This window comes from Dermochelys coriacea, chromosome 1 (assembly GCF_009764565.3).
Source record: "Dermochelys coriacea isolate rDerCor1 chromosome 1, rDerCor1.pri.v4, whole genome shotgun sequence".
NCBI classification, from domain to species: Eukaryota; Metazoa; Chordata; order Testudines; family Dermochelyidae; genus Dermochelys; species Dermochelys coriacea.
The window spans coordinates 248,295,782-249,449,214 of NC_050068.2; the positions used below are offsets into that span (position 1 = coordinate 248,295,782).

The 1,153,433-nt window shown below is 43.7% G+C and overlaps 16 protein-coding genes and 6 long non-coding RNA genes across 52 annotated transcripts; 11 read left to right on the top strand and 11 right to left on the bottom strand.

Annotated features, from left to right (window-relative positions):
- Positions 1 to 2,286: 2,286 nt before the first annotated feature.
- CREB3L2 (cAMP responsive element binding protein 3 like 2) lies at positions 2,287 to 110,757 on the bottom strand. Its single transcript, XM_038373188.2, has 12 exons — positions 110,120 to 110,757; positions 46,537 to 46,753; positions 25,548 to 25,714; positions 23,738 to 23,825; positions 22,423 to 22,604; positions 21,779 to 21,925; positions 20,709 to 20,767; positions 18,324 to 18,392; positions 9,474 to 9,573; positions 7,890 to 8,016; positions 6,593 to 6,827; positions 2,287 to 4,253 (listed from the first exon to the last, which is right to left on the bottom strand). The coding sequence occupies exons 1-12, from the start codon at positions 110,219 to 110,221 to the stop codon at positions 4,178 to 4,180; spliced, it is 1,569 nt and encodes a 522-aa protein (XP_038229116.1). The 5' UTR covers positions 110,222 to 110,757; the 3' UTR covers positions 2,287 to 4,177.
- A 15,690-nt stretch (positions 110,758 to 126,447) lies between these two features.
- SSBP1 (single stranded DNA binding protein 1) lies at positions 126,448 to 135,086 on the bottom strand. 2 transcript variants are annotated; one of them, XM_038386970.2, is made up of 7 exons: positions 134,662 to 135,086; positions 133,513 to 133,565; positions 131,166 to 131,226; positions 129,305 to 129,445; positions 128,514 to 128,601; positions 128,184 to 128,272; positions 126,448 to 126,747 (listed from the first exon to the last, which is right to left on the bottom strand). In XM_038386970.2, exons 2-7 carry the CDS (start codon positions 133,534 to 133,536, stop codon positions 126,704 to 126,706), a joined length of 447 nt encoding a protein of 148 aa, XP_038242898.1. In that variant the 5' UTR covers positions 133,537 to 133,565; positions 134,662 to 135,086; the 3' UTR covers positions 126,448 to 126,703. The 2 variants fall into 2 exon arrangements, with proteins under 2 accessions (XP_038242898.1, XP_043374574.1); XM_043518639.1 differs by having other exon boundaries at positions 134,977 to 135,048.
- An 8,441-nt stretch (positions 135,087 to 143,527) lies between these two features.
- WEE2 (WEE2 oocyte meiosis inhibiting kinase) lies at positions 143,528 to 168,467 on the bottom strand. Of its 5 annotated transcripts, none has more exons than XM_043518643.1 (12): positions 168,332 to 168,467; positions 164,574 to 164,935; positions 159,790 to 159,989; positions 158,801 to 158,852; positions 155,373 to 155,545; positions 152,334 to 152,455; positions 150,919 to 151,065; positions 148,568 to 148,672; positions 148,118 to 148,203; positions 146,903 to 147,073; positions 146,658 to 146,800; positions 143,528 to 144,685 (listed from the first exon to the last, which is right to left on the bottom strand). In XM_043518643.1, the coding sequence occupies exons 1-12, from the start codon at positions 168,345 to 168,347 to the stop codon at positions 144,526 to 144,528; spliced, it is 1,737 nt and encodes a 578-aa protein (XP_043374578.1). In that variant the 5' UTR covers positions 168,348 to 168,467; the 3' UTR covers positions 143,528 to 144,525. The 5 variants fall into 5 exon arrangements, with proteins under 5 accessions (XP_043374578.1, XP_043374586.1, XP_038244008.1 ...); XM_043518651.1 differs by having other exon boundaries at positions 164,742 to 164,935; positions 168,332 to 168,462; XM_038388080.2 differs by lacking the exon at positions 168,332 to 168,467 and adding an exon at positions 165,484 to 165,622.
- LOC122460998 lies at positions 144,668 to 159,931 on the top strand. Its single transcript, XR_006282681.1, has 3 exons — positions 144,668 to 144,800; positions 150,812 to 151,881; positions 159,821 to 159,931. It is a non-coding gene; the product is annotated as an uncharacterized LOC122460998 (long non-coding RNA).
- Positions 168,468 to 170,920: 2,453 nt separating the features above from the next.
- DENND11 (DENN domain containing 11) lies at positions 170,921 to 197,785 on the top strand. The gene is made up of 9 exons (XM_038389010.2): positions 170,921 to 171,181; positions 185,917 to 186,016; positions 187,201 to 187,359; positions 188,364 to 188,517; positions 188,888 to 189,026; positions 189,544 to 189,675; positions 189,967 to 190,117; positions 190,658 to 190,726; positions 191,892 to 197,785. Exons 1-9 carry the CDS (start codon positions 170,965 to 170,967, stop codon positions 192,085 to 192,087), a joined length of 1,317 nt encoding a protein of 438 aa, XP_038244938.1. The 5' UTR covers positions 170,921 to 170,964; the 3' UTR covers positions 192,088 to 197,785.
- Positions 197,786 to 199,426: 1,641 nt separating this feature from the next.
- On the bottom strand, positions 199,427 to 260,234 carry AGK (acylglycerol kinase). Of its 4 annotated transcripts, none has more exons than XM_043518669.1 (16): positions 260,130 to 260,234; positions 257,421 to 257,598; positions 233,364 to 233,403; positions 224,898 to 224,977; positions 223,520 to 223,595; positions 222,062 to 222,154; positions 221,125 to 221,157; positions 218,742 to 218,836; positions 216,174 to 216,243; positions 215,243 to 215,322; positions 213,197 to 213,254; positions 209,773 to 209,920; positions 208,433 to 208,530; positions 206,032 to 206,102; positions 201,407 to 201,491; positions 199,427 to 199,877 (listed from the first exon to the last, which is right to left on the bottom strand). In XM_043518669.1, exons 2-16 carry the CDS (start codon positions 257,528 to 257,530, stop codon positions 199,740 to 199,742), a joined length of 1,275 nt encoding a protein of 424 aa, XP_043374604.1. In that variant the 5' UTR covers positions 257,531 to 257,598; positions 260,130 to 260,234; the 3' UTR covers positions 199,427 to 199,739. The 4 variants fall into 4 exon arrangements, with proteins under 4 accessions (XP_043374604.1, XP_038244982.1, XP_043374602.1 ...); XM_038389054.2 differs by lacking the exon at positions 260,130 to 260,234 and adding an exon at positions 259,727 to 260,063; XM_043518667.1 differs by lacking the exon at positions 260,130 to 260,234 and adding an exon at positions 259,727 to 259,947 and having other exon boundaries at positions 221,119 to 221,157.
- A 44,973-nt stretch (positions 260,235 to 305,207) lies between these two features.
- On the bottom strand, positions 305,208 to 652,378 carry TMEM178B (transmembrane protein 178B). The gene is made up of 4 exons (XM_038382440.2): positions 650,217 to 652,378; positions 548,573 to 548,686; positions 332,630 to 332,767; positions 305,208 to 306,291 (listed from the first exon to the last, which is right to left on the bottom strand). The coding sequence occupies exons 1-4, from the start codon at positions 650,596 to 650,598 to the stop codon at positions 306,041 to 306,043; spliced, it is 885 nt and encodes a 294-aa protein (XP_038238368.1). The 5' UTR covers positions 650,599 to 652,378; the 3' UTR covers positions 305,208 to 306,040.
- LOC122461010 lies at positions 604,426 to 627,865 on the top strand. The gene is made up of 4 exons (XR_006282689.1): positions 604,426 to 604,483; positions 623,873 to 623,957; positions 625,146 to 625,311; positions 626,359 to 627,865. It is a non-coding gene; the product is annotated as an uncharacterized LOC122461010 (long non-coding RNA).
- A 19,138-nt stretch (positions 652,379 to 671,516) lies between the features above and the next one.
- LOC119850011 lies at positions 671,517 to 674,305 on the bottom strand. Its single transcript, XR_005290667.2, has 3 exons — positions 673,884 to 674,305; positions 672,299 to 672,456; positions 671,517 to 671,705 (listed from the first exon to the last, which is right to left on the bottom strand). It is a non-coding gene; the product is annotated as an uncharacterized LOC119850011 (long non-coding RNA).
- A 162-nt stretch (positions 674,306 to 674,467) lies between these two features.
- Positions 674,468 to 681,284, top strand: MRPS33 (mitochondrial ribosomal protein S33). Of its 3 annotated transcripts, none has more exons than XM_038387768.2 (3): positions 674,468 to 674,628; positions 678,050 to 678,304; positions 680,833 to 681,284. In XM_038387768.2, the coding sequence occupies exons 2-3, from the start codon at positions 678,090 to 678,092 to the stop codon at positions 680,936 to 680,938; spliced, it is 321 nt and encodes a 106-aa protein (XP_038243696.1). In that variant the 5' UTR covers positions 674,468 to 674,628; positions 678,050 to 678,089; the 3' UTR covers positions 680,939 to 681,284. The 3 variants fall into 3 exon arrangements, with proteins under 3 accessions (XP_038243696.1, XP_043374627.1, XP_043374622.1); XM_043518692.1 differs by lacking the exon at positions 674,468 to 674,628 and adding an exon at positions 676,342 to 676,474; XM_043518687.1 differs by lacking the exon at positions 674,468 to 674,628 and adding an exon at positions 677,407 to 677,654.
- Positions 681,285 to 683,466: 2,182 nt separating this feature from the next.
- Positions 683,467 to 824,258, top strand: BRAF (B-Raf proto-oncogene, serine/threonine kinase). Of its 6 annotated transcripts, none has more exons than XM_043518744.1 (20): positions 683,467 to 683,635; positions 688,782 to 688,829; positions 719,026 to 719,127; positions 737,536 to 737,799; positions 765,796 to 765,899; positions 768,072 to 768,174; positions 771,959 to 772,107; positions 773,302 to 773,421; positions 787,189 to 787,348; positions 790,524 to 790,560; positions 794,935 to 795,071; positions 795,819 to 795,936; positions 796,282 to 796,366; positions 796,777 to 796,953; positions 798,735 to 798,781; positions 799,717 to 799,835; positions 801,274 to 801,405; positions 804,431 to 804,565; positions 808,418 to 808,571; positions 816,467 to 824,258. In XM_043518744.1, the coding sequence occupies exons 3-20, from the start codon at positions 719,044 to 719,046 to the stop codon at positions 816,487 to 816,489; spliced, it is 2,148 nt and encodes a 715-aa protein (XP_043374679.1). In that variant the 5' UTR covers positions 683,467 to 683,635; positions 688,782 to 688,829; positions 719,026 to 719,043; the 3' UTR covers positions 816,490 to 824,258. The 6 variants fall into 6 exon arrangements, 5 of the variants coding, with proteins under 5 accessions (XP_043374679.1, XP_038243335.1, XP_038243358.1 ...); XM_038387407.2 differs by lacking the exons at positions 683,467 to 683,635; positions 688,782 to 688,829 and adding exons at positions 701,902 to 702,212; positions 791,983 to 792,102; XM_043518739.1 differs by lacking the exons at positions 683,467 to 683,635; positions 688,782 to 688,829 and adding exons at positions 702,074 to 702,212; positions 703,583 to 703,646.
- LOC122461029 lies at positions 773,429 to 776,581 on the top strand. Its single transcript, XR_006282711.1, has 2 exons — positions 773,429 to 774,599; positions 775,899 to 776,581. It is a non-coding gene; the product is annotated as an uncharacterized LOC122461029 (long non-coding RNA).
- NDUFB2 (NADH:ubiquinone oxidoreductase subunit B2) lies at positions 823,636 to 830,505 on the bottom strand. Of its 3 annotated transcripts, none has more exons than XM_038387456.2 (4): positions 830,338 to 830,475; positions 830,112 to 830,256; positions 826,776 to 826,874; positions 823,636 to 825,472 (listed from the first exon to the last, which is right to left on the bottom strand). In XM_038387456.2, exons 1-3 carry the CDS (start codon positions 830,421 to 830,423, stop codon positions 826,800 to 826,802), a joined length of 306 nt encoding a protein of 101 aa, XP_038243384.1. In that variant the 5' UTR covers positions 830,424 to 830,475; the 3' UTR covers positions 823,636 to 825,472; positions 826,776 to 826,799. The 3 variants fall into 3 exon arrangements, with proteins under 3 accessions (XP_038243384.1, XP_043374698.1, XP_043374692.1); XM_043518757.1 differs by having other exon boundaries at positions 825,380 to 826,035; positions 830,338 to 830,505; XM_043518763.1 differs by lacking the exon at positions 826,776 to 826,874 and having other exon boundaries at positions 830,338 to 830,502.
- Positions 830,506 to 830,553: 48 nt separating this feature from the next.
- Positions 830,554 to 852,139, top strand: LOC119856439. Of its 4 annotated transcripts, none has more exons than XM_043518713.1 (12): positions 830,554 to 830,648; positions 834,798 to 835,024; positions 836,839 to 837,204; positions 838,339 to 838,430; positions 838,639 to 838,813; positions 841,758 to 841,986; positions 842,608 to 843,176; positions 844,924 to 845,089; positions 846,150 to 846,343; positions 848,746 to 848,909; positions 850,246 to 850,495; positions 850,847 to 852,139. In XM_043518713.1, the coding sequence occupies exons 2-12, from the start codon at positions 834,821 to 834,823 to the stop codon at positions 851,066 to 851,068; spliced, it is 2,631 nt and encodes an 876-aa protein (XP_043374648.1). In that variant the 5' UTR covers positions 830,554 to 830,648; positions 834,798 to 834,820; the 3' UTR covers positions 851,069 to 852,139. The 4 variants fall into 4 exon arrangements, with proteins under 4 accessions (XP_043374648.1, XP_043374656.1, XP_043374651.1 ...); XM_043518716.1 differs by lacking the exon at positions 830,554 to 830,648 and adding an exon at positions 830,709 to 830,980 and having other exon boundaries at positions 850,246 to 850,491; positions 850,847 to 850,989; XM_038404360.2 differs by lacking the exon at positions 830,554 to 830,648 and adding an exon at positions 830,710 to 830,980.
- Positions 852,140 to 857,184: 5,045 nt separating this feature from the next.
- On the bottom strand, positions 857,185 to 867,689 carry ADCK2 (aarF domain containing kinase 2). Of its 2 annotated transcripts, none has more exons than XM_038393773.2 (8): positions 866,017 to 867,689; positions 865,078 to 865,224; positions 863,932 to 864,060; positions 863,052 to 863,147; positions 861,857 to 862,108; positions 860,938 to 861,066; positions 860,218 to 860,271; positions 857,185 to 859,252 (listed from the first exon to the last, which is right to left on the bottom strand). In XM_038393773.2, the coding sequence occupies exons 1-8, from the start codon at positions 866,986 to 866,988 to the stop codon at positions 859,109 to 859,111; spliced, it is 1,923 nt and encodes a 640-aa protein (XP_038249701.1). In that variant the 5' UTR covers positions 866,989 to 867,689; the 3' UTR covers positions 857,185 to 859,108. The 2 variants fall into 2 exon arrangements, with proteins under 2 accessions (XP_038249701.1, XP_043374716.1); XM_043518781.1 differs by having other exon boundaries at positions 857,185 to 859,997; positions 866,017 to 867,467.
- A 13,478-nt stretch (positions 867,690 to 881,167) lies between these two features.
- Positions 881,168 to 958,530, top strand: DENND2A (DENN domain containing 2A). 4 transcript variants are annotated; one of them, XM_038393805.2, is made up of 20 exons: positions 881,168 to 881,700; positions 913,476 to 913,574; positions 915,538 to 916,758; positions 918,243 to 918,370; positions 920,162 to 920,283; positions 924,949 to 925,146; positions 928,773 to 928,866; positions 930,732 to 930,782; positions 935,175 to 935,362; positions 936,199 to 936,308; positions 936,591 to 936,660; positions 937,046 to 937,123; positions 937,625 to 937,765; positions 943,323 to 943,471; positions 951,330 to 951,507; positions 952,978 to 953,019; positions 954,550 to 954,667; positions 955,423 to 955,662; positions 956,832 to 956,918; positions 957,779 to 958,530. In XM_038393805.2, the coding sequence occupies exons 2-20, from the start codon at positions 913,489 to 913,491 to the stop codon at positions 957,808 to 957,810; spliced, it is 3,333 nt and encodes a 1,110-aa protein (XP_038249733.1). In that variant the 5' UTR covers positions 881,168 to 881,700; positions 913,476 to 913,488; the 3' UTR covers positions 957,811 to 958,530. The 4 variants fall into 4 exon arrangements, with proteins under 4 accessions (XP_038249733.1, XP_038249741.1, XP_043374739.1 ...); XM_038393813.2 differs by having other exon boundaries at positions 881,262 to 881,662; XM_043518804.1 differs by lacking the exon at positions 881,168 to 881,700 and adding an exon at positions 882,966 to 882,984.
- Positions 958,531 to 976,628: 18,098 nt separating this feature from the next.
- LOC119843500 (pseudouridine-metabolizing bifunctional protein C1861.05-like) lies at positions 976,629 to 1,020,299 on the bottom strand. Its single transcript, XM_038372845.2, has 19 exons — positions 1,020,169 to 1,020,299; positions 1,018,487 to 1,018,590; positions 1,017,072 to 1,017,186; positions 1,015,015 to 1,015,189; positions 1,013,144 to 1,013,255; positions 1,012,001 to 1,012,107; positions 1,011,555 to 1,011,681; positions 1,006,827 to 1,006,947; positions 1,005,773 to 1,005,858; positions 1,004,741 to 1,004,865; positions 1,003,712 to 1,003,771; positions 992,854 to 992,920; positions 990,647 to 990,741; positions 989,827 to 989,955; positions 986,848 to 986,962; positions 985,866 to 986,003; positions 984,543 to 984,709; positions 982,135 to 982,223; positions 976,629 to 978,183 (listed from the first exon to the last, which is right to left on the bottom strand). The coding sequence occupies exons 1-19, from the start codon at positions 1,020,297 to 1,020,299 to the stop codon at positions 977,988 to 977,990; spliced, it is 2,259 nt and encodes a 752-aa protein (XP_038228773.2). The 3' UTR covers positions 976,629 to 977,987.
- A 9,990-nt stretch (positions 1,020,300 to 1,030,289) lies between these two features.
- MKRN1 (makorin ring finger protein 1) lies at positions 1,030,290 to 1,064,318 on the top strand. 2 transcript variants are annotated; one of them, XM_038386594.2, is made up of 8 exons: positions 1,030,290 to 1,030,633; positions 1,045,357 to 1,045,485; positions 1,051,437 to 1,051,663; positions 1,060,667 to 1,060,893; positions 1,061,409 to 1,061,623; positions 1,062,352 to 1,062,462; positions 1,062,929 to 1,063,067; positions 1,063,431 to 1,064,318. In XM_038386594.2, exons 1-8 carry the CDS (start codon positions 1,030,488 to 1,030,490, stop codon positions 1,063,641 to 1,063,643), a joined length of 1,407 nt encoding a protein of 468 aa, XP_038242522.1. In that variant the 5' UTR covers positions 1,030,290 to 1,030,487; the 3' UTR covers positions 1,063,644 to 1,064,318. The 2 variants fall into 2 exon arrangements, with proteins under 2 accessions (XP_038242522.1, XP_038242523.1); XM_038386595.2 differs by having other exon boundaries at positions 1,030,346 to 1,030,633; positions 1,062,352 to 1,062,395.
- An 8,656-nt stretch (positions 1,064,319 to 1,072,974) lies between these two features.
- RAB19 (RAB19, member RAS oncogene family) lies at positions 1,072,975 to 1,079,426 on the bottom strand. 3 transcript variants are annotated; one of them, XM_038386597.2, is made up of 4 exons: positions 1,079,189 to 1,079,426; positions 1,078,283 to 1,078,518; positions 1,076,645 to 1,076,828; positions 1,072,975 to 1,073,654 (listed from the first exon to the last, which is right to left on the bottom strand). In XM_038386597.2, the coding sequence occupies exons 2-4, from the start codon at positions 1,078,475 to 1,078,477 to the stop codon at positions 1,073,389 to 1,073,391; spliced, it is 645 nt and encodes a 214-aa protein (XP_038242525.1). In that variant the 5' UTR covers positions 1,078,478 to 1,078,518; positions 1,079,189 to 1,079,426; the 3' UTR covers positions 1,072,975 to 1,073,388. The 3 variants fall into 3 exon arrangements, with proteins under 3 accessions (XP_038242525.1, XP_038242524.1, XP_043374788.1); XM_038386596.2 differs by having other exon boundaries at positions 1,078,283 to 1,078,509; positions 1,079,165 to 1,079,426; XM_043518853.1 differs by lacking the exon at positions 1,079,189 to 1,079,426 and adding an exon at positions 1,078,935 to 1,079,155.
- A 930-nt stretch (positions 1,079,427 to 1,080,356) lies between these two features.
- SLC37A3 (solute carrier family 37 member 3) lies at positions 1,080,357 to 1,129,749 on the top strand. 4 transcript variants are annotated; one of them, XR_006282726.1, is made up of 16 exons: positions 1,080,398 to 1,080,513; positions 1,091,684 to 1,091,857; positions 1,093,203 to 1,093,317; positions 1,098,299 to 1,098,391; positions 1,099,564 to 1,099,647; positions 1,101,997 to 1,102,142; positions 1,103,127 to 1,103,223; positions 1,109,133 to 1,109,217; positions 1,110,335 to 1,110,516; positions 1,116,806 to 1,116,947; positions 1,118,168 to 1,118,269; positions 1,119,081 to 1,119,128; positions 1,119,806 to 1,119,957; positions 1,121,794 to 1,121,859; positions 1,122,837 to 1,123,337; positions 1,129,578 to 1,129,749. XR_006282726.1 is itself a non-coding variant. In XM_038386590.2 (16 exons), exons 3-16 carry the CDS (start codon positions 1,091,757 to 1,091,759, stop codon positions 1,122,927 to 1,122,929), a joined length of 1,506 nt encoding a protein of 501 aa, XP_038242518.1. In that variant the 5' UTR covers positions 1,080,437 to 1,080,513; positions 1,086,543 to 1,086,607; positions 1,091,684 to 1,091,756; the 3' UTR covers positions 1,122,930 to 1,125,350. The 4 variants fall into 4 exon arrangements, 3 of the variants coding, with proteins under 3 accessions (XP_038242521.1, XP_038242517.1, XP_038242518.1); XM_038386590.2 differs by lacking the exon at positions 1,129,578 to 1,129,749 and adding an exon at positions 1,086,543 to 1,086,607 and having other exon boundaries at positions 1,080,437 to 1,080,513; positions 1,122,837 to 1,125,350; XM_038386593.2 differs by lacking the exon at positions 1,129,578 to 1,129,749 and having other exon boundaries at positions 1,080,357 to 1,080,454; positions 1,122,837 to 1,125,350.
- LOC122461042 lies at positions 1,094,611 to 1,095,253 on the bottom strand. Its single transcript, XR_006282734.1, has 2 exons — positions 1,095,109 to 1,095,253; positions 1,094,611 to 1,094,970 (listed from the first exon to the last, which is right to left on the bottom strand). It is a non-coding gene; the product is annotated as an uncharacterized LOC122461042 (long non-coding RNA).
- A 6,966-nt stretch (positions 1,129,750 to 1,136,715) lies between the features above and the next one.
- LOC119849684 lies at positions 1,136,716 to 1,144,650 on the top strand. Its single transcript, XR_005290531.2, has 3 exons — positions 1,136,716 to 1,138,041; positions 1,140,628 to 1,140,717; positions 1,144,154 to 1,144,650. It is a non-coding gene; the product is annotated as an uncharacterized LOC119849684 (long non-coding RNA).
- Positions 1,144,651 to 1,153,433: the final 8,783 nt, after the last annotated feature.

Below are 1,153,433 nucleotides of genomic sequence, written 5' to 3' on the forward strand. Positions count from 1 at the left end.
CCTTTTTCTGTTTGTTTACCTGGGTTTATTAAAAAAAAATAAACCTCCTTGAAAGAGACTGGGCATGACAGCACATACTTTGGAGCTGGGGAGAAGCCCAGCCCAGTGACAGGAGCCAGCTCCTCAGATGGTATAAATCAGAGCTACTTGCGTAAATGGAACCTCTGCCAGCTGAGATCTGGCCTATGAACCTTGGTGTATGAAAATATTAGTCTGCACAGTACAAATAGTAAACACACATGAAACTAACATAGAACTATAAATAGCATACCAACCTCTCTCCCCCTCCTCCCCCCTCACCCCCCCCTATACTAACATGATTAGAACAGTCATATGGCCTGGGCCTGATTTCCATAAATATATATTTATATTAAAAAATAATGCCCTACTTTCCTTCATAGCTTAACTTCCTAGACTCAAAGACTGACAGCTCGGGGAACGTCTGAAGGTAATAGGGGACAAGCAAGGTTTTACTGGTGTGCTAAGCCATTGGTTAGGCAATGGAGTTCCACGTCGGCAGTTTTCAGGGTGGAGTTCATGCCTGTGCAGAGGACCAGCACAAAGGCTATATACTGCGTAAACCCCTAGGCCCAGGACCGCTAAAGTGGGACTTCAGTAGTTTCTTGGGACTTAAGTGGGGCATGACTTGTGCTGACTCTGTGTCCAGGAGTGTATTTCACCCCAGAGTGAACAAGTGACTGATTGCTAGAAAAAGGACTTGCAGAAGAAACCCATTTCATTAGCATTAGATGGACACTGTCAGGTTCAATAGAAATAGTTGATTTTAAAGGAATAATATTCCCCAGCAGTGACTTCAACCCAAACATTGTGCTAGTTTAGGAGATCCCCAAAAAACAGCTAAAATTCATTTTAAGCATCAAACATATTGGGGCTACAGAGAGAGGCTATTTTTATGGTCGTAGGAACACAGGAATTGCAGTACTCCATATTATCCATACATAGATCAGACCATCTAGTCCAGTAGCCTGACACAGACAGCAGCCCTTCTCAATGAAGATGTAAAACCCCCATAATGGTGTGGTGTATCCAAGCTGAGTGAATTGCAAAAAGCAAACTGCTTTAATGGTGATTAGCAATGGTTTAGGGAAATTCTCCATTTTAATAGTGTAAATTATGATAAAGAACACAGGGACAGAATTCAAATTTAAAAAAAAAATAGTACCATTAATAGCGTCTCTTTACTGGGAGAGAATGCACTCGTGCATTAAGTAGGGTAATGGGCACAAGAGAGATTAGACAGATCAGCCTCCACCTGTTCCACATTCACATTCCATACACAGCTATATAAATAATCCCCAAGATACACAGAATTTTGAGCCTGTTTTGCAGGAACAGAGCCCCCACAGTTTCCCTCAAAGTCAAGGGGACCTAGGGATGCTCTGTAAACCAGGTCCTTTGTGAATTTGCTCATCCCTGACTCATGCCTACCTGGTTGTATTTGGATGCCCTGCGATAGCCAATATAGTAAATCTATCAGGTCATACATTTTCCCCTTCCCTTTGCTGACCTCAGGTGGTTAAAATAATGCAGACACCACTTGTGTCTCAGTACAAACACTCCCCAGCACACACCCACCTTTTCCTTCCTCTTTCCATCGTGCAGTTATAATGTGGGCTCCCATAGAGAGAGCCGTGTGACGGTTGTCTGTGTGCACTAGCGCAATCCAGAGAGCCTGAGAGAATTATCATGGCTGTTGGGGCTGACCCTTAATAAGAGGGTATTTGCCTTAGGGGTGGTACTGACCCACACTGACAAAGGATCAACTGTGACTATGCTCACAATGGCATTTCTCTCTCATTGCCACCAATTAAATTTTTTTAAAAGGCACCTGGACAGACAAATGGGGTTTGACCTAGAAAGTGATATACACAAGAGGTATACACACCAAATTCTATTATTTGCTAGTGGAACTGGGGCACATGTCCCACTCTTGCCAATTTGAATGTTGTTTCTGATCATGGTACAGTGGGGACTGATCCGAAGCCTACTCAAGCCAAATGGATTCTTTCCATTAACTTCACTGGGTTTTGGATCAGGCCCATAGTGAACAGATGGGATAGTGAACAAAGGAAGGAAGACTAAAAAAGGAAAAATTCGAACAAGGAAGGATGAAGCATTGCAGAGGCTATACTAAAATACAAAAACAAATACAATTTTTCTTTAAAAATATTTTACAAAATAGAATACCTGGAGGAAAGAGTTACTGTACATGGTATAAAACACAAGGCTACACTAGTCTCCTTATTTATGTGAAAAAGGAGAGGGTTGGTTTTTAAGTTTTAATATTTTTGTAATTGAATTTTCCTGGTAAATTGCAGAAATAGCCATACTATTCTGTCCTATTTAGGTTTTTAGGCTAAAGCCATCACTGGGAACTCTGAGCACTCCTTTGTAATAACCAAATAAAATCCGGAAGCAATCACTGGTGAGTTGGCTGGATCATGGAAAGGACAGTTGTGAGTAGAAAGGGCAGCCCTGCCATTGGCACAATCTGGGTATTGAAAGAGGAAGAATCACCGCACTAGAGGCAGTGTGCATTAGATGCATCAGCATAGTGCTTTAGAAGTACTATGGTCTAGTGGATAGGGTACTGCACTAAGAGGTGGGAGACTTGGATTCTATTCCTGGCTCTACCAATGACCAGCTGTGTGACCTTGGGCAAAGCATTTCCCCTCTCCATGTATCTATTCCCCCTCCCATCCTTTTTCCTGTCTTGTTTATCTAGGATAGGGGCTTCAGGACAGGGACAGTCTCTCACCATGTGCATGTACAGTGCCTCGCACAATGGGGACCTGACCTTGGTTTGGTCTTCTAGGTAGTTTTGTAATAATAACTAATAACTAGAGAGGGAGACCATCAGCACTGACCTGAACTGTGTCTAATAGGAAAAAATTTGTTGTGTATTCCCAAAGTGGTTGCTTTAATTCCATGTACTTTTAGTAAAAGGGAAGAGGAAGGGGAGCCTGATTACATTCTAAAAATCATTGTAGGGAACTAAGTTTTATTTTAAAAAATGAATATTTTTTCCATTTTGATTTCAAAGTTCACCAAGAACAGCTGCATGGTCTTGGGAGCTTGGCTCTCTAGTCTGGCTGCCAGAGGGAAATTTTGGAAAGCTAATAAATACTATTTACAACAGTAACAGGAGGCTGGGGGGGAAGAACAACCCCTAGAGCAATCTGAGGTCTTGTCTACCTCAGAAAACTGCACTGATGTATCTAAATGGATTTAGAAACTAATTTAATTAAATCCATGCAATCCCCTAATGTGGACGCTCTTATTTTGGTTTAAGAGAGCCTAGTATTGATTTAGTTTATGCCAGTAAAGAATCAACTTAAGATAAATGGATACAATATACTAGTCATAATCTTATTTAAAAATTTCCACACAAGGGAGTCACACAGATTAAACTCAATCAGTTTCTAAACCCATTTAGTTAAATTGGTGCAATTGTAGACAAGGCCTGAGAAGACACAGGGGCTGACTGAACTTTGTCTTGATCCTTCATAAGGATAGCAACGGTAGGGAAACTTCACCCACCATGTGATAAAGGGGCAGGAAAGAGAGAGGGGGAGAGAGAGAGAGCAGGAAGAAGAAAAAAAAATACATCAGTACTGCCATTGAACAAACTCTCCTGTCTGTGCCGTTGGCTCAATAGGACTACTGTCTGTTCTCTGCCCTCAGTGGGCGGGATGGGAACCGTGAACCCATTTCTCCCCCCATAAAGCTCCAGTGTGCCAGAGTGATAGGCATGGAGCTGTGGCCAAATCCTGAGCAGTGTCATACTGTATCTTTTAGTTTCCTTCTCCCACATGACTTACCACAAATGTTCCCCCGTGAGTTACATTTGATTAGGGTACACACACAAACCAACCAGCTGTACACTGCTAGCACCAGCTGCCTTTAGGTTTCAAACCCTCCTTTGTACTACCAGTCAGGGACAGCAGTAAAAGCAGAAGCAGGTTTGTGCGCCTGGAGGAAGGGACAGCATGAGGACAACTGCTGCTGACTAAAGTCACAGCCTCTTCAGCCAAATCAGAAGTTGGCAGACTCTCTTTTGCCCTTTAGTTCCCTGATGGTGATGAGTTTGGGGGTAGGGGTGGGCCTTGGGTTGGAAAGAAGGCAGGATAATGAGGGGGGAGGAAAGGCCTCTTTTTTAAGAGGTGGCATTGACTCGTCTATCAATTTCAATTATTTTCAGTGTTTCATTCACTTCCAGCTCTGAGCTGACCCTGTGAGGAGAAAAACAAAAAGGAACGTTATACCTGAATGCAATCATGCAAAAAGCACACACTCCACTGAAACTGGCTACTGCTATTACAGTGCCTGTTATTTATCAGGAGCTCACTGGTTGGAACTTGGTAACACATCAAATTAGTCACCTCTTCACCCCGAGATAGATATGCTGGAGTAGGGATGGGGCAGGGACGGGGCAACGTGTCTCATCCTAGTGCTTTAAGAGAGACATATCCAAATAAAAACCCATTTGGCAGAACAGAAAGGGTTTGTTGAAGAGTTCCAGGTAGGGTGATGGTAGGGCATGCAGAAGTACAGCGACAGAAAAGACATCACACATCAGTTCTTCAAACCAGAGAGAGTCTCATTTTCCAGGAGCACCAAATCTGACATTATTTTAAAGGAAAGAATTTAACAAGGAATTCCATGCAACTTTCTCAAGGTGACCCTTCTAGCAATACATGCTCCATCTTCCCAGCTCTGCCCTGCAGCAAACTAACAGGGCCCAGGGTACAAAGCAATCTTGAGTGCAAAAGGCACCCAGTTCCTCATAACCCACCTGGTTAGACATCTTAGCAATCCACAAGCTCATGTTGTCATTCAAATGGCAATGCCCCATGGCCTGCATATTTTTAGATTGTTTGATGATTGTATTTCCCCTTAGCTTTCAGCACTTAGGCAATGCAGCTCCCTCTGGATGATATTTTACTGGTATATTCCCTCCCAAGAAATTATTTGTATAACGCTATACATGCACATCAGACACAAACATGGATGTCTGACGGATGACAGTTTCCCCACAAAATCTTTCTGAATTAAGTTAAACCTTACTGAATTAAGTTTCAGTGTCTTAGGAGATCACTGTACCGAAAATACAAAGGTTTGTGTGTTATTGTGGGATAGTGTGCAAGCTCTCTAGGAGATAAGACTAATATATATGCTTAGAAGTATTATGAGCTTCCAAGAACTCTCTTAAACAGGCTAAGACAAGAATGAACTGTTAGTTGAGTAGGGTTCCTAGGACATACTTGGTTGAGGATGGTGGGCAAAATGCATATGCCAACCTCCAGACCTATTCTTTAGAAGCTTCACCCTCGGGAAGGGACTTTTGTCTAAAAATGACCTATTCCCGGGATCAAAATGCCCAAATGGCATAAATGAGTAACTCTCAGATTCATGAGAGTTCTTGTTCTGAGCAAAAGGAATTATGAACTTGCTAGCCACAGGAAAAACCTCTGAGTGGGGTTTGAAGGACTGTTCACTCACTCTTCTTGGAGTTGGGATGACCTCTGGTAAGCTTATTAGCATGAAAATAGGTTCTTTTATTGTTTAATATGTTTTCTCTGCCATGCTTGTACCTTAAGAATAAATGTGCTTGCTTAGAAAGAACTGTGTGGTAACTTAACTGTGGTCATTACACTGTTCACCATCTGAGGAGAAAAGTAAAGCAGGCCTCCTTAGGCAGTCTGACTTTGCCAGGGAATTCACAGAGTACGCACAGAACTGTGTGGCCTGGAAATACACTGGTCAGGAGGGAGAGACACACAGGTCTCCACCCAAGAGAGGGGAGCCAGAAGCCTATGCATGGATGCCCTTGGTGAACCAGCGAGGGGGGAATACAGGTGCAGATGCCCTGAACCATGACAGGATGGATTATATAAAGTCTTGAGGCTGTAGTCCGTGTCATCACTAAACAATCCTCTAGGGAGCTCTTATTAATACAGGCAGAGTAAGTCTTAAATGACATCTATACTACTATTGTTTGAGAAGACTACCATCCTCTAGCTATTTCAGAGTAGCAGCCGTGTTAGTCTGTATTCGCAAAAAAGAACAGGAGGACTTGTGGCACCTTAGAGGCTAACAAATTTATTTGAGCATAAGCTTTTGTGAGCTACAGCTCACTTCATGAGATGCATCCTCTAGCTAGTATAAGTCAAAGGAACCCACACCAGGCTCAGCAAGAACCCCATAACTATCTGCTTCCCAAGCACATGGTCTTGCATAGGAAACATAGTCCAGTGGATAGGACATAGGATTGGGAGTCAGGAGACCAAGGTTCTAATTTTGGTTCTGCTACTGACTTGCTGTGTGATTTGGGGCAAGTCACTTTACCTCTTCTTGCCTCAGTTTCCCTTCCCCACTCTTAGTCTGGTCTATCTAGGCTGTAAGCACTTCAGGGCAGGGACTGTCTCTCACTATGTGTTCGTACAGTGCCTAGCACAATGATCTTGACTGCGGGCCTCTGTGCACAACAGTAATACAAATAACTGTCCAGGAAACATGCAACCAGGAATTTCATGCAACTCATGCTTAGGCCTGCTTCCTCTGCACTCACCTGTGCGGCTGCAGCCCCAGCAACACAGATTTCTCTAGCCTTGTCTCGTTGGCTATTGTGAAGTGTGACACTTTGTCCTGCTGCACCCCCGGCACAGATTCCAGAGGTAGTGCCGTGTGTTTGGAGGCATCCATGCGCCTATCCCAGACATCACCGCGATCTGCAAAGGAGATTGAAGTGTACTGCTCCTCCAGTGGGCGAGGCTCTTCGTAAATTAGCAGGCTTCTTGACCGTACTGTGTACAAATAGGGGAGGCAGAAACTAAATGAGAAACACAGTGAGCCCAGATATATGGGCACTGGACATGTCAGGAATTCAAAGTGGACAAATATAAACACAGTAAATCTAGCTGCACAGGATTTTGCTACTCATGGAGATTAACTACTAATTTTGGAGCTAGGGAAAGATGCTGCACTGACAGCCCTCCACGTATGCCCTCAGCAAGTGCAATATGAGCACTGGTCATTCAAGGGCCCTTCCCCACTAGTCCAGCCACTGTGCCTGAACTGGAGGGATGACTTCTGGGGTGAACACTCAGATAAAATGGAACCTGTCGCCATGGTAACACAATAGTTATCGGACACAGCTAGCATCTACTTCCAGCCCGGTGCCCCACTCAATCCTGGGCCTCTGACATGGCCAACAGAAAGGCAATTGATATCAGCTATGTTGGAGGGTTTTTGGCAACGTGAATACTTGGCCACTTGGAGGAGAACCAAGGCCATGCTCACTTGGAATCTTTTGGGAGTTACAAGTCTGATGCTTGCGGCTGACACACAGAAGCCGAACTGGAACTATCAAGTAGGCTGGGGAGCAACAGACTCCCCCATCCCTTCATGGTACGTTTCACCAATAGCATGGGTAACCCAGCCATTGAACTTTTTCAACCCACACAATACACTGGCATTTCTATAATGCAAAAACACCAACACCTCAAAACCACTAGAGATCAGGCTTTATTACAGTTTTGGATGTGGTCCTGGAGCAAGACAAGAGGCTGGTGCGTGGGAGCCCGCAGTTCTCATCCTCAAAAGAGGCGGGGGAGAAAGGAACATTTCTTGATGGTCAGCAGTGCCCTTTTCCAGGTTGTGCAAGAAGATATGTTGAGAGGCTCCAAAGGAGACTTCCCATCCAGCCCTCAGCCAGAAAAATGACAACCACAATGTAGGGGTGGCACTAGAACACAGCTACTGGGAAGGGAAGAGTAGGCAGCACGCACTGCACTCCCACCAAAATGCAAAGGGGATCTTGCAGGGGAGTGAGTCATCAAGCAAATGGCAGCAATGAGTTAGCTTACCGATGGAGGCCGTGTATGACTCTGGTGTGGAATGCTGGCTGGGCAGCACCATCTTTGTGGCAGAAGGATAGGGCCCATAACTCTGAGAGAAACTGCCAAAAATGCCTGCGAAGCACAGCACCACCACCTGGACAAGGAAGAAAGCAAAAAATCAGAGCGATCTCACTCTTCGAACACAATGGCAAGTCACACAACTGCTGTAATTTTTTTGTTTTTAAATATTGATTCCAGGCTATTTTTTTGGTCAATATATATGATGCCTCTGATCAAAGGTGCATGGACAATAACAATTCAATATTTAAAAGGACAGATTTCAATGCAAGAGTCTATTTTAAAGACCTGCAGCCATTTTATTCTATTGAACTTCTTTATTTGGAAGTTGGAAAGGCTAGAAGCACAACTTAACTGGACTAAACTCAGACATGCATTTAAAGATTCATGTTACTTAACTTGTATCAGGCATTTCTAAACCTGCTTTTGGATACAATCTTACTTAAAAGTGACAAATGAAGAAGCTATACCAGCCTGAAGGCTCAATGTCGGACTAGAGACCAGTTTCCATCCAGCTATAGCACCAACATAAAAGGAATTTGGTTGCTAAATTTAAAAGTAAAGCCTTTCTAACAGGTTTTTACCCTGAGCATTAAACAAGTAGATTTACAGCCTCTGGGTTATTTTTATTTTAATGAATTAATGTATTATTTCAATCTCGATAAAAGAACCAAACACCTAAAGGGCTCCCATTTCATAGCTCTGGGTGCTCTTTGACATACACTTAAATATACAAGATTAGAGGAGGTAACAAAAAAACAATCAACGGGGCAGCACTTCTTCCCTCACCCCTGGACACTTCATCTAATCATCAGGAAACACGCTGAGATAGTTTACTTTCCCCAAACCACACACTGACAGCAGACAGTAATCCCATCCTCACACCCCTTGCCAAGGCCTGCTCAAACAGATGGACTTTGTAGCGGGCCTTGAAATCAACAGTCCTGTGCTCTTGCAGCTCCAGTTCTGACATGAGTAATTCCAAAGGAAAGGGCCCCCTTGCCCCAGAGAGCACTCCACCCGCCCAGCCCCCTCCCCACCCCACTTTTATACCAAGTGGGAATGCCCCCAAGGATCGTGACTGTGGCAGTATGTCTGGGGGAAAGAGGTGGTCTCTTAGATGGGAAGATCCCATATTATGATGGCCACAAATTATGCTTCTTTTCAGCAAGGTGGTATCTATCAGCAAAAGGTTCAGAAATCCCAAAAGTGATTCAGAACTTTAGGATACATTTCATCGTTAATTCTTGACGAGAGATGCTTCCCACCCTGTGGGCTTTCAGACTGATGGGCTGAACAGAATGGGTAGAGTAACCTTCAGCAACAAAAATCCACACATATCCCAGGCTGCCTCAGTATTCATGACTTCCCAAACCTTCCAGCTGCTTGCAAGAAACTGACTGCTGCTCCCTCTTCTTTTTCCAACCCTGCAGTGCCATTATCCAAGGGAGTTGGGAGACAGACATGAGCTGAGCCAGGGAACAGTGGTTTTAGCAACCGCTGCCTGGGGTCCCCAACTTCTGAGTCACTCACCATGAGACAAGTCCCTGTCTGCGTGCTGGCTGCTTTACAGGAACGGGACACTTTGCCAGCAACCATGGCTTGAAGTCTCTGTAACTGCTGCAGAAGAGTTCTGGAATGTCAAGAGTAACACAGCCATCAGTATTAACCAGAAGATTTACATACCTCAGACCATATGATCATACAGCTTTTCACCTTGATCTCTGTGCCTTACTAACAGTAAACATTTACTAGCAGGTGCATCGAGTTAAAATCCTTGCCTTAAAAGTTAGAGGCAAGGAATGGCTGCACTAATTTTCCAAAATATAGTGCACAATCACATTAGACTTTGTTTTTCCACAACTGATGTCAGTTTCATTCTTCCCCAAACATTCCCACCAACTATTTTACTTCCTTCCTGGATGAACAAGTAGGAGCCTCAAAAGTAGCATCAGCTTTTCAGAAGAATGGGAGCAGGATTACCATGTATATACATGCAGTCGAAACTGTTACATTCACAGATGACCAGCTGCATATCTGATCTGATCTTGTGCCATGATTGCAACAGGAATTTTGCCATTGACTAACGGGTACAGGATCAGGTCCACAATTATCCTAATCAATTGTGTAGCTGTGCGCACACATTTCTGAAAATCTGGTCCTTAAGGTAAACTGGAAAGCTTTTTGTAAATAAAATGCCTTTAGATCTCAAAATCTATAATATGTTCAGACTTCTCTTCTCATACATTTGTTTTAAATAAAATATTTAATGTTACTTCCTCCTAAGGTTACCTATTAAGTCTTCCATCCTCCAAGAGCTGATGAAATCACAGACCCCTATGCTGCTATTATTACAATCATTCTCAGAGGTCCCAACCACAATGGAGGCTCTATTGTGCTGGACAAACGTAAGAATCCCAACCAAGAACAGCACGTTCTACCCTCCTGGCTCTCTGCTTAGTGTAAAAGGTAAGATCAACTGCTGTAGGAACAACAGTCCATGAATCTGATTACTAGCCGTTTACAAGTGAAGTAGGAACTGATCTCAAACTATACTTTAGTGTCTATTTTTAAGCCTGCTCAATCACATTCCATTACTGATTTGGGTCTCTCCAAACTATTCCCATTTTGTTCTGACTAATCCAACTCTTTTGAAAAGTATTTAACCAAATGCCCTACTTCAAACACATGCAAAAACCCCTGGGGAAGTTTGTACCTGGATCCTATCTTTGCAGCTCAATCCCATTTCTACGTTTCATTTCACCTATAAGAGAACTTGAGGCCTCGTGACTAATACACATGGCAACCCACAACAGCTTTAAAGGCTGTGATGTCAAAAATGCTGGAGCAAGAGATGGAAAAGCATTATTTTAAAACCAAGTTATTAAAAGCCAATTGTAGGACAGACCCAGAGGTGCCTTTACAGCTCAATATACACTCACCTGCCTATTATAGACTTTTTTTAATCAATGATCATTGTTAATTAAGGTAGAATGATTTCAAGGACTTCAGAAGTGGAGTCTGAAATTAGTACAAGGAATACTCCCAGCACAGATTTATCTGGGCCAGCAGATCCTTCCCAACTTTCACAAGGGTGTCTAATATGCAGTTGGACATATGGTTTGTTACACTTCTGGGTATAAAATAAAAATTTGTTATCCTCCTTCTGGTTCCTTATGTACAGTAGGAGCAATGCGGGCAGTTATGTGGGAGAGCCATGTCAATTCAGATGAAAGAGGCCACACCAACTACTCAATAATATTGTTACACAGCATGTGTGCGTGTCACACAAGCAGCTTTCCTTAAAAGGTAAATACATACTGTGCATGGCTATTCCCATCTTCTGAACCAGTGTACACATTTCATGGGAAGGTTTTTTGAACCTTGGCATGTATAATCACTGTAGTGACAGGAGACCAAATCCTCCCCATGTACTAAGACAGAATAGCTCAGCTTGGTGCACCAGGATTCCAGAGGAGTTTCGGAAATAAATTTTCCTTCCAGCTCTGGGCCTGCTACTGCAGTTTTGAGATAGCAACAGAAGCCTTGAGATAGCAACAGCTCTTGCTGCTCTGGGGGATTTGAGGGAGGAGCTGGAGATGGGTGTTGTGATGGAAATGGCAGGTGGATCTGCCTAGTGGCACATCCACTAAAATTTCTCCTCTCTGCCCTCCCTGTCCATCCCAAGCCTTGCTGTACAGAGAGCCCCCAAAGACCTGGATTCCAAGATGCTATGCTCCTCAAATCTGTATTTTCTCCCTCCCTCCCACCAGCAGTGTAACTATACCGGTTCCACTATAACTTGGGCCCTTCATGACCAAGAAAGTGGGGAGTAAGATTTGCTCCAAGGTATTTACTAACTACACAAGGTGTGGGTACTTTGTACTGAAAGTAAACAAGTTCCACCACATAACACACATCTTCAAACATCTCTAAACTGGGCCTCATTTACACTGATGAAAACAGGAGTAGCCTTTTTGAAGTCAATGAAGTGACTCCCTATTTACTATGGCATGAGTAGAGAATCAAGGCCACTGTCTCTTTCACCACAGTAAAGGATTCAATGTTGGGAGTTAAAATACTCATGTTGCATTTTCAAGCTAAGAACGAGGAACTGAGGCAAGAGAAGGCTGGAAGTTCATTTGTTTGGAGACAACATGGCTATCCCTCTTGCCCCCAAATAGAACACTCTTCCGTACTTCTTTTCTATAGTTCGGTCCAAAAAACTGGAAGAGTTAGTTGAAGGTCAAAATGCCTCCTCTCCCACAGAAAAATTGCCTTCAGTATTACTACTGTTGGGGTGAGATTTGCCAACGAAAACTGGAGAAAGGGAGAAAGAGCAACTTTAAGAACAAGGGCATTTTATACCAAGAGGCCTCTGCTGAACATCTGAAGGAAGATCAAGAATGCTTTTAGTGAAACATATTGCCTATGGCTGAATTTTAACAGGAGAAAATGAAATCTTGAGGCAGTGTAGATAAGGGGGTTGCACCCTGGGATTAATCTCACTGTCTGACACATTTCCTGATGATATTCAATTAGAGGGTCACCTCCTGGTAGGAGGTGTGAATGTGCTTTCACGCTTTCCCTGCCAATGGAAGTGCCTCACAAGAAAGCTGTAAAGTAATTAAGGGATTCCCTCTCCCTTCTAGTCTTGCTGGAAAATCCACTCCAGCCTGTGATGTCTAATTTTATATAGATAAGTTACTTTCCAAAGGGTTCTTTTAACAGAGGATGGGTGCAATCCAAGCCTTCACCACCAACCTCGCCTGAACAAGACTTGCTGTTGGGCATGAGCATGAAATCTGGGTCACTGCAAGATCTTCCTGCCTGGCAGGCTTTTGGAATCCGTCCTTTACATTTAAAAGCTAGCACTGCTCACAGCGCGCTATATACTTTCAGCAAAACAAAACCTATTTGCAAGTTTTTCATAGAATTTCTCCTTTTTTTGACGAAACGAAAACCGTTCCCTGTTTTCATTTTTTGGAAAAACTTGTGATCCTCCACTATTCTCCATTTCCACACACACCCTTTCTCCTGTCGGAAGGGGCAAAAGCCAAAAGTGACTCTCTGCAGTTTTTCATCAATAACCAGAAAGTTTCAACCAAAAGGAAAAGGAAAATATGTCTGTGGAAAATTTAGGTCAAGAAGCCATTTTTTCGCAGCATCACCCTACCAAAAAAAAAAAAGTTTCAGTGCAAAAACATTGACCTGCTCTGTTAAAAACAATTCCAAGGTTTTCAAGCGGTGTCAGTTTTAGAGAGAGAGATTTCAAGGAAGAAAGATTTTTAAAAAAAGTGTCCCATTGAAAAACAAAGCCAAGTCCTCCGTCACCCACAGGACACACTGTAAAATAAAAAGAAAAGGAGTACTTGTGGCACCCTAGAGACTAACAAATTTATTTGAGCATAAGCTTTCGTGAGCTACAGCTCACTTCATCGGATGCATTTGGTAGAAAATACAGTGGGGAGATTCACACACACACACACACACACACACACAGAACATGAAACAATGGGTTTTATCATCATTCTCCTTACAGTGTGTATGATAAAACCCATTGTTTCATGTTCTCTGTGTGTGTATATAAATCTCCCCACTGTATTTTCCACCAAATGCATCTGATGAAGTGAGCTGTAGCTCACGAAAGCTTATGCTCCAATAAATTTGTTAGTCTCTAAGGTGCCACAAGTACTCCTTTTCTTTTTGCGAATACTGACTAACACGGCTGCTACTCTGAAAACTGTAAAATAAGTTTACTAATCCCAGTTGAAGGAATTACCATGCAGATCAATGAGACTTGGCAACCCTATTGCTGTTTCAGCTCTTGCAATGCCCCTGATCTCATACACCCACCTGACACTGCACCTTGGAAGTCAATGGAAGTTTTACCACTGACCTCAGTGGGAGCAGAAGCAGGGCCTCAATGGACTATTCTTAGCATCCAATAAAGAGCAACCAGATTTTATTTTATAAAACCACTACCTTCCGCAGTGATCTCAGGTTGGAAAGCAGCACAGCTTGCTTTCTGTTGTTGTTTCTCCTGGCAATCCCATCATTCCTGATCCATATATAAGCCAAAGAGGTTGTGATAATCAGTTTGTGTACAGTTTCCTTGTTCGGTTTGCACACACAGCACAAAAGTAATCCATACAACTGGTGAGGCGCATTTTAAATAGGATCCAATTTCTATTACTTCTCTGGGAAAATAATCAGTAATAAATATCCTATTTCTTCTCTCATCTAATACAGGTACTATTTTTTCCAATACTCTTTAACCCCAGATATCCGTGTCCTCCAGTCTGACAGCATGCCAGTGTAGGGGAGGCATCATAGTCTATGTGATTCTATTCCCAGCTCAGTTACTGGCCTCCTTTGTGACTTTAAGCCAGTCACTTCTCCCACACCATCCTTTTGCCAGTTTCCTCTCCCATCCTTTTGCCAGCTTCCTCTCCCATCCTTTGACTTGTCTATTGAAGCTCTTTGGCACTAGGACCGTCTCTTACTTTGTACCGTGCCTAACACAATGGAATCCCGCTCTCCCTTGACTTCCATAACTCTGTGCTGTCTTTGTTCTCCTCCTACCTGTCCAAATCTGTTGAAGGAGGAACTTTCGCAGAATCCTTCATCAGCTTTCTGAGGGGGCTCCATAAGGCTCTGTCCTTCGTCCCCTTCTCTTCTCCCTTTGTATCCTCATCCGTAAACACAAATTAGACTACCATGTCTATGCTGACCACTCACAGATCTACCTCTCTTCCACAGATTATGGATGTAAATACCATTTAAACTATTAAAAATTATATCATTTAACTGGTTAACCGACTAAAGGGAGAGGGCCCCCAGGTACCTAGTTGGTCCCAATGCGGCTTCCACAAACACTCCATGCCACCCCAGCAGCAGTTTCCCTTCCCTGTGCACCATGCACTTCCACAGCCAAACCCCTTCTAGTGGCACAGAGGGAGGCCAGGAACTACTTTACCCCTCCAATGGGGCCCGCAGACCCTGCCCACCCACCCTGGCTTAAATGTGCTCCCCCTGCCTGGCTGGCCATCCCCTGCGAAGCCACTGGGGCCAGGGTCAGCAGGGCCCAGGGTCGCTCAGCAGGAGAATTGGTTTGAGACCCACGCACAGGAGGTTAACAGGTAGGGTGGTTTAACGGTAAGACTAATACTTAGCAGTTAACCGTTTAATATTTTACATTCCTACCACCGACCTGCTTCCTTCTGTCCAAATTAAAATCTTAGCTTGTGTCTCAGATATCTCCTTGGGGATGTCTAACTGCCAGTTTAAGCTAAGCATGGTTAAAACAGAGCTCCTAATCTTCCCCCACAACCTCCTTTTTCAATCATCGTGGACACCATCACTTTCCTGCCTGTCGCTCAGGCCCATAACCTGGGTGTCATCTTTGATCCTGACCTCTCTCTAGGCCTTCACATCCAGGTTGTGTCTAAATCTTGCCTATTCTTTCTCTAATATACATCCTTTCCTATTCATCCACATAGCTAAAAGTCTTGTCCAAGCTCTCATCATCTCGTGTCTCAATTCCTGCAACATCTTTCTCTCTAGCCTTGACAAACACAGTCTTTCCTTGCTCAGATCTATTCACAATGCTGCTGCAAAGATGGTTTCCCTAGCCCATCGCTTTGACCATTACCACTCCTGCCTTTGAATTCCTCCACTGGCTCCTGCTTTTCTATTACATCAAACATAAGCTACTGGTCTTCACTCTCAGCTTTCTGATGCTCTTAATTCCTTCTTAAACCTTCCTGGCCTATCCCCACCCTACCTATCAGCTCTACATTGCTACTGAACTGGCAATGCCAGCTTCCATCACCCACTTGTTACATTTTCAAACAAGTATTTTTCTCCTGTGCTGCCCCATGCACTTGAGCGTTTCTTCCTGTGAACATCTGCAAAGCTGCCTCATTATCCACCTTCAAATCCCTCCTCAAAACTCACCTCCACCAGGAGGCCTATAAAAAAACCCAAACAGGTAGGCTGCTGACATACTTAGATCACTGCCTATCACGTAGATCACTACTGTCTTACTTGTACTTCCCCATCCGTCTATATCCACCCGTTGTCTCTGATCTTCTACTTAGATTGTAAACTCTTTGGGGCTGTGACCATCATTTTGTTCCATGTCTGCACACCTAGCCCCAGGAGGTCCTGGCCCATGACAAACTTCTAGATGCTACAGTAATACAGATAAATCTCTATGCCTCAGTTTCCTGAAATAATATTACCATCTCCCCGCAGAGATGAGGTATAATTAATGTTGTGGACTCTGATACTACATTGAGGGCACCATAGAAACACCCATGAGGAAATTATTAGTCCAGGGTTTACACAATGTGCATTAAATAAAGACCGGGAGGCCACACATTGAATGAGGAAGATAAAGAAATATTGAATAACTACTCATTCATTGAATGAGGCAGAGGTCCTGTGACTACATAGGCAATATGATCATCTAATTAAAGAGACTGTACCATGATGAACATGCTCCAGGGGCAGAATGAAGGTTGCATGGGGCACAGGCAAAGGCTCCCTTAGTGTGGAAAAGGCTCTGGCAGGGGAGGCAGCAAAGAAAGGCTCTGACAGCTTTCTCCGCTGCCAGAGCCTTTCACTGACATGCATCACTACAAGCCGCAGCATAGACCCACCCTGCTTTTCACACCTACCCTACATGCGGTCACCAGTGATGTGCAGTGTAGACCTAGCCAAACACCGCCATGACTGATAAAGGGAAACTATGCAACTAATTCTGCATATCTGGGATGTAAAGGATTTGGGGATAACATCACCTAAATAAACATGCTGTTTCAGGGTTTAGTATCAGAATTAAGAGCATCTGAAACTTGGGAAAACGTTAAGAGTTTTATTAAAAATAGAGCTTCTTTTCATTATTGCACAAGGCAACCTTGGGTGTGAGGGACAGATTCATGAGCAAGACTTTTGGAAAGCCTGCTGTGTCTAACATTGGGGAAGGCTGTGCTTACATGTAAAACTATCTTCCCTGGGGACAAGGGCTACTCGGTGAGAATCTTTTCAGTGGGTTGTTAAGGGGAGCAGAGTCTGTAACTGCCTACTTCCTGGTTCTTGCACCTTCCTCTGAAACAGCTAGTATCAGCCCTCATCAGAAACAGATTCTGGATTAGATGGACCTGATCTGATCTTATACAGCAATGCCAACATTCTCATGTGTGAGGCAGAGTGGGGAGATGAGCAAAGGAGGTGGGAGAAATGGCTTAGCTCTCTCCAAACAAGCAGCAGATGTCTTTATGCATGAGCAGTGTGTGGGAGACATTCTCCAGCAAATTACAGTGATACGGGGTCTGTCTCCGTGAAATTAGAGATTGGATCCGAAGATTAGAAACACTACTAATTAGAAACATGCCACTCAATGAGCAATACATTGGTTGCCAGACAAATTCTAGGTCCATTTCTAGGTCCTAGGCTTGATCTTTAAAGCTCAGCTATTTCAGTGACCACCTCCCTCCACACTTCAGTGCCACAGCTATGTCTCTGTGTAGGTATATATACACATGCGCCACACTCATCTGGATATAGTCAAATGGGACAGAATATTCTCAGTGGAATCTGCCAGCACCAGAGATCAGGTTGAGCTCAAGTTTATAACCTTTAAATCACGATAAACACAGGGCTGAATCTTTTAAATAAATATCAGTCTCCCTTTTATCTGACATTCCCTTAAGAGCTAATCAGTGGAATGGTCTCAGCTATTGGTCTTTTGAGTAAACCACTTGGATTCACCTACAACTGTTTCTAAATGAGCAGAGAAGGGTGAGAAATTCGTTCTCTCTCAAAAGAAATGGCATTGCTACATTGATATAAATGCTACTGTGAGAGGTGCCTTAGAAAGATCTATGGTAGTTAGAATGGTAAGTAGCAGTCCCAGAAGAACTGACTGCTAATGGCCTCTAGATCTAGGTTTCAGGACTCCACTGCAGCCTTACACTCCAGGTTAGGGCCTCTCCTCTCCAAGGTCTCTCATCAGACCAGTCTTCCACTTGTCGAAGGGGGCTTGATGAGACTTCTTTTCTAGCCCGTCCATATCACTCAGAGATCAGTCCAGAAGCTTGCTGAAGAGTGACATGAAGAACTCGCAACTCTTACCAGCCTAGGGAGAGCACCCATACCTAAGCATCAAACCCAAGCTCTCTCATATTATATTGAGCACTGAGCCACTGTGCCAAGTCTTTTTACATATTATACCTCTCCCATCTGTGTCATTAACCAGGTCAGATGGATCCATTTCTGAAGGATCATTGTCCACTGCTCTGGCATTTGATCCCTTCTTTTCCAGATTTCCCACTTTTCATTTTGGAAGCATGTTCCAGTTGTCCTTTCAGATCCTACCTGTTTGTGTTCTCCAGGACTTCCACCTTCTTGCGCAGCTCACTATTTTCATTTGAACAGGACTCAACCCTGAGGAAGGCACAAAGAGAGAAAGGCAAATTTAAAACCAGGCATCCATTATACTTCAACAAAGGGGGTAAAATCCGAGTTCTAAGGTCCTGTCTACACTAGGTGGAAAAGCATTGCTGCAAACCTTTGCAAATCTTGACGTATTTGACCTCACATAAACCTGAAAAAGCCCCTGCAACTGCTACACCAGGCATTTTACAAGTATTGGAGAGATCTGCTAGTTGTAATGTTTGGGAGGCGTTCTTAGCTTAGGTCCAGCTCATTCAGTACTGGCTACAGTTATTTCTTCCTGGCATAGACAGGATGTCCTGATGAGCCTCTTAGTTCTATCCCACCATGCAGGGCTCCATGTTTGAAAATTACCCAGAAGACTTTCTTTCCAGGAACAGTGATGTAGAACAGGTGCCAATAAATATCGGTGTTCTAAGGCATGTAGTTTATGGACCTGCCACAACAGCTCTGACAAACATTGCTGCTACATGCATACATTTCTGTGGCTGAGGCAGCCACAGCTCAATGCGGGGCAGGCAATTCGGTGGCACAAGGGCCAGGAAGTGACAGAGAGGGGCCCTGTCTGCAAGCATGGCAAGAGCCAACAGATCAGAGCAGGGCCTGCCCCGTGGGATTGGAGCCGCTGTGCAGTGAGCTCAGGACAGGCTCTCTCTGCAACCGCCCCCACAAGGCCTACCATTACCCAGAGGCAAAACTGACAATCCTGACTCTGTTTCGAGGGCTTCCTACGCCCCAGTGGCAGGACCCAAGACCCCCGCATTTCACCCCCAGGAGCAGGACTTGAAGTCTTGTCCCCCACCTGCTCCCTATTCATTTTAAATGGTGTGCCGCAGCTCTGATTGCAAGGATGAGACAGACATCAGTTTCATGCAAACCATATCTCTGACACGGTGTCCCTGATAGCATAGACATCCCTGAAAGTTCACAGAGCCCATGTCTCTCACCTTCACAATGTGAATAAACCATGAAATTTATGTCCAAAGAACATTGGTCCTTTCCAAGCTGCCATTAGAGATCACCAAAGAGACCACATTGCATCATATTTTGTAGTGCGAATAAGGTGACCAGACTCTCAAAAAAACAAACCAGACTCCTATCTCAGTCTCTTAGTGGAGGGGGAAGGTGCACATAGAAGAACTTTGCCATGTGTTTGGGCATGGGATGGGGGTGGATGGGAAAGAGGCTTTCAGGGGTTTGCCCTGGGAGTGCAAGGCTTTCAGCAGGAGACAGAAAGAGCAGGGGAAAATTGAGGTGGGGGCTTCCCTAAAGCAGGTGCAAGGAGTATAGCAGATTTGGGTCAGGCCCATCTGGCCAAGGGCATAAGGAGAGATGAGGAAAGATTCAGGATACTTGGGAGAGGGACTAATTTGGGGTACAATTCTTGCTAAAGCATACTGCCTGCTAATGTGCTCCTTCTTCACCACCTATCTATTCCTGCCTCTTTCCCCACCTTCTTAAGAAAAGGAATTTATTCATTCAGAGCCCAACTTGGCCTCGACACCGCCTGCCAAACGAACCATGAAAATCATGCTATGTAGCCACGTCACATACCAACTACTGAAACACAGCCATGGACATATATTAATTTGTCTTGGCTTATTTAAAATCCAACTCACTAGATCTGTTAGCATGGTACTGGGATTTGGCAAGGGCCCTTTTTGCGTTCGCTCATTCACAAATAGTTGGAGGAAGGTGTAAAAAGAAGGTTCCTCACAAAAGTAGCGAGGCAGCTGTACAACAGGAAGGGGAGCACAGCAGGCTGCTGGTTGGGGTAGGGAGGGAGGGGGGTGGAAATAGTGGATCATATTGAAACTAGGCCAAAATCCTGGGTTCAAGATACTCATTTGAGGCACAAGGATATCCTCAGCAAAAGCAGAAAACTTTTCAGGTAAGGCTGAACAGCTGATCAGTTGGGGATTGGTCCTGAGCAGGGGGTTGGACTCGACCTCCTGAGGTCCCTTCCAACCCTGATAGTCTCTGATTCTATGATCGCTCTAGGTTTGTGAGAGACAAACCAACCTCAGAAAGTAGGAACCAGTTTCCTCAATGCTATGTTAACATCAGAAGACCTACTACAAAGTACCAAGTGTTGACACAGTAATATTTGCCAAACATTAACCATATATCCACTTTATCTGTAGGACCCAAAAAAAACCTGGCCTCTTTCCTGGATATAAATTCTGCCTTTAGTCACCACTAGGTGGCAACTGAAACACATTATGCAGGAAACACTCACAGTATCAACCCTCCCATCTCAGCAACTGTGTCATTGGTTCATTTGAAAGGGGAGGAAGGCTGGCTTACTTTTTTTCCAGGCTGTCCATGTATTCTTTCTTCTTTCTCCTACTTTCCTGGGCAGAGATCTAAGAGGGACGGGAAATCACCACACAAAACATCTTTATAGCAAAAGGAAGCCACAAGTAAATCAATAAACTGATTTAAAACATTGGCATTATTAAATTCAAGCCTGTTTGCCGCTCTTCTTTATTTTTTCCCCCTTGGCAATCAGCTCTAGAAGTTCCTTGCCAATTCCCTATCCTAGTGCAAATACAGTCTAAACAAAAGCAGTAAAGTTGCTCCCCTAATTCTGTAATTCTAATTAATAACTCTAATTCTCTTTACCTTCTATACTACATCACCACTCAGACTTCTCTTAGAGAAGAAATTCAGCGGCAGGTATGGGACAGGGGTTTACAAACACATCAGGCTCCATTTTTAACGCTGGAAAACTAATACAAGCCCTTGTGCACCCGCACCTGCAAAATACCTGAGGGTGTGCAAGATCTGTACAAGGACAATTTAGGTGGTCAGGTTAGAAAACTTGCCCCTCTAGCCAGCCATTTCCCTTGCTACAGGAAAAGCAAGGCACTTAGAATATTTCAGAGAGTCCTGGCATAAAATAGCTAATTTAAGGCCCTGGAATTATACTGCACGTAGAGTATGGCACAATGGTGCACAGAGGATTTAGAAGCATGAAAATGGTGGATAGAAGTCTCCTTCACCAGGTAGAGGAGACAGAGAGGCTTTGTCTAGAAAAGGGAAAAAAGGAGTGGCTTTCTTTAAATGGAATTAGCTGACATGATTTTATACACCACTAGCACCTAGTATAGGCAAAATATTTTTACAATCGTGTTAGCTTTAATCGCTACTCAGATGCTATGGTGATGAGCAAAATAAAGTACCTGGACAGACAGATAGGTACTGACTAGATGGGTAATTTAAGTGGTAAGTAGCAGGGGATAGAAGGAAGAGTATCTTTATTAAAAATACAGCAGTATCCTACAGCATTATGGACCGTTTTTGTAGAACTGATGTAGCCTTATTGTATGAGACATGGGAGGGGACCATTCAGCAAAGCTGCATCTTAAAATTACCTTGTTCTTTATTTTCCTGCGGATTTTCTTCAGTGCTTTTTCCTCTGCCTTTGTCAGGGGCAGTTTTGTAGGAATAGGGTACCCCTCAGCTATCAACGTCCTCTTCTCTTCCTCCGTCAAGATCAGTGGACCAGTCCCCTGCAGCTTCTGCATGTACCAAAGAAAATAGGAAATTCACCCGGATTAGTGGATCCTAGCACAGTTGTGCGGTAAGGCATCAGTCTCAGCAAGTTTAACACCAGCACTGGTGACCCCATTAAAATGGGGTTGTGACCCACTCTGGGGTCCTGACCAATGATGAGTATTTATGAAAATCCCACCCTAGAGTTGATCACCTACTGCCTAAAGGCAAAGTGACAAGACATCTACTGTGATGCAGGTGGTCACATGGGTCATTAATCTTCAGAACAGAGTAGTAGCTGCAAGAAGGTATAAAGGAAAAGCTTGTTACATAAGACATATCTTTTCACTGCAGACTCCAGCTCCAGACAATCAGTGGGAAAGCCAAAGCCCAACTACTTGATTCGGAGTTTCAGCCAGAGTCTGGGAGGCTCCCCAAAAGGAACAACTACAAACCAGAAGTACAGAAAAAGTAAAACATCAGGTAACAAAAAAAATTGGAAAAAAATGTCACCACAACTTACATGTGGTGCTGTCAGGAGAGGTGAATTGGAGAGTGCTGAAGCCATGCGTGATGTCACTTTAGCTGTGGCTTGCAGTTGGACAGGGCTTGAAGGCGGGAGGGACCTGGTTGGGCTTTGCCCTCCCTCAGAGTCACTGCCATGGCTGCTGGGAGGGGTTGGAGGCAGGTGCAGGGGATCCATTGCTAATGGGATGGGAGAAACAAAAACAGGAAGTGTTTATCCTAATGAGAGAGCAATTGGAAGCTCCAGGAGAACCAACAAATCAAAGCGGTTTTAAAACTAGAGGCAAGTTAGCACTGAGAACAACTTGTTCTGAAGGCCCTGGAGTGAGAAAGATTCTCAAGGGGAGACTTGTCAATGTACAGCACTTAATTAAGGGTTTGAAACGTATGAAGTGACCTTTCCCAATGGCTCACACCTCTTAAGGAGCAGGGTTAAAAGAGTACCAGGTCTGGGGATTTCTACTTCCTCCCCAAATGCTCTGTCGTACAAAGTACACTCCTCCAGTATGTAATATCCCTTTCACTCATGAAGCACTATTAATGGAGACAGCGTCCAGCCAGTGTTTAAATCAGCAAAATACCATCTGTTTTTCTTACTAATTCAATTCTAACTTCACTGTGTATTAACAACTATTTGTTCTTTGTTTTCAGTGGCATCCACAACAGGCACTGTATGAACTGGGAGGAAAGAGCCAGTCCCTGTCCTGAAGAGTTGACAGTTTAACAGCAGATTGTTTGGAGGGTTTAGTAGTCTAGTGCTACTGGAAGGCACAAACAGATAACCCTCATCACTGAAATTTTTTGTTCATCCAGAGTAGTACAGCACAGGTAACAGCAATATAAACTTGTCCCACACAGTGCCAGCCACACTGTCAGAAGACAGGACACTGGGCTAGATGGCCCATTGGCCTGACCCAATATGGCTATTCTTTAGTTCTTAAGATACAAAGTAGGAAGAGTCAGTTTCTGCTATGCTCTTCATAATTCCAAACACCTCAATCAAGTCCCCTCAAGTTTGCCTCTTTTCCAGGCTAAGTAATCCTAGGTCTCAAGGATTCTAGTTCTATGCAGTAATTGTGCAATCAGTAATATGTTATAGATGGAAGGGATCATTTTCTTTATGAAAAACAAAAATTTATAAGTGGGTCAAAGGCTGGTTTCTTTAGCAGCCTGAATCAAATCCCTAGGAGACAGCAGCCATTGTCTGGAGATTAGCAAAGGCGGCTAGAAAGCCAAATAGTTCAACAGAGCACATTATGATCATTCTGTAGTCTGGCTATCAGTCCAGCATCTTGGGTTGGTAATTAACAAACCTTCCTTAGAAGACAGGTTCAGGAACTGATCTACTTCATGTGGCTCCAATTTAATCTCTGGAAGAACCTTCTGGCCCAATGGTTTCATCTAAAGAAGGAATTAAAAAAATAAAGTTTGACTATAAAGAAACAAGGGAAGCTTCTCTGTAAGTGACCAGACCTCTTTCCCCCCTCCTACTTCAAGATGATTTTTTTTTACTGCTTCTCTGTAACTTATTAACTCAGGTCAATGAGACCATTACCCTGAAAAACAGTTGCTGGAGCTTCTCTTACTGATATAATTAGTTAAATAAGAGATTATGACTCAGAACAACATTTCAGACCGACAGGTAATGTGCATTGCACTCAAATTACTTCTCTTGGAAACAGAGCTGGCACTAGCATTTGCTGGACCAACGTGCAAAGGCTTTGAGCAGGGTTTCTGCAAAAAAAAGTAGTATTCTTTTTGGTGGGAGGAGGGTTTGGCACTATTGAGAGGATGTCAGAGTTACCATCCGGAAGGGGCATCACGGTTCTTGTCCGGATGAGCTGGGATATTGGGCCTAAATTCATTTTACAAAGTGGAGAAGGAACAAGCAAAGAAAGTTATGGACCAGAATTGGAAGGGGATACCGAGAGAGATGGAGCCCCAACAGCTAAGCATAGGGCTAGAGTGAGACCTGCTTTGTGATCCTGTAATTCCTGACCTGAGTCAGTCAGTCATGCTCATTGGAGTAGCCAATACAGCCAGAATCTTACTGTGTAACTTTCTGGCCCAAAAGCAAAAAGTAAAAAATCAGGACCCAGTGAGTTTTTAGAGTAATGTGGTCCTGGTGTTGCTTGTGATATTGTGGCATCCCAACTATAGTAGTGGCAATGCTGGAGACTATGAATTCACACAAACTACAAGATGGTTATGAGAGTCTTAAATCTTTCAGCTTCCTGTAAAGTGAATTAATTTGCACATGAGCACTTCTGATATGCCACCAAGCAATGAAAGCCTGGTTGTGAACATGGCCTGCCCACACTACAGCTGAAATGACATAATCCTGATGGATTGGACACCCTCCACCACCACAGGGGCGAGAAGGGAGGAGCTGAAAGAATAGGCCTTTAAAGCAGAGTTCTGTCTGATCAATAATTCTTGTAACTTATTTTCATTGACTGAAGCATATTCAAACTAAGCCCTGGTGAACATTTGTTGCCTGTTGAACCTGTGGTCACAAATGTATCAGGAGTGCTCCTTACTAGGCCTTCTGGGCTGGAGACAGCAGCAGCCCAAAGTGTTGTAAAAGCTGAATACATTGAAAACCTAGGTAAGCGGCACAGCTAACCTTACAGTGGTATGGAAGTTCTCATTACAAGCGCTGGCCACCTCACTCACATAGGTGTTCTCCTTTGGGTTAGGGCGAGTAAACAGCCTTGAGGCAAAATCATTGTGGATAACGGATGATGTGCATCTTGCCACAGATTCCATGGGGTTAACTGGTTAGCAATTCTAAATGGGACTGATTCATCAGAGACTAAGTGTTCTAGAGATGCGTGAACCCCAGGTTTTGACCCTGTCCAGAAGAGGCTGTAAGTATAGAAAAGCAAATGGTGCAGCCAATAGCTAATCGTACCAGAGGCTGAGTTATATAGAGACATCATTTGAAAAATGGGCACTTCATTATTGTTGGAGACTGGCAAACAAGAGACGACACCAACCCATAATGCATTGCATGTTTGGAACTCTCAGACCTTCACACCAGAAAGACTACACTGCAGTGCAAAGCTTTATGGGAACCTGCATCTATCTGGACAGGCAAGAGAATAGAAAATATGCAAGTACCATGGCATCAGATTGCAGCTGGGGTTCTTCGCTTTCCAGGGGTACAGGTGTGATGGTGAGACTGACAGAGGGGGTAAGGCCTGGCACCTCACACAGCACGGGTTCAGTTTTTATTGTTGCTGAAGTCAATTCCGCACCCAGACACCATTCCTCATTTTCCAGGTCAGCTGGCAGGGAAAGAAAGTGACCACCACACATTTAGACCAGAGATAGAACATAAAAACAAATCAAAAAACAAACCAGCTCCACCTGTCCCTGACAAAAAAAAAAAAAAAAAAAAAAAAACCAGGAAAGGAGGCATTTAGCTCATTGTTATTAACAGAACCCTGTACCTATTTTCAGCTTATTGTTCCATGCAGACAACTGAGCCATTTCATAACTGTAACCTAACCTTAGCCTTGGGATATGGGGATAAGTGGTGAGATGAGAGAGCGGGTAATCACCACCATATATTGCTGAAGGCTGCTAACACATGGTGGAACAAGACTAAACAAGCCATCAGATAAAGCAGCCCTGGAGTAGCGTTCTACACAGGCTAATGTCAGTTTTGTTCCTTCTCACAGTGTCTGCGTCTGGGCAGGCTTTTGCTCACCCTGGTGCTTGCAGTCATTACACAACTGCAGAGACTGAATGACACTTTTGGGAACCAAGAAGCTTTTGCTCTTCCAAAATGAAATTTCTCTTCTCACTGTTTTATTTAATTAGCATAAAAGGGGATAATTGCTTTAATGATTTCATAGGAGTATTGGTGACATCATGATTATTTCAGCTTCCTCCCTAGAGCAGCTGGGAGTCACAGCATAAGATGTACACTTTGACTGGCAGCAATTAAATTTAATTGGCAGAGCTATAATAAGGCCCAGTTTATTGAAAGTTTGTAATGGATTGATTTATAGCTAGGGCCCTACCAAATTCGTGGCTATGGAAAACATGTCATGGACCGTGAAATCTGGTCTTGTGTGTGCTTTTACCTTCTACAGATTTTATTGGGGTGTCCAGCATTTCTCAAATTGGGGGTCCTGGCCAAAAAGGAGTTACAAGGGTGTTGCAAGATCACTTTAGGGGCGGGTTGCGGCATTGCCATCCTTAATTCTGTGTGGCCTTCAGAGCTGGGTGGCTGGAGAGTAGCGGCTGTTGGCCAAGCACCCAGCTCTGAGGGCAGCACCCTGCCAGCAGCAGTACAGAAGTAAGGATGACAATATCATACCATGCCACCCTTACCTCTGCACTGCTGCCTTCAGAGCTGGGTGGCTGGAGAGTGGCGGCTGCTGACTGAGAGGCCCAGCTCTGCAGGCAACAACATGGAAGTAACGGTGGCAATACCACACCATGTCATCCTTATTTCTGCGCTGCTGCTGGCGGCAGCTCTGCCTTGCCTTCAGAGCTGGGCCCCCAGCCAGCAGCCACCACTCTAGCTGCCCAGCTCTGAAGGCAGCACCACTGCCCGCAGCAGCGCAGGATTAAGTGTAGCAGTACTGCAACCCCTGCTACAATAACCTTGTGACCCCCCCCCCCCCCCCCCACACACACACACACACACACACACACTCCTTTTTGGGTCAGGACCCCTACAATTACAACACTGAAATTTCAGATTTAAATAGCTGAAATCATGACATTTTTGATTTTTAAAATCCTATGACCATGAAATTGACTAAAATGGACTGTGAATTTGGTAGGGCTCTATTTATAGCATGCCACTCACAAGTACTGTGAAGGCAGTATCACTTCACCAGGGACTGAAACACAGCCTTTCTGAGCTAGAATCATGCAATACAACAGTGACAAACAGCTTATACATCTGAACTGGGGGTGGGAGGGAGAGGAATATATTTAGGCAGAACAAAGTTACTGGAGTTCAGCTGCAAATGTGCAGCCTCCATCTTCATTTTGCCCGCTGGTATCAAGACTGCACACAATGTTGCTGGCAATTGAGTAACTGGAAGGAGGGAGACAACATACAGTTTTGATACTAGTCATTACTTTGTGGTATAACCTAACTTACACTGCTGGAAAGCAGAGATGTAATTTGAATAGAAACACCAAGGGGGTTAAAAATGAAAACATATATCCTGTAATCAGAAACTTCAAACAAACAGCGACCCCAGCTCTGCCAGGAAGAATAACTATAGTGAGAGTGAAGACTTTTTTTTTTTTTTTTATGTCTATGCCTGAAGTCTTCTGGGCAGCTTAAAATATAAACAAAACAAACATTTAGAGACAAAGGCAATACTGCTGAAATTTCAACTGAGGATAAAGGACACTGTGCTCTCTTAGCCCTTCCCCTAACACCTCCTCCCCTCCCCCCTTCCCACAGCCTTCCCCATCACAATGAAAATTTCTATTGTACTGAAATAGAGTTCCCTTCAGTTTACTGTATGTGGATGATTCAGATTTTTAAAACAATATTCTCTGCTTTGTCTGGACATTTAATATTATGACAGGGTCGGGCCAGATGGATACAGGAGAATGATCCTATTGGGATCCCACTGCTAAAGGATCCCCCCCCAGCCTAAGAGGGGGATCCACAGGACCTGGACACCAAATAAATACAGGGGACAATTAATGAAACAACAACAGGGACAGGAGTGTGGTCAAAGGGTCAAACGAAGGGAACTGGATGGGGACACCGAGCAGAGAACCCCGGAGAGTACCCACTGCTCCTCAAAGGCATCAAGAAAGTCAGTGGATGCCGCCCAGAGGAACTCTGCCCGGATACATGAACGGATGGAGGATCGGAAATAGGCCCCACAGTCACAGGAGACACCATCGGCAAACCTCCTCACTCTGGTGAATGATAGAAGGCAGATACATTAGCCCCAGGTTAAGTAGGTCCCTTTTCCCTGGGTAAGTTAACAGGAAAGGTTCCAGAACAATCAAGAACTTTCTGGAAACAATTAAGGCAGACAGGCTGATTAGAACACCTGCAGCCAATCAAGAAGCTGCTAGAATCAATTAAGGCAGGCTAATCAGGGCACCTGGGTTTAAAAAGCAGCTCACTTCAATTTGTGGTGCACATATGAGGAGCTCGGAGCAAGAGGCACTAGGAGCTGAGAGAGAGAACATGTACTGTTGGAGAACTGAGGAGTACGAGCATCATCAGACATCAGGAGGAAGGTCCTATGGTGAGGATAAAGAAGGTGTTAGGAGGCAGCCATGGGGAAATAGCCCAGAGAGTTGTAGGTGTCACACAGCTGTTCCAGGAGGCACTCTAGACAGCTGCATTCCACAGGGCCCTGGGCTGGAACCTGGAGTAGAGGGCGGGCCCGGGTTCCCCCCAACCTCCCAACTCCTGATCAGACACAGGAGGAGTTGACCTGAACTGTGGGTTCATGAAAAACGGCCAAACTGAGGGCTGCCATGAATCTCTGAGGAGAGCAAATCCGCCCAAAAGCACAAGACCCATCAAGGTGGAGGAGGAACTTTGTCACAATATCCTGTGGCACTTTAAGTGAATCTTTTCTTATGAACTCTGCCAGAATGTTCCCTCCCCTCAGCTGTTGCGGCCACATTTTAGTGGTGCTGTAGTTTGTAAGCCACTTCATGATCCTTTGGGAGGAAAAGCACTCTGTTAATTTACATTCATAATGAACTGAAGAAGCAGCCTTGAGTGTTCTCCTGAGACATAGCACATCATATAACCAGGAGGCCCTGCCCCCTAAGCTGTACTTGGTGATTATTAACAATTCTAAATCACTGATTTCACAAGGGCTTGGCTGCCATGACAGAAAGACATCTATCATTCTTAAAAATCATCATTTTGTTGCACTGGAATCTCCAGAGGCCTCAGTAACAACCCCTTAGCTCTGCAGAAGTTATTTGGAATTATTCTAGACCTGAAAAGCCAGTTTAAACAATCAAATACTCATCAGGGCATGGATAGTTTAGCATTGACGTACTATATTTAACCAGGAAATTATTATAAGGAACTTTATCTGGCTCGTTTCTTGACAATCATCTCATATATACACATAGGGAACTCTTTGAAAAAGTGTGGAACTGAGAAATGTATCCACCTGACCTCCCCTCTATTTCATCATATCCCAGAAAGCTACAGGTATTCTCCTCCCGTCCCCCACCACTCCAGAGCAGAGTGCATCAGTGGATCTTAAAACCAGAGGTGAAAGTAAGCTGGTACGCCCCAATACGGTGTACCGGTAAGAGCCTGTGTGCCGTACCGGGACTGGCTTTCCCAGAGGGCAATTTAAAGCCCTGGGGTAGCAGTGGCGGGGCTGCGGTGGGGATTTAAAGGGCCCCGGAGCTCCAGCCGCTGCTACCCCCCTGGGGCCCTTTAAATCCCCACCTGAGCCCTGCTGCCCAAGCCCTGGGGTAGCAGCGGCGGGGCTCTGGTGGGGATTTAAAGGGCCCCGGAGCTCCAGCTGCCGCTATCGTCCCAGGCCTTTAAATCCCTGCTGCCGAAGCCCTGGGGTAGCAGCGGCTGGGCTCCGGAGTGGATTTAAAGGGCTGGGGCGGTAGCAGCGGCTGGAGCCCCGGGGCCCTTTAAATCCCCGATGGAGCCCAGCTGCCGCTACCCCAGGGCTCGGGCAGCAGGGCTCAGTGGGGATTTAAAAGGGCTCAGGGCCCCAGCAGCTGCTACCAGAGCGAAGCACCAGGTCCTTCAAAGCTCTGCCTGAGCCCCGGGGTAGCGGTGGCAGGTGGGAGCCCCAAGGCTCCTCGGTGGTTTAAAGGGCCCGGGGCTCTGCTGTGGTAGCAGCAGCTGGAGCCCTAGGCCCTTTAAATTGTCCCGGGGTTCCCAGCCGCCCCTGCAGCTGGTAGCTCGAGGGTGATTTAAAGCGCCCAGGGCTCCCAGCTGCCACTACTGCAGGTGCAGCCCTGGCCCTTTAAATCAAGATTTAAAGGGCCTGAGGATTTAAGTCCCCACCTCTTCCGGTTAAGGCCACGCCTCCTGCTCAGGACTCCAGCATACCAGTAAGTCCTCTAATTTACTTTCACCCCCGCTTAAAACATTTCATTCTCATCTTTGCTACAAAATCTCTTCCTAAGGCTTCCAAACCCTGGCTCCAGAGGACCACGTTATACTGAGAGTACTGCTGCTAGCCCCTTCTCTGTTGGCTGCTAGAACTCTCGCGAGCTAGCAGTGTTCATCAACACACCAGTGATCCATTATGTCTCAGCTGCACCAAGGATTCCAACAACGGGCCCTCATTGGATCCTTCCAGCCCACCATGGATTGATATTGAGCAGTAATGAACCTAAGTGCACATTATGCCTCCTAGCCTAACTTTTTTCTTCTGGAGACTTGATTTTACACATGGACTTAAAGTCATTAGTAAAGCCATGTAATTTTTAACCTAGCCTCTGGTGGACATTTGTCCATTTCTTAAAACCACCACCCACTGTGTCTCAATAGGTAGTTTGAAGCAATGCTGTTAAGACTTTAGGTGCACTGGCAGAGGTAGGTGGGGGCCCTACCCACTGGAACAACAAGATGGCACTAAAAGGCTGGACCGATATGTTTGCAGAGCTGTACGCTGCTTGGTACTTGCCTGAATACTACAATCCTCCACATTCAAATGCATCATCACTTAAAAAATAATAATAATGAAGGCTGAGGACATCTGACAAGTGATGTTGAAGCCTGAGTGCCAGCTAATAGCAGGAGGTGAATATCATATTGTAGCAGACTCAAAGCTTTATAGGAAAAACACCTATCCCCATCTCCACTGAAAGAAAATGAGAACCCACTCTGCTGTGAACCAAGTAGTGCCCTTTACTCTGTAAAGAGCTTATGCCTGTTTAAAAGCCCTCACATGCTGCTGAAGGCAGCACTCATAGCAGAGTACAATATTCTAAACTCAGTGGTCTGATTTACTCTCTTTTCCCGCCTCTGAAAGGTAGCTGGCCCCCGTCTGTATGAATAACTGTTTCCTTGTGCTCCCTGTCCCTCCCCCACCACACAAGCCCTGGTTGCTCAGCATTACTCCTGCCACCCCCACTCAGCACACCGAGAGGCAGACACAAGCCCCGTTTATTAAGTCTGTAATGTTAGATGCCAACCTCATCACCCTCTACCCCACCCCCATCAGGTGAGAGGCTGCATTCATCTACAAATAGTTTCTTTTACAGACTTGCAGATGGTTTTCCCACCCACCTCCCACTGCTTATCCCAAAGATAATGAAACCAAAGCCACTGAAGCAGTCCTGACAAAGGAGGCACTGTTTGGTAATCGAACCTGGGGTACTTTTCAGACTGGCAAAATTTAATAGAGGGTGAGGGAGTGACAAAAGTACAGTGATCACACTACAGCTGGGGAAGTCAATAGGCAGACTGCAAGCCAAACCTGGACTGCCAGATGCTTCTGAATGGAGCCCAAAATGTTTTTATTTACTTATTTTCTTTGGAGTCTTGACCTTGACTATACCTTGACCAAGAAATTTGGACCTTGTCAAAAAATAATTGATTATCCCTGCACTACAGAATTAAGGTTGCCAGCGGTCTAATCACACAAACCCAAACACGCTTGCCTTGCCCCTACCCCACCCCAAACCCCCGCCCTGAATCCCCTCCCACATCTTGAACCCCCTTCTGCACTCCAAGCCCCAGCCCTGACCCCCCTCCCAGAGTCCACACCCCATACCTGACCTGCCCTCCCAACCCCCTGCCCCAGCCTGACCCCCTCCCAGAGCCCGCACCCCAACACTCTGCCCCAGCCCAGAGCCCCCTCCGACACCCAAACTCCCTCCCAGAGCTTGCACCCCCACCCTCTGCCCCAGGCTCAGCCCAGAGCCCCCTCCCACACTGTTAACCACTCGTCCCCAGCCCAGAGTCCACATCCCATCCCGAACCCCTACCCGAGCCCAGTGAGAATGAGTGAGGGTGAGGGAGAGTGAGCAACCGAGAGAGGAGGGCATGGAGTGAGAGGGGCAGGGCTTTGGGGAAGGGGCAGGGCCTCAGGAAAGGGGTGGGGTAGATCCTGGGTTGCCCTTAAATTCAAAAAGGGATCTTGGGCATAAAAAGGTTGGAGACCACTGATCTGAGACCATTAAAGCACTGCACCACTGCGACAGAGTTCCCTCTCAATCTCTGAGAAGTGAGCAGTGAAGCACTTATTTTGGAGGGTTGAAGTGGGAAAGGACTTCTTTTCACAAACATTTTGCTCTGAATTAAATAGGAATGGACCAGGTGTATGTCAGTGCAGAATTTGCCCCATTTTATGCAGCCTTCATTTCATTAATTCAGTATTTAACGAAAACAGCTGACAACATATGTGACAGGGCCCTGTTTGTATTAGACATATGGAGATTAACTTGGGCTTTGATTTTACAGGTGTCTCCGCATTGTTTTGTTCGTTTTTTGGTTTGTTTTTAAAAAGAGCCCATTAGAGAATAACTCTGCCTTGGCAAAAACAGGATAGGTATTATTTTGGGGCAACCCAACTTCAGCCTCTCTAACTATAAAATTGCAAGATGGTTTTTGCCAAATGCCAAGTCTCACTTTTAGTCAAGGCAAGTTGCTTCAAGTCCAGGAGCAACCACAAAGCAATCTTGGGTACAGGGAAGAAGGCAGGTGTGCACCAAGGATAATCTCAGATGCACGGCCGTTCAGGGATTAGGGGAAAGAATGTACAGTCACCTGGCCACAGTTTATCAAATGAACAACTAGTTAGCTGATCCCAGTGCTGCCTACACTTCTCCCTTCACGCACCCCCAGGAGGCTCCCAAGGTGGAATCTGCCAGCAAAGTATTTCATTTTCCTCAGGGGTCATAAAACTCCAGCAAGGACATAAAAGCCTCAGCCTCCAGGTTCCTGCCATACACTGCTCTCTTTTAGTGTGGCTATTTGTATTACATTAGCATCCACAGGCCCCAGTTAAGATCAGGGCCCCACTGTACTAAGTGCTGAATGTAGATAACATGGTAAGAGACAGTATCTTCCCCGAAGGGGTTCACAATCGAAGCAAACAAGATAGAAAAAGGGCAGGAGGGGAAGGAGATGGAGAGATTTGCCCCACTGCAGGTCAGTGATAGAGCCAGGAATAGAACCCAGGTCTTTCCCATCTCCTAGTCTGCTGCACTATTCACTGGTCCATGGTGCCTCTCAATCTTGTGTTTCTATCTCCTACTACTTTTTGGGAAGGGATGGGAGGAAATATTTCCCCCTCAACTAGCTGTAGTAGCAAATAAGGCCTTTTCTTGATGCTTAAAACTCTTAAAGGGGACTTAGCTCTCCAGAAGATGATGCGATAAGCCGCCAATGTGATATGGCTGTGAAATAAGTTAATGCGGTCTTGGGATGCATCAGGCGAGGTATTTCCAGTAGAGATAAGGAGGTGTTAGTACCGTTAGTTCTGGTGAGACCTCATCTGGAATATTGTGTGCAGTTCTGGTCTCCTGTGTTTAAGAAGGATGAATTCAAACTGGAACTGATACAGAGAAGGGCTACTAGAATGATCCGAGGAATGGAAAACTTGTCTTATGAAAGGAGACTCAAAGAGCTTGGCTTGTTTAGCCTAACCAAAAGAAGGCTGAGGGGAGATATGATTATCCTTCTCATATTTATAGAGAGCAAATACAGGGAGGGAGAGGAATTATTTAAGCTCAGTACCAATGTGGACACAAGAACAAATGGATATAAACTGGCCATTGGGAAATTTAGACTTGAAATTAGATAAAGGTTTCTAACCATCAGAGGAGTAAAGTTCTGGAACAGCCTTCCAAGGGGAGCAGTGGGGGCAAAAGACATATCTGGCTTCAAGACTAAGCTAGATAAGTTTATGGAGGTTTATGGATGGTATGATAGGATAGCCTAATTTTGGCAATTAATTGATCTTTGACTATTAGCTGTAAATATGACCAATGGCCTGTGATGGGATATTAGAGGGGGTGGGATCTGAGTTACTACAGAGAATTCTTTCCTGGTTGCTCACTGGTGAGTCTTGCCCACATGCTCAGGGTTTAGCCGATTCCTTCCTGACCCCAAATATAGCAATTTTCCTCCAGGGCAGATTGACAGAGGCCATGGGGGGTTTTCGCTTTCCTCTGCAGTGTGGGGCATGGGTCACTTGCTGGAGGATTCTCTGCACCTTGAAGTCTTTAAACCATGATTTGAGGACTTCAATAGCTCAGACATTGGTTAGAGGTTTATTACAGGAGTGGGCGAGTGAGATTCTGTGGCCTACATTGTGTAGGAGGTCAGACTAGACTATCATAATGGTCCCTTCTGACCTTAAAGTCTATTACTAAGATTTTAATATGCTACGAGAGCCTTTATCCACATGCCCCACACAGGAACGTCTCCTGCTTAGAAATTCTTCAGAATCCTACCTTCATGGGAAGCCTCTGCAACAGTTCCCCAAACCCAGGGCTCATGGTTAAGGTTGAAATAAACTGCAATGCAGGAAGCCAACACTTTGGCATAAGCTCATCAACTCCTGGAGCATAGCTGCTATTTTCATGCTATTGTCTACATATCTCCCCAGGCATGTGTGCTCTGTCTAGGTGGAATAAAGCAGGTTCTTGTGCTTTACTCCTTATTCACCAACTTAGAAAAGCACCAGAATATAGTCAGCAAAGATTAAGTAAATGATTCACAGATCTATACATAAAAATTTTTTACAGATTTGCCCTGAAGTTGCTCAGCGTAGTTTACAACTTTTATGCAGAATTTAATTCCATCACAGATTCTGAAAATTCCAACAGACACCAGGCATCCCTTGCACAGATGCTGCAAAATAGCTATGCTATGTGTTGCACTCATTACTAAAAAAGAAAAGGAGTACTTGTGGAACCTTAGAAACTAAAATTTGAGCATAAGCTCTCTCTAAGGTGCCACAAGTACTCCTTTTCTTTTTTGCGAATACAGACTAACACGGCTGCTACTCTGAAACTCATATTACTAGACCTTTTTTGGAATGAAGCTTTCAAAGAACATGCAGTTTTGTAGATAACCTACAAATATACAGAAAAGGATCTGGAAAGAAATTATTATATTTTGCATACAGTCAACTTTTAAAGAATTAAGAAAGAGGAAAATGCAGTGTTAAATAAGGCCCTGATCCTGCAAACAGCTAAACCTATGATTAACTTTACTCATGTGAAGTCAATAGGACTACTCACATAAGTGAAGTTAAGTATGTCCTTAAGTGCTTGCTCAGTGGGGTCTAAATTTGGAGGTTATTTAAAAACTTAGAACTTCTTGAAGATCTACCCATATAAAATTATAGTTGTAGGTTTCAATTTTTTAAGTCATGGAAATATTTTTAAATACTCCTAATAGTGGGCCACATTCATCCCTGGCGTGTGCTACTTTGTTGGACTCGTATCAGAAATGAATTGGCCCCATGTAATAAATATTATTGCACATATAATAAATAATAAATAAAATAATAATAATAATAATTATCATTCAACTACTATAATTTAAGACAAAAATTAAAAGACATGTTTGATGTGAATGTTGTGGACCAGGAATACCTTTGGAGCCTTGGTTTCAGCTAAAAGCAGGAGTAGATTCCTCAATATCTTCTAAATGTAAATTGTGAAAACCTTTCACAAAACACCAAATGCGTTACTTTTCTTTAACTTCACCTCATCTTGAATGTGTCCCAGTGGTTAGAGCGCTGATTAGGACTCAGGGTCCTATTCCTGGGGGTCTGTCACTGGACTGCTAAATGACCTTAGGCAAGTCACTTCATTGCTCAGTTTCCACATCTGTAAAATGAGGATAATGATACTGACCTCCTTTGTAAAACCCTTAGAGCTCTGGATGAAACCCATTATATCATCACTACTCCCTATGAGAAACATTTCTGATATATCTGCGTAATCTGTTCACAGAACAAGAACTTTTGGATTTATACCTTAGGCTCTAAAGCAGCAGGTTTGAGCTCAGTTTGGTTCATAGAGGTAAACCTAGTGCTCCTGACCTGATACACAGAGTGAAGCAGAAACCACTGCACACAAGTCCCTCCCTGTGTACTACACTTATCAGGGACCCTGCCTCAAATTGGAGAGGCCAATCACCAAAGGCTCTTTGATAGCCTGATGGCAGGATTCCCTCCAGCAGAAATTCAATATGAACTCTACCACCCTCTCCCCACGTGGGTGGGCAGAGGGAGTTTCCTCCTCTTCACTCCATCTCTATTCAGAGTTTGTCACTTGCTGCTAGAACGGCAACACGATTTCCAGTGAAATTAAATTAGGATCTCTGTTACTAGGGCAACAAGCTTCAGTTCCCAAGGATATTTAAAAAAGGCAACTTTATCCTTTAGGAAATTGGATGTGGGGAAAGAAAAAAAAACCCTCTACATCGCGGCTTAACCTCTCTAACTCCACCACACCCACCATGCCTTTTATGCAGGTGTCCTCCCATGGAGCAGCTACATTATATTTAATGATTCACCAGAGCTATGATTCACCATAAGGCCGGGGGCCTTCAGCGAGGGATTTAACAGTCACCTGCCCACTCCCAATTCAAGTAAAAATAATAACTAAGTGGTAACGGAATGCTAAGTAGCAGATCCACTAGAATTAGATAATTAAAATACATTAAGTTAAAAACAACTAAATAAAAAGAAGCTCAGGAAGTTAGTTTGCAGCCAAATATATATCAGAACATTTACCATATATACTCGTTCGTAAACAATTTTTTTTAGTAAAAAAGGGAAGCACCAGAGAAGAGGGTCAGCTTATGAATGGGTACAGAGAGGGGGAGGTGGGACACTGGCCCCCCCCAACAGAGGGGGCAAGGAGAGGCAGCACAGCCAACAAAGCCAGAAAGGAAGAGGTGGGGCCAGAGTCTCTCTGCTTCTGGCTATGCTGCTCTCCCCCCAGCCTCCGAAGCAGCTGCAGCTCCGGGGCTGTGGCTGTGCCACGCAGCCCCACCCGCCAGAGCAGGTTGCGGCCGCGCCACGCAGCCTGCCAGAACAGCTCCAACCAGGCCAGAGACATCCTCCCCTGGCCCACCCAGGTAAGGTGGGAAGGGGAGAGTGTGGGGGTCCCAGGCTAGAGCAGTGAGGGGTCACACAGGGAAGGGTCATGTGCGGCGGTCCTGGGGTTAGGAGTGGGGTCATGTGGGGGGTGGTCACAGGGGTTACTCCCCTGACCCCCAACTTTTCCCCCCAAAAAAGTTTCCCCACCACTTGCTGTCCCAGCCCATCAGGGTAAGTCACTGGCAGGCCGGGACATTTTGTTTACTTCGGTTTACCTCCGTGCCTGCGGATTCTCAAGGTAAACCAACCATCCTGGCCTGCCATTGGCTTATCCTGATGGGCTGTGAGCCGAAGTTTGCCGATCCCTGAATTATAGGGTCGTCTTATGAATGGGTCATAAAAATTTGACATTTTTACTTATCTATCGGGGCGGGGGGTCGGCTTATAAATGAACCGGCTTATGATCGAGTATATATGGTAATTTAATAAGGAGCCTTTGTAAAGTAACACTTGGCAAGGCATGAGCTATATGTAAGGGGAATGTTGCCCCCTTGCTAACATTCAGTGGGGGTGTTTTAGTTGCTAGCTCCCAGTACTAAAAAGGGGGAAGGGTCGATGGGGGAATCAGGACCCTGAGACTGACAGCCCCCAGGAACAATGAGGAGAGGCCAATGCTCCAGGTCAGCCTGAATGACTGGGCGGGCAGGCTAATCAGGGAGTCAGGAGGCCAGGGAGGTCCTGTCCTCCATGTGAGCTGGAATTGCCTGGGTCAGACAGAGCGGGGCCGAGCTAAGGAGAAAGCAGGGGCCTGAGCTGAGCTAGGGAGCAAGCTGGGCCGGATCCAGAGAGAGCAGCCCCTGTCCTGGGAGGAGAGTTGCAGCCCCAAAGCCAGGGGCACAGCCCAGAGAGAGCAGACTTGCCCTGGGAGGAGAGCTGCAGCTACCAGAGCGGCCAGAAAAGCAGCCCACGAAGCCGATCAGTGCTGGGAGCAGAGTCACAGAAGCAGCCTGCAGAGGAGACCTGTCTTGGGAGCAGAGCTGCAGCAACCAGAGCCAGAGGGGCCAAAGAAGCAGCCCAGGGAGCTGGAGGCAGAGCAACAGCAGTGCAGAGACAGAGTGGTGCAGCTGGGGCTGAAGCAGTCTGGAGCTGGGTGCGGTGAGCAGCTGGGGAGTCTGAGGGGACCCTGGCCAGCAGGCCCAGCACAGAGAGATGCCTCAGCCAAGAGACTGCAGGCCAGGCTTGGATCATAACCCTGACAGGGCAGGGGCGACACTGGGAAGAAGGGTCCTACACTTAGAGCCTGAGAGCGTGTGGCCACCACCAGAGCAAGTGTCCAACCCACAGCATCCCTGCAGCACAGCCAGGGCCTGAGAAGGTGGCCTGGGACTTACAAGGAGCAGACTGAACTGCACTGACATCCCAGAGACACTGTTTGTGATGTTTCCTGCCATAGAGCGGGGTGATGTGTTTCCTTTAACCTTTCCCATTTTTCCTTATTCTTTTTAAAATTAATTGTTGATTAAATAATTTGCATTTGCTTTAACTTGTATGTAATAGTCAGTGGGTCAGAGAAGTGCCCAGTGCAGAGAGTACACCCTAGCCCCCGTCCTAGGTGACCACAGCAGGGTTGGAGGTTGAGCCCCCTAGGAATCCTGGGCCCAGCCTTGTTGGGGTTACGAGGACTCTGTCAGACAGGAGATTGGAAGGGGAGTCCTCAAGGGCAGGGAGGCCACTGGGTAAAGGAAGTGGGAACGAGGACTCAGATCCTTTTGCTAGCCCACTTCACTGGGGTAGTGCAGAAGCCAGGAGAGTTCCCCACAATAGCGGGACTATACCCCTGCTTACATTTCGAATGGTTACTTGTGTTGCAATGACTTTAGCTGGTAGTTACCACTTCCCTTTGAAAGTACATATGATACTTTCCCTTAGGCTACATCGACACTGCACACCACTGGCAGCAGTGTGCAGGGTATATGCAGCTATGCCCCCCAGTGAAAAGCAGGTGCATCTTGGTTGTAGTGTGTAGCTACACACAGCAGTGGGGAAAAGGTTCCATTTGGCAGGGAGGCAGCGGGGAAAAGCTCCAGCAGAAGGGCGGTGCTGGTGACTTTTCCCCACTGTTTCCCTCGTCAGAACCTTCCCCTGAGGAATCATAGAATATCAGGGTTGGAAGAGACCTCAGGAGGTCATCTAGTCCAATCCCCTGCTCAAAGCAGGAACACCACCAACTAAATCATCCCAGCCAGGGCTTTGTCAAGCCAGGCCTTAAAAACCTAAGGAAGGAGATTCCACCACCTCCCTAGGTAACCCATTCCATGAGGGGAACTGCTCTGGCAGCAGGACACTACATAGCAAAAATAGCAACATAGAGGGGAGAGGCACTACTTGGGTATGTAGAGAGCTGTGTTGGGTACGTACCTTAAGGGTTCGGGCATGTCTTTTTTCACCTAAGCTGTGCCTCACCATCTACACCGCTATCTATACCTGTGCTAGGGAGCATGCAGCATATGTACCCCACACATTGCCATAAAGGTTGTGCAGCATAGATGTACCCTTAGTGTTACAGGCTAAAGGTCTCATCCAACAATGTTCCTACTCCTCTCCCCACAGTCAGCACACACTGACTTCAGCAGGAGTAGAAGGCACTCAGCACCTTGCAGGTTGAGCAGTAAATGCTTATTGCTAGGACAGTGTATTAAAGGGTTTTGGGGGGGTTTCCCCCCCCCTTTTTTTTTTAAAAAAAAGCATGCTAAGTTATTGTCTTCACCCACAAAACAGAAAAGCATCTGTGAAAGACATCATGGTCCAGACACCCCAGGGGGGAAAGAAGGTCTGAATTCCAAAGAATAAGCAATTGAATCAACTGATTGTATACAATATTATTGTACTGTAAAAGTGTATTGAGTAAGATATCACATAAGAACTGGTGACACTCTGGCCATGAAAATCATTGTGTGATGCATGGATGGATGGTGGGTGTGTAAAGAGTTATGTGTGCTAGAAATATGTTCCAAAAATATGTTTTGGAGGCAGACTTGATAAACAAGCCTGTTATAGACAAAGGAATATGTATTTACCTGTCTGGATCAATCTTTGTAAGCCATAGACAATGAATGTATATTTACATATAAAGGTAAATAAAGCAATCAAGCTACCAAGCAGCTGAGGAAACAGCTTAGTAAGCACATCAGCGGATAATCTGCACCCCCAGGAAGTCTTCCTGGCTCGAGGCCAAGACAATGGACTTTGGGAAACATAAGGCGGGCACAAACAGTCTAGTGAGCCATCACTAGATGGATCATATAAGCAGAAATTAATAAGACTGGAACATTTCAGGTTGGAAAAGAGACAACTAAAGGGGGATATGATAGGTATGGGAATGGTGTCCCTAGTCTCTGTTTGCCAGATGCTGGGAATGGACGACGGGATGGACCACTGGATGATTATCTGTTCTGTTCATTCCCTCTGAAGCACCTGGCATTGGCCGTTGTCGGAAGACGGGATACTGGGCTAGGTGGGCCTTTGGTCTGACCCAGTATGGCTATACCTATGTTCATCACTTAGGGGATATTGAGAACAGCACTCTCTGAGCTTGTGAATAGTAGATCCTCTTGGCCTGAAAGGCAGGAGCTGCTGAAAATTTGCTGTGAGAAACTGTTTTAGGCAAAGCGATAGCTTGCTCAAATTAAGTTTTAGGCACTAGAAAGCATGTTTTTGTTTTCTTTGTAACCCTTTTCTATCTTTTATTCTTGCCTGTTATTATTTAAATCTGTGTTCTGTATTAATAAATGTATTCTTGTTTGATTACAAAACCATCTCGGAGCTGTTATACTAAGGTAAAGTGGGAGTCCTCAGCTACACTAACAGGTTGGTGTGTGCTCTGTCTCTTTGGAGGCAGCCACACGCGTAACTTCTGTGAGCGTCCCAGTGAGGGGGACCGGACACTGCAGGGGGACATCTCTGGGGAAACTCTGGAACTGGGGTTCATTGATTGTTACCTGCAAGGCAAGGTTTTGCCTGGCAGAGACTGGAGGAGTTTGCTGGCAAGCTGACAAGCTGGAGCATCAGGAAGCTGACACAGTTTATCAGCAGCAAAGCTCTCACTTGCAGAGACACACGGGCTACACGGTAGCTTACAGTTCTGGGTTCCCTGAGGGAAGTGTCACGCTGCCCCACATGAAGTCTTGCAAAATAAGGGCCCCGTTCTACAGGGCTGGATCCTTAAATTGCATCAAAATCTGATCCGATTGGCCTGTACTACTTTTTTCTGAGCTCTCTTTTCCTTATCATTATGGATTCCCTCTGCATGTATATGCAGAAGCCTTTTATCTAGCCTGCTGCTGCTCCCCTCCTGCAGAATTTTCTGCCATGTTAGTAAGACCACAACTCAACTCCCTGGAGTGAATGCAAATATACAGCAGTAGGAGTCAAACCATCTGCTCAGTGGGCTAATATTTTAGAGAATAAACACGGCTGCTACTCTGAAACCTGTCATTTTAGAGAATGTGATTCTTTTACATATTCTTTACACTCAGCCTCTTATCTGGCCTCATCTCTTGATACCCCCCCCCCCCACACACACACACCAAGTATCTAGGGCCTCTTCTGGAAAATGCAAGATTGTTTCATAACTCCTATTCTGGAAATTGACTAATCTAGTCAGAGGTGAAAGTAAGCCGGTACGGTGTACTGGTAAGAAAGCGACTGCCGGTACACAGCCGACCGTACCGGCAGGGCTGCTGATGGGTGGGAGGGGGAAAAAGGGCAAAAGGGGCAGCTACCTCAGGACCTGGTGATTTAAAAGGGACCAGGGCTCCCGCAGCGATTTAAAGGGCCCAGGACTCCCGGCCGTGGCTGCTGCTACCACACCAGTGGCTGGAGCCCCCAGCCCTTTAAATCACCACCGGAGTCCCGGATGTCGCGGTCCAAGCAGCACTGAAGGGTTGGCTGGGGGATTCTGGCCCTTCTGCCTGAGGCCCCTCCCCTTCCGGGGGCCCAGAGCCAACCCCCACCCCACTTTGCCCAGGACCCCGGCTGCCCTGCGTACAGGTAAGTCGGTTAAGTTACTTTCACCCCTAATCCTAGTCCTGTTATCTGTTAGTCGTATGCAGATGCGCTGTTAGTATTTGTCCCATTATTCCCCCAAGGACTGAAGTTAAAATTGGACAGGAATTATCACCGCTTGTGCTCCACCCCCACCTCACTTCATTGAAGATAGATACATTCAGTTCTTAACCCCATATCCTCCAGTACTTCCACAGTTCTCTGGATTTTTTTCCCCCTCCAAAAGTCATCAGGACAATTAGTTCAACACTTAGTCAATGTATTTAACACCCCCGAGTGTTACATCTTGCAGCCATAAACACAAGAAGTTTTCCTCCAAGTATTCTCCAATCTGTTTTTGTTTTAACAGCTACTATGGAGCCATGCTAGTGACTCCACTCCAGAGTTATGATCTTAACAGCTCTTATGGGAATGTTTTATATAATTTAACAGATGAAAAGCTTTCTAATTTTCTATTTTTAAACCCATCTATTGAATTACATAGAAAGAATGTCTATTAAATTCTACAGATTTTTAACAAACATTTTGAACCCTATTTAACTTCTGGTGTTTCCCCCCATTGAATTTCATTGGACTTGTCCATAAAGGTAGCTAACAAAGCCCAGACCTCTTCCTTCATCACAACTTCTTCAAAAAAACACTTTCTATCTGAATTTTCTTGCGCATGTTCTCTGGCCATAAGAGAAGTTTTCCCACATAAAGAAAGCGTGAAGATGATCAGACAAGGCAGCCTGGAAACAGGAATGAAATTGGAGCTTTGTTACGTAACATTTCTGGATTATTTCACAAAACTGTTTCACCTACTCTTTCATTGGTTTCATTCAGTTGTCCTCAATGACAGCCAGTGCCTTTGAGTGATGTTTAGGAAGTGTGGGTGGGTTATTTTAGAGTTAAGTACCACAAACCTAGAATCTTTGGAAACTCAGGTTTTTGGCGATCGTTATAAACAACTTAGACTGCTAATGCTATAGACCTAAGCACTAGTCTCTCCCCTTTAAAAAAAAAACGCAGCTTATGATTATACTGCTTTTCATTGCAAAAATAGCCCTGAAATGTAAACCAGTTATTATGAGTGAAAGTCTGTTAAAGCTTTTATTCTCAATAGTCACCAGTTAGTCACAGTCCTATCGTATCTCCTTCCCAGCCACTGGCTGTCAGAGCTCTATCTTACCTGCTGGCATCTTTACATATATATGCTTTCCCCCGCCAGAAAAAGCAGGCTAGGGCTGAATCTCCTCCCTCCCGTCCTTCCCTCATATCCCTGCTCTGCAAGTCAGTGCCTGTGCCAGCAACTCTGCTATGAAAATCTGCCAATGCTCACCATTCCTTGATCCATAGCCCTCCCCCTATGCCCAAGCACCCCATAAGAGTTGTACCTATTTACAACCATCTTATCTTCACAAGGTCTCTATTACTGCTTCAGTTGTCCACAACTCTTCCCCTCCCCCCCCAAGCCCAATTTCTAAAAGTAATTCAGTATCTCAACTGTTTTAGAATCATTGGGCCAGATCCTCAGCTGTCAGAGCTATGCCTGTGTCCACCCGCTGAGAATCTGGTCCGTTGATTACATCTTCTTCCTTGTTTATTAGTGAGTCTACTTCCTCTCTAGTGTTCCTTTCCCCCCCCCCCCTCGATATATTTATAGAAGCCCTTCTTACATCAACCTCATTCCAGCATTAACCCATTCTGCTTTTTTGCTACCTCATCTTTTTCCTGAAGTCCTGAGCTAACTAACATTTTGGTTTATTTTCCTTCCCCTCGCCTTCATTTCCCAGAGAGGTTCTTTTCTATTCTTACATCTACAAGTACCCCATAGAGAAATGACACTGGACACTTCTTGTCTCACTTCCCCACCCCCACTCCATTTCCCAGCAAATGGCAGCAGTATGTTGAACTTTAACTTCAGATGCCCAATCTGAAAATCTGGGTCACTGCAATTAAATTCCTAAATACATACATTATAGGGCTGTTGATTAATCACACTTAACTCATGCAATTAACGAAAAAAATTAATTGCACTGTTAATAGAATACCGATTGAAATTTATTAAACATTTTTGGATGTTTTCTGCATTTTCAAATATATTGATTTCTAGTACAACACAGAATACAAAGCGTACACTGCTCACTTATTTTTATTGCAAATATTTTCACTGTAAAGACGATAAACAAAAGAAATAGTATTTCAGTTCACCTCATACAAGTACCATAGTGCAATCTCTATCTTGAAAGTGCAACTTACAAAAGTAGATTTTGTTACGTAACTTCATTCAAAAACAAAACAAAAAGTAAAACATTAGAGCCTACAAGTCCACTCAGTCCTACATCTTTTTCAGCCAATGGCCAATACAAAAAAGTTTGTTTACATTTACGGGAGATAATGCTGCCTGCTTCTTATTTACGTCACCTGAAAGTGAGAACAGGTGTTCACATGGCACTTTTGTAGCCGGCATTGCAAGGTATGTATGTGCCAGATATGCTAAACATTCTTATGTCCCTTCATGCTTCGGTCACCATTCCAGAGGACATGCTTTCATGCTGATGATGCCCATTAAAAAAAATAATGTATTAATTAAATTTGTGACTTGGGGGAGAATTGTATGTCTCTTGTTCGGTTTTACCCACATTTCATGTTATAGTCTCAGAAAATGGCCCAGCACATGTTCATTTTAAGAACACTTTCACAGCAGATTTGACAAAACACAAAGAAGGTACCAATGTAAGATTTCTAAAAATAGCTACAGCACTTGACTCAAAGTTTAAAAATCTGAAATGCCATCCAAAATCTGAGAGGGACTAGGTGTGGAACAAGAGAAACACTCCGATGTGGAAATTACAGAACCCGAACCATCAAAAAAGAAAAATCAATCTTCTGCTGGTGGCATCTGACAACGAACATGCGTCGGTTGGCTCTGCTTTGGATCGTCATTGAGCAGATCCCGTCATCAGCATGGACACACAACCTCAGGAATGCTGGTTGAAGCATGAAGGGACATATGAACTTTAGTGCATCTGGCACGTAAATATCTTGTGATGCCGGCTACAACAATGCCGTGTAAATGCCTGTTCTCACTTTCAGGTGACATTATAAACAAGAAGCTGGCAGCAAATTGTAACCAAACTTGTTCAGGCTATCGCTCAGACAAACAAGAAATAGGACTGAGTGGACTTAAGCTCTAAAGTTTTAAATTTTTTTATTTTTGAATGCAGTTATTTTTTGTACATAATTCTACATTTGTAAGTTCAGCTTTCAAGATAAAGAATCTGCACTACTGTACTTGTATTCAGTGAATTGAAAAATACTGTTTTTGCTTTTTATTGTGCAATTTGTAAACAAAATTAAATATAAAGTGAGCACTGTACACTTTTATTCTGTGTTGTAATTGAAATAAATATTTGAAAATATAGAAAGCATCCAAAAATATTTAAATAAATGGTATTCTATTATTAACAGCACAATTGCAGGATTAATCATAATTAATTTTTTAATCGCTTGACAGCCCTAATAAATTAGGCACCAAAATAGGTGGCTATTTCTTCAATGCTGCTGAGGATTGAATAGCTCCAGGTGTTCAGCACTGGATTTAAAAGTCTTGCGTTAAACAGCTTAATTTGAAGGTTTTTGGATGGGGTGGTTTATGATTCCCTAACTCTCTTCTATAACTTTCTCATAAGGAAGAGCTCACCTGGTAGCCTACTTTCCTCAAATTTCATTCTCTTTTGATAAGCCTATGTTTTAATATGTTGAATTCCAGGAGCTCATGATCAGTAGTTTCAAGTGAGTGGAATTTCTCCGGCTGGAGACAATCTTAGTTTATGTGGTCTGCAGATATATAACCAAATTAAAAACCATACGCTTCTTCCGATTAATTTTTAGTCATTGTAATTCACTCTCGTGCATGTTCACATTTTACTTTACTAAAAGTATTACCATCCTAGACTTGTACAGCTAGGATATTGCGCCATTCATAAGTAATGCACACAACAGTGATTTTTTCACAAAGGTCAGCATCAATTCATCCACATCACCATTACCTTCATTGAAGTTGTCATCAGTCGAAACGTGGGTCAGTGGAGACTGGGGGCGAGAGTCGCCACACAGGGAGTAGCTGTGTTCTGCCTGGATGAGGGGAGCTGGGGATACTGGGGACAGCTCCACTTCCATCATCTCATTTTTCTCAGACATGAAGGGGTCATTCAAGAGCTGGCCCAGGACATCCTGTGAAAACTCATCCAGGAGCTCCGTGAAGTGCTGGGAAGACAGAGGGTGAAGAACTCTTATCTAATGGGTGTCTCTGGCCAACAACAGAGATGAACTGACCACAATAATTGCAGTATCTGCACCATGTGTCTGTGCCAGTTAGGAACAGAACCCAGCAGTCCTGCCTCCCAATCACTACTCCATGCTGAAGATAGAACAAAAAGGTTCTCATGTATGTATGTATGTTAATTTAGCTATGCTGTCTCATCAGAAGCAAACTGTTAAAGACTATAATTATCTGTACTTATGGATTGCTAATGAAGTGAGCAGACCATACACATGGAACCAGATTTAGTCAGTGGACGATGGCAGAGATCTGTTCTGATATGTACCAGTGAAGGAGCAGGCCCTTTAAAATGCCTAGTTGCTGTGGTGATTGGCTCCCTATAAATGTCTAAGACAAATGGAAAAAAGCCCATGGTGCTGAAAGCAGAAAATAAGATCAGTTGCCATATTCTGAAGCTAACCCCTTTGTTCCCAGGATGCAATTTGGAGTGTATTGCATTAATGAAAATGCATATTTCATCCAGTCATGCAGGGAAACATCCTGAAGTATTTATATTCAAAAAAACACATCCTTTGTATGTATACATAACCTGTTCCATTGGGTTTACATGCTCATTGAGCCACAGAGAAAGGATGGAGGGGGAAAAAAACAGGTGATCAGATCCACAGTATTTAGTGAACCAATCAATCTTTTAAGCCCAAGTGTGCCTATTCCAGTGGTGTGGAACATTCCCTTCATCTTACCCTAGTGTAGAGAAAGGATCAAAACCCTGAACTATGTTTGTTCTGGTACAAATCACTAGTACATTTGGTTTAAAGAATTACATTCAGGCTGAATAGCTGCATGTTGATTATTTTTGACATGAGGCTAATGTTAAAGTTCAGGTTCTCAACTCTGCAGTAATAAGGGTTCGAACTACCAACATTAATAAGACATTCCCTGGTGCACAGCAAGGGTTACATTAAAGGTGCATGAGACTGTCTATTTTTAGAGTTGGGCCTGGACCAAACCTCCCGATCTGATTAATATCCAAACTCTAGGGTACTTTCAGTCAAGATGCAAACTCTGCAGCTATTATATTTCCTTCGAAGGGCAGGAGGCTTAGTGTGTGTGTGTGTTGATATTTAGTAATTGCATTTCAGGAAACAATTCCAGACAGCAGCCTGGCATATACAGACAGAGCATGACACAGTTTCCATTAGTCACACATACCCAGGGGATTCTCTTTTCATACTTCAAAAAGTAAGCAGAACAAAAAGATGGAAATGTAACTTCTTCCAAGCAATCAGGCATCCTGCATTAACAACTAATGTATACAGGAATCTTATTAATTAAGCTATAATATCTTGAAAGGGGAAATTAAGTCCCTGGTTTATTTGCTCTGTTTTTGTAGGCAGTGCTGACTTTGGCTTTTATTCTCTCACCTGCACAAGGAAACACAGATTCAAGATTTGGCTCCCTTGAGCATAAATTAAGAGTTTAACTAGTCAGCGATGTGTAGTCAAGTAATGGAAATGGTGCAGCTACACTCACATATGCCCTCATTTTATAGCTCCAGGACAGCTTGCAATCTAAAAGCCTTGTACTGTGAAGTGCTGACTGGTCTTGAATCCCATTAAACTCACTGAAAAAATATGGAGTGCACAGAACCTTCTGGGGGAGGCTCAGCAACTTGCAGGACTGGGCCTTATGTCAGCATTAACAGACTCCTGTCTACTCTACTGGCCACTGGGGACAAGAAAAGGTTTTTATTAGACTAAAGCAGTGTTTCTCAAACTATTCTACTGGTGACCCCTTTCACATAGCAAGCCTCTGACTGCGACCCCCCCTTATAAATTAAACACACTTGTTTATATATTTAATACCATTATAAATGCTGGAGCCAAAGCGAGGTTTGGGGTGGAGGCTGACATCTCGCGACCCCCCATGCAATAACCTCAACCCCCTGAGGGATCCCAACCCCGAGTCTGAGAACCCCTGGACTAAATGGTAGTGAAAAAAGGAGGAATTAGGTCACTGACTATGCTAGTCATGAAGCTGACTAGTGACAAGGCTGTTAAAAAGGGACAAATACATGCATATGCTTATCTTTAAGTACCCCGAATGATAATGCTACTAACTCCAGGGCTAGTACTGGCTGACCCAAAAAGAGAGTGTCATGACCACTTCAAACCATTGTTCACATGAATTTATAGAGCCAAGGACTCACTAGTGCATCACTTCCCACGCTGCCTCTAAATATTTGCTATAGTAGGTATGCACCATAATTCTTCACTATTGGACATGCAGGCTAGAAAAATAGGCCTTTATTTGCCTATCTCCATTAAAATCAAAATGTTGTTATTGACAAGACAAGGTATTCAACTATTGTCAAACTGTAAACAAGGACAGAAAGTGCTGTTCGAACATGTGATAAGCAGTACTGTTCTTAAAGATTAATTTTCCACAGTGCATATTGCTCCCTTTCTTCCATGCCCATGGAGCTCATCAGTCATATTTGTTTTCAGTTTCATAGGGCAGGCTCGGAACATTTTTCTCTAAAATACTTGTGTGCGCTTATTCTGATTTTTTAGTCATGAGGATACAAAACAAGCATCCCAATCACCATCTCCCATTTCTGACCCCATATCATCTATTCCATTATTATTTTAAAAAAAATTACTAACACTTTCCATCCCAAAGGATCCTAAAATGTGATTTGCTACCTTAAACAAATATGCCAGGGATCATTTAATCCAGAGGTTCTCAACCATTTTTCCTTCTGAGCCCCCCCACCAACATGCTATAAAAATTCCCCAGCCCACATGTGCCACAACTGTTTTTCAGTAGATTAAAAGCCAGGGAGCAGAACAGTTACACAGGGCTCCCCTGTGGCTGTGGGCAAGGGGACTGTTGGCCCCTTACTAAAACGCAGTGAGTGGGTTTTTGGTTTTGTTTTTGTTTTTTTTTTGGTTTGGCTTGCTCCCTATACCAAAAAGAAAGGAAGAGGAAGGGTCGATGGGAAGTCAGGACCCTGAGACTTACAGTCCCCAGGACAGGGGTTCTCAAAAACAAATTTTTTGGTGGCCTTGAAGTGCGGCCACCAACTCTTGCTGGTGGCCGTGCTGACAATTTTTCCTAAAATATTTACTTAACTTTAGGAAAAAAATATATATATACACACACGTCCAAATCATTGTAATTTATTGAATCTTTTTGCAGACTCTATAATAAAAGTCATATACAGTTGTGTGTCTTCTTTACAGGACCCTAGACAGAATAGAAACACAGATACGGTGCTCTGCAGGTTATCATCTTTTTTGTTGTTTCTTCTTTTTCCTTTTCTTGGTTGCTTTAAAAAAAAAAAAACTTGCTACCTAGTAACTCTGCTGCTGTGAAAATTGATATTAACAAAACATACAAATATCACTTTTCACAGCAGCAGAGTTACTCAGTCCTGGCAAGCCAGGGGACAAATTAAGTCTTGGATGGGGAAGTCAGGAAGTGGGGGACAGGAGGAAATGCATGATAGGCCAGTGGAGGCAGCGGGGGTCGGAGTAATGGGGGGGGGGTGAGCCCCACAGCCGGCAGTTGGAGCCCCATGCCCAGAGCCTACTGCCCGCCCCCGGGCTAGAGCCCAACTCTACATCCCCAGGAAGGTGGGGAAACTCACTAGCTGCCGCCTCCTCTTCCAGCATGCGTCTCCAGAAGAGGGCAAGTTCCAACCCCTGCTGGTGGCTTTCGGGGAGGGACCACTACTTGCCACCGCCCCCACCACAATCACTGCCCAGAAGGCTGTGGCCACAAGAAAAGCCCTTGGTGGTCGCATTTGAGAAACGCTGCATCAGGGCCAATGGGGAGAGGCCAATGCTCCAGGTCAGCCTGATTGACAGGGCAGGCAGGCTAATGAGGGAGGCAGGAGGCCAGAGGGGTCCCATCCACTGTGTGAGTTGGAGCTGCCAGAGAGAGAGAGGGGCTGACTCATGATACCAAACCCGTGGAAAATAAGTAGAAGTTAGGCTTGTTGTAGGCTTAGTTGACTTGTGTGTTGGCTAGTACAGTATTTGGACTTGTTAGGGCTTTTAAAGTAGATTGTGGCTTGTAGCTTTTTTTTGTTGTTGATTGGCTAATCAGAAAGCTTGAATGACTACTGGCATTTGCCTCCAGCTGCTGCGTCACCTGCAGGCAGGGCACCAGGGGTAGCTGGGCCGGTAATAGAGTGGAGGGAGCCGAGCTCAGTGGGGTAGAGCCAGGCATGGAACTTCAGGGCGTGGCAGAGAAACTGGGCTGGGGAGAAGCAGAGCTGGGCGGTGGCAGAGCCAGGCACAAGACCACTGGGGAGCAGAGCTGGGCTGATGGGGGAGGACTGGACCCTGGCTGGTAGGTCAACCGAGATGGGCAGGAACAGTGGGAAATTGGTAGAGGGATAGGGATTAGCTAGAACACAATGAATTTGGCTCAGAGATTAAATGACTTGCCTAAGGAAACCAAATGAAATCAGTGGCACAGACAGAGAGATAGAGCAGCACAGTGGGGTCTAACCTCTAGGCAACATTATATTAAGTGTTCCCTAAATTTAGGCATAAAGGGCCATATTTTTAAGTTTGGCCTCCTTACCAGCCTTATCAGGAGGCCTCAGTTTGGCCTCCTTATCAGTTTGTTTCATATACAAATGATTGTGTGCGCAGAATTGTGTGCCACAGATGTAGAGTGTGACATTTTATACCTTGGGGGAGCATCCTGAAACTCTCATATTCCTCATTTTTATAGAATAGTGATCTTACCTATAAAGCGTGCCTTGTGAGGTATCCGGGGAAAGGTTATGATCTACTGGAAGTCATTTCTCTATCCATATGTATTTCATTAATGCATATGAAGTTATGAGAATTGTGTCCAGATATTAGCTCCCCAGACACAACAGCAAGGAAAGTAACCAACACCCAGGCAGGGTGTCAAACAAGTTAACAACCCATCAACCACCATTGTTCAGCAAGGGAGCTACATTCACTAGCAACTAGCAAGGCATTTGAGAGAAAGCCCAGACTGGAGAGAGTTCAGGGGGCCACAGCGGTCCCACAGTCTGAGACTGCACCCCAGAGATCCCATCACATAGTGTTGGGGTTCTTTTAGGGATTCTTTTGAAATGGGATTAGTTTGTGTTTTTGGCTTATTGTGAAAGCGGGTTGCTTTATTTACAGCATGAAAAGCTGGCAATGAAGCGAGAGCTATGCCAGACAGAGAACCTGAGAAGCAGTCCAGATAGAGTCACAGCAACAAGAGCCAGAGAAGCAGCCCACGAAGCAGGTCAGTGCTGGGAGCAGAGTCACAGAAGCAGCCTGCAGAGCAGACCTGTCCTGGGAGCAGAGCTGCAGCAACCAGAGCCAGAGGGGCCAGAGAAGCAGCCCAGGGAGCTGGAGGCAGAAGCAGGGGCTGGAGCAGTCCGTAGCCGGGTGCGGTGAGCAGCTGGGGAGAGCAAGGGGGACCCTGGGCAGCAGACCCAGTCCAGGGAGATGCCTCAGCCAAGACACTTTGCAGGCCAGACTGGGAGGGTAATAATCCTGACAGGGTTGAGAACCGCCGATTTAATCCTCCTCTGAAATGAAGCCACCATGCATGTAACAGTCCAAGGTAACACTTTAGGACAGAAGACAGAAAAAGGATATTGCATCCAACTGTACGGTAACTCCTCACTAAAGTTGTCCCAGTTAACACTGTTTTGTTGCTGATCAATTAGGGAACATGCTCATTTACAGGAGCACAATGCTCCCTTATAATGTCGTTTGGCTGCCGCCTGCTTTGTCCATTGCTTGCAGGAAGAGCAGCCCTTGCAGCTAGCTGGTGGGGGCTTGGAACCAGGGTGGACCGGCAGCCCCTCTATCAGCGCCCTGTTCCCTTAAGTCCCCTGTGCAGCAGCCACCCAGCAGGCTATCAATTGCCAGCAATTCAGCTGTCCCTCCCCCCATTGCCCTGTGCTACTCCTACCCTCTGCCTTGGAACTGCTCCTCAAGCCTCCTGCTTGCTGTACAGTGGGGGCACGACTAATATCAGGATGTCCCCCTCCCCGCTGCTTACCCCATCTTCCATAGAGTAGGGTGGGGGGGAACACGACAGGGCTCAGGACGGAGGGAGCTTCCTGGTAGCAGCTGCAGTCTCAGCTTGCTGATCTACTTAACAAGGCAATGTACTTGAGTGGGGGTCAGCATACTTAAAGGGGCAATACACCTCTCTCTCTCTCACACACAGTCTCCCCTCCCTTCATTTGTGCTGCCTTGTAGAGTGTGAGGCTACATTAACAATGAGTTAACCCTTGAGGGCTCAGCCAATTGCTAGTTCATCATTTAGCAGTAAGGCATTCCCTGGGAAGTAATCCCACCCTCTGGACTTCACCATCCCAACCAAGCTTCACAATAATCATCGCTGTGTACCAGTATTAAATTTTGTGCGCGCACACACACACACAGTCATTCTTTTGTCTGGTAAAAGAAATTTCTCTGGAACCTAACCCCCGCCCAACTTACATTAATTCTTATGGGGAAAGTGGATTTGCTCAACATAATTTTGCTTAAAGTCACATTTTTCAGGAACATAACTACAACATTAAGTGAGGACTTACTGTACAAAGTAGAATTTAGGGAGGCAGAACGTAATTAGCTGGATTGGAATTTAGCCAAAAGAACCAAGGTTAAGTGTTCTACGCTTGCAGTCAAAGATCCCACTTAGCTCTTTGCAACCATCTAGGTCTTTGGGTTCCACATCTCATCCATGAGACTGCTTCCTCCAGCCGTACGGTGCCCTTTGCACCCTGACTTCTATTCATACAACCCTGGGAAGAGAAGCATCTATTGAATCACCATCTCATCACAGCAACTATAGAAAGACATGCTTGAAGGTATCCCTTCCAAGTACATGACATCCAGATAAGGTGAGACCAAGTCAAAATTACCAGAATGAAAACCCAATACAATATGGCTGCAGACCAGTTGGCCACTTGAAGTATTAAAGCAACCCCAATGCTAGCCCCATCTCAGGAGTCTGAGCAAGTCTATTAATGACCCACCAGTGGACCAATTCAGCAATGAATCCGGGTCATGTGCCATCTGAAGCACATTGCGCATATGCCAAGAAGAAGAATGTTCTTTGGCATGGTGGTTGTTAAGAACAGGTTAGACAAACACCTGTCAGGGATGGTCTAGATCAGGGGTGGCCAACCTGTGACTTGGAGCCACATGCGGCTCTTCATAAGTTAATAGGCAGCTCCTTGCTTAGGCACAGACTCCAGGGCTGGAGCTATAGATGCCAACTTTCCAATGTGCTGGGGGGTGCTCACTGCTCAACCCCCTACTCTGCCCCAGGTCCTGCCCCCACTCCACCCCTTCCCCTGAGCCTGCTGTGCCCTCACTCCCCCCGCCCCAGCAGAGCCTCCTATTCACCGCATAATAGCTGATCACAGTGGGCAAGAGGCATGGAGGCATTGATTGATGGGGCTGCCAGGCAGGAGGTGCTGTAAGTTGGAGTGGGGGGCTGCTGACATATTAGTGTGGCTCTTTGACAGGGCCAGCTCTACTGTTTTTGCTGCCCCAAGCAGTGGGGGGAGGGGCGGGGGAAAGGTAAGAAATCCCGTCGCCGCAGAATCGCCACTGCGGACAGCAGAAGAGAAGCTGCTGCCGAATTGCCACTGCTGCAGAAACACTGCTGCCCCTTTCTGACTGCCGCTCCAAGCACCTGCTTGGAACACTGATGCTTGGAGCCGGCCCTGCTCTTTGGCAACGTGCATTGGTAAATTCTGGCTCCTTCCCAGGCTCAGGTTGGCTGCCCCTGGTCTAGATTTATTGGGTTCTGCCTCAGGTCCTGGGGATGACCTCCTGAGGTTCTAGGATATTGTGGTATCACAGCAGCTTTGTAGATGCTATTTCTCTTCGTTTGCTTCAAATCTGACACTTTCTTCCTCCAGTTTTCTTAGAGGGGAATTTCCCTGGACCACTTGAAGAAAGAAAAAGAAGGAACAGCATTTCACTTCACAAAACCTGAGAGAGAACACACACACACACACCCCTTGCAGTGGAGAGGGGAAATTTAATGTTCTCTTAATTTAGGCTTTTCACTTTCACTGATAGCTGGAGTGCAAGCAATCAGCAGGATCTTGGGAAACGAGGCATTAGTACCAAAAGCAGGAATATTGCATACACAATATATGGCATTTAGGTTAAAAAAATAGTTCTGTAACTTTGTTCCAATTGTATTAATCTTGTTCTATATGGTTTTGTGATATAATCCAGAATGCTGGTCACCTATGAATCCTCAGTCACCAACCTGCCAAGGTTTAGATCACATAATTCAGAATCCAAAAAGACAGACAATTGGAGAGAACTGGGTCTCTCCTCATTCAGTCTGAACCAGCACAAAAGCATTTACACTCAAACTACTGATACTTTTGGTCCAGTTTAAATCACTGCCACATGGAACACTTGTTAAAGAGCAACGTGAATTCTTTTTAAAGGAAACTAAAGTCCTCACTCAACACTTGCATTTCTACAGAATCAAAAAACAAAGGCATTTCAGCAACAATTATGGGGGAGACTTTCAAAAGGCACAAAGGGTGATTAGGCGACCAACTTCCATGGACTTCCACTTAACTGCACTTTGGGCTTCTGAAAGCCTCCCCCTTATAATGCTTGTATGAAATGAATTCATGGAGTCCATCTAGTTTAGGGTGACCAGATGTCCCAGTTTTATAGGGTCAGTCCAAATATTCAGGGACTTTTCTTATATAGGTGCTTATTACTTCCTCACTCCCATCATGATTTTTCACACTTGCTATCTGGTTACCCTAGTCAAGTTCCAAGTGGAAAGTGCATCAGAAAAAAAAAAAACCAACCACCACTACTGGTACCCTAGTAATAGTGTCAATAGAGAGGCCAAGGACAGAATAAGTATAGAAACTCTCACCCCTGAATTGAAGCCCAATGAGGGGGCATGGAGAATCTTACATTGCCAAAGCCATAGATATACCCGAGTATGATAAAGAGCGAGCTTCTGTATTTAGGACTTTCAGTCTGGCATCTCTCACCAGTACAGACAGAGTTCTTTTAAAAAAAAAATTGTACCAAAAATTCTTTTGTAGGTCTGCAAATTAGCTCTCTTGTGATTGCCAACTTCCTTCTACACTCACACAGCAGTATAAACTGCAACAGAAGTGCCAGCATCTTCTACAGATAAGTGTCGGAACAATGAGTCAGCTTGTAGGATTAAAAACAAACAGGAGTACTTGTGGTGCCTTAGAGACCAACAAATTTATTACAGCATAAGCTTTCGTGATGAAGTGGGCTGTAGCCCACGAAAGCTTATGCTCTAATAAATTTGTTGGTCTCTAAGGTGCCACAAGTACACCTGTTCTTTTTGCGAATACAGGCTAACATGGCTGCAATTCTGAAACTTGTAAGATTAAACTGTCTTCTCTGCATATTAAAAAGGATCTCCTTTTATATTTCTCTCTTGTGGATTTTTGTTTTCTTTTCACCTTGATAAAAGTCACTGAATGAGAACAAGTTTAACTTTATTTGATTTTTCTTTATTTAAACAAATGAAGTAAAGGATGCTTACAATTTTCAAATTTATGAAAAGGGAGAATTACAACCCCACTGCTGCTGTTCTAAAACTGTTCAGGACATTTGCTTTGATCTGTTCTTGCCTATGTCCCCAGTGGTTACTGGGAGCACAGAACTCCTAAAGACATCACCTGTGGTAAGCAAACAGATCCAGGAATGCATGGAACTTTAGATAGACCTTTGTCATGGAGTCACGGGATCTGGTCTATGCCCCAGCCTATAACCAAGCTCTTGGGAGTAACATCTTAGTGTGCTGGGCCCCCAAGAACCCACACAATTCTGCAGGGGCAAGCCTGTGGCCTCCACAATTCCCAAACTGGACTGTCAGCACCAGAAATTCCTGTCTCTCAGGCTCCCTGAAGAGAATCCAGCCAAGCTAGACTCCTGCCAGAGGCTCGTACTGTGTCCCTTCAGGGTGCAATGTTCTCATTGAGCATTTATGACGACACAGGCAGCCTTTTCAGAACAAGGCAACAATTTATTAGTCACCTGGCCTACAGAATCTGAAAGTCCTTAGTTGGCAGAGAGAGGCAGAAGTTAAACCAGTGCACCAATGAGCCAGCCAAGCTGTGATGGACTCCCTCTCTTGCCCCTTTGTCCACCCAGGTGAGAGCTCTCAAGTCCCTCCCAAGGGCAGCCTAGTGCTATTTCCCCTTTGTTCTCCAGCTCAGTGTACATATCCTGCCTTTTTTTTGGGGGGGGGGGGCAAGAGGGGGCTGAGCCAGGACATCCAGAAGAAGCATTATTCAGCATAAAGAAAAGGAGTACTTGTGGCACCTTAGAGACTAACAAATTTATTAGAGCATAAGCTTTCGTGAGCTACAGCTCACTTCATCGGATGCATTCGATGAAGTGAGCTGTAGCTCACGAAAGCTTATGCTCTAATAAATTTGTTAGTCTCTAAGGTGCCACAAGTACTCCTTTTCTTTATGCTGAATACAGACTAACACGGCTGCTACTCTGAAACCTGTCATTATTCAGCATATATCCTAGATGGAGTTCAATTGCTTCCCTGAGGGACGATGGTAGTGGGACCACTGCCTACCCTCCTCAGGAGTAAATCTGCCACACAATCAACTGCTCACGTGAGTGCTGGGAGACACATTATATACACCCTGCACTTGTAAGTAAAGCCCATCTTAATTCTAGAAACAGCATGATTCTGGTCTGTTATACAGGGGTGCAATGGCAGGAACCATATCCCCTTCTAAAATGGTCAGAAGTTGGCCCCTAAATTACATAGTTTTATTTTCTTAAGATATGATTTTAAACAACTACTTCTTGCCCTCCAATGGACATTCTGGGACCTATGTAAACTGAGACTCTGTGTTACTAGCAGACAGTTGCACTCATCACAAAAGCTGCCACCACCTCTAATGTGAGCAGCCGTGCCAAGGAGCCAGCAGGCATGGAGACTCAACTATCTTCTCACCTTTAGCTGAAACAAAGCTCACATTGGCACTGGAGCTGCATTAGGTGCAGAAGCTTTTTAAAACAGCGTGGAAGATTTGTTTCCTAATACAGTTGAGACACAGGTCCTTGGACGATGTCCTTCCAGGTCAGGTTTGAAGGATATTGGTCGGACACCATAAGGAGGCTTCCACTGCCATGGCTCACAAATCCACTCTGAGGATGAAGAGGATATCAATTTTCCGGCCTCTCAGTCTGGCACCTTCTACCAGTGCTAAATTCAAACTAAAACCAATGAACAACAAGATAATCACCTGCCATTACATTTTACTCTATTATGAAATTTGTTATCAGGCAGTCGGCTGACTTGAAATGTCCTTCTTTGCAGGGGTGTATAAAGCACAGTATGGAGTTGGCACTTGAACCTATATGAAGGAATGCATTAGAACAATCTGGATTCTTAACCAGGCCTATTAATGCAGACTTCACACCAGTACTTACTAATTCTAACATTTAATAATAAAATTGGATGCAACAAGAAAAATCCAACAAACAAGTAACATTTTGGTTGTGTCAGCAGCTGGCAAACAAATGCCAGGAAAGTCAGAGCTGATGGATTCACATGATAGCTCAGTGTTCACATCTTCCCAACTCACTCTGTTTATACAGCCAGAAATGTTGAAGTCCATGCTGGGTAAATCTCACAATGCAGCTTTATACTGCACACACCCATACACATACTTCCATGGCAAACACTAAAATACAGCTATTGACCAGATATATGGGTCTAGTTTCCAACTCATCTCTGATGAAGTAATACAGGGATTCTTAAATTAGCATATTGGTTCATTGCCTTCTCCCCCTCCAGAAAGTGAGGGCTCTGATTACATGCTTTTACCAGCTCTAAGAAAACATTTTTAGGGGCCATTTTTCCCCCAAAAAACCATAATCATTCAGGGTTTAGAGAGGGTGCAGTGAAGAGGCATGCTGCTTCAGTGAGAGCGCTCTCAGGCCCAGAGTCTAACTCTGGCACAAAGTCTCCTGGAGCTCTGACCTGGGAACAACTTTGTGGGCTGCTGTGGAGGGACAGGTTGGGTCATAGTCCTGCCCCACCCACTTTGGGGAAGCTAAATGTTGCTGTCTGCACTAGGCTTGAATCCTTGCATCAGGAGAATACATGAACCAGATTGTGCCCTCTCCCTACCCTATTGTGCAGAGACATCCCTCTATATGGGATCATCTTCCCATGCAGGAAAATGGGTGGCTCTGCTGGTTCCCAGCCACCTAGAATCATAAATCAAAGAACCCCACAACCAGTGCAGGACTCGAGTCTAATCTCGCTTTAAACGGGTTGTGCATATATTCTGTTACCTCCCGCCTCTTCCTATAAAATCAGGGATTGTGAACAAATGAGTCACCCAGGCCTGAGCTCCACAGCCATGAGTCAGTTGGCTGGAAGCCCTCCAGGAAGAACCACATCAGGGTCCTACACAGATCTCAATTTGGTTTTAGCTCTGCTAGGTTAGAACTCAGTGACTGGATTACACCACTGGGCAGACAACATTTTTTCTCTTGTCCCAGCTACTATTGTTTGCCCCCTATCCCTGTACACCAGGCTAACTGGAATACACCTCGTTCTTTTCACAAGGCTGCTTTTATGCTGTCAGGCTGAGAAACCAGATTAATATTGCCTGCACCCTTCTCCAGCATGCCACCCCCATCTCTAGTTACACTGTCATAACTAAGTGATTTTACTGCTTGCGAAGTGTGCTGGATTGACAGCTCTGGAGACTGAGCCTTTATTAGCCTCAGAATAGGCAACAGCCATGCAAACTTCCCAACACTATCTCCCGCCAACATGATTCATGCCAGACAGAAAGCAGTTCAGCCTCCATTCCACTCGGTTAGTGGTCTCTCTACTGATAGAAGGCAGCCAGGCAAGCATTGCTCACTTATACCAGTTTAAAAAAAAAAAGTGACCTACAATAAGGAAGGGATAGAAGCAGCTATTCTCTTCCCAGCCATACTACACGAGCATGAAGCCAGCAAGAAATATTTATTCTGGGATGAGAATTTGTTGGATGAAATCTGTAAATTGTTACATCTGCAGGGAAGGAACTTGCATTTAAAAAAAAAAACCATGAGGATCCTCTAGCTGCACTTTCAGATAACAGCTTTTAGCTAACCCCTGGATAAACAATGAGTTTTTAAAAAGTTAAACTCTCACCCACAGCTTTGTAGTACTTGTGGCACCTTGGAGACTAAAATTTATTAGAGCATAAGCTTTCGTGAGCTACAGCTCACTTCATCGGATGCATTTGTGGCTCACTAGTCTGCTTTTAAGGGTTTGTTGCCCTAGGCAGGAAGAACAAAATGTTTTGTAGCTGCATAATTGGCATCAGTTATTGCCACTCAATTACTCTAATATTCTCTTGTATATATGTGGATTTTAATACTACAGTAATGGTTGACAAGAGATGTATTCAGTACTTAATTTGATGATGGCTAGAACTGGCACTGTTAACTTTTTCGGGTTGTAGTTTTGTGGGGATGAGGAAAAAGAAATTTCAGCCCTTGCATGTAGTACAGCATAGCGCTAGATGAAAGGCCCAGAGAAGTGCTTTGCAAATGGTGAGTGAGCCTCACACCATTCCTTTGCAGAAGGTACTAGGAGTATTATGGACAGATCCTCAGATAAAAGATGTTGAACAGAGAGGTAGGAAGCACTGTTTGATATTTGCTCCAGCTGTAGAACTTCTGTGCTGTTGCGATGACTGATAGGACATTTAAAAAGTCTTTTTTTTTTTTTTTTTTTTTAAAGAGTGCTTATTTATTTCCATATTTGAGAATGAAATCTCTTCATTGTTGTTTCAATATTGAAATAGCAAATCTGATTTATGGGTGCTATTGTTCATCTTGAGATTTCTGGTGGCTTTAACTTTACTCCCTTCATTAATAACTAAACTTCCTCCATGGAACTGTAGAGTCCTATAATTCAGTTGCCCAGGTATTCTAAAATAGTTAAGATTTTGTTTTTAGATCCAAATGGTTAAAGGAGAGGTTTTGCATTTTTTTTTATTTCACTAGGACTTACTAGCCTTTGCTTTGCAATTATATTTTCTGTAGTCATTTAAAAGTAAATATACCAAGGTTAAGACTTTCAAAAATGGGCACATAAAATTAGGCTCCTAAATCCTTAAGTGCTCTGTGCTTTTCAAAAGTAAGGCCACTTATCCAAGTACCTTGAGCCAGATGTCTGAAATGTTGCCCGAGTATCATAATGACGCACAACGATCAAAACAGTTGGTGTATAAAATAAAAATCCATACACCCCCACCCTCACCCTCCAAATAAATTAACAGTCACTTCATTGGGTAGCAGGCGGGGAGGGTGTTGAGAGAAGAGGCAAGAAAGGAGTAGTCTAAGGCTATGGCTACACTACAGAGCTTGCAGCAGCACTGCTGTAGCGCTGGTACTGCCGATGCTCTAAGACAACGGGGGAGAGCTCTGTCAACTTAATTATTCCAGCCCCCGCAAGCGACGGGAGCTGTCAGTGGGAGAAACTCACCAACACAGCACTGTCCACACTGGCACTTAGGTCAGTAGAACTTGCATCACTTGGAGGGTGGCTTATTTGCACCCCTGAGTGAGGTAAGTGCTAGTGTGTCCATAGCCTAAGCTGGGGTGGGGGGGGGAGGGGAAGAAGAGGGAAGGTGAAACAATCCACAGGCATGACACCTCATGTTGGACATTAGCCCACAGCCTTCATCAGAGCTCAAGGATCAAATGGCCTAGGGATGATGATCTCATCAGCCATGGGCTTTATGACCTGCCCCGTGTAAACTGCTGCCCTCCCTATCAGGGAGATATCCATTATCTAGGTGCAGGGAGAAAGAACATTGACAGGACTTTGTGTTCAAATGCTGAGATGGGCATTACAACTTCAATATCATTCACTAAGGAGTGTGGCTGGTTTTTGGATCACCTATGTGTCATCTAACTAGGTAGATGGAACCCGCCCCCCCCCAAAAAAAACAATCAAGAACCCTTTCAATTTCTCAGTAAATAAAAGTACCTTATGGTTTACCTTGCTCGCAACACAAAGGTTCACATTGCTTGTGGTCCAAGACAGATGCCCCATCCTCCCAGCCAGCACTAACACTGACATCTGTCATCTTCACACGGAGCCCATTGTTTTGATGAATAGCAACATGGGGCAGCTGGTGACCCAGCCATTGTGGGAGGCTAGTCCCCAGCCCCTCCTCTTGTGCCCAAGGCCCTGCTTCTCCCCCCTTCCCCTGAAGGAGCCGAGAGAACTCCCACCACACAGACCCCAGCCCCGGTGCGCGAGGCAGCCAGGGAGCATCCCTAGCCCTGGTGCACCAGGCAGGCAGCATGGCCCGAGCATCAGGTGCCCCAAGTCCCTGCAGTAGGCTGGCCAGCCCCAGCCAGCCTGGGCCAGGGCACCGTGAACTGCAGGAAGTGGTCTGGGGGTGGAGCGTGGATGAGGCCACACCAGGCCATTTGGGGAGAGAGAGGCTCCCACAGCCTATGATACTGCCAGCCATGGATACCGGTCCCTCCCTACCAACCACCCACCATCACCAACCCCAAACCATTGGATAAGTGTTCTGAGCTTGCAACTTTGTTTAGCATTCTGTTCAAACTACAGCTGTTCCAAGAATCTTAGGAATAGTGGAGTGGTTGTACTAGTCTATTTCAATACCTGGAACAATGCCTTTAACTCAGGACTGAGTATATAAAAACTCCCCCTCCATTTGGGCAGGAATTCATAAGCACTGCAAACTTTATCAATTCAGCTGGTCCTCCTAATTCTATCCCACCATGAAGTGCTCTGTGTTTGGAAATGACCCAAAAGCCTTTGGCTCCCAGAAACAGTGCTGAGCACTATGGGATAGGTACTTTAAGAATCCCAGAATGCACTGGTACAGCCAAAGCTGTACAGCATGTTGTACGAAAGTGCATGAAAGAGGTTATCTCCTAAAAGATGTGATAGACAAACAATGCGACAACAATTTTATGAAATAAACCTCCGTACAATGCTGTCTCCCTTAGAATAGGCACACTGTCTTAATCCACCAGGGGAAGAAACCATTAATTGAAATAGGTGTTTTTGTCTAGGTCAAGTACTTTAAGTTTTGTAAATTGGTAAAAGTTCACAAAGGAAACATCCTTATGGTCAGAGGCCCAAAAGAGGGAAGAGAGAATAAGTCCAGGCAAACAAATGTCCAATGAAAAGCAAGGTGGGTGAGGTAATCCCTTTTCACTTTTACAAGTAATTTGTGTTGGTGAGAGAAGCTTTCGAGCCACACAGAGCTCTTCTTCAGGTCTGGAAAAAGATACTCCTGCGCATCACAACTAAATGCAAGATGGAACAGATTGTTTACCTTAAATGGTCCTTTAGAATGTGTGATAACTACTTATGCTACAGTGGCCCACTAACACCTCTGCAGTCATAGGACAAAAGGAGAATTCGTGGATTACAGATTGTTCTAATAAACCAGTGTCTGTTCAATCCACAGTTTTCTATTATCTAGCAGATTCATAAATTCAATGCTCTTTTGAAATCATTGTTCAGGTTTCATTTGAGGATAAGGACAGAAGTCAGTGATCACTTTTTTCCCCACAAAGCGTTCACTCACAGATGATAGGTTGTTGGCCTCTTATTTTCCTATTTGTGTTCGAGTGTAGTGATTATGTGGGGGAAACCAGATAGTTGTTACTGGGGCATTTAGTGCACTGGACGAAGTATATACCACATGTGATAGGCATGTGTAGGATCCAAGGATCTTGACATGTGTGGTGTATGGATCATTGTAGCAGCGGAGATGGATGCAAAACCTTTGGACCTGTTCTGGGAGGATCTGGTGCCGCTTTGAGTTGGTGTGTCTTGGTCTGAGTGTAGTTTGCTTCTAGTGTTGAGCTTTGAGAAATCGAGGCAGTTATTTGAAGGCCAGAAGTGGGGGTTCAGGAAAGCTCTCTCTCATGATGGGGTCCCCATTGAATATGGGTTGTAGTAGTGGGATGACACCCTGTATTGGGCTCCAATGTGGGGAGGTAGGTGACAACTAGGGGTGTGTGGTTGGAGGGAGTTTTATTTCTGTATTTAATCATGTTCTCAAGGTAACCAGGTAGCCTATTCCATGATGCGATCTGCTTCTCCGGTAGATCTGTTTGGTGAAGGCACTTAAATGTGTTAAGGGGTATATCCTAGACTTTCTCCTCAGAGCATATTCTATGGTATTTGAGTGCCTGGCTGTAGAGAACAGATTTCTTGGTGTGTTTGGGGTGGTTACTGGATCTATGAAGGTAGGTGTGGTGATCAGTCAGTTTCTTATACATGGTTGTCTGAAGGGTTCTGGGTTGAAGCTGATTGCTGTGTCTAGGAAGTTGATGTAAGTGTGGAAGTGAGTGTTCCAGAGAGAGTTTAATGGATGTGTGGTAGTTGAAGTTGCGGTGGAAATCTATAGGGAAGTTTAAGCCATCTGGCAAGAGGATGAAAATATCATCCATGTTTATCAGTGGTTTTATGGTGCATTTGTTCAGAAATTCAAGGTGACTCATGAAGCAGCTGGCACATTGGGGAACCATCCCAGTAGCCCTGGCTGTTCCCATGGTTTGGGCAAGTGTTTATTGTTGAATGTAAAATTGTTATGGGGGAGGAAGAAATGGAGGAGTTTGGTGTAGACATCCAAGGCTTGTCCATTGTCTTGTAAATATTTGAGGCAGGCAGCTATGCCATTATTGTAAGGGATGTTGATGTATAGGGAAGGGACATCCATGGCAGTGAGGATGGTGTTCTGAGGGAGCTTGTCAATAAAAGATATCACCTCACCCATTTTGTCTCTCTAATATCCTGGGATCGATGGCCTCTTCCCACCCAGTTCCACCCCCTCCCCAGAGCACGCCCCATTCCCGCTCCTCCCCTCCCCCCAGCGCCTCCTGCATGCCATGAAACAGCTGATCCATGGGGGGTGGGAGGCGCTGGGAGGGAGGGGAAGGAACTAGCTGCCAGTGGGTGCTAAGCACCCACTAATTTTTGTCCCCATGGGTGCTCCAGTCCTGGAGCACCCACAGAGTCAGCACCTATGGCTACAACTATACTGCATACAAGGAAAAGCATGTATACTGTTTACCTAAGTTTTGCTGTAAGGGTTTATCCCCCCCCCCCATTTTTAGAGTCTGCATTCCAGTTTCCTGGGACTAACAGTTACAATCTCAGGAAATATTACTACTTGTTTAGTCAACTTTACAGAGCAAAAAGGTTAACAAGTGAAGGCTCAGGCCCCAGAAGAACAGCCATTCATTTCCAGAGAGCAACAGGGCAGGTGGGAACCTTTCCATCACAGGACAGGGCAACCACAGGGGAGAGACACTTCTGACCACAAAGCTGTAAGTTAGATCTTCCCTATGAAGCTTAGTGTTCCACTAGCACATCTCCTTAGATAATTTAGTGAGTGATATGACCATTTGCTCTTTTTCTGCGTTTCCCCTGCTGTTTATCCTTGCACATCACTGTAACAATTATGAGGGGAAATTCACCCCTGCACTTGGCACTTTATACCACTGGTGCCTTGAGGAAAAACGTGTGGGAGCAGAGTTGGCACCATGAGAGAAGAGACTAGAAGGCAAAGCCGTGAAAGTAAGAGCAATGGAGAAAAACACCATGGGGGGGGAGGAAGGAGGAGGGAGAAGAGATGAACGGCATGCAAAGATTATGAAAGCATCTTTCTTTCCCAAATAGGTTTTTGCCAAATGTCAGTGCATTATATCTTGTAATTAATACCACTTATTATGGAGTCAATCTGTAGCAAATGCATGATTAAAGCTGCAAGAACTTTTCATTCTAGCCCATCTAACTTAAATCACACTCCTCTTTTTCTAGCCACAACGTGGAGCGGGGGAAAAGAAAAAGAAAAAAAAAAAAGACAGAGGCCAAGGGATTTAGATTCCCTGCTTCCCTAAACCAATGGAAGTCAACACGTGTCACAGTGAAGGGTCACATGGAAGATTCTGAAGAGCATATTCTAATTTGCCCTATTATGACCTCCCAAAAATAAGCACACTCCTACACATGCAGCTAGAGTTTCCTTTGGAAGTGCAGGAAATGGGACTGGGGAGAGAAAAGGAAAAAAGCTACCCCCCTATCACCATCCCCCTCTTAAGTCATAGCTTCCCCTCCTCCATACCTCACAATTGCAATATCACACATGCTGGAACGAAGCATACATGGAGGACTACTCCCATGTGTTCGACATTTTTTTAAATATTAAAAACAGCTGGTTTTAAACTCAGTCAGGCTTTGACCAAGGAAGAATTTTGGGAGGGAGGTGTTGAAACAATAGCAGAATCCCATAATGGTATTTGATATTAGAGGAAGATAAGGAGGAATATGAAGAGTGACAGTTGATAAGAACAAAAACCTGATGCCCCCTCCACCTCCCAACTTCCTTCTGCAACAAATATACATTAAGTATATTCATTTCCTCCAGCTCACTGTAGCCCAGTCCCTCCTATTAGTCAGGCCCCGCAGCCAGCCCCACAGAAAACTGGGTCAAGATTGCCTCTAAGTAACAAGCAGAGGCTGCCCATGTGACCAGCAGTGTGTTGTGGAGACTGCTATACACCTCAGAGCTGGGAAACTAGCTGATTCTGCTTCTCATTCCAATTTACCAGCTTTTTTGATGTCCTTATCAGAAATCACATGCAGGGAGCACAGTTCAAGAATCAAGGTTTGCGGCCAAAGGTTGCTCATGTGTACACATAGCAACCCATACACTTCCCATAAGGCTCTGAATGGAGTAACTGGCAAATAAACCTGACAGTTGAAGTCAACAGCATGAGCAGGCAAATCCTCCAGGAATAATCCATTAGGAAAGGTCTGCCCTTTTTGTTTTATTTTATTTATTTATTTTTAAGGACCAGGCTATGCGCCTGTTTGTTGGGGCTCTGTGTTATCATAGAGGCCACGTGGGTTTCATTTCAAGTCTCACTGCCCAGCCTGGCATTAAGGGCTGAAAATGCTGGGGAGTGCTCTTAGCGCCCTGGGGAAGGCAAAAGCTTAGGTATGTTACTAAGGAGTGTTCCTGATCAGCTGCTGAAAGATCAGTGCTCTACAAGAACTCCTCTGTCATATTCTGTTTGACTGATGGCTCTGACTCAATAAATAGCCCAAAGGGATCCAGAGAGGAGATATTATGGTGAGAGATCCCAAAGTCTATTTTTGAGGTTCAGAGGGTACCAAGCAAGGGATCAAAAAAGCCATAAACACAAGCTACTCCCTATCCCATATTTGATATTCTTAATTTCCTTATGAGGAATAGAGGAGAAATTGCAGCTAGGCAGAAGCCCAAATACACACACATACCAAGACCCCACCAGGGGGCCATTGTGTATTCAGTTTCTAAATTAGAAGAAAAAAATTCATCTGTGGAGCACAGATTTTGGCAGTAATGGGAGATTCCCTGCAAGGCCAAGAGAAATCATGAGACACTTTCATACCAAGGAACAACTTTCAAATAAAGAACCCATTTATCAGTCACGTATTTCATAGTTTCTCTTACCAAGCTTGCTAATCACCAAAACAGCATTTGTCATGGTTTCCCTCCCCACAGCACATCAAACCCCTAAAAGTGAAGTCATGATGTTGAGTTTGCAGAATCAGAAAGATTTCCATGACAGAGATCATAATAAAAGATTTATTTAATACACCTTTGAAGTAACAAGCAAGAGAACTCTTACTAAACCACACACACAAGATTAGCTACAGAATTTAAAAAATAAACCATATTTTGCTTTAGTGTGAAAAGCTCCTTATTTTTATAAATTAGGGTGGAATTGTCAAAACAAGCCACGTTATGCAATAGGAATGAGGGGAGGCATAGAGCACAGGTAAGGGAGTTTCAGCCCCCAGAAGGCAGAGTAGGTCTACAGTGCTGAGAAAGCACAATTTTCCCAGCTGACACATACACCAAAGTTACACACACCCCTCTTATTTCCCTGGCACTTAGTAGTGATAACAGAGAAGGGGAGGGAAGAAGTTGCAGACACTGCATAAGCACATGCACATATAAACCACCCACATTACCCATAGCAATGAAAATCCAGACTCAGGAAGCCCCAGTTAAAGGCTGCTTGTGCTCTGAGTGCCTTGGGAGGCAGCAGGAAGAAGAAAAAAAAAAAAAAAAAAGATATGAGGTGGGGGAGGAGATAATTATGTCATTGTGAAACATGACAACAGCAGTTGTATTTTTAAGAGATCTTGCAATGCATACAAATTCTATTTTCTCCTCATTCTCTGCATTAGGATCTCTACTTCCACGAATGCTGAGCACCCACAGATCTGATTAAATTATGGGTGCTGAGCCTCTCTGAAAAATCTAGCCCTAGTTCTAACAGGCTTCCTCCTCTCTATTCAGATCCTTTGTCACTGAAACCATCATGTCTGCTTCTGTCCATACTGTGATGCCATAACAGACATGTCTTCATCAGAAGCCAGCCACTAGCTAGGACTTGTACTATCACCCTGCCAGACTTTAAAAAAAAAAAAAAAAAGAAAGCCATTGTTTCCATTAGCTCAGTGGAATAACTGTAAGAAGTAATATGGTCTAGTGGTTATGGTCCTAGCCTGGAGAGCTGGGTACAAGTCTATGCTCCACCATAGACTTCCTGTGTGACCTTGGGCAAGCATTGAGTCTTTGTGCCTCAGTTCCCCATCTGTAACATAGGGATGATAATATTTCCCGATCTCACAGGGGTGTTTCAAGGAAAAATACATTGAAGATTGTGAGGTGCTCAGAGACTACAGTAACAGGAGTTACATGACCACTCAAGATGGCAACTAGAGTTAGATTCTTCATCTTGGCCTCTTGTTCCCTAGCACCAGGGCTGGGAGTTCTGTGAAAGCAGAGTACTTAGGCATCAAGGTGGAGAAAGGGACTGAATAGGAACATCAAACTCTAGGAAATTAAGGGACAACATGGACTAGCTCTAATAAATCCCAGATAATTTCCCACAAAGTCTTTCCTGACTGAAGGAACGGTGACTGAAACAGAGACATTAAATAAAAAAAAAAAAAGAATGATTTCCACCACCACTTTGGTTACCAAATTCACATTGCAAACCAGCGACAATAAATAAATGTACAAATCCCTGATGGATCATCAAACTGGTGTAGCACCCAGCATCATTATCTTCCACAATCATTTCCCCAGGAGATCAGAGTCACATCTGATGGAGGAGACACAACAAATCTGTCGGGACAGGTGGAAGAGTGCCTGCTGGGGTGGCAGAAGGGAGTTTTCGGAACTGAAAGATTCAGGGTTGAACAAGACTGGAGCAATTAGTTAGCACTGATGTAATCCTGTTTCAAACAAGACAATATTAAAGCACACTAGGTACCTTTTAATTCGCAGCAGCAGAGTCTACACGAGCAGTTAGAGCTCTCCGCAATTTACATCCCTATAAGTCAGTATGCAACAAGCCTTGTGTGTTTGGCTCTAGGTAAAGGCTAAAGCATGTTGCCAGGATAGTACAGGGGAAAGTTGCAGTGCCACTGTGCATGCTGTGTCTCTCTCCAAACACTTTATAATTACTACAGATCGATCTATCTATCTATCTATCTATCTATCTATCTATCTATCTATCTATCTATCTATCTATCTATCTATCTATCTATCTATCTATCTATCTATCTATCTATCTATCTATCTATCTATCTATCTATCTATCTATCTATCTATCTATCTATCTATCTATCTATCTATCTATCTATCTATCTATCTATCTATCTATCTATCTATCTATCTATCTATCTATCTATCTATCTATCTATCTATCTATCTATCTATCTATCTATCTATCTATCTATCTATCTATCTATCTATCTATCTATCTATCTATCTATCTATCTATCTATCTATCTATCTATCTATCTATCTATCTATCTATCTATCTATCTATCTATCTATCTATCTATCTATCTATCTATCTATCTATCTATCTATCTATCTATCTATCTATCTATCTATCTATATCTATCTATCTATCTATCTATCTATCTATCTATCTATCTATCTATCTATCTATCTATCTATCTATCTATCTATCTATCTATCTATCTATCTATCTATCTATCTATCTATCTATCTATCTATCTATCTATCTATCTATCTATCTATCTATCTATCTATCTATCTATCTAATCTATCTATCTATCTATCTATCTATCTATCTATCTATCTATCTATCTATCTATCTATCTATCTATCTATCTATCTATCTATCTATCATCTATCTATCTATCTATCTATCTATCTATCTATCTATCTATCTATCTATCTATCTATCTATCTATCTATCTATCTATCTATCTATCTATCTATCTACTATCTATCTATCTATCTATCTATCTATCTATCTATCTATCTATCTATCTATCTATCTATCTATCTATCTATCTATCTATCTATCTATCTATCTATCTATCTATCTATCTATATCTATCTATCTATCTATCTATCTATCTATCTCTCCCCATACACTCCTATCTATCTATCTATCTATCTATCTATCTATCTATCTATCTATCTATCTATCTATCTATCTATCTATCTATCTATCTATCTATCTATCTATCTATGTGCGCGCACGCGTACACACACACACACACACACACACACACACACACACAATCACTGTAACTGTTCTGCAGCCATCTGCTACAGACCATCTGGACTGGAAAAGAAACGAAACATTACAGGACTCCTGAGATATTTGAAATTCACCAGGGACTTTACCCAGAAAACTGTTATGTAAGGTATACAGGCAAATGTATCAAGAAGGTTCTTTCATTTACAAGAGAAAAACTAAACATCCAGAAACCAAAGAATCCAAGCAGAGAAGTGATCCTGAAACTGCTACTTACTGACAGGAACGGAACTGCCTGAAAATAGAGAAGATTGGTAGCAGTGACCACAAACCACTGAAATTCAGAACAGTAAGAAATATGTTCACAGAATCCAGCAATATAGAATATTAGAAAATTATAGCTTTCGTTTGGGATTTTTCAAAGGAGCTGAAGGGAGGGAGGTGCCCAACTCCCATTGAATTTCAACAGCAGTTGGTCAGCTTTGAAAATTCCACCATCACACTGCTTTTTCCATCAAATCAGTTAACAAAAACTGAAAGCAATGCCTGCAAGTGATTCCTGTGTTTAGTTTGTAAAGCACTTCAGGATCCTTCTGGCTGAAAGGACTCCTGCATACCTGAGCATTATCATTACTTTGGTCATTTCATAGGTAGCCTTTAAAACATAATGTGGATTTTGTAAACCAAAGATCAAATTGACTTTTCCTTCTCTGTATATTGTGGATTCAGGATATTCCGACTCCTAAGGTTGGATTTTCACAGATGCTGAGCACCCACAACTCCCATTGATTTATACTGACATTAGAAGTGGCTCAGCATCCCTAGAGGGGGAAAGGAAAAAAAAAAAAAAAAAAAAACAGCACACACCACTAGGCCTTCAGTAAGAGTAGGGTGACTGGACTTAGTCTGGATCAGTCTCATAAAAATGGCCATTCTGGGTCAGAACAATGGTCCATCTAGCCCAGTATCCTGGCTTCTAACAGTGGATGGTGCCAAATGCTTAAGAGGAAATGAACAGAACAGGGCAACTATTGATTGATCCATTCCCTGTGGTCCAGTCCCCACTTCTGGTAATCTGAGATTTAGGGACATCCAGAGCATGGGGTTCCTTCCCTTACCATCTTGGCTAACAGCCATTGACAGAATTGCCCTCCATGAACTTATCTAGAACTCCTTTGAGCCCATTCGCTCGTTTGGCCTTCACAACATCCCTTGGCAACTAGTTCCACAGGCTGACTGTGCTTTGTGTGAAGATGCATTTCCCTTATGCAGAATGTCTTGGATTTCCATGATCTGTGCTGCCTGCTCACTGGTATGCCTAGATCTGAAATGCCAGTGCCTGAGATCCAAGGAAAGGAGTGGAGAGAGTGAGGAAGAACAGTATTTCCTCTTATGGAAACATTAGCAGAGTGTTATTCTACACCAACCACCACATTTAAGTGTCCCAGTTTGCATGGCAAAAATCTATCTAGTTCCACTAGGTAAGCTCAATAGATGTTACATAAAAAAAAGTGACCAATTTTATGGAGGGATCCCAAACAAGAATAATATACAAAAAAAATCTTGTTACACAAGCCTCCCCCAATCTAAGCTTACAGGGACATGCAATGTGGCTTTGAAATGTCTACTAACAGATGGAGAGAATAGGAGTTAAAACAGCCCATCTAACTACTCAACATAACCACCCTCTACAGCATTTTACTAGCTGCAAGAGTGGGAGTAGAGGAGAGGTGGGAGATATTACTGGTGACCCCTTCCTAAAAACTGTTCCAATATCTGTTTCATGATGTGGTAGCTAAAGTTATGTCTGTATCTCATTGTTTACTCCCCTTGGAAGGGGTATGTAAGCCAATCAGAAAAGGTCAGAATGGAACTTGGAATATTAGTTCAAACGGGACGTCCTTTCCCTATAAACTGCAATTCAAATTAGAGTCCCTTTAAAAAGAAAAATAATAAATAATAATAATGGTAGCCTTGTATGGTTTTAAAAATGTAGTGCTCCAGACTTGATCGTTTTTAAAGCAGGTCTGCAAATAAACACTTCTGAAAAAAAATCAAGGAAGAGAGATGAGTATTAGAAAGATGGCACTTATGCATGGGCAGGATCCTACATTTGATCCTAATCAAAAGCACTTACTGGGGACGGTGCATGGAACTGTAGCTGTGGGAAGAGAGCCCAAAGAGATTTTTCATACTGTCCCCTCAATGGCATTATTGTAGACAAAGTGTCCTATTATTAGTTAGCACTGACATCATACACCATAATGGCTACAATGGAAGGAATAAATAAGCAAATGAACTACACACCATAGGCATTTCATACCTGTCTGTCTGTCCCATGAGGAATACTACTTTGAAATAAATCTCAATGCAGATCCAAAGGGTCTGTTTATGCACTTTGAAGTTTGTTTTTATTTAGCAAAGTAATTAACTGTTAAAAGGAAATGCATAGAGGCTCCCAGGCAGCACTCAGGACAGCTATAGCACTGAAGGTGGTGGCAGAGAATGACCTGCTAAGAACTCTGTGGCAGAGACCCACCCCAAAATGAGGGATACACCAAAAACGAGTAAGGGGGACATGTCTGTCCATTCTCCCTTCCCTCAATCTTTAGTGCTCATGAAAGTAGCTGGATTCCCATCCCTGGAAACTGAAACTATCCATGTGATCAAAGAGCAGAGCCAGAAACAAGGCAAGCTTCCTCTACGGATATATCCAAATTCACCTTGTAGGGATAAATCGGTAGGAGCAGAAAGGTACTTCAGGGTCCTTGTCCAGTCACTCTCTGCTGAGAATGCCCAAAGTGGTGCCATTTCCGATGGTGGTCTTAGTCATATGGATGCATATTCACTGAGAGCAGGGCAGACCTACCCAAGCTCATTGTTCACAGGTTACCAACCAACCACCAGATAACAGAGTAAGCAAACATCCACTTTAAATCATGGCTAACTCGTGGCCACTTAGCATGGGGCACAGGTCACTTACAGGTTTAAAACCAGTGTAAATGCTGGAGACACTGTAACTTGAAGTCTTTGAATCATGATTTGAGGACTTCAGTAACTCAGCCAGAGGTTAGGGGTCTATTACAGGAGTGGGTAGGTGAGGTTCTGTGGCCTGCAATGTGCAGGAAGTCAGATTACAGGATCATGATGATTCCTTCTGACTTTAAGGTCTTTGAGTCTCTGCTTCTTCCAGTTATGGTCCCTACTGGATTCCATGGAGGGATTTATGCATGGGCATCATGTGTCGGGAGCTGGAGAATTTAAAAGTTGTAGCCTCCCTTGGTCTGCGCACGTGCCCTGAACTCTCCTCATGGTTTTGTGTGAGGTGATAAAAGAGGCAGGGCGGACTGACCATGTCTCAATTCCTTCTCACTGCCACATGGTCTGCATCAGAATGCTTGGCGTGTATTTGCTTGTGACACTTTTTCTAACAACCTTGTTTATAGTTTATACATATTTTTACCGCTTTTAGATAATTTCCAGTAGTTTAAGAGTAGAAGAGTTAGTTTGGGGGGCTGTTTTTGTCTCCAGTGCTGTTCCCTACTCTTCCCGTTAGTACCTGTGCGCAGATACTGAACTATGCCAAAGACCCCCGGCTTTAAAATCTGTGCCTCCTGCCCACCTTCCATCTCAGTCAGTGGTGAACACCATTGCTGTCTCGTCTGCTTGGGGGAGGGCTAAGTCACATCCAGGTGCAGCATCTGCCAGTCCTTCCCCAGAGAAGGTCAGGCTCTTGACCTCAAGAGACATCTCATGAAAGTTGCATGAGGCCTCATTCGGATCCAGGCAGGGGACCTCCCATGCATTGGCCTGAAACAGCCAAGAGTGCCCCTCAGGCTACAGAGTCCGAATCCACCACTGATGGTGCCACCACTATGGACACCACACCAGGGCCTAGTCGGGAGGCCAGGAAGCATGACTAAGACTCCTTCCACTACCTCCAGTCACGGTGAGAGAGCTTGTGCCAAGCCTCATAAGCATGAGAAGAGTCCCCACAAGAAGATGGATCTACCAGTACCAGGGATAGAACTGACACCCCATGAGAGAAGCAACCTTTTCACTATGGGGAAGTCCACCACTCTGGTGCTGGTACCAAGTATGGAGAGGGTGCCCTTAATTTCTTAGAGACTGGGGAGGGTGCCAGAACCCCAGGATGTGTTTGCTCTGGGAGACCTAACCTCTCCATACCTGTCCAGACCCTTCATTTCTAGGAAGATTGTACCTCCCCCTATAGATATGCCCCACTTAGCTCATCATTCACCTCCTGCTCAGGTGCCCCACACACTTCCACCAGTTCGGACGATACTGCCTATGGAACCCTTCTCCGAGTTCTCTTCTTCAGATGAGTCAGATGAAGGGCAGGGTCTGTCCATCACATGCCGCCACTAGGACTACTACAGGAAGCCCCCTACACTGTGGCACTATCCTCAGTTGCAGCTGCCACAAAGCCATTGGTTTCCTACATCCTGGGGTCCTCCACAATACCCTCTGGATCCATCATGATGGCCATATTAGGGTGCTTGGCCAAGTTACCCACCGACAGAATCTACACATTCAGCAAGGGAGACTTCTCCCATCTCACTGTCCCGCGCGCCTTCCAGCAGATGCTCAGAAGCAGCAATAGAGAAAGAACTGCTCAGCCCAATTCTGATGGCACTGACTGAGCCGGAGAGGTTTCTATCTTTTTCTCCAGATGGGACACTTGGTTTGGCATTCCCTTCACTCCCTGATGGCATCGCATCCCACTAGGAGGAGGTACAAGATACCCAAACACCAGGTCCCGGACATTCTGCATTCATTGGCACCAGGTAGAGTAACACTACCCATCAACAATGTTGTACTCTAGCTGTCCAGGAGAGTTTGGCACATGCTCCCAAGGAGTCTGAAAGACCATATTATGTGCCTGCTAAGGGGTCTACATTTCTGTTCTCACACTCTCCTCCCATCTCTCCTGTCATCCAAGCAGTGTCAGTGTTCCAGACAGCATCATCCACGCTCTACTCCATCAGATAAGAAGGAATAGTGGAATACAGAGAGACCACATCTCAAAGAGCCTCCAAATAACCTCCTGAATCTAACAATATCCATGTTTACCACAGCCAAAGCATGCATCAAGAATGGTGTCTTATGGCTGTTGAATGTTATATATATATAGCTAAGCAAATACAGTTTCTTATCCCAATGACACCACTAGAAGGAGCTGTTTTCTGTAGGTAAGGAGCCTGAAGAAAACCACGTCAGATATGCACACAGGCTAGCTTTAAAGTAACTACATCTGCAACATGTTTTCTCTGCAGTTATTCCAAGACCTTGGGGTGGGGGGGAGGGGGGAGAAGAGGGAGTGTCTATGGTATTTCCCACAATTCATTGCAATACAGCTACAGCCTTAACCCAGTACTGTACCAGCCCCATTCATACCACTGTCACCATTTAAGATTCACCCTGTGATGATATGTGCATTAACCATGCCTAGATTTATAACAGCCCTTTGGCAGGATTAAACCAAAATCCATTTCTCTGGCAGTTTTAATTTAACATTATTCTCTCACATTTTATTTTAATAGGGTCTCAAGAGTTGGGCTGCTGGCTTCAACTCAGCTCTTCTCCTCTCTCCCCCATCCCAAAGGAAATACTGAAGAATTTATTTTAAAAACATCCCTCCCACACAAACAAAGAATAGACTGTGCACACACAGTATACGGCAAGAGAGAGCTAGGTCAAGTTTGGGGCCCAAAAAGCTCCCATTTAAGGTGTGGTTAATTTTCTTTTCATGAACAATTTCTGAAACTCTTCATTAATTCAGCTTTTCCAAGGTAGACAAGCTAGGTGACAAAAAGTGAGACATTTCTATATGCTGTTAAAAAAACCGAACCAACCAAAAAAAAAAGTTTACTTACACCAGGTTTGTATGAGATAAAAAGAAGAATTTGGGTCAGTAACAAGATACAGTGGAGACTAAAGACTAGGAATCTGGAAAGTAACTGCTCTTCCTCGTGGTGAAAGAAAGGCAATGCAAAGCATTGGACCCAAAGCCCTGGAATGCCTGCCTGCCTCCACCTTCCCCTCCCTGGTTCCCTGACTGCCGAGACGCCCAGACAGAATGCATTCCATGGGGTGGGAGAGCTGGCAGAGTTCCACGCGGTGTTCAAACCACCACTCTGTATTCTCCAGCAAAAAAGGAACGTCTGGGACTGAGTGCACACATCTCCCTAGGAGTGCACACTTTTGCTTCCACGGTCTCAGCCAGTCTCTATTTTTTAAACTGTAAGGTACGTGCTAGGGGTGGGGGACAGCTATGAAAGCAGGCTATTATAATGAAGCACTCCCAGACTCGTGTCCAAGTCCAGCTTGGAGATCGTGGGCTGTGAAGGGACACCTTCAAGAGGAGGGGACCCCAAAAAATCTTAGTCATCTTACCATCTGCTTTATATAAACACATTTTGGAAAAAAGTCTATGCAACTCTTAGAGAATCTTCTTTTTAAAATATATTAGAAGTTTCAACACTATTTTTTGCAACTAGGAACTTAGTGCTCACAAGTAACTCAATAAATCAATGAGAGCAAGACTGAAGGAACAACAAATGGAGGAAAGAAAACAGCTTTCAATTTTAAAGTTCCAAGAGGTTATAACAAATAATGAGAGAGTCTGCCAAGTTATGAAAAATACTTCGGCAATGTCTCTTAGAGCTCAAGAAGCCAAAAACTGCCTGACTGCAATGGGTGAGAGTATGGCTTACCTCACCCAGGGTAAGGTTGCATGTGGAATTCAATTGAATTGGTTTGAGTTTCATAATAAAAATACCAAAAGACAACATACAGACAAGACTTCAGCTCTCAAGTCAGGGTTATAAACGTAGTTTCTCACCCTAAAACTAATCCTCTAGTCATACCATTAGCCAGCCCTTAATTGTTTCAAGAGAGAGTCTAGTCACTGGGCTTGCACAGCCCTGCAGACAACACCCAGCAATCTTTGGTCTTTGGTCTTCCCCGGCAATTTTGCCAACAAAATACTCTATGGTGCTATAATTAGCACAGCTAGTGCACTGATAGGAACTTTGGGGTAAAATTCCCTAGTATAGATATAGCCTTTGTTATAGTTCTTGCTTGCTTGCTTGCTTTTCCCCTTAGGGATAGAGATGCAGTGCAAAGGCTGGCCTTTATAGTCAATCAGGACATATTCTGTTTAAGGAACCAAAGCGATGTATCCTATGTGGTTCCATCACTTCCTTCCAGCTGTTCTGCAGCCTTGCGGGGGGGAAGGTGTTAAAGTGGTTTAAAAACCAAATTCCAACTTTGCAGGAGAAATTGAATACCCCTCTCTAGATCTTCTCTTTTAAATAAAAAAAAGAAAAAACTGGATTGTTTCCAAACAGTCTCTTCCCCAGAGACTGGCTCTTGCACTACAATTGCATCTGAAGTTTCCACTTCAGCTGCAATGCCCCTCCAGACTTCAGCACCTACAAATTTCCTGATAAATATAGAGGGAAAGCCTCCAGATCCCTGCATATTGCAACCACAAAAGTGTGGCACTTCCACAGACAGTGCTGCAAACACAAGCGCACACTGAGATGGGTAAAACATGTTCAAGTGTTGGATGGGAAGCATGGAAAACTGAAGCTTGATTCACAAAAACTAAATATAGCACAGACTGGCAGTGTGAGCTTCCTTTCTGCACCCAGCTTTCTGCTTTCTAACCTGAAGAGGCTTTCTTCATCTAGGAAGTGGCAGGTCAATCCATTCAATCTTTGCCGTCCGCCAACTCGGGGATCCACTCATTACAGCATTATTTGCTAGGTGAACATTTAAGTTACAGAATAGGTGCCATAAAATTAGCAGCGGGGGAGGAATCTCATAGCAGCTGCCCATCCAGTAGCAATTACTTTAGTTCTGTATCTACAGCAGCAACTAGAGTTATAACAAACAGTGTGCATAATCCTTTTCCCTTTGTTTGTTCTATAAACGGTGCCGAACTTCCAATTACAGCAATACTTAATTTATCCTGGCCATGCACAGTTCTATGGGCCTCTATTAAATTTTGTGTGTGTTGGTTTTTCCACAGCCAATAAAAACAAAAGCTATAAGACACATACTGTAGCAGAAACTCCATTGTAACAATACTAGGACCTGTGTGTCTTCAATAATTAATCCACACAAACATACCCATGAGGCATGTAAGTATTATCCCTATTTTCCAGAGGGGGAAAATGAGTCAGAGGTTGACTTACTCAAGCCTTTTAACAAAGAGAAAGAAACGCGGACTTGATCACAGTCTAAGTACAAGGGGAAAAGAAATTTGATAATAGAGGTCTCTTTAGTGTAGCAAAGAAGGTATAGCAAGAACCAATAGTTGAAGTTAGACAAAATTCAGACTAGAAATAAAGGGGATAAATTTTGAACATGAGAGTAATTAACTCATTGGAACTTATCAAGAGTTGGTGTAGTCTCCATCACTGGAAATTTCAGTCAAAGATTAGATGTTTTTCTAAAAATTATGCTCTAATTGACAAGCAAATGGTATGCCCAAATGAGTCTCTCGACCTCTTAATTAGTTCTGCTTCTACGTTATCCACTCCAGAGACTAACTTTTCAGAATCTGTTTTGCATCCTCAACTTCGTCGACTATATGTGGTGGTTCACCAGGAAATGTTGAGCTTCTAGACCTCCTCTGCCTCCTTCAGGTCCAGCTAAGAATTCATTTCTCTCATATTATACAGTTCTCAGCAATACTTACCCAAAAAGTGTTGGGTGGAATGGTATTTTTCCTGCCAGAGAAACCTTTTGAAAGTCTTGATGGTTTGGTAGGCCTTATAGTGAAATTTGCTGCAAAAGAGTTCTGTGTATTGATGCACTCTTGTTCAAGCCAATCTTCTTTCCCCACTTTAATCAGGGCTTCTATTTCTTGTGTCACACAGGAATATTGCTCTCTTGGGGTTTCATCCATCTTCTTTTGTGCTCTCAGCTTCCTTCATGGATCACATAACTCGATAATCTTTATGATCCAAGGTTTCTTCTTTAGGAAACATTTGCCCGGGAGTTCATCCATGGTCTCTCTAATAATGCCAGAGATTTTGTACTCTATTTGATCTATGCTCCCCATGGAGAGGTCAGCAGCTTGCAACTTTTGTTCAATCATCTTCTTGAATTTCATTTGTGTTTCACAGATTTTCAGTTGACTTTGTAACAGATTCTAAAGTTATTTGCTGGTCATTTCTTGTTTCACAGTTTGGCCTTTATGTTGGCTATTTCTAAGTTCTGATTGGCTACTATGTCAGCCTTCTTGAAGGATCAACTCACCATCATATCAGAACACCATCTCTTTGAGATCATGAAGAAGTCAGACTGCTTGTGAGTCTGCAAATCTGGAAAGTACAAATCAATTGCCTTGACAATTAGCGCTTGAACAAGGTACTGTTTAATATTAAAGTCATTTCAAATCACAAACTGCATGAGTCTGTCCTCTACTGTTTGTCTTGTCATGACTAATTTGGAAGTGACTGCTTGAGTCTACAGCATACCTGGATATCAAAACAATCAGATGAAGAAAACTTGAGTTTGCTGGATATGTGGTTCTCCTAGGGGAATTCTACACCACTGAGCAAAGCAGAATTTTGCATAAATTAATGTTGTGCATGCAGAATTTCCATCCTCCTCCCCCAAAAATGGACTGCAGAAACCTTAGCAGCCACCACTAGGAGCCGCAGGACCCAGCAGAGCCCAACTCACGAACAGAAGACACTGCCAGAGGGAAGGGGAAGGAGCTGGAGCATTTCTGGCAGCTGCAGTTCCCAGCACACCCTGAAGGAGAGAGGTGGTGGCGTGCAGGAAACTGCAAGCCTGGGACGCAGCGTTAGGCTGTTTCTCCCTCTAGATCCCTGAGGGGTAGAGGATGCAAGTGTCTGGGCTAGCGGGGGCCACGGCTGGGCTCTGAGGGGAGAGAGTTTGAGTGTCTGGCCCCCCAGCTTGGCTCTGATGGGGAAAGGGCAGAGAAGTAGGAACCAGACTGACATAGGGGTTTCTTTAACTCCCTACTCCTAGGGGGATTTTTGTTTGTGTCTGTAGTATTACAGACATACTTGCTGGCAGGTATTTTGAAGTAAATTACCAAAATAATAATTGAAATTGGTATGATTATATAGTGTTATTTTGAAAAATAAAAGTTTGCAGAATTTTGAATTAATTTTTTGGTGCAGAATTCCCCTAGGAGTGATGTGGGAGGATGAATGGAGGGAGATTGCGGAAGCAAGTTTTGCAGGTATGGGTGCCAGCTGTTATGGATAGGAAACGCTCATGGCAAATGTGTTTTGACAAGGTAACTGATGGGGCAGGATGACACACGAAGTGCTTCTCAAAGCTGTGAGAAGACCTCAAATGGGGAGGAAGATTGCTGGCCAATGACTCGTGTGTTGTGTTTACTAGTCATTGTGATGTGAATCTATAGTACAGTGCTTTGCACAATGAGAGAAAGAATGTATATATGGATGGATGCTCTAATTCACACAAGTTAATTCAGGGATGTTCCATAGTCTGTGTTATGCATTAGGTCAGACGAGATGATCACAATGGCCTCTTGTGACCTTATAATCTAGGAATCAAAGCTACAGTGGGAGTTGGTATCAGAAGCAAAACTAGAATTAAAGAATTCCTGGCTCCCAGGATCAATGGTGCCAGAAAAAAGGGGGGTGGGGACGGTGCGCAAGGGGACCATGGCCCTCACCACAGGCCCCTCTCCTCTCCCCCCCCAAGGCCCCACCTTTCCCCTCTGCCCTGGGCCAGGCTGGCGGCTGGAGCCCAGTCAGGGAGCCCAGGCAGTGGGGGGCGCTGCGCCACAAACCCCACACCTGCCTGGGATGGTGGGAGACTTGAGGGCAGCCCCACGCCCATTTCCCCACCCCTGGGTCCCTCAACCAGGACAGGTGGAGGATCCACGGCTCCTCACAGCTGCCTGGCCGCATGGCTCTTACCATAGCCAGGCTGCGGCTCCAAGGCCCCATCCCCATGCTGGAGCGAGGTCGGGGTAAGAGCTGCACAGGCTGCTGCGGGGAGCCACAAATCCTCCACCTACCCTGGGCAGGGTCCCAAGGGTTGGGGAAATGGGCTGGGGCTGCTCTTGGGCCCCCACCCCACCCCAGGCATGTCGTGGGTCCATGACTCCCAGCCCGCTCCGGCTTCCAGCTTGGCTGGGTGCAGGGTTTTGGGCAGAAGGGACAGTGGCCCCTGCCCTGCCCCACACACTTTTGGGAAGGCTTTGCCGGGGCTGGTTCATATCACCAAACTAGCCTCCCCTATCCCTTAGCCTGAGAAGAAATAGCAAAATTGGCACTGCAAGAATAGAAATGTGAAGGTCCCCACTATGGAAGAATTCCTTCTACATTCCAAGGGAAAACTGGCTTGAGCTTTGCCATTTGGGTTCAGTGCTCCATACTGGAGGTGGACATTGTACATGTTTAAGACTCTCTCTGCTCTAGAAAAGTCCTAGGGCTGACCAGAAGAGAGTATTGCAGGTCAGAATTAAGAAACCTTGTCTGAGCTGAGTGAAGATATTTGTACAGCCCCGGCTACATTCTGCTTTGTTCTAGACTGTCTCACCTTTCATGAGTGTAATGCTGTTGCCTATCCTCTCTAAGGCTCAGGGGTGGTGGCTTAAGAAAGGGGGCACTTGAGTGTCCTCCTTTTGGAAGGAGAACCCATAAGTCCTCCTGCTGTGGGGACCATATACTTTTAGTCCATGCTCCTAGTGTCTTGCATAATGACAGGTTTCAGAGTAGCAGCCAAGTTAGTCTGTATTCGCAAAAAGAAGAGTACTTGTGGCACCTTGGAGACTAACAAATTTAGTTTGCTTTTCTTTTTGCTCCTAGTGTGTACACCAGCAGACACTTAAAAAAACACCACACAGACATCTCTGAAGGGGAAGGGTTAGTGGCCTACTAGTCTCCAGTTTGCCATATGCCATCCAGATAGCAGGAAATGTGCCAGGTGCTACAGAAGTGACGCATCACAGTGCTTCCAGACATCCTGAGAGGGTTGAAAAGAAGGGCAGGAGTTCTCTTGCCAAGTAGCCTGACTAGTCCAGTTTTTTCTTAATCTCCCATAAGTCACAGTTCTGATAACATACAATACTCTAGGAGCCTCTCTGTGCACAGCAATCATGTCTGCAACAGCCCCAACTGCAAGTACTTCCAAAATTCAGAAATCATTTCTCATTATTTGCACAGCAAGCGCTGTCACTCTGGTGCACAGCATGCCCACAGCATGGAACTTCACAGCCACACAGCATACACTTAGAACTCAGGCCCTCCTGCTCCAAAACCGAGATCTCTTCCTCTTGAGCTAAAAAGAAAGCATCTGCTAGCAAAAGAGAGCTTGGAAAGCCCAGATGAGCAGTGTAGATTCCAGCTAACATAGGACAGCAGTGCTCTTACACATTAGCTCATTCATTCTAACATTAATGCTGGTTTGTGACTTCTGTTAACCAAGACTGGGGAATGTAAGTCTTAGAAAAGGAAAAGAGCTTTTTCACCTTGTATTAAGTATTTTACACGAGTATATATGGAGAAATCCCAGACCATTAAACATTTCCACATCTTTCTCTTCTTATTCATAAGTTCCATTTAGTGGGACCCCACAATGTGCTAATTTATGTCCCTTTAGTAAGGCTGCCTATCTTCACTCATTCTTATGCACAAGTCCCCCAAGGGGAAGGCAATGCATAAACACCAAATCTGCCCACTCATCTGGCATCAAATGACGCTAAAATTGAAAACAAGTTAGACATATCAGACAACTGTATTATACCAAACAAGCCAAAGGCGACATGGGCAACAGAAAAGATTCACTTGAAAACCTTAGTAGGCATTTTGTTAGGGGAACAAAAAAGCTCTGATGTCAATCTCAAAATTCAGTTTGTGCCGTTGTGTCCTTCGTGTGCTACACCACCACCCGAAGATGCATCTTCTTTGCTACTCTTGCTGTTTCCTAAAGCAATGTAAAATACCATTTTAAACAGTTCTTCATTATCCATTTTTTTTAATTCAACAGTAAAACACACTCAAATGATGGTTTTGCCTTGGGCTGCCTCCCTGATCTTGTTCCACAAATGAACTTTAGCTTTTTTTTTTATTATTAAACATACCAGTTTTTCCCCCCCCCATGGTTCCAAAAACTGACAGAGCAAGATTTCTAGTGATTGATGGGTGTGTTCAGTTCCTGAACCCTCTGAGAATATACCAAATAGTCTCTGCATGTCTGCTCTGCTGTTCACATCACTTTAGGCCAGGATGGCAAGGCATTCCTATCTTCCCTTATATGTCCTAATCCTTTTCATCCCCCACTACACAGCTTCTTAACCAGAATAACTGGCTGAGCCAGTTTGGGTTAAAAACTTTTTCAGCTAATCATTGACCAAACAAGGCAAGCATATTGCTCAGGCTGCCTCCCCCAGTATTACAGGTAGGTCACACTTTCCAAAATGGCACCTATATGTACAACTGCATGAAGTTTGCAAAAGGAGAGAGAAAAGGGGAAATGCAATTTACAAATAGAGCTCAGTGTGAAAAGCCCAGTACAACTTTTACTACGACGTCACAGTTGTTACTTCATAATACTTACCCCTCGACACAGGAGTCTGGCCTCGCTCGCTGGTTCTGGCACCCCATGCTACAAGATTCCAGTCATCCACTCTGCGTCCTCTCACTCCTCCTGAACGGCCCAATTAATCGTACTTGAATTTTTATTTATAACTATTCATACAGGCTAATTTTTCCTTCCTTCAAATAAAATTTTAACTGCTCTCCTCCCCCCAGTTTTGTCCCATCTATAAAGCTCTCCCAGGTCAGCGTGTGCAGATGGAGGGTGTTGCACTATTTAAACATTTCAGATGGTAGCAGGTATATACTTTGCAATATGGACGGATCAGATTATACATAAATTTTAATGAACTAGAGCAAATGTAATAAGCATATAAAGGCCATACTGGGTCAGACCGAAGGCCTATCTAGCCTAGCATCCCGTCTTCTGACAGTGGCCAATGCCAGGTGTCCCAGAGGGAATGAACAGAATAGGTAATCAAGTGATTCATTCCGTTGCCCAATCCCAGCTTCTGGCAAAGAGAGGTTAGGGCACCATCCCTGTCCATCCTGGCTAATAACCATTGATGGACCTATCCACATGAACTTATCGAATTCTTTTTTGAACCGTTATAGTCTTGGCCTGGTCAGTTTTTTCTAATGGAAGATGCTATTAGAATTTCCAGCTAATCGGGATCCTCCAGCATTTTGAGATCTGTAATGCAACAGGCTTATTGAAAGCAAAGTGCCTCAGAAGGCCAGGGACCCTGGATGAGGTGCACTGATGCTACAAGACACTGAACACAAAAAGCGTAGGCCATTAATGATCAGAAACCGAAACCTGGGGAGAAATTAGAGAGAGACTTTTCAAAGCCTGTGGGGAAAGTCAAGCCTGGATTTTCTAGGCCCTCTTATTTTCTCTCTTTAATGCATTTATTACCCTGGTTAATTAACACAGGTGCAGACTTTCCAATATGCTGGGGGATGCTTGACCCCCAGCTCTGCCCCAGGCCCTGCCCGCACTCCAACCCTTCCCCCAAGAGCAGGGCCTCTGGCAAACAGAGGCTAGAGACACCATCCCTGTCCAGCTTGGTTAATAGCTATTGATGAACCTATCCTCTGAATTTATCTAGTTCTTTTTTGAACCCGGTCATACTCTTAGCCTTCACAACATCCTTTGGCAAAGAGTTCCACAGGTTGACTGTGCGTTGTGCATCTTACTCACACTATCTGAAGTTCCCTTGGTTTTGCTGGGACTGCTCACATAAGTAAGGCAAGCTGGATTCACCACCAAATTGTGAGATACCATTACTATGCTCCAACACAACCACTGCACAGGGGGCCTGCTGGTAAGGAGTCTTATCAGAGCCTCCTCACTGCCAATTTATGTAATAAAATCTCTGGAGCTCTTACACTTAGCCATTTCTGAACAAGCCTGATCACAGCTTTCAGAGGCTGTACTTTAAAAGCAGTGAGGAAAGAAGAGGAGGAAATAGAAAAGGCCCCCCAGCTGCATCTCACATAGTGCGGTAGAGCTCTACATTTTGTCCCTGCTTTCCATTATCGGCACAGATACATGGAAAAGTTCACTTTTTAAATGAACACCACACCCACCAAAAGAGCAATACTGCTTGTTTTTAAAAGTAAATTAAAGTTTCTGAAAATATCAAATGTATATGCCTATATTGCTTTCAAGATCACTGTCCAGGGACTCCCTTCATCCACCACAAAGCAAGAAAACACTTCTGTTTGGCTTGGCCAGTCTCCCCAAAGAAATGCATCACTAACTGGAAACAGGGTTTTACAGGCAGTTTCCAAGAAAATACTTGGATGAGTGATGCAATCACATGCCCTGCACCCAAAAAAAAAATGGAATGATTCTAAGTTACAGTATCCTCGATTGACCTAACCAGCAATGTGTTCCGGCCAAGGTGAAATCATTTGTCCTCAAAGCTGGGGCCTGGATGTTTCTTTGGATCACAGCAGCGATCGTTTGGGTCTATGATTAGAGGGTTAGCAGCTTCTTTTTTAAAAAACGTAAGACAACCAGTGATGATATCACCAACTAGTTCAAGTTCTAGCTTTATTTTATTGATCCGAGTCAATATACCTAACTTTATCTGAACCCAAGTCCTATCATTTCCCCAAGCCAATGAGCCCCAACAGGGAGAAATATGTCCAGAGGTGTATACCTGACCCAAATAAACCCTGCTCCAGTTTGAGAGCTGCTACTTGCAACAGTGCCAGACAGGAATTTTGAAGCAATTTGATTTTGGTCCGCTTGAATTAATATTAATACCCCAAAAGCTCTTCCAGGGCTCACAAGAGGGGCCTGGTCTACACTGCGGGGGAGAAATCGCAACTTCTATGAATGTGGGTATGCGAATAACATAGCTGAAGTCAACGTACTTAGATCAACTTACCATGGTCAGTTGACTGCTGCTGCTCCCCCTTCGACTCTGTCTGCGCCTCTCGCAAAGCTGGTGTACGGAAGTCGACAGGAGAGCGCTCGGAGGTCGATCACGTCTAGTCTAGACGCGATAGTTGACCTCCGCTGCATTGATCGCTGCCCGCCGATCTGGCAGGTAGCGTAGACATACCCAGAGACATGGTGGGTGAGGTAATCTCTTTAATTGCATCAACTTCTGTTGGTGACAGAAACAGGCTTTTGGAGGTACACAGAGCTCTTCTTCAGGTTTGGGAAAGGTAATCCACTAGGGTTAGCGAGGTATAGTTGATTAAGCCCTCCCCACCATTTTTTTGGTCCTAGGACCTCAGAAGTGTTAACAGGCCACTCTACCTTGAATGATCCCTTAGAACATGTGCTAACTATTTATGCTAAACAATCTGTTCCACCTTGAATTTAGCTGTGACACTGGGAGTATCTTTCCCAGACCTTAAGAGCAGCTCCGTGTGTGGGTAAAAAGCTTGGCTCTCTCACCAGCAGAAGTTGGCCCAATGAAAGATATTACCTCACCCACCTTGTCTCTCCAATATCCTGGGACCGACAGAGCTACAACTACATTGCGTACTTCCCGCTCAGTCATTTCAGAGTCTACTGGTGTCTGAACTCTGGGAACAGCTTCGAGTTTTGAGCATCATTGTGCAGAGAAAGTTATTTTCTGTATTTTTGCAAATCAGAAGCATGGAAGCCTTTTCTCAGGTAGGCATCCAGACGACTTCTCTGCCCCATTTCTATTTGGGATTCTTCACATCGTGTTTGTCTCATCTTCTCTGACATCTGTTTCCTTACCTCTGCATGGGCTTTGACACACATTCTGCTACCACCACTAGACTAAACAAGGCAGTTTAGTCTATGTGGCTAAGACACAAGACTGCTTGTCAAAAGTTCAGCTTTTAAGTCCTTATTTAGGCTTCTACATCTGGCTTGACTTCTTAAAATAACTAGTGATTTTGGAGGGCCTTAATTTTGGATGTCCAGCTTGAAACACCTTAAAGGGGCCTGATTTTCTGAAACCTGACTCACCTTCTGAAAACAGGGCCCCTTTAAGGTGTTTCAAGTCAGATATCTGAAATGACTATCTACTTTTGAAAATCTTAGTATGTGTCTTTTTCCTTCTACTTTTATACCAGATTCCCCAATCCTGTAGTTTCCATTGCTACTGTAGGGGTATCAGTTCCCTTATGAGAAGGATGGTCTGGAGACTAGGGCACAAATCTAGGACAAAGGAAACCTGAATCCAAGCCCCTGCTCCACCACAAACTTCCTATGAGACCTTGGGCAAGTCACTTTCCCTCTCTGTGCCTCAGTTCCTCAGCGGCACATTGGGAATAATGCTACTTAGTTTGTCAGGGTAAGTACGCTGAAGATTGTGAGATGCTCAGCTACCCAGATATGATAGACAGAAATGAGGTTAAGGATGAGGAAGCGTTCCAGGAATGTGTGCCTACTCCATGTCAATCACAACTCAGCTACAGGGAGCAGCAACTTAAACAGCTTGAATCCCAACCAACTCACTAAGGCCTGTCTCAATTACTTCTACAGTATGCAGTATGTATGCAGCTTTGAGGGTGTTGAGTGGCCGGGGGGGGGGGGGGGGGAAGAATAATGAGACACGTTCCTGAATGTAGATCTCCCACACATCAGCATGGTGCACATACCCCAAGCACTCGACAATGAAGGTCTCAAACAGCACAAAGGAGGAGCTTTGCTTTAGAGCAGCTGAATACACTTTTTGGAACTGCTGCTTTCAAAAGAGCTGTCAGAGCATCTTTCAAGTAACATGTCTCGTGTTCTACCCTGCATTAGGCACATCACGTAAAAGGAAGCCATCTTTCTGCCCACAACAAACTTCCAGGGATAAAAACAATTGAGAAAAATTTAAAATGCACACACTGCAAAGAAAACTTCCTCTTTGTACAGCTGGTGGAAGCATGTTGACCCTCAAACAGACAAGGCCAAGTCCTCTCTTTTCTAAGACTCACATATTCAGCATATGTCCTAAGTGGGCACTCATGCTTATTTGTTAAAGTTGCTAAGAAGTGGGGGACCCCAGACAATAGAAGGTGTATTTAGATTTTCAGAAAGCCTTTGACAAGTTTCCTCAAAGACTCTTAAGCAAAGTAAGCTGTCATGGGATAAAATGGAAGGTCCTCTCATGGATTAAGAGATAGTCGTCTCTATTCCTGCCTTTTGTTTCTTAAGGAGGGACATGATAGAGGTCTATAAAATCATGACTGGTGTGCAGAAAGTGTTATTTACTACTAACACAAGAACTAGGGGTCACCAAATGAAAATAGGCAGCAGGTTTAAAAAAAACAAAAAAGGAAATATTTCTTCACACAATGCAGTCAACCTGTGGAACTCCTTGCCAGGATACATTGTGAAGGCCAAGACTATAACAGAGTTCAAAAAAGAACTAGGTAAGTTCATGGAGGATAGGTCCATCAATAGCTATTAGCCAGAATGGACAGGAATGGTGTCCCTAGCCTCTGTTTGCCAGAAGCTGGGGATGGGCGACAGGAGATGGATCACTTGATTACCTGTTCTGTTCATTCCCTCTGGGGCACCTGGCACTGGCCACTGTTGGAAGGCAGGATACTGGGCTAGATGGATCTTTGGTCTGACCCAGTATGGCTGTTCTTATGTGGGGTGACTGTTGGTGGGAGGGCAGGGGGGAAAGATTTAGGGAAAAAAAGTCTCAAAAGACAGTTTCTTCAGGACAGACACCGAGTAGATGGCAGAATTACTCTGTATCTACCATAAACCCCCAAAAATTAGGATACCTACAGCAGAACATGGAATGGTATTAACCACCTGTGAACTCATTTGATGCAGCAGGTAATCTCAAATCACCCCCTCTCCACATGAAATATAAAATGGTATAAAACAGATTATACAGCTCAGAAGTGCTCATACAGATCAACATCCATCCCTTCGGCTATGCTGTCCAAGGAAACAAACTTCAAAGTATTCTTCCTTCAGAGACTGAGTTGGGGGGGGGGGGGGGGGAGCAGAAGAGGAGAGAGAGAATGAGAATGTCACTTATCTGACCAGCTCTTGAATATGAAGCAGGTCAAGAAAAGAAAGGACCCATCCCTCCTGAATGTCACTCTCTCTAACCCCAGTCATGCTTTGCCATAGAGGTTGTCCCCCATATGGACTACACAGTGGCTGAATCTAGGTTACCAAAAAAGGCACCAATGCAGCTGCACTGCTGCAGCACTGCTAGTGCAGACAGACACTATAGCAGCAGGAGAGGACTTAATTACTCCAGCCCACATGAGAGGAGGTAGCTATGTCAGCAGGAGAAGCTCTCCTGCCAACATAGCACCGTGTGCACCAGTGCTTAGGTCAGTATAACTTGCATCACTAAGGGGGTGGTTTATTCACACTTATCAGTGATATAACTTATACCGACTTAAGCTGTAGTGTGTACATAACCAGAGAGAGAGAGAGAGAGAGAGAGAGAGAATGAAAATGAGAACGAACAGCAAGTGCAGTGGCCTATGACAAGCAGTGGAGTGCTGAGCAGTGTGCCGTAGGTGTTCAAGGTGCAAGGCACCGTCTCAGAGTTTAATGTCATTTGAGGGCGAGGAAGGAAGAGGAGAATCTCATATTGTTGTAAAATTCTGAGTGAGTTGACTAGACTGGTAACAAAAGGAGTAAAACAAAAACAATCTCCCTTACCCTGAAGTTAGAGCAGGCCACTTCTCCCACATTACACACACACACACACACACACACACACACCACCTGTCACTTTTTGCCTCTCTCATCCCTCATTTTAAAGTTTTATCTGCATTCTTTTCTTCCTCCTCCTCTAGCACATGTTGCAGCAAATGTTCCTCTAGCTGAGGATATCTAGTGGTTGCTCTCTCTAGGGACTGTTGATGCTACTCTAATCAGTTGCTGGAGATCAATGCAGTACTTGTCACCTGGAGGCAGAGCATGCGTGGCATTTCTCCCAGACATCAATATACAGTGCAGGACGTACCAAACCCTGGCTCTGAACTCAGTTATGCTGTCTTTATATTGCAGGGCTAGTCCCCTAATGCTTCTAGTCTTACCCTCTCCATTTCCTCTTCTCTTTGTTTCTGCTTCCCCACTTATTGCCACATAACAGCATTGTGCATGTGCTTAGAGGTAGCAGCAGGAGCAACAGCAGATTGAAACAACTTGAATATGCCACAAGAATATCCTCTATCACTTTAAGCACTGGAGAGGGGGGTACTGAGATTCCTGGTCCTGCTTGCAGCAGGGAGTTGGTAGCAAAGTATGTGATCTGACTCAGTCTGGAAAGAGCCAGTTTAAAATAAACTAGGGAGCATTGTTCCTTGCTCCCTTAGGGAGCAGCCTTCTTTCTTTTTCTCTGTTTTGGAGTTTATGTGTGTGTTAAGGTTCTGAATTTTAAGAAATAATGTAGTTACACTGCAACCTTCTAGTGAGTGTGTGTGCGCGGGTGCACGCACCCACCATGAACATAATCCCAGACTCCAGTTCATCAAAGAACTTAAGCACCTGATTACACATTGATTCAATGTGTCTTAAGTACTTGTTTAATTGCTTTTGTGAACAGGTGTGGAGCTAAGGAGTTGCTTAAATCCCTAGTTAGTTTCACTCCATTGTCCTAGCAGGCCTATTAAGGAACCACCAGGTGCAGGAGCAAATTCAGAAAGTTTAAGGCCAGAAGGGACCATTAGATCCACTGTATGACACATTCAAACAAAATATTTTAATAAAACTGAACGGGCCCAGATTACCAAACAATCCAGCCTGCTCTGTATGACTTCTCTAACCTCATTGGTAATTACCAATCTGCCAATCTTTGTGCAATTTGCAAGTTTTATCAGCAGTGATTTTACATTTACTTCCAAATCATTGATAAAAATGTTGAATAGCAGCAGACTCAGTACCAATCCCTGCGAAAGCTCAATAGAAACATCCCCATTCATTGATTCCCCATTGACTATTACTGTGAGATGTCATTTAGGTAATTCTCAATCCATTTAATATGTTTTATTGGTATTGTATAGTACTCATTTTATCACAATGTCATGTGCTACTAAATCAAATGCCTTACCTAAGCCTAAATGTATTACATCTATTCTGTTATCTTTATTAACCAAATCTGCAGTCTCAAAGAATGAGAGCAGGTTTCTTCAAAAAGAGCTATTTTCATAAAACCACATTGACTGACATTAATTGTATTTCTATCTTTAATTCTTTATTAAGTGACTCTTGTATTTTTCAATTTTATCCTGGATTGAGGTCAAACCAAACTGTCCTATATAGTTACCTGGGTCATCCTGTATGCCCTTTTTAAATACTGGCACAACATTTTCACTTTTCCAATCTCTTGGAATTTCCCCAATATTCTGAGATTTATTAAAAATCTAACATTAGCAAGTGAGATTCTCCTCAGCTAACTCAATAGGACTCTTGGGTGCAAGTTACCAGGTGCTGCTGATTTAGAAATTTTTAATCCCTAGAAGGTGTGTGACATCCTCATTGGTTACTAGTGGACAGAAAAGTACTTGTTTGTGTTAACTATGATACAAGTGCATCATCCTGCTTCTTTCCAAATACAGAACAAAAATATTTATTGAACACTTCTGCCTTTTGTGCATCATTACAAATTTTATCATCTCCATCCAGTAATGGGCCTATACCATTGCTAGGATTTCTTTTGTTCCTAATGCACTTAAACTCCGGATTGTCCTTAGCCCTGGATTTTCCCCCGAGGTCTTTAGCTTCCCTTGTTTTTCCTGCACCTTATAACTTCTAATTTATATTGACTGCTATCCATTTCCCCTTTTTTCTCCCACAAGTGCTATTCTCTACTTGGAAAAAGAAAAGGAGTACTTGTGGCACCTTAGAGACTAACAAATTTATTAGAGCATAAGCTTTCGTGAGCTACAGCTCACTTCATCGGATGCATTCTCTACTTGGGTTAGGGCTATCAGAACAGAGAACTTATTTTTCTGAAGACAGTCAAAAATTGGCCCTCTGGATTCAAAAGTCTCTTCATGAGCAGTGACAATATTTTCTGTATGAGGGATGGTGCTGGTATGCAAGATTCATTAGAGATTAAAATGGCAATTGTTAAAAGACTAATACAAAGATTTGTTTTATTGTAAATATGAATATTTGTTCTCTTTGCAATATTATAAAGACTGCAGAAGAAACCAGTTTCAGCAAAGCCTCAGACTGTCTATTCTTGTATCAATACTGAAAAAAATTATAATTAACATGAAACTGAGAAAAAGCCTTCCAGCTTATCCCCATAGCGTTTAAGAAAAAACGCACAAGCAGTTATGATCATGTCATCTCCACACCCCTTCAAAATACCTGCCAAAGCAATGCATGTTGAATGCTTTAAGCTTTCCTCATAAACCAGTCCTTCCAGCCACTTCATTTTTGTTGCTCCTCTTTGTATTGCCTCAAGTTAGTCTCACAGGTGATCAGGTGCCAAAAATTAACACACATACTTGAAACGCAGTCACAGCAGCACCAAGTGGGATTAGCAAGACCCCAAGCACATGACTTTTGGGTATGCTTCCCCAAAACTGTACTTTTTGCCATTGCAATTGCATGTTTAATTTGCCATCCACAATCACCTCTGGCTTTTCTTTTAACACTACTGCTTTCCAAGTCTCTCTCACAGACTAACTATTTCAATTATTTTTCATTCTGTTGTTTTAAGCACTGCAAGTTTTCCACAATTAATCTTATTATTTCTTGCCTTATTCTGAACTTTTTTGCCCTCAGAATATCTGTAAATGTAATTAGCGTGCTTATTTCTTTCCCCCATACCTGTCTTCTAGATCTTTAAACAAAGAGTTAGAGGGACACTATTGATTCTAAATCTAATTAATTTCTATAAAGGAGTTAAAAACCAAACAAACAGTTTAAGTACTATATTGGCCCTGGCACTTTCAGGTTGCATAGTCACATTTTCTTATTTAAAAAAAAAAAAAAATAGTCTAATGTTTCTCTCTCCCCTGGGACTGTGTGAAAGATCCATACAAACAGGGGAAACTGACTAGCAGATGCCCTAAGAGCTCTTTCAGCTGGAAGAGATATTCAGTTGAAGGAATATGTACAAGTCATACAGCATTAGGGTGAAGGTGAATTTACTTTGTTTCTTTTCCTAGTTCTGGGTGCACACATCATCCTATCTGCTTCAGCATTAAGCTTCCACTGAAGGAAGCAAGGAACAATAGGATGGAATATGAACAAAATTCCAAAGCAGCAAGACAAACTCCTCATTCATTTTTTAACAAAATGCCAAAGTTACTTTCTGCAGTGGTTTTTCCTTTAGGGAGTTATGAAGGAACAAAGCTTGCCAGCTATCAGCAAAGTGAGCTGGCTGGGCATCCCAGGGGCAGGGTTAACACATAATGAAATCTCACATCTGCAGGCCTTCTGCAGGCTCCAGCTCACTCCCTCTCTTGCTCAACTAAAGTGTCTTTGTCATTTGTTAACTGTGCTCATGAACCCTTCGAATCTGTTTCTGGTGTTCTTCTCCCTTAAGGGATAGACAGCAGCTGGAATGAGAAGGGCCAGAGGAAATGCAAGCTTTGTTCTCATGAGTTTGAGAGAAGAGTTTGTTTCCATGAGTCATGTTGGGGGGGGAGGGAGGGTAAATTAAATACAGCCACTAAAACATACATCCTTAACACAATTCTTCCTACCCACTTAGATCTTTCACACAGAAAAGAGGAGAGATTAGGCACCAGCCATACATTTTACTTTTTATATAGAAGTCTTTCTACGGTCTGAAAAAACTCACACACACACCAAAAATGTAAGAACCAGAATCACTCAACACAGCTGTGTGAGAGGATTGCAAGGAGGAAGGGGGCAGGGACAGAGGAAGGAAACTCTAGCTGTAAGAAACTGAAAGAGAGATATACAATCAAAATACTTGGGACTAGCCTAGCCAGCCAGAATTACCAAGATGAGGAACATATATTCTGCAGGAAGCCAGCAACTGTCTCCTTTAGAGTAACTAACTTCTCACTGAAAAATGTACAATACAGAAGTCAATTTCCCCTGCCTTCATTCTGTATTAGTAAGAACATCTGCATGAAAGCCAGGTACTTTAAAAGTATCTCCTTCCTAATGCCAGTTCCTCACATGAAGTCATAATCCTGCCTGTAATGTATGTCACTATCCTCTCCAGACTAATTTTCATACATCACATGCAGTGATTACTTCTGTTCTCAAGTAGGAGTAGAGCAACTCCTAATCAGACATTGTTTTCTTGAACTTGCTTAGTTTTAGTTCTGTGTGTGGACAAAATATATTGAAATTTAAATCAATTTTTCACTGGGCACTGAAAACTCCTGAGATGAAAATGTCTATAGAGAAAGCGTTTTCCACACCCACATCTGTCCAAATGAGGCCAAAATAGACAAGATCCGCTGAATCCTGTACTACTGTTCTCCTTTTTGCTCTCTCCTCTCCTACAAGGCCTTCCATTGCAGCTTCCAAACACCCCCAAGGAGGAAGAGTAACCAGGATTCTATTTGGATTTCATCATCAGTCCTACCAAGGTCAGCAAGAGTTACAACCAATGTGAGACTCAAGGAATTTAGTGCCTGATCATGTGGCTTCTATAAAGAATAAGAGACCACCGCTAGGGAATCTCAAAAGGCTACCAAATTAAAATGAAAATGGTCATGAAGTGCATTAGCTAACATCTGCCAAACTTCTAGCATTCTGCATTATTGGCTAGTTCAAAAGCAGTGCCTGTGGTTTAGAATGGGTATCCAAGGATCTTGGAAGAGGAAAATGTCCAGGATGTATACCTGAACTAGGAATGCCGACTTTCAAGTTCCAGAAAACTGAACACCCTTGTCCTGCCCACTGCCCCACCCCTTCCCGAGCCCCCGGCCCCGCTCACTCCATCCTTCCTCCCTCCCTCTGTCGCTTGCTCTCCCCCACCCTTGCTCTCATGCTCATTTTCACTGCAAGGCCCAAACAGGCATATTTATTGTTTTGACAGATGTATTATGCCAATTTCAGGTTTTATTTGTTACAGGACACTAGAGCTGGCAACAAAATAGTCCAAAAGGGTAATTAAAAAAATTTCACAAAGATTTTCATGATTCTTTCCCTCCCCTCTTCCCATTTTTCATAACCAGCTCCATGTTTTTTGTTCACTAAAATTATTGTAATTTTGTGGGGGGAATTAGGACCATATGTTATCACAGCTGCCACTGGGTCTGTTAAAGGCCCACTCCTGAAGCCCAAATACAAATCCATAGAGCACAACCACAGAAATGCACACCTGTCCATATACCTATATAAATAAATCTATAGAAACAGACTCCCACACCTACATGCAGATACACACATATCCATGTGTGCACATCTAGCATGCACAAACACATACTTCCACATTATTTATTCTTACAATTGTTTACTGCCTAGAGACCCCAACTAAGATCAGGGCTCCAAGGTGGCAGGTGCTGGACAGATACATAAAGAGAGCCTGCAACAAAGAGTTGCTAACGTAGCTACAGAAAGGTGGGGAGAAATGTATGATACATTGGCTCTTCTTCAATTACTAGTCAACAATATTCACTTTTTAAGAAATACATTCTTTTAGAGTTCTTCTCTTTTAAAAAACTTATGATATGAACACACATTTTAGGTCATCAATTTTTGTGTGCGCAAGACAGAAAAAGGAATAAAAATCAGAGTTAGACTCCAAGTTTTATTCACACAGGTATACACACACCTCCCTACTCAAAGATACGGAGTCTCTTACAATGCCTGCACATACTTGCCTACCAAGGCACACCCAGCCAAGAAGGGAGGAGGGTGGAGGAAAGAGGCCAATGATGAGAGCAGGGTGGGGGTGAGAGGGGGCAGTGAAGGAGAAAGGAGGGGGTGGGGTGGTATGTAGGGTGGATGGGGATGCAGGGAGAAGCAGGAGGCTACAGGTGCATGAGGATGTAGGAAGCACAGGGGTATATAGGGACATAATGGAAGTACAGCAGTGTATGAGGTGAATGAGGTGCAGGGAGTGAATGACATGAGGGTGGCAGCTCTGGGAGGTGGAGAGGATGGGTGGGAGAGCGCTGTAAGGGGTACAAGGCTGGGATGGGTAGGTGTGGGGGTGGGATGGGGATGCAGGAGGTTGGGATACGAGCATTCCCAGCACTCAGAGATGGGGATACACAAACCTCCAACTCCTGGGTGCCGGCAATGGGGCGACAGACAGACTGTGGTTCGCCACAGGGCATGTGCTGCAGCTTGAGCCCAGCCACAGGAAGAGCGTGAGGAGGAGAAGGAGGAGGAAGAAGAAGAGGGCCAGCAGCACAGTCACATGCCACGACCCCTCAACAGCCATCTGCTAGGCATGCTAGTTTGCCCCTGCCCTGCCCAATGGGAGCTGCGCCTGCAGGCAGGGCAGCATGTGGACCCTCCAGCCGCCCCTAAGCCTAGGAGTCTCACATGTCAGCTGCTTCCTGGGAGCCACACGACACAGAGGCTAGCAGAGAGCCTGCCAATCCCTCTGCACAGCGCTGCCAATAGGCCAGTCAACGGCTTGGTCAGGGGTGCTGACCAGAGTTGCCAGGATCCCTTTTCAACTGGATGTTCTAGTCCAAAACCGGACACCTGGTCACCCTAACCTTAACATACTTAAAACCTCCTTCACCAAACAAGGACACTCCCCCCACAGAAATAGATTACAACATGGAAGAGGCCATCCAAACACCCCAAGAGAACCTGTTTTAACATGGAAAATAAAACCCCTATTGACTGCACACAGCTAATTGTCCCATATCACCTCACCCTAGAACCAAGACAGGGTATCATTAAATAGTTGCAACCCACACTTGATGGGGATCACTCCCTCAAAGAAATCTTTTCTGAACCCCTTCTTCTGACCTTCAAAAAACAAGCCCCCTACCCCCAGCCTCTCCAAGATTAGAAGAAGCAAGCGCCACACATGCCAGGACACCTCAACTCAAAGCAGCATCAGACCCAGTAAGAACAGATACAAAACCTGTAGACATTTCCACTGATAATCAACACATCTTTCAAGATCCATGTTTCCTGTATATGCCTATCACAATATATTATGTACCTCATCCAGTACACTAAATGCCCCAACAACTATGTGGGTGAAACCAGACAATTACTATGCTCTCAAATGAACTCACACAGAAAAATGATTAAAAAAGATATAGACACCATATCACTTTTCACAGAACAATCACTCTGGATCTGACCTCTCCGTCCTCATTCTTAAAGGAAACCTGCACAACACTTTCAAAAGACAAGCTTGGGAGCATAAATTCATAAATTTGCTAGATGCTAAAAAACAATGGATTGAACTGACATGCTGGATTTATGGCATACTACAACTACCTTCCCCACCATGTCTGGAGGGGTGTTACCAGGCCACTTCACCTTGATAGTCCCTTGAAATGTTTTAACTTCTTATGCTTTACAAAAAAAAAAAAAAAAAAAAAAAAAAAAATCTATTCCACCTTGTGTTTAGCTGCGACACTGGGGGCATGTCTACACCACAAAATTTAGTCGACTTGAGTTACATTGCCATACAGCCACTGCAGTAATTAAATCAGTTTTGTATGTCCATGCTAACTCCTTCCGTCGGCAGTGTGCTTCCTCACCAGGAGGGCTTGTACCAGCTGTCAGCTACCTGGGTCTGACAGCCAGAACAGTGAATGCAGTGTCTACACTGACACTGCATTGACCTAACTACACCAACCTAAGCAGTACGCCTCTCACGGAGGTGGAGCTAATAAGTCGGTATAGTGGGAGACTTACATCAGCAGGAGCCACACTGTAGCATAGACGCTCACATACAGCGGCTTACGTTGACCTAACTATATACGGTAGACCAGGCCTAAGTATGTTTCTCAGACCTGAAGACTAGCTCTGTGTAAGATAGAAAGCTTGTCTCTCTCACCCACAGAAGCTGGTCCAATAAAAGATACTCACCCACCTCATCTCTAAATACTTAGTCAGCCATGCCTTTGATACCTCTTGGCTGTTGATGCTTTTGAAGTTGGCTAAACAATTAAAAGCATCCTTACATGCAGCATCAGTTAAATAAGTTTGAAGCATCTTGTGAAGGTCCTGCTCCTGCTCTCAAGTCAGTGGCAACACTCACACCATCTTTTATGCAAGTGAGAGAGCTGGGTCTTCCCATCGGTCATGGACACTTTGCCATCTGAGGTAAGACATGCTGGTATGATGTGGGCAATCTCTGCCCAAGCAAGAGCCAGGAGTAAAGTATTTTGGGGGTGTTGCAGAACAGAACTGAGTCAAGCTAGCAAAGCTGAGGGACAGCAGTTTCCCCAGCACCTGCAGCCTCAAACCATACAAGACAAACGCATGTAGGTGCATTTCTCTTTAACCCTTTCCATGGTGAGGAAAAGATCTCACTAGCACAAACTGGCTTCATTTCTCTGATTTTGGACAAATCTAGTACAGTAGGTAGAAGAGACCAGCCTGATGCTTCACTGCCATGGACAGCATGAAGTCAGAAAAGAAATTACCAAAAGAACACATTTGGACTCCATTTTCTTACCACAGAACTAGGGTTGCCAACTTTCTATTTGCAGAAAACCCAACACCCTTGCCCTGCCCCTTTTCAGAAGCCATGCCCCCTGCTCACTCCATCCCCCTCCCTCAGTCACCGGGCTGGGGCAGGGGGTTTGGGTGTGTGTTTGGGGCGGGAGAGGGCTCCAGCTGCGGGTATGGGCTCTGAGGTGCGGCCGGAAATGAGGGGTGTGTCATGCAGGAAAGGGATCCAGGCTGGGGCAGGGGTATAAGGGGATTGGGGTGCAGACTCTGGGTGGTGCTTACCTCAGACAGCTCCCGGGAAGCTGCTGGCATCTCCCTCCAGTTCCTAAGCAGAAGCACAACCACATGGCTCTCTGTACTGCCTGCGCCTGCAGGCACCGCCCCCTCAGCTCCCATTGGCCACAGTTCCTGACCAATGGGAGCATCTGAGCTGGCGCTGGGGCAGCACGCAGAGTCCATGGCCATCCCTCTGCATAGGAGCTAGAAAGAGATGCCGGCAGCTTCCCGGGAGTTGTGCGGAGCCAGGTAGGGAGCCTGCCTGCACTGCCAACTAGACTTTTAACAGCCCAGTCAGCAGTGCTGACCAGAGCCACCAGGAATGCTTTTTGACCAGGCATTCCAGTCAAAAACCGGACACCTGACAACCCTATATAGAACTCCAGCAGTTTGTGCTAAATGATGAAGCATCTCTCAGTACAACTGCATGGGAAAATCTTTTCTGCTTTTCACTAGTACCAACCACAGAAGAGTAAGATCACATGCAGAAGATTTAAAGCTAGCAAATGGCAAACAAGTAGACTTCCAAGGTGCAGAACAGGCACTAAATCAGGGGTGGCCAACCTGTGGCTCCAGAGCCGCATGCAGCTCTTCAGAAGTTAATATACAGCTCCTTGCATGGGTGCTAACTCCAGCGCTGAAGCTACAGGTGCCAACTTTCCACTGCTCCACCCCACTGCTCCCACTCCACCCCTTACCCCAAGGCCCCTGCCTCTTGCTGCTCCCTCCCCTGAGCCTGCTGCATCCTTGTGCCTCCCCCCTCTATCCCAGAGCCTCCCGTACACTGTGAAACAGCTGATTGCAGTGGGCAGGAGGCACGGGGAGGGAGAGGCTAATAGGCAGGGCTGCCGGTGGGCAGGAGGTGCTGGGGCAAAGCTGATAGGGGCTCCTGATGTATTACTGTGGCTCTTTGGCAATGTACATTGGTAAATTCTGGCTCCTTCTCAGGCTCAGGTTGGTCACTGGCATCTTCACAGTAACTCACTTGGATCAAAAGCAGCTGCAGAAATTGCTCTATTCATGCAAGTCCATCCTATCTAGCTAAAAGAAAAAGGAGGACTTGTGGCACCTTAGAGACTAACAAATTTGAGCATAAACTTTCGTGAGCTACAGCGCACTTCATCGGATATCCCATCCTTTATTTATGCCGTTTCTTTCCTCAGTACCTTTCCAACCTCTCAACTTAGCCTCCTGATGAACAGTGTCCCTCATTCTAAGAGGGACGTTAACCTCCATTCCCCTCATGTTTAATGTTTGTATTTAGCATAACCCAGAGGCTCCTGGTTGAATCAGGGCTTCATGCTGTTAGTCACTGTACAGACACAGAAGCAAATATAGCCTCTAGCCTAAAGGATGTAGGGTTTAAGACAAGCAACATACAAAAGCTGGGGGAAGGGAAGAGAACAAAAATATATTTTACATCAATTTGCTATATTTTATGTATTTACCATCTGATCTTTTTCCTCCAGCCTTCATTTCTGACCTAAGTAATGCACAATAACGTTGACTCAACTGAAAAAAAGGTACTGTTTGCTGCCAAAAAAAGGCTTCACAAGACTAAAACTATTATTATGCATCCCTTATATTTGCCTCAGTCCCTCATCTGCAGCTTAAACAGAACATGCCTAGCCCCAATAGTATTTAATAATTTGCTCCCTAACCAACTGGATTTTTCTTATTGCCTATTCCACATGCCCAAGGAGGAATGCTGTGTTTACGCTTCCACTATGCTCAAATAAATGCGTTAGTCTAAGGCGCCACAAGTACTCCTGTTCTTTTTGCGGATACAGACCAACACGGCTGCTACTCTGAAGCCTACTCTTCCACTATTTCCCCCCCCCCTCTCCCTGCAATTTCAATACAGCAGCATTTACTTTAGAGCAATTACAAGGGACAACCAGTAGGTCACCTGGACACTCTCCACCACCTGCCTCCCACAAAGTAGTGAGGTGCTATGGAGGAAGCCTTTCCCGATAAAGAACTAGAGCCATAGTACAGGACCCAAGTTCCCTATATATAAATTTATTTTATATTTGGAAGACTAAGGCAGCTCTAAATGAGATCCGAGACTGCAAGAGACAATCAAAAGCCCCTATCACTGAAAGACTTAAGCTGATTTTCTCAGTCTCTGCTACTCAGTGTCATGGTTACCTCTGCCAGTAAAGGGTTCTCTGTCTAGAGAGACAGACTTCTGCTTCACTTTTCTACATGGTATTGAATGAGAGAGAGGACCCAGAGGGAAGGCAAAGATGGGGCTTTCTCCCCTGAATTGAGAAAGCTTGTCCAGAGCTATGTTGTGACAGGACCCCTGGGGGGACCAGTTCATTATTCGCATTTCTTGGCAAAGGACTAATTGTTTATGGGATTTTAACACTGGGCCTGACGAACTAGATAATAGCAGCCAAGGAGTTGATATTGGAGCTAGGTTAAGCCTTTGAAAGGTGGCTATTAATCAGTAAAGGGCCTTTTGCCCTCCTAGGGAAAGCAGCAAATCCATATCCTAGTGTGTTCAGGTAACAGGAGAAGTCAGATTTGAAAAGTGGAGATTATGGCCTTGGATCCAGGGCAGGAAGCAGGCCCCAATAAGAGATCTCTGGAAGCACAAGCGGAATTGGTATCTGACATGTGATGCTAACAGGCTGACTAAGGTCGTCAGAGAGGACGACTTCCTTCATGGCATGCAAGCTCTTCGCTTTCCTTTCTGTTGCTTAAATTAAACTGAGAATGCCTCATCTAGTTTAGTTCATGAGAAGTGTAAGCACTTATCTACACAGGGAAGTTTCCCCAATATAGCTATGGCAGAATATTCTATTAGCTATGCTGGTGTAACACCCGTGTGGATATACTATTCTGGAATAAAAAAGTGATTCTATTCCAGAATAAGTTACTTCACTTCCAAAGTCTTGGTCAATGGGCTTGGGCACAGGAGTCCTATCCCAGTGAGTTGTGCTGCCATCAGGTTGCAGCAGGCAAACAAGACAAGGAGGCAGCAAGAGTTTGGGGGTGAGAGGGGTTTGGTCACAGGCCCTATTTTAATACTTTGAGAACAACGGTGAACTTTTTTGCTTGTCTGGAGGCAAAGAAACCCTAGACTAGATAATTCAGAGCTTGGAGGCTCTATTTGGAGAGGAAGAGGAGACACAGAATATAACTGCTACAAGAATATTATATCCATGAGGAAGTGGCAGCCAGAAAACAGCAGAACCAAGTTAAACTATCCCAAATGTGGGTTGAGGGCGGTCATCTGCCTGGTAGCCTATCGTTACTACTACGGAAGATATTGATGCTCATAAAAAGATTGAAAAGAACCCAGTTTTATTCCAAGTCTATTTGAAAAGGATAGTACAAGGCTTGAACAGTTGCCACTCCTAGCAAAGTGTCTCTTTAAAGTATGGTACAGAGATCTCGGAGGAATTCTAAGGCTGTACTCTCTTCCCACAGCTTAGCCAAATGAAAAGCTCTCTGTTCCCAGATGTAGGACAACCCAGTTCGAGTAACGTGAATGATGCATTCATTTGTCCAGACTATCACACACTACCCACTTCCTTGATTAGCAATATACCTTTACATATCTTCAACAGGATCCTTCCAAGTCTTGAAAAACATTTAGCTGGAATATTGTTGACTACAGGCTTCCACAAAGGTACCAAAAATTGTGTTTTCTGTGCTACGTGGGCACACTTGCTATCACCCATGCCCCAATGTCATTCCCAGAACAGATCGCTCTTCTTCTCTACCACAATCATCACAGATTCAGCACCTTAAATGTATAGTTACACGTCAGTCAAAAGCAGCCCAGCTGGAGAAAATCCAATACCCTTATTTTTCTAAATTTAACTGGCAGGAAATATGATAAGGGTAAAGTTTCAAAGCATGTGCTTCTCTCAGCCAGCTTTTATATCAGAGATAATTCAAGTATTCAGCAAATCTCATCAATAACTTTGTTCCTCTTTTTTTTTTTAAATGCTTTAAATGGAAAGTGTAGAGCATAAGTAGTTTGTTTCAAAAGTTATTCAGCTCCTTCATAATTTATAAAGACCGTCTCCAAGTTGTTTATTTAACTTATCTGCCTTTTTAATACATGTATATCTTCTCTTTACTGGGGAGCACTGGCCAATTCGTTAGATGACCTGATTAGTGATGTCACATTAGGCTACAAAGCTGCAGAATTGCCTTCCATGCCCAGTTACAGATGAGTCTTTAGTCAACTCCTTAAGCAGGCAGAGTTAAAACTAAATGTGCAATATGATGAATTGCACTTTTAAATAAATGTACCAGCATTCTCAAAAATCAAAAGAAAATTAACTAAAAAGTTACATTAACCCAGGATTTTACAGGCATTTAAGACAGTTATGTTTTTAACAGAAGCTATTACTTGGCTACCCTGCCAAAAAATTAAATATATTAAAATCAACAAAACGCACTCCAAGCTCAATGGTACACATGCTGTGGAAACACTGAATTTTGCAGTGTGTATGTAAAATTAAGCATCATATCAGATATATTTAACAAATGAAATATAGCCCCAAGTGCCACACATTGAAAAATACAGGCAATCCAAGAAAGTCCATTCAGATGTACTCTTTCTGCAGAAGTCAACAGAATACTAAGCAGATGACAGTGATCAGAGTGTTTGTGAGACAGAGAAAATGAGTCACTGCAAATTCCTGGTGAGATTCATTAGCCTGTAACGGACAAATTTATCTGAAGAGATAAGAACAGCTCAAAGTTTCCCCAACTCTTCTTAGGGGACAATTCTGAACTCTGACATCATTGAACTTTAAGTTTGGTTTTATTTTTGTTCAGGTGCATCAAAGAAGGAAAGCATGATCAGCCTGTTGAGACTCCAGAGCGGACAATACAATCCTTTGCACATGCAAACTGACTGCATACATCCTACAGGCCCACATTCTGCAGGTGTTCAGAAGTTGAAGCATCCATGGCATCAACTGTAGTGTCCTCATGGATTTACATAGCTCACGCAAATGGTATACTGAAGCTTACATTCAGGCCTAAGTTTTCAGAAATGGCTAGATATTTGGACCATTTCAATTTTTAGATGCCTAACTTGCAGCCCTTTCAAAGCCTCCATTTTCAGAGGGCAAATACTCAGCACTTTCAGAAATCGGGCCCCTCTGAAGTGTCTCAAGTTAAGTACTCAAGAATTCAGATACCCAAATTCACTGGTCACTTCTGAAAATTTAGGCCTAAAATATTTAAGTAAACTATGTCCAACATACCTTCTCCAAATGGCCAAACACCTCCAATTCTGCTCCCCATGCATCACCTTTAGAACACTGATGTTCTAGTTCAATACTGATATTAAATCCAGCTGCATTCTGCTGCTATATAGAAGCAGAATCAAGCGATAAATAGGTAAAAACAACAAAATGGGAACGAGATTGCCTCATCGGAATTGGATACACTTTTGACATTTAAAAGTTCTTTACGAGAACCATTTGCCTTTTGACTGCCTTCTAGAAATGGAACAGGTAGTTGGCATTTTACAGAGTGTTTTGTCAACAGATTTATCCATTTCTATCAGGACCTGGTATTTGTCACTGAGGCACGCAGCCCTGCTGTGGTGGCATCAACTGCAAGTCAGCTTATGCAGTCTTGAATTCTAATGTGTTACTGTCTTTTGAACAGTTACCTAAAGGCCTGCTGCCCGCCAAGACCTGCATGCAGCTCCTCAGGGCTCTGTTTCAGAGGATGTCATCAACAGATACAGTGGAGCAGGGAGCAGCATTCCTTATGGTGTTTTAGGCACTGCTGAGATCACCAGTTATGACAACAAAAACAAAAAACTACAGAAGCCCCAAGGGGTTGAATCTGGCCATGGGCAATTTAACTACAGTAGAACCTTGAATTTTAAATAGTCATTTGTTTAAATGTATGTCTACACAGCTCTAATCAATAATTTGAATCTTGAACTGCTTTGGGGGTGTATGGTTAGAGCATTTTTAACTATATAAAGGCAGCTGTCTCTCAGGCAATGTTTCAGTGACAGAAATTTTATCCTTTATATATGCATATACCACATGTTTGACTGCAGAAGGAAAGTAGATCCTTCCTCCTGCCCATAAGTTTTCCTATCACTTTTTTATTTTATCTATCACACATTAATAGAAGGTTGAAAGAGGTCTTGAATAGGCACAAAGGCTGTTCACATCTTTCCTAAATGCATACACATGTCTTTCTGCTTAAAGGTGGGATGCCAGTTTCACTAGCAGAGAGGTGTCTGCTGAAGATTGGGATTTATAAGCAGCGTTTATAACAGTGCATGTTCATCTTCTGAGATGGCACTAATGGGACTGTATTACCAGCTTTTTTACATTTAAATCACAGCTATGTGCCCAGACAAGAATAGGCAAAGACCAGAGGAAGACTCAATCTGCCTGCCATTGGCTGCCAGTAAGATAGTGACATGGCACTGGCACTTCACTAGGGAACATGGGAGGGTCAGCATATCATTTGAGAGAGAAGTGATCAAGCAAATACATCTGTGGTGTTCATCCCACTAAGCAAACAAACAGCTGAAGGCACATAAATCTGACAGCCGCAGGTCTACAGGGGCACTACAGACTCCTCACTGTGCACTCCCATTGCTATTTACGGACACACCAAGCAAGAAACTTGCAGAACAGCTAAGCTAATGAATCCTACAGAATCTGAAGTCTGAACCAGGAAAATGCTAAATTTTTACTCAGTTGAGATGCTCTATGAAAGGTAGTTGGGGAGTCTGTACTTCATTACAGCAGGCACAACATTCCTCCACAGAAACTGTACTTTGCAAATAGTGCGGTCAACTGTAGGAAAAGATGTTTTCTTTCCCTGGGAGGGATTACTATGCAAAACAAATAGTCAAAATAATCATACCATCCTCTCTTTTTGAAATAAACCCACTTCATCATTCATACTATTGGTTGCTTTTGTTTCTCCTTCTATTGGTGGCTTCACTCAGAATTCTTCCAAACATTTCTTGCCTCTGTTTGGGTCCCTTCAGAGGCCTCTTCCTACATGCTCCTAAGAGTCAATGCCCAAGTAGGATTAGTTGCCACACAACAAGCAGAGCACTCTCCATTTAAACACAGCAGAGGCAGGAGCACTGTTTCTGACCACTGGGCCTCCAGAATGCCATTTATTTTGCAAGCTATACACATTTCAAGTAGTCAGTAACTGGATTCAGAAACAGGGTGACCAGATAGCAAGTGTGAAAAATCAGGACAGTGGATACGGGTGGGGAGAAATAGACACCTATATAAGAAAAAGCCCCAAATATCATCAAGACTGTCCCTATAAAATTGGGACATCTGATCACCCTATTGGGAAAACACATGTATGTTGGGTGAGAAATTGTGGCCACCCAAGCTCTGAACTTTAAATTAGGGAAATATTTCTGGCTGACAGTATGAATTAGAATGGCAATTCAATCTTTGTCACGGACAAAGTTCTAAACAGTAACTAGAAGTAACATCCCAAACACAGCTATAAAATCCAACAGAATATTCTCAGAGGGGTCCCTTGTTTCATTCAGAACATATTTAAAAAAACCACACAGAGAGAGAGGGCGAGAGAGAGAGCGCACGCACACATGCGCGTGCCCTTCAACAGAACAGTGCAGCGCTTCCTGTCACTAAAGCTTCTACCAGCTCATTAAAGAAATCTAACATAGGATTGCTTTCCCCCCAGAGCTATCCGAAGATATAAATTGTGCAAGGCATAAGAAATTTCAATGACAAAGCAGTTAAACAAGATAGTTAAAGAAAGACAGTTACAGTATGTAACTGACAGCCTGCCTTCTAGCTGCATTAAACTTCAGAACTTGCAACAGGCATGCTTCCTAGGACCCTAAGACCACACTGCCCAGCACACAGCAAGTTAGGCCTTATATGGTTATTCATGTTTCTGCACATAGACTAACACAAGATCTTTGCTGTGATGCAGAATTATGACACTGCACAGTGGCACTATGGTATGTCACAGTTCACAGATGACAACCTTTTATTCCTTTATTTACCTGGGTATATTAGTACTCACAAAAGTGAGTCACAGATAGGACTGCCTAAACTGAGCCAGGCATAGCACAGGTAAATGCTGAGCAAGCTTCCTCATACAGCTCTGCCAGCACACCTCAGCCCTCACCTATAGTAGTCCCTGGAATTACAATCTTGGGCTTCTCCTGAGCAGAGATTCACCAGTTGTCAACTTTTATTACTTTATGCTGTGCACACACATTGGACTTGAATGCACCCTCTCCATCCACACACTTAAGAAAATGTTACTCATTTTCACCTGAGATCAGAGACTAAGGTCTGCAGACCTGAAAGGCCAGCACATGCCTACAAAACTCCTCCTGCGTTAGAGACAAGTAACAGCTGGAGGCCTAACAGGTTTGGTTGAGGCTGTTTTCCCCCCCCTTCTTGTTTTGCTTTTTGTTGTTTTTAAGATAGGTTGTAGAAAGAGAGAGAGGTTGGCAAATAGAGTTAAATTTCAGATATTTGTTGGCCCTTTATAACTATTCCCCCAAGGACTTTGCATCTTTGTTTTTTAAAGGCATAAAATAGCATTTGTGCTGCAACAGTAATTTCCCACCATAGAAAGATGGTTAATATTGGAAACCAGCATGGTAACCTAATGATAGGACTCTGTATTTCCATGGAAGAGAAGAGAAAAGAGTTCAGTTAATGATCTTCATCTCTGCTTGCCAGGACTGATAGGAAGTGATAAAACATTCTGCCTTTGCAGGACAAGATCAGAGTTGGAGGGAAGACAGACAAGAGATCCTTGTGACACAACAGCAGCCCCTTTGATATGTTAAGCCCCACTGATGGCCTCCAAAGGGAAAGGGAGCCCCAGCCAAAAATAAAGTTGCCATAACTGTTATGGTAGGCAGTGGTGAAGAGTGGGGCTCATGAGTTCAGTCCAGAGATTATACAAGTATACTTCCAGGGAAGAACCGAGACAAACATGCCTACAGCTTCACCAACAGCTGCTACCAAAAGCAACTAAACTGGAATCTGAGGATTCAAATGCAATTTTAAAACTAAAGCCATGTCCACACCAGGGAAAAAAGGTGGGTTAACTATCACATTAGTACTACCACTATCTTTGTCTAAATTAGGATTTTAATACACTAAAATCCCTATGTAAACAAGGTAATTGTAGTTTTAATATGCCAATTATCACACCTTTCCCCCCCCCCCCCCAAGACAGACAGCCTATAAGGAAGAACTTACCAGAGGGATTGCTTAGCCATGCCATAGGAAAGCATTTCACATGCCAGGGTTAGACGCATGATTAGAGTGAGGGTTTCTGTAGCCAATGTAACCTATGTCCAAATAAACTTTTTTGTAGTGGTCCAATAAAATAAATTACTTCACCCACCTTGTCTCTCAAATATCCTAGGACCAACACAGCCTCAACTCTGCATCCCAATAAAACTAAAAGCCTACTAAACAGAGAGTCAATTCCAAATTCCTCAGCTTTACAGTAACTAGTAAAATCAAGTAATCTGCACCATGTTAGAATTCAATCACTTGGTACACTAAACACACAAACCAATTTTTCTTCAATATTTTGTAGAATTCAGTCAAAGCTTGGCCCATTTCCACCCAACAAGAGTTTGTCAGCCACTATAAAAAGTTAAGATCTTCAGTAGAATATATTTTTTCTCTCTGACCTGGCTGTGGGAGATTGCATAGTATTCTGCATTGTTTGCCTGGAGGAACTACATTTCCCCCCTTTCCCGTGATGCCCTAGGAAAACCCACTTTTGGCCTTATTTTGGGTGAAGTGGCTTTTTTTGCACACTGCAGTAAATCATACATCTGGCTGCAGCTGTGCCTTTGATAACAATTAGTGCATTTTTCAGAGGAGGATGAAGTGTTTTCTCTCCTTATACCCCCAATCCACCACAAAAATCTTCTAGGAGGTAGGGCTCCAACTCCCTTTCAAGCATAACCTCTAATGATGGTGGTGGGCTGCAAAAACACAGGAACCAGTTCCTCAGAATTTCAAAGTCTTGGATTTCATCCAATTGCAGAATAAACCCACTATGGTAAAGTCCTGAAGTCTGTTATTTTCTTACTGATGCTTTAAGTTAAACCTTTACAAACCTCTTAAATTTACACAGAGGGGGAAAGGAGGAATCCAAACTACAAAATCACACACCCATGGCTGCTGCTACAGTTTAAATAAAATATGAAATTTCAGTCATTTTTAAAACGGCTTAGGATCCAACAGCACCTTAATGCACTCTAAGGGTTCTCCCTATATGCTCACAGTCACTCTCATTTGGAAGGATGTGAAGAAATGAAAATGCATTTCAGTAATGTCCTAGTTGCATCTGTTTTTCTAGTTACCACCCCAATTAAAATTCCAAATGCCAGACTCCCTCCCCAGTCATTATTAACTGTAAAACCATTTTAGGGCTTCCCCCAAATACATAACCCAAATGGGGCCCAGCTCTACCCTGGGTTTCTTCAGCCACCCAGCTGGAATGACAAAGAAAAGCTAGACTTAAAGGGAAGGAAAAGGGATGACTCACACTTTTCAGGCGCATTCATAATTTCACAAGGAAGACTTCTGAACACCTCCTACACTGAGTATTCACAAGAATTCCTGATAACAGGGCAGCTTAACTCTAGGCAGATGGGTGCTAGCCCAACTCCTGCTCCTCCTCCACCCCCAAAGAGAGAAGCTAACCCCCCCCCCATTAGAATTACTGCACACCCTCCCGCTTTGACAAGACGAACACACATTAGTGTCCGTACAGAAGACGGACAAACAGCCCAGCACTGCTGTTTCTCACCGTATTGTTTAGCAGGGAATCGGAGTCCACCAGTTCTGACAGCTCACTCAGCTTTCGATCCCAGTGCAACAGGTTCTGCTCCCCATTTTCCAATACTTCCATGATCAGTTAGAACCACAATAAAAGCCAAGGGAGATAGGATAGGTGTATTTGGGCACACTTCACTATTGACACTCTGCTCACACACAGCAGCCTTATTCCATATGACCAAAGCTCTCCTTCTCCTCACTCTCTTTGTACTTAATACTCCCTCAAACTCTATAGCTATATCAATTTAAGTTGAGACAACTTTCCAGAACAAGCCCTACTCTCCTTTCTCCAGTGCTCAGAGCTACAATCCCCGTATTGTTTGCACACGGCTGATCTGCATTAGAATGAACGCGTGTGTGTGTTTGAGTTTAATAGGGAGTGAGTTTCCTCTATCAGCTGGAGACCCTCCCCACAGCTGCTCACAATCGAGACTCAGACTGACACCAGCAGCCTTCCTTCCCCACCCCCTTCAGATGCTGGCTCCCCCTCCATGAAAACTGCCAATCACTGAAGGGAAGCTGGCTGGTTTCAGAGACTCTGCCCAATCAGAATTAAGGAACTAGCCTCCGGACTGCACTATTTCCACACCTCTCCAGCGGTGGAATGTGGGCGGGGGTTCCCTGGCCTGCTTCCCCCCGTGGGGAGGCCCCTCCCAGGCCCCACCGTAGCCGATGGGTTTGCTTTCCTTTGGCCAATAGAACCTGCCCCCACCCTCCCAGCTGCGCCGCTGGGCCGGCAAAACGGTGGGACTGACAGTTGCTTTAGCCAATGCAATAGCGACAAGAATACAGCCTGGGGAAAGCCCCGCCCGCGCTAGAGAAGCAAAAATGCAAACAGCGAGTGCCGTGAGAATGCGCGCAGCTGGGGAAGCAGGCAGGCTGGGGGCCTTCCCCAGACCCGGCAGTTCTGTGTCTCGTTCCCCAGTTAGCCTAAAGCCATCTTACAACACACAAGCTTTCGCTGTGCGCTTCCATGAGGCACTTGCCATCTCCTTCCAGTTCTCACAACTATATTGCTCTGAAAGTCTGGCTTGAAACTAAAAGGAGGACTCGTGGCACCTTAGAGACTACCCCATTTATTAGAGCATAAGCTTTCCTGAGCTACAGCTCACTTCATGGGATGCAAATGCCACGCACTTGCAAAGGCATCCGATGAAGTGAGCTGTAGCTCACGAAAGCTTATGCTCTAATAAATGGGGTAGTCTCTAAGGTGCCACGAGTCCTCCTTTTCTTTTTGCGAATACAGACCAACACGGCTGCTACTCTGAAACCTGCCTTGAAACTGTTTATGTAGTCCCAGCCCCTTGCTCTGATTGCAAAAAGAAAAGGAGGACTTGTGGCACCTTAGAGACTAACAAATTTATTAGAGCATAAGCTTTCGTGAGCTACAGCTCACTTTACTCCTTTTCTTTTTGCAAATACAGACTAACACGGCTGCTACTCTGAAAGTTGCTCTGATTGGTTGCCCTGTCTCCTATTCTGCCAGGTACTGGCACAGGTCACACTGGGATTACTCAGGTGCTTAAAACTAAGCACATGCTTTAGTGCTGTGGTAGGTCAGGGCCAGCAGGGTGCTCTGCCCTTTGTAGGATAGAACCTTAAGTCCCAGATTTGCTACAAGTTTTTAATCATTCAAATGATGTGAAATTACATTTCACAGGGTGACTGGCCCCTTTAAGAGGACATGGGCCAGCCCCACCTGTGTCTGATCAGCTGTGTCCCAGTTGAGGCTATGGGGCTAGATGTCAAGTGATAGGCTGAAGAGCACTTGGCCCTTATAAAGGCCAGCAAGTGCCCAGGTGGGCTGGAGAATATTAGGAGGGTTTGTAGTAGAAGCTGGACTAGTGGAAAGAACTTGTCTATTTAGAGACTCTTAAGCAAACATGCTGGAGAGTGAGCACTGCAGGGACTAGGTAGACTCTTGCAGTTGGGTCAAGGACCCAGAAGGGCTGAGAAAGGTGAGGGCAAAGCCTTTGGGGAATTGTGGCTCCATTCTAGGCAGAGGAGCTACTTTACTTTGTTTATGTTTTCTGTTTAACCAATAAATGGTGCTTTGAGATAATAGCCTAAAACAGACTCTAGCGTGTGGCATTGATTGCTCCTGGGCCAGTGAGTCGGTCCACCAGTGTACAACTGGAGCTGGTCAAAAAGTTTCTGATTAAACCGTCTCCCAGTGGAAAAATGCGGAGTTGGCTAAATTAGATTTTTCTGTGGAAATGTATTGATTTCATAACATTTAAGGGGAAGTTATTGGAACATTGTTTCAACTTTGTTATAATATAATTTATAAAGTAATGTAAAAGTCAAAACACTTCAAAAAGATAGTTTCAAGATTTCTAAAATAAAATATTTCAAACATTTCATTTTGTGGGAAATCTAGACTTTTCATTCAGCTGTGGAATGACAAGTTTTTGAAATGCCAAAGTTTGCTGCAGAGCAGAGATGCCGTTTCTAACCAGCTCTACAGGCAAAATAGTTCATAGTATTTGCCATTGCCTACAGGGCCCTTTGTCACTGTGCCTGTTCTACTCCTGGGGGAATTATGCACCGGTGCAGCATTCATATCCCCCTGCAGATTTTTTTTTCTCTCCAAAATAATACATTCCATGGGAGAGGTGTTGCAATTATACTTTTTGCCCAGCAGGGGCTGCTGTGGTGCCAAAAGAGAAGGAGGCCTGCCACAGAGAGGGAGAGACCATAGGCTGCTTTTTCTCACAGCATCCTGCTTGTCGGGCCAGGTGAGGGGGGGGAATGGTGTATATATGGGGGATGGACAGAGTAAGGCATATTGGGCTGCTGAGGGGAGTCATGTAGACTGGGGTTCAGAAAGGCTATTGAGGGGGATAGACTGGGATGGTGGCACAAGAACTAATGGGGCACCAGCACTGAGCCAGGAGCTGAATGGGAGGGGGTGCAGGGACACATGAGGACAGGAGGAGGGGACGCAGGGAAAGAAAGGGACTGGACAGATATTCCTGACTGAATGGGAAAGGCTCGGGGTCAGCCAGGGTCTGCATGGAGGAGACTCCCCAACTCCCTAACAATTCCCCCCCAAAAACCTGTTCCATACTTCTCCCCTCCACCCCTAACCACCCTCCAAGTTCACTTCCACCAATTACTTCCCTCTCTCTCAGCTCCTCCATTACCTCTGACTCCCCCAAACCTTTGCCCTGTTTCTGAGGGCTGTGGGAAATAAGTTTCTGTATTGTAGTTTAAATGAATTATTACTCAAAGTTCTGTATTAATATGTCTAGTAAGGAATCTGTCAAAAACATTTCCGGAACATTTTTTGTTGTCCGCATTGTTACAGGTATTACTTGCTGACAGGTATTTTGAAATAAATTACCAACATAATTAAAACTGGCATGATTATAGTGTTGTTTTGGCAAATAAAATATGCAGAATTTTAAAATATTGTGTGCAGAATTCTCTCTCCCCCCCCCCCCCCGAGTACTTCTCCTACTTAACCCCAGCCATGAGAGATGCCAATCTCATCTGTCAGCTTCTCATACACGTGGTCTGAGGCTTTCTTCCACACAAAACATCCTCTCTGCGCTGATCCATAAGCCCCCCGCCTGCCACTTTCCCTCCTCCACAGCCCACCCTCTGCCATGAAGTCTATAAGAAATTAGATAATTAATGTTTGCTAGGTTGAGGGCATGAAGCACTTTGATTTTTTTTAAAATCATAAATGTGTGTATATATAACCTGCTTACATTTTATTGTATCCCTCCCCTGACACCTTTCATGTGTCACTCATCTTCAGTTGCAAACTGGTCAGGTCAGTGATTGTCTTTGCATTTGCAAATGCGAAATGGCTTAAGGCATGAACTGAAGACTGTTTGCAGTAACAAACTAATAAATTCCTTTTCTTCCTGTCAGAGATCCTTATGGGCAATTATGCCCCAGGATCTCCCACATTCATACTCCACCCAGCAAATAGCACTGGGAGGGGAAGAAGGAAAACAAATAAATTAAGTTTAAGAATGAGAGCAAACTTTACATTAACGGATGACTGTTTATTTAGGCATACTGTCTTGGCTGTTAGCTTAGTGATTTACCTCAGAACGCAGCTGACGCTTTCTGCATTTAATAGCAAAAGCAAATACTGTTGCATGAAAGAAAAGGAGAGTACTGGTGGGTGAATTATAAATCCCTGGAATATAAAACATAGGTCCTGTACATCAGGAGGGAGTTCTGTGACATAAGCAGCTACACAGAGCACTGACAAGTTAAACTGTTTCAGAGGGAAGGAAGTGAGCTGTAGCTCACGAAAGCTTATGCTCAAATACATTTGTTAGTATCGAAAGTGCCACAAGTACTCCTTTTCTTTTTGCGAATACAGACTAACACGGCTGCTACTCTGAAACCTGTTTCAGAGGGGTAGCCATGTTAGTCTGTATCAGCAAAAACAATGAGGAGTCCTTGTGGCACCTTAGAGACCAACAAATTTATTTGAGCATAAGCTCTTGTGGGCTAAAACCCACTTCCTCAGATGCATGGAGTGGAAAATACAGTAGGGAGGTATCAATACAGTTAAACTATGAAGTTTTGGTGATAGCGTATGAAAAACAAAAGGGATCTGAAGAAGAGGTCAAAGTGGAGGCAGTTTGTTTTACAGCACTGGTAATAATAGGAAATAGTCTTCCTCTAGGGCAAAGGTGGTAGAGACTGAGTCATTGGCATCTGACAATTGTTCTGTGGCCTGCATGAAGTTCACTGATTATTTCAATCCTATTTATTGATCCTAGTTGGTAGTTGGAGAAAGGCCAAGAACCGAATGAGCCTAGCAGTTGAATTAACTCCCCAGAACAAAGCTGAAGCACAGTAAGAGGGGACATATGGGTGAATTTGCACTGCCACTGCTTGTACCATACCTGTCCTACAGGCAGAACATCAGAGAACTATGTTCTATAGCAGGGGTCGGCAACCTGTCAGAAGTGGTGTGCCAAGTCTTCATTTATTCACTCTAATTTAAGGTTTCGTGCGCCAGTAATACATTTTAACGTTTTTAGATAATCTCTTTCTATAAGTCTATAGTATATAACTAAACTATTGTTGTATGTAAAGTAAATAAGGTTTTTAAAAATGTTTAAGAAGCTTCATTTAAAATTAAATTAAAATGCAGAGCCCCCCAGACCAGTGGCCAGGACCCGGACAGTGTGAGTGCCACTGAAAATCATCTCGTGTGCCATAGGTGCCCATCCCTGTTCTACAGGGAATATTTCTGCACTGGCCTAGAGATTGAGTCATAGAATTTAGAGATGGATTTGATTATCCAATCTGTCATTTTTCACCAAAATTATTTCACTTTTTAAAAAGTGAAAGTAGGACACTATAAAATGAGTAACTTTTCAATTGCCCATTATCAACAGATTACACAGCAAGTGAAGCCTAGAACAAAAATGGCTATTGTGTCAGATGTTGATACCAAATGTTTCTAATTAAATGATATCTACTATTTAACAGCAACTAGGCATGCAATTAGTTGCTCATTAGTGTACACTTAGCCCAGTGATTTTCAACCTGAGGGTCCACAGATTGTCTAAGGGGTCCACACAAGGTTGTCATTACCACCGAACAGTGTCTTTCAAGCTGGGTGTCTGCAGACTAAGATTTCCAAAGGGGTCCGCACCTCCATTTGAAATATTTTAGGGGACTGCAAATGAAAAAAGATTGAAAACCACTGCCTTAGCCTATCAATGTATAGAAATTAAGAATTTTCTGACAGAAGTAGAGAAAAACATCTGACTCAGTATTTAGTCTAAATCATATTTCTGTATCCATCTGTCTCATTTTATACTTAGAGTATAAACCCAATGGGGCAAGGACTGTCTTTCTGTTGTATTTGTACAGCACCTAGCACAATGGGATCCCTGGGTGGTGTCCTAGGCATGATGATAATACAAAAATAATAAAGCACATTTCAGTTATGTAAAGGTTAAGTTGAATTAGCTGCACACAAACTGAAATGCTAGGTGGAGCAGTGGATTAATTATTCACTAGCCTTTTATTTCTGTAGGTTCAGGTGTAAGTTTTCCTTAGATCTCATGAACATTATTTTGGGCTCATCCTAGTTTGCACTTGTGCACCTCATGAACAAAAGAGAAATCACTGCCTAATCTGGACTCTTCACTTGAGAAAATAAGGTGTGGAATAACAAGGCTTGTTACACTTCAAAACTGAAATATAAAGTGTTCAGAAATTAGGGTTATGTGGGCAATCCGAGTATCTAGATATTTGTTTACATATAGTCATGTCAAGGTCCAAAAATAGAATGGGGTACACAGTAGGAACAGAACTGAGGCAAACTGACAAATCAGCGTAAGGGAAGCTTACAGTGAGTCCTTATGCTATACCTAAATTTGCAAATGACACCACTGTCTTACTTTCAAAGGTCGTAAATTCAATCACACAAAAATGTAAAAAGAAACAGGAAGGAAAACATCCAATTGTTCTGAGTGCTTAGACTAATCAAAGGCTTCCTGGCACCTGATGCAAACAAGTAGCGTTTCCCATACAGTGCACACAAGGTCATTTCTTCAAACACAGAGGAGTATTTAAAAAAAAAAATTGTGAAGCTTTATGAGATTCCTAGCATCTAGTTATAATCACATGTTAACACCTCTGGTAGCTGAACTTAAAGAAAACCTTGGAAGTTTCTGTTTTCGTATTCATTAGGCATTATTGTCTTTGGATTTAATTAAAAACTGAACATTGTAATCTTACGAACTGTCTGGTTCTAATCTGTTTCATATTACTGAGTACAAAAGATTTTAGAGGAAAAGGTCTGAGATATTAGAATGTGAATTGTAAAAATGCAGAAAAACTGGATGTCTTAGCAATACAACACTACTTTAATACTCAATCCAAACATTATGTACAGAAATTGCAGAAGATAGCCTTCTTCATATTCTTCCCTCTGAACAATACAGCAATACAAATGATTAGAGGTGGTAGAAAATTGGAATTTCCATCCATTGTGAAATTCTGATATTCTGAAATTTGTTTTCATCCTCAGCTGGGACAAAGAGCTGAAATATCAAGAGAGAGTTTTCAAGGCAAACTAAAAAAAAAAAAAAATCCTGAATCAAAATGCTTCATTTCAGTTTGTTGAAACATTCTGGGTCAGTTCAACATTAATCTGCATCTTGATGAGTTGCCCCAATGCATCACCAAAGTTGTAATTTGCGTTCCTCATGCCCCCATTCTACTCTGAGACTACATCTCCCATGCTGCATCACCACTTTGATTCAACCTGAAGGGAGACAGTGGTGCATCATGGGAGACATCATTCAGCCATATAGCTCAGCCCATAGAGAATGGTGACAAATCTGAGGAACTGTCCCAGATTTAGGTGTTATTAGAGGAGCTTTTGGAACAAATCGATAAACTAAACAGTAATAAGTCACCAGGACTGGATGGTATTCACCCAAAAGTTCTGAAGGAACTCAAATGTGAAATGGCAGAACTACTAACTGTAGTCTGTAACCTATCATTTAAATCGGCTTCTGTACCAAATGACCAGAGGATAGCTAATGTAATGCCAATTTTTAAAAAGGGCTCCAGAGGTGATCCTGGCAATTACAGTCCAGTAAGCCTGACTTCAGTACCGGGCAAACTGGTTGAAACCAAAATAAAGAACAAAATTGTCAGACACATAGATGAACATAATTTGTTGGGGGGAAGAGCCAACGTGGTTTTTGTAAAGGGAAATCATGCCTCAACAATGTACTACGATTCTTTGAGGGGCTCAACAAGCATGTGGACCAGGGAGATCCAGTCGATACAGTGTACTTAAATTTTCAGAAAGCCTTTGACAAGGTCCCTCACCAAAGGCTCTTAAGCAAAGCTAGCTATCATGGGGTAAGAGGGAAGATCCTCTCATGGATTGGTAACTGGTTAAAAGATAGGAAGCAAAGGGTAGGAATAAATTATCAGTTTTCAGAATGGAGAGAGGTAAATAGTGGTGTTCCACAGGGGTCTGTACTGGGACCAGTCCTATTCAACATATTCATAAATGATCTGGAAAAAGGGGTAAACAGTGAGGTGGCAAAATTTGCAGATGATACAAAACTATTCAAGATACTGCAAAGAGCTTCAAAAGGATCCCTCAAAACTGGGTGACTGGGCAACAAAATGGCAGATGAAATTCAATGTTGATAAATGCAAAGTAATGCACATTGGAAAACATAATCCCAACTATACATATAAAAGGATGGGAACTAAATTAGCTGTTACCACTCAAGAAAGAGAACCTGAAATCATTGTGGACAGTTCTCTGAAAATGTCAACTCAATGTGCAGCAGCAGTCAAAAAAGCGAACAGAATGTTGTAAGAAAGAGATAGATAATAAGACATAAAATATCATATTGCCTCTATATAAATCCCTGGTATGCCCACATCTTGAATACTGGGTGCAGATGTGGTCGCCTCATCTCAAAAAAGATATATTTGAATTGAAAAAGGTTCAGAAAAGGGCAACAAAAATGATTAGGGGTATGGAATGGCTTCCATATGAGGAGAGATTAATAAGACAGGGACTTTTCAACTTGGAAAAGAGGCGACAAAGGGAGGATATGATAGAGGTCTATAAAATCATGGCTGGTGTGGAGAAAGTAAATAAGGAAGTGTTATTTACTCCTTCTCATAACACAAGAACTAGGGGTTACCAAATGAAATTAATAGGCAGCAGGTTTAAAACAAATAAAAGGAAGCATTTCTTCACACAATACACAGTCAACCTGTGGAACTCTTTGCCAGAGGCTGTTGTGAAGGCCAAGGCTATAACAGGGTTCAAAAAAGAACTAGATAAGTTGATGGAGGATAGGTCCATCAATGGCTATTAGCCAGGATGGGCAGGGATGGTGTCCCTAGCCTCTGTTTGCCAGAAGCTGGGGATGGGAGATGGGATGGATCATTTGATGATTACCTGTTCTGTTCATTCCCTCTGGAGCACCTGGCATGGGCCACTGTTGGAAGACAGGATACTGAGCTAGATGGATCTTTGGTCTGACCCAGTATGGCTGTTTTCATGTTCTTATATAAATTGGGCATGAGGAACTTCAATCAGGCACCACAGCAGCTCAAAGAAGATACATATTAAATGTCAAACAGAGGCTGAATGTTTGTTTGGTTCAGCAAACTAAATTGTCCAGCTTGGGTCAACCTAAAAACAAGGTATTTAGTTTTTATTTTCCCTTGTGGAAAATTGAAAAATTTCAGCAAAGGCCCATGGAAAATTTCAGTTTTGCGGAAATTGCATTTTCCTCTGAAGAACATTGATGAAAAATTCCAAGCCATTTTTACAAATGATCTTGTTAAGATAAGTGCTTTTAAAATGTTATAGATCATGCACCTCAGTACAGTACAAGCATCTGATGGTATGGAAGACATCTGAAGCCATATTATTAGCACCAAAGGAGTGCAAATTCACTGTGTCCCAGCCTTGTAAACAATGTTGCCAAATAAGTGACAGTGGGCCAGCCCTGAAAGATGTAGGTCTTGAAATTTGAAAGTGAAAGTCCTCTTCCAGAAATGTCTATTCTTTTATTAGAAGGTATCTTGTTTTAAATGCCTTTGTGGCTACTCTTTGGATGAAAAACCCTTTTCTAACGAAAGGGACTCGTACCACTTTGCTGGCTGAAATTAAATCCCTCTAAAATTACTTGCTGAGAGACAAATTCTTTGGACTAGCAAAAAGAAAAGGAGGACTTGTGGCACCTTAGAGACTAACAAATTTATTTGAGCATAAGCTTTCGTGAGCTACAAACAAATGTGTTAGTCTCTAAGTCCTCCTTTTCTTTTTGCGGATACAGACTAACACGGCTGCTACTCTGAAATCTTTGGACTAGGACATTAAATATTTTGCCTGAGTGAGAAAGGTAAAGGACAATCAGGGCCGTCCCTAGCCATTTGAGGGCTGTGTGGAGCCCCAGGCCTTCCCCCCCCCCAGGGTCTGGGAGGCAGGAGCTGTGGGGGCACTTTTGGGGGGCCCCACAGGCCCAGAGTGGCCCGGGGGATTAGTGGGGGGCTGGGAGGAGCCCGCTCCACTTCCCTTGCCCCAACCCCAGCCATGTTGCTCAGGGGAAGGGGCTTGGGGGAAAGGACCCCCCACATACACTCACCGGCGCGCAGCGGAGCAGCCCGCTCCACTCCACCAGCTCCCAGCCGCGGCGCTCCGCTTCCCGCCGCCGGTGAGTGCGGGGTCACTGGGGGAAGAGGCAGAATGGGGGCAGGCCGGGGGTGGGGCAGGGGGGCAGGGTAAGAGGCAGGGCGGAGGGAGTTGTCCGGGGCCCCACACCCCACTGGCGACGGCCCTTCACCCTTGCAGTTGGCGCAGCCCACAGCTGGATAGGGCTAGTGCCGTCACCTGTGCAGCACGCGGCTGCCTAGGGCACCATGAAATTTGCACCGCCCCAAATTTCATGGTGCCCTCCACAGCTGCGTATGCCTAAGGGCGGCCCTGAGGACAGTAGTATTTGCCCTGTAAGTCACAGAAGTTGAAAAAAAAAAACCCACATTAAAACGAGAAAGCGGATGCTCTATTGTGACTTTGACTATTTGTTTAGTGAATGTGCTGCGGATCCAGGGTTAGACAAGGTGGTGTTTGATCAGGGGCAGAGGACTGAACTTTCCCCTCTTAATGCTTCTTTTGGGGAGGAAGCTTTAATTGATGAACAAATTGCACAATCCGCCTATTTCCCCTCCGTTAAAGCACTGTCTGGAAAGTGGATACTTTGGGTAAACAAGTGTGTTCCCTTTCCCATCCTAGCCATTCTTTTCATCGCAAGCACAATTATGTCTCTCTACCCAAATCTTGCTTCCTTCACCAAATTAGACCAGTCTCTTTGTCAATTACTGCTCTCTTATAATTGAATCTTTAACTTTCAGTTAGGATGGGGAGGGCAGGTCACAAATGCAGGAGTATTCAAAAGGGAACCAATATAAAAAAGAGAGGGAGGACAATTCATAGTAAAAACCAATGGCAAAATGAGAGAGTGAGTGTGAGTGGCTCAGGGGTTTGGCCATTGGCTTTGGTGCCTTTCATCTCCCCTGTTACCATCAGATGCCTGTTTATCAGCCTATAAGAACTGAGTTAAGTGATCAAAATCCAGTAGTCAGGTGGCCTATGGCCACATAAAACCCACGCCCCCCAACTAGCAATCTCAGCAGAAAGGCCACTGACCAAATGGGTGTGGAGACTGAACTCTCCTCTTACCTGGGGTGGCCCAACCTGGTTGGAGCTGAAGCAAACTGGTGGTATGGGGAAGCATCCATTGTCACTGTCTGAGTTATACCACTGCTGTTAATAAACAGAGTATAATCTTCACAGTTGTCCATCTAGCATTGATACAGGAGCAGTGAATCTCTCATCTATCCAACTCACATTGTGCCTGCTATTTTATTAAAATGAATGTTAAGTCTCTGCTATTTTGATCTATACTGCTTGTAAAGGGCCTCTATTTGGTAGTGAGAAATACAACTGTTGTGTATGCAATACAAGGTGCTGTGAAGCTTCCGAGGGGTAGCCATGTTAGTCTGGATCTGTAAAAGCGGCAAAGAGTCCTATAGCACCTTATAGACTAACAGACATATTGGAGCATGAGCTTTCATGGGTGAATACCCACTTCGTTGGATGCAACTTTAGTGTAAAGTCATTAACACTATATGGGGGCAGCCACATACATGTGCAAGACTCAAGTTTTGGGCTGTAGAACAACAATTCTTGAGGAAGAAACTGAATTAAGAAGGGGTTGCTAGAAAGTGGCAATGCGTACCAAGTGCCAGAAAGGAGGAAAGAGAGAGCAGGCAAAGAATCCTTCCAGAGAATATAAATTACCTAGTATCCAGGTACATGGAACAGCAACCAATACCCACAACTGAATAGACTGTGTGTCATTGTTCATGAGCAGACATGCTGCTAAGGAAACAGACAAGACAAATATCTCTTCCTACAAGAGAAAAAATGCTATAACATAGGTAAGGATCATACACAGACATGCTTATCCCTACTCTCCCCTGAATCTTCCCCCTCATGTTTGTTTCCTCTGTCCTGGGTCAGAGACTAGGCTAGTTTCTACCATGCTGTAAATCCAGGTTATTTTTCAATATTTCATACTTTTCATGTTGGGGGCCAATCTAACAATGCTTTCCATCCTATACATCCAGGTACACGTATGTTTATCTTTAGTTTATGATTCTCTCTTTGTGTAAAATTGTTTCCTCTTCCTCATCTTCTAGAATCTTATTTGGTCTGGTTTTCTAACATATGAGAGTGTTACTGATTGGTATACTTTGCAACCACTGATCTCTGATGTATAGGGAGATAGAAAAAAAAGGAGGTTGTTCTGTGTATAGGCCAGGTCATAGGGAGGGGGAAAGCTTCAGTTTTTCTTTGAAGCAGAATAGCTGATGGAAGGCATTGGAGACATGGAAGGCCAAACAAGCTAAGGGTAAAAGATACAAGGCCACTACACGAGGGCTGAAAATAGATATACTCACACTGGACATTAGGAAAAAACTCATGGGATGTATAGTGTTGTCTTACCTATTGGGAAAATGGAAAACAGCAACATACTGGGCAAATTCTATTTTATTTTACACCCATGTAACCCCACTCCTTTAGCATCATTGCAGAGGTGTAAATCAGAGCAGATTTTTTTCTCAGTGTGTTCAGAGATGAAGTAAAAGAATACATATTAGATGGGTGGGATCTGAGTTACCCAGGAAAGAATTTTCTGTAGTATCTGGCTGGTGAATCTTGCCCATATGCTCAGGGTTTAGCTGATCACCATATTTGGGGTAGGGAAGGAATTTTCCTCCAGGGCAGATTGGAAGAGGCCCTGGAGGTTTTTCGCCTTCCTCTGTAGCATGGGGCACAGGTCACTTCCTGGAGGATTCTCTGCTCCTTGAAGTCTTTAAACCACAATTTGAGGACTTCAATAGCTCAGACATAGGTGAGGTTTTTCGCAGGAGTGGGTGGGTGAGATTCTGTGGCCTGCATTGTGCAGGTCAAACTAGATGATCATAATGGTCCCTTCTGATCTTAGAATCTATGAGAGAAATAAAAAAATGTAAGATTGACAGTACTGAAGAATGTCTTCTATTAAACCACATCAGTGCGCAGACAGCAACATAAGCTTGCTTTAGCTAATGTGTCTCACCTTTTACCTGCAGAGACTTCTCTAAGGGCTAGTACAGTTTTCCTGCCTATGCAATTCATGATCTCTCTGCTGAAACGTATACCACAAATGGATGTTTGGCTTCAAGATGGCTAGAAGGAACGGGACTGAAACACCAATTAATTTCACATAAGGCACTAGGGAACCATCACAAGGCAGCACTAACCTGGGTTAGATTCAACCAGAGACCAAGTGGTAAAAGACTCCAATATCCATTTACCAGTCCCAAGCCATCCAGTCATTCTCTATTCAGTTTGCTACACTAATTGTCATCAGAAGTGATGAATTATGAAACAGAAGCGAGAGAAGACATCTGCCAAAGAAATCAGACCCACTTCATTACCAGCTATTTTTTATGCACCCCTCATGTTATCCCATATGTGAAGTTGGACAAGTTAGAGCTATGCTCTCAAATATAAGTCATGTTTGTAAAGGTTAAAAGCGTTCTTTGCCATGTGAACGTTCAAAATGCTATATTAGGCACCATGTATATGCACTGATTTCATGCATTGTCCCCCTCTCTTTTAACTCATCAAAAAATCTCCCATTATAGATTACCTTTGTTTGCCCAGTGTCTGCAAGTTTGAGAGGGTGGGGGGGATGCACAATTTTGCTGAAAATTTTTTGTTGTGGATGTGCACCATTGCTACTACAATATCCTGATTCACATGTCCCAGTCCATGGTACTGTAAATCTTACACATCTATTCAGCTATTAGTACATCAGACATCACCTTTAAAGGTTGATTAGTAACAAACTTTAAAACAGTGTAACAAAAACCAAAAACCTAGGAAAAGTGAAAATCGTTTGTAGCATGAACAAATCTGTTAAATTTTGATAAATAATCCTACTATTTGTACTAGTTCAGTCTCTCTCCTGATCCAGAGTTGTAGGTAGAAGTCAGTGTGTGGGCCATTGTCAGTGACCGGTTTCAGAGTAGCAGCTGTGTTAGTCTGTATTCGCAAAAAAGAAAAGGGGTACTTGTGGCACCTTAGCGACTAACAAATTTATTTGAGCATAAGCTTTCGTGAGCCACAGCTCACTTCATCGGATGCATTCGGTGGAAAAAACAGAGGGGAGATTTCTCCCCACTGTATTTTCCACCGAATGCATCTGATGAAGTGAGCTGTAGCTCACGAAAGCTTATGCTCAAATAAATTTGTTAGTCGCTAAGATGCCACAAGTACTCTTTTTTTTTTTTTTTTTTGGTCAGTGACCATTACTGAAGGACAGTCTTCCCCAAGAGACGAGTCTTACATTTTTCCTGAAGTAGACAAGCTCAGGCTTATCTCCTGTAGGAGTTCAACAGCTAAGGGCCTTCTACTGAGAAGCCTCCATTCTCACGTCTCATGTTTTACAGTAGGCTCCATCATTTGCATCATCCCAGTTGATCTCAACTGTCATGGTGGGTTGTGGAGAGACAGGCAGTGACTAAAATATAGAGCCTACCACATTCAGGGCTTTAAAGATAAACAGGGAAACACCTTAAAGCAAATCTGGAACTGGATCAGAAATCAGTAAAAATTATATATAACTGACACAATGTGCCATCTTTGGACTACTCTGCTTTAGAATACACGGCCACATGATCAGCCAAACACAGCTTTCACACTCCTCTTGCCTTCAATCCCAAATAAAGGGATATGCAATATTGACCTTTTCCATTTTAACGAAAGAAGCCAAACTGTGGGATTAACCAAAAGGTCATTGTAATCAGGTTTTTATGACAAGCATATTTCATCTTAAAGTCTAAAGGGATTCTGCTTATATCTGGTATTCCTTCTAGACACCAAGAGCCTGGTATAGAAGATTGTCATCTGATATTAGTGCTGATGCTTTACAAAAGCTGGAGAGTTTAGTTCCAACCAGAGATCAGAAGCTGAGCTAGCACGTGTGTGTGTCATTCAGTTGGCAAGATCTACCTCCCCACACCCACCTCACCCCACCCACTTGCTTTTCTGAAGTTTATCAGATGAACATGAAGTCGGTGTCACCTGTCAGTGTGACTTTGCTTCTAGTGGCATGATCTGGAGGCAGGAGAGCAGCACAGGACCATGCAGAAATAATGCAGCATTTCGCATTTACACGAACACTGGATAAAAATCCAATAGCCAGGAAAATCAGGAACCTGAGGTGACACACAGTGTTACTACTACTGAGAGAACAGCCTTGGTACTGCTGTGGTTCACAGTCTCAGTCTATATACGACCACAAAATATTTGTTCTCTTCTCAGCCTCAGGAAAAAACCCAACATATTTAGTTCTGGATGTAGACAACTATGGAAAGGGCAGGAACTATGGTCTGTAAGGAACTGGTCTAGAAGATAGCACATTTAAACTTTTATTCTCCATTTCATTTTAATGTTAAAAGATGCCATGACCCCCATGTAGACACCAACCCATGTAACTAGCTAAAAATTTCCAATGTACCCATCATTGCAGTAATCCAGAGGCCAAATACAACAATGTAAGTAGTAGCTTTTCTATAGAGGAATGGACAATTTCCTCCAAATTGATCACATTGCTAGGATCATTCTGGAGAAACATAAGGAAAGGGAATAATCTCACTAGCCATTTTGTAGGGGAAGTCTGCAAAAAGTGTTTTCCATTGTGCCCAGAGAGATGAAACACGAGTTCTCCTTCCACTACAGAGGTAAGGATTTCCACCATCCAGGGTCTCCCCCTCTTCACCCCTCTCCCGCCCATTGGGATCATACGCAGGAATTTGAGTCTCTATAGCTACAGTGTTTTAATAAAACTAGCATCCTTTTTATATGGATTACTTTTATCAGATATGACAATAATGAAACTCATGGCTGCTCTGACAGCTCATCCAAGATTACAACATAAGAGAACACCTTATCCCATCCCAGCGGGAACTGAGACTATCCTTCCAATGACTGGAAGAGTCTACAGTGCACCCATGTTACTCTCTAAATGGAGAATCAGTGAAAAAAAAGTCACCCGGTGGTGCACTTACAGCTCCTCCTGGTGGGTGAAAATAGGTAAGGCACAGATTTAAGTAAATCTTCCAGGGATTGGAATTAAAATTATAACCAGGGGTTATGGGAGTTTGTGATAAATAGAGGCTGAAAATACCAAAGAAACTCAGAAATGCGATGTCTAATAATAAATTTATTGATTCAGACTGATATAGCCCCAAGGGCTGCCCCTTAGGATAGAACAGAGAAGTAGTAAAAGAAACATATTCAGAGGCCAAAGCTGGATGAAGACCAAAAAACATAGTTCTTCCTTCATCCATATAAAAGGGTGTTTTAATGTTTTACAGAAAATACAGCAATATGCATGATTTCAGAATTAGGAAATACTATAAAATGAAAGGAATAGCATGGGTCCAAGCACTAAACATCTCACACCTTCTCTTTGACATGGTCACTCAGAAAAATAATGTTATCTGAAAGGAAATACAACAGAGTAGTTAATTTTCAGGATCAGATAGTATTTTGTCTTGCTACGCATATGTATCTGCGCACACACACACACATGCTACTTTGTAGGGAAGTTAAAAATAAAATGCAGGGGCTTGTACTCTTTCAGTATCCAGAACAAATATCCCACGAAAAATAACATTGATGGATAAAGATGTTTCTATATTTTTCCCCAGGTCAAGAGACCCTTTCAAGGTGAATTTAAGTATTTTCAAGCATGTGCCCACAAGCGTCTAACAGGGTTAATGGCCAAATATATCATGAGATGCAGTTTTCAAAAAAGATCTGAATTTGTCCCTCTTAGAAATCTATTATTACTGATAATTTCTTGCTTATGCTGGACATCCCAAAATGTAATAAGCTGATGCTATCATCCCCCCCCATAATCGGCATGGAGCAGGACTAAGGGAAGTCCACATTTAACTTCCAGTGGTCTCTTAAATTCTCAATAACCCTACTTTAAAGAGTTATTAAAAAGAACCACTGAAAGAAGAGACTTTCCAAATACCTACAGGCAGGCTCTCTGAAAGTGTGCCAATAACAAGGGTCAATATCACCCGTGTAGTACGTGCTGGGCCATCTGAACAAGTGGGCTTATGACTGCAAGAACATTGCACTTTGGGAACAACCAAAAGTAAAAATCAAAAGTGCATGTTTTGTTCACTTCTATATACAGTTTTGAAACAAGAATGTTTCCTTTATAACTCAGCTTTTTTGGGCCCATTCCTAAAAACAAACTCCCTAAAGTTTCAGGATACTGATCTCTCCAATAAGACACAGAACTAAAAACAAAAAATCATTGCCATTTACAGAAGCAAAGAGGACGAGTCTCTGAACTTTCCATCTTTCTTCATGATTGTTCCTAGCCCAAAGAACCAGTCTGCTCCCTCCCTCTTCCGCTATTCTTGGCCACCTCACTCCTACTTTCCAAATTCCCCATCTAGCTATATCCACATGACACTCCTTTCACAGGGAGAAGACATTAACGTTTAGTGGAAATCAAAGGCTTAGACAGAAAAATGTTCCCTGCTGAAGTTGAGACTGAACTTTTCCACAAGGCCCATCTTGTACAGCAGTGTTCAAGTCCAATTTTCTTTCCAAAGTGCAGCACAGAGAAAATGCACAAACACCTACTTGATACAATTTACTGCTGTGTGTCAGCAACTTTTCAGCAATCCACAAATGTTTGCTACCTCTTTCCTGCCTAATTCTTTTCATAATTCTTTTCAGATGACACCTACTGGCACAGAGTAGGAACTAAAAATACAACCATAGATACATTCTCTCAAAATTCCAAATTATTATGTTTGGGAAGGAGGATAAACCACACACTTAATTTCTCTGTTCCCCTTCACTTCTGGAAATGGCAAAACAAGATGGTTTGACTTATAAAGTTCGTTACCTGCTATGATTGTTGTGGCCTGCCGCCTCACATTGTTTTTATCTGTATATTCACCGTAGTCTATCTTCCCTTCCACATAGATTCGAGCACTAACATGAACATAAGAATTCAGTTCACAGGCAAGAGGATTACATCATTATTTTTATTCTATAAATGTCTGTTCAGAGATCTTGCCTCATTTGTCTGTCGTATTTGAGCACTAAATGCTTTAAGCACGACATGCTTCTATTTTAACATCTACACTGAACCACCCCCACCGTGCCCGATTTACATTGAATTAACTAATTGTTAAGGCATTCAATCCTCAAGCATTCTTTTTACCCCACTTACCCCTTCTTCACATACTGATATGCCACATCTCTCAGGCCTGGCCTAAACACTGAGATCCTGTGCCATGTTGTCTTTTGGGTAATATCACCTATGTTACACGAAAGGAAGAACAATGAATTAAAAATCTGCAGAAGTATGCCATGTCCTCTCTTTAACACAACAAACTGTGGAGGGCTTGTTTCAACACTTAAGTGCTCCTCAGGTAAGATGTCAAGTGATTGATCTGAAAAATGGAAATTTACTGTTATTGAAACTTCCACTCTTCTTTTCAGGGCCAGAAACACTGCAACATGATACAAGTGTAATGAGAGAGCATATACTGTGTACCTTTGCTTAGAAACCACGGCTCACATTACACGCAATTATTTCTCCCTGCAGCCTGCACATTGTAAACAGGCTAGGAAAAAAGTATGCAGTTACAAATTGAAAGTGGCATCTAAACAAAAATGTAGTCATTATTTCATCTCCAGTGGGAGGTAATGGGAGAATGAAATGTACTCCACCCCTACAAAGTCTATGTGAAATGATGAACAAGCAATAGCTGGAGGCTTCCTCTGTCCTTCTTAGAAAAGTCTGCCACAAATCACGATTCAACAGATGCCTTTGAGAAATACTAAAGTGCTTCCTGGATATACATGATGAGCAAGCTCCTCAGCTAGTATAAACTGGCATAAATGGAGCTACATGGATTTACATCAGCAAAGGAGCTGGACTGGTATTATTTAATGTTAAAACAGCATTACAACAGGGGAAAAACACATTATTCCACTCCAGTAACTACACAGACTCACCTGCCTGGAACACCTCACTTTCCCCTGATCGCCACATCTCATTGGTTGCAAGAGAAAAAATTGTAACAGGATTTTTCCCCTCCACTTGCCTCATAACAGGGTCCTGTCCTACTCGACCGAGTAACTGGATACGATTCAGGGCTGAAATGTGTGGGACAGAAAATATCAGACTGAGGTGCACCAGGAGAAAAAGGACATATCTTTGAAAGAGTTAAAGTTCAGGATGACTGCTTGGACTGGTCCCAAGAACTTTTGCATGGATCAATTTCAGCTTTTCTAACCTCGATAAGTTACAAGTCAGGATAGTAGTTTATCACAAAACCCAAGGAATCCAGATTCTCTGACTTCTAATGATGCCTATACTAATGCTGACCAACATCACTGAGGATCCCCCATTACAGGGGTGAAGGATCTGCTCACACTGTTCATTTTCTTTTATTCCTTGTCCTAATACTTTTACAAAATTATATTGTGTATATATACACACATATATACACACACACAAAAGTCAAGATTTTGTTTTTAAAAATTTTATATATAAATTTTTAAAAAAAATCTTGACTTGTAATTTTTATAATTTCTGTAAAGTTAAATTTTGTAACTTTTTTGACTTTTTTGCAGTCAAAAAAAAAAGTCTGCTATGATTGTTGTGGCCTGCAAACGTCTTTTTTTGCAAAGCTGCAATAATTCTCCCCCCCATCATTACAAACCTTAGTCAAATCTAAAATACCTTAAAGTTATGTTTTGATGATTACCACCTTTTTTTTTTGCACTTTAATTCCAATAGGTTTTTAAACAGCCAATGTCTCACTGACTCCTAGCATTAGTAACAAATGCTTTATATCATTTGAAAAGGATTTCAAGGTTTCAGATGGTATGATGGTTTCTAGTTCTGTCAATTTATCACTACTAAAATTATGTCTCAATCAAAAGGGAGGGCGTAATACAAGATAGTAATCAGAATGGCATAGTAATAAGAATGATAAGTTTTATGTCCAATATTTCATGGCCTGCCATGGCTATAAATTAGTACTTAGAATTCCAGCTTTCTAGTGTTAGAAAGCATTTGCTTCTACCGTTAGTGGTCTGGTACACCTTTTGTACCTCCAAGATATGCATGTATCTAAAATCGCACAGCTACTCAATTTATCACTGTAACCTTGGTCCTTCTTTGGCCCATTCCCTTTACTGTTTTGTTATTCCCACTCAATTCATATATATATATAAAAAAATTAGAATGTAAGTTTTAAGGGGCATTAATAGTTGTGCCATGAAGTGCCTAGCATACTTTTGGGCACTATAAAATAATAAATTATTATTTAATAGCAACTGCCTGCCCTCTATTTTCACTGGTTGGATCACATAAGGAGAAACATTTCTGAAGACATCACTGCAGAAATACGATCAGATAAAGATTAGACAAGATAAAACATTGTTTTCCTTAAGAGGTCAACTGCAGCATGACTAAAAAGTCAGAATGAAATCAAATATTACACAAGTAAAATGTAAAAGCTGATAGTTCTTGAAGAAAAAGGAATATTTTCTTGTTCTTCCTCAACAGTAATAGAAACATAACATTTATTAAAGACACCACATGTTTGACTGTTAGTAGTCTTAGCAGAGAGGAAGAGGACTGAATGAGCCTGGAGACTGAATTTACTCTCACTCTTTGCTGAGGAGCATTTGCTAGTCACTTTGGGAAGAAAATATCTAACCAGGCTTTTATAACGTGCTCATCACCATTGTTTCTGAGTGCTTATATTTGTACAGGAGACTCTTGCAAGCAGAGGACATAATACATCTCTGGGCAGACCCATCAGGCACATTTCAGTAGTACTAAGATTGTCAAACAAATACTTACATCTTTCAAGTATCAAGGAAGTGGCTGACTCAGACTCGTGTCTTATAAACTGACGAAGCACCTAGAAGGACAGACAGACGTTTAAGGTTCCAGGCCAGTCAATCCTGAACACCAGGACTCTGATAATTTGAAGAAATTTAGTTAACAAAGAATAATAGTTGAGTTTCAGGGTATTTTCTGAATTAGGGTCCAGTTCAGCAAAATTAAGCTAACAGGATTACGTGGGCACTTAAAAGTCAAGCATGTGTTTAGTGCACTGCTGAATGGGAAAAGCTAATGTCCTGAAGCCATGCCTTCAGCTAGTAGCCCTTGGGAAATTTCCTGCCCAACTATCACTGTTTCTATATGATGTGTAGTAGAAAATATATTTATAGACACTCGGTATTGATATTTTTTTTTTGTTATTTTTCTGCTTAACTTTGGGTACAGACAAGACGTGCATATCAGCAGCTCTACATATGATTTTATTGACATAAGTGGTGCAGTGACCCCGATTCACCCTTCAAAAGCTAAAAACAATCAAGTGTCACAAAAATTTGAGACTCGCTGTAGGTAAACATAAGGGGAGAAAAGGGAAGGAAAGACTCAATGCTTGCAAGTGCCATGTCAGAGGAGGAAGAAAGCGGCAATAGCTGCAGAAAGCCAAGGAGCATATCTGTACAAGATCCATAAACCAAGGATTGCAGATATGGTAAATTTCCTACAAGAGGAGAGGGGGGTGGCAGAAGGAGCAAAGAGGACCAGCTGACAATCCTTCTAGTGACAAAGATTAAAATAGAGGATAATGCAATAGAAAAATGCTTTGGCATATTGATTTCGCCGCCGCCTGAGGCAATTTGCTTTTTACATTTAAGATATCTAGAATTAATGCCCTGTGTATGCCAGTCAGATTTATAGCATCATTTTTCATTTGCCTTAAAATGACTGTTAAATTAAGGCCAGAAAACAAAATCTTGGAATTCCCCAAAGCTATGGGTTCTGCAGTGTTTATGAACGAAGCGAGGCACAGTATACCTGATGGGTAGAAGAAACAACATGAGACACAAAGGGAAACTTTTATTTTTATTTTTCCTAATAATGGATTCAACTTTGCAGTATGTACGGTTGCATGGCATGGGGGTAGTTTATGTAGGAAGAGCTTTTCCTATATATTACAATGGAATTTAATATGATGTTGTAAGTATTCCATACTGTACTGTAATGATCCCCTGTGATTTTTCTACCCACACAGGGAGAGTTGTACAAGTTCTTTATCACAGAGTATGGTTTGATGAATATGAATTATTCATTTAAATTGGAAATATGACAACTTAAAGTTAAGGATGGTGGTGAAAAGAATGAGAACTATGGAGTCAAAATTAATATCTATGACAGATACATTTTTGCAAATATTTTGGTGGAGAGCCTTGCTACTTTCTGGATTCAACCAACTAGTGGGGCTGAAACAGAAAGAAGGTTACTAACTCTCTTGGCACTTCCAGTCCTGGGATGAGAGAAAGTTTTTGGAGCAACTATGATACAATACTTTCCGTATTAAAGCATTAAATAGATCACACTGCATAAGTTTGCAACAGTGGATGTAATGGGATCAAGTACCACCTCAGGTCATACCTCTGTGAAGAAGAGCCTTTAGTCGTGGAAAATCTTGCTAAGGGAGAACAGTAAGAACCAGCTGTCAGTTACTGAGGAATCCTAAGGAACCCTGATGAATGTTTTGATTTGATGGGTCTACAGAGAGTGTTCAATTAGCCAATTTTTGATTATTGCAGCAAGGAAAACAGTCTCACTCATTCAACAGTGGTGACAGGAACTACTTTCTTTTTGAGCCCCCTTCAGGGAAACGTGCACTTGTAAACAATACAATGCATCACTACATTAAATAATGTGTGACAGGCACTCAGAGCAAGATTCAGCTAGCCTAGGGTGGGAAGAGTGGTTAAAACCTTGATTACTTTGATACAGAAAGAAAAGAAACACTGCTTACTATATATTATACACATACATACATACATACACACACACACACACACACACACACTTTTCCTTAGAGCCTTAAAGAAAAAAAAAATAGTTAGGATGCCTGGTTAAAGTGCTTCAAGTTCAAAAATGGAAGGACATAGCACTCACAAGCAGAGAACTAGGCACACATTTACAACTTTGCAGGACTGAGTATTTAACAGTGTATTAAGATGAAGGATTTTGCATGCAATTATTTGTAATGGTAACGTAAGAATACTGCACATAGTTAATTATGTTACTATCTAAATTGTTCATGCACTAGACTGTACATCATTAGACTGTGCATGATACAAAATTTTTAAACAAAACAAAACCAGTAACTTGTTACCTGTATTATTGGCCTGCGCAACATTTTGGCTGTTTTCTTTTTCTGTGATTAGACTGTGAATTTAAGAACATGGGAGGGTGGAAAAAAAACAACAGAAGATGAGCATTCAAGTTCCCCTACCAGTTAGGTCATGTCCATACATATGATGCTGCAGCGGCACAGCTGCACCGTTGCAGCGCATCTGGTGGTGATGCTTTATGCTTCAATAAAATGCTGACACAATCCTGTCCACACCAGCACATATGTTGGTGTAACTTATGTAGCTCAGGGGGATGGTTTATTCACACCCTTGAGTGACATACTTATGCCAACGTAAGCAGCAGTGTAGACAATGCTTCATATCTATTTAAATCCTTAGTTGATTCTGCCACTTAACATTCCCTCCCCCCACCATACACGTCAAATCATAAGAACGGCCCTACTAGGTCAGACCGAAGGTCCATCTAGCCCAGTATCCTGTCTTCCAACAGTGGCCAACTAAGTCGAACTAAACATTTACTTTTTAATAGTCTCATTCAAAACACAGGGCAGGTCTATACAGACTACAGTGCCACAGCTGCACCGGTGCAACTGCAGCGCTTGAGTGCGGACACTACAATACCTCAGTGAGAGTCGATAGCTATGGAGACAGGAGAAGCCCTCCCGTTGACACAGCGCTGCCTACGCCGGAGGTTAGGTCAGTACCAACTGCATCGCTCAGGGGTGTGAATTTTCCCCAGCCCTGAACAACACAGTCATCATGCCTATGTCATTTTGCAACCCTAGACCTGACCACACTACAAAACCTCGGCATTCAGGCAAGGCAAACAAGCTCAAAAGCCTAAGGGCTCCACAGCTACAGCGCAACCCTGCCCCTGGCTCCCGTGCAGCCAGATACGCTGCATGCAGCCAGAGTGAGCTCCCAGGGCACTGCCGGGACGAGAGACCTTCCTGGGCGGCTCCCACCCCCAGCACAGAAACCCCGGCCAGACCCCAAACAGGCACCTCACCCCCCTCCCGGATTGTGCTGGCAAACTGGACCGGGAGGGGAGCAGCTAGGACGGGCCCTAGCGGAGACGGGGGGCAGCTGGGGGGGGGGGAAGGGATCAGAGGTGCCCGAAGGGATCTAAGAGGGGCGGGGGCGCTGGGCTCGGGCCGTCACGCGCTCACCCCGCGCCGGGTCAGGGCTCTCTCCCCGCGGTGTCCGGCTCTGGCCGCGCGGCGGGGCTGAGACTGGCGCCGGCCTCGGCACCGGAAACACGCGCCCAGCAGCCCCGCCCCTTCCCTCCGTCTGCGAGCGGGTAACGGCGGAAAGGCTCCGGCCGGAAACTCGACCCCGCCTGCGCAGGTCCGGCGGCGACTGGGCCCGAGCCCAGGCCCAGGGGAAGGCGGTTCCCGACCCGCGCCGGGGCTCCGTCCGGCTCCTCCCTGCTCCCCTAGGGAGGGGGCCGGGTGCTCGGCGCTGCGCTGCCGCCCAGGCGTTACCGCGGTGTCCGCGCCTGGGCCGAGGCCTCAGCCGCCGCCGCTGCTGGCCCCTCCCACCCCGCCCGCGTGCAGCGGAGCGGCGCCCTGGCCGGGGGCGGGGCTTGTCCTTAAGTTTCTATGTGCGGAAAATCGAAACCCCCGCCCCGCCCCTTCCCCGAGGCCCCGCCCCCCGCTCACTCCACTACCCCCCCTCCCCCCCCGCTCGCGGTCCTCGGGCCAGGGCCGGGGCGCGGGCTCTGGGCAGCGCTTAACCTCTGGCGGCCTCGGAAGCGGCTGGTGCGTCTCTCTGGCGGCGCGGGGCTAAATTGTTCATGCACGAGCCTGTACAGCATTAGACTGTGCATGATACAAAATTTTTAACAAAACCAAACCCGTAACTTGTTACCTGTATTAGTGGCCTGCGCAACAGTTCGGTACCCTGTCTTCCAACAGCGGCCAACTAAGTCGGACTTCACTTCATTGGCCGCTTCTCTGGAAGTTACCCGAAGGGGGAATGTTCTCCACGGTTGATCTGAATAGTGTGGGGGTGTCTCAAATCACTTGAGCGATTATCACAGAGTCGAATTCACTAGTAGTTCTCATGGATTCTTACGGGAGATGAGGCCTAAACGTTAGTTGCCAAGCTACAGACTGTCACCTGTCGTCTGGGCCCTGACAGTCTGTAGCTGCAAGGTGTTAGTCTCTAAGGTGCCCCACATCCTCCTGTTCTTTTTGCATATAGGGTAAACTGAGACACCCACCCACCCTCAATGCCCCTGGGGGCCTCTGCAATGATCACTCACCCTTGTCTCATCACTTAGATACCCAGGGGCAGGTGTAACTGCAGTCTAGGTGCCTGGGCCCAGACTATAGGTGACAGTCTGTCGCTTGGCAACTAATGTTTAGGCCTCATCTCCTGTAAGAATCAATCAGAACTACTAGAGACCGACTCTGTGATAATAGCTCAAGTGATTTGAGACACCCACACACTATTCAGATCAACCGTGGAGAACATTCCCACTTAGGGTAAATTTCAGCGTAGCAGCCAATGAAGTGAGCGGCCCGGAGCCACTAGGGTCCCTTTTCGACAGGGTGTTTTGGTGAAAAACAAACCGATGCCTGGCAACCCTGGGCAGATGGGCTTGTGACCAAGGACGATCACTGCCCCTGCCCACCCCCCCGGGGACCAGGTTTCAGGAGAGTTGGAAGGGACACGCAAAGCCGCAAATTTGCTGCTCGAGCACTTAGGGGCAGTTGCTTTAAGCTGCTTTGGGGTGTCAGTTGTGACCTCGGAGGGTGGCGGGGTATAAGTGTTATAAAGATAAAACTTTTTGAATCTCTTCATCTCGTTAAATTAGCTTCTCCCATCTCCTCCACCCCTCATTGCCAGATGACCCCCCCTCCCACCTGTGACAATGTAAAGTGGTGACAATTTAAAATAGTCATAGCTGCTAAGTGGGAATGTTCTCCACAGTTGATCTGAACAGTGTGGGGGTAGGTGGGTGTGTGTCTCAGTTTACCGTATATGCAAAAAGAACAGGAGGATGTGGGGCACCTTAGAGACTAACACATTTATCTGAGGATAAGCTTTCGTGAGCTACAGCTCACTTCATTGACTGCTACTCCGAAATTTAGCCTATCTGTTACTTGAGTATCTAAAAAGAAAAGAGTACTTGGGGCACCTTAGAGATTAACAAATTTATTAGAGCATAAGCTTTCGTGAGTTACAGCTCACTTCATCGGATGAAGTGAGCTGTAACTCACGAAAGCTTATGCTCTAATAAATTTGTTAGTCTCTAAGGTGCCACAAGTACTCGTTTCTTTTTGCGAATACAGACTAACACGGCTGCTACTCTGAAACTTGAGTATCTAAGTGATGAGACAAGGGTGAGTGATCATTGCCGAGGCCCCCAGGGGCAGGTGTAACTGCAGTCTAGGTGCCTGGGCCTAGACTACAGGTGACAGTCTGTAGCTTGGCAACTAATGTTTACGCCTCATCTCCTGTAAGAATCAATCAGAACTACTAGAGAACAAAGTGAGAGGTGCAGGGCTGTGACATGTTTGCCCAGAAAAGAGACGAAGGAGACAGGACAGGAGGTCTTAACTGACATTGGCTGCTGGAAGCTGGTGAATCTTCTGGTTTAGGACTCCAAGGGAGAGCTCAGGGCTCTGAATAATCCCACCATGGACTGTGTTGAATGTTCCTGATTTCTGTGCTAACAGGAGCGGTTCTACACTATATCTTCATTGACTATTAAACCCTCCCATTTTACAATGCTGGCAGAGTCATTGTTGACTGATGTTGGTGCATTGCCTTTTGGGGGCGTATAAGGCTTCCCCAGCTGTCCCAGCCAGGCGGACTCACTGGAGGAAGCTCTCAGTATGAACAGGGGTGCTGAATGCTCCAAAGCCAGTCTGAGGAAGCATTGAAGCCGAGGAGGCTTCTTGGCCTGGTGAGAGAGTGCCCTTAGGGGAGACATATTACTTGAGAATCCTGCCTAACTTCATTCAGAGGCTAGAGCCATTCAGAGCACTGAGACCGACTCTGTGATAATAGCTCAAGTGATTATTCATCATCAACTTACTACAAGGTATTTGAAAAGCCTTTTCAGTCACTTGTAATAGTCTCAAAAACACACCTGATTCAGAAAGTTGAGGAAATGAGAGGGTCATCGATTTAGGATCCGTTTTGGCCAACAGGAACGAATTCGTTGCACACGGGAAGGTGGTCATGGACTTGGGAGAATCAATCATGAGCAGAGAAACATTCAAGATCCTATGGAAAGGAGGACATAAGAATAACAAAACAAGGACACTAGATGTGAGAGGCAGATTTCAACCAACTGAGAATAGAAGGAGGAAAAGGAGTTGAAGGGGGCTGGCCATTCCTAAAAGATCTAATACTAGAGACTCAACATCAACCTATTCCACAAAGATAAGAGCCGCATGAGACCAATGGTATGTATATCAATCTCCCCTCTGTTTTTTTCCACCGAACGCATCTGATGAAGTGAGCTGTAGCTCACGAAAGCTTATGCTCCAATAGATTTGTTAGTCTCTAAGGTGCCACAAGTACTCCTTTTCTTTTTGCGAATACAGACCAACACGGCTGCTACTCTGAAACCTGAAATGAGACCAATGCTATTTGAAAACCAAATAAGCTACATACAGGAAATGGAAGGGCACATCATCAAGGAATTATACATGGGAGTAGCACAAGCATGTAGGGACCCCAAACAAACAAACAAAAACCAAAACAAAACAAAACACCCACACAACACACGGGGAAAGCCCAGGCAAAGAATGAGTTACAGCTGGCAAGGAGTTAGAGGGGACAAGAATGGGTTCTTCAAATATGTCAGGAAAATAAAAAAATGTCAAAGAGGGTGTGGATCTCCCACCCACTGCAGAAGATGAGCTGGTAATGGAAGATGATAGGAAGCCAGAGCTGCTCAATGCTTACTTTGCTTTATCCTTCACACAAAAAAAAAAACAAAAAACAAAAAACAAAAAACAAAAACACATTTGTTCAGATAACTAGCAAAGTTACCATAGACAATAAGGGGGAAGGGGTGCAGGTTGGGATAAGTAAACACCACATCAGATCTTCTAACCAATTTGAATTAATTCACATTACTGGAGCCTGATGCTGTTTACCTGAGGGTATTGAATTAGCTGAAGAAATCTGAGTCACTGGCAGTATTTGCAAACTCATGGATCACAAGAGTGGTCCCGCAGGACTGGAGAAGAGTTAGCGTAGCGCCCATCTTGAAAAAAGGATGAGCCAGGGAACTATAGACCAGTCAGCCTGACAGATACCTGGGAAGCTTCAATGTATAAAACATTCATTTTGCGAATACCTGGAGGATGAAGAGGTAATTGCTAACAGCCAGCATGGATTTACCAAGAACAAATCATGCTAAACCAGCTTGATTTCCTTCTTTGGCAGAGTAACTGGTTTGGTGGATAAGGGGAATGCGGTGGACCTAATATACCTGGACTTCAAGGTTTTTGACACAGTCCCTGTCCCATATGACATTCTGGTAAGTAAACTGGAGAAGGGCTTGGCAGAACTACCATTAAGTGGATACATAATTGGTTAAACAACAAGTAATTATTCATGGAATGTCATCAGATTGGAGGGAGGCCCCAAGTGGGGTTCCACAGCGATCTGTTCTGGATCCAGTGTTGTTTAACATCTTTATTAATGACCTAGATGTGGGAATAGGGAGCATACTGATCAAATTTTCAGATGACAAAGCAGGGTGGGGGAGGGGGGGATTGCCAATACTTTGGAGACTAGAGCTAAAATTCTAAAGGGATTTGGATAAATTGGAGAACTGTGTCACAGACAAAATGAAATTCAACAAAGAGAAATGTAATGTTACACTTGAGGGAAATAAAATCAAATGCACGAATACAGAATGGGGGATAACCAGCTTGGCAGCAGCAGCAGCACTGCTGAGAAGCATCTGGGAGTTTTAGTGGATCACAAACTCAGCATGAGTCAGCAATGTGATGCTATTGCAAAAATAAGCAAATGCAATTTGAAGTTGCATTAACAGACATAGTTTGCAAGTCACAGGAGGGGACAGTACCATTTGACTTTGCACTGGTTAGGCCTCAGATGGAGTAGTGTGTAGTTTTTTGATCACCACTGTAGAGAAAGAAGGAAGGTAGAGAAACTGGAAAGGATCCAGAGATGAACAAAAATTATTAAAAAGGGATGGAATGCAAGCCACATGAGCAAAGGCTGAAGGAACTGTATGTTTAGTTTGGGGGGGGGGAGAAAGGAGATTAAGGGGAGACCTGAGTCTTGAAATACTTGAAAGGCTCCCATTTTAAAAAAAAATTAAGACAGTTCTCTTTTGCCACAGAGGGAAGGACAAGAGTCAATGGGTTCAAACTACAGCATAGCAGATTTAGATTAAATCTCAGGAAAAACTTCCTAACTGCAAGAAGAGTAGGACAATCGAACAGATGCCTAGGGAGCTTGTGGAAGCTCCTTCACTGGAGGCTTTCAAGAGAAGGCTGGTTAGTCATCTGTCTTGAATGGTTTAGCCACAACAAATCTGCATCCAGGCAGGGGTTTAGACTAGATGACTCTTGCAGTCCCTTCTAACCCTATGGTTCTACATGAGGGTGGGCAAACTTTGTGGCCCGAGGCTCACATCTGGGTATAGAAGTTGTATGGTGGGAAATGAATGCTCATGAAATTGGGGTGTGGCTCTGGCTGGAGGAGTGGGCTCTGGGTGCAGGAGGATGCTCCAGGCTGGAACTGAAGGGTTTTGAGGGCAGGAGGGGGATCAGGGCTAGGGCAAGGGTGCAGTGGGGGTTGAGGGCTCCAGCTGGGGGTGCAGATTCTGGTGTGGGGCTGAAGGGTTTGGGGGTGGAGAAGATCAGGGCTGGGATAGGGAGTTGGGGTGTGGGTGTGGGCTCAGAGATGCAGGCTCCAGGCAGTGCTAACTGCTGCCTCTGGGAGCTGTTTGAGGTATGGCCCCGCTCTGACTGCTACATGGAGGTGCAGCCAGACAGCTCTGTGCACTGCCCTGTCTGTGGGTGCCACCCCCGCAGCTCCCAGCCAATGGGAGCTGTGGGGGGTGGTGCTAGGGGTGGGGACAGTGTGCAGAGCCCCCTGGCTGCCCCTACACAGGAGCTGGAGGCAGGACATGCCACTGCTTCCAGGAGCCATATGGAAAGCCCCTGACCCTGCTCCCCAGCGGCAGCTCAAGGGCCAGATTAAAAGTTCTGACGGGCTGAACATGGCCTGCAGGCTGTAGTTTGCCCACACCTGTTCTATATCATTTTAGATGAAGTTTCTTCTGTTTGGATTTAGCAGAGAGTGCAAGTATTTGTCAAGTTTAACTTTTTAATTTAAGTTGTGCAACTACAATTGCTATTCCCCCCCCCCCATAATAAAATCAGATTTTAGCTTACAGTAGCAATGATTGAAATAAATAGTTTTGCCAGCTGATTTTCTAGGTGTTATTGCATTTTAGCCAAAGCAGCTTACTGCCAAGTTATGCTGTAGTGAAATCATATTTTGGGGCATAAACAGAAAGTGTAAGGATGCACTTCTAGGCTACATTGTTTCCTGTCATTGGTTATTGATTCTCCAACACAACAGCTGAAAGTTAAGTTTCTCACATGGAATAGTACCAGACACTGCTGATCATTTCTATTTCAAGTACAAAATTGGCTTTCCCACAGAACTGCCCACTCCCTTGACAAGCTTATTAGTCACTGAGAACATGCTAAGGTTAAGCTTCTTAAGATATCAAAGCAGCTAGACTCCTTTCCTAACCTACAACCACCATTTTAGGGTTGTTGTTTTTTTTAAATAATCTTTCTTCCATCAGCACACAAGTTGAGAGGCAACATTTGTCATGTTTTAGTCTCAGCAAGTCATACCTTGATTTTTTTATGGGGAGACTTCAAAAAGGCTGGTAGTGTTGCCATTATAGTATCTTTTAATCAGGTAAACCCATCACCTCAAAGTCTTAGTTCTAATCTCAGAAAACCCACTGCATTAAATGCTGGGCAATTTCCTGGTATTTCTAGATTTCATTACTAGGGAGAAATCAGCAGATTCAGCAAGTTTGAAAAGTGGTTTAAGTAGTATAAGGGCCCTACCATCAAACTTTAACCCTGCCTCTTGACCCCTTAACCCCCCCCCCATATCTGTCACTGGAAGTCCTGCCCCTGGGAGTATTACTTCCAGGGTTAAGCTGGACACGTGACCAGAAGCAAGGAGTCATGTGCCCCCTCAAAGAGCTCTTCTCACTGCCCTCTACCAGTCAAGAGGTTTCAGCTGCTCAGGACCACCTCCAGAGGAGATTTGACCCATCAGGGAAATTTCCAGGGCAGGGTGACCCCTCTAAGAACTCCTCCCATCTCCCTCTACCACCCTGATGCTAAACATTTCAGAGAGCAATCAGCAGATTTTTTTATCATGTAAAGTTTCCATTACAGTTTCAAAAGTTAAGTATTTTTATTGGAAAATTACATTTTGGGAAGAGCCAAGTTCACAAATTCAGGCAACTCTACTCACTACAAGAAACACAGGAGTATTCCATCAAGTTCTGTGACCCTAACACTAGTTTTCTGATAGTTTCTACCCTTTGCATGGTTCACTAGCCAATAACTGCATGGTTGTTGTAATATCAAATCTATCAAGTACTTGGCAGTTCCTTCATTTACACAATACCATGTTGCTCCTCTTCCAAAAAAAAAAAAAAAAAAAAAAAAGCAGAAACGTGACAAGTTGTTCATTTAGAGGAATATTGTACTCAAGAATCTCCTGCCCAGGAATGTATTTTGCTACAGGTTAAAAGGTGCAGTTTGCTTGGAAGCAGGAAAGAACTTAAGTTCAGTCTCTGTCCTGAATCTCTACATTCTTCCTCACCTGAGCTGATCTACATTTAACAGATAACAGGTGCTTTGAGCCTGGGACCATAGGCATCAACTCTGTGGGTGCTCCAGTGCTGGAGCACCCACAGAAAAAAAATTAGTGGGTGCTTAGAATCCACTGGCAGCTAGCTCCCCTCTTTCCCCCAGTCTGCCAGCTGCCCCACTGATCAACTCCTCCTGCTCCCTTCCAGGCCCTCTTGCTCACTGCGATCAGCTGTTCTGCAGCATGCAGGAGGTGCTGTGGGGGAGGAGTGGGGACAGGGCAGAACTGGGTGGGAAGTGGTGAGGCAGGGGTGGAGCAAGGACAGGAAGAGGCAGAGCAGAGGGGTGAGCACCCTGGAACCCAGAGGAAGCCAGCACCTGTGCCCAGGACTGTGTTAGCGTGAATCAGTTTGTAAAGTTAGGAATCAATATACTCAGTTTCAAAACTATTAATAAGTGCTTTGTCAAAGGAAAGACTGATGTTTGAACAGACCAGATTTGGGGGGCCAGTTCATAAAAAGCTTTCCTGGCTACTGTCCTCAGCTCCAACTCCAAGGTGGTCTTGGGCTGGAGGTAGTTCAGCATTTTCACGTCCATTCAGATCTTTGCTCCCCTCTTGAGACTACTGGCAGGGATGCCAGTTCTAGCCATATCACAAAAGCCACCTGTCCACTAGCACATGGAAACAAATGAACCTTTTCCTCCTCTTCCTCCCCTGCTCCCTGTACATACAGTCTAATGACTGGGCAGTAGCCAACTCATTGGGCAGAGAGTTGAGCTGAGTGCTTAGAGCTAAAAGATCCCATCATCCAGTGCCTTACATGCACATTTGGGCGTGATAAGTACTTTGCACATGTCTAGTATTTAAGACCCACTTTTGAACACCTTCCCCATCCTAAAAAAAGTCCCACACATTGTTGTCTTGGATAAAAGAATGGTAAAATCTTTATTTGCATGTTCCACTTTAAAAAATAAAGGGGAAGGACTCAACAGCTTAAAGTCTGATGCTGTCCAGCAGCTGGAAGTGAAGTTAAATAAATTAAATAAAATACAAACAAACGCCAAGTAATCAAAATAGTCGAGGACTTAGAATCTTTTTCTAGAAATACTGCCCCAGGCATATCTGTAACTCCCAGGGATTTGGGCTAGAAGATAGTGAATAAGAAACAATGTCACAAAGTTAAATATGACAGGGGAATAAGATTTATTTTGAGTTTTAGTTTTAACACTTTATATATGCAATCCCCAAACTGAAGGATTCTAAAAAAAAGTCACTTCTACCATCCCTCCACTTTGCTGAAAGACAAATCCTGCAACTTTTCCATCTGTAACTCTGCAGAAGGGAAGGAGGCTATACAGACCCACCCACCACCACGTTAGAGAGGTTGTATCCTACAGGCCAGCTGTTCCACTGGGCAAAAAGCCCTCACAAATCCAAAGATCAGGCTTCAGGAGCTAGCCTGCAGAAGCCCAGCCACATAATGGTTATGGATGTTTCTAGAAAGGAAAAAACGTTCCTTCGGATTTTGCAGGAACGTCATTAGAAAGTAAAGACATTGAGTTACCTTGTGCTTTCTTCCCACAATGCAATGCCACTTAGTTCATTTCACATTGATCCGAAGTATCTCAGGACTGCTGTCTTAACGAGCTTGTCCCAGAGCTCAAATCCTAACTTGATTGGGTGGCATCATGCTTAACTCCCTTTGCCCCACCAGGAGCTAAGTGGTAGCGTCCTGACTTATGGATGGACTTATCTCCTCTTTGCACTTAACAATGCCCCTTTTCACTGTACCTGCACAGCCAGAATGTCAAGGCCACACAAAGGTCTCAGGGGGTGGGGTGGGGGGAGCCTCTAGTTTAGCTGCATGAGAGAAGTAGAAGGGAATCAACCTATTCCTAGCCTAGGATACAACCAAAACCGACAGGTCAGCCAGCCCATTGCATCAGAAGTAACTGGTTTAAGAGCTACAAGACTGAAGCATTGTAGTTTATATTGGGTGGAGAAGGTCTCAGACATTTGTACACTAGTCACTTCCAGTCATGACAGCATGAAGCTGTATGAGTGATGGAGTAGGCAAGAACTACTCCAAGGAGTTTTAGCATGGCACTTGAGTCTGTATGGGTCTTCTGCTTCCACAGGGATGCTTGTCAGCCTGAACAGTTTAGGTGATAGGATTTTCAGTAACCCCCCCACGTAAAGCTGAATGATCGAGAATTCTTCCCTCCTACCAGGCGCTTGTTGCAGTTCTGTTTGGAAGAGGTTTCAGACTCTAGTCTGGCACATCCCAAGGACTGGTCCTTCCTGAAGGTCTGAGCAAGACGGGCTGCTCTCAGTTCCCTGAGAAAAAGGGAAGGAAGAGAAGTCAGAACTTGCCATACTCAATCCTCACCAGCTGCAGAGAAGTCAGTGTTTTTCAAAGCTAGCACCAAGCACCATCCCCCAGTTTACCCAGGTAAGTTAACAAACCTAGATGGTAACATCATTGCAGTACAGTTGCAGGATTGGGAGAATTCATAGCGCTCCCAGCAATATGCTCAGTCCACTAGGACTCACAGTAGCTCCAGCTAAAGCTTCTGCTCCACAACGGGTTAGGTTTTCTGGCAGTTGACCTGATGTCTAGGGTAACTTGTGACAAACTTGCTTCCCAGTCTGTCACCAATATCAAGTGTCCCCAATTTATTTTTTCCTTCAAAGATTAAAGGTAGGTGGATATTAGTAGATCGCAAGCAGTCCTGTAACACAAGTCTGTTTATTCCTCCCTGCTGCCCTGAATCCAGTCAGTCAAAAGCAATGCTAGTCTCCATTTGCTGTAATGCTCTCATCTGTAGGAGATTCCCTTTTCTGATTCTGCCTTGCTTTTCCAGAGTCTGCATGCTCTCTTGCCCATGGGAGGAAGAGTTTACCTCTTATCTTTCCCCTCCCTAGCTGGTGGTGGGAGAGCCAACACATCATAACCTCAGCCACAGCCCTATCCCCTTAAGGCCACTAGCAGCAGGAGTTGGAGGGGGGGAATAGGGAGAAGTCTGATCTGCATTGGTTCAGCATTGCCACTTCCTTCTAGGCAGGGCAGACAGTTTAGTATTTATTCCCCTACCCTACACACTGATTTGATGTTGTAGCTCAGTGTTTCTCAGTGAGCTGTCAGCTGATCAGTGCCTGTCCCCAAGGTCTCCCTAACAGTTTAGGAAGGCAGCAGGCTGGCTCCTGGTATCAAAAAAGTTTGATAACACTGTTTTTAGTTGACCACCTTCTCCCCTAGTGACCAGGGATTATTGGTTAGTCAGATGATCTAGCCAGCATAGCACTTAACCTGGAGGTGAACTGCTGCTTTCCTAGAGCTACATACAGATGAATTGTGGCAGAGCCCTAGAATCATAGGTGTAGTTTGACAGATATTGGGGTACTGGGGGGAAGGGCAAAGCACATGCATGTGACACACATGTATGCTGAAGCCAGGTACCTTGGCTCACTGGCTGTCTCCCCCTGCCTGGAGTAGTACCTGGACTGCTGGGGGTGGGGTTTGGGGAGATTGTCTGGCTTAATGGGGAGCCCCAGCTGCTGCTGGCAGCCATTCCAGCACTGACTGCTGCTCTGGGCAGCCATGGGGATGCCACATGCTGGACTCCTGCTTCCCCCTCCCCCCCCCCTTCTCTTCCCCCTGCCCCATCCCATCCCCTTCTCTTCTCCCTGCCCTTCCCTGCAAAGGAGAGGGCACTCACTGTTGAGCAGGAAGGTGGTGAGCACTAGGATCCAGGAGGCAGCATCCAGCTGCTGAGGCAGCAACCCAGAGCCCTTACAACAGTTGCTCCCTCCAGCAGCCTCCTCTGCTCCCTGCCAGCAGAAACTGCCAAGAAAGGGGATGCAACCTGGGAAGGATGGACGGCCCCCATTTCCTTCCCCCAGTAGGGGGAGCAGAGCAGGGCAGCTCTGTGCTTGCAGAAGTCTGGTGTGGGAAATGGTGCATGACTGCCCGTTCCAACACCTTGCCTCTGTTTGGGGGTAATGCCCCCACATGCTCCCCAAACTATACCCATGCCCTTTAGGGAACTTGGTTCCCAGGTGTGTAGCTAGAGACCCACTATTCCAAACTCCAATACGTCTACCACCAGAGCCCTGCGCAGATACAAAAATATGTATCTGCATCTGAGCTGTGATCTGAAAAAGTGCTCTGCACATGTGGATATCTGCAGGGCTCTGCTAACCACTTCAAGCCAAAGGCTGATGAGCAATTGCCATGCCATTAAAGCAATCAACTCAATGCACCACTGTCTGGCAGGGCCCCTCCTCTTTATGCCCCAATAGACCCTACCTTTCCAGCATGGCGGTCTTAAATTTCTCCACATTTAGCTGCTTCTGGAGCTGTGCAGCTTTTCCAAGAGAGGGTCGAAGAATTGGGTGTTTAGTAAGAGCCGTGGCGGATGGTCTTGCAACTGGGTCAGGGTGAACCATGAGCTAGAGGAAGTGGGGAAGGAGTGGAGGTTTACAGTTTCTTATAAATAAAATGCTAATCGGAGACATCCGTCCCCCTCTGGATTGCACTCTGAAGAGCCTCACCTCAAGGAGTCCATGAAAGCCATGTGTGAGCTGCTGAGGGATTGGTGGAAGGTTGCCCCTGCGGATGTGGTGCCACATGGCATCATTGCGAGGCAGTGGTCCTGACCCTGCGGCTAGAGCCATTGTTAACGCAAGGGCAAAGATATCTGCCTTTGGCAGATAGCAGTATTGCTGTGGAGAAAAGAACCAGTTACATGCACAGTCACCGCAGTATTTGGTGTGGTAAGATGGTCCTTCATCAAGATAAGAGTACAGGCCCAGGGAAGTACATCTAGAAAGAACGTTTGCTTAGCGCTACTGCCACAATGCCACTCATTACTCTTTGCTGCTTTGATTCTGAAGAGAAAACTATGGTCCATTTCCACAGTTCCAAAAATACTGTTTAGTTTTAAACAGGTTGTACACAGCTGCAAGTATCCTCCAAATCCTGAGGAACTCTTATCCCACATCTGGGAAGGCAACAGCAAGATGGCAGGACTCCTCCTTAAACTAGCTAATCTATGCCTCTGACATTTACAACATGGTAACAAGTTGGGCTACTGCTAGATTACCTTACCTGTCCATCTATTTGATACGAGGGTGGAAAGTAATGGATTGGATTTGGACACTGAATACATTTTACCACAAAAGGAGATTTCAATTTGGGAAGTCTCTGGGCCACATCCTCTAGTCTGTGGCCACTAATGTTTTGCTTTTGACAGGGTGGTGGCCTTTATTTTGATTTATGCCAGAGTGGCAAAGCTAAGGCTAGTCTAATACAGGGGATTTAGATAGGAGACCCCCATGTAAGGAAGGAAGGGAAATCATACCTATTATACAAATATTTGTCCAAGTGTTAATGACCCTAGCATATAAAGGTGTTTTAGATGTAATTATAGCTCCAATTCAGTAGTCAGGTTTCTACCCATCAGGACCATCTGCATTTGAGATGATCTTTTCCTTCCCATCCCATAAACTGAGAGGTAGTGTGGTTACAGAGATGATCAGAGACCCAATTGGGGAGTATATTTAAATATTTACACATCACCATACAATTGTGCTTTACAGAAACAGAGGGGTTCCTCCCTCCGAGTTCAACCAAGTTGAGCTCAGGAGAGGACCAGGAAGGAAATATACAAGCCAGGGTAATAAAGAAAAATCTAATATTCTACTGCCAACTCTCGAGTTTCACACATATATGCCCCATCCTCCCCCAAATGAAAGGGGCAACTGTACCTCTTGCAGAATCTCATTGGCCAGAAAACGACTGTCTCCCTCCTCCACTTGGGGATTAGTTATCGATGTCACATGGCCCAGGTCACCTAACAGAAAAATAAACCAACTAGAAATCCAACAGACAGCCCACAGATCTGCTTTCCTGGGGGAAATCATACTATGTGTGCATCTTAAAGGAGCTCTGAGAGGCCAAAAGAACAGATTGGGATTAGAGATCTAGTGAGCCAGCTCCTCCCTCAATCCCAAATCCAAAGGAAAATAGGGCCGTGGTGAATCCAGCCAAGTTAAGATCTATGAAGACTGACATTTCACCAAGTGTGTCTCTGCCTCCAGGTTTGAGTTTTGCAGGTCATGACTGAGGGACATTCCTATAGCCATAGGGATACCGTGTATTTAAGAGCAGCTTTAGAAATAAATCGCTAGACAGTCCATGAGTCAGATTAAACCCACCAATTTTATATGCCACGTTAGAAGAGAACCCATCATCTTCACAGTCGCTCTCTTCCTGAGCAGCGGAGCCATCAGTCACCAGCTTGTGACAGATGAAGATGTTACCTACAAGACAGAGGCTTGTGTAGTTGAACATTGGCTATTCATAATTACATGCTCTTGAAGGTATCCTAATGGTAAGCAGATCTGGAGTTTCTTGAAGTAGACAAGTTCCCCTCCCATATAGGGTAGTACAAGTGGCTGCTGCTACTCACCTGATTACTGCTCCAAGTACAAACAAACGAACTCCATACACCCCAGTCTCTTAATCTTTCCCTTTACCATGAAATATCCCAATATAATAAATGTATCTGGATCTTCAAGGTAGACAAAGGAAGTGGACATTGTTTTCTACAACCTCACTGCCACCACCATGGTGCAGGACACTTGAGCTGGAGTACTATATTGAGCAAGAAGGGAATAGCCTGATAAGGAACAAGGAAGTTCACACACACTTTGAGCTGATCTGCTTGGTCACCAATCTGAAACCGAACACTTCTATGTGGGCCCGGGTTATAAAGAGGGAAGAAGAATGCAAGAAAAACCCTGGATCATGATTTCCAACCGTAAAAGGAGAAGAAGGTTTCACAAATACATTTTTCAGTACAATAGCAAAATTTGAGACAGACAAGAGATGTTTGCTTAACTAGAGAGATTTGCTTCTTCTAGTTAAGGTACTGAACGTTACTGCAGTGAGGAATATCAAGGGCCTGAATTTAGTATTTCTGATTGCCTGCAATTCTTAGTAGTCAATGAAAGCTGTAGGAGCTCAGCAAGAGACAAGCCCCAAGCTACTAATTTCACTTCTTTGGAGTTTAAAAGTTCTCATTTGGTCTTGATTTTCCCTCCCTCTGTCCAGTTGTGGGTTTGTTTTAATCTGGAAAAAAACAGTCAATTTGAGTTGCATATGGCAAGACTGTTTTCCCCAGTAATAATCACTAGGCTTACTGGGTTAGGGAGGATAACCTCACACCCCTGATTTTTGAGAGACTTTGTTTAGAGACTAAATCCCTGGCCAATCTAACCCTATAGTCCTTATTAAAAGGAAATTCCGACAGGCCAAACTCCTGTTAGAATTTTTGCCCAAGTAAAAACTGCAGGATCATGTTAACCCACAATTTTTCCAGCCCTCTTGCAGACTTTGAGCATTTGTAACTTGCTTGCATGTAGGACACAGGCCTGTAGACCGTTGCCATCTCAGAGTTTACACCGTTCACACACATTTCAGAAACAAAATCAGTTCAATGTATGCAAACAGCACCAGTCAGCTTTTGCTGGCTGAATTAAAATTAGCTCTCACTTTGAGTAGCATGTTTTTCCCCTGTTACCTCCCTGCCCATTTATGAATAGTATGTTAAAATCATCATTTCTTTGACAGCCAACTGTACAACTTTAAATACAGAGTTGTGAAACTCCGCTTCTATACCATTTTAATATTGGTTCAGTTTTGAGTTGTATACACTAGATTAGAATATAACAGAGTTAGTGGATCCTACTTAGGTAGTTAGCACATGGAAGAGCCCTGGAGCACATCTCTAACGTGTCCCTTTCATGCTTTTGAGTTTCCACTAACATCTAACTGTGCTCAGGAGTTCCTCCTCTATGAGAGGTTTCAGAGTAGCAGCCATGTTAGTCTGTATCCGCAAAAAGAAAAAAGGAGTACTTGTGGCACCTTAGAGACTAACAAATTTGAGCATAAGCTTTTGTGAGCTACAGCGCATCTGATGAAGTGAACTGTAGCTCACGAAAGCTTATGCTCAAATAAATGTGTTAGTCTAAGGTGCCACAAGTCCTCCTTTCCTCTATGAGAGTTACTACAAGTATGTGGCTCTGCAGTCTGCAAGGAAAAGTATAAACAACATTCTTTTACTTTACTATAGGCACACATTTGTTGCTTGAAAAAGCAGGGTGTTTGCATGGAATCCAGTCATCTTACAGTACATTCTGAATATTGCCACTAAAAAGCCCCTTCCCATAGTGGAGCTCTTTAGAGCAACTGCTGTACTATAGCATTTCTTGTTTCCATACCGCCCACAAGAAACAGGAAGAGGGAGTGTTATAACTGTACCTGAATGCTCTTTTAAACAGTTACATGGAGAATTGCAGTGTTCCATGTCCAGATCCAGAACGATCAGTAGAAATTTTGGGGGGCAGTGGGAGATGGACTACTACAACAACAACTTTTCCTTTCAACTGCAGATCTAGACTCCAGGAGTAGGAGGAAGAAGGATACCTGCCAACCTACCACCGCACAGATTACTGACAGGCAGCATGAGGGGAGAGGGACCAGCCAAGGAAAGAGCTGTACTTACTTGGTTTGATGTCCATGTGTGCCAGGCCAGAGCTGTGTATGTACTTTAGCCCCATGGAGACTTGCAGCAGGATCTCCTTTAACTCTGCTTCTTGGAAATAGCACCCAGTCTTAGCATTTTCCAACAGCGCATCCTGAAGGCTCCCACCTAAGTGAAATATTCAAGTTTTGATGCAGGTATTTTTCCCAGTGAGGTGAGATGCTTGAACTCATTTTCAGCTGGACTCTGGATACCCATTAACGCCAAGTACTAAAGAACTACACAAGGGGTGGCAAACCTTGGTCAGAATAGCCATACAAAAAGTTTAGGAAAGAGACTTGTGCACTGTACCACCCATCTGGCATTACACTTGCCATTGCCTAGGTGGTGGACATGGTGGTTTCTGCAGCTCTTTAGACCTACTTTCTATTTGCCAGAAAGGAACCTAAGGCTATTAAGAGTGGCAGGTCAGAGAGCAAGCAAGTCTAAGATACAGAAATCAGTGATTTAAAGAAACGTAGGTGGCAAGACTCTCATAACAGTTGTATTATTGCTCTTCATTTAGATACACTCAATGCATCAGGTATTGCACAAAATGTTATCTTATGCCTAATCTTTAACCCTATGCGTGCTGTACCACGACTCTAGTCATGGGTGTCTTTGTAAATGGTGAAAGTTGTGCTGAGTTACAGTGGTGACTATCAAGAGTCATTTGTTATTAATTTTAAACTCGGGACTCCAAAGCAAAAAACAAAAGCACTGCACCACTGTAATCCCAGCCCTCATGAGCTATTCAACTCAAGCAGATGTTTGCAATAGTGCTCCCAGGTGTCCAGATATGGACTTGCTGATCACCCACTAACTCCTGCCAACTGGAATGGGGTCAAGAGCAAGCTGTTTGGGAGTTCCCCTCACTGTGGTTCTGCCTCTGTGGCACTTAACTGTGTGAATAGTGCAGTCAGAGGAAAAGAATTTGCTTTCCAGGTATATTCCACACATGTACCAGATTGGCTCTTTTTAAAGAGCTGTTACTCCGGTACTTGAGGCTTGATGGTGTACAGTTCTGTGGCGGACTCCCAACAGCAATGGGATCAGGACTGCATTCCCCAGATCAGCTGTACCACAGCAATGAGGGGAAACCTTAAAAATGCCCAACGATGAGTGCATACATGAGTGAGCTATGGGTCCTCCACCCTGCATTGAAAGTTTATTTAAAATGGCCCCTGTACCCATTGTCATTGCAGGCTTCCCCCATCACATAGACTAGCTGTGACTTTCCTGGCTCAAGGCAAAGCATTAAATGGTCTAGTTTAGAAACTGACCTTAAGACCAACTAAAGTTTCTCCTTTGTAAGATGGAGCTCCACAGGTTTAAGCACCACAAGGAACCAGATGTCACCCTGACATTTATGCTCTTAACAAGGCTGAGGTTCTTACCGTTGCAGTGTTCATTTTGAATGATCATGTGATCATCCTCTGCCCAAGCAGAGTAGTAGCGCACAACATGGGGATGGTGTCCCAGCACTGCATGGGCATAGACTTCCCGCAATGCCATTTGCCTAGAGATGGAAACAAAAAAAAAAAAAAAAAAACCAAAGACAAACAATGGTGATCCTCTAGAAATGGGGCTTCAGCGCCCTGCAAGAAACCCTAATTCAGAACTGGAACTCACCTCCCCAGGTCAGGCCAGGATTGAGAGCCATGAGCACCTCAGATGGAGGAAGGGAAAGATGTGCATTTAGTCTGAACAGCAATTTTTAGAAATTGAAGGGCATTACTCAGCTCTGAAGCCAGTCCCATCCTGTCCTTAGGAAGGGGCATTTTCAGAAGCTTATGGAGAGGAGCATCTTGAGACCAATAAGCGCAACAGTCAAGATCAGATTGAAGTAATCCCTACTGACACAAAGCCACGGCAGCCACTCATGGAGTATTGTCAGGGGCATGTCAGAGCTAAAGCAAGGTTGGCAGTGAGGGAACCGAAAAGCTTAGCAGTGACATCAGAGCTCTGCTTGTGGAGCCTCAGCACAGCAGGGCAATGGCCAATGGATGAAGCACTTGATATTTGTCACCTTAGTTGTCTAGTCCACCATGGAGTGATAGAAGGGCACTCCTCCACCTGCCAGCACCCAAAGCTGTAAGAACGGGTGCATTCTTGTGAAATTACTCCCTCTTATGCCAGGAGCAAAGACATGGACTTTGGTTCAACAACCCCCAATAACTGAGGAAGAGCGGCATTGCCAGAACTACACAGGAATCTCCTTTTAGCCAAGGAAGTATAACATGAGCAAAGAGACCCAAATCTTCTCTGAGTATCCATTTCGCATGCCCTCTAGGTTTCACAAAGTAGTATTAGTAACAGATACAACTATCTGGCAAACCCCAGTGTATGGGATTGGAGATTATCCACCAGTCAGTAAAGTGGTGGACAGCTAATATAATGCCAATTTGTAAAAAAAGTTCCGGAGGCAATCCTGGCAATTACAGGCCAGTGAGCCTGACTTTAGTACCAAGCAAATTGGTTTAAACTATAGTGAAAAATAGAATTATGAGACACGTAGATGAACACAAGATGTTGGGGGAAAGAGTCAACATAATTTTTGTTAATAGAAATCATGCCTCAATTTATTAGATTGGGGGAGGGGTCAAACATGTGGACAAGGGTGATTGCTTAAAAGCCTTTGGTGAGGGACCTTATCAAAGGCTTTCTGAAAGTCCAGGTACACTATAGCAACTCAAAGTAGGCAGTCATGGGATAAGAGGGAAGATCTTCTCAATCAGTAATGGGTAAAAGATAGGAATAAATGGTCAGTTTTCACAGTGGATTGAGGTAAATAGTGGGGTCCCCCCCAAGAATCTGTATTGGAATTAGTGCTGGTCAACATTCATAAATATTCTGGAAAAGGAGGATGAACAGTGAGGTGGCAAAGTTTGCAGACAATATAAAACTACTCAAGATGGTTAAGTCCAAGCTAATTGTGAAAAGTTAAAAGGGATCTCACAAAACTGGGTGATTGGGCAACAAAGTGATAAACAGAACAGTAGTACTTGTGTCACCTTAAAGACTAAACACATTTATTTGAGCATGAGCTTTCGTGGGCTACAGCTCACTTCATCAGATGCATAGAATGGAACATATAATAAGATTAATATACATACACAGATCACACACACAAAAAGGTGGAGTAAGACGCTAATTAATTAAGATGAGCTATTATCAGCAGGAGGAAAAAAAACTTGTAGTGATAATCAAATGGCCCAGGGGCAAAGGAAATTCAGTCTTGATAAATGTGAAGTAATGTACCTAGGAAGACATTCAAATACACATACAAAATGGGGGTTAAATTTGCTGTTACCACTGGGGGGGGGGGGGAAAGATATTTGAACCATTGTGGATAGTTCTCTGAAAACATCTGTTTAATGTGCAGCAGCTGTCAAAAAAAGCTAACAGAATATATTAGGAACCACTAGGAAAGTGATAGATAAAACAGAAAATATCATAATGCCACTATATAAAATCCAAGATATGCCCACACCTTGAGTACTGCAAGCAGTTCTGGTGGCCCTCATCTCACAGAAGTACATTAGAATTGGAAAAATTACAGAGAAGGGCAACAAAAGTTATTAGGAGTATGGAACAGTTTCCATATGGAGAGATTAATAAGGCTGGAACTGTTCATCTTAGAAAAGACAAGACTGAGGAGGAATATGGTGGAGATGTATAAAAATCGTGAATAGTGCAGATGTGTGCAGGGGTAAACACTTCCTTATTCACTAACAAGAACCAGGGATCACCCAATGAAATTAATAGGTTTCAGGTTTAAAACTAACATGAGGAATTACTTCATACCTTACACAATCAACCTGTGGAACTCATTGCCAGCAGATACTGTGAAGGCCAAAAGTATAACTGGATTCAAAAAAGAATTGGGAAAGTTCATGGAGAATAAGTCATTCAATGGTTATTAGCCAAGATGGTCAGAGACAAAACCTCATGTTCACGATGTCCCTAACTGCAGACTACCAGAAGCTGGGACTGCATGACAGGGGATGGATCACTTGATCAATTGCCCTGTTCTGTTCATTCCCTTTTAAGCCTTTGCCACCAGGCACTGTTGCAAGACAGGGTATGGGGCTGGATGGACCATTGGTCTGAACCAGTATTGCCATTATGTTCTCATGAAATCCAGGGTGCAAATTGAGGTGGCAAGTCTGTCCATATGGCCTCTCCTTACATTTCTATGAGCTATGAATATGAACACCCCACTGTTTTAGTCTACTCCTCCTTCCAAGGTTTATCTTGGAGACTGATGTTAGTTACAAGTTTCTAACTTTTGAGATCCTTAGATATGCATTTCTACACTACTCCCTCCTCCTCCATCCCTCTGAAAGATATGCCTAGCAGTCCATTAAAACAAAATACCCCAGCTGACACAGAGCAGCGTTTTTACCACTGTAGTTTCCAGATCATACACTCACTCATCTGAGGATCCTGCCAGAGGCCTCTTCGAGCGCTTGATAGCATACACACATCCATCTAGGCGTTTGATGCACTTGTAGACAGAGCCAAATTCCCCTACCCCAATTTTTTCTAGCTCCAGGAATTCCTTCTTGTAGCGGGAAACCATGTTGCTCTCTCTCAAGAGAAATCTCTAGGGGATTAAACAAAGCAAAGCAAGAAAAAGAAAAATTAAGGACTCATCATGTACCAAGGGTGGTCCTCTAAGGCAGGCCCTATAGAACTAACATGTAGAGTCTCCATTCAGCTCCCTCTGTGTACTCTCAACCATTCAGACACAGAGCTCCTGCCTGCTTCTCTGTAATGGCCTCCTTCCATCACCTGTTTGAGGTTCCAATGCCATTGATGACCAGACATAGACCAAGCAGAAAGTAGCTAAGAATTCCTTCTCCCCATGACTCACTAGCACTGCAATTAGTTAATGCAGATCCGGAATTGGGGATGGGGTTCAGCTAACTGTGCATAAATGGTCCCATGGCATAGACCTCAAAGCTACTTCAGCTATGCACCTTTAGGCAGTTGTGACCTACAGCCAAGATAGCCATCCTAGATGGGGAGCAGCAGAAGAGGGTAATATTAGACTCCAATCATTAACTACAAACACAGTCACATGGGAATCAGTTATGGATATTTGAGTGGAAGGAGACCTGTACCACTGAACCATTAGTTCTTGTCCTCCAGAGAAGGAATTGCCAGATGAAAGACCACTGGAGGGCCAGTCAGAACAGATCAGTTATTGGGAGAAGGCAAATTCAGAAGCATAGGGTTAGGTGGGCAGGGTCTATCAGTCTGCAGTGTTTTAAAAGTTTAGACAGGAGCTCCACATGTCCAGCTGTGGTTTAAGTAAGAGAACTAATGCATGTTTTGAATTTAGAGGATAGTTTGGTATCATGGCTAGCATGCCACCCAAGCTATGCACAAGTTATTCCATCATGGTGGTTCTATATTTGCATATAGAAAGTGCAATACTGCAGCAGTTCAGACTGTTCTACAAGCTTTCAATATTCTTCAGAGTATTTACTGAAGGTCTAGGACAAGTGAGGCAGTCACAATGCTGCCTGTCCAAGTTTCCAGCTACTACACCTGCCAAGGCCATTCTTCACACAATTAAGAGCCCAGGAAAGCAGCTGGAAAATAGTCAACTTTTGTGTATCAGTAGCTACTAATATAGGCACACGAGGAAGGGAGGAACCAGGAGTTCTGTCACCATCACTAGAGGAATGTCCAAGGGAGAAGGGAAAAGATACAAGACAGCTGGGACAATATAGCTAAGGGAGCAGAGAAGTGGGATATGAAATGAAGAGCAAGAGTTGTCCATGAATTTTTTTCTCCCTCCAAAATAAGACTCACGTTGCACATTTTCTTTCCACATATGCAATGTCTGTGGTTACCTCAGATGTTTGTGATCATCACTAGAAGAGGTGCTGCACAGGACAGTTAAGATTGGCCCCCACATACTATTAAGCATAAAAAGCAGTACAGGTACCCAACTCATTACAAACTTTTAAAAAAAAGTGGTCTGCAAAGACTTTAAAAAAAAGTCTTGAAGATACACCAATCTAGGCACCAAGCTAACATGCTCACACTTAACAGTAGGCTCTTCACATAGAGTTTTACCCACCCTAGACAAGTGGTTTTGTCTGATTGGTGTCAAACAAAATCTATTGCTAAGTGGTAAGTTAATCAGAGGCTTCCTTTTAATAAGCATGGTAGCCCATAGTAATCCTTGATATCTCCACTGTTTGCCATAGTCATACATGTTGTTATAGTGCTCTATTTGTTCTGCTTTGCAAGAGAAATTCCAAGACCCAAGTCAAAGTTAAGCTGCATCACTGGCTTTCACAGGCAGGGAGCACCACCTCTCCATTCCTTAGCACAACCCAAGCAATGCTAGACTGCTTTCACTGTGAATAGACTTGTAGCTTCATTGATTCACTTAACTGTGGAGTAGGGAGAGACTAAGGTAAAGGAATTGAGATTTTTACCCCCATTTGAATGGAGATACTGAGTTTTTCCTTTAGCGATTCTGACTTAAGCAGCTCAATTGTTTGGGTAGCTGTCACATAGGGAAAAACTAAAGTCTGTTGTAATAATAAAAGCAAAAATATTGAATAAATCCAAGACTAGTTCAGATGAAGTGATGAGCTTTAGAATAGGGGTCAGATTCTCAGCTGGTGGAAACCAGTTCAGCTCCAGTGAAGTCAGAGGCACTCAGCAGGTGTAGTTTGGCATCTGATGTGATCCTCTATGGCTAGGTCTTCACTACAGACTTCTGCCAGCACAGCTATGCCAGAGGGGCCACCCCAACCAACATCACTGTGCTAGCAGAAGACCCTAGCATGCTGCACTTATGCCAGTAAAATGTGTTTGTTTTGCTCGTGGGGGATGGTTTTACTATATGGTACAGAACATAGTTTCGCCGTTATAACTCTAGGAGCTTTGCCATGTTTCGCTGGTTTCCTATACGAGTAAAGCACTTCTAGTGTAGGCACAGACTCCGTGTATACTTCATGGTAAATAAAATGAAAGCATTTAGCAGTGAGTGGGATCCTGACTCTTCTCAGCTCTGCCACAGACTTGATACTACTTAGCCACTCTGTAGCACACCTTCCTGATTGGTAATACAGTTATGTCATCTTCATTCTTGTGAAGAGACTTCAGGCTTAATCGTCAGTGAAGTGCTGTGAGCTGCCCATAATGTGCAATACAAGTACTATTCAAAACGTTTTGAGAAGAGGAGCATCTCTTTCACTTGCCATGACCAAATACAAGATTCTCTTTCCTGCTGAAGGTGGTGACCAAGAATAAACCACCTAAGCAGCATTTAGGAATGTACTACCCTATTTCAAGGGTTTGTTATGTCAGCTGTTGCAATAGAACCACCAGAGCTGTAACACCTTTCACTGTAAAGTTACAATAAATATTTTCTTAAGTCTACAAACTAATAATTTGGAAACTTGAGGTTACTAGTTTACTGAATATGGGTAGCAAAAGGATTACTCTTTCCAGCCCTGTTGAGATTGCAAGAACTTGTCCATATTTACAGTAGTCATTACTTTCCCCATGAAGGAACACGAGTCCTGGCCATCACATGATCATTTCTAGAATGGCATGTTGCCCAGGACCAGTGAGAATTCTAGGACTAGTTGCAAGTTTCAGATCTGGCCAAATGCAAGTTTGTCAAATCAAGTAAATTACTTTCAGCCTAATGATGTCAACTAATGTACTGTACCATATTTGGTTCTTCCTGGATTCTCCGCTATTCAAACTTGGGTATATAATCTCCTCATAGCATCTAGTTACACAATAGCATACATTATTAGTAGTAGTACTAATAATGTAAAGGGGCAATTTTTTCTGTACTAGGCAACTATGCAGAGACACTCACCTTGGCTGGCAGCCCCTGCTCCACCTTGCCCCCGCTTAGAGTGGGATCTCCCCTACAATGAGAGTTAGCCACAAGTGAGCCTGGACACACACTATCCTATTGCAGCAGTCATAAGAATTAGGTTTCACATGTTTACATTTTTAAAGAGCAGCTTCAAAACTACTCAAATCTGGTAAAATATTTATAAGACACTTCCAGAGGATTGGTACACAGTGAATTTCTTTGTATTAGGCCAAAGAAGGCTGAGGTCCTGAGCTGGGAAATTGCCGTATGGAAGTTGGAATGTGTAGGCTTTCTAAACTGGAACGGGATTCACACTAGCTAATTTGATAGAGATGCACAGAGTGCAATGGTGGCAAACTAACAGAGGTGAAAGTTGCGGGAGCACTAGGGAAGAACAGCCACCAGGGGTTTTGCCACTATGTTTATAGAACACCTTGCTCAGAGCATGTCTAAATGCAGTTTGGAACCTTCGGAAGTGAGCAGAACTTCGCTATAATAAGGTTTCACCATGTACTATAGATTAGGCCACAACCTGATCTGAACCTGACTTTTTGAAGGGGTCAAGGATGTGCAATGTTTTCTGAATGTACACCAATCTTCCTAGCACATATGGGGAGCTATGCTAGACCCACCCTTCATGACTTGGGAAAGAGGAAGGTGTGGGCCCACTCCCACCACAGTTTGAATTCTGTTCTCATCTGTTGGTTATAGTACTAGATACAAATATTGTAAGCATGGGCTATATTACATTCATAGTTCCGATAAAAGGAAACCAGGATGGTTCTTTATTCCACATTTCTGGTTTACCAGCCCCACCTCCCCATAGTGTTTGCTCTGCATGCCTTATTCCATTCCACTGAGTTTAGTGGTTTCATCCTGGGAGAGCAAGGAGGAAGATGTACCAAATTCTTCCATCATTGCTCAAGTTTCTTTTAAAAATCCACCCCCCTTCCTCCCCCTTCTCTGTTTAGCAGCAGTACACTTACAGCTCTCCTCTGGCTTTCCTCTTGCCATTAGGAGGGAAGAGCATCTGTCGATAGGACTCTGGTGTAAATGGGTTAATGTTGACCAGTGAAGCCTGGGCAGAATCATCTGGATCAGCACCAGGAGTAAATCTCAAGTGCCGGGGACCTTTGGAGGGGAATTTTCCCATGGTCGAAGGAAAAGCAGTCTTTGTTAAGAGACTCTGGATTTAAAAATAAAAACAAAGTGAGTTACGAGTGTCCTCTAGTTACTGTTTTGACCGCAGCTCTGTTTTGTTCTGGGCAGACAGCAATACTTTGCCAGTTTGTTTTCAGTGTCTGATCCACCAAAAGGTGGTTTTGCTGGCCACTAACCGCTCTAACCCACTCTGAAGAGGCTTGGCCTTTCTGCAATTCTTCCCTGCTTTCATGTGAGGGGACTGCAGAGCTATTTATGCAGCTGATTTGTCCAAGAAGCTGATCCTCTTCCCCACTGCAGAAGTCATGGACACAGGATTGTCAATGTCTATCTGAGGCTTGATAGAACTAGGTCTTCCAGATTGATGAATGATCACAGCTTGGTCAGAACAAGTTAGTCAGGGAGATCAACTAACTAAAAAAAGACATGGCTAAGTTGCCTTTGGCATTTTTGCAAGAAGCAGTGCTCAGCGGAAAAGTTAGTTCAAACAGCTTTTCTATACTGCTATTAGCATTTATATTTTGACAGTAACTAGAATACAAAGCAATGGCTATTGATTCCTCGGACATCCAACTTGAATTAATGAGAACTGGGGAATTTCAAGTTTAAGGCCAGAAGTGACCATTAGATCATTTAGTCGGAGCTCCTGTATAATCAGATTTTACAGTTACCCTCTATGAGCCCAATATGGTTTGGCTAACATGCCTCTTCCAGAAAGACATCCCCACTCTTGATTTGATGGCATAGGGAGACTCCACCACTTACCAGTGAGGGTGTTCAACCACTGGGAAGAGTTTGTGCCTTATTTCTAATTTGAAAAGGTCAGGTTTATGCAGGGATGAAAGTAAGTCATCCGACTTACCGGTACGCTGGGGCCAGCTCTGGCCCCTGGAAGGGGCGGGGCTGAGGGGGTCAGAGCCCACCGCAGCCCACCCTATAAGGTAAGTGCCACACCTTCTCCTCCTCCCCCACTGGGGTAGCAGCAGCAGCAGCTGTCTACCTGCTTCTACTGTCCCAGTCCTTTCATTAGCTGCCAGAGCCCTGGGGAAGCAGCAGGGCTCCAGCGGCTATTTAAAGGATTGGGGCCACAGAGGCAGCTGGAGCCCTGGCCCTTAAATAGCTCCTGGAGCCCCCGCTACCCCAGGGCTATGGGGGCTATTTAAAGGGCCTGTGGCTCCCCTGCTTCTACTGCGCCGGTGCTTTAAATAGCCCCCGGAGCAGCGGCAGCAGCTATTTTAAGGGCTGGGACAGTAGAAGCAGGGGAGCCCCAGGTCCTTTAAATAGCCCCCAGAGACCCGCAGCTGCTACCCCAGGGCTCCAGCAGCAGGGTTCTGGAGGCAATTTAAAGGGAGGCCCTTTAAATTGCCCCCTGGGGAAGCTGGGCTGCCCCACCGGCTCTTGCCCGTATGCCATACCAGGGCATACCAGCTTACTTTCACCTCTGGGTTTATGCCTCTTTTCTAAATTAAAGGGCCCTTTAGTATCTGTATTTTCTCTCCATGAAGATTCATTCTAGTCAAGTCACTTTTCAATCTTCTCTTGGCTAAACTAAACAGATTGAGATCTTTAAGTTTAGCTCATGAGATTTTACAAGGCAAAATGCAATAAGACAGTCACTCAAGACTGAGTCTTTGTAGCTTGATGCTCCTTTAGACAAGACCCTGATTACTAGAAGGTGACAGGGTTTATTTGTTTTTAGTAAGGTTTTACTGACAGTGCACTGAATCACCTGTTTGATGACTCATTAATTGTCATTGGACAAGTTTCTAGCCTCACACTGGAGATTCATCCCTACCTTTTTTGGCTAGCTAAGGTGCATATACACTGCGGCTGAGAGGTGTAGTTCCCAGCCTGGGTACACATACATGCACCAGCTCTGCTCAAGACAACTTCTTGAAATGGTAGCATGGCCTCTGTAGTACCAGCAGCAGCTCAGATACATGCCTAGGATCTCAGGTTGTACCCTGGCCACTAGCCTGAGCGGACACCTGTGCCTCCATGGCCAGGTGGCCGCACTGCTATTTTTAGGCACTCTGCTGGAGCAAAGCTAGTACAGCTATGTCTACCTGGGCTGGGAACTATACCTCCCAGCAGCACTCCTAGTAGCATGCTGAGATGGCACAAGAACAAACTATCCCAGTGCATAGAAAAGATAGGAAGTATGGTTAAGAGACCATCCTGCCTTAAGAGATCTTTGGTGACCTGAAATGCAAAAAGTCATACAAAAGGCAGAAACTAGCTCACATTATGAAGGATAAATATAAAAACCCAACAGCATCTAGGGACAAAGTTAGAAAGGCCAATGCACAACACACAGTTAAACTATCTAAGGACAAAGGGTAACAAGTACATATTTTACAGATACATTTGAAGCAAGAGGAAGACCAGTGACAGAGCAGGCCCATTGCTCAATGAGGAGAGGAAGTCAACAACAAAACACAGCGATAGCCCCGTGTTAAATGTCTTTTGTTTCAGTTTTCACCAAAAAGGCTAGCCGTGATCAGACGAATAACTTAGTGAACATCAGTGTAAATGGAGTAAGATTTGAGGCTAAAATAGGGAAAGAGCTAGGTAAGAATTACTTAGACAAATTAGAGGTCTTCAAGTCAGCAGGGCCTGACAAAATGTATCCTAGAATACTAAGGAACTGGCTTTTACTTATTTATATGATATGTAGAGAAAGAAAAGTCTCAACATTTCAGCATTTATTACATTAAAATCAGGTCTTGCTTCCCCTATTTTAGGCTAAAGGACTTCTTGGAGAACTAGCAGGAGGTCATCAAAAGACAAAAAATAAACTTGTGCAATTGAGGAAAGATTTCAGTCAGACTAAGATTCTGTGGTTTGCTAACATCTAACACTTGAGAGACAAAGTGTTGCCAAGCTCTCAAGTTAAGCCTAAGGAAGCGCCTACTCCAGTGCTCTAATGCTCCAAGGGGTAGAGTGTCCCCAAATTGTAGTAAGGGAACGTTGCAAGTCAGAAGTGGGACACCAGAACATCATCCTAGATAGCAGTTTAGTTTGCCCATCCACTATCTGCACTATTAGTCGTACGACATCTGTTCTTCGCCAGACAGCCATAATCCATGAGAGAGATACAAGGAGATCCAAAAAACGAAAGCAAAAGCCCTTTGATGTCCATTAGTTCCTGGATCTACTAGCCCGGAAGAAATCCAAACCCTATTCCAAAAAAAAAAAAAAACTGTATCAAGAAGCATGAAAGGAATTCAGTCTGCTGTCTCCATTCAGCCAAAGGAGCAACCTAGTTGCCAGTCAATTGAGAAAGAAATACTGGGTATGATGGCGTGTGACCCTAGCCAGTCTTTGTGAGTCGTAGCATGCAAAGGGACATCGGTGCCGTTACAACAATGCAGAGAAGGCCTCTGAGGACACTGTGAGTTCCAGGTCTCCGCCAGTACAGGAGGGAAGCACTGTGTTTTATTGAGACATCATCCTATAGGGGAACCCATTCAGGAACTTCTATGGGAAGAGAAGAAAAGGAGGACTTGTGGCACCTTAGAGACTAACAAATTTATTTGAGCATAAGCTTTCGTGAGCTACAGCTCACTCATCTGATGAAGTGAGCTGTAGCTCACGAAAGCTTATGCTCAAATAAATTTGTTAGTCTAAGGTGCCACAAGTCCTCCTTTTCTTTTTTGCAAATACAGACTAACACAGCTGCAACTCTGAAACCTGTTATTATGGAAAGAGAAGAAAAAAAAAATCACTGACCTTCTCCAAGAAATGTACTTGTGTGCAATAGATACAAAAAGTCATCTTTCATCAGTAAGCCAGAGGAAGGTGATTAGTGCTTCCACCACATTCCTCTAACTCCACCCCCTAAGGACTCATACAAAGCTAGTTTGCCATAAGAATGATTCCTACCCAATCCCAGCTTTGATGAACAGTTCAGTTTTGTGCACAGAAGTATCTATCAGTGTAGCTGGACAGCAGAAACTGGTTAGAGGTGTTCAAATTTGACAATGAATGGAAAATACTGTTACATTTCATGAAAGTTTCCCTTTTTCTAGACAGCTCTTGCTAACAGCAAGTTCCATTTAATGATCTAAAGAACAATCTGGGAACTAGGAATAAGTACTATGCATGTCCAAATAATTGTCAGTTTTGTCCTTGAAGCCTATTAAGGAGAATTCCTCTACTTCAGTGGTAGAGCATTCTAAATACTGACTACTATGAAGAGCATTTCTTTGTACTGAGCTTAAGCTTTGTTTTAATTGGGAACTGCCTGGACACCAAGAATGCCTAAGGGGCTCTCAACACTAAGGATAAGGGATTGCCAGTTAACTCAAGGTAGTTAAGCATGTTTGTTAATGCTGGACTAGACACTCCCCAAATGTTTGTTCCACGGAAGAGACATTTGTGGCTCACAAACAGAACTAACCCCTGCCTTCCAGTGCTCATAGTCTAAGTTTATGATAAGAAAGTGGGTAAACATACAAACTGGGAGTGAGTAAGATGGGAGAACCAATAAGGTGGCAGTCAAACAAGCCCATTCCACACAGTAGGCCCTGCTTATCACCTGTCTAATGTAATTCTTGCAATATATTTAATACAACATTGTCAAATGGGCATAGAGACACTTCCTTGCCTTGGGAGTGTGCGGGGTGTCACACAGCTGCAGTTTTCTCCAGGTGAGGTAATGCAGTGGAGTCCCAGGATATTCCCAGGCAGGACCAGCATTCTTTCTCAAGGATGAAGCAGAGTCCACAGTGGGACTCACCCATGCTTTAGTCCGACTCAGAGACATGTCACCTACTTTTCTTTTGGGGGTTACTGCAAGAGGACTGTTAACTCTCCAACTCTGAAAATCCCAGCTCTTCTGGGGGCTTGAACTTTGGGGAGCCTCTTCTTGTATACTACTGTCCTCTTCCATCTCATTCTCTTCAGCGCAGCTGGAAAAATCCAGTTTCTGGATAAGTTCATCACTCTTGTCCCAGTCATCCATTGTAGCTAGAAAGACACAGAATGAATACCAGCCTATTTTATCAGTAAGAGGGGATACAGAGTATTATTTACCAGATTGATAGTAAGTAATCATCCTATTTCCTCCACAGGAGATTCATTATTTCAGATATCAGATTTGTAGCCTTAACCCCACATATACAGGAGTTTAGATTGATCATAGCAGTCATTTGACTATACCAAGAAAGGGAAAATATCTTGGAATTACCCCTTGCCCCAAAAGATCCATTCGGAGCTTAGTTCAACCTTTGTAAAATAAATCCTGGTCCTACTCACCACTGTAAATCAGGAATAGCTAAAATGAAGTGTTATTGAGCTTACATAAATAAGATCAGGATGAGACATAGAGAGTATCCCCCTCCACCAAAAACAGTTAATAAATATTCCATCCATTTCCCACAACAGATACACAAATCACATTATACTACTTGATAAGCTAGATATAGTGACTCCCACTAGCTCCTTTGCACTACATCTCTAAGAGAAAGTACTATGTTACATACAGCTGTAAAAGCAGAAGGCCCTCAGACAGTTACCAAATATTTTCTAGCAAAGCCCATCCTTAGTGAGAAACTACCAACTACTACTGCTCCCACAGCATTTATAACCACCAGCCTGCAGCTGTACCATTGTTAACAGTTGACAATTAGAATTCAGCATCACCTGTTTACAATTGCTGGGGCCTATCCTTGCTCCTATTGAAGACAAAGGCAATTCTATTTTGTCACAGTCTTAGCTGGTAGTGTGGCAGAGCCCCCTGTTTGCAAACAGCCTGGTGGGACAGCTACACTTTCCTACACACCTTCTCCTTACTTCCTAATTCTTGTCCCTCCCTCAGTTTCCCAGAGCCTAATGAAGAGGTTGTATTTCCTGAAAGCTTGTCTATTTTATTTTGCATTAGTCTGACAAGATAGGTAGCCCTTATCTTTGTCAATTATTAGTCCTTTGGCTATAGGACTAATATCTGAGTCCCACTTCTATGGTCTCCATTTAGACTCACTGACTGGGTAGTACATTGTTTTGGACAAATGCTTTAACCCATTTGGAGATATTCAATAACCTTATTTAGAATGTGTTAGACCTCATTCTAAATGAGGGGAGGGAGAACAAGACTGTATACAGGCCTCTACAAGGTCAAGGAAAAGATTCACAACTCCAGCTTCCTAGTGCTTGAGCAGATTAAAGAACCTTGTCAAGCCTGTGAATGTATTTGTGAGATTGCCCACCGAGGGGAGGAGTTGTTCATCTCTCACACACCCAGGAGCGGGACAGTGGCCCTTCTCTTTGTGGCTGACCTTAGAAACCAAGGATTTTGTGTGCCATTGTGAAGTGCATGTTTTTGAAGAGGAATATAGAATTTTAATGAACTGGGAACTAGACTATAGTAGCCTTTTTTTCTTAGTGGCGGGGAAAGCTGCCAGAATGCAAACATGAAAAAGAGGAATCCTCTAGCCACAGAACAGGTACAGCTTTGGCATAAGCAGTGCATATGTTCCCTATCTCCCCTCCCTCCCCACACACATACACACCAAGGGGGCCTGGAGGGCCCCCGGTAGGAGTGAGAGGGGAGGTCAGTGGAGGGCCATGGAGTCCTAGCAATGTGAGCTGACTACTAATAAAAGGGGTAGCAACTTAGGTTTTTGTACCAGTGATTAACTCATTTTATATGGGCTACTAAAGAGCTATCAAAGGATAACAGAGCAGTGACCAAGTCAGCTTTTTACCATCTGCAGCTGGCTAGAAGACTGTGAACTTTCCTCTTGGTTGTGGACCTTGCCCCAGTTATCCACGCTTTTGTTATCTCAAGATTAGACTATTGCAATGAACTCTACATGGAGCTACTCCTTAAACCATTCAGAGACTGAGGCTGCTGTAGAACACAGGGGCTCATTTGTTGAATGAGGCATTTTGCTGGCAACACATGACACCAGTGCTCCGGGATGGGTACTGGCTGCCTATTGGTCTCTGGGAAGACTTTAAGGTGTTGGTTATGACCAAAGAAGCCATAAATGGCCTGCAACTGGCTTACTTGAGGGATCATCTCTCTCCTAGGCCATACTATCACAACTGTAGTCAACTGGGGTGCTGGAGCTGGACCCCGACCCCCCAGAGACCAGGCAGCTAGCAGGGTCTTCCTTGTAATGGCTCTCAAACCTGCATAGTCTGAAATAACCCAGATTCACTGACCTTTTGGGCACACTGTCAAAGACACCTGTTTGGGAAGGGTTTTGGAGAGGTCTGAGGGTGTGCTTCCGACCATGGTGAAAGGCTGGAATATAGGTATCTGGCTAGCTGAGTTCTTGTGAAATGACTACTTTAATGCTGTGGGGGAGGGAAGGTTTAAATGTGTTCTTAATGATGTGCTAGGGTGACTAGAACTTGGGTAGGAATCTTTTATTTTAAATCTAAGAAAATAAATAAATATTTCCCAGCCACTATTAACTAGCTTTGAACTAGTGACCTAGAGATGAAAAACCTCATCCCCCCAATTGTCAGTCCTGTCTCCCAAACTGTCCCACCCTTATATCATAAAGGGCTTTACTAAAGAGAACCAGACATGTGACTGGAAAAAGGAGGAGGAGGGGAAGGCTTGTGACTACTTTTTGTTTCTTTTTACCATATAAAGGAGGCATAAAAGGATGTTTACCCTTGCTTGTTGTGGTATATTAGAAATAACAAGTCTTGACTTCCTGTGTTGCTAGACAACTCTTTGGAGGACTGTAGAACTGGTTAAGAGACTTATCAGCCCTCAGTTAGATGTACGGGCATATTTGAATCTGTTTCAAAAAACACTTTTTGCCCAATTGTTTTTCAATTATTTCAATTAAATATGTATTAACAGAAACAAATAGCACAGAAGCCAAATTCTCTCCTGGCATAATTCCCTTTGTTTCAATGAAGTTACTCAAGCAGAGAATTTGGCCTTGAGTTTTAAACTGTATGTATGTCTAAAAATTACTTCAGCTCTTAATGTACTCAGGTTTTTGTTTCCTAAGAAGTTATAATTGCTTTAGTCCTGGGAGGAATTTTTCCAACAAAAAACAACTCAATATTTGGTATTTGTAATATGAAAAATTAAATAATTGTTCAGACTTTTCCCTGGTCCTGCAAACACTTCAGCATGTGCTTAACTTTAAATATTTAAGTAGTCCTGTTGCAGTCAATGGGACTACTTGGAGCGTAAAGCTAAGTATGTGTGTAAATATATGCAGGATTGGCTTTTCTTTATGCCTCATTCAACAGCAAACCAGGCCACGTTTTTTCCCCTTTACAAGTCACCTTCCACAGAAAATGCCACAGGCTAAATACCACATGCTGCTGCTAAGTAAACCTGTGTACAGGTTTTGTGAAACAAACAGTGCACCTTCTCAATATTGAATCTACCTGATCTGAAGTTCATAGCAGCTGGTCAATTTGTTGATCAATTTGAAACACCAAAGCCACTTTTGACATCTTTGGATCACAGCCTTTTGAATGGTGGACTGCATATCCAGATCAGCTCCATAGGAAAAAAGTTAGATCATTAAGAATTTTATGACAATACCTTCCTTTTAATTTGGGCTGCTTAACTGGGTAATCCAATTAATCAGAAAGTCTCGAAGGGAACTGATTTAAGCCTTATGATATTTAATGACAATGATGGCTGCTTAATGAGGATGGCAATTACACTCAACTTGGTTGCTTTTGGAGTGCCTAGGTAGTTCTTAGATTTTTGTGTTTCAATCCTATCCTGATTGTGTGCTACTCTGAAAACAGCTTTCAGTCCCTCTGTAGCTGTACTACATCTCAGTCATCATCACTGCCTCCCCCAGAAGTGAGCTTGCAACTTCCGAGCCAACTATTCCTGATGACAGGTTTCAGTGGGGTAGCCGTATTAATTTCTAAGGTGCCACAAGGGCTCCTCATTGTTTTTGCTGATACAGACTAACAAATTTTGTTAGTCTCTAAGGTGCCACAGGGACTCCTCATTGTTATTCCTGATGAGCATCTCTTAGCTATTGAGGGCACTGATATGGAGCAGGCAATAGGTTCTGTTTCTACCCTTGTGCAGATATTGGCTCTGCTCAATTCCATGGGCTGATTTAGTATGACATGCTCAGTAGAGCTCTACAGCGACTCAGACAGTAGCATTTCTTCTGAAAAGAGGTCTACTGTTAGTTAGGAATTCTGCCTAATTGGGATGAAAGAGCATCCACCAGGGCCTCTAGATTCTTCTCTGCTAGGATTATAAAGATGGGTCTAATAATGCACAGAAAGATTAAGTGATTTTTCTAAGAGAAACAGACTTTTCCAAGTTCCCCAAAAGTATCAGCAGTAGAGCCAGAAATTTAGGAGTCTGGGATCTCTGTTCTTTGCTCTAGCCAGATTACACTTCATTAGCTAGGTCTATTTTGGTTACCTTTGTATTAATTGTTATTAATATATATGGTGTGTTAACATTGCTCAGTGTTATGCATAACATAGTGGAAGTCACAAGGCACAGGAAACTACATCCTTAAGCACTAATTCTGCAAAGAGATCTGTGCAGGAGTCCATATTGACTTCAATCGGGCTCTGTGTTGGTATAATGAGGTGCCTACACGCATCCACTTTCAGGATCAGGGCCTAAATTAGCACAGACAATATAGTTCAGAAATATTGCAGCAAATGGCATTCTAATGTTTGGATCCGTGGCACAATTATCTGTGTTTTTTTTTTAAAAAATAATGGTATCAAAATAATTTTATAATCTAATCTATCTATACGATCTACAGTGCATGCCACTGAAAAGTTAACATCTCCTGGTACAGTATAAATAACCCATATTTATAATGATCTGATTGCACATCCCACTATGCCAGTTGCATTTAACAGGGATGATGGAACTGACAGTTTAGGTTCCAGTTTGTGAGGATACTAATCTCAGTAGAGAAACTGACTTGCACAAACTCCAAGTTACTTGAGATCCAGCAGTTTCTCCACTCTTGGGGCATGAAACTCATCTCTGAGTTGTGGCCCCAGCTGCATGCTCTAGGAAACAAACAATGTAGATTTAATTCCTTTTAAGAAAATGACTTTAAATCTGTGAGGGAAGAAGATGAGAATTTAGTTTTTCTTTCCTGAGGGAACTGATGTACTCCTACATTTAAGTAATGGCACCTAATACAAGGGGGATGGGTAGAAATAGCCTAAAACAAAGAGCAATAAAAATACTACTATAATAAAAATATTCTAGGCCATAGCACAGTATCATCATACCACAATACAGCATTTAATTTTTAATAGCACTCAGTATATCTAATCGATCCAGGGCAGTGGTTTTCAACTTTTTTTCATTTGCAGACTCCTACAAAATTTCAAATGGAAGTACAGACCCCCTTGGAAATCTTACGACACAGTCGGCAGACCCCCAGGGGTTGACAGATCACAGGGTGAAAGCCACTGATTTAAGGCCCCAGTCCTGTACATTGCACTGCACCGATGGACCCCTCCGCTTCAGTCCATTTATGCAAAGCAGTTTGCAGGGTCAGGACCTAGGTGTGTTTTCATCTCTGTCCTGTCAGACCCGTGGTGCGGAAGGGCCGAGGAGGCGATGTAACGGCTTGTACTTGTGGCTAATGTCACTGGCTCCCCTTGTTAAACTTTGGAGCGCTCACCGGCACCCGCAATCAAGTGCCCCCGGCCAGTGCCGCACAAAGAGCCAGGGCAAAGAGGAGCGCCAGCCCCGCCACAGCGCCCCGGGGACCCCCGGGGGACCAGCTCTGCGGCTCCGACGCGCTCTCCGCAGGCCCCCGCGCTGAGCGCGTGCCCGGCGCCCCGGGGACAGGGGCCTCGGCGCGCGCGCGCCACTTGCCCCGCGGCGCCTCCAAACAGCGGCGCCCCCCTGCCCGGGCCCGGGCGCGCGCGGTCACGTGACGGGGCGGCGGCCGGCCCGCAAGCGGGCGGCGGGACCGCGCGTTGTCACAGCCCGGAAGCCCCGCGCGCGCGCGCGCGCCCGCCCGGCCGGCTCTCCGCGGCGCAGTCGGCGGGCCGAGGCCATGGTAGAGGCGGCAGACGAGGCGCCGCTGCTCTTCTGGGCCGAGGGCCCCGCGGTCTCCCTGCCGCAGCCCGAGCCGGAGCGGGGCGGCTGGAGCCTGGCCCCGGGGGGCGGCGCGGCGTGGGGCGGCCCCGGGGAGCTGCCGCGGGGGCCGGAGGCGGAGGCGGAGGCGGACCAGATCGTGGCGGTGTTCGTGGTCACCTTCGATCCCCGCTCCGGTAAGGGCGCCCCCGCCATGCGCTGCCGGGGAGCCGCGGGAGCCCCCCCACCGCCACCGCATCCATCCCCCGGGCTCAGCGGCCGGGCTCGGCAGGTTCCCAGGGAAACGCTGCTGCCCCCCTGTCGCCTCCTTCCTGACCCCCACCCCGGCGATGTGCCTGCTGCGGATCTCGCTTCTCCCCTCACGCTCCCAGGCGGAGCAGCTTGGTCACCGCTGATATGAGTTGGGGAGGCCTCTGCAGGTCCCCAGGGAAACGCTGCCTCCCCTTGCTTCCACTTTCCCTTCTCCTTCCTATCCCCCAGCCCCGTGGTGTGTCCGCAGGGAATGAGAGACACCTTGGGAATCCTGCTCCCCTTCCTGCCCTGCCACCACTCTCAGGTTGAGCCGCCTGGTCATTGCTGTTATGAGCGGGGAAGGTCTCAACAGGTCCCTTCTCAAGGGAAATACTGCACACCTCACACATCTAGTGCTCAGGCCCACAGGGGGATGAGAGAGAAACCGTGCGGAAATCTTTCTCTCCTACTCTCTCCCTTCCCTACTCCCTGGCTCAGCAGCCTGATCATCACTGTGATGAGTTGAGGGGGCAGCAGGTTCCCAGAAAACACTGCTATATTCCCCCTCTTTCAGAAAAGATTGCTACATTCCTCCTCTTTAAATCCTCCCCATCACCCACTGATCTTCATGGGGTGATGGAAAAGCCATGGGAATCTCTCCCCACTTCAGTACCCTGTATTCTGGTGATGAGCTGAGGTGGGTCTCTGCAGCTTTCGCTCAAACGAGAATATTGTACTGCGTGTCCCTGTTTTCCCCATAGTTATTTACTGATAGTGAGGTGAGGCAAGCCATGGAAGCCTCACCCACCAAACAGTGTCTACAAACAGTCATTCGCTGTACATACAGTGTGTTAGATGAGCATCCGATGAAGTGAGCTGTAGCTCACAAAAGCTTATGCTCTAATAAATTTGTAAGTCTCTAAGGTGCCACAAGTACTCCTTTTCTTTTTGCGAATACAGACTAACACGGCTGCTACTCTGAAGTGTGTTAGATGGTGATTAACATAGCCACCATCACTACAGTATCTGATCACTTCCCCAGTGTGCATGTTGTTTTCCTGTGACTTGCATTATATTTGCCAAGTATAATGCAACAAAATGCTAGTTACTTCCGTTCATGCAACTTTGAGATCTTGGTGTTGTTTTCCCTTCCTTATCATGGGACCTGTGCAATAACACTCTGTTTACCTATAGCACCTTTCTTCTAGGAATCTCAAGTGTTTTACATACGCTAAGGAATTAAGCCTCTCAGAATTCCAGTGAAATAGGTAGAAGAGTAGTACCGATGAGGAAACAAGCACAGAGAAAAAAGAACAGGAGTACCTGTGGTACCTTAGAGACTAACAAATTTATTTGAGCATAAGCTTTCGTGAGCTACAACTCACTTCATCGGATGCGTGCCATGGAAAATATAGTGGGGAGATTTTATATATACAGAGAACATGAAACAATGGGTGTTACCATACACACTGTAACAAGAGTGATCAGATAAGATGAGCTATTACCAGCAGGAGAGCGGGAAAGGGGAACCTTTTGTAGTGATAATTGAGGTGGGCCATTTCCAGCAGTTGACAAGAACATCTGAGGAACAGTGGGCGGGGGAGAGGAAGGGGAATAAACATGGGGAAATGGCATCCGATGAAGTGAGCTGTAGCCCACGAAAGCTTATGCTCTAATAAATTTGTTAGTCTCTAAGGTGCCACAAGTACTCCTTTTCTTCATGGGGAAATAGTTTTACTTTGTGTAATGACCCATCCACTCCCAGTCTTTATTCAAGCCTAAGTTAATTGTATCCAGTTTGCAAATTAATTCCAATTCAGCAGTCTCTCGTTGGAGTCTGTTTTTGAAGCTTTTTTGTTGAAGAATTGCAACTTTGAGGTCTGTAATCAAGTGACCAAAGAGATTGAAGTGTTCTCCGACTGGTTTTTGAATGTTATAATTCTTGATTTCTGATTTGTGTCCATTTATTCTTTTACGTAGAGACTGTCCAGTTTGGCCAATGTACATGGCAGAGGGGCATTGCTGGCACATGATGGCATATATCACATTGGTAGATGCGCAGGTGAATGAGCCCCTGATATTGTGGTTGATGTGATTAGGCCCTATGATGATGTTCCCTGAATAGATATGTGGACACAGTTGGCAATGGGCTTTGTTGTAAGAATAGGTTCCTGGGTTAGTGTTTTTGTTGTGTGGTGTGTAGTTGCTGGTGAGTATTTGCTTCAGGTTGGGAGGCTGTGTGTAAGCAAGGACTGACCTGTCTCCCAAGATCTGTGAGAGTGATGGGTCGTCCTTCAGGATAGGTTGTAGATCTTTGATGATGCATTGAGAGGTTTTAGTTGGGGGCTGAAGGTGATGGCTAGTGGCGTTCTGTTATTTTCTTTGTCGGGCCTGTCCTGTAGTAGGTAACTTCTGGGTACTCTTCTGGCTCTGTCAGTCTGTTTCTTCACTTCAGCAGGTGGGTACTGTAGTTGTAAGAATGCTTGATAGAGATCTTGTAGGTGTTTGTCTGAGGGGTTGGAGCAAATGCGGTTGTGTCGTAGAGCTTGGCTGTAGACAATGGATCGTGTGGTGTGGTTTGGATGAAAGCTGGAGGCATGTAGGTAGGCATATTGGTCAGTAGGTTTCCGGTATCGGGTCGTGTTTACGTGACCATCGCTTATTAGGACCGTAGTGTCCAGGAAGTGGATCTCTTGCGGGTACCCATAGCAGTGCCGCTGATTTGAAGGGCTACATTGTCCCCAAATGTGAAATAGTTATGGGTGAGGACAGTTTGCTGTGATATTATCGGGGATACTGTTCCTGACGGCTTGTAGTCCATCTTTGTGTGGAATGTTGGTGTAGAGGGCTTCTACATCCATAGTGGCTAGGATGGTGTTTTCAGGAAGATCACCAATGGATTGTAGTTTCCTCAGGAAGTCAGTGGTGTCTCAAAGATAGCTGGGAGTGCTGGTAGCATAGGGCCTGAGGAGGGAGTCTACATAGCCAGACAATCCTGCTGTCAGGGTGCCAATGCCTGAGATGATGGGGCGTCCAGGATTTCCAGGTTTATGGATCTTGGGTAGCAGATAGAATACCCCTGGTCGGGGTTCCAGGGGTGTGTCTGTGCGGATTTGTTCTTGTGCTTTTTCAGGAAGTTTCTTGAGCAAATGGTGTAGTTTCTTTTGGTAACCCTCAGTGGGATCAGAGGGTAATGGCTTGGAGAAAGTGGTGTTGGAGAGCTGCCTAGCAGCCTCTTGTTCATATTCCGACCTATTCATGATGACGACAGCACCTCCTTCGTCACTTTTTGATTATGATGTCAGGGTTGTTTCTGAGGCTGTGGATGGCATTGTGTTCTGCACGGCTGAGGTTGGGGGCAAGGGATGCTGCTTTTTCACAATTTCAGCCTGTGCACGTCGGTGGAAGCACTCTATGTAGAAGTCCAATCTGTTGTTTCGACCTTCAGGAGGAGTCCACCCAGAATCCTTCTTTTTGTAGTGTTGGTAGGAAGGTCTCTGTGGGTTAGTATGTTGTTCAGAGGTGTGTTGGAAATATTCCTTGAGTCGGAGATGTCGAAAATAGGATTCTAGGTCACCACAGAACTGTATAATGTTCATGGGGGTGGAGGGGCAGAAGGACAGGCCCCGGGATGGGACAGATTCTTCTGCTGAGCTAAGAGTATAGTTGGATAGATTAACCATATTGCTGGGTGGGTTAAGGGAACCACTGTTGTGGCCCTTTGTGGCATGTAGTAGTTTAGATAGTTTAGTGTCCTTTTGTAGAGAAGCAAAGCATGTGTTGTAAATGGCTTGTCTAGTTTTTGTAAAGTCTAGCCACGAGGAAGTTTGTGTGGAAGGTTGTTTTTTTATGAGAGTATCCAGTTTCGAGAGCTCATTCTTAATCTTTCCCTGGTTGCTGTAGAGGATGTTGGTCAGGTGGTTCCACAGTTTCTTTGAGAGTGTGTGGCACAAGCTGTCAGCATAGTCTGTGTGGTATGTAGATTGTAATGGATTTTTTACCTTCAGTCCTTTTGGTATGATGTCCATCTGTTTGCATTTGGAAAGGAAGATGATGTCTGTCTGTATCTGTACGAGTTTTTTCATGAAGTTGATAGATTTCCACTCCATACGGCTAAATTCAGTGCCTTGCATAATGACAGGTTTCAGAGTAGCAGCCGTGTTAGTCTGTATCCACAAAAACAAAAGGAGTACTTGTGGCACCTTAGAGACTAACAAATTTATTTGAGCATAAGCTTTTTGTGAGTTACAGCTCACTTCATTGGATGCATGCAGTGGAAAATACAGTGGGGAGATTTTATAGAGGCTCTCTTGGTGACTGCAGGAAATCAGTGGCAAAGCTGGGATAAGAATTCAAGATTTTTTACTTCCATTCTCACTAGTTTCACTGCCTTTTTACTGATTCTGCACATCCGGCATGGGGGGAGGCGGGGCGGAGAATGTATGTAGATAGGTGTGTTGCCAGATCAGAATAAGTAACTGGGAGAAGAGGCCATATGGGAAATAGGGGTTAGCACTAGGATTTAATTTTCTGTTAGTGCAGGAGTGGCTTTCTTTAAGATGCAGCCAAAATAGGGGATCTCAGTGGTGTTTCGTCAGCGTAGTGGACTCCACAGTATAATAATCAAGGGGGTGGGGTTTAATGCTCCAAATAAGTGTGATGTTAAATATGATTAGAGTCTCCGTAGGCAAACCTCAGTTTTTCTTAAAACTCCTTTGTCATTTTGTGAGTAGGCAGTTGGACACAGAGTGAAAAGTGGTTCTGCAGAAGCTGGACTACTTTCCAGCTGTACTTTTAAGTACTAGGTAATGGCGAGTAACATACAGTACATCTTGTTTTTGGTGCTGGTTTTATCTGCTGTGGAGGGTTGTACTTAAGTGCTTCCACTTATAAAATATAATTCACAGGGAAACAGTGAAAATGGGATGTAAGGAGATGGTCAAATTTGACCTCTGTTGTCCACATGCAACTTTTCAAAGGGGGAAAACAATCACTCTTCATACTTCTCTACAACAAATAACTTTAGAAAACTAGGTCTAGTAGCAATAGTTAAGGCTACGATTATGTCACGGAATCTGTGACTTCCAGAGACCTCCGTGACCTTTTCCGCATCAGCCCTGGGGCAGTGGGGCTGGAGCTGGCAGCCCCTCTACAGCACCCAAGCAGCAGGGGGCCCTGGAGCTGCCAGCTGCTGTGAGGGGTAGGGGTCCCCTGGAGTTCCCAGCTGCTGTGCAGTGGGGGGGATCCTGGAGCCCCAGCAGCTGTGGGTGCTGGACCCTCCTCCCTCCCCATTTTGTCAGGGATATTTTTAGTAAAGTCAGGGACAGGTCACAGGCTTCCATGAATTTTTGTTTATTGTCCATGACTTTTACTAAATATATCCATGACAAAATCTTAGCCTTACCAATAGTGTCTGTATGGAAGAGGTAAATTACGTCCCTTGATGGGCATGTAGAGCATTGACTTGTGCCGCTTCTTCTTAGCGTATGCGTAATGTGCCTCAGATGGCACATGACCAGGATTCATCACCGAATTTGGTCCACTTGTTGGATTATTAGCTTCCCCGGCTTGGGTTGGGTATGGACGGGGAGTGCGACATGAACGCTGATCTATGCCTCCTGACTTGTGCTGACTGTACCCAACAAATCACAGCTCTGCTACATATTTATTGGTGTCATACCTGTCTTGAGTTCTGTCTGCATAGGCGACTCAGATTCTTTTGTTTGATGCTTAAGCTCACCACTCCTTGGGAAAAGAACATTAATCTCTTATCTCTCAACTGTCTTTCATCACGCACTTGCGATCTTGCTCAGTCCTACACAAACTTGGTGTTAATTCTCTTCTGTTATTGACCTAAGTAACCAATGCTGAATCATGACACTGAGATTACAGAAAATGCTAACCCCTTCATTGATAGCCCGCCACTGCATCTGCTGTTGTCCATTATTAACTTCCTGTTGGTAGGTTAGAGCCTACCTGCCATATACATTCACACATGCTGTGCTGCTGTTCTGTCTGCCTTGATCTAGAGTCTTATATAGCATCCATCATTTATGTATATATTTGTACATACACTTCAGATAGTGATCTCTTTCCTTCAGTCAGCTGGCTTCTTGTGGCTTTGTGTTAGAGGGCCAGGGTGGCTATGGAGAAGGGCTGGGTCAAAGAAGTAAGTTTTGCTTTTTGTTCTGAATATGCTGAAGTTTCTGTGTATCCTGACCTCTTCTGTGAGTAAGTTATGGGCAGTAGCCAAGAAAGTTTGGTCTCCTGCGTGCACAAGCATTGCTCTTGACGTTGACAGTTCCATAATGCCACAGGAACCTGGCTCTCACAGGAGGACATGACCACGCAGGGTGTGATGGTCCCTTGGGTAATTTCTGCCAAGCCCAGGGAGGACTCTGAAGGTGAAGATTTCTTCTTTCGTATGGCTTGGGGAGGTAACAACAATTATAAACTTGTATCTAGATATGATAGTAGGGACTTTGCAACAGCAGTGAGCTGGTGCATATCCTTCAGGCCCCTGGTGAAAGAGCAAAGGGGACACTCAGAAATGATGTGCTCAATCATTTGTGCCTGTTGACCACAGTCTCATACAGGTGTTTGCCTCATTTTCCATTTAAAGAGGGTTTGTCCACATCTCCCAAGAGATGTCCTGATTTGATTCAATCTGCACCAGTCTTCCCAACATAAATCAAAACCCGGTGGTTCCTTGACAGGGTCAGCAACGAGCTGTTTGTTTTGCGTGGTTGAAACACTCCCTGTGGTTCTCCATTTAGCCTCAGCATCAAAGTTAAGTGCAAGAGTCTTGATGCGGATCCACAGAAGGTTGCAGGATTTTAATTTTGTCTTTGGAGGGTTCTGCAGGTCATCATGCAGCAGGATCTTCGTGTTTGCATTGACATGGTTGAGAAAGTGAGATGTCTGGGCAGCTCTTCTGATCTGTGGAGGCTGGATATGCAATAGGACTGGGAGCCAGTCGACCAGTGTCAGGAATGCTCTAATTGACTCTTTGCGCATGGCATTATTGAGTTGAGTATCAAGGCGTTTAGTGTGACTACTGTGAAACCACCCTGGCGCACAGTATTCAGCTGCAGAATGTACCAAGGCAGTTGTGGTTTGTAAGGTCCACGGACTGGAGCCCCATGATGTCTGGCCAATTTTCTGATAAGCACGACATGAGACCCGACCTTATAGTGGGTGTTCTCGAGGTGTTGTCGAAAGGTTAAACTCTGGTCCAGTGTAACACCGAGATACTTTGAGTTAGCCTCATGGCTGACGCTCTCACTGCAGAACTGCACCACGAGTTTGGTATTAGCCATTTTATTGTTCAGATGGAAAATGGTCACCATGGTTTTTTTTCAGGTTAGGCCTAAATTTCCAGCATTGGAAATAATCACCCATTGTGGTAAGATCTCGGGTTAGGGTGCAGCTGATGGTATGGAGGCTTGTGTGCTGAATAGCTAGGGCAATGTCATCTGCATGAATTAATTTCTTCAACTCCATTGCTGGTATATCCATCGTGTAAAGATGAAAAAGTATCAGGGCCAGGACAGAGCCCTGACGGATGCCGGAGTGAAGAGTTCTTGGTCTACTGATCTGCCATTAAGGTGTACCTTAAACCAGTGGTCCCCGGTCATCGCTGCCAATGAATCGCTGTGAATGACGTGGGAGACCTTGAGGAGGAAAGCTCTATCTCCAGCTGGTGTCATATGCTGAGCACAGATCAACAAGAGTGATTCCTGTCTTCAACTTCTGTTGGAATCCTGTCTCAGTGTGGCCGGTGAGTGAAGCTACTTGGTCACAGCAGTTCCTCCTCTGGTGAAATCCTGCCTGCTTCTCGGGGAGGATGTCTTTGATAATGTCAAACAGATGGTAGAGCAGCCCCTCATTCCATGAGTTTTTATGTCTGGCAACTTCGTTGTAGTCTTTTGAGTGTGTTTCTTGGAGGGCCATGATGCCAATGTGATGGTCTTTGAGGGTCCTAGAGAGGTAATCCGCTTTTTCCATGGACATCCCTTCTACAGTAAGTTGGTATATTTGGAGGACTGGCCCAACTGTTCTTTTCTGGTCCTTGAAAGGGGGGTTTGGGGAAATATAATCATTGCTACTTTCACTGGGAGGTTGGAAAAATGACGTCCCGTGGCCAGTCGACGACATTGGTATGTTCGTGAATTTGCACAAAACAGGAAAAACACCAGCACTTAACAGGAGCATCACATGAAGGTTGTTGTCTTGCTCCAAAGGCGAAGACTGAAATATAGAATTTGACCTGGAATTCCATGAGCTAGTGAAGAGTAGAGCACTGGGGGTGATGTGCTGTCAGAGGCTTGCTTTGCTGAACAGATGGATTGCTATGTCCTGCGCCACCAGGAACTGTTCTAAGATCAGCTGTTTCATACCTAGGTAGAGAGAATTATGGTAATTGAGCCTGGAGGTTGTGAATGCTTGGATCACCAAAATCCAAACCCAAATGGAGAAGCCACAGTTGGTCATCCTGCCAGCTGGAGAGGGGAAAAGCTGTTTTTTGTGTGGCTTTATTGGGTATCCAGAAACAGCAAGGAGTCCAGATAGGACTCACCTGTAGGATAGACACAGGAGGGACAAGATAGAGAAAAGGAGTACTTGCGGCACCTTAGAGACTAACAAATTTATTAGAGCATAAGCTTTCGTGAGCTACAGCTCACTTCATCGGATGCATCCGATAAAGTGAGCTGTAGCTCACGAAAGCTTATGCTCTAATAAATTTGTTAGTCTCTAAGGTGCCACAAGTACTCCTTTTCTTTTTGCGAATACAGACTAACACGGCTGCTACTCTGAAACCTGTCAAGATAAAGAGAAGCGCTGCTGTGGGATCTTCAGGCTAAAGAGATACAGTCTCGCATTTTTTGAGAGGCACTTGTATCAAACTTGTCAATGTTTGGCATCTTGGAATGTTTCACACAGTGCTGGTTGCCCCATTCCTGTTTCCAGATGCCACTCTCTAAAAGAAATAGGAGCAGGTAAAATTATGTCTCTTGCTACTTATGTGATCGTGGTGGGCAGCTAACTATCTTGGTAGTAAGTTCAATATGTAGGGGAAGCCTACACTTAAAATGCTGCATCGGTGCAGCTGCACCATTGTATTGCTTTAATAAAGACGCTCTAAGGGCACGTCTACACTACAGAATTAAGTCAACCTAAGTTATGTTAATGTATGCCATCGCAGTAATTAAATCACTTTCGCACGTCCAATGCACTTGGAGAATTGTGAGATAGTTTCTAAAAGGCAGTAACAGTCAATGTGAGCAACACAATGTCTGCACTGACACTGCATCAACCTAACTACATCGACTTAAGCACTATGTCTCTCATGGAGGTGGAGTTATTATGTCAGTGTAATGGGCGAGTTACATCAGTGGGAGCTACATTTTAGTGTAGACGTTTACCGAGTTAGGTCGACGTAATTAACTCTCGTATACAGCAGGCCTAAGCGATGGGAGAGAGCTCTCCTGTCGGTGAAGTTGATCCACTAGCCTGAGATCCAGTAGCTCTTCTGCTGACAGAACTGTTTACGTGGGGGGTTAAGTCGATATAACTATGTCACTCTGGGATGTGGATTTCTCTCATCCCTGAGCAATGTAATTATTATACCAATATAAGTCTGTAGTGTTCCTAATAATACTGTAGCTTGTGAAGGCCCCAGTCTTTCAGCTGGCTTTGAGTGGCCAGACTACTGGTCCTGCAACTGCAGGATCAGGCCTACAAGTGAACCAGTAACTTCTTTAAAAAAGTCCAATTCACCATTATTAAGCTGTTTGTTTCTCTTTTGTATTTCTTTCATTCTCCAAATATAGCTAAACCATGTTCAGTTTCACTTTCTGGTTCTCAGGCACTAGCACAGCGTTGCAGTGTTGTGTTGCAGAAACTGCTTGGGAGTATATAGATCTAAAAGTGTGTTCACTAACACACAGATCTTCATGTCAGTGTGTGATGCCTCCCAGCTGCCCCCATCCCCATGAACAGATGGTTACTTTATTAAAAAGGCTAAATGCTGGTGTCACAGTAGCTTCTGGGAGCATCCAAAAATAGGAGGGGTAGTGCAGAAAGTTACAAGGGAAACTTTTTTTGGCTCCATTCCTTCCAGAAGCTGCTGATGCTGTTTCTGACTTATCCTGGTGCTGTCGAATGGCTTACAAAAGTTCTTCAAGACACCTGCGAGCTTCTCTCTTTAAAGTCTCACATTGTGCTCTAAAGTTCAAGTTGTTTGGATGACGCTTGGGAAGTCCTTCCTCACCAGCCTGGGAGCTGCTTTGTGCATGTCCAGGGAGCAGGATAGGTTTCCTGCTCTCACAGAGGCTTCTCCCTTCCCCCTCCCTGCTGTCTATCGGCAGCTAAGCTTGTGCCTGCGGGAAAAGTCGCTCCTTTGTTTGCTCTAGCATCTCGCCTGACTGATTTTTATCTCTTTGCTTGCTCCAGACTGCCACGTCGCACAGGGCAAGGTGGTGAGAGTGACTGCCCAGGAGTACAGGTGTTGGTGGCTAATCTTCTTTTTAATGGAAGATCCTAGAAAACAGTGCAACTGAATGAGTTTATTCAGGTGTGAGCATGGTGATCTCCTGTGGTTTAAAGCTCAAGACAGGGTTCTAGTTCCACTTGCTCTGCCACTGACCTCCTTTGTGGAACTGGGTGTATTACTTAACCTCTGTCTGTTCACACATCTGTGAAATGGGAATAATACTTGCCAACCCCCACAGCAATATTTGAGGCTTAACTAATTGAAGGTACTTCAGCTGAAAGGTGCTGTGGAACGATAACGTATTACTATTTACTCTGTAGCTGAAGATCAGGAGTTGATTCATTCTGAGCATTAGACTTTCAATTGTGTTTGAAAGAGGAACCTGCGGGAGAACTTGGGAACTTGGCGCTAACCACAACTTGTGGTTGAGGGAGCTCTGATCTACTTCCTTAAACTCTTCAGGGAAGGATCATCTCGTGTCTTTTTAAAAACAGTTATACGTTTTAAAAAGTGGCTACATATAACTCTAAACACAAACCACAGGCATTATCATAGTGGCTTCCTCTGCCAGCCTAGTAAGCTGCTGAAAAGGCACATGTACATCAATAAAGATTCTGTCTTCATATGTATTTGTACAGCACCTAGGGTGACCAAATGTCCTGATTTTATAGGGACAGTCCCGATTTTTGGGTCTTTTTCTTATATAGGCACCTATTACCCCCCACCCCCGTCCTGATTTTTCACACTTGCTGTCTGGTCACCCTAACAGTGCCTTGCTCAGTAGAGCTCTGATTGGGGAACCTGGGCGCTACCATCATAAAATGAGAAATCCCCTTTGTACTCAAGTCAGCCAGATTCTGCCAGAGAGTCCTTTGTAATGGAAAAGCTCTCCCTTATCCCCACTTCCTTGCTTGGTTGTAGCGACTTTACTTTAGCTGTGTATGACATTGCTGACAAGACAGCCTAGGACTGGCCTCCCCATCTGTGAACAGAATGGATGCACATGAAATCTCTGTCATTAACTTGCTGTATTTATTTCTCTCACCAGGCCCCAAAACCTGTTGGAAACACTATCTACTTGAGCAGAAAAATAGGCTACTAAATTCCAGTAGCTAAATAGAATATGTGCTCCCTCCTTTGTGCAATATGTAAAATACAAAGAAGGGCCAGGATTTTTAGCAATAGTCACCTAAAGTTAGGCACTTACTTAAATGTGGAGCGACCCACATGAATGCTGCTGAGCGCTCAGCTAGTTTTGAAAATCAGCTACTTATATAGGTGTCAAATTTTAGGCTCTTGTTTCTCAAAGTCATGGCCAAGTCTAAGGCCTTGTCTAAACACACAAGTTGTACTGTTTTTAACTACACTGCTATAAAGGGATGTATTCCCACACACATTCCCAGTGTGGATGTTATTAAATACGTATAGTGTTTGGGAAGGGGAATAAACTATACTGATACCAGGTGCTTTCATACTGGTATAACTGTGTCCACGCTAGGCCTTGTAGTAGTATAACTTTTAGTGGGAAAAAATCTCATCCCTGAATATTTGTATTGATCCAAAATCTGTGTGTAGCCCACAAATCTGTTTTTAAAGTGTTTAGGATTAGATTGATTTGTAATATTTTTTGTCTTTTTATATGGATCATCTTTCATCTCAAAAAATATTCTCTCTTATCTCCACCCCACGATCAGACTTCTTAGTTATTCTTTTCTATTTCAGGCATTAAACTTTTTCTTGTTGAGATAGTTGCCAATTTATTCAGTCTTAATCTTTTCTATATCTGTGCACGTTTGAATTTGCTGGAATAATTATTGTGTTGTAGAGTTAGGAGTTTGGGAAATCCGTGAAACATTTCAGTCAGCTCTTAAAATATTAATTAATTTGAGAGTGTTCCATGGAAGCCGTATTAAGGTGTTGGCTTTAAGATTCCTGTTTGACCAGTCTTACAAGGAAGATAATGGGCTTCCAGAGAAATGATCCATTGCCCAAGCAGAGCCACCAAGAAGGATAGGTGTGGTCATGGAGTCTCCACACCCATGCTTTGGGTGTGAGGTGGAATACCAGCTGTCCTGTGGTTTGTAGACCTGATGGTTTGTGGGCTATCAAACCATTAAAATATCACAGGTCTAGGACTGAGGATTGCACGTACTGGGCCTTGGACTAGTGAAAAGGAGGAAATCCTTCTTGTAACAACGTTTTATGTACTAAAAAATACAGCCAGCTGATTTGCTCAGAGGCTTCGAATGTTAGAAGCTTTGACAAAGATGGATTTGTTGGCAGAGTGCCAGTGAAGCAGTCAAAGGTACACAACAAACTTGTTAACCCAGTACTTAAGTTTTTCACATGAATATCATGGCCACATGTGGTGTGTGTGTGTGTGTGTGTGTGTATATATAATATATATATATATATATATTTTAAGCAGTAAGGTTCCACTGACATGAGCATGGCTGGTGCTACAGTTTACCCTGTGGTATGTGTACACTCCTCCCTACCAGTAGTGATCAGAACACTTTCACTTTTAGCCATAAATCTACATACAGAGTTCTGGCCTGGGCTTTTTAATACCCCTTCATGATCCTGGCAGAAAGGGGAGGGAGTCCAGTTTCCATTCTTCTTGGAGATTTGACTTCTAAATGATTTAGATAGTGGCACACAGAATAGACCTATAGTTTGTGGACGATGCCAAGCTGGGAGGGATTGCCAGTGCTTTGGAGGATAGAATTAAAATTCAAAAACAAACTAGAGAAATGGTCTGAAGTAAACAGGATGAAATTCAATACAGACAAATGCAGAGTACTCCACTTAGGAAGGAATAATGGATTACACACATACAAAATGGGAAATAACTGCCTACGAAGGAGTACTGCAGAAAGGGATCTGGGGTCCTAGTGGATCACAGGCTAAATATGAGTGGAGAATAATGTAACACTGTTACAAAATATAAAATAAAATAAAATAAGCAGACCTCATTCTGGGATGTGTTAGCAGGAGTGTTGTAAACAAGACACGAGAAGTAATTCTTCTGCTCTACTCCACACTGATAAGGCCTCCTCTGGAGTATTGTGTCCAGTTCTGGGCACCACATTTCAGGAAGAATGTGGACATATTGGAGAGAGTCCAGAGAAGAGCAACAAAAATAATTAAGGTGTAGAAAACATGACCCGTGAGGAAAGATTGAACAAATTGGGTTTGTTTAGTCTGGAGAAGAGAAGACTGAGAGGGGACATAACAGTTTTCAAGTATATAAAAGGTTGTTACAAGGAGGAGTGTGAAAAATTGTTCTCTTTAACCTCTGAGGATAGGACAAGAAGCAATGGGCTTAAATTACAGCAAGAGAGGTTTAAACTGGGCATTAGAAAAACCTTCCTAACTGTCAGGGTTGTTACACACTGGAACAAATTGTCTAGGAAGGTTGTGAACTCCCCGTCATTGGAGATTTTTAAGAGCAGGTTAGACAAACACCTGTCAGGGATTGTCTAGTTATTGCGTAGCCTGCAGGGGACTGGACCAAATGACCTCTTGAGGTCCCTTCCAGTCCTATGATTCTATGCTTCTTGCCTTTCTTGAACAGGATTTCTAAAATCCTTTCTGAATCCAAGACTTTATCATGGCAACATGATGCACTTACCAAATGCCTGGCAATTTAACATTACATCCTTCCCTTTGCTCTGCTTTTGCACTACAGTGCTGAGGAGAGGGATCAGATTCTCAGCTTTGGAGACTGAAGTCTTCTGTCCACAGAACTCATGCAGCACAAACATCACTAGAGTTAGCCCCTCTTTCACTGCCCTGCCCCAATACCTGGCTGCTGCTTGGCAAGGCTTGGAGGGGCAAGTCTGCAAGACATTAAATAGGTTCCGAAATAACTGTTGAGGCCCATGCGATGTGCTGGTGTTCAATGCAGCATGTCTGTCTCATGGGCAGTACATGGAGTGTGGTAAGGTTGCATTTGTGCTCTGTCTCAGGTACTGGAGAGACCCATCTCACTGTAATGCCATGTAATCACCGCCCTGTGTTGTTCCAAAAACTTGCCTTTTAAAACAGTGTTACCAGTGCACCACTCCTTGGTACCCAAGTGGTTGAAACCTGACTGCTGTTGATTTGTTGCTGCTTTATCTTTAGTAGAGGGTGGGACCCTTTTCCATGCCAATGAAAAGTTATTGCTCTTTTGCCCCACAGGTAACATGGTGGAATGGTGTTTGCCCCAAGACATTGACTTAGAGGGTGTTGAGTTCAAATCCATGGCAAGTGGGTCACACAAAGTCCAGTCGGATTTCATGTGAGTGTATTTGTGCTGCGCTGCTCCTTCCCATCCTCCTCAGCCACACGTGCCCTCCTCCCTTATTCCAAAGCAGTAAAAATGAGCACTGCCCATCAACTAAGGCCTCCCAAATTGACTTGTCACAAAACTAGCTGCTTTGGAGTGAATTCTCCAGATATTTAGCATCGGCTGCATCAAATATCTGCTATTTATGTAGATCCTAACGTATAATGACTTCTGCTGTGGTGGCCAGCCTGCCAACAAGAGCAGACCTGGTTCCCAGAGGTAAACTGACACTAACGCATGGGGCAGGAACAAACGAGGAAGCAAACAGAATTGCTAATTTCAGGCTCCGTTGGAGCCATGTGGTGGGGATGGAGTAAATTCTTTTCCAGATGGAAAAGAGAAAAACTGGGGGGAAGGGGAGGTTTTTTGTTTGTGGTTTTAAAAGAGAACGCAAAAGAAAACATGTTTAAAAAAACTTGGATGTCTCCTTTAGATGTTGAGTAGTGATCATGTCCTGTCCCCATTTCACTTACTCTTCCCTCCCTCCTCCTAATGGGAATTCTGGTTCACGCCCTTTCCATTCTATTCCTCCCCTCTCTGCTCTCAAGGGCCCTGAGTTGTGGTGCCTCCCTTTGGCCAAGGAGGACCGACAGCTGCTCCCTGTAGAGCTTGTAGATTCCACTCTGCTTGGCCAGAGGAGGTGTTTCATCTGCAGTGTTTCAATTCTCTGCAAGCCTGGGAGATGGCTTGGGGGCCAAACAGGCCATCGTTATTACAGCTAGTGTGACTTACTTTATAAAGTGTGGTGTGTTATCCTCACTGTTCTTTGGAAACATGACATTATGCTCCCTGGGCCTGGCTTTCTAACCGAGCCCTTCTCCTGAAAATTTCCCCATCATTGCTAACACAGGTTCCACTGCACCAGTAGTAGCAAAGTTCGGGCCTTTAGTAGCAGGAGAGGCACTGGAGGCTGCCAGCTTTCTGAATGCTGTGTAATGTAGACCATGCTCTCAATAGATTTAGAAGACTTGGTTAAAATGGCAGAGGCCTGTGTGCACAGGAGGAGATGAAGGGGGTGGAGAATTGATATTTTTGATGGCCCTTCCTAGGATCTGCTGCTTATACCTTGCCATGTATGTCCTTCTCTTCCCACCCTCCCCCCTTCTAGTTATTTTTTGTTGCACATTTGTCCCCAGTTATTTCCGGAAAGGGCTCTGCTTCGGCCTGGCCTGCTTTGAAAACATGCCAGTGGAGAGCGAATTAGAGCGTGGCGCCCGCATGAAGTCTGTGGGGATTCTCTCCCCTTCGTACACCCTGCTCTATAGATACATGCACTTCCTGGAGAACCAGGTCCGGTAAGTTGTCAGTGTGATACAGGATTGGCTGCCTGTGCACCTGTACTGAAAGGTCTGAATGTTTGTGTGGATGATTGGATGTGAAGGTTTCTCAGGCTACACTGAACATCAGGTTGGATGTCATTTGAAAGGTAACTTTCCCTGGATGTGCAATAACATTTTGGCTTTGAGCTAAGACTTTGAAATATTGCCACATTAAGACCTTTTTCCAAGAAAGAGTATTCTCTGTGTGTGTATTATAGGAAATGAAGATAATGATGGAGGGAAGAAATTAAACTTGAGTTAGTAATACAGGACCACTTCAGTGTGTAATTTTTTTTTAATCTGCTGGAGAATTGCTTGTTTTGAACAGGTATTAGAACAAAGTAATTGTTGATTTCCCTCCTGTTCCTTAAAACATCAATTTGCTAAAGGTTTCTTGAAATATTTTTAGAGCCAATGGTGAGATTTTGTTCTTGGCTACATACATGCTTCTGCTGTCTACACAGCGCTGTCCAGTGGGACTGCAGGATCAGAGCTTGCTAAGGGAATTAAGAAAAGGAGTACTTGTGGCACCTTAGAGACTAACAAATTTAGTCCGATAAAGTGAGCTGTAGCTCACGAAAGCTTATGCTCAAATAAATTTGTTAGTCTCTAAGGTGCCACAAGTACTCCTGTTCTTTTTGCGAATATAGACTAACACGGCTGCTACTCTGAAACCTGTCATTAAGGGAATTAAGTAAGGATAAAAGAGGACTTGCAGGAAAACACCATCTTGTTTGAACTTGTTCTAAATGTTAAAAACCTGGATCCATTCTACCATGCATGGAGTATGACCATATCAGCCCTGCCCAGGTTCCTTGGATGCACTGAAAGATACAGATGCTCATGATGCTGGTGCCACAGCCTGTGAAATCTGAGGCGTCCCAAGGCTGAATCACGGACTAGGAGACAAATGTGGCTGGGGTCATGGGCCCTGGGGTCTGTGGACTCCATAAATCTTTGCTACTTTTTGTCTTTTCCAGACACCAGCTAGAGATGCCAGGGCATTACTCCCACCTGGAGGCGTTTTATGATGACAAGAAGGGGCTTCTCCCTGCTGGCAAGGGTACTTCCAGCTCTCAGCCACCTGTCCACTGGCTGCCCTCCATCCACAGATACATGTATCCAGAGATGAAGGTGAGGCAGGCGCTGTCCGGCTTGTATGAACATGCAGTGCACTGATGCTCCCGATGGGTGTAGGACTTGCTAATTTGTGTATAGCAAGCCTCTCTGCTGGCCAAGCTAGTGGAGTTTTCTCCATGCATTTCAGCATTCATGGGCTGAGCCCTAAGCTGCATAGGGTAGATACCTGTTATTTAGGCTGTGTATCTCAGGCAGCAACTATCCACTGTTGCAATGTGCTGCTCTTGCTCCCACACATCTAGTGTTACAAGCGCTGGGCTGTGTGTATCTACCACTTGCTCCCATATTCTGCTTCTGTATTTAGCATCTCTGTGTGTGTTCCTGTAGCATCTCTCACAAGCCATTCTCTTCCCCGAACCCTCAGATCACACACCCCGCAGGCTGTATGTCTCAGTTCATTAAGTTCTTTGGAGAGCAGATCCTCATCCTCTGGAAGTTCGCTCTGCTACGCAAGCGCATTTTGATATTTTCACCACCGCCAGTAGGAGTTGTCTGCTATAGAGGTACGGAGTCAAGGTCAAAACCCTCAAACCTCTGCCTTCCCACACCTGAAGGACAGTGACTTTTACACATGTGCACACCCCCCTCCTCACTGATACGGAAGGATGCAGTGCCATTCTCCCAAGCCCACTGCTAGAGAAGGGTTGGGCAGGGTTTTGCAAAGCAACCCTGAGACTTCCCTCCCCCACTTCTTGCAAGCATGCTTTGTTGGTCCAAAGAGCTATGAACCTGAACTCGTCTCTGTGTGGCAGCACCAGATGCTGTTGCCTGACTTTCATTCCACCAAGCAGCTGGGTGCAGGGGGAGATAATGTCTAAACATTCTGCAGGAACTTCAGTAAGAATTTAAATAATGTGTTACCCAATGGGAGAGTCAGATGCCACTATGCTGTGCTATAAACACTGTGTGTTTAGGAGCACTTGGGGCAAATGGGGACATGAGAAACAAGGAGGGGGCACTGTGGACCCTACTCAGAGGGAATATTGTGGGCATCATATTATCCCTTTCTCTCACCTGCAGTGTATTGCTGTTGCTGCCTAGCCAATGTCTCACTGCCTGGCATTGGGGGGACCGTTCCAGAGTCTAAGCCTTTTTTCTATGTGAATGTGGCAGACATAGAAATGCTGGAGACTGAAGTGTCTTATGTGGCCTGTAAGTATAACAGCTTCTTTCCTTCCCTACTGCTTCACCCCAAGCTGCAATCTCTGATGGATCAGGAGGTACCTTTTAGAATTTAAGCTGAAAAAAAATCTCCTGATGGTGAGAGATACTGTGAAATAAGAGAGGAGAGATCTTAACCTGCGTGGGTATGGCCAGGTCCTGTTCTCACCCAACACAGACTGGATTGTAACATGCCTAGGTGTGGCTGTGTCTTGTTCTCATCGAACAGCAACCGTGCAAGGGGAGTGTCTGAAAATCTTCCTCTCCCTCTGGTCCTGGCAGGCACGACAGAAAAAATCTTTGAGGAGAAGCGAGATCTCTATGATGTCTATGTGGATAACCAGAATGTGAAGACGCACCATGAGCATCTGCAGCCGCTCCTGAAGATTAACAGTGCTGACAAGGAAAAATACCGGCGGCTCAATGACCAGAGGTAGTGGAGGGGACCTGAGTGGTGGAGCGATGGGACCAGTATCTTGATCTCTTCACTTTCTCTGAATTGTCTTGTTTTCATTTTCCTGATTCCTTGCTGCTTTGGTTCATTCTTTTGACCCTCTCATTCAACATCTTTATGGTGGTTGTTTGTATTATAGCAGGGCCTAGAGACTCCAGCTGAGATCAGGGCACCTTTGTGCTGGGCACTGTGCAAACACATAGTATTAATCTGTCCCTGTCATTCTTAAATAGACTAGGTAGATAAAGGGTGTGAAGGGAAACAGGCACAGAGATGAAGTGACTTGCCCAGGGTCATGCAATGGGTTTAGGGGCAGAGCTGGGAGTAGAATCTAGATTTCCCAACTCCCAACCAAGTGCCCTGTCCATGGGACTCTTCTGCCACCTATAGATTAAAGATGAAGGTTTTGATACCTTTATTTCCAATAAATGGTGATGTCTTCAGTCAGAATACTGTTTGGTGCCATTGCTCTGGGGTTCGTTGCTTGTACATGTGTTTGATTTGCTTCCCTTCTCCCAGGCAGATGTTGATGTACTCTCAGGAGGTGGAGGAGGACTGCAGCTGCTGTGAAGAGGACCTCTTTATCTTGTGAGTTGCTCCCTGCACCACTGAATAACAAGCAGGCTGTGGGGAGTCTTTAAAGTGTGGTTTTGCACTGAGAGCCTGTGCACCAATGGCAGCCTGGGGTCCAGTCGTCATCTCACTGGTTTCATATCACACTAGCTTAGCTTGCAAATAGAGATGTTTGGGGGGCTGGAAGTGTTTGGAGGGGATATGGAGACCCATAAAGCATGGGTTGGAAATGGAAGAGATTTCTAGAACACCAGCATCTTCTGACCCTCTTCAGAATTCCTGGCTATGCTGGGGGAGGCCAGACAGCTTGTTGAGATGCAGATGGTGCTCTGGCTGTGGGGAGCAAACTGCCTCTGCTTGTCGGCTGGGCGGTTACATGTGTGGCAGTTTCAGAGGAGGCTGGGGTGAAGGGTTGGGTAATGCTTGAGTGGTTCCTGAAGTCTGTGAGGAAATACATGGCAGCCGAAGTACTAAGGAGACGCTGGCCCCTCCTATGGAGCCCTTCACCACGCACTATTATTGCTCATGCCTGTGGTGGGAAAGGGATGAGAGTAATGCGATGAAATTGTCTAAAGGAAAATTCAGGGTGAATATTAGGGAGGGCTTGCCAAGACTGAGGTGCTTTGGACTATGAACAGCCTGCTACAGTGCACAGGGGAAGCCTCATTACTCGAGTAATTTAAAACTAGACTGTGGTTGGAGAGGATATGGGACCAGGAACAGTGCTGTACCTGAAAGGGGATGCAGGTGGTGGCCAATTGAGCTTTCATCTCCAAGTTCTGTTCTTTGTTTGGTGTGGAAGATTAGTCATAGCTAGAATCTGGTGGCTCAAGAACAGGTAATGGAGAAATCATTTGGGTCAGCGTAGTGGTTTGGTGCTTTTGTCCACTCAGTTCCCCCACTGTATTAGGGGAAGACGTATGTTGGATTTTTACACTTGGTCTTTTACTCCCCACATAAATGTGTTAGTTGAGTCAGCGCCTAGCTTAAATAAGCCAGCCTGAAGCCTGTTGAGTAAAAGTTGTTACTGACCTCCACAAAGGTCAGGACTGTGCAATACCATGGTGCAAGGAAGGTAGGAATGTTTAAAGTGGGACTCTGGGGACAGTGTAGAAAATCTGTCTTCCATTTTTCTTTTCATTCCCGTCTCCTCTTCCCTGTTGGCTGTGTCCTCCTGCAGGTTTTTCATGGAGCAGAACAATCGGATATTTCAGACACTGATGGAGGTGTCAGCCAGCCAGGACAAGACCTTGACAGCTGACCATGCCCGGGGCATGGGCCTGGACCCACAAGGTGACCGAAGCTTCCTAATGGACCTGCTGGAAGTGTATGGCATTGATGTCATGCTAGTCATTGATAACCCCTGCTGCACTTAAACTGAGGACAAAAGAGACCGGGAGCAGCGATGGCTTTTTAAAGACTATGGAACATTGCTTAGGAGCGTCACTGGAACTCACCACACCGTCACTGGAAGGATCTCATTTATTTAATAACTTTATACAGAAAAGTATTTATAATTTTAAACAAAATGTGATTTTATTTTCCTTTCTTCAGGATTGACTGCTCGAGGTTTGGTTTGTTTTTTTCCTGATAGCCATAGGAGCAACGGCACCTTTTCACCAACCCTCACAGTTGACATTGGCAACTGTTTTTGGCCTAGTCTGGATTTGTGAGGCGCTGGAGATTTCAGGGAAAGCACCTTCTCTTATGGGGACCAATGTGAAATCATGCGTATTTGAGCCTTTAGGAGTTGACCGTGGAGAACGTCCCCTCCAACTGGATATCGTACAGTGCTCCCCAATCTTTTCAACATCCTCCACCCTATTGTGTCTCTCACTGGGGACAGTTAATTATGCAAATTAGACTCTGTACACCCGACTTGCCCACCTTTTCAGCAGTTGAGTTGGAGTCCAACCACCATCCCCATCTATGGCAGAAGTAAACTGTTAAGACTAGGTTCGCTACAGGATCATGTGATCACTTTAAATTATGGGATGGTAGAAGGTGTTACATTCTCACTTCCAGCATTTGAAAAGAGGAGTTATCTAGAGCCTACCCTCCCCATTTCATGCCAGGAGTGCAGGAGAACAGAGAAGCTCTTCACCTCCTGGTGTCTCTTAACTCCGCCTTTATTTATTAGTTGCATGGATCCTGCTTTGATTAAAGATTTTAAAACAGCAGGATAGTGTCCAGGTAGCCCCTACTGAGCAGCGACCAATATCACAATGGCACCCTACAGTTGCTGTCCTTTGCAGTCTCTTCTCAGGGCAGGCTTGAGCATCGTTGATAGAGCTGTGTGGGAAATGCTTGGCTCTAACTCGACATCAGCCCTTCCTTCATTGCTAACTTCAGCAACAGAATGGGCAGAATCTTTCTGCAGGGTCTGCTACTTACTCCGGCTTCTGTTCTGCCTGAGCATTCAGTTAAGTGGATCATTTTTTCTCAGGAAGCTGTCAATGGGACAGTCCATTTATTTTTCAGTCAGAGATATAAGAGGTTGTAGCCCTGGTGCCTGGCTGGCCTTACTATTTGCAATGAGTTCCCTTGTGGCTTGGAGTTCTCTTCTGACTCAGCTGCCAGAGGAGGAAATGAGGGTGTGTGTGTATTGGTGAGGGGGTCAAAGTACCAGATTTTTCTTCCTATCCATTAGCTCTGCTTCTCCTCAGCATAAGGATTTCTCACTCCTCAGCAATGGATATGGGCCAGTGACCACTGGCTGGACCATAGGGCCCCTTGCTTGTTCCTGTGAAAGGTTGGCTGTGTTCAGCATGCCTTCCTCCCCTTGCAACACTTGAATGTATGATGCTAAGTCCTAGGAGTAACTAGCTGCCTTGCAGCACCTGATGTTCTTACTGGCCCTCATTCAGCATGGCAGTACCACTGACTACCCTGTCCTGGTGACTTCAGTAGGTTTACTCACATGTTTGAAGTTAGGTATATGCTTAAGTACCTTGTTTGAATTGGGACCATAATGATCTAGCTGCCCTTTCCCCTACACTTATTTCAGCATCATAGCTCTCTTGTAAACCATAATCCAGCATTTCATCTTCTAGCCCTGTAGCTACTATGGAAGTGTTTCTTGCCATCAGCAGAGTGGACACTCCAGTCCTTCTTTCTTCTGGATTTTGCTGCTGGATAGGGTTCAGCCTGACCACCCTACATTTCCCCAGTTCCTTGTTTTTAATCTGTATATTTATTTACACATACCTCCCCCTCAATGAATGTCCTGCACTGCATCTCTAATTTAGCATCTGTGCCTTTTGAGGTGCTTAGAGGCAGGTACAGTTTATCTCCAGCAGACATCTCAGCTGTTTGCTTGAGATTCAGGGTCTTTCCTAACTCAAGGGAGCAGAGAGCTTGATGTTGAGGGAAGGGAAAGAATGTGGCACAGGCAAATCAAGGCCCTCCTAGTGCTATTTTAACTAGTATAATACATAGCACTTCACAGCCTCCAAGTGCTGCGTGAGCAAAGTGGACTCTCTTTTCTCTCTGCTTCTCCTGGGCTCTGACTACTTTTCTACAGGAGAAAAACATGCTGCTACTTTTGTTGTGTATCCTCTGCAATTGTATTGCATTCATTCTCCCAAAAAGGCTAGGGTGTGACCGATAGAAGCAGTTGAACAGAGCTGGTTGCAATTAAAATGTCACTTTTGAGGAAGGCTTTTTCTTGATTTTTGTTTTGTTTTTGTTCTGACCTCTTTTTCAAGCAGAATCGCCCAATACAATCGACATTTGACTCTGCCTTCCCACCTCATTTCTGTTGGGTTCTCTCTCTAGCCATCCCCACCCAAAGTAGATTCTCTCTGCAAGGAGGGCGGTATGGCAGACTTGCGTTACTAGGGCTTGAGTAAGCTATTAGGAATAAACAAAGGCATTGAAACGTGAATCACCTAGCTCCTTTTTGCTACTACTTGACTAGGAATTTTGCTCCGATCAGCTTTTGGGGGCCCTCTCCTGCTCCCACTGAAGTCAGTAGTTGTATCCTCAGGAAGTTACAGCCCTCTACAACCCGAGTCTTTCGAACATGTTTCTGAGCTGTAGCAGGGCTGTGTGTGTTCATGTGCTGTCGGAAAACTAGCTCCACCAGATGGCATTGCCAGAAGAGGATAAAGGAGAAGCAGCAAAGCGATGGCCTAGCTAGGGTAAAAGAATCAGCTGTCTTGCATCCCAGTTCGATAGCTATAGTCTGTCTGCTCTCCTGTGTAATCCGGTTTCCATAAGTCTCTCTCGAAAGGCAGATGCTGCAGGAGATGAGAACTATCCAAACAAGAAGGGCCTCCTTGTTAGCCGATTGGAGGGAATTTGCTGCCTAAATATGAGGCAGTGCTGTGAGTCACCTGCTTTGGCTCTCTGAAGTAATTCCTCTTCATGCCTGGCTTCTTGGTAGTGAAAGCAATGGTAGTTCTGCAGCCTTAGGGTAGATGTGTGCAACACAACAGTGTGGTAAGGGATTGGTTAAGAATTGCTAAGGAAGCAGTTACTGGTTTCTTCCTTTGAAGATAAAGCACTATTGCATATATTTCCTCCTAGCATAACAGGCAACATGAATCTGAATTCTTCCCCTCTTCCTTCAAAAGTCAACACTTGAGAATTACTGCAACCCTGGGTAGTGCTTTGCTGTTCTGGGTTTTTTTTTTAAAACACACCGCAGCTAGAACATCTTGGTTAAGGAGTGTATTTTGGGGGTGGGGGCAGAGGAGGAGAACGTGTTTAACAGTAAAGCTTGTTTGTTTGTTTTTGATTAAAAGGAGGGCAAGACGTGACTGTCTTTTTGTTATTGGGAACTCGTAGAAAATCCTCTTCTGTGGAAATTTTGAAAGTACTTTGCCTTTAAAGTGGTGCCTTCAGATTTTTTTAAGGTGACTATGGCTGTTAGCATTTGTAGTTGCATGCCCTCTGATCCCCTCATAACGGCCCTCCATACAGTTTCGGAACCCCGATTTGGCCCTCAGGCCAAAAAGTTTGCCCACTCTTGGTGTAATCCATTGTTCCTTCTTAAGTGGAGTACTTTGTATTTGTCCTTTTTGAATTTCATCCTATTTACTTCAGACCATTTCTCCAGATCATTCTGAATTTGAATCCTATTCACCAAAGCACCCACAACCCCTCCCAGCTTGGGATAGTTCGCGAACTTTATAAGTATACTCTAGCTAAATCATTTGATGAAGATATTGAACAGAACCAGACCCAGAACTAATCCCTGTGAGACCTGACTTGATATACCCTTCAATCTTGATTGTGAACCACTGATAACGTGAGCTGTAGCTCACGAAAGCTTATGCTCTAATAAATTTGTTAGTCTCTAAGGTGCCACAAGTACTCCTTTTCTTTTCTGGGAATGGTTTTCCAATTAGTTATGCACTTACCTTATAGTGGCTCCATCTAGGTTATATTTCCCTAATTTGTTTATGACACGGTCATGCGAGACAGTATCAAAAGCTGCACTAAAGACAAGATGTACCACATCTACCACTTCACCCCCCATTCACAAGGCTTGTTACCCAGTCAAAGAAAGTATTACATTGCTTTGACATGATTTGTTCTTGACAATAAGGTGAAAAGTAACAGCATGGGTTTATCTTCTTAGTGTTTGCAAACTGATTGCTCCATTATCTTTCCGGGTACTGAAGTTAAGCTGACTGATCTGTAATTTGCTTGGTTGTTATTTCCTTTTTTATAAATGGGCATTATATTTGCCCTTTTCCAGTCCTCTAGAATCTCTCCCTTCTTCTTCCATGATTTTTCAAAGATAATTGTTAATGGCTCTCATCTCCTTAGTCCGCTCCTTGAGTATTCTAGGATGGATTTCATCAGGCCCTGGTGACTTGAAGACATCTAACTTGTTCTTTCCCTATTTTAGCCTCTGATTCTACCTCATTTTCACTGGCATTCACTCTGTTAGATGACCAATTGCTACTAATCTTTTTGGTGAAAACTGAAAAGTCATTTAAGACTTCTGCCATTTGCACATTTTCTGTTCCTGTTTTTCCCCCCTCATTGAGTAATGGACCTACCCTGTCCTTGGCCTTCCTCTTGCTTCTAATGTATTTTTCTTGTTACCCTTTGTCTGTAGCTAGTTTAATCTTTTGTGCCTTAGCCTGTTTAATTTTATCCCTACATACTTGTTTGTTTATATTCATTCTTCATAATTTGACCTAGTTTCCATTTTTTGTAGGACTCTTATTTTGAGTTTCAAATCAATGACAATCTCCTGGTTAAGCCAGGGTGTCCTGTTGCCATGCTTCCAATCATTCCTATGCAGTGGAATATTGTGCCCCTTGAACTGTTTTTCCCCTTAGACTTGCTTCCCATGGGAATCTTACCTACCAACTCCATGAATTTGCTAAAGTCTGTCTTCTTGAAATCCATTATCTTTATTGTGCTGTTTTCCTTCCTACCATTTCATGATCGCTTTCACCTGTTGCCTTCCACTTGTCAACCAGATTTGTCAATCAAATCTAGAACAGCCTCTCCCCTCGTAGTCTGTGTGTCTAACCCACAGTGCCTACAGTCTGAAAGGGATACATTTATTTCTGTCCCAGAGAAATAAATGCATTACCATAGTATGATCAGCTCCCATTCTTTAGCGTGTGCTCACAACAGCCCTGTGAAGAAGGGAAATGCTATTACCCTGTTTTACAGCTAGGAAGTCTGTACTGGACCGGGAATTGAGTGCAGCTCTCCCAAGTCCCAGGCTTGTACCCTAACCACTAGGCCACTATTTCTCTGTTCTGTCTTAATAAAAAAGGAGGCCCCAGATTTAGTAAAATTCTGCAGGGGGTTTTCAGCCAGTTTCCTTATTTACCAAATGGATGGTTAGAGCAACTTCGTTTGGTAAACTGGTGAGTGCTGCTTGAGCAAGGCTGGAGTTATTTCCTCAACTGTTACTGGCTTCCAGAGCAGCCACTAAGCTGCAAAGGAGCAGCTTACATGGGTACAGTGACACTTGTATTTCTCAGTGAGAAAAAGCACGGGCTTTTAAAGGCTGAATTGTTTCCACAGAGGGGCCAAGAGGAACTTGCACCCCAAAACAGCATTTGTTTTTAAACTATTAAAGCTCACATTTTAACATGACTTCTTTCTTGTTTTTCTGTTCTGGGACTGTAATTATGTCTTACTGGTTCATGATGAAAGCAGGACTCAGAGCATGAGGAAGCCTTGATAATTCACTGAATGCTGTAACCCAACTACTCCTGTTTGTATAACATGGGGGGGTGGGGGTGATAGTGATAAGTAGCCATGCTTAAAAAAAATCCACACCCTCACTTTCCATAGCACCTTCAGGTTAGTTAGGCATAGCAATTTATACAACAGAGAGAAGGAAAGTGATAGCACAACACTAGCACAAAATACCACTCAGCTTGTGGTGTAGCTCTTTCAGGTAGGGTGGTCTCAAATGGGCAATGTTCAATTTGGCATCAACCTGAGCGAAAAGTCTTATTTCCTTAGCCTTACATCCACCCTTTTTTAGCTAGGCCCCTTACACTGAAAAACATGTTGCTGCAGTAATGTTTGGAAAGAGAAGGCAGCAGCAGAAGTGTCATTCAGACACGGATGGATTTCCTACCAAGGTCCTGTAACTTGATAGTACAAAGACAAAGTAATGAGTATTAGCAGGGACAACTTAACCTTCATATTACACACTGCTGGACACTGCAGGAGTAACCACCAAAACAAAGGACTGATTTTCTCAATTTGCAGGGCCAGGCCCCCCAGAATACATTAACTGTTAGGAATATTCAGAGGGTTAAGGGATAGAAAAAGAACATCAATCAGTGCAACGACTTAATTTCAGTCACTGTAAAGAGAGAAACAAAAATAATTAGGTGGCAGCTTCTAAGAAAGGACAGTGACGCTTTAAGTTTGAAAAGGAGAGGAATAAGGAAGGGGATAAAAGGGCCAGTTAAATGCTCCATTTTATGTGCTATGCTGCTGCAAGAACGAAAAGGAGAAACTTATTAGAAAGCAATGCACCTAAACAGAATCAAAGGGCTAATTTTATAGAGTGTCATTAACTAGTAGAAGTTGGTGGTGCTGAATATTTTTTGAAGATCCAAAAAAATAAATATTCAAAATGTAAAGCCAACCGCTCAAGGAACCCCCAAAGGGTTTGTTTTGCAGAGATGGTCTTCAAATATGAATGGAGCAGGATGCTCTCTAGGCAGGAGGTTTCCTTATGGAAGGTCTTCAGTATCTGAAGTTACATTAGTTACTATTAACAATTTCAGGTCTCACACTTAAAGGATATAAGCTGGAGGTCACAGAAGTATTTCCAGCCTTCCAATACAGTAAGACATCATAGAATCATATAGAATATTAGGGTTGGAAGGGACCGCAGGAGATCATCTAGTCCAACCCCCTGCTCAAAGCAGGTCCAATCCCCAATTTTTGCCCCAGGCCCCTAAATGGCCCCCAGAGGGATTGAACTCACAACCCTAGGTTTAGCAGGCCAATGCTCAAACCACTGAGCTATCCCTCTCCCATTATGTAAGTGCATTGTGGCCTTCCTCCAAAGCATCCATCACTGACAAAAGGAGATGGGAGACTGGACTAGCTAACCCACGTATCTGTTCTTGTGTGGCAATTCCTGAATTTTATGAACTCCCCTCCCATTAACCCCAGCAGCATCTTGTTCATAGTTTTCCATAACTCCCAGAATTCGCAGCTCTAAACACAGGTAAGAAAGGTGGCTCTAAACTCTCAAACCCACAGAAGTGTGTTTTCATTTCACTTTAATAAACACTTGCAGTAGAACGGTAGCATATATTACAGCACTACGTGGAACAGTGAGGGCTTCTTTAAAAAAACAAAAACAAAACAACACACCACTAACTTGATCTGTTTCTCAGAGTCAAATTTACACTTTTTACCTCTTCGGTACTTGCCAAGTCAGCAGTTCCCACCAAGGTGCCAATACCTTATGTGTTTACTGGCCAAGTAACTAATGACTCTATGGGGTTAATCAGCTTAGTGCTCTCCTGAGTGACCCCAAAGATCCTGATGAGACTGGTCCCTCTGAGGTGACTTCTCACTGCACTGCAGGCTGGAGCATCTGTTCTCTCCTTCTCGGGTCACAGAAGAATTCGAGCTTCCGGGGTAACAGCTTCACTTCAACAGGCATGGCCTCATACTCCTCGCTATCTATGCCAAAGGAGCCCTTGGTGCCCTGTGTAGAATCAAGTGTAGGTCAGACATAATAGTGAATCAATTGTTACAGTGATGCTGTAACAGTGGTTCCTGGACACACTTATGTCTCCACTTCAGAGTGCTGCTGAGTTCTTTACTGCGTCTTGACCCCCTCTGCCTTTCAGCCTGTTTAGCCACACCAATACATAGAGAGCTGTTACTGGCTGCACATTCTGTATTAACCAACTGTCATGTAAAATATTACCTCGCTTAGTAACTAATTGGCAATTTGGCAGGAATTAAAAGCTAGATCCCTTTAATGATCTGCATTGTTTAGATTTAAGGATTCTTTGCCCTTGGAATTACTATTTACAGCTGGGCTGAGTTTTTCTTTGAGATTGAAAAAAAATTAAACAGTGATTATTTTGGTTCAAAACAATCCCGCTCAGACCTCTATTTTACATTGACACATACACAAAATCAGCAGTGATTAATGCCAGTCCATCAACATGGTAATGGGTTTACTTTTGTACATAAATCATGTGCTTGCCTTCTATTATTAAAGACCTCATCAGCAGTTAGGGAGTAAACAGAGTCTGTCTTGACTGTATCCAGCCCTGAGCCCGACAGTTTTTGCAGGTATTTTCAAAGCCACAGATTGTGATGATGTTGAAGTCATGTGTGAACGAGGATGCTGGCTAATGAAAACATTCATTATTCAGTCCAGTTGCCTGGGTGAGGACTTTACCAGAAGAGCAGAGTGCCAAAGATTCTGTCAACTCCTGGGAAGGGCCACTCTGCCAGGGTATGGACCTCATTTCTCCACAAGGCACATCAGGTCTCTAAAGAGGATTATAATAGCTAAAGATGTGGACATAACCTAGTAGGTTGACTCTATACCCTTGCAAATGCAGGGCTTAGTCTTATTAAGATGATGTACTGGGGTGTTAAACCCAAACTAACATCTACCCTGCTGCCTTATTTTTAGGAGGCAACTAAAAATTAATCTGCTCAAACATTTCCTCAGTGTAAGGGCTGCCCACTTATCTAAGGTCTTGGGATTCATATCCGTAACGCCTTTTTCCCTCCTGGCCTCAGCTCAGTTAGTATGGGTCTGCATAATCCCACACCTCTGCTCTCCATCTTTTCACCTCTAGACTGGCAATCTAAAGAAAGATTTAAGTACTCTGAGACTAGCCAAGAGAGGGGATGTGCACACACTAAGACATGAACTTTAGCAAGAGGCTATTTTCCTATTCTGCTCACACTGCAAGCATGTTGACACTTTTAGCTGGCTGGATGGACAGGAACGAACTGCTTCTGGAGCTGGGCCACACAGTTCCTACACTAGCCACAGACATGTACAGTAGTGATGCCTGACTCAGGATTACATCTTGGGTCTCCTGGTTTGGGAACCCATTTGTCTTTCTGACGGGCTGCACTGGAGGTGGCTTGCCTTATTGACAGTGAGGACAGCATGACCACCTGTCAATGCTGGGTGTTGGGGTTTCTTAGCATGTCGCATTAAGAAAAAAGTGACCCAGCTTTCCACAATTTCTGGCTTCTCACCTCTGGAAGCTGCAAGATACATCTGCTGGCTTGGATACACTGACTTCCTTCAGGGCACAACTGGGGGTCACACATCTTTTGACTTCTGTTCAAATCAAATGAGGAAAAAGAAATATTAGTTTCCAACAGAAGCAACCATGCTTACAGGCACAAGACATATAGGAGGGTCACCAAGTGCTTGTTAATTTAATGTCTTCCTTTCAAAAGGAAGTATGAGAGCCTTTGTGGCTGCAAGCATGAGGGACAGTTAGTGCTTCCTGGAGGTAGACGTTGCTTCTCTGCCAGACAACTATTAATGCACCTCAATACTGACCTTTAGCACCCCACGCTTAGTGATGCTCTGAGTTTGTCCTGAGCAGCATCTGCCCACTGTGTCAACTCATAGGGTGGGTTTGTGATGTCCACTTACACGCAGAGCGGTATCATTCCTGTCTTTCTCATTTAGCACCAAACTCTCAAAAATTACTGATGGCCTCAAAAAATGTTCAGTAAATAGTTACGTGATTGAATACAGAAGCTAGAATCAGATGTACTGGTATTTTTAAGCTAGTGTTTGACAAAAGCTCTTACAGTTTCATCACCAGCACAAGGTAAAGCAAAAGTTGCTTTATTAGTTTCACTCCTGTTTGGCGGTACAAACCCCATTCATTTTACCTATTCTAAATAAAATGTTCACTTTTGTAAACTTCATCAGCCTGTCTCTCAGGTACTTACATGACCTCCATTGCCTTAGTATATGAGCACCTCAATCTTTAACATGTTTATGTGGCTACAGTGCATTTAGGGAAGTACTATCATCTGCACTGTTCAGATGGGGAATGGAGGCACAGAGCAGCTAAACGACTTGCCCAGGAAGTTTGTGGCAGAGCAGGGACACGAATGCAGGTCTCCCATGTCCCAGGCCATCATGCTACCCTCTGGTTCATCCTTCCTCTTCAACTGGTAAAAATAATACTCTCTATATTCAGATCCTTTTGTTTTGTTAATTTATCAAGGGTTAAATTCACCTCAATGCACAGAGGCAGCACAAGGTCTATGCATTCCTAAGTCCCATTAACATATGCTTCATTTAGAGGGCTTCAGTGGCACACAGACCTTTTGCTGACCCTCTGTACAAGAGAGAATTCCCCCACGCCCCAAAAGAACTGATCGCTGTATGTCTCTTCCTGTTCCCACATGCCAGAGACAGGCAGGTAAACAGAATAATTCAGTCCCAACCTTCGTGTATTGTGGGTCTCAAGAAATAAGCCAGAAAAATCATGGCTATTTCCACACGAGAGTTACAGATCTCCAAAACAGAAGGAGTTGCTGCAGTATTATTTGTCCAGGGTTGTTCAGTTAGGGCTTGTCTACACTTACCGGGGCATTGACGCACGGTGATGAATACATCAGCGGTCAATTTAGCGGATCTAGTGAAGACCCACTAAATCAAACGCAGATCACTCTCCCGTTGACTCCTGTACTCCACCAATGGAGAAGCGTAGTGGGAGTTGACGGGAGAGCATCGCCCGTCAACATTGCGTAGCGTGGACCCCGTGGTAAGTAGATCTAAGCTACATTGACTTGAGTTATGCTAGTCACGTAACTCAAATTGTGCAGCTTAGATCAACTTTTTCCTGCGGTGTAGTCAAGGCTTAAGGCACAGAAGGCTGTAACAGGCTGAAAAGAAAGGAAGGGGGGTTCAAACATCACTCAGTAATGGATGTCCTATGAATATATAATCAGGAAAGTCCCCTCAAAAGAGTTAGGTGACTTTAGAAATGCAAACACTCTTAGAATTCATGCTGTGAAGTTGTGGGGGACAGGGGATGAGGGAAGAGGACCACAAATAGGGGAGGAGGACAAAACCACAGAAAGGAAAGCTGAGATACTACAGGAAAGGGACAGGAGACAAGCAATGTAGACATTGGGAAGTTTGTTTTTAAACCATCTATATTAAAAGATTAATCAGTGAATTCAAGGGAGTTAACTTTTTCATAGCAGTATATATTTATAAATCACTGACAGCATGCAATGCTCTTGATTTATACAGTGCTTTATAAACAAACAGACACCTTCCCTATTTCGGAAGGGTTCATGTGTTTTAATCCTGCAAACATCTGTGCAGGCTGACCCCGCTGTCTGCACAGGGCACCACTAAAGGCAATGGGCCTCCACATGGGTGCATAGAAGAATCAGCAACAAAAATATGTAACAATAAAGTTTTCATAGGCAACGATATCCCACTATATACTCTAACCTACACACACACAGAGGCAAAAAGCTACTCCCTGCATCACATCGCCAACTGGCAATACATGCTGTCGCTGGGACATACCCCAAAAGGATAATTATCCCCCTAGTCTGTTACCTAGTCTCCAGCAGTGGCCAATGCTAAACGGTTATGAGGAACCCCAATCCCATCATAACGCACAACAGTGTACAATGGAGAAATGCCTGACCTACTCCATCTGGTAACCAAACTCATGCCCTTAGGTGATGTCCCTTATAATTTTATACAGAGCTCAAGCTGGGGAGCGGGAAAGAAAATTAGTAATGGTACATGGGGTGTCTCCTCTTTTTCCCCCACAGAGCAGCAGTTTGAAGTGGGGCTATGATGTAATCACCTCAACTTAAATATTGACTTCATCCTAGCTGCTTGTTGTTATCCACATCTGAGATCTACAGTCCTGGGGCCATAAAAAGTACATGGTATGACCTAAATCTCACTTTGCAATCCAATGACATTCAGCCTCCAGCACTCCTTTCAGGTTCCAAAGCGTCCACTACGTTCAATCTCAAGCCATCTTCTGATTTCCCACACAGATTGTAGAGAGGGAGGCACTATCAGTCCTGACAGATTCACCTCAATGCATTTCCACAAACTTCTCCACCCCCTGGCTAGGTAAAAAGGGACAAGACTCCTCTACACAAATGATTCCTCAAATGCTTCCAAAGACAAGCTCCTCTGCTCTGGTGGCTGGCAGCAGGGACTCTGTGATGAGGTGGCCATGATGGTGGTGTCCTTTGAGAGCTTTTCTTTCAGGTGGCATTTTCTATTGGTGTCCCTCCCAGTCTTCTCTTTTGAGGGCTGAGCAGACCCTCTCCCTCTGTTCTCTCTTTCTTGATTTATCTATAGAATTCTGTGACTAGATTAAGAAGAGGTGTTGGGTGCATGCAGCCAGCTGCATGAGTTTACATTCTTCCGCGGCTTTCTGCACGAATGTGTAACCAGTCACAGAATGTGACATACTGCTGGGAACCATGTATCCAGTCCAGCTGGGAAACAATCTGTGTTTGGTGTGTTTGTGACTGACTGGGAATGGAAGATACTTTTCTCTCTGAATTCCCACTAATTCGCTGGTACCTTCCTCGTGGTGAGATGTCCCAGGCAAGATCACGAGCTCCTTTCCCCCCACCCCGGTAAGGGAGATTCCTTTTGCGGCTGATGGTAACAGTATCGTAAACATTTCCTTCTATAAAGTCTTTACAGCACAGATTCAAATGGCAGGCAACCTACAATCAACATGGCTGATTCAATTTACACCCAATGCCACCTAATCAGTTATGTATTCATAGTTCTGAAGATACTGTTCCCACTGAAGTAATGTGGAGTGCTCAAATAAGTTGCCTACTACTGCAATTAATATTGTAAACAAGGTACAGATGTGCAGTAGCCATGCGGCACCTAAAAGCTGCTTATGACATTTCCACACCTTTCCATGTGGTTTCACTAGAGGGGGCCCTAGGACTGGAAATCAGCAACTGCAACCAAAAGACCAGCCTGCTGGAATAAGCAGAATCTGATATTGCAGGAGACTCCTTGTGACTCTTCTCTACAAGTCTCACACTCCACTTCAATAAGGAGTAATAATGTGATAAATTTGGTATTGAGGGTGCTTAGAGGAGGTAGGAAAGAAGCTCAGATTAGCACCTAATGCCTCCTTTACAGAGTAGGAGAAATGAGCATCTCACAGGAAAGCATTGCAAGCAGAGGGGAGGTGGTGAATAAGGAGGTCAGAAGACTCCAGACCTCCTTCCATGTACCAGGCCCCCATGCCTGGAACCCCTGGTCTGCCCATGCTGTCACTCTATTTGTTTAAGTCCCTCCTTAAAATGCACTTCTTCCAAAGGGGCCTTTCCAGCTGAGACCTTACTTCAGAGGTGTATTAGTGAGCTGAGGGACTGAAGATCTTTATCCCTTCCCTTAAAAACTGAATCCCGGCACTAACAAAGGCATGTGCCAAACATCACCAGTGCCATCACATTGATTCTGCTGTATCCCAGCCCCTCCATCGTTCATCTAAACTGCAAGATTTCTGGGGCGGGGTTATGTTGTCTTCCTACCTTTCTTTAAAGCATCTGGCCTCTTGATGGTGTTATACCAATAATAATGTCAGTCAGCACTGGAGGGGAGGAAAAGGGGAGGGTGCAGAAATCGTGGAAGGTAGGGAGAGGCGTTCTAGCCACATAACATTGGCTCTTGCTTTCAAAACAAGAAAATTAAAGTAAACCTGGATTTGAATGAACAAACCCCACAATCCCCAAAAGGCATTCCCCACTTTTGTCCTTGCCATACAAAAACCAAGAAAATACAATCAGTTTTGTGACTCATCTAGAAAATCTGACATCCTCCCCGTACTCACCCCCTATTTATGAAGTCTCCCTTGCTGACTGTATCTGATTCAATGCAAATATTCATGGAGTCTTCCGTGCGCTATGGAAGAGATTTAAAAACACAGACAGTTAGTGTTTCTGCAGCATCACACCCTCCATACTCTCTTTAAGGAGACAGCCCATTTCCACATCCTGAACTGTCCCAGGAAAAGAGGGTTAGGTTGGTTTGTATTTTGTAAGGGATGAAAGGAAAAATAATTTATTTTTTCCTGACTTAAATGGTCAGCATCAGGTTTCAAATGATACCTAATGATTTCCTACCAACCACTATTCTGTACTAAACACCACATTACATATTCAACAAAAATATTAAACCAATTTTTATCATTTTACCGTTTATGGCATTGATTTCTTTTTGCATTCCATGCAACTAGAAGGACAATGAAAGTAGACTATTCAGTCTGACTTCTGTTCACAATAGATCCTACCTAGTTAACGCCTCTTTCAGGTTCTTATGTAGCACAATGCTACAACATTTGGTCAGCAAGTGCTGTAAGAGGAAATGTTTTTTTCGTTTTGTTTTTTTTTAAAACGAATAAACAACCTCTGCCCATTGGAGTTAAAAAATATGAAGGATGGAAACATTTCTTTTGGTCCTTGATTTTGTAAAAGCTGTAGAAAATGTAGATTTGGGGTCAAAATATATCTGACATTGTCCCTTTAAATTCCTGGCTCAGTTGACCCGTTGTCTTGATTTCTCACTTGCTACATGCACTTACATCAGGCCTATACTATGAACATTTGCCCTTACAGTAATGTTGGTTAGGGGTGTGATTTTTTTAACAACATTTCTATTATGGCAAAAGCCCTAGTGTAAATTCAGCTAGACTGGCAAAGAAGTTCTTTTGCCAGTATAGCTTATTCCATCTGTGGAACTGGTGTAAGCTACATTGGAAAAAGCACTCTTTTGCTAGTACAAGCTGAATCTAAACTAGGAGGACTGGCTGATATAGCTATACCTGTACAGCTATACCAGTCAACTCTATCTAGTGTAGATTAGACCTCAACCTGGGATGGGAGGGAGGAAGGAATGACTCATGTTACTCAACTGAGATGCTGATGGCTGATTAATGAGCTATGTGATAGATTCCAAAGAGTCTCTATCCAGTCCCTTTAGGCTGGGGGGACAATTACCATTATATGTGGTCTCAGGGATGAGTGTAAAAGCATGGAGGACCTGAGGGGATCCAAATGGGTGAGGATAAGACATGATACGAAGATGCTTTTTTAATGGGGGTGAAACTGCACTAATATAAACTGTTTTGCTCCTCCAGCCACTCACCCGAAAGTTCATGGGGCTGCACTGGTGACCACGGCAGTGAGCACATGCCCCTCCCCATTGACTAGTAAAGTGCCACTAGCGCTGCTGCTGCAGCACAGAAAGGCAAAGTGAATGAAAATGAAGAAGTGGCCATAGGGACCGGATTATGGTCATGGAACACTGAGTTCTTCACTTTAGATCACAGGTTCAAATCCAGTCCAGCTCAGCAGTGACCAAAGCTGTTACCATTCAAGGACCGTTGATGCTTTCAGTCCAGTTCCTGTTGGTAGCCTGCGCAGGGAGGCCAAAGGCTGCATGGAAATTAAACTATCCCCACACCTCCGTATTGTGGCATGTTGTGGCAGGGCAGCATGGGGAAGCTTACACTATGTTGCCCGTTTTTTACCTGGTCCTATAAAGAAGGGGCTGTGATCACTGAGAATGTCAGTCCAGCACTTTCCATCAGAACTAAAGACTTAAATCAACCCAGAAATCTTTGCTGTGATTTCATTGCTATGAAACATGGACTCCAGCCAGAGATGGTGTTAGGGGCGCTTGAAATAAACAGCAGCATACTGCGCCACGGAGGCTCTCACAGGGACAGCTTTACGTATCTCTCCCCCGCCCCTCACAAAAACAAACAAATAAAAATTTCCAACTCCTATCCTCTAATTTAAAATGGCCACTGTCCTTGTTTTAGTGCCAGCATTTCTGAGTCCTTCGCTCTGCAGTTGGCAGAGGGACAGGGTCAACATTCCTGGCACACATCCAGGCTTACTGTTTCACTTCAGCATCAGTAAATAATATCTCCACTTTCCCATGGGGCAAGGAGAGAAGGTGCCTAGCCCCTGCCATGAAAGCATTAGGATTTCATTTGGTTACTGAAATCTTCCTGTTACACACACTCTGCCCTCTCTGCCCCAGTCTGGCTTCTGCAATCCAGTCTTGCAGGATCTTTATAATGACCCTTAAAACCGGCGCTCTCTCGGATTCTCCTGAAGTCCCATACTCACAAAGACAGAGTTTACTCTGTGTAGTCAGGAAGATGGAAGTTCAGCAAGGAAGGAGTGCTCTGCACAGAAAGGGATTTATTTAGACTGTGCTCTTACTGTCAGGTCAAGCTGCCTGTTCTGAGTCGTGATGAAGAGTTCAATGGTGGACAGCTGCATTTCTTCCCAGGCCTCCAGGGTTGCCTCCTGGGGGATTTCTGAGAATCCAGAAGGGAAGAGACCATTAGCCAGAAAGTAAATTACACAGACCAAAGTTCCACTGCTGTGAAATATGAAAGACCAGTGCCAGCTAAAGCAGCTCTGTCCCATTATTTCCACAGGCTTTGTTTCCTTCAAATTTAAAAAGCGACAAATAAAGAAGGGAAGCTGTGAGGGCCGAGGCTGGAAAGTTAAGCTGACAAACAGCAAATTGCACAAACGCTTTAAAAGCAGTCCCTAGTAACCCCAGACTGACAGGTCTCTTGGGCTCACAGAACAGGAGCACTTACCAATCTATTAAAGGGATGTAGCCCTCATTCCAACAAAATCCAAAAGCTGTGACATTTAGGATGCTGTGCTAATATTTATTTCCCATAGACAACCTCTCCTCATCCCTGCCACAGCCTATGCTCACCACTTAGTCCTGCTTTTAGCTCATCGCTACATTTGTAGGGCTTCTGGCCCGGAAGAACTGGATGGGAGTTGGAAGCCCATCAATACCAGTGGAGCATGTGAGGCACTCCCCTGAGGGGCTGAATGTGCTGCCCATGTGACATTCCCACCCCCTGCTGGGCCAGGGACTAAGTGGAAAGAACTTCTACGGGGCAAGGTAATGGGCCAAATCTAGGCCATCAAGACGACCCAAGACTCACTATTTCAGTGAATGTTTCTCACTCCTGTCGATACTCACTCTCCATCCAGTAAACAAGAACACGCTGCCTCTGAGGCCACCAGAAGGAGGGATTCAGGGACTACTAGAAAGTGGCATGGTTGGCCCCCTACCGCCAGAAGTGCCTGCACTGTGCCTCTACAAAGTGCTTGACTTTCTGTCTACTTGGGCATTTGTACCATGCGCATGGCCACTGTGTCTGAGTACTTGCTGGCCCAGCTAACAGCTCAAGTTCTTGTTGTATGTATGGTTTGCTGGGAGAGGGCCAGAGCATACAAAGTACTTCTCTGTCCTTTTTTTGAACACCATTACTTCCAAGCTAGCAATAAACATGATGGCTGCATCCCCGCAACCAGCCTGACAGGGCTTTTGGGTCTGCAAACATAGTGAAAAAGGATGGAAACCAGAAATAAAACCTGGACAACGTTTATACACTGCAGTGGAGTCTAAGGATAAAAGCACATGCAGACAGGATCTGCTCCAGTGGTCTCTCCATGAAACAGCCTTATTGGATGGTGCATTGTTGGATAAAGCCCATCTCTGACTCCATGTCCACACACATGCTGCTTACCCTTTTGGGGAGATGCCCAGTACAGTGAAAGCCTTCTGTAAATCCTCACATACAAAGAGGGTCTGGACGGCTTCTCTTTCGGCTCCTCAGGGGGTCTCTTGGTTGGGCCCAAATATGTAAGGGATGCTTGATGTTTCTGAGGCCATTCCTTGGATTTACCCAAAAAGGAGGAAGAAAAATGGCCTTCTGGTGAGCAAGCATCTGCTTATTCTGTGTGAGAGAGTGGGAGGTGACAGCTACGTTCCCTTCACAGCCTGAGGATCCCACTTTAAGATTCTCCATCCTTCAGATTCCCATGTGGGAGCTGACATTCTCCCAGCTGGGAAGGATTACACAAGACTCCAGAGCCTTTTCAGCTAGTCCTCCCTAGCAGAGCAATGAGGTGTATTTACTCCCTGGCAGAGGGCTGAGTGTGTGTTGCCTCTGCTGCAAAAAGATGAGAGAGAGAGAGAGAAATCTGTACTAGAAATCAAGTTCTCCTGCACGGCAACAGACAGAACTAACCATAGGGCCACAAAGGCAGCTCCAGTAACGTTATAAAGAATTTGAGAGGCAAAACACTATCATATTGCACACTGTTACTAGAGCCCTGCAAATCTGCAGATATCTGCAGATCATGTTTGCAGATCGCGGGTGGATGAGGATCCAAATATTATATCTAGAGCCCTGCAAATCTGCAGATCTATGCAGACCACGTTTGCGGATCGGAGGCTGTCCTAAATATAAAGGGAAGGGTAAACACCTTTAAAATCCCTCCTGGCCAGAGGAAAAACCCTTTCACCTGTAAAGGGTTAAGAAGCTAGGATAACCTCGCTGGCACCTGACCACAATGACCAATGAGGAGACAAGATACTTTCAAAGCTGGAGGGGGGGAGAAACAAGGGGTCTGGATCTGTCTGTGTGATGCTTTTGCCGGGGACAGAACAGGAATGGAGTCTTAGAACTTAGTAAGTAATCTAGCTAGATATGCGTTAGATTCTGTTTAAATGGCTGAGAAAATAAGCTGTGCGGATATTCCTGTCTTTGTATCTTTTTGTAACTTAAGGTTTTGCCTAGAGGGATTCTCTATGTTTTGAATCCAATTACCCTGTAAGGTATTTACCATCCTGATTTTACAGAGGTGATTCTTTTTACTTTTTCTTCTATTAAAATTATTCTTTTAAGAAACTAAATGCTTTTTCATTGTTCTTAAGATCCAAGGGTTTGGGTCTGTGGTCACCTATACAAATTGGTGAGGATTTTTATCAAACCTTCCCCAGGAAGGGGGGTGCAAGGTTTTGCTGAGGATTTTGGGGGAAAAGACATTTCCAAACAGGTTCTTTCCTAATAAAAAAAATAAAATAAGAGTTAGACATTTGGTGGTGGCAGCGAAAGTCCAAGGGCAAAAGGTAAAATAGTTTGTACCTTGGGGAAGTTTTAACCTAAGCTGGTAAAAGTAAACTTAGGAGGTTTTCATGCAGGTTCCCACATATGTACCCTAGAGTTCAGAGTGGGGAAGGAACCTTGACAGAGGCGGATACAAATTTTGTATCCATGAAGGGCTCTAACTGTTATCCACTGATATTTCTGATTCTAATGCCATAACTTTAGAGGCTAAAATAAAACATTAGCTACTCAACTAGTGCCTGTGGCTAAAACTGGGGACACCATTTACTTCCTTTTTAACTAACTTTTAAAAGACTAAATACATAGCCAGAGGGAATAAATGTTGCCAACTGCTGGTTTGGTATTGAAATTAACACACTACAGAAATTCAGCTGATAGCCCATGTGCACAAGGTACATATATTCTTCTTTGCACAGGACAATGGCGAGAACAGTAACCCAAAAAGTTACAAGCTTGTTTTGGATCACAGTGTAGAGCCCCTCCCATGCACACCTCTGAGCATGGTGAAAAATTGCATCATAGCTCATGGTCACATTAATAGGACTGATCGAATTGTTCAGAAAGAGCAGTACAAGCATAAGAATATTAATGATCCTGGGGAAAAAGCAGGGCCTGAACTTAGTATTTCTTCCAAATTACTGCTATGGCTCAAAACACTGTAAAAGCTGCAATGTTTTGGACCATCATTTTAAAATAAAAGGAGAATAGTCACTGTAATGACATTATATACAATCATGGTAAGTCCTTCACCCTGACTATTGTGATCAATTATGGTCACCCCATTTCAAAAGGAGTACAGCAGAAATTGGAAAGGTGCAGAGTAGGGAAGTGAACATGATTAGTGGCATACCAAGTCTTTACAAAAAGAAGAGATTAAAATAGTGGGACTATTTAGTTTAGAGAAGAGGTGAAAAAGGTAACATGATAGAGTAATGAATGACACTGAAAAAGTCGATAAAGCTCTTCTGTCTACAAGATGGCTCTTGAGGAAATTTAAAGGCAAGAGATTTAAAAATGAGAAAAATATTTTTTAAAACACAATACATAAACAACCTGTGGAACTCACTGCCACTAGATATCACTGAAGCAAATATCAGAATGCTCTTTAAGTCAGACGTTTATGTGAACAATAGGAATATACCCAGTAATGCTAGCTAGGATATAAATGTATACTATTATCAACTCTCCTGCTTCAGGATCTAAAGACAACCCCTAGCTGCTTGGGGTTAGGGAGAAACTTCTCTCATGGGCAGCTACTGCATAACTATCAATTAAGGAGACATATGAAGCATTCTGTGCTGACCACTATCACAGTCAGGATGTGGGCTACATGGATCTAATCTGCTGTGGCAATTCCTGTGTAATATCATAGCATTTTTATGAAGGTTTGTATGTTTTACACGTTAAGGGGATCAGGAGGACAATGTGAGTAGAAGTGCATCACCTTTAACACAGGTCAGATGTTAAGCTTCACCCTGTCCCTTAAAGCATCTGAAAACTTTAAACTGAGATGTAAGCAATTAACCTTTTTGTTCAATTTATCCCACCTGGGAACCTCTGTCTGATTATCAACACTCATATGCAGTCTAATTAGAGGCATTTTTTACATCAGATGAATTAATCAGGGTGAAATGTTACCATAAGGAAGCCTGAAGATAGACTGAATTGGAGAAAGATGGCTGAGCTCCCTCTACTGGTAATCAGCTGCACTACCCTCTCTCTAGCTTCAAAAGTGGTTATTAGCTCCCTCTAGTGACTTTGACTATGGTTCTAGCAGTTCCTCAGACCAGGAATTTTACAATGTATTGTAAGAAACAACATACCCCACTCAGAGCTTCACAATTAAGGCGGAATGTGTTTCTAGGTATATAAATGAGCTGAACTTCCCTCTTAGTTTATGCTGTCACTGGAACTCCTCAATCGAATTATAATGCATGGAATATTGCTCCACATACAATGCACACACACTGCCTCTCTTCCCCCCTCGCTAGGTATACTTTGCTTTATTTTGTTATTTAGTAATGTAATAATACTTTACCTTCAGTGTACTGAAAAAATGAGCTGCTTTGGTTTTCAGAGGCCCGAGATACCAGTATCTGAAAAGAACCAAGGCAAAATTCATGAGAAAACTCAAGAGGGCATTGGGTAAAGTAAAATCTTCCTTGATGCAACACATGCCAATGTATATACACTTGCTTTCCATTGAAGTTTATTCTTGTGCACTTGAACTACAAGATGCAACAAAAATGACTTATACAAGACTTATACATTACAAAATGTGTCGTCCCCACAACATAATAGCAGCAATATGTAATCATTAGCACTTTTAATCCTTTGATCTCAAAGTGCTTGGTGAAAGAGAGTATCACTATCCTCATATTACAGAAGGAGAAACTGCCGCACAGGGAACTTGCCCAAGGTTACACACCAAGTCAGTGGCAGAACCAGGAATAGACACTTGTCTCAAGTCCCATGTGCCATTGCTGGGTTGCACAGATCAGGGAAATGCAAAACCTGCACTACAAAACCTGCACTACAGGTGGCCCGACCCTCAGCAGCAGAGTGCCACCTAGTTATCTGACACAATCCAAAATGACTCAGGTTCCCATGGTCAACAGCTGGTCGGATGCATCTCAGCAGGCTGCGGAAGGGATGGGATGGAGGATGTGAAATCAATGACTTCAGAATTAAAGGAATGGATGCTCCTAATGTTTACTTGCCTAAAAGTGCTCTCAGACCAAATAAGTATTTAAATAATAAAAGTACAGTTACCATAAAGTACTGGATGACATTCAATGACACACGCAGAACGTAGACACAGCACATGAACTTCAGCAGCTCTGGAAAGTAGGAGACCCAAACTATATAGGCTTCCATAAACCTCAACCAGGATCCTGCCACACATTACATGGTCACCACTAAGCCACTGACTCATCTACTAACTGCATCCCATCCCCAGCATGACCTCGGCCACACAAGACTACAGACAACATCATGGCAGTCCCACTGGATAGCGTCTAGACTAGAATGGAGGGATAACCATCAGGCAGCCCACAGGGGTCCCTAGAGCCAGTTACTACTCTTACAGTCCCTTCCCTGCTGAAGTTGTCGCTCAACTCCATCTTTGTCACACCTTAGCTGGTGCCTTCTCTTTTACCTACCCATTATGCCACTGGCGCAATATGGAGTCTGAAGCAGACCAAGTCCTGCAGAAGGACATCACTGCACGGGAAAGATTGGGGGGTGGCAGTGAGTCAGAATGAGTGAAGACGTGGGAGTCTAGCCACTGGCAGGAAGGCTAGTGGGTGTTTAGGGGAGAAGAGAATGCATCCCATTAGCTACTGCCCATGGGAAACTTAGGGCTACATCTAAGAGGCACTCCTGTCACACAGTGGCAAGCACCTTAGCGCCCTCACCAACCACTGAATCCCCCTAGTGACAAACACTCTGATCCAAGCCGGGCCTTGTCACCCCATTCTGCTAACTCCCGACCCCTCATCTGCTGACTGAGGTAGTTCATTTACGAACCACCACATCCCTTTGCTTCCCAGGCACCCAACAGCTGCAGTATAGCTCAATGCTATTCATTTGGAGCAAACCCAGCATTTATTACTTTAGTGATCAGAAAACAATCATCAGACAATACATTCCATGCCACTCCTGGCAGGAACTGAAGGACATTTCTATTGCATCTAATGTTCTTTGCTGAGTTGAATTTCATTAAGAGTGAGTGTGTTGTGTCTTTTCCTTGGTGACTGATGAAACACAACATACCTCAGACAGCACTCAGGAAAAAGCTTTCCCATTGGATTTGTCTGTGAAAGAACTTCCAGAATTGGATATCACAGGGCAAGTGTGAGGTTAACTTTTGCAAAATCAGGTCAGCAGAAAGTAAAATGCTAAATGCATATGAATGGGAACACTGAAATGCCTTACAATTTATCATTATAAAATGCTATGGAATGGGCCTATGTTTGTCCTCTTCTAAAGCTCATAAGGACCTCACTGCAAGATTTGGGATAGGAAATACCAAGGGGTATTAAAAAAAGGCACAGCTACAAAAAAACACATTGTATTTCTTTACTTGCTAACTTTAACTCCTGCATCTCTGTAGGATCCCCATCTTAATCCAGTCACTGCAAACACTGGCTGCTCCTTCTCTCCCTGTAAAAATAAAAAAGCAATCAGTGCACATTTACATTCTTTTTTGCAACCATGAAACAGTCATTCAGCTAATCTATGACCAATCTCAGAAGTGAAATTTTATAGCAAGGGTGTCCTATAATAACCAAAAGCAATAAGGGCTGGACAAAACTCAAGTGGTACATTCTGTCTACTCCAGCAGAGAGAAGATCATAGCTAAAGGTTTCCAAGGTGCCAGCAGTTCACTTTGACTGCACACCCAGCAAGGATTATTTCAGTTTGTGGATACCAGGAGCCCAAAGAAAGGTGTGCTGCACAGCACCACTAAACACCGGCTGGAAAGACAGCTGTTAGCTCACAGAACAGATACACCAGAAAAAGGAGGTACACAGAATCGTGACAGACATGGTCAAAGTTTTCCAGTCTCAGATTTTCCAGGATGGCAGGTTCTTAATCCCAATATCTCCACAAGATGTATTTTAAATCAATTATGAGAGCTATTATTATCTCATTCCTCTGGAAATGCCAGCATTTGCAAGTTATGCATTCATCAAGCACTTTCAGCCTCAAAACAACATTTTTAAATACTCAAATATTCCCTTTAGCTCAGAACATCCCACTTTATCGTATGCAACCTATTAGGAGGGCAAATGAAAGGATTTCCACTATAATAACTAATGTCATAAGCACAAAGTGATGACATCACTGACTGGAGGGGGAGTATTCTTGTGCAAACATTATCTAACAGGATTCCCCAATATTGTGGCGAATGGAATGGCCAGAGTGCATGAGAAAAACAGAAAAGCCTTAAGAATACAGTTTTCACCTAAAAGTGTGACTGGAAGGTGCCATTTAAAAGAGATTTTTTTTACCTTGATCTGCAGTACATCAAGTGAAACAGTATCTCCCTTCAGAATGGCCAATGTAGCATCAGCAATGCGTCTGAAAAAAAGCCAGAAGGCCACAAAAAAGAAGTGTGGGCTTTTAAATCATTATTTATTTATATTACAGTAGCACTCAGAGACTGAGCAAGATCAGTGCCCCACTATGCTAGGCACTATACAAATACATAGTAAGAGACAGTCACAGCCCCAAAGATCTTACACTCTAAATAGTGTGTCATTTTCTTACAGGATGGGAAGCAAAAGGAGTCAGCAGTAATGAATGACAGAAGCCAGCGTAACTTTTTCAGAGAGGTTCATCATCCAATTACTTTTGAGGAGCATGCACCTACTATATTCCCTACCTCCTTAAGGATTTGAATTGCAAATTTCTTTTACTATTGGCAAGCAGAGAATGTGCTGGGGTCTGTGCATAGGACTGGACTCAGTCAAAATACAAGTACATATTACTGCTGTTTTTGCTGCGTATCAGTGCACTTATCTGGACAAGGAAGCACGATACCTGTTTCATGCACAAGACAAGATTCATTCCTCATTGTCTTAGATTTTGTGGGCATTGAAGGTAAGACAGTGACTTTTGATAAAATATGGGAGAGATTTAAAAATATCATTGCTCTTAGATGGTGTAATTTTTATAAATGATTCAGTGATTTAAATGTACATTATTATACTAAATTAATCTGTTCTGCGCTCCTTTAGCCTTATATTGTGCTCATCATTATTGCCAATCTTAACCCAGCCTTCATGCTGCTGCTGCTGGTTGCTGTTCATCCCCTAGGGTTACTATTAAACACATGGCCTCAAAGCTTTTCTCAACAAACTATTTAAGATTCTGTACTACAGATCCTGTTAAACATGTTTAAGGTACATTTTCTCCTTCAGTCACCGAATAAGACCCGAGTTCAAGGCTGTGCATATTTGCATATATAAAACACTTTAGGTCAATCCAACGTCTACTGAAGTCAATAGGAGTTTTTCCATTGGCTTCAATGGGCCTTGGATCAGTCCCTTAAAGAAGGAAAAGAAACCTTTTTGTCCATTCCTTGGCTCTTTATGGCTTTTGAACTCAGAATTTAAGTCCAATAAGCAAAGGAGGAACCAATGTCCAAATATCTAAAGTGTTACTATTTATCATTCTTATGTCTGCACTCAGGTTCTGTTACCAACATGGGCTGTTAAGCATCTTACTGACAAATTCTTTTCAACTCCACCAATATAGTGTGGTCCCCATCTATGCAATTTATCAACGGACAATAAGATCTCTCAATTCAAATGGCTTCTTCAAAGCCCAAACATCAATTATTTTTATCCTACTGTTGATTAGAGCGGTGGTTTTCAAAGCTGGTCTGCCGCTTGTTCAGGGAAAGCCCCTGGTGGGCTGGACCGGTTTGTTTACCTGTCGCATCCACAGGTTCGGCGGTTCGCCCTCCAGGCCATTGGGGGCTGCGGGAAGCGGCGCGGGCCAAGGGACATGCTGGCCGTCCTTCCCGCAGCCCTCATTGTCCTGGAACGGCGAACCGCAGCCAGTGGGAGCCGCAATTGGCCGAACCTGCGGACGCGACAGTAAACAAACCGGTCCAGCCCGCCAGGGGCTTTCCCTGAACAAGTGGTGGACCGGCTTTGAGAACCAATGGATTAGAGCATTGTCTATCTTGTTGAGTTGCAAAGCACTCAGAATTTTAACGAAGGATCAGATGTTATGCCAATTTGGCTTGCAGGCACTGTGTATACCAGCAACACTTCCACAGAGCGGAATGCTAATGAGTTACTGTGACAAGTGTGAACAGAGCTTACAGTGAAGGGAATAAATCCATTAGTATGGGAGAAATTGGAAGGTAGAAAAATGTGGGGAGAGGAAGAAAAGTTGGTTAATTAAATTTTTTTTAAAAATAAACAGAAAAATAAGCTTATGTTTAACATAGCAAAATGCAGAAATATGGTCACTGCCTGACTGGATCAGACCCATGGTCTGTTTTGTCCACTATCCTATCTCCTGGTGACCTGGAGAATCCTAAATAGATGCTTCAGAGGAAAGCACAAGAAGCCCTGCAGTGGGCATATACGGTATATATTGTCCTATATACTGGGGAAGTTTCTTCCTAGCACCTATTAGGCAAATATTGGCTTATACACTGAAGTGGGAGAACTTGTATTCTTTCCAAAACCATTGGGTTGTTTTGTCTGTTGTATCTCTGGCTAGTCTCATTATCCATATAAATGCCCAATCCTGGTTTGAATCCTGCCAGGCTCTTGGCTTCAAGGGTATCTTGGGGTTGGGAGTTCCACAGGATAAACTGTGCATCCTACGAAAAAATATTTCCTTCTGTGAGTTTTAAATTTGCTTTTAAATTTCATTGACTCACATGCCCATCCAATTTCCCAATAAACTGTCAGGCCCTTCAGACTACCAATTACTGTGTAACCCAGAGGGGAAGGGAGGAGAGATAGTAGAAGAAAGATCTTAAAAAACAAACAAAAACTACCAAGCAGCACTTCCCCCTCAAAAATAAAACCAAATCTCCCCTCCCTCTCACTTACTGGACTTGGTTTAAGCTTCCAAGGTAGAGAGTTTGGCTCAGAGTACAGGTCTTTCCAAGGGGAATGAATCCAATAGGAATCTTACTGAAGGTAGCCTGGAAACATGAGGGAAGTAAATTCACATTTGCATCAGCTGAATTAAGCTTCCTGTGTGGACTATTGCCCCCTTGGCATTAAGCAGTTGGGCACTTCCCGAAACGAGGCAGTAAACACATAATGTCTCAGAACATGGCACTGGAATCTCTGAACCCACCAGTGCCAACTGACTACAAAGGAGCTTTCTGTAATATTAGGAGCATCATTACACACAGGTTGGCATATACACTACCTAATGTATGGATTCGGTCAGCAATCTGCCATCTCTCTGCAACTCAAAGTGGCATCTGAAGCCCTGCTGCACTGAATCTCATTTATCTTTGCAGACGCCCTCTTGATAGAGAAACCTTGCATGACAAAAGAGATTTCCTCAAAAAAAAGTGTGAACTGATACAACAGAGGCTTTGATTGTGGAAGTCATTGCCTGTGTTGGTTTCTGGCCCATGGTGCAGTAAAGGCTTTGTTGCTGGAGCAAGCTAGTGTACCACCATCACAATAAACTGTGTTCCTGAAGTGTGTAAGCAAAACAATGTACTCTCTTGCTCTCTGCTGGGTACTGCGGCTTGTAGTACTGCGACACTTCAAATCCACATCAGCTAAACTGTATCCCTTTGCCATCACTTTTACCTGTTATCCCCTCACTTGTAAGCCCTTGCATCTCCTAGCACCCTCTTCTCACTCTACATAAAAAGAAAAGGAGTACTTGTGGCACCTTAGAGACTAACAAATTTATTAGAGCATAAGCTTTCGTGAGCTACAGCTCACTTCATCGGATGCATTTGGTGGAAAAAACAGAGGAGAGATTTATATACACACACACTCTCACAGAGTGTGTGTGTATATAAATCTCTCCTCTGTTTTTTCCACCAAATGCATCCGATGAAGTGAGCTGTAGCTCACGAAAGCTTATGCTCTAATAAATTTGTTAGTCTCTAAGGTGCCACAAGTACTCCTTTTCTTTTTGCGAATACAAACTAACACGGCTGTCACTCTACATAGTGTCATTTTATAGCTTGTAAGAGATTGGTTCTTCGTAGGCCTACTTGCTCCTACTTTGCCTTCCCACTTTACTACAGAGGGCATCTCTTTAGGGCCTTTAATGGGCTCTTGCTATAATCAGAAGTGTTGTTAAGACACAATCCATAAAGGGAAGACAGAGCACAAACAGGTGGGCAAACCTGCAAGAAACCATTACCTCTACCATGTGGACTGACAGTAGAGACAAACTTCTGTGGGGTAGGAGAATTCTGTGGCCCAAGAAATGCAGAATCAGAAGCTCTGACTATGCTACAATGAACTCCCTCACCCTGCAGAATAATGTAGCATACAAAATATTCCGGGATATTGTAAATTAGCATAAACTGCATTGCAATGCACTGTCTTTCAGAATACTATCAAGTGCTCAAAGTAAACAAATGGAGAAAACAGAACAGTCTTTTTTCTCCACTCTCTTTCAATGATAGGGAACTTATGGGTCAATTGCAACAATAAGAAGTACAAAAAACTGCAGAGAAAAATGTTTTGTTGTCGTTGTTTGTTTTTTAAGTTCACAGAGTCCCTTTAAAAATTACCGGCTTATTTGCAAAGTTTAAATATAAAATGCTTGTCCTGTCACATTCAGACAAAGTAATGTATAAGCAGCCACAATTCCAATTGCCAAGAGGATCATCAGATCCTTGTCTGGATCATTTCATTGCCTTTTTGCCAGAGTTCTGCCAACAGGTTTTGGGAGCACTGCTCCCCTGCTTTGTTAATAAGCAGTGTCCCATCCCTGGTAAAACATATCATCGCTTCCAGTGCGAATATTCTAGCATGAGCTTAAAATTAACTTTCTGCAACCATTTATGTAAGTAGAAATTCACGGCTTGAATACGGACGTTAAGTGAGCATAAAAGGAGTAGGAGCACAGCCACATTGATTTCAGTTATAGGTTGCAAATACAGAAAATCACTTGTAGTTTTTTCTACAGTTCTATTGCCAAACAAAAAACTAGACACAATTGGGCCACAAGCCTTTGAAAATTTTGTGTCTGGCTTCTGCACATTCCTTGCTCTGTAACTGGAAGCTCCCCAACAGTTTGGGCAGGGAGCCATTCCACCCATTGAAAAAGGGAGAGAGAGAAAGGAAGTGCGCAAAACTGCAGGACACTAGCACGGCTGACTCATTAAACAGCAAGCTGGCCTTGGATTATCTGCAGGAGTCCGCCTGGACCAAGAGGCTCAACTGGATGCTTGGGAGTCCCCCTCAGATATAAATTAAAATAAATAAAAAACAAACACCCCCTCACCTCATCTGCTCTGCGGAGGAGTCCGGTTATGACCTGAAAGATAGTGGAAATACTTGGCTTTTGGATTCTTTTGCGCAGTTTACAGTAGAAACCTATGAAATGCACACATTTGCTGTTCAGAATAGATGCACTTTTTTGAGGTTTCCAATGTTTTATGGAAGGAGCTGTAGTTTCTTACACAGAAAGGGGTACATTTTCTGTACCCACCATAGAGAATGGCATGGGTTTGAATGTACAATCACTGATTAAATGCATATGCTGACTTCAAAGATGTAACAGAACCAGATGCTTGTGCACGTGTTATGATGGCACTCAGTGTGCTCTTAACACATGAGGAAATATTTAAAAAAAAAATCCATTTTAAGGCCAGAAGGGACTTTAATCTAAAACGTATCTTCCAGAAAGGCATGGAGAATCCACTACTTCCCTTGGTAATTTGTTTCAATGGTTAATCACCCATATAATATGAAATTACTACACAAAAACACCACTCTATTTTGAATCCTTCGTAATTGTTTAAACATCTTTTGTCTACATCCTTTCACCCTGGACAAAGCATGTATCCCTCACACAGGGCTATGAACCCCAGTTTTCAGTCATTATAACTTTCTGGTTTGTGTGTGGAATATTTTCAGACTACTTTTAACCCCAAAGTGATGGGATGCGTGTGCATAGGTGGGTGTGTTCTTTCACAGAGTTTGAGTTATGCTACTACCAATATCAGTTGCTTGGGAAAGCATTTTCTGATTTCTTTATTGCCCAGTAACTCTCAAGTGGTTTCATTGTCAAAACTAATCCACAGCATGTTTTGGAATGAACACGTCTCAAATGAGAACAATAGCATTCTGCAACTATGTTACACAACCCTCCATCTTTCTATCCCCAATATGGTATTGTGACTTTTTATATACAAGCCAGGAGAAAGCTCCTGCGGTACCTCCTGTACAGTTCCATCCCCTCCTGCAATAATGATCAGGTCCGTATTTTCCATCAATTCCAGCAGCTTTTTTGCTTGTCCTTCGTAATCTGTCTGAGATACCAACAGAGACCAATGGTCAGAAACTCAGCTTACCATGCCTACGGCTGCATGTCCACAGAGAAGTCTTGGATACATACGATTTGCTCTGTTATTGGTCTCATCAAAACACGATACACTTACTACATTACATGCACAGAAATCACTTCACTGAAGAGTGAAACAAGTCCCCTGTTTAATAGCACTACTTGTTGAAGCAGCTCACATGCCACAGTGAACCCAAGACAGATGTATTTGGAATACAACTGTATTCCACTGAAACTGCATGGAGAATTAAGATTGATTGCATGTAGTCTGAAAAGAACTTAACACAAACACCTGGATTTTCACACTTGTTCTTGCAAAAGAAAATATCACAGGATCTTTTAATGGTCATAAGTGGTAAGGATGTAGTTCTGTTACTTCCAAAAAAGGCAGCACATCCAGAAGAATAATACCTCTAAACATGCTGGGGAGTGGTTCAGTGTTGAAGGTACAATGCCCCCTACTAAACCACAAGAGGGTACAATGCCATCTTCTGAACCACAAACTTTTCTTCCTGCAGCACCTAGGTATTTTGCAGTGGTCTCTCATCTAAGTACTGGCGCAGTCACATTCTGCTTAACTTGTGAAATCTAAAGCAGCACAGTTGCAGTTTGACAAGAGACTTATAAAATAAATAAAATAAATAGAGTTTCCTCTTGGTCTGACACTATTTTTTTTAGTAAAATAAGCACCAATAAAAATAGGGGGTTTATCATGGAAATAACACAACGTCATCAATAAGGCTACAAAACAGAAAGATATATACATAAGAGTACACATATCTTCCAAAAAGCAGTTTTTATTGCCAGTGTGTAATGCATACTAAACAGCAAACATATCAGTCTCAAGGATTTTTCAGAAACAGCAGGAACCCTTCACGTTTGTTTTTCTTTTTCTTCCCAGTGAAGGGTCTTTGCAAATTCACACCCCTTTGTAGTTCAGCATCCCCTTGGGAGAGCAGAGCATTTCATTTGGGGGGAGCTATTAAGGTATGCAAGATTATTTTTAATTAATCTGCAGCTCTCAACTGGATCGCAAAACTTTCTCATGTCAATTTTACATGTTGAGGCAGAACTGGTAACTCCAAGGACCGCGTAGACTGTGTGGCTGTATTACCATCTGACACTCAAATATTTGGGATAGTCTCCTCTCAAGTATCAGTTATAGAAGGGTTGCCACTCACACCCACACACATGTACACTTACCCTCAATCAACCCTACTGAAAATTAAAAAGCATTCAAACAGTCTTTAAATTAATTGGGAAGTTTAAAAACTCAGCATCAGTCCAAGGTCTCAGCATAACACACAGGTTAATGTAACAGATCAGGTCTTACCTTAACTATGGTTATATCCAAGCCAGATAAATGTAAAATTGGGGCAGCATTCTTTTCAAAAAGGTTTCTTGCTTTTCTGGAGAAAGTAAGGGGGAAATTATTTAATCATTGAGGAGGAGGAGGAGGAGGTGAAAATTCAAAGCAAAGAAAATCCAACAAAAAAAGAGTACATGTTCTGTGGAACAAGTCTTTCAGCCTGTCTGTCAAAAGTCAGTCACAAGAGGTGGGTTTTGTTTTGGTCGAAATGTATGAATTTTCTAGACTGATTCTTAAGTATGTCAGTTTTTTTATGCAGTCTTTATAAATGCAAAGGAGTCGTTTTAAACATGTTCCAAAAATAATTAGTAATAATCAAAACAAGAGTTTGAAAGAGTAATTTATTATTTATTACACAATTAATGTGTTATGGAGCACCATGCTTTAAAGTCATGAAGGAAGCAAATTCTAGTTTTAAAGGGGAAATATTTTTAAAGTTACTTGTTCTATATATTATTTAGTAAGTTGAAAACAAAAACTTTACCTGACCTTATTTTGGTAAAGCTCACATGCATTTTATGCCTGGAATTGCATAATAAAATAACCATGCCATTAATTATACATTACTTGCAAGGAGCAGAGCCCAGGGAATAGAAAACGGAGGCTTTAAATTACGGACACTGTTCATTTTTCAAAGATGAGTGGTTTGTCACAATTCCACCCCATTGCCATAGAACAAAACATGCAAGACAAAGTACTTCCAGGACAGGTAACTCAATTGTCCTTTATTATTATTCACTGAACCCCTCCCGAGATGAGACGGGGAGTAAAGCCAATCAGTAGAGATATACACATGCATCGCCGCAAGCAGACCATTTTTACCAATAGAATTTTCAAGACAACCGTTGGCATCCTCTAGAAACCCAGCTCGGTGTCTTATTTAAGCATGTATACCCATGCTCAGCCCCATGGTATTGGACAGGACCCCTTCCCCAATGGCTGGCTTCCATGCAACAGGATCATTGGTTACCTCTGACCATCACAAATGTGGAAGAAACGATTACTGGTTACTATTGTTGCTGGGGAGGAAATCAAGGTCACTTGCAGGAAGGGAATACTGATGGCCCAAAAGCAGGAAACAAGAAAACCAACAACGGAGGAAGCTTAAAATGATTTGGGATTCATTCTTTTAACATAAACAACATTTTCTTTAACTTCTATATCTTGATCCAACACTTTTGGTGCAACTAACCTAAGTAAGAGTTAGATAATACCAGGTTTGAGTGGAGTGGAGGCACACTTAAGCCCAACAGGATGGCTGACCTTCACAATGAAGGACAGTTTAGAAGTATAAAGAAGGGGTGCGTGGGATTTGGGGAATAGAGTATAAGGGGAACTTTACCCTTTGCAAGCTGCTGGGTTGAGGAAAACTGTTGCTTTCTTCACCTGCATGTTGGAAGGAATCAGCTGGTTGCCAAACACCTAAATAAGAAGAAAAAAAAAAAGGAGGAAACAGGGAGTTTCTCTTCCAAGTCACCTGTCACTACAGTTTTAAATAATGTATAACAAACATCATCATCCCCCCCTCACCCTACACTGCATACAAAGTCTTCCCTATCAGGCGTATCACATAGCTTCTCATATTAGCAGAGCCTACTATTCTTCTTCTTCGTGATTCCGCGTTCCAGTGACACAGGGAATTTCAAAGGCTGAAGTCCTCCTGAGCAAAAAAAAAAAAAATCCTTTGTCTCTCAAGTCTCTGACTCCCATTACCATTCTTCTTTATTTCAGACCTAAATTTTTCTGCCACAGACAGAAATCTTGGGAGTTATTCTTGATCCTAAACTTCTTTTCCCTCCTACATATTCCTTGAGTGTCTACCTACCACCACTTCCACAGCATGGCCAGAATTTGCCCTTGCTTTGACCCCCCATTTCTGCTGAAAACCTTACTAAGGATGTAATCACTTACGAGGCTATTGGTACTCCATCTTGTACATTCTCCTTAAATTCATATTTTCTAAGCTTTCATTTAAAGGGGGAAGGAACACTGCAACCAGACTATTTGCTCTCACAGAGAGCCCCACCTTCCCAGGCCTGTGTTTTCAGATTCCATCAGTGGATTCCTATCCCACCTCTGTCCCCAATTCTAAATATCCCCCTTGATTCTCAAGAGCTCTTTATGGACTTACTTCACTCAGCCTCTCATACCATCTGCTCACTCCATTCCTGACCACCTTTCTGTCCCCCTCCCACAATTCTTCATTGTGGAGATGGGCAAGGGAAGATTGTGCTTTCACTTGTGCTGTTGCACCTCTGTAAAACTCCCTCCTAGCTCACTGGAAGGCATCATCACTCCCATACCAAACCCTTACAGCCTTTATTATTATTACTTATTATTTGTATTGAAGTAGCATCTAGAAGCCCCAGTCATGGACCAGGGCCCCATTGTGCTAGGTACTGTACAAAGAACAAGAAAATGGTCCTTGACTTCTTTTACATGGGAACCTCTTCAAAGCATTTTGTGATGCTGAACAAGGTGGCCACTATATATATATAAAAATCTCATATTTTAGTGATTAGCTGTTCAAAATAGTAATTAACTCCAATCATTATCTTTACTACGGGAACCCGAGCTAAGAAACAAATTATACAATTAAAAAACCCACTGAGGGATAGCTCAGTGGTTTGAGCATTAGCCTGCTAAACCCAGGGTTGTGAGCTCAATCCTTGAGGGGGCCATTTAGAGGTCTGGGGCAAAAATAAGGGACAGTACTTGGTCCTGCTGTGAAGGCAGGGGACTGGACTCGACCTTTCAAGGTCCCTTCCAGTTCTGTGAGATAATAATAATCAGGAGATATACCTATTATAATAAAGCAATTGGAAAAACACGGAAAGGAAAAGGGTGTATGAAAGTGGTTGTTGGGGGAGAAGGAAAGGGGGGGGAAAAATCAAACCATCAGTTCTTAAGTTTTATTGAAAAACATCTGGGAAAAGCCACTGATTAAATTTTATCACAATTATTTAAGGAAAATCAGGGCCCTCATCAATAATCCCCTGGCATGTTACAGCTGTTAAAAACAATTAATTATTCACTCTGGGGGAAATGTGATATATTTACTTGTTCTACACAAACAACCTGTCACTCGTATGATTTATGACTAATGACAATCATTTCTTTATGTGATATATTTGGGGATATTTCTGTAGCAAATGCCTGTTTTAAAGAGGGGAAATTAAAAATAATAAACAGAAGAGTTTTAAAAAAGGTTTAAGAGTCCAGCATCATGAAAACAACACAGGAGCATATTTTAAAATAATGTAATAAAATATTATAATAATAATACAACAATTAATATAATAGTAATAATAATAATAATAATAATAATACTACAACATTTGAGAAGGTCAGTTTCTCTTTCATGTTACCTACCAATAGCAGAACTCTTTTATTCTTCACCTATATAGCACCTTTTATACAAATACACTTCATAAATATTACTACACCACTTTAAGGTGTATTATAATCCCTATTTCACAGAGGGAGCAGCTGAAGAGCAATGTGACAAAACAGAAAGTTCCTTAACGTCCTCAGAGGTCCAACAAGAGTAAGATTCAGAACAATGTCAACCAATCAGATCACATTTGCAAACGAGCATAAATATGCAGGTCAATGACAGCTAACTTCTTCACAAGAAGGAGTTGTAAAAAGTTTTAAATGCTGTGGTGGGTCCTGTGAAGTAGAATTTTAGATGGTCATATGACATCACAAGGTGATGAATGTTCAAATCACCATACTCTAATGGAGTCTTTACTTGAAATGTAGATGTACTGGTCACTTTAGCACACAGCTTGCTCCGTCCTGAAATCTGTATGCACAGGACTTGCAATATGCTTAATTCAATGAAGAATTGATATTTTAAAAATTAGCATCTCTTGTATTATTCTTTCATCGGAATGGGTCTTTTAGTTTGTCTTCCTTGCATTTTTATTATTTAAATGGCACCAGAAGCCTGCATGGCATTTTGCAAACAATTAAACATTACTCTTGCCCTGAGGATCTTACAGTCTATAGATCTGATCCTATCAGCTCTTGCTGCTGCTTCAATATATGTTTTTATGTCACACTCAGCATCACCATTTTGTTAGAAACACATTTATGGAAATTAGAGATTGAAAAGAACTACTCATCCACCTATCTATCACCCTTCCAATGCAGGACAGTTCCCTGCAGGATAGTCTCCTGCGCTTTATCCACTACAGTTTTCAAGTGTCTCAAGAGACGGTGTTTCAACCCTTTCATTTATGAGACTAATCCATAATCTAACATATCCCATCTTTATGACTTTCCCAATACACAGGAAAATTTAGGTTTCAGAGTAGCAGCCGTGTTAGTCTGTATTCGCAAAAAGAAAAGGAGTACTTGTGGCACCTTAGAGACTAACAAATTTATTAGAGCATAAGCTTTCGTGAGCTACAGCTCACTTCATCGGATGCATTTGGTGGAAAAAACAGAGGAGAGATTTATATACACACACACAGAGAACATGAAACAATGGGTTTATCATACACACTGTAAGGAGAGTGATCACTTAAGATAAGCCATCACCCACAGCAGGGGGGGGAAAGGAGGAAAACCTTCCATGGTGACAAGCAGGTAGGCTAATTCCAGCAGTTAACAAGAATATCAGAGGAACAGTGGGGGGTGGGGTGGGGGGGAGAAATACCATGGGGAAATAGTTTTACTTTGTGTAATGACTCATCCATTCCCAGTCTCTATTCAAGCCTAAGTTAATTGTATCCAGTTTGCAAATTAATTCCAATTCAGCAGTCTCTCGTTGGAGTCTGTTTTTGAAGCTTTTTTGTTGAAGTATAGCCACTCTTAGGTCTGTGATCGAGTGACCAGAGAGATTGAAGTGTTCTCCAACTGGTTTTTGAATGTTATAATTCTTGACGTCTGATTTGTGTCCATTCATTCTTTTACGTAGAGACTGTCCAGTTTGGCCAATGTACATGGCAGAGGGGCATTGCTGGCACATGATGGCATATATCACATTGGTAGATGCGCAGGTGAACGAGCCTCTGATAGTGTGGCTGATGTGATTAGGCCCTATGATGGTATCCCCTGAATAGATATGTGGACAGAGTTGGCAACGGGCTTTGTTGCAAGGATAGGTTCCTGGGTTAGTGGTTCTGTTGTATCCCACTGAGAGTTACCAAAAGAAACTACAGCATTTGCTCAAGAAACTCCCTGAAAAAGCACAAGAACAAATCCGCACAGACACACCCCTGGAGCCCCGACCTGGGGTATTCTATCTGCTACCCAAGATCCATAAACCTGGAAATCCTGGACGCCCCATCATCTCAGGCATTGGCACCCTGACAGCAGGATTGTCTGGCTATGTAGACTCCCTCCTCAGGCCCTTCGTTACCAGCACTCCCAGCTATCTTCGAGACACCACCGATTTCCTGAGGAAACTACAGTCCATTGGTGATCTTCCTAAAAACACCATCCTAGCCACTATGGATGTAGAAGCCGTCTACACCAACATTCCACACAAAGATGGACTACAAGCCGTCAGGAACAGTATCCCCGATACTGTCACGGCTAACCTGGTGGCAGAACTTTGTGACTTTGTCCTGACCCATAACTATTTCACATTTGGTGACAATGTATACCTTCAAATCAGCGGCACTGCGATGGGTACCTGCATGGCCCCACAGTATGCCAACATTTTTATGGCTGACTTAGAACAACACTTCCTCAGCTCTCGTCCCCTAATGCCCCTACTCTACTTGCGCTACATTGATGACATCTTCATCATCTGGACCCATGGAAAAGAAGCTCTTGAGGAATTCCACCATGATTTCAACAATTTCCATCCCACCATCAACCTCAGCCTGGACCAGTCCACACAAGAGATCCACTTCCTGGACACTACGGTGCTAATAAGCGATGGTCACATAAACACCACCCTATATCGGAAACCTACTGACCGCTATTCCTACCTACATGCCTCTAGCTTTCATCCAGATCATACCACTCGATCCATTGTCTACAGCCAAGCGCTACGATATAACCGCATTTGCTCCAACCCCTCAGACAGAGACAAACACCTACAAGATCTCTATCATGCATTCCTACAAACTACAATACCCACCTGCTGAAGTGAAGAAACAGATTGACAGAGCCAGGAGAGTACCCAGAAGTCACCTACTACAGGACAGGCCCAACAAAGAAAACAACAGAACGCCACTAGCCATCACCTTCAGCCCCCAACTAAAACCTCTCCAACGCATCATCAAGGATCTACAACCTATCCTGAAGGACGAGCCATCGCTCTCTCAGATCTTGGGAGACAGACCAGTCCTTGCTTACAGACAGCCCCCCAATCTGAAGCAAATACTCACCAGCAACCACACACCACACAACAGAACCACTAACCCAGGAACCTATCCTTGCAACAAAGCCCGTTGCCAACTCTGTCCACATATCTATTCAGGGGATACCATCATAGGGCCTAATCACATCAGCCACACTATCAGAGGCTCGTTCACCTGCGCATCTACCAATGTGATATATGCCATCATGTGCCAGCAATGCCCCTCTGCCATGTACATTGGCCAAACTGGACAGTCTCTACGTAAAAGAATGAATGGACACAAATCAGACGTCAAGAATTATAACATTCAAAAACCAGTTGGAGAACACTTCAATCTCTCTGGTCACTCGATCACAGACCTAAGAGTGGCTATACTTCAACAAAAAAGCTTCAAAAACAGACTCCAACGAGAGACTGCTGAATTGGAATTAATTTGCAAACTGGATACAATTAACTTAGGCTTGAATAGAGACTGGGAATGGATGAGTCATTACACAAAGTAAAACTATTTCCCCATGGTATTTCTCCCCCCCACCCCACCCCCCACTGTTCCTCTGATATTCTTGTTAACTGCTGGAATTAGCCTACCTGCTTGTCACCATGGAAGGTTTTCCTCCTTTCCCCCCCTGCTGTGGGTGATGGCTTATCTTAAGTGATCATTCTCCTTACAGTGTGTATGATAAACCCATTGTTTCATGTTCTCTGTGTGTGTGTATATAAATCTCTCCTCTGTTTTTTCCACCAAATGCATCCGATGAAGTGAGCTGTAGCTCACGAAAGCTTATGCTCTAATAAATTTGTTAGTCTCTAAGGTGCCACAAGTACTCCTTTTCTTTTTAGGAAAATTTAGCTTTCCTTAATTTCAAATCCATTACTTCTAGGGTAGTTCTATCGCAGTGGTTCTCAAACTTTTGTACTGGTGACCCCTTTCACATAGCAAGCCTCTGAGTGCGACCCCCCCCCCGCAAATTTAAAACACTTTTTTATATATTTAACACCATTATAAATGCTGGAGGCAAAGCGGGGTTTGGGTGGCAGCTGACAACTTGTGACCCCCCCATGTAATAACCTCACAACCCCGAGAGGTCCCGACCCCCAGTTTGAGACCCCCTGTTCTAGCTCCTTGTTCCACCCAAAGCAACTCTCCCTTTTTGCAATTACATCCTTCTGACACTATGCACATTTGTCTTTTAAGCTTTCTGTTGGAATTATCAATAATATTTGAAATTATAAATATTAATATGGGAAACCACCAAACACTAATTTAAACCATACATTCTTTTATTAAACCCAAAGGCCAAATATTATACAATTGCTCTAAACATGCCTAAAAAGCCTAAATAATAGACAATTTATTACACCCAAACAGTAACAAAACATTTATAAGCATTTGATCAAGACACTTACAAATGGGCTTAACCCAGGGGTGCCGAGACTCATATTGGTCAGTTCCAAAGTGATCAGGTAGTTATTAGCAATGAACCCTTTAAGAGTTTACTTTTTATATCCTTTAATAAACAAGTGACGTCATTGCCAAGTACCGACTTCAGCAAAAAACCAAACTGAAACAGTTTCACCCTTCTTTCCAGTCTTAATCCAGATAAGATTTACAACCTCCTTTCTTCCCAAGGCTTTTCCTCTCCTTCTTGCGGCCCAACTGTTTTCCCATTGCACCTGGATTCAGATAGGCTTTAACCCTGGTGTGTGGGGTGAGAAGAGCCACTTTGTTTCTCATTTGTTTTATTTAAAACCATCTTTAGTCACTCCTACTGGACAGAGGCCTTCTTTTTAGACACTTCCCCTTGTCTCATTAGTTATTCTTTGAGCCAGACATCCTCCCTATTTTACTCCTTCTCACCTTATAACACACTGTTTTCAAGGCATTCCTTCTACTTGCTAGTCAGGCCCTTTCTTTACAATGCCCGCACACTTCCCTAACCACACTTAAATTAACTCCAATTCTTTAATTTCATATTTAGCCAACACTTTCCTTATAAATCAAATCAATCCCTCAAACCTCTTATTCGTCTTTACTCTTCCTTGAACTCCCTCCAATCTAGCAGCGTCTTTCAGGTAGCGAGGTATTAACAGCTATTTATTGGAGGTACATATAAGGCTCTTATCACTTTGTTATCCAAACTGAACAAGACCAGAGAAAGCATAAGAGTTTAGAGCAACTGATGTTTTCTATCAGAATTAGTGGATAAATGTGGGGAAATACATTGATTTATTGTGAGTAGAGTTCATGGGGAAAGGTTGGATATTGAAAAGGTTCTCTTATACTTTGATCACGCTTGGGGTCCACAGACTCTCTTCCAGCGAGAAGCTGCACAGCCTGGGTCATGCTGCTGAGAACATTCTTCCTTGCAATACTTAGTCTAAATTGGGATTTCTCTATGAGCCTCACTATTGAGCAGTTAGCTTGGGTGAAGGTGTTTGAGGAGAAAAATAATTTACACCCACACCTCTTGGCAGGCCAATACTACAGTGATGGGTGATGGTTCAGAGCCCTACAAGGGCCCTTGTCAAGGTTCTGGCACGGGGAGCGTGATCAGGACAAGTTTTGGCTGGCACGGGCAAGGAGGCAGTAAGCCTCTTAAAATATCTACTGTGTCAACAGTGGAATGAGAATGGAGTGTGCAGTGGCCCAGTCCCTGGTAAACAGCACCCACGCCAATGAAAGAATATTTGGTAAGAGCAGGCTTCCGTTGCAGGAACACTACAGTAAGAAGTCTGCCCTTAGTAGTTGGCCTTACAGACCCTAGATGGCAGAAGTAGATGTGTAAAGAGAAAGCCGTGAGACCAATGCTCCCAAAGTACAACCACGCAGACTTTCACTAGAAGCTAATATTCTCCTCGGTGACCTATGTGAAATAAGTTGATGGTCTCAGTTCACTTCCTCGTGGACAAGTAGGAATATTACAAAATCAGCCACCACAACTGATACCCTCATTAGAAAACTTGACAGACACACACAGGATTGAATGGGTAAGTATTCTGGACTACCCCATCAGCCCCATAGATAATCTCTCCTGGTCAAGATTAGCATAAAGCAGCTTCCATGGCTTCTGCCATACTTGTTCTAGGGTATATATAAAATTTCAGTCTCCAGTCCTGTCGATCCATTTCCTCTTCACCATCACTTTGCAGACAGATGGAATAATTAAATCTCCATAACTGAAGGACTTTGCAAACTGAATAGTGCCAAGAACTACCTTAATAATGCAACCACATTGTTTATTATGGCACTGAATTACAGGTACAATTAGGTACACCAGCCCGTTGAAAGAAGGGGGCCTCATTTAGGCTATGGCTTTGTAGCAAAAAAAAAACAAAACAAAACAAAACAAAACAAAAAAAACTACAGCCAGCATCTCTGTTAGGTTTGTCACGAAGAGGAGACCTGCTGGGAGAATCTCAGGAGTCCTGCACAAGTGAGATAAGATGGGGATTTTAACCTAATTGTATCACATTAAATGGTATTACCTGGGCTTCCTGGCATGCAGCTCTCCTTAGCAGGTTATCACTATCAGAAAAAAGAAAGGAGAAAATGGACGTTACATAATATAAGTTTAAGGAGCTAAGGCAGAGATGGTTAGTTTTTTCAAAACATATGCATCTGCCCTCTTTCTACTGCTCCGACACTCAGTAAAATATCAGGCTGAGACCTTTAAAAGATCTACTTAACACCATATGGAAAACATTCTGCATAAGAATAATTTTGCTTTTATATATACACATATATAGCATGAACATTATATATTTATTTCATTACTAAAGACCAGGGCTCCAGGTATAGTAATTTACAAGGCCCTAAATCTCTAGCTATTATAGTTGTGAATAAAACCTTCAGATTGTGAACTGAAGTTAAACTAATGCAGCAACTGATATCTGCCTGAGTCAGCAGACAGCCTGAAACAATAACTCAGAGAGACGTTAAGTTACCCCATACACTTTAGTGTATGTAACAATACACATACACAATACATATACACAGAGGTGTAACAATGAAGTCTTCTAGTGTATCAGTACTATTTCACTACTGATCATTTCAGCAGAAATTCTAGACTAAATGTACTTATTTGCCACAGTGAATGTGGTAGATAATGGGCTAGGGTGTAGTGGGTCAATTAGCTAATAATAAAATTTGCTTGGCTGGGGAAGAGAAGGTTACTCATCTTGTGCAGTAACTGAGGTTCTTAAAGATGGTTGTCCTTGTGGATGCTCCACTTTAGGTGTCTTGGCACCCTGCACTTCTAGTTGGAGACTTGTGGTAGCAGTGCCCTGGTTGGTCACTCCAAGTGGCTACCCTATGAGCACAGACAACTGCCACCCAGTTCCTTCTCTACCCCAGAGGATTGAGACGGAACTCTGAAGCAGAGGGGAGGAAGGTGGGTAGTGGAGCACCCACAGAGACAATCATCTCGAAGAACCTCAGTTACTGCACAAGGTGAGTAACCTTCTTTTCTTCTTTGATAAGTGTCCCTGTGGGTGCTCCACTTTAGGTGACTGAAGAGCAGTACCCCTCAGTGGAGAGGAGGGGCTTCAGAGTTGATATATGTACGGTGGAGAGCACCGATAGACTGAAGTGAGCATCTGCAGCCGACTGCTGTTCCAGGGCATAATGTTTGGTGAAAGTATGGGGACAATGCCCAAATATCCGTGATGGGTACATGTTTGAGAAAGGCTATGGATGTGGACATAGCTCTAGTGGAGTGTGTGCAAAGTCCAGAAGGAGCTTGCAAATTGTAATTTTGGTAACATAGTTGGATACAAATAGAGATCCATTTAGAAAGTCTCTGCTTGGAAATGATTTGGACTTTAGATCGTTCTGTTGTGGATATCAATAGCCAGGACGATTTTCTGAATGTTTTTGTTCTCGCTATCATAGAATCATAGAATATCAGGGTTGGAAGGGACCCCAGAAGGTCATCTAGTCCAAACCCCCTGCTCAAAGCAGGACCAAGTCCCAGTTAAATCATCCTAGCCAGGGCTTTGTCAAGCCTGACCTTAAAAACCTCTAAGGAAGGAGATTCTACCACCTCCCTAGGTAACGCATTCCAGTGTTTCACCACCCTCTTAGTGAAAAAGTTTTTCCTAATATCCAATCTAAACCTCCCCCATTGCAACTTGAGACCATTACTCCTCGTTCTGTCATCTGCTACCATTGAGAACAGTCTAGAGCCATCCTCTTTGAAACCCCCTTTCAGGTAGTTGAAAGCAGCTATCAAATCTCCCCTCATTCTTCTCTTCTGCAGACTAAACAATCCCAGCTCCCTCAGCCTCTCCTCATAAGTCATGTGCTCTAGACCCCTAATCATTTTTGTTGCCCTTCGCTGTACTCTTTCCAATTTATCCACATCCTTCTTGTAGTGTGGGGCCCAAAACTGGACACAGTACTCCAGATGAGGCCTCACCAGTGTCGAATAGAGGGGAACGATCACGTCCCTTGATCTGCTCGCTATGCCCCTACTTATACATCCCAAAATGCCATTGGCCTTCTTGGCAACAAGGGCACACTGCTGACTCATATCCAGTTTCTCGTCCACTGTCACCCCTAGGTCCTTTTCCGCAGAACTGCTGCCGAGCCATTCGGTCCCTAGTCTGTAGCGGTGCATTGGATTCTTCCATCCTAAGTGCAGGACCCTGCACTTATCCTTATTGAACCTCATTAGATTTCTTTTGGCCCAATCTTCCAATTTGTCTAGGTCCTTCTGTATCCTATCCCTCCCCTCCAGCGTATCTACCACTCCTCCCAGTTTAGTATCATCCGCAAATTTGCTGAGAGTGCAATCCACACCATCCTCCAGATCATTTATGAAGATATTGAACAAAACGGGCCCCAGGACCGACCCCTGGGGCACTCCACTTGACACCGGCTGCCAACTAGACATGGAGCCATTGATCACTACCCGTTGAGCCCGACAATCTAGCCAGCTTTCTACCCACCTTATAGTGCATTCATCCAGCCCATACTTCCTTAACTTGCTGACAAGAATGCTGTGGGAGACCGTGTCAAAAGCTTTGCTAAAGTCAAGAAACAATACATCCACTGCTTTCCCTTCATCCACAGAACCAGTAATCTCATCATAAAAGGCGATTAGATTAGTCAGGCAAGACCTTCCCTTGGTGAATCCATGCTGACTGTTCCTGATCACTTTCCTCTCCTCTAAGTGCTTCAGGATTGATTCTTTGAGGACCTGCTCCATGATTTTTCCAGGGACTGAGGTGAGGCTGACCGGCCTGTAGTTCCCAGGATCCTCCTTCTTCCCTTTTTTAAAGATGGGCACTACATTAGCCTTTTTCCAGTCATCCGGGACTTCCCCCGTTCGCCACGAGTTTTCAAAGATAATGGCCAAGGGCTCTGCAATCACAGCTATATAGAATGCCAGCGCTCTGTGGACGTCTAGTGTGTGAAGGGACTCCTCCCTGTTGTTGGCATGTGGCTTGGGGAAGAATACAGGTAAGTAAATGGGTTTGTTGAGATGGAAGAGGGAGGTGACCTTGGGTATGGATTTGGGGTGTGGGCGTAGGACAACTTTGTCCTTGAGGAATGTGGTATAAGGTGGGTGTGCCATTAGGGCACCCAATTCTCCCATCCTTCATACTCATATGATAGCTACTAAAAAGGCAACCTTCATGGATAAGCGTAGGAACAAGCAGGTCACTAGCAGTTCAAAGGGTTTGCCCATGTGGGCACGGAGAACAAGGTTGAGGTCGCACATAGGGGTCAGGTCCCTTAAAGTGTTCTCTATACCCTTGAGAAAGCGCTTAGTCAGTGGATGGTTGAAGACCGTGAGTCCATCCACCCTGTCGTGAAAGGTGGTGATGGCTGATAAGTTCACTCTGAGGGAGCTAGTCGAAAGGCCCGATTTTTTGAGCGTCAATATGTAATCAAGGATAGTGGGTAACAGGGCTGATTGTGGAATGATGTGCTTGTCTCGGCACCAGATGGAGAATCTTTTCCATTTGTGTGCATATGTTTTTCGTGTGGAGAGACGTTGGCCATTAAGCAGAATGTCTTGGACCTCCTTGGAGCAGCATGTTTCAAATTCTGTCATCCTTGGATTAGCCATGCCTTGAGACAAAGCATTGGAATGTTGGGGTGATGGAAGTGTCCTGTATCCTGTGTAGTAGATGAGGCAAGAGGGGAAGGGTTCGTGATCTGACAGCCATCTGGGCCAGGTATGGGAACCATGTCTGTCTGGGCCACGTTAGTGCAATCAAAATGACTCTGAATTTCTATTGTCTGATCTTGTGTAGGACACAACTCAACATGGGGATCGGGGCGGGGGGGTGAGAGGAGGGAGAGAAAGCATACAGGAGCGGGGCCTCTCATTTGTTAAGGAAGGTGTCGCTGAGGGACTTGTGTCCCAGTCCCACTTGGGAGCAGTATTGTGGGCATTTGGCATTGTGGGTTGTGCCAAAAAGGTCAATAGTTTGCAGAATTTGTGAGTCTAGTTCCCACTCATGCATCCATGAGAAGTTCCTGCTGAGGTTGTCTGCTGTGACTTTCTGGTTTCGAGGTAGGTAGGATGCCGTGATGTGTATGTTGTTGCAGATGCCAGAGGCAGACTACATCTGTGCAGAGCAGGTAAAATCAGGCCCCTCCTTGGTGATTTATATAAAACATAGTCGCCAAATTGTCCATGAGAATCTGCACAGTTGTGTTACGGATCAGGGGGAGAAAGCAATGGCAGGTGTTTCAAACTGCTCAGAGCTCCAGTAGATTTATGTGGAGATTTGACTCCTCTGGGGACCATCAACCCTGGATGTTGTTGGCCAAGTGTGCCCCCCCATCCTACCAGAGAGGCATCTATGGCGATAGTAACTGATGGCGTTTCCCTTTGGAAGGGAACATCTGAGCAGATATTTGTTTGTTTTGTCCACCATGCGAGCGAGTCTTTCACTCTGCTGGGAATTGTATGCCATCTGTTGATCAAGTGTCTGAGGAATGTACACAGTGTGTAGCCAGGTTTGTAGACATCTTATATATAGCCTGGCATGTTTAATGACAAACGGAGTAGCCGACGTATCGAGAAGTTGTAGGTATGTTCTGGCGGACATTTGTGGGCTATGTTTTACCATTGTGATTAGTTTTTTTAAGGCAAGAAACCGTTGTTGGGGTAGCCGTGCTGATGCTGTGACACAGTCAAGGTGTAACCCTATAAAGTCCAGTTGTTGAATTGAGGTCAAGGTGGATTTCTCTAGGGTGGTTTGTAACCCTACGTTTGTAAATAGGGTTAGAGTGGTGTGAACTGCCTTGTCGTATGTCGATGCTTTTAGTAGGCAGTTGTCTAGATAGGGGAATATGGTCACACTCTGCTTGCAAAGATGTGCTGCTGCAATGGCCAGTACTTTGGAAAAAACCCTTGGAGCCGCAGAGAGGCCCCAGGGAAGTACCTTGTATTGGTAGTGTTGGCTGCCCAGAGTGAATTGTAGGAATCTCCTGGGCGCTGAGTGGATAGTGACATCTTGTAGGTCGAGGGCCGAGAGCCAATCTCCTTTCTCCAATGTCGGAATTATGGTTGCTAGGGTTACCATCTTGAAGCACTGTGTTCTTACAAACTTGTTCAGTTTGCATAAGATCAGAATGGGCCTCCATCCATCTGTTTTCTTTGGAGTGAGAAAGTAATGCGAGTAGAACACCCAACCCCTGTGCTGAACCAGTACTGGTTCCACAGCATGTAATTGCAGGAGATGGTGTATTTCCTGCTGTAACAGGTACTCATGAGCTGGGTCCCTGAAGAGGGGCGGGGAAGGGAGGTGAGTAGGTGGAATGGAAAGAAAGGGATGGAACAGCCCTTCTGTATAATTTCCAGAACCCACTTGTCAGTGGTGATGGTTCTCCAGACTGGGTAAAAGGGTGTAAGGTAGTCCTCAAATGGGCTGGAAATTAGAGGTGACTGGAATTGGAGAATGTTGGGCTCTCGTGTCCTTGAACAACACTTCAAAATGATTGCCTAGAAGTGGATGGCTGAGACACTAACGACTGCTCCTGCGTCTGACGGCGCTGATCATACTGTCGTTGAGGCTGAGTGTATGGGGCAGGAATCACTGGACGTAGAATCTGCCCTGTTTATTTTTGTTTGCAGGGATATAGATTCCAAATGTCTTTAGCAGGGATTCTCAAACTTGGGGTCGTGAGGTTATTCTGTGGGGGATCAGGAGCTGTCAGCCTCCACCCCAAACCCCGCTTTGCCACCAGCATTTATAATAGTGTTAAATATATTAAAAAGTGTTTTTAATTTATAAGGGCGGGGGGGGGGTCGCACTCAGAGGCTTGCTATGTGAAAGGGGTCACCAGTACAAACGTTTGAGAATCACTGATCTTTGCAAAAAGAAAAGGAGTACGCTCACGAAAGCTTATGCTCAAATAAATTTGTTAGTCTCTAAGGTGCCACAAGTACTCCTTTTCTTTTTGCGAATACAGACTAACACGGCTGCTCCTCTGAAAACTGATCTTTGGTGGCACACAGGAGTCCTTCACGGTGTGTAAGGAGACGTCTGTGCTCTCTGCAAACAATTTTTGCCCCTCAAAATGTAAGTCCTCTACTGTCACCTGAACTTCCCTGGGGAAGCCGGAGAGATGGAGCCATGAAGCCCTCCGCATTATAACGGATGTGGCAATGGAGCAGGCTGCCGGGTCAGCAGAATCCAGAGAAGCCTGCAGGGCAGTTCTGGTGATGAGGAAACCTTCTGCTATATCAGCTTTATATTGCTCCTTTTTTGTCAGCTGGGATGTGCTCAATAAAAGATGACATCTGAGAAACAATGTTATTTGGGTACTTAGCCATTAACACACTAGTTTGCTATGTAAAACTGGAGGGTCTCCAATGAATAGGCTTTCCTGCCAAAGAGGACTAGGCATTTCCAATCTTTATCATAGGGTGTGGCTTGGGTTTGATGTTTCTTCTCCTTTTGATTAACTGCCTCTACCACCAATGAGTTTGGAGTAGGGTGGGTAAACAAAAGCTCAGCTCTTTTAGCCAACACATAGTACTTCTTGTCAGATCACTCACAAGAAGGGGGGCTATGGCTGGAGTCTGCCATATGGCTTTTGCTGGGTCCAGGATGGCAGCATTAATGGGTAGTGCTATCTTGTCTGATGGAGCAGCTTGCAATATATCTGTCAGCTTATGTTGAGTCTCCGGTAACTCAGCCAGTGAGATGTCTAATGAATCAGCTACTCTTTTAAACAAATCCTGAAAGGATTTGAAGTCATCTTTCAATGTGGCGGGAGGCAACATTATTATTTCGTCCAGAGACAAAGTCAGGATGTGGGTAGGTGGGAGGGTGTCACCTTTCAGCCTGCCACAATTTCTTCAGCTTCCTCTTCCAGCAGTTCTGGGGAAGCTAGAGCAGATGGCGGAAAGATCCGTGTGTCCTGGACCTAGGTGGATTGAATGGCTGGGTGTTTTGGGCTCTGTATAATGCCCATGGGTCCCGGTATGCCCACTGCGGTAGGAAGGCCATGGAAGGGGGCACCCACGGTGGGGGTTGCCAACCCACACCCTGTGGCCAAGTGGGCTCAGGTTTAGGAATGGGGTGGTGAGATGTGCCCACTCCTGTCTCCAGTTCCTCCTCTTCATCACTGGAGAGAGGAGGGGCCAAGCCAGAGATGCGGTGATAAAGCTTGGCCCTGACGTGGCCGGGGTGCCATCGGTGTGAAAGAGCGGCGATCCCGAGGTGAAAGCAATGAGTACGTCCACATGGCTGACAAATTGTTGCGGGACTGGGAGACTCAGGGCCAAGTGCAGGCAAGCTCAGGCTGGGAACCAGAAGGAGCACTGTCAGTGCTGCAGACTTGTCATATTTTATTGTTGTAGCATGTGGCGCCATAGCGCAGCTCTGTGCCTGAGATTTCTGTTCCCTTGGTGCCGATCTAAGAGGCTTAGTTTTGCTGCTATGAGAGTGAGACTGCACAGGGTCTTTCGCTCCTCAGGACGTCTCGGTACCGGATGGTCCCGGTGCCTCATGGTCCGGCACTCTGGGTGTCGTCGGTGTCCTGGACTCGGGGTCGGAGGGATCTCTCAATCATTAAAAGTTTCAATTGGCGGTCCCTGACCTTTCTTGTCCATGCTGTGAGTTTCTGGCAGTGGAGACACTTTTGGGTAATGTGTGTCTCCCCCAGGCAACAGACTCACTGCAAGTGGCCATCTGTCACTGGTATTGAGAGTCTGCAGGTCAGACAGTTCTTGAAACCTGGGAGAGCCAGGAATGTCTGAGAGGCTAGCTGAATGAAGAATGGTAATAGTCCCAGTCTAATGCCTCTTCAGCGACTGCCCGCCTGAGGCGGGAAGAAAACTGGGATTTTTTTTTCTTTTTAAATATGAAAACTAAAAGAAAAATGAACAGAGAGATAAACAATGAGGAAAATTAACAGACATGAGAAAAGGGCAGAGATTAAAGAAATATGAGAGCAGATAAGGGCGCTGCTGTCATTCCAACCAAAATCAAGGGCGGTAGAGAAGGAACTGGGTGGCGGTTGGCTGCGCTCATGGGATAACCGCTTGGAGCAGCGAGAGATGGCTGCCACGCATGCGCAGCCAGCCGGGACACTACTACCACAAGTCTCTGACTAGAAGCGCATGGCGCTGAGACACCTAAATTGGAGCACCACAGGGACACTCCTCAAAGAAAAAAAAAGTATTCAAACCCCTGTCTCCTGAAGTAGTCACTTCTGCCCTTACCCAAAAGAAGGGGAGATGATGTATTGCCTTCCACAGTACCAAAAGCCCCAACTGCCTCCTAGATACCAAAACCACCTCCCATGCCTTTCTTCTGAGCACCAAAAGCATCCCCAGCATTCCCTTGAAAATTTTTGAAGCATAAGTCATTGTCAACACAAAAAAATCTCTAGCACAGTGAAAATTTAAAATCTGTAGTGAGTGTATCATAAATTGAAAATAATATCAAAACAAATACTGATTGGACGGGACTGGGGGCAGCGAGGGAAAAAGCAACTGGAGAACAGGGCAGCCCATTTCTGGAATCCCTGAACTGTGTCAGCAACTCTTGTCAGACCTGACATACTTACTATACATATCACATTGTTGTCATGATATATACCCAAAAAGGTGGCATGTAACATATTGTGGGACAGCTAACAACTTACTGATCATTAATATTCTTGTGTCATATATGTACAGGTGTGTACAAAGAGTTATGGATATGCTAGAATTATGTTCTTTAAATGTGTTTGGCAAGACAAAGGGCTCTATTTGCTGGTCATCAGGCAGAGACAATGAAAGCACATTTACTTAAAAGCTAAGCAAAGACATCAACCTAGGAAGCTGGGGAGATAACATCTTGGGGGAGTCTAAACCTGCAGTGATAAGTAACTGAATCAACTGATGGAATACAATATTACTGTATTATAAAAGTGTGTCAAGTAAGATCTTTTATGAAAGTTCATGACATACTGGTGATTAATATCATTGTGAAATGTACGTATGAACACCATATGAAGAAATAAGGATAAAGCATAATATCATTAAGTAACATCTGTGACCAAACATAGGGTGAAACAGGTTCTCTCACAGACAGGAGAAAGGGCAGCCATTTACCTGTCTCCAATGAAATTAAGCAGTGTGACCAAAAACAACAGAAGCCCCATTTACATATGAATCAGCAGGGGGATGGGATGTCCGGAGGCAGGGAAGAATATAATGAATTGATCATGAACCTGGGGACAAACCAGTGAGTTTGGGAAGACACAAGGAGAGAGAAGACACCATCTAGGCATTTCATCAATGGACAGACAAAGGGACGAGAGTTCTTGTAAGTTAAGAAATATGGGTCCTTCAACAAGAAGTCTCTGGAAACCGAACATAGGTGAGAAACTTGCTTAGGCAAAGATCTTTCACCTACAAGAGAAAATAGCCGCTTTTCACTTTTGAGGAAGGTCCTGACTGAAAGTCAGCCATGGCTGGGAAGAAAAATACTAGTAAGAAATCTAACTTGAACCAAGGCTGTAGCTCCTTGAGTCAAGGCTTTGGAGCAGAGCCCAGAGCTGGAGCGTGGAGCAGTGGAGCTGCAGGTTTTTGCCTGGAGCTGGAGCGGAGCCAGAGCACAGCTCCAAAACCCTGCGTTGAGTTAAGTCTTGGCCACTGGAAAGTGTATTTTACTTTTATTTTCTTGTAACCATTTTGTGTCTTTATCCCTTGAACTTGAATTCACTTAGAACCACTCTCTTCTTCTTAATAAACTTGTTTAATTTTTAATCCTAACTTTTAATCCTAACCCAGTGCTGTGTTTGAACCAAAGCAATTGTTAACTCCAGCTAAAGCAACAAACTGTTGCGCATTTGTCTCTTTGAAGGAGCAATGGACCTTATCACTCCTCTGAATGCTCCAGGAGAGTGCTGAACATTCAGAGTAGACAGTTCTGGGAAAATTCAGGACTGGGGGTGTGCTGGGGTCACTCAGCAAGTCATAACTGAGGCTGCTGGAAGCCAGGCTGGGGCTGTTGTGTTGTAGGCAGGCTGCTGGTATCAGAGGGCTGAACCAGGCCTACACACCATGGAGACACTCAGACAGCAGCATGCTTGTCTGCTGGTTGGAAGCGTCCAGACAGGGAGCTGTAACAGCACAGCATTTTAAGGCACCCAGGGCTACAGGACAGATGGTGACAGTGACACAACCTACTACTGGTTCTGGAGTGCAACCTAGACATGACACCCTGTTAAAGAAATTTGGATTAAAACAGGATCATTGATTCATATAATTTCACAATCTTAGGCTGTTTCTCTCACTCGGAATCAGTCAGTCTGCTCTTTGTTACATCACCACTGGTTACTGTAGTAGACAATCGTGATGCCACAAAAGCAAAAGGAATGGTGATTTCAGGTGAGGAATAAATTAGAGGAACAAAAATTGACTTAGCAACACAAAAGCCATGGAAATACCCTTAGTAATAACAAAAAGACAAAAGGAAGACTAAAAGAAGAGAGAAAGCATATAATATATTCTCCAAATAGTGCCTAATTGGAATATTAATCAAAGTTTTTCTCAGAGGCAGCAGCATTTCTTTAACCTAATGTTTACTCTTTAAAACTAAAGAAATAAATCATTTGTATTAAAAAACAGGAACATTACCTCCAGAAGTGACAGATTTGTGACTAATTGCAGTAATTTTACTACGGAATAATAGTTAAAGCAATTCCAGCTCTGAAATGGATTGCACATCAAATATTTCCCTACATTTGCTATACTGAGTGCCAGGATAACAGAACCCTCATGGCTAATTCCAAATAGCAAACCATGAAGTTATTAATAGAGCCCAGAAAGTCCATACTGTACCACTGATTAGATACTTCAGCCCCATCTTCAACCTTCTGGGCTCAGGTCAGTAAGCAAATTATGATTTGGGATTAGGCTATCCCCAATACCAATTCTCCCCTATGTCCTACAGCAGTTATCAGATGGCATGCTCTTGTTCATACCCAACGCTGACCTCCTAGAGTGAGGCAGCAGTCCGTTATTGGTGGACTCTACTTTAAAATTCACTGTCTCTTGTGATCCACCAAAGCCTGAGTTTGATGGATTTGAGGATATAGAGGAAGATGAATCCATCCAAACCAATTTTCAACTCAGGAGAAGATAGTACCTTATTAACAGATAGGAAGTTTTTTGTCAACAGATGCGTATGGTCTAGTTTTTAAAGCCATATTATTTGGACATTCATGTGTGACAATCAGGGTCCAGACACCCTATGGGGGAAACAGAAGGCCTGAACCTAATAGAATAAGCAATTGAATCAACTGAATATATACAATATTATACTATAAAAGTATATTGAGTAAGGTCTTTTATGAAAGCCAGGGACACACTGGTGATTAATATTATTGTGTGATGCATGTATGGTTAGCATGTAAAGAGTTACATGTGCACGGGAAATATGTTCTTAAAACGTGTTTGGGAGGCAGAGCATAAAACCCAGCCTGCCCTAGACAAAGGAACATATATTTATCTGTCTGACCAGCTTGATTACACGCAGAGGACAATGGAAGTACATTTACATACAAGGTAAGCAAAGCCATCCAGCTAAAGGAGCTGGAGAGAAGACCATTTAGCAATCACATCTGCAGTGCAGAATCTGCACAAAAGGAAGCCTTCATGGCTCTTGAAGCAGAGACAAGAGACTTGTGTAACATAAGGGGGACAAAAACACTTTGGATATCCATCACTGAGGGGACTCAGGGTTCAGTGCCCTCTGAGCCTGTGAAGGTGGGGAGTAATATTTTGTCTCTCTAGACAAAGTTAACAACTTGCTGAAATTGACTTAGTCACTAGAAAGCATGTTTTGTTTTGTATGCAACTATATCTGTTTTTATAGTCTTACCATCACTTAAACTTCTGTTCATTGTTAATAAACTTATTCTTGTTTTATTACAAAACCATCTCTGTGCTCTGTATTATAGCAAAGTGTGAGTCTTCACCTAAACTAACAGGATGGTATGTGTTCTGTCTCTTTGGAGGCAGCAAACTTAATAACTTCTGTGAGTGTCCAGTGAGAAGGACCAGACACTGCAAGGAGAAGTCTCTGGGGAACTCCGGAGTTCACTGATTGTTACCTGCAAGGCAAGATTTGGATTGACAGTGTCCTGAATATAGGGTGACCAGACGTCCCGCTAAAAATCGGGACTGTCCCACTATTTAGTTGTTTGTCCTGCGTCCTGATATTTTACTTTGGTGGCACTCTGGCTTTTTTTTTTTTTTTTTTGCTTGGGGAGGCCCTGGTGAGTGGGTGAGTCTGTGCTGCCCCCCCTCCCCCACATGTCCTGATATTTTGTTCTTGTCATCTGGTCACCCATCTGAATAGTTTGTTGGCAAGGCAGACAAGCTGGTGTATCAGGAAGCTGACACATAACTTAGCAACAGCAAATCTCTCGCTTGCTGAGGCTGAGAGGGGTAACACAGTGATTTACAATTCTGGGAACCTAGGGTGACCAGATAGCAAATGTGAAAAATCGGGACAGGATGTGGGGAGTAATAGGTGCCTATATAAGCAAAAGCACCAAATACTGGGACTGTCCCTATAAAATCTGAACATCTGATCACCCTATGGGAACCCCAAGCAGGACTTCCCATCATGCTCTCTTTAATATTTGTATTCAAGGCCAGATATGGTGAATGTGGGCAAGTAATACAGAAATAATCCCATGGACCAATTTACACAAACTGCAAGTTTAAACCAGGATATTCCATAAAGTCTGTAGTGCTCATACCAACTTCCAGGTGCAGGTTGTCTACAGAAAGCTGTCAAGTCACTGATATGCTAAATAGCCCTATCAGAGCATGCGCATGACACTTCCAAACACAGAAACTGCTGCCACTGGTGGTTTTTCATTCATTTCCTTCTTCGTTAATTTTTAGATTCAGTATATGTTTATTTAAGTCATAGAATATCAGGGCTGGAAGGGACCTCAGGAAGTCATAGAGTCCAACTCCCTGCTCAAAGCAGGACCAATCCCCAATTTTTGCCCCAGATCCCTAAATGGCCCCCTCAGGTATTGAACTCAATCCAGGGTTTAGCAGGCCAGTGTTCAAACCACTGAGCTATCCCCCTCCCTAATTGTTTTCACCGCATGGTTGGTGCTACTCCTTATTTTCTAGGGTCAAAGTGGGCAAAGTTATGAGCCAGTACTTCTTCCAAGGTAGCTGCTATCTTGTGCTCTAGTTTTAATTTCTTTAAAAATTTAGTCTATCCCTATGGATCCTTGGTAAATTGTTCCAACGGTTAATTACCCTCCCTGTTAAAAAAAGACAACAAAAGCTCAAAGAAATACCAGTACTTTTCCTCCATAATTCACCTGCCCTTATTCATTCCATACGGTAGAACCAAAGCTCTGAAAAATAGGTTTTTGAGGGCTTCTACAGATAAAGTTCGTCATAGTTTGAACCATACTGCTCAAAAAACAGCAGATAAACTGGTAACATTTCAGCCTTCTGTCCATAAAACATGATTCAGTCTCTGTGCATACTGGGTTATCAGACCATGGATGTTTGAAATGCAAGCTAGTAAAGAATGATTAGTTAAATATGGGACATTTTGTACTGCTTTCTGTATTTTATTTACCAGCACCAGATAGTAAAGTAATGAAACAGTTAATGTAACACTCTGATAAGGAGAAGAAAGAGGCAGAGAGAAGTTACATATTTACCAGCTGACTGATCTATCATATTGCCTGAAAGAGTGCACAGACACTTCCTATAATTATGGTGATATCCACAGGTAAACCATGAAGCAATTTCTACCTTGGTCTTTCCCTCGAGGCTTACAGACACAGCTTATGCCTTACGGCAAAACAAATTTAAAGTACAGCATCCGCTGGTTTATCCACTGCTGCTTTCCTGACGTCAAAATTAACCATTACATTGCTTACAACTGGCCTAGCTAGGTTACGCTGCGAAAGTGAAGGGAGAAGAAAAAAGGGAAAGGGGTGCCCCATCGACCAACTCCATTGACAGAGCCCAGAGTGAAGCTCTTTGAAGAGTCCTGTCCGATTCTCCAGTAAGAAAGGTCACAGTGGTGCAGAGCCTCAGAAGGGTGGACAGGGCAGGAGGGGATTTTATGTGAAGAACCCACATGGGAAAATACTATTTGTTGCTTCTGGAAATTAGTTTTGGTCTTTTGTTACATAGTGTTGAACATAAAGATAGTGGCCCTGATTCTAGAATCTGCCATCTGGAAACACCCCCAGTGACACAGACCCAGCAGAACAGCTGTATGGCATCCTCCCCTTCCCCCACCCCAGTACAGAGGCATGACACAGGAAGAAAGGACACGTGGCCAGAGTCCATTGCACTCTAGCTATTCTGGGCTGCCATGCCAGACCACTGAGAGCTGTTGCAGCACAGTGTACATTAGAATATCCCTTGGGGCTCCTCTAACTCATACCTCCAGAACCCTGAACATACAGAGGTGCTCTCTACCCCTGGTTTCAGTACTGAGTTTCCTCAGCCAGGACTGAGAATCAAGGACAATATTTTACTCAAAAATCACCCAAGGGGAGTATTACATCTTCCTTTGTCTTTTGTATAGCACCAAGCACAGGTTCAGCACTTAACAACTAAACTAGCATAATAGCAGCTCCTAAAAGATGTTCGTTATATCAAAGAGGCCTTTGGCTTTTCCTGATATAACTGCAGCACCCATGCCACTTATCACGACCAGAATATCAGTGTTTCTATTACAAGCTTGGCCTTGGGAGGATGTGAAAATCAGATGCTTGGTCTGAATCAGCTTCCCCAGACTTTGCATTTATGCTCAATGTTTTTAATGAAGTTAATATCAAAAAAGCTGCAGCAGCTGCTCAGGATGGAACCTTCAAAAAAAGTGACAAACCAAGTTATCATCTGGCAGCGATATAAAGTGCAGCAATCAAATTAATGCTACCAATGACACTTAGCTTACTGGCAATGAGAGCCAAAGCCCTGTGAACCTTGCCAATATTTTCTGTGGTGAAAGTCAACTCCTCGTTTGCCACATATGGAAGGTGAAAATGCATCACTTATTTAAAACAGATATTTATACACAGTGCCCACCACTTTGATACAATAAATATAAAGGCCCACCCTGTCAATTATGATTCAAGAGTCTATCAAAAGGATCACTGTAATAGGCTGGCAGCATTTGCCTGAAACACCCACTTTGTTAAGCAGGTGATAGGAAAGAGTTTAGCAAACTTAATTTGGCAGAACTCACTTAAGCAGGTGACTCATTATGCTACCTGGATATTCGGGAGGTGTGGGGGAGAGGTCCTGGGGTGTAAGCCGAGAAGTATTTTGAGAAGTAGCCAAATCTGGGTAGAAAGTTTGAACTGACTTTTATGTTATAATTGTTGCTTTCTTTGTGAGTGATGGGGCAGAGTTTGGACATCACGTATTGCGTGGAGTATGTCTGTAGAGCAGGTTGAACAAGGCACCCGCTCACATTCAAAGAGATGATTTGTGCACTGTGCCAACAAGGTTGTCTAATTCAGATCCTGTTGCCAGTCTTGGAGAGTTCCAATATCAACTCATTACATCTAACGGCTGAGATAGAATGTAAGAAGAAGCAATCTGTCATCGGGCGGTTCCAAACTTTTAGGATTTTAGAGATCATAACCACTTAGGCCAGCCAAGTCACAGAGTCTCTTTGATCCTCTGAAATGACTCTACTGTAGTTCCAGTCAATTACCATGAAGTGACATAACCAGATGAGGTTATCTATCCTGTCCTCTCCCCATTTCCAAAGATAATTCAACTTTATCACCTTGATTTTGTAACCAAAGTCTCAAGTAAACCTCTATTTGACTTTCAATAAAAGTGTAGTATTGTCACATAGCTGCATGCACACAAAGCTTACATTAAGCTTTCGCCTTGCATCTTGAGCACATCCTTAAATATGATACACCAGACAATATATACAAAGGACAAAAGGAAACCCAAGTGTAAACTTGCATAATTCCAGGGAAGGTCAATGGAAACATACTCACATGCAGCAGAACTGTATTCTACCTTTCCTTTTTCTAGGCTGCTGGAGCAGCCTCTATCCTGAATGCAAGAACTTGGATTTTTTTAAGCATTTGTATTTTATGAGAAATTAGAGTTTTGTAATAATAGCACTAGGGCTATAGTCAGGCACAGCCCAGTCAAGTATGGTACAAATTATCCCACTTCCCGTTCATCTCTCACATCTTTCTTGCATATTTTACTTTTCACCTGCAATACCTCAGCTATTCCAGTTCAGTGCCTCTCTCAAGATGATACCATCCACCACACTAGAATATGGGACCTCCCATGCCAAACTCATTTTCACTTGTGACCTAAATCAATCAGGATGTGAACTAATGTGTCTGAAGGTGAAAGGCTAGTGCAATGACTCACTGTCACTCCCTGGGGCAATTGCTGCATTTAAAAATTGTGTCTGCCACAGCCAGGCTGAGATACCAGCTCTTTGACCTTCAAACTGAGCTACCACAAGCCCCTGACATCTGATTAGCATGGTGGTGAGTTACCATGCTCTACTCTCTCTTTCCAGTTACCAGCAGTAGGACAGAAGGGGCATTTTCTTTGTACCCAAAGGTAGGTTCTGGGGTCCATCCACTATAGGACACTAACCAATTTTCCCACAGGAAAGGGGTGCAACTATGGAGAAATTATGAAGATCAAGTGCAAAATTCTTGCCTTAGATATGCATGTGCAGCTCTCAGTAAAGTCAGTGAGAGCCACATGCGTATCTGAAGGGAGGATTTGGCCAAAAGCAGGTAGTCCAGAGCTCTTCTGTCCCTAAGAGAATCTAGGATGGCTTTGGCTGGTTTGCCATTCATTTGATGGAGAGGTCGTTACTTTAAATAGCTCAAATGAATGCTACAATCACAGCATCTGAACTCAAAAAGGGATGAACTTTGAAATGGCAAAAACTAAATGAGCTTCTTCCTGCAAAGTCTTGAGGAGAGGATGGAAAAGCCAAAGGGAGCAAAAAAACCTTCCTTCAGCTGCACAAATGAACAAGCAAAGCCTCAGACAGCTAATTCCAGGATGTCAGAGGCTAATATGAATTGCTGTCAACTAAAGTAAGCCCTTTCGTCAGACACCCCAGCAGTGCCAGAAACAGAAGTACAAGACTTCACTAAACCTTTAATCTGTTCTAAAAGGATAGATATAAGTCTAGTCAAGTACACCTCAAGCATAGTAATTTAGCCTCAGATGTCGACAATGGCAAACCTCACAGGCAACATAATCTACACTCAGTTTATTAAGCGCTTCAAGTGTTGCCTTGCGCACCAGGTACATAGGGCTAAATGCACCTCTAGTGCTCCCCAGTGTAACCAGTACGTCACCAAGGGAGCATGGGTGCATGAAAAAAATGCTGCCACATTCTGACAGCCCAGACGCTGCAGCACATTCCGTCAGTGGAGGAATAACTATAGACAAGGATCCTGACTGGTCTCTGCTTCCCAGAAGCCACAAGACACATCCTCCTCCCTAGGGAAAGCAGCCCTTAGAGGTTTATGGGGAAATCCTGGAAATTAGACCATTCCCATATGATGTCCATCTGGGAGAGGCTAGCTAGTTTCCTAAGGATTAGCATTCCTTTCTATTGTATTTATACAGCCCTATAGATGGACCTGGAGCTCTCTATTTTTAACAATGTACTTCAAATCAGAACACACTAAAGACAAAACAAGCCAGTTCTAAGCCAGAATGGATTATAACAAGGAAACCACAAACAATGCCTAATAAGTAATAATAATAAAAAAAAATAGACAAGTTTAAGCAAAGGAGTATTTTAAAGGTTACTGTCCCAACAGGCTCAAGATACTCCTAGGAATATCCATCTTTCCTTTCCACAAAAATCTGGCATTCTGACAAGGGATGGGAAAAAATATTAAACTAAATACGCACATAAATAATTCACACCCGTCTTTTGGCTTCTCTGTCTCCTGCCCCAGCAAGAGCGCTCCCCAGAGATCAAGAAAGATCTATATGTCAGGCCTGGTTTTCAAGCACAAGAAATACTGTTTTGAGATAAATAACACTTTACAGTTATGTTTCATCTTTCACCCAAGGAACTCAAAGCACTTTGCAAATGAATTAATCATCTTCACAAAAACTACATCAGGTAGGAAAGTGTTATTTCACTTCCATGCAAAAATATTGTGCCTACTTTTGTTACAAGTAATCCCCAACATTACTGAAACTGAAAGAGATTAGAGGGGTTTTTTAAAACTCCCCTCTATTTTTTCCTGTTTATGTATGTTGTGCTTTTGACGCACTTTGTTTATAGTCAGTTTCACTGTTTCCTTGATGATGCAGGCCCCTTCCCCAGGTCCTGAGGAAGTGTGTTTGCCAGGAAAGGCATGGTGGAGTCAAAATTGACAGTAAACAAGCAGGTGCCCTCACAGAGAGTGGCTCTTTGGCCTGTACAAGAGACCCTTCTACACATAAATAGGGGAGCGGGGGAGGCATGTTTAAAACAGGATTTTTTAAAAACAAATCTCACAACATTCTATTTAAATAGTTCTTTATAGTACAGAGACAGCTCCACCCCCAACCCATGGTGGCAGCAGCTAGGAGGGTCTGTGATAGGAAGGGAGACCAATAAGAAAGGTGGTCTAGGTGAACAGGGTCTAGACAGGATTCTACTAGGACTCCCCACCACTAATGGAAGGACCACTTGGCTTCTCAGCTGGATGTTGCTCCTGGATAACAGCCCATCCCCATTATTTTTCATATCAATTTTTGGCTAGTGGGTTTAGTCCTCTGGCTTTCAGGAATCTAGCAAAATTTTCAAGCATTTTGTAGTTGTGAAGTGATGGTTTAATGTACGTGGGAGTGGCCTGGTGAGAGACCAACAAAGTAAGTTAGAAAAGGGAAGCATGGTAGAGGGAGATTTTAGATTGGAAGAAAGGAGACTGAAAATATGGGGAAGAAGGTAATGAACATAATGTAGGGAAAGAGTTATAAAGGGATTGGAGGAAGAAGAAAGAGAAAAAAAGATGCTGAAAACAACATAAGGAAAGATAAAGCATGATTATAGAAGAGAAAAATGCAGAATTAGTGTTTCTAATTCTCATGATTTTATTGTGAATCTTGTGATATTTGGTGTTCATTATATCTCAGTTCCTGGAGACATGACTATGAGAATCTCAGCTTTCATTTAAAAAAAAAATTAAGCTTCTAGCTCTCATGGTTGTAGCAAAAATGTAAAACGTGAGCCCTAAATGCTGAAAACTCCAAAGGCAACCGAAGAGATTCCAAATTTAGTATTTTTAAAATCTCATGATTTCTAAGAAAAATCTTGTAGTTTTTGAATGCTCTGAAAGCAATACTGTGGATTCGCAAAAAAGAAAAGGAGTACTTGTGACACCTTAGAGATTAACAAATTTATTTGAGCATAAGCTTTCACAAGCTACAACTCAGAATGCATCCGATGAAGTGAGCTGTAGCTCATGAAAGCTTATGCTCAAATAAATTTGTTAGTCTCTAAGGTGCCACAAGTACTCCTTTTCTTTTTTGCGAATACAGACTAACACGGCTGCTACTCTGAATACTGTGGACTGAAGCCCAGAAAGAAATGAAGGCATCTAAGGGGGGGGGGGGGGGAAGGATGGAAGAGATAGCAAGTCAAAATTTTGAAACATGTAGAAAGGTGAATGACAATTTATTGTAATCAAACAGCACACAATAAATAGTGCACAACTGTTTTATTCCTTTTAATTTCAGGAGGGTGGGCCAACATGTATATTTTTCATGTGGGCTAGGATGTGTTGGGATTAGGTACATTTTTCAAGTCCTAACTGTTCTGTCTTTTCCCACCGAAGTATTATATTATATTTATAGGGGAGAGAAAGATTCTGAGATTAAGACACGGAGAATCTCAGATACTTTTCAAAGAGACGTAAATGGAGAAAAGTATATGAAATTCTCAGACCTCCCAACCTTTACAGTGTCTTTTTAAAGTTAAATAGGATTATATAGATTAAAGAACCTATTAAGCATTTTCTAGTCCATTCTCTCCTGCCTGTGTGGCATTGTTCCCCACAGTATATTCTCTTGTGCTTTGTCCAACATAATCACTTCTCTGTAGACATACTACAGAACTTGAAATAATTGCTCAATTAAATTTCATTATTTAGAATGAATTCAAAACAACTGAACTAGTTATTAAGTTACAGGTAATTACATGGGACCATCTGCACAAAAATCCGTTGCAATTTAAAGCATGAAATATACTATATGCAAAATGTTCACATTGTACAGTAAGTAGAAAAGAGTACTCCAGAATACACAATGTGGGCCAAAGGCAATACAGTGATTTTCTTTTTCTGTGCCTCTGTTTCCCCTTACACCATATGTCTGTCTTGTCTGCTTTAGACTGTAAGCTCTTCAGGGCAGGGATGTGTCTTGCTACGCACAGATAACGTGCCTAGCAGAGGGGGGCTATGATCTTGCATGGGCCTTTAGGTGTTACTGTCATACAAATAATAATGGAATACAGCTCACATAAATGGACTGATGTGTCTTGGGGTGGGGAAATCACATGATGAAAAATGGAATTCTTGTGCCAGCTACTCTTATGACAAGACAAGACGAGCAGTACTGAACGTGGCCCATCAATCCTTCTGAAGGCCAGTGGATCATGCAATATGTTGACCCACTGGGCGCATATTCCTGTGCTGTCCACAATCCTCCCTGAATATTGCTGCAGAGGACTGCTCCACTGTGCTGTATGAGGAGGGGCTGTATGAGGAGGGAGTGTGGAGTCACCCTCAAGGGGCTCTCCAAGGCCTGCTCCTCCCCCCCCATGCAGCAGAAAATGCTTGAATATGGTTCTATTTGGGCACCCAGGAGAGTGGGCAAAGCTTTCGCATAGGAACCAAAGGTCAGCTTTTCTGCTGCTTCTGGGGAAAAAAAAGGAGGAATAGCCTCAAAGACTCACTGACATCTCACAGAAAAATTGTGAAAGGCAACCTATTAAGAAGAGACACTTCTACTTATAATTTCGTGTAGTTGACATTTCTCTTTCATTGGTCTTTTGGTTATTGGAGGCATGTACATGAAATCAGAACCTCCTTTCATCTGCTGTCACTGCTTATTCCTCACTTGAAGTCGTCACGCTCCATGGCATCAATCAGTGCCACAGTAACCAATTACACTATCACAAAGAAAAGACTATGGGCCAAATTTTCTGCTGGTGTAACTCCCCTAAAGACAGCTAAGCCCCAAGTGTTAGGCATGAAGAATGCAGCCAAAGCAGACTGACACTTCAAAACAAAGATTCTGATTTAATGCTGATATCCCTAGGAAGAAAAAAAGAACAGGGAACAAGAAATAAGAAAAATATAATACACAATATAAGTAGATTTGTTTTCCACTGAGGCCTTGGCAGCATTTTAACATTAGGGGAAAAAAAACAGTTAAGCCCTTGTCACACTGATTTAAAGACACAGGGAGATGATGGAGCAAATTGCAACCCCCCAAGCAATAGCACTTCAGAATCATTTGGCTATATTTGCATTATAGTGAAATCATGTTAACAGTAATCTTAAAAATTGGGATTGAAATTTAAGTCTGTTTAAAGCTTTTCAGAAACCAGTCCAGGATTTACAGCCTTGTGGGGAACATTTATTCCAAAGATAACAGACACGAGCAACAGAGGATACTATATTATATATGCTGTTGCTCTAGTTGGTGAGGGAGAAGCGGGTGATCTTATTTCAAAAGGCAAACAATATTTTGGCTATGGCAGATGCTGACATGTCTAGAATCCAATCACGGGAACTAGAGTTGTGCTGATGCTGAAATCATGTGTGCGCTTATTGATGGGCACTTAAAAATAGTACATGCAGGTGACGATAACAATTGCACTAGTTGCATATAAAGTCGTTAGAATGACCGTTAGTGCCCTATCCACACTGGTAAGGGAGCTACCAGTAGGGAGGTCAAAAACTGAATGAGTATGAAGCCTGAACTACCAAATCCTTCCTGAAGGTGGCCCATCCAGTTCTTTTGGTAGCACAAGACAAAGCAAGGCAGGGAAGCTTGAATGCTGCTGCTAATGCTGTACCTGTTATGGAACTCAAGTTTCCAAGGCCTGTGAATTTGGCACCTTTCATAAGAACTTCATTAACAACAAAAATAATGGGGAAAACCCTACTTGTGCAATCAGATGCACATGGGCATATCACTGTGTCCATGTGGAGTGCTACTGACATCCACATAGGCACAGGAATCTGTGCTAGAGAAACTATTTGCAGGCGCAGGACCTATATCTTTATTCATTGCTATAATGCTGTTCAAACAACAGCAAATATTTGACCAACTGGATTTTACAACTTAGAGGAGAAAAATCTCTCTCTCCTCCAGCCTAATTCCGAGGAGATCCATGCTACTCCACTAGTCTGTCTCTTTAAGGTACTGTAGGAACTACCTGAAATTTATGACAGAGAAGCCATTGGATGACTGAGTCTGCAAGTCATAGGTTAAGTTCAGGAGTCTTCTTAAGAATGTGGTTTAATGGAAGGGGACCATCAATAACCCCAAAGGGCTTCCTGTGCTTAGAAAATGTATTTTAAAAAACTTAGGTGAGCTTGAAGGAGAGTATCTCCAGCAGGACAAGTGCTTCTCAGAATGTCAGAAGAGAAGGAAGACAAAGAATTAATAATATATATATTTTTTAAAGTGATATGATGCTTTCAAAGAGAACTGAGCCAAGTACATAGAAGGTACCTGTCTTAATAGAAAACAAGCATTGCTACTATGTCAAAATTTAAGAATAATTTTTTTTTTAAGAGCCAGTCATTATAAAAAAAATTTAAAAAGTAATCCCTTTTGACGTATCAGATACTCCTGGGGGAATTCTGCGGCACTGTGGTGCACAGAATTCATGTCCACCACAGATTTCTTTGCTTCCCCACAGAAAAATTACTTCTGAAAGGGAAGCAAAGGGAAGCCGCAAGATCAGTCAGGCACCCATACCCAGCAGTGCAGGCAGATTGGTTCGGGTGCCCAGTAGAGACGTAAATCACCGCCAGGGAGGAGAGTGGGAGCTGGGCAGTCATGTGTGAGAGAGAGACACACTGTTCCTCTCACTTGCTATTGCAGCATGCTCGACGTGGAGGGGCAGGGTTTTGGGGTGTTTCTGAGGAGGTAGGCATGGAGCAGGCACTGTCCCCTCAGGCAGAGCAGAATCTAGCAGCCTGCCTGCTTAGTGAATTGTTCCATTGTCTTTGTGAATTTCCCCAGGAGTATAAAACAGATGTAAAAGTTTTAAAGCTCCATTACATTGCCAGAGTGGTGTAAAGGGCAGTATGACCTTATAAATGCTTATGGTACATTAGTGATTAGAATGGATCTAAAGTTTTGTACTGAAAAAATTTCCTATCAAAATGTGCTCCATGAACTGTTTGTTACTGACCTTTCTGGAGATGGTCAGTAACCAATATAAATTGTGGGTTTGATTCTCCAGCCCTCACTTGCTCTTCAGTTGCCTATGATGTAACACTGAGCATATGGCTGCATATATTTGTTGACTAATAAATATAAGAAATAAAGGGTCAAACGTAGCTACATTACTATTAGGCAAGGGGGTTTGGGGATTTCCTCCAGTGCTTCCCCACTCCCATTCTCCATCCATTGTATTGTAGTTTAAATAAATTATCAAAATAATTAAAACCAGAGTGATTACATTGTGTTATTTTGACAAATAAAATAGGCAGAATTTTAAAATACTGTGTGCAGAATGTTGTTTTTTTTTTTTTTTTTTTTTTTTTTTTTGCAAAATTGCCCGAGGAGTACACTTCCTATAGCTAAACTACTGCAGCTTCCCTCTGGATAACCGTGCCAATGTAAAAACCTCTCAGTTTTGTCATTGCCCTGTAGGCTGTTAACGGTTCCCAAGCAAGCAGCTCTATCTATAACCACCCTTCTCAAGTTTTACAGATGTTTGCCCAATTACACTACTATCCACATGTCACATCAAAAGGTATTAGCAAAAATACAGACAAAGGTTCATTGTTATCGTACTTCTTTAAGGCCAGGTAATAATTACCAGTGTTTTCCATAGAGCCAGTTTCCTCCCCAGGTGAGCAAGCAGACCCCAACTGTGGTTTTCTTCCAGTGAGTCTTGAAGGTTTTAAACATTCTGACCACCCTGGCCATGTCTATCTTCACAAGGCAATGCAGGAAGAGGATGGAAGATGAGAACTTGGAAGTCTCAGTGTGATGAGCTAATAACAAGATTAATTCAATGAGAGCAGAGACAACTGTGATATTATTGCTTCTAAAACCCCTGCTTCCTTTCCCTTAAAGGAAACTAGATACTTCCTCAGCTCTTGTCCCCTTACGCCCCTACTCTACTTGCGCTACATTGATGACATCTTCATCCTCTGGACCGACTGAAAGGAAGCCCTTGAGGAATTCCACCAAGATTTCAACAATTTCCATCCCACCATCAACCTCAGCCTGGAACAGTACACACAAGAGATCCACTTCCTGGACACTACAGTGCTAATAAGGGATGGTCACATAAACACCACCCTATACTGGAAACCTACTGACTGCTATACTTACCTACAGGCCTCCAGCTTTCATCCAGACCACATCACACGATCCATTGTCTACAGCCAAGCTCTAAGATATAACCGCATTTGCTCCGATACCTCAGATAGAGGCAAACACCTACAGGATCTCTATCAAGCGTTCTTAAAACTACAATACCCACCTGCTGAAGTGAAGAAACAGATTGATAGAGCCAAAATAGTACCCAGAAGTCACCTACTACAAAACAGGCCCAACAAAGAAAGTAACAGAACGCCACTAGCTGTCACCTGCAGCCCCCAACTAAAACCTCTCCAACGCAACATCAAGGATCTACAACATTTCCTGAAGGACAATCCCTCACTCTCACACACCTTGGGGGACAGGCCAGTCCTTGCTTACAGACAGCCCTCCAACCTGAAGCAAATACTCACCAGCAACCACACACCACACAACAAAAACACCAACCCAGGAACCAAACCCTGCAACAAACCCCAGTACAAACTCTGTCCACATATCTATTCAAGGGACACCATCATAGGACCTAATCACATCAGCCACACCATCAGGGGCTCATTCACCTGCACATCTACCAATGTGATATATGCCATCATGTGCCAGCAATGCCCCTCTGCCATGTACATTGGCCAAACCGGACAGTCTCTACACAAAAGAATAAATGGACACAAATCTGTCATCACGAATCATAACATTCGAAAATCAGTAGGAGAATACTTCAATCTCCCTGGCCACTCAATAAAAGGTCTAAAAGTGGCAATTCGTCAACCAAAACATTTCAGAAACAGACTCCAACATGAAACTGCAGAACTGGAATTAATTCGCAAACTGGACACCATCAGATTAGGCCTGAATAAAGCCTGGGAGTGGTTGGTCATGATAAAAACTAAACCTAATTTCCCCAATACTAATTTCCCCCTACTGTTACTCACATCTTCTTATCAACTGGCTGAAATGGGCCACTCTCATTACCACTTCAAAAGTTATTTTCCTTTCCTTGGTATCCTGCTGTCAACTGAATTGCTCCTGAGACTAACTTCACACTTGGTAAGGCAATTCACATATTTTCATGTATTTATACCTGCTCCTGTATTTTCCACTCCATGCATCCGATGAAGTGGGTTCTAGCCCAGGAAAGCTTATGCCCAAATAAATTTGTTAGTCTCTAAGGTTTCAGAGGAGCAGCTGTGTTAGTCTGTATTCACAAAAAGAACAGGAGGACTTGTGGCACCTTAGAGACTAACAAATTTATTAGAGCGTAAGCTTTCGTGAGCTACAGCTCACTTCATCGGATGCATCATTGAAATCATGAAATTTACAATTATTTAAATCCTATGGCCGTGAAATTGACCAAAACGAACCATGAATTTGGTAGGGCCCTACATCTACACACTCAATGCCTGTACACCACGCACTGTTTTCACCACCGAGTGCAAAAAAGAACAAAACGAGAGACACTCTCTGCAGTACTACACCTGAGGGCACGCAACTAACTGCACAGCCCAATGCCCTCTGTGCAGCCTGCAAGACCCAACCCTCGCGCCCCGCCCCCCTCTGCGCCCCCTGCTCCCCACCCCCCTCTGCGCCCCTCGCTCCCCTCCGCCTCTGCGCCCCCTGCTCCCCGCCCCCCTCTGCGCCCCTCGCTCCCCTCCGCCTCTGCGCCCCCTGCTCCCCGCGTTCCCCCGCCCCGCCCCGCCCCGCCCCCCTCTGCGCCCCTCGCTCCCCTCCGCCTCTGCGCCCCCCTCTGCGCCCCCTGCTCCCCGCCCCCCTCTGCGCCCCTCGCTCTGCGCCCCCGCTCACTCTGCAGCCTCTGCCGGGCGGGGGCTTCGGATGCGCAGCCGGGCCCTGGTCCCCGCAGCCCCCGCACACGCCTCAGCCTCCTTCCTGCCGCCGCCCGCGCACGGTCCCCGCTGGAAACAGCTCCCGCGGCGCTCGGTTCCGGGGCCGCGGGGCTGGGCTGGGCTGACTGCGGCCCTCGGCCGCCTGGCCTGGTTTAAGGGGCGCCCTTCTGGGGCCCAGCCTCCTGCACCGAGGGGGCGCGTTCGGACGCTGCCGCCAAGCAGGCGTTTGACCAGCTCCAGCGCTTGGGGGGCGGGGGGGGGGGCTCTCTGGGCTGGTCAGTGCCGGGTTTGCCCTTGACTTCAGTGCGGGAAGGGGCAGGGATTTCACCTTTCCTGGTTTCCGAGCTGTGCCTGTGACTTACCACACAACACCTTATGGCGCCAGGTCCCCCAACCATAACCTCTGTCCTCGTTTTTCCATAGGGGTATATCCTGGGTGGCCTTGAAAAGCAGCTGATCCCCTCGCTAATGCCAAGCTCTCAAAAAATCATGAGGCAAGCCCCAACGTACCTCGAGATTGGCTTAAAAATCATGAGATTTTAAAATATAATACAATGGGGGGTTCTTTTTATTTGCCTTCTGGTTTTTGAGCATTTAGGGTTCCTGCTTTCCAGCTTTGCCCCTTTCCCATGAGGGCTAGTAACTTCTTGTTGTTAATGATAGCTGAGATTCTCACATACTCGCAGGCCTCTGTGAGGTGAGGCGCTAAAAAAATCCTAAATGTCGCTAGAGCAGTGCTTAATTTGTAATGAAAGGTGCCAGGGCTCAAACAATTTTTTTTACTTTCATAACTGACGCGGCAACCTCAAAGGTAGCAGGGCTATGAATTGCCAAGCCTTGAGGTGCTGAGGCTCAGCCTTGGCAAACCCTTGCACAAATTAAGCACTGCGATAGACTCATAATAAGATTGTCAGAGTTGGCAACACAGTCCCACTAATTTGACCGGAGCTGGATGAATTGGGCCCATCTGTGAGCTATATGACCCCAATGAAATTAATTGAAATAGAATCACTTTTTTGAGAAATAAAATGAAATAATACTGCAACTATAATGGGGACTAGCCCTCCGCTCCCTTGCTCCCTCCCAGTCTTGCTCCATGACTGACTCATTTAATAATGGGATACTCTTTGGGGACTAATTTTAAGGTAGTGTTTAAAGTCTCTCCTGGATCACTTGGTAAAGTTGGTGCAAGCAAACAATGTGTGTTTTAATATGGCTAGATGTAGGCAAAGAAGGTAGGCCATACTTACAGAATGGGGGACTCTATCCTGGAAAGCAATGACTACGAAAAAGATTTGAGGGCTTTGGTGGATAATCAGCTGATCATGAGCTACAGTGTGCTGTGGCCAAAAGAACTAATGTGATCCTGGGGTGCATAAACACGAATCTTGAGTAGGAGTAGAGAGGTTATTTTACTTCTGTATTTGACACTGGTGCGACTGCTGCTGGAATCCTGTGTCCAGTTCTGGCACCCACAATTCAAGAATGATGTTGATAAATTGAAAAGGGTTCAGAGAAGAGCCATGAAAATGATTAAAAGATTAGAAAACATGTCTTATAGTGATAAACTCAAAGAGTTCAGTCTATTTAGCTTAACAAAGAGAAGGTTAAGGGGTGATTTGATTACAATCTATAAGTATCTACACAGGGAACAAACATTTAACAATGGGCTCTTCAGTATAGCATAGAAAGATGATGTAACATGATCCAAAGGGTGGAAGTTGAAGCAAGACAAATTCAGACTGGAAATAAGGCATACATTTTTAAAAAATGAGAGTAATTAACCATTGGAACAATTTACCAAGGATTGTGGTGAATTCTCCATCATTGACAATTTTTAAATCAGGACTGATTCTAAAAGATATGATCTTGGAATTATTTTGGTGACGTTCTCTGGTCTGCGTTATACAGGAGATCAAACTAGATGATCACAATGGTCCCTCCTGGCCTTGGAATTTATGAATAAAGGGTTTTTTTCAGTGGGTTACTGTGTGAACTGAGCCCTGAACTGGGAATCAGGAAACCTGGGTTCTATACCCAGTTCCACTGCCAACTCACTGTGTGACCCTAGGCAAGTTACTTCACTATTCTGTGCTCACTTAGTTGATATGCATATGTCCTGTTATGCATATGTTCCCCAATATGTACAAATCTCTTCCACTTGCTGAAATCCTCTTCCAGGGCAAAGTATCCCTTACCTGGCTTTCACTCACCCCAGTCCTCTTCATTAACCATCCTCCAACCCACTATTTGACCCTCACTCTCACACACATGACATTCGTGGGCAAGTCATCCTAGGTACCCTCCACACTTGCCCCTGAAAATCAGTCCTCAGTACAAATTGTCTTCTTCTGATAACAGAGACTCCCAGGGCTACAAGGGCCTCTCCCATTCTTTCTCTGCCCTGTCCAGTCATACAGCCCGCATGAACAAACAAATAGCTGGCAGTGTCTCTCATGCATAAGAACATGAACATGATGTCTCTTTAGTCCATCTGCTATCTGACTCCTCCTGTGCTCATAAGATTATCATGTATATCCAGGAACAAATGAGCAAAATGTGATAGGGGTGCAGAGTCTTTAAAGGCACCAGGTGGCACACACTTGCCCCTGCTACAGCAGATGTAACTGCTGCTGGTACAACTTCTGGAAGTAACTGTTTTTCCACAGGCCACATCCTGGGGGCCTTATGCCTCTAGGGAGAAGGGAGTTATTCCCTGCACTGCTTTTCCAGCTCCCAGGTACAATATAACTTTCATTCCTCTTACGTGCTGGGGACAACACACATGATAATACGGTCATAGGTCTTTGGCTATTCAAGAAGCCTGTCATGGAGGTGATGTAGGGGAGAATCCAGGGGGCATTCCGCCCTTAGCATTTTGGTGTACAGAAAATAGACCAAAACCTATGGGTTCTTTCTCCTGCTGTGAAATATCTAATGCTTCATTTTATGCTCTGGAACAAATTGTCTCTGGAATAAAAGGTCTGTTTTGGTTTGCTTAACTGCTGATGAACATTCCAGGTACATCCTGATGCAACAAACATCCTTTGCTGCTAAATATTCCAGCTGTTTCTCTGTACAATGCATCTGTTGTGTTGTTAACTGTTCTAATATGTCCACTCATTCATAGATTCATAAATTCCAAGGCCAGAAGGGACCATTGTGATCATCTAGTCTGACCTCCTGTATAGCACAGGGAATGGAATTTCCCCAAAATAATTCCTAGAGCAGATCTTTTAGAAAAACATCCAAACTTGATTTAAAAATTGTCAGTGATGGAGAATTCACCATGACCCTTGGTAAATTTTTCCAATGGTTAATTACTCTCTCTGTTAAAAAATTATGCCTTATTTACAGTCTGAATTTGTCTAGCTTCAGCTTCTAGCCCTGGGATCATGGTACACCTTTGTCTGCCAGCTAGACTGAAGAGCCTGTTATTAAATATTTATTCCACATGTAGATACTTACAGACTGTAATCAAGTCATCCCATAATCTTCTTTTTGTTAAGCTAAATATATTGAGCTCTTTGAGGCTATCATTATAGGGCATGTTTTCAAATCCTTTTATCATTCTCATGGCTCTTCTCTGAACCCTTTCCAATGTATCAACATCGTTCTTGAATGGTGGGCACCAGAACTGGACACAGTATTCCAGCAGCGGTCACAGCAGTGCCAAATACAGGATAAAATCACCTCTCTACTTCTATTCAAGATTCCAGTTTATGCATCCAAGGATTGCATTAGCCCTTTTGGCCACAGTGTCACACTGCTGGCTCATGTTCAGCTGATTATCCACCAAAACCCCAACATCTTTTTTCAGAGTCACTGCTTACAGAGTCATACTTGGTGTGCTGCTGACTGTTCCAGTTATATCCAGGTAGAATAGGATGACTGAATGTCCTACTTTTTGTAGGATTGTCCTATTTTTTGCCTGTCTTAAGGCAGCGTGGCCAATTGTCCTTTTTTAACACTCCCATTCTCCCTATTTTGTAAAAATATAATATGCAGTTATAACTTTTTAAAATGCAGGGACACTTTATGATGTGTCAGAAATAACTGGCAAATACTTACAATTTTATTTCCTCGGCAAATCTCTTCAAACATGTCAAGTCCCCATGTGCTTATTGAAGACTTCTGCCATATCAAGTGTACACTTTTAAAATAAAGCCATTTTTGAGTATGTAAACACACATCCAAAACAATCTGGAAAATGGTTAATGTCTGAAGCATTTTCTATACTTGGGGATCTCTGAAATGGCCAAATGGAAATATATCGAAGTTCATACACAGGAAAACACCTCTGGGCTGAATGTAAGCTTGAGAAATTTAGCTCAAAGAATAATTGTCTATCATCACCAGTGCTGAGTCCCGTCACCTCTAGGCTTGGCAGTTTGTAGCCCAGCACCTCTGGGATTGCTGCATCAGTTATGAATGTAAAAAATTGCTTGAGCCCTGGTACCTCTTTCTTTACAAGTTAAGCACCAATCAACACCTTAAAATAGGGTTTAGAATAACACTGGGGAAAAGGGTTTAGAATAAAATTACAAAAGGGCCTTTCCATAAGGTTAGTGGGACACTACAATAGCAAAATCGGTCTTTGTATCTACTTAAAGTTAGCTTTCAGTTAGATGCTTTCTGTTTAATGTAATCACATGGGAAGCAAGATCCTCAGATGGTGTAAATCAGTGGATTTCAATGATATTGTGCAGATTTACAGTAGCTGAGAATCCGGCTTAGAAATTCTAGATGACGCTTTCAAGTGAGCTGTAGCGACTAGTAACACTAAAGAAAACAACAGATTTTACGCTTGCCTTATTATCTGGCTTTGCTTATGTACTGATGCAGAGTCCTTGCTGAAATCCCTCCTGGCAAAAATATGTGTCCTATTTTTTGGCTGTGAACATCTGATCACCCTAAAGGTAGATTGCACGTACTGTGCCGCTGAATATACTAAGTACCTTCTTCCAAGTATTCAATTATTTTTCATATAATGTTAAAGGCTATTGGTAGCACAGCAGGTGCAGTAGAAGACAAGGTAAAGGGTCAATCTAAAACAACCTCTGGATTCTATACTGTAGTCATTTTTTTAAATCTAAGCAAAACAGTTCTGCGTTTGCAGACTGAAGGAAGCAGAAATAAATGTTTTCTTCTTGTCTGATTGTTGGGGGGTTTATGTAATTTGGAGGGAGTCAATGTTCAAAAGATTGGCCTAACTGTCAAAATGCTTGTTATGAGAGCTTGAGATGTATCACCTGAAATTAGCCCACAAATTGTTTGCAATTGTAGGGTGATGCCTCATCCCCAGTTACTCTGGTCTGACCCAATTTGAAGGGTAATGTTTTTCTCATCCTACCAGCCTGCCTGCACTACCACTGCCAAGTTTGCCAGCAAAAGAAGACTGAGAAATATGACACTGCCTCTGGGACATCTTTGTTTTTAGCTTACGTAAATTCAGCTGCATGTCAAAAATGTTTGACTAAGAGCTCTAGATCTTAATTCCTCTCTTTAGCCATGCAGAAACTTCAGCAGGAGCACAGGCAATGGAAAGCTTCTCCCCGCTACCTGGCCAATATCCTTCAGTTGCTCACCCATATGGGGCAGAGTAGTTCAGTCTTCATGGCTTTTTACACTGATGCTATGTCTACACTATCGTGGTAAGTCAACCTATGCTACGCAACTCCAGCTACATCAATAACGTAGCTGGAGTCGACGTACTTAGGTTGAGTTACCGCGGGGTCTACACCGTGGGGGGGTCGACAGGAGAAAATCTCCCGATGACTTATCTTACACTTCTCATCAGAGGTAGAGTACGGGGGTTGACTGGAGAACGATCTGCAGTCGATTTGGCGGGTCTTTACTAGACCCGTTAAATCAACCACCGATGGATCGATCTCAGAGCATCCCCCACTGTAGTGTAGACCTGCCTTTAATCTGTCCTAAGACCACCTATTAGGGCAATAATTCAGATGTGGTGGTAGGCTGTGACCTGGACCTGTCTATTGAGAATGGGACTGAAGTTACCTTCTTGTTTCATATAGGCCATTGAATTAATCAGCTGATATGTACTTTTGGGTGGCATTTTCAAAAGCACCATGAGTTATAAACCCAAATTCCACTAAGAGTCACTGTTGAACACTACAGGTTCAAGTTCAGGATCTGAAGGCAACAGACCTGAGCTCGATTCTGGGCTGCAAGTGGAAAGTGAGAATTGCAGCTTCATTGAGTAATTCTAGTGTAGCCAACAAAGTTGCACCATGCTGAATCTCCAGTTGGTTCTTACACCAGAAATACACAGTGCATACAGGAGTGTCTTTAGGTAACTGGAAGAGCCAAGGCTGTGAGCCTCGCACTCACACACCCATCCCTATCTGTTTGTTCTCTTCTTTCATCTTTGCAGCAATGGAAAATGGAGATCTCTGTATCATACTACCAGTTTGCTGGGTAATCCAAACCCTGACCTCTCAAATTTCAGCCAAGGCAAGGGTGTGGTGGTGGTGGGACATTCTAGGGCTACAACCAAGACCTCCTACACCAGTACCAGAGCCCCCTCCAACTCAGTGGTGATTGTACTTCAACAAATTCCCTGCATGATTCTCAGTGGCGGAAATGGAAACAAAGCCACCTGTACTGCCAATAGGCCGAATGCAGCCGTCCGTTGGAGTTGCATGCTCAATAGGCCAGAATACGACTATATTCTTAACCAAACAAAGGCAGCGGAGTGCCTGGTTACTATCTTCCTCTCCCTGCACACTATTAATGTTCAGCTGTTCGGGAAAAGGAAGTGCTTCTTGCTTCTGACACAAAACTCTCAAGCTTTCCTTTTGATGGTGAAGAAACTACAGATTCACACTCTCCCATTATCTCTGACCCAATTAGGGGATTGTAATCAAGTCTCATTCAGGCCACCAGAATCTCTAAAACCAGGCCTGGTTTAGAATATGGTGACCAGTCCCCTTTCATTGAAGCAAAAATTGTTCTCAGGATTGGAAGAGGGCCCACTAGGTGGCTCTCCAGATCAGGCTGTTAGAAGGGAACTCTGGCCTTGTAAGCATACACATTCCTCCAGCTACGATACTCTTTGGTAGGCTGGAGCCTTTCTATCGCTGCTGAGCCACAGAAATAGGCTGGGCTGCAGAAGCCAGCAGTTTTTCCCTACATGAGGTGGGATCCCTCAATAGACTTTGGTGGATTTCCCTCCTCACGTCTTTCAATTTGTGTGTCTATCCTCTTTCTGCAATCTATGCTGCTATCTATGCTGTCTATCCATCTGCTGGGTCTGCTTATTACCCTTTCTTCCCTAGCCTCCACCTTCCAATACAAGTCACAGCCTGGGATGGAGGAGGAGGAAATAGGCAGTTAGTGAAGCCAGGTTGAGAGGTTTTCTGGACTGCGAGAACAGAAAAGGTTCAGGATGGGCTCCCTTGCCCTCATTTATGACGCTGCCTGAGGCTGCTGGTCCCCAGGCTAGTCACATCTGTAGTTAATGCCTGTACCACTGGCTTAGAGTATGATCTAAATTACACTGGCAGAGTTTTGGTTGGGTAACTCAGAGAAAATCTGTTGGGGAATAACATTTCTTCCTTCCCCTCCACGCTCTCCTTTTGCTCTTGTACTAGAAAAACAGGTTCTGGGAAGATTTCTTTACCTTCCCCAAGCCAGAAATTTAGAAGGGATGTTCCTGACACAGCACTGCTGCAAATAACACCACTTGACCCACTGCCACCTCCCTCCCAATACTAGCCCATGGCTCAGGAATATTCCCTGGTTCTCAGATTGTGTTGTTTATTTCCCTAGGGAAAAGTTAATATGGAAATATTCATGGCTTTTGAATTACAGTGGAAAGCCATTAAACAGCTATATTGAATCACCCAAATAGCAATCCTGTAGCAGGTCTATTCCTAAAATGGGGATTCATTTCAGAAGTCTCTGCACTCATATGAGGCATATTTTGGACAGAATGTCACCTAGATATTAGAGCGAACGTCCAGGCCTGCATCCTTAGCTCTGGCACAGCACAACTGAGGTAGGCAGGGAGGCAAAGGTGGATCTAACCCACCTCCTCTGATCCTGGCGAAGGCTCCAGGTCAACTGTCCCCCAGCATAAGTTAGAGCTGCCACAGGGCTGTCCTACTTTACACCAGGTGGAAGAGTCCCTTAGGGAACTCTTCTGACACGTCCAACGTCGATGGAGTGCAATCCCATTCTGGAGTCTCCCGTGTGCAGAGGAATCCCAAGCTATTTTAATAATCATAATACTTAACTCGTCAGAAGACCTCAAAGCACTTTACCAGGGAGGTCAGTGTCATTAACTGATACTGATTCCTACTTTTAGGAATCTCCAGCTGCCCAAGGCGAATGCCACATATCTATTCCTATCTGAATGTATATCATTAACACAGAATGAACTGAGTAGCAAGGACGCCTTCAAAGAAACTAGTTTAACACAGAGACAGCAGATTTCAGAACTGCTGACATGATCATAATGCCTTTTAAAACAAAGTTCATTTGGAAGGGCGATAACTATAGGCCAACTCTGGAAATAGCTAACTTCTCTCGGGCTTAAACAAACAAGCAAATATTTTCACTTCCATACATAGATCTCAGGAGCCTCCAGAGTGGATGATTCAGACTGGATGGAGGAAACCATTGGCTTTTCAAGTCAGATATTTTGCCTCTGCCAGTGACTAATACCTGATGTTTCAGAGAAAAATGCACTTCTCCTTTTCTCCATAATCCATCTGGTTAACTGTGCAACTCGGTACAGGTAAGGGGAAGGGGGAGGGAATTTAAGGTTTTTTTCCTCGTTGCTGATCCCTGTGGCAATCAGCTTACATTCCAAAGCATGAGCTTTGATTATCTGTATCTCAGTCTATATTACTGATAGTTACTATATTAGAAATCCAGACCCAATATTTAACTCATGGCTGCCATTAATGTAGTCATGTCTATACCCTATATCTAGATGATACTGTTTTAATCAGAGTCTTTGGAAACAACTAATATGTCATTAACAATTCGTTCATTTGTATTGAGCCAGTGACCTGTGAATGTATGGGACAACACCTGGAACAATGATAATCAAACAGCAACATCTCATAATCCAAAAGAAAGAGGAAAGATTCACTGATGATTTTCCATTAACCATCTCAATTTTCATTTTGTTTTGACTCAGTCATGTAAATCATAGCCCCACTGGATAAGTCTCTGACAACTTGGACCATGTGTCCTGTGCATTCTTGCATATGCTTGATCTTTCACCTCTTCCAAATTTGGTGCCAATATTCTACAAAGACAAGATTTTTACTTCCCATCCTTAAGCAGAGATGGGGGCAACCTTATTAATCTTAATTCAATGCAAGAGGAGTAAATCCATCACTGTAATAGTCACTCCCACCCTCCGATTTTTTCCCTATAGGCAAAAATCTTTGCAATCAGAAGGGCACGAGAATTAACTTGATTTATATTCTGGAGAATAAGGAACAGCCACCTGGGAAAAGGATCATCCCACTGAGTCACTCAGGTTGGACCAATCCAACCCCTGTTGAAATGCATGTCCTGCACTTAATATCGAGAATGCTCTTTGCTTAGGAAAGCTTACTTGCCACTTCAACAATTTTTATGAGATAGTTTTATTTTATGTCTTTTAAAATAATGTTGATGAATGCAGATCCATTTGGCTTTTCAGTTACAACTACTATGAACCCAGTTTAGATTATTCTGCCTGTTCAATAACTCCCATTTTTTTCATATTATAAACTTTTGTTTGTTTGTTTTTTTAATGTGTGAGAGAAAATGGAAATTTTCTTGGTGGGTGGATTGCTGAAGTTACTGATTTGTCAGTTTTCATGTGATAGTCTACTTCCAGACACCTTGGAAGATACCTAAGAATTCTGCTTTGCCTGTAAGTTCTGTGACATTTACTGAAAATATGTTTGTACCTGTTTTCATGGCCAGTTAGGTTTTGAGTCATTCACTGGTGGTACAGATGAATTTACCTTCTGGAAAGTTATTATATGACACTGTTTTTTAAAACAAGTAGTAAAAGATATTTGACTTTGTATTGGGAATTTATGTCCTCAATATGAAACAATCATTGCTTTAGAATTCTGTGCAGTTTCTTTAGCTACTTAATACATTTTTTCTTTGAAGTAACATTGCATTGTGGTCTGGGATCCAATTTAAAGGATACAACTCTGCCATTAATGTTTAGTCATATTCATGTCACTTAATACATTGCTGGAGGTGCTCAGGCACTATAGTGATGAGGGCAGTATACGAACTTGTACAGAACTGAAGCAGTTTCCACAGTTACCATTTACTGCACCTACAAAGATATCCATCCCACTTTGTTGCTGTTCTCGAAATGGACCCTCTTGGCTGCGACTGTGTGATGTTCTTTGAAAAATGATTTTCTTCCATTGCATTAATTGCCTCTTCACCCAAAAGCCAGGCAAATTCTTGACCTGTTTTATTGTTATTTTGGTTGTCTTCATTTTTTTTTCCTTGTGAAATGGGGGTACGTGGATGAGCTCCTCAGTCTGTAATAGCCTGAATGTGCATATCATTGGCTCTGCAAATGCCTATAGCTTGGGTTAAGCTTAAATCAGCTTCCTGCAGCAATTTGCACCTCCTGTGGCCACTCATACAAGCCTGTCTTTCATTAAAGGATGACATATTTCCCTAAATTAACATGTTTGAAATTCAGGTCAGTCACGAATGTAGCAGAAAGTTCATATTGCCTTATATTATGAATAAAAAAACCTAATTGTTCATCCTAAGTAAATTTTTAGCTACAATTCCAACATCTCTCATATTTATCCATCATCTTTGGCAAATGTTCTTTATCCTCTACCTTCCCACCTTTAAACGTATTGTTATAGGCGACACCAGGACACTGTTACACATATTATTGCACATTCCTTTTCACAGAGCGCACCAGTGTACGGTCTTTGTTGTTTATATTGTTGCAGTACCGGGTTTAATATGTTTAATATGCGCTGGGCCCATTATGGTTGCCAGGTGTCCAGTTTTTGACCAGAAAGTCGGGTCAAAAAGTGGACCTGGCAGTGTCTGGTCAGCACTGCTGACTGGACACAAAAAGTCCAGGAGTAACCGCAATCAGCCTCCATGCCAGGAAGGCAGGAAGAGCAGCAGCTGCTGCCTGGAGGAGCTGCAGCTCAACTGGAGAGAGAGAAAACTGGCTCCCAAGGACCTGGCTCTGACGAAGAGAGTTAGGTACTGGCTCTGCACCGCCCCAGGGGGGATCCTGTCCATACCCCTCACTGCTTTGCTGTGCTTGTCCCTGACCCCTGTCTCTCTCCAGAGACTGACCCTCCCCATCCCACTGTGCTCTTGCCCCGGCCCCTGCCTCGCTCCGGCGTCCAGCCTCCCCACCCTGCTGTGCTCTTGGCCCATGGTGGCCACAGATATGTCTTGCACCAGGCCCACAAAAGGTTAATCTGGTCCTGCACTGTTATTAGCTTTATGATGCGGATCCCTTAAGGGGAGTTGTGACAAACATCAAGATAATTTGCTCTCTAACTTAATCCTCCAACTAGACTCAGTTCTTCAGTGGGTTAGAATTGCTTCCTGGTCATCAGTGCTGAGGTTGAAATATCTGAACAAGGGGTTTGCCTGCATGCTGTTTGTGACACCTTTGTTTCAGGACTGGTGTATATTGTGTAAATAAACAAGTTACACTAAGAAAGTATACAGATTCCATGTCACTGATTTCTCCTTCAATGGGAAATTTTGAGGCCTCTTAATCTGCTACCACTTGGCAGAGGGGCAACAGTACCTGTCACATTGCTGGGGTCACTCCAGGGAAATATAACATTACCTATACTATGGCCCCCATGGCAATGAGAAGGATTTCAAAGTGTGGTGCAGCATTTGCTTTCAAATTGTGTTGCAGAAGCAATTACTCCTTCTATGGTCTGCTATAACTTCTGACATCATGTCATGTTTAGCAAGCACTCAGGAGGCAGACTTGCTAAGGTGTGAAAGGGCTGATGCTGTTATTAACTATAGGAGCACTCAGCTCAGTCTGGCTGCTTAGTTTTCTCAAAACATCATCACTCATACTGGCCCTGTCTAATGGCTTCACAGATGCACTAGCCTGTCACTGCAGTAATTACATCTACATCATTAGTAGAGACACTCCTCATGCTAGTCACATGATACTTAGCCATACAGCAATGCTCTGAACAGGGCTGTCCTGCCACTGTTTGTCAGTGTGCAAGTTGTGTGGGGCTGGGGCCACACCCAGGTGCATCTCTTGTGGGTCCTGGAGCACTGCCAGTACCACTAGACTGAATGGAAATTCCAGCACAAATCTGCCAATTGCTGACTTTTGGTTCTTATTGGTGACTAGATTTTAGAACAAAAGCAATAAATTTACTTGGTCTGCTGGTTCCTGGGCATACAGTTGTTCCAGCGGAAACCAGCTGAGACCATTTGAAGGATTCTAATGAAGTTTACTGGACTAGTCTAATGCACTAGAGCCACTCAGCAGTCTCACTAACTTGCATTTCTCAGTCCTTTACAGCTAGATTCAATTTCTGTGTGCCCTCTCTGCCCCCTAGCATTCCCATGCAAGACAAGACAAATGGGCTGAGGGGTTTGGTATTTCAACATAATACTAATATGAGGGTGTATCCTCTTAACTTGGTAATAACTGCATCCTGGATTAACTACCATTACAATCTTAATCCTCAGAGTTTATTTACTCCAGGACATGACTATTGCTATGAACAGAAAGCACCCTCAAGATGTCATCTAACTAGCTAATCATCTTTTTGAAAAATCTGTTTTCTATTGTCAATACAATTGCAGTACTCATTAAGTGAGCAGAGCACAATAAATATATTATATATATACACAATAATTGCACGCAAATGAAATTCAAAGCTCATCATGAATGATGGATAATTGTGGAGTAGATTGTTCTCCTCAGAGATTTTTATCTGTTATTTTCTGAGAAAAGTTTACATCCTTCAAGGAAATCATATTCCAGTCTCAGGATTCTCTAGTAGGATCTGGCCAGTTTGCACCACTCAGGCAGTGCGAAGTGGCCAGGTTATACCCATAAATGATTGGTAGAGAATACCCCTTGTGAAGGGAAACTCTAAGCTGGTGTAAAACTGGTGGAGGCTCTTCCTGCACTAGGTGCTACCCCCTTTCTTGGTGTAGGGAGCAGGCCAGTGGCAGTTCAGGGATGTGATGGAGCTGAGCACTGCTATAGCGATCCAAAGGTCCTTAGGTACATAGGCTGCTCTAAGTGACACTGGAGCCAGATCTTAATTTAATGCCTAATCCAAAACCCATTGGAGTTGATGGATAGACTCTCACTGACATCAATGGGCCAAATGTTCAGACCGTTTTTGCATGTCTACTTTTGTGCATACAAATGATTGCATGTCTCCAAGTAGGATCACCTATTTTGCACCAGCAAACTGCCAATTGCACATGTAAATTGAGCAGCCAGTTTTACATACAAAAGCGGGCATGCAAAACTGGAAACTTGGTCCAATAAGATTTAATACATAGATCTCCCCTTAATCCATACTGAATATTCTAACATAATATTCTTTCTGTCTCTGGTAAAAGAAATATTGGCAGATAGTTTCCATTTGGAAGAAAAATGATTGTTTGAAAGTACATTGGAGCAGTTTTCTTGAGGTGTCATGTGTGATGTAACATTTATGCTTCTTTATGGGCTTGGTGTATCAAAAATGTGTTCCTCTAACATATCTGTTTTTATCAAGTCGATTTTGTATTGTGTTTTATTTATTTATTTTCTCCTGGAAGTTGTTTCCATTTATCAAAGATTAATTTGTAAACTCTTCACTACAGTTTGGGCCAAAGAAAACTCTTTCTTTATCTAGAGTTTAATAAAATAGGCATGTGTATGTGTGTAAAGCTCTTATTGAGAGAAAGCTAAGGCAGAAAGATGAGTTTTGCATGTAGTTCTGAATGAAGAGAGATTATTCATCACTACTCCTTTCTTTTATCCTGTTCCTGTCTACTTTACATTATCTGAATGAACGACCTTGATTTCTTCAGAGATCTGCATTTATTTTGAATTTTTTGAGGGTGGGATGAGGGGATATATAAACCCAATGCTAACAGAAAGAGTTAAGGGGGTGTTTGGGCTGGAATGGCCCCCATCCCTATGCACCTGGAAATGAAGCTAGGACTGGAGCAGGAGTTAAAAGGGAGGGAACGTCTCTCAGACCAGGACAACGCTGGCAAAAGGAACAGATTACTGAGCCTTTCCAGCCCTGAAGAGAGGACTAAGGGCTTGCAGTGCCCCCTGCCCTTGCAAAGGGGGGTTGCAAGACCGCTGAGCTGAAGGGGAAACAGGACTGATACTTACACTGGAACAAATCCAACTGGACCCTTAAGTGGACAGTGATGCTCCTAGATCCTTCTGACATCAGAGAGCCCCATACCCTGGAGGGAGCTGTTGACAGGTTTTCCTTTTCCTTTCGTTTGTTTAGCCCCATTTACTGCTTGTGGGCTGTTTGGTGGTGTTGCCTGTGTCAAGGTTCCTTCCCCACTCTGAACTCTAGGATACAGATGTGGGGACCTGCATGAAAACCCCCTAAGCTTATTTTTACCAGCTTAGGTTAAAACTTCCCCAAGGTACAAACTATTTTAACTTTTGCCCTCGAACGTTATTGCTGCCACCACCAAGCATCTAACAAATATATAACAGGGAAAGAGCCCACTTGGAAACGTCTTTCCCCCCAAAATCCTCCCCAAACCCTACACCCCCTTTCCTGGGGAAGGCTTGATAAAAATCCTCACTAATTCGCATAGGTGAACACAGACCCAAACCTTGGATCTTAAGAACAATGAAAAAGCATTCAGGTTCTTAAAAGAAGAATTTTAATTGAAGAAAAAGTAAAAGAATCACCTCTGTAAAATCAGGATGGAAAATACCTTACAGGGTAATCAGATTCAAAAACATGGAGAATCCCTCTAGGCAAAACCTTAAGTTACAAAAAGACACAAAAACAGGAATATACATTCCATTCAGCACAACATATTTTATCAGCCATTTAAACAAAACAGAATCTAACGCCTATCTAACTAGATTACTCACTAAGTTCTAAGACTCCATTCCTTTTCTGTTCCTGGCAAAAAAACAACACACAGACAGAGCGAACCTTTGCTTCTGTCCCTCCTCCAGCTTTGAAAGTATCTTGTCTCCTCATTGGTCATTTGGGTCAGGTGCCAGAGAGGTTATCTTAGCTTCTTAACCCTTTACAGGTGAAAGGATTTTTCCTCTGGCCAGGAGGGATTTTAAAGGTGTTTACCCTTCCCTTTATATTTAAGGCATGCCCCCCAAATCACAGATAGGGTGAAATGCTGGCTGTGATTTCTTCCTGGAGTTAATAAGACACATGCACCTTTAAATATACTACCAAAGTATATAAAGACTAACAATATTTTCCACATCTCAAAGACGATTTTAACCAGTTGAGTCTGGGAAACTTTCATGGGAGAGTGCATCAGCCACTTTGTTAGAAGCTCCTGAGATGTGTTAGATGTCAAAATCAAAATCTTGGAGAGCTAAACTCCACGAAATAAGTTTTTTGTTATTTCCCGTGGTGGTATGAAGCCACTGTAGCGCAGCAAGGTCGGTTTGCAGGTGGAAACGCCATCCCCAATATATGGGCATAGCTTTTCCAGAGTGTAGACAATGGCGTAACATTCTTTTTCATTGACTGACCAGTTGCTTTCCCTCTCAGACAGCTTCTTGCTGAGAAACACTACAGGATGGAATTCTTGATCCGGTCCTTCCTGCATTAAAACTGCTCCCACACCATGCTTTGATGCATCTGTGGTTACTAGGAATGGTTTGTCAAAATCTGGGGCCCTTAGCACAGGGTCAGATATGAATGTCGCTTTAAGCTGGTTAAAGGCCTTCTGACACTCTTCTGTCCACGGAACTGCATTTGGCTGTTTCTTTTTGGTTAGGTCTGTCAGTGGGGCGGCGATTTGGCTGTATTGCGGTACAAATCACCTGTAATATCTGGCCAAGCCTAAGAAGGATTGGACTTGTTTCTTTGACTTTGGGACAGGCCACTTTTGAATAGCATCCACTTTGGCCTGTAGGGGGTTGATAGTTCCTTGACCCACCTGGTGTCCAAGGCAAGTCACTCTGTTTAGGCCCATTTGACACTTCTTAGCCTTAACAGTTAGTCCTGCCTCCCTTATGCACTCAAAGACTTTTTGTAGATGTTCCAGGTGTTCTGCCCAGAAATCCGAAAATATGTCCACATCATCAAGGTAGGCGACGGCATATTCTCCTAATCCCGCTAGGAGACCATCTACAAGTCTTTGGAAGGTGGCGGGTGCATTCTGCAGCCCAAAAGGGAGTACATTAAATTCATACAGCCCGACATGTGTGGTGAAGGCTGACTTTTCCTTGGCGGATTCATCTAGCAGTACCTGCCAGTACTCCTTGGTTAAGTCCAAGGTAGAGATGAACTGGGCCCGTCCCAGTTTCTCTAACAGTTCATCTGTGTGTGGCATTGGATAGTTGTCTGGGCGAGTCACAGCATTTAATTTACGGTAGTCCATGCAAAAACATATCTCCCTATCTGGTTTGGGAACTAGAACCACTGGAGATGCTCATGCACTGCCAGAGGGGCGGATTACACCCATCTGTAGCATATCCTGGATCTCCTGTTCTATAGCACTTTTAGCTTGAGGAGACACCCGGCAAGGTTGGACTTTAATTGGGTGAGCATAACCTGTGTCAATGGAGTGGTATGCCCATTCAGTCAGTCCTGGGGTGGCTGAGAACGTCGGCATGTAGCTAGCGCACAGTTCCTTGATCTGCTGTCGCTGCATATGCCCAAGGGTCATGGAGACGTTCACCTCTTCCACGCTACCAGCACTTTTCCCTTCATAGTAGACACCTTCAGGCCCCTCAGCGTCATCTCCTCCCTGGGCTGTAAACTGACAAATCTTTAATTCTCTGGAATAAAAGGACTTTAGAGAATTAATATGGTACACCTTAGGCTTTCGGTTGGAGGTGGAGAATGCTATGAGATAATTAACAGCTCCCAGGCGCTCCTGGACCGTGAATGGCCCTTCCCACGACACTTCCATTTTATGGGCCTGGAACGGCTTTAAGACCATGACCTGGTCCCCTACTTTGAAGGAACGCTCTCTGGCATGTTTATCATACCAGGCTTTTTGCTCTTTTTGAGCATTCTGTAGGTTTTCTTTAGCAAGGGCTAAAGAGGTTTGGAGGGTGTTTTGTAGGTTGGTTATAAAGTCCAGAACGTTAGTTCCTGGAGAAGGTGTAAACCCCTCCCATTGCTGCTTCACCAACTGTAATGGCCCCTTAACCTCGCGGCCATATAGAAGTTCAAATGGTGAAAACCCTAAACTGGGATGTGGTACAGCTCTGTAGACAAAGAGCAACTGCTGCAACACTAGGTCCCAGTCATTGGAGTGCTCATTTACGAATTTACGTATCATGACCCCCAAAGTTTCATTAAACTTCTCCACCGGGCCATTTGTTTGATGGTGGTAAGGAATGGCAACCAAGTGATTTACCCTATGAGCTTCCCAAAGGCTTTCCATAGTTCCTGCCAGGAAATTAGTTCCTGCATGTGTGAAGATGTCGGAGAGCCAACCTACCCTGGAAAAAATGTCTGCTAGTGCCTGGCACACACTTTTAGCCCTGGTGTTGCTTAGAGCTACTGCTTCCGGCCATCGGATGGCAAAATCCATGGAAGTCAGTATGTACTGCTTCCCTCTGGCTGTCTTTTTCGGAAAAGGACCCAGAATATCCACAGCTACTCGCTGAAATGGAACCTCAATGATGGGGAGAGGCTGGAGAGGGGCTTTGACTTGGTCTTGGGGTTTTCCCACTCTTTGGCATACCTCACAAGACTGGACATAGGTAGAAACATCCTTGCCCATTCCCTCCCAGTGGAATGACCTCCCCAACCGGACTTTGGTCCTGTTCACCCCAGCATGGCCACTAGGATGATCGTGGGCTCAGCTCAAGAGCTTGACCTGGTACTTAGTTGGAACTTCCAACTGTCTCTGAGGATGCCTGTCTTCCTGGAGTCCACCAGAGTTTCCGTGTATAAAAGTCCTCTTTCTACAACAAATCTGGATTGACTAGAAGAGCTGAGGGGTGGTGGGTTGCTCCGTGCCGCTGTCCAAGCTCTCTGGAGGCTTTCATCTGCTTCCTGTTCGGTCTGGAACTGTTCCCCTGATGCTGGAGACATCAGTTCCTCATTGGATTGTGGACCTAGGCTTGGTCCCTCTGGAAGTGAGATAGGGGATGGGATTGTTTCCATTGACTGTGAACCGCTTTCCGCTGGTGCACTATGTTGGGGTTCAGGCTCCGGCTGAGCCTCTGGTGTAGGGTTATTGGCTGCTGCCGGTTCAGGTTTGGTGGGGCCCTCTGGAGTTGGGGTTCCAAGTACTGGATTCAGTGCTGGCCTTCACATGCCCCGGCTCGTTACATTTAAAACATCGTCCAGCTGAAGGATCATTGGGGCAAGGTGGGTTGCTAGAGAATGGTGTGGCAGGATGATAAGGTGTCTGGAGTATTCCTTGGTGTGTAGTTGGGGCCTTGGGATGCCCCCGATAGTTGGGTGTGGTCTGAGGGTATCCCTTCTGGTATCCGCTCCAACTGCGACCAGGGTTGTTTCTCTCTCCACCCGTTTTGTTCTGGCTTGCCCCACCTCTCTGGCGGTCTGGGACTGCTCGTATCGATCAGCAGAAGAAGCAAGACTTTCTGCCGAGTCCATTTCCTTATGCCATAAACATTGTTTTATTTCCTCCTTGGACATATTCAGGAATTGCTCCTGAGCTATCAAATCACACATTCGGTTAAAGCTAGTGACACCCCTTCCTTGGACCCATTTATCTAACAGATCCTTCATCTAGTTTAGATAAGCCACATTACTTAGTCCAGGCCCTCTCTTAAGGGTTCGAAATTTTACTCTGTACATTTCAGATGTAATTTGAAATTGCTTTAAAACCAAATCCTTGAACTTATTATAGGCATCTTATTGAATATGTCCAGTGCTCTTCCAGTTAATTTTGCGACGAATGTGGTCATCTTGTGAGCTTCAGGAACGTTATGGAGATTGCATAGTTTCTCAAAGGTGAGAAAATATTCAGCAATATCACTGGATTCATCATACTGTGGATATAGTTGCTCCCATTTGTGGATTGTTGGGGAAGGATTGTTAGGGTTATTCAGTAGATTCCGCTCAGCCCTTACCTTCTCCATCTCCAGTACATGCTTCCTCTCTTTTTCCTTTTCCTCCATTTCTTTTTCCTTTGCCTCCATATCTCTTCTGTGAGCTGCCTCTTGGTTCTTTTCTGCCTCTATAGCTCCCTTGTGGGCAGCGTCTTGGTTCTTTTCTGCCTCTTTCGCTGCCTCCATTTCTTTGTCCTTTGTCTCCATAGCTCTCCTGTGGGCAGCCTCTAGGGCTTTTTCTGCCTCTTTGCTGCCTCCAGTCTGGTTAACTCCAATTTGTGTTGTGCCTTGGTTTCTGTCATGTTTGCCTCTCTGTTTTTAATTAACTTTACACCCAAGAGTTAGAAATAAAAACAAACAAACAAAAAACTTGGCTTGTCAAACAAAATAGGTTGTGCTGTAACCGGATACCTATGTTCTCAGACAGTGGTTGTCAGCCTACAGAAAAATCCTTAAAAAAAACGTAACATCTTTGTCTCCGGGCAAATAGACAGAAAACCCCTCTAGTTGCTCTTAGGTTAAAGAAAACTTCTTCAGGTCTGTGAAGACTTGTGAATTTCCCTGCAGGAGATTAACTACCCTGTCTTTAGGTAGGGAAAACTCCAGCTCACAAAAGACAATTCCCTTTTGTCTCTGCTCTGGCCCCCAAGCAGAGACAAAAAAACAACAACAAAACTATAACTGCTTTCAGCTGAAAACCTGCTTTCCAGCAGCCCAAAGGAAAAAAAAATTCCTTTTTAAAATCTGTGCTTCTTGTTCAAAAAATCTCAAATTGATCTCAAAATGATTTCAAATTAATCCCACCTCTCTGCCACCATGTCAAGGTTCCTTCCCCACTCTGAACTCTAGGGTACAGATGTGGGGACCTGCATGAAAACCCCCTAAGCTTATTTTTACCAGCTTAGATTAAAACTTCCCCAAGGTACAAACTATTTTACCTTTTGCCCTCGGACTTTATTGCTGCCACCACCAAGCATCTAACAAATATATAACAGGGAAAGAGCCCACTTGGAAACGTCTTTCCCCCCAAAATCCTCCCCAAACATACACCCCCTTTCCTGGGGTAGGCTTGATAAAAATCCTCACCAATTTGCATAGGTGAACACAGACCCAAACCTTGGATCTTAAAAACAATGAAAAAGCAATCAGGTTCTTAAAAGAAGAATTTTAATTGAAGAAAAAGTAAAAGAATCACCTCTGTAAAATCAGGATGGTAAATACCTTACAGGGTAATCAGATTCAAAACATGGAGAATCCCTCTAGGCAAAACCTTAAGTTACAAAAAGACACAAAAACAGGAATATACATTCCATTCAGCACAGCTTATTTTATCAGCCATTTAAACAAAACAGAATCTAACCCTATCTAACTAGATTATTTACTAAGTTCTAAGACTCCATTCCTTTTCTGTTCCTGACAAAAAACAACACACAGACAGAGAGAACCTTTGTTTCTCTCCCCCTCCAGCTTTGAAAGTATCTTATCTCCTCATTGGTCATTTTGGTCAGATGCCAGCGAGTTTATCCTAGCTTCTTAACCCTTTACAGGAAAAAGGGTTTTTCCTTTGGCCATAACGGATTTTAAAAGTGTTTACCCTTCCCTTTATATTTATTACAGAGAGCGACTATACCCCCTGTAATGGTAATACCACTTAGCAATTACCTCTCCAAAACATCTTTTTAACATTAAACCAATAAACCCACACAATACCTCTCTGAGGAGCACAATTACTACCATTTTACAGGTAGGTAAACTGAGGCAGACAGGTTGCATGACTTGCCCAAGGCAACCAAGGATGTCAGTGTCACAGCTGGACCTAGAATTTGAGAGGGGATGGCTCCCAGTCCTGTGCCACCTCTCCCTAAAGGGCTCCTGCAAACATCTCAGAGGAAGCTTTCAGTTTACATCGTTAGCTTGTGAGTATTCAAACTATGTACGTAGAAAATGGATTTCAGTTCTGATTGTGAATGTTTCTATGCCTCCCCTGACCTCCTTGCTCCTGAGGAGGTGTCCTGAGACCCAGAACGGAGACCTTAGCAATCACAAAGTCAGCCTATTTGAGAGAGAAAGACAGAGAAGCCACCCTGCAGCTTTAACAAGAAACAGCTGGGATTGGCTAAACCAGTGGTTCTCAACCCATGGCCTATGGGCTGCATGCAGCCCAATTAGCACACAGCTGTGGCCCAGCTGTGTGAGAAAGACTGCCAGGCTGCACGGGGTTTGGGTTCCCGGCTGCCTGGCCGCCCAGTGTTATGGAGTCTGGGCTGTCCAGCCAGGTGTGGCAGGGTCAGGGTCACCGGCTGACCTCGTGTGGCAGGGGTCGGGGGCTGCTGGCCAGCCCCATGGGGTTTGGGGCTGCCTGCTGACCAGTCCCACAGGTCCGGTGGGGTCCGGGGCTGCTGGCAGGCCAGCCCCGCAGCCGCAGAGGGTCTGGGGGCTGCCCCACAGGGTTGGGATCTGGGGTCAGCGTCAGGGCTGCTGGCCAGCCCTGCAGGGTTGTGGTCTGGACTACCCTGCCATCCGGCCCCGCGTGGCTGAGTCCAGGGTTGGTGCTGCCACCCGACCCTACACAGAGGAGTCTGGGGTCTCTGTCACCCAGCCCCCCCCACCCAGGACTCCACTTCTGGCCTCACTTTGTGGAGGGGTCTCTGGGCAGGAGGAGCTGGGCATAGGAGTCAGGGGAGGAGCTCCGGGGGGAGCGCTGTGGTTCTCAACCTGCGGCCCAGGTAACACATTGTGGGCTACATATGCATCCAGCAACAATAAATAGGTTGAGAACCACTGGGCTAAACTGTTGTGAGGACTTGGATCTTGGCCATTACTCCCATTACATGTATTACATACATACACCTATTACATACAGGCCATTACATGCACAGTGATTTCATTTGGCATGCAAGAAGCACCTGTGTCCTCACTGAAGAAGCAGCATTCTGGGCTGATATTTTTTTATTTTCATTCGCTTCCTCCTTCCTTCCCAGCTAGGTAGTAGGATGTCAGTGAGGAAGTAGAACTGTGGCACAAGAAGACTTGCCTTACTCTGAAGAGAGATGTTTTCTTTGGCTTTGCATTAAGCTTGTGTACCTAGGGGCCTATGTGCATGGGAGCTGACATACTCATTCCCGTGTTTGCTTAGTCATCACAAGGGGCTGCAGTGCTCTCTTCTCTTCTGGCCTGGGAGTGTGAGTGTGACTAGGGGAATGGTCCTATTGTGGGGAACTTCCCTGGCTTATAAAGTACCTGGTGGAATTGGCTAGCAAAAGGATCTGAGTCCTCACTCCCACTTTCTTTACCCAGTGGCCTGCCTGACCTCGAGGACTCCCCGTTCCGCTCTCATGTGTGGCAGAGTCCTCGTAACCCCGACAAGGCTGGGTCCGGGATTTCTGAGGGGCTCGACCCCCCATCTTAGGGCAGTGGCTAGGTCATCTTCACTCCAGGGTACTCTCTCCACTCTGGATGGTTCCCTGACCCACTGATCATTACATGTAGTTCAAAGCAAATACACTTTATTAAACAGCAACTAATAAAAAGAATAAGGAAAAAATGGGAAAGGTGAAAGGAAAACATGTAACCCTGCTTTGTGGCACGGGGAACCACAAACAGCCATTGGAGGAATGTAAGGGCAGTTTACAGTCTATTCCTCACATGTCCCAGGCCTCCCACCCAGGCCCTGGCTGTGCTGCAGGGATGCTGTGGTCACACACTTGCTCTGGCAGTAGCCACACGCCTTCAGGCTCTAGGTGGCAGGACCCTTCTTCCCAGCATCATCCCCCAATTGGGGTTACGATCAGTGATGAGCTGCCAAAATCTTAACAACTGGTTCCCTATAAAAAATTCTGGTATAAGGGATGTGCCACAGTATGTATTTTTTGTACCAGTAGGATTACCATACGTCCTACCATTTTTAAAATTTAAAAATTCCTCCCGGACAGCGATTTAAGAACCAAAAAGTATGACATGTCCGGGAAAATACAGATGCGTGTTAACCCTACCTAAAATTCTTTTTTAAAAAGATGGGCCTGAACTAGAAATGAGCTCTGTTTCACATGTGTGGGTCCCTACCAGTCCCTGGGGGTGTGCTAGGGTGACCAGATGTCCCGATTTTATAGGAACAGTCCCGATTTTGGGGTCTTTTTCTTATATAGGCTCCTCTTACCCCCCACCCCGTCCTGATTTTTTATACTTACTGTCTGGTCACCCTAGGGTGTGCACATGTGTGGGTCCCAGCTGCTCCCTGCCCCCCTCATTGACATGTGGCAGGGCTAGCTGGAGGCAGGGGGTACAGGGCTGGCTGCGGCAGGGCAGGGGGTGTGGAGCTGACTGGAGACAGGAGGGTGCGGGGTTTGCCGGAGGCAATGGGGTGTGGGGCTGGCTGGAAGCAGGGCAGGGCAGGGGCTGACTGGAGGTAGAGGCTGGCTGGAGGCAGCGCAGGGCGGTGCGGGCCTGGGTGGAGACAGGGGGTGTGGGGCTGACTGGCTTCGGGCAGGGCTGCAGGGGGTTGCGGCAGGGGTTGGCTGGAGACAGGGTGTGGGGCTGGCTAGCTTCGGGCGGGGGGGTGCGGCAGGGGCTGGCTGTGGGCAGGGCAGGGGGTGTGGCAGGGGCTGGTTGTGGGCAGGGGTTGCTGGAGACAGGGGTGTCTGGAGGCAGGGCAGGGGTGCGGCAGGGGCTGGCTGCAGGCAGGGGATGCGGGGGTGGCTGGAGACGGGCTGGCTGCGGGCAGGGTGGTGGATGCTCACGGGGAGAGCGGCTCAGAGCAGCCCGAGCAGCAGGATGCAGCCCAGGCCCAGCAGAGCAGCCGGGGACCCACCAGGCAGCATCTGGAGCCCTAGGGCCAGGGGAGCAGCAGCAGCAGCAACCGGGCTCGTGCCCAGGGCCAGGCGGCAGCCAACATGGCTCCCGCAGCGCAGCGCCCCCAGCTGCCGGAGGAGGAATTACATCACTTCCCGGCCGGAGTCCATCAAAGCCTCAGCGCCCCCCGCAGGGAAGCGGTTAACAACTGGATCTAAAACTGCTTCAAAATTTAACAACCGGTTCATGTGAACCGGTGCAAACCGGCTCCAGCTCACCACTGGTTACGATCCCCCTCCCAGTCTGGCCTGCAAGGCCTCTTGGCTGAGGGCTTCTCCCTGTGCTGGGCCCTTTGCCCAGGGCCCCCCTTCGCTCTCCCCAGCTGCTCTCCCCACCTGGCTCTGGACTGCTCCAGCCCCAACTCCTGCTTCAGCGCTAGGGTGACCAGGTGTCCAGTTTTCGACCGGAACACCCAGTCGAAAAGGGACACTGGCGGCTCCGATCAGCACCGCCAACCAGACCATTAAATGTCCGGTTGGCGGTGCTGCAGCACTAAGGCAGGCTAGTCCCTACCTGTCCTGGGGCACTGTGCTATGCCTCAGAAGCGGCCAGCAGGTCTAGTTCCTAGGCAGGGGTGCCACGGGGCTCTGTGTGCTGCCCACACCCTGAGCACCGGCTCTGCACTCCCATTGGCCAAGAACTGGCCAAAGGGAGCGGGGGGGTGCCTGCGGGCGAGAGCAGCAGGCATGGCACCTCCTGCCCCCCACCCCCAGCCTACTAGTGCTGGATCTGTTGGCCACTTCCGGCGCGCGCACGACCCGGTGTCAGAAGAGGCAGGCAGCCTGCCTTAGCCCTGCCCGCTGAGCCACTGACGGGGAGCTGCGTGAGATAAGCTCATGCCCCAACCCTGAGCCCCAAACCCCTGTCCCAGCCCTCCCAAACCTGGAGCCCCCTCCTGCACCCCAAAGCCCTCATCCCCAGCCCCACCCCAGAGTCTGAACCCCCAGGCCAGAGCCCTAACCCCCCTTCACCCTAATCCCCTGCCCCAGCCCTGAGCTCCTCCCACACCCCGAACCCCTCATCCCCGGCCCCACCCCAGAGCCAGCAGCCCCACCCCAGAGCCCTCACCCCCCTGCACCCCAACCCCCTGCCCCAGTCCAGAGCCCCCTCCCACACCCTGAACCCCTCAGCCCCAGCCCAGATCCTCTCCCGCACCTGCCCCAGCCCAGTGAAAGTGAGTGAGGGTGGGGGGAGAGCGAGTCACCGAGGGAGGGGTAATGTAGTGAGCGGGGGCAGGGCGGCAGGGAAGGGGTGGGTTGGGGGGGCCTCGGGGAAGGGGACGGGGCTAGGGTGTTCGGTTTTGTGCAATTAGAAAGTTGGCAACCCTACCCAGCGCTGCTGCTGCTCTCTCCTTAGCTGGGCCCTGCTCTGGCCAGGCAACTCCAGCACACACAGAGGACAGGACCCCACGCTCCTGTCTCCCTCATTGGCCTGCCTGCCTTGAGAATCAGGCTGACCTGGACCATTGACCTCTCCCCATTGGCCCTGGGGACTGTCAGTCTCAGGGTCTTGTTTTCTCATTGGCCCTTCCCCTTTCTTTTGGTACTGGGAGAGGCCAAGCAAAGCCCCACTACTAAGTTTCGGTAAGGGGCTAAGGGTCGGCTTACATTAGCAAATGTGTAACTAACAAGACACGTGCCTATCACTGCACTGATTGCTCTCCCTTTATCTGAGTCCTGTGGCTGTCTTTGTCCTTTTGGACAGTACTCCTCTTTGGGGCAGGGACTCTTTGGCTCCTCTGTGTTGACCTGGCGGGATCATTTCAAATGGCAAGATGAGAACAGAGTCTGTAGTTGTTCAATCTGTGAGCTGTTGTCTGAATGAATTTGCAGGCACACAGCCCCGCCAGTAGTGGGCATGCACTGGGACTAGTGACTTGTTTCAGATTAAGAAGTAGCTGTCAGAGGACAGTAGTTGCTATCACCACTAACATGTGCAGGATTGAAACCAGCAACCCACAGATGAAAGGTTCTAGGTACCCATTACCACCAGTAGTCTGAGCCATCCAGTCAGTGGTCCCCCTCCTTCCCCGCCCCCCCCAGTTCAGTGTTAATGTTGAAATCAGAGCCATGTGAAACTTAGTGGGTTTGGTTCCTTGTAAACCTTTCCTTTGGCTTTCATTTATTGGATTTGATTTTCACTTTGAGTTCTGGCTTTGAACAAACCCACAAACTCACTTACAGTCCCAGAGTCTGGAAGAACAGGGAGTGCTGCAAGTCAAAACTGAGGTGCATTAGCAAAGCTGGGAGAGGGGGACTTTGCAGAGCACTTTCCTACACTATACCATCTGTAACTCTAGTCATTTCTGTTAGGCTCCCATTTTCATGAACAGAATTATGCTCTCACTTCTGGGAGAAAACAATGTGTGACAAAGTGGCTGTTCCTTTAGCTCTTGCCTAGGGAAAGGGTTCTAATCCCTGCACAGGCCTTGAATTCAAGTCACTGATTCAGGACTATTAAATGGCACATTTGTGATCACCTCTTGCAGTGCTCTGTGCATACAGATTATCCCCTTCCCCTCCATCACACATATTACATCATGAGTAATAGTGAATGAATGGCATTAAGGGCCGGCTGTGGGGGATGGATGCTTTAAACCCTAGCTCTGAGAAGGTTTTAAAAGTGATCTGAGGATTGGAAGAAACAACCATGAATTAGCAATCAAAGGAACAGAAGCAATCAGTATCACAGAAAAGCTTGGCTCATGCTAGCGGAGATCTGAAGTCAACCTTTGCATACTCATACTGGGATCAGTATAGCAGAGAGCGCGAGAGTGGGATTGCATAGTAGATGTGCACTGGGTGTACAAGGACTGGTATAGCACAGATTAATTTGGCCCAGTATTGTAAACTATACTGTATTCATCAGAGGCTGTGCTGTATGTAGGAAACAGGTCTCATCTCAACAGTCAGGCAGCCATTCTGGAATAGACTGGTCAGGGCCTTGATGCCACTGCAGAAATGAAGCAAGTGCAATGTCCTTAAATGTAGGTGCATGGTGGCAGCTGGTTTCTGCAAATTACCAGCCCCCAGAGATCCAGTCTCTTCTTCATGTGGCTCAGGATCAGGTACTGCCAGGAGAGAGATTGGAAAGGGTACATTAATGGGTGTAGACAGTGAATGCATAGGGTGTATCCAAGATGCACTGAGTACCCAGTTGTTATTCCTTAAGACTTTCCATTTAGTAATAAGCAAATAAGTGCTCTTCAGCCTCTTCAGAACTGCTCTTCAGCTCATCACCTCCTGTGCTAGTCACTTTTCCTCCTGAAAGGAAGATGTAGGATTCAGTCTTGACTAGCCTTAAAAGACACTAGGCCACTCATTTTGCTCTGTTACTCCAGCATAGCTTCACGGGAGCCGGTGGAATTGTTCAGGGTTTACAGAGAGTGGGAGTTAGTCCATCAGCTCTGTTTGGAGTGGGTTATAGGCTGATGATAGCACAATAACACGGTCACACTTATTCAGCTTTCTTTCTGAGCAAATCAAGAAAAGGCTTTTTTCAGGGTGGGGCAGAAAAGAAAATGTTAGCAAAGGTAGCTTTTTAGGTGACTTAGTTTTGGCCTCCATAGGAATAGCTCAACCATGACACTCTCTAGACCGTCCCTGGGGAGGAGCCCAGTAATGCACTGGAATAATGATTGTCTTGCTATGAAAGCATTTCATTATCAGAATTCTCACTCCCTGCAGCCCCAGTCAGTTTCAGTTAACGCGCTTCTGACAAGAAAGGCCACTGTGAGATTATCAGGCCTTTTGAAAGGAAGCAGTTGTATTTCGGCAAGCTAGGAAGACACCAGGGTCCTCCCTTCAGTTTGGGAAGGATGCGTCTGTAAGCATTGCCAGGCAGTTTGGGAGGGGCTGCGTTCCATGTAGCTGTTCAGAGCTCGTGTTAATATGGTTCGGAGGCAGACAAGTAGCTTAGCTGCTTTGAGGAACTCAAGTTTCGGGGTTCTGGAGTCCCCTTTGAAATGTTCAGTTTGAACTGCCACACCACTGACTGCCCCATGCTATCCCACATGAAACTGGGAGGTGGAGTCCTCTCCCCAGAATGTCCCTATTTAGCAACCTCCTTTATGAAAAGATGGCATTTGTATCATCGTTTGATGGCAAGGCTAGTTTTCAAGTAAATTGTAGTGCTAGTTAAAAATGACAGCTTGACAGGCCTAAAGCTTGAAGTCTTGGCCACATCTGCAAAGCTGAAACCGCACAAGCAGTAGCAATGTGGCTTTCCCGCCTAGTGCCCTGCCACCTGTTGAGTAGTTCAGTCTCCATGGTCAGCTCAGCCCTTGCCCTCTCTGCTGAGATAGCTTAATAAGGGTGCCAGTCTAGGATCGGTTCCCTGATCTGCTGCATGCTTCCTGTGCGACCTCTTTGTGTCTCAGTTCCCCAGCTGTAGAACAGGGCTAATAAACCTTCCTTTCTATCACCCTTTGTCTTGTCTATTTAGCAAGCAAGTTCTTTCTGACAGGGACTGCCTCTGACTAGGTGTATGTACAGTATTGTGGTATTTATGTCTGGTGCTGTTGCTCTGTCAGAGAGAAAATAGCCACTCCAAGCTATTAATGTCTTTGAAACCCACATATAAGGATATGGCCTGCCTGCTGTCAACCTGCAGGGGGAAAGGTCTGCTCCATGCTTTCTGACCATTTGCTGCTGGCAAAAACAATTCAGCCAATGCGGCCAAAATTCAGCACAAAGTAGATGACTTTCTCACACCTGGAGGTTTGTCTTGAAGCTTTCCTGAAACCAGAATGTTCCTCTTAAAAGTCTGCAAACACTCACACACACACACACACAACAAAGCATCTCCTGTTCCTCTCCTTTCTTATACTCATCTTTCTCCTTCCTGATATGAACTATCAAAGGCAGCTGAGCCTGCCTTTCCCTTCACCCACACCGAGTGCCTAATTTGTAATGAAAGAGGTGCCGGAGCTCAAACATTTTTTTTACATTCACAACTGATGCAGCAAGCTCAGAGGTGCTGGGGCTATGAACTGCCAAGTAAGACCTGGCACAAATTAAGCACTGCCTACCCCATCACAGGGTTTCTATGCAATCCCTGCAATGAGAAAAAAACACCTGTTAATTCTCTCATTGGGGATCAGGTATTAATTATTTCTCCACCTAACCCTGCACTTTACAGACTTCTTCCACCCTCATTCACCTTGATCTTTTTGCCACCTTCTGACACCCTTGATCACTCCCCCTCCCGCTCCCTCTGTACTCTCTGTTTAGGCCTTTAAAAATGAAAGAAGATGACAGCTGGAACATACCTGCTGTGCTACTGAAAGGAGAGTACAAGAAAAGGAGTACTTATGGCACCTTAGAGACTAACAAATTTATTTGAGCATAAGCTTTTGTGAGCTACAGCTCACTTCATCGGATGCATTCAATGGAAAATACAGTGGGGAGATTTATATACATAGAGAACATGAAACAATGGGTGTTACCATACACACTGTAACCAGAGTGATCACTTAAGGTGAGCTATTACCAGCAGGAGAGTGGGGGGGGGAGGAAGGGGACCTTTTGTAGTGATAATCAAGGTGGGCCATTTCCAGCAGTTGACAACAACATCTGAGGAACGGGGGGAGGAGGGTGTTAAACATGGGGAAATAGTTTTACTTTGTGAAATGACCCATCCACTCCCAGTCTCTATTCAAGCCTAAGTTAATTGTATCCAGTTTGCAAATTAATTCCAATTCAGCAGTCTCTCGTTGGAGTCTGTTTTTGAAGTTTTTTTGTTGAAGTATTGCCACTTTTAGGTCTGTAATCGACTGACCAGAGAGATTGAAGTGTTCTCCGACTGGTTTTTGAATGTTATAATTCTTGACGTCTGATTTGTGTCCATTTATTCTTTTACGTAGAGACTGTCCAGTTTGACCAATGTACATGGCAGAGGGGCATTGCTGGCAAATGATGGCATATATCACATTGGTAGATGTGCAGGTGAATGAGCCTCTGATAATATGGCTGATGTGATTAGGCCCTATGATGGTGTCCCCTGAATAGATATGTGGACACAGTTGGCAACGGGCTTTGTTGCAAGGATAGGTTCCTGGGTTAGTGGTTCTGTTGTGTGGTGTGTGGTTCCTGGTGAGTATTTGCTTCAGGTTGGGGGGGCTGTCTGTAAGCAAGGACTGGCCTGTCTCCCAAGATCTGTGAGAGCGATGGGTCGTCCTTCAGGATAGGTTGTAGATCCTTGATGTTGCGTTGGAGAGGTTTTAGTTGTGGCCTGAAGGTGGACCCATGGAAAAGAAGCCCTTGAGGAATTCCACCATGATTTCAACAATTACCATCCCACCATCAACCTCAGGCTGGACCAGTCCACACAAGAGATCCACTTCCTGGACACTACGGTGCTAATAAGCGATGGTCACATAAACACCACCCTATATCGGAAACCTACTGACCGCTATTCCTACCTACATGCCTCCAGCTTTCATCCAGACCATACCACACGATCCATTGTCTACAGCCAAGCTCTACGATACAACCGCATTTGCTCCAACCCCTCAGACAAAGACAAACACCTACAAGTTCTCTATCAAGGATTCTTACAACTACAATACCCACCTGCTGAAGTGAAGAAACAGATTGACAGAGCCAGAAGAGTACCCAGAAGTCACCTACTACAGGACAGGCCCAACAAAGAAAATAACAGAACGCCACTAGCCATCACCTTCAGCCCCCAACTAAAACCTCTCCAGCGCATCATCAAGGATCTACAACCTATCCTGAAGGATGACCCATCACTCTCACAGATCATGGGAGACAGGCCAGTCCTTGCTTACAGACAGCCCCCCCAACCTGAAGCAAATACTCACCAGCAACCACACACCACACAACAGAACCACTAACCCAGGAACCTATCCTTGCAACAAAGCCCGTTGCCAACTGTGTCCACATATCTATTCAGAGGACACCATCATAGGGCCTAATCACATCAGCCATATTATCAGAGGCTCATTCACCTGCACATCTACCAATGAGATATATGCCATCATGTGCCAACAATGCCCCTCTGCCATGTACATTGGTCAAACTGGACAGTCTCTACGTAAAAGAATAAATGGACACAAATCAGACGTCAAGAATTATAATATTCAAAATACAGTCGGAGAACACTTCAATCTCTCTGGTCACTCGATTACAGACCTGAGGGTGGTTATCCTTCAACAAAAAAATTTCAAAAACAGACTCCAACGAGAGACTGCTGAATTGGAATTAATTTGCAAACTGGATACAATTAACTTAGGCTTGAATAGAGACTGGGAGTGGATGGGTCATTACACAAAGTAAAACTATTTCCTCATGTTTATTCCCCCCGCCACTGTTCCTCAGACGTTCTTGTCAACTGCTGGAAATGGCCCACCTTGATTATCACTACAAAAGGTCCCCCCTCCCCGCTCTCCTGCTGGTAATAGCTCACCTTAAGTGATCACTCTGGTTACAATGTGTATGGTAACACCCATTGTTTCATGTTCTCTATGTATATAAATCTCCCCACTGTATTTTCCACTGAATGCATCCGATGAAGTGAGCTGTAGCTCACGAAAGCTTATGCTCAAATAAATTTGTTAGTCTCTAGTCCACAAGTACTCCTTTTCTTTTTGTGAATACAGACTAACATGGCTGCTACTCTGAAACTTGAAAATGCTAAGTACATCCTCCTATTTCTTTGACTTCTCTTGAATGGATCAACAGCAGAATGTGGCTGAGGACAGAAAGTGAAAGGACTTTTTTGATATTTAAAAGGCCATTCATAAAGATAATTGTATTTTTAAAAACTTCTTATCTATGTGTTCAGTAACAGTTTATAAAAAAAAGATGATAAAAACAGAATGACTTTTAAAATCTTTCAGAGTAGCAGCTGTGTTAGTCTGTATCTGCAAAAAGAAAAGGAGGACTTGTGGCACCTTAGAGACTAACAAATTTATTTGAGCGTAAGCTTTCGTGAGCTACAGCTCACTTCATCCACTGAATGCATCCGATGAAGTGAGCTGTAGCTCACGAAAGCTTATGCTCAAATAAATTTGTTAGTCTCTAAGGTGCCACAAGTCCTCCTTTGCTTTTTAAAATCTTTGTTACTTTTCTTCATTACTTTTTGATTTTCATTCAGTTGAAACTAGTCTGGTCAGTTCACTCTTTGTTTATTGTCACTTTTCTAAGGATAAGTTTTAAGGCTTACATTTGCCAAGGAATCCACTGATTTTTGGGTGCCTGACTTGAGACATCTAAGATCTGTCTCAAACTAGGCACTGATATTAGTGGAAATTTTGGAAATGTAGGCCTAAGTTATTAGTGTTGGAGTAGATGTGCAAAAGAGATGATGGAACAGTAATAAGTAACTACACTAGTGTCTCTGACCATGCATGGTGAGAAGGAGAGGTTTTCAGAAGTCTAAACTGTTTGAGCTGATTGCTTATGTAGATGATTATAAGTGCTCTGAGTTCTCTCCAATCTACCTACCTTCTGAATGTTTCCTAAATGTTACAAATCACACTTCCTGGCTTTCATGCCCTACTACAATATCATAGAGTTTAGGTTCACTATACTGCCATGGAATGTTTAAATTCTACAATGATTCTGAATTCCCCTTACATCTTAAAGAAATCATGAACATATTTGTTTTCATATTGGGATTCATAAACTTTTCATTTGAGGTTTAACTACTTGATAATATCTCTTTAAACTTTAACAGAACCTTGTACAGACTAAATAGCACCAATGGAGGATGCTGTGATTAAAATGGCAGGTTTCAGAGTAGCAGCCGTGTTAGTCTGTATTCGCAAAAAAATTTGTTAGTCTCTAAGGTGCCACAAATACTCCTTTTCTTTTTGTGATTAAAGTGTGTGGGGACGTTCACAGCTCCAAGGGCTCTCCTACCTATGGGGAGCAGAAGAACCTTTCCCTAACTAAGCAGATTCAGAAACTATTCATGTTTGGAAGATTTGAGCAGAATACATCCACACAATTAACACCTATTATTCAAAAATAGCCTACAGCTTCTCTGTTGCTCATTGCCACTAACAACATGCCCTTCAAACCCCACCCCCTTCAGCCTCTCTCCCATTTGTCAGGGGAGGAAGTGAGTGAAGCCCCACCTCCTCCATCCTGACATAAGCAGACACATCCGCTTCAAACACACAACATGATTTTTTTTATTTAATTGTTTAATCAGTTTACATTCCACAATTGACAGTTTACTTATTTAATTTTAATTGTCCATGAACAAGTTGTTTAATTAAGAACCAGACAATATTTTAATTGATGGAAATACAGTATTTTCTGCCAATTGAAAAAAGAAAATTGCAAGATGCAGCTAGTTTTTCAGCAAAGTCCTGCAATGTTCTCTGTGTCCTTTGTCATTCCAAAGTTACAGGAACTTGGCAATTTTCATTTTCATTTCCCCACCCCCAGCCCCACCATTAAAATTAACTCAGGCCCTGATCCTGCAAACACTTATACTCATGCATAAGTGTTTGCAGAATCAGGGCCTTGGAATAGAACAATATATTTTTTTAAAAACTAGCTCTGCTCACTTTTTCTGTAATTATTGACAAGAAGGAACGGACAGTACAATAGATTTGGTAAGATGTAGCATTAATTGTAAAATGAAACAACACATTTATTCACATCATATCAGAACAACCTAACATAATAGTTATTTATTCATTTTATTTTTAGCACCAATGAGCCACAGGACCCACTTTGTCTCTGGCGACAGCACAGAAGTAAGAACCATGCAGGACACGCCATGGGATTTCAATTATGCAAATAAAACCAAACTGTACGGCGACTGGTGGAGTGAATGATTGTATTTGATTCACTAAAAAAAGTCCCACATGGCTGAGTTACTTCATACCAAGTTAACTGCACATATAGTTCAAATGTATTTGACAATGCTTGAAACACAATCAGAGATGAACATATCTTCTCCATATGCAAAATATGCTCTGGTTTAGTGTATTTTAACTTAGATCCTGATCCAGAAAAGGATTTAAGCACATGCATAGTCCCATCAATGGGACTCACATGCTTAAAGTTAGACAGGTGCTGAAGTGCTTTGTTGGATCAGGGCCTTTCAGGATATGCTGGTGATGAGAGGCCAGAACTGGGAGCCAGGAAATCCTGAGCTCTAATCCCAGAGTTCACACCGACTTCCTGTGTAGATCTGGACAAATCCCTTATGATCTGGATTTTCAGAAGTGTTGAGCACATAAAATGCCAACTGCAGTTAATAGGAGTTGTATGGGTGCAGTACCACTGAAAATCAGGTAATTACACTCTCTGCCTCAATTCCCCATCTGTAAACTGTGTATAACAATACTCACCGGCCGCACACAGGTATGGTGTGGATTAATTAATATTTGTAAAGCACTTTGAAGAGGAAAAGTGCTAGATAAAATGCTACATAGCAATACATTTCTTTGATATATTGGAATAATATGCCATTTTAGATCTTTTATGTCCAGCCTTGCAGTGTTTGATTCATAGTGTATAAGTTCATTGTCACCTATATTTTAAATATGTGTGCACTGCATTTATATGAAGCATAATGATGCCTCTTTAAACATTTGGCTGACCCACAGTGTCTACAAGACCAATGTCTTGTACCAGCCTCTTGTATTGTTTTACTTGGGAATGTCATAGGAAAGGTGCTGAAATGTATCAGGTCACAGGCATTTGATTGATTTGTTATGCTAAGCTTCTCAAGCTGATAGTGGCAGTGTTGGGTGAAAGCAATTGGATCCTAACCAGAGCTGGGGGAGGCTATTGGACTTCTTCCTTCCTTCATAGCAAAAGGGTGTTCTCTCCTTACAGCGGAGAGAACGTGAAGAAGCAAGAAAGGGAAGGGAACCTTCTGAATAACTTTTGGTCAATGGTGCAACATAGGACTAGGGCATGTGTTATCTCTGGCAGGAGAATGCCTCCAGAGCAGCTGCAAGTTATGTATTGTGGGTGGATAAGATTAACATTGTGGGCCTCAGTCCCCACAGTACCTTGCACAAAATGCCCCCAGCTCTGAATGGAAGTGTTGTACAACTGTTTTGCACCCTGTGAGAAGGGGAAAATGAATGCACAAGGTATGAAGCAGTGGGAAAATGAATGCACAAGATGTGAAGCAGTGGGCAATCAGGTCCAGGAAAGGCTCAAAGGCTCAGGGGATCTGCGAAGTTGGGCTTTTCACTTCTCAGGGCTACTAGGAGTCTTAGTGATGCTTTAACCTTCACATGGGAGGTGCTTCCCCAAGCCCCTGACTTGCAGCTGGTACCAAAGTGATGTAGTGTTCTCATGGCAGGCTGCCCATACATCCTTGCCACAGGGTCAGAGTAGTGATTATGGCTTCTATTAGGAGAAGGAATTGTCTTATGAAGGGGAAGTGGAAAGGCAACCCAGAATCAAAGCTATCAGATTTGTGGCTTAGTCTGGCTATATCCTGAGGTTACTGCATGGGAGACGAACCCCCTTGGCAAGCCTATAATCTGGCAAAAGTCAGTGCAGTGGTGAAGGGTGCCGCAAATGATCAGATACCTGGGGGCTGCTACTAGAAACAGAAAAAGCAAATAAACTGGGTGAAAGGACCACCCTTCTTTAACTCCCCCACAATATAATGTCACATTCACATTGACTTTACATCCTTTTAAAAATGGGGTTTCCTTTGACAGCAATAGTCTCAAAAACATGCAAACCCTTCATTGAAACCAGAGAGTTCTACAACGAGAAGAACAACCGCAGAGATTTTAATATCCTAGATCTCCATCCCTGATACAAAGGGAGGGAGAGAGAATACTGATGAGATTTCAGGGACGGGCTCAAAAAGTTCCTTAGAAAACTGATGCTGCAACTTTAAATTAAGTTTATGTTCAAATCCCTTCCCCCGCAAGTTCATTTTTTAATCCTTTATTTCTTCTTCTGTTTTTGTTTTTTTTTTTACATTTTTACAGACATCTTAGATAGCAAAACAGTCACACACTTCAGGTGTTGGTATGAAAATGCGACTCATTGGAAAAAAAGCTCTTCTCTCTACATGAAACATTTCCACATGCTCACGCACAGGAAGGAAGAGAGAGAGATCCACACCTGACTCTCAGAAAAGAGTAGGCAGGGCTTAGCAGGAAGATCAGGATGGAAAAGGTGGGATGGGGAACAGGGGAAAGAAAGAATGACATTCAATCTCCTGGAAATCACAGTTTCAGCTACCACTGAATACCACAGTTTCTCCCACAGGAATGCTACAGTATTATTGATGTGCTACAAAATAGGTCACTTCAACCCATCCAAGCTCCTTCTACCTCATCTTAACAGTATCTTCAGCTGCTTTATTGGTGAGGGTGAAGGGGGGAGTAAAAATCACCAAGTGACTGACTGAACTGAGCTGTGCAGATAGCAGTGACCATGCAGTGCCACTTCAGCTAAAGTTAACTTTATCCAGGAGTTTTTGGAACTCGGTTTAATTCTCCCAGCCCCACCCAGTGTGTGGGTCTTATTGAGATAAAACAAAGGTTTTGAAGCATGCGAGAGCACAGGAGTTGTCATACTGGATCAAACTGTTGATTCTTCTTCCCTGTCAATGCCTGATCCCTTTGTTTGATTGACTCTATTGCCATACAGTGTCAGGAAGCAGTTGAGTTGGGGCATAGCCTCAGTCTGGCTGCATCATTGTCCAAGCAGTTGCCTGACTAAATGTTCTCTCATTGATTCATGGGCTTTTTTTTTAATGTGGATAGCTCATCCTGTGCACATCAGTGAGAGAACACATCCCCCTTGCCTTCAACATCTGGCTACCCACAATATCCTATCTCAGCTGTTTGTAATACAATATATTTAGGATTCAAAATAAATATTAAGCCACCAAAAATATGACTTTAAGAGAAAGTTTTAAATGTCTGTTTACTGGCAGATGGAAGTCCTTTTTCTGGTCATTTTGTGGGTGGAGCAAAAGAGGTATTCATGGAGTGGCTTAGTTAATGACAGGCATGTGTTTGTTCATTAGCATAGGTTCAGTGGTGTTCTAGAATTGGGTTGGAGGTGTGGTGCATTATAAGTAAAGATGGGCCTGAACTACAACCCCACATCTTGACACTTCCAAGCTTATAAATCTGGATCCAGATCAGAATTTTGTGAAATGAGCTCATCTCTAATGATAGGTTTGATAATCCACTTCTAGGAGTGGTGGCAAGCCCTCCCTTTAACAATCAGCTTGCTCTTTTTTGTTTGTCTTGAGGGCAGCTGCCACGGAATTTCAACAATACTAAAGGTAGGCCCTGATCCTGTGAGTGGATCCATGTGTGCCACTGACTTCAGTGTGATACCCTGCCCACATACATGCGGTTGCAGGATCAGGGATTCAATGCGAAACACATTTTCTAATTTCTTTTGTTTTAAATCTGAGATATATAAAGATTGCAACATAGAAACAGCCCTGGCCTAAAATTCTGTACATCAATCTAAGGGTATTCCAGACAATCATGAATATATGGACATTGTTCATAATTTTACATATATACATATATGTACATATATACAAGTATATGTGTATTTATCTATGGATCAGATTTACCACTGTGTTACTCCCAGCTATACATCAGCATAACTCCATTGGTTGAAGCTTGAGCCACACAATGATGAACTAATCTCTACTATGGACTAGATCCATAAAGTGGGCCTATATGTAAATATAATCCCCATCTGACACCTACTCTCTCTCTCTCTCACACACACACACACTTTAATAGGGCCCAACCCCGCAGACTCTTCTCAAGCAAGACTCCCATTGATTCCAATCAGTGGAAGTTCTGCCTGCGTAAGGGCTGCAAGTGCAGACCCACTTTGGGTATATCTAACAGCTTTGAATTTTATAACGTATGTCACACTTAGACCTCAAAATGTTTGAAAATAATTTAAGTTGCTGCAGCAAAATCCTTTCAGAAGTCCCCAGATTTGCTGTTTTATACCAGAACAAAGAGAAAAAGTTTGTAGAAGATCAAAGAACAAATACAGGAAGAAAGACATTTAAGTGATGGAAATTGCGGAGTAAAATATTATGAGTTTAAATGAAGTGTCTATGATTGTTGTTGGTGCCCAAGAGCTATAAATAATTCAATACACCCAAACTGAACTGAGTCTACTGCTGCACTTTTTACTTTGTGGTTCTGATGACTTGATCTTTTCCCTTATGATCTACATTGTTGCCCAAAATCCTTGATAAAAATGCAGCCTTATATTGACAGGTAAAACTGACTTTTCAGATAAAAATGTCAAAAGCACTTAAGCAATTTTGGTGCCTAAGGGTCCCATTTCAAAAGGTCATTTAGCCACTTGGGAGTCTTAGTCGCAGTGTGACTCAGGGTGGTGTACATCCCAGCTTGAGGAGACAGACTGGGACTGGCTCAGATCAAGCCAGTGCGCTAAAAACAGAATCTAGCCAGCAGAAGGCGCTAACTGTCCCGTGTACGATCCCACCCAAGATTCCAAGGACCTACTCAGGGTGACTAGCCCCATCTGCTGCTCACGGCACTGTGACTACACTTCTATTTTTAGCACACTAGCTTGATCAGTGCTAGCAGGGTTAGGTATCCTCCAGCTGGAATGTACACCTTCCAGCTCTAGTGCAGACATACCCTCAGTGCCTAAGTGCTTAAATCACTTTTGAAAATATGACAAGCTCCTAATGCACCTAGGTGCCTTTGAAGGCTTTGCCGTTTATCTGTAGACTGTAGAGTTATTATCCCTGGCTGAGAATTCTGACCAGGTGAAAATGTAGCAAAATCATGTTAAAAGAAATAGTTTGTCACCACACTTCTCCATTAAAAGCCTTTTCAATGGCTTGGGAGATCCGCTATCACTTACTGTTGCTGCTCAATTCTCTTGAGGGATATAACTCACCCTGGGCAGAAAGACATCATGAGACCCAGGCCTAATCACCACTGAAATCCAGCTTATGCCCATGTTGAGGACTGAAGTGATGCTCAAGTGGTGCACAGGTGTGGTGTGTACCTCCACACAACAGTGGTTTTTACCTAAAGCGATAATAAACTTTTCAGATAGGACCTGACATGGACAGAATCATTCTTCTGAAGTAAGCAAAGCAAAACTGGCTTTCTGCCTCAGCCTTTAAGCCCTAGGAAACCTCTCGAGTCAGAATCAGCTGGTTGCAAAGAGTTCAGTGAGATTCTGTGAACACCAAGACTATCCTCCTGATGGGCCTTTGACCTTCACATTGGTTCTCCCTACCTGCCCCTCTGAGCAGTTTTCTTCTGTACCATACACAGCATGTATGGCTGTGGCTGGGTTATCAGTGGTGTTCGGGACACTGGAAGACAGTGGGGACTTGTGGGAAAATCAGAACTTTTTGGGTGCATTGTTTATAGCTCAGGACTGATTGGACACAGAGGTGTGATAGGGAGGAGTCCTGTCTCTGAGTCTCAGGGATTAGGTTACAAAGGATCAATTCATCACTGGCAGCTCTTTAGTATCCAAACACTCTACAATGGTGAACTCCCAAATTGTTCCAGTTCCATTTGCAGGCAACTCGAATGTTTCCACTTTGCTTTGCGTGCTTCCTCACTACTCTTCAGCAGGTGGCACTGTACATGATCAGTGCACACATGTGAATGGAGGGGTATAATACAGCAATATAATACAGAGGTGAGATTTGAATTGCTTTGTACCTCCTGATTGAAGTACAAAAGAATAGAAAAAGTATGCTGCCTCCTGCCATGTATTGTCTCTTTACAGCACACACAGACTCCATATTTACAGCATATGGACATACACCTCTTGTATATATAAACTGCACATGGAAACTATTGAAGTTGTTTTCTACCTTTCTGCAGTGGTGTTTTACCAGTTAGAAAAAAGCTCCTGCTCCAGAAAGCAAGGGACTCATAAGACAAGCTAAAGAGATGGCGAGACTGCTGGCAAGCACGGCATACGTTTCCCCATACAACTCTGCCAACACTTATCAATTCTGACCTTCAACAACCCCTGCTATTCTTGTTCTGGGCCCTTCCTGAGCACGTGACCTACAGTTTCCCCAGTTATTTCCATCTTGGGCTTCTCCTGAGCAGGGACGGACAATTGCACTAAATTTGGTGGTGATTTAAGGATGCTTTAATGGAACATAGGATGAGACCAACAAATGCATTTGCCCCTGTGGCTTATTGTGTGGAAGATTTAAACCTATGCAGTCACCTAGCCCCTGTTCTCCAAGTTGATCCGTGTTACCTGCAGGGAATATTGTAATTATTATTATTATACTGTATTGGGCTCCATCCTGTGTCCCAGTGATGTCAATAGGAATTTCGCCATTAATCAGAGGCAGCAGGAGCACACTCCTTGCCTTATAGTGTTGCCAGGAGTGACACCAGAGCTATGGTTAAGAGGGGAATAGCAGTGTGTGTGTGTTTACTGGAGATGGACAGAGTGAATCAGAAAACATAAAAAGGCTTCTGAAAAATTGCCTCTTTCTAGCACCAAACATTTAGTTTTCTGAAACGTGTGGACACGCATTTGAACTTTCAGCTCTGGCCAAAACTATGCTGAAATACTGCAAGAAAAGTTGATTTCATGTGGCACGAGCCAAAGCTCATTGAAGTCAACAGGTTCATTGACTTCAGTGGGCTTTGGATCAGGCCCAAGGTCTGGGACTGGAAGCAGCAGTGCTGGAAATTTTGAGACAAAGGCTGTTCTCATCAGATTTCCAGCTCAGTTTGGCAGAACCAAGAGGCTCAGATTGTTTGGATTTTGCAATCAAACTTCAGGTCCCTTGTTTGAAACTAGACTCCTTACCTTTGGAGATTCACCCAGCACTAGCCTTTACATGTGGTTTGTGCTTCATGGACATTTTCTACTCTCTGTCTTTCAGTGGAGTCTGGCAATCTTCCAAAGCTGTCTTAGGTTTTTCACCTCAAGCCTTCCTGCGCTGCATGGATGAGCATTTTTCTGCATGCAAACAGCATGGGACATGAAAGAATTTTTACTTTGGCTACAAACAGATCAGCGTTGGTCATGTGTGTGTGTTTGTTTCTTTAGTGTCTCGACGCCTGCTGTAAATGCACAGAGAAGAAGAAATGGCTCAAATAATATGTCTTTGTTTAAGCTCTACAGTTGGTAACACATTATTTCCTCTCCATTTCACATGTAGCATTCAAGAATTAAGGAGAGATTACAGTAATTTTCCTCTGAGCTACACTTATTAGTGTAGCCAGGATCAGAGGTGCTGCAAAATGGGGAAGGACAGCCATAAAGAAAGTCTTCCAGGAACACTTGGGTCATACAGGATCTGCCCTGCCCATCAGCCCTCACCCTAACTAAGGGCTCCTATTCTACTGATCACTTGATGTACCAGTGGGATTACAAGTCAAAACCAGAAATGGCTCTAAACTGTTTGCGTGAAGAGTGAATCAGGAGAACATTTGCATTCTTTAATGACTCTCTGCTGGGAGTGTGAAGAACTTCCACTGAGAGGAATTTGGTTTATCTCTTTCAGAGTACTTGGAGTCACTTTTCACCGTCCAAAACTGCTTGTCAAAAACATGAATAGCTCTGTTCACCTGAGGGGCTGTGGGCAACTACTGAGGATCAGGGCATGGAGGACTATGCCTGAAAAATGTTTTTAAAATACTAACTATGATTACTATAAAATACTAACTAGACTACTAAATATGAGGAGGTCAGTTGTGTATATGGGGTTGGGAGGGGAGAAGAGATGGATAATATATACAGCTGGGCTGGTATGAGTCCGGTATTTCAACACTCAACCAGCTTTAGCTTTAAGAGAGTGGCATAAAGTAGATAGGATACAGAGTACATGGAATCCTGTCATGTAGTACAATCACACATACACTGCCCCGGGTATGTATGGACATGAGAACCCTCATTGTATTCATAGAACAACTGCACTACACAGTAATCGGAGATCCACTATAAGTAAAACTGAAGTTTGCATACTGCCGTGCATTGAAACAATTCATTCTACTTCACAATGAGTGGATGTCTGTGTTCACTTAAGCAGGTTCCTCTGTGGATCTCTGGAACATATACGTTTCGTGTCTTAGAAGTCATACATGAAAGGCAATTTGTGAGACAGCTCTGGCAAATATTGGACTCCACAGTTATCAAGCTTCCCGTAAGAGAATCCAAATACCCAACAATATATTAGGCAGGGACAGGAATATCACTTCAGCAATGGGAGCAGATGGGGAAAGAGGAACTGGGGATCAGTCCTGCAAGATACTAAGCACTATGCCCTGATACATCAAAGCACTTGAACACATGCTTAACTTTAAGCATGTGAGGAGTCAGTGGCATTACTTACATGCTTAAAGTTAAGCACATGCTTAAGTGCTTTGCTGAATTAGGCTAGAGTGTTCAGCACATGGCAGGATCAAGTCACAAGTCCTTAAAATTGAGATCACTGTCAACCAATTCAGAACTACCTCTGAAGCCTAGAAACTAGAGATTAGCCTAAATCACATTTGGATGTAGTTTCAGGAACACATTTCAAAGCTTTCCTAAAATTCAGAGTGGGCTCAGAATTGGGGGTTCTGCTCTGGCCCATTATAGAATTAGACAGTAATCACGACATTTGGATCTGGCTTCAGATGTGGATTTTAAAACAACCCTTGACCAAAAATTGGGCATGTGGAGATTCAGAATTCCAGTCTGAGGCAACAAAGAGTGGCAAAGGCTCTGATCCCTGATAATGTATAAATAAGTACTTAGGTGTCTTGCACTCTGTGCCTGGGATTGAGTGCAATTCTGAATACTCCGTAGGGTTCTTGTCCTGATTTTGGGGAAGAGGTTGGGAGAACTGCCCTCTGGACAAATGGCTCCTTCTACAAGCCAGAGTTTGGCACACCCTAAAAATTAAGCAATTAAGGATAAATATTCACCTGTCACTTCAATGGCTGTCCACATAATTTTTTACATAGTGGGTGCCCACTTATATTACCCACCCCTAGGGCAGGTCTTGGAAGGCATAGGCGAGTGAGTAGATAATCAGAGAACTGGGCCAAGTCTCCAGAGTTAACACTTCTCTTCTTTTTTTAAAGCAAAATGAACGTAACCACCATCTCCACCCCCTGCCCCCCCACATATACACAAACTAACATACATTTTGTAAATTGCCAGCTTCAAAGTACATCATCATAAAGGCAGGACTATTTTTATCCCAGGTGCAGGAAGAAAGAAAAGACTGAGGAGCTCACAGAACAGTAGAACTGATTTCTGCCTCTTTAAATTTTGTTGTTATGCCTATTTTGAAAATCCATCAACAAAAGAACCCATGAGCAGTCACTGATCATACCGGCTGTGTGGTGCTTTCCAGGCCACGACAGCTGATAGTGGAGTGGAGCAGATACTCTCTGTGCACTTTGATCCTACCCAAGGCACATCAAACATAAGTACTTGCATATAAGGGTTCTCCTAACATAACCACTATAGAGGCGGAGGAGAGGTTTTGTTCAAAAATTGTTTCAATGAAATGTGGTCTTTTTTTAAAAAATGAATTTTTTCACAAAAATATTGGTTTTCTCAAAAATGCCAATATGTTTCAAACATTTTCTCTAAAAACTTTCCATTTTTTCAGTGATTGTTTTTGTTTTCCATTTATTATTTTTTCTTTCAGTTATTTTTAATTTTCTGTTTTCTTATTTTTCCCCCTTTTACCAATGTTAATTAGTCAGCTTAGTCATATGGTAGGAATTTTGAAAAACAACCAGTTTTATTTAAAAAAACATGATTTTTGAAAGCACTTTAATTTTTAAAAATTGCTAAAAATTAAAAAATAAACCCAAAAAAACAAAAAATTGGTCCATTTAGAAAACAAAACTCTTTTCAATTTTTTTTAATGTTTCAACCAGCTCCATTTGCAAGTGAAATGAACGAAAACTCACCTACAGAAGGTGGCACTTTAGTGTGAACACTCTCATTTGGCAGCTTGGATTTGCTTGATTGTGGAATATGTAAAAGGCAAATCAAGCTAACAAAAAACCAAGCAGCTTAGTGAGAATAAAAGATAAACAAATCAATCCTACTCTGACATGCCCCCAAGAGTCTTCATTTCTTTGGGCCAGATTAATAAAACAAAAACAACAAAAAGACTTATGGGAAGGGAAAGGAAAGAGCGTGCAGGGAACGACTGACAACGTCTCTATAATCGAATTGTATGAGAATGACTATTTTTTTTAAAAAGTAGGCAAAACACTGTGTCCCCCCAGCACTGTAGACTTAGAAGTCAACATGTCCTTTTTTTTTCTGGAGCAAATTCTGTTTCAAAAGAATTGCCTCTTCTGCCAATTGTTTTTGTTTAGATGCCCTGGATATTTGTTATCTATCGACCAACTAGGACATGTGACATGAACGAACTATTCATGTAACAAACAGATGCAAAGATTGGTCTTAAATTAACAACTTTTTTTTCATACCCCTTCTCCCCTCCCTGTGCATTTGTCAGTAGATGCCTCAAGGGAGTGATTCTCTATACTCCTTCACGTGGCTATTCAGTGAGAGCATCCTCTTACTCCACTTTAGTTACTCCCCTGGTGCCTTCTCTCCTGCATTCCTTCCAGCCACACGTTCCACATCAGGAACTACTAGAATTTCAGGTGAAATTTAGCTTCCCTGGATGACTTTTTCCTCCCCAGTTGGGTTTTAGCTGCTAAATTAGCTGTTCTGGGATCTATGAGCTGCACAATGAGAGGAGCAGAGTAGAAAGGGGATGGCAGATAGGGCAGAAGCAGGAAAAAGAGAGAGAGACACACACAAAAAAAGAGAGAGAATTCTAATTGTGGATTCACAAGTATATCATACAGGACTTGAGCTCATGGGGAATGGATTTTCATTCTCTGTATCTGACCCATTCTATTCCATCTGTATAGAGTGTTCTCCCAAATGGAAAGAAGAGATGTCCAGTGAAATGGGGCAGTTTCCAATGACAAGATGTGGGAAGGTCTTATTTGGCATACCTGGACACAACAAGAGGCACCACTTATTTCTCCCTTACGGAAACTTGTTCCCCTTTTCTCCTCTGCAATGACTTTTGCCCAGTAGTCTTTAATTTCCAAAATGGAAAATAAAACAAATCCCACTCAAATAAATATTCAGGAAAATCAACTGCAAGGCTCCCCTGCCTCCCTTTCCCTGGATGGTTCTTTCCTGGTATTCACCATCCTGAATTTTCCATTGTTCCGTTAAAAAAAACAAAACCTCCAGCGAAGGAGACAGGCTGTCTCAGAATTCGTGCCTTCCCTTGCACTTCTGCAGTCTTGATGCCTCTTTCTTGGGCTACAAACACAGCATGGATGGATTACAGACGATCACATTTCAATGTTTTTAAATTTTTCTTTTTTTAAAAAAAGGGAAAATAGAGTTATAAACACATGTATCACAGCATTTTCAAAAGGCCCCCCACTGCGTCTCTGTCAGCAGTTCAGCCTCCGTGTTAAGCCTGGATGTAAGGCAGCTGGAAAATTAAAACGGCATTGTTAGAACATCCACTGAAATGTCCTCATGGTTTTTTTCTTCTTTGTTTGTTTGTTGTTCCAAATTTATTTTATTTGTTTATTTTTTTTTAAGTTTGGCAGGCAAAGAGAAAATGCTTCTCCCCCTTTCCCCCATAGTCTGTCAATTTTGTCCTCTATTTTTAGGCAGGAAGAAAAATAACAATGGGTTTGTTTTTTTTAAAGGTGGTAGGGGGTTGAAAATGGTCTTGAGGAGGTTACATTCTAGAGGTGACTCAAATGGTTGATTTGTTTCTTTGCTTGTTGCTTGTATTCTCCTCTTGCCTTGCAGTTGATAGTTTTTGGTTCCCCATGTCCTGTACAGACTCAGGTTTCATATCCTCCATATAACCTGCTTCCCCACCCACCCCAGGTGGCAGTAGATAGATGCAACAGTATTTTCACTTGACCTTTACATTATGATACTGAAGTTAAGAGTTAGATGGAAGAGCCATGTTACAGAAAAGCTTTCCCATCTCTGTGAGAAAGAACGAAGCAACAGAAAGTCCTCTGGAGATGCAGGTACCATGTTGAACTGAGCTCTACCTTGGCACTGGCATCAGTTTGAGATAAATATAGCTATATGTATGTATGTATGTGTATACATATATATATATACACACACACACACACACACACACACACACATATTTGTTTGTTATTTATTTATTTTAGCACACTGTCCCATTCTCAGGTCTGGATTTGGGGCAGTTGGTCCTGGGGACAGGTTGGACAGAAGGGGCCAGGGTGCAGAAGAAGCCAGAGATAAGAGTGAGGCCCAGGCCTCCCCACGCACAGAACATGGACCAGCCGTAGCCATGACTGATGTCATCAGGAAGTCCATACAGGTAGCGGGGGTAGCGGGAGAGCTCAAAGTTGATTCCAGCCACGCATGTGCACAGTGAAATGATGCAGAAGGTACCTGGAGAAGGACAAGAGGGGGGAAGGAGGGAGGGAAAGAATAAAGAAAGGTTAGAATGATAAAAGCAGCATTCCCCAGCTGTCTAAAAAAGAAGCAGTGTGATCAATAAGGTAATATCTGAAAGGCTGGGGGCCAGAGGAATTGCTACAAAAAGAGGCATGGTCACACTGGATGCCAGGAACTGCTGAGCTGTAGCATTGGCCCTGGCTAGAGCTGATTGGAGAAACTTCCATTGGAATATGCTGTTCCATCAAAATCAAGTTGCTTTGTGAAATCAGGACAATTTCACTGGTATTTTGTTTTGAAAAAAGAAAAGGGGAGGGGAAGTTCTGACCGTGTTAAAACATCCCATTTTTGACCATTTTTCTGACTCAAATGTTTGTTTTAATTTTACGTGACTTTCATTTTTTAAAAATTTTGCAATATATTACATACGTATAACACATCATTGAAAGTTGAAAAATCTCAATGTTCTCAAAACAAAACATTCGAACCATCTAAAATCATCCTGAACCATCTAAAATGACACTTTTCGGGAATTTTTCTTCACAGAGAATTTTAAAATTGTTTGGTTTTCACTCCAATTCTGAACATTTTGAAATCTCCAAATCCTTTGCAAAATGGAACATCCGTCCTCCTTGCTGCTCTAGCCTGGACTTCTACCCTCCCTCTGTAATACAGGGGAAGTCACAGAGCCTGGTCTACACTAAAATGTAGGTCAACTCCCTACATTACTCAGGGGTGTGAAAAATCCACACCCCCAAGTAACGTAGTTAAGCCGACTAAACCCCCAGTGTAGACAGCACTAAGTCGATGGAAGAATTCTTCTGTTGACCTAGTTATTACCTCTATGGGAGTTCCCATCGGCATAGTTAATATCTACACTGAAGTGCTACAGTGGTGCAGCTGCAGTGCTCCAGATATGCTGCTGTAACACTTCAAGTGTAGACAAGCCCTGAAACTTGCTGCCTCAGTTTTCCATCTGCAAAAGAGGAGAAGAGTACTTACTTGCGTCATGAGAAGCTTGTGTGTGTAATTCTGGCAGATAATAAGTGTCATAGAAAGACATGAGTCTCATTTTAGTTGAGGTTTCGTTGAGCTACTCTCCCTTTTTGAGCTTGATTTTCCTCTTCGATCCCACCCCCCAACTTCACCAAATTAAATAAAGACCTCTTCAAATTTCACAGGAGTGAACCATCTGTCTATAGTATGTTCTTATAATGTTCCAGCAAGGCACAAAACGAGATCAAACTAGCTAGAGACATAAAGGGTAACAAAAACATTCTACAAATACATTAGATGCAAGAGGGAAGACCAAGGACAGGGTAGGCCCATTGCTCAATGAGGGGGGAAAAAACAACAATGTGGAAATGGCAGAGGTGCTTAATGACTTCTTGTTCTGGTTTTCAGCAAGAAGGTTGGTAGTAATGGTCTACATAGTGAATGCCAGTAAAATGAGGTAGGATAGAGGCTTAAACTAGGGAAAGAACAAGTTAAAAATTACTTAGACAAGTTAGGTGTCTTCAAGTCACCAAGACCTAATGAAATGCATCCTAGAATACTCAAGGACTTGACTGAGGAGATATCGGAGCTATTAGCGATTATCTTGAAAAGTCATGGAAGATGGGAAAGATTCCAGAAGACCAGAAAGGGCAAATATAGTGCCAAACTATAAAAGGGAAATAAGGACAACCAGGGAATTGCAGACCCAGTCAGCTTAACTCTGTACCCGGAAAGATAATGGAGCAAATAATTAAGCAATCAATTGCAAACATCTAGAAGATAATAAGGTGATAAGTAACAGTCAGCATGAATTGTCAAGAGCAAATCTTGTCAAACCAATCTGATAGCTTTCTTGACCAGGTAACAAGCCTTGTAGATTGGGGGAAGTGGTAGATATGATATATCTTGACTTTAGTGAGGTTTTGATACTGTCTTGTATGACCTTCTCATAAACAAACTATGGAAATGCAACCTAGATGGAGCTACTATAACGTGGCTGCAAAACTGTTTTGAAAACCGTTCCCAGAAAGAATTTATCGGTGGTTCACAGTCATGCTGGAAGGGCATATTAAGTGAGGTCCTGCATGGATCAGTTCTGGGGCCAATTCTGTTCAATATCTTCATCAATGATTTAGATAATGGCATAGAGAGTACACTTACAAAGTTTGTGGACGACACCAAGTGGGAGGGGTTGCAAGTGCTTTGGAAGATAGGATTATAATTCAAAATGATCTGGACAAACTGGAGAAATGGTCTGAAGTAAATAGGATGAAATTCAATAAGGATAAATGCAAAGTATTCCACTTAGGAAGGAACAATCAGTTGCACACATACAAAATTGGAAATGACTGCCTAGAACAAGTACTGTGGAAAGGGATCTGGAAGTCATAGTGCACCACAAGCTAAATATGAGTCAACAGTATAACACTGTTGCAAAAAATGTGAACATAATTCTGGGATGTATTAGCAGGAGTGTTGTAAGCAAGAAACGAGAAGTAATTCTTCCGCTCTACTCTGCACTGATTAGGCCTCAACGGGAGTATTGTGTCTAGTTCTGGGTGCCACATTTCAGGAAAAATGTGGACAAATTGCAGAAAGTCCAGAGAAGAGCAACAAAAATGATTAACGTTCTAGAAAACATGACCTATGAAGGAAGATTGAAAAAACTGGGTTTGTTTAGTCTGGAGAAGAGAAGACTGAGAGAGGACAGGATAACAGTTTTCAAGTACATAAAAGGTTGTTAAAAGGAGGAGGGAGAAAAATTGTTGTACTTAACCTCTGAGGATAGGACAAGAAGAAATGGGCTTACATTGCAGCAAGGGAGATTTAGGTTGGACATTAGAAAAAACTTCCTAACTGTCAGCATGGTTAAGCAGTGGAATAAATTGCCTAGGGAGGTTGTGGAATCTCCATCATTGGAGATTTTTAAGAGCAGGTTGGACAAACACCTGTCAGGGATGGTATAGATAATACTTAGTCCTGCCTTGAGTGCAGGGGCCTGGACTAGATGACCTCTCAAAGCCCTTTCTAGCCTATAATTCTACCACAGAATCTGAGCACCTCTCCCTAGAGATGACAGCCAAAATCACAGTAGAGCCAATGGTCTAATTTTCCTCCTTACTTCCCCCCAACACAGTGAGGGCCATGTTATTATTATAGTTCCTTTTCTCTCTCTCTTTTTCCACATTCTTCTCTTACCACTCCTCTTCCCTCTCCTTCTTGCTTTTGCCTCTTTTTCTTCCTCTTCTTTATCATTGCTAGTTGCAGCTAAGCAGTGAATTGTACACACTCCATTCTGCGGGCATGAGTGGAATTATGCTAGAGTAGAATATTTCCGGAATGGCTGAAGCCAACCAGACAAGGTGTTGGGGAGAACACATACCAAAGGACATCCTTGGCACACAGAGACATGCCAGTATGCCAAAATCCTTTTTAGAGGCTACAGCAAAACAAATCTAGGATCTCCACGTAAATCCCATCTCCGCCACTGACCTCCTGTTTGACCTCTGGCTCACATTTTCTTCATGCAAATGCCTGGGAATGCTAGCCATTAACCCATCCCGTGCTGCACAGCACAGAATGCTCTGGCCAGTGTCATACAAACTAAGTGGAGTGCTGTGACCACAACTCTGAATGTTTTCCTTTGGCATGAAGGTACACACAAAGAGTGATCAAAACTTGTCCCCTACCCCGACGCTCTTTTGGGCCTGATTCTCACTTGCACCGAGGCTACTTTACATCGCTCTGGGAGTGTACCTGCTGCCAGAACCTTACTGTAAGCCGGCATTGGGCTCTTTTGAGCTAAAGGTTTCACAGCCCTCTTGAAAGGAAGAGATGCTCTGAACCTGTCCCTGCTCTGAGGATAAATGAAGACCAACAAACAGAGACCAAGAGCCTCCATATATTTCTGCTGCAGTTGGTTTTATCTCCCTGCCTCCTACATACATGACCCTGGCCCCATGTATTTCCTCTCCCTCTCTCTGACGTATCTGAAACTATATATCAGCATGATACACACTGGGTTGACTTCTCTCTAGACAAACCCAAAAAGCCAGCTGCCAGCAAATGCCTTCAGAACTCTGGCCATTCAGTCTGCACTGCCGCCCATGACAGAAGGACATTCATCCTGCTCTGTGTCCCCTGTAGTGTGGTAAGCCAACCTTGCTGGCAGCCTGTCAGACTCACTCCTCTAATGCCACTGATGGTGTCCTTTGGCCCAGAAAGCTCCTGGCAGAGGCAATAGGACAGAGAATGGGAGAAGTTTGATTTTCACCTCGTGTGAGGAGGAAAATACATGATGTTAGCCCTCATTTTCCCTCTAACAAGGGGCGGTTGAGGGGAACTTGTCTCGCTGGTCAAATTCTATACATGGCGACCAGACATTCCTGAATAATAAACATTTTATGGTCCCAATTAGGATCAGGTCCCCATTGTGCAGGGTGCTGTACAGACATAGATGAAGAGACAGTCCCTGTCCCGGAGGGTAAATACCTAAGAATCATCCCCATTTAAATGCTCCAGATCTTTCCAAATATCTTACAGACACACTCCAGGCTCTGGGGTCATCTTTAGAGAAGTGTCACGCCATCTGAAAATCAACAGCTGTAGATGCAGGCCACTGGAGGGCCTCCTTCCCAGAAGTCAGCAGGTGATCCTCTAGTCTTTATTCTGAAATCAACCCACTTGTTTGATTAGAAATCCCAGTCCCTTCCCCCACATCCTTCCTTGTTAAATGGATTATCCTCCTAACATGAGGCTGTATGGGAGAAGTGCAGTAGTCCCTGTGTGGCAGGCCGTCCTGGCTATTATACTGTGATGGGAGGAAGGTGCATGGCAGAGCTACCGAGCTATAAACTAAGCTCTGTGGCTTGTTTCAAAGGGCTGTGGTTAGAAAATGGCAAAAGAGTCCCTTCTTTGCTAAAAGGAATGTGATAATTTCAGCTCCATTAGAGACATAGGATTGTGAGAGGAGGTATCAGGGAAAATCTGTGTTGCCAGTTTGAAACCATGTGATTGCTAAATACGAAAGGAAGGAAGTACTCCCCTTTCTCCTACACTTAGTCTCATCTAACTCAATGGCAAACTCTTCAGGGCAAGGACTGTATTTGTACAGTGCCCACAACAATGGGGCTCAGATCTTGGTCTAAACACGACCATGTAACAAATATTAGTGAGGAGAAAGTTACAACAATGGAGAGTAAAACCAGCCATGAATGTGAAACTCATTAAAATGCTGTTTCTGTCCCTGGATCAAACTCTGTGTTTTTCCTGAGCTAATAAATAATCAGTAGTATGCACAACAATTTACTGGTGCCTGGCTCCATACCCCTCCACTGTCCTGAGTTACGTAAGATGTCATGTACAATATTTTAAACACCAATTTACCAGTATCCATCAATGATATGCCATTATCTCACTATTTATTGCAACTTACCAAGGCACAAAAAATGCTGAATCATGCTGGCTAGAGAAAATTGTATGTCCAGTGTGTGAATCCCACACGTTGTTCAGATTCAACTGTCAGAGCTAGGATGGCCCCACTTACCGTTAATCAGGCCTCATGATGTAAGAGGTACCAGGGCTACTGATAATAACTGATAATAACTGAATGCTGGTTTGTTCTGGGTTGTTTGGGGACCAGTGCAAAATGAGCTGGGGCCTGCAGTCCAATACCTGGTGAACAGATGCCCATATGACATAAAACCACCCTCCTGATTGGCACCATTGTTGGACTGAATGGGCATGGAGATTGAACTACCCCAAGAAGTGATCTCTCCAAGTCAGGGTTAGACATACTGCTGGGCCGGTGTGAGGGGAAAGTAGACTACTGTTGCCCATGATACTGTACCTATGCTACAGACACAGGACTTCAGAGCCTCCAGGACTGTCACATTTCATGAACAATTCATTGTTACAGTCTCTTCCCTGCAAAAAATTAAATCCTAAAGAATTTCCCTGATAGGTTCTTGCAATCAGTCATGTACTTCCCTTCCATGTTTACTAATGAGTCAGCATCCCAGGACAGCAGTGGCAATATAGAATTTTTATTTGTTTATCAAAAACACTTTCTGCGGCTTTGGGATAATCATCCAATCAGAACTGAATGCAGATGGGTTGAGGTTTAAATCTCCCCTCCATGGAATTGGTGGATAGAATATGAATGATAGGCAGTAATAACAGTCCGCCAGGGATGCGTTGGCAACCAAGTGGGACTGGGGGGAGAAAAACTGACTTCTCCAGCACAGCTGACAGGAGTGGAATAAATTGAATTCTGTTTGATGGGGGCAGAGAAATCCAGGCTGAGATTTGTGAGGGGAGGTGGGATCATCCCAAATGAAACACTAGTGAATGAGATAAAGCCACAACAATATTTCTGATAAAGGAAAAATAACATTTCATCGGGAAATGCTTCTGTCAGGCAAGACAGCAAGTCTCATCTAAGGCTGTATCTACACCACAGAAGTTGCTTTGTTTGACATCCAGTAGCTGCTTCCTTTCAATCTGGTTTTGAAAATGGTTGCCCTGATAATGGGGAGAGGTTTAATGCCTGTTACTACACATTAATTGTGTTTATCTAGCTATTAAATCAATAAAAGGTAATAACAGAAGCTCTATCTTGAAAAAGAGGAGTGTAAGAACTCACCGGTAGTACTTGTGAGGTACCACTGCTCTGTTAATCTTGACGAGGCCGATCTGGGGAATCTATATCCAATTTATTAATTCTGTTTGATATTATGAACCCTCGGTACCTATCTGTATCAAACTACAAACTCCATGATGAATGTAAGACTGGTCTGTGCCTTCTCTGCTGTCTTTTTACCTCCATCTTGGTATGAAATTCCAAAGGGTGGAAACACAGGGCTAACAATGGAGGGTTATTAAACCTCCATGGCCTTCCATTCAAATAGAGACAGGGAGCTATCAGGCACTCAGAAGACCCAGTCTACTCAGGTGGGCTGGTAATCAGGCAGTCGATCACCTGGCCAGGGGGTTAAGGCTGACCTAACAAAGGAATCTGGAAGTCTATAAAAGGACTAGGTCTGCTCAGAGTAGCTGTCTCTCACCAACCAGAACAGGGAAAGAAGCATGTGTTGAAGAAGAGAAGTCCCAGAATCCGGATCAAATCCCAGAGAACACTTGAGTGGTGAGTAAACTGAGGCAGGGAATCACACACAGATGTTTCTTATTTTGCATAGATCTGTATATCTCTTGTGTGTCTAAAGTAAAGAGTGATCACTTTTTAGTAACCCTTTGCAATGTCTGTGTCTATTTGCTTCAAGGATCACATATCCCAGAAGGGGTAAATTATAAACTAGAGAATCCGCACAGTCATTGTTCTGGGAAAGGGTGGGCTTAAGCCACTGCGGTGTCTTGGGGGCGAGGGGCTGGTTCAGAACTGGTTCTGGGGGCCTACAGCAGGGGGGTCATGAGGTCCCATTTCCAGGTACCCAAAAGAGAAACTGCACCCACGAAGTATGTCAGAGAGGCCAGAGCCTCCCCAGACCAAAGGAAGTTTAAAAGCATGCAGGCCCAGGGTGTGGATACAAATACAACAGCCAGCAAGGACAAGTTGACCGGGCTATTACATACATCTCTCATCTTACATGTAGATTCTAGGCTTTTTAGGGCAGGGACGATCCTTTTGTTATACACAATGTGTAGCACAACGGGACCCTTCATCTCAGTTGGAGCCTCTCGGTGGTCAGGCAATACCAGCAATAAATAATAATCGCTATAGTACCTGGGGACCCTGCTTGGATAAGTTTCCATGGAGGCTATTCAGAGCTGCAGAGGAGGAAAACCATGCATGAGTTGCGACTATGGTTCGACAGTCCACTTTTGCCCTCTCCATATTGGAAGCAGCACTGTGGGGAGCTGGTTACAGCCATTTCTCAGCATGATTGTATCAAGCAGGGCTGTACAGATGTTCAGGTAGGGAGGTTTTGTTATCATCTGATTACCAGGCTGGCCAAATTGTGCGTTTGACTAACCCTTCTAGGCGATCTACAGCATGATTGGCTAACATGGCACTCGTACCAAAAAAACCAACCCCCTCTCCTCAGTGGCCAGGGTGGCCATCTACATTGATGGATCAGCGAGCTTAGCAACAAAATTTTTTAGGCCTTGTCTGCACTAGAGAACTGCACCATTTGGAAGTGAACCAGTTGTACTGAATGGTTTAGACACAAACAGCTCAGTTTGCCAGCACTAGCCATGCTGAATCGGTTTAAGGTTTTGCTCCACACCTGCACTTCTGCTTTCTCACATATATTCCTCCATTCTGATTACCAAGTATCTAGTTTTATAGAGTCCCTTGTATTTTCTCTGTGGCCCAGCCATGCGTCAATTCCTTGCCCTCTACACCTGTGTGAAGCCTAAGCTTGAAAGCTAGAGGAACCTCTGTATGCTGCCACTGTGCCAGAACCCTGCTAACGACAACTTTGTTTAAACATGCCTGTGGCTAGTATTTGTGTCTGAGGCTTTAGATAAAGGATGAAAAGCTAAATATTAGTGGAATTCATTCCTTCACCTTAAAGAGATGCCATGGATTTGAAAGCTAGTCAGTTCCTAAAATAGTTACAAGTAGTTTCCAGTACTATGCCTGCACCTGAAACTCCTCAAAAGTTATGTGGCTCTACAATCACATTTTCCTCTTGGTTTTTAAAAAATATCTCTTCTGTGCCTGACCTAAAGACATACACCTCTTCCCCGCGCCTCCCAAAAAAACAACTGCAGAAACTGACTCATGAAGAGACTGTGCTTTCCAATGTGCAAGATAAATAAACTAGGGGTGGACATAGAGATTTTTTTTCCTCGCTGATCTCTTACAGTTATAAGAACCTCAGGTGTTACTTTGCAACTCTAGTAGGTAAGAACAGCCCCACAGAAGTCTGATTTAGAAGATGATAGTGTCCCTTTATTTAACCCTGGCAATTCTCACTGAAATGTGAGTTTCGTTTTTTAAAGTGTTTCTGTAGATCTGTATCTGGATGTTGTTGTTATTGGTTTTTATTTGTGGTTATTAATTTCTTTGGAGAGTGTGCTAGTCTTGTGGTCGTCATCTGATCTTTTATTAAAGAGCTGGATGAAAAAACCCACATCACAACAGAAGCTGCATCATTTTCAGCCTCTCTCTCCCTACAAGTTTTTTTGTTCCAGGTACATGAAACAAATAAATAACAAAATGAGGTCTGATCCTGAGGTAGATGTCCCATTAACTAATTAAATTATATCACAATCCTGAAATTATTAAAGAATAAAACAATACTGTTCCTAGCTCCGTGGTGACAAACTCCGTTGTGAGGGAGCAGCTTTGCAGTAAACTCCTTCTGGGCATGGACTGAATGCCTCAGCGGCACACGGCTCTTAAGAGCACTTTATTGCTCTGTGCACACTTGCACAGAATATAAATTATTGTTTAATTATACACTGTTGCATCATCGTCAGCTAACAGACGGGTTGCAGAATGCAAAGGATTTACTTTAAATTTGCCCTTATAAACAGGCTTGGGCAGAAGGAGATATCTGATTGGCTGACAGGGTTCCCATGCTGTGTCATTATGAGACCATAAACCCACATGGGTTGGAATGTAATACACTTTTTAAAAACTAAGAACCACAATAAACAGCGGGGTGTATAGTAATGCTGTTATCGTGTCATATATCTGCTGGTTGGGTGCTTCTTGCATTTGGCCTTTGGCCTCATGTATCACAGCATACTGGAGGCACGCATAGTAAACCACGGTAACCACGCATCCTGTTGTGTATTATTTCAGCAGCACTGCATGTGTACTGAATTCTAATTACATAAGCTGTAGTGTACACCTGGGAAACGTGTATCCTGTACAATAACTGTACACCCTGCTGAGCCAGATCCTCAGCTTGTGTAAATCAGTGCATTTAATTGAGCTACACCTAATTACACCAGGTAAGGAGCTGGCTCATTGTGTACTACTGTTCCTATGGCACATAGATATGACACAGTAACTCCAAATTGTTGTATATAATGACACCCAAGATTTGAGCACAGCACTCTACAATTGCAGTGCACCATGTTGCATATGATTGCACCAATGGTGCATATACAGTGCACCTTATCAAGTATCTCTGCATCCAAGATATACTCAACACAATAAGTGCACACCTTCCCATGTGTTCTGCACACAAGAAAGGAGTGACACTATCACTGCACATCCTGTCTTGCATTGTTTCTTCAGAAGCTACAATCGCATTATGTCTTGATGAGACGGACTCCAAAAAAATAGAACAGGGGATGCTCAAAGCATAGGAGTGACTCAGTGACTAACATTGAACACTGTGGACAAGGTGATGATCGTGACAATCTCACCTCAAGATAGCCCAGCAGTAATATCATGACTGACTACATCCATGAGGCCAACATGATGCCTTGCAACTCTGCAAGCACATAACCAAAGGCAACAAAAAATGGAGCCAATATTAACATGGCCCTTTAGTGGTGTGGGGGTAATATAGGTAGAGGTAATTCATGTCATAATTAAGTAATTTTTTGTGGAAATAACTCCTTCCATCACTGCAGGTCTGATCTCCCAGACTGTTTATCCTGCTGCAAGTTTGTCCAGTATCTGACTTATGTCTCCCATTCCATCACATCTCAGATCTGCCATATAACCAGACTGCTAGATTGATGCCAAATTGCAGCACTGGCAGAAACCCCATTATGGGCTCTCAATTAATTTGAGCTGACCTTCATTATCACATAGAAGGACTTGACTTGTCACAGTGCTGCATTCACAGCAGTAAGGGTGTTGGACTGAGATTCACTTACTCAGCAGGTGGGTCTAACAAATCTTTAGGAAGGCGAAGCACTCAGTAAGTAGTGATCAATTAGTCACAAATGGGAAGCTCATCAGGATGATCTCATCATGGTTGCCTCCAGCACTGGACAATAAGATTTCAGCTTCCCATTGTTACACAGACTTATTTATAACTTTCTGTTATCTTCTCTTTAAATGTGTTTTAGTCTCTCGTTTCCACGTTAACTCTCTTCCCCTGCCAGTACAGGATTTGTGTTAGTTCAAACCAATTTCTTCTAGCTTTGTGGCTACTTTACCTTTTTTTTCCTCACAAACGTGATTACTCTTCAATTTCTTACACATGCGCAGTTATATTTAAGATGAAAATTAAACGTAATCAGAATAGACTATTAAAATCACAGCAGGCTTCTTATCCAGTTTAAACATGCCTTTACTCCCAATAGAAGAGACTTTCAGCACTCTGGCTAATTTTTCCCTTTTCCAGGATGTGGAGGATAGATCTACTTCTGCTCTGAAAAGCAGATCACTATATGGAAGTCTGACTTTGGCTTTTAAAGTGAATTTAGAGCTGATGAGAATTGTCAGATTCATGGCAGCTGAGGTCCCTTTTTTGTCTATAGAAGCACAGCATAAACAGAGGCCGCGCAAACTTCTCCCACACTACCCTGCCAATGCTTCTAAAATACTCTGCAGGAAACAATTCTAGTGATGAAAGGGTAGTGTTATCAAAACCATCAAAGATGCCATCTGGTGCCAGTTGTGGTGATCGTTGTTGTATGATTTGGATATCTGTCCATTAGCAACTGTACTGAGACTCACCACCTCACTTCACTCAGGCAACCAGACACCTGTCAGGTTATAATAACTTTTTCTTGGTCACTGTCTGACTTGGATTGAATTTGAATGGGTGGGGGGAACCTTGCTGTAGGTGGCTTTGTATCCCACAACCAGTCTCCTGAGCCATTCAGTTAGAACTGGAACCGTTTATATTTGTCCTGAGGGATATAATTGTCCAGAAATCAAACTGAGATTTTCATTGTTGGGTAAATGAAGCCTGCAAGAGACAGGACAAATCCATGAAAATGGTATCACATGAATTGCAGAGTGGGCAGCAGCATGCCTGATCCCTTATTTTCTGCCTTTTAAAGGATTACATGGCATTGAGAAGGGCTAAGATGGATTCTTTTTTCATGTTGCAGGAAGCTAAAACTTTCATCTACCATGAAGCTGTCCAACTCCACACAAGTACCATATGGGTGACTAACTTCTCTATTGCCCCCTAATAGGGCCCTTGAGAATAGACAAGACAGGCCACATTGCAAGGATGCCTGGGAAGGTGGGTCTGAGTCTTGAGTCAATTTCTAAATTCCAAACTGGGCCCTGTTACACATACACAGGCAGTGCCCTTTCTCTCTCCACAGAGAGTTGTTCCTGCCTTGTAAGGTGTGGTGCCAGCCCTACCTCTCCTTCTATTACCCATGCACTGCCTTCCTCTCTGTTTGATACTAGTATGCTAAAGGCATTCGATAAGTAATTGTTTAAAAACCCCAGTAAGCTCAAGTTTTGTTTGACCATCTTCCTATGGTCTTGAAATGCAAATGCCAGCAGCAGATCAAAACCCTGGTGACATTATCAAGGAGCAGAGAATTACAGAACTTTAAAAAAACGTGTAGCTTGTGTTCCATGGCTGTTGCTGGGACAGTCTTTTGTGTTCCTATCAGAGCCTACTCCATACATTTTGTCCAGCTTTCGTTCACCTCTTCACAGCAGAGCTACTATTCTCCCAGAAGGAAGGGGCTACACAGACTCTCCCCAGAGCCAAAGGCCAGATTATTTGCTGGCGAGCAGCACAAGGCCTTACCTGCTTTCTCATCTCCCCAGAGGGCCGAGTGTGCTGCCTCCAAACCTCTACCAGTGCATGCTGGTCTTGGGAGCGAGCAATTAGGGTTCGCTCTAGCTATCTGGCCTACTTTAAAAAGAAACAAAACAAAAGCCGTGAAAAAACGCCTTGTGCTGCAAAATCAGGATGAACTCACTTAGCAGTCTAATGTAGGCCACATTAAGGAAAACGGGCCTATCTCAATCAGAAGTGAAAGACAATGGGTTGTTGTGATGGAGTGGGAATTTTCTGTAAATATTTTGTATAAGTCCTGTGCCTCAGTTCCCCCCATATCCTGCATTGTCAGGGGTAGAAAAGGGCTATTTACTTTTGAGCAGGGGACGAGGCAGGTGTGACCGATGCCTTGCTGTCTTGGGTTTGGGTCCCATGCCATTGGAGAATCCATGTAGACAATGGAAAAGCCAAACACTGGGACATTTGCTACCTAGCAGCTAACGACCAGGGATGGCCCACCCCTCCACAGGAAGCCAGTTGTGTTTGATCAGCTGGACAACAAAGGACTGAGGCAGGGCTGGGTGGGACTGGCCCAAGAACTTCAACAAAGAGGGGACAGAGTGGGAACCAACGGGACACCACTTGGCTGGGGCTCTAAACCAGAACGAACCATGCTGTAACTTTCTTTAATCTATGCTAACCAAGGACTTTCTATACTGTGTTCCAGTTGACTAATAAACCCTCCTGTTTGGACAACGCTGAGTGAATGTCCCTGCAGATGCTGTTGGAGGTGCATTGCTCCCTAAGATAGGACAAGTCTCCTTCAGGCATCTGCCTCAGAGGGGCTTGCTGAATGGAGTGCACAGTGTGAAGCAGGTACTGAAGGACCAGAGGTCCAGCGTAAGGAGGTGGTGAAGCCATGGGGCTTATCCTCAAGGAAGAGTGAGACCCCTAGGGAGTCTGGCTTATTGAAGGAGTCATCCAAGAGGCTGTTCCAAATCTGGGGTCATAGCACTGATCCTGTGGATCGTTGACAGTTGTATACACTCTCTTTTTCTCTCTCTCACACACAGCTACTGTCAGATCTCTGAACCACAAAAAGCCAGAGTTCTTGTGTGATCTGATACAAAGGTGGCATAACTACTTGTGTTGGTCTTTTTTCTCCGCGGTGCGATTGCATGTCTAGGAGCAGCAGAAATGAACCACAAAAAGAAAGCATTTGAAGTTTGCCTTTAAGGTCAGCTGATGTTTCCATGGCAATCAAATGCTACAGAAATGACACTAAATTCTCCAGTTGCAGCTACTGATCCATCCCTTCTGTTAAAAGCATTAAATGAATACCACCTGTGTTACACCTCTGGCGTTGGACTGGAATCCACCACTGCTTCAACCCCTCACCCCCAATTTCCGCATGTAGACATAAACTCTTAGGTTTTCACTTTAAAGTACTGTACCTGTTGGTATCGGCATAAAGATTAGGCTCCATTTCTGATGTTCTGTGCAAATCATTTAGTGAAAACTGTTTCTGCCAGAAGTAGGACACATAGTCCCACAAGTGAACTGATGCTCCAGCAGGTGGTGAGATGTGTGTTGCGAACCCTCCTTGATGAGTATTATTGTAGGAAGTTACAAAAGGGCACTACGATGAAGGATACAGAGTGATTTACAGAAGTGATCATGGTGAAAGCAGTGTTTCACGTTCATTTTTCAAAGTGTCTTCTTTTGAAACTGGGTGATAATATTATTTAAAAAAATGCAAAACCTGTGTGAAACACAACAATAAGGCTGCAGAGTGAAGCACTTGGAAGTCAATAAATGTTAAAACTAATCTGCTACCTTAAATGTGTCCTTTGGACATATGTATTATGATGCTGTCTTGTATCTTCTTGTTGTACAATCAACCTTAACTTTTGCATTTCTAACATTAAAATTCGGGGGAGGGGGATGTGGGGAAGAGGTGGTGTCATAAAAATAAAGGAAAGGGTAATCACCTTTCTGTATACAGTGCAATAAAATGCCTCCTGGTCAAAGGCAAAACCCTTTCACCTGTAAAGGGTTAAGAAGCTAAGATAACCTCGCTGGCACCTGACCAAAATGACCAATGAGGAGACAAGATACTTTCAAACCAGGGGTTGTGGGGAAACAAAGGGTTTGTCTGTCTGGGTGATGCTTTTGCCGGGAACAGATCAGAAATGCAGTCTCAGAACTTCAGTTAGTAAGTAATATAGCTAGAAATGCGCTAGATTTCCTTTTGTTTGATGACTGTAAAATAAGCTGTGCTGAATGGAATGTATATTCCCGTTTTTGTGTCTTTTTGTAACTTAAGGTTTTGCCTAGAGGGATTCTCTATATTTTGAATCTGATTACCCTGTAAGGTATTTACCACCCTAATTTTACAGAGGTGATTCTTTTACCTTTTCTTTAATTAAAATTCTTTTAAGAATCTGATTGCTTTTTCATTGTTCTTAAGATCCAAGGGTTTGGGTCACCTGTACAAATTGGTAAGGATTTTTATCAAGCCTTCTCCAGGAAAGGGGGTGTAGGCCTTGGGGGGTATTTTGGGGGAAGACGTCTCCAACTGGGTTCTTTCCCTGTTGTTTGTTTAACATGCTTGGTGGTGGCAGCATAGGGTTCAAGGAAAGGCAAAGCTTGTACCTTTGGGAAGTTTTTAACCTAAGCGGGTAAGAATTAGCTTAGGGGGTCTTTCGTGCAGGTCCCCACTTCTGTACCCTACAGTTCAGAGTGGGAAAGGAACCTTGACAGGTGGTATAACTATTTAATTTTCTAGATTTTTATTTTCTTGGTGAAAAAAGGAACTAAAGAAAGAAAATGCCCCATTCCATAGCTGACAGGCACCAGTTGGCCAAAGGATGACTAGTGACTGCTAGTCTCTCAGGACAAATATGCATTTCCATACCTGTATATATATATCCCCTATCAGTGCACAGATGTAAAAATGTTTAAGGCAACATAAGAGCCCCGTGCCAACTCACCAGTTCCGTTTTTGTTTGCAGCTTAATGCAATCTATGGCCTTAATCTTAAAGAGCTTAAACCAGTCCAAGACTTCAGATCAATTTAAGCTGCTTATGCCACTTCAAGGCCTTAAATAATTTTAAAATGCAAAAGAAGAGTAAAAAAAAAATCAAAATTAACAGGGCAACAAAAGGGCAGACTCCTTCCTGCCTATTAATCAATTTTGAAAGGCCTGTGTCTAAGCCATGCAAATACAGAGTAGTTCTTTGTCCCCCTCTAGTGTCTAAACCACATATAGGTGTTAATTATGTGACCGCCTCATGGTGGGATTACACATGCGCTTCCAGAGCGGCACATGCATGCACCCAGTTCCCATTTTTAAGTGAGTGTCCCAATGTCATGGACAAATTCAAATGAGCATGCTCAGCATTTGCAAATGCTCCGACTGTTGTCAAACCACAGCTACTATTTGTCAAACCAAGGAAAGGCACTATTCCTCAGTGAAGACTACATTTATGCCCCTCTTCAACGTTTATATTTTAGCCATTGATTATGCAGTTCTCTTTCAAAAGGGATGGCCAGATTTCTTTGTGTGTAAGTGTATATATCTGCCATCACTCACAAATGGATGAAAAGATTTTGTATAAGCTTTCCAAAATTATTCATCTCTTAGAAGAGAACAAGCGTGAGAAATTGGATTCCCAAACGAGAATGTTATGAAAAGTTACAGGCATGTAAAAGAGAATCTCATAATGGAAAGTGTTTTCAGCCTTCACCATAGTAACTGCTTCTGCTGTGACCGCTATAAGAGATGCAACAAAAAGAATAAATGGGGACCACGGCCAATTTGCCACATAAAAAGTTACTAAAAATGAATTCCATTAGCCTCTGCCATTTTCAGCTGAACTCCATGGAGTTCCTGTCAGTTTTTTCCCTTCTTGCCTCCCCTTTGGTAGCTGCTATCAAGATACTTCATATCTGCTTTGGAGAGATCAATCACGGAGCTTTGCCACATGCTTGTTTTACTAAATCCCTACATTTTGTTTGACAAATCAATCAGCAGTAGAATTATTATTTTTGTGAGATAGGCACCCACAGACAAGTGGAATAGAGGCCCTATTTTTCACCTTCATATGCAAGTTTCAACATAGGTTAAATTTGGGATCCAAAGGACTCAACAGCAGGTAACCATTCGTGGCTGCATAGACAGACATTGCAGTTGTCATTTAATTGCAGATATGCACCGCACAGCCATAGGCAGTATAATGCATAACCTTTGACTTCTTGAAGACGAGCCTCTACTTGGTGAGCTAGAGGAAGATATACATGTGCGTTGCAAAGAGACAGACCGATACACATAACAGCTCTGATATATAAACCTACCTAAACTGTCAGCACTTGTCCACTCTCTCTCCCACATACCCAGGAATCAGTTTATCCTGAGATTTCTGTTTGCCATGTGATTTATTCCCCTCAGCGATATCCTACTCATGGAGATCGTGGATAGCATCAGTGATTTTTTTGGAAGCCACTTAGCACTGACACACACTGGCATGCTACACATGGCTGTACTGTATTCCCGCCAGTAGCTTGCAACAGGGGGAAATGCACTACTCAGATGTTGCTTTGGGCACCTGAAGGGTTGTTTCCGCCATCCTCACCCTCTTCCCAGACCAGAATGCAGAAATAGATGCGAGTAGAATCTCATACACTTATACCTTGTTGGGTGTTTTCTTTAACAAACATCCCTGCTTTGCATATCTGGAATAAAACACCAAATTGTGCTGGCAACTTGCATACCGATCCTTGACTTTCTTTTTCGTCACACATCTTCCTTGTCTGCTTATCACTCCCATACCAGCAGCCACAGGGGAGAGTGGGTGTTGATCACTGATGTGAAGAAGGGGTTTGTAAAGTATTTGTAGCCCTGACCCATATCATGTAACTAGGGACAGGCAGCGAGCATGAGTCACTTAGCAGCACTCCTATATGGTGTCAGAAGAAAACTAAATCTGTAGTGAAGATGAAGCCAGTGTAAGCTCCTGAAGCTCTCACACTGGCATATTACTGGGGGAAGGGGTTGAAGCACTTCCTCCTAGAAGCAAGTGCTAATACAGAGAAATTAGACAGGAAGAAATCCACCACACTTGCTACATGGGGCAGGCCAACAAGCACTGGAGACCGATAGTACCTTCCAATGGGAGCCAGAAGTTACTCCAAACTACTAGACAAGGTCATTCAAAAATGTCCTGAAGTCTGTGTTTCACCAGGAATGTCACATGCAAAAGACAAGGAATAGGCTGCCAGGCGAGACCTCTGATCATTTTGTGATAGAACTGCATACTAAAGCTGAATTGTGCGAACATGGACATTTAGAAGATGGAATAATTAGTCTATTTGCTGATGATCGAAGACTGAGTTATTGAAGGTAAAGCTGACATCTGGCTTAAAGCCAAAGCCCTGACGTGACTTTGCAAAGAATAGTGAATATTTGCAAAACAAGTGAAAATTGTGCTTCTCCAATGACAGTGTTAACAAACAGTGAAAAAACAAAAGTGCATCTCTAATTAGAGGAATGCATCCAATGAAGTGAGCTGTAGCTCACGAAAGCTTATGCTCAAATAAATTTGTTAGTCTCTAAGATGCCACAAGTACTCCTTTTCTAATTATAGTGTATATTAAGGCATAAATAGGTAATACAAGGGTAAACAAATGGCAGAGACCAGATTTGTTTGCAATAAAAGTGACTGTAATAACATGATGAAAAAATGGCCATCACAAAGGGTGCTGTGTTATGCAATAAATAGAGCCCTACCAAATTCACAGCCGTGAAAAACACATCATGGACCGTGAAATCTGGTCTCCCAGCGTGAAATCTCGTCTTTTGTGTGCTTTTACCCTATAAAATATAGATTTAATGGGGGAGATCAGCTTTCTCAAATTGGGGGTCCTGACTCAAAAGGGAGTTGCGGGGCGGTCACCAGGTTATTTTAGGGGGGTCGTGGTATTGCCACCCTCACTTCTGTGCAGCCTTCAGAGCTGGGCGGCCAGAGAGCGGCAGCTGTTGGCCAAGCGCCCAGCTCTGAAGGCAGCGACCCGCTAGCAGCAGCACAGAAGTAAGGAGGCCAATACAAACCATGCCACCCTTACTTCTGCACTGCTGCCTTCAGAGCTGGGTGGCTAGAGACTGGCGGCTGCTGACTGAGGGCCCAGCTCTGCAGGCAGCAGCACAGAAGTAAGGGTGGCAATACCATACCAGGCCATCCTTACTTCTGCACTGCTGCTGGTGGCAGCTCTGCCTTCAGAACTGGGCTCCTGGCCAGCAGCTGCCACTCTCCAGCTGCCTTGCTCTGAAGGCAGCATTGCTGCCAGCAGCAGCACAGAAGTCAGGGTAGCAGTGCCACAACCCCCCTACAATAACCTTGCGACCCCCCGCCCCGTAACTCCTTTTTGGGTCAGGACCCCTACAGTTACAACACTGAAATTTCAGATTTAAATAGCTGAAATCATGACATTTTTGATTTTTTAAATCCTATGACTGAAATTGACCAAAATGGACAGTGAATTTGGTAGGGCCTTAGCAATAAAAAACAACTATTTTGCAAAAGTGTGTTGTTCTCAGTACGAATTGCAAAGAAATACAAAAGCAAAATACATTCATGAATGTACAGCTGAAGAACAGAGCTCTGATGAAGATCATGAAGTTGACAATAATAGAGTTCTTTGTTGGGTCTCTTAATACATTTACAAAGGAAAGTTCTGCAACAGATTGTTTTTCACACTGGAAATAAATTAACAAAAAAGTGAATTTCAAAATAGAGCTGAGTGCAATGTAATCAAACTTAGCACGCACACACACAAGAGAGAGCGAGAGAGAGAGCACTGACATTAAAATAAAAAAAAAAGCCTTATTTTATACAGTGGGCACAAATTAACCCATGTGACAAAGCTACATTTGCACATCTGTGTAAGGACTACCACTCAGCAGAGTTTGAAATAGTGAAAGAAGAAACCCCATGTATGCCTGGGGTAGAGAGTGGGCTGCAAATGCAGATGATCAAATGGGTGATTAACTTGTCTCCTGTCCATAGGTTGACCAGATAACAAGTTTGAAAAATTGGAACAGAAGTGGGGGGGAATAGGTGTCTATACAAGACAAACCCCCAAATATCAGGAGTGTACCTATACAATTGGGACATCTGGTCTCCCTAACTGTCCAGAACACAAAATATATTCTTAAATAACTTGATGAAGTGTTGAGGGAAGTGGGATGCATTGACAATGTAAGAGTTCACATTGATAGAGACCTCAGTATGACACCAAACCACATCACACCTCATTAGCACTGAAAGAGAAAATGAAAGCTGAACCTGACCTGATGGTAAAAGTAGATGCTGTTGACTGAACAGACACCAACTAGCTGGTATGATCAGGATGGCTATTATAATAAAGCCAAACAAGTTAAGAATTTGTATGAAGTCAAAAGTTTTGAATTAGGCCACCAAACATGAGTGCTACTCCCTGAGAACTGATAAAGAGTTCATGTCTAGAGGACCCCTAAATATTCAGGTTTTGATGCAAGTCAAGGCAGGGCTGAGTCAATATACAAAGTGTAAAACTCTGCCTCCCATATTTCTTTTGGCAGATATATGTTTAAGCAAATTCCCCTTTGGATTGTCTCAGCACCCTGACGTGTGTGAAGGCATCAGGTGAAATCCTGGCCCCACTGAAGTCCATGGGAATTTTGCTATTAATTTCAGTGGGGACAGGATTTTTCCCATCATGCCCCAGATCTTTGAGGCTCTGTATGGGATGAAAGTAACTGTTGATGATCTGCTGGCTTAGGGTAAGAATGCTCAGTGCCACAACAAGAGATGGCATAATGTTCTGTGGCGTGTCAGAGAAAAGATTCTCAGATTGAACAGCATGAGGTCAGAAATGCTATACATATTCCGTAGTGCCCATCTGGGTATTTAGAAGTGTAAGAAGAGAGGCTAAAAAAAATCCTGTTATGACCAAACAAATGCTGTCATCAAAGATAAGGTATCCAAGTGTGAAATCTGCAATAAATAGACTGCAAAATAACCCCGGAAGCCATCAGAGATTCCTGATCTCTGTTGGCATAGATACATTTGAACTAAACAGGAAAGATGACTTCTTATTAGTGAATTTTTTTAACTTGTTGCAAAACACATGGAATAACAATGTAGTAACACATTGTAAATCACCATTTACTTGTCATGGGATTCCAGATGAGTTAATAACAGATAATAGCCCACAAAGGATCACAAGTGACTCATTTTGGCCATTCTTTTGATTTATTAGATCAAGCACACTACATCAAGTCCTCACTATACAGAGTAACATGGGCTAGCAGAAAAGTCAGTAAAAATAACAGACCTTCATTTAAAAAAAATTAGCCCTGGCAGATTCTAGGTATGCATACTTGGCATCGTTAGAGTACCACAGCCCACCTCATAATGCTTCATGAAAATGACTAGCTTAGAGAATTTTGGGCAGGAGACAAAACCCTTAAACATCTAACAAGCCTCTTGAGCCAAAGACATTTAACTCTGAAGTAGTACAAAGAATGCTCCTAGTTACCCCCACTGCAAGTGGAAGAGGTTAGATTTCAAAACAGACCCTGGCTGCCAACCTGCCAAGGTCTCCTGTCATTTGCACTGATGTCAGATGTCATAACCACCTGAAGATCGCTTCTACAGGAGAAACAAAAAACAGCATCTCAGGGCTGGGCTGTGGCAGCTGATGTGCCCTGGTTAGCTGCTGAGATCAGGAGACAAGTAGCAGGGTCAGGAGCAAGCCAGGTCAGAATGCCAGAAAGTCAGGGTGAGGCACCAAATTGCAGGCAGCAGGCAGATAGCAGGGTCAGAGTCAAGCCAGGTTAGGATACCAGGAAGTCATACTAGGAAGGTCAGGTACTAGGTTACCAACAGCAATTGAATAGTGAAGTCAAGGAAAAACCAGGGTCAGACGTCAGAGTCTCTCATCTGTCACAAGCAAGGCCTGGAGCGGAAGTAGTCAGTCAGTCTGTGTCATTGCTCAGACAGCTCCTCGTGTTGGCTTCCTGGTTTAATTACTGGTATCAGCCAATCAGTGGGCTGTGGTAGTGCCTGCCAAGCCTAGCTTCACAGAGTCCTCTCATGGGAGCGTGACTTAACCCTCCCGTGGTGATGCAGCAGCATCAGTGGCCCAGAGCCCGCCTGGTCCCAGGTTTTAGCCCTGCAGGTTCTTTGAACAGCCAAACAAAACTATGGAGAACACTGACCCTCTGCTCTTTGAGGACAATCACCAGATTACTACTTGACAATGCTCTTGTGCTGACAGAAGTAACATCTGCCCATCAAGTCACTGTCAGTGGAAAAACAGCAAGAGCAATAAACAGGCTCCAAGTTGCAGATCCATCTCAGTGGCTAACCTGACCTCTGCAGTAGGCACTAGTATGAGAACAAGAAGAGACCAAGTGATCAGAAAGCCAGAGGTTCAGAGATGGAGTTACTGACAGATATTGAATATCCTGACTTCCAGCCTAGAAGTCTCTATTTGTCTGTTTTATTAATTGTTTGTTTCAGATTGTGATTGTTATTTTGGAGTGATATTTCATTTGTATTTGACTTTCAAAAAGTCAGGGAGGATGTAACAGTAGCCACTAGAGTCAGTGGCTACTTACCCATGCCACATGACAGGGGGATAACCTTTTGTAACTCTGGCTCATGTCATGTAACTATGACTGACCAGAAAAAAAATTCAGTCTCTTACCAACACATTTATATTACAACCACCTCACTATGTTGATGACAGAATTTGTCAGATTTAATAAAACAGTCAATGCATCTTATTTCAGTTTGAATTTGCCTAGTTTTAATTTCCATCCACTAGATCTTGTTTTTCCTTTGTCTGCCAGGCTAAAGAACCTTCTAGTAGAAGATCTCTTCTCCTTCTGTAGGTAATTCTAGAATCTAGACCACAATCAAGTCACTTCTTAACCTTATGTTCCACAGGCTAAATAGATTGAGTGTAAGTCTTTCATTACAAGGCACATTTTCTAAACCTAAAATCATTCTTGTGGCTCTTCTCTGAACACCCTCCAATCTTTCAAAATCCCTTTAAAAGCATGGACACCAGAACTAGATGCAATATTCCAGCAATGGTCTCTCTAATACTGTGTGTAGAGGTAACACTACCTCCCTACACTGACTTAATATTCCCATTCATACATCAAAGGACTGTGTTAGCCCTTTTAGCCGCAGCATTGCATTGGAAACTCTCATTCAGCTGGTTATCCACTATGATCCCTAAGTGCTTTTCAGAATCATTGCTTTCCAGGTTACAGTCCTCTCTTCTGTAAATATGACCTATATTCTTTATTTCTAGATTATGATGTTTCATTTAGCTGTCTCAAAACACTTGTTGTTTGAATGTCCTAAGTTTACCAAGCTTCAGAGGGGTAGCCGTGTTAGTCTGGATCTGTAAATGCGGCAAAGAGTCCTTTAGCACCTTATAGACTAACAGACGTATTGGAGCATGAGCTTTCGGGGGTGAATACCCACTTCGTCGGATGCATGTAGTGGAAATTTCCAGAGGCAGGTATAAATATGCAAGCAAGAATCAGGCTAGGGATAACGAGGTTAGTTCAATCAGGGAGGATGAGGCCCTCTTCTAGCAGTTGAGGTGTGAATACAAAGGGAGGAGAAACTGCTTTTGTAGTTGGCTAGCCATTCTTTAGCCTGGCAGACAAAGAAAGAACAGGATCTAGTGGATGGAAACTAAAACTAGGCAAATTCAAACTCAAACTGAGCTGATAGTGTCAAATTTGCAAATGAACTGAAGCTCAGCAGTTTCTCTTTGAAGTCTGGTCCTGAAGTTTTTTTGCTGCAGGATGGCTACCTTTAAATCTGCTATTGTGTGTCCAGCGAGATTGAAGTGTTCTCCTACAGGTTTTTGAATATTGCCATTCCTAATATCTGATTTGTGTCCATTTATCCTTTTGTGTAGGGACTGTCCAGTTTGGCCGATGTACATAGCAGAGGGACATTGCTGGCACATGATGGCGTATATTACATAGGTGGACGTGCAGGTGAATGAACCGGTGATGGTGTGGCTGATCTGGTTAGGTCCTGTGATGGTGTCACTGGTGTAGATATGTGGGCAGAGTTGGCACTGAGGTTTGTTGCATGGATTGGTTCCTGAGTTACAGTTACTATGGTGTGGTGTGTAGTTGTTGGTGAGAATATGCTTCAGGTTGGCAGGTTGTCTGTGGGCAAGAACTGGCCTGCCTCCCAAGGCCTGTGAAAGTGAAGGATTGTTGTCCAGGATGGGTTGTAGATCAGTGATGATGTGTTGGAGAGGTTTTAGCTGAGGACTGTGTGTGATGGCCAGTGGAGTTCTGGTGGTTTCTTTCTTGGGCTTGTCTTGCAGCAGGGGGCTTTTGGGTACACGTCTGGCTCTGTTGATCTGTTTCCTTATTTCCTCATGTGGGTATCAGAGTTTTGAGAATGCTTGGTGAAGACCTTGTAGGTGTTGATCTCTGTCTGAGGGGCTGGAGCAAATGTGGTTGTACCTCAGCGCTTGGCTGTAGACAATGGATCATGTGGTGTGTCCGGGGTGGAAGCTGGAGGCATGGAGGTAGGCATAGCAGTCGGTGGGTTTTCGGTATAGGGTGGTGTTAACATGACTGTCACTTATTTGCACCGTGGTGTCTAGGAAGTGGACCTCCCATGTAGATTGGTCCAGGCAGAGGTTGATGGTGGAGTGGAAGCTGTTGAAATTGTGGTGGAATTCTTCCAGGGTTTCCTTTCCATGGGTCCAGATGATGAAGATGTCATCAATGTAACATAGAAGGGGTGTGAGTGAACGAGAGCTGAGGAAGCTTTGTTCCAGGTCAGCCATAAAAATGTTGGCATACTGTGGGGCCATGCGGGTACCCATAGCAGTGCCACTGGTCTGGAGGTATATATTGTCACCAAATTTGAAATAATTGTGTGTGAGGATAAAGTTACAGAGCTCAGCAACCAGTTGTGCTGTGGCATCATCAGGGATACTGTTCCTGACAGCTTGTATTCCATCTGTGTGTGGGATGTTTGTGTAGACAGCCTCTACATCCATGGTGGCTAGGATGGTGTTTTCTGGAAGATCACCAATGCATTGTAGTTTTCTCAGGAAATCAGTGGTGTCACAGAGATAGCTGGGAGTGCTGGTGGCGTAGGGTCTGAGTAGAGAGTCCACATATCCGGACAGTCCTTCAGTGAGAGTACCAATGCCCGAGATGATGGAACGTCCAGGGTTTCTGGGTTTGTGGATCTTGGGTAGTAGATAGAATAACCCAGTCTGGGCTCTAAGGGTATGTTGATTTGTTTCGGTGTTAGTTCCTGCAGCAAAAAAACTTCAGGACCAGACTTCAAAGAGAAACTGCGGAGCTTCAGTTCATTTGCAAATTTGACACTATCAGCTCAGGATTAAACAAAGACTGAATGGCTAGCCAACTACAAAAGCAGTTTCTTTTCCCTTGGTGTTCATACCTCAACTGCTAGAACAGGGCCTCATCCTCCCTGATTGAACTAACCTCGTTATCCCTAGTCTGATTCTTGCTTGCATATTTATACCTGCCTCCGGAAATTTCCACTACATGCATCCGACGAAGTGGGTATTTTCCCCCGAAAGCTCATGCTCCAATACTGTTGTTATAGCTGTTAGTCTATAAGGTGCCACAGGACTCTTTGCTAAGCTTATCAAGAGATTCAGGTTGCTCTGGATAAATGATCTGTCCCCATTGTTACTGATCACTGTACCAAACTTTGTGTCATCTGCAAACTTTATCAGTAATGATCTATTTTCTTTCAGATCACTAATAAAATTATTAAACACGACTGAGCCAAGAAATGATTCTTATGCCACCCACATAGAAACACCCCCAGTCAGTGATAATTCCCCATTAGCAACTCTGTTTTGAAATCTATCAATTAGCCAGTCTTTAACCCATTTAATATTGTGCTACATTGATTTTGTATAGTGTTAATTTTGAATCAGACTATCCCGGGGTACTAAGTCAAACTTCTTATAGATATCTGAGCATGTTACATCAATACAGTTACCTTTATCAACCAAACTCATAATTTCATAAAAAATCATATCCACTTAATTCAACAGACTTATTTTCCATAAAATTGGAAGTACTGAATCCTCACAGTGAACAATTTACAAGCGTCCACAGGCAGAAATGTGTTTGCATAGAACATTTGTTGAATACAAATTTGTGTTGATAGGCACGGAGAGTGTTAATGTTGTTGGTCCCACTATACTCAGAAGGGGAATGATTATTTGTGTCATTTCCAGATTATCATTACTAAAGCACTTACCTCTGCTGACACCAGACATGTCTGTCTGTGCTCCTTACTCCTATCTGCACCACAACATGACAAGTGAGCATCAAGAAGCAAATATGTTGAAATCGTGATCTCATCATCAAAGAATCATGTGCGGAAAAAAGGACTAAATCGATAAACTATTTACTCTGAGTCACTCACCCAGCTCTGCCTGCAGGGCTTGACTCTGATCTCATTTACACAAACACCACTGGCTCCAGTTAAGTCACTCCTGATTTACAGGTGTGGAAGATCAGAATCAAATCAGACACTATGGCATTTAAGACAACCTTGAAACCATATATAAGATGCAGAAAGGCAGAAGACATTTCTTTGCAAAACAACATCCTTACCTCCCATGAGGAAGAGAAGCCCTGCTACATACTGCATAAGGCCTCGATCCCAGCAGCACCCCAGTACCCCGATAATCCATCCAAAGAGGATGATGGCCACAGCCATGCCCATAAAGCCAGCCGTCATCCTACGCAGGTCTGCAAAGTGGAAGAGAGAACAACAGAATGCTTGTGAAATTTGATGTTATTATGATCAGATCTTCATAAGAACTCTAACCCAAACATCTTCCTTCTTTTGCACAGCGTTGTCAGTGGTTGGCACAGGAGGATTTGTGTCATGATGTAGAGGAAGGACAGTCCAGTGGTGAGGGAGCTAGCTTGGGACTTGAGAGACCAGGGTTTCTTTCCCTGCTTTGCTAACGAATTCCTGTGTGACCTTGATCAAATCACTTGAGGTATGTCTACACTGCACACCATTGGCGGCGATGTGTAGGGTATGTATAGCTACGTGCTGCAGTGAAAAGCAGGCTAAATCCACACTGAGGTTTGTAGCTACACACATCAGTGAAATGCTCTGGCAGGGGGAGGGCAGCATGGAAAGGTTCCAGCAGTGGGGAACTTTTCCCCATTGCCTCCTCTCTTCCTGGAGTCTTTCCTTGGCACAGAGAAAAGCTTCAGCAGCAGAGAGCTGCTGGAATGCTGCCTTCCCACTGCCAGAGCCTTTCCCCACTGCCAACTACTTTCCCTGTGATGGGGAAGGGCTCCGGGAGTAGAACACTACGCTGCTAAAAATAGTGTAGATCTGGAAGGCACTGCTCGGGTATGTAGATAACCATGTAGGGTACATATCCACAGGGTTCAGGTGTGTCTTACCTTGCCTAAGCAATGCCTCACCATCTACACTGCTATTTATACCCATGCTAGGGGGCAAGCAGAGTATGTACTCTACACACCGCTGTAAGATGTGTGCAGTGTAGACATACCCATAGTCTTCCCCTGGGCTTCAGTTTCCTATCTGTAAAGTGGGGATAATAGCACTGCCCTATCTCACATGGGTGCTCTGAGGATAAATATATTAAAGACTGTGAGGTGTTCAGCTACCTTGGTGATGAGGGCTATATAAGTACCTGAGATACAAAGGATCGGGCATGGAGCAGACACTTTTCCCCCTCCTTTGGCTTTGGATGGTGAATATTTCAAAATGACTTTTTGGTGGGGAGATGTTTTGGTGCTACAGTCAGGATTGAAGAGCAGTCGCGGAGCTAAGGGAGGGCAGGTGTCTGGGAATAAAGCATCTGGACACACTACAGATTAGGCATGAGGTGCATCAGCACAACTCTGTGTGTTACATGCACGCCTGAATAGAACCTGCCTGCGCTATGGCTTGCTTTAGCAAATGACACAACAGTTATGAGCATTTCATAGGAGCAAAATATAATGGAAGAAAAACATTCAAATTAAAATTTTCCCATGTCCTATAGCAGGATTCATCAAAAAACCAAGGGACAGCTGCACTACCATTTCTTGCCTGCATACAGGAGAAAATCAAACATTTTCACAGCTATTTCCACTGTGAAATGTGGAGCTTAAGAGTCTACATGACTACTGAAACTGCAAGGATTACTAGAGTCAATGAGCTCCTTGACACCCTTAGATCAGATATCCAGAGTGGGGGTACTTTCATTAAAACAAACATTTGACTATTTTCAGCCCTACACACACACACACACACACGGCCATACTCACCACACACAGGAAAAATTCCACCCAAGTCAGCACCACAAACACATTCTCTCCCACTTGAAGCACATTTTACTTGCAGAGAATTTTTCTTCTTCTTCGTCTTTCAAATAACAGAATGCATGTGGGAGGAAGGGATGCAAGAGCAGGATTTGAAAACAATGAATCAGCCACTGAGTCTAGGACAGCTTTTCTCCTCGGTTGGGGCGAGGGAAAAGCTGGCCCAGCAATAGTGGTGACTAACTCCCACAGACCAGCTCCAATTTTCTATTTGTCTTTGCCACAATGGATCACAAGGACAACTAATGCTATGGGCCTAGGCTTCTTGCCCATCCTGGGGTCTGGCCGGACAGTTCAGATTTTCACCTGGCCGCCTGTCCCACAACATTTGTGCAAGTTCATCTTGTAGAACACAAACTCTCCTGTGCATGCAATGATGACATGCATCAATGATGTTGTCACCATCTCATGTCTCCTTGTCACTTTTGTTGTGGCTGTTGTGTAAGTGGGACAGTTTTACAGAGACAGTAACCCTTACTCCTAGGACAGGGGGATTGCTACTGAGCTCAAGATTGCCAGGTTCTCTTACAAAAGACAAGTCTCAGACTCCCATTTTCTGTCTTACTCAGAGAAACTTTTCATGGTTGCCCTGATGACCAATAAGCAAAAGTGAAAAGAGAGTCCAAAGTATTTGAATATATTTAGGTGGTCCCTGGTGCAGAAAAATCAGGTACTTCCTACAAAACCGAAGCTTCTATACTGGTATCTGCTCCTCTGGGTGTTGTCAGAGGGATTGTTTTTTAACTCAAGAATAAACTGAGTAGCCATCTTCAGTGGCAGAGTAGGTTGATACACTGGCTTTTAACCCATGGGTTCAAATCCTAATACAGGTGATATAGGAAAGCGTTTGCTGATCTGTTCCTTGACTTTAATGCCTCAGAACTTGTATCACAAAACCACTGCACAATTGTCTGTGTCTGTTCACAAGAGACCCTTGATTTTAACTCAAGAACAAACCTTTTTTCCTTGTGAAGACAGAGCCTAACACCCCAAGTGTTCAGCCTAAATAGCCTCCGCTGTATTTATTCTGCTCCATGACAGGAATGCCTCCCTAAACTGCCTCTACATTCTAGTTGGGAGTTAACCCTCAAAAACCCAACCCATTGACTGTCTTGACAGAGCCACTTCTCAGAGTATATCTACACATGGGCTTCAGTGTGGGTAATACAAGCCCCGCACAGACACTTGGTATGTACTCAGCTTACTAGCCTACTCTGACCTTTCTCCATTGCTATTGTTACTTGCACCAGCTGGATTCAAGCTAACACGGGTAGCTCGCCCATGCAGATTTTGTTGTGTAGACATCCCCTGAGAAACTCAGAGGGCTGAGGTGTGGCAGGGCAGCAGGATCTCTTTCTCATCTCACCTACCTAACGAAGGGCCTGTTTCTCCCCATTGAAATCAGCAGAAGTTTTGCCACTGACTTACTTAAATGGGAGCAGACACAGGACCTAGACTCCTGGATCCAACTTGTAGGACTGTCTCTAGTGCTGTGGTTCATTTAATCTGACCACCCTACCTGAGAGGTACCAGTACTGGGATTCCTTTTCTCAGCACCAAGGTGCAGTCCATTAGCATCATTACAACCCTTGGCTATGTTCTCTTATGGAAAAGGAGAAGTGGCCCATACTTGATAAGGTTAACTTTTGAAATCCAAGCAGAAAAGTTTTATTTATGTTCTGTTTAAAACACCACCTCCCCTGAATTTTCCCTCAGCTCAGTTAAAAATTCCCACTGCTCCCTTCTCCTAGCAACCCTCCTCCCAGCAAGCCCTTCCACTAGGCTCATCTGGAAGAACTACAAAATAAAGATAAACTTCCTTTTTGTTCAAAACCAGTTCAGTTTCTGTCCCACCAGAACCACCCCAGGGGGCATCATCTGCAAATGTCAATGGTGGGAAAGGGGACTTTTAAGCTGGTTTCATAAACAGCTCTTGTCCGTCTGACAATATCTCCCTGGCACTCCTCACCTAGCAGAGCTCACAGGATGTCAGTGTTAAGAACAAGTCTATTCAAAGTGATTCTTCCATGGGAAAGTACTTAATATATAATGTAGTGCATCACTGAATCAGCACCTTCTGGCTATTTACAAAAGAGGAGGCCAGAGAATGGAAGCCTGTCTCCCTTAGGCACAGGCCTATAGTAGCGGTATTATTACTATTACTGGTTTGTTTAAATGGTACTTGGCAAGGAAGGAAGGGTAGAAAAATCAAGGCTTTGCTTGCATCGTAGAATAGAATCATAGAATATTAGGGTTGGAAGAGACCTCAGGAGGTTATCTAGTCCAACCCCCAGTTCAAAGCAGGACCAACCCCAACTAAATCATCCCAGCCCGGGCTTTTGTCAAGCTAGGCCTTAAAAACCTCTAAGGATAGAGATTCCACCATCTCCCCACGTAACCCATTCCAATGCTTCACCACCCTCCTAGTGAAACAATTTTTCCTAATATCAACCTAGACCTTCCCCACTGCAACTTGAGACCATTGCTCCTTGTTGTCATCTGCCACCACTGAGAACAGCCTAGCTCCATCGTCTTTGGAATCCCCCTTCAGGTAGTTGAAGACTGCTATCAAATCCCCCCTCACTCTTCTCTTCTGCAGCCTAAATAATCCCACTTCCTTCAGCTCTCCTCATTAGTCATGTGCCCCAGGCCCCTAATAATTTTCATTGCCCTCTGCTGGACTCTCTCCAATTTGTCCACATCCTTTCTGTTGTGGAGGGCCCAAACAATACTCCAGATGTGGCCTCACCAGTGCCGAATAGAGGGGAATAATAACTTCCCTTGATCGGCTGGCAATGCTCCTACTAATGCAGCCCAATATGCCGTTAGCCTTCTTGGCAACAAGGGCACACTGTTGACTCATATCCCGCTTCTCGTACACTGTAATCCCCAGGTCCTTTTCTGCAGAACTGCCGCTTAGCCAGTCGGTCCCCAGCCTGTAGCAGTGCATGGGATTCTTCTGTCCTAAGTGCAGGACTCTGCACTTGTCCTTGTTGAACCTCATCAGATTCCTTTTGGCCCAATCTTCCAATTTGTCTAGGTCACTCTGGACCCTATCCCTACCCTCCAGCATATCTACCTCTCCCCCCAGTTTAATGATATCTGCGAACTTGCTGAGGGTGAAATCCATCCCATCATCTAGATCATTAATGAAGATGCTGAACAAAACTAGCCCCAGGATCCTGAAGGCCTCATTAAGCTCTCCTTGCTGTGGGAATGGGAGTGGGAGGGCTCTGATGTCAATAAACAGCAGGGCATAGGAGCAAGGTGATGAATTTTGCCCAAGTTTGGTTAGCTTTGGCAATTTTCTTGTGTAAAGGTATCCTGAAAAAGTAAACAAAATTGTGTTTGTGCCCTATAATGCTTCCTTCTGGCGTTTAAAGACATCCTGAATGTTTCTGATCTTTTATAGGTTTTTTTTGTTTGTGTTTTACACTTTGAAATTCAGGTCTCATCGTACGCTATTTTTTCTTAGAAGACCCTCTGGATGAATGGAGAACAAGCAGGATTGTGATGTCTCGGGAGAGTGAAACCTGATCGACAGAAGGTGCATCTACACTAGAGAAATGCATTGCTGAAACTTGTACCAGTGGGATGAACCCACTGCGGGTTGCAATACTGTACCAATCCCATGCTAGCCAGACTCTTTCAGGTTCACGGCTCCCCTGTGCACATATGGCCATGCCTTGCACTGCATTCCAGGTTGCCATCCTACAGTTCCTGACACTGCAGCAGGTGCATAGATTGTAGCACTCTCATGAATCCACTTTTACAACATAATCAGTGATATGCTATTATATTCTACATTTGATAATATCTAAAACTAATTACATCTTTTAGGAGTGTGGTTATATGTTGTCATAAAACTGGTTATTACTGCATTTATTTGGTAAGTACTATAATATATAATGTTTCAAATTCATCAACTGTTTGGCTGCTAGTCCCAATGGTTTACTAGGGCATGGGCTCTCATCCTGGGGGTCATGACCTCAGGGGATCACAACCACTCTCCCTTTCTTCATGGCTTGATGAGAAGGAAGACTTGACGACGATTTTTCTGTTGTTAATATAGGGCAGGGGTCGGCAACCTTTCAGAAGTGGTGTGCCAAGTCTTCATTTATTCACTCTAATTTAAGGGTTCACATGCCAGTAATACATTTTAACATTTTTAGAAGGTCTTTCTCTATAAGTCTATAATATATAACTAAATTATTGTTGCATGTAAAATAAATAAAGTTTTTAAAATGTTTAAGAAGCTTCATTTAAAATTAAATTAAAATGCAGAGCCACCCAGACCTGTGGCCTGGACCCGGGCAATGTGAGTGCCACTGAAAATCAGCTCGCATGCCGCCTTTGGCACACATGCCATAAGTTGCCTACCTCTGATATAGGGCTATGATATGGAAATGGATGAGAATCATTTTGTTTAATCCAATGATTGTTTCATATTAGTTCTGGCCCTGCGGAGGACCTGTGTATGCACCTCTGGGGACAATGCCTTCACTCTGTAAAGAAATGGCAGAGATTGCTCAGGCCGTTGCTCCATTGTCTCCTGATGAACTGTGGGCTGATTGCCTGAGAATTTTAAATTACAACCTACACCTGCTGGAGGCACTGCTCCAGAAAATCAATGCACGTCTCTTTCCTTTTGTATGCAGCTTCGTAGAAAGCTTCGCTAATGAAGTTTTTTTGTTTCTAAATGCACAAGTGGTTTGTGGTCTCACTGGGGCTTGTTCCCTAGGCTTGTTCCCTTGTGATGTTTCTTGTTATTCTTAAAGTCCCAGCTCCTGAGTCATTTGATTACCATAATGGTTCTGGCCCCAGGGCTGGTCACTGATCAGCTGTTTAGCGGGTAGTGAGAGGCACTTGGGGGGAGCACAGAGGAGGGAGCAGAGGATGGAGGGAGTTTCGGAGGGGGGGCGGAGTGGGGGTGGGAAGAGGCGGAGTAAAGATGGGGCCTTAGGGGAGGGGACAGAGCGGGAGCAGGAAGAGGGCAGAGTGGGGTCAGGAAAGAGGCGGATCAAGGGCAGGGCTGTGAGGGCAGGGCTGCAGGGTGGGAGCACCACCGGGACAAATACAAGTCAGCGCCTGTAACTGGGGGGGTTTCATTGCCTTCGGGGGTGATGAAGCAGAAGACAAAAGGCCACAGTGTCTGATAGTTAAGGACTCGGGGTGGACAGATTTGGGGAGACCTGTGGACTGGAAGAGGTTTTTGGGGCCACTACAGGGAGTAACTAGGTTGGTGATTGCCAAGGTTAGACTGTTGTGTTTGTGGGCTGGCTACTGGTCTTAGAGCACTGAGGCATAGCAGCATAGAACTAAGACACCCAAAGTTGCATGGCAGGAGGTGACAGAACCTTTGCTGGTCTGGGTGATCCCAAAACGTCACACCCATGCACAATGTGCTGGTGTGTATGACAGGCAACAACACCAGCCTCATACTTGGCACAAGGAAGATAGGAAGGGGCTGGGACGGACTTCATGCGTGATGTTGGTGTGGGCTGTGAGCCAGAGCCTCAAAGCTCACCTGTTAATAATGTGCGAGAGGAGGGATGGAACATCTTCAAGTCTCAGGCATGAAGCTGAGATGAAAGGGTTGAAAGCTATCAACCTCATGCACAATGCTGGGAAAACAGATATAAAAAATCTCATGAGACTCCATGAATTCCCTAACAGCACTGCAGGCCTCAGCTGGAGAATATTTACTCTACAGATTTCCTGAGTGTATGAGAGGCAAAGAGAAGCTGATGCAGATTTATTTTCTCCAGGTAGCATGGGTAGAAAACTTCTTGCTGTGAGTTTGCAATGCCCCTCCCTCTGCTTTCACCCAGACATCTGTCCATCTGCGGTTGTTATGCTGCTCTGGTTTGAATGTCAATAATGTGGGGGAAGTTTCACACCCCCAGTAACCACAAACAGGACATGTTTGTGAATCAGTATGTTACTTGAAAAATCAGAGTGCGTTTTGACCACTGATGTTTCATTCTCCTCTTTTGAAATCACAAGTGAAATCACCAGGGTTCAGGTCTTTCTCCCATTGATACGGGTTTGCCTCCCTATCACCACAGGAGTTGAATACCTCACAACCATTAGATTCCCCCCACCCCCCTGCAACAGCTTTGTGAGGAAGGAAAAAATATGAGCTTCATTTTAAAGATGGGAAACTAAGCACAGAGAGATTAAGAGTCTTGCCAAGATCACACAGGAAGTTTGTGGCAGAGCCAGGAAGTGAATCTAGATCACCTGAGTCTCAGGTGAGTGCTTTAATCACAAGAGCATCCTTCTGACTTCAGGATACAAAATTGCACCCAGAGTTTGCTATCAAATCAAAAAGAAGGGTAGAGCTACTGTAAAGAATGTGCCAGGTATTCTGTGCTACAACGGTCTACTCTCTTCCCTCTCCCCACACTCTGGAATAGCCTCTGGGTGCAGGCCCTAGAGGGAGAAGATCCTAAAGGAGATTTCTGTGCACAAGAATGGACTCTCGGTATAACTGCTTCCTTTCTCAAACCTCTCGCCCCGCCCCTGGCTCAAAGACTAATCTGAATCAGATTGCTATGCCCAGGTAGGCCTAGGTGTCTAGGGTTTGTGTTACAAATAAGTAGAAATGGACTGGGACAATGTAAGCCTCCATACTAGGTCATTCTAATCCATGATCCTCCCAGATTGACCGACTTTAAATTTTCCTTAGCTATGTTGGTTTAAGTTTATCCAGAGACATTTGAATCACAGACATCTCACCCTTTCCTTGCTGGGGGTATGTCTATTATACAGTTAAATTAAGCAGATCCCTACACGAGTTCTTCTGTAGATCTAAGTTCTCTCACATGATCCCAGAGCAAGGTTCACTGACTTCAGTGGAGCTACGCTTATTTATATTAGCTGAAGATCTGGCCCATAGTACTCTAAATTACAAATTTCTGCTAGGAGAATCAGCCACAGGAGATAGTCCTTCCCCTTTCCTCCACTCCAGAACACATCACTATCAAGCTAGAAAGCGGAAGATGTGTGAAATAGCAATTTCCACACGGACCTCGGATTTAGCACCATCACCAGCAGAACTCAATCACACTGGGTAAATGAGCACTACTGGAGGTGGTTTTAACTGTGCAATTGTGGCTTGCTCATCTCATAGTTTAAATGTTCTCATAGTTTAAAAGTTTTTTATTCTGTGAACGGCAAGATAATGGAAGAAACGCTTCCAGTCTGCCTGAAACACTGCCAAAATGCATTCACCTAAGAGTTCCTTGTTTGCAGAATTGCTGCTCTTGGAATCTCATTTTGCAATATAAGGGTTCCTATAAAGCAGCAACAACAAGAAAAACCTGTTTTAATATAAATAATAATAGTTTACATTTATACAGAGGACCTTTCACCACAAAGTGATTCACAAACATATATTCAAACCCACTGAAATGCAGTCACTTCTGGAAGGGAGAGGGCAGCCAGGCAGATAACACTGGTGAAATGGGAAATTTTTGCACACATGGATTTAGAGGACCCTTACTTTTACACAAAGTGCTATAGGATCCATAATGGAAATGCACAGAAGACAGCACCACATTTTCTTAAAGTTTCATCTGCAAAACACAAAGGTCTTGTCTAGACTAGAGTTTTGGTCCTGTTGTAACATGTGTTAATTGCAAAACACTTAACACATGTTAACTAACACAGACACATTAGTCGCAAACTTTTGTTCCTGGTTGTGGTTCATGCTAGACAGGCTGAGCTCTGTCAGACATGGTGCAGTTGGGCTTATAATGGAAATTCTGCAAATTTTTAATTTTTGTCATGGGGAATTGTCTGTCTGTCTGCCTAGGTGCTTACCTAGTAACCACCCTGCACCAGAGCATCTGAGCACTCCCACAACCATTCAAAAATAGAAACAACAACAAAAATCTCTCTCCCTCTCTTCTTTTCCATCTTGCAGGAAGAACAGCTTGATTAGTTTATAAGGTTCTTTTGTTTGGGGTTTTATGTGTCTGTATGACTCTGCAAAGATTGTTAGGAAAGAAAAGCAAATCAAAGAGATGAGTTTTGCATTTAGTTCTGAATGTGCTGAGTCCCCGGTCATTATCTCTTGTGCCAATGAGTTCTGTCTTCTGCACTCTTTGTGTAGCTATTGTGTGAGGTCACAGAGGGTGCAATTCTCATGCACCTAAGGCCAACCCCAAGGAAGGATTTGAACTTCAGAACAGAGCCAATGAACTGGACTTTGTGTTCAATGGGGAACTAGTTCAGAAATGGGACCACCACTGGGATCATGTGAGAGAACTTAGATCTACAGAAGAAATCGTGTAGGGATCTGCTTAATTTAACTGTATAATAGACATACCCACCATGTTCATGGTGACCTGTGTTGATAAGCAGCTGCCTTTTCTACAGGCGGAGCTTTTTCAGGTGATGTGACTTCATTCCTAGATATGAGTTGCAATAACCAAGCCTGGATGTCACAAATCACTGTGGCCAGGTCTGCATCTCATAGGATAGGGTTCAGTCTTCTGGATGGTGCAAATATAAGTCCCCATTCTTTTCTCAGCAGGCTATTTGTGTATCCTGTAGCATTGAGGAGTCCAAAGAGACCCAAAGATTGCAGACTGACTACCAGTGGCTCTCAACCTTTCCAGACTACTGTACCCCTTTCAGGAGTCTGATTTGTCTTGTGTACCCCCAAGTTACAACTCACTTAAAAACTACTTGCTTATGAAGTCAGACATAAAAATACAGAAGTGTCACAGCCCACTATTACTGACAAATTGCTTACTTGATCATTTTTACCATATAATAATAAAATAAATAAATTGGAATATAAATATTGTACTTCCATTTCAGTGTACAGTATATAAACAAGTCATTGTATATATGAAATTTTATTTTGTACTGACTTTGTTAGTGCTTTTTATGTACCCTGTTGTAAAACTAGGCAAATATCTAGATGAGTTGATGTACCCCCCGGAAGACCTTTTTATATCCCCAGGTATATGGTATCCCTGGTTGAGAACCACTGAACTAAACTATCTGAAGGCAACTGCCATTACTAGAGGAGGCAAGTTGTTTGAGGTACTTCTCTCTCCCTACCAGAACCACCTCAACCTTGCCTGGGTTCAGCTTTAGCCAGCTGCTCTTCATCTAGGTTCTGATTTTGACTAAGCACAGAGTACTGGGAGATTGCATTGTTTATATCTGATGTAAAGGAGACAGAGAGCTGAATGTCACCAGTGTACTGCTGGCACTTCAGCGTGTGTTTTCTCCCCTGCAATCCCAACAGTTTTGGACAGATGTTGAATAATACGGCATGACTAGGATTGGTATAATTATAGCGATTTTAGCTTCAGGACAAAAACTCCAGATTGCCATGCATTGTCATGACTCCCCAACCCTATGTACTCTCATCACAATGCACCCGGGTTCCTGATTAAAGATTACCTTTGGGATTTGCTAATGTTCTGCAATGTTCTCAAAGGACATGAGATAGATCTGCCAAAAGCAAGGGGCCCCGAGAAATTTGAGATGGCTGGCAGCCTTATCTGTGGCCTGATACAGGTCCCATTGTCACTCTTGCCTTTTGGCCCGTAGTGCAGGGAGTGGTCATGTGGGAAGAGACAAGGGAGACATGGTGGAAATGAAAGAGCCTTTTGACACAATAATAAAAGAAAGAAGGAAAAAAAGACACATGGTTTGTGTATGTGAGAGGAAAAAAAGAAAAGGCAGAAAGTGTCTCATCAGGGACTGAAGAGAAGGATTTGTCTTCAAGAGACTTTCTGATATGGACATTAGAGAGGTCGATGCACAAAGGCTGCATCTGTATAGCTGAAGTTTAAGGAAGATTAGATGCAGCTCTGAACTGATGTACAGAGTTTTACAATTGAAGGCAGAGAGTTTTACAACTATCTGACCTTTGAGGAACCACACCACGAGCTCTGCTCTGTTGGCCAAGGAGGGATGCGTTGCAGCTGGGCAACAGCACTTTAAATTGGACAGAGGGATTGCAATGGGAGGAAGTGGTGCACTCCCTTCTCTGCTCCCACTGTGCTACCTCTGTTCCACAGCATTTTAGCTGGTTGCATGAGAGGCTGGGTGGAAAGCTTGACTTTTTAAATGGAAATTCTTCTGTATTCTCTAATGCTCTGGAAGAAAGCTGGAATAGGCTTGGGGTCTCAGAGCAAAGAACATATTCTTTCTTGTAAAGTGCATATAGCATGGGGGAAAGGTGTGGGATTGGCAGCCCTGAAAATTGAATTCCTCTATCAACCAACCAGGGAAAAACATCAGTGCAGGCTTCACTACACTGCCCTGCCAATGTGCCTCAACCCCGAGATGGAGGGGCCACCTCTTGGAGTGAGGAGTGAGTTCTGTCTCCAGGGCCATTCAGTGCTCAGGCTGTCTACTGAGACAGCCAACAAAGGTGCCAGTTAAGGCCAAATTCTGTGAGGTATTGAGAACTTAATGTGAAGTGCTGAGCTGCCTCCACTTCCACTAAGATGGTGGGAGTTGAGGGTGTTCAAAAGCTCAGGGAGTGTGTGGGGAGGTGTCTAGCACCTCACAGAACCAAGTCCTGTGTGTAATTTTTGAGGTTGGTTTCTGCAATGTGAACACCTATCTTCTAGGAACTCTGCTCCCTAGACTATCAACTCAGGGCACAGGAACCAATAAACAGCCCTGCCAGGAGATGACAGGGCAATTTCCAGTCAGGTATGAACCTGGACTTGAGAAGGAGGAGGATCTTGTGGTTAACGTACTAGATTGGGATTCAGGAGATCTGGGTGCACTTCCTGGCTCTGCCACTGACTTCTTGTGTGATCATGGGTAAGTCACCTGATTTTCAAGAGTGCTGAGCACTCACTGTTCCCAGTGACATCAACTCGAGTTGTGCGCGCTCATCATCTCTGAAAATCAGATCCATCATCTCTCTGCCCCTCAGTTCCCTACCTGTAAGAGGAGAATAATACTTCCCCATCCTATAGGAGGTGAAAATAGATTGCTTGTGATGCATTCAGATAACAATATGACAATGCCATGTAAATAGATTTGAAGAAGTGACCTAGTTGCAATAAAAGCTCTGTATCCCATTACAGTCCCTCATTTTTAATTCAATTCTATAACCCATTGAGAAGAATGTGTAATTTAAAGAATGTGTTCCATTCTGATGAACATATAGTGTTATAGGTTTAAGGCTAGAAAAATCTGCTTCCAATCTCCATGCACATCAGATGAAACGGGAAATTCCGAGACCCCAAAAATGAGAACCAGGTGAGCACTGTGGGGGAAGACATCCTAAAGTTGGGAACAAAACATCCCCCAAACAATTCTATCTAGATTAATCAGAGAAAAAAAATGAGAATTGAGTTATTTTTCCCCAGTTGCTTTGTTCAAACTCATTCAAGACCAAATCCTGAGAAGAAGTCCACGATCAGCCATGCAAGTGAAGAGGGAGAAATGCCCCACAGGGTGAGAGCCTTGTCTCTTCTCCCACTGGTCAACAGAATAGCACATTATCCTTCTTGATGTATCATCATTCAGTCTACAAACGTCTCTCTGTGGAGGGAGCACACTCTGTCCAGGCAGGGCAAGAGACCTCTTATTCTATTCTATTCTGGTTCTTGTATTGCACCAATCGTTGTGGCATCTGAGTGCCTTGTTCGGCAGTGACTCCTCTGGAGCGATGTTGGTGGTCTCCCCCATCTAGGATTCCTTAAATAAGAGGAAAGAAGTGCTACCTAATCATTTTGGTGACTACTATTAAGATGGAATCTTGACTGTTAGAAGTACTTCACTCTCTGAATTCATGGGAGTTGATTAAAATTTAATCTCAGGCTATCACATGTGAAACCTGATTCTATCCGAGCCATGGCCAGCAAAATGTGACAGAGGTTAATAAGGCACTGAGTAAAGAGGAAGAGAAAATGGAAAAGTGCTTAAAGAGCTTTTTCTCTTTCTTCCTCTTTGAGTGAGAGAAAGAAAGAAAAAAGAAAGAAAGGCTCCAACAGATGGAAGAAAGAAGAGCTTTGAGAAGAGGGAGAAAGGAGGGGAAGAAAAGAGAGAAATGAGAAAAGAAAGAAGGGAGTTCATATGAATGATGAGAGGGAGACAAAGAGGAGTAGAGGAATAGGATGGTGTCATAAATATAAAGGGAATGGTAAACACCTTTAAATCCCTCCTGGTCAGAGGAAAAACCTTTTCACCTGTAAAGGGTTAAGAAGCTAAGATAACCTCTCTGGCACCTGACCCAAATGACCAATGAGGAGACAAGATACTTTCAAAGCTGGGGGGGGGGGGGGACGACAAAGGGTCTGTCTGTGTTTGTGATGCTTTTGTCGGGACCAGAGCAGGAATTCAGGTCAGAACTCCTGTAAAGAGTTAGTAAGCAATCTAGTTAGATATGCGTTAGATTGTTTTGTTTAAATGGCTGATAAAATAAGTTGTGCTGAATGGAATGTATATTCCTGTTTTTGTGTCTTTTTGTAACTTAAGGTTTTGCCTAGAGGGATTCTCTATGTTTTGAATCTGATTACCCTGTAAGGTGTTTACCATCCTGATTTTACAGAGGTGATTCTTTTACTTTTTCTTTAATTAAAATTCTTCTTTTAAGAACCTGATTGATTTTTCATTGTTCTTAAGATCCAAGGGTTTGGGTCTGTGTTCACCTATGCAAATTGGTGAGGATTTTTATCAAGCCTTCCCCAGGAAAGGGGGTGTAGGGTTTGGGGGGATATTTTTGGGGGGGAGACGTTTCCAAGTGGGCAAGCTCAATAATGTTTCCCTGTTATTTTTGTTAGACGCTTGGTGGTGGCAGCAATAAGGTCCAGGGACAAAAGGTAAAACAGATTGTACCTTGGGGAAGTTTTAACCTAAGCTGGTAAAAATAAGCTTAGGGGGTTTTTCATGCAGGTCCCCACATCTGTACCCTAGAATTCAGAGTGGGGAAGGAACCTTGACAGGTGGAAGGCAAGGGCCTGATCCCAAGAGGTGCTGAGACCTTTCCATAAAACGCAGATTCACCCTCAGCTCCCACTGAAGATAAATGACATGGGAGGTACTCAGCATCTCCCAAGATTGGGTCCTGGGACAAATGGAAAGGGACAGAGTAGCACCATCTCTGCTGTGCCACTTCATACCATCCCTTTCAGACCAATGGCATTTCCCCCACCTCCTATCAAAATCTTCTTGCTCACTTTAGAAAGAGATTATTCTACAGGTTTTCTTTCTGTGTGTCTCCCCGCCCCAGCGACCGGCGGAATATTATGCAGTGCCAACCCAAGAATAATGCCATCATAAAGCATTCAGAGCAACAGGTTTGATAAATGGCTGGGATGGAAAAGGATGGAGGCAGAAGAATGATATCTCTGCTTTATCAGCAACTCAGGGCTCTTTTAAAACATCCTCATTCCACAGAACCTAGCATTAAATATTTTAATTTAGGATTTTTGAAAAGCATATTTTTATTTAGAAAAAAAGAGACTATTTAATACAAGAGATGTTTGAGGGGGTGGAGTGGGGGGAGAAGAAAGGTGGGGAAGAAGGAGGGAGAAAGTATAGAAATATATTAAATAGAGCGAAAAAGCGCTCTACCTCATGGAGAAATTTTGATTTTGAAGTTTACTCATCTATTAACATTTAAATTGAAAGGCATAGTTTCCAAACTCCATACAGGAAACCAGAAAATTTGCATTTAAATAGATACCAGTTAAAAGGGGGAAAATATATATCAGCACTGAATGATTCTCCATTTTCCTGAAAAGAACTCACCCTATAAATGATTATTATTTTTTTTTCAAAAAAGAGAAACTGGAAGTATATTAAACTCCTACTTGGGATGAAGAGGCGAGGGGTGGATGACTGCTTAATTGCCAGTGACCCAGGTTTTGATCTCTCATGTTCCATGTAAGAGGATTTCAGCTTCTATAGAAGACAGAATGGTCTGGTGGTTTGAGCATGGGACTGGAAGACAAGAGACATGGTCTGTATTCCCCATGTTAGGCCTGATTCTATAACCCTTACTCCCAACAAGTAGCACTTATACTCGCGAACAGTCCCATTGAATTCAATAAGCCTGTTCCCTTTGGGCTGCCGAATCGGACCCTTTGCAAGTTCACGTAGCCACTTTGTGCCTCGGTTTCCTCATCGAAAATGGGGATGATAGTTACCTACTTCTGTAAAGCACTTTCAGCTCCTCTGCTGAGAGGTGTTGTATTAACTGGGAAAGGATCTGGCAATAGACAGAGTCAAGGGGGCTTTGGAAGACCAGGCTGGGTTAGTTCTGAGTCAAGTCATGTGGCCACTAGAGACGGACCTGTGCCACAACACCTGCATTTAGATTCAGATTTCAATCCCCATGAAGTTCAGGTGCAGTAGGCTCTGGGGTTTGGGTGAAGCCCATTATAGAGACAGGAACCTAGTATGTAATTTGGATTTGGTTCAGCATTAAATACTCTGCTGTGGTGACTGGCACCTGAGGAGAGAGACCGAGACCAACTCACCGCACCTGTGGAACTACAAAAACTATTTTGCGGTATATCAGCAAGGGTGAAGGTGAGGAATATTCCCACTGCACACATCCCTTCCCCTTCCCTGTTGCACTTTGACTCCTCCCTGTCAAAAGTGACTGACTGAGTGAACATCAGAGCTCCGGGCCAATTCCTCACCACTGACACACAGCCCCGGGCTCCTACGTCTTAGGTTTCCGACTTGCGTATAGAAAGAAGGGAAAGAGCAGGAAGGAGAAAGGGGAAGTTTCTGCCTCTTGTGAGAAGAGGCGTCTCACCTACTTTCTCTGCGATCTGCCTCAGAATCCCCTTTTGGTTTTTATCCTGAGTGACGAAATTAAATTTCACCTACCGGCACCATTCGAAGAGCAACAAAAGGCCACCTGCGTGTGGTGTTCGCTCTAATTCCACTACACAAAGGGCTTCATCTCCACTAGAGAATCCCTGGGACAATCCAATTATTAGTATTCATTTCCTTTTTTTCTGCCTCATTTTCAAAATCATTCCTACAGAAAAGGGTAGACACGCATTCTATCCCCTAGTAGCGCATTATCAGCAACCCACAGGGCTTTTACTGCCATGTCAGAAAAGGGGTAAGAAGAGACAAGCTAGGACTGGATGCCCCAGGGGACTGGTAATGGACTCTGGTGTCTTTCACCTCTAGGCCACTGGTTTGACTCTAGGGCAGGATGATAGTAACTGGAAGCCATCATGTGAGGGCTGTGCAATGGCTTATGTGAAAAAAGCTATGAGGCCTCCATAAAATTGCTGACAGACAACTGTCCACACCATACTTTGGCAGCCTTCGCAGGGTGGCCTCAGTGAGGAAACTCAACAACCCCTCAAGAAGGTGATGGCTGAAGTGTGATGGTGGTGTGTGTATGGGAACTCATGTTGCTCCTGCCTGTTCTGTGACAAACAGGGCCCTTCAGTTTCCATGGCTGTCAGCTAGACAGTTTACTTTAAAAGAAACAAAAATGTACAAAGCCAAAGGACAAAAACAGGGGTTATGGAAGAGGAAAGATGGTTTTGTGGGTGGGTACTAGCCTGTGGTTTAGAAGATCCAGGTTCAATTGCCTGCTTTCCCACAGACTTCCTGCATGACCTTGAGCAAATCACTCAGTTTCTCTGTGCCTCAGTTTCCATACATAAAATGGGGATAGTTTCTATCTCAGCAGGGTGCTGTGAGAATAAATATATTAAACATTGTGAGGTGCTCAGATACTACTGGAAAAAAGGCCATAGAAATAACTTAGCTAGATATAAAGCTTGTTGTAAACTGCAGCAGGATATTTGGGGGCATTCACTAATTTTCACAGCTGACTTCTGGCATAGTTCTATTCTGTCTAATTAAATCTGCAGCAGCATATACATGAAAATAAATAAGAAGACAGGGAGAGGTCATTGCTATACACAGAGTCCAAACACCTGAAAACTTTGGGGGTGTACAAAATCTGAACCCTGACTGAATTTTGTAACTCTTTATGATGGGCCAAACCAAAACCATGAATTCAACACCTTCAAACTTCAGGGGTGGTGAAAATCTAGATCCTGACCAGGACCTGAATTTTGCAGCTCAAGTCCATTTCTAATTTCTATACACGGATGCCTTGTCTAATTGAAGCATGTGAACTGCAGCTCCTTACTTCTTCTGTATCTGACTTCCCCTGTTCTGTCTCACTAGGAAGAGGCTTTGTATTTCTGGCAGCATCCACTAAGGATTTTTGCTATGCAGATGGTAAAGCCTTTCTGAATTTATAGGTGAGGAGAAAACAATATGCAGTAGGAGAAGCAGGTGTCTGGGAAAGGGATTCCCCTTTGCCCTCCCCTCCCCTTCTCCAAAACCCAATCATTTCCCTGTTAATAAACTCGCTGACTACAGTGTGGCACTACCCTTTCGCAATTGACGCCAGTGACATTTTGACAGTTCTACATATGGGCCTGCCGAAACCAGAAGGAATATAAATTTGCAACATGGTGAAAGCTAGGTCAGGAGCCAAAACAGCTAGAGGGAAGAAGGAGAGAAACAGCCAACCATCCAAACAAAAATACCCTGCACAGATGTTACATTGAGTGAAAATGAAAGGAATACCACTGCTCTCGCAGCTGTATGTGCCCCAGAAAATCCATGCTCAGAAAGTTAGCCTTAGGCTCCTGCCAAGTCCAGCCTAGCCAGAGATGCCCTCCAATGGTCTCTTCTCATAGGGGACTGGCAAATTTAGAGGGTATTCCTTATGGGAAGAAATTAGATAAAATGTTCACAGGGTACCATATTGATGCTGGTTGCCAGCATCTTATGTGACAAGGGAGTTGCTCTTTTAGGGGATTCTGACAGTATTTCAATGTGACCAGCAAAAGGGAAACCATACTTTTATAACACTGTACTAGTCTATAAAAAGAAAAGGAGGACTTGTGGCACCTTAGAGACTAACAAATTTATTTGAGCATAAGCTTTCGTGCGCTACAGCTCACTTCATCGGATGCAATGTAAAGAGCCCATTAGTACCCAGTTTTTTTCCCCATGAAGGTTCTTATGCACTGTAATCAAGTCACCTCAGTCTTCTTCTGATATACTAACCAAATTGAGCTCTTTAAGGACGTGTCTACATGGGGAAGTTACTGGAAATAAGGTAGGGTATGAATTTCCAGTGCAATAGTTACTCTGCACTAGCTCCTTGTGTGGACACACTCATCCTGCACTAAACATTCCTTTTTCCACTTTAGCATGAACCACTTCTAAAGTGGATTAAACTGAACCACAATGGCTATTCTGTGATATTTCCCTGCACCAACAAACTTCAAATCTCTCACTGTGAGGCATTATCTTCAGCCTAGAAATAATTTTTGTAGCTCCTTTCTCCATCCTCTCCAATTTTTCAATATCACTTTGAAAATATGGATGGCAGAACTATACACAGCATTCCAGTACAGGTCTCATCATTGCTGTAAGAAAAGGAGTACTTGTGGCACCTTAGAGACTAACAAATTTATTAGAGCATAAGCTTTCGTGAGCTACAGCTCACTTCATCGGATGCAGCCGATGAAGTGAGCTGTAGCTCACGAAAGCTTATGCTCTAATAAATTTGTTAGTCTCTAAGGTGCCACAAGTACTCCTTTTCTTTTTGCGAATACAGACTAACACGGCTGCTACTCTGAAACCCATCATTGCTGTATGCAGGGATAAAATCACCTCCCTACTTCTACTTCCTCCTCTCTTCTTTATAGATCCATGGATCGCATGAGCCTTTTTTGCCACAGCATTGCACTCGAAGCTCACATTCAGTTGTGTGTGCACTGTGACCACTAAATCCTTTTCAGAGTCACTGCTTTCCAGGACCCCGTCCCCCATTCTGTAGGCAGGGCCTGCATTCCTTGTTCCTAGATGTATAACTTTGCGTGGGGCTGTATTAAAACACATTTTGTTCGAACAGGCCCAGCTTACCGAGCAATCCATTTTTCGTTTCATTTGTACGACTGCCCTGTCCTCATCATTTACCAGGCTGCCAGCCTTTCCATCATCCACCCATAGTCGGAAGGCTAGAGTCAGCAGGCATTGTCACCACTTTGTTGTCCGTGAATTTAGATGACACAGTGGTAAAACACAGGAGCTCCTGTCTTTAGTGCTGCAACCATTGCTATCGCTGGAAAAGCTCATCTGAGGGCTAGTACAACAGTGGGATATCTCCTGAAAAATGATAATCAATTAGCAAATCTTTTTTCAGCAGCTTTGTAACTCCTGTTAACAGGATACGCCAATGAAAGGCCTGCATCTTTACACAGGCTCCTGGAACCTGCCACCCTGTTACAGACTCCTTTAAGTACACCTAAGGGTGCTGCAGGAACTCTTATTGATGAATCAGTAGGTAGCACTCTGCCCTTTTGAGTCAGTGCTGATCCAATGGCCCATTATGGTGTTGTGAGACTTTAAAAGGGTGAAGGTGCTGACTTTTGGATAAGAAATAAAATAGATACTAAAGATCCTATTAAACTTTCTACAAGTTCATAGGAGTGTTAGCACTTTTGTCCTGGTGAAATTCCACTTCAGATAACTTTCTGTTTAACTAAAAAAATCCCCCATTTACCTTCATTTGCACATTGTGTTCTTCACTTTCTGTCCTGAACTCTTGTTTACTGTTGCTGCTGTCTATTATCCACTTCAGAAACTGAAGTTCCTGTGCACAGCCTCTAAAGTTTGTAGAGTATACTGTGATCTTAGGACAAAAGGTGCTATCTAGAAAATCAATACATTACACTCAGCACCTCATCAGTCAATCAATCAATCAGAATTCAGGACTTGCCAGAGTTCTAAAGCATGGAAGAAGTGGCGAAAGAGTAGACAGATATAAATGTTGGTGAACCTGAAAGCAACATTAATTTATGCATGCATGATGTTCATGCCATTTGGTATTTGTGCACAACCCTAGTAAACACCCTGTACAGCACATATACTTCACAATCACACTCAATGATTCTAGAATAACCTACCATGCGGCACGTCCTTTAGTTTTCCTGAGAGGAAAGAAGTTATCCTGGTATTCATGGGGTCAGATTCCTTTCTCATTCACACCAGTGTAAATCTGGAGTGACTCCACTGATATGCTATTTAATGTGTAATTACTCACTACTGTATGGGAATAGCCAGATAGTTCAATGGCCAATAACCACTACATGACAATAATGCGTGATTGATTTTTGTGCCCTGCAACAAAGTGTTAATTAGTTTAACAGTCTGGAGATACAGATACATCTGTGGAGCAAGTCATAGGATCTTACGACAGCAGCACCTAAGGTGGTGGAGGGAAATGGCACACTGGGTGAACTGAGAAGTTACAAAGTTCACCAGATCACATTTCTTCCTTCACTTCCTTCCTTCCTTCAAAGACTTGAGTTCAAGCTTCTGATCCAGATTGTTAGATGAGGCCAGAGTGCAGAGAACAGAAGTTGGGAGTGGTATACAAAGGTAAGATAAAGTTCTCCTTTACATTCTCCTATATCCTACTGTTACTATCTATAGGTCATTCCCCTTACACTGTGTTAGAGCAGCCCCAGGTCTACTCTAACTTGCACCAAACTGCAATGGCCAAAATAAGCTAAAGACCAGGATTGGCATAGCATTTGCGTGTTCTGACCACACCCCCTTTCTTCAGCTATATCTTAGCTCCCTGATTATGAAGGCAGCAGGGAGAGTGAGAAGAATAAGAGCTCCTGCATTGGCTCTACTTCATTGGAAGATCACCCTTACTGTTAGGTGAGCCTCCTTGGGCTGGTTAAACCAGCTTTATGGCCAGACAGTGCAGGCTTTTAGCACAAAATGACCACACTACACCAGAGGCTCTTGCCCTCAGTCTTTCCACAGTGCGACCACAAAAACAGCAGTGCAACACAATGCTTCATTGCAGGCATTTGTGGCATTACCTACTGATCGGTCTGCCTACCCCTGCAGTTCTCTTTGTAGATATTTATACTGCACCCATCCCAGCAGTATCTGAGTGGTAACAGAGTGGTGATGTTTCCCTTTCAGCCATTTATAGGGCTTTGGCAGGTAAGTGAAGGAAGAACTGATTTTCAAATATCTGATTTCTAAAATTACTTATAATTATGTTTTATGTCTACCCAGGAGTTATTCCATTAATATGAGACCCTAAAAATCCTTGTAAGGCTTTTTCTCTTTTTATGAAGCATTTCAATTCAGCTTTATTGGGTGTTTCATTCCTAGCATTTCACTGGGTCCCTCCTGGTCCACCGTACTGACTGAAGCTGTGAAGGATACATTTGGAAGAGGGAGGAGAGAGGAGAAAGAAATGTCCTTTGTGTATTGCTAACACTGGTGCATTTCCTTGCTGCTGTGGTTAGGAGATCCCCAATTCCGTTAACCTGTTTGATCTCACCAGGCAGTAGTGATGACCGTAGGAAATAGCAAGAGGGAATGAAAAGATTGCAGTTGTGCCCATTCCTTCTGCATATCAAACCAATTGCCTCAGTTCTTGTGGAGCAGGAAAGAGGTACTGTAAATGCACAGATGGTAAATGGAGGCAAACATATTTTGATTGGGGAAGAGCTGCTTTCCTCCTGGATGGTGTGTGTGTGATGTGAGAAAAATCTCCAGCATACACACTGTAGTGGGAAAGCAAATATATGCAGGTGCTGGAATTCACTCACCTCTGCTCCACTCTATTAGGATACAGTAATGATTTATCTTCTTGCCTTGCTCGTTAGCAGGGGAGCAGAAGGCAGATGGGCAGTAATATGTCCATTAAAATAGTTTATCTTGCCAAACACTTGGTGATCACAAGAAGGGAGTCACTAGAGCAGAGCCCAGTGGGCTCATTCTCCTTTTTTAACTCATGTCCATCTAGATAGAGAGCAGGCCACACATCTTATATAAGAAAATGTACACAATTGGGACAGGATCTACAACCCTTCCCCTCTGTCTCCTTCCATCTCCCTGCCTTTCTCTCTCTTGCCCCTCCTTCCATTTCTGCATCTTTGTCTCCCGCATATCTAGTCCTCTGCTTTTCTCTTTATCTCTCTTCCATCCTCACCCTCTTTATTATTTCAATCACCCTACCCTTCACTTCTCTATCCTTCTTCCTATACCCTATAATGTTCCTCCCCTTTACCTTCTCTCTCATTCTCTCTTGGTATAGCACATACATATCGACATCTTCCTGGTCACTTGTAAGATCTCATCCCTCTGAGGATTTGTAGTCATATATCAGATCTCATACATGGCCAACAGAAGGAATTAGGGAAGCCTAATGCTACTAATGATCAGACCTTATATTGCTGCTGATGCCATGCAATAACCATACCAATGTTTGTGATCTCAGAGAAGATTAATATTATTTTTAAAACCACATGCTTCCCTCCACCCCACCCTTTTGTGGCATCACTACAGGGATGAGTTAAGGTTATCTGGGAGCCTTAACTGTGCTTGTCTTAATTTAAAACACATGTAGATTTCTTTTAAGTGTAAACTTAACTTTCAATTCCATAATGCTTGGTTCTGGGATAATCAACATCTGGGATAATTACAACATCCCATAAGTTACTGATATATACTCTCAGCTTTCACTCCATCTTAACCTAGGCTTTTTTGTCTGGGAATTTTTTTAGTTTTTTTTTCAAATTATTAAAAATATCACACATGAATACTTACAAGAAACTCAAGGAGAATGCTACCATGTGACATTTCTAATGATCTGGTATGTAATAACAATCTTAAATCATTCTTTTTAATTCTAACTTTTCAGGGCAGATTCAGCAGTACCTGCAAGCAGCAACAAAAAGCAGCCAGAGTGCACCAGCCAGGTAAGCTGGATTTACAGCTGTTTTACATCACTGCAAGGCAGCCAAAGCATACTGGTGAATCTGGTCCTTAAGTTGCAATTGACTTGTGGGTTTAGATGGTTATATTAGCAAGACCAGGGGTGCATGGGGTCAGCCCAGACCCTAAGTTCAAACGTTTTTGTGATTTAAGGGCTGCCTCTCCATCCTGCCTCAGTTCCCCAGCAGTGCCTCAATGCACAGTGAGCCAAGATAGCATTACCCGCTCAAAGAGCACAGATGGCTAGGATCAGTAATTTATCAATGAAAACTCTTGATACATAGTGTCCAGTATCCCTAATGCCACTGAGTCATCGCAACCTGTAGAATTGTTGCATGCAAATTAGCTATAGAGGAAGGATAATAATTGATTGAGTTACTTGTGATGTCACAATGGCACTGCCCAAGAGTTATCTGAGCTGTAGACCCGAGCCTGTCAGAAGCTTATATAACCACAGCAATTAGATACAATGATCATAAATAACTTTCCTTAATTACAACTTAATGTCTTCATATATAGCCTTATGTGCAAGACTTCAATTAATTTAAACTATATGGGAATTTTGAAGCGTCTGTGTTATTCCATTGTTAAGATAATTGAGACATGAAAAGACGGACAGATGCTACATTTCTTGAAGGATCTATTTAAATTAATTTTTAATCAAACTAATTATCAGATTTATTTAGCCTACAGAAAATTAATTCTGTAGTCAAAAAGTAATTGTGGTAAGTTTGGGGATTGATACACAAGAGGGTCATTTTGTGAAGCACTTGTTACTCAGGAGTGGGGTGGCAAGGGGCTGATAGCTCTCTGGAAGAACCTGCCCTTATAGAGTGATTGCCCTTATCCAATTTATCAGAGATAACAGATTGGTGCCATCAGTATTTGCAGTGTGCCCTTGTACTTCACTATATTGAACAGAGGAAATTCCTTGAATACTGAAGATAGTGAGGTTATCTAGCTACAAATACTTACTTAGTTTGTCAAGCAATCGGCGAGTTTTTAAGGCCCCCCCTCTCTACAGCAGTGGTGCCTTTAAAAATGCCTAGAAACTATAAAAATATCCAAAGAATAAATCTGAGACTCTGCAAACCTGTTTGAAACAGTTTATAGAAAATGAATCGGTGCCCGCGTGGTTGATACTTAGACATGTTATCTCTGGAACATAGTCGCCTTTCCGTGGGCAGGCAGCACTATGGAGGCAATTGGCTCAGCTCTTGGTAGTGGGGTAGGAAGGCTCATGTTGCCTTCTAACAATCTCTCTGGCCAGGTCTCAATGTCATTAGCATAGTTCTAAGGACGCTACATCTCCATTTAAAGGGTCTTTGGTGCAGGTTCAAGGGGTAATGGGGAAGTAAAGAGGGGAAAGGTGAAAATGTGGGTGATTCTGAAGAAAGTGCACCGTCTCCAACTCCCCATCCCCATCCCCCCCCCTCAAAACCAAACGCCAAATATTCTCTCTTTAGCACTATGGGAATCAAGCCCCATAACAGATACTCCCTTATATATTTTGTTTCTACAGAGCAGTTCACTCTGCCATGGATAATACAACAGGCTAGCTCAGCGCACCAGGAATATAACCAAATTCCAACCCAAAGCTGGCCTGTGACTGCCCTAGCTGAGCACTGTTAACCCTTTTTTTTTTTTCCTCAACTGCTAGACGTATAGAAGAATATCTGAGGGGTGGTGTAATTACATAGCATAAGGAGGAAAAGAATCTACACTGGATTTCAACACCTATTACCTTTCACTTTGAGCAGAGCTTCCGAAAAACACAGCAAAGTGATTACAGCTACAATTATTACTCCCCTTTTACCACCCATTCCCCTCTACCAAGCACTGGGAAGAAACAGAGCAAATCCCTGTCTTTGCAGTTCCCACTGATTTGTACTGATGTTCAAGTAAACCTATGGGAGTGATACTATTCCCTACTGCTAAGATGGTGGTGAGAGGATAAGCAGCAGCAGGATTGGATGGGGATGGTACTGGAGCAACTGCCTTTCAATGTTTCTGTTTCTCTGGACTTGTCAGGAGCCATGAATCCACAAGCTAGGTAAATCTGGAGGTAAAAAGAGCAGGGACCCAGTTTGAATCAGTTTAGTGATATAAAGCCACATTGTGTTAATTAAGGGAACTGTGATTTGCCAATGAAATCCCAGCAGGGCATCTGCCTGCCTGATCAAAGACTCAGCTTTCTGATGGAATCTTAAGTGCACAAGCCATGAAATTACTTTGCAAAAAGGAAACATGCAGCACAAAGAGCGAGAGGAGAGGGGTGGAGGGAAGGATGGAGAGGGTGTTTTGAAGTGATTCTGTTGAGAGCTTTCATTCTCTTCTGCTGAATAAAATTGCAGTGGGGTAGACCAGAGAGAGAATTCACAGAGGCCAGCCAGTTAGTACAGTCAACATTTGAAGTCACCACCTCACCAAACAGGTACATTTTCTCAAGTTTCTTCTTAAAAAAAAAACCAAACAAACAAAAAAAAACCCAACAACAAAAACTATTAAAGGAAGTGGCAAACAGAGATGTAGGAAATGGTGGTTTCATTTCTCAGTGATTCCATATTTTTTCCAGCCTAATTTTGTTTGGGGTTTGTACCTCCTGATTTTCGTTTTGAATTTGGATATCAAATAAACCTAAAAAATTCAGCTTACTCAAATCAAGTCTTCTGCTTTCTTGGTTGCTTTTTTCTTTCTTTCTTTGTTTTGGGGTGGGGGGGTAGGAGGGGAAGGGAGGAGACATATAAAACAAGTTTCACATTGCTTCAGTGCAAAAGGATCAATCAGCCATTGCTCCAACTGGGTCCAAGTTTGCTCCAAAAGTTAGCAAACCTTTTAGCATAACTAGGATGAGTTTGGAGTTCATAATGAAGCCCCAAAGCAGGGGAGTTCTGTGTGACAGGATACTGAAAGCTCTTTAAATCAAGATACAAACTTGTTAGTGAGGCACATAGAGGTATCTATGAACTTCATTAATCATTGCTTGCACTTCATGAGCATCTCCACAGCACTCATTAAACTTCCAAAGCCTTGTCCCATCATGCAGCAGGCTCAGCATAAACCTGGGATGGATTCTTCAAGGGTAGCCTGAGCTTTGGTTGTTCCAAAGTTCCTGTGAGCAATCTGGTGGGGATCCATTCCAGTTACAAACATTTCACACAAGTCTCCTGTCAAGGAGTAGTATCATCTCTAACAGCTAGTTCAGACTGGTGGGTGTCAGCACCTCCTACTTCCTAAGCACATATTTTCTTTAAAATGATCTCTTTCACTGTGGAATTGAAAACACAACTTAAAGAATATAAGAACTGTGATAGTAGAAAAGGCCAGTGGTTTGTCTCGTTTGGTATCCCTATCGGTGACCTAAGCTGGTTGCTTCTGATGGAGCTGTAACACACCCATATGTACCAATTGTGCACCAACTGTGCAATGCAAGTCCACATTTAAGGTTGGACTAATATAAAACCTCTGTTCAGCAACAGCATGGACCTAATAAATCACAGTCAGATGTACTGACATCATCACTGGGACTGGTGCAAAAACAGGAAATAAACAATCAGAGCCCCGTGAATGTCAAGCTCCATTCAGAATACACAGAGGAAAGCAATACACCTAATGAAAAAAAGGACAAAATCAGTAAGGGAAAACAATTGGTTTTCAAGCATCTCCAATGGTTTGTGGAGCATAAGGCCAAAGGGATTTTGAAAGTCACTGCATGAAATAGAGAACACAGCTCTGGTTCTAGCCCATGGCACAAGGCACTATGTTTAATATGCCACAGTTTGGTAGTTTTATACTAATGTGCACAGACAAAAAAATCTCAATGGCATCAATTTAGTCAGTTTTAAAGCTCCACTGAATGTTTCTTTTTAGGCCATGCAGAAGCTGCAGGGTGAAGGAAATAGCACAAAGTAGGTCACGGAGCCCAAATACTTAACTTTACTTAACCTGATTTCTGCACAGTGGGTACCTCCCTCCATCTCCTCCCTTACCAAGTTCTACTCACCCAGTTTAGCAAAGCATCTGCTGGAAATGCGATAGTCACACATTTTACTCACAGCTCTAGGGTCTAGTAAGGGCTTCTCTAGTTCATAATCAACCTCCTTGGCCCAAATTCTGTCAATTACACAGGTGCAACTCCTGGTGAAGTAGATGGGTTGTCTCCATATAATTCAGAACAGAATTTGGCTCCTTTTTGTAACAGTTTATTTGACGTAGCTTACAGTTCTAATTCTGCCGTCATTCACATAAGTGCAACTCTGCACTTCAGTGAGTTTAGAACTGGGCCCCTGGTTTCTATCTGTTCCCTTTCTCACACATCTCTTCTTACAATATCATCACTACAGCTGATGCAAAGGCCTTCTCCTCTGCAGTTCCTGCTGTCTGCCCCTCTCTATTCAGATCTCAGCTAAAAACATAGCTTTGATCCCTTGCCTCATATCTCTCTCCTTCACTTGCTCCGGGTCTTCAGCGGCACTGAAGGACCCGCCGCCGAAGTGCCACCAAAGACCCGGAGCGAGTGAAGGACCCGCTGCTGAAGTGCCGCCGAAGACCCGGAGCGCTGCTGGATGAGTAAAAATTAACAAGGGATTCTCAGCCAGGGGAGCCTCCCCAGCCAGTAGCTCAGGTGAGCCGGACAGAATTGTCCTGCGGGCCAGATGTGGCCGGAGTTTGCCCACCCCTTAACAACCGGTTCTAAACTGGCTTCAAAATTTAACAACCGGTTCGTGCGAACAGGTGCAAACCAGCTCCAGCTCACCACTGCTGGTGACCCCTCTCACACAGCAAGCCTCTGAATGCAACCCCCCCTTATAAATTTAAAACACTTTTAAATATATTTAACACCATTATAAATGCTGGATGCAAAGCGGTGTCTGAGGTGGGGGCTGACATCTTGCGACCCTCTATGTAATAACCTCGTCACCCCCCTGAGGGGTCCTGACCCCCAGCTTGAGAACCCATGAACTACACCAAATAAAGGTGGAGGTGTTCTCTGGTTGAGAACAAAATAAAAGTGTTTGGGTGAGGGTCTCTGACAGGACAGGGCTCTGGGAAGCAGCCATTTCATACCCACAGCATCTTCAAAACACCTTTCTGATCAATGTCAGAGTGGACTTCTTAGCTCAGAGGCAACTCACAAGCCCTACTTCCTGACTTTGCCCTGGTAGGTTCTATGGTGTGTATAGTTATGAAATTAAAATAATTAAAGTTAACTTAACTTTGGTTAAGAAAATAATATATTTGTTTTAATGGTTTGTGGCTAGTAAGGAAAAGGCCCCAAACAGCAAGTATAAGAAGGCTGTGAGACTAATATATTACTTATTACTTGTAGTGTGGGGAAAATGTATGGTTCCTAAAGTAAACCGATAAAGTGAAAAGCTGCAGTAACAAGACAAAGGAAAACTGCCTTAAAGGAAACAATCCCGAACCTTCCATTGTTCTGCTGGTAAGCAAGGTCGGGACAAGAGATAAGAAAGGAAGGCCATGGAGAAAGGAAAGTAGCAAGAATAAACTGCTTCAAGCTGGGTTTTTGCTAAAGCTAGCTGAAATTAGCTGAAGGGTATAAAGAGAGCCAGGAGTCTGAAGGGTCTATGTCAGACCCAGCCTGAACATGCTGGAGCATGCCAAGCTGAGATGGTTTTCCTAGGTCTGGCCTATTTGTAAATGTATTGATCTCATGCTTATGAATACTTTGTTAGTGTAATGAGTATGGTGACTGCTTATTTTTAGGCTGTTAGGCACGTTTAGAGAAATTGTATAAAATATCATTTGCGCTTTGGGCTTAATAAAAGAATTTATGGTTAAATTAGTGTCTGGTGGTCTCCCATACTAATATTAATAATTCCAACAGCTTGCCTGAAAGGGCCATTTAGAAACATCAAACTTTGCTTTCAACTTCTATAGATTCATATACATTACAGTTAGCCCCACCCTCCTGACCTCTAGGGAGCAGTTTCCCCATTTGGGCAAGAACTCCTACCCTCAGGTCCTCACCTCCATCACCCATGTCACAGCCACCGGTTTCCCAGCCAAGCAGGCCTGGATGGCTGGAGGAATTTTTGTTGAGCAACATTAGGCAATCTTTCCCCGAGAAGCTGAATTTGGCTCTGCTTCTGCAGCATCTCCCACTAGCCTAGGGCATGGGACTGGAAATTGTCTTAAGTTTTCTGGCTTGGGAATGCCTAACGCTAGCTAATAAAGCACTGCGCATGCCAGGATGGTGTAGGTCATTTGGTTACTAAATAAGGCTTTTGATGCTGTCTGCAGCTACATACAGATTTCAGAAACCACTGGCCAGATCCTCAGCTGATATAGATCAACAGGACTCGGTTGTCTTCAGTGGAGCTATAGCAATTCGCAGCAGCAGAGAATTTGGCTCCTGAGACACAGATAGATGTGTATGTGCATGCGGTGACTGCACATGTGTGGATGTAGATATGTTTGTGCAGAGACTGTGGGCAGGGATGTGCCTATGAGGAGGATAGTCTATGCAGTGGGATAAAATGGCAAGTTTTCTTTTTTTTTTTTCTTTCAAAGGATTCCTTTGGGAAGAGATACCCTTTTTTTTTACTTCCCCCCATTTCCCCAACTTCTCTCAGCTTGTGAGCAGCTCCCTCAGACCTTTTCAATGCCCTTCCAAATGCCCATCCAGAGAGATGGGTTCAGGTTAAGGCACTGCACTCCAGAGATCTGAGTTCAATCTTTATGTGACCTCAGACAAAGCACTTAGTCTCTCTGTCCATCAGTTCTCCCTCTGGACAATAGGGCTGATCAAGCCCTCCTACTTCACGGGGATGCGATGAGGATAAATTCATAAATGTTTGTAAGGTGCTCAGATGCTACTGTAATGCCATACAAGTACCTCAATAAAAAAGAGTGAGGTGCAGCCTCCACTGCCTTCTGGGAGCTTAGAGAGAGTGCCGTGGATTTCTCCAAAGAGGGACACTATTAATTCAGACAGCGACCTCTCCCCTGAAAGGAAAGGGGCACCCAAGTAGAGATGACGTCATCCACGGTTGCTCCCAGCCCCCAGAATCTCGCTTTGTGTAGTCCATAGCTGCTTTGCTCACCATAGGCTCCCTCCCTTTTTTTATTTAATGAAAAAAACTAATACACTCGCACAATCTCTCAGAATCAGTGCTCATTGTAGTTAGTCCCCAGTTTTCAAAGGTCATTAATCGCTTTGGGCTTCACCTCCGAGTCATTAAGTATTGATAATAATGGGTTTGCTAGGGCTTATTGCCTAAAGAGCTGCTAATTACAGCCTGAGAACAGCAAGGAGCATGCTGTCTTTCTGCCACAGCCGTCTGTCTATCTGGTTTGCTAGGCATCTGTCCACCTGTCTCCAGGCAATTGTTCCTATTTCTACTTCTTTCTCTCCTCACCCCAACTCCCCCTTTTTCCCCCTCTTTCTCCACCTTTTATTTTTGACTTTCCTGCTGAGTCCTGACATATTTGATCTCTTGTCAACAGGGAACATAGTGTGCCAGCTCCACATTCTGGAACCCGAACATTTTATCACCCCCGGAAGAAGCTTGCAATGTGACAGGTGAAATGTCAGAAACAATTACAGACAAAGTGAGGCTGCAATACCCAAAGGGAAACTATCTGCTCTGCATTCTGTGCTTGGTCTGCCAACCATGCAAAAATCAGTGAAAGCTCAAACGTACAGACTCCCAGACAGACAGACAGACATGCAGACAGACACATAGATGGGGTTCTTCAGAAGCTCATGCAAAGTAACACATTTGGGGCCTCATCTGGATTTCTCCTTACCTAAGACCAGTTTCCGCCATCTGTGTGCACCTAAGACAAATAACCCTCAGTCAGTTCCTCCCTTAATATAACCCACTTCCATTGTTGTGACCATCTGCTCCCTCATCTTTGTGAGTGTCTGTGGGCTCTGATGATCGCTCTGCCTGGACTAGGGAACCAGGCACTGGAACTGAAGCCCAGCTTGCCACTCAGGGAGGGCCGTTGGGAATTCATTCTGCACTGGAGTCTGACAGGAGATGGATGTGGAACTGGGGTTGGCACATTGGCTGGCAGACTGTGGTATGGGGCCCATAGCAGAGCAGTGTTCTGTGTGACTGCACATCACATATGCTCGAAGTCACCCAGGCTCAAAGAGATACAAGCAAAGAAATCCACAAGCATAAAGATGCACACACAGAGGACCTGATTCTCTGCTGCCTCCAGCTTCTGTTGGGTGCAAGAGTAGGGGGTGTCTGTCAGGGAACTGCTAATGACCCCCTAAATCTCTCCCTGCCCCTTGATTCTTGCACAGGTAATAACAGTTTGGGGGCTGCTCTAACTTATGTCAGCTGACTATGGACCCTTAAAGACCATATGCCAGAGCATATGGGGTTGTCAGAACACATTGCTTTCTGGCCACTCCTTCCACCTGCCCCTCTGCACCCAACATGCCCCCTGCACCAGGGGCTGTGTGGGGAGAGACGTGTCAGAGCTGGCTATGCAAGCTATCCACCGGCTGTGAACTGCCCCACACTTAGGGTATTGCTAGCTGGAGACTGAAGGGAGGTTTGCACTCCCTATGCACCAGCGGAGCAATGCAAAGGGCATGGAGCGGAGCCAAGAAGCTGAGCCAGAGACATCTACAAGGAAATCCACATGGACACAGATACCCACATAAAGGGCATCTGTGTCACGCCCAGAAGGTCAGGAAGCACAAGAGGTGTGTGAAAATGGACAAATAAACAAGGAGAAAACTTGACCAAATATTTTCAAACCTCAAAAAGATCTAATTTTAATTCTTTGTGAAGGTTCAGAACAGTGCTTATTTGTATAAACTGGTTGGCTCATCCCTCTCAGTAATCCCTCTGCTTTTCCTTCTATCTCCATCTCCCCCAGGCACTGCTCACAAGCAGCCTGTCACATCTGAGCTTGTCAAACATAAGCTTACCTTTCCCATAATAAGTGCTCTTGCTCAGCAGATTTCCTGCCATTTATAGAAAATGGCTTCCCCCCTCCCCTGTTTTCTCTCTCTTTCTCTTTTCATAAAACCATTCCGGCAAATTATCTTTTTGGTTCCCGCTGAACAGTATAATTCGCCTCCCATGCACTTGTGCCAGATGGCAGAGTGGAGTGACTGTATCTGTACAAGAGAGCACTCCAGCTTTCCACACAAGAGAAACACACTGAAATGAAAGGGAAAACACTTTCAGATGATGTGTTTCCTGACACAAATGGATGAAAAGCCAGGTGGGTTGGAGCCCTGTCTGTTCCCACTTTGTCCTCAGCTCACTATCCCATGTGCTTCAGTACTGCAGGAAACTTGCAAATCTCTCGTGAACTTCTGTATGTGCTACAATAACAGAGATGGGCCCAAACTAAAACCCCAGTGCTGAGTATTCCTAGACTTTGAGGTCATCTGGATTTCACAAATGACCCCATCTTTACAACGGACAGTACCCAAACCTCTGAAGTTTGGAGTGTCAGAAACCCACATCCACATCTGAATTTTGAGGGCTGAGTCTATCAAAGCTGACAAGCATCACTCATCAGGTGTGACACTCAGACATTTGGCAGCTCGGCTGTGTGTGCCTGAATCCCAGCTATAATCTTATGCATTTAGCTGAACTGGGGCAGACAGCAGCAGTTCCTCCTCCAAGATGCTGTGGCGCTGCATGCCAGGTAATTAAGTGGCCTATCTGCAGATGTTCTCTCTGCTTCTGCTAGTTCCAAGGGCACTGGCAGGCCGCCTGCAGCCCCCACAGAGGGGGAGGCAGAACAAAGCAACCAACAGAGCAGCTGTTTTGGACCCAGGGTAGGGGGGAGAATGAGTGACTTTTTCTCACAAATGTCACACAGCTTCACAAAACAGGCCACCTCTGCTCTGTGCAATGGGACAGCACAACGCAGGGGGGTGCTGGGCAGCTCACAGACTTTAGGATGGAGCCAGGAAAGCTTTAACAAATAGAAGCAAAAGTATGGGAGAAGCCTACAAGGGATGGTGGTGGTGCAGGAGCAGGGACAGCTCCAGATGGGAGGTAGAGGAGATGGAAAGAGGGATTCATTGAAGTTCTACAGGAAAGTCAAGTTTGCTTGAGGTTCCAACTCTCTTAACTCCATCTCTCTTTATAAAAACAGCCACGGGCAGGAGGGTAAGAGATTAACCCTAGGGCCCAGGGTCAATATCGTCTCTCGGTAAATCAGGTTCTGATGTCCAAAGGCTGCATGAGAGCTGCTTGCCTGATCAGTTGCTGCAGCACCACGTGACACTAATTCATTGCTTTGGGACACCTGGAGCATGAAAGGTGTTAAATTGTATTCTCATCACAATGTTGCTATTCTTCACTGCTCCAGTTAACAGTTATGGCCTCGGTCATCTCTTCTAGACACGAGTGGTATTTTGGAACAACCATTGCTGATTTGATGCCGGGCCTGCTGTTTGCTGGGACAGGATTTTGGGGGTTTGGGTCAGTGCTGCATGGATGCCCATGCAGCACAGACATCATCAATAAAGCCCATAGTAACACACCTGGCTATTAAGCCTCAGTGCCTGGATTTAAGAAGTTCCAAGTCAGCTTTGATACAACATTGAATATCTGAGACACAGCTTTAAAAAATAAAGTTGTTGGCTGCATATGTTTAAATCTGGCTTTTCCCTGGTGTTATTGAAAGAAATTGCCTGAAAGTCTCATTTGGTTCACAGTGTACTAGAGAGGAGGGTGATGGGGCACTAGGGAAGGGAGCGCAGGGCTCCATTGCCAGATCATCTCAAGGAGAAAACAAGGGAGTTCAGTATGCTTCAAAATCCTAAATGATTCAACCTTTACCAGCAATGAACGCAAAACAAAAAGAGCCTGATGCCATTTTCTCCAGTGACGTGCCACAGCTTATTAGGAAGGGGTTATAAGCTGCTTTCCAGGGTACTTGTCCTGGGAGAGATAAGCTGACTAGTGGGAAATCAATAACTATGAATTTTGATAGCAGTGCCTGCTGAAGTAATTACTTCAAACATCAATAATTCTGCTCACCTGCCTGTGGAGTTTTCAGTCATGCTGAAGGTTAGATTAACGCCACCGTGCTTCTCAGGGGCTTTTGTTTCTTTCTTCTGCCCCTTTCTTTCTACTTTCTTAATTTTTAAAAAATGCTGATGTAACTGAAATGTCACTTTATGTGAGTCTTTCTTTCTCTGTCTCCTCACACGAGTTATCAGCACAAGTTTGCTCTTATCAATGAAATAGTCTCTTCCGTGTACCCAGAAACTGTGGGTGATTCTTGTCGTCACTAATACTAAGTGTTGCACAGTCATGTCATCTTGCTCCCTAAGCGTTTACATGTGTGTTTAATGTTACATATATTTGAAAGACAAGCTCATACCACAAGCCTGGAACCAAATACCTTTGAACTTTGGAGAACTTCACATCAGACTCTGAACATTGTAGCTCTGGCCCATTTCATATATAGATATAAATGTATATCGCTAACTGTGTGTGTGTGTGTGTATAGATATAAGATGTGTGGTTCCACCTGTATTCCACTGTGGGTTACACATGTGCGCCATGCATCCAGAGACGGAGAATTTGAAAGTAGTGTCTGTTGGTCCAGCATGTGCACTGGCTCACCTTGTGCTTCTGACTGAGGGGATGAAGGGTGGGGGGGGACCGATCACCTCTCCAGTTCCTTTCCCACCAGTAATCAGAGAAGATCCACAGCAGAGGGGAAAAAGGGTGGGTAGTGGAATACAGATAGGGACCATGCCTCTCAAAGAACCTCCAGCTACAGGTGAGTAACCTCCTTTTCTTCTTTGAGTGATGGTCCCTATTGTAGTCCACAGTGAGTAATTAACAAGCAGTTCCTAAGTAGGAGGACAGGATGAGGAGGTAGACCAGGGATGGCCAACTTGAGCCTGAGAAGGAGCCAGAATTTACCAATGTACATTGCCAAAGAGCCACAGTAATATGTCAGCAGCCCCTCATCAGCTGTCCCCCCGCCCCCAGTGCCTCCTACCCACCGGTAGCCCTGCTGCTCAGCGCCTCCCCCTCCCTCCCAATCACCTGTTTCGTGGCATGCAGGAAGCTCTTGGGGGGAAGGGGAAGCGAGGGCATGGGAGGCTCAGGGGAGGGGGCGTGAAGGGGTGGAGTGGGGGCAAGGCCTGTGGCAGAGCTAGGGGTTGAGCAGTGAGCATCCCCCAGCACATTGGAAAGTTGGCATATGTAGCTCCAGCCCTGGAGTCGGTGCCTATAGAAGGAGCTGATAAAATATTAATTTCTGAAGAGCCACAGGTTGGCCACCCCTGAGGTAGACAGTAGGGATGAGCAATGGACAGCTGTTCCAAAGGAGGCATCAGCAGAGGTGTCCTGGACTAGGGCATGTGTCTTGTAAAGGTGTGGACAGAGCCCCATGTGAATACTTTACAGCTACCAAGAAGGGACCTGAAGCCATGCCAGAGTCGCTGCTTGTGCTCTTGTGAAATGAGCTCTTCCCCCATGAGAAGGGGGAAGGTTTGAGAGTTGACTGCAGAGTAGAATGCAGACAGAGATCCACTTGGAGATCCTCTGGGTGGAGTGTGCTTGTCCCCTGATTCTTTCTGTTATAGTGACGAATAACCTCAGGGACTTCTCCATTGGTCTTGTTCTGTGCAGATAAAAGGACAAGGCTCACTGGACACTGAGGGCCTGTAGTCTCTGTTCCTCTGAGGAGGCGTGTGGTTTAAGGAAGAAAACAGGCTATTGGATTGATTGGTTCAAAGGAAATTCTGAAAGAAACTTGAGGGTGAATTTGCGGTGTGAACATAAGGAAACCTATTTTTAATGGATCTAAACTCGCAAACTCTTCTGGCTGAGGTGATGGCTACAAGGAATCTGACCTTCATAGAGAGAAGGGATATGGAGCAGGAAGCTAGGGGTTCAAAGGGTGACCTTGTGAGTGCAGAGAAAACAAGGCTCAAGTCCCACTGAGGGGTAGGCTTGTGAATAGATGGGAAGGTTCTGATTAGGCCCTTCTAAAATCTGGTGGTCAGCGGGTGAGCAAAGACCGAGTACTCCTGAGAAGGAGGATGGTACGCACTGATTGCTGCAGGTGGAGTCATAAGGAGCTGATGGATAGGCCTGATGTGTATAGAGAAAGGATTTCATTCAGTCTAAAATGAAAGGGATATCTGTGTTTTCTGGAGAAGCATCCTTTTGATGTGCCCATGAAGAAAAATATTTCCACTTAGCCAGGTAACAGAGTTTAGTGGAATCTTTCCTACTCTTGGAAAATATGTCTTGTACAGCTGCAGTGCATAAGTGTTCTAAGGACCATGCCCATCCAAAAACCAAGCCCTGAGGTGAAATGAATATGAATTTGGATGCTTGCTCTTGCTGATCCCCTGGGTCAGGAGTTTGGAAGCATTGGGAGGATGATCAGTACTTGGGATGACATGCACAGGAGAGTGGGGAACCAAAATTATCTGAGCCAGCAGGGGGTGATCAGGATAACCTGTGCCCTGTGCTGCTGGATTTGGCATAGAACTCATGGCAGGAGTAATAGTGGAGGGAATGCATAGTTCAGTTGATCTAGCCAAGGAAGAGGTGGAGCATAACCTTGGGAATGGCGACCTACAACTCCCATGGAGCAGTATGCGATACATTTTCTGTTCGCTACAGAGGCTGGTTGGGGTTCCCCATAGATCGAAGTGATTGTGCAGCACTGAGTCATGGAATTCCCACTTGTGGTTGACTGCAAAATATCTGCTGAGGGAGTCCATGAGCATTTGTCTTTTTCCGAAAGGTAGGCAACTGATAAGGTGATTTCGGTGCTGACACACCGGTTCCATAAGCTGATCACTTCCACATGCAAGGAGATAGTTATCATTCCTCCCTGCTTGTTGATGTAGAAGGCGGTTGTAACATTGCCCAACAGTATCAGGACATGGTGAATGGAAGAAGAGCCTTGCATGCCTTCCATACTGCTTGTATGCCTTCCATACTGCTTGTAACTCCAGAATACTGATGTGTACCCTGGATTCTCAGGGTGTCCAGGCACCTGGTATTGTGTGGTTTTCCATGTGGGCTCCCCAACCAAAAAGACATGTCTGTGGTTATGGACCTGTCTGTTGAGGAGGGGAATAAGGGGATGCCCACGTATACCTGTCAAGGATTCATCCACCATAGAAACCATCTTGGCAGGGATTGTTACCATGAAGCTCATGGGCTGGTGGTTCAGAGTGTATGCAGACTTGAGCCATGCTTGAGGGCAACAAAGATGGAGTCTTGCAAATGGAGAGATGTGAGTGCAGGAGGCCATATGACCTAGGAGAAATAGACATGTCCTGACTGGTTCTCAAGGGTTGTTTGTGATATGGACTACAATATTGTTCATGGTCTGAAACTTGTCTGTGGGCAAGTATGCTCTGAATCCAAGGTGGCCCCGATGAAGTCCAGAGACTGTGTGGCTGTGAGAACAGATTTTTTTTTTGGTATTTATGATGAGCCTCAGGGAAGAGAGGAGGTGTAGCATCATTAGAGTTGACACATGGGCCTATGGGCATGACTTGGCAACAAGGGGCCAGTCGTCGAGACGGGGAAGACAATGAGACCAAGGCATCTGGTGTGAGCTGCTGCTCCTGCAAACACTTTGGGGAAGACTCTGGGGGCAGTCGCTATGCGGAGAGGGAGTCCTCTGTACTGAAAATGGTCAGAACCCACCACGAATCTTAGGAAGCGTCTGTGAGAGGGATGAATATTGACATGAAAGAGGTGTCCTTCATATTGAGAGCTGTACTCCACATGTCCTTTTCTAGGAATGGTACTTTACAGGCCTGCGTGACCATACAAAACTTGAGTTTGTGAATGAAGTGGTTGAGGTGGTGGAGGTCAAGAATTGGTCTCTATCTGCCCTTCTTTTAGAGTATAAGAAAGTAAATCAAGTAAAAGCTGCTCTCTTGGTATTGAGGAGGGACATCTTCTATCTCCCCTTGGTGTAATATGGAATCCATCTCCTGCTTGAAAATGTTCTCATGAGAGCAGTCCCTAAAGAGGAGAGGGAAAGGGGGTTGTGGAAGAGGTAGAGATACAAACTCGATTGTATAGCCAGAGGAGATGACTTTCAGCACCCACTGGTCTGTTGTTATTTCATGCCAGTGTTGAGAAAGAGTGTTAGACACCTCCAAATGGTGTGTGAAGGTCAGGCAATGTTTGACTTAGTGGCTCGCAGCTCTTGAGATCCCATCAAAAATAGAGCCTCATTGGGGGGTTGAAATTGGGATGCGGAGCCTGTTGCCGAAGATCTAGGAAAGTGGATCCTTTGAACTCTCGGTCTTTCGCATGGCGGTTCACAGGGCTTCTGATGAAAAAATTGTTGAGCCATGGGTTTAGTCTAGATGATTATCAATGGAACTTCCTCTTGGGGGCAGGTGTATACATCCCCAGAGAGCAGCCCTAGAGTCCTTTAAGATATCGAGGGACTCATCCATCTTCTGACAGAATAACCATGATTCATCAAAGGGGAGGTGCTCCACAGTATTCTGGACTTCTGTAGGGAACCCTGATGCATGGATCCATGACTCTCTGTGCATAACAGTGGTGAGAGCCATGGCTCTAGAAGAGGTGTCAGCGGCATTGACTGCGGATTGGAGAGCCATCTGTGCTACTTGTTTGCCTTCATCGACCAATGCCTGGAGACAAGCTCTGTCCTGTTGCAGAACACTATCAGTGAACTCTGCCAACTTGGAATAGTTCAGGAAGTCATACTTGGCCAGCAGTGTCTGATGGGTGGCTATCCTGAACAGGAGGCTAGGTGACGAGATGACCTTTCTCCCCAATAGGTCTAGATGCTTACCCTCTTTGTCTGAAGAGGTAGACTGGGGGTGTTGCTGCCTACACCTTTTGGAAGCTGCTTGGACTATCAAAGAATTGGCAGAGGGGTGATAAAACGAAAACTCAACCCTTGTGACTGGCACATAATAGTGTTTTTCTACTCTCCTGGAGTTGGCACAGGTAGCAGGACTGTGCCAAACAGCCCTTGCTGGCTCCATTATAGCCTCATTAATGGGGAGCACTATTCTGTTGGATCTAGATGGGTGGAAGATGTCCAGGAGTTTGTGCTGGGATTTGTGGACCTCTTCAAGCGGAATCTGAAGTTCACTAGCAACTCTGCGAAGAAGATCCTGGAACTGCCTAACCTCATTGGGGAGGGAGAGATGAGGTTACCGCTTTGTCCAGAGATGAAGATGGCAGTCTTGCTGGTTCCGGCAAAACCACTAGATCCAGTGCATTTTGTTCTTCCTCTTCAGAAAGATCAAAGGGGGATCTGAGTGCCTCCTTTGAGGGGAGGGGAGGAGTGACTCCTCAGCAGACCTGACTAACTCTGCAGGGGAGTACTGGTTCCAGAGCCCCCAATATGACCAGTTAGAAAGGATCAAAAGGGGGATGCAGAGCCCCTCATTGCCTGGGTACCAGTGGCTTTGAGCTAAACACAAAGGTTGGTCCCAAGGTGGTGTAAGTCTTTTGGGCGGTGGTGGATACATAGGGTAAGAAAACGAAGGCTCCTGTGGATCAGAGTTTCCCAATGTGGTAAAAGCTAATTCCTGTTCCAGAGATGGAACCACCGATACTGCTGGAGGGAAGCTGTGTCTTGAGGAAGACACAAGTGATAAACTTCTCTGAGTGGACTTTTTCTCAGGTGGTGTTATGACATCTCTGGAAAGGAACAGACCCGATGGAGGGGATTCCAGATCCGGGAATACAGAGATGTCCTCTGGAGGGACATGGGACCCAGTTCTCCCCGGAGTGAGAGGGGCTGTCTCTGCCTAGACCATCAGAGCCAGAAAGGGGGCCAACAAAGATGGTGCCACGGATAGGAGGTGAATGGTCTTCATTGGTGCTGCAATGTGAGCTTCCTCAAGGCCACACAGGCAGCGTTGGTGGTCGTCACTGGCCGACAAGGATAGCAGGTAGGGACCCAGAGTTTGAAGCCCGGAGTCCTGGGCATATCCAGTACCTGCATGGGGTATGGGTGTGTGTGTGTGTTCACCCAAAGATTAATCTAACACTAAAGCTATAAACTGCACAAAATGCTAAAACTATTTACAAAGTTAAATCTTATCTTAAGGGACAAAGCTGAAGCTATGGACACACAGAGGTTCCGACCCAGACCATGCAGTGGAGAGAAGGAACCGGAGAAGCAGTCAGTCCTCCTTGCCTTTTATCCCCACGGTTGGAGGCACGAGTGAGTGAGCGTGCATGCATGGACCAATGAACACTACTACTTAATTCTCTGGCTCCGGACGGATGGTGCACATGCATTAGCCACAGTGGAAGGCAATAGGGACCATCACTCAAAGAAATACATATGCTTATCAGGTACATGCACAATTCAGAACAAAAACACCACCACCACATTTTATCAAATCTCTAACACAATGTCAACCAAAACCTCCCCAACTCACAAAACTAAGATGCCCCCTTGCTCCCCCTGGTTAAAAGCCAGATTGAATAGGCAGGCATTGCAGTGTGTGTATTTGTGTGTGTGTGCATATACACACAAAGGCAACTGCGAATTAAAGGGGCTACAGTTCCACAGAGAGGTTGAATGCTTTGTCTAGTTACTAAAACCCCATGATGAAATTATAATCCTATTTCCCAAAATGTGTCTATTTTTCATTTCATGTAATGCATGATCAGAATCTTGGACCCACGTTCTTCACAAACACCCATTTCCTCTGTTTTCCTCCTTCCCCAAGCTCCTGGATATTTACTGCTGTCTTCTGCTCATCACCCTCCAGGACTCCTGATGCTTCCTCCTCCCCTTCCTCCATATTTCTTCTGGTCTCCCACTGCTGCTTCCTTCCGCCTCCAAATTCCTCACAGCCCTGGCAGCTCTGCTCTCACTGCTGGAGCAGCAGAACATTTATTACTGTATTATTGTACTTCAGCTCCCAGCTACAGCAAATTCCACCCTGCTGTAACCCATACCTCCCTCTACCATTCGACAGCCTGGGATTCCAACAGACTGGCAAATTTGATAGATTTGTTTATCAGCTCATCAAGACTGATGCAAGTGTGGCTTTATTTGCTGATTGCAATTGAAGGCAGAGGAAGCTATTCCAGGGGGTGTTTTTCTCACATTTTTTTTTACAAGTCCATGGGCGGGGGGTTGCTATGATGTACCACAAACTATTTAAAATTGTTTATATGCAGCCTCGAGTCCACAAACAAAACACCTCAGATCAATGCTAAACATTTGAAGGTTCCCTTTTATGTTAGCTTTAAGGCCAATCTGTATAGAGTTCCTTTGCTTATATTAGTGATTGATTGAATACATGTCAACGCTTTCAACGGAGAAAGCCCTCTGCAGACCCCATTTCAGATCCAAAAAGTATCCTGATGACAATTGCTCAGATAAATCCAAGTAAAGAAAGAATGAAGATGAAAAGCAAGCACCTTCCTGTCTGAAAGACAATTCACACTCTCAGCAAAGGATGATATCCATCACTCCTCTACCACTCAGCAAATCACTGCATCCATGGCTTGCTGAAAGCCAGACAAACAACCTTCCCTGGTAGGGAGCTATGGGTACTCAGTACCTCTGAAAATCAGGCCATTTGTATTTAGGCTTCTTAATCCATATTTAGGTAGGTACCTAGCTACAGGCATTAAGGTTTGAAAATTTTTGAAACTTTAGCTAAATTCTGCTCTCAGTTACATTAATATAGCTTTACTTTAGTCAAGTAACTGAGAGCAGATTTTGGCCCATTTTCTTGATAATGCATAGATCAATATTTGGTGACATGCTGTGAGTCTATTTGGGCTTATTAGCAGGAAAGTGCACTCCGTTGATCTCACACTGTGTTTACCTCGTTTTTATTGAACTTCCTTTTGAGTTAGCTGTTAGGGAAGGGGAGGGGAGCTCTCCAACGAGAGCATGGAGTGAGGAGGAGCTGATGCGTTTAGAACATTTTTATTTAGACCGCAGCAGTTTGTGAGCAAAATAAAAATAAAAAATCCTTCTAATCAAAGCTCTTTGGATAACAGTTTTGAAAGTACCGAAGTGGTTTATGAGCCTACGGGCTTGTCTAAATGGGAGGCTACTGCATGGCAAGTCAGGGTGTGACCTACAGCACACTACACTTAACAAGTAGTAATAGCCAAGCTGCATTTTTAGTGTGCTGGAGCAGCATCCACATGGGATGTTACTGCACAGCAAGCTCATGTGTGGTAAATTCACACCCTGGCTTGCCAATGCAGTAATATCTAGTGTAGACAAACCCTAAATCCTATTGGCTTCCAGAACAGAAAGCAGCTGGGTGTCATCTGGACCACTTTCATCTCCATGAATCTTTTTGTTGAACCTCAAAATGATTTTTTTCCCTGCCTCTGAAATTGCAGGAATATTTCAAGAGTGAAAGGTTGTTAGTTTTGTAAAATTCTGTTTTGGTTTCATAGTAGTAGCAACGTTAATATATTTATTAATGATCAAGAAAAGTAGGTACAAAGTGGGGTAGCAGAATCTGCAGATGACACCATTTATTTAGTTTAGTGGCGTGCAGAAGACGGAAGAATTTCCGATGAATCTGACAAAACTGGGTGCATGGGCACAACAATGGCAAATGAAATTCAATGCTGACAGGGTATTTCAGATGAAGGAATAATTTGAACATTAGAGGGGTCTAAATTTACTGTACCCACTGTGGACAGCTCAAAGTGCAATAACAGCAGTGAAAAGAGCAAACAAAAGGTCAAGGTGTATAAGGAATGGGATGGAGAACAAAACTGAAAATATTATAATGCTATTACAGAAATTGATGATTCTCCCTCACTTGGAATAATGTGTTCAATTCTGCTAATCCTATAATTAAAAGCATCTAGCAGAAGGCAAGAGGGGTCAGATACAAAAATGATGGATGGAAAAAAATTCCATATGAAAAAAGATCGGGACTGTTTAGTTTAGGAAGGAGAAAAATAAGTGGAGACATGATAGCGGTATACAAACCATGGATGGTACAGAGAAGGTAAATCATGTGTTCCTATTTACTCTCTCTCTTTAATTCATCTTGTTCTTTTATAATCACTGAACTGGAAGTTAGTGGTTGCCTAGGGGCCAGTGATCATGACCTGATTACATTCAATATGGGCAAAGAGGACAGTCCCAACCAATAATAGATATACTTGGTGCTTCCCAAAGCTAAGGAAAATTATGAGAAAAACTGAGTGGAAAGAGAAATTTGGACAGAAAAAATGTGAATGAAAATTGGGAATTCTTTAAGAAGAGTTTATTAAATGGCCAAAAAGCCACAATTCCAAAATCAAGAATAACGACAGCTTTGGCTAAAAACCCATCCTGGTTCAGTGGTGAAGTGAAGGTAGCAATTAGAAATAAAAAAGCAATATATAACAAATAGAAGAAAGGGGAAATAAACAGAAATCAATATAAATTAAAAGTTATGAAGTGCAGAAAATTGATAGGGGAAACTAAGGACTGGCAGGGCTAAGGAAAATCAGAAAGGAGTATTTAAATTATATTATGAACAAAAGTAATCCTAGTAATGATATAGGCCAATTACTAGATGGAGATGGTAAAACTGTTAATAATGATGCACAAAATGCACAAGTATTCAATAAATATTTCTGTGCTGTCTTTGAAAAGAACTAGGGTGATGTACTAGTATCATCTGAATATAATAATGAAGTATTTTAAAGTCCATTAGTAATTAAAAGGAGGATGTTATACAACTTCAGCTAGGGATAAACATTTGTAAATCATTAGGCCTAGAAAATCTGCATCCAAGAGACCTATAAGAGTTGGCTGAGGAGTTTGTTGACTCTTTGATATTAATTATTAAAAACTCTTGGAAGTCTAGAGGAGTGCTAATGTTGTCCAATATTCAAAAATGGCAAGTGATATGACCCCCGTAACTATAGGGCAGTTAGTTTGATATCAGTCCTCGGCAAAATTAATGGAAAAGCTGATATAGGATTCAACTGATAAAGAATTAAAGAACAGGAATTTATTTAATGCAAATCAACATTGTTTTATGGAAAATGATCTTGTCTAACAAACTTGATTTTATTCTTTAAGATGAATACAAGTTTGATTGATGCCAGTAACTGTGTAGATATAATATACTTAGGCTTTTGTAAGATATTTGACTTACTACTGCACAGCACTCTGATTTTAAAAAATGAGCACTATACAATATCAATAAAGCACAGGTTAAATGGTTTATAAGGACTGGCTAACTGACTGACAGACTTCAAAGATATTTTTCAATGGGGAATCACCACCAGTGGAATGTTTTTAGAGGGGTTCTATAGGCACTGGTACTAGATCTGATGCTATTCAACATTTTCATCAGTGATCTGGAAGTAAATATAAAATCACTGCTGATAAAATTTGTGAATGAGGCAAAGATTGGCAGAGAGAATAATGAGGAGGACAGGGGAGTTATATAAAGTAATCTGGACCACTTGCTAAGATCAGCCTACTCAAATATAATGCCTTTTAATATAGCCAAATGCAAAGTTATATATCTAGGAACAAGGAACGCAAGCCATACCTACAGAATGGGGGACTAGGTCCTGGAAAGCAGTGATTCTGAAAAGGATTTAGGGGTCTTAGTGGACAAGCAACTGACCATGAGCTCCCAGTGAGATGCTGTGGCAAAAAGGGCTAATGCGATCCTTAGGTGTATAAATAGAGGAGTGGTGAATAGGAGCGGGGAGGTGATTTTACCTTTGTACATAATATTGCTGCAACTGAGATTGGAATATTGCATCCAGTTCTGAGGGGCACATTTAAAAAACATTGTTGATAAATTGGAGGGGATACAAAAAAGAGCCACAGAAATGATTCTAGGGCTAAAGAAACTGATTTACAGTGAGAGACTTGAAGAGCTCAATCTGTTTAGTTTATCAATAAGAAGATTGAGAGGTGCTTGCTTACAGTGTATAAGCACATTCATGGGGAGAAAGAGCTCTTTAATCTAATGGAGAAAGCTGTAACAAAAGCCAATGGTTGGAAGATGAAGTCAAACAATTTTAAATTAGAGATTAGACAATTTTTTAACAGTACAGGTGATTAACCATTGGAAAAAAAAACTGTCTAGGGAAGTAGTGGATTCTCCATCTCTTGATGTCTTTAAATCAACACTGAATGCCTTTCCGGAAGATTTACTTTAGCCACACACGATATTGGACTCAATACAGGAGTAGCTGGGTGACATTTATTGGCCTGTGATATGCAAGTGTTCAGACTAGATTATCTATCAGTCCCTTCTGGCCTTAATTTTCTGTGAATGTACAAAAAGCGACATGCAATGAAATGGAAAGGTAGAAAATTTAAAAATGATAGTAGAAATATTTTTTACACCATCATAAAGTACAATTGGCCAGTGGAACTCATTTCCACCAGATACAATAATTTACTCCTACTTTAAATATCTACTAATAGTCTGTAACTGCATACAGTAAATATATTGTCACCTCAAACACAAGCAAAGCCACAGACATGCAGCTTTACCAAATATAATTCAAGACCTTTAGCCCCAAATGGAGGAACTCAATCATGTGTGCTAAAGGAGAATCTCCATTTGCAAGGCTGAGGAGAGATGTGTGTCTGCTGGCAGTCACTGCAGAGCTAATTTGGGTGACTGGCATTCAGATCTGAGCACCTGGTTAGCCTAGCCTGCTTGTGAGCGGTCACATTGCAAAGCCCTGCTTGAGTGTGTCCACTCAGCTGCATCCACACTTGTGCTCCATTCACCTGTGTGATGTGCTAGAACATCTGGAGTCAGATCCCATGGTTCTTAGTACTGCAGTCAGCTTAGGCTCTCTGTGATTCTTTATTAGTGAATTGTGGGAGAACTTGTTTGTCCGATTGGACACACAGCAGGGATTATTGGAAGGCATTGGAGGACTACCATTATTCGAGGGCATTAGCCAGTATCTTCACTGCAGAATGGGCAGATTACCAGCCCAAGTGAAAACAACACTCGGGCTTTAGCCTACAGCCCCATACAAGCCACCTAATTAAGGTGGAAAGCACCAACACACTCAGGGGAGAAGGTTTTGTATGTGGATGGGAGCCAGGTTAGGAGCAAGATCCAAGAAAGAGCCTGGGTTAATTGTGAAGACTTGCCCAGAGACAGTAAAAGGGTAGAGAAGAATGGCATGGAGTATGTCTAAGAGAAAGCAGGATTATGTCCTGAGAGCATGTGAGAGGCCAGAAGGGATGTGTGCTGGGTTGTTATGAATTGGAGATGAAGGCATGTCAGGATGGAGATTAGGGCAAAGTGAAAGAAAGAAAAAGATGACAGATGAAAGGTGAGGCAGATATGGGGTCAAAAGCAAATGGAATGGGAAGAAATGCCAGGAAAGTTAGGGGAGGAGAAAAGCAGATATGAGAAGGGACGAAATAGTGAAAAGATAAGAAAGGATGAGTGCAGGCTTCCTTCTCCATTCACTTTTACCTCCATCCCCGTTACGCGTCTTTTCTTTCACCCTCTCATCGTTCCCTACTCCCCTCCTTCTCTTCTTTTCTTCCCCGGTCCCTGGCAGATATTTCTCTTCAGAAAGAATGAATCCAGGCACGCCGCTCTGGTACGCAAGCAGGATAATGGAAAAGACCTGTCATCTCCACCTGAGCCTGTGCCTCTGTCAGCTTACGAATCTGTGCCAGGTATGCGACACTAAAGACAGAGCAATTTTATCTTCAAAGAGAGAGCCTCATCCTGACAAACCCAAAATTTGTTTCCACCAAAAGATGTCCCTGAGGGAATAGAATTTAGCAAATCATATGCAATGTAATATTAATTCGTGTGTTATTTCAAGCTGACATGGTGTCTATTAAATGACTGTTTTTTCCCTTAACAGGGTTATTCCACCGAGAAGGAAATTAACTCAACAAGCATTTCTTTTCTCCTGTCCCCTCTCTCTGGTCTGCATTCCCTCTCATCTTCCTCTCCCTTTTAATACTTCTGTCTCCCTTCCTTTTTCCACTCCCACATCTCTGATCTCTGTGTGTTCCTCCTCTGTTTGGTCTCCCTCTTACCTTTCCTCTCTTTCTAACTTTCTCTCTCTTCCGCCTTGGTCTCTTTACCCCTTTCCCGTTACCTTTCCTCTTTCTTTCCCTCCCTCCTTTATAGCTCTCTATCCTTTTCCGCTTCTCCTCCTCAGCATCCTTGCTCATTCTCTCACACCCCATCCCATCTGCTCCTACATTCCCTATCCAGTACAGTACATCAGAACTTCAGTCTCTATTCTGCCAGTGCTATAAATATTAGGACTGTCAATTAATCACAGTTAACTCATGCGATTAATTAAAAAAATTAATCGCAATTAATCACACTGTTCAACAATAGAATACCAATTGAAATTTATTAAATATTTTGGATGTTTTTCTACATTTTCAAATATATTGATTTCTATTACAACACAGAATGCAAAGTGTACAGTGCCCTCTTTATATTATATTTTTGATTACAAATATTTGCACTGTAAAAATGATAAAAGAAATAGTATTTTGCAATTCACCTCATACAAGTACTGTAGTGCAATCTCTTTATCATGAAAGTGTAATTTACAAATGTAGAGTTCTTTTGTTACATAACTGCACTAAAAAAAAAAACAATGTAAAACTTCAGAGCCTACAAGTCCACTCAGTCGTATTTCTTGTTCAACCAATCGCTAAGACAAACAAGTTAGTTTACATTTACGGGAGATACTGCTGCCTGCTTCTTATTTACAATGTTACCTGAAAGTGAGAACAGGCATTCGCATGGCACTTGAGTAGCCAGCATTGCAAGGTATTTACATGCCAGATATGCTAAACAATTGTATGCCCCTTTATGCTTCAGCCACCATTCCAGAGGATATGCTTCCATGTTAATGATGCTTATTAAAAAAGTAATGCGCTAATTTAATTTGTGACTGAACACCTTGGGGGAGAATTGTATGTCTCCTGTTCTCTTTTACCCACATTCTGCCATATATTTCATGTTATAGCAGACTCAGATGATGACCCAGCACATGTTGTTCGTTTTAAGAACACTTTCACAGCAGATTTAACAAATGCAAAGAAGGTACCAATGTGAGATTTCTAAAAATAGCTGCAGCACTTGTCCCAGGTTTAAAAATCTGAAGTGCCTTCCAAAATCTGAGAGGGACGAGGTGTGGAGCATGCTTTCAGAAGTCTTAAAAGAGCAACACTCCGATGCGAAAACTACAGAACCTGAACCACCAAAAAAGAAAATCAACCTTCTGCTGGTGGCATCTGTCTCAGATGATGAAAATGAACATGTGTCGGTCCACACTGCTTTGGATAGTTATTGAGCAGAACCCGTCATCAGCATGGACACGTCCTCTGGAATGGTGGCTGAAGCATGAAGGGACATATGAATCTTTAGTACATCTGGCATATAAATAGCTTGCAATGCCAGCTACAACAGTGCCATGTGAATGCCTGTTCTCACTGTCAGGTGACATTGTGAACAAGAAGTGGGCAGCATTAGCTCCTGCAAATTGTAACCAAACTTGTTTGTCTGAGCGAATGGCTGAAGTACTACTGAGTGGACTTGTACGCTCTAAAGTTTTACATTGTTTTATTTTTGAATGCAGTTTTTTTTGGTACATAATTCTACATTTGAAAGTTCAACTTTCATGATAAAGAGATTGCACTACAGTACTTGTATTAGGTGAATTGAAAAATACTATTTCTTTTGTTTTTTATAGTGCAAATATTTGTAATAAAAAATAAATACAAAGTGAACACTGTATACTTTGTATTCTTTGTTGTAATTGAAACCAATGTATTTGAAAATGTAGAAAACATCCACAAATATTTAAATAAATGGTATTCTGTTGTTGTTTAACGCGATCAATCAAGATTAATTCTGTTAATCGCGCGATTAATCATGATTAATTTTGTTAATTGCTTGACAGCCCTAACATATATTTATATAGATCTCCACAGAGCCATAATGGCCAGACCAGCACTGTTTAGAAATCAGACCAGCTAGCCAAGTGCAGCCACCACCACAGCACATTGTGTGTCCCGTGTGCTGGAGTCACAAAGGGGCTGCAGCAGGGACCAGGATCCAGCTCCACATGGTCCATAAGGGAAAGGCTAGTGCATGAGTTCACAGAGACCCTTATGATTCTCCATGCTTTGAGGTGGACAAGTAAGGAGGAAACACCATGACTGAGAGGGAAGGGAACAGAGATGGGGAAGCTGGGAAAGGGAAGAACATGGAAAAAGTGGATGAGAAGAGAGAAAGACTTTGATTAGCAGTCTGACTGCTCAGCACCTCAGAAAATCAGGCCCCTGGAGTCTCTCCTGAGATAAGAGTTAATCCAAGTGGCTTGTTTTTCATTGCTAATGTTTTGGGCATCTCACTCCCAAAATGCTGACTTCATTAGATTTTATAGCTAATCTTTACAGGGAAAAAATGGAGTGAGGGAAGCAGAGAATTAACACAAACATCTCTCGCAGGAAAGCAGTCAATATCGGAGAATTCTGTTTTAGGCTATTTCCCTCACACCATTCTCCACAGTATAATTTAATCTCCTGACAGCATAAACTGTCAAAATCTGGAAAGGTGCACATGTGTGCACGGACCTGCTAGTGTGTATGTATATTTAGGTGACAGTGATTTAGATTGTCATAAATATAAAGGGAAGGGTAACAATCTTCCTGTATACAGTACTATAAAATCCCTCCTGGCCAGAGGCACAATATCTTTTTACCTGTAAAGGGTTAAGAAGCTCAGGTAACCTGGCTGGCACCTGACCAAAAGGACCAATAAGGGGACAAGATGCTTTCAAATCTGGGGGGGTGGGGAGGCTTTGTCTGTCTGTTCTGTGTGCTTGCCAGAGAGAGATCAAGAAGGCAAGCAATCCAACTCTATTAGAATTAGTAAGTACTAGCAAGGAAATGCATTAGTTTACTTTTGTTTTGGCTTGTGATTTTCTCTATGCTGAGAAGGGGGTGTATTCCTGGTTTTCTTTTTGTAACTTTAAATTTTTTGCCCAGAAGGAAATCCTCTGTGTTTTAAAACTGATTGCCCTGTGAGATTAGCATCCCTTCTAATTTTACAGAGGTGCTTCTTTACCTTTTTTCTTTCTAATAAAGTTCTGTTTCTTTTAAGAGCCTGACTGATTTCTCTATGGTCCTAAGACCCAGGGGTTTGGGTCTGTGATCACTTTGTAACCCATTGGTTAGGATATTATTCTCAATCCTCCCCAAGAAAGGGGGTATAAGGGCTTGAGGGATATTTTGGGGGAATAGGAACTCCATGTGGTTTTTCCCTGATTCTTTGTTAAATCACTTGGTGGTGGCAGCATACCTTCCAAGGGCAAAGAATTTGTTCCTTGGGGAAGTTTTACCCTAAGCTGATAGAAATAAGCTTAGGGCATCCTTCATGCAGGTTCCCCATATCTGTACCCTAGAGTTCAGAGTGGGGAGGGAACCCTGACATAGATCATAGCTGTGTATTCATGTATACAGCAAATTTTCTCCTAAAGAAACTGGGAAGCTCAGTGCTGTTTTCTTTTGGGACCAGTGCTGGCTTCTGCAGCTGGCTTGATTTGGCATCTCCATATAGCTGTAGCATATGAATATAGGCTTTAGATAATCAAACATGAAGCAGAGCTGTGAGAAGTGATGTTAACTCTAGGGATTGGCCTTTTTCAGGTTTATGTGCAGGGCTTCCATAGTGGGCAGGGTACAAGATAACCAAGTGGGAGACAGGGTGAGTAGCAGAAAATGGAGATCTCTTGACCAAATCAAGGAAGAAGGGGCAATTATAAAGCAACAGCAAATGCTACCAGTAGCTCCATGAATAATCAAGGCTGTCTAAATGTAGGGATAAACCCCCAAACCATAGGGAAGGTGGTATTTTATAATCAGGCTCCAGCTATGAGTAGGAGCTACTATATCAGAAGGGTTTTCACCTTGTTTCCAGAAGGGGAATGTCCAAGGGGCAAGGCTTCTGGGAATAATATTAAGTTAAAGATGTTGACCCTGGCTCAGAAACAGCATTTCTGCCAGGGCGGTGTCACTTCAAAGGTTAACTTGTTGTGTCAGGTCATTTGGGTATGCATTGATATTGGGTCTAGCACATCAGGACCTCTTTAGCTGAGCATCCTGCGTAGACACTATCAGAAGATCTCTTCTGGTGAATCCAGAGTGACCAAGACCTCAGTGGATGCCTCTTATCCAGCTCTCCTGATCTGGGGTGTAGGTGCAAAGACAACATCCAGGGTGGGAAGGATAAGACCACATGTGGAGAAAGAAAAGCATCCCAAGAGAGATGAGGTGGGCCATCTCCCACATGTGGAAGCTTGAAGGGAAAAAAGGGGGTCTGCCACAAAGAAAATAATTGAGGTGAGAGTTTTTTAAAACTTCATTCATGTAATAGCACAGTTTTAAAATATCTTGTGGGCCAATTAGTCAATGAACCCTTTGTCCTGGAGTACGGAAATACTTTTTATGGTCTGTGTCCTGTGCATTGGCTTATAGATACCCCTCCCTTTGTACTGTTCCCTGACAAGTGAGAACACCTAGGACTCTTGAACTGACCATCCCTAGATTTTCTTAAATGGGTTTTGGGAGCAAGGCATTCCCACTAGAGGGCCTTCACTATTGGAATTCACTTTTCCTCTTGGTCCTAAGGAAACTGACTTTGTTAGATGTTTACTTTGCCTGTTTCTGAGGTGACTGACTCAGGGGACAGGGTGAGGAGGTTGTTTCCATCTGCTGACACTGGTTGGTGCATGTATTGTTGTGTTATTTCTGCTGATACTATAATTATGCTAAGTGATTGTATATACCATAGGTAAATTTATCACAAAGAAATAATTCCTCTGTAACTTTGTAATTACTTACTAATTATTATCAATAACAGTGTCACGCTTTCATCTTTACCTGCCTTTTAATGCACAATGCAGATTACAGTGGAGCTACTGGAGGATTTAATATAGTAAAAGGAATTAAACAGTAATCTATGGGTACCCATAATTGCTTTGGAGTTGCAAGACATTCTTACCTAAGAAGTTACCATGTAATTCATTAGAGCATGAATGTGATATTTCTTCTCTTTAATTTAGTGTAGTACATTTTTGTACAGGAAATGTTAATTTTTTTGGCTAAGCACAGCTGAGATTGGAATGAAATGCAATGCCTGGAAGATACCTTGAGGGAAGAGGATAAGGGGAGAAGTATAAACATTTGCATTCTCTATTACAACACACATACTTTTTTAGTTGAATTTTTATTCCAAAGGAAATGGTGCATGCCAACAAAATCTGTGACTTCCCTACAAATGCTCCTTCGTGGGAAATTTGGCATTAATCACCAGAGAGAGAGGAGGGGGGAGAAGGGAAGAGAGTTTGTATTGGACCAGCCTGTCGAGTGAGAGCAGCCAAACAGATGCATGCGTCTGAACAATGCACAGCCCTTCATGTCACCCCCATTCACATGGTAAATTCTTCCCTGCTGTGGGTTGTCTGCATCTGAAGAAGAAAGAGGGGTAATGCCTACTATTCTAGTAACCATGGTGACAGCAATTAGGGAGGCCAGCAACTGAAAGCACCTAATTCACCAGCAAAAGCTTCACTGCCTTCATTATCACCATATATCATTCTCTAGCTCAGGGGTTCTCAACCTTTTTCTTTCTGAGGCCCCGTCAACATGCTATAAAACTCCACAGCCCACCTGTGTCACAACTGTTTTTCTGCATATAAAAGCAAAGCTGGCGTTAGGGGGGTAGCAAGCAGGGCAACTGCCCATGGCCCCATACCACAGGCAGCCCCAAGAAGTTAAGTTGTTCTGGTTTGGGCTTTCTCTCCACCACAGTGACAGCCCTGTGCTTCATTCCCGGCTCCAGCTCCAGCTCCAGCTTTCTGTCCTGGGCCCCAGCGAGTCTAACGCCAGCCCTGCTTGGCGAACCCCCCTGAAACCTGCTTGCAGCTCCCCGAGTGGGCTGCGGACCCCTGGTGGAGAGAACCACTGCTCTAGCTAATTCCGGTGGATAGGTCTCGCTTACCTCTGTCATACCAAAGGGTACATTAATTAAATAAATATCAGTGATAATCTGCACTGATCGGCTAATTAAATTACGCCTCCTTCCCAACATTTAAGACAATGTGACTCAATACAGAGGAGCTTGCCAAGTCTCGTCCTCCATTTATTCTAGTCACTCTCCAGTATAAGGGAAACACTGATATATCATTCCAAATTATATGTTTTTTTTATTACCCATGGGGCGTCAGAGAGCATTTCTTAGCCGCAGAGAAGGATTTAAGCAGACACACACTCTCTTTTTCTCTCAGACATTCCACATACACATGTTCTACCACAAATATATGTACTGGAGTGAGTGTTTCACTCTTTCTTGTTCCCTGAATTGGGTTCTCCCCATATTATACCTGGTTATGTTCTTCTTGGAGTAAATGGAAAATGAAGAATGGAAAAGGTTTTTCTTTGAGTAAATAGAAAAAACTGAAGAGCAAAGAACCCAGAAGCTGAAGTGCATTTTTAATCCTCTAGGAAAATGAACAGCTTAAACACATTAGGAATGTGTAGGACAGAGGGAAGGTGAGTGGTGTGAGACAGATGGGAACAAAGCAGGAACAGGATGAAAGAAGATGATGCAAAAGTGGGCAAAACTGGTGGGAATGGAGGAGATACTGAGAGGAATCAGGGAAACAGAGTGACAGTCGGTAGGAAATGTAGGAATGAAGCGCTACCAGCTCAGTTCAAGGAAACAGAGCAGGAGTGGAGGGACCAAGAGAAACATAACAAGAAGAGGCAAGACACAATAGGGGAAAAGAGACATGAAAACAAAGCAGGGATTTCAAGGACACTGGGTGAGACTGCATCCAGAGTCGTATACACAGATCTGGGCACCTTTTCTCAGAAAGATGTCAAATAGGGTGACCAGACAGCAAGTGTGAAAAATCAGGACAGAAGGTAGGGGGTAATAGGGGCCTATATAAGGAAAATAACCAAAAATCAGGACTGTCCCTATAAAAACGGGACATCTTGTCACCCTAATTCAAATTTGGGACCATTCAGAGAAACTCAACAGAAAAGTTAAGTGGTGAATTGGGCTATAACTTGGCTTATTTTACTTACCAGAGAAAATTAAGGAAGCTAAATTTAGTAGGTTGACTAAATGATGACCAAGAAAGGATATTATTAATTATTATGTATTTGTATGTTAAGTGATAGCCCCTGCCATGGACCAAGAACCTCACTGTGCTAGGCTATGTACAGACATAGCATGAAAAGATAGCCCTTGCACATGGTAACCACCTGAAAGTACCAGTAAATGAAGTGTGCAGACACCAGGGAGGGAGAGAATATGCTTAGACTGTCCAATGTGGTGTATACGTTTCTATGCATTTATGCGGTGGAGGCATATCTAGGAATAGTGGGATGAAACTGAGCAAAAGAAAATATAGGCTGATTATCAGGAAAATGATCTAACACTGATGTTGGATAGAACGTGTAATAGCCTCCCAAAGGAACTGCTAGAAGCCCCCTTGCTTTGAATATTTAAACTAGAGTAGAAAAAACCCTGGAACTATAGTGAACAAACCTGCACTATACCACATGTAGGGGATGGTCTTTTCGATCTCTCATTTCTTTGAGTCTATGACTGTACGACACAGGGAAGCAGAGCAGTTGTGGATATTCAGGACAAGTGTAAAACAGATCCAAAGTTGGAAGAACACAAGGCGATGGAACAGAGGTAAGTGGCAGATAGAGCAAAGGGGATATGCGGAAATGGAGCAGGATCAAGTGATACAGACAGACAGACTTATAAATATTTGATTTTTATGTCTAAAGGAAAATTTCTCAAACCTGCTAATAAATTTTTCCAGCCCTGCAACAATCAGGGCCACATACAACTGGACTCAAAATTAGCAAAGATTAAGTGGTGTATACGTTTCTATGCATTTATGCGGTGAGCATAAGGGCACAGACAGCTGCAGTGGCACAGGAGCTAGTAAACAGAGCTGTAAACAGGGGAGTTTGAGTGGGAGTTTGTATTGTGGTGCTGGTTTGGGGTTTGTTTTTGCTGGAGGTGGGGTGGTCTTTTGGTGTGGCTTGTGTTTCCCAGAGTAACAGGATTTAGGTGGGAAGGCTCTGACAGATACGGAGGCAGCAGTGGGAGTGACTCATGTAGTGGAAGACGCAATGAGGATGACTGGATGTGGAAGCTGCGGTTTGTACATGATCCTGGAGGGGGGACCTGGTAAGAGTTTTTTCTGCATGAAATGCCATCTGATAGAGCTGATGGAGGAAAAGATCCGAGGTTTGGAGATGCAGGTGGAAAGTCTGGTTGAGTTTAGGAAGGGGTTTGAGCAGATGATGGAGCAAAGACATGAGGTATCTGAAGGGAAAAGCTCAGACTTACAGATGGAAGCAGGGCTGGGGAATTTTGAGGGGAGACTGGGTGAGGAAAGTGGTCAGCGGAAGCATGTGACTAAAAGAACCAGGCAGAGGAAAAGATGGGCTAGTGAAGGAGAAATAGAGCTCAGGAACAGGTTTGCAGAATTGGAAAATGAAGAAGAGGCTCAGCAGGTAGTCACTGAAGGTGGAAGGGCAAGGAAGAAGAGAAGAGAGACTAGTCCTATAGGAAAAGGGAAAGAGTTAAGGGAGACTACAACAAATATGAGCCCCAGAAGGACACAGGATGGGTTGAAGAGGATTATAAGGGAAAATAGGAATGGAAAGAACTTGCAGCCAGAGGGAACAGGGGAGAGACTGGAGAATAGCACTGTCACCAGGAAAAGGCAGGTCTATGTAATCAGGGACTCTTTATTGAGAAGAATAGACAGGCCTGTAACTAGAACTGATCCAGAGAATAGAAGGGTGTGCTATCTTCCAGGTGCTAAGATACGGGATGTAGACCTGAGGTTGAAAAGGATCCTAAAGGGAGCGGGAAAGAATCCCCTAATTATCCTTCATGTGGGAACAAATGATATGGCTAGATTCTCGCTGGAAAGTATTAAGGGAGACTATGCTAGGCTGGGGAAGACGCTTAAGGAAATCGAGGCTCAGGTGATCTTTAGTGGGATCCTGCCTGTTCCTTGAGAAGGGCAACAAAGGTGTGACAAGATTATAACTGTCAACAGATGGCTTAGGCAGTGGTGCTATAAGGAGGGCTTTGGGATGTATGGCCACTGGGAGGCATTCATGGACAGAGGACAGTTCTCTTGGGATGGACTTCATCTGAGTAGGGAAGGAAATAGACTTCTAGGATGGAGGCTGGCACAACTGATTAAGAGAGCTTTAAACTAGGAATTTGGGGGAGATGGTTGGGAGATGTCCAGGTAATTTCCGTGCCAGATTTTAGCATTGAGAGGGAAGAAGATGAAGTAAGAAAGGATACAGCCGTGGGTAGGAGAATGTATATAAGGAGCAAGGGCAGTGTGGATACCAGTCTAATAGGTTATACTGGCTGTAGAATGACTGTGCCTAATAGGGTACAGAATGTGAGCGAGGCCAAACAGCAAAAATTAAGATGTTTGTACACCAATGCGAGGCGCCTAGGTAACAAAATGGAGGAACTAGAGCTACTGGTGCAGGAAGTGAAACCAGATATTATAGGGATAACAGAAACATGGTGGAATAGTAGTCATGACTGGACTACAGGTATTGAAGGGTACGTGCTGTTTAGGAAAGACCGAAATAAAGGTAAAGGTGGTGAGAGTAGCATTGTATATCAGTGATGAGGTAGAATGTAAAGAAATAAGAAGCGATGCAATGGATAAGACAGAGTCCGTCTGGGCAAAAATTACATTGGGGAAGATAACTAGTAGAGCCTCTCCTACGATAGTGCTTGGGGTGTGCTATAGACCGCCGGGATCTAATTTGGATATGGATAGAGCCCTTTTTAATGTTTGTAATAAAGTAAATACTAATGGAAACTGCATGATCATGGGAGACTTTAACTTCCCAGATATAGACTGGAGGACCAGTGCTAGTAATAATAATAGGGCTCAGATTTTCCTAGATGCGATAGCTGATGGATTCCTTCATCAAGTAGTTGCTGAACCGACTAGAGGGGATGCCATTTTAGATTTGGTTTTGGCGAGTAGTGAGGACCTCATAGAAGAAATGGTTGTAGGGGATAATCTTGGTTCAAGTGATCATGAGCTAATTCAGTTCAAACTGAACGGAAGGATTAACAAAAATAAATCTGCAACTAGAGTTTTTGATTTCAAAAGGGCTGACTTTCAAAAATTAAGGAAATTAGTTAGGGAAGTGGATTGGACTGAAGAATTTATGGATCTAAAGGTAGAGGCGGCCTGGAATTACTTTAAATCAAAGCTGCAGAAGCTATCGGAAGCCTGTATCCCAAGAAAGGGGAAAAAATTCATAGGCAGGAGTTGTAGACCAAGGTGGATGAGCAAGCATCTTAGAAAGGTGATTAAGAAGAAGCAGAAAGCATACAGGGAGTGGAAGATGGGAGGGATCAGCAAGGAAAGCTACCTTATTAAGGTCAGAACATGTAGGGATAAAGTGAGACAGGCTAAAAGTTGAGTAGAGTTGGACCTTGCAAAGGGAATTAAAACCAATAGTAAAAGATAAATAAGAAGAAAACTAAGAAAAAAGAAGTGGGGCTGCTAAACACTGAGGATGGAGTGGAAGTTAAAGATAATCTAGGAATGGCCCAATATCTAAACAAATACTTTGCCTCAGTCTTTAATAAGGCTAAAGAGGATCTTAGGGATAATGGGAGCATGACAAATGAGAATGAGGATATGGAGGTAGGTATTACCATATCCGAGGTAGAAGCGAAACTCAAACAGCTTAATGGGACTAAATCGGGGGGGGGGCCCAGATAATCTTCATCCAAGAATATTAAAGGAATTGGCATCTGGAATTGCAAGCCCATTAGCAAGAATTTTTAATGAATCTGTAAACTCAGGAGTTGTACCGAATGATTGGAGAATTGCTAATATAGTTCCTATTTTTAAGAAAGGGAAAAAAAGTGATCTGGGTAACTACAGGCCAGTTAGTTTGACATCTGTAGTATGCAAGGTCCTGGAAAAATTTTTGAAGGAGAAATTAGTTAAGGACATTGAAGTCAATGGTAAATGGGACAAAATACAACATGGTTTTACAAAAGGTAGATCGTGCCGAACCAACCTGATCTCCTTCTTTGAGAAAGTAACAGATTTTTTAGATAAAGGAAACACAGTGGATCTAATTTACCTAGATTTCAGTAAGGCGTTTGATACTGTGCCACATGGGGAATTATTAGTTAAATTGGAAAAGATGGGGATCAATATGAACATCAAAAGGTGGATAAGGAATTGGTTAAAGGGGAGACTACAACAGGTCCTACTGAAAGGCAAACTGTCAGGCTGGAGGGAGGTTACCAGTGGAGTTCCTTAGGGATCGGTTTTGGGACCAATCTTATTTAATCTTTTTATTACTGACCTTGGTACAAAAAGTGGGAGTGTGCTAATAAAGTTTGCAGATGATACAAAGCTGGGAGGTATTGCCAACTCAGGAAAGGATCGGGATATTATACAGGAGGATCTGGATGACCTTATAAACTGGAGTAATAGTAATAGGATGAAATTTAATAGTGAGAAGTGTAAGGTTATGCATTTAGGGATTAATAACAAGAATTTTAGTTATAAGCTGTGGACGCATCAATTAGAAGTAACAGAAGAGGAGAAGGACCTTGGAGAATTGGTTGATCATAGGATGACTATGAGCTGCCAATGTGATATGGCTGTGAAAAAAGCTAATGCAGTTTTGGGATGCATCAGGAGAGGTATTTCCAGTAGGGATAAGGAGGTTTTAGTACCATTATACAAGGCACTGGTGAGACCTCACCTGGAATACTGTGTGCAGTTCTGACCTCCCATGTTTAAAAAGGATGAATTCAAACTGGAGCAGGTACAGAGAAGGGCTACTAGGATGATCCAAGGAATGGAAAACTTGTCTTATGAAAGGAGACTTAAGGAGCTTGGCTTGTTTAGCCTAACTAAGAGAAGGTTGAGGGGAAATATGATTGCTTTCTATAAATATATCAGAGGGATAAATGCAGGAGAGGGAGAGGAATTATTTAAGCTCAGCACCAATGTGGACCTAAGAACAAATGGGTATAAACTGGCCACCAGGAAGTTTAGACTTGAAATTAGACGAAGGTTTCTAACCATCAGAGGAGTGAAGTTTTGGAATAGCCTTCCAAGGGAAGCAGTGGGGGCAAAAAATTTATCTGGCTTTAAGATTCTACTCGATAAGTTTATGGAGGAGATGGTATGATAGGATAAAGTGATTTTCGTAATTAATTGATCTTTAAATATTCAGGGTAAATAGGCCTAATCCCCTGAGATGGGATATTAGATGGATGGGATCTGAGTTACCCAGGAAAGAATTTTCTGTAGTATCTGGCTGGTGAATCTTGCCCATATGCTCAGGGTTTAGCTGATCGCCATATTTGGGGTCGGGAAGGAATTTTCCTCCAGGGCAGATTGGAAGAGGCCCTAGAGGTTTTTCTCCTTCCTCTGTAGCATGGGGCAAGAGTCACTTGAGGGAGGATTCTCTGCTCCTTGAAGTCTTTAAACCACGATTTGAGGACTTCAATAGCTCAGACATAGGTGAGGTTTTTCGTAGGAGTGGGTGGGTGAGATTCTGTGGCATGTCTTGTGCAGGAGGTCAGACTAGATGATCAGAATGGTCCCTTCTGACCTTAGTATCGATGAATAAATTTTTCCAGCCCTTCAACAATCGGGGCCACATACAACTGGACTCAAAATTAGCAAAGATTAAATGGTGCAATAAATCAGCTGACCTGAATGGTACCCAGAATCCACTAGAGGTGGGTACCAAACTCAAGGTCATGATTTATCTATGAACCTCAGAGACAAAAGAAAGGTTAAGTGCTAAAAGTCTGTCTCAGACAGGTTGAGGTCATGGGTCAGGGGTCCTTCTGACTCGTGCAGAACACTGATGAAGAGGGAAATGGGAATGGGAAGCTTGAGGGTCCCCCTGATACTCTGGCGAAACTCATTGGTGTATCAAAACCTTTTTCTGGCTTTCTAGGCACGTCGCCGCTTAGCATGGACTTGGACTTTGCTTCCGTTGGTGAGATACTAGCCCTTCCTCACCCCACCCCTGAGTCCCCTCTTTCACTCCCCACCAAGTCTTGATTGCGTTAGTTCTATGAATGCACAAAACTCACCTCAGTTCTGACCTCCAGCTCCAATTACACTGCATTCAAGGGCTTTGAAAACTCAGGAAAGGACAATTCGGTTGTTTGTTTTTTAAACAAAACTGTATGAAAGCTGCAAGTTAATAATCCAGTGAGAGGACACCTCATATAGGGCAAGTGCTGCTGTTGCTCTGATCAGCTGGAAGTAGCGAGGGTCTCTTGAGAAGAGCCCTTAGACCTCACTAGTTAAGTCTCTGATTGGCACAGGCTCCCTTCCCCTCTGCCTTACTCACACAGCGTAGGGAATGGTGTTGAGGCCATTAATCAGCATCACGTCCCTGGAGAACACTGTGCACTGGAATGTCACTGATGAGCAGATGGGATTTTTGGAAAGACGTGATCTGGCATGAAAATGAACAGCAGAGGAGAGGGCTAGGCAAGAGGGACATGCCTCAAGATCTGCATTTGAAAGGATGGAGGAAAAGAGATCCTCCTTCTCTCCTCATCTTAGTTGGGTTCTTTACTTTACGTGCAGGTAAGGAATTCCGCTGAGGCTACCTGTCCCAGCAGCTATAACCATTCCCTTTCTCTGAATTCTAAGAGCCTGATCCAAACCCACTGAAATCAACAGTTAAGGCCCTGAATGAAGCAGAAAACATTGGGGAATCCTTCCACCCCAGAGAAATGAGCATTCATACTTAGGAGTGTGGACTCAGACTCCAGTCCTGGGAGTGGAAGAGGTGGTCAGGCACCTGGTTCCACCTGGACAGCTCAGATCCACCACAGTGGCAGTCGGTGAAATGATTAGCAGTACACACATGCAAATAAGACTCGGTTCTTAGATGTCACTGTCCAGTGTGGCAAGTTTTAACCATGTGAATCCCACTGCTGATACTGAGGGTTGGGTAGTTATATTCCAGCCCAGAAAATATACCTCTCTTCATAGAAGGCTCTTAAGATGCCACAATATTGAGGAGCACTATCATTCTTCCAGGTTCAAACGCAGACACACTTGAAATGTTGATGGAGATTGTTTGCTTCAGCTAAGTTTCTTCTTTAAACTCATTCATCCCGTCACAAAGTTATTTAGTTAAAAACATAACGCCAAAATGTGTAGTTAATCTAATGATAAATAAAGCCGTGTGCACACAGCTTAGAATACAAGCACCTGCTCAGAGATCATTAGCGACTGGAGATGGAAACACTTCACTGCCTTGCATTCTCACTTCAGACAAGTTTTTAAAAGTCTGAGGCTATTCATCTGGTGATGCACATGCTACAATAATCCTTTGCATTTCTATAGCTCCTGCTACCCAATGACCTTAAAACACTTTCTGCACATTAACAAATTAATCCTCCTCCCCCGCAGTGTTGCCAACTCTCATGATTTTATCGTGAGTCTCACAATATTTGGAGTTTTTCGTACAGTATGACTACATTACAATTAAAACCCACAGCTGGCCCAGGCCAGCTGATTTAGGCTTGGGCAGGGCTCAAGGTGGGATGGTCCTGGAGCTCGGGCTCCAGCTGAGCCCAAACGTCTACACCACAATTAAACAGCCCCTTATCAGGAGCCCCACAAGGCTGAGACCGTTGACACAGTCCAGCCATGGGTGTCTAATTGCAATGTAGACTTATGATTAAAGCCCCAAGCTCCTGGAGTCATGTGGATATATGAGAATCTCAGCTTTTTGTTGTTGTGGTGTTGTTAAAAGAGAGACCTAATTGCTCAAAAGCCAGAAGGTAAATAAAAAGATCCCCATTTTAAAAAACTGAATGATTTTTAAGCCAATCTCATGATTTTGGGGACCTGACTCATGACTTTTAAGTCATGCCTGGAGTTGGCAATACTGTAACACTTCTTTGAGATGGGTAAGTAGAATTATCCCCGTTTGGTAGATGAGGAAACTAAAGGACAGCACTAAATTCAGCCCTCATGTAAGTTAACTTTGAAGTCAGTGGAATTATTCTTTCTTACAGCAGTGTTGAATTTGGCCAATAAAAATAGTAAGTGACTTGCTCCGGGTCATACAGAGAGCATGTAGCAAAGCCAGCAGTAAAATCCAGCTCTCTTTGTCTCCCAGTTCTGTGCTTTAACCACAAGAAAGACCCTGCTCCCCCCCAGACAAAGAAGACAAAGTCAACCATTTTAACTGCGACCACATGAGAATCTGCATAAGGAAAGATAAATCTAGTATGGAAAACAGAGTTATGGTGGAGTTTCTAATAAAGGATTAGAAACAACAGGGAGCGGTGTGGGGGAAGGAGAGAGATATTTTTCAATCATCTTGACAGAGTCCCTTTGAAATATTAAACATTATTTATATTGTAAGTATTTGGGACAGGTTCCTTGTCCTCAGACTATAAGGTACCTTGCACACTAGCACTACAATAATAAAATAAAATAAAATTAAATTAAAATAGCCAATAACACTTATGCTATCAGTTCAAAGAATAGTAGCAGACAATAACATGAATGCAAGGGTATTGATGGATACCAAGGTGTTAAATGGGGTTTTTCCCCATTAATTTCACATCCTTAAAAGCTCATTATGGATACAGGCCTGGCATAGCTGGGACCCTGAGACCTTTTATTTAGCTTGCAGTATGTGGGAAAGGGTGGAGCCCACACTATGTGGTTTAATGCCCTGTGAACAGGATGATATAAGCAGTTTAGTGTACTAGGAAGGTTGCACAACCTTCCCGAAGAGAGTCTGGCTACAGCTTTTTCATGGGGGCATCTTGAAGTGCACAGGAAGCAGTAATGAGGCGCACCCTCTTGTCCTGCTGTCTGCCACAGGCCAGCTGCCACCTACATGGGACTGGAACCCAGAACTTTTGGAGGAGGCAGGATGGCTGGGTTATGCCTGTTCTGACATAAGAACAGCAAGACTGGTCAGGACAATGGTCCAGCTAGCTCAGTATCCTATCTTCCAACAGTGGTTGGTGCCAAATGCTTCTGAGGGAATGAAGAGAACAGGGCAGTTTATTGAGTAATCCTTTCCCTGTCATCCAGTCCCAGTTTCTAGCAGTCAGAGGTTTAGGGACACCCAGAGCATGGGGTTGTGTCCCTGGACCTATCCTCCACAAGCATATCTAATTCTTTTTTGAACTCAGTTATACTTTTGCTCTTCGCAACATCCCCTGGCAATGAGTTCCACAGGTTGACTGAGAGTTGTGTGAAGAAGTTTGTTTTAAACTTGCTGCCTATTAATTTCTTTGGGTGACCTCTGGTTCATGTGTTATGTGAAGGGATAAATAATACTCCCTTATTCACTGTCTCCATACCATTCATGATTTTATAAACCTCTATCATATCCTCATCTCTTTTCAAAGTTGAACTCTCCCAGTCTTCTTAATTTTTCCTCATATGGAAGGTTTTCCATACTTCAATTATTTTTGTTGCCCTTCTCTGTACTTTTTCCAATTCCAATCTATTTTTTTTGAGATGGGGTAACCAGAATTGCATACAGTATTCAAGGTGTGGGCGTACCATGAATTTATAAAAGGGCATTACAATATTTTCTGTTTTATTATCTATCAATTTCCCAATGGTTCCTAACATTCCATTAGCTTTTTTGAGTGCTGCTGCATATTGAGCAGATGTTTTCAGAAAATTGTCCATGATGATTCCAAGATCTTCTTTCTTGAGTGGTAACAGCTATCATTTTGCATGTATAGTTGGGATATTTTCCAATGTGCATTACTTTGCACTTATCAACATGGAATTGCATCTGCCATTTTGTTGCCCAGTCACTCAGTTTTGTGAGATCTCTTTGTAACTCTTTGCAGTCAACTTTGGACTTAACTATCTTGAGTAATCTTGTATTGTCTGCAAACTTTGCTACCTCACTGTTTACCCCTTTTTTCAGATCATTTATGAATATGTTGAACAGCACTGGTTCCAGTACAGATTCTTGGGGACCCTGCTATGCACCTCTCTCAGCTGTGAACACGGACCATTTATCCCTACCCTTTCTTTCCTACCTTTTAACCAGTTACTGATCCATGAGATGATCTTCCCTCTTACCCCATGACTGCTTACTTTGCTTAAGCACCTTTGGGGATGAACCTTGTCCTCACTTTTGGTGAGGGACCTTGACACTAAATAAATAAACACAGAAACATAAATAAGCTCTCCCTATAGAAGAAAAGGACAGCTCCTTCACAGAACAAGCCCTTGCATGCACTTTAACTTCAACAGCTATCTTTAGGGAGTCAGGGTATTTGAATGGTTTTAAGGTCCATAAAACAGATTATAAACTGTTACACAAGAGTGACACCATATATTGCTGAATGCAATTTTACAGGGGCCTTCAAAATGAAAATAAAATGCTGGGGATCTCTTATGTACCTGCGAAAAGCCAGGAAAGGAGAGATCAATTGTGCAGGGAATTTATAATCCTGGAGAGAAGAGACTGGGAAAAGGAGACAAAGAAAAGAAGAGTTAATAAAAAAAATTAAAGAATTCGGGGTTTATTTTAAAGTATTTGTGGGTCTTCTGGATGCCCTCCTGAAGGAGTATCTGTTAAATACAGGAAAACATCCCTGGCTAATATGTAATCAAGTCAGGAAAATGGAACAGGGATTTAAAAAGCAAAATACTCAGACACAAATTAGTTGCTGGCATTCTTGAGGTTTAATTTTCCTTGGGAAGAGGGTGGGCGAGAAATGCCAAACAAAAATAAAGCAATTTTCCTCTCTCTCATCAGTTAGGCTGAAATGATAAAACTCTCTCTTAGAGCGCAGGGGTCATGAGGGATGAGTGTGAGATGAGCACATAGAGACATGGCCCAAGAGCACATACTGTTTCATTACTGACCAACGTGATTAAAATGACTAAACTCTCTTAGATTTTCCACATTTATAAGAAGGGAATTAAAATTAGCCAGATTGCATCTGAGTTTCTGTCTCTCTTCCATTTCCATTTGTTCCCATGTATTCAGGAAGGTGAGGCAATTAGGAATGTCAGCCTCAATAACCTTCCTCAGCAGCCAGGACCAGACTTGCTGCATATGGGACCCGTCTACCCTCTGGAGCTGCATAGCTTAAAACGGGAATCTTCATCAGTTGTACATAGCTGTTCTACCACAAGGTGAGCTACACTGGAGCCAGCTCTGTGAGGAGAAATCAATAGGAATTGGCCCTGAGCTTTTATATATTTTGTAAAAATCTCTGCATCCACCTCAGCCTTCAGAGTGATCATTACTGCTGCACATGCTGGCCACTCAAAACTACACGGAGTCACTGAAACCAGAATCCAGACCCTTCTGCTCCAAAAAGCACAGGCCCCTTGCCACTGAGCCAAATTAGTTGTAAGCAGTCTGGGGTCTTTGAAACACAGGTAAGCAGTTCTGGTTCTGTCCAATAGATAGTGGTACCCATTGGCATTTCCTTTCAATACGTTACAGAGAGTAAAAAGATAAGACACATCTCCACTACAAGTGGCAGCCTGCAGCAGCAAGTCTGAGATCTGGGTCTATGCCCTACAGCGCTAAAAATAGCTGTGTAGCCATTTGGGCTGGGGCTGGAGCTCTGCCTCTGAAGCTTACCTCTAATGCACCATTCCCACCAAATACAGACAACACTTCTTTTTGAAAGTAAGATGGTTCTTCCTTCCTTCCACAATGGGAACAAAGACCCCTCCTTGCTCTTCTATTTCTCTCTACCACTGTCTCTTTCTTTCTGTGAACCATTCCTTACTGGTTTAAATCCCTTGACTTCAAAAGGGGGGCTGCATCAGGGACGAATTAGTCCTGGGTGTGCTTCTCCCTCTATTTCTCTTGGTGAAACCAGTTCTCCTGCTGTCCATCTATATGTCTCCTACACACACGTTAACAGCAAGACTTTCGAAAGCAACATTTTGCTAAAGTGGCTCAGACTTAAGGAGCTTTCTTCTACCCCAACTGCTCTGTTCCTTCTAAAGTATAGATGCCTTTCAGCATACCATCTTTCTCTAGGTAATTTCACTTTTGGATACTTGAGATCCATAACACAGGGCTAGTCGAGAGACAGCTAAGGATGGGCCATGCTCTGAAAAATTTCAGCAAATGTTTTGTCTGTGTAAAGAGAAATGTGAGAGCCTTTTATCAACACTTCGTTATTTGCAATAGAAAGTACCAGTTATTTAACTATGGGCTCCTGGAGTCCACCATCTCAATCAAGGCAACGCATTTGCCAAGGAGGCACAGGGAAAGCTCAACAATTTAGCCCAGTGCAGTGAGTCAAGATGTTAGGTTGGTCTAATAATCGGTCACTATTTTATGATGTGTTACTACAATATTTTATCCTTTATGTCTTTGTATAGTTATTGTATTTTAGTGCTATAAAGCAAGTGGGCACCTATTTCTAGCTTAATTCCCTTTCTTTAACCCTTACCTCCCACTCCAATATTCCCATCTTCTACTTACAAAGCCAGTGCTAACAACTAACCGTACCCCATTGCTCTCTGTGACACAATAAAAATGTGTCCTTCTGTCATGCATGTCATTTCATCTTTCATCTCGAGTCCTGGATATCACATGGCAGATAAATCGTCCTCTCCCAGGAGCCCACAAGAATATGCCTGGGAAGCTTATTCATTGGATACCTGATTTGTCTCTAATTTTGATGCTGAAGGCAGAGAGAAATGCACTGCAGGAAGGGGCTGATGCTATCTCATTTAAAAGGATATCCATCAGGTGACAGTAATGAGCCTTACTCCCTCAGCAGCAGTGTACAGATGCTGAGAGTCAGAATCCCGCTTTTTACCATATTTCATTTTTGTGTGTGTGTGAATTAATGCTGGTGAAAAGAGTCACACTGACAGCCCTGGAGACAGAAATCCTCTCTCCACAGATTGCAGACAGCATAGATGTTGGCAATACAAGTTTCCTCATATTGCCTTGCCAATATGCCTCAACCCAGAAAGGGAGGGGACCACTTCTAGAGGTCGGAGTTACCATCTCCGGGCTCATTTAGTCCTTGATCTATCCACGGAGACGGCTAAGAAGCAGTGGTATGGGCACATGCCCATTAGGAAATGAGCTGAGATCAACAATCTACGTACACACGTGGCATCACTGAAATGACATCATGTAGCAATGACTTTGGTGACTGTTAAGCTGAGCCTGAATCAAACTAGCAAACCAGACATGAAAGGATTTTTATCCCATTATCAGTCAATCCCTGATTGGAGACACCTAGGGAGTTTTACAATATCTGCACAGCAGACATCTAGTTAAAGGACACATGGGCTCGATACTTAGCTGTGTCCAATCAGGGCTGGATACAGCTGATCTGGGGAACTGTCAAAGAGGTACTCTGTTCCCATCCCTGTCATAGTATACAGCACATCTAGACAGGTTTCAGAGTAGCAGCCGTGTTAGTCTGTATTCGCAAAAAGAAAAGGAGTACTTGTGGCACCTTAGAGATTTCCAAATTTATTTGAGCATAAGCTTTGTTGCATCCGATGAAGTGAGCTGTAGCTCACGAAAGCTTATGCTCAAATAAATCTGTTAGTCTCTAAGGTGCCACAAGTATTCCTTTTCTTTTAGCACATCTAGAGTTGCTCTAAACTATGCTAGCGAGCTGTGGCCTCAAGGAAATAGTACATCAGCCAGGGATCACTGAAGTGCAGTGACATTTCAGCCATGCTCCTTCTTCCTAAATCACATCCCTGATGGGTGGTGCAAGAGGCTGCAAGGAGCCAGCTATACCACCTCGACTCCACCCACATAAGAGAAGACGCCACATGCCTAGTCATACAGGCTTTCTGGACACTTTATGCTACCAGAGTGGTAGAAAGTGGTTGGAGCAAGGCCAAGAATCTGGACCAGTGTTCCTAGAACTATATAGCTGAGTGTTGGACATTCTCAGAGATCTCTGGCGCAGGTGAGAACCTGAATTCTTCTGGTTAGTGCCTGGAGTGCTATCCATTCTTCAGGCACAGTGCACTGAGAGAAGTGGAAGAGGAGCAGAAAGATGAAGGGGCAAATGCTAACTATCATGGGGATGAGGATGCTGATGTTGGTGAAAATAAAGAAAATGGTTCAAGACTGATGAGGAGGGTTACAGTGTATGGAGTAAATTAGGGACCTGAATAAATCACCCTCTTGGATAATTTGTGAGACTGGCAAGAGTACTAGTTCGAAGCATAGGTAGATATGACTCACCTTTTCCATTTGGGACAACTGTTTCTCCCATTTCAAGAGTCACTGCTTCTGCAGTTACTGTCAATACTGCTGCAAAATGAACTATGATGCAGCAGACAAGGATACCTGGTATTCTCCACTTGGGAGGGAGCTGGAAAAGTTAATTTCTTTTGGGTGCTCCCAAACCCTGGCCTCTTTCATTGTAATTCAAAATGGTGTTACGATGTCACTGGGCTAACTAAAACATTATTACTAAAGAAACACCATCTCTGGGAGGGTGGCACAAACTAGCATAATTCATAACAAATAACTGCTTTTAATCTCTGCAGTTTAGGTCTTCAGAGAGGGGACCCTGTCATTGTGAACCTGTTCTCAAAAGTCTCATTGAAGCTGTGTCCTGTTAAAATGAACTAAACACCACAGACCACATTTGTGTCTTCCCTTATATAAAACTAAAAAGCTCCAACATGTTCTGGGTGTTCCATTCATTTAAAATTATGTAGGCTTCCCATCTCCATACATATTTATAATTAATAATCTGGTTAATTACAGCTATGCTGCACTAAAAGCAGACAGCTCCAATCTATCATTAACATGTTGCATTGTTAATATCACCTTTTGCAGAGGTTGTGAATTCCTGCCTTAGGAATGGTACATGTGTGTCCAGAACCTTCTATGTGGTAAGATTGTGAATTCCTCTCCTAACATGGGGTACTGGTCTGAGGGAATTCTACTACACTATACGGCTGGGATACGAGTTCTAATCCCAGGACTAGAGGACTACTGTGTTAATCAGGAGGCACTTAAACATTACTGTGGTGATGATCATTACAGCTGAGGAGTGCTTAGAAATGCATATATCCAGCTTGTATCCTGTCACTGGTGCTACTAGTATAGCAGGCTTATTACTCTATGGGGATGATTCTCCCCTCACTTACACCAATGTAACGCCATTTACTTCAACAGACTAAATCAGAGGAGAATCAGGTCCTCCAAGTGTATGAGTCCCCTTCTCAAATTTGGTTTGGGGATCCTGCTTAACTATAAGAAAGTTACCTGGTCTACCCCCAAAACTTCAGGTCAACCTCTCTATGTTGCTCAGAGGTGTGAAAATTTCATACCCTCGAGAGACGTAGTTAAGTCAACCTAAGCCCCAGTATAGAGAGCGCTGGGTTGACAGAAGAATTCTTCCGTCGACCTAGCTTCCGCCTCCTGGAGAGGTGAATTTACTACAGCAGTGGAGGAGCCTCTCCCATCGCTATTGTAAGTGTCTACATTACAGCACCACACTGGCACAGCTGCAGCTGTGTCACTGTAGTGTTTCTAATGTAGACGTACCCTGTGTTTATATTATGGACTATATCGGCAGAGCTATATGGGCATAGCTGTGCCAGCATAACCCCATTGCGTAGATTCAGTCTACATTGACAAGAAGGGGTTTTTTCATCAGTGTAGGAACCCATCTCCCTGAATCAAATTAGTTATGTTGATGGAAGCATTCTTCTGTCAACACAGCTGCATCTGCACAGGGTACTAGGTTGATAAAGCTAGATCAGTGAGGAGTGTGTGTTTTCACACATCCCTGAGCAACATAGCTATGTTGACTTGACTTTTAAGCATAGACCAAACCTAAAGCTGGTTCTTCTGCACCATAAAGTTCAGGTGGCAGTCCCACCACTTGCACAACTATGGCTATTATTCCTGTCTTCTAAGGGGTGCGTGTGCTGGGCATTCAAAGTCCCTGAATTCTAACTGCAGCACTACTGTTCTAGATGGCCAGTTCTAGCACAGAGTTCTCCAAATGCAAGCTATAGACCAGGTTGGTTTATTGATCACTTGCTGATTGTCTTTGGAGAGTAGGCTGCTCTGCTTTTTGGTTCCAGCTTCTAGTTCCCACTCAAGGCAGCTAAAAATATATTAAATACTTTCCTAATAGCATTTTTCCATAGAAGGCTATTGAGGAAAGTTATGCAATTGTGAATGGAAGGGGAGATGATCTGCAGGATGGTAGATTGGAGGCAGGTGTCACCAAGGCAATCTCGATATTAAAATGCAGTTCATACTATGAAAAAGACTGAGAAACCCTGCAGCACATTACGTAGTGTTGGCCAGTATTATGAATCATGTCTAGTCCAAGAATGTATAGCACTTACTGCTGTAGTACTGGCCAAGGTGGCCAACAGAACATGTATCTTATGGAGACCAGAAGCCACTTGCATTGTAATCTTGGAATGCAGCAAACTGATGTAGTATTGTGCTGAGTTCTCTCCATGCTGCTGCAGTAATAGAACAAAACGGAGAGCCAGATGCAGTGGTAGAATGGGGACAGAAAACTGGCGTAAACAGCCAGCTCGCAATTCCTTTTGTGCCAGTGAATTCCTGGGTGATATAAAGTCAGTTTTGTGCCCCGTATTCCTGCCTCTCCCTCCCACACAATAGATAGGAGGTGGGAGGGAGGTCACTGGAGCATGCTGCTCTTCCATAAATTCTGGCCTAGCACACAACCTTAGGCTATTCTAACTGGCACTGGTTTCTGGTTACCTCCTAGAAGCAGGATACAGGGAGGCAGAAAGCCCCTTATCCCCCCACCATTTGTTTTAAGTATAGCTCAGACACACCAGAGACTCCTGTCTAAGAAATTGCTTGCTAGAGTCTAGGAATGTGTTCCTACCCAGGACCTCAGAACTGCCTTTAACATCCAGAATATGTGGTCAAATTAACAAATACTGACCTGGTATGAAATCAAGAAGTTAGGACATGATGGCTCACAATGAACTGGTTTTATATATAACTCTGACAGGAAGGGCTAGTGAGGGTATTATGCAGGGGTGGGCAAACTACGGCCTGCAAGCCATTTTAAACTGGCCTGCAAGCCGCACCACGTGGCTCGGCCCGCTTGGCGCCTGCAATCCCTGAGCCTTTCCCCACGCTCCATCCCCTGCCCCAGCCCTGATCCCCCTCCTGCTCTCCAAACCCCTTGATCCTAGCCTGAAGCACCCTCCTGCATCTCAAACCTCTCATTCCCAGCCCCAACCCAGAGCCTGCACCCCCTTCCACACCCCAATCCCAATTTTGTGAGCATTCATGGCCCCCCATACAATTTCTATTCCCCAATGTGCCCTCAGGCCAAAAAGTTTGCCCTTCCCTGTTATAATAGGATGTATCTGTGGTATACAGATAGTGAAAAAGTCAACAGAATAGCTAAACATGGGAGAGCATGATATCTAAGGCAAAGTTTATGAAACAATATTGTGAAGTTTTACATCTAGATGTTATATAATAAGGGTTTTCAACTTCCCACTATGAAACCTGTCACTGCTGCCTTGGGAACTCAGTGCTGGGGTGATTTGAGCAGGTTTTTTCCTATGTTCTTTTTTTTGCCTGTGTAGGTCTCTCCAATAGTCTGAAAAAGGACTTTCATTTCTCTTTATTTAAACAATATTATTAATAAAAACTGGAACAACAACAATGCTGATGATTTAGTGAGATCTTTATCTGACAGGAAGGCTGGAGACTGAACGGGAGGGTGGTACAAAAGGAAGCAGAGCAAAGGAGGCTAGGGTACATAGAAACAGAGCAGAAGAAGGTAGCTTACGTGGAACCAGCAGGAGCAGACCACACATCTGGAAATGGAGCTGTTGTGGGCAGGATAAGCGGAAATAGATAGGACATGAGGAACAGGCATAGGCTAGATGAATAGACACAGGTCCTGATTCACCACTAGATTACTCCATTTTTACTCTGGTGTACATTCATTAAAATCAGTAGTTACACCAGCATAAAATTGGAGTAAACTGTAGTAAAACAGGCTGTTTCTTAAGCTTTGATGTTACAGGATAGCTCAGGGGTGGGCAAACTTTTTGGCCCAAGGGCTACATCTGGGTGGGGAAATTGCATGCAGGGCCATGCATGTAGGGCTAAGACAGGGGGTTGGGGTGCAGGAGGGAGTGTGGGGTTTAGGAGGGGGTGTGGTGTGCAGGAAAGGGCTCAGGGCAAGGGGTTGGGGTGCAGGATGCAGGAGGGGGCTCAGGGCAGGGGGTTGGGGGGCCAGAGGGGTTCAGGGTGCAGTAGGACTCAGGGCAGGGGATTGGGGTGCAGAAGGGGTGTGGAGTGTGACAGGGGGTTGGGGTGCAGGGTGCAGGAGGGGTTCAGGCTCTGGACTTCGGCTGGTGCTGCTTACCTTGAGCGTCTCTGGGGTGGCAGTGGTGCGCAGTGGGGCTAAGGCAGGCTCCCTGCCTGCCTGCCCTGGCCCCGCGCCATTCCCAGAAGCGGCCGGCACCACGTCCCTGCAGCCCCTGGTGGGGGGAGACAGAGGGCTCCGTGCATTGCCCTCACCTGCGGGTACCTCCCCCAAAACTTCCATTGGCCGCGGTTCCCTGTTCCCAGCCAATGGGAGCTGCGGGAAGCGGTGCCTGCAGGCGAGGGCAGTGCGCGGAGCCCTCTCCCCCGAGGTCTCAGGGACATGGTGCCGACCGCTTCTAGGAGCAGCACGGGGCCTGGGCAGGCAGGGAGCATGCCTTAGCCCTGCTGCGCCACGAGGCTGGCAGTTCTGCAGACCAGATCCAAAGCCCTGACAGGCCGCACCTAGTCCATGGGCCATAGTTTGCCCACCCCGGTATAGCTGGTGAAGGAAAGTGAGTAGAGACAGCAGGCAAAATTCTGTTTTATTTACACCAATGTAAATCCATACTACCTCCTTTTTAACCACTGAATTTTTAGCAGAAATTTGTCTAGAGAGGGTAAAAAGGCCTTCCATTATTTGGGCAAAATGCATTTCAAACTTGATGGGAAACCCTCCAAACCTGCCATTTTTTCTTTACAATGGAACGATTTTCAGCTCTTTGGGTTGCAGCTCAAAGGTTTTACCACAATTTTTCTAGCATTGAATGAAAAATCACACCTAGAAAATAAATTATTTTGCATGGCATGGTATAATCATTAAACATCAACATGAAGCAATTTTCCATTCAACACAACCTATTTACTTGACAAGTTAAATGTTTCAATACATGTCGAGAAGTACTTTTCTTAAAAGAGAGGCAGATTTAGTGGAGAATTTTCAGCAGCATGTATTTTATGGGAGAGAGATGGTTTTGTGTGCTTAGTTACTGGCCCTGGGGAACCTGAATTCACATCTTAACTGAGTGATATAAGTTTGGGAGTTTCATTCCAGTTTTGGGTGCCACACTTTAAGAAAGATGTGGACAAACTCTAGGAAGTTCAGAGAAGAGCAACCAAAATGATAAAAGGTTTAGAAAATCTGATCTGCAAGGAAAGGCTAAGATAATTGGACATGTTTAATCTTGAGAAAAAAAGACTGAGGGAGGGACCTAACAGTCTTCAAATATATTAAGGGCCATCATAAAGAGGACAGGTATCAATTGTTCTTCATGTTCACTGAAGATAGGACAAGAAGCAATGGGCTTAACTCTGCAGCAATGGAGATTTAGGTTAGATATTAGGAAAATCTTTAAGTTAAAAAGCATAGTAAGGCACAGGAACAGGCTTCCAAGGGAGGTTGCTGAATCCCCGTCACTGAAGGTTTTAAAGAACAGATTAGAAAGACATCTGCCAGGGATGGTCTAGGATTACTTGGTCCTGTCTCAGCGCAAGAGGCTGGACTAGATGACCTCTCAAGGTCTCTTCCAGCCCTACATTTCTATGATTCTAGGCCCTACTGAACATTCACCCACCTCCAAATGCCACATCATACCCTAACATTAACAGCAGACTCTGCTCAAGACCCAGGAGTAGGTTAGCAGATAGATGCCCAGCACTTGATCCCACAAGTTCACTTTGACCGCTCATGTGACACAAAGTGAAATTAAACAACTGGAGATTCGGTCTGGAAACTTCCCCTGTCTAGGAGAATTGTCAGTGACCAGGACGTGAATGGTTGTGCCTAGTAGTTGGTAAATGAATCAGTAGTGTGAAATCAGAGCCCAAGGTCAGAGCCAAAGTCAGAGGCCAGAGCCCAGGGTCACAGCTGGAGTCAAGAGCCAGGAGTTGGAGCCCAGGGTCAGAATTGGAGTCAGAAGCTAGCCGCCAGAGCCAAAGGTCAGAGCTGGAGTCAGAAGTCAGGAACCAGAGCGAAGGTCAGGACCAGGTTACCTAGAGTGAAGCAAGGCAGGAGCAGGGCTGGAACAAGAGTGGAGCAAGACTGGAATAAGGCAGGACCAATGCTGCGAACAAGTAAGTACAGGAGCTGTCACAGCTGTGGGAAAATACTTTGAGCAGACACTGGTCTGCTGCTGCTGCTGGGCTTAAAAGCCAATCTGTTGACTCTTCCAACCAATCAGGCAGCCTACTATAGGCCAGCTGCGCTGGTTAGGTTGCCCACAGACTGGCTCTGCTGCATGTCCTGATTCCTAACAGGAATCTCCATTGGTCTAAAGCTGGTGGAGGCAGAGTGGCCACCTCTTTCATCAACTTTTCTCCCAGTGGACTAAGGATGAGGGAGCTGCAGCTCCCAGTGGCCATAACTCTTCGTTGTATCTGAGCTCAGCTTGGATGTAGTGAAGATTTGGGGTCTGTGGGTTTCAACAAAATGAAAGTATAAATCCAGTCCCGGTATGTCCTGCAAGACCTTGGACAAACAGGAGCATTCCTTTACTAGTCTGTCAGTGCCAGGTCCTAACTACGTCTGGCATTTCGCCCATCTGAATTTGACCTGCTTCTGAAGCTGGAGGAGAGAAACAGAAATGGCACTGTGGGAAGAGGTGAAGGTGGAATTTATCTCTTGGAAAGTAAAAAAAAACCCCCAGCACAGTTGGTTCTTTGCTGTCAAGCTGATCAGCACTGCCAAAGGTATCTGCTCCAGGGATGTTACCCAAGGGGCCATTTATGTCACAGTGACAGAGTGCATGCCATTGACCTCTGTGCTGCTGACAGCTCCCACTGTAAAATGCACCCAGTTCTGCAAGAGAGCCAGAGCAGGGTGGCGGCAGAGCAAAGGGAATCAGCAGTAGAGGTGAAATACAGCAACCAAGGCCAAGAGTGGGGTCCCCACCCAGGGAATCATTAATGAGCCTTCCATTGCCTCTCTCCCCATTTAAAGGGAAGAGCATCAAAAGTTTTTTAAATTTTCACCCAGGAATACCCTTCCTGCTTCAGAGTCCGAAAGTCAAAGATCAAAACAGGCTGAAATGGTGCAAGCTGCCTGCAGAGCAGGAGAACTTCACATGCAAACTGACCTCCAAATGTATGGGTTATTCACAGATTAAGAGAGACAGTGAGCCATTCCAGTACGGCAAAGGCTCTTTCCATTTAGAAGCGGATCAGAAGCCATCACAGGGTAATTTAATAGATCATCAAAAGCCAGCGATTGAATTATCACATCAGTCATCAGTCTCGCTCCTCGGCCATTATTTGTTTCATTACAGATGAAGAAACAGTTATTGAAGGACCTCTACAAAGCTAAGGGAAGACTTTTATTTCAAAGAAGTGGGTGAGCCCAGATGGGGGAATTACAGCCATGATTCACCAAAGAAGAAAACTGTTTATTTCCTCTGAGAGTTTTATTGACTAAGCTAAACTCAAGGGATGGTAGGAGACGGGGGAGAGGGTGCAAGGATTAATTGCTCTTTTGATTTTTACATGGGTGTGAATATTCTCTCTCTCATTAAGAACTGAGCAGCATCTCATGGAAGGCTTCTAAGGAGATTCTATTTAGAGGAAACTCTTCTTCCATGTGAAATATCTCTCCTCCCTTCTATCTCTCCCCATTTTTTATTGCTTAGGTAGATGTGTATGAAAGCAGGGTCTTTACCTTTTAAAAGCACTGCTGCTTATGCCCACATGGGGCCTGGCCCTGTGAGGTGTTGCATGCTCTCAACTGCCATTAAAAGGCACCTCACTCAGAACCCCACAGGAGGGAATCTCAGCACTTTGCAGGATTGGGGCCAGCATGCCCCCCAGCCTCTGTTTTAACACCTCACAGTTGGTTGCTGTGGAGATGACACAGAGGATCGTGAATTCCATGGGGTGGTGAGTAAGATGGATGAATTATGAATTCAGAAAGATAAGTCACGTCTTCCTACAAACATCCCTCATAGTAAGAAATTAAGTAATCGTCTCCTGTGCCCCCAGCCAAAATAGGATATTTAAGCAGAATTGTTTCGACATAGGGTGCCCCATCAAAACTGGGATTTTGCAGTGAGAAGTGGGAAGGGTGGCAACTGAGCATAATCTCAGTTAAGACGGAAGAAGGCTTCCAGAATTCTATTCCTGCTTCTGCCACAAGCTTCCTGTGTGACCCATAACATTTCACCCTGCTGGGCTTCAGTTTCCCCATCTCCAAACTGGGGACAATAGCTCCATCACTGACAGGGCTGTCGAGTGGCTAAACTGACTGATGTTTGTATTATAGGGCGTTGAGATCCTTAGATGAAGAGCTATAGACCAGGGCTGACAGAGCTGAGTGGTGGGTGGGAGAGCAGAATTGGAAAAAGCAGGTGTTTTGCAGGAGTACATTTTGCAGAGTTGGGTGGGTGGGAAGAAATTGCTTAAAGTCTGCCAGATCTGGTCCTGGCTGTATGCAGAAATGCAGCTTCTGGAGGCTGGGAGCCCTGAGTACAAATTCTTTCCTATATGATGTTGCATGTTAATGAAATAATTACTAACCGTGGTATTTGGGACGTGCCGAATCACAACTCGGTGACTCAGTCTCCCCTCAACCTGGTATTAAGCATTAAGAACTAATCAGGGGTAGCTTGCGACAAAAGGGGGAATATACATGGACGGCAGAAGCTTCATGGTTTAGTGCAGGAGTTCTCAAACTGGGGGTCGAGACCCCTCAGCAGGTCGTGAATTTATTTCAAGGAGGCGTTGCAAACTGTCAGCCTCCACCCCAAACCCTGCTTTGCCTCTAGCATTTATAATGGTGTAAAATATATTTAAAAGTGTTTTTAATTTATAAGGGGGGTTGCACTCAGAGGCTTGCTATGTGAAAGGGGTCACCAGCACAAAAGTTTGAGAACCACCGCTTTAGTGCTTTAAGGGGAAACACCCCCCCCCATTTTACAAGAATACTTTCAAATCCAAAACTCTTTGTTTGTTGTTGTTCCAACCCAACTCCTCCTAAGCCTGAGGGCAGGACAAGCATATATATTTTTAAAAAGTGAACCTCAAGAATGTCTGTGAAATAGGTGAAAATCCGAGAGGCTGAGGAAGGAACTGGAAGAAAAACAGGAGGAGGAGGATGGTGATAGAAAGACTCTCAGAATTAGCTCCGAATCCAGAGATTCATTCTGGATGGAAGGGAGATAGGTTCAAAATTCAATTCCCCCTGCCTCCTGCCTTTGGCTGCCTGCCACCCACCCATAAGGGTTGAAAGCAATAGTCCAAATTAAAATTATTACACTTCCTCCCAACCCTTCCGGGGGTTGGGGAGAGAGATTTCATGCCGCAGTCTGGGTTTTTGGGACCAAGTCTGAGACAAAACTCTATATTTTGGTTATAAAGGAGGTGGTACGTGAAGGATGAGGGGAGAACCAGCCATTCTACAGGATAAAGTGTTGCCTTCTTCACCTTTCCTACCAAAGCCATCATACCCCACACATCCCTAGAATAGAGAGAGACAAACAGCAATTGGGGGACAGGGGTGGGAGGGGAAACCCTGGTTTTTTATTCAGAAGTTATCCTCTCCCTCAGTCCTATGGTTTCCATAGCAACAGCAGGCTGTAAGCAGCCTGTCTTTCTTTCTTTCTCCCTCTCTCACTGGCTTGAATATAGACGACTCAACAAAGGGTCAAATACAGCTGCTGATTTCAGGGGAGTCAGTAAACACACATCATCTTCCCTCCCCCGTCCCCGTTTTGTTGGCAGTTTTTTGTTTTAATCCTCTCATGTTTGTTTTTCTCAATCACTGGTATAAAACAAGAGGTTTCATTTTCAGGCATCTATTCGGACCCTTGATCAGCCATATTGTACGTGAATCAGGATGTTTATAACAGAAGCACCATGAAAGTATTAAAATTCCTAGATAACTCAGCTCCAACCTACCTAGCAGTACACAGGTTGCCTATGGTAGAGCTGGCTGAATAGTACAAAAAGGTGTGCAAATAATTTTATAAATAAAAGTGGTGAGCACACCCCAGTGTTATTAATGGGGTCATATTGTTTATTTGTTGTGTTATTTGGATAACTTGCTGGTTGGTATATAAAAATGCTTGCAAATCCCAAAAGTTTCATAAATATCCAAAACCTGGTACCAGAAGTATGTGATTTCCTACTCAGGATTTTCTGGTCTCCTTGTAGCACGGAGGTCACTTACTGAGCATGCCCTCGTAGCCAGAGGTCACTTTGTGGCACCCTGCCTCTGTTTCCCCCTCTTCAGACTCTTACACAGAATCCATCCACTTTTTCCGTGGTCAAAATACCCCTACTTGGGGGTCTCAGTTTATTTACAGAAAATAACACTCAGTCCCAAATTAAAGTCCAACAAACAATTTTTTCTTTTCCTGCTCCCAGGCCTGTTTTTCACTCTTTCCCCTGCTTGCTCAGGGACTTTCCTGCCATAGCAGGCTACTCCCAGCCCTTCCTGGCTGTCATCAGCCCCAGATTCAAAGATTCAGCTAGGAGTGAGCAGGCTCCAGCAATCTCTCCTTGAGCATCCTCGCCATCTTCCTACTGCTCTTTAGGAAACACCTGCTCCCTCTCAGGTGAGGCTCATCCTGTAATCAGGTTGGCTGAGTCCCATGTTCTCCAATCCCTGCAGCAAGCCACCCTCTTACACTCCTGTTTAAAACATTTTGGTCACCCAATCAAGGAACAAAAAACAATACTATGTGACAAACTCAAAATGACTAGTCATTCACATAGTGGACAGCTGCTTTAAGTAAGTGAACAATCCCTGGGCTGAAATTTGTTTGCATAAACTATTCAGCAAGTATTTACAAAACAACAAATACATTAACCATAAACAGGATCACAGGTTTCAGAGTAGCAGCCGTGTTGCATCCGATGAAGTGAGCTGTAGCTCACGAAAGCTTATGCTCTAATAAATTTGTTAGTCTCTAAGGTGCCACAAATACTCCTTTTCTTTTTGCATAAACAGGATGAGTTTGCTAACACAAAAGAGGGCTAAATTCACTGGATTCATTATTTGCAACTAATAATTCTACCAGTTCTATTCTGATTTCTTTAGGTTGATTACAAGTGTCACTGAAAGTTTTAGAAACACAAATATAATTGAAATTGAAAGTTTTCTAATCACATCGTCATGCTGTACGCCTCTGTCCCCACAGAGTTCTCAGTTATGGGAATAGGATTAGCTCCAGATCCAAAACACATCATCCTGCATGGTTCAATGTATAGTGCTATGTGAAATATTTGCTGGGAAAGAGGATAGTTAAAAAGCACTATTTCTTCTCATCTTCTTACAGTTGCTTTCTCTTCTCTTCCTTCTCCCTTTTCCACTTCCTATTTTATAACCCCACCAGCCCACTTGATCTTGGCTAGAGGTTTCTGATGGTCTTGCCAACACCCAACTCCCAGTTTGGAGAAGACTATACATGGGCTTGCCATGGCTGCAGTGCCAAGCAGGACATTTATGTTCGATTCCTCCCCTTCGCTTTTCTCTCTACAGACCAGCAGGAGGTGGTAGTGCTGCATCTAAGGCTTTCCCCTCCCGCAGAGGCAGAGAGCTGTATGTCAATTAACTGTCACTCCTCCAGATGATTAGGAAGCCACACTGGCAGGTTCTGAAGTAAAAACCCATCTCAGGCAAAAGGAGAGTAAAAACTGTGAAACAAGCATTGTTGACACTGTCACCACAAAGGATGCTGCAACACACATTGTTGCCAAGCAATATGATAGCTGATAACATCTTCACTCCTTATTTTGTGTTTGAAAACAGGATATTTAAACAGTTTTTAAAAAGTCTCCCTCCCACAGCCCTACTTGAGCTGTAAGATGCTATGGACTGTCCCCCCTCATGCTATCATTACCTCTGGATTAGAACCTCCCACTTGTTGCTCCAAAGAGCACATTACTCCAAAGCCAAAGATAGGAAAACTGATGAACTACTCAGAAGCACAAATTTGCTCTTTAAAAGACTTAAAGTGCCTTACCCACTCTTGCTCTGCTTCCACTTGTTCCACCCACTCCTGATTTGTTTTCACATGTCAAACCTGTTCCTACTCCATTTCCACAAGTCCCACACATTCTTCCTCAATTTCCACCTGTCCCCCTTGCTTCCAGGTCTCCATTGCCACCTGCCCCACCCACTCCTGCTCTATTTCCACGTGTCTGCCTACTTGTGGTGTGGGGAAAAGCTGGTAGCCTTAACTCTGAGTTAGTGTAGATTCTCCATATTCTGTCTCTGCGCACTGTTTTTACTCTAGGACAGGTTCAAATCACCCCATAAATACTGTCTTGATGACCAGTTTCTCTTCACTGACATGCAAGAGGTTTGATTTTGATTACCAGTCCTAGGCTTTGGCTTCACAGGTCAGCAGCACTGCAAAGACCTCCAAAGGGTTTAAGGTCAGTATATAGAGCCTTCTAGTTGCTAGCACATCACTCCTTTTCTGTACAGCTATCTTTGTGCCTTCTACATAGAGGTAAAGCATTGTATACAGGTACAATTTGACTGATGTCTGTGATACCACTTAACACCCTTTGGAAAAGAGTCTTGTGCCTTTGGTCAGTAATGCTTTCATTCACAGACATCTTTATACTGCAACAAGAAAAGGAGTACTTGTGGCACCTTAGAGACTAACAAATTTATTAGAGCATAAGCTTTCGTGAGCTACAGCTCACTTCATCGGATGCATTTGGTGGAAAAAACAGAGGAGAGATTTATATACACACACAGAGAACATGAAACAATGGGTTTATCATACACACTGTAAGGAGAGTGATCACTTAAGATAAGCCATCACCAGCAGCAGGGGGGGAAAGGAGGAAAACCTTTCATGGTGACAAGCAAGGTAGGCTAATTCCAGCAGTTAACAAGAATATCAGAGGAACAGTGGGGGGTGGGGTGAGGGGAAGAAATACCATGGGGAAATAGTTTTACTTTGTGTAATGACTCATCCATTCCCAGTCTCTATTCAAGCCTAAGTTAATTGTATCCAGTTTGCAAATTAATTCCAATTCAGCAGTCTCTCCACACAACAGAACCACTAACCCAGGAACCTATCCTTGCAACAAAGCCCGTTGCCAACTCTGTCCACATATCTATTCAGGGGACACCATCATAGGGCCTAATCACATCAGCCACACTATCAGAGACTCGTTCACCTGCACATCTACCAATGTGATATATGCCATCATGTGCCAGCAATGCCCCTCTGCCATGTACATTGGCCAAACTGGACAGTCTCTATGTAAAAGAATGAATGGACACAAATCAGACGTCAAGAATTATAACATTCAAAAACCAGTTGGAGAACACTTCAATCTCTCTGGTCACTCGATTACAGACCTAAAAGTGGCTATCCTTCAACAAAAAAACTTCAAAAACAGACTCCAACGAGAGACTGCTGAATTGGAATTAATTTACAAACTGGATACAATTAACTTAGGCTTGAATAGAGACTGGGAATGGATGAGTCATTACACAAAGTAAAACTATTTCCCCATGGTATTTCTCCCCCCCACCCCACCCCCCACTGTTCCTCTGATATTCTTGTTAACTGCTGGAATTAGCCTACCTTGCTTGTCACCATGAAAGGTTTTCCTCCCCCCCCCCCCCCCGCTGCTGGTGATGGCTTATCTTAAGTGATCACTCTCCTTACAGTTTTCAGAGTAGCAGCAGTGTTAGTCTGTATTCGCAAAAAGAAAAGGAGTACTTGTGGCACCTTAGAGACTAACAAATTTATTAGAGCATAAGCTTTCGTGAGCTACAGCTCACCCGATGAAGTGAGCTGTAGCTCACGAAAGCTTATGCTCTAATAAATTTGTTAGTCTCTAAGGTGCCACAAGTACTCCTTTTCTCCTTACAGTGTGTATGATAAACCCATTGTTTCATGTTCTCTGTGTGTGTATATAAATCTCTCCTCTGTTTTTTCCACCAAATGCATCCGATGAAGTGAGCTGTAGCTCACGAAAGCTTATGCTCTAATAAATTTGTTAGTCTCTAAGGTGCCACAAGTACTCCTTTTCTTTTTGCGAATACAGACTAACACGGCTGCTACTCTGAAACCTGTCATTATACTGCAACAGAAATTGTAAGATGTCAGTTCGTCACTTATGAGAGGTGCTTGAGATGACTTGAGAGGGTATATAGAAAGTGAGGGGGGGGAAGGAACACAAACGCACACATTCGCACCCTCACTTTTAAACAGTCACAACAGCACAAACACATTCTGGGTTTTAAATTCCCCTGTTGTCTCAGGGAGAAGTAAACTGGCCAGAAGGAATTTGACTCAGGAGCTGAGTGTAGAATCAGAGCCAAAAATTAATATGGGGTTTTTGTTTTTCTCTTCTGATTTCCAAAGTGGAAAACAAGGTGGGGAGTGAAGAAAGAGGGAGGCTGAAAGGGAACTGGAGTACATAATTGCCTAATTTACAAGATTTTCTCCATTAATTATAATCACTTTTAAATTAAATAAGGTTTAACTGCATCATAACCAAAATCTCTCTCTAGCTTTCTGCATTAGAAAAGCACCTGCAGAGTGCTATGAAATCCCCCTGCAAGGTTAGAGCTCCTGTGATTCATCTCTTATCAATGACCTGGGGCCAAATTCACTGCTGGCCTAAACTAGCGCAAAACAAGTGAAGTCAGCAGGTTAATCTGGCCCTGGGACTTGATCCTCACTAAGTTAGTGAGCTGTAGCTCACGAAAGCTTATGCTCTAATAAATTTGTTAGTCTCTAAGGTGCCACAAGTACTCCTTTTCTTTTCACTAAGTTAGAATATTGTAGAAGGGGGAAAGTAGAAATGCAAATTGAGTCTGGGATTCTGCAACTGTCCCAGCCAGGTAAAAAAACATTAGCTATTTTTACAGCACCCAAGAATGTTCAGCCACTCAGGTTGCTCGACTGATGGAACATTCCAACAACTATTTTTGGAAAAAAATGTTGACTTATCATAGAATCATAGAAGATTAGGGTTGGAAGAGACCTCAGCAGGTCATCTAGTCCAACCCCCTGTTCAAAGCAGGACCAACCCCAGCTAAATCATCCCAGCCAGGGCTTTGTTAAGACAGGCCTTAAAAACCTCTCAGGATGGAGATCCCACCACCTCCCTAAGTAACCCAGTCCAGTGCTTCACCACCCTCCTAGTGAAATAGTGTTTCCTAATATCCAATCTAGACCTCCCACATTGCAACTTGAGATCATTCTCCTTGTTCTGGCATCTGCCACCACTGAGAACAGCCTAGCTCCATCCTCTTTGGAACCCTCCTTCAGGTAGTTGAAAGCTGCTATCAAATCCCTCCTCATCTTCTCTTCTGTAGACTAAATAAGCCCAGTTCCCTAAGCCTCTCCTCATTAGTCATGTGCCCCAGCCCCCTAATCATTTTTATTGCCCTCCGCTGGACTCTCTCCAATTTGTCCACATCCTTTCTGTTGTGGGGGGCCCAAAACTGGATGCAATACTCCAGATGTGGCCTCACCAGTGCCGAATAGAGGGGAATAATCACTTCCCTCAATCTGCTGGCAATGCTCCTACTAATGCAGCCCAATATGCCATTAGTCTTCTTGGCAACAAGGGCACACTGTTGACTCATATCCTGCTTCTCGTCCACTGTAATCCCCAGGTCCTTTTCTATAACTGCTGCTTAGCCAGTTGGTCCCCAACCTGTAGCAGTGCCTGGGATTCTTCCATCCTAAGTGCAGGACTCTGTACTTGTCCTTGTTGAACCTCATCAGATTTCTTTTGGCCCAATCCTCCAATTTGTGTAGGTCACTTTGGACCCTATCCCTACCCTCCATCATATCTACCTTTCCCCCGCATCTTAGTGTCATCTGTGACTTATGTAATAGAATATGTGATAGATCATACCATTGTCATGTATCTGGATGTCGTGTAAATTAAATGCTAAAACTTTATTAGGTCAAAGTGTCATATTATCCTTTAAAATGGTTCAAACATCTTTGTCTATTCCTAAACAGATTTGTGCATGCAAACTTGGAGGTTAAATGTGCAATTAACTCAATCTATTTATATAAGTGATGACATACACAAAATTTGCATGAAGTAGTTTAAAGTCTGGTTTGAATACTTGTTTTGATTTAGGTTATTTTCTAGCCCAAATGGAATCAGATAATACTGGGAAATCTCACAAGAAAGCCTGTCCTCATGAGATTTTTAGCTCAAATTTACAGAAAAAGAAGTTTTGAAAAGGTTTAGATAAGCATCCAAAACTTTTGGGTGCTTCTCTGTCCCAAACCTCTGAATCTTTCTTGGATCAATCATCACTAACTATAAGTCAGTGGAGACAGACCAACTGGGTTTGTGTGCCATCCATGGATGGGGGTATCATGACAGGAAACCTGCCTGCTTTGGCTTCTTTTCAGCTGTGATAACCACATTCGGAACAGATAATCACAGGTTTCAGAGTAGCAGCCGTGTTAGTCTGTATTCGCAAAAAGAAAAGGAGTACTTGTGGCACCTTAGAGACTAACAAATTTATTAGAGCATAAGCTTTCGTGAGCTACAGCTCACTTCATCGGATGCATTTGGTGGAAAAAACTTTTTTCCACCAAATGCATCCGATGAAGTGAGCTGTAGCTCACGAAAGCTTATGCTCTAATAAATTTGTTAGTCTCTAAGGTGCCACAAGTACTCCTTTTCTTGGAACAGATAATGGCTCTCTCCCAGCTGAAGAATAGCAATGGGCACTTTAAATGAAGATCTTTATGGGTAAGATGGTGTTTCATCATTTAGACATGAAATGACCTTACTCTGCAAAATGAAGAACCATCTTTAAATAACAAGTGATGACTGCTTGCAGTGAACATAATGCCATAAACTGAACTATAACAGATCTTTCTTTTTCCTTGGGAAACTATCAGGAAAGTTATTCACTTACTGAATAACAGCTGAAAAGAAAAGGAAAATATACTCACACATCTGTACATCTTGAAGCATAATACATGTATATGTACGACATATGCCTGCAACACACACCAGACACTCAGTCTACACATCATAATCACATATCTCTGAAAATTATAAAGTACATACACACATGCTTCATCTATCTCTGCAACACATAACATATCCACAAATACAGAGCACACTTACACTTCAACATATAGCATGCATACACATGCGCATGTATCTTGGAAACATCTATATCAGTGGTTTTCAAACTTTTGTCATTTGCAGACCCCTAAAATTTTTTAAATAGAGGTGCAAACCCCTTTGAAAATCTAATACATAGTTTGCAGACCCCAGGATGAAAGCCACTGATCTATATGCCTGTATGTAAAATGTAACCACTCATGTCTGAAACATACACCATACATACATGTGTCTGCAATATTCTAAGGTATCTGAATAACACACAGTGTAAAAGATCATATGCCTTCCAGACTTACCTGTATCAACAACCTTACACACGTATGCATAACGTTGCACACACATCTGTAATTCACTATATAATGTTGTGACGCTCTGTACCTTGGGGGAACACCCAGCATCCCTATAATATGATTGTGTGGTATCCAATCCAAAGTTTGTCATGTCGGGTGTCTTTGGAGGGCTCATGATGTACTGAGCATTGTTGTTATAATGATATTATAGTAATTGTTGTTACAGTCATGTTATAGGCTATAATTTCATGTATATAGTTATGAGGCTGAAAATGTGTCTTCATGACTTAAAATAAGCCCAGGCAAAAACTCTAAGAGCAGAGTGACATTTCACACCTCATCAAGGTATGTATGGGATAAACCCAGCCCAGCCTCACAGGAACAAAGGACGCTGGCCTAGGCATCAACAAAAGGATCTTTTGAATTCTCGAGTGAGTCACCCCCCTTCCTTTGGTCAGTTTGGGACTGCAATGAGGTAATGCTCACCTGACTCTGAAGTGGGAGGCGGGGGGGTCAAAGCCAAGAGGGAAGAAAGGACATAAAAAAAGTGAGAGACATTTGCCAGGCTCTTCCTCTCTCTTCCACCTACATCTACAGACACCACACCAAGCGACTGAAGCACTGATCAAAGGGGAGAGCCTGGCTGAAGAGCAACCAGCCAGCCTGTGGTGAGAAGCATCTAAGTTTGTAAGGGCACTGAAAGTGTTAAGATCAGCCTAGAATGTGTTTTGCTTTTATTTCATTTGACCAAATCTGACTTGTTATGCTTTGACTTATAATCACTTAAAATCTATCTTTGTAGTTAATAAATCTGTTTGTTTATTCTACCTGAAACAGCTGATGGGTTTGAAGTGTGTCAGAGACTTCCCTTGGGATAACAAGCCTGGTGCATATCAATTTCTTTGTTAAACTGAGGAACCCATATAAGCTTCCAGCGTCCAGCAGGCATAAATGGACACTACAAGACGGAGGTACCTAGCATTGTGTCTGGGACCAGAGATATTGGCTAATGTCATTCGGTTGCACAATCCAAGGAGCAGCTTACATGCCAGAGGCTGTGTGTGAACAGCCCAGGAATGGGGGTTCTCACAGCAGAGCAGGGTACGGCTGACTCCCAGAGTCAAGGATTGGAGTGATCTAGCAGATCGCCTGTCCAAATAACACCAGAGGGGAATGTCACAAATGTACATACATAACTACGCACATAGTAATCATTACACATCCTTGCCACAGACTGCATAATACCAAATACATGTATGGACATGTACAAAACTCTGCAACCCATTCTATTCACAGATACAACATATATGTCCATTGAAATAACACACACATCATAGCAAAATAGACTCAGGTAACAAAAGAAATTTCAGATGGAAAATCCCTTTCAGGTGATCTAGATGATCTTCTGCCAGTATGGAATTGTTCTTTACAGAATGGTTTCTAGTACTTTGTCCCGTACTGTTTTAAATGACCCAGCTGATGGGCTTATATATATATATATATGTACACGTACACACAGCACACCCACATACAGTGTCTCAGCAACATACAATGTTCATATGCAACCCATGCCCATTTCTGGAGCTACACATATGCATAACATTCTGACATCTGCATGACACAGTGTACACAAGCACATCTGCATCTATTTGTCACATAGTAGCAGTTTTTCCCTAGATAAAGAAGTATTATGAACTTCCCACCCCCAATCTCCCTGTGGAGCCGAAATGTCATCTCTAGCTGCCTGTTTACAGACTCCTTGACAGCACTGGCATTGCCATTGCCATCCATATTATTGACATTCTTCTCCATCCTCCCTTCACGGCCATCCTTGACTGCTCTACCTGGGTAGCCCTGCTAATATCACCATTTACAAGAATAGCTGAGACAGCGGTGCTGACCAAGCGTTTCCACAGCACCCATTATTGATTCAACAGGCATGTGGAAAAACAGGAGAAGCTAAGAATTTTTTCTCTGCATCACATTTACTTGAAAAAGGGTGTGTGTGTGTGTCTGTTTCAGCATTATGGATAGTCCAGAATGCCTTTATAATGAAAAAAAATCAACCCCTCTACCCCAAACTCACACATCATACCCAGACTTACCCTGGATTCCTTCCACCCTCTATCGGCAACTTGGCACTTTGCCATAAATCAATAAGTTCTCTTTAGAGTTTCACCTTCCAAAATGTTTGCTGTACATAATTTAATATAATACTCGCCTGGATAAAGAGCTGACACATTTTAATTACCTGGCTCAAGTGCTCTCCTTCTCCAGGATATACAGTACATACTGCTGGGAATATGGACAATATGCTGGGGATTTTTGTTCCATTGAAAAACGGGGTGCAGGAGCAATTTTATCCATATAAATCCTCATCTGACACTGTTCTTTTCCTGAGGTAAATTTGTGGGTCACCCCAGGAGGAATTGGGGTATGCCTACTCACATAGCGAGACTAGGCTCGGTGTCTGCACTGCAAATTCCTGGGCTAAGAGGTAAGAGAGCTAAGAAGGGAGCCCAAAGTTTCATCAGCTCAGTATATAACTACACTGATTGATCTGGTGGGAGAGTGTTCATCTCAAAGAGATCTTCAGGAGAAAGACACAGACAGAAGATCTCACCGCCACCCACTTCCCTCTTCATTCTGTTCCAGTACCTCTGCTCACGGGGACTTTTAGTCACACCAAGACAATCTCTCAACCAACTCTTCTCATTCCCATTAAGGTTTGGGGTTCAGATACCTTTGACCATGTGTATTCGACACCTGCACTTTTAACTACCCTCCCCCATGCATCTGCACTTTTACCTACCCATCTCTTCACCTGCTTGCCACCATGCACTGCACCAGGTTTTCCAAGGGGAAATGCTTGTGATGTCAATTTACAGCGACTATTAGAGACCATCTGTGCCAAAATGTCACCAAAACTATCTCAGCCTCCCATGGCTCTTTTTACTCCCATTATGTTTTCATTGAATTGATTCCATCATGCAGAGGATTGCTATGAAAGAGAACTGGGTGTGATGTCACCATATAAGACACTTTGTGGTGATGGTATCACACCATGTCCCAGGTGGTTAAATCATGTCAAAACTGGGAGGAATCATCTGATTTTTAAAACTCAAGAAATGGTCAAGAACGGAGAACCTTCTCCTTCAAAACAAGAGATCTGAAATCTTCAGAAGGACTCATTTCCAAGTCTGAAGTCAAAGCCTGTTATACACTATAACCCCCTCAGGTACCACGCAATTTTCCCACATGTAGTAACAGACCTCTCTCAATATACCTCCAGTTCTCAGCCTTTCTTAAGCAGAGGTTGCCAATCACACCAAATTGTTTGCTAGGAGAAAATGTCTCTCATGTAAAAATAACCCTGAACCAAAAACTCTGGATCTGAACAATTCAGTAAGTTTGGAGGAGAATCAGAACCTGCAGCTGAATTTTGTAGCTAACACAATCTCCATAATGGCTGAACCAAAAATACAGATCTGAGCTTCCTTAAACTTTTGAAATCTAAATTTAGATTTCATGGCTCAGGTCCACCTCTGCACATAGGTGTGAAGAGGCACCTGCCCCACACTGGGCTCTAAGGGGTTAATAGAGCCCTAGGGAGGCTGCGCAGGAAGCAGCCACTCAGAAGGGTTGAAGGGAGCAGCCAATCAGGCCCATATAAAAAGGGAGCTGCAGGGCAGATGAGGGCAGTTCTCTGCTGGGAGCCCAGGGATGAAGGACGGTCTCTCTGGAGGGCTGAGATAACTGCCAGTGCCCTAGAGAGAGCAGTGCTGCTAGCAGGGACCAGGGAGCAAGAGACAGCTCCTGGCTGGCTGCTAGGGTTTGCAGGCTGAGGCAAGGGCAAAGAGGATGCTGGGGCCACAAGGAAGTGGCCAGACAATTAGCTGCAGTAGCCACTAAGGGAAGTGACTGAACAGCGGACTGCAGGTTCCCTGGAAAGGGGGAGCACGGTGTGTGGCCCGGCTGGAGGGCTGTGTTGCTGAAGAGGATGCCGCGGTTGTTGGAGAGATGTGGGTCCTAGAGGAGGAGTGATGGCAGCAAGGCACCGCCAGAGGAGGACGCACTGGCAAACTGAGCTAATCCTGAGGACAGCCAGCAGGAGGTGCCACAGTGATGAGCGAACCCTGTTACAGTAGGGTCTAGGATGAGACCAAAAAATTAATTTCACTTGTGACATAAGGCATGATCCAAAGCCCCCTGAAGTCAATGGGAGTTTTTCCATTGACTTCAAAAGCTTTTGGATCATGTCTGAAATCAGGATATGAATCTGATCTGCTGAGATGAAAAGCCAGTGCACTCACCCGTCTGCACCAGGGTATTTCAACTCAAGCCTTTCTAACAGCAGAGAGCTCTGTTCCTCTGTGACATGCTACACAGCAGCCTCCCTCTTTCTCCCACCCCCACTGTCCCCAAGAATAGCTTATCAGAGTCTCCTGCATTGTCTAGCTGGCTGAAAACCAGCTAGCAACTTCTATCTCCATGGCGACTGATTCTTTGTCATCTTTTCCTCAAAGCCGCCTAACTAGACATCCTGTATTTTGCAGCTTTTCTTTAAAATATTTGGAAGGATGGCAGGGGAGGGGAGCCTAAGTAAAGATTAAAAAGTGGTGGTGAATCAGCAATCCACAAATAGCAATAATAAATACATTAATGTAAAATATAATATTTTTAAAATGACATGACTATGGTCTTCCTTTCAGACAAGCAGCTGGTCATTTTGTTGCTTTACCCTTAAATCCAAAAGTGCAATCTGCTTTAACAAAGAATAATTTGGCTTGAAAGTTTCCACCCATTCTCAAGAGCATGAGACAGTCCGGATTTGGATGATCTGCCCCACACCCTGCAAGGCTAGCAGAGGATAGAGAACTGGATTTGGAGAACTGGATAGTTTAACAGAGTGATTTTGTAATCTAGAAACTTTCACCTCTAAATTATCAATTCAGATCTAGGTCAGACTGGCAGTGACCCAAACTTGATAGCATTTGGTGATCTCTGTGAAACGAGTTGGTGATCTCAGGACAGTTCCTAGTGGAACCCAGCGCTAAAGCTACCACAACAGCTGGTGTTATTCAGCAGCTCATAACCAGTCTGGACTGCTCATAACCCGGACTGCTCTAACCAGTCAAACAGCATACAGGTCACACTCAGAGTGTCTGTGTACAGCTGAAGCCTGTCAGAAACACTCCAGTCACACTCTGGCTTCTACCAGCCTTGGTTACTACTTGCACGGTGACTCCAACACACTCCTGGTCCTGAATTTACCCAAAAATGCATGTTCTGCACTGTCCATCCCTCTCCTGGACTGTTCAGATATTAGAGGTCCATTGCCCCTGTAAGGGTCAATATACAACAGTTTGCTCCTTTAATTGGAGTTACCCAAACAGTTCAGTTTAAACACAACATTGGATTAGTTTTGATTAAAGTTTATTTAACTACAAAGAGAGATTTTAAATGAGCACAGGGACAGGGTATTAAAGTCAGAAATGATTACAGGAGAAATAAAGATAAAACGCTTCCTAGTAACTAAAACTTAAACTAGACTTGGTTCAAGGTAAAATCCTCCACATGTTCGCAACAACAAGGCTGACCAAATTCTCAGGTCAGAACCCTGTCTCCTCCGTAAAGTCCAAAGGGGTGAAAAAGAGAGAGAGAGAGAGAGAGAGAGAGAGAGAATGAAGATGTTTTTGTCCGTCAACTTTTATAGCCCAGTCACCCTTTGAAATGCATTTTCCTGAGGGTTACCCCTAGATCAAGTTCTTCCTGCTGTGAGGACAGAGACATGGAATCTCATGGTGAAAGAGGTTCCATGTTGTTGTTTGCTAAAATGCAGATCGATCTGTTCCTGCCCCCCTTCATTGCCAAAGAATGGCCACTGACCCGTGATTGCCAATCAGCTTTGATGACACCTGGTTAGAGGCATCAGCTTGCCCTCTGTCTTTGAGAAATAGGTTTACCGCTCCCTAAATTTGTCTGGAAAACACATCAGTCGTAATTTCAGTTTATGTTCGTAACTTTACATATAATGTTGCTATATACATTTTACTATGATATTATTGACCAGCAAGGATATTCATTTTCAAATGATACCTCACAAGGCATATTTTGTACAAAGATTATTATAATGGTGTATAGGGTGTGAATACAGAGGTGCATTCAGTCACACCTCCAAAATTGGCTTTTATGTCATTATTACGCTAGTAATCTCTGGATTTGATTCACATCTTCTGATGGAAACTTGGGAGGGAAGACCCTGGTGGCACAAAGTAGCAGGGTGCCTACTCCGCCAGAGAACCTGAATTTCACCAAGGCACCCAGGATGTATGCAGGTCCAGCACGTATCCCAGGGAGTCTCCAACAGTGTGACTGCTTTGAGCCCACATTGTACTTAAAAGGTGCTCACCCCCAGCAGAGCGCTACTATGCCCCCTCATGCATAGTTTCTACCAGTGCTGAGTTCAGCAGTGGTGAATTAAGTCAACTGTTTTTGAACATGGCTGCCGGTAACTAGCTTCTGATCCCAATGTAAATAGGGACTGAGGGAAATAGCGCCCTTCCTTGCTTTTTTTTAAAGAGGTGCTGCTATTTGATGGGAAATTTAATAAAATATTCTCCTTGGAAGCAATTTTTGTTTATATGTAGACACATCACATATTGTCTGCGTTTCTCTCTCGCTTGGTTATTATTACTAGGGACATTTGCAGAGAAAGAAGATGTTTGTTTCTGAAAAGTTCATCTTCCCTTGCTGCTCATTCCCCAGTTGAAGTCCCACTCCTCTCCTTGTGACATCATAATCACTTCTACAGCAATTAATTATGTTGTCACAAAGAGAGGATTTATGATTTCAGAAGGGGAATAATCAGCAGGAGCAGATGAACTCTGAAGAAACAACGATTGTGTTTTTCATGGAAATTTCCCCAGCAAGAAATAATGAGAGAAGAGCTATATGGAAAATATAACATACAATATAATCAGATTTACATCTAAATAGAACATTTCTTACAAGGCATTAGCAGATCATTAAAATGTCCATGTCCAAACCCAATTGTCAGGTAAGTTTGCAGCTTTGTGAGCAATTTGAATTAGAGAATCCCAAAGCAAAATTGAATGTTGGGGGCAGGGGGATCCCTCACCCAAAATATAAATGAGATGTTGGTCAGAGACACCAACAGCCAGAAGAACAAAAGGATTACAAAACCCGTTTCATTCGGCAGAGGCAGGAGTTTTGTAGCTGTCTTTGGTACTTACATTAGAAGCAAATCCTTAATTTGAGCTGTATGTAAAATACCCTCACTTGGCCAATGGGCTTCTGAGACGTTTTATGGATTACCCAGACCAGTAAGGGGTTCGGTCACACCTGCCTTGTAACTCTGGGTGCCTTAATGCTATGCTGTATGGCTCAGAGCTCTGACACCAGTAGCCAGCCCACAAGTAAAGAGGTCTCAACGCTGGCTTCTCCCAGCCTCATTACTCCTGGCAGGGTGACCTCAACAACACCTTCCAGTCCAGAGTATCCTCAAATCCATTTCCCCAAGTTCCTAAGTACCAGACACTTGAAATTTTCCCCTCTGGTTTGTCACCTATGAAGGAATGAAACCTGCCCTCAATTATCAGTTCATGCTGGCACACACACTTCCCCTGACAGAGAACTGCTTGGGGTAAAATAAAGAAAAAAGTTACTTAATAGAAAAATTGTTGATTCAAAGATGCAATAGTAAGGGAAAGCAAACGCACACAAGTTACACAGGAAACAACATGAAGATGCAACCTCAGGCTTTACACTTCTACATTAACTAAATTCTCTTTTCTAATGTAAGTTATCTATTGCCTCTGAACAGTTTCCCAGCATGCCCTGTATCCCAGAGGGCATTCAGTGTTTCACAGACAGCACCCAGCTTAAATGCTGGCCGTCAGCTTCTGGATAGCCTTCCCTTCAAACCCCTTCCCTTTTTTTCAGGGACTGCAGCAGTTTTTTCTTTTTCTCTGAATATGGTAATTCATGGTTACACAGGCTATGTACAGCTTATGTATGAATAAGCCACTCTCTAAGTGACATAAATTACACAGACATAAGCTCCGGCGTGGACAGCGCTGTTGGTGGGAAAGCTTCTCCCACTGCCATACCTACAGCTCCTGGCAGGGGCTGGAGTAATTAGGTTGATGGGAAAGCTCTCTCCTGTCGGCCTAGACTGTCTGCACTAGCAACAGTGTGGCTGCACTGCGGTGAGCTCTGTAGTGTAGCCATAGCCATAGAGTGGGGGAAACTCCTTCCTTCCTTAGTTTTCCAAGACTGTTTTCAGTTCCAGTGTCTTTCCATTCACTTGAATGGGCTGCAATGCTCTTGCCCTGGGTTTTACAATGCTAGGTGCTTGGATTAGTTTCATGTAAACATCTAGCCTGGGAGGTGCCCCTCCCTGCCTGATTGCTTCCCCATGCTGCTGTGAAGTGATGCTGTAGTTCAGTGGTTCTCAAATTTTTGGACTGGTGACCCCTTTCACATAGCAAGCTTCTGAGTGCGAGCCCCTTAATAAATATATAAAAAAGTGTTTTTAATTTAACACCATTATAAATATTGAAGGCAAAGCGGGGTTTGGGGTGGAGGCTGACAGCTCGCAACCGCCATGTAATAACCTCGCGACCCCCAGTTTGAGAACCCCTGCTGTAGTTGCACCCTACTTACAATTACAATATTCTATACATATGTACCTGCATACATGCCTACCCATAACCTAGATACATATTTCCTAATGACCATCAAGTCCAGAGCATGACAAGCTTTCAGAAAAGACCTTACTTGACATATATTTATATACAATAGCATTGTGTACAACCATTTCATTCAATTGCTTTTTGTGGTTCAGACCTCCTATTCTCCTCTTGGGGTGTCTGGACCAGGATTGTCATAGCATCATTATCTTTTTGCTCCAGCACCGGCTATTGCAGCACCTCAGGAAGACATTACATCCTGAAATTATGTCATTGCACAAGAAACTCTGGCTTCCTGGAGTTAGTAATGATATTCCCAGAAGTAAAACCTTTTTGGAGGAGCTATATATGGGAATGATATCCAAGACTGCCATAATGGCAAATATCAGCAGGACAGGCAGACATACATAAAGACACCACAATAAAAAAATCATTGGAAGTGCAGCAATTTTAAAATATATAATAAAATCTGCTCCACAGACCATCTAGAGTAGAGAGCCCACTACTTAAATCAGTGGGCTTGTCTACACTTAAAATGCTGTAGCAGCGTAGCTGCATTGCTTCATTGTAGATACTATCTATGCCAATGAGAAGGATTCTCCCATTGGCATAGGTAATCCAACTCCCTGAGAGGCAGTAGCTGGGTCAACAGAAGAATTCTCCCGTTGACCTAGTGCCGTCTACACTGGGGGTTAGGTCAGTATAACTACATCACTCAGGGATGTGGATTTTTCATACTTCTGAGCGACACAATCTAATTTCCTAGTGTAGACCAGGCTGGTATTTAACAGATTCAGGCTTGGTCCACACCTACAACAACCTAGTTACATTGCTCAGGGTTGTGAAAAACTGCACATCCTGTGCAACATAATTAGGTTGGCCTAGCCTCCCACTGAGTAGACACAGCTCAACTGATGGAAGGATTCTTCCACTGACCTTGCTGCGCCTCTCTGAGAGGTGGATTTACTACAGCAATGGAATAACCCCTTCCATTGCTGTAGTACATGTCTACACTACAGCACAACTGCAGTGAGGCTACAGTGCTGTGGCTGTGCTGCTTTAGTGTAGACACAACAATGACAAGAGGGGGTTCTCCCATCACTGTCGGTAATTCACCTCCCTGATAGGCAGTAGTGAGGTCAATGGAAGAATTCTTCTGTCAGCCTAGTGCTGGCTACACCAGCAGGTAGGTCAACACAAGGATGACTCTCGGGGGTGGATTTTTTCACACCAGTGAGAGATTTAGCTATGCCACTGTAAATTTTCAGTGTATAGACCAGCTCTTGTGCAAACCCCATGTGCAAACACTTATTTCTATCTGAGAGTGGCTTATTTCAGTTTAGCTTAAAACTGTTCCCAGTTGACTTAAATGAAAACAAGCCAGTCTCAAACTGAGTGTCCACATATAAGTTTAGACCCCTTTAATTAAAGTGATTTAATTCGCACTTTAGCTTAATCTGGTGCAAACTGCTCATTGTAAACAGGCACTTCATTAAAAGCTATCACAGGTTTCAGAGTAGCAGCCCTGTTAGTCTGTATTCGCAAAAAGAAAAGAAGTACTTGTGGCACCTTAGAGACTAACAAATTTATTAGAGCATAAGCTTTCGTGAGCTACAGCTCACTTCATCGGATGCATTTGGTGGAAAAAACAGAGGAGAGATTTATATACACACACACAGAGAACATGAAACAATGGGTTTATCATACACACTGTAAGGAGAGTGATCACTTAAAATAAGCCATCACCAACAGCAGGGGGGGGAAGGAGGAAAACCTTTCATGGTGACAAGCAGGTAGGCTAATTCCAGCAGTTAACAAGAATATCAGAGGAACAGTGGGGGGTGGGGTGGGAGGGAGAAATACCATGGGGAAATAGTTTTACTTTGTGTAATGACTCATCCATTCCCAGTCTCTATTCAAGCCTAAGTTAATTGTATCCAGTTTGCAAATTAATTCCAATTCAGCAGTCTCTCGTTGGAGTCTGTTTTTGAAGCTTTTTTGTTGAAGTATAGCCACTCTTAGGTCTGTGATCGAGTGACCAGAGAGATTGAAGTGTTCTCCAACTGGTTTTTGAATGTTATAATTCTTGACGTCTGATTTGTGTCCATTCATTCTTTTACGTAGAGACTGTCCAGTTTGGCCAATGTACATGGCAGAGGGGCATTGCTGGCACATGATGGCATATATCACATTGGTAGATGCGCAGGTGAACGAGCCTCTGATAGTGTGGCTGATGTGATTAGGCCCTATGATGGTATCCCCTGAATAGATATGTGGACAGAGTTGGCAACGGGCTTTGTTGCAAGGATAGGTTCCTGGGTTAGTGGTTCTGTTGTGTGGTGTGTGGTTGCTGGTGAGTATTTGCTTCAGATTGGGGGGCTGTCTGTAAGCAAGGACTGGTCTGTCTCCCAAGATCTGAGAGAGCGATGGCTCGTCCTTCAGGATAGGTTGTAGATCCTTGATGCGTTGGAGGGGTTTTAGTTGGGGGCTGAAGGTGATGGCTAGTGGCGTTCTGTTGTTTTCTTTGTTGGGCCTGTCCTGTAGTAGGTGACTTCTGGGTACTCTTCTGGCTCTGTCAATCTGTTTCTTCACTTCAGCAGGTGGGCACTGTAGTTGTAGGAATGCATGATAGAGATCTTGTAGGTGTTTGTCTCTGTCTGAGGGGTTGGAGCAAATGCGGTTATATCGTAGCGCTTGGCTGTAGACAATGGATCGAGTGGTATGATCTGGATGAAAGCTAGCGGCATGTAGGTAGGAATAGCGGTCAGTAGGTTTCCGATATAGGGTGGTGTTTATGTGACCATCGCTTATTAGCACCGTAGTGTCCAGGAAGTGGATCTCTTGTGTGGACTGGTCCAGGCTGAGGTTGATGGTGGGATGGAAATTGTTGAAATCATGGTGGAATTCCTCAAGAGCTTCTTTTCCATGGGTCCAGATGATGAAGATGTCATCAATGTAGCGCAAGTAGAGTAGGGGCATTAGGGAACGAGAGCTGAGGAAGCGTTGTTCTAAGTCAGCCATAAAAATGTTGGCATACTGTGGGGCCATGCGGGTACCCATCGCAGTGCCGCTGATTTGAAGGTATACATTGTCACCAAATGTGAAATAGTTATGGGTCAGGACAAAGTCACAAAGTTCTGCCACCAGGTTAGCCGTGACAGTATCGGGGATACTGTTCCTGACGGCTTGTAGTCCATCTTTGTGTGGAATGTTGGTGTAGAGGGCTTCTACATCCATAGTGGCTAGGATGGTGTTTTTAGGAAGATCACCAATGGACTGTAGTTTCCTCAGGAAATCGGTGGTGTCTCGAAGATAGCTGGGAGTGCTGGTAACGAAGGGCCTGAGGAGGGAGTCTACATAGCCAGACAATCCTGCTGTCAGGGTGCCAATGCCTGAGATGATGGGGCGTCCAGGATTTCCAGGTTTATGGATCTTGGGTAGCAGATAGAATACCCCAGGTCCTGGCTCCAGGGGTGTGTCTGTGCGGATTTGTTCTTGTGCTTTTTCAGGGAGTTTCTTGAGCAAATGCTGTAGTTTCTTTTGGTAACTCTCAGTGGGATCAGAGGGTAATGGCTTGTAGAAAGTGGTGTTGGAGAGCTGCCTAGTAGCCTCTTGTTCATACTCCGACCTATTCATGATGACGACAGCACCTCCTTTGTCAGCCTTTCTGATTATGATGTCAGAGTTGTTTCTGAGGCTGTGGATGGCACTGTGTTCTGCATGGCTGAGGTTATGGGGTAAGCGATGCTGCTTTTCCACAATTTCAGCTCGTGCACGTCGGCGGAAGCAGTCTATGTAGAAATCCAGGCTGCTGTTTCGACCTTCAGGAGGAGTCCACCCAGAATCCTTTATGGGTCAGATCTGCAGGTGTAGATCATGCATGATAGAGATCTTGTAGGTGTTTAAGATCTCTATCATGCATTCCTACAACTACAATACCCACCTGCTGAAGTGAAGAAACAGATTGACAGAGCCAGAAGAGTACCCAGAAGTCACCTACTACAGGACAGGCCCAAGAAAGAAAACAACAGAACGCCACTAGCCATCACCTTCAGCCCCCAACTAAAACCTCTCCAACGCATCATCAAGGATCTACAACCTATCCTGAAGGACGACCCATCACTCTCACAGATCTTGGGAGACAGACCAGTCCTTGCTTACAGACAGCCCCCCAATCTGAAGCAAATACTCACCAGCAACCACACACCACACAACAGAACCACTAACCCAGGAACCTATCCTTGCAACAAAGCCCGTTGCCAACTCTGTCCACATATCTATTCAGGGGATACCATCATAGGGCCTAATCACATCAGCCACACTATCAGAGGCTCGTTCACCTGCGCATCTACCAATGTGATATATGCCATCATGTGCCAGCAATGCCCCTCTGCCATGTACATTGGCCAAACTGGACAGTCTCTACGTAAAAGAATAAATGGACACAAATCAGACGTCAAGAATTATAACATTCAAAAACCAGTTGGAGAACACTTCAATCTCTCTGGTCACTCGATCACAGACCTAAGAGTGGCTATACTTCAACAAAAAAGCTTCAAAAACAGACTCCAACGAGAGACTGCTGAATTGGAATTAATTTGCAAACTGGATACAATTAACTTAGGCTTGAATAGAGACTGGGAATGGATGAGTCATTACACAAAGTAAAACTATTTCCCCATGGTATTTCTCCCTCCCAACCCCCCCCTCCCCCACGGTTCCTCTGATATTCTTGTTAACTGCTGGAATTAGCCTACCTTGCTTGTCACCATGAAAGGTTTTCCTCCTTCCCGCCCCCCCCCCCCCCGCTGCTGGTGATGGCTTATCTTAAGTGATCACTTTCCTTACAGTGTGTATGATAAACCCATTGTTTCATGTTCTCTGTGTGTGTGTGTGTGTATAAATCTCTCCTCTGCTTTTTCCACCAAATGCATCCGATGAAGTGAGCTGTAGCTCACGAAAGCTTATGCTCTAATAAATTTGTTAGTCTCTAAGGTGCCACGGGTACTCCTTTTCTTTTTGCGAATACAGACTAACACGACTGCTACTCTGAAACCTGATTAATACTGGTTCCCTGTCTGGTCATTTCAGACAGCAGGTCACACCATATTTAGGAATTGTTCCACTGGGATGTGAACATCAGCAATGTCCATTTCCACAGCTTCCCCGTGTAATGCACCAGGTATGAACCAAATGGTTTGTGAGGTTCTGGCCTCATCCTCAGTTAATGGCTCCCAGTTAACAGAACCAGCCCAAGGGCAAGGAGATGGGAGAAGGAGTTCATGAATATTTATGAAGCAAAACAAGTGGCAGAGCTAGTCCCTTTTAACAGTCTTCATTATCTCCCTCTCCTTTCTCCTGATGAAGCAATTGTATTAAAAACTAGACATCTTGTTAGTGTTTCTCAGCTGCCACTCACACACAATCAGACTCAAAAACATTATTTATACACGTACATGTCTACAAATGGAAACAGGAAGGAACAGACACACATTTCTTTTTAAATCACTCTGCTGCTCGGGGACAGGACCAGACTGACAGACCTCTTTTGTGCCTAATCCTGCAAGCTGCTGAGCACCCTCAATTCCCATGAGTTGGAGACCCGGGTACTTAGCCTCTCTCAGCACATGTTCAGCAGTGTGCAGAACTGAGTCCTTTATTCACAGAACATGTCTAGCCTGGGCAACAGCAGAGCAAGCTTTCCCCATTCTGCCCCACCAACGGGCCTCGGCCCTGACCAGAGCAGTCTGCCTTTACAGGAGAAGGATTATTTCATTCTCCAACCTCCGTCAGTCCTTAGTTTTTCTGCTGAGGCTGCCAACAAGAGTGGAAATTACTGCTGATTGTGATGTAGAAACCTGCCCTGCTAAGACCTCCAACTTATTTCACATCAACCGATCAGCAGCAGTGAGGCATTAACAAGTTTCAGTCAGGGCTAGTGTTAAGAGCATGACCACATCCATCCAGTTCCCCAAAGAACCAGGCACACTGCAAGAAACAGACCTATGGTGAGATTTTTCATCCCTGCTATGGTTTCTGTATGCTGCTGGTTGAGGGAGAATTCCCTCTGCATCGCATTACCTAGGACAGCCATTGGCATGCTGCGGGCAAGAGGGGATGTGCCAGGAGTAAGAGGGGATAGGTTGACAGTGCCAGGGGGATTCTGGTCAGCACTGCCCCAGCTCTGGACAGGCTGCTGTAATTTAAGGCATTCCCTGGAATGACTTGGAATTTGGAGCTATCCTTGATTTCCTCCTCTGGATTGCATGTGCTGTGTTGCTCATCTGTTGAGACACACAAAGAAATACACATACTCACACTCAGTAATACAAAACCAGCTCCAAGCACATCAGAAGAAACATGCAACTCACTCTCAGGTATGGACAAACTTACAGACAAAGAAACTTACATATATTTCTTACATAACATACACCCTCTTACACGCAACATACGCACAGATTCATTAGAATGTTCATTTGCAACAAAGGCCATATGTTTTGTTGGAGATCGTTACCCCACAAAAACTGATCCAATGACTCAGCTGAAAAGAAATGCAAGTGTAGTCAGCAAGGTTTTTTCCCCAAGGGAGAATGTTCATCACACCTAATTAAAACAACCTAACAGATGCAAAGAAAGAGTCAGAGAAAATTCCCCCAGCTTGAAGTTCAGCCCTATGACCCTGGGAGTGGCATTCCTGTGTTCCCACCAGCATTCTTCCCACTTTGCCATCCAAGCAGTCAATTCATTGCCCGACCTTTGAGCAACTGTGAAAAAGAAAAAGGAAGCTGATCTGAATATAGCCAACCCTGCTTAGGCTGGTATTGAGGTCTGAATCCAGGACCATCAGCACTCCCTAGCACGAACCTCTACCACTTCAGCAAAAGAAATAAATCCATTCACTAGGAGCCATAGCAGACTCTTAAGCCTCTGTGGATGAGCCACGACAGGGGGAGGCAGGACACCCACTGAACAATGGTTTATATACAGTTGGCCACTTGTTCGCAAAGACCAGGAAATCCCCCTGCATTCTTGCCATGATAGTGGCCAGTTGCATCAACATTATCCCATGAGAAAAGGAAAAGGAAAGGAAAGAACAGAAAAGAAAAAAATTCTTGCATCCGGTCCCTTTGGCTGTTTCACTATCTTAGTGCCTCAGGTCTCATTAGCATGGTGAAATTCTAGTGGGAATGGGATCCAGTTCTATAGGCACATTTATATTCATTTCCCCAAAGAGCTCTGTCTAGGATACACAAAAAGTCAGTGATGCAGAAGGTTCGAAGAGGCATCATGTGTCACTGAAAAGTTGCTGACTTTTCCATCGCTTAGCAGCATATAGCACAATGCACATAGGGACAGTCTACCAGCACACCTCTGGAGCCCATGTACACACACAGCAATCACAAACCTCCCTAAAGCACAACACTGCAGACACATTGCTCAGACCAAGGTGGAACATCATATTCGGAAGCTGTAGTCTCCAAAGGCTACCATTAGAACTTGTCAAAAATGGGGAGGTGGGATTATGGAAGATTTTGACCAAAAATAGTTTTCATCAAAATTTTCAGTAAAAAAAATATTTTTCACTGAAAAACTGAAAACCCCGAAACTAAACATTTTTGGTTTTGGCTGAAATGTTTCAATTTTCACTTTAGGCCAAAAAACAAAAATTTTGCAGGAAAGCAGACACCTTCTCCAAAAAAAATTGTTTAGTCAAAAACGTAACTTTCCACAGAAAAAAAGTTTTGACAAATTTTTTCACCAGATCTCACCACAGTTCTATATTACAGATGAGCATGCTTGCCATTTCTTCCATTGTAGGTAAATTAGGAACATTTACCAGCACATTGCCAGTGCTGCTTCTCAAGCAGATCATAGTTTCAGTGTGCCTTATCTACATACCTGATCTATTTGTATCTGTCATTTGTAAATCTTTGAGTCTGTATTCCTCTTGTATTAGTAACCCCTTTCTCCAGACCATCCACCTACTTCTGATCCTCAGGTCTCTTCCTATCTCTCAGTGTGGGAAAAATTCTATAGATTTGCAGCAATGACTAGATAGACTCTGCTATGTTAAGAATAAAGGTAGTTCAGGAAGTCCATCTCATTCCACTCCCTCACTTAAATTAGCATTTGAAGTGCCCCACAACATTACAGGATCATAGATGGTAGAGCCAGAAAAGACCTTCCAGGTCATTTGCTTTGACTCTTGCAGACATTTCCTTAAAACATTCCCTTAGTATCTAATATTTTCGAGGTCTATAATTTGTTTGAAAAGCAATGGGCTTTATTGCCCATCACACTAATTTTACATTCATGTAACTCCAATGACTGCCATGGAGCTACTCTTGATTTACTCTAGTGTAAAGGAGAGGAGAATCAGGCCCATCAAACTTAATGCAATTTTACGATGCACTTTATTAGGTTCTTCTGTCATTGCCTGTAGGAGTTCATTCTACATACAGGAGGTGGAAAAAAACTTTTTGAATATTAAGTCCATTGCCTTTGCAAGGGTAAGATACAATCCTGCAACCAAGATCAGATATTAAACTTGCTTAAGGCAAAGCAAGAGGGGAGAGCACCAAGCTGTGCTACAACAGAGACTAGGGGAGGTTTAGTCTTAACTTGCATATCATTTATACCCCACATTCAGTAATGCATACCTCCAAAAATATACATATCACATGTTAAAGAGTTCTGGAATATTTGCTCATGGCCTAAACTGGAATCCATTCATATTGATTTGTTTTTTACAGTCTAGAAGTGTTTAACATCCAATAAAGGTGAAAGTTCTGAGCTCTCAACCTGGCCAACTAATTCTGATCTGTTCTGAGAGCTGCCTGGCTGCTAGATATAGTGGCTTTTGAAGACTGGTGCAATTGGTGACATTGATCTCTAAACTGCTCAGAACCTTTTCCACTTTTATTAAGAACAAAGTAAACATTTTGTCAAGCAAATTCAAGCGGATGCTTTGTGATTCTTCAGTACACAAAACATATATAAAGTCTCATTTGAGGTTCTGGTGACACAAGTTTGGTTTTGTGGTTAGTAATGTCCCCAGAATTCTTCATTCCCGTCAGGGTTCTCATTATTCAGTAAATTAATGAGGTACTGGTAAGTCATATTTAGTCCAAAAATTAGGTTCTATAATATTTTACAAAACTTTAGACAAACAGAAACATTTCCATGAAGTTATATTTTAATTTAAAAAAACACACAACAATGGAACATTTTAAATCTAAACTAAAAATCTGCTGCAGCGATTGGATCTCTATGTTATATCTAGGGCTTCTGATTTTTGGTTTTAACTGATAAACACCAATTAAAACATCCTGATACATAAACAAAAAAACAAATGGGGAAGAGAGTAATCAGTGTTTATCCAACAAACACTGGAAAAAAACAGAAATGGTTACTTGCATCTAAGGACTTGTTGATACAGAGTAATAATGCTGCCTACAGGGAGGATTTCTACAGCGCATTAATGTGTTGCATGATAATTGGTCCATGTAGATCCTACTGGTGCACACTAAAGGTTCCCGAGTGCGCTTTAACATAGCGCTGTTTGAAACAGTATTACGTTAAAGCACACCAGGGAACATTACAAAGAGATTACTCAGTACAGTATACACAAACAGAAAACCCTGAAAACACGAGTTTTGCACATCTATATAAAACTCCAAAACTGATAAAAACAACTCCCTGTAATTAAATTAACCCAAAAAGCAGAAGCCCAAGTTATTGTGTAAATACCAGAGAGTGAAATTGACTAGAAAACGAATAGTTAGACAAAAATGAAACCAACTAACTATTTGCATTAAGATATCTGAGAAAAATGCACAACAGAGTCAATTAGCAGGAAAAGTGAACTAGATTTTTTAAATATTCATTTTTACTAATCTTAGAATCATATAATCATAGGCCTGGAAAGTGATCTCAAGAAATCATCTAGTTCAGTCCCCTGCTCTCATGACAGGACTAAATATTATCTATCCCTGACAGGTGTTTGTCTAACCTGCTCTTAAAAATGTCCAGTGACAGAGCTTCCACAACCTCCCTAAAATTTGTTCCAGTGCTTAACTACCCTGTCAGTTAGGAAGTTTTTCCTAATGTCCAACCTAAACTGCTCTTGCTGCAATTTAAGTCCATTGCTTCTTGTCCTATCCTCAGAGGTTAAAAAGAACAATTTTTTCCCTCCTCCTTGTAACAACCTTTTATGTACATGAAAACTGTTCTCTCCCCTCTCAGTCTTCTCTTCTCCAGACTAAATAAACCTATTTTTTTTCCAATCTTCCGTCATAGGTCATGTTTTCTAGACCTTCAGTCATTTTTTCTGCTCTTCTCGGGACTTTCTCCAATTAGTCCACATCTTTCCTGAAATATGGTGCCCAGAACTGGATACAATCGTTCAGCTGAGGCCTAATCAGCATGGACTAGAGCAGAAGAACTACTTCTTGTGTCTTGCTTACAACACTCCTGCTAATACATCACAGAATGATGTTTGCTTTTATTTAATTATTTATTTTTGCAACAGTGTTACACTGTTGACTCGTATTTAGTTTGTGATTCTCTGTGACCTCCAGATCCCTTTCTGTAGTACTCCTTCCTATGCAGTCATTTCCCATTTTGTATGTGTGCAACTGATAGTTCCTTCCTAAGTGGAGTACTTTGCATATGTCTTTACTGAATTTCATCCTGTTTACTTCAGACCAATTCTCCAGTTTGTCCATATCATTTTGAATTTGAATCCTATCCTCCAAAGCATCCGCAATCCCTCCCAGCTTGGTACTGTCCACAAACTTTATAGGTGTAGTCTCTATGCCAGTATCTAAATCATTGATGAAGATATTGAACAGAACTGGTCCCAGACTTGATCCCTGCAGGACTCCACTTAATATGCCCTTCTAGCATGACTGCAAACCACTGATATCTTCTCTCTGGGAACAGTTTTCCAACCAGTTATGCACCCACCTTATATTAACTCTATCTAAGTTATATTTTCCTAGTTTGTATATGAGAAGGTCATGTGAGACAGTATCAAAAGCCACACTAAAGTCAAGATATACCACATCTACCGCTTCCCCCATCCATAAGACTTGTTACCCTGTCAAAGAAAACTATGAGGTTGGTTTGACACAATTTGTTCTTGACAAATCCTGCCGACTGTTACACAAGAGATCCACTTCCTGGACACTACGGTGCTAATAAGCGATGGTCACATAAACACCACCCTATATCGGAAACCTACTGACCTCTATTCCTACCTACATGCCTCTTGCTTTCATCCAGATCACACCACACGATCCATTCTCTACAGCCAAGTTCTACGATACAACCGCATTTGCTCCAACCCCTCAGACAGAGACAAATACCTACAAGATCTCTATCACGCATTCTTACAACTACAGTACCCACCTGCTGAAATGAAGAAACAGACTGACAGAGCCAGAAGAATACCCAGAAGTCACCTATTACAGGACAGGCCCAACAAAGAAAATAACAGAACGCCATTAGCCATCACCTTCAGCCCCCAACTAAAACCTCTCCAACGCATCATCAAGGATCTACAACCTATCCTGAAGGACGACCCATCACTCTCACAGATCTTGGGAGACAGACCAATCCTTGCTTACAGACAGCCCCCCAATCTGAAGCAAATACTCACCAGCAACCACACACCACACAACAGAACCACTAACCCAGGAACCTATCCTTGCAACAAAGCCCGTTGCCAACTCTGTCCACATATCTATTCAGGGGACACCATCATAGGGCCTAATCACATCAGCCACACTATCAGAGGCTTGTTCACCTGCGCATCTACCAATGTGATATATGCCATCATGTGCCAGCAATGCCCCTCTGCCATGTACATTGGTCAAACTGGACAGTCTCTACGTAAAAGAATAAATGGACACAAATCAGACGTCAAGAATTATAACATTCAAAAACCAGTCGGAGAACACTTCAATCTCTCCGGTCAGACGATTACAGACCTGAGAGTGGCTATCCTTCAACAAAAAAACTTCAAAAACAGACTCCAACGAGAGACTGCTGAATTGGAATTAATTTGCAAACTGGATACAATTAACTTAGGCTTGAATAGAGACTGGGAGTGGATGAGTCATTACATAAAGTAAAACTATTTCCCCATGTTATTTCTCCCCCCACCCTACCCCCCACTGTTCCTCAGATGTTCTTGTTAACTGCTGGAAATGGCCCACCTTGATTATCACCGCAAAAAGTTTTCCTCCTTCCCCCCCTCCTTCCTGCTGGTAATAGCTCATCTTAAGTGATCACTCTCCTTACAGTGTGTATGATAAAATCCATTGTTTCATATTCTCTGTGTGTGTATATAAATCTCCCCACTGTATTTTCCACCGAATGCATCCGATGAAGTGAGCTGTAGCTCACGAAAGCTTATGCTCAAATAAATTTGTTAGTCTCTAAGGTGCCACAAGTACTCCTTTTCTTTTTTGCAATTATCTTTAGGGGTACTGAAGTTAAGCTGGCTGGTTTGTAATTCCCTGGGTTGTCCTTATTTCCCTTTCTATAGATGGGCAAATATAGTGCCATTTTCCAGTTCTCCGGAATCTCTCCCGTCTTCCATGACTTTTATATGATAATCGCTAATGGCTCAGATAACTCCTCAGTCATCTCCTTGAGTATTCTAGGATGTATTTCATCAGGCCCTAGTCACCTGAAGACATCTAACTTGTCTAAATAATTTTTAACTTGTTCTTTCCCGATTTTAGCCTTTGATCCTAGCTCATTTTCATTGGCATTCACTATGTTAAACATCCAATCACTACTGATCTTTTTGGTGAAAACTGAAACAAAAAGGTCATTTAGTATTTATGCCATTTCCACATTTTATGATATTGTTTTTCCCCCTCATTGAGTAACGGGCTTACCCTGTCTTTGGCCTTCCTCTTGCTTCTAATGTATTTGAGAATGTTTTCTGGTTACCCTTTATGTCTCTAACTAATTTAATCTCAATTTTGTGTCTTGGCTTTTCTAATTTTGTCCCAACATACTTGTGTTATTTTTTTTATATTAATTCTTTGTAATTTGACCTAGTGTCCACTTTTTGTAGGAATCTTTTTGGAGTTTCAGATAATTGAAGCCAGGATGGTCTCTTGCCATACTTCCTTAGGCAGTGGGATAGTTTGCTCTTGTGTACTTAATAATGTCTCTGAAAAACTGCCAAATCTCTTGAACTGTTTTTCCCCTTAAACTTGCTTCCCACAGGATCTTACCTACCAACTCCCTGAGTTTGCTAAAGTCTGCCTTCTTGAAATCCACTACCTTTATTGTGCTGTTTTCCATCCTATCATTGATTAGATTCATGCATTCTACCATTTCATGATCACTTTCACCTTCCACTTTCAAATTATCAGCCATTTCCTCCCTATTTGTCAAAATCAAATCTAGAACAGTTTCTACCCTAGTAGCTTTCTCCATCTTCTGAAATAATAATAATAAAAAAAAGTCTCCAATACATTCCAAGAACACTTGGAAAATCTGTGCCATGCTTTGTTATTTTCCCAACAGATGTCTAGGTAGCTTAAGTCCCCCAGCAAGTCCTGTTCTTTGGATGATTTTGTTAGTTGTTTTAAAAAAGCCTCATCTACCTCTCCTTCCTGGTTAGGTAGTCTATCATGACATTACTTTTTTTCTTTACCCCTTTTATCCTCACCCAGAGACTTTCAACAAGTCTGTCTACTATTTTCACCTTAACCTCAGACCAAATATATATTTTTAATATATAAGACAACACTTCCTCCCTTTTTCCCCCTGCTTGTCCTTCCTGAGCAAGCTGTACCCTTCTATACCTATATTCCAGTCATGCGTATTATTCAACCAAGTCTCTGTGATGCCAACTATGTCACAGATGTGTTCATTAACTAGCATTTCAAGTTCTTCCTGCTTATTCCCCATACTTCTTGCATTAGTATACAGACATCTAAGATACTGATTAATTATTGGTAATATAGATAAGAACTTTTTTTTGTTTTAAACGTAAAAACAAATTCTCTGCTGGCATAACTCTGTGGAAATACACAAGCAGAGAACATGGTACATGATTTTTTCTTGGCTGTGTCCCTTAACTTATCATAGAATATAAGGGTTGGAAGGGATCTCAGGAGGTCATCTAGTCCAACCCCCTGCTCAAAGCAGGACCAATCCCCAAATAAATCATCCCAGCCAGGGCTTTGTCAAGCCTGACCGTAAAAACTTCTAAGGAAGGAGATTCCACCACCTCCCTAGGTAACGCATTCCAGTGTTTCACCACCCTCCTAGTGAAAAAGTTTTTCCTAATATCCAACCTAAACCTCCCCCATTGCAACTTGAGACCATTACTCCTTGTTCTGTCATCTGCTACCACTGAGAACAGTCTAGATCCATCCTCTTTGGAACCCCCTTTCAGGTAGTTGAAAGCAGCTATCAAACCCCCCCTCATTCTTCTCTTCCACAGACTAAACAATCCCAGTTCCCTCAGCCTCTCCTCATAAGTCATGTGTTCCAGTACCCTAATCATTTTTGTTGCTCTCCACTGGACTCTTTCCAATTTTTCCACATCCTTCTTGTAGTGTGTGGCCCAAAACTGTACACAGTACTCCAGATGAGGCCTCACCAATGTCAAATAGAGGGGAATGATCACGTCCTTCGATCTGCTGGCAATGCCTCTACTTATACATCCCAAAATGCCATTGGCCTTCTTGGCAACAAGGGCACACTGTTGACTCATATCCAGCTTCTCGTCCACTGTAACCCCTAGGTCCTTTTCTGCAGAACTGCTACCTAGCCATTCGGTCCCTAGTCTGTAGCGGTGCATGGGATTCTTCCATCCTAAATGCAGGACTCTGCACTTGTCCTCGTTGAACCACATCAGATTTCTTTTGGCCCAATCCTCTAATTTGTCTAGGGCCCAATGTATCCTATCCCTACCCTCCAGCGTATCTACCTCTCCTCCCAGTTTAGTGTCATCTGCAAACTTGCTGAGGGTGCAATCCACACCATCCTCCAGATCATTTATGAAGATATTGAACAAAACCAGGCCCGAGGACCGACCCTTGGGGCACTCCGCTTGATACCGGCTGCCAACTAGACATGGAGCCATTGATCACTACACATTGAGCCCGACAATCTAGCCAACTTTCTATCCACCTTCTAGTCCATTCATCCTGCCCATACTTCTTTAACTTGCTGGCAAGAATATTGTGGGAGACCGTGTCAAAAGCTTTGCTAAAGTCAAGGAACAACATGTCCACTGCTTTCCCCTCATCCACAGAACCAGTTATCTCATCATAGAAAGCAATTAGATTAGTCAGGCATGACTTGCCCTTGGTGAATCCATGCTGACTGTTCCTGATCACTCTCCTCTCCTCTAAGTGCTTCAGAATTGATTCCTTGAGGACCTGCTCCATGATTTTTCCAGGGACTGAGGTGAGGCTGACTGGCCTGTAGTTCCCAGGATCCTCCTTCTTCCCTTTTTTAAAGATGGGCACTACATTAGCCTTTTTCCAGTCGTCCGGGACTTCCCCCGATCGCCATGAGTTTTCAAAGATAATGGCCAATGGCTCTGCAATCACATCCGCCAACTCCTTTAGCACTCTCGGATGCAGCGCATCCAGCACCATGGACTTGTGCTCATCCAGCTTTTCTAAATAGTCCTGAACCACTTCTTTCTCCACAGAGGGCTGGTCACCTCCTCCCCATGCTGTGCTGCCCAGTGCAGTAGTCTGGGAGCTGACCTTGTTCGTGAAGACAGAGGCAAAAAAAGCATTGAGTACATTAGCTTTTTCCACATCCTCTGTCACTAGGTTGCCTCCCTCATTCAGTAAGGGGCCCACACTTTCCTTGACTTTCTTCTTGTTGCTAACATACCTGAAGAAACCCTTCTTGTTACTCTTAAAATCTCTTGCTAGCTGCAACTCCAGGTGTGATTTGGCCTTCCTGATTTCACTCCTGCATGCCTAAGCAATATTTTTATACTCTTCCCTGGTCATTTGTCCAATCTTCCACTTCTTGTAAGTTTCTTTTTTGTGTTTAAGATCATCAAGGATTTCACTGTTAAGCCAAGCTAGTCGCCTGCCATATTTACTATTCTTTCTACACTTCGGGATGGTTTGTCCCTGTAACCTTAATAAGGATTCTTTAAAATACAGCCAGCTCTCCTGGACTCCTTTCCCTCTCATGTTATTCTCCCAAGGGATCCTGCCCATCAGTTCCCTGAGGGAGTCAAAGTCTGCTTTTCTGAAGTTCAGGGTCCGTATTCTGCTGCTCTCCTTTCTTCCCTGTGTCAGGATCCTGAACTCGATCATCTCATGGTCACTGCCTCCCAGGTTCCCATCCACTTTTGCTTCCCCTACTAATTCTTCCCAGTTTGTGAGCAGCAGGTCAAGAAGAGCTCTGCCCCTAGTTGGTTCCTCCAGCACTTGCAACAGGAAATTGTTCCCTACACTTTCCAAAAACTTCCTGGATTGTCTGTGCACCGCTGTATTCCTCTCCCAGCAGATATCAGGGTGATTGAAGTCTCCCATGAGAACCAGGGCCTGCGATCTAGTAACTTCTGTAAGTTGCCGAAAGAAAGCCTCGTCCACCTCATCCCCCTGGTCCGGTGGTCTATAGCAGACTCCCACCACAACATCCCCCTTGTTGCTCACACTTCTAAACTTAATCCAGAGACTCTCAGGTTTTTCTGTAGTTTCATACTTGAGCTCTGAGCAGTCATACTGCTCCCTTACATACAATGCAACTCCCCCACGTTTTCTGCCCTGCCTGTCCTTCCCAAACAGTTTTATCCATCCATGACAGTACTCCAGTCATGTGAGTTATCCCACCAAGTCTCTGTTATTCCAATCACATCATAATTCCTTGATTGTGCCAGGACTGCCAGTTCCCCCTGCTTGTTTCCCAGGCTTCTTGCATTTGTGTATAGGCATTTGAGATAACTCGCTGATCATCCCTTTTTCTCAGTATGAGGCAGGAGCCCTCCCCTCTTGCGCGCTCCTGCTCGTGCTTCCTCCCGGTATCCTACTTCCCCACTTACCTCAGGGCTTTGGTCTCCTTCCCCCGTGAACCTAGTTTAAAGCCCTCCTCACTAAGTTAGCCAGCCTGCTTGCGAAGATGCTCTTTCCTCTCTTCATTAGGTGGAGCCCGTTTCTGCCTAGCACTCCTCCTTCTTGGAACACCATCCCATGGTCAAAGAATCCAAAGCCTTCTCTCTGACACCACCTGTGTAGCCGTTCATTGACTTCCAGGATTCGACAGTCTTTAGCCAGGCCTTTTCCTTCCATGGGGAGGATGGACGAGAAAACCACTTGCACCTCAAACTCCTTTATCCTTCTTCCCAGAGCCACGTAGCCTGCAGTGATCCACTCAAGGTCATTCTTGGCAGTATCATTGGTGCCCACGTGGAGAAGCAGGAAGGGGTAGCGATCCGAGGGCTTGATGAGTCTCGGCAGTCTCTCCATCACATCGTGAATCCTAGCTCCTGGCAAGCAGCAAACTTCTCGGTTTTCCCGGTCAGGGCGGCAGATAGATGACTCAGTCCCCTGAGGAGAGAGTCCCCAACCACCACCATCTGCCTTCTTCTCTTGGGAGCGGTGGTCATGGAATCCCCAACCCTACGACAGTGCATCTCATGCCTTCCAATCGGTGGAGTCTCCTTCTGTTCCCTTCCCTCAGACATATCATCTAGTCTACTCTCCGCATTAGTACCTGCGGAGAGAACATGAAAACGGTTACTTACCTGTATCTGCATTGCTGGTACATGGAGTTCCCTTTTCTTCTTCTGGAGGTCAGATGCTGCCAAACTTCTCTGTGTTTAGAGGAATTCTGCCTACATTTCTTCAGTCCCTAGCCTCTCAGAGTGAACTTGTATGTCCTGACTCCTGCTTTTGACAGGAATTCAATAAGAGAAGCAGGATCTCTTTACCTCCTTCATGGAAGCGGCACAAGTTTGTAGAGATTCTTTTTATTTGAATCTGTAGGTATTAGACTGCATTTTCTGCCATTTATTCATGAATTTTGTTCCTTCCTGTTTTTTTCTTATTGAAAGTCACCTGAAAACCATGGTGATTTGTGTGGATGGAGGGCTGGAAGGAGTATTGGAGTGTTTATTGTAACAGTCAGGGAGCAGCTGTGATGCTTCATTAAATCTTCTATTTTGCAACCTCTTGGTTAGGTAGACTTTTCTATAAGTAAATTCTGGAATTTGGTGGTGTCCAAGAATTTCCAGGGATGGACTGTGGTGGTCATTTCTTCCTGTGTTGCAAGAGGAATAGTTCTTGCTGTTACCCAGAGGAGGATGTGGTCTGACCACACTAAGGGGGTGATTTTTGCAGGAGCCAGTCCAGGATATGGCTGATTGTATGTGTGAATCAAAAAATCAACTGTGAGAAAACCAAGATGGAAAGTTTGTATTTGGAGGTTTTGGACTACTGAATCAACAGCATTACCACTGTGGATGCTGACATTTCCCTTCACCATTTCAGAGCATTTCCACCAGCTCATTTAGGAGGCCTTTGGTTTCTGGCTATAGAGCAGGGTTCTCAACCCACAGCCCGCTGGCTGCTTGCGGCCCAATCAGCACACAGTTGTGGCCCATGTAACATTCTCAGAGCCATTCAGTAGTAGTGTATATATTGTGTAGATGCGGCCCACATAACACATAGAGAGCTGCATATGCAGCCCACAATGGTAAATAGGTTGAGAACCACTGCTATAGAGGCAGCAATATCATGCTCTGAAGAACTTTCCCATTCATAAATCATGTAATAAACCCAGATTGCCACCACTCGGCTCCAGAACCCAGCACTTCTCCTTGCAAGGATTTATAATCTTATTTCATTGGGAGGATCTCCTGAATCTGGGAGCAACAGAAAAGCAGCAATCCTTCCTGGATGCAAAATCAAACAACAAATAGGACCACACTAGTGCACATCTATCTGAAGCTGTTGGGACGGGTAATGAGAGAAGAAAGGCTGATGTGCCAGTATCATGCAGATGACACGCAGCTCCTCATTCCCTTTACATAAAATAAACAGCATCATCCCCCAGCTTTCCAGGCAAGACTGAGATGATGCTTGTAGGAAGATGAAAGCAGTTCAAGAAACTTGCCTTCTCTAAGTTGTTCCCATTATTCAAGGCATCTGCCTTCAGACTGTCAAGATGGTCCACAACCTTGGGATCTGTTTGGAGTTCTCAGGTGCTACTGGTTGCCTAGATAGCCCAGGCAGAAAAAACCCCCACAACACTTCCATCTGTCATTGGCTATAGGATTGCACCCCATCCTATCAGACATAGACCTGGCTATACAGATTCAGGAATTCAAGACCCTCAGATTTGATTATTGAACCTCATCATATCTAGGAATGAAGCCACATATCCTGAAAAAGCTCTACATGGTGCAAAATGCAGCAACCCATCTGCTTATCTACACAGGTCATCATGAACACATCACCCTGTGCAATCTCTGCATTATCTCTTCTTTAAATACAGAGTCCAATTCAATTTTTCTGTCCTGATATTCAAATTCCTTTATGGGATGGGGACTAGATATCGAGGGATCACCTCTCCATCAGTGACTATGACTTCCCATGACAGCTACATTCCACTCAAACAATAAAATGGTTGACCAACAGCAGGACACTCTTGGGAGGAAGAACTTTTACAGACTATGAAACTCACACCTGTAAGAATTAAGCATGACCCCAGGCCTCACCTCATTCAGAACTAAATGCAAAACACATCTGACGTGGCTCTTCTATAAGACATTCACAAACACACACAAATGCCAGCTGCCATACACGAACCCATACCCACACAAACTAATCTAGCTATTTCTTTTACAGTCTGAGGCAGGTGATAGAGAAAAAAAAAGAGATTGTTAATGTTGTTTCTATTTTTAATTACTTGGGAGGGGCTCAGATACTGTGTTGATGGAGGTCCTGTAAGCTACCTACTAGATAGATATGTAACCCACACACCTCCTGGGTATGGTATTCTGTCCCATCTAGAGGCACTGAGACCACTTAGAGAGAGAGATTAATGAGTCTGCTCTACAGCCTTAGCTAAGAGCCATATGGTTTTTAGCTCATGCAGTAGAGGCTCATGCATGAAGCTTCAGAGGCCCCAAGTTCGATCCTGCCCGGGCTCTGTTGGTGTTACAGATAGATAATCATAGAACCCATCTGTCATATCCCTCAAGACAGAAGGAAGACAATCTCAGATATCTTGCCAAACAACACAGATGTATCACTCGTTTCTCCACACTTTATGAATAATGGAGATCACAGTGTTCCTATATCTTTCCGCTTGCCCTCTCTATCTTCTTCATTTCTGGACTATTCTGTTAATATAGGCATGCAGACACACACAAACAATGCTATGGGTTTGGATGAAAACAATAGAAGTTAGGAGGTTCAGAGAGGGACTGTCATCAACTCACTTCTGGCTGTATTTTATTACAGCGCATATGTTATATTGAGGTCCTTAGCTGTGATACCTGTCGAAAGCAATCGGCTAATGTTGAAGTTTCCTCAACTACCCGATTCAACTCTGCTCCTTAGGGATTCTTTATAGCAGTTAGGACAGGGGAAAGCAAAGGAGTCAGTGTTCTCAGGTTCTCTTCTGAGCTTTTCCACGGCCTTGCTGTGACTTTACACAAATCACTCAGTTTCCCCATGCTTCAGTTTTCCCATCTGGAGACCAGATTTATTAATACACAGCTACTCACAGGTTACTAGCTAGCAGTTGTTACATACTCATATCTTATGTACATTGAGCACAGAGTGGGGAGACACAACACACACTGACCAGTGGGTTACATGGGCACATTAGATCACATCCTGCTATGCTCTGTGGCTGCAGAAGGCTCTGCCCCAGTAAAAACAAACATATCTGCTGCAAAAAAAGAGGCAGGATTTGGGGACCTCCATCACACAGAAAAGCTTTGCAGAGGCTCAGGGTGGCACAGTAGACAGAAGGATTTGGGACGGGGCAGGAAAGAGAAGTGAGATTTGGGACAGTGGTACCAACTACATGGGTCTATCATTCATTCTCCCCTGTGGAAAGGAAGAGCACTTGCTGCAAGAGCATTTCCAAGGCTACGTAGCAACTAAAGAGAAACTCTGTTGCTGCAATGCAGCCTCTAGCAGAGAATTCCTTACCCCTAAGATCCCAAATCCTCTGACCATCCACTTGGGTTTTGTGCTGGGATCCACAATTTGGCCCACAGCATTTTGAATGCCCTCTCATGGTAGTATGAATGATAATATCCATTAGAACAAGAATTGCTACTTTGTTTCCATGTGGACCACATATTAACAGTGAGATCCAGGCTCAATCCCCACTGCATTACTTACACCAATGGAAAACTGGAGTAGCACAGTGGTGCTCTCCCACTAGGCAGAGTTAGACTAGCTTATCTTGTTACTTGGTGGATAATGATCAGGAGAGTTTAGTAATTAATGAAGGGAGAGGTAATTGTGAGAGAGGAGCTTTGGTGGGCATAAGTTCCCCACTCCTGCCATGTGGAGGAAAATGTTAGAATTTTTTAATGCATGTTGTTAATTTGAAGAAAGCTGCTCCATTCTAGGGGCAGGATTCTCAATGGGTGTAAATTGATGTAGCTCCATTGACTTCTATCGGTAGAAGCTCGTCACAATGTAAACCTGAGATCCTCACCATTTGTGGTTATTAAAGATCACATAGCACTAGTCACAAAAGGAAGAGTGTTAGCGGCGCCTGAAGTCCAACCTGAGTAAATTACATTCTGCCTACCTAAACCCTTCCCCATGCCTGCCACAGTTTCATCTGGATATGCTAGTCTACACTGCCTGTTCTAAACTGTTGTGTGTTGTTGTAGCATGTTGTTAAACAACTGGTGTGTTTTACCTCAGAGGTGGCTTAATTTCAGTGCTGAGCAGAGTGATACATTTTTTTTCTCTCTCTCTCTCACCCCCCCCCCCACATACAGTCAGTTTGTAAAAAGCTGTGCAATCCAGTTGGCTGAATGGTGCTGTATGACTATCATAAATCATTCCTTATCTAACTTGGCTCTTTTTATAAATAGTACAGCTTGACTTTGTACATCTTAAATGTTTTGGATCACTTCTTTTGTTTGAAAAAAAAACCTCAGTGATAAGGATTTATTCATTTACAGGGAGAGGGAGACAGGTATTAATATCTGTGTGATGATGTTGCTGTTAATGAAAACAGTCCCAACAGGAGATGAATTTTCAGTCTTTTCTATAAAAGGTACCAGCAGCCTTATTCACCAGGTTACCTAGGATGTTGTTTAAAGCTTAACATACACACACACAAAATTTCATGTAAATTAGCCACCTGAGGTTACCAAAGTGGACCCATGATTGAAATGGAAACATATTGACATTGGCATAAAAGAGGCTTATTAACTGCTCCCCTTCTGCCAATTTTATACCAGACCCATCTAGCAGCTGAGCACTTCTTGGGCTGCTGAACATACACAAGCAAATCCTCTCATTCCATTGACTTCAGTGGAATGCCTATATAACACGGCTGCCCAGAATTACACAGGAATGGAAGAAGGAGGGGGAAGCAACTCCAGAGGCAAAGGGATAGAGAGCAGAAAGTACATCTCCCCACTTTCCTATGCAGCAAAGCTCTCATCACGCCTGCAATATTTCTGGAAAATCAGACTTCACTTCATATGTTTTTCTTCCACTGTACAAAGAGCTATTGAAATGTTTTAGTCCAGTGCAGCATGTTTTGGGCTGATAAGAATAACTACGTGCAGAGAATTTAGTCCTTTGTATCACACTGAGGAAAACAGAGAGGGAGTATTTTCACTTAAAGACTTAACCCCAAACAGGATTTGAACTCAAAACCTTTAAAGTTTGAATACAGGCACTTCAGCCAATAAACTACACAGCCTGGGTAAGAGTGAGGGGAATTTGTAGGCATTAAGTGAGAGTCTGTACAGGTTCATAAATGCAATAGAAACATACTGAGAATTTGTTTTTAAGTACTATACTATGCAAGCGGTACCGGGCCTGATCTCCACTGCCTTGCACCTTGTGTGGTCACTTGTACCAGTGCAAGGTGGGCGCAACAAGGGTGCAAAGTACTTTCTGGGTTTGGGTGGTGAATTCTAACATTGCAGCAGTTTATACCCCCATTGCACTTGTTTTGCATGAGTCTAAATGGCTCTAACAAGGTGCAAGGCACGGGAAAATCAGGTCCACAGATTTCCAAGTGTATGTTCTCTAGTATTTTCCAAGATCTTCAGGTTTGCAAATTTCATGAGAATCAGACTTATTTTATTATCTCAGATAAGTCCAAATCAAACCCCCAAACCAAACACCACCAAAAGCTGAGATGTTTGCAATCCAAATCTACATTTTGAAGCCGAACATATCTTTGCAATTTATAAACCTTTTATGATTCTTAATTACTTGTTTTCTCCACAACGTGCAGCAGAAGGAGGGGATCATCTTAACATGTAACCATTCTGTATCCACATCATCACTTCCTATAATGAAAACCTCTATCTATTAATTATACCCATGAAAGTGACATAATAATGGGTGACTCGATAGATCAGGGGAATGGTAATAGGATACAAAGGTCACCAGTATGAATCCAAATCATCTCACTAGTAAATGAAAGCCAAATGAAAGTTGTTACAGACTGACACTATTCAGTAGCCTATAAAAAAAAGCTGGTGGTCTCGCTCTGTTTCACAGTGGACTGATGTCCCCATAGAAAAAAATACTACCAGAATCGACATCACTGTTATCACTCAGGGTATGTCTACACTACGAAATTAAGTTGAATTTATAGAAGTCGGTTTTGTAGAAAGCGTTTTTATACAGTCAATTGTGTATGTCCCCACACAAATGCTCTAAGTGCATGTAGTCGGCAGCCTGTGTCCACACTACCGAGGCAACCTTCGACTTCTGGAGCATTGCACTGTGGGTAGCTATCCCACAGTTCTCGCAGTCTCTGCTGCCCATTTGAATTCTGGGTAGAAATCCCAGTGCCTGATGTGGCTAAAACATTGTTGCGGGTGGTTCTGGGTACATATCGTCAGGCCCCCCTTCCCTCTCTCTTTCTGTGAAAGCAAGGGCAGACAATCGTTTTGCGCTTTTTTCTTGAGTTACCTGTGCAGATGTCATATCACGGCAAGCATGGAGCCCGCTCAGCTAACCATCACTGTATGTCTCCTGGGTGCTGGTAGACACGGTACTGCATTGCTACACAGCAGCACTTTATTGCCTTTTGGCAGCAGACAGTGCAGTATGACTGGTAGCCATCATCGACATAGTCCTGAGTGCTCTTTTAACCTTAACCATCTTTAACCTTGATGAGGTCAGGGGCGCCTGGGCAAACATGGGAGTGACTCAGCCAGGTCATTTCCCATTTAAGTTTCGTCTCATGGCGATTGAGTCCTACCGGCAGTGCACTGTCTTTTAATCAGCAGCTAGCAGAAGACGATGGCCAGTAGTCATACTGCACCGTCTTCTGCCGAGCACCCAGGAGATGACGATGGCTAGCGGTCGTACTGCACAGTCTGCTGCCAGCAAGATGTATAAAGATAGATGAAGTGGCTCAAAACAAGAAATAGACCAGATTTGTTTTGTATCAAAGATCTGCTGATATCAAGGGTAGTGACCCTGGGAAATGTGCAAGTCATAGTGGATGGCTTTGCTACAATGGGATTCCTTAACTGTGGTGGGGCCATAGATGGAACCCATATCCTTATCTCGGCACCAGAGCACCAAGCCGGCAAATACATAAACCGCAAGGGGTACTTTTCAATAGTGCTGCAAGCACTGGTGGATCACAAGGGACGTTTCACCAACATTAACGTGGGATGGCCAGGAAAGATACATGACGCTCACATCTTTAGGAACTCTGGTCTGTTTCAAAAGCTGCAGGAAGGGACTTTCTTCCCAGACCAGAAAATAACTGTTGGGGATGTTGAAATGCCTATGTTATCCTTGGGGACCCAGCCTACCCCTTAATGCCATGGCTCATGAAGCCATACACAGGCAACCTGGACAGTAGTCAGGAGCTGTTCAACTACAGGCTGAGCAAGTGCAGAATGGTGGTAGAATGTGCATTTGGACGTTTAAAAGTGCGCTGGCACAGTTTACTGACTCGGTTAAATCTCAGCGAAAACAATATTCCCACTGTTATTACTGCTTGCTGTGTGTTCCACAATATCTGTGAGAGTAAGGGGGAGACGTTTATGGTGGGGTGGGAGGTTGAGGCAAATCGCCTGGCTGCTGGTTATGCACAGCCAGACACCAGGGCAGTTAGAAGAGCACAGGAGGGCGCGGTGCGCATCAGAGAAGCTTTGAAAACCAGTTTCATGACTGGCCAGGCTATGGTGTGAAAGTTCTGTTTGTTTCTCCTTGATGAAACCCCCCGCCCTTTGGTTCACTCTACTTCCCTATAAGCTAACCACCCTCCCCTCCTCCCTTCGATCACCGCTTGGAGAGGCAATAAAGTCATCGTTGCTTCACATTCATGCATTCTTTATTAATTCATCACACAAATAGGGGGATAACTACCAAGGTAGCCCAGGGGGGTGGTGGAGGAGAGAAGCACCAGGAGGGGTGGTGGAGGAGTGAAGGACAAGACCACACAGCACTTTAAAACTTTAAAACTTATTGAATGCCAGCCTTCTGTTGCTTGGGCAATCCTCTGGGGTGAAGTGGCTGGGTGGCCGGAAGCCCCCCCACCGCGTTCTTGGGCATCTGGGTGAGGAGGCTATGGAACTTGGGGAGGAGGGCGGTTGGTTATACAGGGGCTGTAGCGGCAGTCTGTGCTCCTGCAGCTCAACCATATGATGGAGCATATTAGTTTGATTCCTCCAGCAGCCTCAGCATTGAGTCCTGCCTCCTCTCATCATGCTGCCGCCACCTTTCAGCTTCAGCCCTCTCTTCAGCCCGCCACCTCTCCTCCTGGTCATTTTGTGCTTTCCTGCACTCTGACATTGTCTGCCTCCACCATTCGTCTGTGCTCTGTCAGTATGGGAGGACAGCATGAACTCAGAGAACATTTCATCGCGAGTGCGTTTTTTCACCTTCTAATCTTCACTAGCCTCTGGGAAGGAGAAGATCCTGTGATCCTTGAAACACATGCAGCTGGTGGAGAAAAAAAAGGACAGGGGTATTTAAAAAGACACATTTTATAGAACAATGGGTACACTCTTTCACGGTAAACCTTGCTGTTAACATTACATACATAGCACATGTGCTTTCGTTCCAAGGTTGCATTTTGCCTCCCCCCAGCATGTGGCTAGCACCTCCTCCCTCCCTCCTCCCTGTGGCTAACAGCAAGGAACATTTCTGTTCAGCCACAGGCAAACAGCCCAGCAGGAACTGGCACCTCTGAATGTCCCCTTAAGAAAAGCACCCTATTTCAACCAGGTGGCCATTAATGATATCACTCTCCTGAGGATAACACAGAGAGATAAAGAATGGATGTTGTTTGAACGCCAGCAAACATACACTGCAATGCTTTGTTCTACAATGATTCCCAAGTACGTGCTACTGGCCTGGAGTGGTAAAGTGTCTTACCATGGTGGATGGAATAAGGCTGCCCTCCCCAGAAACCTTTTGCAAAGGCTTTGGGAGTACATCCAGGAGAGCTGCGAATGCCAGGGCAAATTAATCATTAAACATGCTTGCTTTTAAACCATGTATAGTATTTTAAAAGGTACACTCACCAGAGGTCCCTTCTCCGCCTGGCGTGTCCTGGTGAGAAACAGTTCCTGGCTGTCGGGAAAACCGGTTTCTCTGCTTGCTTGCTGTGAGCTATCTACAACCTCATCATCATCATCTTCCTCGTCCCCAAAACCTGCTTCCGTCTTGCTTCCATCTCCATTGAAGGAGTCAAACAACATGGCTGGGGTAGTGGTGGCTGAACCCCCTAAAATGGCATGCAGCTCATTATAGAAGCGGCATGTTTTGGGCTCTGAGCCAGAGTGACTGTTCGCCTCTCTGGTTTTCTGGTAGGCTTGCCTCAGCTCCTTAAGTTTCACGCGGCATTGCTTCGGGTCCCTGTTATGGCCTCTGTCCTTCATGCCCTGGGAGATTTTCACAAATGTTTTGGTATTTTGAAAACTGGAACATAGTTCTGATAGCACGGATTCCTCTCCCCATACAGCGATCAGATCCCATACCTCCCGTTGGGTCCATGCTGGAGCTCTTTTGCGATTCTGGGACTCCATCATGGTCACCTCTGCTGATGAGCTCTGCATGGTCACCTGCACCTTGCCATGCTGGCCAAAAAGAAAATTGAAATTCAAAAGTTCGCGGGCCTTTTCCTGTCTACCTGGCCAGTGCATCTGAGTTGAGAGTACTGTCCAGAGCGGTCACAATGGAGCACTCTGGGATAGCTCATGGAGGCCAATACCGTCTAATTGTGTCCACAGCACCCCAAATTCGACCCAGCAAGGCCAATTTCAGCACTAATCCCCTTGTCGGGGGTGGAGTAAGGAGCTCGATTTTAAGAGCCCTTTAAGTCAAAAAAAAGGGCTTCGTCGTGTGGACGGGTACAGGGTTAAATTGATTTAACACTGCTAAATTCGACCTCAACTCCTAGTGTAGACCAGGGCTCACTAATGAAGCCAAGGACCTAAAATGCTTGGAAGCTAAAGCTTATCCTCTCATCCCAGGTACAGCATGGGCAGCAACAGTCCAAGTTTCAGCACAGCACGGCACGTATGTATCTCCATATGCTCTCACAGATGCAGGTGCTCAATTCTAGGGGAAAGCTCTCTATGTACCAGAGTTCACAGTCAGCAAAGGGAGCAATTTTCAAGGACTTGCATTGAGGGTGATCAGATAGCAAGTGTGAAAAATCAGGACACTGATTTCAGGGGGGAGGTATAGTTGTGTATAGAAGACAAAGCCCCTAATCTCAAGACATCTGGTCACTCTACCTGAAACTCTACAAACGTCTGCCTCCTAATAGGCTATAGAATCATTACACTCCCATTTCTGAGCCCGTTCTAGAGACAATCCTTTTCCCTCTGGCTACAAATTAAAACATCTTTTTCCTTTCTCTCTGTCCCACCTTTCCCTTCCCTTCCCTTCCCCCTTCCAGATTTGAAAATATAGTTGTAATGAAGATGGATGCTCTGGCAACTGCAAACTGAAAATGTTACTGGTTAACAAAAATGCTTGCTAGAAATAGAAATAAGGTTACAAGCAATGTTTCTGCTGCCAAACCCTCTTCTGACTCCTGAAAAAGCACAACAAAGATTAGCTGTTCTAGTAACCTTGCTCTCTAATTGTTTCCCCCCCCCTCACAGCCTGAAGAAGGCCTTAAAGCAAAAACATTACCTCTAATATCATTGACGGTTTTCAGTGTGTGCTCTTTGAGGACCTTTCCCTTTCATAGGATACAAAGGAGTTGATGAATTCTAACCCCTCCTGCAGACAACAGGGATGCATACACATCCAGCTTGTGTTGCTTTGAGCACTCTGGCACCCGCCAGCTACAATTAGACAGGTGCCCTATTAGCTTTGTTCCATCCCCTCATGTTAACTTCTGAGTGTTCAGTCAGGCTGTCCTGAAGAGAAGGACCAGTGCTCAATCCATGAGCTGAAGTATTTCTGTTAATTGTAGAGTGTTAGAGTTTATATACTCTGTGGACCATGCACTAGTGGACAACACAGTCTCACTTGAGCAGGTCTATCCAACCCAGGGCAGTGAGCATATAGGGTGGGATTTTTCAAAAAAGCCTGAGCAGCTTAGAAGTCAAGACCCACTGAAGTCACTAGGAGCCTGATGCAATGAACATTGATGTCAATGAGAGTCTTTCCATTAACTTCAGTGGGCATTGGATTAGAGCCTATTAGAGTTGGATGAACTATCTATAGCAAATATTTTATTTGCTGAATTTTACCCTTTTTTTCCTGTTTGCAGGCAGATTGATTTTTACAAATGTGTTTGTTAATTTAAAATTGATAAATCCTTACTGCAGATTTCAACCTATGCATTGCTTACCATATGTCTTTACTATTTGTTAGTTATTATTACTGTTGTGTGACTTGTCACTTTATTCACATGGTATTGTTTCTGTTCCCTGGATTGGACAAGTGTAACTGTAGTAAAGAAATAGAAGGGTTTTTGGACCAAGTGAATAGGAAAACCAGGAAGTGTGTTACTTCTGTTTCTTCCCAAATTGAAGTATGTTTTGGAAGAAAACAAATTTTGTCTGCAGACTCAAAACTCATTTCCAAGAACAAATGTTTGTGTGTTTGCAACAGAAACAGATATGGTGAACCAAAATTCAGTTTCTGAATTTTACCAAAATATTTGTGAATATTTTCCCCCACTCTTCACCCACTTCTGCACTTTAGCTAGTTAGATTACAATTCTATAAGAAACAATACAATTCCCCAAACACATGAAAAGAAACCAAAACATTTTGAGTACTTGCTTTGAAAGATGTCACAGAAATATATGTTGGTATATTCATAGATACTAAGGTCAGAAGGGACCATTATGATCATCTAGTCTGACCTCCTGCACAACGCAGGAGAATCTCACCCACCCACTCCTGCAAAAAACCTCTCACCTATGTCTGAGCTATTGAAGTCCTCAAATCGTGGTTTAAAGACTTCAAGGAGCAGAGAATCCTCCAGCAAGTGACCCACGCCCCATGCTACAGAGGAAGGTAAAAAACCTCCAGGGCCTCTTCCAATCTGCCCTGGAGGAAAATTCCTTCCCGTCCCCAAATATGGCAATCAGCTAAACCCTGAGCATATGGGCAAGATTCAACAGCCAGATACCCAGAAAATAATTTTCTGTAGTAACTCGGATCCCACCCCATCTAACATCCCATCACAGGCCATTGGGCCTATTTACCATGAATATTTAAAGATCAATTAATTACCAAAATCATGTTATCCCATCATACCATCTCCTCCATAAACTTATTGAGTTTAATCTTAAAGCCAGATAGGTCTTTTGCCCCCACTGCTTCCCTTGGAAGGCTATTTCAAAACTTCACTCCTCTGATGGTTAGAAACCTTCATCTAATTTCAAGCCTAAACTTCCCAATGACCAGTTTGTATCTATTTGTTCTTGTGTCCACATTGGTACTGAGCTTAAATAATTCCTCTCCCTGTTCAGGGGAAGAGCATTTCAAAGTTTCTGGCTGTTATCAGAGGCACCTCCGATTCCTGTCCACTTGAGTTTATAACATATCAGTATGGTGGTCAGATGGACCAACCCTAGAGATCTTAATAGGCATGACAGGACATTGGATAACAGACAGTCCCTTAGCTGTGTCAGTCCATGCAGTGCTCCAGTTTGGGGACAGAATGGCAGACCAGAGACGATAGCTGACAAGAGAAGATCCCCAACAGAAGCACGGCTGATCTGTAAAATACAAATTTGTGATAAATGAAACCAAGCTATCTGTGTTCTCATTCCCAGGAAAGGGAAGGAATATTTGCTTCAGTCCCATTTTCTTATGAGTTGCCATATCTGTATCAGATCTTTTGTTCCTCAAGTTTGAATCCCACTTCTAGCAGAGGCCCATACATGATCCTTCAGAGGAAGGCTAGTAATGTACACCATCAGTTGTGCAATACTGTACGGGATGGACGGGGGAACAGGGAGATTCCTTCCTGACGCCTGCACATGATCAAATTATACACCCTGAAGGAATTTGCCTTGAAATTTTTGAACATGCTCAGGTTTAGTTCCTAAATTGAAAAGAATCTCTTTGGAGGATAAGGATGAACATATAGGCTCTTTACTCCCATTAGCCATGCCAGTCCTCTTTTAGCTTTAATACAGTCATGCACATCATCAGTATATTTTGCTACACTATTTTATCAGAAGCTTTAAATAATAATAGCTCTGCTGACAAAACATGAGCTAACCAGTAAAGCTGAATAACCCATATAGCTGCCACCACCACCCTATCTGCAATTTTGTAGCTATGCTGCTGGATAGTCTCAAACTTCTTTTCAATAGGCTATTAAAAAAACAAAGGCTTTTGCAGAACCCTCCCCACTTCAGTGTTACTACCTGGTGCTATCCAGAATGGCACATATGAGCTGCATTGATTTAACTTGGATTGAGACAAGGCTGCTGGAGAGCCATGAGCAGGAATTAGGAAAGGTGGGTCTACTGCTGGGTCATAGGAAGGGGATGGGTTAGGGAATGAATTTCAAAGTTGAGTAGGGAAAAATTTGAGCTACAACATTCAGCTCCAGATTTCAAACTCTTCCAAATGCATGGGTATTTGGGTCCTAGGGTTTGATTAGACCTATTATAGAGACTGGGACCAGCTGCAAAATTTAGGTGTAGGTCAGATTCCAACCCTCACCCCAAAGTCTCTAATATTTTTCAGCTCTGGGGTTCACAAACTTCTAAAGCTTTACAGGTTCTCCCACCTCCATTAATAACCTACAATGTTAACGACTATTAGTATATGTAATATTAATGTTTACTCTAATATACATTATAAGGAACAGTCCCACTTCAGTACTGCTCTCCCTTTCTTTCAGGTGACTCATGCTATATTTAGTTTTCTGTGCTTTAAAACTGCTGCTGGTTTTAGTATTCCCCCCCCAATCCCGAGTGTTGATATTGTCTACAAATCACACATGACTGAAAGCAAGATTGTGCAATGGGGTGGACAGGACTAGTAGAAGATTCATGGGGCTTACTCAGCTCACTATGATACCTGTCTTGCAGGGAGTGAGAGAGGTAGCGGTATGGCACAGCAGGAGTGCTGGGTTTCTTGAACAATGGCTGCTGAGCACCTCATTATTACACTGTGGATCAGCTCTCTGCACCCCTAATACTCCCATTTCGCGGTGTGTGCATGTATGCAGAAGAAGGGTGGGTGTGCAGGTGCTGTCTTGCCATGCAGATCCTGGTCTGCTTATCATACTATTCCATGGGTGCCTGTACACACAAGGGACATGTGTGTATCCCCCACACTATGAGATTCTGGATAGCACCCCATAGTTTGTGCACTAACTAACCACCCTGGAATGTCAGCAAGAAGCCAATGAGCTCTGAGGATAGGGTTTTATTACATGTCCACTGAAGGGCCAGCAGGGTCAGCTCATAGATTCTATAAGCAAAGACATTCATCTCCATATTTGTGGTGGGTCTCATTTCGACCTTAAAATACTTGCTTTTAGCCCTATTCCTAAAATACATAAGACATTTGCATGTTGTTTGGGAGATGGACTCCTGCTCACCTTGCTCCCAGCTCTACAGATGGGTTCTCAAAACAGCATTTAAGTACCAAAATAACCATTTTAGGCAACCAAGTGCAAACTTAAGCCCTCAGATATGGATCTAAGCACTTAATTTAAGTGCCCACATTGGAAAACTAAGGCCTGTGATGAAAATGCATCAGGACGTGGTGAGGTTGTATAGCTACTTCATGACATAAAGCTACTTCGCTATCATGCCACACAATTTTTTTCCTACCTGAATTAAATGTGGGAATCATTAATGTCCTGCAAAGAGGACTTGCAGAATACAAAACTGACCTTCAAGATCAGGACAACGCCAGGAAATTCAAGATGGCTGTCACTGTTAAATCTTCCCAGACCTTGCCTAAGGAATGAATTTAGGACAATAATACATTTCCATATGGCACAAATGACACTGTTTTTAAATCATGAGGCTGCCAAACAGAACCCCCATTAAGCATTTTTTTTGTTAGTGCGGCTGCCTAGCAGACCCACTGTCACTGCTTGTGCCAAATACCTGAGGTGACTGTGACACTGGGAAATCTAGAGGTGCAAAAGCAGTCACAGGGATCGTTAAGTCATACCAAATGCAATGTTGTATGGGCAAAGAGTAGGGTGACCATATTTCCCTATACTGAATACGGGACACTGGTAAAATTACTCATATTCAAACAAGTTCAATGGCAATCAACCAGAACTATGCAGTGCAAACATTCAAATTAACATCAAGTTGTCTGAGCTCCTGTCAAAAAGAAATACCGCCTGTAGTTGGATTCTTTTTATTTACCTTCTTATCTTTAAGGCTTTCTGGTTCACACAGCGAGAGGTGACACACACTCCCATACACCTCTCTCACAGTGGGGAGTGACTGACCGACCTAACCCTCCCTGTCCAGCGCTCTCCACCCTCCTTGCCCACCTCTCCTGGTACACAGTGCCACATATTCCTGAGGCAACACGTGGGGGGACATGCAAGATCACATGCCCCCCTCCCCAGATTTCTGCCAGAGTTCACACCAGAATGTGGCCGGCAGCAGCCTTTTGGCACTGTGCAGAGGGAAGGGATGGGAGCTGCTTCCAGCCACGGGGGTGGGGCGGGGGGGAGGGAGGGAAGATGACCTGGCCCATATCTTTGCAGAGCTCACCTCTTCCCCCCGCACACTCCCCCCTCCCCCCAACCCTTTCCCTGTGGCTGGAAGCAGCTTGTACCTTCTGCCCACACAGTGAAGAAAGGCAGCTAGTACCTCCAGGCTGCTGCCGGGCACAGCTGGCCTCCGGCTAGAGCATAGGCAGGAAGGGGTTAAGCTTTAAGGATGCTTTGTGCACAAGGGCCCAGGGAACCTGACTGCAGGGGCTTCAGCGAATGGGGCCAGAGAGGTGGCTCAGCAGGGGAGGGTGCACTCCCTAGCAGCAGGGCCCAGGGCAGGGTGTGTGTGAAGAGGGTGCTAAGCTCCTGCCTGGGAGGCTGCTGTAAAGCCTGCAGGTTCAGGGCAGGAACAAGCTGGAAATCACTTCCCCCACCCACCACTCCAGAGCTTAGTTGAGAGGCGGAAAGGCTTCCCCGTGCCAGCGCTGTGTGGGGCTTTGGCACATGCAGGGCTCAGCTCCTCCTGGAGCCTGCCCCAGGCCAGAAGGTCTTGGGCTTTCCTGGGGTGCCGGCCCAGCCAGGGGTAGTGGGGGAAGGAAGGAGCCTGCTGGCCAGGCTGAAGGTGAGCTGAGTGCTCTGACCAGGGGCTGGTTCTCTGCACAGCGCTGGGAGTGGGATGTGTCTCACCAGGGGAGAATGGGTTATGGAGGAGCAGCAGGGTTGGGGGCTTAAGGGGCAAAGCAGGGAGAGGACAGCGAGAGGGGGAGCATGCAGAGAGCCAATGGATGGGCAGCAGAGGCAACATGAAACCAGCCGCCGCCTGGCACCTGCCCGCACTCACCAGCCACCGCAGCTCACAGCACGCACCCAGTGCAGGTGTAGTGGCACAAACAATTCTCCCTGGCAGAATTTCAGGATAGCAAAGGGTAGCAAATTCTACTGGGTAAGCAAAGAAGGCCATCCTTATGTGGCAGTAACTGCTACTGGTGGGAAAATGTGCCAGTTGCAGTTTGTGCCATTACACTGGTTGGAAACGCGATGGGGAGCGGGGGCTGCTGACCAAGAGCCAGGATGCAGCAGGGGCTGCGCTGATGGACCAACAGGAGTAGCAGCCAGCCCCCAGCTGCAGCTTTGCCCCCCCACCAGCCTTGCACACCCACCCCCATTGTCGGCCACTGGACCCCCACAACTCACCACTGGTGGGCGGGCGGGCGGGCTGGCAGCTGGTGAGCAGGGATCCAGCCAGCAGCTGGACCCACAAGTACTGATGGGGGGGCGGGGGAGACAGAAAATACAGGACAATTTGCCTGTTTTTAAGAAGAAGTCAGAACACATGCAGGAGGGCTTAAATACAGGATTGTCCCTTTAAAAATGGGACGTCTGGTCACCCTGGCAAAGAGGAGGATATAGAGAGTAGGAGCTGAGGTAAAGAGGTGCACAAAGGAAGCCATTTGCACCAAACAGTGTTCCTATACCGTACCGGAGGGGACAATGGAACTCTCAGAATCTATCTTCAGAGTGAGATGCATCAAAATTGAACAAGAGCAAAGAGCAGGATTTTGACAGGGAAAGTTAAGTAGCAGTGTGGAGACAGTCTAAAGAAAGCGAGAACCTGTCAACGTCAGGTCAAGAAAGGAAATCTGCAAAGAGACAAACTGTGAAAGAGATGAAAACTGCCATGCCACAGGCTATGTCATCAACGCCTTCTAACACAGCATGGCAGACTGCAGGTGCCCAGCAGTAACAGCACCTAAATCCCTTGGGAGATGGAGCTGTCCCTGCCCAGCTCACTGCCATCCCTGCGTTTGCTGGTGTTAATCACTGGTGTCTTGTTAAGGCCATGCCAGTCAGCCTTCTAACACAGAGCCTGAATTGACATCGGATTCCCTGCCGAGCCCTTGGCCTAGCACTGCCAGTGGGAAGTGAAAACAGTGTGTCACATTTACTGACACAGGGCACAGTTCTTTTTACTGACACTGTCTGGATTTGTTTTTGGTTTATTTCTGTGTGGAATGCAGACAACAGCCCTGGGAGAGGAAGGGATCTGGACTCAGGAAAGCCCCATTGTTCTTACCACAGTGTTTACATTTTCAGATTTATTAAGTATGTTTAAATATTAAATAGTCAATAAATGTCAAATAAAAAGATAAATATTCATTTAAAATGTGAAAAGAAAAATAAAGAGGCTGCAAGACAGCAAAAGCCAGTGAGATATGGTCTCCCTTTGGGGGAAATGCACCAGACCAGATAGCGACAGAACCAATGTCCTGTTCCAGATACACAGTTTCAATTCTCTCAGTGCTTCAGGGTTTATTTATTTTTATTCCAGACGCAGCCCTGCACTTACTTCTAAAATGGAAACAACAATTAAATAATACTAATTAATAATAATAGAATCTTCCATAAACAAAATGTATTTCATTCCATATGGTCCTGGAGAGATTTACAAATAGCCTATAGTCATCCGCTGCCAAAACCATTTCAGAGCAGTTCACAAGGTGGGCAGGGCAGTGCTGAAAATTCCAAGCTATGACTTCCTACTACCAAGCAGGGCAGTGATGTGCTGGCCTGCCTTTGTAGAGTCTGAAGAGAGTCCATGCTAGCTAGCCCGCCAGCCAGCCGACTCTGGAGAGGCTGTGTTTAAGCAAAAAGAAAAGGAGTACTTGTGGCACCTTAAAGACTAACAAATTTATTAGAGCATAAGCTTTCGTGAGCTACAGCTCACTTCATCGGATGCATTTGGTGGAAAAAACAGAGGAGAGATTTATATACACACACACAGAGAACATGAAACAATGGGTTTATCATACACACTGTAAGGAGAGTGATCACTTAAGATAAGCCATCACCAACAGCAGGGGGGGGAAGGAGGAAAACCTTTCATGGTGACAAGCAGGTAGGCTAATTCCAGCAGTTAACAAGAATATCAGAGGAACAGTGGGGGGTGGGGTGGGAGGGAGAAATACCATGGGGAACACACCTCCAACACACCTCTGACCAACATATTAACCCACAGAGACCTTCCTGCCAACACTACAAAAAGAAGGATTCTAGGTGGACTCCTCCTGAAGGTCGAAACAGCAGCCTGGATTTCTACATAGACTGCTTCCGCCGACGTGCACGAGCTGAAATTGTGGAAAAGCAGCATCGCTTACCCCATAACCTCAGCCATGCAGAACACAGTGCCATCCACAGCCTCAGAAACAACTCTGACATCATAATCAAAAAGGCTGACAAAGGAGGTGCTGTCGTCATCATGAATAGGTCAGAGTATGAACAAGAGGCTACTAGGCAGCTCTCCAACACCACTTTCTACAAGCCATTACCCTCTGATCCCACTGAGAGTTACCAAAAGAAACTACAGCATTTGCTCAAGAAACTCCCTGAAAAAGCACAAGAACAAATCCGCACAGACACACCCCTGGAGCCAGGACCTGGGGTATTCTATCTGCTACCCAAGATCCATAAACCTGGAAATCCTGGACGCCCCATCATCTCAGGCATTGGCACCCTGACAGCAGGATTGTCTGGCTATGTAGACTCCCTCCTCAGGCCCTTCGTTACCAGCACTCCCAGCTATCTTCGAGACACCACCGATTTCCTGAGGAAACTACAGTCCATTGGTGATCTTCCTAAAAACACCATCCTAGCCACTATGGATGTAGAAGCCCTCTACACCAACATTCCACACAAAGATGGACTACAAGCCGTCAGGAACAGTATCCCCGATACTGTCACGGCTAACCTGGTGGCAGAACTTTGTGACTTTGTCCTGACCCATAACTATTTCACATTTGGTGACAATGTATACCTTCAAATCAGCGGCACTGCGATGGGTACCCGCATGGCCCCACAGTATGCCAACATTTTTATGGCTGACTTAGAACAACGCTTCCTCAGCTCTCGTTCCCTAATGCCCCTACTCTACTTGCGCTACATTGATGACATCTTCATCATCTGGACCCATGGAAAAGAAGCTCTTGAGGAATTCCACCATGATTTCAACAATTTCCATCCCACCATCAACCTCAGCCTGGACCAGTCCACACAAGAGATCCACTTCCTGGACACTACGGTGCTAATAAGCGATGGTCACATTAACACCACCCTATATCGGAAACCTACTGACCGCTATTCCTACCTACATGCCTCTAGCTTTCATCCAGATCATACCACTCGATCCATTGTCTACAGCCAAGCGCTACGATATAACCGCATTTGCTCCAACCCCTCAGACAGAGACAAACACCTACAAGATCTCTATCATGCATTCCTACAACTACAGTACCCACCTGCTGAAGTGAAGAAACAGATTGACAGAGCCAGAAGAGTACCCAGAAGTCACCTACTACAGGACAGGCCCAAGAAAGAAAACAACAGAACGCCACTAGCCATCACCTTCAGCCCCCAACTAAAACCCCTCCAACGCATCATCAAGGATCTACAACCTATCCTGAAGGACGAGCCATCGCTCTCTCAGATCTTGGGAGACAGACCAGTCCTTGCTTACAGACAGCCCCCCAATCTGAAGCAAATACTCACCAGCAACCACACACCACACAACAGAACCACTAACCCAGGAACCTATCCTTGCAACAAAGCCCGTTGCCAACTCTGTCCACATATCTATTCAGGGGATACCATCATAGGGCCTAATCACATCAGCCACACTATCAAAGGCTCGTTCACCTGCGCATCTACCAATGTGATATATGCCATCATGTGCCAGCAATGCCCCTCTGCCATGTACATTGGCCAAACTGGACAGTCTCTACGTAAAAGAATGAATGGACACAAATCAGACGTCAAGAATTATAACATTCAAAAACCAGTTGGAGAACACTTCAATCTCTCTGGTCACTCGATCACAGACCTAAGAGTGGCTATACTTCAACAAAAAAGCTTCAAAAACAGACTCCAACGAGAGACTGCTGAATTGGAATTAATTTGCAAACTGGATACAATTAACTTAGGCTTGAATAGAGACTGGGAATGGATGAGTCATTACACAAAGTAAAACTATTTCCCCATGGTATTTCTCCCTCCCACCCCACCCCCCACTGTTCCTCTGATATTCTTGTTAACTGCTGGAATTAGCCTACCTGCTTGTCACCATGAAAGGTTTTCCTCCTTCCCCCCCCTGCTGTTGGTGATGGCTTATCTTAAGTGATCACTCTCCTTACAGTGTGTATGATAAACCCATTGTTTCATGTTCTCTGTGTGTGTGTATATAAATCTCTCCTCTGTTTTTTCCACCAAATGCATCCGATGAAGTGAGCTGTAGCTCACGAAAGCTTATGCTCTAATAAATTTGTTAGTCTTTAAGGTGCCACAAGTACTCCTTTTCTTTTTGCGAATACAGACTAACACGGCTGCTACTCTGAAAGCTGTGTTTAAGGTTCACCACCTTGGAATGCATGCAACAAATGCTGGACAGTGTTGAAAATCCCAAGGTCAATCGGGGTATGACAAACTGATAATTTCCTGCAATATCCTGAATGAACTTTACTGAATTACGTTAAACCCTTATTGAATTAATTTTAACGTCTCTGGAGTTCATTGCGTTAAAAATACAGTGCTGCATGTGTTATTGAAGTGAGCTGTAGCTCACGAAAGCTTATGCTCAAATAAATTTGTTAGTCTCTAAGGTGCCACAAGGACTCCTTTTCTTTTTGCGAATACAGACTAACACGGCTGCTTCTCTGAAATGTGTTATTGTGGAATTGTATGTATTTCCATGGGAAGGGTAAATAGGAGAACAGCACTGGCTGATTAGGCAAATTCACTGAGGCTGTAACATCTCCAGGGAAGCTATGACCGTAACAAGTGTGCATGTACTTGTTCAAACTGGATTCTCCAGGGACCTATAGACATAGGAAGGGTTTTGGAATAAATAGCCTGGTTTTAAACTGGCACAGGGCCTTTTACCTGATCCAGCAAGCAGATAGAAAAGGAGTACTTGTGGCACCTTAGAGACTAACAAATTTATTAGAGCATAAGCTTTCGTGAGCTACAGCTCACTTCAGCTGTAGCTCACGAAAGCTTATGCTCTAATAAATTTGTTAGTCTCTAAGGTGCCACAAGTACTCCTTTTCTTTTTGCGAATACAGACTAACACGGCTGCTACTCTGAAGCAAGCAGATAGGATCCTTGGTGCATGGAGGGCCTCGGTCCTTCAGGGAGGGTTGGAAGGTCTGGGCCTACTGAGGTCTCATAAGACAGGGCACTTGTTCTGAGCTGAAGCTGTGATGAACTGATAACTACAAAAAATCTACTTGGGTGGGATACTGAAGGACTGCTCCTGCCAGAATCCATGTTAGGTTGGGATAATGTCTGGTAGGCTTAATAGTGGGCATGTAGGTTCTTTTATTGGTTTACTGTGCTTTCTCTTTAGTGCTTTTTCCCTTAAGACTAAAATAGGCTTGCATAGGAAGAGCTGTGTGGTACTTATAACTGTAGCAATTACACCTGTTAGCGGTCTCTGAAGAGAAAGCAAGCTGGTGCCCTGGGGCAACCTGTCTATGCCGGGAAATACACAGTGATGGCAGGGAACTCGGCAGCCTGCAAATACTCCGGTCAGGAGGGAGAAAGACATGGATCTCCACCCAGAAGAGGCAACACCTGGGGAGCTGGAAACCTGAGGCTTGGGTGCCCTGGCTGCACCACAGAGGGGAATGCAAGTGCAGTTGCCCTGAACTGTGACACAGGGCTGTTCAAAAGGGTTGCTGAGTACAGTGGCTGCCATTTAAAAAAGCAGCATGTACCAACAGGAACCACACAGTAATTTTCAAGATACCACACTCTGCATACTACATCCTATTGACATGCCACCAAAACCAAAGCACTAAGACTTTTTCAGTTACAACCTTGGTACCCTAGTCATACTTGGTATATTTGGCAATAGGTTAAGTATTTCACAATGCATGGGATCCAAAAAGAATCTTAAAAGGGAGATATTTAGAAAACCATGTAACAATGGAGAAAACACCTTATGCTAATACTCATAGGCAGTCTGTCTGCTCAGGCAGCCATCAGTGGTGAGTGTGATGCCACCAGCACAGTGCAAGCTGGGTGGTTCGCTGACTGATGTGAAGAGTCATGACAGGTTTGTACTTCACAAATTGGCTGCAGATGGGGATTTGAGATATATTTTCAATTTCTGAACATACCCCCTTATTCAGTTTACAGCTACATTCAGCACACAATGCGTTTAGGGCCTGATCCAAAGCCCACTGAAGTGAATGGAAAAACTCCCATTCATTTCAAAGGGCTTTGGATTAGGCCCTTGTTCCACAAATCCTTCCAACTTTGATTTCCACAGCTGCCAGGTCTGCATGATGTTACATTGTTATCCAGCATAATGTACGTGTCAGAAATGAACTCAGAGGTTGCTTGCAAAGGAACTTTGTCTTTTAGGTGTTTGTAAGGCATCTTGTCCACACGCGCTTTATAAACCATAAATACATAAGGCTGCTCGATTAGGTTCTCTTAAAATGTGAAGGTCACCTTGAAAGCTGCAGTATAAAGTATTAAACCACTTCATCTCTAGCACCACAGCTCTGCCTGCTGCTGCAGAATAAATAGATCCTCTCAACATGGAAAACACATTTTTAACTATTGCGTAGAGACTCAAATGGCTCTTCTGGAATTACTAGAAACACTCAGCAATGACCAGGATGATCCTGACTAACCATCTCTAGGCGTTGTCCAGATGGATGTTTAAGATCCCATTGCACTTTTTTACTGAGACTCAACAGTAATGCAGGGCAGACAGCATGGTTTAGTGGATATGGTGCTGCGTTGAGTCAGGAGGCCTGGGTTCTAATATTATTAAATATTCTGATTATTTTATTAGCTACCCCTGCTGGGGAAATCATGATACTATGAATAGGTGGCACCAGGATATTCTCTGGCTGGCCTGATGTCAGCCTCCTCTTTGTAAACAAACATGGATTGCCTGCAGCATCTTAATTCTTGTTTATATCTCACAGTGGAGAGGTGGAACTCTAATGCATCAATTTCCTGATCTTTCCACTAAAAGTTGCTATGAAAAAAAAACACAAGTATTTGCCTTTGCTATTTAAATTAGGCTCTTATGCATAAAGTCATTAATGTTGCTCTGTATTTTATGTCACTTTAAATAGCTGAATTCTTGCATGTGGGATAGAAATTTCCTCTTTCTTTAAAAAGCCTGCTGTCCCTGCTGCAGTCCATCCTGGTGTCCATCCTGTCTGAAATTAGTTCTAGCCAGTGCTGACACACTGATCATTTTAATAATTAGTATTCTTAATTATACATTTCTCTGTTTTGAGCTATTCTGCATGTAAAGGGTCTGCCACAGTTTGCATGGTGAGGAAATTCAACTAAGAGTTGTATCAAGTCATTAGCACTACAAAGAATATAGGTGAAAGATTTGGCACAATAGAACAGCAGCACTTTAGAGAGAAATCTGCATCTCAAAAGGTCCCTTCTATTATTGTATAAGTATTACAGTAGCCACTAGGTACCCCAGCAAAGATGGGACACCATTGTACTGGGCATTGTACATACACATAGTAAGAGAGATAGTTCATGCCCTAAAGAGCTTAAAGACTAAATGAACAAGACAGACAAAAGGTGGAAGAAAGGAAGTATTATCATCCCTATGCTTTTTGCAGATGGGGAAATCAGGCCCAGAGAGGTCAAGCTCAAGGTCACGTAACCTGGCTTTGGCACAAATTGAGTCCCTGTCCAATGATTTAACGACATTTCAGTTGGGAATGGGAAACTGTCACTATCTGCCAAATAGCAGAGAGAAGGAATGGGATATTAGCAGACTGGGGGGAGGAGGTGTGGGGTGGGGAGTTAGAATATTTGTACCAGGGAGAAACAAACTACGGTCCTCCCTTTCTTCCTGTTAATGAGAGAACATGACACTGACCAAATACACATCTTGTACAAAGGCAAACATCTCTAGAGAAAAGGGCAAGAACCCTATAATTGAAAGGTGAGGATTACCAGCACACACAATCTTCCTCTCAGAACCCTGTCTCACTGTTCTTTTCTCTGATAGGAGACTTGTTTCTACCATGCAGTAAACCCAAATAATCCTTCAATGTTTGGTAACTGTGAGCAGGTGGATTTCCCACCTTGTTCCAAAACACAGTCCATGCATGGCATTAGGTAAAAACTCTACCTCCCTTCACTGGGATTTGGCTTTATTCACAGAGAAATTAATAACAATATCACATACATTCCAGCTCAAGCCTTCTTCAGCACACTTGTGTGCTCCTTTAGATGTTCCTGGAGGACTGTTCAGCCTAGCTACCCCCGACCTTATACAGCATGGAATTAGCCCCACCTGCTGCAAACAGTGAGTCAGCAAGAATCCACCAGCAGTTTCCAGAAGGGTCCGAACACCTACTAAAGAGAGGTCAACAGAAGAATCCTAACCCCCTCATATAGTAATTGTCTGTTTGGTGCCAGTCCACAGTGTTCATTTAGGCACATGCTGTATGCATTTAACTATCTTTTATTTTACGGTTCTCTCTCTTCTTCTGTCAAATTGCCAGTAAAAACATATTTTGTTTAAATCACTCTAAATGGACTCTGACTTATCTAGGGAAGGTGCTGGTGGCTCACTCCAAGAAATCTAAACTCTGACCTAGGGAAGGCAGAGAAAGGTGAAGCTAACTCGACCGATATTTCAGGTCACTAATGCAGGTTGCAGTCTTCCTCTGGAGCGGTGCCACACTACAGTTAGCAAGGAGCCCTGTGCCTCAGGGACTTACGAGGTACGAAACACTGCTGTAGATTTTTTTTTTTAAAGACTCAAGGCTAGGTTGTCCAAATGGCCAAGTATTAGTGAGTGCTGTCTGGTGACGTCCACATGGGAGATCTAAGTTCAAGCCCCAGATGCTCTCCAACAGCTGAGAATACTACTGCGAATCTCCTGTTTCCCCCCAAACCACCATTACTCTCCTATCTAAGCTCCTTAAACAAAGTCCTGCTCTTCTCACCAAGATTGGTAGCCAAGATGTAAGCCCTGAGTTGTAAAAGAAGGGGAAAGGGAAGATCACCAGGCAGTAGCAAGACTGTTGAGAACCCCATTCTCTTCAAATAGAAAATGCACAATTTAAGAAAGAAAAGAGCTCCATGGAGAGGGTCTTATTGGCAGTTGTCTATTGATTTTGCAATATTTGTAAGATTTATTCCGTTTTATTTTTACCAGGGGAAATTATGCTGTCAGGAGCTATTAACCTGAAACAGGCCCTTATCCCCCTCATTATTACCATCTTCCAGAGCTGGCTACAAAGCCTGTCAGATGATGAAAGGTTCTGCCTTTGCTGTATGCACATAAAGAAAGGATTTACTGCGGAGGCCAGTCAGGGGACAGAACAGATCCAGGAGTGTAATGTGCAGAATGAGAAGCCCATGACATTTCTCCAAAGCCGTGTACTGCATTCTATCTCCCCTTCGCACATTCAATGCCAAGCGTTGGAACACTGAACAGTTTGTGCAGTGACATCACAAAGCATCATCATCATCTCCTTGCAACGTGATCCTGTTGTAATGCAGCAATATAAGGAGCAGGGTTAAGGCTGCATTTGTGATTTTGGAATCCTTAATGCATCCTTAATGTCCCCTTAACATAGGTTATTGCATTTAATTTGTGATGGTGTTTGTTCAAGAAAAAAGGAGACAAATCAAACGAAGAATCTTAAATCTCCAGGGATTTTAAATTCTTCCAGCTCGCAAAAAATTGCAGTACAGTTCGTTAATCTAAAACGGCTTTGCTAAATACTACCAAAATTCTGCCATGCTTGATCAAAATTTCAGTCCACCCACCCTGTTTGAAAAGTATGTCCAAATTAGTAGCACTTCAGGGGAGCTTAAATAGTGTAGTGTGCATTTAACTACAGGACAGAGGCACATTCATGCAGCACATCCTCTCTGGGGTGCTCAGTTAAGAAGCCTACCAAAATTGCTGCTGGACAGGTTCAGTATGTGATTTTTAAAAACTCTTAAATTGGTCAAATGAAAATCACTTTCATAGGAACTAGGCCAATTGCTGCTCCTGAGCGCAGTCTGTTTCCATATTGACCTGCAACTTCCAAATTCCAGCCAATTCAGCACAAGACAGCCTCACTAAATAGGGGTTGTCAAATGCAGAAAGTTATGAAGCCCGGAAGAATTGGAAACAGGATTCATGCCCTGTTAACTCAAGAACTGTGCATATTTCCCTGGGTTAAGGAGGCATTTCGACTGGTAGAGCAGCAGGAGCAAAAGGAGGATACATCTTTACCATGAGTTTCTCAGACCATTTATAAAAGTTGTCCATGCTGGTTTGAAACTATTCTGGGACCTAGCCAGTTGACTGCAGAGCTAAGTTATTCACTCATGCACAGTCCCTAATTTCTAAGGTGTGCACTTAAACTTAGCAAAAACACTCTACTGTGTAAGCTCCGTATGCCATTTTCAAATGCTAATAACTCTGTCAAATCAAATTCAATTTCCTCTGGAAAAAGACCATGCACTGTTCCTCAACGAGGACTATTTCCAATCCAAATTGCAACTTTCAAGCATCAGCCATTTCTACTGAAGGACTGATAAAAATAAAAATTAAAAAAAGGCACAAGAAGTTTTTCTTTCACTCCCATCAAAAACAGCTTGCTCCAACGTCAAAGAAAAGAAAGGGGGAAAAAATCTAACACCCCTCCCACACACACACACACACACACACACACACAAAAATGCATGTTTTGGTGGAGACCCTGCCTGAAAAAATTCAGCCCAAATGGAGAATTCTTCACAAAATTATTCCTGTCTGAAAACAGGGATTTGAAACCAATTAAAAACCTTAAATATAGCAGTCACTGCTGCTCCTGCTAAAATGTTGATTGTTTAAATCTAATTCCTGCCCATTTTCTATTACTTCAAACTCACAACACTTGGAAGTGGGGGAGATCAGAGGGAAGTGTGTGTGCAGACCTCTCAACAGTCCCAGGTTCTGCAAGACTGTGGCGCTTTGACTCCCAAAACCCCTGTCCCAGTTAAAGCAGAGTATTTCCTGCATTGAGGGTCAGCCAGAGGTTTGGCCTGTCCACCCCTCTGTCTCCTTCTACTGAGTGGTAGCCAGGCCAAATCTGAGCGACACTATGTCCCACTTTAAAATTTGGGGAGAAGTGCATGTATGAGAAAGTGAGAGTTTGTGTTAGCCCTGATTCTTATGCTGAGGAGAATGATAAACAGCATGCTGCCTCCTCTTTACAGCTGGTTTCCACAACTGGCATTGCAGGCAACAGCTAGTCTGGATGGTGACCCAGCCAACTCAGCCAGGTCTTCACTACCATCAAAAGACTATGCTGCACATGTGTGGTGGGTATGCATTTGTCACAGCACCACCTGCATTCCCCTGACATTACATATCACTGCACTATGGGGAACATGAAGTAAATATGTAAACTATTCTGTGGATGGGGTTGGTCCTGCCCTCCTCACACTGAATTAAGGTTGCCAAGCCTCCAGGATTGTCCTGGAGTCTCCAGGAATTAAAGGTTAACCTTTAATTAAAGATTATGTCATGTGATGAAACCTCCAGGAATACGTGCAACCAAAATTGGCAACCCTAGACTGAATGTATAGCAGTGCTATAAGTTCCTCCCAGCTTCAGTCAAATCTCAGAGCAGAATCTGTAGTGTGCAGGGGAGAAGGGGGGGGTGGATTAGCAACAAAACTGGAGAAGCAAGACTCTTGCCATCCATCTCAGGCTGTTTGACCTGTAAGCAATATACCCACACGTGCATGGCCAGACTGTGATGACTGGTCCTTGCATGGTTACATGGGGGAGGAGGTGAAGTGTGCAAGGGCCTGTCCCAGTACAGCTCTTCTATTTGGTGGGAAGTGCAGGAGCTGCTCCTTCCACATGCTTCTAGGGTTGCACATTGCCCACCCCTTTGTAATGTAGATGTTGCGGGTACACCCAAAGGATGGTGCTGCCCTGTGCAAACCTATGCATTCTAGGGAGCTCAGAGAGGAATGCTCCCTGAGACACAATCCTTTCCTAATTCCCTCTGTGGCGCTACAGCTCCAGCGGAGGCCTGTGCAATAATAAAGCACAACAACAAAGCCTCAGTATCTCATCAACTCTCGTGAGAAGCTCCATCTTTGTTAACCCTTCTGCATCTGCGGAAAGTTGCTCTGTCTGTTTCAGAGAGAAATATCTGACTTGTGTGACCAGAATGTGGGGCTGCGGGAGGAGGAGGATGGTATGTTGGATATTGCTTCAGATCATAGAAGTGGAGTATGGCCTTTCCAGGATTGTAGGGTAGGTATAGGGTCCAGAGTGACCTAGACAAATTGGAGAATTGGGCCAAAAGAAATCTAATGAGGTTCAACAAGGACAAGTACAGAGTCCTGCACTTAGGAAGGAAGAATTCCAGGCACCGCTACAGGCTGGGGACTGACCGGCTAAGCAGCAGTTCTGCAAAAAAGGACCTGGGGATTACAGTGGATGAGAAGCTGGATTTGTGTCAGCAGTGTGCCCTCGTTGCCAAGAAGGCTAACGGCATATTGGGTTGCATTAGTAGGAGCATTGCCAGCAGATTGTGGATTTGACAGCAGCATTCAACTACCTGAAAGGGGGTTCCAAAGAGGATGGAGCTAGACTGTTCTCAGTGGTGGCAGAGGACAGAACAAGGATCGATGGTCTCAAGTTGCAGTGGGGGAGGTCTAGATTGGATATTAGGAAACACTATTTCACTAGGAGGATGGTGAAGCACTGGGTTACCTAGGGAGGTCCTGAGAGGTTTTTAAGGTCAGGCTTGACAAAGCCCTGGCTGGGATGATTTAGTTGGGGTTGTTCCTGCTTTGAGCAGGGGATTGGACTACATGACCTCCTGAGGTCTCTTCCAACCCTGATATTCTATGATTAGACACCACTGTGTTTAAATACTGTTATGCTGAGAGGAGCTAATGGCTGCCAGTAGGTCTGGGTTTAGATCCAAAGATAATTGTAGAACTCATTAAAGACAAAGGGAGCGCCAAACACTCTGGTTCAGGCTAACAGAAAGAGCAATCAAAGGCCCCTTAGGTAGCAAAAGCAACTGAAAACAATGGTGGGGGACCACCCAAGGTAATATACCTCTGGCTTGCCATATGGTCAACTGTGTGAACTGTTTTCAGAGTAGCAGCCATGTTAATCTGTATCTGCAAAAAGAAAAGGAGTACTTGTGGCACCTTAGAAACTAACAAATTTAGTCTCTAAGGTGTCACAAGTACTTCTTTTCTTTTTGTGTGAACTGAGGGATTCCTGGATGGAAATATGGGGGCTTCAGGCTATGTATACTGGAGATAAAAGGCCATGAAAGGAAGCAGAGGACAGAGCTATGGAGACACAGCATTTATGGCAAAATAAGGGATTTCTGAGTAAGGAAACTGATGCTTTTTTTCCTATTGGGTTCAGGGAAATGGGACTTTATGTACACTTTTGTAAATAAACAAAATTACACCAAGAATGTACCCAACACATTTCATCAATTTCTCATTTCCAACAGGAACAACCCTACAAGGTCCCAAATTTTGGTTTATTGCTTGGGCCAAAGAAGCAACCATACCAAGGTAATACAGATGCTTCAGGAAAACCTGAGATTTAGATATGAGGTTAGATAAAATAGAGAGATGAGATTAGAAAGTTGTATAAATTAGATTATAAAGAAAAGTTAGAGAGACTGGGTAGACTGATTAGATTAGAACAAATAGATTAGCTAGAGAGATTTTAAGAGTAATAGACAGATTATATAGCAAAATTATGGAGATTAGATTGAGAGAGATTAAGGATATGTGGAGAGATTATTGAAAATAGAGAGATCAGATAGAATCACTACTTCATTCAACATGGAAGAGAAGGAGATATATATTTTGGGGTCAACTCTGCCTACACAGTCAGTTCTGTGACATTTTATTCACTTCAATAGGACTAAACATATAAAACACAAGAGAAGAGTTTGCAGGATCTGACAGACCCCCAAAATATCAGGCCAAATCTTGAAGTTCTACTTCTGTAAAATTTCTGTTGACTTCAGTGAGAGTTTTGCCTCAATAGAAACTAAGTGAGGGCTTCAGAACCTGACTGCACTCCCCGCCACTAAATGCTTCATTCAAAACTGAGTGGAACTGTCTTAACAAAACCAAGAAACAAAGCGTTCATGGAGAAATCTACAAGGCACATGAAAAGCACACAGAATTCTTAACTAGCTGAGAAACCCCATTGGCCCTTTCTGTGTACATTCAGATATGAAGAGATCGACAAGCAGACTAAAGACAGCCCAGCTGATTTAGAGTACAAGCATTTAGAGTACACCCATGACAACTTCAGAGCATGTGAAAGAAGATTCTGGCTAATCATGTAATCGCTGATGATTCTGGAGGGGGAAAAAATAATACTAAAATGCCAGTCCCATGTCCCACTGCCTCACACAACAGCTGCACCTAACTCTGGTGCAGGAAGTGACATAGCAGCTTCCTCTATGGCATGGGTCTCTAGGAAGCAAAGGGGACACCTGCTTTCCACTGAATGCATTCGATGAAGTGAGCTGTAGCTCACAAAAGCTTATGCTCAAATAAATTTGTTAGTCTCTAAGGTGCCACAAGTACTCCTTTTCTTTCTTTTCTGTCCTCTGCTCATAGAGCACATATTAAACTCATTCCTTTATTATAATAAGCAGGGCAGCTGTATTTTATCCCCTTGCAGACTTCTTCCTTAAACCATGCTCTGCAGGCTCTGACATGCTTGACATGAATCCTAGGTGCCTTGTGAAGAGGAAAGGTTGAAAGGGAAATGCAGAGGTTCTGAGCTCAGGAACAAATACCTGAGGTCGGAGCTCCTGCTTATGTTTCAATGAGAGTGTGTGGCCTAGAGGATAGACCAGGAGAGGTCACTGTGTAACTATGGGCAAAAAATCCTTGTGTCTCAGTTTCTGCAATTGTAAAATGGGAATAATAAGACCTAAGAGTGGCTATACTTCAACAAAAAAGCTTCAAAAACAGACTCCAACGAGAGACTGCTGAATTGGAATTAATTTGCAAACTGGATACAATTAACTTAGGCTTGAATAGAGACTGGGAATGGATGAGTCATAACACAAAGTAAAACTATTTCCCCATGACAGGTTTCAGAGTAGCAGCCGTGTTAGTCTGTATTCGCAAAAAGAAAAGGAGTACCCGTGGCACCTTAGAGACTAACAAATTTATTAGAGCATAAGCTTTCGTGAGCTACAGCTCACTTCATCGGATGCATTTGGTGGAAAAAACAGAGGAGAGATTTATATACACACACACGCGCACACACACACAGAGAACATGAAACAATGGGTTTATCATACACACTGTAAGGAGAGTGATCACTTAAGATAAGCCATCACCAGCAGCAGGGGGGGGAAAAGGAGGAAAACCTTTCATGGTGACAAGCAAGGTAGGCTAATTCCAGCAGTTAACAAGAATATCAGAGGAACAGTGGGGGGTGGGGTGGGAGGGAGAAATACCATGGGGAAATAGAAAAGGAGTACTTGTGGCACCTTAGAGACTAACAAATTTATTAGAGCATAAGCTTTCGTGCATCCGATGAAGTGAGCTGTAGCTCACGAAAGCTTATGCTCTAATAAATTTGTTAGTCTCTAAGGTGCCACAAGTACTCCTTTTCTTTTTGCGAATACAGACTAACACGGCTGCTACTCTGAAACATGGGGAAATAGTTTTACTTTGTGTAATGACTCATCCATTCCCAGTCTCTATTCAAGCCTAAGTTAATTGTATCCAGTTTGCAAATTAATTCCAATTCAGCAGTCTCTCGTTGGAGTCTGTTTTTGAAGCTTTTTTGTTGAAGTATAGCCACTCTTAGGTCTGTGATCGAGTGACCAGAGAGATTGAAGTGTTCTCCAACTGGTTTTTGAATGTTATAATTCTTGACGTCTGATTTGTGTCCATTCATTCTTTTACGTAGAGACTGTCCAGTTTGGCCAATGTACATGGCAGAGGGGCATTGCTGGCACATGATGGCATATATCACATTGGTAGATGCGCAGGTGAACGAGCCTCTGATAGTGTGGCTGATGTGATTAGGCCCTATGATGGTATCCCCTGAATAGATATGTGGACAGAGTTGGCAACGGGCTTTGTTGCAAGGATAGGTTCCTGGGTTAGTGGTTCTGTTGTGTGGTGTGTGGTTGCTGGTGAGTATTTGCTTCAGATTGGGGGGCTGTCTGTAAGCAAGGACTGGTCTGTCTCCCAAGATCTGTGAGAGTGATGGGTCGTCCTTCAGGATAGGTTGTAGATCCTTGATGATGCATTGGAGAGGTTTTAGTTGGGGGCTGAAGGTGATGGCTAGTGGCGTTCTGTTGTTTTCTTTCTTGGGCCTGTCCTGTAGTAGGTGACTTCTGGGTACTCTTCTGGCTCTGTCAATCTGTTTCTTCACTTCAGCAGGTGGGTATTGTAGTTGTAGGAATGCATGATAGAGATCTTGTAGGTGTTTGTCTCTGTCTGAGGGGTTGGAGCAAATGCGGTTATATCGTAGCGCTTGGCTGTAGACAATGGATCGAGTGGTATGATCTGGATGAAAGCTAGAGGCATGTAGGTAGGAATAGCGGTCAGTAGGTTTCCGATATAGGGTGGTGGTTATGTGACCATCGCTTATTAGCACCGTAGTGTCCAGGAAGTGGATCTCTTGTGTGGACTGGTCCAGGCTGAGGTTGATGGTGGGATGGAAATTGTTGAAATCATGGTGGAATTCCTCAAGAGCTTCTTTTCCATGGGTCCAGATGATGAAGATGTCATCAATGTAGCGCAAGTAGAGTAGGGGCATTAGGGAACGAGAGCTGAGGAAGCGTTGTTCTAAGTCAGCCATAAAAATGTTGGCATACTGTGGGGCCATGCGGGTACCCATCGCAGTGCCGCTGATTTGAAGGTATACATTGTCACCAAATGTGAAATAGTTATGGGTCAGGACAAAGTCACAAAGTTCTGCCACCAGGTTAGCCGTGACAGTATCGGGGATACTGTTCCTGACGGCTTGTAGCCCATCTTTGTGTGGAATGTTGGTGTAGAGGGCTTCTACATCCATAGTGGCTAGGATGGTGTTTTTAGGAAGATCACCAATGGACTGTAGTTTCCTCAGGAAGTCAGTGGTGTCTCGAAGATAGCTGGGAGTGCTGGTAACGAAGGGCCTGAGGAGGGAGTCTACATAGCCAGACAATCCTGCTGTCAGGGTGCCAATGCCTGAGATGATGGGGCGTCCAGGATTTCCAGGTTTATGGATCTTGGGTAGCAGATAGAATACCCCAGGTCGGGGCTCCAGGGTTGTGTCTGTGCGGATTTGTTCTTGTGCTTTTTCAGGGAGTTTCTTGAGCAAATGCTGTAGTTTCTTTTGGTAACTCTCAGTGGGATCAGAGGGTAATGGCTTGTAGAAAGTGGTGTTGGAGAGCTGCCTAGTAGCCTCTTGTTCATACTCCGACCTATTCATGATGACGACAGCACCTCCTTTGTCAGCCTTTTTGATTATGATGTCAGAGTTGTTTCTGAGGCTGTGGATGGCACTGTGTTCTGCATGGCTGAGGTTATGGGGTAAGCGATGCTGCTTTTCCACAATTTCAGCTCGTGCACGTCGGCGGAAGCACTCTATGTAGAAATCCAGGCTGCTGTTTCGACCTTCAGGAGGAGTCCACCCAGAATCCTTCTTTTTGTAGTGTTGGCAGGAAGGTCTCTGTGGGTTAATATGTTGGTCAGAGGTGTGTTGGAAATATTCCTTGAGTCTGAGACGTCGAAAATAGGATTCTAGGTCACCACAGAACTGTATCGTGTTCGTGGGGGTGGAGGGGCAAAAGGAGAGGCCCCGAGATAGGACAGATTCTTCTGCTGGGCTAAGAGTACAGTTGGATAGATTAACAATATTGCTGGGTGGGTTACGGGAACCATTGTTGTGGCCCCTTGTGGCATATAGTAGTTTAGATAGCTTAGTGTCCTTTTTTTCTTTTGTAGAGAAGCAAAGTGTGTTTTGTAAATGGCTTGTCTAGTTTTTGTAAAGTCCAGCCACGAGGAAGTTTGTGTGGAAGGTTGGTTCTTTATGAGAGTATCCAGTTTTGAGAGCTCATTCTTAATCTTTCCCTGTTTGCTGTAGAGGATGTTGATCAGGTGGTTCCGCAGTTTCTTTGAGAGTGTGTGGCACAAGCTGTCAGCATAATCTGTGTGGTATGTAGATTGTAATGGATTTTTTACCTTCAGTCCTTTCGGTATGATGTCCATCTGTTTGCATTTGGAGAGGAAGATGATGTCTGTCTGTATCTGTGCGAGTTTTTTCATGAAGTTGACAGATTTCCACTCTATACGGCTAAATTCAGTGCCTTGTATAATGACATATTTCCCCATGGTATTTCTCCCTCCCACCCCACCCCCCACTGTTCCTCTGATATTCTTGTTAACTGCTGGAATTAGCCTACCTTGCTTGTCACCATGAAAGGTTTTCCTCCTTTCCCCCCCCTGCTGCTGGTGATGGCTTATCTTAAGTGATCACTCTCCTTACAGTGTGTATGATAAACCCATTGTTTCATGTTCTCTGTGTGTGTGTATATAAATCGCTCCTCTGTTTTTTCCACCAAATGCATCCGATGAAGTGAGCTGTAGCTCACGAAAGCTTATGCTCTAATAAATTTGTTAGTCTCTAAGGTGCCCCAAGTACTCCTTTTCTTTTTGGGAATAATAATGTTCACCTACCTCACAGAGGTGTTGTGATGCATATTTAATATTTGAGATCCTGAGATGAAAGTTACTATGTGACTGCAAAATATTATTATCGGTCAAAGTATGTAATATGGGTAACAATTTGAAACACAGAATCCCACATGCTCATGCTCTGTATGCCAGAATCTACAAGGATCCATATTTTATTCCATTGAGATGAGAAGGGAGACTTCCAGTGGGAGCACAGTATGATCAAATGAAATCTCCTCCCCCAACTTCATCATCAGATCAGCCACTAAAATCCGTATTTATTGCATTCACCCTGAAGCAACAACACCACTGCAGCATTAGCTATTATTGTTCCCATATACAAACTGTATTAAACACTATTTACAATATAAGCTGACAAAGAATATCCTTCCCCTACTACCCACCCTTTAATATATATCCACTGTTGTGAGGAAGCCAGGACTTTGGGTACTGGGAGGGGGAATCCTCTCTCAGCAGTGACGGCAGTAGAGTACAGTGTCACACAAAGGCACTGTCTACAGGGTATGCTGGGAGGAAACTCTCAACTGAAAAGGAAAGATAAAAGGCTAAAAGCTGAAGTGTTTGTTCTGTAGAGGACTGTGCTTGAATTTTCTAGGGTACGTTTCTTTTATGCTGTTACTGACTGCCTCTTTCAAATGATGTGAAAAGATGTAATCTTTGTGTTCTTGTGAGAAACGGATTGCTCAAACAGCACTTTTTTTGCTACAAAGTACAATAAAAAATAATAATATTTTGCATTTACATTGCATCTTTCAGTCCAGGATCTCAAAGTGCTTTTCAAATAATGAGAAAGTGTTGTCCCCATTTTATAGATGGGCAATTGAGGCTCACAGAGATTAAATTACTCGTTCAAGGTTACACAGGACCTTGGCAGGCAAGAAACTGAAAACAGATCTCTTGACTCCCAGTACTGTGCATACCATCCTTTCTCCTTACTAACTTTACTCCCAGTCTAGCATTCCCCCCTGAAATGCTTGCACCCAAGCAGCATAAATTCACAAGCTCTTGCACACAGGCCAACCCTGACACATATACACATCTATGCAACTGTGTACACACACACACACACACAAACATGCACACACGTGCACTTCAGTGTATCACACAAGTAGCCATACACCCTCCCTCATAGCCAAGCAACTGCTTAGAGCTGTAAGAGTATGGTCTCCAACTACCCTATAACAAGTGAATTTATGAGGCTGATACAGTGACTGCTTACACTGCTCAGAGGGGCAGGGAAAGTGAGTATCCCAGGCCTCTCCTGGACCAAAGAAAGAAAAGTCCCAGCTGCTTCTAGGACTGAGTGGGGAGCAGGAAAGCAAGCTGAGCCAAAACTCTCAAGCTGCGATACCAGTCACTGACTGCTGGAGGGGAAACTGAGCGAGGGGGCAGGCAGTGCCACTATGGGATATGCATCAGAAGAGGAGGTGAAGGAAGATGCTGCTGCACTCTGTGGTCCTAACAGCTTCTGTGATCATCTGGCAGCCTGTTTTAGCTACTTTTCTTCACTGGGCAAGGGGAACTGTAGGCCAGCCCCTCCCCCATGTGAGAGAGATGGATAGGCAGGGAGAACCGCAGTCAAGGTTAGGATGCAGGGAGGAGCAGCAAGCAGCTGCTTGAACAGAGAAAAGAAAGAGGAGGGTGTGCATCTGAAAGCCTTTCTTTCATTGCCCTTTCTCCCACTCGGCAGGGCGTTGGAGTGGGGAGGGGGCAGAGTGGCCTTTGGGGGTGTGGAAATGAGGGACAAAGGGCTGAGCTGTGCAGGCAGAAAGGGAGCATAATGGGACTGGACAGATGCAGGAGACATTCAAGAGCTGGAGAATGGACAGAATGGGCACTGCCGGATTGGACAGGCATTGACATGAGCAGCTGGAGTGTGAGGGAGTGAACACTGTGGGTGAAGCGAGCATGTCTGGACTGGAGAATGGCAGGAGTGGGCCCGCCCAGGGACTGCTGAGCTAGTGGAGTGGGCATAAAGGTAGAGCAAGGGTATTGGTTTGTTGGCTAAATATAAGAGTAGAAGGACAGAGATGCCAATTTCAATGCATGAAATGGTTACGGGTGGTGGATCTTAGTGATTCAGCAGCCTGCTATAATCTCTAGCTACATAAAGAGTTATGTTTGAACTGTTTAATTTTTTTTTATGTCTGGCTCATTCAGGGGCAGCGTAGAGCTCTTTCTTTAGGAAACAAATCATTCAATAACTTGTTAAAAAGAAAAAATAGTTTTGTTGGGTGCCCTAATTCTAACATGTCGGACCAGGTTCTCAGTTGCCTCACACCTTGTATAGTCATTCGCACTAATGCAAAATGCCACCAGATCAGAACAGTAGCACTTCAGACCCATTCTGTGCTGGTGTAAATGACTAGACCAGGCGCAGGAGAAGAGAGAATCAAGTTCATTGTTCTGAATCATTCCTGCCACCTCCTGCCAACCACTAAGCAACCACTCATTTCTGGCTATATAATAAAACAACCTGGCTAGTGACTTTCCAGACATGCTAGTGACTTTCCAGACATTCTTCCAGTCCTGCACATGCTCTCTCTCACACACTCACAAAACAGCAAAGCACCTGCAAATCTCTGTGCATACAGACATGCCTGTGTTCTCTCTCTCTCTCTCTCTCTCTCTCACACACACACACATACACTCTTTTCATTGCGCTGACAACTTTTACAATTTTTCAAATTGCTTCTGTAAATGTAATTGTTCATCTTCTGTCAAAACACATGGAAATAAGTTTGCTCTTCAGTGGCAGGTTCTTAATGGGAAAGAAGGATTAGCAGCAGCTTTTTGTACAAAGCAGGAGTCCACTTCATCTCAGCCAATGCCATCCAGGGACCTGGGATCTAGACAGCCTCCTGCCCTGAAGCCCATTGATCCAGTTCTAATATCTTAATGAGGAGAGGAGTAAAGGGGGTGTGACGTTCCCCTCTTGTGTTATCTGGATAGGGGATCTGCTAGGTCACTCAAATCCTTGACTCTGGGAGCCAGCCTTACCCTGCTGTGCTGTGAGAACCCCCACTCCTGGGCTGTTCATGCACAGCTTCTGTGCAAGCGAATGACACGAGCCAATATCTCTGGTCCCAGAAGCAGCCCTAGGAACCTCTGTCTTGAAGTGTCCAGTTATGCCCATTGGACACTGCAAGCTTATATAAGTTTGTCAATTTAGTGAATACAGACTAACACGGCTACCCCCTGATACTTGACATCAATTTAACAAAGAAATTGATATGTACCAGACTTGTTCTCCCAAGGAGAGTTTCTGACACACTGCAAACCAAATGCACTGCTTCAGGTAGAATAAACAAACAGATTTATTAACTATAAAGGTAGATTTAAGTGATTATAAATCAAAGCATAACAAGTCAGATTTGGTCAAATGAATTAAAGGCAAAATGCATTCTAGGCTGATCTTAACACTTTCAATGCCCTTACAAACTTAGATGTTTCTCACCACAGGCTGGCTAGTTGCCCTTCAGCTAGGCTCTCCCCTTTGATCAGTGGTTCAGATGCTTGGTGGTGGTGGTGGTGGTGGTGTCTGTAGATGTAGGTGGAAGAGAGAGAGCATGGCAAAATGTCTCTCCCTTTTATCATGTCCTTTGTTTCCTCTTGGCTTTGCCCCCCCCCCCCATCCCCTTTCAGAGAAAGGTGAGCATTACCTCATTGCAATCCCAAACTGCCCAAAGGAAGGGGATGACTCCCTCCAGGGTCTAACAAATTCTTTTGTTGCTGCTTGAGCCAGTGTCCATTGTTCCTGTGAGGCTGGGCTGGGTTTGTCCCATTCAAGCCCTGATGATGTGTGAACTGCCTCCCTCTTCTTGGAGAGTTTTTGCATGGGCTTGCTTTAAGTCATGAGGATACATTTTCAGCCTCATAACTATATACATGAAATTATAACCTACAACCTTAGTATAACATTACTGTAACAATTACTATAACATCACTATAACAATCATGCTCAGTGCATTATGAGCCTTCCAAAGACACCCAACGTGACAAACTTTGCATTGGATACCACACAATCATTTTATAAAGATGAACATGGGGCTGTAGGGTGTTTCCCGGAGGTACACAGGGGTACAGGGTACATCACAGGGGTACAGTCAGAAAATGTATTAAATGAACATCATCATATAGGGTCCTTCACTTGTACAGAGTCTTTTGTCCTTAACTCCTCCACCTCCAGTCTCCTTCCAAGTCAATGTAAGGTTAGGATGTACCTGGCATGTTTGACTGAACAGCAGGTATGTTCTAACAGAGCATAACTGGCTCATCATGAGACTCGGAATTTAAAAATTAGAGATAATTGTCCACATAGCGAAGTGGTGACCTAGCAGAGGAGGAGCACTGCGATGGGGTATACAAATTCCACACTGGGCAACATTGTGTTAATGAGCTATTGTGGACTCAGGCAGCCCCGCCTCACCACACCTTTGACAGATGTCAGATTTAAAGGGAGTAGCCTAAAAGGGGCAGAGCACTACAGTTGGTGGCAGACCAGACCTCCAATCCACAGCTCCTGGAGAAAGGTTGTTTGAAGGCAAGCACTCCGTAGATGACTTTTGCCCAATGGACCCCTTCCATGCAGGAAGAGAGGGCATGTGCTGATTCCCTTGTAATGGTACTATTCTTCCATATTAGCCTGTGAGCCCAACTGGGGCCACAGCCTACCACAAACCCTCTGAAGAAATAGAGCCTTCCCACACCTGTGGAAGGGGCAGACTCTCCAGGGATCAACTAGAGGGTTGAGCCTCTTTCAAGTGGACTGATGTGATGGAATGCCCAGATACCCCAGACCAGAGACTGGGTGAGTGCAAGGCAAGGGACCTGGGGACATCCCCTAGTGACACACAAATGTCCTTTAATGTCTCTGGGATAGACTGAGGAATTACATGTTCAGCAATAAATATAAAATTCAGCTGACCTGGTTTTCTGGTGGTTAGGGGTTTAGTGCTAAAGATTTATCTATCAATTTGTCTGTCTAAGGTGTCTGTAAAGCATTCATCACTGGAGTATCAAAATGCTAAATATAAACTAATACACAGTGGCCTCAGAAAGATACCCCAATGTTTCATATCTTTCCCTTAGCTAGTATCATTATTACTTACATATTACAGTGTCACAAATGTAAAAGTTAAAAACAGTCCCTGGCCCAAAGAGTTTACATTCTAACACCAACAAAAACACAACACTGGGCAATAATTCAGGTGCAAGAGAGGGTTGACAAAACAATGATTATGGCTACTTTGGAGCTAAATGACAGGTCCACTAACTTATAGGAAATAGTAGATTCATAAACCTTTTTACCAGAGAGGGATAATTTCCTTCAGCTCACGGTCTGTGTTTTTGGAGCCATACAACCTGTGATCTAGTCCTGGCTTTGGGTTATTATGGAAAAGTTGGAAGCCTTTCCATAGTTTGAGTTGTAATTAGGGTCCTGCCAGGATTTTACCAGAGTACTGTGTCCCGTTTTGGGTGCCGCATTTTAAGACAACAAACTGGAAAGAGTTGAGAGGAAAGCAACAAAAATAATAAAAGATTTAAAAAACCTGACCTATTAGGAAAGTTAAAAAAACTGGATATATTTAGGTAAGACTATGAAGGTAAGACAAGACATAATCCCCTTAAACTGCAGAAAGGGAGACTTAGGTTAGATATTAGGAAAAACTTTCTAACTATAAAGGTAGTTCAGCTCTGGAATAGGCTTCCAAGGGAGGATGTGGAAGCTCCATAACTGGAAGTTTTTAAGAATAGGTTAGACAAACACCTATCAGGTATGGGCTAGGTTTACTTATGTGACACAGACATGGCCAGGCAAGTATGTTACCTGTGTCCGATAATCTTCTTAATATTTCACCAAAGGGGCTCATGTGTGGTCTCTGCCGAAAGCTAAAAACTAGATGAATGTTGTGGTTATTCTGAGATATTTGTACAGGAAATAGTTGAAGAGATATGTAAAATATTAGGTTGCAAAACTGTTGAAGTGAAACTTGTCACCTCAAGCGAAGTGGGGTTTCAGAGCTAACTCAGTCAACATGGAGACAAATGGACATCTGTGAGCCAGTACTTTGTTTACTGTCCAGTTAGAGACTTGGGCATTCACAGAGACAAACGAACCCCAGGAGAGTTCTCTGAAGAGGGACAAGGGGACCCATGCTGTTGCACATGCCTCTCTGAGAGAGGACGGGGGAGCCAACCACGGCCACTCTAAGTGTGGGGTGGGACCAGGGCAATGGGATAGGGTCATGGGGACCCTGTGTTGCGGTGTGGGGGCCCTGGGTTGCCTTAATCAAGTCCTGCTTAAAACAGCTACTTTTAAAATTCTTTTGCAAAGTTTTTAATGTTTCTTTGTGTTCCTCTCTCAGCCCAGTAAAACCATTATAGCACAACATTTCAAGCATAGTAAACTTTACTGACTACTGCAAAGCAGTCTCCCTGCTGTTTTTTAATCTATGTACAGCTCTTGAATACCACAGTGGTAAGTGCCTTAAAAATGCCAATGGATAGAACTGAGAAATTTTGACACTGGCTAGTGCAACCACAGGCAGTTTTCAAGAGCAGGGACAGTAAAATGTTTAACAAATTGCCATTATTTGAAAATCAAATACGATTCTGCACTACTGAAGCTGATGTAAAAAAGATGCAGAAGATATTCTCTGACAGCCCCTATCATCATTAAAATCTTCCAGTGAACAAAGCAAAGATACCGGGCTAATGGATCATTTGTATACCATGGATTTTCCCTAATAGATTTTTTCCCCCCTAGGACAATTTCAAAGTTACTAGAGAAGTATCAATGTTGGTTTTCAGAAATTATTAGGTTAGGCAGAATGGCTCACGTCTTAAATTTAATAATTGGATGAGCCTTTCCATCCCTTTTTATTTTTTTTAGAAACTATTTTTATTCACCTGAACACAAAAATAGCAATTACATTTTTAAAAAACAAACAAAAAACCCCAAAAAACTTGCAGTCAAGAAACCGTTAATATAGCTAAGTGACAACAATGTGTTGATCTATCACATAAAGCAAGGAAATTAAGTACTCAAGCTGGGGGAAAAAAGTGATGATACTCCCTCACTAACCACGCTCTTCCTTCAGCCAACAAAATGAGACATCACTCACAGATTCTGCAGATGTTCCACATATGATCATGAGTATTCTACTGGTCTCCTCCCTCAGGGGGTTTCAGATACACTCTTAGATAGGACTGGCTTAAGGCATAGGTGCAAAAGGTGTGTGTGTAGAGTCCCTTCTTCCAGACTCGTGATGAAATCAGAATCTCAGTTTTCATTAAAATAAAAAGTGTCTAGACCTCAAGGTTGTAAAGACTCATAGACTTTAAGGTCAGAAGGGACCATCGTGATCATCTAGTCTGACCTCCTACACATTGCCTCACCCACTCCTGAAATAGACTCCTAACCTCTGGCTGAGCTACTGAAGTCCTCAAATCATGGTTTAAAGACTTCCAATTACAGAGAATTCACCATTTATACTAGTTTAAAACCTGCAAGTGACCCATGTACCATGCCTCAGAGGAAGGCAAAAAAAAATAAAATAAAAACCAGTAAAACCAGAGTCTCTGCCAATCTGACCTGGGGGAAAATTCCTTCCCAAACCCAAATACGGCGATCACTTAGACCCTGAGCATATGGGCAAAACCCACCAGGCAGATACCTGGGAGAGAATTCTCTGTAGTAACTCTGTAGACTTCCCATCTAGTGTCCTGTCCATGGCCCTTGAGGATTTTTGCTACTGGCAGTCACCAATGTGCCACATTCCATTGTAGGCAGTCTCATCATACCATCTCCTCCATAAACTTATCAAGCTCAGTCTTGATACCAGTTAGGTTTTTTGCCCCCACTGCTCCCCTTGGAAGGTTGTTCCAGAACTTCACTCCTGTGATGGTTAGAAACCTTTGCCTAATTTCAAGCTTAAACTTCTTGATGGCCAGTGTTCTTGTGTCCACATTGGCGCTTAACTTAAACAACTCCTCTCTCTCCCTGGTATTTATCCCTGTCATGTATTTGTACAGAGCAATCATATCTCCCTTCAGCCATCATCAATTCAAGCCAAGCTCTTTGAGTCTCTTCTCATAACATAGGTTTTCCATTTCTCTGACCATCCTAGCAACCCTTCTCTGCATCTGTTGCAGTTTGATTTCATCTTTCTTAAACATAGGAGACCAGAATTGCACAAAGTAAAGAAAAGCCTACTAGAAATGTGAAGTGAGTATAACCAACATAGTGGTATTTGCCCAGTGGTGCAAGTAAGCCAGTATGGTCAGGTTCGCCATACCATTAGGATATTTATTGCTGGTACACTGGGACAGAAAGACATATTTTCAAGAATGAATTATAGAGCCCTGCACAGATACAAATTTATACCCGCGGATACGGATATCCGCAAATAGAAATTGGTATCAGCTGAACTGCAGGGCTCTCCAGGAACCGCAGTGGCAAATGGAGCAAAACGTGGGGCTGCCACTCCCAGGAGCCAACACCCCGCGCCGGCAGCTCTTCCAGCACAGCTGTACTGCCCACCCCCAGCCCTTCCATGCAGCTGTGTCTCCTGTCTGAGGTCTGTACAGCCCCACCAAAGGACAGGGTTGGGGGCAGTACAACTGTGCCAGGGGAGCTGCTGGCGCGGGGCACTGGCTCCTGGGAGCAGCGGCCCCACAGTCTGCTCCTTTCACCACTATGGTTCCCAGGAGAGCCCTGCAGTTTAGCAGATACCGATTTCTATCTGCTGATATCTGCATCTGCAGGTCTAAATATGTGTCTGCGGAGGTCTCTAGTTACGGAACATTTTTTGTGAGGGAGAGCGGGGTCGGAGAGTTGGTACTGTACTGGTAAGAGTTTAAATCTACTTGTACCACTGTATCTGCCTGAGCCTGCAGGTAGCCTCCAGTAGAGGGAGAGCAGCACCCACTAGAGCCAGGGTGGAAGACATCTGGTCTCATCTCCTCCGCAACAGCAAATTCAACCTTTGCTACTCAAGGATGGAGGACGGGGGAGTCCGTGATGTTCCAATCACCTGTGCTCCTCTCCTTTGGTCTGTTGAAGCCCCAATTTTAAAAAGTGGTGGTACTCTCCCCATCTAACATCCACTCATAGCACCAAAATAAGATGTCACTCACAGAAGATAATGCAGACCTTGCCTGATATGCTTTGATCAGTAGTGGACTAGTTAACAATGTTGAAAATTTAAATTATTGTAATTGGACATGTTAGTTAACATCCCACTGAGATGATCAAAGCAGTGCTCACCTTGAACTCCTCGAAGCAAAGGCATAGCTGTGCACATCACAGGATGGATGGACCAAGGTGGATGGACAGAACACAAACGAAGTTAAATACGAACTTCAAGAAGTATTGAGAATGAAGACCTGCTTTCCCAAGGGTGCCTGTACTACTAGGATGAGAGTGATACGCTGTATGCAAATCACAACAACCCAGACCATTGAGCTCAAGATGCAACAGACAGTTTAAAAAAAAAAAAAAAAGCATCCTGCATGGCTTATAATAGCAATAATGACCTCGGGGTTGGGCATTTCCTAGCAGTTAATGATTGGCTGGGCTAAAGGTCCTTAGCAACTCCTCTAAGCTAGTCATTAACTGCAGGGAAATTCCCTTCCTAGTGGTGGTTAATACTTAGGGGAGAGATTGTGACCATCCAGGGGAGTAAGGGTAAGGGGGTGTAAGGATCCTCTTTATCTTCTTGTGTAGCTCTGTGTGCTACATTCAGACTGGAAATAAGGCATACATTTTGAATGGTGAGAGTGATTAGCCATTGGAACAATTTACCAAGGATTGCGGTGAATTCTCCATCACTGAACATCTTAAAGTCAAGATTGGCTGTTTTTCTAAAAGATCTGCTCTAGGAAATTTTTTGGGGGGAGAGGGTCTCGTGGGGGGAAGAATTCTCTGGCCTGTGCTATACAGAAATTTAGACTACATGACCACAATGGTCCCTTCTGGCCTTGGAATCTATGAGTGATCTTCACTGGCCAATGCTCAGACCTATGGCAACAGGCTGCGACACAGCCACATCCAGACCTTCTTGCCCAGGAGTGGGATCCCCAGAATCTGGGCTGGAAGGTGAGAGAGGAAGAAAATCATAAGGGAACCCTTCCCTCCCCTTCACAAAAGAATAAGAACAATGCAAATCCAATATTATAGCTGAGACACACAGTACATCCAGGTTTCTAGTGGAGGGGTGTGTGTGGAGAATTTCAAGCACTGCATTCTGGACTGGGGAACTGGGCATCCCCCAATCTTCCAGTCAAGATTGCAAAAAATCCTGACCTGACTGCCTGATGCAAAAGACTAAGCATGGAACTTGGAGTCACAAACTCTTGAATTCTAATCCTGCCTCTGCCCCTGATTTGTTGTATGGCCTTAGGCAAATAACCTAATCTGTGTGTGCCTCAGTTTCACCATCTGTAAAATGCAGTTAATCTTCCCTATCTCACAGTAGTGTTGTGAGAATTTTTTAATTAATGTTTGAAAAGTGCTTTGGGAACATAAAGCACTAAGTATTATTACTTCTTTCAAATGGAGCGATGGGCAAAAATTCACACTGCTGGGGAAATTAGGTGTAAAATGGAATCAGGCAAATGGAAGTATCTGGGGTGGTCACCACACGTGTATTTCTGTTTTTCACTCCTTGGAAGGCAGCTTTCTCACTGGTAAAAGCCACCACTCCATTTGGGAAGGCTACGCTGTCTGTTTCCTCCAACACAATTTGCTGCTGAAAGGGTTTTCACACTGTTACAACCTTTCTCCGGTGGAACACGGAAGCCAGCCGGAGTGCGCAAAGACAAAGCATTTGGAAAATCCAGCCAGAATGCTACAGGGGCAACAAAACAAGAGTGATTTTTGTGCTGTGCAAATGCCACACTCCCTGTGTGCTGGCAGCAAATGTCTGGCAAAGCAAAATAACCCGAAACAAACAAACAATCCCCCCACTCCCGCAACCTAGAGTGTTTTGTTCTGCATGTGCACGCAAACTGGGAGGGGTTCCCACTTGCACTTCCCTTTCTTCCAGACACTCAACAGGAGTCTGGGAGGAAGGACCATGGCTTTGGGAGGCTCTTGGCCTGTCTGAAAGGATCAATGGGTCAAGTGCATGCTTTCTGGGGCACTCACCTGATTTCTAGGCAGGTAAAAGAACCTACTCTTTCTCTATTCGGCTCATCTGCCTTTGTGTTTTCTGGGATTGACTTAATGCCTCCTATGGTCTTTAAAGCCCAGCTGCCAAAGAGAATAAGAGAAGCATTTGGGCGGCTCCTGATGGAAAGCAGAATGCAGTTGCTTAAAATCACAAAACAGAAAACAAAAGCACAGGCTAGGGAGACAGGGAACATGGTGACTGTAACAATAAACAGCCTCAGCTAGGCAAAATCCAGTCTGCATACGATAAAGAATTAGCTTATCTCTGGACCACAAAAAGAGCTATGCCAGGGAGCCAAGGGGCTTTAAGCCCTTCCTTCTCTGCCCTTCTTGAAGCAGGAGAGCGGAGGTGGAGAGTGACATCTGTATTTTCCCTTTTGTTGCAGTCCATTCCCCAATGGCATTCCTCCAATGCATGGGTGCTGCAACCTAATCCCGGTTAATTATCTTCCATTGAACATTCTGTCTTATGTCAGCGCTGTTATTCCCAAAGTAGGAAGAAGGAGGGGAAGGGCAGGCAGGAAGAGAAAGCAGCTGCTTGCAAAATGAGCCAGCCTAGGAGTTCCTCCCATTCCTGGCGGCACAGGGCTGACCATCTGGAGAAGGGGAGAGAAGGGAGGGAGAGGAAGGAAAAAAGGAAAAAAGAGAAGGGTGACAGAGAGAAGATAGGTGCGGAAGGACAGAAGTACAATAGGAAGGAAGGGGGAGTGGGTGATGGGGCAAAGGCAGGAAAGGAGAAAGGAAAGAGGAAGAAAGGGGAGAGTAGGGCAGCTGGGTCCCCGATTGAATTGAGGGTGTGGCAATCCAAAAATCAGTTTAAGGGCATTTTCTAACTAATATGCTCACAGAGCTTGCTCAGGGCAGATGAAAGGATCATTTAGAGAGAGGCAGTATGATCTGATTTTCCAAGAATGATCTCAAGGCTGGGAGGAAGGAACTCCTACGTTTTAATCATGGCTAATGACTCACCGTGTGTTCTTGAGCAAGGCATTTAACTTTGGTGCCTCTGTTTCCCCATCTGTGAAATGAGAACAATACTACTAACTGCACAGAGATGTTTATGAGGCCAGACATGATTCATGTTTATAAAGGGCTTCAAGGCCCTTGGCTTTAAAGTTGCTATAGCAACTCAGCCTCAGCCAGTAAAGGAATCAATCCTGACCTGTACTGGACAGCATTAATTCAAATCATGCTGTCAAATAGCCTGGGAACCTCATTCACGAGGGCTGGCCTGTGACAAATGTTAATGCATGGCCCGGCTCACACATAACACTGTGGAAAAGACTCATGGCTGCTCTCAGTTTGACTAGTAGTGCTTCAAAAGAGCAGGAAAGTTCAACAACAGGGGCACATACCCCCTCGTGCCCCACTGGCTTGAGAGCTCTGTCTACTACTATGACAGGCACGGGGGGCCCAGTGCTGCCAAGTGAGAAAACTCAGCATAGGAGCAGCAGCGGGACTGCTAGATATAGCTGCTGCTTCGAGTACTGTTAAGTGAAATCAATGAATACCAGAAGCAGCGAGGAAGCCGAAGAGACAGAAGAGGTTAAGGCCAACTAAAGATGTCAGTCTGAAAGGGGCAGGAAAAGCTGGAATAAATCAAGTCATCTTAAAGGGCCAGCAGCCTAATAGAGGAGAGAAGAACATGCAATGCTCCTTTAAAACACCCTTCCCCCTTTTTGAATTTTCCATGTATACCAGAGGTCCAGACAGTATTGCCTAACTCTTAGTGACCTAGTTGCTCAAGAAATATAGTACCAGAAGAAGGAGGATGGAAGGCAATCCATACATGTGAAAGGTTTCCTCCTCCTCACGCCAACTATCTTAAATGTGGCACCGTAGCCTGGAGTATTCATGTTCCAGCAATCATAAGATGATACTGTTGCCTTTTGATTTCTCCCTCACCTATCTAAACCATGTGGGAAATCAGCAAGGAAACCCCATGAGAAAGCAGTTTTATCACCCAGTTCCAGGGAAACCAAGAGGATGGCTTTTTGCGCACGGCTGAATCAGAAATACTGGGGGATGGGGATGGTACCCATCATCTCCAGTACATTATTACTGAACTGCATCAATTTTGCCTTCAGAAGCCAGAAATACTTTGTTACTGCCTGAAGAAGAGCTAGTACAGTCTAGTGACATCTAGTGGAACTTGTGTATGACTCCTACTAAAGAAAAGCAAAAGAGGAAAAATGACTTGAGGCTAAAGAGATAAACATCAACATGGCAGCTCCAGCATCATCCGGCTGAGAATTAAAAATCTCCTTCCAGTCACTGCTTAGTGTCTTTAAAGTGTTATTTAAAACAGTTTCAAACAATTCTCATGTCATGAGTGGGGCTTTCATATTGTATAAGAAATATAAATACATACATCCCAGATCTAGAACCAAAAGCTGATGGGAGGAGGAATCGGTGACATAGCCAACACACAGACACACACACACAGGTATCAGGGTTCTCCGTATGATCTAGAGATCACATTGTCCAAGTAATGTAAAACAATCCTATACTATCTCCCACATTTTCAAAGCATAATATGTTTTGTTCCAGGAATTCCTCCTTTGGGTCTCTCTTCTTTGTTTTTCATGTTGTGGGAGGAATCCGAGTCCCTGCTCTTGGCCATATGCTCAAGGAATTTAAGAGAATTCCTGTAGCACAGGAGTCATGTCACTGGTGAAGCCAGGGGTAGGACGGAGGGGGGCTATAATGCAGGTCACTGTAGCCATTCTGGTTTCCACTGCAAGCCATAGATAACACCCAAGGGCTGCCATAATTTACAGCAGGCCCCAAGGCTGCCTAGGTTAGGCTGAGGGCTGTTTTAGGCCCCTGCAGCAGCCCACAATCCAGAAGTGCAAAAATTATTTAAATTTTTCTTTGTATCCCCTGCTCTTGAAGGTACAGCAGAGAATCTGACCTATTATTTGTATTAATTATCAGAAATTATGTAGATATAGATAAAAACTGAACAATGAGAACAGGGAGAAAAATATTTCAGATGGTTTCCCTGCAAAAATGAATACATTTCCCAGAAGAACTATAGGCTATCTGAGATGTTTGAGCAGTGCATGGCACAAAAACTCCAGACCAGATCTCCTTGTTACTGACCCAAGAGGTCAGTATTAGGGAGGGAAACCTGTAGTAGTGTCAGACTTAGATAGAGGTATCCTTCTTCCCCACTTCTACCCAGTGATTGATTCAGTTGGAATAAAGAGCACAAGGACCTGAATTGAGTTTCTGTGCCTTCCACGAATAGGCTTTGTGGCTTTTCCCCCTGTGAAGGTTGAAAGCTATGGGCTGGAAAACACCTCAAGTAAATATGTCTTTTCATATTTAATAGGCACAAAGGAAAGTGCCTATTAAACAGAACAGACAAAGCCTCAAGAAAAGGATTTAAATGAATTCATTATCTGTGTCCAACAGAGGCAGGCAAAAGACTGAACTGGATTTCTAATGAACTGGCCAGTGTGTGTGAAAGGCAAGGGTGCTGATTTACTGGGAATAAAAGTAATTATAACCTGTTCTTAAAAGGGCTGTCAAGTATCTTAGACTTAAACTCTTATTTAACTTAAAAAGATTAGTCTTGTGAGGAGTGCCCTATTATTCCTTCTCCCTCACTCTTCTTGATTATGAAGCTCCAGAGAGAGAGAAAGAATGGACAGGTGTGGAAGACTTGTTTTATCTGCATGCATTTGGGATGGTGGTTACATTAGTCATAAGTGGCAGAGCCATGTGCTCTGCAGATCATCCCTAATTCAAACCAATATGACCTTTTGACCACCACGAACCATCATATATGTTCTCTGTGTGCCACATGCGATGCAGAAAAACTATTTTAAAAATGTTTCAAACAGTTTTGTAAACTGTTATTGGGACTGTATTGATCATATCCTTCTGCCTGTAAAGCCAGATGCCTTAGTTATCATGAGCTCAGTTGTACAGGGCTCAGAGGGAACCATTAATACTGAAAAAAATGACCTAAAATAGGACCTATTTCTTATACCAAAAAATATTACAATCTTAGACTCTTATCTCAAGTCCATTTAAGAGCTAGAGGCAAGTGCTGATCCCATTGGGAAGCCAGGGATCTTCTCTTCCCAATGGTATAAAACTCCGGTCTCTAGCCCTGCAGAACCACATACTTAGTTTTATGTCTAGAAAAGCCATTACTGGCTGAGGACTGGACCTTCTCCATCCTGGGCTTTGGACATTGGTAACTTGCGAGGGGAAAATCCCACATTTGCAGAAAAGAGGAAATACTACTCTGGCAGGCTGATGTTTTATATATTTAGTGTCAGCTTATTCAAGATGTACAGGGGTAGATAACATGCATCTGACGAAGTGGGTATTCACCCACGAAAGCTTATTCTCCAATACATCTGTTAGTCTATAAAGTGCCACAGGACTCTCTGCTGTTTTTACAGACCTAGACTAACATGGCTACTCTTCTGATACTTGAGGGGGAGAAATGTTAGACTAAGTCACACAAAAGCAAATTAGTGGGCAGAGGCCAGGTGAAGTACCTGTTAAATGTATTGCATCACTCTGCAGTTTAATATTACCTCTATCAGCAAGCATGCCTTACTTGTTAAAAAACCATCAACCTCGTGTAGAGGGGAAGCGAAGACAACTGTAAATATATGTCTATATCTATAGATATAGATATATTTAAGAAATTAGGAATTGTAGAAAATGAGAAGGGAAGCCAAGAGAGTCAGGAGAAATCTATGGCCAGCAGAGTTAAGGACACTAAGAAGGAGTTTTTTTAAAATATATTAGGAACAAAAAAGAATCCTGACAATGGTATTGGTCCATCACTAGATGGAAACAGTAGAACTATCAATAATAATGCAGAAAAGGAAGAAGTGTTCAATAATTCAGTTTTGTATTTGGGGAAAAAAACAGATGATGTACTCTCACCATATGGTGATAACACTCTTTCCATTCCACTAGTATCTCTGGAGGATGTTAAACAGAAGCCACTATAATCAGACATTTTTAAATCAGCAGTTTCAGATAATTTGCATCCAAGAGTTTTAAAAAAGCTGGCTGAGGAGCTCTCTGGACTGTTAATGTTGATTTTCAATAAGTATTGGAGCATTGGGAAAGTTCCAGAAGACTGGAAGAAAGCTAATGTGCCAATTTTTAAAAGGGTAAATGGGTAGTTATAGGCCTGTTAGTATGACACTGATCCCAGGCAAGATAATGGAGCAGCAGATATGGGACTTGAATAATAAAGAATTAAAGAAGAGTAACGTAACTAATGGAAATCAACATGGGTTTATGGAATACAGACCCTGTCAAACTAATGTGATTGTATACATTTTATGAGATTACAAGTTTGGCTGATAACAGTAATAGTGTTGACGTAATATACTTAGACTTCTGTAAGGCATTTGACTTGGAATTGCATGGCGTGATAAAAAACTAGAATTATGTAAAATTAACAAGGAACACATTAAATGGATTAAAAACTAGCAAACTGATGGGGCTCAAAATGTAACTGTAAATGGGGAATCGTCATTGAGCGGACGTTTCTTCAGTGAGGTCCTGCAGGGATTGATTATTGGCCGTACATTCTTTAACATTATCATCAATAACATGGAAGAAAATATAAAACCATCACAGATAAAGTTTGTAGATGACACAAACACTGGGGGGAGTAGTAAATAACGAAGAGGACAGGTTACTGATTCAGAGCAATCTGGTTCGCTTGGTCAACTGGGCACAAGCAAACAACACATGCTGTTAATATGGCTAAATGTAAATATCTAAGAACTGCCATGCTGGGTCAGACCAAAGGTCCATCCAGCCCATTATCCTGTCCCCAAGAATTGCCTGTGCCAGAGGTTCAGGTGGAGTGTACAGAACAGGGAAGTTAGAGTGAACTACCCCGTCTTTCCCTTCCCCATCCCAAGCTTCCAGCAGTCAGAGCATTAGGGTCACCCCAAGCATAGGGTTGCATCCCTGACCATCTTGGCCAATAGCCATTGATGGATCTATCCTCCATTAACTTATCTAGTTCTTTTTTGAACCCACTTATAGTTTTGGCCTTCACAAAATCCCATGGCAATGAGTTCCACAGGTTAATTGTGCATTGTGTTAAAAACTACTTCCTCTTGTTTGTATTAAACTTGCTGCCTATTAATTTTCTCATGTGACCCATGATTTATCTATTGTAGGAAAGGGTAAATAACACTGATGTATTCACTTATTACACACTATTCATGATTTTATAGACCTCTATCATATACCCCCTCAGTCATCTCTTTTTTAAGATCAACAGCCCTAATATTTTTAGTCTCTCTTCGTATGGTACCTGTTCAATACCCCAATCATCTTTGTTGCCCTTCTCTGAAGCTTTTCCAGTTCCACTATGCCCATTTGGAGATGGGATGACCAAAACCAGATGGTATTCAAGGTGGGCACACCATGGGTTTATATAGTGGCATGATGATATTTTCTGTTTTATTTTTTATCCCTTTTCTAATAGTTCCTAACATTCTGTTAGACTCTTTGACCACTGCTGCGCATTAATCAGAAGTTTTCAGAGTCAATGGTAACTGTAAAATCTCATTTTTGAGTGGTAACAGCTAATTTAGAATCCATCCTTCCATATGTGTAGTTGGGATTATTTTTTCCAATGTGCATTACTTTGCACTTTTCACTGTAGCATTTCATCTGCCATTTTGTTGCTGCCCTGGCACCCAGTTTTGTGAGATCCCTTTGTAACTCTTCACAGTCAGCTTCGGAATTACCTATCCTAAATAATTTTGTATCATCTGCAAACTTTGCCACTTCACTGTTCACTCCTTTTTCCAGATCATTAATGAATATGTTGAACAGCACAGATCTCAGTACAGATTCTTGGAGGATCTGCCGTTTACCTCTTTGCACTGGTGAAAACTGACCATGTATTCCTACCATTTGTCTCCTAACTTTTAATCAGTTACTGATCCATGAGAGGACCTTCCCTCTTACCCCATGACTACTTGGTTTCTTTAAGAGCCTTTGATAAGGGATCTTGTCAAAGGCTTTCTGAAAATCCAAGTACACTATATCAACTGATTCATGCTTATTCACATTCTTGTTGACATCCTCAAAAGAATTCTCATGGACTGGGAGGCATAACTTCCCTTTACAAAAGCCATGTTGGCTCTTCCCCAACAAATCAAGTTTATCTAGGTGTCTGATAATTGTGTTCTTTGCTATAATTTCTACCAGTTTGACCGCTAGTGAAGTTAGGCTCATTCAATTGCCAGAATCACCTTTGGAACCCTTTTAAAAAGTCAACATTACAATTGCTACCTTCCAGTCATCTGATACAAAGGCTTATTTCAGCAATAGATTACATATTACAATTAGTAGTTCTGCAATTTCATATTTGAGTTCCTTCAGAACTCTTGGGTGAACACCATCTTGTCCTGGTGACATTCTTTTTTAATTGATCAGTTTGTTCTAAAACCGCTTCTACTGACACATCAGTATGGGACAGTGCTTCAGATTTGTCACTCAAAAAAGATAGCTCTGATGTGGGTATCTCCCCCACATCCCCTGCAGTGAAGACCAATGCAAAGAATTAATTTAGCTTCTCTGCAATGGCCTTGACTTCCTTGAATGCTCCTTTAATACACTGGTTGTCTAGTGGCCTCATTGCCTGTTTGGCAGGTTTCCTGCTTCTATGTACTTAGAAAAAATTCTTACAGCTAGTTTTTACCAAGTTGCTTCTCAAAGTCTTTATTGGCCTTCCTTATTATACCTTTACACTTAACTTGCCAGAATTTGTGAGCCTTGTTATTATCCAAGCTAGGACTTGACTTCAAAAGGATGCCTTTTTGCCTCTAACGGCCTCCATTATTCAGCTGTTTAGCCACGGTAGCATTCTTTTGCTTCTCACATTTTCTTCTCGGATTTGAGGCATACATTTAGTTTAAGCCTCTATTACAGTGTTTTTAATTAGTCCCCTTGCTGCTTGTAGGCATTTACCTCTTGTGACAGCTCCTTTTAATATCCACCTAACAAGCATGCTCATTCTTGTACTGTTCCCCTTTTTAAAGTTAAATGTTACTGGGGTGAGTTTTTTTTGTTTGTTTGTTTGTTTTTGGAATTATCCCCTGCCCAGAAGGATTTTAAATGTAATTTCATTATGGTCACGATTACCGAGCAGTTCAGCTAGTTACCTCTTGGACCAGATTGTATGCTCCACTTAGGACTAAATCAAGAATAGCCTCTCCTCTTGTGGGTTCCAGGATTAGGTGCTCCAAGAAGCCGTCATTTATGGTGTCTGGAAATTTTATCTTGGCATCATGCCCTGAGTTGACATTTACCTAATCAACATGAGGATAGTTGAAATCACCCATTACTACTGCACATTCTGCATTTTTAGCCTCTCTAACTTCCCTTAGCATTTCACTGTCACTGTCACCATCCTGCTCAGGTGGTTGGTAGTATATTCCTACTGCTATACTCTTTTTATTCAAGCATGGAATTTCTATCTGCAGAGATTCTATGGTATATTTTGTTTCATGTAAGATTTTTACCTTATATGATTCTATGCTTTACCATATAGTGCCACTCCTTCGCCAGCACAACCTATTCTGTCACTCCTTTATATTTTATACCCTGGTATTACATAATCAATTGATTATATCATTTCACCAAGTTTCCATGATGCCTATTATATCAATATCCTCATTTATTGCCAGGCAATGTATTTCGCCCTTCTTAGTATTTAGACTTCTAGCATTTGTATAGAAGTATTTGTACATTTTGTCAATATTCAATTGCTTGCTTTCCATATTTAGATGGGACTCTGTTTCATTTGACTGTTCCTCACTAGCTCCTACCTGTACTTAACCAACTTCTTTTCTATCATCTTTACTGGGATATTGAGCTCCCCCTTTAATAAATTCATCCCAAAGGAACATTTCAGATTGAACCAAGTGCTCCTCTGCACCTGTTGGCTTCACCCCAGAACAAAGAATGTAGGCCATACATACAAGTTGGGGGACTTTATGCTAGTAAGCGGTGCCTCTGAATAAGATTTGGGGGGGTCATGGTGGATAATCAGCTGAACATGAGCCCCAAGTGTGGTGCTGCGGCCAAAAGAGCTAATGCCATCCTGGTTTGCATTAACAGGGGAATCTCGAGTAGGAATATTTTACCTCTGTATTTGGCACTGGTGTAATCACTGCTGGAATATTGTGTCCAATTCTGGTGCCCACAATTCAAGAAGGATGTTGATAAATTGGAGAGGGTTCAGATAAGAGACACAAGAATGATTAAAGGATTCAGAACATACCTTATAGTGATAGACTCAAGGAGTCTCAATCTATTTAGTTTAACAAACAGAAGGTTAAGGGGTGACTTGATTACAATCTATAAGTATGTACATGGGAACAAATATTTACTAATGGGCTCATCGATCTAGCAGAGAAAGTATAACACTATCCAATGACTGGAAGTTGAAGCTAGACACATTCAGACTGGAAATACAGTGTACATTTTAACGGTAAGAGTAACTAACCATTGGAACGATTTAACAAGGGTCATGGTGGATTCTCCACCACTGATTGGATGGTTTTCTAAAAAAATCTGCTCTAGGAATTATTTTGCGGAAGCACTACAGACTGTATTAAACAGGTGGTCAGACCAGTTGATCACAATTGTCCCTTCTGGCTTTGAAATCTATATTGGGGGTGTGTATGTTTAATTCACTATTGTTGCCAAGAAATGATCCAAGAGTAATAGTCTCTACTTATGTAGGACCTGCACTGTGTTACTTTGTGCTGCTTCATAACCAGAAGAGGTAACATCAGTTAATTAAAAGAAAAACCCATTCCCAGAGCTGTGTGAGCATTATCGAACATGCAGGTGCTTAGACAAGGAAGTAAATGGGAAAAAAACAGGTTAATTAAAAATCCATGGGATACATGGAAGTGGGGAAGAGATTCTAAATTATGTTTGTCTAATGGCAAAAGATGAAAATATTAAGGAAAGGGATTTTATTTTCATCCTTTTAAGAGGGTCTCACAAAGAAGAAAAGCATAAAATACCAAAAATTAAAACCAACGGGCTAGAATTTAATCTCAGTTAAGATGGTCATCCAGGGTAACTTCATTAACTTCAGTTAGTTTACTTCACATTTGCAGTAGTAAAGATGCCCCAATACCCCTCTAAATTTAAAAATACCCAGATTTCACCAGCAATCACAAATCCAGTACTCAGATTCTCTCTCTCCAGTAGTACTCTGCTGTCAAGCTCTAGTCAAATTTACATAGTATATTTTAGACTCTTGCAGCCATTGCAGATTATGCTAATGTGGATGAGAATAATTTTGAGGAATAAGACAGAAAACTAACAGTGGAATTAAATGGACTCTCATTTTTGTATTTTTAAAGTCTTCACTGTTTATATCCACCACTGAGACATTGGAAAACAACATTTTGACTCCACTGTTTTTTGCCCTTTACTGTTTGGAAAACACTGAACTTTCTCCCTGCACTTGTGAAGCTATAAAAGCCAATGTGGCCCCATTTTGTTTTCTCCAGTATCCATGCACCAGTGTCTACCACATCTGTCCATCTGTTTCTTGGCCTTTCTAAAGTGCCTGTCATAGTATCTTGGCAGTTCACAGATTACAGAAATCCATTCAGAAGGGACAATCTGTAATTAAGCACTGACTTCTGCCTTAAAACTTACAAATGGGTTTTTCCATTACTTCACATCTTTCGGAGAAGGTTTTGGCAGAGATGAGTCTTGTAGTGTGATATGAAAATAGGAAGGCTTGAATGCTTTCTAGCTTCCCACAGGAGGGTGTTACGGGGCCTTTGCTATTGGGTTTTTCCCCACTGTTGAGGAAACTCTACCTATGGCTCTCCCATGTTCATACCTGGGCTCTGTCAGTTGCACTATGTTGGACAACTGCTGTGGTAAGTCTTGGAAGAAGAGGCAATCTTTGATCTAAGTTGGCCTACCCTTTCAGTGTCAGACATAGGCTACCCATCAGCTATTCCATTAGGCTCTTAAAGTAGTATATGTATTGTAAATCAGTAGTAGAATCTTGAAGTGGATTTAGTTCTGGGAATTGTGGGTTGTTGTTTTTTTGTTGTTGTTAATTACTGCAATACAACCAGCAATAGAAGGACAAGAGAATTAACACTGTTTCTGTACAGGTCCATGTAACAGGGTGGCACTCACTTCTTGCAAGCATCCCCTGGCTGAGCGCATGTGCCTGTATTCTCTTAGTCTGTGGTGACCTCTGTTGGTGGTTTCTCAGGCAGTTTTCAGTAACTCAGTCCTCTGGCTGAGACACACACAGTCTGTATGTGAAACAAACCAGAACCCTTCTGAGGTATACAGCAAACCAGGGGCCTATGCCAGTACCCCTCTGTTGGTATCTCTGTGGCCCTTACCAGGCTCAGTCTTTAAATAGTCCTGGCCCTGATATGGGGTCATACCCACAGGGCTTCCTCCCTGAAGACACTGTCTTCCTGCAGCGCTCCCTGGGCTCATTCCCACAGCCCCTTCTTGGCTAGCCTTTAAATAGTCTCTCGACCCTGGTATAGGGCCATGCCCCCAGGACTTCCTCCCTGTAGACTCGTCACCCTTTCTGTGCCTTTCTGGCCCCAGCTGTTCTTCTATCTTCAGTCCCAGCAGCCAGCCAGGAGCTCCCTCTCACTTCCCCAGACCCTACCAGCAACCGATCTGTCCATGGTCCTGCTGCTCCTTCAGCCAGACAGCCAGGAACATACTCCTCACTCCTCCAACAACTGACTGTCTCTAGCGCTACAGCTACTTTTATATGGCCCTCCTGGGCCCTGATTGGCTGCTTCCTGCAGCCTCTCTCCCACTGGCTGCTTCCCCCACAGCCACTCTAGGCAGCCTGGAGGACTTCTCTACTGCTCTTTTCTGAAACCACCAGCAGGAGGCCTCTGGGCCTAGTCCACCCCATCACAATCCAACAAAAATGGATTTATAAATAATAATAAATAAAAACAATATTATGGAGATGGAATTTTTTAAAATAAAAATAGATATTATGAGCCAAACTGTGCTCTCCAACACATGCCTCCAGTTCTCACTGAAATCCAAGGAAGCAGCATTCATGTAACTGAAGGCAGAGTTTGGCAGTTAGAATTTAGAGGCAGTTCTACATCAGAACATAACTCATTGAACATTGAGCCTAGAACAATTGACATGCCTTCTTAAATATTTTAAAGTAACTATTTAAGTAACCCTAAGATTGGGAAATATTTTAAAGTGATTTAGTATTGGAGAGATATGCCAATTTGATTACCTCTAGCTACAGACCAGTACAACATAGGCAGTGACTCTACACGCTCAACCCACACAACTCTCCAATATGTTGTAAACCTGATGTGGGGGAACCCCTCTAGTTCTGCATCTATGGTACTTATATGGCCCCCACTATCATAGGATCTGAGCACCTCCCAATCTTTAGTGTCTTCATCCTTGCAAGACTGTCAGATCGGGAAGTATCATCATCCCAATTTTATAGATAGAGAATGGAGGAAGTGAGAAACAAAGGGCACGTTTACACTGCAGCTGGAGGTGTATGGCTAAAGGAAGCAACTCTATGCTTCCTCCCATTGCAAATTTCAGTATAGGGGGACACACTGGGGAAATAAGGGTGCATGCTGGGACTGGAAAGGGGAATGGCTGCAGCACTGGAGGATTATACATCCCTGGGGAGTTTACAATAAATTGGAGAAGCTCCCAGGGCTCCTCTCATTTATGCTGGGGTGCAAGTCACCTTTGCCTCCTCCTCATCCTGGGCTGAGCCTTTTATACTGCACCTCTCAGTGTTACTGACTTCACTAGGAGCTGGAGCTGGCCCCTAATCCTGTACTGCATTGTTATCGCAGCAGCAAACACACTGATTGCAGATTGTTGCAATGCCTACAGTGGGGAAGCATACATTACTGCCTACAGAGGATGTTAATGAGCGCAGTGGGGAGATGGATTACAAGGGAGCATGAGAACATAATAAAATTTTGTTTGGAGAAGTCCCTATACCCTCCCCAGGTGTCAGTGTTGAAGGAAGCAGTTCAAAGGCATGCGACCAAGCTCCTAAACCTCAGTCTTACTGTGCAGATATGGAGGACGTGATGTGCAGTGTATAGACCTTTGGGGTTTGTTAGAAGATATGTGTTCTCTCTCAACCATGTAACTACTGCCAGGTGTTTTAGGTATATGTCCAGACAGAATGTACCTGCTATGTTGCCAAACATCCCATGTATGTCCTTTTGGAATAGAACAGCTGTGTGGTTGATCCCAGGAATGACATAACATTAATTTCAATGGAATGTTAACTGAATGATGGCAGCCCAGCTAGGGTAGTGGAGAACCAGAAATAAAGGAGGTAATACTGGTCTCAGGGTACAAGGTGTAGGAGGGGTACCAGAGGGAGAGACATTGAACCAGAACACAGATGCCCTTCTTTAGCACATTCTAATCGGAAGCTAGACTGGGGAGCAGAGCAGGGTCTTCACTGGCTCTCCAACAGGCAAATTCTGAATCATATTCATTACTGAATCAGATAAACAGGAAGAAATAAATTCCTCTCATTTTCTCTCTATTTCTACGTCTTTCACTCCCCCTTCCTTTCTCTCACAATTTGATTCTTCATCCTTCTCCCGCTCCACCATTTTTCACTGCCTTTCTCTGTTTATTTCCAGTTTCTGCCTCCGATACTCTCTGTTTCTCTCTTTTTTCTGTCTTGTTCTTTGTGTCCTCTTTCTCCCTATCTCACTCCTCACAGCTGTAGGCTTCTCCTCTATCCTTTTCTGTCCTTCGCCTCCCTTATCTCTACCCACCCTTCACTGACATAGCGAGACAAGTCTATTCCTTTCTCACCCTTTCTGTGGCTCTGCCAGGAGACAGAGTGTTAAAAATGAAGGATGTAAGTAATTATTTTGAGTGAAACCCTGACAGACTAAATTAAGAGAGCAACCTGGGCTGCTCTTGGCAGGTGTGTCTCATGGGTGGGAGTCTGCTACCCTTGTGCAGTGATATGCTGAGCAACCTTGCCCTAGGGAGATCCTACCACCCTTTCATAATATTTCATGTATTTCTTTAATGCCACAAGAAGTAAACTAATCCATCTCATTAGAAAGCAGGGTCTTTATGGTGTTCCGGAAATTCTCCTTTGAAGCAAAAGGCAAGAATTTTGTTTCTGTTTCATAAGGTTTCTTGCTTTGCATCATTAATAGCACTTGGCACTTCCCAGCTCTTAACTAACTAATCCTTGCAACCCCCCCGCGAGGTAAATAAGTATTATTATCTCAAGTTTAAAGATGAAGAAACTCAGAGAAATTAAATGATTTGGCTAAGGCCACAGAAAGAACTAGGATTAGAACTCAAGGAGTGCTTGGGCTCCCAAGGCCACTAGTCAGTCAGTCTAAGTCTCTCTGTAACAGAGTGGTTTTGCATCATCCAGTTAGCAGGCACTGGAATCCTACAGGGAGCCCTGGTTAATTCTTGATCACTCACTGGGGAAGAGGTAGCTTTTTAAACTCCACCCTGGATATAAGGAAAGTAGGAGCAGCCCTCTGGCAGAAGGAGCTAAATTCTATGACAGATAGATCGTGAGTTAAGAAGCCTAGAAGCAGCCAAATCTTAATTAGAAGAGTCAGATTTGAATTTATGTTGTATTAGCCTGAGTTACTTTGATAATAGAGCCAAATCCAAGGATGAGGGTAAAATTCTGAACTTATGCAAGGTGTGTGTAGCCTTTGTTTGGCACAGTATCGACTCCAGTGTCTTATATTCTCCCATTACAACTTGCTGGAAAGTACTAGAATACTTCAGAGCTGAGGCTCTTTTGAAGTGCAATCAGGAAAGAGACTATGTAAAAATGGGTACCTTCTAACTCAACATAGCATTTATTAGGGCTGGTCAAAATTTTTCAAAATTTTTTTTAAACAGGAAATTGGGTTTTTGACTAAACAAAAATGTATGTGGGAAATGCTGCTTTCCTTGAAGATTTTTAATCAGAAAACCAAAAACTGAATTTTTCAATCATCATCTGAAATATTACAGTTTTCATTCCACAATTATATAGTTTGGGGGGGGTTGTTTTTTAAACGAAAAGTCAAAATCTTCCACTGAAAATGTCAAGGAAAATGTAATTGTTTTCTTTTTTGCCAAAATTTTCCTGGGGGGGGGGCATTTTCTGATTACTTCTGTAATGCATATTTGGAGCATCCATAACTTGTTACATGCATACAGGAAGATACAGACCCAGATTTTTAAAAGCACTTAGGCATGCTGCACTCAGCGTTGCTGGAAAAATCAAGGAACCAGGACCTGGTATCAAATTTTCATGAACAATGGTTCTCTAAAATTGGGATAATACTACTTCCCTACCTGAGAAGGGGCTTGTAAAGATACTATGGTAATGGGTGCCATATAAGTACCAAAGATATACAGAACTAGAGGGGTTTCCCCGCAAATCAAGTTCCAGCACACTGGGGTGTTGTATATGGGGAACTTGTAGAGTTACGGTCTACTATGCTGTACTTGTTCTGTGTCTAAAGATCTTTGATTTGGCATATTTCTCTAACACTAAATCACTTAAAACATTTCCCATAATTTTAATGTCCCAATTTTAAGGTTACTTAAATAGTAATATGTGATCTCAGTCAATGGTGATAACGCACGTTAATGTGGAGCATCACACACAAACATAACCCAAACTGGAAATTCTGAAATCTGGAACAAGACAATTTTCCTCTCCTCATACATTAATTGATAATTGTTTTCTTTTTCTTCTCCTTGTTAGTTTAGTGCTAGTGAAAGTTGGCAGATTTAAAGCCCTGGAGATAGAAGTCTTAATTATCCACAAAATAGGTACAGCATCGTCAGTAGCAGCAAACACTTTCTTTCCCACACACACACCACCCTGTCAATATACCTTACTGAAGGGACCACTTACACAGCCAAGAGAGTACTTTAATCTCCATGTCTATTCAGTACTCTTGGTCTGTCTTCTGTGATTGCCAATAAAGGTATCTGTTTGTGCTATGGACATCTCTCCACTCTGAACTAGATTCACACCAGCAAATTATTTCAGAGGCCATCAAACAGGGCTCAGATTATAAGGGAAATCTGTTACTACTGACCTGATCTCTGCTGGAATTTTGAGGAAACAGGCTCAGTATCCCATTGCCAAACCTGTGAGCTGTCTAGTCTCCTACTCTGCACATTTAATTTCTAACCTGACGGAGATTTATCACTGATTTTTTTCCCTTCTCTATAATGCATGCGTAGGTACAAAAAAAGGTCACAATCCTACTATTCTGATGGACACCTTTAGAGATAAATTGAAGGATTATCAGCAGCCAGTTGACTAGGTCCCCCAGAGTGAATTTTCCAGGTAACATGCATTAGCAAACATCCTCCTGGGAGCTGCACTGGGTGTACGCACAGAATGGGAGGCAGTTAAAGGCCATTTGCTTCTCATGTGACCACTAAACATATCCGGTTCAAAGTAAAGATACCACCCTGCTAAACCTAACACTGCCACTCTCCTCCACTCACTCTTCACTCTCATTTGTAAGGAACTGCTGACATTCAACAACAGTACTTTAGCTTTGGCTGAGAAACCCCAGCAGGAAGTATTAAAGTCACAGTGGGAGGAATCCCAGCTCTCTGCTCAAAACAAAATATCTGCTCTGTAAGGAAAAGGGCACGTCATATAAAAATGAAGAGGAGAGTGACTGCACCATAAGGTGCAGACATTCGCCACCCATGAGTGTTTGGGTCAAGGGGAAAGGTCCCTGCTCTACAGGGCTCATGTTAGAAATACAAAGGGTAATCATTCCCATCCATAAAATACAAACAAATTCCCTGGTGTCTATTAGAGAATCTAATCAGAGTGATCAAGCAAGTGTGCTGGATAAGATCTAGTCAAGTACTGAGCCAGACATGGATACAATCAATTCTGGAGAAGTACTGGATTAACAGGAGGTTTTCTTCCCTGCCCCCCTCCCCAATACTTCTTCAGTACTCCATGGAAGAAGTGCCAGAGTATCTTGTCTTATATCTTGTAAGTGCCAATAGAGATTTTGTTAGATAGCCCTGAATAAGGCAATCCGTGTTCCTACCTAATTGGAGTATTATTTTTTTACAGGACTAAATCAGAATCTGCCCCCCAAAAAAACTTTCAAATAGATTTGAGACCTCCTGACAAATATTGATGTAGGTGATGCCTTCAAATCATGATACCCTTACTCCCACTGAGTAATATCTTACACCACAAGCAATCCCTTCCAAAGCCAACTATTCCACATGATTTAAGAGCCCATATTGATGAACCAAAGGTCTGGCTGTTTCAGCATCTTGCGTGAGAGCACTCATAGGCCAGTCCTGACAACAGCTCCAGTGGTGTATGGATGCCCACCTTTGTATCCATCAGTCCAATCCTCTTCCAAGGGGTTCAAATGCTCAAGGCTTCTGATATACATCTCATTTTCATGAGGCTCACAGGGGAGAACCATCATATAACTATACTTCAGCCTACTTCAATTAACCTCAAACAGCATATTTTTGTGTGCCTCTCCCAAACAGGTTAACAAAGTCCACACACTGTTTAAATCAACAATTAGTTCAGCTCAAGCATTCTTCTCAGGTTTGGCTATTTCTTGGTTCCTACCTCAGGACAGCTCAGCCCACACTCTTCTCTTTACCCCGTACAGCACCTTCCCTTGTATCTGAATATATATCCCCTTATATCTCACTTATACCTTAGTTAGGCAACAGTGTATTGTCTTCATTTAGTTTAGCAAAACCCACTGAACCCTTTCCTAGTGGTATCAGCACCTGCAAACAGAATAGGGTGTGTCAGGCAAACATTGCTGTCTTGTTGCATTCTGATACTCCTGTTTCCTATTAAAAGTGTGTGTGCATGTGCACATGCATGTACGTTTTTAATGATAGTGAAATTGTCTGGCTGAAACTGGAGTCCCTTATTTATTCACATAACAGAGACAGCTATGTGCTGCAACTGTGACCAGGTGGGAGCTTTCCTAATGGCTAGAAAATGACAATCTCTTGACCCAGTCAATTTTTGACATCTCTTCTGAGACTGCCAATTGGTGTTCATTGTGTTGGTGGTTTGTGAAAAGTCGTTAGCTGTCCAATGGAAACAGGCCCAAGATCACCAGTCTTTTTACACACAGGCCACTAAGCAGCATTCTGCTAGCAAATGGTAACTACCTTCAGTCACTACTGACCTGGGCTGAATTCAAGCCAGAAGCCTAGAGAGGCTACAAGCCAGATTCATCTCTGAGCTGGTGTAGTTGCTGGCACAGAGGCAGTTTGCACCTCTTCAGGGGCTGCAAAGCCAGTATGGCCTCCCATATAGACAAATTGTTCCCCTGCTTCAGTGAGCCTTATAGGCTTTTACAGAAGTGCAGGATTGCCAGGGCACAGATCCACCCTAGCCACGCCTCCTCCAGCCCATCTGCACTCTACTGCAAAACACATGGAGCTGTTGCAGAGGTGGTAAAGAGTTGGCTGAATCAGCTCTAAATCTGAGTGCAGGTGTCTCTGAGCCAGGGGTATTTTCCAGGGGGACTTGCATCTGCCCTCTGACCCCTTTGCACCGGTCAAGTTGGTATAAAGGGGTCACAGATCAACAATTATTCAAGCACTATGGGTCTGATTCAGATCTCATTAACTTTACTTGTACAGCAGCGTAACTCCAATGATTCCATGGAGTTAATCCTAGATTACATCAGTGAGAGATCAAGATCAGGCTTGCATGTCATATTACTAATTGCATGAACTATCCAGTCCCCTGGAGTTCCACAGTACTCAAAAGAAACAATGGTAGTCTTGGAAATAGCCTAATAATTTAGCCTTGATTTGCATTTTATCCCACCCATAGATCCGCTGGAAAAGATAATAGGTATTTTTGGCTTGGGACAAGCAATAATGGACTGTGCATGTGTACAGGCAGATATTAGCAATATGAAAAATGCCTCCCAGTCCAAACAAAGCCTACTGGAGAGAGATGCCATCTCATTTTCTTTCACTAGAAGATTCAATACCCACAGAGTTTTTGCTTGTTTCTAAAATAAATTTCTCTTCAGTCTACCACATCAGATATCCCTGCACCCAGGGCTGGCTCTATGTTTTTTGCCGCCCCAAGTTCAGGTGGGGCTGGGGCTCGCAGGCGGCGTTGGAAGCGGAGGGAGTGATGTCACCTTCTCCCAGCGCCTGCAGGGGCTTTACCCCCTCCTTCTCCCAGCCATGCAGAGAAGCCCCGATACAAGGGGTGGCACAAGGCAGCGCAGCAGCCAGTGCTCAGATGAGGCGGTGCAGCCCCGGCTCCCCGGCAGGACTTGCCCTCTCCTCCCCAAGTAGCAGCTGGTCCCTGGCAGCTCAGCATCCCGGGGCTGGGGCTTCCTCTTCCCGCTGTGGCCAGGGGCATGGCGCCCTCGCCCCATCTAAGTGGCGCAGCTCCGAGAGCACAACTGCCCAGGAAAAAAAGGATGGCCAGAATGCCACCCCTGGAAATGGGCCGCCCCAAGCATGAGCTTGCTTTGCTGGTGCCTAGAGCCGGTCCTGCCTACACCAACCAATACCAAAAGGAAAGGAAGCTCCTAGTAATGGAAGAACACTGGTACCACAAGGCTGTGATGAGTAGTGACTAAAGACCAAAACCAATACAATGGTAAGCTCAGAGCTAAACACAGTGCCTTGCTGCACAGAATGACCTTGGTGGGACTCGTGTCCCTCACACTGGTGGAGCTCAAGGGCACCAAGAACATGATATAATTGGGAAGGGAGGTTGCAGCTCCTGTGAATTAATTCATTGAGCTTTGGTTTCCCCCAGTAGGGATTTCACCCTCCCATCTGGATGCAAGATGCTATAGTGGAAGCTGCACTAGGTGTAAGGTATGGGAGAAAAACAGTCTGAATAAGCTGAGATTTTCATGTGGATCTGCCTTCATGTTGGGCTGGCCTGGGAGAACCCATAGTCACATGCTTGTACGATGGGGAAATGAATCTTAATAAAAAAAGATCAAGGTCAAAAGCCACTGAAGAAGGCTTTTGTGGTATAATGAAACATACATGAAAGTGCTCAAAAGTTGCTAGGCAACATTGCCCTGCCCTCAAGATCACTGAGCTGCCAATGAGATTTTGTTCCATCATAATGCTTCTGTCTAGCATTTCACTGGACAAGGAATGACATTGTGAGAACAGAGTTCAGTGAAAACTAATCCGAAATGGTCCCAGCTGCTTCTGAGAACACTTTGGAGCTCCCCTTACTTGTGCAACTGAACAAAGATCTGTGGATGAGACTATAAACTTTCTAATTCATCTCCAGACACTTTTTAACTATGTCTCCAAACACATAGTGTACAAGTAGTCTGAGTGTTTAAACCAAGTCTCCTTAAGAAGCCCCTTATTACAAATTAATCCCTTGAGCACTCCCTGGCCAGGAGCTATTGCTTCTCATTGTTCATGAATTCTTCATTAGTTTTTAATGTAAGAGAAAATTCTGCCTCCTGGCAACAAAGGGTTAACAAAAGCTCCAATAATTAAATTAACAGCAATTAGCTAAGGCGGTCCCCAGTGCAAAGTCTGGTAAATATCAGTTCTACTTCTCCTCCAAGATAATGCGCCAAGAAAACTTCTGAAAGTTCCTTGCAGGACTGCAGCTAACAGTCACAAATGTTACTTACACTGCTCAGTCTCTTGCCTCCCAACCACAGAATGACTATGGTCCCCCATGGCAGACAAGCCTTTATGCACAATGGGCCAAATAGCATCAATGGGAGTTATACCTGCTTCCTCCAGGTCTGAATCTATCTGAATATATAATGGCTAATATAGTGAGTGAATTAGAAAAAGAGATCTAATAAGGTGTTAATGAAAGACCAAAATTAATGTTGGCCCCAGGAAATTAAAAATTGCATACTGTGGCATAAATGGAGTAAGTTGGCCTTTAATAGACCCTTGGCATTTCTCTCCCTTTCATCATATCCCACATGGGAAAAATCACTGTTATGTGCAACCTCTCTGAATGAAAGGTTCAAGTTCTCTATCACCAGGGAAAGTACAAATTGTTCTCCTTACTGGCATGAGATAGCCAGTTAAGGTGGTAGAGATGGGAACTAATTACCATGGAAATTAAATCAGTCACAGAATCCTCTCTCCTTCTCTACCCTTCAGACTAGATAGAATCTGGTTCTCTCAGATTCTTCAGAAAGGAGAAGGGGAGACAGGAAAGCTTTCTTAACAGTTGGGCTCATACCATGAGGCTTTCAAGCCAGGATCCAAATGTAACATTTGTTAAAGCATGATACCTAATGTCACCAAGACATCCTTGTTCTACTCTCAGCAACACTAAGAGTGCTGCATCCTAATCAACAGTACCACAAGCCAAATGCACATGGAATATATGAGCCAGAGGGATGATTCACTGCTGGAGGAACTGGAAGATAAATAGCAGAACTGCTGTCATCCTCCCTCAAAGATTCCCTGTGGGGAGGACAGCTTTAAATACTGACTGAGATCCATAGGAACCCTGCCACTGACAGCTACCTGCAGATGTATTAATTCAGCACATTTATTAGTTAGCTTGGCCCCACTCCTCCCTAGGCTTATTTGTGGCAGCAGCTGGATATAGGGGGTTTCATGTGGCTTATGCCACTATGTCCCCAATCCTGGCAGTGAACATACATGAAAAATAACTTCCCTCTCGTGACATTAATTTATAGAATACAACATATTCTTTGTTTTGCAAGAGAGTATGTATGGTTTTGTCATTGAGAACACGTAAATGTTAAAAATATTTGTTGAGAGCAGCTTTTACAAGCCGAGTTAAGGTTAAAATTTTAAGAGTCAATTTTACAGTATGAAATTTAGAAATTTATGAGAATTAATATTAACACTTAAAGCTAGCTGAAAATTTCCAATTTGTTACAAATCTAACATGCTTTTAAAACAAACTTTAGCTAGGTTATTTTACAGTCTTTTCTGTAAAAAGAGAATGACTTGGTGATATACAGTGTGTAGTAATAACCTCAAAATTCCCTTCCAGTCACAGACATTTGTTAATGTAATCTGCAAATATACAGTTTTTATAAACAGTACCAAAACAAAAGTCCAATCAAATGAGAAACGAATTGCCAATGCACTGGTTTTAATAAGAAATGTACCATTGGCGTAATAAATGATGCTGGTATTCTTCAGATACCAGAATCTAGTGATAACTGTTTTCATTTTACACTGTAATTGATGTACCTAGAGTGAAGTTATTTTTCAATGGCTGCTGTAAATAAAATGTAACTAGATATCTGTATTGTCAAGCTAGTACAAGTATTAAGAAGTCAACTCCAGGGGTAACAACAAATAATTCAGTCATGCAGATATCTGTCCAGTTATTGGATTTTGGGGAAAGTATATGTGTCAAAAGCTATATCTACAGTTAATGTACTTTTATGACTGAGCTTAATGAACTCAGACAAATTTTACAATCCCACAGAATAATTTGCAAGGCACCAAATTCTAAAATGCCCCTTCGGTTTGTCTATCCCTTATCTGAATGTTGTGATGCTACAATACTGAAGCTCTCTGCAACTCCGTCAAATGCTAGCATATATTAAAGTCTGAGTGATGCTATTTTAGAACATTAGGGGCCTGAACATCCCAGGAGATACATGCATGCAGCTCCCAGAAGGCTGGATCCCAAGATCTTGAAATGAAGCTGTGTGTGTATAAAAGTCTGAGAGACAGACAGAGGGAATGGGGAAAGAGAACAAGGAGCTGCTGTGTGCAGATTTTTCAAGCATGTGTTTATAGATAGATAGATAGATAGATAGATAGATAGATAGATAGATATGCAAACACCACCCCACTGCCTCCCCTCCAACAGCCGACTCTTGATTCAATCTGTCTTGGCAGTGTCTGGGAGAGATGCCCCCACAGGGAAAACATCCACAGATGCCTGAGGACTAAGAGTAAAAATCAAAGTCATCATTAGATGTGGTGGTGGAGTCTGCAGGACTGCAGAGGACACGGCTGAGGGGAAGTGGCACGAAGGCTCAGTATGACTGAATTCTTTCAGTACACCCACAACTAATATTTACAGAGAGGACTGTTCTTTCTCCCCCCACCCCCCCACCACTGCCACTTCCAGAGTCTGTTGGGGGGGGTGCTGTATTTTGTAAAGGGTTTTGTTAGTTTGTTAATTGCCAGGGGTTAGATTACTGATCATGGAAATAATGGACTCAGGTTGCACTACAATTGGAAAGTGGGGGCAGTGACTGAGCATGATTTCCTTCTAAACACACAACTCTGCCAATCATCTCAATCCTAATCTGCATCATCCCCCGTTATTCCAGTTCTCTGCCCACATGCACTTCTGAGCCTAAACCTCAATCCTCACCTGAAATATTCCCTGGTGTTTTCATGCTTGGCCTCATAGGAGCTCTGAAAAAAATCAACTGTTATCCTGTTCTTCAGTGTCCTGTGCTATTCCAATCCTGGGATCCCACCCAGCTCAGCAAATGAATCTCGTTAACACCCTCTGCCATTCAAGAATGTGACGAATACCACCACACAGCAACTATCTTTTCACTTGTGATATGATGATAATGCAAATTTAGGACCATATTTTCAAATGCCTAAATTGAGCCTGGAAAATTTGCATGTGCACCCAATGTGCTTGCGAATCCTGAAATTGCTTGCACAGATGAGTCTTTGTACGTATTATCAGTCAGCTCAGTTGCAGGTGTATCCCAAAGTTTCATGTTGCTCACCCTTCGTAAAATCCTTAGACCGGCTTTGCGTCCCCAGGTGTAATCCTGCTGGAGAGAAAGTGATTATGCTTCAGGGGTGGAAGTGAGGAAAGGTCGCAAACACTTCTTCCACAGCCTACCCCAAAAAAGGAAACACCAACTTGGCTTCTTTCAGCTCTTGCTGGAGCAGAGATTGATTTGGCTGCTGCTCACTAAGGCAGCATCTGTGGTGCATATATGTCCTCTCGTAGCTGTGGCAGCCGCTGCAAGGGGAATTCCCCTCCTGGGTCCTTCACTAGGGCCGATAAGAGCATACTGGAAAGCACTGTGTAAACCTCCTCATCCCCTGCCTCGCTGCTCCAGCAGCACATGAGGTGAAGACGGGTGAGGCCATGCTACTGCTGCACTGACTAGAAGGCTACAGCCCGCATCTCTCCTCACTGGTGCCTGTCAGCCCAGCCCTAGTTTGAAGTTTAAAGAGCTGTTACTGGGAGAGAGCCTGGAGACCCCCACCACCACCACCCAGGAGAAACAAGCTTGCCACCTCACTTAAGTCAGGGGAGATTTGCTCCCCTACCTTGCTCTCCACACCAGTTAAGAGAGACCTCCAGCAGTCAGGGAAGACTTTCCAATATCAGCAACCAAAGAGGATGGCCCATCCCTAAATGACTACCCAGCCCACCTTGAGAAGTAACCTGCTCCCGATCCTGCAAACCTCCCCATTGCCAGAGGCCACAGGATGACCCACCTGCCCCCACCTCAGCTGCTGCAAGGACTGGGTGTTTAATAAAGGAGCCAGCTAGAAGAACTTTCACCAGGTGTTGGAGACAGGGAAACATGGTAAGGCTGGGAGAAGGAGGACTGGTGGAAGTTTTGAGGTAGGAAAGGCAGGAAAGAGGAAGTGAAGAAAATGGAAAGAGGAAGTAATTTATCCAGAGAATGTCAAATGTATCGCCAATTTGGCGGAGGGGAGGGGGATTTGAGGGAGTCCCTTTTCAAAATGTCGGCAACACACCCCTGAGGGAGACTCCTGCTGGCCATCTCATTAAAGAAGCTAACTATGGAACAGGACGCGAGAAGGACTTCTTCACTCACCCCTGCCAAAGGTCTCTCCAAAACACGCTACAGTCATATCAGCAGGGCATTGGGGCGCATGGATCAGCATTCACATTACACTCCCTGTCTGTACTCAGCCCAGGCCAGGGAAGCTAATGGTCCAACCAGTGGACCAAATTCGGTGATGAATCTTGGTCACATGCCACCCAAGGCATGTTGCACATATGCTAAAAAGCAGCAGGGCAATTTGCATTGATACTCGTCATGCTGTACCGCCACCTGCTCTGTGCATTAAGGATGGGATTTTCAGAAGTGCCTAAGTGACTCAGGATCATGACTCCCATTAACCTTCAATGGGACTTGGGATCCTTTGAAAATCCCACTCTAAATGAGTTCAGTCTCCAGAGCCATCACTATGCTGGTGCTTTCTGTAAGCATTTATATCTACTAGATGTGGGGAGGAAACTGATTACAAGGAACAAAAATAAAACTTTAGCCAACCAAAAAAATCAGCAATTCAGGTAAATGTGGCAAACAGTCTTTTTCTTAGTCTGCTGGTTTCTATTTTTCTGAAGCCTTCTGGGCCAGTCAAAATGCAAGCCTGCAGCAAACAATCCAGTGAGCAATTGTCACTTAACTGCACTAACATCCATGAGATAGAATGACAGCATTTTCTCTGTGGAATGCAAAGTCCTCTGACAGAGAGAAAAAAAACAACAACTACAGTGAAGCCTCTCCAAGAGATCACGCTCATCAGGCAACTCCTGATTGTAGGAGACAGATTACCTCAAAGTCTCCACACAGACAACACCAAATTCTCATAACCTTACTCACAATATATGCTGAGAAGTGTTGAGCACCCACACTCTGAAAATTAGGCCCCTTTAAGATCTCAATTTCTTGAGACACCCAGATTCACTAATCACGGCTGAAAATTGAATGTTTAATTTAATACAGTTTTATAAAGAAATATTTAAAATTGGCCAAAACCATTCTCCTGATACAACATTCTCTTCTAATGACACTAAAAATCTCAGGATCTCTTAACGTGCTTTTCAGACTGCTGCCTAAAGATCACGTAGGCCATTTTTTTCTAAACAGCCATTCGTTTTGCATGTGCAACTGAGGGTGCAAAATATGACTGGGTTTTAAGGCCCCTTTGAAAATGTAGCCTGAGATATCTGGAATGTGCCCTTTGTTCTTGACACAGAAGTGTCCAAGCACATGGAAAGAGGCCATCCTGCCTTTTCCTACCTGTCAAGACCAAGGAGGTCACCAGAATGTAATAACTTGGAAGAGGACGGAAACCAAGATCAAAATAATGGACAAAGGATTTACAAGGAGCTGGAGACGGGTTACCAACTGGTTTACCTGCCACTAAAAGCCTTCCCTTCTTCAGGACTTGCTTGGGTAAATTATCACTCTGCAAACCAGTGAACAGGGATTAAGTTGCCCAGCTCTCGTTAACATTAATGGCAGATGAATAGCAAAATCTTTGCACGCTATTCTGAAGATAAATCACAGAATCATATCTGTAGGGTGCTCAGCACTCAGAACTCAGTATATTTGCAACGAATGGGACAGCCATTCTTTGCAAGGCCCTTCTTTGAAGCAGCAATGAGAATGAGCTGTGTATTAAGCCTCTCCTTTACCCCACTAGCACTTCCCCAGGCAGATTTGCACTGAAGTGGAAAAGGGGACAAGTAGAGCTATATGAGTCTATCTTGTTGCCATCCCAGTAATATCAGGGGAAAGGGACTGGAGGGGACATGATTTAATTTAATTCATTTATTTTATTGAGGAAGAGAAGAGAAGAAAAAAGAAGACACAAGAATTCTATACATGCGTTACTGGAGCTCAGCTCAGATTTTTAATACAGAATGAAGGCTGAAGCATTTTCATACAGGGATTTGGAAAGCTAAAAATAAATTCTACTTAAAAAAACAAAACAAACTGCCCCTGGAAGAGTCTGTGCTGAATATATTCAGCAGGAAATCTCTAATAGTGTCTTTCGTTTTCTTTCTTTTCTGCCACACTTTCCCCAGCCTACCCCCTGTCGTTTCCCTGGAGTTGAGGGACAACTTAAGTGGTCATTTTTCAACTATCTCAAAGAATCCTTGGCTGAAGAGGGTAGCTAGACTAGTTAAGATTTCACAGGAGGCTGGTTCTGTCAAGTCTAGGCTCGCTACAATTTGCCTCCAAGATGCTGGGATTTTGTCTGATTTGATGGCAATCACAACCTTTCCCCTCACACAGTCTCTATGTAGTATTGCTCCGTGAGCTTTTAGACCCTTTTTTCCCTGCCCCCTTGTTCTTCTACCTCAGAATCTCCAACATACTCTCTCTCTTTGCAGAACTTCTACACAGTAAAAAAAGTATATGAGAGGGTAGCAGGGGTTACTGAAGGATAGGCAAGAAGCTCCAGGGTATACTGAATTATAGTGTATAAATCAGGGATAATCAATAGGCGCATCACAAGCCAAATCCAGACCGGAAGATGCTTTTGAACAGACTGCAAAATCTTTTATTTACTTATTGTTGTCATTATTGTTATTTTTAAATTATTTTTACCCTCTCCTTCTCTCACAATGCAATCTCCAATACATAAATAAAATTAATAATCTCTTAAACAAGAAATGCATCATTCACCATTTTCTAACAAAATAAATGTAAAAATCTGAATATATGAAGGTATATAACTTCTTAAATAAATGTGTATAGATATAGTGCATCCTCCTGGTTAACAAAAAAAAAAAGCACAAAATTTAGTGTAAAGGCTATATTTATTTGCAAGGCAACATGTTTTATGGTTACCAACCAATGAGAATCAACCTTTCTTTAAGAAAATAACTAAAGAGTACAAATACAAAACACAATTAAAAATGGATGATTTATATCAAGGTTTCCTTCTTGCTGATTTAAATCATGATTAAAATTGATCCACCCTTTAACAGAACACACTGCCAGATCACGACGCAATCCGACAACTGGCAATCTCAAAGAAGAGAGACTAGTGAGTAGAGTCAGAAGTGAGATGCATCTCAGGAAGTGCAGGAATAAGTGCAGGCCAGGCTTGAGACTCATTGTGCTATGCAAGCCAGGGATCGCCTGCCACTAGAACAACAGTTTTGTAAGTTGTAATTGAAGTTCACAGGCATAACACAGCTGCTACTCTGAAACCTATAATTGGGAAGCTTGCCCAGTGCCTGCCTGCAGTACGCAGGCAGTGCTAACCAGTTCTCACTTTAATGAGGAAAACATTATTTCTAGGGTTAAGTCATGCGATTAACTCCAAAAAATTAATCGTGATTAAAACAATAAATCGCGGTTAATCGCCGTTTTAATCGCACTGTTCAACAATAGAATACCAATTGAAATTTATTGAATATTTTGGATGTTTTTCTAAATTTTCATATATATTGTATTCTGTGTTGTAACTGAAATCAAAATGTATATTATTTTTGATTATAAATATTTGCACTGTAAAAATGGTAAAAGAAATAGTATTCACCTCATACAAGTACTGTAATGCAATCTTTGTCGAGACAGTACAACTTACAAATGTAGAATTTTTTTTGTTACATAACTACCCTCAAAAACAAAACAATGTAAAACTCCAGAGCCCACAAGTCCACTCAGTCCTACTTTTTGTTCAGCCAATCGCTAAGACAAACAAGGTTGTTTACATTTACAGGAGATAATGCTGCCCACTTCTTATTTACAATGTCACCAGAAAGTGAGAACAGGTATTTGCATGGCACTTTTGTAGTTGGCATTGCAAGGTATTTATGTGCCAGATATGCTAAACATTTGCATGTCCTTTCATGCTTCAGCCACCATTCCAAAGGACATGGTTCCATGCTGATCATGATCATTAAAAAAAAAGTGTTAATTAAATTTGTGATTGAACTCCTTTGGGGGAGAATTGTATGTCCCCTGCTCTGTTTTACCAGCATTCCACCGTATATTTCATGTTATAGCAGTCTTGGATGATGACCCAGCATATGTTGTTCATTTTAAGAACACGTTCACTGCAGATTTGACAAAACACAAAGAAGGTACCAATGTGAAATTTCTAAAGATAGCTACAACACTCAACCCAAGATTTAAGAATCTCAAGTGCCTTCCAAAATCTGACTGGGACAGGGTGTGGAGCATGCTTTCAGAAGTCTTAAAAGAGCAACACCCCAATGCAGAAACTACAGAACCCAAACCACCAAAAAAGAAAGCTGCTTTGGATTGTTATTGAGCAGAATCTGTCATCAGCATGGTCATGTGTCCCCTGGAATGGCAGTTGAAGCATGAAGGAACATATGAATCTTTAGCGCATCTGGCACATAAATGTCTTGTGATGCCGGCTACCACAGTAACATGAGAATGCCTGATTTCACTTTCAGGTGACACTGTAAACAGGAAGCGTGCAGCATTATCTCCTACAAATGTAAACAAACTTCTTTGGCTGCGCGACTGGCTGAACAAGAAGTAGGACTGAGTGGACTTGCAAGTTCTAAAATTCTACATTGTTTTACTTTTGAATGCAGTTTCTTTTGGTACATAATTTTACATTTGTAAGTTAAACTTTCATGATAAAGAGTTGCACTACAGTACTTGTATTAGGTGAATTGAAAAATACTATTTCTTTTGTCTTTTACTGTTCAAATATTTGTAATAAAAAGAAATATAAAGTGAGCACTGTACACTTTGTATTCTGTGTTGTACTTGAAATCAATATATTTGAAAATGTAAAAAATATCCAAAAATCTTTAAATAAATGGCATGCTATTGTTGTTTAACAGCGCAATTAATCGTGCTTAATTTTTTAATCGCTTGATAGCCTTAATTATTTCACTTTTTTTTTTAAATAAAAGGAAAACTCATCTTATTGTGGGAGCCAGTGTTCTGTTTCTGGTGCCCATTCATTCACATCAGAAGCCCACCAGAATGTTCACATCCACTTGTGTCTCCTTTACTTTTATTGATGATGCCATTTTTACAAGCAAAAGAAACAAAACCCCACGTTGAATTTAGAACAACTGAAAATTAGTTTTCATTCCTTTGTAAAACAAAGGAATCTAATGTTAGTTATGATATTTTCTACCAGGAGTATCCCACTTTGGTTAAAAGCTCCTATGTGCCACCTATTATGTTCCTGAGATGCTCTTTTATCTGGCAGCGAATGCAGCCATGAGGGCTATCATTTTCTAGTGCATACGGTATAGTGTGTTTTTTTAGCTCAGTCCTCTGAGTGGTCAGTGATTCCTCCAGTATAGCTGCTTGCTGGCTAATAGTGTTAATATAATATATCACTAATATATACAGTACAGACCCATTTAGGCACAAATCCACTTAACGCGTGGTAGTGCCATGCCTCCCAGTGCTACCTATTTAACACACGAGACTCGTTAACACGCGGTACAGAAACTTGCTATGCAGCATTATGGATTTGCTCACTAACTCACTTACATAAATATTGACAGGAAGTATGGAGCGGAAACGTGTTGTAGGCCTCCTGGTGTTTCCTCTTCCTTTTGATCACCGATATTGGTAAAGATGTATCACACATGTTTAGTCATTGTCATGCTACCAGAAGAGGCGGGTCCTTTAAATCAGGATTTAAAGGGCTCAGGGCTAGGGTAGCAGCAACTTGGAGCCCCGGGCCCTTTAAATTGCCAACAGAGCCCTGGGGGTCCCAGCTGCCACCGCGACCCCCAGGGTTCCAGGAGCAAGGCTCAGGCGGCGATTTAAAGTGCCCAGGTCTCCGGCTGCCACTACCTTCCGGGACCCTTTAAATAACCGCTGGAGCCCTGCCACCACTACCCCAGGACTCTGGCGGCAATTTAAAAGGCCCGGGGCTCCAGCCGCTGCCCTTTAAAAGGCCCTTTAAATTGCCTCCTGGGGAAGCTGGTCCGTACTGGGGCGTACCAGTTTACTTGCACCTCTGGATGAATCATTCCAAGCCAGCAAAGGGTTTATAAGTCGTTTTAAAAGCGTCATGGCATTGCGGAAGTATCGATTTCTGGAGAAAGCCAATCAGCGGATGAATAAGCCGCGAACGCCTTTCCCAATGGAAACACATGGCCCTCTTAACCCACGGTCCGTTAACATGCAGTCATGACGGCTTGACTCCCGACATCCGTGCATAAATGGGTCCGTACTGTAAGTGCACCTTCCTAAGTCCTTCTCGTTATGACCAACACATTGGTACTTGGGGACTATAAGGTGCTGGCTTGTTCCCAGCCCAAAGAAAACCCACTGCTACCCCCAGAAGTTCTTTCTAGGAACAGTTTGATTTACCAGATATAAGCAAAAACAGTTCCTTAGCCTCCCTAGGCTACAGCCGGATTTTCCCTTTTGTCCTTCTCCATCCTTCCTGCTTCAGGGCCTATTGTAGGATTCTTCTGCGCTCTGTTAACCAAGTACTGCCTCCCAGGGCTTTCTCCCTTGAGGCCCTTTTTCCCTAGCAGGTTTTCACTGCCTCCTCTCCCAGCGGACTCTGGCAGCCACTCCCAAGAAACCTCCTGCTGCTCCTGCTCTACACACCAGCTTGTTTCTTCCTTCCCTCCTGAGGAGTTTGGATCCTGCTGACTACACCATTTCAAGGGCACGCCTGTCCCGTAGTGCCCCCTCCCCCCATGGCAGGCCAGCAGGGCTCTGCTGAGGCCACTCAGGGCCCCTTAAAAAGTCCACACAGTCCAGATATTCAAAACATTCCCCATCCGAGGTCGAATTTATCAAATGCTTCCCAGTGTCTTTCAAAAATAGTACTCAAACATACGAAGTGATATAGTTGGGGCTAGTCCTCCTTTGAGGAGGGTGTTGGACTAGATGACCTCCTGAAGTCTCTTCCAACCCATATCTTCTCTGATTCTATGCTTCTATGAAAGTCTTCATCCCACTTTCTGCTGGGCTGGGCCCAGCCCCTCCCTGAGCTCGGTCTTCCCTTCAAAGTTCAAATACTCCTCTGCAGCGGTTCCAAGCTGGGCACAGCCCTTCCTCCCCAAGGATCTGTCTTCCTGCTCTCCCAGCACCTCTCTCCTGGAGCTTAGCCTTCTCCACAGACCCTCCCCACTAATGTCTTCCCCCTACTACCTCAAGGACCTGCAAGAGTCTTCTTACTCCCTGCAGCATCTGTAGGCATCTCCCCAACAACCGGCAGCTGTTTCTCTCTTTATAAGACCCAGGTGGCTTCCTTAAGACCAACTGGGCAGCAGGTAATCAGTCTGGATGCACTGGACCCCACTCCCACTTAAATGTGCCAGTCTCCCTGTGACAGGCACATTCGTTTATATACATAGTTCTCCATCTTCCTTTATTGGTGATAGCAAGCAGCAGAAAATATAGCCGTGTGCTACTTGTATATAAATGGCATAGCCACGCTGCCATGAAATAGTGCATCACAAAGTGCACTAACCCTTATCCCCCATATGACTGATCGCGTGATCTGATGGCATATAAGTGTGCTGGCTTGCATGCCTCCATATAAACCAGTCTACCAAACGTGTGGTGTATTAGTGGACAATTACGACAGCCCTTTGCCCCACTACAGATTAGTGTACCAGATGCTAACCAGGACAAAAACGCATTCCCAACCCATGCCTCCTTACAATTCTGCACCATATGCTGTGGTCTATTAAAACAAGTACACCATATGGTATCGCAATAGATGTGACGGTCCACTAGTAAATAACAAAATAATGAAACTGGGCCTTGATGTATTAGTTTAGCTAAAGGTCAGCATGTTAGATGCATAACTGTGGGCGTGCACACATGCATACCTAGGACGGGTATAAAGTGCAGTGCAACTGGTGAGGCACAGCTTAAGCAAGCAAAGTAAAGACATGCCTGAAGGGTGCAGGTATCTATGCGAGTACATATGCTACATGCTGTGTTCTCGCCCAAGCCACATTTCCCTGTCTACACGGCTTTTTCTTAGCAGTGTCATGTTACCCTGCCCCCGGCTGCTGGAGTGTTTCTCAGGTGCATGAAAAGAGTCCCCCGGGGGTAAGTCTCTAGCAAGGGAGAGGCAGCAGGGAAAGATCTGGGCAGCTCCCCGCTACACAGCCTTTCCTCACCACAGGGAAACACTCCAGCAGTGGGGAGGCACCAGTGAAAGGCTCCGGCAGCTCTCTGGTGCTGGAGCTCTTCCCGACTGCAGTGGGGCAAGGGGGACAAGGCTCTGCTAGAGGGAGGGAGAGAGGAAAGGCTCAGGCCCCGCTGCCTCCCCTCTGCCAGAGCCTTTCACTGAGTGTAGCATGGACACAGCCAGGTTTTTACTGTGGCATGTAGCTACATGTACTCTACATGCTGCCACCAGTGGTGTGCAGTGTAGACACATGTAGCCTAGATGTGCTAGTCAAAAAGAATACTGTGTGTATAGTGCTTCATCCTTGGTCTCACTGAGTTGCCATGAATGGGCTTCCGGCAAGAGTCCTCCAGGATGTTGTGTCCCCCCGCCCCCGCGCCCTGATCTGGGGGCTGTCCACTAGCTACCGGCATCAGATGTACTTTTAATTGCTGTTTTTGTTTTGCCCTCCTGACGAAATGAAGAGATTGATCTCTATCGATCCAGGGAAAGGCTCATTTTGTTTGCTCAACCTTTCCTGTTGCTTATCTGGACTATGCCAAGGGGTTCACACACACACACACACACAGAGGCTGAAAAGTAAATTAAAGAAAAGCAATGTGTGAGTGGTGGCAAATCCAGGCCACTCTAATCTACCCTCAGACTTCAGTACAAAAAGAAAACAATAGAGAAGGTGGCTTCAGGCTGCAGTCTCACTCAGTGGTGGCAAGGATACCAGGGACTGTTTAATAACCTCGTGGTCTATAGTGTCTGCGTCAGGGCACAACTAGCAGAGCAGACAAAATCTTATTACACACAAAAGGGCATCTTGGCATTACATTTTTATTCTACTGAGAAGATTTCCCTGGGATTCTCTATTATCCCGCCTTACTTCTCCCCAACCTATCTATTCAGATACTTTATTAGCACTCATCACCACAGTAACGGAGTATCGACTCTTGAAAACCCCCATTGCCGTTACCCTCACATAACCCAACAGTGCCATGCCAGGCTTCCTCCAGAAGGGATAACTTGATTGCAGCACAAGACACTGCCTCTTCTCTGCACTACCACTGCATCTGTGAATCCCACACTTGCACAGAAGCCCATTTTCACTGTTCGTGTTTGTCAGGATTAGGGACTGAAGGGGCTGTAGAGTAGCAATAGCCCTGTTGTTGCTGGCTGGATCATCAGACAATTGCCCAAGACAGGAGTTATGTCTTTCTCATTTATCAACATCAGAAAACGTGAGGGCTTCCTCTATGCTTTATTCTTAATATACCCCTCCCTCCCTGCCACACTCCCTCTTTCCAATAGGTCAACTTCTGATCTTCTTTCCTCCCACTCTCAGTGACACCGCTGACTTCTTGGAACTATAAATATCATTTCTTCCCATCATCTGGATCCATGGAAAAGAAGCCCTTGAGGAATTCCACCATGATTTCAACAATTTCCATCCCACCATCAACCTCAGCCTAAACCAATCCACACAAGCAGTCCATTTCCTGGACACTACTGTGCTAATAAGCGATGGTCACATAAACACCGGAAACCTACTGACCGCTATACTTACCTACATGCCTCCAGCTTCCATCCAGGATGCACCACACGATTCATTGTCTATAGCCAGGCTCTAAGATACAAACATATTTGCTCCCATCCCTCAGACAGAGACAAACACCTACAAGATCTCTATCAAGCATTCTTAAAACTACAATATCCACCTGCTGAAGTGAAAAAACAGATTGACAGAGCCAGAAGAGTACCCAGAAGTCACCTACTACAGCACAGGCCCAATAAAGAAAATAACAGAACAGAAAATAACAGAAAATAACTAGCTGTCACCTTCAGCCCCCAACTAAAACCTCTCCAGCGCATCATCAAAGATTTACAACCTATCCTGAAAAATGATCCCTCACTCTCACAGATCTTGGGAGACAGACCAGTCCTTGCTTACAGACAGCCCCCCAACCTGAAGCAAATACTCTCCAGCAACCACACACCACACAATAAAAGCTAACCCAGGAACCTATCCTTGCAACAAAGCCCGATGCCAACTCTTCCACATATTTATTCAAGTGACACCATCATAGAACTTAATCACATTAGCCACATCATCGAGGGCTTGTTCACCTGCACATCTAAAAGTGTGATATATGCCATCATGTGCCAGCAATGCCCCTCTGCCATGTACATTGGTCAAACCGGACAGTCTCTACACAAAAGAATAAATGGACACAAATCTGACATCAGGAATCATAACATTCAAAAATCGGTAGGAGAACACTTCAACCTCTCTGGCCACTCAGTAAAAGACTTAAGGGTGGCAATTTTGCAACAGAAAAGCTTCAAAAACAGACTCCAATGAGAAACAGCTGAGCTTGAATTAATATGCAAACTAGATACCATTAACTTGGGTTTGAATAGAGACTGGGAGTGGCTGGGTCATTACACATATTGAATCTACTTCCCCATGTTAAATATCCTCACGCCTTCTTGTCAACTGTCTAAATGGGCCATCTTGATTATCACTACAAAAGTTTTTTTCTCCTGCTAATAATAGCTCATCTTAATTAATTAGCCTCTTACAATTTGTATGGCAACTTCCACCTTCTCTGTGTATATATATATATATCTTCTTACTATATGTTCCATTCTATGCATCTGATGAAGTGGGCTGTTGCCCACGAAAGCTTATGCTCTAATAAATTTGTTAGTTTCTAAGGTGCCACAAGTACTCCTGTTCTTCCCATTGTCTGCTACAGCACTGAGATGGAGCAACTTTGATGCTCTGTAAAGAAGTGGCAGCCAAGAGCTCATCACAAAGCCAATAAACAGATGACAGGGGGTCTTTCTTTTTGCTTGTACCCCTTGCTGATGGAATGTTTGATCTCCCCAAAGCAGTGATAAAAACAAAGATCTGTGCATGAGCCCTCTGACCGCTTCCCCAGTAAAATGGAGAAAACATTCTCGCTGAAGTTCTGTCCTCTCCTTTTGCTCAGGAGGTGCCATCTCATGCAGCTGTCAGAAGGCAAAGGGGAGATCATTAATCACAGAGCCATAGGAATTAGAGGTGAAGAGATGGATTAGCTCATCTAATCCATCTATACGTTGTAAGGACACTTGCACTGCCACTGTCTGTGCTACCTGGTCTGTCAACAAAGAGCTTCAATTAACAGAGTTGTCAATTCAGCCCCTTCCAGTGCCACTTATGCCTCCTAGAAAACTCTGGAAGCATTCTACTGAGAAACAATATCGCTGCCATGTCAAATATATTCTGAATTTCTCATCCCTTGTTCTCTATTATGAAGAGTTTTGGCAAAAAAAGAATTTGTTTCCTAAAAATTCACTAGCTCCCGCTGCTTGAAAATTAATCTACTCCTTCCTGAAATCACAATCCACTGAATGTAACATCATCCTAGAAATTTCCACATCATCAAATTGTAATGTCACAAACAGACAACTAAGGCTTCAGATGAGGAATAAAGAACAGGAGCAGATGAATACTTCAGAAAACAAGATCCTGCAAAAGTGCGTAGTAATAAAGAACAAGGGGTAAAAAATACAGTTAATATGTAGAGCCAGATGCTCAGGTCCAGCCATGCTGTGCTCAGTGGAGGACCTTTCCCCCATCCCCCACTCTAGGACAAGCCAAGGGCCACGTCAGCCCCAGGCATAAGTTAGAACAGTTCTCCATTTGCTGTAACTTAAACTTACTGGTAACATCTTCCTGGGGCTGCACAGAGGCACTCCTGTCATCCCGCCCATTCCATTGTCAGCATGCCTTTGATATTCCCACTATGCTTTTGGGGGGGTGGGCAAACTGGGGCTGCAAAGGCAGTTGAGCTGGCTCTATGCCAGCCTGGAATTCTCCTATGCAAGTTGACTGCTGAGTTGCCCTGTACTATGCCATCCAGGACCAAGAATCTGGACCATATCATTCTGGACATTGTTTCTAATTAATATATATAAAACATATTTTCCATGAGGTGTCAACATCTTTTTCAAGCTTACCTTCAGGTTGGTTAAAATAACTGCTTACAGTCACAGACTACATCCGGAGAAGTAAACTGGTTACTTTTCAGGTCAAACAATAATGCACATTACTTTCAGGTACTTTTCAGTTCAATTATTCTTGCCCTGAGCATAAGTAAAGTTGTCATGGCAATTAATAGGGACACACGCTCAGTGTGTGAGTCACACGTGGCAGAAAAGCCACCTAATATTAATCCACTATCCAATGGAGAAGAGCTCCAAAAATTATTAATAATTTTAGGTACCAATTTGAGATTCCTTACAGGGCCGGTTCTTAAGAAGGTGCTGAGCACCAGCCTTCTTGAGCATCAAAAATCATGAGCCATTTTTTAAAAGCTTGAGTCTTATTTCTAGAAAAAAAAATCACCAGTAATATATGTAATGGATTCTATTCTGTGACCGGTAATCATTCACAGGCCATTGATTGACTTCTTAAAAGTGATCTTTAATAACTCTGTTAACCACAATAGGGTTATATCCTGGTCTTTTTCTGGGATATATGCTATAGCATCTATGACCTTGCCTACACTTGTGGCAGCACATAATGTACGTGTCGGTACACATCGCAGTGAAAAGCTCAGCCTTTCCCAGCTGCCTCCCCATTGCAGGAGCCTTTTCCCACTGCCAGAGCCTTTCACTGCAACAGGGAAAGGCCCCAGCAACGGGGAGGCAGCGGGACACTACACGGTTAAAAACTGCAGTGTAGACTTGGGAGGAACTGCTTGGACATGTACAGAGACATAGAGGGTATATACTCTTGGGTTCAGGCATGTAGGGCACCCTACACTCTGCTTGCCTAGGTAATGTCTCACTTTCTAAACTGCAATTTATACTAGGGCTGTTGATTAGTCGCAATTAACTCAAAAAAGCAATCATAATTTAAAAAATTAATCGCAATTAATCAGTTTTAATTGCATGTTAAATAACAGAATACCAGTTGAAATTTCTTAAATATTTTATATATATTGTATTCTGTGTTGTAATTGAAATCAAAGTGTATATTATTCTTGATTACAAATATTTGCACTGTGAAAGATAAACAAAAGAAATAGTATTTTTCAATTCACCTCATACAAGGTACTGTAGTGCAATCTCTGTGTCACGAAAGTGCAACTTACAAATGTAGACTTTTTTTGTTTCATAACTGTACTCAAAAACAAAACAGTGTAAAACTTCAGAGCCTACAAGTCCACTCAGTCCTACTTCTTGTTCAGCCAATCACTAAGCCAAATAAGTTTGTTTACATTTACAGGAGATACTGCTGCCTGCTTCTTATTTACAATGTCAACAGAAAGTGAGAACAGGCATTTGCATGGCACTTTTGTAGCCAGCATTGCAAGGTATTTACATGCCAGATATGGTAAACATTTGTACGCCCCTTCATGCTTCGGCCACCATTCCAGAAGACATGCTTCCATGCTTATGATGCTCCTTAAAAGAATCATGTGTTAATTAAATTTGTGACTGAACTCCTTGGAGGAGAATTTTATGTCCCCTGCTCTGTTTTATCAGCAAGCTACCATATATTTCATGTTATAGCACTTTCGAATGATGACCCAGTACATGTTGTTCATTTTAAGAACACTTTCACTGCAAATTTGACAAAATGCAGGTACCAATGTGAGATTTCTAAAAATAGCTGCACTACTCGACCCAAGGTTTAAGAATCTGAAGTGCCTTCCAAAATCTGAGAGAGATGAGGTGTGGAACATGCTTTCAGAAATCTTAAAAGAGCAACACTCCAATGAGGAAACTGTAGAACCTGAACCACCAAAAAAGAAAAATCAACCTTCTGCTGGTGGCATCTGACTCAGATGATGAAAATGAACATGTGTCGGTCCACACTGCTTTGGATTGTTATTGAGCGGAACCCTTCATCATCATGGACGTATGTCCGCTGGAATGGTGGTTGAAGGATGAAGGGGCATATGAATCTTTAGCGCATCTGGCATGTAAACATCTTGCAACGCTGGCTATAACAGTGCCATGAAAATGCCTGTTCTCACTTTTAGGTGACATTGTAAACAAGAAGTGGGCAGCATCGTCTCCCACAAATGTAAACAAACTTGTTTGTCTGAGTGATTGGCTGAACAAGAAGTAGGACTGAGTGGACTTGCAGGCTCTAAAGTTTTACATGGTTTTATTTTTTAATGCAGTTATTTCCTGTACATAATTCTACATTTGTAAGTTTAACTTTCATGATAAAGAGATTGCACTACAGTACTTGTATTAGGTGAATTGAAAAATACTATTTCTTTTGTTTTTTTACAGTGCAAATACTTGTAATAAAAAACGAATTTCAAAAGTGAGCACTTCACTTTTTATTGTGTTGTAATTGAAATCAATATATTTGAAAATGTAGAAAACATCCAAAAAGATTTAAATAAATGGTATTTTATTATCGTTTAACAGTGCGATTAATCGCACAATTCATTTTTTTTAATCGCTTGACAGTCCTAATTTATACCCATGTTGACTAGGAGTGCAATGTCTATATGCTACATGCTGCTGTAAGTATAGACCTATCCTATGACACTAAAGAAGCAGAACTGCCTAGTACTTAGAGCACTGGGAGTCAAGAGACCTTAGTTCCTTTCCTGGTTCTCTCACCAAGTTACTGTTTGACTTTTGACAGGTCACTTAACATCTGTGTCTTTGTTTTTCTATCTGTAAAATGGCATAATAATACTTATGCTATATTAATACTTCCTATACCTTATCTATTTAACAAGAGTATTGTATGGAGTAATAATTGTGCATTTTGTGATCCATGGATAGAAGTTTCTCTATGCATAATAATAAATACTGATAATTAATATTATTACTATTAATAAAGGAGTCTTGTACAATTCTGGAATCAGTCCACCTCTTTGGAGTCTAAAAATCAAAATGTCTAAAACCTCAGAAAGTTGATTTATTTTCCTGAAAATTCCATTAGAACCTTCTGGAGCCAGATTCTGATTTCACATTGTATTTATAGCAGACTAACTACTTTGATTTCAGTGGAATTATTCCTGATTTATACTGGTATAAGTGAAAGCAGAATCAGTCTCCTAGTTCCCAGCCTTATTATTTCCAATCCCACACACATACTAGGATCCCTGTGAATGTGGATTCATGTCATTACTGACTCTTCTCATATTGACAAAAAGTGCCCTGCTTTGATGGATGACATCCTTTTTCCATGGCCACATGATTTGACATGAGAGGTATAGGTAAAGTTTGGTTGTGCACAGATGTATGATCACAACATGCAGCAGAATGGACACCAAAGGGAAGATCCTGTTTAGTATGAAAATATGTGTGGTGGGTGGGAGAGTGGTGATATTGAGCTAATACATGAGCCACAGATTTTATCAGATAAATGACAGAGCCAATCAGCCATCTCCTTCTGCTCTCCCATACAATTTTAATATGGCCAGCCATGAGGGAGGAAAAAGGAGACTGGGACCCTACTGAATTATTCACAGCCTTAGCTGTGTATGGCAGAGGAATCTCTCTTATTTGTCAGTAAGCGATCTTCTCCCATTGATTCCACACCCCCCCCCCGGAGTCTCAAGGTGAGAGTTAAGTTTTGAAAAATATCAAAAGATAAACAGAAGCTAAAGGCGAACTGGACAGAGACAGAGGCTGATAGAGACAGAGATGATGGAGATTTATATATATATGCTAAAGAGATCAATCAACTCTAGTGTACATCAATGATGGAACGACTTAAATTAGCTGTCAGAATTGTCATGATACCCAGGCGCACACATGCTCAACTTCCAAGAAGAATAACCTATATCTGAGCTGGCCGGATGAGAGCTGAGTGGCTGAGCCCTGAAGCCCCATAGGAGAGACCTGCAGCTGATTTATGTTCCTACTTTCCAATTCCCAAATCAACAGCGCACTCACCGCTGGAGAGGAGGAACTCAGCTGTGATACACCCAGCCAATTGAGGAGTCATGTGGATGGGCTCTGAAGATAATCCTCTCTCATTTGCCTAAGCCAGAATGATGTTCAACTGTGATTTGAGGCTTGAAGGGTGGGGTCTAGTTAAGTGGTGAAATGATCAGGGCTCCTCAGCAGTGATGAGGAACCCAAAGAAAGAAATTCTGTACCTGCAATGCCTGTTTTCCTTCCCTTCTCTAACACCAACAGACTCCTGTTCTAGTGTTTTCAGCCTTTGTAACTATCAGACTACATTACCATTCCCTAAATTACAACAAATACTTCTCAATATATATTTAAAGGGTGTAAAACACAAGAAGGGAGAGAAACTGTTTTGGGTTAAATGAGGGATATTAACAAAGAGTAATAGCATTAAAGGAAAAGATAGGCTGGATATAAGGAAAGACCTCTGGAAAATCAGGTTTATTAAGGTGGTGAAAAGTCTTTCACTGGAAGCAGTGGAAATGCCATCACTTGGATCATTTAAAAATGAGCTGGACAAAGTATTGGAGTATATTGTGTAGGGAATAATTTACACTGATAGGGGCATGGACTAGATGACCTAATATGATCCTATGTCTTGTCAGATCGTATTTGCCACCAGCAGGATCTTCACTGCATGCCCTATTAATACAAACCCTTTGCCTAAACAGTTTCTCTCAAAAACAAAGTCCAGATGCAACAGCGTGAGCTGTCTTGGGGATACTACCAACAATAGTTTCACGCTGGTTACCAAAACAAATAATATTGGCAAGCTTTACATTAGATGTACAGAAAAGGATTCAGATTCCCAGTTACACTGGTGTTTATATGGAGCAAATCCACTGAGCTCCTCTCTGTCTCATTAGCCGAAATCAGAATCTGACCCAACAGATTCTACAGACCTTATTTCTTCAATTTTAATACGAGTTTTAGGGCTAGTCTACACTAAAAAAGATTTGCCAGGTGTAGCTATGCCAGCAAACTCTCCTAGTACAGCTTATATACCAACAAAACAGGACTTTTGCTGGTATAGTCCCCGAAACAAAACAATCTATACCAGCAAAAGCACTTTTTTACTGGTATGATAGTGTCCATACTAGAATTTTTGCTGGTATAGAAACTGCATAAAAATCATATTCCCAAGTGACATCTTTATACCAGCAAAAGTTTCTAGTGTAGATGTGGCCTAACTTGTTTAAGGACCTGAAAAGGCATCAGATAAATCAAAGCAAGATTTTGAGGAAAACAGACCGTTCATAGGCACAAACATGAAACGACAGCAACACAGTGGAATTTTTACCATATTGGAATTAAACCAATGAAGCACTGATAACATAGCAGTGCTTTGATTGGAAGATATTTAGACAAGTAATTGCACAATGATTACATGCCATTAGAGTGCATTTCTTTATAAAAATTGCTAGTATAAATCTAAACACAACTGTAAGTCTGAACACTCCCTTTCACTGTCCTACAATTGAACATCACTGGAATAAATCTCTTGTGCTGCTAGGGATGAAACCCTTCCTATATCTTTAGCTCCAGTGTTAACCAAAATGGCAGACCACTGGGAATTCAAAACTCAATAAGGAATTTTCTAAGGGAATGCAAAACACAATGGTAAAAAACTGTGAATAAATCCTTGTGGCTCCATGTTGGAACTGCACACATTGGATCTGATTCTCATTTCTACTCAGGCCCCTTTCTATCCTTCTGACATTGTAAAGGGGCCTTAATGTAGGCATAAATTGCATTTTATCTAAGACCTCTTTATTCTGCTAAGTTGGTGTAAAGGTGTGTTAGTATACATGAGAATCAGCTCCAGGCAGTAATTCACAATATCTTTATGTCAAAGCCGCAATTAAAATGGCAACTACTGTCTAGTTACTATCAGGATTTTAAAAACACCTACATGATTCAGCTTCAAGATATTATCAGGTCAAAGTCAGGTTAGTTGATTCCTAGTTTGTAGCCACATCTCTCACACTGAGTAATGTGATGTTTTATTAAGGTTGGTGCATGCCTTTTTCTGAGCAGATCAGAAGAGCCTCACCTGCAAAATATTCTGCTATAAAGTCTGTCTGTATCGAAGCAAGGCAATATTTGTGTCTCATTGGTAAACCGGTGTGCATGTAAGCGCCTTGAAATATTTAACTGGCCAGATGTCATCTCACAAACAGCATGGGGTGTGGCATGAGACTGGTGTATAAATAAACTGGGATATAAATCATTATAAACCAGACATTAAATTGGTATATAAATAAAAAATTATAGAAGTCAGAGATGGAAAAGACCCATCAGATCATCCTGTTTGTATTTTTCAGTGTTCTCATCCTATGAATGCACCGGACATCACTCTTGATTAGCCAAGAGACATACAAGAACGCCCCCCACCCCCAAGAGAGAAAGTGAGAGAGACAGAGAGAGTGCCACATGCATATTAATAAAGCTATATTTTGACTGGCTGCATGATTTGAAATGATTAGTGATGATATGCTTTATCTGTCAACATCTCCACACTGCAATAGGAAAAAGCCTCTAATATTTCCATGCAGAATACCACAGATAAGGTTTGGGGGAGGGGTGGTCACTTTCAGTGCTGCTATAATTCTGAGGATCTCCCTAACTGCCCTAAATCTGTTTTCAAGGATGAGAGTGAAAAGGTGCTTTCTTTCTTCTATGATATGTATGAGAGAAAAAGCCTAGCCAGCCAGGAGGTTCACAGAATCAGAGTATTCACAAATATTACACATAGAACAACTATGTCAAAAAAACATTATTGAGGTTGAAAAGTCAAGCACTCATAGATTCATAGATACTAAGGTCAGAAGGGACCATTCTGATCATCTAGTCTGACCTCCTACACAACACAGGCCACAGAATCTCAGCCACTCACTCCTACGAAAAACCTCACCTATGTCTGAGCTATTGAAGTCCTCAAATCATGGTTTAAAGACTTCAAGGAGCAGAGGATCCTCCCTCAACTGACCCATGCCCCATGCTACAGAGGAAGGCGAAAAACCTCCAGGGCCTCTTCCAATCTGCCCTGGAGGAAAATTCCTTCCCGACACCAAATATGGCGATCAGCTAAACCCTGAGCATATGGGCAAGATTCACCAGCCAGATACTACAGAAAATTCTTTCCTGGGTAACTCAGATCCCACCCATCTAATATACCATCTGAGGGGATTAGGCCTATTTACCCTGAATATTTAAAGATCAATTAATTACCAAAATCACATTATCCCATCATACCATCTCCTCCATAAACTTATCGAGTTTAATCTTAAAGACAGATAGATCTTTTGCCCCCACTGCTTCCCTTTGAAGGCTATTCCAAAACTTCACTCGTCTGATGGTTAGAAATCTTTGTCTAATTTCAAGTCTAAACTTCCAGGTGGCCAGTTTATACCCATTTGTTCTTGTGTCCACATTGGTGCTGAGCTTAAATAATTCCTCTCCCTCTTTGGTATTTATCCCTCTGATATATTTATAGAGAGCAATCATATCTCTCATCAACATTCTTTTAGTTAGGCTAAACAGGCCAAGCTCCTTAAGTCTCCTTTCATAAGACAAGTTTTCCATTCCTCGAATCATCCTAGTAGCCCTTCTCTGTATCTGTTCCAGTTTGAATTCATCCTTTTTAAACATGGGAGGTCAGAACTGCACACAGTATTCCAGGTGAGGTCTCACTAGTGCCTTGTATAACGGAACTAAAACCTCCTTATCCCTACTTGAATACCTCTCCTGATGCATCCCAAAACCGCATTAGCTTTTTTCACAGTCATATCACATTGGCAGCTCATAGTCATCCTATGATCAACCAATACTCCAAGGTCCTTCTCCTCCTCCGTTACTTCTCATTGATGCGTCCTCAGCTTATAACTAAAATTCTTGTTATTAATCCCTAAATGCATAACCTTACACTTCTCCCTATTAAATTTCATCCTATTACTATTACTCCAGTTTACAAGGTCATCCAGATCCTCCTGTATGATATCCCGATCCTTCTCTGAATTGGCAATACCTCCCAGCTTTGTATCATCTGCAAACTTTATTAGCACATTCCCACTTTTTGTGCCGAGGTCAGTAATAAAAAGATTAAATAAGATTGGTCCCAAAACTGATCTCTGAGGAACTCCACTAGTAACCTCCCTCCAGCCTGACAGTTTGCCTTTCAGTAGGACCCGTTGTAGTGTCCCCTTTAACCAATTCCTTATCCATCTTTTGATGTTCATATTGATCCCCATCTTTTCCAATTTAAATAATAATTCCCCATGTGGCACGGTATCAAACGCCTTACTGAAATCTAGGTAAATTAGATCCACTGCGTTTCCTTTGTCTAAAAAATCTGTTACTTTCTCAAAAAAGGAGATCAGGTTGGTTTGGCACGATCTATCTTTTGTAAAACCGTGTTGTATTTTATCCCATTTACTTCAATGTCCTTAACTATTTTCTCCTTCAAAATTTTTTCCAGGATCTTGCACACTACAGATGTCAAACTAACAGGCCTGTAGTTCTCAGATCACTTTTTTTTCCTTTCTTAAAAATAGGAACCATATTAGCAATTCTCCAATCATACGGTACAACTCCTGAGTTAACAGATTCATTAAAAATTCTTGCTAATGGGCTTGCAATTTCAGGTGCCAATTCCTTTAATATTCTTGGATGAAGATTATCTGGGCCCCCCGATTTAGTCCCATTAAGCTGTTTGAGTTTCACTTCTACCTCAGATATGGTAATATCTACCTCCATATCCTCATTCCCATTTGTCATGCTACCATTATCCCTAAGATCCTCTTTAGCCTTATTAAAGACTGAGGCAAAGTATTAGTTTAGATATTGGGCCATGCCAAGATTATCCTTAACCTCCACTCCATTCTCAGTGTTTAGCGGCCCCACTTCTTCTTTCTTAGTTTTTTTCTTATTTATATGGCTATAGAACTTTTTACTATTGGTTTTAATTCCCTTTGCAAGGTCTAACTCTACTCGACTTTTAGCCTGTCTCACTTTATCCCTACATGTTCTGACCTCAATAAGGTAGCTTTCCTTGCTGATCCCTCCCATCTTCCACACTCTGTATGCTTTCTGCTTCTTCTTAATTACCTCTCTAAGATGCTTGCTCATCCAGCTTGGTCTACAACTCCTGCCTATGACTTTTTTCCCCTTTCTTGGGATACAGGCTTCCAATAGCTTCTGCAGCTTTGATTTAAAGTAATCCCAGGCCTCCTCTACCTTTAGATCCATAAATTCTTCAGTCCAATCCACTTCCCTAACTAATTTCCTTAATTTTTGAAAGTCAGCCCTTTTGAAATCAGAAACCCTCGTTGCAGATTTATTTTTGTTAATCCTTCCATTCAGTTTGAACTGAATTAGCTCATGATCACTTGAACCAAGATTATCCCCTACAACAATTTCTTCTATGAGGTCCTCGCTACTCACCAAAATTAAATCTAAAATGGCATCCCCTCTAGTTGGTTCAGCAACTACTTGATGAAGCACTTGTGGCACCTTAGAGACTAACAAATTTATTAGAGCATAAGCTTTCGTACACGACTGCTACTCTGATACTTGATGAAGGAATCCATCAGCTATCCCATCTAGGAAAATCTGAGCCCTATTATTATTACTAGCACTGGTCCTCCAGTCTATATCTGGGAAGTTAAAGTCTCCCATGATCACGCAGTTTCCATTAGTATTTACTTGATTAAAAACATTAAAAAGGGCTCTATCCATATCCAAATTAGATCCCAGTGGTCTATAGCACACCCCAAGCACTATCGTAGGGGAGGCTCTACTAGTTTTCTTCCCCAATGAGTTAGGAAATTCCAGAATTATAGTTGCCCATGCAACCTTAATCCAGCTCCTTTGTATGTATGCTTCATGACACCATCTTTAATTATATGATCACGTACTACTTTTTCTACAGGACCTCTGCCTCATTCAATGCATCACATGGACAGTGCTCACTTAATGAGCAGATATTCAATATTTGGTTTTATCCTAATTGCTCACTGTGTGACTCTGGGCATTATTTATTGCACACTATTCAAACCCTGCTCTGAAGACAGTATTATGGAACTCCAAGACCATCAGAACTCGAAAGACTATGGACACCTGCCAAATGACTGACCTTCTTAGTGGTCTGTCTCATCCTATATTAATAAGCAATATGCATTCAGGAATAACATGTTGTCAGTCAACTGGCATTGACCGGTGCAGTGATGTCATACTTTGGTGTCCATAAATTTGAAGCCAAGTTAGCAATTTTTAAAACAACCCAGATGTTCTTGTGACAGTAGGAAGGAAGGAAGATATGAAGAATGGATAGAGGGCAGGAAGGGGCATGGGAAGGCTAGAGAAAGACAGCAGCAAGGAAAGGAGGATATTGACTGTTTATGTCAGCTACCCATATGCACTGCTTTCCTTAATATTCAGAAAATAAGTAGGGCAAAAATTCTCTACAGTCAGCACTTAACACAGATAAGATAATGAAATATTTACCATATTTATCATAAGGTACAGAATTGATGGAAAACTCTTCAATCTCCAAAGACTTACTACAAAGACAAAAGTTCTTGAGAAACTCATATTTGAAGCCCATTTTGCAGAGGACTGTGCTCTACTTAGTCACAGTGAAAGTGACCTACAACTTATCCTAAATAGATTCTCAGAGGCAACTGAACTGATTGGACTCAGCATCAGGTTGTAAAAAAGTGAAGTCCTCTTCCAACCAGTTCCATCCACCGTTACCATTGAGCCAATCATCATCATTGATGGTACAGAATGGCACCACTTTACATAACCTGGCAATGACATCTCAAGTGATGGTTTGCCAGATCGGGAAATATCCAACAGAATATGAAAGGCAAGACAGGCTTTCAGAAGACTTTGCCATAGGATACACAACCAGCATACCATCGAACAGTCAACAGAACTGATAATATACAATGCAGCACTGACAGCATCCCTTTTATATGGGTGTGAAACATGGACAGTTTACCACAGACACATTAAGCAACTTGAAAAATTTTACCTTCACTGTCTCAGTTCTATTCTGAAAGTCCGCTGGCATGACAAAGTGTTAAAGATTAACATCCTTGAAAAAGCAAAACCAACCAGCATCAAGGCAATGAGCATCAAAGCTCAGCTTAGAGGAACACCTCATATTATCAGAACAGGTAATGATAGACTTCCCCCACAAAAAGTTTTCTGTAGTGAGCTGCACCTCGGAAAACACAAGAGGGGTAGTCAGCAAAAACACTTCAAGGACACCCTTAAACACAATCTGCCCTTATGCAGCATAAATAGTGATATCTTCAAAGATGTAGCCAAGGACAGACCTTAGTTGCTCCCCATTATCAAAAAAGGTTGTTAATACCTTGAGGAAAACAGATGTGAAAAACTGATTGCGGGGGGGAGGCCAAGCCTCATGTCAAGTCTTCAGTGGGAGTCTATATATTCTATATAATGTCTGTTCACAATCTTGCTCCCCACGGATCGAACTATACAGCCCCATGAGAACACATGATGCTTTGACAACATCGTTGGATATAACGGACAGCCACACAAATTTACCCTTGCTTTTACAAATATCAGCTCCGGTCAACCCAAAAGCAGAGTAGTGTTACCTTTACATTGTCAAGCAGTCGACCTGAGTCTCTGTGCCAACCTCGGCATCTTGCTCTGTGGACTGACAGGGCCTGGGATGGATGTAGATGTGTTTAGCTCCTGGGGATTGCGAAGTGAAGCCCCATGTCTTTTCTCTAGGAATACTTGCTAGCTACTGTATCAGTATCACAGATGTGCCCCAACAGGAGATCCATCCAGATCCCTCATGACTTCAATGGGGCTTAAGCAAGTGCTGAAATAATTTGCAGAATCTAAAATGCGGAGAGGAATATCATCATTATTGCCCTCCGCCACCACACAGAGGCAATGTGAAGGTTAGACCAGTGGTTTTTTACCTTTTTTCCATTTGTGGACCCCTAAAAAATTTCAAATGGCGGTGCAGACGCCTTTGGAAATCTTAGGCATAGTGTGTAGAGCCCCTGGGGGCCATGGACAACCTGCTGAAAAACCATTGTTCTAGAGTAACGACAACCTTTCACAGACTCCTTAGACATAGTCTGCTGACCCTCAGGGGTCCACAGACCACAGGCTGAAAACCACTAAGTTATATCATTCATACTTCTAAAGTGTTTCAAGATCCTAGCATGGAAGTTGCTATGTAAATAAAAATATTATCTCCATCTTCCGTTAATTCTTCACTTTCCCCAATGATTGTCCCCCTACCCACCATCACAGTCTTCTGCTTCTGACATCACAATACTTTTTTTTGCAGATGGCTTCCATGATGCCATATTTTATATAAGATTATTATGAGCTCACATTATGAGTTTATGGAGAAGTGGCAGCTATCATTCCAATGAACATACCAAAGCATAATGGTTCATTTGCTCCTGACAGTAGGGTTGGCCACATAAAAGGTGCATGCTCAATGCCAATGTCCTTAGTAATAATGATCATGAACATACAAAGAAACATACAAAGGTGATGACACAGTACCACAATTGTTTCCAAATAAACAGGATATTCTAAACATTTTGGGGGAGGCATCAGCTACTTATTTTTAAGTTGAATCTCTCTAAAGCAATCTGGTGACACAATTTCTATCCAAGTTGCACAGGGAAAGGAAGTCAGTTTCTATAGCAATTATACAGTCACTTTATGACCAGATGGAACACATGCCCCATGTTCCAGAACACAAAACACAGCTGTTCATCCATCACCATTGATGGGAAAGGCCTAGGTGGCAGGGGAAGAAAGGCCTACTGGCAGCAGCAAGGCCTGGAGGAAAACAGACAACACTTTTCCCCCTTTTGGCCAAGTTTATTCCAAAGTATAAATTCAGGCCTGTGATACACAGAAAGGTTGAAATAGAAGTTTTAAAAGTACAGAAATATGTCTAATGTGGAGGACAGTGGACCCCTGTGAAAGAGAAGAACAAAGGTCTTTGGAGAGAGGAAAGCATATTTTCCCTTTTCTGATCTGGGAGGCCTACACATGATACAGTATGAGCTCTGGAGGGGACACATATCAATGTTTAGGATTACAAACAGTATGGGCTTCGCGTAGCATTTGCCTACGGTTCCTGCTATCACTGGGGGGGTTGTTTTGTTTTCATGAAGAAAAAAAAATCTTATTAACCAGGAACATATGGTAGGAATGTGTTTGTTTTTAAGCTTTTTAGATGCAAATACCTTTCTCAGTGGCCTGAGGAGCAGTTCTTCCCTTCCTGCCCTAAGCAATATGATGCAGAAGACTGCCTAAATGCCCCAAGGACTGCAGGCCTGGCTGGGGCTAAGTAACCAGAGAGAGGTACTCTTGGGGTGACAGTGTTCAGAAGGCAGAGTCCTTCTAATGTCTGTATTATTTTGCTTAATGAAATATTTTATAATGATATAGGGTGTACACACACAAAACCAGTGAATAACAATATTTTAAAAGGAAGAAATAAATGAGCGTAGCACATGCAGCCATTTAGATCAAAAGGACTCATCCATAGAAGTGGAGGGCAAAAATAAAATGCCATCATACCAGAGTAGTTTTTTTTAAAAAGGCATTTTCTTACCAAACAAAATTATATCAGGGTACAATACTTCCCCTCCTCTATTCTCCTCCCTTTCCTACATTATTTGGCTCCCTGCCTTCCTTAGAGCAGGTTTGGGATAAAATATAAATGGTTTATGGCTAAAGCACAGGACTTAGGCTCGGAAGGCCTGGATTCTAGTCCTTGTTTTGCCACTGACTTCTTGTATGACTTTAGACAAGTCATTTAACCTCTTTATGGCTCAGTTCCGCAGCTGTAAAATGAGCATGATGATATTCACAGGGGAAGTATGACGTTAAATCATTAATATTCACAAAATACGTTGAGATTCACAGATAGAAGTGTCAAGTGTTGTCATAAATAGTTGTGCTGGCCTCATCCACTATTTTTTGTGGACTTGGATTAGGACACAGAAACATAGGAGCAGCCACACCAGAACAGACTAAGACCAGATTTTCTAAAGGTGTTTAGGTGCTTAAAGATACAGATAGGTGCCTAGTGGGGTTTTAAAAGGGTAGATCAGCAAGCTAGATGCCTAATTCCCACTAAGCATCTATCTGAATCTCTAGGTGCCTAATGATCTTTGAAACTCTGGCCTCAATTGTCCAACTCATTGAATATGCTGCCTTCAGCAGTGGCTGACACCTAAAAGCTGCAAAGGAACAAACCAGATCCTAGGCTCTCTGTTGCTTATCCCATTTCCAAAAACTTTCTGATGACTCATAATGCCATACCAGTCAGCTGGTGCTTGTTTCTGCTCCTGTGAGGTGGAACCAAAGGAATAGCTACTCTCCAGGCCCCTGAGTGCCACAAGAGGTATTTATATGCTGGTCCTCATTCCTCAGCAGCACTAGAGAAGGGCACAGCTGGCACACAAACTGTATACATTGTTTTCCCTAGTGGTTTCACTGGTGTATGGAATGTGGACTTCAAACAACCACAATGTTTCACACACTTTACCGCTGTACACCAGATTTAGGTCTCCAGAAGTTTTCAAGATAGGCAAAATATATAAGGCCAGATCTGCAGCTGCTATAAATTGAGATAGCTCCAGTTACTCACACCAGCCGAGAATCTGTCCTGTAACAGCCAGCCATATGATTATTACTATTATTGAATTTACCAAAAAAGGGTGTGGTTTTAAACCAGTTTAGTTAAACCACTTTGTAGACACTCTTATTTTGGTCAAATCAGGCTTCTTTTGTCTTAAATCTGTTCCCAGTTGACTTAAGTTAAGCTAAACCAAAGTATGCCACTACCAAACATATAGTGAATTTATTATTAAAATAAATAGCACAGGGACTACTGTCCTAACTGGATTATCTATTTTCAGATTTAATTCAATATAAACCTCAAATTTAAAAAAAAATATTAAATGAAGTTGCCAAAGATCTTTAGAATCCAGTGACCCTACTGTAGAATTCCTCTCCACCTTGCTGTGCAGTACACAGGGCCTTAATCACAGCATGACATTTGGTAAATATACTTACAGTACCCCAGCCCTATCACTATGCTTGGATTTTCCAGAGAGACATGTTAAAAGTTGATGGACAAAATGTTCTTTTCCTTCCCTCTTCTCTTCCCCTCCCAGCTAGTACAGATAGACATTTTGTTTAATTGGACTAACATTTATCTCCTGATGGGGGGAGCTGGCAAATCTACAGTCACACTCCCTGCCATTCCTATTTAACAAGAGACTGTTGAGAGGCACTGATTACAGGGAAGTGAAGTTCTATTTCCCTGGCTCTCACTGCCACAGGCAATCAATTTGAAGCAAAGGTTCTATCTTGAAAATCCCAAACAGAATTGAAAAAAAAAATGCTAAAATTAAAAATGAAAAGATTGGCCTCAGTCATTCCTCTGGGTCCAGCCTCTCCCCTGAGTTCTTCTGGTGCATCACTCAAAGCACAGCTATAGGAGTATATGCTTCACTGTGCTGACTGCTGTCACTGGGGTCCTCTTTATCAAATGAATAACCCCTCACCCTCTCCCACCCTTGAAAAGGAATGTGCTGGAGAGTCCATTGTGTCTGTCAGGGTTGAGAAAAATGGGCTACTGAGCACCACTGGGGCCCATTTAACCCTCACTCCACCACTTAACAGTCTGTTATGAGACCAAGGAGAGCTGCTGCAAAGGTAGCAAGAGCAACAGAATTCCTTTCTAACTCCAGCTAAAGCAATCTTTTCCCTATCTGAGGGGGAAGGGAAATCATAGCATAGTGATTCAGAGATGGCAAGGGAGAGCAATGGCTCTGGCTAAGGCACAGAGTGCATTTTGGAGGAAGGTTAGAGCTAGAGTACTGAACTACACCTTTTACCTCTTTTTCTTGTACCTCTATGAAGCCATAGAATGAGGAAAGCACAGGCAGCCATAACCCAGCCTTCTCCCATGCAACTTTGTCACTCTCCCTCAACCCTGACTAGCGAGGACCAGCACTGAATGGGAGAGGGGAGTTCAATCTAGTCACTTCTTGGCTTCTCTGTTTATGCTAATTGTGATGCTGGTTCCAAAGATGTGAAACTGAACTGAGCCTAGCAACTCACTTCCCATGCTTCACTTAATCACTTTTGGTCTCTACTGTCCGGGGCTGCACTGAAGCCATGGAAAGAGAAGCAACGGAAGCTATGGAATGCTTTCTCCGTCCACCACAAAATACAGTCTGGCCTCTGCTGATCGTAGCTACCAAAAACAAACTCAGGACTCCTTGTGTCAGATGTGCACAGCTAGAAGTAAGACTGCTATTACACCTGAAGCACAAGTATATGCTATTTCCTGGATTGATTCGGGGTGGGTTGGGGGAAGCAGATCCATTGGAAAGAAAAAATCCTGAAGAGAGTTAAGATCTTTTTTGCTTTTCAGGGCTTTCCAGTTTCCTATTCTCTTCATCCTTTGCCTCTGAGACAATAATCCTAAATGTGAAAAATGCAAGAGTAGGTGCTTTCCTAGGATGTCCACTGTCAAGTCATTTCTTCATTGCTGAACCATGGATCCCTTTGCTTTCAGGTAATATTTGCCCATGAATATTTATGTATTATTCATGTACATCAGGCAATATAATAATAATTTACCTGAATGTAGTGCTCTTTAGTCATTTACGAACAGTAATTACATAGGAATCACATCAGCCTCCACAAATGTAGACACCTCTGGGGTGGAACTGTTTAACAATGCAAAGCAATACTACACAACCATTGAGGTCAGGGACTGAAGAATACTATAGCCAGTTAAAATTGCAGAGAACATATAGCAAGACAGTTCATAATTAACAAAGTTGAAACTTGGCCAGGACATCAACACTAGATATGGCTATAATCAGGAGCGGTTTTGGTTTAGCAAAACATCATTGTTGGGAGCTTTTATTTTACACAGCTAAAATCTGGGGTGGTTCAGATCTAGGTCCCAATTTATCAGACTCCTCAAAAAGCGTATGAAGGGAGATGGATAAATGACACAAAAGTTTGAGTCCACCACATTAACACCTCATTTCATATAAAAAGGGAGATGGGATCTTTAAGGAGCACAGGTGATCAGGGCCTTGGTTTTATAACTCATCCAGAAAACGGCAACTGCAGCCACACAGGGCTTCTTAGGGCACTGATTCAGAACTGACTATGGGTATGTCTATACTGCATGACTGTAGCTTGTACAGACATACCTGAGCTATCTTTAGTCTAGCAAGCTCAGATATAAGAGCTGTGAAGCCATGGCAGCATGTGCTTCAGTGCGAGCTGTACAGGTCCATCTGGAACCCTGAGTAATTACCCACAGGGATAGCCCACACTAATACAGCTTCACTGTTCCAGTACCTGAGATAGCTAGATTAAAGCTAGCTCAGGAATTTCTACTCAATCTACAGTCACACCCCATGACTGCAGTATAGACATAACCTCAGAGGGAACATTGCCTTTGAATCACCAATCCATTTCCTGCAACACCTTCGTGTTGCTTGGAGGTCTCTCAAAGGCAAGACTCGCCAAGACTTATACTCCTAATATATGAATATGATGTCTATAGATTCCTAGCTTTGGTACAATAGTGGTGTTGGTTGTTTTATGGATTGCTAAGTTCCTATTAACTCATGGCTCATTTCTGTCCTCTTGAAAAATTAACTCATGCTTCCAGGTACAATGGCAAAGGAAACATTAAAAATTGAGTAACAGGCCAAAGGTAAACAAAGTATAAACCCAAATATTGCGACAACCGTAACTCTTCTAATCAAGTAGGTTCTATGCCTATTGCTACCATAGCCTTTTGAGGATATCAGCCAGCAGGTGTAGGAAGGGGAAAAGGAGAGGGGACTCCATCAAACCATCCTCATTCACATGGACATCATCTTTAATGAAGCCCTGCCTCTGTATCTGCTATGGCCTGTCTCTTAGTTTGCCCCACAGCTGGAAGAACCATAACCTGCCCCACAACTGGAGGCTGTAACCTGGATGAAACCAGCCTAGCTGTACAATATATTGTCCACGGGTATGGAGGGGATATGGTAAGAGGGTTTGTGTGAGTAAACTTATTGTATTGCCCTTTTCCTAAGCTAGTGGCCACCTAATGAAGATTCCAGAAGAGGGAACACCCCCTCCAGCCCCAAAAGAATTTGAAAGGAGATTGCAAATGAGAGTTTTTCTGGACACCTCCCTCCTTTAAAACTGAAAGTTGGTCAAAGGTTAAGGTAGCAAGTTACAAACACACCTACCTCCACAAAGTAAATATACCTATGGCATCAGTTCATTGTTAAATACAGTGACCTTCAGACCCTCTAGTGGCTATGCATTAACCCCACATATCCAATACTTTGAAATCTAAAGCCACTGCATAAGACAAATTGATCTATAAACAACACAGATTTATCAAGGGGTGCCTCTCCTTTTCCACCTTTGTTGAGAGGGACACGGATTCATACCTCAATCACATTCAACTATCTACCTTCACTTATCTGATTCATGAAGCATCAAGAAAATCTAGGTCAGAAATATGCACAGATTCACGTGCGCCCACCCACACATACTTTCCCTGTACCTTCCACAGTGAGGAAATAAACAATAGCCTCACCCTGAAAGTGCCTCGGACCAAATTGGATATGTAAATGTGTAAACACTCTGTGTCTAGACTGCCTCTTCAGAGGCTGGAAAATATACTACTAAAGATTCCAGTCAGCTGCTGACACTTTGCATTCTCCCACGGAGCTTAGCACTAGAACAGGAAGGGGGAAGCACTCCAAGGGACCAATATGGCCAGACATGTAAGCAATTACACTTCAGTTGAAAGAAAATACATGTACATCCTCACAATGACCTACTACCCTAAACATTCCTTAGTTAAAGATACATGTTTTTAAAGACAATAATTCCTGCATTAATTTGCGAGATTCCCAGAAGGTGGTGACAGGAGATAGTCACTGCTGCTCAAAATAGAGAAGAATTTCCAAAGTACAACACACTATCCAATATACATATATAACAAGAGGATGCACTCCTGTTGGCATCTTCCCTTTCATGTGAAATCTTAATTCTTCCATTTTGTCAGTGAAAACCCTTTGTCCATCTCGAAGCCCATAAGGGGGAAGAGACTCTATAAGGCCAGCTCTGCTTCTCCAGGCAATTCCAACCCTGTCATGTCTTATTGCTTTAGTCATTGCTACAAGTTGATGGCCAATGGCCACAATTATCACCAGAAGCCGGGATCCTTCCCTGTGCCTTTAAAGAGCAGCATTTCTTTTCCTAGACTCTCAAAGGCAAGCAGTGTCACTGGGCAGTGCCTCCCACCCAAGAGACAGAGTTGGGGGTAGAACCACATATTCCATGACAGAACCTACCAATTTCTGCTATGTGCTAGTACTGAATTCTGCTGGAAGCTGGAAATTTTGCAGCAGCATGAAATGCATGGGAAAAATGCAAATTTAGAAGATTTTATTGAATTAAGAATTACAAAATTGATTATTTTATTCATGTTCATGTTTAATTCAATACTAACCTCTGCATATGAATGTTCCTCCCACCCCCCACATTTAATGCTTTCATGCTAATGCAGAATTTCCAGTCACCCAAGGAAATACACAGAGCTGTGGGTGCTAGCAGCAAATTGGCTTATCTGCCATGACAACTGTCCACGAGTTGTCTTTGATTGGGTTGTCTGCCAAAGCCCCAGTTCACCTTTACTGGTTACTATTGCACTTTATGTGCACATTAGAGGAAAGGAAGAGAAAAGATGAGACACTTACGCAAGGCATGCCACTCATCCTGGCGTATTGTCTTGGTGATGTTGTAGGTGAGGTTCTTGGGAATTGTTGCTGAGGAGTAGTGGTACTTGATGTACGTGCACTGATCAATTGCTCCTGTGACGGACAAAAAGAAAAATAAATAAAATGTTGCTAAACAAGAGCAATGTGTTTATATATGTGGTTTTCTCTGTCTCCTTTCTCTTCCCAGGGGAAAAATCACGTGAGCATTGTTTTTATATATATATATATATATATATATATATATATATATATATATATATAAAAACAATGCTCACGTGATTTTTCCTCTGGGAAGAGAAAGGAGACAGAGAGAACCACACATGACAGATGATAGTGATGCAGCTTAGTGTACCCCGGAAGGTGCTCAGATATCACGGTGATGCATATGGTAGAAGAACCGGAATAGATTCGAACAGAAGCAGAATGCAGTGGCATCCCATGACCAAAAAATTACAAACTTCAAACTTAAACATGAATGGCTGGCATTGTGCCCTATTTATTGTGTAGCTGAGATTTCATCTGCAGTCTATGGAAGGCAGCTGTATGTGATACTACTTTTTTTTTTATTTGATCATGGAGGTACTACATTTTTTTATAGCCATTCCCCTCTACCCACAATAATCCCCACTGCAAGCTTTGGTCTCCTGAGGTCTCCTCCTAATCCAACCTCTCAATGAAGGTAATGCCCATGGAAGCAAAGAGTTTGCTTTAGCCACAGGCTCCGCACAACTGATGCCTTAGCCAATGTTTGCTTCTGATCAGAAACACTTAGTTCAGTGATGCAAGAATAGTTGCAATGCCAGTAGGGTTTCCTACATCCCTTTCCCTGGCAACCCCCACCAACATTTCTTTCATCAGACCATTTTGCTAAGCAATTAGGGTCTGACCAAAAGCCCACTAAAGTCAACTTTTTTTTGACTTCTATGAGCTTTGGATCAGGTCCTTAATAAATAAGTAGGTACTCTCAGTGTCACTGGCCATGCTCATTTCACTACTCGGAGGAGAGACAGACAGACTTTGCTAACTGTTGCCTTTCTGATTGTTACTCAACAGATGATAGAAAAATACATTAAATAAAGCAATAAGCCATACACCAATAAAACAAATGAGAAAATGATGCAACCCCGTACGATGGCCAGGAACGGAACACCCACCATTAATACCAACTTAAATGGCATTAAAACACATGATGCCAAGAGTCCTGTCTTTCAGCTCCAAAGGGTTAAATAGGCTTTCACCATTCACCTCTGGAAAGCTAGGTTTCAAGCTGTCTCAGGTCATAAATGTTACTTGGCATTAACTGAAACAATGAACCATAGATTCAGAGTGTGAATAAAATGTTATGCAACAAAATTATTAGTTACAAACCAGACTGTTAGCATCTTCTGAAGTTAGTGCAGCACAAACATTGGAGGTCCTCACTGTTTGCTTTTCTTAAGTGTTCTTAGCATTCCGTCTTTGAGAGCAATTAGATTCAACAAAGCCAAATATTATAGGGAAAAAAGGCAAAATATTTACATATGTATCCGCCTGCCCTGACAGCGTGATGGGCTTCTGTGCATGCCTGCACCATCTGGGCACCAAATATATGCCCAGAATGAAAGTTTCAAACCAAGAATAGTAGTTAAAAAAAGAAAGCTACCCGCGGAAAGATCGTCTTAAAAAAAAATCTCAGCCTTCCTAGTGATGATTTTAACGTCTTCATGCTAATTTGGAAAAACATTCTACCCGCTTTTGCTCAGCTATGTTCATGGTTCAGAAGTTTTGGCAGAAAGATGGAAATTGCTTATTTGTCTGGAAATAATCTTCATGTTATCTGATACCTATCCAGAGAGAAGACTTGCCTAGAGCAGCAGCAAGGAACACAGATTCACAACTGAAAAAAATATATTAATAAATGGAATACTATGTTTAAAGGAATGCAATCAACACTAATGGGTTGTGCTAACTTCCTGTGGGATCCTGCGCACCCTCCATTCTGGTTGCTGTCATTGAGAGTTAATGGCTCTCAGGACCTTACAGCATCAAACGCTAAGGCAAGAAAGAGACTGAACTCAATTCAGGGCAGCACTTAAGCACGTGCTCACGTCCCATTGACATCCATAAGATTTAAAGCACATGCTTAACTGTTGTCCTGAACAGGAATGCATTCCTCAACAAAGGCCTGAGTTTGCAGCGGTAATTGTTTAACTAAGATATACAGCATTTATGATTAAAAAAATTGGCAATAGTTAGGCAAGTAGAACACCATATCAGTACATTCTTTCTGTGCCAACAGAATTTAAAAGACTACAGAGAATGTAGCTCAGAATATGTCAAAACCACATTTGATTAACTGCCCGACACACCTGAATTATTTCAGACTATACAACACTGACAACTGGTGGAACACACTTCCTGTGGAAAGGGTGTGCAGTTGTGACTGCCTTCTACTGACCATCACTGACAGACAGTTGTTTGCAGTATTGTTGTAGCCATGTTGGTCCCAGGATATTAGAGAGACAAGGTGGGTGAGGCAATATCTTTTATTGGACCAATTTCGGTTGGTGAAAGAGAGAAGCTTTCAAACTACACAGATCTCTTCATCAGGTCTGATAGGGCAGATGAGCTGTAATAAGGTCCACTCAAGACTTCCTGGTCAAATTTACAAAAAGTTTCCTGTAGTCAGAGACAGACTCAAGTCAACATTCTGACCATGCTTGCACAAGTGTAGATCTGAGTAACTTCACTGCAGTCAATGGAACTGCACTGGTGTGAAACTGGTGAGAGGAGAATTCACCCTTAAACATCCAAAAGGGTTTCCTTTGTCCAAGTCTCTAAACACAGTCAACAAAAAGATGACTTTGTGACGCCAGTGCTTAAGTACTTCACAAGAGAGATTGCTCCCTTTACCCCCACAGATGGTCTAGCTCGTAATGCAAACTACCTCCAAGTCCTCTGAGTACACTCATCCTCTAGTGCCGTGGGAGGATGACATGATTCACTACAACTGGGCCCAGAACTACTTCCCTCATGAAAGGCTCCCTGAAAATCCCTGCACTCAGGAGGGCACACAACTGTGACTTTTCTTTTCAGAAGGAAAAGAGACTTAACCCTCTCCTTTCCATCCACTGAGTGAGGTGTCTCCACCCCATCACATTGACGCACAAAGATTTAATATTGCTACAGCTCAGAGAGATTCACATTCAGTTCAAGTGACTGGGCCAGGGCTGGATTTACAGGCAGGCAACTCAGGGACTGCCTGGGGTATCGGGCTTGGGGGGTGCTGGGCCCAGCGTGCTTTTTGTTTTTGTTGTTAGCAACAAAAGGGAAAATAGAGTGTTTGAAGTAACATGTTTCCGATATTCCATATGTGGATTCATTTTTCATTAAGCCTCCTAGAATGCTCTGGATCTTTGTAGAATCTCATGGAACCTTCTAGACTTTCTGAGAACTACATTTTCCTTGAACCTCCTAGAATGCTGTCAGCCATGCCCTTGTAGGTATGTAAGGGGAAGGATGTTGCCAGTCAGTCAGTGAGATATAAGAACAACGTGAAGTGAGAGCCCAGCTGCGATATTATGAATCTTCTTTTCCTGTATAATTGTGAACATGTACTTGTGTTTTAATACTTGAAGGGTTTATATTTAGCAACTAATAAAGGACATATTTAATGAGATGCCAGAGATATCTATTGAATCCTTATCTGCACAACACTATAAAATAAAGTTACTTTTTTTGCTGTGCTTAACACGTTTGATGACTTGATGTTAGTACATTTTAGTTATTCTTAAAACTAAAAAGTTTCTATAAGATTAGAGAAAACTATTTTCATTTGCTTATATATGGCATGAATAACAAATTTGCAGATCCTAGCATGCAAATTTATCATCTTATATGACGGGGATAAATCATGCATGCAAATCGAGCATCAAAGTAGTGAAATGGGCTACAAATGCAATAAAAAAATTAAGTATTCAAAAGTTTAACAAATGGAAAGGGGGCGTCAAATACACTCTTTGCCTGGGATACCATTTGGTCTAGGCCAGCCCTGACTGGGGACAATGTTTGTGGGAAAAAAAACAAACTGAGTACTCTCTTTTTCCAATGACCCTGAAATCTATGCAGCCGAAGTGAACAGTATGGATGGCCACTGTAAAGACAATATGGCTACAGAACTGTTAAACTAGGAGATGTAGCACAACTCATGTTCCCCTTGTGGAAGGGAACTCCCTGCTGACATAAACACAAAGGAGGTGGCTGCTGTGCCAGTTTCCCCCCCACACACACACACAAACACAGACACATGTGCCCCTGCCAAAGGGAGGAACCAGGTAAGGGGTGTGTCAGGGTCCTGAGCAGAACTCAGAGCAGAGCAGCACTCAGCTACACCAATCCTCCACCAGTAGCATAAGTCAGAGCAGCCCACAGGCTGATGCCAGCTCCAAAAGGGTTAAATATGCTTTCACTATTCGCCTCTGAAAAACTAGGTTTCAAGCTGCCTCAAGTCATAAACATTACTCGGCACCAGTTGAAATGATGCACCATGGATTCAGCGTGTGAGTAAAACATTATGCCACCAAATTATTAGTGACAACCCAGACTGCTAGCATCATCCAAAGTTTGTGCAGCACAAACACTGGAGGTCCTCACAGTTTGCTTTTTGTTCTTACTGCTCCACCCCTTGGCTCCCTTCCACTCCCACAAAAGGAGAATTGTTTCAAGGAATCATCATCACACCATGGCATGGCAGGGATACCACCTGGACACCCTGGCTCACCATGCTCTCTTCCATTCTCAAACCACATTCCAATATTGTGGCCTTAGTCCAAGAGCTAGTGAACCTGTGCCCCCACCATGCGACTTGCAGTTTAAGCGTCACACCTGTTGGCAGTGTCAGCAGAGAGACAAAGGATGGACATGGGGAATAAACTGCCCTCTCACCTCATAGAGGTGGTAAAGAACAGCGTTGAGGCACATTAGTCGGGACGCTCACACCGATGTTGTCCATGCTGAACCTATTCTGTGGATAAATAGAGGGTTTCAGTCTCCAGGGCTCTCAGGCTAGTACCTTTCCTTAGCTGATAGTTGGCAGATTGGAGGACTTTGACCTGAGTGGCCAAGCTGACTTTTCCTGAGGTAGTTTCACAGATGTTAAAGCCGGAGGGGATCATTACAATAATCTAGTCTGACTTCCTGTATCACACAGGCCTCAGGTTAGTTGTCTGACAGTTGCATGACTGAAGGTGCTGCTCCAGCAAATGACTTCTCAAGGTAGTCAGGAACATCAAGAAAAACGTCAATTTGCACCCATGGCACTGATGCCACATTGAGCCTAGCTTTGATAGATCGGCGTTAAATCAGTGGGAAAGGGGTTTTTATGGTGACAGTGACTGTCTCCTCCCAGTCCCACTGGAGGACTCCCCTTTGTTCCCCACATTCAGGGCACCACATTGTGAAGACCATCCTTACAAGTTAGAAAGGGGTTTATTTTGGACCTATTAATTGATTTCCTTCGCTAGCCAGAAGGTTCAACGTTAACAACACAGGAACTCCTCACACACACACACACACACACACACACACACCTTCCATGAGCCACCATCCTGGAGAATGAGGGGCCAGGAATCTGACATGGCAGTTGCTGAGAGCTCCATCACTAGGCTTAATTTGTTTTGGATTACATTTGACAGGGACAACCTCAACTTCACAACAGATTTAGCCGAGAGCACTGACCTGACAGAAATTCCACAGAATGTTTCCTTTAGATAGACAAAGACCAATCAGCTGAAAGCATTTGTCACCTCTCAGTGTGTACTTTGATTTCTTGGAAAAATTCAGTTGTAGCCCCATCATTTGTTTATTTGTTCTGTTATGTTTGTTACCATGGACAATGGTACCATGAGCTTTCCCAAGACAACTGAATGCAGCTTTCTCATTCCTGTGTTCTAGATACAGCTGGGTGAACTGTTCATAGCAAACAATTTATTCCAAAAATTTCACCCTTTGCTCTGGCTTTAATTTTTACAACTCTGTTCTTCAAAATTATTAGACAAACATGTTATATTAACAAATTTCAGCGTATGGCTTATGCACCCATGTTCACCACTTAGACTTTGATTCTCTTAGGGAAAATGTGGGAGCAGAGTGTGGGATTTGGAGGAGCTAGCCCAAATCTAGCTAGCAGAACACAGAATGTTTAAACCCTTTCCTTTGCAGGCCATTGGAGTCAGGCTTTGCCTGATAAAGTTAGGCTGTATTATTACTCTAGATTTGGATCACATCACTCAAAATAATTATGTGCAGCCTACATATGTGTGAGGTCTCAAGCACAAAAGTCATGTATATATTAGGGGAAAAGTGTATTGCTAACACTCATTAACATCTTTTAACACATTGGCTCATAAAGGTAAACTGTAGCGGGGAGCCTATGGTTTAACTTGACCAGCGAATATATTAAGACTATTACTTGACACTAGGATTTTAACATGATTGTTAACATGTTAGCTTACGTGTTAAAAACACACCTCTTTTCCTACAGAAGACAAGGCCAAAGGGTGTGACTAGATACTTGTCTGGATTATTTCATTCCCTCTGGAGCAGTTCCAGCTCTGAAGATTGTAGTTACATATTCTTGTCCATCTCTATTCATTGTGATAGCAGCAGCAATCTGGCCTGGGGTTTTGGGAACACAGTCCTTTTCTGTGCATACCTGCTAGGGCTGAAGGTCTAAGCCCATAAATAGTAAGCAAAGGACACAATAGCTTAACTTGCATGTCTGACAATGACTATGCGTTGCATTATTGCATTGCATAAATGACAACCAACGTCCTGATTACCGGCATCCAGACAGACTAGGCTGCATCATGAAACAAACTTTGGGAATTGATTTTTTCTGGCTGGCTCTGGCATACCCCTGAATTGGTGTCCAGGTGGCTTTAGCAGCTCTGTTGGTTGTGGTTTATCCTGGAATGAGTGGACAGCTATGTTGGGATGGCAGCCCCAGTGCTAGCTGCTGCCTGCCTGGGCTGGGCTGGGCGAGGGAGCTAGCTGCTTCCTACCTTCAGTTAGGGGGTGTTGTGGCTGAGCTGGTGGCTGTCAGGGTTCCTTCCCCACTCTGAACTCTAGGGTACAGATGTGGGGACCCGCATGAAAGACCCCCTAAGCTTATTCTTACCAGCTTAGGTTAAAAACTTCCCCAAGGTACAAACTTTGCCTTGTCCTTGAACAGTATGCTGCCACCACCAAGCATTTGAAACAAAGAACAGGGAAAGAGATCACTTGGAGACGTCTTCCCCCAAAATATCTATCCCACACCCCCTTTCCTGGGGAGACTTGAGAATAATATCCTAACCAATTGGTTACAAAATCATCAAAGACCCAAAACCCTGGATCTTGGAACAATGGAAAAATCAGGTTCTTAAAAGAAGGATTTTATTTTAAAAAAAGAAAGGTAAAAGTCGTCCCTGTAAAAATCAGGATGGAAAATACTTTACAGGGTATTCAGATTCAAAACACAGAGGATCCCCCTCTGGGCAAAACCTTAAAATTACAGAAAACAGGAATAAACCTCCCTCTTAACACAGGGGAAATTCACATAAAACAAAAGATAAACTAATCCGCCTTGCCTGGCTTACCTATAATGGTTGCAATATTGGAGACTTGGATTAGGATGGGTTGGAGAAGATGGATTTCTGTCTGGCCTCTCTCAGTCCCAAGAGAGAACAACCATGTAAACAAAGAGCACAAACAAAAGCCTTTCCCCCACCCCAAAGATTTGAAAGTATCTTGTCCCCTTATTGGTCCTTTGGATCAGGTGCCAGCCAGGTTAACTGAGCTTCTTAACCCTTTACAGGTAACAGGATGTTGCCTCTGGCCAGGCGGGATTTTATAGCACTGTATACAAAAAGGTGTTACCCTTCCCTTTATATTTATGACAGTGGCTCTGGCTACTCCTTGCCTCTTGCTCTGTGGCTGGAGGGAGCACTGCCAGCCCCTCCCTAGCCGTGTGTGTGCACGCGCACATTGTCTCCCCTCCCTGCTGCTCACGGGCCCAGTGGCCACGGAAGGAGGTAGAGCACTGTCCAATGCTGCTTTTGCCACAGCTCCAAGTTTATTGTCATGGGTGGGTTATCATGGAAGGAATGGTGATGGGTCATTTAGGGCTCAGTGGAAGACTCTAACCATAAAGATTCAGCCTATAGTGGTGACATCCCAGTGATCTGCCACACACATCTATCCATCCCCTCAGTGGTCAGCCCCTACTATGATGACCCACCACCATGCCATCCATGATAACTTTCTCAAGGTTATTTCCATCTCTACACCTAATGTGACCAAAGTACATAAGTTTGTATCTGTTGATTTCCAGCATCTGGGTCTGCTTCTCACCAATAGTATTTCTACCAGAGGCGTTAATCTTTTTTTCCCCCCTCTAGGGGAGATATGCAAGAGTTTTCACCAGCACCACATTTCAAAAGCTTCCAGTTTCTTCCTGTCAGCAGCTGTAATTTCCCACAATTCACATCCATAAATTGTTATGGAAACAGTTAGGTTATTCACCAGATACACCTTCATACATTTTGAGATGCCATATTTTCCCCCCCACACACTTTCTAAGGGAAGCCATAACTGAGCCATCCCTAGTCTTCTTGTGATTTCCTTGGAAGAGCCTCCTTGATTGGATATATATGATCCCAAATAATTAAATTCATCTACTGCCTCTACAGTTTGTCCATTAATCATAATGTACATTTGCATCCTGTTTTTCTTAGTCCTGTCAATACACATGCATTTTGTTTTCATCACATTCAGGAACTGTCAATAGTCCTCATTAAGCTGTTTTTACAGACTCCAACATTTGTTGCATTGCACTGATGGTTGTAGTAAAGAGCATCATGTCATCAGCATATCTGTGACTGGTTAAGAGGTGTCCACCAATGGAAATCCCAGCTCCTTCCATTTTGTCAAAACCTTCAAACGGCTTTTCTGATAGTAAATTCTGCATTTATGTTAAAGATGCTTGGGACAAAATACACTTCTGTTTCACACCCTGCCCAGTGGAAAACAACACACCGTCTCCTACTGCTGTTCACACTGTGGTCTGCTGTTGTTGGTAAAGACTTCTGACAATTTAAATGAGATGCTTTGGAATCCCTATATCTGCCAGTATCCTCCAAAGATGGTCATGTCAGATGGCAAAATTCTTTTGAGTAGTCAGTGAAACCTATGATCAATGAGATTGTACTCGCTGTATTTTCCAGTGATGTGATGGATATTCACTATTTGGTCAGGGATGCCTCAGCCCTCTCTGAAACCAATTTTGCGGTGGTAGTTCTCTTTCTAACCTTTGTTTCATGAGATCCTTGATTATGTAGCACATAACTTTGCTTGCATGTGATACCAGGGAGATGATATGATAGTTACTGAGCTCTGTTATGCTTCTCTTCTTTGTTAAGGTAAAAAAAAAATCTCTTGTCTAGTCCTCTGGCTAATTTCTAGTCATCCGTACATCATTACAAATTTTCTACATAAGATCAGTACTGCATTTGCCAACCACTTTTAACAATTTTTCAGGCAAGTTATCTACCCCTGGTGCTTTCCCAGGCTTTATTTTCATAATAGCATGCCCTACTTCCCTTTGCAGGATTGATGGCTCTGGCTCCATACTCTCTTTTCTGTCACCCCGTATTATGACTGGGTCTCGTGAGGCATACAGATTGGGACAGTAATCTCACAACCTGCACTTAATATCATCACAGTGATGGTGCCCACTCACCTCTGCCTCCCATCGGTCAGATGCGAGCCTGCACTCTCTCTGCTTATGGTGCCCGCTGTTGGCTGTTGCCCTCATCAAGCAGCTCCTCAGAGACTGCAGCCAAGTCACACACATAAAGGAATCCCTTCTGGGTAAAAGATCCAACAAAGCCTGTCCCTTTGCCCTTGTTACTGTCTTTAGCCCTGTCCCTGGGCTCTGACCTCAGCCTCTTCTGGGCTAGCTTTAAGTTTGTGTCTGCCCTGATATTGAGCAGCATCCCCAGGGCTTCCTCCCTGGAGACTCTTTAAATCCTGCCCTTCACCTAGACCTCTAAAAAAGCCTTATCCCTTTCTTGGAGCTTAGGCCACTCTGCCACTGGGGGGACCAGGGCCCACCCACTACTCTGGGTCCTGACCCGGAGACTCTATAAATAACAGCCACGTGCTGCTTCCTGTAATAGTTGCTGCTGGACCACTTCCCACATAGCGCCTTCTTCTTCACCCTTACCTCAGGGCTGAGGATCTCAACTCCTCTCCTTCCGGTCCCAGCCAGCAACTGATCTGCTCAGGTTCTGCAGCTCCTTTTTAACTAGGCCTGCTGCACTCTTATTGGCTGCTTCCCTGCAGCCTCTCTAAGCGGGCCTAGAGGACCCACATTCAATGCTCCTTTTCTGGGACAGGGAATAGTAGGACTGCAAGACCACAGGCAGGGGGCCTCAAAAGGCCAAGTACATCCCATCACAGTCACCTTCAGAGAAGACTTTGCTGTCATGATCTTTTATGTTTGATCACACGGAGAACCTTTTGGTAAGGAGTCTGACCAATGTGAACATACATTTTGTATTATTACTCTCTTGATCATTCTCAAGTTCCATATGTTTTGCCCTTTATATATTCGGTCATCTCATCTCGTCTGCCTTTAAATCTGTCTGCTCAGTTCCTTATATTCTCTCCTATGTTTATCTACCTCCAAGCCATTCTCTTTCACTCTGTCATTTTTCCTCCCGCTCACCCAGCTTCTCAGTTAACCATGTGCAGTCCGACACAGATGTTGCAGAATGTGCGCTTTAGCGGTTTCAAGCACAATAGTTTTCATTTTATTTCAAAGTTTGTTGGGGGTGTTCTCCTCTTTCACCTGTGCCAACGCCTCAGACCCATTCTGAGCAAAGTTATATAATCTTCATTGAGATTTGGGCCCAACGGCAGTGGAGTTGTTGAATGTCATATCTTTTTTAGTTTTAATTGTATGTTTAAGGCTAATAGCTAGTGGTCTGACCCACAGTCTGCATTCAGGAAAGTCTTCATCCATTGGAAACTTACATTCCAGCATTATATCATTACATAGTCAATTTGGTTCTTTGTCATACGGTCAGGTGACCTCTACGTGAGCTTTAGATTTGGAATGTGCACCATTGTGGAAGGTTAATACAAAAGCATCAGTGGCAGTGAGGTTCCCCACAACGTAGTAAAATCACTAAGGACAGGGTGAAGGTGGTGGAACTTCAGAACATGACATTGCAGCTACAGGCAGTGACAGCAATGAACTGTGGCACAGGCATCCCTCAGCCGCCCTCCATGCAACACCCACGGGCAGGAAGTGAAACCCCCTGAAGGCATCCCTGAACACACCCCGGACTAAGATAATTCATTGACCTCAGACAACAAACCGTGAGTGGGGTGGAGTGGAGGGAGCAAGATGGGCATGTTAAAGAGACATTTGTCCATTGGACTGTCACACTGCAAGGTGGAAAACTGAGGTAAAGGACACTTCCCAAGATACTGTGGGGCAGGTGTTTACTTATTGTTTGCATAATTTTGACTCATTGTTGCAGTGTTTTCCCAAATTAATGCTGCAATCCCTCTCGTCAAAGTTTTCTTTTGTTATACACAGACTCAATGCTTGCAAGTGGGGATGTATTGCCTCTTAGAGGCACCCAGGGATGGTGTTTAGTTTTCCCAGGTTTCTGGGTGGGAGCTTGAGCTAGTTCTGTACTGTAACATTAAGAGAAATCCCTAGATATTAAACCCAGCCTTTGTTGCTACCAGCACTGCCTGGCAGAAGGGTAAATATGTATTAGCTGGAAATTTTTAATAGGAAAAGCAAAAAAGTTTTCTTTGCAGTCAGGAGGGAAAGTTTCCTATTTCCTTTCCTTCTAAGTACGTCTTCCCAATTTGCTTCCAAATAAAGAGCATCTCAGATCCTCTAGATTAGGGCAAATTGTACAGATAGTGGTCAGCTGGGGGAAGGAGACCGGTAGAAACTGATGAGGGGAACTAGCTATAATCCTATAAACATACTGTCAGTCGGAAGCTGAATGTCAAGGGCGAAGAAAGAGATAGAAAAGGTCTAAACAGCTTTTTGTCAATGCTGTGTCCCATGTACTGGGACTGCAAACTGCAGCTCACTGAAACTGTTCAGCTGATGGAAGCATAAATATTCTACCCAGGATAAGAAAAGAAGGCAAGTATGAGACCAAGTTCTGAATTTGCACTGGGAAATGAGCAGCTCACACTTTCTCTCAAGGGACCAAGGGAAAGGGATTTCAAGGAAACTGAAGCCAGGAAGGTGATTATGAAACACTTTCTTATTTCTGCTATTAATAACAATCTCCAGGCCATGGAGCACTGGGGGAGTAGAAAGACATCCATTTGAATTTGTTAATCTCTTTGTCCAGTTATTTACATGGTGAAGAGCGGGAAGGAAGTAGAGACAAAGAGGTTAAAAGGGCTATAAATTATTTATTCCTGCTTGTTTGGATACAGAAATTAAGTGATCAACAGAGTCATGGAGACAGCAATGACCAGTAAAGACTCACTGAAGATCCAGCCTGCCAGCTGGACAAAAGTATGCATGGTAGGGGCTTGTATAGCAGAACAGGGTGAGAGAGGGGCTAAGGTGGGCATGGAGATGTTTGTCCTTGGTTCTCTGGCCTCCAAGTATCAGATGGAAAACTGTGTTCACTGATCTAGGAAGCCAACTCCCTGTATGAGCAGCTCCTCTCCAATCACAGCAATGATTACAGGCCTTGAGCTTTTTTACTGAGTCCTTAATGCACAGGCCTCTCTGCTAATCTCATTGTTTAGTCCTTCCATATTTAAATACACTGGGCCAGATCCTCCTCACACATATGTTGCTTTTATAAACAAGTACTCTTCTGATTTCAATAGAGTTACTCCAGATTCCCATTGGTGTAAGTTCAGACAGAATCAGGCAGATACAGGCCCTGCTTCTAAGAGAATGGCTGGGAATGCTAGACAGCTCTTCAGATGATGTAAATAGGTACAGACCCATTGACATCACTGATTTACACCAGCTCAGGATCTGGCCCATCCCGCTCTCTAGGTCTCCCTGCTGCTGGTTTTTGGCTGCTCCATGCTAGACAGTATGCTTGGCAAATGTTTTTTTCAGTATTTCACCCCAGTGTCTTCACAGCAGAAGCACAACATGACAAAGGGAATAATTCAAGCTCTCTACAGCCCACAGTCCAGAACTACAGTGTGCATTATGTCTCAGCTCATCTCCCAAAAGGTCACACTTACAGACCCAGTCTGATCAAGAGCCCTAGAGCATTCTCCCTTAGAAAGATCACCTTGCTAAAAGAACATGCATGTGGACTGCAGCATGTGTCTAGATAACACTCATCACATTTCCATGCAGAATTTATGTTCTTCACCTGATGTCAGTGAAAGTTATGAGTTTCATATCGGAAGATGTCATGAGCTCAGTAGGTGGCCCCCATGGGTTTTATATGTGAAAATTCAAAGGGATAAAACAAAAGAAAAAAATTAGTGTAGACAAGCATTTAGGCTAAATGCCTTCTCCAGTGCCTTCAAAAGATGGCATGTAGACAAAAAGTTTCTCTCCAGAATGGTTTCTTAACTTACATTTGGGATCACATCGGAGGCAGGTTTTGTTTGGATTAAACAACCCAGGAGTAACAGGACTTTCGTATGAATCTCACATCTTTTTGCTTGTTTTAATAAAAGGGTTTGAAGCTATCACCACAGAAATTCATAGCATCCAGAAGAATGGCATTCCTGTAGAGTAAATGTAAGAGGAAATCTCTGTGCCTTATTTTTTCAGGCTAAGGTCAGAATTCAACCAAGATTGATTTTTTTTCCCACCCACGAGATGAATGTAATATTGGTGAAGCAGGAAAATTCTGATTAATGCAGACTGTTTTGCTCATAAATAGTGCTTTCAACTGATCTCTGCAATGAGTTTGCAACACTCTTTGGAGACAAGATAGACAGTCTTTATGCTGGACTTTCCAAGCCTTTTCACTGTGAAAATCATGGGCTTTTCCCTCTGGGAGAGTTTGACTTGTTTTCTGGGGAGCACGTACTTGGTCTTCTGGATTCCCCAAGACTCAACTCTGCTCTGCCCCCTATGTATTCCAGTTACTTAATGCAAGTGTTGTGGCTGTGCTGCCATTATTGACAGGCATTATCAAGAAATCACTCAGCAAAGGGAAGAATGCTGGCCATCCACTCACATGGAGGTCTCCTACAGTTGTTGTATGTACATAAAGTTTAAAACCAGTGGGCAAGATCATTTCTAAAAATTGAGTAGAGTGGCTGGTAATACACATCTATTGCCCCATGAACTGTGCAAGTTCTGTCTCTGCTTGGATGACACTTTGGATGATACTGCCAGCTAGATACCTCAGAGCTACATTGCCATAAACCCTGGAAAAGCAACTGTTGGTGAACTGAGATCATACATTATAAGAATGCTCCCTCTTCCTTTGTAAAGGGACCCCCTCAAAGATAGGGCAGAAGAATGTTGGTCTCCTATTTGACCATGCTCTTTCCATGCAAGGCCATTTGTTCGATGATTGTTATTTGAGTTACACTGAGTAGCACCCAGCAGTCTGAATCAGAAGCAGGGCCTCAATGTGCGAGGTGTTTTGCAAAACAGACAAAAAGAAGCAGTCCCTTCCTTGAAGTGTTTGCAATCTAAATAGAAACAAGATGCAACAAGGAGCTGTACAAGGATAGGGAAGGCAAGGGGAAGAGGAAGAAGATCATGCAGTTACACTGCGGTATCCTAGGGTGGCTAGTGCACAGTTTGATCATTCTGAAGCATTTGGACTATAAAAAACTCTCCCCAACCACCACTCTCCCTAGCCATCATGGGTGGCTTCTTCCTTGCAGGCACAAGGTTCATCTTGAGGAGGGATTTTAAAGAGGAGAGGTGGTTCCAAAAAAGGTATTTTTCCAGCTGCATAATTTGACCAGGCTGTCTTCCTTTATCCCATGATGAATTTTTGCAACAACATCACATGCCCTTGTGTCCACAAGGCTTAGTTATTGACAGTCTTCCTTAGCTGGCTTTCCAGCAGCACATCTTTGGTGCCTGCAGGTTGTTCCCGCTGCATTCAAACACTTATTTTTATTTAAACATTTTAGGGCTAGATTCTCCAGTGTGCACTGGGCACTTTCCACTGTGTAACAGCACAAAGATCTTAAAATGTAGACAGTTAAAGGAGAATTCCCTTTACGCAGAGGAACAGAAAGCTGGCAAGGGCAAACTTCCACCACCTTCTAATCCCATGAGGGAGGTGGCATGGACAGGAAGGGACACTCCTGATCCTCCACTGGTATAAAATCCATTATGGACGTTATATTCATGGTGGAGGATAGATTAGTCCCCTCGCTGCTCCAATTTCCACCAGGACTGGGCAACCAGGGATAAAGTTGCGGTCCCTAGCTCCTTGAGGCTGCAGCTCTCCACTAGCTCAGCCATAGCAGAGAATCAGAGCATTTACTTTATTTATAGCATATGCATAAATTATGCAAATTTAACATATATCTCAAAATGGATTGGCCAGCAGAAGGCAGCTCCAGTGACATGACTGGATAGCAAAACTGAAAGAAAGCATAGGAAATAACTCAGCATCTGGAGTAACATCAATAGCTGATTTAAAGATGCCAAGAAAGGTACAAATTGTCATAAAAATACATATCACACTAGACTAGACAGAGAACTGGCACATGTATAAATGGACTGAAAGTCTATTATTAAGGGATGAAAACTTTCTCATCCAGTAAGCGCCTACTGAGAGGTTAGAGCAGTCTTGGGAGTGCTCTTTTTACTGTACAATGGTCCCTTGTCTGTGGAACAGACTCATGTCACTTGTGTGAGTAATCTACAGCTTCTCATATCCCATTTCCTGCACTGACAAATCACATCAGAGGGTCGTTGTGTGAAAACCTTCTCCCACTCACTTCACCATAGAACATTTTCTGGCCAGAGCAAGACAGACTGAGCATTTCTGTCGCCTGTCAGGTAAAGTTTGTAATTTAAAAGAGATCCTTAAAGAGTAGCTGTTAGGTTGGTTGAAAGAACCTTATTCACAGCAGCAACAAGTTTTATCCAAGAGGTATGTACCCCAACAGTAAGAACTCCTCCTGCCTCTCCCGCCCTGCACTTAAAGGGATTAGCTGACATTACATTGGTCTTGTTTGTTTCCATAGCCCAAAGTAGTATTGGCCCTGGCTATACTCAAGACCTGCTCCTTGTGCCTTGTCCTGAAAGGAGTCATCCCCCTTCTGGAGATCCAGTCACCACATCTGAGGTCAGCAGGTGAAATTCATAGATTCTAAAGCGAGAACCATTGTGATCATCTAGTTTGACATCCTGCACAACACAAGCCAGAGAACTTCCCAGAAATAATTCCTGTTCAAAGTAGAAGTCAGCAGGTGATTGTGTCTTTGCTGTAGTGGCCCTGAGGATTGACCTCTTCAATTATAACATTTAGTTCTACAAAATGTTTTAATTGCACTATAGTTCGGCACCCAATGCACTTATCAATACAATTAATGTTAGTCCTATTATTACTATAATACCATCTTGCACTTATGGAGCATTTTTCATCTGAAGATTCCAAGGCATTATACAATGGTATGGTATCATTGTCTTGCCTTAGGCTACACACCTAACCAGTGGCAAAATTCAGGCCTCTGACTCCCAGCCCCAGGCTCTAACCAGTAGGAGCACTGCCACCCCTCATCACAATCGGTTGCTTGTTGCCATGCGGACACTAGTCCTTCATTTAAATACCTGCAAAGAGGGGTGAACAAATCTGTTTTTATTTTTCACCCATAAATTCACAATTACAAGTTCAACAACTATCAACATGAGAAGACGATGATCCCTGTTAATTCACAGACCAAGTAAAGGACAGCAGCTCATTATAACATGGATTTCCTATGCTGCCTCAGAAAGTCACAAAAGTCATAGTGGTTGGAAAAAAGATCAAGCAGAGGTTAACTTATATCCCCTATTTTTCTTTCCTCCCATTCTGGTAGTGGCCATGTTTGGCCTCTCAGAGTTTCAGAAAGGGCAGGGTTCCAGCTCGCTGAATGCAGGTTCAGCAGAGGAGACCTAATATGTCTCTAATGGGCCATCAGCATTTCTGATGGTGTGTGTGAAGAGGACACATAAACCTAATGGAATAACCCATTCCTTGAAAAACATCCAAAACACTTAAAAACCCCCACCATCAGCATTACTTCCTGATTCCCTGGGGTTTTGCAATGTAAGTCTTAATGACAACAAAGATCATAGTACAGAAAGCCAGAGAGACAGGTGTTTGTTGATCTTGTCCAGAGACTCCAGCCATCAGAGGAAACATCAGCTGCAGTATTACTAAGAGGCTGATGGGATACAAGTCTAACAAGTCAACTTCACTCAAATCAATTCCAGTTTTTAAACAGTCATGGATGGTTATAAACTGTTCAGGAAGGACAGGCAGGGCAGAAAAGGTGGGGGAGTAGCACTGTATGTAAGGGAGCAGTATGACTGCTCAGAGCTCCGGTACGAAACTGTGGAAAAACCTGAGTGTCTCTGGATTAAGTTTAGAAGTGTGTGCAACAAGAGTGATGTCATGGTGGGAGTCTGCTATAGACCACCGGACCAGGGGGATGAGGTGGATGAGGCTTTCTTCCGGCAACTCACGGAAGCTACTAGATCGCATGCCCTGATTCTCATGGGTGACTTTAATTTTCCTGATATCTGCTGGGAGAGCAATACAGCGGTGCATAGACAATCCAGGAAGTTTTTGGAAAGCGTAGGGGACAATTTCCTGGTGCAAGTGCTAGGGGAGCCAACTAGGGGGAGCGCTTTTCTTGACCTGCTGCTCACAAACCGGGTAGAATTAGTGGGGGAAGCAAAAGTGGATGGGAATCTGGGAGGCAGTGACCATGAGTTGGTTGAGTTCAGGATCCTGACGCAGGGAAGAAAGGTAAGCAGCAGGATACGGACCCTGGACTTCAGGAAAGCAGACTTTGACTCCCTCAGGGAACAGATGGCCAGGATCCCCTGGGGGACTAACATGAAAGGGAAGGGAGTCCAGGAGAGCTGGCTGTATTTCAAGGAATCCCTGTTGAGGTTACAGGGACAAACCATCCCGATGAGTCGAAAGAATAGTAAATATGGCAGGCGACCAGCTTGGCTTAATGGTGAAATCCTAGCGGATCTTAAACATAAAAAAGAAGCTTACAAGAAGTGGAAGCTTGGACATATGACCAGGGAAGAGTATAAAAATATTGCTCGGGCATGTAGGAAAGATATCAGGAGGGCCAAATCGCACCTGGAGCTGCAGCTAGCAAGAGATGTCAAGAGTAACAAGAAGGGTTTCTTCAGGTATGTTGGCAACAAGAAGAAAGCCAAGGAAAGTGTGGGCCCCTTACTGAATGAGGGAGGCAAGCTAGTGACAGAGGATGTGGAAAAAGCTAATGTACTCAATGCTTTTTTTGCCTCTGTTTTCACTAACAAGGTCAGCTCCCAGACTGCTGTGCTGGGCAACACAAAATGGGGAAGAGATGGCCAGCCCTCTGTAGAGATAGAGGTGGTTAGGGACTATTTAGAAAAGCTGGACGTGCACAAGTCCATGGGGCCGGACGAATTGCATCCGAGAGTGCTGAAGGAATTGGCGGCTGTGATTGCAGAGCCCTTGGCCATTATCTTTGAAAACTCGTGGCGAACGGGGGAAGTCCCGGATGACTGGAAAAAGGCTAATGTAGTGCCCATCTTTAAAAAAGGGAAGAAGGAGGATCCTGGGAACTACAGGCCGGTCAGCCTCACCTCAGTCCCTGGAAAAATCATGGAGCAGGTCCTCAAAGAATCAATCCTGAAGCACTTAGAGGAGAGGAAAGTGATCAGGAACAGTCAGCATGGATTCACCAAGGGAAGGTCATGCCTGACTAATCTAATCGCCTTTTATGATGAGATTACTGGTTCTGTGGATGAAGGGAAAGCAGTGGATGTATTGTTTCTTGACTTTAGCAAAGCTTTTGACACGGTCTCCCACAGCATTCTTGTCAGCAAGTTAAGGAAGTATGGGCTGGATGAATGCACTATAAGGTGGGTAGAAAGCTGGCTAGATTGTCGGGCTCAACGGGTAGTGATCAATGGCTCCATGTCTAGTTGGCAGCCGGTGTCAAGTGGAGTGCCCCAGGGGTCGGTCCTGGGGCCCGTTTTGTTCAATATCTTCATAAATGATCTGGAGGATGGTGTGGATTGCACTCTCAGCAAATTTGCGGATGATACTAAACTGGGAGGAGTGGTAGATACGCTGGAGGGGAGGGATAGGATACAGAAGGACCTAGACAAATTGGAGGATTGGGCCAAAAGAAATCTAATGAGGTTCAATAAGGATAAATGCAGGGTCCTGCACTTAGGATGGAAGAATCCAATGCACCGCTACAGACTAGGGACCGAATGGCTCGGCAGCAGTTCTGCGGAAAAGGACCTAGGGGTGACAGTGGACGAGAAGCTGGATATGAGTCAGCAGTGTGCCCTTGTTGCCAAGAAGGCCAATGGCATTTTGGGTTGTATAAGTAGGGGCATAGCGAGCAGATCGAGGGACGTGATCGTTCCCCTCTATTCGACACTGGTGAGGCCTCATCTGGAGTACTGTGTCCAGTTTTGGGCCCCACACTACAGGAAGGATGTGGATAAATTGGAAAGAGTACAACGAAGGGCAACGAAAATGATTAGGGGTCTAGAGCACATGACTTATGAGGAGAGGCTGAGGGAGCTGGGATTGTTTAGTCTGCAGAAGAGAAGAATGAGGGGGGATTTGATAGCTGCTTTCAACTACCTGAAAGGGGGTTTCAAAGAGGATGGCTCTAGACTGTTCTCAATGGTAGCAGATGACAGAACGAGGAGTAATGGTCTCAAGTTGCAATGGGGGAGGTTTAGATTGGATATTAGGAAAAACTTTTTCACTAAGAGGGTGGTGAAACACTGGAATGCGTTACCTAGGGAGGTGGTAGAATCTCCTTCCTTAGAGGTTTTTAAGGTCAGGCTTGACAAAGCCCTAGCTGGGATGATTTAACTGGGACTTGGTCCTGCTTTGAGCAGGGGGTTGGACTAGATGACCTTCTGGGGTCCCTTCCAACCCTGATATTCTATGATTCTATGATTCTATGATTCATTGCAACTAGCCAAACCAAAAGGAGACAATGGACAGTAGATTGTTACAGCAATAGCACAGCTGAGATTCACATTACTACTTTCAGTACAGAGGGTTTCCTCTTTGGAAGGAAAACGAAATAAGATTGGTCTCGTATCTCATCAGAAGTGATAGAAGACTAGAAGACAGGCCCAGTGACTACCCGTTAGTGCTTTGTGATGACATGCAAGAGACCAGGGTTTGATTTTTGTGGTCATCTGCTGGGGCAAGGAGCACTGTAATTGATTTGAACCCCTCTGGCAAATTATGAGTTTCATGGATATGCTAAGAGGAAACTGTTTCCACCCTTGCATGGCTAAAAGGATGTGTGTTGCCATAGCACAGGAAGTAGAGGTGCAGAGGGTGCTGCAGCACCCCCAGGTTTTATGCAGGGCCATCGGCCCCACACCCAGGGCTCCACTCCCCAGCTCAGGTCCCGGCCCCATGCCCCACTTCCCAGCTGCTGGCTCTGCACCCAGAGTCTGGAGCCCGGCCCCCTGGCCCCTGTGCTCAGCCTCCCAGCGCCTCCCACCACCTCCAGCTGTGGCCACAGCCTCAGCCCCCTTCCCCATGTTTGGGTTCCAGAGACACACCTCTTGTCCCAGCCCCAAATCTGGGTGGGAGGGGTGCAGACGGGGTCAAGGGGGCTGACTTTCAGCACCCACCCTACTAAAAGTGTTCCAGCGCCACTCGGTGTTGCAGTGCTAACTCTTGAGGGTGAAGAATGGTGTAAAGGGAGCAAACAACAAAATCAGAAGCATGTTCTTGCCAGCAAGTTAAAGAAGTATGGATTGGATGAATTAACTTGACAAAGCTCTGGCTGGGATGATTTAGTTGGGGATTGGTCCTGCTTTGAGCAGGGGATTGGACTAGATGACCTCCTGAGGTCCCTTCCAACCCTGATATTCTATGATTCTATGACTATAAGTTGGATAGAAAGCTGGCTAGATCATCAGGATCAATGGGTAGCAATCAACAGCTTGATGTCTAATTGGCAGCCGGTATCAAGCGGAGTACCCCAGGGGTCGGTCCTGGGGCCGGTTTTGTTCAACATCTTCATTAATGCTCTGGATGACTGGATGGATTGCACCCTCGCAAGTTTGCAGATGACACTAAACTAGATACGCTGGAGGGTAGGGATAGGGTCCAGAATGACCTAGACAAATTGGAGGATTGGGCCAAAAGAAATCTGACGAGGTTCAACAAGGACAAGTACAGAGTCCTGCACTTAGGACTGAAGAATCCCATGCATTGCTACAGGCTGGGGACCGACTGGCTAAGCAGCAGTTCTGCAGAAAAGGACCTGGGGATTACAGTGGACGAGAAGCTGGATATGAGTCAACAGTGTGCCCTTGTTGCCAAGAAGGCTAACGGCATATTGGGCTGCATTAGTAGGAGCATTGCCAGCAGATCGAGGGAAGTTGTTATTCCCCTCTATTCGGCACTGATGAGGCTATATCTCGAATACTGCTTCCAGTTTTGGGCCCCACACTACAGAAAGGATGTGGACAAATTGGAGAGAGTCCAACGGAGGGCAATGAAAATGATTAGGGGGCTAGGGCACATGACTTATAAGGAGAGGCTGAGGGAACTGGGCTTATTTAGTCTGCAGAAGAGAAGCATGAGGGGGGATTTGATAGTAACCTTCAACTACCTGAAGGGGGGTTCCAAAGAGGATGGAGCTAGGCTGTTCTCAATGGTGGCAGATGACAGACCAAGAAGCAATGGTCTCAAGTTACAGTGGGAGAGGTCTTGGCTGGATATTAGGAGGGTGGTGAAGCACTGGACTGGGTTACCTAGAGAAGTGGTGGAATCTCCATCCTTAGAGGTTTTTAAGGCCCGGCTTGACAAAGCCCTGGCTGGGATGATTTAGTTGGAGTTGGTGCTGCTTTGAGCAGGGGGTTGGAGTAGATGATCTCCTGAGGTCTCTTCCAACCCTAATCTTCTATGATTCTTGCATAGCACTCTGTGTAGTAGAAGGGTGTGAACAAACCAGAAGAAAGCAAAAAGGTGAGGCTCCTATTTCAGGGGCGTATATGTTTACTGATGACATCCTCTTCCTATGGTCTGACTACAGCTCACTGGTTATAAACACAGCTGCTTTCTAAATTCCAGACTTATGGATGATGCATAGTTTTCTTCCTGAAAAATACCCATAGCCAACAGCTATTCGACATTGGTTAAGTGGACCCATGGTTTTGGCAGATTATGTGAAGCTGGGGCTGCCAAAAAGGGAAGAAACTGAATATGCACTAATCTAACTGAATCCCTGTTACAAACAAACCCCGCACTTCCCTGCCAAGCACGTGCACAGAATTTGAGTCTGCAGGTCAGCGCTTTGTAATTTATTGCATTAAAGAAAAGATAGCTCAGCAATACAAAACCCCAAAGGTTTGATGATGATTTTTCAATATCAATGAGTGAACAAGGAGGGCAGAAAGGGAAAATCCCTTGGTACCTAGAAACCAAGGGTTTCCACGGCAGGATTTTCCAGCCTCCAACAAATATCTCCTCTTGAAAAGGACAAAGAAAAGGGCGGGGGGGGGAGAAAAAAGAAAAAAGAGTGCGGAGGGCACTGGGGGACAAATAGGCAGGCATTTATGTCCACAGAGCCCTTTAAAATACTAGCCAGCTGGCTATGGAAGTCAGTGCTAACTAGGTGTATTCAGGCAGAGGACCAAAATAAATATGAAATAAAGAGACAGCCTAACAGCTTTGCATGTGGTTGAGGCTGCAAGGTTTGGGGAAGTTTGTATTATGCCTCTTTCACCAAAGCTTGCTGTATCAAGATGCAGCACCGTATGCTGCTTCAAAACAGAAGGCTGGAGACAGGACTCCTTTGTTGTACACTCAGCCCTGGTATAGGTTTGCTGATTATTAATTATTTGCATTATTGTAGCATCCAGGAGCTCCAGTCATGGACAGGACTCCATTGTGCTTTGTTTAGTGCAAATACAGACCAGAAATACAGTACCTGCCCCAAAGAGTTTACAGTCAGAGTATCTAAGGAAATCTCTCTAGCTCTTTAATCTCTCTCTACTTCCGTTTCCCCATCTATAAAATAGGGATAGTTGTATTTATTTGGGCGGATGCTTTGAAATCTATGGAAGAAAAGAGCTGCACACAACGCTACATATTATTAATAATCAAACTCCACAGAAAAAGATGCCCCATCTCAGCAGCCTCACCATGCTCAACCATATCTGCAATCTCTCACGCACACAAGCTAGGTGTCTCTTGTGGACAAGTTCCGGTTTATTATTGCTGGCATCTATCAGGGGATTATTATCATTCCAACACATGGAAAACACTCTGCAAATGTCTCCAGTCATTTTTATAGTTGGAGAATTAACTTCTCCAAGCCACTCTCCCTCTTCTGCTTTCAGCAGACCACAGCCTTCAGTTCCTGTGGAAAAAAACAGTACGTGATCTGGTAATTAGAGACTGTATTAAAATGCACAGGTGTAAGGGGACCAAATTAAAGTGGTTAATTCTGGCATTTCCTAACTTTTGAGTAACTGACTTTCTAGTCTGAATATTATGAAATCTAGCCTGAAGTTTTGACCTCTTCTTTAGCCCTAATCCTGTGCTGCAAAAAAGTCCTATAAAATCAGTACAGGGGTTTACTGCAAATTAGGCTCCGTCAACACTACAGTGGCACAGCTGCGGTGCTGCACCTACACCACTGTAGCATAGATGCTTCCTGCATCAATGGAAGGGCTTTTTCTGACAATGTAAATAATCCAGCTCTCCGAGAGGTGGTAGCTAGGTCAATGGAAGGATCTTTCCATCAACCTAGGCACGTCTACACCAGAGTTTAGGTTGAGCTAACTATGGTGCTCAGGGCTTGAAATTTTTCACAGCCCTGAGCAACGTAGCTAAATCGACCTACACTTTAGGTGTAGACTGGGCCTTACTCATCACATACCGCAACAGCACAGCATATCAAGCATTTCATACTAGACAGCTCCTAGGCAGGTCACCACGGGTACTCCAAAAGCTAAAATCTCTGTAGATATGCCTTAATGCGTGTGATGCTTAGCATGTTGTCCTCCTGACTGGTACTGTCCACCACAGCAGTGGCGGAATTTAAGTAGTGCTGTACAGTCTTTGCTTTCTGGACCTAAAGGATCCCTGTCTCAACTCTGCAAGGAAAGAGAAGATCACCGTCACAATGGTTGCCCTTCGCAGGAGATATACTGGAAGGAGACAGTGCTAAATTAGTGGCCTGTTTCCTGTCTTTGGCTGGAGGATGCTGCTGCCTGCTACACCATAAGCCTATTGTAGGGAGGGAGGGGGACACTTCTGCTAGAGGACTAGCACTGCCTTGTCAGACAGAAACAGAAGCAGCCAGGGCAGTCCTGAGTGAGGCAAGACATTCCTGGTGGAGAGCTATGCCACGTCTGCCATGTCAGACAGAAAGATCCTGGGAAGGGGAATGGGAATGGGGATTCTTCTGCTGGAGGGCCAGTGCTGTGCCAGCGTGCCCGGTCAAGCATAAGGATCCTGAGAGAGGAAGAGATATGAGCACCTTCCTACCAGAAGCTCTGTGTCCCATCAGGCAGACAAATCCTCCTGTGGCAAGAGTTACGTGATGTGACAAAATGTGGCTCATCATGAAGCCTCTAAAATTACCCTCCCTCACTGCTTATGCCCTCACTTTCTATCCATGAAACACACTCTCTCTGGACCACCAACTACAGTCATAAAACAGACAGTGGATGCAAGTGGATTGCTTGAACTCATGGTGGCAAGGAACCTAACGTCTTTTCCCCACTCCAAATGAAGTAATTTTGCATGGTCCGCACCACTTAGCATGTGCCACTACTGAACAGCTATGAAATAAATTAGGAATAAAAGTCACCGTGTCTGTATAAAACTGTTTAAAAAAAAATCCAGGTTCTGAATAACCATTAAAATTAACTTCCATCCAAGCTCAGCCAGTGCTATTGAACTAATGTTCTTTTCAGAAACCAGAGCGGATTGTTTTATGAGTGAGTGATATGAATCAATATGAACTATTGTGCTGGCTGCTTCAGGTAGAGATCAAAGGGTGCAGAAAAGCAATTGTTTTGGGCTTTTTCCTTTCTTTCCCCTACCTTAATTTTCAGTATACAACTCTTATATTACTAATGGTCTTCTCAGGCAGAACTCTTCCTTTTTCCCCTGACAACCATCAGCCCCTGCCCCCCAAAAGGCAAACACAGCACCCTATGACAAGTAAAGCTCTGAACAAGATAGCTCACAGACTGTAGACGACTATACCGTTACACTAAAAAGCCATCACATAACTAACAAGGGCTAAGTAACGTTCAAAGGAATGGGCGTAGTTTGTCCTGGTTTCTTTCCCTATGGCAATTTGGCAAGAAGTCAAATCTCATTTCAGGGTGGCTGCCTATCTCTTTTTTTCACAGCAGTATGAGCAGTGCTACTGAGTTACGAGTTCCTAATGTCCTTTTCTTTTTTAGCCCCTTTCCTAGCTTAAGTATCAGCTTTTGTGATAGCTGGATATTTAATCTTTCCTTGGTTTAAGAGCTACTCAGAGATTCTGATCCATTCCAGTAAACTGCAGCTGGAGGCAGTGAGTTGGTAGTGACAACAGTGAATGAGCAATGAAGGGAGAAATGACATCATTTTTATATGATTTTTTTTAAACAATATAAAAGAAACTCTTTCTCCCTGTGATTCCTCAGAGTAAGTCACAATGCAAAGCATCTTCCACTGGGGTTTGAAAATACTTAAATAGCTATTCTGATCATAGGCTGGTGTCTTGTTACATAGTTCAGGAACTATTCTGACTTTCATGATTTATGCCCATATATCTATTTTTCTGCATATTTCCCCCTCCCCCCGCCCCCCTTTGTGGATGCCCTGCAGCTTAGGATAGCCACATGGGCTGCATCGGAACACAGGAACCCCAAAATACTCCCAGGAATGGTTTAGGTATACTTAATCCTGCCTCAGTGCAGAGGGATGGACTTGTTGTCTTCTTGAGGTCCCTTCCAGCCCTACGATTCTGTAATATAAGAGTGTGGATAGATTACACTGGGCCTCTCCTTTGTCTTGCACCTTGTGCAGTCATTCACACATGCTGAGGGGGCAAAGGAAGGGTAAAACCAAGTCAGAAAGGCAGTATTTTATACTCACTGTGGACTCACTATGCACTGTAGTAAATGACTGCTCAAGAGGCAGTGCATTGTAGAATCAACTCTTAATCTTTGAGCAGGGCACTCTCTCTCAGGGCTTGTGTATACCAGGCGGATTTTTTTCTTGGTGTAGCAATTGACCAAAATAGATGCACTTTACTGGTTGAAAGCAGGCTTTGAATCAATGTGACTTAGGGCTTGTCTGCATGGCTCTACAATTCAGATTACAGGGGCATGATCTGCAGCATACCCCAAAGTGCTGAACTGCAACTGCCCGGCGGGGACACTGCTGGTGTGAGCTAAAAGGTACCTAGTTTGTGTTAACGTAGTCCTGAGGAGTTCTAGGTTAATTCGAACCAGTTACATTTGAGTTCGTGCTTGCAGCATCCACGCAGGGCAGTTACAGCTCAGCACTTTGGGGCATGCTGCAGTTCACACCCTCATAGCCCACACTACAGTGCCATGTAGCCATAGCTTTCAACTGGATGTGAAGTGGGATAAATCACCCCAGAACAACCTCCACTTTCAGTCAATGTAGTGTGCCTATACTGGGAGGTTGCACTACTGTAGCTATGCTGTGCCAAAAACCCCAGTAAAGCACAGCCCTCCCAACACGTAACCCTGCATTGCTACCTGGGCTGGGTTTGAATTAATGCCTTGTGTCTCTGGATGCAAATGTCAAATATGGAAATATAGGTGCATCTTCTACCACATATAAGAGAAACACAGGCTCATAGAGTTACTGTTGACACAAATGGGAGTTATGCATTTAAAACAATAAGTTGTTAATGCCTAATGTAAATACTTTTCATTTTTTACCACAACCAATAGCTACCCACAGCAGGTACAATGAAACACAACTTTTTACTTTAGATAATGTGTACCATACAAATTCTATCCCAAAATTCTTTGTAGAGGTAAATAATAGCAGATGGCGAAAGGAGTTAAGAGGCACTGGCAAAGGAAAAACATATGTTTTCAGGTGAGCTTTGAAATGAGACAGAAAGTCAATGAGGCAGAGAAGCATAGGCAGGCTGTTTCAGATGGCAAGTGCTGCAGAGGAGAAGACTCTCACACCAACAGTGGCTAGAATGTGGAAGGTGAAGGGTTAGACGGAAGCTCAGGGCTAGCAGAAATAGATCTCAGGAGGAGGAGCAAAAAACATAGTAATACACAGGGGACTGCTTGTGTTTCTTGGAAACACAGGTAAGGGAAGAGGCAAAGAGAAGCTATTCAAGGCTCAAGTCTACTTAAACTCTGTATGCTTTGTTGCTGTGACCCACACTATTGGGAAATTAAACCCAGGCCTCACAACTGATCTTCTAATACAAAGGCGAGGATAATCCATCCTGATTCCACATTTCTCCCTTTTCTCCCTCCCCGTCCCATGAACGTACTGTTTGGGAAGAGCTTCATAGTTGCTTCTGTGCCACTGGAATTGTGCTGTTTCATAATCAGACTACACTAAAGGACTCTAAGTAGTGTTTATTCTTGAAGGGTGGAAAATACTTCTGAATTTATTGTGCCTGGTAATGAATTGTATCTCCTTTCATTCTATTGCGGATATAGAACAGTGATTCCTGTTTAATGTATTTGCATTAAATTTAATTTTTTTAAACAAAATTTGTTTTTCATCATGGTGAAAGCCAGATAAATAAAAGAATACCATAAGAGGGACAGAAGGGACAGAGGCCAAGAATATTTTCCTTACAATAGCTACAATAAATGAATCAAAATGGGAGGGAGGAGAAATATCAGTGAAAACAGAAGATATGCAGGTCAGTTTATTCAGGAACTGAGTTCATTGGTATGGTTATAAAGCACCCAGCAATACTTAATCAATCAGAATGTTTGATTGACTGAACATTACTTGTCCTCTAATAACACTGGAACACTGACAATGACAATAGACTGTTTCACTATAGCAATGGAGAGAGAGGAAACTATTGCATTTTTGTTTTAAAACTCGTGTGTGTTGATCTTCTAGGAACTTTTTTTTTTAAATTAAGATAATGTTCCACTGCGCAGTTCTGCCCTATAGGAATTAGAGAACTCCTGGTTCAGAGTTCAGCTATCATGATAGAATCATTGATACTAGAGATGGAAGAAAAGACCTTGTATTTTTCTAGTGCCAGGGCCAGAAGTATCCATCTTTGTTTCACAGTCCTATTATGCAATGTCTGAAATGGCCACAAGGCAATGTTCTCTAATTCCAGTGACTGAACAGTGGTTTATAAACAAAGGTATAGAGTCTCAGCTGGGCTAAGCTTATGGTCAAATCAGCTGGTGGGGAAGAGAGGAGGGTGGCTCTAAGCCATCTTCCCACAACCCAACCCTTATGCCACCACGGGCCAAAGGCAGTTTAAAAGTTGCTCTAGTATACATCACCTGGAGCAATCCCATAAGGACTCCTCCACCAGCCGAGGATCTGCCACAGGACTGTCTGCTTAAGCCCTGCCCCCAAAATACCTAAGATATGACTGGCATAAGGCCAGCTATACCAGCTGAGGATCTCCTTGCACTAGAGGAATCTTCAGCTGTCTAACTGAGGCTGCTCTAAGTCTCCTTTGCATTGCTGGAATGGTGCAAAGGGGACTTAGGCAATGCAGAGACTCATGAAATGTGACCTCTGGTTAACACAGTCAAGGTCAGCAAGTTCTGCAATAATCTGCTAAATAACTGCTGGTCAGTCAATTTGGAGATGGCTGGGGGAAGCTCAAATCTACACATCCAATTTCTGCTAGATTGCCTATTATATTAGAAGGGGATTCATGTGACTTGATCATTAGACCCAATTGCTCCTCTGTTCCTTTTTTTTTCCTGTCCCCATCTCTCTCACACACACACACCCTTTTTAATATTCCCATTTCTTTACCCACCAGGAACTAGTCCAACATGGCTACAAGCTACCAAGAAAAATTCCATTCCTCATTCAGATCAGGCATGGCGCTGACATCTGCAGAGGAAAGTGAACATAATTTGCAAAGACAGGATGTTTTTATATGGTTCAGGTTATGGACAGCACATCTCTTTGTCAGGTCAGGCATATATTTCCCAGTGTTGCAGTTAAAATATGGAGAGCAACCCATTAATTGCGCTAATGGATATTGTATGTATAATTTCCATGTTATTTTGAAAATGTGCCCAACAGTTAAAGAAATCCATTCCTCTGCTTTCATTGCATACATGTGAGTGGGGGAGGGGAGGGACAGGGGGGTCCTAGGGTGAAAAGTGCTTTTCAGTAACACCACTGTACACTTATTTAATGCCTTTCATTTTAGCATCTCTTAGAATTTTAATTAAGCATAACAAAGTACATCACCGGTAACACATTATAATAAAATGATTTCATTGATAAGTAAACTGAGACAAGATGCTAAGTACTCCCTTCCATTAGGGCAGTTTTATGCCATTCTTCTTGTACAAAGCTGACCTGGGTCAGCCAAGTCTGTGCCAGGAGTACTATACCCTGGTTATAGAGGATACTAGTTTGGCACAAAGTTGCTGTGATATCTCCTATAACACCCCTGTAATCATAGGCAACGCGTGGGGGTGGAGGGCATGCAGGGTCATGTGCCCCTCTCCCTGATTTGCTGCTCAGTAACACTGTTGAAGCCGGCTGCCCTCACACCACCTCCCTCCTTCCCCTCCCCCCGCACTATTGGCAGGCCCAGGTCATCTCTGCCTGTACCTTTGGCCAGTACAGAGATGAGAGGAGGAATGGACGGGCATCCCTACACTCTGGCAATCCCTGACTGACATAACAGCTTTTTGGAAGCACTCGCAGCCAGCCAAGTTAGAGTGGCCTCAAGCCTGCTCCAACTAGCACTGGAGTGGTGAAAAGTGACCACTGCAGCTGGGAAGCACAAAGGTGGCTTAAAGCAATATCTGCACATAGGCATACAAACCTGAGCCACAATCAGGACCAAAAAATCATTATCCAAAGTTTATCCAAGTGAATCATCCAAGGCTCTAGACCTCTGTTCTAAACCACTGTTCAGTCACTGGAATTAGAGGACACTGCCTTGTGGCCATTTCAGACATTGCACTTATAGAACTGTGAAACAAAGCCAAATGCTTCTCTCCACCTGAGTAACTTGCCCAAGATTCTAGTGCAATTTAATGGCAAATCTGGGAACACAATTTAGCAGCTTGGCACCCAATCCCCACTGAATACATATACAGAAAAGCACTTAATGAAAGATTTCATTAAAACTGACCAAAAAAAAAAACACCCAGAAGAGAGACTTAGGGCTGATCTACAGTTTAAAAAGCATTACCAGGGTAACTATGATGGTAAGGAGTGCAAGTTTTGCTGACACAGCCTAGTGTGGACGCAATTATATTGATATAAAGTGCTTTATACCGCTATAGCTTATTTCTGATTTCCGAACTGCAATAAGCAATACCAGTATAAGCATTTTTATATCAGGATAACTGCATCTATGCTAGGGAGGCTTTGCTGCTTTAACTAAGCCATTGTGAATGCTTCCCACTGGGAGGTGAGTTCAGGACCACCACATTTACTAACATGTTAGGCTGGATTTGAACTCTGCATAAAAAGTCAAAGATTCACTCACAAAACCTGCCAACTCCAGTTCTGTTTCTCCTCCCCGCCTCATTTCCTAATGAAGGGCTTATTGCCCTTCCAGAATGATCCATCCTCATGGTGATTTGGAAACTGAAGTGTCAGACAAATGGTTTATGGAGAAAAGCACCTGGAGGGTATTATTGCCTCCAAGGTCGGAAAAAGTCCGATATTGCTATTTACACACACACACAAATTGGAAATGAGGTACACAGTCTCTAATTTAGCTCACCAATTTGACTTAATCTTAGGTCAGTAATCTAGAGTTGAGTGAATAATTCACAACACAATTTATTTGACAAGTTTTGCCTATTTTTTCTGTTCATTAACAGGCTTTAGAGTAGCAGCTTTGTTAGTCTGTATCCGCAAAAAGGAAAGGAGTACTTGTGGCACCTTAGAGACTAACAAACTTATTTGAGCATAAGCTTTCGTGAGCTACAGCTCACTTCATCGGATGCATTCAGTGGAAAATACAGTGGGGAGATTTACATACATAGAAAACATGAAACAATGGGTGTTACCATACACACTGTAACGAGAGTGATCAGGTAAGGTGAGCTATTACCAGCAGGAGAGCGGGGGGGGGGAACCTTTTGTAGTGATAATCAAGGTGGGCCATTTCCAGCAGTTGATAAGAACATTTGAGGAACAGTGCGGGGGAGGGAGGGGAATAAAAATGGGGAAATAGTTTTACTTTGTGTAATGACCCATCCACTCCCAGTCTTTATTCAAGCCTAAGTTAATTGTATCCAGTTTGCACATTAATTCCAATTCAGCAGTCTCTCACTGGAGTCTGTTTCTGAAGGTTTTTTTATTGAAGAATTGTAACTTTTAGGTCTGTAATTGAGTGACCAAAGAGATTGAAGTATTCTCCGAATGTTATAATTCTTGATGTCTGATTTGTGTCCATTTATTCTTTTACGTAGAGACTGTCCAGTTTGACCAATGTATATGGCAGAGGGGCATTACTGGCATATGATGGCATATATCACATTGGTAGATGTGCAGGTGAACGAGCCTCTGATAGCGTGGCTGATGTGATTAGGCCCTATGATGGTGTCCCCTGAATAGATATGTGGACACAGTTGGCAATGGGCTTTGTTGCAAGGATAGGTTCCTGGGTTAGTGGTTCTGTTGTGTGGTTGCTGGTGAGTATTTGCTTCAGGTTGGGGGGCTGTAAGCAAGGACTGGCCTATCTCCCAAGATCTGAGAGAGTGATGAGTCGTCCTTCAGGATAGGTTGTAGATCTTTGATGATGCGTTGGAGAGGTTTTAGTTGGGGGCTGAAGGTGATGGCTAGTGGCATTCTGTTATTGGATGTAGAAGCCCTCTCCACCAATACTCCACACAAAGATGGACTACAAGCCATCAGGAACAGTATCCCTGATAATGTCATGGCTAACCTGGTGGCTGAACTTTGTGACTTTGTCCTTACAAATAACTATTTCACATTTGGGGACAAGGTATACCTTCAAATCAGCAGCACTGCTATGGGTACCCGCATGGCCCCACAGTATGCCAACATTTTTATGGCTGACTTAGAACAACGCTTCCTCAGCTCTTGTCCCCTAATGCCCCTACTCTACTTGCACTACATTGATGACATCTTCATCATTTGGACCCATGGAAAAGAAGCCCTTGAGAATTCCACCATGATTTCAACAATTTCCATCCCACCATCAACCTCAGCCTGGACCAGTCCACACAAGAGATCCACTTCCTGGACACTACGGTGCTAATAAGTGATGGTCACATAAACACCACCCTATACCGGAAACCTACTGACCGCTATGCCTACCTACATGCCTCCAGCTTTCATCCAGACCAGACCACACGATCCATTGTCTACAGCCAAGCTCTTTGATACATTTGCTCCAACCCCTCAGACAGAGACAAACACCTACAAGATCTCTATCAAGCATTCCTACAACTACAATACCCACCTGCTGAAGTGAAGAAACAGATTGACAGAGCCAGAAGAGTACCCAGAAGTCACCTACTACAGGACAGGCCCAACAAAGAAAATAACAGAACACCACTAGCCATCACCTTCAGCCCCCAACTAAAACCTCTCCAACGCATCATCAAAGATCTACAACCTATCCTGAAGGACGACCCATCACTCTCACAGATCTTGAGAGACAGGCCAGTCCTTGCTTACAGACAGCTCCCCAACCTGAAGCAAATACTCACCAGCAACCACACACCAGAACCACTAATCCAAGAACCTATCCTTGCAACAAAGCCCGTTGCCAACTCGGTCCACATATCTATTCGGGGACACCATCATAGGGCCTAATCACATCAGCCACACTATCAGAGGCTCGTTCACCTGCACATCTACCAATGTGATATATGTCATCATGTGCCAACAATGCCCCTCTGCCTTGTACATTGGTCAAACTGGACAGTCTCTACGTAAAAGAATAAATGGAGACAAATCAGATGTCAAGAATTATAACATTCAAAAACCAGTCGGAGAATACTTCAATCTCTTTGACAGGTTTCAGAGTAGCAGCCGTGTTAGTCTGTATTCGCAAAAAGAAAAGGAGTACTAGTGGCAACTTAGAGACAATCTCTTTGGTCACTTAATTACAGACCTAAAGGTTGCAATTCTTCAACAAAATAACTTCAAAAACAGACTCCAATGAGAGACTGCTGAATTGGAATTAATTTGCAAATTGGATACAATTAACTTAGGCTTGAATAAAGACTGAGAGTGGATGGGTCATTACACAAAGTAAAACTATTTCCCCATGTTTATTCCCCTCCCTCCCCCGCACTGTTCCTCAGATATTCTTGTCAACTGCTGGAAATGGCCCACCTTGATTATCACTACAAAAGGTTTTTTCCCCCCCTGCTCTCCTGCTGGTAATAGCTCACCTTACCTGGTCACTCTCGTTACAGTGTGTATGGTAACACCCATTGTTTCATGTTTTCTATGTATATAAATCTCCCCACTGTATTTTCCACTGAATGCATCCGATGAAGTGAGCTGTAGCTCACGAAAGCTTATGCTCAAATAAATTTGTTAGTCTCTAAGGTGCCACAAGTACTACTTTTCTCTCTGCTAACAGACTGCAAAATTCTCAAATTTATTCATTATTCAAAATTATTCATAAACATCTTCAGTGAATAACTCTTGGCTTAGCAAATATCTCAAACTGTAAATGTTGCAACTGAATATACAATTTGCAATTCATGGTGTAACTTATGTAATGAACTTCTGTAACTTATATAACTAACTCATAGTTTAAGTAGCTAACAATCATTTTTAATTATATGTTTGATTGCAATATTTGCAACTGACAGTCTGTTGGCTGGTTATATAAGTCGTCCATCCAGGGTACAGAAACAATGCCATGTGACTCATGTAACCAACACATTGGAAATAGCAAATACCAAATTTTACATTTGAATATATGTGAAATTCACTTTTGTCTAGTATTCAACCATTCCAGTTACAAACTAGCTTTCCGCATGCATCTTGTGCCAGTAATGCTTGAGCTAACATGAAAGGGACATGAACATAATCAAAATAAAGTATTCTTAAATTCAAAAAAAATATTTATAGACTTCTTTTCTATATTCAGTCAACTCTACAGTAATCAGAGAAATTTAAGATGCACACACCTATTAGGCCATCCAGTGCATCTGCCTACCAAGTTATGATTGTCTTCTACAATACAATTTCTAGTAGTTTCTCCAACCAAGTTTCAAGAGGCCCAAGCAACAGGGCTTCCACCTATATTTTGGGAGTCTGTTGTACAACCAGTCAGGAATTCTGCCTGATTTTTTCTCTTTCTTAATTTTGTCCCATTATTCCTACTTTCCCTCCCTGATGTTTACACCCTTCGGAGATTCGCAGACTATTATGTCCTCCCTCTCTATTGCTTCTTTGTGAAAGTATGAGCCAGATTCAGATACCATTATTTATGCCAAGTAGTACCTTTCTTATATATAGTCAATGGGAGAGAACAGATTTCATTGGCACTACTTGGAGAGTAGATATTCAACATCAATACGGGTAGCAAAATCTGGCCCTATATATTTAATTTATGAGGAAAGATTTAAAAAGTTCATCTTCCCCGTGTCCTAATAATTTTTGTTGTTCTTTGATTTTCCAAAGTTGCTCAGTATCTTTCTGATATTGTAATGCCAGAACCGAATGCAATAATCCTGTGCAGTCAGACAATAGATATATCCTATGGCTCCAGGATGTGATGCCTTGGTCTCTTTTAGTGTCCATCATCATCCAAAGTACAGCTTGGCAAAAATTTTCACCTCTACTTCTTTTTTTAAAAAAGACCTTTTTTCAATAGCTAAACTTTTCACAGAAGAAAAGGAGTACTTTTGGCACCTTAGAGATTAACAAATTTATTTGAGCATAAGCTTTTGTGGGCTAATGTAGCTCACGAAAGCTTATGCTCAAATAAATTTGTTAGTCTCTAAGGTGCCACAAGTACTCCTTTTCTTTTTGCGAATACAGACTAACACAGCTGCTACTCTGAAACTTTTCACAGAAGAGTCAACATTATCGACATTTTCAATTTTTTATGTGATTTTTCCATTTTTTATTAAAATCCCACACTTTTAATTAAAAAGCCCACATTTTTCAATTCAGTAACAATTTCAAAAACAATTTCAATTAAAAAAATTCACTTAAAATGTCATGGAAATTCTCACAAAAATAAGAAAATGGGTCTATTTCAAATTATGTCAAACTATTTTTGCTTGATTATCGTCCCCTGTTTCTACCAGCTCAAATTCCTGGGTCTCTTTCTATTCCCAAGGCTTCCCTCTCACCCTCACCCCCATTGACTATATGTTCCTGATTAATTTGCCCTGCATGCGCAATTAGTTGCTTGTATTTTTCCAAGACTCTCATTTTATTATTTTCTCTCTGTGTTTTTAGTCTTTCTAGTTCCCTTTCCCTGTCTTGACCAGTATGTGCAGCTCTTCCTAATTCAGTATCATATCAGTGAAACTCTCCTCTGTGCAGAAGGCCAGCATGAGACCTATGATGCACTTAAGATCCACTCAGGCTCTCCCCCCCCACCCAAATAAGGTCCAAGACAGCGGCTCTCAACCTTTCCTGACTACTATACCCCTTTGAGGAGTCTGATTTGTCTTGTGCACCCCCAAGTTTCATCTCACTTAAAAACTACTTGCTTACAAAAAGTGTCACAGCACACTTACTGAAAAATTGCTTACTTTCTCATTTTTACCATATAATAAAATATATAAATTGGAAAATAGTGTACTTACATTTCTGTGTATAGTATATACAGCAGTATAAACAAGTCATTGTATGAAATTTAATTTGTACTGACTTTGCTAGTGCTTTTTATGTAGCCTGTTGTACAACTAGGCAAATATCTGGATGAGTTAATGTACCCCCAGAAGACTTCTGCGTACCCCCAGCAGCATGCACACCCCTGGTTGAGAACCGCTGATCTAAGAGATGCATAGGCATCATGCTGACCCTGTGTGCCAGAGGAAGTATCATACATTCATGAATTACAGTAACATGCTGTTTATTTCCTCTTCAGCGTACCCTCTGCCAGCAGCCCCTTCTCTTATCCCAAACGGGCTCCAGCTGAGATGCTCCTGCCAGCCACGCAGGAGGGGTGCTCTTTGGGGGCCACATTCCAATACCCTTATTCCACACTGAGTAGCATCTTACTCCACAAGGAATCTTCCTTGACTCCAGCAGGATAGCCAGTGTTGCCAGCTCTTGGGTTTTCATCCCAAGTCTCACAATATTTGTTTTTTTCGTAAAGCCCCAGGTCCTGAGATCTAGTGATTCTGTGAAACTCTTCGCTTTCATTTTCAAAAAGTATGCATCTAGCCTTCATGCTTGGGGAGCAAAGCATGAAAATGTGACTTCAATGTATTCTAAAGGCTCAGAACTGAGAAGAAAAATCATATAAAGCCAGCAGGGTTTTTTTTTTAAATCATGACTTTTGTGGCCTGACTCATGACTTCAACACGCTTGGGGCTGGCCATAATGGATGGCTCAAAGAGTAACATGTTGCTCAGTGTGAACAAGAGAATCATACTGCAGCCCTTAGGCAATTAGGTCCCACATGAGAGTTTTGGCACTGCTGGCACCACTGCAAACATTGCCACACATATAACACACCTCCACACACAGCACAAGGCAGTGGGGAATCAGGCCAGGGGAGTACAGAGATCATCTGGTGCAGAATGTTACACAACAGTATTTATTTTAATTTATAATATAGAGACGCGTCAACTTAATGAAGTGTGTTTATTATAGCTTCACAGTACTAGTTGGTTATGGAGATAGACAACTTGTTGCCTTTGCTATTTGTTACTCTTATGGAAATTGTGTTATTACTACATTGCACTAGAGGCCATCACAAAGTAAGCAAGCCTTTAGAGAGGCTGAGGCTACATCTCCACATCACACCACTGGCAGCAGCAGGTAGTATAGGTGTAACTATCATGCTCCACTGTGAAAAGCCCTCTGCATCCACACTGCAGGGTGTAGAGATGTGTGTCAGATAGGCTTTGGCAGAAGAGAGGCAGTAAGGAAAGGCTTCAGCCTTTCCCTGCTCTGGGGAAGGTCTCCAGCAGCAGGGAGCTAACCAACCTTTCCCTGCTGGGAGAGTCTTTTCCTGCAGAGGGGAAAGGCTCCAGCAGCAGGACACTACACTGCTAAATACTCTGGCAACACCATTGAAGTTAACAGGACTATGGAGATGCTTAAAAAGATAAGCACCTGCATAAATGTTTGCAGGATACAGGCCTAAATAAGAACAAGATGTGAGAAGGGATGAAGAGGGAAGATGCAGATAATAGGAGCACAAGGTTGCATAGACTAGCCAGGCATACAATTTACCAGCTTCAAAGTTTTATTTCCCTCTCTCTGTCCAGACAAGGCTCTGTTTCAGTAGAATACTTGAACACGTGTAACTTTAAGCTCAGGAACACCAGTAGTCCATAAACTAGGCACATGCTTAGGTGCTTTGCTGAATCAGGGCCCATGTGAACAATAGATTTTAATAAATCGTATTTGTTTAATCAGCTTTATCAACTCACAAATACAGACTTGAAGCATGCAGAGTGCATTTGTTGACAGCACACTCACTAGCCGTGTTGGGCTAGAGACCTATTACTAGGCAGTGGTAGCACTCCCAGGCAACACCTTAACGGTGACCTCAGCAGCATTAAAGCAGAATAACTTCCCCAATGTCACAGTGAGATGTGCTGGTCTGTTAATATTAAACACGAGGTCCTGGTTAATGTTTTGTATTAGATGCAAGGTTGATGAAGCTGGGGTATGTATTTTTTTAATCCACTGCCCAAAAGCAAAAGTCAATAAATGACACTAAACTCCATATTCCTGCAATGAAAAATGTGTAAGCTCTCTTTACCCTTGATGACACTAGTGCTTTTGGTTAACTGGTGGAGATGGAAGGGAAAGCCTTATGGAGTGTGTTATCAATAGCAGTGGAGGAATCGGCAGTTAACAAGGAATGCACAAGTCTTAACATCTCATGTCCATGCTTTTAAGGTTCTGGGTGAATAGGATGTGTTACCACTTTTCATGTCGCTAAGTGTAGTTTGTATCCTAGTACAGCAATGCCAGAGGTCCACAAACTGAGGGGGGCACAGCTGAAGCCCAGGTGAGCCCTCATATGAGGCAGGGAGGGAGCAAGTGCCACCCATCACTCCTCCTGGCCCCATGCCCGCCAGGGCCACGCACTTGCCCCCAGCCTTCTTACCTTCTCGACAGCCCCGCCTCCTGGAGCCACATCCCCACTCCTGGCCCCAGCTGGGGTGGGGGGGGGGGGAGACACAGAGGTAAGTGGGGGCATGAGGTAAAAAAGTTGGGGGAGCACAGCCATACTTGCCATCGAATACCCCTACTGGCCAAGCACACCACTACAGGCATACCCTGACAATGGCGCCACACCAGGGTTCTTTCTCTCTCCCACACATGGTTCATCTACACAGGTGGGTCACTCTCAGAGTCTAATCACCTTCCCAGGGTAACAAGAGTCCAAACAAAAGGGTCTTCTACCCTGCTTAGGTTCCTCTTCAGCCTACCCTGGAAGTTCATTGCCAGTCCCTTCTGGGTTAGCTTTAAGTACCTCTGGCTCCAGGATAGAGCTCTGACTCCCAAGCACCTATTCTCAAGTCCTTTTTACATGCTTTCAGCTTCTCTCAGCTACCTTTCAGACTTCCCTACTCAGAGATCCAGTACTAACTTTCAGGCTGCTCCTCTAGAGCCTTCCCAGATCATCTATAGCAGCCCAACTTCTGTCCAAACTGAGTTTTTTCAGTATTTTGATGAAGCCCAGGTGTGTCACACTGTCACCTGACCCCAATTAGTCCAGCCCCCATAGGCTAGGAGGCATAATTATGGCACAGGCAGGGCTTGCCAGCCTCAGGGCTCTTAAAGGGGCAGGCCACCCTGACACAATCAAAAAGAAGAGAAATCTTTAATCTGGCCCATCAGTTGTGAAATTTCACAGGATGAGAAGACTTTTTCCCCTAAGACTAAACTAGGAAATGTATTGGAGAATAGGGTTTTTTTTTTAATTGCATCACCAAGTATGAGCAACTTGCTGGTGGCAGCAGCCACCTCACAGAGAACGTGATGGCATGTTGAGCAGGGGATCTTAACATGAGAATTGATAAACTCATTTGGAGCTCACTCCGATATTAACTGAACAAACATAAGGAGAATGTTAAGTTTCCAGAATGAAAATTTGCTCAAATGCTAATTATTGTGGGTTTCTTCTAATCCCAACCCCAGATGTATAATCCTAGACTAAAGAAGTGGACAAAACCTATTGGATTATCTAATCCCTCTCCCAGCCAGAGCAGGACTACTCCTGACACTATATTTATTAGTACCCAAACCCATCTAATTTTGTACCAACTTATCAATGAGGCATCCACCATTTCCCTAAAACTATTCCACAGGCTGCATCCTTGGAAGGAGCTAAGAACCACAGTTGCCAACTTTCACGTTGTAAATAAGCACCCCGACTTTCACAATAAACCAAAAATCAAGTTAATTCCATTTCAAACAAGGCCAAAACAAGCCAATCCCTAAGAACAATCTATCTGACTAGAACCCCCCACCCAGCATGCAGTCTGGGACTGTGGTGGGCCTGCTGTGCACCCCTGACTCTCTCCGTGCCTTCCCCCTCCACCCTTGTTCCCCCTTGCCAGGAGCCCATCAAAAAAGAGAAGAAGCAACAAGCTATAAGCCAACCAAGCAATAAGCTACAAGCCAAAAACTAGCCAAGAGGCAACTCACAAGCCAATTAAGCCAAAACCAAGCCCAATTTCTGTGTTTTTTTCCATGGGTTTGGCATGGATACTAAGAACAGATGGCAAACGGGAAGGAAACTTTGCTGTCTACTGGCTATTGTGAGCTATTCTCCCAGGCTGGGCATCTGAGAGCTGCTACAGGTTTGTAATGATTACTACAGGGCTGCAGCTACTACCACAAATATTATTGCGAGCACCTGCCACACCCCTAACACACCTTATGTCCACACAAGAGCATCTGCAGTGGTGCATAAGCACTGCTGCTAATATTGCACTTACTCCAAGCAGGCTCACCCCTATTGCATCCTGCCTGTGAATGCTGAAGTGCTAGCATAGACCCCAAGCACTGGCATTTCAGCTGCATTAGTGCAACAGGTCTTCCCAATTCAGTTCTCCCGTACTCCTTCCACCTATTTTGTCAGCTCCCTGATGCTGAGACTAGCCAGGGCATAGAAGCATTGCAGACATACCCCTTCACTTCAGGTGAAGCACCTACAATAGCGGAACCTACATCAGGATTATGCTACCCAGGACTTCCCCTGGGCTGAGGGAATCTCCAGGTAGTCAGTTAAGCTCATTGTCCTGGCATTTGGTCCCCCCTCAAAATTCCTATGAACATTGCACACATGCTGAAAATGTGCTGCAGCAAGATAGTACAAAGGAGCAGTAGCACGGGAGACTCTTGCTCCTACTTTCTAAAATAAATTCCTTTGGGCCAATCCAACTGTAGAGAATACCAGAAGAGCAGAAACTGGGTCCCTGAGCAACCCTTTCCAATTGTCAGTCAATGCTGTACCCAGCCCTAAAGTTACACAACCCTTGAGAAGGAAGCCAGCTGCTGCTGAGAAGATACTTTATGAGAATCGCAGAACCCACCTGCTCTCCCTGATGGGTACTAAAGTGCACAGATGCCTCCCATTATTGCAAATTGGAGCAAAGTGCTGGTTGTGCCTTTTTAACCCTGGCTGGTGGTTTTTGTCCCCATGCTAGTGCAGGTTGGTGAGATGGGGTGAGGGTTGTCTATTGACCTGCTCTGACATAGGGTAAAAAACAAGGCAACTAGCACTGGTTGTAGCTTTTTTTCTTCCCTTCACCTCAGTTGTACTGGGTAACTGTGGTGAGAGAATTTTCCTTTGCTAGGTACTAGCCCCCTAGATTCAAGCAGAGCCAGTTGTGCTTTTGTTCTACTCTCCCAGGAGCTCCCACAGCATGGCAAAGGAGCAACTAGAGCTACTCTTCTCCCTCTCCTGTGAGGCAGCAGGCAGCCAGCAAGAGAGAGAGACAGGCAGAAAGCTCTGGCTCTGAGCAGTGGCTCACATTACAGCAGCTCTGGAGGTGGTGCCCCCTACTGATGGAGTTGATTTGCTTCAGTTTAAAAACCACAGGATGTGGCTCAGGGAGCACATTTTCTATTTATAATCAAATATACATTTGCTTCTTAATAGAGGCCTTTGAGGGCCACAAGTGGCACCTATGCTAGATACTGCTCATATTAACTCAGGATTTGGCCCTTTGACTACAATGTTGAGTTAAATGGGAGAAAAAACCCAACAACAACAACAACCCCAAACAAACAAAAACAAGCCCAATCATATATTTTCTCCAGTGTATTTTCAGTGTTCATTAGTCAGATGCAATTAACATCTAGGGGCCTTATGCTATTTTTTTTCCACACAGTAGTAAGCGTGTATCAAGCAGCTAAAGTAAAATGGGTCATCAGGCAAAGAGTGAGATAAGAGTGTTAAAAAATATAGGAGGTGCAATGAACCAATGTAGCAGGCTTGCTTCTATCTCTCTCTCACTTCTCTTTCCATCAAAAAGCTGCAAGGCAAGTATCCATAAGCGAAGGGGGAAACATTCTGCTCATTGTCCGGGCATTTTGTCCCCCTCAAAATTCCTATGAACGTTGCACACATGCTGAAAATATGCTCCTATGTACGGCTCATGCTAAATATTTTTGGAATATCTTTATCTGCACTAAACCCATTCTGTTCTCATGTTGAACAGCCATCAGTACTGCAGCAGATCAAATAAAGAAAAGCAATTTACAGCCTCTCTGGGGGAGAAAGAAACTAAAATAAAAATGGATAATACCGAAACCCCAGTATTCTTGGCTACGGACACCAGAACTCTTAAGTAAATGGTTGAAGTCATATCTGTCTAGAATTGCAAACACACATAGCACTTCTGCCCTTTGATCAATCAATTATCCCTAAGGGAAGCATAAGAGGGTTTTCCTCTCCCCCGCTCCCCCCCCCCCCAGCCCAGCTCATCCTAGTTTAGTTTAAAGCAGCAGAACAACTGGAAGTAAAAAGGATGGTGGAGAAATGACAAGGCATTATTAATCACATAGAACTTAGTTTTCAAAGGACAAATAGATATATCACAAACTCTTAGAAAAGTGCTATTTTGATAATCTTCTAGTCCCTCTCTCTTCCAGGGCAGGATTCTTCCATACAGTACTTTCTTCTAGAGTTTCATTTTATCTAATCATTAAAGTCTGAAGTGATGTGTCTTTCCAGGGGAGACTGCTCCCCGGCAGCTCAAATCCTTTAGTGGTAAGTGCCAGGCAACAAAACCCAGGATAGGCAGCATGAGGATACTATACATCTCAATGGCAGGAAATTTGTCCTGCTATTCAGGCTAAATTCTCCCTTAATTTTGTCTCATCGCTCATTATACCCCATAAGGGATCATGGGATTAAAACTCAGGGTTATAGAGCCCGGGCCAGCTGCTGTTCCCACATCACCATGGGAGGATCACATAGAACCATATCCAAGGAGCACTGGGTAGATTAGGCGCTGCAGGAAGTACTGCCCAAAGGGACCGGAGGGACAGCACCCAGAGGCCTTCTGATTGGCACATGCTCACTACTCAACTTGCTGGGCCAGTCTCCAGAGTTCTTTAGGCAGCCATGTAGACTTGTGGCTTGCTGTGACTCCAAACTTTTTACTGCTCCCCAGTCTCTGATCCTTGCCTGACTTGCATATAGATTCCAAACTGGTCGGTACCTCTGATCTCTGACTCTGACCCCAGCCTGACTCTGCCTGTTGATCCTGGCTCCAGTGATTACTCTGATTCCTGCTTTCTGACTCCTGCTTTGTGGCTGTTGTTGACTTGTGGATACCACCTGAGCTGAGACCAATAGGCCAGACTGCCTATGCCCTGGTCCCTTACACACCCACCCTGAATCACATTAAATAATTCCTCCCTCTCCCTAAAATTAACACCCTCCAAATATTTGGAGATTGTTAGCACACTGCCATCTTAGTCATCCCTTAGCCAATTTTAGCATTTTGAATCTTTCCTTATAACTCAAACCCTGCAGTCTCCTGATCATTTTTGTTGCTCTTCTTTGAACTTCCTTCAATTTGCCAGTATGTTCCTGGTAATATGGTGCCCAGAGCTGAGTGTGATGTTCCAGGTGTGAATGCAACAGAGCAGTATAGAATCAATCTATTACTATCCTGTTCTGTAACAGTGCAGGGGACTGGACTTGATGACTTCTTGAGGTCCCGTCCAGCCCTACATTTCTATGATGCTTCCGTATATGCAGTTCAAAATTGTATTGGTTTTTTTTGTGTGGATATAATGCTTTACAAACTAATGTCTATTGTGTTATCCACTATCATCCCTAGGTCTCAGCATTACTGTCCTCCAGGTCTCTCCCTCCTTTTGAGTAGTATGTGGGTCTTGGATTATTTTCCCCAGATCTTGCATATTTCTGAGCTGAAAATCTATCTAATTGATACTGAATATATACACAGATGTAGAGGGCCTCAATGACAACAGCATCAGAGTATGCTACACAAATCAGCAGGGGGCCTTTGGCAAATTTCCTGAAGTCTCCACAATGCTTGGATCCTGGAGGAAAAACAATCTAACTGGGCCAAATCCTGACCCCTATTCTGTTTGAGCCCATATGAATCTCCAAGGAACAGCCAGAAGCCACACCCACACAATCCTCAACTGTTCCACAAATGTATAACCTCTTTGTCCCCTGTAAGGTGAAGTTTATGATTTCACTGTCCATGATCAGTGGGATTGCTAGGGAATGACCTGACTGGGAGACAATGCTTCCCCAGCTATGTGGCATAGTGTTGCACTGGGTGACTGACAGATAGGAAGCTCAACCAGGGAGAAACTGAGGAACTAATAATTAGCTAACAGCTGTGAGTGGGGTCCCAAAGAAAGATCTCTCATATCTCATACACCTAATGGGCAACTGGGGGAGGAGAGACCCCAGACCTCTCTAAACTCCCACCCACCAGCCTGCTAAGATTTAGGTTCCCATGCTGAGTTGCTCACTCCCTATCTTTGGGCTCCCCCAGAAGGCTGTTACATGGGAGTTACTATAGTATAACCTCACAACTTCAGTAGTATTTGCTGTTCTTGTCTGAGTAAAAGAGGGGCTGGGAGCTGCACAGAGCTGGGGGGAAGGATAGGGAGCTGCCTTGCATGAGCTCCCCATCCCCTTGTGAGGCTGGGAGCCACTCCACACCCTCACCACACCATCTTGGCCATTTTCAGGATTGGTCAGCTTGGGGCAGAGCTCCCTTCCCAGGATGTGCCCCTCTAGATTTGTGTGCACCCAAGTACGCAGTATTACAAATCTTTGGTGCCTCCCTAAGTCTCAGGGTGCTGAAGAAAAGCAGTTTGAATCCCATGTATCACAGCATGCTAGCTGCAGACCTTGCAGTCAGTCAGTGTATGCAGCTACATGGTACTGGCAGCTTCCCCCGTTCCCTCATAAGTACATACGAACATAAGAACGGCCATACTGGGTCAGACCAAAGGTCCATCCAGCCCAGTACCCTATCTATCGACAGTGGCCAATGCCAGGTGCCCCAGAGGGAGTGAACCTAACAGGTAATGATCAAGTGATCTCTCTCCTGTCATCCATCTCTACCCTCTGACAAACAGAGGCTACAGACACCATTCCTTACCCATCCTGGCTAATAGCCATTAATGGACTTAACCTCCATGAATTTATCCAGTTCTCTTTTAAACCTTGTTATAGTCCTAGCCTTCACAACCTCCTCAGGCAAGGAGTTCCACAGGTTGACTGTGCGCTGAGTGAAGAAGAACTTCCTTTTATTTGTTTTAAACCTGCTGCCCATTAATTTCATTTGGTGGCCCCTAGTTCTTATATTATGGGAACAAGTAAATAACTTTTCCTTATTCACTTTCTCCACACCACGCATGATTTTATTTACCTCTATCATATCCCTCCTTAATCCCCTCTTTTCCAAGCTGAAAAGTCCTAGCCTCTTTAATCTCTCCTCATATGGGACCTGTTCCAAACCCCTAATCATTTTAGTTGCCCTTTTCTAATGCCAGTATATCTTTTTTGAGATGAGGGGACCACATCTGGATGCAGTATTCAAGATGTGGGCGTACCATGGATTTATATAAGGGCAATAAAATATTCTCCATCTTATTCTCTATCCCTTTTTTAATGATTCCTAACATCCCATTTGCTTTTTTGACTGCCACTGCACAGTGCGTGGACGTCTTCAGAGAACTATCCCCGATGACTCCAAGATCTTTCTCCTGATTAGCTGTAGCTAAATTAGCCCCCATCATATTGTATGTAGAGTTGGGGTTATTTTTTCCAATGTGCATTACTTTATATTTATCCACATTAAATTTCATTTGCCATTTTGTTGCCCAATCACTTAGTTTTGTGAGATCTTTTTGAAGTTCTTCACAGTCTGCTTTCATCTTAACTATCTTGAGCAGTTTAGTATCATGTGCAAACTTTGCCACCTCACTGTTTACCCCTTTCTCCAGATCATTTATGAATAAGTTGAATAGGATTGGTCCTAGGACTGACCCTTGGGGAACATCACTAGTTACCCCTCTCCATTCTGAAAATTTACCATTTATTCCTACCCTTTGTTCCCTGTCTTTTAACCAGATCTCAGTCCATGAAAGGATCTTCCCTCTTATCCCATGACAACTTAATTTACGTAAGAGCCTTTGGTGAAGGACCTTGTCAAAGGCTTTCTGGAAATTTAAGTACACTATGTCCACTGGATCCCCCTTGTCCACATGTTTGTTGACCCCCTCAAAGAGCTCTAATAGATTAGTAAGACACAATCTTCCTTTACAGAAACCATGTTGACTTTTGCACAACAATTTATGTTCTCCTGTGTGTCTGACAATTTTATTTTTTACTATTGTTTCAACTAATTTGCCCAGTACTGATGTTAGACTTACTGGTCTGTAATTGCCAGGATCACCTCTAGAGCCCTTCTTAAATATTGGCGTTACATTAGCTATCTTCCAGCCATTGGGTACACTAGCTGATTTAAAGGACAGGTTACAAACCATAGTTAATAGTTCCGCAATTTCACATTTGAGTTCTTTCAGAACTCTTGGGTGAATGCCATCTGGTCCCGGTGACTTGTTACTGTTAAGTTTCTCAATTAATTCCAAAACCTCCTCTAGTGACACTTCAATCTGTAACAATTCCTCAGATTTGTCACTTACAAAAGATGGTTCAGGTTTGGGAATCTCCCTAACATCCCCAGCCGTGAAGATTGAAGCAAAAAATTCATTTAGTTTCTCTGCGATGACTTTATTGTCTTTAAGTGCTCCTTTTGTATCTTGATTGTCCAGGAGCCCCACTGGTGGTTTAGCAGGCTTCCTGCTTCTGATGTACTTAAAAACATTTTGTTATTACATTTTGAGTTTTTGGCTAGCTGTTCTTCTTTAGCTAGCTGTCCTCCTTTGATCTGATCCTTTGCTGCACTGATATGAGCTTGCATATGTGTGCAGCCATCAATGTGACATAAGAAGATCTTTGACTGGCACATCTAAGATCAGGATCCTTGTAAGGTTCACTTTGCTATTCACGCAGGAAGGTAAGAGGTCGGTGCAGAATGGACAGGGGCTGGAGGGTGGATTAAATAACAGGCTAGCTCATGAGGGTGAGGGCAGTACCAGAGAACAGGGTTAGGGAAAAGCACAGAAAAGGAGGGAATGGAGAGGAGTTGTGTCAGGGTTCCTTCCCCACTCTGAACTCTGGGGTACAGATGTGGGGACCCACATGCAAGACCCCCTAAGCTTATTTTTAGCAGCTTAGGTTAAAAACTTTTCCAGGACACTGAAAAAAAAATCAATCAGTTCTTAAAAGAAGAATTTTATTTAAAAAAAAAAAGAAAGAAAGAAAAGGTAAAAATCTCCTCTATAAAATCAGGTTGGAAGATAACTTTACAGGGTAACAAAAGATGCACAAAACACAGAGGAACCCCGTCTAGCCTTAGTTTCAAAGTTACAACAAAACAAGGATAAACCTCCCTTCAGCAAAGGGAAAATTCACAAGTTGCGAAAACAAAGATAAACTAATACGCCTTGCCTGGCTGTACTTACAATTTCTGTAATATGAGAGACTGGTTCAGGATGGTTTGGAGGACATGGATTGATGTCCAGTCCCTCTTAGTCCCAAGAGCGAACCCCAGAAACAAAGAACCCAAAACAAAGCCTCTCCTCCCCCTCCCCCTCCACTGAGATTTGAAAGTATCTTTTGTCCCCATTGGTTCCTTTGGTCAGGTGCCAACCAGGTTATTTGAGCTTCTTAACCCTTTACAGGTAAGGAGGAATTTTAGGCTACCCTTATGGTTATGACACGCCCCACAAATCACAGATGGTGTCAGACAGCCTGTACCACATTGGCTGTGATTTTTTCCTGGAGCTCTAGGAGAAAACAGAGTTAATAAGACACATGCACCTCTAGACATACTACAGATTATATAAAAATTACAAATATGTCCCACATTTCAAGAACGTTTTAACCAGTTGATTCTGGGAAACTTTCACGGGAGAGTGCATCAGCTACTTTGTTAGAAGCTCCTGAAATGTGTTGTATTTCAAAATCAAAATCTTGGAGAGCTAAACTCCACCAAAGAAGTTTTTTGTTATTGTCCTTGATGGTGTGAAGCCACTTCAGCGCAGCATGGTCAGTTTGCAGGTGGAAACGCCATCCCCAAACATATGGGTGTAGCTTTTCCAGCGTGTACACAATGGCATAGCATTCCTTTTCGCTGATTGACCAGTGGCTTTCCCTCTCAGACAGTTTTGTGCTGAGAAACACGACAGGATGGAATTCTTGATCCGGTCCTTCCTGCATTAAAACTGCTCCCACACCACACTCAGACGCATCTGTGGTTACTAGGTAAGGTTTGTCAAAGTCTGGGGTCCTTAGCAGAGGGTCAGACATGAGTGTCGGTTTAAGCTGGTTAAAGGCCTTCTGACACTCTTCAGTCCACTGAACTGCATTTGGCTGCTTCTTTTTGGTTAGGTCTGTCAGTGGGGCGGTGATTTGGCTGTAGTGCGGTACAAATCGCCTGTAATATCCGGCCAAGCCTAAGAAGGATTGGACCTGTTTCTCTGTCTTTGGGACAGGCCACTTTTGGATAGCAGTCACTTTGGCCTGTAGGGGGTTGATAGTTCCTTGACCCACCTGGTGTCCAAGATAAGTCACTCTGTTTAGGCCCATTTGACATTTTTTTTAGCCTTAACAGTTAGTCCTGCCTCCCTTATGTGCTCGAAGCCTTTTTGCAGATACTCCAGGTGTTCTGCCCATGAATCAGAAAAAATGGCCACATCATCAAGGTAGGCAACTGCAGATTCTCCCAGTCCTGCTAGGAGACCATCTACAAGTCTTTGGAAGGTGGTGGGAGCATTTTGCAGCCCGAAAGGGAGCACATTAAATTCATACATCCCTGCATGGGTGATGAAGGCTGACCTTTTCTTGGCGGGTTCATCTAGCGGTACCTGCCAGTACCCCTTGGTTAAGTCCAAGGTAGAGATGAACTGGGCATGTCCCAGTTTCTCCAATAGCTCATCTGTGCGTGGCATTGGATAGTTGTCTGGGTGAGTCACAGCATTTAGCTTACGGTAGTCCACGCAAAAGCGTATTTCCCCATCTGGTTTGGGAACTAGAACCACTGGAGATACCCATGCAGTGCCAGAGGGGCAGATTACACCCATCTGTAGCATATCCTGGATCTCCCATTCTATAGCAGTTTTAGCTTGAGGAGACACCTGGTAAGGTTGGGCTCTAACTGGGTGAGCATTACCTGTGTCAATGGAGTGGTATGCCAGTTCAGTCAGTCCTGGGGTAGCTGAGAACGTCGGCGTGTAGCTAGTGCACAGCTCCTTGATCTGCTGTTGCTGCATACACCCAAGGGTCATGGAGAAGTTCACCTCTTCCATGCCACCATCACTTTTCCCTTCGTAGTAGACACTTTCAGGCCACTCAGCGTCATCTCCTCCCTGGGCTGTAAACTGACAAATCTTTAATTCTCTGGAATAAAAGGGCTTTAGAGAATTAACATGGTACACCTTAGGCTTTTGGTTTGAGGTGGGGGATGCTCTGAGATAGTTAACAGCTCCCAGGCGCTCTTGGACCATGAATGGCCCTTCCCACAATGCTTCCATTTTATGGGCCTGGAGCACATTTAAGACCATGACCTGGCCCCTTACTTTGAAGGACCACTCTCTTGCATGTTTATCATACCAGGCTTTTTGCTCTTTTTGAGCATCTTTTAGGTTTTCTTTAGCAAAGGCTAAGAAGGTTCGGAGGGTGTTTTGTAGGTTAGTTACAAAGTCCAGAATGTTAGTTCCTGGAGAAGGCGTAAACCCCTCCCATTGCTACTTCACCAACTGTAATGGCCCCTTAACCTCGCGGCCATATACAAGTTCAAATGGTGAAAACCCTACACTGGGATGTGGTACAGCTCTGTAGGCAAAGAGCAACTGCTGCAACACGAGGTCCCAATCATTGGGGTGCTCATTTACGAATTTACGTATCATGGCCCCCAAAGTTCCATTAAACTTCTCCACCATGCCATTTGTTTGATGGTGGTAAGGAGTGGCAACCAAGTGATTTACCCCATGAGTTTCCCAAAGGCTTTCCATAGTTCCTGCCAGGAAATTAGTTCCTGCATCTGTGAGGATGTTGGAGGGCCAACCTACCCTGGAAAAAATGTCTGCTAGTGCCTGGCACACACTTTTAGCTCTGGTGTTGCTTAGAGCTACTGCTTCCGGCCAACGGGTGGCAAAATCCATGAAAGTCAGTACGTACTGCTTCCCTCTGGGTGTCTTTTTCGGAAAAGGACCCAGAATATCCACAGCTACTCGCTGAAATGGAACTTCAATGATGGGGAGTGGCTGGAGAGGGGCTTTGACCTGGTCTTGGGGTTTTCCCATCTTTGGTACACCTCACGAGACTAGATATAGGTAGAAACTTCCTTGCCCATTCCCTCCCAGTTGAAGGACTTTCCCAAATGGTCCTTGGTCCTGTTCACCCCAGCATGGCCACTAGGATGATTGTGGGTTAAGCTCAGGAGCTTTATCCGGTACTTAGTTGGAACTACCAACTGTCTCTGAGGATGCCAGTCTTCCTGGTGCCCACCAGAAAGAGTTTCCTTGTATAAAAGTCCTTTTTCTACAACAAACCAGGATCAGTAAGAAGAGCTGAGAGGTGGTGGGTTGTTCCGTGCCGCCGTCCAAACTCCCTGGAGGCTTTCATCTGCTTCCTGCTTGGCCTGGAACTGTTCCCTTGATGCTGGAGTGGAGTTCCTCACTAGATTGTGGACCTGGGCTTGGTCCTTCTGGAAGCGATGCAGGTGATGGGGCTGTTTCTGTTGGCTGTGGACCACTCTCCGCTGGTGCACCATGTTGTATTTCAGACTCCGGCTGCGCCTCTTGCGTTGGTTTAGCTGCTGCTGCCAGTGCAGGCTCAGTGGTGCCCTCTGGTGTTGGTTGCTTCACCAGTTCCGGCTCTGGGACTGGATCCACTACCGCTGTTGCAGTCGTTGGCAGGGAATCCAGTTCCACCACCTCCGTCGGGGTCTCTGGTAACACAGACGGGGCGCTGGTGGAGGGCTAAGGAACAGGGATAGGTGTGGAAGCTTGTTTAGCCTGGCTGCAGGTTACCATTCCCACCCTCTTGGCTAGCTTCACATGGTTGGCCAAGTCTTCCCCCAGCAACATGGGAATGGGATAATCATCATAGACTGCAAAAGTCCACATTCCTGACCACTCCTTGTACTGGACTGGCAACTCAGCTGTAGGTAAATTTAAAGATTTTGACATGAATGGTTGAATCGTCACTTGGGCCTCTGGATTGATGAATTTGGGGTCCACTAAGGATTGGTGGATAGCTGACATCTGTGCTCCATTGTCCCTCCATGCTGTAACCTTCTTCCCACCCACACTCACAGTTTCCCTTCGCTCTGAGGGAACCTGGGAGGCATCTGGGCCTGAGGACCTTTGGTGTGACTCCAGTATAATGAACTGCAGTCCGTTGGGGTTCTTGGGGCAGTTGGCCTTCACATGCCCCAGCTCATTACATTTAAAACATTGCCCAGCTGACTGGTCACTGAGGCGAGGTGGGTTGCTGGAGACAGGTGTGCTGGGACGATAAGGTGTTTGGGGTTTTCCTTGGGATGTAGGTGGGGCCTTGGGCTGCCCCTGGCAATAGGGTGTTGTCTCGGGTTGCCCCTTCTGATATCCGCTCCAACTGCTACTAGTTTTTTTCTTTTCCGCCATCTCCACCCATTTGGTTCCAATCTCCCCTGCCTCGATTACAGTTTTGGGCTTCCCATCTAGGATGTACCTTTCTATGTCCTCAGGAACACCCTCTAAGAACTGCTCCGTTTGCATTAGGAGAGACAGATCTTCCAGAGATTTAACGCTTGCTCCCAATATCCAGGCATCCCAATGTTTTACAGTGTGGTAGGCATGTGGGGAAAATGCCATGTCCGGTTTCCACTTTAGGGCTCTGAACTGCTCGGGTGTTAGCCCCATTCTGATTCTGGCTTTTTTTTTTTTAAAGTAACTGTTCATGTGTTCCTTAGGCATTTCAGCTGCCACCTCTGTTAAGGGTCCATGAGCTGTGGCCTCAGCTCCACAATGTACTGGTCTGTAGAGATGCTGTACCCAAGGCAGGCCCTTTCAAAGTTTTCTAAGAAGGCCTCAGTATCATCGCCTGCCTTGTAGATAGGGAACTTTCTGGGATGGGAAGCGGTACCTGGAGAACATTGCTAGGGTTGTCTGGTATATACAGCTTAGCCCTTTCCATCTCTAAGAGTTTTGTCTCTAACTGCAGTTCATGCTTCCTCTCTCTTTATCCTCCAGTTCATGCTTCCTCTCTCTTTTTTTATCCTCCATAGCTCTCTTGTGGACAGCTTCTTCTGCCTCCACCCTGCGCTTTTCTGCCTCCATCTCCAAGCACTTTAAGGCCATCTGTCTATCTTGTTCTTTTTGTCTCTCTTCAGCTTCGAATCTGGCTGATTCTAATTTCTTTTGGACGTTACTGTTAGTCATCCTAGCCTAACCCAAGAGCTAGAAAGAAAAAGAAAAAAAAAACCCAGCTTGTGAATTCCCTTGCTGCTGTAACTTAACCCCTCTGCCCTGAGGCAGAGAAAAAAATCCAGCTGCTCTCAGCTAAAAAAACCTATTTCCAAGCAGCCAAAAGGGAAAAAAAAATGTCCTTTTAAAATCCTACTATGCTTTTGGTTCAAAATGATCCCACCACGCTGCCACCATGTCAGGGTTCCTTCCCCACTCTGAACTCTGGGGTACAGATGTGGGGACTCACATGCAAGACCCCCTAAACTTATTTTTACCAGCTTAGGTTAAAAACTTTCCCAAGGCACAAATTCCACCTTGTCCTTGAACAATATGCTACCACCACCAAGTGATTTAGACAAAGAATCAGGGAAAGGACCACTTGGAGTTCCTGTTCCCCCAAAATATCCCCCCCAAGCTCTTACACCCCCTTCCTGGAGAGGCTTGAGAATAATATCCTAACCAATTGGTTACAAAATGACACAGACCCAAATCCCTGGATCCTTGGACACTGAAAAAAATATCAATCAGTTCTTAAAAGAAGAATTTTATTAAAAAAAAAAAAGAAAAGGTAAAAATCCCCTCTGTAAAATCAGGTTGGAAGATAACTTTACAGGGTAACAAAAGATGCACAAAACACAGAGGAACCCCCTCTAGCCTTAGTTTCAAAGTTAAAACAAAACAGGGGTAAACCTCCCTCCAGCAAAGGGAAAATTCACAAGTTGCGAAAACAAAGATAAACTAATACGCCTTGCCTGGCTGTACTTACAATTTCTGTAATAATGAGAGACTGGTTCAGGATAGTTTGGAGGACATGGATTGATGTCCAGTCCCTCTTAGTCCCAAGAGTGAACGAACCCAGAAACAAAGAACCCAAAACAAAGCCTCCCCCGCAGATTTGAAAGTATCTTTTGTCCCCATTGGTTCCTTTGGTCATGTGCCAACCAGGTTATTTGAGCTTCTTAACCCCTTACAGATAAGGAGGAATTTTAGGCTACCCTTATGGTTATGACAAGTGGGATCAAAGGGCTGAGAAGAATAGGAGTGAGACCACCAAGAAAGGAATCTCAATCCTGGTCTCTCACTTTGCAGGTAGCAAAGTCTGTGCACTCAGCCCATCAGGACTGAATGTCATATCAGTCACAATCACATTTCCACTGGCTGACCTAGAAGTGGCTTTGCCAGATTCCAAAGGGAGTCCCATTCAGTCCTCCTTGGCTGAGATACTGGGGACTGCAACTTACAGCCTTTGTGGCTGGGATGAATGAACTAAAACAAGGAAAAAGTTGGGGGTTCTTAGAGCTCAGGCACAGATCCACACCCAGAGGGAAACAACTGCATCTTTTTGAGGATAAATGGAGCCACCTTCTGCATTTCAAGCATTATTGATGCAATATCAGGAGAGGAGCCATAGACACAGACCAGTCAGTGGTTCAGTTGATTTTAAAGATAATACCAAGACCCATTGCTGCTGAGGCAAAACCCAAATGCATATCTCTGAAAGTATCCAACAAGGTCTTGTATTTCTCCAAACAGAAACTGAATAGAGCAAAATGCAATGCAGAAATATAATAATACCTTGCTCTAGCTTACATCTATTAAACAGGGTGTGGTCACTGGGAAATGCTGGGAACTCACGTAAGGGGAGCAATGTCTGATCAGACAGTGCTGCCACTTCTCCCCCGATTGCTCAGTGCATTAAGTACAGGAGAATTGGGTTAAAATAATGTTAAAGGTCAGACTCAGCACGCACGAAAAGAGTAGCGAGAGCTCACTGAAAACTGAAACCATGTCCTCGCCTCACCCTGGAGAGATGGAATGTGGCAGCTTGCCGTACAGAATGCCGACGGTTTCTGTCACAAACTGTGTCAGTCTGCAGAACACATACGTTATATACAAATGCACCCTCCGGAGATCTTGGAACAGTGCTCAATGTCAACTGCCATAGCTGAGGCAGTACCAATTCCCAGAAAAGAGAGAGTATCAACTTGGAATGCTGCATGCACCCAAACAGGTTCAGGGAAGTAGAAATTACATCTCCCTGGGGCAGCTCATCCCTCTGCACCTGAGAGGGATTCACCCATATACAGGGCAGAAGGGGTGCCTCAGAGTTTGCTTCAGGGGAGAGAGCAGATTTCCGTTGTGGTCAGAGTTCCCAGGAGATCTGCTGACTGAGGCTGCTAAATCAGCTCATCTCTAAGACAGCATAACCAAGGACCCTTCCCAAGATGGCACCAACTCTATGGCCCGCTGCAGCCCCATCCTCCTCCAAAGGAGGTGTAACTAAAGTTGCCTTCTACTGCTACAAACCTTGCCTGGTGGACTTTCTACTGCTGGGGCACTTCTACCAGGGCTTGTATTGGAGGAAGCCGATGTACAGCCATGAATGAAGCTGGGCTGGAGTTTTCTGGCTCAGAAAAAGTGCAGCTGTGAGACAATGGGTATATAAAAATGGTGCCTTCTTGCTTTATAGATCTGCTCCATGACTGTCTTCAAGCCATTCCATGTTGTTGTCAGATGTTTGGCTGCATGTGTTCCCTCTGTATGCCATCCCAGCTCTGCACAGATAACTGGCACAGCAGACCTTGAGCAAACTGCCCAATGACCTCAAGATCTGTTAAAGTAAGAAGAAGGCACCCAGCCAGGTTTATTTTCAATGATGCATGGTACTAGTATCCTGCAGACTCTACCAGACCACTAATACATGTGTGCCTGTAACAATGGACCAGCTCAGTGACGGATGGGACTTTCTGTTCCTCCCTAGGCTAGACAAAGACATTCCCTTTGAGGCATCATTTTATAACATCAATACAAACAAGTTACGTATTGCCCCTCTGACATGGGTTGTTACCACCCATTACCTTGTACATGTTGGTTTGATCAAAACATCTTTATCCATCACACTATCATCCTGACCTTATCTTTAGGAGGGGTCAGTGTGTTCTTGTTATCTTTGGGGGCAGGGAGGTGTTCTGGAACCATCATCCTGGAATGTGTTTGCATGAGTGTCCTGTGCCTAGCTTTTCTTAGGAATGTGTGTGTTTGTGCAATACCAGCCCTGTTGCCGGGTTCTGTGAGCGCCCAGCCTGTCTCTTGCTAACTTTTGCTTTATATTAGTGAGGCTTGACCACTATTTTAGTTCAGGCCTCAGGCCTAAAACCAGGCCTCTGATGCAAGGGAGTGTATCTCTGGCTCTCTTCCTAATGCACGTCTGCTTGCTTTACAGACATAAGTGAGTTTTAACCAGTTAGCATAGCAGAGCCAATTCAGCAATGGAAGAGTGAGTTGGAATCTTTTTTGCTTCATGTGTGAACTATCCACTTATCAGCTATATTCTATTTGCAGAATCTTTATGATGGGTGATTATGCATGAGCTAGAAAGGACATGGCTTGACTTCCAGATCTCAAGTTGAATTTAAAGGGCTAGCTGGTCAGAAAAATCACCTTGTAAATGAAGTAAATTTGAACTGGAAGCTACTAAAAGAGAATAATTATGGAACTCTCCTCCCCCCCTTTTTTTCTCCAATTCACTGTTCTGACTACAACAGCAATTTAACTTTATTTGAATGAAGATTTTCTCTTTTGAATTTACTTTTGTTTGCATTTTTTTTAAACAGTAGAAAAGAAAAATAAACCTAAAAAAGAAAAGCAAGAATCATAGTCAGCCTGTCTGATGTTTGTTGTGACACAATACACAGCTGTGGAGAATGGAAGCCAAGGGAGCTTATTTATAAGGTTTTCAAGCTTTGATAGAGACCAAAGAGCTTAAACGACCCATTGCTAAAGTCAGGGGAGATTGTAAACTGTGCAAGATGAATAGAAGTGGAGCAAGATATTTACAAGATCTTATAACAGACCTTATAAACTGTGAAAGTTGATTATGTCCAGATCTTAAATTGCTTTTTTCCATTTTTACCCTGTTTTCTTTTTCCTTTAAAAACAATTAAAATGCAAGAACCCCAGAGTTAGTGTAACATGGAGGCTGCAAGATCAGCTTGTCAAAAGTCAGGATGGTCCGAAAATTAAGAATGATCCAATGATATTAACTCAGCCATGTTGTACAGCTGTACTATTTACTATTCCCTTATTAAATGTAAAACCTGATGCGTTACTCAGCTTTACAGTGTGTTACCTCTTGGAACAATACATTATTCGTATTACATAGAATGGAAGGATGATCCTGTGGTGAATGCACTAGAGTGGGACTCAGGATATTTTAGTTAAATTCCCAGATCTTCCACAGATTTTGTCTGTGACCTCAGACTAGCAGACCCAGATACACAGAGGTATTTAGGCTCCAAATCAATGGAAGTTAGGAGCCTAAATATCTTTTAAAAAAAGAAAAGGAGTACTTGTGGTACCTTAGAGACTAACAAATTTATTTGAGCATAAGCTTTCGTGAGCTACAGCTCACTTCATCGGATGCATCCACTACATGCACCCGATGAAGTGAGCTGTAGCTCACGGAAGCTTATGCTCAAATAAATTTGTTAGTCTCTAAGGTGCCACAAGTACTCCTTTTCTTTTTGCGGATACAGACTAACACAGCTGCTACTCTGAAATAAATATCTTTTGTGGATCTGGGATTTAATTTCTCTGTGCCTCAGTTCCCTGTCTCTATAAGGGGATAACAGTACTGCCCTCTCTCCTGCCCTGTGTCTTTTCCAGTTAGATTGCATACCTGGAGGCAGCGACTGTCTCTTAATATGTATATTCACAGTGCCTGGCCCTGATTTGGTTGGGGCCTCTAGGCTCTGCCAGAGCAGTGTAAAGGGATCTTAGCATAAATGGGAATCAGACTCCCTAAGCTTTGAGTGTTTGACTTTTTGCAACCTTTGTGCAATATTAATGCTTTTAAGGGGGGATGCATGATGCTCATAAATGGTCACTTCCTCAGCAGCAAGCCCCCTCTAGGATTCCTCCTGCAGGCTGAAGCTCTTCTATTTTCTTGAATTTCCATTTTGCAAGTGGGAGTGGAGGCTGATTAGCTCCATCAGCCTCTCAGCACACCCCCAGGGCCTCATTCTCCTCTCACTTATACCACCTCATGCCTTTATAATTCCAGTGTGGTCAGTGCAGTGATTTACCTCCGTGTGAGTGAGAGGAGAACCATACCCGCATTATCTGCTGTGACTCCCCTGCTCCTGTCTGTGAGCCTCCCTGCCTCTGGGGACACCTCCCTCCACCCTGCCTTTTAAGCTGGCTGTAGCTGGACATAGCTGTCTCTGGACAACCAGCACTCATACACCACAGTGAGGGCTATCTATCTAGTTAGATCAAACAACAGCCCAGCCCTCCTCTGTTGGGGGATTTTCACACTACTGGGAATGAATGCAGTGCTTTCTGGAGGGCTCCCAATCCTGTGATCATTCCAAATGTGGACATCCAGGGCTCAGCACAGAGTCAATTGTAAGGGGGTTACCAGAGAATAGGGTTTGATCTGTATCCTGTGGTGGATACAACTGCAGCAAATAAGGATGCAGGCAGAGATCCCCACTTGGGATCAGCCTCCAGGAAGATTAGGGTTTTAACCCTGTGAGTGCTGTTTTGCTACAACTGTGAAAAGGGACATTGAAATGGCATACAACTGCCCCAGGGTTAGGGAGCAGACACTGATGGGGAAGGGAATTCTCTTCTGGGTGGACTCCTCCTGAAGGTCGAAACAGCAGCCTGGATTTCTACATAGAGTGCTTCCGCCGATGTGCACGAGCTGAAATTGTGGAAAAGCAGCATCGCTTACCCCATAACCTCAGCCATGCAGAACACAGTGCCATCCACAGCCTCAGAAACAACTCTGACATCATAATCAAAAAGGCTGACAAAGGAGGTGCTGTCGTCGTCATGAATAGGTCGGAGTATGAACAAGAGGCTACTAGGCAGCTCTCCAACACCACTTTCTACAAGCCATTACCCTCTGATCCCACTGAGAGTTACCAAAAGAAACTACAGCATTTGCTCAAGAAACTCCCTGAAAAAGCACAAGAACAAATCCGCACAGAAACACCCCTAGAACCCCGACCTGGGGTATTCTATCTGCTACCCAAGATCCATAAACCTGGAAATCCTGGATGCCCCATCATCTCAGGCATTGGCACCCTGACAGCAGGATTGTCTGGCTATGTAGACTCCCTCCTCAGGCCCTTCATTACCAGCACTCCCAGCTATCTTCGAGACACCACTGACTTCCTGAGGAAACTACAGTCCATTGGTGATCTTCCTAAAAACACCATCCTAGCCACTATGGATGTAGAAGCCCTCTACACCAACATTCCACACAAAGATGGACTAGAAGCCGTCAGGAACAGTATCCCCGATACTGTCACGGCTAACCTGGTGGCTGAACTTTGTGACTTTGTCCTCACCCATAACTATTTCACATTTGGTGACAATGTATACCTTCAAATCAGCGGCACTGCGATGGGTACCCGCATGGCCCCACAGTATGCCAACATTTTTATGGCTGACTTAGAACAACGCTTCCTCAGCTCTCGTCCCCTAATGCCCCTACTCTACTTGCGCTACATTGATGACATCTTCATCATTTGGACCCATGGAAAAGAAGCTCTTGAGGAATTCCACCATGATTTCAACAATTTCCATCCCACCATCAACCTCAGCCTGGACCAGTCCACACAAGAGATCCACTTCCTGGACACTACGGTGCTAATAAGCGATGGTCACATAAACACCACCCTATATCGGAAACCTACTGACCGCTATTCCTACCTACATGCCTCTAGCTTTCATCCAGATCATACCACTCGATCCATTGTCTACAGCCAAGCGCTACGATATAACTGCATTTGCTCCAACCCCTCAGAGACAAACACCTACAAGATCTCTATCATGCATTCCTACAACTACAATACCCACCTGCTGAAGTGAAGAAACAGATTGACAGAGCCAGAAGAGTACCCAGAAGTCACCTACTACAGGACAGGCCCAACAAAGAAAATAACAGAACGCCACTAGCCATCACCTTCAGCCCCCAACTAAAACCTCTCCAATGCATCATCAAGGATCTACAACCTATCCTGAAGGACGACCCATCACTCTCACAGATGTTGGGAGACAGGCCAGTCCTTGCTTACAGACAGCCCCCCAATCTGAAGCAAATACTCACCAGCAACCACACACCACACAACAGAACCACTAATCCAGGAACCTATCCTTGCAACAAAGCCCATTGCCAACTCTGTCCACATATCTATTCAGTGGATACCATCATAGGGCCTAATCACATCAGCCACACTAGCAGAGGCTCGTTCACCTGCGCATCTACCAATGTGATATATGCCATCATGTGCCAGCAATGTCCCTCTGCCATGTACATTGGCCAAACTGGACAGTCTCTACGTAAAAGAATGAATGGACACAAATCAGACGTCAAGAATTATAACATTCAAAAACCAGTTGGAGAACACTTCAATCTCTCTGGTCACTCGATTACAGACCTAAGAGTGACTATCCTTCAACAAAAAAGCTTCAAAAACAGACTCCAACGAGAGACTGCTGAATTGGAATTAATTTGCAAACTGGATACAATTAACTTAGGCTTGAATAGAGACTGGGAATGGATGAGTCATTACACAAAGTAAAACTATTTCCCCATGGTATTTCTCCCTCCCACCCCACCCCCCACTGTTCCTCTGATATTCTTGTTAACTGCTGGAATTAGCCTACCTTGCTTGTCACCATGAAAGGTTTTCCTCCTTCTTTCCCCCCCCCCCCCCCGCTGCTGGTGATGGCTTATCTTAAGTGATCACTCTCCTTACAGTGTGTATGCTAAACCCATTGTTTCATGTTCTCTGTGTGTGTGTATATAAATCTCTCCTCTGTTTTTTCCACCAAATGCATCCGATGAAGTGAGCTGTAGCTCACGAAAGCTTATGCTCTAATAAATTTGTTAGTCTCTAAGGTGCCACAAGTACTCCTTTTCTTTTTGCGAATACAGACTAACACGGCTGCTACTCTGAAACCTATTCTATGACTAGTCCCATAAAGCATCCATTGTCCAACCAATATGCAGTAAGAATGTACCTGCGTGGCTGGCATAGAAAACTAAATATGCCAGCAAAAAAAAGTCTTTCACCTTACCCTTTGTTGTCAGAAATGTGAATTTCTGCTGGACTGCTAGCATATTGGGTGACTATAGGGGGCAATTCCCCCCTTACAGAGGGCCAGCTCAAAGGCCTATGAACCTCTTAGGTCTCAGAATTCTATTTTCAATGCTTGAGTGGTGCGAAGAGGTCAGCACAGAAGTGAATTTCACCCTCGAGGAATGAGTGTCTTTTCTTCTTCCAAGCAGACAGCTAGCAAAAATGGCTACAGTCACTTCAGTTTCTTTTCCACTTTTGCATTGCCTTCATTCGGTTTAATTGTTTTTATGCCTCACTCTCTTCTTCCAAGCTGGGGCTTGAAAATTAAACTACATGCCCTACAATAACAATACTGCATAAAGCTAATAAGCTTTTAAACTGATCATCCATATGAAAGCAGCATTTTTGCTGAATGCTGAAAATGATAAAGGAAGGAATTCAGCACACTGTTGTTTCACATAAAACGCTGGGTTGCAGGATGGTGGGTGGGGATTTCCAGTTGATAATATTATTGCAAAACACAACCTCATTCTCCTCACGGGACAAGTCGAGCCCCTACATTAGTGCTCCAGAGTACACTCAGCTGGGAATGGCACAGGGCCCAATTTTCACTCCTACAGTCCGGGCCTGCTTGCTGGTCCTGAAAATCTGGTCAGAAACAGAGGTGTCGACTTTGTGATTTCCCGGGGGGGGGGGGGGGGGGGGCTGGACCCCTGTTCTGCCCCGGGCCCTGCCCCCACATCCCCCCACTCCCAATCCTGTTCCGCCTCCAATTCTTCTTGCCCCCACTCCTCCTCCTCCCCCCGAGCACCTTCTATACATCACTGAACAGCTGATCGCTGGTGGGCGGGAGGCACTGGGGGATCAGTGGGGCTGCAACTGGGTGCTGAGCACCTACTAGTTTTTTTTTCTATTTTTTTCAGTGCCGGCACCTACGGTCAGAAATGTCACAGTGGGAACTGCTGGAAGCTGAACACTTTTGAAAATCTGTCCCTGATTGGGGGTGCCAAGTCTTTGAAAATCTGACCCTGTGACTATTGTGTGAAGGCTGGAGGCTAGCTAAAGGAGTAAAGGGGGTGTTTTAATTAAAAGAGTGCATTGCTATCTATTTTAATATTACAGTATACCACAGGATGTAATATTCAAGTAGGATTAAATAAAATAACTACAGTATATGATATAGTGTGTTTAAAAAAAATCTGCAAGATGCAAAGGAGCTCAGTGTTGGGTGAAAGTATGGGCTAGGGAGTTTGCCTGGAGTTGAATGCATCCGATGAAGTGAGCTGTAGCTCACGAAAGCTTATGCTCAAATAAATTTGTTAGTGTCTAAGGTGCCACAAGTACTCCTTTTCTTTTTGCGAATACAGACTAACACGGCTGCTACTCTGAAACCTGCCTGGAGTGGGAGGCTATGAGCTCAGCCAGGGGACATAGAAGAGGGCAGCATTTCATGACCTGCAGAAGGAAACAGAGATTTCCACTCCAAATGTGCTGAATAGCCCTTTCTCCAGCTATTCAAGGCACTCTGCATATAATGCATAATTGTCTGATGGAGTTTGGGGAGGGATTGGTTAGGTGTAATGTTGCAATTCAGCATCTAATCCCTGCTGTAACAACATTCTGCTCTTTGTTTACATTGTGCTGTGACATAACTTAATGGGAGATACTGATTTATTTATTCCCATACAGCATGGTAAGAATGAAGGAAGTTCACTATCCCTAACAGGCATGTCTTCTTTCTTCTTGCTCTTCTTCTCTTTCCACATTCTTTATTCAGTCATTCCTTCTCGTTCAGTCTCTCCTTCTCTTCCTTCCTCCCTGTCTAATATTGTTTTAAAAATAATTCTTACTTTTTTTAGATATATATTAAATCTAGCATTCCCACCACCCACTTCCCTGGCTTTCCCCTGTGTTCTGGTGTCTATCCTTCCTTGCTATCTCCCTCTTGTGTTTTCTCACCCTTCCTTTCCCTGCTTCTGTCACCCAGAGAGAACAGAAATGGTATGGGATATCTGACAATGCCGCAGGACAATTCTGACTCACTGAGCCAGACTCTGCTCTTAATTACCCGAGTGTAAATCCAGCCTGACTGCTGAAGTTAATGGAGTTGCTTTGGAGCCACATCAATGTGACGGCAGAATGTGGCCCACTGTTCATAGAGGATCTGGACTTCTGTGCGGCTATGCCACTTGATCAGACCAGCTACGAAAACCATGGTCAGAATCTGGGCTTCTATGATTAACTTATTTATGCTCCCCCATCTTGTTCCCCCCCACCCGCACACACACACACACACTCTCCCCTCTACCATTGGATTCTGACCTACACTCAGGAAAACCAGAAAAACCCTGGGAATGTTGGTGTCAGCCCTTCTTTTTGTTGTAGGGTTAAAGCTGCTTCCTTAATTTTCATACATTCATATTGTATAGATGAATAGCCAAAAGGGACCATCATCTAGGCTGACCGACTGTGTAACTTAAGCCAGAGGACTTCCATGAATTGTTTCCTGTATCAAGTAGAACAGATCTTTTAGAAAAATATCCACTCTTGATTTAAAAATGCCAGTGATGGAAAATCCAGCGCAGCCCTTGATATGTTGATCTTATGGTTATTTCTAGACTGCGGGCTTGTCTACATGGTGGGGCATTGCAGAGGTAAGATTTTCTAAAGTGCACTAACTTGTTGCGCATTAATTGGTCTACATAGACCACGCTGGTGCACACTAAAGTTTCCCGTATGTGCACTAACATAGTACTCTTTCAAACAGCATTATGTTAAAGCACATCAGAAGGGTCAAGATCAGTGGTGGGCAACCCGTGGTCCACGGGCCACAGGCACCCTGTCAGGGTAATCCGCTGGTGGGTCGTGAGACAGTTTGTTTACATTGACCATGTGCAGGCACAGCCGACTGCAGCTCCCAGTGGCTGCAGTTCGCCATTCCCGGCCAATGGCGGGAAGTGGCGCGGGATGCAGGGACATGCTGGCTGCTGCTTCCTACAGCTCCCATTGGCTGGGAACAGCGAACCATGGCCACTGGGAGCTGCGGATGGTCAATGTAAACAAACTGTCTCGCAGCCCGCCAGCTGATTACCTTGACGGGCTGTGTGCGGGCCACAAGTTCGCACCACTGGTCTAGACAGACCAATTAATACATGTTAGTGCACTTTAGAAATCACACCCCCATAGAGCGCATTACCTACTGTAGAGAAGCTGTCAGACTAGAAATAAAGGTGCAACTTTTGAACAGTGAGGGTAATTACCATTGGACCAACACACCAAGAGTTGTGGGGGGATTCTCCATCATTGGCAATTTTAAAATCAATATAATCTCTCTGTTCCAATTCAATATTTCCCATTTATACATACAAGGAATGTATTAGCCTTTGTGGTCACAGTGTTGCACTGGGAGCTCATATTCAGCTGACTATCCACCATGACCTTTTCAGAGTCACTGCTTCCCAGGATAGCATGACACATCCTGTAAATATGGCCTATATTCTTTCTTCGTAGATGTATACATTGACATTTGGCCATAGTAAAATGCATACTGTTTGCTTGCACCAGCTTATCAAGTGATTTAAGGCAGTGGTTCTCAAAGCCGGTCCACCGCTTGTTCAGGGAAAACCCTGGCAGGCCAGGCCAGTTTGTTTACCTGCCGCGTCCACAGGTGCGGCTGATCACAGCTCCCACTGGCCGCGGTTCACCGCTCCAGGCCAATGTGGGCTGCAGAAAGCGGCGCGAGCCGAGGGACGTTCTGGCCGCCCTTCCCGCAGCCCCCATTGGCCTGGAACGGCGAACCGTGGCCAGTGGGAGCCGTGATCGGCGGAACCTGCGCACACAGCAAGTAAACAAACCAGCCCGGTCTGCCAGGAGCTTTCCCTGAACAAGCGGCGGACCAGCTTTGAGAACCACTGATCTAAGGTCACTTAGAATCAGTGACCTATCCTCTTCATTGTTTACCACTCCCCAATCTTTGTGCTATCTGGAAACTTTATTGGTAATGTCTTTGTTTTCTTTCAGGTCACTGAGAAAAAATGCTAAATAGCTCAGGGCCAAGAACTGATTTCTTTGGGACCCCAGTAGAAACACACCTGCTCAATGATGATTCCTCATTTAAAGTTACATTTTGAGACCTATCAGTTAGCCAATTTTTATTCCATTTAATGTCTGCCATGTTAATGGTGTATCGTTTTGATTTCTTAATCAAAATATCATGCAGTACTATGTCAAATACCTTACAGAAATCTAAGTATATTACATCAACACTAACTTTATAAACCAGACTTTTAATCTCATCAAGAAAAGGTATCATATTAGTTTCATAGGATGTATTTTCCAGAACCCCATGTTGATTGGCATTATTTATATTACATTCCTTTAATACTTAGTCAAATACCATATCTACTGTTGCATTATTTTGCCTCGATTGATGTCAAACTGACAGGTGTAAAACTGACCCGAGTCATCCCATTTACCCTTTTTAATTACTGGAACAATGTTAACTTTCTTCCAGTCCTCTGGAACTTCCCCAGTGTTCCAAGACTTATTGAAAATCAACATTAATGGTCTAAGATCTCCATGACCAATTCTTTTAAAACTCTTGGATACAAGTTTTCCAGACCTTCTGATTTAAAAATGTCTCGCTTTAGTAGCTGCTGATTAACACCCTCCTTAATTACTTTTGAAATGGAAAGTATTTCATCATTATATGACATAAATACATCATCTGGCTTTTTCCCCAGTTACAGAACAGAAATATTTGTTGAACACTTCTGCCTTTTTGCGTTATTATTGACAGCTCTACCATTTCCATCTAATAATGGACAAATACCATAGTTAGGATTTAATTTGTTCCTAATATACTTAAGACTCCTTCTCATTGTCTTTAACTCTGCAGCCCGTAGATATCTCTGTGTCCTTTTGTTTTCCTTTTCAATTTTCTATCATGCTTAGCTTCTGATTTATATTAATTACTATCAACTTTCCCCTTCTTTTATTTGTTAGATATGCTTTTAAAAATTATAGTTGCTTTCACTTTTCCTCTAAACCATCTTGATTTTTTTTTAACCAGTGCAGTCTTCTTTCTCAGTTGTGGAATTGTGGCTTGAGCATCGAGTAAAGTGTTTCTTAAATAGTTCCCAATTTTTGTTAAAATTCTCTCAATTGATCTGGCTCATAATTGTTTTCAGCTTTGTGAAATGTTACCTGGGCAGCTCTTCCTTCACATATTTTAGTGATGTACAGTTATCCAAAATAGATAGAAATCAATCTTTATATACTGTATTGATATCAACCAACAAGTAATAGAATGCAGAGAATTAAATTTCATAGACTTAGAATGTGCTATTATTCTGCCATGTTTTGTCATTATCATCATCATGCTACTCTCACCCATAGATGTATAGAATCAGCAAAACATTTTTTAAATTAAATCTCAGATCAGTTACTGCACACAAGTATCTACTTATCAATTCAAATGTAGACTGTGCTATGAGTCTGAAATTAGCTATTTACATTGATGAAGCAGAATGGTTCAAGTCACCCCTAACACAGCAGTGCTCTGCCACCTGTGGGTAAATAAATCCTTTCTGTGCACACAGGTTTAGTCATCAGTGAAAACTGTGGACTCCCTCCCATTCAGGACTGCGCTTCATTCTGCTGGTCTGAGGTCAGGTTCTGCAGGCAGTTGATAAAGCTTCAATTAAGTGTTCCTCTTCCAGGACTTGCTGATTTATATATCTTGCTCCTGTATCAGCCATCTGGCTGAATAAGACCATGTAATAGAAAGGACACCCTTCCCCCATACACACACCCTCCCAAGAGGTCTAACTTTACCTCCAGTCACTACCAAGCAATTTAAAAAAAAAGTGATATTTGATTTTTTAAATTATTATTAAAGTTGTAGAGTGCATATTACAAATGTTAATAACAATGCCCCATTTAGATGGCTAATAATATGTGGCGTATCTTATTCCAGCCAATCTGCATGTGTTTCCATGCATGTGTACACTCAGATACTACCACGATAGCACAGAATCTTAGCGACACGAATATCATTTTATATTTAGCCAGGTCTCAGTAGTGGTACACCCACATATAACTGGTGTGACATGAGTGCAGAATCAGACCACTAAAGAGTTTACAATTGAATGTCTAGACACTAACTACTCATTAACAATGTAACGCTTACTACAGTGAACAATTCTATTATGGAAGCATTAAACTCAGCATTGTTCACAGGATCAGGCTTCAGGTTAAGATAACTTGATTCACAATTATTACAAATACTTTAGGGAAGGGGACAGAGGAGGATGAAGGTAACATCAATAAGACTATGAAGATGATTTAGTTGGTACTCTATGCATCTTGGAAGTTCTGAGCTCTCTGATAGTGAGTGATACTGTCTGTCTAAAGGGAACATGAGAATTTTTAGCTTTCACAGGAGAAGTACGTTTTGTGAAGAGAACTGAAAGAGGGGAAGATGGAGGCATGAGAGACCATTTTAGTTAAGTGACTCAATATTCCCATTTCTAAAGGGTTTATATTACTTGTTGTAAACTGTCAGGTTATTTTATTTTACAAACATGAAATCTCTTTGATTTCATTTTATATTAGTTCTAATAGCCTTGAAAAATTGTGAAAACTTACTAGCCTGGTCACAAAATCTACTCACTTGCCTCTTAGACTATGAGAATAATGAAGAAGAAAAAAAATCACCCCTCGGAAAAAGTACTTATCCCCAACAAAACAGCAAGTAAAATTTGGCAAGACTGTTGTTGAGATGCTTTTATCATATGTATTTTTAATTGTACATGTTGCAGATCACTTGCGTTGTATGTAACTTATTACCTGTAGGCCTACCTCCCCATCTGCCACAGGGCAAATCCTCCCTGGGGGCTCACAGGGTTAGACCTGTGCTGCGAAGACTAATTCAGAAGGCCTTCCTTCATTTTTACTCAGCCCCTCCACAGACAACACATTCTGTGAAATCCTAGTCTCACTGAAAGGGAGGTTTGCCATTCTCTTCAATGGGGCCAGGATTTCATCCATTGACTTCAGCAGAAGTCTTGCCTGATCAGAACTAAATAAAAACTGTGCACAATCTTCAAGATTTTGCCCTGGGATGACTTCAGTGAATATGGCCCTCAGGATGTCCAGCTGCTGCCATCACAGCTTATCAAGGAAATAAACAGTGAGCCTATTTTAAAATGCAAATCATAATGGGGCATAGTTAGGGCCCTACCAAATTCACAGCCATGAAAAACACATCACAGACCTTGAAATCTGGTCTCCCCCCATGAAATCTGGTCTTCTGTGTGCTTTTACCCTATACTATACAGATTTCACGGGGGGAGACCACCATTTCTCAAACTGGGGGTCCTGACTTAAAGGGGATTTACAGGAGGGGTGTCACATGATTATTTTAGGGGGGGGAGTCACAGTATTCCCACTCTTACTTCTGCGCTGCCTTCAGAGCTGGGTGGCCGGAGAGCAGTGGCTGTTGACCAGGTGCTCAGCTCTGAAGGCAGCACCCCTACCAGCAGCACCACAGAAGCAAGGGTGGCAATGCCATACCATGCCATGCTTACTTCTGTGCTGCTGCCTTCAGAGCTAGGCGGCCGGAGAGTGACGGCTGCTGACTAAGGGCCCAGCTCTGCAGGCAGCAGCGCAGAAGTAAGGGTGGCAATATCACACCAGGCTATCCTTACTTCTGCGCTGCTGCTGGCGGCAGCTCTGCCTTCAGAGCTGGGCTCCCAGCCAGCAGCCTCCACTCTCCAGCTGGACAGCTCTGAAGGCAGAGCCAGCGCAGAAGTAAGGGTAGCAGTACTGCAACCCCCCTTGCAATAACCTTGTGACGGTTCTGGAACTGCAGCGCCCCTTTGTGGCAGGGATGGATGGGGTGTCGGGGCCTCGCCACTCTTACGTTCCCACGCCCGTCCTGTAAGGGCGTTCCGATGTGGCCCAGTGGCCGGTTTCCCCATGCTCACCCCTTGGTCGGAGTAGCAGGACCCAACGGCCAGAGTCCATACAACTTGTCCCAAGTATCCAGGCAGCGTGACCCAACAGCCAGAGTCCATACAACTCGCCCCGCTCAGGCAGGGAAGTGTATCCCAATGGTCAGAGGGGTAGGGGGACCTGGGCCCACCCTCTCCACCGGGTCCCGACCCAGGGCTCTCCTATTGGTGGGGTTTCCCCTTGCACTTAGCTTGGCAGGGATCCGTCCGCAACACGCTGAGAATCAGTGCAGCTTTAACGCTGCTTGTCTCTAACGTTCCCCTGGGTCACTTCCTACCCTCAATGTCATCTTCTCCACTCCGGGGAGGGGCGGGGAGAAGGGCCATCTGGTCTGTCCCCTCCTGCCGAGACCTCTGTCTGGGATCCGGGTGCATCCCGGCTTGGCTGGCCCCTCCTCAGGAGCTGGCGGTGTACCTCCTTCTCCTCCAGTGGTCAGCCCACACTGAGCACCTTTGCAGGCTTATACCTATTCTCCAGTTGGAGCATGCCTAGCAGGGCTTCTGGGATGGGACTTCCTCTGCCAGGAAGGAAGGAAGGAAGGGTTAACCCTTGTGGTACCAGTGTGGGGCCACTCTGCCCCATCACACATCCCCCATCTTAAAACTGCAGCTGGGGCCGGTGGTTCCTGGGACTTTTCTTCCCCCTCCCCTTTCCCCGACACGGGAAGAGAAGTCTGCATTCCCATGGGCCTTCCCTGGCCGGTGTGACACATGGAAGGAATAGGGTTGGAGAGACAGATACCATTGCATGATCCGCATATTCGCTTCCTTCATGCTGTTAATCCATCTAAGGGGTGTGTGAACCGTCACCAAGGAGAAGGTGTTCCCTAACAGGTAGTACCTCAGTGCCGCAACTGCCCATTTGACCGCAAGGGCCTCCCGCTCTATGGTGGAATACCAGGTTTCTCAGGGAAACAGCTTACGGCTTAGATACAAGATGGGGTGCTCCTCTTCCCCCTCCTCCTGAGACAACATGGGCTCCCAGCCCTACCTCAGAGGCATTGGTTTGAAGAACAAAGGGCTTTGAGAAGTCGGGCTTTCTCAGTATACGCTCCCGGGTCAACCGTTCATGTACGGCGTCAAAGGCCTCCTCACAGGCTTTCGACCACTGGACCTTCTTCAGCTGGGAGCTTCTTATCAGGTCTGTGAGGGGGGCTGCAAGCATGGCAAAGTTAGGTACAAACCATCAGTAGTATCCAGCCGGCCCTAAAAACTGCTGCACTTGTCTTTTTGTCGTGGGCATGGGGTAGCTTTTCAAGGCCTCTACCTTATCTACCAAAGGGCGGAGTCTCCCCAGCCCACCATAGAGCCTAGGTAGGTCACTTCTCATTGGCCCAAGTGGCATTTGGCCGGGTTTGCGGTGAGATCCGCTTTGCCCAGGGCACGCAGCATGTCCGCGAGGTGCTGGAGATGTTCCTCCCAGCTGGAACTGTAAATGACAATATCGTTGATATATGCCATGGCATATGAACTGTGGGGGCTCAGCACTTGATTCATGAGCCACTGGAAGGTGGCCGCAGCCCCGTGTAACCCAAAAGGCATCATTGTGAATTAGAAGAGGCCGAATGGTGTGGGAAAAGCTGTCTTTTTTCTGGAGGTGGGTGTCAGAGGGATCTGCCAGTATCCCTTGGTCAGGTCTAGGATGGAGATTAATTCTGCCTTGTCCAATTGTTCCAGCAACTCATCCACCCAGGGCATAGGATAGGCATCAAAACAAGAGATTGTGTTTACCCTGCGAAAGTCAATGCAGAACCTGACTGTCCCATCCAGCTTGGGGACTAGTAAGATTGGACTCTGCCATTTGCTTCTTGACTCTTTGACCACTCCTAGGGCCAACATCATCTCAAGCTCCTTTTGCACAGTCTCCCACATCTTCTTGGGGAGCGGGCAGTGGCTCTCCCTCACTTTATGGCTGGGAATGGTGGCGATATGGTGCTAGTCAACCTGGTATTCCCTGGCTGGGTTGACAGGACTGTGGGGAAGTTGGATGCCTGTTCCTGCTGTGGCGGGTCGTACCTGCTCCTGCTGTGGTGGGTTGAGCTCTGGACCTATGGCTGCCGCCCCTGGTTCCGCGGGTTCCCCGGCCAATGGCCCCAATTCGGGTTCTGGCGGGTACAGGGCAATCAGGCCTTTGCGGTCTTTCCAGGCCTTGAGGAGATTCACATGGTAGACCTGCGTCTCCCTCCTTCGTCCTGACAGCCGAATTTTGTAGTCGACAGGCCCTATTCATCTGGTTACCTCGAAGGGGTCTTGCCACTTTGCCAACAGCTTGGATTCCGAGGAAGGTAGCCACAAGAGGACATGGTCTTCCAGCTCAAAAACTTCTCATCTTGGTTCCTTTGTTATACTGAGCCCCCTGATTACGTTGGGCTTTCACCAGATTCTCTCGTGCCCAGGCTCCCAATGTGTGTAGCCGTTTCTGTAGTTGGAGGATATATTGAATGGATCCTCTGACCTGGGTCTCCTGCTTTTCCCATGTTTCTTTCAGGAGATCTAGAATTCCCCAGGGTCTCCTCCTGTAGAGGAGTTCGAAAGAGGAGAACCCTGTGGGCGCCTGTGGTACCTCCCTCACGGCAAAGAGGAGCACAGGGATTAGCTTATCCCAGTGCCGGGGATCGTTGTCCACAAACTTTCTCAGCATGGCTTTCAGAGTGCCATTAAATCTCTCTACCAACCCATCGGTCAGTGGGTGGTAGATGGAGGCCTTCAGTGCATGGATATTCAACAGACGGCATAATTCCGCCATCAATCTAGAGGTCACGTTAGTCCCTTGATCTGTCAGTATCTCCCATGGCAGGCCGACCCAAGCGAAGATCTGTAGGAGCTTGTTGGTGATGATTGGGGCCGTGGTGGACCATAATGGTACTGCCTCTGGGTACCAGGTTGCATAGTCAACCATAACCAGGATGTACTTGTGGCCTGAGCTGCTCTTTTCCAAGGGTCCCACCAAGTCCAGGCCAATCCACTCGAAAGGTATTCCCATAACCGGCATGGGCACAAGGGGGGCTTTCGGTACCCCCTTCGGGCTGGCCTTCTGGCACTCGGGACAAGAGCGCAGTACTCCCGCACCTCCTGATGAATGCCCGGCCAGAAAAACCTCTGGGCCACACATTGTAGCATTTTCTCCCTCCCCAGATGCCCGGTTCAAGGTACGGAGTGAGCCAAGTGGAGCAAGTTCTGCCGGAACCGCCTCGGGACCAACAATTGGTGCAGTTCTTCTTTTGTCTGGGGTTCCTGGACCACCCGATAGAGTAGGTCATTATGGATCTCAAAGCAGGAGCTTGCTACTGGCGTCCAGGTGGGTCTTCCTCCCCCAGGGAACTCGTCACTTGCTCCCAGGCCTGGCTGAAGGTGGTGTCCCCCCTTTGTGCTTCTAGGAAATCAGCATCGATATCCAGAAATCCCTGACTCCCCTCACCCAGTTCTCAGCCAGGGTTTGGCCTCCTTCATCTAGCTTGGGATTCTCTGAGGGCCCCTCCAGGGGGGCATCTGGCATGGCTTGGCCTTGTAACCCCGACCTTTTGGCCAGCTCCCACCTTGGCCATGCCGGTCAGTCACCCCATTCTTTCAGGAGTTCAGTGAAGCCTGGCCAGTCGCAGCTCAGAATCACTGGGTAAGCTAGCTTTGGAGCCACCCCAACCAGGCACCGCCCTCCCTGTTGTGCCGTCTCAAGCTGCACCCAGACGGTGGGATAGGGCTTCACTTCAGGCATATGGGGGCCCCTGCGGGGCCAGTGGGTTCTACCAGCCCTGCCCGGATGACTGACTGGCTACATCCGGAGTCTACCAAGGCCATGATCGGCATCCCATCCACTCTCACTGGTACGAGGATCCTACCTGGTTCCCACCTCCAGGCCCATTGACCGGCGGCTCAAACTTGTCCATAATTATAATCCATGTACGTGCATTCCATCCGGAAATGCCCTGTCTGTCCGCACTCATAACACCACTCCCATTTTCCTTCTTTGGGTGGGCTCTCCTGGGGGATACTCTGTCTTCTCGGTGAGTCGTCTTGGCTCCTCATGGGGTTCACCCTCCCAGGGGACCCCTTGCAGCGCGGGTCGGTGGGGTCCCTGAGGGTTAGGTGTATGAACGGGGGCTCCCTCCCTCCACCTTGTGGGCCTCCCTTCCCAGGGCTGGGTTCCATTTGCCTGGGATCCCCCCTTTCGAGCCAGCCTTCTGCTCTCCCTCCGCGGCCAGGTAATCCTCCATTAGCGAGGTTGCCTCTGCGAGGGTCTTCGGGCAGTGCCACTGCACCCACTCCTTCCCCCCGGTAGGGAGGGTCTGCAGGAACTGCTCCAGAGCCACCGTCTCAGCAACCTCGTCCGGCGTTCTGGCTCAAGCCACCTCCAGCAGAGGTCGCGGATTCGTTGGGCCATGACTCGTGGTCTAGCCCCCGGCACGTATTGTTCTCGGTGGAATCACTGGTGGTAGGTCTCGGGGCTGATGCTGGTCTGGTCTAAGATGGCTGTCTTGACTTTGGAATAGTCCAGCACCTCCTGCGGGTCAAGGTTACGATAAGTGGCCTGTGCGGGGTCCATCATGTAGGGGGCTAGTATAGTGGCCCAATGTGTGTGGAGCCACTAGGCAGCAGTGGCAACCCTCTCAAACGACACGAGAAAGGCCTCGGGGTCATCTCCGGGCCCCATCTTGGTCAAGCGCACCGGTAGCCCTCCGAGCCCTCCTCGGCCCTGCCCCTGGCTGCTCCAGAGGAAGGACTTGGTGCTTGTCCTAACAGCGCGGTCATCTGTTGGAATAATCACTCCTGGCTGGCTGGTTGTTGGCCGGTCAGCTCCCTAATCAGCTGCTGCTGTTGCTCCTGCTGCCGCGCCACACCGCCTGCAGTTGCCATAGGGCTGCTAGTTGTTGAAGCAACTGTGTTTGTTGCTGCTGCTACTGCGCAGCCTGTTGCTGCTGGTTCTCCGGCAGCCACTTCAGTAGCTTTTCTGGTTCCATCTTGAGCGTCTGGGTCCTTACGTCAGGCCCTGATCGCTGCCCACATTCTCCACCAATTTTGATGGGTCCGGCACTACAGCGCCCCTTTGTGGCAGGTGTGGATGGGGTGTCGGGGCCTCGTCACTCTTACATTCCCATGCCCATCCTGTAAGGGCGTTCTGATGTGGCTCAATGGCCGGTTTCCCCATGCTCGCCCTTTGGTCAGGATAGCGGGACCTAATGGTCTGAGTCCATGTGTCGCACCCCCAAGTATCAGGGCAGCGTGGCCCAATGGCCAGAGTCCATATATCTTGCCCCAAGTAGCAGGGCAGTGTGGCCCAATGGCCAGAGTCCATATAACTCACCCCGCTCAAGCGGGGGAAGTGTATCCCAATGGTCAGAGGGGTTGGGGGACCTGGGCCCACCCTCTCCACCTGGTCCCAACCCAGAGCTCTCCTATTGGCAGGGTTTCCCCTCGTGCTTAGCTTGGCGGAGATCCGCCTGCAACACACTGCGCGTCAATGCAGCTTTAACACTGCTTGTCTCTAAAGTTCCCCTGGGTCACTTCCTACCCTCAATGTCATCTTCTCCACTCCAGGGGGGGTGGGGAAAGGTCCTCCGGTCTGTCCCCTCCTGACGAGACCTCCGCCTGGGACTCCGGGTGCGTCCCGGCTTGGCTGGCCCCTGAGATCCGGGAGCGTTGGCTGTCCCTCCTCAGGAGCTGGCAGTGTACCTCCTTCTCTTCCAGTGGTCAGCCCAGACTGAGCATCTTTGCAGGCTTTTATACCTATTCTCCAGTTGGAGCATGCCCAGCAGGGGTTCCAGGGTGGGGCTTCCTCTGCCAGGAAGGAAGGGTTAACCCCTGCGGTACCAGTGCGGGGCCACTCTGTCCCGTTACACCCCCCCACAACTCCTTTTTGGGTCAGGACCCCTACAGTTACAACACTGTGAAATTTCAGATTTAAATAGCTGAAATGACATTTACGGTTTTTTTAATCCTATGACCATGAAATTGACCAAAATGAACCACGAATTTGGTAGGGCCCTAAGCACTGTGTGTGTATTAAAATAACAGAATAGTGGTTCTCAAACTAGGAGCGCTGCTTGTTCAGGGAAAGCCCCTAGCGGGCCAGGCCAGTTTGTTTACCTGCTGCGTCAGAAGGTTCGGACAATCACAGCTCCCACTGGCCACAGTTCGCTGCTCCAGGCCAATGGGGGCTGTGGGAAGGGCGGCCAGCACGTCCTTCTGCCCGTGCCACTTTCTGCAGCCCCCATTGGCCTGGAACGGCGAACCGCGGCCAGTGGGAGCTGCGATCGGCCAAATCTGCGGATGCAGCAGGTAAACAAACCAGCCCAGCCCGCCAGAGACTTTCCCTGAACAAGCAGCGCCCCTAGTTTAAGTACCACTGACATAGAAAATGTGTTTTAGTAATATCAGGGATCTGAGTAAAATCAAAAGAGCCAGGAAACTAAGAGTTAAGAGTAGAAATCCGGGATAAGAGTCCATCCTGAACTTATGCAATGAAGGGCAGAGTATCAGCATGGATTTACTCTGATTTTCGTTGCTTTTCTGGGTTTAAGACTGACCCCCTAATGTTCTTTTAATATGGATTTGCTACAGGCTCACCAACAGAATAACTGACAGGCAGCCATGAATTACAGGGATATAAATAAATCGAAGGATTGAAATGACCGGGGCTGATACGGTAAGTGATTACTTCTCAGCATTGCATTTTAAGAAGTAACCTGATTACTGATTATTTCAGGTAACAAAGGCATTGTGATTACTTTCACTTAATTTTCTTGGCAATCCTATCATTCCCATCTTGCCCAGGAATAATGATGCCATCTATGGTGCTATACCCACTTAGCCCATAGCTTGCACACACAGTGCAAAAGTAATCATGTCTTATAAACAACAATATGTATCCAGTTATTTTTCAGGCAACAAGAACCGGTCAGTTCATGGAACTATAGGGAAGAGATAATGGCTCTGAAAACAGTCTTCTAGTAGGGATGGCTGAGGTATGAAGCCCCAGTGAGACCTCGTGAACTCTCCCCGAGTATCTATACCTCCAAGAGCACTGGAAGTCAAGGTGGACTTTGAAAAGATACCACATGCACTGCTTCCCCCAGGCCAAGCCAGCTCCGCTAACTAGCATTGAGAGTTGGGATAGCCTCGATCCTACCCTCCTCTTGTCCCTTCCTGCCCTCTTTGTGCAGGACAAGTCCACGGCATGCAGTAGTCTGGAGGAGCCCTTGCTCTCCAGACTGAGCACCTGTGCAATGGCTAGTCACAAGGCATGGGAAAGTTTCTTGTGCTCTCTCCCCTATTTCTCCATGCACACGCACAGGGCTAGTTACAAGCTACTAATAGGAGCTTAAGACAAAAAGATGTATTAGGTCATCTAATCCAGTGGTTCTCAACCAGGGTCCTGGGGCCCCCTGGGGTGCCACAAGCAAGTTTCAGGGGGTCCACCAAGCAGGGCCGGCATTAGATTTGCTGGGGCCCAGGGCAGAAAGCCGAAGCCCCTCCGCATGTGGCTGACGCCCAGGGCCCCAAACCCCACCATCCAGGGATGAAGCCAAAGCCTAAGCAACTTAGCTTCTTGGTGCCCCCTGTGTCGTGGGGCCCTGGGCAATTGCCCTCCTTGCTACCCACTAACGTGTGCCCTGGCTTTTATATGCAGAGAAACAGTTGTTGTGGAACAGGTGGGCCATGGAGTTTTTATAGCATGTTGGGGGGCCTCAGAAAGAAAAAGGTTGAAAACCCCTGACTTAACCCATCTCCTGCCAGTGCCAGAATGTTCCCTGCAGTATTTTTCCTAATACTTTGTCCAGTCGCATGTTATATGTCACTCATAGTAGATTTTTTCCAAAAATAACTTTCACAGTCCTGCAGCTGAAGTTATCTCAAACCATAGGACTGGAGTTCAAATGGACTATGATGTTATCAAAAGCCAAGCCGTCATGCTGTTCCTCAACCACCGGTTTTCCTTTCTGTCCTTCACTGAGCTATACAAGCTATGGTGAAAATCCAAAGGAGCCAGTCAATCTCAGGTGGTAAAACAATCTCTCTCTCTCTCTCTCTCTCTCTCTCTCTCTCTCTCTCACACACACACACACACACACACACACACACACACACACACACACACACACCATGCCACATCCTCCTTATCTTACTCAAATGAATAAGTCTCACTGAAGTCAATGGGACTGTTTGGGTAAGTATAGGCAGAGAGATATGGCCAGAAGGATTCAGAGCCTGATCCTCCAAACTGAATGGCAAAACTTCCATTGTAGTCAATGGGACATGATTGGACCCTTAAAAATTAAAGATTTTTACCAGTGAGGAAGGCATAACAATTGGGGAAGTCTTGTTTTGTTGTAAATTATTCTCCATATTATAGTATTCTCCAGGTTCTTCTGTTTTCACTGTGGTCTGAACTACTCTCATCCCCCCCTCAGAGAAATCTTTAGATTATCCAAAAGCTCAATTACCCAAACTTAGTCAATGTCTCCCATGATGTTTGGAATATATAGCTTGTGCCGTATATCGATTTCTCTTCTCCCCCTCCCCCCCGCAAACCTCTTTTCCCATTTCATGTACATACTCTTCCTGGATTTCAGGTGGAGGTATCTCAAGGTCACACCAAGATGCTTCAGTAGAAGCCTGTAGATCAGTTATGAAAAATGCATGCAGTTCACAATATTGTTTGAAAACAACAGACTGGAAATCATTCCTATTGCCTGAAAGTGTTCAGATTTATATGTATGTATGAGCACTTCTAAAATTTCTATTATATTTTAACAGTTCAAACAATGAGAATGAATGAGGCTGTGATCTGTCAAGCAGTCCTTTGTCACTACCAGGGCAGGGCTGTAATCCCTCCATTGTGATTATGCAGGAGAATATTACATTGATCCTGTAAAATATCTCTGATTGGATCAATGTTATTTGCTCTCGCATAGACAAGGTCTTACCAGAGAATGAACATAATTCCACTGATAACACTGTCTTACTGAAATCCCCCAATAAATCCTCAAAGCAGGGCTGTTAGTAATACCTTTATTAGACTAACTAAACAAGATATTTATATGCAGGGCTTTCCTGATCGTTCTGGTTCCTGCTTCAGATCAAGGAAGAAAACTTGCACAGAGGAAGAGATCTGCTGCTCTGAAAGACTTGCCCCCACAGAGGTTCTGTCTGAACACAGTTTACAGGGGAAATCATCCACACAAAATTCACAGGATCAATTAAAGATTTGTCAAGACAAGGTCAATTTATCACACGTGTGATATGGTGACAGTGCTTCTCTGAGTGTTTCCAGCATCCAAATAGACCAAGGGTGTCAAACTCATTCAGAGGAGACAGGTGAATTCTATGTTTCAGTATGGTCTGTGGGCCAGTGTGGGGACTATATGCTTCCCACGATGCATAGCAGAACACCCGTGTCAGTAGGACTTGCAAAGAGATCAAGAGCCGAATATGGCCTTGAGGTAGCAACTGAATTCTTAGTTACTACATCGCTTATTATTTGTTTGGTGCCTTCTTGTCACATTGATATCTCAGGAAATGTGTACTAAGATTTGGACTAGAAAACACAGTGGTGGCATGTTTAAAGGGGCAACTGTGTTGACACAAAATACTCAGGAGAAAATCTGCTCCCCTTTGGGCCTCTACTGTCTCTGTCCCTTGCTTCTCTTCTTTTCCTAATCTCTCTCCTGTTTCTCTTTCTCTTTGTTTTTGTGATTATCTTCTGTTCTTTTTCTCCATTTCTTTTCCTGCAGACATCTCAGTTCCCACCCTAGTGGGCTTCACTGCCATTCTGACCTCCATTTCCTCCACTGAAATAACCAGTGAAAGTGAATGGTCCTGTATGGGCTTTTAAAAAGTTGATGCTCCAATCAGATTAATGGTACTAGCCCCTTTGCATCATTTTTTGTTTCAGGCTGTCTGCACACTGCAGTGGTTACACTTTGTTCACATGTGGAAGGTTTTCTCTACTGACATGGGGGCTAGAAACTTATTGGGAGGGGTTGTTGGCTTGTTTTTTTAATGAAAGCTTAGATTCTGAATATGTCATGTGTGCCCCAAAAATACATCATATGAGTTTACAGGTCATATCTGACACCTGGTTTACAGGTCATATCTGACACCTTTGAAATAGACATCTGTGCACCACATGTGCTTAGAAACTTACATTTCTGAAGAACAGAGCAGGATTTGGCTAAAAGAGGTCTTTTGGGCTTCACTCTTCATACCCTTTTTCCAAATCATATCATCCCAAATTTGGCCCAAATGAAGGCCAGGTTAAGCACAGAGGATATTCCTTCTCTCTCAATTAACTGATGTACAATAGCTATCACAGAGATGGAGCCCTAAGTAAACAGACTAGAACATATAGCTACACATAGCAGTTGATGGAAAGGTCACAAAACAAACATCAGTGATCAAGAATATCAAGCAGACATTTGCTGGAGGATGTGTCTTCCTAGACCCTTTGAAATTGGATTGGCAAACTGTGACAAACACAATTTGGCTCCTATATGTCTCATGTGAAAAACATACCCACATTCCTTACATCTGTGCGCTGAAATGTCAAAAGAGTCACCTCTCGGCATGAAGACCCTCAAAAACAGAAGAAAAGCAATCACCATCAGCCCTTGAGAATGTACATCTTGCTGACTCACCTAATGGGGAAAGCTGTCTGTTTAATCACTATTGAACACCATTGGTGAGAGACCTACTTCTACATTCAATTAATTAAATGTTGCTTCCATGTTCTAGTGCAGATGTCTACCTAGGCAAATCTGTAAGAGATGGAAGAACTATGAGTGGGACTAAGGCCCAGATCCTCAAAGGTATCTGGGCTCCTAACTTCCACTGATTTCAACAGAAGTTAGGAGTCCAAATACCTTTAAGCATTTGGGCCTAAGTTATTGTGGTAACAATTTCCCCCTTAACAATATACCCAGCTCTTGTGCTCTGGATATTTTGGTGACCTTTAGGATGATGGAATCTGAGATCTATGCTATTATGTTTTTATTATTTATAGTAATGTAGTACATGGAGGCCCCAACCAAGATCAAGCCCTAAACACATGGTAAGAGATAGTCCCTGCCCCAAAGGGCTTACAGTGTAAACAGACAGGACAAATGGGAAACTGAAGCAGAGTGGTAAAGTTGTATCATGATCAGTGGAATGGGAGTTAGACGGCCCATGTTTCCTGGAGGGACTGTATTGATAAAACACCAGGGAACGTGGGGAGTCATGGAGGCAACGCCACCACGTGGACAGAGCAGTGCACAAGGGTTTAATAATACTCCTCTTGTTCTATTGAACCTGCCTTCAGCTTCGCTTTTTACAAATTAAACATGGTGGCCGTGCCTGAGCTGTGAGAGCAGCTGTGAGAGCAGCTGTGCAGCAGCTAGAAGCAGCATGAGCCATAGAACTCAGTCTGAAGCCCCTCCAAAGCCTTGGATTCTGCTGATACAAACTTAATCCAGCGATGAACTCAGTGGAAGGAGGAGTTTGAGCTGTACACTAGGGTGACCAGATGTCTCGATTTTATAGGGACAGTCCCCATATTTGGGGCTTTGTCTCAAATAGGCTCCTATTACTCCCCACCCCCTGTCCCGATTTTTCACACTTGCTATCTGATTCCCCCTACTGTACATAGACCTGGCCAGGCAGGAGGACAACAACAGCAGGAAAGTAAAGCTGCTATTTTACCTTTCTGGGGAACAGGGCAGAGAGATCTACAGCACTCTCAAGCTCACCACTGACGCAAGCCTCACAGCAATCCTAGAAGCCCTGGAGACCTATTGCTCCCCAAAGCAGAACGAAACTGTGGGACCACACAGGCTTTTCATGGGAGACCAATCTGAAGGAGGAGACAGACCCCCTGTGTTACTGCCTTAGGCACATTGGCTACCACTTGCAATTTTGGGGACTCAACAGACTCCCTGATTGAGGACAGGATCGTCTGCGTCACTTGGGATCACCACCTGGAGGAAAAAGAACAGGAGGACTTGTGGCACCTTAGAGACTAACATTTATTTGAGCATAAGCTTTCGTGGGAAATGCTTAGACATCGGGTGCACAGCAGATGCTTCAAGAGAAAAGGTGAAAGCCCCAGAAGACCCAACATCCCCAGAAGAACATGCAATGAGACAAAAGCAAGGGAGAGCAGGTGTCCAGGGTACTGTACACGCAGTGAGATGCACTCGGAAAGCATTGCAAGGAATGTGGCAAGCTGAACTACTTTAGCAGTGTGTACAGGAGCAGAGGAAGGTCCCAGAAAGATTCAGTCAGACTTGTACAAGAGGGAAATGGCACACCAGCCAACGGTGATGACATCACAACTCTCTTGTTAAGTCCAAGAGCATGTCGGGTTCAGGCTGCTGGGACAGGAAAGCAACAAGAGACAATACCAACCTCTGTGCATGCAACCAAGTCAATAGGGAAACATCCTGTGTGATTTCAGCTGAATAGCAGGGCCTCCTGTACTGGGATCTCTTTGGGTAAATTGGACTTGAACACAGCCATTACAAAGAGCAGGAACAATCTAACAATGTACCATGAGAGCATAATGCAGCCTTCAGGAAAATGTGACTGCAATGAACTGGGGGTTCTGCCATTCCCACTTCTGAATTTTGAATGATTTTATGAAATTTTATCATGAAATTATTGTGTCCTGGAAAGCCTTTATTATATGTGGATCCCCAACAGGGAGGTGTCATGTCTTTGCCAGGTCAGAGACAATGGGGAGTGACAAGCTTGCGATGATCAACTATTTAGAGTAAAAAGAAAAGGAGTACTTGTGGCACCTTAGAGACTAACAAATTTATTAGAGCATAAGCTTTCGTGAGCTACAGCTCACTTCATCGGATGCATTTGGTGGAAAAAACAGAGGAGAGATTTATATACACACACACAGAGAACATGAAACAACATCTTTGGACAATAGGTTTGTTCTGAGTGAGAGAAGACACTTCCTCCACTTATCTGAAGGAGCGGGGTTTGGGAGTATTGGAAAATTCCCAAAATGAAGAACAAAAGAAGCAGGTGATTCCAGTAAGAGTCTATAAAGGGACTCATATGGGGCAATGAGTGGAGAGAGACATTTTGAGAGACATTTTGCACCCAATTAAGATAAGGGAGGCTTCTGCAAGGTCAGGGCAGGCAAAGGGGTGGAGGACCCTGCCTACCTGCTGGCCAACTGACCGGATGGAACACAAATGATCACCCAAGGGTGATCTAATGACAGATAATTGTGGTTAGGGTGTTCTATTGTTTTGTATGATCTGTACTCTCCTGTGCATGATTAAATATAAAGAGCATAAAACTGTTAGATTGTACAAAGTGTATGTGTACTGATGCTTCACAACTGCTGCATGGCCCTGAGGGAGTTAAACTGGAAACCAGAAGCTTCACACCTGTTTGGTGAAGTTTTAGGAAAGGGGTGTGTTTGAGTACTCGGGAGCCAAAGGGGTCAGTGCTGCACCCAGAGGGGCTAGGTGACTGGACAGTGGGTTCCAAAATTCGGAGGAATATGCCAGATAGAAGGTTTGTGCCCTGAGCATGGGCTTAGGGACCCTGAGATTGGGGAAGTGGCTGGACTCCATTCAGTCTGCAGGAGCTTAAACACCCCTGGGAATCTAAAGCACAGAGTCTTGGAATCCCCTCACAACAATCATAGAAATATAGGGCTGGAAGGGACCTTGACAAGTCATCAAATCCAGCCCCCTGTGCTGAAGCAGGACCAAGTAAACTGAGATCATCCCTCACAGATGTTTGTCCAACCTGTTTTTAAAAACCTCCAATGATGGGGATTCCACAACTTCCCTTGGAAGACTATTCCAGAACTTAACGACCTTTATAGTTAGAAACTTTTCCTAATATGTAACCTAAATCTCCCTTGCTGCAGATTAAGACCATTACTTCTTGTCTTACCTTTGGTGGATAAGGAGAACAACTGATCACTGTCCTCTTTATAACAGCCCTTAACATATTTGAAGACTGTGAGCTGGTTCTCCCTTACTCTTCTTTTCACTAGACAAAACATACCCATTTTTTTAACCTTCCCTCATAGGTCAGGTTTTCTAAACCTTTTATCATTTTTGTTTTTCTCATTGGGAGTCTCTCCAATTTGTCCACCTCTTTCAGAAAGTGTGGCACCCAGAATTGGACACAGTACTGCAGCTGAGGCCTCACAAGTAACAAGCAGAGCAGGACAATTACCTCCTGTGTCTTACATATGACACTCCTGTTAATACACCCCAGAATGATAGTCACCTTTTTGCAACTATATTCAATTTGTGGTCCACTATAATCCCCAGATTCTTTTGAACAGTATTACCATCTAGCCAGTTATTCCTCATTTTGTAGTTATGCATCTGATGTTTCCTTCCTAAGTGTAATATGTTGCACTTATCTTAATTGATTTTCATCTTCTTGAATTCAGACCAATTATCCAATTTATAATGGTCGTTCTGAATTCTAATCCTATCCTCCAAAATGCTTGCAATCCCTCCCATCTTGGTGTCATCTTTCAGTGTTATAAGCATTCTCTCCACTCCATTATCCAAGTCATTAATGAAAATATTGACTAGTACTGGACACAGGACCAACCCATGTGGGACCCCACTACATACTTCCTCCCTCTCAGTATGACAGCGAACCATTGATAACTACTCTGAGGATTGTCTTTTGACAGTTGTGTACCCACTTTATAGTAATTTAATCTAGACTGCATTTCCCTAGTTTTCTTAGGAGACTGTCATATGGGACTGTGTCAAAAGCTTTACTAAAATTAAGATATATCACATCTACTGCTTCCCACATCCACTAGGCCAGTAACCCTGTCAAAGAAGGAAATTAGGTTGGGTTGGCATGATTTGTTCTTTAAAAATCCATGCTGGCTATTCATTATAACCATATTAACTTCTAGGTGTTTACAAACTGATTGTTTAATAATTTGTTCCAGTACCTTTCTAGGTGTTGAAATTATGCTGACTGACCTATGATTCCCTGGGTTCTCTTTGTTCCCCATTTTGAAGATAGGTACTATGTTTGCCTTTCTCTAATCTTCTGGGGCCTCACCCATCCTCTACAAGTTCTCAAAGGTAATTGCTAATGGTTCTGAGATTGCTTCAGCTGGTTCCTTAAGTACCCTAGGATGAATTTCATCAGGCCCTGCTGACGTTAATACATCTAATTTATCTAAATATTCCTTAACCTATTCTTTCCCTATTTTGGCTTATGTTCCTTCCCCCTTGTTCATATGAATTGGACTGAGTATCTGGTCACCATTAAGTTTGTTGATGAAGACTGAAGCAAAATAGGCATTAAAGGCACCTCACGCTTCCTGATGTCATTGGTTATTAACTCTCCTTTCCCACTAAGTAGAGGACCTACAATTTCCTTCATCTTTCTCTTGCTCCTAATGACTTTAAAGAACCTGTTCTTATTGCCTTTTATGTCCCTTGCTAGGTGTAACTCATTTTGTGCCTTAGCCTTTCTTATTTTGTCCTTACATGCTTGTGCTTTTATTTTATATTACTCCTTAGCAATTTGTCTGTTTCCACTTTTTGTAGTATTCCTTTTTAATTGTTCAGGTCATTAGAGCTTTTGATAGCACCATATTGGCCTCTTACTGTTCTTTCCATCTTTCATTCACATATGGATAGTTTGCAGTTGTGCCTTTAATACTGTCTCCTTGAGAAACTGCAGGATCTCCTGAACTCTTTTTCCCTTAGATTTTCTTCCCATGGGGCCTCACCTACAGTTCTCTGAGTATGTTAAACTCTTCATTTTTTAAGTCCATTGTCCTTATTCTGATGCTCTTATTCCTTCCTTTTCTTAGAATCATGAAATCTATCATTTCATGATCATTTTCACCCAAATTTCCTTCCAGCTTCAGATTCTCTACCAATTCTTCCCTGTTGGGCAGAATCAAGTTTAAAATGACTGTCTCCTGGTTACTTCCTCCACTTTCTGGAACAAAAATCTGTCACCAATACATTTTAAGAAATTAATGGAAAATTTGTGTTTTGCCTGGATAGTTAAAGTTCTCCATTACTACCAGGTCCTATGTTTTAGATATTTCTGTTGTTTGTTCTAGAAATGCCTCATCCATCTCTTCTTCCTGATTTGGTGATCTAAAGTAGACCCCTATCCTGACATCACCCTGATTTTTACCCCTTTTATCTTTACCCAGAGACTTTCAACTGGTCTGCTTCACACCCCCTTCTGGACCTCAGAACAAGTATATAATTGAACTCCTCTTCCCTGTTCATCCTGCCTGTCCATCCTGATCTAGCTATACCCCTCTATATGACTATTCCAGTCTTGACATTTTTCCCACCAAGTCTCTCTGGGTGGCGAGGAAAGGGCACTCGCTAGAATCTATCATGATGATCTCATAGTTACTAACCCCCCCAAAAAGAGACAGTACCACCTGAAGTCTGTGGTGGTGGATGGTAAACACCACAGACCTCTCTTCGGGTATACAGCAACACAAGCCACGGATCTGATCAGGGTGCAGCATCAGAATGTTATAGCTGCATTGTATGGACAATGGAGACAATTTTAAAAGCATACAGGGATGTTTTCAAAGGTGATAGGTGCCTCGAAGGAAAGCTGTGACTTAGGTTCCATTGTGGAGTCTACTTTATGTGCTTACTAGGAAGGAAAATTCCAATGTCACTACAAAATCCATTACACAAGGAGCTTGAAAGTCTGCACAGCAGGGGTACCGTAGCACCTGTAGAGGCCAGTATAACCTGGGTACAAAGCATGGTGGTGGTGGTAAAAAAGCCATCATGCAAATTATGCATCTGCATAGACCCAAAGCCACTGAACCAGGCACTGAAAAGATGCCACTCTCCACTCCCACAATTGATGATATGACCTGCCAGAATTTTCCAAAGCCAGAATCTTTACAGTCTGTGATGTGAGGAATGTGTTTGAGCACATAAGCCTGGATAATGAGTCCAGCATGCTGTCAACCTTTGCAACATCATTTGGTTGCTACTGATCACGCTGCATGCCAATGGTCATAAGCCCAGTGCCAGAGATGGTACAGAGAAGGCTCACAGAAATCCTGGAAGGACTGCCTGGGATGAAAATAAGTGCAAATTATAGCCTCATTGTAGGTGAATGGACCAATGATGCACAAGCTGAATGAGACCATGACAGAAAACTACAAGCTTTTCTACTGCATCAGGTGACATATATTGGACATTTGCTCACAGCAAAGGGAATGATAGCAGATCCCAACATGATCAAGGCAGTCAAAGACATGCCAGTTCCAATGGATGTGAAAGGGGTACAGAGCTTCATAGGAATGATAAATCTGTCCAAATTCTGTCCACACCTGGCTGTAGTGGCAGAACTCATATGTCAGCTCACAGGGCTGGATGCTAAGTGAGACCGTCACAACAGCAAGCATTTGACACACTGAAACAAATGATAATGGATGCTCCTGAAGTACTACCAGCCATGAGAACCACTGACACTCCAGCGTGATGCATTGGAAAAAGGATTGGATGCAGCTCTTTGCAAGAGCAGCGGTTCATTTATGCCAACAAAGCCTTGTCAGAGACTGAACAGGGGTATTCGCAAATAGAAAAAGAGCTTCGGGCTGTGGTATCTGGAATGGAGCCATAGGCACCATAGGCCAATGTGTACCCAGAAGAATAAATAAATGGGATCTCGTGTCGGGACTGTTTCAATTACCTTTGAACAATGAATTCTTAAATGGGCCCTGTAAACTGAAGAGGAAATAGTGGCAGGATGGCCACAGAGGCAACCCTAGCCACAAGGGGGCAGTTGGAAAGCAGTAAGTGGCCATTGTGCTACAAGCACTGAGATAACAAGGAGTGACTAGTTACTCCCACAGCGTAGATGTACCTATGGCTGTGAATTTGACAGCTGTTTGCTTTTGCAGAACAGAGGCAATAAGAAACAAAAACAGCTGACAAGAAACAAAGTTCTTCTTAACTAAAAGAGGGAAGGAGAGAAACAGAAAATATGTTCCTGGTTCTAATCCTAAATCCTACATGAATGTGCAGGGGCATAATGCAAAGGAAATACCGCATGCCTCGGATCCATGTAATCTAATCCCTGGAGTGGAGTGGAGTGGAGTGGAGTGGAGTGGAGCGGAGCAGCTAGCTTTGTCTGAAATTCCTTCCCACACACCATGCAGCAGTAGTTAGCATAAGGTTCTACATGTATACCAGGGCTCTGCAACACAGGTTGGGCTGAGGGTTCCTCCCATCGGGTCCAGCCTGCTACAGAGCATTCTCAAGTCAGCAAGGCCCTTATAATTGAATTCAGGCTTTGCTCACTTTTTCAGGAAGATAATTCCTTGCAGTGTTGTAACACTTTTCATCAAAGGATGCTCCAGGTTAATATTTTCAAAAGTGCCCTAGTGACTTAGGACTTGACATCCCATTTTTAAAAGTGACATAGGTACTTGGGGCAAGATTTTCAAAGGTGATGGGATTTTAGTGCACCCAATTTGATAAACAGGCCTGATTTTCAGAAGATGCTGAGAAACCTCCTGAGAATCAGGTCCATTTATGGTGTCTGAAGTTGGCCACTCAGAAACTGAGGCACCTAAAATTAATAGTCACTTCTGAAAACTATGATATTAGGATCCTAAATCCCACTGCTTTAGGAGTTTTTAGGCTCCTAAGTGCTTAAATCACTTTTGAAAATGGATTTTAGTTCCTAAGTCACTTCTGTATTTTTGAAAACATTACCCCAAGCATTTAATTAAGCCACATGATGCCCCATGAAGTAGTAAAGTCATAGGTAAGGATCTCTATACTCAACACTGAAATACAGCCATCTCTGGAGTTGTCAAGGTTCCTTCCCCACTCTGAACTCTAGGGTACAGATGTGGAGACCTGCATGAAAGACCCCCTAAGTTTACTCTTACCAGCTTAGGTTAAAAACTTCCTCAAAGTACAAACTTTGCCTTGTCCTTGAACCCTATGTTGCCACCACCAAGAGTGTTAAACAAAGAACAGGGAAAGAGCCCACTTGGAGACATCTTCCCCCCAAAATATCCCCCCAACCCTACATCCCCTTTCCTGGGGAAGGCTTGATAAAAATCCTCACCAATTTGCATAGGTGAACCAGACCCAAACCCTTGGATCTGAAGAACAATGAAAAATCAATCAGGTTCTTAAAAGAAGAATTTTAATTAAAGAAAAAGTAAAAGAATCACCTCTGTAAAATCAGGATGGTAAATACCTTACAGGGTAATCAGATTCAAAACATAGAGAATCCCTCTAGGCAAAACTTTAAGTTACCAAAAGACACAAAAACAGGAATATACATTCAATTCAGCACAGCTTATTTATCAGCCATTTAAACAAAAGAAAATCTAACACATTTCTAACTAGATTGCTTACTAACTTTTTACAGGAGTTCTGAAGAGCATTCCTGATCTGTTCCCGGCAAAAGCATCACACAGACAGACAGACCCTTTGTCCCCCCCTCCAACTTTGAAAGTATCTTGTATCCTCATTGGTCATTTTGGTCAGGTGCCAGCAAGGTTATCTTAGCTTCTTAACCCTTTACAGGTGAAAGGGTTTTTCCTCTAGCCAGGAGGGATTTTATAGTTCTATATACAGAAAGGTGGTTACCCTTCCCTTTATATTTATGACAGGGGTGAAATGGGATAGCTATTTAACAATCTAATGCAACATTGCATGAGTTGATAAGAAGTGAAGAAGACCATTGTGTCTCATTGAAATGGCAGGGCAAATGTTTTAGGGGATTATAATTAGTTGAGTAGAAATTTGTACACAGGGTTTATATCCCTTCTCTTACAAAAAATGCCATCAGATCCTGCATGACCACAGGTGGCCAAATATTTAGACTTACATTTCATACACTGGATGGCACTTTCAGTAGCACAGTGCCTCTGACCCTATGCAAGGGCAGCGGTTCTGTGCTGCCTCAGGAGGAAAAGTGAATCACCACCACACCTTGCCAAGCACACCGAATGGTGTTCCGCGGAGGTCACCTACATATAAAACTATCCCTTGATAGATTTGTATTTCAAAGTTTGCCATGAGTTGCCTCCTTAAAGCCTAACCACCTTGAGAACCCTTTTAAACAAATGAGTCTTTCTAATGGGATTAGAGTGTCAGATGCACAGAGTGAGACTTACTAAAGTTGTGCATTCTTCACTGTCTCATTACAAGCAAGGAGCATTATTAAATATAACCTATCTCAACTACCGTTCCTTTAACCAACATTACATTTTGGATGCAAAGCCAATGAAGTCAGCTCTTAAGCTGCTTCCTGAGTTTGTCACTGCAAAAAAAAAAAAAGGCATCACAGGTGTGCATGAATTCTCAAATCTTAAAATAGAGAGGAATGACAGTCCAGTGATTAGGGCTAATGTAGAATTTGCGAGATGTAAGATTCAAGTCCCTGCTCTTCTACAACCATCCCACACCTGCAATTTAGCTGAATCATGCAGACTTAGGGCTTGTCTACACTTAAAATGCTACAGCGGCACATCTGTGCCACTGCAGCACTTCAGTGTAGACACTACCTATGCCAATGGGAGAGGTTCTCCCATCGGCATAGTTAATCCACCTCCCCGCAAGGTGGTAGCTAGGTCGACAGAAGAATTCTTCCATTGACCTAGTGCTGACTACATTGGGGGTGGGTCAGTATAGCTACATCTCTACATTTCACACCCCTGAGAGATGTAGCTATACCAATATAAAATGCTAACGTACACCAGGCCTTAGTTTCTCTAGGCTTAGGTTCCCAAACTATAAAATGGGGTAATCCCTACCTCTGCAGGGCGTTGTGAGGATAAATACATTAAACATTGCACAGTGTTCAGATTATGGTAATGAGAGCTATATAAGTACCTAAAATAGACCATTTGGGCTGGATCACCAGCTACCGTGGATCAGTGCGCTCCACTGAAATCAGTGCAGCAACCCTAATTTGCATCAGATGAGAATATGGCCTTTAACTTCTGATTTTCTTTTTTTTTTTTTGTCAGTTTCTGTTACAACTTTTATGTTATTAAACTGACCCGGGGCAGAAAGGGGTGGCATCTCAGATGGGTTTTTATGAAATTTCTTTATTTAAAAAGAAGCCTTCATACATTCAAAAGCATGTATTCATTATTGAAGCAATTGGGTCAACACCATTCATATTTAGGCCGAAGGATTTTGTTCAAATATCTCTGTTTGCATGATAGAACTAGAAGGAGCCATTCTGCTCCATCAAATACTGTCAAACTGTGTAAAGATTTTTTTTTAAAGATATTTAATTAAAGATCCAATAAACTGCAGATCCTCTCGCCGTTAAATGTGGCTGGCTTGCATTTTCACAATGACTAATGATTTTGGGTGCACTGATTTTTGGGTGGTAATTTGAGGCACCTTAAAAGGACCTGATTTCCAGAAGGTTCTCAGGACTTTCTGAAAACCAGGCCCCTTTAAAGCATCACATGTAGGGCACCCAAAAATTGAAACACCCCAAATCACTAGTCACTTTTTGAAAATGTAGGCTGGATTTGTATTTATCTTTAATGTTGTTTGCACAATAGACTTCAGTAATCAATTGGCTGATGGGCCCTAACTTGACACCAGCTACTGTTACCGGATCTGGGAAATCCTCCAGATGCTAATAACTCTGCTCTCTTCATTTTGTCCAACCCAGTGGATGTGGCTGAGTTTCCTTCTCAGTGTATAGTAGTGCGGACACAGAGGTAAAGGAGCTAGCTAAGACCCAGTCTACAGAAGACTGAGGTGATGATGTTGGGAGAAGCAACTGGAGGAGATTGTAAAGATTCTGTCAGCCGCTCTGACCAAATTTGGGTGGCTGCTGATGTGAAACTTGCTATAAGCACCTAGGCCTTTGTAACTTGAAGGCATTACCACAATGCGCTCTACACGTGGGTATACCTTAAATCAATTCAGAGACTGAAGTGGGTACAGAAGACAACATGTAAGGATCCGTGAGTGAGGGCCCCCAGTTTCAGCTGTGGGGCCCTGGGTCTCTGACACACTGTTGTCGCCAGCAGGGGAGACAGACGAAGCAGCATCTCATGAATCCTGGAAGGTCAGGCCGCACAGGAAGTCCTATTAGGGCTCCCAAGGCTTGGGGTCACCTGATTGGCTTGCACCTACTACTTACACCAGGAAGTGACCCAGGTGGGATGTCCAAGCAACTGTGCAGACTCCTTGTTGCTGCCACATCGACTCTGCTCTTTGACTGACTCCTGCAATCCGCATCCAATTCTATTCCTGTTTCCTGCCTTCCTCCTGCCCTCATTCCCAATTCTTTCCCTGCTCCGTTCCTGCCCCTTGCCTCGTCTCTGGTTTCTGCCCCTATGCCTCACTCCTGACTATTGGCTACCAATTCTGGCTGTGATCCTTGGCTTGACTCTTGACTGTGGCTCGGATTCCTGGTTCCTGATGCTGGCTCTTGCTTCTGGCGCTGTTCCTCGCCTCTGAGTGCCACTTCCATGACCACTGGGCATGACCACCACTGCTCCAACCAGTAGATCAGACCCCTCTACAGCCTGGATCCTAACACAGCAGCCCACTTGTTAAGCAATGAGTCTCATCATGAGCTCACAATGGCAGCATTCCAGAATCTGCTCTGGTTGGCTGGCAGTTTCTGGGTGGAGTTTAAGATGTTGGTTCTGGCCTATCAAGTCCTAAGTAGCTCAGAACCAGCCTACCTGAGACACTGTGATCAGCAGAGGCACCTGAGCTAGAGGAGCGTTGGTATACGACAGAAGAAGTTGTTGGTCTGGCCTCTCAACCCCTTAGTCGAAAATAGCCTGAATTTGTTCATCTGTAAGACAAGCTGAAAAGCTCATTTATTATTATCATTATCTTTATTATTCTGATAGCACCTAAAGACTCCAATTGAGGTCAAGACCTGGTTGTACTAGGCACTGTACAAACACATAGTGAGAGACAGTCCCTTACAATCTAAAGGTGAAATTCTGACTGCATTAAAGTCAATGGTAAAACCCCTCTTGACTTCAGTGGGGAGTGTACAGATTTTCATTCCAAATAGACCAGACAGACAACTCTATGCTGATGATCCTTAGCTGCACATTTCCTCACCTTCACATGTTTTCAAACTGTAGCCCTGGTTCAACTCTCTCACTCACCAAAAGGGCCATACCCTTGATTTGGTCTTCACCAAGCATTACTTTCATTATTTTTCTAGTCTCTCCATTTCTCTGTCTAATGATCACCTGGTTCTTCAGCATCACCCAGCACCCCTCGCCCCCATCCCCCCCACTCCCCACACACACACGGTCCCTTGGCCATTCCTTGACTTCTGGACCATCATTGCTGATGATATCTCAGCTGTTCTCAGCCTTCTCCTTCCTACCCTCTCTTTCCTTTCTCCCATGGATATGGTCATTGAGTGTCTGTATGCTTCACTGTCCTCCACCCTTGACTTCTCCCCTCTCTCCTATCGCGAGGTCTGTTCTGCCATCCCCTAGCCCTAGATTACCCCCAGTATCCACTTCCTGTGCTCCTACATGTCCTTGGCAGAAATCCTGTGATAAGGATAACTTCTTCCATTACAAACTCATTCTCTCCTTTTTCAGTTCTTCCATCTTCTTAGCTAACGTCTCCAACTTAATTGAATCCCACACCTGCAATCTTAGTGCCTTTTTGAGACCTTTGACTCTTTCTTCAAATCCTCCTCCCTTGCTGCCTTGACTTCTGTTTCCACACAAGATCCCATGAATTTCTTTCAAGAGAAAATGGACAAAATACAATGTAACCTTCCCCTCCCGTCTGTAGTAAGATGAGGCCCTGAAACATAAACCTTTGGTATCAGAGGCCCGGTATGAGACCTAAGGCCTGAGCTAAAGTAATGGTCAAGACTTTGCTGACATAAAGCAAAGTTAAGCTGCGAGCCAGAGGCAGGCCCTGCTCACAGAAGCTGGCAAGGAAAGGGCTGATGTTACATAAATATATGCTGTTGCACAAACATATCTGAAGTGTATTGGGTACCAGAGCCATATACAAATGGTACAAGAACATTCTTATACCATCCACATAGATAACGAGGATAGGAGCAAAAGGCTAGTATGATGGATAGACTTGTTTTGTTCGAACCAACATGTACAAGGTGAGAGGTGGCACCTTACTGTGTAGAAGGGTGGTGCATTGTTATGTAAAGGGGTTGCACCTCAATACGTCAGGAGTGTTATGTAACTTGTTTGTACCTGTATATAAGAATACATCCCTGGGGCGGTGTCTTTTGTCTGGCCTAGAGGGCAGTGGAAGAGACTGACTGAGCTGAGTACATTGTCAGGGAGCACATAGGGACTAGCAACAAACCATAGGTACATAATCCGAGGAGCTAGAGATTGTGTTTCTCTTCAATAATAAACCTGGCTGATGTGCCTTCGTACCTTACTGGAGTCTGTGGTCATTGGGAGTTCTCTCGGGGTCTGCTGTCCCAGCAATCTGCAGAGCTGGGGCATCACACGCACGCACGCAGCCGCCTGATATCAACATCGAGCAAGAGCAGAGCACTACACCGGTAGTTACTGACAACACTGTATACTCTCCTTTCTCCCCTCCCTCTAGAACTCTCTTCTCCTTCTCAGTCACAGATGCAGAAATTTTTCATTTGCTGTCCTCCTCTCACCCCTCCATTTGCCCCTCTGACTCCATCCTATCTCCCGATCTCCCTTATGCCCACTTTCATTCCCCTACCTTATTCATCTCCTTAACCTCTCACACCCTGTATTCCCCCAATTTTTTTTTAAAAAAGGTCCAAAAAACTGCCACCGTGGCTAAACAGAGTAAAAGAGGAGGTTACAGGCAAAAAATCATCCTATAAAATTTTGAAGTCAGCTACTAATGAGGAAAATAGAAAGGAGCATAAATTCTGGCAAGTCAAGTATAACAGTATTATAATGCAGGCCAAGAAAGAATTCAAAGAGCAACTAACTAAAGACACAAAAACTAACAGCAAACATTTTTTAAGTACATCAGAAGCAGGAAGCCCACCAAACAGTCGGGGGGGCCACTGGGTGATCAAGATGTTAAACAAGCACTCAAGAAATACAGAGCCATTGCAGAAGAGTTAAATGAATTATTTGCATTGGTCTCCATTGAAGAGGATATGGGGGAGATCCCCGTATCTGAGCCATTTTTTTTTGGTGACAGATCTGAGGCACTCTCCCAGATTGAGGTGTCAATACAGGAGGTTTTGGAACAAATTGATAAAATTAAATAATAGTAAGTCACCAGGACCAGATGGTATTCACCCAAGAGTTCTGAAGGAATTCCAATATGAAATTACAGAACTACTAATTATGGCATGTAATTTATTGCTTAAATCAACCTCTGTACCAGATTACTGGGGGACAGCTAACGTAACACTGACTTTTTAAAAAGGCTCCAGATGCTATACTGGCAATTACAAGCCAGTGAAGCTAACTTCAGTACCAGGCACATTGGTTTTAACTATAGTCAAGAACACAATTTATCACACACATAGATAAATATGATATGTTGGGAAAGAGTCAGCACCGCTTCTGTAAAGAGAAATCATACCTAGCCATTCTATTAGAATTCTCTAAGGATATCAACAAGCATGTGGACAAGGGTGATCCAGTTGATATATTGTACGTGGACTTTCAGAAAAACTTTGACAAGGTCCCTCATCAAAACAGACAATATCATAAAATACTGCATGCAGGTCCGGATGCCCCATCTCAAAAAAGATATATTGGAATTGGAAAAGGTACAGAAAAGGGCAACAAAAATGATTAGGAGTATGGAACAGCTTCCATACGAGGAGAGATGAAAAAGACTGGCACTGTTCATCTTAGAAAAGAGATGACTGGGGGGTGGAGGTATAGTAGAAGTCTATAAAATCATGAGTTGTATGGAGAAAGTGAATAGGGAACATATAACACGAGAACCAGAGGTCACTCAATGAAATAAAGGTTTAAAACTAATGAAAGGAAGTACTTCTTTCACATAACGCACAGTCAATCTGTGGAACTCGTTGCCAGGGGATATTGTGAAGGCCAAAAGTATAAATGGGTTAAAAAAAGAATTAGATAAGTTCATGGAGGATAGGTCCATCAATGGAAATTAGTCAAGATGGTCAGGGATGCAACCCCAGGCTTCAGATGTCCCTAAACATCTGACTGCCAGAAGCTAGGATTGGACAACACTTGAAATTTCCCTGATCTATTCATTCCCTCTTAAGCATTTGGCACTGGTCAGTGTCAGAAGACAGGATACTGGATTAAATGGACCATTGGTCTGACCCAGTATGGCTGTTCTTATGTTCTTATATTCTGGTTCTTTGCTCTTCACACAAGCATGCTTTTGTCTTTCCTATCTAAAAAAATCCACCCCTTGACCCCACTTGCCTCTCTAACTAATACTGACCCATTTCCCTTCTCCCTTCTGTCTCTAAACTCATTGAACACACTGTTTACAATTGCTGTCTGGAGTTCCTTGCCTCCAATTCCTCCTAGACTCTCCTTAGTTTGGCTTCTGCCCTTTGCACTCAACTGAACCCACTCTCACCAAAGACTCTGATGACTTCTTCCAAGTCAAAGCCAGATCCACTACTCCATCCTCATCCTCCTTATAACCTGATAACCCACCTTTGAACACCATCAACAGTGCTCTTCTTTTTGAAATCTTATCTTCCCTTGGCTTCCATCTTACCTTCCATGTCCTCTCCTGGTTCTCCTCCTACCTCTCTAATCATTCCTTCAGCCTGTCCTTCAGAAGATCCTCCTCTTCCTTCAACTTTCTATGGAAGTTCCACAGGGCGGGCCTTTGTCCCTTTTTCTTCTCCCTCTACACCTTATCTATAGGCAATCTCACCTGCAAACACAAATTCAGCTACCATCTCTATGCTGATGACTGCAATGGGAATTGTGGTGCTCTAGAGTGAAATTCACTCCCCTGCAGAGACCCAGCACAAGGCCTGGGCATTATTTATGGTGAGGCATTGCTTTGAGTAAAGTTACAGCTGAACCCTGTGGGTATGTACTCTACACGGCTCTCTACATGCCCAAGCAATGCCACCCGTCTACACTGCCACCCGTCTACACTGCGGTTTTTATCATTATAGTGTTCCGCTGTCTCCCCACTGCCAGAGCCTTTCCACGCCACAAGAAGAGGCTCCAGCAGCACAGAAAAGGTCCAGCAGCTCCCTCCTGCTGGAGACTTTCCCCACCACAGGGAAAGACCCCGGCAATGGAAAAAGGCTTTGGCAGAGGAAAGCAGTTGGGAAAGGCTCCAGCAGCTCTCCACTGCTGGAGTCTTTCCCCACTGCCTCACCCTGCCAGAGCCTATCACTGCTGGGTGTTAGCTACAGACCGCAGCATGGACCCAGCCTGCCTTTCAACACAGTGTGTAGTTACACGTACACTGTATGCCTCTGCCAGTGGTGTGCAGTGTAGACGTAGCCTTAAGTAGTACTTAAGCAGTGCATGGGCCTTGTACTGGACATGTGCACAAGGGCAACTTTAACGTTGGAGGAGACTTGAAGGTGATTTCAGTCCTGAAATCAATGGAACTTTTGCCACTGACTTCAACAGGAGCAGGATCAAGCCCTCAGTGAGGGCTTCTTCATAAAGATGGAGTAATTGGAAAATTGTTTTGCTTGTTTTTAAATAAAATATCATTAGATTGCTTGAAATTTATGAAGAATCCTTGAAAAACAAATGTCCTTATTCACCCGGCAAAACACTGATTTAAAAAAAAATAGTCAATTTCAAATAACTGCAGGATACTGCAATTTTTTTAACGGACATAAATCTTTCTACTCCTGTACATACCTGCAGTAGCTGCTCGTCAGACTTTTCCAACTGCCTATAAATAATCCCTAGTGACCGCTAGAATGGTCTTGTTATGCCTTTCTCATTCAGTTGTGCCATGCATCTGACAAATCTAAACACAGAGTACTTTCATCCCAGAATCCTTGCACATTATTTGCTGTAGAGTTAGCCTGCATGGGAATTAGATTTTCTTTTTGTTTCTCTGTTGACATGGGATAAAAATACTCACAATAAAGTGTTTAAAAAATAGGACTTAATATGACTGCTGTGTATCTTTGGGGGAAAAAAATTAAGGTTATTGCCATATTTTTCTATAACTGGATTCCAGTGGCAGCAAGCAGAGACCAAACCAGACAGTTTTAACTGTCAGTCTTCCAAACACATGATGAAAGGTCCTCTGAGTAGTAATTGTCTAAGTGGAATGGTCTCAGGTTATTGTGTAACTTCTTCATATGTGGTATTGTAGCTTTATTATGAAATGATTTAATCTTTTTCCCCCCGTTCTTGTTTCCCTTACTGCTCAATACAGAGGGAGCTTCCAAAGTTGCCATCTGATACAGACTCAAGAGGCTCAGTTTTCCTTTTGGGTTATTATGAGTCAAACACAATAGGATGTAATCTGATTACTGCAAAGGCAGGAAATAAACTCCTCCCTCTCCAAACCACGTACCACACTGAACTGACAGTTCTGTGCATTAAGGGTCTTTGCTTGCTAGTTTGTTTTTTGCTTTCCACTAGAGAATCATTACTGAAGGATGGACCATCGGTCCAAGATGGTATAGTCACTCCTAAGTCTAAAGTGAGTGCAGCAACAGCGCTGTAAAATTCATTCTTCCCGGAAGAAACCTAGATTGTTCAGCTGAATTAAAATGAAGTTAATTTGCTGCTACTTAGACACTGAAAAGGCTTCCAAGATCAATGGTAAAATCCTGGCCCCACTAAAGTCAATGGGAAAGATTACACCCCAAGACAGAACAGAATTGGAGGCCCAAACGCTTATTCCCATAAGTGGGCCTTACTCCCAGGAGTGGTCCTATTTAATCCAATGGGACTATTCATGTGAATAAGGTGACTCATGTGAGGAAAAGTTAGCAAATTGGGTCCCAAGTTTGTATGCTTGAATGCAATACTCTTTTTATTGGCTATATTTTTTGTTGTCTTCATTATTCTTTTTATTTATATAAATAAAGAGTATAAATTAATTGCCCCATTTTGTTGCAGTCGTAAAATGTTCTTATACCTTTGATCTGCCACATTTGTCAGCTCCTTTGTGTGTGGGCTTAATTGTGGAAATATGTTTTAATTCATTGCCCGCTAATCCAATTGTTTTGTTTAGAAATCTTCCAGCTGGATTCTATGGGAAGATATAAAAATAAATGGGAAAAATATAAATATGAGGAGCAGTTTATGTGCATTATTATTTATTACTATGTACTAAAAGAAATCTCAAGTAGCACATTTTCAGTTGCACCAAAGCCACACATAAGATTTTGATATATTTCAAAAAATGAAAAATAATAAAGAAAGAAAAGAATTAGGGAATTGATCTAGAATTCCAGAAATAGGATTGTTTTTAAAGGCACTGATGTCTGAATATTCCAAAGTCTTTCATGGGGCCCAATCATGCATCTGATCTGCACTTACAACTCTCATCAATGTCAATGGTAATTCCACAGCTGGAACACTTGCAGGATATTTTCAAAGATAGTGAGCAGACCATTAATATGGCCCATATCCAGCAGTCCTTTCTTAGGCAACACTACCATTGACAGTAGTGCAAGTTTTGCCTGGGGAAAGATGCAGGACTTGGCCAAAGATAAGTAGATTATTAAGATCTTATCCACCTTTGAAAAGAACTCTTAACAGCATTTATATTTGGCTATGTACAGTACTATATGCAATATTCAGAGCCGAAACCTGCATTGGTTTATACAATTCATAAACAGGCACACTGGCTGAAAATGACATTTGTGCAGAGGGGCAGCACAAGGTTGGTGCACCACTTAAATGCTCCAAATGGTTTTACATGGTGCTGGCCCTCTGCCCAAGGTGGGATTTCACCAGTAGCGCATATGCAGCCCACTTGTGGTATTTGACTACTGCAGGCATGGTAAGGTCATTCAGAATCCTTCATGTTCACATATGGCATGCTGAACCCAGCTCCTACACACTCAGTTTCTACTACAGGAGGAGACTCTGTGATGGGAGCTTAATCATCCAAGGATCATGAATATGTCAGAGTGCCTCATTTTGGACCCAACACTGTTCTCTACACCTGACAGCTGTGGAAAATATGCTTACACCACATTCACAATATTACTATAAAACCTAGAGAAATGCAGAAATATCTGCCCTTAGGACATGGAACTGGGACACTGTTTGGTTGCCCATATAAGGGTGGTCTATACACATATATACTGAATACGTTTTGCAGTGATAGCTGGATGCAAAGATTCTAATAGATTTTTAAAAAATTACTTTATGGTAATGAGTAAAATTCTTTAGTTCTTTGATATTTTTGTATCATATATAGATATCAAATAAAGATAGCTATACTATAGTCCGATGGTTGAGAATTTATTTTTGAGTAAGGTAAAGCTTCACATTGCTAACTTGTTGTAATCTTTACTTTTCTGTGTTTTAATTCTTAAAGTTCTGAGGCAATACAACCCCTATTTTTAAAGATAATGAGCAAGTATTACGCTGCATAATGACTCAGAGTTGTTATATAGATGTAGCCTCAATCAAAATAATCCCCTATTTCACTGTAATATTGACACTTGCCTTAAAAGAACCTCCCTCCTTTTACCTCTCCCTCTTCACCCACACAGAAAAAGCTGAAGGTGTACTGCAAAGCTTTAAAAGATAAAGACAAAATATTGTTTAAGCTCACAAATTGTGCAACAATATACACCAGATTTTCAAACCAAATGGCAAACAATTGCATGCATATAATTGTGCAACCTACTCAAAATGCAAACACAAACCTGATATTTGTGCACAAACCACTGGCCTGACTGGCTCTGGCATAATCATATAGCCAATCTGCAGGCATGCATTGGATACCTGAGTCCATAAATTAGGCACCTGCCTCTGTTTGACTATCTGCCTCAATATGTTTAGGCTAAACTGACAACACATGAAAAATTAAAACTAGATCTTCCAAAAATCAACTCTTTCCGCTAATATTTATCTGCCTGAGTGTATGGTTGTGTGGTCTGCCATCACTAACACCTAAAACAGTGGTCCTTACACTGGTTCAGATGTTAAGTGATTTCAACAGCTCTGTTAGGGGAAACACAGATTACTGAACTCAGGACATAGCAGGCAGGTAAAAGAAGGATTGATTTTCATATATTTTGTTTTAAAATGAAATGCATTTATAATCTTTTAAACTACATTTTCAATAGACTTAGTATTTGTGAAATTTGCTGGAGCATCAGCTCTGGAGACTGAAATTCACTATTTATCCTTATGCCAGGCAGAGCACACACTGTAGTGCAAGCAACCCCTGCACTGCCACACCATTATGTCTCAATCCTGACCTAGAGGGATTAAAGGAATCCTTGGCTTCGCAGCTGTGACTGCCAATCAGGGTTCCAAACGTGATGACAGGTTTTGGATGTGGTCATTTGTCCATTACAAAATGGACTGAAGCCTCCAATCTATTTCACATAAATGACTGAACAGCCACCACATAGTAATGACTTGCTCACTAATAGCCTGGGCTAGATTTGAATTAGCAATCTAGTGGGAAGGGCTCCATATTTCATTACGCATTTGTACTTTGTGTGCCTATGTGGTGTTATTAAGCTTTTGCGGTTCACTTTTAAAATAAACAGAACTAAACTCTATATTCATAAATGTGATTAGCTCCTTCGATTTCTGCATGTAGTATTTGTAAAGGGGAGTAGGACAGGCAAAGAGAATCACAAGAATTCTGGATAGCTAATATATTTAAATATTTTAAATATAAACACAAGTGTTTTTAAAGATTATATAGTTTAAGACACAATCATTTCATTTTGGGGAAAATATACTGATAGGTAATCCTCTGAATTCAGCATAAGGACTATGGAGAGAAAGGATGTTTTGTTGTAGGGAATAGCATGATGGGGGCAGCAAGGATGCCGTAACCCTCACCTGGAACCCTAATCATCTTGCAAAAACATCCATCTTTTTTGAAGGAATGTTTAACTTAGTTGGTGTTTGTACATAGCTGTTTGTGCTGCACTCTGTATCAAAGCAAATTGACCATCATCCTCACCCATTCCTCAGGAAAAATAAAACAAGAACAGCACAGCGATGCTATTAGCAAACGTATATGTCTCCTTCTTGGGAGAAAACTATTCCTCTTCAGACCCTTCTTGATGAATCAGTTTTTGGCACATTGAACATATTCCAAAATCTGGGCTGGAATAAAGCAGCAAGCAGACTGTATTCTCTCTCTTGTTCTCTGGCATTTCCCTTTGTTTATTCCCCTTTTCAATGTTAGAGGAAGCCTGTGTGTTTAAGGCAAATTGTGTAATTGGGAGCTGATGTTGAAATTTGATGTGGCAATCAGGAATAGCGAAATACACACATGTACAGCCTAGGGTAACAAAACAAACAAACAAACTGGGCTGGGCCAGCGGGGTCACATGAAGACTTTTCTAATCTGGGAATTATTAATATGGTTTACTTCTCCAGGCAGGTGCTCAGAGGGCAGCCTTATGAAAACCTTAGATTACCCTCCCTGCAACTATGTCATCATGCTATTCTAGACTCCCTCCCATTCAAGTCTCAGTAATGGAGAACTGGGCACCTTGTACCAAACGGTTAAGCAATGGTTTGTGAGATTACACTCCTCAGAACCTCAAACTCCAGAACCCCCGTTGCAAGGAGGAGTACATGGCTGGGAATGTTTGCTCTCCTGTTTTAGATAGTGGGGCGCTGCCAGCATAGCAGCTGGAACTAGGGGTGCTGCCGCACCCATTGGCTTGAAGCGGTTTCCATTATACACACGGTTTACAGTTTGGTTCAATGGCTCTGGGCCCCCCCTCGAAACAAATTATTGCAGCGCCCCTGCCCAGCTCAGCTCGTTCATTTTGCAAAGCGGCCCCTTACCTTTGGCAATCAGCTCCTCCAGCTCTTGGTCGAAGCCCCGCCTGTGGCATTTCCTCCAGAGCCCCATGTTGGTGGAGTTGTACTGTCTGTTGCACTCATCGGCGGCGCTCATAGCAAAGAGCTGCCTCCTGTTCCTTGCCAAGAGGAGTTTCCCTTCCCAGCGGTCCAACCTAGATCTGCTGGCCCGCAGAGGCAGGTTGTTGTTGGAGTTGTAAATGAAGCCAGGGTCGTTTCTCCTGGTGGTGAAGCTTTTGCACCTCTCTCTGTGCTTCCTGGCGTCCGTTTCATACCAGTGGTCGGAGCAGATCGCCACAGCCAGCATGCCCAGGGCACACAAAGCTAGAGAGAGGCCAGCATAGAGCAGTAACCTTCCCGCAGCCATACCTCAGCTTCACAGCGACACCATGGACATCTTCACAACAGGCAAAGCCCTTCCACGCGAGACCCAGCGGAAGCCTCCAGGAGCAGCCGCTGGGAGTCCCTTGACAGCGCGTCTGTCTTCAATGTCAGCAACTCGGGCGGGTTCACATCCAAGCCGCTGGAGCCTGGAAAAGCTCGGCGAAGTTCTGGCCGGCCCTGGAGGCAATCCGGGCCGCTCACCCGCTTCTCTTATGGCTCCCCTCTTCCAGCGCAGAGCACGCCAAGTGCAGACCGGGCGAGGAAAGCTGAGCCTCCCACTTAAAAACAGAAGAGTGCCTGTACAGAGGTGTGTGGCCCCCGCCGTCTGTGGGTCAGGGCAAGGACTCTTCCCTCGCAGTGTCCTGCTCTAGCCGTAAGATCAGTCCACCAAGCTCCTTCGATCTGGCCAGCTGACGAAGACAAAACGGTCCCTTTAATAGCAGCGTGTGACCTGCAACATCCCAAGAGCACAGGGCAGAAGAGAAAAGTTCACCGGCTGGAAATCTTCGGATGTCAAGCAGCAGCCACAGCTATCCTGGTTGCAAGAATCAATGACTTGGCTTTTCTTTGTCAGTAGCTCGACAGGCGCCTCAGCTGGTTGGCTGGATGTTAGGGTCGAGAAGGGGAGGTGGAGAAGAAATGTGTTGTTTTAATTTCAATCCCTGGTCGGGGAAAGGGGGGGGATCCCTCCACTCCTAATTAGCGATCCACGCTCGCAGGCGTCTTTCCATTAGCAGACTCCATGGAGGTGTGCAGCCAGTGACATCTTTGTTTCAAAACCACCTCCGCCTCTGTCCCAGCCTCGCCATTCACTAGGTTTGTTTTGTTGTCGGTGGTGCTGTCATCAAGGCAACGTAATGGATCCGTTTCTTCCCTTGACTGGCTGAAGCTGGAGAGCAGCGACTCACCCACCGCACCGGGGTTCTGCTCGCTCATCTACAGTAGCGCAGCAGCCCCGCCGGTGCCCGGGACCCAGCGTGAGGCGGCTGGAGGGTGGGGGTTGGAAGAGATGCAGGATTCAGCACCATGGACCGTGCCAGCTTCCTTCAGGCAGCAATGAAATCAGTCCTAGACCCCCAGCCTTTTTTCTCCTCCTGTTGTTGCAAAGCGCCCTTTTTCACCGGGGCTTCAATTCCTTGGGCAAGGTTTTCCTAATACACGGGCACGTTCCCCATCTGCAAAATGCAGGCAGGCAGGGCTACGGCTGATTAAAAGGATGGTAGGGGGAAAACAACCAACCTAAGGGGGTGGGAAGGAAAACAGCCTCTAACAGTTGTCAGCAGCTTTCGATCTGCACCATTTCTCTGACATATGATCTCCACACAGGAGCCAAGATCTCTAGCTCAGCAGCTTCATGCGATTCCTATCCCCAGCATCAGCAGTTAGATATTCAGACATTTTTTCCCTTAAATTTCCATTCCCTTCTTTTCTAACGGGAGTAACTCACCCATCTCGCCGAGATCGGGAGCAACAGAAGGCGAGCTGGAGTCCGCGAGCTTTAGAAATCTCATTTCACCGTTTTCAACCCAAATAAGAGTGAATCCAATCTTCTGTACACCTGGGAATCATTCCTTGTTCAAACACTGAGCCCTGCAGCCTTGGCTAAAGCCTACAGACAGAGAATACAGAGCACTGAGCCAAAAGCCAGTGATGTCACCCATGCAACGTGAGACTCATTTCTTATTTCTCTAGCCTCCTTAAAGATAAACTGCACCACTTCATAGACAGGAAACATCGAAGTCTTGCTCTGTTATGGGGGGAAAAGGTAAAACCTGGATCTACCTGTACCCTGCCGGAGCCTGCTGATTTTAAACCACAAAGCCCTCAAATGGTGCCATCAAAATACACAAGTGTAGCCGTTTCTTACTGAACCAACAAAATCAACCCCCCCGAACATATCCCAGGGCATGAGCTCACCAAAATCCCGGATCCAACACCTGGATTCTACTGACTCCAGATAAATTTTGGCCCCAGTCCCAGTTATAATGTTGAAATGGAATACAAGTACAGTGGTTCCTACTACATCAAGAAATTCTGGACCCTGGCACATCCTGGAGCAAGCACACTGCAAAATCCCAAACCTGGCACATGGATCCAGGGGCGTTGGAACAATTTGTATAGTGGGGGTGCTGAGAGCCATTGAACCAAACTGTAAACCCTCTATATAATGGAAACCACTTTAAATCAGGGGGTGCAGTAGCACCCCCAGTACCCCTGGGTCTAGCACCTATGCATGGATCCATCCAATTTTATGCCCCCCAACAGAAAACAAGAACAGGCACACCTGCCTCAAAAAACCCAGACCATGATGCACCCCAGAGCAGAAGTATTGCAAAATCCTGGATCCAGACCGATCCTTGCAATTTTTGGCCCCAATACCCAAATTGTACAATCAAAAGAGACAGAACGTGCAGCCTTTTCCACTTTACAGGAATAATCGAGATTCTGCTGCATCATGGCCCCACCAGCACTGGAGAACGTAGATCTGGCACCTGGATCCTGCCAATTTTTAACAGCAACCCCTCAAATTCTACTGTCTAAATAGAAAAAGAAATGTAGCAGCTCCTAGTGCACCAAAAAAATTCAGATCCTGTTGCAAAGTGATACAGCCGCATGACAAAAATGTTGATCGAGCATCTGAATCCAGCTCGATTCTACCAAATTTGGCATTAAGCCAAAACAAATTGTACCCGCAAAAGAGACAACACATGTAGCATCTCCTGTTTAACCAGAAAAATCCAGATTCCAGTCCACTGAGACTTTCAAAGCAGCCTAGTGGATTTAGATACACATCTTACATTAATTTATGCTTAAAATTAATAAAATATGTGTTTAAATCATATGCGGTGTTTGGGAAATCACAACGGAAAGATGGTCATCTAAACCTACCTATAATGTGATCATCCACATCTGCTAGATCAGTTCCATTGCCAAATTTCAATATTATGGTATGACTGGTTGTTGGATGGTGTCTAGAAAGATCCCGATGTCAGATTAAGTTTGTTGTGGTTTCAGTGAAACAATACATTGGATAAAGATTTATCAGATGTAGAAATATGGCTCCCTTCACTGTTTATCTAGGTGAAAAATGGGCTAGACCATGTGGGATCCACATCCATATTTGGATTTTTCAGGTGATCGTGTTCCAGGATATATCAAGGTGTAACACTCTGTGCTCTTATGTTCACTCCTTTTACAAGATTATGATAAATTTTGTACAAAGTATGCCATGTGAGGTATCATTTGAAAACTCATAACTGGCTGTCCATTATTGTCCTGGTAAAATATCTATGGCAACATTGTGTGTAAAGTTATAAGGTTCCACTGTATGATATTACTAAAACATGTTCCAAATCTGGGGAGCAGTCACAAACCAGTTCCTCAGAGACAAAAGACTAGCCAATGCCTCAGCCAGGTATCAACAAAATCAAATGGACCATCACCTAGTTAAGTGGCCCTTCTTTGTCAGGAAGTGGATGTGGGCAAAAATCGACATCTTGTCAAAGAAACAGCTGGGGTTCCCGTCTACACAGACTTTGTCTCCTGAATGTCAGATGGAGATGATTCTCAAAGATGAGAAAGAACTATAAGAAGAGAGATGCCCCAAATTACCTTTCCCTTTCTCACTATTCACAGCATTGACAACACTTGAAGAACAACAGAAGCAGCATTGGACTGGGAGAAGGATCCTGACCTAAAGAATTCAGCCAGTAAGATTGCTACGACATGTGGTGAGAGAGGCTTTTTCTTTAAATCTACTTAGCTTGTTAAGTTAGAAATTAGTTGCAATTTAGTTTTATTTTTTTGTAACCAATTCTGACTCTTATGCCTCATTGCTTGTAGTCACTTAACATTTATCTTTCTGTAGATAATAAATTTGTTTTATTGTTTTACCTAAACCATTGTGTTTGGGTTCAAGCATTTGGGAAGCTCCATTTGGGATAACAGGATTTGTGCATATTATTTTCTATTAATAACATGACAGACTTTTTATGAACTTGTATTTTCCAGGAGAGAGCTGGGCAGCACATGACATACATTTCTGGGGGGAAGTCTGGGACTGGGAATTTGCTGGTGTTACTCTGTAGTATAATTCAAGGATGGCTGGCTATAGCAGTCTGTAGGGGCAAGGTTGTGGAAGATTGGCAAGGAGCTAAGTGGCAGACCACTTATGTGACTGAATGTAAGCGGAGGATGCAGGCAGTTCAATGAACTTTGTCTGACAAACCCTGCCAAAATATATCTTTGCATAGTTCAGCATATTTTTTGCCTGTAAACAAGTCAGTTTATATAACAAGCATAAATCATGAATGTAACCAGCTGTTGACCCAATGTAACCTTGAGATAAGCGCAGAGAATATAACAACACAGAGGACTCCCCCACAGCAGAGTCCTGCCTGGTCAGCTGTCCTGAATGGCCAGAGTCCCTGGCAGCCCTCCCCACGCCCTAGGCACTCCCCGTGCACATTGGAGCACAAGTTCTTCCTTCAATAAATCGTAGCTTGCTATTCTCAGGCCTGAGTGTCATCCTTTCTCTGGTATCTCCCCCGGCCTTGCAGGCACACACTCATACAATACAACTGCAAGTAACTTGGGGTGCTGGAGGCTGGCACCCAAATTGGAGAATTGAGGAGACACAGCTGTCCATCAGTTCAGATTGCACCCAGGGTAAAATCACACAGGGATCTGATTTTCATAATGGATGAGGAGCAGCTACACTTTTGGTCTCCACTAAGGGTATGCCTACACTACGAAATTAGGTCGAATTTATAGAAGTCGGTTTTGTAGAAAGCGTTTTTATACAGTCGAGTGCGTGTGTTCCCACACAAATGCTCTAAGTGCATGTAGTCGGCGGACTGTGTCCACAGTACCGAGGCAACCATCAACTTCAGGAGCTTTGCACTGTGGGTAGCTATCCCACAGTTCCCACAGTCTCGACCACCCATTTGAATTCTGGGTAGAAATCCCAGTGCCTGATGGGGCTAAAACATTGACGCGGGTGGTTCTAGGTACATATCGTCAGGCCCCCGTTCCCTCCCTCCCTCCATAAAAGCAAGGGCAGACAATCATTTTGCGCCTTTTTTCTTGAATTACCTGTGCAGACGCCATACCACGGCAAGTATGGAGCCCGCTCAGCTAACCGTCACCGTATGTCTCCTGGGTGCTGGCGGACGTGGTACTGCATTGCTACACAGCAGCAGTTTATTGCCTTTTGGCAGCAGACAGCGCAGTATGACTGGTAGCCGTCATCGACGTAGTCCTGGGTGCTCTTTTAATCGGGCGCCTGGGCAAACATGGGAGTGACTCAGCCAGGTCATTTCCCTTGTTTTGTCTCATGGCGATTGAGTCCTACCGGCAGTGCACTGTCTTTTAATCTGCAGCTAGCAGAAGACGATGGCCAGTAGTCATACTGCACCGTCTTCTGCCAAGCACCCAGGAGGTGATGATGACTAGCGGTCGCACTGCACAGTCTGCTGCCAGCATGATGTATAAAGATAGATGAAGTGGCTCAAAACAAGAAATAGACCAGATTTGTTTTGTATTCATTTTCTCCTCCCTCCCTCTGTGAAATCAACGGCCTGCTAAACCCAGTTTTGAGTTGTATCCTTGAGGTTTTGAGTTCTATCCTTGAGGCGGCCATTCAGTTTCTCGCAAAGCCACCCCCTTTGTTGATTTTAATTCCCTGTAAGCCAACTCTGTAAGCCATGTCGTCAGTCGCCCCTCCCTCTATCAGGGCAACAGCAGATAATCGTTCTGCACCTTTTTTCTGTGCAGACTCCATACCACGGCAAGCATGGAGCCTGCTCAGATCACTTTGGCAATTAGGAGCACATTAAACACCACACGCATTATCCAGCAGTATATGCAGCACCAGAATCTGGCAAAGTGAAACTGGGTGAGTAGGCGACGTCAGCGCGGTGACGAGAGTGATGAGGACATGGACACAGACTTCTCTCAAAGCACGGGCCCAGCCAATGTGGGCATCATGGTGCTAATGGGGCAGGTTCATGCAGTGGAATGATGATTCTGGGCTCGGGAAACAAGCACAGACCGGTGGGACCGCATTGTGTTGCAGGTCTGGGATGATTCCCAGTGGCTGCGAAACTTTCGCATGCATAAGGGCACTTTCATGGAAATTTGTGACTTGCTTTCCCCTGCCCTGAGGCACAAGAATACCAAGATGAGAGCAGCCCTCACAGTTGAGAAGCGAGTGGCAATAGCCCTGTGGAAGCTTGCAACGCCAGACAGCTACCAGTCAGTCGGGAATCAATTTGAAGTGGGCAAATCTACTGTGGGGGCTGCTGTGGTGCAAGTAGCCAATGCAATCAAAGATCTGCTGATATCAAGGGTAGTGACCCTGGGAAATGTGCAGGTAATAGTGGATGGCTTTGCTGCAATGGGATTCCCTAACTGTGGTGGGGCCATAGATGGAACCCATATCTCTATTTTGGCACCGGAGCACCAAGCCAGTGAGTACATAAACCGCAAGGGATACTTTTCAATAGTGCTGCAAGCACTGGTGATCACAAGCAACGTTTCACCAACATCAACGTGGGATGGCCGGGAAAGGTACATGATGCTCGCATCTACAGGAACTCTGGTCTGTTTCAAAAGCTGCAGGAAGGGACTTTCTTCCCAGACCAGAAAATAACATCGTTGGGGATGTTGAAATGTCTATAGTTATCCTTGGGGACCCGGCCTACCCCTTAATGCCATGGCTCATGAAGCCATACATAGGCAGCCAGGAGAGTAGTCAGGAGCTGTTCAACTACAGGCTGAGCAAGTGCAGAATGGTGGTAGAATGTGCATTTGGACGTTTAAAAGCATGCTGGCGCAGTTTACTGACTCGGTTAGACCTCAGCGAAACCAATATTCCCACCGTTATTACTGCTTGCTGTGCGCTCCACAATATATGTGAGAGTAAGGGGGAGACATTTATGGCGGGGTGGGAGGTTGAGGCAAATTGCCTGGCTGCTGGTTACGCACAGCCAGAAACCAGGGCGGTTAGAAGAGCACAGGAGGGTGCAGTGCGCATCAGAGAAGCTTTGAAAACCAGTTTCATGACTGGCCAGGCTACGGTGTGAAAGTTCTGTTTGTTTCTCCTTGATGAAACCCCCCACCCCTTGGTTCACTCTACTTCCCTGTAAGCTAACCACCCTCCCCACCTCCCTTCGATCACCGCTTGCAGAGGCAATAAAGTCATTGTTGCTTCACATTCATGCATTCTTTATTAATTCATCACACAAATAGGGGGATAACTACCAAGGTAGCCCAGGAGGGGTGGTGGAGGAGGGAAGGACAAGGCCACACAGCACTTTAAAAGTTTAAAACTTATTGAATGCCAGCCTTCTGTTACTTGGGCAATCCTCTGGGGTGGAGTGGCCGGGTGGCCGGAGGCCTCCCCAACGTGTTCTTGGGCGTCTAGGTGAGGAGGCCATGGAACTTGGGGAGGAGGATGGTTGGTTACACAGGGGCTGTAGTGGTAGTCTGTGCTCCTGCTGCCTTTCCTGCAGCTCTACCATACGCTGGAGCATATTAGTTTGATCCTCCAGCAGCCTCAGCATTGAATCCTGCCTCCTCTCATCACGCTGCCACCACCTTTCAGCTTCAGCCCTCTCTTCAGCCCGCCACCTCTCCTTCCGGTCATTTTGTTCTTTCTGCACTCTGACATTGTCTGCCTCCATGCATTCGTCTGTGCTCTGTCAGCGTGGGAGGACAGCATGAGTTCAGAAAACATTTCATCGCGAGTGCATTTTTTTCGCCTTCTAATCTTCGCTAGCCTCTGGGAAGGAGAAGATCCTGTGATCCTTGAAACACATGCAGCTGGTGGAGAAAAAAAAGGACAGGGGTATTTGAAAAGACATATTTTATAGAACAATGGGTACACTCTTTCATGGTAAATCTTGCTGTTAAGATTACATACATAGCACATGTGCTTTCGTTACAAGGTCGCATTTTGCCTCCCCCCACCGCATGGCTAACAGAGGGGAACATTCCTGTTCAGCCATAGGCAAACAGCCCAGCAGGAACAGGCACCGCTGAATGTCCCCTTAAGAAAAGCACCCTATTTCAACCAGGTGACCATGAATGATATCACTCTCCTGAGGATAAGACAGAGAGATAAAGAACGAATGTTGTTTGAATGCCAGCAAACATATACTGCAATGCTTTGTTCTACTATGATTCCCGAGTACGTGCTACTGGCCTGGAGTGGTAAAGTGTCTTACCATGGTGGATGGAATAAGGCTGCCTGCCCCAGAAACCTTTTGCAAAGGCTTTGGGAGTATATCCAGGAAAGCCACGAATGCAAGGGCAAATTAATCATTAAACATGCTGGCTTTTAAACCTTTTATAGTATTTTAGAAGGCACACTCACCAGAGGTCCCTTCTCCGCCTGGTGGGTCCGGGAGGCAGCCTTGGGTGGGTTCGGGGGGTATTGGCTCCAGGTCCAGGGTGAGAAACAGTTCCTGGCTGTTGGGAAAACCGGTTTCTCTGCTTGTTTGCTGTCAGCTATCTACAACCTCCTCCTCATCATCTTCCTCATCCCCAAAACCTGCTTCCGTCTTGCTTCCATCTCCATTGAAGGAGTCAAACAATACGGCTGGGGTAGTGGTGGCTGAACCCCCTAAAATGGCATGCAGCTCATCATAGAAGCGGCATGGTTTGGGCTCTGACCAGGAGCGGCCGTTCGCCTCTCTGGTTTTCTGGTAGGCTTTCCTCAGCTCCTTAAGTTTCACGCAGCATTGCTTCGGGTCCCTGTTATGGCCTCTGTCCTTCATGCCCTGGAGATTTTCACAAATGTTTTGGCATTTCAAAAACTGGAACGTAGTTCTGATAGCACGGATTCCTCTCCCCATACAGCAATCAGACCCCGTACCTCCCGTTGGGTCCATGCTGGAGCTCTTTTGCGATTCTGGGACTCCATCATGGTCACCTCTGCTGATGAGCTCTGCATGGTCACCTGCAGCTTGCCATGCTGGCCAAAAAGAAAATTGAAATTCAAAAGTTCGCGGGCCTTTTCCTGTCTACCTGGTCAGTGCATCTGAGTTGAGAGTGCTGTCCAGAGCGGTCACAATGGAGCACTCTGGGATAGCTCCCAGAGGCCAATACCATCTAATTGCGTCCACAGTACCCCAAATTTGACCCAGCAAAACTGATTTCAGCGCTAATCCCCTTGTCGGGGGTGGAGTAAGGAAATCGATTTTAAGAGCCCTTTAAATCGAAAAAAAGCGCTTCATCATGTGGACGGGTGCAGGGTTACATCGATTTAACGCTGCTAAATTTGACCTCAATGCCTAGTGTAGACCAGGGCTTAGGCAGTAGAGTTTAGAGGGTTGTGGCCAAACATTTGCTGGATCATGAATGATTCAGATGTCAGCTATGTCTTTTTAGGTTGTTTTTGCATGGGGATGTGTAAGAACCTGGAATTTGCTGGTCAAAAAAGAGGAGCAACATATGTTGTCTATTTTGATGGAACAATGTGTTGCCATGGGGCCACAAATAATAGGATCCAGCAGGTGCTGGGTGTAAGGCAAGTGTCTTTTACAGTATTATTGAGCAGCGATACATGGGCGTCTGGATTTTTACAGTGCAGTTAGAGCAGCTATACTCCAGCTGCTGTTAGAATTTTGGGGTTTGGGCTAAAACAACCAACCTAGCAGAAGCCAAGTCCTAAATGCATGTTTTATGGTGCTGTTGCACCACTTTGAAACTAGGTGGTATGAAATGTTCACCCCACACAAGGTAGAGCAGATTAAATTAGGTTAGTTAACCTGACCAGCTCCACCTGGGGGAGTCGGGGCTTGACTGAGCTTGGCAGCTCAACTGAGAAGGAACAGGAAATATGGGGCTGCCATAAAGCCAGGAAGTTGGCAGCAGAAAGGGACTGCAGTGAAAGTATCCTGCAGTCTCTTCCTAGAAGGGAGGTGTGTTTGGGGCTATGGAGTTAAGTGGGCTGTCATTGGAGGAAGGAGTTTGAGTTGGTAAGCCTGGAGAGGGGGAGCCAGAAGCTGTAGGAAGGATTCCAGGGAAAGAGCAACAGAGTCCGAGAGCAGATTGCAGTTGCTAGATGTAGGGTCCTTGGAGTAGAAAGTGTGTCTGGGATCCCATACCACCCCCTGGGGAAGTGGCACAGACCAGGCAGTGGAGCAAAAGACTGCCTTGGATAGTCATCCATTGGGACTTTGATATCCTGGAAGGGCGAAACTGTAGTGACCTGGCTGGGGAGCCTAGTCACAAAGGAGTACCTCAAGTCCCAGGGGGACAGGGGGCATGGTGTGAGGAAAGGGGCATTGGAACAGCCAGAAGGCGGTGCCCTAGTGGTGAGTGGACTCTGTGACACAAGGTCTGGATTTTGTGGCGCATTGGGAGCTATTTTTTGCCTATTGAGACTGTGGAATTGGAGGATCAGGGTTAAAAATCCATTGTCCAGTTACTCAATCTCTGGATTTTTTTCCAGTGATATGGAGCCAAGATGCATCAGGGGCCACAAGAATAATCTAAAATAGGAACGTCTATATGTTTTCTATTTAGACATTAGAATTTGAGGCAAGGGGCCAAACTTTGGCAGGGCCCAGCAGGATCCATGTGCCAGACTTTGGTTTTTGTGACTCTCTTGCTCTTGGATGCATCAGGGGCTGGATTTAAAAAAAAAATTGCAGTTGGAGAGGCTAGACCTGTTCTCTATTTTGATCACCTACAATCTGGGGACTTGAGGCCAAAAACTAGCAGGATCCATCTAGATCTGTGTTTCAATTTTTTCCTTTCAAAGGCAAACTGGTGGCACTCTATGTGCAATTTTTTTGCTTGTATTTGTAGCACTGTCAGACAGCTATCTATATCCTCCTTCAAGACACTTTCAATATATAAATGTTCAGAAAAGTGTAGGGTTTCAGATTAACTTCAATTTAACTCTTAGAATTAAAAATTTTTCCCCATAGTCTCAGTCTTCTCAAAAGGGATAGAATACTGCTCAATGCAGACCTTACAAACATTTTCTTTGACTCCTCTCAAGATTATTATCGGCAGCCCCTTCTCAGCAGAAAGAGCTCATTTTTAAATTTTCTCCCTCCCACCTGCCTGCACATGACCAGGAGAAAAACAATCATTGCGGATCCTCTGATCAATGTAAACTGGGAGACCAATCTTAAAGAAGAATAGAAGAGTACATAGACTCCTTTGGATGCTATATACAAATGTTTCTATAAAGATGTAATTTGAAGAAATTATTAAAATGAAAGTTGAGGGATATGTTTGTGTAGATTACAATATCTATGAAAGGTTTCAGAGTAGCAGCCGTGTTAGTCTGTATTCACAAAAAGAAAAGGAGTACTTGTGGCACCTTAGAGACTAACTAATTTATTTGAGCATAAGCTTTCGTGAGCTGATGAAGTGAGCTGTAGCTCACGAAAGCTTAAGCTCAAATAAATTTGTTAGTCTCTAAGGTGCCACAAGTACTCCTTTTCTTTTTGCGAATATCTATGAAAGATAGACAAGATAAGGCACTGGTGCACTAAAAACCATGTCTGAAGGAACAGCCCAAAGATTCCATTCAGAACAAATTCGTTGTGACAAGCTGCCTGTATTACTGGTTAGACCTCACCACAGATGTTATCTTACAGATAATGACAGTCCATTCTCCCTCGCCTTGTAGGACTGTTTCAGTTCTCCTTAGCATCCTTTAGCCACAGCAGCCTAATGCCTTTCAAGAAAACATCAGTTACAAAGAGAGGCCCTACTGAGGGGCATTCAAGCATTTTGGGGTCAGGGTGGGGGAAGGGCAGGGTTGCTTGGAGAATCAATTGCAATTTTCTTTTCTTCATATTTTAAAATCAAAATGACGTCCACCATATTTTTTCCTCATCTTCCTTCTGTCTTTTTTAAGAAAGAGAGTTCAGTGCCATCTAGTGGGGGAGGGGATCAAACAGCTCAATACGTGTTCCTGTTCATACATATCTGTGCTGCTAACTCAATTTATTCAGTGGAGAGAGCTGAGCCTTAGTAGTTCCCTTCTCCCTTTGGCAATTCTTTGTGCTACTAGCCTGGGCAGCATGTATAATAGGCTGCGGAAAGCAGTGCCTCCCCAAACAGCCCTATGTGGCCTAGCCCATGCTCCATCCCGAGGTCCCTCCTGCTGCTAGTTGCTATCTTCCAATACAAATCTTCAATCTGGTAACCAGGACTAGTATACTGCCCAAGAGGTTATGCAATTGCACATTCTGCACTCTACTTTTATGCAAAAGAGTCAGAAGACAAGTAAGCAAGCTGATATCAGGGATTTATTCAAAAAGCAGCTTCCAGAATATGTCATAGGGTCATTACAGATTCAGCCCAATCTCCTACACCTTCTACATCTACAATGATAATTGGTGTTGATAATGATGACCCTGAGGCACTGAAAGATCCTGAAGTGTGTTCTGAATCATCAAAGATTAAATTATGTACAATATAGTTTTAGTGTTGTGTCTTTTTAGTGATCTGTGTGTACGCCATGCGCTGCCCATAGTGATATGTAGTGTTATAAGATAACCTACTGTATAGAAAACTTTACCTGTATATACCTACTTGCTTCAAGAAACCCCAGCCACCCTGCAGTGCAGTAATCCTACTGGATTGTTGAGTACTTGTATACTATTTTATACTTTATTCATTTTATTGTATCCTTATTCTTTGAAAATTGGTATTCCATTGGTAAGTATAACTCTTAGTTAACAAAATTTTTTGACTAACTGGCACCCCACCTCCCTCATCCCCACAACATGCTAGATTACAAAACTTTTACTGTAGATCCAATTTTGCTCTAGTAAACTCATCTAATCCAGATAAATTCTACTAATGGTAAAGAAATTACTCCAGATTTTCACCAATGTAGATGAGCAAAATTTGACTGATGTTCCCAGGCAACAGATATATCATATTATTGCACAAATTAGAAACCTATCTATACTCACACACAGTTTCTCTACATCTGTAGATGTATTACATAAAAAAACCCCTATGTTAAGGGTTGCGAAATTAAACACCCAAATTAGGAAATGCCAGAATTAACACTACCTGTGCTACAGTAATTTACCCCCCATGTGTATGTCTGCACATTATGATAGCTTTTAACTACATGATCACATACAATTTTTTTCTACAGGACTCTTACCTTTTTCAATGAACAGGATAGATGGCACTCACTTAATGAACAGCTATTCACCACTTCTATTTATCCTTATCATTCGTTGTGTGGTCCTATGCATTGTTTAATGCACTGTCAAAAGCCGGCACTGAATACAGAATTATTCATTTCCTCATGGGCTTTTCTGTGGTCCTGTCAGTGTAGTGTCTTAAATTAATTAATGTTTGTAATTGTTACGCTGAGGTGGTACTATCCCCATTTTACACATTGGGAATTGAGACACGGAGATTAAAGCCAAAATTCTCAAGTGCCAACATATTCTGAGCATTAAGTTTGAGAAGCCTAGGGCTACATTTTTCAGAGTACTAGCATTTTATATTATCAGAGCACAGCTTTCATTGACCTCAGTTGCAGTTGTGAGTGCTCAGCACTTCTGCACATCAGACCCCATGTGTATCAAACTGGGTGCCAAGAAAATGAGGAACACACAGAGGCCACATATGAAAATGTTGGTTCATGTGACTTGCCCAGCCTCTCACAGGAACTCTGTGGCAGAGGCAGGGATAGAATCCAGTTCTCCAGGGCAGCATTCAATTGTCTTAACCATGTGACCATCCTTCCTCTTCCTGCAGTTCTCTGCCACGTTCCCTACACACCTTTCAACTTCAGCAACCAATGAATCAGGGTCCTACAGACAACAGCACATATGGTGAGAAGGGATTCCTACTCTTAAAGTTGGGCCTAACACACAGCTATTAAAGCTTGTTAGCAACTCCCACTGAATAATCCATAGCGCATCAATATTTGGTTCATATATCTGGTCTTATATTTCGTCTGCATCTGGTGAAAGGTCATTCTGTACCTCGCCATAGATGAGTGGTTGTTACTGATGGCTACTGTGACACTATTTTTTTTTCCAAAGGGACTCTTGGCCACAGATCATATCAACGATATTTCATGCATTAGTCCACGGAGAAATGGAGCCACAGCCTAAGCTTCACATTTTCTCCTAGGGATGAGCATATCACATCTGCATCATGCCTATGCCAACTCCAAGCTGCCAATTCAATTTACTGCTGCTGTTGGCAACAAAAGAAAGGCAAGGTTTTCTTGTTTGTTTTTAAATGTAATTCACAGAGGATCATGGAAAAAATCACAGGAGGGACTGGAAGAAAAGCCAGTTAACAAAACCAAAAACTAGCACCTGGCCTGAAAAGCATGTTCTCTAAAAAGTTCCTTAATTCTGAAGTAGGACTTAGAAGAGAGGCCTTGATCCTGTAGCCTGATCAATTATTACAATTATAAAATGTATAGAGGTGCAACAGGTACTTGTCTTGAATACCAAGTTCTTTTTCAGGTGGCTACTTAGTTAATTATGAAGATGAAATTGGTGAAGCACACACAGATGTTATGAGCTTTACTTAATACAAATAATTGAAATCATAGGAAAAATCAATATACATAAGTATAAGAATAAGATATACACTAAAGTGGTTTCCTGCATTGTTCATACTTAGTTTTTCACTGTGCATACTTATTTTCCTTTCATCTTTGTTTCTAAGAGTCTCCATAAAGTTGTAAGTGGAGATCACAGGAAGGCACTGGATCAGGCTTCCCCTGGTGCCCCAACAATAGGTTGCATAACTAAATCTTGTATACACCTCTTCTTATTTCATCCATGCATGTCTGGGACCATATATGATAAGGTTTCAGCCCCTGCCCATGTGTGCTATTCCAGCTAACCATAGTTAAACTTCCGACAACTGGCGCAACCCATTTGTGTTAATGTACCAATAGTTTTGATATGTGATTGCAGTTAGCTGCATGGCTACCTTATTGCAAAGGTACCCTAAGGTGCAACCATATGTTCGTTTGTAATTTACCTATTTATCATATAGTGCATTTCTAAACTATCACAAGATACATTTTGCTAACACAGAATACTCATGTTAGCTTATGTCAGTGCCAACTTCTTTTGGACCTCTCTAAGCCCTTAATACTACAAACCTATATCCAACCTTATTTTAAAAACATGTATTTGGATTTTTCTAGTTGTTGCTGCAGCTTCAATAAAATATTATTATTTCTCTATGGATGGTTAGCAAATAGATTATCTTTTACCCCAAACCATATGCCCTCCAAGGTCAGTTTGGGGCCACCAGTCAACAATCCTCATATATCTTTGCTGGCAGTGTAGTCCCAGCTGAGCAGGTTCTTTCAAAAGTGAAAACAATTTCTATAAGAGCAGGTGACATCTAGGATGAAAAACATTCTATTTAGAAACAAGTCTGCTGCTATCTCCTATGCTTCTGTATTTTGCTCATTTTTCTTTATTAATAAAGGTATTTGCATAAAAATGCATTCTTTGGCTCTTCAAAGTTCATCTATTCCAGCAGCTTTTTCCCCCACATGAAGTGTTTGTGATATCACAATTGGTTGCTGTGGAAATCATTAGATCACAAAGAGAGGATTATAAATTTAGGTAGGGAATATGCAGCAAGAAGAGATGAACTCTCACGCGAGGAGACCTAGTTTCTATGCAATTGTCATTGGTTCCTTCTCTTTCTCTCATTCTGTATTATTACTAAGGAAAGAAAATATGTATTTCAACAGAATTGCTACCTAGGATGGCTTTCCAAGTGGTGTCAGCAGCTCTACTTCCTAAACCAAACAACTGAGATCGCAACAGTGGTTAGTTTCTTAGACACCAAAGTTATTTCCCATTGAAAATTGCAATCAGATACATTATAGTTCTAAAGCTGACATGGAAAATGAGGCATTATAATAACCTATAGCAAGACGTCTCTCTTTTAGATTAGCATTTTCCTATGGCACCTTTCAGACTTTTGAAAGGATGGATCATTTGATTGCTCTGTTCTGTTCATTCCCTTTGAAGCATCTGGCACTGGCCACTGTCAGAAGAGAGAATACTGGACTACTGACCCAGTATGGTCATTCTTTTGAGATATCCAAGTGTTCTACAATACGCTAGCTACTCATAGCGCAGTGACTGTGAAAGCAAAATCAGCAGTCACCAAGCACTGTGGGGAAATATCTGTTCTCAGTGTCCAGCCTGGATAACCGGGATGGCTACTGGTGTTTTCTGTGAGACCTGAGGGAGGAGATCTTCCCCCGACTCCCCACACCTCCATGTCTATCTTGGTGCTACTACAGTAGCCTCTGTACCCCTCCATATGTTGGGTCAATGTTGGAGATTCTGTGCAACAACAGATCAATTGTTACTGTGTTACATCCAAACAGTCACAGCATATGGTTGTGTGGAACCCTTACGGAGCTGAGTTCTATAGGGATGTTGGGTGTGTGCATAACCCCTCGCTGCAGTCTCTAAAAATTCTGTTTCCTCCACCCTCAACGGCACTGAACCACTACTGCTTCAGGCAGGACCCTCTTCACCCATGGAGGAAGAAACAGGATTTGGAGCTCCACAACAGTTGACATAGATCTTGGTACTGGGAATCTGTTTTACTGAGAAAACCCCATGTCCTAGTCAATATGCCTTATCCCTGGTTCTCCTTGAAATATTCCAGAGGATCTGCCATAGCAGCTCAAGACAAAGGGAGTTCGGTTTAATATCTGCTCAGCAGCAGCAATCCACATCCCACTCCAAATACCACATTGCCGTGTCAGCACTAAAAATAATGAAGCCAAGCCTCGTGTGGGATTGAGCCCAATGCCTTCTGAGTAAGAGGCAAGATGCTGCCAACAGAGCTATACAGACAGCTTTTATAAGTGTTTAAAGGTTCCAGGAGGGATATTAACTTCTCAGGGGAGTAAATTCTCAGGTAGTCTGTGCTATAAAAAAGAAGAGAAAATTATGTAATACAACAGGGAGAATGGAGAGTTTAATATGTATTTGCAGGTCACCCCTGAGACTGATGATGGCACACTCAAACGAGCTGATGGCACACTCAAACGGGTTTATTTCTCAAACGGGCTAATGAACGCTCTCGGACTTTTTGTTTGAGAAGTGGTTATCTTCCTGAGGATTTTATTACTGGAACACTTTTTTTAAAACAGTTTGTCAAACATAGTTAGACATGGACAGATGTTTTTCTTCATTTTGGAAACCCTTGATAGATATGCTTTCGGATGAACTCTGCAAGGGATGATGGGATAGGATCTGTGAGAGCTTTTATCAGCACAGAGCCAGATGTCTCCATTATGTCTTTTTCCTTTCAGTGGATTCTGTCATTTTAATTTTTCCTTTCTTTTCCATTGCAATATTTTTTCTTGTCAAAATGACAGGCTTTTGTTGCTGCTACTTTTAAAAAGTTTTGTTACATATAATATAAAATGCTGGTAAAGTAACAATAATACTCTACATAGGTAAAAGCTCCTTTCATCTGCATATGTCAAAGCATTTTACAAGCCACAATTATGGCTCACCACTTCTAGCTGACAAGGCCATGTGCAGGTGGAAGCAAGACTTCAGGCTACCGGTTAGAACTGGGTCTGGAAATGAGCCAAGGGTCAGTACCAGAGGGTCAGAAGCCAAATGCCAGAGGCAGGAGGTAAACCAGAGATGTAGGCCAGAGCCAGAGCCAGGGATCAGTTCCTGAGAGACAGAAGCTGTATGCCAGAACTAGATGATCAACCAGAGCCATAAGCCAGAGGCAAAGCTGAAGATCTAAGCCAGAAGTCTGAAGCTGGTGGGGAGCAGGGACTGGAACAAAGGCTGGAACAATGCAGGAGCAGGGACTGGAACAAGGGCAAGAACAGCTGAAGACATGGTACACATTGAGCAGCTGCTGATCTGCTGTGGGGGGCAAGGCAGGCTTATCAGCAGGGCTGCTAAACCAGCATCCAATCAGGGGCTGTGGCCACTCTGTCAGTTCCAAAGCAGTGCAGCTGGGCTCATGGGTTACCTAGAAGCAAAGTTAATCAGGAAGCAGGCCAGAAGCTCCTGGACACCACTCCGTCTGTGAAGTATATTATTATCTCTAGTTTACAGAAGCATAAGTTGTCAAACAGATTAATTCACTTCCCAAAGGTCACATAGGGAGTCAGTAGCAGAGCTAGGAATAGAATTCAACAATCCTAATTCTTCTTCAAGTTCTGGTCCCTATGTGAATTCCACACATGGATACACATACATGCCATGCGCCTGAATCCAGAAGTTTTTCCAAGCAGTGTCCATTGACCCATACATGTGCAGTATCTTCCCTCATGCTCCCAACCAAGGGCATAAGGGGTGGTGAGGGTCTATGCCTCTCCAGTTCCTTCTTACTTCCACATGGCTTGAGTCGCAATCCTGTCCTCCTTCACTCTTGCAATCACTAAAAAAATTACTGTAAATATTTGATGTAAATAGTTGTCTTGTAGTTTAAAAATCTTCAAGACTCTTTGTCGCTATAGCAGAAAGGTCAAGGGGCCCAGCCATATCCTCATAGAGAATTTCTAAATGTGTCTTGGAATGCATATTATAAAACTATCAAATAGCAAAGCTACCCCCTTGTGGCGGTGTTATAGCTCACTCCACGTGAGCACAAGCAGTCTCCACAACATCCTTATCAGACATCCCATTGCAGAACATTTGCAAAGCCACAACATGACAATCTGTTCACACATTTATGGCACACTACACCATGACTCAAGCAGCGGCTGCTGATGCAGCAGTAGGAATGGCTAGATTACAGGCAGCTCTGCTACCAGCTTCCTTGCACCCACCTCCACACACTGATTGCTGCTTGCAAATCACCCACGTGTGATATATACACAGCGACCAGCACTACAAGAGGACAAGGTTACTTACTGTAACTGGAGCGTCTTCGAGATGTGTTGTCCCAATCTGTATTCCACTACCCGCCCTCCTTCCCTTCTGGTTCGGAATCCTATTGCACTGCAATAAGAGGAAGAAACGGAGAGGTGTCGACCTACACCATCCCTTATACCATCGGTCAGCAGCACAAGGGAAGATACTGCGCAAGTGCGGGTCAACGGACGCTGCTTGGAAAAACTTCCAGACTCAGGCACATGGCGTGCATGCATACCCACATGTGGAATAAAGACAGTAACCACACATCTTGAAGAATGTCCAGGAACAATAAGTAACCTCCTCTTCCCAGGCCCTTGATCTAACCACAAGGAAATATTCCCTCTCTTAAATTTTAAATATTCCATCTAATGTTAGCCATACATTAGGACATACATTTGAAGTATGAATCATTCAGTCTACATGACATGCATTTGAAGGACTGGGGATTTTCTGTATCCCCAATTATTTGTCCCCATTCATCCTCATATACCCCATACTGTGTTGATGAACTAATGCATTCAAAATAGACTTAATGCACTTCCCTCATGTAGGGTCAATACCATTTCAAGCATCAGTCAGAGGGAAGCACTAGAGACATAAAGAGTGCTTGCTCTCTTTCCCCAGGAGGTGAGAATGCTGCCTCCACAGCCCCCCTGGCCCCGGAAAGCAATGAGCTTGAGATTCAAACATGCTTTGAAAAAATTATTTAGACTTTTCCTTTAAATTGATGCCAGTCTTGAAATCTCCTACACCACAGCGTTTCTAATGGGGCCAAAGTGGCAGCATTTAATAGCAGCTTCCTTGCAGATTTCCTTCTGAAGCACTGACTTCAGTGAGTTATCTTAAAGCCACAATATGTTGCAAACACCCACCCAAAGACTATTGGTCTAATAAAAGATATTACCTCACCCAAAGACTGACATCCTCCTAGTACAACACATTCTCCATAGTGGGATTTGCATTACTCGTTGTTCTCAAGGCTTAGTGTGAATCACTGGAGAAGACAGCGCAGTTCAAGTTCACAAATTAATCACATTAATCATTAACCACAAAAAAAAATCAGAAATAATGTATTTTTTAAAAAAAGACAGCGCTTGATACTCAATGCAAATTAACACCGTTTACTAAGGAATTCTCTACTTGAGTCAAAATACGTGTTCTAACTTCAATATTTAAAATAGAGCAGTCTAAAAGGTCTAGCAATCTACATGCTATAAGAAAATTGATAGAGTAAGGGATATTTATCCCATCCACAGTGGACTAGAATTTATTACCATGTATTACACATTTCCAAACATAAATAAAAATTAATAATTAAGACTATCTGTGAGTCACAAACTAACTAGTGCACAGATCTATTGTACTTACTGTGGATGTACTACTGCCCTCTAATGGATAGACTGAGACAGGCTCCAGCATGCATATTGTGTCCAGAATCCTACTGTCCAGGCCTCTTTATGTTCAATTTTAAACTAAAATGTACAAAAAATATTAATCAACCAAATAGATGACTTTATATAATTAATGTTATTGCCCCATAATCTACACACAGGGTTTGCCCTGCACTTTTACCATGATGTCTGATTAACCACTCCTTCCTATGTACTACTCTGCCATTGCTTGTCTTGATACTTCCTTCATCTCAAGTTCCCAAGCCAAGAATATCCACCCTGGTTTTGTACCCTATGTAATGCTCCTGCAAACCCCTCTTCAAGACTCGCCTCTTTTGGTCAGCTTTGTACCCTAAACATCATCCTAGACATTGTCCAAGCCAAAATATTACTTTATTAAGAACCAAAAGCCAAGAAAGCTCTAACAAGACATGTTCATAAAACTCAGCTTATCTTTCAATCTTTCTTTGTTGCCACCCTCCAATACCTCCCATTCCCCCTCCCTTTGCTCTTCTTTTCCCTCATTGTTTCAGTCTAATTTAGATTATAAACTGCTCAGAGCAATACGTCACTTTATTTGCCAGTAAAACAGTATGCACACCTACAGTACTGCATCTTCTTCAAGTGATGTCTCCAATGTTGAGGCTGTTGACCACCAACTTCCATCTTTTGCAGTCACAACAAAGTTGTAAAACTTCCATCTTTTTTGGATATCAGTCCACCTGATGACATTTCCAATGTAACTGACCCTCTTTCTTTCTCTTCCTGTTTTCCTGTGATCTTGTCTGATAGTATGAATGCTGAAAAGTCCATAAAAAGATGTTAGTCTTTTACCTAGGGTCTCAAGTAATTTTATTCTTTTTAAATTAATCCTTCCCATCATTTCTTCATTCATATGTCCACACATACAGCGCTGCAGTGGCACAACTATACCAATACAGCTATGCTGCTACAGCACGTCTGGTGAAGATACTCCATGCTGGCGGGACAGAGCTCTCCCATCAACATACAAAAAACACCCCAGCGAGCAGCAGAAGCTCTCCTGACATAGCGCTGTGCACACAAGCGCTTATGTTGATGTAACTTATGTCGCTCAGGAGGGTGATTTATTCATACCCCTGAGCGACATAAGTTATGCTGACATAGGCTGTCCATATGTAGCACTTCAGCATTCTAATGCAGCTGTGCAGTTTTAAATTTTGACAACACAGAAGTCTTTGGAAGCTGTTGAATATATCTTTTACAAGCTGTATCCCTCTCTTGATTTCTTTATCACATCTCCTGTCTGATGTTGTTAGATCCCTTAAATAGGGGAACCTATTCACTTGTTCCACCACTCAACCACCAGAGTCTAGAGGTTGCCTACTTAGTGCATCACTGTTTACTTACTTACTATGGCATAAATAATAAAAATAAAAGACTGATTAAAAACAAGTAGCTCTCTTCTCTGTTGTCTGAACAGCTTCAACTTCAGGGAACAGGGTGAAGTGTAAGCCTTGTGAACCCATTCTGTTTCTTCATCCTGTATCTTCCTGTGTTCATCATCCTGTGCTGGAATGGAAGTGGACAAGGAATATAGAAAAGAATGCCATGGAAACATGGACACAGATATGCTTATGTCTTTACCACCACCACCCAAGTCTCCTTCCACCTTGGACAGCAAAGAGTCCCGCTCTGTGACTAGAGGAGCTCATAATAAAGTACCAGCCAAGTGATCACCCATGTACTATATCATTAACAATGGTCCCAGATGGTGAGAATTCACCTTAGCAAATGATTAATGGTCTTGGAATCCAACTAGGACCATAGAAACAGGAGCATGATCACTTGTTGATCATTGGGAACAATTCTGTATATGAATGAGTAGTGTGCTACAGAACTGTAAGGCTGTCAGAACAGTGCTTAGCACTACCATAGGCAATTAATATTACTGCACTTCTTACCTACTGTAAGTACTACTGTACCTAATATAGGCAAGACCTCAGGAAGAACAAGTTCTGCAGTCAGAAGTATTCTACAAATGATTCCCTCCACTAGTCCCATAAAGTCTAGGAACTAGCAGATCTTAAACTTCTTGATGGGCACTAGAGAAAGGCAATCTCTCAGACCATTTACAGCTTCACAGATTGTAAAAAGTACCTTACTTTCTAGGTGCAATGTAACAGGCACTAAGTGGAAACTTACATTTGTGCTTTGTTGACTATTGTGACTTTGTTTTCCTGTATGTTTGTACAGTTCCTACCTGAATGGGGCTATAATCCTGACAGCTCTTTGCATGGTACCTTAATAACTAATATGAATACATATAGTACTAATGGATAAGAATCCGACGAGAAAACAATTTTTTACTTTACTACAGTATTGGTCTAAGACTAAATAACATTTGATTGTTATTTTGTTGACAGAAGGAACGATTGATTTGCAAACAGAAATATACGCCCTGATTCTGCACTTATGTACATGCTTAAATTTATTCCCACAATGGGAACATTCATGTTCACAAATTTAAGCCCGTGCATGCTTGCAAGGCAGACGCAACATTGAGATGAAGGGGAAGATGTTTCTAGCAGGACTGCTTCATGATGGAGCCAGTGGCACAATGAATAACGACAGATCAGAACCCAGTAGGTTTGAATCTGGCCTGAGTCATGAGTTACTGCAGCTTTTATAGTGTAGCAGTTCTAACGTTAGACTAAGGCATTAGATGTTCCTTAGCTTGAAGCCAAGCTGGATTATTTTAGAGAATCAGACACCACAGTGATTATGCTGCATAAAAACTTAAATGGAAATACAACCTTTACAAAAAGAAAAGGAGTACTTGTGGCACCTTAGAGACTAACAAATTTATTAGAGCATAAGCTTTCGTGATCTACAGCTCACTTCATCAGATGCATTTGGTGGAAAAAACAAACAACCTTTACAATAAGCACATTTTTAGGCCAACTAACACTGAAAGGGAAATTGGAAATGGAAAGCACCTGTTAGGTCATTTAGTCTGTGCCTTGCCAGCGTCCGACTGTTCTGTGCCATACATTTGCTCATTCATTATCGCTTTTAATAAGGAGGTTGTTCCAAGCAGGTAATTCACTTATTTAAAATAGCGGCAGAAGATCCGTGGCATCTACTGACATTCAGGAATCAGCTTTTAGGGAGGCAGGTAGATGCCGCGGGGCAATGCTCCCTGCGGGGGGAAGGGCTGCTGAGCAGCGTGCAAAGAGACCCCCTTCTAAATGACTGCCTCGAGGGCGCTGCAAACGGGGCGCTGCATCCGTCCCCTTAACCCCTGGGCGGCTGACTGAACAGCCCCCGCCTGCCCTAAGGAGCAGGCAGGGCTAGCAGACTCTCCCCGGGCGCGTGCCCCCTGCCCTCCGCCCCTCTCCCAGGGAACCCCGTGCCGAGATGCTCCCCCTCAGGCGGTGAGAACAAGCCGCCGCCCGCCCAAGAAGAGGTGGCGATCCAGGGGCAGGCGCGCACGCGCGGGGACGGAGCGCCCCGCCCTCGGCACGGCAACAACCACCGTACCCTGACGTCACCCACGCAAAAGGGAAGAGCTTCCAGCCGGCGGCGTTCATAGCGCGCATGCGCACGGCTCCCTCAGTCGGCTTGCGTTGCGGGTGGTTCCCGGGAACCGCCGCTCGATGGCTTCCCGCTTGCAGCCCGGAGAGTTTAGCGGGAGGGACGCTTCCGGTGGAGTGGCGGCTGCGTGACGGGCGGGGCGGAGAGGTGAGGCCGGAGGCGGGGGAGGGGGGTGTCGGTGAGGCCTGGTTCGGGGGAAAGCAGGGAGCAAAGGAGGCTGTGCGCAAGGGGGAGGGGGCGCTACTGCGTGTGTTGGGGGGAGGGGTACTGGGGGGAGGGGCTCGTTCGTGTATATATTGCGGGAGGGGTACCTGTGGGGGGAGGGGTGGTAGATGGGAGGGGTGTGTGTGGGGGCTCCTGTGTGCTCTGATGTGGGAAGGAGGAGTGCTGCTGTGTAGGGGGCTTCTGTGCATGTTGGGTGGGATGGAGGAGAAGCTTGTCTGTGGGGTGTGAGGGATAGCAGCTGTACCTAACTATAACGAACAGAGAAAAGGAGGACTTGTGGCACCTTAGAGACTCACAAATTTATTAGAGCATAAGCTTTCGTGAGCTACAGCTCACTTGTGAAAGCTTATGCTCTAATAAATTTGTTAAGTCTCTAAGGTGCCACAAGTCCTCCTTTTCTTTTTGCGAATACAGACTAACACGGCTGCTACTCTGAAACCTATAACGAACAGCTTAGCGTAGGGGGTGAATTTATTGGCCCTGAACTGTGTCGGGGGTTCCCAGCCACAGAGACGTGTGGCGGTGTCCCCACCATGGGTACTGCAGGCTTTTGCAGTTGATGCTTGCCGTGGCATCTATCAGGATCTTTTGAGTTCTGGATGCAGCAAGGAGATGAAATGTTTCACTGTTTAAATTTAAATAAATATAATTTTGTTGACTTTTTAAAAATAAAACTAATGGGAACATTTTTGTTTTAATTTGGTACTGTAATCCAACTCCTTTATTTTTGCTTGTCAAAATCTAAACTGTGCCTCCTACCTAGAATGCTAGTGTCCTTCCTCTTCATGGAAAGCGCTTGAAAATACTGTAGGGCCAGTTAAAGACCATACTAGGGGGAGCCAGAGTGGAGGATGGTCGGGAACTGCGGCAAATGGGAGTTGCAGGGGCAGCATCTGCAGACGGGGCAGGGCACAGAACTGTTTGGGGCGGGGGCAGCGTGCGGTATCAGTAGTCTTTCACCTACTATGCTCAGACTTTCCATCTGCTTCTCACAGAAACTCAGGTCACCAAGGAGACCAGTTTGGATAGCTCTTCAGACGCTTGTGGGAGTTTTCAACTTTTACTTGTTTAATCTCTGTGGTGGTATTAGATTAGATAGGATTAGCTAAGGACTCCAACCTTGGATTAGGCTATTTAGAAGATCCCAGCAGGGACTATTAAATTAAAAGCCCATCACCATTCTGTTGTCTTGCATCATCTAGGAGCTAAGAGTGGCTTCATCTCTCCTGGCACAGTGGAAAAGGGAGACTGGAGAAGGTTGGTTGGGGCACAGTAGAATGCATTGGTATCTATGAAGGTGGTGGCCAATGCAAAATAATAATCAATCCCACACTCCTTTTTAGATCTGGCCTACAAATGCAGGACTTCAGGATATCTGTTTAGAAAGGGCTAGTGCTATGATTCAGCATGGCTGTGTGATGTTCTCTAGCTTCTGGAGAACGAGAGCCACTGTAGCACAGGAGAGGCTTAAGAACTCTGCCATGTGTAGCCCCTTGTTGTGATAAACTGAGATGCTGGACTGCAGCCATTCCAAAGCTGTTCTCTTCTTACATTAGGACACTGCTTTGCCTTAAAGCCTCTGATACTTTGCTTGCCCTCCCATTGTAGTTCTTCTCATATTTTCTTTTGACCCAGAGCTCTTCGTTATTCTTTGGGTGCTGAATTCACTTCCACCCCCCTATTTTGTCTCGCTATTGAGCACCAGTGGGAGCAAATCTAAGGAGGCGATTGTGCACCAGCTCGTCCACTATGTAGAAGCCCACATGGGGTAATATTTACTTCAAGATAATGTTGTTAAACAAAATGTTCCCAATTAATTTAGTTAAATCTGCTTGGCTCTGTCCTACAGATTGTCGTCACTGTTGCCTTTATCCATCTCTTCAATATTTTATGCTTATCTTGATTCTGTTGTTGGTTTCTGGATGCAGTTGTGAAATGCTTTTTAAAAGAAAACAAGCACTTTAAACTTTAAAGTCAATCTAGTGCTCATGAAAGAAGGCTGACAGCTCTAGAGATTTAAACCATCACCTATTCACCAGACAGGCATGATATGGGCAGCACAAGGGGTTTGAAGTCATCACAGAGTCATTGGAATCCCGTATGATCTTGTTCACTAACCCTATATGACACAAATTGCTTGAAATCCACTGCCAGGAATATCCCAAGCAGAGGATTGTACCTCTGTGCCTCATATACAATGCATCTCCAGTGGAGCTGACTGCAATAATAGAGAAAAGCAGATCTAATCCTCTTCTATGTATGTGCTATTCCAATTTCCGTAGGTTTGACAGCTATAAACAGGAGTATCAAAGGGGCAGTCTGCTGCAGAAGGCAAGACAAAAGGGTTCATCTTTTCCTTCTCTCCCTCTTTCATTTGTCTCATCTTGTGTAGCTGCTTCCCCATTGATCCCAGCAAGTAGAGTGAAACTAACAAGGATTGTCAGGTTCATTAAGTGGACAGTAGCAGCTTGAGAGCTATTCTGTGGAGAAGAACAAATTTAAAAAGAGAGGAAGATGAGGAAAGAAATGGGGAAGGAGAAATGTGAAGAGAGGAAGAGAGCTGAAGAAAAACATCAAAGGGATCATTAGGGTGGGGAGAGAGAATTGCTCTTGTGATCTATAAAAAAAAGTTTGGAGTATCACTCTGAGAGCATCTTGTATTCTGGATATTCAATTTGGCTGTCTGAAGGAGCAGAAGTGAGGGACTCTGGAGGGAGTCTCCTTGGTTGGAGGGAAGTTTGTTGACATGTTGGCTCTCTTGGAAAAGAGAAGGCAAAAGTGGAAAATTTGGATTTTCCTTTGCCTCCAAAAGAAATAGTTGGAGGAGGGAGGTGGGGAGGTGCTTTAAACAAAAGGACAGATATGCGAGAAAACGGACAGAAAACAACATCATGGTGGAGGACGTGCATGAAATCCAAAGAGATGAGGAATGGGAGAAAGAAATGGAGGTCTGAATCCATCAATGGGAGCTAGGTGCCTAAAAACCTTTTGAGGATCTCGGCCTGAGTCTTCATGCCATTTAATCCCTGGTTTCTCTGCAGAGAAACTAAGTGATGTCTCTATATGGAGAACTGTGTACAATTTTAGGAATTAGACTAATTTTACATAGAGCTGGGGTGATAAACCTCAGATGTGCTAAAAGTGATACCTAATGTGTTTTACAGTTATGCCAATGAAATTGGCATCAGCTGTGTTGCAGTGAGAAATGCAGCCTCAAGCATGATGCCCCTCATCCTATGTGAATTACAAGTGTGATTTGAGGGTGGAAGAAGGATCATACTGGCAAATGCTTGGGATCCTTGAACATCTCAAAGAGCTTCAGTTTTTCCTCTTCCTTCTGTAGGGAAGTGTGTATATGTGTGCGTGTCCATTCTTTGCCAAAGATGTCTGCTCTTTCCAATTATGCCTTGCGGATGGCCCGCCTGAGTGCCCGGATATTTGGAGAAGTTGTCAGGCCAACAGACAATAAGTCCATGAAAGTAGTGAAGCTGTTCAGCGAGCAGCCCCTCGCCAAACGGAAGGAGGTCTACGATTGGTATCCCCCTCACAATACCTACTTCGCCCTCATGAAGAAACTCCGCTTCTTTGGCCTCTACAGGTGATCCGTGTGTGTAATGTGGGGGTTTGGGGAATGGACTGGGCAACAAGGAGTTGTGGATTCTATTAGGGTTGTGTTAAAGCAGCAGCAGAACTATTAAAATGGTGCAGTTCAGAAGACAGACAGTCTGGATAGAAGAAGCACTTTTTTGCTGTGCACTTTTTTTGCTGTGCTTGGTGTGGGAAGAATAGAGTAAAATGTGAACTGATTGTTTATATAGTTTTTCCTATTTGGATGCACTGAACCTTTTTTGTGGGCAAGAGTTCATAGACCATTGGGTGTAGTTAAGCAATCACATGTCAATATGGGACATGCTTCTTCTAGCTCAGCAATTCTCAAACTGTGGGTTGGGATTCCAAAGTGGATCACAACCCTGTTTTAATGGGGTTGCCAGGGCTGACATTAGACTTGCTGGGGCAGCCCGGGCCCAAAACTGAAACCTGAGCACAGGTTTCACCCTGGGCTTTTGGCTTTGTGCCCCTCTTCCCCCCCCCCCCCCCAGAGGTGACGGGGCTCAGGTGGGCTCAGGCTTTGTCGTCGTCTCCCTTCCCCCGGGTTTGTGTGATGATTTTTGTTATCACAAGGGGGGTGTAGTGCAATAAAGTTTGAGAACCCTTGTTCTAGCTCTTGGGGCAGGGGCCTTATCCATTAAGAAGACAGTGCTTTGCAAATCTGATGAATGATGGGTGTGATGTCTGTCTGCAGAACAGAAGCTAAGACGACAATTATGGGGTGTGCTGTTCTTTCAAGGAGCTGCAAAAGATTTATAGCATGTTAACACACCAACTGCTAAAGTACTCTTACCCTGGCTATTTCAGCACCTACCTTGAAATTTGGTGGTGGTTGATTTTTCTTTGGGTTTTAAAAAACTAGGTCGTCTTCAAACCATCCAAAATGAAGGAAAATTGTTTTCCAAATATAGGTGGATACAATTGACTAGAAACACTTATATTCAAGCTTCTAAATGAGTATTATAATTTTGAGTAAGAAAACACTGAACCGATTTACCTGTAGGTGTTCTTTGAGGCAATTAAATACAGCCCTTTCTCTGGCCAAATGGCATGGAATTTATAGAAGTTTCTTTAATAGGTAGAATTTGTTTCTATTTCTAGTATGGTGTAGTGAGCATCCAGGTATTGCCTGCACTATTGTAAGAACAACACTTCCTAGAGTAACTTCCTCTTGGCACAAAACGCCAAACTATAAACGGTGCTAGCTGAAGTGTCTTGTTTCTTGCGTTTGCTCAGAGAGGCCTGCAGTGGCTCAGGCATGCTATTCAGAAACAAATGTTGTGGCAGGCAGTAGACGTTAGACACAGGTCTAGAGATCAAGTGGGCCTAGGAGCATCAGCTTTTCTGGAAGTATTAAAAATATCAGGAAAGCAGCCTCAGACAAGCTTGAGGTGCTACTACCCATTTTCCCACACTTTGCACTTTGTTATATTTGGATGGCAGATGGAGTGGAATTTATTTAAAAGGTTCTCCAGGATGTCCTATCCTGTCCTTCCCCACTCCTGTTCACTTTTTACTGCTTTTTTACGGCACCTACCGCAGGGAGGTCCAGCTTCATGACTAGGGCTCCTAGGCACTATGATAATACAAATAAATAATAAAGATCCCACTGGTGGATATAGGTTCCTCCAGAACCCATCAGTGAAATCAACTGAGAGCAATGACAGGTATAACTGCAACCTGCCCTGCCTCTCTCCTCAGGAGCTAATGACCCAAACTTGAGTCTCTGCATGGCATTACAACACAAGATGAGACTTCTGATTGGAGGGGGGGACATTCTGATTTTTGTCTCTTGTTGATTTTGTATTTTACTTCCCATTTGAGCACAATGGATCAATAAATATACTGAAAGAAATATATATCATTTGTTACTGATAAAGGCAATGTCGTTAATTACATAAGTACCAAAGCAAATATTTCAAATTATTCCGTGAGTGTTTGCAATGTTATTGCTAACAGTAAATGTAATGAGATTCAATATCGGCTTCATTCTTTAACACCTCTGGACAACCATCAGACTTGCCTGGGAATAGGTATGGCTGTGGGGGTTGGAGAGCATTGATAAACAACAAAACTGCAAGCCAGGAAATTTGGATCCTGTTTCTCATTCTGCCACAGACTTGGTGTGACTTTGAGCAGGTCCCTTCACTTCTAAGTCTTGGTTCCCCCACCTTTTAAAATAGAATAACACTACCTCACATGTTGGTGATAGGTTTCATTCCTTAATTTCTGTTAAGTACTTTGAGATTCTTGAATGGAAGGTGCTGCTGTAATGCAAAATATCATGGTGGTGTTGTTTTGTTTTTCCTCTTGATGTAAAACACACTAGGATAATGTACACGTTGTATAATATTTACTTTACTTTAGTTCTCATCTTGTTTTATGAACATCTCTTCATTCTTCAAGGTGGGAATCTACCATTATGAGTGGGAAGTATTAGTCGCCAGAACCCACTGCACTCTTGTTCTTTTGGAAGAAGTTAAGTTTAACCCTCTTCCCTCTCTTTCCTCCATCCAGAGATGAACATGAAGATTTTAAGGAAGAGATGAGACGGCTGAAAAAGCTCCGTGGTAAAGGAAAACCCAAGAAAGGAGAAGGAAAGAGAGCTACCAAGAAGAAATAGAGCTACTTTGGAAATTCAGCGGACTACTTTGGAAATGTCAGAGTAAAAGCAACCCTATCCCTTTCTTCCCAGCCAGAGGTGGCTTTGCATGCAGCTGAGTTCCTGGCTGCAGTGGGGAAGGGGTGTAAGCAGTCTGTCAGATATTAAACTCTGAATTGAACTCTGTGCACTCAGGTTTTTGGGGGATGATTTTTTTTTTTCCACCAGTGACTGAATGATTGATTCCCATACATACAGTATGTTCCAGCACCCATGATGATGATTTGGGTTTCAGTTGCTATTGGAGCCCTTTTCTACCTGAGTCAGCAATAAAAAAAGTCTACCAAAAACATTTTTGGTATTCACATCTGCTGCTTTCAGTCCTTATTTCTTTGGCTTTTCACTTTCGCCAGAATACTACACGTTCTATCTTCTTTCATTCATTAAGTATGTTTTACCTCTTTGTATTGATCCCAGTGCTGTTTGGTTCAGACTCAGTAAGAATGATGCCTTCTGCTACTGTGTCGCCTGGAACATCAATTTATAATGCATGCAGCTTTACCCACCCTACCCTTTACCTTGGTGGTTGCTTTTATTTATGCTAGAAACAATTCATTTGCATTATGCACTGGAGGGCACTTCCTGGTCTCCTCCCTGCCCACAGCACTCTCATTGTACTGTGTGCAATTAGATCTACAGATGATAGAAGTTGTGGTGTGAGGATTCTAAATTGCTTCCAAGTTCTGGTCCCTACCAAATGAATTATTGTTAAATATGTATTACTCCAAAAGGAGATCAGACAAGGATGTTTCTGTGTCTGTAAGGACGTGTATGTATTATTCCAGAAGGAAATTAACTCAAGTTCATTGATATTGGGGGTACCTTTATATCTAGGCTCCTGCAGTGTTATCCATATTAGCAACTATGTGTCTCTTTACCCTTCTTTTGTCTGTCTTCCTGTCTATTCTTTCCCTTTATGTGGGTGCAGCAACAGAAGATACATCCACATCTGTTGCTCCTGCTCCCTGTGTTTTAGGCGTACCTTTCTGGCCCTCTTCCCACTTTAATGCTAATGCCTTCTCTTCCAAGTCTATAGGCACGGCTCTTTCCCCACTTGCACAATGTACTGCTAACAGTACTCCCTTGGCTGCCTTCCTGGATGTGGCAAGTGAATTAGCAGGAGAGGGCCAAGTTAAAAGGCTTGTGTGCATGATGGGGGAGAATGTAGTACATAGCAAGCCTTCAAACTCCAGAGGCACTTACTGAAATAAACATCTTCTGCATACCCTGGAACATACACACGCTGAATGTAAAAATCATCAGGGGGGTGTACTCTTCCCTGTGTATCTATACCACATGAACTTGAGAATGGGGGTAACTTGATAGGTATGCTCCAACTGGAGATACCCAGTAGAAATTGGTGTGTGGGTCTATGCATTCATGGTCATGTTAGGGCTGAGGTTTTATATAAGACAATCCAAATTCAAAAATATGGCTTCTGGAGCTTACCGTCCACTCCTTGTGCAGCTCTGGTGTTTAGTATTCCTGTACATGAAATTTTCTATGTATCTTATGTTAGTTAATCCTTATTTTATGGTATCTTCCCTGGCAAACAGTAATTAACTAGATTTTCTCTCTCACTCATTCATTGTATGTGTGTTTAGAGTGCTGAGATTCAGTTGGAGAGGAGACTTTAACTTTTGTTTCTAGACTTCTGAGCATTTAAAAATCTCAACTAATATTACAGCATTTATTTTTTCCAATTCATACTACAATATACAAATGAGCATCCATCACAAATTCTGGCCACCTTTGGCAAATGTCTGAAAAATAATAAACCAACTCCAGCACTTACACGCAAACAACCACTACCCTCCCGTCAATCACCCCCATTCCCAACTCCTTGCAGGGCAGAGAGAAGAGATGGTTCTTGCAGCATACCCTGAGTAATAAACTTCAGGCTATGAATTGAAACTGCAGGGCAGTGAGTTTCAAAGGCATGGATTTTCCCCCAGAAATCACCTCCCAGCAGCCCCATCTCTCTTATTGTAAAGGGGCTTTATCTGAAATACTTATATGGTCCTCTTTACTGTAGTATCAGAGTATCTCATAATGATTAATACATTTATCCTCACAATGCCCCCATTCGGTAAGGAAGTGTAACTATCCTCATTTTACAGATGGAGGGCTGAGAAAGAGAGATTCTAAGGGTACCTCTACACTGCAATATAAGAACTGTGACTTGGCCACAGCTGGCCCAGATCAGCTGACAAGGGCTTTTGAGGCTAAAAGTTGCAGTGGAGATGTTTGGACTCAGGTGCCTGGCCTCTAAAACTCTGTGAGGGAGTGGATCTGAAAAGCTGGGTTCCAGCCTGAGCCAGAATGTCTACTTTGCATTTTTTAGGCCTGCAGCCACCCTGTGAGGTGGAGTCAGCTGAGTCAGGGTATGAGACTGGATGCTGCAGGTTTTTTTATTACAATGTGCTTCCCCCTTGTATAACCTTAGACTTTAGATCTACAGTTGTTTTTACAGTGGAATTACCTTACTTTGATATTAGATGACATGGAGGCTGAGTGCACCTGAAATAATGTTACGCCTATGCTCCAACTCTTGATGGTGACAAACTCAGTTCATTGACCTTTAAATAAGGACCTGCAAGCTTTCATCTGTATCCTGAACAGGTTTATCGAGGTATCTTGGGCAATTTATATCACAAGGTAAGAGGGTCAGTGTCACGGTTTATTTCAAGTGAGGCATGATAGTCAGAAAGAAAAGGAGTACTTGTGGCACCTTAGAGACTAACAAATTTGTTTGAGCATAAGCTTTCGTGAGCTACAGCTCACTTCATCGGATGCATTCAGTGGAATATACAGTGGGGAGATTTATATACACACAGAGAAAATGAAACAATTATCATACTGTAAGGAGAGTGATCACTTAAGATGAGCTATTACCAGCAGGAAGGAGTGGGGGGAAAGAGGAAAACCCTTTGTGGTGATAATCAAGGTGGGCCATTTCCAGTAGTTAACAAGAATGTCTGAGGAACAGTGGGGGGGGGGGGGGAGAAATACCATGGGGAAATAGTTTTACTTTGTGTAATGACCCATCCACTCCCAGTCTCTATTCAAGCCTAAGTTAATTCTATCCAGTTTGCAAATTAATTCCAATTCAGCAGTCTCTCATTGGAGTCCATTTTTGAAGTTTTTTTGTTGAAGGATAGCCACTCTCATGTCTGTAATCGAGTGACCGGAGAGATTGAAGTGTTCTCCAACTGGTTTTTGAATGTTATAATTCTTGACGTCTGATTTGTGTCCATTTATTCTTTTACATAGAGACTGTCCAGTTTGACCAATGTACATGGCAGAGGGGCATTGCTGGCACATAATGGCATATATCACATTGGTAGATGTGCAGGTGAACAAGCCTTTGATAGTGTGGCTGATGTGATTAGACCCTATGATGGTGTCCCCTGAATAGATATGTGGACAGAGTTGGCAACAGGCTTTGTGGCAAGGATAGGTTCCTGGGTTAGTGGTTCTGTTGTGTGGTGTGTGGTTGCTGGTGAGTATTTGCTTCAGATTGGGGGGCTGTCTGTAAGCAAGGACTAGCCTGTCTCCCAAGATCTGTGAGAGTGATGGGTGGTCCTTCATGATACGTTGTAGATCTTTGATGATGCGTTGGAGAGGTTTTAGTTGGGGGCTGAAGGTGATGGCTAGTGGCGTTCTGTTATTTTCTTTGTTGGGCCTGTCCTGTAGTAGGTGACTTCTGGGTACTCTTCTGGCTCTGTCAATCTGTTTCTTCACTTCAGCAGGTGGGTATTGTAGTTGTAAGAATGCTTGATAGAGATCTTGTAGGTGTTTGTCTCTGTCTGAGGGGTTGGAGCAAATGCGGTTATATCATAGACAATGGATCATGTGGTGGGATCTGGATGAAAGCTAGAGGCATGTAGGTAGGAATAGCGGTTAGTAGGTTTCCGGTATAGGGTGGTGTTTGTGACCATCGCTTATTAGAACCGTAGGGTCCAGGAAGTGGATCTCTTGTGTGGACTGGTCCAGGCTGAGGTTGATGGTGGGATGGAAATTGTTGAAATCATGGTGGAATTCCTCAAGGGCTTCTTTTCCATGGGTCCAGATGATGAAGATGTCATCAATGTAGCACAAGGGGCAGAGTAGGGGCATTAGGGGACAAGAGATGAGGAAGCGTTGTTCTAAGTCAGCCATAAAAATGTTGGCATACGGTGGGGCCATGCGGGTACCCATCGTAGTGCCGCTGATTTGAAGGTATACATTGTCACCAAATGTGAAATAGTTATGGGTGAGGACAAAGTCACAAAGTTCAGCCACCAGGTTAGCCGTGACATTATTGGGGATACTGTTCCTGACGGCTTGTAGTCCATCTTTGTGTGGAATGTTGGTGTAGAGGGCTTCTACATCCATAATGGCTAGGATGGTGTTTTTAGGAAGATCACCGATGGATTGTAGTTTCCTCAGGAAGTCAGTGGTATCTCGAAGTTAGCTGGGAGTGCTGATAGTGTAGGGCCTGAGGAGGGAGTCTACATAGCCAGACAATCTTGCTGTCAGGGTGCCAATGCCTGAGATGGTGAGGATCTCCAGAATTTCCAGGTTTATGGATCTTGGGTAGCAGATAGAATACCCCAGGTCGGGGTTCCAGGGGTGTGTTTGTGCGGATTTGTACTTGTGCTTTTTCAGGGAGTTTCTTGAGCAAATGGTGTAGTTTCTTTTGGTAATCCTCAGTGGGATCAGAGGGTAATGGCTTGGAGAAAGTGGTGTTGGAGAGCTGCCTAGTAGCCTCTTGTTCATATTCCGACCTATTCATGATGACGACAGCATCTCCTTTGTCAGCTTTTTTGATTATGATGTCAGAGTTGTTTCTAGAAAAGGAGTACTTGTGGCACCTTAGAGACTAACAAATTTATTAGAGCATAAGCTTTCGTGAGCTACAGCTCACTTCATCGGATGCATTTATAATACAGACTAACACGGCTGCTACTCTGAAACCTGAGAGTTGTTTCTGAGGCTGTGGATGGCATTGTGTTCTGCACGGCTGAGGTTATGGGGCAAGTGATGCTGCTTTTCCACAATTTCAGCCCATGTACGTCGGCAGAAGCACTCTATGTAGAAGTCCAGTCTGTTGTTTCAACCTTCAGGAGGAGTCCACCCAGAATCCTTCTTTTTGTAGTGTTGGTAGGAAGGTCTCTGTGGGTTAGTATGTTGTTCAGAGGTGTGTTGGAAATATTCCTTGAGTCGGAGACGTCGAAAATAGGATTCTAGGTCACCACAGAACTGTATCATGTTTGTGGGGGTGGAGGGGCAAAAGGAGAGGCCCCGAGATGGCCCCGCAGAAGAATCTGTCCTAAGAGTATCGTCAGATATATACCATCATGTGCCAGCAATGCCCCTCTGCCATGTACATTGGTCAAACTGGACAGTCTCTACGTAAAAGAATAAATGGACACAAATCAGACATCAAGAATTATAACATTCAAAAACCAGTCAGAGAACACTTCAATCTCTCCAGTCACTCGACTACAGACCTGAGAATGGCTATCCTTCAACAAAAAAACTTCAAAAACAGACTGCAACGAGAGACTGCTGAATTGGAATTAATTTGCAAACTGGATACAATTAACTTAGGCTTGAATACAGACTGGGAGTGGATGGGTCATTACACAAAGTAAAACTATTTTCCCATGTTGTTTCTCCCCCACCCCACTTCACCCCACCCCCCACTGTTCCTCAGACGTTCTTGTTAACTACTGGAAATGGCCCACCTTGATTATCACCACGAAAGGTTTTCCTCGTCCCCCCCCTTCCTGCTGGTAATAAATCTTAAGTGATCATTCTCCTTACAGTGTGTATGATAAAACCCATTGTTTCATGTTCTCTGTGTGTGTATATAAATCTCCCCACTGCATATTCCACGGAATGCATCCGATGAAGTGAACTGTAATTCACAAAAGCTTATGCTCTAATAAATTTGTTAGTCTCTAAGGTGCCCCAAGTACTCCTTTTCTTTTTGCGAATACAGACTAACACAGCTGCTACTCTGAAACCGATGATTGTCAGAGGGAATGTGACTTGAGATCTAGCAAAACATTACAAAGTATAAAGAAATATGTTTCTCTATATCTGAAAATCCAGCCTTGATCTTTCGAATGCATTTGTATATTATGACCGTAACAGCAACCTTGAGTTAAGGCAGGATATTTTTAAGGGTAGCAGTGTTCTAAAATAGGGTTCATGAGGCTCTTTAAAACTTACTTGTTTGTATCATAATGAGAGAGTAACAGGGTGACTTGCCCCTTTAAAAGGGAGCAGGATCCAGTGCACCTGGACTGATTACCTGCTGCTCAATAGGGTTTATGGGAAAGCAACTGGGTCTTGGGAGGCAGGAGACAGCTGCAGGTGGCTGGTAGACGCCTGTTGAAACTGCAGCTGGTAAGAAGGCTGTTGAGTCAGCAGGGGAAAAGCACCAGCTGGGAGAGTTTGTAGCAAAGGCCAAACTAGGTAAGAGGTGCTGAGAGACAGACCCTCGGGGAGGAAGAGCAGTGTCTAGTTTTAGATGGGAGTGAATGAAATGAACTTAAAGGAAGGAAAGATCCTCAGGGAGGAGGGACAGAGCCCAGCTGAAACCAGGGTGAAGACTTCATATGTTTGAGTTTTCTTTTGAAAGACTTCATGTAGGACTTAACAAATCAGATGGGGGGAATGTTTTGAATATCTGGCCTAGGTGGACTTTTTAAGGGGCCCTGAGTGAAGGAGAAATTGAGGCAGGGTGCTGCCAAACCATATTTGGCCAGAAGAAGGCACAACAGGGCAAGTATCCCCTTTGACAGAAACACACTGAGGACTTTTTTTGAGCAAAATAATTGACCTTGCACAGCCCTACTTTATGGGATCCAGTGTTGTCTATCTTTACATATCATGCAGCCTCCTATTCTATTATAGTTTTAATAAATGCAAGTTTCTTTTGGAAACACAGTGAAGAAGTTAAAATAAATACTATTGTGAATGTAGCCATTACTAGCACCACTTACTGAAAATGTGGGGCAAATTGATTATTAATAACTTGTATATTACTATGACAGTGATAGTGGGGGGGAAAGAACAAGTATAACTTTTTTCACGCCCTAGGCATGTGTGCATCATTCATGATAAATGTTAAATTTAAAATAATTCACCTGGCTGTGGGGGGTGGGGGAGAGTGTATTCTATTCTACTAGTTTGAGTGCAGAATTGGGTGATCTGGGATATGTCCCTAGTTCTGCCAGTGAGTTGCTGTTTACTCTCAAAAAGAAAAGGAGTACTTGTGGCACCTTAGAGACTAACAAATTTATTAGAGCATAAGCTTTCGTGAGCTACAGCTCACTTCATCGGATGCACAAAAGCTTATGCTCTAATAAATTTGTTAGTCTCTAAGGTGCCACAAGTACTCCTTTTCTTTTTGCAAATACAGACTAACACGGCTGCTACTCTGAAAGCTGTTTACTCTGTGTCACTGTGCGTCAGTTTTCCTATCTATAAATTAGAATGTTTACCTACCCCACAGAAGTGTTTTGAGGTTAAGATGCTGCCTGCACTGGTAGAGTATGTCCCACTCAAAGCAGAGGTAAGCTCCTACTTGTGCAAATAGCAGCTTTGCCTGTCTACACTAGGGCCTGCACTTGTGCACCTATGCCAATGGCTGGCTATGGTGGCTGTAACTGGAGCAAATCCACAATGTACAATGGAAAATATACTTCAAAACCTGATTTCAGAGTGATTCTTTTCACACTAGAGTTGATGACACCAATAACACCTGAAACAAGCTGTATGGCACTCTGCATTCACTGTTTTGCTTTAGATGTTAGAGATGTTCCCTTCCAGTAGCTGCTCACTCTGGACTTAATTGGTAAGTGGGGATGGGGGGAGGTGATTTTCAAACATTTTGCTTTAAATGGTAAATGTATCTGCAACTTTAAAGTGTAAACACACATTCCCTTAGTGATTTGAGTTAAGACAGTTTTGCATACTTTTTTTTTTAACACAAAATGTGGAGGGAATGTCACTTTAGCCTCAGAATTCTATTCCCGTGTGTGGTCATTGGACACTTCTTATTCAGCTTTTGGCTTGGAGCCCTCCAAGCAACACAGCTTATCAGAGAGCATCTCTGAAGCCTTGTCTTCCCTATTAAAAAAAAAAAAAAAAAGACCTTTTTTTAGAAGTTCTCCAGGCAGCTATTACTTGTGAGCTATCCCAACATGAAAACACTGTGAAAACAAAGCATTTTTTTACCATGAGATAAATTAGGCAAGATCAAACCCAGGCAAGGGTAGAGGGTTGACCTCACATAGTTTACCTTGTGGTAAATTAAAGCCTTGTCTTCACTGTGTTTGTACCTCAGGCTAGCTTGTGTGTTAGTTACCCTGAGGTAAAAAATATGCCTTTTTTTTTTTTTAAGGCAGTAAAGAGAAGGTTTGGCCTGTGCCCTCTTGACTGAGAATCCCGAGTGTAAAGGCAGGCACTCTTCCTGTGCAACATCTTCTAAGAGTTGGAGGCTGTTTCATGTCTCTAAAACTACTTGCATGAAATTCCTTTATAACAGCCTTAGACTCAAGGGTCTACTTAAAAACAAGACTTAGTAAGAATGGAGGAGTAAATTAAAACAAATGGTTTACATAACCTTTGTAGTGTTTATATTAGGCCAGAATTAGACTAGGTAGGTATATCTTGGGCCAGAGCCTTAAGACTGACCTTTCGGGGACAGATCAGCTTGGTGGAAGAGGAGGTGTAAAGGTTGCAGAGCCTGATATCTCATTTCCTGCTCCCTGTGCACTTTCTTGCCCCCTTCAAAACCAATCTCTGTTGGGGAATACGGGGGAGGACTAAAAATTATTAGTCCCAAAAGGATTAATTTATGATCATAGAATAAAAAGAGCCATGTGGTTAAATGCTAACTAAATAGAGACATAATTGTTTACAAATATTTGAAGCTTCTAAACATCAATGCAGCTGAGGGATTGTTTAGAATTGTCTAAGGGAATATAAATAGGACTAACGGGTTGCTGATTCTGCTACCACTGCTGAATCTTAGTACTCTACAAGTATTAACTGTTTAATGAAATTGAGAAGGATAATTTAGGCTGAATAGTGGGGGAAACTTTCCAAGGTGGTTATGTAGTGGATTGTGGATTGGGCTCCTGAAAGAAGTGTAGATTACACCTCCTTGGCTTGAGCCATTCATTCAAAGCTAGACTGGACAAAGCTTTGTAAAATACAGTGTAGGGAACAAGTCTATGCTGTGGGGGAGAAGAGATGTGCTAGCATCTCTAGCTGCTATGAGACTATGAAAACAAACCTCTCCAAGGGATAAGAAATGGGGGAGGGGCTTATATCCATTATGGTGTTTTGTCTAAATCTGAAAGTTCTTTACTTCATCCCACTGCGCTTAAACCCATTTGTAAATATTTGATGGACTTCAGTGGGTATGCCCCATTCTCCTATGTTGCTTGTCTTCTGGGCTTTTTCAGTACATAGACCTTTTAGCAGTATCAGAAGCAGAATACATTCATTCTGGAAAAAACGAAGAAACTTGACACAGCTGCAACACTTTTTTTTTTTTTTTTTTTCAGCAAAGGTAAAAGTAAACATTACATTTCTTGCCTGGATACAGATTGATAGGGTTGCTCAGTCCAAGATTTCAGAAGTGGGTGACTTAATTTAGGCTTTATGTTCAAACAATTAAAGAAGTGGCCTGATTTTTTTATTTTATTTTTTAAATGCTGAGCACCCAGTATCACCCACTGATTTAATTTAGACTAATATCTGCATAAGAACTGAGGTCCAGATTCATAAAGGGATGCAGGGACCTAAACCCCAACTTTAGGTGTGACTGTGATCCACAAAACTCTGTAGGTGCCCAAATTCGTGAGGCCCCTAAACATTCACTAAAAGTTCCCTAGGTGCCTACTTTTCTGCCTCCAGCCATGTGTAGAGTGCCGCACTCTAGGCATTACACATATTGAACCCATTTCCCCATGTTAAGTATCCTCACATCCTCTGGCTAACTGTCTAAATGGGCCATCTTGATTATCACTATAAATGTGTTTTTCTCCTGCTGATAATTGCTCATCTTAATTAATTAGCCTCTTACAGTTGGTATGGCTACATCTACCTTTTCATGTTCTCAGTGTGTGTGTGTATGTGTGTGTATATATATATATATATATGTATGTATACTTCTTACTATATGTTCCATTCTATGCATCCGATGAAGTGGGCTGTAGCCCATGAAAGCTTATGCTCAAATAAATTTGTTAGTCTCTAAGGTGCCACAAGTCCTCCTGTTCTTTTTGCAGCTGCAGACTAACATGGATGCTACTCTGAAATCTCGGCATCTGGATGTTTGTCTCCTGTCCCACCTAAGCCCCAGTGTAATCCATGAACTGGGAGAAGATCCATCTTGCCTATGAGGCCTGAGCTGGTAGGTGTGCTCGGAGGCTGCCTACTGGCTTGAGCCCCATTCGGAATTGTGGGGGAGGTGTATCCCCTATAACTTTTAGCCCACTGGTTACAGCACTCACCCAAGATGTGGGAGACCCAAGTTCAATTCCTCCCTCTGGCTGCTGGGGAGCGAACTGGGGTCTCACACCTCTCATGAGTGCCCTAACCACTGAGCTATTGGATGTTATGATGTGGGCTTAGAAGTCTCCTTCTGTCTTGCCTCTTGAAGCTGTTCCACTGTACATAATGAAGTACAGACTCATTGGAGAAGGGGGACTGGATCCTGGGGCTCCTACTTCCCCCTTCAGTTCCCCAATCACAAGCTATAGAGTCATTCTTTCACTCTCTAGCCCAATGACTAGTTAGGTATTTCTCCAAAGCGGAGGAGCATCAACAGGAGAGATTCTTCTCAACCCCATCAGAATCATCCAGACCCCAGTAGTTAAAGCAGCCTCCTGAGAGGTGGAAGACCCCTGTTTAAATCCTTTCTTCCCATCCGGCACAGGGGGACTAGAACCTCGGTCTGCCCTATCACAGGTGAGATCTCTAATCACTGGACTACCAAGTTATAAGGAAGGTACTGCTTCCAGCTCCAACTACATCACCTATTCTCACAAAAAATGGCTTGGACACCTGACTCCATGAGAGGGTTCTCAGCTGTAGATCACAAGCACATATTGTCCTTTTTCAACCCAAGCAGCTAATCAGAGTTAGGGACTCTTGGGATGCTCCACATGGGAGTTGAAATTGATGAAGTCTGGTATTTTTTGATGCTATTGTTTGTTTAAAGTCCTGCTTGTCCAAATGCAGGAGAAACCAAGAACAAGGGATAGCTGCTATGCTTGCAGCCCAAAGCCTCTTTAGCCAGCACCAGACCCCAAAGCTCTGTCTGGGCTTCTCCCAAGGTCATGCAGTGTTTATAGGCTCCTGCTTGTTTTTTTTTTTTTCATTGCCTCCAAGTCTCTGCCACTTTCTTGTCTGTTTGCCCACCTGTACTTTTTTCCCCATACCTGCAGACACCCAATTGATCAGAACAATCCCCAGATAAACCCTCTGCCCAAATGGTGCTAGTTTCTGGGCAGACTCCATTATGCCTTGTTTTAGATGTGGCCTCTTACCTGCCCTCTACAGCTATCTTAAGTGAAGGGCACATTCACACGAGTTTCAACCATGTTTTAGCTCAACCCATAGCAAAGTTTAACCCAACTCATAGCACTGACATAGATATCTGCTTCCCTGCAGCCCTGACTTAGGTACTTAGCCCCACCCCTCTGTGTTAAGGAGACAACCCTCTTGTTGACATCTCCCATTGACTAGTTTAGGCAGCTCCGCACCTAGTGTGCTGGCTTTTGTGGATTATATTTTAATGTGTCTATCTCCCTATTCCTTGTATAGGGAGCCTAGGCACCTAAATCAGGTTTTGTGGATTCCATTGTTATTCCAGCGATTTTTCTAGGCACCTAAAAGTTAGGTGTTGTGACTCCTAAATCCCTTCGTGAAGCTGGGCCTAAGTAAATACTTAGTGAGGACCTTAGGTTTTAGTCCCTGGAGAATCTTTGTATACTTGATTTCAGCATAAGCTAATGCATATTAGGCCCCAATTCAGCAAAGCACTTAACCAAGCGCTTAATTTTAAGTGTTTAGTGAATAGGGATCAACTTAAAAATGTATTTAAGTACACTGCTGACCTGAGGACTTATTTTGTTTTCAGCAGATTGAATCATAGGTGACATTTTTAAAAGTACTACCAAGAACATGTATAAACAAAGATGGGATGTGCCTGAATGGATATTTCTTCACCTAAGTGCACCACTTACCAAAAAAGGCAGAAGCGGTCTCTGGAAATAAGTCTAGATTCTTTAAGGGCAGTAGTTGAATTACATGTAGCTAATGTGAACTGAAAAAGTTATCATACTGAAGACTGCTTAAATAATCAATGGCACACAAACCAACTGCCAAGAAATTCAACGTTAAGGCTGCCATAGTTCCCTAAATAAAACAGGGACATGGGATGGTTCAGAGAGAGTGGTAACAGGCCATAGAACCTTTTCTGTTGCCCTGACAAATCTAGCTTGGGTCAATAGTGACCAAAAGCTATTAGCATCTGAAGGCTGTTCAGCAATCTGCATGAAGTGAGTTGATATTCTCCGCAGGCTAATGTTCATGTCGATATCCATGATCACAACTGGTGTAGGAGAAAGACCAAAGGTTGAATCCAAGTGGAGTCTGATCTATCCTATTACCCAAAACATGGTGCAGCATGGGGAAGCTCGTGTTGCTGCTGCTGGGCTGTTCTGTGTCTGTTTTTATTATTATTGATATCATAGCACTGAGGAGCTCCAGTCATGGAGCAGGACCCCACTGTGCTAAGCACTCTACAAACACAGAAGAAAAAAAGTCTCCTTCCCCAGCCCTGCCTGAAAGTGATTACAATCAAAATAGGCACTATAATAATAATACTCCGACAAAAGACAATGGATGGACTTTCAATCTAGCACTGTTCACAAACACTAAATTCACACTTTTAAAAAATGAAATACAAAATATCAACCAGTAGCATGAGAATCTTGCAGTCATTATTGACTGCTGGAAAGTAGCACTCTATAGCCTCTTGGCTTGTTTCTACTCTTAGCCACCCTGCTTATACATTGTGTCATTTTTCAAGACCCTGCTCTGTTGCCTGGTATTGACCCAGGCACAGGTATAAATTCTCTCTGTATCTTGTCAAAATCAAACTGCTAGTTAAGTCCAACATGCCATCAAATAAAAACTCTCTTTATAATAAACAATAATGCCTTCTGAGTATAGATGAATATTAGAATATTTACAAAACATACAATTCATTATAAAAACAGAAATCAAAAATGGATCTGAGATGGAGCCCTGCAGAACTTCCCCATTAGGGAGTATCTGGGAGTTGTATTCATTTACTGAAACAAATTTTTGTCTTTTGTAGGGAGAAGTCATATCAAATTAGAACAGGAATACCCATGTCCAGAAGCCTTTAGTGTAACTGATGGCTTCAAGCAATCCACAGCATCAAAAGCCTTTGAGAGATCATCGAACATTGCACCAGAAATTTTGTCTGTGGTCTATTGCATCTTAAGCATTCTCAGATACTCACAGAAATGATAACCATAAAGTATTTCAGTGAGTTGCCTGATTCCTACATGCTAGACAAGCAGATTGCATCTTAGAGGAAACTAAATGTAAGCAAGTCTTTTTTACCACTGACAGACTATTAATTGTGGTATTAACCCCATCAGTACTCAACCTTCATATCCATATATTACAGTATAAAACTTCCATTAAAAAACAAACAGCATTCAATTCATTGCTGAAGAACATATATTAAAAACAAATGAAATCCCCGGCTAAAATTTAACACAATTCTGACAAACAATTTTCACAACTTGAATTGACACATACCCATCAACTGAAAATTTCTGTCTGGACAGGTAAGCTGTGTGTTGGGGAATATCTGGAGTGGAATAACAGGGAAAAGCATGAGATGTTGGTAGACCTTGGAGGGGCATCAGGCAGGTAGGGGGAGCAGCATAGGTGGTAGAGGGCATGGAGCATATAACAGGTAAGCTCCACTCCTCCATTGCATTCGACTTCCTTGTGCTTAAGCAATCCCTGCTTATGCTAAAGAAGCCTCCCCCTCTCCTAGACAGGCTTTCTCCTGTGCTGAGGAACTCCTGCTCTTTTCTTTCTTTCTGGGGATTCTCCAGCTCAGGGAAAACCTGTACATCAGGAATGGGGCATCACCACCCTTAAGGAAGCAGACTGCCCCATCACAGTGACAAATTGTTGTTCTTTACTCTTATCACTTGATACTCTGTTACCCCAGAGGACTGTGAAAATAAACAGTGAAGATGGGGAGGCTGGGCTGGCTAGCAGGCCAGCCCCCTTGAAGATGATTAAGTGGAGAGGAAATGTCCACTCTCCTTCACAGAAGCTACAAGGATTGTTTCCAATCAGCTACTTCAACAACCATAGAATGGTTGCAAAAAATTCCCAGCTGAAATAGCAGAAATAGTCATAAAATCAATACAACCAACATCTCTTACAGCAATGACCATTGATTGGGCAACATTATTTCACTGTCCCATTCCAAAGCTTCAGTTTCTGTATTTGAGTCCCTATATTGATTTAGCCTCTTCTTTGTCTTATAGCTTTTCTACTCCAGACCCATATAATCCCTAATGACTTTTGCTGTTCCGTGAAGGAGGTAAAAACTGAAGAAAAAATAAAAAACCCTGAGTGAGCGGATGCATTCACTTTCTAATTTGTTAACATTAGATCAGAGATGCAAGGAGAACCTCACTTCCTTGAAAGTGGTGGGGGGAAAAATCAATTACAGCAGGTGCTGGGGTCAGAGGGAAAGCTCAAGGAAACAAAGACAGAAAATGCAAGCCTGGGAATTGTGGAAGAAACTTCTAAAACCAGGCTGTGTAACTGTCTGGACACCAGATGAAACTGTTTTATGTGGAATCCTTGAAATTCCCCTTCCTTCAGTCCCAGTAAGTTCTCTAAGCTGTGTTTGGTACCCAGTTAAAAAGTTGTAGAATATGAAATGTGACCATCAAGTGGAAGTATAATACAAGAAATCTACAACTTAAAGGCTGATCCATCTGAATTGTTAATGATAGACTTTTTTTTAGAAACCAGATATTTGCATGACTGCGTTAATCAAAGCTATGAGACGCGTAAGCAGAAGCCAAAGTTAACAGAAATGTCTTGGCTGATTCCATCAAGTATGCTATTTTGTCCCTGTTTCAACAAAACAAAGCAGGCAATGCAGCTACTTCTCTCTCCTCCCTTACCTTCCCATTTCCCACAGCCTCCCATTCCCAATGCACATTGCCTCTCTTCCCCCTTCGCCGGTGGCTTCTGTCCCTGCTTCATTCTCTCTCCATCTAATATTCTATCCAACCCCTGCCTCTCTATCTCCTTCTCCCATAGCTGCCTCCTACCTGCTCCCTTTCTTATCTTAATGATGACTTCACTTCAGGACTCACCTGTTTCTATTAGTGAATCCTGATGTGCCACCTCCATCAGCCTTTTGAGGTCACCTGTACTACTGCACAAGTGTTTGGACCTTTCAGTATCTCATATTTCTACTGCACAGGTGATTACAGGAGGCTAGCAGGAGACAGTAGGTTGGAGCTCAGCACATAGACAGTTGGACCTTAAAGTCACCATTAAGGCAGGAGAGGAAGTGGATTGGTGTCTGTGATTTTTATTTTGTTGTGAGGGTGCTGAAAGACATGCAGGGCATGGAAGGGAGAGAAATTAATTCTTATTTAGCTAGTGATATGTGCTCCAGGCCCATCCCCTTTATGTGACATATGGCCCAATCTGACTGCCTTCCCAGCTGCCAAGACCCTCCCTGATGTGCATAGTCCATCAAAAGGGAAATGTTTTGGTTTTTGCTTTCCAAGGGTCACCTTGAATGTGTGAGTTGTATTTCAGAGTAATGTTTTATTACAAATGATCCTGCAAAGTTATTTTCAACCTGGGTCCAGTGAAAAGCTTGTGGCTCAGTAAATATGCCTCTTACCACTCCCAAAATAAGAAGTAAAAAGTTATTTTTAAAAGGGGGTTATTTAGAACATCATTCCTTAAAATATAAGAATGGTAACTGAGTTAAAAACTTTGTGGACTTTTATTTCTTTTAAATAAATACAAAATTTATTAAAGAGGAAAACCTATGATATTTCTTAAATTAATATTGCAAAGTATTTTTTAAAAAATAGAATGTTCTACATAAATATTTAGAACAAATATTATATATGATATATTTAAACTATAAAACATGTGTCATTTTTAACATTTAGTTTTTAACTTAAATCTTTTACTAGTGTCAAATCTCTGAAAGCTTGGATCTAATGTGCAGCCTTTCAAAGTCACTGGGCAGTAGAGAAATTGTACGCTGGTTTGAGGAAAATGTAACTTTTGTAAAGATTTAAGGACATTTTATCTGTGATATAATTGTTTTATATTGTTAAGTTGTCTGGGTTATAGTTCTTTAGTTCTCTGTCTAAGCATTAGGGGCTTGAACTACATAGTGAAAGTTAATGGGAATTTTTCAATTGGCTTGAATGGAAGCAGTATCCAGTCTTTGTATAACAAGCATATGAGAACTAGATAGCATTTTTGTGCCTTTTGAGGGAGGAAGAGAAAGCATGAACTGAGAAGATGACTTTTAATGAGAACTGTTCAGCTGCCATTTACTTATCCCCTACCAAATATTAGTTCATTTCCATACAGAGGGCATACAGCATCAAAGGTCTGAGGCTTAACAGCATTGCAGAACTGCAGCATTCTTCAGATGGAAGCTTCAAACGATGTGAAGAACTATCATCATATTCTGCTAAAAAAATATCAACAAGATCAACAGAGAAACAATAACAAAAAATCAAAACATGCATGCTTTTTCTGAAAAAAAAAACATAAAAAGTTGGTGCAAAAAATGGCATAAGCACACATTCCTTGGAAAGGGGCAGGTTTTTTTGTATTTACAAATACAAATTTAGTTAGACTGTCTGTACTACAGGAATGACCCACCCAGAGGTCTGGATGGTTTAAGGGTTGGCCAATGAAAAAACAGAGCCCTTCACATCTACGTCACTAATTTGACTTGGACTTTTGTTGATAGTGACTGGAAATACCAGCTAAAGGCTGTCTGGTAGCCTCTGCAAAATGGAATAGTGGTATCGATCCTTAGTGAACAGAATTCTATAAAAAAGGAATGTTACATTTAACACTGATTAGCCTCTTTTCTGATGGGCTAAGCAGAGAAACCAAAGATGGTGCAGGACCATGAAATATGAATTACATTCATCAATGGATGTGGACCCTCCCAAAGAGCAAGGAGGTTTAGTGTGAATAGTAGGTTTCTGCCTCTATTCTTCTCAATCCATTATCTCTTACCAGCATTGCATTCTCTCTTTTATTTAAAAACAAAACAAGCAAACAAAAAAACCCCCCATCCATACCATGTGTATTAGGTGGTAACTCTTGGCTCTGATTCTAGTTCTGGTTCTCAGTTGGCAGCATTAAGGTTCATACTTGAAGCCCTTAATGTGTTACACAGTATAAATAATAATAACATAGTATGACTATCACTCTCCATGTGAACGCAAATCTGATAAAATCAAATTCACAAGAATAAAGCAATGTGGGATTATTAAAGGCAGTAGGAAAAAGTACTAAAAAATGTAGATTGATGGTAGGCTACTGGTGCTGATGTTAGACTTACATCATGACTGTAAATTGTTTGGAGAATAAAACATGGATTATGACTAAGAGTTGCACAGTAAGGCCAAATTCATCCCTGTGGTAAATTCTATTGAAGTAAAAGGAGTTACACCAGGGATGAATTTCACCCAGTGACTTTTCCATTAACATCAGCTACCTAAGGAATGTGCCCAGATAAGTACTTAATACTACACTTCTTTTCATTTCCTCACAAGTACAGGGAAATCTCTTTCAACATTCTAATCTTCATTGTTACATTTATTTCCTAATCTGTGTTTTGTTTACAGGCTGTGCACACATTTTCCCAACACTTCAGATTCTTATCCCACATAGGGCATTGTTGATTATTATCTTTTCAACAGTATGTTTAGAACACAGATTTGTAAGGCATAAAGTTACAAACTTAGCAAGTAACTTAGTTTTTATGTTTGGTTCTCATACATAGTGTTGGTTAGTGGTGGTAGTACTCCAAGCCACCTGTGACACAAGAATTTGGGCTTCTATTCAGTGATGATACAGTACTGTTCTAGAAGGGACGTGCTGTGTTGTTAAGGTGTAGTGTGTCAGATGACTTGTTAAACAAATCCCTTCTGCATATCTCTGATGGCTGTCTAGGTGGGAGTTAAATATGATGTGGCCTTTTGAACAGAGCAGGGAATAATTTTGACCAGACTTGTGGCCAACGTTCCTCCTCCTAATAAAACAGGATCTAATGTTCCAGTCTGTATGGGAGCTATTGCTGAACTCATACAATAAATAACTGTTATATTTACTTAACATGGAAAGTACTACCAGCACCTAACTCCTTTCCAAGTGCTTTTACAAAACACTAACTTGAGTGTGAAAGGTGCCATATAAAACCAAAAGTTATTGTGTATATATATTTATAGAGTATTCAGCATCCCAAAACTACATTAATAGAATGAGAAGGCTGCATGTCAAATGTCAGGAAACGCAAAAGTTAAGGATGCTTGTGCCATCTCAAAGGGACGCTGTCAACTTGAATCTGTTTAACTGAGTAATTTAAAATATTCTAGGTTGTGACAGAACATCCTTTAAATAGTATGGCTTGATTTGTTTGTTTGTTTTGATGTAGTTTTGGTAATCTTTTAAAAAAATACGCATGAGGTTTTTCTGTTGCTTTCTTGAGGATATCATGATGATAGTTTCAGCAAGAGAGCAACTAAAAGCCCGATCCTGCAAACACTTACATACATAAATAAAGTTAAGTATGGGCATAAATGTTTGGAGGCTCAGGCTGTCAATAAACAAACTGAAAATATTAGAGGTGTTTTGTTTTTAACTCCTCTCTGCTTTAATAATCTTAGGTGTTAAATATATCTACTCTAGTCACAATTATATCTGAAAATTGATTTTTCAAGCTGGCAAAGTCCCTTTAGCTGTTCCTTTTGTGAGTATCTATAAAGACGTCTTACATAACATTTCTCAAATGTTACATCATCGTTTTTAACACATTTAAACAGTTGTAGCATCTTGCAATATTTTCCCATTATTGTATAATAATTTTTATTATCATAATATTCTGGTATATTGTTAACTTGTACTGTAAGGTATTATCTCTCTTGGAAATGTATTTTAATAATATTGTCAGCACTCGTACTATGCATTTTTTTCCTACTGCAATTTGGGAAATTATATGTTATATAATTAGGGACAGTATTGTACAGGGGTTAAAGATAATTTTGCCTGTACAGTCTTAACTTTGGACTCTTCAGATATTCAGTACTTAAATATGCGCCCTTAGACCCCAATCATTCAACTGGATCTGCGCAGGCAAACCCTTGTGTCTACAGTTTCTTCTGCAGGATCAAAGCCTTAAGGTCCTATAACATACTGTAGTTTTGAAGAGAATATTTTACCCACGAAAATATACAGAACTGTGATTGTGGGCCCCTTGAAGTTTACATTCAGCTTTCTCCTACCCTCCTTTTTATATACACATTTCGCCTACTAGTTTCAGAAGTGAAGTCACGGTCACACTGAAATCACTGGCAAAACTCCCATTGACTTCTGTGGGGCCAGGATTTTACCTTGGTGTCCAAATTGAGACATCTAGGGCCTGAGTTTCCAAATAAAGCCGGAGGGCTGCTGGCACCCAACACCTCTGAAAATCAGATCCTAAGCTCTTCAGGTTGGTCATCCTAGAATCAGTGGACACAGATGAAAAATCTGAACTAAATACTCTTAGGAAAGCACTTTTCCTCTTTACAAATGAGTTTTCTTTTTATGCAATATTTTCTCAGTACAAAGGTGTTTTTTTTTCTTTTTTTTTAAGTTTGGGTTTTTTGTTTGTTTTTTTAGTTGCTTTGTGGTATGCCAGTTTAGTAGGCAAGCAGCAGGTTCTGATGTATTATTGATCTGCCTCCCTCCACTTGTTGGAAGACTGTGTTCCTATAGCAGAGAGCCGGAATTTAACCTTCTGAGCCCACTCTTCTCGAAGAAACCCCACCCTAGAAGAAGTTAGTACCCTACCTCCAACCAGTGACTTGTCATTGTGCTTCCTACCCTTGCCTGATTTGCTAATGGTGTATTTTTAGGTTGAAAATATGCTAGTTCAGTGCTTCATACTACTACTAATTGCTAAATTGGAAGAACGAGGGGTCAACAGGCTAACACCATACCCAAGGGATTTTCTGCCCTAACTAGGGTAAGAGGACAGTGGAGGATGGCTGTGTGGCTAAGGGGGAGCAGGAGTGAAGTGGGATTAGTCTCTGCGTGAAGGAAGATGGGGGTTGTGTGAGGGGATCTAAAGGACAAGCAGTTTTGAGGGGGAGAGAGCCCCAGGAAAGGCTGGAGCATTGAGTCAGAGAGGAGTGCACAGGCCCTGGGAAGGTGGTAGGTGGAGAAGGCTGTTAGTGGTAAAAGGGGGCTGGCTGGACAGAGGGGTCTACAGAGAGGGGAAAGGTTGTGGGGAGCAGGGAGGGAGGGTGTGCATGGAAGGGGCTTTAGGGCTGAGGTGGGGACGCTGTGCAGAGGACATTGGGGGAGGCAAAGGATGGACGGGAGCTGAGCAAGGCTAGAAAGCGGCTTTGAGGAAGTTAGTGAGGGGGTAGCGGGAGGGGCTATAAGAAAGGGGAGGGGTTACACGCCGCGCCCTCTGAGTTCCCTGGGTGACGTTTAGTCCCGCCGTGACGTCAAGGTGTTCCCCCGTGACATCAGACGGCTCATGCGCAGTGACAGCGGCTATTGCAGGTGACGTCACGGGCTGGGTGTGACGTGTAGCGGCGCGGGCCGCCGGAGCTCTCTGGGTTGTGTGGTCTTCCCCCCTCCCACTACGGGTCGCGGCTGGGGGCGGCCCGGCGGCGGGGACGCGGCTTCCCCCTCCCCTCCCACCCTTCCCCTCCCTCCAGCGCTTCGACCCAAGATGGCGGCGCTGAGCAGCGGCAGTAGCTCCGAGGGGGCCTCGCTCTTCAACGGGGACATGGAGCCTGAGCCGCCGCCCGGAGCTGGGGCCTCGTTCCCGGGGGGCAGCGGCGGCGGCGGCGAGCCGGCCATCCCAGAGGAGGTGAGCCCCGGGCGGGGTGTACTGGAGCCCGCCCCCGGAGCCGCTGCCCGGGGTTTCCCCGACCCCTGGGCTCTGGGCGGCCTGAGAGCCGCCGCGGAGGCGGAGGTGCGCGCTGCGCCGGCCCCCACGCACGGCGGGGCCGGGGCTGCCCAGGGGCCCAGGTGCAGGGGGCGGCGGGACGGGGGTGTCTCCCCTCCCCCACGTAGCGGGAGGGGCCGGTGCCTTCCTGGGCAGGGGATGGCGGGCGCGGGAGGCCGCGGCAGAGGGGGGATCTCTGGCCGCCGGCAGGCCCAGCCCGGGCCGCTCCTCATTGCTCCGATGCAGCGGCTGGGGAGGGGGCTGCTCCGCTCAGCTGCGCCGCCGGTTGCCGCCGCCGCTCGCCCGGGCCACCCCGGCCGCGGCGACAGCGCCTGGCTCCCAAGGGTTAAGGCTGGGGGGGGGGGGCCCCGGCGCGCACGCTCCTCGCTGCTCAACAAGTGCAGGCGGCGCAGGTGGCTCCGGCGGGCGGCCTGGGGCGGGGGCGAGGCGCACGGGCAGCGTATCTGCAGCGGGGGGACGCCTCGGCCAGGTCCACGCTCCTTGTGCGGGGCTCCCGGCCTCCCTTTGCCCGGAGAGACGGAGACGCGTGTGCGCGCCTCGCTTTAATGTAAGGCCGCTGTGGTGGTGACAGGTGCAACGTCAAGGGGTCTGTCTCTGGGTCAAAACCGAAAGTCGGGGGTCTTCAGGCGTTTCCCCCCCGCCCCCACGTTTCCTTTGTGGTGCGCATCTGAGAAGCTGTAGCACGCTTTTGCAATCAGTTTATTTTGTGTTTGAGGATCTCAAAGCGCTTGTCGGATATTGACGAATCTCAGTGCGACCGCTCCTATGTGTTTGCGGGATTGTGCCCTTAATCGCTATTGCAGCATGAGGTCTGCTCCTGTGGATTGGGCACTGGGTTGGGGTTCAGGATACCTGGGCTCTAGTTTGTGTCTATCATTACAGACATGATGAGACTTTTGGGCTTATCCCTTAACTAGTCTCTGTGTGTTTCCAAATCTGTAAAAGGAGGTAATACTTCTCTTACTGGGGTGTTGAGGTTTAAATCACTGTTTGCAGAATGTGTTCAGCACTTGGCTATGCAAAGTATTTTGAGGTTTTGGGAGATTTGGGCACAAAGATGAAGTGACTTGGCCAATGTCACATAGCAAATTGGTTCTAGAGCTAGGTTTAGAACCCAAAAAGGAAAGGAGTACTTGTGGCACCTTAGAGACTAACAAATTTTCACAAAAGCTTATGCTCAAATAAATTTGTTAGCCTCTAAGGTGCCACAAGGACTCCTTTTCTTTTTGTGAATACATACTAACACGGCTACTATTCTGAAACCTGTTTAGAACCCAGAAACCCTGACTCCTGGTCTCTTGCATCAGTCACTGGCAGTAAAACTTTGAAAAGCAGGTGAGTGATTTGGGAGCCTGGGCATCTAAGTGCTGTGGGTCACTAGACTCTACTTCTAGGCCCTCTACTTTTAGCTACACCAGTTGATAAACAGTTGCCATATTCCTACCTTAGTGGTAAAAGTGTTTTCGTATTTATTTATAGCACACACTAACCAAATTTTTAGTATTTCACAAACACAAATGAATTATGCATTGCATAATCCCTGGGAAATATTTTTTGTTTGATTCCAGTACATTTTACAGATGGGAAAACTCAGACAGGGAATGGGTCTGTGGCAGGGCTGGGATTAGACTCTTGATCCCACAACTCAGACTTCTGTCAGTCAGATAATTCTTCTTTTCTGTAAGTAATAATCATCATCATTTGTTTCTAACTCTAGTTCTAATAGCTTTACTTCTGTAGTAGACAAGAATGGTAATGTCAGCAGTCAAAACTTTGCTAATACATAATTAAAACTGAGATTTTTATTCCTGATACAAAAAAGAATTTACAGCTTAAAGATTTAAATGCCATAACATGAGTGTGTGCGTGCACACTCTCTATATTTTACACAAATGTAGGAAGAGAAATGTATATGTAGTGAGAACGATCATATTTTGTTATTGTTAAGTGGCTACTGCTCTTGGACCAAAGATGGGTTTGTTTTAAGTAAAAACCTGAATAGAACAGTAGGAACCTGATTTATTCATGTAATGTGCTCATCTACAAATGTGAATATTTCATACATAGACTTTAAACAGAGTAGATTTGTAGCAGATAAAGCACCATAGTTCAACTATATTAAGTTGCTATAATGAGAAACTTTGGCTATTACGAATACACCTTTTAATTCAGCCCTGATGATGTTCAGTTGCAAAAATGTATATGTATGGGCTATGCTATTCAGCTTTCTCACATTTTGAGGAAGTCTGGTTAGCTATCATACAGGAGACCTATCAAAGCATCTTGTGAGGGGTAACTTTGCTCTTGAAAAGGATAGCTACTTAAATGCGAACACCCTCCTTTATGCTTCTATCAAGTTCCCAGTCAGATTTGTAGAGAAGAATTCTCTTTTTTCTTAGACAATGGAATTCTGAAGTTCTTAAGTACCTACTATAGAGTCTCGTCAAAAAGCTTAGCTTCAGTTGCTTTGAGTCAATATCTAGAATGGCTTCAGGGTCAGAGTGAATGTTGTCTTGAGCCCATGTGAAAACCTAAGCTGAATTTACTGACACGTTACAGGAAATTTAGTTTTCTTTGTAATGTTCTTTTTTGGGCTATTCCATAGGTGGTTGGTTTTTTTAAAAATGTTCAAAAAGGGGGGCGAAAGTGTTTGGGAAACTTTGAAAAAGACTTATTTAGTAAATTTGTGTTTGAAATGCTTGTATTTTAGTTGCGTGGGTAATTTATACTGAAACCATATACCTTACTAAAAAGAAAAGGAATACTTGTGGCACCTTAGAGACTAACAAATTTATTAGAGCATAAGCTTTCGTGAGCTACAGATGCATCCGATGAAGTGAGCTGTAGCTCACGAAAGCTTATGCTCTAGTAAATTTTGTTAGTCTCTAAGGTGCCACAAGTACTCCTTTTCTTTTTGCGAATACAGACTAACACGGCTGCTACTCTGAAACATATACCTTACTATGAGCTTATGTGGCTAATGGCCAGAACTGAAGTGTAATATCTTACGTGTTCAAGATTTAGGATTTAAAAAAAACAAAAAAAAAAACCCCCAACTTTTAGGCAATGTTAAGTCTTTATGAAGAATTTTTATTAAATCTTGAACTTCTTGCCTCAAATGTTATCTCTGTAGCCCTAACCACTGAGATAAGTCTGTAATAATAAAGTGTATTGATCTTTTTTAATACTTGCTCTGTTAAAGAAAACAAAGTTGAATACATGTGTAAAACTAAAAACTTATAGCTGCTGGTGTGGGGGGAAGAATTCACTGTGCCAGAATGTAGTAATTGCAAGAGCTCATCTCATCTGAAAAATCATGCAGGATTCATAAGTAGTACTTGGAACCACACATGTGCTTACAAAAGTGTGGTCCATTTAGGAAATTATTCCTGAGGGTATTCTGTGCCAAAAAATTCTGCGCACAATATTTTAAAATTCTGCAAGATTTATTTATCAATAAATAAATGCAGAGGCTTTAGTATGGCAGTGGGGAGCACAGGCCGCTGGCTGTATGAAGGTGAGAGGTCACCCTGTAGCCTCCCCACTGCTGGGATATGGACTCAGTGCTGAGGCTGTGCCTGACCCTTACACAGCACAAGGCTTGGGCCTGCCCCAGAAACACCCTGGGGCCCTGCCCTTGTGCACCAAGCACACTAGGCGTGGGGCAGGCAGGATCAAAGTGTGGAGGGGCTCAGTGTGGGGGGATCTAGGTGTGGGGTGAGAGGATTTTGTGTGGGACAGTCTGGGTGCAGGCAGCTCAGTGGGGGGTCTGTGTGTGAGGGGATCTGGATGCACAGAGGCTGGGGAGAGGGCTGCGTTCCAGATGCAGGGGCAATGGGACTCTGCAGGGGCTTCCAGGTGAAAGTGGTTTGGGCTTAGCAGAGGGGTCTGGGTGTGGAGGTTTCAGCAGGAGGATCTGAGTGCTGTGGGAGTGGGGCTTATTGGGGTGGAGGTCCGGGTGCAGCTAGTTGGGGGTCAGTGGTGTGGGGGTCTGGATGTGGGGACTCAGGGTGGTGCAGGGGGTGAAGCTCATCAGCATGGGGGTTTGAGTGCAGGGATGGGGGTCCAGAGGCAGGGGGTCTGGGGGCAGAGGGGCTCCAGATGTAGGGGTTGAGGTTCAATGGGGTGGGATTTGAGTATGGAAGGCTAGGGGGGGTCCTGGGTGTATGGGGTAAGGCTTGGTGAGGGTGTCTGGATATGGGAGGTCCAGATGCAGAGGGGTTGGGCAGATGGGGGAGCAGCTCCCTGTACAGTGACACCCCCTCATCTCCCCCACGCCCCCCAGAGCTGAGGAGCAATGTGGGCAGGAAGCAGGGGAGGAGCTTCCTGAGCTTCCTGCAGCTGGGAGAGGTTTCTGGGGGTTGTTCTGACACAGCCCCAGCCACTCCTTGCAGAAAAAGAAGTCCAGTTCTCTCCTGCCTCCAGCCAAGCCAGAATTAGTAGCTGATCCCAGCTCAGGTGACCCTAGCCCTGCAGTGATTTACCTCTCCGCCGACTGCTCCGGGTACCTGCAGTGATTTACTTGCCCAGCTAGGGCGTGGTGAGTGACTGCTCTTGCAGCTTTCCTGTCAAAGTGATTTTCTGTGGGGAAGCAAATACATTTGCAGGAAACGTGAATTCTGCACGTGCGCAGTGGTGCAGATTTCCCCCAGGAGTAGGAAATGCATACTTTCTAGAGGCACCGGGACCTGTAGACCCTGGAGGTAAGTGCATTTAGGGGATATTTGTCTTTTACACCCCCTACTCCATTCCCATCAGTTGTTTTCTTATAACCTGTACTCTCAGATGAGGACAGGGTTTTCAGGACCTGGTGAGAACCAGAGATGAGCCTAGGGGAACAATCCAAGTATTGTATCGGACTTCTAAGAGGGGGCAAGGTGGACATTTCAAGGTGGGGAACCAGCCCTCCAGGGCTCCCTCTGAGTCTTGCCTTCTTTCCTGTCTCTTGGTGCATGGAGACTGAGACATCCTCCTCTGCTCCCAGTGGCCAATCCAGTTGCCCAGACTCAAGCTGTTAGTCTACTCTCAGGTGAGCTTTGGGGAGATTAGACATCTAGGCTGTTTCACCCCAGGATGGATTCTCGGAGCCCAGGCTTTGTTCAGGTGGGGAGCATCATGGGTTTGCAGGATGGTTGGAAGTGTTTAGCAGCTGGGAGGAGAGACTACATTCTTGTCACTGGGGAGTATTTCTAGAATTATTAAATCATTCCAATTAGATTCGGTTCTTTCAGAGGAAGAAATTCAAAATGGATGACTCGGGAAGTCCCTGGGGAGACGCCCAGACTTATTGGACTCCTGCTGCCACTTTAATGGCTGGGGAAAATAAGTTCTGCTTCAACCTTTTTGGAACATGTCTTTATTTTCAGTTTTGAAATTATTTTAATTTTTTTACTATTCCATAATACAATTTTTCTGTTGACCCAAAACAGCTTTTCCCACAAATTTTGTTTTGCTGGAAATTTTGAAACTTTTTGCCTTTGTTCTCTTTTGGAACAGTTTATTTTTCAAACTCGCAGCATTCCCCACAAAACAAAAAATCCAGTTTCCACCCAGCCCTAATGAGAAGTCACCTTTAATTGAGTGATACTTCAGTTCATACTACTTTAGTCTGGAAATTTTTTTTTCTCTTTTTGATGTATTTTCCTGCCAAATGTAACTTTACGTAATAGATGTTTGGGGATTGAATGAATTTTCTCTTATGATGAAAGTTAATGCAATATGCATTCCCAATGGAAATACTCTACTGTGGTGATGCCATCCATGGTATTTTCCTCATTATAAGACACAAGGTGCTAGCATTGAAAGGGTCCATGTATCAACATTCACTCTTTTTGCTGAAAGCTGAATCTTGGATACCAGTTGCTTTGGGTTTGAAAAAATGATTGTAGTCAGTTACAGGTTGTTGATGAAACAGAGTATCTCTGTGACATCTTTCCTGGCAAAATGAAATGTAGTTGATGCCCTTTTATTATAGAAGCACTATAATTTTCTCCAAAGTACCCAACAGCAAGCAAATACATGTACTAATTAATACACTAAAATGTATTTACCATAAAAATAGGTTGCATAGCTCAGTTGTCAGTGAGTTTTAAAAATAAGAATTCTGTTATGTAGAGGGATACTAGCAGTAATTTCTACAGTATATTGTTTAAGTGTATAGCATATTTAAGCCTCTGAAACAGTCTTATTAGTAAGGTAAATTGAAACAGTTAAACTTGCTGAAAATTGGTAATTTTAGATTTTAAAACCGTATTTGAACTGTTGGATGAGAGAGTGCTATAGAGCATGTAGTCTGAATTTTTCATGTATTTTACTTAGTTGGCTAACTTTTCTTGATGTAAAATGTTTTCCTTATTTGACAAGTTCAGACATTTCATAAATTAAAATAAGCAACTTCATTTTTTTTGCAAAGCATTGCGAGCAAGATTGTTCTCTTTGGACTTCTTTGGCAGTCCCTTAACACCTTTCATGAGGATCATCTTTGACTTGTAAACGTCAGCCTGGGCAGGATTTTTTCGATTTAATTTAATGGAGTAAAAGTTTCTTCTATCTCTTCCCCTTCATCCAGATGTCCTGGACACAATAACTTTTTTAGTTATTGAAGTATTCTCCATGATTTAAATATCCTAGTCAAGGGAAAGGAAACAGGTAGCTGATGGTTCCACACATATACATCCAGCAGAGCAAGCTGGAAGGGTATGCCATAAAATTTTATATTCCAGACATTCTGAAAAGAGCATAGAGTCTTTGCTGGAGTTACTATAAGATCTTTCAGTGTCCTAATTGCTCTGACTCAGGAAAAGCAGGCCATTTCTTTTATTGGTTGTTTTTTATTATCTAGCACCTCGGTGCTTATTTACAAAATTTAAAAAGAACACACCCATTCACTGTGGATAAGGATGACCAGGTCTGGAATCCCTTGGGTCTTCTGGCTCTCCTTATGTTCGTCTTGGCCTATGCCAGCTGCACTAGCTGGGAAGGGGAATCAAAACCCTATTCAGCCTTGACAGAGTGACCACACTGTTACCACATTTCTGTTTCTGCTTCCCTTATGGGCCAAAGTCAGTTACTCCAGTTGCAGTCGCCAAATCCAGTTCCACATGCCTTAAAATAAATTTATTTGACATAATGCAGGAAAACCTCACATTTATTTACAATGGTTTATTTTATCTACTAGAATATTATGATAAGTGTTGATAGTTTGACACAAAGTTTGGATTACAAACATGAAGTATTACCTACAACATAGATAAACGTTCTTTTTAGTCTTCCTCCATCCCAAACTTTCAGATACATAAGGCTGTCGGGCTTTCTTGTAGCATGTCCAATTCATGTTACAGCCCATCTCTTTGGAATTCTTTGGTTCCATCTGTACTAAGCAAGTATGCTATTATAGGGACATGTGTTGAATATAAGAGTTATTTGCATGGATTGTCTTTGCATTGGTTCAGCATGTCCACACTGCAGATCAGTTTGAAAAAAACACTTTTATCGTGTTCATATGTAGTTCTTTCCGCTGGTCCTGTATCAGGGCGTTTTGGGACTTACCTATCTCATAGTTCTAGCATAGCTTTGTGGAACACTTACAAAAATTTGTGATCTGAAGGGCATTCTGAAAGACTTGTTTAAGCATTCTTATTTGTTGCAGTGAATCCCCTTGGGGTTGTCACCTTTTTCAGCATGAAGTGCACAAGAGACATTTTTGGTGCAAAGCTCTAGTACCAGCGTCACTGAGCTGTTGGCCTGGAATCCTTTGGCTTCTCTGGGTTAGCTAGTATACCTCCCTAGGGGGAGGGGAGAGACATAAAGAACACTTGTCACTGAAGGCTCTGGGTGTCCAGCATTGTTAAGTGGGGCTACTGAATTGATCTTAAATAATTTCCTGAAGGCTACCAGAAGTTTAATTTCTCCTGACAAAATACCATTCAGCTCATGCCACTAGGTGAAAGAAGAAACAGATTCTTTATTTCAGGTATTTCTGAATAAAAGGAAAGGACATTCTGAATATGAAGGATCTAGTACAGGGGTCGGCAACCTATGGCATGCGAGCCGATTTTTAATGGCACGCTGCTGCCTCCTGGGTCCCAGCCGCTGGCCCCGCTCAGCCCGCTGCCGAACCCAGGCCAGCAGCAGGCTGAGCGGGGCCGGCGGCTGGGACCCTGGCAGGCAGTAGCATGCCATTAAAAATCCTGCCCGCCCCAGCCCGCTCTTCTCCGCCCTCCCCCCCACCCCCCACGTGGGGGCAGGGTGAAGAAGCTTGGTCCTGCTGGCTACTGCTGCAGGGCAGGCAAGCTTCCCCCTCCCCTGCCTCTTTCCCCAGCATGCTGGGTTCCTGCTCCTCCTCCTCTCTCTCTCTCCCTACCGCCAATCAGCTGATGGCCCTTGTGAGGGCGGGGGAGAAGCGGAGCTGCAGTGCGCTTGCCACTCCAGGGAGGAGGCGGAGAAGAGGTGGGGACAGGACCTTGGGGAAGGGGGTTGAAATCAGGGCATATCCCCTCCAGCCCCCTGCCGTGAGCCACTCTAGGCAGGGGGCTGGGAGCACCCCCACCACCCTACCCCGCACCCCCCACACCCCATGCCCTGACTCTTGCACCCCCCATATTCCCACCCCCACCCTGAGCACCAAACAGGAGTTCCTGCACACACACCCCCCGCCACATTCCCACCTGCACCCCTCGCACCAAATGGGAGCTGCCCAGGTAAGCACTCCACACCAAACCTCCTGCCCCAACCCTGAGTCCTCTCCCTCATTCTAGCTCCTGGCCATACCCTAAACCCCAGCCCCCAGCCTGCTCAGTCACCCCCAACCCTGTGCTCAGTGCACTCCTACCTTCAGCTCAATGCAGAGAGAGAGAGAGAGAGAGGAAGAGAATGGGCTAGAACCAAGGAGAAGGTAGGTACCTACTCTGTGTGGGCAGGGCTGGGATCCCAGACGAGCAGCAGGCTGAGTGGGGCCGGCAGCCAGGACCCTGGTTGGCAGGAGCTGGCGGACAGAACCCCAGACGGGCAGCAGGCTGAACCACTCAGCCCACTACCTGTCTGGGGTTCTGGCTGCTGGCCCATTGCCAGCTGGGGTCCCGGCCGCAGGCCCCGCTCAGCCTACTGTTGGCCTAGGTGAACAGAATCCCAGGCTGGCAGTAGGCTGAGCGGGCCAGTGGCATAAGATCAGCATTTAAATTTAATTTTAAATGAAGCTTCTTAAACATTTTGAAAACCTTGTTTACTTTACATATGACAATAATTTAGTTATATAATGTATAGACTTAGAGAGAGAGACCTTCTAAAAATGTTAATGTATTACTTGCACGCAAAACCTTAAATTAAAGTGAATAAATGAAGACTTGGCACACCGCTTCTGAAATGTTGCCGACCCCTGATCTAGTATTTCTGGTAGGAAAAGGTAGAAAATAGTGTGTCTGCAATTTTTGTAGCTTCCTAAGGAAAGTGACTGGCTGTGCTCTCCAGACTTTAGCAAACACTTGGTGTGTTTGGGGGTGGGGAGCGGGGAATGCAAGGCTACCACTGGAAGTATCGCAGGTTTCTTAGAAGAGAACAACACTAATAATTCTGGATGTAGCCTTTTGGTCTGGCATCAGTTATGCATTTCTGTAAAATACTTTGGCAGCCATAGCCTAATACCATAATATTTGAGTGCCTCTGGGACAGAGACCCCTTGGCAATAGATCCCCTGTTCTCGGACATCTCTTACTGAGATTTGACTGACTGACTACACTAAACACGTCTTACACAACATTTATCTGTAAACAGTAACACATGAGCTTTGTGTAGCTATCTTACAACTTGTTAAGATTCATAATCATTGCAAGGTGTATGTACAGGTATTTTTTAAAAAACAATGTATTTATATTGAAAGTATGCTTTATGCTCTTAGAGTAGAAATTAGTCACCTGGAGATAATTTATTCTTGTAATGGCCCATTTGGGCAAGGGGGAGTTGCCACCTTATCCTGTTTGGCTTGTGATGCTATGCAAGCTCAGTTGTTTAGCCCTGAACAATACTAAGACTTTGAATGGGAAGTCATCGGAGGCAGCAACAAACAAATGAAACCACTTAAAGGTAAACAGAAAACATTACAACAAGCAGATATTCACCTTGTCTATGAATAGAAACGGAAGGCTGGTTTTGGTACAGCATGGAGAGAGAAGCATCCTATCCATTTACTGCGGATAACCCTGTGTGGAGCGGGGATGTTTTCCTGAACTTTCAGATTATGGTTCCTAAGAAACCAGCTATCCCTGCAACAGACTGACCTTTTCGGGGAAAATCTACTTTATTAAATAGGAAGGGTAACTGTTGATAAGTGTAGACTCAGATTTGCATTTTATGATTTCGTTTTATATTGTAACCCTTTTGTTTCCACCACTCTTGTTTCTAGTTAAATCTTCATTATTACATTAAAACAAAAATAAGCTTAAGTGCTCACAAGTGCTGTGTGTTGTACAGGAGTGGTGGTTTAAGGTTAAATTGGGGTATGCTGAACCTTTGGGTGCAGAGAATCTGGAGTTTCTTTGAGTAGCAGGTGTCAGGGCCTGGATATCACAGGGGAATGATTCAAAGGGACTTGAGGATTGAGACGCATCTATTGTTAACCTGCAAGGCAAATTTAGGGCTGCCATAGCCCAGAGGAGAGTGTTTGAAAGGCTGGTGGTGTCAGGGAGCTGATGCCCAGCTACCTCAATAAAAACACTCTTTGCAGAAAGCAGGGGGTAACAAGGTGACTCTCAGACTTGGCTATCCAAAGAACTGTCACAGCCTTCCAAGAGTAAGAACATCTCTCTCTCTCCCCTCCCACTCCCCTTCCCTCACCTTCTAGCAAAAGTAGGCTTGTCGTGTGCTTGCATTTTGTATTTATTATCCTAAGGCTTGCCAACATGGTACTTTAGTGCACAGCAAAGGGATGTAAATTTTAATCCTCGTGTGTTGCACACTCACCTGACCCAGGTGCACTAAAAGTTCCTTAGTGCGTGTTAATATAGTCTATGTTAATATACTTTTAGTGCATGCCATCAGGCTCCACAGGAGCCAGTAGTGCATGACATGCTAGTGAGGACTAAAATTTATACCCCTCTGGTGTGACTAAATCTCTGTAGACAAGCCCCTGGAAAAAGTGTGATGGGTGTGGGTAAGGGTGCAGTTAGAAGAGAGCTTGAGAACAGAGGGGTGTATTGCATTTATCCTGCAAAGTCACATAGTTAGTGCTTATTCTTATGCTATCCAGCAGTGAGTTCTATAGTCTTGGGCTGATGCTTGCAAAGATTCTGTCTCCCATGACTGAGTTGCCCATATTGATCAATAGTTTCATTGTTGTGGCAGAAGATAGCTGTAAGGGAGAATGAGATGTGGTGATCTCTTGTGTAGCTAGAGCCATAAGAGGCTCATATGCACTTGCTTGCAGTTTGGACAATTGGAAGGAACCCACACATCTTTGTGCTGCCGGAGGCAATGGGCTTCCTTCTTAAAGACCCAACATTCCAGCTTTTCCCACATAGATATTGGGGTACCTTGTGTGGAAGCCCAGCTGGATTCAAGGCCTTCTGCTCTGGTACAGTATCAATGGTGTGGACTTAGGAGAAGAGATATTGGAGCCATCATGCTTCAAAATGGATTAAATTACAGCCATAACAGTTGCCATAATGGCATGGCATGGGAGACCTCTATAGGAGATGACAGCTACGGATGCTGTAGTGTTAAAGTGTTTGCTACATGTGATTGACTGCCTCCATGAAGTAGTGGCTTGTTCAGGCTCTAGCTGCAGTTAGGCAGGGGCTTCCAGATTCCCTCAATCATATGAAGTAATCACATGCTTTCTGCTTGAGATGGGTTGTACATACATGGGGCTTCATTCTTAAGGAGCTTTTCTCTCTAGATCAGTGGTCTCCAACCTTTTTAAGCCCAAGATAACTTTTTGAATTTAAGAGCAACCCAGGATCTGCCTGGCCCGCTCACTTCCCCCCACTCCCATTCCTCGCTCTCCTGCGCTCACCCTCACTTTCACTGGGCTGGAGTAGGGGTTGGGGTGCGGGCTTCGGACGGGCTCCGATGGGTTTGCAGTGTGGGAGGGCTCTCTGGGCTGACCCGGGGGCAGGGGATTGGGGTGCAGGAGGGGGAAGGAGCTCTGGGAAGGAGTTTGGGTACAGGAGGGGGCTCTGGACTGGGGCAGAGTGTTGGGGTACTGGAAGGGGTATAGGGTGCTGGCTCAGAGGGGGGCAGGGTGCAGGAGGGGGCTCAGGGTTGGGGGACAGGGTGCAAGAAGGGGGTTAGAGTACAGGAGGGGGTATGGGGTTTTGGCTCTGGGAGGGGGTTGGGGTGCGGCCTCCTGCCAGGCAGTGCTTACCTTGCGTGGCTCCCAGTTGGCAGCGCAGCAAGGCTAAGGCAGGCTCCCTGCCTGCCCTGGCTCCACACTGCTCTTGGAAGGGGCCAACATGCCTCTGTGGCCCCTGGGGAGAGGGGCTCTGCGCGTCTTCCCTCTCTGCAAACACCGCCGCCACAGCTCCCTGTTCCCGGCCAATGGGAGCTGCACGGGCAGCGCTTCCAGGCGGGAGTAGTGCACAGAGGGAGACCTGCCCCCTCCGCCCCAGCGCTGTGCTGGGCTCTTCCGGGAGCGGCATGGGGCCAGGGCAGGCAGGGAGCCTGCCTTAGCAGCAGCCATGTTGTGGCACCAGAGAGTGTAATCGACTGGTTGGTGACCACTGCTCTAGATGCACCTCTTTTGAGATAAGATCCATGAGGTAAGGTTCAGTGCTTTCACTGACCTTGTATTCCCAGAAATGGTTGATTCAAACAGATAGGATCCTTTCTATGTGCAAGATAGAATGGGTGTTGTCTCCTGTGCTAGGCAATTCTTCAAGGATGGGGTTGGGCAGTGTACCACAATATGTCTAATTACCGGTTACTTGGCAGGAAAGAGAATCTTGATTGAAATACTGTCTATAATCAAAGTGAGAGCCATGTGAGTTGTCTCAGATTGAAGCTAGCTCTTTCATGAGTGGGGCATACCACAGAGATCTGTTTGTGGGGTCTGCAAGCAACACACTATTGGAGTTCTGTATAACTTGTCTAATGATCCACTTTTGAGGGATGCTTTCTTTACTTACTGGATGGGAGTTCATGTACTTTTCCCCCTGTAAGTAATGCACCTAAGTGGGTAGAGATCAAGAGGTTAATTTTTCTGGTAGACTCCTTCCAACCATTTAGGAACATTAACCAATTCCAATAGAAAAGGTCCATGATTCAGCATGAAAAGGCATAGTTGAGAACAGGTCTCAAACTCAATTTACCTTAGGGCCAGTCAGTCCTTAAATCCTCCCAGCCAACCGATAATGTCACTCTGTCCCCCCAAAACTCTGCCCCCCACCTGCCTAAGGCTTTGGGAGGGAGTTTGGGTGCTGGGTGCAGACTCTGGGCTGGGAGTGCAGGAGAAGGGGGTGGGATTGCAGGTTCTAGGAGGGGGGAGGGGTGCAGGCTCTGAGATCGAGTTTGGAGAGGGGAGGGTGTGTGTGGGGTGGGGGTGTAGGCTCTGGGAGGGGGTTGGGGTGTATGGCACTCACCTGGGGCTCCAAGACGGGCTGGGCCAAGGGGCCTCCACGTGCTGCTGCCCCCAGGCACAGACCCCGCAGCTTCCTATTGGCCGCAGGAGTGCTTGGGGCGGTGGCAGCATGCAGAGGCACAGCCCCACCCGGGGGCCGCAGGGAGGGGCTGGCAGATGTGGAGTGAACAGGCAGATGCTGCTCAGCTCCGCTGCGCTGCCAGGGCCCGGGCCATTTTAAATTGCCTGGGGGAGGGGAGCACCCGGGGGTGGCAGGTGGGGCCAAGAGAGAGACCCAGCCCCAAAACTGCTCAAGACCCATGGGCCATATTGGGGAGCTTTGTGGGCCGCAGATGGCCCGCGGGCCACGAGTGTGAGACCCCTGGTTTAGAACTTCCCCAACTCCTTTGAGTACATTCGGCAGCTATTTGGGCTTTTCCAGGGCTTTAACTCCAGTTTTTGTCTCTGAAAAGCTGCTCTCTATCTGCCTATCAGCCGCTGAATAGAGCGGGCCTCCCTTCCTTGTGGTGCTGCTGCTTCTGTTAGAATAGTGCTAGAGCAGTAGAACTGGAAGGAGGGAGAGAGAAAAAACAGCTCAAAATAGTAACTGCTGGATGTAAAGTAGAAAACATCCTTGCAGGGTGGGAGGAAGTCATTCACCCTCCAGCCACCACAGAAAGGAAATGGGGAAGCTTCTGGTAGTACAGGGACAGCCAGATGAGACCGCCTTGTCCACTGATAATTCCTTACTCAACTACCTATGTATGTGATCCTTTTAGTGTGGGAGAGGGATGTTGAGTCCTGAGCCCCACCATGAGGTGGTTGTCCATGTGTGGGATTTTCAGAAGTGCCTAAATGACTTGAGTGAAAATTGCATTGAAAGCCAGTGGGACTTGATTCCTAAGTCACTTAAGTGCTCTTGAAAATTGCCAACCATACCTAGGGCTGAGTGAAGATATAGCTTAGTAGGGACTCCAGCCATAGTGGTAGAGTGGATTTCTCATGCTCACAGAAAGTGTGGTGTACGCTGGAACTCCGTGATCACTGCTTAGTTTTAAGATACCTAAAACCCTATTTAACACTGGAGGTAGATACGTTTTTTTATTTTGTGTGTACTACGTTTATAAGCTCAGGTTCCTGTGTTGGATGTCAATGTGGTGATTAAACTTTAGTGTAACAGCCTTCTTTACAACCACTTGATATGTGAACAGACTTATTAAATGAAGGCTCTCCTTTGGTACTGGTGACTTCAGCTTGGGTCTTGAGTGAGCTTTAGGGCTCTGTTGACAGACCCTTGCCAGTAAGTCCTTTAAAGCAGGGCTTTGGAGCGGAGCGCGGAGCAGCTCTGGAGCAGTGGAGCTACAGGTTTTTGTCTGGAGCTGGAGCGGATCCGAAGCACAGCTCCAAAACCCTGCTTTAAAGGTAAGGTGGTATGCACTCATCCTAAATATCTTCCAAAGGTAGTGCTGAGATTCCACCTTAATCATCCTGGCAACTTTATTTCCCAACATCCAAACCAGCAGGCTCTTATTCCATCACTTTACCAAGTAAAACTCCCTACTCTCATCTGGAACAGATTAGATGACAGAAAAAGCTTTCTGATTCTTTTGATATATGTATACATTGCACAGCTCTCTCATTGCTGCTTTTTGGCAGGCATACAACTTAATGGTCACGTTAACTAACAAACATCTGTTTGTGAATTCAGAGAAAAAGTTGGTCTTTACAGCCAGCCTCCACTGAGTTGACATATATGTAAGATTTGGAAGACTGCCACAGAGTTCTGTACATCTTTTTATAAACTATTATTGCTTGAACTTGGCCTCATGAGAAGAATCAAGATTTATTATCAGTGCTCCAAACTTGTACTGGGCTAGAGGTTACTCAACTGTCTTTCCAGCTTGTTTTATTTTAGTGTTGTCCCCATCTTTAATAGCTACTGCTGAATAACTGAGATCTTTATTAAAATATGAGTTAGGTGTATTTTCAACTTCTAACATGTTCATTCTGTGTTGCAGAAAGATTTTTCTCTTTACTTACCTTCTAGTATAATGTTTGAGACATCCTTGGAGTTGGGGTTCTGTTACTGTTATCTTTTAATAGAACATAAAGCTAATTCCCTACAGTTCTTTTTCTGTAAAGGTATAAGTTCTAACAATCATCACCATCCCACCTCTCTCTCCTTGGAGACTGAGGGATTTGTATTTTCTTTCACTGACAGGTTCACAGGAATCTCTGAGGTTCCACTGGAAGAAGCAGTATGCAATTCTCCATTCTGAAGCTGATGGCTTTTGAATTTTGAGCTATATTACTTTCTCACTAGTCTCTAAGTAATAGTATCAATTTTGAATAGTGATACTTTTATAAATGGTACCTTCAGAGAACAGATAAGTATTTTTTTTCTCTGACTTGTGGAAATTAAATCTTCCTCAGTTTTCATCACATTAAGTTGATAGCAAATGTAATTTTAAGAACAATAAAAATCTCTCTTTTCTGGAGACCAGAGTCTATTGGTTCAACAAGTGGAAAAAATTGACTTCTACTAGATCAATGTACCTTGTTTTCCTGTAAGTGAACTTACTATTGTATTGATTCAGCTTCAAGAACCGAACATTGCATAGTGATGACTTACAGTGCAAGGTAGCACTCCTAACAGTGGTGGTTATTGGCTCTTTCAAGAAGTTGCAGTCAGTGGGAAAAACTTGCAAACTGAGGAAGTATAGAGCCCCAACTGTACAATGTGTTTAAGATCAGGGAATTTAAATACTGCGGTGATAGGTACATTAGAAGTATCTAGATCATGTGATTACAGTGGTTACCAGTTTACCACTGAATGTTTAACATTTGTTGGTTTGCAAGTGTCATTATAGCAACTTGAACAGATTAATAAAATCCTGAAACTTTGACTATTACAGATTAACTTTCTCCTCTAATTAGATTTCCGTTTTGTACTGTATCATATATAACCTTAGACAAGTCACTGCACTTCTTTGCCTCAGTTGCCTCATCTGTAAAATGGTGATAAGACTTTGTAAAGTGTTTTGAGATCTCCATATGAGAGAGGTTTCTTTTTAGCTACTAAAATGTGAGTTCATGATTTTACATTTTTTAAAATCTATCCCAGACTTGCCTCTTTTGATTTATAAAAAATATATTTTTATCTTTTAGGTATGGAATATCAAACAGATGATTAAATTAACACAAGAACACATAGAGGCACTGCTGGACAAGTTTGGAGGAGAGCATAACCCACCATCAATATACTTGGAGGTAAGCTTTGAGTATCAAACGAACTCCATTGAGTTAGTGTAATATGCTGTATATTTTTCAAGTATAAAGTAACTGTCCAGTAGAAGACTGATAGTTCTCTATTGCAAGTATTATATTTCCTCCTTGACTATATAAAAACAAATTATGCTTTTAATACTTAAACATGGAAAAGAGATATTAGTGAGTCTGTCCCTCTTTCATGACAAGCTGTAGGGTTCCTCATGAGTTACGTGTGTACCACTGAGGGAAAGGCAGAAAACTATTGAAGTAGGTGTGCTGTTACAGCTAGCCTAAAACATAAAAGCCTAATGGCAGCTTTCCATTCTGTATTCTAAGTGTGTGTAGGTGTACATATGTATATATCACCACTCTCAAAACTTAAGAGCCACTCAGGTATGGGGGTTTTTTTTAAATTTTTTTTTTTTACTTACAGCTTTCCTTCACAGACTCAAGTAGAATAATAAAATTGTAAGAGTTGGAAAGGACCTGTTTCCTGAATGTTTGTAATATTTTTAGACCACATTTAAATGGAAAGATAGTACCAAAATAGTTTAAGCTCTCAATCTCTTGGTTTTCTGTAAGTACACCTCCACAGGTCTTCACTCTTGAAGTTTCATGGGCACAGAACCATTTGAAGCCATACTAAAGAGCTTCATATATCAGCTGCATCTGTATAAAAGGAGGTGCATATGGTATATGAGATTCAACCTTTATTTTGTCTAGGGAGAAATACAAACTTAAAACAAATTCCCCAAATTTAGAACACTTACTCTTTGAGCACAGTGAATTTTCTGAGAATGTACAAGTAAATGTTAATTTGTTTGCATTAAAATTAATCAAATTATTGCTTTAAGAAATTTAGTATCTGTTTTTTGCTCCAAATCTTATTGGAATAACATTCTTGAAACTTACCGCGATAGTTGAAATTAATTGAGATCTTTAAACTGTTTGAGGCAACTAGCTATGTAACTAAGCTATGTTGTTGTTGTTTAATTTTTCATGGCTAGATGGGATCAGTTCAACAGCTGAGGTAACTCTCAAATGGGACCATTGTGACATCAATGCAACCAGTCTCCACCCTTCCTATACATCTAACTTGCATGCAACAATTTTATTAGTTGTAATGGCTCAGTTGTATGAGGGAGACTGGACGTGCAGTGAGTTCTTCTTGGTTAGATTATTTGCCCCAACTGTCCTTGCTCTTTAAAGAGTCTGTAGTGCAGATTAGTGAGCTAGTTATTTGCCTTTGCTCCATTGCATGTTAAGGTAAAACTGCTGGGTGCCCAAGCCAGAGGGAGCCCTTGGAGCATGGACACGGGGACTCTGGGATTGAGTTCTCACTACCTTTATTCACATAGCACTGATTTTACTAACGCAGCACTCTGATAAATCCATTGCAGTTTAAGGGCCAGATTCACCATTACACTTAGGTTGCTTTGCTCTGCTTTGGTGTACTGCTCTTAAAAGTTAAAACAATAAAAAATTATTTTAACAAATTATTAATATCATGTGATAGCATTCTCTTGGTGTTTCTTGCTTGATATTCATATGGCACTTTTTTTTTTTAAATGAAGAAAATTCTCAAACCAAAAAGCTGTTACATTCTCTTAACCTTAACTCCATCACATCAGTAAGTTTAAGGATAAAAATATTACAGGGATGTTGTAATTTCGCCAGGAAATTCAGAGATAAGGTTACACTTAAAAGAAATCCAAATTTGTTAAGGTATGAAAATGCATATTTAATCCACCCAGATACCTCTAGGGGATGAAGACACAGGATTAAAACTGATATTTAAACATAGGAAAGAAATATCTAATCTGGGACCGGAAACACTAAAATACTTTAATCAAAATCCTATATTCCTTGCATAACATCACTGCAGGCAGAGATAAGGTTGTTTGGTTGCCTTGACTGCATTTCTATATCTAAACATGTTAAGATTTCTTTGATCAACTTGTTTGTTTTAGCTTGGTTCAAGAGTAGTGGTTAGCCCTTATTAGTTTGTTAGAAGTTGCGGTGACACAATTGGTCTGAGACTCTAATGTGTCACAGTGCTGGATATAAAGCAGCCTGACACACAACTAACAAAAACACATCTTGGTGTTGATTGCAGGGTTGAAAGTACAAAAATGTAGAAAAACTGTCCGATTAGAAACAATATGGTTGCCAAAGTATGGAAGACAAACGTTAAGTTTCAGCAAGTGCATATGAGCCAATTCAGCAGGAAATTCTCTACATACAAGATAGACTTTAGAAGGGAGATAAGGGAATACTGGTAAGTAAATTACAAGCAGCTCCACAGATGTGCATATCGTTGAGAAATCTAATAAAAATGGAAAAACAATATGGATAACCTGAGCACCACCATCTTGCCTGATGCTCAGGCTCTTACCAGAGTACCATTTTCAAATCAGACCTCCTTTGGTTTTCACGATCAGGCTATGTCTAAATCTTGCAGATTCTTTTTGCGTGACATACCTAAAATATGCCATTTGTATCCATCCGCACAGCTAAAACTCTTGTCCAGGTGTTGATCATATAATGTGTAAATGACTGCAACATCCTTTTCTGTCCTTGACAAATGCAATCTTGCCCCATTCCTATCTATTGAGAATGCTCCTGCAAATTACTTTTCTTAGACCATCACTTTGACCATGTCAACCCTTTCTTTGCATCTCTTTTTCTATTTAATCAAACCTAAGATACTTGTCTTTGCTTCCAAGGCCCTTTGTGGCCTGTCCTCACCTTTCTTGTCCTCTCATTCACTATCAAGATGTGTACTTTGCCTTAGATTGACCCATGATGCCAGCCTCCATTGCCTCCATGTTAAATTTTCATACAAGCACCTTTCATGCATGCTTCCTCCCATGCTGCCCCTCATGCATGGGAGGAACTCCCCATGAACATCTGCAAAACTAACTTACTGTCCTCCTCCAAAACCCTCTTTAAAACTTTATTTCTTTGTACTTCCCATCAGTCTGTATCTGTCCATTGTCTCTTGTCTGATGCTTAGGGTGCTCTTTGTTGGGATGCTGTGAACTTAGTTACAATAGTTGAGCACTGCTAGGGAAAAACTGCTTCAGTGTTGAGCAGTGAAAGATGTGGAAACATGCAAAATATCTTTCTGGGGACTAAAACACAACTAACTTTAAAAAAAAAAAATCAAACGGTTTTTAAAAAGTGATACAACTGGCAGTTGCTGCTGGCTCCTCTTGATCCAACAAGTGACTGTAAAAAAGGGAATGGTGGCTACTTACACAAAAACAAAACAAAAATTCAGTTGTTGCCACCAAATTCATATGTTTTGTGTGTTAGGTGCTCAGGAATGAAAAAATCAGGCTGGGAGACAGCCCTTAACCTTTATCAAACATTTCAAGATATGCTCCTCGGAACACTTGCAGTGAGTCTACAGAGAGCTGTGGTGGCTGTTTTTGTTTCCAGCTGCTCCTGTGTGTGACAAAGCTCTTCATTGCAAAGAAGAGTATAGATGCCTCTAAAAGCAGCTGGAAACAAATAGGAACCAGCGTCTATCCCTCTGCTGGAGTCCACTGCAACTTGGAGGAAGAGAGGAAACTGGAGATGCTGCCAAGTACTAGAGCAGTCCGCAGGAGAAGAATGTTGAGATGACAATGTAGTGAAGTGTTGGGGCAGCATGTCAAGGGGATAAGGGAGCTAAGAAAATGTCTACGCAGCCTACAAGAGCAAGCCTCTCAACCTGGGTTGACAGCCCACCCTTCTCTTTAGGTTTTAGTGCTGGAGCCTCAATCTGAGCTGCAGTTTCAAAGTGCTTTCTACACAACTATATTTAGAGCTCTAGTGGCAGCCTTGCGAACCCAAGTCTGTTGTCCTGGGCTCGGAGGCTCACTCCCATGGGCTGTGTGGATATATCGTAAGTGACAGGAACATGTGTTGGGGGCAAAAAAGAACATAGCTGCAGAGAAACTTGCAGGGGAGTGGGGAAGGAGAAGAGGGAGAGATGAAATGAAGAACAAAAAATACAATACAATTAACTGTTGTGACAAAGTTCCTCCTCTACCTTGGTGGGTCTTGCACCTACTGGTGGATTTGCTCGCTTCGGAGCTTCACAGCAGCTCTCGGTTTGGCCGTTTTCATGAACCCACAGTCCAGGTCAACTCCTCCTGTGTCTGACCAGGAGTTGGGAGATTTGGGGGAAACCCAGGCCCACCCTCTACTCAGAGTTCCAGCCCAGGGCCCTGTGGAATGCAGCTGTCTAGAGTACCTCCTGGAACAGCTGTGCGACAGCTACAACTCCCTGGGCTACTTCCCCATGGCCTCCTCCCAACACCTTCTTTATCCTCGCCATAGGACCTTCCTCCTGGTGTCTGATAATGCTTGTACTCCTCATTCCTCCAACAGCACACGTTCTCTCTTAGCTCCTAGTGTCTCTTGCTCCCAGCTCCTCACATACGCACCACAAACAGAAGTGAGCTCCTCTTTAAACCCAGCTGCCCTGATTAGCCTGCCTTAATTGATTCTAGCAGTTTCTTGATTGGCTGCAGGTGTTATAATCAGCCTGTCTGTTTTAATTGTTTCCAGAAGGTTTCTGGAACCTTCCCTGTTACCTTACCCAGGGAAAAGGAACCTATTTAACCTGGGGCTAATATATCTGCCTTCTATCACCCTCCTGTAGCCATCTGGCCCAACACTGTCACACTGTCAAAAAAAACAAATGCGTGTCTTGTTAGAAAGCCAAAACAACATTAAATATTTCTAACAAGTCTTCTGTATAAATAATTGCTGTATTTAATCTATCAATTTAAGTATCACCCAGTGTTCTCTAACATGGTTGTAACGGGGCTCTTCTGTCCATACAGCCTTCATGGAAATAACCAGTTTTGGGTACAACCATGTTTAAACATGATTTTTGTAGTGTAGATGAGGGTTAATTTTTATTTCATGCCATCTCAGTTTTTCTCAAATTCTCTTTCCATAACTCCTCATATTAGGGCACAGTTTTGCCCAGATTCAGCAGATACTCTACATAAGAACAGCCATGCTGGGTCAGATCAATGGTTCATCTTGCCCAGTATCCTGTCTTCCGACAGTGGCCAATACTAGGTGCTTCAGAGAGAATAAATAGACCAGATAATCATCAAGTGATCCATCCTGTGTTACCCATTTTCAGCTTCTGGCAAACAGAGGCTAGGGACACTTCAGAGCATGGTTTTGTATCCCTGCCCATCCTGGCTAATAGCCATTGATGGACCTATCCTCCAGTAACTTATCTAGTTCTTTTTTGAACTCTGTTATAGTTTTGGCCTTCACAAAGTCATCTGGCGAAGAATTCTACAGGTTGATTGTTCATTGTGTGAAGAAATACTTCCTTTTGTTTGTTTTTAAACCTGCAGTCTATTAATTTCATTTGGTGACCTCTAGTTCTTGTGTTATGAGAAGGAGTAAATAACACTTCCTTATTTACCAGTCATGATTTTATAGACCTCTATCGCATCCCCCCTTAGTCGTCTCTTTTCCAAGTTGAAAAGTCCCAGTCTTATTAACCTCTCCTTATATGAAAGCTGTTCCATACCCCTAATCATTTTTGTTGCCCTTTTCTGAAACTTTTCCAATTCCAATATATCATCTTTTGAGAAGGAACAACCAGATCTGCATGCAGTATTCAAGATGTGGGCATAGTACGGATTTATATAGAGGCAATATGATATTGTCTGTCTTATCTCCCTTTCCTAATGAGTCACAACATTCTATTAGCTTTTTTTTGACTGCTGCTGCACATGGAGTGGATGCCTTCAGATGATTATCCATGCTAACTCCTAAATCTCTTTCTCACGTGCTAACAGCTAATTTAGACCCCCATCATTTTATATGTATAATTGGGATTATGTTTTCTAATGTGCATTACTTGGCATTTTTTCAACATTGAATTTCATCTGCCATTTTGTTGCCTAGTCACCCAGTTTAGTGAAATCCCCTTGTTACTCTTAGGTAAGTCCAAAGCAGACTGCTATCTTGAGTAGTTTTGTATCATTTGAAAATTTTGTCACCTCACTGTTTACCCCCTTTTCCAGATCATTTATGAATAGGACTGGTCCCAGTACAGACCCCTGGAGGACATCACTATTTACCTCTCTGCATTCTGAAAACTGACTATTTAGTTCTATCTTTTAACCAGTTACCGATCCAGGAGAGGACCTTCCCTCTTATCCCATGTCAGCTTACTTTGCTTAAGTAAGGCTTAAGAGCCTTTGGTGAGGGATCTTGTCAAAGGTTTCTGAAAATCTAAGAAAACTATATCCACTGGATCACCCTTGTCCACATGCTTGTTGACCGCCTCCAAGAATTCTAGTAGATTAGCAAGGCATGATTTCCCTTAACAAAAAACATGTTGGCTCTTCCCCAACAAATCGTGTTCATCTATGTGTCTGATAGTTCTGTCCTTAATTATAGTTTCAACCAATTTGCCTGGTACTGAAGTTAGGCTCATCGGCCTGTAATTGCTGGGATCACCTCTGGAGCCCTTTTTAAAAAATTGGTGACAAGTTAGCTATCCTTGAGTCATTTATTGCAGGAGCTAATTTAAATGGTAGGTTACATACCACAGTTAATAGTTCTGCAATTTTATATTTGAGTTCCTTTAAAACTCTTGGGTGAATACCATCTAGTCCTGGTGGCTTATTACAATTTTAGTTTATCAATTTATTCCAATATCTCCTCTAATGACACCTCAGTCTGGGCCAGTTCTTAAGTTTAGTGACCTAAAAAGAATGGCTTAGGTTTGTGAATCTCCCTCAAATTCTCAGCCATGAAGACCAATGCAAAGAATTAATTTAGTTTCTCTGGAATGGCCTTATCTTCCTTGAGTGCTCCTTCAGCATCTTGATTGTCCAGTGGCCCCACTGGTTTAGCAGGCCTCTTGCATGCTTAAATTTTTTTTGCTGTTACTTTTTGAGTCTTTGGCTAGTTGTTCTTCAAATTCTTTTTATGCCTTCCTAATTATATTTTTATATTTCAACTGCCAGAGTTTATGCTCCTTTCTATTTTCCTCAACAGGATTTAATTTCCACTTTTTAAAGGTTGCTTCAGTGTCTCTTACTGTTTCTTTTACCTTGTTTAGCCATGGTGACACTTTTTTGGTGGTCTTACTATGTTTTTTTAATTTGGATGGTAGTGTCAGGTTTTCAATTTACTCTTGGATTGGTTAATACAGAAAGAAGAGATGAATAAACATTGTACAATTTTGCTTTGGAGAAGCTGCAAGGGCATTTCGAGATTCTATAGCACGCTTTGATAGCATTCTGTATCTCAGCCACTAAAAAACTGCCCTCTGGAATTAGTTATCTGTTCTTAAAGTGGTGGAAGGACAATTGCTGAAGTGTTTCCCCAAATGTGTGGTGTATCATTAGCTGTGAGAAAAGTCACTTTTCTTAAAAGGTGGCTGATCATATTGTAAGCACCCTAAAGGAAAATTGATATATGCACTTTTAGGACTTACATTTTTATTTTTTAGAATCCTCAAAATAAGAACTAGTGTCACGTTTGACACTAGCAACAAGACTGATACTCTACAGCGACTGAAGTGACATTGATGCAAAAGGAGACTTCAGGGAGGAAATAGATTAAACTACAGATCTAAAAGTTCAAATTTGGTATTAGAAACATATTTTAGTTTTTGATTATGGAGAAGCTCAACATGTATACAGGTACAGAGAGGTCAAAAGCAGTCAACTCGGATTTATAAAGGAGAGGCCATGCTTAAAAATCCAATTAATTTAAGCAAGTGATAATGAGAGCCAACGATAGTGACATAGCAGACTTATTCTGTTTATCCACTTAATGTTTCTATGAACCCACATTTACAGTACTATATAAGTGACAGTATGCAACGATGGCAGAGAAAGGCTTTTGGAAGTTTAAAGAAGTGATATAGCAGTACTAACATACCAGAGTATAGTAATTCTACAAATGGGTACAGATTAGGTTGGAGCAGGGGTTCTTAAACTGGGGGTCGGGACCCCTCAGGGTCACGAGGTTATTACATGGGGGGGGGTTGCAAGCTGTCAGCCTCCCCCCAAGCCTCGCTTTGCCTCCAGCCTTTATAATGGTATTAAATATATAAGGGACGGGTTGCGTTCACAGGCTTGCTGTGTGAAAGGGGTCACCAGTACAAAAGTTTGAGAACCACTGGATTGGAGGGTGTTGCTAAGGGTTTTTCAGGGGTCACCTCTACGCCTGCTCTTTTAAACTATTATACTAACACCCTGAATTAATTGCTACAGAAAACCTAGTTTGCAAATGTACACACAGTATGAAAAAGAGACAGCTAATCAAAATATAGGAAAAGGCCTAAATGATATTATGGCTTTTATTTTGTTTGGGGGAATCTTTTTCCTTCCCAATCCTTCTGTTGAGAGACAGTCAAGAATTACAAGGATGGAAGTGGGGTTGTGTTTTCAGCTAGCATAATTTCTCATCTCCCTTTCTGGGTCTCTCTAAACTTTTGCTTTTCTGTATTAGGGAATTTTGCCATTGACTTAAATAGGGCTAGGATTTAATTTCAGGTTTCTACATAACTCAGTGTCTTCAGCAACCCATAGATTTACTTAACAAGATAACTTTTCTCTGCTGTAGTTACAACGTGTAAATTGTAGGTACAGAGAGCAAGGTTGAAAAGAACTGGAATTGCTGGATCCCAGATTGTTTCATATTGCTCCTTTGACTACCAGGACAGTGCTACTATGCAGGAGCAGGAGCACAGTGATGCTTAGTTATTGTGTGGTATTCTGCCCTTTGGATGAGGGTAGGCATAAATACCAGACTTGTATAAATCTGCACCTAACTTAAACCTATGCCCCTGACACATACTCAACTGGTGAAATGAGTTTGGACAAAATCTGAGTGCCTAAAATTAGGCTCCTAAATCCATATTTAGTTTGTTAAATAAAAATATCCTGGCTATCAATGGTGCTGGATCCCTGCAGCTGCCACATAGTTTGGTGGCATTTGGGGGTTCTCAGTGCTTCTAAAATCAGGCCATATTTGTTTAGAAGCCCAGCTTGAAGATCCCAGATCTGGAAACCATGACACGAACTCTGAACGTTCAATTGCTTCAGGGCTCTGATCTGGTCTCTATCTACTTGAGATGAGACTTTAGTTTCTCACCAAAAGTCACTACTCCTGCTAGGCAAAACCCACCTTTTACCACTTGATATTTCAGATTAACTTTTTGAAACCTTTTCCCTTCTTGACATTTCTTGTTCCTTAGAAGAGTACTAATAGAATGAGTAAAGTCTGGTTATTGCCTAGGAAAGCGACTCTTAAAAAAAAATATATATATACATTAGATTTCTCTTATTTGTTGGCATTCACTTCTGTGTAAAGTTAGAAAATTCTTACTACTTTTGTAAGCTGAATTAAGACCACCACAAATCAAGATATTCTTTATAAAACTTCTCAAATTATCACCAACAGTAATGATTCTAGAAGCAGAATTTTGCTGGCACTTCTGCAGAATACACTGCAGTTTGCTTTTTCATGGCTATATTGATTCTCATGGACTCTCACTAGTAAATTTATTTTGTCAATAGATAACTGTTTAACTTTTTAAGAGGTTTTACTTTTTCATTTGTATTGATTGTGGGGGGGGAATGGGTTAGGCAGCTATATTGTGGTATGTGAATATATACACACCATATTATAAACACACCAACTGTGTGTAACATTTTGGATATGCTCTCTAATTAGCCTGTTTAAAAGGTATAGTACATGCATTTAAAGCTGTTGCAGCTTCATTAGTATTCTTACTTCCATTGTGTGTGTGTGTGTGTGCGCGCACACACGAAATATAAATGAATTTGCTGTAGTGTCTCAGATAACCATAGCATTCTCTCTCATGCAGTTAATATGTGGAAACTTCAAAGTAAGGGATTAGCCCTTTAAATGAAGAGTTTAGGGGCAGTGGCAGGCTGGCTAATGCGAACGAGGATATGCAAGTAGAAATTACCACATCCGAGATGGAAGTCAGACTCAGACAGCTTAGTGGGACTGTCATAACCATACAGCTAAGGGTAGCCTAGAATTCCTCCTTACCTGTAAGGGGTTAAGAAGCTCAAATAACCTGGTTGGCACCTGACCAAAAGGACCAATGGGGAAAGAAGGTACTTTCAAATCTGGGGGGGGGGGACGACTTTGTTTTTGTGTGTTCTCTTGGGAAGCAGAAAAGCATCAGGTCAGAAAACTTTCTCCTATAAACCATCCTAAAAGTCTCTGATATTACAAAAATTGTAAGTAAAAGCCAGGCAAGGCATGTTAGATTACCTTTTATTCTGCTTGTGAATTTTTCCTCTGCTGGAGGGAGGTTTATTCCTGTTTTTGTAACTTTGAAACTAAGCCTAGCGGAAGTTCTGCTGTGTCTTTTGAATCTTTTGTTACCCTGTAAAGTTATTTTCCATCCTGATTTTTACAGAGGTGATTTTTACTCCCCCCCCCCCCCCCAAATAAAATCCTTTTTAAAAACCTGACTGATTTCTCTATTGTCCTAAGACCCAGGGGCTTGGGTCTGTGATCACTTTTTAACCAATTGGTTAGGATATTATTCTCAAGCCTCCCCAGGAAAGGGGGTGTAAAGGCTTGGGGGGATATTTTGGGGAAATAGGAACGCCAAGTGGTCCTTTCCCTGATACTTTGTTAAATCACTTGATGATGGCGGTGTACCCTCCAAAGGCAAAGAATTTGTGCCTTGGAGAAGTTTTAACCTAAGCTGGTAGAAATAAGCTTAGGGGGTCTTTCATGCAGGTCCCCACATCTGTACTCTAGAGTTCAGAGTGGGGCGGGAACCCTAACAGGAACTAAATCAGGAGCCCTGGATAATCACCATCCAAGAAATTAAAGGAATTGGCACATGAAATTGCCAGCTCAATAGCAAGCATTTTTAATGAATTTGTAAACTTGGAGGTCATATCCCAGGACTGGAGAATTGCTTATATAGTACCTATTTTTAAGAAAGGGGAGAAAAACTGATCCAGGAAATTACAGGCTTGTTAGTGTGACCTTAATTGTATGCAAGGTCTTGGAACAAATTTTGAAAGAGAACGTAGTTAAGGACATAGAGGTAAACGGTAATTGGCATAAAATACAACATGATTTTACAAAAGGTAGATTGTGCCAGACAAACCTGATCTCCTTCTTTGAGAAGATAACTGATTTTGTAGACAAAGGAAATGCAGTAGATATAATCTATGTGGATTTCAGTAAGGCATTTGCTGTAGGTTTCAGAGTGGTAGCTGTGTTAGTCTGTATCAGCAAAAACAAAAATAAGGAGTACTAGTGGCACCCTAGAGACTAACAAATTTATTTGGGCATAAGCTTTCGTGGGCTAAAACCCAATTCATCAGGTGAATGGGGTGGATATTTATGACAGTACATGAAAAGATGGGAATTGCCTTACGAAGTGGGGGATTGAGACAGTTCAATTAAAGTGGGCTATTATCCAGTTCCACTTGGGAAATTATTAGTTAAATTGGAGAAGATGGGGATTAATATGAGAATTGAAAGGTGGATAAGGAACTGGTTAAAGGGGGGCTATGATGGGTCATACTGAAAGGTGAACTGTCAGGCTAGAGGGAGGTTACTAGTGGAGTTGCGCAGGGATTGGCCTTGGGACCAATCTTATTTAACATTTTTTTATGAGTGACGTTGGCACAAAAAGTGGGAGTGTGCTAATACAATTTGCAGATGACACACAGTTGGGAGGTATTGCCAGTATAGAGAAGGATCGGAATATCATGCAAGAAGATCAGGATGACCTTAAAAACTGGAGTAAATAGAAATGGGATGAAATTTAATAGTGCAAAGTGCAAGGTCATGCACTTAGGGACTAACAACAAGAATTTTAGCTATGAGCTATTATTAGTTGGAAGCGATGGAGGAGGAGGAGAAATACCAGGGTGTATTGGTTGATTACATGATGACTGAGCCACCAATGTGATGCAGCTGTGAGAGAGGCTGCTAATGCAGTTCTAGGATGCATGAGGCGACTTATTTCCAGTAGAGACAGGGAAGTATTAGTACCGTTATACAAGGCCCTAGTAAGACCTCATCTAGAATACTATGTGCAGTTCTGGTGTCCTATGTTTAAGAAAGATGGATTCAAAGTTCAACAGGTGCAGAGAAGGGCTACTAGGATGCTCCGAGGAATGGAAAACCTACCATTTGAGAGGAGACTCAGAGCTTGACGTGTTTAGCCTAACCACAAGAAGGCTAAAGGGAGATAGGATTGCTCTCTATATATACATCAGAGGGATAAATGCCAGGGAGGGAGAGGAGTTATTTAAGGTAAGTGCCAATGTGGACACAAGAACAAATAGATATAAACTGGTCATCCACAAGTTTAGGCTTGAAATTAGACAAAGGTTCTAACTATCAGAGGAGTGAGGTTCTGGAACGGCCTTCCAAGGGGAGTAATAGGGGCAAAAAAACCCAAACTGGTTTTGTCAAGGTTCCTTCCCGACTCTGAACTCTAGGGTACAGATGTGGGACCTGCATGAAAGACCCCCTAAGCTTATTCTTACCAGCTTAGGTTAAAAGCTGCCACCACCAAAGTGTTACACAAAGACCAGCAGGGGAAGTGCCCACTTGGAAATGTATTCTTCCCCTCCCCCCCCCCAGCACTACACCCGCTTTCCTGGGAAAGGCTTGATAAAACGCCTCACCAATTTGCATAGGTGAACACAGACCCAAACCCTTGGATCTGAAGAACAATGAAAAATCAATCAGGTTCTTAAAAGAAGAATTTTAATTAAAGAAAAAGTAAAAGAATCACCTCTGTAAAATCAGGATGGTAAATACCTTACAGGGTAATCAGATTCAAAACATAGAGAATCCCTCTAGGCAAAACCTTAAGTTACAAAAAGACACAAAAACAAGAATATACATTCCATTCAGCACAGCTTATTTTATCAGCCCTTTAAACAAAACAGAATCTAATGCATATCTAATGAGATTGCTTACTAACTCTTTACAGGAGTTCTGAAATGCATTCCTGCTCTGATCCTGGCAAAAGCATCACACAGTCAGACGAACCCTTTGTTCTCCCCCTCCAGCTTTGAAAGTATCTTGTCTCCTCCTTGGTCATTTTGGTCAGGTGCCAGCAAGGTTATCTTAGCTTCTTAACCCTTTACAGGTGAAAGGGTTTTTCCTCTGGGCAGGAGGGATTTAAAGGTGGTTAGCCTTGCCTTTATGACAGGCTTCAAGACTGAGCTTCAGTTTATGGGGGGGATGTTATGATGAGACTGCCTACAGTGGCATGTAGGCAATCTGCGACTGCTAACAGCAGATGTCTCCAGCGGCCAGTGATGGGACTAGTATAAATGTTGTTGGAGTCTGTGTAACTTGAAGTCTTTAAATCATGATTTGAGGACTTCAGTAACTCCGCTAGAAGTTAGGGGTCTGTATTACAGGAGTGGGTGGGTGAGCCTTTGTGACCTGCAATGTACAGAAGGTCAGACTAGATGATCATTTTTGACCCTTCTCGCCTTAAAGTATGAGTCTAAATATTATAACATTTTCATTTAATTGTGTAAAATACAGTAGAATCTCACAGATTCACACTAACCGGGAGCCCCATCCCCATCATGAATTACTTATGCAGTGAATTTGTGAGCAAATGAGCATAATCTATTAAGAATGTTTTATCAAATGCACTTCATTTGTATGGACTACTGTCTAATTCAAATTTAGTAATATTTTGGTAGTATTAGCAGCATAACAGAAGTGCACAGGAGCCAACCAAAAACAGGGCCTCCTATTGCTAGGCATCGTACAAACAGAATTATACACTGACCATGTGCCAAAGACCTTGCAGTCTAAATCGAGAAGATACCCACAGAGTAGAGGAAAGAGATATAATGTACAAGCAGACTGATAGATGTTAATTCTATGACTTTTTTTTTAAGTCTTTTCTGCAGTGGGGGTTTGTTAAGAGGAGATTCTCTAAATGGAAAAACAAAGGTAGGAAGGAGGACCATGGGATCCGGGAAGGAGATGATAGGGCAAGAGTGCAGGAAGGAGGCAAGCATAGAGGGCAGCTGGATAGAGGCTCAAGTGAAGTTAGTGAGGGAGAGGGCTGGAGTAAATAGCCAGTCAGCAAAGGGGACAGTGTCCAGTTTTCAGTGATATCTTTAGTGTTCAACAGTCCCTCTTGCAGTACCTGTTGAGGCTGCTTCTTCTGTATGTTCCTGCTAGCTTGAATTTCTATTCTGTGACCTTCATGATGTACTAGTAAACGTAGTGAAAATATGGTAGAACATTGGAGTAGAAAAAATGTAGTTTTAGAAATATTTTGCACTTGCATAGCACCTTTCATCTAGCAGCCTAAAGCACTTTTACAAGCACAAATACATTTCCAATACCCCAGAAGGTATACTTCGGGGCAAGTATTACCTTTTTTACAGATGGAGCCAATGGCGGTTATACCATTACTCACATAGCTGTGAATTTGGATACCAGTAATGTCATGCTCTATTGAAAATTCTGCTGTCAGAGAAGATCCAAGGTGGTCATGCTTGGGGAGGGTTTCTACCTTGTGCTTCAGTGAGAAGTTGAGTGTCTTTCAGATTCTTCTTTTCTGAGATATTTAAGTTCTGTTGTTAGTTTTTACCAGTCAGAGAACAGACAGCTTGCATCCATTTCTATAACGTGTCAGACTCTGAAATGGTTATCCACATTTCTGTCATAACAAGATTAGATTAGTGAAATTCCCTGTAGATTGGCTTGTGTAATAAGGTTTTTCACAAACTCCAGCTGGTGCAGAACACAGGTGCCAGGTTCCTTGTGAAAAGGGGGTGATCGGAACATGCTTCACCAGCTTTAGTTGCTGGATAAGCATAAAGGCTTTAAAAACTGCAGTTTTTAATCTTCAAGTGCTACATGTCCTCAATTGTGCACATTCCACTGTTCTGTGTTTATTTTCTTGGCTGTATATGGAGCTAAAAGCAACTATAAAACTTGTATTGTAGCAGAACACTGCTTGCTTCCACTGGAAAAGCAAAAACTTAACAGATTTCAGCCTAATTTTTTTGATATTTTATAAAACCCTATTACATTTTTAACTGTTCATTATGTTGACAGAATATTCAGCTAACTTGGCCTTCCTTACAATACAGTGGAGATGTGATCTAAGACTCCATTTATTTAAAGCATTAGTTTTTTCATCAACTAAATCAACCATTGTAAGCAAAAGAAGGAGCAGAAATTAATTTTGACTATTAAGGCTTTGTCTAGACTGTCTAGATTTGGGGGTTTTTAGGGCCATTGGTGTAGCTGCACCAGTGCAACTCCGAGGTATAGACAGGCAAAGTTTCTATTTGTGTCAGTGTAGTTTATCACAACTTTCAAAAGAGGTGAATCCTCTTCTTCTAACTGATGTTTAACATAGGTCAGTCAACCTTTCTGTGTAGTAGTTGTATACCTTTACCCAAATGAAGTATAGTAGGAGGATTTGTGTTTTTTCCAGTATGGTGCTATTGTGCAGCTGACTGTTACATGTACTATAGCAGTCAGTCAAAACCTATGTGTGTCTCAAACATTTTGGCTTTGACAAAATGAAACTAAATCGAAAATGTTCTGACCAGCTCTCCATTCTGTTATTGCTTCTTGCTTATAAAAGGGATTGATTTTTAAACAAACTTCTAAAATCCAGTCATGGATATCTAGTTGTGCGACATGTTTTTGCTGTTTCTTCTATTGCTCTGTGACTAACTGTTTAACAGGCCCTGTTCCCTTTCCCATTAAAGTTAATAAGTTTGGGTTTTTTTCCCATTGATTTTAGTGGGAAGGAGCCCAAAGTTAGTTTACCAGTATCTGTCACTTACTTACATTCAAGTGACTTATCTATGAAGTATAACTTGGGTTTGCAATAGTAATATCTTAGGTTGCCAAAATAAACAGTCTGCGTATTTTGAAAAGTATGTGTAATTTTGTCCAGGAACTAAGTTAAACCCACAAATATCTTGCAGCAATGTGATACTGTGTGTGTTACAAAACATTATTTGAGCTAATGTTTATGAAAAAAGGAAGTAAGAATAGATTTGGAAAAGTATATTGGCAAAACTGTAGTAGAAGCTTGTGACTTTTTAACATTTGTTTATCTTAAGATAATTCTCTGTGTATAACTCTTACTGGAATTATACGTATATGGAAAAACATTCCATTTTCCTGGAAGTAGAAGAGAAACTTGTATTAAAAGCTGATCTTCTATAGACAGAGCCAAATTCTGCCCTCAGTTACACCTGAGTAAATCTGGAATAATGGTTTTTGACAATGGAGTATAATTTAGGGCAGAATTTGGTGTCTCTGAGGCGCTAGACCCGTTTCTGGTGTATAAAGGTTATATAATTTTTTTTTTCAGTTTTTCTGGGTTCTCTTTGAGATTTAGTATTTGAATTTGATTGTTTATCTCACAATCATAATTCTTTGTCAGCCTATTGGCATAGAAATGATGTCACAAATTCAGAGCACATCTCCATTCTGAACAGTTGGTAAAGACTGATAATGAGGAAGAGAGAAACTGTTTCCTCAATAAAGGGAGAGTGGTTAGCTGAACCTGCAAATGCAGCTGTGAAGGAAAAATACGAAAATGACAAAATAGAGTGCTTATGATAGGCTCTTTGAAAGTGTTCATTTTCCTCTCCAGTGAAAGCTAATGGCTTCTCCACACATGGGCATTGAACTCCAAAATCTTTAAGATATTCTGTTAGTTCAGTTGTAAAGCATTTTTAATAATAAAAAAAATTAAGACAAGTTTAGCACATTAAGCTTACTATAAAATCAACTGGAGGAAGTTTATAGCTAGAAAACATTGCATATGAAAAGCATGAGAGAGACAAATGGATTTAAGTGGGACTTTTTTTTTGCTTCTATAACAAGGAAGCCCCTCTAATAGCAAAGCAGGCAGTATGCACCTTGATATCAGTCTTGATTTCTTGTGTGGAGGATAAAGGGGAGAAAAAACCTCTGTCCTCTTCAGCTATTTAGATGGAAAGCTCTTGGGGGCAGCGATCTATCTTAGTTTGTCTGTAAAATGCAAAGCATGCACTTGTGTATACCTTTTTAAACCTCCAAACTCAGAGAATCATTGCAACTAATCTGAAAGTTTAATGTTAGTATTAACTAATACACCGAACAGAAACACTTCTGATGAGCTGGCTGCAGAGTTCAACATTCTAGATGAAAGTAAACCTAGACTATTATAATATTTTTTGGTTGGAAATGAGTCTGATTGCAGGTGTCGTCATATTTGTTCTGAGGGTTTCTTGTCTTCAGCTGGCTGGAAAATCCACAACACAATGAGTGATTTTTCCTTGTGTCTGTGTATTAAAAATTTTTTTATAGCCAGACTTAAAAACTGTTCTATTCAAAGGATAGTGTTCTGTTTTTCAACTAAGGGACACTGTCAAATAGTTTTGGATTCAAATTTTGAGCCCTCTTTAATTATCTGGTGGAAATGCACTGGATTCAAAATATTTAACTCATCACACAGTTACCGAATACAGTCTTTTAAAAAATGTTTTACGTCCAAGCAATTTTGTCCTGCTGAAAAGCCTTCAACTTGAGTGCACTTTCTAACTAAAACTGTTTTTTAAGAGCTGTACTGGCATCCTTGATAATGTAAGTGGGGAGGGAAGATGAGGAGTAAACAGGGTAGTTTGTCAGCCAGCAATTGTGAAAAATGTGAGATCAAAACAGGAGGCAAAGAAATGCTATTCATGAACCCCTGAAGGGGCATACATAACGAAGTAGTGAAAATAAGAACTATTTTTTTTAATTGCTTGACACTTTAAAAAGAGACAACCATGTTTAGTTTAGGACACAACTAGTCTTTGGGACTGGGCTCCACATTTTTATTCTATAGTTATTAGCAACTTTTCAAGTTATAATTTCTCCATGATGATATACTAAAACGTGTATACTAGAGATGCAAACTTCGGTTTCCCCCTTCATTCTTACACTGCATATGTTTGGTTTTGGTTCCAAGGGAGTAATCAGTTTTAGCATAGTTCAGTGAAGTAACCCGCAAACTTTGTTAAAGCTCATTACTTAAGTTACCTCTTTTAGGTACTACGGTATCTTTGGAGCATTTACTTTGGAGTTGAAAGTCATGATGGCTTTTCTATCCCATCAAAAGATGAGCTATTGGTTCAGTATCAGTTTGGCTTAACAAATCGATAGCAACGTCCTGTATTCTCTCTCTCTTCACCCCTCCACCCCCCCCCCCCGTCTCCTATCCCAGAACTGATCAGGCTTAATTTTGTGTAACTTGAATCTTCTATAATTACAGCCTAAGGTGTTATGGCTACAAATTCACACTCAATGCAGCTTATGCATCCAAGATGCCTAACTGATTTTAAATAACCTTTTTTTCCTCCTCTACAGGCCTATGAAGAGTACACCAGCAAGTTAGATGCTCTACAACAAAGAGAACAGCAGTTATTGGAATCCATGGGGAATGGAACTGATTTCTCTGTCTCCAGCTCTGCTTCAACAGACACAGTTACATCATCTTCCTCCTCTAGCCTCTCTGTAGCACCTTCATCTCTTTCGGTTTATCAGAACCCCACAGATATGTCAAGGAATAACCCCAAGTCTCCACAAAAACCTATTGTTAGAGTCTTCCTACCCAACAAACAGAGGACAGTGGTGAGTCAGCCCTGTATACGTGCTCATAACCTTAATTTTTTGTGCATCTGTCCCCCTCTTTCCATGTTTAATCAAACCTGAAAGCCAAAAAATGTATCTGTAGACCTATGAAAGCAAAATGTGTAATGTAATTCTTTTCTGCCAAAGTCTGTTGGTTATTTCAACTTTGCTACACATGCTGCTTTGTACAGTGTTAACACTGAGAAGATTGATTCTCTTACGTGCAACAAAAGAGGCAAAACTTAAACTTCTTCAAGCGGGATACAAAAATGGATGCTTAAAATAGTTTTCAAAAATTAAATGTAGGTCAATGAAACAAACGTAGTCAGCATAGCTATTTCCCAGACTTAGTTTTGAGTAGTATTGTTTCACTGTATATATATTCTGGGTGTGGGAGATTAGTGTTATATTTCCATGTAATGTGTATTGCAGGTAACACATTGGTATCCAAACTGTGATCTCTGAACTACTGGTGGTTTATAAACAGATGGAGGTCATAGTGCTGGTTCTCCTTTGCCTCCAGTTACTTCTACAAGGCATTCCAGGCTCTTCATTACCAAGAGCAGCCTTGGCACCACTGAAGGCAGGAAGGAAACAAGATAGTGGAGCCAGCCTTTTTTGCATCCACTTGGGGTTATTGCTACATAGTAGTAGGTGAGGAACTGGCTATCCTGAGACTGTAGCTTCCTGGACCTGGTAATGTAACTAGAATTGCTCATGGTAGAGAAATGTCCAGGGGAGTGGAAAACAAGTATCTGGGTTGTATCTGCAAGGAAGAGGTGGGCCAGACATCAGGGGAGCATGTGAATGGGGTACAGAGGAACAAAACAGATCAGAGGGAGAATAAATATAGAACAAATGTACACAGTTCATTAAGGGGCAATTGTCAACTTAAATTTCAGGTAGAAGTTTGACTTTTTTAAATTTAAACTTAAAATAGTTAGAAGTTGTATGCAATGTTGTAGCTCTGTAGGTCCCAGGATATTAGAGACACAAGCTGGGTGAGGCAATATCTTTTGCTGGACCAACTTCTGTTGGTGAAAGACAAGCTTTCGAGTTCTGTGTAGCTCAAAAGCTTGTCTCTTTCACCAACAGAAGTTGGTGCAATAAAAAATACTACCTCACACAGCTTGTCTCTCTAATAGTTAAAAGTATCACCTAAATCAGCGGCTCTCAAACTTTTTACAAAGGTGACACACCCAAATGCATTTTATCTTTTTTGGGGACCCACCATTACCCCAGTTGGCTCCCTCCAACCCCCTTGCCCTCACTTTCCCAGTTCTGCCCCCCTGCTACAGCCCCAGCTGGCCACTCTCTCTCCCCATGACCGATCGTGGCCACCATCTCTGCTAGGCTGCTGGCTGACTGCTCAGTGTCTCAGGCCGCTACTTCTGCGGTGCTGCTGTCCAGATCTCACTCCTCAGACTGCTGCCTGCTACCCATGGGAAGTGAGAGCCAGTGTGGGGGGTGGATACCTGTGGTAGGCCAGGGACCTACTATTTGGGAAACACTGCAAGATTAGAGAAATATTTTCTGTACTTTTTGAATTGTTGTGCTTTTGACAGTGTGTTGTGTGTAGTCAGTTTTCCTGCTTTTGTGGGACTTTTGCACATCACTGGTCGAGGAAAACTTTAAAAATAGGAAAAAATTGTGAAGCCACAAAAAATGGCATGGGGACTCGAACGACTTTTGTACCTGAAACTTTTAACTTGACTGTTTAATGCTTAAATAAAAAAAACCCTACAAGAAACTTGGTTGCATTAAGGAGAGCTAAAAAAGATATTCTGTGGGTAGTATTTTTTTAAAAATATTTTACTCCAGTTGCTGTATTTGCCTTAAGGATGGTGAGTAATGGCTGGAAGGTGGTTCATGAGAAAATGTATCCAAGATCTAGTCCATACTATGAAAGAGTTTGAGGACCTCTGGAAGTGTGCATTTGGTATTTGAAAACTTTGAAAAAGAGCCCAAATAGTGCTGTTGACCATATTCATGATACCATAGTATAACCATCCTTACTGGATGAGTACGCTTTCTTTGGCCAAAAGTGAAAATGGGAAATATTGATCAATGAGGGATGAGTCCTAAATCTGTTACCAAGACCTCATTGAACTAAGCTGATTTGTGTACTGTTGTAAACAGCTGATCACATTTTATTTGTCCATTGTGTCCATCCTTGCCCTCATTCCCAACTCTTAGCCTGCAGTTACCCATGCAGCTCAGCAATGCTTTCTAGGCAACTCAGCAGTTGCACTTACAAATGTATTTCTGTACTTTGAGATTTCAATAAAAATGAGTTTACTGTTCATGATTGCTGCTGGACTGATCACTCTGGTGAATTAAGTTCTTATCTACAGAACATACAAAAGAGAGTTGTAATATAAGCTTCATCCACCTCAGTCCTTTTCGAAAGGTGAAGGTAGTTCAGCCTTTATGCCTGTTCAGTCCTGCATGCATCAGCTGAAAACGGCAACAAGATGCCAATTGATGTCAGTTATGAATATGATTTTTGTGACTTACATATTTGTTCATTGGGAATTGGATAGACACCAAAAGTTCATCTTTTAAATCACCAAACACCTATTAGATAGTAAGCCTTTTAGCCACTTCAGCAAACATGACCCAGAATACAACCAGTGACTTGGAAGCAAAAGGCTTTATATCTTATCCAAAATCCTGATCCAGTCTCATAGACTTTAAGGTCAGAAGGGACGATCATGTAGTCTGACCTGCACTTCGCAGGCCACAGAACCGTACACACCTACTCCTGTAATAGACCCCAACCTCTGGCTGAGTTCCTGAAGTTCTCAAATCATGATAGACTTCAAGTTACGGAGAATCCATCATTTACACTAGTTTAAATCTGCAAGTGACCATGCTGCAGAGGAAGGCAAAACCTTCAGGATCTCTGCCACTCTGACCTGGGGGAAAATTCCTTCCTGACCCCAAATATGGTGATCAGTTAGACCCTGAGCCATGTGGCCAAGACCTATCAGCCAGATGCCTCAGAATTCTCTGTAGTAACTGAGAGCTCTCCCTCATCTAGTGTTGCATCACTGGCTGTTGGAGATATTTGCTGCTAGCAGTCGCAGATCAACTACATGTCATTGCAGACAGTCTCATCATACCTCTCCCACCATACCATCCTTTCCATAAACTTATCAAGCTCAGTCTTGAAGCCAGTTAGGTTTTTTTGCCCCACACTGCTCCCCTTGGAAGGCTGTTCAAGAACTTCACTCCTCTGATGGTTGGAAATTTTCTCTTAATTTCAAGCCTAAACTTGTTGATAGCCAGCTTATATCCATTTGTTCTTGTGTCCACCTTGGCACTTACCATGGAGGGAGAGGAGTTAGTTATTTATAGAGAGCAATCCTATCTCCCCTCAGCCTTCTTGTGGTTAGGCTAAACAAGCCAAGCTCTTGGAGTCTCCTCTCATAAGGTAGGTTTTCCATTCCTTGGATCATCCTAGTAGCCCTTCTCTGCACCTGTTGCACTTAAACATGGGAGACCAGAATTGCACACTATTCCAGATGAGGTCTCACCAGTGCCTTGTATAACAGCACTAACACTTCCCTGTCTACTGGAAATACCTCGCCTGATGCATCCTAGGACTGCATTAGACTTTCTCACAGCCTTTTTCAATTCTTCCTGTTCCCCCATACACTGCTATTAGGAATTAATGCTGTGTTTGAGTACACAAAACTTAGAGCTAAAGCAAGTTCATGGAATAAATCCTTTTTATTAATCCACCCCTGGAATAAACCATTTTTTTTCAGCTGTGTTCTTATCTATACACTTCTCTACTTATACATTTTACAGTAGCTTATGTTCCAAACATCTCAGTAATTTCAAATGACTTTCTTTTTATTAAAAAGAAGCTGTCACAAAAATATCATGCTACCCCTCAAATGTGTATCTGGTAAAAGCAAGGATTTAGAATTTAGCTTCACCTCTTCAGATTTGGACCAATGATAGTTTTAAGGACCAGTTTTTTGCAATGTGCCAAAGCTAGAACTAAGTCCTTTACATAACTTGAAGAGCAGGGATTCACAACTTTCTGTTGATGTAAAGCATTTGTTCCTAGAGAAGTGTATTGAGAAAGTGGACCTTAAATAATTACATGGTAGAAAAACTATTTAGGGTAATATTTAGTTCTTAAATGTATATTAGTACTGTTGTCACTCCAACAAATGCACATTGTAAATGAAATCAACTTGTCTTCACAACTTACCATCTGTATTAGTTTTGTGCAGTTATCTACTTTTTTTTTTTAAAAGGGGATTGGGAAATCCAGTGTCTTTTTTTTTTTTTTTTTTTTTTTTTTCAATGTTTGACAGAAACAAAAGCTTGAAAAAAATGATTTGGCACATACACAAACTGTGACTGTCTGATGCCACTTCCTCTCTACAGCTGTTCCCCTTGCAGTTTGAAGGAATAAAATAGTAGTGCACTTCTTGTGTTCTGTTAAACTATTCAATAAGTACCCGTGAAATCTGTCAAAATAGTCCATGGAATGTTATAGACCTCATTACTATTTTTTTTGTTTATACCATCGGTCCCTACCTGCCTTTACTCTTTACACCATGATCCCTTATAGGAAAGCGAGTATCACTTCCTACATTGTTCTCAATGTTGTTCCTTCTCTGTCCCTATTATCATTTTCCCCTATGTTGCTATTGTCCCCCACCCGCTCCCCCCAAAAAATCTTACTACAGGCATGATAATGCCTTTAAGCCTCTTTTGCCCTTAAAGCGCAGGGCTCCAGCCTCTTGGTTTTGCATGAAGAATACAGAGTATATTCTCCAAATTTACAACACATTGTCTGTGATAAAGACTGAACTTTGTGGGGTTTTAAGAGTATATCTGTTTAGTCTGAGTTCAAATTTAATTTAAAATAGGACCTACAGGAAAAGTTTCCTCTCTGATCTATCTCAGATGTCTTGCTAACTAAGGTGCATAAAAAACCTTTTTTTTTTTTAAAAAGGATGTTTTTATTTAAATTTTAAAAAAATCTATTTAATTTTAAACTTGTGGCAACCTGTTAGAACCTACAGAGTTGGAACCTGGGACCTTGAGGGTCCTCCCAGAGTTGGAACCTGGGACCTCTAGGCTGCTGACTCCTACACAGCCACAGGAGGCTTAGGCTGGGCTTCTGTGGGAGGACCCTGTGAAGCTGGGCTCAGCAGGAAGTACAGCAGGGCTGGAGTGGCAGTCCTTTTTGCAAGCCCCTGATTGGCAAATACCAGTATATAAACCAGGAAGCCATGACGGGAAGCTCTCTGAGCAGCAATGCAGACTGTCTGCCCATTTCTGCTCCAGACTTCGCTTTCAATAAACTCTAGACTCCAGCTGCCTACCGTGCTTTGTCCTCAACTTAGCTATTAGATTGCTGCCTGTAACCTGGTACCCCACTGCAGTCTCCTGGTAACTTGAGCCTGCCTGACACTCTGTTTGCCCTCTAGCCAATCTTTCACTCTGACTTCCCAGTACCTGACTCCTGGTCCGATCACTATGTCTGACTGTCCATGTCCCAGTTGTGACACAACCTATGTTAAAACCAAAACTTACAATCTATTAATCATTTACATTAAATACAGAAATAAGGAGTCAATGTTTGTGGCCAAGTTTTAAAGAAAGTCAAACCACTGAGCTGTTGGAAGACCGTGGCTAAGCACTTGGAACCAGAGTTTGTTGAAGTCCTAAACCACCTTTTGAGAGCAATAGCCTTTTCTGCAAGTGTAGAGAATATTTTTAGTTTCAGAGTGTTCAGCTAGTTCTTTCAAAGTTAAGAAACCACTTGGGAATTGAAAAAGAAGGAAAGCTTGTTTTCTGCTTCCCATCTATGAATAAAAACTAGGTGTGAGAAGATGAGATCATCTAGTTCTAAAATCTTGAAGGACATGAGGACCAGAAACAATCAGTTCAGTTCCCTAACTACAGATAATACACTGGACCATTGCTAGAACGTGTGTCTATATAGCGCAAATTCACATAGAACGCGGTCGTGGCCATGGATCCCAAATTTAATTACTTTAATTGTAATTCATTTTAACACGGTCCCTGCGTTAACACAGTACCGTGCATGGATCCCAAATCCCGTGTTCTAACAAGGGTCTGGTGTACTTTTTTTTAATAACACATTTTGATAAATTTTTTCCCCCATGTATCCAGCACATGTAAGGTAGTTTTATTTAATAAAAATTAAAATCTTTTGTGCAAATAGAACTTGACACAGATCAGAAGTAAAATAATTAATCATAGTGTAAATAAGAAATGCACCCATTTTCTAGCAATAAAAAATGTAAAAATTAAGAGTGAATAAAAGTAAGTTTAAACTATACATGGGCTTAAGTAAATGTATATAAATATATTGAATCCTCCTGGTTAACAAAAAGAAGCACCAAATTTAATATAAAGGATATACTTAGTTGCAAGTCAACATGTTTTAAGGGTTATTCACCAATGGTAGGGAAATAACTAAAGTACAAATTTAAAACACAATTAAAACTAATGGTTTAATTCATAATTAAAATTGGTGATTTAAATTACTTGATTTAAAGCAATCCACCCTGTTGCTAATAAAAGACTGGCTTGTTTAGACTTTATCGTTAAACCTCATTGCTGGGTAGTGATGAATGGACGTTTGACGAAGTTAGGTTGCAGTTAAAGTTATTAACAGTTGTTTTCTCCTGTTCTCTTCCATCATATTCACAAATAACACAGGTATGTAGGCACAAAATTAGAAAGGTCAAGGCACAAACTGAGATTAAACTAGCTAGAGCCATGAAGGATAACAAAAGAACATTCTACAAATACATTAGAAGCAAAAGGAAAACCAAGGACAGGGTAGGCCCGTTACTCAATGAGGGGGGAAAAACAACAGCAGAAAATGTGGAGATGGCGGAAGTGCTAAATGACTGTTTCAGTTTTCAACCTAAGGTTAGTAGCGTTTGGACATCTATCATAGTGAAGGCCAGTGAAAATGAGGTAGGATCAGAGGCTAAAATAGGGAAAGAACAAGTTAAGAATTACTTAGACAAGTTAGATGCCTTCAAGTGACCAGGGCCTGATGAAATACATCCTAGAATACACAAGGAGCTGAGCTTGGCGATATCTGAGCCATTAGCAATTATCTTTGAAAAGTTATGAAAGAGAGATTCCAGAGGACTGGAAAAGGGAAAATATAGTGCCAATCTATTAAAAAAAGGCAAATGACTGGGGAATTACAGACCAGTCAGCTTAACCTCAGTATCTGGAAAGATAATGGAGCAAATAATTAAACAATCAGTTTGCAAACACCTAGAAAATAAGCTTCCTTATAACTTTCTTTGACAGTGTTATGAACCTTATGGATGGGGGGGAAGTGGTAGATGTGATATCTCGACTTTATTAAGGCTTTTGATGCTGTCACATGACTCTCATAAGCAAACTAGGGAAATACAATCTAGATGGAGCTACTATAAGGGAGGGTGCCCAGATAGCAAATATAAAAAAATCAGGGCAGAGTGTGGGGGGTAATAGGCTCCTATATAAGAAAAAGCCGCAAATATCGGGACTGTCCCTATAAAATCGGACATCCAGTCATCTTACTATAAGGTGGGTGCATAACTGGTTCAAAAACTATTTCCAGAGAGTAATTATCAGTGGTTCATGGTCATGCTGGAAGGGCATATTGAATGAGGTCCTGCAGGGATCAGTTCTGGATCAGGTTCTGTTCAATAGCTTCATCAATGATTTAGATCGGGGTTGGCAACCTATGGCACGCGTGCCAAAGATGGCATGCGAGGGGCTGGGGACAGCAGCATGCCATTAAAAATTCGGCCCGGCCCAGGCCGCTCTTCTCTGCCCCCCACGCTCTCCTTGCAGGGCAGGCGAGCTCACCCTCCCCTGCCTTTTCCCCCAGCGTGCGGGGTTCCTGCCTCTCCTTCTCTCCCTCCCTGTCGCCCATCAGCTGACGGCCCTTGCCAAGGAGAGGAAGAGGGAAAAGCGGAGTCGCAGCACACTCGCTGCTCCGGGGACCTTGGGGAAGGGGGTGGAATCGGCATATCCCCTCCAGCCCCCTGCCATGAACCACTCAGGGCAGGGGGCTGGGAGCACTGCCATGACCCCAGCCCCCTGCCCTGACCCCTGCACCCCCCCACAACCCCAGCCCTGACTTCGGCACCCCCTCCACATCCCCACCCCCACCCTGAGCAACAAACAGGAGCTCCTGCCCCCCGTCCCATTCCCACCTGCACCCCTTGCACCAAATGGGAGCTGCCCAGGTAAGCACTTCACACCCAAACCTCCTGCCCCAACCCTGAGTCCCCTCCCTCATTCTAGCTCCTGGCCAGACCCTACACTCCAACCCTCAGCCTGCTCAGTCACCCCCAACCCTGTGCTCAGTGCACTCCCACCCTCAGCTCAGTGCAAAGAGAAGAAGAGAATGGGCTAGAACCATGAAGAAGGTAGGTACCTACTGTATGTGGACAGGGTCGGGACCCCAGACCGGCAGCGGGCTGAGTGGGGCCGGCAGCCAGGACCCTGGCTGGCAGGAGCCAGCGGACAGAAACCCAGACTGGCAGCGGCCTGAGCTGCTCATCCCACGGTTGGTCTGGGGTCCCGGCCACCGGCCCTGCTCAGCTCACTGCCGGTCTGGGGTTTTGGCTGCTAGCTCCTTGCCTGCTGGAGTCCCGGCCACAGGACCCGCTCAGCCCGCTGCTGGCCTAGGTGAACGGAACCCCAAGCCGGCAGTGGGCTGAGTGGGCCGGCGGTGTAAGATCAGCATTTTAATTTAATTTTAAATGAAGCTTCTTAAACATTTTGAAAACCTTGTTTACATACAACAGTAGTTTAGTTATATAATATATAGACTTAGAGACCTTCTAAAAAAAACTTTAAAATGTATTATTGGCATGCAAAACCTTAAATTAAAGTGAATAAATGAAGACTCTGCACACTACTTCTAAAAGGCTGCCGACCTCTGATTTAGATAATGGCATAGAGAGTACACTTACAAAGTTAGTGGACGATACCAAGTTGGGAGGGGTTGTAAGTGCTTTGGAGGATAGGATTAAAATTCAAAATGATCTGGACAAACTGGAGAAATGGTCTGAAGTAAATAGGATGAAATTCAATAAGGACAAATGCAAAGTACTCCACTTAGGATGGAACAGTCAGTTGCACACATACAAAATGTGAAATTACTGCCTAGGAAGGAGTATTGCGGAAAGGACTCTGTAGGTCATAGTATATCACAAGCTAAATATGAGTGAAAAGAGTAACGCTGTTGCCAAAAAAAAAAAAAAAAGCAAACACCATTCTGGGATGTATTAGCAGGTGTATTGTAAACAAGACAGAAGAATTAATTCTTCCATACTGATTAGGCCTTAACTGGAGTTCTGGGCACCACATTTCAGGAAATATGTGGAAAAATTGGAGAAGTCCATAGAAGAGCAATAAAAATGATTTAAAGGTCTAGAAAACATGACCCCTGAGGGAAGATTGAAAAAATTGGTTTTGTTTAATCTGGAGAAGAGACAACTGCGTGGGGACGTAACAGTTATCAAGTACATAAAAGGTTGTTACAAGGAAGTGGGAGAAAAATTGTTCTCCTTAACTTCTGTGGATAGGACAAGAGGCAATGGGCTTAAATTGCAGCAAGGGTGGTTTAGGTTAGACATTAGGAAAAACTTTCCAACTGTCAGGGTAGTTAAGCAGTGGAATAAATTGCCTAGGGAGGTTGTGGAATCTCCATTAATGAAGATCTTTAAGAACAGATAAGACAAACATCTGTCAGGGATGGTCTAGATCAGTGGCTTTGAAATTTTAGCAACCGGAGGACCCCCATTTTGATTTAAAAAATTTTGGGGACCTCCATCTTCCCCCCTGCCTAGCCCTTGCCCTGTCGCCTTCACCGAGGCCCCGTCCTCCTGCTCAGTCCATACCCCCTCCCTCCATCACTGGCTCTCCCCCACCCTCACTCACTTTCACCAGGCTGAAGCAGGCGGGATTGGGGTGCAGGCTCTGGGAGGGAGTTTGGGTGCAGGGTGCAGGCTTTGGTTGGGCAGCGCTTTCCTTGGGCAGCCCTGAAAGAGACCTGCACATTCCTCTAGCAGTGGCTCTTGGGTGGGGGGGGAAGTGGTCTCCGCACGCTGCCCCTGCCTGCAGGCACTGCCCCTGCAGCTTCCATTCGCTGTAGTTCCTGGCCAATGGGAGCTGTGGAGTCAGTGCTCGGGGTGAGGGCAGCGTGCAGAGACCCCCTGGACCGCTCCTCTTCCCCAGGGATGAGTCGGCTACTTCCGGGAGCGGCAGGTAGGGAGCCTTAGTCCCGCTGTGCCGCCAGTCCTACAATTGTATGATTCTATGATTCATTCTCCAGCAGATAAGGTAATGCTACATATTAATATTAGTTTCCTCACCTGTCAAGGTTCCTTCCCCACTCTGAACTCTAGGGTACAGATGTGGGGACCTGCATGAAAGACCTCCTAAGCTTATTTTTACCAGCTTAGGTTAAAAACTTCCCCAAGGTACAGACTTTGCCTTGTTCTTGAACCATATGCTGCCATCACCAAGCGTGATAAACAAAGAACGGGGAAAGAGCCCACTTGGAGATGTCTTCCCCCAAAATATCCCCCCAAGCCCTACACCCCCTTTCCTGGGGAAGGCTTGATAAAAATCCTCACCAATTTGTACAGGTGAACACAGACCCAAACCCTTGGATCTTAAGAACAATGAAAAAATCAATCAGGTTCTTAAAAGAAGAATTTTAATTAAATAAAAGGTAAAAGAATCACCTCTGTAAAATCAGGATGGTAAACACCTTACAGGGTAATCAGATTCAAAACATAGAGAATCTCTCTAGGCAAAACCTTAAATTACAAAAAGACACAAAAACAGGAATATATATTCCATCCAGCACAGCTATTTTACCAGCCATTAAACAAAAGGAAATCTAACGCATTTCTAGCTAGATTTTTTACTAACTAACAGAAGTTCTGAGACTACATTCCTGCTCTGTTCCCGGCAAAAGCATCACACAGACAGACGAACCCTTTGTTTCCCACCCCGTCCTGATTTGAAAGTATCTTGTCGTCTCATTAGTCATTTTGGTCAGGTGCCAGAGAGGTTATCTTAGCTTCTTAACCCTTTACAGGTGAAAGGGTTTTGCCTCTGGCCAGGAGGCATTTTATAGTACGGTATACAGAAAGGTGGTTACCATTCCCTTTATTTTTATGACATCACCTGACACAAAACTTTAGTGATGACCTTATACTTCCTCTAGAATTCTTGGGTATGTTTCCACACCACTTTAAAGTATAATTATAGCATGGGTAGGCATATCCCTGCTAGTTTTGATCTAACTTGCCCAGGTAACAATACTATAGCATAGGCAGGGTGGCATGGACTAGTGACTGGAATTTAAGCTGTCTGGGGAGCCAGAGTATGTACGTGGGTTGCTAGGCCATGCTACCACATCTACCCTACTGTTACCCACGCTAGCTAGATTAAAACTAGAATGGGTATGCCTGTGTGTGCTACAGTCACACCTTCACTTGAGCCTAGACATACCTTTAGTGACCCATCAGATGGTTAATGTGTGCGCATGTTAAAGCTGAATATTTGCTTGCTGAAGTTTTGTATTATACTGCTGGGAAGATTAAGGTGTGTTGTGCGGGAGGATGAAGAAGGTTCCTTGTAAAAAAAGGAGTCAGTCACCATTGGTGGAAATATGCTGTATGGTTAAGAGATGTCCTGTAATTTAGTGGATTTTTGCTTTTATCATTTTGCATTAGGGGGATTTTGCGCTTAACTAAATGTAATCCCTTTCAAATAGATTTTGTTTATGGAATATACACTGTGCCTCTTCTAATTCATTCCATCAATCTCTTCTAACTCTATCCACCTCCATTCTAACTCCTATAGCCCTTGAGGGATCCATTCCTGGGGCCTGGGAATTTTACCAGACAACTTGAGCCTGATCCATTAGTCAGTGAAGACAGTGGAAGAACTCCCATTGACTTTAGAGGCGGACACTTAGGAACGTCAACGTTCCTAGCCTCTGAATGAAATGAAAGACATAAGGCCCTATTATCAAAGCCAGCTGCTTCCCCCTCTTCCTGCCAATCTCAAGATGCTGGAAATGGGTGAGGCTGCTATATTTCAAACCAGCAGTGGTGTCTCTGAAACTTATTTGAGACTTCAATTTTTTTTTGGTATTACCTGCTGTTTTTAGTCTGAATTTGAAGTCTGTCTCCATTGCCCCACCCTCCTTTGGCTACTGGAAGGAGGGAGGAACAATTTTTTTCTCACTCCATTTCCCCCTTTTATTCCCCCTTTTAGTCTCGTGGCTTCTACAAAGGTAGTTGGATGTTTAAGTTCTGCCTTTCCTATGTTGCTACATGGTTCTCTCTAACAAGCAGCTCCAATGCCTCCTGCCCTTGCTGCTGCCCATAGTTTTCACTCTTTTCTGCTTGGGGAAAGCTTATGAGAATCAGAGTCACTTGGACTGTCTATCTGCAGATTTAGGACACGATTACATCCATTTACATAAACTGAATGTTTGGTTGATTTTCTTCAACTGTAAGGAATAGAAATTTTTTTATAATGAAAGCTTAGATTTTGCAGACCATAGATTGGTACAGAAAAGCTTTCTGTTCATCCCAGGTTAGTGTGTTTCTCGCACTACGCATGTAAAGATGTTATGGTACTTGTTGAAGATGAGCTGAATCGTAATCATTGCACACTTACGCCCATAAAACCTTTAACACACCACCATTTGTGTATATATAAATATGGGTTTCTGTATTTAAAATATCACAAGTTAATCACAACAACAAAGGCAATGCAGTATTTACAAAATACCAGGCAACATGGGATTGTTTCCTAGACTTTTCTTTTATCCCCAAGGCATGTAGGAATTCCAGAAACTAAATAGGAGTGTGAGCGCTGTTCTGCATAGGGACAACAGTGCTTGTTACTCAGAGTTCTGACTTTTGTCACACCTTTCTCTAAATTAGAACACCAACCTTCTAATTACAGTAAAAGGACCATTTGATTTGCTTCTCTTCCCTAGCTGTGTGAAAACTGGGAGAACCAGATCTTACTTTTTGCTACTACCTAAGCGATTGGCATAGGCTAATTTTATGCAGTACATAGTTGGATCCTTTCTAATATTGTGTTCCTAAATTTCTTTGAGCAAGCTTTAGATAATTAAGTTATCCATAATATATTTGTCCTATTTTGACTCTAGATTTGCATATTGCTTTCTGCAATTTATGTTCTAAGTTTGATATGCCTCAAAGTTTGCAAACTGTAACCATTGAGTTTCTACAGGCATTCAAGTAGTCCTACTGGTTTCACCTATCAAGTGTGAGGAACTCTTCCTTCTTGGAAATTTCAGACAGTTGAATAAATTAGTTTCTTACCACTACTCACCTTCTTTTTGATTGGCAGAACCTAATCGGATTAATCCAATTACAGCTACCCACATTTATCAATCAAATATTGAAAATGGAGTTCTTATGCAGTCTGTGGCAATGAAGACTTACGAAATGGATCTGAATACTCTTGGTTATAATTTACCTGATATGTATAATGTGAACATATTGGGTATAATGCACCAGTAACTTCCAGGTAAACTTATTGATTTTACCCCACTAATCCTTCAGTAGATCTTATGCTGTCAATCTATCCAGGCTTCTCCTTAGTCCCTTAGGGGTTCCTCTGCTGCTTATACCCGGGCAGTCCAGTTCTTCCATTGATAGTAGTCACCCACTAGTTGTAGTAATTCTTCCCAGGTGATGCCAGTTCATTCAATATCCTCTGCCACTGACTTCTGCCAGTTCTTCCTTGGCCTTCCTCTCTTTTTCTTTCCTCTCTGGAGTACCCAATTCAATGCTTGCTTAACATGTTTTCCATTTTCCATATCATGTAAATTTCCCATCCACCTGAGACTTCTTTCTTTGATATTTTCTTTCCATAAAATGTGTAATATCTTCCTGAGCCATCTGTGATGGGCAGCCTGCAATATCTCTTTTTTTGTTAGCCACCTCTCTACTCCATACAGTAGCATGATAAGTATAATCACATCGTATAATCTGGCCTTTAGTTTGGTGTGGAGACGTCTATATGAACAGATGTTGTTCATCCTTCTAAAAGTACTGTTTGCTTTTCCTAATTTCATATGAACATCTTTATCGTAGCCACCTTCGAATTTCATCACACTCCCCAGATAATAGAACTCTTCTTCTACCTCTTTGATTTCTTTTCTGTGTACACTCTTGCATCTATTGTGCAGTTTCTTACCTTCATAATCTTGGTTTTCTCTGTATTTATTTTCAATCCAATTTTTGCTGTTTCCTGTTCTGCTTCTGATGTAAGTGCAGTCAGTTCTTTCCACATTATACTTAGTACAGTAATGTCGGTGGCAAACTCAAGGTTGTGTAACTCATCTCTGCACACCCCTTGTACACCACCGACATGCTTTTTGTTGCCTGCTTTATCACCCAGTCTGTTGCAAACACAGAGGATTGGTATTAACATGCATTCTTGTCTAATTCCAGTCACAATATCGAACCACTCAGGTAGGCCTGTATCCGATCTGATTGCACGTCTGCTTCCATTATATAAACTCCTTATCATGTTGATCAGCTTGCCTGGTATCCGCCATGTTTCACAGGGTCTCTCTGTGGACACTATTGAATGCTTTCTTAAAGTTGATTAAGATGGGCTTTTGCCAAGCAATAGCATTTTTGATTATCTGTCAAAGACTGAATATTTGTTCACAGCCTGATCTGTCTGGATAATTGCTGCACAGGTTTGAGAGAAATGCCAATGCTAAGTTAGAAATAGAAGAGGGACCATTAACATCTGATGAAATTAAAACAACTATCAAAGGCTACAAACAGGGGAAAGCTCTTGGGATTGATAGAATTCAAGCAGAAGTACTAAAGGTAGCAGGCAAAATTCTGAGTGAGCAGCTAGCAAAACTCTTAAATGAAATATGGGTAAAAGCACAAGTGCCAAAAGACTGGAAAGATGATATCAGCGTGGCATTGCCAAAAAGAGTGATCTTCATGCACAAACTGGAGAGGTACTTCTCTCAACCCTGGGTGAAGTGTTGGCTACCGTTAAGCTGAATAGAATGAAGAAGGCAGTGGATGGAATATTGTGAGATTGCTGGATGACTAAACTCAGATAACTCAGAGTAGGAATAAATGGTCATTTTTCAACATGGCAAAAGGTTAACTGTGCGGTGCCTCAGTTCAGCAATAAGACTTATTTAACATATTTATTAATTTCTCAAAAGGAGCTGAGGAGTGAAGTGAAATTTATAGTTGCCACAAAATTTAGGTACTTCAAATCTGGGGAAGACTGTGGGGAAAGCACCTTGAGAGGGGCCTAAATGAGCTATGTGAATGGGTAATGTGAATGGCAGCTGAAATTCAGTGTTGATAAATCCACAGTAATGCACACTGGAGGAAAAAGTTTGAATTACTCCTATCGTACTGGGATCTTTATTAATGATATTGGCTCACAAAATGGACCTGAGTATCATTGGGACAGCTGAATGAAGATCTGTATTGTGTGCAGCTGTGGTTTAAAAAAATAAAAAACCCTCAAAACATAGCATGTTAGGTTGCAGAATGAATAAATGACATGAAGACATGGCAATTGTCAGCAATCAGTTCCAGACATGTGGGATCTGTGATGTGCTTTGATCTTATAGGACTCTAACATCATTTTATTGTATTAAACTACTTCTGGTTTTTCCTACACCTTTGGCACCATAAATTATTCCCTTCTATTAAACAAATTACTGCTTCATGATGACCATGTGGAAGAACAGTCACTAGTAATTGATGCCACTATCTATAAATAGCTCTAGAAGCATGATTAATGGAATGTTAAATCTTGCAAAGCAGATCAATTCTATTCAGCTTTGCTTTGGAAGAGGGTTTGTGTCACTGCAATGGAACAATGCCCCCATGCCCTTTTTGTGAATACTGATGCTGTTTTAAGAATTATTTTTTTAAACTACCGCTTTTGCTGGAGGTTAGAACATAAAGGCTGACCCCAAGATCCAATTGGGAAAAGCCACCTTCCTTCTAATTTTATGGAGGACGTTTCTGTATGTTACCTATGTTTCACATATTGTCCAAAACCCTTACTTTTTATTTTAACAGGGAGCAGTTAATTTTACCCTGCACCGCTGTTAACAGATGACTGGCTAAATGTCCTGTGAACAGCTCTTGGTAAGAAATAAATGCCCAATGATAGTCTGGATCTCAGATTTGGGGTTTTAGCAAGAAAACAGCTGAAAGTTTTGAAGGCAGAAGTAGTTACTTTAAGCAACACCTTTTCTCTCCCCCCACTTTCCCCAAAGACAAACACCTGGTCTAATATGAACTGAATTTTGTATGACTAATAAATGGTAGTCACACACCATTTTATAAGAAAGAATCCATGGCTTTCCAGTATGCTGAAAATGTGACAAGATATGACTGTCTAACTAGTACTTCCTAGTGATATTTAAAAACAGACTCCATCAGGTATAATATCCCAGATATTATAACTAATTCCACAGGATGTACAGTACTAAAATATATGAAATTTGACAAAACTGAGCTAACATTTTTCATACAATTGCATGAGAAAAATAAATTTAGAAAATCAGGCCTTGTATTTAAAAATATCATAGAATCATAGATGGTTAGGGTTGGAAGAGACCTCAGGAGGTCATCTAGTCCAACCCCCTTTTCAAAGCAGGACCAACCCCAGCTAAATCATCCCAGCCAGGGCTTTGTCAAGCCAGGCCTTAAAAATCTCTAAGGATGGAGATTCCAACACCTCCCTAGGTAACCCAGTCCAGTGCTTCACCACCCTGCTAGTGAAATAGTGTTTCCTAATATCCAACCTAGACCTCCCCCACTGTAACTTCATTCAGACCATTGCTCCTTGTTCTGTCATCTGCCACCACTGAGAACAGCCTAGCTCCATCCTCTTTGAAACCCTCCTCCAAGTAGTTGAAGGCTTCTATCCAAGCCCCTGTCACTTTTCTCTTCTGCAGACTAAATAAGCCCAGTTCCCTCATCTTCTCCTCATAAGTCATGTGCCCCAACCCCCTAATAATTTTCGTTGCCCTCCGCTGGACTCTTTCCAATTTGTTCACATCCTTTCTGTAGTGGGGGGCTCAAAACTGGATGCCGTACTCCAGATGTGGCGTCACCAGTGCCTCGATCTGCTGTCAGTGCTCTCACTAATGCAGCCCAATGTGCCATTAACCTTCTTGGCAACAAGGGCACACTGTTGACTCATATCCACCTTCTCACCCACTGTAATCCCCAGGTCCTTTTCTGCAGAACTGCCGCTTAGCCAGTCGGTCCCCAGCCTGTAGCAGTGCCTGGGATTCTTCCGTCCTAAGTGCAGGACTCTATTAAGCACTTGTCCTTGTTGAACCTCATCAGATTTAGAAACAGTTTGAAATGACAAGATTGTTAGATCTCTGGTAAAAATAAATAGCCAAACTGTGTGCACTTTTTTTCTACAGAACTTCAGGTCAACATTGACAACATAAAGTTAAATTGGGAAAAAGAAATGAGCCAGCAGCTAACTCCTGAGGATTGGAGGAAGAATGTGGCTGACAGTGGCTAGCATTATAACTTCTCTCTCTTGGAGAGAAAACCAGTAGAAATTCTGATTCTTCTTGGAGCCTTGGTCCTTATTGTATTCCACTGAGGGTTATGTGCGTGCACTATGTGCCCGGAGCTGGAGCTTTTGAAAGTAGTACTGTTCGGCGGTCTGCACACGTGTCCTGTGCCGCCTCGTTCTCATCCAAGGCAATAAAGGGCACAGCGGGCTGCCGGCATCTCCAGTTCCTTTTCACCACCGCATGGTCTGAGTTGGAGCTTCTACTTCTCTTGTCCTTGTAACACACTTTTCAGAACTATTCTTAGTTCTGTTAGTAGTTTAGATTTATTTGTTTTATATTTTTGTTTGTTTGTTTTCTGTTTGATTCTTCCTTTCGAACCTGATTTAGGACTTGGCTTTGGTGGTGTTTGCCATCAAACTTTACACCTCTCCCGCTCCCTCCAGTACTTGGGCCTGGGTACTGGATTATGCCGAAGATGCAGGGGCTCAAAATCTGTGCGTACTGCCCTTGCTTGTTTTCCATCAATGATAAGCACCAATGCTGTTTGTACTATGTGGGGGAAGCCCATATCGTGTCCGGGTGCAGTATCTGCCTTTCCTTTCCTGCCTGTACTCGGGAGAACTGGACTCTCCACCTCAGGAAACACTTTATGGAAGCTGCCATGGGACTAGCATTGGATCCTGGTCAGGGAAGCCCCCTGTACATTGGCCTGAACAGGTGAAGATCACCACCCTGCCACGGATCCTCCATCGGGCTCCACGAGTACCAGTGCTAAGGACCCTGCATTGGGGCCGAACCAAGGAAGCATGCCCATAAACATGGCAGTAAGTCTTCCTCCAAGTCTAAGAAGGACTCTGCACCACCCATGAGTTCTGTCCATGAAGGAACCACGCATTCCAAGTCTCACAAGACCGAGAAATGGCTGCACCGATTGCCAGATCTGCCAGTACCGACTATGGGCCCGGCAACTCCACCAGCATTCCGAGAACCATCTGTTTCCAGACAGTCGCAGTTCCCGATACTGACTTCTCCAGCAGAACGGATACCATTGACCCCAGGGAGACTTGGAAGTACCTCGGGTTCCCACAAGTTGTTCACTCTAGAGTGACTGTAGTCTCCATGACTCTCAATCCGATCAACAGGTCGAAGGGACACTTCCCCTGCTATGTTCCTGCTGCATCCCGTTCTGGTGGTTCCGACCACACAGCCATTTGGTGAGGTTCTGACTCCTCTGATTCAGACGATACTGCTGTCCGACATGGTCCACCGCTCCCATTCTGGAAGCACAAGTGCCAGAAGGCTCTGACAGCACTGTGGCAGTTCCCCACCTTGCCTTACCTGCAGAGTTGGTATCCGTACCGTGGTCAGAGGCTATGCAACAGCAGGGTAAACCAAGCTGGCCATACTGCAACTTGTGGCCCCCATAATCAACCTCCAAATGATCCCACTTGGATTGGGAGAACTCCCCCACTTCATCACCACAACCTTGTTAGGTAGGCACTCCAACATAGTGTTGGATGACACACTGATTACCCTGATTCTGACGGTACCAATGGATCTGGAGAGACATCCCTCATCGTCTCCAGACACAGCCGCCTCTTGGAACCCTCCTCCGCACCCGGACAACTATAGCCAGTTCCAGGAATTGCTGTGGAGAATAGCCGGTACCCTGGAAATTTTCTGAGAGGAGGTACAAGACAGTCAACGCTACCTGGTTGACATCTTGCACACTTCATTGCGGGCGAGGATGGCCCTATCAATCAACAATGCCATCTTCCAACCGGCATGCACTGTATGGCACACCATGGCCACGTGTGCACCCACCCCAAAAGGGCCTATGTCCCCACCAAAGGGTCCAAGTTCCTGTTCTCTCATTCTCCACCAAACTCATTGGTCATCCAGTCGGCTTCAGTATGTTCTAAGCAACAACACCCCCGCTTCATCCATCCGATAGAGAGGGTAAATGCCTAGACCTCATGTGCAGAAAGATCTTCTCGGTGGGATTCCAATTTTGTTTGTCAAATTACTTAGCCCTGATAGCAAAATATGATTTCATTAACTTTGGGCAATTGGCTGAGTTCACAGACAAGCTACACTTGCAAGATTGCAACCAATTCCAGGCAGTTTTGCAGGAAGGCAAGTTACTTGCCAGGTCAATGGTACAGGCTGCAGTGGACTCCGCAGACATGGCTTCCCATATCCTGGCAATAGGGATTGTCAGGAGGAGGGAATCCTGGTTACAGCCCTTTGGCTTCCCAGGGAGGTGCAAAACATTACAGAAGACTTTCCATTCGAGAAATAGCATCTCTTAAATCAGAAGACGGATGAGTCCCTACACTCCCTAAAGGACAATAGAGCCACTCTAAGGTCTCTCGGTATCTTCACACCAGCACTCAAGAGGAAATTCTACCACCTGCCCCAATCATATTGTTACAGGGTCCCACAGCTATACATACAACGCACCTGTGAGCCTCCTCAAAAGCACCTTAAGATTCACAGACCCCATCAACCTATGTCAGCTACGCAGCTATCAATGCAACAGACCAAAACATCACATAAGCAGTATTTGAGTGTCTTTAGAGAGTGGTCAACCACTCCATACACCAATGCCCATTTTGTCTACTTCCTTCAGGAGCTGCCTCAAACTCTTCCTGTCAACTTGGAAAGCTATAACAATGGATACTGGGTCCTAGATATCATCCAGAGTGGCTACATCATAGAGTTTATGGCGATGCCTCCATCTTTCCCTCTTCCTCGGTCCACATGCATAGAACAGCCATATGACAATCTTCTCTAACTTGAGGTTGACTCCCTATTGCAGAGGGGAGCTGTGGAACTAATCCCAGACTCCTTTCAGGAAACAGGGCTCTATTCGAGCTACTTTCTGGTCCCCACAAAGACTGGAGGATGGAGACTGATATTGGATCTCCAATGCCTCAACTGCTCGCTTTTTCCAAACCAAGATTTTGCATCGTCATGCTCGCAACAATCAATCCTTCATTAGAAAAAGGCATGTGGTTTACAGCTCTCCATATGCAAGATGTCTACTTCCATATCAATATACACGTGACACACAGAATGTTCCTGAGGTTGGGGTGGGTTGGGGCCTCGGCATCTTCGATACAGGGTCCTACCATTTGGACTCACCACTGCACCATGTGTAGTCACAAAAGTTTTCTTGGTGGTGGCAGTTTATCTCAGACATCAAGGAATCCTCGTTTTTTTCCATATCTGAATGACTGATTGATAGGAGGACAGTCCAAACAAGAGGCCCAGAATCAACGGACCAACTGCTTCTACTCCTCTCCTCCTTGGGAGTCGGTGTAAACATTGAAAAATAAACTTTAAATGCTACACAATCCCTGGAGTTCATAGGAGCTCACGTAGATGTGACTTTCACCCAAGCTTATCTACCAAGGCAAAGATTCCAGACAATGAGGGAGCGAATCACTTTTTGGTATCTTCCAATCCTTTGGTTTTGGCTAAAATCTGCCTCTGTCCTGGGACACATGGCAGCCTGCACATACGTCATGGCCTTCACTTGCCTACATCTGTAGTACCTTCAACTCTGGCCACAAAGGGTCTACTCCTCCATGCATCAACCCATGCACATTCTGCTCCACATGCCACCAGAAGTTCTCTCCTCTCTCCACTGGTAAATCTGCTACAAGTCTATTTGGTGATGACCTTCCATTCTCACTCACTGTGACTATCATAACGGACACATTCCTCACGGGTTGGGGGGCCCACATGGGTGACTGTATGACAACACACCTGGACAACACCAGAGGCCAGGATGCACATAAACATATTGTAACTCCAGGCAGTACGCAGTGCTTGCCAGGTGGTCCTACCAGCCATCTAAAACCGATACGTTCTTGTCATGTCAGACAACACCACCACCATGGTCTTCTACATAAAAAAACAAAGGGAGGAAAGATCCCGAGTATACTGTGTGTGTATAAGCTATACACCTTTGAGAATGGTGCATCACACACCATACTCTTTTGACAGCAGCTTACCTAATGGGAACCCAAAACATGATTGCCAATGTCCTCAGCAGAAACTTTAAAACTGACCATGAATGAGAGTTGCATGACTCTGTAATCACTGGGGAACCCCAGTGAGTGATCTTTTCGCATCCCACAGCAATACCAAATGCACCCAATATTGTTCAAGGGGAGGAGTTGGAACTCAATCACAGTGGATGCCCTAGTCCTCGATGAGTCATATCTGACAGATTTTGCCTCCCCCCACCCACCACAAGTGATCCACAAGATCAGATGGGAGAAAGCAACAGCCATCCTTACTGCCCCCTAATGGCCTCGCCAATTTTGGCTCCCGGTTCTCCTCTGCATGTCGAACAACCCCCGACTCACGCTTTGGACGTTCCTGGAGCTACTGACCCAACACAACAATAGACTCAGACACCCTAACCCGCACACTCTTCATCTGATGGCTTGGTTTTTGGATGGACAACTCCACTAGCACAGGAATGCTCACTGGCAGTGCAAGATGTCCTCTGAAGCAGCAGGAAGAAGTCCACAAGACGCTCATATCAGGCCAAATGGATGTGTTTCACTGCCTTGGCTACCCAGAAGGGCCTTGTCCCTGAAGCAGTGGACATCCCACTACTCTTGGATATTTCCTTAATCTCAGGGACTTGGGTCTGGCCCTCAGATCTATTAAGGTGCACACAGCTACCCTTAGTGCTTTTCACCCACCAGTGGATGGCCATTCAATCTTTACCCACCCATTAACTGTATGGTTCTGGAAGGGCCTTCTGCGAAAATACCGTCTCATTCAGCCTATCGCTCCCCCAATGGGATCTTAACCTAGTCCTCACCTTGTTGATGTCCACCCCCTTCAAATCTATGACCTCATGCTCACTAACTCTCCTTTACATGAAAATAATTTTGCTCGTCACCATTACATCAGCAAGGAGGGATGGTGAACTGGGAGCCATGATGGTTAATCCCCCCCTTCACCACTTTCCATATTGACCAGGTCTCTTTACAATTTCACCCCAAGTTCCTATCCAAGGTGGTTTTCCAATTCTACCTCAATAAACCCATACATTTACCTACCTTCTTCCCCAAGCCTTATGCCTCAAATGAGGAAAGATGGTTCACTCGTTAGTTGTTCAAAGGGCATTGGCTTTTTATCCTGATCAGACAAAGCCCTTTCAGAAATCTCTTCGGCTTTTCATTGCCATAGCAAAGAGAATGAAAGGGCAAGCCATTTCCACCCAGAGAATCTCCAAGGGGTCTCAGAGTGCATTACGTGCTGCTATCAATTATCGGGACGATCCGCGTCTGAAGGGATTCAGAGTTATTTCATGAGAGTGCAAGAATTAAATATAGCTGCACTCCACAACGTGCCCTTCGCAGACATATTCAAGGCATCCACGTGGAGTTTGGTACGCACCTTTTCCAAACACTACACTGTAATGTATGGTTCTGCATTGGACGCTTCGTTCAGAGGAGAAGTCCTCCATTTCATAGTCTCCTTGCACCATCCCCCCACATAGGCACTGTTTGTTAATCACCCTCTCTGGAATTCAATAGGGACCATCACTCAAAGAAGAAAACAAAGTTACTTACCTGTAACTGAAGATGTGTCGTCTTGATCTGTATTCCAAATTCATCCTCCTTCCCCTCTGCACCGGATTCAACAGCTTTGCAGTAGAGAAGGATCTGGACATGCTGGTAGCCCACTGCATCCTTTATTGCCTCAGGGGAGACCACAAGGTGGCACAGGGTGCATGTGCGGACCACCAAACAGTACTGCTTTCAAAAGATTTGGCTCTGGGCATGTGGCGCATGCACATAACCCTCAGTAGAATACAGATCGGGACCATATATCTCGAAGAACCTCCCATTACAGGTAACAGGTTTCAAAGTAGCAGCCATCTTAGTCTGTATTCGCAAAAAAGAAAAGGAGTACTTGTGGCTCCTTAGAGACTAACAAATTTATTTACGCATAAGCTTTCATGAGCTACAGCTCACTTCATCGGATGCATTCATGCAAAAGTAACCTCATTTTACTTTTGGCATGCCAGTCTTGCAAACAAAATGGACACAGTTCATAGTAAAATACTAAAAAGGATACCATGATGTGTGTCATGACCTGCCCCTTCCTGGGGCCATGCCCTGTTCAACACCAGTGGCTCTAGGGCACTATCCCTCAGCTTCCTCTCACGACGCTTGCCTGTGAATATTGGACAATCCTGGCTGCTTCTCCTAACTCTACTTACAGGGGCATGTAGATTTCTTCAAAACTACTACATCTCTGACTTCTGGGTTTGAAAAACCACTCAACTTTTATTTAACCTGATTAAACATAAAAGAAAGATACCAATAGCTTTCAGTAACCCTTTTGTTTCTTATTCCCAGAGGGATAACTTAATCTTATAAGAGCCCGGCAGTACTTCCCTTCCTGATTGCTGCCTATTTGTCTGATCTCCTCTCTGGTCCTGTTTCCTCTCCTCAGGAGCCAACCAAAGACCCTTCAAATTCAAAGCCCCGAAGTATCAAATGAGCAGTTTGGATGAAGCTTCCATCTAGGCGTCCATGTCTCTGTGCACTCAGTAGCATATGTGCTTTTTGCCTTCATCCAGCAAAATAACCCATCATATAGTTTCACTTAACAGCATGGAACCAGCTTTCTATCTCCTGGGAATGTCCCAAAGTGAAAGATCTGATGTTAGCAAATGGATGCAAGAGTTACTTCAGGGGTATAGCCCCATATCCTCTTATTACAGTGTTACAGGAATTTAACACAGATTTACTGAAATAAAGCATTTCTAAACGCTTGCCTGGATCCTTATGACTGCGGTTAATAAATGTATTTCAGCCATATGGTTGCAAATACGCATATCCACTTAGCAAATATTTGATAAGAACAAAAGAACTGAGAAATGGAACAATTGATTGTCTAAATAAATTAATTTGAGCTACAGCCCTGATTTAGGAAGCACAAGTAATCCTGTAATTTTGTAAGTAATTTTAAGCACAAGTAATCCTGTTCATTTCATTTGACTACTGACATCCGTAAAGTTAGGCACATGGCTAAATACTTTCCTGAATGTTTGATGAAAGGTGCGTCAAATGGGTTAAACTGAGTCATTTGTTAAAAATGATGGAACTTACTTTTTTTTTTTAAGTACTTAATGCAGCTCACAATCTACACTGCCTTATTTCTGCCTTATCCCTTATAATATATATTCAATACCCTCTCCTGCTGCTTATGTAAGAAAATAATTTGTCCCAGCAACAATTCTATTTATCCTTGATTAAAAAATATTAGCTGAGGCTCAGAAGGAGAACTGGCCTGTTAAATTTTTCTTCTGATTTTACTTTCGATTGTCTCAAACTGCACGTTGGGAAGAGTGCCTGTAAGTAACTTAGATTCAGAAAAAATAAATCACTAGACTTCTGGAAATAATACAAACATGAGCAATGTGCAGCCTGAGTTTATAAGGAATAAATATTGCCAAACTAACTTAGTTTATTTTTTTATATAATTACAGAATAAATGGATAATATGGGAAAGTGATAGATAAGTGAATTTTAATAAAGCATTGTATGTAGTCTCACTGAATCCAAAGTCAAAATTTAGTTCAGCCTATCTTGGATAGGAATATAAAGGTATGGATTAGAGCTGGTCTGAAACTTTCCAGTGAGCAGTTTGCTGTCAGAAAGGTTTGATTTGATGGAATTGAAACATTCTGTGGGAACATGCCAATTCATTCAAAAATTTTAATGGAAACCAGCCAGGTTTGCCCCAGCCAACTGGCTCCAAGGCCTGTTCTCCCACACTCTCTTTCCTCATTGGCTCCCAGTCCCAGTCTCTACCCCTACAGCTCCCAGTCCCAGCCTCCCCTACCTCCTCACCCAACCAGTCCTAGCCTGCCCTATTCTCTCCCAGTATCCTTGCCAGACCAGACCCAGTCTCCCTCTTCAAATCCCAGTCACAGTTTCTCTCCCACCCTCCACCCCGCCCGCCCCCCAGTCTCACTAGACTCCTTGTCCCAATCTACTCCTTCCCTCGTCTGGGTTTCGTCCTTCTCCACACTGTCTAGATACCACCAGGGGGATCACTGAGAGCACAGGATAGACAGTCTCCCTGTTCCCAGACCAGAATAGCCATTATGGGTAAAGCCTTCTGAACCCCCTGAGGGGAGCATGCTCATTTGCTCTGTGGGGATGGTGCATGCACAGTCTGGTCAGCACGAGAAGCTGGAAGGGGATGAAGCATGCTCAGTGAGGATAGAATTTTTGGAGGTTTTAGGTGTTAAGCTCTAGTAAATCTCTAGTGAGCATGTGCAAACTGTGATTTTTTTCAAAGGCATATAACTTGGCCAAATTTGGGTGAGTTTTCACAGGGATGGCAAAAGGCACAGCCCTGACATAAGGGCCACCCCCTGCCAAATTTCAAGTCCCTGGTCCAATGCTAGAGCATTTCAAAGAAAAGGTCTCAAAAAAATAGTTAACATGGGCATAATGTATTTTTCCCTAGCGGCCCTCTTGGAAATGGTTAAACCATTTTGGTTGAAATTTTCCAGTTGGAATCAGTGTGAGGCAGACACCTAGCAAGGAAAATTTCAACCCAAACAGTTAAAGTTTAGCAACATTATAAGCATTTGAACTCAGGGTCTTATAATGGGAAATGTTGGACAACCTTAATAATAGGCTTTGCTACAAACCCCACCTGTAGCAGTTTGGCTAAGTAACAAGTACATAGGGGCAGAAGGGAGGGAGAACATAATTCTACAAATAATTGAAGGATGGGGTATAAACACTATAAAGGGGGAGGTTGGTGAAATGGTGTATTTTGGAATAATGGAGTGGATTTATGGAAGGGAAGGTCTAGGTTGTTTAGCAAGAGAAACTTTGACACACATTTGTCTGTAAAATAGTTTCTACATTGACAGGGAGAAGGACCATGACCAAGAAGATCACTTCCATTTCTTTCTTCTAGGAGAGCATACATGTAGAGGATAGAAGTGCAATAAGTAGTGTAACCTCAGTAAAGTGGCATTCACAAGGGTGCTTGAAACAGGATTGTCATTGTTATCGTTAAGTAGGAGACACAGACTTCTATCTACCTTTTAGAATTTTTAAATATTAGCTGCTCAACTGAGCCCTGATCCAAAATCCTTTAAAGTCAATGGAAAGATTTCTGTTGACTTCAGTGGGCTTTGGATCGGGCCCCTGGTAAGCTGTAAATAATTATATTTCATGTGGTCTGACTGGCTTTTTGGTTAGTTAAGGCTAAGGAGTTTCCTAGCATAGAACAGGCTCATTACAGAAAAAATAAAATACCAGGGATGAGCAGAAGGGAAAGTACTGGTGTATATATCAGCAAATGAAACCCTGTTCAGTAAATAGCACCAGAAGTATTGAAATGGTAGTGTTAGATATGTTTAGATACCCTAATATATCTTTATCCTTTTTTGATTGCTTAAGGAACACTGTCAATTAAAAATCACAGTTCGTTCTTAAAAAGCTTAACTACTGTTACAGGAAACACCTAAAATCACTGTAACTGGAAGAGATTAGAAGAAAATTATGTTGGAGAATTGTATAGTTTGTGCACTTCACAATACTTTGTGTTTGGTCAGTTTCTGTTTCCTTTGTATTCAGCTACTCCTCTTTGCTCATGTGGGTCAAATAGCAAAAGGGGAATGAAAAATATTCTTTACAAATAGGAAAATGTGTCTGTAGAATCACAAATATTGGCTGGAGCCTCAAGGACAGAGGTGTTACCTGACACTACTATTAGTTCTTTTTTTCCTCTTTTTAAATGGACTAGATTTGAAGTTGGTATTTTCCGTTTAAGATATCTGTATTTTATTTCAAATTTTATTTTATAAACTTGTGGCAAGTAGTCCAGTTCAAGTTAGTTCATCCAAGCCTATTGCCTGTTTATTTTTAGTTCCAAATGACACATCACTCCAATTAATTGCAGTACAAGCTCTTCAAAATTATCATATGTATAAATAGCTTTTAGTTACCTATCTATTTGCCATCTCTGTTGCAAAATGGGAAAGATAGAAGGTCACCCAGGGTCAAGTCAAGTTTTCTCTCTCAAATGTCATTAGAAATTTAGGTGGCACTCATGTCCAGCTGAGCTTGGTTTGATATGAAATTCATAATGGTATGCAGTTTACACAATGTCCACAGTGTGCAAAGTACTTTGAGAAATTATTATTTAGGATTCTATGAAGTGCTGTAAAAATGAAAATTGTGGTGCTTTGAACATTTTGTGTACTTTTTAGGGACTGGAACATTAGTTTGCTTCAACCATGAGAATGAATTATAATCTCTTCCTCTAATGCTTATGTCTTATATTTGACCTTGCAGGTTCCAGCAAGATGTGGGGTGACAGTCCGGGACAGTCTAAAGAAAGCTCTGATGATGAGGGGTCTTATCCCAGAATGCTGTGCTGTTTACAGAATACAAGATGGGTATGGTTTATGTGGGGTATGGTTTTTTTACGCTATTAGGGTTCTTTCTAGGATTATACCAGCATGGGCCAATTCCATCCAACATTGTGAAGGTAAAGATCAATCTCACTAAATTCAGAGTGAACTATTTAGTTTGTGCAAAGATGGTTTGGGCCAACACAAAATATGGGGTGATAGCCACAAAACTGTGCCTAGAAGAAGGCTATGACATATGAAAAGTTTATGGGGAAATGTTTAACTTCCACCCCTTCTTGGATGCACTTAACAGAATGTAACAGGCTGTTATTCCTGAGGTCTATTTTAGCTGAAAAACTACGAGAAAACGTCTTATTTTAAACTATGAAGTAGGGTTGTTTTGAATTTTTAACTTTTATTTGGTTTTACTTGAGCTGGGTTTCAAAGTAAATAGCTTCTAATATGAATTTCCATCCTTAAACTTCTAATTAAAATCCTACCATTCTCCCAAATTAATAAACCCTCTGAAAGTCTGTTATGGGGACAAATGAGAGAGACAAAGTAGGGGAAGTGATATAAATCTATTCACCTAAATCTGGGTTATTGCTGATTATGTACTCTGGGCTTGGCTACACTTGTGAGTTAGTGCACATTAAAGCAGCCCCAGGCGCCCTAGCTCATTACTCGTCCACACTGGCAAGGCACGTAGAGCGCTCTGACTCCATGGCTATAGCGCTCCTGGTACTCCATCTCGGCGAGTGGAATAATGTTTGCTGTGCCTTGGCTACAATCCCCGGGCGTCAGTGTGAATGAGGTGTTGCATTACTGCGCTCTGATCGGCCTCCGGAAATGTCCCATAATCCCCTTAAGTCAAGTGGCCACTCTTGTCATTGTTTTTGAATCGCTACAGGAATGCAGATATGCCTTTCAAAGCTCCGTTTCTGACAGCTGGCTGCTTATCTGCTCCTAGACAAAGCAACCATTAGTGTGGAATGCTGTGTGAGAGAGAGAGAAGCGGGGGAGGAAGGGAGGTCTGCTGCTGTCTGAACTTACAAGACAGCATGCTCACACGTTCTCATCCCCCCCAAAACCCACTCTCTCTCCCCCCACATACACACAACACACTCCCTGTCACACTCCACTCCACCCCACCCCACTCAATTTGAAAAGCACGTTGCAGTCACTTGAATCCTGGAATAGCTGCCCATAATGCACTGCTCTCAATGATGCTGCAAATGTGGCCACACCAGTGTGCTTGAAGCTGTCAGTGTGGACAGACTGCAGCACTTTCCCTACTGCGCTCTATGAAGGCTGGTTTAACTCAAAGTGCTCTACATCTGCAAGTGTAGCCATGCCGTATGTATCATATGACTTTAAAAACAAACTTTGTATTTGTGAATAATCTAAGCACTATACCCAGATGTACAGACACTCTTTTCCCAATCTATGTATTATATACTTTTTTTAACATTAGCTTTAATAACATTTTAAAATCTTTTATTGGGCCAACTTCTGTTGGAGAGAGAGACAAGCTTTCGAGTTACACAGAGCTCTTCCTCAGGTCTGGGAAAGTTACTCAGGGTGTCACAGCTAAATACAAGGTTGAACAGATAGTTTAGCATAAGTAGTTATTCTAATCGAACATTCAAGGTGAATATGTGCTAACTACTTATGCCAAACTATCTGTTCAACCTTGTATTTAGTTGTGACCTCTGAGTACCTTTCCCAGATCTGAAGAAGAGCTCTCTGTGGCTCGAAAACTTTTCTCTCTCACCAACAGAAGTTGGTCCAGAAAAAGATACTACCTCACCCCCCTTGTCTCACTAATATCCTGGGACTGACATGGCTACAACAATATTGTATACAACATGGGGACAAATTGTCACACAAACACTCTTTTTCTTTGAATGGGTAGAAAAGTATCCGTCAGTTTTGGACTCAAAGGACAAACCATTCTCTGCAGTTGTAGATCTTTGCTGAAGCTGGTTTGAAGAAAAGAGTGCATCTCTTTACTCTGCTGTTTGTCCAAGAGTGATGCAATTTAGTTGGGATAAACTCAGATTAATTTGTTGCCATTTACATTTCTAACAGTGAAAGACTGGATAGCAAACCTCCCACAATACCACTATCCTCTCGATAACAACTTTTCACATCTTTAGCATAATGTTTGCAAGGGCTTGCAGGTTGGTAACCATAAATGACTTGTTTACACTTCAGAGAGAAGAAGCCCATTGGCTGGGACACTGACATTTCCTGGCTCACAGGAGAAGAGTTGCACGTGGAAGTCTTGGAGAATGTGCCGCTTACCACACACAATTTTGTACGTACTTTGCATTATGAGCTGTCTAAAAGTTCACTAGAGTTAAATCTACTTTTGAACATTTTAAATCAAAATAACTTTGTTTTTGAACAAACATTTTTATCTGTTGTGGGGATGGTTGTTGCATAAGAGGTTTTAATCCAACAGACTCAAATGAACTAAATTTTATTGCAGTTGAGATAATTGACATTAAAATAAACCCAACTTGACTTTCCTTAACATTTTCATATCTTAGTAGGAGACAGCCTCTGAAATCTATGTTTCTAGGGTTTTTAAATCACCACTGCATTGCAGAGTAGTAATAATAATCCACTATCTTTTTTTTTTTTTTTTTTGTATAGCTGTATCTATAAAATGTGTTCTATGCTTCCCTGCTGACTCTGCAGCAGCAATTAACTAATGAACCTTATTCCCAGAGCTATGCTGACATCATCAGTGATGCCGGTGCACAAATATATTTTGACCCGATGAGGTGCTACATGAGTGGAAGCTGTTAAACAGAAGCCCTCTGGATCATTCTAGGTCCATACACAGACCTGGAAATAACATTTACCACACGGAAAAGGGCAAAATCTAAATGAAAGCTGTTTTATTTTTAGGCTTAGGGTGGATTATACAAACAATGGACCATTAAATGAATGCGTAAAAGCTATTATAAAAATTCTGACAGCATCTTTTAAAACTTTTGATTGTTACTGGTCAGAAATCTTGCTTGTGTTACTTTTAGGCTGGTTGTGCTTTTAAGGTGGAGAACCAAAATAGAACACAACTTTTGTGCCTTGTAGTGTGGCTCTGTAGTATAGCTTTTTCTTTTTTACAATTACAAACATTTCCAGGTTTTACTAAACAAAATTTTAAGTAAGTTGGACAGAATTTGATTTTTTTTAAAAAAAATAATTTTGATGGATAATATCAGTGTTTATTTTTGTGAAAATTTACATTGATAAACATTGAAGTTGTGGGAAATTATGGGAGCTTTCATGAGTGGGGTCGGTCAGACAATAATTATTTAATGGTAGTAGATGTTGAGATTCAAAAAGTTAAAGCTTTATGGCTGTTAAAACACATTGTCAACATCATATGTCAAAATATACAAGGTAAATATCCTTAAATCAAACGCTAATGAGTTCTCAAGCAGCATTTTTCTTACTTTGCCTGTCAGTAAATTGAAATAATTATTAATGGAAATATTTTTTCATTGGTTTTATGTGTGTGGTGACATTAATGTTTACTGACATTTACCGATAAAAATCTAAACCCTCCACGTCTAATTATAAACCATTTAAATGTTTCCAATTCTCTGATTTTTGAGCAGGGGGGTTATCTGATAAAGATAAACAAACAAAACCCTCTATAATAGGCCTTCTCTCAAATCCACTATTTACAAGGTGTTTTGGGACATTCTGTTTATGTATCTTTGAGTTGTTTTCTCCTTCAATTATATATATTTTTAAATTTTTCTTAGGTTAAATGCCTGCAAGAGTCATATCTTTGAAATAGGGGTGCTTCTTTTATAGTTCTGACACAGGAATACTTTTGGCTTTGCTTCACAGTCCTGTGGCTATTGTCTTCACTGCTCCTGGAGTGATGCACATTAATTCTGATGGTGGGAATCTTGTAGGCACTTAGAGGCTAAAGATCAAAATGTCAAACTTGGATGTTAAAAGTTAGCCACTTTAAATCCATATTTAGGCAGCTAAATAAAGCAATCTGATTGCCAAAGATTCCAAATGCTTCTGCACTCCTACTGAAATATGGTTATGCGCACCTCTGAAAATCTAGCTACTTCTATCTAGATGCTTAAGTATAGATTTAGCTGACTAACTAGGCACTACATTTTGAAAACTTTGTCCTAAATTCTTCCATTTTTATTATCAAGTGTATTTTGTCTAGTGTCTATATTAGTCTGGTAAGATGTTGAGAGGATGCCATAATTATTTAAAGCTAAGATTACTTCAAATATAAGATCTTATGTGTTTAAAATAATATTTGTTTATTTTATATAAAAGTATATTTCCAAGATAAAAAAACAGAGTTATAGGTATATCTTCCAGGGCAAGATGACAGTAATGTCTTAAAAAGAACAGGAGTACTTGTTGCACCTTAGAGACTAACAAATTTATTAGAGCATAAGCTTTTGTGAGCTACAGCTCACTTCATCGGATGCATAGAATGAAACATACAGTAAGATATATACACATACAGATAAGTTGGAAGTTACCATACAAACTGTGAGAGGCTAATTAGTTAAGATGAGCTATTATCAGCAGGAGAAAAAAAAACTTTTGTAGTGATAATCAAGATGGCCCATTTAGACAGTTGACAAGAAGATGTGAGGATACTTAACTTAGGGAAATAGATTCAATATGTGTAATGACCCTGCCACTCCCAGTCTCTATTCAAACCCAAGTTAATGGTATCTAGTTTGCATATTAATTCAAGCTCAGCAGTTTCTCCTTGGAGTCTGTTTTTGGAGCTTTTCTGTTGCAAAATTGCCACCCTTAAATCTTTTACTGAGTGGGCAGAGAGGTTGAAGTGTTCTCCTACCGGTTTTTGAATGTTATGATTCCTGATGCCAGATTTCTGTCCATTTATTCTTTTGCGTAGAGACTGTCTGGTTTGGCCAATGTACATGGCAGAGGGGCATTGCTGGCACATGATGGCATATATCACATTGGTAGATGTGCAGGTGAACGAGCCCTTGATGGCGTGGCTAATGTGATTAGGTCCTATGATGGTGTCACTTGAATAAATATGTGGACAGAGTTGGCATTGGGCTTTGTTGGAAGGATAGATTCCTGGGTTAGTGGTTCTGTTGTTTGGTGTGTTGGTGCTGGAGAGTATTTGCTTCAGGTTGGGGGCTGTCTGTCTCCCAAGATCTGTGAGAGTGAGGGATCATTTTTCAGGATAGGTTGTAAATCTTTGATGATACTCTGGAGAGGTTTTAGTTGGGGGCTGAAGGTGAAAGCTAGTGGCGTTCTGTTATTTTCTTTGTTGGGCCTGTCCTGTAGTAGGTGACTTCTGGGTACTCTTCTGGCTCTGTCAATCTGTTTTTTCGCTTCAGCAGGTGGGTATTGTAGTTTTAAGAATGCTTGATAGAGATCTTGTAGGTGTTTGTCTCTGTCTGAGGGATTGGAGCAAATGCAGTTGTATCTTAGAGCTTGGCTGTAGACAATGGATCGTGTGGTGTGTCTTGGATGGAAGCTGGAGGCATGTAGGTAAGTATAGCTGTCAGTAGGTTTCCGGTATAGGGTGGTGTTTATGTGACCATCACTTATTAGCACAGTAGTGTCCAGGAAATGGACCGCTTGTGTGGATTGGTTTAGGCTGAGGTTGATGTTGGAATGGAAATTGTTGAAATCTTGGTGGAATTCCTCAGGGGCTTCTTTTCCATGGGTCCAAATGATGAAGATGTCATCAATGTAGCACAAGTAGAATAGTAGTGTTAGGGGACAAGAGCTGAGGAAGCGTTGTTCTAAGTCAGCCATAAAAATGTTAGCATACTGTGGGGCCATATGGGTACCCATAGCAGTTCTGCTGACTTGAAGGTATATATTGTCCCCAAATGTGAAATAGTTGTGGATGAAGTGAGATGTAGCTCACAAAAGCTTATGCTCTAATAAATTCGTTAGTCTCTAAGGTGCCCCAAGTAATCCTGTTCTTTTTGCGGATACTGACTAACACGGCTGCTACTCTGAAACCAGTAATATCTTAGTGAAAAGATAGAGCCCTGTCATATTATGAAAGTATCTCACTATCTAACTGTTCGTTTTCGACATTACAGGTACGAAAGACATTCTTCACTTTAGCATTCTGTGACTTTTGTCGAAAGCTGCTTTTCCAGGGATTCCGATGCCAGACTTGTGGTTATAAATTTCACCAGCGCTGTAGTACAGAGGTGCCACTGATGTGTGTTAATTATGACCAGCTTGAGTAAGTAATCAAAACTCCTGTGTTCTTTAATTCAGACTTTTGTTGAGTTTCTTTATATGACACAAGAACTAGTTGGCAGAAGTAATTGAAAAAGTCAAAAGAAGTTTCTGAGAATATACAATAATGAAGCTCTTGGGGTGAGAATATATAGTTTTTTTTCCTCAGTGCTGGTTCAGATAACCAGTTCAAGTTTTTTGTTTGTACTGTGAAATTCTTTCTTAGAAGATGAATAGGAGGGCTGAAATCTTGATTCAGCAAAACAAACTTTGCCTTGGTCACATACGTTATTATCCAGTCAAAAAAATTCCTTATCAGGGGAATGATAGTGCCTCATTTAAATGTGTTTAGATGCAGGTGTATTATCTTTGACCAGCTACAGTTAATTTGGTTTCAAATAACATTGGACTTTCTTGCTCAATTAGATGAAGTTGACATTTGTTTTACTGCAGGCTTGGTTGAAAAATAAAACCCACTGGTGGTTTTTGTATACCTAGGTAAAAAGTACCAAGCAGAATCAAGAAAAGTGCAGAATGTTTCAATATGCATTTGTTCTTGCATTTTTATACTCAATTTGTTCTGTATCAGGACTCCTAACCAAGGTTTCTGCTCCATCTGTAGGGATCTTAGTACTGATCAGTTTCAACAGAGCCAAGTAAAACCATTTAAAAAGACTTCCCCATTGGGGAAAGCTTACAAATGTTTTTCAAATAAAGTTTTACTTCCAGCTTGCATTCATCACAATTCCCCTGGCCACTTCTAGATAATGAACTAAGCGTTGTGGATGCAATTGTTTTATCCTAGTCATGGCCCCATTTGAAAGTCCCTTTTTAATATTATGCCACCACCTTCCATATAAGGTTAGATCACAATCTTCTTTATAAATTACTGTGATTTAACACGAAGGTATATGTTGCCTGCTTTTACACTGCTTAGAAACTAGGTTTTTACTATTTCTAGCACTCAAAGTTCAAAATAACTTTAGACAAAAAGGTGTTCAAAGCACTAACTCATGCTCCCTTGCAGTTAACTAACAACTTGTGAAAATGTACAGGGTAGTCTGCCAGTGCATTCTCTATTCTAAAATTTAGAATTTGATACATTACCTTTTTTCTTCTGTGCATATTATGTTGTGAACCTTCTGGGTTTTGCACAAGTTAGGTTTGTTTTTGTTTTGTTTTTGTTCTTGCCTCACAGTTTGCTGTTTGTCTCCAAGTTCTTTGAACACCACCCAATATCGCAGGAGGAGGCCTCCTTAGGAGAGACCACCCAAGCATCTGGATCGTACTCTTCCGTGCCCCCTTCAGATTCTATTGGGTAGGACTTTACTCCTGCTGCTTAATGACTTGACATTTTAGTACTGTTTGCCTTGACGTATTCAGAATACTGCTTCCGAGCATCTTTGCTCACCAGTATAATTAGGTCCCCATCCTTCTAATACTTGCACATGTACTCAACTTTAAGTTCACCAGTAGTACCACTGATTTTAATAGGAACTAGTCACATGCTTAAAGTGAAGCATGTGCATAAATGTTTGCAGGATAGGGACCTTAGTTGTTGTAATTCTTTGCCCATAGTAATGTAGGCCTGGTCTAAACTGGAACGTTTTTTGATATATCTTTAGTTTTTTTCAGTATAAATTGCTTTGCAGTCACACACAAATTCTCTCTTTTTGCTTTATTTTGCATCTTATCCAGCTATAACTAATCCGCTTTGAAGCAACATAACTTTATTTCAGAATGAGTTATAGAAGTGTAAGGTTTGTATGGACACATCTCCATTTCAGATGAACAGCACTGCTTCAGGTAGTCCTCCCACTACCATCCCCACCTGCACATTACTTCACATCTACATTGGCCTGCCTGGTTACTGGTGCTTTGGGGTACTCTTGACTGGATGTCCCCCCTCTGTTTAAACACTGGCATATACCCATAGCCATCTGTGTGATAAATTCACAGACACCAAATCCTTTCAAGCCATCATGCTCTGTACTTCTGCATGTTCCCATCAGGGAATGCTGTATTGCCTTGCCCTGTGGAGAGAAGAACATGTTTACTTTCATCAGTCCAGTAGTCACCGGAATGCCAAGATCTACCAGCAGCTAGCACAGCAAATTCAGGAGAAGGGGTGCTCTTGGGACATGAGCCAATGCTGTGCCAAAACAAGCAGCTGATTCAGAATTACTAAAAATGCTAAAGATAAAAACAAGACCTCCGTTAATGCTCCCATCACATGTGTGTGCTATGAAGAGCTGGACTGAATTTTTGCCTTTTGAAAGAGGACACCACAGAACCCCGGTATATGTCGACATCTGAGCCATGGTCTGTACTAAAACAGACACACCTTTGGAAACTACACAGGCAACTATGGACACCTGTCCAGGAGGAATTTCCCCTGGGCAACCAAGATCTCTTTAACAGAGACCCAGCTTGATACACCCCCAGGGACCCTTCCAGAGAGCTAGGGTGAGAGTGCTGCAGAGGGGATCTCATCCAGTAAGTATTAAGTGCTATATTACTATTATCCATCCCATTAGTGCCTGCTTAGGGGGATTTGGAAACCTTTCTTCTGGGTGCTAGCTGTGCGACGCCATGTCTAGTGGATGCTGCTACAACGATGGCAGACGTGTCCATCCCTTTGCAGCATCCTTACTCCTTGGCTTACTCAGTTTTTTTCTGGCCCCAACAGCATGGAAGCTGGAAACAGAAGCTGAAAATACAAATTGTTAAAAGTAGCTTTTCTCCCCAGGCAAAATATTTAATCCTATGGCCATAGACCAAAACACACCACACCACCTCTTCCCCATGCTGCTTGATGTTAAATTTCTCTATCCCTCAACCACCTCTTCCCCCACCCTCTACCACCCATGTGGCACCACACAAGGTGGTGACTAGATGGCAGAGAGAAAAATGTAAAAACAAATTGCATCCAAGGCAGTTTTAATGTAGGGAAAGAAAAAGCAAGAAGTAGTAGAAAATTCATGCAAGACCACAGTTTAGTCATGGCCTTGAGCTTTTTCATATATGCGAAGGTAAACAAGATAAACTGACCACTAGAGGTTCTTCTAGGCATTCATATTACATAGACTTGAAGGTATTTGTGGTGGCAGGCATTATAAAAGGCATGTAAGCTTTTCACAAAGCACTCATTTATTGCAGTGCATTGCATTGGTAAAGCCAGTACAGGACATGCATCACAGCTGCAAAATTCTCTTTATTTTGTAGTGTGCTTTATGCTGATCAGATGGTTTAGAATTAGAAATAAGACTTTTAAGCAAAGATAGTGAGATAGTTTGACACACACATTACAAGACATTGCTGCCTTCCCAGAGACACTCATGTAGGTAATGCTTCACCCCAGCAACAGCTCAGTGACCAATAACAAATAACAATGCTACATATCTTCCTGGTTGTCCTTGCTTTCTGAACATGTTCAGAATAATACTCATCAACTTAAGGGCAGGCTGCAGGGTTGTACAAAACAATTAGCCTGTCCCATGGGAACACACATGCCTTCCATTCTCCCATCCCCAAACAAGCAAACACACATATACAAAATGTAAGGATAGTTTTAATTTAAAGGGTGCTGCTCCACCATATTGCAGGGGACCCCACTAGAGGGAAAATAACTTCAAAAAAGTATTATATCCAAGCATACCCCACATTGGGATGAACTCAAGGAAATGGAATTCCAAAATGGAGAAAATTTGGAGAGAAGTAACATTTTGTCATTTTTGGCATGGTGGCTATTCTATTGGTATAGTAACTACTGGTATGGTTTCTCTGTTCTCCTAGCCTGTGGCATGGCACAGCCCACATCGAACGGGGTGTTACCAATAGCTGAGTTCCTGGCAATCCTCTGAGGGAAGAGAGAGAAGACAAAGAAGATGTTTGGTGACCTCGTGAAGGAGTCCCAGCAGAGGGCAAAAAACTCTAGGGAACGGAGCGAAAGATTTGTGCTGCAGGACAGGAATGAGGGAAAGGACAACAGGGCATATGCCGAGGAGCTGTCAAGAGATCACATGGACTGACTGACCAGAGAAAGGGACCTGCAGGAAAGAATGCTGGACATGATGCAGAAGGAGACAAGTTTGCTGGAGAACAATATTATGCTGTATTCATGTGTAACGCTCTAACCTAATCCTGTGCTGCCACCTATTCAGATCACAGTGTACTGGGAGCCCCCTTTCATTCCCCAGCTGCAAGAGAGAGACAGTTCCCTCACCATTCAACCCCCAAGACAAGGAGAGAACACCAATGATCCCCATCTACACATTTTTGAGTCCCTATTTTAACAAACATATATTCACTCTATACCTTGGTTACTTCTGTACTATTTTAATTCTTTTTAAGTTTGCTCTTTCTTGTTATGTGTTAAATCAATAGTTTTGTTTACCATTGCACGTGTATCAATGACATTTTTAAGCCAGCTCTTCCTACCAATATGCATTCCTAATAAAATTAATTCACAAACTGTATACATTACATTGTATTCATTTCATTCAGTACATTACATGTATTTTCCTTACCTGCACCCTGTTCTCAAATAGCACATTGCACCTGTGACCTAAGTTCCCTGGACCACAGGGAAATTTGGTTGAGGTGTCCTTTCCAGCTGTTCATAATGTTCCAAAAGTCTTTCTACTGCCAATTTAGCTACACCAAACTGGTTAGCTACTGACTGGTACAATTGGAGTTGGTGACCTTCCATATGGCGGTGGCTACATACTTCTCCATGTTAAGGGGAGACTCTCATTGTGGTCCAGCATTGCAACTCCAGGTTGAGTTCTGCACAGATTTCTAGGAAAGTGTCCTTCTTCATCCTGAAAGTTTGCAGCACTGTCCCAGCCCACCAGTGACTGGCTGGGGCCACAAGAAAGGCTGCACCGAGTAAAGCCTGTCCCAGAAAATGTCATGCAGAAATAGCTACAGAAGTAGCTGCTCATTCTCTAGTAGTATCTGCACAGCATTGTTTGTGGTATCCATTTTATCCACGTGGAGGGAGAAGGGGTCAAGTATGGCTTAAGGGGGGGGGAGGGGGAGTCTTGCCCTCAGGCAGTGGGAGGCCCTGAGCAAGTCTGCCCTGCACTCATCCCACAGCAACAGCTCTTGCCTTACAAGGTCTGAGCTTGGCTCCCTACTCTGGGTGATGCGACTGTGTGCCTAGAATGGGGAGCCAGGCCATACCCTGTGGACAGAAGTCACCACTACAGAGTGAGTTTTTTCATTTTCTTTTCTTTTATACATTATTTGTTTTATTTCATGTTATTTCATATTTGTGAAAAACCCAGGGGTGATCTTCCATCTCGTTCAAAGCCACCTGCTTAATTGCCAATACATCTGGAGTGTCCTGTTTGTGTTAATTAGGGTTTCCAACTTATTTCTAAAAAGCAGACCCCCTGAGGCCCCTCCTCTCTCCCTGAGGCCCTGCCCCCATTCTCCCCCCCTGCCCCCTTTTTCCTTGTTGTTCAGTCCTGTCCACCTCCCTCTGTTCCAGGGCTGGGATGGGAGTTTCAGTCTGATACAGAGCCTGCTGCTTGCCTGCCCACAAGATGCAGGTACGAGGTGGCCCGGCTGGACAGGGGCTGGCAAGCAGGTTGATGACCTGGTGCCTCTGCCTGGCTCCCCCTCCACTGTAACAGGACTTTTGGAGTCTGGTCAGTACATTTGACCAGATGCTGCCAGGTCCCCTTTTCAACCAGAAAACCAGACACTTGGCAACCCTAATAACGGTCAGGAGCAAGGTGCTCAGCATCCTGGCTGGTTGTAGTTTGAAAATTTGTTTGAAACTTTGAAAAAATGGTGCTGGCTAGTAAAAAAACAGGCAAATTATGGGATACAGTAAAAGGAATCATGGGAGTTTGACCCAAGTCCCAGAATTCCAGTAGGTATCTCACAATCTACCCTGACAAATAACGTACAATGCATTGAGCCTCACACCAGAAAATTGTACCCTGAGATACCAGCCCAGAAAACGGTGCTTATTTTGAAAAATCATAGTTCTGTGTGGATGCTGTTTCTCACAGACGAAGTGGGCTAAGCCACTTTAGACAAAACAATGTTGGATACGCTCTTTCACTTTTATTATATCTGTATAACTATAGTGAGGGAAAAACTGTCAAAAAACCTTTCCTTGATAGACAAAGCCTTAAGCACATGAAGTCACGTTGGTGGGTGTAAGGAAAGAGACAATTCATATTAAGACTTGAATCCCTTTGGTATTTGTAAGGGGAATAGACTTTTAAAAGACAATTATATATTTTTAAAAATGTTTCCGGCATTTAGATCTTTTGAGAACATTGGGGGGGGGGGAAGGGGAGTTGTTCTGTAATATCTGTGAAATATTAATTGTCATTTGCAGGCATATATCCAAGCTGCATTCCTATTCCCAGTGGCCTCGAACTTGCATCACTTGAAGTCAATGGGAATGTTGCTATTTGTGACAGTGGGCAAAAGATTAAATCTTAGACTATGTCTCACTAATGCAATAGCTTAGGCATGCTCTCCTTTCTTGGGAGATTGAACCTTACTTTTCTCTATCAGAAATTCCTGCAAGTTGATGTCAGTAAAATAGGAATCAAAACAGGACTTCATCCTCCCTTCTAGCACAAACACACTGTAGAAATACAGAGTCTGGTTTTTATTATTATAGGAGTTACATGTTATAGGAGTTAATGTCTTTTAGGTGGTAGGGATGTGCCATGCAGGCCATTAATATTTTATTTATGACTGATTTAAAGGTCTTCACAGTGGAAGACTGGAATATATGTATATGGGCCTGGGAAGACACTGTGCTGAATAATGTGGCAAACCTCCCAGTATGCCCAGAAAGAACTCTCTTCTCATATAGCCTGGAAACTGGGAGTTAAGCATAGCCACAAACATCAGAGAAGCAGCAGACTTTCAGAATTTGGCACATAAAGTACTGCCATCCTTTATGAGTCCTGGCAGTGCATCACAGCACCAGTTTGCTGCATCTGTGCCACTGTAAACAGCGCTTCTCATAAGAACATAAGAATGGCCCTACTGGGTCAGACCAAAGGTCCATCTAGCCCAGTATCCTCTCTTCTGACAGTGGTCAGTGCCAGGTGCCCCAGAGGGAATTAACAGAACAGGTAATCATCAAGTGATCCATCCCCTGTCTCTCATTCCCAGCTTCTGGCAAACAGAGGATAGGGACACCATTCCTGCCCATCCTGGCTAATAGCCATTGATGGACCTATCCTCCTTGAATTTATCTAGTTCTTTTTTGAACTCTGTTATGGTCTTGGTCTTCACAACATCCTCTGGCAAGGAGTTCCACAGGTTGACTGTGCGTTGTGTGAAGAAATGCTTCCTTTTATTTGTTCTTTGATTTAGGCTACTGCTCCTTGGATTTTGTTAGCAGTTCTCCCTTCTCTCCCACCTGCTGCTGCTTCTCTCCTCCCCTTCCTATCAGCAGTCTGTACCCATATTGTAGGATGGGGTTTAGAGCTGCAGCTGAACCCCATGCACAGATAAGGTCACACCCCAAAGGACAATGGACTGTCCCTTCTTCTTCAAGTAGTGTCTCTGTGGGTGCTGCACTGTAGGTGTGCGCTCATCCCGTGCTACTGATCAGAGAACTTTGGTAGCAGTGTGCATTAGGCCCACACATGTGCTGTTCCCCATTATGCTCTGCCACAAGCCTAACCAGCGCTGCACAGGTAAACCCCCCTCAGTTCCTTCTCAACCGCCCGGGCTAGAGATGGAGCCATTGGCAGATCGTTCATTGGATTGTTATCTCTATTAGAATTCAAATAGTTAATCCCATTCTTAGTCGTAGAACTCCTCTAGTTTTTTTTCTTTTCTCTAAAAAAAGAAAAGAAGCCTTTTTTCCCTTTGTCTGGGGACTGCCCCAGTTCAGGGTATGCCCAGTTCCCTGGGGTTTAAGAGGTGCCTCTTGTGCAAAGAGACCATCCCAGTAGCAGATAGACATTCCCATTGCCTTGAGGAAAGACACATTTCCCAAAAGTGTGGTCTCTGCCAACAATTAAAGTCCAAATCTCAGTGAGCTGTAGCTCACGAAAGCTTATGCTCTAATAAATTTGTTAGTCTCTAAGGTGCCACAAGTACTCCTTTTCTTTTAGTTCAAATCTCAGAAAGACTGAGAACTGAGACTAAAACTCCTCATGGAGGCAGCCCTCCAGCCTTCCCCGGACCTGTGCCAGGATTCATCCACATAGCGTGAATCTTCCCCACTGCCCTTGACATCTAAGGACTCTGAGTAGAAGAAAACAGCCATGGACCCTTCACGTAAGGTTTCAAAAAAGCGAGCCACGGGTCCTCAGAGTGAGTCTCGGGCCAGCAGAAAAAGATCTCTGTCACATTTGGTATCATCGGTACCAACTGCACTGAGGCCATCTGAACTTGGTACTCCTAGCTCATGAGGGTCTGGTGCAGCAAATACTGTTGATGCACGTGAGGGGCATAGGCACCGAAGCAACAATACTGACAAGAAAAGGCAAAGACAGAGACCGTACCAACTCCAGGAAAATGCTGCTGGTATGGGCATTACTATTGGCACCGTCAATGACATGCCATCCAGCCTCGGAGCACTCGGAGCCCAGATTGCCAACTGCCTCCGTGCCATGGACCCAGCACTGACAACCACCGTTGTTACCAAGTATCACAGCACCATCAGAGTACAGACACTTAGAGGACCTCACGGATATCTGAGGTACCAGAATCTCCCCTGCTTGGTAACCAGGTCCCCAGTACTGAGTTTACTTTGAACATGGGAGTCTCCACCAGTACCATGTCATGCACTTCCATTCTCTAATGGAGAATCAGATAGCGAGGAGAACCACGCTCCCTATAGTGTCGGTTACCAACCTTGGCCCCCTCACTCATACCCTTCATCTGCTCCTCAATCCCTATGGTATGGCAAACCATGGGCCTAACCACTGCGACCCTTTCCACCGCCCTAGTGGACTTAATGGGATCCCTGGACGGCATACAAACACCATGTCTCCAGAACATCTAGTGTGACACTTCATGAACCTTTGAGGCACTCTCCCTCAGCCACAGTATCCAGAGCCTCTGAACCTCCAGAAGGGATCATGAAAGACGAGGAGGACAGATTTGAGGAGGAGGTCACACTACACACCAACATTTCTTCCTCCTCTCTAGCCATGGCAGTGATGCCTCCTCTGCAGTCTCTAGCAGACGACTTCAGGCTGTTTCAAGATGTGGCAAAACAGGTGGCAGATGCTTTGCAGATACCTCTTGAGGAGGTTAAAGACACCCATCATAAACTGCTGGTCATCTTGCACTCCTCCTCTTCCTCCAGAATAACCCTCCCCATTAACAAGGTCCTTCTGGACCCATCCAAGCTTATATGGCAAACTCCATCATTGGTCACGCCTACCAGCAAATGGGCCGATAAGAAATATTATGTCGTGGCTAAGGATACGGAATTTCTTTTTTCCCATCCCCTCCCTAATTTGATTGTTGTGGACGCAGTGAACTCCCTAGGTCCTCAACACCAGGTTAAGTCCACCCCTTATGACAGTGACTGGAAGCGTCTCGACCTATTTGGGAGAAAGCTTATTTGTCCACCACACTGTAATTTAGAATGGCAAATTATCAGGCCCTGACAGCAAAATACAATTACATCAGTTACTCCAAGCTCAACACATTTATTGATCAGCTCCCGGGATCACACCAGGAGCAGTTTCATGCCATTGTTAATAAAGGACAACTGGTGGCCAAGACAACACTGCAGTCAGTGCTTGCTGCACCTGAGACAGCAGCCAAGTCCATCTCTATAGCTGTTGTTATGTGGCGAGCATCATGGTTGCACTTGTCCAGCTTCCCTTTGAGGGCAACAGATTTTTTACCGAGAAGACTGACGTGTTCCTCCATACGCTCAAAGATTCTCGGGCTACTCCTTGGTCATTAGGGATTTATACAGCTGACAAAAAAGAACCTCAACATAAATCCTGCACAGCACACTTTCCAACTCAGTGCTACTATGAGCCTCAAAGGAAAAAATCCAGATTTTCGAAATGCAGACTGTCAGACCCTCAGTCTTCCTCTTCACAACCATCCGCCTCAAAACATCAGTTTTGATGCCTTGATCAGGGCACGGAGAGACCACTCTCCTCAGCACCAACTCCAGCTAGCCAACCTGTCACATCCATTTGGGTGCCGCCATGCTCCGTACCACAACTGGGAACAAATAACATCTGACACATGGGTTCTGGAAATCATCCACAATGGGTGTACAATCTATTTTACCTTCCTCTCTCCTCCCCCAACACCCTTCCCCATCCCTCTTCAGGGACCCTTCTCATGAGAGTCTGTTTCAACAAGAAATAGATCACGTCCTCCACCTAGGAGCCATAGAACCAGTGACTCACCACCTATGAGGCAAAGGTTTTTACTCTTTTTATTTCCTGATACCAAGAAGAAGGGAGGTTGGAGACCCCATACTGGACCTCAGAGCACTGAAGAAGTTTGTCAAGGCTCAAAAATTCAAGATGGTCACACTAGCAGCGATTATTCCATCTTTGGAACAGGGAGATTGGTTCTCAGCCCTCAACCTACAGGATGCTTATTTCCACATATCAATCTTACCTTCTTGCATAGAATATCAGGGTTGGAAGGGACCTCAGGAGATCATCTAGTCCAACCCCCTGCTCAAAGCAGGACCAGTCCCCCAGTTTTTGCCACAGAACCCTAAATGGCCCCCTCAAGGATTGAACTCACAACCCTGGGTTTAGCAGACCAATGTTCAAACCACTGAGATATCCCTCCACGATTCCTCAGATTTACCCTGGACCAGGATCATCACCAGTACAGAGTATTCTCCTTTGGTCGCTCATCGGTTCCAAGAGTATTTTCCAAGATCCTCTCCATAGCAGGGAGGGGATCATGATTTACCCCTACCTGGACGATTGTCTCCTCAGAATCATCTCCTTCGACGAAGCTCTTCAGATCACCCAAACAACTGTGGAGTTGTTCAGGGATTTGGCCTTACAGATCAATGTCCAAAAATCGATGTTAGCCCTGGTATAGTGCCTAAAATTTATAGGAGCCAGTCTCAACTCATCACAGGCGAGGACGCTCCTTCCACAGCACAGGTCCACAACTTGTCCACACTCATAGATTCAATACAAACCAGCCCTCAAATATCAGCTAGACACTGCCTTCAACTTCTGGGGTATGTGGCTGCAGGCAGGTCCCTGATAACTCATGCCAGGCTTCACATGAGATGTCTCCAGGTGTGGTTCTGCTCCGTTTACAGGCTGAACAGAGACAGATTAGATAAACCTCTGTCACTGCCACCAAAGTCAAACACTCCCTGGACTAGTGGTAAGACCCAAGAAGTGTCCGCACAAGAATCCCCTTCTCGCAGACTTTCCCATCATTACTACTCACCACCGATACATCCCTCATAGGGTAGGGCGCACATGTCAACAACCTCATGACACAGGGCAAGTGGTCATCCATGGAGACATCTCTTCACATCAACCACTTTGAACTCAGAACAGTCAGATGCACTCACTTCCTTCTGCTGGTCAGAGGTACACATACAAGGGTCATGACAGACAACGTAGCGTGCATGTACTACATTACATAAACAAGGGGGGCACCAGATTACCCTCCCTTTGCACAGAAGCACTAAAGCTATGGAACCTGGTTCCTTTCCCACAGTGTCACAATATCAGCAGCATATCTTCCAGGAGTACAGAACACGACAGCAGACAGTCTCAGCCACAGGTTCCCACACGACCACAAATGGGAGATGAACTCAGAAGTACTACATGACATATTCAGATGGTGGAGGACACATACTATAGACTTATTCGCCACTTACCTGAACAAGAAATGTCCTTGCTACTGCTCCAGGGCAGGCCTTGGACAACACTCCTTAGGGGATGCTCTCCTTCTCTTGTGGGATAAGAGCCTTTTATACATCCCTCTATTATTAAAATTCCTGTTAAAAATAAAGAGAGAGAGCAAATGTCATACTGATTGCTTCCACCTGGCTGAGACAGCTGTAGTACCTTACCTGTCACAGCTGGCAATGTGTTTGCCAATCCCTCTTCAACCCAGTCCATACCTTCTCTTGCAGAACGAAAGACACACTCTCCACCCCAACCTGCGGCTACTCCAGCTCAAGGCCTGGCTCCTTCATGGTTCAGCGCATAGAAAGATCCTGCTCTGAGAAGGTACAGAAAGTGTTACTACACAGTAGGAAATCAGCTACTCGTCATACATACCTGTAAAAGTGGACTGGGTTTTTCAGATTTGGTGTAATTCCAAGCGAATTTCCCCAACATCTGCTACTCTCCAAACGGAAATCAGGACCATCTCTTACTTAGTTCACTGAAAGTACACCTTGTGGCCTTTCATCAACAAATAGAGGGATACTCAGTGTTCTTGCATCCAACTGCAAAATGATTCTTCAAGGGGATAGTAAATCTTTTTCCCTAACCCAGGTGTCCCACCCCAATGTGGGACCTAGAACTTAGAGTACTTAAGAGCCTGACTAGGCCGCCCTTTGAACCCATGGCCACTTGTTTGCTCACATACCTGTCAATGAAGACAGCATTCCTGGTGGCAATCACCTTGGCGAGGAGAATAGGGGAGATATCGGCACTGATGGCTCACTCCCCTTATACAGTATTTTTTCTCAGACCACACCCGAAGTTCATCCCCAAGGTGACTTTGGTTTTTCACATGAATCAACTGATTCGTCTCCCAACTTTTTACCCTAAGCCTCACTGGGATAACAGGGAGGCTGCACTACACATGGTTAGAAGGACTCTGACCTGTTACCTGGACAGGACAAAGACCTTTAGGAAATCTCCTAAGCTCTTCCTTTCCATTGCAGACTCATCAAAAGGTACAGCAATATCTGCACAGTGACTCTCAAAACGGGTCTCGAACTGCATTAAACAGTGTTACGAGATTTTCAAGATCATTCGTCCATCTGAAATCTGTACACATTCCACCAGGTCAATTTCCACCTCAGTTGCCTTCCTCAAGAATGTCCCTATTTTGGAAATCTGCAGAGCAGCCACATGCCTGTTTGTACGTACCTTGGCAGAACATTATACAGTTACAGGTCACTCAGCTTCTGATGCCAACTTTGGCACTGCAGTATTATCATCCATAATAGATGCACTTCCAAAGCCCCAGCCCTCCATTGGGATACTGCTCATGAGTCACAGCAGAGCACCCATAGGGATACTACTTGAAGAAGAAGAAGAGGAAGTTACCTTGTGCAGTAACGAAGTGTTCTTTGAGATGCATGTCCCTACGGGTGTTCCACGACCCACCATCCTCCCCTCTGCTTCGGAGTCCTTGTCAGGGACTGCAATAGAGAAGGAACTAAGGGGGGGTTCGCCCACGCAGCACTGGTTAGCCTCGTGGCAGAACACAGTGAGGATCATAGTGCACGTGCAGGCTGAATAGACACTGCTACCAAAGTTCTCTAATTCAGCAGCTCAGGGACGCAAGCATACCCACACTGTGGCTCTTTTGGCTAATGTTGATTTCTAATTTGACTCCTGAACCACTGAGGTCTGAGTACCATTGTCTTAAAGTAAATGATGCAGGCTATCCTAGATGGTAAAACTCAGGGTCCCTTATTCCCTTGTGAATGTTCCCCAGAAGGAAAAGAAAATCAGGACAGATCTTGCTTCCTCGATGCTTAGCTTTTTGGAGAAGGGTAGTGAGTGCACAATAATTTAGTTGAAAGAAGCCATCTATTTCTAGGGCCTATGCTAAACTGTATATAATTCCTAATGAAAAATGGGATAAATATAGCTCTGCCCATAAGGTAGACTTCAAGATATCCTCCTTGGGTTAAAAATAAAAAAAGACCCTGTCTCTGTTGAGGGGGCTGTTTCCCCTAAAGATCAGTGAATAAAATATTAGAAAGAATTTATTTAAAGGGGACTGTGATAGAACCTTGTTGGTGCTGCATGCTGCTTTGTCCTTTGCCTCCACTTCTAAAGCCCTTCACTATCCTAGCCTTTGTGGATGTTGTTAACTCATCTGTCAGTCTCCAGACTAGAGGACTGCTCTGTTATGAGAAGACATATTTGCAATTAGTTCAAATTGACTGTTACCTGCTATCAAGTGTGCTGTAAGTGTAAAGTTCCTTTGAAGAAGAAAAGCAAGCGTTTGTCATTGACATTTTGTCTAAATCTATTAAATCTTACCAACAGATCTAGCAATGATTGACCTTTAATTGAATAATAAACAAATATTGATTTACTATCCTTAATCAGAGTAGCAAGATAAGTGACATCTTGCCTTTTTATTAATAAAAAGATAGGCATGTGTGGATACTTTTTCTGTTAAGTAAATGATACAGGACTCCACATATCAAAGGTTAAGGTTTTAGCAACATTTTAATGACCTGCAATAGCTACTTTTCCTCAAAAACTGGTCTAAATATTCTGAACTGTAGGTTTCAGGTCAAAACTCTACAATTCAGTGATTGTAATATTTATAAGTAATGTTTTAAAATATTTAATTGTTCTAAGTGATTTGCTGAAGACAAAGGTTAAAAGTTAGTATTTTTATTTTTAGTTTGATACTAATAATTCCAATTACAATGACAGCTGTAACATTGTTACCTTTGCTAACTTATAGTTTTCAGTCCATCTCTACTGCGCAGCAATCCTATTCTTATATACACTTTATTCTGTGAGATCATTCAAACGCATGACACTGATGGAGTACATCATCTTTAATTCTCATTGGGTTACCATTCAGAAAGGGGTACCACATTTGCTCCTTAGTATAAGAAGCTGTGGAGCAGCCCATTCTCTGCAATGCGCATCTGGCCTCATTGATTCCCAGCATAAAGGGATTAACATGGGTAGGTAGATGCAGTAAAGATTGTTTATGCTTTAACCCCAGAACATTCTGTTTCACCATTTTGTAATTAGGGCGCTCACAGAGCAGGGATTAGTTACAATTAATTCTAGGGGAGTATAGACAGTTAAACATAAATTGGTTCTGATCGGGTATTTATATTGGCCAACTAGTGAAATGATCTTTATACCCCTAAATCCTCTTTTTCCCTGACTTTGTTTCTCAGACCACCAATTCTCCCTAGTCCATCTCCTTCAAAATCCATTCCAATCCCACAGCCCTTCCGACCAGCAGATGAAGACCATCGGAATCAATTTGGGCAACGAGACCGCTCGTCTTCAGCACCCAATGTGCACATCAATACAATAGAGCCTGTCAATATTGATGTAAGTATCAATAACTGTAACAGTGGAGTTGATCAGCTTTCTTAATACATGCTGCTGAGCTTGTAAAACACACAACTGTTATTGTTCTAAACAAATCCTTGTTCAACTGCTTAAATCTTCATAAATCCTAACTAACAAGAGAAGAGTTTTTACCAGTCAGAGCTGGGAAAAAATCAGGCAATCCCTTCACTGATAATATTGAATCTCTCTTGACAATTATATCTCCGCTTCTCCACACAAGCACACTCCCACAAACAGTTAGTGTTAAGATAAATTCCTGAACTTGTTATTGCTAGCAACACCCCACAGTGATGATTCTGAAAAGCCAGTAACAACTCTTGCAAGACATCCCAAATACTGGAAATTTTGTTTTAAATGTTTGATTTCTTGTATCACTTACAATGGGAATAATGTTTCTGGCATTGGTGGATGTGGTTCTTGCAATAAACTGAATTTGAAATTACCAGATGCTGCTTTGAATCTCAGAAACGGTTTATCGCCGCACATATATCATCCTTAACATTCTCCTTGAACCTCCAATAATTTTCTACAATATGATTGTCTTGAATTTTTTTTGTCTGTATCCTTTGACATTTTGGAGGCTGAATTTTAACATTTATGAAAATGAAGGACAAATACATTGTTTCGAACTAGGCATAATGCTGTCCAACACTATGCAAACTACTACTAACAACAATATCTTCCCAGTTTTTCTAACACATACCTGTATCCTAGAGAGACAAGGTGAGTAAGGTAATATCTTTTATTGGATCAACTTCTGTTGATGAGAGAGACAAGCTTTCGAGCTTACACAGAGCTCTTCTTCAGGTCTGGGAAATGCACTCAGGAGTGTCACAGCTAGATACAAGGTGGAACAGATTGTTTAGCATAAGTAGTTAAATACATTTTCAAGGGACCAGTTGGGGAAGTGGCCTGTTAACACCTCTCCAGTCATAGGGGGCAAAGGAGGGGGTGAAAGATGGGGAAGGGGAGGGAGGGAAAAGGGTGAGAGATATAATGCATTATAGATTGTTGTAAGAAGCCATAAATCCAATGTCTCTATTCAGTCCATGATTTTTTAATTTCTAGTAAAGTCATGAATTTAAGCTCCCAGGCTCGTCTTTTGAAGGTGTGCAGGTTTCCTTTGAGGATGAGGACTGAGAGGTCAGATATAAAATGATCTTTTTGTGAAAAGTTCACCCACAGGTGATACGGTATTTTTGTCTTTTAGCATTTTTCTGTGTGAGTTCATTCAAGAATATAGCGATTGTCTTATTTCACCTATGTAGTTGATATTGGGGCATTTAGTGCATAGGATGAGGTACACTTCATGTTGTGATAGGCATATGTAGGATCTTGAAAGGTGTGTTGTGGAGAGTGTTGATCATGGAGAGATATGTCTACTGGTTTTGTATATGTTCTGGCAGGGTCTGGTGCTGCTTTGAGTTGGTGTATCCTGGGGAGCTTGCTTCTGATGATGAGCTTGGAGAGATTGGGGCTGTGTTGAAGGCCATAAGACTGGGTTCAGGAAAGATTTCTTTCAGGATGTGGTCTCCATAGAGTATGAGTTTTAACTGTTTAATGATATCCCATATGGGTTCCAATGTTGGGTGATAGATGACAACTGGGGATGTACAGTTGAAGGGGGTTTTATTTCTATAGTGAAGCAGGTTCTCTCGGGGTATATGAGTGACCCGTTCCATGACGTGATCTACTTCTCTGGTGGACTGTCCTTGTTTGATGAAGGAAATTTTAAGTGTGTTAAGGTGTATATCCTGGAATTTCTCCTCTAAACATGTTTTGTGGTATCTGAGTGCCTGGCTGTAGACAACAGATTTCTTGGTGTGTTTGCGGTGGTTACTGGATCTGTGAAAGTAGGTATGGTGATCTGTGGGTTTATGTATATAGTTGTCTGTAGGGTTCCATTGTTGAAGCTGATCGTGGTGTCCAGGAAGTTGATGTTAGTGTGGGAGTGTTCTAGAGAAGGTTTAATGGGTGTGTGGTAGTTATTGAAGTTGTGGAGGAAATCTGTAAGGGAGTTTATGTTGTCTGTCCAGAGGATGAAAATATCATCAGTGTATCCCAGGTATATCATCATTGGTTTCATGGTGCATTTGTCCAGAAATCCTTCCTCAAGGTGGCCCATGAAGAAGTTGGCATATTGGAGAGTCATCCCAGTATCCATGATTGTTCCCATGGTTTGGACAAAGTGTTGTTGAATGTAAAATTGTTATGGGTGAGGATAAAATGGCTGAGTTTGGTGATGTGATTGGGGTTCTAAAGCCTGAATCCTGGCTTTTAGTACCCTTACCTGTCTGTTAGCCTGCCCTCTGAAAAATCACTGAATTAGCAGTTGAGTGGTTTTGATTTAGCAGCAAAGATACCAAAACATAAAGATGAACAAACTCCTTGAACCTGTTATCTAAGTAAGAGCAAAAGGTTAGTACATTAACCTACTGGGTCACCAGGCCACCAGATTCAAACACTTAAGGCTCATTGATGAAAAGTGATGCATGAAGGGAATTTGCATAACTTTTCTCTGTTCAAAAATTGCTGCTTACTACTACTTGTAAAATTGCTCAGTTATTGTTATGATCCCTGGATATTTTGTAGCAAATGCAATCAGTGCATACTACATTGCAACCTAAAAGAACCTGATAAAATTAATTAACATCTTCGAAAAGAACTTGAGTGCATTTGGTGTAGAAATCAGGTACCTTGTTACAGGAAAAGATTAAGCAAAGTTTTGTGAATCGGTATTGTCCACTTAAGAAATTGGTGTCCCAGCTTCTAATGTGACATTCAAGAACATTTTGTGTCTCAAACAACATAACTGGAAAGATGATTCCTGATTTGGTTCAATTTTCCCCCTTTCATGTTGACTAATTGCAGGCCTAAATCAATACCTACAAGTATGCATCTATTTTAACTAGATTACATTAGATTACACTATTTGAAATTAAGATATTTCTTAAAGTTTCATACATTATTCTATATATTTTGTATGCTACTGTAATTATTAGATTGTAAACTCTTCAGGGCAGAGGCTGGCTTTTACTCTTTGGACAATTCTTAGTGTGATGGAGCTTCAATCCTGATGGGGGCTTTTAGGCAATACAATGATACAAATAATAATATATGAACCAGATATATACACTTGTGCTTTTGTTTGTAGGACTTGATTAGAGACCAGGGGTTACGAGGAGAGGGAGGTAAGTAGTTTTAGAACTATCTTCTCTTACTAAATGTAATTACATGATTGCCTTAGCCCATCCCCTTTGTAGTACTTCATTCCTCCAAACACAGACACAGAGAAATGTGAAGAGAGCAATGAAATTTATTTACATTTGTTTGTCCATGATGTTTAGCATCTGTCTGATAAGGGTTTCAGTCATTCACCAGTCATTCTAGGAGTGGGGGAGAGGGAAGGAGGAAAGGCTGTGAAATGGTAGCCAGTGTTTTAATTTTAATTCTAGAGAAGGGGAATCCCCTCTGTTCCTGTTGGAGCCTTGAGGATTCCCCCCAACATATACTTAAATCTCTAGTCCCATTCTCAAAGCCCTTTATGCCAGCCACTACTCTTCCACCTAAAGAGTCATCAGGGATTTCCTTTGAAGTCTGTCAACATGTTTTGTGAACCTGGCCGTATAAACTGCTGTGTCTCGTAAATGGCATGAGATACTTGAGCTCCTTCTTCCCCTCTCCCCAGCTGAAGCTGCTGCTTTGCTATACTGCATGCCTTTGTTAACCTGGGAAACAAATAATTATGACTATTAAAGCCTGATCTCTTGTGTGCCTTTCAACAGCACTATTGTAGACAGCCTTAACTCTTAGCTAAGGCAAAATTAGTGAAAAAAGACACAATTATCATTTTTCTTCATGTGTCACACTCACTACTGTGAAGTCTGTTTTCCCCAGGAAAAACCCTAAACACTGGCTGTCAAGGTCTTGTGAAAACATGTCCTTTGCTGTACTTAGTCACTTGAGATGACATAGCTGACTCGTAATAAAGAGGAGATGTATGTCACCACTCACCCAGCTCCAAATAATGAACAGGCCTGATATTTCTTATTAACTATGACTTGCTTCACCCCTCAGCAAAGTCTTGAGTTAGCCTGATCTCTCTAGCTCAGTGGCTAGGAATCTTACACCTTAAGCTACAGCTGACTTTGATTTTGCCATCTGTATCTGTTAACTAGTAAGGTGGTAGCTGGCTACTGCTTTGTGTTTTCAGGAGCTATGATTCCTTATACTGGTTATAGTACTACCCCCCTTTTTTTCCTCCTTAAATCCTTGAACCTACTATAAAGAAGTTGCCCATTTTAGCTATCTTGTATGTCTTGGTAGCTTTGGCTTTCAACAAGTTTTGCCCATTATGTCCAGCATTTAAATGTCATACTATCATGTCGGTTTTAACTTTGGTCATAAGCTGTCTGCTTGGCATCTGAGAACAATTGGCTATTCCCATTATTGAAAGCATGTTTTTAATAATTGGAGATGTTTTTTTCCTTCAAAATCCAAAAGTAATCTATGAATAGGAGTCAAAGCCTCCTAGTTATTTCCCGTGACTTCTTTCATTTCTTCTGTGTGTCTGTCTTCCTGTCTCTGCCTGCCCGTCTCTTTCTCTCTAACAGCCCCTTTGAACCAGCTGATGCGCTGTCTTCGGAAATACCAATCCCGGACTCCCAGTCCCCTCCTACATTCTGTCCCCAGTGAAATAGTGTTTGATTTTGAGCCTGGCCCAGTGTTCAGAGGTAGTTGGGCTCTTCTTTCTTGTTTTCACCCCAAACAAAATAAGTAACACCACAGATGCTGTTTGTGCCTCACCCTCACACCGTGTGTATGTAAGTGTGTGAGTTTACCAAAACACCTCAATTTTTTGCTTGGCCTGGCTGGAATGCTTTGAATGTGCTTTTCACACATACTCACTTCAACCTTTATACATATGCAACTACTGTATGTTAAATCTGACTTAAAGGTTCTAAAGCAAGGAATTTCAGAGTTAAGGTTTCCATACTGTCCCTAATATAGCTTGTTTATTGCAGGGATCTCAGATTTCAGTGGAATGAGGCCAAGGACATAGTGACATCCTTAACTTTGAATTTTCTTGACTGTCAATTTAACGTTCTAAGAGTTTTCTATATTTTAACATTTTCTGTTTTTTTTAAAGTACTGTGCAAATTGCAAACATTTCCCTTGATATTTTGTTAGGTCTTAGGCTTTTGGAGATCACGTAAGTGTCAACTTGCTATGATTCATATGTTTTCAGAGAGTAGCATTGACATCAAGTTGGGGATCTAGATAAGTTGGATCAGATCAGACACTAGTGCAGTTATTGCAGTTCTCCACATAGTCCCATTAAAGTCAATTCTTGTTTGTGTACTAAAATTACTAAACAAGACCATCATTTTGACTTCTTATCAGGCCTAAGGATCTCTCAGGCATGAGGCTGTCAATAGATTTGTTGTTGTATTGTACAAGTCCCAGAGTACTCAGTGAGATTTCATATACTAAAGATACCAAGTATTAAACAATAGCCTACAATATTAATGTGTGTGTGTATATAAATAGATAGTAATGGATAGTCCAATGCATTCCATATATGTTTTTCAACTACTACTATCCTGGCTGTTTCAAATATTTTTGTTTCATAATACTAAGAGCAATTCCCTTTATGGACTAAACTCTTGGAACATTGTTCCAATGATCTTTTAGAAGAGAGGCATTTGCAATTCGGTTTTCGTCTAACAGACGTGACGAAACAAATCAGAATTAATTAAACATAGTGCATAAAATATATCCTCAGATTGCAGGCTGATGGCTTGGTGTACAAGTTTCAGTCCAAGAGAAGCTGAAGTAGTCAAACTATAATTACTGGAAAAACAAGGCTTCTAGATTACTTACAAATGGATTAACTAAAGCAGTTCTAACTTTGTGCTGTAATCATATTCTCATAGAAGGATGAGTATTGTGTTGCTGTCTCTGAATCTTGTGTTTAAAGTTGAGTACAAGAACCTACCTCTAAGGAGGAAACCATTCTCTTTGAACTTTGACATTACAGCTAAAATCTATAATCTAATAAGGTAGGAAAATTGCATCTGTACTTTAAATGTCAGATAGTTGCATTGAAATATTTGTAATTCAGAAAAATGGGAAAATTAACACACAAAGCCTAGCTACTACAATATTAGTATAAAAAGGAGGAAGTATTAAAGTATTAGAATTAGAAAAAAAACCCCACCCTTGCAAAATCAGTGGTTTCCAACTATTGGTACATGTCTGCTTAGGTAAGACACCTGGCACATTTATCAGTACTGGTACTTCACACCCTTGTGATAATTCTAGCTACTCCTTCCCAACCTTTATGATGAGTTTTCATGATGGCCTGTGTATCCCTTTTGTCTGCCTCCTCTTTTCAACGCTGGGTTTTGGAGCAATGAAATCTAACCTATTGAAAGGGCAGTTGCAGCCAACGTCTCAGTCTGTAAAGTAGGAACCACTGAGCTAGTTCAGCAGTTATGAATTGGAATTTTAATACTGCTTCAGTAGAAGTGTCCTTTCTAACAAGAATGGAGCTGCTGCATGAATCAGAGGAAGGAAAAATAAGTGGCTTGTATCAATTCCTCAAGTACCACTGTAATAGAAAACATCTGTGAAATACTGGAGGTTTTGCATGGTGACATGTAATGATTAGCAGAGCAGCACAAACTTAACTAATAAGTGGCCCTGTTTTATGTCCCTTGTGTTGGGAGTGTCAGTTTAACCTTGCTACTAATAATTATAGGATATTTTAGAAATTAGTATCTAATTTGAAGTGTTCTGTATAAACAGGCATTGAAGCTCTGAAATGCAATCATGTTATTAGTGACATTTTTCTGTGTAGCTTTGTTTATATACACTGCACGCTAGGCAGATGGACTGCTCTTTTTGTATTTAATGGAATAAAACTCAAGTAGCTAACTAAAGTACTTGTTCTGTTGAATCCCCAATGCATTCTAGTATGCTACTTTGAAATAAGTACCCGCTGCTAGCAGCTAGCTTTGAAACAGCCAAATGTTTTTGAGATTGCACTTGAGGACTCAACTGGAAAACATCCCCATCTTTTATAGTCAATCCATTTTAATCCCAATTTGTTGCATCCCTACAATTGTCAGGGCCCTAAAAAGTTGGCAACAGCAAGTCTGGGAAGATGACTCTGTTAACTAAAGTATTACATTTTTATTATCAAAGAAACTGGATATATCAAAAATAATGTGTAGTGGTGCTTTTGTGGTTCAAAGAGACTGTCCTTTTAATAAATCAGTAATAAGACATTGAAGACTCTTTGGCATACAAGGATGTTTGCAGTAGATTAAATTTTGGTCTTTCCTGCTTTCTGAGTAAGACTTCAATACTAATCAGATATTAATACAGTATTCCTAAGTGCACATTTCCGTACTCTTAACATTTACATTTGTGTTTGGAGATACTGCATCTTAAACACAATTCCTGCACTTAATATTTTTTACAATAGATTAATATATAAACTATCTTTATAAAAAAAAGTTTACATAAAAATTCTTCCATTTATCTAATCTCCAATTTAGGTTCAACCACCGGTTTGTCTGCCACCCCACCTGCCTCTTTGCCTGGGTCCCTTACCAGTGTGAAAGCTTTACAGAAGTCCCCTGGACCACAACGAGAGAGGAAGTCATCCTCATCCTCAGAAGACAGGAATAGAATGGTAAGGAGCAGATCAACTATGTTTTACTGCTTTTGTATTAGGCATCCTTATTCCTTCATCAAAGCCATCTAGAATTATTCTGGAGAAACTGATATTTTCTATCATATACGTTAAGCCAATAAATAAGATAACAGGACAACATTAGGCTACTTGGACTGATGTATGAATTAGTTGTAAATCACTGAGTATATACAGGTTTTCTAGGTGGCATCCAAAAGATTCTATATGCTTCATAGTGTGGTGCTGATCTCCCTGAGAGAAAAACTTCTAAAATGTTCTTACATCTCACAAATTTTAGCTTCCTGATTCTAGATTTAGCCTAATCCCCTGAAAATTATTGGGTTTTAAAATTCACAATTTAACCATTATTTGTCTTTCAAATTCCAACCTAGTCATGAATTTTTTTGGTTTATTAATAATATCTTAATTTTATTAGTAACAACTTCCAAAAATCTGACTCAGTGATGAATGCCTCCATGATAGGAAATTATTTAGTGCACCTCTGTGCCAGAGTACAGAGGTACAGTATGTGCTCATCTTGAAAAAAATCAAAACCACTTAAGAGTAAAGATTAAATTGTAAATAAAATATTGCTAAGTATTTACTCTGGAAATCAAATGAAAATAAATTTTGCATGATGATAAATGACCTATTAAGGCTTCAGGTTTAGAAAGATACCCAAGTAGCCTTTAGCTGTGAAGAAACCTGTTTTAATGAAGATTACTACAATTGCATTTCTTTTCAAAGAAAACCCTTGGTCGACGGGACTCAAGTGATGATTGGGAGATACCAGATGGGCAGATTACAGTCGGACAAAGGATAGGATCTGGATCATTTGGAACAGTCTACAAGGGAAAGTGGCATGGTATGTAATCATTGTGGCAAAGTACTGTTACCAAGCTTCATAGAGGACGTTGTCTGGGTGTTCTTTATTTAATTTTTCATTTAAACAAAGCAGTAGATCAAATGTGTGATATTGGAACTTCAACAAGTTAAGAAACAGATCTCTTGCTAATTTTAGTGAGTAAAGTAATTATCAAACTAAAGATTAATCCTAATTACTCATGAGCCTGAAGTGTCCATCTCTTATTGAATAAAGATTTACAAAAGTATGTGTATGTGTGTTACGATCTATGTTGCATTTCCTCATTGAGTCATCTGTTTATACTGTATACGTCTTAATTTTGTTTATTAAATGGCTATTTTTAAGGTGACGTGGCAGTGAAAATGTTGAATGTTACAGCACCCACGCCTCAGCAATTACAGGCCTTCAAAAATGAAGTAGGAGTGCTCAGGTAAGAATGTGTAAATTATCTTTTTGATGACATTAGATAATCAATATGCATTTACATAGCTTCAGGAGTTATAACTCTTGTGTATTCTATTCAGAATACTTATTTGCATTATCATAATATTCAGAAGCAGAAATAACTAGAATTTTTCAGAAATATTTTGGACCTATTCCTAGTTTTTCCTTTCTTAAGATAAATTTGAACAGTGAGCAATTCTTGAACTGTCATTAGAAGTGTTTATATCCTTCCATATAGTGAAAGAAGTTTAGAATACTGCACACACCCAGGCTGTGATATTTCCTTGATGAAACCTGCATTTGTATATTAGTACATCTAAAGGCAGCCACATCATCTGGATTGTGAAATTTCTATTAGTGCTTTAATTGATTTCCAGTAAAAATTTTCTTCTACAGGAAAACACGACATGTGAATATCCTACTTTTCATGGGTTATTCAACGAAACCACAGTTGGCTATTGTTACACAGTGGTGTGAGGGCTCCAGTTTGTATCACCATTTGCATATCATTGAGACCAAATTTGAGATGATCAAACTCATTGATATTGCACGGCAGACCGCACAAGGCATGGAGTAAGTATTGCATCCCTTGTTTGCAAATTAACTTTGAGATAATATTGAATTCTTCTTTTTCATTTGCTCTGCACTTTAAGTGTAAAATTAAGTTAATATCTGTGTACCATGGCCAGAGTCCTATCCTGATGTTTCACATCATTTTATGACAGTACTGAGTTATTGCTGCTGAGGAAAAGAGTAAAATAGGCCTTCTAATGTACTATTGTTAGAAGCATGGAGATATGTTACTCAACAAGAATATTGTTCCAAGAAGTAGTATTTCAGCAGGAAATAAAGGTACTTAACAACAACAATGAAAGGTAGTCAGATAAACTTTAGTATGTCTAACTTTAGTCTAGTCAGTCTATTTATCAAAGCCCCTGTAGTTCTCGTATTAAGAAGAGTGAAACAGTAAATGAGCAGAAATCTGAAAATCTGTATCTAGAGTATTTGATTAAAAACCAAATCCTGCAAACCCTTTAGCTATTGCCAACACTTTATTATAGTGGATGATCAATTCTAATATAAAACATAGTGTTTCAGGACTGAAGGAAGAATATTTATCAAAAAGATGGGATGCCAAGGTTTAATTGTGAGCTCTGAGATATAGTGTGAGGTTTAAAGCAAAGGAGCAAGTCAGCAGTCATCATGATCTTTAACCTGAGGCTTATTAACACTGAGATTTTACCTAAAAATCCTAAAATAGCAGTAAAACAATAACTTTGGGGCTGTAATCTGTTGATTACTTTGAGAATTCATATGTGTGCTGTTTGTAGTTTAGAATACAATCATATTTCATGCATTCAGTGAAAAACTTGGGTTGAATTATGTACAACAGTCATAAATATGGGATTTTGCAATCTCTACTTGCCTTCTAGTAATTTATACAATTTTACACATTATAGGATCCCCATCCGAAGGCATCTAGCACCTTACAGTAAAAAATAAAATAGAAATAAAACAAAACAATCACTCCAAATGCGCAGTGAGACAGAACTCTGCAATATACCAGAGAAGGCAGATTACCTCATTAGCATTCAGGATCAATTTCTTTATAGTTAACTTAAACATGTCAATCTCCAATTCTGATACAGATATTTGAGTTTCTAATTTAAATAATATAATTCAGTATTTGAATAATACAGCTATTCGTATCAACCTTAAAGAGCTCAGGACCTGATCTTGCAAGGACTGTGTGAGTAATCCTAACTCACATGGGTAGTTCCACTGAAGTCAATAGGACTATTTTTGTAAGTAAGTGTTTATTGGACCCATATTCTGTACTTCAATAAATTAAAATACTAGTAACGTCAGGATTCACCCTCTGACTGAAAATATATCAAAGTGACTAAAGTTAATAGGACCAGTAGATAAGATGCTATGCTGAACACAGTGGTATTTTCAGTCAAGACTTGGTGTCTGGGGGCCACCATAAAGAAGGCTGAAAGCTGGAGCCGTTCAACACAGAAAGTCATTTCAAAAGCTTTGGTTGAAATTCCCCGATGCTGGCTTCGAATGTTGAGTTAAACATTCCAAAAACAAAGTTTCTGCAACACAGCTGGTTATGTTGTTCTTCAGCAATGCCAGATTTGACACTGGAAATCTAATTCTTTCTGCAAAACTGCTCCTGGTTTGATAGGATTATCAAGGGTAACTGAAGATTTACTACTTTGACTCGATGCATATTTAATATGTAAACTGTTTGTTGCTTCACTAGAATAGAGAGTGTACATTGAGCTATTGATGAATGAAACATCCCTTAGCCCACCCATCCCAAAACATTCTTTGTTTCTTTTCAGTTACTTGCACGCCAAGTCAATCATCCACAGAGACCTCAAGAGTAATAGTATCCTTTCCTAAAGATGTGACCTTGGAACGTGACACCAAGCCTCTTTCTTCTGCCAGAAATGAACTTCCCAAAGTAAAAAGCAGCTCACAAGTGACTCTTTTCAGAAATGTTAGAGGAGATTTGACATTTGGGTGAGAATGGGGTAATAGTACCAAGAGCAAAATAAGATATACTAATTGCACCTTATAATATGTTCACAAAGGGAAAACAAGTTTTCTTGAAGTATCAGCATTTACTTCAGATAACCATTCATCTTATGAACATGGAAGGATCCTGACAACTCACTCACAGACTTCCCCTATATCTGCAGTTTCCAGCAGCCCTTTAAGAATTTGACATTGTAATGTGATCATCTGGTCAATAGTCTGCTTAGTACTAGTCTAACCATTATAGCTATCTTTAGAGCAGGGGTTCCCAAACTTAGTTTGTGGCTTGTTCAGGTTAAGCCCCTGGCGGGCTGCGAGATGCTTTGTTTACCTGAGAGTCCACAGGTACGCCCAGTTGCAACTCCCAGTGGCCCCAGTTCGCCATTCCCAGCCAATGGGAGTGTGGGAAGTAGTACAGGCCGGTCCACTGCTTCCCGCAGCTCCCACTGGCCGGGAATGGCAAACCATGGCCACTGGGAGCTGCGAGCAGGCATACCTGCAGACGCTCAGGTAAACAAAGAGTGTTGCGGCCCGCCAGGGGCTTACCCTGAACAAGCCGCGAACCAAGTTTGGGAACCCTTGCTTTAGAGGATAGGACTTCACAGGTGCTGGCTATTTGGAATCTAGGCCTATGCAAGAACTGATAACTTGAAAATTATACTGTGTATGGATGGAATGCTACAAACTGGTACACCTGACACTGCCGGTAGAGGGTCATTTAATGTGTTCGTGCTTGATAGGAAACTGTAGGGTCAGTGCTTCTTTTCCTTTACATGTCCTCCATAGATATATTTCTTCATGAAGACCTTACTGTAAAAATAGGTGATTTTGGTCTAGCCACAGTGAAATCACGATGGAGTGGGTCCCATCAGTTTGAACAATTGTCTGGGTCCATTCTATGGATGGTAAGTAAAGGGGAATGGTGTATTCCTTTCAAATTATTTGGCTGTAGATGGCCTTCGAAGTGTCAGCTCCTGTTCTTTCAAAAGGTTTCCATTTTGACCAAAGGTCTCTAAACACCACCCCTCAAGGTGCAGACATATAGAATCTGACTTAAGAAGACATGGTCAAGATCAACTAAATTAATACTTGTAACTCTTCTTTATATACATTTTTAAAAAATCAGCAAAATCTGAAATGTTCTCATGTTTGTTTAAAAATAATTTGCTTTTAAGTTTGATATATTCAAGTGTAGCTGTTGTGAAGAAACTGTCATAAAGATTATCCAGATAGATTACCTCTTCAGAAGAAACTTATTTAAGGACTTTTGTTTAGCTCAGGTTCACCCTCCCCCCCACACACCCCTTAAAACTTTGATGGTGGTCCAGGTTGTTTTAGCACTGTTGTAATGCCAGTTTCAAAATTGCTTCTCAGTCTGTAAAATGTCAGTTTGCCTGTCATAGTACAGTAATGAACTTACCCAGTTTGATAGCCAATAGATTTAGAAATTCATGTTCAGATCCACCACATTAATGCTGTAGGCCCAGCAGTTCTGGACAGAGCCATCCCTTGGGTATGACGAATCAGGGCAACTGCTCCGAGCCCCACGCTTCAGGGTGGGTGTCGTGCAGAGCAGGGGAAGGCACCAGGCCGGCCCGGGGGGGGAGGTAAGGGTGCCTAGGGTGCCAGGCCAGCTCAGGGGTTGGGGTTACAGGTTTAGGGGACAAGGGGGGCCTGGTGCTGGCAGCAGGGGTCGGGCCTGCACTCACTGGTGGGAAGCGTGTATTGTATTTCTTTTTCTTGCTTGCCCACTGCCGCACTGGCCGCTGGCCTCTTAGCGCCGCCAGAACACGACAACGCCAGGCTGACTCCATCCATTGCCCTTCTGCCCTGGACCCCTCCCTTTTCTGGGAGTCCCTAGCACAGGTGCCACCCTGTGACTCTCCATCTTCTCTCACCTCCCAGCACTGGTGTCTCCTCCCCACACGAGATTTCACTTGTATAAAAAATGTTAAGGGGGGGACATTCAGGCTGTCCCGAGCCCCGCAGCCCCTTAGGGACGACCCTGGTTCTGGAACATCTGTTTCCAGCAGTGGACCTGAACAAATCCCATTACATATTTCCAAAGTTACAAGATTTTAACAAATACCTCTGGGACAGTAACTAACTGAGAGAAATTGGGTTATCAGCACTGAGGAGAGAGAGAGAGAGCATGCATGGAAGCCTGTGTGTTTTCCTGTTGAGTAGTCAGAGCCTAAAACTGAAAGACTGCCTTTGCATGGCACCTCACTTGGTGTTGTTTCACTGTTGTTTGTTCTTTTTTAAAGCAAAAGTTTCATATTTGGTGTGTGAGATGGCAGTCTGACATGGTAAAATGCAGAATAATTATCTTTCCTTTTACAGGCACCAGAAGTAATCAGGATGCAAGATAAAAACCCTTATAGCTTTCAATCAGATGTATATGCATTTGGGATTGTTCTTTATGAGCTGATGACTGGGCAGTTACCATACTCGAACATCAATAACAGGGACCAGGTAAAGAGCACATGGGTTTGGGGAGGTTTTGATTGCACTTTCTCATTTGTCTGTTGTAGATGTTAGCTGCAATGTAGAATAATTTAGGCTAGTGAAATGAACGAGCTAACGTTTGTCAGCTGTCCCTTCTGCTCAGTGTAGATCCACTTTGGTCACTTTTAATCCTTTTCTGTTTTTCTTACTGCAAGTGTGGGTTTTCAGATTCTGAAAACTATGTGGCAGGGATCTGCTTAAAGAGAGAACTTGTTATTTGTGGTAATCTAATTTAGTTTTAATGATCTGCAAAAAGCAGGTGATCTTCCGTATATTCACATTTATCCACCTTCCTCCTTCCTGATTACTTCAAATTAACATAGCTTTGAAAAATAGTCCAGGAAAAGAACTGAGGAGGCCAACAGATTGTGTCCTATATTCATCTCAGACATTGAGAAAAACATGCATTAGTTAATTGAAATTCAGGATTTCAAGCCTCTCCCAGGGTCTGCTTAGTGAAACACATGGCTTTCCAAAGTGTGCATATCCTGGAAGAAGATAAGACAACTAATAAGATAAGAAGACAACTAATCAGTAAGTCGCACAGTGTCGAGGGAACATAGTATGCCTCCATGTAACAATGTTCAGAGGCCTTACTTGCTTCATAATTTTCCAGTTTAATGTAGAAATTGTATGTGTGTGTGTCATGGCCTTTAGTGAAAATTGTCTAAGGTCTAGGTGATGCCATTTGTTACATTGTTTGTGTCTCCATCCCTGTTTTTCTAGTGTCAATACTTGAGAAATGCAGCCATAGCAATGTTCATCTACAGAACTTAATTTTATATGGCTGTGTGACAGGGTGCTATCAGCAGCACCCTGATCACTGACATTGCTGCAGCCTGGAGAAGGCTGAAGGCCCAGCTGAGGGCAATTACACACTTTCTGATGGGGGACTGTGAGCATCTGGGTGACAATCACTGGGTTAACAAGGTAATTGGGGAGAATATAAGGGGAGGAAACAGTCAGTAAGAGGCAGCCTGGGAGGGGCTCAGAGGGTGAGCCTGGGCTGGGGAGTGAGGGCTGCAGGGAAGCCTACCCTTGCTATAAGCCTGTGTTGCGTGCTCCTGTTATGTAAGAGGGGAATGAATACACACTTTGGTGAAAGATGAACAGCCCGGTGTGTGTTTGTGACTGAGAAACCAACTGAACTGGCCAGGTAGTGAGGTTCACCAGGTAGTGACAGAGGTGCCGTGTGACAGGCTGCTTCCATATATGTCAGAATGCTTCACAGTTCATCAGATCTTGAGTGACTCATTTGCTTTCTTGTTTCTGCATTTTACATCTTTTAAAGGAGGGGGAAATGTCCACATTCCCAGCCAGCGGGCTGTTACCACTTACAAGTTGTACTTGGCCCTGTTTCATTTTAATTTTTTGACAGCTCTAACTCGTGAATCAGTTTTGTCTACGTGGTGATAGATGAAACAAATTTTAAACCACAGGTGCAGCTGATGTGTAAAATGCAGTGAAAAGCCTTGAGTTTATCTTCCTCGGTCCATTGACTGAAAAGGAAGTAAACAGGGCACTGTATGTTTTGACAGATCTAGGCCACCAGGAAAACAAACAGTTTAGCTATGACATGAAAAGTTAAATCCAAGTTTGACAGTGGACAAAATCTGTGTCACTCCTTCTTATTGGCTCTGTGATGTAATTGAACCCTAGTATGCCTGTTTATACACTACGCAGGCCTTAGATTAGGACTACTGTTCTTGTGTTGTTCCCCTACTCGTAAAGTTTAAAAAAAAAAAAAGTCCTATTGAAATCGGCAAACAAACACAAATTATCAATAATTTCCGTGTTAAACATTTACTGTAGTTGAAAAAATGCTGTCTCCTGGATGGCAAAAAGTCTGTCTCTTTGGAGAAGAAGCAAGGGGTAGACTAGACAAGTCTTTACATAGGATACATAGTTGGTGCTTGCGAGTTTCTAAAGATGTTGTGGGGGAGCTTCAGGCTATCTCCTAAAGGGAGGGCAGAAGCTCTCTGGGTCCAAAGTTTAAAGAAGGAGCAGTAGAATATGTTAACTTAAGCAGCCTCCATATGTAACTTGACATGTAACTATTTTGCCTCCCATACAAGACATAAAATAATTACATTTCTTTAAATGTAAAGTCACAACACGCCTGCTGGATCCAGCTGGATAGTTATTCAGCGAAGGTAGTGATTGTCTGTTACAGCATGAATAGATCTTTGACTAGTTTGAAGAGGTTTTTTTAGTATCAACGCAATGTTCAAGCTCCATTATATTTGATCTTGACTTGACAGAATAGTGTCTGCTTCATATTTCTAAAAGAATATGCACCACAGTTTACTTTGCCTTCCCACTAGATATTTGTTGAGTTACAGTTGTGTGCTTCAGTTTTAGTCCTTTCTGAAATACAGGCCTTCCCTGTTCAGTATATTGGTATTGAAAATGCAAGATCTATTTCCAAACAAAGCAGACCTATAACACTCTGGTTCTGAAGAAGAGAGGCAATCTCTCCTTTCCCAATATGTTAAGAAAAAGTAGTCAGAAGAGAATCAGGAGAATTTATGATGGAAAAGTACAGTGCCATATATTTCTTTAATTGTCCTAAGGTGTGAATTTGCCACTGACTTCTGGATAAAATCGGGCAAAATAATTAAATGGCATAGAATATTTATCCTTTAGTCCTGCAACAGAGCCAGTTAGTCTTTTTATTATAACCTCTTTTGGTGTTCAAGAATTGTTCCTTATATACATTCCTGCAAATAGTATTGTCTACTAGCATTTATGATTCCCCGTTAGTTCCTTTTTAAAGGGGGAAAGGAAAGAAGAGCATAACTCCTTTTCTACTGAAATGATTTACGAAGTATATCAAAGTCATTAGTCTCAAATTGTGTGGAATGTACTATACCAGATACTTCTACATATGTGTAGAGAATTACTGCCAGAATATTGACAGTTAAATATATGTAATTCTTTTTGATTTGTTACATGGTTTTGTTTTATGAATTTTCACTTTTTCTTTAAAAAGATCATTTTTATGGTGGGACGAGGATACCTGTCTCCAGATCTCAGTAAAGTGCGAAGTAACTGTCCAAAAGCCATGAAGAGGCTAATGGCAGAGTGCTTGAAGAAGAAAAGAGATGAGCGACCCCTCTTTCCACAGGTAAAAAATTTCCCCATTTTGGATTGAGGTGGCAGGTAAAAAGTAGTCTAATGGTTCTCATCCATATTGGGCTCAGGACCCATTTGTAAACTTGGATGGCCTGCCATGACCCAGTAAATAGCATTAGTAATAAAAAAAAAATTGGCTTACAAAATATTTCTTAACCAAAACATATTACTCCTGAAGGAATTCTGCGCCATTGCGTGTGTGCATATTTCATGTGCCGTGCATATTTGTGTGTGTGTGCAGCAAACCGTTTCTGCTGAAAAGTTGATGCAGTTCCGCCTTCTGCTCACCAGAGGGCGCTGTGGTGCTAGAACACAGCAGTTGCTCCAGGCAAGCCCTAGCTATGATAGGGAAGAGAAAAAGCCTGCAATGTCTTCTTCACAGCGCCTGTCAGGCCAGGTCAGGAGATAGGAGATATGGGATGACAGACAGTGTGGGGTTGCTGGGGGGTCACAGACAGGTGCTCATCAGAGCTAGTGGGGGAGGACAGACTGGGGAAGGGGCTGAATGGGAGTGAAGGCACAGGGCCACAGGAGGAAGGGAGGTGCAGGGCTACATGGGGACAGGGCGTGCAGGGACACATGGAGATGCAGGGAGGGGACTGGCTGAAGGGGTGCAAGGACACATGGGTAGGAGGGGAGGGGGTGCAGCGCTGGGGGAAGAGGGGGATGTCTGAGTGGGGGTGACACAGAGACACATGGGGACGGGCAGATGTGCCTGACTGTATGGGAGAGGCTAGGGCAGGGGTCGGCAACCTGTGGCAACAGAGCCACATGAGGCTCTTTGGATGCCCCCTTGTGGGCAGCCGTTTTTTGAGGGGGGCGAGGTGCAGGCTCTGGCCAGGTGGCACTTACCACAGGCGGCTCTGGGCTAGCAGTGCAGCAGGGTTCAGCAAGCTGACTGCCTGCCTGTCTTGACCCCACGTTGCTGGCACATCTCTGTGCGCCCCTTGTGGGGAGGGGGCAGTGGGTCTCTATGGGCTGCCTGCGCCCACTAGCACTGCCCCTGCAGCTCCCATTGGCTGGTTCTTGGCCAATGGGAGCTGTGTGGATAGTGCTGGGGGCGGGGGCAGCATGTGAAGCCGCTCCCTTCTCCCCGCCTCTGACCCCACACTGCCAGGGGTGCGCAGAGATGTGCCAGCCGCTTCCGGGAGTGGTGTGGAGCCAGGGCAGGCAGGCAGCCTGCTGAGTCCTGCTGCATTGCCGGCTGGGAGCCAGCCGCCTGTGGTAAGCACCCGGCCAGATCCTACACCTTGCACCCCCTGCCCCAGGTCAGAACCCCCTCCTGCACCCAAACTCCCTCCCAGACCCCGCTTTGTTATCAAGGAAGACTGGCATCCAGCAGAAGAGGTGGGAGGTTTGCATGCAGGGGATTCAGAGTCTGATACAAAGCCAGCATGAGATTCTCATAAACACATAATCCACCACAGAACAGGTGTAGTTATTGTGTCATCTCAGGTACGCAATGCTCCTGGCACCCCGTGATACAGAAAGGCAGAGACCACTCAGCCCCCAGGGAGCACACATATTGTACAGTGACATCGCATTACTGTGATCCCCTGCCAGGATACTGGCCTTATTCAGAGCCTCACTTGAGGGACTGTCACGTCACTGCAGGCCCTGTAGCAAATGCATTTTAACAAACCCAAATCTAAATGCAAGTATTTGCAGAAGAGATGGGTCCAAACTTATTTGTATGTCAGTAACATCAGTAGGCCCCAACTGAGATCAGGTCCCCATTGTGCTAGGGGTGCTATACAGACGCAGGGGGTGTGCCTACATTGCAATCAGAAGCGTGATTGCAGCTCTGCTAGCTTTAATCTAGCCACCCTGGCTAAAGATATAAGTGAATATGCAATGGCATGGACCCAGCATGGTTTAACACTACAGCTGCATACCCATGCTCAGGGCAGTCTGGTACAGTCCTCACTGAAGCACCTAGATTCTAGTCGCATTAAAAATATTGGTGAGTAGTAGTAACTTTAATATGTTCAATTATTATTAGTTGATAAATTCTAACTCTACAAGTAGCCTTGCGTGTGATGCAGCTATCGAAATATTTTGGGCAAAGACAAAAACAAAAAAATGGCTCTTCTTTGAAAGGTTGCTGACCCCTGAGTGAGGGTCTGTATGGGGACGCTCCCTAACAATCCCTCCCCACCCCCACAAAAAACCTGTTCCATACTTTTCCCATCCATACCCAATAACCTTCAAGTTCATACCCAGACTTTTTCCCAGCCACTACTTCTCCCTCCCTCAGCTTCTCTGTTACCCCTGACTCCCCCAAGCCTTTGCACTGCTTCTGAGGGGTGTGGGAAATACGGTTCTGTACTGTAGTTTAAATAAATTATTTCTCAGAGTTCTGTATTAATATGCCTAATAAGGAATCTGTTTATCAAAAAACATTTCCTGAATCTTTTTTGTTGTCTGTATTGTTACAGACATACTTGCTGACAGGTATTTTGAAATAAATGACCAAATATCATTGAAACTGGTGTGATTATATTGTGTTATTTTGACAAATAAAATATGCAGAATTTTAAAATATTGAGTGCAGAATTTTTAATTTTTTGGCGCAGAATCCCTCAGGAGTAATATAACGTACACATTCACATCCTAAGTGCTAAATAAATGCATTGTGTATACCATAGTGATGACTCCTGTCTCACAAGCTGATTGGGCACGGCTCCCTGCTCCAGGCATTGCAATCTCCAGGGTTGCAGCCCTGATGGGGGTCTGGTCAGGCTGGATTTGTGAGAGTGGCACTGTAACTTGATACATAGGGACGCAGAACCATTCTCTCAAATTTGGCCTGGCTCTTTCCCTGTCGTCATGTTGGAAGGGTGGCTGGGCTAAACCTGATCATCACTGTGACTCTGTGCTCCAGCTCACAAAGCCCAGAACGAGGAGCCAATCCTAGTCATCCCACAGGACCAGAGCCACAGGAGCCACTGCTATGGGGTGAGTGTGGGGTGGGCTCTGTAACATCCTCCCTTCCCTCTGGCCTCCCACATGACCCTTTGATACATTCTAGCAACCCAGTTTTGAGTAACAACTCACGGGTTAAGAAATCCTGCTAAGAAATGCAGCTATGGTATGTACTTATTGGCTATTTCAAAGTTCTCCCTTTGAACTGGGACATGAGTTCCAGCTGAAGACCGGACTAAGTACGATTGTAAAGTTTAGCATATAGTTGGCGTGTGTAGTTAGCAAAGTGCATTTTTAGTACAAAGAAGACACATTCACACAGCAAGTGGACGCCGCATTAACTTCTCCATTTGAGTACTTTCTATATATTCTCTGAAATTTTTATACCCCCAAAACACTATAAAGGGAAATTGTCAAGTAGTTTTGTTGCGAAACTTGACCTGCCAATCCCTCTATCAGGGAAAATATGTTCGGATTCTAAACATTTTTGGCTGTATTTTTTTTTTTTAAGTACATGAGTTCAACACTTAAAAACTATAAAAAGATGAGTTCCCTCTGCAGGCTTTACAGTAATGGTTTGAATTAAACAAAAGCTATGTTCGTTCCTGGTGACATCATTGGTGCATGAACAAGGAGGTAAACAAAAAAAATTGTCACCTTCATCAGACTCACTGAAGAAGAAGCAGTATATTCCTTAAGGGAAAAAGTGATGCAATTTCTCCATACATGTTTTTTTCAGCCTTCTCAGGAAGTATAACAAAAACTTGAGTGCAAAATGTTAAACTGTTTAAAAAGTGATGGCTTATTGACCTAGAGTCACTCATTGTTTGTAACTCAGTGTTCTGCCTTTGGCTTTGTGGGTGCTGTTGCCACTCTACAGCACCAGGTTTGATCTTCTCTTGTTTTCTGCTTGTTTTAGATTCTTGCCTCCATTGAGCTTCTGGCTCGGTCATTGCCAAAAATTCACCGCAGTGCATCTGAGCCCTCATTAAACCGGGCTGGCTTCCAGACGGAGGATTTTAGTCTGTATACTTGTGCTTCTCCAAAAACACCCATCCAGGCAGGGGGATACGGTGGGTTTCCAGTACACTGAAAAGGCGTTAAAAGTATGTGCCTGTGTGAGTGCTGTTCTGTTCCCATGTGTGCATGCACAAGTGTGCGTATGTTCTGAATTCCTACATGCTGTTCTCTTTAAAGGTGCACTGAGGGAGTAAACACTTACATGTTAGGAGTGTGAGCTTTGTATGTTGCTGGCATGGAGACTGTTGCTGGCTATGGATGTCCTGAGAATTGCCAGCACAAAAGGATTAAAAGGTCATCTAAGAGAAAAGGGAAAAGTCACTTCAGACAAAACAAAAAAATCTGTTTTGGTTATTGGGTCATACTTTGCATTTTCTTTGCTTATTATGCCTTTTTTCCTTACTTTGATGGTTGGGTTAGTTGCTCTGTGGGTGGTGTCTTTATGTTTAAATAATCAAACTATATATTTTTTTTCAATTGAATTGTCCGTATCCATGAGCAACAGGTTTTAGCTTCTCAGATTAGTTGTGTTGCTGGTGATATGCGAAGATGGCAAAAAGACCTTAGCTGCAAGGCTGAGCACAGCCAAAACTTGGTGTAGTCAGCAAAGGTGAGCAAACACAACACAGATTGCAAAGGAAGGCTTTGGCAATATGTGACTTTTATTTTTAAATTTATGGTTTAAAAGAGTGCTGGTTGGAAAATATCTTTTACTAGAGAAGGTATCTGTTTTTTGTCTAAATGGTCTGACCAGTTCTACTTTAAAACCTTTTACAAATCTCTAATATCACTGCAATGTAGAACAAACTTCAGATGTCTGGTGTTGCTTCTGAACTGCACGCATATCATGAATAATCATCCCCGTATCCTGCAAATTAGAAGGAGCCTTATTTTAAGAAACTTGACGACTCTGAGAACATAACCAAATGTGTGTCTGCTATGCAATAATATGTTAACACCCACAATAGGAAAAACCTATTTTGTAGAAACAAAGCAGTAAACTTGAAAAGTTGTTTTCAGTGGAAAATCAATATTGTACCATGAATTTCAGTTTTAAAAAATGGTTTGCTATTATTTCACTACTTTATTTTAGTTAGTAATGTTGCTGAAGTAGTCTCTTTTCTGTGGGGAGAATGTTTTGCTTTTATATAGAAGTTATTGGGTTGACTGCAAGTACCTAGCAAAGCAAACTAGAAACCCTGCTAAGATCATAATGTCAGCTCACACCCTATTTTTCTTTTTTTTCTTTTTTTTTGGATTATTCAACTTGAACAGGTAAATGACAGAGTAGTCCTATCTGTTTCATGTTACACTGACCTCTGGTGGCAGACATTAAAAAAGTAACATTTTCAATGTGCGCATTGTCATATTCCTGTTCTATTTGAACTGTGTTCTTGAATATTTTATAATTCTTTTAAATATTAAGCTATTTACTGTGAACAGTTTCTCTCCACCAGAAACAAGATTTTGCTATTGTGGTTGGGCCTTCAAGGCAAGGAAAATATTTCCTAATGGCTTCTGGTTTATAATTTGTAGATAAGTATGCAGTGGTGCTGCCAGGATGTCTTACTGTTAGATGTGGGGGGAAAGAAAAAAGCTTTCCTGCATGCCGGACCCTGCTGTAGGAGTAGAGTGCCTAGCCATGTGGTCACAGATCCTTGTAATGCAGACTAGATGATCAGAATGGTCCCTTCTGACCTTAGTATCTATGAATCTAGTTGGTAGCTGAGGGCTTGGAGAGGTGTGAGCAATTCCTACATTCCATAGGCTGACAATAATCGCCTAGCCCCTCTAATAGTTTCCCTAGTTACTATATCCACCTGCTGGAATAGTAACAGAACAAACCTGGGTTTTTTTCCATTTCGTAAGATAAGGACCTCCAATTGTAAATTGTGGTTTTATTAGAGTTAGGTTTAGGATTAAAAGCTTTTATTTTTTTTTAAACATTTTTGACCATTTTGTCAATGTTTGGGTATTTTTAGTTCACCATGGCAGACCTATCTTAAAACCAGAGGATTAAAGGTTTTTTTTTCTCTTTCCTGTGAAATTCCCTACTTCAGATAGTCAAGAAAAGTGCCTCTTATGCTTTGGGGAAGGGCACTCAGCTGAAGGTTATGATGCCTCCCCAGGTGCAAATAGTATGGCTGCTATGCCTCCCTTGCTGTCAAAACAAGACACAGAATCCCAGGCAGAAAGGGCTCTTCCTCTTGTAAAATCACCCTGCAAGGAACTGTCAGAATGGTTTCCCTCGGCTAAGGGTACAGAGTAAGCAGCTGTGACTCCAGCAGAACCCAGAGACATCTTGGTTAAAAAAAAAAAGTGGTGCTCTGACAAGGATCCCACAGTCAGATTTGTGTCTGCTTCCCTGATCTCGGAGAAGAGTAGAACTTGTTTGGATCTGGGCCAGCTGGATCAGTCATACACATCGGGGCACCGTTCCATGTCATCTAAGTACCAGGAGCCAATAACCTTTGAAGGCTCCAGTGGTGGGGCTGTCAGAGAATACAGAGCCATCATCACTGCCCAGCCCCAGCTTACTACCTCTTACAGTCTGTCAGATCTGTTCAAGATTTTCCCGTCAGTGCTGTGCAGATGAACCCTTGATGCCATGGGAACCACAGTTCTGGAAAAAACAAATGTCATACTCAGATATATGGGGCCCACTTTTCCTGCTATATCTAAGCTGAGTCCAGTGGTCTTCTTGGAACCCAAAAAAAAAAGGGGTTACTTGCCATTCTGCTGCAGCTCCACCTCAAGGGGAGCCCTGTATGAGCACAGGAACATCCTTGGAGCCTCAGGTGTCAGGTTGGGAAGCTCCAAAGTTTAAATCTTACCCAGACTTCCCTCCATCTGAACACACTTTGGGGATTTTTACCCTATGGTCTTCCACCACCTGTGTCAGAGGTCTCTTCAGTGATGAGTGGTAACAAGAGACCATGATTTCCTATTCTCCCAAAAAATCTCCTGAGCAGGTGAAGGATTTAGTAGGGATCCCTCTGCCGTCTCCACCTGAATTCACTGATTTTCCTAATGTGACATCAAGTCTTCAGAAGTATAACTGTCTACCTCATCCTCTGATGAGACCATCTTAACTTCTTCCTCCTCTCCTCCAAGTAATATCAGGGCCTTCTTTGATTCCCATCACTTATCCTGGACCTATGCAAAGAGAGACAGACTTTTGGAGCTTTTTTAAATCTAATTTTGCATGGGGTCTTTGGGGCAATCCTCAGGATTGGTTATGGGTCCTTATCCTTTCAAGATGCCTACTTCTGTATCTTTTTAAGGCAAAAGTACAGTGATTACCTTAGGTTTGTGGGGGAAAACAACCTGTACAAGTTAGTAGCCTGCAGGGTATTCACCAAGTAACTAGTAGTGACTACAGCTTGTCTGTGTTGACAAGATTTACAGGCAGATCTGGATAACTGGGTCATTAGAGCCCAGTCTTACTGTGAAATAGTTTATTCCCGGTGAGACATGCTCCTTCTTCAGATCTCTTGGTCTGAGAGTAAACAAAGTGAAATCAAACTTGGTCCCTGGGCAGGCTCTAATCTTCATAGAGGCCCAGCCTAAATTTTACAAGAGTTCTAGCTTACCTATCCCAGACAGTGAGCCTAGCCATGTCCATGCTAGATGGTCCTGTGAGATTTTATCTATATGCATGAGGCCTGATGGAGACCTGCACCTGTGTCAGCCCCGTTTGTAAGTATACAAATATGACCCAGGTAGAGGTAGCTGCAGCTGGTGTAGAAATATTTTCGTCTCAGTGGATCAGATACTTACTACTGCTGTGGATACTGCCAGTGTGCATCTCAAAGGCCAGGGGATGCCCTTCTCTTAACTTGCTTCTCAGACAGTGTTGCATCAAATCTGGGTTAAGGAGCACATCGAGGATCTTGGAGCTGTGAATAGTCTTTGGAAAAGAGTCCTCATAAATTGCTAGAGCTGAAGATCCATAAGTTGGATCACAAATCCTTTCTCCCAGAGATAAGGGGCAGCTAGTACAGACCATATGAATGTGATTTATTATATGGACATACATGGGAGAACTTGGTCTCCTCTTATTACAGTAGTTTTTGGAAACTGTGCATTTGAAACAAAGTGGGTCCATCTGCTCTGCACATAACAAGTATGAAAATGCCTTAGCCAACTACTTGAGACAAACTGGGACCATCATAAGTGGTCATTCAAATCATCTATGGCATTTGGAAATTGAGTTCGCTGAAAGTCAAAACAAGTGTCAAATGTTCTGATTGAGAGAAAGCAGAAATCCACAATCAGAAATTTTTCTTACATGCTGAGGGAAAAATGCTCTTTCTTGTTTCCTCTCGCATCCAGAGCATTGCATAAGGTTTGGCATGACAGAACCAGAGTGACCCTATTCACGCTGGGCTGGGCACAGCAGACTTGTTCTCAGAGCTTATGGCACTGTCTGAAGATCATCCATTCAGTCTTCCTCAGAGTCAAGATCTCTTGTCCCAGCAGAACAGCTGGGTAGTGAACATCTCAAGTTACTTCATATGACAGCACGTTTGGTGGGTTTCAAGAACCAGAGGTCTGTGCTTGTCAAGTCAGTCATTCTACAGATAGAGATTGGGGTGGGGTCAGGGGTAAAGATGAGCTCAGACAAGGTTTTTATATCCTCAGTATATGAAACGTTGGGATAAGGGAATTTGCTCTTAACTGCCAACTACTGCTCAACAGAGTTCTGTGGCCACATGACTCTTGCAGCGTGGCTGTTTGGAGCCAATGCACTTGCAGAACAAGAGCTTTTGTTGGCAAGTAGACTTTTTTTATATATATATATATATTTTAAATATAATATATATATATATATATATATATATTTTAAATATAATATATATATATATATAGTCTATCAGATTTTAGAAGAAATTTATCTTGATTATCTACCATTACAGGGCCAGCATGTTATCTGCACTACATTTGTCACCCATTCAGTTAAGATTTGTTATCTGAGATCAGGCTAGCACCTGAAAGTTAATAAGAATAGACTAAGATCAGCTTGTTATAAATGTCACTTTACTAAGATGTAGATGTAGACAGACTGAAAAATGACTGACAATACTGACCTGTTAGCATTTGCTATGCATTATGTCAGTCACTAGATGAAGTATTTTGACCCCCTCGGTCTGTTCTCCAGCCCATTCATATTAGTAGTTCATCTTTCATTGTCTGAAGTCTCTTAGCAACAACTAAAAACTGAACTATTAGCTGAAACAGGCACAAGAGGAGTAAAAAGGGAGCAATCTCTTGTTTATCAATTAATCTTTAATCAGCCGTTTCAGAAAGTAGACTGAAAAGCAAATTAAATAGAACCTGTTTAGACAGTTTGGCCTGTTAACCTCAAAGAGGCAATATTGTAACCTTTTGTCCTTTTTCCCTTTCAAAAAAAGTACTGAAACATGAGACCATGAGTTTTACTAAAAGTTGCTGTAGATATGCCAGAGAGAGGCAAGGATAACATTAAATAAAATGAGTATTTGAGAGCAAGGGTTTCATCTTTTGGTAGGGTTAAGAGAGTATTAACACAGTTTTTGAGCCTGTGGATAAAACACTTCATTTAACAGGATTATCTTTCAGTTACATGCCTTCATGGAGTACTGGAGCTGTCAGAGGACATATTTTTACTTGCAAGTTTCATGTGTGTGACTTTCACAGATTACAGGATGCTAAACCTATTCAAGCCCCAAATTTGACTAATTTTAAAATGGTGAGAAGTTCTCCAGACAATTCTCTTCCTGTGCTCCCACCACCCCATGCCTTAAATTAACAACTGTGATGCTGGAAGATTTAAAGTGAGGAAAATGAACATTGCTTTGGTATAATGTCCCTACTGCTGCTCTCAGGGTGAAATTCATCCTTGTACAGAGGGCTAGTGCAAGGCTTATGCACTGTTCACATCCCAGTTAAACCTTCAAAATAAGGCTTAAATGTGGCTTAAGCAGTGCACTGAACTTGTGCTGGCCCTTCTGCTCCTGGATAAATTTCATCCTCCAAGCTTATCACAATTCTGGTGTTCTCTTTAATGCTGATTCCCAGAAGGATATAAACAAATAACAGTCATATTGAATTTTTGCCAAATGAAGGATGACAAAAGTGCTACTGAAGGAATTATGTTTGAACTTGCAAAAGGGTAGTCTGGAAAAATCTAAACATTGTGAAATGCTTTCTGCATTGTTACTACTTAAAAATAACCCCACCAATAAACAAGATACACATGCTTCTGTAGATTACAATATGCCCCATTCTTTATCCCAGTCCCCCTTATTTAGAGATCTTGGAAGCACCCCCTCACTCACTTCCCATGACACCCTCCTTCTAGTCAAGACCTTTGATTAATTTCCCCAACTCTGACTCCCTTATGTGCTCCTGTGTCCTTAGGGAGTACCTCAGTGCATACACTTCTGTATGAGTTATTCCTAAGAGTACTCTCTGTGCACGTTCTCCTCACATGGAGACTTGTTCACTTTCCTTGGTTCTTTCCTTTGTAAAGCAGGCTGTGCTACACGTTTTGGGAAACTGAGTGCCATTTTGAATTGAACTAACATAATTCTTTTTAAATGCTACTTGTGAATATATTTCTCCCCCCCCCCCCACTGTATTCAGGGTATACATGTAAGACAATACTTGTACTTATTTTTCTTTAGACTATTTGGGCTGTTTTTCAGAAGGGGGAAGAATACCAGTACAGGGAGCAGTTGTTTGTAACACTGGATACCAAGATAGGGAGCAGTGTTTGAGTGTAACAGTGTACAGAATGCCTTTGCTGAGCAGAACAAAGACTGTTCTGTGCATTTATCAATCATCCACTAATGGAAAAGGATTCTGAAGGTTCCTGTGGACAGGTATTCTCTTGCAGGAAAGTGGCATAACTTGTCCTACCAGCAGTGCGTGAACTCCATAATGGAGACTGTAGGCCAGTTTCTTTTCCTCACACTCAGTCCCCTCTAGTGAAGCACATATAGAGATCCTCCATGAAAAAAGCCTGCCAAAGTACAATTTATTGGGAGGGAGGAAAGAAAGGTCTTTTGGCTAAAGTACAGAATCTGGGGGCAACAGGCTTTGGTTTCATTCCAGGGTTTGCTACAGACTTCTTGTGTGACCTTGGGCAACAATCTTAATCTCTGTGACGTGGGGATATGGATCGACCGCAAAGGGTTTTGAGGCTTAATTAAATGTGTATGTGAAGGCACTATATAGAAGTATTATTTATTGTTAAATAATTCTAAAATGGCCATTAGGGTTGTTTCAGACCCAGGCTAGGCACCCATCCTTGTGCTTTCTGTCCTTGGTGAGTGAATGTACTTCCACCACTCTGCTTTCTGGCCCAGGAGTGAATGGATGAGCTCACATCTCAGGTTCCCATCCCACTAGATTGCTGCATTGATCTATAAACCAGTTTCTAATGTACTTTAGTATTGGTTTAATAATCAAAAGGACTTTAATGCGTAACACTTAAAGATTCATGTGTAAGCACAGTAATTCTTTCGATTATTAAACCAGTTTTCAAGCAAGATAAAACTGGTTTACAGGTTGACAAACTGCATTATTACAAATGTCACTTTTCAGCAAGTGGGATGCATCTGACAGTAGGAAGCTTAAAAATGAAATTCTAATTTAGCATTTTATTTTAAAACTCATGGTGAAAAAGATTCCTTCCTGTAAATGTTCAGACCTCTGCCCTGAGCAAAATGGGCATGGCTTGCTTTTAAGAAATCTTACTTCAAAAAAATATGCTGAGTACACTTGATGTTCTGTCACTACAAGTATGGTCTTTCTATGCCTTAATTTTAACTGTTGCATTTTTTTTACATCTGACATATTCAGCATAGTGTTCAACTAGACTGCAGAAATCTCTGTCCAGCTGATAATTGAGATCACCTTTTTAAACCAAGATCTTGTCCTCCCTCTTGTCCTCCCTCTACAGGAGAATTTGCAGCGTTCAAGTAGCCACAGCGCCATGGCAGCACCCACTCTATTATTTAAGTCTTGTGTTCCTACAGTTTCTTAACATCAGAACTCTGTTCTGCTCCTCAAAACCTAAAGCAATTTAGGAAAAGTTTTACGTAAGCTTAGAGCAGAGCAGAATGGAACTGCTGGTCCAACACAAGGGGGGGGGGGAGGAATAATCTTTTTAGGAACCCAGAATTCTCTGCTGCCAGTGTTTCTCCTTCAACACAAAACACCACGTGTATTCAGAGACCGCAGTGGCTGCCTGTACCGTTGTCATCATTCCCAGGAGAGAGGAGAGGGCACACGTGTTTTGACTTTGGTGCTCAGGCATAAGGGGATGGAACTGCTGCAGCAGCTTAGGAGACTTGCTTTGGATGTCTGCCAGTTGGCTTTCTCCCTCTAACAACGAATCATCAGAGGCTGACCATCTGATGAGAGTGCTAATCAAAAGAATCATCTTCTGTTCTGATTTATTTTTTTCCTGGCATGCTTACTGATTTATGGGTCAAAATGCAGTATCCCCTTTTCATTTAAATGCAGGTATCAAACATTTCAATCAATCTACATCATTGACTTTTATCCCAGTCAAATTTGATACTTTGAGGGGTGGGAGGTGGCTTGGGGAGAAGTTAATCTGGAGGAAAAGGGGATGCTGCACCATTTTCAAATTTACTTTTCACTTATCGAAAAAACCTACGCTTTTCTTGTTTCTAATACTTTCTGGTGTGCTCAGACAGGGCATCTTTCAGAAGGGTTGGGAAGCTCCTCTCGTTGGTCCAGCAACAAACTAAAGTTAACCAAAAAAAAAAATGTAGCAAGTTCTCAAAATATTTTTTTGTATCATCTAATTCAATGTATTTTTCAGAAATGTGATAATGGCATCCGAAGTCTGTAAAACTGCTAATACAGACTATGGAATGGTGTATGTACCTATTTTAAAAGTTTTATTTTAAATGAGGGTGCAGGTTAATGCCAGGTACCTTACCAATATATAAGGTTTTCATAAACAGGAAAAAATAGTTCTCAGGTTGAACTGAAAAAAAAAATAAACACAAAGAATCCCCCCCTCCTACCCCCGAATTAGACATTCTGCAAATTGTGTTTTGGTACTTAGAGAGCTTTTTTAAAAGGATTTTTATCCTGTTAACTCAGTGTTCTCTGATAAGTGTGTGTGTAAATGTGGAGTATCTTGTCCCAGTGGCAAGGTGTTAGATTAAAAAAACAAACTACTACTACAGAAAAACGGTACTTGCTGGATCCACGCTGACCTTTTCTCCTCTCGTTGGTTCCCTCTGTTTGACTCTCTTGTTTCCATCCCTCCATTTTTCCCTTTTCCACAGTTTGCAAACTAGGATAAAGGTGGCAGTATCCACATTACTTTCCCTTGTTTCCCTGTCCTCCAAGCCCAGTTCTCAAATGGTTGGTAGCTTTTTGACAAGTTACCAAGTCAGAAGACAAATTCATAAAGTTCAGCACATTGTTTACCTCTAGTAGAATATCTTGTGATGTGATCTGTTTGCAGAATTCTCCGATATGTGGTATGAAACTTAAATTATTTGTACAGAGGCAAGTCAGACCATAGTAGAAAGAAATTCAAGCTCACACGGAAGTCTTCAGAGTTTGATTAATATCTGCCCTATACCACTCTACATGAGGCAGGAGAATTGACGCCACTAATTGGCAGCGCTTTTCTTAGGTGAATGAAATCATGAGACACATGTAAAGGAGTTAAATGTGTACAAGTGCACATGGCGTTGGCTGAACATATTGCTTCTGCCTCACTAGGTGAGTGGGGACCTTTTCTGTGTACAGAAGGGTGTCCCTGGAGATATAGGTAGCCTGTTAGGTTTGTCAATTAATATTTGCTGGGGTTAAGGGGTCCGGATTAATTTGAAGTGAGAAATATAATTGAAATACGGTGTATTCATCTTAATTCCATAAACATTAGCCAGACAGCAACAGAGAGTGACGTGAAGTTACTACAAGGATGAAGCAATTCATGTTGCTACATGAATAGAATTGATTATGTGTACAGGGTGCATTTTAACAAACAAACAAGCACAACTTTTTTCTTCTCTGCTGTGGGTCTTCAAATGCTGTTAGGTTTTTTTCCTTCCTGAGATGGGCAAGAATTAAAATAATCAGTAGCAGTGTCTACTTTCCAGTGTGAAGAAGCAAGCAAAGTGAGCAGTAGTGCACAGTCAGGCGAAATCACCATGTGCCATGTTAGTGTAATGGCAGTATACAGTGCTATCTGAGGCAGTTGACAGACCAAGGAGGAGAATGCTAGGAACCAAGTTGTCAGCAACAGTTGAGAATTTTTACCAACATTAACTCCAAGAGAGTGAAGTCATTACTGTATCAGTTTTCTCCTCAACCATTTTTTTTTTTTGGCTTGTGATATAGCTTGTAAATGTAGGGCACACTGAAAATTACATATGCTCCTAAAGAAAGGTATAGTCTAAGTATATATTGCTGGGTTAAGAATTATCATTTCAACATACTGGATAAAAATCCTAGTTTCCTTCTATATTTTCATGCTGGCAGAGAAGTAATTGTTAAAATATAACAGTAAGGAATTATTTTTATCCTCTTTTTAAATGAATTTATTTTGTAGTGCTTCATTACCTACTAGTCTACAATATGCTTCTTGAGCCCACAGGAAAAGCACAAGGAAAACTGCTATCCTTGTCCATGCAAAGCACTTTATAAATAACACATGGTCTTTGATTTCCCCTGCCCTCCAAAAAACATGTATGTTGTTTGACTGTTTAGTTAAGTCTTTCAGGTTTCATTTCTATTACCTTCCAAGTTTTTTCGCTTTGTTTGTGTCCAGCTTTGTATCTGTACAAAGACCACCTTAATCCTCATGCAAAACTTTGGGAAAATTTGATTTGTAAATAATTGTTTTTCTTCATTTCTTTTCCTTCAGAAGTTACTAAGGACGTTTTGCATGAAAATAGGATCAGTTTTAAAGGTGCCTTGCAGGTGTTTGTTAAACAGTGAGACAGTAGCAGGGACATGTATTGAAAGCCCCAGATAGCAATGGGGTGAAGAAAACAGTTAACTCTTCTAAAAAATAATAAATACAATCAAGCTCTCTGTTCACACCATACAGCTTCAACTCATCTGTGATTCCCCAGCTCAGTGCACTAGGACATACACCCACATGCTGGGTTTGGAAATTTTATTAAATATTTTTATGCCTGTTGAGATACAAAATTATCTAGGCACTTATACTGCTTTAAGCTCCAACATATCTGAGCAGCTAATAAACCTTTTCAAAACTACCACTTGAGCACCTGTAGTAAACTCCATGCTCTTATCATCTAGCCCCATCTCCCTGTCAATGCAGGATTCTTCCCTACAGTATATTGTCTGGGGCATCATGGTGGCAGTGAAGTCAAACAGAGTGAATGTAGGGGCCTGATTACTTCTAAAGTATCAGCATCAGTTAAATGCTGAATGTCCCTATATTCGACATAGTCCTGCTATTCTCATTTTTCACAAAACATTTGCAGGTCACTGAGTTAATCTGTTCCTGCTTGCTTTATTCCTCACCTGAAACCATCCTTTCTCATAATTGAGTTCTTTGGCAATTACTGATAATACGGATTATTTTTGGTCAAATTCTGTCATCATATTTTTGTGGCTTCTACTTAAGTCAGTTGGAGCTATATGTGCTCTTTAGAGGACAACATTTGGCCTACTATGACATGAAGTGAATAAACAGAAGTGTGAACTGTTAACAAAGATCACATCTTTATGCAAATGTCCAGTGGTAAAAACATACTGAAGAGTTGCCTCTATAGTTGTATTGTGTTGTCAATGTACACAGTGCTTTCCTGAACACTTTGAAGACAAGGTCCATGCCCCAAAGACACAGTGATCTAATATCAGTTGAGGCATCAGTAGTTCTTGAAGGTATCTGTGTAGTGGAGGGCCAAATTAAGAGCTGAAGCGTGCAAACATTTCACACCTTTCCAGCCTGCAGGTTTTTATGGAATATATTCCCTTCTTGACTGTGAGTGCAGCATGTGTAGCACAAACTATTCAGAGTACTGTAGACAAGTATCTTTCCGTCCATTGAAACAATGTCACCAGGACGTAATATGATAGTCTAACCTTTTAGGTACCTTCGTGATTCAGATGAAAGCCAGTTGCATAAATGGACTGTCATGGCATCACTTTGAAGATACTGGATGTTTTGTGTCTCAGTGGTTTGGTTTTTATTTTCTTTATAGAGACTAGTTTATCACACACATTTTCTTTATAGATACAAGTTTATCTCACACATGCACGTTTTCTTTATAGATATAAGTTTATCTCACACACACTCACACACCTCCTTGGCTGCTTTATTATTTCTTATCTGGTCAATCAATGCATCAAAAACAGGTGTTGCGACAGTTGGAGTAAAAACTTCTTGTTTGTCTTTAGCTTTTAAAGATGCTAATATAGAAGCTAGTCTGCACCATGAGAGCAGTGAATAATAATAGTCATAAGTGTGTGTGTGGGATGAAGGGGCGGTTTTTAAAAAATATCAGGATGGGGATGCTGATGTGAACAAACTGAGGAAGTGAAAGCTAGTAATATTTATATAGAAAAGATATCCAGAAACTCTCTTAAATGGTATACATGAGGCTTCCCAAAAGTTACCTTTGCAATTTGCCAAATGATCTTGTGCCTTCATGACTTAAAACAACAATACATATACATTAGGTGCTTTGTAACTAGGGCAGTGGCTTTGGTTTAATTCCAATGCAATGTCTTCATATTTAGATGCAAATATGGACCTTTCACAAAAGTTAGCAGGTTTTGAGTTTGTAAATGTAAGCAAAAGATATATGGAGGAGATGGGGAGGGGAAAATTTACAGAAATGTCTGGTGTTTGTATCCAAAATAAAGTTTATATGAAACAGATGCATGTCTGAGAAAATCTGCAACTTGAAGCTACTCTACAGAAAATAAAATGAGTTGCATTTTTTAAAAAATTAATAAAAAGACGTTTTGACCCCTCCAAAAATCTAGCATCTTGTTAGGGAAATGGAATATAAAGTTCTTAGGAGAGAGAAAGTCAGAATATCAGAGCAGTGTATGAAAAGTGAGCTCTAGAATAGACGGTTGACTGTCAGTACCCATAAGCCATGTACATCATGGTATACCGTTAATTTCCTGGTCTGGGGTTACTTTGTTTAATGGAGTATCAGCAGGTTTCTTTAGTTCTTCCTCAGGCCTCATATTGATACACTGCTAAACCTCTACAACCCCAGCCACTGTTTAAATGATCATATATCCTGTAATCATGTTTACCTTGGGAGATGATGAGTATATTATCAGTTGAGGGGCAAAAGATACGTTTGGATTTGATGTGTTCATGTTTCAAACTTATCTTGGCTCCTGGCAGTACTTTAATTCTAGTGTCATATTTCATCTGTATGTCCATAAGGAAAAGAGAATGGTCTTTGTTCTTAATGTTTTTTCGAGTCCTTTCCCTGCCTTTGTTGTTGGTGGAAGACTTTGGACATAATTCTGTGCTATGTAAATCAGTGCAATTAAATGCACAATTATTACAGAATATTAGACTTCTATTAACCCTTTTTAGTTCCTTTTATAAATCAGGGTGTAATGTTTTTTAAATGTTTTACTTAAATGCCCAGGAAATATCTGGAACTTTTCTTCTTCTTCCAACCCATGCACTGAAAATACTCTTTAAGAAAAGAGTATCCTCCCTACTTCTATGAAAAACACAACTATTTCCTTATTTTGTGAAGGGGAGAGGGCGTGTGGTAATGTTGGGGAACTTTTAAACTGCCTAAGTATTTGTTTTAGTGTGTCATAGCAACAGTATGTTCAACCCATCCAGATGCCCTAACAGCATACATGTACTATCCAGTCTTTCTGTCTGGCTTATCATACCTGCAGCAATTGTAGTTTAGAATAAGCCTGTATGACATTTACTTCTGAATTAGTAAAACACCAAGCCAAGATTGTTGTCTAAGTTTTAAACAAGAGTTTGTTTTGACAGATATTTAATTTGGGTGCTCACCCTGCTTGAACTCAGTTTGTTTGTTTTTTGTGTTTGGGAGTTCAGTAAAACATTAAGACATGACAAGCAATGAACCCTTTCTATGTTGGGGAGACAGGGGTAAAATGGACCAAACTGGGATGGTGGGGATTTTGGGGGTTATAAGGGTGGGCATAATTTAAGTAACTTTGTCTAAAATAAAATGTAAGTGCAATAAATGTGCTTTTTATTCAAAGCTGTGAACTGTTTAAAAAAAAAAAAAGACATGCACATCATTCCTTCCTAAGCCTTGTTTTTCCTCCCTTCCCCCCCCCCCCCCCCAAATGAAACCTGGCAGTGGCCAACCTGCATGTCTTATCTAGTATCATGATTTAATATGTACTTATCTACATCATGCTATTTAAAAAAAAAAATCTAAATCCCTCTTGGTAGGACTAACAAGGCAAATCCTGCCCCTACTTCTGCACCGCTGGAGACTCTTTTGGAACTAGTGCTAGTCTGCTATGCTTCACTTGAAAGGGCAGGCTGTGAACAGCCCTTGAGGCTGGAGCACCGGCAGGGGGCCCTGAGGATCTGCTGTGTGGCTCCTCTTCACAGGGATACAGAGCCTACTCCAGCCATTGGAGTAGCCTCTCTGAGTGGGATGATTCCTTCCTCTGCATATGACTGGCACTTGCTCTGGCTATGGGCCCCAGTGCTGGGTAAAGGATTTTTTCCTAAGCAACTTCCCGCTTGGGTCCTCTATATTCCTTTTGTCAAAACAAGCATGCAGGCTGGCCCGTTTTCTCTTATTACTCCACCTTGTTTTGAAGGAATAGTTACACATATTTTTAATCACTTGTGCGGTAGTTGCACAGTCTGTCCCTTCCTCGCTCAAGATCATGCCGCTCTCCCTAGGTTAGGAAAGGTGCGGTGGTCTTTTCTCCACAAAGGACTCAATACCAATGTTTCATTAAAAAGTTCATGAAAGCATAGCACTCGGGAAAAGCAAGGGGGGGATGGCTTTTTAAAAAATATTATAAAGATGTTGCCTCATAATATCTTGTTTATGAGCAACAGAATACTCTAGTAAGGAGAGGAAAGGGAAATACATAGGTTTGATATTTTTTTCCCCCACTTAGTGCAATGAAATGTACATCTCACAGTTTGAACTCTGTGCTAACTAACACAACATTCCTTTAAGCTATATTTTTACCACCAGAAGTTTTATGAGGGTCTGAATCTTCACTGTAGAAGGTCCAATCTGGTTACTTAAGAAAACAATTGTGTTAGTAGATTTCTGTAGCTGCTTTTAAAAACTACAGTGGAGTAATTGTTTTAAAACTTGTATTTATTTTTTAACTCATAAGAAAATATTTTCAGTTTTCTGTTACACAGACCATGGCAACTCCTTCTTTCCCTTCCTAATGTCCACAGTAATTGCTAATAAAAATTATTTTTCTTGCTTGTTTCCTTCCCCTCTACTTTTGTTACCCCTTCCTGCTCAAGTTCCTTCATTTGTATTTTGAAGTTTTTTCTCATGTAAATTTGTACAATGGGAAATATTGTCCAGTTTGGTTAGAGAGCATGGAGACTTAAAGAAAACATTAAAAATTTGATAGCTGAAATTGATTGAAGAAACTATTTCTGTGTAAAGTTATTTAAAGAACTCTGTATTATATAAAAGGCAAAAAGTTCTATGTACTTGATGTGAATATGAGATTACTGCTATAATAAAGATTGACTGCATGGAGAAACATCTGAGATGAGATGAGATATTTATTTTTAAGGTCCATTCCACAAGATATTGTCCTAGATGTGTTTTAACAAGAGTAGTTTTGTTATTGTGACAACTCTGAAGTTTGATAATCAGCTCATAAGAGTGGGAGTCAGAACCCAATTTCATCTTGGGCTAAAGGCCTGTGTCTTGTCTGTTTGTTGATCTCTGCTAGAGCAGATATATGTACTTTAAGAAACTTGGATTAGAATTTCCACACTGCCTTTGAAGAAAGTAACATCGAGGATTCAGAACACATTAGCTAGCTTTTACATATTCACTTTTCATCAATAGATTGCAAAGTGCTTTACTATCTTTAATGTATTTATCCTCACACCACCACTTGGGGTAGTGAAGTATTAACTTGTTAAAGCTGGCGAAATGAGCCACACAAAGGCTAAATGATTTGATCAAGGTCACACTGGAACCCTAGTGAAGCAGGAAATTGAAACTGGGTCTCACACTTCCTAGGCTAGTGCCCAGTTCAAATTTAGACATATACTTTGTGTCTGAGGGGTAGCAGTATCCCCTCCTGCCTGCAGCAGAAAGCTGCTATGGGCTTGCTTTGCATTTTTCTACAGTATGTCAGTTTTTATTTTAAAAATAGCCCACTTTATTGTGGAAAGTTCTTCCTATGTTGAAATATCATTAGATGCTATCTTTAGGTTAGGAATTAATGTTAGTATTGACATTCAATAGGCTGTTCTGTAGTTCAATTCCCCCCTCCTCCCCCCCCCCACACTCTGCAACTTTCCTAAACAAAATGAGTAGATAGCATTAGTTATACAAAACTAAGTTAAAAGCTTTGTCCTCCCCTACATGAAGTCACTTTCTGAACATGGATTTGTCTGTGATTACACTTGCTGCTGAATACTATTCAGCACATCTTCAGCTGCCACCACAGCTCATTAGTGTAGCACAGACCAATTCAAAGTAAAGTTGTGAAGCAACTGCATGAGCATGTTTGGCAGGAGAGTGGAAAGTATATAGAAGAGAACTTATTCAACTGCCCATTCCTCTCCCCCCTACAAAGATGATTCTTTTGCAAAAAGTTTCTATAGAACAGTGATTTAGTCAACAAAAGAATCTTAAAAAGCACAAGCTTGTAACTTGAGTTTTTATTTACAATGTGGATTTGCTGAAACAGTTATACAAGAGCCAAAGCCTCAGCTTCTTCAGAGATCCCACCACAGGACCTGCAAGTGACAAATGGGAAGAAAATTAAGAGAAACTCAGGTTGTCAGAGTCCCTCCCATATCAGTACAAACATATGCCAATAAAACCCAAACCATCTACTTAAGCCTTTTTTGGCAGGAACCTGTTTTCCCATGATAATGTTCTAGTGCAAAAAACACCTACATTAACAGCTGCAATGGTTTTTAAAGATCTTTTTAAATGCAATCGTTTGAATTCCCACTGCAATTGGAACAAGTTTGTCTTTTAACCATCTTAGATGGAAACAAGGGCTTGACAGCAAATACTTTCATCTTTTTGATACTTGGGAAGGGAGGGAAGACAATCCCTTTAACTGGAAAGCTTCAATTGAGAGGAGGGGTGTGTGGGAAGAACTAAATCAATGTCTCCATTACACTTTTAAAAGGGATAGTAACATCCTTCTTCAATGGGTAAGCAGTTCCTAGCATTAGTAGAGGCAGCAGAAGGCAGTTGCTGGATGAGCATGGTACCTCCTACTAGCTTTTAGAAACTCAAGCGCCCACTCAAATATTTAACAGATGTCAGTTTACATCCCAGACAAATCCTAAAAAGGAATACAACTAAACTTTGAAGCACAATCCTGTTAGGATTAAAACTAGTTTTAGGGGCCTCTGTACATCTAGTATTAGGAATGGGATCTAAAGCCTTTCAAATCTATTTCACTAGGTACAGTAAGTCATGGCATCAGGAAACAGTTATAGATATGGAGAATTTGATGCAAAAAAGCTTTAGTTTATTCTTGAACTTTTATAAAAAACCATGCTGAACAGTGGCAGAAGATAAAGGTTTATCCCACTACATGAAGTAGATTAAGGGTGTCACAAAATAAATAAATGACTTAGTAGCAGGGCAAGTTAAAATACTCCTTTACTGGACAGAAATACCACTTCAAATTCCCAAAGTAGCATGTCCTCAAAACTAGATAAGGGTAGTCACAAAGCACTCTAAGCTCACGCAAGTCCCAGACAATAGGGGACAATGCAAACAGCTAAGAAGAGATTTCAGAAAAAACAACTACCCTAGTCTGTGAATCAGTACATTAACAGAGGAAAGCAAAAGGCTCCTGAAGTCTGCCAGTATATCCCTCTTCATGTTCAGGAATACACTGAGCATGACAAATAGGACAGTGCAAACACCTAAGGACTCATCTTGAACTTATCAACTGTGCTATGGGAGAATCCTGTTCAGTGTTCACTCTACATCTACATCAATTCAGAGGTTGGACATTAAGTATAACTCATTCTAAAGATCATCTGAAAAAGGGAAAGTTTCAAGACAACCTACACACTGGTAGCTGGAGCTGTATATCTATTCTTCATCATCAGGAGGGATCCCCAATTCCTCATCTGTCCATTTCGAAGCATCTGGGTAAGGAAAGTGACCCTTGTAGCAGAGGAAGAACATTCAAACAATAGTTAGTGAATATTTCATTTTCTACAGCAGTTCCCAAACTGAGGGTCATGACTTCAAGTGGGGTCACTCCATCAGCATATGGGGTCATGGCAATCCTGAGTGTACGGATGACACCATTTCATTAAATGGCATCCTCTGCACAATGTGACCTCTCACATACAAGTGCAAGGGTCATGCTGCATGGAGGATGCTATTTTACTCTACAAAATGGTGTGACCCCCTCCAATGTTACCTCTCACACACATGGTATGTGCAGATCATGCTGTCTGGAGGACGCTATCTTGAAAAGCAAAATCCATATGGCTTACATGTACAATGTGTGCAAGGTCATGCTGCATGGAGGCGGCTATTTCAGGAGAAAAGCACAGGAAGCAATACATGAGAAAATGGGGTCATGCAGGGAAAATGTTTGGAAACTTAGAATCATAGAATATCAGGGTTGGAAGGGACGTCAGGAAGTCATAGAGTCCAACCCCCTGCTCAAAGCAGGACCAATCCCCAATTTTTGCCCCAGATCCCAAATGCCCCCCTCAAAGATTAAACTCACAACCCTGGGTTTAGCAGGCCAATGCTCAAACCACTGAGCTATCCCTCCCCCCAGACTTCTGATATACTCCCACAAGAAGAGATCCTGAATACTTGGTTAGTAACTATAATGGATGCTAGAGGCACGTTCTAAAAATGCAACAAATTTGGGTGCTATAACATCAATCTCCCCTTGCAGTGGGTGGTTTGGTGCGGCAAAGGCATTGGTTTGAATGGTACTTAGGCACCTAAATCCCAGTTTTGGCTTCACTGTGATCCACAAAACTGCTGCCAAACCCTTGGTCACCTAAACTTGCTTGGCACCTAAGTTTTTGGGTAAAAGTTCCCTCAACCTCTATGTTTTTGCCTCTGTGCAGGTGCACTGCTGTCTCCCTCTAGGACTCTGGATACCTATCGCCCACCTAATCCCCAAAGCGATTTGCAAACCAGGGTTAAGATAGGCATTTGGCCACTTAAGTGACATGCGGGGCCCAATTTAGTAGGGATCCCTAAAGGGTGCCAAATTCCAGATGGAGGAGGAGCTGAAGATGGTGGTGCACACCTCCACTTTTAGACTATAGGTTAGAGCAGTTGCCTAGGATGTGGGCGACCCCGTTCAATTCTTCCTTCCTCCCATGCCCCCCTGGACAGGGAGAAAGGATTTGAACAGGGGGGCTCCCACCTCTCAGGAGAGTGCTTGAACCATTTGAGTTCAGGGATATTCTGATGTGGGGCTCCCTCCATAGCTCTTGCTGAAACCGTACCACTGCGGGTAAATAATAAAGTGACTGGAGCAGGAAGACTGGGCCTGAGGTCTCATCTCCCAGGCAAGTGTCAGAACCAATGGACTACAGTCATTCTCTCTCTCTGGCCCAGTAACGGTTCCACTTTAGATAAATATTTAAATAGTCAGTAGCCCAGAAAACAAGAGTGTAAAAATGACTCTACAGTCCAGTGGTTAGGACACCCATGTGGGAAATGGGAGACAGCAGGACAAGCCCCCTTATTCCAACGACTGGAAATAAGGCTTAAATTTTTAAGCGTCAAAAATATTTAACCATGGGAACAAAATATCAAGGGTCAAGGTGGATTCTTTATCACTGACCATTTTTAAATCAAGATTGGATGTTTTTCTAAAAGATCTGCTCTAGGAATTATTCTGGGGAAGTTCTCTAGCCTGTGTTATACAGGAGGTCAGACTAGATGATCACAGTGGTCTCTTCTGGCCTTGGAATCTAGGACTATGAATATCTCATTATTTATCCACAGTGGCACAGCTTCAACCTGGGTCTTCCACATCTCAAGTGAGTGCTCTAACCACTGGGCTCAACTACCAGTGCTGCCACCTCCTACTTCAGGCCATCTTGTGTAGAGTGAGGCAGATGCTTAACTCGTACTACTCCTGGGGGAATTCTGCGCTACTGCATGTATGCATAATTAATGGGCCATGCATATTTTTTTTATTTTTTTTGTGAAAAAAAAAAAAAAAGCTTCTGCCAAAATGTTGCTGCAGTTCCACCTTTTGCCCACCAGAGGACGCTGTAGCGATAGAGCACAGCAGCAGCTCCTAGCCAGTGAGGGAAGAGAAAGAGCCTGCCTTCTTTGCAGCACCTGTCAGATCAGGTCAGGAGACAGAGGCTATGGGGAGACAGACAGCATGGTATTCTGGGGTGGGGTCAGACAGAGTCTCAGAAGAGCTAGCGGGGGAGGACAGGGCCATGGCTGGGTGGTGGCAGAGAGACACGTGGGGATGAGGCAGGGGGTACAGAGCCACATGGGGACGGGGGAGGTGTGCCTGAATGGGGCTGGAGGGACACATGTGGACACGGACAGATGTGCCTGACTACTTGGGAGAGACTAGGGGTCTGCAAGGGGAAAGCTTCCTAACAATCCATCACCTCCCCACCACAAAAGCTGTTCTATACTTTTCCCACCCATACCCAACACCCTCCAAGTTCACACCCAGGCTCCTTCCCAGCAATTTACTTTCCTCTCCCTCAGCTCCTCTGATACCCCTGACTCCCCCAAGCCTTTGCACTGCTTCTGAGGGGTGTGGGAAATACGGTTCTGTACTGTAGTTTAAATGAATTACTACTCAGAGTTCTGTATTAATATGCCTAGTAAGGAATAGGTTTGTCAAAAAGCATTTCCTGAATCTTTTTTGTTGTCTGTATTGTTACAGACATACTTGCTGAGAGGTATTTCGAAATAAATGACCAAATATCATTGAAACTGGTGTGATTATATAGTGTTATTTTGACAAATAAAAGATGCAGAATTTTAAAATACGGTGCACAGAATTTTAAATTGTTTGGCGCAGAATCCCCTCAAGAGTACCCTACCCACAAGAAACGGCTTAATCACTTAAGCCCCTTGACTCCAGAAGCGGGGTTCCTCTTCATGGACAGATGCCTCCCTGCGGCAAGACCAAACACAGTCCCCCTGAGAAAGAGGCAGGACTTAATACACCACCCCCCACCCAAGTCAGCCTCTCCCATTGGCTAATTGCACAACTCAGGACCTAGCCCGGTTACTTTTGCAGAAAGGTGCCTTCTCTCGCCCGCTAAACATTGTCCTGGGGGCGGAGATGCTCAACTCAGGCTGCTCCTGTGATTTTCTAGGCACCGCAGGGCTCAGCATTGGAACCCGCCCCCGCCCCCGCCGGGCCCGGCCCCCTCTCACCAGCACCGCGTCCGGGTTGTGCCAGAAGTGCCACAGGATCCAGAACCACATGAAGCCGCTGAGGAGCTCGCCGTGGATCACCTGCCGGCGGGTCAGCCCCGGGAACTGCCGGTAGTGGGGCTCGATGTGCACCCCGCCCCCCGCGCTGCAAGGGAGGCAAACACGGGGCCCGTCAGCGCCCGCCAGGCACCCCCAGCCCGGCCCCCGGCCCCCGGCCCCTACTCACTGCCGGAGCCCGGCCGCTCCCCTCACGTCTCTGGCGCGGAGGATCCGGACCAGGCCGCCCCCGGAGCGGCCCAGAGACCCGAGCATGACGCTGCCACCGGCCCAGCCGCCCGCCCGCCAATGTCACCTTCCGGTATTGAGGGGGGAACGTGGCCTCCCAACAAGAGCCGCTCTGATTGGCCTGAGCCCCAGCGGGCACATACCAACTGTAACCACGGAGGGAGGGAAGAGAGAGACCGGGACAACCCTACCGTCTCGACCCGAAGCGACGCCCTCCCGGTCCCAGTAATGCGGAGAAGCCCCATCCTTAAGGTAAGTAAATAATTGTTATTCCCCCCCCTTTTCCAGGAGTGGTACCGGTCCAGACGCTACCAAGTCCCGGGAGGGGGATCCGGTGAGCAGAACCCCATCATTAAGGCGGGTAAAGAGGAGCGAGAGAAACATGGCAACTCCCCACAGCCATCCACGGCGCGGTCTCCCGTAGAGGAGAGTGTGTGTGTGTGTGTGTTTTTACCTTAGTCTGTATTAACGGACGTGCAGAAAAAGGCTCCCCCCCAGCGCCGGAAATGGTTCCGTCCAAGGCGTCTGGTTACCAGGCAACGGGATCCTAAACTGTAGATTCCGACAGGCGAGTGGGAGCCCGGGTAAGTGGGAGCCCGGGGCGGGGGGAGGAGCGTCCGCAGACCCCCCCTGCCCGGGGGGGGCCACATCACACCGCACTGCCCGGGGGGGGGGCACATCACACCACACTGCCCGGGGGGGGGCACATCACACTGACCCCTGCCCTGAGGGGTAGAAGAGACCCCCCCACACACACCTGCCCTGCCCTGGGGGCGGAGGGAAGAGATTCCCCCCCCCCACACACACACACACACTGTGCCCTGCCCTCCATTCTCTGCATCCCACGCATATAAATACATCGGCTTCCATGCTAGTCAGGGAGCCCAAAGCAGGGCTGGGCTGTGATGGCTGCCACCTTCCAGACAGAAAAGGCTCGGAGGGTGATAGGGAATTTTAGGGGCGAAAGTACCAAGCACAGGCACGGAGGAGACGGTTGGATTGCCAGCCCCAAGTATTCAAAAATCATTACTCAGGCCCCCCAAAATCATGAGATTGACTTAAAAATCAAGAGATTTAAAGAAAAATAATACATTTTGGGTCATTTTTATTTTCCTTCTGGTTTTTGAACCTCTAGGTCACACTCAGGTGACATTTTGAAGCCCGAGGGCTAGAAACTTAGTTTATTTTTTAAATGAAAGCGCAGAGCCTCCTGTAATCACATGACTCCAGGAACTGGAACTTTAAGAAAAATACTAGGTAGTGTGAAACTCATGATAAAATCATGAGAGTTGGCAACAACTCTGCAATTAACAAAGTATTAAAATGCTGGAAACCAGCATATCTTTCCCTAAACTAAGTTCCCTGCTGGTTCTACTAGCCCATGCAGCTAAACTAGTGATAGCACCAATGGGAATTGTTTTTAAGAGTCTTTATCTGCATGAGAGAGTGATGAGTTAACTGTAATGTCCCTGAGTTAATGGGAAATGAGATTGCATCTACACACAAATTGATGCTACAGTTGATGTCTGCTGGCTAACAGTGTGTGAAAATTACTCCCTACAAGTTTTAAGGGTGGTGTTGCAGTTGATGCAAGCTCATTCATCTGAGTGCCTACATGATGTATCCTGCTACTGTGATCAGATGCTGTAGTGCAGACAATGCTTTGGGTGTGTTTTTTTAAAACAGTTGAGAACTATGGGAAAGTAAATACACTGAGTGTTCGCAAAAAGAAAAGGAGTACTTGTGGCACCTTAGAGACTAACAAATTTATTAGAGCATAAGCTTTCGTGAGCTACAGCTCACTTCATCGGATGCATTTGGTGGAAAAAACAGAGGAGAGATTTATATACACACACACAGAGAACATGAAACAATGGGTTTATCATACACACTGTAAGGAGAGGTTCAGAGTAGCAGCCGTGTTAGTCTGTATTCGCAAAAAGAAAAGGAGTACTTGTGGCACCTTAGAGACTAACAAATTTATTAGAGCATAAGCTTTCGTGAGCTACAGCTCACTTCATCGGATGCATCTGTAGCTCACGAAAGCTTATGCTCTAATAAATTTGTTAGTCTCTAAGGTGCCACAAGTACTCCTTTTCTTACTGTAAGGAGAGTGATCACTTAAGATAAGCCATCACCCACAGCAGGGGGGGGAAAGGAGGAAAACCTTCCATGGTGACAAGCAGGTAGGCTAATTCCAGCAGTTAACAAGAATATCAGAGGAACAGTGGGGGGTGGGGTGGGGGGAGAAATACCATGGGGAAATAGTTTTACTTTGTGTAATGACTCATCCATTCCCAGTCTCTATTCAAGCCTAAGTTAATTGTATCCAGTTTGCAAATTAATTCCAATTCAGCAGTCTCTCGTTGGAGTCTGTTTTTGAAGCTTTTTTGTTGAAGTATAGCCACTCTTAGGTCTGTGATCGAGTGACCAGAGAGATTGAAGTGTTCTCCAACTGGTTTTTGAATGTTATAATTCTTGACCGATTTCCTGAGGAAACTACAGTCCATTGGTGATCTTCCTAAAAACACCATCCTAGCCACTATGGATGTCGAAGCCCTCTACACCAACATTCCACACAAAGATGGACTACAAGCCGTCAGGAACAGTATCCCCGATACTGTCACGGCTAACCTGGTGGCAGAACTTTGTGACTTTGTCCTGACCCATAACTATTTCACATTTGGTGACAATGTATACCTTCAAATCAGCGGCACTGCGATGGGTACCCGCATGGCCCCACAGTATGCCAACATTTTTATGGCTGACTTAGAACAACGCTTCCTCAGCTCTCGTCCCCTAATGCCCCTACTCTACTTGCGCTACATTGATGACATCTTCATCATCTGGACCCATGGAAAAGAAGCTCTTGAGGAATTCCACCATGATTTCAACAATTTCCATCCCACCATCAACCTCAGCCTGGACCAGTCCACAAAAGAGATCCACTTCCTGGACACTACGGTGCTAATAAGCGATGGTCACATAAACACCACCCTATATCGGAAACCTACTGACCGCTATTCCTACCTACATGCCTCTAGCTTTCATCCAGATCATACCACTCGATCCATTGTCTACAGCCAAGCGCTACGATATAACCGCATTTGCTCCAACCCCTCAGACAGAGACAAACACCTACAAGATATCTATCATGCATTCCTACAACTACAATACCCACCTGCTGAAGTGAAGAAACAGATTGACAGAGCCAGAAGAGTACCCAGAAGTCACCTACTACAGGACAGGCCTAACAAAGAAAACAACAGAACGCCACTAGCCATCACCTTCAGCCCCCAACTAAAACCTCTCCAACGCATCATCAAGGATCTACAACCTATCCTGAAGGACGAGCCATCGCTCTCTCAGATCTTGGGAGATAGACCAGTCCTTGCTTACAGACAGCCCCCCAATCTGAAGCAAATACTCACCAGCAACCACACACCACACAACAAAACCACTAACCCAGGAACCTATCCTTGCAACAAAGCCCGTTGCCAACTCTGTCCACATATCTATTCAGGGGATACCATCATAGGGCCTAATCACATCAGCCACACTATCAGAGGCTCGTTCACCTGCGCATCTACCAATGTGATATATGCCATCATGTGCCAGCAATGCCCCTCTGCCATGTACATTGGCCAAACTGGACAGTCTCTACGTAAAAGAATGAATGGACACAAATCAGACGTCAAGAATTATAACATTCAAAAACCAGTTGGAGAACACTTCAATCTCTCTGGTCACTCGATCACAGACCTAAGAGTGGCTATACTTCAACAAAAAAGCTTCAAAAACAGACTCCAATGAGAGACTGCTGAATTGGAATTAATTTGCAAACTGGATACAATTAACTTAGGCTTGAATAGAGACTGGGAATGGATGAGTCATTACACAAAGTAAAACTATTTCCCCATGGTATTTCTCCCCCCCACCCCACCCCCCACTGTTCCTCTGATATTCTTGTTAACTGCTGGAATTAGCCTACCTGCTTGTCACCATGGAAGGTTTTCCTCCTTTCCCCCCCCTGCTGTGGGTGATGGCTTATCTTAAGTGATCACTCTCCTTACAGTGTGTATGATAAACCCATTGTTTCATGTTCTCTGTGTGTGTGTATATAAATCTCTCCTCTGTTTTTTCCACCAAATGCATCCGATGAAGTGAGCTGTAGCTCACGAAAGCTTATGCTCTAATAAATTTGTTAGTCTCTAAGGTGCCACAAGTACTCCTTTTCTTTTTGCGAATACAGACTAACACGGCTGCTACTCTGAACACTGAGTGTTATATGACTGCTAATTTACCACAGGTATTGGGAATAGATTGGATTCACTTTGTACCCCAAGCCCTTTGTAAAGTCAGTTATAAGGATCTTTTCATAAATGATGTTTGTTTTGGCAGCTGGTTGTCTTCGTGCTTTGGCCATGTCGGTGCTTTCTCATCCCTGCTGTGCCACCTTACCTCTGGCTGGTGATCTCCGAGACCGGAATGTCATCTTTGTGGTCAATATGTTGGAAGGCATGTCCTCCAAGCAGGATTTTCTGAAGGAGCATCTCATAAAGACTCTCTTCTTGATGGCCAACAGTCCGACAGAGTCCACATTCAACATCATAAGCTTTGCCAGCAAGGTAATGCCGACGCAGCCATTGCTAGGCAAAGGGTTAAGGTTTTATAAGAAAGCATAGTAAGGTGACATCAATGGAACAATGCTTATAACTGTTGCTGTGTTTGAATTATAGCAATTAACTAGTGTAATCTCTGCCAGGTGAGGTGGCTGTAACAAGTTAATGGTCCCCAGTGGGGTGAAATAAGTATAATAAAATAGGGTTGGAAAATGCCTAATGGATTACCCAGTCCCTCTCCCTGCCAGCATAGGATTATTCCTCATAATATAATTTCTTGTGTTCTGAGTACTTGGTTCCACAGCTGGCCTAGGTATATTCTGCTCCTGTTTAAGAGCTGACAGTTGTGGGAGTGTCAAAATATGGAATTCTAACATCAAGTGTGATGGTAGTTCCACTCATTTGCATGGTAATACTTCAAAATCTGGAAGAGCATTCTCATGCAGTAGCAATGTTGGCCTCTGAGCTCTGGGAACAAATGGAAAGGGATGGGATTTGCTGGTAGATGCCTTGGGATCTTTCATGCATGCTTCTTTACATTTGCTTCCTTATTGCCTGGTTCTCATCATCCCTTTCATACTTTGCCCATCCATGTGGTCCTCTTCTAGTGAAAGATGACTCTCCTGTGGCCCTATCACCATATCTTCCTTTAGTTGAGGGAACATGGAACCCATCTCTCTGACATCTTCTCTTGTATGTCTCACCAACAATTGAAGCTTAATATAACCAAAACTGAACTTCTGACCTCTCTTCCCACTATCTGTCACTATTGTTAACTGTACCATCCAGAGGCAGCTCTACCAATTTTGACGCCCCAAGCAGTTGCCGTTGAATTGCCACCGCCACAACAGCGGCGGAGCTGCCGCCGAATTGCCGCCACGCCCGGAAGAGCGACAGAGCTGCCGCCGAGTTGCCACCACGCCCGGAAGAGCGGCAGAGCTGCCGCCGAATTGCCACCATGGGACACGGACTGCAGCCCCATTCTGAATGCCGCCCCAAGCATCTGCTTGGAAAGCTAGTGCCTGGAGCCAGCCCCTGGTACCATCCTTCCTGTCATTCCAGCCCCGTAATGTGATATTATCTTTGACTCTTCCATCTCTCTAGCCCAACACATCGAGGACATGTCCAAAACTTGCTGTTTTTCCCTTCATAACTTCACTAAGATTTGGTCTTTTCTCTCTGTCCATGACTGAAAAAGCTCTAGAACAGAGGGAGTTAGAGTAATCTAGCATATTGACTAAAATCAGTCAGCTCACAGTTACCATACTAAGTTATACAGATGGTACACAGAAAAACATGAGGTGGAGTTAGATAGCAATGAACCTGGCCTTTAGAATCTGTGATTACACAGAGACTCTCATAAGACACCATCATAAGACTGACATTTCCTTTTCATTTTTAACCAGGGAAATTTCTGGCTTTCTACCACAGCCCTTGATGGGTGGTAAATTTCTTTTATTCTCTTTCCAGCTTCCTCCAAGGAAATCCTCTACAACTCTGTTGGGAGCCTCAAAACTCCCCTCACCCTTAAAGACCATAGAATGGCACCCCAGTTTCTTCTCCAGAAAGTTTAGAGCCCATCAGATCTTAGCAATTGTAGCAATTGTATTGCAAGATGGAAGAAACTCCCTTCTCCACCCCAGAGGATGAGCAGGCTGAGAATCAAGTCCCAGATCTCTCATATGTCAGACCATTTACCAAAATATCAACTAGCTAACTCATTTCTCAGTTTTATCAAGTTTTAAAACAATTATGTGTTATAAAATATTTGCTTAATAGATGTTTATTGTGTTTGGTTAAAAATTTTGGCTTTTGTACAGGTGATAAAATGGTGCAATGGTTTGGTCAAATGTTCGCTCGGTAACATCATTGAAGCAACCGCCTGGATTAGAGCTCTGCAGTGTGGGAATGGTGCAGATGCTGTGAGTGCTTTGGCTATGGCATTTGAAGATCCCACCTGCCAGGTGGTATACTTGGTCACTGATACACTCTCTGAGAGTGCTTCAGAGGAAATCTGTAGCCTTCTCGCAGAGACTGGAGAGGAACGCCCAATGCACATTGTGTACTTGGTAGAAAAGCCAGGTGACTATGAAAGCAGCACACAAAAAGAAATGGAGAAAGTAGCAAGACAGTCTGGAGGATGCTTTCAGGTGATCACCCCACACCCTTGTGGAGTTTCAGAAGAGGTAAGTCAATAACAGCAGTTTTAGATTAAATGAATTTTTAGTAATCCCAGTCCACGTAAACAAAATTTCACAAAACCAGAGCTAGGGCAGAGGAAAATTTCTCTCTAGAAAGGTGGCCACTACATATTTTGTCTGACTACCTGCAAACAGAGCTGTCTGTGAATAAAGAAAATAAATAAATTCTCTGTTAAAGATTATGTCAGAAATTTCAAGACTGCACACTCACACAGTTGTTCTAATGAGTACTCTCTCCCTTTCTGTAGTGCTCACAACTTTACACTCATACTTGGGAGTGTAGTGCATGCAGTATGCCCTACCTCAGGGGGAAGGGAGCATTTCATAGTGCTCTTGAACAGCAATACCTGAGATCAGTATTAGGGATCAAATTTAGATATACATAGGTGCAAACCCATTGACTTCAGCAGACCTGAATTTGGCCTGTGAAGCGGTGCAGATAGGCTTTCAAATGAACTGAAAAGAGAGACTATGGTGTTGGGGAATGAGGTTGACATCCTGGAGGAAGCCCTTGCAAAGAAAGTATACCTTACTCCTGCCAATTGATTTCACATTTACCATGCTAGCTGTCTGTGCAGCAGTGATGGCTACAGTAGGTCCAAATATCTTTTTCGACATCCCACTGGTATTTGATTCACCATCAGCAGGTAACATTGAATATTGTCCTTCTAAAAAATAACAGTAACGTTAATCAGTGCATTTAGTAAACAAAATATTAATAACACTTGGCATTTGTCTAGCATAGGTGTTCACAGATTTTTTTCACAGTGTGGATCACATCTTAATAAAAGGGTTATGCAGGGCACTTGGACACTGACAAGAAACAGACGATCATTTAGCTATCATATGTTAACATCTTTGATTTATTTTGTATTTATATTCTAGTCTCTTAATGTTCTTCCTTTTAAACCTTTAGATTGCTTGAAATGGGAGAAATCAACTATAGTACACTTATAAGAGCTCATATACTACATTGAGAGGGTGGTTAAGAACCAAGATAGATTGCTGAATTTTGTTTGAGTATGAATTCAAGCTTTAAATATAAAATAACTGGTTTAAGGATTTATGCCTTCATTCAGAAATTAGTTTAATTTTCTGCTTCTCCTCCCTGTTTTCCAGGTAAACCCAGGGTGCACCTCAAGCATCCATTGTTGCAATGCTATCAGTAAATACCCCTCTTGTTCTCTGCTGATGAGTCATCCCAAAGCACAGTAAGTTCAAAATGTGGAGCATGGGACTGCCAAAACCATCAGAGTAGCAGCTCAATTTGATAACCTAGTGAAGGAAACAACTTGGAAACCACCCCAGTTTTGGGTGGGTTTTCTTTGGCTTTAATTTTCATAAATTGCAGAAATCTGCATTATCTATTGTGAGAATCTTAATCCCTTCTTAGAACATACCAATATTCTGTTTCCACAGCTTTCCTCTGTGTGTCTGTGCAAATTCCCCTACTATACCTCTGACAACCTTGACAAAGGAAGATTTAATGGACTGGTCCCTAGAGGCTCCCCATTTGCTGAGGGGGGCCCAAGTCCTGGCTAGGAGAGAGACTGATGGATATTATTATCTGGGCCACATTGCCCAAGAGGTGAAGGTAAGTCCTTCAATGTAAATGATGATTGTAAGTGATTCCTCTTGGGTTACATGTGATGTTTCTCCCTATCCCTCACCTTGGGCTTCACTAGGATGGGTCTCCTTTGGCTATCCCATATCTCTCTCTCTCTTGCTGGATGGGTATCAAGCTATCCTGCAGTGGCTCACAATTATGGGAATCAGCCTCAGGGTAGAAACAGGGTTAGGAAACAGGGCACAAACCCCACACTGGTTGTGACTTCTATATATAGATGTCACTAATCAATTATCAAGTGTAAACTCCTCAGGCAGACAGTCTCCTTGAGTACTCTGATGTATCTCGCCACCCAGGTAAGCGTATTTTTGTGATTGATGGTCCCTTACACCAAAGATCACAGCAATACTCAGGTTACTCTCAGTCCCAAAGGACCAGTCACTTACCCTAGGCCAATTGCACTTTAGATCTCACACCAAAGACGACATTTGCAGTCAATCCTATAACAAACTATCTAAAGATTTATTATATAGGAAAAGGAAACGAGCTATTTACAAGGTTAAAGCAGGTAAGCATATATACACACAAATGAGTTCCAATCTTAAGTTTTAAAAAGTAATAGAAGCTTCCATAATAAGCAAGCTCTATATGTCCTTTAGGGATAACCCAGGCTAACCACTGAGGATCTTTTGCTTATGCTTAGTAATCCTTGCCACTCAGAGTCGAAGCAGCATAAAGATACAGTTCCTTCCTGTTATGGCATTTTATTTGCTTCTCCTTCATGTGTTTTGAGCTGCAAACTCAGCTGATGGAAGGAAAGCACTTGCATGACTCCTTTTCATGAGGGGGAGGACAGCAATCAACAAACTTTTTTGTCCTCTCTGACATTTCACAATAGTTCACCTGAGTCTTTCTTTTGAGACAGGACATAACACTTTCTGTTGGAGATCAGCGCTTTACACTAATTAATGTCTCCTGTCTGGTGACTTACACAGTCACAGAGACTTATAATACAAATGCTTAAATATTACCTTACAATATGGGATACAGATGTTAGAAGTGAGATTAATACATGCAGCATCTTACAAGCATTCAATAAAGTCTAAACACTAAGCACATATTTATAATTCTAACACCTGTTTACACACAGGTGAGCCAAAATGGTTCCAGCAATGTATTTGTCAATGTTCCGCTGAGGCTTGAGGTCTTTGGCATGAGCTGGTATCTGGGGTTTCCGAATCATGTTGTTCTTTACCTTTCAATGACTCTTAGCTGTTTACAGCAAAGAGTCCTGCAATCAGAAGGAGACACATTTTTGGTGAATGCAACAAGTTGTCACTCAGAGCCAGTCACAGCCAGCAAGTTCTTTATATCGCCTTCACCCAGTTCCACCCAAGCTGGAAGCAAAGTCTAGCAGCTAAACAATGCTTGGAAAAAAACCGAACAAACTAAAAAGCCCCTCTCCTGGATCCCTTTCTCCACAGGCATATCTGCTGGGGTGAGTTTTTTCGACTCCCCCCTCTCTCAGTGGCAACCTCTGTTGTTCCCTGGGTCTCTGTCTGCAGCAGAACTCCTGCCATCGGGTGGCCTGGACCCCAAGACTTCCCTTTCTGGGGGAATATGCCACAAGGGCCAGAATATGCCAGTACAGTGCTCTTTGTTCAGAGGGCATGGATGGCCATTGTATAACAAGTGGACAAAGATGCTTTTGTTTTGGAGCCGATCTCTGTAGTTATCAACTAAAGACAGGTTTCAGAGTGGTAGCCATGTTAGTCAGTGTCAGCAAAAACAACGAGGAGTACTTGTGGCACCTTCGAGACTAACAAATTTATTTGGGCATAAGCTTTTGTGGGCTAAAACCCACTTCAGTTTTCTGAAGAAGGGAATGCTCACTGAAGAATTTCATTGGTATGAATTCTGTTTGGTTTTTAAGATGACATAATCTCGGGCCTCCTTTGCTTTCTTCTCATTGGAAATGTGTAATCAGCAACCTTTTATGGTCAACTGAGTATTTCACAGACATACAAGGAAAAGCTGGGTATAGAACCAGGGTTTGAGTTATCGATCACTTAAATTAAACAAATGTGACTATCAAATGTGCAGAGTCACTCCCCGTATGAAATCCTCAATACAGTTCATATAAGTCATTGTTTTGTGAGGGAAAAGGAAAATGCTATCAAAGCCCTTCAGAGGTTATTTTATCTGGGCCAGTGGAAATCAAACATTTTGCAAGATGATGTGACTGAGTTCAGGATGAGGATACTAGGGGGCAGGCTGGCTGAAATAGTGGCTCTATATCAGCATTGTTAACTCTGTGACCCACCCTAATAGTGGAAAAGACCATGCCCTCTGTCGTTTGAACCAGCAGGTAAGCAGACTGTTTTGGGAAAAACAGAAGAAAAGGGTGTTGGCTTCTTGGCACTTGTAGAATTTAACACTGAGCTTTCCCAACAATTTGCCAGTTGTGGAGCAGCAGAATTACCTGAATTACTCCCCACTCCTAGGGTGGATGCTCAAATTAAAGCAGTAAAAATTATGGCATTGGGAGTATTTTACCATTTTATTTTCCCCTTTATTACTATGTAACTGACCATGCAGCAAAAAGCAGTCTGTCTTGGCAACCCTTTTTCAACTGACTGGGGTGATAGAGGTCTTCCTTAGCATGGCAGTTGTGCTGCTCATCCCCAGTGAACACATTTCTGGAAAGATCCAAGAGTGGAGGGAGGGGAGGGCTTTACCTGGTAATCTGCTGTGGTCTTCAAGCTCTTTAACTACCCTTAAAGACTGATTTGGATAGAACAGAGTAAAAAAAAAATAGTGTTCTAGGTTCAGTGGGTTCTCCGACCATGTGCTATTTCTTGGAATTTCTGCCAGTTCCCTCTCCCTAGTGTTAGCAGCCCCTAGCCCCTGTGTTTGGCCATTTGTGGGACTCACCTGTTTGTCTTGCATACCACATGGTTTAATTCTGCAGGGCTCCAGGGAACGTTTTTTAATCGAGTTTGAGAGAAGTCAGCTGCTGAAAGGCAAGGTACAGTTTCGCATGCAAGAAACACCCCTCTATGACATTATCCACTATGAAGATGCCAGGCGACAGCCACTAGCTCCAGGAGACAGAGTCTTGGCACCATGGGAGGCTAAAGGTGAACGATACGGCCCAGGCACTGTACTAAAGGCTGCAGAAAGCTGTGAAGCACAGTTAGGTACAGTACATTTTTCCTATTATTATTTATATTGGAGTAGCACCTTGAAGTGTGCTAGACACTATACAGAGAGAAAAGCACAGTGTCTGCCACAAGGAGCATACAATCTGTAATATCTTCCTTTCTTCTTTCCTTCTCTTTTCCTTTCAGTGCTGCTAAGTAACTTTTTCCTGTTCAATGCCAGAATTCTGTGCTGCTTCATGAATCAACCTGTAGGGCTGCTTTGTGAATGGGGACTTTGAAAGCATTTAATCTGTAGTGGAGCCAGGTGATACCACTTCTGACATAAAGAGAAAAAAAACGTTCTGGGGCCTCTCATGTACCCAGATGATTTAGGCTACTCTCCAGATGCATATTGCGTGAAATCCTGGCTTCACTGAAGTCAGTGGGAGTTTTGTATTGACTTCAGTGAAGACAGGATTTAATCCATTGACTTCTCAGTAAGTTTGAAAGAGTGGAATCCTAAATATATAAAGCAAAGCCACTTTTAAATGGTTACAAAATCTTTCCCTGCTTTCTATAGTACAAGATTGTGTTTCATCTCCAGGTCTCCAAGAGGTCAATCAGGCATGTTTTTGGCATGATTCTAAAATGCTGTTTGTCATTTATTTCTATTTGCAGCCAGTGGAAACAGCAAAGTGCTGGTGAATTTCTGGAATGGTCAGACTAAGAAGGTGTCCTCTGACTTAGCTGTATGGATTCCTCTGCCCCTGAGTGAACGTATCATCCTGGAACTTCAGATGCCATTAGTAGCCAGGCAAATGTTGGTGGACTCAAGCTCAGATTATCCCTACATTGTAACACCTGGTTACAGAGCTTCAGGGCATTGCAGACAGGATCACTTAGATCTAGTTTGCTGGCAGGGTTCCACACAGGTTCAGTCATGTCCTAACTGCAGCTCTGGATGTTCCTCACTTTGCCATTGCTGCCTTGGAGCCTGGTTGCCCATCAGGCCCACAGTGAACAGAGCACAACCAGAAGATATCCTGATCCCAGGAACAAGCCTGACCAAAGAAGAGCTGAGCAGGAAGATAGAAGAGCAGCTATCTAAAGGGAGAGTCCCCATTTCAGAAAGGGTCTCCAGAGAGGAAGATAAAAAGGGAAAGAAGAAGAGACTAAAGAAAAAAAATGCCCCTAAAAATTTAGGCTCCTGTGTGGAGATGGGAAACAAGGTTACAGAACCCAAGAAGGTAGAGAGTGCTTCATACTGACTATGGTATTGCAACATCCTTTGCTGTAGTTGCAGTAATATCCTGTGATTCTGTTTTCCTGTGGCAAAAACTTATTAGAAATACTGGACTAAATTATCATGTATAACTGAGCTCTGCTAAGGATGGGGAAATCATAGATGGCTTTCTACCATCTTTCTGAGCTTTTGATCCAGGGAATAGCTAGGCTCTCATTCATTCTCTGGCACTGGTTGGAATAGACTCCTAGTGGCTACTCCACCCGCTCAGGATCACTGGAGCACAACACAATCTAGCTATACCTCATCCTGCCTTGGCATGCCCCCTTTACAGTGTGGGTATGGGCAGGACAGGGTGTCGCTAAGATGGTTTTGTACCACTCAGTGATTCCCCTACAGAAGGAATCCCTACTCACCCTGTTAAGGCAGTTCCGTCCATGACACAAAGGGGTCAGGACTAAGACTGAGGATCTGGACTATATTGGTTCCACACTCAGGTATTTTTGGCATGTTTATTGTTTCATGGACATGTTGACTATTGGTTCCAGAGTAACTTGTATGTTTCACTCTTAACATTTGATTTGCTTGGTTATTGTTGCTCTGCATTAATATATGAAATAATACAGTGTTAAATGCACATACAAAGATAACATTTATTGCATCAGATATCTGTACAATTAACTGGCAGCATACCTACTGGCCATGTGTAAATCATGGTAATCGCTTGTACAAGCATAGGCATTTTTGTGCACACTAATCAGTCACTTTGACTTTAACAAATATGGTCCCCCAAAGATTTTTAAACCAAAGAGCAGAATGAAGATTTTTTTTTAATACACAAGCACTTTGTAATACTAAACGGTCCTTCAGAATTCAGGGTTTTCATTTTATTTGCTTTGTTTGTAATTTAAATAACTCCTTGGGCTGAGTGTTAGAAGCCGATTCTCAGTAAGTATAAATTATCAGAGTTCCATTCATAGATTAATACATTTTAAGTCCGGAAGGGACCATTATGATCATCTAGTTGAACTTCCTTCATAAAACAAGCCAGAGAACCTCACTCAGTAACTGGAAATCACTGGAGTTATGACAATTTACACAACTGAGGATCCCCCCCGAGATTTTGCAATTTAATAATGAATACATTTCTTCCTTTTCTATTTAATTTGGTGCTCATGGAAGGGCAAGCTATCCGCTAGAATGAGGCCTAGTTCATGCAGGTATTGTACATTAGTTTCTTCGTAGGGCTCTCCAGGGAACCACAATTCTGATTTACCTCACCTCTTACTAGTGCGTGTCTGCCAATGCACCTTATTCCTGGCCTGCTATTCCAATTTTGGGTCAGAAACATTGCCAGTTGTGGAGTAGCTTTTAGATACAGACAAACCTAAGAAATGGGCAGAAACACCTATGTTTAAAGGCTTTAGTTATTCCTTGAGTATAGAAAGCAGTTTTATTTTCCTTCTACAACCCCAATTTCAATAAGTTTGGTTTGCTTGTCTCCATGTCAAAACGACAGTAAAGTTAGTCACCACTGTGTTAGCAATGGTGACTCCTCTCCAAGCAACATTTCCCTACAGCTGAAGGCTCCCCAGTCATTCAAGTAGTATCAGCCAGGGTTAGTTTACACTAACGATGGGATTAATGCAGTAATGGCAAGATCATACAGTAGCTTATTTTGTAAATTCATGTTACTGACACATTCTACTCCCCACTGGCTAAGCATTTTGATAGTTTCCTGTTGTTTCCAGAGCCCTCAGAAGGAGATGGCTTCAACAGGTTTGATGGAAGATGCTCATGCCATGGTTGATATTGCTGTCCACCCAAACACCTGCCTAATGGAGCCAATGCACAATGACAAAGAAGACAGCAAACACTATGGGGCTGATCCCGAGTCTCTTCTGAAGAATGAACCTGGTATTTATATTGTATCAACTAGCTGTTTCATACAAGCCTAGGACGTGCCATATCAGATGAGAGCATTGGTTCTTCCTGTCTGGTTTCTTGTCTTTGGCAGTATTTCATTCCTGGTGCCTTAAAGAAAGATGAAAAAACTCCATAATGCATCTGGTCAATCATGCTCTAGTATGCTTAGGTGCTAGTGGTTGTGCACTATGGTGATTTACTTATCTTCCTCTGAGACATGAACAGTTCCTTTCGGGCTCCTGCAGCTGCCACCTTTCCTGAAGTAAGAGCTTTGATTGCCCCATTTTAGCATGCACTACAAATTTTATTAGTCCTAAAGCTATCCTACCCTTTTTAAAATCTGACTGTAGTATTTGACTGGACTGCCTGTGGCAAAGGATTTCACAAGATGACTATAATCTGTGTGAAGAAATGCATGCTCTTCTTTGTTCTGCTTTTTAATTGCACTTTAATTTAAGAGATTAGTTCTCTTTAATTGCACTGTGTAACTCCTTGTTCTAGAATTATAAAAAAAAAAGGTTCATAGTCTAAAATATCTTTTAATCAAGTCCCCTTTTACCAATGCCCTCCTCACGTAAGAGAGATCTGTGAGATGTGCAGGCAAGTGGGAGTGGATTCCAAAGGCCAAAAGCCTCCTCCAACCGCACCACCTATTTAGTGCCGTTGATCCATTCCCTGTCCTGCCTCCTACGAGGAGAGGCTGAAGCTGGTGTAGCAGAGGTGAACATTTCCTCACAGCCATGATTTCCAACAGCATTCCCTACAGTAACTCCTACTGAGAGAGGCTCAGTAGATGTGAGCACAGTCAATGCTTCATCCCAGTTACTGGGTAAAAACTCCTCCTTTTCTATGTTGGCAGGATTATTTTTGAAAGTGGTGACCGTCCTGTGGTCACTAAAAAGCTCTCATTTCCTTGGGGAGAAATGTTAGTACTTACTGATAATAAAAAGGTCTTGCTTGAATGCATTTTACTTTAACACATTTTTCTGTCTATCTGTTCACCATTTTATAAGGTGTCCATCACCTGTTATATCTCTAATTTGTCTGAAAGCTCTTTTTCAGTCCAGCATGACAGAAGCTCCAGCCCAGCATTGCCCAAGGAATCCTCCCGTGAAAGCACATGCTTTCAGCACTTCCAGTCTCCAAGCTATGTTTGACCGAGTGGATCAATCACTGAAGAAAGACCGCTTGACCATTGAATCGGTTCTGCATATACAGAGACCCCACAGCGCTCCGAGTATACAGGTTAAGAACGCACAAGATTTTCTAGGAAAAATAAAGCCAACATTTGTTGTTGCTGACCCAATGCTTGGTCAAGCATCTGTTTAAATCAATTGAATAGATTCATGATTGGCTTGTGCCACAAAGTTCTTTTTGTCAATTTCCTGAAAGGTTACTTCCATAAGAGCCTAATTAGAAGTAAGGAAATCTGATCGGCTAAGTGTCAGGAGAATGAGTTGACTACTGGACACTGGCTCAAATTCTCCAGTGCAGCCGACTCCCATTATCCTTAGCCATCTCTGTGCCAGCATAAATTAGACAGCCTAAGGGCTGCTCTAATTTATGTTGATTGTCAAGAGGACAGGTATATCTGGCCATGCCCCAGTCACACTCTCTGCTGGCAGCTGGAGGTGTAGGTACTTCTACCCTATTGTGGGGGAATCCTCCAATGGTGTAATCCTCCGGGACAGACTATGCTGTTTTAAGGGCTGCCTTATGTCAGGAGTGTGGTGCAAAGCAGCTAGCCCAATCTGGCCCAATTAGTTCCTGGCCATTAGGTTCACAGGATTTATCAGATGGCATGGTATAAATCAATTAGCATGGCCCCATTTTTGTAAATTTTATGATGACATGTACTGCAACAGAAGATACATACAAACATCAAACCCCCATTAATGCATGCTGTCATTGTCCAGGAACAGGACATTTTCTTGTATGCTGATATTAATACATAGCCCTTCTGTGGAGCTTTTCATCTTCATATACTGACTAATCCTCTCAATCATCCTTGCAAGATATAGAGAATAATTATCCTTTTACAGATAAGGAAACCAAGGAACAGAGCAGTTAAGTGACTAGCCCAAGGCCATAGGGGGAGTCCATATGAAAGCTGGGATGAAAATTGAGGGTGTACTAGTCCTCAATTCTGTGTTCTAACCACTATATCAGTGGTTTTTAACCAGGGGTACATATATCCCTGGGGGTACCCAGAGGTCTTCCAGGGCGTACATTAACTCCTCTAAATATTTTCCTAGTTTTACAACAGGCTACATAAAAAGCACTAGTGAAATCGGTACCAACTAAAATTTCATCCAGACAATGACTTGTTTATATTGCCCTATATACTATACACTGAAGTGTAAGTACAATATTTATTATTTTGATTTATTTTATAATTATGTGGTAAAAATGAGAAACTAAGTACTTTTTCATAATAGTGTACTGTGACACTTTTGTATTTTTATGTCTGATTTTGTAAGGAAGTAGTTTTTAAGTGAGGTGAAATGTGGGGGTACACAAGACAAATCAGACTCCTGAAAGGGGTACAGTAGTCTGGAAAGGTTGAGAGCCACTGCTCTAGAGCACACCACTTTTTCATCTTCCATTTATAAAGCACCTTTTCATTTTTTGAAGTTTCACTTTATTTGTTTTAAATCTTTCCAGCTGTAATACATTAAGCATGAACCACTTACAGGGCCTAGGTTTTGCAAATTAATACACATGCCACATAGCAAAGAATAGCAAAACACTTGAGAGATTTTGCAAAAATACCTACTGCTTCAGACACTGACTTTTTAATTAAAAAACAGCAGAAACACTACATGAGCCTTCTAGGGACAATCAGGAAAATAGGGAAGGCAATTGCAGCCTAAAGTTCCTAAAGCAACAGAACTATAGCTTATTGTTATTTAAATTAAAACTTGTATCTGAAGCTTCAGTGATTAATTACAGGATGATTTGCGTCCCTTCAGGTACACTTGTGTTAGGAGTACACTACATATTCAGGAGACAAAGTAAACACTGCACAATGAGATAAAAACTCAGTGGATACGTCATTGCTCATGCTTTTCATCCCTAAGGATATGCTTTTACAAATGGCAAATAAGAAACACTCTCCAGCACTAAAATACAGCCACTTCTTATGTGAAATATGACAACTACTCACCTCTGGATAGCAACATTACACCCCAGGAACTGACAAATATAATATCTGTTCAAAACTACAGGGAGAAATTTCCTTTGCCATAGGCAGGCAGAATGTAGTTATCCCCACTGGAATTTGTTAGCACATGTAGGTTAATACCCCAAACTCTTGTAAAATCCGATGTGGGATTTTTAATAATCACAAGTGGTCAGAACCTCTGTTCTAATCCAAAAGTTGCTGTACCAACAACATAGGGCAGTTCTGTGTATTGTGTAAATGCTGACTAAGCTGGAACGGTGCTGCCAACTGAATTGCGAATATCATTTCTTGAAGTACCTGGATTTTCCTTCACCCAGCTAGTTATAGACCATGCTTGACCTGTCCGTAGAGTTGCTCTCAGAACTCACAAATGTCGTCGGAAAACGAAGCCTTACTGAGTGTACAGGACTTCAGTTTACATCAGGAACAAACCTTCACTGATATTAAGGACTTTTTCTTTCAGAAATCAGTCACCAAAGGTGCAACTCAAGAGAGCCTGAGAAAGATGAACTTCAGCACAGCCAGGATTGAGCACAGAAGGCAGCAAACAGAGCAGAGGCAGCAGAAGAGGGAACAACAGCAAGAGGCAGAAGGCCTCAAACGGCAGTTGATGCGCGACAGCAGGCGGTAATGGTGTGGGGTGCGGGTGGGAAGTCAGAGCGTGGAGGAAAGATTTCAGCAACTCCTGAGGGTTCTCCATCTCTTTATAAGTACCGGGTATTCTGTGGTGCGTGCTTCTTGAGCTAGTGTTTTCGTACTATTTATTTTAAATGTTTATAGAGTGTTCCCCCACCCTAGTGGCTGAATAGTGGTCACAATTGTCCATTTAGAGCCTAAGACTTGGAGGGGTTGAGCACCCTCAACTCCCATCCACTTCTGAGGGAAGGGAGGGCACTTACCACCTTGCAGGATTGGGCCCATAAGTAGTACAGTATGAAATGTACTCCTTCTGCCCTCCCCAGCAGCTGGAGTTTACCCTCTTCTTCCTGCAGTTTGATTAACTGATGAATTTCCAGTGGAGACTCATGAAATCAGAGACATCTTTTAGTATGAAAACATTCTTATATTTTGTTATGAGTCAGAGGAGTCAAAATTATGCCCAGCTGAGAAATCTGCATTGGTCACTTTCCTGCGAGGGCAACACCTAATTGCATGCAGTAGAGCAGGACCACAGTTGTCCTCATCTTTGGGCTTGCCTACACAAGGAGTTATTCCTAATTAATTCCCTGTATGGATGCTCTCATTCTGGAATAAGAGTGCCTTCTTCTGAATTAGCATAATTCACTTTAGAAGTGGATTATGCTAATTCAGAAGAAGGCACTCTTACTCTGGAATAACAGCATCTACACAGGGAATTAATCAGGAATAGATAATCCACTTTGAATTCACAACCTACCTTAATTCAAATTGACTTTCCTGTGTAGACAAGCCCCATCTTGATCTGATCTCAGCATATGCTGGTGAGGAAAAAATAGTGTATGCTGGAACCTGCGGAATCAGGCTGCATCTCTATTAAAGATTAAGGTAATCTTGGGCTATATTATAGATTGTAAATGCGGGCTTGCATTTGGCAACAAATTGCAGTTTAGCCACCCCTGTTCTAACAGTACACAACAAAACTTGGCACAATAAGACAGGAAGTAAAGAAATACATGTTGGCTTGAAATTGCAAGATGAACAGCGGGATGCATAATGTAATAGCTAGTGATGGTTGCAAACTTTAGACAAAAACAAAATTTCACATTTTTTTACTATTTTCCACCATCTGTAGTAATTATTTGAGCAGGAATTTGGCCAGGAGACTGGGGTTAATCTCCTTAACCTTGCAAAAAGTGGTATTGTATCTTCAATGTCCAAAAATTGTCAGGACTTCTGGTTTACATCCTATTCATTGACATTGACATTTTCCCTTTGTTTCTCTTGGTTTCTGACAAGCTTTCTGGAAATTCTGTTTTGGAAACAGACTGCAGTCTCTTCAGAGGACACTGCAAAGCTTGGAGAAGCAACTGGAGTACAATAACATGGTCTGCCAGCACATGGCAAAGCTCCAGACTGCCAGGGCAGAGAGGAGCAGAAAGGAGTCCTCCTTGCAGGAAGAGGAGAAGAGAAAGGAGAGTCAAAGGCTGCAGTTCTTAAAGGCACAGCGCTTGCAGAGAGAGGAGTTGCAGGTAGAATACAACCAGAGGAAGTATGATCAAGACAAAAAGAGGCAGGTAAGGGCTATTTCACTGCTTTTCTTGGACTCTTCCTTCTCCTATACTGGCACCAATGCACTATCTAAAATCGTGATATTATTTAACATTTAAATCGTGAATTTAACATGTACAAACTGATGAAAGGAAAGACGGAGATTTCCATATCTCTAAGGACTATTTCAAAATGCTGCATGCCAGCCTTCTGTAGCAGGAGTCCATGTAGAGAACTGTTTAGAAGGTGCTAGCTGTGGCAAATTCACAACTATCCCATTCCCTATTTCTACCAGTAACAGGCACTGGATGGGACTGGGACTGAGCCTGAGACCTAGTTGTAGGACTTCAAACATCCTTTCACTCCTTTTGCTGTAGGATTTGCTGAGGAGCAGAATGCAATCCCGGCAGGAGACCCTAGAACGAGAAATCCAGGAGCAGGACACCCAGCAGAGGAAGCGCGAGGATGCCAAATGGAGAGCATTCCAAAATCGGGACCGTTTCCAACAGAAGCTGGAAAAGGAGTGCCAAAAACATCACCTCCAGCAGTACCTCAGAGAGCAGAATCTTTTGATGCTCCGGGCCTCGCTGCTGTCATAAAAAGCCTTTCCCGTAGGCAAGAAGGCCTCTGAGCATTGTAAATCTTGTAAGTATGAGTCCGTGTGCTGGGGCCTAGAAAATGGTGCTATTGAAACAAGCAGAATTATTATTATTAGAGCTATTTGATATCTCCCCTTCATCACAGCCGGAGGGCCTTTTCAGGTATCTGTCACTTATATGCCTTTCTTTTTGGGGAGTCTAACCCATCTATCCAATGTGAAGAGACCCAGCGGTCTGGCTTCCTTGTGCCTTATGTGTTACACGTGTGGTAGTCTAGCAGATGGAGACAGCCCAGGTCAGGGCTAGGGATGATAATGCACAGCAAACGAGAGAGGAATTTGCAGTGTGATCTGCTACCACAAAAAAACAGCGCAATGTTGCGCTTCAGACATAGGCATCCCAGGGAGCAGGAAGGTGAGAGGCCCTGCCTGTGGGACTCCAATGAGAGCATCCCTGCAATACTGCATTCAGTTCTGAGCCCCTCAGTGAAAGGAAGATGGCAATGAATTGGAAGGACTGAAGTATCATAATGATTAGAGTCAAAATAAAAATACTGTGTAACTTAGCCAGTGGAGAGGAACATTAGGCTGTAAACAGCAAAGAAGGAGAATAATTATTTAGGCTTCTACAAGAGGTATGCTTAGGAGTAGGGACATAAAAATAAGAAACATTTGAATGTCAGGAAAAGCTTCCTGAAAGAACAGTCTGTTAAGCTGTGGATTACTTTCCCATAGGAATTGTGGAAGCCCCATCCCTGTAGCCATTTTAAACTAGCCTGGGCACAGCCAAAGCAAATCTATTGTTGTGAACAATTCAGCACTGGCAAGGGGGTGAACCATGTGACTAGGTGTGACACTCTCAGGGCCGGTGCAACCACTAGGCGAACTAGGCGGTCGCCTAGGGTGCCAAGTGGTTGGGGGCGGCGGTGGAGCGGAGGTGAGATGGGGCAGGGGGGCACGGGGAGGGCCGCCTGCAGTAAGTAACGGGGGGGGGCAGCGGCACACAAGGGAACTGCTCCCCGCCCCAGCTCACCTCTGCTCCACCTCCTCCCCTGAGCACTGCCCCGCTCTGCTTCTCTCCCTCCCAGGCTTGCGCGCCAAACAGCTGATTTGGCGCCGCAAGCCTGGGAGGCGGGAGAAGCGGCAGTGTGCTCAGGGAGGAGGCGGAGCAGAGGTGAGCTGGGGTGGGGAGTTGCTGCACGCGGCTCCCTGGGCCGAGGGAGGGGGTGGCAGGGAGCTGCCACGCGGCTCCCTGGGCCGAGGGAGGGGGTGGCAGGGAGCTGCCACGCGGCTCCCTGGGCCGAGGGAGGGGGTGGCAGGGAGCTGCCACGCGGCTCCCTGGGCCGAGGGGAAGGAGGGAGAGAGGGGGCGGCAGGGACTTGCCCCGGGGGGGGCACCTCAGGGCGGGGGGGTGTGGAGCTGCCATGGGGGGGCACTTCAGGGCGACGGGGTGGGCACAAGGTGGAAGTTTCACCTAGGGCGCGAAACATCCTTGCACCAGCCCTGGACACTCTGTACCTCAAAGTAGCACCCTGGAACCCCCATATTCACTACTGTGATATGATTAGGGTGTGTTTCATATAAAGTATGCCTTGTGAGATATCATTTTAAAAGTTTTAATCTGTTGAACATTAATCTCCTGTTGGATTGTGTGTGCTATCATTATATATGAAGTTATGAAGTATTGCTATATGTTGTGAGGTTGGGCACACACACAAGCAGCCTTTCAGTTACAACAAAGGAGACGCCGTCAATAGCCAGGCAGCAATAATAGCTCATCAACACACAATTCACTATCCAAGAGACTTCTCGGAGAAGGCAAATACACTATGGGGGTGGACTAACCCATATCACAGCAAAGATCTTTCCGGCAAGCTGGAAGAAAACATAAAAGAGAGGCAGTGACATCATCATCACTTGGCCTTTCTTCCCACCCAACTCAACACCTGGAAGAATGTCTGGTGGACAAAGACTTTGAACTGGGGAAGTTTGGTCCCAGGTTGGAAGGTAATCCCAGCCTCTGTACTGAGGAACTGTAAAATACTTGGACCATCTGTTAGGATGAGAAAAGCTGTTTGATTCAACTCTTGCTTATACTAAAAGTTTAGGATTTTGAATGCATGTTTGCATTTTTATTTTCTCTGACCTTTATGCTCATCACCTATAATCACTTAAAATCTATCTTTCTGTAGTTAATAAATCTGTTTTTATATTTTACATAAAACTGTGTGTTTTGATGGACGTACTTGGGAAGTCTGAGCTCAGATTACCAAGGCTAGTACATGTCCACTTTCCTATGAAGGAAAGGCTGTAGGGAGCCAGGGTGGCCTCCCTCCGAACCAGAGGGTAAAGAGCCACTCTCTCAGCCTGAGTGAACAGGGCAAGGCCAAACTTACTCCACCCCCCAGAAGGGGAGGAATGGAACAGGAAGTACAAAGGCGTGGCCCTTAGTCAGGGCTGCATCAGGGAGGGAGATAGGCACAGACTGCTGGCTGTTCCCTGCTGCTGAGCCAGTGAGGCCCTGGACCAGGGGAAACCTGATCTTGAGGAAGGACTTGGGCTACCAGGACTGTCAGCTGCAGAGTAGCTCGAGGAACTGGAGGAGCCAGGCAGTGTCCTGAGCCAGAGTGAGCCTGACGCTGAGGGTGAGCTGGAGCTACTGGGGCTACTGGCAGCTGAATATCCTGATGAGTTGGAGGAACCAGAGGGACCCACTTGAGAGGCTGGGTAGGAAGTAGCCCAGGGGCAGAACTGGACTGTGCAGTGAGTCAGTATTGGTCAATGTGTTGCGGACGGATCCCTGCTGACCCAGTGGTGGGACCCTCTCCTTCTGCCACTGTCAGGGCCCTGAGCTGGAACACAGTGGAATTGGGTGGGCCTGCATTCTCCTACCCCGGCCACCCCGCCTCAGGTGGCAGAACCCTGATAAAGACCACTGACTCTTGCCGGTGCTCTCCCTACCTAAGGGGCACGCCACTGACTCTTGCCAGGGCTCCCCTGCCTAAGGGGTGAGTCACTGACTCTTGCCAGGGCTCCCCTGCCTGAGGGCATGCCACTGACTTGTGCGGGCACACCTCCCTTCGCTAACTCCCCATCGACAGAAAGGTGTGAGACCAAGGCCTTTTGGCAAGTCAGTAGCTCTCCACTCCCCCACCGGCTGGGTGGACCAACTGAGATCCTGCTACAGAGGCAAACTAATGACCAGTGCAAAATGACCAGGCTTCTGACCAGTGCAAAATGGTACAGTTCTGGGGTGCAAGACTGGGGAACTAGGGGAACTGGCTTCAGCCTCTCTATTGATGGTTCATGAGTGGCTGGGAGCTCATTCATAAAATAAACCTTTAGATAGTTTATTACAGAATTGGCTACAGGTGTTGTCTTTGGTGTAAGATCTAGGGTACCAATTGATCTGGGATAAGTGACTGGTCTCTTCGGACTGGAAGTAACCTGAATGTGATTTTTGGTGTAAGTGACCATTTATCACTGTCTAGTTTGTCTCTGGGTGGCAAGATAAGACTGCAGAGTCTAAGGGGACTGTCTATGACTCCATGGTAAGACAGTTGTAGTGATCCAGTTTGCATTTGTTACTGGCTTAGTAAAATCTAATTATAGCCCATACCACCAAGTTTGAGGTCTTTGCCCTGTTTTTGACAGTCTGCCTTGAGCTAGGAACTCAGGATTGTGAGCCACTCCAGAGAGCAGGCGTTTTTATCAGTGTTTTTCAGTTAAAAATGAAAATCAGAAGCCCTACACGTGACCTAATGTTTTTCCACTTCTGATTTCTTTGGGCCTTGGGCTCTACTCTGCTTTGCTCTACAAGGGTTGCAACTGCATGTTTACCATATGCAATAAGAGCACTATGAACTAGGAAAGGTAGCTATGTGGCATTCCCCACACAAATGCTTGCTCCCAATACAGTGATACCATGTCTTGTGAGATACATGTGGAGGGGGATACAGGGAGCAGCAGGGTGTGTGGCATGCAGTCATGGACACAGGTTTTATTATACAATGCTTTGCCACATGAAGTTAATGCTGCAGCTTTCAGCATTAACTCCCTGCATTTGCACCCTCCCTCACCAGTGGAGGGGGTAGTTGTAAGCAACCACAGAGGGGGAACCAGTGGCTGCACAGCACGTAAACAAGTTGCACTACTTGTCACAAATATTGCTGCGGGCGGCAGAGAGTACAGTCAGTGCCATGATGGGTGCTTTAGAAAAGCTTATAGATGACCAAACATTATCCGGGTTTGGCTTTAATTTAACTTCAGAGCCTTCACTTCTGAATAACCATCAGGTTATAACCAACTCCCTCCCACCTCCACACCCCTGCAGGCCACTCCCCCTAGGGAGGAGAATGCAAAATATAAACCTGGAAAACAAACTTGTGGCTATTTTCTTGTACAAAGTTTCCCCTTCCTGTTGTTCTGCTGGGGGGAAAGTGACAGCTAACTGTGAGTAGGGACACTGATGGATAAACAGGGAGTCCCTTTCCTGTTACCATGAATAGCCAAGGAGGAGAGTAATCAGATACATAACTAAACATTTCTGTGAATAAGACTAACAACTCTAGGATGAAATTACAAGGGCTACCATTTCTCATGCTTCATGCAGAAACCGATTAGCAGCTGGAGAACAGGAAGTATTTCCTTCCTGATGCCCGTGATACCAAATAGAAGCTTTCAGCAGTGGTTACTGCCATAGACAAGCTGTCAGCTCTGCTGTACATTCCTATATTTTTCCCCTGCATGTCGCCTTCCCAGCAAGGGGATGGGAGGCCACAAAAGCCTTGCTTGGACAAGCGCAAGCATCTTTAAAGCATCGCACCCAGACTAATACAGGCTACTGCTACTTCCAAGCGTTTTTCTTTCCACTCCTGTGAGGGGTGATGACTGTCACTTTTGTGAATGCCAGTCCACTGCATGGCATCATCAGATATCCATGTGTGTCAACTTTGAGCTTCTCCTTCAACAGCAGAGAGCTCCTAGCCTTGGCTTTAATTAGCCAGAAATGCAACTAATGATGTGCTCTATTGTGACCACAAATGACACAAGATTTAGAACACTTCATTTGATAAGAATCCGTTTTACTGCAACTCTAAATGGTCTGATTTCCTATATGGTATGATAGGAATAATCCCCACTTGAGATACTGTGTTTCAAATTATAATATAACAGAACCAAGATTTAATTAAATAGATAAAACTACTACTACATTACGTTCTGTGCACTTTGTGAAACTAACAAATTGCTTGGAACAACATTGATTGTACAATGCAAAACCCACAGCGATGAGGGATTATATCAATTCACGTCTTCACAGGACCAGCTGTTTATAGACACTGGCCTTTTCAAAAGAGCAAGCATCTTTTTATAATTTTTTTAAAGCAGAGTAGCTGACCACTTGCACTTTCTGCTCTTCAAGCATTAGAACATATTCCCATAGATAAGGTTTGAAGTTCATGCCCTCCAGATATTTCAGTAAATGCCAGTTACATAGAGCTAGGTCATGGATCCAGATTCTTTCTTAGCAATCTAAGGGCCTCGTCATCACTGCTAAAAAGGTGCAATTTTTTTTTTTTTTTTACACCTGGTGCCTAGCATGAGCTCTGCCAAGATAAAAACACAGTGAAGACCAGGCATCTTAGTTTTACCACAAGGCAAACTAAGCAATCGCAGCACTATACACCTGCCTTGGGCTGACCTGGCCTGGTTTACCTCAGAAAAAGCAGGTCAGACTCTATGACCATGATGGTCCCTTCTGACCTTTGAGTCTGAGTCTAAAGTGCCTTGTTGTCACTGTGTTTTAACCTCAACATACCTCACTTGAGTTTTGTAGAACAGCCATCTCAAACCATCACTAACAAATGTTTCCGTGATTGCATTTTAATTATGCAACCAACTTTTTCTTTAAAACAAATCCCCTTTATTATTTATAACCCAAACTTCTACAGCATTAGGCTAGCACATGAGAACCTGAGAGTGAAAAAACCGACTAGCCCATTTTGTCCAAAATGATTTAAGAACACAGAGGAACTCTGCTCCTGACTGGGATCTCAGGGCAGTACAGTGATACAAACAGAAATGATATAACATAGTACAGTGAAATGTTTGTTTTTCCAGATTATTTTAATAGCCAGAACTTTTGAATCACTTGTGTAGGCGGCCCCAGGCCTCTTTGGTCCCACTGAGTACCACGGCATCACCATTCATGCCGGATGGCTCAGAAAAGTAACAATGTAGTGAATATTGTTGTTCCTTCAAAATAATCAGATTACTCACTCCTAATATAATGGTGACTTAGTTAATGTAGTCAGTTACTTTAACAACTTTGATCTACAGGGGGAAAGAATGAAGAAAAAAAAAACCCAAACATTTCAATATAAAAATGGACTCTCAAGCCTCTGAAACTATATTTATAACGAGCTGTCTGATCTTGTCCTCAGTTGCAGTTGTTCAGCAGGTTATATCTTATAAAAATCAGCAGCTTCTCACGGGTGGATATTCAGGAGTTATTTTACTCAGACGCTCATAAGCAACAGAATTTTTGTAAAATTATGTTTCATGTAAAGGTACTTGCACTAGCAACTACTCAAAAATGTGTGTCAGCCAAGAGGAGATTGATAAATGGTGCATTTTAAATTACATCTTTCCCCAGAGTGCTTCCTCTTTCAAGAGGATAGTAAACAAAATCCATTTTGTAGCATTTAATCTGTGGAAAGGTTTATGGGTAACATTCAAATGGCATTAGGAAGGGTAGTGTTTAAAGACAAATGAATGCTATCGATATAGGAAGGTGGAACCAGTTCTCCATTACCTGTTCAAATAGTCATAACAGCACAGTCTTCTCTGCACTCTCGTGTCATTGCTATTCACGCTAACCAGCACAAGATCTGATCCTGCATCCACTGAAGTTAATGGCAGGCTTGAGCCCCTGCTCCTCAGACTTCAGCAAACATTTCTGCTCCTTGCACGCCAAGATCCATCTTTAATTTGCTGGTGCTTGAGGAAAACCATGCTGAGCTTGTACACGGTGTCAAACCCTATACTAAATAGGATGCAATCTTCTTCTAGCAACAGAATACATGGAGATCGCCAGCTCCCCAGAGTAAGAGATGCTTAGCAACTATTTAAAAAAATATGTATAGCTTCTATTCTTCAATGCCTGAAAATAATATCTCCTCCCCTGGGATTGAAATGACACTGAAACTGATCTGGCTCTTTAAAGCCCAATCCAACTATAGCTTTTAGGAGCTAGCCTATAGGGGGAATTCGCACATGGTTTTGTTCCACAAGAGAGATGGAGTGTTTTTTTGTTTTAATTTAAAACTCCTGATCACAGCGGTGAGATCTAAACATTTTTAAAAGATGTTTCAAACCCAGACTACTTCCCCCCATTAGATTATTGCAATCTTGTGAACCTAGATGACTTGACAGTTTCACTTCAGTCAGGCTGAAGGAATACCCAACATCCTGTCAAACCCAACTATCAAAGAACACCAGATTGTATGAACGTGTAAAATTCTAAAAGGCCCATAAGGCTGAAAGCAAAGTTCTCTCTAAGGAAGTCAGAACCCATCATTTCAAGCTGCAAAATGTCCCTGATGTTTGCAATTGCATTTCCAAGGCTTTTCCATCTATCCACTCGTATGACCCCTTCTCATTGCAGTTTGAATGCCTTTCAGCAAAGTAGGACTAATCAATAAGGAGGCCTGATTCCTAACAAGTCTTACCAAGCCATAGCTCAACGTCAATATTTGTTACTCAAACTTGGATACAAATTAAAGGGCTTTATTGTCGTAGAACAGCATTCTCTCATAGGCAGGATGGGGGACCATGAAGTCAGCTGGAAAGGTCTTTGGCACCTGGATGCTGCCTGGGTGGTGATGGCTGATACCCAGTTTAATGGGGAATAGCCCACTGCTTCTCATCAGAGGTGAGGGCTTGTCCCCAGCTTCAGGCTGTTTCCCCATCAGCTACCAAGGAGCACAGACAGTCCTTGCCAAAGAGCCCAGCAATGCAAGACAAATGTCAGTGGCCGCTGCTACTCTAGGAGAGAAGCAGCAGTTCTGATAAGAAGTGGTTTAGCTGCCTCCAAGATGTCCAGTTCAGGGTCCAGCGAACGGGCAAGCCCTTCCAAAACCATGATGGCAAAGACAACTGAGGCAAAGTTACTCTCCAGCTTCACCTGAAAGCACAAGTGCAGAGGTTGTAATGGACTTGGGTGGCTTTGTTCTTTCCAAGCCCCTTTCAATGAGGTGCCAGCCTGCGGTGGGTGTGGGCTGGGAGGGCGTCTGTGTGCATAGACATCTGGACTGTGACACAGGAGCTTACTCATTTCCCTTCAGTTTCAAATCAGCCTCGCTGCAATTCAGCAGAAGGGAGGAGAGGAAGCGGATCATGTCAAAGGAGACATCCTAAGTTAGCCCAGTAGACAGTACTCTGCACTTCCATATAGAAGAGGATTTTTCCCTTCATGGAGGAGCAGGAGTTAGGAGTGCTGCCCAGTGCCAACTCGGCTGTAGGAGCTTCCATGGACCTGGCAAGTATACACGCATGAAAAGGGGCAATGTGCCTCCCCTCCCCCACCTCCACACTGTCAAGGAGGGAGCCCCATGGAGCACGCGCCCTAGTTCATAGAAGCATTGTCATAGCTCAGTTGAATTCAATTAAACAAGTGATTTTTTTTTCTGCTTTAAAGCAAGTCCCAGTAGCTCCTAACTCCTGGGTAACCCCCTCACAAACCAGCGTGTAGAGCCCAGTGCACCTACGCAACCCTACAATAAGGAAGCAATGCATGCAGGGAAAAAAGCAAATTGTTTTCATTTTACTTTTAACAGTAAGGGGAAAAAAATGGAGACATCAACACTGTCCTTTTAAGGTCTGGGGTCAGTTCTGAAATGCAGGTTATTGAGGGCCAGATCCAAAGCCCCCTGAAATAGATGGGGAAAACCCTCACTGGCCTCAAAGGCTTTAAGGCACTCTTTTCCAATCATCGCAGGCAATACAGCACGCACGATCCCCCCGCACATTTCAGACACTCTCCCTCACCTCACACCTATGCAATCCCAATGGTTCCCCCCTGCCCATCTTTCAGATGGCAAAGCCTGGCACAACTTTTAAGGAGAATGAAATGAACACAGAGAACCTCACCTTGTGGGTCATCAGTAACTTAAAGACACTGGAGAGCAGATTCGCCACTTGAAGCTGAGATGTAAAGATACAAAGAAAAAATTAACTCTGCTGATTAGGAGACCATGAACACTACTGCCAGCAGGAATGGGAGGGATTTACCAGAGTAAGCTATTGGCATATTGTATGATCAGTTTAAAGTCTAAGAATATTAAGTGTCAGATATTATTAGATATATTGCTCAGAGAACAATATTTGCTATGCTCCATTGACAGCCTTATCCATCAAGATGTTGGTAAATATTCAGAGGGCATCAGCTGAGACTCCACCAATATCTCTGGCTCTCTCAACCCCCTGGCCCAGGATGGAGGTAAAAGGTTTGAGGAGACACAACAATCGACCCCTGCTTTGCTCTGAAGCCTCACTGCTGGAGCACTACTACTGGTTTCAAAGGGAGTCCCAGCAGGATTGAGCCAGAAGGATACAGGCTACAACTCCTTGGATTAAAAAAAAAAAAAAGTCAACACTATTTTAAGTTAGAAGGAAATAAAAGAGGACTTAGGGGCCTTGATAGAGTTTTTCTCCAGCTGTGAGAATAAAGAATCGTAAAGAACTGGTAACACTGACAAGAGATGGCTGATGTGTAAGCATCTAGTCTTTCAATCTGGGCCCGTTTAAAAGCCCGGGTGTACTCAATGAGAGTGTGTGTCCTGGGCTGGGTACCATATTTAGTCTGCTCACCTTTCCCAGTGCTACAGTGTTCATCCTGGCCTTGGTCACTAGCTCTGCCATTTCAACTTTGAATCTTTCTATGTCCTTGCACTGGTTAGCCCTGGCGTGATGAAGGATCAATTCTGCCACTCTCTCCCCCTGTGAAACAAGTAGGAAGAGATGTGTCTATAAGAATCCCAGACTATGGTAACACCACCAGATCTGTAATGCAGCTGCGCACAATACCCTCATTCTCAGGCTTCCAGTGGCACCTGTAGTAATTAAATTGCTTCCTCTAACAGGGTACACTAGCCCTTTTTGACCAGAAGGAGAGCTCTCAGGGGCCCCACCCCAGCAGAGATGCCTGGCGAGAAAGGGACATTTTGGTGTGAAGGGTTTTTCAAGTTTTGTTTATTTGAGAGGCTTCCAAGCCAGTGTGGGTGGAACTAATTTAAAGGGCCAGCTGGGAGATGCTAGCTCAGGGATGCAGCTTACTACACATACCCTGAGGGCTGGCTGGCCCATGGAAATAGTGACAGGACCTCATGTAAAAGCCATTCATCTGTAGGCCACTAGTTCAAAGCCAGCTTGTGTTTTTAGTAACTGGAAGTAGCTTCACTTCAGTGGCTGTGTGAGATGAGTTTGGTCTCAGTACAGTTCCTGACAGACAACTATTCACTGCATGCTGGCAGTCTCAGACGAGAGGCCAAGGACCAAATGGGCATGAAGATAAAACTACATCCTCTTGCAGAGGTGGACCCTCCAGCTCAAGAATGAAATGCAGCAATAGGGTTGTGGAAGTGCTGATGTGTGGGTTGTACCTGTGCTGGCACTCGCTTGGGGAATGGTTGTATAATGTACTGCTGACAACTGAGATGACTGAAGAATTCCAGATGTCTCCCTTCCCCCAAATCCAGAGCAGTCAGCACCCATCTGGAGCAGGCCTCACCTGTCCCTGTACCACAGCCGTGAAGACAGCCTTGAAGTTCTGAAGGTCAGCTCCCTGCAGCTCTGCCACAATCCCTGCATCCAGCAGCATCAGACGGAGCGGGCAGGGGGACAGCTGCACTTCCACGATCAGCGTGTCACACATGTCCACAATGGCGGTCTGATCCTTGCGGCCAGTGCTGAAATGCGCAGTGCCCTGGACCAAGATGTTCCCAGGGTGCAGGTCAGCATGGACAAAATTATCAACAAACACCTGGAGGGGGTGATATTTATAATAAAAAGGACAAAAGGTATCTGGAGTAAAATCTTCCATGGTGTGAGACCTGCGTCCAAAACCTGAGTAGATGGTAAATGGCATTGGGGGGTGGTTTCAGTCCTGCCCCCCCCCGTGATCTCTTTGCAACATCACAAAACAAATACACACTGATACAGTTAGTAGCTTCTGCTCAGGAGTGGCCCAATGCTGAAACAGCAGGAATTGCTGTAGGCGAAAATCAGGGTGCATCGGCAAAGCTGCATGTAGCGAAAATGAAGATTTGCTATGAGTCCAAGATAGTTCTGGGGAATCAGAGATCAGGAACAGCATTAGTCTCTGAAAATAAGCCATAACTGGACAGAACTCTGGCTTCTCATTGCCAGTACCCATTCAGAATCCAGCATTCACTCTGGCCATGACTGAGTAACTGAATAGTTACAGGTTGCAAAACCCGCGCTGGGCTAACCATCTTCAACTCAAAAGAAAAATAAGGGTAAGTTGCATTGCGCACAAGAGCTGGCCAGATTTATTTTCTTTGCTCCACGTTTAGTATTATATTTCACCTACCTGTAAATTGGTAGCAGCAGATGCTTTGACAAATGGAACTAGAAGGTTAGCTTCTTTCCCTGGGGCTTTTATAAGTCCTGTAGCCTCCGCCGAGATGATACTTAAAACGTATATTGTGCTTTACATCTCCAAAGCTATGTGTTAATATTAATTAAATGCAGATCTATGGCTTCCCAGAACGATACATATGTGTGTGTGTGTGTGTGTGTGTGTGTGTGTGTGTGTGTGTGTGTGTGTGTGTGTGTGTGTGTGTGTGTGTGTGTGTGTACACACACACGTACACACACACGTATTAGGCTAACTGAATTATTTTAACAATGGGAAAGCATCCTCCTCCACAGTTCAACTCTAACCACACAGCCCAGACTCTTACCATCTTTAGGAGCATGTCTATGCCCATCTTGGCTAGTCTCCTCCTGAGCTCCGAGGAAATGTCCATATGCAGATACTGGGATATGGGCTGACTCTCCTTAAACAAAGACAGAATGGGAGTCAGACAGATCCTATAGATCCCTATGTCTTACTCCTCCACACCCACATTCCAGGGTCATGGTGTCTCCCGTCCTTGGCAGGGCAATGAAGATGCCGCAAAGGGGGCTAGGTTAATACAGGCTGAATTTGCTGTGGCTGATGAAGTCAGAGAAGCAAAAGTTTGGGACTGGGAGGTGATTGGCTAAGTGGGTGTGAAACAGGCTATGAGGGATTTTGGGGCAAGAGATACTAAAGAAAATATATAGGTAGAATTGACACACAGAGTGGAGCTGAAAGAACAGCTTTGGGAGCGGATTCAAAGCTGGTCCACAATGAAGATGAACCAACAAACCCAACTATATCCCTTTATTGGACCAGATCAAGTTAGATTCCTGAACTATTCACCCAACCGTAACACAGAAAAGGAGAACTGGAGTGTGTTTTATGGGCAGAAAACACAAACAGAAACACAAGATTGCTAGAGAACAGTTCTGGTTTCCTTTTAGCACCCAGAGTCTTGTGCCCTTTTCTACATGGAGTTGAGACTACATTTCTCACCCTTATTTCAAGGAAAGTGACCTTGAAAAGAAGAGCAAGAAAGGAAAGAGTGAAGGAAGGATCCAGACACATTTTAGCCAATAGCAGAGAGACGTACTCTCCTACCACTCATCTTTCCCTCCCTAGGCCACCTCTAGGAAAGGGCTTTGTGTTGTGGTTAAAATCAACCATTGAGTGTAAACTTCTAGCACCACCATTCTTCTCATTGCCGCTGTAGCTCTTACCTCAAATGTTTCCACCAGGATATTTCTCGTTACAAAGGGGTGAAGTGGAGTTGGGAACTTAACAAAATCCATATCCAGGAAATTTTTCTGGAAGCGCTCCAGGTTTCTGGCTTCATAGCGTAGGTCAAGCTAAAGAGGGATGAAGAGAAAGGGGAGACTGAGTGGTGCAGAACTAGGAGGACAGGAAGCTGGAGGGTCCTGCCTGAGCTACCACGGCACTGCTTGACATTCAAACCCAACAGAGCTCAGCCAACTCCACCAGAAAACTGGTTAAAAAGAAAGAAAGAAAGAAAGAAAGAAAGAAATGGTGCTTCTTAGCTAAGCTTTCCTGGTGGAAATATTACAGAATGAGGCACCCCAGGGATAGGCATCTTAGAACTACTTCAATTAGATAGAAAAAAGTGACAAATATTCCTCTTTATGATCTGTATTACAGTCATGCAAGGTCACAACCAAGATGGGGATCCATTGCGTTAGGTGCTGTACATACACATAAGTGACATTCCTTGCCCAAAAAGAGTGTACAATCTAACTAGACCTGCCAAAGGGTGGGAGAAAGGAAGTGTTATCCTCATGTTACAGACAGGGAACTCAGGCAGGAAGAAATTAGAAGTGTCTTGCCCAAGGTCACCCAGGCAGTCTGCAGCAGAGTCAGGAACTGAATCAGGATTCCAGAGTTCCAATCCAGTGCCTTAAGCACAAGACCATGCTTCCTCTAAGTCACACTCCTTCATACCCCCAAAATATATTTCTTAGCTCTCAGCAGCAGTTTGAAGAAGCAAAAAGGTGACCTTCCCTCCATAATTTGGAAACGATGATTATCCTGTGAGTATTATTATCCCCCTAAAAAGAAATGAAAGGAAACGAGAGAAGGCTTCTCAGATACCGATCCTGTCCTGACGCTTCTCACAGTTTGTACCCTAGCCAAAAGGCCTGGCTGCCAGACCAAGGAGGCACTGAACACCCCAGGACTGAAGACGTCCCTGGTGTAATTACTGATGTCACTACTGTGCACCAGAATGCAGTGATGCTGCACAAGATGCCAGATTCTCTTTGTAATGTCTGGTAATAATGCATAGGTGGATGTATGACAAAGGGAGGAAGCAACTGTGCTTCAGTATATGCAGAGCATGGAATTATGCCCACCTGTTGAGTCATGAGCTTCTCAAACTCCTCCACTATTTCAGTCAGGCTGAGCCACTTGAGCCCTGGGAAAAGCCCAATGATCTTGCTGCCCATCTTCATCAGAAGCAGATCTATCTGGACCTGGTGGACTAGTCCAGGATGCAGGACCTGCACGAGAAACAACTGTAGGCAGATCATCTCCCATGGGCATAATGCCGATACTGTAGAGAAGCCAGTCCATTCAGTTTAATAAGCTAAGATGATAGCTCCTAAACATTCACACGCCAGGCTGTAATGGAAATACCCTTTAGATTAAAAAGGGGCTGCTATTAGCTCTGTCAACAATGCACATTTCCCAGGGACCCATGCTTCAAAATGTGACTAAAGGAAGTCTTTATAATACTTTTTAAACTGCTCACATTTCTTCAGTTTAGAGCCTACAATGTCACCAAAACTAATTTACAACTGCTTTCCCCATCCTCCCTTCATCTGCAGCATTCTATCTATTGGCATTAGGGGGGCCTGAACAGAGTATTTATTTCATGGTTAAAAAGAAGCAGAGAAGAGCTGGACAATTTACTTAAGACCAAAAGTGAAGTCTAGCTCAATACACAGTTTTAAAATAAATTGGGCCTTGACTGCCATGTGGGCACTAGACATGACCATTAACATGACATGCCTGGAGTGTCTGTATTTTGGAGAGTCCCAAACATGCAACAGCAAGGGATGTTGAGGATCAGGTTTGAGGAGCATTAGTAGCATTTTTGACAAGCAGTACCACAGGCTAGAACTGAAGAGTACTGGGAAAACTGCCTGGGCAGAAAGGTTAAGCAGCACCTCTCCTGCACTGCATTTAGTCCTCGCCACATCTATTCATTTTTCATGAGAACTAAACTCTCCATCAGATTCACTCAGCAATCTCTAATTCCAAGTCATCCCCCAACAATCTATATTACTTACTTTAATGGCTACAGGAATAAGATGGTCCATCTCATCTAAACTGTCGACAGATGATGTGTTTGTAGTTAGCTGAGATCCAGACATTTGCTTCTCAGAGGTAGCATTTGTATTAATACCTTCAATGGAACGTTCTTCCTGAAGTGACTGGTCTGCACTGCTGTCTTCCAAAATCTCTCCAGCCTTCCATTTCCAGGGCCACCTGAAGAGGCCCCTAAGACCAGACACCTCCCAGGCTTCAAAAGCAGATTCTGTTTCAGAGTTCTTCACTCGTTCCTCGAACTGGGGGTCCTCAATAGTAGCGGCATCAGCATAAGCTTTGTATACCTGGGCAACACAACCCGAGCCAATGGGTTCCTTGCTTTTAAACTTGAGGACTCTCTTCCAGTCTTCCCCAAATGCTCTCCTGAGGAAGCGTTTGGTGTAACCCCAGGGATGAGGGGTCACCTTGACATGAAGCTTAGAAAACTTAATACAGAACTCTTCAGAGAAGAGATCTCTCCTGGTGCACGCCCACTGGCCCAGCTTGATATAAGTGGGGCCCGAGGACTCCGTGGCCTTGAGCAGAAGATGGAGCCAGAGGGCTGAAAAACCTGAAGACAGGTAGGTCATGGGATAAAGCAGAAGCAAAGGGCCAAACTTCAACAAGAGAACACAAGCCCGGAGTCCCAGGCGAAGGGCAAAGCCAAGATGCCAGAAGAATCCAGCTGAAGGTTGTTTGTTTTTGGCAGGTTCAGGGAATAAGGATGCACATTGGTTTGATGCTTCCTGGCATCTCACACCAGACACCTTCGTGATCCCCCAGCACACTAGGGTGGTCTTAGCCAAGGCTTGAGCTTTGATCAAGCTGTGTTTATGACTAGATGGGGAGTTGTCAGATTTATTACCCCATCTTATCCAAACCAGGTGTCTCCTCACATTGAGGGGCCTTAAACTGAAAAGGTAAATCCGAGCCGTGCAGCCCCAGGCAATCATAATCCTGGGGGCGAGAAACGACAGAGAAAGTTGCGCACCTATTGGTGGACAGTTCCGCCCAGATGGAGAACAGCAGCAACCAAATCAAACGTTTGTCACTTGTTGTCTTGCTTCAGCGTCGGTGGAAAACGGGAGAATCAAGCCCGGGGGGCGATGCTCCAAAGCCGGATGTACAAGGCTCGTTACGCCCAAAGCGCAACAAGAAACAAAAACAAACCATCCGCCAGTCTGCACCTGTCAGCACCAGAATGCGCAGTTCTGAGGCCAAAGGGCCGGGGCCTGGGCGGACCAGCTCCCCTCCACCGGCGAGCCCCGCGAGGAGCCGGCCAGCCGTCTCCGTTCCTACGTCAGAGCGCGCGCTCCCCCAGGCAAGGCGCGGCAGCGGAGCGGGAGGGCCACGGCCAGGCTCTGCGAGAGGCGAGCCCCTGCGTCCCGCTCACGGCCAAACCGCTCGCGCTCGCCCCTCGGCCCCGCCCCCGCCCCCGCCGAGCCCCTTTTCATTCACACGCAGCTTCCCGCCGACGCGCGGCGATTCCCCAGCCGCGGCTCCCCGGCGCGCGCCGATCTCTTCCAGTCCTCGCGCCGCAGGAGGCGGCGGGGAGCCAACGCGATACGCAACGTTCCGAGCCCGCGGATTTCCGTGGGCCGCCAGGGCGCGCCTCCCCCCTCCCCCAGCCCTTAAAGAGACAGCGGCCGGCGCTGGGCGCTGCAGCGCAAAGCACCGGGGAAGCCCGTCCGGGCTGTAGGTGATGGGGCTTGCTGAGGGCGCGTTTTCCCCTGTGGCTCGCGGGTTGCCAGGCACACAGGGCTGGTGCTTCGCAAGCTTATGTCGCAGGGGGTGTTTCTGGGTAAGGACTGGCTAGTACCTGCCAGCTGGCCCCGTTGTCCTTTCGCCAGCCGGTTAGGTCCTTCCTTTGCTGGCAGTAAATTCTGTCTGTTCAGGACAAAAAGGAAAGGAGGACTTGTGGCACCTCAGAGACTAACACATTTATTTGAGCAGAAGCTTTCGCGGGCTACAGGCCACTTCCTCGGGTGCATTTAGTCCACCGAATGCATCGGATGAAGCGGGCTGTAGCCCGCGAAAGCTTCTGCTCAAATAAATGTGTTAGTCTCTGAGGTGCCACAAGTCCTCCTTTCCTTTTTGCGGCTACACACTAACACGGCTGCTCCTCTGAAATCTATTCAGGACAGTTATTAATTGAGGACATAGTCTGGTTAGACATAGGCTGGGCCGTACCTTTGTATCCCCCGCCCTGCTATTACTCGTCTTGTTGTTTATTACTGGGTTTCAATATTTCTTTCAAGTTTTAGTCGTTACGGTCTTACATGATCAATATAACTTGGTCCTAACTTTCCTGGCCAGGTCGCACTTAACCTATGTCGAGTCAATCCCCGAAGTTATTAAAATGATGTTTTTGTTCTGCTCGGTCGCTGTTTGGGGAGTCCGCTAAAAGGTGTTCTGCTGCCTGGTAAATTACATTTGCCATCCCTTGTTCATTTCGGCAGGTAGAGCCCCTGGCCGGGGGGAAATTAGTCCGTTTCCACGGCTCGTCTAGTTTGGGATAGAGACCGCTCATCTGTCGGAGTAAAGCTGTTTTGCAGGCAAAAGCTATTATGGCTTCTCCCAGCATCTCCTTCTAGTAGCAGGAAATAATATTTTAAGTTGATTTTTAGTCTAAGTCTTAAGATTTTGGTTTGAATTCTCTGCTCTGTGACTTCTGAGTTAGAGATTTTATTTTGTTCTTTAATCTTGTTTTAACTTTTGGGATATTTCTCTTGTTTGTTTTCATCTTGTTACTAGAGGGAGAATATGTAAAAGCACAGTAGCTCCTTTCCCTGGGGGAGAAACTACATGTGGGTGGGGCAAATGACGGATTTTGTAGTTCATTGGCAATTTTGAAAATTCAGGGGAAAGTTTTCTTTGAAGTTAGAACTGAAAACAAAATTTTTCTAAAATTTTTGGTCAATTGAAAAGGGAAAAAATCATTTGGGGTTGAAGAAAATATTTTCTTCAGACAAAATCAAAATGTTTTGTTTTTATCTTAACCATTTTAAACCTTTAAAAAAAAAACTAAAGGGAATTTTGAAATCATTTCAAACCAAAAATTGAAATGTTCATTTCATAAAAATATTCATTTTTAAAATATCTCAAAACAAAATTTCAATTTTTTTCTGAATTTTTTTGACAACAAACAATTTAGCAAAATCGGCTTGAATTAGCAAAATATCTTGGGTGTTGTCAAATCTGCATTTCTCACTGAAAAAAAGTTTCAGCTGAAAAGGTTCACCTACCTCTACATGAATTTATTCTTTGCTATGTCCAAGTATGAAAGAGCTGGTTGATCGAGGTTTATGTCAAGGAAAGAAACAGTCTTTTTGATTAACAAACCAGGAATTGACAACATGCCTCTAGCTTTATAATACCCGGGGATATGGTGAGAGATCTTGTTCATAAAATTCTGAATTGTTACTGGCAATAGTGGAAGGCATTGGCCATAGTGTATATTCCTTTTAAAAGACAAGTTATTGTATTGTGTACTTATAGCTCTGATCTCAACAGCTCAAGGCTTTTCATATGGGTAGAAAAGCTAAAATCATCTAATGTTTATTTAAACAAAAAGTCACCACCCTTATAAAGAAACAGAAATACCACACTGTTGGAATCTCTAATATGAGATTGGAGTGATTACAGACACACAGTGATAGTTAATTCTGTTCCGAAAATACTGAAAGAGAGGGAGATAACTGAAAATGCCTGGGAGCTATGGATGGACATGAAGGTTAGTTGATTTAAGTGACAAGACAGGTTTTACATATGTGTGTGTTGGTGGTGATGCAGGGGTACTCTGGAGTGAATGTAACAAGTGCAGGAGCATTTGCTGTGTTTCAGTTAAGCAGACGGGTAGCTCAGATGAAAGCAGGACAGGGACTCATAGACTTTAAGATCAGAAGGGACCATCATGATCATCTAGTCTGACCTCCTGCACATTGCAGGCCACAGAACCTCACCCACCCACTCCTGTAATAGGCCCATAATCTCTGAGTTACTGAAGTCTGCAACTCATGATTTAAAGATTTCACGTTACAGAGAATCCACCAATCTGTTTGCTCTCAGGAGCAAGTGATTCCACATTTTGGTTTAAGCCCCTGGTTTAATGTAGGAAAGAGAGTCTAGGCTTATGTTTAAATAAATATAGGAAAAGGTCCAGGCATTGAAAAGAAAATGACGTGAAGAAAACCACAAGTTGTATGTCTCTGTGGTTGGTAAAGTACAGGACAATGTATCCTTTTTCAACAGTTGCAGAACTGTGTATTAAATATTGGTGAGCTGGGATGTAATGAGCCTTTGGGGGAATTCTCCAGGAAAATGCTTGGGATCTCAGCTACTTTCATATGATTGAAAAAACTGTGTATTGACTTAGCTCTCCAACCCAGTAGTATTACAGCCCTGCACAGAGTTCCTGTCTGCTCACTGTGGTCTGGAATCAAACCCCTTCAAACTGAATGCCCTTCTCTCCCACCCCCACTTGGAGGGAGTTGGGAATTTGGTCTGGGTCTGAACTCGGTGGTCTCCGGGCCCATTTCTGATTCGTTTGTTTGCTTTTAATCTCTTGCCCCTGACACATCATTACCCACAGGGAGCAGGACTGGGGTTTCTCTGCCTTACCAAAGGGAAGGGAAGGCCAACATTTTCAAACTTGAGTGCCTGAAGTTAGGTACCGACATCCATACCAAGGGATCTAAATAGAGGTGTCTCAGTTTTTAGAGGTGCTAGCTCCCAGCCAAAAGCATCCACTGATATCAGTGAGAGCTGCAGGTGCTCAGTACACTTGAAATTGCAAACCCATGAGTTGTGGGCAGCAGACATACTATCAAATAAATCACACATGGAACTGCAGAGGCTGGAGGAGAAACCTTCCTCCCTCAGCTCCAAAACCCCAGAGCTTTAGCCAGCAGGTCTTTTGTTCTGTGGGCCAGCCACGATCGCGTGACTGCTCTCTCGATTCTTTGCGTTAGAATTTCAGTGAGCCTTACAAACATTAATTATTCCTCACTAGATCTCAGCAATTTGTTTCAGCAAATAGTAAATTAGTTGAAAAATGCATTTTTTTAAAGCACTGAAAATATTTGCAAATTCAGGTTGAATTTGGTGAATAGTTGTGGGGGGGAAAATTAGGAAATGTCAAGATGTTTTTGAAAGGAATCATTTCCACATTTTGTTTCACACTGACAGTTCATTTTGAAAATGTCATTTGAAACATTTTGTTCAACACCCCCCCCCGCAATTATTTTTATTTCTGTATTGAAAAACTGGGGGGAAATCAGTCCATTTGAAATGGACCCATTTTTAATTTTATTTTTCAGTTCCCCTTCAAAACAAAAATCAATTATTCACCAGAATTTTCAGAATGGCTCAGCACCTGTCAAGCTGCTGATTTCTCTGACCATTGGCAAGAAACGCTAGAAGCCCCAGAAACACCACAGCCAGTGAGCCAGCAGTTCTTCCTGCTGCTTACACTTCAGATTCTCCTGCCTAAGTCCTCCTGTAGGGACAGAGTGAGGATGGGACTGGCTCTGGGACGTAAGCTCCCCCAACGTAGGGAGAGGAGGGGGAGCTCTCCCTGTGCCTTCAGCAGAGCTCTGAGGACTGTGCTTCCCAGTGCTCCTTACCTTGGCCCCTACACTTGAATCTCTGGGAAATCCCTGGGGAAGTGCAGTGTAGTGGGATTTCAATGGAGCATTACCATCAGGGAGCTGGGGGAAGACTGTCCAAGGGACAGAGACAGTGTGGGGACAAAGGGTTTCTGCACAGATGGTCTTGGTGTCCCGTGGGTCCCTAGGTTTCAGGATTGGTCCTGTGCCCTTTTTTTATAGATTCACAGCTTCTAAGGCCAGAAAGAGCCATTGTGATGATCTAGTCTGACCCCCTGTATGACACAGACCAGAGAACTTCCCCAAAATAATTCCTAGAGCAGATCTAGAAAAGCATCCAATCTTGATTTTAAAATGGTCAATGATGGAGAATCCAGTGCAACCCTGGGTAAATTGTTCCAGTGGAAAATTACTCTCCATGTTAAAAATTGACACCTTCCTTCCAGTCTGAATTTGTCTAGTTTCAGCTTCCAGCCATTGGACCGTGTTATACCATCTTTTGCTGGAGTTAAACTTCTCTCCACCCATTCCCCTTAACATGACAGTGTGAAAGGACCTCTGAGAAGAGATCCTTGCAGGAACTCCTTTCCTCCTCCCCTCCCACCAAACAACTGTGGAGTGGATAGAAACTTGGTGAGGTATATGAGGGACGGTACAAAGAGGTGAGCACTGCTATCATTAAATGACCCAATGTCCCTCAGCCTACCCCGGGTGGGCTAGTTGCACCCTTGAGCTGGTTGCAAAAGGTCAACAAAAGATTAAACATTTTAGGAAATTATTTTTCCATTTTCTGACCGACTACGGAGCCCAGCTGTGTCATGGCACAGAGCATGGGAGCTCACTACCACAGCTCAGCTCCTCTGTGGGATGCTGTATCCAGCCACCCTCAGAAAGTATCTCATTGCTAGGTGTGATCTTCTGGAGATAGCGGAGAGCAAGGGGTCTTCCAAGAGACCCTCTCAGAAGGTGTGGGGAGGGAAAGGCAACCTTTGCTTTGCACATTCCAGTTTAGGGACCCCTTTAAGTTGTAAAAAGAAAAGGAGTACTTGTGGCACCTTAGAGACTAACAAATTTATTAGAGCATAAGCTTTCGTGAGCTACAGCTCACTTCATCGGATGCAAAAGTTTTTTCCACCAAATGCATCCGATGAAGTGAGCTGTAGCTCACGAAAGCTTATGCTCTAATAAATTTGTTAGTCTCTAAGGTGCCACAAGTACTCCTTTTCTTTTTGTGAATACAGATTAACACGGCTGCTACTCTGAAACCTTTAAGTTGTAGGAATCCTCCTCTCCTTCTATTGTTCTCCTTTATTAATCCCAGTAGTCCCAGCCTCCTAGTTTATGATACATTTACTGACCCCTCTTAACACCAGATTTGGGCTGGTTGGAGGAAGTTGCTCAAGAGTACTTTCCTCAGAGCAGAATGCCCTATGTCAGTGCTACGCTGGACGTCCTTCCCTCCTCTGGGTCCAGAGGTTTCTGCCTCTTCTGTTGTAGTTGTATGATATTGCAGCTAGATGGCACTCTCCGCATTTCTGATGTCCAGCCTCTAACAGCTCCTTAGGGTTGCCAGTTGGCCCTCCAGGGAAAAATGCAGGGATTCTGTGCGGAGAGTTTTGTTGGTTCATTTATTAACATTTTCCAAATGATCAGCCTTGTGATTGGCCACATACAAATCGTTAAGTTCCTACTACAAAGCCAGAGGCAGGGGGCACAGCAGTATGGGCTAATGAGTAGAGCCCAGGGTTCCAAAGCCATGCTGCAAACCTGTGGCAGAGCCAGGGAAAGAATCCAGCTTTCCTGACTGTCCCTGCCACAGGTTTTCAGCATGGCTTTGGACAAGTCACTTGAAATCCAGGCTCTATTGAAGCCAATGGCAAAGCTCCAACTGACTTAAGGCCAGAATTTCACCCTCTGTGCTTGTTCCCTATCTCTAAAGTGGAAGGAAAATAATACTGGTCTCATAGGAGTGTTGTGGGGACTAGTTAAGGGCCTGATCTTACAAGCATGTATGTGAGTAACTAGTGTATAGGAATGCACTATCCCTTTAAATAATTTTTGAGCCTTCTATTGGCACTCGTTGTGTGTGTTATGTTTTAGAAGCTGCCAGTTTTTTAGCAAAACTAATCAGCTGTTTAGTAAACATGGTTATCTGAAAGTTAACTGTGCCTGTATGTTTTCTTCATATTGTTTTTGTTGAGCTAAGAGCAAAGGACAAAACTGTAACTCTATTCACATGCATAGTCCCATTGAACTCATAAAGTTACATGTATAAATAAATGTTGGCAGGACAGAGACCTAAGTTTGTAATGTGCTTTGAGATCGTCAGTCTCATAGCCAATTAGTTCATTTTATCATCTATTATTGTATTATGTGAAGTTATGGTCAATTTGTATGCTATTTCATATATAATCAATGTATGCTAAATAGATTTAAGTTGTAGAATTATAGAAGTATAGGATTGATAAATATTTAGGAGTAATGACTGTGTAGTAGGTATACAAGTAAAGCATGGCTGAAATGCAAGGTCTGCAGGCTGAGAGCTGTAAGATTTTAGCTTAGTAATACTAGGCCATAGGCTTAAGAATACTTAACATGAATGAGTGACCTAGGAATAACCCTATGCCCATAAGGTGAGAAGGTGACTGTAAAGATGTGCCAATAGGTGATTGTGATAGACCGCAGTGTATTTCCCAAGATCATGAGATACCTGATTGTAACATCTTTGAATGTCTGTCTTGACTACAGGATACATGTCAGGCGTAAATGCTAATGAGAATAAGAGGAACGACTGTACGAACAACCTATGAAAAATAGGGCAACCAATGTTCATGGGGTGTGGAAATACAAATAAGGAAAATAGGGTTGACACTTTCATGCATATACAGAAGGTGTTAGGTGTGGTCAATATAAAAGAGGGTTCCATGGTTTGGTAAAAGTAGGAAGACCAAGGGACGACCCCACAGGAACCCTCAGCAGGAACCATCCCTCTAGTGATGATTGTCTATTGAGAGGGCCATCAGACCCTAGAATATCATTGAGGCTGTGAGTATGACTACAGTTATAATTATTGCATAGGTTTTTTTATAGAATTTCCATATGCACGGGAAATTTTAACTTTTCTTGTGCTTTAATAACACTTGCAGTACAGATATGACTTTGTATTTGTGATTGTGTCTGTGGTCATTATCCTTGGACTTCATGTGTCCCTAGAGCCTCCACATTTCAGAAAAGCACCAGAGGCAATTTCAGTCTGTTGAGCTTGAAACTGTAGCAACCAGAACCGAAGCCACAGTGGTATAATAGAACATCACTAAATTCCCTTTAAATAAAGTAAAAGGCTACAGACTGAAGATTTTACATAGGTTGAAATATCCTGTAAAAAGAAAACAGACTGGAATCATACAGCATTCTCTTTTTTATTTTCTTCACTATTGCACATATTATAATTCTCTATGAAGTCAACAGTTATTTGCAATGGGAGATGGGTTATATTTGCCCCAGGAGATATAGATATAGATATAGATAGACATGACTTTCTTACATATAGTTCTTGTCCTTGCTTTTACAATACACATTATTTTTGATCCTAACAAAAACAGGAGGAAGAGGGATCTTTTTTTTTCCCCCCCTGCAATCCCACACAGCAGGGTCAGCACAGCACAGGGATGGGGGAAACAATTTAATCAGAGAGATGTAATTACAGTTAAAGAGCAAAAATCATTTGAATGGTGATCTGTGGGGATGAAATCAATCTTCTCTTTTTATGCCTGAGATGCCAGTGTTTTGGTATCTAAAAGTTATGGGGATGGGGACAAGGTGTTGTGTGGGGGCAGCCTCCTAGTAAGATATATGATGCGTTTTCAGAGTGCCAGTTACTGTGTTGCATTAAGAAAAACAGAAACAGGCCTCCATAAAATGAACCTCAAATTGATCTTGCTATTGACTTAGTAGAATGCCATTGTATTGCAGCAACAGTGTGGTTATGTTTAGCTTGGCAAGATAAAATTCTGCCCTTTTATTATTGCTGGGTTTTGTATTACAGTAGTGTCTTAAGGGTCCAGCTGAAACTGGAGCCCCATTGCCCGTATGCACTGGTAAGACAGACTGCCCTGAAGGGGCACATACTGTAAATAGACAGAAAGTAGGATTCTTATTTCCATTTTATGGCAGAGACTTGAGGCTCAGAGAGGGATTAAGTGATTTGCCTAAGATTATTCAGTTAGTCCTTTGTAGAGCAAGGACTTGAACCCAGTTCTTCTAAAGCCCAGTCTAGTGCCATAACCATTAGACCAGGCTTCATTACTTTTCCCCCCCCCCTTGGTTGGGAACTCAGAGCATTAGATATGGAGCTTTTCACTTGTGGAGAGACAACTGGCAATCACTAGAGTCTTCAGATTTCGGGGGCCCCTTCTGGTCTGGTTTTAGGCTAAGAATATGTCCACACCGCAAGTGCTACAGTGGCACAGCTGCAGCAGTGCTGCTGTCATGCCGTACTGTAGACACAGAAGGGGTTTTTCCATCACTGTAGGAAATCTACCCCTCAAGAGGCAGTGGCTAGGTCTATTGAAGAATTCTTCTGTCGACTGAGCTGCATCTACAGTGGGGGTGAGGTCAGCCTAACTATGTCCCACAGAGAGCAAATTTTTTCACAGCCCTGAGCAGAGTAATTAAGTTAACCTAAGTTTTAGGTGTAGACAAGGCCTGAGTTATGATGGCAGAGCACTGAGCCTTGTTTTTCTTTTCATCTCTTTTTGGCAGTCAACAATCCATGTGCCCATACTGCCTCTTTTGGATCTATACTTGTCTTTGATACTATTGCCCTGGAGGGTTTTTTGACACCATGACTCTGGAGTGATTGATGAAGCAATGGTTCAGTAGCTCTACTGTTTTCAGAGAGAATCCAAAAGGAAGCATCAGGCAAATGTTCTTGTGCCTTAAAACCCTCTTCTCTGTATGAGGAGGTGCAAAAAACAATGGCACCCTGCTTCTGACCCATGCTTCCGTGAGGCTCGAGGGGGAGATGGAGAAGCAGTATGGGCTGTGGTGCCTTCATGATGCTGCTGCTGTTCAGCTCTGCATTTCCTTCTCTTTGAACTAGGAGGATTATCTACTCTGGACATGTAGGGTCTCAGTGAGGGCTAGTTGGCTGAAACACAATTCACACAGGGTGGAGACGACACTAGTTGGTTGGGGATGTTGTCTGGAGGAGAAGGCATAGGGTGTGTCAGCCTGCTTAATGAAGGATTGTTGCCTGCCTTTTGTTTTTTCCATCAACAGAAGTTGATCCAATTAAAAAATATTACCTCATCCACTTTGTCTCTCTAGTATCCTGGAACCAAAAGTTCTACAACACCACTGCCTTTTGTTAGTCAGACGTGCAATTAAGCAGTGTCCCGCTGGACTGCTGACTGCTTTCTGATGGTCAAGTAGCAGCAGTGGGTTTGTTCATCTGTCTCTCGAATAAAGAGATTGTGACCTTTCTTCCTTGGTGCAGCTTCTGCCGCAGGTATCTGTGTCTCTGTCACCCTTAGATTGGGTCACTGCAGTTCGCATCACAAGGAGTGACACCCGAAGACTGCATGAAAACTTCACTCAGTACAGAATGCACCTGCCTCTTAGGCCTGGTCTACACTACAAAGTTAGATTGAGACGGAAGGCACCTTACGTTTACTTAACTCTGTAAGCGTGTATGCTACAACGGTGCTTCCGCTGACGTAAGTCGTCCCCTACACCCACCTAAAAACTCCACCTCTGCTCACAGCTGTTGGCCCCGGATGGGGGAGGGCAGTGGCTCCAGTTGTGAGCCCTGTGTGGGTCGGGGGCACTTCAGCTAACGGTGCCCTACAATGCCCCACACAGTTGAGGCCACACATCACCGACAAAGGGGACGTAGTGTGGTCGGCTGTATGGCGACCTAACTTAGGTTGACTTAATTTTGTAGTGTAGTTTTGCCCTTGCTTAGAGTATGTCTTGTATGGCGCATGTTATGCTCCTGATCCTGAATCTGTAAAGGCTTCAAGTTATTTCCCAGGTGCAGTTCAAGTTCTTTATGGTTTGAATTTTAGCTATTTAGAAACCACCTCTCTCATTATGCCCTATCTCAGTATTGCCAGCCCCAAGCATTCAACAATCTTGAGTTAGGTCCTCAAAAGAAGTCATTATATTAGCATAAAAATCATAGATTTTAAAATAATAACTCTTGGGTTCTTTTTATTTGCCTCCTTGTGCTGAAGGGTTTAGGCGTCATGTTTTCAAGCTTTTCTCTGCAACCACAAGAGGTAGAAACTTACTTAAAAAAATAAAAGCTCAGATTCTCAGGTAACAACCTGATTCCAGCAATTGGGGGCTTTAAGAAAAACACCTGGAGACCCAGCATACCCCTTACATCCATGGCTAATGAAACCTTACATGGGACACCTGGACAGCAGTAAGGAGCTGTTCAGCAATAGCCTGAGTAGGTGCCGGATGACCGTGGAATATGCCTTTGACAGATTAAAGGCATGCTGGCGATCCCTTTATGGCTGGCAGGTTAGATCTCAATGAGGATAATATTCCCATGGTCATAGCTGCGTGTTATATGTTACATAATCTCTGTGAAGCTAAGGGTGAAAGGTTTGTTCAGGGGCGGAGTGCTGAAGCAGACCGCTTGGCTGCTGATTTTGAGCAGCCAGATACCAGGGCTATCAGAGGGGCCCAGAGGGAGGCAATTCGAATCAGGGAGGCTTTGAGGCAACACTTTGAAAATGAGAACCAGCAATGTATATCTCTGTGATTGGTGCTGCAATGTTACATTACATGAAGTTTTCCTAGGAAGCAATGGTGAAATTTGAGGCCTTACATTCCAGTAAGCAAATGATTAAACTGCCTGTGTATGTATTGGTGGTGCCTGCTATCAATTTGTAGGAAACAAATAAAGATGAGTTACCATTCAAAAACTTTGCTTTTATTGCACAAGAAACAACACACGCAGACACAAATAAAGACCTTAGTGGGAAAGGAGGTACCAGGGAAGGGCAGACTCTCAGAGCTGTGTGAGGTCCAGCTATCATTGTGAAAGTTATCTGAGGGGGTGGAGTGAAGGGGAAACTGAGAAGTCCCAGAAAGCGGAAAAGACTGTGCGGGTGGAGTTTTGGGTGGCACAGAAAAGATTTTTGAATGTGCTGCAGGGGAGGGCGGGCATGGATCTGCTCAGTCTGCAGCATTATTAAGGATTTGGGTATCTGCGTTTGCTCCTCCATTATTTTAATCATCTGCTCAATAGCGTCCTTAACAAACTCCTGATTTTTTTTTCTGTTCTGCCTTTCGGCTTCCATCCACTCCCTGTGTTCCCTTTCCTCTGCACTGGAGAAGTGAAGTACCTCCTGGAACACGTCTTCTTTGCTCTTAGGCGTTTTCTTATCTGGCAGAGATGCTCGGCTGGTGTGTGAGGGGTGTTCCTCATGGCTACATCTGCCAAAGCACAAGGAACAATGCACAGAAACCTGATTGTTAAGTTCACACACAGCACTGAAACATTTCAGTAAAGTACATCTCTGGTAACATACCAATCACTTTCTCACTGACCCTTGGCAAGCACACACCTCTGTGAACACCCAAAGCGCGGTGAGTGTTGGCTGGGATGGGGGAGCGCTCTACACGGGGGAAAGAGCACTCTGCAAGTGTTGTGGTGCAGCTGACTAGGGAAAAAATTATAAAATTCTTTTCCACAGTCGGGGTCATTGTAGCAGATATCTCACTTTTGTCAACAAAACTCTGTAGTGTAGACAAAGCCTTCTTAAAAATACACCCATTTTCCCCCTCCAGTTTCCTCCTTAACTGTTTTTGGCCCTTATCCTGCAATTTGATCCATACAGGCACTATCCTGCCCCCCTGTGGAGTCTCCTGGACTTCACTGGGGCCCTATGCAGGTCCACAGGTCTGCCCATGTCAATCATTTTGCAGGAGTGAGACCTTAGTAATTAACTGTTTTCAATGAAGCACCTGAAGGCTGGAGTGGCAGGTTCCCCAGGCAATAACAAAACATCAGGGAGACTGGCGCACTTTCGTGGGCAAACTCTAACATGCAGCTTCTTTCTCTACTGTGTCTGTTCCTGAGCAGGGAAAGCATTGCCCCTCTGCCTCTCTGCCATGTTCCTCTTGGCCAGTATGGTAGCATTCGAAAAAGAGCAAGAGGAGGAAGTGAGGGAAATGCTCCTAAATTTAAAGCAGCAGTAAGTAAAATGCTCTTCGTTATTGTGTCTCCCACAGAAGGGCAGAGATAACTTTCAGACAACAAGCCAGGCACCAGGGTCCAGGAGGTAAAGTAGTGGACCGGGTTTTAGAAGAGTCGAGTTCAATTCCTGGTTGTGTCACTGATCAGCTATGCAACCCTTGGCAAGTCACTTTACCCTTCTACTCCCCCTTTCAGCCTTTGTCCCAGACCAGGATGGATTAGTACATATTATCTCCCTACATTTCTTATGCAGCACCAAACGGATGCAGTGTTTCCACCTCTTGTGATTTTATTGCAAGCCTTGCAATATTTGGTGTTTCCTAATGTCTCAGCTTCTGGAGTCCGGTGATTTCATGAGATTCTCAACTTCCAGTTCTTCCAAAAAGGACGTTTTTAGTCTTTGTGGTTGCAGAGACAATCTTGGAAATGCGACCCAAGTGGATTCTAAAGGCTCAGAAACCAGGAGACAAAAAACCCTCCAGTTTAGTATAATTTTATTATTTCTCATGATTGAGATTATTATTATTATTATTATTTTATTATTAAGTCTCATGATTGTTGAGGCCTTATATGTTTCGAATGCTTGGGGTAGGTGATTCCGTGGGCATAGTACTTCCTGTCCCAAACAGTTGCATGGTGTGCCTGTGCAGTGATGAACATTCGCCCCATTCCATGCCCGCGGAGGCTGTCTTTCAGCCGTGTGATTCCTTTGTGCATATCAGTGTGTTTGTAAAGGGGACCTTTAAGGACGGGGAGCACTATGTAATACTAAGACCACTTTTACTTCTCACGTGCTGCATTGCTCATGATCCCCTACAAAAGTCTGCACTTCCCCTAATGAAAAGAATAAAACGCTGAACGGATGCCGTGATCTGCCATACTGCAGTGACATTAGTGTGAGCTGTAGTGTTTTGGAGAACGGTGCCCTAAAATGCTGGTGAAAATCTTGGGGCCCAATCTTGCCATACCGTGCTTGGCAGAACTCCCCCAAATCGCATGTCCAGGAGGCTGGCAGAGCAGTGCTATTTGTTAATTACTGTTTGTAAATTGCCTTGAGGTCCTTGGAGAAAAGGCACTAACCAAGTACTAACTGTTACTGATTTTATAAGGGTGACCCTTTAGATCAGCAAAGGAGAGAGTCTGTTTTGCTAGGGAGCTTTTGGTGAGCTCGAAAGCTCCTAGGACTTTAGGGGCCAGTTCACAGAGGTGAGAAAGCATTTTAAAAGGCAGCAGCACTGAAGGAGTTAATGCACCCCCCATTCCTCCCCCCCAAAAAAAGAAAAGCGTCCAGCAGAAGGTCCTGTTTACTGTAGTTTCCCCAAGTCAGTCAAGTATTCAGGGACATGGGTTTCCATGGTAATGGGGCCTGTTCTTCAGCCAGCTGCAGATTAGCTCACTGGAAAGGAGTCAGGATGGGTCAGGCTAGGGAAGGGTGGGAAGAAAGTCACAGGAGGGGGAAGGGGTGGAATTAACGTCACAAGCTTGAAGAGATAGTCACAAAATCAGGAAAGAGGGGGGAAAGTAACAGAAGAATCTAGGGGAAATAAGCTCCACAAAAGCCAACAGGGGCAGGAAAAGGTTCTGTGCAAGAAACCGCTCTCCTGCTTGTGACTGGGGAATGGTTGAGAATGGAAACTGATCTGTATGGAGCGGGAACGTGGAGATTTCAAGCGAAAGGAAAAATCCTTTAGAGCGGATTGTAAGGAACTCTGCTAACAAAAGAGGGGGCGAGCCAGGGAGCCATGCATCCAGATGTTGCTGCTGCTGCCAGGCTGGAACTGGAGTTCCCCAAAATGAGAACTGAAGGTAAACGAGCTGCAGCCCAGCTACTGCCACTGAGAAAGGTAGGACTGGGGATGCCAGTGACAAAACTCCTCTGAAATTAGGCTTTGGGGTAGGGAAGGGGAAAGAAAGGGGATGGGGAGGAAGGGCCGGTGTGGGGAAAGGATGGTGAGATAGAGGGGGAGCAGTTTGGGGATCCATTCTGCGCATAGCGTTGGAGCTTTGGCACAAACTTGTCAAAGCAGCTGCATTGATCAGGGTGTGGGGAGGAGGGAATATTGTAATTAGCTCCAATTGGTCCAACTGGTCATTGACAAAACAGATTGCAGTGCCCCCTTTTTTTTTTTAAGGGAGAAAATGCAACCATGCTAACAAAAAGGAGTTTACAGCCAGAGCCCAGGGTCTTGCTCACAGGTAGTTTCGGGGGGATCAGTAATGCAGAGAGTAAAGCAGCCCCCCATCTCACCACTCTCTTTTCCACCTATAGTTGCCGTGCAGGGCTCCCAGGAATGTAGATCGTGCCACAGACTTACACATAAGGGTTTTCTTTCCTTTTTAGGGATCATTTAATGTTTTAAGGAGCCAGATGGAGGCTCAGTCTAGCAGGGCTGGAGCTGTTTAATGTCACTGTAACATAAGGCTAATGATATGTGCACGAACACATACATGTCTCTAACTCGACCCTTTGATTTGGCTGGGAGAAGTATTTGCATTAGCCTCTTGGTTTATTTATTTTTTCCCAACAATGAAACATAAATGGTTAAAGTTATCTCCATTTTTCCCCTCTCCCCCCAGCCCAAAGAATTAATTATCTGGAAAGCACAGCTATCTAGAGAACTGACTGATTTCACACACTGCACTGCAGGAATGGGGTGGAGGCCGTGAACAAAGATGATTAATTTTGGAAGGGAGCAAAGGTCTGTGAGCCTGATTTTCTTGTCGCTTGCGCCTATGTAAATCAGGAGCAACTCAGTGGAAGTCCATCAGTTACAGCAACTTGGTGTTTGTGTGTGTGAAAGGGGGAAAAGTCTCCCAAACATTTCAACACAGTTATCAATTGTAAAAGAATTGGTGTTGCAGCAAAGAGGAACAGACTGTTCCCTAAATCATTTTGAAAGTCCAGGTTGAAAGCAAAACAAAATATCAAAACCACTTGGGGGCGGGGTGAGAAGGGTGTTGGATGAAAAGATTGTGTAATGTTGCTTTCTTTCCCATCACACTTCAAAAGCACACTCTCCTTCATAACAAACCATTGTTAGAATTCCTGACAATGGAGAAGTAAATAATAATAATGAAAACAATTTCCCCAGCTCAACAACAGTTAGTCTCCCTTGGATGGAGAAATTGTAAGTATTCCATTGCCTTTATAATGCTTTTACATTTCCAGCGGCACGTTCCCAAGTGGAAAAACTGACAGGCACATTTTTCCTCTAAATTATAGGGGGGAAAGCAATAATAAATAGAAAAGAAATAAAAAAAAAGTTGCTGGGCTGTGTGTTGTAATAATGTCTGATCTTTACTCTGTTGCTTTAAGACCCATTCTGGAATCAAAGCTAACTCTTTGCAAGGAAACAACATTGCTGGGTTTTTTTGTTCTTAGTACAAGAAAAAGTTGTTTTAATTTCTGCTGATATACAGGAAAGAGACAATAGGACTTTTGCTTTCTCGTAATTGGAGATTTTAAATAAAGGTGTGATTTAAAGGGATAAAGCTGAGGGACTTGAGAAATTAGATAAAAGCAGCAACGAGCAAACTGGTTTTGAGTATCACCCCAGGAAAGGGAAATGCAAAAAACTCAGAGGAAATTTTTGTCTGCTCAATTTTTTTTTGGTCTAAATATTTGCTTCTGATTTACAAGACAGAAAACAAAGGTGGTAAGCATATTCCCTCATAAGAACAGCCATATTGGGTCAGACCAGTGGTCCATCTAGCCCAGTATCCTAGAGACCAGTGCCAGATGGTTCAGATGGAATGAAATGAACCAGGCTATTTCAAATGATCCATCCCCTGTCGTCCAGTCCCAGTTTATGTCCTTAGCTCTGTATCGGTCTGCAGTGTACTTTTAATTCAGCATTTTCTTAACAAAAGCAAATTTCAAAAGAATATTGAGATCCAAAACCAGTCCCGTGTAGATCACTGGTTTGAATGTAGCCCAGGTAAGCAGTGACTCTCAATAGTAGCTATTTCATTATCGTTCAGTGAGACCTATGTGAAATAAATTGCTAGTCTCAGTCCAGTTCCCAGTGGACCAGTGTCTAGTCACAAAGCCCACTACTGGACTGGCATTTGGCATAGGCATGGAAGATTGAATAGACATGGGTGCATAACTAGTTTAATTTCTCACCCCTAGAGGTTGTCCCTATTTCAGGGCTGAGGGCAAAGTGGGGAGCTTGCTTAGCAGCTATCAATGGTCTTTTCCTACTAAACAGGGGACTTCACTCTCTGGTGTTTTCAATCCTGCACCTTTGTCTAGCACTAATCTGACTGTAAAAAATAACACAATGACCACAATAAAATGCTCAATGAGCTAATTCTTAGGATGGAATCCTGGCCCCATTGAAGTCAATGGCAAAATTACCTCATGGGGTCAGGATTTCACTCATAATTTTAATTTGATTGGTTTTTCATTTCTTGGATTGCTTGAAATGTCCTTATTTGATTTACTATAGATGGAGCTATCAACACTAACTATATTAAGTGGCTCAGTAAACATGGCATCTGGTTTCTACCCTCAGTGGTGACCCTGAGAGAACTCACCTGACCTTAGAAGAGAGGCTCAAATCGCCTCCGTGTCATAGTGTCTTTAGATAACGAACATTAATTAATTAGCCATAGGGCTCAGTGGGAACAACAGCTGGGAGAGGAGTGGGAGAGAATTGACAGTTATCTTTGATCCTCTGTTCTTACGTTGTGAAATGCTTTATGAGGAACAAAATTTGTGAGGTGGCACGGCCTGTCAGAGCCAGAGCTTCTGGTTCTATTCTGTTAATCTAAGCTATGGGGTGCCCTGATGCCACAGGGAGGGGTGCTATACAAGAACCTTAATAGAGTCTAGGCATTTATACTGTGCTCATCACCATAGTACCTGAGTCTGAGAGCTGGGAGCAGCATCTTCCCACCAGTACTTGTAGCTCAAAGGAACAGACTACAGGCTTCTTTTACCTCCTAATCGTAAACACTAAATAGGTCTTGCTTGGTGGCCTGGTGGTTAGTACTTTGCATGGCATTTCACAAGACCACAGTTTAATTGCTGGTCAGGTTGGCAGAGTCTAGAAACAAAGCCTGGGCAAAGCTTAGTAACTTGTGGCTCTGTAGCAGCTTTAATGGGTGTTGCTAGGCTCTTGAGACAGAGGCATCTAGACTCTGAGACCTCAGCTGGGAGAAAGGCGGCATGGCCTTGGCGCTATGCAGCTCTGGTTCAGTTCCCTGACACCAATAGCCTGCCCACAAGTAGAAGGTCCCAGCCCGGCTCTCACCAGCCTCGTTACACTTTGCAGGGTGACAGGTGGCTCCGAGAGTAGGGGAGAGATGGAAGGGGGATCCTGAGGGCACAAACAGAATTGCAAAGGTCCCAGGAACATGAGGTTAGCTTCTTATCCAGTTGTCTATAATCCTGGGATAATATCTGTGAATGGACTGTGGTTCATTACTGCACAATGATCTACATGCTTCTGGCACAGAATTTTCTAACAAAGCTTGTGGGCTGCATTTCTGAACCACACGAAACTGAGTAACACCAAGTCAAACCAGCGCTTAGCTGTGTCGGTGTGGAATATTTTCCCTTGACACTGAGAGCTTCTCATTGTAATCTTAGTTGTCATCATCATTATATCATTTGTGTTTTCACATCTGGTCTTGGCAATAATGAATTTTAAAAATTATACAAAATCTCGGTATGTCAGTAGGTACTAATCATCATGGTTTAGTCTTTCAATAGCTGAAAATATTTAACTGAGATGAAATCAAAAGATTCCCAAGACAACAGGCAGCTCTTAGAGGAACTGAAGAATAAGAACTGAGAACAAAGAGCACTAGAGTGACCAAAGAGGGAATAAAGTAAGCTGCAGATTTATAGCTCAACTGGTAGCACTTTTTGACGTCTCACACTGGTCCTTGGCTGCGCACTCAGTGCTGACAAGGCCGTGCTAGAGATGGCCTTCTTCAAACTGAGATCTTAAAACAAGGTCCTTTCTGCCTGTTTGTAGTAGCTGTTGAAGATCCCATGGGACTGCTTGTGAAGTCAGGGATAAATTCTGTGTCCCAAACATCATTCTCTGTCTCAGTTAAACAGATTCTAATGACAGCTGCGTCATTACAACTATCTAGCTCACTGCTCTGTATAGTGCTTTGGGATACCCAGGCTATACAGGGCATGGTGTGATGCTGACTATTCTGTTAAAAAGAGAGGGCAATTGCATCCTCTGTATAATGTTGACAGCATGCTCAGTGCTATATGTAAAGGCAAATATGGTTCCTTCTCTGAAGAACTTACAGCCTAAATGAATAGGCAACATAAGATGCACTGGGAGACCCAGAGGATGATGCTAGCTTCCTTCTTACCTTTCCATCACGCCTGTCACATTAGTCAGTCCACGATTTTGGTATTAAAAAAATAGAGAATAAACACAGATTACTTAAGGCACTGATTTTTAGAGGTGCTGAACACTTCCAACTCAAGCTGAAGTCAACAGGAGCTGGGGGTGAGGAACTCTGAAAATCAGGCCATGATGGCACATAACTTGTTTATGTAGATCAGAACTGAGGCCTCATTGTGCTAGGCACTGTACAAACATAGAGGCAGACATAATTCCTGTCCCAAAGAGTTTGCAAACTAAGAAGTACTTCAATCTGATTTGGGGCCTAGAAAGCCAGCTGGTTAAATATGGGTGATACGACGGGGTATTTTGAAATAACCTGAAGGATGTCACACCCTCTTTGGCTCCCTGTGGATATGTTGCCATGTGCTTGTGTGGTTTCTGCTTTTTCTTTTGTAGCAGTTGGCACTTTCTGTCTTTCCTGAATGGTTGTGGAACAAAAGGAAAACATCACCCTGCCAGATGGAGGCCCAACTGGGAGGAGATAATTCTCCTTATCCCACTCTTTGTGAAATCCAGGGCTGTTGGGAGAGGATCTAGCTGGGAGGTTTCTTCAGGTTCATTCTGTGGTGGGAGCAGGTTAATTCAGATGCTGAGAGGGGCTCTCAGCTAGTCAGGGCCTGGCTATCAGCTCGTCAGGACAACATTTCTTAGTGTAAGGATTTGAGTTTTAGTGGTTGTTACTGCTTTTGACGGAATCCTAATCGCTGGCTTGAGGAGGCTCGGAAGGGGTGGCGTTTGCATTAAAAAGTGAAAGTTGAAATAAGATTTGTCATTAACCAGCTTGTCAATTTCTTAAGGACTGAAAGTCTACCCTTGGGGAGGTGATGACCCTCAGGAGCTGGGCATTCCCTCCTCTCTTTGACAGCCTATTGTGACACAATTCTGATGAACTGAAAAATAAACCAGCCTCGATATTCACTAGATGCTGCCGAACTAGGAGGATACAAGATGGGCACGACTTTGTCCGTAATGAGATCCAGGGAGAGGTGGTGTTTTTCCCATAGAAAATGAGAGTGACTGGGTCAGGACATACTGGTTCAGCACACATGGAGTTTTGCTTGTGGGATATTTTTGTTTGTTTGCTTGTTTGTTTGTTTTGCATATATAAATAGTTCTAACTGTATATGTAAATAGCTGGAAGTGACAGCTGGGATCAAACTGGGTTCATCTACATGCTATTCCTTGTGCCTAGCGAAGTGCAAATGAGTTCAGTTTCATTGTAGTTGCTAGCAATTGGCTTTTTGTGTACCACACTATTCAATCCATGGTTTTTCTGTAGCGCCTGTGGCCATAGTATCTAAATATTGGCTTCAGCAGGAGCTGAGGGTTATTGCCACCTCTGGAAATCAGGTCTTTTTTGTTTATTTGCCCAGATCTAGATTTAGGCACCTAAGTTTGGAAATTCTGACCCAGGTATGTGTGGCTAGTGGCATTAAAGGGATAGTCTGTTCCTGAAAAGCCTGGTTTCTCAACTGAGGGGTCATGGCATTATGTCAGGGTGGCAACCTCCTGCCTTCCCATATTGCTAAACAGGAAGGGGATTCTGGTTAGATACCAGTTAGATATGAGAGGGTCTGATATGGAACAAGTTGAGAACCTCCTCTGAAGTGTGTCTCCCTGAGAGCTTCATAGGGAGACAGCCATACTATGAAGTCATTTAGATAGGTATTTAATGCAAGGGCAAACCATCCAAGGCCCTGTCAACACTGTGACTGAAACCACGATGGCCACAGCCATGTGTATAGCATGGTTCTAGTATGCTTTCCCTGACTGTGGCAGACAAGGATTCTTTTCCTCTGCAAGAACCCTGGTGCATAGTCCAGAACAGTGGTGCTCTGGGATATCCCCAAGCTTTCTCCAACATGAGCTTAGCGATATACATCTCTCAACCAGCAACGGCTCCAGTGTGGAACACATGTGTGACCAAGACCCAAAGTTAGGGACACCAGAAATGATTCATGCCGGAAGTTTGAAATGCCATGTCACTCCTTCCTGTAGGGTAGGAAATATTTTTCAATAGTCTCTGTTTCATCCTTTCTGATGTAAATAATTTTCCATAACAAAATGGACTTGGACTCTAGGGCAATTTAAACAAATGGCATCCCTTGGATTTGAGATAGAGGCAGTTGTAATGCAATCCTCATTTAAAAAATAAATAAATAAATAAAAAGTTCACACCTCTAAGGTTAGGGAAGCCAGGCTAGAATCAGCCCAATTTCAATCAAGGGAGTTAAAAGAGTAGTCAGCAGTGTGACATGACCACTGAAGTTCACTTTAGACTGATTAAGTTTGTTAAGAGAGAGGATTAAACAGTGAGAGCCTGATTCTCATTTACACCAAGGCCCCTTCACACTGCGAATCAGGCCCAAATGTTACCTAGTGTCTTTAGTTCTTGAAAAGGTCTGTTAAAACATGACCTTTCCCATAGTGGTATGTGTATATGCTGTGATTACCTCCCAAAGGGGTGGAGGATGCAAAGACATGTGGGTGTTAGGGTGAACAGATGTCCCGATTTTACAGGGACAGTCTCGATATTTGGTGCTTTGTCTTATATAGGTGCCTACTGCTCCTCACCCCTTGCCCCGATTTTTCACCCTTGTTGTGTGGTCACCTTAATGGGTGTGCACATTGGAGCAGTTGGAGGGGGAGAGAGGAGGAGCAGTAATCAGTGGACAAGCTGCTGTGCTCAATGGAGACTGAGGGGGTTAGCGCCAGGTCTTGCTCTAACTGATTCTCAGGCTCTCCTAACAGCTGTGGAAGGCCTTGCTCCATTCTGTTCTCATGCGCTGGGAAGCAGCAATGTTTATGTGATGAAAGGGAACAGAAGATGGCTTTTCTTGACTGCTGCTTTTACGCATACACACACTGGCCCTACGCCAGCCATGATGGAAACTCTTTCCTCATGAGCAGAGAGAGATTGGTGGACGGGGGATAGGGGGGCAGGGAAAGAGAGGCCCACCAGCGGAGGAACCAGAGGAAGTGAAAATAAAACCTCAAACCCAAGCACAGATCAGACAGTAACAGCTGCGCCAGAGTTCTCCAACGGGCCTTTTCTCACGTCAGTGGCTTCAGATACCCCTTCAACAATAACTCACTTTCAGCAGTAGGTAAGTTCAGTGTGGGATGCTGGCCCTTTAAATATATGGGATGGAAAACCAAAGTAAAAGCCAAAATGAGGCTAACAGGAATTGTAAATTAAGCTGTTGGAGGCCTTGTCCGCACTGGCTACAGTGGCCCCCATAAACTGGCACGGGTGTAGCACTGCTGGTAGTAGCGTTGGTGGAAGATGTAGTGTAGACAAATGTCAGACATTTTTACCATGGTCTCCACTATAACTTCACCGTCACTAACACTGGGTGGAGCTGCAACCAGAGGTGAATTAATGATCTATTGTTTACCAGAGTAGATACAGCCAGTAAAAACAGAGTTAGAAATCTGACTTGGGAGAGACAGGGAGAGGGTTCCTCTCTCCACCAGTCAGAAATATACTCCCAGCCATGGCCTCCCCTCACAACCATCCTGCTATGCCATCTCCTGCTCTTCAACCAGCAACCCAACCGCGTGACTCACCAGCGGACAGTGCAATCTGTCCCCCTGCTGCCTGATCTGGTGCCCCACTCTCCCTGCCAGGCTTCCCCACCAACTTTAGTGATGCCAGCTGGATCCCTCAGCTGGTGCTGCGTTGGCAACTTTCTGTCTGGGGCTGTAGCAGGAGTGGTTCTGGTAGCTATGCAGCCCAGTTCCCTAAAAGAAACACCGCTCGTTAGGGGGAAATAGAACTGTTTGGCCAAGTTTACAAACCTGGGAACCGAAAATTAGGAACATAGAACCAAACAATGACACCTACATAAAAGTGGCCTGGTTTTCAGAAGTGCTGAGCGAGCACCCATGAATCCCCAGGAAGTCAACAGGAACTTTGGGTGTTCAGTGCTTTTGAGAATCAGGTCACACTCATATAGGACCATTAATATAGATTTCGGCGCCTATCGTTAGGTACCCAGGTTTGAAAAGTTTGCCCTTGTTTTGATGATCTAGTGCCCGGCTCATCATCCTGGCTTCTCTTCATGAGAGAAGGCTGGTGTTTCCCCCCCCCCACAATCACAATGTACACTTCATAGGGGCTGCTTCACAGCAGTTGCCTTTGTTGTAGTACCTACAGCGGAGCTGATGCATTGTAATGGAGAGATTAGTCCCACCTATAGTGACTACCACAGAACCACAACTCTCTTTTGAATCGGCCATAGTGAGTGTGAGTGTGGAAGGGATGGCTCGGTGCAAAGCAGATAGATTAGTATTGTCTTCGTGGGGTCACAAGCACAGAGCCTGCCAGCTGACTGAGCTCTTCATCATTACAAGGAGGTGAATTCAGTATTGTTCAGGGTTTTAGTGTGACAGTTTAAAAAGCAAGATCCTGTCTGCTCTTCCTGGATTTGAGATTTGCACTGAGATCTAGGGTTTGACTATAATGACATAATAGATTTGTAGGTCAGAAGGTGCCAATAGGTTTATCTTACCTCCTTGTAACACAGGCCATACTAATGTGATGTTAAATGTGCTTTTACACATTTAAGGACAGTCATACTTAAAACTGTGTCCTCTGGTTGTGGTTCTTGCCTGCTCTTAATATTGTGTTGTTAATTAACACCTGTTATAACCCAGTGTTATTTCCCAATGTAGACAAGCCTTTCATAAGACTAGGATTTTGCCCTAGGGCATTTACCTAAACTGTTCCTGATCCCTACACTTCCACAACACTGTGGGATAGTTTCTCTGAGCCTGATGCGATATTTCTGCACTCCTGTGTGGAAGTGGTATAGAGACCTTTGCTCCAGGGTGCAGGTTGCATTTATTGAGCTTTCAGTTATCAGCCTGAGATTTGACACCTCCACTCAGGTGTGTACTATCTGTAGGACCAGAAGAGTACAGTGTTCTGAAAGAATGCGGCTGCCATTGCAGCATCTGCATGGTAGAGTTTCCAAACTCTACAATGGAGTTTGTGATGAAGCTTCCATCTGTTTCCCATCCCAGGCAAGCCATCTTTGCCTGACCAGGATCAGGGCTCCACACAGGAATTTCCAGTCAGTGCTCAGCATGGACCTGATGCAGTTCCCACTGAAATTAGTGGGAGCCTTTTTATTAGCTTCAGAGAGGACCTGGACTGGGCATTGTGGCCTCAATTCTGCAAAGGCTCATTATTTTTGTTATTTGTACTATTGTAGCGCCTAGGAGTCTTGCTCAGAGGACAGGCCCCCATGGTGCTGGGCACTGGACAAACACAGAACAAAAAGAATGTCTCTGCCACAAAGAGCTTACAATTCAAGTATGAGACAACAGATGGATACAGACAGATCAACAGAGCAGTACAAGGAAAGGATGAGACAGTATTGGTCAGCACAGCAGGAAGTGATCTCAGCACTCCAGCAGCCTAACCATTGTTATGTTTTTTGTAGGCTCATGGAGAAGGAGAATTTTAAGAAGGATCGATTGGTTTTGTGGCTGTTTATGGGGAACTTCTCCCAAGCATGAGGGGCAGCATTGGAGAAAGCACAAACATGCTTGATGGAAAATGTAACAAATGGATGGTGGAAGCTGACATTGTGGGTTGATCTGAGGTGGGAGTTGACTTTTTGATACTGAATAAGAGATGGCAGGTAGGGTGGGGATAGGTCATGAAGGGCCTTGAAAATGAAGACAAGTAGCTTATGTTACTCATGCATGTTATATATGCAAGTAAACCCACAGATGTGTGGAGTTCAGCACATGCTTAGCCTGCCTGTTGGATTGTGGTTTATTAATGTAAATTCTCATCTCCTCATATATGAATCAATGGAATTTTTATTTGTTATGTTCTTTGTCATGTTTGGGCTTTTTTAACTGTTTTTTATGCAAATTAGTGAATAGTTTGTGTATGTTTTATCTAAAAGAGCTTTTCAAGAAAATAGTGATTAAGGCAGATGCAGAAATAGCATTTCAGAAGGTTTTTCTTTCTTTCTTTCTTTCTTTCTTGCTTTCTTGCTTTCTTTCTATTAAAGCTTTATCTTTAACATTAATTGTAAATATTGTTTTTAAGAACAATATTAGAAGGTTGTAGGTTTTATTATTTAAAAATCTGAAATGAGGATTTTAAGGTTAAAAGTGAACATCTGAAAGTCAGACAACTAAAATGCTGTATCAATATTTAAATAAAAATTCAGAGATCAAATTTAAGCCAGGACCAAAATGTTCACTCATGGGTGACTATAGGCAAGACACATCTCACTTCACCCTCCCCAAATGTCAGGATTGTATGTTCTAGTTGTAAAAATGTAAGCAAAAGATTGTGTTGTAATTCACATGTATAGGGAAGACTCAAATCCTTTCATGTCATAACTAGGCTCAGATTCAGCAAAGCGCTTAAGCATGGGCTTAACTTTAAGTTTGAGTTGGAGGCAATGGATTACTCACATGTTCAAAATTAAGCACATGCTTAAGTACTTGCTGAACTGGGACTCAAGTGGTGTTCTCGCTAGAGTTGGTTGGAGGAACTTCGATGGAGCTATATTCCATTGGAATATGTGGTTCTGTCAAAATCAAAACGTTTCGCAAGCTCAGATCAATGTTGCTGGAATTTAATTTAGAGGAAAGAAAAGGGCGTGTGGGCGGTGGTGGGGGAGAGGGAAGCGCAGACAATGTTAAAACATCTTATTCCAGCTTTTTTAAAAAATAACTAATATAAGACCACCCACAAAAAAGTCAAAATCAAATCAAAATGTCAAAACAAGACATTTTGAATGACTTGAAAATGTTATTTTTAAAATTTTCCTTCACAGCGAATTTCTATATTTTGGGTTTTGCTCTGTTCAGAATGAAGCTAAATTTTAAAATCTCACAGTCCTTTACAAAGTAGAATTCCCCATTCTCTGCCCAGCTCTAGTTCTAGCCTGCAACGATGAGGGGTTCAAGACAAGGCTGGCATTGGAACCTTAATTGAGGATTTCCAGACTCTGGCATTTAGATTTGAGCTGCAGTGTTCTGCTTTCCTGATTGTTAAATGTTTGACTCTTTTAAAATACCAGCAGTGTTCTAATCACTTTGTGTTAAATTAATAGATATTTGCAAGCATAACTAAGGTGTGTGGGCTTGGGGCTTTTCTTGGTTTTGTCTGGGAATATAGCCAGTGAAGTGCTTTGGGGAGTAGAGTATTCAGATCTATGGCACTGATTCAGCAAAACACTTCATCTCATGTTTAACTTTAAGTATATACTTAAATCCATTCCTATTTAGCAAAGAAGGGGCCACTAATTCAGGAAAGCACATAATCAGGTACTGAACTTTAAACACAGGCTTAAGTCCTATTGAAGCCAATGGGAATTAAGCATGTGCTTAAAGTTAAGCACCCGCTTAAGTTCATTTCTGAATAAGGATGGACTTAAGCATGTGCTCAGGTCCTTTGTTGAATCCGCACATGTGTGCATTTCCACACTAGAGATATGCAGGAATGTTGCCCTCCTCTTAATATCCTGTGAGATTCTTTGCCAAGGTTGTGCTGACGAGCCACGTTACCACAAGCAGTTCAGGCGAGATGTGCTAAAAGTGCTGGTATTTTGCTTGCACTGTATATGACCTGAACATGTGAATGATTAAGTCAACCCATCAGAGTGTCCTACTGAGAGAGAAAAAAACGCTGAGCTTGCTTTGGGGAAGGGGTGGATAACATGCCCTCTGCATCTTTTGCTGAAAGGTTTCCCACTGCACAGATATGAAGCTGTTGAGATTCCATTGCCATAAAGCCACACAGAAGAGCAGAGTGAGGAGAATGCACATGTCTTTTTCACAGTGCAACAATGCAAGAGGCTTGGTGGGCCATAATCCTGGAGGTTTTATTTTCATGGCAAAAAGTGCCAATTTTTGTGGAGCAAAACTGCAAATTTCACGGTGCAACATTAGGACTCAGAAACGCGTATCTTAATACCCAGTATCAACCAACCAAAACTTTATAAGGTACTACAAATGCTCCAGCACATACCTTGAGAAGGGATGAAAAAATATCCACTCACTTTTTCGGTTCTTGGAGATTTACTTTGAAAAAGTCTAAAAATCAAAAGATCCGGGGCATATAATTCATTCAAAAATGCATCACATTTCAAGGGTTAAACATCTAGAAATATGATTTCTTCTAGGAGTGAAGTGTTGGGTTATTCAGAGTACTGAGTTGCATGTTAGCAAGTGTAAATGCCTCCACCAAATTGAGAAGAGCTTCTTTTCACACACATGTTATGTTCTGCTTTTATACTGCAGAGCTCAAAATCTGGCCAAAATAGTCCCCATAGGCCTGACCCAAAGCCTACTGAATTCAATGCAAGCCTTTCCATTGATTTCAACAGGCTTTGGATCGGCCCTAATTGAGAATCTGCTTTTGTCTGCTTTGCCACTTTAGGTTGTGAATTCTCAAAGGTGCTGAGAAGCAGCTTTGGGGTGATCAATTTTGTTCTAAATTACACTGAGGGGTCATGCACTTTGTAGCGCATAGGCCAAGCTTCCTGCACACAGCAGGGCTCCAGGTTGCTAGGCTCAGCAGATAGCCGGGGCTTCATGTGTTCCCCCTTTTTTCCCTTTTGTTTTCCAATTTTACCCCAAATCAATAGGGTTCTGGTCATTGATGTCAAGAACATTCCCTGAAATGTTGAGATTGATTGGATGCTGTTACTGTGTTACAGACAGACAAACTGAATGACAAATGGAGAAATGCCTTCAAATTCAGTGCAAGGCCTTCACAAACTTGACCAATAAGAATCCCTCCACCAAGATGGCTGCAACATTCCAGTCCTGCCAAGCACAGAGTAGGTGCATAGATTCCCACCACTGGGAAACCAAGACTCAGTGACTGTGTCTGCATTAGAATATTTTCCCTAAGATTTCCCACTGGTGCATTTCTATCAATGACAGCAACGGTGGCACTAGTGTAGACATAGTTCTAGTTGGTTACTGGCGTTGAGTGATCCAATCATCTAGCTCCAAGCAATCCTAGACAATACAGTACTAAAAACAGTGGTGGTTAACTCCCACCATTGCTATCACTGTTGGGCTACACAGCGGAAAATTTGAGGTGGAAAGAAAATCTAGTGTAGACCAGTGCAGTGAGGGGCCACTGGCTATTCTTGTTACATTCCTTAGCTGCCCAAAGATGCCAGGCAGCTGGGAGCTTCTCAAGAAAAAATGGGATTGGCTTTAATAGCCACAAATTTAACCAAAAGGTGCCAGCATTTTTGGAGCTGTTCAGTGTTTTACACTAGTAAATTCTGGGGTGCCTAATACCCAGCTTGTGTAAGAGTTACTTACAACAGTGGAGAGAGATTACTTTTCTGAGCTTGAACAGTCTGGGGACATTCTCAGAGACAAAGAACTCATTCCTCATGCACACCAGGGTTTTTCAGCGCAGACAGCAGTCACTGAGGAAATAAGAATCCCAGACCTCATGTACATACAACTAGAGCTAATTCAGCGAGGTTAGGCTTCCACTCAAACTCTCATTTTATTTCGGGCTCTCTGTGAAGGATCTGCTCTTTAAGAAATCAAGCGTGATCTTGAACTATGTTAGACTTTCTTTTTCCCTTAATAAAAGACATGTAGAAAATAGTCTCCCCAAATGGCTGGCACACAGATATACACCAACCCTATTCTTCTTTCATGTAAGGACTAGAATTAAGTTTGCATTATATTTTCCCTCTTTCTTTTCCCGCTTGTGGACAATCCTTTCTATGGAAGATGATTTTGGTATGATTTATAATGAATTAATTTAATCTGGAATAAAATAGAATGTTGTACTGCGCAACTTTTCTTAAACAACTCCCTCAAAGAGCCAGCAAAAATTGGTGTTCTATTAGAATTGGAGGACATTGGCTTGAATATGGACGTGGCCAATAGAGGCCAGGGTCAGTTCTCAGCTGATGTAAAATACCATAGCTCTGTTTGACTGCAGCTGAGTTACAACTGTCTAAACAAGTTGATGATCTGGTCCCAAGATGGTTTACCATTTGAAAGATATTTCATGACTCATGTGAAACGAACTGGAGACAACCTGTGATTCTATTTCAAACATATTTCCATTGCTACGCTGATTTATATTTCCACACAAAGTACTCTGTAAACACAATTTTATAAGTATCTTAATAATACATTTGACATGGAAACTTCTTAATCCTACCGTAAAGTACAATATTATGAGAAACATCAATGAATATATTGTCAGAGTAAAGGTTGATTTCTTATTTATACTTCTATGCAAATGTATAGCTCTTGGATGAAATGTTGGTGAAAGAAGTGATTTCTCAAGTTTGTGAAGTGGGTTTGCCTGAAGTTTTTCTATGTTTTTAACGTTCCTTTTAATTAGGAATTGACTTAGCTCCATGTTAGCACAATTTGTGATGGTGGAAATTCTCTCCTCCTTTCTGTTTGGGATTGTAAATGTTAATGCAATTAATGTTAATGTTAATATAAATGTTAAGGGAAGCTGATGACAGATTTTCATTAAGTAAATACTGTCACATGTGAATGTTTATTACTTATGGAGGAGCTGGCAGGAGGAATGCATATTTAAATGCTAAACATATTTCTTACCAGCCAAGAAGTAGATCAAGTGTAACATTACAAAAGCACTTTTGGGGACTCCTCTAGTGAAAAGAAGATGACGGGGGAATTTCCTCTTAGGTCTAGTCTACTAATAGTTCCTATATAGACAATATCCTCAAAATCATCTTTATTTGCCACCACAGATAACTTAAACAACACAGTGCCGAAATAGAGTTTAACCATAGTTCTCTCCTGTTAAAGTGCATCGTTATGTTGAGAAATGGATCTCCAAATTAGATGGACTATTAGAAGACTATTAATCTTGTGAATGCAGCTGAGAGTGTGTGCTCTTGTGGAAACCACTGTCTAGGCCGACAGACCTGGGACTGAACTGGGGACCTCAGAGCATGACTGCTACAATTCGAGCTAAACCGCTGCACCTTGCGGTTATGACAGACTCCTATCCTCTGTGGATTGGTCATAGAGGGGGACCTGACCTACACTGGAGAGGAGAAGGATTGCAAAGGTAATCTGTCTCCCATCCTGGGCAGACTGGGCAGGTCAGAGAGACCTGCATGGGCTGTCTGGTTAACATGTTGGTAACACTTGTGTTACTTGTGATGTCAACAAGGAATTATTGAATTGAACTGAGTGCAGTGTGTGTGGCAGGGGTGTGCTCCGCCCCTATGTCTTTTCAGCCAAGCAAACTCTTTGGAGACCTTCTTCAGGCAAAGACCCAGTGATTGATTTACACGGTTCATTCCCACCACCTTTACAGATTGTGGCAGCAGCTTGAACAGTATCCTGGGGCTCTAAGGCTCCTGAGCCCTGCAGGGGAGACATCCCGTGTCCTTGGCTCTACCAGCCTACAGCTCTTCCGCTTTTTCTCTCCCCACTTGGCACTTCCTTCCTGTGCCTTTGCACCTTCTGAGTCACTGAGGTAATTAGGCTGGGGAGAGTTAAAAGCTATCTTCAATCTACCAATTTAGCAGAGTTCCCATATTCAGATATACGGCACCACTGATTGAAGTCACAGTGATCAGAGTGCTGGATCAACTGCTGTTGCCAAGCACTCTGTCACACCGTGCTCCTTTCTCTGGGAATTCCTGTCAGCATGAGGGAACAACTGCTTGAATGTGGATGCCTGATTGGGCAAGAGGGACATTAAAAACTGAGGGTGCAATGCTAGCTCCATAGAAATCAAGGGAGAAGTGAGGCAGTGGTGATTCAGAGGATGATGCCAGGAGCAATCAGTGGGTCTGGGAGCTTTGAAGTCCCTACTAGGGACTTGACTACAGAAGAGTCCTGCTTTGACATTTTGTCCTGGACCCTGTAAATCCTGATAACAGTGCTGGTGAAATTGGAATACAAAATTGGATGTCTTTATAAAAAATATACTGTAGCTCATCCACAAGATATGGGCTTGATGTAAGAATTACTGGGTGAAATTCTCTGGCTTGTGTTATGCAAGGGGTCAGACTAGAAGATGGTCATAATGGTCCCTTCTGACTTTAAAATCTATTAATCTATAAATTGTGAGCAAAATGTGTTTGTCAAATGGCTTGGCACAAATAAAAGTAAAGGCAAAAATGAAAGTTAATACTTTACTGTGTACATCTGAAATTCAGCACATCTCCCTGACTGGAGAAGTGATCAATATCTACATACTTGGTAAGTCTCAAGTTTCAAAGTTTTCAGCAATGAGGGACTCAATGAAACATTCCAATAGAAAAGCAAAAAGATTTCCAAATGAGTCATTTTAAATGTTTCTGACTTTTAATTTATTTCACGGAATCACTTAAAAACCTTCACAGAAATTAAATCTGGATCCTCTTACTAAATGATGTGCATTTGGAAAGGAAATATTTTTCTTTGCTAATAAATCAATGGAATAAGTCTACACTGTAACACTATTTTGCAATGCAGCCTTAATGATGGAGTCATGACCAATGACTCCATAACAGTTTGTAGTGCATTTGTGAGATTTGACAAGCAATTTGGAGTCAGCTGGGGTATAAATGTCAAGAATACCATTATTTTGCATCTTTTCTTCAATTTGCTCTCATCTTGGTTGCCTCTCGGCTGCTTGCTTGCCAGTTAATGTGAGAAATTTAGAAAACAAATAAACACACCCTCTTGAACATAGAAACTTTTTCCATTTGAACACACACACACAAACCCAGGCCTCTCCTCGTAAAAGTCTTCCAAGAAGGTGAGGATGTGTGTTTCAGGTAATTCTGTATCACTCCAAACCTTGATGATCTTGTGACAGGGCATCAGACTGCACAGAGACACACATTGGAATGTGCATTCAGATTGCAAAGGAATCCGAATCAGCCTGACTAGTTTGATGCTTGTTTTACTTAGGGTAAAATTTCAGAAGCAATTAACCTAAGTCCTATTTTCAAAGGTGACTTAGGCACTTCGAAGCATTGACTGTCAACAAGACTTAGGCTTCTAAGAATCAGATTTTTAAAGATATTTAGGCACCTAAAATGTAGATAGGTGCTTAGTGGAATGTTCAAATGTGCCAAGGTGTCTACAACCCATTGAATCACTGGGAAATCAATGGGACCTAAGTACTTTTGAAAACCCCATTAGGTGCTTTAAAAATCTGGCTCTAAATCACTTTTGAAAATGGGACTTAAGCTAATAAGTCATTTAGTCGCTTCTGAAAATTTTACCCTTGAGGTTTTTTTATTTTATTTTATTTTTGCCTCCAAAGGTCTTTTTGCAGGGCAAAAGAACATGACACATGGTCTTCTTGCTGTATTTCCACCATCCACTGACTAAACACCATGAGAATATCAGCTCTTTCATTATTTTGGCCCTATAAATTGCTGTGTGGTTCTCAAGCTATAAAAAAGTCATTGAAAAATGTAAACACAAGCAACACAAATGCTACATCTCCTACACATGCAAGTGCACACTGCACTGCAGGCGGAGAAAAGAGATTAAAGGCATTTTGTCTAAACTGTTTTTTGTTCAAATTGCCAAAGATCAGATTAGTGAAGGGTTCTACTGAGAGGAATTTCGAGGCATCTGAACAGTTGGATGTCAGATCCCAGAATCTTTTATTGTTGTGTTTTTAGCAGTGGTAGCAATTGCAGCTGCAGGTGGTAGAATTTGTATTTCCACAGGCCACTGCCTTTCTGACTCTAGCTCTGTATTTCAAGGTCTCTGCTGAAATCCTCCAATAGAAACGTATACTTCCTTTGGAATTACTGCGCTCTCTGTGTGTGTGTGTGTGTGTGTGTGTGTGTGTGTGTGTGTGTGTGTACATGCATGAGAGAGAGAGAGAGAATTGAAAGGGGGAAGCAGGAGAGGAAAGACTCTTTTTCCCAAGTGTTCTACTTAGACTCTATTCTTTTTTTCTTTCTTTTATTGGCCATCGGTGCAATGACCCACTTAACCACATCATCTCAGCTTGCTCCCTCCCCCACACTTCCTTTACCCTTGCAGTACACAGGCTCTCATATTTCCTCCCTCGTGTAGGGCGGATGGCGGCTCTCTGAGCTACATTCCTTCTATTACAAAAGAAAGGGGAAAATTTCTCTTCATTCAGGCAGACAGTCGACTGTTTCCTGGCAGCTCCAGTACAATATCCTTTTTTCTATTGTCTTGACAAACCTACAAACACAGCAGCTTTTCCCCTTTAAAAATAAATAAGTTCAAGTCCTTTCTGCAGAGCAATCTGTTTGGGCTTCTGCCAAACAAGGATGATGGGTGACCCTCTGGTGGCTGATATCCTGGCTGGTTATCTCCTGGCGCTAGTCTCCTTTTAAGAAAGTTGAATTAGGGGGCTGCAGCACATATTGTTTCCTGCTCTGGGAAACAGCATCTTTCTTAATTCTGCTACGTGGATGTGTGAGAGCTGACACTTTGGGGACTGAACCAGAGATCTCTGGAGCTAAACTAATAGGCTGTTACGGCTTGAGCTAAAAAGAGAAGCTTCTGTAGTCGGTTGCTGTCATAGCTCCTGCCTCCTATCCTCTGTGAATTGGCACAGAGGGGTACCTGTAACACAATCTCAATAATGGGCTACAGATGGTGCCCAGATCCCAGGGTGATGAGCAGTTCACAAGGGTGTTTATTAAATCTTGCTGGGAAGGAGAATGATTCAATGCTCAGTGCACTGCAGGGTAAAGGCAGCAGCAGGAGAAATCAGATGAGGTTAGGGTTGTCTTCACTTTTCCCACCATTTACTCCCTGGTGATAATTTGTTTTTATCACTTTGGAGAGGAGTTGGTATCCTCCACATTTTTGTTTCTTTATTTCCCTTCTTTATTGAGAACAATCTGCCCTTCTAACCAGGGAGTTCTTTGTGGGTGGTCATTCGTCAACAAACTTGACCTGGCTAGAAGGGGTCACTCAAGGTCCAATCTGGATTGGAAACAGGGCTCAAGTCACACCACTGTGCTCTGGAACACTTATGAGTGTTGGTTCCAGAAGAATATTCCAGCCGTTCTTCATTTTAGGACTCACACATTGCCTGGAATAATATGGTGTTACCTAACACATGTCCAGAACAGAGTCAAATGTGGTTCATGGTTTGATCACCATTTTACAAACTGAGTTTACCCATGCTTATTGAAAAACTAGGCCCTCTACCTCACCCAGGATGACCTGACTTTCTCTTACGGCTGCACCCCTCACAAATTATGCAGACCATCCCAAACGTCATTGTCCTGATTTTCAAGGGTGTGGTTGAGCATTCCTAACTCCAGCTGCAGCCAATGGGAGCTGCTAGTGCTCAACGCTTCTGAAAACCAAGCGACATGACAATAAAACCTCTGCCTCATCCCATGATCTCAGCCCCTAACCCTGCCACGTATTAGACTGAAAAAACCCCATTTCTGGATCTGTGAAACCATTTTATTGGTCTTATCTCATATTTGCAGCTGAAAGGTCAGGCTCCCTCAGTAACATGAGGTCGACTCTCCAGGCCTTTTAGGAAGAGAGAAATGCATGTTAGTAATCTGCAATTTATCTAAGGCCCCATTTCAGCAATGCACATAAGCACTTAAGATCCAGTGAAGTCAATTGTCTTAAGTATGTGACTAAAGCTAAGAATGTTCTTAAGGGCTTTGCTGAACTGAGGCCTAAAGTAGCTTTGCCATATATAGTAATCCATATATTCATACCATCCGTTGCAGGAAAACCTGAAATTTACCCATTGTCTTCCTCATCACCATCATCTTCCTCCTTATTGCCATTGGCCATCATTCTGGCACCTCCCAAGGACTATATGTCTCTCTCCCACTGCCAGCAGGCTGGGATGTAACTTTTATAATACATTATACTGACACCATGTCTAATGCATATTCAGTAGGGGTTTCTCCCCTCTTCCTTATTGGTATTTCCTCATTCTACTAATGTTGAGGTGTCCTTCTTTTATAGATTAGTATATTAAGGATTTCAACTAAATATCATATACGTCCATGTGTTGCCCTAGCACTGTTGTGGTTGGATGTTCTTTCCAAAAGCTGGTGTTAGCTCATGGTTTTATGGTTGGCTGATGTCATTATGGACAAAATTCCCTGTTACACTCTATTTCCAGTTCCCCAAAACTTAAGGGTTACCAGTGAGCTGTTTATCTATGCCAACGTTCATAGACCTCAAGTCTCATGCTAACTTCTGAAGCCAATGCCTTACAGGATACAGGCCTGTTGGTTACTGCTGAATATAATAAAGGCAGAATATAATGAAGGCAAGGCAGTGAATATAATAAAGGCAAGCTAGCCCTATGGGCTACAGCGCTAGAGCTGAACAATAGCCTTATGCCAGTGGAAAAAGACCTTGCAAGATCTCTAATGATACTCAAGTTTCTAGCCCAGATGCTTCACAAGGTATCAGACCTTAAAACAGTCACTGTTCCAGAGCTGAATATGGCCCATTATACTGCCTTAACATGTAGAACTTCGGGGGGAAATTCTGCATTTTAAGGGAGAATTAAGAAAACCTTTTTTAGTGGCAGGTTGTTTTCTGTACTGTCAAATATTTGGGTTCCTTTTAAATGTAACCATAATGGTTTCTAATGGTTGGTATTTTTTTCAATAACTACCATGTTTTTGGATATTTGTTTATTTTTTTCTGTTATTCTGAAATTACTGGCATGAAATTCTGGCCCGACTGAAGTCAATGGCAAAACTCCCGTCTACTTCAATAAAGTGTGGATTTCACCCAGATATTTCCTCTAAACTTTAACTCAGTCTTAAAGTTAACAAGATTTTCAAATTTAGGTGTTTAAAGTTGGGTGCCTAAATTCATTTATAGATACCGATGTGGCCCGCTTTTCATAGGCACTGATCAGTCAAAGTCAATTTTGCAAAGTGTGTGTGTGTGTGTATGTACACAATTAATAAATACACACAGACACTGTCTGTGTCTTGCCTAATGGTCTGAGCACAGGCGTTGTAGTCAGACGCCCCTGAGTTCTCTTCCTGATTCTCTGTGTGCTCTAAGTCACATAACCTGTCTGTGACTCAGTTTCTCCATCCATAAAATGGATAATGGTACTTATCCTACCACACATGGATATTGTCAGGTTTATACATCACTTTGAATAGGAAAAGTGCTCTGTGTTATTACTGTTGGTTCATTAGGTATGATCATGTGGCATCCTGCTGTGAAATGCAGTGTGAAGCTTGAAATGGAGCGCTTCCACGTGACACTTCAGGGACATCCGTTGCATAAATTCCCTCACTTTTTATGTGTATGACTTAGAGTTAGAAATCTACAATTAAGATCCTGCTGAAATGTAACGACAGGAGTTCTGCTCTGAGTTTCTTGAATCGACGTGGTCAGCAGAAGCCAGGAGCACTATGCAGCTGGCACATTCAGATCTTGGAAGGAGATGAATGCTTTCCATTGCTCTCAAGGAAATGCACTGAGCCAATGCTTAGAAAAGCACTGTGGGTTTCTACAGCTTGCAGGTATGAGGGTCACCACAGCATCAGGACTGCTAGGCTGAATGGGTGAGGAAAAGAAATGAAGGTGACTCAGAGAAGCCCCAATGTAGTTCTGAGGGTCAGCTATTGCTGACTGTGGGCCTGATAAAAGCCCATTGTGGTCAATGGAACTCTTACCTGTACTTCAGTAAGCTTTGAATCAGGCCATAAATATCCTGTGATTGAGTGTCAGGGACCACATATCATCCTATCCTTTATAAAATCCATTTCTGTCTCCTAACTGGTCCCTGGTACATCTTTGTGACCAAGATTATTAACCATGCTTTGCACCATAGCAGGCCACCATTGGGCCCCTAGAGTCAGCATTTCCTACCCATTGAGCGCTCCTGCTCCATAAGGGGAGTTTGCCACTTGGTTCTTCCTCCCATCTCCTTCACGCCAGGCTCTGCCACCTTTAGAGCACTGGGAGAGTATATCCGTGCCTTGGAGACTTCCTCTCTGTTTCTTTGTGATTTGACGCAATCTAGGTCAAACTGCTGTTTGAGATCCCAGAGGAAATTAATTCTCTGACTTGTACGTGCACATGCATAACAAGGAGACTCATTTGAGCATTGAGAACCTGCATGCAGGCCACGCAGTGGGCTTTGTGTGTGCGATTTCTTTTTCCCCTAAAGGGAAATAGCCTTTAAATAGAGTACAGGGTGGGGTGGAAGGGGTTTGAATTCAAGTTCCCAACTGTCAGCTCAGCCCTATTGGTGATCTTCCTGTTAGTATTTTGTCTTCCTGGCATCCTTCCTCTTCTTTACATATTGTTTGCTGGGTGTTGCCTTCTGTATGTTATATTTGCACTGTAAAACACTTTGAAGTTTGAAAGCACTATATAAATGCTGTGTATTGTTGTTGCATCTTATGGACCTGAATAAGAAATTGATGTGGTTTAGATGTCTTCAAATGTAAATGATGGGAGGGCGGGGGGAGGGAACCTTTTTGTGGGCATCTTAGAAGAGAAACTGAGGATTGTCCCTCCTATAATCTTTAGGTCTTTATCCTCCTTGGGCAACAGTTTCTGCTAACTGGCAGGTGAAGAGCTCTGGCATCATTCTGGTGATGTGAGACTCTATTTATTATTGTTGTTATTTGTATTATTGTAGCATGTAGGAACCCAGTCATGGACCATGACCCCATTGTGCTAAGTTCTGTACAAACACAGAACACAAATGACAATTCCTGCCCCCAAAAGCTTGTAATCTGAGATATTGCCTTATCCTCTAGCATGCTGGTGGCTGGCACTCCATTCCAGGTTAAAAATGGTTAAGGTTCACTGTACAGTGAATATCTCTAAAACCACAAGGTTGTATGTGGGGTGTGATTTTTTTATAGCACCATAAACAGTGTAGCAAAGAGGAAGCTCTGAAAGGCTTATTGTGGTTGCTTGATCATGTTTGTGAATAAAAGCTCCGTGATGTCATTAGATACAGTGACTAAACTGTTTAATGTTTGGTTCTCCCATGGCTTACCTAATTAGAATTGTCCTACAGCTTTCAGGAATGTGTTTAGAAATCTGCAGAAGGTGAGTACCTACTCTGATAGCAGAGTGGGCAGATTAACACCAGGTCTGCTTCCACCTTCTCCACAATAAGTTTTGCTCATTTTCCTCTGAAAGATTTCTCTGTCCTTTAGGGATAAGAGAGTTGTTTAGTCTCCATGCCCACTCAATCCTTGCCCTCTTAATGTATACTACCAGTAAGGTAGACAACGGTGGTGGTGTTTCGGGATGTGAAGACATACCCACTAGGAATTGGGCTAAAAGCACATTAACTATTTCATCTAGGCAACCGAACAGATGGTGGTGACTTCTAGCCATGTGACCTGGATTGGAATAGAATCAATGCCCAAAAGCAATCCTCCTACCAATCCCAATACTCTTGTCTTGCAAAAGGGAACTTTGCCATGATTGAGTAGTGTGGGATGGCAAGGGAGTGAGAATGTTTATTAGTCAGTCTTTTACTCCAGCCCTTAGCTTATCATCACCACAAATGAACCCCCAATACAGACACACGTCTCTCAGTGGTTCATTGTCAGTATGCTTGCTGCTGCTCACAAGGAGGTGGGGTTGGGGAAAAGCCTATCCTGTCTAAAATGATTGTTACTTGTTACCATATACTACGGGGCTAAATTTTCAAAAGCTAACAGTGGAATTGGCGTACCTTTTTTGGGAGCCCATTCCAGGATTGCTTTAAGAGCCCTAACTTTTCAGGAGGTGGGTGCTCAGCTCTTTGTGAAAATTACCCCCCTGTTAAGATATCTCAAGTTGGGCACGCAAAATCACTAGTCCTTTTTGAAATGCTAAACCCTGGTTTCCCTAAAGCATCCATAAAGAGAAACATGTGCTTTATTTTACTACTGTGTTTTGAGTGGGAGGTTGGGGAGAAAGGAAAGAAAGGAAAACTTAAATTAGAAGAAAACCACACAGCGACTGCTCGTGACAGATGATTACAGCTCATTTCCAGGTCGTTTCCTGCATGCCAATGATAGATCAGTAAACAAACGCCTCGTTGCGAACACAAAGCAGGCAGGAACTCTGTTTGGAAGAGAGAGGTCCGGGCAGGTCTCACTCTGCTTGGCAGCAGGAAGTCCCTGTCACATGATCCTGGGAATTGTAAGGCCATGTGCATGTGGGAGATATGTGGAGCGCCTTCTGTCCTGAGACTTTGCATCTTTCCCACAGTCCAGTCAACAGGTTTGAGAGCTTCTTCCCCTTCTTCTTTCCTCCCCTCCTACTTCTGGTGGCATTCCTTTCCCTGATTTGTTATGAAATGGTGTCAGATGGCTGCTTTGTTCCCCCAAACAATGGCAAGGATTTCTGAGTGCATTGTAATAGGAAGGATCTCCAACTGGCACTTGACATCTTGCCTCCCTTCTTGTCCATCTATGGACCATGACAGCCTGGTGTCCCCATTCACAGAGTAGTGGAGTGCCCCTGAGCTCAGGCCTCTGTGGTCCCACACATGACAGAGTCTTCTTTGGGTTTTGTTTTATAAAGAAAGTAATCGTAATGCCCAGGGTGTGGCGCGGGTCAAAAGCAGCCCCTGTCCCCTCCCCCGGACCTCTCGCCCAGGGCAGGTGGAGGACCCAGGCTCCCTACAGTGGCCCGCACAGCTCTCCCTGACCTGGCTTCGGCTTGGGGAGGGCCTTGAAGCCGCAGTCCGGCCATAAGAGCCGCAGGGGACCCTCCACCTGCCTGCAGTGTGGGGGTCCCACCGAGAGTAGCCCCAGGCTGTGTCCCTGCCCCATGGCCCCCCCCAGGGTAGGTGGAGGGTAGGGTTGCCAGGTGTCCAGTTTTCGACTGGAATGCCTGGTTGAAAAGGGACCTTTGTGGCTTCCTTTAAAAGTCTGTTCAGCGCTGCGGGGCTAAGGCAGGCTCCCTGGCTGCCGTGGCTCCATGTGGCTCCCGGAAGCAGCGGCATGTCCCCCCTCTGGCTCCTATGTGTATGGGAAGGCAGGGGGCTCCGCATGCTGCCCCCGCCCCAAGTGCCAGTTCCACAGCTCTCATTGGCCGGGAACTGTGGCTAATGGGAGCTGCAGGTGTGGCACCTGCACACGGGGCAGCGCACAAAGCTGCTTGGCCATGCCTCTGCCTAGGAGTGGAGGGGGGACATGCTGCTGCTTCTGGGAGCTGCTTGAGACAAGCGCTGCCCAGAGCCTGCACCCCTGACTCCCTCCTGCACCCCAACCTCCTGCCCCAGCCGTGATCCCCCTCCTGCCCTCTGAACCCTAGATCCCAGCCCAAAGCACCCTTCTGCATCCCAACCCCCTCATCCGCAGCCCCACCCCAGAGCCCGCACCCCCCAGATAGAGCCCTCACCCATCCCGCACTCCACCCCCATGCCCCAGCCCCCTCCTACCCCCCAAATCCCTCATCTCCCGCCCCACACCAGAGCCTGCCCCCCCAGCTGGAGCCCTCCCCCCCACACACCCCAACCCCCTGCCCCAGCCCAGAGCCTCCTCCCGCACCCTGAACCCCTCATTTCTGGCCCCATCCCAGAACCTTCACCCCCATCCCAGAGCCTGTACCTGCTCCCACACCCCAACCCCTTTCCTCAGCCTGGAGTCCCCTCCCATACTCCAAACCCCTCGGCTCCATTCTCCAGCCCGGAGCACCCTCCTACACCCCAAAATCCTCATTCCCAGCCCCACCCCAGAGTCTGCACCCCGGGCCAGAGCCCTCATCCCCCTCCCACACCCGAACCTCCTGCCCCAGCCTGGAACCCCCTCCTGCCCTCCAAACCCCTCAGCCCCAGCCTGGAACCCCCTCTTGTACCCCAAATCCTTCATCTCTGGCCCCACCTCAGAGCCCTGGCTGGGCTCCATGCTGGCCTGGCCGGGCGAAAGAGGAGGGGAAGGGTCCGCCCTGGTGAAATGTGGGAGGGCCATGGGCTCCTGCACCGCTCTGTTCCGGCACCACTGCCTGGGTGCCTAGCTCTGACTACCCTCTGCCTCCTCCCCAGTTATTTTCCAGTCACTGCTACAGGCCCGGGTGGCCAGGGAGAGATGTGCTGCTCTAGCCAGAGGTTCAAGTCCCAAATATGCATGGGGTATTATACTCTCAGCTGTATCTCTGTGGCTAGAAGTGAACCCTCCTGCCTAGAGCAGCCCTGCTCATATGGTCACAGACTAGTGTCCCTCAGCTCCGAAGCAGGAGCAGTGCAGAAAGCAGCTACGAACAGGAGTCTCTCCTGGCTTTAGTGGGAGGCTGAACAGGTCTGCACCCTCCTCCTCCCCACTGCCAGTGCTGGTCCATTTCTTCTTCAGCATCTCCTCCCACCTCCCACGGTGGCTAGTTTAGCAGTGTGCTTGGATCAGACGTATGACCCATGTTGACCGCTACCACCCATGTTGACCGCTACCGCCCATCTGCCCACATCTGAATGCTAGCTGATGGACACAGCGGCAAAGCAAGGACAGAAACATGCATGGAATTAAGTGGCAGGCTGCAACTTTTATTAAACTTGAATGTAGGGGAGAGCCACTACCTGCTCATCACCACAACTCACCTATATCAGGCATTTAATTGGTTCCAGTGCGGGGATTACAGGGCTCCTTACCATATAACCCGTAACTGGCGCCAGGGTTACATAGCTCTTTAATCCATAAGGCAGGGTGTTTCTACTCAGCCTACCCCCCAGGACTGCATTCTCTGTGAGTCCTAGCACTCTCCTCCCCCCGAGGGTCACAGAGGGTGCAGGAGGGTGGGGATCTCGGCCCACGAGGGCCACAAGGTCTGACCGCAGCCCACAAAGACCACAAGGTTTCATCCTATCATACGAGCCCAAGGCAAATCACCTAAATCCCAGATCTTTCACCTCTGGGAACCATTCATTTTATTCTCTTAACCTCACTGGAAACCAGCTGCATGTTGTAACAAGTAAGCAGCACCATCCCAGTACCTCCGTTAGGTACTAAACACCTTGTAGATGCAGTGAGGAAGGCAAAAAAACTCCCTGGTCCTTTGCCAATTGGCCCATGGGAGAAAAAATTCCTTCCTGACCCCTACACAGGCTAGACCCACAGCATCTGTCAGGCCGGGTTCCCCTTCCTAGTTTAGGTGGGCAGGGTGGGCTGCTGGAATGGAGCCAAAAGAGGCTCCGGGTGGCCCCTTCACTGGGCTAAATCCTGGGAGCTGGGGAATGCTGGCCAATCAGCACCCCTTCTTCCCAGCTGGCCAATCGGTGCTAGTGACTCCGATGGGAGGAGTTACCTATTGTCCCTTGGCAAGTGCCTCCCTCCCTTACTACTGGGGCTGTCCCCCTTTCACTGCTGGCCCCATCAATTTTCCCCACCCATTGGTGTAGGTCGGTGACATCTTTCTCCTGATTTTCCACAGGGGGCTCTTCTGGCAAAGATTCAGAGTCTGAGTTTATTGGGTGGGGGATTGCATGGGCCAAGGAAGGGAGAGGAGCCCCTGCAAATCCTATTGTGGTACACTTCAGAGCTTGCCAGAAGAGAAACTCCACAATGGTGATTGAATGAAATGGTTATATATACCCCAGCCTGTATTATTATTCATATCGTGGTAGCTCCTAAGAGCGCCAGTCATAGACTAGGACCCCATTGTGCTAGGTGCTGTACAAACACAGCACAAAGAGATGGTCCCTGCCCCAGTGAACTTACTATCTAAGTGCAGAACAATCTCTGTTACAGCTTTGCAGAAATCGACTCACCCATTTGCCTGAGTGAGTCATTCTGTGGACAAAAGAATGAATGTGCTTTAGTGTTTCATTATCCTTAAACATAACAGCTAATGAGTGGGTGAATAGATTTTGCTCCTTGGGCTGGTCAATTTTCCTGACAATTTTGCAAGGTTGCTCTGTCATTAGAAATGAATTGGGTGTTGTTCCAGCTACTAAGGAGGAAGAGAAGCTCTGGGGCTTATTGCCTGGGAAAGAGAGGACATGGTTTGTAATGAATTACTCTGAACCTGTACTCATTGAGATGATCCAGAGTTCACTCTATCTTACAGAATTTTGCCTGGGTGGGGTGAGAGCAGGGAAAGAAAACTCAGAAAAGAACAAGACTGAATTATTTCTATTTCTATTTCTCTCTTTCTCTTTAAAAGTATGTAGACCATGGAAATGAGAAATACTTTTTATATGTTCATTCTCTTGCAAAAGTCCTAGGAACTACTAATTTTACTGATGCGATTGGTCTTGCTGCCAAACTCCAGCCATGGCTGGGGAGCATCTGATAGACCAGCCAAGTGGATAGACTCCAGAGGCTTTCAGGGTTTCAAAGTATTGTGTAAGAGACAATGAACTCCTTCCTGTCATTGAAATGCTTTTCAGTAGCTACAGATAATGCCCTCCTGAGAAGTACTGACACTGCCTTATGGGGTGGCTGGGGTCTTAAAGAGCCAGAGTTGGTTTTCAGGACAAGACAAAACGGAGAACATCTGTTGCACAGACTGTGTTGCAAGGGTGCTACAAGAGGATAGATTGACACCCCTGCCCCACAAAGAATAGAAATCACCATGCAAAGAATCGTGGGCAGTGACCAAAACAACTTCTGCCATTTAAAGACCTTAGGACAGGGATGCATTTCACCCTGACACCCTCGATTTCAGTGCATATAGCTCAGGGATGAATTTTCCCCCTTAAATTCCCAAGGGAGATCAGTAACACTCTATAATGACCCACTAGAGTGAGAATACATCAGGTGAGCAGGAACCTGAGCACAAAGTGACCATGGGGCCTACAGTAGTTTAATCAATAAACTTGGGTCTCAGTTGGGTACCAGTCCAAGAAAGCTGCTGATACAGTGGCTTCATAAACCATGGGGCTGTTAATTCTCTGGATCAGACAGATTATTTTTTAAAGCCATTTTTAACTGTCTCCTGATAGAAGACAGATACCCAAGTGTTAGAACAATAATGTTTAGCTTTTATGTAGTGTCTTGCCTGTTCAAATCACTGTACAGCCATTGACTAGTTATTATTACTAATCATGTTTATTATGGCAGTGCCTTTGGGACCAGTTGAGACAGAAGTCCCACTGTGCTCAGCACTGTACAAACACAGAGTAATAGACAGCCCATGTCCCAAAGACTACCTAATTCTCACAGCATTCTTGGGAGGTAGGTGGATTAAAATGATCATCACCATTTTACAGAAGAGGAAATGGAGGCAGAGAGATGAAGTGACTTGCTGCTATTATCCAACTGGATTTTCAGGGGCATGTTTTGTGTGTGTGCTTGGAGAGAGGAGGGCCAGGGGAAGTTTGTCATGTTGGAACAGACAGTGTTACCTGTCACAGTTCAGGGCAACAGCACCTGTGTTCCCCCTCAGGGATCCATCCAGGGCATCCACTCTCAGGCTTCCATCTCCCCAACAGTTGCCTTTTTGGATGGAGACCTGTATCTCTGTCCCATCTGACTGGGGTATTTGCAGGCTGATCAGTTCCCTGCCATCACTGTGGTATTTCCAGCTCGGACAAGCTGCCCTAGCATACCTGCTGGCTTTCTCTTTGGAGACAGTTAACAGCGTGACTGCCCATGGTTATAGATACCACACAGCTCTTCTTATGAAAGCTTATGGTATTATTATGGTAAAAGCACTGTCGAGAAAACATGTTTAAAACAATAGACAAACCTACCCGCGTGTCAATAAACATACCAGACATTATCCTAACAAGGGCTCTGACAGGAGCAGTCCTTCTATACGCCACCCGAGGAGTTTCCTTTGTGGTCACAAGTTCTTCACAGTTTCAGCTCGGTACAGTAACTCCTCACTTAAAGTCGTCCCAGTTTAATGGTGTTTCGTTGTTACCTGGCTGATCAATTAGAGAACATGCTCGTTTAAAGTGGCGCAATGCTCCCTTATAACGTTGTTTGGCAGCTGCCTGCTTTGTCCACTGCTTGCAGGAAGAGTAGCCTGTTGCAGCTAGCTGATGGGGGCTTGGAACCAGGGTGAGCCGGCAGCCCCTCTATAAGCTCCCCGTTCCCCTAAGTTCCCTGTGTGGCAACCATCCAGCGGGCTATCAGTTGCCGGCAGTTCAGCTGTCCCTCCCCCCACCACCACGTGCTGCTCCTGCCCTCTGCCTTGGAACTGCTCCCGGGAGCCTCCTGTGCGGGGGGAGGGAAGAAGGCGGCTAATGTCAGGGTGTCCCCCTCCCCCCTGGTCCTGCATCCCGCTTACCCCATTTCCATAGAGCAGTTTGGGAGGGGGAAGAGACACATGACAGGGCTCAGGACGGAGGGAGCTTCCTGGAAGCAGCTGCCATCTCAGCTTGCTGATCTACTTAAAAAGGCAATATATGTAGAGTGGGGTCAGAGCACTTAAAGGAGCAGTGTACATCTCTGTCTCTCATACACACAGTGTGTGTCTCTGTCTCTGTCTGCCATGCTGTCTCCCCTCCCTCCATTTGTGCTGCCTTGTAGAGTGTGAGGCTACATTAACAATGAGTTAACCCTTGAGGGTCTCAGCCAATTGCTAGTTCATCATTTAGCAGTAAGGCATTCCCTGGGAAATATCCCACACTCTGACTTCACCACCTCAACCAAGCTTCACAATCATCATCGCTGTGTACCAGTATTAAATTGTTTATTTAAAATTTATCCTGTGTGTGTATATATATATAGTGTATATAGTCTTTTGTCTAGTGCAAAAGTTTCCCTGGAACCTAACCCCACCCATTTATATTAATTCTTATGGGGAAATTGGATTCGCTTAACATAATTTGGCTTAAAGTCGCATTTTTCAGAAACATAACTATAAAGTTAAGTGAGGAGTTACTGTACAAGTACCCAGTTTTATGGGGTCTCAGTAGGCCCTGTCCTTCCAACCTCACCGTAAAGATTGGGGCTCTCCATGCACCAGAGTCCTGACCGTTTGCTGGACGAGGAAGAAGGCTCCGAGTCATTTTAAAACTAGACTATTTATCCAAAGCCCTTTGCTTTGACTGTTGGTCACTGGAGAATCCCATTTGAACTAGTATATGCACATCTCTGCGTGGAGGGGAGGGGCACTTCAAAGGGCTGATAACAGAGCAAGTACATTAGCATCCCCCTCTTCCTAGAGAAGGTCCATACAGTGCCCCATAACACATACACAATTGCATTGTAATACAATGGAACCCCCAAAGTACTAACCCTGATTCAATCGGATTAGCTTAATTCAGTGAGGTTTATCTTCATTCCATAAACTTTGGTCAGGATACTACAGGCTATTGTCAGTCTGTCACAATACAGTACCTCTGATCATTGAAGTGTTGCTTTGACTTCCCCCAGGTGACCTGTCGCCATGTCAGGTGCTGACACGATGACAGCTAGCAAGGCAGCCGATGTGAGCAGCAAGTCTGAAAACAGTGTCTGCAACTCCACTGAGAGGTGAAAAGTCCTAAATTCTTGTTTTTCTTTTTTCCAAGGGAGGGGAGTGGAGAGGGAGTCATTACTTTCCGTCGGTGCTCTCTCTCATAGCCTAAACCGTGCCTCTAGCGTCAATATGCCTCACCCGGTGTCTCTGGGCCATCAGGTTATACGTTTAAATCCCACATCCTGATGTAAGTCTAATAACATGTGATGATACCATAGTGCACTAGTAGACATGGGGTGGGGTCCACCCCATTAGAGGCATCATCCTTTGTCCAAAAGGTTACACGAAAGTTTCTGCTCCCACTGAAATAGGCAGAAGTTACAGGAGCATGAGACTTGGGGACAATGATATCCTGGTTAGTATCTCCCTTCCCTTCGGTAACCACAGATGCCTATGTCCGAGTTTGGGTGTCAGTTATGACTGGGCGCATAATGGCTGCCAGATTTGCTTACATGCTCATTGCACTACCAGCAGGAAACCTAGGGCTGACCTACACACTGTGTTTTTGCACCATTGTAACTAAATTGATTTAGTTGCATCAGTGCCAGCCCCTGGTGTAGACACACTTCACCCCATTTACATGAATCCAGGAGTTTATAGAATTAAACTAAACTGGGGTAAGTGCATTTATGTTGGTTTAATATAAGGGGTCGCACCTCTGTAGCTAAATAGTTTTAAAATTGATCTATTTACACTAGTGCCATCTTTCTAGCATAGACAAGCCCTTATTGTTTTGCAAAGAGCTTTGGGTTTGAAAAGATTATGTTATAAATGTAAATGTCTTCCCAGCTGGGGCTTAATAGATGTTGATAAAAGCATTTTGAGATCCTTGGGTGACAGGTGCTGGGTGAAGTACATGTTTGTTTGATGCAGCCAGGTGTCATGTAATTAATTGGTTTTTATCCCTTGCCATGACAAGTTTCATTTAGATGGTGGGCTCTGTGGGGCAAGAACTCTCTGTGTGTTGTGTGTCTGTACAATGGGAGGCTAATCCCTTTGTGGGTCCCCTGGATGTTACAGCTGTGCAACTGATGAATAATAATAATAAACATAAAAGTGCAATGTTATTTTGTTAATGGACGCGCTGGAAAAACTTGGAAGGTGAAATTATTGGAGGAGAGGATCACTATGGGTGAGGTTCTTTCTTCTGTTTCATAGATCTCCAGGCAAGAAGGGGCTGCTGTGATCATCTAGCCTGACCGCCTGTGTAGCACAAGCCATAGAATTTCATCCAGTGGCTCCTTCATCTAGCTCAATACCTTCTGGTTGAACTAGCCCTTATGTTTTAGAACAACATCCAGCCTTGATTTAAAGACTCCAAATGACGTATTTACCATGTCCCTTGAAAATCATTTGTATTGGTTAATTTCCCTCCTTTTATTTCTAATTTGAATTTTGGTAACTTCAGCTGCCAGCAACTGGATCTTGTTATGCCTTGTCTTGATGAATAAGCCAAATAATCTATATAGAAAGGAGTTACTGGGTAGGCTTTAGAGGAATACCTACTGTGTCCCAAGTCTACACGTCTGTTTGATAATCATGCGCTACCTACTAAATCTTAAGTAAACCAGAGTCCATTTTGACTTTTATTTTGATGCACTTGTCTTATGCACTAAGTAAAAAACCCTACTATTCTATTTTAAATGCATACAAAAATACAAATTGACCTGTTCTCAGTATGAACACTCCTAATTTTCAAAAACTATAATCCCACCCACTCTCACCCCATTCCATTCCCTCAGAGAAAGCCTGGGATAATAGACAGGTCTTGCATCAAATTGGACTCTGTCATAGCAAGAGAGAGACGGAGTGCATTCCAGAATCCAGGATCCTCTCCTGAGAATGCTCTTCAGCAGCCCCATCTTTGAGCATCCCTGCCAACCTCACCTGCTTCAATAGAGCATATAGAGCTGGTGTACTGATGACCAAATGATCAGGAAAAGTGAATTTTTCTTCTCTTTTGTCTTTGCTGTGTAGGGTCAAGCTTGCAAGTAAAAATAATACAAACACTGTGAAGGAATTAGAAAGACTTTGGTTTGGGTCTTCAAGTGAAAATTATTCTGAAAGTGCCAGTTTCATTCTGAGTCTAGGACCTAAAGCTGAACACGTTTCTTCTGTGGTGAAAAGCCCATTGAAATCACTGGAGAACTTGATGCTGAATCCAAGGCTAGACTGCTTTCAGCAGAACATGCTGAGTCCCAAAATGATTATCAGTGACCCATCTGTGGATCTTAATGTCAAGGAGAGCCGCAAAATCATAAGGAGGCAGATAGGGGGCACTCAGAATTTACAGTCAGCTGGGAAAGTCAGTTTGAGGAATAAGCCCTTCAGTATCAAGGACAAGATTTCTGAATGGGAAGGGAAAAAGGAAACGCCTTCTCCTCTGGTCTGTCAGAAGGAGGAAGAGCAAGGAGTTAAAGAGGAGCACAAGATGCCATGTGTGGTGGATAAGATGAGTGGGGAAGTTTTGGGGCCTAGGAAAGTGGACACCAAGAGGCTTATAACCTGGGAGTTGGAATGCAAAGGGGCAGGCAAAGAGAATGAAAGAAGAGTGGGCACTTCAAAGGGCATGGAGCAGAGAAAAGAGAGGAAAGTGGAAATGCAGGAGAAGGAAGAGGAGGTTGATTCCAGTGTTGGAAAATGCAAGGAGGTGAAAGGTGGTAAGTGGGAGGTCCAGAAAGAGAACCTTTCCGTACTGACTCAGGTCAAGAAACTGGAGCAGGCCTTGAAGGAAGGATCAGCAGAATTGCAGCCACAGTTGCCAGGTACTTATTATTCCCCACACTGTCTGCAGGAGAAGGCAGATGAGGAACAAACCTTCCCAGAGGACCAGGAAGGTATATGCGGCTCTGAACTCAATAAGAGGCTCCTCAGCTTAGACTCGGAAATCAGTGAGCCCATTTTGGGGACTCTGGAAGAGGTGAGAGCATCTCAAGTGAAGTGCAAGGATCAGAGCGTAGAGAGCGCGTACACAGAACCAGGGATACCGGAGAAGAAACCCTTCATCAACCCACTTCCAAAGCCCAGGCGGACTTTCAAACACGAGGGAGAAGAGGGATGGATCCCGGCAGCTAGAAATAGGAGAAACTTGCCCCCTCTGCCATCTATACCTCCTCCTCCTCTCCCTTCTTCTCCTCCCCCATCAGCTGTTAGCAGAAGACTATGGAATGGGAAACATAAGAATAATGCTGACCACAGGTATTCTGGCTTTACTATTCTAATGCTGGTACAGGAGTTATTGATTAATTTGCTGGTGGTGTGCAGTTCTGCTTCTAAAAAGGGCCTCCACAAAAGTGGCGTCATCAGAGTCTATGTTTATTGGGTCTCAACCTTGTAAGTAAAAGGATGACTATCCACTCCCTAAATTCACGCTGGGCTCTGAAAGTGCAGCAGTGTTCTTTCCGTCTCAGCAATGTCAGTGATCACGATATATTCTGCTCTGTTACACCTGTGCAAACACTGAAGGCCAATAGGTGTCCACAGGTGTAATGACTTTGACATGGAGATCCTATGACTAGTAACAGTGAGTGAGAATGAATGATTCCAGCTTGACTCTCCAAGCCCAGGACGAGTTCATGTTGTTGCCAGTTTAAAGACAAGACAAAACAAAACAACCTTTTTCGCTTGCAGAATGAGCACAGCTGATCAGAAACCACTGAGAGATGGTAAGGGAGGGGATCTTGCAATGCCATTTTTATACTGTCACTTTTCAGAGTAGAGCTGCCATTTCTGCTCAAGTCTGTTCCTTGTTTACTCAGGTTTTGCTGGAGGTTGCTCCTTACCCCATCCCCTTTTGTAAATCCAAATATTTGAGGGGGGGGGGGAACCTGCCTTATAAATGTACTGTCCTTTTTGAGCCTATCCTCTGCAGTGTATCTACCTTAAAAATAAAAATTCCTGACTTCATTTGGACTTGGAGAGACTTTACACCTCTCTGTGCTCGACTGACTAGGATGCTCCACTGCTTTCCCTTCTCATCATTCAAGGTAGCATATTGCTCTCCTGCACCACTCATAGAAGGTCTGATTTTTGACAACTCTTACTCATGTTGCCTAGTGATCAGTGGGACTGCTTGTGGAGGAAGACACTACTTAGGGTATATCTAGACTGCAGTCGGAGGTGTGACTGCAGCACCGGTAGCCATGGTCCACACTAACTTACCTGTGCTAGTGTTGTGGGGGTGACATGGGCTTAGGGTGAGCTAGCGGTGCGAGTAGGTACCTGGGGTCCTCGGCATGCTTGGACAGTCCACACTGAAGGCTGTGCTGCTGCAGCTACACTGCTATTTTTAGCTGTGCTAGCGCAGGTATGTCTACCTGTGATGCAGTCAGACCTCAGATTGCTGTGTAGACATGCCCTCGGCGTCACAGGCTGTGGCCCACAGTCTTTTACATCTTTAGCATGTCTTAGAATCATTATACAGTAAATGGACCATTGCAACCCTGACATTTGCTGACTAGTCCCAGTCTGGTAAAAAACGACTATCGTGTCGACATTGCTTTATACATTGTACAGGATGGATCTGTGAAGCACTGGCTCCTCTGTAGTTCATGTTGCTGACTGAGTGACTTGCTGGAGACTAGTGAATGATATTGAATTATTGGACTTGTAAAGTCTGTTTATCTCTATCACTCTCCATCCTATTTCTCCCTCTCCTCTTCCTTCCCCTCCGAATGGCACAGGAAGTCCTATGAGTTTGAAGACTTGCTGCAGTCGTCGTCCGAGAATGGCAGGGTGGATTGGTATGCTCAGACCAAGCTGGCCCTCACACGCACTTTATCTGAGGAAAACGTCTATGAAGATATTCTGGGTAGGACCTTCAAGAGGGGGATGGGGAGGGGTTGGACAACTAAAAAGACTTGGGGACCATTGATGAAAACGTGTCACAGTCCAAAGGCTCACCTAGAAGAGTGTATTTATTAGGCAAGATTTACTGAGGTGCATCACACACAAAATATCAGCCAGCAGGAAGAAAAATATTGTGTGAACGGGTGGCCATGAAATTAAAAAATTGGGTCCCACAATCCCTGGGTTCATGTTTGTGGCACCGTGATTTATTCCACCCTCCCGCGTTAGTGCAGGTTTCTGGGGATGGCTGAGATTCCATCAGCTCCATTTCCAGGAATGTTATCTTATTATCCTACACTTACATACACAGTGTTTTCCAGAACATAGAGCAGAACACGTCCCGTGTCCTGAAGAGCTTTGAGTCTAGCTGTTGCAGAGCTAGAGTTAAGTGAACCTCTTGGCAGAATTTAGCTGGAGAGGAAGGAAATCAGTGCTGTTGTATCCTACAGAGGTGATACAGGATACTTTTTTTCCACCAAATGCATCCGATGAAGTGAGCTGTAGCTCACGAAAGCTTATGCTCTAATAAATTTGTTAGTCTCTAAGGTGCCACAAGTACTCCTTTTCTTTTTGTCTCTCCAGTGTGTTAAATACTGATCCGATAATTACAGTGGAATAATTCACATCCATGAAAAACCTACATCTAAAATAAGTTCTCTAGTTCCGGGGCAGTGTGTGGTTCCAGAACATTTGCATGCAGCTTTCTTTGATAGACAAAAGTACTTTTACCTCCCTCACCTTGGTGAGTCCAGACAGTGGGTCACTCAGAGATTCATGGAGTATCATAGGAGAAGAGGTTGAAAAAGTCTTGTGGTGTTGTGTCCTTGTCTGATGACTTCAGCTGTGCTCCCCCGACTCCATTGACCTCTGGCAGGGCAGGCTGTTGCACAGCCAAACAGGAAATACAAACCATATACAGGATCCAAAGCTAAGCTGCAGTGCCTGCCCCAGCATTACTGACCTTCTGTTTTCATTCTCAGCTTGGTATGTACAAGAATGCAAGAAAGAAGGTTGCTTTGAACTAATGGCTCTCCATTGTGGTGCCATGATGGGATGCATAAGGAAAGGGAAGGCTCATAATAAATTGCCTGCCCATTCAGACACTTGGGTCTACATTTTCCATCATTGATTTTAAGTACCCAGACTGAGACACCGAAGGCCTGATCTCTCAGAGGCGCTGAGTATCTTTAGCTCACTTTCAAGTTAACTGGAGTTGTGGGTGCTCGGCATTTCTGAAAAATCAGGCACTAGCTGTCTCAAGGTGGGCACCTACAAATCAAGGCACCCCAAATTAGCAGCATGAAGCTTATGTACCACTTAAACCCACTTAAATGATATTTGGAAGGCTTAAGTGGGACTTAGATGGAGCACAGACCTTTAATTCAGAGAGAACCGGGAATCAGAAGAATGAAGAGAAGGGATATTAAGGGCCACAGTGTATGAAAACTTTATGACTTCTCCGTTGACAGGGAAATGGACTGGAGGACTTAATGGGTCTTTTCCATCTCTAACTTCTGTGACATAATTCTATGGCTGGATACATCCTAGTCAGGATTTGGATGCAATCCAGTAAGCAGCTGGACTCCCAGAGCTGAAGAGAGGGAAAGGATGGCAAGAATTTTTGAGAACAGTTTTTTTTTAACCACCAGATGTGGGGGGTGGGAGAAAGCCACAGAGTCCCAGCAGAGATTTTGTGGGACTCCTCCAGGATTTTCTGCGTTTCTTACCTATAACGTGTGGCTCTTTGCTGCAGATCTGCCATCGAAGGAAAACCCCTATGAAGACATTGAGATGAACAGCCGCTGCCTGGGGAAGAAATGTGTCCTGACTTTTCCAGCATCCCCCACCTCCTCTGTACCTGGCACACCCACGAAGGTATCGTAGTTCAACCAGCATGACTTGTGTCCAGTTCCCAAAAGGCTTTGGGTGAAATCCTCCTCTCATTGAGGCCAGTGGAGTTTTACTATTGATTTTAATGGGGCCAGCATTTCACCTTTTAGGTTTTAGCTACTGTTGAGGGAAGGTGCAATAGCGAGAATAGAGAGTCACGGGCACAAGAATTCCCGTGTTCACCCTTTGGTACAGTTTCTTGTTTTCATTTTTCTCAAATTGGGGTTAACTCCTAAACAGTATACCAGGAGCATGCATCTGGGTCTCGCTCAATAATCCGTCATAAGGGTTTGTAATTGTCAGTGCTACGTTACGATTTTATGCGAGAAGAGTGTGATACCAGGCATCATGTTTTGTTTTGAACAAAATCCTGTTTTGATCCATTTTCTCTGTAAATATGTGTTCCCAGTGAAGCCTCCCCATCATGCAAGCAGTTCTGGGGAGAGCAAACAGATCACAAAAGGAAGAGCAGCTGTTTGATCTTAATCAAGATGGTAACTCATATATGGACAGACATGCTAAGGGCTGTGGTAGTGCAGTGGGCTCGTGTTGGTCTTTCACCTCTGGAAACCTGGAGTCAGATTTTGACTAGATTCCAAGGGAAAAGGAGTTGTGCTCTGATCTAGTCTCTACACGTTCCAGCACAGAACTGATTATAGACCTCTATTGCAAAATTTGGATCCAGGGCTGAACTCTCCTGAGGTTCAGGGGTGTTTGCATTTGGGGTGTTGGTTTGTCTACATGAGAAATCCACACCAGATGGCAGTCTACATGTCTACAGAGAATCCACACCGGATGGCAGTGTCTGTTTCAGTCTAATGGAACCCCCAGAACTGGAGAGCAGGGTGGGGTTGCGGTTTAGAGTTGAGGACCATTGGCAGAGCTACGAGGAGGAAGTTTTACCTGTACTGGGCTGCTTTGTATTTCGCTCAGCCCTGCGCTTTTAGCCCCACAATTTTGTGAGTGCTACATTCACTCACAATATTCACATACAGGGAAAGGCCATTTATTGCTGCAGCGTAAGGTAGCCTCCTCCTCTTTAAAGTGGCACTGGAATGCTCCGCCAGTCAAGGCCCAGCAATCTGATCAGTATCCATGGGCAATATGTAATCCATTTTTGCAGCTATTAAGAATTGTGAAGTGAAGCATCTATTGTGCCCTCCATTAGGAAGGTCCTGTTGGATTTCTGTTGAAAAGATTGGTTAAAGATAGCAACCCCCCCGCTGCTGCTGCTGGCTCATCTTAAGTGATCACTCTCCTTACAATGTGTATGATAAAACCCATTGTTTCATGTTCTCTGTGTGTGTATATAAATCTCCCCACTGTATTTTCCACCAAATGCATCCGATGAAGTGAGCTGTAGCTCACGAAAGCTTATGCTCAAATAAATTTGTTAGTCTCTAAAGTGCCACAAGTACTCCTTTTCTTTTTGTGAATACAGACTAACACGGCTGCTACTCTGAAACTCCCTGTGGTTTCACTGGGAGGCGCTTACTAGAATTCCTTGCTAGCTAAGACAGCCTTAACAAGTGCACCCTTGAGGTCCTACTTTCTTGGGGACTCCCATGCAAGCCCTGCAACTCTCAGTCTGGCGCTGTCTTTCTCTTTAGCAATGAGACCAGAGGAGGAGGTAAATATATTGTCTGATCCCCTTTCTGTAAGCTTGTGATTCAGCGAAGGGCAACCATGCTGTCTGCTTCCTATGTCGTTCCAGTTGCTACCTGTTTTATCCTCAGACCAGGGGTTCTCACGACAAATTTTTTGGTGGCATCAGAGTGCAGCCACCAACTCTTGCTGGTGGCTGCTCTGACAATTTTCCCTAAAATACTTAATTAACTTTAGGAAAAACAAATAAATATGCACATATCTACATCCAAATCATTGTAATTTATTTATGTAGGGTGGTGGGTTTTTTTGCAGACTTAATAATAAAAATAATGTACAGTTGTCTCTATTTTTTATTGGATCTAAACAGAACAGAAACACAAATAAGGTGCTTTGCACATTCTTGTTTGTTTTTGTTGGTCGGCTTTTTGGTTGCTTTTTTAAAAAGACTTGATAGCTAGTAGGTCTGCTGCTGCGAAAAGTAATATTTGTATGTTTGTTAATATCATTTTTCACAGCATCCCAGCTAGCTAGTCAGTCTGTTGTGAAAAGTGATATTAACAAACATACAAATATCAATTTTCACAGCAGACTTACTCAGCCCTGGCAAGCCAGAAGCCCTGGATGGAGAGGGAGACAGCAGGGTCCAGGAGCAATGGGGGAAAGGTGTGAAAGCAGGGGCCGGGGTGATGCAGGGGGCGTGTGTGTGTGTGCGTGAGCCGAGGGCTGGCACCTCCGCCGCATGGCCGGAGTCCAGAGCCAGAACCCAGAGACCCATGACTGGATCCTGCCACCCTCCACCCCAAGGCTGAAGCCAAGACTCACCGACCTAGCAAGGTGGGGAACTCACTGGTTGCCTGCTCCTCTGGCATTTGCGGCTCCAGCTGATGGCCCTGTGGGAGGCTCCATTGCCTTGCCGCCCCATCCCCACTGTCCAAGAGGATGTCGTGGCTGCAAGAAAAGCCCCTGGTGGCTGCGGTGGCCACATTTGAGAAATGCTGCCTTACACTGTCCAGGCTGCCTCAGGCTCAGACCACGTGACAGTAGAGGATCACACTAGTAACAAGTAATGTCAACAGCAGGGGTATAAACTCAATTTTCCTTACCAATGGGCCTCGCCATGCTATCCAAGCTGCAGAAATTGTTATTAGGGCTGATTTAAATTTTTTCAAAATGTTGACACCTTTCCCCCACCCCGAAATATTTCTGTTTTTCAACCAGCTTCTAGAGTGATTGAGATTTTTAGAAAATGTGAAATTGAATGAAATGTTCTTATGAAAATTTGTCTGCATTTTTTGATTAGCTCCCTATTCCCCAGAGATAAACTGTAGCATGGATGTATAGCTAATCTCTTCATCACAGGTATTTGGGATGGAATTCACGCTTGTGCAGAGGTCACATACAAGGACCCATCCACCTCTTAAGTCGCACTCAAGCTCTCAAAATGGGACTGAACTATTGCATAGGCCTTGTGCTGGCCCTCTGCATGGGGATGAATTTCATCCTTATGGAGCCCCTGTCAAGGTAGTATCTAGGAGCTGAAATAACATAGTTATACTGCTACATGGTTCTTAACACAAAAAATTGCTGTCAGTGTTGGTCAGGAAAAATGTGCTCTTAACACCTTGTGTGGTAGCAAGCATAGTTTCAACTATAGCATGAACCTTACTGGACCCAAATCGTGGTAGAGCCCTGCCCCGTCCCATTCCCCCAACCCAGAAAGGACTAGGAATGTCTGAGAAGCTCCCCACCCTGAAGACCCATCATAAATAAATTGAATCATTGAGTTGATGGAAGAAGCAGTGGAGACCAGTCTCCAAAGGAGAAGCTTCTTCACCCTCTTGGAAGCCGTGAAAAGGGAGACGGCTCATTCTTGCCCCCAATTCCTTCCTCCCTGAAAGGTGTTCCATTCCTGGGAAAGGAGGGCAAAGCAAGCTCTTCAGGACGGAGATTGTCTCTATGGGTGTACAGCACCCAACACAATGAAGAACTGATCCTGCTCTGGCCCTCTGGGTGCTGCTGTACTATAAAGAAGGAGAATGCGATAGAAGTTGTAACTGAGAGTCATTGCACTGAAAAGCAGCTTGCTCGGATTTAACCAGAGAGCTGAATTTGAAATCCATTTGAATTGACTGACCATTAGCTTGTTATCTAAACAGCACTGGCCTAACTCTGTGCCTGTTGAATCAATGGCAGAACTCCCATTGACTTCAAACGGGAACAGAATTAGGCCAACCCTGAGTGTGTTTGAAAATCCCGCTATCATAGGAGTGAGTTGAACTTTGACCCCTTAAAGGCCCAAGTTCACCCTGTGACATACCAACAGGAGAAATTGTAGGCACTGGCCAACTCTGATGATGTAAAGGTAAGCTGCACCTTCACACCCACACATAGGTTCCTCTAGTTTTGCTAAATAGAAAAGTTCAAATAGTGGAGGGAATCATAACTGGTGAGGAGAGAATCCTCCATGACTTCCCTCTGTATTCTCTCCTCTACTTCCTCTTCACGCTTCCCCCAAAGTGTCATTTCACAATGGCCCTATCTCTCTGGAGCTTCTCCCAGCATAGTCCAGGAGTTGCTCCCTAGGATAAAAGAGGCACTCCCTCCCCCTGAGTATGCTGCTTTGGCACTACTCCCAGCTCCTTTGGTCTGGGGAATTTGGAATCTGAACATTGATACTGTAATATACCAGCCTTCTAGGCTGCCACTGGACTTAACCAACCACTTACTGATGGGGTTTCTTGCACCTTAGAAGAAACTAACTTCCATTGCTGGCCATGATGGGGTTTCTTGCACCTTCCTCTGAAATATTGTCTTTAATTGTCTTGCATGGTAGTCCTGTGGAAACTGTGACAACCATGCAAATTTCTTGGGCCTGTGAGAATCTGCTAAGCATACAGGTAAGCCACGTCTGCCTGTGTGCTAGCCATGTGCTCCAGCTCACCTAATTGAAATTAGTACGGTCACTATGTTTCCTTGAGAAGTATATGAGGTGGAGTGCTGTGTTAATTTATTTCCTCTCTTCCATTCTGTCTCCCTCCCCAGTTGCTTTCCAAACCCATTTTCTTTCGACAAAACTCGGAGCGGCGGAGTTTCAAACTGCTGGACATACGGAAACTGAGCCGTGACGGTACTGGGTCCCCTTCCAAAATCAGCCCTCCCTCTACCCCCAGCAGTCCAGATGATACATTCTTCTCCCTGGGAGATGCTCAGAATGGCAAGAGGAGAAGGAAGATTCCCAAGGTAACTTCAGGGATTTTTTCCCTACTTATCCTGGCTTCTCATGTGTTGTTACATTGATAAGGACAAATTTTTCTTGCAATTTCCAATGTCATGCCCATAACATTTAGGAAGAGTTCTGGGCTATGACTTGATTTCCATTAGCCTTTCACAGTTAGTACTAAACATTTTTTACATCCCACCCACCCTTTTTCTCATGGGAAAAGGGGTCCAAAGATCTCTGCAAGGTCTAAAGCAGTGGTTCCCAACCAGGTTCTCAACCAGAAGTACATGTGTCCCTGGGGGTACACAGAGGTCTTCCAGGGGGTACATCAATTCCTCTAGATATTGGTCTAGTTTTACAACAGGTACATAAAAAACACGAATGGAGTCAGTACAAACTAAAATCTCATACAGACAATGACTTTATACAGCTTTATATACTATGGAAGTACAATATTTATATTCCAGTTGATTTATTTTATAAATATATGGTAAAAATTAGAAAGAAAGCAATTTTTCCATAATAGTGTGGTGTGACACTTTTGTATTTTTATGTCTGATTTTGTAAATAAGTAGTTAAGTGTTGTGAAACTTGAGATACACAAGACAAATCAGACTTCTGAAAGGAGTACAGTAGTCTGCAAAGGTGAGAGCCACTGGTCTAAAGAATGTATTTTTTCGCTCTGACATGTCCCACGCTACTGTGAGGGATAAAACAAGTACAAAAAAAATTCAGAATTAGAAATTTCAACTAGATTTTTTTTAATGAAATTCAAATGTTGATAGAAAATTGATGAATTTTTTGCAAAGATTACATCTTGGTTTCCAGCCATGTTTAGTGAAGGACATGGAGAGCAGTGGATCCCATGAAGGGCCACGTGTCCAATAGTTGTTACCTGGTGATAATATATATTTTCTTTCAAGATATTATTCAACCACTAGATGTCTAAATGTGCTGTAAGAGTTCCAAGCAGGGGTATGATCCCACCTAAACAAAGGAGACAAAGCTGGAACTCAAGCTGTGTAGAATCCTTTGTTTGTCTTATGAAGTTAGTTATTGGTGTTTTCTTTAACAACACTTCCTGTTTAAGATTGACTGTGATTTCATATATCATGACACTATTTTAGAGTTAGATCAGGGACTAGATGGGTTCAATTCAATTGAGGCTGTGGACCACATATTGAATGCTTTTCAAACATGGTTATTTTTCCTGCTCTTAGCAAGGCTCCGGCAAAGGTTAGCAGTGCTAGGCTGTAACTGTGTCTCTGAGCAGACAGTCTTCCTTTGGGAAAATGTGTGCTTGTGTGTATTTATGTTTTCTCATCTGTACAAATCTAATTTTGCATGTCTGTGTTGTACATATTGGGTCTTCACAATGTTTGTGTTCATGCCTAAAAAGAGATGCAGATTTTTCCCATGTGCCGACTTAGCGTGCTTGTGTGTGTATGTGTGTGTGTGTGAGTGAGAGAGAGCATTCACATTTCAGGATGTGCATGTGTGTACACAAGTTCATATCAAGTGCCATGAATGGGGAAGTTAAGGGGTGTGAACTTATTGATGAGTGTAGTGTTATGTGCCCGGGAATAAGATTTACTATGTACTTGATGTTGGTACCAACATGAGAACCAGGACAGACAGCTCGAGATGTGAAATAAATGATCTATCCTAAAGGCTTTTGTTTAAAGCATTTCTGACAAAATTTGTACTAAGTCAGTAAGTCCAGCATCTCTTTATCATTGTCGATTACACGATGGTTGTTCTCCAGGGTCACTCATAGGTGATTATGTGCAAGCGTAGTAACAAAGCCAAACTATTAACATAAAGTGTTTCTGCTTCTTGTGGCCCCTTCTTTTGCCTCCCCCAAGATCCCACCTGCACTATATGTTGTGTCATGTTAGGCATCCATTTCATATTTAAAAATGTCAATAATTGAGGTGTGCCGCTGGGATGAATGGGATGGGATTTGTTAGAAATTGTTTTTTAAAACTCTCTGAGCTGGATCTTAAGGTCTACCTGTGTGTAAGTTGCATTCTGCCACCTTGTTGCCATCCCACACCCAGGGAATGCTTTAGGCCAAGGTAGATCAGCCTCAGGAGCTCTATACACCCTAGGAGCCACTGACGTTAGATGACAGCAATCTCTGATCATGCCCCATTCATTCTACTCCCAGGACACCAACTAGACCAACTGACTGACAGGAGCCACCTGGCCTTGAACTGGCTATACTGACTTCAAACCATCTGGGGATGTCGCTACACAAGGGGAACCCCCATTTGCCCTGTGAGAGTCATTCTCTGCCTGCAGTGTAAAGAGGGATGATGAGCTGACCCCTTGAATCTACAGCCCTGACTAGTCTACAAAAGGGACTGTACTAAAAGACTTTTTTTAAAAGCTCATTTTAACAGTGGCTTCAGTTAGGACTGATTTCCCCCCATGTGGAAAATGTATAAAGCGTCTATCATAAATATAAAGGAAAGGGTAACCACCTTTCTGTATACAGTGCTATAAAATCCCTCCTGGCCAGATGCAAAACCCTTTCACCTGTAAAGGGTTAAGAAACTAAGATAACCTTGCGGGCATCTGACCCAAAATGACCAATAAGAGGACAAGATACTTTCAAATGTGGAGGCTGGGGGGGACAAAGGGTTTTGTCTGTCTGTGTGATGCTTTTGCCGGGAACAGATCAGAAATGCAAGCCTTCCAACTCCTGTTATGTTAGTAAGTAATCTAGCTAGAAAATACATTAGATTTTCTTTTGTTTAATGGCTGGTAAAATAAGCTGTGCTGGAGGGAATGTATATTCCTGTTTTTTGTCTTTTTGTAACTTAAGGTTTTGCCTAGAGGGATTCTCTATGTTTTGAATCTGATTACCCTGTAAGGTATTTACCATCCTGATTTTACAGAGGTTATTCTTTTTTACTTTTTCTTCAATTAAAATTCTTCTTTTAAGAACCTGATTGATTTTTCATTGTTCTTAAGATCCAAGGGTTTGGGTCTGTGTTCACCTGTACCAATTGGTGAGGATTATTATCAAGCCTTCCCCAGGAAAGGGGGTGTAGGGCTTGGGGGGATATTTTGGGGGGAAGATGTCTCCAAGTGGTCTCTTTCCCCGTTCTTTGTTTAAAACGCTTGGTGGTGGCAGCATACTGTTCAAAGACAAGGCAAAGTTTGTACCTTGGGGAAGTTTTTAACCTAAGCTGGTAAGAATAAGCTTAGGGGGTCTTTCATGCAGGTCCCCACATCTGTACCCTAGAGTTCAGAGTAGGGAAGGAACCTTAACAGTGTCTAAAGCATTTTTTTGAATAAGGTTCTCAGTAACCTAAGTAGGTTTTCAAATCCTCAGTAGGTCTCTAACATGCTCTCTGTAAGAGGTGTTGAGAACAGTTTAACCGTAATCTTTACTGGTCTGTTGTTCTCGAATCCACTGGAGTGGGGAGGGCTGGTCCAGGGGATGGCCCAGGGGGACTCATTGTCAACAAAGGGTAGATAGGGTCATAGTGTTTATAGTCCCTACAGGGTCTAGTGGTGGGAAGGCTGTTGACCAGGATTAGGAAACTGAAAATTCCCTCTGGAACAATAACATTTTCATCTCCCTTATTGGGGAAAAGGCACTAACCCTGTTTTCTGTCTCCTGCTTGCTGAGCAGCTGGTATTGAAAATCAATGCCATTTATGAGGCCCGAAGGGGAAAGAAACGCGTCAAGAGGCTGTCCCAGTCTACAGAGAGCAATTCAGGGAAAGGTAAATGAACATGGGCCAAAGCATGTTGCTGTTGAGTCTTTTTGAGAGTTTCTGCCTGGCTTGAATTTTTTACTGTGATGTACAGTGTGTTTTCTAATACTTTGTCTGGTTCAGTGTAAAAAGACTGGCTGGGGCTTCCTTTATGAAAAGGGTCCTACTAAATTCATGGTCCATTTTGGTCAATTTAACAATCATAAGAATTTAAAAATCATAAATTTTATGATTCCAGCTATTTAAATCTGAAATTTCATGGTGTTATAATTGTAGGGGTCTTGACCCAAAAAGGAGTTGTGGGGGGGGGTTGCAAGGTTATTGTAGGGGGGGTTGCAGTACTGCTACCCTTACTTCTGCTGCTGGCGGCAGCATTCAGAGCTGGGCAGCTGGAGAGCGGTGGCTGCTGGCCGGGATCCCAGCACTGAGAGCCAGCGCCAGCAGCAGCACAAAAGTAAGGATGGCATGGTGTGGTATTGGCCCCCTTACTTCTGCACTGCTGCTTGCGGGGCACTGCCTTCAGAGCTGGTCACTCGGCCAACAGCCGCCACTCTCTGGCTGCCTAGCTCTGAAGGCAGCGCAAAATTAAGGGTGGCAATACCGTGATCCCCCCTTAAAATAACCTTGCAACCTCCTGAAAGTTCTTTTTGGGTCAGGACTCCCAATTTGAGAAATGCTGGTCTCCTCCATGAAATCTGTATAGTATAGGGTAAAATCACACAAAAGACCAGATTTCACAGGGGGGAGACCAGATTTCACAGTCCCTGACATGTTTTTCATGGCCGTGAATTTGGTAGGGCCCTTTTCATGAAACTAAAGGCTAGTCCACTATCTAAGGCTATGTCTACACTGCACACCCTTCAATGGCACAGCTGTGCCAATACAGCAGTGCCACTGTAAGGTCTCCTGTGTAGCTACTCTTTGTTGACAGGAGAGAGCTCTCCTGTCAACAAAATAAAACCAGCCCCAACAAGAGGCAGCAGTTTTGTCAGCGGGAGAGCATCTCCCGCCAACATAGTGCTAGCCACACCGGCACTTTTTGTCAGTAAAACTTTTGTCAGCTGGGAGGGTGTTTTTTTCACATCCCGACCAACAACATTTTACTGACGAAAGTGTAGTGTAGACATAGCCTAGGAGCTCTTACTGTAAGGACATTTCCCTCCGACTCAGTTTTATTCTATTATTCCTAATGGTAACCTCATGGGTTGCATTGAACAATTCCTCCCCTTCTTGGTGTTTCTTTCTCACAGATGCTTGTAGATGTTTGTCATGATATATATATATATATATATATATATATATATATATATATATATATATATATATAAAAGCATATGTTTCAGTGTTTTAAAACAATCTCTTTTAGGGATTAGGAAGAGACCTTAATGGTGGCAGATTACTCCACATTGACCTGCTGTGAGGGTTTCTTGCACCTTCCTCTAATGCATCTGGTTCTGGACACTGTCTGAGGAAAAATACTGGAATAGACAGACCATGCATCTGATCCAGAATGGCAATTAACTGTGTTCCCCCTGTCCCTCAAATTATTGTGTAGCCAAGAGAAGCATGTTAGATCCAAATTTTGCGCTTGGTTACATCCATACAACCAACTGAATGTTCATTGAAGATTTCTGGATTTTTCCATTCACTCTATACACATAATCTCTTTTGTTGCTCTTTTCTGAATACCCTCTAATGGACAGGAAGATATCAAGAATGGTGAGCTAAGGCTCCATTGTCATGGGCACCCCTGGGAAGAAAGAGCCCTTGTGTGCAATACATTCTGCCTCCTTAAGTGGTTAAGCCTAGTTTTATTCTGCCATCCATAAGAAGTACACTGTTTTTAGACAGTCTTTATTTCATGTTTCCGGTAGTTACAGATGAGAACAGTGAATCAGACAGTGACACCGAAGAGAAACTGAAAGGTAAGAAAAGTTTGCTCTCCCCACACACATGGGAGATGGTTACTCACAAACTCACACTTGATTTCCAGGGGTATATTAGCTCTTTCCTCTTCTCTCTGAGGCACTTAGAGAAGAGACTCATTTCTACTCAGAAAAGAGAGAAGTCAAAGGCCACAGAACCGCAGGAGAAGCTTAGTTTGAGACACATGAAAGCCCGAAACAAACCAAGATCCCGTTCCAACTCCCACAGAAGTCAATGGGAGTTTCTAAACTGACTGTCATGGGAGTTGGCTTGGACACTGAGGCAGTTCAGAAGTGGTTTCAATAAGTAAAGGGTCACAAATGTGTAAAGAAGGCTGCCAGAGGCAGCACTGCAATTTGACAGCATAAGCATAGTCCAAAGGGCATATTACACAATCACTTGAGGAGCAAACTATTGCAGCATAGGAACTCTAGATAGCTCAATGGAAAGATTGAGCTGCACTACATGCTCTGCTGTGAAACTCCTGTGTGTCTACGTGAGGCTGTTTGCTCTGCCCTAGAGAAACTGTGTGTTGTATCAGCCTCCACGGGATTCCTCCAGAATCTCCTTGAATTCCCTGCCCTGGTAATCACTCCAGCACTGTACTAGTGACACTGTGATTAAGTTTGGATTTATAGCCGTAATTAGAAACCAGCTGAAACTGGCAATTGAAATCTAAGCTCCTCCAACTATAAGGGTTTTCAGATTCCTGTGCAGAGATACAACCCTAGCCCTGTGGTCGGGGGAAGAGGTCAGATCGTGGTGCAGGGTAAGCAGGTGGCATTCCTGCTCTGCTTCTCACACAGTGCACTAGTATTGGAGATAACCTAACCTTACTCCTTTTGGGGGTTGCCTTAATAGAAAAATTAAAACAAACATAAACGTCACCCTGAGCATCCTCCTGAATTTAGCTGTTAGCAGGGTTTTTCCCTGCAGCACCCTTGTGTCCCTGACTCAACTTACCTCTGCATCAGAAGGTATGTCTACACTGCAATTAGACACCTGCGGCTGGCCCATGTCAGCTGACTTGGGCTCGCGGGGATTGGGCTAAGGGACTTTTAAATTGAGGTGTAAATGTTCACGCTCAGTCTGCAGTCCTCCCACCTTGCAGGGTCCTAGAGCCCAGGCTCCAGCTCCAGCCTGATCCCAAGCATCTACGCCACAGTTAAACAGCCCCTTAGCCCAAGCCCCACGAATCCAAGTCAGCTGGGATGGGCCAGATGCGGGTTTTTAATTACAGTGGAGACTTGCCCTGAGACACTCGATGAGCTTCATAGAGCCCTTTTCTATTCCTGGACTGGAGTTAATATGAACTGTCTGGTCTGGCTGCCAGGGTTAATCAGCTCAATAGGCCTATATTTCTGTGCAGGGTCCTAGCACCTGACCGCTTATCACAGGCCTGTTACCCACTTTGCAGTTAGCTGAAATCTAGTGAGGACAGCTCATGAGAACTTTTGTTTGAACCTGAGTTAGAGCCCTGATTGGGCCTCAAACCTACATTTAATCCAGATCAGGGTCAAAACAGCACCTCTTTGGCCCATATGTTCCAAGACAATGTGGGAACAATTCTACTGAAATACTATGTAGCCATTGCCCAATCACTACACCAAAATCTTACAGTAAAAAATGTTAGTATGTTACCACTGTATCACAGTGCTAGAGTGGTAAAAACTACACTAGCTCTGTGTTACCATGTGTTCATGTTCTGAAAAAGATTGTAATTCTACACATGAGTGGACATTCCATGTGTTCAACAAGAGCAAATCGTGGGACTTCTCCTTGTTTCACCAGTTCTTTCTTCCATTGCTAGTTTGTTTTTCCTATTCATGGAAAGTGCATATCTTTGGAGATGGAATCTGCCTGTTTTAAGAATCCAGAAGGGAGGATTTTGCTCTCCCATGAGTAGGAGTTGGTTAGTGCTGCTGCATGGAAAGGCTCCAGCAATGGGAAGCTGGTAGAGCCTTTCCCTATTGACGGAGTCTTTAGCTGTGACAAGGAAAGGCTCTGGAAGGGGGTGAGCAGCAGCCTTTCCCCACTGCCTCCCCCTGCCAGAACCTTTCCCCAGCAACCAGGAGGCAGTGGGGCACTATGCTGCTAAAAATACAGTAACTCCTCACTTAACGTTGTAGTTATGTTCCTGAAAAATGCAACTTTAAGTGAAACGATGTTAAATGAATCCAATTTTCCCATAAGATTTAATGTAAATGCCGGGGGTTAGGTTCCAAGGAAATGTTTTGGGGGCAGACAAAAGACATTATATACTGTACTGTACTGTGATGGGAGGTGCCCCTGGCTTACCCCACACAGGCACAGCACGCTGCAGGCAAGGACGCTAGGAAGCACCTTGCACAGCAGCAGTGGCAGCTTCCCCCGAGAAGAACGGGCCCCGACTTTTCCGGGGGATGCTCCAGGCCCGCCTCTTCCCATCACAGTTCCACTCCAGGCCCACCTCTTCCCATCCCCACTCCACCTCCTCTCTGGAGCCCGACGCTTCCCTGCTCCTCCCCCTCCCTCCCAGAAAGTCCTAAGCGCCGCCAAACAGCCATTTGGCAGTGGGGGAAGCACTGGGAGGGAGGGGAAGGAGGCAGAGAAGAGGAACTTGTGCAATGCTCCCTTGTAAAGTTGCTGCTCTTCCACAGAATCTTACAAGCAATGGACAGAGCAGGCAGCCAAACGACGTTATAAGGGAGCATTGCACAACTTTAAACGAGCAGGTTCTCTGATGGAGCAGCGACATAACTTCGAAACAACTGGGAGGACGTTATGTGAGGAGTTACTGTAGCAGTGTAGATGGGGAGGCACTGCTTGAGCGAGTGGAGAGGCATGTAGTGTATGTTCCAACATACATACCCACAGCCTTCAGGCATGTCTGTACCGGCTCCCCTAAGCCATGGCTCACCATTTTATTCTTCTGTTTATACCTGTGCTGGGGGACTATGCATGTATGTACACGACATGCCGCCAAAAGAAGGGCACTGTGTACATGCATCCTTGGGGGCAGGAGTGGCATTTTCAGAAGCACTCGGCCTACTCTGATCCTGTTGAAGACAGTAGTAAAAGTCCTATTCGCTTCAGAGGGAGCAGATCTAGACCAGTGCTGAGTGTTTTTGAAAATCCCGGCCTTAGACAATAAAGGGCCTTAACCCCCCCTCCCCCCCCTCGCGACCTGTAGCCAGGCCCTGACTAGTGCAGGTGGGATGGGGATAAAAGATGATTATAAGCTATATTTCCAGTCCCCTTATATCCTGACCAGGCATTTTTTCACTTCCTGGTGTAACTTAGACGAGCCCTAGGACTGCTGTCAGTTGTATTCAGCTGGAATCTATGAGCAGCACAAAGCAACCTAATGCAGGGCCAAGGATCTGGCCCAAGGCATTCATATAAGTCTTCTAGGGCAGAGCTCTTGTTTGCAGTCACTTTATTTGGTGCTGATCAGTTCCAGTACACCATCATGGATTGCCCCTGTCAAACTTGGGGGCATCACTCTGCCACCCAGCAGCGCAGGGTGCCTGGCTGTGAAGTGTTCTGCAGTCTCATTTTGCAGTTTACTTTTATGGGGGGAGGGGGCACTTTTGGAGATTTACTTTGAACCTAACTATAAAACTACAGGGGAAAATGTTCCGAGGGAATCTTGTCTAGCCTCTCCCCAGTGGGTGGCTTTTCATTACTTTCCCGATTGGAGTGTTTATTGTCCCATAGTTTGTACATTGTGGTAGTCTCAGACTGCTGGTCAGTTTTGTTTTTTCCCAGTACCTTTGGGTGAACTTGGCCCTTGTTTTAAAAAATAAATGTAATTGGAGCTCTGATTAGCTTCAGGCATAGTATGGGCTGGCATCAGGCAACCTTTTTCACTCATCCCTCTGCCAATGCATTTCATTCCTGGCCTACAGCTTCACCCATCACACCATTACAGCCCTGGGGCCATGACATCACTCAGCCTGTGTTCTGACCTACAGTATCCCCAGCTACTCTAGTTCTAGATGAATAAGGACGAGGATGACCCCAGGAACTCTCTCTTTAACTTGCTACCCCATCTGGATTTCAATTTGGGTCTCCGCGGCTGAAAAGCGTACCTATTAAATCATTGTGCCACTTAGACCCCATAGGTTGCAATTTGGGCACCCACCCTCTTGTCCCCTCCTCCCGTGTGCTTTTGGCCAGTGCTACACTCCTGTGTTGAAACAGTGGTCAGATTACATACTGTCTCAGCCATTACAGCTTTTCCTTGGAAGCTGTATCGCACAGCTTCCAAATGTTTCTGCCTCTCACTCAGCCCTTGGGAAAGGAAACATGCTACAGTCACGGTGAGCTCACAAGAGGTCATTCCAAAGCATGGTGGGAGCTCTATCCAAATTCCAATATCAAATGACTCTCTCTCTCTCTCTTTGTAGCTCACAGCCAACGGTTGGTGCATGTGAAGTCCCGCCTGAAGCAAGCCCCACGGTATCAAACCTTGGAGCGGGACTTGATCGAGTACCAAGAGAGGCAGCTGTTTGAGTACTTCGTTGTGGTATCACTGCACAAGAAACAGGCTGGGGCTGCATATGTCCCTGAAGTCACCCAGCAGTTTCCATTAAAGGTTCGGTGCCTGGGCAAAGGCCTACTGGTGTAGCAGTGTTATCATTTAGGCTCTTCAGCCCCATCTGGAACCCATTGCCCTCCTGGCTAGCATGCTGCAGGACTCATGTTTAAACAGGAGACCCTCGGGGGAAGTTAGAGCTCTCATGTTAGCCCATAATGTAATGCAGGATAATCCCCTGCTGTGCCATTGTTTAATAGGACAGAGGATTTGGAGGTTGCCCTGCCCCCCATGAACTTCATGATGTTCTCGAATGCAGATGGAGCAGCTACCTGGATTCTTCACTGCCCTGGGAGAAAGTGTGTAAAAATTCTTCCACCACTTATCTCAGTAAAAGGGAAGCAACCTGGTATTGCTAGGAGAGACCAGCAACTGTGATTCTCAGGGTGAAGAAAACTGTCATTGCAGAGAGAGCAAAGCTATTCCTAGCAGGTCTCTCTTGGCATGAGGCATGAGAAACAGGACCAAACGAAAACATGTGGCAGTGCATTTTCCAACATGGTGTATCAAGAGTTTGCTGTAGGCTTTATTTTGCACACATGTCCCCGCACAGATAGCCTCCTCCCTTTACTGAGCTCTTAGCTATATCACAGCATGGAAGTGAGACCCAACAGGGACAAACAAATGCAAAAGTAGGGTTTGGTGGGGAGTGTGTGAGGGGAATTACTGTTAAAAATCCTAAGGTCAGGTGAGCTAGTAGAGCAGCAATTTTAATATCTTCCAGGCAAAGCTTAGTCTCTGTCATCACCTCTTCATTTATCACAGGACAAATATTTGAAGCCGTTCCATCCCCACATGACTAATCAAAAACATGCCCTCCTTCTCTTCTCCACTAGCTCGAGCGTTCCTTCAAATTCATGCGAGAGGCAGAGGATCAGTTGAAAGCCATTCCCCAGTTTTGCTTCCCCGATGCTAAGGACTGGGCGCCCATCTACCAATTTGCCAGGTATGCAGGTGTCTTCCTCCCTCTCTTCCCCCCCATGAGAACTGGGTTTGTACGTATCATTCACTTAGCCATGGAGGCAATTAAGGCTAAGAGAGAGAAACCCAGTGGAGGCAGAGACACTCCTGGAGAGTCCAGAAGGGAACAGAACTGAGAGCGAGAGAGGGGAAAGGTGGAGATATGAAAGGAGTAAAGTGTTCTCTGGGCGGTGGAGTGGGTGTGTGTACGGTGTGTTTCCTAATGTGACCATTTTTTTTCTTCTTGTCTCTGTTCTCCCTACTGCAGTGAAACCTTCTCCTTTGTCCTGACTGGTGAGGATGGGAGTAGACGGTTTGGATATTGCAGAAGGCTATTGGTAACTATTCACCATTCTGTTCCCTAAAAGGGTCCGAAGGGGAAACCCTCCTCTATTGTGTTTGTATTGCTGGCACCAACTGAAGGTGGGGCGGGGCATCCGCTGTTCGATTCAGTGAAGACGCAAAAGGCACAGAAGAGGGGACTCTCCAGCTTTCTGCTTCCCTCTGCTCTGTTTAAGGTCCCTCTTCAGAATCCATCCCCTCACTCCAAAATACAACCCCTTTTCGCGTTTCTCATGATTTCACAAGGAGAGCTTCTTCTGTTTCACCAGCCAGTCCCTGAGCGACCAGGCCCCAAGCAGCACAGAGAATGCAGTCGCTTGCTCTCTGCCTAGGTTGAACTAACTACCTTTTTTTGGTGTGTTCGTGTTTCTCTCTTGAAAGCCCAGTGGGAAAGGGAAGCGTCTTCCTGAAGTTTACTGCATCGTGAGCCGCCTTGGATGCTTCAACCTCTTCTCTAAGGTGAGGGGGAAAGAGGGAGAGAACCTGCGCTGTGGGCAGTGATGAAGCTGAAAGCAAAATCAAGGCTAGAAGAATGAGGTTCAGTAAAGTGGAGGTCTCAGACTTGAGAGACTGGAAGATGGCACTGGGAGCGGGAACGCACACTAATTACATGAACTTTGCAAACAGACTATGAAAAAGAAAATTACATACAACTATGGACCAGCAAACATTGGCTTGTCCCTTTAATAAAATGACCAGAGCAAAGAAATTCCAAGATAAAGGATGAAATCCTGGCTCCACTGAAGTCAGTGGGTTTTACCATTGACTTCAGTGGAGCAAGGATTTCACCCAAGGTTTCTACTCTAGTCTCTCTTGCTCACTCCATAGTATTTTGATACTGCATATTTGGGCTCCATGCAAGCTGGGGTAAGGAGGGTATGTAAATACTTTTGTATTTTATTCTCTGTCTCCCTCTTGCCTCCTGTTTTTACATCTGTGTCTTCATGTTCTTTCTTCCAGATCTTGGACGAGGTTGAGAAAAGACGGGGGATTTCCCCTGCTTTGGTACAGCCTCTCATGAGAAGTGTCATGGAGGCTCCTTTCCCTGCGCTGGGCCGGACTATCACAGTCAAGAACTTCCTACCGGGCTCAGGGACTGAAGTAAGGACACCACCAGAGCTGGAGGAAGATGGGATGATAGGACAGGCCAGCAAGCACCTGCTGGAATAATAAGTCAGGCCTACACCCTGTAGTGCAAGGTTGTGGGAATGTGCAAATTCCCATGAAGTGGAGGCTCGAGTATAGAGTCAAAGGGATTGGTTCTCAGTTCGTCTGTTCCTGAGCTTTGGGCAGGTGTCTTCAAAAATCCTACACACTCCCAGGGCTATTCAGGGCCGCTAATGGCTCTAGTCCTCTGTGGTCTGCCTCTTCCCATGACTCAGCCCTCTAGCCAGGTCACTTTAAAGTCTCTCCCTTTCTGGGATATGAGAGTCCCACTTATCCACTGCCTTTCTAACAAGATCTTCAGCCCCAAGTCTGGGTCTTGTTGTCCTCACCCTTCTCTCAGGGCATTCCACTCTCTTTATCCCCTTCTCATGGGCCAGGATTTCTCAGGGCTCTCCTCTGGTTCCCCTAATACAAAACCCAAACTAAAGATATACAAAGTCAAATCAATTCCTGCCCTCCTTGGGCTTCACATTTATCCCTCTCTGCTGCTCTGGTCCTCCACTGAGCACTTCCTAGAACTCTTTCCATGGTAGAATCCAAATCCTGCCCTTCTGTCAGGGCTTACCACTGGAGCCTGCTCCACTCCCAGCGGCTGTTTTATCTCTCTCCTGGCTTCTGCCAGAGCTCTCTGTTTAGAATAGGATCGCAGGGCCAACTCTCCACCCCTAGGCTTCTTCCTTGAGCCTTTTCACTCTGTAGTCCCAGAGGGTGATTGCAGACTCTCTCCCTGCAGCCCCCTCCTTCTTCTTCATCGTTTTGGGTTTTGTGGCACGGCAGAGTCACTTTCTGTGTGTCTGACTGCCATGCGCTGGAGTTTGGAGGTAGGTTATAACTTAAAGTCTGTCACCTTTCCCAATATTCTTAAAGAACTGCAAAATAGCTTTTTTAATTGGGCCCCCATTTTCCTTGTATTCTGGACAGGAGTGGCAAAGAAAATTTTCTTATTTATATGGAAAACTCAGAACCCTTAGTATATCTCCTTTCACTGGTACAGTTTTTACAATTACATGAGAGATGATCCACCATTTGCTGGACCATACGTGTTTCACATAGTCCATCCTTTTGTTTGTTTATTGGAAATAGGTTACTGTTTCATCCACAAAGACCTGTTAACATTTTGAATAAAGCCATTTTGCTCTTAGAATCATAGAAGCATAGGACTGGAAGGGACCTCGAGAGATCAGCTCGTCCAGTCCACTGCACTCATGGCAGTACTGAGAATGTTCATCTCAGGGCCTTGGACTATATCAACATTTTCAACTACTGGGCTTAATTCACAGAATTTTTTCCCTTTTATTTCATGTGCTCACAATTCTTGCCATTCCTTCCTTAGTTCATTTTTGATTAAGTGATTAAATTCCAGTTTGCTTAATGGGATCCCTAGGTCAACTTGTACGGCCTTAATAGCATTTTTTGTCTCTTTGCCAGTTCATTGCCAGCTATCCCTACATGTGCCAGGATCCATGCTGTTTTTATGGTCACATGCAGTTGTGCCAATTCAGCTGTTAGCAGTAATATTTCATTACATATATCGTTTCTGCTGTCAGACTTGCCATTATGTAGTGTCTGCAGCCCTGATCACACAGGGTGGCCATGAGAGCTGGCAGCAAAGCTAGGGCCCAAGTTAGTGCCAGCAAGACCCCTATTAGCTTAGCCAGAGATAAAGTTCATGAGTCTGATGGCTTTCTTCAGTCTGAATGTGGGTGCCCAGAAAGCTATTCCCACTCTACCTGTTCCTTCCTCTATGGAGCCATCGGTATGCATCTGACAATAGTGTCCCCACTTATCACAGATACATTGATTTGCTATATCTTGTATATTAATCATTCTTCTCCTTTTGTTCATCATATAGTTCCATATCTATCTCAAGGAGGTGGTTCTCCAGAGATAGAGTATTTTCCCAGAGCTAGAGATTTTGGCCTCTTTTTTTAAGCCTTTATTTTCACAGAGATCCTTTATCCACTTCCTTACCCTACTTACTGAGGAATTTTGAGTTTTTGACCTACCTGCTCTCCACTTAATTCCCAACAATTAATATATATTAGCTTAGTGTTATCTTCACTATTACGTAGTACTTTGGCCCTAAAGGCTAAGTCTCGGAGCTTCTTTCTGAGAGTAATAGGCATTTCTCCAGCTGCTATCTGCATTACATACAGAGGCGAGGTAATGAAAGCACTGCATGCAGTATGCAATGCCTGTGCTTGGATACAGTCTAGTTTTTTCAGATTTGTTTTTGATGCTGACCTAAAGGCCTAGCAGCCATACTCAATAATAGGTCTGATTGGCGTCCACCATTTTCTTAGTAAGTTTCTCCCTTTGCACTTATCTATAATGTTTTCAATATGGTTCTGTCCCGGGGTTCACAACTCACTGCTAGGGGCACCTCCTCCTGGCCGGTTTGGGGATTAGCTCTCCCCGATACCTCTTCTTATGGTTTCTCAGCCTGTAATCTCACTCTGTCACCCTGAGGCCCTTCTCCTGCTCGTCAGCAGCTGCAGCGCCTTGTCTTCATGGCTTGCATCTCTGGCCAAGTCACAACAGTCCTCCCCTTCTGTGGTTCTATCACAGTCTTCCACAGCATCCCACACAGTCCTTAAGTCCACTGCCCTGGCTAAGTAACTCCCTCAGTGACGGGGATGGATAGTCCCGGATGGTCCCCAAGATCGCTGCCCAGAGTGGGCCACTAATTCAGTGGCTAGTAGAGGAACCCAGGTCCACCTTCTACCCTGGGTACCAGTCCAGGAGCCCTATCTCTGGCAGCCAAGGTCTGTACTACCCCAAACCTTCCTACATCTCTCCTGGACTACTTCGTGCATTGCCTCTCCCAAGCTTTCATTCTCCACCCTTGTAGCCAAACCCTTTTCCTCTGGGTCTGCTAGACAAACCCTTCCTCTGGGGTCTAAATCTCTTGCTATCCCTTGTCCCATGAAGAGTGACTGAATCCCTCTTCCTGGCAGCACCCCCTTCTGCTACCAGCTCCCTGGTTTTATAGAAGCCCGGCCTGTTCCTGCACAGGTGAGCTTCCCTTAATTAGGGCTTTCCTCTCAGCTGAAATGTCCCCTGGTCTGCAGCCTCATAGGTTAATTGGCCCACCTGGCCTATGTTAACCCCTTCAGGGAAAGAGGAGGAAGCACACTCCATCACATTTGAGATTGTTATCAAATATCACACCTAAGAATTTGTCCTTTTTCACTATATTTATCTGTTGGTCATATATTTATATAATTTCTGAATCTTCCATGTTGTGCAGATCATTCATTTAGTTTTGTCAGTGGAGAGCTTGAAGCCCCACCTGTTTCCCTGTTCTGTACTCCCACAAAGTGCATCGCTGATTCCTTTGGAGTCCAAGGTTTCTTCTTGTGGTCCATATGACCTGGTCATCAGCAAATCATCTGATGTCTATTCCTGCACTCATTTCCTTTGGAAGGTCATTTATCATGATGTTAAAAAGGGCTGGGCTAATGACAGTCCCCTGTAGGGTTCAATTTGTAATGGAATATACAGTGGAAAAGGCTTTCTCTACCCAGACCTGTGTAGTTCTTTGCGCAGGAAATCCCTTGTCCATTTGTATATCTCTCTACAGTACCCAGATGGTTGCCACTTTATATAATAGTCTCTCTCTCTCTCCGTAACACATTGCAGGTTTTTTCTGTGTCCAGGAAGGTTACTATCATGTATTCTTTTGGTTTTTGTGCTTCTGTGTCTATCGGTGTCAGTTGCACCCCTGCCGTCTGAATCCACATTATGTTCCCTCTGTGAGCCTATTTCCTTCTGAGTGTGCTACTCATCTCTCCATCCCCAGTCTTTCCATGGTTTTGGCTAACCATGCTGTGAGAGCAATGGGTCTGTATGCCTCAGGCCTAGAGTGCCTCTTGCCAGGGTTCCTCACTGAGGCAATAAGCTCGTGTTTCCAGTCCCTAGATATTTCCCCTTTTCTCCGTATGCTATTCTGACATTTTAGTATTACACTCAGGCTTTCATTGCCTAGGTATTGGAGCAGTTCAAAGCTTACTAGCCCCCTTCTGCTACAAGCTTCCTCTCTTTATGTGAGCCAGCCTGTTCCTGCCCAGCTCTGGGCTTCATGATCAGTTAAGCCTGGCTCTCCCTCCAGGTGTAGCCTGCTATGTTAATTGGCCACTCAGGCACACATTAACCCATTCAGCATTGTGTGGGAGTGAGCCTTGCTTGGGCCTGAGAGTAAATTTAAGTGGTCCAGGGTCTCTGGGAAACCCATATAAAATATCTGTAGTGGAGCATGCCCAGCCACACCCTCAGTCTGCCGCCTACACCAGAAAGCTTCACTGTACAGGGGTTATTCTTAGGGGGCTGTTTCTGCCCACTTTAAGGCCCTTTAAGCTGCCACAACAGCACATAAGGGCCTTTGCCTACCTGAGAACCAGGTCCAAAGTCGAGGGTGGGTCATGTGATGTACTGCAGAAGAATAAGCCAGGTGCTTTGAAGCTGATTACACAGGAGGAAAGATGGTCTAGTGGTTACAGAAATGGCCTGGGACATGGGTGACCTGGCTTGAATTCCCTGCTGTCACAGACTTCTTGTGTGACCTTGGGCAAGTCACTTAGTGCCTCAGTTCCCCCTCTGTAACATGGGGGTGATAATACTGCCCTATCTCACAGGGGTGTTCTGAGGAGAAATACACTAATGGCAGTGAAGTGCTACGGTGAGGACTGTATATGTAGGTAGAAGCAAAGAAAGTAGTCTGTGTTGTAATTGATACCAGAGAGGACAGTCTACAAGTTAGACCTTGCTCCCCTCTCCTTCCTGACCAGATTCTCATAGTGAAAGTGATCCTGGCAGTTTGAACTGACTGAAAAATTAGAAACATCCCCTGCCTCCATCCTTCCCCCTGTGCTCTACAGAGTGCTGCCCAAAATCCATTTCTGATGGGAACAAAATTCCACTCCCTGGGACTGCCCCATGTCAAAAGACTAAGCATAAAAGTCTGCTTGGGCATCACACACGTAGAGAGGGAGTTCCCCGTGCCTAATTCAGTGGGAGGAGCTGCAATGGATTTCTGCACCCAACTGGAATGGACTCTGGACAGAGCCCCTGGGAGAGTTCAATCTGAACCATTCCTGTGGCCTACTAGAATATAGGAGCTTGCCCAAATTGAAGTCCTGGTTCTACTTGTTATTAGCCCCATCAGCTGAACCTCATGTTGGGAAAACCTATCAGTCTATGATAGCCTTCTGCTTCAGACCTCCTCACCATAACTGCTCGAGAGGGTAGGGAAAATATGATGGGAAACCAGTGCTGGCCTTCAGCTTCATTTGCAGGCTGTATTTGTGGGTCCTGTGGAAAGACTAAATCTCCAGGCATGCCACTCACTAAAAAAAAGTCTCCTTTAGCTCCAGCAGCAACACTGTTTCTTTTGGTTGAGAGGGTCCCTGGTTGAAGTCCTGGGGGAGTCTGGCCCCTTGCCTGTCAGTGCACTGATTGAGGCCATGACCTGTGTTTTGCTTCCTTCTGGCAGGTAATTGAGTTGCGGCGGCCTCTGGACTCGAGACTTGAGCATGTTGATTTTGAGTCCCTGTTCTCCTCTCTCAGCGTCCGGCACCTGAGCCGAGTGTTTGCATCCCTGCTTCTAGAGAGAAGAGTGATCTTTATAGCAGACAAACTCAGGTACCCACCTTTGCATCTTTCTCTTGCGTTCTTTTAAACCAAATGTTAGTTAAGGAGAGACTGAGAAGGGAGTACTGGCCCCTCTGTGTTCTTTTGTTCTTCTCTGTTATTTCCCAGCAAGTACAGCCAGTGCTCCCAAAGGGCAGGAGCTCTGAGGAGGTGATACACCCTCTACTGGACATGCTGCAAGAAACCAAATGCCTCAGCCCAGCTCAAATAAACACATTTGTTAGTCTCTAAGGTGCCACAAGTACTCCTTTTCTTTTTGGGGATACAGACTAACACGGCTGCTACTCTGAAGCCCAGCTCTGGAGCTTGCAAAAACTGAGCTTCCTCTGGTGCACAAAGGAAACCAAGTTCCCTTTACTCAGAATCTCAGCGAGACAGAGCTCCTTGCAATAAGAAAGCAGAACCCCTCCTTTTGCTTGGGAGGGAAACAATGTTCCCTTTTCAGCCACGCTCTGGCACCCATAGGAACCAAGCCTGGGGTGAGGAGAAGGAGAGAGAGAACTCAGTGTCTCTTAGCCCTTTCGCTGAGGTTCTCAGATTCTGTTGACTAATTTTTTAATATTGGTTCTTGAGGTTTGGAGTTTAAATTGATTCATTCCCACAAGTTCAGCACAGGGGTCCAGATCTCTTTAAGATTTTATGCAGCTGGTGCCTGGCAACCATCCAGCCCTTAAGCACTTGAGGATTCAGAGAGAAGAGTTCTCAAAGCTCGGTGACGGAAAAGCTACAGATGAGTAATGACACTTATGAGTGCGATCAGATTTCAGCAGGCGTACAATACCCCCAAGCTGTCTGTTTTCACAGATCCCAGCCAGCCGGGCTACAGCCCTGGGACTGGGGGAGGGAAGGCAAGTGGAGAGGCCCCTTCTATAGGGGAGCAAAGGAACAAGTCACCCTGCAGGGGTCCAGGGATTTGTAAGGGCAGAGCTCATGCAAACTCATCACACCAATGGGAAGGCTGGGTGGGCTGTAGCATACAGGCTGCAGCTCCCCACTTTCACTCCTTTACTGCTTCTTTGGGTCAAGGAGGGGAGGATCTATTTGGTTACATTTGCTTGACGTGTTACATACGTAGATTTTTTTTCATATCCTCTTAAAAGTACATCAGTATGCAAGGCATGAAAGCACTGATTCTACCCTTAACCTGTGACAATCCTATATTTCCCATGTCTAAACTACACAGATAATTTTGGTAATCTTTATAATGACAAGATTTCCTCTGGGAGGTTTTTCCTCTCATATAGGATAAGCGCAGCATTATGACTGGATTCATTAGGGACAGAGGCATAGACTAACCTTTACATGATGATAGCCAGTGAGAATATGTGATGCCATGCAAGGATTTTATTGGTATAAGTTTGGAATCAGCGCATTGTTAGGCAGATTGCCCCAAATGAGTGCCAGTAAAACCCTTATATCATATTGCACCGTCATGTGGCATATCCAGAATACATGTGTTTTAGAAAATATTGCAAAAATGTTTTCTATCAGTATTCTTCTGACAGTAAAGCCAGGTGCCTTAATACTGAGTCCAACTGTCCAAGCCTTGGAGAAGGAGAAAAAGTATTAAAAATTGTAGAAACCTCTAAAAATGATATACAATAGCTTTCCTATACATAAAGGTTTTAAGTTCCAGTATCTATGAATCTACAAGGGCTGGAATCAAGTACTATGTGCCGTGTTGCCAACACTCATGATTTTATTGTGAATCTTGTGATATTTGTTATTTCTCTTAGAGCCCCATCTCCTGGAGTCAGCTATTTCACGAGAATCTCAGCTTTCTTTTTTTACAATCAGCTTAAAATAAGTTTCGAACCCACATAGTTGTGGCGACAAGTTTGAAACCATGACCCAAGAGTATCTTAAAGGCTCAGAAACCAAAAGTCAAAGAAAATAACCCAAATGTAATATTAAAAACAAATAATCCATGATTTTTAAAGCCAATCTCATGATTTTTGGGCCCTGACTCATGATTTTGGAACATTTGGCATTGGCAACACTGTAGTGTATCATAATGGGAAGCTGAGAATTTTTTCCATCCATTGGTGGAAAACTCCTGTTCCTATCAGTGATGGCTTTTCAGATATTGGACTTCAAATCTATCACTGATTCAAGGCTGACTGTCACTTGCCCTGGAACAGGGGACAAGGAAATTGCCAAGTATTAAATAGTGTTTACTTTGGGAATGGGAATTGCACGTTTTGGGGGAAAGAAAACAAACATTTATCTGGCAAATAGATTTTTTTAAAGTAGAAAAAACATCTGTTTGAAGCTGCTCAGGGGTTTGGAATGCTAGTAGGAGTCCAGGAGGGATGGAATAATGGTCAGAGTGCAGGTGAAGTGGTGAAAAGTGCATGATAAATTGCATTTATCGCACACCGCTCTAATTTATCATGTGGATGTCATCACTGTGTTTATCTGTACGTGTACTTGTTTGTGAGGGTGTATATGTATATATTAAGAGAGAGAGAGAGAGAGAGAGAAAATGATACATAGTTTATTTATGTGTTTTAATTGCTACAAAATCTGAAGTCTCTGCGAAAGGAAGTGGAAAGGACTCTTGCCAAGTACTGTGTGAATTATTAAATGTTTTCAAGCTGAGCCAAAAACACATCTAACAAGTGTAAAGCAAGTGAAATGTTTTTGTCTTTTCCATTTTTGGAATGAATATTGAGTGTTTTTTAAAAATCTGTCAATCCAAGCTTGGCAGTGGACAAAGAGAGAATTTGGTTGTTAGTTTTATTCCCCCATGCCATAGCAACAAGAATAAACATTCCCTTTCAACCCAAAATATGACTACCCCAAAAAATTGTTGCTTTATTGAGATAATCTTTCCGCAGCTTTGCTCAGGCCTGTATAGGCCTTCATGCGGGTAGGGGAAACACCAGTACTTAAGGTCTGCTATGTGACACAAATGGATTAGACTATCTTTGTAGTGAGATATTGTTTTCAAATCAAAGTGCCAGAGTGACAGTCCAGGACACTAAAGACCAAGATTTGCACAAACAGATGTCTCAGAGTCAGACTCCTTAAATCCAACCTAAATAGGTGGCCTGATTTCTCCAAAGTGCTAAGAATGCGGCAGTTCCATTGGGCTGAGTGGAAGCTGCTGGGTACTCAGTACTTTAGAGATCAGAACACTTATTCAAGAGCCTAAATATGGATTTAGGAACCTACCTTTAAGGCACCCATTTTTGAAAATCTTGGTCTAAAGTCCTGTGAGGGCCTGGAGGTTGCCCTGGTGTGCCCCCTTTTGGTCAGGCATGGCAACCCCGTCTCACGTCCCTTCCGCTGGGTTATAATCAAGTCCAGATGGATCTTTTTAATCAAAGAGCACGCTCCTTGCAAGGGTCTCATTTATTAGTGACAGCCACAAGCACAAGTAGAAGCTCATTCAGGTACACCCAGGGATATTTGTTGCCTTGAGCTTAGTCCAGTTAGCCATCTCTGGCTCCTTCCTTCAGGACACTCTTCATTCCTGTGCCTGAAAACAGCCTCTGGTCCAGCAACCCTTCTTGGTTCATTCTCAGGGTTACCCCTTTTCAGTCCTTCCTTAAGCTGGAATCCTCAGCTCTCCTCCTGGGAATTGGGCTGTATGAGTTAATTCTACCCTTTCCCCTCACCTAGGAGCCTCACCAGCTCTCCTCGCTGGAGCTGGGCTCTATTAGTCTGATTTCATGGTCCTCCCTAAGCAGGATTCCTCAGCTGTCCTCTCTGGAACGGAGTCATGGATTAACCAGCTGTGGGACCTTTACCAGCTTCACCCCCAGCTGGACCAGCCTTTCCCTGCTGGTGTCGCCTACTGTCCATTCTGCTATGAGAAAAGAGGCAGCTTTTATGCTGTTCCCCTTCTTTCAGCTCATCCCAGTTGGCTGGGGGAGAGGGGAGCCTTGCCCCATTCTCTCTGCAAGGCTTCTGGCTCTGTGTCCTTAAAGAAACAGTAATGGCATTTCATCCCGAACGCTTTTTACTCCTGGGACCACTTCCTCTCTCACATGTCTCCCAAGTCCCTGTATATATAATCAGACCTTTCATCCTCTTAAAGGACTAGGCCATGTGATGGGGTGGGTTGACCATTAGGCACCACTACCATTAAAGGACAGATTACCCGGTCACAAGTCCTATAGATCCCTGCTGGGGACTGCAGCTGTGTCAACAGTGCTTCAGGATCAATAGTATCAAAGGCAGATCTAAAAGAATCAGCATGGACACTTGATTTTGATCATCACCAATAGGAGACGACAAACTGACAAGAGCAGCACTTGCTTCATGCTGTACCTAGGTCTAAAATCAGACTGATCAGGACCCACGCCATCTGAGCACTCTGGAGTTGCTTTTCTCTCTTCTCCCTAACCTCAGCCTGAAGGAGAAGATTAGAGAACAGATGATAACTGATAGGATTCCCAGCCTAGAGAGTATGTGCCTAAAAATCATCTCAGCATGACATGCTGCTAATCTGCCACGCCAAAGGGAGGCATTGACAGTCTCCACAAATAACAGACCCTTGTCTTCCTGCTAGATTTAAATCGTTCTAAAGCTTCCATTTTTCAGTTGAAAGGCTGAAGTTCCCTGAATGCATCCAGTACCACAGCGAGCAATATTGGCTGAAACTCAAGCAGAGGAGACTCTACACTTGTTTTCTCCCCACCCCCATACTCCCCAAAGCAGCGTCTCTGCACTCCTGAATGCTGATGGATTGGAAGCTAAGAAATCTGATCCACAAAGTAGACTGAAAATTCCACAATGGGAGAAATGAGCGAAGATGACCAGGATTAACGTGGGAGAGTTCTGGTGAACAGGACTTCAGAGATGCTATGGTGAAAGGGAAGGGAACCTTCTTTGCTTTCTGTACAGTCACAGCATACAACTTCAAAACAAAATTTTGTCATAACCAATGCAACTGAGTCTGTGACCTCCACCAGCTGTCCTCTCAAGCATCTTCCCTCCCACTTCCTCTGTCACATGCCCTCTGTATTCCATTATGACTTGCAAGCAGGGGAAGAGGGAATGGAGAGTCACTGTAATGCTCGTAGAGGACCAAATGTTTTAATATCCCACTAGCTCCCAGGTAGAGTAATGTTTTGGCTGCACAGTGTTCTCCCTTAGAGCTGTCTGGAATCAGACCAGATAGTTCCATTAATCACTAAGGCAACCTTTCACATCAATTCCTATCCCTGGATGGAGGAGCTGGCTGTGCCCTGAAAATGAAGGAGGCAGAGGTTGGTTCACGACAAAGATATAACCTCTACCCTTGCCACCTGCATTCCAGCTCAAAAAAAAGGAGCTCCAATGCTGTTCTCAGAATAATCCCATAACGTTCCTGGCAATTGGTGACAGTGCTTCCACACAGACACTGCTATTATTTCTGCAGGTTATAAAATTGGGGAGGTGAAAAATATGCTAGGAAACAAAGAAGGAGGAGGAGGAAACCCCTGCTTTTCAGTCTTGGATAACGTTGGCCACAAAATGTGTGAGGAAAAGCAACATCTCCTTAAAGGAGACAGTTTTAAAGGGATACAGTCAGGCTGATGTTCACATAGGAGGCATACTCTTGTTACAAGTTTGCTGTAAATGAACGCAATTGAAGAACGTTTATTTTTCACATTGTTTGCCTTGTGCAATTGACAGGACTTTGTGGAGAGTTAGAAGCACTATCTGCGGTTGGTGCAGGACTTGCTGGTGAGAGCAGAAGCAAAGTGCAAGTGGAGGTGAAGGGGCAGCAGGCTGGAATGTGCACAGAGAGCAAGAAGGGGGCGGGAACATGCTTTAGTGGTTAGACTTCTGCACCCTTCTAAACATCAGCTGGGGAGTAGAGCCCTCTGCCCTTTTTTAAAGGACCTTTTAAAAATCCAGGAGACTGTATTTAAAGTGCGCTCCATCAGAAATGTCAATTTTTTTTTACAGCTTACAGCTGACAGAAACAAATCAAGTTGACAGTGTCCCTGTAAGCAAGGAAATGAAAATCTGGGACTCTTTCATAAAGAGAGACTCCCTCTATGTGGAAGTTCCTTGAAGTAATTCCCTAGTATATTCTCTTCACCTGTTAAAGTCACAGGTAAAGCCTAAAGAATAACAAAAATCTAGTGCTTATATAGCACTTTTCATCAGTAGATCTCAAAGTGCTTTACAAAGGAGGGCAGTACCACTATCCCCGTGTTAAACTGAAGTGTTAAATGAATTCCTCTCTCTGCTCTAGGGATCAGAATTCACTTAACCCGTGGCTGGCATGCACCTTTGTATAAACTGCTCAGAGCGCTTCTTCACCTGGTCACAGTGATGATCCAACAGCAGAAGTCACACTCTGCCAAATTGAATTTATCCAGTGAAAAGCAACCAAAACCTGTAGCCCAACCATGATATTCTCCTAAACACACTCTAATGTCATGCTGGAGGGACTCAAATTTACCAGACATAACTGGAGCAAAAAATCAGGCCTTACTTTCTGAGCGAGCACAAGACCACATCTATCAAACCCTCTTCTCTCTCTCTCTCATTACAAGTCAGCAACAGCTGCCAGAGCCACATTTTTCACTGTAAATTCCCCCCATGGAGTTTAATACAAGCCAGCTGTGAGTGCTTTCCTGGCCATGTGATTCCTTCAGGCCAGACTAGCCTTTCTACCCTCCCCCATTCTTTCAAGAGCTGGATGCTAGTAAAACCGAAATGACGTTATGTACGCAGCTTGTTATGGCGAGCCTCCCCATCCCCTGACATGCACAAACGCTTCCAAACCTAGAACAGATGAGTAACCAGTGTCCCGCAGCGTGCTCTGCATAGCCCCGTGAAACTGACCGCACGCCCCGCCCACCTCTCCTTCCAGCGCTCAGAAGAGTTCTCTGGCCAAACCTTCTTGGAAGTCGTTCGTGAAGGAACTTTCAGAGTCACTGGTAGCATTTGAATGGGAAAAGGATGAATTGTACCTCCCCTACCCCAGCTCCTCAGGGTATGTCTGTACTGCAATTAGGAGGTATGATTTCAGCACTGTAGGCATCTAGCTAGATCAAAGCTATCTGGAGTAACAATAGCGATGTAGCTGCTGCAGTATGGCATGGCTGGTCACTTGCGCACATGCTCCAGGTCTTGGATGGGGTTGCACTCAGGAGGGTAGCCCATGCCACTGTCCAGCTGCCACGTTTACCCTGCTCTTGTTACTGAAGCTGGTTTTGATCCAGCTAGAAAAAGGCAACTCAAGTATGTCTACCCTGTATACAATCACACCTCCCAATTGCAGTGTAGACATACTCGCAATTTAGTCCCTCCCCTCCATCCTCTTGGGTCAGCCTGGCCTTTTGAGGCCCTGTCCTGAGCAGGACCTGTATGGTAGTGTCGTATTTTGTCCTGATTTCTAGTGAGTATTTAGTCTGTTTTCTCTGAAAAGTTCATTATATGTGCATTGATACCCTTTTCCCCTGCAGACTTGTTCTTTGCTGAGGTGTATGCTGAGTGTCAGAAAGAGAAGATGCTGTTAATTAAAAGAGTGTCATTGGGCTGGGAGAGAATTAAGCATCAAGACAAGCTGTGCCTTCAATACTGTATCTCTGCTCTCTAAAGAAAGCAAAGTTGCACTGGTAGCCACTTCTGCGTGTCCTTGTCAAGCATGCATAGCAGACACTGGAGGCAGTGGAAAACTGCCCCTTGTCATGTGACAGAGGAATAGCTTCCTGTAATCCTGACCCATTCCATGTGTCTTTAGACCAGGAAATAAAGATTGGGGACAAGAGTTTTGAAAATGACTTGTGACTGTGGGTGCCCAACTTGAGACACCTGAAAGGAGCCTGATTTTCAGCAAGTGCTGAGTGCTCACCCTCTGCCTTGCCTCTACTGCTGTGTGCTTTGTGTTGTCTTTTAGCACCCTGTCGAAGTGTTGCCATGCCATGGTGGCGCTCCTCTACCCCTTCACCTGGCAGCACACCTACATCCCAGTGTTGCCGCCTTCCATGATTGACATTGTGTGCTCACCAACCCCCTTCCTGATTGGCCTGCTCACCAGCTCACTGCCCCGTCTCAAGGAGCTACCGGTGGAAGAGGTGAGCCATGAACTCAGATGAAATTGTTGTTTTTAAAAGCCACAGGCATTGGCTGCACTGTGTTGTCTTCTCACCCAAAAGGGTTTGCCTCATAGACTTAGATTGTGTCACTGCTTTAAGGCAGGGTGGCATTGTAACTATCTGTGGCTGCAGAAATACAGCTATCCCAGTTGTCAGTGAACTGCATCATGAATAAAACCTGTAACCTTTGGCTCCAAGACACACTGGCTGCTACCTAGTGAGCAGTGACTTTGCTGTAGCTGGTAGGGGGAACTGACATAATGACCTTCATTTTTCTTTCCTGTCCCACAGGAAGTTGGGAGAAGGGTGGTGATTTTGCTGGTGGGGTTTATTATTAAAAGTTTTGTTATAGTTATAGTGCTGCCAGGGCAGTGCAGAGAGACAATTGCTCAGTCTGTTATGTATGAATTGTTCTTTTTAGAGATTGTCCAGGGCCTGGGATGGTTGTAGTTAGTACAGACATCTGTCTGACTGGCTAGCTGTATCAAGCTGTTGTCTCTTGTCTTATACTTAGATTACAAGCGCTTTGGATCAGGACTGTGTTTTAGTTCTGTTTGTACAGCACCTAGCACAATGTGGTCTGGTCAGTGACTAGGGCTCTTAGGTGCTCCCACATTACAAATGAATAATAATTATAAGCAAACCTGTAAATAAATGAATAACTCTGAACAGGACTGATGAGAGATGTGCCAGGGCAAACACACAGACACAGCATGACAGGTCATAACATTTTCAGCCTCACATCCAAAGTGTTCCTAGACTCCAGTGCAGGAAAAACCTTTGGTGGACTACAACCTTCTGCCCATTAGCGGCACTGATGGTGGTAAGGTGTTAAGGGAAATAATCTTTTAAAGACAAGCTGAGATCAGCAACTCTGTTTTCCTCGCCACTTCACACCTGCTCTATAACTACCAACACTTTTCATACAAAGCTGATCTTTGCAGAGTCATACTAAGCAATTACTTCCAATATTCCTATGGCAATGAGTTCCACAGATTACATATGATGTGTTCAATTTTTTTTAAGTTGCATTGCTTTGCTTTGTGTGATAGAGTAAATACTAAATAGGAGTTAATGATAAAGCCCCATATTATTTTGGTCACTCAGTCATCATTGGCTGTGTAAAATAGTCTGTGGCTTCTTTGTAAAGCTTTTCGCTTAGACAATAGATCTGACTGTGTTCTAGTCTAAGGGTTTGGGATATGTGGGGGAGAAGTGAAGGCAGGAGGGTTAGGGAAGGCCAGCTTCTTTCAGTTCAAGCTGTCATTTTGTGGCTTGTGGCGAAGTGGTCAGAAAACCACAACAGGGGCCCTGCTGTTGACCAGTGTTTTATATCTCTTCCAGTTGCTGTGGTTCTGTGAGAGGGGAGGAGTTTTCCTGGAGAGCCAGGAAGGCTTGGGATAATCTCTGGTAACAGGAAATAACAATTCCCCATTCTCTCTTTGGTAGGTCCTTGTGGTTGACCTTGTTAATAACAGGTTCCTCAGACAGGTGAGTAGAGCTGTCCCATATGGGGCTTTTTTCTCCCACTTCCTCCATTTCCTTGCCTTGACCTGTATTTGCTTATTCTGCTTCCCCAGGCTGGGAGGCAGGATTTGATAGCAGGTGCTGTTTAATAGTAATGTCACAGTGCTTTGTGCTTAGGTAGCACCTCAAAGAATCTCAAAGCACTTTACAAACATTAAACCCTCCATAATCCATGCGAAGTAGAGAAGCATTATCCCCTTTTAACAGATGGGAAACTGAGGCACAAGGCCTGCAGAAGTGTGTTGTCCAAAGCCACAGAGTGAGTCACAGCCAAAGCTGGAAATAGACCCCAGAGTCTCGACACTGTCCTTCGCTCTAAGCACTGGTCAGCACTACCTTCTAGCATAATATCTGCACCTTCCAGTGAAGACTGGTTTTAGTAGATCTTTCAGTTTATGTCTTCATTGGTCCCTCTCATGTTCCTCCCTGTCTAGTCCTTGCATTACTAGACCATAGTAGGAAGACAATAAATGGGAATCTGGACATCATTTTGCAGACAAATATGCCTCTTCTGATTCCCTTTGACCTGGAGCAGAGGAGCACAAATTTTGGGGTGTCCTGGAACATATTCCTAGACCTGGAAGCCAGGTGGTTTTGTTTGTTTTCTAAGCAGAATCCAACTCCTCTGAATCACAACCACGACCCACAGGATTCAGGCTAGGGTAAGAAATCAATTGTCTGGTTAAGACACTGGACTGGTCCAGGAGCACTGAGTTCAACTCCCATCTCTGCCACAGACTCCTTGTGAGACCTTGGGCAAGTTGCTTGTCTCTCAGGGCCATAGTTCCCCATCTGTAAGTGGGGATAACAGTACTGCCCTCCCTCACAGGGGTGATATGAGGTTAATGGCTGTTTCTTATCTTTCAATACAGTTTTCCTCTGTCAGCCGCTTTGGCTATAGAGCCCTCTTGCAGTGGCTAGACCGTGGCAAACCCCTCCCTTCTGACTCCCAACTCTGTTACTGCTCAATCCATTTGTGGTGTCTCTGTGCCTCTCCCACTGCTCCCTGCATGTCACTGTATGGGGTTGGGAGGGGGTGAAAATCACTTAGCCATATGCAGGTCTCAGCCTAGCCGCTGTGTCTGCCTAGCTGCTTGCTGGCATTGTTTGGCTGACTCCTGCTCCTGATATTATCAGAGCAACACCTTACCTCCAGCAAGGCAATGGGGTCAGGGCTGGGAGACGGGCGACATGGTCGCAGATCTAACAGCTGAACTGAAAGGTTACAAATCCGTCCAATGCGAGGTGGTAGCTGGGGGTGAGACACCCACTTTAGTGCTTGTAGAAGGGATGGACAGCCCCGAATAGAAGGCACTAGATAAGCACCGAGTATTGTTCTTCTTGCTCTCCTGGTTTCGTAAGAGATAACCTTCCATGTCCTTGCCCTGTCTCTCCCTGGCTCCACCTGAGCTAGCTGAGGAGAAAAGCAGGTTCCCGGAGCCAGCACAAGCCCCACCCTGAGAAGGTCCCTGAGTGTGTGCTTGTGTTTTCTAGATGGAGGACGAGGACTCCATCCTGCCTCGGAAGCTGCAGGCGGCACTAGAGCACATCCTGGAGCAGCGGAACGAGCTGGCTAGCGACAAGGAGGAGGGCTCTCTGAATGGCAGACACGGTACAGCCTGCAGCCTGTCTGCTCGTTTTCATCGGGTGGGCCCGGCGGCCCTTCAGTCACTTCCCCCAAAGGGATGGTTTTCATCCCCTGGCACAGGTTTGAATGGAAGATGCAGTTCAGTGGCTAGAGCTAGCTGAGGCTTTGCTAAACTCTCCAGTGCGCTGGTGACCTTTGCTATGTGACTGACTTCCATGTGGTCTCCTTCAGCCTCCGCCCCGTACATCCTCCCTACACATACCCGTCTTCTCCACAGCCAGGCTCCTTCGAGCTGAGGAGGTGGCTTTGGTGTTAGTCCTGGGAGTGAAACCTTCCCCGCCTGCAGCCTCCACAGCATCCCCAGCTCGGCAAAGCCCGCTGGACTCAAACAGCCCCTTGGAGAGGGGGTGGATGGGGGGGGCACACTGAGGTTCTGCACCTTGTGCATGTGCCATGCTGGATCACCTGCCGGGGTCCTACAGCCTGCGTAGTGCTCCTGGGAGCAGCAGCAGGCCGCTCCTAGCCTTTCAGTGGAAAGTACATGCTGAGGTGCTCTGTCTCCACAGCTGCTTCTCACTCTCAGACCCGTACAGGGCACAGTTCCTAAAGAGGCCAGCAGGGCTGGTAAGGTGGTGCGGAACCACAGCCAGGAATGCAACTTCAAAGTAAACCAATGTGCGGCCCTGACCGCCCAGTGCATCCTCACAGTTCCACCATCGGCACCACCCTCACTTCATGGCTTTCTCTGCTTCTCCCCTCCTCCCCCGCCTCTTCCTTAGAGTCCAGCCCCTTGAACGAGGTGGTGTCTGAAGCCTTCGTTCGTTTCTTTGTGGAGATCATCGGCCACTACTCCCTGTTCCTGACCCCCAGCGAGCGAGAGGAGCGGACCCTACAGCGGGAGGCCTTCCGCAAGTCTGTCTCTTCCAAGAGCCTTCGACGCTTCCTGGAGGTCTTCATGGAAACCCAGATGTTTGGGGGATTCATTCAGGAACGGGAGCTGCGGAAACAGGGGGTCAAAGGTTAGGGGCTCTTCTTATTCCAGCGAGGCTTGTGGAATCTTTGCCATCCATCCCCTGGGAGCGGTGAGCAGCCAGCATCGTACCCTGGAGCAGCACTGGCTGTAGCTCTGGGGTGAGGCCATGATGACCATGTGTTTTTGAAAGATTGCAGTGATCCCATCCCCCTTTGAGAGAGGTGTGGCCTGAGTATAGACCCAGGCACCAATAACTCCTGGGTTCCATTCTTAGCCTCTATCTCTGGTCTTGGATAAGTCACTTAAATTATCCCTGCCTCAGTTTCCCTATCTGTAAAGCTGGGGGAACTGCTACTTACCTCACAGTAGTGTTGTGAGGCTTAGTTCATGTTTGCAAAGTGTTTTGAAGTGATGAGCATTATTACTGAATGATGGGAAATAGTAGCAGTTTAGAGGTGCTTCTCTTAGCTTGTGAGCACCTTCTCATGATGTGTTAAGCAGCATAATTATCTTCTGTCACATGTGGTTCCCCTCCCATTCTATCTTGAGTTTTTGTCAGGGATGCTACGGAACTAGCATTAGCTCCAGTGTATTGATATATAATGTATTTACTGTTGTAATGCCTCCTTCTGGGGATAGACATTTGAGAGAAGGGTGTCGAGGAGCTCATAACTACTGTCCCATGGCCTCTAAGGTTCCACTGACTTGGGGGGCCTGTCTCATCCAAACAGCTGGTCATTGCTGGTTCAGCAAGCTCCTCTAAAGAGCTAATGACCAGTGGACATTGGAAATGGCAGAGGAATCAAAGAGCTTTTCCTAGAAGGTGAAAATGTGGCCCCCAAATGCTAATTCCTCAAATGGCCTCAGATTTTAGTCTCTGTGCATTCCCTGTCAGAATTCTCTTGAAAAGATTCCTCCATTCCCTCCATGAAGCAAAGATGATCAGTCTGGCTAGTCATGCCTGCATGAGGAAGCAGTGTGGCCTAGTGGCTAGAGCACTGGACTGTGGCTCTGGAGACCAGGTCTGCCACTAGCCCGCTGGGTAACCTAGGGCAAGTCAGTGTCTGCTCTGGGAACTGCAATTTTCTCCTCTGTAAAATGGGGATAGTGGTACTCATCTCCTTAGTAAAGTGCTTTTAGCTCTACTAATGAAGAGGTCAGTATTCTTGTTATATATTTGGAACCAAAAGGATTGTGGGGTTTTTTTTGCGGCAGGTCTGTTTGAGGTACGTGCCCAGGAGTACCTGGAAACGCTCCCCAGTGGGGAGCAGAGCGGAGTCAATAAATTCCTGAAAGGACTGGGTAAGATGCCAGATCAACCATTGTCTTTTCACAGTGGTTGTGTTGCATGTTACTCTTAACACCAGGTCAGTGATTTGGCAACAAAGATGCTATTTTAGGTAGCACCACTCTCCCGAGGGTTGAATCTGCCTTCCCCTGGTATGTTACTGTGATGTGCCATGGGGCCTTCAGTCAGTGGTCAGGGTTGGGCCACGTATTAACATGCATGTATGTCAGTGGGACTGGGAGTTGCATTGCCGGGTCGGGGGGTGGGGTTAAAGTTTGGACCCTGAGCTCATTGCCTGACTCCCAAAGGAGGAAAGCTGGTCTTGTGGGCTAACGCACTGGGATGGACTGGATCCCCACATGGGCAAGTCAGCTAATCGCCCTGTGCTTCAGCCACTCCCTGATGAGGTGAGGATGAGGAGACTACCTCCCAGCCCTGTTGTGAAGATAAAGCTGTTAACAGCTGTAAGGTGCTCCACTATAGCACAGGCCATATAAGTACCTAGTGGGGACAGAACAAAAAGAGGGCTGGAAGTCCTTTAAAAGCACAACATTTAACTTCTGCCTAAGGGGGAAGGAAGGAGAAGGCTGTATCTTGTGTCCCTTTCAAATTGCCACTGTCTGGCTGACACATGCTGTGCTATTGTGCCTAGCTCCAGCAGGAGCCAATTCCTTCCTTTGGGGTGGCGGGAGGGAACCGTGCTCTTGAACTAGACCCAGCATTGCTGGGGGAGAGGGGACGGTGTGATTCCGAGGCAGCAGCTCTCCCTCAGTCATTGCTCCAGTTGGCTCTGGGGGTGAGAGATGGAGCTCAGACTTTCTCCACTGTACATATCGCTATGTAATGGCTGTTTTCCTCACTTCATCTCCATCAGGTAGCAAAATGAAATTCCTCCACAAGAAATAAGAGTCACGCACGCCATCGTTCCATAGAATAGAAGGAGTTTACAATTCTGCAGAAATAAAATGAACTGTTACCAACCATTCCCACTTAGCCTGCTCCCAAGGGGGTGACAGCCCTGGATGCTGAGCGCTGGAGGCAGAAAGGCCAGGGTTTGCTCTTGTGTGAAAGTGGCCCCATGAGATGAACAGACGGTGGTAGAGCAGTCTAGAGAGGTCTCTGGACTCCTACAGTAACATGCACTGGACCAAGCACTCTAAACTCTGCGGTAGCATTTTGCAGACCTCCAAATGGATTTGATTTCTTAGTTATTATACTTTTTGTTCTATTTATATTGGGGTTAGGAAAACTATTAACCATTGACACATGCCCTGCCTCCTTTCCGAGTGGCACTGCTGGATGTGATAATGGGGACTGGGGGGAAAGGTCGTATTACCCTGGACTGAGAGCGAAGGAGGGGAGAAATAGAGGAAACCTATGAAAACAGGTCTTGAGAAAACCAAGGACGCTGAGGACTGCAGGGATGCCAAAGGACATGGGCAGGGTGGGCTTACCAATGAGGAAAGGAGGTGGAGGGGGAACCACTAAACCTACTGAGAACTTGATTTGCCAGCCAACTAATCGACCGCTATGCTCTGCAAGGCGGCTGCGTCAGCCTCGTGGAGAGGCCTTTCCTTGTATTGTCTAAGTTGAGAACCTTACACAGTGTAATTAAAAGTGAGTGGCATAAAAAGAAAATGAGTTGGGAATTATTGCTGAGAATTATCGATTTTTCTTTTAATCCGCTGCTTCATTTATAGATTTTTTTTTTTTGCCTTCTGCCTTATTTTTGTATGTGGGTCAACAGGGCCATCTAGTGGTCAGATAGAATAGTTGTTTATCCACCCACCCGGCCACCCACACACTGATGTTCCAGGACTCTTTCTGTTACAACTCTCTTATAGAAAAGGAGTACTTGTGGCACCTTAGAGATTAACAAATTTATTAGAGCATAAGCTCTAATTAGAGCTGTAGCTCATGAAAGCTTATGCTCTAATAAATTTGTTAGTCTCTAAGATGCCACAAGTACTCCTTTTCTTTTTGCGAATACAGACTAACACAGCTGCTACTCTGAAACTCTCTTATGTCTCTCACTTTCATATAACACCCACCAAAGAGCTCTCCAACATGAGCCCTGCCCAGCGTACAGCTCTTGGAAACAGGCTTCCAGAAGCTCAAGTGGGTTTCCCTTTTCCAGACCCCAACTTTGACAAAATATGCCGGCTCAGCCAATGCTAAAACTCTTCTGCTCTGACAAGACATGCAGTGTCTGTGGTAGTTAGCTTGTGATGCTGATGAATTCCTGAATGGTTCTTGCATTTTACATGGGATTGGACTTCCATGTTCTGTGGAAAGTTACCATTTTTAATATGGGTGATTAATTATTAAGTGTTACACAGGGTTTAATGGGCTGTGATGGCTTGGCAGGACATGGCTGATGGCAAAGAAGGGGTACTGCCAATGGGTTCACCACCTCGGGCATACCTGGAGACAACAGCCAATTGTGTCCGAGGCAAATTAAAAGTTTTAGGACTCACCCTTTGAAGGCAGGGTGTTGTGGTGTTAGAATTTGTATTTCTTCATGTGGGTCACTGGTAAAACCAGTTTCAGACCTCTTTAGTTCCTGGTCCACTAGAATATAGCAACTTATTACTGCTCCCAGCTGACGAGGTGGCTGCTGTTGTGGATGTGGTAGAGATCTGTGCTGCAACATGGAAGGTTCACTGTGCAAACCCTGCTGAGGCTTCCCCGTGCCAGTGCTGTGCAGGGCTTTAGCATGTGCACGGCTTGGCTCCTCTTGGCCAGCACCCTGAACCGGAGGGTCTTGGGCTTTCCCGGGGCACCTGCCCAGCCAGAGGCAGTGGGGGAAGGAAGGAGCCTGCTGGCCAGGCTGTTGGTGAGCTCAGTGCTCCGGCCAGGGGCTGGTTCTCTGCACAGTGCCAGGAGGGGCATACACGCCGCTGGAGGGTGGGGAGGACGGATATGGAGGAGCAGCGGGGCTGGGGGGATGAAAAGGAAAAGCAGAGAGAGGACAGCGAGAGGGGGCGCATGTTAAGGGCCAATGTGTGGGCAGAAGAGGCAACACTTAACTGCCTGGCGCCTGCCCGCATTCACCAGCCACCCCAGCTTGCAGCATGCAGCCAGTGCCAGCCGGAAACGGGACAGGGGGTGGGGCCCTGCTGGCAGAGAGCCAGCATGCAGTGGGGGTTGGCTGACACACCAGCAGGTGGAGCAACTGGCCCTGTGAACTGCAACTTTGTCCTGCCACCAGCCTTGCACAACCACCCCCATTGTCGGCCACTGGACCCCACTACTCACCGCTGGTGGGCGGGCAACTGGTGAGCAGAGATCCGGCCAGCAGCAGGACCCGCCAGTACTGATGGGGGGTGGGGGAAGACAGAAAATATTGAACAATTTGCCCGTTTTTAAGAAAAAGTCGGGATACCTGCAGGAGGGCTTAAATACAGGACTGTCCCTTTAAAAATAGGACGTCTGGTCACCCTACTGATGACTCATGGGGCTGGGGGGTTTATTACAGGTCCTCCCGTCCCCTGTCAGAACCCTGGGGATCTCCTCACTGTTTCCTTGTGCTTTACGCCCGCCACCTATATGATCTCACATAAAACAGACCCAGGTAGGAATCCTTCCAGAGCTTGCACAAGAGCAAGATACTGGATGGCTCAGTGTGAAACACTCTTTCTGTGGGTGTTAATCAGAGAGCTTCTGCAGCACTGTCACCCTCTGCTAGCCAAGAAAGCAAGAGTGTAGGCCCAGGAATCAAACCCAGGCCTCTAACATGGCAATATAGAACATTAGGAGGACACTGTCAGATTAAAACCATATTTTTTAAAAAAAATTGTTAGCAATGAAAGCAAATTATGAAAGCGGGAGGTATTTTATAATCTAATTTGCTTTCACTGTTTCTAGGGTTTATTTTCTACATTACACTCAGTTTGGACAATGAAAATAGACAAGCCAGCTTCCCTTTTGTTAAGAGTGGGTTTGTAGTTAATTTCATTTTTAGGCCCTAGCCCAATGCTGCAATGTCAGACTGCAAACACTGCTGGGGGAATGGCGATACTTTTTTGCAAATTGTTTTAATTGGATATGCTTATTTGATGCAAAATGTTTCTGTTGTTTTTTCTTTAAAAGATCAGTTTTAAAAAACCTACATTTGGGGGGTCTCATTTGACCCAAAGTGTCCCTTTAGCCATCAACGCAATGTTTGAAAACTTACAAGCTACAACTAGGGACATCAAGGGAGAAAAAATAAAATCATTAACTCCACCTGCGCACACTGGACTAGGAGAGCTCTTTGGCGGGACCAAGTGGGAGAGTTTGTACATGACTTATGTGACTGCCTCATTTCACCTAGGATTTTGAACCTTGTCCCAAGTACCAGCCTAGCAGCTAAAAGAAGAAAAAACATGTTTAGCCTCACCACCATGAGGGGGAGCTGTGAAGGGTGGGCAGGAGCCTGGTCGCTGCTTCCCGATCCTCTCCTGCTCTGCTGGCTCCAGGCAGCAGCTGTTCCCCTTCCCATCATCTGCTGCAGTGAGCCATACTCTATCCTACCCTCTCTCTCTCAAGGTTGTGGGGGAGGGAAGCATAGGAGAATACAGGGCTTATAGCAAAGCAGATGTGTTGTGGGAATGTGGGGCTGTGGTCCCCCTCCACTGCTAGAAGTTCTTCCCTGGCTGGCATGAGAGCTCCCCTCTCCTGCTTCAATACCCTTTTAACCCCTGCTCATGAAGACACCCAGATGAGGAGGGATGGGGAAGTCCTGAAGCTCACCTGCTCCCTGGAGAGAGCCCCAAGCCTTCCTCTGAGAAAAGAGGAGAGAAGCCCCACATCCACCCTCTGCGAGAAAGAGGGTGAGTGGAGATCTCCTGAGGATGCACGCAGGTAAGCGGAGCTCTAGGGATGGTGAAGTTGGGGAAGGCGGATTATGAGGGAGGGAGACGTCCCTAGAGTCAGAAAAGCAACCACAATCCTGGATATGCATCTGACACTCCTCCACCAGACCATGGAAGGGCCTTGATAATACATACATTCAGCTTAAGAGCAGCCTACTTTTCACCAGAATCATGTATATGAAAGTCCCCTCTCAGCACCTGGGGGACTGATGGCCTTTGATCCTTGTGTACTGGAGAGTTGTACCTGCAAAACTTCTTCAAATGTTGGCCCCTGTCTTAGAAGGAGTTGTGGTGGGTGCAAAGAGTGAGTGGGTGAGTGGTGGGCAGGGTGGACAAGTGCCTTTCAGAGAGATGGGTGATCATCAATTAGCTAATGTCTGGATGGTCCTTATCAATGTATATATTCACTATGTTTGTACAGCATGTAGCATAACTGGGCCTCCTTCCTGGTTGGCCTCTGGGCAAATACCTCAGTATAAATGTGAGATAATCATAATATACAGGTATGATTATTATGGGGACAGTGGTAAATAGACAAACTTCCTTCAGGTCCTAAGAGCAGCAAAGTGGAACCCTGGATGTCAGGAAGGGCTAGAGCAGCAGCAAAACAGGGTTTAAGACTCCCAAAGAGCCTTCCCCTGGGAGACTGGGTTTGCAGAGGAAGTTTAGTAACACTAAATATATCCAAAGTTACTGACTTTTTACCAAACTCGGTACAATACTATTTCATTTATCGGGGTCTCTCTCTCTCAAAATGCTTTACTATGTTAGATGAGAAGTGGAAGACAGAAATTGAAGCAAGCGTAAGGGATGTGGTTTTGGATGGTATAAAACGAGGGAGCATTGAGGCCACAGAGAAACTGTTCCAGACAGTAGGAGCTGCAGAGGAGAAGGCTCTTGCATCAAATGCAGTAGGAATGTGAGAGGGGGTTGTTGCTAGATGTGAGAAGGGAATGGGGCAGAGAACAGGCCCCTGAGGTAGTCTGAAGCAAGTCCATGAGCGGATTTTAAAAAAAGGCAGGTGGTTTTGAAGGGAATAGTGAGTCTGTGGGATTGTTTGAGGATGGGCATGATGTGGCTCTGCTTTGTTGTTCATGTGAGAAGACTGGCATCAGCCTTCTGCATACGCTGGAATGGGGAGAGCTGGAATTTGAAGCCACAGAGCCTGCAGTCCAGGCTCAAAGCTGCTAGAGGCTTGTCATCTTAATCACCCCCTCTGCTTTTGGTGCAGCTATTTTAGGGTGTTCGAGTTGCGACACTTGGCACCTGGCTCTCAGAAGTACTGTACACTCTGCTTAAACTCAGTGCTACTTAATTTCCAGTTTTCCACAGAAGCCAATAGTGGCATCCACTAAAAATCAGTGGGGCCCGCTGCATAATGTAAGGTTAATTGTGTATAGGGGTTTTTGTTTTGTGTTGTTTTTTTAAACCTGTTTCCTTCCATCAGTTACAAATTAAATTGAATGTGCTTTGTTCTTGAAGCGGGTAGAGAAGAGAACCCCACTGATCTTCTCTGTTCCATTCGTTATTTTATGCACTTCGATCATGTAACAGCCCAGTTTCCAGCGGGCAAGTGCCAACATCACAAACCCCACCACCACCCATTTGTGGTTTGCTGGCTGCCTTGTCAGTAGCCTCAGCAGACAGGCTAATGGGGGCAAAATGAGAATGGAGATTTGAACTCCCCTTTCTCTGCTAGGTGCCGTTCCTCCAGAACAGGGTTGAATCAATATCAACTGCTGCTGTCTCTGATCTGGGGATAATTTCTGTTTCTAGAGCTGTCAGCGTAGCACCTTTCACCAGCATTAAATTCACTTAATTAATGTAAAATAATACAGCAAGTGGCATGTATCATTTTTGCTTTATTTAAAAGCTTTCCCATAGACCTGGACAAATCCATGCCCTGGGTCTTCATGTCAGATTCCACTTCCAAGTACTGTCACTTACAATCATACTGTATAGGACAGATAAGCTACATATCTTCCACCTGCCATTTGAAAATCAATGACATTTGCAAGCAGTGACTTCTCGTGGGTTAGATGAAGGCTCACTTGAAGTCACTGATTTTGTTCTATATTGCAAGAGCTGTGTACAATAATGCAATCAAACAAATAATCAGGAAAAAAAGTTAGAGACAACTGTTGGCTATAACGTCATTTGCAACGGCCTGAAGAGAGTCCCCTGTTCATTACAAACCAAAGAAACCAAGCATTCTTGGGATTGTTTACAGTGTACTCATTTCTAGAGTCAACTACAGGGAGACCTCAACCATTTTAGTCCAAACATCCTGAAACCTTGTGTATGTTGACAGGTGGTGGCGTGGGGCTCAGAATCCAGATCTGTAATCAAAGTGTGTGACTACTGCAAGGACTTGACAGATATGAGCGATGTGTGAATGTACACACAAAGCAGGGATGAGGCACTAGGAGTCCAATCCACTGTCCGCTGAAGTCGGTTGGAAAACCCTGATTTACTTAAGTGAGATTGGATCAAGATTATGGACCTTCTTCATCCCCAAGAACTCTGGGATTCTGGGACTTGTAAAGAGTAATTTTGGAAGCGATCAAAAGAACTTTGCAGCTACCAAAAATCTTGGTGGACTCCTGCTGTGGCGATTTCCACTGAAAAGTTTATCCTCACTAACCTAAAACTGTTTCTCTATATTTAAAAAAAAGGTCAGGGAAATGTAATGATAGATAAATGGGGAGAAACTAATGTTACAGGCCCCTGGCCAGTCAAACACTTAACCATGTGCTTTACTGCATCTGTAACCCACCGCTGTGCAGTGTAGTGTTCTGTTCCCCTCTAGGGGTGTCTGGGCCACATACGGCAGTCGATGAACATACAAGGGCATTGGTGAACAAATCTGCATCTCTTAGCGCAGGTAACAGAGGCTCTTGCTGTTAGACCCCGAAGTATCAAGTTATGTTTCCGCTCCCAATGACGCACCCAGAGTTGCTGCTACACATCACAAATGCTTAGCTGAGTAAAGTACATTTGAAGTCAGTGGGACATTAGCACGTGCTTGGGTACTTTGCTGTATTGGAGCCAGAGTGGGGGAAGAACTAGGAAAGTTTTCAGACGTGTTCAAAATGCTAACTGCCTTCTAGATTCATGTTTATTTTGCATGTGGACATGCTGAAACTAGTGTTGTGAACCAGGCAGCTTTTAGTGAAACAGGAGCCAGGATGAAGCAGGCCATAATTTACTCCTGGGGGGATTCTGCATGACTGTGCGCCTGCAGAAAACGGCAGGGAAGCTGCACGGAGGGTGGGGGTGGGACAACCATGGACACAGGTTTTGGGGGGAGGGGGATTACCCCCCAAACAGAGGTGAGGCATGGTGGGGGGGCACACAGGGGTATGTGCCACTGGGCCCCCCCCCCCATTTCTGCAGGCGCAGAGCTGTCCAGCTGAAGGAGGCTGCCTCTGCACTCTGCTGCCTCTGCAGCTGAACCCTGCCTCCTGGGTCCTAGTGCCAGTTGTGCTCCCCTTCTGTGAGGTGGGTTTCTCTGTTTTCTCTGCAACAATGAATGCCAGCGGTGGGGATGGGTAAGCGGAGGGGTGGGGGGAAAGAGGGAAGGGGGGTGAGGTGGTGGGCAGAAGAGGCAGTGGGGAAGGAAGGGGGTGGAATGGGGAGGGGGAGGGGAATGTGGGAGTGAGGGGAGGGGGATGGAGAAGAAAAGAGGATAGAGGAATTGCTGGGAGAAGTGGGAGCCCGGCATGCAGCGTCCCCTCGGCAACAGCTGGGGCTTCCCCATTACGCAGGCCCATCGAACCCTCACCTTGACAAGCACTACCGCCTACACCTGGACCCCTCCAATGAGCCTTCCACACCTGGACCCCCGTCCCACTGAGCCCCAACCAACTGCACCTGGACCCTCACCCCATCAAGCGCCACTCTTCCAGCCCACCACTAAGCCCCCCACACCCAGACCCCCCCTGCTGAGCCCCAACCACCTTCACCTGGATCCCCTGCGGAGTTCCATTGCGCCTGCACCCGGAAACCCACAACTAGCCCCTATTTATCCTAATTTCCCACTGAGCCTCCCACACCCAGATTTCCCCACACAAAAACCTCTCAACCACACCTGGATCCCCCCACACTAAGCCCCTCTACACTTGGATCCTGCTGGGTTGAGCCTGCCCACCCACACCTGGTGCGCCTGGTGCAGAGAGACTGGGCCCCAGGGTGTTTCTGGGGCTGGCCCAACCCTTGCACTGTCAGGGTCAGGTGAAGCCTCACTGCCGAGTTCCAGTACGGGGGAGGTGAGGGCTTTAGGGTGATCTCCCACCTCAATGCAGCCAGTGGCCTATGCTCCCCACTGCCATGCTGGAGCCACATTTATTTATTAACAAATATAATTTGCAGAATTTTAAAATATTATGCACATAATTTTAATATTTTTGGTGCAGAATTCCCTCAGGAGTAATAATTACAGCCATGTTCCTCTTACTTTGTGGCCTATGTTTAGCAAGACTAATGTAAATGTGCTCCTAAAGCCCAGGGGCTCAGTAGCCACTGAAATAGTTTCATTGGTAGACTTAAGGAAAGAGCAATTCAAATCTATGTACCATATGCAATGTTGAAGACTAAAAAGCAAGACTGTGAAATGTTTCTTGTATGGAATTCTTACAGCTTTGAAGTTTTTAGTTCAACATTTAAAATGAGAGCTATGAAGAAACACAGAACGTTTGGGGCTCTAGGCTGCAGTACAACTTTTCTAGCTTAGTATCGTGCTGTGTCGTTCAAGGGTTAGTAGGATCAAGTATCTCAGGTGTTTTGTACGCTTTGATAGAATCCACCTACAGAGAAAAAACACACACAAAGAAATAAGCATGATGAGGAATTGATTAGCTATAATCTCAGTTGTATTCCTCCTTCAGGCTTGGGGCTTATATTGATTTGTTTAGAGCTAACGGAGCTGCCAGTCAAAGAAACAGAAGCAGTCAATGTGTAAATAAGTTAAAATTTAAAAAATGAGCTCTAGTAACATCTATCCTTAATTAAACACCTATAGCAAATGCATATAGACAACATTTGTTTGCTTCTGTATTCATAACACTCAGCATTTCTATAATGCTTTCCATCCTCTATTCTCAATTTGCTTTACAATCAGTAATTAATTAAACTTCCTACCATGCAGTAAGGTAGGTTTTATGTTCATTATGCAAATGAGGAAACTGATGCACAGAGCGGTTTCCCAAGTTCACACAAGACACCTGTTCCGATCTGGGAATAGAGCTAAAGTCTCCTGACTACTACTCCAGTGTCTAAACCTTGAGACCATCTTTCCTCCTCACCTTGCTTATACTGACATGCTTAGCATCTTGTGATGGGATGGAGGGTCAGAGGACAAATCTGAGATCTTATTACAAATCTAAGGAAAGCAGCAGCATCTTTCCACAGATCTTTTTAAAAAAATTGATTTATATGGCACTATGAATGGTTGGGACGCTTACAGAATATATATGTGCTTCGCAGATCCTTGCCTGTGACAGGCTATGCAGACCTGGTCCAGGGGTTGATAGGGAAGGGGTTTCATGTTAAATAAAGGATTGCAGTTCTGCTGCCCTGAGTGTAGACACTTGCAAGGTGAGCAGGGTTGAGCCAGCTCTGGGGAATTAATCAATTCCCTCACTACCCTTTAATAAGGATATGCTGTGGAAAATTGAGCACTGAGTTTGCCAGTGAGAGTTAGGCTGTTTAGAGAGGCTGGGGGCTTACGTCAGATCATGTCCTCATCCTCTCTGGTACTTGACTGAGAGGAGCTGGCCTTTAGATCTTTCTTTAGACTTGGTTGCAGCAAGCCAGGCCTTATGCCATCAATTTAGCTGAGGAAACCCCTGTTTTGTGTTTGGCCTTCAAAGGGACAGGACACTCTTTACATTTACTTTTCTGTAAACACCACAAGGCTGTGCACACTTCACCTAGCCAGGCAGAGTCTTACTCTGCTCTGAAAGTATGTCTACACTTGGAGCTGGGGTGGGGGTCTTTCCCAGCTTGAGGAGACATACTTGTGCTAGCTCTGATCAAGCTAAGCTAGCATGCTAAAAATCGCATGGCTGCCGGCAGCGCAAGTGTTGGGATGGGCTAGCTGCCCTAAGTACTTACCCATCCAAGACAATAGGCATGTACTGAGGGGTGGCTGCCTGTCGTGCTGCAGCAGCTATGCTCTATTTTTAGCGCAATAGCTCTGATCAAGCTAGCGCAAGTATGTCTCCCCAAGCTCCAAGTGCAGACTTATTCTAACTGACCTATCAAATTGCCCCCAAAAGACTGCCCTTTAAAGGCACAAGTCAGGATTGCACCATACACAACACTAAATCGCACAGGGCGAGGACTCAATAGCTTGAATAATCAGTTAAATAAGTTAAAGTCTAAAATGCAGCTACTTGGGTCTTGTCTACATGGGAGAGTTTTGCCATAATATAGTTATACTAGTATAAACCCCTGTGTGTGGACACTCTTATTCCAGTATAGGAATGACTTTTTGCTGGTTAGCTTAATCCCTTTCTAAGCGACACAAAGAAAAACTAAAAAAAGGTGCTCTTATGCTAGAATAAGACTGTCCATGTGGTGGTGGTGGTGGTGGTGGTGTTATGTCCATGTAACTATATTGGTTTAAGTTCAGACCTTAGGTTACACAGAAAAATTGTTCCTACACAGAACACGTTTTAGAATATTCAAATTTTATTATGACAGTAGATAGATATGCTGTTTAAGGTCTCCCAATGTTGTTCCTATGACTTCACAAAGAACACTTACGCTGGGATTCTGTCAGTCTTCTGGTAGTCTGGACTAGAGTGTCCACACAGGGTTTTGCACTGGTTTCATTAAATCTGTTTAAAATCACTCCTATGACTTGTCTACACTACAGATGCTACAGCAACAAAGCTATGGTGCTGCAGCTGTGCCACTGTAGCACCATAGTGTAGACACTTGCTACAGTGATAGGAGGGTTTTTTTCCTGTCATTCAAATTTATTTGAGCATAAGCTTTCGTGAGCTACAGCTCACTTCATTGGATGCCACAAGTACTCCTTTTCTTTTTCCTGTCATTGTGATTAATTCACACCCTCAAGAGGTGGTAGCTAAGTTATTGGAAGAATTCTTCTGTTAAGCTACCAGTGTCTATGCCAGGGCTTAGGTTGGTTTAACTATGTCTGTCGGGGGTGGATTTTTCCCAACCCTGAGTGACGTAGCTGGGTTGACCTAAGTTTTAGGTGTAGACCAGGCCTTAGTATACTTTTGAGTGTAAACCAGGCTCAGGAAAAAAGGTGGTGGTCTGTTTGATTGGAGGGTTTTTTGTTTGTTTGTTTTGTTTTGGGTTTGGTTTTGTTTTACTTACCTCAGGGTAACTAACCCCATTTGAAACACCAATTAGCAGCTAAGGCTAAACTAGATGCAGTGTAACACATTTACAATCATGTTAGCTAATGTAGCAGTCAGCCTGAGGAAAAAACTAGTATGTGATCCTAGTTAAAAGCTGGTTTCAGAGTAGCAGCCGTGTTAATCACATTCGCAAAAAGAAAAGAAGGACTTGTGGCACCTTAGAGACTAACAAATTTATTTGAGCATAAGCTTTCGTGAGCTACAGCTCACTTCATCCGATGAATGCATCGGAATGCATCCGATGAAGTGAGCTGTAGCTCACGAAAGCTTATGCTCAAATAAATCTGTTAGTCTCTAAGATGCCACAAGTACTCCTTTTCTTTTTAGTTAAAAGCTGTATCTTAGTGCACATAGGCTCAAGGGGGCTTAATGATGGTTGCACACGCCAGCTTAATTCTGGCATTTCCTAACTTGAGTGCTTAATTTTGCAACCCAAATCACTCAGGGTTTGTCTTCACTACAGAGTTAACGGAAGCTAGCTAGTCCCCCCCATTACTGCCCTGCCTGTAGCTCACTTGTTGAAGCTCGGAGAAGCTGCTATGTGCAACACAAGGAGAGGTTTTGTAAAAGTCCAGTGTGGCATTTTGGCGTTGGTTTTTTAAGTGACATGCATAAAGCCCCTACCGTCTGGCCAACTGTAATGGGCCCCTGACGCATTTATTGCTGCATTGGACTGGCTGACATGGGAGTTGTACAGTACCTGTTTTCCTGGAAACAGCTTTCAAACCACACTTCCCCTGAGGCTGTTTGCAGGTGTAGAGGCCAAGGCAGCCATCACAATCTGAGGGTTTCTGGCAGGTCTTAGATTGAATCCCGGGACAGGAATACTGGAAGGAGAAAAAGAAAGAGGCTGTCACACCAACACACTCCCTCTGCAACCAACTCCCAGCCCAGGTGATCCCCACATCCTCAAACTATACCAAACTTTAATTCAGGTTTCTAGTGGTTACACTAGTAAGTGCACTGAATTCCCCACACTTGAGGGGAGGGTTATCTCCAAACATAAACATTTACTTTCTGCATAGGCCTGAGCCATGAAAGTGTGGATCCTGATCCAAATTTCATTTCCTCCTTCTACCCCCAGTATTTGGCGCTGAGGGTTTGGTTTGGCTTGCTCTAGCACTGAGGAACAGACATGACATCGGGCTCTAGGGTCAAATTCCAAAGTTCCCTTCACTCCAAAGTTTGGGGTTTCCACAGTTGGAGGTTTAGTTAAGACCCATCTCTGCACTTCAGGTTAATATTTAAACATTTTGAGGTGGAACTGAGCCCCTGATTCCTCCCTTCTCCCCCTTGGTGGTGCTCACTTTTTTCTTAAACTCTCTAATGTTGCAGGGTGAGGATTTCAGAGTCCTCAAAACATGGATTGATCTGGGCCAGGACTGTCTTTTTGGTAAAGTGTGCATAGTGCCTAGCGCTGTGGGGCCTCTCGGAGCTTCAGCAATGCAAATAATAATCCATCCAAATAAAGTTCTCCTCATCTCTTGGCATAGCTGCAAATCAATAATAGGGACTAATAAGGCTAGCGCCACATGGGCTTCATAAAAAACCAGTTCCTTCCTGTTTTTAATTTAGCAAATTATATAACAACCTATCTTGTGTAAGCGGTTTAGCTACTACCACATTTAATTACTTGCCCCGGGGCTGAAACATGACAGCAGCTTCTCTTAAAGCTAACTACTTTCCTGGCAGAGGCAAAAGGGTTGATTTTTCACAGGCACAAAGGGCAGGTAGGCACCTAATATCGACCCCAAAGCCACTAAAGGGAGCTTCTGTTTAAACCTGTCTGGCTACTGTGCCATTACTAATTGTGGCTGGCTTCTAAACTGAGCTGCGCAAAGCCATTCAGTTCATTATTTAGTTTTATCCGTGTCAGTGAGTCAATCTCCAGGATTGCACTTGTGGTGGGCCATTGTCTCCAGCACTTGCAAATTGACAGCAGTAGGATGTTTGGAAATTAGATGAGCTCAGAAGATCCACTTAATCTCTCCCAGGCAGCTGGAGGGATCTTTAATGAATCTAGGAGAAAATAAGCCAAGTTGCAAAGATGACTGTGCAATAATGTGATAAGTATTTGTTGCCTGTTCTGGGCTCCTCACTTTATTTTTCTTAAATGGTCTGGATGTACAATCTACATTAGCTAGACCTTGGGTCTATTTAAGAGACAGAAAATGGTAGATTACAAGGATCTAGAAAGGTCTGGGGGCTTCAATTCCCATTTTTATAAACAAAAAAAAATTCTAAAAGCCATAACTCAAATGAGACTGAAGGAAGGACCATGGTGCTAGATCCCTGCTCTCTCCAGGTGGTGTAGCTCTCTTCCATCAATACTGTGGCTCCCACTGCACCTCGCTATCTAGTACAGCCACATACCTTGTGCTATGGTGTTGTTTATTGTGATAAAACAGTGTGCCTATAGAGAGGAGTTATCATTCTCTCTCTCTCTCTCTCTAATCTCATCCATTTGAAATTTGCTGGAATGAACCTGCAAGAAGAAACCACCCATTTCTCTATAGAGTTGAGCTCCGATGTAGAGAGCTAGGAGGAAGAAGTCTGAGTAGGCCTGGATTAACTGCAAATACTACATGTGGACACCCAGTGCAAGGACATGGACAATGAGCTGGTTTGATTAGATAAGAAACAGTCCCTTCCAGGAAGGAGGACATGCAATTGTGGGAGACGTTGTTGATCAGCTCTCTCCTGGGCACCTGCCATTGAAAGGGGGAAAAGCAAAGGGTACAGACAGGGGACTCTGGCTTGTACAGTTACCTCTGCCATCCTTTAGTTTTTGCAATTACAACCCATTGCAGCTGGGTTTGTGCAGTCATTACCTAGGCAAGGTTCAAGGAGATCCTTTCTTATCGTATTTCTTGGTTTATCCGTTTCTTCGTTCTCTTAAACAGTATCCTGTTTAAATGCAACTCGAATTTGACTTTGACTGTTAATACTGAATAGGATAAGTTTGAGCTATTGACAGACAGCAGAGGCTGTGTGTCATTGATGCCTCCTCCTCGTCATGTTGGGAATTAGCTTGAGGCCAATGCCCACGTCCGTGGTGTGCACACTGGCACTCTGTCTCTGCTTCTGACTATGGCTCCTCTCTCAGTTCCCAGAACCGCAGCATCCTCTCTTCAACTCAGTCCCCCAGTTAGGTCGCCATCTGCTTTCCCCCCATTCTGGGGTGTGGGGGAGAAGAATATCTCTGTCCAACAGTCCTGCCACTTCCCCACTGGTGAGTGGGTGGGGGAACTAGTCACTGCCCTGTCCAAGGTGCTTACAGTTCACTCAGCCATCTAGGCACACAGTCCTTCCTCCCTTGGCTCTCAGCAGCAACTGCCCCTACCCTGAAACTCTCTTTTATATGGACCTTCTGGGCCCTGATTTGGCTGTTTCCCACATAGCCTCCCCAGGGCTCTGTTAACCCCTTCTCTGCCAGTGTGGGATGGTGGCCCCATCACACTATGTCATAGGGGCTAAGGAGGAGCTGTCTTTCCAGCCTTATGATGAGGCACTGATGGAGGTCAATGCTGGTATAAAGCAAGCCCTGTCGCTATAGATTGGCCAAGGCTGGATGACCCACATTACACAGATACCAAAGTTTAAAGTGGCCTGGGTGAAGCTGAGTGGCAGATGTGAGACCACTGTGGTGAGATGTGATTCAAGTCAGGTATTCAATGAGTCCCTAGTAGCACCACGATTGGAGATGGAGCTCAGCCCACATGGGCTACAGCCCCTATAAGCTACCTGCTCTGTCAAGATGCTATTTTTAAACTTAGATGCTTAAAGTTGATATTTAGTTGCCCAGGTCCAGGCACTTGTGTTTTGAAACTATGTTGGTGAATGGTATCGCAACGGTGCCATAATTAGCATTATGAGGTGAGGTGATTTTTTTTTAACCAATAGTAAATTTGCCAAATAATGTTTTATTCAGGAACCCAAAACTGTTCATTAATTTGGGGGCAAAGTCAGTGAATAGTTTCAACTGAAAAAAAAATTCCAAAATGTTGAAAGTTTCCTTCTGACATTTTTCAAAATGAACTGTGTCAACATGTCATTTAGGAAATGTTGTTTTGAAGCAACATTCAAAATGTTTCATTTGACCTGAAGAAAATTTGTGTTTTTGTTTTGTTTTGGCAAGGGAACACTGGGGGGGGGGAACCTCCGTTTTGGTTTAAAACAACCTGAATATTTTGGGGGGGGATTTTTTTGGTTCAGCCACCGAACCGAAAAATCAAATTATTCACTCTGTTTTAATCATAACGCACTTGTTTAGATGGGAACCACTGGCCTGGGAATGAGATTTCTGTACACTTCTTCTTGCATTTCCAGCTTAGAACTGGGCATGTCTGTTTATGCTGAACTCTAAGAAGAGACAAGCTCTGCTGTGTCAGTGCTCTGCACCCATCCCTGGCTAACCTACGAAGCGGGGTTAAAGGTTCCTGACTGGCAAAGACAGGCCATCTCACACTACTATCTGAGCTATGGCTGCTGTTTAGTATTAAAGATAATCTCCCCATCTCCCTAGAAATATTGAAAAAAAGCTGTAATTTGAATATGAGCTAGTGAATGACAGACCCAGATCTTCAGTGAGACCACTTTAAGCCCTGCAGACAGATTAACTAGACTGGATCACAAAACTGTATGCGCGCATACCACACAGACTAGGAGAACCACTTGATGGCTTTAGTTGATTGTTAGGCAGGCACAGAGACCCCCAAGAACTCTTTCGCTCCGACTCTCCCATACAAACCCTCAGTATGCCGGCTCCTTCAGGATGGGATGGCAGGGGGGACAACCACCAGCCATCCTATCCTGTTGTGTCCCCAGACCTTAATCATTGGTTTTTATTTCAGCCTCTGATGAGATGAACCAGGGCTACCTCCCCACTACCCCAGAGGCAGTTGTTAGACAAGGACAGGTTCTGAGGTGGAAGCAAGACACAGGCTGGGGACAGTGGTGCGGTGTTATACTGACAGTGTCAGTATTGAATTTCCCATGGTCTTCCAAGTGGTTGCTGGATGCTGGGCTCTTGCTCTTGGGGGGCTGCAGCTTGCTAGTGGCCTTCTGCTTACTGCTTTCTCGCTGGGGCTTGCTCAGCAGTTTGCTGTGGGACCTGGCTCCAACTCCAGCTTCTCCTGCCTTCTTCTGCACTCTGGCAGCAGGCTGACACCTCACTGAGCCTTCTGGCACTTTCTCTCCTCCATTTAATGGCTGAGGTGCTTTTCTCACTTTCTCAGCCCCCACCTGCTTCTCTGGAGCTACCAACCCTTTCTCATCCCCATCCTGAACCAGGAACGAGAGCTGCACCAAGAGGACAGCAATGGTGGTCACTGCATAAACCTTCATCCTTGGGTTCTGGCTTCCTCTCAGCTACTGTGTGTTCCTGTGCCCAGCCCAAGTGCTTGTAGGGAGGATCAGAGCTGCCTCTTGCTCAGTGTGGGTGACTGAACCCTTTTATAAAACAGAGATCTCCCTCCACCCCACCCCTCTTTCTGGGTGTCAATGACACTGAAATTCTAGCTTTCGTCTTATACCTGCAAACCTGGCTGCTACTGCTGGGAAACTCCCTCTCCCGCAAACTCTCTCATAGCCCTCCCACTAGTAACACTCCCTCCCTCTTTCCAAGGGTATCGGTATGTGTCTAGCGTACTCTTTCCCAGTTGTGATCATGGCATATTTTGGCTAAACTATTTGCAGGCAGGATTGAGATAAATAAATGGATCTGCTGGCAAACTGTGCACATCAGGTGTGGGGAGGTGCATGAGAGGAAGGGGTTAATTTGGTCTCAAAGGCATCTTTTACAACCATACATTTTTAAATACCTTAGATGACTGATTTTGAACTTTCACCACTAGGATGTTGGGGTGGGAGGGTGTTTCTTTCACTGCTTCCAATGGAAAGACCCTTGGTACCCCCACTTTTTAGTTAGGCTGAGGTTGACCCCTGGAAACACAAAGGTGGTGGGTTTCAGAGTAGCAGCCGTGTTAGTCTGTATTCGCAAAAAGAAAAGGAGTACTTGTGGCACCTTAGAGACTAACGAATTTATGAGAGCATAAGCTTTCGTGAGCTACAGCTCACTTCATCGGAGGCATTTGGTGGAAAAAACAGAGGAGAGATTTATATACACACACACACACACACAGAGAACATGAAACAATGGGTTTATCATACACACTGTAAGGAGAGTGATCACTTAAGATAAGCCATCAGCAGCAGCAGCGGGGGGGGGGGGGGGGGGGGGGGGGGGAAGGAGGAAAACCTTTCATGGTGACAAGCAAGGTAGGCTAATTCCAGCAGTTAACAAGAATATCAGAGGAACAGTGGGGGGTGGGGTGGGAGGGAGAAATACCATGGGGAAATAGTTTTACTTTGTGTAATGACTCATCCATTCCCAGTCTCTATTCAAGCCTAAGTTAATTGTATCCAGTTTGCAAATTAATTCCAATTCAGCAGTCTCTCGTTGGAGTCTGTTTTTGAAGCTTTTTTGTTGAAGTATAGCCACTCTTAGGTCTGTGATCGAGTGACCAGAGAGATTGAAGTGTTCTCCAACTGGTTTTTGAATGTTATAATTCTTGACGTCTGATTTGTGTCCATTCATTCTTTTGCGTAGAGACTGTCCAGTTTGGCCAATGTACATGGCAGAGTCATGTTCTCTGTGTGTGTGTATATAAATCTCTCCTCTGTTTTTTCCACCAAATGCCTCCGATGAAGTGAGCTGTAGCTCACGAAAGCTTATGCTCTAATAAATTTGTTAGTCTCTAAGGTGCCACAAGTACTCCTTTTCTTTTTACAAAGGTGGTGGGAAAATGTATTAGCTTGATGGGAGCTGGTGTACACAAGTAGGGACTCGCACCCCCAGCTTGTAGTGTAGACATATCCTTAGTGAAAAATGAATATTCCTGAGACTGTATAACAGGCAGAGAAGATTCCTGCTTTGTTTCCAGTGGTGCAAAGCACAACTTCCAGTGCTTACAGGTGAGAGAAAAGCTAATCATCCACCTTAGGTGGCCTTGCTGCTGAATTTAGCCAATGAATTACTAACACCACCTGCTGAGTTTGAAGAGGAGGAAGGTTGGGCCACTGTAATACTGGAGGGCTAATGCTACACACACACACACACACCCCCCAACTGCTCTCTATCCATAAGGGTACTAGTGAAGGAAGTTTAATTGCACAGACAACCACCAATCCACTGAACTCTGAAGCTGAAAACTGAACAACCCCAACAACCAATGCTTAAAGTTGCAAGGTTGGGGGTTATAGACCCAGTGGAGAAAAAATCGAGCTGGATCACTGAGGGACACACACACTTTAAGCATTGTCTTACCACAGCTGCTGCTCCCAGCTTATGTGAAACCTGCCACTTTTTTAAGACCACTTTAAGCACTGCCAGCAAGTTCAGGCTGAAACAGTAATAGGGTGTTTTGCTAACCATATACTTTCATCTAACTTGTAAAACCCCATGAGCGTCTTACGAGCATTTGGAACTGCAAGCACATGGACTTGCATAGTGGCTCTTGTGAGGTGAGCTAGGAACTGGGTTAAAATCATCACCTTCAATGTCACTTGTGACCTGATCATTGTTTGAGTGGTGGTACCTAACCCCAGGTCCTCTGCGGTATTTAGGCTCCTGTGACACAGAAGCCCAGTTGTAGTTCACTGCTCTGTCTCAGCAACTCTTGTCAGGCCTGACAACCTCATACACCTCTCACACCAGTTATATTTATATAAAAGGTGACGTAATATATCATTTGAAATCTACTAACACACTGGTCATTAATGTCACTGTGAAATGTTTATAACAACACTGTAGGTGAGATTATAGATCCTTTCTGATATTATGTCTTGGAGACTGAACAGACAAAGGAGATAAAACAGATCTTTTTTCCAAATGAAGGGAACAGAATATGGTGGCAGATGTCCCATCCAGGAGAAGGGGTCTGACTTGCTGCCTCCGGGTCAGCCAGTGGCTAACCCTCCTGCAGCTTTATATGTGGGGGGGATGTGATCCTGAGAGCACCCCCAATGCCAGATGGAATAAACTTTCTTTTCATAGGTTTGTTTGCTCAGTGGTCAGAGGATTAGCAACTTGCCAGAAGCCAAAGGACGGTATCTAATTGGTATTAATTGTGAATTTTGTTACTGCCTCAGTAATAAAAAGCTGGATGCCAGAAACGCCACAGGTAGAAGAACGGTCTTGTGGTTAAACACTGGGCTGGGAGCTGGTAAATCTTGGTTCGGTTCCCAGCTGTGCTACAGACTCACTGAGATCTCAGGAAATTCACTTAATCTCTGTGCCTCACATTCCCCATTTGTAATACAAGAATAGAACTTTCCCACCTCAGCGAGGAGATGTGAGGTTATATTCATTTGTGTTTTGGAAACACTTGGACATTGCAGAGGGGCGATAGAAGTATCTAGATATTTAAGTCCCAGCATACAATGCTCCACTTTGATCACTGGGACATATCCTAGAACTGTGTGCCAGTGGGTTGCTGTTCGGCCAGCTCATATATAATAAGCATATTGTCTCAGATATCCATCGTTTTGCTGAAGTGGTAGCTGAGCAGGGCTGTTGAAAGGAAGTTGGCATCTACTCTATGAAGATGGGAGAAAGAAATACAAGCTTTTTCAGGAAGGTGCAACCCAAGCTGTTTAGGCACCCTGTTGTTTTTTTTTTTTTTTTTTTTGCTTTCTGGGAGGTGCAGTACCAGATATTGGCTGTGTGGCATTGGAGGATTGACAGTGGGGGGTGGAAATCTGAAGTAATGTTGCACTTCAGGTGTGGTTGGAATGGGGAGGTAACATCTGCTAGAGCTCCGGAGCATAAACTCTAATTCATCTCCCACATCTTCACCTCTGGCCAGCTCCTAGCCTTGACCTGTTCCAGGTTCACGCTGACAGTACTGATCTCCTGGGAGACGGGCTCGTATGAACAGAGGGAGAGGCAGGCAGAGAGCAGGCCCATCCGGACGCAGGTATCTGTGTCGTGCCCAGCAAGTAGCCCAGCGATTATCCCTGCCATTAAACTGGGAAAAGAAAGAAAAGGCAGCTTCGGACATTGGGGAATGGTTTTGATTCTGCAGACCTTGCCGTCCCAAAGAGACACTAAAGTGTCTCTAGTCACAAAACAAAGCTAAAAGCCAAGGGTCCGTACAGCAAATCAACCTACAAGCAACAGAAACTGGAGGAGAGGAGGATCTAACAAGGGGTTTGAGTATCCCTAAGGAAGACTGAAAGTCCCCTCTCTTGTCTTGTCCCAACCTCAGGATGCTGGGTCACAGACATTATCCTTTTAATGGAGAAAGTCATGTCCTGGAGATGTCCCTTCCCAGGTTCCTGACAAGACTTTAAAACAGTGAGTGTTCCCTCATTTTATTCTATCCCAGCATGCTTTGGAAATAGAGTTGCCAACCATCCAGGACTGTCCTGGAGTCTCCAGGAATTAAAGATTAACCTTTAATTAAAGATTATGTCATGTGATGAAATCTCCAGGAATATGTCCAACCAAAATTGGCAGCTCTGTTTGGTAGACTAGTGTGCTGCATGGCTACTCAGTGCGGATGTGACCAGTAGAGCTCAGAATATGTAGCACAGGTGCTGGAACTGGGGGTGCTACTGCATCTCCTGGCTTCAAGTGGTTTTCATCATACACAGGGTTTACAGTTTGGTTCAGTGGCTCTCAGCACCCCCACTATACAAATTGTTCCAGCACTCCTGATATGTAGCTCACTATTGAGCCTCAGTGCCAGAATTTAAGAAGCTCCCAGTATCATTGGGATGTAAAAAAGGAGACAGAACTTCCTTTAGAGACTCTAAGTAATGTTTCTTACCATAACAGAGGAGTTAACAGGAGAAATTCCTTCCTCTGTCATGCATACAACCGGGCTACTCCCAGTCTCCTGGGGCAGAGTGCACTGCCTCTGAGATGTTTGTGAAATTGTTTTTAATTTTCTGAGACAAGGTGGGTAAGGTAATATCTTTTATTGAACCAACCTCCGTTTGTGAGAGAGACCAGCTTTGGAGCTACACACAGCTCTTCTTCACATCTGGGAAAGGTACTCCCAGCATCACAGCTAAGTCCTCGGTGGAACAGACTGCTTAGTATAAGGAGTTACCACATGTTGCAAGAGACCATTCAAGATCTTTTCCCCTCTAGGCGTTTAACAATGGGGGTGGGGAATAGTTAGGATAAAGGTAGGGAATTGTTGGAGTTGGAAGATGGGAGCATGAGCTTCTCAGCTGCCTGACTTGCTGGTGGCTGGTTCTATTGACTTCTGCTGCATGTGGGGCATTCTGTGTGATGTATTCAAGTTCTATCACGGGGACCTGGGTATATGGATAGAAGCCTCTTTCTAGCATTTGTACACATCTAAAGAAGTAAGACAGAGGAAACAGTAGTGAAGACGAGGAAAAAGGAAAGACGAGGAAAAGAGAAGGTGATGGTGATCATAAGAGGAGAAAAGGGATGGTGATGTGAAGGAGATGGAGAGTGAGGAAGATTAATGGGAAGTCCTAGGAGAATGGAGGCGATGTTTAAAAAAAGCAGAGAGATAGTGCTAATTTCAGGGGAGGGGCTTAGGGCTCTAAAACAGAGCTCCCATGTTGGCAGGGGGAGGGAGTCCTCTTCAGAAAAAGTAGTCTTGTCAACTTTCAGCCAGCAGTTCATCTAAGGTCTCTGCAGGCCTCATCTGCCTAGTAAAGGTTACAGCAGCTGCAGGTGGCATTGAAGTGCTAGGGCCTCCTCGGGTCCTGGGAGCTGCACTTAGCTACCCTTGCCCTGTAGCTATGGGCCAGCAGAGATTTACACTCAGTATCAACATGGCCTTCCACTCTGGAGAGCTGCTACTGCCAAGAGCTTCCAGGTGCTTCTCACTACATCCTAGGGGTGGGAAGGAAAAACTTCCATTTCTTACTTAGACCAATTACCTCAGTTTCTGCTTAACAAAAGGCACAGAACATTGTGGTTTGTGATGACCTTTCAATCTCTCAACAGCTCCTGAGACTTGGAATAAATATTTGAGGGGGATTATTCCTTAGCAGTGCTGTGTACGTGCACGCACTGTTATGTTGTTACAGCAACCAGGGTGCAGGGAGCAAACAGTTTCCGCAGACTGACAACGGACCCCGCCATCTGGGCAGGGATTCCAAGAGAACCTTAAGATACAAATGAGCTACATGCTCCTCTTGAGCCAGTGCCCCTACTTACCCCATTCCCTCCAGTGGTTCCTGCTGGGAGAGACTGAGACTGGAGTAGCTCTAAGCACCTTCCCCAAGCCAGAGCTTTGGCACCATTAACTACAGCACAGTGAACCTTGCTGGATCCCAGCACAGCCATTTGGAAGGTGAAACTAACTGAGACATGAATGGCTACTTCTGGTTAGATTCCATTGTTCAATCCCTTGAAACTGCTCACGGCCACCCTGTATGCTGTGAGTGTATGCAGCTTTGGTTTCTCAGCACATGTAGCCTGTGTGAGCACTGGTCTTAAAGGTCTGGTAAAGAGTCTGTTCTTGCATCCAGCACTGTACGGAAAAGAGGATTTCTGTAGAGTGAAGGAGCAGCCATTAGATAGCAGGAGAAGGAAATTACCATAGAAACTGAAAGATTCTAAGAAATGCCAAATGGACTCAAAGAAACTGAGCTTCATGAGAGCAGATCAATTTAAATTTAATAGGACTACAGTAATATAGATACTAATGGGCCTGAACTTTCAGGATCCTCTAGGAAGAAAAAGTTTAGTAGTCATCTGACATATCCTGGACAATGGCTGGCAGGGGAGCAGCTTAAAGCAAATAGGAAGCTTAGGTAAATTTTAAAAGAGAACAAATGATAAGATATTAGGCCACGTATAACAATTATTCTGGAGGAGGCTAGGTCATTGTTCAATGTATCGTGCCCAGTTGTGATCACTCTACCTTCAAGATGTGGCTGAGATTGAAAAACTCTAGAGAAATGCAGTGCTGAGGGATAGAGATATGGCATGATTTACATATGAAGAGTGATTGGAAACACTGTGATTATTTAGTCTGGAAAGGAGAAAGTAGAGGAGTGTTGACTGAGGTACTCAGAATTACTAAGGTTTCCATTAAACTAATCAGTCCCTTTTTATGCTGTCCTCTAGCATGAGAAAGGGGGAGGCTAATCACTCCTTTCAATTAGTGGCAAATAAATGTGGAAAAATCTGCCTCATACAGACTTCCCAGACAGTTCACAGTAAAATATCAGTCATTGCAGCTTATGAAAAAAGGTCTGGATAATTATGATTGTATCACATGTAGTTATACAAGACAAGGAGGATAATATAGATGTCAGTTGATCACTATGGGGTCAGTATGTAATGCCTGTCCCCTCTGATCCCAGTGTACAGCATTGCATCAATGATTAGGTAAGGTATGGTGAGAACTCAAAGCATAAGGTACCAGCCACTCCCACAGGCAGAAAACTGGACCTGATGAACTGAATTTATATGGCAACTCCTGCCTTTAAGGCACTTCTTGGCTCTGCTGGGTGCCACTTTTAGCAAACCTTACAACGAAGGTTAAGTCTCACTTCCACTGGAGAGAAACAGATTCAGCTTTGTCTTAAGGTAGTTTACTTTATTTTGACTACTGCTGTAGTACTTCAATAGCTGCTAACTTCAAGAAGTTTGGCAGCCCAGCCCAGAGTAATTCAGAACTTGTGGCTGTACTGCTGGGACCTAAGATGCTGTAGCATATGTTCAAGACGGTTCTGGGAAAAGGAGGATGAGTGGCCAGATGGACTTCAATAGATATTAAGCTGTTATGGGCAAATTCTTAGTACGCATTGTGGGGAATGATGTCCCTTACTCCTTATCGGGTGGATTTAGTGTTTAATTCCCAAGTAGCAGAGTGAAATCTGTCTTCATGGTAGTGTTAAAAATTCCAGATTGGAATTCAGCTGCAGAAAATAAATGAATCCCATAACTGCATCTTTTCTCTGGGTAATTAGTAATATACCTGTCACCCGCTCCTGAGACATTCACTATCTCTTCCCTGGAGATGGGGATTGCTGGGTAGTGGGTGGCAGACAGCTCACCAGCAGCATTCTGTAGAGAGGGAGAGGAGAAGTGACATTACTGGGAACTCACCAAAGTCTAGAAGCAATATTTGGACCTGGCTGATCTTGCCCACAGCTGCCTCAATACTCAGAGTCCAAATAATATTTTTTTACATTTTGAATCACATTCACTTTGCCTATGTTTGCGCCTTTTTGGGGTTCGCTTTCCACCAGGACTTGTGCAACTGAGTTTTACTAGCATGTATGTTTGTGGAGAGTGTGTTTTAAACTTGCATTCTTAATTACTCAGGGAAAAGCACATTTTAAATGTGCTTTCTGTGATCACTCCACAGATATGAATCACTATATCATAGGATGGCCCTTCCTGGAGCACCCTCCTGTGGCAAGCTACAGCATGACTGAGCCACCCGCCTCAGTTTCCCTTTCAGAGTCCCCAGTAACTCCTTGCAAGCTTATCCTCCAGTCCTTTGATTTATTACCAAAAACATATTTCAAATCATCCAAAACAAAAGTACTATACATAGTCCATTTCTCACATCCCAGTACAGAGAGCCTTTAAAAATCCAACGACATGGCACCCCACATACTACACTCCAGAGTTTTCCACTACACCTAGGCTTCTTGTCAGTCCTCCTCTGTCCTTCTGCTAAGATAGCCACCCCAGCCCTTCTAGCAAGAGTAAGTCCTACTCTCAGGGCCGACTCCAGGCACGAGAGAAGGAAGCAGGTGCTTGGGGCGGGCAATAGAAAGGGGCGGCTTTCCGCCAGTTATTGAGGCGGCACTGCCGGGTCTTCGGCGGCACTTCAGCGGCAGCTCAATCAGGTTTTTTTCTTTTTTCTTTTTTTTTTTCGCCACTTGGGGCGGCAAAAAAGCTGGAGCTGGCCCTGCCTATTCTCCCCAGCAGGAACCCCCAGAGCCTTACCAGGGGAGCATCCCTCATTTCCCCGGCCCTCTCACTGCTTCCCTGGGGCCAGCTCTCCAGTGTGGAGGGGAGTAAGCCCTGCTGCTATTCCCATCTTCAGCCCTCTCCAGCCCTGGGCTGCAGCTTAGACATCAGCAGGAAACTCCCACTGCTGCTCTCTGGCCTTCAGCCTTGGTCCTCTGGCTTGGGGACATGTGCCAGCCACCAAACCCCTCTTGCTGCTCTCTCGTCTAGCCTTTTCCCAGGAACCAACTACAGCTTCCTTCCAGGATCTTCCACCATCCCCCTGGTGTATGGAAGCTCTCACCTGACCTTTTCCTGACTGACTCAGTCTGTGCTCTAAGACCTGTGCTCACCCAGTCTCCCTCCTCTTTCAGTTTCTCCTTGATCCTTAATAGTTAGGGCCCTACCAAATTCATGGTTCATTTTGGTCAATTTCATAGTCATGGGATTTTTAAAAAATCATAAATTTCATGATTTCAGCTATTTAAATCTGAAATTTCATTATGTTGAAATTGTAGGGGTCCTGACCCAAAAAGGGGAGGGGATCATAAGGTTATTGTAGGAGAGGTTGCGGTACTGCTACCCTTACTTATGTGCTGCTACCAGCGGTGGTTCTGCCTCAGAGCTGGGCAGCTGGACAGCAGCAGCTGCTGGCTGGGAGCCCAGCTGTGAAGCCAGAAACATCGCCAGCAGCAGCACAGAAGTAAGGATGGCATGGCATGGTATGGTATTGCCACGCTTACTTCTGCACTGCTACTGGCGGGGTGCTGCCTACAGAGCTGGGCGCTCGGCCAACAGCCACCACTCTCCATCCACCCAGCTCTGAAGGCAGCGCAGAAGTAAGGGTGGCAATGCTATGACCCCCCTAAAATAACCTTGCGACCCCGCTGCAACTCCCTTTGGGTAAGACCCCTAGTTTGAGCAAGGCTGGTCTCCCCTGTGAAATCTGTGTAGTATAAGGTAAAAGCACACAAAAGACCAGATTGCACAGGGGGAGAGCAGATTTCCTGGTCCAGGATGAATTTTTCATGGCCGTGAATTTGGTAGGGAATTTGGGACTATTTATAGTCCCAGGTGCTGCCTCGGCCTCTTAACTAGCCAAACTGAGAGCATCTGCTCTGGAGCAGTGGACCTGGACCTGCCTCCTTTACCACCCTGTGACACACAGTGGCATAGGAAAGGAAGGCTCAATTTCCATTATTAATCTGCAGAGCCATCCAGTCCTCCAGGGACAGGTAAATGGATAACAGTGTTAACCTTGGTGAGAGAGGCTTGAAGAGTCACTACTATGCTGGTGCTCCCAGGCACAAGGGAATGAGAACTCCTTGCCACTCAGGTTTCAGAGTAGCAGCCGTGTTAGTCTGTATTTGCAAAAAAGAAAAGGAGGACTTGCCACTCAGTTGGTCTTCCTAAGCCCCCTACCTGTTTGCGAGTTCCAGGGCACAGTGAGACACTCCCTTCCACTCTCCTGCCACACAAGAGGACTCCATGCATGCCAAGGGTCACCACCACACAGTGCAGTTGTGTTAGCAAGGGGCGCGTCAGGGTCATCGCAGTCCTGACAACATCCTCCAGCGTGGACGGCAGCTCTGTAGACAGCAATGGAAGAAAAGCCGTGACATCACTTCAGACCACAAAGCTGCTGATTTGAGCTTTCCATGTCACTGGGATGTTGGCCTATTTGTGAATGGTTTTCAAAGTCTAGCCGGGAGTTTACAGTGCTCATGGAAAACGCTGATAGCATGAGCACAGGCAGCCACAGAGCTGACATACTGTGCAAACTTCTCACTCACAGCTCCTGATGTGCTTCTCACTCCTAGCCTGCAACACTCCCCATCCCTGCTATTCCAATTCTGGTCTTCCACGTAGCCTCTCCAGTGCACCTCCATTCCGAAATGAGGATACCACCTCTCATGAGTTTACACCTGTGTATGTGTCCAGGGGGACAAAATAACTGTGTCATGTTGTCTGTGTCTTAATGTCATTGCATTGGTCAGCATAGGGCGATGTTTCATCTCCTATAGAGACAGCATCACAGTCTGAAGACAATTACCATCATACTGTGATGCTTTATTGGGGCATCTGAAATAAACTAGTGATCCTCTTTGCTTGGTTGGGCTTGTAGCATGCATGACAAAAACAGTGACTCAAACTCTAGGATATGTAGCAACCCCAGACCTGCAGCACTCTCTGCTGGACTAGTTTTTTGCCTTATCTGAGTCAAGTTTCAGAACTTGAGGAGATTTTGTGAGGTGGTCTATGTGCCTCATTAGTTAACCACGGTCTTTAGGTTCAGTGCATTTATTTTAACACACACACAAAAAAACAAAAGGGGACTGAAATAGAAATTAATTAAAATACAAGTCTGTGTACTAACCCTAGAAAATCCATGTTCTTTCAGAACACAGAGAATGGTCACCAGCTCCTCTGCTTCAGTGAACTGCAGCTTCTAAGATAGTTCATCACTCCTCTGCCCATAGCTGGCCTTCCCTGCTTCTTAGGCTTTGTAAAATCTCCAGCTGCTGTAGCAGTTTTGGTAACCAAAGTTAACTCTTCTGGAGGCAGTACTATGACAAACAGCTCTGCTGTTTCTAGAAGTGCTGGTTCAGCATAGCGAGGGACTTGCGGTCAGCGGAAGCAGTCAGTTTGGAATGGCGGCAGGGGTGGGGAAAACACAGCTCCCTGTGCAGTGTCTAGGTTAATCTGAAAGTATTGCTCTCTTGCTACTACATCACTGTACTGTACCTGCCGGCACAGGGTGCCCGAGGGTCCGATTTATTGCCCTTAGTTCTCGCAGATTGGGGGAGATGTAGGTCAGCGCTCTCCAGCTGTCTGAAAGGAATGGCTTAGAAGCCTTGTTCTCATCTGTTGGCTCATAGCACACTTCAAAACAAAATTGTAGTTGGTTAGCTGATATAACAATCTCTCTGCTTCAGGACAGGCAGATATTTGGAATGCTCATTGTGATTTTTACAATGTTCGGTATCTACACTTTGAAGATAGCTAGCTAAAATAATCTCCCTTTCTGCTGCAACAGTAATGATTAAACTGCTTCTGGCTCTGGGGTGATGTGATGAGAGGCAGATTCAGGAATGGACATTTAGTTTGATAGACAGGCCAGTGAGCCAGCCAGCCAGAACTATCTTTGTAGTCTCTGCTCACTGGCCGAGTCTAGAGAACTGTCTCCCCCTGCAGAGCTTACTTCAGAAGAAGATGGGGGAACAATTCTGAAGTCTGAAGATGGGTTGTGAAGAGTCTTCAGCAAACCAAGAAGGGGCCAGTGTATTTCACAGGAAGCAGGGGGGCAAATCATTTTAAAAAATAGGTAAGTTAAAATGTATTGCTTTGCTGAATGCCAGAAACCATAGGAGACATACAGCATACAAGTTTGTGCCTGCCTCAGCTTTCAGCTTAGCTTTTCAGTTCACCTTTAACCTTTGCTGGTTTTCTCTCGGTGCTAGGGGCAGTATAGGTTACCCTTATAAAAATCTGATGTAGCTGCAGAATAAAAAAAACTAAGAATATATGAAAACATATTTCATATATTTTTTAAAAACCATGGGGGAGGAGGGGAATAACTTGAGATGCAAGACAGTGTTGGTGCCTTCAACTCTCAGTCTCTCATTGAAGTTAGCAGGAGTTGAGGGTGCTCAGCACCTTGCGGGTCATATTTCAGAACATGCACGATTATGCCCCAAGGGGTCCATTTGCAATGAGTTCTCCTTACCTGCTATCTGGTGCTCTCTAGCAATTTCACAGACGTACTGAATTGTGGCAACTGGCACGTTCCCATCAATACATACCAGTGGGGCCAAGCATAGACTCTCCTTGAACTTGGACACCTAGTAAAAATACAGAACACAGAACAGGGGCAGCTTGATCCAACTTGATCCAGCTTGACTCAATTGGACAAGAATGAGATTTGCAAACCTAGCACATCTTGCTGATAGACTCAGGTGGCTAGGATGTATTTGAAATATCAATTTTTGCTGAAACTCTTAGATGCAGGCTTGACGTGAATCAAGAAGAACATTTCCCTAGAAAAAGCAGGTTTTACAGGTTCTCAATTTTTTTCCTTCTCTTTCCCATCCTCCACTATCAAGCCTTGTACCAGACCAGCCTGTCCTCCTCACAGAGGAAGGTTGCTGGTGGCTCCCCTCAAGATCTTTACTGCTGTTCCTATATCAACTGAAGGTCTCTAGGGAGCAAAATGAGATGCTTCCTCCCCTTTGAGGTCCAGTGGGGTGCCTCTGCAGGGCTCCCAATCTCTGCTAGGCCAGGGAGCAAGGGACCACATCTCATTCTCAAATCCCCATGTGTCAGTCCATTGCAGTACCAACACTAAATTGCAGGACTATCTTGGAGAGGAGCTATTAATACTTACAACGTGTCTCATAGTCAAGCCAGAATGATTAGAGAGGGCAGTTTATTCAGACCCTTGAAAATATTTTATTTCAATGGCAGCTAGACACCTAAATACCTTTTGAGACCTGGGCCTTTTTCAATAACAGGTCTAAACCAAAACAATAGAAATAACTGGCCACATTCAGACCTGATCTGAACAAATGCACCAGGTCTGAATTCAGTCCAACATGTTTCCCTCATCTCTCTGAAGCCTTGTGAAGGTATAAATAGAAGGTAGGAGTACGAAGGTGACAAAAGACTGATCTGAGTTAAAGAGGACATCCCAACGTATAATGGTGACAGAGCCGTCAGTCTAGCACCAGATTCCTTTATCATAATGAGCACCTGCCACCCAAGAAATCCTACCAAATACACTACCTGCATATGAAGCCTGTGCTGAATGTCAGAAGGAAAAGAGGTTAGCATTCAACCCATTTGGGGAGAGGAGCTAGCTAGAAATTGCCTGCACACTATGAAGGCTATGGAGAAACGACCAAAACCAGACCAACTTTCTAGCCAAGACTTTCAGAAGTGGGGTGCCTAAAGTTAAGGTCCAAACGCCATACTTAGCCCATAAGAGCCTCTAGGTGCTCACTAACTTGGAAAATCAGACAACTTTTTAGGGGCCTGAATATGGACACAGGAGCCTAACTTTAAGCACTGTCTTAAGCCTTTGAGCTCCTGTGTGTGTTACACTGAACATATCTCACTCACAGGCCTTCAAAATCCCACATTCATACTTAACCCTCTATATTCCTGGATCTTCAAATCACTCCCCTTCTCTCTGTGTTTGTGTCTATTACTCCATTTGCAGGCCTTCAAATGCCCCCAATTTTTTATGCATAACCTGTTAACTGGCCTTTAAACATCCGTCCAGGAAATCTTATTTCCCCTCTGCCTTTATCTCTCAGATCTGAGGCCTTACCTCAATGCAATCATCTTTCCCTCCAGTGAGAACTGAACTGAGATTCTCTTCAGCATGCATCATCTTTGCTGCTCCCTAATTACCCAAAGGGGTCACATGTGTGAGATCAAGTTTTCCCTCTCCCAGGGGCTGAAGATACTGTCTCTATGGTACTTCCAGATCTTGACCACCTGGCGGTGAATGGCAGCAGAGAGCAGAGGGACTGATCACTTAAGTAAGCAGCCCAGTATTTCTTGTTACTCAGCTAGAAATATTAAGGTGCGACATGTTCATTTTAGCAAATGCTTCCTATCACAGTAGCCATCTCCCACAACCCTGGCATCCCTGAGGCAGACGTGCAGAATTCAGAGACACTGCGGTAATGTATGTCCCAGCCCTGCTGTGGCTCTTTGTGGCTGGCGTGACAACACGTTGCGCAAATGGCTGCCACGTGCCGTAGACTTCAATCCCCTACTCCAGCAGTCTCTCGCTCTCTCACACATATCTCTGCTAAATTTCCTTGAAGTAAACATCACCACAATGCAGTTTTCATCAGTAGCTAGGCTCAGAGTTTCCACTGGTTATTTTGCAAAGCTCATGAGGATTAACTCATCATGTAATCGTTTTGTTTTCTTGTCTGATGGCAAGGTGTGGGGAGGGGAAGGGTGGAGATGGAAGTGGGAGCAATGATCACTTTTTTTCCCCTAGGAATTCTGAACCTCCTGGGGGTCCTGCTGATAAATAAATTACACTTGCCTTCCAAATCACCATCAGTTGTTAAGTACAGGCTCTTGTTTTGTCAAAAGTGGAATTAGTGGGGGAAGGGGGTAGGGCTGTGGGGGTTTGTTTGAATCAATCTTTAATCATCACTTCCATTAGGGTCCTGAAACCTTCCCTAACCACCAGGCTGAGAAGCAGAATCTGTTTAGCTGTGTTGGCCCTATCCATGCTACCTATTTTGGTTTCCAAAGGAGAAACACCATCTCCAGGTTGGTGGGTATGAGGTTACTGAGGACTCAAAGGGGCCTAAAAAAATAGGCTGCCTTGGATTAGTTTTTGAGAAGTCTGTGGCACAGACGTTGTGGATAGGGCAGCATTGATGACCCTCAGTTGGGAAAAGAACGTTTTCTGTTTCCATTTGGCTAGCTGGAAATAAGTAGCTTTGGCTACAGTGCCATTTTACTGGCCCAAGTTTGAGGCTACCCTTAGGCATCCACAGGTTGGTGCTGCTTTCAGTATGCTGCCACTTGCAATGTATAATTACGTTATCTAGGCATCCTCCACCCACAAGCGTGTGCACACACATTATCTTGCACACGTGCACTAGATACTTGCTGCTGTCACACATCCAGGCTCCTCCTTATGAGTGAAGGACTACAGGTCAGAGGAAGTCCTTACATGTTGCTTTGTTATCTGCTGGTGGATGTCCATGTCTCCCAAGCCAAGGCTGAGCTCCCCGCTGCCTGTAATCACTGCACAGTAGGTGGCTGTACTGTGCCCCGCAAGCTGAAGGACTCCTGCCATGTCCTAAAATTGGAGGAAGAGTCATAAATGGAGTAAATTTCCCTTCTCTGTCACACTCAGCTGACTTCAGGTTTCTCTTCCCCCAGCAGACAGCTTCGTGGCAGCCCACCTATCTGTTCTCAGTTCCACTTCCTCCCTGTCTTGAGCTGAGCAACATCAGTGAGGAATCCCACAATACCCATTGTGGATAGTACTGGTTGGTGGTTTGTTTTTAATGGGTATAAGGCACCCAGGCTCCATAGAGATGGGTACCTAATACATTATTTAGTAAATGGAAGTGATAGATCTCTCCAAAAGAGTTTGGTAAAACCCTGCCCCCACCCTGCCCCCGCCTCTTTCTGATGCTCTACCTGAGGAAGGAAGGGGGTCTCCGACTTCTTGTATTTATATGGATGATCAGCCAGACACATCCCACTGATGCACAATACAGTTAGTGGGTTGAAGAAAGCCAGCTTGTTCCCTCCCAGTCCTGCCAATTTTGGTCTAATGTTCTAATGCAAGCAAGTATCACTGAGCTATTATCCTAGGTAGATTTGTTCTGCCTGCATTCAAGAGAATGATGGCACAGGTTAGAGAGCTGTGTACATTTAGATGAGGTAGGGGATTATACACATGCAACTCTGGGGTTTCTGTACACCAAAGAAGTTCAATTATCATCTCTGTTCCTCTGAGGAACTATCATTGCATGACCTACCATGTGGTGGCAGTAACGCAAGATGGACTCTGAATGTTCATCCTTCCCCAGAGCTGAGATAAAGAGAGGGGTCTTCCCAAGACGGCTTAAACAATCTAAAAACAAATGGCAAGGGAGCAAGATTATAATCCCAGCAGAGGACAGCGTGCTTGAGCGCAAATTCCAGCCTGTGAAGGGTGAAATCTTTGAGCATTTGTAGGAAGGCTCTTCTTGGAAAAACTGGTGCCCTTCTCCCCATCTACCAGTCCCTTCCTAGTATGTCTTCCACAGAACTCTCTATCAGGGCTCCCTGTGGCTGCCCATCAGTCTGTCTGGCATGGGGAAAAGACAAGTTGATATGCTGGTCTTCTGCCACAGAAACTTCTGGCTGTGTGGCTAGTTTGGTTTGGTAATGGGGGAAGTGGAAAGGTGGGCAAGGAAGAAACACCCTCAAACAACACCTTTCTTCCTTGGGATCCCACCTACAGAATTGCAACCCAGAGTTTCCCCCCATCATTTCTATGCATGGACTCTGTGGGTATGTCTACACATTATTTTGGAGTGAGCCTCCAAGCCTGGGTCAACAAACTTGGGGTAGTGCTTTAAAAATGGCTGTGTAGACAGCACTTTGAAGATGCAGCTTGGATTCTGAAGCCTATGGAAGGGGATGGGCTTCAGAACCCAAGTTCCAGCCTGAGCTGCACCTTCAGAGAGCTATTTTTAGAGCACTAGCGCAAGCCCCGCTAACCTGAATCTATCAACTCAGGCTGGGAGACTCACTCCAAAATGCTGTGTAGACGTACCCTATCGCCTCTAGACTTCCCACTCCACTGCTCCAGCTGTATCTTGGACTAGAACTGACTCCTAGAGGAGAATGAGTTTCCCAAGCTATCACAAATATTTCACTTGCATGGACTTTTTTTTTTTAAGCCCATCCGTTCCTTGCTCTGAGGTGATGGCAGATTCACATTAGCAAGATCTGGGGACTGACCACAAAGCTTAAACTCCAGGGTTCACAGATTCTAAGGCCAGAAGGAACCACTGTGATCATCTAGTCTGACCTCCTGTATAACACAGGCCAGAGAACTTCCCCAAAATAATTCCAGGAGCAGATCTTTTAGAAAAACATCCATTCTTGATTACAGTCTGTAAGTACCTATGTGGGAAACAAATATTTGGTAACGGGCTCTTCAATCTAGCAGAGAAAGGTATAACAGGATCCAATAGTTGCAAGTTGAAGCTAGATAAATTCAGACTGGAAATAAGACATAAATGTTTAGTAGTGTGGGTAATTAACAATTGCAACAACTTACTAAAGGTTATGGTGGATTCTCCACCACTGACAATTTTTAAATCAAGTCACCCCTTAACCTTCTCTTTGATAAACTAAATAGATTGAGCTTGTTACGCCCATCATTATAAGGCACATTCTAATCCTTTAATCATTCTCGTGGCTCTTCTCTGAACTGTCTTCAATTTATCAACATCCTTCTTGAATTGTGGATACCAGAACTTTGTACATAGTATTCCAGCAGCAGTCAAACCAATGCCAAATGCAGAGGTGAAATAACTTCTCTGCTCCTACATGAGCTACATTAGGGTTTTTTCTTTAAATCTTCTCTCCTTTCCCCAAATTAACAACATTTCAAGCTCTGCTCATTATGGCACCAGTAAATTCTAGGCTACTGGAGTGGTGCCAATGACTTTACAGCACAAATCTTATGATGTCACCCTAATGATCACAGCCTTGAAGGTCCCTTTGTCTGCTTCTCCCACAAATATTTCCATGCTTGCCCTTTATGCGTGGAAATATCCTCCCTGAGTTAATCTCTAAAGCTACTGTGGCTCCTGTAGGAAGTCAGCTAATAACTACTGCAAACCTTGTCAGCATTAATCAGGGAAGACTGATGTTTGTTGGTTTAATTCTGATTTGGAGTCATTGCGCTGTGAAATAGTTACTGCATGTAATTGCAAGACCTTATTTCCATTTCCCTTGCCTGCCCTCCAGCCCTCCCCTTCTATTTCTTGTAATGCCCACTTGTTGCATCTGGTTTCCTAATAGATTGTAAGCTCTTCAGGGGAGGGACTGTGTCCACTTGTGTGTTTGTACAGTGTCTAGCACCGTGGGGCTCTGATCCTGATTGGGGCTTAGTCACTCCTGCAATACAAACAATACACAATAAACCATTACTTACATGCCCCCACAAACAAAACCCACCACTAAGCACCTGCCAGGTTTCTCCCCACACCTCCGAAAGATTGGCTCACTCGCCCAGCATTTGTCTGTCCGCCAGCCTGCAAGAGTAAATTGGAAGTTAGTAGAGTTGGGAAAATTGAATAGAACAGAGAAAATTTCTCTGAATATGTTTAAAGTGAATTGAATGCTTCTGAAATGGTAGGCTTGACACAGCTGTGGAGACTGACATCCTCTAGCTTCAGAACAAAAAACAGTGCAAGCTTTCCTATCCTATCCGTCTGCTTCAACTCTGAGCAGAAAGGACCACTTCGGGGGGTAGGTCGGAGGGCAGTTCATGCTCCTAGTTCATTGAATATTTTGGCCTTATGTGCTGAGATTACTTACAAGGATGCCAACTGTAGTGTTTTATGTGATCTGAACAGTTCTGTACTAAGATAGTGACCAACTCAGACCGGAGTTGAACCACTGGGCCTTGGGCAAAAGGCCCTGTATTCCATTACCAGCCTCCAACCCATTCAGTCCCTCATTTAAGCAGTGTAGAAATACCGTTCTTAAATAATTTAATAGACATCGATGTCTGCCTATGCTGTGCATCCTTCTCTCTGTCCCCGGAAGTGTCTCCTTCACTCTCTATATATCCTTTCCCCCTCCATTCTCTTCCTAAATGTCTCTGTCCTCATGAATGCCCTTCTGTCCCATCTGTCTGGCTGCTGCTTTCTCTTTCCTCCTGCCCATTCCTTCAGCTTTCTCTCGCTTTTTTTAAAGCGCTCTGTCAGTCTGTCACACACATGGCCAGATTCTGGACTGTGGAACAAACTCTGCTTTCCCCCACCAGTACATTACCTCACCTGGCTCTTGCTGAGATGCAGCAGCCCCAAATTCTTCAGCTAGAAACAGGACAGGCTACTTGCCTCCCCCGACCTGGCAGGTGAAAGATCTTTCTCAAGTCAGTTGGAGTGTCATCGCTTATTATCAAAAGGTCTTAGAGCTCTTAGCGCATGAACTAGAGAAACACGTTTTCCTGTTCTGCAGCAGGCTTCTTTCAGGGGATGTCATGAGGATTATCATTGCTCTGGAAATCCCAGAGATTAACATAAGAACATAAGAATGGCCATACTGGGTCAGACCAAAGGTCCATCCAGCCCAGTATCCTGTCTACCGACAGTGGTCAATGCCAGATGACCCAGAGGGAGTGAACCTAACAGGTAAAGATCTAGTGATCTCTCTCCTGCCATCCATCTCCGCCCTCTAACGAACAGAGACTAGGGACACCATTCCTTACCCATCCTGGCTAATAGCCATTAATGGATTTAACCTCCATGAATTTATCCAGTTCCCTTTTAAACCCTGTTATAATCCTAGCCTTCACAACCTCCTCAGGCAAGGAGTTCTACAGGTTGACTGTGCACTGAGTGAAGAAGAACTTCCTTTTATTTGTTTTAAACCTGCTACCCAATAATTTCATTTGGTAGCCCTTAATTCTTATATTATGGGAGTAGTAAATAACTTTTCCTTATTCACTTTCTCCACACCACTCATGATTTTATATACCTCTATCATATCCTCCCTTACTCTCCTCTTTTCCAAGCTGAAAAGTCCTAGCCTCTTTAACCTCTCCTCATATGGGACCCATTCCAAACCTCTAATGATTTTAGTAAAAGATTTAGTAAATCTTTAGCAAAAGATTTCAAGGCAGGGAGGAATATTGTCCAAGTATAGGTTTGAACACAGGAGCCAAGTGCCAAAATGCGTCCCCAGCCAGCCTCTGGTAGGTGCCAGAGATGGGGGCAAAAAGGCCACTGCCCTCACCCCTTTTAAAAAACCTGAAATGCTCACGACCAGGGGCACGATTTAGGTGGAAGGGCAGTTGCCCCCCATGATCCTGCATCCTGGGGGATCCTGACTGAGATGCAGTGTAGCTTCCCTGGGTTGCAAATGAACTGCATCCCTTTCCCCCTGAGCTGGGAGGACAGGCTGCAACTGGTGCGCTAAACTGACCCAGGGTTGCTCCAGAGCCCTGCCCTCACCCAGAGAGCCATGACTGACCTCCCCACACAGAACCCCGTGTGCCTGCAGCATCTGCAATCATTCGAATCTCTGACTTAACAGAACAAACTAGAAGGGTCATACTTTCATAAATATTTATACCAACTGTACTGTAAATCTAAACGGGGAAACGTTGTCTGCAAAGGCTCAGACAAAGAGGATGAACTGAAGGACTAATAGCCAGACTGTATGCAGCCCACAATGACGCAGAGACAGGCAGTTTGCTGCATATAAAAGTGAAATGAGCAATCAAGTTCCAAGAGTCCTGAAGATACAAAGTCATCTTCACACCACCGTGTCTTTGCCACTTTAGAGAGAATTCCAGTGGAACATCGCCACCTATTTCAGCTACATAGCTGTTATCACTAACAAAATGAACTCACACAGCCTCCCAGTGGCTGCTGGAGATGCTTGCAGTCAGAGAAGTTACTAGACACATTTTTTGGCACTGCCATCGGAACCAAACTTTCTGATGTCACATAAGTAGCCTGAAAAATACCTTTGTAACAATCCTCACATTGGGCCATTTGTATGGATTGAATCTGGAGCATCAGCACCAAAAGCCAGGCTCCTACCACATGAGCTATACATGTAATGCCATTAGCTGATATTACAAGTAGGGTTTTATCTTGTAAACGGCTATAACTGCTACTAACTACCAGATTTACTCATTTAACTGGTAGAGGAGCAGGAGACTCATCCTCTATGCGGAGTAGCCATTAGAGAGGGACAAAACATAGCCAGTGTGTTATATCTTTAACATGTGGTTTAATACATATCCAACTTACTGTATTCAAGGAAATATTTCCAAATACAGAATGTAATATTGTGGAGTATTTCCCACTGCAGAATGCCACCTATTCACAATAGCAACCATAGTTGTTGAGAAATGTATCGCTATGCTATAGCTCACAAAATAATCTTATGATCTAAGGTGAGACTAGACAACATACAAGGAAAAGTGAGCTTTAGAAAAATCTACTACTCACAACATATAATTTCAAACTAAAATACGGACAAAGAATTCCAGCCTTCCAGGAAAAATACCCCAACAGAAATCAAGGCCCCATTGTACTAAAAACTAGACAGGAGAGAAAGAAAGGCAGGAAGAAAGAATTACTATTATCTTCATTTTAGATACAGAGAAATTAAGTTTGTGTCAGACTCAAGGAATTAAACTCTTATCTCCTGATTTCTAGGTCAGTGCTATAATCACAAGGCTACCCTACTTTCCCAAGTTTTTAGTCACCTACATTTCTGCCCGCTGCTTGTTTACCAGTTCATGCTCTATTGCACTATGCATACTGGAAGCTGGAAAAAAGCCAGTAAAAATAAATTGTTAATACCCTGGGGTTATTACCTGTTCTCATCATTTAGTTGTATAACTGCCAATATAGTCTGTGAATCTAACAGCTTTCTCAGTTGTGTACAATCCTGTAACACACAGCCAAACAGTTATTTAAAAGGAAAGAAACTCTTGTCTTGTCCATAGCATATACCGAACAGCAAATGCTCATTTTGCCAAGCTACAATGACCAACTCACCAATGATCTAATCCTTTGGAATCTATAACATCTTTGTATTTTTTTTATATTTTGACCCCATTTTCAATAAAACTGTTTTATGGTACTTTAAAAGAAAGTGCTGGCACTTCACTCCTGCAGGGAAATGGTGTCAGAATGCAGGGCCCATGGATGAGAGATTTACACTTTTTCAGTTGTTCTGGGCCAAGTCTAAAAGTGTTGTTCTTTTCCTCTACCCTCCCCCCCCCCCCCCCCCCCGTAAGACTGGGATGTAAAAGTATTGTCCCTGAGAGCACCAGCATCAGATCTGGCAAACAGTCAAAACTTCACATATTCACAAATATGCATTGAATGCTGTCCCAGAGATCATAGAGCCTTATGTAAGAGGACTCTTGTCCCCTTACTAAAACTCAATGGGTGTGTTTTGGTTGGCTAGCTCCCAGCACCAAAAGAAAGGGGAAGGGTCCATGGGAAATCAGGACCCTAAGACTGACAGTCCCCAGGAACAATGGGAAGAGACCAGTGCTCCAGGTCAGCCTGATTGACAGAGTGGGCAGGCTAATCACGGAGTCAGGAGGCAGCGGGGGGAGAAGAGCCCATACTCTGTGTGAGCTGGAATTGCCTGGGTCAGACAGAGTGGGGCTGAGCTAAGGAGACAGCAGGGGACGAAGCTGAGCTGGGGAGCAGAGCTGGGCCAGATCCAGAGGGGCCAGAAAAACAGCCCAGGAAGCAGGGCAGTGCTGGGAGCAGAGTCACAGAAGCAGCCCACAGAGCAGACCTGTCCTGCGAGCAGAGCTGCAGCAACCAGAGCCAGAGAGGCCAGAGAAGCAGCCCGTGGAGCTGGAGCTAGAGCTGGAACTGGAGCAGTCTGGAGCTGGGTGTGGTGAGCAGCTGGGGAGAGCGGGGAGGATCCTAGGCAGCAGGCCCAGCCCAGGGAGACGCCCCCAGCCAAGAGGCCTTGCAGGCCAGACTTGGAGGGAGATCGTAACCCGACGGGGCAGGGGCTGGGAAGAAGGGTCCTGTCACCTAGAGCCTGAGGGTGTGTGGCCACCGCCAGAGCAAGTGTCTGACCGCAGCATCCCTGCAGCACAGCCAGGGCCTGGGTGGGAAGCCTGGTACTTGTAAGGAACAGCCTGAACTTCCCTTACATTCCAGAGACACTGGTTGTGATGTCCCTGTGCCACAGAGCGGGTTCTCTGTTTTCCTTTCACCTTTCCCATTTTTTCCTTATTTTTTTTTTAATTGATTGCTGTTTGATAAACTGTATTTGCTTTTAACTGTATGTAATGACAGTGGGACAGGGAAGCATCCAGTGCAGAGAGAGCACCCCGGAGTGGGGACACCCTAGCCCCTAAGTGACCACAAGGTTGGGGGTCGAGCCCCCCAGGAATCCTGGGCCCAGCCTTCTTGGGTTTATGAGGACTCTGCCACACAGGAGAGTGGAAGGAGAGCCCTTGAGGTCAGGAAGGCCTCTGGGTAAAAGGAATGGGAGCGAGGATTCAGATCCTTTCGCCAGCCCATTTCACCGGGGTAGTGTATAAGACAGGAAAGTTCCCCATAATAGCGGGACCATTCCCCCACTTACACTTAGCTGGTTAGTATAGAGAAACACACAACTGAGTCAAATCAAAATGGAAACATTTTATAACAAAGCACCTGGGTATCCCTTCAGTCTTTCTCCCCTCACCATTGACTGTTGCCCCTCATTTAATATTGCCTCTGGCCTTGCTCTACCTGGCCCATAGGTTAAATTTGTCAGTGGTACCTGTGAATTCCTGCTTGCCTTCAGCACTGCCAGGAGTAAAGAATTTTCCCTTCTGCTTCCCCTAAGTGCTTACCTATATGAATGCTGCAAGGTTTACATAGCCCATCTGACAGCAGCAGATTTTCAAAGCACCAAGCATGGCTATTTTTACTCTGACACTCTCTGTCAGCAATAGATGTAGCCTCAAAAAATCCCACCAAGGAGTTAAAAGCCAGGGTACCTGTCTGAGTGAGTCAAAGGCACTGCTTTGAAAACTCATCCCTATGTTAATGTTAAATCAACCTGCTCACAGCGTGAGTCCACTGAAGAGCAAATAATCCATTTTACAGCAATCCCAGTTACATAGATTTCAAAACTGGCTCCAGTAAGAATATTGAAAGGTGCTCATGTAACCCATACACCACCTGGGTGTGGCATTCTGTCCCATCTAATGGCACCTAGACCACTTAGAGAGAGAGATAAAATGAGTCTGCTCTACAGCCTTAGCTAACAGCCTATTCCGGAGAGAAGGTAGAAGAAAATAATGACTCTGGGACCCAGGGGGTGGCCCTGCTAGTTAAACCCCCCCGCCCCCAGCCTTCCATGAATTTAACCAGGATTTGTTCTCCCTGTCGGGGAAGCCCCGGAAGACTCGGAGGGAATGGAGGGAAGATAAAAGAAGGGGGATGAAGATCCTGACCCAATACCAAAAGTCTACGCTTGTAGGGGAAAGAGGTGGCTCAACCAACAGCGGGACTGGGCTGGTGATCAACAATCCTATTGCTGAACCGGGTTCCCCAGGGGCTTTCCCCAAAGGGGAGACTGAAGTAGACCCTCCCTGAGTTTGGACAAATGGGGATCACACTCGGGAACTTTGGTCAGGATCAGGCCAATGATCCAATATACAACCATATTGGTAAAGAAGTAGTCGAGGTAAATGGGGTCCCCTTGGAGGGGAAAGTTAAGGGCCCAGGGCCATGGTATGTGATTAAGAATGATCTGCTATACAGAGTAGTCCAGGTCCAAGAGCAAGTCAAAGAACAACTCTTGGTCCCACAGAAGCATCAGAGGGGTGTGATGGATCTGGCCCACAGCCATTTGTTCGGGGCCACCTAGGGGTCGATAAGACTCTTGATCGGATCTTGCAGAGGTTTTTTGGCCTGGCATTTATGCGGCGGTCTGACGATATTGTACGTCCTGTCCGGAATGCCAGATACATGGGCCCCGACCACACTTAAGGGCCCCTTTGGTACCTCTACCAATTATTGAGACCCCATTTGAGCGAATAGCTATAGACCTAGTAGTAATCATACTAGGAGAAATCTCCTAGTATGGAGAAATCAGCCGGGGCCACCAGTACATTCTGGTAATACTAGATTATGCCACCAAATACCCCGGGGCCGTACCCCTACGGAATGCCCTAACCAAGACAATAGCCAAAGAATAAGTCCAGATTTTTTCCAGAGTAGGGATACACAAGGAGGTCCTGATGGACCAAGGGACCCCCTTTGTGTCTAAGATGATGAATGACCTATGTACAATGCTCCACATAAGGACCCTCAGGACATCGGTATACCATCCCCAGACCAATGGTCTTGTCAAACGCTTCAATAGGACATTGAAGAACATGTTGCAGAAAGTGGTTAGTTGCGACGGGAAAGATTGGGACACTCTGCTTCCCTACTTGCTGTTTGCTATATGGGAAGTACCCCAGGCTTCTACGGGATTCTCTCCCTTCGAGCTGTTATATGGTCGCCATCCCAGGGGCATACTGCACCTGGCTAAAGAAGGCTGGGAAGAACAGCTGAACCCAGAGAGAAATGTCATTGAACATGTGTTACAGATGAAAGACAGGATAGCCCAAGTTGCCCCCCTTGTATGCAAACACATGGAGAAGGCACAAGAGACACAACAGACATATTACAATTGCCAAGCGGTGACCTGGAAGTTCCAGGTGGGAGACCGGGTAATGGTGCTCATACCCACAGCGGAGAGCAAGCTCCTGGCCAGGTGACAAGGGCCATACGAAATAATAGAAACCTTAGGAGAAGTTGACTATAAGGTCCGACAGCCGGGCCGCCGGAAGCTGGAGCAGATCTACCACATAAATCTGCTGAAACCTTGGCAGGATAGAGAAATTCTGGTGGTTGCGCTGGAGGCGCCATCCCCTAAAAGCAACCAGCCTGACCAGGTGGGGATATCTCCAGAGTTGACTCCGGAACAATGATCGGAAGTGATCAGCCTGATCAAACGCAACCAGGATGCGTTCTTGGAAAAGCCAGGCAGGACTACGGAGGTTCACCACCACATTCTCACAGAGCCTGGAGTGAAAGTGAACATCAAGCCATACTGGATCCCGGAGGCCAAAAGAGAGGAGATCAGGACAGAGGTCCAGAAAATGCTGATCTTAGGAGTCATTGAAGCATCTCATAGCCAATTGTCAAGTCCTGTGGTATTAGTGCCTAAGCCTGATGGCAGTATGAGGTTCTGCAACAATTTCCGCAAGTTGAATGAGGTATCCCAATTTGATGCATACCCTATACCCCGGATAGATGAGCTAATTGACAGACTGGAAAAAGCATGGTTTATGCCTAGCCTTGACCTGACCAAGGGCTATTGGCAGATCCCACTGGCCGACAAAGAAAAGACAGCCTTTGCAACCGTCCTCCCCTTTGGTTGCATGGCGCTCCTGCTACTTTTCAATGGCTCATGGACAAGCTGTTGCGACCCCATGGCAAATACATGGTGGCCTACCTCGATGACGTCATTATATATAGCCCCGACTGGGAAACGCACTTGGAGAAGGTGGAAGCAGTTCTGGACACCCTGAGGAAGGCGGGGCTTAGGACGAATCCCTCCAAATGTTCAAATGGGTTAGCTGAGGCCAAGTACCTCGGGTATATAGAGGGGAGGGGCATGGTGAAGCCTCAACTCAACAAGTTAGAAGCTAAACAGAAGTTGCCCCGACCCCTCCGGAAAAAACAGGTCAGAGCCTTCTTGGGACTAGTGGGGGACTATAGATAGTTCATTTCTGCACTTCGCCACCAGGCATGCCCATTACCGGACCTAACAAAAACTAGGGGCCCAGACATAATAAATTGATCTGCCGCGGCTGAAGGCGCTATTGCGGATCTGAAGACAGCCCTCTGAACAGACCCCGTACTGGTAGCATCTGACTGGGGAAAGGAGTTCATCCTGCAAACTGACGCCTCTGAAGTAGGGTTGGGGATGGTACTTTCACAAATGGTCGGAGGCAATGAACACCCCGTCTTCTTCCTCAGTAGGAAGCTCCTGCCTAGGGAATGGAAGAACGTCGTAGTGGAAAAGGAATGCCTGGCGGTACAATGGGCCGTAGAAAGCCTACTCTGCTATCTACTAGGACAGAGGTTTACCCTTGTCATGGACCATGCCCATCTGCAGTGGATGCGCCAAAACAAAGACAAAAATGCGAGAGTAATGAGCTGGTTCCTGTCGCTTCAACCCTTCCACTTCACAGTGCAACATAGATCTGGAATCCAACATGGCAATGCAGATGGCCTATCGAGAGTGCACTGCTTTCAGACTCAAGTACCTCAACCCCGTAGTGTTGAGCAGGGGAGAGGGGGAAGGGAATAGGTGGTAAACCCAAGACACAGTGTGGTAAACCCAGGACAAACAGCTACAAAAAAGGGAGGAGTAGTAATTAGTCCCAGGGGATTAAAAAGCCTCTCCCTGTCCATTGAGGAGATAATCACGGGGAAATAAGGTTCAGCTGGAAAAGGGGTTGCTAGGGAGCTGATTAGGTTCATCTGGCTCCAACTGGTGGAGACCTTTTTAAATCCTCCCCAGTGTGGAAGGAGAGAGAGTGAGAGAAGGAGGGAAGCTGCCAGTAGGCTAAGGGCAGCAAGACACCGAACCCTTCAAGGAAGGGAGGCTACACTCCCCTGCCCCAGAAGGGAAGGAAAACAAACACAAGGGACTGATCAGGGAAAGGAATAACCGGACCCTGTGCTACCTGTAAGGATTTGCCTTGTCCAAGCCGGTGTCTCCAAGGCTAAAAAGGACTGAGTCTGCTGAGGAGAACAAGGTATTTTGCCACACTCACATAAACGCATAACGCCATATTCAGCTGTACTGTACACTACGTCCCATCAGAAAACAAAAAAATAAAAAGTACATGTACACTTAAAAGGCAAGCAGACATGCTTTGAAATGGAGATGACACAACTCTGTTCCAGACAAAACTCTTGAGACACCAAATAGATTTTAAAAGATACTTCCTTTTTAAAAAAAAAAACAAAAAAAAGGGGGGGGCAAGAGAATGAGTTGCTGGTGACATTTACCACTTCATATTTTTTTAAACTAAAAGTGATTTCCCATCCAAATCCAAGTTAGTTAAGCAGATTGGCTGTAACTGTAACACCACAGCTTTTGTGAAAGGCTTCTTAAGATTTGTTTCTGCGCAGATAGGAATTTCCCCCTACGTAAATGTTATCTACCCATACCCACATGTTTCCTATATACACCCCCATAACTGCATTATACACTCACTCGCTATGCTGTATTCTGTACAGTTTGACACACTGACATGCGCTATACACACAAATAAAAATAAACCTACCCTCACTACTCTACAATGCATCCGATGAAGTGAGCTGTAGCTCACGAAAGCTTATGCTCAAATAAATTTGTTAGCCTCTAAGGTGCCACAAGTACTCCTTTTCTTTTTGCGAATACAGACTAACACGGCTGCTACTCTGAAACCTACTCTACATATAGACATTGGACCAGATTTTGGCTCCTGCTCCCATTGGTTTGCATTATTATGGTTGGCAGCACAAAGGACAAAAAACTTCCTCTTGGGAAGTGCCTCTGTATAAGGGTTATCCTAAGGTGCTGCAGAAGTAGCTGTTCCATAACCTCACTTCTAGCATCTGGTAGCAGAGATGTGGCTGGAGAAAAGGGGAGCCTGGCTGGGCAGGTCTGTGCATGAACTGGCCTACTAGAACAGCCCCTTGGGATTGGGGGCAGCTGGATGTAAATTTGATCAGCCTTAACTTACAAAGGTGGGTCAGAGCTGCCTCCAGAAGACAGCCTCTGAACATTAGGGCCACAAAGGTGGTATATTGCCACTTTTGTACCTCCTCTGCCGCCATGAAGTGCACTGAGATCAGCTTGGATGCAGGTCAGATTAGGCTATTATGTGTGCCCACACACACATATTACACCAGAGATAGTCAGTTATCCTTTGTCAAAGTCCCAATGTCTTGGTCAAGGTATAGTCAATGTCTAGACTCGAGAAAATAATTTTAAAAAACCTGATGATGATGATAATAAGTAAATAAAAATATTCCAGAGTCCATTCAAAAGCATCTGGCGGTCTGTATTTGACCCTCAGTCCACCTATTATTGACTACCCCTGTATTACACCAATATATGACACTGTACCCTCCCCAAATATAAAGGCACATTAGGCACCCACTCTGCACTTCCATATTCAGATACACCACAAACACACACACACACACTTTTTGGCTTGGAACTCGTGTGAAAGTAGTTGAGAGTGGTAGTGTCTACGAGTGCTTTAGATACAGTACCTGTATGGTGGTATTCCTTGCCTTGGCTATGAAGTCCACGTTGATGCCTCCAATCACCACCTTAATGGGGGGAGGGGAGAAAGTGGAGGAAAAAATTGGCCAGAAGAAGTGCTGAGTTTTGTTTGTTTTTCTCAAGCTCACTCTCCCACCAGCCTCTAAAAGTAGATGAAAATCATACTGTGAAGGCCTGATCATATCTGGGTAGGCCAGACCAGACAGTCCTTTCACAGAGCGCCTTTGGAAAGAAAGGAAAATCTATTCTGAATTCTACCCTCTGAACTACTCCTCGTTACAGCTAGCCGCAGAGGAAGAATAAACTTCTTGAGGCATGCAGGGTATTGGATGCACACGTGTACACACAACACCAAAAGTACAAAGTTTTGTTGGCATAGCTGAGTTGGTTATGAGTGTGGAAAAAAAAATTTTAAAACCGCAAACAAACAGTGTAAATGCAACTAGGGTGACAGAAGAGTGCTTCTGTCAGCCTAGCTAATGGTGTTTGGGGAAAGGGTGTAGCTATGCCAGCAGAACTCTTTCTGCAAGTTTACGCTGTGCCTACGCTAGGGGACTCTGCCAGCATAGCTATATTGGCCAAGGCTCTATAGTGCAGACATGACTTTACTTTGCATTGACATCAACTAAGTTGACGTGTTGGGAAAGGTATATATGTGGGGGGGAAGGGGAGAAATGTGAAAACAAGGTAGAACCTTAAAGGGATTTGTAGGAAACCCAAGCTGAATGTCCAACGATCCACTTTGATGACTAAGACCAATGCCTCTGCTAATCACTGAGGACTTTGGCTCAGAGAAGCTTTTAGAAAGAGGGAATGAAAATAAAGAATGAAGAGGATTTAAAAAGCACCTGAGGGAAATTAGAGAGCGAAGAGAGAGAGACTCTCCAGCTGTTTACAGCAGAATGGATGGTCCTTGACCCACAGTGGAGAGTTACCATGTTTTGGACACTGGCTGTGAACTTATCTATAATGCTTTTTGTAGATAGGCACTACACACGGAAGAGCAGAGGACTCACAGGCCTAAGTGCAGTTACTTTCTCACGCTGAGGCAGGTTGCCCTTCCCTGTGGCAGTTTGGATCTTGCACAGGGCCACAGCTATGCGGCTGCCCACTCTGGCATTGTTCTGGATCAGAGCGATGTCTGAATGGATATTCTTTTTTAAAGAAATGAACAGCAAGAACCTGTCCTGGGAGAAGCCTGTGTAGGAAATTCCCTTCCCTAAGGGGGAGAGAACAGGAAGTGGAGGCTGGGACAACGACACAAGGGGACCTCTTGGTCCTGATTCACCCCACTCTAGTTATTGTACATATGCCAGATTCCCCTAGTGCGTGGACACCTCACAGTCTTTAAAGGCATTTATCTTTATTACACACCTCAGACGCAGGGAAACGCTATCAGATGGGGAATCTAACAGTTAGGTGCCTAAATACCTTTGAGATCTGGCCCTACGTGACTTGCCTAAGATCACACAGGAAGTCTGTAGTGGACTAGGGAGTTGAATCCATGTCTCCCAAGTGCACTCCCTAACTGCTGGGCCATCCTTTTTCTCATCTGTACCAAGTAGACTTCACACTGATGTGCTGGCACTTAACTCTCACTTTGCATCAGCGTAACTGACTGCACAAAGCAGTGGGGAATCAGGCTCCATATGCAGGGTGATTGACCATACTCCAGTACGCTCAAGCACAAATGCTACTCAAGTGACGTATAATAACGATGCCCAGAGTCTTCTTTCTAAGACCGACGGAGCCTGCAGCTTGGGTGTTTGGTGTACTGCCTGTTCTGAAAATTGCAGGGGAGCCTTGGCTTTAGAGCACCTCCTCTCTTGCCAGTCACTAGTTCTTACAGCAGAAATTGAGGGAGACAGAGTGTTATTAACAAGCTTAACAACTATTTCTGTGCATTCAACTGTTTTGAAATGCTAAAGTATTTGCACTTTCAAGTTTCCAGATTAGCAACAGTGACAGTATTTTGTGGTCAACCTGTCCAATGACATTTTTTGGAGGGGATTGTGGAATTTTTTTTTTTTTTTTTAGTAAAAGGATACTGGAGTCCAGCGATTTTCCACTAGTCAGTTCATTCACCTTCTGTAACATAAAAGGAGTCAGCTCTTTCCCTATGATCCCTTTTGACCTGCAAACAAAAAGAAAATACCTTTTGATAAGAAGAAGTGAGCTAGCAGGGCATCAGAGTGCATGCACGGATTGACTAACAGATAATCTAGCTATATAATTGCATGCTGTCTAAGGCCCGGTAAACAAGCCTCAGTACACAGTACATAGAACTATAGTGAAAATCATATCAAGGAGTCACCCAGACCTGAGATTAAGGACATAATCTGCACTGTATCCTTGTTGCAGTGTAGTCCACTGCCCATGCCCAGTGCCAAGGTGCTGGCTGAGAGAGGAGAGACAGCTGTTAGTTGTGTCTGTGTGAGCTGAATAATCCACTAAAACTGTGAAGTACGAAGGCATAGGAGAAATAATCACAGCAAGAGTAGTCTGGGGCCCCTGAGATCTGCAACATAATCTAAGTATAGATTTTAAATTACTACTCATTTTTCAAAGAAAAGCAGTTAGAATGATATTTCTTCCTTCTACTTAGCTGCTAAAAATTGTGTTCCTCTCACCCCCAGAGAACAGTATTTTTCTGCACTTCCTTAGCTTGGGTTTAGGCGTTATTACTGATGTGGAGTGAAATTCACCTCTCTCTGCAGAAGAGGGTTCAAGTAGTCCATAGATCTTGTTTTGGCCATCTGCACAAGGGTGAATTTCACACACAATTAATAGATGCAGGGGAAAGTGAAAGGGAGAGCTAATTTTTAAATTATTTTTGTTTTGAAATATAAATGTATTTACAGTTTCTGTGTCTGCCCATAAATTCTGATTTAGGAGAGGAGACGGAGATATTTAATTTTTTTTAAGGCAATGTTGTTCTCTTTTAAAATGCCCCTCCCTGGTCTGTGCCAAGGCGTTGATTACAAAAAAATTAAAATTAATTTAAAAAAATTAAATATCCCCATCTCCTCTCCTAAATCAGTGCAGGAGCCTCTTATGTGATCACAAGAGTGAATTAAGGACAAAGTTTGGAGTGTTTCTCACCGGGCGTTGCTCAGAGCTTCTTGGATGGCATTTTCAATGACCTGTCCTGAAACAGCTTCCTCCTCAGGGCAGGGCACTGCGATCAGCACTCCACTGCCCATGCCCAGTGCCAAGGTGCTGGCTGAGAGAGGAGAGACAGCTGTTAGTTGTGTCTGTGTGAGCTGAATAATCCACTAAAATTGTGAAGCACGAAGGCATAGGAGAGAGAGAGAGAGCGTATGCGTGCATAAGTGTGATGGAATGTTCCCTGACATCAAGGATTGAACCAGTGATCTCCAGAGCTGAAAGCACAAGTCTTTGCCGACTGAGCTAAAGAAGAATCAGGTCTCATAGCAGGGGGCTATAACACACACAACCTTTGTGGGTTAGGCACAGCTGGGGACATGTAAGTTACACAAGCCTGTAGGTTAGATTCATAGAATATCAGGATTGGAAGGGACCTCAGGAGGTCATCTAGTCCAACCCCCTGCTCAAAGCAGGACCAATCCCCAACTAAATCATCCCAGCCAGGACTTTGTCAAACCTGACCTTAAAAACTTCTAAGGAAGGAGATTCCACCACCTCCCTAGGTAATGCATTCCAGTGTTTCACCACCCTCCTAGTGAAAAAGTTTTTCCTAATATCCAACCTAAACCTCCCGCACTGCAACTTGAGACCATTACTCCTTGTTCTATCATCTTCTACCACTGAGAACAGTCTAGCTCCATCCTCTTTGGAACCCCCTTTCAGGTAGTTGAAAGCAGCTATCAAATCCCCCCTCATTCTTCTCTTCCACAGACTAAACAATCCCAGTTCCCTCAGCCTCTCCTCAGAAGTCATGTGTTCCTGTCCCCTAATCATTTTTGTTGCCCTCTGCTGGACGTTTTCCAATTTTTCCACATCCTTCTTGTAGTGTAAGGCCCAAAACTGGACACAGTACTCCAGATGAGGCCTCACCAATGTCGAATAGAGGGGAACGATCACGTCCCTCAATCTGCTGGCCATGCCCCTACTTATACATCCCAAAATGCCATTGGCCTTCTTGGCAACAACAGCACACTGTTGACTCATATCCACTTCTCGTCCACTGTAACCTGCCTAGCCATTCAGTCCCTAGTCTGTAGCAATGCATGGGATTTTTCTGTCCTAAGTGCAGGACTCTGCACTTGTCCTTGTTGAACCTCATCAGATTTCTTTTGGCCCAATCCTCTAATTTGTCTAGGTCCCTCTATATCCTATCCCTACCCTCCAGCGTATCTACCTCTCCTCCTAGTTTAGTGTCATCTGCAAACTTGCTGAGGGTGCAATCCACACCATCCTCCAGATCATTTATGAAGATATTGAACAAAACTGGCCCGAGGACCGACCCTTGGGGCACTCCACTTGATACCGGCTGCCAACTAGACATGGAGCCATTGGTCACTACCCGTTGAGCCCGACAATCTAGCCAACTTTCTATCCACCTTATAGTCCATTCATCCAGCCCATACTTATTTAACTTGCTGGCAAGAATACTGTGGGAGACCATGTCAAAAGTTTTGCTAAAGTCAAAGAACAACACGTCCACTGCTTTCCCCTCATCCACAGAGCCAGTTATCTCATCATAGAAGGCAATTAGATTAGTCAGGCATGACTTGCCCTTGGTGAATCCATGCTGACTGTTCCTGATCACTTTTCTCTCCTCTAAGTGCTTTAGAATTGATTCTTTGAGGACCTGCTCCATGATTTTTCCAGGGACTGAGGTGAGGCTGACTGGCCTGTAGTTCCCAGGATCCTCCTTCTTCCCTTTTTTAAAGATGGGCACTACATTAGCCTTTTTCCAGTCGTCCGGGACTTCCCCCGATTGCCATGAGTTTTCAAAGATAATGGCCAATGGCTCTGTAATCACATCCGCCAACTCCTTTAGCAATCTCGGATGCAGCGCATCCGGCCCCATGGACTTGTGTTCATCCAGCTTTTCTAAATAGTCCCGAATCACTTCTTTCTCCACAGAGGCCTGGTCACTTCCTCCCCATGCTGTGCTGCCCAGTGCAGTAGTCTGGGAGCTGACCTTGTTCGTGAAGACAGAGGCAAAAAAAGCATTGAGTACATTAGCTTTTTCCACATCCTCTGTCACTAGGTTGCCTCCCTCATTCAGTAAGGGGCCCACACTTTCCTTGACTTTCTTCTTGTTGCTAACATACCTGAAGAAACCCTTCTTGTTACTCTTAACATCTCTTGCTAGCTGCAGCTCCAAGTGTGATTTGGCCTTCCTGATTTCACTCCTGCATGCCCGAGCAATATTTTTATACTCTTCCCTGCTCATTTGTCCAATCTTCCACTTCTTGTAAGCTTTTTTGTGTTTTTGTGATTTGTATATGTAAACTCTGAAGCGGGGAGGGGAGGTCTGTGTATATGTCAGGTATATGTGTGAGGAAAGCAGTGATTTGAAGACAACATTTTAAGAAGGTTTCAGAGTAGCAGCCGTGTTAGTCTGTATCCCGCAAAAAGAAAAGGAGTACTTGTGGCATCTTAGAGACTAACAAATTTATTTGAGCATAAGCTTTCATGAGCTACAGCTCAAATACATTTTTGGTCTCTAAGGTGCCACAAGTACTCCTATTTTAAGAAGGGGCTCCCTTGTTGTCTAGACCTGCTTTGAGCAGGGTTAGATGAGTGGATGGTGGTAACACCTGTGCGTCTGTGTTCTGTCTACACTAATGCTCCCGCTGTTGCTGACAATGGTTGTGCTGCAGCAGTGGGAGATTTCCTGAAAATGGCTAGTGTAGGCATATTGCCTAAGCAGCTCCCCTGCCTGGCAGCTTGTCCTCACAGTGGCAGTGCTGGCAGGCAAGATTTCCTGTGGCCTTGATTGCGGGATGGTTGAGTGGGTGGGTAGCAGGTCCCTGCTGGCAGTGGGCTGGGTAGTCAGTTGGGGAATAAGTTCCTTCTGGTTCTTAAGGTGGGCAGGTCTCCCCTGGCCACTGGAGGTCCCTCCTAGCTGGTTTGTATGCAATTAAGACGGTCTCCCCAATATGGTGAAGTATGAGGATGGGTGGGAGAACGTGGCTCCACACTCCCACCTCATACCAGCTCTTCTGACTTCAGGCTGGGACTGGGCAGACACACAATCTCTGGCCAGAATAGTAAGTTGCTGTGGCCACAGGACTCCCACATTGTGTTGTAGCAGCTTGGCCCTGTCTCCTCATCCACTGTCAGGGATGATCTAGAACATGCGTGGTCCTGCCTTGAGTGCAGGGACTAGATGACCTGCCAATCCTACGATCCTATGATTCTATGACTGCTGGTGGAAGTTTGGAGGGGCTGCAGGGACCGTGTGGGGTCTCCCCAATGACAGAGAACATAAGGAAGGAATTCCCTTTGCAGTAGCTGCAGTGATCACAGCAATAGTGGTTGAATTCAGAGAGGGCTGAAGATTTTAACAAGCAGAGCCAGCTTCATGCTCCTGTGCAGATTGCAAAACAATTTCTTGTCCCCCTATATGTAACCAGTTTCTTTCCAAAATTATACCATGCACAGGGCTACTCTGAGGATTTTGGGGGAGAGTTAGAGAGATGATTCTTCAAGATATACCCAAACTAAACTCCAGAGCTGTGCTGAACCCAGATTTTTCATTCCGGGGGGAGTTTCACAATTTCAAAATTGTTTCATTCCAGAAGGGATTGAAAACAAAAAAACATTCCCTACAAACAAATATTCCAAAAAAGAAAAAAAGTGTTTTGTTTTGATAAAGTAAAATAGTTTTTCTGATTTTGACTTTTTTTTATGACTTTTTGTTTCAATTTTTTTATTTTCTATCAGACTTCATAAGAGAAAATCAAAAAAATTGAAACAAAAAGTCATTTTGAAACAGAAAATCAGAACATTGTGTTTTGAAAAAATCGAAATGGCATATTTCAGCCTTATTTAAATGTTTTTTTTTCTATTTTTGTCTCAAAACTAATTTTCATCGAAGGTGACGTGATGCATTTCTGCAAAACGTTTTGCTTCCAGCAAATCAATGGGAAAACATTCCATCGGAAAATTTCTAGAGCCTGCTCCAGAAGTGAAGACCAGCTCTGTGTGAGTGGGTAGGTGGGTGTGGTGAGGGGGAGGGTAGAGAGAAATCTGTTTGTCTTCCCAGCCTGCTCCAGAAGTAGAGACCAGCTGCATAGTCCCTTCAGCCCTAGCAATCAATTTGCATCAGCTTATGTTTTCAAGTCCATCTTTGCAATGAAAAGGCACAGAAACTTTTTTTTTTTTAAGGAGAGCTGTGATTCTCCTTCCTGAGGTCCAGAGGCCAGCTTTGTTAACAAGGGGCTCACCTGAAACCCCTCCAGATCCTCAGAGCAGGCAAACTGCATGTATGTCAGAGTTGCAGGGTGTGTGTGAATAATTCTGTGTAACTCAGAGCATAGGTGCTGGAACTGGCGGTGCTGCCGCACCCCGTGGCTTGAAGTGGTTTCCATCATACACAGAGTTTACAGTTTGCAATAGGTCTCAGCGCCTCCACTATACCAATTGTTCCAGCACCCTTGACTCAGGGCATATGTAACTTCTGCTTAGTTGGTTCCATCTAAAGGCTGAGGCTTTTTTCTCTGGCTGCTTCCAAAGCAAGGGGACAGGAAAGGTGTTCTTCTGGACAGCCACGTCTCCAGGTGAAATTAATACAGAAAATAAATCATTAAAACACAGCAATCTGAATGAACCTCTGCCTTCTGATCCAAATCTGAACTTCACAGCTTGGGCCTTTCTCCACCGCAAACTCACCAATAAGTTTGGCAGCCTCTTCCTCATTCTGCACCTGACACGGTGCTTGGAAACCACTCTGACGGGAGAAGAAGGCAGGGAATTCCCTTGATTCTCCAAAGGCAGCCACACAGACACCCTGAGTCTCCTACAACAGTGAAGATGAGATGAACAAATAATCAGCAGATGGAATGAAGAGCCACCAACAGTGGCTACTTTCCCACCTACCCAGCTAAGAATTGCTACACTGTAGAATAGAATTTGGTTAGTTTTACACATCCTCTTTTCTACTCTAGATATTGCACAGTAATTTTCAAAGCAAAGAGTCAGATACGTAACTGTGGAGGAAAATGCAATGGCCTTAGAACCTGGCTTGGTGAGACAATGTTGGGAAGAACAATGGGGCTATCGGGGATTGACTGGTTCTCTGCCTTCATTTTCACCACACAGCAACTTGTGCTACCTACCAGATATTCCAGTGTCCTACCAATGTCCAGAATAGACTTAACACCTGCGGAAACCACAGCAACTGCAGTGCGTCCTAGCTCAATCAGGTCAGCACTCACATCCAGAGCTGTTAAGGGACAAGTAGCCTTTGTGTTAGTGAGAGTTGCATTCCTAATTGTCATGCTCTCCTCATTTGCTGGGGAGTGGAAGTGAAGAAGAATGTTGTGTCCAATTAAAATTGCAGTGCAAATTTTACATAAGAAGACTATAATTCTCTAAATTTGGACATTGGCCAGAACACGATGAGTCATACCCCTTCACTTGCAAAATGTGCTGTGGGATCTTTCTTGACCATAAGGGATCATGGTCTTGGTTTTACATCTCATCCGAAAGGCAGCACTTTCAGCAGCACAGAGCCTCCAGCACTATGCTGGAGCATTTGGTTTAATATTGACTCAGAAAGGAGAATGCCACTAAAAAGTCATGTTCCTACAGCATCCTAGATTGTCCTTTATGGGTCACCCATCCTAAGCACTGACCAGGGCCCAATTCTGCTTGCTTGCAAGAGAGTCTCACCTGAGTACAGAGAGTGAAGCATATTTATCAGTATCCCCAATAACTTCAGCTTCCCTGATAGTCTGTATCAGCATAGCTTGCTACTACAAAGGGTGCAGCCAGCTCCCATTGGACTGAATTACTGGCTAGCAAGCAACATCAAATGGTATACACACCATTCTGTGGATGGGAGAAAGGTCAAGAGAAGCTCCCACCTCCCTTGGGAAATATAGGTGTTCTAGAGGAAGAAGTTGAGCCTTGTGGAGAGAAAGAATTGGAAAGAAAGGCAGGTGAAATATCAGAGGCCCTGACGACACTCATTCTGAAACCATGCTAGCATCAACTATGTGTCCACAGGCCTGTTCCTGGTAGTGCAAATTAAACTTTGTGCTATAGATACCAAGCATGGTGTGGTCAGAGCCTTAGTGTAGATTTATCCCCATCTTTGGAATGAGGCAGGGAGTGATTGTTCTACTCTTCCCAGCAGGAGAATACTGTGGGCCTATACAGACTAATCAGGAAAGAGAAAAAGGGTGGACGTAAACAAATGAAACGTTAACATTAATTCAACAACAAAGAGACAGTATGAAGTGCAATGCTCCTCTTACTCTTCTCTCCTTCGCGATGGACCCCTCCGATTCCTCCTGTCACAAACACGGGGATTCCTGCTTTGTGTGCCACAATCATCGTCCCTGACACAGTGGTACCGCCAGACAAACCCTGTCATGGAACAGCCAGTCATAATCCACACACTATGTAACCAGGGGAACTGTATGTTCATGGACAAACTACCAGCAGTTGCAAAACATTCTGCTGTGCCCAGTTTGTGGGTAACAGAGTACTGCTACAGTATTCTTTTTAACGAACCCTCAGGGAAAACCAAAAACATTCATTTGCAATAATAAACAATAAGGCCATATTCAGAGATGCTGAGTAAGGTGGAATACCTTAAATTCCCTTACGCAGCCTGACTCCTCAGGGCACTTAAATAGTACAGGGGGTGGGTGTGTGCAGTGTAAGGACTGGGATGGAAAACTAAGTGCTGAGGAAACTTATTTTGATGCAACTGACACACTGCAGAGTGTCTTTAACTTCCACATTCTTGCACCTTGATGGTTGTTGCTTTTCTTGCTATAGGGGACACTAACAGGAAAGCTTGTGCTCTGGATAGCAGTAGTGATTACCTGGTTAATAAAAAGGTTAATGAGGCATGATTCATACAAGAAAAGGAATGATTGTGACTGGTATGAGATAAGACGCTGCTAGATATTGCTGTTGAGATGTGGAGTAATGAAATGATGTGGCTCACAAAGAATAGCAATACATGGCTGCTGTTGCCAGAGGTATTAGGCCAAATGGAATCAGTGGGGCTGTGCACATTCACACCAGCAGAGAATTTGATCCATCATTTCTCTGTCAGCCATCCTTTCTTGTCAGTGTTGCTGTTCATGGGTACAATGGTCTCTAGATACTCATGCAGGCAGGCGCATTGATGTTGGGCTCCAGAGGTTAGCACTGGATACATGAGTCATAATAACACCAGGAAGAGAAAGGAGAGTCTCTCATCATGAATGGAGATGAAGTCTCTTGAGTCTTCCTGTATAGACTATTCCACAGATTGAGCATCTGTGTCACAAATCTTTGTTCAAGCTATTGGGAAGGAAGACAAGCAAGAAGCCCCAAATTCATGAGGTTATACTGTAAATATTTGTTTAAAAAATCTTAGTAATGGCTGGTCACCAAACTGAATCCAGTCCAGACAAATAACAACCTAAAGTCATTGCTGTCTTATTGCTGTTCATTGGCCTATGCAAAATGAGCAGATGCTCTCAGTCTGATTCCTACTGGACAATCATCCACATCATAAAAAAACAAAACAAAAAACCCACCATAATAATTGGCACCCTTGTTAACAGTCCCAGCAGAGGGGGCAAAGAATGAACTCCCCTTCATTCCTGGAAGTGTTCCCATTATACCAGGATTAAGGCATGTTGGCAAGTCTATGTGAGGAGTCTTGTACTGCTACCATTTTTGCAATGCGCTCTTTGCTGATAAACAGAAGATTTCAGGCACCAGGGGTTTCAAACTGGCAATTCTCCTGAGCAGTTAAAGTCACTTCAACAGTTGTGTGCATGTTTAAAGTGTATGGCCTATCATTGTAGTTGCATTGACCATCATTTGCAACACACCAGTGCTTTTTCACTATAGTGTTCATACTCTAAGCTAAGCCTCACTTTTCATGCTGTGAGCCAGCAAAGAACGATTTCCTTGGGGAAATGGCTATCTAATTGTGGTTTCCTAGCTCTACTAGTGTGGAACCTAGTTAGGAACATGTTTTGTGAATATGTCATCTTAACAATAGAAAATTGTATATGACTTCTCCAATACACTGAGAAGTACTTTTCCCACCTGGCTTTAGGCTGAGGCAGCATAACATTGCTATAAAGAAAACTTGACAATGAAGATCTACATACAGTACCTGGCTGAGAACGTAGGGAAGGTCCCTCCGAGATACCTTAACTAAATTTTTGCTCTTTGCCAGAAACTGAAGTTCCTCATCATTAAGGCCGATGTGGATCCTGCCATTTAAAACGCCCATGGTTGCAGGTACTGACCCATTTGTCCTTACAATCTCTTCCACCTCTCTGGCCATGCTGGAATAATACAGACAGAGCAACAAAATATAAAACAGAAAAATGATCAGGTGGGAAATATCTTCAGATCTCTTTGCCACCATGTTCCAGTTCCTACTTTATAGCATTCCCTCAACTTCTGCTAAATGTGGTTCCTCTCCTGCACCTTACAACTAGCAGAAGTCTTTGGATCTCTTTGCCAGAGTGCAGATCTTCCCACAGCTCCCATTGCCACATTACAAATGCTCAGTAGCTCTGAAAATTGGGCCCTTTATATGTTTAGTTTCCAGTGGGTGTCTGAAAGTCTGACCTGCCTGTCTATGTTGCATAGATTAGAGGAGATATGATTTGTGGTGGAGGTTTTTAATTATAGTCTTCCCTCCTTAATATGCAGCCACATCTGTTCTGTGGCCAGTGAGCAAAAAAGTGCTGTATGTCCCAAGTCACTTATCAGTTCTGACTTCATCCGAAAAGGTAAACCAGGGCAGGTGGGGGGGGAAGAGACTGAGAACTCTTCCTAAACTGTGCCATGGATTATTTGTTTAAAAGTGGCTTTCCACATGGCAAAGCAAACAGGTGTGGATGGGATTTGTTTCCATTAACTTGATTTACTGTACCCTGCCAGCTTTTCTCTCCACCAAACAGCTCAATATGAATATCATGGAGAAATGAAGGGCAATGATTTGGTATGTTAAGGAAGCAATTACAGATAATCTGCTATGTGTTTATATTAGGGACCTCCATGCCTGCCATGTTTTGTAAGACCTGAGGATGTAGAGGCCAAGTGCTGTCAGCTCCCTGAAAAGTGAGGGTATTTAGTGAAAATGATCCTCCTGAAGGATGGGATTGTTTTTTATGAAACATTTTGTATCAACTGGCTAATGAGTCACAGCTCATTCACCTTTACTGGATAGTCACCTATTCCAAGTCTTCATTAAACACTCAAATGCCTGCTCTCATACTGCTGACTTTAGATGTGGACAGTGAGAGGCGTGGGATACTGAAGAGCTGCAAGCTGGGGATTTGTCATCTTTGCAGGCTTTTTATTTACTAATTTGTGAGACTACTTCATTTCTTGTTGAGCAGAATGCAGATTTGGCAGGTCCTTCTGCCCCGCGGCTTCTGTAGCTGCCCTAAACAGCCTCAAGCTGTCTTCTCACAAAACCAGAACTCACTGCATTCTGATCTCTAAGGAACAGCACCAGAGAAAAATAATGGCTGCATAAGAAACAAATAGAAAATTCAGTACAGTAACCTTCCTGTGCCGTGGCTCAGTAGCTAAGCAAAAGTATGGGAGATTGTTTTCCATTTTTAGCACACCACTCAGGGGAATACTGATATAGAGGGTACCCACAAGTAAAGGGTTGGTTGCAGAGATGGGGTTCCTTGGCACAGTGATGTCTTAGCATAGGCCAGCAAGAGAGTCCAGCAGAACATTGTAGTGGCATTTACAGTCAATGTTCTTATGGATACAGATGAGCAGAAGTCATCACTGTATTCTAGTAACTTTTACATTATAAAAGATGTAGCCAAAAAAACTTATGAGTATTTGCAAGGTCTCCACAAGCCATCCAGCCACAAATGCCTGAGATCTCTATCCAGACAAGGGAATGTCATCATTTGCTGCCACTTTGTGAAGAAGGCCAGGGATATGATGCTACAGATGGATATGTATAGTACATGTAAATCTGGGGTTTGTCATGTAGTTCTTCTATCTTTGGAAGCCCAGATGCAACTGTTTTGTAACTGAGGTCATATTCTGCATGCGTGTCACACCCTCAGTTCCCACTAATTGTAGTGGCAGCTTTGGGTGAACCACAAATACAGAAACGGGCCCATAGATTATCAGACACAACCGTACAATTTTGCTGCACTAGGGTCATCAAATCATCAAATCTACAACCTCAAATTCTGGGGATAGGGCATGCCATGTGTAATGATGGTGCTCTCCAAGGCTACGATCGGTCTCCCATCAGCCAAAGCTTCCTCCACAGAAGATGAAACCCTGAAATGAGTTCCTAGGAATAAAATATAGGAAAATCATTTATATTTTAAGGCGTCAATAGACTTCTTGATTTATCAAACTGATATACATTAGGCAGTGTGGGAATAGCTATATAGGGAGTTGGAGGATCACACTAGGATGAGCACACAACCTAATTTTTATGGGACAGTCCCAATTTTTATGGATTTGTCCTGTGTCCTGCAAAGCCATGCAAGAAGCGAAGCCTCCTGAAATGATTACATCATTTGGGTAAGAAAAAAAAAGGTTTATGCTTTGCAACATAGTTTCATCCCATAAACAGAGTGTTTTTCTCTTCCTGCAGAACAATATGGGAAAGGTGGGAGCACACCAGCATTTGGAATCCTGAACCCTCTGCCTCTCTTGAATATACCAAAAACCCAACAAAATCACAAAGGTCTGAAAAGAGAGTTTTATTCCATATTTCCAGTGGTATCAGACTGTAAAAAGAGCCAATGTAGAATTGTTTTGCATATATGGTAATTCAATATGGAATTTACAGGATTTTTTTAAAGATAAATGGTTTAAAAAAATTATTCAGACTTTTCAAGTAAATATACTACTTAGTGCCACCAACCAGAAAAGAATTAACCATTTTGAGACCAATTTTAGGGGAAATTTTGAGAAGAGAATGCTGTGAATTTATTCTAGATCAGCTCAGCACCTACAGCACTCACCAAAGGCAGGAATTCAGGTAGCCCAAGTTTAGATCTATGCCCAAGATGCCGTCAGATTTAGACAAACAATTTTATTAGGAGTAATGTAGAGCTTGAAGAGTGATTAGGATCCTTTTAACCCTAGTATTATTCTTTATTATTTTTTGTATTGCACTAGCATCGAAGTCACGCCTCTCCTGAAATCTGAACTGTGAAGTCAATCGTCAGTCAATTTCATATTGAACATTATGGTCCTCATTATCCTCTCCCACTAATTTTACAGCTGTGTAACTCCAGGGACTTCAAGAAGCTAATCCCAATTTACACTGGTGTAAGTGGGGGGAGAACTGGGTTTTGCAAGTCTGCTGTGATTTGAGAAGGGTGTGCACATTAAAAGAGTGGAGCTGTCAGTGCTAAAAATATCACCACAGCCAAGATATTACAGTATCATGCACCAAAGTTCCCTTGCCCCATATATTTTCCTATAAATGCCATAAAACAGAAGCTCTCTGTGAAATGAGTTTTAAAAGGCCTCAGGCTACCTTGGGTAAGCTGCCTCTACATTGTTCCCAGACACTGCCAGTTCAGGATCCCGGCTGCATTCCGATCACAGGGACTTTTTCAGAGGACACTACTCACCATGCAAGAATCTTCTCATCTGAATGATTCTAGGAGCCACAGCAGCTGTGTGTCTTCCCAAGGTACAGGCCAGATTTCCAATCATGCTGTGTGGAGGGATGGCACTGTCAGGAGAGCAATGTCATGTCAAATGAAAGTAGTATAGAAGGCAGTGTTTCCCAAACTGCTTGTTAATCATGAACTGCAGCCTGACTCCCTGTGATCTCCAGACTGAGAAACCAAGTTGTATGTGTTGTAGAGGATGGCCTAATAGACAGAAAAATCCTATGTATAGATGAACTGGAGTTTTGGATGCCTTAAACAAAGTGGTAAGCAGTATGGTAAAATGTGCAAAGAAAGAAACCTGCAGACAAAGAGAAAGCCAGATGGCAGATAGTAAATACGGAGAGACAGACTAGCTTCCCCAGAAACAAGAGTAAGTAATCTCGTATTTTATGTAATCACTACATATAAAGGTACAAAGGGCTGGAAATGGGGTGTTTCAATTCAACTCCAGCAATAGCTCCTTCAGTCCTTCTCCAGAAGCTATTCTTTTCTCTGAATGACTTCTGTTAATGTCTGTGAAACTATTCCTGGGAGTCAGGAGTCTTGGCTCCTTCACAGACTTCCTGTGTGACCCAGGGCAAGTCTCTTAACCCTCTGGGTCTCAGTTTTCCAACTGTGAAATGGTATAATACTTCCTGTATCTGTCTTGTCCAGTTAGGCTATAAATTCTTTAGGAAGTGTCTTTTTACTATGGGTTCATGCGGTGCCTAGCACAGTGAGGCCCTGTTCTCAGTTGGGACCTCTAGGCGCTACTATAATAGAAATAATTAATAATAATTAATATTTACACACTCGGTGATTTTTTTCTAGAATCTCAGAAATCCACCTGTAAGGGAGGGATGAGTCTGTTTGATACAAAGAGGGGGAATAGTTCTTACAGACATCCTCTCTCAAGCCACCAAACAGCAGTTGCCAAGAGAGATGACACACTACTGACCTAAACAGTGGGCCAAACCCAGGTGTCCATACTCATTTTTTAATCTGTCCTTACTAAAACAAAACCCCCATTTCATTAAATGTTTGGAATCAGATATGATCCACAGGTAGCAAAATCCCCCTTCTATATATGTGCTCTTTATTAGATCTGTGCTAAACTCCAACAGTTTGGGCTCCCCAAGGGTTTGCACAAACTTTCCAGTTTTAGTTGCATGAGCCTGCCACCCACAGGCCAAATTCAGCCCTCGTGTAACTCCTTTGAAGATAGTTTGATTGATATCGGGTCACTCGAGTTTTGTGCTGAGTTTTCAGTTTTAAACAAACCCACAAACTGAATGTGAAACATCAGCTAAAATTGCCAAATTGCACCTGTTTGTGGATCAAAACCAACTTGTTTCCACCTAAAACCCTACATTACCTCAGGTTTACTAGAAAATACTCAGCCAACATTCACTTAATATTCAGCCTAGGTTTCTGAGAGGTTTTTGAAACTTGGCAGATATTTAATTTACCTGCCTGACCTTTTGGTTTATGACAAAAGATATGGAGTTTCATTCCAAAAGTTTCACACAAGTTCTAGTTCAAACTAGCTTTTTTCCGAATAACCTTCCCCCAAACCCTCCACGCCAGAAGCCCTTTGTTACACACCATCAGCATTTGATTTCATTAAGTGGTGGACTGGTATATTATCAGTCTCTTACCTCTGGGTTTCTGTCTGACATACATGGGCTGTTGTCTGCATTGAATTGTCACTCGAGCAGCTCTGCAGGGAGGTGGGACTAGTGGGACTTGCAGTGGAATTGGCTTGAGCTGTTCCGCATTCCAGCCACATGAACATGTCTATCTATCATTAACAGCATAAGCAGCTGGGGCTCTGGAACTGGTCCCTGCATAGGGGATAGGAGAGGATTTTACAACTGGATGGGGATTTCTTTTGCTAATTCGGTGCCAAATATTTTTCCCTATTTTCACATTACTTTTTTCCCCCACTTTTCATGTTCCTTTGTTCTTTGTACTAGATTTTAAACATGAACTTAGTGCTGGTGAAAGCCACTAAAGAGAGAGTCCTGGAGATTTAAGTTCTACTTATTTTATCCACAGACACTAAAGAAAGTAGCAGTACAAGCTACTTTTCTTTTCAGCCCTGCCAACAAGGGAGGTGTTAAACTCACCTTTGGAGGAGAGCAGGTAGTTCACTCTAAATGCCCATTCAGTCCTTGGAGGCTCCGCAAGGAATGCCGCTGGATTTAGTGCCAGGTTTGGTCATGCTTTTTCTGATGTGGATACCTGTCCCCTGGGACATTTACGGAGTACACAAGCTCATTTCACAAAGGCCACTGGATAGCTCTCAAACTATAATTACTTTCAGACACTACTGATCTGAGCTGGACTCAGACTTGGACCTAGAAATGAAATGGTCTTTATCCCCTTTCCAAAAAAAAAGCTTACATGTAGCTGTCTAAAATACAGTGTTTGCTTAGATGAATCAAATAAAAACATCTAGAAATAACTAAACAATTAAAATAAACATTATGTCATATTTTCAAGAGATTATATCAAATTTAAGGTCAGGGTGGATCTCATAACTTCTACAAATGTCTCCGGGTGACCTCTGAGTTGATCAGCAGTATGTCTTTATATGTATCTTTTCTTCCCTTAATCCATTCTGACACTGAAGGTGCAGATTTTTTTTTTCTTCCATCTCCTTTGTCTTGCTAAAGGCAAAAGGCATAGTTAATGGTAGTCCCAGTGTTGCTGGCCACCTGTTGCATTTTCACACTGATAGTTCATCCATTCAATGTTGGTTTTTGTGTTAAGATTGTTTAAACCCACTCAAAAGAAGCTGAAAACTTTAAAATTCAGTGGGAATTTAAAATTCTGTCATAAGCAGGCGTAGCTCCCATTCATTTCAAGTGGCGTTGAACCCGCTTACACTAGGAATTAGTTTGCCACACATATCTTACAGCCTGGGGCCTTGATCCTACCCTGAGCTCTGTGTGGGTGAGCACTTGCAGGGAGCCCCACTGAAATCAGCTGGGCTCTGTACAGTCAGAGGGGTCCACCCATGTAGTGCTCAGTAAATTCCAAGTTAAACTTCCACTTTATAAAACAAGCAAACAAACAAAATGGAAACCTTTGGGAGGATACAAATATACAGTCACCCACACAAATTCTGCCGTACGGTACCTTCCTGAGAACAATGAGTGACTCTAAGTTAATCTTATTCATCTATATCACAGGTTCCTCTTATTAGCAACCACCAAAAGGACCTTATCAGAGTCCCATATGATCAATGATCCAATCCCGAGCTCTTAGGCTGGAGGAGGTTCTACACAAGCTGCCTTATCTTTTTCTTCTATGTACTTTTTTTCTAAAAGGGATGCTAGTGTGCAGCCTAGAGTTAAAAATATGTTACTATCCATTACTTTTGTTGGCAATCCTTTTATCTGGCATGAATTATGATCTCATGGGATCCAGTACAGCCACAATCTTTCTGTGCAACTTCCATGCATAACACGAAAGTAACTAAAGTAATCAGTAGCCTGTTATTTCTATACCAGAGTAATCAGTAATATGTAACTGATTCCACTGAAACCCAGTAATCAGTAAATCTAGAAGATTATTTTGGAAAGTAACATTTATGCCTTGCAGTTACCCTTTCCAAATTGACCTTTCTACAGTTTTGCTAAGCACAGCATTAATTATAGCAGTAGTGTTTCCTTCTCCCTCCACTGTTTCAATAAAACACCTCAAGAAAACTGCATGCAAAGCATGCAAAAATATGTATATGATCCAATTCTGACTTGTACACACTGCAAGGGAATTTATCTGCAGGGAAAGACCACAAATACAGTAAGTGGGGCTTTGCACATTTCTTGAATTAATGTCATCTTTTGTGGGGAGTATACATAGTACAAATGCTTTACTTTATTTTATTTTATTTTCAGGAAGGTCTTCTGGAAAACACTGCAGTACTGAAGAAACTTAGCTGGGATATCACTTTATTTTTTAGAGACACCAGGTGGAGGTCATATCTTTTATTGGACCAACTTTTGTTGGTGAAAGAGACACGCATTCAAGCTTACACAGAGCTCTTCTTCAGGTCTGGGAAAGGTACTCAAAGTGTCACAGCCAAAAGCTTTGCAGGCTACCGTACAAATCAATTTGGTAATCAAGCTGCATACCCAGTTGTTGACCCGTTTTAGTAAATTGACACTTTAGCCAAGGATAGCCCAGGCCGTTCTCATTCAATGTGACCTCAGCATACAGTTCACCGTATCAGGAAATCCAAGTGTAACAGTTCCAAAGAAAATGCAGCCTTTGGTGTATGTTTTCTTCTGTTATTTTTCTCCCCAAACCAAATGAAAACTATTCTCTCTGTGGGTGTCAGGATTGCAGCTCAGCTCTGCAACTTAGCCATGTGGAGCCACAGGTGTCACTATACTACCCTGGTCATGTGCTGGTAACCTTACACTTCTTGTAACCTTACACCCCAGATATCTGGAGTACATATTTTAGGTTTGCCATAATGAACATATGAACTTTTGTGAGCAATACACCAAGACCAGTTCTTCCATCAGTTCAGTTTAAACCCATTAGGCTTCATAATCAGTGAAAGAGAATAAATGACTTTGATACTGAATATTCCCCCATATAAGAGGCAGACTGGCAGCAATGTTCTAGAGAGAACAGAAGCTTCTGGAATGGGGAATACAGTGAGTAATGTCAGAAGGACCAGAGATAGGGGCAGGAGTGGGGTGGGGAGTCCAAAAGACTGTCACAGCTGGAGTCAGTCAAAGAGAAGAAAACTCACCGTCAGTTGGGAGCCAGTGGATCAGACCAGGGGAGGGCAAACTTTTTGGCCCGAGTGCCACATCTGGGTTGCGAAACTGTATGGAGGGCTGGGTAGGGATGGCTGTGCCTCCCCAGTCTGGTCCCCACCCCCATCCGCCCCCTCCCACCTCCCATCCCCTTACTGCCCCCTCAGAACTCCCAACCCATCCAACCCCCCCTGCTCCTTGTCCCCTGACGGCCCCCTCCCAGGACTCCCTGCCACTAACTGCCCCCTGGGATCTCACCCCCTGTCCAACCTCCCCTGCTCCCTGTCCCCTGACTGCCCCGACCCCTATCCCCACCCCTTGACAGACCTCCCGGGACTCCCACACCTATCCAACCACTGCCCCACCCGCTCCCTTACCATGCCTCTCAGAGCAGCTAGAGCTCGCAGACATGCCACCGCGCTGTCCGGCAGGAGCAGTGGGCCAGAGTGCTGGTAGCGTGGCGAGGTGAGGCTGTGGGGGGACGAGAGACAGCGGGGCAGGGGCCTGGGGCTAGCGTCCCTGGGTGGGAGCTCAGGGGCCGGGCAGGACAGTCCCGTGGGCCAGATGTGGCCGGCGGGCCGTAGTTTGCCCACCTCTGCTCTAAACTGAAGTAAGTTTTTTCCCAAAGCCCTAGGGAAAAGGAGTTTGTAGCTAGAACTGGCTGGAAATTTCCTGAGGTGTTCGTTGGAAAATGACAATTCATTGAAACCAAAATGTTTCACAGAAATTAGGGCTAGCAAGTGATTAAAAAAATTAATCGCGATTAATTGCGCCATTAATCGCACTTTTAAACAATAATAAAATACCATTTATTTAAATATTTGTGGATGTTTTCTACATTTTCAAATATATTGATTTCAATTACAACACAGAATACGAAGTATATAATGCTCACTTAATATTTATTTTTGAATACAAGTATTTGAACTGTAAAAAAATAGTATTTTGCAATTCACATAATAGAAGTACTGCAGTGCAATCTCTTTATCGTGAAAGTTGAACTTACAAATGTAGAATTATGTACAAAATAAACTGCATTCAAAAATAAAACAATGTAAAATTTTAGCGCCTGCAACTCCATTCAGTCCTACTTCTTGTTCAGCCAATCGCTCAGACCGACAAGTTTGTTTACATTTACAGGTTTCAGAGTAGCAGCCATGTTAGTCTGTATTCGCAAAAAGAAAAGGAGTACTTGTGGCACCTTAGAGACTAACAAATTTATTTGAGCATAAGCTTTCGTGATCTACAGCTCACTTCATCGGATGCATTTGGTGGAATCCGATGAAGTGAGCTGTAGCTCACGAAAGCTTATGCTCAAATAAATTTGTTAGTCTCTAAGGTGCCACAAGTACTCCTGTTCTTTTTACATTTACAGGAGATAATGCTGCCCACTTCTTGTTTACAGTGTCACCTGAAAGTGAGAACAAGCGTTCTCATGGCACTGTTGTAGCTGGTGTCACAAGATATTTACGTGCCAGATGTGGTAAAGATTCATATGTCCCTTTATGCTTCAACCACCATTCCAGGGCACATGCGTCCATGCTGATGACAGGTTCTACTCGATAACAATCCAAAGCAGAGTGCACTGATGCATGTTCATTTTCATTATCTGAGTCAGATGCCACCAGCAGAAGGTTGATTTTCTTTTTTGGTGGTTCAGGTTCTGTAGTTTCCGCATTGGAGTGTTGCTCTTTTAAGATTTCTGAAAGCATGCTCCAAACCTCGGCCTGATCGGATTTTGGAAGGCACTTGAGATTCTTAAATCTTGTGTTGAGTGCTATAGCTATCTTTAGAAATCTCACATTGGTACCTTCTTTGCGTTCTGTCAAATCTGCAGTGAAAGTGTTCTTAAAATGAACCACATGTGCTTGGTCATCATCTGAGACTGCTATAACAGGAAATATATGTCAGAATGTGGGTAAATCAGAGCAGGGGACACACAATTCTCCCCCAACGAGTTCAGTCAAAAATTTAATTAATGCATTATTTTTTTAAATGAGCTTTATCAGCATGGAAGCATGTCCTCTGGAATGGTGGCCAAAGCACAAAGGGGCAAACGAATGTTTAGCATATTTGGCATGCTACAGAAGTAGGAGCATTGTCAGAAGATCAAGGGAAGTGATTATTCCCCTCTATTCAGCACTGGTGAGGCCACATCTGAAGTATTATGTCCAGTTTTGGGCCCCCCGCTACAGAAAGGATGTGGACAAATTGGAGAGTCCAGCGGAAGGCAACAAAAATGATTAGGGGGCTGGGGCACATGACTTATGAAAAGACGCTGAGGGAACTGGGTTTATTAAGTCTGCAGAAGAGAAGAGTGAGGGGGGATTTGATAGCAGCCTTCAACTACCTGAAGTGGGGGGTTCCAGAGAGGATGGAGCTAGGCTGTTCTCAGTGGTAGCAGATGACAGAACAAGGAGCAATGGTCTCAAGTTGCCGTGGGAAAGGTCTAGGTTGGATATTAGGAAAAACTATTTCATTAGGAGGGTGGTGAAGCATTGGAATGAGTTAGTGGTGGAATCTCCATCCTTAGAGGTTTTTAAGGTCAGGCTTGACAAAGCCCTGGCTGGGATGATTTAGTTGGGGTTGGTCCTGCTTGAGCAGGGGACTGGACTAGATGACCTGCTGAGATCTCTTCCAACCCTAATCTTCTATGATTCTAAGAGGGAAGCTTTATCTCTTGTAAATGTAAACAAACTTGTTTGTCTTAGCGATTGGCTGAACAAGGAGGAGGACTGAGTGGACTTATAGGCTCTGAAATTTTACATTGTTTTGTTTTTGTACACTTTTTGATTTCAGTGACAACACAGAATACAATATATATGAAAATGTAGAAAAACATCCAAAATATTTAATACATTTCAATTGGTATTCTATTGTTTAACAGTGCGATTAAAACTGATTAATCATGATTACTTTTTTTAATCGCAGTTCATTTTTTTGAGTTAACTGCGACTAATTGAAAGCCCTAACAGAAATGTTTTGATTCACTTCTGACGAAACACATGGAGGTGTCCATAGGTTTCCTGCTAGTTCACAAGGGCATCCAGGTGTGCAGGCTGCCCCAAGGTCAGGGATCCCAGCGATGCCAGAGCTTCCAGGATCCCATTTCTGTGACAGAGAATCTGGAAGCCCGGGGAACTCCAGGTCCCAAGTTCCGAGGCTTCTGGCTGAGGCATGGCTTGCTGGGCTTCTGGGCTTCCAGCTCCCCATCAGTCCACACAGCCAAAGACCAGGGAACTTAGAAACCCCAGAAGCCACGACTGAATCAGGAGCCTCAGAGCTTGGGCTCCCTGGCTCAATTTTGTTTCAAAACTTTCAAAATGGAAAGTTTCTAACATTTCTAAATTATTTTTTTTAGATTTTCCCTTCCACGAGAAATTCTGAAAAGTCTACTTTTGGTTCAAAAGTGGACTGGATCTTTCTGCAGAAAGATTCCTACAGAATGTAAATTACAACTTTCAATGAGCTCCAATAATAGGAGAAAAGGATTTTTAAAAGTATATCTTGCATGACTATTTTACCTATAATCGTAGGTAGGCCTATCTTAACCCAGACTTCTAATCTCTGGGGTTTGAATGTCAACAAGTTCCCCAACAGTCTCTGCTTTCCCCAACCGCATCCCTCCCAACCCCCCTTTCCCCGCCCTCAGGGACTCATTTGGAATCCAGTATGAGTCCTTTGTTCTCCTATGTTTTCTGAGCCTGGTTAAACCCGTCAGGTGACTCAGTGGAGTGTTGGAGTAGCAACATTAAAGTCAATCATCCTGGGACTTCACTGAGATGCTATTATTTAGGCTATTGTCCTCCTTCCTGCCTGCATTTCCTGACCAACCTGCTATGGCATTGATTTTATATATGCATTCAGCAGACATCACAATAACCCACTCAACGTGTAACATCGATAAATCATTACAGCCACTTCCAGATCCGTCACACACTCCACATTCATTTCCCTCTCCAGCTCAAAATTGACGACCTTATTTTTAAAAATGTTCATTACCTAATGGACCTTGCATTTCCCTGAATGCATTCTCCTCTGCTTCCTCTGCTCATTCAGCACTAAACTGTTCTCTGCCCCTGTGGACAAACTCACCACTGTTGATGCAAGAGCCTTTCCTCTCCAGCTCCTGCTATCTGGAACAGCTCCTCTGCATTTTTCCGTCTTACTAACTCCCCTCTTTTCAAATCTAATTTCATCATGTTTTCTCCCTTGACTGTACCTCTTCTTTTCTCCTGCTATTGCTATGTAACTTTGTAACTGAATTGTTTTCACTCTGTACACGCTTTGAGATACAACTTGCATGAAAGAAATTATGAAAATAAAGTAGCATGGTACTGTATTATCATCAAATGACTAAAATAGAAAGGCTGGGTTAGAGGCCAGTTAATTTGGTCATTGTTGTTTTGAGGGAGTAAATTTAAATTTGACACCCTCCCAGTCCCAGATGGAGTATAAATCAGAGGTTGACAACTCAGCACAAATTTTAAACGATCTTCGCCAAAGAATAACTACAACCTGGCCCTGAACACGGTATTTGACAGAAAGATGAAATGAGTAGTATTGCCAACCCTAAATAATAAAAAATCATAGGTCAGATGCAAAAAAAATCTTGAGGCTTAAAGCAGAGAATACATTTAGGGGTTTTATTTGCTTCCCTTTTTTTTTTAAAGGCCTTTAAGATACACTTGGGTCACATGTTTGAGCTTTTCACCACAGCTGTGAGGGCTAGAAACTTGGGTAGGGGGGGCTAATGAAAACTGAGATTCTCAAATATTCATTTGTCTCCAGGAGCCGTGGCTTTTAAGTCAACCAACAACTATTGCGAGATTCATAATAAAATTGCAAAGTTGGCAACACTAAAATGGATAATATACATTGTCTTCAAGTTCCTAATTACTACAGTAGGGAAAGGACTTAAAAGAAAAAAAATAAAAGTTTGAATAGCAATTGGCTGCCAGTGTGCTGAAAGTACTGCTTATCATGCTGACTAATATTGTCTCATTGTTTTCATGTACTCCCCCCGTTGATCTGTCTATATCCATCTCTTTTCTCTTGATTTATACTTAGATTGTAAGTTTTTGGGGGCAGGGATTGTCTTTTTGTTCTGCTTTTGTACAGACCTAGCACAATAGGGCCATTGTCTATGACTAGGGCCCCCGTGTGCTATGATAATACAAATAATAAATAATAACAAGACATGGATTGAGCAGAAAGGTTTACTTAGTGGCCACTCAGATTCTCTCTGGGATGGCTAATTTGCAAAGCATAATTGGGGTAAAAGAATTTATCTTCCCTGATTTAAGTATTTTCCTTCTTGCCCCTGCATATTTTTCAAATTATGAAATCTTTTCAAGTACATAAACAAAGTGCCCATATAACTGTATTGTTATAACCTGCATCCTTCTTCACCCTGTTCCTTCTGGTTTGTCACCTGGACTTCTTAGGTTACATCACTGTAAACTCTTTGTCGGGTGGACCATGCTTTCTTATATCATCTGTGAAGGACTTAGCACACATTGGGCACTATAAAACAATCATAGATTATAAGATTGCTTCGGTGGTCTAAAATGAATGTACTTATATGAATGTCTGTGGAAACAGAATTGGCATCCGATGAAGTGAGCTGTAGCTCACGAAAGCTTATGCTCAAATAAATTTGTTAGTCTCTAAGGTGCCACAAGTACTCCTTTTCTTTTTGCGAATACAGACTAACACGGCTGCTACTATGAAACCTAGAATTGTCAGTGCACATCTCAAAAATAAAACTTGGAAGTAAATGGACTCAGTAAATTTAACATATTTATTACAGACAGGAATTGGCATCCCCCGTATTTCAGCCTCTCCTGGAAAAAAACAAAATCCTGTGGATTAAAATATCAATAATGTATCTGAAAAGAGCAAATGTCATTAAATTATTGAACTTCTATTCAAACTTTTTTTTTCTTTTAAGCCATTTCATACTTTTGACATATCCAATTACTTATATAATATAAAAATTCAAAGAAGGGTTCTGAAGCGGAACCATTCTGTTCCTAGGGATGCTAGGCAAATCCTCTTGCTGTTCTGAAGAGATTTGCCCAAGTTTCTGAATCTGCATAGGTGAGGGGAGAGGTCAGGAAGCCTGCGCATCACATGAGCTAACTCGAAGAGCAAGTCTATAAACCTTAAAGAAATGAAGATATCCATTGTCACTATGGGCATTTCAAGGATGTGTGTGAGAGGGAGACTGAGAACATTTCAGCTGTGTGCATGTCACTGAGGACATTTCAGTTGTGTCTTGTGTATGTGGACATTTTGTGTGTGTCCAAGAATGTTTCACTGTGCAGGAATTTATTGCTCTTGCCAGCCCTGAAAGCCTCTATTTATGCCCTGATATTATACTTGGGCATTCCCAAATGGCTGGCCAGTGTGCCTCCCCAATTCTAGGGTGAGAGGATTGTGATGCCTCGGTGCCCATGGAGGCCATGGCTTTCCTGATGCTATGGGAGGTCCCTCTCTGGCAGCTGCATGTGTGCCTGGCAATGCGGCATCACCATACTGTGGTGTACAGCACCGTGCACAGCACTGACCGTTGGGGCCCCCAGGGTGGTAGTTGCACTGGGGCCCCAGCAAACATAAGGTGCTGGGCCTCAAACTGGCCTGCAGCTCCTGAGCCCAGCCACTGGGGCCACTCCCTGAGGCAGCCACAGGCTCAGCCCCGTCCTGCTGCGGCTGCTGCTCTGGGGTCGGGTCAGGCGGCCACAGCCAGCCAGGCAGGCAGTGAGGGAGCTGGGGGCCCAGCAGGGGAAGCAGGCTACGGAGATTGCCCAACCCCCTCGCTCCCCGGGCTCCCGCACCTTCCACTCTACGGTCGAGTGGGCGCGCCCAAGCGACTCCAAGCGCCCCGCCCACCGAGCTCGTGACCGGGCCCCGCCCAGCCTGGCCTGGCACGTCGCGCTCCGGAGTGGGCGTTACTAACGTGCCTATCCACCAATCAGCGCTGTCCTTCCGAGTGGGCGGTACCGCGGTGTGTTCACCCCGACGCCTACGCCTTCCCGCCGGCCCCCCCTCCACCCCCAGCAGAACAAAGGGGCGGGGCCACAGGGCTCCCCTGAGGCCCTCCCGACTCGTCCCTTCGCCCTCCCTCCCTCCCCCGCCTGACCGGAAGGATGTGCTCCCGGAAGTTCCGGTGCCGTCGCTGTGTGGGATAAACAGTAATGGCGGAGGCTGCGGCTCCGGGAACAACAGCGGCAACACCGGGAGCAGCGGCCACGGCCTCCAGCCCCACAGCCGCGCCCCCCGCGCCGCCGGCCGCAGCGGGGTCGGGAGGAGGGGGCGGCTGGACCAAGCAGGTCACCTGCAGGTAACGCGCTGCGAGGGGAGCGGAGCGACACCGGCGACCCCTCGGGGCTGCTGCCCTTTCCCCGTCTGGGTCCCCCGGCGGCTGCAGCCCGGCCGGCTCCTTCCCAGTTCCTGCCCCCGCGTCGCCTCTGTCCGGGCCTTCCCGGGCAGCGCTCTGGCCAGGGAGGCATCGTCTCCGGGTGGCTTTGCACCCCCGTGACTGTGCCCAGGAGGGGCCCCCGCCAGACCCGCCTCCGCCTCTAACCCAGCCGCTCCCACCCCTGCCGGCGCCGGCCCGGCCCGGCCCGCTGTACCATTGTTCAAACTTTTTATGTTGTTGTGAAGAAGCTGGAGCTGCCTGCCCTCTGGGCGCTGCCGTGTGAACGAGAGGGAGGACTCGGATCCGGTCTCTGAGGCTGGGGGAGGGTGAGTTGTGTGGGTTGGTTTTTTTTTTTTTTTAAACGTCTCCCTCCCCTCCAACATCACAGTGACCTAGATTTGCCAAAATGACTAGAGATTTTGCTGGTCCCATTGGAGATCTCTTAAAGAGGCCTGTTTTTTTTCAGAAAATGTTGAGCGTGCATGCAGTCTAAAAATCAGGCTCTTTTAAGATCTCTCAGGTTGGGCAACCAAAAATCAAAGCAATCGAAATGGCTAGATGTGATGAAAAATCTTAGCCAGTGTGTTTTGGATTTTGTTTATTTGCTCTTTTAAATCAGAGGCAGACCTTATCCTACCTCATTCAAGTTGGAGTGGTGGGAGAAAAGTAGGATTGCCCAAGCAGAAAATACCAGTTCATGTAAGATGCATTTAATTTCAGCTTCTTCTAAATGCAGAATGCTGAAGGCTGGAACTTGCTGCGGCGGATGGTGGGGAAGGGTTGAGGGAGAGGGTGTTCTTCCTGGCTGCTGGCTTACCTTGTTCAACTGCAGGAATGACCTATTCTGAGGATCTTTTTAAAGTGTCTAGGCAGGTATTTGCATGGAGAAATGGCTACAGTTGAGCCAATTGGCTGTTCTTGCTTAGACACCAGGAACTCCTTTGTTGTGTGGGATTATGTCCCACCAATGCTGGATGCACATATCTGTCAGAACACAATGTGGAAGACCCATGGTGATGTTCCAGAGAAGATGATAAATTCAGGAAGTGTAAAATGTGGGAGCATTACATTCTCAGTTTCAGATATAAATAATGTAGCATTTACTAAAATATTGGATTTATGTCCAAAGTTTGACATTTAATAAACAAGGACAAAAAGCTACAAAAAAGTAGGGAGATTTCTCACTTTTTGTAGTACATTATGTAGATCTTTAACACACTGTATGATTCTTTTATATAATTTTGCTTCCTTCAAGCTTATTTTATTTCTGGAGAACCATCAGAAATACAGAGCTTTGACACATGTATCTCTCCTCTGCTTTTTCCACCAAATGCATCCGATGAAGTGAGCTGTAGCTCACGAAAGCTTATGCTCTAATAAATTTGTTAGTCTCTAAGGTGCCACGGGTACTCCTTTTCTTTTTGCGAATACAGACTAACACGGCTGCTACTCTGAAACCTGTCATTCTGCTGAGATTTTCTCAGTGTACAGAAATCTGCAAATCATAAACTCTACAGGGCAAGATTGGCAGGTTGGGCCACTTTTGAACCATGTATTGCAGGGGTGTTTGCAAGTAGAAATATGAAATATTGTATTGATGATTCACAATAATTAAGCTAAAAGTCAGGTCATACTGCAATCTGCAATAATTCAAGTACTACAGTATCACACAGCAAACTGAAAATTCAAGCTAATATCTGGGCTCAGTTTCTAGGCATATAAATATGTTGGACATTGCAAAGGTAAAAAAAAGTATCCCTCTTTTGGATTAAGAGGTAGATCATGTCATTCCGCAATACCATATGCCTTGTCGCTTTGCACAGCAATTAAAAGATTTGTGTGGCCATTCTCTAAGCTAGAAGACATGCAGCATTGCGGTTGCTATCAGAGAGTGTAGCTTGGAGCGTTTTGCCTATTAATTACAATAGTTCTGTAAATGTACATAGAGCTTTACAAACCATAAAGATGCTTCAGGTTCCTGACCTGAAGAGTTTATAATCACATTGTGATAATAAGGTACACAGGATGACAGTCCAGTCATGAGCAGGCCTATGAAAATTTTCTCTGCTCTTTAATTCTTAATGTTTTGTTCTGATGATCAGAATTGAAATGAGTAGATGTTGTTGTAGTTCTAATTCTTATGCTAAGAGGAGAGAGAGGGGAGAAATGTATTTCATTTCACAAGCTAATTTTTCAGTTTTGCTGACTTTAAAATCTAATTCTAAGTGGAACATACAACACTTGTTTCATTAAAGTAGGGGTGTGACAATGTGACATATAGTTAAAGAAAGAAAGAAAAGGAGTACTTGTGGCACCTTAGAGACTAACAAATTTATTGGAGCATAAGCTTTCGTGAACTACAGCTCACTTCATGCATCCGATGAAGTGAGCTGTAGCTCATGAAAGCTTATGCTCAAATAAATTTGTTAGTCTCTAAGGTGCCACAAGTACTCCTTTTCTTTTTGCGAATACAGACTAACACGGCTGCTACTCTGAAACCTATAGTTAAAGAAGTGACAGTAAAATGTGATAAGTGGGATTACCAAAAAAAACTCACTGAAAACTGAAGACTATTTTGACAGAGACAAATAATTTCCTGTCTTGAAAGTCAACTGCTGACTCTACTAGAAAATATTAAGTAATTATATCAAGCTTTTAGAAATTAGCAAGAGAAAAACTGTCAAGTGTTTGATCTAAACATTTAAATAAAATCCTTTGTTTAGAAAGTAAAAATGTCAAGTTATATAGAAGCATAATTAAGGAGCTGCTCATCTTGCAGGCAAAATCTGTGATGATTTGCAATTAAAATTGACATATTTAATATACTATTGTAAAAATATTCCAAAACCACCTGGGGAGGTATAATAGAGAACTATTCTTGGGAAGAAGTATAAAGAACGAATTCTAGCTTTGAATCACATACTATATGTCTCTTCTCCTGTATATTTTTCTAGTAGAGCAAATGCACCCTGAAATATTAAAAACATTATCTGAAAGTAATACTGTAGAATCTCAGAGTTAAACACCTCCTGAGTGGAGGTTGTTCATAACTCTGAAATGTTCGTAACTCTGAACAAAGCACTATGGTTGGTCTTTCAAAAGTTTCCAACTGAACAATTGATATGATATAGCTTTGAAACTTTATTGTGCAGAAGAAAAAGGTTGCTTTTAATCATTTTAATTTATTTGAAACAAGCACGGAAATGGTTTCCTTGCCTTGTCTTTATTTTTTTTAGTACTGTACAGTACTTGCTTTTTTCGTCTCTGCTGCTGCTGATTGCATACTTCTAGTTGCAACAAGAGGAGAAATGGCTCAGAACTGTGCCTAGCTATGTACTAAGTAGACTGGAAGAGAAGAAAACAGTTTGTCTTCAATATACAGACTGTAGCTGTCATAAATATAAAGGGAAGGGTAAACACCTTTAAAATCTCTCCTGGCCAGAGGAAAAACCCTTTCACCTGTGAAGGCTTAAGAAACTAGGATAACCTCACTGGCACCTGACCAAAATGACCAATGAGGAGACAAGATACTTTCAAAGCTGGAGGGAGGGAGGGAGAAACAAAGCTCTCTCTGTCTGTGTGATGCTTTTGCTGGGAACAGAACAGGAATGGAGTCTTAGAACTTAGTAAGTAATCTGGCTAGATATGCGTTAGATTCTGTTTTGTTTAAATGGCTGATAAAATAGCTGTGCTGAATGGAATGGATATTCCTGTTTTTATGTCTTTTTGTAACTTAAGGTTTTGCCTAGAGGGATTCTCTGTTTTGAATCTAATTACCCTGTAAGGTATTTACCATCCTGATTTTACAGAGGTGATTCTTTTACTTTTTCTTCAATTAAAATTCTTCTTTTAAGAACCTGATTGCTTTTTCATTGTTCTTAAGATCCAAGGGTTTGGGTCTGTGTTCACCTATGTAAATTGGTGAGGATTTTTATCAAGCCTTCCCCAGGAAAGGGGGTGTAGGGTTTGGGGAGGATTTTGCGGGGAAAGACGTTTCCAAGCGGGCTCTTTCCTGGTTATATATCTGTTAGACGCTTGGTGGTGGCAGCAATAAAGTCCAAGGAAAAAAGGAAAATAGTTTGTACTTTGGGGAAGTTTTAACCTAAGCTGGTAAAAATAAGCTTAGGAGGTTTTCATGCAGGTCCCCACATCTGTACCCTAGAGTTCAGAGTGGGGAAGGAACCTTGACAGTAACTTGTTAATTTGTGAAGACCAAACTGGTTACATTAAATTAAATAAACTAGTGATCTGGTGTGTGTTCGTTTTTGTTTGCAGTTAACTCATCCATTCATCTGAGTGATCTAGTCATGTCAATATTGCTCGGCCTAATGACCATACATAGTTACTTGTATGTAAAAGTATTCAAGCCCACAGAATTTTGCTGAGTGTAGTAGAAATAGACCTGGAATTATAAAATTTATCAGACGTATGCAACCACAAGTTAATAGTAGGCTGTCAAAAATTGCTCTTTGATAACTGCTAACCTGATGTGCACTAATGCAAGCTTTGCAGAAAAACTGATATTAGCTGTGGAGCCAAAGAGTGATGGGGAGGAATTCATTCTGTTTCAGTAACTTTCTAGTTACCTGATGGTGGTGGGGTTTTTTTTTCTGGTAAATTTCTTGAGTCTGACGGATTCAGTCGACTTGAAGCACTGATTTTAAAACTAAATGTACGTTGCACTTCTGAGCTGTTGTGAACGAGTGAAAAGAATAGTTTGCCTAAGTTCAATTTGCTACTAGGGTTCAGTAGTAGAGAATTTTTGTTGCCCTTGCTTTGAGAGGTTTTTATTGTACCTTTTTAGTTGGGGTAAAAAGGCTTGGTTCTTGCTCTGAAGTTTTATTTTAGTTCTAGTAAAACAAGCCTGAATCTTACCATGAAATGTGACAGGACATAATAGTCTTCCTAAACAAAGATGATTACTGGCTTGTCTCAAGAAGCAGCTTCTTTGATCTTAAATCTTAAATACTCATGAGAAATGCTTCTCCTACCCTAAGGACATCCAGAGCAAGTAGTTTGCTCTGACGGATGTTTTAATCTCTTGCATCATGTTGAAGAGCTTAACTTCAGATGGATATCGGCTATTCGGCAGATGCTCTCAATCCATGGTACAAAGTGTAATATTGAAACAAAGATGGGAAGATTCTTGAGGTTTTAATATGTTGAGGTTAGGGAGCAGGAGGAGGAAGAAACAAGGTTGAAATGTTCTAGATGAGTTGTCGTGTTGTCAGCAATGCTCTTCAGTAGTGTGTGAGACTTTGGGATGGTTATCCACAGAGATTCAAGAGTTGTGTATGGGGAATTCTCCTTCTACTTTGCAGCTTGTGGTAAAGGCTTCTAGTTGTTGCTTTTGAATTTTATAGTGGAACTGCATCTATCTTAACACCTTCTCTGTGTAAGACCGTATGCCCTGTTGATCTGTGTTCTTTTTGATGTTAAGTAGTCACTAAAATGCTTATGGGTGGAAATGAAAGGAATAATGGTTACTGTGACACTCTGTGCCTCAGAATGACACCCTGTAACCCCCATATTCATCATTCATATGTGGTTGTGATATTTCATACAAAGCATGCCACGTTAGTTATCATATGAAAGATCATGATCTGCTGAAACCTGTTGTTCTGTCTAAATATGTTTATCACTAGTGTGTGTACAATTATGAGATTGTGCTGTATTGTTACTGAAATATGCTGTAAGTTTGCTAGTGGCACACAAAGGATCCTTGGCTAGGTGGGTGTTGACCGCCCATTAAAACTGTGACTCAACTATGCAAGTACCACATAATGGGAACTGCACTGTGACCTGGGGGCTGCTTGTTCACTGTGGCTTGGCAAATCCCACCAGGACATGCCTGGGCTAATGTCTGCCAGGCACATGGGCCAAGGGTATAAAATAAAGAACTGTTGCAGCGTGAGGGGGGCATTTCTCCACCTACGCTGGAAACAGGGACGCCGAGAAGACGATCGTCTGAGGAGACTGGTCCAGGCTTCAGGAGGGAAGGCTGTGCATTAGGCACTTTAACATGCAGGGGAGTGAGAACATTGCTTGATCTAAATACTGTCTGGTATGATAAGGTTTACTATTTAGATTGTGCACTTATTTTTATTTTCTTTGGTAACCATCTCTGTCCTTTCATGTCTACCACTTAAAATCTATCTTTCTGTAGTTAATAAACCTGTCTTATATTTTATCTAAAACAGTGTATTTTGCTTGAAGTGCTTGGGAAACCTTTACTTAATGTACAAAAGCTGGTGTATGTCCTCTCCACGTCGAGGGAGGGATGGGCTAGGTAATAAACTTACACTGGTCAGGTTTCTGACCAGGGCAAGATGGTACAGCTCTGGGGTCCTAGGCTGGGGAGTTGGGTGAATTGGCTGGTGCCTCTCTATATTGTTAGTTCATGAGTGGCTGGAAGAAGTATTCATGTAACTCAGCTGGGTGTGTCCCTTCCTCTGGATGTCTATGGAAGTTCAGTACCTGGAGAGGTTTGCAGCTTGTTGTGCATCACAATGTGAGAGGGAGCCCAGGTTGGGAGGACAGAGGGTTCAGCGTCCCACAGTTCAGGTTGCACCATGGGGATCCGGTCACAGTTGCACTTCAAGTTTTGTTGGATAATCAGCTGCACCCAAATCATTCTAGAGGGGGAGTGCCACAGCAATTTTGTCTTGGGAAGAGATTGAATTGTGCCTGCATTAGTATTGTTTGTTATGCCATCAGCAGCCAGGGGCTTGTTCTTGCAAGATGCTCAGTTCTTTGGCTCCAATCACAACACAATTAGGCACCTGCTTAACTTTAAACATGAGGCTAATCCATCTTGGAGGATCAAGCTCTAGATCACAAGTGGGATAGGAATTTTTTAAAATAAATACATAAATAAAGTTAGTTGGATGCCTTCCATAAACAACTCAGTCTTTGACTCAGAGAATTTAAATTACCTCTTAGGCACTCCAAGGAAAACTGATCTGCTACTTGACTAGAACTGATCAAATAGAAGATGTTTTAGACATGCTCCAATCCTTTGAAGTTTTCAGTAGAACTTTCTCTTAGCTATAGAATATTTCTTCAAACCCAAGTATTTGGAGCAACTTCCTTTCTTAGTAATAGTGTGACTCTGTCACCCAACAAATACTCTGCCTGAATTCTTGTATGTTATTCAAGCAGGTTTCTATTATAGTACTCTTTGCTGATTTTGGGGGGGGGGCAGTTAAAACCTCTAGTATAGATTTCCTACCTAGCCATAGGTATGACTAATTTCCTAACTTTAAATGACGTTGTTTCATCCAAAGAGGTGGAAAGTGCCTAAATGGTGGACAAAATATTCATGTCACTTGGGTTTGAAATGATCACTCATCTGAGTTTTCACCTCTCCTTTGAATGTATGATTTGTTAATCTATTGATTACTCAGCCATGGTATATTACAAGGGTGTTGTCCATTAGATGATTGTGGGGAGGCAAGGTGAACAGGGTGAAGAACCTTAGTTTGTCCCTTTTATTCCATTTCTGTGGCTCTTCCACGTATGCATTTCTGGAACCAAGACTGAAGGAACACTGAAGGGATTAAAATTATGTATTAACTGATGCTTTGACCAATTATCAGAAAGAGAAACTTGCTGTGGAGTTTCTTCTTGTTGGTGGTAATTCTACAAGCAGTGCACCATAAATCTAGGGGTACTTTTTGTGCACTCAACTAAAAAGTGGAATTTCTTAATGAGTCCCATGAAATGTTCTCTTAATCTCAGTTTACAAGAAATATGGCAGAGTCTGTGAAACCATACGATAGGAATATAGAAACAAATATTAACTGTACTAAGAGCTATTGTCACTTAAACTTACCAGTTTAATATTTTTATATTTATAATAAGTTTGTCCTCAACTTTCTTTTTCTGGATAACTACCACCATTTGTTAATATCTTCCAACACTTTCACAGTGCAATATGAATATTGGTCCTGTTGCCCCTTTTATTTTGAGGCATCCCCGACTTAATCATTAGATAAGGCTATGTATTGCGGTGTCTCAGACTTCTTCTAAATTTTCCTGTCCTTATTTCCATAAGCAGACTGGAGGATTTGAATGAAACTGATACGATGGCTTCCTAGATCACTGTCAGTAGTTTGTACAAAGTGTTCTGTATGTTAAGAACAAACAATTTTTCATTTCTACCTTAAGTAAATTCTTGTATACCCTGTTGGAGGATGGTAGTTCTTGATGGGAATGGAGTAGAACAAATCTAGCATTCGCTTTTTTTAATAACAGCAGTATTGACTGCTGTTTGGCTGCTTCCTTAGACAACTTTTTTGTGGGGAAAACAGATGGACAATTGTTAGGTGAATGACTTGGTATCTTGGTAATAAATTATAATATCCAGATTTTATTAGTTACATATCTGTATTTGAATATAGTCTTGTTTTTCTTTGTGAATAACATATAACCCACCCATTCAGGAATTAATTGTAGCTTCTGAATAAAGAGAACTCCTGAAACAACTGTATTTTAAAAGACTGTTTTTACTGAATATCCTGATCCTTCCATGAAATGCTATCTTCCTGAAAGGAGAATACTAGCCTTTAGTAAGCTCGTTTTTGTTTTCCTTTTATTTTTAGAAGGCTAACTCTTTCCAAGAGTGTTCAAATGACTATAGTAGATTTCTCTCTAATGGACGTGAATTCTTTGATTTAGGAATTGTAATGTTAACTTCAAACGTATTTGTGTGTTCTCAGACTTCTTTATTGGTTTTTCCCCCAATGGATTACTAACTCAATTGCTTTGATTCTAGTGAAGTCTTGTATTGCTACCTTTAAAAATTATATGAACTGGCTCATAATATCTTTTGAATGATCTGTATACACTTACACATCTCAATTCACCATTTTTGCTGAGAACTTAGACCTTTTATTTATGGTTTAGAAGCAGCTGCCTAGCCAGCAGAGGGAACTTTGTTTAACTAATGAATTCTGTCCTTGGTATCTTTTACTGGAGTACAATGAAGTGGCCATGGAGCCTGGTAAGCTTGTTAACTTAATCTGAAACAAATAGAAAAATATATCTTTCAGGTGGATAAGACAAAAGAATGGAAGAAAAATATTTCAGTTAAAACATAGATAGTATGTTTGGAAATAAAATGAGAGGTTTTTTTAGTTCATATCAAGCGAGTAAGTTTCTCTGAGTCCCAGGACACTAAACAAATATAAATGAGCATGATCTGACAGCTTTGTGTGGCTTTCTGAGATTAAAGATTGGCACAGTCCCCAGATAGCACCTTAAAAATGTCAAAAGGTGCTAATAACAAGTGTATACATATTTTCTCCTTAGTTGGCATTTGGGCGTCCTCTGAAGAGGAAATAGATCCATTTTCACAGGGCCCGTATAGAGGTGGTCATCACTGAAGTGAAAAGGGTGGAGGCAGTGGCTGAATAAACAAAACGGAGCTACTTGGAGACAGAATGCAGTACACACTAAATTCAGAACTGATATTCTTGAACAGACAAATCTATTAGAAAGACATTCCAAATCCATGGAAAGGAAATGTTGCATATTGACTTGACTAATAGTTGTACTATTGATAAAAACATTTGCTGTATAACAGGAGCTACTGGAAAAGCAAATAGAAACTTAGAATTCAAGACCGATTATCTGCACTCAAAGGTGACCACTTTTTTGGAATAGTGGGTTACAAACATACTTGTTCTCCTCTCAGGTGAGCATTTAAGTTAGAGTTAAGGTTTTAAATAATTGAATTAAGTGAAAATCTTCAGTAGAATACTTTAGTCTTATATCCAGGCAATTCACAGTTGGTTACACTTAAAATTTAAAAAATTAAAAATGGAAGTAGAGTACAAATAGGAATGATAGAGTAGGTCATATTGGTGAAGAGGTCATGCTGGTAAAGGAGTGGCACTATGTTTTTAAAAAAAGGTCAAGATTAAAATCTTAAATGAATCAAACTGTACCATAGAATCTCTGTGGATAGAAATTTCAAGCTTGAATAATAAGATTATAGCAGTAGGATTATACTGTAGATCATCTGATCAGGATGGTGACAGTGGCTGTGAAATGCTAAGGGAGGTTAAAGAGGCTACAAAACCAGAAAATGCTATTCTAATGGGTGATTTCAACTATCCTTATATTGACTGACAGTCACCTCAGGGAACGATGCAGAGATAAAATTTCTAGACACCATAAATGATTGCTTCTTGGAGCAACTAGTCCTAGAACCCACGAGGGGCGAGGCAATTCTTGATTTAATCCTAAATGGAGCACAGGATCTAGTGCAAGAGGTAACTGTAGCTGAACAGCTCGGTAATTGTGACCATAATATAATTAAATTTTGCTTAGCATCCTTTTGGGGCGGCGGTACCAAAAAACCTCACCACAATGACATTTAACTTTAAAAGGGGGAACTATACAAGTATGAGGACACTAGATAGGCAGAAATTAAAAAGCAGTCACAAGGATAAAATGCCTGCAAGCAGAATGGAGACTGCTTAAACACATAATAGCGGCTCAGACTAAATGTATACCCCAAATCAAAAAGATGGTAGGAGGACCAAAAGAATGCCACCATGGCTAAACAGCTGCATAATGGAGGCCATTAGAGGCAAAAAGCATCCTTTAAAATTCAGAAGTCAAATTCTAGTGAAGCTAACACTCTCAAACTCTGGCAGGTTAGGTGTAAAAATATAATAAAGCAGGCCAATAAAGAATTTGAGAAGCAACTTGCCAAAGACACAAAAAGTAACATTAAGGTTTTTTTTTTTTTTAAGGCTGAAACAAGCCTCTGTAACAGATGATTGGAAGGGAACTAATGCAATGCCAGTTTCTAAAAAGGGTTCCAGAGGTGATCCTGATAATTACTGGCCAATGAGCCTAACTTCAGTACCAGACAAATTGGTGAGGCATGATTTTCTTTTACAAAAGCCATGTTGACTCTTCCCCAACAATTTGAGTTTATGTATGTGTCTGATAATTCCTTTATTTACTATAGTTTCAACCAATCGATTAGTATTCTTTTGAGGGAGTCGGCAAGTATGTGGATAAGGGTGACCTACTTGATGTGTACTTGAATTTTCAAAAAGCCTTTGATAAGGTCCCTCATCGAAGGCTTTTAAGGAAACTTAGTAGCCAGGGGATAGAGGGGAAGGTCCTCTTATGGATCAGTAATTGGTTAAAAGATAGGACACAAAGGGTAAGAATAAATGGTCAGTTTTTACAATGCAGAGAGGTGAACAGTGCGATACACCCAAGGCTCTGTATGTGCTGTTCAAAATGTTCATTAATGACTTAGAAAAGAGACTGAATAGTGAAGTGGCAAAGTTTGCAGACAGTACAAAATTATTCAAGATCGGTAAGTCCACAGCAGACAGCAAGGAGTTACAGGGGGATCTCACAAGATGGTGACTGACTGGATAGCAAAAGGTAGAAGAAATCAATGTTGATAAATCCAAAGTAATGCACACTAGAAAGCATAATCCCAAGTATACGTATACAATGAGTCAAAAATTAGCTATTACCACTCAAGAAGGATCTTGGAGTCACCGTGGATAGTTCTCAGAAAAACTTCTGCACAGTAGCAGTCAAAAAAGTCTAACACTATGTTAAGTCTTGTGAAAAGTGGGTGAAGTAGAGGTCAGGCTTAATAGGTGATATGCATGTGGATTGCAGACGGAGTGTGAACTACCTCTGGAGCATGGTGGGGCATTTGGCTCATGATAAAATAAAGTGCGGAAAATAGTCTAAGGACAACACCAACAATTCAAAATTTAGAAGCAGTCTTTCACTGGGGTGGATGTGGGGCTTGGTTTTTTTTCTTGTGCTTTTTCATTTTACATTGCTGCAGAATTTATGTCCAATATGCTGTAGAATATAGGAGGACCATCTCACTATGTTTGCTTTGCCATATCTTCATTTCTAAACAGGCTTCACAGGAGATGAGCGTGAATGAGCTGGCTACTTGCATCCTCCATGTTCCAAATTGGGCTGACACAAGTCTTGGCCACTGCTATGTGAAATGCTTTCTCTCTTGTGGGATTAGATGACCCTCTTCAGTGTGCAAGGGATCACTTTTTAAATCCAGTTTAAAAAAAAATTGTTATAAACATCTGTAGAAACCTGAGATCTGCAGGATATTGTGTGTTCTCAGTTCCCATTGACTTCAATGGGAGTTGAGGGTGCTTTGCATCTGACAAATTTGGGCTTTCCTGTCTTAAGATGAATTCCAGAACTTGACTCGTTTTGGTGCTTAATATGGAGTTATTGAAACACCAACAGTTACAGTTGTACCCGCTCTGAATCTTTCCTGGTAGCCTCTTCCAGTTTGGCTCTGGTCATTTCACATATTCCACTCTGGCCTCAGTCCTGGCCATCCAAATTACTCAGTTGAGTTTTGAGTATATTTTCAGTTTTCCTCTCCATGTGAGGTTGAGTCCCATGCAGCTTTTCAAGCCAGTTCTGCTTATTGTGACGCAGAAAGAAGACTGGCTCAAAGATGGAGTCTGGCCTTCATGCTGGGAATCAGAGGGGTGGGCTCCTAAAGAAATCTGCTTGGTCCAATTACTAATTCCAACTGTGCTCATTTCCATTTGACACATCAGCAAAATCTCCCACAGACCTTGATGATCTGTTCAGGTTTCATAAAACATGGTTAAACTTGAAAGGACACCAAGAATCTGTATTTGAATCATGTTACAACCAAATTAATTAGTTCTCCATGTATGTGTAATTCCAACCCTTCAGAAACAGCTGTTGCTACAACGCAGTGAGTCATTAGGGCTAACTTAGAATTCAGGGGCACCCTAGGTAAAATGACTAAATTGGTCTTTGGTGAAGAAGGATCATATGAGGATTCATTGCTATAAACCAACTTGATCCTGAGATGGTAAATGGGGGGGGAGGGTTGTCTCAAATGTACACCTTCTCTTGAACATTTCTGGTTTATTGACTTTCTCAAACATATTGAATATATTGAAATCAGTATAGTTGTCGAGTTTCTGATTGCTAAAGTTTTCTGAAAACTAAATTTGAGAAGCGACATTACTTATAAAATGTAAGAAGTTTGAGTGTCTACTTTTTCCGGTTCAGTCTCTCAGGATGTAATAATGTGTTCTGTTTAGCTTATTGCTTCCAGCTAAATTTTAAAGATTATCTTTTAATATAAATTTTATAAATGCTCACTTTGGAATCTGAACACTTGTGTCACGACTTAATTTCTAGTATCTGGAATATGAATCTATACTTGTGTTTACAGTTTGAACCATAATGTTATCTCAAGCTGCCTTTCAGGGACATATGTAGGCATATGTCAGCACCATATATGGTATTCTAAAATATGTGCAATGTGACTATTATGCAGTCAGAACTTTGAATTTCCTGACTTTTGAATCTCAAGAACTATGTTACGTTAAGTTTAATTATAACCATGATATTCAAGTGAATTTCGTTTACAGTATTTAAGCTAACTTTGAGAGGGGACATGATGATACTTTTCAAGTACATAAAAGGTTGTTACAAGGAGGAGGGAGAAAAATTGTTGTTCTTAACCTCTGAGGATAGGACAAGAAGCAATGGGCTTAAATTACAGCAAGGGCAATTTAGGTTGGACATTTAGGAAAAACTTCCTAACTGTCAGAATGGTTAAGCACTGGAATAAATTGCCTAGGGAGATTGTGGAATTTTTTTAAGAGCAGGTTGAACAAACACCTGTCAGGGATGGTATAGATAATACTTAGTCCTGCCTTGAGTGCAGGGGGCTGGACTAGATGATCTCTCAAGGTCCCTTCAAGTTCTATGATTATCTTTAAAGTTTGAGTGAAGAGCTTCACTATCTGTATGGGGTACGAAACTCGGTTTCTTCCAAGACATCCAGCAAGGAGCAGGATTGCCATGAAGTTCAGCAATCTGAATTCACTGATGGCCCAAAATTGGTGCTGATATCATGACGCTTGCAGGCAGCAGACGCATGCTGTTGAGGCAAAGTACCTCTGCAAGGTTCCTTTGGATCCTGACTTCACTATGGCAGCTTAGCTCCTTCTGAAACTTTGCTGATGTGGTCTTATCAGTGACATCACTGAAGGCCTCAGTGGTAGAGACTGCATTATTAGAGGTGGGTGTTACAGCTGGTTGTACAAACGGTGTCTTTCAGGTAGACTTCAGCCCCCTGGGGAATATGTTTTGGCTTTTCCCTGGCCCAGAGCCATCAATGGGCTTCTGTGGTACCTGGGTCAAAGTAAGAGAATAAACTGCTATTCTCCTCACAGAACTGGTGTTCCAATTTCCTCCTCCTGGGTTTTGCTACCCTCTGCACCAGAGTGTCGGGGCAGCATGTGGCTCACTGGCTTTTTTTCTTTTCTTGGCCATCTACCATTGCAGTCTCTCAACATAATCTTAAATTTAGAGGTATAAACCGCATTTAAAATGGGGTATCTCTCACCATGATTTATTCTTAATCACCTTCATTTAAACTTTATTTATTTGTAGCCTTACAGTGGCATGTGGTTCAAGAGCTCATCACTCTCTAATACTGAAGTTCTTATTAATTCAACATTGCTTTCATTTCATTTACATTTACTTTGGATGGTAATATATCTGAAAATCCTAATCTGCATAGCTCTCTTCCCATTGGTTCACTTCTGTAATCTTCTGTCTTGCAGATATTTCATGCATGGGGTTTGCAAGGAAGGGAACAACTGCCGTTACTCCCATGATCTCTCCACAAGTCAGTCTGCTATGGTGTGCAGGTATTATCAGCGAGGATGCTGTGCTTACGGAGATCGTTGCCGGTAAGGAAAGATTACTGAATGTTACCTCTTTGAAAGAGGGACTTTCATCCTCAAGTTCCAGTTTGGAAGACTCAGTGGAGGATGTCTATTAATGGGAGAAAATGAGAGAGAAAACAAAACTTGAGCAATATTTTCCTATATTCCATTGAAACTGCCAAATTGTTTTAATAAGAATCTCTCCTTCACATCCCACCTCCTCCTTTTTGCAGAGTCCTACAGTGATGTCTCAAATGTATTGCTTACTTCGCAGCAGAAATAAACAGGGAAAGTGAGGGAGGAGACCATTGTTCAGATACAAGCAGAATTCAGATCTGGCATGTGTGATAACAATTGCATAATTAGACATATTTGTCAAAATCTAGATGACTTCTTCAACCTGATAGGGCTGGTGCAATAATCAGTTACACTTGGTAAGTGGGTCATTGTCTTCAGAAATAATCGATTTCCCTTTCATCTGTGCTTCTGATTGTACTCATAGCTGTTGAAAAGTGAGCATGTGATGCTTTTGAGGCCCTTTCTAGGGAATATAACTTAGAAGTATAGTAGCGAGGCATCTAAAGTATTGTCTGCACAAACAGATGCGAACTTGCTCAAGCAAACTTAACCTTTCTTAAAATAAGAGGCCTGTAACTCTCTGACAAGAGGAGTGTGCATGCAAAGGATTTTGAATTTGTCCCAGTGTGGAACAGGTTTAGCAAGGCTAAACAGTCATAAATTGAATAAACTTCAAAGGCTACTCTTAGGTCTCGGACTTAACACCCTAGTTATTGAAACCTGCATATAGTCAAATATTTATAGCATGATTGTGTACAGTTGCACACTGCAGAAACACTAATGATATCAAAATAAAATCTAGTACAAAATCTAATCTTTTTTTTTCTCTCTCATGGATAGTGGAATTACTATTATATGAATGTAAACCTGGGGAAATCTCTGAACAGCCATTTTTATACGCTGGCCTATACCACTAAGGGTATGTCTACACTACGAAATTAGGTTGATTTTTATAGAAGTCTATTTTTGTAAATCAATTTTATACAGTCGATTTGCGTATGTCCCCACAAAGCGCATTAAGTCGGCGGAGTGCGTCCGTGGCTAGCATTGACTTACAGAGTGGTGCACTGTGGGTGGCTATCCCACAGTTCCCGCAGTCTCCGCTGCCCATTGGAATTTTGAGTTAAGCGCCCAATGCCTGATGGGGCAAAAACATTGTCGCGGGTGGTTTCGGGTGCATATCATCAGTCGCCCCTCCCTCCGTGAAAGCAATGGCAGACAATCGTTTTGCGCCTTTTTTACTGGGTTACCCGTGCAGATGCCATACCACGGCAAGCATGGAGCCCATTCAACTCACCGTCACCGCTGCTGTTGTAAGCATTGTAAACACCTCGTGCATTATCCTGGACTATATGCAGAGACGCCAGCACGAGGAGGATTTTGATGAGGACATGGACACAGACGTTCCTGAACATGAGCATGAGCTGTGGCAATTGGGACATCATGGCAACAGTGGGGCTGGTTGATACAGTGGAATGCCGATTCTTGGCCAGGCAAACAAGCACAGACTGGTGGGACCACATAGTCTTGCAGGTATGGGATGATTCACAGTGGCTGCAAAACTTTCGCATGCGTAAGGCCACTTTCCTGGAACTCTGTGAGTTGCTTTCCCCCACCCTGAAGCGCAGGAATACCAAGATGAGAGCTGCCCTGGCAGTTGAGAAGCGAGTGGCGATAGCCCTGTGGAAGCTTGCAACGCCCGACTGCTACCCGTCAGTCGGGAATCAATTTGGAGTGGGCAAGTCTACTGTGGGGGTTGCTGTAATCCAAGTAGCCAATGCAATCATTGACGTTCTGTTATCGAGGGTAGTTACTCCGGGAAATGTGCAGGTCATACTGGATGGCTTTGCTGCAATGGAGTTCCCTAACTGTGGTGGGGCAATAGACGGAATGCATATCCCCATTTTGGCACCAGACCACCTTGCCAACCAGTACATAAACCGCAAGGGGTACTTCTCAATGGTGCTGCAAGCACTGGTGGATCACAAGGGACGTTTCACCGACATCAACGTGGGATGGCCGGGAAAGGTGCATGACGCTTGCATATTTAGGAACTCTGGGCTGTTCAAGGAGCTGCAAGAAGGGACTTGCTTTCCAGACCAGAAATTTACCATTGGGGATGTTGAAATGCCAATAGTTTTCTTTGGGGACCCAGCCTACCCCTTGCTTCCATGGCTCCCATAGCTCATGAAGCCTTACACAGGCAGCCTGGACAGTATTAAGGAGCAGTTCAACTATAGGCTGAGCAAATGCAGAATGGTGGTAGAATGTGCCTTTGGACGTTTAAAAGCTTGCTGGCGCTGTTTGCTGACTAGGTCAGACCTCAGCGCAACCAACATTCCCATTGTTATTGCTGCCTGCTTTGTATTCCATAATATCTGTGAGTAAGGGGGAGACATTTATGGTGGGATGGGAAGTTGAGGCAAATCGCTTGGCATTCGATTTCGAGCAGCCAGACACCAGGGCAATTAGAAGAGCACAGCTAGGTGTGCTGCGCATCAGAGAGGCTTTGAAAACCAGTTTCATGACTGGCCAGGCTACAGTGTGACAGTTGTGTGTGTTTCTCCTTGATGCAAACCCACCCCCTTTGTTGATTTTTTTTTTTAATTCCCTGTAAGCCAACCACCCTTTTCCCCCTTCTAAATAAAGTAACTATTGTTTTGAAACCATGCATTCTTTATTAATTTTAAAAAAGAGATAACTGACAAGGTAGCCCAGGTGGGGTGAGAGACGAGGGAAGGACAAGGCCACATTGTAGTCACACTAATAATCAAACTGTTTGACAGCCTTCTATTGCTTGGGCCATCCTCTGGAGTGGAGTGGCTGGGTGCCCGGAGCCTCCTCCCCCACATTCTTGGGCATCTGGGTGAGGCGCATATGGAATTTGGAGGAGGGCATGCAGTTATACATTGGATGCAACTGTGGTCTGTGCTCCTTTTGGCTTTCCTGCAGCTCCAACAGATGCTTTATCATGTCTGTTTGCTCCCCCGTTAGCCTCAGCATCGTGTCCTGCCTCAGCTCTTCATGCTCACTTAATTCTTTCCTGGCCTCTGCCACTGAATGCCTCCATGCATTAAGCTGTGCCCTATCAGTGCGGGAGGACTGCATGAGCTTGGCAAACATGTCATTGCAAGTGTGGGTTTTTTTTGCCTTCTAATCTGTGATAACCTCAGGGACAGAGATGATAGGGGGAGCGTAGAAACATTTGCACCTGGGGGAGATAAAACAGGACAGTAAAATGTAAAATTTAAGATCCATTTCTGAGAACAAAAGGGAGACTCTTTCACAGTCAATCAGGCAATTCACAGCAGACAGCACATGTGCTTTAGGTACAAGGTTGCATTTTGTCTTTTATATTGAGCATCTGCCAGTATAGTGACATATCACACGCACACAGCTGGGCAACAGAATGGTAAGCCATGGTAAGCCTTTTGGTACGCGGGGTTGGCTTTTATGCCTTCATAACGTGGGAATGTTTTTTTTCAAACTGCAGCACCTTCCTTTCCCATAGCAAGCAATGGGTTGGGTTTCACATTTAAAAGGAGGGCCTGTAGTTTTCGGGTGGATGTGCAAAACACACCTCCCCTCCCCCCGCCGCGTGGTTATTCTTCGGGATGATCCCTTTTAGCCAATCGCAAACAGCCCAGCATGAATGGGGTCCTTTTACTGGTCCCTTACAAAAATTCCCCTATTTCAACCAGGTGACCATGAATGATATCACTCTCCTGAGGCTAACACAGAAAGATGTTGCTTGAATGCAACCAAAACCCAGGACCATTCCCTGCCATGCTTTGTGCCGCAGTGATTCCAGAATACTTGCTACTGACTTGGTGTGGTAAAGTGTCCTACTGTGGAGGACAAAATAAAGCAGCCCTCCCCAGTAATCCTCTGCAAAGGCTTTCAGAGTACCTCCAGGAGAGCTTCATGGAGATGTCCCTGGAGGATTCCTGTTCCATCCCCAGACACGTTAACAGACTTTTCCAGTAGCTGTATTGACCACGAATGCATCCCAATTCTTCAGGGCAAATCAAACATTGAACACTATTGCTTTAAAACCCTGTACTGTAGTGACAAATGTGCAATCACCAGAGGTGCCTTCTCCAGCTTCAGGGTCAGGGATCCCGCCTCGGGAGGGTATTGGCTCCAGGGTGGTGAAAAGGTCCTGGCTGTCAGGGAGAACAGATTCACCGCTTGCCTGTTGCATATTCTCCTCCTCCTCCTCTTCCTCATCCACAAAATCCTCCTCCCTGTTGTGTGAGACTCCCCCCCGACCCCCCCGCAGGTGTCCATGGACAATGATGGGAAAGTGGTAGAGTGTCGTCTCCCCCCGCCCCCCCCCATGCCATGCAGCTGATCATAGAAGCGGCATATATGGGGCTCTGACCTGGAGCGACCATTTGCCTCCTTTCTTTTGGTAGGCTTGCCTGAGCTCTTTAACTTTCACGTGGCACTGCTGTGTGTCCCTGTTGTAGCCTCTCTCCAACATGCCCTGTGAGATTTTGGTGCATTTATTTGCATTTCTTCTTTTTGACCAGAGTTCGGCCTGCACGGATGCTTCTCCCCATACAGCAATCGGATCCAGTGTCTTCTGTTCGGTCCATGCTGGAGCTAGTTTGCAATTCTGGGGGGACTGCATGGTCACCTGTGCTGCTGAGTTCGCCATGCAGACCAAACAGGAAATGAAATTCAAAAGTTCCCAGGGCTTTTCCTGTGTACCTGGCTGGTGCATCGGAGTTCAAAACGCTGACCAGAGCAGTCACAATGGAGCACTCTGGGATAGCTCCCAGAGGCCAAAACCGTCGATTTGCGTCCGCGCTACCCCAAATTCGACCCAGCAAGGTCGATTTTTAGCGCTACTCCCCTTGGTGGGAAGGAGTACAGAAGTCTATTTTAAGAGCCCTTTAGGTCGACGGAACGGGGTTGGTTGTGTGGATGCAGTCATTTTTAAATCGACCTAACGTGGCTAAATTCAACCAACCCTGTAGTGTAGACGAGGGCTTAGTCATCATCCATTTGAAGATGTGCGTAGGTGTGAAGGCTTAAGATTCTCAATTGAAAGAGCAAGGGAACCATGCTGAGAGGCATGGTTGACTTCCCTTTGAGAATGTTACTGATTTACACAGAACTAGGACACCCTCTCCAGTCAGACTGAGTACTTCTCCGTCTTTTATGTTTTAACAATTGTATCCTCTTCATTAACTGTTCTCATCAGTGTAAAAATCTTTGGCAAATATCTCTGAAATATTAACAGAAAAATAAATCGCAGATCTGCAAATGAAACTAATTTTTTAGTCTGTGGAGCCTGAGTGCTGTCAGGACTTGGACTTCTAAGGAAGCAACATTTTCAATCTCTTGGTGAATAGGGGATTAAGGTCTCTCATTAGGAAATAGTGACACCTTTTGTGCTCATCATGGATGTAAGGCCAGGGAGTTTGGATGGGGAGGGTGAAAGTATGTTTACTGAGTCAAAGTAGCTGTTTGCTTTTTAATGTCTGAACTTAGAAGGATATCTGAATGAGGCACAATGATTAATGTTGAGCACGTAGGAAGTATTCAATAATAGCATATCTGCATGTGCTTTTGAAAGGGCTAGCTTCAGATATGGTTGAAATAAGTTTTTGTAAGAAGAACACAGGCAAATTTGCTGTGGACTGCTTCATCTCCTGCAAAATCACCAATAGCTACTGTCCCCTTAAACGGTGCTGGTAAGTTTTAAAGGAAACTGTTTCTGTTTATGTAAAGGGTCACTTTTCTAATCTAGCTCTGGGATATTTAGGGCACCTCTGGTATTATGCCTCAGTGACTCCATTTCCCTGTGATTGCATATCAGTCCTTTGTACAAGACTGTTGTATGGGTGACTTCTTACTGAGTTCACATGCAGCATTTAATTTGTTAGATATGAACATACCAAGCCATTGAAGCGGGAAGAAGTGACTACTGTGAATCCATCTGCAAAAACTTATCCATCAGCATCTTCAGACCTCCCATCTCTCCCTGAAGCACTTGAAGCGAGCACTGGTGAGACTGAAGTTAAAGATACAGATCTGGCAGCTACAGGAGCAGGTGCTGAAGACTGGGTGAATGCTGTAGAATTTGTCCCTGGGCAGCCATATTGTGGACGTGGTAAGCTGATCGTGGGATAACGGTAATTTTTCTTTTGTGGGTTCACAAATTACATGCAGTGTGCAAACTACTTCAGTGTTTTGTCATCTTAAGCCATCTGTAACGAGTGTGAATGTTTGTGTTTTTAAAGTGGAATATATTCTTCTTCATGAATCGTTTTTAGTTGATCCCCCTGTTCTGAAGTTGGCTCACATACTCTTGCATGGACAGCACAGTGATTCCATAGCAGTTATTGGGGGCAATGGAGCACCTGGGCATGGACCCAAATGTTCTAGAACCTATATAATGAAGGGCTCACCCTGTAATTCCTCCATTCCCTTTTTTCCCTGGTCTAAGTAGGTTGCAGAACCTTCTCCTTCAAGTTCCCCCTCTCTCCCCTTAGAGAAGGGGGTGCATGAGTGTGTTGTACATATACAATTTTTTAATTGAAACAGTATTAGATGCTTTTCTTTCCAGTGTTTATCTTTCTATAATTGACTTTTCGTAGGACACCATGGATGATGTTGGCAAGAAATCAGATTTCAAGAGGGTGCCCCTCTTGTTACCAAAATATATGTGATCAGTACATCTGTTGTCTGGTCTGCCTTGGAGAACCTTTGCGTTGCCTTTATTCCTAGGCCCAGGAGGAAACAAGCTGGCTGAAAATGCTTACTTAGAAGAGGTTCTACTGCCTGGCCATATAGCATCTGTGAATCAGGGCAACAAAAGCTCCAAATAAGACCTTGGAGCAGGAGTAGCTGTTGCACCACACCATCGTGGCTGGGGTAGAGGGAACTCTGGTATTGAGTCAGTATAGTTCTGGGATTATTGGAGCCATTCTGTTCCTGCAGCAACCCTTGCTGCCCTCATATCTGCATACTGAGTTCACCATCTACCTCTACTGTTAGTGTGAACAGGGAATAATTTCACAGTTAAGACTCCAAGGAAAGGGCAGCTTTTGGTGCTGTTTGATTTTGAAGGCAGTCATCTTGCAGGCTGAATTCTGTTCTGGAGGTATCAGAATTGGTGACCGTGATAATCATTTAGTCCATGTAGCTTGGATGTTCCAGTAGGTCCACAGGAATAAAGATCCACCTGTTTTCCTGTTTTCCCTTACAGTGCCTCTTCTCTATAGTGACAGTATACAGATATCTGTTTTCACTGGGGAAAAGGGGCACATAGTTAAAAAAAAAACAAAAAAAAAAACACAAACCTTTCTGCTTGTGAAATCAGTTGAATACTGGATCTAAGAGCAGAGCTGTGTGTTTTGAAGTTTCTTCTTCAGTGCCTTGACATTTAGGAATGCTGTCTGGCCAACATTCTTAACCTGCTTGGTCTTACTGAGGCTGGATCCTCTCCATGCTTGGTCAGGGACACAATTTATGGAGACTCAGGGTCACCAGAGCATGAGCCTAACAAAGCTGAGAGGCATCGTCAATAACAGAGGAGGATACTGGAAGAACTGGATGACTTTGAGGACTGGAGTAATAGAAATTGAATTAAAATTAATAGCATAAAGTGCATGGTCATGCATTTAGGGACTAACAAGAATTTTTGCTATGAACTGGGGTATCGTCAGGTTAGGGTGACCAGATGTCCCATTTTTAAAGGGACCGTCCCATATTTAAGCCCTCCTGTGGGTGTCCCAACGTTTTTCTTTAAAATGGGCAAATTGCCCCATATCTTCTGTCCCCCCGTCCCCCCCACATCAGTACTGGCGGGTCCTCCCGTTGGCTGGATCCCTGCTTGACAGCCTCCCGCCCAGTGGTGAGGGGGGTGGGGTCTAGAGGCCGTTGATGAGGGTGGATGTGAAAGGCTAGTGGTGGGGCAAAGATGCAGCATGTGGGGCTGGCTGCTCCCCTGCTGGTCCATCAGCGCAACCCCTGCTGCATGCAGGGTCCTGTCTCATTTCCTGCTGGCTGTGTGCTGTGGTGGCTGGTGAGTGTGGGCAGGCGCCAGGTAGCAGCTGGTTACATGTTACCTCTGCTGCCCACCCATCAGCCCTTTACATGCTCCTCCTCTCACTGTCCACGCCCTGCTTTGTCCCCCAGCCCCTGGTCAAAGCGCTCAACTCACCAACAGCCTGGCTGGCAGGCTCCTTCCTTCCCCCCACTGCAGGAAAGCCCAAGAACCTCCGGCCCGGGGTGCTGGCTTGGAGGAGCGGAGTCCTGTATGTGCCAAAGCCCCACACAGCACTGGCACGGGGAAGCCTCTCCGCCCCTCAATTAAGCTCTGGAGTGGGAGGGGGGGGAAGCGATTTCTTGTCTGTTCATGCCCCGAACCTGCAGGCTCTACAGCAACCCCCGGGGCAGGGACTTAGCACCCTCTTCACCCACCCTTCCCCTCACCCTGGGTCCTGCCCCCAGGGAGCATGGGGCTGCTCCATCCCCTAGGCACCCTCCCCTGCTGAGCCACCTCTCTGGTCAGGTTCGCTGAAGCCCCTGCAGTCAGGTTTCCTGTGCCCTGGTGCACAATGCGTCCTTAGGGCTTAACCCCTTCCTGCCCATGCTATAGCCAGAGGCAGCTGGGTTATGCTGGTGGCCAGCAGCAGCCTGGAAGTGTTGGCTGCCTTTCGACACTATGCGGGCAGGAAGGGACAAGTTGCTTCCAGCTACACGGGGTGGGTGGGGGGAGAAGAGATGAGCTCTGCAAAGACTCTACAGGTCACCCTTCCCCTCCACCCCTACCCCTGTGGCTGGAAGTAGCTCCTGTCCCGTCCCTTCCCTCCAACACAATGCCGGAAGGCTGCTGCTGCCCACATTCTGGTGTGAAACCTGGCAGAAATCTGGGGAGGGGAGCATGTGACCTCCATGCCTCCCCACTTGTTGCCTCGGGAAGATGCGGCGCCATGTACCAGGAGAGGCAGGTCCATGCCGGAGGCCCAGCCAGGCAAGGAGGGTAGAGAGCGATGGGCAGGGAGGGTCAGGTTGGTTGGTCACCCTCCCTGTGTGAGAGAGGTTTTTCGGAACTCTGTGTGTGTCACCCCTCCCCATGTGAACCTTAAAGATAAGAGGGTAAATCAAAAACTATACAGGATTTCTTTTTAACAGGGGCTCAGTCAACTTGTTGTTAATTTGAATGTTTGTACTGCATAGTTCTGATTTGATTGCCATTGAACTCGCTTGAATACGAATAATTTTACCAGGTGTCCTGTAATCAGCATAGGGAAATGTGATCACCCTATATAAGGTGGAAATAAAAAGACCTGTGTGTATTCGTCAGTCACAGGATAACTGAGCCATCGGTGTGATGTGGCAGTGAAAAAGGCAAATGCAATCCTAGGATATATCCGGCAAGGTATTTCCAGTAGAGATAAGTATTAATAGAGGTGATGGTAAAACCTTATCTGCACTATGTATAATTTTGGTCACCCATTTTAAAAAAAAAAAAAGAAGAAAATTTAAATATTGGAACAGGTGCAGAGGAGGGCTATCAGGATGAGCAGGGGAATGGAGAACCTAACTTATGAGAGAAGACCAAAAGAGCATGGCTTGCTTAGCCTAGAAGAATGAAGACTGAGAAGGGTTATGATTGCTCTTTAAATACATTGCAGGTGCTGGGGAAGTTAAACAGCAGAAGAGCTATTTAAGCTAAAGGATAACGTTGACATAAGAACGAATGGATAGCTCTGCCCATAAATTCAGGTTGGAAATTAGAACGTGGTTTTTAGCCATCTGAGGAGTGATATTCTGGAACAGCCTTCCAGTAGGGAGCTAACTATGGGGACTAACAACCTAACTAGTTTTAAGATGGAGCTTTTGGTAAGTTTCTGAATAGGATTATATAAGAGAGGGTTGTCTGCAATAGCGGGGAATTGGCTTCAATCCAGGAGGCCTCTCCTAGTCCTATGTTCCTAAATAACTTTCCATTTCCCCCAGTCTCATTCCACATCCTTTTATTTAAAAAATGCTTTCTAATCCTTGGAGTTTTTCAGGGTATTTATTTTAATTTATAAAAGTTACTGCTAGGGGAATTCTGCAACAAATTAAAAATTCTGCGCACAATATTTTAAAATTCTGCAAAATTTTTCATTTTATTTGTCAAAATAACACAATATAATCACTCTGATTTCAATTATTTTGGTAATGTATTTAAACTACAATACGGTGGATGGTGAATGGGAGTCGGGAGCAATGGAAATCCCCAAGACCCTTGCCAAATAGTAATGTAGCTAGGTTTGACCCTTAATTTCTAGTTATTGGTCAACAAATATATGCAGCCTTATGCTTGGTTGTTACCTCATAGGCAAGTGAGGGCTGGGGACTCAAACTCGCAATTTATATTGGCTACTGACCATCTCCAGAAAGGTCAATAGCAAACAGTTCATGGAGCACATTTTGATAGGAAATTTTTTCAGTCCAAAGATGTAGACCAGTTCTAATCATGAAAGCACCATAAGTATTTATAAGACCATACTATCCTTTACAGTAAGGCCCCTGGTAGGCTGGACTGGTTTTTTACCTGCCGTGTCCGCAGGTTCGGCCTATCGCGGCTCCCACTGGCCGTGGTTCGCCGTTCCAGGCCAATGGGGGCTGCAGGAAGTGGCGCAGGTCAAGGGACATGCTGGCTGCCCTTCCCGCAGCCCCCATTGGCCTGGAGCGGTGAACCGCGGCCAGTGGCAGCCGCGATCAGCCGAACCTGTGGACGCGGCAGGTAAACAAACCGGTCTGGCCCGCCAGGGGCTTTCCCTGAACAAGTGGTGGACCGGCTTTGAGAACCACTGCTTTACATTACTCTGGCAATGTGAAAGAGCCTTAAAACTTTTACACCTGTTTTATACTCCTGGGGGAATTCACAAAGACAATGGGAACAATTCACTAAGCTGGCAGGCTGCTACATTCTGCTCTGCCTGAGGGGACAGAGCCTGCCCCATGCCTACCTCCTCAGAAACACCATGAAGCCCTGCCCCTCCATGCTGAGCGTGCTGCAATAGCGAGTGAGAGGGACAGTGTCCATCTGTCTGTGTGTGTGTGTGTGTGTGTGTCTCTCTCTCTCGTTTTCTCTCATTTGCACAACTGCCTCCCGCCCCCGGCGGTGATTTATGTCTCTACCGGCTGCTCCGGGCATCCGAGCCAACCTGCCTGTGCTACTGGGGAGGGGCGCTTGACCGCTCTTGCAGCTTCCCTTTGCTTTCTCATCAGAAGTCATTTTTCTGCGGGGAAGCAAAGAAATCTGCAGGGGACATGAATTCTTTGCATGCGCAGTGACACAGGATTCCCCCAGGAGTAAAAAGTGCTCATCAGTCACTGGATTCTGAGCCGTACAGGGGGTGGGAATAATATACTAGCTCCAGGGGAGATTTCTTCTGAGTACCTATGTATTAAAATGGCACTTTAGAATTGGAGGGGAAGACGAACTCATGACTGAGGAGATTTCTTCCATGTTCCATGAGGAACACCTCTCAGCTTCTTCCTGTTTTAATACATGCCAGTCACACTAGACTCTTGAACTTTTTGTATGTGCAGTTCAGGAAAAGACACAATCTTTAGTATTTTGGGAGATTTTTAAAGGTATCCAGCACATAAAGCTGCAGATAGTCCTCTTTGAAAATCCCACCAGATGCTTATCTGCATTTTTAGGTACCAAGACAACTTTAAAAGATAGCTAGCTTTAAAAATCTAGCCCTGGGACTCAAAGGAGGGAAATAGTACTGTATGTGTGTGCCTTATGTAGTCTACAAAAAAGCTTCTGTTGCAGCTAGCCATTTGTTTCAGTAGCAAAGAACTTGATGGGTTTTTTCAGGGCCACAAGGACCTCCCTGACTCCAGGTTCTCATTTGGTTGTGACAGCCATTATTTGGCCCAGAAGATCTGGTCTTTCAAGGCTGTAAGATCAGCACCTCTGGACAGTAATTCAAGGACACTAGGTCAAATGGATAAGAGCCAAGGCAGTTGTGTTCTTTTTTTTTTTTTTTTTTTGGCTCTTAATGAAGATCGCCATTTATCAGTGTTGTGGCAGAATTATGATTTGCACCTTTAGTCCAAGCTCCTGCCCTTCTTGGAATATTATTGTTAGCCAAGAGAAATGAAAGCTGTTGCTTCGGAATGTCAAGAAGCAGCTAAAGATAATGTTGTGTGCTGCTAACAATATATCTGATACATGTAATGTTCTGAAAGTGACCTTAAGAAGACACTTGTATCTCAGAGCTTCCAGGTTGTTTCTGTAAAGTTCAGATTCAAGCTTTCATGGAAAATTATGCACAATAACTTGAAAAAGCAACAGTGCTTTTCCTCAAGATTAGTCTGGAAGCCTTGGTCTTTGAGTTGTATGCTTTGTGTATGTTTGGAGTAGCAAACACCCAGGAAATACTCCTGAGGTTCAAGCTTGGCAATTCACTTCCAGCACTTAGGTATAATCAGCAAGCCACACTGGAGACTAATCTCTGGAGTTGCTGAGAAGAACAGACAAGCAGTGTGGAGGGGAAAATGTCATGATCCAGGATTTACCCCATTTCTCCATTCTAAACCTGTTGAAAGCTGATGAAAGAATAGCTTGCAGGCTCACTCAACAGCCTGCTGGACCAATTGTGTTTTTTTTGTTTCGTTTTGTGTTTTTTTTTTGCTCAGCCAGGAGAGTTGTGTACTCTGGCAACCAACAGAGGTCTCTTCATCCCAATGTAGTATCATGATGCATGGAGGATTGAAGAATGGGAGCAACTGGAGAGCTTGCTCTTTGTTGAAAAGCAAGTCTTTGGGATTAGTGAGTTGAGAATTAAGTCATTCTTTTGTCTTTCACTTGCCTGGGGCAAAAAAAATCCATAGCAAACAAGCTGAGCCAGGATCAATATGACTGATCTTTAAAGTAAGACTTTTGTGGTTCAATTTACCTCAAAGTGGGGGCATCCAGAAATACTTATTTGCTTCTGCAGACAATATCAAATGCCAGACAATTTGCACAAAAGCAGTGATGCTTGTCCCATACTTTTCTGCTCCATGGGGGTGGAGACCTTATTTTTCCCCCTCTTTTGCCTCTGGTTCTTGTAGAGAAGATGCAAGAGGCAACACACAATTCTTGTAGTACCAGATTATAAAGTAGTTCTGGTTCTAGGCCTCATTCTGGCAGAGGAGCAACAGGTGATTCTTCTCTTCTTTTCCAGACCTGTTATCTCTCAATGGAGGATTGAACCTACACCCAGATCCATAATTCCTCCCTATGGCATTTTACATCTTGGAGTTGAGTAGATGAAGACTGCTCCTGGAAGAAACCCAGCAAATTACATTAGAATCTTGTAAGCCTTCCATTGGAAATCTTATGCCCTAAAGTAGAACTGTTTCTCATTCCTTTAAGGAAAGAGCCTCCGGATCCTGTCCTCATTGTTTTATATTGGATTGTTTTTTCTTTCCCATATCAAATCATGGATTATCTTTCCCCACAGTTAAAGTAAGCCTTTAAATTAAGCATCTATTAAGCCTTTAAGAATAGTTGTCTTTTTTCACATATCTGAACCTGGTGCTCACTAGGTCAACAGAAGATCCATTTGAACCTAGACTGTTTTCTTCATTGCTTATTTTGTAATGTTGATCAGAAATGCAAGTGAAATGCAAGGTGCCATTGCTGATCTTCCTTAGCGTTCAATATGGATAAACTTAAGTTTTGTCCTTATGCCAAAGTGGCATCTCACTTGTCATTTAAATAGAACCATTGTCTTTTCTTGGCTCATGACTGAGTTGGTGAGGCTATTCCACAATTTGGATGGTAAAAGGAAATTCAGTTATACCATTTCACAAATCATCTTGTAGATTCCTGGCCCAGAGGGAGAAATCTCAAGAGGAATCCATCTCAGCCCAGAGAGAGTAGACAAATGGATAAGATTTTCAGCTCAATTTATGACCAGGCAGGGATCCTGTTAATCAAAAGCTGCTGGGACTCCTTTGACTAGGGTTGCTGCAACACTGCCAATTTAATTTAGAACTGTCTGGAGAAATATCTAGGAACTTGGAGATCATTTTTCTTTTAAATTTAATTCACCAACTTACTCAGTGTTTGTTCTCTTGACGACCAGGACAAATCATATGGCTGTTTAGGAACAGAAGTCCTTCAGTCCTTCAATCGCTATTTCAGCTAGTTCCTGGGGGACTGATATTGCTAGTTCTTCTCCCCAGAATGAAGAAGAGCCGAGGCAATTTATGAAGAGGAAACAAAGATTACTACCTGTGATCAGAATTCTCTGCAGGTATGATCTCAACAAATCCACGCTCATTATCCCTCCTTAGACTTCAGAAGGGGGATTTGAGATTTGCCAGAGAAGTAGTAAGAGACTTGGGCAGGGTTCTTATATCCTCTGTTGTAGAACATTCCTGTGAGTCCAGCAGTGAAAGCCACCCCAGCAACTAACTGCTTAAGAACTGCAGCCTGTGCAACAGCATGCTGACTAACATGACTCATGAGCATAAGACTCTGTTGAGGCAGTATTTTTGTAGCTCCCAGTTAGTCCTCCTGGTAAGTATCCTTCCTCCTCTACAGAGCCTTGGTGTTGGCTGTATAGGGACAAAACACCAGTTTTAGTGGTTGAAGCACAAGAATTTAACCATCATGTACTGAAGCTTGTCTCAGCCCGTGTAAATCATGTTTGAACTGATTCAAAAAGCAAGAGGGACAGGGTTTTTAACCTACTGTCAGCATGATTTAATTCAGTTCATATTTGAACCAAACCTTGTTACAAGCATGGTTGAACCACAAGAGTATTTACTCACTTTCAGAACTGGTCATTTTTTTCTTAGTATGGACCTTGTCCTGTTGGATAAGGTTGAATCTCACCACTAATGCACTGATTGACTTGCTTATGTTGAAAGCTGAGAAAATCAGAGTTGAAACTACTTCCGCACTTCCTTTTAGGATGAAAAAATTGCTTCATCATTTCAAGGCAAGGTTTTGAGCGATTTATTGACACAAGCCTTGTGCATTTTTTATGTTCCTTGGATAAAATGAGTTGGTTTACTGAAAGTTTTTATAGCTGAAAAGCATGCATTGCAAACCCTAACACTCAAATGTAACACATTTACCATCTCTAACTTCCCCCTGCAGCTGCCCCTTCCAGCATCGAAACACCCTTGCAGGGAATGGTAATTGAGGAAGAGTATGAAAAGCAGCAAGCAAATGTGGAGATGAAGAAGCAACTGTGCCCCTACGCTGCAGTAGGAGAATGTCGTTATGGAGAGAACTGCGTGTATATCCATGGGGATGTGTGTGACATGTGTGGGTTGCAGGTTCTACATCCAGTTGATGCTGCCCAGAGATCCCAACACATAAAGGTAAGCATACAAATGGCTTGTGTTGAATAGCTTCAAGTTACTCCCTTGCCTTGTGCAATCACTTGTCATTCATTCCCTTTCTTCTGAAGTTGACTGCATGCAAGTCAGTCAGTTAACAAGGTCCACATTGCAAACTGAACTATTTCCTGTCAAGGCTGTTTTCAAAGCAGCCTTGTTTAAAAGAAGCTGGACGCCTTCTGCATTGAGGATAAAGTCTGTATAATTGTACTAATGCTCATTTCAAACACTCAAATGTGGGTAACTTAGGTCAGTTTTCGTGAAGTTTTAGTTCAGCTATTTCTGCCTGGGTTCTTGGAAAAGAACCTGAACTTGAAGTTGACCATTGCCTCCTATTACCTGAAAGACTGTTTTTTGAGGACCTGAACCTCCCAGATGGTTAATATCTTTTTTAGCGCAGAATGTGGGGAGAATACATTTTAAGATGAAACTAGTGAGTTAAAACGTATTAAATAGTGCACAAGATTACAGGCTGGTTTTCTCTCTCTCCTCTTCAGTCTTGCATTGAGGCTCATGAGAAGGACATGGAGCTCTCATTTGCCGTTCAGCGTAGTAAAGACATGGTGTGTGGGATCTGCATGGAGGTGGTATATGAAAAAGCCAACCCCAGCGAGCGCCGCTTTGGGATCCTCTCCAACTGCAACCATACTTACTGTCTCAAATGCATCCGCAAGTGGAGAAGCGCTAAACAATTTGAGAGCAAGATTATAAAGTGAGGCACTTCCCCATCTTGATTGTGCTTTGTTACGTGGGAAGAATTTAGTATCTTGTGACAACTTGCAACAAAGTCCCCGCACAAAGACTGCATTTAATGCATCCTAACTAACGTTAATCCAGAACTGAAGTCATCTTCCAGGGGTAGCATTTTGTTTGTATTTACAGTCTGACTTAGTTAATCTAGATTAGTTTGCAAAATCCACTTATTTGGATGAAAGTCATGTTTTGTCTTCAGTTAGTTACCGTTTAAAGGTTTCAGGCACCCAGATTAGATGATAAAAACAGATTAACCAGTTCTGAATGTATGTTTCCTAACTTTTCACTGCCCTTATTAGCCAGCCAATGACCCATACCCTCTTTAAGACGTTCTAAAGAAACCCAAACAATTACAAAAACCAAACAAAACTACAAAAAAAAAATAAATTTATCTAAATCTAAAGAAAAAGGAGTCTGTGTGAAATGTTTTCCCCCCCTCCCCCAAGTTCTTTGGAGACAAAATGATCAGCTGCTGAGTTGAGTTCTGAAAGAAGAGGAAGAGTTTAGGTTGTCGTCTTGTGCAAAAGAGAACGTAGATTGAAAAAGAAGTACAAAGTCCTGGCAGTAAGTGCCCAGGCACACTAGGATACATCTTTAAAGATGGGATATGTGCCATGGTATGTTTTATAATAGGACAGAGTGCCCCTGTAATGTGGAATTTTGCAGTGCAGTCTCTTCGTTCCCCAGGTCCTGCCCAGAATGTCGGATCACATCTAACTTTGTCATTCCAAGTGAGTACTGGGTGGAGGAGAAGGAAGAGAAGCAGAAACTCATTCAGAAATACAAGGAGGCAATGAGGTACGAGCGCTGCAGCCTTTTGTCAAGTTAAGACTGCAGAGATAAGGGCACACCTGGAGAACAAGGGTGTTTATCTAAAGCCCTCTCATACCTCCTTTCCACCCCCACAGTGCATCCTTACTTATCCACCCACAGATGCATGCATCCACACAGTCACCTAGCTTTCTTATGTACTTACTGACTTCACAAGCCTTTTCCTTACCCACCCAATATAATTGATACAGTCATAAGGTGGTAGACTTGTGCACTGTGAGTCATCAGCTTCCCTATGCATGCATCTGCCCACACACACATCTGTTGGGTATGCACATAGTGCAATACATTTCTGTGTATGTATTTTTATTGATAAAATGGTGTCAGCAGCAAATGGTGCATATTTAAAGAGACCCCTGGACGATAGGCAAATGCAATACTGAATTCTGACTGGCTCTGCTGTGAGTAAGGGTTGCGATATTTTCCTTTCCAGCAACAAGCCATGCAGGTATTTTGATGAAGGCCGTGGGAGCTGTCCATTTGGAGGGAACTGTTTTTACAAACATGCATATCCCGATGGTCGCCGAGAGGAGCCACAGAGACAGAAAGTGGGAACATCGAGTAGATATCGAGTAAGTCTCACTGCTTTTGCTTTCTGAAACAAAGGGGTAGACTTTTTGGAAGAGAGAAGGAAAAGGTGTGAATACCTCAGATTTGCTTATGTAGTAAAACATACATAGTGGATTGGAGAGGAGAGTGGTCCAAAGACTGGAAGTGATGGAGGGCAGACTGTGGAAGAGACATTTCCTAATGTCACCTGTATCTTGAGGCAGAAATGTTGGTGGTCAGCTAGAGCAGGAGTAAATGCAGATCCTATTGTGAAGCATGACTAGCTGCATGTTATATACCTGGGAGCTGAGCATTGTAAGCCCCAGGAGCATATGTATCTTGTAACTCCCGGTCACACAAGAGCAATAACTGTGTTCCCTTTGCAGGCCCAGCGAAGGAATCGGTTCTGGGAATTCATTGAGGAGAGGGAGAGCAGCGACCCCTTCGAGAACGATGAGGATGAGGTTGTGACCTTTGAGCTCGGAGAGATGTTGCTCATGCTTTTGGCAGCAGGAGGTGATGATGAGTTGACAGATTCCGAGGATGAGTGGGACTTGTTTCACGACGAGCTGGAAGATTATTATGACTTGGATCTATAGCACCTGTCAGCGGAGTTTGGACTGTCTGCTTGGCATCAGGCAGTAGCTCTTTCCTGTGGTGTGGCAGTGCCTGTGTTTCTCCTAGGCAGGCCTATCAATTCCAGGTGCTGTTGTAATAACTTTTACCCAGGGTCTGTCTCCTCCCCTTGCCCCAGGAGTGTTTTGTTTTTTCTCTGTTTAAACAAATAACAAGAAATCTTTAAAACGTTAGTTTTTGTAAAATGAATTAACTGTCAAACAGTTAGCTTAGGTTTGTTGCTTCATCTGTGTTCCTGACGGGATTCACCCAGTTCCAGGGTTAAAGTGTTTACAGGACTTCCACACTCATCTTGAAGAGCCCAGATACAAAAATGAGAGCAGTGGCCATGCAGTGGGGGATATAAATTGGCCAGTGGCCTTTTTCTGCTGTGGACTTCAAATCAGTACTTCCGATTTCAGGCCAGACACACGTACTTCTTGCTGGCTTCAGCTCTGTTCCAACCCCCTCATGTACACACCTTCATTTGTGGTTTTGGTCTCTTGTTTACTTGCACATTACTATTACTACTGTGTAACCAGAGCCAGGTGCGACTGTTCCAGGTTTTTACTGTGTTTAGCATGAAAGGAAAACGTGTTTGTACGTGAAAGGAGAACTTTCAATGTGTATAAACAAATAAACGCAGAGTTGGATCTCAAGGGCTGGGAGACTCTCTGTATATGTTTAAAAAACCAACTCTCCTCCCATTTTGGTGCATGAATTGTAATCTCCAATTGGACATGAAACTGGTTTAGTGGTCTCAGCCCAGTCTGTGACAATGGTCTTAACCATCAGGTATAACTTGGCATTCCTTAATACACCAGCTCTCTCTAATGTATATTATAGGGGCTGACTAAAAGTAGGAATCTGGTTAGCCAGAAGAGGGTTCTCACCATATTGTTATCCAGTAGAACATCAAGTCAGGATCCCTTATTGCATTGCTCACATAGTTTTATACCATCGATAACCACTCAAGCTATGAGCTTATCCAGGAAATCACTATACGACTTAGTTGGTTCAAGGCACTCCTGGCTCATATCCCATCTGAGTTATGCAGGTTGTTTGGAAGAGCTGCAAACTTGTTGTGAGTTATTGGGTTACCTAGCGAATAACTAGCAGTCATGCAATAGCAAGATAGAATCCCATTGATAAGAGCTCATCTTTTTTGCCACCAAAGCTCCAATGCAGGAATTTTAACCTTGCATTAAATTATTGCTGCTCTTTTAATGACTCATGGATGCCCCATGATCTGTTTTGCTGCTTCTCTTGCCTGAGACAGCCTCTCCTTTCACTTTTAAAATGGAATAAAAAGTTGTTGCTGAGGTCTATGATGTATTGTTTTGCAGCTGCCTTTTGTAAGAAGCACTGTTCCCAAATAAAAAACAAACAATTAAACAAGAAGTCTGTTCTTTCTTTAAGCTGGGAGTCTCTAGATCTCAGCCTCCGTTTGTATGCCCTTAGTGTAAACTAGTCTGGTTATTACTAATTACTGAGTCCTGTGCAATGCCATAGTCATGTTGCAGCATTAATACACAATTGTATCTTGTCAACAGCCGTGTGCAAAACAGGAAATTCTATAATATATAAAGAGAGAGAACATTTTTATGAAAAAAGACAGCTGAGACCACCAAACTATGAAAGTGCTTGGGATTACCACTGAGTGATAACAGAGGTGGCTTTCCTTCTCAGAGTTGAGGTCTAAGACTAGCTCAATTCTGTCAGTTTGTTCTGGGCTGTACATTTTACAACATGCACATCAAATATTGCTTGTGGTGTCAGTGGACGACAAACGCCTGCTATAATACTTTGTACTGTTTATCCAGAGAACTCAAAGCACTACTGTAAGCTAACTACTTCCTGGTGGACCACACCCTCCTTTATGGGCCACTGTGTATATTACATTGTAAAGCACCTTTGTCTCTGGGAATCAGGAGATATTTAAGTAAACAGCAGTAAAAATGTTTTCAAATAGACTGTGGGGGCGGGGATGAAGGAAGAGGTGAGTACTGTTGAAACTGGTCTTAGACTATTCAGATACCCTATCCTGTACACACACACATTGTGATGGCTAGTAGACTGCACAGATCCCAAATAGGGGAGAGAAGTGTGGGGGTGGGAGAGGCTAGGCAGAGTGGGGGGGAAAAGGATACAGAGCTAGGTGGGGGAGATGAAAGCATAGGAAAAATAGGGAATGATTCAGCGAGAGAGTAATAACCGTTTTGGAAGGAAATGGGAGAGGAGGAAAACAAGGGTTAATGAAGAGAAAGCAGAACCAAAACATGATGGACAAATTTCTCTTTCCTGTAGAGAGCTTGGTGCCAAATCATTTACGAATGTGCACATACTGTTTTAAATAACACACAAAGTGGTTCTGTAGGATATTTTGTGGGAGAGGAGGAAGTGTTGAGAGGGAAGGGAGGGAGGTAGCAGACTTGGCTGTGCAAAAGAAAAGAAAAGGGAGCCCAATGCTTTCTGTAGGGGTTAGGGATAGAATAGTATTCATCTTCATTGAAAATAAGCTGTGCGCACTGAAAGATGTTGAATTTGGCTTTTGAATAGTCTTATGCACTGTTTGTTTCTGCATCTGATGTGAGATGCAATTGGGCACTTGGGTTGTTTTGGGTGCTCATTCATTGGTGTTTCAACAGAATCTAGCTAGCCACAGACAGGTTCTCCTAGTACAGAATTCCAGCTCAATACAAGGTAGGCACATCCATTCTTTGATTTTTTTTTTTCTTATGAAATGTTCCTAAATCTTTTAAAATACAAGAAATTGCATTCCTTCCCCCCCCCCACCCCAGAGGAGGTACCTTCCTATATCATTGCACAGCCTCTCCACTTGAAATTGGCTGGCTATGGGTCTGAATATTAATTAATAACCAGACTTGTTTATAATCAATTCAGATTCTGAAGGGGTTAGCAGTGCGACAGATTACATTTTAGAGAAGAGGCTAAGGATATTTGAGCAGTATACCAAAAAAATGGTATAATCAATCATTGGCTTCTGCGTGCCTTTTCTTAGCATACAAGAGTAAGAGGAAGTTAAATCTGATTGAAAGGCAACAGATTTTGAAATGCTAAGTGACAATGTTTGTAAACAAAATTGATCTGTGAAATGTGCTACTACTGTGGTTTGGGGTTTTTTTTTTGTTTTTGTTTTTTTTAAAGGTTTAGATTCAGAAATAGATGAGATTAATAACATCCTCAGTAATTTCAGGATAAAAATGTATAAAAGATGTATAAACTCTCATGCTTCAAGGTATAATCCTGCCAATGAAAACTTGGAATTAGAAAAACTTCTCACAGCCATGTTGCTTCTTCTGGCATCTTAGATTAGCCATTGCTAAATTTCACCTCTGCTGAAGAATTATGCAATGGAAATTTACATTGGTTCACTTGACTTTTGTATCTTATGATAGTGCAATGGGTCCACACAACTCACCCTACATAGTATAAAGTTGTTCATATGTGCTCAGACTGCACTCCTTCTACTGTTGCAGTGTGAGTAAATATTCTAGCATAAATCTTGGCACAGTGTTCCCTCTAATTTTTTACATCCACCTGTGGATTGAATTTTGTTATGTGCACCAGTATGGAGGTGATGTGTGGTAGGGGTGCAGTGAAGGGGTTTGAAGTGTGGGAGGGTGCTCAGGGCTGGGGCAGACGGTTGGGGTGTGTGGGGGGGGTGATGGCTCTGGCTGGAGGTGCAGGCTTGTGGGGGAGGCAGGGATGAGAGGATTGGAGTGCAGGTAGGGACTCAGGTCTGGGAAAGAGGGTTGGGTGCAGGGGGTGAAAGCTCTGGGATGGGGCTCAGGGCTGGGGCAGAGGGTTGGGGTGGGGAGGTGTGAGCTCTGGGGTGGGGCCAGGGATGAGGGGTTTGGGGTGCAGACTATCTCAGGGTTGCAATGGGGAGAGAACTCCCCCCAGCCCTCTCTTGCCACAGCAGCTTCCTGCGGCAGCTCTGGGAGGGGGAGGGCTGGGCTCGGGGCTTCACCGGGGCTCCTCTCCCTAGCATCTCTGGCGGGGCAGGGAGGGGCTGGGCTGGGCTGGGCCAGGCCAGGCCAGGCACCTCTCCCTGCCTGCATGGCCCCTGATAGCCTGCTGGTTGCGTGGTTTATAGGGAATTTAGTTCCTGGGGACAGGATTATTTGCCATAGCAAACCACAGTGGGACAGGTGCTATATATATATATATATATATATATATATATATATATATATATATATATATATATATATATATATATATATAAAAAATTTAAATAACATTTTAACATATTAAAATAGCATGCATTTTGTAAAATGAAATGATATTGTATAGCAATATCCTTTATTTTTAAGCAATAAAAATTGGCACGAGTTTTCTTTTATAAGTAGGAATGCATACATAAATCACCAGCACTGCAATAGCTCAAACCTGGAAAAATCATCAGAATGGGACTTAAGGCAAAGAGTAGTGACTCCAGAGATTGCTGGAGCCTTGTTGGATTGTGCTGTAAGAACCACTTGCAACTGCAATGCCCCTTCTTTCAGTCTAATTGCATTAGAATGGTGTAGTGACCTCAAGCATGTACATAATTGTGGTGAATCTTCTTCCAAGCAAGTAAAATTGCAACAGCAATGGCACAACTTGTGCATCATGGTAATTTATTTTGTGTGAGAACATGAGCTGAATCGCACTCAATTCCTGGAATACTCTGCAGTAAACTAATCTTAATCCTGGGCCAAGTTCCCTAGATTTTTTTATTTTTTTGGACACTTTTGGTGTGGCAGACAGGAAATTATATGGCAGCTATCTTTAAAGAAAAAAATGATTTAATTACATAAAATTGACAATGCAGTCACTAAATCTTGGCTTGCTGAACATAGCTTGTCCTTTGCAGTCAATCTGGGTTCGGTGTCCAATCAATAATGATTCAGTTTCATTCTATAGACAAGATTGGTGCTGACAGGTGTAATGGAGGACAGCCTTAACTAGAGCTACCTTTTAGAGTAGCAGCTGTGTTAGTCTGTATCTGCAAAAAGAAAAGGAGTACTTGTGGCACCTTAGAGACTTAACAAATTTATTTGAGCATAAGCTTTCGTAAACGCTTCTTCCAGGAAGTGGTCAATATTGCTTTTTTAAATCTCATTATAGGTAGTGTTTACTTTTTATATATTTTATAAAAAACCTTATTACTGCCTAATAAAATTAAAATATTGACTTCCAGTGACATTTAGGTTCCTGAATGTCTTTTGAAAAGGGAGTTAGGGTCCTAATTCACTTATGTGCCTTTGAAAAAAAATTACCCTTATGCTCTCCTAAGGGGAACTTTCTACCCAGTTTTAAACCAGTTCAGCTAAAACAGAGCAGTTATGTAGAACTGGGTTTTGATAGCCTAACCTTTTCGTACTGAAAATTTCAAGATTGATTCTGCTCTATGCTACGGTGTAACCAGTTCTAAACCCTGTTAATTTCCCAGTGTAAACAGACCCTAAAAGCTCAATGCCCCTGTCTGTATGGGAATATAAAAGTGTTTGTCATCATTCCTTTTAGAACCTTTTAAAGCATCATTCTGGATAACATTTGAACTCTCCTGTTGACTGGCCTTCCCTGACTCTTGCAGTTGGAAGAAGAGTAGCAGTGTTTCTAAGTCTTGTAATAGTTTGACAGCCCCAGCTCCTACAGTGATTACATGAGAACCTTATCTTTCATTATAAACCCCTCTTTCCCCTTCCTTGTCCCCCCAAAAAGTTCTGTCCCTCATGTTTGTGGGGGGAAAAAACCTTGAAAATATGAGCATACCCTAAAGCCTCAAAAGCCAGAAGGCAAGTAAAAAGACCCCATATTTAATACTTGTGGGTTTTAAGCCAATAATCATATTTTGGGGGCCTGACTTACTTCTAAATGCTCAGGATTGGCCAGACTGCAGTTGACCTGTTATGGACACCACTGATCACCATAGGCTTGTCTCAGACAGTCTCATCTGACACCAGTGTAAAGGTCTGATGTTAGTGAGTGTAACAACCATTTGAAACTAGTTTTATGGGATTTTAAAGGTGATTTTTAGCAAAATTAGGCTCCCTCTATATTTTTGGTAGCTAACATTTTAAACAGAGGACGTGGAATACCAGCAAGCTTGTGAAATAGCACAATGACTATCTAGCCTCATTTTCTACCTGCCTGTTAATGGAGATGTTAAACAATACAGTTACAGATGGTAGGGGTTGGAGGTGGAACAAACAAATACAAAGAATCCCATAGCAGTTTAAAAAAAAAATCACCATGCCTTGGCATAGGCTATATACCACTGTATTTTTTAGTGAGACTCTTGCTAGATAGAGTTAAGTTTTTCTAATTTAGCAGATGGGTATTTTTCCTGTGGTGGTGGCAGCTATTTTGTGTCCCAGAATCTAAGCTTCCATTTTCAATAAAGTTTCTCATTGCTATGGCTTAATTTACACTGGAAAATATTCTCTATAATCATTAATATTGCCTAGAATACTAGAGCTTCTGCATTAACAATCCTAGTGCACTTTTCTGAGCATTCACACATAGCAGTGTAGTAAAGTGGTGTTAAACATATTGCCCCTTGGCCTCTGACCCAGCATGATTACTTTATTCAAGGGTTTGGGAGAGATTTCAAAAAGGAGACTATGACTAAGGGTTCAGTGGAGTTGTGGGAGATGAGATCAAACTCCTAAAAGTCCCAGGGAAGAGTAGCCCTTTCCTTAATATCATCCCAAAATGGAGATTAGTCTGAATCCTCAGTGGTAGGATTATTTGCTTGAGCTACTGAAGACTTGCCAAGAGCCCCCCTGCAAGAGTTGCCATGCATTCACTTCATGCAAAAAGGCTCTACTCCCTCTTCTACAAGGTAGAGGGAAGGGGACCTCTACAAATGAAGCAACAGATCAGTCTGTGTTCTCATGGAGCAATGCTGCAGAATCCCTTGATAGCTCTAGTCTCTCAGCCAAAGCAAGCACTGTGGAAGCTGCCTACACTGGACAATTATTGGTTAGTGGAATATCAGGTTGGGGAAGTTACAGTAGGTCCAGTAGTGCTGGAGGTGTGCAGGGACATGTAATTAACCTAGCAAATGGACTGATGAGCACTGAGGGCCTTCGCTAACAGTCCTGCAGACTTCGGTAGTAGGTACCGAGTCTCCACGCACTCTATCAGCACAAGAGAAGTATAAGGAAAGGCTACTCATCATGGTAACTTTCATGGACTGGCTCATCAGTTGTGGCTATCTAAAGAAAGAGGCGAGATAACATGCACAAGGGTAAATGGTTTTCGGTGGTTTTTATTTTAATATTAAGGCTGTTTTAGGAGGGAAAGTTGCTTTCAAGGAGGGATGATGTACAAAGTTGTAAGTGGACTCTCACATGAGTAGGATTTGGTTTGCATGCAGAGCATGAGGGAATACTTTAGTTTAAAAAAAAAAAAAAAAGTCCTTGCTTTTACACTGTTAATTAACAATGTCAGAGGAGCAGGCATAGGTCAATGTACCAGCCCAAAAACCTCAAGTGGTTTTTGGATTGTTAAAACACCACATTACAGCATACAGAGCAGCACCACCTCTCTGTTCAGTTAAATCTACATTTGATTCTAGGCCCCTAATCACCAAGAAGTTAAATAGGAGGGAATGGTAAAGAGGAGTAAGTGATTAAAGGGGCTGGATAGACTGATTGAAGCAGCATGTTTGGTGTAACTAATTGACAACCAACATAGGCTGTAACTTTCCATTAGGTCTACCACCCGGGGGGAATAGAATTATGCGGACAAGTATTGGGCTGACAAGCTAAAGGCAGGCTAAATAGCAGGTGGCAAACGTGACTGCTCTAGCTGTAGGCAGTGGTGGAAATCCCCCATTACTTCAGATCTTAGCTGCCATGCCATTCTATGAACTAACATTAGGGATGTTAACAGTTCTGTTTAACAAACATGAAGAAATTGTGCCAGAGGAAGTTTCATTGTGTTTAAATGTATGACCAACAAACCACGAACCTTCACTCTAACAGTAAACTTAAGGTTCTTTGTGCTTGATCAGACAAGCCTTTTCATAAAGGAGAGATTCTGCCACCTGTTGTTCAAAAGCAGAGCAGAAAATGTGAACCTTAAGCTACCAAGGGCACTTTATAACACCACCTTCTAGGACTCCTGTGCATTATAAGCAGGCCTGTATTTTATTCTACTAAAGTGGGAATTCTAGCTTGTAATTCACCAGTGACAGCACAACTAAAGAGGTTAATGAGTAGAGTACAGAGGGACACAGCTAATGTTTTTAGGGCCATGCTTTGAATATCCCTTGGGCAATCTCCTCAGAAAGGGAAAGAAACTGGTATTGCCTCACCTCCCCCAACCACTAGTTTGATATTATGGAGTTAAAGGAGCAGTTTCCTGGAGCCTTCCACTAAACCAAGATCTATGCAAGTAGAAGCTTCTTTGTCAGGAATGGCAGAAATGTGTGTATGGTTAACACAACATTTTAGCAGCTCTCTCCTCAAATTTCTCATTCTACTTCTCCCAAAGCAGTGAAGAAATTCTGGGTTTACAGAGAAAGCTAGAATCAATTTGCAGAGCATACAGTTGAAATGTCATGACAGGAAACACTGACACCCACTTGCTGAAGATAAGCTTCACAATACAAAAGGTTGATTGAAACCAGTATTGGGGCCAGCTTTTGGTCGACAATGTTTTACTGAAAAAATGCAACCCAATAGCAGTACTAAGGGCATCCCCATCCTGTTTCATTACTGGAAATAAATTAGAGTGAGCCATTCTACCTGTCTAACCAAAAGCCTGAAAGTTATCTTTGAGTTCTAAGACTAAAACTATGGTGTCACTTCCACAACCTGAACAGCAACTGTTTTAGATGGGATGATTTTTAGTCAAAAGCCTTTCATTTTAAGCAAGGAATTAGTAAGAAATAATAGGGAGTCTTTCAGCTCTAATTTGAATTATGAACTGCAACCACCAAAAAGTGTCCCTGGTACTAGTCAGTGTCAGCAGAAAGACCAAAGAAGAATGAAGGCAGCTCTTCTCACCCATTGAGGTTGGGAAAAAGTCTTGGGAGTACCTCTAGGCCCACTGGCATACCAGTCAGATTATTCTGGCTGCTACGCAAGCAATAGGGATGGAGGCTAAATTGTGTGGCAAAGGGAGGAAGATAGATGTGGCAGTATTGTCTACCTGATCAAAATACCAGTAGTAAGTTATGGCGCTGTATCTGCCACAGATCTGCCATCAGCATCACTCTGAATGGAGATCTGAACACTTGAGTAAATCAAGCCAAAACAGCCATGAACAAAAAAAGTGTAAGTACACGTGTCACACATTGTAAAGCTATTTATGAAGACCAAAGAATTTGACCTACAGCAGGATGTGTATCCTAAAGGAAACAGCACAAAACCTGGTTACAGTCAGCCTCTGGCACAGCCAGAAGACTATTCAGAAAGTCTATTCAAAGGCAGTTGCTTCCATGTAGGAATAAGTGTCTTCACAGTTCTCTTCAGGCTAGCAGCACCTAGTCTTCTTCTCTCAGCTCGTAGTCTTTGCTTAAGAACCAACAGCTGCCATGTTCAAGGCAATCCAGCACATTTGACTATTGCAACACCTATCTCCTGGAGAGAGTTACAGGCCAAAATGGCAAGGCAGTGATACATTAGAATGACGGTTTGAGGCCAAACAGGAAACGTATGGAATCATCAGCCACACCTTCACAGCTTTTAAGATTGAGACATCTCATCAGCAAGAGCACTGGGACTTCTCTGCACTTGGACTATCAATCACTGGCCTGGAATCCAGATAGATGCTGTTTGGAGGATGCTCCCCATGAAGCTGCAAGGTGTTGCGGGCTATCAGCTCCTTTGCCATCAATGTAAACACCTCATTTACATTCTGGGCCTCTTTGGCTGAAGTCTCCAACACAGCCAGTAGCCCATGCTTCTCTGCCAGTGTACAGGCATCTTCAAAAAGGACTTGGCGGTTCTCCGCTACATCCGATTTGTTCCCTTTAAATAAAAAAGGCTTCCATTAATGGTCTGCATTCTAATGTATGAATTGCAGACAGTGCAATTGGTTAGTTCCCCAATTTTTTTTTTTTAATATTTATTTTTAAAGGGATTTTGTGCTGAGGAATAAAATTATGCCAAACAAGATTTCTAGTGAGCAGAACATGAAACACTAAAACCAAGAAAGTTTCATGCATGGAAACAACATCAACTTTTTGAGGCCTGTGGTGAAGGTTATCAAATTCATGCTGCAAACTGTTAATACATTTTCTTGCTCATGGACTTGCTTTAGGAAAATGGTGCCAAAGCACTGACTTGGAAAGAGTTAGATTCACCTACTACTTTAAGTTCTTAGAGGTTTTGCTGAGTTAAATAATTCAGTTCAGACAGGTGTTTTCTAATGTGGCTATTTTTTTTCTTTCTAGGTAGGTTAACTGTTAAAGTGATCACACACAAAATGCCAATATATTGTGCACAATATAGCTCCTTATAAAACATGTCTCCACATGTTCCAAATATCTCTGTTAATTTTCTCACCAGTATCAAACATCTATTCAGAAGACCATTAATGGGAGCCATATATATTCTGGTACTACCAATTAATTTGGCCTATATCTTTAGGTGGATGCTGAGATCCCAGCACCAATACTGGGATATTGCTGAACTAATTCAGGTCTCCTATGTGAAAATAGGAATGTTTATAGCCTCAGCCCGTGGTAAGGGACTACCTTCCCAGTTTTGGATATTAACAAGATCCAGTATTACAAGTCAGAAGATGCATGAACCTATCACTGTTGGCTAGCTTAATATGGGCTACAATTTAAATAAGGAGTACTTGTGGCACCTTAGAGACTAAGAAATTTATTAGAGCATAAGCTTTCGTGAGCTACAGCTCACTTCAGCTGTAGCTCACGAAAGCTTATGCTCTAATAAATTTGTTAGTCTCTAAGGTGCCACAAGTACTCCTTTTCTTTTTGCGAATACAGACTAACACGGCTGCTACTCTGAAATTTAAATATAAATAAGCAGCAACTTTGCATAGGCTGATTGACTGTATAACAGTTCTATCAGTATAAATCAAAATTTAGTCCAAAACCAAAATGCACCTCAATCTAATAGGCTTGGAAGGATTAGATTTATTGGTAAGTGTCATTAAACATTAATTTCACCATATACACACAAAATGAAAAATATTTCCATTGATAATAAAAAAGTCTATAGACAGACAAAATAGGAAAAATGCTGCTTGAGAAATTAGAGTTTGATTTAAGGCTATTTAATTTATATATTTTTTTTGACAATGTGTGTTTTAATGGTTATAAAGTTGCATATCCATCCAAACATAGAGGCTTCTTATAAAAGATTTTCTTCCCCTGCCTGAACGTCTATGTTCTCCTGGCATATACGATATTTTACTAGTGGTAACTTTCAAATTGCTCAAGGATGTTGAAACTTGTCTTTTCAGCAAATTCAAAACTTATACTTTCAGAAGTCATTTTTCTAAAGGAGCTTTATAAAAAAACCCACACCCCAGCTTCATAGCATATCTGTTTATTTTCTTAAATGTCTCCTCTCTGTCCCCGCCACCCATTTCAAATGTGTAAGGTTAGGAGTCATAAGTTATTTTGCATTAGAAATTTACACTAGAATGAATTATTATATAACTGAATAAATGGGAAAGGTTCAGACAGATAGTTTGAATACCAAGTAAAAGCTAAGCAGTACCAACCTTTGAAGTACAGAGTCAATCTATACCGGACAATTTCCAAAGGGTTTAGGGTTTTCTTCATTTGTTTGTTGAGCGTAATAGATTGTATTTTCATTTCAGGAAGGAAATAAACAAACAGACTAAGGGCTATAGAGTTCAAATAATGCCTATTCCCTTGTTCACACTAAGATCTACAGCTCCATGCAAGTCAGACCTTGTTTTTCATGTTTCAGAGTAGCAGCCGTGTTAGCCTGTATTCGCAAAAAAGAAAAGGAGTACTTGTGGCACCTTAGAGGCTAACAAATTTATTTGAGCATAAGCTTTCATGAGCTACAGCTCACTTCATTTCATGTCACTTCTTCAGAAGAGGACTAGGAAGGACTTGCCTATTTATGAAGAATTAGGAGTATAGTATTTTAAAAGCGTATGTTAGCCGGGGCTCCCAGCGCCACAGCTACCAGACTTGGGGGCCCAGCCTTGCCAAGCTATGGGGCTAAGTCAGATGGTTGTTCTGTGGCTTGTATAAATACGCTGCTCTCAGCACTGTGCTGATAACAGAACAGGCAAAAGCAGCAGGCTCTCTCACTTTGCCAGCTCAACCCCCTTTCCTGTGGATGAGAGGAGCAATAACTACAACTTCTGATTGCAGGAGGAAGGGAGGAATAACCCTGCTTCCCATCAACCACTCTCCTTGTCTGTGGAGAAAGAAAGGGGGAGGTGGGGGGAGACAGGCAGCAGCCTTCCTGCTCTGGAAGAAGGTCCCCATTGCCAGCCTGTTTCCACTTAGGATCAGCCCCCCTGGGCAATAGAAGCAAGGTCACATCAGTAGAAAGGACACCGGAAGGAAATCGTATGGAATATCAGAGAAGGGTTTGCGATAGGTGCATTTTTGCCCATTGACAACTTGTTATGCTCATGTGTATTGGAGCCATTGGGCCAAATTCATCATCATTTCTGAAAGTGGGCCCATGTCCAGCGACCTCAAGAGAGTTGCCCTGATTAGACTAGCAGTAAGTTTGTTCCATTATAATGGGGCAAAAAACAAGGAATAGGATATGAATGCTTGATGTTGTGAGGACAATCATTTAATTCCCATTTCCAGCTTTTTTTTTTAAAAAAAAAAAAAGCTCAAGTTACTACATTCATTCTGTTCTATGTATTTTGAAAAATTTATGCAACTAGAACTTGAGATGGGGGGGGGGGGGAGAGAAGAGAGAGAAGAGGGAGGTTAAGGCTATGTATCAAAAATAAAAATTCAAATAGCAAAAAGTTTGACTCCTACCAATTAACATCAGGACTAAGTTAGCAGCTCCATATTTTTCAATTTCATGAATCCAATGAGGAATAGATTCAAATGTGGACCTCCTGGTAAGGTCATAGGCAAGGATGGCACCATGGGCACTGCGATAGTAACTCTGAGTTATCGTCCGGAAGCGTTCCTGGCCTGCAGTGTCCCACACCTGAATCTGGAGGAGGAGGGAAAAAAAAAAAAAAAAAAAAAAAGTAATGCCAGTGAAGTCTAGTGAATGCCGCTTCAGAGTTTGCACTGGAATTTATTATATAAAATTCTACTAGGTTTTATCTACCCTCAGGGTATGGCTACACTAGAGATCTTACAGCAGTGCAGCTGCATCGGTGGAGCTGCACTGCTGTAAACTCTCTAGTGCAGACGCTCTAGGCCGATGGGAAAGAGCTCTCCCATTGACTTAATTAATCCACCCCCAACGAACAGCAGCAGCTATGTCAGCGACAGAAGCTCTCTTGCCAACATAGTGCTGTGCACACCAGCGCTTAGGTCAGTGTAACTTAGATCAGTCGGGGTGGGGTGGCTTATTTACACCCTGAGTGACATAAGTTTTGCAGATATATGTGGAAGTGTAGACATAGCCCAAGGCTACAACCGCTTTAGTGAACCTACTGACAACATTGTTTGGTTTTGCCTGTGTACATATGAAAAACTGTGTTATAACCAGGGTGCAGCATGGTTATAACACAATTCAGGCTGGTCTGTGCATGGTCTAAACCAGACCATGCTATAATGTGGCTTGGACATTATTCCAGAGGAATTATGTTCCCTAACTGGTTTGTAACTGTATTATGGAGAGGGCTAACATGTTGTGGCCTTAGGAGTGGGAGGGAAGAAAAGAGACAGTATCTTGTGCAGCCAAGGTATGGAAAAGGATGAAATCAGTCTATTCTATAGCCAAATACTCAGGGCTGAGCTGGAAGGAAGCTGTGCACTGCCCCCTGACCAATAGGAAGCTGGGGGGGGGCAGTGCCTGGGGGTAGCAGCACACTGAGGCCCCCCAGCCCACCCTGCTTAGGAGCCCCAGGAAAGCACCACACCCCATACCCCCTTTCCAGAGCCTGCACCCCCGCCCCTTTCCCACACGCCCCCTCCTGCCCCTAAACTCCCTCCCAGAGCCTGCACCCTCTCCTCCTGCACCCCCAGCCCACACACCCCCTTACACCACCAAGCTCCCTCCCTCCGCACCCTAAACTCCCTCCCAGAGCCTGCACCCTCTCCTCCTGCACCCCCAGCCCACACACCCCCTTACACCACCAAGCTCCCTCCCTCCGCACCCTAAACTCCCTCCCAGAGCCTGCACCCTCTCCTCCTGCACCCCCAGCCCACACACCCCCTTACACCACCAAGCTCCCTCCCTCCGCACCCTAAACTCCCTCCCAGAGCCTGCACCCCCACCCCCTCCCAGAGCCCAACCTCTCACCCCTTCTGCACCCAAACTCCCTCCCAGAACCGTAGGCAGGTGAGGGGGCGGAGTTCGGGGAGGAGGGGGGCGGGTTCTGGGTACCACCAAAATGTCTACACAGCGGCCACCCCTCCTCCGTGCCGACCCGGGGGTTGAGTCCTAACTGTCCCCTGCTCTGGGTCACCACGGAGCCTGCGACCGCCACTAACCTTCACCTTCTTGCCACCGATCTCCAGCGAGCGCACGGTGAAGTCCACCCCGATGGTGTTCTGCTGCTTCTCGTGGTACTGCCCCGACTTGAAGCGGTGCACCACGCAGGTCTTCCCCACGTTGGAGTCTCCGATCAGGATGATCTTGAACAAGTAGTCGAAGGCTTCCTCCGACTCGGAGCTGGAGAAGGACATCCTCCTCCTCCTCCTCCTCCCCTGGGCTCAGCCTGGCCCCCCCGGGAGAGAGCGCGGAGACGGCCTTCAGAGCCCCGAGCGCCCCAGGGCACGGCCGCCCGCGTTGCCCGGCGGAGGGGGGCGAGAATCGCGGCGTGCGGCCTCCCCCACAGGCCGTATAAAGCGCAGAAGCCCGCGGGCTGCTCCAGAGCCGCGGGCACGCGAGGGAGGGACGCTCCTCGCCCGCCGAGCAAGGAGCCGCCTTCCCTTCCCGCCAAAGGCTTCAGCCTCCTCTCGCGGGGGGGGGGGGGGGGGGAGTTTAATTACAGCCGCGGCCTGCCCTGGTAGACTGGGGGGAGGGGGGGGACAAAACCCCACGCGCCTGGCCTCCCTTCCCGGGGTGTTGCGAAGTGGCTTAAACACTCAGAAAGAGGGGGAAAAACAACCCCCCCCCCCGCCCCGGAAAGCGCAGCTTCACCTCCAAAGCAGAGTGTGCCGAAGCCACGTGTCTTCCCGGCGCCCCCCCCCCGGCATTGAGTCCATCTTAGCTTGTTTCTTCCGCAACTTCTCCTACCCGGCGTTAGCGCCGGCCGGCCGCCCGCTGCGCCTTCTCCACGGGGACCGCGCGCGGCTGGCAGCTACGGGGGCGGCGAGCCGCACGCAGCCCTAAGCGCCCCAGCCACAGGCGCCGCGCCGCGGTTTACTCACCTGCCACTCAGCCCGTTCTCCTACCTGGGCGAACAGGTAGCGCTGGCTCGCTTTGTACCCCCGCCCGCGCGCCCCTGCGGGCCTTTTCCTCACTGCCTGCCGGGAAACGTAGTTCGGAGGCCGGCAGAGCTGCTTCGGGCAGCGTCTCTCGCCACCCCCTAACAAGGTGCTAAGTGCCCCGGAACAGTGGGAGCCAGTGTGGAAACAGGCCCCCTGCCAAGTCTCCCCGCCCCCCCGGAATATTTCTTTGCGGGCAGAATATTGGGAAAGGAGCGCAGCAAACGCTCACCCAGCAGCCCCCAGGTGCTTCTGTGGCAGACCTCTCATCTCCCTGCAGAGCGCACCGGAGTCTTCAGTCTCCCCTCTGTTTATTCCACCCAATGCATCCGATGAAGTGGGCTGGAGCTCACGGAAGCTTATGCTCAAATAAATGGGTTAGTCGCTAAGGTGCCACGAGTCCTCCTGTTCTTTTTCCTAAATAGCGTCTCCGTGGGACGCGTGCGAGGCGCAATGAAATGATCAGCTCGGAGGGGCGCCGGGGAGGGTCCGTTTATTACCAGAAGAGGGGCCGTAAAAGAAGAACGCTCCGGGTGGCACGGCGGCGGAGCTGTGCCGAGCAGGAGGAGGGCGCCGGGGGTTGGTGGTGTGGAATGGGGGGCGACCGGGGCTGCCAGGGGCGCACCTTGCCACTGGACGAGGTGTTTCTGCTGTGACGTCATTATCCGCGGGAAACCGGCTTGGGGCTCCCCCGCCCCCCCCAGCACAGCTGCCAGCTGGAAAGCGAATGTGCGCCGAGCTGCCGTGGCAACGCGGTTATTGGGGCGCACGTCACACCCCAGGCGTGACAACTGGGTTTCCCTGAAACGTGCCCCGGGAAGTTTGTCCAGCAGGCAGCCCTCCCAGACGACAGCGCTCCTGGGGTTTTATCGTCCCCCCGTGCCCCGGGTAAGCCCTTTGGGGGCCCAAACCCTGCCGCCGCTTTCTAAAAGGCTCCGCGGGGGTCCGGTGTGAGGAGAAGGACTAAAAATAACAGTCCCATGGGTGTGCACGGTGCGGGACGTGGGAGTGGCACTGGGAAGGGGATGCAGCAGCAGCCACACAGCCCGTGGGCAGCTCGGCAGCGTGCCCGCTATTGCCTGCGTGCGGGGGGGGGGAGCGCAGCCGGGAGGAGAGCGATGGAGCTGGGTACGGACTACAACTCCCAGCATGCACTAGGGTGGCGCGGGCGGCCTCCCCCTCTAAGAGACGGGACCACGTGACTTCCTGTAGCTGGTCTGGAGATGCTGGCAGGTGAGCTGCGTTGACGTGGAAGGAGTCGGTGGGAAGCTTTGGAGCGCATGAAGCGGGAGGTGAGCGCCGGGCCTGGCCTCGTGCCTGGGGAGCATAAATCCCCCCCCCCCGTTTCACTGCACTTAGGGAGTGGGTGGGGGGCGATCTGCCTGCAGCTGCCATGTGGCCCCTCTGCTTCCACCCGGGGCTGAGCCTCACCCTCTCTAATAATGGACTTCTTTGCCCAGGGTGGGGTAAGGTGACCAGACAGCAAATATGAAAAATCGGGACAGGATGGGGGGGTAATAGGAGCCTATATAAGAAAAAGACCCCAAAATCGGGACAGCTGGTCACCCTAGGCGGGGGTATTGCCAGCTTTTCTCCCAGGTGCCATCTAGGGGATACTAGCTCTTCTGCTGCTCCAGAGCCATGCTCTCCTTTGTCTTCTCTTCAGCCAGAAGATCCCTGCTGTTTTTGTTCTTATCAGTTGGGCTCCCTAAACACCACACATGGAAACAAGGGGATCTGTATGGCTTAGGAGTTGTCATTGTTTTCAGGTTTGGAAGAGTGGGTTTGGGGATCCTTGATCGGAAACAAAACTTGCTTATACTCGGTAGTGTCTTTCAGCTAAGAATTTCAAAATGCTTTGCGAACTGTAATGCTTCCGCTCTAATAAATTTGTTAGTCTCTAAGGTGCCACAAGTCCTCCTTTTCTTTTTGGGAATACAGACTAACACGGCTGCTACTCTGAAACCTGTAATGCTTCCTGAGTCCTCTGAGGTTAAAAAAAGGAGAAGGGAAAAAAAAAAAAAAAGCAGTACTCCTGCTCCTAATGTACACATTCAGAACCTTTGTGTGCAGAAATGCAGGCCCTCTGCTGCAGGTGTGAAACCAGAGACAAGGCAGTATCCTTTGGAATTTAGGCTAATGACCTCTGTGTTCTGCAGCCAAACTTCTTTAACAGGAATAGTGCCAATGCTAGATGGTTATAGCCGATTTTGAAAAAGTTAATGAAATAACAAATAATGATGCTATGCAAATACTGGTAATCATAATCAACAATCACTTTTTACTAATAATTCCTTAGCATTGGCTGTTTCAATGAAGATTTTGTCCAGTAAACTCAATTGTTAAAGTAGTCAAGAACAGTGAACACAGTTAAAAGAAAGTGTTCAAAAATTTGAGTGAATTCGCTGACTCTGTAGCATGTATTCCTCTCTACTTAGGAGTCACTGTAGATATGTGAAGAAATCTCTCCCTTTTGCAAAAACAGTTAAAGCAATTAGAAAACTTGGATGTGTTAAAAATTGAAAATAATCTGGCTTTAGAGCTGACCTGCAAATGGCTATAGAGAGATTTGCTCTTGTGCCCCTTTTTTGGTCTTTAAAATGTGGAGAGAGAGAGAGAGAGAGTCTGAAAAGACTTTTTTTTTTAAAAAAAAAAAAAAGCTTTTCTTGGAAATATGAAGAATATTAACTTGGGTCTTCCCTAGCTACTTTGGAGGATCACTGGCTGGTATCAGGTTTCAGAGTAGCAGCCATGTTAGTCTGTATTCGCAAAAAGAAAAGGAGTACTTGTGGCACCTTAGAGACTAATAAATTTGTTAGTCTCAGGTGCCACAAGTACTCCTTTTCTTTTGGCTGGTATCAGGAATGTTTGTGAGTTCTTAACACCTTAATTGAAGTGGGGGAGGAGGGTGTTGAGTCTTTAACAAAGGCTTATTCAGAATGTTAATTGGTTGAAGTTAAATAGATATAAACAAACAGACAAGACAGTTTTAAACAGTCTTAACTAATACCATCCCCTCTTAAAGGCTTAGCTTTCACTTACTGGGTTCCTGTAACTTCACTAGTTTGCGTCGCCATAGTATCTTCTAGCCTAGACAGGGCATTAATTCCTAATGTGTAAGTCAGGAAAAAACTTGTTTTAAAAAAAAAGCTCAGACCTTCTTTTATATATCATAAAGTATAAATAAAAGGAGTACTTGTGGCACCTTAGAGACTAACATTTATTTGAGCATAAGCTTTCGTGAGCTACAGCTCACTTAAATTTGTTAGTCTCTAAGGTGCCACAAGGACTCCTTTTCTTTTTGCGAATACAGACTAACATGGCTGCTACTCTGAAACCTATCATAAAGTATGTTTCCCTTGCCATATCCCTGAGGGTCACCTTCAGGAAATGTAGCTGGGATTGAAAAGCTCCAGAGAAGGACACCTTAGATACAATAAAGATATGTGCTCTATAAATACCATAGAGGCCACAGGGTCAAAACTGTGGCTAGATATTGAAAAGGATGGGGCAACTCTCACCGGTAAGATTTGCATTGGTGTATGCTAAAGCAGCGTCAAGTAACACTCATGTTTCAAAGCGTGAGCCGGAGTAGTCAATAGATCAGGGGTGGGCAAACTTTTTGACTCGAGGGCCACATCGGGGTGTGAAATTGTATGGAATGCTGTGCCTCCGCAAACAGCCTGGCCCCCGCCCACTATCCAGCCCCTCCCACTTCCTGCCCCCTGACTGCTCCCCTCAGAACCCCCAACCCATCCAATCTGCCCCCCCCCGCTCTGTGTCCCCTGACTGCCCCCTCCCAGGACCCCCTGCCCCAAACCACCACCCCAGGACCACACCCCCTATCCAACCCTTCCTGTCCCCTGACTGCCTCCCTGATCCCTATCCACACCCCTGCCAGGCCCCCCAGGACCCCACCCCCTATCCAATCCCCCCATCCCCGACTGCCCTGACCCCTATCCACACCCCCACCCCTGACAGGCCCCCCGGGACTCCCACGCCCTATCCAGCACACCCCGTCCCCTGTCTGTCTTCCCCCCCACCCCCAAATCTTCATCCCATCCAACCGTCCCCTGTCCCCTAACTGCATCCCGGAACCCCCTGCCCCTTATCCAACCCCCTTACCATGCTGCTCAGAGCAGCAGGAGCTCACAGGCCTGGCACCCGGACGGAGCCAGCCTAGCTGCACAGGAGGAGGGACAGCAGGGGAGAGGCCAGGGGCTAACCTCCCCGGCCAGGAGCTCAAGGGCTGTGCAGGACGGTCCCACGGGCTGTAGTTTGCCCACCTCTGGAATAGATGGACTGAGAGTAAATCTGGACCACCAGCTGCTTTTGAATTGACCCTGAAATCTTTTTATTATTGTTATGTTGTTTTTTATTTTCTCTGAAGTCTGGACCTTTACTATACATTGACCGAGAAATTTGGATCTTCACAAAAAAATAATTGACTATCCCCGTAAACTGATCATATCGGGAAGGATTTTTTTCCCTCTCTGTGCCATTGACAAATTACATTATGGGGTGCTTAGGTTTTCTCTAAAGAACTGGGTATTTTTCATTGCTTGGTGGCTAGGGGGGTGGGTGGACAAAGATGTCAGGATATCTAATTTGATGCATGTGACGTTATTGACTTGAACTGGGACAGTATAGAACATTGTTGCAACCAAGGTCCCGTAGGGGCACCAGATCTTGTATAAAGGGGGTCAAATAAGGTGTCTTGGACAAGGTTATGGCTTGCTGGTTACGATTATGCTATCTATATGTGTTTATCATTTTTGTAGTTAAAGTTATGAATATTGTGTCTATACTGTCTGTATTTCAAACTTATGCTATTCTTCTGGGTGACACCCCAGACAAGTTGGTGTCAGCTCTGCCTAGCCTGCTGGATGGCCCATTAAGGACCATCAGATACACAATTGACACAGGTTTCAGAGTAGCAGCCGTGTTAGTCTGTATTCACAAAAAAGCATCCAATGAAGTGAGCTGTAGCTCACGAAAGCTTATGCTCAAATAAATGTTAGTCTCTAAGGTGCCACAAGTACTCCTTTTCTTTTTTACAATTGACACATTGAGAGAAGGCAGACATGCCTTGCATCTCAGCAAGGTATGCAGGGACATGCCTATAGACAGAACTCTGATGTTTTTCCATGCCATGTGATGGAATGCTTGTCTTTGGAACAAAGAAAGAGAGACCACATGGCAAGAGAATATAAAAAGCTGCTGCAGCTCCTCCATCTTGTTTTCAATCCTGCTTCATACCTCTGGAGGGACTTTGCTACACTGAAGCTTTGAACCAAGGACTGAAAGACCCATCCCAGCTGTGGATGTACTCCAGAGACTTGATTTGAACCTGCAGTTTATTCTATCACTGCTGCAAGCCTGAACCAAGAACTTTGTCATTACTGTATGTAATTGATTCCATTTAACCAAGATTATTGGCTAGATGAAAGTGTAACTGTTGTAGCCCTATCTGAGTATTCTGTTAGGGTGCCTTTGGCTAAAATCCACCTTAAATGGAAGGGATTTGAGGGCACCATGGGTGTGGGAGTGAAGAACACAATTCCTAAGGATCTTATGATTGGAAATGATATTAAAGCTATGTTCAGTCAAGTTAACACAAACCAGGCACAGGAGAGGATTAATCCTAAAGTTGTGTATATGGAGGGCTTTTCCAAAAATTTGTCTTTGGAAAGTAGCTGTTTTGTGAATGAAGTTTCTGAATGTCTGTCTAATGTCTCAGAAGTGAATCTGGAATTAGATCAAGCACAGAAAGAACTCATTGGTCAGGACAATGTTTCTCAGGAGCAGATTAAAGTGGATGGTCAGGTTGAAGCCCTAACTGGAGGAAGGAAAGGGTAGATTTTTTTGATGGGTGATGGATTGTTGGCTAGTACAGCTTGTAAAAGTGAACCTGAAAAGGGTAACTCTGATTTGCTGGAAGTAGCTCAGGGTAGTGAGAAGAGCAGCAGTTTATCTGTGGGGAGTGGCAATGTGCCTGGTAAGGGAAGTTTGGATGAGCCTAGGCAGCCTTATGATCTGATGGCTTTGTCTAGTTAGCAGTTTGGGAAGGCGAGGATAGTGGACGATGAATGTCCCTATACCTTACCTGTTACCTGTATGGAGAATTGTGACAGTGAAGGAATTATTGCCTGTGTCTGTCAGGGGTATTGACTTGCCTATGGAGGGAGCTACCCCAGTCTCCAAGCAGTTGTCTGTGTACAGCCCTGTGTGCTGGAACAAGGGAAATGAGATCCCACATTTGTGGCACTTGCAGCCACATTGGGAGAGGTGCATTATGGGCAGCTATCCCAGCATGCAAGTGACTGCATTGTGCTTTTCAAATGGGGGCGGGGCGTGGAGTGTGGTGTGTGTATGTGGGGGGAGAAAGAGAGAGTGGTTGGGGGGGCTGAGAGCATGTCCGCATGCTGTCTTGTAAGTTCAGACAGCAGCAGACCCACGCCTCCCCTCCCCACCTCCCTCTCTCACACAGCATTCCACAGTACTGGTTGCTTTCTCTCGGGGCAGATAAGCCGAAACGGAGCTTTCAAAGGGCATATCCGCATTTCTGCAGCAATTCCAAAACAATGAGAAGAGTGGCCACTTGACTTAAGGGGATTATGGGACATTTCTGGAGGCTGATCAGAGCGCAGTAATGCAACACCTCGTTCACACTGATGCCCAGGCATTTCAGCCAAGACACAACAAGCGTTAATCATCTTGCCGAGGTGGAGTACCAGGAGCGCTCTAGCTGTTGAGTCAGAGCGCTCCACGTGCCTTGCCAGTGTGGATGGGTAATGAGCTAGGGTGCCCAGGGCTCCTTTAATGTGCTCTAATTCCTAAGTTTAGCCAAGCCCCCACAAGACTCGCCCAATAGTCTGGTTTGAACCAGAGTCTCATGTCCTAGGTGAGTGCTCTCACTGTCAGGCTAATGGCTATCCTGAGGCACATGTACACCCTGTATCCTTCCATCTCCCCCACTAGCCCTAGTTATAACCTGCAGGTAGATTTGCAGTCAAAAGATGGTTGTCGCTGTATATTTCTCTTCTTCCACTATTCCCAGGGTAGGTGCTTTGCCTATTTAAAGAAACGAACCAACCCTAGAACACTTTGCCATTTAACATTCATCAGCAGTTAGTGGCTATAGCATAATTAGTGCCAGGCATGTCTGCCTTAGGAGACCTTAGCAGTAAGATTTTCACTGCGGAGTTTCATTTATTGGAATCTTTTTTTAAAAAAAATATTGGACGGAAGAGGAAAAGAAGAACCTGTGGAGTAACCATGGGGTGGGAGTTTCCATAAACATTTTGCTTTTCTACCCTAGGGTTCAATTGAGAAGCGATGCAGCAGCCAGTAACCCAGAAAAGAGGGAGGGAGACAGACTGTGTGGTGAGCGTTAAGTGCTTCAAATTGGATTCGGTGGCTGAAAATTTGAGATGCGTCCACTTTATTTTAGTCCTGTCAAACATGCAAAACATCACAAAGGCATCTGCACATGTGAAGGAAGACAGAGGAATTCTGTGTTTCTCCTGTCCCACTAAGTTCTCTTTGGTAAACTGGCTCACAGCCCAAAGGAGGAATGTTTCCATAGCTGGAATTCAGAATGTGTGGTGGGTTTCAGTGCTGTTTTGCAACACTGCTCCCACTGAATGGTTTTCTAGTTTGATTTGGCTAGCCAATGTTGACACGGCTAAATCACAAGTCTCCCCACCCATGCAGTGTTTTAAATGTTTGTATAGCAAAGTGTATTGACGCTTGTTTTACTTGCATAAAACAAACTGTGGGAGGGAAAGGGAGTGTTAACTAGCTGAAAATTGGCTGGTAATACCAATAGCTACTGCTAATATTCCCAGAGCCATCTTTATAGCAGTGTCTAAGATATGCTCTCTAGGGAACAGTTCAGTCCTGGTGGGGCAGAGGGGATGTATTAGAGTAGTATTCACCAACCAGTCGATCGCCATTGACTGGTTGATCCCGGAGACGCTCCCAGTTGATTGCGATCTCCGGCCGCTGAAAGTCTGACGGCGCAGCAGGGCTGCAACTAAGGCAGGCTCCCTGTCCACCCTGGCCCCACGTCGCTCCTGGAAGCGGCTAGCATACACCTGTGGGGAGGGGCAGGGGTCTCTGCATGCTGCTCCTGCCTGCAAGCACCACCCCTACAGCTCCCATTGGCTGAGAACGGGGAACTGCGACCAATGGGAGCCGCAGGGGCAGTGCCTACAGAGAAGGGCTGCCTGCAGAGCCACATGCCCCTCCCCCACGGGCTGCAGGGGGGAGTTGGCCCCTTCCAGGAGTGGCGTGGGGCAGGCAGGGAGCCTGCCTTAGCCCCACTGCACCACCAGGAGCTGACCGAGGTATGTGCCGCCTGGCAGGAGCCCAGCCCTGAGCCCCCTCCCAGAGCCAGCACCCCATACCCCTTCCTGAACCCCCTCCTGCATCCCAGTCCCCTGCTGCAGCCCTGACCCCCTTCCCAGAGCCAGCACCCTGTACCCCTTCCTGCACCCCAACACTCTGCCCCAGCTCGGAGCCCCCTCCTGCACCCAAACTCCCTTCCAGAGCTTGCATCCTCACCCTCTCCTGCACCCCAATCCCCTGTCCCAGGCTCAGCGTGGAATCCCCTCCCAAACCCCTCAGCCCCAGCCCAGAGCCCACACCCTCTCTCGAACCCCAACCCCCAGCTTGGTGAAAGTGAGTGAGGGTTGGGGAGAGCGAGCAACCGGGGGTGGGGAGATGGGGTGGAGGGGCCTCGGGGACCGGGTCGGGTAGATCCTAGGTTGCAATTAAATTCAAAAAGCGATCTGGTGCATAAAATGCTTGGTGACACTGTGTTAGAGCTAATAGATGTTAGTTAACAGTAACTTCAGGGGGATTTTTCTTCATGGTTGACTTTGCAGCTGTGAATAAAGGCGATCTTACACTAGGGAGTCAGTCTCACCCTTCATAGCTTCTCTAGACCAAGCACTTTGCTCCCACCATGGGCTCCTTGCATTCTTCCATTCCCAATCACAAACTCCCTGTGTACCACCTTCCCATCCCCTCTATTTCATGGGCACCTCACAACCTCCCCACTGGCAGCATCTCTCTGTGCACACCCCTTCCCTCTCTGTGCCAGGTGCTCTGTGTGACCCCCTTGGCCCATACCAGTTCCCCATAAGGAGTTGTGTATCCCATTGTTCCCCATTGCATGATTCCCACACGCTCACTTGCCATAGGGGATGTCTCCTCTGTAGTGCCTTCTGCTGGCCGAGCAAGGCCCTGCAGGCACATTTTCCTCAGTTTCATCTTCTGGGGGTTTTCAGAGATAAACCACTCGCCTCCAGAAGCTTTACACAATATACCCCTTCTCCTGCGTTCAGTTCATACAGCTTTCCCCAAAAGCACCCCTTTCATGTCAGGGGTCTTCCCAGCCTTCCTCCTAGGGGCTGGGGTTTTTAATCAGGGAGTGCCCTGTGTTTCTTACCTCAGGCCAGCGGCTCCTTCAGCCGGTCCCTGTCTCTAAGGAGCCCACCAGGGTTCAGCGAGTAGGCTGCCTCCTCCTGCTGGTGTCTGTGCTGAGAGCTGAGTCAGGATGTATGCATACAGCCCTCTTTCCCAAAGCTGGCTCTGGTTGCTTGGGAGAGAGGGGAGCTGTCTTGCCCCCTTAAAGGAATAACAGCACAGGTTTTCCACAAACACAGACTTCCCCCAGGACCACTTCCTCTCTCCCCATACCTGCCTCTGTCGTTTTCCTAGACCTTTCCCTTCTAAACCTTAAAGGGCCACACTACAGAATGGGTGGGATGACCCTTAGGCCCTACTATCCTTAAGGGTTCAAATCCCACATCACACCGGTCCGTGGCAGGGGCTCTGTGTATGCCCTCCATCCCCCTCTTTTTCTCCCATTCCAAGATCACATAATCTCCCTCCTTGCCAAGGGTGCTCTGTGCCCCATTCCCTCTCCCACTCCATTCCTACCTTCTTCTCAATATCGGGGCTTCTGTGTAGCCCCTATTCTCCCCATGGCGTGTGCTTTGTGTATCCCCCATTCCTCCTCTCTGCATAACAGGGTCCCTTATTCTCCCCCCAAGGTAGGGGCTCTATGTGAACCATCTTGCTCCCTCCCTGCCCCGCCCCATTTGCCTTGCCTCCCATATCCCCAATCTCCCCCACGGTAGCTCTGGCTGCCCCCATTCCCCCCTGTTCACATCTCCGCCTGTATAACAGTGGCTGTGTACATGCTCACCCTCCTTCTTCTTGGTGAGATAAATCAGGGTATCAACATGTTAAACTCTTTTGGGAGAATGTGGGGGGTGTTATGCAAGAAGGCGCTAAGGGGTGTCATTAACCAGTTTTTTGATCTAAAGACAATGGCAGAAGTGCTTGAAGCTGTGGCTGTGCTAATCAAATGGCAGGGGCTCCATTTGTCCCCCCTTCGGTTCTATCTATTGATGCCTAAACTATTCCCATACATTTTGAAATTGATCGGATGTGGAATTCAAAAGTTACTGTGTTATCTACAGACAGGCAAACACAGAACTGCCATTAAGTTGAGTTTAAGGCTTGACCAGTGACAAGGTTGGAAGGAGCCTCTTGAGTCTAGTCCAGTGGTTTTCAAACTTTTTTTTTCTGGGAATCCAGTTGAAGAAAATTGTTGATGCCCGCGACCCAACAGAACTGGGCATGAGGGGTTTGGGGTGTGGGAGAGGCTCAGGGCTGGGGCAGAGGGTTCGGGTGAGGGCTGTGGGGTGGGGCCGGGAATGAGGAGTTCAGGGTGTTGGCGGGGGGGGGGGCGGCTCGGCTGGGGTTGGGGTATGGGAGGGGGTCAGGCCTCTGGGCTGGGTGTGCAGGCTCTGTGGTGGGCTGAGGGATTTGGGGTGCAGGGGGGGCTCTGCATTTGGTGGGGGCTCAGGGCTGGGGCAGGGGTTTGGGTGGGTCAGGGCTCTGGGCTGGGGCCATAGATGAGGAGTTTGAGGTGCAGGAAAGGGTTCCAAGTTTGAGGAGGCTCAGGGCTGGGGCAGGGGATTGGGGCACGGACTTACCTCTGATGGCTGCCGGTCAGCAGCGCAGCCAGGGTGCAGAGGCAGGCTTCCTGCCCGTCCTGGCATCACGGACCGTGCTGCACCCCGGAAGCAGCCAGCAGCAGGGCCGGTCCTAGGAGGAGGCACGCAAGTGGCTTCACAAAACTCTCGCCCACAAGCATCGCCCCCCGAGTTCCCATTGGCTGGTTCCTGGCCAGTGAGAGTATGGAGCCAGTGCTCAGGGCGGGGGGACAGCGTGCGGAGCCCCGTGGCCCCCCTGCCTAGAGCCCGGACCCGCTGCTGGCCGCTTCCAGGGCGCAGCGCAATGTCGGAGCAGGTAGGCACTAACCTACCTTAGCTGAGCAGCACCGTTGACGGGACTTTTAATGTCCTGGTCAGCAATGCTGACCAGAGCAAGGCGACCCAGTGCCTGACATGCCGCAACCTAGTACTGGGTCGCAACCTACGGTTTGAAAAACACTGGTCTAGTCCATTCCCCTAGTTTTTAGCAAGCACTGCACGCTCCTTCCTTGCTTTGGTTTCTCTGATCTAGCTGTAAGTCTCTAAATAAACTCTTACATTCTTTGACTTGACCTAAGTGTCAGAACCCTTTCACTAGCCATACCTTGCAACTGTAGAAGGTAGGGCAGGCATGAACATCAGTCTGCAGAGGGGTATGGTGAGGTGCAGAGAAGTTAAGTGCTTCTCTTGATGATGTACATCACAACTGTGGCCAAGATGGGACTAGAATATAGGGCACAGGACTGGTAGGCAGGAGGCCCATCTACTGGACCTCACCACCCCATAATTTCTAAGCTAAGCTTCCCCTTTTCCAGCTGTTTCCCCCTTTTTCCAACTATGCAAGTCCACTCTTTTTTTGTATATGGCCTCTCATTGACATCTTATTGGCAAAGGAAGAGCTATTTAAATTCAAAATCTCACACTTGACTCCAGCAGATGCTGGCAAGAGACAGATATGGGAATGTGAGCTATTGCTTTAAGATCACTGGTGTGTGTCAGTCATATACCAGTAGCAAGTAAGACTCTTATCAGTCTGTATGGTGCAAAATAGTTCGTTCACTGAGCGTCTTGCAATCTAAGTTGGACAAGTATGAACAGGGGATGGATGACAGGTCAGGGAGTGGGGAGAGAGTCTGCTGATGGGCACCCTTTAAGAACTGAGACAGACAGGACATAGGAAGTGCATGTGAAAGAAGTGGGACCGTGAAGGTGCTTGGTGCATGAGAAAGACTGTTCCAGGCATTACTGGTGCCGGGAAAGGAGAAGCTGATGAGATGGGCACAGAGATTTGCAGAACATTGAAGGTGAGCTTAGAGACTTGAACTTGACTGGGAATGAGTGTAATAGCATTGTACCCCTTGCTGCATTCCAACTACTTGCTGAACATTGTTTTATACACGAGCTTTTCTTAAAATGTTTTTGTTTCCTGCCCCCCTTTCCTTTTAAGTGAGAAGAGAAATGACCTAAACTAACTTCCAGCTTTTGAGGCCACAGGCCGGAAGGAGGGCAAGGCCAGAAGTATGGCTGTGCCTGGGATTTTGCGAAGGCAGCCTGCAGAGAGGTCACTTGTGTCCCCTTGCACTCATCACCGCATTGCTGTGTTCCTGCTTACCTTCTGCAGGTAGGTTGGCCGCTCCCAGATCTGCATGACATTCGCCCAGTTGAGTTTGGGGGGTGCACGTGTGGTGGGGAAAGGAAGAGAGGATAATGAGAAGATCTGACCATTGGTTCTATAAAAAGCCAAGTAGTAATGATGTGGTGGAGGGAGGCACAGTGTCAGTAATGTTGTGCTGGGGTTTCCTGTGCATTCAAATAACTAAATGCATATTCCCTGTGTGAATACTGACATAAATCAGTGGTTTTCAACCTATGGTCTGTGGACCCCAGAGGGGACCGCAGGCTGTGTCTAAGAGATCCACGAAAGGTGATTGTTACCATAGAATAGTGGTCTTCAGGGCCAGCTAAAAACTGTTTGGTTTTTTTTTTTTGGTGGAAGTTGAAACACCCTAATGTGCATTTAGAGACTCTCGTTAGTGTGGGGAGGAATGCCTCTGGGGGTCCTCGGACTATTTCTAGGATTTTCAAATGGGACTGCAGCTCCATTCAAAATTTATTAGGGATCCGCAAATGAAAAAAGCTGAAAACCACTGACATAAATAGTACTCATGATGAAGGACTTCTCTGATGTGTCCATCTCACTGCATGCAGAGTTTTACTACGGAAGAGTGGAAGCGAGTGGAGCCTTCCAAAAGCAGGGGAAAATAAACCCTCAGTCCCAACAATGAGCACATTTAATGAGAGCTCTAACCAGTGGGAAGTGCTCTGCCATTGCTGTTTATAGCTTCCTTCTCCTCTCTGCATTCTACACACAGTGATTCATGCAGAGTTCTGGAGGAAAGAGGATATCTGATGTCTTTAGACAAGAACCTATGGTGGTGATTAGCTGGGTGTGTGTGTGTGTGTGTGTGTGTGTGTTAAGTGTATAACCATTGGTGGACATTTCATCTCCCCCCACCTTAAAAAAAAAAAAAAAAATCCGTCCCTCCAAATTGAGACGCTGATCACACTCCTAGGTCTGGCATTCCTCCCCACACTAACAACAATCAGAGTATGTAACTGCAAATTAGGGTGCTTCCACTCCCACCAAAAAATAAAGAATAGGTTCTTGGCTAGGCCCTGAAGCAGACTGTGTGTGGAATTTTGGGTCCCTTTCGCTTTCTGCTCCAGTGAAGATCTGTTAAACCTATGGCAGGTTTCAGAGTAGCAGCCGTGTTAGCCTGTATTTGCAAAAAGAAAAGGAGTACTTGTGGCACCTTAGAGACTAACAAATGTATTTGAGCATAAGCTTTAGTGAGCTACAGCTCACTTCATCGGATGCATCCGATGAAATTTGTTAGTCTCTAAGGTGCCACAAGTACTCCTTTTCTTTTTGTTAAACCTATGTGTGTTCACTCTCTGTCTTGCAGTTACTCCCTGCTCCATGCCTCCAGAAAGACATTCAGCAATGTTAAGGTCAGCATTTCCAGCCAATGGACTCCTTCCTACCTAAATACCACGGCCCTTGAGCTCCAGCCATATGAGGTGAGAACAGTCAGGACTATCAACCTAGCTGGCAAGTTTTAATACAGACACATGAATGCTAGTATGTGAATGGCCCAACTCAAACTCTGGTGCAAAAGAGATTTTTTTTTTTTGCCAGAGATACCCCTGGCTACTTGAGTACTTGCATAGGTGGGAGTCTCGGGTGACTTAAAATAGTAGATCCCACACTATAGTCTCTGAACCACCAGCGGTCAGCAGAGGCTTTCGTAGTGTGCACAGAGTGAAACTTTCTGAGAAGTGGGAAGTTATGTTGTTGGGATGGGAACTGGGTCCACAGAAACATCTGTGTATGGTAGTCAGCAGAATGCAAAAGATGGAAAACCCACTGACTAGCTTCAGGTGCCTGTGCGTGAAATGAGCAATGGAGGGAGTTGCACCTCAGAAGCAGAGGTATTAGTAACATTTTGGCTATGGTTTTGTCAGGGGTAGTGCTTTTGATCTCCTTCGGGAAAGGACGGCTGATGTGGGAAGGAAGAAAACTGCTATAATCCAAGCTAGTTATGTGTAATGGCCAAGATATTCCTAACAGGGTGTCTAAACTGGATTGATATGTCCACATTTAAACACTTTAAGTGACTGGATTTTCAGAAATGCAGAACTACCAGCAGCTCCCACTGCCTTTAAAATCCCAGTTCCTTTGACATGAATGGGAGTGTTGCCTTGTGGTTGGTAGGACCAGGATTTGGCCTTATGGAAGTCGAAGTACTGGACTTGCTTACATGCAGTTATACTGGAGTTCCACAAGGGGTAAATGAGCACAGAATGTGTCCTATTATCTTCTACAAGGCCTTACCTGAGTGTGAGGAGGTAGCCCTGAGCCAGCTAAATATTTACTATGGCAGGTGTGGGTTTTTTAGAGCAGCTGGCTGGCTAGGCCAGCAGAGAGAGGAAGTTTGACTCTCTTCTTCCTCAGATTGCACGTTTCCTAGACTCCTGTTTTTAGAATCACACATTGGAAAAACATGTTTGTTCTCCCTTCCATACTAACAAGTAACTCCCATTACTGCGCAACACAGGCGGGATAGATCTTCTTGTATTAGGAGCGCAAGAACTGCCCTATTGGATTGGACCCGTGGTCCATCTGGTCCAGATTCCTGTCTCCAACAATGGCCAACACCAGATACTTTAGAGCAGTGGTCTCCCACCTGGGGTGCGCGCACCCCACTTTGTGTGCAAGACCATCCCTGGGGGTGCGCAGCAGGAGGAGCACCGCTGAAGGTGCAGCTCGGCTCTCCCCGCTCCATCTTCGGCGGCACGCCGCCGGCAGTTCTCTTTTGCTTCCCTAGAGCTGGCCCTGGGGGTGCGCGCTCCAAAAGATTTGGAGACCACTGCTTTAGAGGAATGTGCAAGAAACCTTATAAATAGCCTGCACATAAGGAAAACTTCTTCCTAACCCCATTAGTTAGAGGTTGGATATTACCCTTCCAAACCTCTTGGGTGGTGGTGTTTCTTTAAATCCTTGCTACTGCAACTTTGAATGTTCTTACTATCCATAGGAGTGTCCGTTCCTTTGTTGGATTCTTGGCTAAAGGATAAACCATAAAAATCATACAAATATAGGACTGGAAGGGACCTCAATAGCTCATCTAGTCCAGTCTGCTGCACTGAGGCTGGACTAAGTAATATCTAGACCTGTGGTTTTCAACCTTATTTCATTTGTGGACTCCTAAAAAATTACAAATGCAGGTGCGGCCCCTTTGGAAATCTTAGACATAGTCTGTGGACCCTCACGGCTCCGCAGACCACAGGTTGAAAATCGCTGATCTAGACTGTCTCTGACAGATGATTGTCTAACCTGTATTTAAAAACCTGCAATTATGGAGATTCCACAACCTCCCTAGGTATTTTGTTCCAGTGGTTAAATACCCTGACAGGAAGTTTTTCCCAATGTCTAACTTAAATGTGCCTTGCTGCAATTTAATTCCATTACTACTTGTCCTGTCCTCAGAAATTAAGGAAAACAATTTATCACCCTCCTCTTTATAATGTCCCCCCTCAGTCTTTTCTTCTCCAGACTAAACAAACACAATTTTTTCAATCTTTCCTCGTAGGTCATGTTTTCTAGACCTTTAATGATTTTTGTTGCTCTCCTCTGCACTTTCTCCAATTTGTTCACATCTTTCCCAGAGTGTGGTGCTCAGAACTGGACACAATATTCCAGCTGAGGCCTTATCAGTGCTGAGTTGAGTGGAAGAATTCCTTCTCATGTCTTGCTTACAACACTCCCAGGTGCAATCCAGACCTGTCACCTCCTGCTCTGCAATCTTGGGTGCCTCACAATGCTTTGCTGTTGTAGCTCCCAACCTGGGCCATTCACAAACAGCTAAACAGCATTCAGGTCACATCCTGTGTGTCTGTAGCTACAGCCCTGGTCCAGCAACTCTGACCCCAGTAGTCTGTCAGCAACACACCAGCCACACTCGGGCTTCTACCTGCCTTGGTTAACATGTGCAGGGTGACCCCAACATTTCCCCCAGTCCTGAATTTTCCCAAAAACTTGTGTTCTGCACTGTCCAGCCCTTTCCTGGGCAGTTCAGAAATTAGAGGTTTGTTGCACCTGTAAGGGGTCTTTATACAACAGTTTGCTACTTTAACTGGAGTTCCCCAAACAGTTCAGTTTAAACACAGCACTGGATTAGTTTTGATTTTAAAAAATAAAACACATTTGTTTAACTACAAAGAGAAATTTTAAGTGAGTACAGCTATAGGGTATTAAAGTCAGAAATGGTTACAAGAGAAATAACTATAAAAGGCTTCCTAGTAGTTAAGACTTAACAAACTAGACTTGGCTCCAGGTAATATCTTTACCACATGTTCCAAGCAACATAACTGACCAAATTCTCAAGGCAGGATTTGCCCCCACACTCCAAAGGGCTGTTTCCTTTGTCCTCTTAGGTGAAAGAGTGCGAGAGACACAGGGAGAGAGAAAGAAAGATAGAATCACTGAGGTCTTTTTGTCTCTCACTTTTATAGCCCAGTCACCCTTTGAAATGCATTTTCATGAGTTACACTAGATGAAGTTCCTTCTCCCTGTGAAGAGGGAGACATGGAATCTTGTAGTGAAAAAAGGTTCCATGTTGTTTGTTAAAAATGCAGATCAATCTTTTCCTGCCCCCCTTCGTTGTCAAAGAACGGCCGCTTGACCAGTGATTGCCAATGAGCTTTGATGACACCTGCTAGAGCTGTCAGCTTGTCCTTTTGTCTTTGAGAATCAGGATTTTTCCAGACTTGTCTGGTAAATGCATTTCAGTCATAATTTTAGATTACATGCATAACTCTTATTATATGCATTTTATAGATATACATTTCACCATGATATTATTGACTCACGAGTTACTACTCTTCAAAAGATATCTCATGAGGAATATTGTGTACAAAGATTATTACAGTGGTTTGATTATAGGTGTTCATTCAGTCGCAACATCTTGGACTGATATATTTTTGCAACAGTATTATAATTTTGACTCTTATTTAGTTTGTGATCCCCTCAGATCCTTTTCTGCAATATTCCTTCCTAGGTAGTCATTTCCCATTTTGTATTTATGCGATTGATTGTTCCTTCCTAAGTGTAGTATTTTGCATTTGTCCTTATTGAATTTCATCCTGTTTATTTCAGACCATTTCTCCAGTTTTTCAAGATCATTTTGAATTCTAATCTTGTTCTCCAAAGCACTTGCAACCCCTCCCATCTTGGATGCCTTTGTGTAATAAGTGTAAAATTTAAAGTGTAAACTTTTGGATTGCAATCTGTCTGGATCAGGGACCTTAGGTTTTTATTACATTATCATAAAGGGTCTAGAACACCTGTGGGTGCTGTAAAATGAAGTATTGTGGATATATATTCTACCCATTAATCAGTATTTAACCACTCATTCCTGATTTGCTTAGCATTCTGAGCTAGCAGTATAGTTTATTAATAGACCGACAGATGGATACTACTGACCTCTAGTGGCAGCAATACTTTTCTTCAGTGGCTTTACCTTTTATCATTACATATTTTTTACACACTGCATTATTTTGCAAAACATAACTAAATAGAAGCCACATCTGTTGGCTGCTGCCTGATCAGATCACATAAGCTGAATAAGGCTAGGTGTGACCAGTACTTGGGTAGAAGGCACTCCAAATACAGCCAGGCCTGTCCTGACTGAAGGCAATGAGATGTGTGGAAGCACGGCTATCATTTATTATTACAATAGTGCTTAAGGGCCTCAATCATGGATCAGAGCACCATTTTGCAAATGCATAATTAAAAGGTGGTCCCTACCTTGAAGAACTTGATCTATGGCAAAAACTGAAATGGAGTTGATGATAGTTGAGCATAGGAAATGTCCCCTTTTAAGGTTGATTTTTTTTTTTCCTCTTTCTCCCCCTCCCCCTTAATTCCTTCTTCTCTTCCTTCAAATCCATCCTCAAAGCTTGCTACTTTCAGCTTGTGTTCCGTCACTAATCTCAGCTCTGGGACTACTGATTCTCTCCCTGTGTCAGATCACTTTGAAACTAAAATTGAACTCCAGTTTAAACACAAAATTGGAACAAAATAGGTGATCTGAATTCTCAGTAAATATCACTTTCCCAAGAACAGTGCATCTTTCCCCCCCGATTCCTCTGTTTTCTCGTTCCTCCTGGTCATTTCCTGTTATGTTACACGTTTAATGTAGATTGTAAGATCCTGAGAGCAGAGGCATTATTTGTATAAAGCAGCATGTAGATCAGCAACATTGTTACCATAAATCTTAATTGCAGTGTTTCTCACTGGTGGTGTGCTAGAAGTTAGTTGAGGTCTCCAGCAGGAAAAATGTGCTTTTCATAGAATTTGAAGTGGAAGTTCATCCTGACACAATCAATTAGCTAAATCACTTCAGAGATGGGATATTACTGGAGCAAGGTATTTTTTGTGTATTGTAGGATGAGATCTGTCTCTTTGGAAGACTCATGATTCAATTGCTTCTCTTTGTAGCTCTGGAACAGTAGCCATTTATTTCCCAATGCAGAAGATGCCACTCTTTTCCTGGGGACGTTGGACACTATCTTTCTCTTTTCCTATGCTGTGGTGAGTAAAACTTAATCACAGCTGCCAAAGTTTGGGTGGGGAGGATGGTGAGAATGACCCATCACGTTTGAGGGTGGATGGACAGGATCTGCTTTCTGCTCCTGACTAACACTAAGGGTTTATGAAGTGAACAGATTCCCATCCATCTATTTCAGAATTACATGCTGAATGCTCCAAATAGCAATGGTGAAAGGCAGTTAGCATATAATCTGCTTTAAATTTACCTTCTCTGTCCTCCCAGCCTCTTTCAGGTCTCCTAGAATCCAGCACAATCTCCAACACTGCACACTAGTCGCATGTCACATCCACCACGGAAGTCTGACATAGCAAGGAGCCAGACAATAGAGGAGTTTGGGGAGGAGGGTTGTAGGATCAAATAAATGCCTTTTGCACTGGTATGTTGCACAGATTTAGGGTGGCTTTTTCAAGTGGTTTTGTATCATGCAGGGTAACAAACACTCTGCAAAAGACATTTCCTGGGCACCTCCCCCAATACTCTGGCTCCTTACTGAAGTCTGCTGTAGTAATGATGTGACATCATCTGCATGTGGTACCTGCTGGAATGTCTCTCAGGTGCATGGCAATTTGCACTTCAGGAGGCTTGAAAGGAATGTGGAAGATGGGGAGACTATATTTAAAGTAAAATATTTCCTGATACATTTACCCTTGCTGTTTTGGGACACTTATTATATCACTCTAAAGTGGGTAGCTTTTTCTTAACCTTTTAAGTCGTATTTCTAAAATTAGGCAAATTTCTTTACCTGTGTTGTTAGTGACACCTTAGATTATTAAAGCTGAATTTTTAGAAATCTAAGCTTTCACTGCTCTGTTTGCTTTGTGTTTATCTACAAAAAAACAGACTTGTAATTTTCATTTTCATAGTCCAATGAGTGTTACTTTCTCAATCTAGTACAATGTTACATTGCAAATGTTGCAGGAGAGCCTCTGTCAAAACAAAGTCATTGTCATTGAAATTTCAGGAGCATAAGGTCATGGAAACACTTCTGTTTGTATGAGATCTTGTAAAAATAAATACCACCACCAAACTTCTACACACCTGTACTTGGGGTCAGATTTGAACTCCCAGCATTCCTTCAACTCTTCTTTCAGATCATGCTGAAAACAAATGTAAACTATGTGGCTTTGCTTATCATACTTATCTGTGTTCTTAGGGTCTCTTTGTCAGTGGCATAGTTGGTGATCGCCTGAATTTACGATGGGTCTTGTCTTTCGGGATGTGCTCCTCTGCTTTAGTGGTAAGTTGAAAAATGTCTCTGCTTCGATGAAGCATGATTACTGTGATTTAGAAACTCTCCTTCCCTCTAAAACACTTGGCTCTTGTTTTTCGTTTAGAGTAGAATGGCAGAATTTATCTGACCCTAGCCTGGCGCTGTGGGTGCTGGGGCTGGCATAGTAATAATACTTGCCAGTGCTATACCCCAGTGCTTCCTAAGCAGTGTTATTAGGGGAATGCCATGCTAAGGTGTTCAGAATGTGTTTTTTTGTTTGTTTTTTGAACTTCGTGGCAAAAATGGTTCGTTTATGGAGTTTGGCATTGGGCCAGACTTACTGTTTTGTATCATGACCAGAGTCTGTGGCCTACAGAAGAATACTTCCAACCCCCCTAAAGCCTTTGTGGCGGTATGAATTTGTGGAGATGTTTCTTCAAACATAGATGTTGTGACCTACTAAGACTTGAACAAGAGATGCTTGAGTATGAGGGGCCCAAATCTGGGCCTATTACACATTCTCTTCTTCATTCTGTTTTCTGTTTGCATCAGGACTGTTTTCCAAACCCACAAAACTTTTTAAAATGGCTTTCCTTCTAAACAAATCCTTCTTTCTTTTCTCTTACAAGAAAACACTAACATTAATAAACTAGTATTAACTTACTTGATTTTGCAGCTGGCGGTGGGTGAAATAAGTCAGAAGGAAATTCTGTAAGGAAAGACTTCTCCAGTTTCAAGCTTCCATGGATAAACACTGCATGTATTTTATCTTACTGGGTTTTTAATCATTAACATTACATGGATATGCCCATATCTTAACTCATCCCAGTGACTGGGAGACCTATTGGTGAATTACTACATTTTGCAAATATGGATAAAAGCACATGCATAAATCAAGTATATTGCATCACAAAGCATGCTTTGTTTATCCTGGATAGTGTAGGTTAGGGCTAAAGTTTCTGACCCAAGTCCCACGTGACATTCTTATAAGCAAACTAGGGAAATATGGTTTTAATTAAATTATTGTAAGATTGGTGCACAGCTGATTGAAAAATCATATTCAAAGAACAGTTATCAGTGGTTCACTGTCATACTGGTTCCCTGTCCAGTGGGAGCAATAAAAGAGATGTAGAAAACATGGGCTATGAGGAAAGGTTGAAAGAACTGAGCATGTTTAGGGCGTTTCTACACTATAAGTGCTACAGCAGCAGCTATGCTGTTGTAGTATAGACACTTGCTATAGTGATGGAAGGGGTTTTTCCATTGCTGCAGTTGATTCACTCCCTCAAGAGGTCAACAGAATTCTTCCATTGACCTAATATCAATAATGGGGCTAAGGTCATCTTAACTATGCGTCTCAGAGGTCTGAATTTTTCACATCCATGAGCAGCATAGCTAGATCGACCTAAGATTTAGGTACAGAACAGCCCTTAATCCAGAGAAGACTGGGGGTCTGAGAGGGACTGTTAATCTTCAAATATGTAAAAGATAGTTATAAAGAGGACAGCAATTAATTTTTGTTCTTTGTGTTCACTGAGGGCAGGACAAGAAGTAATCTGTTTACTTTACAGCAAGGGGGATTTAGGTTAGATATTAGAAAAAACTTTCTAACTATTGGGATAGTTAAGATCTGAAATAGGTTACCTGGGTAGGTTTTTGAGAACAGGTAAACAAAACACCTGTCAAGGGTGTTTTAGGTCTACTTAATCCTACCACAGTGTGGGAGGATGGAGGTTCCTTTTAGCTGTACGCTGCTGAGATTCTATACTTATTATGCTCTGTCGTGTTCTAGTAAAAGTACAGTCATTATCTGTTATATTGGTGAAGATTTTGTAATTTGAGACCTGATTTTAGCACTCTTTGCTATTAAGTGTTTGCTAATAAAGACTATGAAACCACTGTAGGTTTTTTGCAGGGGTTTATGCATTGGTAAAGTGGAAATTAGTGAGACTTTCCTGCATTTCAATATTGTTGCGTATTTAATATGACAGGTATTTTGTCCATTAATCTTTGATTAAAGTTTTATTTTTGTAAATTAGTGGCTGCCACTACTCCTGGAGTGGGCTGTAACTAAGCTGGGTACTATACTTGGGAGGGAGGCACGTTTTAGATGCTGCAGGACATGCTGTTGGTGACTCGGCAGGTGGTGCTGTTACCTCTGAGTCATCACAGAACGTTGCCTGAGTATGATATTAGGAACACCTGAGCTGCTGGAGATGCTGTCATTTGAATTAAATTTAAAACATAGGCCTGGAACCACTTCCTCTCTCTCTTTTTTTTCTTTTTCTTCTTTTTCCCTTTCAATTTTCCATTGACATTTCCAGTCAGCCTGGAACATTTGTATCAGGATCACAGTTTTCCTCTCTTTCCTTACAGGAGTTTGTATTTGGCACTCTCACAGAGTGGCTGCATTTCTACGACAAATGGTTCTACTGCTGCCTATGGGTTGTGAATGGCTTGCTGCAGTCCACTGGCTGGCCCTGTGTTGTTGCCATCATGGGCAACTGGTTTGGAAAAGCTGGGTACTTGGTATTTCTCCTCAGTTTAGTAGCTTTTCTGTGATGCTGAATAGCAGTCTCAGCTGAATTCCCAAACCAAAACACTTCTCTGGCAAATCCTGTTATGATGGCTAAACAATAACGTACTTACCTATTGTAACCTGAGCATTGACAAGCAGTAAATGAATAGTGAACAACACAAATCTTACGTCCCAAATAAACAATAAACAAACTGCTCTTATCCGATATAAAATACAGTAATGCTTATTTCTTCACTACATAACAGATTTAACTCTGACAAAATAGTTTTCATTTTGGGTCAGATTAAGGCTGTTGTATTGTGCCGAAACTTGAATTACTTTGTTTCCCCCTTGTAAAATGGGGATAATGATATTGACCTCCCTTTTGTAAAGTGCTTTGAGATCTGGGGATCAAAAATGTTCTATAAGAGCTGGGTATCATTCTTATTTGTTTTCTGCTCTTTGTTGATTTGGCCATTGGCATATATAAAACTCAGTTTGAACGCATAATTGCAATGACTGTGAGCACATATAAAGTGCACAACTGCACAGCTAAGTTATTGGAAAATCTTGCCCTTAAAGTGTTGTCATTAGATTTAAGGTTTCAAACATCTCAGAAGGCTGTTTCAGACCACCTAAGGTAGGGCAACAGCAATAAGGGCTAGATAGAAACTTTGACCTCTTGTAGAATCAGAATTTGTCAGATTTACATGGATAAATGTATCTAGTGTCCTGTGGGCTGGATCTGGTCTGGGATCTTGACACCACTGACCTAGACCTTAGTTTGACTCAAGTGAAGCAAAATGGGACATGATAGACAAACTTGTCTATCATGAGCTGATTATTTTACAGTATGTTTTATTTTAAATGAAGCTGTTTCTGTGTGGGGAGGGAGTGGAGAATTTAATATTATTGCATGTCAGTTAAAGCCAGTTCTAACTCTCTATCTTCTTCCCCCCTCCTGCTCCATTTTGCTGTGCTTTCTCAGGAGGGGTTTTGTTTTTGGACTCTGGAGTGCCTGTGCATCAGTGGGGAACATTCTGGGAGCGTTCCTTGCCTCCTGTGTTCTGCAGTATGGCTATGAGGTGAGTAGTTGCTGTCTGACTTGGAGTTATGCGAAGGGCTGTCTTATCCCAGGGAGTCTTTTCCTGTTTCTGGCCCACTGAGACCAGATGAGCAGATAAATAACGTGTTTTTCTTCTTTTCCCATGTCTATGGGGTCACTCTGCTCCCTATACCTTCCTGGCAACAGAGCATAGTAATCCTCTCCATTCCTTCTCGACTCCAGAGAGTACAGAATATTGCATGAGATTTGGTGGGGCTCTGTCCCTTTAAAACTTACCCATTTCTGCTGAGCGCCTATGTCATGGTCACCTACCGTCTTCCTGACTTGGAGAGGACAAAGTGCTGTTTGGAGCCAAATCTAATGCTGCACGTCAGCTGGCTGACAGACACTGCTGTTAAGCAGTGGTGAGGCACGGACAGGGCCAGATTAACCCATAGGCTAAGAAGGTTATAGCCATAGGCCCTCCTATTTTTAGGCCCTAATTTTTAGACCCTACTGTAGGCCCTCCATTCCATATTGAAGTAACAGCTGAGTTGGTGGTAGTGGGGCCATCGGAAATTTTTTGTCTCATTGGATATTGCTTTGTACAAATTAATCCATCAAGATTGTGAATTCAATTTATAGTGGTTGTGATTTTGTCTTTGTGGGCTAAGTAAGTGTTTGTGGGCCCAAGCAATATAGAACTTTATACACAGTAGGCCTACACTGGACAGTAGAAACCATGTCAAAGAAAAGAGGATGGCAGAACTTGAAGGAGGCCAAAGAAGACAGCAAAGACAAGATGTAGTAATGAAATGATTTTCTTCACTCCTAATGTTTTTTCCTCCTGCTAAGTCTGGTGGTGAGGAAATCCAAGTGAATACCAGCCCAAGTGAACCTGCTGTGCCTGATGAAAAGGAGCAACCTCCTGTGACTTCTCTAGCTGCAGTCTCACCCGGCTCCTCTCAAGACTTTCCCAGTGATAGTAAGACAAAAAAAATCCTTCTCCAACAATCCAGGCACATGGGACGTGACTTCTCAAGATCTCTTTGCATATTGGACTGAGAAGGGCCCACAGAAATGCCAGAATCTAGATGCTGACTTGTCATTGACAAAGCGAGAGTACACCAATCAGAATAGTTATCTGACCAAATCAGTGTTTGAATATGTGAAGCCTAACAAACAGATTAGATGAGCCATTCTCGATTGCCATTCATCTTCTAAGAAGAAAGTGGACTGTTTTTATTGCCGCCTGTTTTCTGAAGTGGCGAATGTTCTGCAAAGGCCTCAGTGGTTGGAAGAATACTGCATACGTTACCAATCATGCAATGAGTAAGCATCATACATTCTCAATTAGCAGCTACCACGCCCGACAGAAAGTTAGTGGCAGAATTGATACCCAAATGGAAAACCAGTTTTTGGAAGCTCGTGCTTATTGGAAGAACATTCTCAGCTGTGTAGCTGAAACCATAGTTTTTCTTGCTGAGCGTGGTCTGCCATTCCGTGTCTCAGTTGAGACTGTTGGATCGAAACACAATGGCAATTATGTTGGCGTTCTAGAGCTAATAGCTAAGTTCGACCCTTTCTTAGCTCAGCACATCAATGAAGATGCAAATTGTGGAAAAGGCCATACATCATATCTGTCAAAGACAGCATTTCTCAAACTTTAACAACCTGAGGACCCCCATTGTAATTTAAAATTTTTGGGGGACCCCCAAGACCCTCACTCAGCCCCAGGCCCTACCCCCCACTCCATCCATTCCCCCTTAAGAGCCCACCCCACCTCTTCCCACCCTTGCCTCTCTTCATCCCCACTTCTTTCCACCCCTTTTCCCAAGTGAGCCCCATCCCTGTTCTTCCCCCTCCCTCCCAGCACCTCCTACGGCGGTTTGCAGGAGGTGCTGGGAGGGAGGGGGAGGAGTTGATCAGCAGGGCCTGTGGACCCCCTGGAGTAACCTCAGGGCTCCATGGACTCCAGTTTGAGAAATGCTGTTGTATGTGATGGAAACCCCTTCATCCAGGGAGTGCTGCACCCCTAGTTCCAACATCTATGCATAGAAGTGATAGACACAGAGAATTCATTCAGGAACAGTGGTTAAATGGCAAGACAAGTTTCATTTTCCTTTTATCATAAAAAAAAAAAAAAAAAAATCCTTCTATGACAGTGGCTATCAAACTTTTTATTATTGGTGACCCCTTTCACATAGCAAGCCTCTGGATTTTAATATATATATATTAACTTTTTTTAATATATTTAACACTATTATAAATCTGCAGGCAAAGCGGGGTTGGGCTGGAGGCTGAGAGCTCGCAAACCCCCCATGTAATAACCTTGCGACTCCCTGAGGGGTCCTGACCCCGGTTTGAGAACCCCTGATCAAAGACTATTTGTGATGAATTCATTGCACTGCTGGCAAAGAAGACACTATCAGCCATCATAGATGAGATGTGGGATATTTTTCAGTGTCCATCGCCTCAACACCGGATGTGTCGCATGTAGATCAGCTGACTGTCGTCTTGCGTTATGTGCTACCCAGCGGACCAGTTGAATGTTTCATGACCTTCATAAACATCACCAACCACACGGGAGAAATTTGCCTTGTACCTACTCGATTTCCTCACCGAAAATGGGATTGACATCCACCTTTGTCATGGCCAAAGCTATGACAATGCAATGTCATAGCTGGCAAATGAGTGGCAAATATTCAGGGATGCAGGCAAAGATAAAGTGCAATGCTTTGGTTGATTACATACCATGTGCTGCTCACTCACTCAACCTTGTTGGCCAGTCTGCCATGGATTGTTGTGTTGAAGCAGTTTCTTTTTTTGGATTTGTCCAAGACTTGTACAATTTTTTTTTCTCTGCATCAACCAGTCATTGGATGATTCTTAGAGATTCACTACCAAATCGATGCCCAGTCACTCTCAGGGACATGGTGGAGTGCCAACACTGAAGCTACGAATGCAGTTGTTCTGGAATACCCCAACATCCGTGAAGTGCTAGAGAGCATCAAGGATGATGAATCTCAAAAATCAGCAACAAGAAAAGATGCGAAGATCCTGAGTGATGCAATGCACCCTTTGGAAACTGCTATTTTTGTGTGAAGTCTGGAATGATATACTTCAGCCATTCAGCAGGTGCAGTCTAGGCTTGCAAAGTGCTCAAATTGACCTTTCCACTGCTGTAAACCTAATGAGGAATCTTGGAACTGTTCTTCAACAAATACAGGATAGTTTTGATGAGTGTGAAATTCAGGGGACTGCAAGGGCTGCTAACAATGAATATAAGTCAGTCAAATGCCGCAAAAGACAGAAGACATGCGACGATGCAGCTTCCCACTCATTCAGTGACAAGGAGGCCTTCAGAGATAATACCTTCATCACAATAATTGACAAACTGAAGAGTTCATTAGAACATCGGCTCAAGGCTTACGAAAATATTGACAAAACCTTTAGTGTACTGGCAAATTTTTTGCCTAACATTTCAAGTTCCAAAGTCAGTGATGGTATCAGACGTCTGTGTCAGAAGTACCTAGACGATCTCCCAATAGATTTTACTAAATAATTTCTTCAGTTTGTTGAATTTGCATCGCTCTCAGATATAGAGAGAAAAGGTGACGAAAGTAAATCGTATTTGTACGTACTGAGTTGTCACTGAATCCAATGTGATGGAATGTTTTCCAAATGTTGAAACTGCATTATGCCTGTATTTGTCACTAATGATCACTAACTGTAATGGAGAACATTCCTTCTCTTTTTTTTTTTTTTTTTTTTTTTTTTTTTAACCAGTGTCAAATGTCCTCTAATCCACCATGACACGAGCATCTCAGTGCTTTGTCCCTCTTGAGCATTGAGAATGAAATTGTCAGGTCTTTGAATTACAATGACATCATTCATGACTTTGCCACAGTTAAAGCTAGGGGGGAAAATATTTGTCTGAAGAATTAAGTGTAGTCAGAGCAGAATAAACTTGTTAATTTTACATAAGTAAATAATATGTAAATATGTATATAGATAAATGTTTGACTTCATAATTTTTTTTGTAATATGTAATTCATACTTCTTAGACCTTTCTCTCCCATTAGCCTTAGCCCTCGTAACCTTAATCCAGCCCTGGGCACGGACATCCATCAGGTGTGGGGATGGGCATGCCACTGCTTCAGGGAGCATTTAACAAGGATTAGCAATTAATATGGCTTCTTATAGAAATAGACCCAAATTTGTGTTCTAGTTAAGGTAGCAAAACTGCTTTCATTATGACCACCTGTTTTCAGCCACTCTCATCTTCCCAAAACATACACCGTTTGGGATGGAATTGTCTATTCTTGGCTTCCTCCTGGAGGTAAAAACTATTTGAAAGTTTGAGTAAAATACCTTCAGCTGTTTTTGTGTTACGGACGAGTAAAAAATTCTCTTCCCACTACATGTTTTTATATATACTTTTAAAGAGGCTAGACCTAAATAGGCTGAAATTTGAAATGTAGTTCTCACTCTGCAGTTTGTGCTTTCCTTCTCTTTTGGATATGGTATATAAAAATAATCCATGCTAAGTAGGGTGAACAGATAGAAAGTGAAAAAATCGGGACTTTGGTGGGGGGTAATAGGTGCCTAAATAAGAAAAAGCACCCAAAATCGAGACTGTCCCTATAAAATTGGGACATCTGGTCTCCCTAGTGCTAAGGTCAATCTGACTTTGCTCAATAAACCTCTTGTATGATTTTTAGCAGAGCAGGTGCAGTCTGGTGCTTGAGAACAATAGTATTGTAGTTAAAATCAAAACTCCTCCCGCCAACTGCCAACCATCACTTGGGTAAAAATAGTTCCATCAGGTAGACATATTTATTGATTTTGAGTTCTATAGGATAACAGAGCTGCTATCCCAGGCTCTAGATGTTCTTGACAATATTGAAATATACACGTGTTATAAGTTACAACTTAAACTCCAGCACTTCTCCACTCAGCAGTCGCCAAGCAACAAAAAGGAGATGTTAAATCCACCTTATAACCAAAGCCAGGGAGAAAAGAAAAGGGTTTTGCATCGTGGCTTAAAGGCCAGACATGAGCTGTTTTGGACCAAGTTTGGGGAAGAGCTCCAAAGTCAAGGACCCTTCACAGAGAACCCCATTGGCAGCCTTTTCTCTCTCATACTGAGGGGAGTCAAGCTCAAGCATGTCCACTGACTGCAACTCCAGTCTTCACCTTTTGGACAATACAACCTGATTTTAGGACGTTCTCTCCTTGTCCGCCCATCCCTGCCCCTTGTAAAGCAATATTATATAACTAGTGACCTGAGAACAGGGCAGTATTTATGGACTAAATACACACATTTCCAGTATTCACTCTCATGGAAATCTTAAATGCAGCAGAGTGTAAAGGGAGAAATGTTCATGTGCTCTGCTCAGGTGCCTGCAGGTCCTTATTGCACAAACTTGAAAAATAGTATAGAAATACAATAGCTTATTATTTTAATTTATTCCCCTCTGCCAACAGGAGGCTAAGCTCCAGGAACGTTTGTTAGGATTCACTCTTCTGAATGGTAGATGCCTGTACGTACCCTGCTTTGTTACCACCAAGAGCAGTAAGGTGCCAGCTGTGGCCATTACTGTAAGACAAAATGTTCATTATCAGACTGTATTAAAGGGAAAATGAATAAAATATGGTGTTTTGTGTCTAAGCTCCTTCCTCACCATCATATGTCCATTCCAGTGCTCCCCCTCCAATGAGGTAAGCAGCATAATGTCTACTCCAGAGGCGGGGGTGGCTGTTTCTAGGTTTTATGGAGATAGTCTGTGTTGGTATGGCTTACTCTTACACAAAGTTGGGGTACAGAGAAATTGCATAGAGACCCTGTGTGATTGAAAGTTGTTGGAAAAATAGAGATGAATGTTTAATTTAGAATAAGATGCCAAAGAGCAATGTGATAGTGCTTTTATTCTCTCTTCTCTCCAGTATGCCTTCCTGGTGACAGCATCGGTGCAGTTTGCTGGAGGAATCATTGTCTTCTTTGGACTTCTGATTTCCCCGAAAGAAGTGGGTAAGTAAGAGGTCCACATCATCTTAAACCCTAGTCGGCAAACAGGTTTGCAGATCCCCCATATTGCATTAAAAATGTGGTTAACATTGCCACATCACTTTAAAAGCCCAACTCCTGCTGCCAAAAGTTCGTGTCACTGACACCGTTCTAAACTTGCCTTGTAGCCCAGTAGTGGCTACCTGAGTGAACATTTTCTTGGCCTGCAACACGCTAGGTGCAGACAACATTATTCACATGGACAGAGTGTCAAAGAGGGATCCAACTAGTGTGCAAACCATATTCCTTAGAATGCACCCAATTCTCAAGTGTCCTTCCTATGGAAACTAGGTGTTTTTCTAAGCGTTAATAGAGGAATATATAAGTGACTACCATGGGAGTAAATCGTATTGAGCACTAGGTTCAGAATCCTCTCCATCCCATGAGGGGAAAGAATGCCTTGGATTTGCAAAACTCCGCCAGCTGATTAAGGATTGGCATATGGGCTCTGAAGGGGGCACAGGCCTTAACTGAGAAGATGGTTGACAAGACAGAGTCTCCAGTATGAGTAGAAAAGAGATCTTCAGGGCATTGTCAGGGACATGGTGGAGTCTCCCAGGTTTTTGGGGAGGTTGCAGAAGAGGTAACTGTTGACGTGCTGGAGTGTATATAGGAATGTCCTCCAGGTCAGACAGCCTAGGATAGCTTTTAGCAAATCCACCATATGGAGTCTTCCTGTTAGTTCATCTGTCAGGACTGCTGCTGGTACATAGTGAGCATCCACGTTCAAATACTGCCTGACATGACGTGTGCAGGACCCACGCACAGGGAGTCTAAATAGGGGGAAATGCACTAATTTGTTGTGTCTTCCAACTAATGGCCAGACACTCAGAACAGACAAAGCCGACGCCAGGATCAGACAGAATACTTTCAAGAGCGCTAGAAGACAAGGGGTAGTTTCTACTGGCGAATCTGCAGAGCACCATCTAGAAGAGTTTCTAAGCCAAAGGAGGATGGAGGTATGGGAGAGCAAGTGGGGTATCAGAAGGGAGAAATGCTTAAAAGGAGTGAGCATGGGTTTTGTGTGGGGAAAGAATGGTGTTGTCCTTTGTTTCTAGTGTATGTTCTCGTGTGTTTATAGGCCTCCCTGAGCTTGGAGAGGAACAGGACGGCAGTGCTGAAGAAGATGCAAACAAACCCTTAATCAGCAATAATGAGGAGGATGAGGATGATCAGAATTACTCTATTCAAGCACCTGATACTATCAACCAGCCCAAGGCCATTGGCTTTTTCCAAGCTTGTTGTCTACCAGGTGTTCTACTGGTAAGGACTCAGCATTGTTATTTGTGATGATGATTTACAAATTTAAAAATTTTATTAAAGCTAATGTTAAAATATATATAATACATAGGTTGGGAAAAGTGTCTGTACATCTGGGTATAGTACTTAGATTATCCACAAATATGAAGTTAGTTTTTAAAAGTGATACAATATATAGAGTGCATAATCAGCAATAACCCAAATTTAGGTGAATAGATTTAACAATACAGTTTAGATATTAGAATCCGAATACGCGGGTACATCACTCATGAAAAGTTGTACAGCGATTTGGTTGTGGAAAGCAAAATATATCCGCGAGTGGTGATTGTCCCCGAGTAATTGAGAATTAGGTTGGTTGTCCATTTAGAAAATACGGTCCATGAGGAAAGTATTTGTTACTTTCCTGACTGCGCTTCTCATCGGCAGTCAAGCTCATCCCTCCTGGTATTGCCAATGTCCAGTGAAGAATACAGATCACACTATCATCATTCCGAGAGCTAGAACCATGCTGGAGAGGACCCTGAAGAATGCCATCCACGGCCAATACGTGGAAAACCTGAAACGGAAGCCAGACCTGGGCAAGGCATTCGAGGTGATATGCAAGTGAGACACCAGCAACCACTTCCTCCACAGGACAGCTTCACCCGATTTGGTGACTTGAGGTTCCTCCACAGGGCCCAGCTTAACTGCATTCCACTGAATGGAGCCGTCCACCACAGGAATCAAGACAAGCAACGCAGGAAGTGTTGCTATGCCGAGACGCTACCTCACATCCTGTGTAGTTGCAAGTCCCCATTTGAGAGTTTGGCAGCTGCGACACAATGCCATCCAAGATCGCCTGGCCAGAGCCATCCCACAACCCCTGGGGAAGGTTGCCGTGAACTCTGCCATCCGCGAAACCAACAGCCTACGGTGACTGGACATCATCCTCACCAACAAGGACCGGAAGAAGATTGTCACGGTGCCCTTCGAGAACAGGATCCCAGCCTTCCACGATGCCCAAGATGGAAAGGTAGAGAAATACGCCCCTCTGACTGAAACCTTTAGAGCTAAGGGTTACCAGGTTCAAACACATGCACTAATCGTCGGAGCCTTGGGTGCATGGGACCCCAGTAACGAGCGAGTGCTGAGAGAATGTAGAATCGGTCAACGCTACGCTCGGCTGATGCAGCAACTCATGGTGTTGGACGCCATCAGGTGGTCGAGGGACCATCTACATAGAACACATCACAGGACACACACAAACTGTGTTAAAAGAACATTGTTAAGGTTGCAAAATCAAGCACTCAGAAATGTCAGGATTAAGGTTACCTATGCAACCAGAATTGACTGCCGTACGGGCGGATGGGCAGATATGGAAGTGAGAGGGACACAGGATTAATTAGAGTGTTGAGGCTTGGGGAGAAGCTGGGAACTCCACACCATCAGGCAATCAGCGAGAGGTCCTGCAGAGAGGGCCGAAATTACCTCTCCCCATAACTTTGGGAGAACAAACACGCACGAGGCAGGCGGGGGAGTACAAAAATCAAGACGGAGCAAAAGCCACGCTAATCTTTTTATTTTTTATTTATTCATTTTTTTAAAGTCATTATTTTGAGGGCTCTGAGTCATACATATCAAACTTTTGGGGTTGGCAATACTGCCCTTGTGTGTATTCATTATAGCAGTCTTTAATTACATGATTGCACTTTTTCCCCACAGGACACCTGTATCATTCAGTGCACAGGATGGACAGAGCTAAGTTAATGAGTAGCTATTCAATATTTTGTTTTATCCTTGTTGTTCAAGGTGTGGCCCCAGACTGTATTTACTACACACTATTCAAATCCTGCTCTGAATACAGAATTTTTAATTTCCTCATGGGCTTTCCAATGGCGCTCATCACTACAGTAACTGAATGCTTCACAAATAGTAATTTATGTTCATAACCACCATATGAGGTGAGGGGTGGTATTATCCTCATTTTAGAGATGGAGAGCTGAGGCACAGAGATTGAGGTCAAAAGTGCCCACTAATTTTGGGTACCCAATTTGAGATGCTTAGGGTCTGATATTTTTTTATTTCCGCGTACTTAGCATTATATTTTCAAAGCACAGACTTCAGTTGCAGCTGAGTGTGCTCTTCACTTCTGCAAATCGGTGCACCCTTAACGTTGCACCCTTAATGTTCTTTTAACACAGTATTTTGTGTGTAATTTCCTTGGTTTTTATTTTAAGCAAACTGGGGAAAAAATCCAAAAATGGCATCGTATTGACATCCACATGGGTAATGGACGGGGTGGAATTTTTAGATGCACTGAAGAGACCTTTGCCACTGGAGCTAACTGAGTAACTGGTAGCAGTAATAGGTTGTTGTTGTCCTCCACATGGACCAGCACTAGAGGGGGCTGAGACATACTTTGCCAGGGAATTTCACAGATGTTTACTGACGGCCAAGGAACGGTGTGGTCTGTCTTGGGTTCCATTCCAGGTTCTGGAGAGGAGTGTTCTAGTGGGCACATACCCTTCTGTCCCCTCCACTCCAACCTGTCCCTGTCCTAGTCCTTTCTCTTATTGAGTCCTCGCTCCTTGTCCTAGTCCCCATCTCCTTCCCTACCCACTCTCAGGCATCTCGTCCCAGTCTTCATACTCAGCCAGTCCTAGTCTCCCCCTCTGGACTCCTTATCTGAGGCCTCATTTCTCTCTCTTTTTTTTCCCCCTCCCCCCTGTTGGTTTCCAGCTATTCCACACACCGCTGCCCATCTCACAGTCCCAGTCTCTAGTTCAGTTTCTCCCCTGCCGCCTCATTCCTTGTCAGATCCGTCTTGCTGTTTTTCCCCTTCACCTCGTACCCCAGTTCCCAATCTTCTTGTCCAGCCAGTCCCAGTCTCCATCCCTCCTCTTAGCACCTCATCCAATCTCTGGGCTTGTCGACCCTTAAAACTACAGTGGCACAGCTGCAATGCTTCTGGGTAGCCATTACCTACGCCCACAGGAGATTTCCTCCCGTTGATGAAGGTAATCCATCTCACTGAGAGGCCGTCGCTAGGTGAACTGAAGAATTTTTACCTCTACACCGGCGGTGAGGTCTTTGTAGCTATGTCTCTTGGGGATGTGGATTTTTCGTACCCTTGAGTGACGTAGCTATACTGATGTATACCAGTGTAGACCCGGCCTCAGTGTTCCACACATCCAACCCCACTAAAATGACTCCCAGTCTCCTTCCTCCACCAGTCCCAGCCTCTCCTCCACTCCAGCCTTTACTCCTCTCCCACAGCTCCCAGTCACAGTTTTCTCTCTTCTTCCCTCTCCCAGTCTCACCAGGCTCCTTGTCCCATTCTACTCCTTTCCCTTCTACAGGTTCAGCTCTTGTCCCCTCTGCATTTGAGTCAGGCAGCTTCCTCCTCCATGCTGCATTGGCGCCAGCAGGGTGGTTCTTGAGAGAACAAGAGAGATGGGCTCCCTGCCCTGTTCTGGTGCCCAGCCCTAACCTGGAGCAGCTGAGAGCTGCAATTGTAAGGAATGTCTGGCTTTGCCTCTCTACCCCTGGGCTGTCGCATGCACAATCCAGTCACACACAGGAGTTGTGAGGAGATTCAGCATGTTCCATTACTCTGTGGGGATGGCACATGTGTAGTCTGGTCAATGCTGGGACCTGTGAGGGGCTAGAGCGTGCTCAGTAGCTGCTAACATTGAAAGGCAGCTACAAACATGAACTTTTTTTCCCCCAAAGGCTTATAACTTGGCAGATATTCACAGGAATAGCAAAAGGCCCATCCCTGATCCTGACACACATGCCACCCTCTGTGAAGCACCAACTTCCTGTTCCAAGTGTGGGGCACTAGAACTTTTCAAAGAAATTGTCAGAAATGTTTTTAACATGGGAAGGACAGAGTGAGTAGCAGCCTTAAGCTGACTCACCACTCTAGGCACTTGGTAAACATCCCCACATGGGGCAAGTTAAGGAGATAATTGGTTAAGGACTGAATGATTAATCAATTAACCAGGTGGCTTAGCACACCAGCTGAGAACAGCTAAAAGCCAGACAGGAAGAGGGGAGGGGTAAGCTGGAAGGGCCAGAGAAGCCCAAGATCTCTTCCCTCTCACCCTGCGCCTAGGGAGAATTTGTGAACTCTCAGCTGTGGGGAACTTGTTCCGTTTTATTTACAATGTGACTATAGCCCTTTTAGTTGGACTTGTCGCTAGCTGTGTGTGAGGATTGGTTGCAGACAGGAATCTAGGGTGAAGGAACCCTGCCCCGTGACAATGGGCAAAACAACCTTGTTCTCAGAAATGGCTAAACAATTTTGGCCTAAACTTAAAGGCAAAACCCACTAACTTGAGGGGTGCACCTGGCATGGAAAACTTCAGTCCCAACGTTAAAGTTTGGCAAAGTTTTATAAACAACTGAAGACAGGGTTTTATACTGAAACATGTTTGACGGCCTTAATAGGTGAGGTGAGCACTGCCTCTGCTTACAGTAGCACCTAAAGGCCACAGTGAGAGTCGGGCTGCCATTGGATGGGGTGTTGTACAGACACCTCTGTCACTGAGGAATTCCATGTATACAGCTTGGTGAAGTGGTGACTAAGGGGAACATAACCACCTTGAGCTGTGTAAAGGCCATGTAGGAAGCGGACTAATTTTTTGGTGGGGCGGGGAGAGGTTCTGAGAGAAATGGGATAAAACGCTGAATGAAATGGAAGCTGAATATCAGAAAAAAGGTACTGATGGTGTGATCCGATGGTGGAATAACTCCCGAAGGAAGTAGTGGAAGTCCCCTCACTTGAGCCCTGTAAAATTAGGTTGGTCGGAGCACTAACAAATACATTGGAGGAGCAGTCCTGCATGGCCAGGGCAAAGGACTGGAAGATCAAATTGATCATCTACCTTGTGTTGTTCCAGAATTACTTCGTTGCACTAATGGGGCCTTATGAGCAGCCTGGATGTGAGACTGGAAAGTGAATGTGGATCCCTGAATACAAACAAGGATAACTTCCAAGAGATAGATATACTTATAAAGCAAATCAACTATGTTCCTACTCTGGTTTTCCTCAGTTTTTCCCCTTCTCCAGCCAAACAAGTGCAATGGAACTGTCTTTACACTGACAGCCTTCCTCTCGGGTCTCTGAAGATTAAAAATGGCTAATCTCTCAAGCAATCTAGTCAACTATTCTGAAGTGCTTTGTAATAAGCAGTCGGCTTGGTAAGGCCCAGTCCTGCTCTACCTGAAGAACTCTTGCTAACTTCAGTGGAAATCCTGCTCAGAGGCAGGTAGGGTTGGGCCCTATAAGACAGGAGGCTTAAAGGGAGGCAAGCCTCCATTGTTCCTCTTGCTAATCAAACACCTGCTGAAGAAATGGTGTGTGTTTGAAGGCATTTATTTTATATCAAAATGTCTTTGGCACTAATCAGTGTATCACCTATGTCTCTTACCATATTAAACCAAGCTGATAATTACAAATCCACAATCTATCCTCTTGAGTGCCTTAAAAAGCTACGGCACTTGCCACTCAGCACTGGAATTCTGCAAACATGGCTCCCTTCTACTGAGACAGTGATGGTCAGCCAAAGGTCAGACAAAATAAGCATACCTTACATCTGCCCTGAAAGCTGCTGATCCTGGGCTCTGAGCTGCCTCAGGGGAGGTATTTCCACAGGTAAAGACTCCACTGAGAGCATCCTCCTACAAGCTAAGGCAAGTTCACTCCCCAGAACCATAGCAAGAGCACCACAGACAGTCTCAGCTGTAGGGAGACGTGGTGCTCTCTCAAGCATGCCCAATGCTTGTGTCTTGAGCTCTGGGATACAAACGTTTGGGTATTAGGAGGAGTTCTCTGTATGGTGCTTTGAGTATGTAGTAGTATTCTGAATGCCACACAGAGAGGCAGATAAATTATGGTGCTTGCCATATTTTTTCTTAACATAGTGCACAAATAATTAAGAGCCCCTGGCTTGCTTAGTGTCATATGGTTAATTTCCTCCAATCTAGGAGATGAACAAATTGTTTTCCTCTCACAAGCTTGTGCTTCAAGTGAAGCTGCTGGAAGAATTAGTGTTTCAAGCCATTGTGTCCAATGAAAAGAACACTAAAAATAGACATCCTGGTTGATTTTTTTTTTTTTTTCTCCTCCCCCCAATCTGTCCCTTTGATGTTCAGCATTGGGCTTTCCTGACCTTGCATTCTCATGTGAAATGCAGAAGCACTTACCATGGGCGCTTCAGCTGTGGGCTTATTGGAAGGAGGAGGAGTTGCTGCTTGTGGTTTTTCTAATGCTAACTGCTTGCTGGTTTTTTGGCTATTTTTGTCTTAGTATTCCCTGGCCTATGCCTGCTTGAAACTAGTGAATTACTCCTTCTTCTTCTGGCTGCCATTCTACCTCAGCAACAACTTTGGATGGAAGGAGGCTGAAGCTGACCAGCTTTCGATTTGGTACGATGTGGGAGGAATCATAGGTAGGTGCAGCAAGCAAACCACTTCTTTCTTTGGTTGCCCAGTTCTTATGTCTTTTGCTCTTTAACACGAGAGAACCACATGGGCCCAGTGGAGTCTAAGTAACAGTTTACAGAATGTGCCCCGCATGCAAGGCCTGCTTACATACACTGCTTCTCTGGCTGCATTGTAAAATGTAGGATGCAGTGAGTACCACTAGAGAGCTCACAGACTGTTTAAAGGGGTACTACCCTATTTCTGTACACTTCAGCAATAAGAGTTTTTCTTCACTTGCTGTGAATGCGAGAGAGTCCCACTCAAACAGATGTCTCCCAGGTTTCCTGTCCTACTTCCCACCAGAATCCCTCAGCGAGAGAGTAGGCCTGGATTAGGGGTACATTCTACCCTAGAAGCCATTCCCACATTGCTGCAAACAAAGGGCTCAGTTCAGCAATGCGGTGAGCGGGCACAACTCCATTGTCTTCAATGGAGCCAAGTGTAGTTGTGCTTGTTTATGCCAGTGGTAAAATCTATCCCTGTGCCTCCTAGCCAGAACAAAGAAAGCCTCTCTTTATGGCTAGAGCTGTGCTATCCCATGTTCACTGTTTTTTGGCTTGGTAAGTAGTCCACTCTGCTTTCCTGCAAGACACTTCTGGGTTTGCTTTGCAGCCTCTCTAGCCTTGTTTACACTCGGATTATTTCCTAATGCATTACCAACAGTGCTGCTCCACTGGTGATTGCAATGATGGGCATGCTAGTGTAGACAAAGCTGCCAGCATTGTAACCATTGTGATGTCTAGATCTACTCTGAGCAGTAGATTAAAGTGTTAACAGTGTCACTGGCATGCCTAGAATCGGTTCTGTGCTAGTGCTCCCACCAGCGGAACAGAGCCATTAATGGGAACAGTAGGAAACTCTAGGAGACGGCCACGATGTGTTACATTGCACAGACCAGAACTGAGATTGCAGGAAGGGTGTGTGGGGAAAGGAACGAACAGCAGAAGCACTGACTGGCTACATGCAGAGAGAGCGAGACATAGTAATCAATCCTCACTACTGTGTCCTGAGTACCCTGGTTTGATTTTGCCTTGACTATGTCTCAGGCGGCAGTGAAAGTTTTGTCCACAATAAAAGTGCCAGAGGTAAAGATAAAAGAAAAGACCTGAATTTAGTAAGTGCAACAGTGTGTGTGTTCCATATGTTAATTGGAAGGGCACGATGAGCTTTCATTTTATTTTTGCAGGTGGGACAATCCAAGGCTTGATTTCTGATATGCTACAGAAGCGAGCTCCAGTGCTAGCGATCAGCTTGCTTCTGGCTGTAGGGTCTCTCTTTGGATACAGTCGTGAGTATATTTTGCATTAATGCAGGGGGGGACCTTTTGGGCCAGATTGATGGACACTTGCCAGTTTCTATGCCTTGAACCTGTTTCTGGTTCAGGATATTGCCCTTCAGAGTATATTTCTGGGCCAGTCACACTCTGCAAGGTTGTGTTGCGCCAAGAGATCATGGCATCTGAGAAGAAGTCTTTCTTCAGATTCTGGTTAATGATGGGGGGAAATGTGGGTTGAGTGCTTGGGTTTCTTTGTGCCAGTGAAGAATCTGGCATTAGATGTGCTCCTTTGGCTGCATTTTCTAGCATTGCCAACATGTCAGAGTTACAACCCATAAAGCAATAATGCTAAAGTGCAAACATCTTGAAAGAGGAAAAGCCAATGGGTTGGGGGGGGCAAAGAGCGAGAGAAGATCTAGGAAAGGATGAGACGTCAGAAGCTCTTAGACTTCACGCCATTTACAGAAGCACTCTAGCATCTGGCAACCAATGGGATTTGGAAACAGTCTGTTAGGACAACTAATTAAAGGACACATCTAGGCTCAGCAAAACAGTGGACTTGGGAGCTATCATAAGGTTGAAGATCTCACATCTCCATATATACTCTCTGGCTGCACCAAGGGAATCCTTTAATTGGGTGACCTTGGGCATGTTACTTGACCACTCTTTGCCTCCGACTCCCCATCTGTAAAATGCGGGATGATGAAGCTGATCTCCTTTGTAAAGTGCTTTGAGGTCTACACATGAAAAGCTCTCTATAAGAGCTAGATATAATTATTTATTATTTTATTAACACTCCTCTTTTCTATCTGTCTCCTGGCAGGTTCTCCAAACAGCAAACCCATCAACGCATTCATCATGGCCATTACAGGTATGTCATATAAACGCCACTTTCACCCCAATAGTTGTGTAGACAGAAAAGAAACACTAACACTGCTGTAAATCCTTGTTAATGTACTCAGGTGTGCTGCCTTCTCAGCTAAATGCCTTGGCTGCAACAAGAGTGACTGTAAAGGTCCGACTGTTTGGTTGTGTGTTTTGGGGGTTTTTTAGAACACCTATTTAAGCAGCTTTCACAACAGAGGTGTAGAATAAGGAATTATGCTGCAGACTAGAATAGCTCAGATGGCAAGTATCTCTTGCGTTCTTTACATTATGAGAAGCTGTAAGCTTCCTCTGCCACCAAAGGTGCATACCTGGAACTTCTCGTGATGTGGACTCCCTATTAACCAGAATGAGTGAGGGTCCTTGGTTTCAAACACCCATATTTTAGGGGCTTCTGTGAATTTCCCCCAACTTCCTCCCTTAGGCACACAGAGAAGCACATGAGAACGCTACACCTACCGCTGTGAGGGATAACTAAGCCCTCTGGAAGCAAAGCATTCTGCCCCCTACTGCAACCTGTTCCTATAATTGAGATTTCCAGAACATCCTCAGCCTTTGACATGTGGGTTGCAGAAACTCCCTGCCCTGTGAAACTCTTGGGTTGTGCCGGTGGCAGCCTCCTTGCAGTGCTATAATTGGAAGATGGTCTTTTGGTGCTTTCAGGATTTTTCATTGGAGGCCCATCTAACATGATCAGCTCGGCGATTTCCGCTGACCTGGGACGTCAAGAATTGGTCAAAGGGAACAGCGAGGCTCTGGCAACAGTCACAGGAATTGTGGACGGAACTGGGAGCATTGGAGCTGCAGTGGGCCAGGTGAGATGACCAGAGAGGGAATGTGCCTTTAAAATTCTACATGGCAGTGACATGGAGGCTGGGAGTGGGGGGAAAGCTTCCAACCCCAACTGATTTCTATTAATCTTTTTTTTTAATTTCCAATGGAAACAGTTTTGAGGTTTTTTTGGTTTTTTTTAACACACAAACCTTCTCTGCAGAGTTTGTAATGCAAATATTGTGGCAACAAACTTTGAGAATGAAATGCGTTTTAGACACTTTCATAACCTGAGCTGTTGAGAAATGGAAAAAAATTACACTCCATAAATAGTGGGGGAAAAAAAATTGGATTTTTAAATTATTTTCAGTTTTTAAATAATCTAAGGTGGTGTGAGCAGCCCCAGTGAAGAAATGTATTTACGAAATATTGTTTTTAAGATGAATGTCCCCTTTAAATAGAACATAACAAATTCTTATGTTAGACTAGTTTGAGTGTGATTCTCTTTATCTAGGGCAGACTTCCCATCCTGTAAGACTGGTATCACTTGCTTACATCTTCCACCCTGTGTGCTGTTATAGAAATTGACCACGGATTGTTACTGAAGCAGAAGCTGAGGGCATTGGCAATAGGAATGTACTTGTTATGCAGAAACAAAATTCATGCACATGAAAGAACATAGTGCAGATTTTTGGGTTGGGCAGGGCCTGTGATGTAACTGGCCCCATACTACTAGTGAGAGAGAGTGTAACATCATGAAATACCAAGACGTATGTAGGATTGGAGTCCACACCACCATTTCCCAAAGGAATTAGGGTTCATAATTGGCACTTACGGGAATATTCCTGTGACTATCAGTAGTGCTGATCTGCAGGCAGAGAAGAACTTGTTAACTACTGACTGAGGTGGTTCTCCCCAGTAAATGAAATGTTCATTCTTTCTCTCTGAAAGATGCTGTCTTAGTTTTCCATATTTAACAGGTGGCTAACACCTTTCAAATCTTATTTGGTAACAAATTTCCCAGTGTACCATGCTTCCTGCATTTTTCCCTTTCCACACACATACCCACTTCTTAAGGAGAGTATCATGAAAAGTGGGTCTCTTTCTGAAAAGTTCTGCCTGCCACTGCTTCCCTATCTGGGCTTGCAGTCATCTCAGTGGGAATGGCTGCTGTGTCACTCCAGGTGGGGGAATAAGCAGCAGAAGCACCAGGAGTGCTTCGAAAATGAAGATCCTGTTTTTGTGCCAATATGCTCAGTATTAGAGAGGTACAGAGGCCCTTTAAGCAGAGTTGTATTCAAGTACTGCATATAAGGGATCATTTCTGCCTTTACTTGATGATTACAAGGCCCTCTTGAGCTCAGATTGTAAATCAGTGCAGAAGCTTGAGCATCTTATCTGCATAACAGGGTACTGGAAAGGGTTAACTAGCTAATGCTTGTATTGCTGCTGAAAACGCATGTCCTTTTTAAGTTGTACATCTTCCCAGAGCGTTTAGCTTTTATGAGGGTATTTACATTCATTTACGTAACTATGTTCTGTGCAATAAAATCCTTTGTTCAGTCTAGTCAAATTGTCACCCCTTGAAGTGGTATTTAGTTTTTCTCCTCACTGAACATAGTTACCTATAAAGCTTCACGCTGGTGTGTCTATTTCACCGATCTTGTATGGGTTTATATGGAAGGATTAAGGCAGCAAGTCTCTTATTTCGCCAGGCAAGGAGCAGCTAGATACTGAAAGAGAGGATTTATGACTGGCTCTTTTTTTCCCTCTTCAATAAATGCCAACAAACTCAGGGAGATGCAAATGAAAGGGTGACACCAGAAACACACCCCTCACAGTTGTTGATTATCTAAATATCATATTTTGTTTCCTTACAGTATCTAGTTTCTTTGATCCAGGACAATCTGGGATGGATGTGGGTTTTCTATTTCTTCATTCTTATGGTAAGAGGTCTTTTCTTCTTTAGCTTTTTCACCTGTGTTGACTCTGAACCCTAGAATAATAAACAAATAAATAATAGGGTTGTTTTTGTGAGAGTTTAAAGTAATGACTTTCACACCTTAAACAGTTTCTGCCACACCCATTAGTTATAATGCTGTTCCTAGAGCTGATGTAAGGCTGGTGCACACCAGGAAGTGTGATCTAAATCAGCCATGGTAATATCGGTTCTTTCCACCAATCAAAAAACAGATGTTGAATTATTATTGCCAAATGAACAAGAATAGATTTTTTTTTAAAGCAGGTTTTGTAAGTGACAGAAAGAGAAGCACTTGACATTGCCCCTTTAAAAATTCTTGTATCTGGTGTGCAACATTCATTTTGGTTGAATTTCACTCTAATTTCCAAGTTAAGCTTCTGCCCCCTCCAACTCCACTGTTTGCAAGTGCATTCAGGATTTCCAAGGAGCTGATAGTGAGCTGGTAATTTGTGGAGCCCTTTCATTTTGGCCCCTCAATGTCTGATCATCCCTCCCACCAACCCAAAAGAAAGTGCTCTGTAGGGCTGGCCCCGTATGGTGGCAGCACAGTGTTTCTGTCTAGAAGATCAGAGTTCACACCCTGAGCTGCTCAGGTTGGTAGTGGCTGGGAGTGTTGCATAATCCACCTGCTTCTCCTTTAGGGCTAGGGCTGGGGTGTTGCCTTGCTTTGCTCTGTGATTCCTTTTTGAACAACTGAAAGAGCTATTTGATAAGGTCCAGAGAGAGCAGTGCAAAGCCATTGAGTCGAGGGAAAAACCTTAGCTTATTCAGAAATTTTCCTGAAAGTCTAAAGCCAATTTTTGTCCTTCTGACAGGCAAACTTTGACTTTCCTATTTCACTTCCAGCTTTCTGTGCTTACAAATGCCTCTAAAATGTGTTGGAGGGAAGATGCAGCGGCATGTACATGTGCTAATTGTCCTTCATGCTATTTCTTTCCACAGACTAGTTCAACAATCCTGTTCATCTCACCCTTACTAGTGAGGGAAATTAGATTGCTCCTGCATGAGAGACACTTGCATATGCGGACTGGTTGACTGCCACTTCCCTTCAGAGGGACTGTCCAAGGAAAATCAACAACTGGGAGACAAATCAAAATTCTGGGAGGTTTATGTTTGTTTTCTTTTCTCCCTCTCCTGCCCTGCAAGTTTGGATTAATTCAGAATGTCCCACAAGGTTTTGCAGAACAGCTTTTGAGAACTTGCTGTTGGAATACTAAATACCCAAATGGATTCAGGCCTTCTGCAACATGGAGTTGCTGTTCCAAGATAGAGGAATTAATCAGTTTGGCTGTAGTCCCACCAGAGCCTTTCAAGTCAGCAAGTGCACTCTTTCCTCCTGGTTTGTGGTCCCATTGCTATAACCTATACTGATTATTTCTGGATGTCCTGGCAAGTGTCAGATATTTAAAACCTGAAGATGGGGAGTCAGTCTTACAGTGAATGGTGAGACCTCCTTATTCTGGGGAAACCATACACCCCACTTCATGAATATTCTGAAGTTCTTTGTTGCTTTGGTTTAGAAGAATGGGCAAAATTTCTTTGGAATCAGATGCATTTGTGCTGTCCAGGTGTCCAAAAAATACCTTTGCCAAATCTATACACAGATTAATCTCTACTATCCTTGGTTAATCCTCCCATATACAGATAATTTCTCCATCAGAAGCTAACTCCATGCTTGATCTATTTATTATTATTGTGCAAAACCCTGCGATTTCTGAATATTTAAGTAGCCAAATATTGTAGAAGAGGGGGATGATAATCTTTTAATACTAATTTTCAAGGAGTGCGGTAAATTTTATAGATCTAACGGTGGCCACTTGGATGGCTTTGAGGATTGGGACTGGGATACAGATTTTTACCAGTTGGCTGTCAGATCAGTTGTGACCCAAAGTCATTGCTCTCTGCATTTGATGGCTATTTAGGTGACACTTCTGAAAGAAGCTGGTGTCATCGGTCCTGTTCTCTGTGGACAGTTGACCATTTATCCTTCCTCGGCACAGCAGACCCAGGATTGAATGAAGTGAGTTTGAACTATTCCACTTCCTTTATACGTGATGCTTCTGGGTTAGGATTGAGGCACATTAGTGGAGTAGTGTGAAGAAACCGACACTGCTATTGCCCAGGCTTTACTGACACAATGGACAGACAGAAGCCTGCAGGCTCCAGGGCTGTCAGTCTGATAACTCACAAGAAAAATAGATGAAAGCCAGCTACAAAAGCATGTGATTCTATTCTATGCTTAACACCATTGCATCTGAGCACCTTTCCATCGTGCATTAAGTAAGTGACTAACATGTATCACACATTCATTAATGAAGTAATCTGAATCATTTTACAACCTCTCAGCTGCTTTTTATATTTTTTTCTGTCCACTGCCTCGGGTGACTTTTCTTGTATTCACAGAGACACTTTTTAACCACCAAGATTTCTGAACAAATATTCAATCCAATTAATTTCCTAGATGGAAAAATTCTTCGGTAACTGAGAATTTGGGGGTGGGGGGGGAAGGAACTTTTTAAAAACAGAAAAATTGCCTTTTTTTAAACTTAGTGTACAGCCATTTTTTTTAAATGTCTGAAAGTAAATGTTTAATCATGTGATTAACGTGGAACATTGTTAGTGCCTTATTGTATTGAATTGTTGCTCAGAGATCGTTTGCTGATCCTGAAGTGCCAGCTGTTTTCACAGCTTCACTTACTGGGAGAACACGGTTGCTCTGTTTCTACTATGGTTTCTGAAAGTCCTCCTCCTTCTTTGTCTGAGATGTTTCCTGCTTTTAGATCTCTTCCTCTCTGCTTTTAGTTAACCTTCAGACAGTCCATTGGTTGGGGAGAAGGCACCATTAATCATAAGGGACCCATGTTCTTGTCTCTTCTTCCCACCCTTATCCCAATTTTTGCCAATTTAATTTGGGATGATCCTGAGGAGATGCTGTTCGGGGGACCTACCTTGTGCCCTCAACTGATTGGGGGCACTTAGCTTAGTATTCAGATCCCAACCCAGTCCTTAGTCCATTTCCAAATGGAAGCAAACTTCTTGAAATTCATGCTGGAAATTGTTGGTGGCACTGTTTGCCCAGTCTGTTGTTCATGTGTCTGAGAATGGAGGTTTTGGATTCCAGGCTTTGGTGACTGTCGAGGTGCCGAGTAAGTTCTGATGGAAATGAAGATTGCAGTCTTCAGTGCAAATCACTTCATGTCAAATTGGCTGCAAACTCCATCTGCACACTGAGCTGCAGAGCATGTGCAACTGTTCAGAGGGTATTTTGGGGCACAGCATATTTATTGCTAATACTTGATTGGCTGTGCATTCTTTCCCCTACCCAAGTCTTAATATATTTATTTTTACACTTGACTCTTTGGCTGGTGTATTTCCTCAAGCAGTGGCAATGAGAAATGTTTTGATTCTGATAATGTCAAATGTCATCTGAATAAATTATTATTTTTGGTGAACTGATGTGGAATTCTTTTGTGTGCTTTATTCCACTCCACCCCGTCCTTCTAAAATCATAAAGTTCACCAAAAGAGCTCTTCCTCCTTTTATGGATAGTTCCCCGTTACAGCTGTAATAGTGTTGTTGCAGTTGTTTCCCCAGTAAGTAGTTCTGAAGAGCTGGGCCTACACAGCCGTTGCCTGCAGTGTATGCCTGTTTCTCCTCAGTGTTCTCACTTCCTAACCCTTGCGAACACTTAAAACAAACCCCCATCCAAACTAGAAAGAGGCTACATGTTGCTGTTAGTCAGTTTGGCATGCTTCCTGATCAATTTCATAAGAAGCTTTGTGAGACTCCCTGCCAGAGGCACTGAGAACAGTGTGATTAATAGCCTCTGAGAAAAGCCACACATACCTGATTTTTTTCCCCTCTGAATGTAGAAGTCATATGCTACTCATTCAGTATTAAACATAACATGTTTGCTATCCTTGCTAGGCGCCCTCTTTGCTCGTTTCTCTAAGCACAAACCTGAACTCGCCCTGGCTCCTGTCTTTAGATGGACACAGTGGGGAGCTTTTTAATTGTTCTTGTTTCATAGCATGCTGTAAACTCGGATTTGGGTGAGACATTGGCTTTCTTGAGACACCCAGAGATCATGGTCATGTGCCTGGCCCCTCACTACATACAAGAAAACTATATAGCAGTAATTTTTCTGAAAAGTAGTGATTATCTCATTTCTCCCTCTGCTTCCATGTTTCTGTGAATGAGTAGGATCAGAATATCCTAGCCTCTAGTTACTTTAAGAAAACTTTCTTTCACTTTAACGTCTATTTGCACAAAATAATGCTAAACAACCTCAATCCCTCTATCCCCCCACCAAAAAAACCCTCCCACCACCATGATCATGACCATGATCTCTGGAACTAGGAGAGAGGCAGAAATATTGGCTAATTTTCAGAGTTTAAAATCACAGAATAGCAAAATACTAAAAATACTCCCCAGGTATCTGACTGTTATCCAGAATGTGACCAATCTAGGCGGTAATCAAGTTGGTGAGGAACAAATTAAAAGGATGTGCCCTGGCTATCTCTTTGCACCACCCACACTATGATACTTTCCCATTTTAAATTATGCTTGTCTGGTAGACCCCTTTCAAGCATCTTGAATAGTGGAATGTCATGCCATAGATACTAAACTAGTCAGTCTTGATCCTGCCAGTAAAGCTCATGCACTGGAATGCCCTGGGTCTGTGTGATCAGACACTGCACATTTCTTAGCTGGATATCATCTGCCATTGCCATCTCCAGTAGTGGTAGGAACCTGATTTTGCCTTAACCACTGGGGACCTATAAAGATCCTATGTAATGTATTTTTTCTCCTGAGGTTTTTGGGGAGAACCTTTGCTCTAAAGGGGAAAGTGCACTTTAAATACTCTCCTTCAACCCATGTATCCATTTCCTCTTAATCTCCCTTCCCTCCCCATTAAAACATCTGATCCTTTTTAAATGGTTACTGTTCTCTGAAAACCTGAAATACAAGCAAGATTTACAATTCCTAGACACTTCTGTGGTGGTTGGATTCCTGGTGTGACCAAGTACGCTGAATGTGCGACCTTTCTGTCTCCTAAGCTTAGGGTAGATTCATCTATATGGTTACTACAATATTGAATAAGAATTGGGAAATTGATTCTGAATGTTCTCTTGGACTCCCATGTAGCCAGTGCTTCTCCCAAGAGTCCATGTGAGTACTGATTCCAGAGTCTCTGATTTGGCAAATGCCCGTGAGGATGCCACAAAAGGAGGGGTGCCTATGAAAATCATTGCAACTGTGAGATCCAGCATTTTCATCAAAGTCCACTGATGCTAGTGGACTCTAGGGTTTTGTCCTTTCAATCTATTTCAAACTATTCAATAGAGAAGGCTTCTGTCTGAGATCAGTTTAGTAGGGCTCCTACATAGTTTATCTTCTTAGGAAAAGCTGTTTTATTTCAAGTAGTCTGAATGGTAATGAGCACTTGACAGACAAGTAGCTGATCTGGTATGGCAAATTCTACATTCAGACACTTGAATTCCTCTGTGTGCTGTCCTTGATCAGCCATCTATCCAGACACGGGAACAACATGTGAACACCACCCAGATTCTCAACTCATATGGATTTAGGGTGACCAGATGTCTCAATTTCATAGGGACAGTCCCAGTATTTGGGGTGTTGTCTTATATAGGCGCCTATTACCCCACTCCCGTCCCTATTTTTCCACACTTACTAACTGGTCACCCCCTATGGATTCATCCTTAGAAGCATATAAGTGGCCCTCAGATCCAGAGCATATAAGTCCTCTGCCTTCTTACAAGAACAGGATTATTCATACACAGTGTTTAAAACTTCTCTTTTGTAACCTATTGGTTGAGGTCTCTGAGATTCAGGATGGGTTGTAATGCTCTGGATTCTTGGACTCCAGATGCAGCTGGAAGAAATCCTGTTCCTCTTATTCGTCCCCAGTGGCACAGGTTCAATGGCTTTTTCAATCTGGCAGGTGGGACGGGCTTTCCGAAACTAGCTCTTCCTGATATTACTGATCTCAAGTACATGTCTGAGGCGAGCAACGTGTCTTTTCAAAGCTAGATGCTTATATGCATCAAATAATGGAGTAATGGTTACAGAAGTTCTTACCCCAGATTTGCTACTGTGGGGAAGAGTGGTTCTGCAAGTGCATGGAGGTTTGGGGATGTAATGGTCACAGGGGTTGCTGCTCTCTCTCTGATCTTTACTCTTGCATCAAAGCATTCCAATACATCTGCTTGGAACTGGTCTGGTCTCCTACTCTTCATCTCTCCTACTTCTTGACAACAAGTACAACACATGGAAGCAGATGACTGCATTTTCAGTCACTGGTGTGTGAAGAAGCAGCTGTACGGAGGACCATACAGGTGAACATGTGGAGTGTGGTGTTGCAATGGTATTAGACACAGCAATTAGTAAAATTAGAGCTACATGAGGTCTGCAAGCCCCATTTTGGCTCTCTTGGAAAGTGTAATAGAGCACAAACTCTGAGGTGGTAGGCACAGCAGAATAGCTCTTTGTATCTAGTGTCATGTACATGCACCTACACAAGATTTTTCTGGGGTGGGATGTACTGCTTGATAATGAGGACACCTTTTTATACCCCTGCCTTTTCTCTCTAAGCTCATGCACCGGCTGTTCTCAAAGACTGATTTCCCTGAGGAAGGGAGGATGTTGTTAAAGCATGACTGCTACTAAAGTAGCATCCAAAATGTGTTAATGTTGTACAGATATGCAGGGAAGATGGTCCCTGCCCCACTGAACTTAAAATATTCAGGCTGGTTCATGTTTCTGCCCTACTACTAAATACGTAGGTCCGACTCCAAATGCATCTGTATTGTAAGGCCTTTGGATGAATTTGGTCCACAGCCTTTTTCTTTCATCCTCCCCGCACTAAGTTGTCAGGCTGCGTGAGAAGGAACCAGCACGTTCTGTACTAACAAAGCGAACATTGTAATGTAATCACGGTATGGGTGGATGTGAGTGATGAAGGATGTATTCCTTCTGGTAGGATGTGGATTGGAGCTCAAGGTGACTTTGGAATTGCATAAATTCACACTCAACTTCCCTAGAGAATTAAAAGGGGGCAAAAATATGTGATAAATGAAGTGTCAAAAGTAAATACGTTTACATAGTATGTGCTCATAAAGCATAAATATTTCCATGGTGAGGAGCCTCCTTCAGAGCCCAGGGTAGTACCTATGTAGAAACAATGTGTTCAAATCAAGTAGAAAAAAACAGGATTGTTTAGGTGAGAACATTTTAGTTTGGCTCTATAGGCCAGGATCCCAACTCAATGGTCCAGGAAGATGGGTTAGTGACCCGCCGTGTGGCCCATGCAGTTTAGTTAGCCTCTTGGTACAATACATTCCTTGCTCACTTCACAGGTGAAAAGGAGGAGGGGAAAGTGCCTTTACTACAGAAAACAAAATTGCTCTCTACTGGTCAGACTGATCTGCTGTTGAGAAATGTTTAGCTGGCATTGCCTGCACTCTGCAGCTGTGGTCCCAGCTGTATTAATTCCTTTTAAATCTATCCTTAGTCCAATTCCCTGAGCCCTCTCCCATTTACAATCTTTGGCAAAGTTGTTTAACTACAGTAAATCCTCCCTGGGATGCTTTCCTTTGCAACTGTTACCTTCAGAATCTCCACCTGAAACTGATGCATGTTTTTTGTTCTGCCTTTACAAAGGGAGAAGAATGTTGTCACCTCCCCGTTTGCCTACAAAAACGTGCCTGGGTGGTTAGATCAGATATGTGTAGTGTCAGAGCAAAGTATTCAGACTGTTAGACGTTACTAAACATGAGGTGTTTGCCTCTCCTAGTGCCTTCATCCCATGATCTTAACATGCCCTACAACCACCCTGGGCGGTAGATATTATTCCCATTTTACAGATGGATAAACAGGTACAGAGTAGTTGGGAGAGTTGGCCAAGGCCACACACTGAGCTAGGAACAGAATGCAGGAGTTTCAACTCCCCCTCCCATGCTCTAATCATCAGACAATACAACTACCCTACTGTCATTAGAACTACAGAGCCATAACCCAGCCTGCAGCTACTCTACACTGCAGACAGAAGTCTGTGGTGCAATCATGTGACAAGCCTGAGACATCAAGAGGAGAAGACTATCTTTTTTGCCAAAAAATCTGGCCTGGCCCAGCTGTTTAAATGACCAGTCCAGGGGCGTTTCATGTGTGGTCCCTCAGCTCTTTGAATGGCAGTGTTAGAGAGCACAGCAGAGAAAACACCAAACTTCTGGATGGGGATCCTTCATCTGAGCCATTTCCCTCTGGCTGACCAAGGCACAATGGTAATAGGATCTGGTGAGAGCTACCCCTCCCGTCCTTCGCAATCAGAAGGGAAGGGCAATGTGAGGCCTTTGAAGGTAGTGGAAGGCAGGATCTCATGGAAGATTTTCTCCTCCACCAACAATCTGCTTCAGCTCTTGTACCAGCACTGGGGTTTTGGCTCTCCTGCTAGCAGCTGGGCTTTATGGGCTTTGATAGACTCAACAGTAGAGTGGAGAGCGAAATGGTAACTGTATTCAGAAGAAACACCTCTAATTCTTACAGGACATTTATACTTGTTAATGCAACAGTGCTGTTTACACTCAGGAAAATGCAATTGTTTTAAGTGAGCATTTTACAGCTTCCTTGAGGAAGTGGGGTCCTAGGGAGACAGCAGGGGCTTGGGCCTCAGAAGGTCTGGGTTCTACTCTCACAGACTTCCCGGCCGAGTTGCATTGTTGCTACGTGCCTTGGTTCCTCATCTATAAAATGGGGATAATAATGGTCTCTTCCTCCTACCCTTTGTCTTGTCCATTTAAACTAATCAATTTCTTTCTATGTGGGGTTCATTTGTGATCCCCATTTCCATAGCATTTGAGTGCCTCACAATCTTAATGTACTTCTCTCATCTCTCTGTGGCGCAGGGAAGTGATATTATCCCTATTTTACAGATGGGAAACTGAACCCAGACATTTAGGGACTGGCCCAAGGTCATATAGGCAGTTTACTCTGGGGGGAATTCTGTGCCACTGTGCAGGTGCAGAATTTATATCCCCCGCAGATTCCTTTGCTTCCCCACAGAAAAATGACTTTCTGATGGGGAAGCAAGGGAAGCCCCCAGAGTAGTCTTTTGACTCTACACAGTAGTATGTTTTGGGTGCCCAGGACAGCTGGCAGAGAAGTAAATCACTAAGAGGCAGGGGGCCAGCCTGAGGAAGACCTGGCTGATGGCTCCTACCCTGTGTCGGGATCAGCTGCTAGTCCCAGCTCGGCTGGGAATGATGGGACTTCCTCTTCCCCTGCACAGCATCTGGGGCTGAGCCAGATTTCCCCGCCCGAGCTGGGGGAAGCTCTGCAAACTCATGCGCGTGCACACGCGCTCTCTCTCTCTCTCCCCTCAGCTGCAGAGGGAGGGATCTGTACAGGGAGCTGCTCCCCCATCCGCCCAGTCCCCATACATCCAGACTCTCCTGCTGAACCTTGCCCCCTCCACTCAGGAAAAAAACCCTGCCAAGCCCCATGCCTGCACCTGAGCCATCCACACCCAGATCCCCACCCCACTGAGCCCCAACCAGCTGCACCTATATCTCCACCCCACTGAGCCCCCTCCTCCCCCAGCATCTGGACCCCCACTGATCCCCAGGCTTACCTATCTATCCCTTACCCAGAACTCCCCCCCCCGCACTGAGCCCCAACCACCTTTACCTGAATCCCCCTCCAGAGTCTCCTTACGCTTGAACCCAGAACTGCCCAACAAACCTGTGCATCCGGATCCCCTGCTCAGCTGCCTGCACCCAGATTACCCCACACAGAACTTTCTCAGCTCACACCTGGACCCCCCACACTGAACCTCTCCACACTTGGATCCTGCCTTGCTGAGTCTGCCTGCCGATACCTGGTGCACCTGGCATAGAGGGGCAGGGCCCTGGCGTGTTTCTGGGGCTGGCCCTGTCCTTGTGCTGTGTCAGGGTTGGGTGCAGCCTCACCACTGCGTCCGTGTCCTAAGAGGGGAGCTGCACAGTGATCTCCGACCTCTGTGAAGCCAGTGGCCTTGTGCTCCCCAATGCCGTGCTGGAGTCTCCACATTTATTTGGCAAATAACATTTGCAGAATTGTGCAGAATTTTAAAATATTGTGTGCAGAATTTTTAATTTTTTGGCACAGAATTCCTTTGGGGTAAGGCAGTCTGTGGCAGAGCCAGGAATTGAAGGAAGGTCTCCCAAGTCCTAGGCTAGCTGCCCTAACCATTGGATAGTCTCTCCTCTACCTTTGGGGTAAGGACTTTTTGTTACAGTTGTACGTACCTAACACAATGGGGCCAGGATCTCAGGCTGGGCCCCTCCCCATCACATTGCGACAAATACAAAATGCAACAAGCCCCTTTCAAATGAAAGGAATAATTCTTTTGAAAGAACAAGCTTCCAGGGCACCAAAAGAGAAGATGCCATAGCAAAGTGAACTGGTGTAGAAATAACACATAAAATTATTATAATCTAGACATTTTGCATACACTTTGGTGCTAGCAGAAACATCCTTTGAGAAGTGGATTGTGCAAGTGCAGCTCATGGAAAGGTTCTACTGGTGTGTACAACTCAATGTATGCTGCTTCATCAACAAAACTATCACACATAGAAACTGCACCAAAGTGCCTCTTTCTAATATAGATTGGTATTAATTACTTATAATGTATATGTTGTGTTAGCAATATAAGAGCAACACAGAATTGTGAGCTCTATCAGGCGATACACAGGATAGATATAATATAGAAAATAAAAATTATACCTTGTTACAAACTACTAAATGAATCTTTACAAGATAATACTTTAACATCTGGTGACTACAAAATACGACATTTAGCTCTCCTTCACTTCAGTCATTAATTTACAGTCAAATATCGATTTGCATTTGAATAAATTGCCTAGGGAGGTTGTGGAATCTCTATCACTGGAGATTTCTAAGAGTAGGTTAGACAAACACCTGTCAGGAATGGTCTAATACTTAGTCCTGCCATGAGTGCAGGGGACTGGACTAGGTGACCTCTCAAGGTCCCTTCCAGTCCTATGATTCTGTGCCCTATCTCAGAAATACTTGCTTGAGCCTGAATATTTTTTCTGCATTTATCCAACTCATAAATAATTTTATTTTCTCTACAATGTGATATTCTGTATCAATCATTAAAAAAAATCCACTTAAACTTGGATATTGTTAATTTGTAAAACAAACCAACCAAAAAACCCTCCAAAAATCTAGAATCTTAACCTAGAATCTAACTGTCCATCTTCATTGACCTCAGTCTATGGACAACTCTTCTTCAAACTGACAAGAAAACCAGAATATAATGGTTGGATAAGGATTGGGTATAACTGAATCTGGGCAATTAATAAAGCAGAATGAAATATTGTCAGTGGAAGAAATTGAGAACTAATTCAGATTACTGTAGTTACCTCTCATTGCTGAGTGCTTAGAAATACCATGCTACAAACCAAAGATGCAATAATTTGAGCACAATGAAATTGAGAGCTTCAAAACTGTATGAATAAGTGTTAATACTATGTGAATAATGAAAAAGTCATACACTTCTGTATGTATGCAAATGTCCACTATTTACTTATTTACCCTTGAAAAATACCTATGACACTGTGACAGAGGTGGATTCATGTTCACAAACATAATGATTCTTGGCCTTAGGTACACAGAGATTAGTCCAATATTTCAATCTGTACTTCTCACTTTACCACACAGTATCAGATTACGTAGTGTATCTTGCCCTCAAGGAAGTTGTGTATGATGGGAGGAGTAGATAATGAAACATGCTGGAGAAGAGATGGCTCTTCTGATTGTCTTCACCAGGCTTGGGTGAGACTGCCACCAGAGCCAGGAATTCCGGAGACTAGAAGATGAATAATGGGAATTTATCATCAGTGAATGTATCGTGTTGAGTCTGAAGTTAGTATTGTTAGGCTAGAATGGCAACCTTTCTAAACAGACATGCTCACTAGATAGTTTTGTTCCTTAGGGACTTGCATAGTAAACTGCTGCTGAGTGCTGAAATCCACAAGCCTCTTCAACAGACAGACTAATGAAGTTTAGGAAATGCTGCTCCTAAACAACAATTTGAAAATAGATACACATAACAAATACCTTATTAAACCAGTGGTTTCCCCTGAAAGGGAAACCTACATAAAGAAGCCTTCTATCTTTGTCAGTTTTTTACCTTGTTGTCCTTGGTCTTTATATAAAATACAGAAAAGGACCAATCTGCTCTATTCCCAGTGAGGTGGCTGGTTTCTTGTATTCTGTAAAGAAAGATCATTCTTGATTTATTATATTTTTGTAGATTGGTGCTTTGCATCTTACTGTACTCTTTTCCCTATTTTGTAAGTGTGTGTGTGCTTATCTGTGTACTGTACAGCCGACTTACAATAAACTTTTAGTTTTAAAACAATGATATTGGTGTAATATATGAATCCTGTGTTTCTAGAAGACACTATCTTCTCTGCCCAAGAATATATAGTGTTCTGAAAGCATATATGTGTAATATCACTTTCCTTCCATCTGATGGAGGCAAATATTCAAAGGCTTTCTGCTGAGTCTGTATTTCCCTAGTATTAAAAGATCAATAACTACCGTATGTATGGCCATTATTAACACAGATTTATTTCCCTAATTAAACTGATACACAGGGTATAATGCCAATATAAATAAGTGAGGCCCTTTCATTAATTTAGTTCTGTATTGAAGAATCAAACAGGGCTTACATTTAACAGTGTTTTGATTTTCATTTGCTGACTTTCTCAAGAAAACTGGGAAATGAAGCTGTGCGTGCATATGTGGGTGTGCACTTGTGTTAGAGTGTGAGAGAGCTGGTGGAGCAAGTTTAGATGATGATCCTGGGGCAGAGAAGGAAGTAGTTTAGGGAAGTGAGACTGTGAGTAACACAGTGTGGAGGTGACATATAATTGTTCTCACGCTAGAAAACAATATGTACAACACTGTGAGAGCAAGTGACACACCTACATTACCGAGTACCCTGCATTTAAAGGTAGCTTTTTTTTTTGAGATGAGTTTACGACACAAAATGTAGATTCACCTTTCCCTAAAGTTTGTGGGTGTCCTAGCTTGCAAAGTACGTTAGGATGATAGGTACTCTGACAATGTAATGGGTTTTTTTTATTATTATTGTAGATCACTTCCCTCAGATCCCTTGGGGGCAATGAAGTACAGTATAGGTCCCACCTTCAAACATGGAAATATACAACACATGGCTGTGGGCTATGTGGAAAGGAATGTTAATGATGCCCTCTTTCCCCTGCTTTTACCAATGTTGCCGTTATCAGTCCATAAAGGAAAAGTGCTATGAGCCTGATCCAAAGCCCACTGATGTCAGATAATGAGTCTTTCCACTGATTTCAGTGGGGTTTGGTTCAGACCTTTTAAGTGTTTATTCTCAAGTATGAGCACAAGGGCAGTTCTGATTGGACAGGCTGGTTTAAATCAAGCAAAGAGCATCCTGCAGGTGAGGCAAGTTTACAATATTCCTGGGCACGGGAGGACATCTTTTGGCTCATGTGATCCAGCAGCTGCTAGCAAAGGACCAGGGACCCATTTTGACTTTTCACTGCTTTGATATGTTAACAGGTGCCTCTGCAAGGAGAACAATGGAGCTGAACTCTTGATCCAATAAAAGGATAAGTATTTCTTGAGCATGCATTGTTAATGACTTTTGAAACGTTAATACTGAGTCATTTTGTTTCTAAATTTCAAAAGGAATATATTCAGAGCAAGGGGGTCAAGGCACACAGGAAACTTCCGTTGCAGCTAATGGGAGTTGTGTGTGTGGATCAGCCTTTTCAGGGACTAATGATTAATACATAGTGCTTTTGCCTTTTAAAGCACTGTGCAAAGATTAACTAATCCTCTCAACTCCCTGGTGAGGGAGGGAAATATTATACTCCTTTTACAGGTGGAAAAACTGAAGAGGACAAGTTAATTGACTTGCTCAAAACCAGAGAGAGAATCAAAACTGGGATTAGCAGTCAGGAATTCTGTGTTTCTTGCCCAGTGCTCAGATCACTAAACTGGGCGGCCTCCCAGCAGATTTTGTTTTAGAACATCTGGGGTGATCAGTGAGAGGGCTAGTGAAATCCAAGAGGACTCCCCAAAAGAGCAAACAGATTGTCATTTGTGCATGAACATACTGCAATTGTAGAAAACTGCAGTGCTCCAGGTACATTGCAGGGTCACCAACGAGCCTAAATAAGACTTAGACGTCTATTCAAGTTTGTTTGTTTTTTTTGGTGTGGGGGGAACTAGTTTTTCAGGAATCATGAAAAATACAGTACATGAAAGATCTCATTCCATTTTAAAGGTCAACTTTAAGGCAATACTTAGGTATGAAGAGTAAGCTGTAGATTCCAATAGTGGTCCCATTGCTCACTCATAAACCTGAGACGGCTGGAAGAGGTGCCTGTCAGGGTGCTTATCGCCAAGCAGCCATGCTGCAAAATCGGTGATACATGTTGTCTGCAGTTCTGGGTGTGTTTATTTTTAGGATTTACATAGAAGATACAGTGACAGGCAGTCTTTTGTTTGAGGATTTAGAGGGAAAGCTGAGAACTAACTCCAGTCAGTCGGAACTGATAAAAAGAGTTTGTTTTTAGTTTGGTTACCAAGGTGTAGCAACTATGAATTTGGCTTCCAGCAGCCAATGGGCTATGTGAGGAGCATCCAGAGGGTGTACATGGGTATGGGGACAAGGCATCATGGAAGAGTGGGTAATTATTTCTCTCTATATCTTTTTTTAAAAGGACTTAATGAAAATGTATGTTCAGGTGTGGTGGTTGATGTTGTGTGTGTGCTCTATGAAATTTGCCAGGATGCCCTTCCAGGCTGGGAGTTCTGACCACATTCTGGTGTGGCTGTTGTTTCATTTCACTAAACTCATCCTCAACTCTCTCTCTCTCCTTCTTGGAGCTGTTGCCACCTCCCCCTTTCTGGTGCTACTTTCAAAAGTTTTACTACCTTTAATTTTATTTATTTAGTCATCCAAGGCCCTGAGCCTTACCCACAGGAGTAGTCCCACTTAACTCAGTGGAATTACTTGTGTGTAAAGCAACTTGCAGTCTTGTTTGCAGGGTCAGGGCCTTAGTTTGGGGCTATAAATGTTGGTAACGTTCTCTAAAGGTGTCATTGGAAAAATGTAGGACGGAGGTATTTACGAAACTGTCTGCGATGTTCTGTCACTCAAAAGTAGTTGCCAGTGGTGCTGGAACAAGTTCTGTCATGGGGGTGCTGAAGGCAGAAACTATGTCTGCTGGGTTGTTATTACTACTTTAAACCAGAACCCCCAGCACCTATGGCAGTTGCAGTCAGTTGGATTGTCCTTGTTTATCACCCAGGATTCATTCTGGATTAGGTAGGCAGCAGAGCATTGTCTGTGGCACTGCCTCCTTTAAGGACGCCCAGCAGGAGCTGTCTGTTTTCAGAACTCCCTGGAATGCCTTTCCATTTGATTCAGTTTCTCCAGGGCCATCTAATGTCCCTTCTTCCTCTGCTGTGGAGAGGGGATGGGTGGAAGTCTGGATACAATGTATAAGTAAGCTGGGACACCTGGGAAGATTTGTGTTTTTTAACTAAATTGCTGTACAGCCCCCAGGTGTCTTTTCTGCAATAGAAGCTTAAAGTATTACTTAAATAAATAAAATATCCTCCTGATCCTGTGTTAGGGCTCCATATTCCAAGGGCGCTGAAGGTTGTGAACTTTGGTTTAACACTTGTAAAGCACATTATGAGCCTTAGATGTGGAATGTTGTAGAAATGCTGAACATTATCTGCCCTCTGAATTGTGGTGATGTTTTTATCTCCCAGTTCTTTACTTATTAGCCAGACTAATACATACTGTGGCTTCTCTCTCTCTCTCTCTCTCTCTCTCCATCTGCTCTGACTTTAGTTTATTCACTGGTCTGTAGGTATTGTTCAGTATTCCAGTCTTTTAGTTAACAATTTCTGGGGAAAGTTTCCCTTTGATGGTTCTCTTTTTCATTTTCTAGGTCTCCTCAATAATCAGGTGCTATGCATATGTTTCCAGTATACTTTAAGCATTTGCTGTATTTCATCTCCATGGTGTCCAGGCCAAATTCCAACTCTGGTAATTACATCCTGCCTGCCTACATTCCCTCTGCAGTTTTAACCAGCTATGATGGCTCTTTCACTTTCTGTCCTAAATGGACTATGTGGTTTTGCTTCTGCATTTCATTGCAGCAGTGATGGATTTGATGGTTGGTTTTCAGTAACCAATGAAGCGATCAGTCTAAAAGTACCTTCATGGGGAAGAGGTTTCTGAAAGTAGACGAGTTTTTCATCAATCAGAAACAGGCATGAAAAGATCCAACGGCTGGAAGTTAAAATTAGATAAATTCAGACTAGAAAGAAGGTGTAAATTTTTATCAGAGAATGTTGGAACTATTGGAACAACTCACTTATGGACAGTGATGCTGGAACAATTTGTATAATGGGGTTCTGATGTAACCCACATAACTCCTGGGTGTGGTGTTCTGTCCCCTCTAGTGGCACCAAGACCACTTAGAGATGAATAAGTCAGCCTGCTACACCATGATCTAAGAGCCATGTGGCTTTTAGCTCATGCAGTAGAGCAGGGGTAGACAAACTTTTTGGTCTGAGGGCCATATTGGGGTTCCGAAACTGTATGGAGGGCCAGGTAGGGAAGGCTGTACCTCCACAAACAGCCTGGCTCCTGCCCCTATCCACCCCCTCCCACTTCCTGCCACCTGACTGACCCCCTCAGAACCCTCCACCCATCCAACCCCCCTGCTCCTTGTCCCCTGACTGCACCATCCTGGGACCCCTCATCCCTAACCACCCCCCGACCCCACCTCTATCCAACCCCCCCGTCTCCTGACTTCCCTGACCCCTATCCACACCCCAACCCCCTGACAGGCCCCTGGGACTCCCACGCCTATCCAACCACCCCCTGCTTCCTGTCCCCTGACTGCCCCCTGGGATCCTCTGTCCCTCATCCAATCCCCCCACTCTCCACCCCCTTACCATGCCACTCAGAGCACCAGGACTGGCAGCCATGCCGCCCGGCTGGAGCCTGCCACACCGCCAAACAGTCTCTAGAGCACCGGAGCAGGCCGGCGGCTCTCACAGCCTCGCTGCCCAGCAGGAGCTCGCAGCCCCGCCACTCAGAGAGATGGTAGCACGGCAAGCTGAGGCTGTGTGGGGGCAGGGCCGGGGCTAGCATCCCCAGCTGGGATCTCAAGGGCCAGGCAGGACAGTCCCGTGAGCCAGATGTGGCCCACGGGCCGTAGTTTGCCCACCTCTGCAGTAGAGGCTCATGGATTTAGCTCCAGAGGTCCCAGGTTTGATCCTGCACATTGACGATCGGGGTCTGTTAGGGTTACGCTGAGAGCCTCTGAACCAAACTGTAAACCCTGTATAGATGGAAACCACTTCAAGCTGTGGAGTTGTAGCAGCACCCACAGTTCCAGCACCTATGCCTATGGTGGATGTGGTGGCTTCTCCATCACTTGTAGTCTTTAAATCAAGACTGGATCTCTTTCTCAAACATATGCTATAGGACAAACAGAGATTATTGGCTTGATGCAGAAATAATTGTGTGAGGTTCTTTGGAGGAGGTCAGACTAAATAATCATAATGGTTCCTTCTGGCCTTAAAATCTATGAATCCTTGAAAATTAGTCTAGGGCCAGATCCATATGGGTGACCTTTGTGCCCATGTGACGCTTCATTGATTTCAGTAAGGATTTATGTGTGTGGTACGATATGCCAACTCAGATCCAATTGCACAGTCAGGGCCTATTGCTCTGCTCCTCTATCACTGGAGCCAATGTGAGCTTCACAATTCATTCAAAGGGGCAGAATCAGGCCTTGTAGTTATAAATGGCTGTGGGAGTGAAAGGAATGTACTTGTTTTTTTGTTTTTTTTTTAAACTGGGCTCTTGTCTTTGAAAAGTTTTTCATTTAAAATTAAAGTGTATTTTTCAATGCTGTATTTCTTAGTATGGAAAAAATCCATTCTCCAGACTTTCAACTCTATTATTCTGGCGTGTTTTAATGCCTCAGGTAGCTGGGAGTGGGCTGATGGCATACAGGCACTGTACTGTGTAGTTTGTCATAGATTCATAGATACTAAGGTCAGAAGGGACCATTCTGATCATCTAGTCCGACCTCCTGCACAGCGCAGGCCACAGAATCTCACCCACCCACTCCTGTGAAAAACCTCACCTATGTCATCTCTTGGGATATTGAGTCAGGTACTGATGGCCATGAATACTCAATGTCTGATGGGTATTTATGCTCTCCCTAGGTCTATTGCTTGTTGGTTAATAATTAATCTAATTGCTGTTTTATTATAATAATCTTGTTCAGGTTGGAGTAAATAATTGCATCCCCCCACCCCAAAATGGTTAGTTTGTTAACTTGCTCTGTTTGTACAATTTGGGATGACAGTTTTGAGAAATTCCCTTCTAATAATCTTCAGGAGTGAAGTTTACAACACAAATTCAGAGATTTCTCCCTCCCATTAATGTCCTCAAGAACATTAGTAACATGCCAAATTATCTGTGGAGGTGGCCACTCCTCAGGCTTGCAATCCAATGAGTATGTATTTATTCTACTTGTAGGCAATTTCTATGGTGCTCATCACCGTAGAAACTGAGTTGGATGAATAGTAACAATTTCTTTTTTGAAAGGGATAGCTGAATGCTCAAAGCATCAGGTCTGAAATTCCTCGGCTTCTCCAAATCTAATCCTGGATTGACTCAACCCCTTCATTCTCTGAGGTAAATACATTGAGGTCCTTGCAGATTATTGTGGGAGAGTCTTTTGGAGGATGAGACATGAAAACCAAAATACTGTCTATTCTGTGTGACTAATAAAGATCGTGGGGCACTTTTTGTAAGAGAGAGGTTTTTCCCTGGAGTCCTGACCAAAATTTCCCTCTGCTTTCCCTAGTGTTATGCAGTATGTTGGTAGTTTGTCTGGCTGATGTCTTCCACTCCAAGGGAGTTTATCCATAGTCACAGGTTTCAGAGTAGCAGCCGTGTTAGTCTGTATTCGCAAAAAGAAAAGGAGTACTTGTGGCACCTTAGAGACTAACAAATTTATTAGAGCATAAGCTTTCGTGAGCTAAAGCTCACTTCATCGGATGCATGTGAGCTGTAGCTCACGAAAGCTTATGCTCTAATAAATTTGTTAGTCTCTAAGGTGCCACAAGTACTCCTTTTCTTTTTATCCATAGTCATTTAACCTCTTCTATTTCCTTTCCATTTACCCTTCTCTGCAGATTAGGGGATAGGCTGGGATTGGGATTTGGGTCTGTTTTATGCTTTTAAACTATAGGTTATATTTAGTAGAATGTTCAAGTGCCTCTTTGGTTATTGACACTGAATAAATGTATTTATATATTAACAAAGCGCGTTTTATTTTCAAAGCATTTTACAGATTTTACAAAAAAGAAAAGGAGTACTTGTGGCACCTTAGAGACTAACAAATAAATTTGTTAGTCTCTAAGGTGCCACAAGTACTCCTTTTCCCTTTTGCGAATACAGACTAACATGGCTGCTACTCTGAAACAGATTTTACATTAACTGATACTCCCAACACCCCTGTAAGGCAGGTAGATTAGAATAATAAAAACTAATAAGACCTAACAACCCAACAAAAAGTGCTATCTTCATTCTACAGATAAGGTCTAAGTGATTTGCACAAGGCCACAGAGACAATGTCAGAGCTGGGATTATAATTTGCAGCACCCATTACCTTGTGAGCAAATTCTTACAAAACCTCAAGCACCTTGTAGTTTCAGTTGGTTTGGAATACCAAAGAAGAAAGTGGGACTGTGAGAATATTCCAGCTAAGATTGCCACAAAAAGCCTCTTGGGTTTCCACCAAACCAGGGAAAGAAACTTCTGGCCTTGTCTCAACAGAATTCCTCTTGCTCTTTCCTGTATAGTAGTTCCTGGCCTTCCTTTGATACCATTAAGATGGCTACTCTGCTGCTATTTTGCAGTTAAGGATGCTATTTTAGCTCAGATGATTTCCTCTATTAAGCAAGCAGACCAACCAGCGTCTCGGAGGGAAAAAGAAAAAAGACCAGACTTTAGGAGTGAATGTATTAGACTGCCTACCTTAGCAATAACACTGTATCAAAGTTATTTGAAGTAGGGTGACTGACCTTGTAGGTCCCCATCTGATCTATGTTCTTTGATTATTTGTATTCCAGCAGTGCCTACAGGACCCCTCTGAGATGGCGGGCTCCATTGTGCTAGGCTTTATACATGCACACAGAAGAGCTTGTCCCTGAAGAATTTAGAATCTAAATACACAGGATAGACAAATGGTGGGAGATAGGAACCATTATGGTTCCATTTTACACATGGGAAACAGAGATTAATGGCTAGCTTTTAAAGGTATTTAGGTGCACTAAAGATGCAAATAGGTGTCTAGTAAAGTTTTCTTAAGTGCGTAGGCATTTAATTCCCTATGGGACTCTGAAGGGAGCTTTCTCCAGGCCTCCTCTGCTGAAATGGCCCAGGGATCCACTGAGAGAAATGTGCCAGAGGAAAGACTCTGGGCCCCATCTATACTATACAAACTACAAAGTAAAACTATTTCCCCATGTTTATCCCCACCCCACCCCCCACTGTTCCTCAGACGTTCTTGTCAACAGCTGGAAATGGCCCACCTTGATTATCACTACAAAAGGTTCCCCTGCCCCCCCCCTCGTGCTAGTAATAGCTCACTTTAAGTGATCATGCTGGTTACAGTGTGTATGGTAACATCCATTGTTTCATGTTCTCTATGTATATAAATCTCCCCACTGTATTTTCCACTGAATGCATCCGATGAAGTGAGCTGTAGCTCACGAAAGCTTATGCTCAAATAAATCTGTTAGTCTCTAAGGTGCCACAAGTCCTCTTTTTCTTTTTGCGAATACAGACTAACACGGCTGCTACTCTGAAACCTATACAAACTATACAACATATATAAACTATACAACAGTTGGTTGTTACCCAAGTATGGTGTAAAATGGTTCAGCCCAGTGTGGAAGGGCCCAAATTGTTTTAGAACTGGACTTTTAACCCCTCCTGCACTCTCTGTCCAAAGTTTCCTTGGATTAGAAAGTAGTTTCTGAACCCCTATGTTACAACATTGTTAGGCCTCCTCAATGCAGGCCAGGCCAAACTATTTTAGATCCTGCTTAGGCAGCAATTGCATTTAACAGCATTGCTGATCGTTGTGGTTTGTGTAGGGCAGAAGGAGCCTTAAGCTTGCAGTGCCAAAAGCCAGTCTCCAAACAGCAGAGCTGTTCAGTGTACCTAAGAGTTGAGAAGTAGCAGAGGTGTGAGCTGGCTGAATGATAACTAGAGTCACTATTTTACTTCTAGAACAAGTCTCCCTGTAGCCCATGACAGGGGTTTTGCCAACACTGGAGATTTGCCCCAATTCCACTGCAGTTACATTGTACTGGTGCTAATAGTGGCTTTGCCTGTCTGTGCTATGAGTTTGCTTTGGTGCAGCTACACTGGCATCTGGCCCGACAGTTGAAATCAGGGCAATTCCCCAGAACAGACAAGTCCATAGACTGCAGCTTCCTCATTTGCACTGTAATATAGCTGAATGCGAGTAATGGTATTTGTTGTTCCAGGTCAGATAGCAGGACAGCAGTGACTTGCTGATTTTCTTCAGCACCTGAAGTGTTTAATGATCAAATTATTTCTATTGTTTTTTTTTGACACATTCCAGGCCAGTGCCTTGAAGGTGTTTACTTTGTAACATGACCTGTGCTTTGCAATTCACAGCTGACACACAAGCCTTAGGCACACATGTAAAGCCCCTGGGGACTTTGTTCAGCTACTACTCCCAGCAGCTCCGGATTAAAAGCAACAAAACAAACCTCGAGGTGGCAAATTCCAAATCTTGAATTTTCAATCATAAGCATGGACGTGGTATGCCATTAACCCCAGACTTTGCAGAGAATCCATCACACAGCATATCTGTGCAAGGCGTAAAGGATTTAATATCCAAGATGGTGCAGCCATATTGCTTTCTTTCAATCTTCTAATCCCTGCCCATCCCTATCAAAACAATAGGCAAGATGCACATGAGGTGGCATAGGCTACCAGGTTCTTTGGTACCAGTGCACAGATCTTTTGGGTGTGCAGGAAAGTTGTTGGTAGTGAACTTTCTCCTCTCCTGTTCCCTTCCCACCAACAGGATCATGAGAAAGGGAGGCTGCTGTTAGCTATCATTCCCTCCTCCTGAAGACGAAGAAAGGAGCTGGCTCCCCACCATAATCCTGCCCCAACATTTCTCCAAGAGAAACTTGCTCTCTCATGTGCACATCCTGAATCTGCTGGAGCAGAGATGGAATAATATGATTTGTACACATCAGGTAGCTGGAAAAGAATTGTCACCCCGGTGTGTTTGGTCTGCTTTAGCTAGTCCAAATGGAAGACTTTCCTGAGAATTCTTCACCCTACTACCCTGTTAAATGTGCAATGTTTCTGATCTGATTAAATTAGTCCTAAACCTGAAGTCCTTTAGGATGGACATTAATGCTGTGATAGGCTGTTCAAGAGAAGACAGAAAAACCAAACCTTCAGAGCACTAGCACTACACGTCTGCTTACCAATATCCCCTGTGTGGTATTCCTTCTGTTAAGGTCACCATGGTGAGTGTGAATACTTACAGGGAGAGCTGAGTGACCCAACTCAGAATTAAGTATGTCTGCATAATAATTAGTGTCAACCACTGCCTTGGGTCACTTGTAAGATGTCTGCACCCATTTAAGAAAGCTACAGGCAAATGCAAAGCATCCATAAACTTCAAAGTAAGTAAATGCTCCACGGTATCAAAAGTGATGTTAATATTGAAAGAGAGAGCCATTCTAGCTGTCCTCCCCATCATAGACAGCTCAAAACATGGAGAAGTCTCCTAACACTTAGGATACTCCCGTGGTGCTCTATTACAAATGCCTTTCAGTATCTGCCCTCCTAATCACGAGAAGAAGAATATCAGAACGGGAGGCCAAAATATTTACTGTTAGTTCAATATTAAAATGAATGAGGGAGATGGTTTGGTGGGATGCACAGCTCTTTTGGTTTCAGAGTTATGGAAACGCATGCTGTACTGGAGAAGATTGAGGTGAATTCTGTTCAGAAGCAGGGTCATGAAGCAGTAAGTTTATAAAACTCCATCAGAACCCTCTGAAGTCCTAGTCTTGCCCAGCCTGAGACGAGTGACTGAGGTGAGAATACTTAGCACTATATAGTGTTCTACATTTTCAAAGTGCTTTGGAAATGTTCAAGTGTGACCCTGCAGATGACTTTTGTTGCTGTTCTTTCTGCTGTTTTATGATGTATAAAGAAGGCCTGCATTTTTTTTGTTTTGTTTTTAAAGGGTTTTCCACTTGGAATATCAACTCTGTTTTTGCTTGAAGTCCTGTTGGAAGTCTCAGTAGACGTGTACTAATAGCTCTCACAACTTCGCTGAAGGGGCAGGATCTTGAATTGTAACAAAGAATTCCTTTCTCCAAAATGTTAATTATTCACTGAGGTAAAAAAGAAGCTACAAAAACCCAAGATTTAAGTAGCTGAATTAAAAATCCCTTTCAGCTTCCTCCCTTGTGATGTCACCATTTCAATAATTCTCCAGTCACAATAGAGTCTTCCAGGCTAGACAGGACCTGACTTTCTAATGTAAAAGACAAGTAGAACCCCCTCTACGCGTCACTTTTCTTTTCAGGGTGGGGATAAACAGGGGTTTGTTAAAATGTTTCAGGTATTCTTTATCCCTCATAAAGAAGTAAAAAGGGCACACACCAATTTTTTCTTATGCAGATCACCTTTAACTTGTAAATTAATCCAGTCAAAGGAGGTGTCTCCCTCCCCTCAAATCCTTTATTGCTTAAAATATTCTATAAGTCTAGCCTGGACTGAACCCCTGCAGCTTTTTTGCTCATCCAAGTGGAACAGGTTCTGTGTCTCTATCTTGGAGAATTCAAAGATATCAAGGCTCTCTGACTGCCCTCCACATTTCTTGTTTTCAGTGTTTTCTGAATTTTCTTGTGGTGTCCTTTCCCCTCCTCCCCTCCCCTCTCCTCCCCTCATTTCCCAGAGACTGAATCTTTATTTGAGGTCAAAGCTCCTCTCTCTTCTTCCAAAGCCCTGGCAAGCAAGCCTATGTGGGGAGATCAAATTAACAAAACAGCCTTTTGTAGGTCCTGGAACATGGCTGTAGAAGAGTAAGTCAAATCCTCACTCTGATTTATACTTCTCCTTAGAAGTGCGGGGGATAGGGAACACTTTGTCCCTGCAGACTCAAAGTACAATTAGAAGTGTGATGAATATGTTATAAAGCATCCCCTTAACAATAGTCATAGAGAACACAGCTTAGAGTCTTTTCCCCAGACCTGGCAGGTGATTAAGAGTGATTAAAAGTCCACATATTATATGCCCCCAAGGGCTTGGAAATAGGCATCCTAGTAACTATGAGGGCAGTTAGCACCTAATTTAAACAGGATGAAAGCAATGGACCCTCGTGGATCCAAAGTAAATGAAACTTGGACCTATTAGTGCCACCAAAAAATTGTTAAAAAGAATATTGGCTGCTTGAATGTGCACTCAAAAATCAGGACCTGCCTAAGATAAGGTTACATGCTCACTTTTAAGTCTGTCCTTCCGCATATATGCATTGCAAGAAGCTTTTCCTTACATGAGATATCAGTATTTTTATAGAAGCGTAGACACGTGTAGTGTTTTGTAGGGCCGTTGATTACTCTGTACGCCAGACCAGCAGGATCCGAACGAAAGCTGTTTGTGTACAAGATGCACAATGAATGAGGACCTTCACAAGGTGGAGGTTTGCAAGGTTGTAGAAAAGCTGTATGACAGTGTGGTGTACTTGAGAATTCACTTGGTATATTTGTATCCTAAGCAGGTTCCTGCACAAGGGGAGAGAGTTAAGCTTGTGTGTGCGGCCTGAACATTGGCATTTCCAGAGCCAAGGTGATAAAGCTGCAGGGCATAACACAAAACAGGGACAATAAAGCAGAACAATCACAATTCAGTGACCCCTTAACACACACAGGGCCCAGATCTGCCACCCTTACTCACGCTGAGTAATCCCTTACCTTTGAGTAGTCCTGTTGAAGTCTATGGAATCAGTGTGAGTAGGGCTTCCTTACCCTAAGGAAGGAGGTGAAGGTACTTATCCTGCATTCCAGTTCTGTTGCTTCCTCTCTTACTGCCTGAAGGAGAAACTGGCTCCCCTGCTTCAGACCAGTGAGAGGACAGCAGCTTGGGCTGCTGTAACGATTACAATAGCTAACTTTTTGGTGTAGTCCCAGTGCTGTAATAGGAGCCAGGATTCAAAGCAAGAGATCCACTCCTTGACTGTGATCTGTAAGAGTCTCCTGGATACACAAATTTAGGCTTGCAGCTTTGTTCTTCTTAAGTCCCCAGTAAATACTCCTCTTTAGAATATCAAGTTCACAGGTCCATCCTTTAGTGCTTCTAGCCTAACTTTGAACTGCAACTAGCTAGTCTAGCATCCTCCTCCTTGATTTGGTTAATAAGTAGCCTATTGCTACCTAAATTCCTCAGATTTATCACTTAGAGGAGGTAACATTTTTAGACATTTTGTTCATTACCTGTATTGCCATCGTGTGTGGTGAAAAGAAACTGGAGGTGCTGATAGTCTGCTTTGTGCTGTATTTGCCTCCATTCACTTGGGCCATTCATTTTTATTCCTTTCTTGTACTCGATCCCGTGTCTCTTTGAACCATTTGAATTAATGTGTCGATACACATTGCTGTAAATGTCCAGGAAAAGATAGGTGAAAATAATTTGCACTTACCTAGTATCTTTCACCTGAGGAATTGGACCCAGATCCACAAAGACACTTAAGTGCTGCAAAATCACAGGAGCAACACTGCAATCCACAAAGCCTGAGTTAGGCACTCAGGCTCTGATGCTGACAAGATGCTGACAAAAGAGCCCTGAGCCCTGGCACCCCACAGGGCCAAAGCTAATGAAACCTCACTACTCCCCTGTTAGGTAAGTACTGTTATACCCCCAAGTAATAACAGATTTCTAGAGTGGTAGTAGGGCTTCTGTTCTTTGTAGGCTGGAACAACTAGCGGGTGGCATGATCATACTATCTATAGTTTGTGATGCACTATTTAGCCACTAGAGGGTGACATGGTCTTTCTGGCTCTCAAACAGGTTAGGGATTCCATCCAGTAGCAAGGTAATCAAATTGTAAAGCACCCCCAAATTATTCTTTTTCTTTATCTATTAAGGAGTCATTCCCATTGGCTTAGTGGTCAGTACAGTATGTAGACATATGTAGTCTCTGATCTCTTAGCTCTGAGTTTCTAAAATAAGTAAACCAGCCTATGAGGATTTAATGTACCATTAGGTTACTGACTACAGGAATCACAGCTGGCTTCTTGCACATGACAGCACAGACTCCTGGGAGAAACAGCCTGTTCCCCTCTTGATCCGATGTTCAGGTCTGTGCTGGCTAGCTTACCAGTCCCTACTCATGCAGTGACAAAGACATTGTTTTTTCCAAGTGACATAGTTTGCTGAACATTTCTGTCTCCAAATTAGGGTGCTGGAGACATAGTTCTATTTAGAGCTGACAACTAGGCATAAAAGAAATATTAAAAATGTACAACATTTCCAATTTGACAAATCCGCTCATCTAATTCAAAACCAAACAAAAACTGCCTTTTAGACTGAGAATTTCCTACTGATACCATGAACTGCTTCACGCTTTAATGAGGTGCAAAGCTGCTTTGTTGTGAGAGAACAGGGATCCAGTGACGCATGCATTGGATGTACTGGCTGATGTAAATGACTCCAGTACCATTAGTGGAAGCAGATTACATCTGAGGGTGGCTAGGTAAATAAAGAAGATCAATTTACAGCACAAATAGGAGGTTGTAAATTAAATGTGTCTAGGCTATTGGGGATGTGGGAAGGTCGTGCTTTCTCCCAAAAATCTTTTTTATTCTTTGAAAGCTGGTGCAATGTGCTTTTCAAGTCTCAGTTAAGACCTTGATGAAAAAGTACGTAACATGCTTTACTTTGATCACAGGGGTATTCGCATTTTTACATTTTAGTTTTAATTTTTAAAGAACTTCACTGAGAAATTTGAATTTTAGAGTAATAAGCACATCAGCTCTGCTTATGTGCTTATTACTTCTATTCCCTTGTTTTTTATGAGGTGGGTGACAAAAACAGATGTTTTCACAGTTTCTTCTTTCTCGTGATGCTTAATTCTGAACCAAAATCATAATCCACTGTGACATTATATCTGGTTGCTGTGGAAAGGCTTTGGAGGTCACAAATGAAGGATTGTAGTTGCATTATTTAATTTTTACACTTATTTAAAATATATTTTCATGTAGCTCAAAAGCAGGAAGAGAAGCTGAACTTTAAATCAGAAATCCTGATGTAAAATCCTTAGTATAAAAGAAAAATCTGCAGGAAAAAAAAATCTCATGTACCTGCAGAACGATTTCTAGGAGCAAATTTTAAAATGCCCTTTTATAAAAGTATGGGATATTCTTTAAATAAACCTGCTCCACACCATATAACCACCCTCACCCCCTGTGGTGGCCTGTAAAAAGAAAGTGAGTAGTCTCAGACCAGTTCTTAGTGCACAAGCATCTGTATCGCAAAACCACCATAACTGGCACTCCATCAGAGATGGTGTTGGAGACCAAATTGCCATCACACTCAAGGGGGTAGGTAGACATACGCGATGTGCTCCATCATGTATTGTTTATCTAGAGCAGCAACATTTCCTGTGGAGTCTGGCAGGTTCTTCTAAAATAGGCCCCAGTCTTTTAAATACTTAAGCATGTAGATAACTTCATTCATGTGAGTAGGTCTACTGATTTCACTGAATGAAGATGTCGAAGAATTAAGTGTATGCAGAATTGGGGCCTTTTTGATCACATAGCATGCAATAGCCTACTCTAACAAATATGTGAGAGATTGTCATGTTGCAGCCAAGGCTTGATCCCTAAAGATGGCCTTGCAATTGTGGCTCTGTGCTAGGACTTAGGAGAGCTGGGTTCTACTCCCAGTTCTGCCACAGACTTTCTGTGTGACCTTGGGCAAATCACTTAATCTCTCTGTAGCTCAGATCTTCATCTGTAAAATGGGGATAATACTTCCCTATCTCACCAGGTTGTTGCAAGGATAAGGCTATGTCTACACCACCACTCTTGTTGGTCAGGGGTGTGAAAAAACACCTTTCTAACCAACATAAGTTTCACCGACAAAAGCACTGTGGACAGCACTATGTTGGCAGGAGATGCTTTCCTGACGACATAGCTACGGCTGCTCATGGCTGACGGGAGAGCTCTCCCCCACCAGCATAGAGCGGCCATAAGGGAGACCTTATAGCAGTGCAGCTGCACTGCCATAAGCACCAACTCCGTGGGTCCTGCAGGGCTGCAGCACCCACAGGGAAAAATTAGCAGGTGTTCTACACCCACCGGCAGCCAAGTTCCCCCACCCCCCATCCCCTCCTCACCGCCTCCTCTCCCAAGGGTGCTGTGTCTCCACTCCTCCCCCTCCCACCACTTCCCGCTTGCTGCCTAACAGCTGTTTGGCGGCGCTTAGGACTTTCCGGGAGGGAGAGGAGGAGAGGGGACATGGCGCGCTCAGAGGAGGAGGTGGTAAAAAAGCGGGGCAGAGGGGGGACTTGGTGGTAGGGGTGGAATTGAGGCGGGGTGAGGCTGGTGCAGGGGTGGCCAGGGATGGAGCCGGGGGGGTCAAGCACTCATGGGGTAGAGGGGAAGTTGGTGCCTCTGTGCAGTGGTACAGCTGTGCCACTGTAACATCTGTAGTGTAGACATAGCCTTCATCTAGGAATATGTGGGAGATGGTCACATAGAGTGGTGCTGTGTGGGGTGTCCTATAAATAAATCAGGCCTGGTCTACACCTAAAACTTAGGTTCACCTGAGAGACATAGTTAAGCTGACCTAAGCCCCAGTGTAGTCTAGTCAGCATTAGGTCAACAGAATAATTCTTCCACCAACCCAGCGACCGCCTCTGGGAGAGGTGGATTTACAAGAGCGTCAGCAGAACCCCTCCTATCGCTGTCGCGTCTGCGACACAGAAGCGCAGTTTCAGTGCTGTTGCTGTGCCAAGGTAGTGTTTCCAGTGGTGGCAACATGCCTTCAGATAGCAAAGGGATCAGTGTGTGTAAAAAAATTTCAAACTGCTGGATAACACCCCACTCTCATCCTTAGAAATGCCCCCCCCCCTGACGGGTCAGGACTGAGGTAGAATCATGGAATATCAGGGTTGGAAGGGACCTCAGGAGGTCATCTAGTCCAACCCCCTGCTCAAAGCAGGACCAATCCCCAACTAAATCATCCCAGCCAGGGCTTTATCAAGCCAGGCCTTAAAAACCTCTAAGGAAGGAGATTCCACCACCTCCCTAGGTAACCCATTCCCGGTACGTAGCCATGGCAGCATGGGAAAGCTTGCACTACTGCAGCCTTTGCTCTACCTGTTCCTTGGATAAAAAGAACTTGAGCCTTTAGGGTGGATGGAGTGTACCCGACTGACAGCTCTGAATTCACTATTTAAAAACATGTTTTAACAGAGGGATTTTTGTGCAACAACACTTTCCAGCCTACCTCAGCCTTTCACATTTGCCTCACTACAGCCTTGGTTCAGAAGCACAAAAGAATAAAAAACAGAGAGTCAAAAGAGAGCATTCCTTAAAACTCTCTTAGCAAATAAATTAGCTGGTTTTAGTCTCTGCCTCCCTCCTTTTTTGGCAGTTACAGTGGCCTCCTTCACATGGATCCTTTGTCCCTGCTGTGGCTGTCTGCCAAGGGTGAGACAGGCAGGTGAGTGGTGCACAAGGGAGGAGTCTGGTGACATGCTATAGCAGATGCATATTAATAGATTCCCCAGCCTGTCACCAGGCTTTTGATTTGATTCACTCCACTCCCACCCCCAGTTTCTAGGGCTACTGCTCAGGCCTGGGATAAGGATGATGCCATTGTCTGCTGGATCTTGGATGGCTGATGCTGCTGCCACCTCCACATCTATCAAAAGACTTTGCACCTTTGCCCAGTGCCTTAACTTCCTGCCTGGCTATAAGAGGTGTCTGTGTTTCCACGGCAATAAGAGGAGGAGCCTGCCAATCACTATACACTGCACGTGCTGCACGTTCCCAGCCAGGCCAATGTCTTTGCTGCTGCATTAGACTCAGCAAAGGAAAGAAGCCAGGCAGGCAGCTTTGCAAACACAATATCTCAAAGAGCAAAAGCAATTGTTTTCCAGTTGCAGTGTTCTGCGTTCAAAAAATGTTTCCTATATAGATGGAAATGCTCCCATATCCAACATTAGTGGCATGGAGAAGTAAAGTACATTAAATCCTTTCAATGGGAAAAATGACTTGTATCAGGATCCAGTGATTTTATAATGTCTCGAATGTTTTGGAATTTGAACAAACTAAAGATACAGATTGTGATAAGAGATTAACCAAACACAAATGGGTCTTTCAAAGGTAATGCAGGTTATGAATCAGATTTGTTACTACGTGCATGGAAAGTTAAAGTATGTTAATAATGATGAAAATAAAAAGTTAAAAAACAGAAACTTCCATCATGATTGCAGAGTCCTTGATACTAAATTCTTTGCTACAAATGGGATAGTTTACAGATTCATCAGACCGTCTTCTGTTTCCCCCATCCCAAAACACACATGCTCTTAGCTCCTCCAGGAGCTGTTGATATTTGGGGAGCAAATGTGCTTGAGAAAGTGGGAGCAGAAAGACTATCCTGGAAAAAGGCTGACGACGGAGAGGGTCCTGCCTCCTGGGTGTGCAGTACAGGGAAGGGCAATTCAGCCCTTGAACACTGGCATTTTGAATGTCACATTTCATTTCTTACGGCGCTCATAGAACAATGTTAAGTATATCTCATAAAAAATTTCCTGTGGCACTTTCCTGAAAATTTTTGCAATTTTATTTTTATTTTTTATTTGTTTTTATTTTTTCCATTTTTTGATACCTCCAAGTTGCAATTTCCAGTTTTAGATTTTGGTTTTTCAATTTGCCTCCCTCTCTTCTCTCCCTGAATAAACTAAAAGATGAACTAGCTGAAAAAAATTAAACATTTTTGCTTTTTTTGGGTCAAACTGGAACATTTTGAAAAAGTAAAATTTTTGTGTTTGATTTAAAAAAAAAATCAAGGGTTGAATGAAAAAATTGAATGAAAACCTTCAGTGGGGTTCAGTTTCTCATAATAAACACAGGTCTGCAAACCCTGGGTTGGATAGGCTTTGAAATGAGCAGGCTGACTCATTGAATTCATCCAGACAGAAGGGAAAACTGTACTCATTTAGACCCCAAGCCTGCACATGTTTATGTTTGTGCATAACTTTACAACTGTGAATACTACTTATTTTACGCAGGGTGGTAAAGTTAAGCATATGTGCGGTTGCAGGATTG

Coding starts and splice junctions, on each gene's coding strand:
- CREB3L2 (XM_038373188.2), bottom strand. CDS start 110,221: ATGGAAGTATTGGAAAATGGGGAGCAGAACCTGTTGCACTGGGATCGA. Junction 23,826..25,547: donor AGCTGCAATCTGATGCCATG/GTACTTGCATAT, acceptor TTCCTTCTTTAG/ATGAAACCATTGGGCCAGAA. Junction 20,768..21,778: donor GCAGGAAAATAAAGAACAAG/GTAATTTTAAGA, acceptor CGTCCCTCTTAG/ATCTCTGCCCAGGAAAGTAG.
- SSBP1 (XM_038386970.2), bottom strand. CDS start 133,536: ATGTTGCGCAGGCCAATAATACAG. Junction 128,602..129,304: donor AAGTGAGGTGTTCCAGGCAG/GTGAGTCTGTGT, acceptor CGTGTAACATAG/GTGATATTACCCAAAAGACA. Junction 126,748..128,183: donor GGCCACAACAATCATAGCAG/GTAACGAACTTT, acceptor ATTTCCTTTCAG/ATAACATTATTTTTCTGAGT.
- WEE2 (XM_043518643.1), bottom strand. Junction 158,853..159,789: donor AGGAAAGCCAGAGGAGAGCT/GTAAGTGTACTG, acceptor CTCTCATTGTAG/GGGAGATCCCACTCTAAGCG. Junction 147,074..148,117: donor CCAATGAGATTCTGCAAGAG/GTACAGTTGCCC, acceptor TTTTCTCCACAG/CAATACTGCTATCTGCCAAA.
- DENND11 (XM_038389010.2), top strand. CDS start 170,965: ATGGTAGAGGCGGCAGACGAGGCGCCGCTGCTCTTCTGGGCCGAGGGC. Junction 189,676..189,966: donor TGAAGTGTCTTATGTGGCCT/GTAAGTATAACA, acceptor TGGTCCTGGCAG/GCACGACAGAAAAAATCTTT. Junction 190,727..191,891: donor GAAGAGGACCTCTTTATCTT/GTGAGTTGCTCC, acceptor GTCCTCCTGCAG/GTTTTTCATGGAGCAGAACA.
- AGK (XM_043518667.1), bottom strand. CDS start 257,530: ATGGCCAGGGTGGTCAGAATGTTTAAAACCTTCAAGACTCACTGGAAG. Junction 233,404..257,420: donor TGGCTCTATGGAAAACACTG/GTAATTATTACC, acceptor TTTTTCTGATAG/TGATAACCTGCTAAGGAGAG. Junction 224,978..233,363: donor CTGCATGCCAGGAAGCCCAG/GTAATACCATTT, acceptor CTTCTTATTTAG/GTGTTTGGCAACCAGCTGAT.
- TMEM178B (XM_038382440.2), bottom strand. CDS start 650,598: ATGGCTGCGGGAAGGTTACTGCTCTATGCTGGCCTCTCTCTAGCTTTG. Junction 332,768..548,572: donor GGATGAGTGGCATGCCTTGC/GTAAGTGTCTCA, acceptor TCCACTTTGCAG/ACCTGCGTAGGATGACGGCT. Junction 306,292..332,629: donor GCTTCTCTTCCTCATGGGAG/GTAAGGATGTTG, acceptor GTCCTTCTCCAG/GTACCTTCTGCATCATTTCA.
- MRPS33 (XM_043518687.1), top strand. CDS start 677,569: ATGCGAGAAAACGGACAGAAAACAACATCATGGTGGAGGACGTGCATG. Junction 677,655..678,049: donor AATGGGAGAAAGAAATGGAG/GTCTGAATCCAT, acceptor TTCCTTCTGTAG/GGAAGTGTGTATATGTGTGC. Junction 678,305..680,832: donor CGCTTCTTTGGCCTCTACAG/GTGATCCGTGTG, acceptor TCCTCCATCCAG/AGATGAACATGAAGATTTTA.
- BRAF (XM_038387407.2), top strand. CDS start 702,072: ATGGCGGCGCTGAGCAGCGGCAGTAGCTCCGAGGGGGCCTCGCTCTTC. Junction 792,103..794,934: donor GCCTGGCCCAGTGTTCAGAG/GTAGTTGGGCTC, acceptor TCTCCAATTTAG/GTTCAACCACCGGTTTGTCT. Junction 796,954..798,734: donor CAGACCGCACAAGGCATGGA/GTAAGTATTGCA, acceptor GTTTCTTTTCAG/TTACTTGCACGCCAAGTCAA.
- NDUFB2 (XM_038387456.2), bottom strand. CDS start 830,423: ATGCTCGGGTCTCTGGGCCGCTCCGGGGGCGGCCTGGTCCGGATCCTC. Junction 830,257..830,337: donor GGAGCGGCCGGGCTCCGGCA/GTGAGTAGGGGC, acceptor CCTCCCTTGCAG/CGCGGGGGGCGGGGTGCACA. Junction 826,875..830,111: donor ACAACCCGGACGCGGTGCTG/GTGAGAGGGGGC, acceptor CTCTGCTACAAG/GGTCACTTTCCTTACCCAGA.
- LOC119856439 (XM_043518713.1), top strand. CDS start 834,821: ATGTCGGTGCTTTCTCATCCCTGCTGTGCCACCTTACCTCTGGCTGGT. Junction 835,025..836,838: donor TCATAAGCTTTGCCAGCAAG/GTAATGCCGACG, acceptor GCTTTTGTACAG/GTGATAAAATGGTGCAATGG. Junction 848,910..850,245: donor TTGATGCGCGACAGCAGGCG/GTAATGGTGTGG, acceptor TTTTGGAAACAG/ACTGCAGTCTCTTCAGAGGA.
- ADCK2 (XM_038393773.2), bottom strand. CDS start 866,988: ATGATTGCCTGGGGCTGCACGGCTCGGATTTACCTTTTCAGTTTAAGG. Junction 865,225..866,016: donor TTATTCCTGTAGCCATTAAA/GTAAGTAATATA, acceptor TTTCTCGTGCAG/GTCCTGCATCCTGGACTAGT. Junction 860,272..860,937: donor ACACTGTAGCACTGGGAAAG/GTGAGCAGACTA, acceptor TTTACATCTCAG/CTTCAAGTGGCGAATCTGCT.
- DENND2A (XM_038393805.2), top strand. CDS start 913,489: ATGTCAGGTGCTGACACGATGACAGCTAGCAAGGCAGCCGATGTGAGC. Junction 937,124..937,624: donor GCTTCAACCTCTTCTCTAAG/GTGAGGGGGAAA, acceptor TCTTTCTTCCAG/ATCTTGGACGAGGTTGAGAA. Junction 953,020..954,549: donor ATAACAGGTTCCTCAGACAG/GTGAGTAGAGCT, acceptor TGTGTTTTCTAG/ATGGAGGACGAGGACTCCAT.
- LOC119843500 (XM_038372845.2), bottom strand. CDS start 1,020,299: ATGTGGCTGGAATGCGGAACAGCTCAAGCCAATTCCACTGCAAGTCCC. Junction 1,018,591..1,020,168: donor TGTCAGACAGAAACCCAGAG/GTAAGAGACTGA, acceptor CTCTCCTGACAG/TGCCATCCCTCCACACAGCA. Junction 1,012,108..1,013,143: donor CCATCGCGAAGGAGAGAAGA/GTAAGAGGAGCA, acceptor GTCCCTTAACAG/CTCTGGATGTGAGTGCTGAC.
- MKRN1 (XM_038386594.2), top strand. CDS start 1,030,488: ATGGCGGAGGCTGCGGCTCCGGGAACAACAGCGGCAACACCGGGAGCA. Junction 1,030,634..1,045,356: donor ACCAAGCAGGTCACCTGCAG/GTAACGCGCTGC, acceptor TCTGTCTTGCAG/ATATTTCATGCATGGGGTTT. Junction 1,062,463..1,062,928: donor AAATACAAGGAGGCAATGAG/GTACGAGCGCTG, acceptor TTTCCTTTCCAG/CAACAAGCCATGCAGGTATT.
- RAB19 (XM_038386597.2), bottom strand. CDS start 1,078,477: ATGTCCTTCTCCAGCTCCGAGTCGGAGGAAGCCTTCGACTACTTGTTC. Junction 1,076,829..1,078,282: donor TCGGTGGCAAGAAGGTGAAG/GTTAGTGGCGGT, acceptor CTCCTCCTCCAG/ATTCAGGTGTGGGACACTGC. Junction 1,073,655..1,076,644: donor CTTAGTCCTGATGTTAATTG/GTAGGAGTCAAA, acceptor TTTTATTTAAAG/GGAACAAATCGGATGTAGCG.
- SLC37A3 (XM_038386593.2), top strand. CDS start 1,091,757: ATGGCTGTGCCTGGGATTTTGCGAAGGCAGCCTGCAGAGAGGTCACTT. Junction 1,118,270..1,119,080: donor GTCTCTCTTTGGATACAGTC/GTGAGTATATTT, acceptor GTCTCCTGGCAG/GTTCTCCAAACAGCAAACCC. Junction 1,119,129..1,119,805: donor ATTCATCATGGCCATTACAG/GTATGTCATATA, acceptor TGGTGCTTTCAG/GATTTTTCATTGGAGGCCCA.